General features: G+C 49.0%; 21 protein-coding genes, 3 long non-coding RNA genes and 6 other non-coding genes across 52 annotated transcripts in view; 16 read left to right on the top strand and 14 right to left on the bottom strand.

Moving 5' to 3' along the window:
* Window positions 1–2,184, top strand: part of AHNAK (AHNAK nucleoprotein) — a 70,653-nt gene extending 68,469 nt beyond the window's left edge. The window contains exon 5 of the mRNA XM_077324917.1: window positions 1–2,184. This exon is cut by the window's left edge and continues 15,130 nt beyond it. Within this exon, the coding sequence (XP_077181032.1) occupies window positions 1–923 (923 nt within the window). The 3' untranslated portion in view covers window positions 924–2,184.
* A 9,699-nt stretch (window positions 2,185–11,883) lies between these two features.
* LOC143827946 (U2 spliceosomal RNA) lies at window positions 11,884–12,074 on the top strand. The gene has a single exon (XR_013227448.1). It is a non-coding gene; the product is annotated as a U2 spliceosomal RNA (small nuclear RNA).
* Window positions 12,075–13,005: 931 nt separating this feature from the next.
* On the top strand, window positions 13,006–13,196 carry LOC143827955 (U2 spliceosomal RNA). The gene has a single exon (XR_013227451.1). It is a non-coding gene; the product is annotated as a U2 spliceosomal RNA (small nuclear RNA).
* Window positions 13,197–16,676: 3,480 nt separating this feature from the next.
* Window positions 16,677–21,738, bottom strand: LOC143831698 (uncharacterized). Its single transcript, XM_077324929.1, has 2 exons — window positions 21,208–21,738; window positions 16,677–17,969 (listed from the first exon to the last, which is right to left on the bottom strand). Exons 1-2 carry the CDS (start codon window positions 21,568–21,570, stop codon window positions 17,847–17,849), a joined length of 486 nt encoding a protein of 161 aa, XP_077181044.1. The 5' UTR covers window positions 21,571–21,738; the 3' UTR covers window positions 16,677–17,846.
* Window positions 21,739–30,657: 8,919 nt separating this feature from the next.
* Window positions 30,658–475,495, top strand: PC (pyruvate carboxylase). 11 transcript variants are annotated; one of them, XM_077324995.1, is made up of 23 exons: window positions 30,658–30,802; window positions 53,989–54,105; window positions 110,071–110,271; window positions 137,158–137,293; window positions 137,404–137,588; window positions 143,918–144,083; window positions 144,968–145,113; window positions 149,851–149,968; window positions 151,019–151,170; window positions 184,895–185,013; window positions 227,540–227,702; window positions 336,573–336,755; window positions 429,883–430,027; window positions 430,118–430,207; window positions 447,093–447,314; window positions 457,584–457,740; window positions 459,973–460,213; window positions 461,375–461,624; window positions 462,733–462,977; window positions 463,729–463,908; window positions 466,091–466,339; window positions 469,914–470,054; window positions 474,162–475,495. In XM_077324995.1, exons 4-23 carry the CDS (start codon window positions 137,158–137,160, stop codon window positions 474,408–474,410), a joined length of 3,537 nt encoding a protein of 1,178 aa, XP_077181110.1. In that variant the 5' UTR covers window positions 30,658–30,802; window positions 53,989–54,105; window positions 110,071–110,271; the 3' UTR covers window positions 474,411–475,495. The 11 variants fall into 11 exon arrangements, with proteins under 11 accessions (XP_077181110.1, XP_077181159.1, XP_077181138.1 ...); XM_077324977.1 differs by lacking the exon at window positions 30,658–30,802 and adding an exon at window positions 33,975–34,177; XM_077324966.1 differs by lacking the exon at window positions 30,658–30,802 and adding an exon at window positions 34,306–34,400.
* LRFN4 (leucine rich repeat and fibronectin type III domain containing 4) lies at window positions 389,002–414,801 on the bottom strand. Its single transcript, XM_077324942.1, is given in 4 exon segments — window positions 389,002–390,319; window positions 402,871–403,528; window positions 403,531–404,268; window positions 413,895–414,801. Coding segments are annotated over 3 exon segments (2,076 nt in total). The 5' UTR covers window positions 404,249–404,268; window positions 413,895–414,801; the 3' UTR covers window positions 389,002–389,619.
* Window positions 475,496–489,927: 14,432 nt separating the features above from the next.
* LGALS12 (galectin 12) lies at window positions 489,928–521,740 on the top strand. The gene is made up of 9 exons (XM_077325065.1): window positions 489,928–490,316; window positions 499,002–499,090; window positions 500,105–500,315; window positions 508,906–509,025; window positions 511,379–511,417; window positions 512,422–512,448; window positions 512,546–512,634; window positions 516,990–517,152; window positions 520,021–521,740. Exons 1-9 carry the CDS (start codon window positions 490,233–490,235, stop codon window positions 520,165–520,167), a joined length of 969 nt encoding a protein of 322 aa, XP_077181180.1. The 5' UTR covers window positions 489,928–490,232; the 3' UTR covers window positions 520,168–521,740.
* Window positions 521,741–522,407: 667 nt separating this feature from the next.
* LOC143831742 (cystatin-POGU1-like) lies at window positions 522,408–525,075 on the top strand. The gene is made up of 3 exons (XM_077325081.1): window positions 522,408–522,753; window positions 523,895–524,011; window positions 524,774–525,075. The coding sequence occupies exons 1-3, from the start codon at window positions 522,544–522,546 to the stop codon at window positions 524,855–524,857; spliced, it is 411 nt and encodes a 136-aa protein (XP_077181196.1). The 5' UTR covers window positions 522,408–522,543; the 3' UTR covers window positions 524,858–525,075.
* Window positions 525,076–525,442: 367 nt separating this feature from the next.
* On the top strand, window positions 525,443–535,718 carry LOC143831743 (uncharacterized). Its single transcript, XM_077325096.1, has 4 exons — window positions 525,443–527,184; window positions 529,788–530,456; window positions 531,136–531,243; window positions 532,037–535,718. The coding sequence occupies exons 2-4, from the start codon at window positions 530,184–530,186 to the stop codon at window positions 532,193–532,195; spliced, it is 540 nt and encodes a 179-aa protein (XP_077181211.1). The 5' UTR covers window positions 525,443–527,184; window positions 529,788–530,183; the 3' UTR covers window positions 532,196–535,718.
* Window positions 535,719–543,613: 7,895 nt separating this feature from the next.
* BGLAP (bone gamma-carboxyglutamate protein) lies at window positions 543,614–548,365 on the bottom strand. Its single transcript, XM_077325108.1, has 4 exons — window positions 548,211–548,365; window positions 546,749–546,787; window positions 545,025–545,085; window positions 543,614–543,991 (listed from the first exon to the last, which is right to left on the bottom strand). Exons 1-4 carry the CDS (start codon window positions 548,269–548,271, stop codon window positions 543,850–543,852), a joined length of 303 nt encoding a protein of 100 aa, XP_077181223.1. The 5' UTR covers window positions 548,272–548,365; the 3' UTR covers window positions 543,614–543,849.
* Window positions 548,366–559,284: 10,919 nt separating this feature from the next.
* Window positions 559,285–567,486, bottom strand: PMF1 (polyamine modulated factor 1). Its single transcript, XM_077325122.1, has 5 exons — window positions 567,283–567,486; window positions 565,362–565,467; window positions 563,944–564,044; window positions 560,691–560,886; window positions 559,285–560,102 (listed from the first exon to the last, which is right to left on the bottom strand). The coding sequence occupies exons 1-5, from the start codon at window positions 567,444–567,446 to the stop codon at window positions 560,049–560,051; spliced, it is 621 nt and encodes a 206-aa protein (XP_077181237.1). The 5' UTR covers window positions 567,447–567,486; the 3' UTR covers window positions 559,285–560,048.
* Window positions 567,487–569,257: 1,771 nt separating this feature from the next.
* Window positions 569,258–591,892, bottom strand: SLC25A44 (solute carrier family 25 member 44). 5 transcript variants are annotated; one of them, XM_077325186.1, is made up of 4 exons: window positions 591,740–591,890; window positions 579,676–580,309; window positions 576,150–576,277; window positions 569,258–572,451 (listed from the first exon to the last, which is right to left on the bottom strand). In XM_077325186.1, exons 1-4 carry the CDS (start codon window positions 591,770–591,772, stop codon window positions 572,260–572,262), a joined length of 987 nt encoding a protein of 328 aa, XP_077181301.1. In that variant the 5' UTR covers window positions 591,773–591,890; the 3' UTR covers window positions 569,258–572,259. The 5 variants fall into 5 exon arrangements, 4 of the variants coding, with proteins under 4 accessions (XP_077181301.1, XP_077181320.1, XP_077181331.1 ...); XM_077325205.1 differs by lacking the exon at window positions 591,740–591,890 and adding an exon at window positions 591,502–591,667; XM_077325216.1 differs by lacking the exon at window positions 591,740–591,890 and adding an exon at window positions 586,802–589,501.
* On the top strand, window positions 591,796–595,471 carry LOC143831786 (uncharacterized). The gene is made up of 2 exons (XR_013228967.1): window positions 591,796–592,166; window positions 593,790–595,471. It is a non-coding gene; the product is annotated as an uncharacterized LOC143831786 (long non-coding RNA).
* Window positions 595,472–600,197: 4,726 nt separating this feature from the next.
* On the bottom strand, window positions 600,198–688,067 carry SEMA4A (semaphorin 4A). 5 transcript variants are annotated; one of them, XM_077325146.1, is made up of 16 exons: window positions 687,897–688,067; window positions 673,832–673,997; window positions 639,480–639,648; window positions 633,903–634,063; window positions 627,253–627,315; window positions 623,737–623,835; window positions 620,831–620,942; window positions 618,506–618,622; window positions 618,111–618,247; window positions 616,411–616,580; window positions 615,145–615,295; window positions 609,920–610,109; window positions 605,934–606,049; window positions 605,427–605,587; window positions 603,152–603,270; window positions 600,198–601,047 (listed from the first exon to the last, which is right to left on the bottom strand). In XM_077325146.1, exons 3-16 carry the CDS (start codon window positions 639,574–639,576, stop codon window positions 600,350–600,352), a joined length of 2,391 nt encoding a protein of 796 aa, XP_077181261.1. In that variant the 5' UTR covers window positions 639,577–639,648; window positions 673,832–673,997; window positions 687,897–688,067; the 3' UTR covers window positions 600,198–600,349. The 5 variants fall into 5 exon arrangements, with proteins under 5 accessions (XP_077181261.1, XP_077181281.1, XP_077181292.1 ...); XM_077325166.1 differs by lacking the exon at window positions 673,832–673,997 and having other exon boundaries at window positions 687,897–688,017; XM_077325177.1 differs by lacking the exons at window positions 673,832–673,997; window positions 687,897–688,067 and adding an exon at window positions 673,596–673,617.
* A 7,975-nt stretch (window positions 688,068–696,042) lies between these two features.
* LMNA (lamin A/C) lies at window positions 696,043–823,394 on the bottom strand. 4 transcript variants are annotated; one of them, XM_077325241.1, is made up of 14 exons: window positions 822,997–823,394; window positions 818,948–819,277; window positions 752,672–753,043; window positions 713,616–713,772; window positions 709,915–710,040; window positions 709,651–709,821; window positions 707,640–707,765; window positions 706,303–706,523; window positions 705,894–706,107; window positions 705,564–705,671; window positions 704,088–704,207; window positions 703,566–703,664; window positions 702,053–702,301; window positions 696,043–699,520 (listed from the first exon to the last, which is right to left on the bottom strand). In XM_077325241.1, exons 3-14 carry the CDS (start codon window positions 753,019–753,021, stop codon window positions 699,494–699,496), a joined length of 1,968 nt encoding a protein of 655 aa, XP_077181356.1. In that variant the 5' UTR covers window positions 753,022–753,043; window positions 818,948–819,277; window positions 822,997–823,394; the 3' UTR covers window positions 696,043–699,493. The 4 variants fall into 4 exon arrangements, with proteins under 4 accessions (XP_077181356.1, XP_077181381.1, XP_077181365.1 ...); XM_077325266.1 differs by lacking the exon at window positions 752,672–753,043 and having other exon boundaries at window positions 822,997–823,373; XM_077325250.1 differs by lacking the exons at window positions 818,948–819,277; window positions 822,997–823,394 and adding an exon at window positions 761,591–761,670.
* Window positions 823,395–833,002: 9,608 nt separating this feature from the next.
* Window positions 833,003–867,227, top strand: MEX3A (mex-3 RNA binding family member A). The gene is made up of 2 exons (XM_077325278.1): window positions 833,003–833,700; window positions 861,703–867,227. The coding sequence occupies exons 1-2, from the start codon at window positions 833,103–833,105 to the stop codon at window positions 862,806–862,808; spliced, it is 1,704 nt and encodes a 567-aa protein (XP_077181393.1). The 5' UTR covers window positions 833,003–833,102; the 3' UTR covers window positions 862,809–867,227.
* Window positions 867,228–868,451: 1,224 nt separating this feature from the next.
* Window positions 868,452–878,066, top strand: LOC143831816 (uncharacterized). The gene is made up of 2 exons (XR_013228977.1): window positions 868,452–871,987; window positions 872,105–878,066. It is a non-coding gene; the product is annotated as an uncharacterized LOC143831816 (long non-coding RNA).
* An 11,754-nt stretch (window positions 878,067–889,820) lies between these two features.
* LOC143831823 (ras-related protein Rab-11A-like) lies at window positions 889,821–916,125 on the bottom strand. The gene is made up of 5 exons (XM_077325297.1): window positions 915,873–916,125; window positions 901,745–901,940; window positions 899,955–900,148; window positions 897,866–897,946; window positions 889,821–892,009 (listed from the first exon to the last, which is right to left on the bottom strand). The coding sequence occupies exons 1-5, from the start codon at window positions 915,910–915,912 to the stop codon at window positions 891,867–891,869; spliced, it is 654 nt and encodes a 217-aa protein (XP_077181412.1). The 5' UTR covers window positions 915,913–916,125; the 3' UTR covers window positions 889,821–891,866.
* A 9,625-nt stretch (window positions 916,126–925,750) lies between these two features.
* Window positions 925,751–941,951, bottom strand: RAB25 (RAB25, member RAS oncogene family). Its single transcript, XM_077325311.1, has 5 exons — window positions 941,572–941,951; window positions 933,063–933,258; window positions 930,224–930,417; window positions 928,537–928,617; window positions 925,751–927,260 (listed from the first exon to the last, which is right to left on the bottom strand). The coding sequence occupies exons 1-5, from the start codon at window positions 941,609–941,611 to the stop codon at window positions 927,124–927,126; spliced, it is 648 nt and encodes a 215-aa protein (XP_077181426.1). The 5' UTR covers window positions 941,612–941,951; the 3' UTR covers window positions 925,751–927,123.
* Window positions 941,952–957,306: 15,355 nt separating this feature from the next.
* On the bottom strand, window positions 957,307–964,466 carry LAMTOR2 (late endosomal/lysosomal adaptor, MAPK and MTOR activator 2). The gene is made up of 4 exons (XM_077325336.1): window positions 964,293–964,466; window positions 962,759–962,921; window positions 959,811–959,900; window positions 957,307–957,567 (listed from the first exon to the last, which is right to left on the bottom strand). The coding sequence occupies exons 1-4, from the start codon at window positions 964,457–964,459 to the stop codon at window positions 957,511–957,513; spliced, it is 477 nt and encodes a 158-aa protein (XP_077181451.1). The 5' UTR covers window positions 964,460–964,466; the 3' UTR covers window positions 957,307–957,510.
* A 2,502-nt stretch (window positions 964,467–966,968) lies between these two features.
* Window positions 966,969–982,393, top strand: UBQLN4 (ubiquilin 4). The gene is made up of 11 exons (XM_077325326.1): window positions 966,969–967,289; window positions 968,406–968,557; window positions 970,695–970,936; window positions 971,774–972,036; window positions 973,267–973,425; window positions 974,279–974,501; window positions 976,082–976,221; window positions 977,006–977,089; window positions 977,881–977,996; window positions 978,901–979,078; window positions 980,679–982,393. Exons 1-11 carry the CDS (start codon window positions 966,984–966,986, stop codon window positions 980,829–980,831), a joined length of 2,016 nt encoding a protein of 671 aa, XP_077181441.1. The 5' UTR covers window positions 966,969–966,983; the 3' UTR covers window positions 980,832–982,393.
* A 3,176-nt stretch (window positions 982,394–985,569) lies between these two features.
* On the top strand, window positions 985,570–992,348 carry GPATCH4 (G-patch domain containing 4). The gene is made up of 8 exons (XM_077325360.1): window positions 985,570–985,766; window positions 986,280–986,369; window positions 987,206–987,279; window positions 988,860–988,952; window positions 989,188–989,295; window positions 990,389–990,495; window positions 990,679–990,729; window positions 991,494–992,348. The coding sequence occupies exons 2-8, from the start codon at window positions 986,288–986,290 to the stop codon at window positions 991,831–991,833; spliced, it is 855 nt and encodes a 284-aa protein (XP_077181475.1). The 5' UTR covers window positions 985,570–985,766; window positions 986,280–986,287; the 3' UTR covers window positions 991,834–992,348.
* A 917-nt stretch (window positions 992,349–993,265) lies between these two features.
* Window positions 993,266–1,001,469, bottom strand: NAXE (NAD(P)HX epimerase). Its single transcript, XM_077325349.1, has 6 exons — window positions 1,001,223–1,001,469; window positions 999,865–999,973; window positions 998,587–998,697; window positions 998,221–998,334; window positions 995,224–995,371; window positions 993,266–994,007 (listed from the first exon to the last, which is right to left on the bottom strand). The coding sequence occupies exons 1-6, from the start codon at window positions 1,001,420–1,001,422 to the stop codon at window positions 993,805–993,807; spliced, it is 885 nt and encodes a 294-aa protein (XP_077181464.1). The 5' UTR covers window positions 1,001,423–1,001,469; the 3' UTR covers window positions 993,266–993,804.
* LOC143831861 (uncharacterized) lies at window positions 1,001,450–1,003,614 on the top strand. The gene is made up of 2 exons (XR_013228998.1): window positions 1,001,450–1,001,848; window positions 1,002,305–1,003,614. It is a non-coding gene; the product is annotated as an uncharacterized LOC143831861 (long non-coding RNA).
* Window positions 1,003,615–1,005,881: 2,267 nt separating this feature from the next.
* TTC24 (tetratricopeptide repeat domain 24) lies at window positions 1,005,882–1,024,276 on the bottom strand. Of its 2 annotated transcripts, XM_077325375.1 has the most exons (12): window positions 1,023,678–1,024,276; window positions 1,021,729–1,022,524; window positions 1,019,853–1,020,068; window positions 1,018,012–1,018,140; window positions 1,015,800–1,015,921; window positions 1,014,256–1,014,375; window positions 1,012,531–1,012,634; window positions 1,011,036–1,011,184; window positions 1,010,071–1,010,224; window positions 1,009,148–1,009,221; window positions 1,007,998–1,008,046; window positions 1,005,882–1,007,308 (listed from the first exon to the last, which is right to left on the bottom strand). In XM_077325375.1, the coding sequence occupies exons 2-12, from the start codon at window positions 1,022,489–1,022,491 to the stop codon at window positions 1,007,221–1,007,223; spliced, it is 1,968 nt and encodes a 655-aa protein (XP_077181490.1). In that variant the 5' UTR covers window positions 1,022,492–1,022,524; window positions 1,023,678–1,024,276; the 3' UTR covers window positions 1,005,882–1,007,220. The 2 variants fall into 2 exon arrangements, with proteins under 2 accessions (XP_077181490.1, XP_077181499.1); XM_077325384.1 differs by lacking the exons at window positions 1,005,882–1,007,308; window positions 1,007,998–1,008,046; window positions 1,009,148–1,009,221 and having other exon boundaries at window positions 1,010,080–1,010,222.
* Window positions 1,024,277–1,026,610: 2,334 nt separating this feature from the next.
* LOC143827950 (U2 spliceosomal RNA) lies at window positions 1,026,611–1,026,801 on the top strand. Its single transcript, XR_013227449.1, has one exon. It is a non-coding gene; the product is annotated as a U2 spliceosomal RNA (small nuclear RNA).
* A 4,253-nt stretch (window positions 1,026,802–1,031,054) lies between these two features.
* Window positions 1,031,055–1,031,245, top strand: LOC143827973 (U2 spliceosomal RNA). Its single transcript, XR_013227457.1, has one exon. It is a non-coding gene; the product is annotated as a U2 spliceosomal RNA (small nuclear RNA).
* A 2,636-nt stretch (window positions 1,031,246–1,033,881) lies between these two features.
* On the bottom strand, window positions 1,033,882–1,034,072 carry LOC143827966 (U2 spliceosomal RNA). Its single transcript, XR_013227454.1, has one exon. It is a non-coding gene; the product is annotated as a U2 spliceosomal RNA (small nuclear RNA).
* Window positions 1,034,073–1,035,101: 1,029 nt separating this feature from the next.
* Window positions 1,035,102–1,035,292, bottom strand: LOC143827954 (U2 spliceosomal RNA). Its single transcript, XR_013227450.1, has one exon. It is a non-coding gene; the product is annotated as a U2 spliceosomal RNA (small nuclear RNA).
* Window positions 1,035,293–1,038,160: 2,868 nt separating this feature from the next.
* On the top strand, window positions 1,038,161–1,090,288 carry IQGAP3 (IQ motif containing GTPase activating protein 3). The gene is made up of 38 exons (XM_077325395.1): window positions 1,038,161–1,038,334; window positions 1,041,062–1,041,149; window positions 1,042,680–1,042,836; window positions 1,044,160–1,044,237; window positions 1,044,359–1,044,435; window positions 1,045,545–1,045,612; window positions 1,047,307–1,047,420; window positions 1,048,484–1,048,662; window positions 1,049,992–1,050,085; window positions 1,050,592–1,050,755; window positions 1,051,922–1,052,009; window positions 1,053,491–1,053,654; window positions 1,055,677–1,055,837; window positions 1,057,250–1,057,374; window positions 1,057,969–1,058,132; window positions 1,060,143–1,060,233; window positions 1,061,834–1,062,001; window positions 1,063,215–1,063,357; window positions 1,063,733–1,063,903; window positions 1,065,908–1,065,991; window positions 1,066,103–1,066,174; window positions 1,066,809–1,066,878; window positions 1,069,071–1,069,279; window positions 1,071,279–1,071,431; window positions 1,072,193–1,072,356; window positions 1,073,148–1,073,372; window positions 1,075,157–1,075,297; window positions 1,075,753–1,075,837; window positions 1,077,829–1,078,061; window positions 1,079,801–1,079,933; window positions 1,080,069–1,080,171; window positions 1,081,252–1,081,399; window positions 1,082,560–1,082,647; window positions 1,083,736–1,083,948; window positions 1,085,249–1,085,415; window positions 1,086,737–1,086,829; window positions 1,087,923–1,088,031; window positions 1,088,837–1,090,288. The coding sequence occupies exons 1-38, from the start codon at window positions 1,038,199–1,038,201 to the stop codon at window positions 1,088,948–1,088,950; spliced, it is 5,034 nt and encodes a 1,677-aa protein (XP_077181510.1). The 5' UTR covers window positions 1,038,161–1,038,198; the 3' UTR covers window positions 1,088,951–1,090,288.
* The last annotated feature ends 50,963 nt before the right edge of the window (window positions 1,090,289–1,141,251 follow it).

The raw sequence follows: 1,141,251 nt of genomic DNA on the forward strand, positions 1-1,141,251 counted from the left end.
CTGGTGTTCCTGACGTCAGTTTGAGAGGACCTTCGCTCAACGTGTCAGCTCCCAAAGTTTCTGGACCAGACTTGGACATAAATTTGAAAGGGCCTAAAGTCAAAGGAGATCTTGATATTGGCATGAAAGGGGCGGGAGGCTTTCAGTTTTCTGGACCAAAAGTAGGTGGTGATCTGAAAGGTCCCCAGTTAGAGATCAAGGGTCCTTCTGTTGGGGTGAATGTTCCACAAGGCCGTTTGGAAAGCCCATCTGGAAAAGTGTCGTTCCCTAAGATGAAAATACCAAAATTTGTGGTTACAGGGCAGGAGCTAACAGGAAGGGAGGTTGGGGTTGACGTTGATTTTCCTCAGGCTCCAGAAGCTAGTCTCCATGCTGGGACAGTGAATGTTGAACTAGAAGAGCCTGACATTAAGCTTAAGAAATCTAAAATTAAAATGCCAAAGTTTGCTTTCTCTAAATCCAAAGTCAAAGGCAGTGTTGGGTCTCCAGAGGTCTCAGCATCTGTTTCAGGGGGTGAGGGAGAGTTAAAGGCTAGTTTGGGTTCCTTGGAGGGTGACTTGGAAGTAGGTGAAGCAACCGCCTCCCCAAAAGGGAAGTTCTCCTTTTTTAAGACCAAAAAGTCACGTCACCGGTCCTCGTCTTTCAGCGATGAGCATTCCTCACATTCAACGCCAACTGGCACACTGGAGCATGAGGGCAAACATGCCAAGCTGAAATTTGGTACCTTTGGGGGAATAGGGTCAAAATCTAAGGGTTCTTATGAGGTAACGGGAAGTGATGATGAGGGGAAGATGCAGGGTAGTGGGGCCTCGCTAGCATCCAAGAAGTCTCGTCTGTCTTCCTCTTCGAGCAACGACAGCGGGACAAAAGCCGGTTTTCGAATGCCGTCGTTAGAGTTGACTGTGGCAAAGAAGAAAGAATAAAATGATGGGGAAATCTCATGTACATAGTGTCTGTGTATATATATCTCTTTCCTTTCTGTGTGTATATAAATTTTACTCGCTTGAAATACTCAGCAATAAAATAGGTGATGCCCAGTGAAATGGTAGGCCTTAACTGAAAAACGACTACTGTTTTACTGTGATCAGGGAGGTGTCCACCCATGTTTCCATCTTTCATAGATATGGATAGATATCTAACAGAAACTGGTACAGCTGCTCTTTTGGTTAAGTCCTTAGCAGGGTTATGGCAGTTGACAGGCCAACCAAGTTCTGAGAATGCACTACTCCACTTTCCCACAATGCACTGCGGCCACAAGTGATGAAAATTGTGCCAAATCAGTCAGCAGTAAGACAAAGACTGCTTGGTGAACTAGCTGTATCCATTTAATTAATCAGTATAATTTGTGCCAAGGCTAATTCTGAATGACTTACCCATTAAAGAGAAAGGGCCAGGATCTTTTATGATATGTAAAGCTGTGCCATGAGGAAGATGGATGTACAGTTCCTCAGATGTATTTTGGAAATTTTCTCTTGTGTTCAGGATTAGGGTTTTGCGCTTCGGATGCTGAGAGCTTTACGTTTACTTTAGCAGGCTTTAAAACAAACATATATATTATATATATATAATTTTCATTTTGGTGAATATCTTCAGTGTTGGTCAGCTATGGAAATAGTTCCGTTGAATGACCTTTTTTGGCTTTTATTTGCAGGGGGCTGAAATTTCTATCATTAAAAAGGATGTATGGAAAGAAAAACACTGTAAAAGTATATAGAAGCAACTGAGATGTGTCAGATTTCCATAATCACAGGATTTGCGTTGTCTCAAAAGTTTTTTATTAGCTGGGAAAGGGCAGAAAAAAATACGTATGTAAGACACCCATGGTTTAATTTAATTTAAGTTTTGTTGGGTTGAAGAATATTTTGCTATGATAAATTAATTGCAAACTAAACTTTTGTACATTATGACATCATCTTAGTTGTCTCCGTATATTTGACCTTCGTTGTATAATAAAAACAGAACTTTCTCTTCGTCGTGGTGCAAAGATTCTATCTGCTATGCTAGACCCTTCCACCCTTGCAGGGATTTGTTATCTTTTTGTTAACAAATGTATCTTGATTTAAAACACAAACCAAACAAAATACGAAAAGGAAAACTTTCTCAGCACTTTAAGGCAAATTAATTGAGAATGTAATTGAGAAACTGATCTTGTAAAATGGAAATAAACTGTTCATTAACCTTTGACTTCCTGTGGTTTGTCTTTCCCTAGTTTCCAGAGCTATCTCTTCTTTAAAGCCATAGAACAAAGTTTGACTCCAGTGGCACCTTTAAGAACAACATTTTATTTGGGGTTTACATTGGTATGCACACGAAAGCTTATACCTAGAATAAAGCTTCATTGGTCTTAAAGGTGCCGCTGGGCCCAAATTTTAGTTCTTCAGAGCAACACAGCCACCCAGCTGAATCTATGCTTAAAGCAATAGTCATTCCTGGAAGAACCTTAATGGGACCTCAGTATTCAAAGGCAGTCTGTCTGTGTCAGATGCCAGAGATAAGCAGCCAGGGATGGCCCTCACTTTCACATCCTGCTTAACAATTGGATTCTGGACTAAAATGGAATCTTGGTCTGGTCCCAAAAAAATTCCTTTATGTTTGAGTCATCCACTTCAGGACACTATGTGAAGGGTGACCGCTCAAGGGAAATACTCAAATGGAGAACCAGCATTCCCTGTAGAGTGTAGAGAACATATCCAGTTTGCTGTAAAAACAAATCAAAAACTTATCCAAAGACACAATCTACATAGTTTGTGAAATTCACTAACAATGTTTCAAGACTTGGACAAGCATTGGCTGTACATCTAAAGGTAAAGGTATCCCCTGTGCAAGCACCGGGTCATGTCTGACCCTTGGGGTGACGCCCTCCAGCGTTTTCATGGCAGACTCAATACGGGGTGGTTTGCCAGTGCCTTCCCCAGTCATTACTGTTTACCCCCCAGCAAGCTGGGTACTCATTTTACCGACCTCGGAAGGATGGAATCTTGAGCCGGCTGCTGGGATTGAACTCCCAGCCTCATGGGCAGAGCTTTCAGACTGCATGTCTGCTGCCTTACCACTCTGCGCCACAAGTAGGCTCTACATGTAGGCTGCTCCACAAGAGGCTCTTACATCTACATGTAGGCTGTACATCTACATGGGAACAAAAGGATGACCTAGCAGAAGTCAGATTCTGTGCTGAGCATAATGACTAGTGACTTAACTCATAATGAAATCTGAGATTCTTGACCATTTGGAGATCCGACCACATGTGTAGCAGAAAATCAACCAAATCTGATTTGGAAAATTCTTGGAGATTTCAGGACAATGCTCGAGGAGGGCAGAGTCTGGAGATGGGCGGGAACTGCAGAGAAACATAATGTGTCCTGCAATGTCACATTCTGTGATGCCACACCCTGGACAAAAGTCAGCACTCATTCCTATGAGGTCATTTCCTCCCACCAAAGTTCAGAGAGCCAGCTTGGTGTAGTAGTGGTTAGGAGCGCGGATTTCTAATCTAGCGATCTGGGTTTGATTCCCCGCTCTTCCCCCACATGCAGCCAGATGGGTGACCTTGGACTCGCCACAGCACTGATAAAGCTGTTCTGACCGAGCAGTGATATCAGGGCTCTCTCAGCCTCACCCACCTCACAGGGTGTCTGTTGTGGGGAGAGGAAAGGGAAGGAGATTGGAAGCCGCTTTGAGATGCCTTTCGGTAGAGAAAAGCGGCATATAAGAACCAACTCTTCCTCCTCCAGTATTCCACTTCATTCTCACATTCGTTAATTTACTCATTTACTTCATTAATGCCCCAGCTTTCTTCCCAATGGTGACCTAAAGCAGCTTAGATCTCACCGCTGTTTTGGCCTCACAACCCTGTGAGGTAGGTTGGCTGAGTGTGACTATTCCAGGATCACCCAGCAATCTCCTCCTATCAAACCTGGATGTCCCAGATCCATTCTGACACACATCGCAACACTGATTAGCAAGATGCATTTAAGCCCCATTCAGAGATCTGACTTCCCATGCCCTGGGGAAGAAGCTAAATAGTAACAGCAACAACCACAAGACAAAATTGGAAGGGGGGTGTTATTCAAAGACATATGTGCTAAGGGGAAAAAACTACCCATAGGGACAGTGGGGGAGAGGAAGAGTATATATTATGTGCAGCATGGGTAGTCAAACTGCGGCCCTCCAGATGTCCATGGACTACAATTCCCAGGAGCCCCTGCCAGCGAATGCTGGCAGGGGCTCCTGGGAATTGTAGTCCATGGACATCTGGAGGGCCGCAGTTTGACTACCCCCGTGCTAGCGTCTTCCACAGGACATGAATCAGTGTCTTTGGAGAATAATGCCTACAGGGTGTATTTCAGTTGGATATATAACATAACTATAGCCCAGTGGGGTCAGTAGCTGCACACAGCCCCTAGAGCACTGATTCACCCCTTCTAAAATTTAAAAAAGCTTTTTTTTTAATCACAGCTTTTCCTGGAAGGCAGTTGCCAATGACAAGCTGCAGAAAGAATCTGAATAACCATAAAAGATACACAAATAATCGGAACATTCCTAAATATCAAAACCATCTGCCATGTTTGGGTTGTATCTGCCAGGTTGTTTGTTTCGTAATAAGGAGTTTCATTTGCGCCTTTTATAGTGGTGCCTTGTGGGTGCAAAAAACAGAGCGGAAATTAGGAAATTCATGAATCTGTCTTATTCTGAAACACACCCGTGGGCCATCAACTCCTGGGGCCCGTGTGCCCACATCATGTGGACTTTTGAGGGTGAATAGGTTGTTAGGGAACGCACTTGTTCCGAACAATTTTCTGTAAAATAATATGTAGGTTATTCATAAGCTAGGGAATGCACAGAAGCTGCCTGGACTTGGCAGGAAGGTTCTAGAAATTTAGTTGGTTATGAAGAAATTGCTAGTTTTCCAAGAACCTGTTTAGAAATGGGGAGAGTTCTGTAGTGACAAGGATTGCCAACCTCCAGGTAGCAGCTGGAAATCCCCCCCCCCCCCAATTACAACTGATCTCCAGGCAACAGTTTAATGTAGTAGTTAGGAGTGCGGACTTCTAATCTGGCATGCCAGGTTCGATTCTGCACTCCCCCACATGCAACCAGCTGGGCGACCTTGGGCTCACCATGGCACTGATATTCTTTTTCTGACCGAGCAGGAATATCAGGGCTCTCTCAGCCTCACCTCCCTCACAGGGTGCCTGTTCTGGAAAGAGGAAAGGGAAAGCGACTGTAAGCTGCTTTGAGCCTCCTTTGGGTAGAGAAAAGCGGCATATAAGAATCAACTCTTCTACTTCTTCATCTTGAGCCCCTTTAGAAGGTGCACTCTCCCTATTAAAAACCGAGACACAAAAGGAATAAGCTTCTATAACTCGCCGTCGTTTTTTGGCACCTTATCCAAGGTATGAGCTTTTATGTGCAGGCACAATTCTTCAGGTACAATTGTTCTGCTGCTTCAGACCGACCCGGCTACCGGCCTGAATCTATCTGCATAATCTGTAATTAAGAACACAAGTCTGCACAACTACAGATCAAAGTTTCCAGCTCCTTATTCTGCCTGGATAGTCCAGGCAAGCCCGATCCCGTCAGATATCAGAAGCTAAGCAGGGGTCATCCCTGGCCAGCACTTGGAAGGGTGACCTCTGAGGAAGACCAGGGTCTGCATGTGGGACAGGCAACCGCAAACCACCTGAATGACTCTTGCCTGGCAGTCAGACAACCTTAGGATCTCTTGGCTATATATTGCACATGCGTCATGGTAAGGTTTGACCAAGCTTTCCCTGTTCTCTGTGTTAAATAAAATAGTTTGTTTTGCTTGACATTATCAAGGAGGGATCCTGCACCTTCTCTTGATGTTTCAGGGCTGAGTTCAATTTATGTATTTATTTATTTATGTATTATATTTATATACTGCCCTCCCCTGAGGCTCAGGGCGGTTCACATGGAACTGGAATAAAAACAGTACGGATAATGTCGAATGTCAAATTATCTTTCAGTGACAGGGTAGCACAGCCAGCCTTCCTAATCTCAGGAAAGAAACCACCTCACGTGAGTGACTCCAGCTGAGAGGGAACACAAGTTTTGGAGGGAAAATTTGCCTCAGTGCGGGGGAAGGGTGAAGAGGGTTGTCACAATACTCCATGGCATCATCCCCCACTGAGGTCCCGCCCATCCCTAAGCCCCACCCTCCTCAGGCTCCGCCCCCAAACTGACAGCTATTTTGCAACTTAAAGCTGGCCACCCTAGTAGTGGCCAATGAGGTGGAAATGCGTGTGTAGTTTTGAACAGAAAACAGAGCTGGCTTAAATAAACCGTCCCCTTTAACAGCTGATTAAGCCAGGGGTAGTCAAACTGCGGCCCTCCAGATGTCCATGGACTACAATTCCCAGAAGCCCCTGCCAGCAAATGTTGGCAGGGGCTTCTGGGAATTGTAGTCCATGGACATCTGGAGGGCCGCAGTTTGACTACCCCTGGATTAAGCTGTGCAAGACATTTGAGAAAGGAGACCCACCCAGACATTGACATTCAAGGGCCAGGAGCAGAAGTGAAGATGGACAACCAGGGGTAGTCAAACTGCGGCCCTCCAGATGTCCATGGACTACAATTCCCAGGAGCCCCTGCCAGCATTCGCGAATGCTGGCAGGGTCTCCTGGGAATTGTAGTCCATGGACATCTGGAGGGCCGCAGTTTGACTACCCCTGAATAGGCTGTGCTGGAAGGAAAGACGGGCGTATTCCACCACTGGCCACAGGAGGGCTCCTCCTTCTTCTTTGTGAGTCAGAATACAAAACCATGGTAATAGGAAGTGAATAGACAGATGGTGGGTGGGCCGGCAGGAAGGGGTGTGCCAGTGTTTGTCTCTTGTGGCCCTTCCTTGCATACCCAGGGAACCGCTGATCACCACTGTGGGACGGTAGGTGAATTCCCTCGAGGCCACGCTAGAGTCTGGAGATTTTTGGTGGTGGTGATCACTTGGACATGAAATTGGGTCACTGTGTGTGAGCTAGTTAGGTAGGTAGCTGTGAGTGTCCTGTATTGTGCAGGGGGCTGGACTAGATGACCCTGGAGGTCCCTTCCAACTCTATGATTCTATGAAAGCTGTGATTCTAAGTGAATCCCCTTTGAAGCAAAAGTGGGCCACAGAGATGTCCAAGCAACTGAAGCTCTGTGGACTTCTCCTCCCCCACCTCCTCTTTATAAAATTTAAAAAGCAGGGTGTATGAACCTGACACAGAATTTCTTTACAGGTTCTCGACAGAGAGTCTGGGATTTCAATTAAGCAATTCTAGTCTTTCCAAACGTACTTTTAGCGTGCACCGCAGCACCTGCTGCAAACAGCTATCACTTTGGCCATCGGGATCTCTGACTTTTCCCTGTTCTCCTGTTTCCAATTTTTCTTCTGTGTTCCAGAACAGGTTTTGTCCCTCTAACACCTGCCGCAACCATTTTCTTCAATTTGTCCCACATGCTGTTTTTTAGGACACTTGAGTCAGTTTGTATACTTCAGAGCAATGTTAATCTTCCAATTTCTGGTCCTTTCAGAAAGGCTGCAGCCTCTTTATTTTTCGAAGCTGACCCTGGAAATATAGCAGCCCCCCACCCCACCACCCACAAGGACACCAGTGTCCAGTTGTCTGAATGCAACTGCATAGCTTGTATTCTATTAAAGATGCACGATTTGTCAAAAAAGAAAGATAGATGCAATCAATTTATTAACCTGCTTGCCTCAGTTCTTGCCAGGTAAAGGAAGCAAGGGAAGTGAGCCTTTTGCACAAAAATGTGTTTGCAAAGGTCACTCAGGTGCAAGGGATGTTACCTGTGTGAACACCCTTGTTCTGGATGAAATGTGTGACCACTTAAGTGGAGTTCAGAGACAAGCAATGGGACACAAATCCAACAATTTATTCTATTTTATTCATTAGATTTCTATTCTGGCCTGTCTCGGATGACTCAGGGCGTTTTACAACATATTTACAACAGAAGCCAGAATTTCTGAGAATGGTGGTATATAAATCAGATTATAAATAAATTAAAAAATACAAGCTAAAACCATAAACAAAATAAAATTTCAAATGTGCATAAAAATGCCCATCAAAAACCCTAGACTGGCATTAGGGAAGACATAATGCAACTTCCCCAGAGAGCTGACGGGTGGATGTGAATGCAGGTGGTGAATATAATTACACACACAGAACATTTATGATATGCACATAATAACTACATACAGTTACACCAGCACAGAAACCACACCTTAATGATTTAAAAGCAGAAAGCCCAAAAAAGACCTTGCAGAGAGAAACAAATACCCCAGCTGTGGACCTCTGGAGAGAATTGTGCTCAGACAAATAGAGAGTAGCAGAATTCTGGAAACTGGTAAGAGCGCTCCATTGTCTAGTATAGTAGAGATCAGGTCAACATGCTATACCCCCCCCCCTTTCACAAAGCTCCGCCTGCATCTAGAGCAGCGGTCCACAAGCTTTCGGCCGCTGCGGACCGCTGTGGCGGAGTGGGGGGAGAGGACGGCCCGGGGGCCCACGCACGCGCGGCAGCCCCAGTGCAAACGTGCATGCGCGGACTGCCGCGCATGCGCGTTTGCGCCCGGCAGGGGCGCAAATGCACGTGCGCGGCAGTCCGCGCATGCGTGTTTGCGCCGCTGCCATGCCGGCGGCCGCGGCTCCCCCTCCCGGCCCCTCCGGGCCGCCAGCAAATTGGCTGCTAAACCAGCCGATTAGCTTGCGGCTCGGCAAGCTTCTCTTCCCTCCCCTCCCCTCCCGAAACAAGAAGCTTGCCGGGCTGCAAGCTAATCGGCCGCTTTGGCGGCCGATTTGCTTGTGGCCTGGCGAGCTTCTCGCTTCGGGGGGGAGGGAAGAGGAGCCGCAGCCCAGCGCCAAGGCGTGCCGGGCCGCGGCCCGCGGGTTGGGGACCACTGATCTAGAGGGCAGGGGAAGAAGTTGGTTCTTATATGCCGCTTTTCTCTACCCTCTAAAGGAGGCTCAAAGCAGCTTACAATCACCTTCCCTTTCCTCTCCCCACAACAGACACCCTGTGAGGGAGGTGAGTCTCAGAGAGAGCCCTGATATCAGTGCTCGGTCAGAACAGTTTTATCAGTGCCATGGCGAGCCCAAGGTCACCCAACTGGCTGTATGTGGGGGAGCGCAGAATCGAACCTGGTGTGCCAGATCAGAAGTCCGCACTCCTAACCACAACACCAAATTGGAAGCACAACCATTGCCTTGTTTTGCTACCTTTATAGATGGAGATGGATTTATATACTGCTCTTCTTGGATGCACCATATTGGGGCAGTTTACAGAATCTAAAAATTCCATAAAACCAATGTTTGAACCACAAATTAAAACACAATTGCAGCAGCCAAGATTACTGAATCGATAATCGTGTATAGCCAGTCAAGGTGTCTGGATCCCTCCCTCCCTCGAATCCATTTACCTGAACTGAACCATGGGCCTGTTTGATTGTTACCCTGTTTAAATGGTTATCTTCTGTTGCTGTTGTCGTTACCATCGTTGTATTTCCATTTGACACGCAAAAGGAGTTTGATGTACTGCTCTTTATGTTCCATGTGAGTCGCCCTGAGCCTCAGGGCAGGGCGGTATACAAATGTAATAAATGAATGCTTTAGGAATTGCTTTAGGATGCTTTGGGCTGATCCTGCGTTGAGCAGGGGGTTGGACTAGATGGCCTGTCCAACTCTATGGGCCATTTCGCACGGCTTCAAAATAGCACAATGGTTGCTAATTGGAAACGCTACTAATTTGCCATAACCCACGACGTCGTAGACAATCTGCAACAATCCTGAAACCAATCAGCAAAAAGCGCTTCGTTGTGGCGCTTTCAGGGGAATCCAGAAAAGTGGATTCACCCTCCGGATAGCGATACACTCCTGCAACCAATCTGCAACAATAGCGATAAAGACCTGTGCGTTACCATTGTTGTGGGTTCTTCAAAGTCCCTCCCCCTGGCTCTCTCCTCCAAACTTCCGGCGAAGCGATCGCCATTTTTTTTTCCCGAGCGAGTGGAGATCAATGCACCGGCGAGCCTCGGTTTAGCCAGTGAGGCTTCCCAGGCTTCAGTCCCTCCTCAGAGCAGTTTAGTCACTAAGCACAAGAAGCCCGCAGAAGCCCGTTTGCTGATGTATTTTCCCTTTATTTTTCACACTGTTTCGGCTGAAAATCGCGCCCGTGGGGGGGGGGGAGGGGGGATTTTTTTTTTCCACTCCATGGCCACGATCAAATGACAGCTCAAACAGAGGCTTCCCCGGCTTCAGTCCCTCCCCTTCAGTCACTAAGTGACCTTCAGTTTCACACATTCCATTCAGCCGAAAATCGGGCCGTGAGAGGGGGGGGGATTTTTTTTTTTTCACTCGGAGCCAGCGTGTTAACGATCCAACAATCAAACGGAGCCAGCGTCTTAACGATCAAACAATCAAACTACAGCTCAAACACCCCAGGCAGCTGGATGGGTCTCTCCATTGCAACGAATCTACTCAGATTCGTTACAATGGGTGTGTTTTTTTTTTTAAAAAACCTTTCTTAAAGGGAAAGGGGCTGTTTGGGAGCATGCTAACGGCTGCCCATTGGCTGCTTGACGGCCAGGGGCGGGACGAGCTTGGCAATAGCGCTTCCTTTCTAGCGATTTCTGCCGAGACCGGAAGCCTGTGGGAAACGCTAAAAAACGCAACTGATTCCACTACAAAGCCAGGTATGCAAAACGACGAATTCCACTATTTTAAATGGCGATTTTTCATTCAGTGACCAATTTGCAACAAAGATCCCCGTGCGAAATGGCCCTATGATTCTGTGAATGGATGAATCAATGAATACTAGGAGGAGCCAGAAGAGAAAGGGAGCCCTGATATTTAGATATATTTGGCCTGTTGGAAGAACTCCATCTTACAGGCCCTGAAGAACTCGGGAAGTTCGTGCAGGGACCTGATTGCACTCAGGAGCTTGAGGCCAAATGTATTTCCTTAAGGCTAGGGATCATCCGCTCCATGGTGTGGCTCAATCCAAAAGTTTCAATTGGGTGATTCCCCAAAGCTCATATTGCAACCATTTTGGTTGGGACTGCTGGATTGGTGTTTCTTTCCGATCCCAGGGGACACGTGGCCCCCCTTCCTCCTGGGCTGTCTCTTCTCTTCCCTGATGGCAACTGGAAGCGTGGGAGTGCAGGGAGGGCTTAATTGGGGGCTGGATCCCTGGAGAGGCAGGTTAAGGGTTATCCCAGCCTAGGCTATTTCTCTTTAACTGGCTGGACTGCTTTTTTGGTTTAAGTTAACTTCATGTTCTTGTTCGGAGACCCCTCCCTGCTCAACTCCTCGAGGTTAACTGAGAAGCATGAGATGTGCATTGCAGAAAGAGGCAGCAGGAAGGAAAGCAAAAGCAGGGGAGGACAATTCGAGTCCGGTGGAGAGGCGGGGGGCTCCCTCCTTCCTGCCGTTTCTACCCAACGCGCCCTTAGGAGCCTCCCCTTCTTGGCGCACTCCATCCAGCCCAGGAGCTGCAACATGAGGCGCGCGGAGGCGGCCAGGGAAACGCCCGGCACCCGCCGGGAAGCGAAAGAGTTAACGGGAATGCAGGGCGTCGCGGAGGAGGCGGGCCTATGCAGATCGCTGACCAATGGCTGTCCAAGCCCTGGTGTTCCAATTCTGAAAGTGACAAAGTGGAGAGAATCCCCCAATTATGACATCAGAATGTTCTCCGGAAGGCTGGAGAGCGGGAAGGCAGCAAGAGCCGCGGTGGGGAGAGGCAGGGCGAGGCGGCGCGACCCCGGCGGAGCGGGCTGTGGGGCGGGGCGGCCCCGGCTGCGGCGTTGCCCTCCGAGGCCTGCAAGGCTGGCGGCCGGCGAGGGGGACGGGTTCCCTGGCCAGGGTCGGCATCGCTTCTCGGCCTTTTGGCTAAGATCAAGTGTAGTATCTGTTCTTATCAGTTTAATATCTGATACGTCCTCTATCTGAGGACTATATATTAAATGGATTTTTGGAACAGGGAGATGGAAGAGGGGCTTGCTCCGTCCACTCCACGCATCGACCTGGTATTGCAGTGCCTCCAGGAACGGTGCACCTCCCACCCCAGGGAGAACTTTCCCGGTTCAAAAACAGATGAGTTTCCTTACTCTCTGATTTCTTTCTTTTTCTCTCTTACTTAAAGCTGATATTGTGCAATTTTTTTCTTGTTCTTTTATTTTAATCATATTATTAATTTTCCTATAACTTGGCTAACAAAATGGATTAAGTACTTAACAAACATTTTCAATCCATTTTATTTATTCGAAAAGACTTAGCAAACAGGGAAGCTGGGCGGCATGAGAAGTTTTTCACCTTGCACTCGAAAGCTCACGCCTTGAATCAATCTTTGTGGGTCTTGAAGGGGCTACTTGATTTTATTGTCCTTCCTCCAGGGAATTCAACGATGACGCGCGTCCTCCGTTCCCTTTTAGAGTCAGGCGGGAGCCGCGTCGGTCTGAAGCGGCAGAACGACGTTTGACTCCAGAGGCCCCTTTTATTCCACGTGTGAGCTCTGGGCCTGCAGAAGCGCGCATGCGAGCAGAACCTCACCCCCGGAATAAAACTTGCTTGGTCTCAACGGGACCCTTGGGCTCCAGCGTCCTTCCGTCCCCGACGCGCTCTGTGCCGTCCATTAGACGGGGAGAGCGAGCCCTACAAAGTGCACGCGCCATCAGAGAAGCTCCAGGAAAGTCAGCCGCAGCCACGAATCGAACGGCGTCCTGGGAAAGGGGGCGGGCCTATGCAGATCGCTGGCCAATGCCTGCCCGAGGCCCGGCATTCCCAGCTGTGAAACTGGAAGAGAGGAGAGACCTGCGAAAGATTCTCCCGAAGGCCGCTTCCCCGGGAGGCGGAGAGAGCAGCCCGGTCGGAAGGCACGGAGAGATTGGCAGGGCCGGCGGAGGGGGCTGCGGGGCTGTGACTGCGGCGTTGCTCGCCGAGCCCTGCAAGTCAGTCAGGGCTGCGGAGGGAATTTCTCCGTGGTTTCTTCCGCATCGCTTCTCGGCCTTTTGGCTAAGATCAAGTGTAGTATCTGTTCTTATCAGTTTAATATCTGATACGTCCTCTATCTGAGGACTATATATTAAATGGATTTTTGGAACTGGGAGATGGAAGAGGGGCTTGCTCCGTCCACTCCACGCATCGGCCTGGTATTGCAGTGCCTCCAGGAACGGTGCACCTCCCACCCCGGGGAGAACTTTCACGGTTCAAAAAATAGATTGAAAGTTTGTATCGTTTTCTTTGTTACCTTTTTCTTCCTATAGAAAAGGCTTCTGAAGTTTTAACTTTCAGCATCAATGTATTTCAGTGATAGTAAGTCCCATGTATATGATGGGTGCAAACGCAGACAGAAAAATTCCTCATTCCCCTTGTAACTCTCATGTTCTTATTACTACTTAGACTAAAGCTAGAGATTGGTCTTACTGTGGGTGTTTCAAAACCGGCACAAGGGACACTAAAATGGTGAGACTCATACTCTGAGGACTGAAAATGTATTAACTGGGTTGGATATAGAAGCATTTATTTATTTATGTATTATATTTATATACTGCCCTCCCCGGAGGCTCAGGACGGTTTACATAAGAACAAGGAACAAGGAAATAATTTGATTTTTAACCTTATTTCTCCAGGAAAGAACTTAGGAGTTGCTTGCATGGTCTACTCCCCTTTCATTATCACAACAACACTGTGAAGTAGGTTCGACTGAGAGCTCAGCTCTACCTGAGGATGGCCGTGGGGTCCCATCAGTGGCAGCAGATGCCATTTTAGGGGACAATTTAGTGGTTTAAAATGCTTGCTTGGCTCCGAGCAGCCTCCCCCCCCCCCCCCCCCGTGTAATTGTCTCTCCCCTTGCCCCCATTGTGGGAGGGGTGGCGGCTCTTAGTGCCCTTGAAAGGGCACAGGGCGGGGGAGGACAAGATTGCCTGGGGTCACCACATCACGGCAATCAGGCCGTCTTGGAAATTTTGTATGGCTAAATTTTATTTTATAATTTATTATGAGACATCTATGCTGCTCCCTTGCAATTGGTCGCCTTGGGGTGGTGAACAACACAGACAATCAGCATAAAAACCAAGATGAATACATTTCCGTTAGAAGCATCCTTTATATAATTTTACTTTATATTTTAAAGAACGTAGTTTCAAGACCACTAGCCCCATGAGAGTGGCTGGGGGGGAAGGAAGGGTGAGATGTTTTGACAGTTCATTCCGCTGCCCTCAACCGTGAGCTTGTTGGAAGAGCTCCTTCTTGCAGTCCCTGCAAAACTCTATGAGCTCCCTCAGGACCCTGGTCTCCCCAGGGAGCTCAATCCACCAGGTGGGAGCCAGTCCTAAAAAGCCCCTGGCTGTGACAGGCCAAGCATACTTCCAGGGGTTGGGGGCCATCAACTGGTTGGCGTTTGGGAACTGAAGGGCTCTCTGAGGGACGTCTTCAGATAGACGGTCCCTTAGATACGCAGGGCCCAGCCTGCTAAAGCCTTAATGGTTAAAACCAGAACCTTGAACCAGATCTGGAATACAAGTGGAAGCCAGTGCAACTTCCGGAGGACTGGCCGTATATAAGCCATCAAGGGTGTTCAGGTGAGAACCTGCACGGCCACATTCTGGACCAGTTGCAATTTCTGGAGCAGGGACAAGGGAAGGCCCATGTAGAGCGAGTTATAGTAAGTCTGGAGGTGACCGTCGCATGGATCACTGTGTCCAAGTGCTCTGGGGTCAGATAGGGCACTAGTAGCTTCGTTTGTCGAAGATGGGGAAACACCAGCTAGAATAATAGAGTTGGAAGGGACCTCATGGGTCATCTAGTCCAACTCCCTGCACTATGCAGGACACTCACATCCCTATTGCTCATCCACTCTAACCTGCCACCCCCTTGAACCTTCACAGAATCAGCCTCTCCGTCAGATGGCTATCCAGCTTCTGTTTAAAAATTTCCAAAGATGGAGAACTCACCACCTCCTGAAGAAGCCTGTTCCACTGACAAACCACTCCGACTGTCAGGAACTTCTTCCTGAGATTTAGACGGAATTTCTTTTGAATTAATTTCATCCCATTGGTTCTGGTCCGTCCCTCGGGGACTACTCTTATAACCTGAGCCTCCATCGATAAGGAGGCATCCAAGATTACACCCAACCCCCTAGCCGTCTGTGCAGTTGAGAGCTGCCCTCCATCCTGTTTTGGTAAATGCACTTCCTGCCCTGGTCCTTTCCTACTCATCCATAGGACCTCAGTCTTTGAGAGGTTCAGCTTCAGTCGACTTGCTCTGAGCCACTCCTCTGAAATGGTGAGATCGAACCAGCCTGGTCCATCTGGATCTGGCCATAAATGAAGTTGGTTAATAAATATTTTAGTGCACTTAGTGGAGGGGTATTAGCTGGATATCGGCACCAGGCAATAACAGCGAGCAGACAATATGTTAGTAGTCTCACTATGTTGTATTAATGGGGTATTTTAGGGGATTTTATTGTATTCTATTGTTCTTGTAAACCAGTGGTCTGCGCGGCAGCCCATGCGCAAATGCGCATGCGCGGCAGGTCTGTGCATGTGTGTTTGCACCATTAGTGGCCGCAAATGCGCACGCGCAGCGGGTCTGTGCATGCGTGTTTGTGCCATGTGTGGCCGCAAACACGCATGCGTGGACCTGTCGAGCATGCGTGCATGCACAAAAGTGCCGTGCATGTGTGCAAACACGAAAGTGCCGCACATGCACGTTTGCAGCAGCACATGGCGCAAACGCGCATGCACTGGCTGCCACGCATGCGCGTTTTTCGCTGGTGGCCGTGCTTCCCTCTCCCCCCCCCCCTCTCGCAAAAAGAAGCTTGCTGGGCCGCAAGCTAATCAGCCGCTTTGGTGGCTGATTTGCTTGCGGCCTGGGAAGTTTCTCATTGTGGGGGTGGGGTGGGGAGAGGGAGCCGCGGCCCCGTGGGTGGGGCTACTGTTGTAAACCACCGCAAGACATTTGACAGCGGTGGTAAATAAATAGATAAATTGATAAATTGATAAATTGATAAATTGATAAATTGATAAATTGATAAATTGATAAATTGATAAATTGATAAATTGATAAATTGATGCATCGGAGACTTGAGTCATAGGAATGCAGCAAATATCGGAAAGAAGTGGCCAAAGAGCTTTGGGCCAGTAACTTCCTCCAGTTGCCTCCACCCTGGGGCTAATCTGGTGTAGAAAGAGCTCTGGGAAAAGGTAGATTGGAGTCCAGGTGTTTTGGCGTGTAGCTGTGCTTGTCTCCAGTAGAACAACTAGGTTCAAATCCAGACTCCCCTTCGAGACCAGCAAGGTTTTCGAGGTATAAACTTTTGAGAGTCAAAGAGAACTGATACCCCCCCTCCCCCCCAAATCGACTTGGTCTCTATGGTGCTGGTGAACTTAGATCTAACATTCTATCCTGGAAACTGCTATGGGACTGGGATGCAGCTCTTCCAGTGCCCTCCCAAGTACTGCTACTCTTCTGAAATGCTCTTCTTTGAATGCCCTACTTCTCACAGCCAGAACTGGGAGGATATCAAAATGGAAAAGTCTGCCCCACTGTGGGGAAATTAAGTTCTTCTGTTCCAAAGCTCGTTTCTGCTTTACTATGGTAAATGTAGTAAAATGCACCAGCACAAGCTGGACAGAAAATATACTTGCAAATGAAGAAATAGAGTTTGTTTTCATATTCCGCTTTTTATTACCCAAAGGAGTCTCAAAGCAGCTTGCAATCACCTTCCCTTCCTCTCCCCACAACAGACACCCTGTGAGGTAGGTGGGGCTGAGAGAGCTCTGGCAGGACTGCTCTGTGAGAACAGTACTATCAGGACTGTGACTAGCCCAAGGTCATTCAGGTGGCTGCATGTGGAGGAACAGGGAATCAAACTCGGCTTGCCAGTTTAGAAGCTGCCGCTATATCGAGGTGGCCAATGATTTTCAGGAGACCAACCTGGATTGGGGATCTGGGTTTAGTTGGTGCAGTAAAAACTTCCGGTCACAGATTCTGTTCATATCCGGATATGCGTTTTATTCCTGTCTGCGGACCCTTCATTCCCCATGAGACAAACTTTGTTGCTACCAGCCCAGTAAGGCTGCAAAAGCACTGAGCAGGTGATAGATGCGTACCTGGCAGGTGGGCCCTTGGCCTAAGGCAAGCTTCCTCAACTTTTTTCCTGTTGAGAAACCCCAGAAACATTCTTCAGGCATCGAGAAACCCCAGAAGTGGTGCGAGCATGCAAAATATGGTTGGGAAGCGTAGCATATGGTCATATCTTCCGATAAATGTTTAAGACATTATTAAAAATATGAAAAAATTAACTCCCACCCATTTGGAAAACCCTTCCATGGCTTTCAAGATCTCCCAGGGCTTCACGAAATACCGGCTGAGAAATCCTAGCCTAGGGAAGCTGAGACAAGGGAAGAAGGGAGCCAAATCTAGGCCCACCTGGTTACATCCATCTACCTGGAGGAGGGGAGAGGAGATCACTGGGGTGTCTTCTGGTGGAGGGTTGGGGGATTCCTGCCACTGAGGCCCCTGTTCTCCCCAGGCTCCATTCCCAAATCTCCAGAAATTTCCCAACTTAGGCACCCAGGTGTCTGTAGCTGAGAATTGCCCCGATTGCTTTGACGGAATCATTTCCAGACAAAGTCCTGCTTTCAACGAGAGCTCAGCGGCGACGCGAAGACACTCTGCACTGGCTCAGGAGCCAACACCAGACGTTTTTACACGGGTGGGGGAAAGACGAATGTGGACGTGACGAAGAAAGTCCAAGCGTTACAAGTCCCAGTTGGTTCTGCAGGGGGCCCAGGGAAGTGAGTCCAGGTTCACGGCCTGTTCTCGGGCCCTTCACTGTGCTCCTGGATGGGACGCTGACCGTGTCGTACGTGTGCTGCTCGGGCGGCTCAGGGTCAAGCTGTACAGGTTGCTGACGAAGGTCTCCCAGCCTTCACGGAATGCGCGATGCACCTCCTGGGAAGAAAGCAGGATGGGTTCAGTGGCGGCACGGGCAGGATATGAAGAAGAAGAAGAAGAAGAGTTGGTTCTTATATGCCGCTTTTCCCTACCCGATGGAGGCTCAAAGTGGCTTACAGTCGCCTTCCCATTCCTCTCCCCACGACAGACACCCTGTGGGGTGGGTGAGGCTGAGAGAGCCCTGAGATCATTGCCTGGTCAGAACAGCTTCATCAGTGCCATGGAGAGCCCAAGGTCACCCAGCTGGCTGCATGTGGGGGAGCACAGAATCGAACCTGGCATGCCAGATTAGAAGTCCGCACTCCTAACCACTACACCAAACGAGTTCTTTTCACCACACACAGACTTGTGGAATTCACCGCCACAGAAAATGGGCGATAGCCACTGGATTAGGTCTCTCTAATGGGGAGTGGGAAGAGGAGATGTCTATCGATAGCTAGTAATTATTATCGGATAGTAAACAGGCTGGCCTCTGCGTCACTGATGAAATCAGTAAAATCAGGAAATGCTCAGACAAGATGAGGGGTGGTGTCTCTGCTCATTTTGGGCATTCGCCAGGTATGCAGAAAAATACAGCTTTAAATATTAACCAAAAGGTGGGGGTAGGGGGATGATGAGGCCTCAATATGCTCCAAGACGGATGGAATATTGAGAACATTCAGACAGAGGGGTAAGGCTGAAATTCTGCTCAATGAACAGCAGTTGGAGGAAGACGTGCCCGAAAGAGGTAGCCATTCCCTTTGCATATGAGCTTTTCCTAGCAGCTTTTCCTAGCAGCATTCTTGCCTCTGTTATTTGCTGTGCGACAAGCATAACAAGCAAAACTTTTGTGTGTTCGTGTCCCTTCTTGTGACAGGTGTCTGACCTTGCCACCCTGCTGACAAAGGCACAGAGTTGGTGTTGGGTCTCTGTGCACCCAGAAATAACAGACATCAATGCATAGAGCTTTTCAGTAGCTGCACAGCTGCCTTGGAGTCACCTGGCTCAAGTATTTCCAGTTTCCTATTCCCAGAATGCCTGCTATCTAGCCAGGAAAGGAAGAAGTCTGTTGCTGTGCTAGTCTGTTGAAGCCCAAGGAATCTTGTGGCACTTGGAAGACAGATGAATGTATCATTGTATACGTTTTGTGGACTTACGCAGTCCACTTCATCAGATCCAGGGGAAGCCAACTCCACTTGGTAGGCATGAGGGGAAATGACTGAATATGCCCCCCAAACCTGAAAGGCAAGGAGAGAGCCCGGCTGTCTGTGATGTTCCTATGGAAAGCTCAAGCATACTACACAAATTCTCAAGCTTTGCAAATAAATCGACCTAGAGGGGAGGGGCTGTGGCTCAACAATAGAGCGTCTGCTTGGCATGCAGGTCTGGATAATCCCTGTCCTCTCCAGTTTGCCCAGATCTAGATGGGTCAGGCCTTGGAAGTTAAGCAGGGTCGGCCCTGGCGAGTTATTTATTTACTAGCTTCAAAGCCCGCTCCTAAGAACAGGCCTTGAAAGGGTCCCCTTCCCTGGCCCTTGGCCAGGCAGTTTAACATGGCTTTGGGCCGCAGCTTGCAGCCAGATCAAGTGGGGTGTGCAGGGACTGGGCAGCTCGTTAACAGGCCTGGGACAGAGCTCTTTAGCAGTGCCTTCCCCAGTCATTACCGTTTACCCCCCAGCAGGCTGGGTACTCATTTTACCGACCTCGGAAGGATGGAAGGCTGAGTCAACCATGAGCCGGCTGATGGGATCGAACTCCCAGACTCCTGGGCAAAGTTTTCAGATGGCTGCCTTACCACTCTGCACCACAAGAGGCTCTGCCGGCTTGCTTAGCTGGATATAAAGAGTTTTATTGGCTTATAATGGATTTATTGGCTAGCACTGAAGGTGGCAACCACACCAAACACCTGGAACCGGGAACAGCAAAAGATTCAACACATGAAAACAACACATCTGATGTAATCCTTGAAACCTGCAAAAACAAATGGTCCAATAGGCTTTTGTGCAGTTTGTTGCTCAGGTGACCCCTGGAGTGTGTTCTCCACCCGATGCACAGAGCCCCCACAGTGCTGTTGATGGCCACCTTCCACCCATGGCAGTGGTTTGCATCTGGCCTACTAAGCTGGGTTGTGGCACAATACAGAGGAGGTGGACACATTTGGGTTGCCTGCTCTGGGCTGGGAGATATTCTAGGGCAGCTTTTTTCAACCTTCTGACCGTGGAGGAGACCCTGAAATAAATTTTCAGACTTCAAGGAGCCCTGGAAGTGATGTCAGCTGCAGAAATCATTCTCCAGGACTGCCCATATCTCTGGTCAGCTGATCTGACTGCTGAGTGACTGTCACAAATTACTATTATGAATTAAACAAAGTCGGAGTCCAGTGGCACTTTTAAGACCGACAAAGTTTAATTCTGGGCCTGAGCTTTTGTGTGTACTCACACTTCTTCAGTCATGAAAGCTTCTACCCAGAATAAAGCCCACAAGGGTGGCGGCTTCTAATCTGGCGAGCCGGGTTTGATTCCCCACTTCTCCGTATGCAGCCAGCTGGGTGATCTTGGGCCAGTCACAACCCAACCCAAGCTGGCAACCCTATTCCACCCCTAGGCTAACTCTCTACTGCCCTCCCCTGTTTTCTGCTAACATTACGTGGCCTTGTAGAGTCCATTCCTTCCAAGGAACTATTTAAATGGGTCCAGAACTATACGTATCAACAAATTCTCTTAAAACACACACACTCAAAACCTAGATGTGTCTATATGCAGGATTGACAATTCCCCCCAAATCAGTAACCTTGCGTTTGGTCCCAGGAGCTGCAAGGAACGCTGGCTCACCATGGCTTGTGATGGGATATGGGGTAGCAGGTGTATTTGGAAAGGGGAAGGGGAGCTCCAGGGTTCTACATTTCTTCTTCTTTTTCAGTAATCTCAGGGCTCTCTCAGCCTCACCCACCTCACAGGGTGTCTGCTGTGGGGAGAGGAAGGAGAAGGCCAATGTAAGCCGCTTTGAGACTCCTTTGGGGAGAGAAAAGCGGCATAGAAGAACCAACTCTTCTTCTTCAGTAATATGAGGGCTCTCTCAGCCTCACCTCCCTCACAGGGTGTCTGTTGTGGGGAGAGGAAAGGCCACTGTGAGACTCCTTTGGGGAGAGAAAAGCGGCAAATAGGAACCAACTCTTCGTCTTCATTAGACCCGGCCACACCTTTCCCCACCTGCTCAGTCAACAGCCCCCCAATTCCGGGGCTGCCCTTGCTCTCACCTTTTTACATTTCTTCATTTTGCTCCCAGCTGACCCGTGGGCCTCCCCGAGGAGCAGCTGTCCGTCATCGTGGCCCAAGGAGTGGGCTGCTTCTCCCAGCGTCGTGCCTCCTTCGCCCCCGACCTTTCGGACTCGCAGGCTGGTGGCCCTCCGCCGGTTTCCTTTGCTCTGGGCAGAGATTTCTGGGGCACCTCCTGTGTGGAAGACCAGGCTGCTTTGGCCGACAACTGTGCCCCGGGGTCCCTTGGCGGGATCGGCTTCCTCCAGGGGGTTGTAAAAGCTTCTCGAGGCAGAGTCCAAGAGGCTGGGGGACTTGGACCCCCGCAAGGAGCACGACCTCCGGAACCTCCTGCTGTTGGTCATGGCTGGGTCAGGAAGGGCAGGCTTTCAGAGCAGCCGGCTGCAATCTGGCCCAGCTGGTGGCCGGTTAGAGCTCTTGCCTGCGTGGGTGTGTGGCTTTTCCTTCCCCTTTTGCAGGCTGATTCACCCTCGGGTGAGGAAGAGGAAGAGGAGGAGGAGGAGGAGTCGTGCTCAGGGACCCTTTGGACTCTCCGTGCAAGTCTCTTATCCGGTGGCCGGCAAAAATCAGCCCTCACTCTTGATCCTTGTGCCTGAGCAAAGGTCCCTCTGTGCCGAGACACATGTCAGGGGCAAAGAGCAAAGGAAATGTTTGCCAACGACAACAAGCTGGCGGGGGGGGGGGAGGTCACTTGGAGGCAGGCATGAGACCCCCCCCCACCCCCACTCCGCTGCCCTATCCACCGGCTCAACATGTTCTGCATTGGGCAGGGTTCTCGGGCTCTGGCGCCAAGAGCAGAAAGCCAGGCTGAAGATTAACCCCTGTGTTTGACATAGAGTTCGATGGTCCCAAAAGCTCAGACCTTGAGATGCTGGGGAAGCTGGTTCCAGAAGGAGTGGGCTCCAAGAGCAGGGGGGCGCGGGGAGAGGCGTCATGCAAGGGTTACCTGCTCTGGGATGGAAAATACCTGCAGACTTAGGGGATGGAGCCAAGAGTGGGTGGGATCCAGGGTGGAGAGGGACCTAGAATCATAGAGTTGGAAGGGGCCACACAGGCCATCTAGTCCAACCCCCTGCTCTACGCAGGATCAGCCCCAAGCATCCTAAAGCATCCAAGAAAAGTGTGTATCCAACCTTTGCTTGAAGACTGCCAGTGAGGGGGAGCTCACCACCTCCTTAGGCAGTCTATTCCACTGCTGAACTAAATTTTTTTCCTGATATCTAGCCTATATCATTGTACTTGTAGTTTAAACCCATTACTGCGTGTCCTCTCCTCTGCAGCCAACAGAGACAGCATCCTGCCCTCCTCCAAGTGGACCTCAGTGGAGTAGAATGCTGTGGAGTCCACCCTCCAAAATAGTCATTTTCCAGCGATTACCTGAAATAGACCCGTCTCCTGAATTTATGATGGGGGAATTAGCAGTTCAAGCAGGCAGGTGAGCAATGGGAGAGGGGCAACGAACAAGATCCCCTACGTCCAGCAAAGCCTTTGTCATACATAATGAGAGGGTGTGAATATGGGGGGAAGGATCAGTCCCAGAATGCTGAACAAAATGTGTGTCATTATTATCATTATGAAAATTTATATACCGCCCTCCCGGACAGCTCAGCGTGATGCACATTATAATTAGCCAACACAACACTATAATTTATACTAAAAATTAATTGCATTGAAATTTCAACACTTTACTAATTCAAATGTTTAAGCCAGTGGTTCTCAAGCTTCCTAATGCCGCGACCCTTTAATACAGTTCTTCATGTTGTGGTGACCCCCCAACCATACAATGACGCAAGGGTTCTTTCACAGAAATTAAACAGAAACTGACCAATGGCATGAAGATCCATTCTTCATGGTTATATATAAATTCTTTATTTTTCTGGGGTTTCTCTATTCAGTTCTGCCTCTTGCCACACCATGCTGATCTTGCTCTTTTCCGCTGCTCTGGAAAGACGAACGCTCCATCTCGATCTACCCTGCAAGGCTGTTGTGTGGATGCCGCCCACCCCCCCGGCCAAGCTGCTTGCCCTGCCTCAACCCCTGTGAAAGGGTCATTTGACCCCCAAAGGGTCCCAACCCCCAGGTTGAAAAGCACTGGTTTAAGCCATAATCAGCAGTTGTCCGGTCCTTAGCACCGGCTCATTCCAGATGTTCCCAGTGGGCATTTCTGTTTGGGGTTCTGGAGGGCTCAATAGAAGTTTTCTGACTATGTGCCTCTGTTCCAAAATCTCTTTCAGCTTGGGTGGAATCTGCATTACGGAAAAATTGCAAAAAGACTGCTAAAGAGAGCCAGTTTGGTGTAGTGATTAGGAGTGCGGACTTCTAATCTGGCATGCCAGGTTCGATTCTGCGCTCCCCCACATGCAACCAGCTGGGTGACCTTGGGCTCGCCATGGCACTGATAAGGCTGTTTTGACCGGGCAGTGATATCAGGGCCCTCTCAGCCTCACCCACCCCACAGGGTGTCTGTTGTGGGGAGAGGAAAGGGAAGGCGACTGTAAGCCGCTTTGAGCCTCCTTCGGGTAGGGAAAAGTGGCATATAAGAACCAACTCTTCTTCTTCTTCTAATAACAACGTCTTATTTTTCAACTCTGCATATTCGAGTATTTTTGGTGGAGGGATGGAAGGAACCTTGACTTGTGAAAGGGCATACCTTGAGAATCTGGTTGGTCTTTAAGATGCTGCTGGACTGGAGTCGAGCTCTTCTGCAGACCAACACGGCTTCCCTCTTTAAGGGTTCCTTTTGACATGGGAGTGGGAGGTACGGGAGCAGGCCCCTTATGGTGGAAAGTACAGTCAGGTTGATGTTGATTTCTGGAGGCCCCTTGCGGATTTCAAGGGAAGAGACAAACAGAGGTTGTGGGTCAGGGCTTGCTTGTCATTGGCAAGTTGGAACTATGATGGCCAAGGGGGTTGGAACCCTTGCTTTACGACAGGGGTAGTCAACCTGTGATCATCCAGATGTCCATGGACTACAATTCCCATGAGCCCCTGCCAGCGTTTGCTGGCAGGGGCTCATGGGAATTGTAATCCATGGACATCTGGAGGACCACAGGTTGACTACCCCTTTACGAGGAGAGGTTGAGAGAGTCTGTATAGCTTGGGAATGTGTAGCTTGGAGAAGAGGAAGGCCAGGGGTGATAGGTGTGTTCAACTGCATAAAAGATTGACATGTTGAAGGGGGTGGGGAGAACTTGTTTCCTGCAGCTTTAAAGGACTAGGAGCAATGCGGGCTGGTCTGGATGGCCCTTTGTGGTCTCTTCCAGCTCTGTCTGACTCTGAGATTTCACAGCAAGGAACAATGTTGTGTGTGTTTATGTATAAGCAGTCCCTGAGCATTTTTTCTTCTAAAAATACATCCGGGAGAAAGGTTTGGTGGTCCCAGCGAACTCCATGGCTGGGCTAGTTTTCTAGCTGGGGGGCGTTTTCTTCTTGATGATGGAATATTCTGGAATTAAATGACAGTGTGTTCTCCCACCTCAGGACTCCGCTGTTTCATTTTGCTGTGTCTATAGACCAGCCCAGAGGCTCTCTAAGCAGGGGGTGAAAAAAGAACGAAGGGGTACGAAAAAGAGTATGAAAAATATCCATCTCCCTGAGTCATCCTCCTGTCTCCTCAAAGTGGTTGTTTGCTTGCCTTCCAGAAAGGAAGGGGCTAGGGGAGAATGTGACAGCAGGGGAACGATGTCTCAAATCAGAAGACCCAGTCATTCTGCCCACGTGTCACCACAGGCTACACCACCAAGCTGGTCACAAGGACCTTCCACTTTTCTTTCCTTCTGCACATCGACTCCTTGTGACTTTGACTCAGGCTGTGTGGCAACCAGTTCTTTCCTTCTAGGCCCGAAGTTCTGCCGTGCAGTCCGGCTCATACGCTGATAAGTGCCTGGCGCCTTCCGAGGGGAAGAGAAACCATGTGGGGGATGAATCACTGGAAAAGCTTCATCTTGGCCTCCCCTGGGCCTGGCCTCTTCTGTCGTTTCTAGATTGCTGGCTGTTGAGGAGCCATTTTGGGAGTGGCCTCTGCCCTCACACTCACAGGGAAAGGGATTTTTGCAATATCCAAAATACCTATCATATCTAATCCTTATGCCCCTTGCAGAGCCCTCTGTTCTCCAGATTCTATTAGGCTGGCCTGTGTGAAGTTTACCTGGCCTCGACCAGAGACAGGGCCTTCTCAGTCCTGGCCCCTATTTGTTGGAATGAGTTCCCGGAAAAGCTAAAGACCCTGACATAGCTAACACAGTTCTGCAGGGCCTGAAAAACAGCTCTTCCACCAGGTGTTTGGTTGAGGCCAGGCCAAGGAAGATCTCAACCCTTTCCTCTAAGCACCAACCCTGAGAAATACGGCAGAAGAAAGGGACTATGTGGTGGGTGGGTTTTATGGTTTAGCTATGATAGAGGGTTGTATTTTAATTTATATTTTGTTGTGAACAGGTGCAAGTTGGCTGGTCCAGGAGCGGCCGTGTATAAATTCCGTTAATAAATAAATAAACGTGGCATGTTCAGTATTCAGAGTTCTTTGGACCACTCACAGTCATAAGAAGAGCCCTACAGCAGGGGTAGTCAACCTGTGGTCCTCCAGATGTCCATGGACTACAATTCCCATGAGCCCCTGCCAGCGTTTGCTGGCAGGGGCTCATGGGAATTGTAGTCCGTGGACATCTGGAGGACCACAGGTTGACTACCCCTGCCCTACAGGATCAGACCAGCAGGCCATCTAGTCCAGCATCCTGTTTTACCCAGTGGCTAACCAATTGCTCTGGATACCAAACAGACCTTAGGAAACAAGGTCTCATGTCCTGATGTTGCCTCCTACTGTTTTTGAACATGGAGGTTCATTTAGCTAGTAGCCATGGATGGACATCTCCTCCATGAATCTGTTTAGCCACCTTATAAAATCATCTCTGCCCACGGCAATTTCTGTGTGTGTGTGTGTGTTTGTGTAAAATGCTGCCAAGCGGCAGCCGACTGATTCTGTGGACTTTGGTGGATTGTGAGTGGGTGGGCAGAAGGGACTGTGTCAGTGCATGGCTCTCATGGCCCTTTCTTGCATGCCCGGGGAAATGCCAATTGCCACTTTGGGGTTTGGAGGCGAAATTTCCTCCAGGTCAGAGTGGCCAGGGATTCTGGTTGGGAGGGGGGGCATCATCTGGGCGTGGAACTGGGGTCACAGTGGGTGGGAAGGTAGCTGTGAATTTCTTGCATTCTTCAGGGGGTTGAACCAGATGACTCTGGAGGTCCCTTCCAACTCTATGATTCTATGATTCTAACTTCTGGCAGCCCCTCATGGGGTTTCATATTAATGCAAAGCTTTGCTGCTGGAGAAAAGTGCTTCTGCCAATTGCAGGATCATCCAGAATGTTGACCCATCCTTTCAGGGCATATTAAGCTATTCTGGGAAAGGATTGCCCCAGAGTTTGGAAATCAGGGCTCAGCAGTGTAATGCAGTCCAAGATTGTGGAGAAAGCTCTGTCAACATGTAGCTCTGGCTCTATCTAGTGGTGAACGCGGACTATGCTTTGAAGCTGGGTGAAATTCCCTGGTTAACCAAAGAAAAGGAACATTTTAGAGTGGGTGGTACGAGGCATGCATATTTACATCTAGGGCATTGTTGGACCATGTTGAGACCACAGTTATGAGTTGCTGGGAAAGGGGTTTTTACATTCTATTACTGCCATCTTAATTGTAATTTTGGGGGGTATTAATGATTTTTTAATGGGGTGTTTTAAATTGTTATATGATGTTTTATTAGTTAGATTTATATACCGCTGCTCCCAGCAAGCTGGCCCGTGGCAGTGTATAAATTAACAAATCCTTATCCATTGTTGTTTCTCTATATATTTATGAAACAGCCTAGGGGGTGGGACACGTCTGGCTTTCCAAGTTGGAATAGGGCCAATCAGGGTGCAGCCAGCTTTGCCCTGATTGGCCCTGCCCCTGCAGCTCCCACCCTCCGTCCCTGAACTCTAACCTCTTTGCTCTCAGATGCCTCAGTGCCTGCAGCCAGCAGCAGGTAAGGGGAGAGGCCCCGGGCAAAGGACCGTGGTGGAGGCCTTGCTAACGAGGGCCTCTTGGCCTGCTAGGCTGGGCCTGCTGACCAGCGTCTCCTGTCCCTGTCCCGGGCCTGCTAACGAGCTGCCCAGCCCTCACCCACCCCACTTGATCTGGCTGTGAGCTGCCGCCAAAAGCCACCTTAAGCTGCCTGGCCAGGGGAGGGGACCCTTTCAAGGCCCGAACCTAGTAAATAATAAATAATATATACACTGTGTCACTATGCATGCTCATTTACCTCCAAATGTTGCAAATCCAGGTACAGTTGCATTCTATGCAAAAACACAAGGACAGGACCGAGTCCACACACAAATCTGTGGGTGTAGCACAGGGCAAGAGCAGGTCAGGACATTGTCCCGATCCCCCGAGGACTTTGTCTCCTCACCTGGCCTCTTTATGGGCTCCTTTTCAGAGGTGGATAACCAGCCCAACATCCCTACAGGCCAACCTGTAGATTCAGGCCTAGGGACCTGTATGTCATGACAACAGGCAGGCCCACCACAACATTCTTGTTATATATCTCCGACTTATTTGAGTTGGTGGGTGGAGCATCGCCCTCAGGTAATGGAGGAGCAGCCCCCGGTGGCAGGAGCATATACAGAAGACTGATTGACCATGATTCTGTTCCATCCCCTGTACCATGAAACAGAAGAGGCTTTGTAGGGTACTTCTATGGATAACAGGAGATCTGACTCCAGGGTCACCCAACAAACACTGTTTTCCCTTTATGGGGAGCCCATTTTAAGAATGGACAAGGCAGTCGGTATCAAAGTGGTGACCTCGGATAACTGCGGCATTCCCCATTTCAGAAGGGCTGGGCAGCCTTTCTGTTCTGGTATGGCAGCAACCTGGCCCCATCCAGGCCACTCCATGCAAGATAGAGAATCTGTACAGGGTAAAGATGTATGAGCTTCTCTCTCCACATCCCTCACTGCCTTAACTAATAGATTCAAGTGGGTGCCCGTGTTGGTCTGAAGCAGCACAAGTCTGAGGAAGAGTCAGCCTGCACTCGAAAGCCTTGAATAAATCTTTGTTGGTCTTAAAGGTGCCACTGGACTCTGATTTTGTTTTTGTCTTAACTAATTTCAGAGGATGTGCTGATGTCCGGGTCCACTCCAAATTCATCCCTGATGGACAGGGAAAATCATAGAAACCAAGAACGTCGAGAAGAAAATTATTCTTTACCAGCATTGTATTTCTGCATGGCCAGCTACCAAACCATTATGGGAGGATACCGACTCTTGCTTTGGGAGAGCCTTTCACAATATTTAGACGAGCGGCTGGACAAGGCCAACTCCCTAATGAAGTTTATCCAGATGGAAGCCATTAAGCTTTCAAAGCAAGAGAAACATTCTTCAGACATGTCAGCAAGGTCTATGGCTTCGGACCTTTCGGCCACCCTGCTTTACAGAAGGAAAGGGTACACAGCAACTGGGGCCCCCTCAGCAGAGGCCTCGGAGGGAGCAGGGTCAACAACCCTTCAAATCCTGACTGACCATTCCAGTGGTTGTGCAAACACTCCGTTTTAGCGATAGGCCGGTGCAGTTTGCTGAGGCCTGGCACTGGTTTACATTGGACAGTTGGGTTTTATTGATTGTTGATAACGGTTCCCAGTTACAATTAGAGTCCCAGTCCTTTTGCCACTTGGCCTCTATGGCCATCCATGTAACAGGGTCTTTAATTGCAGGTTGAGCTGAATATACCAGGCCAACTATGAATGGTCTCTCCAGGAGAAATAGATCAGGGTAATTTTCAACACCTGGGGATACCCTTAGGTGGACCTACTTGTCACTGCTGAAGGCGCCAGAATTCTGCTCCCTAACAGGCAGTGAACTAGCTTCTCTTGGACCGTTTATGCACTGGAGGTTTCAATCCAGGCTGCAGGCTGGAGGTTTAGTTGCGGCAGGTTGCCCACCTCTTCCGGCACCCACACAGGGGAGAATTTGGCCCAGTACACCTCATCCACCCCCGATTTGTGCTCCTGCACGAGAGCTGGGGCAGTGAAGTTCCCAGTGCGAAACGGTCTTGGAGATGCATTCTCGAACCCTTGGACAGGTGCTTTGTCTTATGCATTCCCCCTATCTGTGAAGCAGGGCCATAGGGGAAACTGCAGCAGATCAAATGGACGGCATCCTGGGGGCTCCTTGGTGGCCCTGACAGATCCAGTTTTGAGAGCTATACAAGGTGGGCAGTGACTACATATTTCTTCCCCCAGCATCCAACCTGTTAATATAAGGGCCCCTGATACATCACAACGAAGCAAGATTACACCTGACTGCATGGAGAATTTGGTCTGGGAGTATTCTATCTCCCAGGGGTACTTCTATAGAAAGCGTGCTAATTTTGAATCTTGGGCTTCTGCTAAGGGGAATGCCTTTTAACCTGTCCACTGTCATCTATATTGGAATACACTCTGTCTTTACCACAAGAGTCTTCAATAAAGACTCACCTGGCAGTCATTGCAGCTCTCCATGAGGAAGGGCAGGGAACTACTGTATTTATACATGTGTCCTTATGTCCCCCAAAGGAAACTAAGATCTAGTGAACAAAACTTGCTCAAGATCTCCAGCCCCAAAGATATGAAACTGGCCTAGTAGAACGCTTTGCCTGGAGACATCAGGGCCCCGGTGGGACCTAAGATAGTTCTGTAGGGCCGGCAAAATGGAGCCTTAAGGCTGGTAATATTTAATTTGGCCTCCCTGCTCAAAACATGTCAAATTATCACCAAATTATCACTAGAAGCGATGAGACAGCTTTTGGATAATTTATTTTATGATAACTAAGTTATAATTTTAATGTTAGATTATGTTGTGTATTTTATTGTTTCTTTATATGTATATATGTTGTTACCTGCCCTGAGTCCTTGGGAAAGGGTGGGCTGTAAATATATATTTTTTAAATATTGCTGCTGCTGCTGCTGCTGCTGCTGCTGCTGCTGCTGCTGCTGCTGCTACTACTACTATTAAATTGGTTCAACATTTTTAAAAGAGGCTTTCTAAAGTTTTCTCCCACGTGCCCCATCTGGTTCCACAATGGTTACCTAGTCTAACAAAGTTCTCCTTTCCTGGTGGCCATCACCTCAGCCAGGAGAGTTAATGAGTTGACCCATCTTTTTCCCCACTTCTGAGTCACAGGCAGAAAAACCTTGCATACTCTCCTGTGCTATCTAGAATGAGCCAAACCTTTTCGTAAAGATAAAGCATTGTTTATTTGTTACTGGGGCCCCAAGCAGGGTAGAGCAGCATTGTCCCAGTCAATGTCCAGATGGGTGGTGGCTACCAAGTGCTCCTGCTATAGGGCAGCAGGAAAGACACAAAGTGAAAGCACATTCAACCCAAGTGCAGGGGGTGTTGGCTGCTATTCATCATTGGGTTTCCTTTGGGATATCTGCAAGGCAACAACATAGAACAGAAGATATGTTCGTTAGACACTATGCGCTGGACCTGAAAGGGAGAAACGAAGCAGAAGTGGGACAGGCAATTCTGCAGGCTCCGTTCCTGTGAGAGACTCAACCATCCTCCTCTGGTGAGTAGCTAATAGTCCCAATGTGGGGCTGCACCAGAAGATGAAAACAGAATGGCACTTATAAGAGTTGCAAAGAGAATTAAACTGGCCTCCAACCTGGTGGAATGCTCTGCCTAATGAGATCAGAGTCCTGTGGGACCTTAAACAGTTCCGCAGGGTCTGTAAGACAGGGCTGTTCCACCAGGCTTATGGCTAAGGCCAAGAAATAACATCAAAATTCTGGTCTCCCTACCTAAAATGTCCAACACAGCTAACACCTACCAACAACAACAGCTTGTCTGAAAGTGTGAAACTTATTTTAATGCTACAAGTTTTAGGATGTATGATTTTACTGATTTTATATTATTTATAAACTGTTGCGAGCCACCCTGAGTCCCCTGAGGAAAGGCAGCATACAAATGAATGGATAAATAAATTGACATCTGCGCAGACACACATTCCCTCCCTTCTACCTCACTGTGAGCTCTCACTAGGTCAGATGTTCAAAAAAGAGAAAGGGCATTAAAAGATTAGAATAGAATGTGAGGAATGTGGGAACTGAGGGAAAGACGATGCCATGAAATGCTTGGTAGGGGTTCCCATGCATGCGCTAGCTCCAAAAGAGGCCTGGTGCCCCAGTTTTGGAGTTTTGAACTAGAAACAAAATGTCCACGGCCAGCCTGCGCAATCGCAGTCTCAATGTGCGTCTGTGCAGAAGACATTGATGAACAACAGTTACAGGTAAATATGCAACTTTTCTTATCACACTGATAAACATAATTGTTCAGTTATGATTAATAATATTTAAAATAAACACAGAGAAGTGTGAAAGGGCCACAAAGAGATTTCATTCGGAAGCAAAGCAGGAGAAAACCTAACAAGATTTAAAAACAAACTCAGAATCTCATCGTTAGTAAATTGTCACAACTTGAATGGTAAGACCTGGTTGACACTTGGATGGGAGACCCCTGAGGAAGTCCAGGGTTGCTATGCAGAGGCTGGCAATGGCAAACCGCCTCTGTTTGTCTCTTGCCTTGAAATCCCTAATCCCAATTTGGCAGTGACTTGACAGCTTTGTGCACCACTAATCCATTATGTCCTGATGGCCCAGGCTAGCCCAATCTCATGATCTCATAGAAGATAAGCATGGTGGGCCCCGATTAGTTCTCGGATGGGAGTCCACCAAGGAATACTAAATTTATTATAGAAAGAGAGGCAATGACTCTTGCTTTGAAAACCCCTGGGCAGGGATGACCAAACTGCAGCTCTCCAGGGTGTAAACTGCATGGAGTTTTTATTACAATCCCAGGTCTATTCAGTCCCTGCTGTCAACACAGAATGTGATTTCCGTTTTGATTTGGGGCGATTTAAATTTTCCTTCTGCCGCAAGAAGGATTGATCCGGAGTGACCCTACCTTTATTGTGCGATATCTTAGAGTGCTTTTAATGCTTAATGTTTCAAGATTCTGATTAAGAAAGCAGGCTGTTTTGAATCTGGGCTCTCTTCCATGGTAGAGACACTCTGATTGGCCAAAATTGCTCATGTGACAAGCTTGGCTTAAAGGAGAAGCCCCTAATTTCTCTCAACTTCTGTCGGTCTTGGATTTTTTCTCCCTTCTCTGCCTTCTTCGATCCTCTTTCCCCCCCTTCTCCAAGAAATGAAAGAGGCTCCCTGCTTGGCTCCTCTCCTCCCCTTCAAGAAAAGAAAGAGGCTTGGCTCCCCCCCCCCCTTCTCAACTACCTTAACCACGTGCAGAACACTTTCCTGTTTCAATGGGGAGGGGGGGGAAGAGGAAGACCCAAGTTCAAATCAATCTGAATTCAACAGGATTGACAATGGAATAAAGTAAGTGCAGACTCTGCCCAGATGTCCACGGACTACAATTACCATGACCACCACAGACATCTGGAGACGCACAATTTGGCCACCCCTTCAATCAAAGGGGTGGATGCAGCTGTGAAATCAAACAGTGAATAACACTAAGCCAGAACGCAATGTTAGGCATGAACCGAATATGGAAGAGTAAGGATATCAGCCTTAATACAAAGCGCCAGCTAGTCAATGCCATTGTCTTCCCCATAACAACCTATGGATGCGAAAGCTGGACCCTGAAGAGGGAAGACAGGAGGAGAAGAGATGCTTTTGAATTATGGTGTTGGAGACTTTGCGAAGATTTGTAATATTTAACATAGCAACAGCAGGTTCTAAGCATAGTTATGTCACAGATTTAGATTTACTATTTCATTTGTTAGGAATAGGAGAGAAGTCTTGGATGTATATTTGTATTTATTTGTGATTGAATGTTAGATTGATGAATTTATGGATTAGTGATGGGTATGGATATTTTGTTTGATATCACAATAAAATATTTGAATTGGAGGGGAAAAAAAGAATGATAGTGTTGGAGACGAATTCTGCGAATACCATGTACAGCCAAAGTTACCAACAAGACATTTTTAGAGAGGAGCAAACCAACTATGTCATTAGAAGGGAAGATATTATGGCTAAAGCTCACTTACTTTGGACACATCATGCGATCAAACTGGCTAGAAAAATCATTAATGCTCGGCATGGTCAGCGGCAAAAGGAAACGTGGTCGCCAAAGGATCCGCTGGCTCGACACGATCAAAGCCGACACAGGGATGACCATGAACCAATTAAGAGAAGCTGTCAGAGACAGGGGCGCATGGCAGAGACTTTCCTATAGAATTGCCAAGGGTCGGACACGACTGGACGGATAACATCATCATTATCCCTAAAAGGTCTACATAAGGCACTTTCCACCGCTACCAAACCTCTTTTTAGAATCTTTATGAGGCTGAAAGATGCAAAGCAGGTGTAGAGGACACGGCTTAACTCAGTCACGACCTCCCTGCCATTTATAAACAAACGGGGACGACTTGCAAACTCAGCACTTTTCATTCGCCCTTTTGATGAATGAATCACCCGCTCGCCACGCCCCCTCCCTTTGCCCTCCTCTGTCATCCAATCAGCGTCAAAGAAGACGGGGCTGGAGTCAATCTTCGCAAGTGGCAGCCCAGTTCCCGCCTCCTTTCTCGTAGCGGCGGAGGAAGACGTCCCGCAAAGCGTCTACGATCCAATAGGGAGGAGATGAGGGAATGAGCAGCCAATCGGAAGCCACGGATCAAGAGGGTGGGGCGGAACCGCGGTATAAGAGATTAGCGTCGCGAAGAGCCAGTCGAAGCCAGGGGGAGGAGAAGGCGGCCAGTGGAGAGCGCGGGTAGGATAAATAGACGGGACTTGCAACAGCCAAGACCGGCGTGCCGACAAGCCAGTTGGAGCGAAGGGACGAGAGACACACCAGCCTATGAGAAGACGAGGCTCGCCAGAAGGGGCGGGACGCGTGGCGTGAAGGCGCCAGGCTTGAACTGCGAGTGAGTGACAGGAGGGCGGGCCGCAGAAGGGAGCGATGAGGGGGCGGGGCCGCAACGCGGTAAAAACGAAGGCGTCTCCGGGATGGACCAATGGGAATGCCCCGGGGGGCTCTGGCGGCGAATCAGAAGCGGGGTGGGCGCGGCCGTGGCCGGCAGGGCGAGGAAGCATCAGGCGCGAGCGGAGGCAGGAGGTTCCAGGCGGCGAGCAGCGGCGAGGGCGGCGGTGAGTAGCCTGCAGAGCGGCGCGGCGCGAAAACTACAGGCAGGTGACGTCGGGAGGTGCCCTCTGACGTCAGGCTGCAGTGACGTCATGGCCACCCTGTGTCGTCCTAGGGACATTCCTCGAGATTGGGGAGAAAGGGGAAGGGGCTGTTCTCCAGGCAGGCCCGAGGCAGCCGCCGGCATTCCCCCGCAGGGTCCCGCAGCCTTTCCCTTCCCCTTCCCTGCGAAGTTCCCCGCTTTCTTTTCCGCCCCGCTTGCTCAGTGTCCGCCTCGGCACTGCCGCCGCTCGGGGCTGTTGCAATCCCTTCTTTGCCGGACCTGCCCGCCCGCGCCCCGTGGCAGAGCCGCCCGCTGTGCGCCCAGGTGCCGCTTCCAGCCCAGAGGATCTTGGGAGAGGAGGGGCCGGGAACATCTGCCTGCCCTCCTGCTCCCGACCAGATAGGCAGCTCCAGATGTTCCGCTGATATGCGCAGGGCTTCTCCTCTTCCCAGAGCGCCTTGCTCTTCCCAGACCCTTTCCCAGCTGGCCTTTGAGGTGAGAAATCCCCCGGACAGTCCTCAGTGTATATGCAGCATAGCCGTTACAGTGCCAGGCTAGGATCTGGGAGTCATGAGTTCGAATCCCGACTTTGCCCTGGAAGCACCCTGGGTTTCCCTGGGCGGCTCTCAGCCCGGGGTTGATGTGAGGATGAATGGAGGAGAACCGAGTAAGCAGTTCTGGGAGAAAGGCAGGGTATAAATACAGCAAATATACCTTTGACCTAGTTTGTTAACTGTTTCCCTCCCGGTCCTGTCTTTTTCACTGTGTTGCCTGCTTCTTTTCGTATGGACCGTGTATGTGTGGCTTTACAGGGTGGAATAACTCAAGCAGCCCTCCAAAAACATACCTGTCGGATTCCTCCCCTTCCCCCTTGGAAGCTGATGGACCCAGATCATTATGCATAACTATAACAGGGTGGCATCGATCCATCAGTAGGATTGCCAACTTCAAGGTGGGGGCTGGATTTCTTCCAGAATGACAATCTTCAGACTACAAAGATTAGTTCCTCTGGAGAAAATGTGAACTCTATGACATTATGCCCTACTGAGATCCCATCTTCAAATCTTCAGGAATTTCCCTACCAGAGTTGGGAACTTTATCTGGCAGTGGCCTGAACCTCTGGTTCACAAGGGGGAAGGCCATGTTTGTAAGCCTCCTGGAAGCTGTATGTGGTTCGGTTTTGGAGATGGAATGTTGGACTAGTCCAGGGGTGGCCAAACTGGCTCTCCAGATGTCCATGGACTACAGTTCCCATGAGCCCCAGCCAGTTGTAGTTCATGGACATCTGGAGAGCCACAGTTTGGCCACCCCTGGACTAGATAGTCTGTTGGCCTGATTCAGGAGGGCTCTTGGTTCTCCTGCCATACTTTGATCCAGCCAACTCATTTCAGCCTTCTCCTGTAGGCATTGTCCTCCGGCCTATTGCCAACCTCTAGTCATGAATGCCAGGGCCTAAACCTGGGAGAGATCTTATGCCCAAAGATCACGTTCTGCCCCAGCACTGGCTTGAACGTGATGCCACTGCTGAAGCCCACTGCCGAAAATGCCCCTGAAGAATTCCATTACGCTCTGCTAATTGTGTACGTCTGCTTGTTTGCTTAATTGCTTTGCGCCTGCCTCACTGCTATTTGGTGGATTTTGTACTTTGCACCATGCGGAGCTTTTGGTGAAGAGTGAAATTCTCTGTCCTGCTGAATCACTGGCAACGATAGGTCGTTTTCTTCTCTCTTTCTCTGTGCTGTGGCAGGGCAATGGCCCATGTCCGTTTTACGTTTGTACTGCTTTCCTGTCTTGAGGCAAGCTGCTTCTTTGTTGCTGGATGTGCAAGAGACACAGGCCAAACTCCACCCACCCAATGAGGGGCTTGGCAAAATCGTGACTTCAAAAGTGGCAAACTGGGGGAAGGACAGGGTTGTGGAGCAGTTAGTGATCAGGGAGGCGTAGGCGGTGGGGTGCTCTCAGCTTAGTGAGTTGCATGTGCTGCAAGCTGCACTTTGTGAACTCTCCTCTGCAGAAGGTCTGCCCTGAGCATCTCTCTCACAGCCAAGAATAAGAATCAGGTGGTCCCTAAAGACCTCCTCAGCACACCCTGTTGGCATTTGGTCTACAAAAGGAAAGATAAAATACCAGGTGATAAGAAATAGATTTATTTTACTAAGTGCATGTGTGTTTCGCCGTGTATGCATCATCAGGGGGAATCTATAAAAACACCATTTTGTATTTAATACATGTAGTAGAATTGTTGTTTCATGTTCAATGTATAGTTTATTCATTTTACATAATATATTCAGAAAAAAACGTGTCGCGGTTAGGAGCGCCGACTTCTAATCTGGCGTGCCGGGTTTGATTCCCTGCTCCCCCACATGCAGCCAGCGGGGTGACCTTGGGCTAGTCACAGCCCTGATAGTGCTGTTCTCGCAGAGCAGTAACATCAGGGCTTTCTTCGCCGTACCTGTCTGTTGTGGGGAGTGGAAAGGAATGTGATTGTAAGCTGCTTTGAGACTACTTCCGGTAGGGAAAAGCAGCATATAAGAACCAACTCTTCTTCTTCATCCTGTTTTTTTAGTATTTTTAAAAATAATTTTATAATATTACTATGGGGTCTTTCTGCCACTGGGAGTAGCCCACTTTCCCCCTCGGCATTCGTTCTGGACAGCTCTTTGGTTTGTGCTTAGCTTTGTCCCTGAAAGCAGAAAGCTTTGGTTGTTTTAAAGGACTGTGCTTGTTTTCTAACTTGAGTCTTATCCCATTTGGCACAGCCTGAAGTACACAAACACACAGAGGGTTGTGATGAAAATATCTGGATGGGGGGTGGATGGGGAGGAAAGAAAGCCTGAAAATTCACTCCCAGATTTTAACATGCTCTCCCTTAAGAGCTGTGGCTCAGTGCTTGAGCACACACTTTGCATATGGAACATCCGTTCCTGGAATCCCCCATTTAAAAAGGCCTGTGTTCAAATGCAGGAAGGCCTCTGTCCGTGGAAGTCCCCAGAGAGCCAATCTGAGCAGGCAATTCCAAGCTCAATGGACAGTTGAGCAGACTCTGAGCAGACGATAATGAGCAAGAAGGATGGTTGGTCTGACTCGGCAGGAGACTGGTTTGTATGCCTGCTGTTTGTGCCCCCTCCCTGCCCGCGTTGGTGGCTTCACTTTTTTGCCCGGTCCATTCTGAAGCCACGTCCTTCTTCTTTGCATCCGGGCAGAGCGGAGCTAATGTTTTCCAACCAAGGGTTGGCCCAGGCAGGCTTTCCCCTCAAGTCAGGGCATGAACCCAGCAGTCACTGTTTATCGGAGATTTGATTTTGCCCTGCAGGCCAAAGCCTGTGATGAAATGCTCCCCCCACGGGATAGATTGGGAGCGTGTGTCTGTCGTCTTTGACGGCCTACGAATATCAGCGGAAGCAGGCCTCCTGGGATGAACCTAAACTTGATGCGTTGTCTGGATCTTTGCTTTGCCCCCCCCCCATTAAATATGTGTTGATTTCTAGTCCATATGGTATGCCCAGAAGCATGTGGGTGGTGTCTGAAAGAAGAGGCAATGGTAGAGATTGGCTTCAGGAGGAGACGTTCATAAAAATCAAAGAATCATAGAGTTGGAAGGGACCATACAGGCCCTCGAGTCCAATCCTCTGCTAAATGCTCAGTCCTGATTTTTTAAAATTATCTATTGCATTTCTGTGCTGCCCCTTCCGGTAGGCTCTGGGTGGCTTACAGCATTATTAAATAGCAATTAAAACATATCATTAATTAAAACATTTAAAAATGAAAGGAATTATAAAATGTGTTAAAATCTTATGAACAGCCGCCTTCTGTCCAATGCAAGGGTCAGGGAGTGCGGTGTGGTTATACCTATTTGGCATCTAATGTTGTTCTTATTTAGTTTCTGTATAGGATGGCCAGTTTTGCAGTTGAGCGATGTACAGGCCTCAACGACAGGTCGGGCGGAACAGCTCTGTCTTACAGGCCCTGCGGAACTGTTTGAGGTTCCACAGGGACCTAGTTTCTTCTGGAAGAGTGTTCCGCCAGGCCGGTGCCGGGTCAGAGGAGGCCCTGGCTGTGGTTGAGGCCAGATTCCCTTCCCTGGATTGGGGATCCTGAGCAGATTTTGTGAGCTTGAGCCAGGGGTAGTCAAACTGCGGCCCTCCAGATGTCCATGGACTACAATTCCCAGGAGCCCCCTGCCAGCGTTCGCTGGCAGGGGGCTCCTGGGAATTGTAGTCCATGGACATCTGGAGGGCCGCAGTTTGACTACCCCTGGCTTGAGCGTAAGCTACTTTGGGAGGCAATCCTGCAGGTACAATGGTTACAGATTGTTCCGGTTGCCTATAGAACTGCTGGAAAGGCCAGTGGAATGTTGAGGGGTAACCTTTTAGGATTCAGTCCTATATTTTCCTTCACGGGCCATATTCTGAATGGCAAACTGTTTATCTATTTAGATATTGATATCCTGCTTCCTCCCCACCCCCAGGTAGGGACCCAAAACTGCTTTCAACATTGTTCTCACTTTCTCCATTTGTATCCTCAACCCTGTGAGGTAGGTTAGGCCAAGAGTGACCGACTCAGCAATCTTCCATGCAGTTTGGCCAACCTCTAGGAGGTGCCTGGAGATGTCTTGGAGAGAGGCAGCTTGGGGTTGTGTTTAAGAGTGGCGGCTTCTAACGTGGCAAGCTGGGGTTGATTCCCCGCTCCTCCACATGCAGCCAGCTGGGCAACCTTGGGCTGGTTACAGTCCTGTTAGAGCTGTTCTCACAGAGCAGTTCTGTCAGAGCTCTCTCAGCATCACCTACCTCACAGGGTGCCTGTTGTGGGGAGAGGAAGGGAAGGCAATTGTAAGCTGCTTTGAGACTCCTTTGGGTAGTGAAAAGTGGGGTATAAAAAACAACTCTTCTTGCTATTACAGTTTATTTCTGGACCACCCAGATCAGTTCCACTGAAGGAAATGGCGCCTTGGAGGGTGGCCTCTATGGTAATATACCGTTTTGAGGGTCCTCCCTTCCTTATCCTCCACCCTCCCCAGGCTCCACCCCAAAATCTCCAGGTATTTCCCTACACAGAGCTGGCAATCCATGCCAGAGGTTGGATTCGAACTTGGGTGTGTGTGTCTCTAACCATTGTACAGTGCTTTTCCGTTTGCCAAGCATGCCTGCTGTATTCTCTGACTTGGAGCCCAGGCTTAAATTAACCATTACACGAAATGCAGTCTGCTGCTTCATACGCATTTTGAGGAAACTTTACCGATCTTGAAAACAGAAGGCCAGAGGAAAGGTTATCCCTTGATTTTGTGGCCATGATATTGCAAGGATGCCTGCATCTAATGGTCTGTCCATTCTCTATAAACGTTGTGCTTCTTTTGCGTGTGGATGGCGTCTTGGCTGCTGATCCCGTGGTCTGCGTGGCTGGCCACGGAGAGATGTGCAGGGCCTTTGCCAGAGAGCTGACATAAGGAGATGTCTCCCGTCTGTGTACGCCTGGTGCTGAAGGCTCCTTGCCCAGCTAGAAAGCCCCTAGCAATCAGGAGCAGGTAGATAACAGCCATGGGATGGGGCCAGGAAAGGCAGCTGAGGGGCTTTCTGGCTGGTGGGAGCTGTTTGTTTAGAGCAGCCCCTGAAATAAGTTTTCAGTCTTCAAGGATTCCCAGAAATGATGCCAGCTGGCTTACACACCCCCCAAAAATGATGTCACCGGAAGTGACATCACCACTCACATCCTTTGCCCCCTGCCTTTACTACTACTACTACTACTACTACTACTACTACTACTACTACTACTACTACTACTACTACTACTACTACTACTACTACTACGGCAGCTCTGCCTCATGTTGGCTTGAAAGGAGGACAGGAGCTAAGACGGCTTGGACCACCCATTCCACGACTCAGCTAACTCCCCCCCACACGCACACTTTGAGTTTTACACGCAAGGCCTAACCACCAAGCCCTCTGGGCAAAGGCAGCCCATTCCTTAGCTTGTGGCCAAGCCAATTAAAGCAGGATGGAAAATGTGCGGACCCCTCTGGACGTCCTGCGGACCTCCAGGAGTCTGCGGCTCTCAGGTTGGGAATCCCTGGTTTAGACAGAGCTTGTCTGAGAGGCCCCAGGTAGGAAGTCTGAGAAAGAGCCTGGCCCATCTGTGAGAGAGAGCGGCCTCCCTGTTGTTGCCTCATCGGCAGGCTCTTAAGAGCAAGCACATGACAGGGTTTTGGAAGCTGAGCTGGATGAGCCACTGCCCCTTGCCCAGCAGGGGAATTTCCACATGAGGGTTCATGGGTTGGAATTTCCTTCTGCAACCTGTTATGGTGCCGATTCCTCCTCACCTTTAACATCCCTCCTTGGTCCAGCCTTTGCCCCGAAACTTCAGGCGTTCTTCATGCCCTGGCCATTTCCTCCAGAGAACTCAATGCCTCCTTCCTCCTCTTCCCATCCATGGTGGCGACAGCTCTCTCCTGCCCCCCAGGCTGGCTCAATAAGGTTTGGGGTAGTTTTTCTAGGAAGGGGGAGGAGGTGTCTCTTGCTGGCGAGAGCCGGCTGAGACTGGGAGGCCTCCTGCTGCGACTAGACAGCTTTGGACGGGACCCGTGATGGCCATTCAACAGGGCTTGTTAGCATTCTTTTCTGCTGTAAAACTGCACAAGGGGTCGGGTCTGCAGCTTCAGAGACAGCAGGGGTGGACGGGTGGGTGGAGAGAATCGTCACAATGCACCATTGTTGCAGGCCGTGGTTCGGCTCCAATCTGCTGAGGAATGTTTGGAAAACAGGTCAGGGTCAGAAGGGGACGTGAAGATAACCTAGCTCAACCCCTCGATTAAAGCTCTGGTATGGTTTATCCGCTCTCTATCTCCCCTCTCCCGGGAAGGGGGTGAGCAACTGTACCCGGATTCTCAGTCTGAATATAGCAAGTGGGTTATTCTTTTCGTGCCTTTGCTGTTCATAGTCGCTTTGTGGTGTTCGGCCAGAGGTTCCTACGGAGCTTTCAAGCAAGGCATGAACGCAGCTGTTTTTGTCTCTTGCCGGTCTTCAGTGCCTGGTGTTCAGAGGTGTGCTGCCTCTGCACATGGAGGTTCTGTTGGAATACTAATGTTAGTGATGAATTTTGCTGTACGCTTGAGAGCTACTGACCCAGATGAGCATTGGATGCAATAGCAGCGAATCCCATAAGAACAAACAGCTTTGAAAGGAGAATAAATAGATTCATGGAAGATAGGCCCATCAGTGGCTATTAGTTGCAGTCTCTGTGAGGAACCTCCACATTCAGAGGGACTAAACCACTGAATCCCAGAGCTAGGCAGCAACATCAGGGGAAGGCCACGGCCTCCATGTCCTGTTGGCCCTCCAGCGGAACTGGTTGACCATTATGTGAGAGGATGCTGGACTAGGTGGACCCTCACTGGTCTGGTCCAGCAGGGCTCTCCTGATGTCCTTATGAGGGGAAGGCCTCAGCCTCCCTGCCCTGTTGCTGGCCCTCCAGAGGGAAAGGCTGGCCACTGTGTGATGAGGCAGGGGGCTGGACTAGATTGACCCTCACTGATCTGTCCAGCAGGGCTCTCCTGATGTTCTTTTAAATTAAGCAATGTGTGAAGAAAGACTTTCTTTTTCCTTCCCAGAACTCCCAAATTACGAGAGCGGCCACAAATATAGTCTCCAACCAGTGCATAATTTTATACATTTCTATCACGGTCCCCCCCAATCTGTTTTTTTTCACCCCTGTAAATTGCCAAGTCAACTCTCTGTGACTGGCCAGCCTGCTTGCTCAGCACCGGGAAATCGGCTGTGAGTGCATGCCAATGTTGTTCTCCTGTCTGTCACACCTCGTCCCTCCCCCAGCCGCCTCCTTTAAACTCAATAGTATCATTGTGGAGAAGATTTTTCTGGGCTGCGCATGAGGCTCCCTTGATGTCTCCTATCTCCCATGTCAGTTGGCCCCAATTATCGTACAGATCTGGAAGGACCTGCATTGGGGCATCTTTCAAGGTCACTATTTTGTGCTCCTTGTAAATAAAAGCATTTGTTATCTACATTCAGTTAGAAACCTTTCCTTTTTGTTCCTAAAATTCAAACCACTGTCACTTAAGCCATCTGCAAACTTCTGCAATACCAGGCCGTTTATCCGAGGTAGGCTCAGTAGCTCAAGATAAGCTTTACAAGAGGTCAGTGGTCATTTGACACTCAAGGACTCCCAAGCAGTGCAGGTCCTGAGTCTGATGATGCCCGAATGAGTAAATTTTTGCAGCGTTGACGTTTGATTAAATGTGCATAGCGCTGGGCTTTGCAGCAGAAGCGATGCTTTCAGAATTGATCCCAAACAAATGATAACTTCAAATGCTAAGTTTCGTATTTCTGCTTGATCTCAGAATCTGTTAAATACCTTCCTTATAAAGGTAAAGGTAAAGGTATCCCCTGTGCAAGCACCGAGTCATGTCTGACCCTTGGGGTGACGCCCTCTAGCGTTTTCATGGCAGACTCAATACGGGGTGGTTTGCCAGTGCCTTCCCCAGTCATGACCGTTTACCCCCCAGCAGCAAGCTGGGTACTCATTTTACCGACCTCGGAAGGATGGAAGGCTGAGTCAACCTTGAGCCGGCTGCTGGGATTGAACTCCCAGCCTCATGGGCAAAGCTTTCAGACGGCTGCCTTACCACTCTGCGCCACAAGAGGCCCTCTACCTTCCTTATACTACTTACTAATTTACCACTGATTTACTTTCTGCCTGTATTTTCAACATTGTTCTCACTTTCTCCATTTGTATCCTCCTAATGACCCTGAGAGGTAGGTTAGGCCAAGAGTGACTGGCCCAGCAATCTTCCGTGCAATTTTGCCAACCTCTAGGAGGTGCCTGGAGATGTCAGAGCGAGCCAGCTTGGTGTAGTGGTTAAGAGTGGCTGCTTCTTATTTGGCGAGTTGGGTTTGATTCCCCACTCCTCCACATGCAGCCAGTTGGGTGACCTTGGGCTCATCACAGTCCTGATAATTCTGTTCTCACTGTGCAGTTCTGTCTGAGTTCTCTCAGTCTCATCCACTTGCCTCACAGGGTGTCTGTTGTGGGGAGAGGAAGAGAAGGTGATTAGCCACTTTGAAACTCCTTCAGGCAGGGAAAAGTGGGATACAAAACCCAACTCTTTTTCTTCTGGTATTTCCCATTTCATTATGTCTGGGGAAGTGTGTGTACACACAGAAGCTTGCACTTTGAATAGAACTTTGTTGGTCTTAAAAGGTGCCACTGGACTAAAATCAGACCAAAATGGCTACTATTTGTTTATTGTTTAAACTAATTTAAATAATTAATTTGTAATTTAAATTGTATACTGCCCCTTGCCTTATGGCTACTGACATGGATCTTTCCAGAGGTTGCTTGCCAAAGCAAAAAGTTTTGAACAAAGTGTGAATCCAGTGGCACCTTTAAGATCAATAAGAGTTTTATTTTGGGGTTAAGCCTTCATTTGCATGGCCACTTCTTCAGATACACTGAAACAGAGTCACCTGCCATTACATATAGGCCGAAGGTGTTGCCAGGAAGGGCCAATTAGAGCCAAACTGCATAACTAACTTGGCAATGAATACAGCTACGACTGGATGAAGGCGCTTGATAAGGCCTGTGAATAGCAGCAAAACAGCAAACAGCTTAATAAAGGATTTTACAGCAGATGCAAGAACAGAATGTTAGCACGTGCCGTGAGATAAGAAAACGATATGTCTGAAGCCATGGGTTTTCCATATTTTTCTTGAGTGTCGCAATAACTTATAACTCCATAATCTTACTTTCTAGCTGGTTTCTAAAGATCTTTTGCAATAGAATGGCTGCTTTGAGAGCACCCATTGCATGTTCAGGAAGCTCGAGGCAGTCTCCTACAGTAGCGGTCCGCAACCTTTTTTAGGTTGCAGCCCGTTGCCAAGGGGTGGGGGGAGAGGGCAACCAGGGGGCACCGCGCATGCGCAGCAGCCCCCCGCAAACCAGCTTCCCCAGAAATGATAAGTGCAAGTCAGGGCAGTAGTTGTTGGACTCCTGCAAGTCCAAAGATGTTTTTTCTGAAAGAGGCACACCATTGCCTCTTTTAATCCCTTTGGGAATTCTCCTGTTGAGAGGGAGAGGTTGATTATTTCCTGGAAAGGGGGGGGAGTCTGGTGTTCATGAAAGCCTGGTGTGCACAGTGTTAGAAAACGAGCTAGGGATTAAATGAGGCTCCTCTGAAGTATATGTTTGTCCCCCTGTGTTAAAAACACTTTAGTGTTGGACTCCCCCCCCCTTACCTGCCTTAACAAGAAATGACGCAGTTTCTCATACTGTGAAACCAAATTTTTGATGCCCATTGTGGGTTTTTTAAAATGCAGGAACGGTGTTAGACAAGGCTTAGTAATTCTTCTCTGAAACGGAATGGTTTTCTGTTCTAGAATTATTTATTAATTCTAGATTTCTATACTGCCCTTCCATATGGCTCTGTGCGGTTCACATGTAATACTGCAACAAATATAACAATCATAACATAACCCGTCAGAAAGAACAATGTTTAAACAGGAACAGGAACATTGACACACCTTTGGGTGTCTGCCAATCAAGTCTGCCGCATGTTGTGTCTACTGGGAATACTCCTAGCAAGGTGCTTCACTACCAAACTGCTGTGCCCCATTCCTGTAGCTCTCCCTCTGAGCTTCCAAAGCAGGCTTTCGGGACGTACAGGCGGTTCCTCAATGTTTTCGCATCTGCCAAGCTGTTCCATCGAGGAACGAACCCCCAGATCCTTTTGGAAGTGGCATGCGTTCTGTCTGCAAAAAGCAGAAGGGCGCATGAGTCACGGCAGCATTCCAAAGCATGTGGGCGTCAAGCCAATGAGCAGTGCCTCCTTGTGCCAGGCAAGAAGAATGGCTTCCTCTGAAAGTCCGGGGCAGCCGAATTCGCACGTTTCCCTTTGACTGTGAGCCCAACGTCAGCCAGCTGGTTGTGTGTGGAGGAGTGGGGAATCAAACCCAGTTCACCAGGTTAGAAGCTGCCACTCTTGACCGCTACATCATGCTGGATGCTTGTGGGCATCCAAAAGGCTCTGGATCAGGGGTAGTCAAACTGCGGCCCTCCAGATGTCCGTGGACTACAATTCCCAGGAGCCCCTGCCAGCGAATGCTGGCAGGGGCTCCTGGGAATTGTAGTCCACGGACATTTGGAGGGCCGCAGTTTGACTACCCCTGCTCTGGATAGTCGTTGAGACAGACCTTGTCCTCTGGAGAAGGATAACCTGTTTTCGGGCTATACTACTTAGAGTGGCCAGCAGGTGGGGTTCCTCCAAACCAAATTCTTCCTGCGTTTAGGAAAGCGAACATTATGGGAGCAACTTCTGCTAAACCCCTGTTCCTGATGTGCTAGCTTTCTGTGGGCAGGGGAATTCTATGAGAAGGAAATCCCTTACACTTGGAAAGGTTGTCAAGAGGAAAAGATTCCCATCTGGCCTTTTGCTTAATATGATGGTTTTCTCTAGTGTTTATTGTCTGCCTTTGGAGATCTGAGGCGGCTTATGTGTAGTGAGTCAGTAAAATCAACAAAATGGGACAATCAGGTATTTTAGGTATTTTAGACATCTGGTACCCCCAGAAAGAAGTGGAGCATAGCAAGACAAGACATCAAGTGGTGCAGGAATTTCATAATAGGTTCCTACGTACCAATAGGGTCTATGCAGCAATGTAGACCAGGCTTTCTTATACAGCCCCGGAAGGTTTCACCGATTGGGTGGGAGTTAATTTTTAAGAAATTATGGGATGATGTGTCTGTATATGATAGGCCTGGAGGGGGTGAGGCTCGCCACACATGGTAGCGACTGGAGTCGAGAGAGTTAACTGCCCTTATTTTAACTTAATGGGGGACGGGAGAGAGCAGCATAGGCCTGCCTGGCCCAGTTTCAGCCAGCTCCCACTGCAGCTCCTGCTGGTGAAGAAGAGCAAACTGGTAGCCAGCCCAGAGTACAGGAATGGTCCTGTTCACAACTCATCTGAAAGTATTTCTCTGTGCTGTGGGAGTGGCCCGGTGATGTCACATCCACTGGGAGTGTCTGGGTGATCACTTCTGGTGACATGTGACTTCCCGAGGCGTGGCAGAGAGGTGTGGCCTGCTGACATCACTTCTGGGGCTTCTCGAAGCCTGAAGAATGTTTCAGGGGTTTCTCAACAGTAAAAAGGTTGAAAAAAGTTGGCGTAGTAGACCATAGCCTTAAGCGTTTATCCAGGTAAGTTTGTGAACTATTTTGCCCAGGGCAACTCTGTTGCTGGCATAGAAAAGCCTGCTCGAATAGAATCATACAATGCTAGAATTGGAAGGGGCCATACAGGCCATCTAGTACAACCCCCTGCTCTACGCTGGATCAGCCTAAAACTTCCAGGATAAGTATCTGTCCAGCCGCTGCTTGAAGACTACTGTGGATTTCCACCCCACCCCCATCTAGCTGATATTGTTCTGCACAAAGATTTAAAGCCATTACTGTGGGTCCTGTTCTCTGCTGCCAACAGGAACCTTTCCTGCCCTCCTCCAAGGGACAAACTTTAAGCCCCCCTCCCAACCTCCTCTTTTCCAGGCTGAACATTCCCAAGTCCCTCAGCCTTTCCACGTAGGGCTGAATAGGTCAGTTGTATAGTTTGTGGAAAGCCACAAACTATACAACTTTCCTGACCTATTTGGACAGGCCATTCCACAAGGCAGGAGCCACACCATGGAGCATTAAAAAAAACAACAGTAGAATCACCTAATTAGGTGATTCCCCCCCCCCCCACCTGTACTCTGGAATGGTTATCTGGCTTGATTGCTCAGGTGAGAACAAGGCCAAATGCAGCCAAGGTGCCAAGAGTGGAGAGGTGGTAACTAGACTCAGATGGAAAGGGAAAGCAGCTTTGGCTGCCTCTGGTCAGGGGTAGTCAATCTGTGGTCCTCCAGATCTTCATGGACTACAATTCCCATGGGCCTCTGCCAGCAAACACTGGCAGGGGCTCATGGGAATTGTAGTCCACGGACATCTGGAGGACCACAGGTTGGCTACCCCTGCCTCTGGTGAAGGAAAGGAAGTCTGGTGTGTCTTGCAGGAGATGGAGGGGGCAGGCTGAACAGGAGGAGGGGGAGAGAGAGGATTCCTCTTGGCAGAAGGAGAAAAAAAAAGAAGAAATAGGGGGGAAATTGGCCCATCAAAGGCAAGCGAGTTTAGGAATTTGTGTGCTATGATGCTTACCAGAATTGGATTTCCCCTTTCTGTCTTCTGTAGATAATTCAGCCCTGCCTGTTATCTCCATATTGCTTTGATCACAGAGAGTTTTTAGAATATTCTCCTTGCTTGGCTGATGGCATTCCTATAATGTCTTTCTATCCGATGGTTACTGGTTTCATTTGCTAGGTAAATTATGACTTGTGAGGTAATGTTCTTTTTTTTTCCTTGTTATTTTCGGTTGTTTCTTCTGTTGTGCAAATGTTTGTCTTTGTAGTTTTTTTTAAAAATTGATCTGTTGTTTTAGAAGTGTGACAAATTGCAGGGGAGACAAAGCTGTATGGCAGGGGTAGTCAAATTGTGGCCCTCCAGATGTCCATGGACTACAATTCCCATGAGCCCGTGCCAGCATTTGCTGGCAGGGGCTCATGGGAATTGTAGTCCATGGACATCTGGAAGGCCGCAGTTTGACTACCCCTGCTCTACGGCATTGAGTGGGTTAGTGGGGTGTGGGCTGGCTCCTGCACAGTGTCCAACCAAGGTATGGCCACAGCTGCCTTCTGGAAGCTGAGAGCCGTCCGTCTTTGTGTACCCAAGGGCTCAGTAAAGGACCATTTCTGTAAGGCAACCGGAGATGGTCTCGGGAGTGAACGGTTGCTGTTTCTGGCCAGTCTTGGCCAGCAGGCCTGGATTGCTGTTTGCCAGGTCCTGCTCTATTTTCGGGAACTGAGCAGGTTGTCAACTGTGCCAAGGCATTTCCCAAATCAACCTGTGCCAAAAGTACAGGAATGAAAACTAGTGTTGACTGTGTTTGTGTATATCAAGCATGTCTTGACTGGTTCAGGAACTGGAATTCTGTTTCTAGTATGGATTCAGGCAAATAATTACTATTTTGGGTAATTTGCCTTATTTCCATGTTATGGTATTGTCCCCCCAGATTAGTTGATAGTGCGAGTTGTGGGACAGGACAGAAGGTGAGCAACGCAGAGAAGCGCCAGAACCTGGATCCTTGTTCAGCAATTTATTTGTTATTATTTATTTCATTTATAGGCCACCCTTTCCGGTCAGATTGAGGGCAGCGGACAACAATTGTATTAGAGCATTCCGATAAAACAGTAAGGTCAACAGAAGAATAAAACAGATAGAAACAATATTTTAAATGCACCACTTGTGTTTCATTTCATGGCCTTACTTCTATCTATGTCTGTCCGACCATTTTAAGGTAGGAAACTGGAGTGGGGTAGTTAATTTTACTTATTTGCCCCTGGCCTCATTCGTATGCCTGGTGGAAGAGAGCTGTTTTGCAGGCCCTGCGGAATTTGGATAGCTCCGTCAGGGCTGAGTTTCTTCCGGCAACATATTCCACCATGCCAGGGCCAGTGTCGGAAAGGCGCTGTCCCTGGTCGAAGCCAGGCGCACTTCCTTAGTGCCAGGAACCACCAACATACTGGCATTCATTGATCTTCGTGTTCTTCGAGGAGAGAAGCAGTCCCTTAGAGAGAGGCAGTCCCTTAGATACAGCCCCCCTCTCAACCTCCTCTTTTCCATGCTGAACATTCCCAAGTCCCTCAGCCTTTCCACGCAGGGCTGAATAGGTCAGTTTTGTATAGTTTGCAGAAGGCTAGGTGAAGCTGCTAGGGATGCCCAGACTTTTGCTCTCCAGATGTCCACGGACTACAATTCCCATGAGCCTCTGGGCTCATGGGAATTGTAGTCCCTGGACATCTGGAGAGCCACGGTATATATACCACTGCCTTACACTGCATCTGACCCTTGGTCCGTCAAGATTGACCTGCTCTACTCTGACTTCTGCTCTTTCCCATCATCCGCTTTCTGAACTTTTTAACTGTAGATGCCGGGGATTGCATGTAGGCTGAGCATTCCCAGGAAAGCAGAGCCCTGGCTGTCTGGCCTTCCACTCCCTCAGTATGCCTGGCACGGCTTTGTCTGGCGGGACCCACACGGCTCTGCCTGCGCCTGTCAAAGCATCTCATCCGGGAGAAGAAAGGATCTCGAGGCTCCCGGAAGAGGCAGGAGGTGATGCGGAGGCTGATCCCGCTCCTCAGTCGTGTCACGGCTGCTCCCGGCTCGGAAATCTCCTCGGCTGGGAGGACGGCGGGTCTTCTCCGGCAGGGGCTGACCTCCTCTGGCTCGGTGCTGGGACGGCCGTGCCTCGTAATCCATCCTGCGCTTGCAGAGGGAGAGAACAAAGAAAGCGGCTGAGGTGGCAGAGCTCGGAAACCGGCCTGCTCGCTGTCCCGGACAGATGGCGGGGGGGGGAAAGCAACACTCCCGGAGCTGGTGTGGTGAAGATTTAAAAAAATAAGATCCTGGTGCTGAGAGATTCTGAGTTCTTCTTGGCTCAGGGATGGTGATCTGATTTCAGGCTACCTCCATGTTTTGTGGAGGACTTTGCCAGATGCCCCTCAGAGTGTATCTCCCCCCCTCATTGTAATAATGCTCCTTTCTGAGAGCCAGTGTGGTGTTGTGGTTAAGAGCAGGGGCCTGTGATCTGGAGAAACAGGTTTGATTTCCCATTCTGCCTCCATGGACAGCCAGCTGGGTGACCTTGAGCCAGTCATGTTCTCTTAGCTCTCTCAGCCTCGCCTCCCTCACAGGGTGTCTGTTGTGGGGAGGGGAAGGGAAGGCCATTGTAAGCCGCTTTGAGATTCGTTTGGGTAATGAAAAACAGGGTATAAAAAAATCCCCCAGCTCTTCTTCTTCATGCCCACAGCCTCCTAGAAGAGGGAGCAGAGTGCGTGGTGTGGTGGTTAAGAGCAGCAGCCTCTAACTTCGAGAGCTGGGTTCGATTCCCCGCTCCTCTACATGCAGCCAGCTGAGCCAGTCACAGTCCTGTTAGAGCTGTTCTCACAGAGCATTCTGCCAGAGCTCTCAGAGCCTCATCTGCATCCCAGGGTGTCTGTTGTGGGAGAGGATGAGAAGGCGATTGGAAGCCGCTTTGAGATTCCTTCCGGTAGTGAAAAAGGGGCATAAAAACGAACTCTTTTTCTTTCTACACTCCTTTAAGAACACCATAAGAGGCCTATGGATCAGGCCAGTGGTCCGTCTAGTCCAGCACAGAGGCTAAGGCCTTGGCCATATATTGCCTCCTGGCACAAGGATTCAAAGGTTGGCTACCTCTGAATGTGGAGGCTCTCTTTAGTCCCCATAGCTAGTAGCCACTTTTGAAGCTCCTGTGCCGGGAGCTGTCACTATATCCTCTTGCAGCAGATTCCACATTTTAATCACTCCCTGTGTAAAGAGGTATGTCCTGAACCTACTGCCCTTCCTGCTTCGTTGGAGCCCCTTGTTAGCGCCATCAAGGCTGAAAAAGGTGCAGGAGAGTCCCCCCTCCACTCCTGACACGAAATGGAAGTCTGTCCACAAGGCTCCCATGACTCCAGAGGGACTTCCTATTCCTGTGTCTTGTTGCTGGCTGGGCCCATGGCATATTCTGTGGGAGGCATCTGCCAGGACCCCCAACCTGCCTTGAACGCCCTTCCCTTTGCAACCTTCTGCTTACCTGGCCTGCGTAGAGGGCAGGGGAGGATATGTGCTTGCTGGAGGTTGCGGCTGGGGAAATGGCATGCCGTTGGCTGTGGGAGGGGTTGTGAAGAGGCAGGAAGGGGAAGGATGCACAGGCAGGTGGGGGGGGGTACCTGGGTGGGCAGGAAGTGCAGTGTGAGTGGATATCCTGATGATGGGCAGGGGGGAGAGGAGACACACTTTGCCTATCAGAACCTGGGTCTGGCCCTCAGCTAGGCCGTGGGCAATATTCCTTCTCATGTTTCCCCCCTACTGAGCAGACGGTTGTTATGAAAGCTGTAGCCTGTTCCTGGGCATCTTGGCCCAGAAGTACGTCTTTTTTCCCACGGGAATCTGTTGTAGGTAAGAGTGCCTGGAACTGCAGCTTGAATTCTGAGGAGAGAAGGCACAGAGCTCCTCTCTGGTCTTGTTTGGTGACCAGACCAGCAACAACCAATGGGTGGTGTACGACAGGAAGTGACAGTAATATAAATTAGTTAAAACATGAGAGCCCTTTAAAATCACACTTCGGGAGCAATCAGTATTCAATAGTAGCATTCTTGCAATCATTCCCAGTGTAATGTCCGTTTTGTGATGTTCTCTGGGTGGTGGTGGGGGGTGTTTCCATTGCGGGGGCGTTTGATGCTGCTTTGCCCCATCTTGCACAAGGGGCTGCGTTTTGCCTTTTTCACATGTCTCACAACGATTTCTTGGAGCCTGAAATACACTGTCTTAACGAGAGAGGGTAGTTTGGTTTTAGAAGATATCTATATGCTTTGCTTGGCCTTTCTTACAATCTCTGGCCTAAAAAACAAATATAATTGATTAGAGCTGTCCACACAAACACGGGAATCCATCTGCCTTCCACTGAATCAGGCCACGGCGCATGCAAACTGGTATTGTCTGTTCACACTGGCCGGGGCTGGCAGAGGCCTTTCACATCATGTCCCACCTGGTCCTTTGGACTAAAGATGTCACAGATTGATCCTGGGACCTTTTGCATGTGAAGCAGAAGCTCTAGCACCGAGTCACACCCCCTGTAAGGTGGAAGCTTTCCAATGGTTATAAAACCGGGTGTGTGGGTGGCCTGCCTCTATCCCTGCCAAAATTGCCTGGAACTGTCAGAACATCTAATGCTTCCTTCTGCCGAAACAGACCTCTGCTCCACCTATCGCTTTATTCTCCCTTTCGGCTCCTGATTTTTTTCTTCTCGCACGTCTATCTTGCCTCTCGTCCATGGAGTCTCCAAGCGGCTTACAATCGCCTTTCCCTTCCTCTCCCCACAACAGATGCCCTGGGAGGCAGGTGGGGCTGAGAGAACTGTGACTGGCCCAAGGTCACCCAACTGGCCACATGTGGAGGAAGAGAGGGGAATTGAACCTGGTCTTCCAGTTGAGAGGCCACTGCTGGGTTGGAGCTATATGTTGTTGCTGTTGTTATTTCGGTTTGTATACTGCCACATTTCCTAGGAACGCGTGGTGGTTCACAGAATAAAATGTTAAAATACAATAAAGGTAAAGGTATCCTCTGTGCAAGCACCGGGTCATGTCTGACCCTTGGGGTGATGCCCTCTAGCGTTTTCTTGGCAGACTCAATACGGGGTGGTTTGCCAGTGCCTTCCCCAGTCATTACCGTTTACCCCCCAGCAAACTGGGTACTCATTTTACCGACCTGGGAAGGATGGAAGGCTGAGTCAACCTTGAGCCGGCTGCTGGGATTGAACTCCCAGCCTCATAGGCAGACAGCTTCAGACAGCATTTCTGCTGCCTTACCACCCTGTGCCACAAGAGGCTCTTTAATAAAACCCCCATAAAACCCCAATTTACAATAGACAAGCAAGTGGTCAAAAACGTATTTCAGTGATCTATCCCCTCCTGCCTCGTTCAGACGGAGGCCGTGTCTTCTTCCACTAGGAGTGAGTGGGTGCAGATCTAATAGAGTTTGATGGACTTTGGGAAGGGGTCCTTGTTGGAAACACCGGGAGACTGCCCTGGCCTCAACCAATACTTCTCCCCATATCTTTGCCACGGCTTTCAGGTTGCACTGAGGGCAGCGCAGGGATCCGAAGGGCTGTGGCCTGTTCCATTGCCTGAGATCTTTTAATCAGGGACTGAACTTAGGGCCTTGCACATGCATAGCAAGGACCCTGCCCCTTACTTAAGTCTTTGCTCTTGTTATTGGACGAGGCCATTTTAACAACTAGGTTCCTGCTGCTCTTTGGAGACCTCTGTCTCTGGTCTTTGCCAGTTTTGCCTGACGGTTTCATTGCAAAGTCCAGGAGAAGGCTCTTACTAAATGCTTCAGGGGAGCTGCTGCATGCGGATATTCTACTCAAGTGTCTCCTATCGCCCTATGCCCCCCACAGGGCCTTACGCTCTGCAGGGGTTAACCTATTGGTCATTCCCGGTCCCAAGGAAGCTCACCTGGCCTCGACCAGGGCCAGGGCCTTTTTGGTCCTGGCTCCCATCTGGTGGAATGAGCTCCCGGAAGAGCTGCGGGCCTTGCGGGAATTGTCAACATTCTGCAGGGCCTGCAAGACGGAGCTCTTCCGCCAGGCTTTTGGTTGAGACCGGGCAGCAAGAAAATCTATCCCCCCTCCCAAATGTGACGGTTGCCCCCTCCCTTTCCCTTCATAGTGGGTGTGGAATTGGGTTAGTTATATTGAATTTTGCCGCCATTCTTGTCTTAACTTTTGTATTAATTGTATTATATTTTTTTGTGCTTTTATTGTTTTAGGGGATTGGTTTTTATGTGACCTGCCTCGAGCCTCCGGGGGGGAGGCGGGATATAAATAATAATAATAATAATAATAATAATAATAATAAATTTGCTGTGTGTAACTTGCCTCTCTTTGTCTCTGTAGGATACAGCCTTGGCTCCTTTGGGACTGTAACGTCGGCGCCAGAGTGAGGTGGGCTACAGGAATCAAACCATCAAGACCAGATGTTCTAGTGGAGGGGGACGCAGATAAGCCTTCAAGGTAGGCCTCCTGATCCGCTAAGACTAATGAATTGATGTGGGTACCGTGTTGTGCTTTGAACCTTGTTCAGCCTGCCTGGAGCTTGACTGGGGGTTCCACATCCTGATGCCCGTGTTAAGCGCCGTTAAGCAACCCTGTGAATTAACTTCCTCCCAAATGTCCTGTCGCTAACAGCCTTGCCCAGATTTTGCATACGGAGGGCCGTGGCTTCCTTTATCGAGTAAATTCTAATACCGGTTTCCTTTCGGCCATCGGAAGGCCTAGAAGCTGAAGGAAGTCACTTTCTCCGTGAAGTTCAAAGGCTGCTCAAGGACAAATAGCATTGGGGTTATTGCTTTTAAAAATACGAGCGCCGTGATGGAGCTTATGCTGACAGGGATTCAACTCTTGTGTGTGTTTGGAATTTGCAATGCGCTCTCCGCAGACTTGCCTTATGTTTGGAAATGTTACCTGGTTCAGAATGCCTGGTTAACTGGGAATTGCTCTTCTGCCCCTATCTCTCCAGTGTGTAGAAATGCAGGGCCTGCAAGACGGAGATCTTCCGCCAGGTTTTTGGTTGAGGCCGGGTCCGATATTCCAATTTTCATAATTACCTCGATGTATGGCAGTTGGAAACATGTTTAGAGACGAGCAGGGGGCTGTGTATTTTTATTTCTTGATTTATGGTTATCTAAAGGTATTTTATTGAATGTTGTGAGCCGCCACAAGCTAGTTGCCTAGGAGTGGCATCATTGTGAGTAAGGGAATGAATGAATGCATTCTCAACCAGGGTTTCCTGATGGGGTTTATGGGGTGAAATGACCAGATATGGTCATGCTGATTTGCCCCCCTCCCCCATGGCCAATGAAGGGCCTGGAGGGGCTGGGGAGGTGAAGGCTCCCAGGTGGGTGAGCCAGTTTGGTGTAGTGGTTAGGAGTGTAGATTTCTAATCTGGCCTTTCAGGTTTGATTCTGCACTCCCCCACATGCAGCCAGCTAGGTGACCTTGGGCTCACCACGGCACTGATAAAACTGTTCTGACTGAGCAGTGATATCAGGGCTCTCTCAGCCTCCCCTCCCTCACAGGGTGTCTGTTGTGGGGAGAGGAAAGGGAAGGCGATTGTAAGCAGCTTTGAGCGTCCTTCGGGTAGATAAAAGCGGCATAAAAGAACCAACTCTTCTTCTTCTGTGTACACAGCTCTGTTTCCCAACCATATTCTGCACGATTGCTCCACTTACGGGGTTTCTCGAAACTTGAAGAACATTTCAGGGGTTTCTCGACAGTAAAAAAAAGTTGCGAAAGACTGGATTAAAGTGTCCGGTTTGGACCAGGAAGTCCTGGTTTCAAATCCCCACTCACAGGCTGATTCTGTCTCGACTGCCACTGTGTCACAACGGTTGTTGTGAAAGTAGAATGATAGGAATGGGCTGCGTGTGTTTTGCCCTGGTCTCCGTGGAGGAAGGGCGCCATAAAAATGGGATGGGTGAAAACAATCCACAGGAAAGCCGCCTAGAAGAACTTGGTTATTATACCCTGCTCTTCACTATCTGAAGGAGCCTCAAAGTGGTTTATGATCGGCTTCCCTTTCCTCTCCCCACAGCAGTCATCCTGCAAGGTGCATGGGGCCAAGAAAGGTCTAAGAGAACTGAGACTAGCCCAAGGTCACCCAGCTGGCTGCCTGGGGAGGAGTGGGAGGTTCAACCCAGTTCTCCAGGTTAGAGGCTGCCGCTCTTAACCGTGCTGAGGCAGTGCCCTTGTTTGCCTCTCCTCAGTGGCTGACTACCACAGTCCTTCTCTGGGGCTTTCATCCAGTGGCAACCAGGGTTGGCCTGAAGTTGCAAATTTGTTTCAAAAATGCAATTAAAGCTGAAATCCAGGAGCTGTTTAAAAAGCCACTGTGTCCTGCTTGGAGACATTTGCAACTTTCATAGCTGGCCGGTGGGAGAAACTTACCTTTAAAGTCATCCGCAGTCAGGGCCTGGCATACCTGAGGGACCACCTCTGCCTATGTCCCCCATAGAGTGCTTCTAGCTGCTGCAGGGCTGGGGAAGGGGGAGCATCCTTTCTTCCTATCCTTGCTAACATCTGGCCTGATGAACTGGGAAGTTTGCATAGTGTTATGGGACAGTGGATAGGTCCTAATAAAAAGTACTGCATGGATGATGTTCTTGCTAAGGCGTGACCCACCCGGAAATAGGTCTAGGTCAGCTGCTGCCCACTCAATGGTTCTCTTAGGCTATGGTCCTGCATGAGGCAGGATTTATTTGTTTATTTAATTTATATACCGCCCTCCCAGCAAGCTGGCTCAGGGCATTGTACAACATCCAGTAAAACAATGGTATAATTTTAAAAAATTAACAACACATTAAAGCCGTCTGTAACTGACAGCAACACCAATTTGCTATTCTTTCTAGTGCCGTCCCAATGAATAGGCCTATCGTCAGATTAAGATATTCACATGGGGGTGTTTTTCTGAAAGGGGGGTCTGTTAGATGTCATGGGACCTCTGGCCCCTGCGGGAATGCCAAGGCTCAAATTTCCCTGGGGAGCTCATTCCGCAAATAGGGCACAGGACTGAGAATGTCCTTGCCCTGCTTGGGGCTGGACGTGATTCCTTCCTTGGGGCCAGGGACTCCCAACAGGTTGGTATTTGCAGAGCAAAGCACTCTGCAGGGGACATAGGATGAGGTGGTCCCTCAGGTATGCCAGGCCCTGATTGCGGATGACTTTGTCTGTCTGTCTACCTACCTATCTACCTGCCTGCCTGCCTACCTACCTACCTACACATTTCTATCCCGCCACTCCCACACGGGCTCGCGGCGGCTCACAATATAAAACCCCAATACATAAAATCCCAGTGCCTAAAACCCCCAGTAAAAGCTCATAAAACCAGCAGTTAATCAACACACAAAACAATCCAAGCACGGCGGTAAAAAAAGGGGAAAGGATCTCCTTCCTACCAACACGGGATGGATGGGGGCTGATGACCTCAGTCTGCCTAGTGGCCCCGCAAGATTTCGAAAAACGGTAAGGTATCAGTATATTAAAGGTATTAGTATATTAAACGTGATCCAGAATTCAACTGGAAGCCAGTGCATTTGTTTGTTTTTGATATGTTGTCACACCCTGGCACCTCTTCTTTGTTCATCGGGGCACCGAGTTGAAGCTGTTTTGTTGGGAGGCTTCTAAAACCTTGTTGCTCAAGGGGCTTGCCACAACTTGCATTTCTTAGCTGTGTGTTTAGTTCTGCTTTATGTTGAGAGATCCTGGAGGGTTTTTGTTGTTGTTGTTGTTCTGGGCCTAGAACAAAGCTTGCTGGGGGAGTAGCTGCAGATTTCCTGCATTGTGCAGCGGGTATGACTAGATGACCCATTGGGGTCCCTTCCCGATCGGTGTTTTTTGGGTTACACTACTGTGTATCAAGAGGTTCTTAAAAAAATTGCGTTGCATATATGTATTAGCGGCCTTGCCTAGACTACAGTTGTAAAGTAGGGCAGGACTGTTGTAACGCAAAGCAGACTAAGGAGGGATTGTATCCTGGAGCTTGAAAGAGCAGGTTTGAAGAGTGCAATGAATACTAGTTTGGAGAGGTACCAGATTGCCACAAGGCACTCTGACCCCGGGGCTCTAGGGTGTCAGGCAGCCGTTAGGCCAGGGGTAGTCAACCTGCGGTCCTCCAGATGTCCATGGACTACAATTCCCATGAGCCCCTGCCAGCAAACGCTGGCAGGGGCTCATGGGAATTGTAGTCCATGTACATCTGGAGGACCGCTGGTTGACTACCCCTGTGTTAGGCAACTTCCTTTGACAGTCCCACTTCGAGACAATTCAATCGCTCTGTCCAGACCCCATGTGGGCAGTGGCAGAGTGGCTCCATAAATCTAAGTGAACACAGATCCTGGAGGTCGGCTGACTCCTTGCCAATTGGGACAGGAAAGAACGTGCATGCTAAAATGAGTACATGGTACTGGCATGGTGTCTCCTTCCCAGAAATGGCGCTTCCCGTGAAGGGAGGGAAGAAGAAATTGGGGAATGAAAAGAAGGCAACCCCACGGGGAGGAAGAAGGGGGAGTAAAAAGAAGAAAATGCCTGATGTGGGAATGGAACCACGAGCGGGGTTGCCTTACAGGGCTTTCTTATCTTCCAGAGGGTGTGATCCATTTGACTGAGAATAGCCAGTAGCAAGCTCTGCTTTACAGTGGCTTTGCCCACTTTCTGAAAAGCTCTAGGGGTGGTAGGTGCCAGGGTGCCCCTGGGCATCATGTTGGGAAAAATTGGTTACAAGAAACTGTATTCTTCTCATCAAAATGCAAGACAGCCTTCAGAAAAGTGATCCTCCTTGCCCCCTTCCGAACCCCGAAGTGCTACAGTCCGTGCTGTTGTCAGGCCTCTACCACTTCCTTTTGCTGCATATGCAGAGGTGGCTGGGATGGGGGGTAGTTCCGAGCATGAAGAAAAGAGCTGCTTGCTGTAGTTCTGACGGCCAAATGTCCTTTCTGCCACTCGGTGCTCTTGCTAAGTGTTCCAGCCCTTTGGTAAACCAATTAATTTTTCAAGCACCTGGGGGAACGGGTGCCCTCCTGACGGTGTCGTTCCCCCCCCCTCCGGTAGGACGCTGTGTGGTTCATTCATGTTTTCTGTCTTTGTGCCGCTCTGTTATCGTTCCCCCTGCAGATTACAAAGCTGACTCTTGAATATTAGATGGAGGTTGCTGGTGTTCAAGTTTGTACAAGATAAGGGACTTGCTTTGATAAGCCGGTGGGTGCCCTCTTGCACAGCGTGAGACGTCTCCCCTGGCGATGCCTGTTCTGTCACCTTCATTGGTTCTGTGCGGTCTGGGTTTGATGGGGGTCAGTGGGAGCCTTATTTATTTATTTTTAAAAATTGTATCCCGCCACTCTTGACAAATGTCGCCTTGAGGTGGCCAGGGCTTACCCCTCTGGAAGCGTGCTGCTGGTGGAGAGGGCTGGAGCCTCTCGGAGGCAACTTTGGGGGAAGACCGCTGCCTCGGTCCCCTGTAGTTGGACCTCCAAAGGAAATAGTTGGCCAGTGTGTGAGACAGGATGCTGAATAGGGATGCCAGCGGCTTATCTGCTGACAATAGAGATCAGATTCCCTAGAGCAGCCCTTCTCATCCTGTTTACCCTTGAGAAACCCTGGAAGTGATGTCAGCAGGCCACACCTCCCTGCCCCAGAAGTCATTTTTATGACTAGGGCTCCTCCTCTTTCCATGCCCTCCAGGCCCATTATTGGCCATTTTGGGAGGATGGGGGCGGGTTGACATAACCATAATATGGTCATGTTACTGATTACCTGTTTAATTAATTTAAAACAATTAAAATAATTTAAAATTCAAGGGTTTCATTAAATCCTGGGGTCTCTTGACAGCCCTGGTTTTCCCAAGTGGGTGGGAGTTAATTAATTTTGGATACATTTTAAAATGTGTTGAATACTTCTCGAGTGATATGACTATATATGGACATGTTAACCCCTCCCCAAAGGCCAATGATGGGCCTGGAGGAGGTGGGAAGGGGAGGGGCCCTGGGTGGGCGTGTCCACAGCTATGTTTCCCAACCATAATCTGTACGATTGGGCCACTTCTGGGGTTTCTTGAAACCTGAAGAATATTGCAGGGGTTCTTAACAGTACAAAAGTTGAGGACAGCTGTTCTGTGGCATTGTACCCCATGGAAGTCCCTGTCCTCTCCGCGTTCCACTCCCAAATCTCCCAAGAGATTCCCAACCTGGAGCTAACAAGGAAGAGGTGTTGTGGTGAATAGAGCATAAATGGACTGGGGTGTGGCTCAGAGGGAGAACATCTGCTTGAGGTGCAGAAGGTTCCAGGTTCAATCCCAGTGTCTCCAGTTAGGTGATGGGAAAGACCAGACGACACAGACCCTGATGAACCAGAGCTCTGAGTCAGTATAAGCAAGGTTGCCAGCTCTGGGTTGGGAGATTCCTGGAGATTTGGGGGGTCGAGCCTAGGGAGGGCAGGGTTTGGGGAAGGGAGGGGCCTTAGCAGAATAAAGTGCCGTAAAACCCACTTTCTAAATTAGCCATTTTCGTCAGGGAACTGACCTCTGTGGTCTGGAGCCCAGTTGTAATTCTGGATTTCCAGCCACCACTTGAGTCCAATTCATGTGCTCTTTATTATTGTAGCTTAAATGGCTAACAAAAGGGCCACACCAGCAGTTCTTAACCTCTCCTCCACGGCCTCCGCCAAGCATATAACGTTATCGTGGAATGCCTCCCAAGCCACAAGTAAAACGTTTTAGGACATAAAAAACAGCCCTCCCAAATGAGGCAACTTTATAGAGATGCATTTTTATGCATGCAAGGCTCAAATCTCAGGCATGCATTCAGGGAGACCCTGGTGCCTGATAGCTTCAGATTAGCCCTGGAGTCTTCCGTTCCTTAATTGGTCTGTGGTGAAGGGTCCCGGGGAGAAATCTGAGACTTTATTCTGTTGGGCAGTCCAAATAAGCTCTCCTTGAGGGGTGTTCAGAAATCACAGCACGTAGGGGGAAAGAGTGGCCAGAAACCCCAGATGGCCCCCAAATTTTCCCAATCATGGATGTCCTTTCTTGGTCATCAATTTCAGGTGGTAATCGGCCCAAGCACCATAGAGAGAAATCAAAATAGGGCTGGGTCATGCAGATCTGTTCAGCATGCAGATCTTTCTTGGTGTGTGAGAATTCTTTATAGTCTTGGTCGATTTATGGTGTACAGTCAAGAGTCAGCCTGGTGCAGTGGTTAAGTGTGGCGGCCTCTAATCTGGAAAACCGGGTTTGATTGGGTTCTTCTCAGCTTGGTATAGTGGCCGAGAGCCAGCTTGGTTAAGAGTGGTGGCCTCTAATCTGGAGAACGGGGTTTGATTCCCCACTCTTCCATCCAGAGCCAGCTGGGTGACCCTGGGCCAGTCACAGTTCTCTCAGAGCCCTCTCAGCCTCCCCTACCTACAGGGTGACTTTGTGGGGAGGCAATTGTAAGTCACTTTGAAACTCCTTTTGGTCGTAAAGAGTGGGGTACAAAAAACTAGCGCAAAACAAAACCAAAACCAGCCACCCCTTAGGGCAGCCTTTTTCAACCCTCTTACCATTGGGAAACCTCAGAAGTAGTGCAATTATGCAGAATATGGTTGGGAAGCATAGCTGTGGACACGCCCACCTGGGTTCCCTCCCCTCCCCACCCCCCTCCAGACTCATCAACATTTTGGGAGGGGTCTACATGACCATATATAGTCATATCACCCGATAAATGATTAACAGATCAAAATATATATAATTAACTCCCACCCATCCAGGAAACTCTTCCAGGGCTATCAAGAAGCCCCAGAGTTTCACGAAACCCTGGTTGAGGAAGCCTGTCTTAGGAATTCCAAGGCAGGAGACGAACAGAGGTGGTTTGCCATGGCCTGCCTCTGCGTAGCAATTTTGGTATTTCTTGGAGGTCTCCCATCCAAGTACTAATCAGAGGCTTCTGAAATGTGGCCAGATCGGGCTAATGGTTAAACACTGATCAGGTGATATGACCATATATGGCCCTGTCGACCCACCCACTCCTCCCAGAATGGCCACTGATGGGCCTGGAGGGGTGAAAAGGGGAGGGGCCCTGGGTGGGTGTGTCCACAATGATGCTTCCCAACCATATTCTGCGCAGTCGTGCCCCTTCTGGGGTTTCTCGAAGCCTGAAGAATCTTTCCGGGGTTTCTCAAAATTAAAAGAGCTGAGACAGGCTGTCCTAACAAGAACAGTGGGATAAAAATATCAGAGATTTAAAAAATATATATATTTATATTTAGCGCGTTTTGCTGTTGAACAGGTCGGTGCCAGGTGCGTCCTCCCCAGCCGATAACTTAACTGATCTTCGCTCGGTTAATGTGGGAATACCTGCTTTGCAAGCGTGAAAGAATGTCGCTTGCGGGGCTTTGATTTCAATCTTCAGATCCATTCCGGAACGTTAACAGGGAAGTCTTTGTAAATTGGTGTGTGGGGGGGATTTGCTAACGAGCGAGGAGTTAAGTATCGCGGAGCAGAGAGGAGGCTGCTGGGGGGGGGACGGGGACAGGTGGATATGCCAAGTTACAGCCGAGGGAACCCTTTAATAATCCCCGAGCTTGGAGGAGGAAGGCCTTGATTTGCTGAGACACTTGGAAATCCGAACTGCCAGTTGGCGCCTGCCTCCCCACGGCTCAAAGTTTTCGGATTCCCCTCGCCTTCTGAGTGGCACGAATCCCATTTTTGTGTCTGTCTGAGTCTGCAGATTTTCTCTAGCTCGTGGATGGGCCCTACCGATCAGCGTCAGTCTAGGGCTGGCACGCTCTCCGTCTCTCCCCTCCTGATTCCAGCTCAGCTGTCTTGCTCTGCAATTTCTCCAGCGTTGCCATGCGGAACGTGTCTTCTCATGCCAAGCAGGATAAAAGTTGCAAATGGGCCTAATCGCCTTCCTTCGTGGCAGCTTTGTCCTTTCCGTCGGTCTGTTGTCCTCCGTGCCCCATGTCATATTTCCCCAAGGATTTGTTGGAGCATTGCTTTGTTTCCGGCTGTAAAATGCTGTGAAATTGACTGACGGGTAGGCCTCTGCCTTTCAGTCTGCGTGGCTATATGAAGCTGCCTTCTGGTGCATCGGAGCATGGGTCCATTTTGGTCCGTAGTGTCTGCTGTGACTGGCACTCATTCTCCGGCGGAGAGGTAGTCAAACTGCGGCCCTCCAGATGTCCATGGACTACAATTCCCATGGGCCCCTGCCAGCAAATGCATTTTGACTACCCCTGCTCCAGGGCTTGAGCAGGGAAAGGGTTGGCATAGCTTGTAACATGGAGCTGGGGGGATCGCTACTTGCCCCACTCTAGTGGTGGCGGTGCCCTCCCCAAGAGGGGCGGGGGATAAATGGAAAAATTAGTTAATTAACTAATTTAAAAGTCAGGGCAAGAAGAGCCAAGTACTGACACAACCCCTCCTGCCCACGCACTGACAGTGAGGCCTACCCAGAGCAGAGTAAAGTGGTACCATCATCTTGTGTGAACTGAACATGATACTTCTTTTGATACAGCCCAAAACCCCATTTGCCTTTTTATCCACTGAGTCACACTGCTGACTCATGTTCGGTGTATGGTCTACTAAAACCCCTAGATCCTTTTCTCACATAATACTGCGAAGATAAGATTCCCACATCCTATAATGATGCATTTGATTTTTCCTACCTAAAGGCAGAACTTTATATTTATCATTAAAGGTAAAGGTATCCCCTGTGCAAGCACCGGGTCATGTCTGACCCTTGCGGTGACGTCCACCAGCGTTTTCATGGCAGACTCAATACGGGGTGGTTTGCCAGTGCCTTCCCCAGTCATTACCGTTTACCCCCCAGCTAGCTGGGTACTCATTTTACCGACCTCGGAAGGATGGAAGGCTGAGTCAACCTTGAGCCGGCTGCTGGGATTGAACTCCCAGCCTCATGGGCAGAGCTTTCAGACTGCATGTCTGCTGCCTTACCACTCTGCACCACAAGAGGCTCATATTTATCATTATTGACATTCATTTTAGCCCAGTTTTCCAGCCTATCAAGATCATCCTGTATCCCGATTCTGTCTTCTGTGGCATTTGCTACCCCGCCCCCCAGTTCAGTATCATCAGCAAATTTAATACGCACCCCCTCTATTCCTTCATCCAGATCATTTATGAATATGTTGAACAACACAGGGCCCAGGACAGATCCCTGAGGGACTCCACTTGTCACTCTCCAAGATAAACCATTAACCAGCACCCAACCAGATCTGTCAACTACTTATTGATCCACCTAACAATAATATGATCAATACCACATCTTACCAACTTGCCAACAAGAATATCATGTGGAACCTGATCAAAAGCTTTCCTAGACTATGTCAACCGCATCCCCCTGATCCAGCAAGTTAGTAACTGTCTCAAAAAAAAGAGACAAGTTTAGTCTGACATGAGTGTAATCACAGCCATCTGCTCTCCCTACTATTTATATTGTTATTGCTATTTTGTAAAGGCCTATGACAATATTCTAATAAATGTACTCACAATGCTGTTGACCCATCCTTTGGTCCTTTCAAGCTTCTTCCTGCTGAGTCAGGCCCATTGGCCTCACTCATTGTCTGCTCTGATGGGCAGCTGCTCAAAACCCACATGCCTCTGCACACAAAAGCTACCCCAACAACAAAAGCTAGCTTTCAAGAGGCCACTAGACATGTTGATCTGAAGTAGGATTGCTAGATTGGAGTCTGGAATGAATGTTAGAAACTGACAAGGTTTTGGGTTATGATCTAGGGATGCTAGACCCAGATGGGCCCTGGGGATCCCCCCGTGTCCCAGCTCATCTCCAGGCGACAGAAATCAGTTCCCTGGAGAAAATGGCAGCTTCGGAGGGTGGACTCCACAGTGTTACATTCCATTGAGGAATTCCCTCCCCGCCCCAAATCTCGCCCCCTCTTAACTCCATCCTCAAAGTCTCTAGGGGCATTTCCCAACTCAACCTACAAATATCTGACCAAGGGAGCTTTGACTCTCACCAGCTCACACCCTGAACATTTTGTTGGTCTCTGAGGTGGTGTTGGATTCCAATCCAGCTGCACCACAGGGCCTGGCCTTTGCAATCATTGTAGGGCCTGGCCTTTGCAATCATTTAGTTCCGCTCCCTAAACAATACCAGCCCTTATCAAAACCGGTTTTCAGTCGCCTCCTGGCCTGCATGGCATTTCAGTATATATTTTAAAAATAAGATGGATGAATGTCACTCTTGTGTTGCCTGCAGTCCTATTCTGTCCTGCCAGCAAGCCACTAGCCAAGAAACTCTCCACCAGCTACTTTGAATTAGCGGGGACATGTAGCCCCATTTCCCTTCTCTTGTTCCCCTGATTGGAGTAGAGGCCTCCCGGCCTCTTTTGAATGGCTGCCTCGCTCTGTTTTGCTTCCCAGGCGCTCTTCCCTCCCCTCCCTGGCTCCTGCTTTTATTCTTCGTGGCCCTTCCTTAGCGGCTCTTGATTTGTTTAATCCGCTTCGGCATGCCAGCGGCCCTGCGGTGTTTACCATCCCCTGCTTTCTCCTTCTCTCCCCTGCCCCCCCCTCCCTCCCCTGGATCCCCCCACCCTCCCAGCATTTGGGGTTTGAATGGGCACGGCGGGGACTGTGCTTGGCAGGTCTGAATGTTCTTCTCTCAGAGCCTCGGAGATGTTTCCTTAAGGGAAAAAAAAACAGTTCTTTGTTAGCAATAATGGATCCGGCTTTGTGCTCTAGGTTTTAAGCGCTTGCCCTCTGCTGTGAGAAACGCTTTCTAGCACTGGAAGGCAAAGAAAATGCTTTTGCCTCAGTTTGGCTTCCGCACATACCTACAATTAGAACCTGGTTCGAGTGGTGCTCTTACTAAAAAGCAGCCTGTCTCTCGGTCGGTAGCGTATTCTATTCCTACACCGGGCGCTGCATGGTCTAAGGTTGCACTGCACCTGGGCAGCATTTTTACTTAGCTTCCTGGAACTATAGCCTTCCAAAAGAAACGAGAAGTTTCTAGCCCTCAGTGTATGCTTTTGAAAGCCTGTGAGGGTGTCTATTGGTATTTACTAACCATAGAACCTACGTATTCAGGGGCAGTATACCTCAGTTCCAGTTGCTGTTGGGCAAACAGCAGAGGACGACTACTTGCTGGTCTCCCGGTTGAAGTGAGCTGGTTCTTTATGGTACCAGTCTAACCCTGCAAGCCTCTTACATTTTTATGAGAAGGAGAGCTGCTTTTTTTTTTTTTTTGGTACCCTGATTTTTACTTCCCAAAGGAGTCTCAGAGTGGTTTACAATTTCTTTCTCTTCCTCTCCCCACAAGAGACACCCCTGTGTGGTTGGTGAGGCTGAGAGAACTCTGGTAGAACTGTGACTGGCCCAAAGTTACCCAAATGACAAAATGGCAGCCACAGAAACCAGCCAGTAACATAATGGCAGCCACAGAACTGAGGCAGCCACAAAAATGAGGTAGCTGCAAAATGGTAAAGACAAAAAAGGAGGGAGGCCCAAAATGGCGGCCACAGAAACGAGGCAGCCGCAAAAATGTGGTAGCTGCAAAATGGCGAACACAAAAAGGAGGGAGGCCCAAAATGGCAGACAGAGAACTGAGGTAGCCACAAAAATGAGGTAGCCGCAAAATGGTGAACACAAAAACGAAGCAGGCACGAAATGGCAGCCACGAAAAAGAGCCAACCACAAAATGGAAGCATGAAAATGATCCAACCACAAAATGGTGGCTGCCCCAGCTGCCCTTCAGTCACGCAGTGAAGATCCTTGTGCCGTGGTGGCAGCTGCCGCCATAGCAACATTATAAAAAAATGTGCACAGCCAATTAGAAGCCCTACCTGGCCCCACCCACTTTCTAAAAACGCTTGGTGGGTGCCAGGAATGGGTCAGTGGGCACCGTGCCACCCATGGACTACATGCTTGGGGTCCCCCTGCTTTATATATAGTATATGCGTGGATGTGCTGAATTCCTGGGTGTGTGAGAACTGTGCGCTGGATGAAGAGCACTTGGGTTTTGCAGATGTCTGCTCCCCCGCTCTACTCCCACCCAAGCTCCAGCCCAGCTTGCTATCCAAGAGAGATCTTCTCTCTTTTCTCCCCCCCCCCCCCGCCCCAGCCACCTGGACAATCCTCCTTTTAGCCTTCTGGAAGAACCCAGGAATCTTGGCAGCCCTCAACCGGAAGATCGGGTTTTCTGCCGTCTGCATTTTAAAAAACCAAATAGCAAAAGGTCAGTCGCTAACCCCTCTCGCAGCGGCTGAAAGGAGGAGCTCAAATGGCTGGGGAGAGGGAAGAGCCCGCCTCACTGCGTGTTTTTCTTGGGATGGGCTGTGTGTGTGATACCCTAAAACGACAAGGCGTGTAGTTTGTGAGGCGTTGTCCTATCAAGGTTTGGGGTTCACGACACCATAGCTCCCTTGCCCGGTCTAGATGCTGAGATTCCAGTGACAGGTTCAGCTAACTTTTTAATTCGCTCCTCGTAGCCACGGTGGACGTTTGTGTGTGTGAGGAAAGCTCTGCATTAGATTGCAACTGCAGTGTGAGGCAAGAGGGTGTCACGGAAACGTGGAGTCGGAAGGGGCCACACAGGCCATCTAGTCCAACCCCCTGCTCAAGACAGGATCAGCCTCAAGCATGTCCCGCCCCTTCTCTCTATGGCTTCCTGAATTTTATTCCATTGGTCCTGCGTCGGAAGCTGTTGGCCCATGGAGGAAAATACCCAGCTTTCCTTGTAATGTTCTCTCCGCTTGCCCTGGGCGAGGGATACTAGCCTCCTGGTGGGGCGTGCGGGTCTCCCAGAAATACGGATCATCTCCAAGCTCAGTTGCTCCTGAAGAAAATGGATGCCTCGGACTCCGTGGCCCCGTACGCCACTTAAGGCCCCTGAACTCCCCCCTCCCCAAATCTCCAGGAATTGGCACCCCTTCCCCGCAGTGGCCAGGCCTCCCGTGTAACCTGTCCCGAGAGAGAAGGCTTCATTTTCTGACCAGGAGCCCCCGGTTGGTTTCCTGAAAATGGATTCATGTGTGTTGGGCAGAACTGGGTCTCGAAACAGACTCGGGTTTTATGCAGAGCTGAACAGTTGACTGAACGGGCGGGGGTGGGGGGGGGGGTGGGGGGGCGAGGGGTGCACACTGCCTGGCAATTGGTGCGTCCGGCCCTGCCTCATTTTGAGCCCCACTGTGGTCTGTGGCCTGTGCTGATTTGGGTTGTTGGCGGCCCTAATGCTAATGCTTTTTGTGCAACGTAATGATACCTTGCCAAAATTGTACCAGTTCCTTTAGTAACCTAACATTTATAATAATACCTAGTGTTTCTGTGGTGCTGTTTAAAAGCGTCCCGAATCCCACTTGAGAACTGCCCTGGGAAGGTAGACCAGCGTCATCACCATCTTCACTACAGATCTCGTCCCTGAACGTTCTAGGTGGTCTTATTTCTAACTGATATCATTATTCCTATTAAGAAGGAGCCGTTTTCCCTTTCTTCTCCAGCCCCTCCTATGTGTAGAATGGAGGCTGCCCGAATCTCCTGCTGGATGGGACCGTTGAGTTCCGTCAAGCGCTCCACAAAAGCCAGGCTGTTGTCATTCAGTACTGAGACGGTCACTTAATTTTCTGAGTCAGATGTTGGGAAGTGCTGGGGGAAAGAGAGCTTTTGCAACAGGGCCTAGTTTCTTGGTTGCCAAACTGAACTCCAGATATCTCCGAGGTGACATCTTAACCAGCAATTCGCAGCCTGTGAGCAGTGTGAAAACTGCCTGGAGCAATGCATGAATTAAATATCTGAGGGCTCCTCTGAGCTCGGAGAATCCAGCTGCAGGAGACGGTCGCTCGCTCGCTGACTGTATATGTGGTTCTGCTCTCAACTCTGCTGGTGTTCGCGAATGTTGGGGGTGGGTGGGGGGTGGGACAGGAAGAAAATCGCGCCGAGTCTCTGCACTGGGAGTGATTGAATGATCTAATCATTCCTGATGCAGAGAGACAGATGCTCTACCCGTGGCTTCTCTGCATGAGTCCCTGCTCTGTTCTGGCTTCTTCTCAACGAGGAGGTGCATCCAGATCAGCAGCTGATGCAGAAACTCAACAGGGGAGGGTAGCCTGTGCCAAGCACGGGCAGGCCTTTCTTTGAGGCATATCTCCAGTTTTAATTTGGGAGCGGGGAGGGCGCCTTGGGTAGCAGGGCTTGGGGAAATGCTGGCGGGCACGGTTATTGGAAGTGTCTGGGAAGTCTCACAAATTTCCTAGCTCCTAGGTGGATTGGAACTCTCAGGCCTCTAGAGGGTGACAGAGAGCCACGCAAAATTTGCTTCCCAAAGATTCAGTGGGGAAAAATGGTTTTGCAAAAGCATTGTCTGGGCTGGAATACAAGATTGCATTTAAATATAGGTAAAGGTAAATGTTGTTGTCTTTTCATTATGACGGGGGAAGAAATGGCTAGAAAGCGGGGCAGGGTCTCGCAGACTTGGACCAGCAGGGGTTAGGGGTTCTGTTCAGAAAGCGGAGCAAGAGGGATGTTAGCACACAGCTGTAGGTATGCCAACTGCTGGCCAGACACATTGAAAAAAACAAGCTGTCTATTTATCTGCACAGAGGGAGAGAGGAAAAATCTCTGCCATCTAGCCTTTCTGCAAGCCTTTGCAGTCTTTCGTAGGTGATCCCCCCCCCCTCCACGCTTCAACATTGCCGTTTTTGAGAGCTGTGCAGATCTCTTTATCAAACAGCAGTGCTTTGCACTTTTAGAAGAATCTGAGTCCTCCTCCAGGAGCAGCCATTTTCCATAGGAGTGTGTGTGGAGGTGTGTTTCCCTTGTTTAAACTCTTATAGATGTGCCGGGGGACAGTTTCTTACATCGAGGTAGCCAGAAGAAGAAGAAGAGTTCTTATATGCTGCTTTGCTCTACCCAAAGGTGCTTCAAAGTGGCTTCCAATAGCCTTCCCTTTCCTCTCCCCACAACAGACACCCTGTGGGGTGGGTGAGGCTGAGAGAGCCCTGAGATTACTGCTCGGTCAGAACAGCTTTATCAATGCCATGGCAAGCCCAAGGTCACCCAGATGGCTGCATGTGGCTCACCAGATTAGAAGTCTGTCCTCCTAACCACCAGCTAGGATGCCCTTCTGAGAAATGTCTAATAAATACCACAGCTCTGTGAGTGGTTGGGTAGCAGCTGTAATAGCCCGGATTTTGGAAACGAAGCAGGGTCAGCTCGGCCAGTGCTCGGATGAGCGGCCACCAAAGGAGGCTGGGGGTAGCTATGCAGAGGAAGTCAGTGGCAAGCCGCCTCTGCTTCCTCTCTTCTCTTGACAAACCCCATGGTCTTTGAGGTCCCCGTGAGTTCATTGGGACTTGTCAGCACCCTGTTGCTGTTATCATGTTGAGTTGTTGGGGCAGGTAAATAGAACTGTCCTGTAATGAAATGGTCAGTAAATTGCACTGGTCAAGGAGGGTAACCTTCGCCACTTGGATTGCTCCGTGGCATGCCAGGGAAATGCTGATTGCCACCTTGGGGTCAGAAGGTGAATTTCTCCAGACCAGACTGGCCAGGGATTCTGTATTGGGGGGGGGGGGGCGGCAGATCATCTGGGCTTGGCACTCGAGTTACTGTGGGTGGGCAGTAGTTGTGAGTTTCCTGCATTATTTATATACCGCCGCTCTCGAATGTCTTGCAAGCAGTTTACAAAAGTCAACAAAACCAGAACCCCCCCCCTAAAAATACCCCTTAATACATAATCAAGATGGTGAACATTAAAATACCAATCCTCTATTTCAGGGGTAGTCAACCTGTGGTCCTCCTGATGTCCATGGACTGGCAAGTGCTGGCAGGGGCTCATGGGAATTGTAGTCCATGGACATCTGGAGGACCACAGGTTTGACTACCCCTGCTCTATTTTACCCCCGTTCAGTGTGTGGGTCAGTAGCTCTCTCATTGGGAACTAGGATCCTAAGCTAGTCTCATTAAGAAGAGATCCTCTGATGGTGACACCGAGACCCCGGCCTAGACTCAACCATACGCCTTGCGGAAGGGCTACGTCTTGCAGGCCCTGCGGAAAGCTGACAACTCCGTTAGGGCCCTTAGCTCTTCCGGGAGCTCATTCCACCAGGTTGGGGCCCTCAAGGTCTCTTCTAGCTCTCTGATTCAGATCGGGCAATTGGTGAGCCACTTAGCCCATCACCTTCCACTGTTCCTGCTTTCTTTCAGCTGTCTTTGAGACTTCTGTTTGCTTTCTGATTTCTGTAGCTCAAACCCAATTGTGTTGCACTTTGGATGTCCCGTCCAGTTGATCGCACTTTTGACGCTGATGCTGTGTGATCTGTCTTGCGCCTCACTGAGAAAGGCAGTCTGTCATCGCCAAAATGAAATAAGGTTCCCAGTGGCTCCCCTTCAAAGGGAGCTTAGGGTAACAGATGTGGGGGGAAAGACTGTTCTCTGTCCAAGACCCCGGAGAGCAAAGATACATTGCACACTTCCAGGTGTTTCAGAGGGTAGCCGTATTGATCTGCATTAGAACAGCTGCATTCAGGTCCAGCAAAACCTTAGGGACCAACACAATTTGAGGGGCACAAGCTTTTGAGTGTCAGTTTCTGCATCTGACAAAGGGAGCTTTGACTATTGAAAGCTGACACCCTCCAATTCTTGAAGATGCTCCTTCAAGCTGTTGAAGCATGAAACCTGAAACTGCCTTATGCTGAATTAAAGCATCAGTCCCTCACAGAATCACACAGAGCTGGAAGAGCTCACAGGGGGTCATCCAATCCATCCCCCCATCTTAGAGCCAGTTTGGTGTAGTGGTTAGGAGTGCGGACTTCTAATCTGGCATGCCGGGTTCGATTCTGCACTCCCCCACATGCAGCCAGCTGGGTGGCCTTGGGCTCAACACAGCACTGATAAAACTGTTCTGATCGAGCAGTGATAAGTTGAATTTTGCGAACTCAGGTTGCCGGGTAGAGCTTCAAGGTCTCCTGCCATGGTTCCTGTCTGTCTGTCTGAAATGTTTGACCCAAGAGTGCCAGCATTTCCCACTGGCCCTGAATCATCCCCGGACCTGTTCCACGGCCAAGAGGCTCTGCTGCAAGAGTGGCCAGCCCCCTCCCCAGGCCCGCTCGGCTCGTTTGGCCTGCTTGCCAGGTCAGTGTGGCTGGAGTGTTCCTCACAGGGCCTGCCCCTTGGGAAACGGGAGCAGACCAGTTGTGATCCTTCCGCTCTCTTGTGAAAGGGTGACCTCTCTCACTTTGCCACCCCTGGGAGAAAGCCTGTTGGCTGGTGCTTCTCTGCGGAGGAGGGGTGAGCTTAGTTTGCGAAATTTCAACGTAGGCAATATACTTCTGTTTTGCCATCAAGGGTTTTCACAGCAGGGGACAAACAAAGTTGGTTTGCCCTTGCTATCCTATGCCCTGAGTTCCTTGGTCATCTCTCATCCCAATACTAAGCAGGACTGATCCTGCTTAGCTTCTGGAATTTGACAAGAATCAGCTGACCTGGGATATCAGCAGACCTCAGGTAAGGTGCGCTCAGCTGTTTTGCTGCTGGTAAAATCCATAACATTCTTCTGCTCTGGTCAGTCTCTATCCCAAGGGTGCCCCTGGGCACCTTGGGCCCCCCAGACACCTTTCCTAGTACCTACTGAGTAGTTTTAGAAAGTGGCTGGGTCAAGTCGAGGCTTTTGACCCAGCAGGGCCCTTGGAGATCCGATGGGCCGCGCAGATTTTAAAAATGTTATTTAGTGGCTGATGTGAATGCAGTGTTGGTTTCTCTCTCGCACAGTGTATTTTTAAAATTCGCTTGTATTGGACATCCTCTCTGCATTTCAGCTTTGTGAAGTAGCCATTTTGTGGCTGTGCGCCCCCAACCCTGTATCAGAATCCCCCCACGTGTCTGCTGAATAAGGTGGGGGAACCCTTGCTCTCTCCCCATTTTTGATTTTGTGGAGGCCTCATTCACATTTTTGCAGAAGTGAGATGCTAGATTTGTTTTTCTTTTTCTTTTTCTACTGGTTCAGCTAATTTCCCAGGGTCTATAGAAGCTGTGCCTCTGAGCAGGGATTGGAGGCATTCTGACTTCCTCAGGCAGACGTGCAGACGTGCATTTTGATGCACCAGGCAGGGCAGTGCCTGGCGTTGCAGTCCAGAACTTGCAGAGCCTACCAGATCCCATGAAGTCTCCCTGTTGCGGCTCCCTGCTTCTCAGACTGGTCCGCCAAGAGTCCTGCGGGAAGCCCAAAAGCGGTGCCTGAAGGCAACAACCTTCTTTTCTGTTTTGCCTTGAACCCATGAATCTGCCTTACATGGAATCGGACCTGTGGCCCATCACGACAGATCAAGATGGGCAGCCGGGTCTGTAGCAGTAGAAAAAGAGCAAGAGTCTAGTCCAGGGGTAGTCAAACTGCGGCCCTCCAGATGTCCATGGACTACAATTCCCATGAGCCCCTGCCAGCATTCGCTGGCAGGGGCTCCTGGGAATTGTAGTCCATGGACATCTGGAGGGCCGCAGTTTGACTACCCCTGGTCTAGTCTTACTTTCTCTTCTTTTTATCCTTTAGCTGGCGATGGGTGGAGCACGTTGTCCTCTCAGCTGCTGTAGGTGCCTCTGGATTTTTTTGCCTTGTTTATAATCTGTTTCCACTCTTGGCGATGGCTGGCAGTAGTTTTGGCCATATGGACAGTCAATCGCTGGTTCCTAAGGCCTTCCTCGATCTGTTTAAGCCATGTTTTCTTTGGTGCCAGTCTCTGGATCTTCCACTCACTTGGTCGTTCTCGCCAGAGGAGTTTATGAGGCCGTCTGCTGGTGTTCATTCTGCAGACGTGGCCAAACCATTGCAGCCTGCGCTTTTGGATTTGTTCTTTAATTTGTGGCTGGTTGTCGCCTTTTGTCCGAATTGTCTTGTTTTGATTATGATGGCCTTGAGAGATACCCCGAATCTGCTGCAGGCATTTCACTTGGAAGGTCTCGAGTTTATGTCAGGTTTTAGTAAAGTCCACATTTCTGATTCACATAGTAGGATGGGCAGGATTAGTCTAGTAGCACCTTAAAGACTAACAAACTTGTGTCAAGGTATGTTGTGAAACCACGGGAAAGAAGGGAACCCAAAAAGCTCAACCTGAAAAAGAGGTTGAGGGACAGCAAAGTATACAAACCTGTTTAATAAACAATTAATTAAACAGCGACTGAGGTATTTAAAAATATTTTAAAGCCATAAGGCTTCTGATCTTGCACACAGAGACACACACAGTTCAATCTACTTCCACCCAGGGGTGATTCCAGCAAAGGATTTTTATATTTATACTAGATAAAAAGCCCACTGCACATGTAAATGCAGCGGATGCTAGCAGGGAGGTGTTTTTTTTTTGGGGGGGGGGGGAATGGCAGGCACGCAGGGAGTCAGGCTCCACAAGGCCCAGAGCAGCCTCCCCTCTTTGCCCCTTACTGTGGGTGCTGCCTTGTTATCGCCTTTGCCAGATCGCCACTACTAGACTGCTGCTGTCGGTGCCTGTCCGCAGTGGTGCCGCCGGCCTGGCTGCTACCGCTTCCTCACCACCGCGCCTGCTGCCTCCCCACCGCCATGGCTGTCAGTGGTGGCCAGGTAAAGAAGTGGGCTGGGCAGGGCTTGGCAGCTGGTGGGGAGTGTGTGGCTGTGAGGCTGCACGTGTGCCTCGCAGCTGGGAGTTGGGGACGGGCTCTCCATGGGCTGGCCCAATCTGGGTGTGGCCAGCTTTGCTGGCTGCGCCTGGATTGGCCCGTGGAAACAACCCCATCCTTCTTTGGTGGTCGCTCATCCGCTCCACCCATAGTGGCTCCTCCCAATTATATAGAGCCACTATGTGGAAAGGATTGTATTTGTAACTATGTGTTATTGTATTGATTTCTGGTGAAGATCTTATAGATTGAAATGCTTTAGGTCCAGGTTTTTTGTACCTATGGTATGCATGTTCGGCTGATATGTCTGTGACCTACGGGGAAATTACGTTGTGCTCAGTCTAATAAATTGTTTGTGTAATATATTTTTATACTTTCGTGAGTCAGTGCTCATTTTTTCAGATACTACTTCAGGTCCATCAAGGTCAGCATTCTTATTTACCTTATTTATTTATACTTTGATGATTTCTAGGCCATCCCCTCCCCGCAAGCAGGCTTACAACACATAATCACTTTAAAATCATATTTAAAACATAATTATTTCTACTCAGACTGGCAGTAGCTCTGTAGGAAGGTTTGCAGATGTCTTTTACATCGCCTATTGCCTGATTCTTTGAACTGGCGGTACTGGGGATTGAACCTGGGACCTTCTGCTTGCCGCTATGCCACTAAGCCTGGACCCTCCTCATGGCAGCTGGTACACTGCCTCTGACCTTGGAGGCTCCATGTATCCTTCATGGTTAACAGCTGTTGGTAAACCTGGCCTTTTAAATCCCTTTAAGCCTGTGGCTGCCTTTAAATCTTGTGACAGTGAATTCCATAAGTTAATTACTTACAGACTCCACGTACTTCAGTTTCTGAGGTTTGTTTGATGCGATCTTTCGTGGATCATCTCTATTCTTCAAGTATGTCTTTAACAAAATTGCCCTTACGGCTTTTGACCCAGTGGAGTGCAGGTCATTTGCTAAGTAAATGAGCATGTAGAGCAGAGCTTTCTGTATTGCGGGAGGGAGCAGGCCTAAGGCAGGGGGGTCTCTACTCTGAGAATCGGGGCGTTACCAACATGTTAGCTGTTTTCATTTGAGAAATGCTGGAAGGTCTGGAAACTTTAAAACAACGGGGTCTGACAGCAACCGAGAAGCCTGCGTCTGTTAAGAGGCGAATAGTGGTGCTTTTCTGCCTCTGAAGCTGCTGGAATATGCATGAGCACCGGAAGTGCATCTGCTGGGTCAGACCAGTGTCCCATTTTAGTCCATCCTTCTGTTTCAGAAGCAGCCAGCAGGTTGCCCTGTAAGGCCACAGCAAACAGGGCACTGAGGCCCTTCCGCTGATGTTGCCTCCTGGCGTTGCTGTCCAGAGTTGTGGCACCGCCACCGAATATGGCTGTTCGTTCCCATTGTGATGGGAAGTAGCCCGCGGATGCCGTCTTCTCCATTAAGCTGTCTAACCTCCTCCTGAAGCCATTCATTCTGCTCGCCGTCGCTATGTCTGCTGTCAGAGAATCCCACGATTGAATTACTCACTGAGTAAAGAATGGCTTCCTTTTCTCTGCCCGGCATCTATTGGCAGTCAACTTTGTTGCAAGCCTCTGATTTCTGGCATTGCAGATAAGGGAGGAAGCTGTCCGTCTCTGCCCTCTGGATAATGTTATAAACCTCTGTCATGCTTCCCCCACCCCTGGTCGTGTTTTCTTCCTAAACAGAAAAGCCCCCAGGTGCTTTAGTTTTCCTTCCTCAGAAAGGGGCTCCAGACCCTTCATCTTCTTGGTCATCCTCTGCTGCGTTCCTAGCTCTGCAATATCTTTCCTTGAGATGTGGCAATCAGACCTGCAGCCTGGGCTCCAAAGGAGACAGCACTGTCAATCTGGGCAGAGTGATCCTGGCCGGCTTGATTTTCCGTCCCTTTCCTAATAATCCCCCCCCCCCTTTATTTTGCGCAAGAGAAAACCCCAGAAGCCAGGGAGCTGCTGCTATTCCTGAATGAGATCCAGTGGGAAAAAAGCTGGACTTTGGAGCCCTGGATTCGAGGCCCGTCTTTTGTTCCAGATTGCAAATTGGCTGTCAAAATGTTTTTGGTTGGGACAATGCCTGCAGGAGAGCAAATGGCTCGTTTCTCTCTCCTCCACACCCCCCATTATGGAAGTTGTAATGGGCAAGGGGGAAGAATTGGACCTCCATGATGTATTTCTTGAGGGTGGGCATGGGAGCCTAACTCTTTGAATGCACCATTCACCATTGAGGGCCTGGCTGGCACCTTAATATGGGGGGGGGGAGTGCCACAGTTCAGCCCACCTTTTCCTTGAGGAGCAGGGCAGCCAGCTGCCTGCATGTGGAAAAGCTGGCCACCAGAGGGTGGAGTTTCAAGGTAGTTTTTGCTATTTCCTGACACAGCTTGTAAATGACTTGTGGAACTCTTTGCTACAGGACTTGGCATTGGCCCCTTTGATGATTTAAAGGAGAATGAGACAGGCTGGGGAGAGCTGGTCAGTTTGCTAGCAGAATCTGACTGTCTCTTCTCTGGTGGTCGGAGGCCCTGGGACTTTCAGCTGTATGCCCATGTTGTGCAACCTGAGGCCAATGAATAAGGACCCACCGAGGAAATGTTTGCCTTGTTTATTTTTGTTTACATAAATTATATATTTTAATGGATTGGTCTGGAAAGTTCTGCAAGCCACTTCTGCAAGCCACTTTGAGCATCATCTAGGCATGGGATTGGGGTCACTGTGGGTGGGAATTTCCTGCATTCTGCAGGGGGTTGGACTAGATGACTCTGGAGGTCCCTTCCAACTCTGTTTCCATTCTATGAGACGGAAAAGTATTTGTTACTTCATTGATATCCTGTCTTTATCTCTGTTGAGGACCCAAAGAGGTCTACGTCCTTCTTTCCTCCAATTTAGTCCCCACAACAGCTGATTTCCAGAAAACAGATCATTTCCCCTGAAGCAAATGGCTGCTTTTGAGGGTGGATTCTATGACATTATACCTACTGAGGTCCCTCCACCCCTCAAACCCTGCCCCCTCCAGCCCCCCTCCCCCCAAACCTCCAGCAGTTGCCTAGGCCAGAGTTGGCAGTTTTAATAATAACATGTATGACTGAGAGGAACCTTGGCATACAGAGGCAGTAATTCTCTGAATCTTACAGACAGGAGGCAATATTAGGGGAAGGCCTTAGCCTCCCTGCCATGTTGTTGGCCTTCCAGAAGAACTGGTTGGCCTCTGTGTGAGGCAGGAGGCTGGACTAGAAGGACCCTCCCTGGTCTGACCCAGCAGGGCTCTCCTGTGTCCTTATGAGGGGAAGGCCTCGGCCTCCCTGCCCTGTTGCTGGCCCTGCAGAGGGACTGGTTGGCCCCTGTGTGAGGCAGGAGGCTGGACTGGAGGGACCCTCCCTGGTCTGACCCAGCAGGGCTCTCCTTATGTTCTTATGAGGGGAAGGCCTCGGCCTCCCTGCCCTGTTGCTGGCCCTGCAGAGGGACTGGTTGGCCCCTGTGTGAGGCAGGAGGCTGGACTGGAGGGACCCTCCCTGGTCTGACCCAGCAGGGCTTTCCTGATGTTATTGTGAGGAGAAGGACTTGGCCTCCCTGCCCTGTGGCTGGCCCTGCAGAGGGACTGGCTGGCCCCCGTGTGATGGAATGATGGACTAGATGGACCATTAGTCTGGTCCAGCAGGGCTCTTCTCATGCCCTTATGAGGGGAACTGTCCTGTTGTTGGCCACTGTGTAAGAGAGGATGTTGGACCATTGGTCTGATCCAGCAGGGCTCTCATTATGTTCTCATGAGGGGAAAGCTTCAGCCTCTCTGCCCTGTTGTTGATCCTCCAGAGTAGCGATCCCCAGCCTGTGGGCCGCGGACCACATGTGGTCCTTCGACTATTTGGAGGTGGGCCCCAAAGGGCACCTTCTCCCCCCTCCTCCTCGGCCCTTTACAACACACTTTGGGTGTCATTGTCTCCCATCACTCCCAGATGGGACTATCTCGTTGCAGAGAAACAAGCTCAGGGTTCCTATTGATTTTTCAGTGTCATGAGTTAAAATTTCCATGAAAATAAAATGTTCCTTGTGTTCATTGTTGTGGCGTGTCTGTATCTTATTTTGAAGGGATGTTTAAACATTACCATAGCGACCAGAGTGAGAGAGCGTTAGGGCAGTGGTTGAGAATAGAGGAGTAAACTACCCCCCCACATACACCGGGCCTCAGTAAAATTGTCAAGCATTGAGTGGTCCCCGGTGATAAAAAGGTTGGGGACCACTGCTCCAGAGGAACTGGTTGAGGCTACTGTGTGAAAGAAGATGCTGGACTAGATGGACCATTGGTCTGGTCCAGCAGGGCTCTTCTGATATTCTTAGGTGCTAATATAACATAAGCAAAAGGGGGGGGGGATTTGAGAGCATTGGCATTGAGTGGTGTGGGAATGGGAAGGGCTATGTGCTCTATACCCACTTCCTGCTGCAGCCCCAGATGGGGGAACATTTTTACACCCCTGTGTGAAAGCTGCCAACGGCTAAGAAAATGGAGCTTCCATAGTCCGGGGCAGTGTGTGTTTGAATGGCGGATGTGGGGATATTAAGGGCAGACCTTGCCCCTTCTGCTTGGCTTCTCCGGCGGGTTCAGGATGGCGACAGAGGTGTCGAATAGCCAGAGCCTTGGTCTGTTCCAACACAGCAGTTTGAAGTGTGGTACTTTTTCCGCTGGTAAGCGAGCGCCATGGCCTGCCTCTCTCAGGCTGTTTTCCGTGAGTCGGCTCATCTGCCGGCTCCAGTTCTTAATTATCATGTGAAAAAAGGCAAGCAGTGATCCTTGGTGCTGCAGGCCAGGTGGCTATATTTCAATGACACAATGTCAGATTTGTAAATATTTGCCTCGCCATGCGCCAGCCTTGACCCTTCTCGGGGGCACTGGGCTCTCTGCTTAATTTGTAACTGGGCCCCGACTGTGCAAACAGCACAGTGGATAATTAACCGAGGCTGCCTCAAAAGGGAATCTCTGAGGAGAAAACATAAAAGTCCATTTACTGCCATTTTTAAAAAGCTCCCTTGGTTTCTGCCAGTCAAACTTGTATCTTAGGGGCCGGTAGAGAGCAGCGCTCACTTGGGGAGTAGAAGCATGCGCATGCACGCATTCATGTACTGAGCATGTGTCTGTAGATGTCTGTAGAATAATAATACTATCTTTTATAGCTTGTCCTCCCCACCTGGCCCAGGGTGGGTAACAACAGAAGAAAACATACAAAATGATAATGTCAGACATTTCCGAGAATTCGCTGTTTTGTCCAGCTTAATGAAGAAGAGTTGGGTTTTATACCTCACTTTTTCCTACCAGGTGAAGTCTCAAAGCGGTTTACAATATCCTTCCCTTCCTCTCCCCACAACAGACGCCCTGTTAGGCAGGTGGGGCTGAGAGAGCTCTGACATGAGCTGCTTTGGTGGGGCTCTACTGGAGAGAATGACGGGGTACAGCTTGGTGTGTTGGTTAAAATAGCGGCCTCTAATGTGGTGGCATAGTGGTTAAGAGAGGCAGCTTCTAATCTGGTACAGATCCAAAGCAGCTCATGTCTAATCGGGTGAGATAGGTTTGAGTCCCCGCTCCCACACATGCAGCCGGCTGGGTGACCTTGGGCTCTGCACAGTGCTGTTCTCCTAGAGCAGTTCTGCCAGGGCTCTCTCAGCCCCACCTACCTCACAGGGTGTCTGTTTTGCAGGGAGGAAAGGGGATTGTAAGCCACTTTGAGACTCCTTTGGGTAGTCAAAATTTGGGGAATGAAAACCAGTTCTTCTTCTTGTTCTATAAATGAATTAAAATAAAATAGGACGCAGCGTGGCTCTTGATATGTAGAGTATGCAGTTGCCTTCCTGCAGATCTTGCCATTTTTCCTGAAATGTGCTTTTGCTTCATTGGTCTCCTTTATTTTTACTGTGCTTTTCTCATGGAGACTCAAGGCGGGTAACGGGATAACAAACCATACACCCCCATACCAGGGAGTGTAAAGCAGCCTCCCCAACCATTTAGCGCTTGCGGGGACCTTGGGAATTCTGATGTGGCATGGATGGCGCAACCATAAAATGTCCACCGGTACGGTGGATGGTATATTGTGCTATGGGTTCATGGCAGTGAAGGCTACTCGACTTGTTGTTCTTTCTTGAATGTCTGCCTCAGAATGAAGCTGTTTATTTTTGTGCCCTGGTTTTTACTACCCAAATGAGCCCCAAAGCAGCTTACCACTGCCTTTCCTTTCCCCCCAGCAGACACCCTGTGTGGTAGGCGAGGCTGAGAGAGCCCTGAGAGACTGGCCCAAGGTCACCCAGCTGGCTGCGCGTGGAGGAAGAGTGGGGAATCCAACTTGGTTCTCTGGATGAGAAGCCCCCGGTCTTAACCTCTACCCCAGGGATCCTCAACCTGTGGCCCTCCAGATGTTCATGGACTACAATTCCCATGAGCCCCTGCCAGCATTTGCTGGCAGGGGCTCATGGGAATTGTAGTCCATGAACATCTGGAGGACCACAGGTTGAGGATCCCTACTCTACCCCACGCTGGCTGCCAAAACATATCTCCAATCAAACCATTGAAGATCCTTGTGCTGTAATGGCAGCTACTGCAGAATGACAGAATCAGTCAGCTCTCCAAGGGCCAGCCAGGAGCCCTGGCCTGTCCCGCTTTCTAAACACACTTGGCGGCCACCAGGAAAGGTGTCGGCAGGTGCCATGGCACCCACGCGCACCCCATATGGGATTCCCTGTGTGAGACAACCACGGAACAGTACAGTAGCACCAGGATTTGAGAATAACGTCACCAAACTATCCAAGGCAAGGTAAACAATCTGCAGAGTGGGAGATGCCGTATCATAGAATTCTAGAGTTGGAAGGGCTAGACAGGCCAGCTAGTCCAATGCAGGGTCAGCCTAAACTGTGTGTGTGTGTCTGTGTCAGCCAAGGGGAGAAAAGCAAACGTACTCTGATGTCAAGACTGGAGGGAATGGGGCAGAGGCCGGACTTAGCCATCAAAATCCTGATTTGTGCCTGGTGTCAAGATGGATCCAGTCATGGTGTTCCATAAAGAGGGTGCAGCTCCAGAAAAGGGCCCCTTCCTCTGTGCTTGGGCAGAGAAGGCCCGAATTCTCTACATGGGGTTTCATAGCTACCGGAGGCTGGGGGGGGGGCAATTTCCCCCACCTCGTCTTCCTCCCCGGCTCCATCTCTTCTGCCTTTTGCCTGGAATCCTCCCGGTGAGGCCTCATCTGCCCTTTTCGAAATCTATTCTCCCAGCCCCGGAATTTTAAGCTCCGTCTTTTGTCACCTCCTAATCTCCCTATTTTATCAGTTTCTTTCAGCAAAGGCGTGCTCGATATCTCTGCTAAGCCACTTCCCAGCAGCCGCTCTTCTTATCTAGCCAGGTGAAAGAAAGCAAAGAGGCACTAGAAGGGGTTGGATTGTCGGCGCCAAGCTGAGCTGGGGGTGGTGCGGGTGGTGCAGGGAGTGGCGCTGGCCAAATCGCCAGCAAGTGTCTTTTTATGGAGCATGTTTGTGGTGATGCTGGTGGGAAGTTGGCACGGACCTCATCTGCTTTGACTAAAATCTGATTCTGTCTACAGTTTGGTTATTTGCAATTCACCATTTTGCGCTCTCTCTCTCTCTCTCTCTCTCTCTCTCTCTCTCTCTCTCTCTCTCTCTCTCTCTCTCTCTCTCTCTCTCTCTCTGATTTTTTTGGATTTAAATATGCTTTCTTCTTAGCAATACATCCAAGAAGGTGCCTTTTAACGGATCGTGGGAGACCGAAGGAACAGTTCCCATTACGTGCAAATGCAGTTAAACACCGGAACTATCAAAGGATTGAAGCCCCTTCCCCATTGGCATTTGGGTTTTATTCAGTTCAGGGAGGATATAAAGGCAGCCAAGGCAAGAACATGATAGAAGTTGTTAAAATTATGTAAAGTGAGGAGAAAGTGCATAGGCAGTTTTTCTTTTTTTCCCGCTCTATCTTCCACAGTACGAGTGACACTGGCAGCAGTTTCAGGACTGACAAAAGCAAAAATTTCGTCCGATGTTTAATTAACTTGTGGAATCCACTTCCCTGAATGTGCTGGCTACCCACTTAGATGGTGTGAAAAGGAGATTTGACAGATGCACGGCCAAGGAGAGGCCCCTCTGTGCTATTGGCCATGACAGCCGAATGGAGCCTCCGTGTCAAGAGGCAGCCTATCTCTGAATATTCGATGCTGGGGACAGGGATAGACAGTTCTGTTAAATCCGTGGGTTCAGGGACCAGGACACTGGGAGTTCATTTCAGCTCTTTATTGTGACCCCAGCATGATGGTACAAGAGGCAAAACTGAACTAGAGGAACCCCACGAAATCCCCAACTCATATACAAATACAGAACGAAAGATCTTCCCACCAGTCCACGCTATTGGTCCGTTTCAGGTGACTAGATCCGGCTGACAGGATCTGACCACGCACTGGCCAATTGCGTTCCCAGAATTACAACCCAGGCTCAGAGCTCGGGCTCAGCAGGGCTACAGACACAAGTTCTTCCATGCCCTGCTTGTGGGTTTCCTGCCAATATCTGGATGCCCACTGTCTTGGCCAGGTGTTTGGGGTCCGTGGTGGATCGACTCAAGCAGGGTCGGCTGAAGTTAAATCCAGTTAAGGCGGAGGTCCTTTGGCTGGGCTGGCGTACTGAGGGTAACGCAGTGCAACTCCCAACTCTTGATGGGGCCCATTTAACACCTTCAGCCTTGATCAGGAGCCTGGGCGTGATCCTGGAACCTCCGTATCTAGGGAGGCCCAGATGAATGTTGCTCACCTGGCGTTCCACCGCTTTGGCCAGGCACGCAGCTTGCACCTTACCTATCGACACCTGACCTGGCCACTGTGATCCATGCAACAGTCACCTCCAGACTAGACTTTTGTAACTCGCTCTACGGAAGGCTGCCCTTGAGGTTGATCTGGAAACTTCAGCTGGTCCAGAATGTATCAGCTTGGGCAAATGCTGGCAGGGGCTCATGGGAATTGTAGTCCATGGGCATCTGGAGGACCACAGGTTGACTACCCCTGCTTATGAGGACCCAGTGGAGAGCGCATTACGCAACTGCACGGACACCAGAGGAGATCAGGTTCAAGGTTTTGATTCTTATTTTCAAAGGCCTAAGCAGTCTGGGACCCTTCTATTTACAGGTCTGCCTTTTGTCTTCTGTCCCCCAAGGAATGTTAAGGTTGAGTAATCAAAATCTACCCAGGGTCCCTGGTGCCAGATAAGTAAAACTAGCCTTGATCAGGGTTAGGGCTTTTTGGGCCCTGGACACGGCCTGGTGGAACGCTCTAAATCATGGGTAGTCAACCTGTGGTCCTCCAGTTGTTCGTGGACTACAATTCCCATGAGCCCCTGCCAGCATTTGCTCTAAATGATGAGATCAGGCTGTCTGGGCTCTTCAGTGGTTCCTGAGGGCCTGTAAGATGGAGCTGTTCCGCCAGGCCTATTGTTGAGGCCAGGAAATAAGATCAAATAGACGCTCGCCCTCTCTACCTGAAAATGTAGCCTTCCAAAGAAAAAAACATCCGTCACTGTCCAATTCTCAGAAATCTATTTTAATCGAAGGGAAAGTGGCTTTAAGAAGACATTTTTATAACCTAATTTAATTTAATGTGCTATATTGATTGTATTTATTGTTTTTAAAACCTGTTGTCACCTGCCCTGAACCATCCAGATTATATAATTGAATATTACCCAGCAGCCCTCTTCTGGTGTTCTACTCTTAGTAGACATAATAACTTCCCAGAACTTCCCACGGGACTCACTGAATCGTTTGGCAGAGAGGTCGTCCCTTACTTGGAAGACTAAAACAGCTGGAAAGAGCCAGGACTAGGTTTGCCTATCTGCTCCCAGAGCCTGTGCCCTGGAGACCTCGTTCCTTATCTGGCTAGTCCCAAAAATCTTGGCATCTCCACTGCTTTCTCATCACTTCTAGAAGAGAGGCAGCTTCTAATCTGGCATGCTGGGTTGGATTCCCTGCCCCTTCAGCCAACTGGGTGACCTTGGACTAGTCGCAGCCTCTATTCTCACAGAGAGCAATTTCTCTCAGAGCTCACTCAGCCCCACCTACCTCATACGGTGTCTATTGTGTGGAAAGGAAGGGAATTCAATTGTAAGCTTCTTTGAGACTCCTTCAGGTAGTGAAGAGCAAGGTATAAAAACCAACTCTTTTTCTTCTTTGCGTTGCGTTGCTCCTTGCCTACCCTGTTGGCCATCATGGGTAGGACTTGATCACAAATCGACTGAGTGTGAGGCAGTGGCAGCTACGCCACCCTGTCCCTCTGCAGCTCCCCTTTGTTTCAGTGACTTATGCTAGACAACTCCACACGTCTCCCTTCTACCCTCCTGAATCCTCCACATTAGAATCATGGAATCACAAAGTCCTGGAGTTGGAAGGGACTTCCAGGGTCATCTAGTCCACCCTGGAGGGCTGGACTAGCTTAGGGCTGATCCTGCGTTGAGCAGAGGGTTGGACTAGATGGCCTGTATGGCCCCTTCCAACTCTATGATTCTAGGATTCTACCCCCCTGCACCATGTAGAAAACTCACAACTACCTGCCCACTCCTAGCTGAAGGGCTTGTTGAATGGCTGCGTCTGCATTTTTGTGTTTGTCAAGGGCCAACAAGACTTATGGTGACCCTGTAGGGCAGGGGTAGTCAAACTGAGGCCCTCCAGATGTCCATGGACTACAATTCCCAAGAGCCCCCTGCCAGCGAATGCGGTCATGCCTGGGGAACGGTCATGCCTGGGGAAGGCACTGGCAAACCACCCCGTATTGAGTCTGCCATGAAAACGCTAGAGGGCGTCACCCCGAGGGTCAGACATGACTCGGTGCTTGCACAGGGGATACCTTTACCTTTACCTTTATATGCCATTGACTAACTTCTGCTCAGCAACCTTAGAGTTCCTTGGGGGTCTCCCATCAAAATACAAGCCAGAGCTGACGCTGATTAGCGTCCGACGTCACGAGATTGGGCTAGCCTGGGCCATCCAGGTCTGAGCACTGTGGAGTAGCAGTGGAAACTGCTGTCAGCTTGTAGCCAACTTAACAGCAACCCCGAAGGCTTTGCCATGGCCTGCCCCTACATAGCACTCCCGGACCTTCTTGGCAGTCTCCCGTCTAAGTACAAACCAGGGCCAGCCCTGCTTAGCTTCTGAGACCTGATGAGAACAGACACACGTGAAGCTACGTCATACTAAATCAGACCTTTGGTCCATCCGAGTCTATTCAGACTGGCAATGGGTCTCCAGGGTCACAGACTGATGACTTTTTCATCACCTCCTGGGGATTGAACCTGGAACCTTCTGCATGCCGAGCAGACGCCTTACCGATGGCCCACAGCCCATCCTCCTTCTTCCTTACTGGCTGGAACCAGTGGTGGGGATGTCTAGAAAACAGCCGTGATGGAGGATCTTTGGTGGGAAATGACGGAGTGTGGCAGACGCAGGGAACCGGTGACTTCCAAGCAGCTGAGGACAGCCAACGTATGTCTCCCTTCCTCGGTTGGAGATTCACAACAGCCCTGTAGGTTAGGCTGTGAGAGCGTGGCTGGCCAAGGACACCCAGAGCCCTCCGGTCGAGCTGTTCCCTTCCCTTATCTTGACAGTCCTCTTCTCGAGTTTTGAGGAAGCCGTCTCTGAACCCTTCCTTGTCAGCTGCTTTCTGCTTGGGCCCTGCAGGAGATCTCTTAATCTGTGAACGGGCCTCCTCGCTTTTCTCGCTTAATCTGTGTATCCGACACGCTGCTCTCCGCGGCGCAGAGGAATGGCGAGGTTCTGCGTGTGCGTCGGAGGGGCTGTAACTAATTCGAGGGACGCGGCGTGAACCTTTCTCTGTCTCCGGGCCTGTTTGTCTCTTCCTGGCCCCTGGAGAGCATCTGATGAGTTCATCCTGCATTCCGCCGGCCATCAATTGCAGCCAAAGCAGTCAGGCTCCAGCAATTGCTTAGAATAAAACATGTCTCCAGGCCCGGGATGAGCGATGGTGCTCCTGCGCGCGCTGCTGGTCTCTGTTGTGGAGACCTAGCTGGATCTCGGCGCTGCTACGGCATGGCGGTTATGCAACCGTGACGGCGCTCACAAGCTGCTGTCTGAGAAACATCGGTAGGAGTTGCATTGATAGTGGAGCTTTTGAACCCAGGTCTCAGAGACCCAAGTTCACCCATGACGCCACTTGGGGTGCCACCTTCAGGTTGGGAAATTCTTGGAGATTTGGGGATGGAGCCCCAGGGAGGCTGGCATTTGGAGAGGGATCTCAAAAGGGATCCAGTGCAGGAGTAGTCAAACTGCAGCCCTCCAGATGTCCATGGACTGCTATTCCCATGAGCCCCTGCCAGCATTTGCTGGCAGGGGCTCATGGGAATTGTAGTCCATGGACATCTGGAGGGCCACAGTTTGACTACCCCTGCTCCAGTGCAACCATTTTGTCCAGGGGAACTGATCTCTGTCCTCTGGAGGTCAGTTATAATCCGGGGAGATCTCCAGATCCCACCTGGAGGTTGGAAACCCTACACTGCACTCTGGCCGTGGATCAATATATAGAGCTCATAGTGCTGATCCATCTAGATTTGACGCCCCCCTCAAAGTAGCCGTTTTTGCCTCAGGAACCTGAGAAGCCGCCTTCTAGCAAAGTTATCTCGTTTCTGAATTGCCTGCTCTGACTAGCAATGGTTCTCCAGGGTCTCGGGCAGAGAGAGGCCTTCCCCAGTATCCGCTATCCGAGCGCCTGTAATTGGAGCTGACGGGGATTGAACTTGGGACCTCCTGCATGCCAAGCTGGTGCTTCTGCCATTAAGCTGCGGCCGTTCCGCTGCCGGTCGGGAGGTAAAGCTGTCCATTTATTCTCCGTCCATTTCTCTTTTTAAATGCTGTCGCTTTGAGAGATTGCGAGGGCCTCGGGCCATTTCCGCCTCTGCCACGACTCTGTCCCTCCCTTCTTCTGCCGCAGCCCAGAGGAGCAGTCCCTGAATCTTAGCGTTTTAATTAGATTCCTTTAGCAGCCGCAATACAGAGGGAACGGCGGCTGTCCCCACCCCGAGGTCTGACAATCTGGGCAGCTAATGCACAGGCGGAAAGCTGAGCTGGGAACTGGCTCGAGGGTGCTTGTGTGGAGGAGGGCATTTACTGGAGTGATGCTTCCTTGGTTGTGGGGAAATGTTTAACTCCTTCCGTGTGAGGTGACGCCATTTTGTAGTCTTCTCTCAGTGAACGGCCTTCTCAATATAGGTGTGTGTGGTGTTGGGTTAGCTTGACAAGAGAATCTGCACATCCTTTCATTTCTCCTCACACAACCCTCAGGCTTCTGAGTTGACTAGGCCTGATGCTTTTTGTACACCGTCAAGTATGCTTTAGCTGCAGAGGCCCCCAATTTTGTTGCGCCTCAGCGCGCTCCTGGAATGTTGAGGGCAAAGAAGGGGAGGCCATTTTGTGGTCTTGAGGAATGCTGGGAAGTTGCAAGCTAAGGGTTGTTGAACAGTTTGGGCGTCTTCTTCAGAAGAGATGCTGCCTGCAAGTGATGCTTCAAGGGTTCTTCTGAGGCGCCTCCTGCTCCATTGGCAAGGCTTTACAGCAGTGGTTCTCTATCTGGGGGTCGGGACCCCTTTGGGGGTCGAACAACCTTTTCACAGGGGTCGTGGCTGGGCAAGCAGCTTGGCCAGGGGTGGGGGCACCGCCACGGTTGCCGCGAGATCAGCATGGTGGGACAAGAGACAGAACTGAACTGAGAAACCCCGGGAAAAACCCAATTTATATACAATCATGAACCATGGATCTTCACACCATTGGTCAGTTTGGGTTTAATTTCTGTGAAAGAACGCTTGCATGATTCTATGGTTGGGGGTCACCACAACATGAGGGACTGTATTAAAGGGTTGCGGCATTAGGAAGGTTGAGAACCACTGGTTTACAGCCTTGAGGACCAGATGCTTAAAAACAATAACTGAGAGATAAACTCAGCAGTTAAACTTTAAGAGTCACAAATATTGTCTTGCAATAGCCATTAGCCTGGTGCTTTGCCTCCGTCAGTATCCAGAAGAAGAAGAAGAAGAGTTGGTTCTTATATGCCGCTTTTCCCTACCCGAAGGAGGTTCACAGCGGCTTACAGTCGCCTTCCCTTTCCTCTCCCCACAACAGACACCCTGTGGGGTGGGTGAGGCTGAGAGAGCCCTGATATCACTGCCCGGTCAGAACAGTTTTATCAGTGCTGTGGGGAGCCCAAGGTCACCCAGCTGGTTGCATGTGGGGGAGCGCAGAATCGAACCCGGCACGCCAGATTAGAAGTCCGCACTCCTAACCACTACACCAAACTGGCTCTCTCAAGCTAGCTGACTCTGGAGAAACTGAAGGAGGACATGAAAAGGATAGGACCACTCTTTTTCTGCTTCTTGGGGGGCTTTTGGGAGTATACGGAGATACAGGCAAATCTTGTCCACTTATGTGCTTGGTTGCTCCTGACCTGGATGGCCCAGGCTAGCCTCATCTCATCAGAGCTCAGAGGCCAAGCAGGGCTGGCCCTGGTTAGTCTTTGGGTGGGAAACCACTAAAGATGTCCAGAATGGCTCCACCGAGACAGGCCATGGCAAACCACCTCTGTTCCCCTCTTGCCTGGAAAAGCCCACGAAGAGTCACCATAAGTTGGGAGTGACTGAATGGTACTTTCCATCTCCGTCTCACCTAGCCTTTCTCAACTTTTTTCGTGTGGAGAAACCCCTGAAATATTCTTCAGGCTTCGTGAAACCCCAGAAGTGGTGCGTTTGTGCAGAATATGGTTGGGAAGGATAGCTGTGTACACACCCACCCAGGCCCCTCCCCTTCCCGCCCCTTCCAGGCTCATCCTGGGCCATTTCGGGAGGGGGTGTGTGGCTTGACATGACTATATATGGTCATATCACCCAATAAATATATCAAAAGTAAATAAGAAATTAACTCTCACCCATTTGGGAGAAGTTCGCCTGGTCTCAACCAGGGCCAGAGCCTTCTCTGTTCTGGCCCCCACCTGGTGGAATGAACTCCCGGAGGAGATCAGGGCCCCGACGGAGCTTAAACGGTTCCGCAGGGCCTGCAAGGAGGAACTTTTCTGCCAGGCATTCGGTTGAGACGAGATATATATAACCAACAGCGACCAAAGGGCCCCTGCTCCCCGCCCCCCCTCAGAACACCACCTATACACTCTGGACCTGTTTGTATGTTGCAACGTTGTATTGTTTATTGGTTATACAATTATAATGTTATATGTTTACAATTATTAGTTATTATTGCACCGTTATTCAAATGTTTTATAGACTATTCCATGTATTGTTCTTATGTTATTATGTAAACCACCCTGAGCTCCCGGTATATAAATATAATAATAATAAAAAAAAAAACCCTTCTAGGGCCATCAAGAAAACCCCAGGGTTTCACAAAACCCCGGTTGAGAAAGCCTGATCTAAGCTGTTGGCTTCTGCCACATCTTTCCCAGCCAGGTCCCTTCTGGAAGGCTCATCTGGCAGGAATGACAACAGCTGTCCTCTCCTGTTTTGGTTTTCCCTAGCATCTGGCATTCCGGTATACTGCTATGGCACATGGAGGCTTTATTTAGCTTCCACCGATAGAATTCTTCTCCATGAGTGCAGAATGCCAAAACCTACACTGGTGTGGCAGAGTTGCTGAAGGGGCTGTGTTCGGCAGAAAAGCCTCTGCTTGGGAGGTCCCAGGTTCAATCCACTGCCGGTCTGTGTAGACAGTACTGACCTTTGGTCTGATTCAGTGTGAGGCAGCTTCATGCGTGACCATGCACACTCTCCTCCCTTAAATTCAGATTGCCCTGCTTCTGTGTTTTAAGTTACTGCAGACCAAGTGAATTTCCTCTTCCTCTAGCATTGGCCCCCCATTGGCTTTTGAATTTATTTTTGCTTTGTTCCGCACTGTGCCGTCTTCAGTGTGAGCCGGGGCCGGCTCGATTATGCCACCCTGTTTTATTCCAATGCTGCAAAATAAACCACTCTCCCAATTGCCAGTGGGGCCGGGCAGGTCTCGGGTGGCATGTGGTTTTCCATAGCTAGACAATTGCACATCCCAGTCTGTCGTCTTTTTGTCAGACGAGGATGGTTCTATTTTTATTTTTTTTTAATACCGAGCAAATTTTGGAAGCGAGCGAATTATTAAAGTCCCATAAAGCTGGAGTTTAATTGCCTTGGTTACAGCCTGGCGTGCTGTCGTTGGCTGCCTCATAAAAAGGTGGTTGGGGGGGGGGGAGACTCCCTGCCTCCAAATGGACCGCAATTTGCATCGTTAATTGTCACATCTGTGTGAGCGCTAACGAATGCCTGGGCATGGCCGGGGCAGGACTGGAGCGGCAGCGTGCAGGTGGGGTGGCCAAAGCCGCGGCAGTGTGCAGGCAGCGCTGGCCGTAATGAGGGCTTTTGTTAGCGGTTTCGGACGTGCCAAGCGGACCCCCTCTGCAGCTGAGCCAGGTGTGCTAGCAAACAAAAGAGGCCGTAGCCATTTACGGACTCCTTCCGTTGCCTTTCTGGTGCCTGACGTTTTTTCTCTCCTGGTCCCCAAATCTGCTCGGCCTGTTTTCCGTTGCCACCCTCTGTGCCCAGAGCTCTTTCCCTGGGAAAGAACATTGTGCTGTTTCTCTCTTAGATCCCCCTGCAAAACCCACTTGGCCCGGGGAACCTCCGTATACCGAACCACTGGTTCACTGCACACGGACATTTAATTCCCCGTCCACATCTGTGTATTTTTCTCCTCTCCGTGGCCGTCCTCTTGCTCCCCTTCTCCCCTCTCTGTCTGTCGTCTTCCCTCACCGTGGAACCGAAGACTGCAAGCTCCTTGAGCCACAGTCATGTCCTTTTTCTGTAACAAGCTGTGCGTTCGTCGCTGTTGAAAAGGATCTCCATGGCTCTGAAGTGCGCTTCGTTAGGTGCCCAAGTGCTGCCCGGAAATGGGGGGGGGGGAATTATTACAAAAAGGCCCAGCTGCTGGAGGAAGAGTTTTGTTTCATGCTTACTTTCACACGGCATAGATAAAAACATGATGTAGTCAAAAGAGTAAATGATCTTATCGCAGAGGCTGTGATGCACACCCGGCAGTTGATGAATCGGCGCCGGAAGATGATCTGAGAGACGTGGTTTCTGTCGAATCCAGCCCTTATTGAGTCTGGGCTTGATAGCATCAAATCTACACCTCTGTTTCGGCTCTCCACTAAAATGTGCTTTTTCGCTTCCCCCTTTCGCTCAACTTCTTCTGTCTGCCACGGGATGCTGGTGGCCAGACTGCTGGTGGAAGGAGCCATCAGACAGTCAGCTTATGGAGACGACTCATGGGGTGTTCAGAGGAAGAGACAAACAGAGGTGTGTTTGCCATTGCCTGCCTCTGTGTAGCGTCTCTGGGCCTCTTTTGTGGCCTCCCATCCAAAAACTAACCAGGAACGGTCCTACTTAGTTTCTGAGATGGGGCTAGCCTAGGTCAAGCAGGTCAGGACAAGGGCTAAAACAGTGAGCCCCTACCCCCAGTCCGCAGACCGTTACCGGTCCGTAGATCTGTCGGTACTGGGCCGCAGCTCCTCCTCATCCTCCTCCCCGGCTGCTGCCTCGGGGGCTGCCCTGCCATTCTGCCGCCGGCTCACCTCTGGTGCTCTCCAGTGGCTGCCATGGCTGGGGCTCCCCCTCGGCGTGGCACTGCGCAGCTGCTGCTGGCAGCGCCCCCCAGCATGCGGCAGGAAGTCAGGGGTGCTGGTGGGAAAACAAGTGGAGGAGGGGCTCTGGCGGCAGCGACGTCCCTCGACAAAAGACTATCCCCCCCCCCCCCGGGCCTCAGTAAAATTGTCAAGCATTGACCAGTCCCTGGTGATAAAAAGGTTGGGGACCACTGGAGGACACATTACAAGTCATGCTGGTTTGGCTATGTTGCAACTGGTTGTTCCCAGGGGCTGCTCCATTTAGAAGCGCGGTAGGGATTCTGATTGGGACCCACAGGGTGGTGGTGGTGGTGGAGTGGCTCCTTTCTCCCCTCCCATGCTGCTTTCCTCAGCCAACATGGAATCTAGAGGGCATTATTTGCCCCCTTGGGGGGACTGGACATACAAGCATTCAGTTGACACGTTCCCATTTTGAACATACGGCTTTTGTCCGTTTAGTCTCTGGAGCGGAGTCCTGTTTGGCCAGTGCACATATCAGACAGCACTGCTGGTAGATGGTCCTTAAAAACTATTACACAACAGTATGTCTATTAGAAGATGGGCAGTGGAAGAAGGAGAAGAGCTGTTTTGGGGTACCCCATCTTTTACTACCCGAAGGTGTCTCAAAGAGGCTTACAATGGCTTTCCCTTCCTCTCCCCAAAGCAGACACCCTGTGAGGTAAGTGGGGCTGAGAGAGCTCTGACAGAACTGTGACTGGCCCAAGGTCACCCAGCTGGCTGCATGTGGAGGAGGAGCAGGGAATCCAACCGGGCTCTCCAGATTAGAGATTGCCACTCTTAACCACTACACCACGCTGACTCTGTGTTGACCATCTACACGAGACAGTAGGGATACCATCATATTCCTGTCTGATAGGAAACCTCAAATTATTTATTTCTATGTATTAAAAGAGGAAGACAAATTGGTTTTTATACCTCGCTTTTCACTTCCCAAATGTGTATCAAAACGGTTTACAGTTGTCTTCCTCTCCCCAAAACAGGCACCCTGTGAGGTAGGTCGGATTGAGAGATCTCTGAGAGAACTGTGACTGGGGCAAAGTCACCCAGCTGGCTACATGTGGAGGAGGAGAGGGGAATCTAACCCAGTTCTCCAGATTAGAGGGTGCTGCTTGGAGCCACTACACTAAGCTGGCTCTCAACCATTATACCAAACTGGGAATAGCCCAATGGGTGACTAAGCAGTAAACAGGTGAATGGTGTACCTATGCTTCTAAAGAGAGGCCATTCTTTTCTTCAGGGAGCTACCCACTCGTAGCCAGCTTGGTGTAGTGGTTAGGAGCGCAGACTGCTAATCTGGCAAGCCGGATATAATTCCCTGCTTTCCCATGTGCAACCAGCTGGGTGACTTTGGGCTCACCACGGCACTGAGAAAGCTGTTCTGACCGAGCAGGAATATCAGGGCTCTCTCAGCCTCACCCACCTCACAGGGTGTCTGTTGTGGGGAGAGGAAAGGGAAGGCGAATGTAAGCCGCCTTGAGACTCCTTCAGGTAGAGAAAGCGGCATATAAGAACCAACTCTTCTTCTCCTTCCTAGTTGCTACTGAGGCCAAGCTTGACAATATCAAATGTTTTCTGTCTTTCTATAGAATTATTCTATAATTCTTAGCTAGGTGTCCTTGGCTGACAAATCTGCCACGATCTCTGTGTTCGTCTTTCAGGTGTCTGCTGTTTGGGCTGCAACAGCCTTGCACAGTTGCTCTATTGGTATAAGACCGTTTCTTTTGCTTCCTAAGCTAGCCTTGGTCTGGAATCTCCACATCTGGGTCAGATGTTTCCTTGGCCAGTGGGGGAGGCAGGCCGATGGGGAAGGTTCCAATTTGGATTTTCGATCCGTGAGGCCCAAATAAATTTGACAGGATGATTGCCCAAGGTGAGGGCCAATCACTTCTGAGTGGCCAGTCCTGGCATCGTAGATAGTTTTTGGCAACAGATCAGTCCAGATCAGGGGTAGTCAAACTGCGGCCCTCCAGATGTCCATGGACTACAATTCCCAGGAGCCCCTGCCAGCGAATGCTGGCAGGGGCTCCTGGGAATTGTAGTCCATGGACATCTGGAGGGCCGCAGTTTGACTACCCCTGGTCCAGATTTTTATGAGCTTGTTATTTCGTCCTGCATCGCTATCCCCAATTCGACAGATCTCAGAATCTAAGAAGCTTCTGCCCTGGTTAGCGCTTGGAGGGGAGACCACCAAAGGATTCGAGGGCCACTCTGCAGAGGCAGGCAATGGCAAACCACATCTCAGTGAATCGCTTGCTTTTGAAATCCTGTCACTAAGACATTTTGAACTGTCCCTGCAAGACTTTGGGAATGGGAAGGCACTCCAAGGAGTCCTGAAAACACGAGGCTCAATAAACAGTGGGTGCTGCTGGCTACCCTCTCTTCCACCTGGAGCAGCTGATTTTTCCTTCCCTCCCTGCTTTCCCGGCCCCCTTTAAGCAGAGCATGGGTAGGACTTCTCTTGTGAGCATTTGGGAAGCCTTACGGATCATGTGCAGCTTGTTTTGCTGGGTTTAAAAGAGATGAGGATTAGGAGCAATTGCTTTGGGTCCCAGGAGGGGTTGGAAACAGCTGTTGGGGGACAGGAAGTCACAATATGGCTTAGGAGGGGACAGGAAGAAGGTTACTGCCCTCTGAAATTCACTGCTTTCGGTGGTTGAGCTAACCCTCCTCTAGAATCCACCCCGTCAAGAACTGCCTTCTGGGTTTTGCAGCTTCCCCTGGCAACCTTTTTGTTTGGGGACGAGTTATAAGGCTTTCAGAGGGCTGGTGGCCTCGTCTTTCGATTGACATCGCTCCAACTCTGAATCTGGATCTTGGCCTTGCTAAGGCAGCCCCCCCCATCTTTTTGAGCCTGATGGCACATCTGGAATTCTGACACAGTGTGGCAGGGCAGCCACAAAATGGTGGTCTCAAAATGGCTGCCACAGGAGGCGGAGCCAAGAATCAAATGGCTGCCACAGCTTACTGTCAAGCACACTGTGAAAATGCTTGTGATGTCGTAGCACCCGATACCAAAGCAACATTAAAAATCTGCACAGCCAATCAGAGAAACCTTTCTGGGCTAAAGCCCCATCTGGCTTCCCCAACTTTCTAAAAACACCAGGCCAGAAAAGTGACCTTTGCACTAAGGTGCGTAGAGCATTGTGTCCATGTTTACGCATGTTCCTTCGTCCTCTTCGTCGCATGTTCCCGGCTTTTCACATACGGCTTTCCGCCCTTTTGAACGGCTGCTAAATTGGCTCACCACCTCAATAAAACAACGATTAAAAATAATAGCAATTAAAGCAGGAATTAATTTAGAGCCACAATGAGCAATTATGAAGAACAAAGCGAAACCGTGGAAGCAACCATAGCATCGGTTAGAACAGCAATTAATTAAAAACTTTGGTGAGCAATTAGGATGAGGGAGCTGGAGCAGCTGAGACCGTGCAACCGCCCAAAAACAATTCTCAGGTAGCATCATCTGGGAAAGGCACAAGGAGATGAACATACTTCTCTGAGAAAGGGGAGGCTCATATATGTGCCTTCAAGGCACGGTGCTGATGTTCTGTCATGCTGTGATGCTAACCGTATGTGTCACACTGTAGCGCAGGGGTGTCCAAACTGTGGCTCTCCAGATGTCCTTGGACTACTGTTCCCATGAGCCCCTGCCAGCAGGGGCTCATGGGAACAGTAGTCCAAGGACATCTGGAGAGCCACAGTTTGGCTACCCCTGCATAGTGTGACCAGAAGAACAGGGACAACACCTGTGGAGAAAAAGCAGGGCCACTTATTTATTTATTTATTTGATTTACATATCCCGCCACTCCCCATGGGCTCATGGCTGTTTACAATTCATTAAAACCCCAGTAGAATCCCGTAACAATAAAACAATCTCACATAAAAACCAACAATCAGTAAGAGGATCCGGCGGAAAAACCTCGTCCCAATTTAGCCCACCTAGTATTATCTCTAGAGGGGAGGGAAAAGGAAAAGAGAAGGAGGGGATAGGGCAATGTTGGAATACGCTACCACCTCTTCTATGGGGGGGGCACCGATCTACCTGGCCCCCCAGCCTCACTCGTAGACCTGGCGGAAGAGCTGCGTTTTGCTGTCCCTGCGGAAAGCTAAAAGGCCGAAAGCTCACTTCAGTGGGAGAGGTCTTCATCCTTTATGTCTGGAGTCTCCTTAGTCCCTATAATGATAATGAACTTTTGTGGTCTTCCCTAAAAACAAGTGGCTGCTAACTCATTCCTGTGGGGAAGAAGCAATTGTAGGGGTAGGGGAAAGAGGCATAACCTTCCGTACTCTTTCTGACAGTGAGTGAGTCAGTGTGTGGGTGTGTAAAGGTGGTAGGCACTGCTTCAGGTGGAAGGAAACAGATTCAAGGCCTTTACTCAGCCTCACCCTGACCTGAGTAGCCTGGCTAATCTCATCAGATCTCGGAGGCTAAGCAGGGTCAGCCCTGATTAGTATTTGGATGGGACACCAACAAGGAGGTCTAGGGTTGCTACGCAGAGGCAGGCAACGTCAAACCCACCTCTGAAATGTCTCTTGCCTCGAAAATCCTACAGAGTTGCCACAAGTTGGCTATAAATTAACAGCACAACCTCCCCCCCCCCCAGAACACCCCCCCGGCTCCAAAATGGCAAGATCTGTACAAAATAGGCTTTGCAAATGGGTTGCCTTTAGATAATTTGTGCAAGCTACACTTCTTTTTATGGTGATTTCCCCCCCAAAAGCTCATTTTTGTACCATAAGGTCATTTGCTGGCTTTGCAACAGTTTTAAAAGCAGTCGATTTCGTCTTCCCTCCCCGCAGCTTAGTTGTCTCTTACACTTCTGATGCTCTGCCTTGGGAGTTACACAGTTGGTGGCTTCTGTTGAATAAGGCCCCATTGTCATGAGGTTCCAGTTGGCTGCCCACGAGACATGATCCGCTGCGTCATCAGAGTGCTCCTAGATTCTCTTCTGCCCTCTCAGTCTCCTCAATACTGTCAATCAGTCTATTCCGTGTTCCCCAACCCCCGGGCCGCGAGCCGGTACTGGACTGTGGAGCCCGCGTCTCCCTCTCCCCCCCCTCAGACCCCGGGCCTCCCTCTCCTCCCCCCTCCAGTCCCTGGCCTAAAAAAGGTTGTGGACTTCTGGTCTACATGGCTGGAGATTGATTTGCATTTCACCACCTGCACCATTTGAAGCTCATCCAAGCCCCCCTCCCCCCAGCAACTTTGGAGGCTCAGCTTCAGAATCCGGTGGGGTGTGGTGTTTTTAGACTGCCTTATTACTGATCTGGGTTCGAATTTCCCCGCTGCCACAAAGGGTGATCTTAGGTCGGTCACTTTATTGTCCGTGTAGCTTACCTGACCATATTGTTGTGAAGATAAGGAGAACCCCATTCTCTGCCCCAAGTTCATCCAAGGAAGGGGGGGGGGGTAAAGGTGCTTTAAAATAATCAGTAGGGTGTCCCATGAGGGCTGGAAATGGCCTTTCAAGAAAGGGCCTGGAATGTTGCACAACGTGTCTTCAAAGAGAGAAGAAAAGAGCTAGTTTTTGTACCCCGCTTTTTTGCTATCTGAAGGAGCCATAAAGTGACTTACAACGGCCTTCCCTTCCTCTTCCCACAACAGGCACCCTGTGAAGTAGCTGAAGGAGCTCTAACAGTACTGCTCCGTCAGAACAGCATTATCACGGCTGTGACAAGCTCAAGGTCACCCAGCTGGCTGCATGTGGAGGAGCAGGGAATCATAGAATCATAGAATCATAGAATTGGAAGGGCCCATACAGGCCATCTAGTCCAACCCCCTGCTCAATGCAGGATTAGCCCTAAGCATCCTAAAGCATCCAAGAAAAGTGTGTATCCAACCTTTGCTTGAAGACTTCCAGTGAGGGGGCGCTCACCACCTCCTTAGGCAGCCTATTCCACTGCTGAAACCCAGCTCTCTAGCTTCGAACTGGTTAACCACCAAACCACACTGACAGCCTGTTTTGAAACCTGTCTGTACAGTCATACGGCCTAGAAAATTGTGTCAGCCGAAAAGTTGGACAATTAGGGCCATTGGGAGTGGTTTGTTTCAGGAAGGTAGTCGTGTCACCCTGCACTAGAAGAGCTAGGGTTTGGTCCAGTAGCCTCTAGGAAGCCCTGAGCTGGATAGCCAGCTAATCAGGGCCAGCCCTGGTCTGTATGTGGGAGGGAGAACACCAAGGAAGTCCAGCAATGGCTAACCACCCCTGAACATCTCTTGCCTGGAAAACACTAAGGGGTTACCATAAGTCCGCTCTGAGTTGATGGCAAAATAAGAAAAAGGAAAAAGAAATCACCGTAGAGGTTTAAGGAGCAAATGCTTTTAAGAGTTAGAGCTCCCATTCTCCCACCTGCCCCCAAATGACAAACATAAGATTTATATAATGAGGAATGAAAGAGAGAGAGAGAGAGAGAGATTCAATTTCCCCCTTAAAATCTTCATTATGGCCATTGTGAGGGGCACAGAAGATTCGTCTGCCATTCACGGCTCTGCTGGTCCTCTTGTCCTTCCCCTTTGGTTCTCTCCCCCCCCCCCCGGTTTTCCCATGACTGTGACCTAGATTTTGTTTCTCTATCGGAAAGACCTGGCTTGATCAAGATGAGGCAGGAGCAAAGACGCTGGCATGCCTCTGATCAGATAGTCCCGAAGGGACTGGAACGTGTGAGGAATGCTTACCCCCGGCCTAGTTTAATTACTCCCCCATCTAGTCGTAAGTGGCACAGTAATTAAAGCGCCACCATTGAGAGCGATGTCCGGGGGCCTGTCTAGACGGAAAAATCACAACAGTTTAAAGGTGGTGGTCGGGGAACCCATCCCTCCTGGGACAAAACCCATTTTCACCTGCGTAGAAGTAAGAGGGGGGAGTCTCTCCCACCTGTCCTTTTGTCCTTTTGTGTGCTTACAGCTAAGATGGTATGATTGTCTGTCTGTCGCTCTTCCTACCTTCTATCTGCCTGCCTGCCTACCTACCCACCCACAATAAAATCCCCATAAAAGAATAATAAAACCCCCATTAAAACCCACCCTTGGAGGCAGAGAAACTCCCTCCCTCCTGATTTACGGCGACTCTATGAATTAAGGACTTCTGGAACGGCCTCCCCTGAACAGCTTTCCTCGCAGAAGGCTGTGGCTTCGGCCAAACTGTGGCTCTCCAGATGTCCATGGACTACAGTTCCCATGAGCCCCTGCCCTTGGGGCTCTTGGGAACTGTAGTCCATGGGCAGCTGGGGAGCCACAGTTTCGTCACCCCTGCTCTGTAGAGCCAGTCCATCTCTTGTTGGGTCTTCCTTTTTTCCTGCTCCTTCCAACTTTTCTTAGCTCTGTTGTCCTTTCCAGTGACGGTTGTCTTCTCATGATGCGACCAAAATATGCATCACACCAGTTTGGTGTAGTGGTTAGGAGTGGGGACTTCTAATCTGGCACGCCTGGTTCGATTCTGCACTCCCCCACATGTAGCCAGCTGGGTGACCTTGGGCTCACCACAGGACTGTCCTGTCCTGGACTGTCCTGGCTGTCCTGACCGAGCAGTGATATCAGGGCTCTCTCAGCCTCACCCACCCCACAGGGTGTCTGTTGTGGGGAGAGGAATGGGAAGGCGACTGTAATACGCTTTGAGCCTCCTTTGGGTAGAGAAAAGCAGCATATAAGAACCAACTCCTCCTCCTTCTTCTTCCTCTTCCTCTTCCTCCCTTGCTACCTGCCATCCACGAGGGATGCTATGCTGGCCAACCAAGCGCGAGTTCCTTACTGTGCCTGCTGTCACCTCTCCCAACAAGTTGAGCCAGCAAGTGCATTGCGAGGCCAATTGAATCCTGCCGACGCTAATGTGTGTTTAAACCAGCCTAACAAGGCGACCGAGCGTGGTTTTTATTGCTGCGTTTTTAATATCATCTGCGGCGTAGGTTGCAGTTGCTCTTTCAGGGGAAGCTTCCAATCCTAGGGACTCGTGTGCCGGATAAATCTGGCTGTGCAGTGCAAGGGAGTTTAAAAAAAAAAAATCTGTGTGGGCGTGTCTCTTTTGCAAGCCTCTGCTTGCGCCTTTGAGCCACTGATCCGTCTTCATCCTTGCCGCAGCCCCGCTGCCCATTAATTTTGTTCTTTGGGATTTGATACATAATTCACTCATTAGAGCTAGCTGCTCGCTGCCACAGGCCCCTGTAGAAATGCCACCTCTTAGCACCAAGAGTCGTTTTTCCGGCCTGACGGATTTAATAAATTGCTTGCAAGGGAGATTTGAATATTTTTCTTTCTCCTCTCTTTGCCCGCCCCCCCCCATCCCTAACAAGCGCATTGTTATTCCGCTTCATTTCTACATTGACGCTGTTTAATTTTGCAGGGGGGTGTACGGCGGTGTGCGTGTGTCTGTGTGTGTTTGAGGGGGTTACAAGCGATTTTCTGGTTTATTTTTCTTCCTTCGGATGCTGACAGCTGCGTTGGAGCCGTGGCAGATGGAGGGGAGCCAACGGGATTATTAGAGCTATTTATTTGTATTTCCGCGGCCCCCCGGCAGAAATCAAAGCCCCAGCCACGCTAGGAGATGTCGAGGCGAGTGACGGAGGCTGCGTGGCTGCTTTGGTCTGGATTGGTGCCACCCCAAATGCCTCTGCTGCGGTTACCTTTCCTCTTCCTGGCTCACTGCTGCTTTGGGCTGCTTGGAGTACCTTTCGGCTCCCGCAGGCCCCTTCCCTCCCCCAAGTGGGGAGACCCTGCAAAGTTGCCTGAGACAGTCTGCGCTGATTGGCTCAGGGGAGGTGGGGCCAGGTAGATTGAGTTGCCAGATCTCCCAGAATTACTGCTGATCCCTGGAATACACAGATCAGTTCCCCTGGAGAAAGTGGCTCCTTCGGAGAGTGGTCTGCATGGCATGGGTCTTCTCCCTTCCCCAGATCTGACACTTTCCAGGTGCTAGGTCCTCTAGTGCAGGGGTAGTCAACCTGTGGACCTCCAGATGTTCATGGACTACAATTCCCATGAGCAAATGCTGGCAGGGGCTCATGGGAATTGTAGTCCATGAACACCTGGAGGACCACAGGTTGACTACCCCTGCTCTAGAGGATGTGAGTGATGTGTGGGATGTGAGAGACATGTGGAATTCGTAGGGCTAGATGGCTTCCTGCTTGCAAAACCAAATCAAAGCAGATACAATATATGGCAAATTCCACAGGGTGTTGATATCGGCCAAGCAGGGACTTCCAGGATTAGTCCAGGGCCAGGTGCATCTGTACGTCCCTCTTGTTGCCTTTTCAAGGTAGGTGTTGTGGGGAGAGGAATGGGAAGGCGACTGTAAGCCGCTTTGAGCCTCCTTCGGGTAGGGAAAAGCGGCATATAAGAACCAACTCTTCTTCTTCTTCTTCTTCTTCTTCTTCTTCTTCTTCTTCTTCTTCTTCTTCTTCTTCTTCTTCTTCTTCTTCTTCTTCTTCTTCTTCTTCTTCTTCTTCTTCTTCTTCTTCAAGTCCTCCAAGGCTATTGAGTCATAGAATCATAGAGCTGGAAGGGGCCAGAGATGCCATCTAGTCCAACCCCCTGCTCAGTGCAGGATCCGCCTAAAGCAACAGGCTTGCTGAAGCAGAGACAGAATGCTCAGCTTATTATTGGTACCTCGTGGCGATGAAGGCCGCTCAGTAAAGGGCCTTTTGCCAGGGAGCCCGCAGCATCCTGGAACCTTCACTGTCAGTCAGTAACTGGCATGCTCAGGTGGCATGTTTAAAATTCAGAGAAAGCAGGTTCAGTTGCAGCCGAGGGAGGGGGCTCAGCCTCTAGTTTGGTGTAGCTTGGTGTAGTGGTTAAGAGCGGTGTCTTTCGGTTAAACATCCGGAAGAAGTTCCTGACAGAGTGGTTCCTCAGTGGAACAGGCTTCCTCGGGAGGTGGTGGGTTCTCCTTCTTTGGAAGTTTTTAAGCAGAGGCTAGAGCAGGGGTAGTCAAACTGCGGCCCTCCAGATGTCCATGGACTACAATTCCCAGGAGCCCCTGCCAGCGAATGCTGGCAGGGGCTCCTGGGAATTGTAGTCCATGGACATCTGGAGGGCCGCAGTTTTGACTACCCCTGGGCTAGAGAGTCATCTGACAGAAATGCTGATGCTTTGGCAGATTGTGGGCGGGTGGGCAGGAAGGGATGTGTCAGTGTTCGTCTCTTGTGGGCCTTCTTTGCATACCCGGGGAATTGCTGATTGCTGCTGTGGGATGGTAGGTGAATTTTCTCCAGGCCAGCCTGAATTCTGGAGATTTTTGGTGGTGGTGATCACTTGGACATGAAATTGAGGTCGCCGTGGGAAGGCAGGTAGTTATAAGTTCCTGCATTGTGCAGGGGGTTGGACTAGATGACCCTGGAGGTCCCTTCCAACTCTATGATTCTATGATTCTTACTGATTTGTCGAGCCGGGTTTGATTCCTCCTCCTCCACATGCAGCCAGCTGGGCTAGTCACCTTGGGCTAGTCACAGTCCTGTTAGCATTGTTCTCATAGAGCAGTTACACTCAGAGCTCTCAAGCCGTTTTGAGACTCTTTCAGGTAGTGAAAAGTGGGGTATAAAACCCAACTCCTCTTCTAGAGTTTTGTTTTGTTTTTGGCTATTTTTTGTAACTCTGTCTGCAAGAGAATCAGTGAGGGAAATGATTAAGAGAATTCTCTCTCTCTCGGGTGCCCGTCTTTTAGCCCCACCCTCTCATGGGTTGGGTCCCGAACCTCTTTGGCCACTGCTTGCCTTCTTGCTTGTTTCTTTTTATATAGGACCTCTCTTTTTCTCTCTCTTACTGGGAGCTGTTGCAAGTTAACCTTTTCAAAGTTAATCCATTCACAACCAGTTAAATGCCCCTACAAGAACATGTCATGTCAGATATGTTTTTAGTTTTGCAATTACAATTTCTTTCTCTTGTTACCACTGGAGTCAGAACATTTTTGTAATATGTTCGAACAGGGAGGAATTTGTTCCCTTCTTAACCGGGAAACGCGGAGGATCCGGGATGCTGTGTAAGTCTTCTGTGTGTTCAAGGCAAATATATATCCCCTAGAGCAGCGGTCCGCAACCTTTTGGCAGCTGTGGACCGCTATGCCGGGGTGGGGGAAGAGAGTGACCCGGGGCCCTGTGCACACACGGCAGCCCCAGCGCAAACTTGCACGCGCAGACTTGCCACGCGTGCGCGTTTGCGTCCGGCAGGGGCGCAAACGCGCACATGCGGCAGTGCTGAGCATGCTCAAAACTGCCGTGCGGGCGGGCGCGTTTGCGCCCCTGCCGGACGCAAACACGCATGTGCGGCAAGTCCGCTGGCATGCTGCCAGCATACCGCTGGCTGCGGCTCCCTCTCTCCGCCCCTCCAGGCAGCGAGGAAATTGGCCGCCGAAGCTTCTTTCCTTCCCCCCTCCCGAAGCAAGAAGCTTGCTGGGCCGCAAGCTAATTGCTTCAGTGGCCGATTTGCTTGCGGCCTGGCGAACTTCTCTTTGCGGGGGGGGGCTGGAAGAGGGAGCCGTGGCCCGGCGCCGAGACCTTCGCAGCCTGGCACTGGGCCACAGCCTGGGGGTTGGGGACTACTGCCCTAGAGGGATCAGCCCTGACTGCTCCTTAGAAGGCCAGATCCTGAAGATGAAGCTCAAATACTTTGGCCACCTCATGAGAATGAAGGACTCCCTGGAGAAGAGCCTAATGCTGGGAGCGATCGAGGGCAAAAGAAGAAGGGGACGACAGAGAATGAGGTGGCAGGATGGAGTCACTGAAGCAGTAGATGCAAACTTAAATGGACTCCGGGGAATGGTAGAGGACAGGAAGGCTTGGAGGATCATTGTCCATGGGGTCGCGATGGGTCGGACACGACTTCGCACCTAACAACAACAATATATTTCAAAATCGTTCACTTTTATTGCTGAATACAAAACTCTTTTCCTTGTGCTACTGAAGTTATTCCAACTAACACCTCGTTTGTTCCTAGAGGTAGATTGAATTAGGTTTGACAATAGTTAACAGTATTACTAGAACTACGGTGGCACGTTAAGGTGAGATTCCAATACAGGTCCCAATCCACTCTCCCTTGTTTCCATATTCACCATACACACAGATATGAAAAAGGTGTTAGAGGATCTTGAATGGTACCCAGTTAGAGAAAGGAACAAACCTTTGGAGATCTAAATGGATTGTCCTTGAAGACACTCTTGTTATAGTAGGGGATCGCGATGTGCATTCTGCAGACAGAACTGCTTTAAGGGACCAAGCCCTATGAAGATAGGTTGAGGGACTTGGGAATGTTCAGCCTGGAGAAAAGGAGGTTGAGAGGGGACATGATAGCCCTCTTTAAGTATTTGAAAGGTTGTCGCTTGGAGGAGGGCAGGATGCTGTTTCCGTTGGCTGCAGAGGAGAGGACACGCAGTAATGGGTTTAAACTACAAGTACAGTGATATAGGCTCGATATCAGGAAAAAATTTTTCACAGTCAGAGTAGTTCAGCAGTGGAATAGGCTGACTAAGGAGGTGGTGAGCTCCCCCACACTGGCAGTCTTCAAGCAAAGGTTGGATACACACTTTTCTTGGATGCTTTAGGATACTTAGGGCTGATCCTGCGTTGAGCAGGGGGTTGGACTAGATGGCCTGTATGGCCCCTTCCAACTCTATGATTCTATGATTCTAAGTCAGCTGCTGCTTGGGAAACTTTTACGCAGCTCACACTGGCCTCGAGGCGCAGCTGCTGCACCACGTTCTTCATGGCCACGATGCTGGAGGAGCCGGACATGGTCTTGCTGTTGGGGAGGGCTGCTGCTGACAGGCCAACAGCCGCGCCGGACTGCGAAGGCAGGCTTCCCATAAACTTTCTCTCCGCTAAGTTTCCAGCGCTTTGCAAAGTCTCGCAAATTATATATTTTAAAGAAAATTCAGCCAATATATTTCAGCGCCAGCATGCCTCCTTAGAACAAGACAAATCTTCATAGTTCCCATGACGTCAGACCAAACTTCCTTGTATTGAGTCAGTCCATCAGGGTGGGCATTCTTTACTCAGACTGGCAGGGGCTCTCCAGGGTCTCAGGTAGGAATCTTGCTCATCCCCTGTTACCTGAGCCTTAACTGGAGATGCCAGGTCTTGAACCCTGGACCTTCTGTGTGCCAAGCTGAGGGCCCATAAGATGGAGCTCTTCCCCCAGGACTTGGTTGAGGCTGGGCGGGGACGGGGAGAATAGAGACGACCCACCCCTTACCTCACCTGGGACAACCCACCCCTTACCTCACCTGGGACAACTAGCTGGACCTGGACACTGCTGGGTGGTGGTGGGGTGGTGGTGGAGAGGGATGAAGTTGGGGTATTATATTCAGGAGGTTGGGTGAGAGGGGAATTTTAAATTGATTTAATTGTGATGATTTAAAGCTAGTGGTGGTGACAGCATTCCAGTTGAACTATTCAAAATCTTAAAGGACGATGCAGTAAAACTGATACACTCAATATGCCAGCAAATTTGGAAAACTCAACAACGGCCACAGGATTGGAAAAGGTCAGTTTACATTCCAATCCCAAAGAAGGGCAATGCCAAAGAATGTTCAAACTACCGCACCATTGCACTAATTTCTCATGCTAGCAAAGTTATGCTCAAAATCCTACAAGCTAGGCTCCAGCAATATGTGGACCGAGAACTTCCAGAAGTACAGGCAGGATTTCGAAGAGGCAGAGGAACTAGAGATCAAATTACCAACATACGCTGGATCATGGAGAAAGCTAGGGAGTACCAGAAGAACGTCTACTTCTGCTTCATTGACTATGCTAAAGCCTTTGATTGTGTGGAGCACAACAAATTGTGGCAAGTTCTTAAAGAGATGGGAATACCAGAGCATCTTATTTGTCTCTTGAGAAATTTATATGCAGGTCAAGAAGCAACAGTGAGAACTGAACATGGAATCACTGACTGGTTCAAAATTGAGAAAGGAGTTCAGCAAGGCTGTATACTGTCGCCTTGCCTATTTAACTTGTATGCAGAGCACATCATGAGAAATGCGGGTTTAGAGAAGTCACAAATTGGGATCAAGATTGCAGGGAGAAATATCAACAACCTCAGATATGCAGATGATACCACTCTAATGGCAGAAAGTGAAGAGGAACTAAAGAGCCTGTTGATGCGGGTGAAGGAGGAGAGTGCAAAAGTTGGCTTGAAACTCAACATCAAGAAAACAAAGATCATGGCATCTGGCCCTCTCAATTCCTGGCAAAAAGATAGGGAAGAAATGGAGATAGTGACAGATTTTATTTTCCTGGGCTCCAAGATCACTGCAGATGGGGACTGCAGCAAAGAAATTAAAAGACGCTTGCTCCTGGGGAGGAAAGCTATGGCAAATCTAGACAGCATCCTAAAAAGCAGAGACATCACCCTGTCAACAAAAGTGCGTTTAGTCAAGGCTATGGTCTTACCAGTTGCAATGTATGGCTGTGAAAGTTGGACCATAAGGAAGGCCGAGCGTCAAAGAATTGAGGCTTTTGAACTCTGGTGCTGGAGAAGACTCTTGCGAGTCCCTTGGACTGCAAGGCGAACAAACCGGTCAGTCCTAGAGGAGATCAGCTCTGACTGCTCCTTAGAAGGCCAGATCCTGAAGATGAAACTCAAATACTTTGGCCACCTCATGAGAAGGAAGGACTCCCTGGAGAAGAGCCTAATGCTGGGAGCGATCGAGGGCAAAAGAAGAAGGGGACGACAGAGAATGAGGTGGCTGGATGAAGTCACTGAAGCAGTAGGTGCAAACTTAAATGGACTCCGGGGAATGGTAGAGGACAGGAAGGCCTGGAGGATCATTGTCCATGGGGTCGCGATGGGTCGGACACGACTTCGCACATAACAACAACAAATTGTGATGTTTATGTAGTGTTATAAGCCTCTGCAAGCCAGCAAATCTGGGAGCAGTGGTCTAATAACACCAATCGATGGATGGATGGATGGATGGATGGATGAATGAATCAGACCCGTGATCCGTCTAGGCCAGCATTCCGTTTCACAGAGTGGCCAACCAGTTCCTCTGCAGGGACAAGAACCTGGTCTAGGCAGCCTTTCTCACCTTTGTTACTGTTGAGAAACCCCTGAAACATTCCTCAAGCTTTGAGAAGTGGTGCGATCAGGCAGAATATGGTTGGGAAGCATAGCTGTGTGTATACCCCTCCCCTTCCCACCCCCTCCAGGCCTATCACTGGCCATTTGGGGAGGGGGTGGGGGAGTTGACATGACCATGACCATATATGGTCATATCATGAATCATTTTAAAATCCCCCCTCCCCCCCCAAATTTGGGGAACCCTTCCAGGGCCATCAAGAAACCCTAGGGCTTATGTAAAATGGCTAAACTGACAAATCTGGTAAACAGAAGACCTTTTGAAGAATTTCAAGATCATTTTGCCAGGCTTTTGGTTGAGGCTGGGCAGGGGGCTGTCCTGGGATTTACAAACTGGAGGTCCCGCCTAGTGAAGATCACTGTTGTTAGATCATCCTGGCTTATATCAGAGAGTGGATGCAGTTGGTGTATGTGATTTACTGACTGGAATAGGGGAAGGATGTTGTTCTGCCAGCTGCTGGATTGTTAGATTGAAATATGTTGTTGGGGATTAATTGGTTTTTTTAATTGAATTTGTATTGTTATATTTTATTGCTTTTATCTTGTTGTGAGCCGCCTCAGGCCAACTGTGTCAGGAGAGGCGGGTTATAAATTGTTATAAATAAATAGGCATTTTTATTTGGATTATATCAATAAGTAGAATTTTAGATTAGGTGATTATTTTAAATTGAAATAAGGTGACATTCATAGAATCATAGAGTTGGAAGGGGCCTCATGGGTCATCTAGTCCAACCTCCTGCACTGTGCAGGACACTCACATCCCTATTGCTCATCTACTGTAACCTGCCACCCCCTTGAACCTTCACGGAATCAGCCTCTCTGTCAGATGGCTATCCAGCCTCTGTTTAAAAATGTCCAAAGATGGAGAACCCACCACCTCCCGAGGAAGCCTGTTCCACTGAGAAACCGCTCTGTCAGGAATTTCTTTTGAATTAATTTCATCCCATTCATTCTGGTCCGTCCCTCTGGGGCAAGAGAGAACAACTCTACTCCATCGTCTACATGGCACCCTTTTAAATACTTGAAGATGATTATCAGATCCCCTCTCAGTCGCCTCCTCTCCAGGCTAAACAGACCAAGCTCCCCCAGCCTTTCTTCATACGTCTTGGTCTCCAAACCCCTCACCATCTTTGTTGCCCTCCTCTGGAAACTCTGCAGCTTGTCTACATCCCTCTTCAGCTGTGGTGCCCAAAACTGAACACAGGACTCCAGGTGAGGCTGAACCAGAGTAAAGCGGTACCATCACCTCCCATGATCTGGACACGATCTGGACATGATCCCCTGGCTGCAAAGTCTGCCTTTGAATTGCTCTCTGTATAAGTAGCTGTTTCCTCCTGTCTGTCCCATTGGCATACCCGGATCAGGGGGAGGGGGGGGGCTTTAGGGTAGGCTTTAGGTTTTAGGGTAGCATGCACTGCTGCTCCTGGGCCTGGCTTTGTGGCTGCACCCTTCTCCTTAAGTCAGGGGTAGTCAAACTGCGGCCCTCCAGATGTCCATGGACTACAATTCCCAGGAGCCCCTGCCAGCGAATGCTGGCAGGGGCTCCTGGGAATTGTAGTCCATGGACATCTGGAGGGCCGCAGTTTGACTACCCCTGCCTTAAGTCTTGAATCTGACTTTTTAAAAATATATGTAGCACACACATACCCAAAAATACATACCCTCTTTAGAGTTACTCTGCTACTTTGGCAGTGCTCACTTAAAGGAAAGCTGTCAACTGCATTACATGACAAACCGTTCCTGAGGGTGTGATTGAGTTTCAAAAGATAAATGTTGTTTTGAGCTGAACGCCCCACAGCCAATTTGGGTATTCCCAGTCCAAAGCCGCCTTGGCCCGGGTGTTTTAAGTCACGTCCATCAACATAGCAGGAGATCACTGAAATTGGGCCACACTGCCCCAGTGTTTGAGGGGTGTGCACATGCCTATGAGAGGGTCACCTTTTTGGCACCGTCCTGGAATCCAAGGGTGCTTCCCTGAACAGCCGGAGACTGGTGTATTCTACGGTTGTGTTTTTTACCCTGTGTCCCTGTGACTGTTTTTGTTTGTTTCTTTAGGCTTTATTTTAAAATCCCTTTAGATACCCTCACAACAACCCTGGGAGGTAGGCTGGGCCAAGAGGTAGGCTGGGCCAGCTGCTCAAGGCCATTTGCAGTCCAAAGTCATCTTGGAACATACATTTGAGAGCCAGTGGGGTGTAGAGGTTAAGAGCAGTGGGCTCCAATCTGGAGAACCGGGTTTGATTCTCCACTCTTCCTCCGTTCTATGGTTGACAGCTTGGCTCAGGCCTTGCAAACGGAGGGCGGAGGCTTCCTTGATGAAGCCTATCCATTTCATATTGGATCTTCCTCTTTTCCTGCTGCCTTCAACTTTCCCCAGACTTATCGTCTTTGCTCATGTCTTTTCTCAGAATGTGACCCAAGTACACTGGCTTCCAGCTTGCGTTTAGTTTGGTTTGACCTCGAACGGTCAGCTCCCCCTCACTGACAGCCTTCAAGCAGCGGCTGGACAGATCCTGATCCTGGATGCTCTAGACTGCTCCTGCATCGGGCAGGGGGTGGGACTAGATGGCCTGCGTGGCCCCTCCCAACTCCTAGGATTCTGTGACTTCCCACCTCACAAGCAGGGTGATAAACTGCAGGCCCATAACATGCCCTGAGCTTTCTCCTCTTCAAGTCTACCTTGAATTTCCCAAAGTCGGAGGATGTGGGGGGAATCAAGATAAAGAATCCGAACTTGACCACCCAGTCTAGACAGGATTAAATGGACCGCCCCCCCCTCTCCAAACCCGGATAGCTCAAGCTAGTCTGATCTTGTCAGATTTCGGAAGCTAAGCAGGGTCGGCCCTGGTCAGTATTCGGATGGGCGACCACCAAGGAAATCAAGGTTGCTACACAGAGGCAGGTAGGGGCAAGCCGTCTCTCAACACCTCTTGTTTTGAAAATCCTGTGGCTCACCGAGAGTCGACTTGACGGCAAAAAAAAAAAAAAGACGCCACCCCCGTTCATCTTGAGTTATGAATTTATTTCCCAATATTTTTTTCCCCTGGGCTAACTAGTTGTGTTCTCCCTCCCGCAGGATCGTTGTGTTTGCCTATTGGGTAACGAGTGCCAAAGTTCAGCCGTCCCTGCAACTCTTCTGGGCCCCAGGATGCTGCCTGGCATCTAGCAGTGCGGCCTGCGGGTGTGGAGAGAAAGGGAGGAGCGCACCAGGCAGAGGCAGGGGCCAAAGGCAGAATTCCCCACCTGGGCTTCTCTTCCTTCAGCAGGCCATCTCAGGGTAGGTGGAGTTCATAGTTCTTTCTCCTGAGAAAACGCACTTGCCTTTGCCGGATCAAACCATCTAATCTAGTATGCTGTTTCTAGCTGTGGCTAGACGGGACGCGTCTGGGAAGTCTCGTAAGGTTAGTGTCCCCAGCTTCTCTAGGTTGAACTGTGCTGCCTCTGCAAATGAGGGTTCTATTTAGCTATACCCGGGAATGTCTCTAAAACCACTTTATGAGGAGACTATGTGATGTAGTGGCTACGGTGACAGGGCTAGGTTCGAATTGGGACTAGATGTCAATGGGACTAGATGTCATAGTCCCATTGTATACGGCACTGGTCAGACCGCACCTGGAGTACTGTGTGCAGTTCTGGAGGCTTCACTTCAAGAAGGACGTAGATAAAATTGGAAGGGTACAGAGGAGAGCGACGAAGATGATCTGGGGCCAAGGGACCAAGCCCTATGAAGATAGGTTGAGGGACTTGGGAATGTTCAGCCTGGAGAAAAGGGAGTTGAGAGGGGACATGATAGCCCTCTTTAAGTATTTGAAAGGTTGTCATTTGGAGGAGGGCAGGATGCTGTACCCATTGGCTACAGAGGAAAGGACACAAGTACAACGATGTAGGCTAGATATCAGGAAAAAAAATTTCACAGTCAGAGTAGTTCAGCAGTGGAATAGGCTGCCTAAGGAGGTGGTGAGCTCCCCCACACTGGCAGTCTTCAAGCAAAGGTTGGATACACACTTCTCTTGGATGCTTTAGGATGCTTAGGGCTGATCCTGCGTAGAGCAGGGGGTTGGACTAGATGGCCTGTATGGCCCCTTCCAACTCTATGATTCTATAATTCTGTGATTCTGTGAATTCTGGCTCTGCCATGGAAGCCTGCTGGGTCAGCTTGGGCCAATCACAGCTCAGCCCGACTTACCTTGCAGGGTTGTTGTGCAGATAAAATGGAGGAGAGGAGGAAGTAAATAATAAGGAAAGTAAATAAAAAACCACGCTTTTGGCTCTGTAAGCAGGCCTCCGTATAGCCAGCAGCAACTTAAGATTGCAAAAAAATTAATTCAACCCCCCCTCCCCACCGAAACAAAAATACTGATGGGCAATTATTAGATATTGATTGGCGATGGAATTTTAAAGGAATGTCTATCTGGTTTTATTGTTAATGAACAATATTAATTGTTTTATAGTTTTTAACTCTGTCTGATTTATCTTATGTTGTTAACCGCCCCGAGCGGGTTTTCGGGAAGGATGGTGTATCGACAATAATAAATACAAAAAATAAGAAACACCAGGTTCTCCTTTTCTTCGTTTTCTGTCCAGACTCCCTGCAATTTTATGAATATAGAGCACTTCCGCCCCCTGAGGTGTGGCTTTTAAAAAATACCATCTGTTCCAGTGGCCATCCCTGCATCTTGTGGCAGTGAATCCCAAAAGCCGATCATGCAGAAGTGCTAAACTCTTTGTCTGTCCTGGATCTGCTGCCAGTCGTTAGGTTACCTTGAGTTTTTGTGAATGGAGAGGATCCACTCTCTTTGTTTTCATCCTAATTCATAATTTGGGATTAAAATTGGAAGCCGTCGGAGAGTGATTCGAACGGTGCCAACTTCTGTTCTGCAGGGGATGGATGGAAAAGAACTGGAGCGGTTTTCCCCCTCAGACTAGTAGAGGAGATGTCCTCAGCGGCCAGAGGTCCCGTTTCCTTCATGGTGGTTGTCTGCCAATTTAATTACTGGTGGAAGGAATAACTTTGTCTGAGGTCCTCAAGGTAGCTTGCAATTAAAATCCAGCTGAGAGATTCAGGCATCCTTCAGACCCAACGACAAACCAGGGGTTTGTTACGATGTGCAGAAACCCGAAGGGGATTCGCAAGTTCATGCGCTTCCTCTCTTTGCCCACAGCGAGATAATTAAAGATTTTGTACTTTCAAATGATAGCTTGCTCTCTTCCCTGCCAGCCAGGATTTACATTAGAATTTGGATTTCTGGTTTGTAGGAAAGACTGCTAATATCTTTCTGTCAATTGTATATCTATCCATCTACCTTCTGTCCGTCTATCCATCCGTCTATCCATCCATCTGTCTGTCTGCTTTTGTCTGTCTGCTTTTCTGTCTGTCTACCCATCCATCCATCCGTCTATCTATCATCCGTCTATCCATCCGTCTGTTCATCTGACTTTCTTTCTGTCTATCTATCTCAGGGGTGGTCGAACTGCGGCCCTCCAGATGTCCATGGACTACAATTCCTATGAGCCCCTGCCATGGACATCTGGAGGGTCGCAGTTTGACTACCCTGCCTGTCCATCCATCTGTCCATCTGTCCATCCATCCATCATCTCTATCTGTCTGCTTATCTGTCTGTTTGTCTTTCTATCTGTCTGTCCATCCATCCAGTTTGTGGTTTAGACCAGTGGTCCCCAACCCTCGGTCTGGAGACCAGGACCAGTACGCGGATCAGTCAGTACTGGTCCGTGGCTCCTCCTTGTCCTCCTCCCTATCTGCTGCCTTGGGGGCTGCCCTGCCACTCTGCCTCTGGCTCACTTTTGGTGCTCTCCAGCAGCCACCATGGCTGGGGCTCCCCCTCGGCGTGGCACTGCGCAGCCGCTCATGGCAGCGCCCCCATCGGGCGGCGGGAAGTCAGGGGCGCCGGCGGGAAAGCAAGTGAAGCAGTGGTTCAGGTGGCGGCAGCGGTGATGTCCCTCGGCAAAAAACTACCTCCCCCGGGCCTCAGTAAAATTGTCAAATGTTGACTGGTCCCCGGTGATAAAAACGTTATGGACCACTGGTTTAGACATCATGAGAAGTCAAGGCTTGCTGTGCAATTGGGAGTTCTTCATTAGCTCAGAGGTCCCCAACTCAGTGCATGTCGGCACCATGGTAAGCATTTTTAGAAAGTGGGCGGGAGCCAAGTGGAACGTTTGCTCAGCAAGGCTTCTGATTGGCCGCTGGAGATTCCGATGAGCTGTGCAGATTTTGTGGAGATGGGCTGTGCATCTGCCACCACGGCACAAGAATCTTCCCCGCATGAGTGGAGGTGAGCTGGAGCCGTTTTGTGGCCGCTTCCACCACATCTGTTGAAATTCCAAAGGTGCCTGCAGGCTCAAGAAGTTCGGGGGACCCTGCATTAGCTGGTCTTGTGCTGGAGGACAAACACAAGACCAGGAACCCTGAAGTGGGCTCATGTAATTGACCAGCCACAATTACTCACAATGTCTGGATCTGCCTCGGCTGTCGGAGGCGACCCACAACTCAGCTGCAGTCTCTTCCAGCTGTAACAGCACCATAGAATCATAGAATCATAGAAACATAGAGTTGGAAGGGGCCACACAGGCCATCTAGTCCAACCCTTGTTGGAGCCACTCAACGTTTTTTCTCGGCATGCTGTTTCTCAAAATGGCCATCCAGATCCTTCCGGGGATCCCGCGTCATGGGTCTGAGACTGAGATTCGAGACCAGTAGCAATTTAGGAGCCAACAAGATTTTCGAGGTGAAGCTCCCTTCCTCCAGTATTTGAGGAAGGAAACTTTGACTCTCTAAAATTCATTCCCTGAAAATCTTGAATTTCTCTAAGGTGCTTCTGGACTTAGTCCCCAGCTGTTTTTCTGGAGACCAGCCTGGCTGTCCTCTGAAAGCAACCCTTTCTCTTGTTTTCCCTTTGCAACTGATAAGGATGCCTTTCCAAATGCAGAAGTTCTGTTTTAGCTGTCTGGGTGCTATTTGCTGAGTGATTTGCTATCAGCCCGGCCCTTTCACTGTCTATGCTAGTGGTTAATTTCCATCTGGGGCAGCCAGAGACATTTCTGAAGATCTCAAGGAGAGCGTGAATGCTCTGGCCGTTCCCTGTCGTTGGCCCCCTGTGTCTGTGAGGTAGGCTGTATCTAAACCTGGAGGTTCCATTTGGCTAGTGGGTGGGAGAAGTATCCTCCTTGTTCAGTTCTGTAGCCTTTAGCGCAGGGGTAGTCAAACTGCGGCCCTCCAGGTGTGCATGGACTACATTTCCCATGAGCCCCTGCCAGCAAATGCTGGCAGGGGCTCATGGGAATTGTAGTCCATGGACATCTGGAGGGCCGCAGTGTAACTACCCCTGCAGCGTATGCTGTCTCTAGGGAGAAAAATGCACTCCCTGTACATTTATGACGTTACCCTCTAAATCTCCGTGCTGTTCCAGCCAGCAGCTAGTCTTTTTAAAGTTGAGAAGCGCCGAAGGTGTGTGGGTGAGAGGCTGGGGTGGAGAAGCTTGTCTGCCTGGAGAGACATTTGGATTGGGGGAAATAAAGGCAGATGCTGTTGTCAAGCCACTTCGCGTTGAACCTGGCTAATTGTTTGTTTGGAGGTTTTAAATAGCACTCTCTGGGCATTGATCAGAAAAGGTGTCGGAAGCGTCTGGAACACTCTCGGGGGGGGGGGGGGGGGCGACGGTTCCAGCTTGCTGGTTTTTTGGGGGAGGAACTTCTCTGGGGCAAACAAGGGACAGGGCCTGTGTGGGTTTAGGCTTCTTCATCTCTGAGACTGAGGCCTAGGGTCACCAACCTCCAGGTGGGGCCTGGGGAGCGCCTGCTGTTATGACTCATTCCCAGGCGAAGGAGATCTGTCCCCCTGGAGAAAGTGGCTGCCTTGGAGGGTGGACTCTGGGGCCAAAGTGTGGCTCTCCAGATGTCCACGGACTACAATTCCCATGATCCACTGCCAGCTGGAAGAAGCTCATAGGAATTGTAGTCCGTGGACATCTGGAGAGCCACACTTTGGCCACCCCTGCTCTATGGAATTGTACCCTGCTGAGGTCCCTCCCTTATCATTCATTCATTCATTCATTCATTCATTCATTCATTCATTCATTCATTCATTCATTCATTCATTCATTCATTCATTCATTCATTCATTCTCCTTTTATAATAAATAATAATAAACCCTGCCCTTCCTGAGGCTCCACCATCCAAATTTCCAGGTATTTCCCAACCCAAAGCTGGCAGCCTTTCCGAGGCCCCGCCTTCTGACCAAATGATCCACAGGGCAGCTCACAGACAGCTAAAGAAGGCAGTTCTGGTTTCTGATTTCTGGGAGCCTTTTCAAACGTAGGGGAACATCCAAGACAGAATATTCCTGGCCAGGCTGGCACAGTGTGCTCGAGAGCAGCCCTCATAATTCCACCCACTCCTTTTATGCCTCCCTTGGGTGGGCTGGAGACGTCGGTGGCCTCCACGAAAAATCAAGTTGATGCTGTTGGTTTTTGCCGTTCCTTTTGGCAGTGGCTGTTTCCCCTGGCTCCAGGGCTCTAAAGGGAGGATCGGCTAGGCCAAGGGAAGAGTTTTTATACGGCGGCTGTCCAACAAGTTTTGTTCTCTTAATTCAGCGTAAATAATTAAAGTGTTGATTGATTTGATGTTGCTATTCTGTTCTCTTTCCTAAGGCGCCTTGAGTGCTTTTCGAAGTGGAAGGCCAGAATATAAATCTTAATAGAAGAATCAACTCAGGCCCAGGCCACCTTAAACATGCAGAGTTTCTGCTAACTATTCAGCCGAGTCACTTTGAGGGCTAAGAAATGAAATGGGCTCTCTAGTTTTTTTATTTTTCAGAAGGGGAATGTGTTGCATCAAAGATGGAGAAGCCCTTTGCCTGCCGATAGTGAGCACCATGCTGTTATATTCATTCATTTTTCGTTAAGCTACTCCGCAGCCAAGCTTCAAAGAGGCTTACATTGTCCCCCTCTCCTCGATTTTTTCCTCACAACAACCCTGTGAGGTAGGTTAGGCTGTCGTTGTGAATTTCCCTCATTCTGCAGGGGGGTTGGACTAGATGACCCTGGCAATCCCTTCCATCTCTATGATTCTGTGAGAGATCATGACTGGGCCGAGATCACCCAGCAAGATCACCAAGATCCGGGTCTCCCAGAGCCTACTCTGTTGCTCTTGCCGCACTATATCTGTCACAGACTGCTGTGCTCAGGGGCCAGGCTGGATGTGTTTCAGCAGCTCGCTGATTTGGAATGCACAGTGGTGTTCAGGCAGAGAGAGGGTTTTTCCTAAATTGCAGTCCTTTTCCACTCGGCATCTAAGGGCCATGGAATGGTCATCACTCAATTCAATGTTAGAGTGGTTTCTCAGTGGAACTGGCTTCCTTGAGAGGTTGTGGGTTCTTCATCTTTGGAGATTTTTAAGCAGAGGCTGGATAGCCATCTGATGGAGAGGCTGATTCTGTGAAGGTTACAGTGGATGAGCGAGAGGGTTGTGAGTGTCCTGCATAGTGCAGGGGGTTGGACTAGATGACCCAGGAGTTCCCTTCCAGCTCTATGATTCTATGATTCAATGTCAGGGTGATGAAGGGTGGTCCTATCCGTATTAGGGCCAGGGTCAAGTAAGCTGGCAGGCAAAAATATAGACAGAAATCAAAAGCTAGCAGTGGGGTGGGAGGACGATGACTGGAACCATAAAAACCAAACGGATAACAGTCAGGACCTTCAAAGGTTGAATGTCTGTATTAATGTTAAAATTATATAACTTTCATTGTGCACAATTTTTAAAAACTTTAAAAATCAAAAACATATCTACAGCCCACAGGCTGTTACAAAATAATGTGTTATGCGCTATTTGAGCCGATAGACTTGAAGCGTTTTGGTCCGCGTAGGGCCTTCTTCAGAGGACTGGTTATAACACACACCCATTCATGACACACATGGAATAGCGATCCAGCTATCCTCCTGCTTTTAGATCTATTGGCCACATTTGATGCGATCGATCACGAGCTGTTAGGCCACTGCCTCGCTGGGACGGAAATTAGGGGGACAGCCTTACAATGGCTGCATCCTTCCTTAAGAACCGGATCCTTCCTTGCTCTTCCACCAGGGTAGTAAGATTGGGTCCCTCCCCTTTGTTCTTCTCGTACCCCTTTGTATCTTTATCCCTCCAAGCCAAACACCTGCGGTCATCTAGCAGTGCAACAGCCACTGCTACTCAGAAGGGTTGGGGGTTCGCATGGGAAAGTAGACTGTGAATTGCGATTATATTGGGGGTTTATGCTGTTTTTATGTTTTTATGTGAACAGCCACAAGCTGGCTGTGCCCGGAGTGGTGGTCTATAAATATAAATAAATAAAATAGCAGCCTATCAAAGCACCAGACGAAGAGCTGTAAAGTACCAAAGTCAATCATTCAATGAAGATGTCTATTTATCACCCATTAGCTCTCTTTCAAAGGCTGCCAAAAATTTCAGTGGTGTGTTCTCTTATTAGTATATTGCAATGAGTGAAGTTATCTCCCACCCATTCGGGAAACCCTTTGGGAGAAGAAACCCCAGGGTTTCACGAAACGACGATTGAGAAAGCCCGATCCAGGCAGAACTTTGACACGGAGGTTAACTAAGTGAAGTGCACCATTGCTTCCATCAGGAGCGTCACCCCTTGAGGCCCTTAAATACCTGAGCCTTCTTTTTAGGTCTCCTCTTGACACTCGGTCAGCAGATGGGTTGACCAGAGTTGGGTGTTGTTGGCATAATCGTGCCTTGTGGCAACCCACAAGGGAGTGAGGAGCGTGAGCAGTGATTCACAAAAGCTTGTCCCTTGCCACCTATTTTGTTAGTTTTTAAGGTGCTCCAAGAGCCTCTTGTGGTGCAGAGTGGTAAGGCAGCAGACATGTAGTCTGAAAGCTCTGCCCATGAGGCTGGGAGTTCAATCCCAGCAGCCGGCTCAAGGTTGACTCAGCCTTCCATCCTTCCGAGGTCGGTAAAATGAGGACCCAGCTTGCTGGGGGGTAAACGGTATTGACTGGGGAAGGCACTGGCAAACCACCCCGTATTGAGTCTGCCATGAAAACGCTAGAGGGCGTCACCCCAAGGGTCAGACATGACTCGGTGCTTGCACAGGGGATACCTTTACCATTACTTTTAAGATGCTCCTGGACTCTTGTTCTTTCCTACTGTTACCAACTAACACAGCTAACCCACAAAGCGACTTACAATCGCCTTCCCTTGCTCTCCCCACAACAGACACCCTGTGAGGCAGGTGGGGCTGAGAGCTCTGAGAGAACTGTGACTAGCCCAAGGTCACCCAACTGGCTACGTGTGGTGGAGGAGTGGGGAATCAAACCCAAGAGCCATCTTGGTGTAGTGGTTAAGAACGTCGGCCTCTAACAGGGAGAGCTGGGTTAGATTCCTCACTCCTCCACCGACAACTAGCTGGGTGACTGTGGGCCAGTCACAATGCTGTTCTCACAAAGCAGTTCTGTCACAGTTCTCTCAGCTCTACCTACCACACCGGGTGTCTGTTGTGGGGAGAGGAAGGGAAGGCGACTGTACGCCACTTTGAGACTCCATTAGGTAGGAAGAGGAGGAGAAGGGAATGGTGTAAGTTGTTTTGGGTCCCCATTTGGGAGAAAGGAGTAGTACAAAGGAATCAAATAACACATTTTATCCTCACAACAGTCCTGTGATGTAGACTGTGAGAGTGCAACTGACCCAGAGTGGGGTTAAAACAGAATAACTAAGACGCGGGATGAGTCCCTGTGCTACAGAGAATACTCTTTGCTTTCTCTTTACCCTTTCACTGACATTAGTTAACTTCTTAACATTGGATGTGTGACTTGGGGGTGGGGGTGGGGGTGTGATACTGGCTTCCAGAACACTGGGAAGCAAATATAGCTGAGCTTTTAGCAGCTTTTTGTTCTGCGCCGCCGATGTGTTGGTGGGGGCTCTGACCCACTTCTAGACCGCAAAGGTGCAATTCTGGCTAAATACACACACACACAAACAGACACACACACACTCATTCCCCTTTCCCTTTTCATCCTGATATCTGGGGCGAGCTGTGACCCCGTCCCAGAGGTGCCATGTTTGCCAGGGGGCCTTCCCTCTTGGCGACCCCTCGGTTACTCATCCTGGTAGCTCCTCCTTAACACAGGGAGTTGATAAGGGTTGCAAAGTGCTGGAGGGTCCTTTGTGGTGGTGGTTGTTCTGCATCCAAGTAGAGGAAAGGGCAATGTTGGGGCACGGGACTGTGCAGACACGGAAGGAAAGGGCGGCGGATTTGAAAGGACTGGATTTAACAAGTCGAAGTCTGGCGGTTGAGCAATGCTAGAGGCAGGGGTGGCCAATCTGGCTCCCCAGATGGCTGTGGACTACAATTTCCAGTTGGCAGGGGCTCATGGGAGTTGTAGTCCATGGCCAAATGGAGAGTCCCAGTTTGACCACCCCTGACAGAGGCATGGGAAGGTTGGGGGGAGAGGCAACCCTTGCTGAAATCTGCATCCCATGAATTTTCTGCCTCTGCTTCCTATTTTGTGGGTGCATCAGGTGCCGTCAAGTGGCTTCTGATTTATGCTGACCCTGGGGATGAACGTCTCCAAAACGTCCAGTCCTCAACAGCCTTGCTCAGGTCGCATTAACCAATGGTTCTTTCATTGAGTCCGTCTGCCTCACCTTGTTTCTTCTTCTTTTCCTGCTGCCCCAACTTTTCCTAGCAGTATTGTCTTTTCCGGTGAAGCTCACCGTCTCATAATGTGAGTAATGTACGACAGCCTCGGTTTAGTCGTTTCATATCCTAGGGATTGCTTTGATCTAGAACCCCATCTTTTGTCTTTTTGGGCAGTCCAAGGCATCCGTCATATATTTATTAGATTTTTTAAAGTTGCTGCTTACAGGAAGGGTCCCAAGGCAACTTATTAAAAACCAATAAGATCAAAACAACCTAAAAGCCAATAAATATAAAATATTAACATTAAAATCTTAAAATGCCACTATTAAAACAGCCCAAACATATTTATTTATTTATTATATTTATATACTGCCCTTCCCGGAGGCTCAGGTTCCCCTCCAAAGGGCACCCTTTCCTCCAGCACCATGAGCATTTTCAAAAGTGATAAATAACTCACTTTCATCTATTTTCAATGCACTTGGCAACTGGATTTTACTGTGTGAAATAGAATCACGGAGTTGGAAGGGGCCATGCAGGATCAGCGTAAAGCATCCAGGATAAGTAACTGTCCAGCTGCTGCTTGAAGACTGCCAGTGCAGGGGAGCTCACCACCTCCTTGGGCAGCCAGTTCCACTGCTGAACTACTCTGACTGTAAATCCCCCCCCCCCTGATATTAAGCTGGTACCATTCTACACATAATTTAAACCTGTTACTGTGGGTCCCAATCTCTGCTGCCAACAGGAACTGCTCCCTGCCCTCCTCCAAATGCCAACTTTTCAAAGACGTCAAGAGAGCCATCCTGTCCTCTCTCAACCTCTTTTCCAGGATGACCATTTACAGATGGGTGGATCAAATAAATCTTTGTTGGTCCTAAAGGTGCTATTGGACTCAATTTTTGTTGTGCTACTTCAGACCAGTACAGCTGCCCACTTGAATCATTCCCACGCCCCTCAGCCTTTCCTCCTAGGCTTGGTCCCCAGGCCCAGGATCATCATTGCCGCTCTCCACTCCAAAATCCACTTGCAAATGGTGACTCAAGTGGATTGAAACTGCATTATTTAGGCTGTGTATTTCAACACCACTTTTCTTCTCCAACACTACCTTTGTACTGAATCCACATTCTTCCTGTCTGCTTTCTTCGTCGTCCATCTTTCACACCCATGCTTAGTAGTGGGGGTGAATTAACTTGATCTGGGTCTCCTGGGTCTCCCTTCTGAAAAACAGAAGATCCTGGCCTTCTCTTCTGACTCAATATGGGGTCATTTGCCATTCCCTTCCCCAGTAATTACCATTTTACCCCCCAGCAGTAATCTGGGTACTCATTTTACCGACCTTGGCAGGATGGAAGGCTGAGTCAACCTTGAGCCAGCTGATGGGATTGAACTCCCAGCCTCATGGGCAGAGCTTCAAACAGCATGTCTGGTGCTTTACCACTTTGCACCACAAGAGGCTCTTGAATCCACCTTAGGTAGCAGTAATCCTTCTCTTTGGAGTTTTTGCGTAGCTAACTGGGATTGGTGCGGTAACGGGCAAGGTCTCCATGCCATTGGGGCTCCCAGTATGAAGGCGGGAGATGCTGTTGCAGTACTTCATAGTGTCCTATCTGGAACTGACTCAGATTAAAATCACAGAACCACAGAATTGGAATGGGCCCTACAGGCCATCTAGTTCAACCCCTGCTCAATGCAGGATCAGCCTAAAGCATCCAGAAGAAGGATCTGCTTGAAGACTGCCAGTGAGGGGGAGCTCACCAACTCCACTACTAAACTACTCTGACTGGTGAAACCCCCCCCCCCCCGATATCTACATGTAGTTTAAACCCATTACTTTGGGTCTTCTCCTCTGCTGCCAACAGGAACCTTTCCCTGCCCTCTCCAAATGACAATCTTTCAACTACTTAAAGATAGCCATCCCGTCCCATCTCAGCCTCCTCTTCTCCAGAGAGCCAGTTTGGTGTAATGGTTAGGAGTGCGGACTTCTAATCTGGCATGCCGGGTTCAATTCTGCACTCCCCCACATGCAACCAGCTGGGTGACCTTGGGCTCGCCACGGCACTGATAAAACTGTTCTGACCGAGCAGTGATATCAGGGCTCTCTCAGCCTCACCCACTCCACAGGGTGTGGGGAGAGGAAAGGGAAGGTGACTGTAAGCCGCTTTAAGCCTCCTTCGGGTAGGGAAAAGTGGCATATAGGAACCAACTCTTCTTCTTCTTCTTCAGACTGAATATTCCCAACTCCCTCAGCCTTTCCTCAGAGGGCTTGGTCCCCAGGCCCTGGATTATCCTCGTCACTCTCCTCTGTACCCACTCTGAGCCTTTTTGTCCACATCCTTTCGGAAGTGAGCCCTCCAGAACTGTACACAGTGTTCCAGGTGGGGTCTGACCAATGTGGTATTATGACACTGCCCTTGACAGGCAGAAAGTCAACATGTGCCAAAGGCCAGAACCATCTTACGTGCCTTGATCCCCTTGATACTTTGGAAGTACCTCCGGGCTTGGTGGCTCTTCGCTGCCCTTGCCCCAGAAGACTCTCTGCTGCTTGTTTGTTTCATGGTATCATTGTGAACTGTTTTCAGTACACCTAGTTCTTCAGTTGGAGAGGAGGCAGCATAGTATAGCCCGTTCTCAGTAGATTTCAAAATTCAAGTAGAGTCAGAGCTTGGATGGACGACCACCAAGGAAGACTCTGCAGGGGAAGGCAACGGCAAATGACATCCACTTCTCACCCTTGCTAGTAGGGTTGTGCGCAGCGGTGTCCGAATAGGCAGTTCCTGGCCGATTCGGACACCGCCACACACAACCCTACAGGGTCGCCATAGCTTGGCTGCAACTTGACAGCAGTTTGCACACACAGTTTTAAAAGTGAACAGCTGGTAATTGTGACCACGTGGGTTAACAAATGCTCCGTTCTGTCTTGTTTGACACTGGGGCGCTTGCAAATGATAGGGGGGCTAGGCCCTCTCTGGCCCCTCTGATATGAATAGCATATATAAATCGGAAGGCTGATCTTTGATTTTTCTGACTCAGATTGCATTAAACGTCAGACCGGGTTTTTTAAAAATTGTAAAGCATTCTCACCCTTCCTATTGATCCTCCGGGGCAGCTTGTAAACGATAAATCCATTTAACAACAAAATCCAAATAACTCTGAAAATACTAAAACATATAAAGGGGAAATATAAAAAAACAGAACAACATCGATAGACAACTGCAGAGAGCCATACGCACAGCTATCCATTAAATGTTCGGGAACAATCAAGCCATTCGAACTTGACAGGTGAAATACGACAGAGCTGGCAGCACATAAATATTTCTGGGGAGGTCTTGACAGAATGGCTGCTTTGAACATGATGATAGGGACCCAACCTTGGAAATAAATTTTAAAGAATTCTGCACAAAATTCTCTAGCATCTTCGACCTATGTTCATACCACGCTCTTAGGTGATCCGGGTTTCAGCTTCTCAGTAGATCAGCCCTTCACAGCTATTCTACCATTGAGAAACCCCTGGAACATCCTTCAGGCTTCGAGTAACCCCAGAAGTGGCTCGATTGTGCAGAATATGGTTGGGAAGCAGAGCTGTGTGCATGCCCACCCAGGGCCCCTCCCCTTCCCCTCCACACCCATCATTGGCCATTTGGGAGGGGTAGGTGGATCACCTTGACCACATCTAGTCATGTCAGCTAATAAATGTTTAACCCTTTTAAAAAATATATATATAAAATTAACTCCCCATCCAGGACACCTGTCCAAGGCCTTCAAGAAAACCCCAGGGTTTCACAAAACCCTGAGTGAGAAAGCCTGTTCTAGAGCATTGCTTCCCCACATTTTTTATTTCATGGCTTTATCAAAGCATTTGGGTCACATCATGACATAACATGCCCCAGGGTCGTCTCTCTTTGTCTATGAGAGTCCCAGTTGGCTAATTCCAATTGGCTACATATAACATCATCTCCCTTTGTCTATGAGATTCCCAGTTGGCTAACTCCAGTTGGCTACATGTCACGGCAAGTGGAATTAGCCAACTGGGAATCTCATCATCAAAGATGATGTGATATGTAGCCAAGTAGAGTTAGCCAACTGGGAATCTCATCATCAAAGATGACGTGATATGTAGCCAAGTGGAGTTAGCCAACTGGGAATCACATAGCCAAAGAGAGATGACATGATATGTAGCAAACTTGAGTTAGCCAGCTGGGAATCTCATAGTCAAAGGGAGATGATATGATATGTAGCCAACTGGGAATCACATAGTCAAAGGGAGATATGATATGTAGCCAACTGGAGTTAGCCAGCTGGGAATCTCATAGTCAAAGGAAGATGATGTGATATGTAGCCAGTAGCCCACATGGAGTTAGCCATGATATGTAGCCAACTGGGAATCACATAGTCAAAGGGAGATGACATGATATGTAGCCAACTGGGAAGCACATAGTCAAAGGGAGATGACATGATATGTAGCCAACTTGGAATCACATAGTCAAAGGGAGATGACTTGATATGTAGCCAACTGGAGTTAGCCAGCTGAGAATCTCATAGTCAAAGGGAGATGACGTGATATGTAACCACCAGGAGTTAGCCAAGTGGGAATCTCATAGTCAAAGGGAGATGACGTGATATGTAGCCACCAGGAGTTAGCCAGCTGGGAATCTCATAGTCAAAGGGAGATGACGTGATATGTAGCCACCAGGAGTTAGCCAGCTGGGAATCTCATAGTCAAAGGGAGATGACGTGATATGTAGCCACCAGGAGTTAGCCAGCTGGGAATCTCAAAGGGAGATGACGTGATATGTAGCCACCAGGAGTTAGCCAGCTGGGAATCTCATAAAGTGTGATGATGCAATATACAGACAACTGGAGGCAGCCAAGTGGGAATCTCTAGCTTGGTGGGTTGGTTAAGAGTGGTGTCTTCTAATCTGGCAAACTGGGTTTAATTTCCTGCTCCTCCACATGCAGTCAGCTGGGTGGCTTTGGGCTCATCACAGTCCTTGTAATGCTGTCCTGTCAGAGCTCTCTCAGCCCCACCTACTTCACAGGGGGTGTGTTGTGATGAGAGGAAGGGAAGAAGGAGAAGGAGGAGCAGAAGAAGAAGAACAGTTGGTTCTTATATGCGGCTTTTCCCTACCCGAAGGAGGCTCAAAGCGGCTTACAGTTGCCTTCCCTTTCCTCTCCTCTCCCCACAACAGACATCCTGTGAGGGAGGTGAGGCTGAGAGAGCCCTGACATCACTGCCTGGTCAGAACAGTTTTATCAGTACCGTGGCTAGCCCAAGATCACCCAGCTAGTTGCATGTGGGGGAGCGCAGAATCAAACCTGGCATGCCAGATTAGAAGTCCGCACTCCTAACCACTACACCAAAATGGCTCTCAATGATTGGAAGGTGATTGTCAGCCTCTTTGAGACTACGTCTTGTAGAGAAAAGTGGGTTATAAACACTCTTCTTCTTCTATGGTTGATGACAGGAGATGTGGCCAACTGGATTGAACCAACTGGGAACCCCTTAGTATGTAACCAAGTGGAGTGAGCTATGAAAAAGGTCACCCTGGGCAAATGAAGCAACAAAACATTCCTTTTCAGTGGATGAACATGCTCCCCTCCTTTTGACCATGGGCCCAATATAGCTGGGAGGAAAGGCAGAAAACATTTGGGGATACCTCCCTCTCCGCACACACAAATAACTGAAAACTCTTTCTCTCTTGAGTCATCCTTTTTGCTGCCTCTGCCTGATCCACTTCTGCTACTTCGGCAGCTCCCGGCCTGCATCTCACACAGCCTTGGAGGACCAGGGTGGTGGTGGTGGTGGCCGGCAGAAGAGCATTAGATCTCCACCACCAGCTGTCCATCTTGCCGGCGCTCATGAGAAGGTAGAGTCCAGGAGCAGACTTCAAGCTGTCGCCTGTGTGCTAATTCCAGTCATTAGCAACCTTCTGAAGCCCAAGATTTGTGGGCCGGAGCACCTGCTTGGCGTCGCCGCAGGCTCTTTGGCTGACACACTCCCGTGCGCTCGCAGGTTGTTTTTACGGCTTAAACGCTGCGGCTTCTCGGAGCAGCAGCTGTCATTTGCGAGCACAAAATGCTGATTTTCTGGAAGGCGGCAGGTATTCAGATATGTCAGGATGCTTAATTGCAAGGCCGTATGAGGCAGCGGAAGAGAAGGGTGGGCTGGGGGGAGTCGTCTTGCAGGGAGTCATCCTACGGACAGCGCCGGGGCAAGGGGCGACGGATGTACCCATCGACCTCCCGCTGGCCTAAGACCCTGTTGTCTCGTCCTCTTCTTCTCGGCTTCCGAGTGCCTTTCCGTCGCCGACGTGCCCCTAATAAGAGGCCTGTAATCAGATCATCCCTTTTGCGCCGGCAAGCTCCCCGAAAACGAAGGGGCGGGACGGCAGGCTGCAGCGAGGCTCCTCGCTTATAAGTGGTAAAACAAAAGCTGCATTCTGCTCAATTATGCGTGGCTAAGTTGACGGGCTTTACGGGGATGGCAGGCGGCGTGTTAGGAGCCAAGCGGAAAGCGCCGCTGTCGTTTTTGACGGCCAGGAGATGGGTCCCTTGGTCTTGGGATGGCATATTAGACGCTCAGCGTGCGGGACGGACAGTGGAAGAGGAGCGCGAGGGCGGAGGAGAGCTTGTGTTGCTTTTGCTTAAAAGCCCAGCAGCTAGGTGGCTGTAAAGCGGATTCGGATTAATAAATCAAGTTAAACAAGCTCATCTGTGCCGTTGCCTTTGACTCTGTGCACTTTGCCGCTTTTCCTCCTACCTTGGCTTAATCCTTTATGCGTAAGAAGGCCGGCTGTGCGTTGACGTGGCCGGAACTTTGCCATTAGCAGGAATCATGCTTTAAAAAAAAAAGAATTAAAATGCATTTCCCCCACATTGCGGGAGAACGGATCAGCGGCAGCAATTAAATGTATGTTGAAAGCATAAAAAAAAAAAGATCCAGCTGCGGAATCAGCCCGAGGGACAATCGGAGTGAACCAGTTTTTAAAAGGGCGCACGCACACAGGTAAGCATAAACAACCCTCAGCCGAACCCAGACTGCGTGAGTTGCCTCCCCTGGAATGTTAAGGGTTAACCAAGACCATTCAGCTGCCCTGGTGCTACCACTGAGAAGGCCTTGAGCTATGTAGCCATCTACCACACCTGATGGTGGAAGGTGAAGGGCTGAGGTTCATGCAGGTGAAGTTGGTCCCTGAAGATCCCTGGTCCCAAGCAATTAAGGTGAAAACCAGCTTCCAATGAACTGGGGGGGGGGGGGGGATTAATATGGTTCTCCTCTCCTCCATCCCAATAAGAATGCCCCTTTAAAACCAATTAAGTTTTATTCAAGGAGGAGGCTTTTGTGTGCATAGCACACTTCATCAGACAAAGAATTCTGTGAGGTAAGTGAGGCTGAGAGAGAGAATTACTGATGCAGCAGAGAATTACTGGCTATGCAGTGAACGTCAGAAGCAGTGTGGGATTTGAAGAGAAGAGGGGTTTGTTTTGTTCCCCACTTTTTACTACTCAAAGCAGCTTAACAATCGCCTACCCTTCCTCTCCCCACAATAGACCCCTTGTGAGGTAGGGTGGGGCTGAGAGCTCCGAGAGAGCTGTGACCGGCCCAAGGTCACCAAGCAGGCCTCGTGCATTTCTAAGCAGATTGCAATTGCCTTCCCTTCCTCTCCTCACAACAGACAGCCTGTGAGGTAGGTGGGGCTGAGAGAACCCTAAGAGAACTGTCACTAGCCCAAGATCACCCAACGGGCTGCATGCGGAGGAATGGCTCTTCGGATTAGAGGTCATTGCTCTTAACCTCTACCCTAAACTGGTTCTCCTGGGTTTGATCCTGGGTCTCCCACACGAGACAGGCTCTTGGAGCCTTTCTCCACTTCAAAAGCTATCCAGAGGGGCCCCTGACTGCCTCTCTTCGGCCCTCTGCTTGATTCAGCCTAAGGAACAAAGCTGTGTTGTTAAGGAGCAGACATCTGTGTGACAGGCAGGGTCAGAGTGCTCTTTTGTGAGGACCGACCTCGCTGTCTGACAGCATTCTGCCTGTTCAGAAGCCCAAACAACTCTTGCGGCTGCTTATTAAAATGGGCTGTGTGTTGCAGCGGGCCTGAGAGCCCGGAAGGAAACCAATAAGACTGCCCTGATACAATCATGCCTGTTCCTTATGCGGCCATTTTTATTTCGCCTAATTTCCTAGCGGAAAATCTTTAAAGGAATGCACTGCTTTGACTCCTTTTTAATTTTTCTCTTAGGAGACGATTTCTGCCGTTCTGGGATGGGCAGTAGAAAGTCTGGCCCTTGTGACTGGGCTGCTCAGTGCTTAGTTGCCCTAAGCCAGGGGTAGTCACGGCGGCCCTCCAGATGTTCATGGACTACAATTCCCATGAGCCCCTGCCAGCATCCGCTGGCAGGGGCTCATGGGAATTGTAGTCCATGGACATCTGGAGGGCCGCCGTTTGACTACCCCTTCCTTAAGTGAAGTGACTACTCCTTCCCTAAGTGTCAGCTCTCCCCAAAAGATATGCTTGGGTCTCAGAGCCTCGTCTGAGATTCTAGGCCAGTGGTTCTCAACTTTCCTAATGCCACGACCCTTTAATACAGTTCCTCATGTTGTGGTGACCCCCCAAACCTAAAATTATGCAAGCGTTCTTTCACAGAAATTAAACCGAAACCGTCCCATGGGGTGAAGATCCATTGTTCAGGATTGTATATCAATTGGCGGGGGGCTTCAGGAGGAGCGGCTACAGTGGCAGAGCCCCCCCTCCCGTCACGCTGCTTACCTAGCCACGACCCCTGTGAAAGGGTTGTTCGACCCCCAAAGGGGTCCCGACCCCCAGGTTGAGAAGCACTGTTCTAGAAGAAGAAGATTGTTTTTTATACCCCGCTTCTCACCACTCGAAGGAGTCTCAAAGCAGCTTACAATCCTCTTCTCATTCCTCTCCCCACAGCAGACACCCTGTGAGGGAGGTGGGCCTGAGAGAACTCTGACAGGACTGCTCAGTCAGATCAGCCCTATCAGGACTGTGACGAGCCCAAGGTCACCCAGCGGGTGGCATGTGGAGAAGTGGGGATGAGATCCCCCCCTCTTAACCCCCACACCATTCTGTCTCTAGAACTTGGGGCCACCCATTGAAATGGATGGGAGCCAGGCTTCGTTCTCTTCCATAACAACCACGTTCTCCCCCCTGCTAGTCTCGCCATGGCTGGCGCTGTGTGCGAAAGCTGCTCAGCACCTTTCCCTGCCGGAAAGAGCATGGAGGCTGGCCCAGATCTTCTCCAGACCCCAGCGTCTTGGGAGCCCCCCCAAAACAAGGACAAGTTTTCAAAAAGAACGAAAAAGAAAGGAAGGAAGGAAGAAAGGAAGAAAGGAAGGAAGGAAGAAAGAAGCCTTACTCCAATTCTCCCTCCTCTTTTCCCTTCCCTTTGAAACGAGGCCAGTGTAAGTGGTACTGAAGGCCTGCTTTTTAATCCCTGGCACTTAATTAGGAGTGAGAATAGCACCTCAGTATATTTCTGGGTGTTTTCTGCCGCGAGGAGGACGGAGCGATTTGCTAACAAATTGCTTCCATTGTGCTTCGCTCTTCCCTGCAGCACGTGACGGAGTGAGGGGGCGGTGAAGCAATGGAGAGGGGGGGCTGGGTCATTTGCTCAGAGCGTCGGAGGAGATTTGCTGGATGGGTCCAGTGAGACCATGGGTGGGGGGGGGGGTAAAAGAGATAGCCCAGTGCGATTCTTTTCTCCCAACTTCAGGTAGAGAAAGAGAGAGACAGACGGACAGACAAAGAGAGAGACAGAGACAGAGAGAGAGACAGAGACAGGGAGAGAGAGACAGAGAGAGACGGGGAGAGAGACAGACAGAGAGCGCATCTGAATGCAGAGTAATTGAGGCTAATATGGGTTGCTTTGATGCAGCGCTGCTGTGTTGGGACAGAGCAAAGGTGGTTTGCTGTTAGCCAGTGGCCCCAGGAGATGCAAGGTTTGAATGCCACCCTGATGACCAACAAGATTTCCAGGGGACAAGCTCTTGAGAGTCAAAGCTTCCTTCATCCCTCTTCCTTTTCCTTGTTTTTGGGCATGTTGCTCTGAATCTTTTGCCTTGCCTTTGAAGGAGGGTTGCCACAGTCCCCCTGCAGGAGCTTCTCTGGTGGGCAGTGGGAGAAATGAGGGTGGCAGCTGGAGGGTCCCGATGCGCCAATGTCCCTTCCAGTGCAACTGGAAGAGGTGCGCCGGAAGTGATCCCTGAGTTGTTGGTGGCATCCTTACGTTGTCGGCAGGGCCTTTCCCCCCAACGGCGAGTCCCCCAGCCGTCGCTAGGTTGTGTGTTTAAGTTTTCTTGGTCACGGAGGAGCTGGCGGCTCATTGTCCCAAAATCTTTGTGTTTGCTGTGCAAATTGTCTCAGGCCAGAGCTCGGAAAATGTGTCTGCTCCATCAATCGAGATGTGGCTGATGAAGGTGTCGGGCTTGACAAATATTGACAGATACAGTTTGTGGGCAGAATGGGCTGTCTGCTGCTTAACTGGAGTGAAAAATGGATTCTCTGGCTCACACAAAGTCACGCTTATTATCAAAATGTTAAGTTAGGATGACACTTTTTTTTTCCTGGGTAAGATGCAAGTTGAAAACTCATGATAAAAAACCAAAAATCTACACACATCTCTTGCGAGCTGGTAACTTGAGGCAGTGATCTGTGCCAGGCCTAGCTGTTGTTATGGTTATTGGCTTTTAGGAGGGTAATCCAATCCATGCGGATCTATCGTGGACAGGCCTGTCAGTGACTATTAGTCCTGGTGCCCAGAGGGACAAAATCACTGAACAGTCATCCATCCATCCATCCATCCATCCATCCACCCATCCATCCATCCACCCATCCACCCACCCACCCACCCACCCATCCACCCACCCACCCATCCATCCATCCACCCACCCACCCACCCACCCACCCACCCACCCACCCACCCACCCATCCATCCATCCATCCATCCATCCATCCATCCACCCACCCACCCACCCACCCACCCACCCACCCATCCATCCATCCATCCATCCATCCATCCATCCATCCATCCATCCATCCATCCATCCATCCATCCAAGTTGGAAGGGACCTCTAGAGTCATCTAGTCCAACCCCTGCACAATGCAAGAACTCACAACTATTTATTTATTTATTGAATGTATATACCGCCGATCCCAATAGGGCTCACGGCGGTTCACATCATAAAAAGATAAAAGCATGGTAAAACCCCATAAACGTGGTAAAACCCCATAATTAACTCTGATTACATTATTAATAATAAACAAGAGGCAAAAAACCCCACTAACAACTACCACCTCAGCCAGCTGGGCCAAATCCTTGCTGTGTTACTGATGAGAGTGGGAAATAAACCAAAGGAAGAACATGATGGATATTGCCAGCTTGGGACAGCTTCCAACATAAGATAAAACAACAGAATAAATAATGCAGTCTTGGCCTGTATCAACTGAGATATCACATCAAAAGCACAAGATGTCATCATCCTACTGTTTGCTTCATTGGTCAGACCCCACCTGGAGTCCTGGGTGCAGTTCTGGAGGCCTCAGCAAGCCAGTCTCTAATCTGGAAAATTGGGTTTAATTCCCCACTCCTCAACAAGAAGCCATCTAGGTATGGGTGCCTGGAATTACAGCTCATCTCCAGATTACAGAGATCAGCTCCCCCAGAGAAAATTGATGCTTTGGAGGGTGGAGTCTATGGCACTGTAAACCACTGAGGTCCCTGTCCTCCTCAGACTCCATCCCATAATCTCCAGGGGTTTCCCAATCTGAATCTAGCAACCGTACCTCCCCCATCCCGCTTCTTCCCCCAGCCCTACAGCTGGGTGACCTTGGGCCAGTCACAGTTTTCTCAGAGCTCTCTCAGCCTCACCTACCTCAGAGGGTGTTTGTTGTGGGCAGAGGAAGGGACTGTGATTGTAAGCTGCTTTAAGATTCCTTTGGGTACTGAAAAGTGCAGTGCAAAAACCCAGCTGTTCCTCCTCCTCCTTCATCTGCATTGTTTAGGGGGTTGGACTAGGGCCTAGTCTGCATACAATAGATAATGCACTTTCAATGTGCTTTCGCGGCTGGATTTTCCTGTGCGGAACAGGAAAATCTACTTCTAAAGTGCATTGAAAGTGCATTATCTCTTGTGTGCAGACTAGCCTAAGTGAGTCTGGTGATCCCTTCCAACTCTATGATTCTCCTCCTCCTCCTCTTTCTCCTTTAAGGCAGGGAGCATGCTCCATCTCTCCCCCCCCACACACACACCCCAGTGAGAGTCACTGTTGTCAACCTCCTGTTGTCATCCCCCTTCCAAGGACTTTGGACAGAGGACGGACAGCTGCCAGCACCTGCATGTTAAACTTAGGGTTTTCTGCGCTGGAGAAGCTATTGATTTTTTGGGGACGAGTATAAAAATAAATCTACTGTTAAACTGCTGATGTCTTTACTGCATCCTCGTTTAGCTTCTGTAGCTTGGCGGAGTAACAGACAAAAGTCCCCGAGGCAGTCTTGGGAAGCAGGAGCCTATTTGAAAGTTATTAGGCTGTTTCCATGCAGAGGAGAGAGGAAAGCGGGAGAACTTCCTTCTGAGTCCATTGCCCTTCATCTTCAAGAGAGAGCCTCTAATCTGGAGAACAGGGTTCAATTCCCCACTCCTCCTCCACATGCAGCCAGCTGGGTGACCTTGGGCCAGTCACTGTCCTATTAGAGCTGTCCTAACAGAGCAGTTCGGATAGGGTTCTCCCAACCCCACCTAACTCACAGGGTGTCTGTTATGGGGAGAGGAAGGGAAGGTGATTGTCAGCCGCTTTGAGACTCCTTCCGGTAATATAAAAAGTGAGGGTAAAAAACCCTAGCTCCTCTTGGAAAAACAGGCACCGAAATTACCTTGTGTCCTGAGCTGTCTTTGTAGAGCAGTTTTCCTAACGCCATAACCCTTTAATACAGTCCCTCATGTTGTGGTGACCCCCAACCATAACATTATGCAAGTGTTCTTTTAACAGAAATTAAACCCAAACTGACCAATGGCATGAAGATCCATTGTTCATGATTGTATATAAATGTTTCCCCCCCCCAGGGTTTCTCAGTTCAGTTCAGTTCTGCCTCTTGTCCCACCATGCTGATCTCGCACTTTTCCATTTTCCAGACAGACAAATGCTGTATCTCAATCTACCCCGCAAGGCTGTTGTGTAGATGGCGCCCCCCCAGCCAAGCTGTTTGCCCTGCCACGACCCCTGTGACCCCTGGGGGTCCTGACCCCCAGGTTGAGAACCACTGTTGTCGAGAAAACTGAGGTTCCAATGGCAGAAGGAGCTACAAACAGGGTTGCCATCCTCTGGCCTTTAAAAAATATTACACCGTTTGGCCCATTCATTTTGAACCTCTGGGCAGTGGGTGGAGATCTATTGGAGATAACCTAGAGAAAACTGCTGATTTGGAAGGATTATGCCCCATAGAAGTCCCTCCCCTTCCCGAACCTCACCCTCCTCAGGCTGTGATCCAAGAATCTCCAGGTTTTCCCAACCTGTAGTTGACAACACTAGCTGAAACTGATAGGGTGCCAGACTCCAGAAAAGTTTATCTCAACTGGGAGTGAGAAAACAGCCCCTTTTGGGCCAGCTTGGTGTAGTGGTTACTAGTGCAGACTTCTAATCTGGTGATCTGGTTTGATTCCCCGCTCCTCCACATGCAGCCAGCTTGGTGACCTTGAGCTCGCCACAGCCCTGATAATGCTGTTCTAACTGAGCAGTCCTGTCAAAGTTGTACATTTCTCCTCCCTCTGTGTTTCTGCGGTCACCTGGAAAACTGTTGCAGTATTTTAACTTTTTTTCTGGAAACTGTAATCTAGCTAACACAGAACAGCCCCGCTAGTAGGGAAGGGGAGGGCTTGCGATGGAGGGGCAGATCATGAGAGTAACATGGCTGGTATTTTACCACCTCTGCCAAGCCAAACTACTAGCGTCCTGCTTGGCCCCAACGCAGCTAGCCATGGTGATCTGTGCGACCATCACCTCTAATTACAGAGCCTAGCCTTATCCCTGACCCGGGAACTGCAACTAGTCCAGAACACAGTGACGCAGAAGAAGAAGAAGAGTTGGTTCTTATATGCCGCTTTTCCCTACCCGAAGGAGGCTCAAAGCGGCTTACAGTCACCTTCCCTTTCCTCTCCCCACAACAGACACCCTGTGGGGTGGGTGAGGCTGAGAGAGCCCTGATATCACTGCCCGGTCAGAACAGTTTTATCAGTGCCGTGGCGAGCCCAAGGTCACCCAGCTGGTTGCATGTGGGGGAGCGCAGAATCGAACCCGGCATGCCAGATTAGAAGTCCGCACTCCTAACCACTACACCAAACTGGCTCTCGTGACCAAGCAGGTCTCACCTTAGAGCAAGGGTAGTCACCCTGTGGTCCTCCAGATGTCCATGGACTACAATTCCCATGAGCCCTGCCAGTGTTTGGGAATTGTAGTCCATGAACATCTGGAGGACCACAGGTTGACTACCCCTGCCTTAGAGGGCCCATATTCACCCTGTGCTTCAGCAGCTGCATTAGCTTCCGGTTCAATTCTGGATCAGGTTTAAGGGATTGGTACTTACGTTTAAAGTAACTTGAGATCTGGGCCCAGTTTACCTAAGGGACCGCCTCTCTGTCCCCTGTAAAACACTTCACTTTGCGAACGCCCATCAGTTGGTGGTCCCTGGCCCCAAGGAAGTATGATTGGTCTCAACCAGGGCCAGAATGTTTTCATTCCTGGCCCCTACTTGGTGAAATCAGCTCCCAGAGGAGATCTGGGCCCTGACACAGCTGGCACAGTTCCTCAGGGCCCGCAAGATGGAGCTCTCCCGCCAAGCTTTTGGTTGGCTCATGTGATTCTAAAACATCTAAAGAGCCCCCCCTCCCCTACAAAACAACCCCTCCCATGGAACTAGACCCATGGAAAGAGACTGCACTAGAATAAATGCTATAACAGACGCTGCTGCTAATTTTAATTTTAACGGTTTAATGGTTACAAAAGGTTTTAAAATTGCTATTAAATTTTAATTTGTATTATTTACAAATTAAATTTACCGGAAGGGCAGCATATAAGCCAAAATCATCATAACAATAATGGGAAGTGACTCAGGTCGTCAGTCCCCCGTCCTATTTAAGAGTCTTCCTCTTTGAAATGTGCCGGTGAATAACCTAAATAAACCGGGTCAAGTGAAATGAAATGCTGCCACTTTCTTTTGTGCAGGTGAAATTAGATGCCCTAGGTGGTTCTTTTAGAGAAGCTTTGGCTAGTAAGTGATAATGCACTAACCGATTCACAAAGCTTTCTTGGATAAATTATTGGGGATGCTGGTCTGTACTGCTATTTCGAGCTTGCGGTAATATTTGCGGTAATATTTGCGTAATCCCACATGTTATGTTAAAACTCGTGCGTTAGATCGGTTGTCTTTAGACGTTCTGGTTGGTTTCATTGTTTATCGAATGCCCCATCCGATTGTTTATTGAATGCCCCACGTTGACTCTATACACAGCCTTGGGGAAAGTGGGGTATAAATAGTGTTGATTAATTAATCAATTATCTCATGCCGTGAGCACCTTCTGAGAATTTGTGTATGTGTAAAAATAAAGTGCGCATCCAGTGGTACCTCTTTTTTTATTGACAACTCACAGCTGGCTTACGGTGACATCGTAGGACAGCCTTTCTCCACTTTCTTACCGTTGAGAATCCCCTGAAACATTCTTCAGGCTTTGAAAAACCCCAGAAGTAGCACGATGGTTCAGAATATGGTTGGGAAGCAAAGTTGGGTACATGCCCACTTGGAGCCCCTCCCCTTCCCACCCCCTCCAGGGACATCATTGGCCATTCTGGGAGGGGGTGGGCGTTGACATGACCGTATATGGCAGCCTTTTCCAACTATTTAACCTTTGAGAAACCCCTGAAACATTGTTCAGGGTCCAAGAAACCCCAGAAGTGGTGTGATCATGCAGAATATAGTTGGGAATCATAGCTTGTGGACACTCCCACCCTTCTCACCCCCTCCATGCCCATCAGTGGCCATTTTGGGGGGTGCAGGTTGACATGACCATATGTTCATAGGTAAAAGGTAAAGGTATCCCCTGTGCAAGCACCGGGTCATGTCTCATCCTTGGGGTGACGCCCTGCAGCGTTTTCATGGCAGACTCAATACGGGGTGGTTTGCCATTCCCTTCCCCAGTCATTACTGTTTACCCCCCAGCAAGCTGGGTACTCATTTTACCGACCTCAGAAGGATGGAATATCACCTGATAAATGTTTAATAAGTTTTGAAAGTATATAAAATGAATTAACCTCCACTCATTTAGGATGCCCTTCCATGACCATCAAGAAACTCCAGGGTTTCATGAAACCCTGGTTGAGAAAGTAGGATTTCCAAGGGAAGAGACATTCCAAGGTGGTTCGCCGTTGTCTTCCTCTGTATGGCAACCCTGGAGTTCCTTGGTCTCCCACCCAAATATCAACCAGGACTGGACCTGCTTAGCTTCTGAGATCTGATGAGATCAGGCTAGCCTGGGCTACACAGGTTAGAGCTAGCAGAACTTTGAAAACAAGAGAATCATAGAATCATAGAGTTGGAAGGGGCCATACAGGCCATCTAGTCCAACCCCCTGCTCAACGCAGGATCAGCCCAGAAAATTCATACCGGCATAGGTTTTTTTTGTGAGATGGAGATCCCCTCTTGGATGCTCAGAAATATTCTCTGCGAAGAGGGCACTTCTGCACTCAAAAGCACGAGAGCAGGAAGTTCCCACGGAGTCACCCGTGTTGTGCTGATGCAGTGAAAAGGAAACAGGAATAACAGCGGAGGACATTTATCCTAGCGTAACCAAACAGGAAGGAAGGAGACAACTGCAAAGAGAAGCCGCTTTAAAACGCGATCCGATCAGAAGAGTAAAGAGCCGCTCTCAGATGTAGATAGAGAGGCAAAGTGGGGTTGACGTAACATCAGATCTAATCCAGGAAAATGCAGAGTACAAGATGATACACAGATCCGGTTAGGAAGTGCAGGTGAAGCATGATAAATAGATCTAATTGCAAAAGCACCGAGCCCATAGAAAGGTCTGCATGTGTGTACAATTCGTTTTTAAAAAAAAATAAACATATGGTCCATTGTGTTATTTTATGATAGGTCTTTCTAGCTTCTGAGGCAGTCTGTACATAGTTCTTTCTTTCTTTCTTTCTTTCTTTCTTTCTTTCTTTCTTTCTTTCTTTCTTTCTTTCTTTCTTTCTTTCTTTCTTTCTTTCTTTCTTTCTTTCTTTCTTTCTTTCTTTCTTTCTTTCTTTCTTTCTTTCTTTCTTTCTCTCTTTCTCTCTCCCTCCCTTCCTTCCTTCCTTCCAGCATATTTTCAAGATATGAGCTTTCAAGAGTCAAAGCTTCCGTTGTCCAGTCCCTGCCCCACATATCTGAGGAAGCGTGCTTCTCTTCTGCAGACCAAGGTGGCTACCCTCCGACCCTGACCTTTCCCTTCTGTCCACAGATGTTGCAGCTGCATTTTGCCAAGGGCCAGCTGGCCTTCCTGGTCCTGAAGCGCCTCTTGGCCTGCCCTGCTGCTTTCCAGAGCACCCAGCATGTGGAGTACAAGCCCATCAAGAAGGTGATGGTGGCGAACAGAGGTGAGATGGGGCGGAGATCTGACCCGGTGGGGCACCACTTATCCTGTCCTTATCCTGTCCCCTTATCCTGACCTTCATATCCATCTTGTCCTTTGCTTTGTGCATTGCAGGGGAGATTGCCATCCGGGTGTTCCGAGCGTGCACCGAGCTGGGCATCCGGACGGTGGCTGTCTACTCGGAGCAGGACACGGGCCAGATGCACAGGCAGAAAGCGGACGAGGCCTATCTCATCGGCCGGGGGCTCCCCCCAGTCCAGGCTTACTTGCACATCCCGGACATCATTAAAGTTGCCAAGGTAAGGAGGAAGGGCAGCCCACAGCTTGAGGTCCTGAATGCAGCTGAGCCAGTGCTTAAGAAACTTCCAAGCCTCTACCTGTCCCCAGGAAAGTCGGCAAGCAACCGTGACCCCAGAGCATTGGTGTGCTCCCTCCAAAAGTTCTAAGTACTTCAGAAGAGGCTGCTTTATGGAGAATATAAACCCGTTCACTTAATGCAGGAGGGGCCAAACACTGTCTTTCCAGATGCCCATGGACTACAATTCCCAGCACATGTGATATGATTCATCACATGATATTTATCTCCATGCCATCATAAGCTTCTTCATATTAAGCTAATAAAGGCATGATTTTTTCCCCCTCCAGAACTGTTGGCATCATCTGGACGTGGAATTGGGGTCATTGTGGGTAGACAGGTAGTTGTGAATTTCCTGCATTCTGCAGGAGGTTGAACTAGATGACCCTGGAGGTCCCTTCCAACTCTATAGTTCTGTGATTCAATATCATGTGATCCAACTCTTGGGAGAAAGCAATTATGTTAGGGTTGCTCAGTGGAAAAAGGAAGCCAGGCTGACAAAGAATGGGGTGGTTAGATATGATCGAAATGGACTCCGGTCAGAATATTACACAACCAAAAGATCGGAAATTGTGGAAATTGTGGTGGCAGAGATCGGAAATTGTGGTGGCAGTTGTGCCATAGGATCACCACGAATCGGACTCGAGTGAATGGCTAACATCATCATCATCATCATCATCATGGTTCTATAGTTCCTGTCCAGCCCAATCCCATTAGTAGCATCCTTGGCGTCTCTAGTGCATGGCGTCTGCTAATCTGTTCTTTGGCCAAACTGCGGCAGTTACGGAATGTTCGCAAACATTTCACGATGCTGAGCGGACAGAATCTGCCGCCGACTGCTGAGGACTGCTTGCAGCCATTGCGAGCGTTTACCCCCACCCATTTGAGAATTTACTCAAATTTACTCCCACCCATTCAGATCCGAAAGCCTGGGGACCGTAGTGGGACATAAGGAGTGGGCAAAGCGCTGGAGGAACGAAGAGCCCATTGGCAGGAGCTACAGGCGTGAGAGAAGCCCTGAACGACCTGCGTGCTTCCCTCGCTGCCTGTCACCGATTTTTCCATCTCTTTGATGGATGCTGCGTGGGTCCAATGCCAATAGATCGCCACCCTTATCGATAAGAACCGCCTCCCGGGCAGCGTTATGGATGCTGCCAGGGCGCCCGTCAAGCCCCGTGCAAAGAAGAGCCCTCCTTGCTGATTTTCTCAAGGCGCTCATTAAATCAATCGGAGGCTGCCAGATCGGAAGCGAAAGCCCTGAATTAAGCTGCCGGGCCAGGGCTGCTTTTGTTCTCTCGCTTTTCATGTTCCCGATAAAGCCAGCGAGAAAATGATCCGCTAACAAGGAGCTGGCTTCTCAAGCCCGGAATCCTCCGTCTGATAGCGGAGTGGGTGGAGCGCGGCCTCGTTAATTAGGAAATAGTTAGTGCAGAGATTCATTTGCTAGCCAGCAAGGGGCGGTCAGGGCCTCGCCAGCCCCCCATCCCCCCCCACCGCTTGCAGGTCACTCTTTTTTATCTCTGCCAGCATGTGGAAATGAGGGGTTTTCTGGTTTTTGGTTGGCGGAGGCTCATGTGTGTCTTGGAAATGTAAACTAGGCATTTGAGCAGCCCAAAATGTATAGTTCTGCAACCTGTATGTATCGCAAACAGATTTCTTTAGTCCGTTTTTTATCAGGCCTTTATTTCAAGGAACTCAGGAGACATGTGTGGTTCTCTCTTTTTATCCTCGCAACAACCCTGTAAAGTAGGCTGGGTGGAGAGAGGGCATGACTGGCCCCCAGGTTTCTGGTAAGCTTGACCACACTTGTGAAACTCCCGGCTTGGTGTAGTGGTGAAGAGCAGTGGCCTCTAATCGGGAGAACTGGGTTTGATTCCCTACTCCTCCACATGTAGCTAGCTGGGTGACCTTGGGCCAGTCACAGTTCTCTCAGAGCTCTCACAGCCTCACCTCCCTCACAGGGAGTCTGTTGTGGGGAGAGGAAGGGAAAGGTGTTTGTAAGCCGCTTTGAGACTCCTTTGGGTAGTGAAAAGCAGGGTTATGAAAAAAAAAAAACAGCTCTTCTTCTCCTCCTCATACCAAATCGGACCCCCAATCCATCAAAGTCGCCAGGGTCTCAGGGACAGGTCTTTCCCATCACTGAATACTTACTGGAGGGATTGAACCTGGGACTTTCTGCATGCCAAGCAGATGCTCCACCACTGGGCTACAGCCCTTCCCCTTCAGTAGGGTGGGTCTCCTGCATTCTAGCCCACTGCTCTGACCGCTAAACTACATGGGCACTCTGTTCATATTCATGGGAATTGTAGTCCATGGACATCTGGAGGGCCGCAGTTTGACTACCCCTGCCTTAAGCACTAGCAGTCCTTAGGCAGTGACTGCCAACATTCGTCAGGGATGATTTTAGCTGGTCCTGCATTGAGCCGGGGTTGGACTAGATGTCCTCTGTGGACAACTTTGATATCTCGGATTCTCCCAAATCATATCTGTCTCTTTACCACCTTGTGGCATTATCCCTTGAGCTGTTTTTCAGTGACTCATCATCAGGCTCTTCAGCCAATTGGTTAAGCTTAACATCAATCGATATAGCTGTAATTATGACCCGTCGAAGAGACTTGGAAGAGACTATTACAAGCTGTCAAATAGCCATTAAAGCTAAAGCCGGCATGCCCTGAACCCGCAGCCTTCTGTGAATCAGCCAAAGCTGTACATGACTAATAATGCCTTGGTTTTGCATGTGACATTTCCCCCCCAAGAGCTCAGGGTTTCACATGGGTGATTGCTTTGATTTCCCCAATCATAATGCAGAAGCTCAGAAGTTGGGGCTTCAAATCCCAGGTTCAAAACTTGATCGCATCACAAGGCTTGGTAGCACGGGAGGGATTTGGAAATAGAGTATGTATTTGGTTCGGGTAAACGTAAAAAAACCCTAATCAATGCTGAACTGGTCTCCCACCTCTTAAGTTTTTACCAAAACTGAGATTCTCTGTTACAATACATAGAATCATAGAATCATAGAATCATAGAGTTGGAAGGGGCCATACAGGCCATCTAGTCCAACCCCCTGCTCAACGCAGGATCAGCCTTAAGCATCCTAAAGCATCCAAGAAAAGTGTGTATCCAGCCTTTGATTGAAGACTGCCAGTGATACAATACAATACAAAACCTTTAATGGCATTCACGATATAAAACAATATACAAATCGGTTCTGTAATACAAGTCTAAAAAACTGTGAGGAAATTTACAGCAGGCAAGGGAGCAGCAAATACAAAAAGATGAAGCCAGTGACGTTTACTTCTTTACCCCGTGGGCCATTACTATAGATAAAAACTTGGCTACCCGTTCAGTGGTCTCTGAGCTCGGAGATTCTCTGTTAAGATTCAGCTCCTGAATTGCAAAAGTTCCTGTTGGCAGCAGGGGATAGAACCCACAGTAACTGGTTTAAACTACGTGTAGAACGTTATCGGCTAGATAACTGGAAAATAGTTCAGCAGTGGAATTGACTGCCTGAGAAGGTGGTGAGCTCCCCCTCACTGGTGGTCTTCAAGCATCAGCTGGACAGATCCTTCTCCTGAGTGGGAGGCTGATCCTGAACTATGCAAGGGATTGGACTAGATGGCCTGTCTGGTCCCTTCCAAATCTATGATTCTATGATTATAACCTAAGGAGCCATTGAAGTCTATGGGAAATCTAGCCTGTCTATTATGTTCTCCAGCGGAATGAGCTTTGAAGAAGACACACCATATTTGCAGCATAGCTGCTGGAGCTTCCCCTCAAAAGAAACCCCACATTTCAAAAAGATTGGACCAGGGGGGCACCCAATTTTGTGGGCACCCAGAGAGGATGTTAATCCAACAGGACCAAGTTCACATCAGAGAATCTTCCCAGTGGAGACTGAGGGGCATTTTTTCAGGGTCAGCAGAACCAGGGCAATCTGTTGCTGGGCTCTACAACTTTCTCCAGGACACCCTGCTGGGCTTGTCTTGCCTTGCAACCCCCCCCCCCAGCAAACAATGGAGAGTGGGGGCACCTTTTTTGGGGACATACAGAATAGGACTCCACAGTCCAATCTTTTTGATACTTGGGGGTTCTTTTGAGGAGAGGCTCCAGCAGCTACGTTAAAAGTTTAGTGTCTCTACCTCATCCTCCATCCCCACCAAAGCACTGGATAGACAGGAGAGATTTCCCATAGACTAATGGCTCCATAGGTTGCAATGGAACCAAATTGATTCAGGAATCCCAAATCATTCCGAACCCAAACCCGCATGCTGAGACATGGATTGGGTGATTTGAGTTTTACTGAATCTATTCTGGGTGATTCAGGCTGAACCCGGGGGGGGAATATATATATATATATATATATATATATATATTTGCACACCCCTGTTTAAAACCATCCAAAAGGTATCCCCTGTGCAAGGACTGGGTCATGTCTGACCCTTGGGGTGACACCCTCTAGCGTTTTCATGGCAGACTCAATATGGGGTGGTTTGCCAGTGCCTTCCCCAGTCATTACCGTTTACCCCCCCAGCAAGCAAGCTGGGTCCTCATTTTACCCACCTCGGAAGGATGGAAGGCTGAGTCAACCTTGAGCCGGCTGCTGGGATCGAACTCCCAGCATCATGGGCAGACAGCTTCAGACAGCATGACTGCTGCCTTACCACTCTGCGCCACAAGAGGCTCTTATCATCCTACCATCCTACCCCTTCTTTAAATCCGGAGCTTTGCTTCCTGCAGCGAGCTATGGAAGTGATGTATGCCGTGCTGACATTTGCACAGTTAATTTGTTTCCCCGGGCTCCTGAACGTATCGCTGTGTTTTGACAGTCAGAATCTGCCCTATCGAGAAGCCGGTCCTCAGCGGCAGGACTGTTTTCCTTTGGCTGCTATGTCATGAACAGAACCTTGAAGGAAATTCGGGTTTGCTCTTGTGGCAGCCTCCCCCCCCCTCCCCATTTTCACTAAGGGAGGCACACAAGCGACCTTACAGGATGAGAGCACATAGAGTTATGATGTAATGGTTAAGAGTGCTCACCAAGGGGCTGGGTTCAAATGCCCTCTCTGCTGTGGAAGCTTACTGGGTGACCTTGGGCTAGTCACACACTCCTACCACATAGGGTTGTTGGGAGGATAAAATGGAGGAAGGTGGGATAAGCCACTTTACGTCCCTGTTGGAGGGAAAAGCGGGGCGTTAATGTCTAGGTCAGTCCTGTTTACAAAGTGACCTGCCTGATAGCGAGGAGACATCAGGGCAGGGGTAGTCGAACTGCGGCCCTCCAGATGTCCATGGACTACAATTCCCACGAGCCCCTGCCAGCGAATGCATTCGCTGGCAGGGGCTCGTGGGAATTGTAGTCCATGGACATCTGGAGGGCCGCAGTTCGACTACCCCTGCATCAGGGGGAGACCTTGGCCTCTGTGCCCCGTTCCTGGTGGAATGTGCTGTCAGGTTACAGCTGACTTACAGGGACCCCGTTCGGAGGTGGTTTGCCATTATCGGCCTCTGATCCTGGGACTTCCTTGGTGGCATCCCATCTGTGTGCTAACCAAGGGTGTCCCTGCTTAGCTTTCAAGATCTGACAAGCCCAGGCTGCCCTGGTCCATCCAGAGTGAGTCTGCCCTGGTGTTGTCCCCCCATAATGACTGGTTGGCCACTGTGTATAACAGAACGTGGGAGCAGATAGAGCACAAGTCTGATCCTGCACTTTTGTTCTGTTCTTCTACCTCTGGAAAGCCCACGACCAGGGCAAGAAGGAAGACGCTCTGCATCATTTAAAACACACAGTAGCACAATCTGAAATTTAGCTAAAATCAAAATTTAACTGTCCCTCTCTAGATGGTATTCAGACTTGCACGGCCTCTGCACCTGGAGATCCTGTTTTTCCACCATTACTTACAGACCACTGGTGTGAATTTCCCTCATCCCCTTTTAAAGCCAGAGAAGGCTGAGGCCAGCGCCAAGTCCTGTGTCAGGGAGTTCTATAGACTTAAGTGAAAAGGGTCTCTTTTTTTTTAGTTTCTGTCTATGCCAACATTGCTGGATGCCCTTGAATATCAGCATTACGGAAGAAGGAAGAAGGTCTCAGTTCCCTTGCTCACCCCTCATAATTTTAGAAACCTCTGTCATGTCCCGCCTTAGAGGCGTGATCCTTGTCCACAGCTGAAAAGGATTCTGGGAAACGGAACGTATGCATCCACACTGCCAATAACCGGCCGAGCTTTGTGTCGCTCTCCCAAGTTTCCTCCCCTGAAGTACAATCTCTGCTTTCTCCAGGAGAATGAAGTGGATGCGGTCCACCCTGGCTACGGCTTCCTCTCTGAACGCTCCGATTTTGCCCAGGCCTGCATCGAGGCTGGTGTGCGATTCATTGGGCCCAGCCCTGAAGTGGTGCGCCAGATGGGCGACAAGGTTGAAGCTCGCGCCATCGCCATCAGGGCAGGTAGGGATTGCGTTGCCATGGAGCAGGGGGCGGTGCTTTATTGGTGGCAGCAATGGAATTGGCCAATAACGGAGCAGGATTCACGAGTGGGAGGGGCCTTCTCGATAGGCTGTTCAAGAGCTGAGATTGCTTCCTTTCCCTACTTGCAACATAGTGGGCTATGCAGGTAAGGAGAGGTTTTCCCAGAGGCCTTTGCAGTCATAGTCAACACCCAGTGCTGAGTTAGTTTTGAAAAGATGTGGGCAGGACATTGGGCCTGGGAAAACCCTTGATTTTTCATCCTAGACGTACAGGGATAGACTGCATTCAGTGCAAGATGGGAGCAGTTCTGAATATACCCAGAAGTGTCTTATGTTGTAATGCAGCATTATCTGCTTCTTTATAAATGACCGAAGGTGGGTGGTGAAAGAGAGGCAGTTACATGACCAAGACCACCAGTGCTTTCAAAAAGTTTAGACTTGGCATCGGGTGCTGGGGGGCATTTCATGTTGGGGTCCCTGGCTTCTTACTTTCTGAACAGGACAATTTTCAAACTAAGGGAATGGTTAGTTTCTCAACAGTGCCACCATTGCAGGTGGCCAGAGAATGTATTGCAGTTTTTAGTCCAGGCAGAATCAGGCAACCTGAGAATAGGCTCTTGTTTGTCTGTATGTAACTTCTGGTTCTGGCTTGGCTCCTCGCACTGTTAAGGACATGCGTGAACGTCTTCTGGCCTGCCTCACTCCAGGCTGCCCCCCCCCTTTGGCATGTACTTGTCAGGCATTGTATAAACTTGGAGGAGGAATGACCCAAAGCTGCCACCTGCAGTGCTAAAGCATGATGGGCGAGGGGGGAAACAGGTTCCCAGCAAGGGAGCATCACTACTTTGTTTCTTCTCTCTCCAGGAGTGCCTGTCGTTCCTGGGACGGATGCCCCGATTTCCTCTCTCAACGAGGCTCAGGAATTCTCCAACACGTACGGATTCCCCATCATCTTTAAAGCGGCCTATGGCGGAGGAGGGCGGGGGATGCGAGTCGTGCGGAGCTATGAGGTACGGCTGGGCCTCCGTTTATTTGCTTCCTTCTTTTTGTAGCCCATCCAGTCCAATACTCTCGGTCACACAGTGGCCAAAACCCAGGGGCCATCAGGAGGCCCCCCAGCAGGGCCAGGATTCCAGAAGACTTCCCACGCCCACAGAATACAAAGCAATAGGGTATGAGAGACCTTCCATCAATGGGTATGGTAGGACTAGGCTTAGAGCCCTGGAGGACAACGCAAGACAGAAGGGTCTAAGGCTGGGGTCTTCAACCTTGTGGAGCCTGCAGACACTTTGGAATTTTAACACAGGAGGACAACAAAGTGGCCGCTGTAGCTTTACTTCAGTCATGCACAGTGTCCTGTGGAGGCAGCTGCTGCCAAAGAAAGGTTTTTAAAAACCTGCATGGCTGAACAGATATCCAGTGGCTGATCAGAGGTCTTGCTGGGCAAAAGCCCTGCTGGATCAGACCAGGGGTCCATCTAGTCCAGCACCCTGTCTCTCACAGTGGCCTGCCAGTTCCTCTGGAGGGCCAATAACAGGGCAGGGAGGCCGAGGCCTTCCCCTCCTAAGAACATCAGGAGAGCCCTGCTGGATCAGACCAGGTAGGGTCCATCCAGTCCAGCCTCCTGCCTCACACAGGGGCCAGCCAGTCCCTCTGCAGGGCCAGCAACAGGGCAGGGAGGCCGAGGCCTTCCCCTCATAAGAACATCAGGAGAGCCCTGCTGGGTCAGACCAGGGAGGGTCCATCCAGTCCAGCCTCCTGCCTCACACAGTGGCCAGCCAGTCCCTCTGCAGGGCCAACAAGAGAGGATAGAGACTGAGGCCTTCCCCTTATAGAAACATCAGAAGAGCCCTGCTGGATCAGACCAGTAGCCCATCCAGTCCATCATCCTGCCTCACACAACATCCAGCCAATTCCTCCAGAGGATATAGATGCCAGAACCTTTCCTAGATGTTGCTTTCTGGGTCTGAGATTCAGAAAATTACTGTCTCTCAATGTAGAGGTTCCTCTCAGTCACCATGGCTAGTAGCCATTGACAGACTTATCCTCCATGCATTTATCTAATCCCCTCTTCAAGTTGTTTCTTCCTGTCGCCTCACTCCATCCTCTGGCAGAGAATTCCACACGTGCTCTTCCCCTTGGAGACAGTTTTAAATGCTTCAAGCCCTTTAAATCGATCCTTGTTGTTTCAAAAGGGTTGGATTCTGCTTCCCCAGATATTACAGTTCAAAAGAACTCGTATGATGTGAAAGAATCGTGTTAAGAGCTGCCAGCTTAAAAACCAAGAAATACAAAGATTGGCTGCATCTCAGCAGGGCAGATTAGAAAACATCCCTCCAGAACTGCCTCAAAGCCAGCTGAACTCAAAAGGTCATGGCCCAGCACCTTTGGGAGGAAGGAAAGAATTCCAGAGACATGACTGTCAAAAAAGACCCCCCCCCCCATTTTTTTTGCTGTCAGGTCACATTTAACTTATGGCAGGTCCCTAGAGTTTTCCAGGCAAGAGACATTCCGATGGGGTTCACCAGTGCCTGCCTAGGCGTAGCAGTCCAGGGCTTGCTTGGGGGGTCTCCCATCCAAGCACTGAGCAGGACCAACCCTGTAGACAACCTGGAGCATCTCCAGAGGAGGGCAACAAAGATGGTGAGGGGTTTGGAGACCAAGACATATGAAGAACGGTCGGGGGAGCTTGGTCTGTTTAGCCTGGAGAGGAGACGACTGAGAGGGGATCTGATGACCATCTTCAAGGCTGATTCTGTGAAGGTTGAAGGGGGTGGCAGGTTACAGTGGATGAGTGAGAGGGTTGTGAGTGTCCTGCATAGTGCAGGGGGTTGGACTAGACGACCCAGGAGGACCCTTCCAACTCTGTGATTCTATGAGTCTAACCCTACTGAGCTTCCAAGATATGACTAAATCAGGCCAGCCAGGGCTATCCAGTCAGGGCCTCCTATCCTTTTCCTGAACAAAAAAGAGAGAACCTTTCCTTCCTCTCCCGTAATTCTGGAACTCATGAGCACCCAACGAACTTGGTGGGAAACGGATGCGAAATGGAGAGTGGCTCTCAAAGGGAACGAGACAGGTTCAGGGAGGAGAGGTCCATCAACAGCTGCTCACCTTTGGTGAGCATAGGTAGCCTGACCTCCATGTGCAGAGGCAGCAAGCCTCTGAAGACTAGGCCAAGAAGAGAAGGCCTCAGCCTCCGGGGCAACAGGTTTGCTGCTTTCTGAAACCGAATGAAGAGGAGCTGGTTTCTATGCCCTGCTTCCCTCTACCTTAAAGAGCCTCAGAGTGGCTCACAATCGCCTTCCCTTCCTCTCCCCACAACAGGGACCTTCTCAGGGAGTTGGGGCTGAGAGACTTCTGAGAGAGCAGAGCCTGGCCCAAGGTCACTCAGCTGGCTTCATGGGGAGGAGGAGTAGGGAATCAAACCTGGTTCTTCATATTAGAGTCCAGTCCTCTTAACCAGTAGCCCACATTGGCTCTCCACTCCTCCTCTCCCCAACACAGGTGTATTGTGAGGTGGGTGGAGCTGAGAGAGCTCTGAGAGAAGGGTGACTGGCTCAAGGTCACCCAGCAGACTTTGTGTAGAGGAGGAGTGGTGAATGTAGGCTGACTCTACCAACTAGAGTTGCCTGCTCTTAACCACGAATCTGTGTTGACTCTAGTGCTGTAGTGGTTGATATTCACCTTCCTCTCCCCACTACAGGTGTCTTGTGAAACCGGTGGGGCTGAGAGAGTTCTGAGGGAATGGTGACTGGCCCAAGGTCACCCAGCAGGAAGGCCTCATGAGGAGGGAGTGTGGAGAACGAAGCCCGGCTCTCCATCTTAGAGTCCTCCACTCTTAACCATGACGCTGTGCTGGCTCTGTATCATGCCGGACTAGATAGGCCAATGGTTCCTGGGCTAGCCTCAGCATACCCAGAAACGGGGCAGCTCTGAGTGCCCCGGGCTCCTGGTGGGGCCCCTGGCTGCTGAGCCCCACCCCCATGCCCCTCCCTCGCCTGTCCGCATGCCCTTCCCCACCTGCTTGCTTGAAGTGCTTTGCCACCCATGCTTTCCGCTGCTGAGCATCCCTGGGGAAAGGTTCGTGGAGGACGATGCTGTTGCTGCTGCTGGAGGAGGCCAGGACAGCAGCACCCCCTGCTGCCCCCACTGACTGGTGCTATGATCTAGGCATCTGAGCTTGGGCAGTGGAAAGGCCTGGGGATGGGAGAAGATGGGAGGGGGACACACAGGTGTGGCTGTGACTAGGTATGGAGGGGCCAGAGGGTGGGCCCTCAGAACCCGGATCCAGCCCCCAGAGGGTGTGATCCAGCCAGGCCCCTCTCATGTTGTCTGTTTCCCCTCCTCTTTGGCAGGGAGGGGCCCGGAGAAGGGCCTCGGCGAGGATTTAAACAAGTGTCTGGTTTCTATGGGAGCAGACAGTCCTTCAGCTCTGCGGGGTGCAGGCCATTCCGAGCTTTACGGGATATGCCTCCTTGAATCAATTAGGAGCTGACCCAAATCTTGCAACCGCAGGGAGACAAAGTCATCTTTCGGCAGAACTATCAAAAGAGCTCTTGGGTGGGAATTTTTGGGGCCAGGGGTTACCCCAACTTCGTGTGTTCTTGAGATGCAGGGACAGGATTCATGCTGGGGGGTGTGGGTGAAAGGGGACCTTTGGAGGAAGCGGGGAAGAGTGCAGAACACAAGAGAGGAGCAGAAGGTAGCCCAGAGGTGTAGATGCTTTGTCCCTCAAGCTCGGCCTTGTTGTCTCCGACCAAGGGGAGCGTTCCAGAGTCTCCCCTTTCTCTGCTGCCTGAGATCTTTTAACTGGGGATACCAGGGCTTGAACCTTCATGCCAAGCAGGAGCTCTACCACTGCCCTTTCTCAGACTGCCAGTGGCTCTCCAGCATCTCAGGCAGAGGTCTTTCCCACCAGCTAGTACTAGATCCTTTGAACTGGAGATGCCAGGGATTAACGTGGGGGCCTTCTGCGTGTCAAGCTGACACTCTGCCCCTGAGCCACTGCTCCTCACCTGAGATAGTGCCTTGTGTTCAACCCTGAAGGGGGAGGCCGGAAAAGCAAGGGGGCAACTTGGAGATCTGCTTAGGAGGCACTGGGGAGGGTGAAGGGCCAGTTCCTTCCCTCCCTGCTGAGCAGCCAGGAGGGGCTCTTGTTGAGGAGAGCTTCGAGGATCCCACCTGGAGGCAAGAGGCCCACCATCTCCCACTCCTGCCAGTATAGCTAAGGCAATAATTGGACAGGGCTCAGTGGCAGAACACCTTCTTGGCTTGCAGGAAGTCCCAGATTCAACCCCTGGTATCCCCAGGTCAAAGGATCAAAGGATTAGCAGGTGATGCTAAAGATCTCCGCCTGGGACCCAGGAGGGCTGTGGCCAGCCTGAGCAGCCAGTACTAACCTCAATGGGCCAATGATGATCCTGCGTTGGGCTGATCCTGCGTTGAGCAGGGGGTTGGACTAGATGGCCTATATGGACCCTTCCAACTCTATGATTCTCTGATTCTCTGATTCTATCTCTCTTGATTCTACACTGAGCAGGGGGTTGGACTAGATGGCCTGTATGGCCCCTTCCAACTCTATGATTCTATGATTCTATGATTCTATGATTCTATCTCTCTTGATTCTACACTGAGCAGGGGGTTGGACTAGATGGCCTGTATGGCCCCTTCCAACTCTATGATTCTATGTGGATTCAGTCAAAGGCAGCTCACAGTGTTCACAGGCATGCGTCTTCTCCCTTTAGGAGCTGGAGGAGAACTACACCCGGGCGTACTCGGAGGCCCTTTCCGCTTTTGGGAACGGAGCTCTCTTTGTGGAGAAGTTCATTGAGAAGCCGAGACACATCGAGGTCCAGATTCTGGGTAGGTGTGGCGTGGGCGTGTGCTCGACTGTGTGGCTGTGAGAGCAAAACAAAAAAATAAGGGTAGGAGGCTGGCTGGACAAAGTCAGGACTGTGGTGGCTTCTGGGCTTAAGAAGACTTATATACCACTTTACTCTTCCCGAAGGAGTCTAAAAACAGCTTATAGGTCACCTTTCCTATTCCCAGAAGACACCCTGTAAGGTGGGTGAGGCTGAGAGACCCCTGAGATAACTGAAGAAGAAGAAGAGTTGGTTCTTCTATGCCGTTTTTCTCTACCCGAAGGAGTCTCAAAGCGGCTTACAGTCACCTTCCCTTTCCTCTCCCCACAACAGACACCCTGTGAGGTGGGTGAGGCTGAGAGAGCCCTGAGATAACTGCTCAGTCAGAGCAGCTTGATCAGTGCCGTGGTGAGCCCAAGGTCACCCAGCTGGCTGCATGTGGGGCAGTGCAGAATCGAACCCAGCTCATCAGTTTAGAAGTCCACACTCTTAACCACTACACCAAACTGGCTTAAGGCCAATTCATGGATAGCGGTGACTACATAGCTAGCTTTCCCCCTTCCTTGCTTTTGTTAACCCCACGTGGAATTCAGCTTGCTGCAAGTCTATTGCTGAGACCCTTTTGTCTGGGGGGGGATGCTGTCAATTAGACCCACCACTGCTTCTGTTCTCCACATTTATTTTGGCATGCAATCTTATTCCTGGTGTTCAAGGCAAGTACACAGTGAAACCAGTAAAATAAATGTGTGTCTGTGCATGAGAGAGAGGGAGAGAGAGAACTTATGTTTGATATCGCATAAGGAATAGAAAATAACCCCACGCAATGAATGCTGTGTAAAAACAGATAATTTGTTCTGTGCCTGGAGAAACCCCAGCAGAATAAAGCAATCCAAAGATGGAAAGCTTGAGAGTTCTTGCAGGAAGAGCTCGGTTACTCTTGCAAGGTTTTCCTGGTCTCCTCCTGGGCATGTGCCGGGTGATACGTGGGGAACACAGGCGTGTCCTGCCCCCTAGGAGGGCCTGCAAAATTTCACCTCTTGCTTCTTGGCAGGTGATGCCTATGGAAATGTCGTGCACCTGTACGAGAGAGATTGCTCCATCCAGAGGCGACACCAGAAGGTGGTGGAGATAGCGCCCGCTGCCCACCTGGACTCCCAGCTGCGCTCCAAGCTTACCAACGATGCCGTCAAGCTGGCCAAGCAGGTGAGGGATTGCGAATGGGGCAGTGTTGGGGAGCGATTTGAGTCTGGAGGAGTGGTGGGGGTAGAACATTGTGGGGCATGGTTCAGTGGTGGAAGCCTTGGACTAGCAGGACCTTCCTAGAAGCTCTATCTGGACAAGGCACTGTGCCCTTCTTCAGGCTGTCATCTGCAAGGTGTGCTCTGACCAGGGTTGGCATTAATCAGGACCATGGCTAGCTTCTAGTGAGCAGTCTTCAGGACCATGGCTAGCTCCTAGTGAGGAGTTGTCAGGGCTATGGCTAGCTTCTAGTGAGAGCCAGCACAGGGTTGGCACTAATCAGGACCATGGCTGGCTCCTAGTGAATGATGGTCCAAGGCTGGCAGTAATCAGGACCGTGGCTAGCTTCTAGTGAGGAGTTGTCAGGATCATGTCTATCTCCTAGTGACAACTGGCCCACGGTTGGCAGAAATCAGGACCATGGCTAGCTCCTACTGAGGAGATGTCAGGATCATGGCTAGTCTTGTATCACTGGCCGGCAGGAAGCCCCAGCTTTGCTATGTTGCATTCCTGCCTCTCTGGAGGGAACTCGTCAGGTTTAACAGCTCTTCCCCCTCTTCTGGAGTTGGCTAGGTTGGTGGGGTTGGAAGGTTCCTGAATTTGACTGGATGCTGGCGGAAGGAGTGAATCCTCTCCAATGAAGAAAGAGGGTGGGACTTCATCTCTTTAAAGACAAAAGGTGAAGGAACCTCAGTGTTGTAGAGGAATCCTTCTCTTGAGGTTCAGTCACCATCCTCCATGTCTTCTCCTTGTCAGGCTCATGGAATGTGACTTACTTGCATTGGGAAATGAGATATGGGGGTTTCAGTCAAGAGAGCCAGCTTGGTGTAGTGGTTAAAAGTGGTGGCCTCTAATTTGGAGAGCTGGGTTTGATTCCCCATTCCTCCACATGCAGCCAGCTGGATGGCCTTGGGCTAGTCACAGTCCTGTTAGAATCGGTCTATCGCCAAACAGTTCTCTTAGCTCTCTCAGCCTTACCTACTTCACGGGAGGTGTGTTGTGGGGAGAGGAAGGGAAGGCGACTGTAAGCTGCTTTGAGACTCCTTTGGGCAGAGAAAAGCGAGGTATAAAAACCAACTCTTCTTCTTCCCATCACTTCATCCCTAGCCATTCGGCTTCCGTGAAGTTTTCTAAAAGTAGTAACCATGGGTCTGTTTCCAAAGGGGGTGGAAGAAGAAGAGGAAGAGTTGGTTCTTATATGCCGCCTTTCTCTTCCCGAAGGAGTCTCAAAGCGGCTTTCAGTCGCCTTCCCTTCCCTCTCCCCACAACAGACACCCTGTGGGGTGGGTGAGGCTGAGAGAGCCCTGATATTCCTGCTTGGTCAGAACAGCTTTATCAGTGCTGTGGCGAGCCCAAGGTCACCCAGCTGGCTGCATGTGGAGGAGTGCAGAATCGAACCCGGCATGCCAGATCAGAAATCCGCACTCCTAACAACTACACCAATCTGGCCTCATGTTTCAAACATGAATCGAAGCCCTGGGAAGATGCTGACTTCATATTTTGGGGAGACTTCATACATAGAAGCAAGTGTTTTGGAGACCGCGAATGGGGATGGAAATAATTCTTTAGGGTTTGGACTCCTCAAATAAAATACAATAAGCGGTAGAATCAGAATGGAGGAAATCAAGCATCTTTTCACATAATACATCTCCGACTAAAGCAGAGAGGAGGCAGTCCTCATCGTCCCACCTTTAAAAGTGCATGAGACAGATTCAGGGGAAAGGAAGTGCATTAACATTTGTTAGCTAAGTGGAATGTCCAAATCCAGAGGCATTCTGCCTTTGAATACCAGCTCCTGATAACAGGGAAGGGTTGCCGGTGGATGCATCAAAAGCATCTGCTTAGCGCTGTTGGGAAATGGGATGATGGACTTCTTGGATTCATCTGATCCGGTAAGGTTATTTTTACATTCTTGCCCCCAAGGCCTGAGGTCCAATCCTCAGCCTTCCCAGCTAATAGGATCAGGGCTCCGAAAGGCTCTCTGCCTGAAGCACCATGCAATCTCTGCCACTCAGAAGAAGCACAGCTGCCTCAGATCGACTGACGCTTGGGCCAGAGCTGCAAAGGAGCTGTGTGCAACATTGGGGGGAAGTTTCCATGTCTGCAGTGGGGCACCTGCTGTGCACATGAAGAGTCCGCAGGTGACCTCCCAGGCACCTCCAGTGAAGGATTTCATGCTTCAGAGAGGGAATCACCTCTTTCTGCCTATACCTCCAAGAGCGGATGTCAGAATACACAGAACTGGATCAGTTGGGCAGCTTCACAGGCTGTTAGAAGGAGATCTGTGGTCTGCCACTTGCTCTGGGTGCAAAAGATCCCCAGTCCTAGGTGAAGACCCCTGTCTGAGTCCGCAGGGATTGGCTGCCCCCTGATCAGCTGCCCCAAAGAAGAGCACACCTGGACCAATGACCAGAATCAATACTAGGGAGCCCCATAGGGTTAGTCGACTTCCGTGGGAGGTGTGTGTGTGCTCTTGTGCTCTCCCTCTTTCCCTCTCTCCCTCGCTCTGTCCAACTGCTGCTATTGTTGGCTTTTACAAACAATGACAAAGTGGTTTCTTGGCCACCCTGGCTCTGGGCAGGGCCTCCCAGTTAAACCATCGTGTTGCTGGCCAGCTCGTCTTAGAATGGATTTTTTTTCCGGGGGGGGGGGGGGAGCCACTGGCAGAGAACCGCCGCTGTGGATTCTTTCTCCGCTGCAATCCAGAGCTGTCTGTGTCATTTGCGAGGTCTTTAGCTTGAGGCGGTGGCAGCTGCTTCCGGGAGCACGTCTGCCAGTGAGGATGAGGCGACGGGAGCTGGAGGAGGCTGGCTTCTTGATCCTTCAGGCTCTCTGGCTGTTGCTTTTTTTTTTTGCCGGGGAATTAAAAAAGGAGAGCAGGGAATGCATCTGTGTTAGGCTGTTGCCTCTGTGGCCCACTGAGAAGAAGGCAGGGCTGCCCGCTTGAACTCCTTGTCGATGGATCCAGTTGTGCAAGCCATGTTTTCTAGGACAGGGGTAGTCAACCTGTGGTCCTCCAGAGGTTCATGGACTACAATTCCCATGAGCCCCTGCCAGCACTTGCTGGCAGGGGCTCATGGGAATTGTAGTCCATGAACCTCTGGAGGACCACAGGTTGACTACCCCTGTTCTAGGAGAGTTGGGAAAAGTAACACCTTGCCCACCTGGCAGGGTGGAGATATGCAATGTGAAGGCCAAACTTCTGGTGTGCAGATACATGCTGAGATGACAAATCAGCTATTCTCAGAAGAATGGCATTTTCTTCAGAGTCACCAGAAAAGACAGCTGAGCTAGGAAAAGCTGAAGACCGCCCCAAAAGAGGAAGACTTCCATGTGAGATGGATCCATAGAATTATGAAACCTTGGTTGAGAAAGCCTGGTCTAGGCCAGGGGTAGTCAAACTGCAGCCCTCCAGATGTCCATGGACTACAGTTCCCATGAGCCCATGCCAATGAATGCTGGCAGGGGCTTATGGGGATTGTAGTCCATGTATACCTGGAGGGCCGCAGTTTGACTACCCCTGGCCTAGACGGACACAGCTCTTCATCTTGAACTAGTGTGATCTCTGTCATTAGTTACTCAGTATTTAAATCGCCATTCCTCCTCGGGGTAAGAGTAGGCCTGCTGGGTTGAGCCAATTCTCTTTTCTATTGTGATTTTATGTCTTGGGTTTTGTGTCCTTTTAATGGCGGTTTTAATGGGTTTTTATCGGACGCCTGTAACACGCCACGAGCTGGCTCTGGGAGTAGTGGGGAATAATAATAATAATGATGATGATGATGATGATGATGAGTACCCAGCTTGCTGGGGGGTAAACGGTAATGACTGGGGAAGGCACTGGCAAACCAACCCTGTATTGAGTCTGCCATGAAAACGCTAGAGGGCGTCACCCCAAGGGTCAGACATGACTCGGTGCTTGCACAGGGGATACCTTTACCTTTACCTTTAATAAAATAATAATAATAATAATAATAATAATAATAATAATAATAATAATATTAATAGTCTGCCTAGTCCATGTTAGCAGGGTAAATAAATCATACATATGTACAGGCTGTATTTTGGGATAAAGGAGAGAAAAGGATTTATTTATGGAACGACATGCTGTGATTGGGCAGTGGAGAAATACAGACAGGTGTCTGTCTACATGGCTACCTAAGAAGAGAGAGAGAGAAGCTTCTGAGAAGAAGGAGGATATTGCCCTAAGAGTAGCAATCTAGGGACAGGCAAGAAAGCACACTTAATAGGAGAGAAAGATCCTGAACTCTCTGACCTAGCTAACAGTTCTTGCTGCCCCCTTCAGGGTCTTCTTCTCTTCTTATCTTTGTACAACAGACATTGCCTATTCCAACAGTCCAACATCTGTTTTCAACAGTGGCAAGTTGGAGAAGGGCTAGGACTCCATGGCAGAACATCTGCCTGGCATGTAGGAGGCCCCAGGTTCAGTCCCTGGCATCTCCAGTTAAAAGGGCCAGCCAACCGGTGCTGTGCAAGTCCTTTTCCTGAAATCCTGGAGAGCAGCTGCCAGTCAGAGTAGTCAATGCTGACCTTGATGGACCGAGGCAGCTTCAGGTGTACGAGCAACTCTGATTCTGCTGGAAGTGGCTCCCTTCTTCCAGGAGAGGGGACCTCTGTGGGTGGGGTGGGGGTGGGGTTTACACTGATAGGTAGGGCAGCTGAGCCTTCCTCGCAACGGTGATTTGGATGGGGAGGGCTGTACATCTTATAGCTTCATTGTAATTCACACAGGGAAAAGCGGAGCAGAGAATAAAGAGGACTCCACAGATTAGAAACAAGCCCTCTGTTCCGGCTGCCTTGATCAGCCTCCTGCCTAAGGAGCCCGGTGGCTTCCAAGTGTCACCGAGTGTCGGCAAGAGAGATTTAGAAACATCTCCCGGAGTGGAGCGGAAGGATGCATGTGAGCAGCGGGAGCTGCCGAGCTCTCCATCAAAGCGACGGCCCGGCCCCCGGGGGGGCTGTTTTCCCAGCAAAGGCCTAGCGTGCCTCTTCCGTGCTGCTCCCCCACCCAGTCCGACACTGCAGCTGGCTAGGAAGCTGTCTGTGTAGAGAGGCGAGCAGCTTGCTCCGGCCTAGAAATACACCCAGCACTTGTCCCCAGCCAGCCTGGCCTGCCCCACGTCTTCTTTTGATCTGGGTGGTTCCCTTGAGAATTCATATCCGTTCACCCAGAACATTTCCTGTCCCACCTCTCTGCTCGGTCTCTGAGCACGTTTGTCAACAAATAATGGCAAAGCGAGGAAATGCCAGAAAGCAAGTTGAATCAAGAAGGTACAGGACAGCACAGCTGATCTAGGACAGCGTGGCCCCTGGGGAGCCAGCTTGGTGTCATGGTTAAGATCAGCAGCCTCTGATCTGGAGAACCAGGTTGGATTCCCCACTCTTTCTCCATGTGCAGCCAGCTGGGTGACCTTGGGCCAGTCACAGTTCTCTCAGAGCTCTTTCAGCCCCAATCTACCTCACGGGGAGAGAAAGGGAAGGTGATTGTGATCCGCTTTCAAGTGGGTAGCCATGTTGGTCTGAAGTAGCGCAACAGAATTTGAGTCCAATGTCACTAAGAAGAAGAAGAAGGAGGAGGAGGAGGGGGAGGGGGAGGAGGAGGAGGAGGAGGAGTTGGTTCTTCTATGCCACTTTTCTCTACCCGAAGGAGTCTCAAAGCAGCTGATATCACTGCCCGGTCTGAACAACTTTATCAGTGCTGTGATGAGCCCAAGGTCACCCAGCTGGTTGCATGTGGGAGAGTGCAGAATCGAACCTGGCATGCCAGATTAGAAGTCTGCACTCCTAACCACTACACCAAACTAGCAAAGAGTTATTCTATCCACATTCCTTACGATCCACTCTTCTTTTTATTTTATTTGGGACAATGAGACTGTCATGTGATGTAAGTAAGTATGCAGTGTAATTTAGAATCTGACTTTCTGGTCTCAGGACAGGATAACGGCAGCATGGTTTGGCACTTGTGGGGATGCCTCCATGCTTGGGTGGAGATGGGTGGGCTGCAACAGGTCTCTTTTAATTCTTTCCCAGTTTTTTTCACAACTGGGAAAGTGTCTGCCATTAATCACTAAGCTTAACAGTTTTATTCCCCCAATGTTTTTGTGAAGGACAATTGAACCCAAAGGACTGGTTTGCTTTTCCAGCAAGGAATGATTATCCTGCATATTTAGGATGCTGTTTACTAATGCTTTAGGATGCTTAGGGCTAATCCTGCGTTGAGCAGGGGGTTGGACTAAATGGCCTGTATGGCCCCTTCCAACTCTATGATTCTATGATTCTAATTTGCTTCTGATTTACTTTCTCCTTATATTAGTACCCTTATGATCCCTGTTCCATAGTCTGGGGAAGTGTGTATGCACACAAAAGCTCATGCCTTGAATAGATCTTTGTTGATCTTAAAGGTGCCACTGGGCTCAGATTTTGTTGTGATCCGCTTTGGTAGGCAGGGATAAGTAAGATATAAAAACCAGCAAAGTATACAAGCAGGGTACAAAAACCAGAGAGGAAGGGAAAACGTTTTGTAAGTTGCTTTGGTATTCCTTCGAGTAGTGTAAAGCGGGATACAAAAAAACAGCTCCTCCTCCTCTTCTTCTTGCAGACTCAAAATAAGCAAAAACGAAGGCATTTGGCCCAGTGCTGCCAAAAGCAGATGTTTTGTATTGGAGCCTGCAAGTGAATGATGGATACAGGCACAGGTTGGATACCAGTTTATTTTGGTGAAGAGGGGAACAGGATACATGGGTGGCTGCAAAGGCCCCCTCTTCAAGGAATGGACACCTTGGGGTCTGTCTGCCCAGGCAGTGAGGGGGACAGGGATCTCTGTAGTGTGTTTCCCACCTTTGGGAGGTGGATCTTGGTTCTCCCTTTGAACAACTGCCCTTTGAACTGTGTTGGGATGAGAGAAAGAGAGAGAGAGAGAGAGAGCGCATGTGTGGCTCTGTGGTCACACAACAAGCTTTGAGCCTGTGTAGTTTTGGAACCAGCCCTAGTCCAGCCATCGGACCATTACACTGCTCTACATTTCCCAACCTCCTTGCTATCATTTGCACGTGCCCATCTGTAGTTGTGATTTCCCCATACCTCCCTCTAGATCCCTTTTTCTTTGGCCTCTGAACCGCCTGTTTGTTCCAGTCAGGCTTCCAAGTTTGTTTCCCAATTTTCAGGGGGTTTTTTTCCCCCTAGGAGAGGCTATGGCTTAGTAGAAGAACCTCTGCTTGGCATGCAGAAGGTCCCCAGTTTGATTCCCCATCCTCTCCAGTTGGCAAGACAAGGCAGGAGGTGATGTGAGAGACTTAACACTGACTTCAGCGGACTAAAGACCTGATTCTATGTGGATCCAAGGTGTTGGTTAGAAATCCTTTTCCAGCTTGGGATGCTCACACCCCCAAAGGTCCGCCTACACACCAATTTTGGATTCTTCCACCTGTTCCTGTGAGGGGTGTCCCCCTTCCATCACAGACATCTCTACCTGACTTGAACCTGCCTGTTTGTTATGGTATACCACAAGAGGTTCATTAGGCAACGTCCTAAGGCAACGTTCCACACGCCCAGGTGGATTCTGTGGTGTTGAATGCTGAAGTTGGTCACGATGTTAGCTCTTTGGATGCTTATGGAGGAGATTTATCCTGCAAATCCTTGGTTCTCTTTTTTGAGAGCTAGCTTGGTGTAGTGGTTATGAGCAGTGGCTTCTAATTTGGAAAGCTGGGTTTGATTCCCCACTCCTCCACATGCAACAAACTGGGTTACTTTGGCCTGGTCACTGTGCTGATAGTGCTGTTCTCCCTGAGCAGTGATACCTGGGCTCTCTTAGCCTCGCCTACTTCACAGAGTGAGTACTGTGGGGAGAGGAAGGGAGGGCGATTGTAGAAGAGTGGGCTTTTCTACCCTGCTTTTCTCTACTAGAAGGAGTCTCAAAGCAGCTTACAATCCGCTCTTAACCACTACACCAAGCCGGCCCTGAGACTACTTCGGGTAGTACAAAATAGGGTGCAAAAACCCAGCTGTTTTTCTTCCCCTTTGGATTTTTTTTGAGTCATGAGTCACTTTAAACAAAGCAAAAAAGCAGGATGTACATTTAAAAAAAAATATAAATAAAACCCCAGATCCAAATGCTCCTGCAGCAGTGACATGGGATAGAGTAGGGCAGGATAGAGTGACATAGGATAGATTATGAGTCCCAACTGGGAACAGCTTGGGAGAAGGAAGACGGTACGGTAAGGCCCAATCTCCTCAGCTCTCAACAGAGCCAGCTCTCTAGATACAATGGTAATGTACCCCTTACTATTCAAATTTTGAAATATTTGTAAAGGGGGCATTGGGACGTTTTTATTGGGGGATGGGTCTGGATCCTGGTTAAGCTGGAATGCAAGATTCAGAGGCGTGGGAGGGTAGATTTTTGTCATCCCTTCTGAGCTGAGTTTGTCAACCTCCAGGTGGTAGCTGGAGATCCGGGATTACCTCTGATCTTCATACAAAAGAGACCAGTTCGCCTGGGGAAATGCCCACTTTGAAGGTGGACTCTAGGACACTGAACCCCACGGAAGTCCTTCCCCTCACCAAGCTCCACCTTCCTTGGGCTCCCCCCTCCCGGAACCCTATGTCTGCGTGTGTCTTGCCACTTTAAATAAGGCCACATGGATGTGCGAAGAATACAATAAGAGTGGTGATTCGTCCAGTCCTGCATCTGGTTTCCACAGATGCTGGGCAGGGGCCAGTGGCAAACTCACAAGGCCACTGTGAAGCAAAGACTCCCCCTCCCCTCCCCCTTCCCCTTCCCGTAATTGCTATTCAAAGGTATTCTACCTCTGCCATGGAGGTTTGGCCATCCTCTGCATGTTTCCCCCATCCTCTTTCAAAAGACACCTTGAGTAGCAGAGGACCTCGGAACGGCAGTGTGGGTATTTGTAATTGGCCTTGCTGTCAGCAGTGAAGGACGGCGAAATGGAAGCCTTGTGTCTGCAGGGCCATGACATATTCCTCACCGGCAGCAGCGAGATGCGGGTTTCACGGTTAATTCTCAAGCCTTTTTTGTGGCGTGTGTATGCTGATGGCAGGGGAGGGAAAGGAGCGATGGATACAGAGAGCTGAGCACAAGGGAACACATCATGCGGGAGAAGGAAAGAGATCACATTTCCTCTTTGTTTCTTTTATTTATATATATATATATATATATATGAGCCTCTAGGTGTGGCGCAGAGTGGTAAGGCAGCGATATGCTGTCTGGAGCTGTCTGCCCATGAGGTTGGGAGTTCAATCCCAGCAGCCGGCTCAAGGTCGACTCAGCCTTCCATAAGCGGTAATGACTGGGGAAGGCACTGGCAAACCACCCCGTATTGAGTCTGCCATGAAAACACTAGAGGGCGTCACCCCAAGGGTCAGACATGACTCGGTGCTTGCACAGGGGATACCTTTATTTATTTATATATATATATATATATATATATATATATATATATATATATATATATATATATATATATATATATATATATATATATATATATATATATATATATATATATATATATATATATATATATATATATATTTTCATAAAGATAAAAAAATAGAAAAAGAACAGATAATATAAATGTTAATACAAAGAAAAATAGATTATGCTCTTCATTTGTTACACTTAAATCCCCTCTATTAAGTGTCCCCTTTTAGTTTATCTTCTTCTTAAATAATTCAGATAAGGGCCCCATTGTTCTTGAAACACCTCTTCTGTTTTTCCATTAACTATCAGTGTCAGTTTGGCCAGATGGGAAAGTGGTGAGGCCCTTCTTCGTTGAGAGCGCTTCACCAGAATCAAAGTGTTAGGGAAGGGTCGGGGGGGGGGGGGGGAGAAATGTAGTTAAAAATCAATAAACGCATGTGCCAGATCGGTTCAGGCTGCCGAGAGAAGAGAAGCTGGCTTTTTGTACCCTGCTTTTTGCTACCCAAAGGCATCTTTAAGCAGCTTACAGTCGCCTTCCCTTCCTCTCCCCATAACAGACACCCTGTGAGGTAGGCGAGGCTGAGAGAGCTCTGAGAGACCTGTGACCAGCCCAAGGAGCTGAATCAGACTGTGGTGTCATCTATCGCTGGGTGTCTCCTGTGGAGACTGGCAGCTGTTATCAATGGCTGTGGCTATCAGGGGCAAGACCTCTGATCGGATCATCTGATGTTTTCTTCCCTTTTACAAAAGCAGCCAGGGCAAAGGAGACTCAGGACCATGGCCCCGGAGCAGGGGAAGGGAGCCTGCAGACTACAGCCATGGCTGAGGTTGGTAGCCTCCAGGTGGGGCCTGGAGATCTTCTGGGGTTACAATGGATCTCCAGGCAACAGAGATCAGTTCCCCCGGAGAAAAGGGTTGCTTTTGAAGATGGACACTGCACTGTGGCATTCTACCCCATTGAAGTCCTTCCCCTCCCCAAACCCTGCCCTCCTCAGGCCCCACTCCCCCAAATCTCCAGGCCTTTCCCAGCCCAGAGCTGGCAACCCTTGGCTGGAGGGAAAGGGAGTGTCAGGTAAACATCATCACCCCCTTCTTCTCTGCCATTTCCTTGATGGGCACCCACGCAATTAACCGCAATGAGCACGCTCTGGAAGTAACACAAAGGGTTTCCATCTCATTTTCTGCCTCTTGCTGCGGCTAACGGAAGCGCCACGTGTTTGTGGTTTCTGTCAGGGAAATGGAACGGAAAGGCAGCGTCCACTCTCTTCCTTTTCTTTCCGCCTGCCCTGAAGGCAGCCTGCAGAGGGGATTTCTGTGGCTTTCAGGAACTCCACTGGGGCCTTATGGCCCACAGGCAAAGGTCTTTCTCGGCTCCCAGCACCGGAGGCCTCAGTCTCCTTAATGGGAAGTGCTGGGGACTGGAGAAGTGAAGAAGGGCTCTGGTTCATCCCCAGATTTTCTCTACCTGAAGAAGCCACTGATGGTCACCTTTCCCTTCTTCTCTCCTCAACAGGCAGGTGGGGCTGAGAGAATTTTGAGAGAACTGTGACTAGCCCAAGGTCACCAGCAGACCTCATGGGGGGGCGGAGTGGGGGAATCAAATCCGGCTCTCCAATTAGAGGCCGCCTTATCATCTACACCAGTGGTCCCCAACCTTTTTATCACCGGGGACCGGTCAACGCTTGACATTTTTACTGAGGCCCGGGGAGGGGGGAGTAGTCTTTTGCCAAGGGATGTCACCGCCGCCGCCTGAGCCCCTGCTCCACTTGCTTTCCTGCCGGCGCCCCTAACTTCCTGCCACCCTCTGGGGGGCGCTGCCAGCAGCAGCTGTGCAGTGCCACGCCGAGGGGGAGCCCCAACCATGGCGGCCGTGGAGAGCACCAAAGGTGAGCCGGCGGCAGAGTGGCAGGGCAGCCCCCAAGGCAGCAGCCAGGGAGGAGGACAAGGAGGAGCTACGGCCCACTACTGACTGATCCACGGACCGGGGGTTGAGGACCGGTGATCTACACCACGCTGGCTCTCCCAGCCCCAAACATGTGCAAGACCCCTGCCTGACAACGGAGCCATGGCCCCTCCCTAGAACTGGTCAACATGCCTAGCTGCCTCATACCATTGGTCTGTTTGAGTCAGGCCAGTCTGCTCTGACTAGCAGATAGTTTCAGAGGGTGTATTGGCCTGTTGCAGAAGAGCTCAATTCGAATTCAGCAGCATCACAGAGAACACTATATATATATATTATATTTTTGGGTATGGTCGGGAGAGGATTTAGAGCAGGGGTAGTCAAACTGTGGCCCTCCAGATGTCCATGGACTACAATTCCCAGCGAACGCTGGCAGGGGGCTCCTGGGAATTGTAGTCCATGGACATCTGGAGGGCCGCAGTTTGACTACCCCTGATTTAGAGAGTCGAAGCTCCATCAGATACCAGCTTTGGCTCTCAGAAGCTCGTCCCGTCCCCCCCCCCCCCATCTCGTTGGACCCGGTTCCCGCTGTTCTGACTAGCAGAGTCTCTCCGGGATCTGCCCACAACTCTGACCTGAGAGCCTTCCACCGAGAGGCCTAAGATGAAGCCGGCGCCTTTTCTGCAGGCAAATCAAATGCTCCGTCTTTGCTCTGTGCCCCTCCCTGCTTATTTATTTGGCATTTTTAGAAAAAAAATAAGAAGCTTGCGTCCATCTTGCCATCAGGCTTACAACAGCCCTGTAAAGGAAGGCCAGTTTTTAGTGTCAGAAGGCCCAGCTAGGGACTCTTGGATTGCCTTTGTGAACCTCTTGGTTGCCATGGCAGCCGAGTGTCAAGACTTTAGTTTATGCATGCAGGAGGGTGTGTGTGTGTGTGTGTGTGTGTGTGTATGTATGAGAGAGAGAGACAGAGAGAGAGACAGAGAATATGTGTTAAGTGCTGTCAAATCTCTTTGACTTCTGTTGACCCTATGAACGCAAGAACGACCTCCAAATGATCCTATCGTTAGCAGCCTCCCGCAGGTGGTGGCTTCCTTCACTGAGCCACTCCGTCTCCCATTGGGCCTTCTTCTTTCTCTGCTGCTTTCCACTTTTCCCAGCACGCTTGTCTCTCCAAGGGCGTCTCGCCTTCTCAGAATGTGTCCAAATTTCGAGGGCCTCAGCTTAGTCCAGGCCAGGGGTAGTCAAACTGCGGCCCTCCAGATGTCCATGGACTACAATTCCCACGAGCCCCTGCCAGCAAATGCTGGCAGGGGCTCGTGGGAATTGTAGTCCATGGACATCTGGAGGGCCGCAGTTTGACTACCCCTGGTCCAGGCTTTCTCAATCGGGGTTCCTGGATGGCCCTGGAAGGCTTCCGGAATGGGTGGGAGTTGATTCATTTTAAAATATATTTTTTAAATGGGTTAAACATTTATCGGGTGATACGACTGTATAGGGTCAAGTCGCCCCCCCCCCCAAAGTGGACAGTGATGGGCCGGGAGGGGGTGGGGAGGGGAAGGTACCCAGCGCTGCTTCCCACCCATATTCTGCACCATCGCCCCACTTCAGGGGTTTCTCAATCGTGAAAAAGTTGGCTGTTTGGGCTACCCGGGAAGGATCAGGCCTGATTTGACCTGCAGCCCACTCCTTCCTCCACTTGGGAGAGGCAGATCCCTGATTCCTCAGTCTTTCTCAATACCCGCCAGCCGAGTGTGCCCACATCTTGCAGGTATTTCCCCCCCCCCCACACCTAGACTGCGTGGGGCGCTGGGCACTAGAGGGCAGTGGTGACTCTGGATTGAGTCTCGCCACCCTCCCTCCCTGGGCTACGAAGCTCCCTGCGCTCTCCCTCCAGCCCCCAGGTCCACCCCCATCCGCCGCCTCTCCCTATTATCCTTGGTCGGATCTTCTTAAACGGCAGGCACAAAGAGCCAGCAGCAGATCTGGAGGCCAGGCTCTCAGGCAACCCCCCCTTCACTCCCCCCCCCCAGCCTGGAGCAAAAACTCTCGACCTTGACTCTATTAATAAACTCCCAGCCGTTATTGCTGGGATAAGCTGACAGCACTGAGTGGTTCAGGGGCTTAACGGCAGGGAGTTGGTTGTCGAGAAACTCCCGGGAGGTCAAGTGGTGCATAATCCAGGGGTGGGGGGCGGGGTCCTCGGACAGGGGTGGATTTTTTCAAGGGTGGGGGGAAGACTTTGAACCACCACTGGGCCCATTGGAGAGAGGAGCCATAATTAGCACAGAAGATCGAGCTTGAGACAGTTGAGAGGAGTCTGTGTGGGGAATCCCGAGGGTTGATTAGCTAAGGAATCCCGAGGGTTAAATTAGGGCTTCGATCCTTGACCCACAGGGTTGCCAATTCCCCCCTGCCGACCGGCGGGGTGGGGCAGCCAGATGCAACTTTCTAGAGATCTGGGTTGGAGCCTGGGGAGGACAGGGACCTCAGTGGGGCATGATCCTACAGCAGGGCTAGTCAAACTGCGGCCCTCCAGATGCCCATGGACTGCAATTCCCATGAGCCCCTGCCAGCCAATGCTGGCAGGGGCTCATGGGAATTGTAGTCCATGGACATCTGGAGGGCCGCAGTTTGACTAGCCCTGTCCTACAGCATCCATCCTCCTAAGCATCCATTTTTCTCCAGGAGAAGTGCCCGCAGTTGAGCTGTAATACCAGGAGATCCCTGGAGTCCCACCTGGAGGTTGGCATCCCTATGAGCACGCTTTCAAACGAGGGAGTCCCACGGAGGCCAGGCCTGGATGGTCCAGGCTAGCCTGCTCTTGTCTGATCTCCAAAGCTAAGCAGGGTCAGCCCAGCTCAGTACTTGGGTGGGGGGCTGCCAAGGAAGTCCCGGTTGCTACGCAGAGGAAGGCAGCGTCAAACCGTCTCTGAACATTCCTTGCCTTGAAAACCGCACGGGGTCTCCGCTTGCCAGCTGTAGCTTGATGGCCCTTCCTGCCCCACCGAGTCCGTTGAGGTCACCGGGATTGACTTCTCAGTAGACCCCTTCTGGATCCCACCATTGGTGACTTTTTGACTCACTGTTGAAAATAACATTAAGGCAGTGGTTCTCAGCCTGGGGGTCAGGACCCCTTTCATAAGGTCAATGGTAGAGCAAGCAGCTTGGCTGGGGTGGGGGTTGCCATCCACACAACAGCCTTGCGGGATAGATCAAGATAGAGCGTTAGTCTGTCTGGAGCAGCGGAAAAGAGCGAGATCAGCATGGTGGGACAAGAGGCAGAGCTGAACTGAGAACTGGGGGGAGGGGAATACACACACACACACATACAATCATGAACAATGGATCCTCACCCCAATTGTCAGTTTGGGTTTAATTTCTGTGAAAAGAACCCTTACATAATTTCATGGTTGGGGTCACCACAACAGGAGGAACTGTATTAAAGGGTCACGGCATCAGAAGGTTGAGAACCACTGCATTAAGGAGAAGGAGGGAGAGATGATAGAGCTTTGTAAAGTTATCCTGTGGATCACTAGAATGTTTTCTTCCTCTCCCCTTAGTTAAGACAGTGGCAGCATCCCTGGGTTAGCAGCAAGGACTCTGTGACATCTAGTCTGCCTCCCACCGTTTTGCCGTCGGCTCACAGCCGACTCGCGATGATCCTGTGGGGTTTGGCATGGAGAGAGAAACAGAGGTGGTTTGCCATGGCCTACCTCTGCATCGCAACCTTGTACTTCCTTGGAGGCCTCCCATCCAAATACTGACCAGGGCCGACCCTGCTTAGCTTCCAAGATCCAGGTCGAAGTTGCTGGGCCTTTTTATGGCTTTACGAGGAGGAGGCACATTGATAGAGATGAGTAAAGCCATTGAAAGCTCTTAGTCATGAGGGTTAACTAGGAACCTCCCCTTGCGAAGGCAGTGTAGCTTTAAATACCTGCAAGAACAAGAGATGGGGACTCAGGACTCAGTGCCCTCCTCATAGAGTTCATATGGCCAATATGGTGTAGTGCATGGGTGGCCAAATGGTAGCACTCCAGATGTCCATGGACTAGAAGAAGAAGTTGGTTCTTATATGCTGCTTTATATGCCGTAGGAGTCTCAAAGCGGCTTCCATTTGCCTCCCCTTTCCTCTCCCCACAACAGTCACCCTGTGAGGATGTGAGAGCCCTGTTATTGCTGCTTTGGTCAGAACAGTTTTATCGGGCAAGCCCAAGGTCACCCAGCTGGCTGCATGTGGAGGAGCGGGGAATCAAACCCAGCTCAACAGATTAGAAATCTGCACTCCTAACCACTACAACAAGCTGGCTCTCCAGAAGCTCATGGGAATTGTACTCCATGGAGAACTGTACTCCATGTACTAAAAAACTAGGATAAATACATCTTTCAGGGGCATCTCTTTGACCACAGTGGCCAACTGGACTGCTGGTCCGACCCAAGACGACTCTTCCTGTTCTGGTGAGATCATGGAGGAATTTCTTCTCAGAGAAAGAGCAAGACAGTCCCATTACAAGCGGCAACTAAATAATTCAGACCTTTGTATCGCAGCTGCGAGTTAATTTTGCAGGTGACAATTAACAATGTTTGTTCTAGCTGCGTTGCCTGGAGTTGCCTCCGTCACCTCTGTTCATAATAATTTTATTTACACAGCTCTGTAGGTGTGCATACAAAGGGCTTCACGCTGAATTCAGGCTGTTGCTTGGGGACACTCAGGGCACTGCCGCCGAACTGGGAAACGAATCCCCGAATCTGACTTACACCGAACCAGACCATAGGTCTGTCTCAGCTCACGACGGTAAATGCTGGCGAATGAGCTTTCTGCATGCAAATCGTGCGCTCGACCCCATCAAACTAGAGACAGAGAAGCGCCTTGAATGGGTCAGGCATTTGGTCCATCTGGCACAGACCTGACGTCTCAGTCAGAGAGAGGTCTTCCCCGGCGCTTCCCGTCAGAGATCTTTAATTGGAGATGCCGGGATTGAACCCACGGCCTTCTGCATGCAAAACAGATGCTTTGCCACTGAGCTATGGGACTGAATGGGTTTGTGCTGTGTCAGATGACTGGTTTGTCTGTAGTCCAGCTGAATTCTGCTCTCCAGGGCCCTAGGCAGGGTCTTCCCTAGTCCTGCTCTCCTTTTTCAATTGCCCTGGTTGCAGAATTATCCCCGTGATCATTCACTGCATTGCCCTGCAACAATGACCTCGGAGGTGGTTTGGCTGCGTGAAGGTCTTGCACGGGATCTTCTGTCTGCAGAACTTATATTCTGCCATTTAGTTATGCCTACCCCAGGAAAAACAATAGAGTTGCCAACTTTCAGGTGTGAACTGGAATACTTCCAAAATTACAGCTGTTCTCCAGAATACAGAGATCTGTTCCCCTGGAGAAAATGGCAGCTTTGGAGGGCAGACTCATACAATGGATCAGGGTTTCGTGAAACCCCGGGGTTTCTTGATCGCCCTGGAAGGGTTTCCCGAATGGGTGGGAGTTAATTATTTTTGCATATATCTTAAGTTTGTTAAACATTCATCAAGTGATATGACTGTATATGGTTGTGTCGACCCACCACTCTTTCCCCAAATGGCCAATGATGGGCCTGGGGGGGTTGGGAAGGGGAGGGGCCGCTGGTGGGTGTGTCCACTTCCCAACCATATTCTGCACGATCTTACCATTTCTGGGGTTTCTCGAAGCCCGAAGAACGTTTCAGGGGTTTCTCAAGGGTAAAAAACATTGAAAAGGGCTGCCATAGATCCTTGGTAAAATATCTCCCCAGTCTTTCCCTCCGAACCTCCAGGAATTTACCGATATCCGGAGAGACCTGAGACTTTCTACACATCGACCACATGCCTGACCCCTGAACTCCAGTTCCCTCCCCAGAAATCATGATTAGTTGGGTTGCAGCTGCCTTGGGGCAGGACCAGTTGAAAGGACCCGGTGGTCAGGGGTGCTCTTAGAGCCACTGCTGGTCAGAGGATCGGATTAGGCCCTGACTCAGCGGAAGGGGTCTTCCCTTGTCTGCTAGGCCCCATCTTGTTTCTTAGGCTGGGCTTTCCCCCAGTCCTGCTGCCTGAAGTTTCTGTGGTTGAATCTGAGCCTTCCTGCTTCCAGAGTAGGAGACTTGTCTGTTTGCCTCCAGACTTCCTAGCTGTGCAGGGTTTGTTTTGTTCTGGACTCCCAAAGCAGATTACAGCCATTTTATATTACAGGAATAAATAAAACGCAATAATAGTTGCTTGGGAGAAGATAAGCGGTGCTTGGGGAAGTGGGTCTAGCTGTGATGGAAGATTTCTGTTGCCTGGTCTCCCCTGGCACGGTGTGTGTGTGTGTGTGTGTGTGTGTGTGAGGCACTTAAAGCTGTGGCATCCATGGTCTGAGTCGGAGACGCTTGGGTCTAGCTGCTACACCACCTGTCATGCTTTGTTGACTTTCCTAAGCAAGTGGGTCCCTGCCCCAAGGAGGCTGCATGTGGAGAGTGGGAGAAAAACAGCAGAGAAAAGAATACGATGTATATTTCAGTTGGTTGATGAGCACTGAAAGACAAGTAGGCGGAGGAGCCCCTGAAATGTTTGCAGGCCTTGAGGCGCCTCGGAACCAGGCTGGAAGTGATGTCAGCTGGCCACACCTCTCTGCCACGCTGAGAATCATAGAGTTGGAAGGGACCTCCAGGATCACCTCATCCAAGCCCCCTGCAGAATGGAGGAAATTCACAACTACCTGCCTACCCCCAGTGACCCATGCCCAGATGATGCCCCCCTGAGGAGGATGGGGGGGGAGAGGAGGTGACTTGGACAGGAGTAGGTGTATAGGCTCCGCCCACTTCCCCAGGTGGGAATAGTTTGTAACCAAATATATCGGGGAAAGGCCACGGAGCCCCTGGGGAGTTCTCATGGAGTCCCATTGCTCCATCAAGCCTGCTTGGGTATCCCTCGGTTAGAGGGTGAGGCTAGGATATGGGAGCCCCGAGTTCAAATTCCCACTTAGCATAAACCTCACCGGACTACTTGTACTGTCTCTGACACTGGCCCACCTCACATGGGCTTTGTGTGTTTGTTTATTTAGTTGCATCATTTAAAGTCTGACGTTCTCATTGAGACTCCAGACAGATTATACAGCTCCAGTCAACACATTAGGCAGGCTGGGACAGCCGATGAATGATGCAGGAGGGCTTGGACTGCACAAGTCTGAAAACAAGTAGAAATCTGAAATGGAGCTGAAACAAAACGGAAGCATTTGAACATGACATGTTAAACAATGCAGACATTTCCTAGTTGGGGTGTACTCAGAACAACAAACAAGACACAGCGGTATAGCCTGCAGTATGCATTTCTTTACCAAAACATCTTTCTGAAACATTTCATAAGAACATAATGAGAGCCCTGCTGGGTCAGACCAGTGAGGGTCCACTTCTTCCAGCCTCCTGCCTCACACAGAGGCCAGCCAGTTCCTCTGGAGGGCCAACAACAAGGCAGAGAGGCTGAGGCCTTCCCCTCATAAGAACACAGGAGAGCCCTGCTGGGTCAGACCAGGGAAGGTCCCTCCAGTCCAGCCTCCTGCCTCACACAGAGGCCAGCCAGTCCCTCTGGAGGGCCAGCAACAGGGCAGGGAGGCTGAGGCCTTCCCCTCATAAGGACACAGGAGAGCCCTGCTGGGTCAGACCAGGGAGGGTCCCTCCAGTCCAGCCTCCTGCCTCACACAGGGGCCAGCCAGTCCCTCTGCAGGGCCAGCAACAGGGCAGGGAGGCCGAGGCCTTCCCCTCATAAGGACACAGGAGAGCCCTGCTGGGTCAGACCAGGGAGGGTCCCTCCAGTCCAGCCTCCTGCCTCACACAGGGGCCAGCCAGTCCCCCTGCAGGGCCAGCAACAGGGCAGGGAGGCCGAGGCCTTCCCCTCATAAGGACACAGGAGAGCCCTGCTGGGTCAGACCAGGGAGGGTCCCTCCAGTCCAGCCTCCTGCCTCACACAGTGGCCAGCCAGCTCCTCTGGAGGGCCAGCAACAGGGCAGAAAGGATGAGGCCTTTCCCTCAAGTTGTCTCCTGCCGCTGAGACTGACTGCCTCTGAACATATACTCCCTTTAGTCACTGTGTGCAGCAGCTACTGAAATACCCCTTTAAAGCTGACTGTACTGGTGGCCTTCACTACATCCTCTTGTGGCGAATTCCACATTTTAATCACTTGGGTAGAGGGGTATTTCCTTTTGCCTACTGGCCGTGAGCATCATAGGGTTTCACTACAATGTTCCTCTATTTTCTAAGTGTATTATGTACATTGCTTTAAAAAACTGTTAAGACTCAGAGATCAGCAGAAATTCTTTGGGGAGGAGATAGGGTTGCCAGCTCCAAGGTGGGAAATTTCTGGAGAATTTGATGCTAGAGCCCCAGGAGGGTTTGGGGCCAGGAGGACTCTCGGCAGGATACAATTATTATTATTATTATTATTATTATTATTATTATTATTATTATTATTATTATTATTATTATTAGATTTATAGCCCGCCACTTCCTTGCGGCTCGTGGCGGGTAACAATATCGCAATTCCCCATTAAAACCCCATAAAACAATAATAACATTGCCAATATTGCCGGCATGGCAAGAATGGCAGCTCAACTCCCCCCCTCCCTCCCACTACTAGCGGGTGGAGAGGAGGTCCTGATGATGTTTTGCTTCGGGTCCAGAACCCGAGTCCCCGGGGGAGGCATAGATCTATTATCAGCCCCGGCCTCAACCATAAACCTGGCGGAAGAGCTCCGTCTTGCAGGCCCTGCGGAATGTTGAAAGATCCCGCAGGGCCCGCAGCTCTCCCGGGAGCTCATTCCACCAGGTCGGGGCCAGGACCGAAAAGGCCCTGGCCCTGGTCGAGGCCAGGCGTGCTTCCCTAGGGCCGGGAACGACCAACAGGTTTTCACCCGCAGAGCGCAAGGCCCTGCGAGGGGCATAGGGCGATAGGCGGTCCCTCAGGTATGTGGGTCCCAACTCGCGTAAAGCCTTGAAGGTTAGAACCAGAACCTTGAACCGGATCCGGGCAGCAATTGGCAACCAGTGCAGCTGCCTCAGCACTGGCTGGATGTGGGCCCTCCAAGATGTGCCAGTAAGGACCCTAGCAGCTGCGTTTTGCACTAGCTGAAGTTTCCGGATCAAGGACAAGGGAAGGCCCGCGTAGAGCGAGTTACAGAAATCTATTCTGGAGGTGACCGTTGCATGGATCACTGTGGCTAAGTGTTCAGGGGACAGATAGGGCGCTAATAGTCGGGCCTGGCGAAGGTGGAAAAACGCCTGGCCCGCTACTTTTTTGACCTGCGCCTCCAAAGTCAGGGAGGCATCAATGGCCACACCCAAGTTCCTGGCCTGGGACGTGATGGTGAGTTGCGTCCCTGCCAGGGTGGGTAAGCGCGCTTCCTGGTCCTGCCTCCTACGTCCCAGCCACAGGACCTCCGTCTTGGAGGGGTTGAGTTTCAGGCGACTCTGCTCGAACCATTCTGTCACTGCTTCCAAACATCTGGCGAATGGTTCCGGGGGGGAGTCCGGGCGGCCGTCCATGAGGAGATAGGGCTGGGTGTCATCAGCATACTGGTGGCAACCCAGTCCAAAACTCCGTACCAGCTGGGCCAGAGGGCGCATAAAGATGTTGAATAATGTGGGGGAGAGGACCGCACCCTGAGGGACCCCACAAGGGAGTCTATAGGAACGCGAGAACTCATCTCCCACTGCAACCCTCTGGGTCCGGTCCTGGAGAAAGGAGCGTATCCAGCGTAACGCTGTGCCCCGTATCCCCGTGCCGGCAAGGCGGTGGACCAACAGCTCGTGGTCCACGATGTCAAAAGCGGCCGACAGGTCCAGAAGAACCAGCACTGCCGACCCGCCCTTATCCAGCTGGCGACGGAGGTCATCCAACAGGGCGACCAGCACCGTCTCCACCCCGTGGCCAGGTCGAAAGCCAGACTGATATGGATCGATGCCATCCAGCCCACCCTCCAAAGAAGCCATTTTCTCAAGGGGAACCGATCTCTGCTGTATGGAGGACAGATATTGTTTTGGGAGATCTCTAGGCCCCACCTGGAGGTTGGCAAGCCTAGGAGGAGAGGAAATCGGGACACAGATTAAGAGCGCTGCCGGGTTGGAAGGTGCAAAGCTGTCGTCACGCGGCTAAAGTGGAGAGAGGTGCGCATGACATCCCAAGCTCCTTGGAAAAAGTAAAATAAAAGGATCTGATTTAAAGCCTGGCGGCCTCCATCTTTCTCCTTGTTCAAACATTCTCAGGCCTGACCGAAGAGCTTTCTGGTTATTGCCTCTAAAACCACCCCAGCTCGGCAGCCTCTGCTTGCTTGGTAGGAAGCAGAACGATCCTGTAGTCCGCGAGCCTCTCTTCCCCATCATCAGCTGCGAAAAGCAGTTCTTTGTTAATTGGGATTTCCCCCCTCTGATTAAAGCTGCTCTGATGAATCGCTGTTTACCCTAATTCTTCTCCTCCTCCCGCCTTCATCTGCAATCTGCTTCTGTTCCCCCTGTCTCCCCTCCTTCCTTCAGCCTCAGGTTCCTTTCCCTCTCTTGCCTTCTGTCTCCGATCTACTCCCGGTCCTTGGAGCCCTCTTGAAGCAGCTGGCAAGGTCTGCCTCAGCTCTCCAGTGCTTCATTACCCTGGAGGGGGGAATCCAGGCTACAGCTCTCGCTGGCTGAGATGCTCACTTAGGCCCATATAAGAGCAGCCCTGCTGGATTGGATCAGTGGTCCATCCGTTGTGGTCATAGGTTAGACTACTGCAAAGTGCTCTGTGGGGCTGCCCTTGAAGAGTGTCCAGAAACGATAACTACCGCAGAATGCTTTGGTCAGAATTCCGCCTGGAGTGGGTCAGAGGGACCATAGAACTCCAGTCTAGTTCCACCTATACTCACTCTCACTTTGATTCCTAGTTAAGGTGCTGGTATTGATCTTTATAGGTCTATATCAGGGGTAGTCAACCTGTGGTCCTCCAGATGTCCATGGACTACAATTCCCATGAGCCCCTGTCAGTGTTTGCTGGCAGGGGCTCATGGGAATTGTAGTCCATGGACATCTGGAGGACCACAGGTTGACTACACCTGGTCTATATGGCTTGGGATCAGTGTTGCTGATGGACCAGCTACTCCCAATCAGTATGTGCATCTTTCAAGGCCCTGCTTCAGGTGCCCCTGCCATCTGAGGCTAGATGCCTGGAAACCCTGGGAAGGGTCTTCTTGGTCGTGGCATCAAAACTATGGAATCCCCTCCCCAGTGATATTCATCTTTTTCCTTCTTTCATGGTCTTTTGCCAGTGGGTGAAGACTCCTGTTTCATTTGGCCTTCTCTCAGTGATCCTCCTTCCCCATAGATGTCTTTGTGTTTTGTTTGACGGTTTTATCTCTATTTGCATTTTAGCACAATGCTTTTATAGTTTCCCACCTTGAGGACTTTAAGTTGGGGTCAAAAGCACCTTACAATGTTTTCAAATTAATACTTTTGGATACCCCCCCCCCAATGATCGAGCATCAGTTTTTTAGGCAGGCAGCCTCCTCACAAGTTCCCGAGATCTCCAGCTGAAAGGATGTTGGGCTTTTGTCTACCTGAGACACCGGAGATCTCTTGCTGGCCAGATTGGGCTGTAGCGGGCTAGACAGATTAGAGGCTTATCTCGGCAAGGATCCGTAGATCGTGCAGTGCATGCAGAAGGCTGCAGATTCAACGCTCAGGCAACAAACCTCAGAAAGACGCATGAAGCTGCCTTCTGCTGAGCTGGACCAGACCACTGGTCGGCCAAGCTCAGCACTGATTACTCAGGTGGAGGTCTTTCCCCTCAGCTACTCTCCAAGCCTGGAACCTGCTACATACCAAGCAGGTGCTCTATCTCTGATTCACAGCCCCCACTCCAACACCTGCCTGAGGTCTCTGAGAATTATCGTGTGTGCATCATGCATGCAGATAGAAGGGACAAGGGGTGACTTGGGCAGAAGGCGTTGGAGCATGGAGGATTTCTTTGGCTGCTCTGGACAGAGGCCAGAAATAGGACAGGAAGTGAGGTCAGAGGAAGTCAAGGCTATGCCGGTCAGGGAAAGGCAAGGCCCAGAGTGAGAGCAGAATGTGAAAGCCATCAGGGAGCTTGTGAAGGGTTAGTACAGCCTTTCTCAAGTTTTTTACCATTGAGAACCCCCCGAAACATCCTTCAGGCTTTGAGAAACCGCGGAAGTGGTGTGATCATGCAGAATACGGTTTGCAAGGATAGCTGTGGACATGCCCACCCAGAACCCTCCCCTTCCTACCCCCTCCTGGCTCATCAGTGGCCATTTTGGGAGGGGGTCAAATCAGTCTATAAAGGTTTAACAAATTTTGAAAAAATGTATTAACAATTAATGAACTCCCACCCATTCAGGAAACCCTTCCAGGGTCATCAAGAAACCCCAGGGTTTCATGAAACCCTGGTTGAGAAAGCCCGTGTCAGTAAGACCGGAATAGGGCTAAGCCTTGCCCCCTTCCCAGCATAAAGGTCGGATCTGCTGCCTCATGGCACAAACATTTGCTCACAGCGCCAAAGCGCAGCAGTTTCCCGGCATCCATTCCTTCCCATCAGCCTCAGTTTACAACCAACGGGCTGAGTTCTCTTTGATTCACCTTTCTACAAACCCTGCCGCCATAATTTGATTTAGCCTTGATGATTAAAATGATATCTGATTACGACACTTCGTTTTCTTCCATTTTGGCTTAATCAGGGGTTTTCTTTTCTTTCCCCCTTCCCTCCTTAAATAGATAATTAAGAGGATTTGCCCCCCCACCACCACCTTCACATTCATTAGAGGCAATTTTTAATCCGCGGGGAAATGAATTTGGCTGCCTCAGAACTGGCGTGTCTCTCACGTATGGGCTTGGCGGCCGTCCGGGGCGTTGTGGAGGGGAGCAAGCGGCCTGTTGCGTCAGATTGTGAGGGGAGAAAAGGCATCCCTGGCCTGAGTGCTTTGTCAGCCTTGAGAAACAAGGGAAGGTGTCCTTCTCGGTCCAGTTTCTGGCTCACCGGGCTGGGCTGGTTTCTCAGGTGAGCGGTTTCTTGACACTGGAACTCGGAGTCTGATTTTCTTCCACCCCCTCCCAATAAAGCTGTGTCAGCAGTTCCAAGAGGAGCCAAGGAACATCTGTAGTCAAATGTGACGAAAGTCACCCAAGGAGCAGATTAAGGTGCTATTTTTACAGCCCTCAGGGCAGCATGTTTTTCAGTCACCCCCCCCCCCCGAGGGTGGAAATTGAGTTTTGCGGCTCAGTGGAGGGGGAATAGGCTGGTTCAGGGCCATTTTGGGGCAGCGGGTTGTGACCCCAAACAATTTCTTCCCACTCAGCCTCCCTGTGAATTAAAAAAAAAAAAAACTTCTGGCAAGGAGAACAACTTTGGTTTTGCCAGGTGTGTTCAGGTTGCAAAAAGGTTGCAACACCTTTTATAGAATCATAGAATCATAGAGTTGGAAGGGACCTCCAGGATCATCTAGTCTAACTCCCTTCACAATGTAGGAACTCACAACTACCTGCCTACCCACAGTGACCCCAATTTCATGCCTAAGTGATCTCTCCACCCAAAATCTCCAGAATCCAGCCTGGCCTGGAGGAAATTCAGCTACTATCCCACAGTTGTGACCAGCAACTCCCTGGGTATGCAAGGAAGGGCCACAGGAGACAAACACTGACACATCCCTTCCTGTCCACCTACTTACAATCTGCCTACATCCATAAAAACAGTATTTCTGTCAGTTGCTGCTTAAAAACTTCCAAAGAAGGAGAACCCACCACCTCCCGAGGAAGCCTGTTCCACTGAAGAACTGCTCTAACTGCCAGGAACGTTTTTCCGGATGTTTACCTGAAAATTCTTTTGAATTAATTTCAAGCCACTGGTTCTGATCCAACGCCTCTGGGGCAACAGAAAACAATTCTATTCCATCCTCTATGTCAAGGGTAGTCAACCTGTGGTCCTCCAGATGTTCACAGGGTTCATGGGAATTGTAGTCCATGAACATCTGGAGGACCACAGGTTGACTACCCTTGCTTCCATGTGTTTGAAGATGATTATCATATCACTTCTTAGCCGTCTTCTCTCCTGGCTAAACCTTTGGTGGGTTGAAACTGAAGTAAGCATCATGGTATTAAATTAATTCAAAATAAATTCCATCTAAACATCCGGAAGAAGTTCCTGAAAGTTGGAGCGGTTTCTCAGTGGAACAGGCTTCCTTGGGAGGTGGTGGGTTCTCCATCTTTGGAGATTTTTAAACAGAGGCTAGATAGCCATCTGACAGAGAGGCTGATTCTGTGAAGGCTCAAGAGGGTGGCAGGTTACAGTAGATGAGCGATTGGGATATGAGTGTTCTGTATAGTGCAGGGGGTTGGACTAGATGGCCCAGGAGGTCCCTTCCAACTCTATGATTCTATGATCATATCTACATTTCCCTTTGTTCATTATTTCTATGCAACAATTTGTATGCCCAGAGCTCTTGCGGTCTCGTCTGTGGGCACGGCAGGGGCATTAAAACCAATCATATTTAAAAGCAATATGTCTAATTCACATTGCTTCAGAATTTCATAAAATGTGTGAACCGATGCTCAAAAGCCACACTCAAGGAGAACTTGTGGCCTGGATGCCCTTTTTCATAGCCTTTTGAACAGTGTTAAAGGCCATGTGTTATGTAGGTACGTGACGTCAAGGTACAACCAACGTCTGGCACAAATCAGTTTGGAAACTGCAGTTGGCACAGAATGCTATGGCTTGGCTTGGCTAATGAACTGAAATTTGCTGAATGTCAAAGGTTAAAATTGGTATAAAAATGTTTTATAGATGGTACACTGCCCCAAAAGATATAGTAAAGGTCAACAAGAATTGTAATGGGAAATGTTTGAAGAGGACGTGGGGAGGGCTTGCCTGTCAAGAAATACTAGAGGTGGAGAGTGACACTCCAGTGGAAAGTATCTGGCTGAAGATAAGGGAGGGAAAAGCCAAGAATCTAGCGATTGGCGTCTGCTACAGACTGCCTGACCAGGGTGAGGACGTTGGTGCTGCCCTCCTTGACCTTGTAATTATGGATGACTTTAGTTTTCCTGATGTGTGCTGGGAAGCAAACTGCTAAGTGCCCATAGTCCTGCAACTTTCTGGCCTGCCTGGCCAACAATTTCCTTTATCAAATGGTGGAAGAATCAATGAGAAGCTCAGTCATATTCGACTTAATAGTGACCAACAGGCTGAAGTTGGTGGAAGGTGGGAGTGACCATGTCCTCCTAGAATCACTTTTGAGATAGGGAGGGCAAGGAAGTTCATAGCCAGACGTGTCTGTTAGACTTTCACAGGGGGGACTTTAATAAACTCAGTGACATGATGAGAGTAAGTCCTGTGGACAAGAATGCTGGAAGAGAAAGGAGCAAGCGACGGGTGGGCTCTCCTTCAACAAGAGCTCCTGCATGCTCAAGCCAGGACTATTCCAGCAAGACAGATATATGGTAGGGAAAGTGGAAATATTCTAGAAATGGAGGGAGGGACACATCTCTAAAGAAGAGTATCTGCAGGTTACTAGGCACTGCAGGTCAGTCATCAGCAAGGCCAAAACCGCACCTGAAAAGTAGTTGTCTTTGGTATTTCCAGGCAAATGAGAAGTGGTGATAGTTTGCCATGGCCTTCCTTGGTGGTCTCCCCCCCAAGTGCCCACCCTGCCTAGCTTCTGAGGTGTGGTGCGAAGGGGCTATACCAGACTGCTCCACACCCTGTTACGGGGCCGTGCTCAAATGGGAAATATCGACTTGCTGTGTGAGGGGGGAATCCAGTGTCTGTGCTGAGATGTCCCCGGATTCTGCAACCTGCCCGTGTTACGGAAATCACAGGAAAAAACTGCAGAAGCCTCTTCGTGCTGGACAGCGTTCTACTTTTCATGAGAGCCAAGTGGGGTGCAGAGGTCCCGGTTTTGGCTCAGCAAAACCACCAGCGAGTGCCTGGAAGTTTCCAGTCTGCCCAGCCATCTGCAAGGGCTGAGAACGTGCTTGTTTTGAGAGGTGAACCCGAGGTCCAAAGAACGTGGAATGTCGTGTATGAATTCCTGTCAGAGAATCCTCTCGGCCCAGGCTGTATTCCCCCCTCCTTTCTACTGCGCCTGGATTCCTTCTTCCGCCGCCCCCGCCTTCTTTCAGAGGCAAGGCCTCCCCCCCCCCCTTTCCCTCGCTTCTTCCCCCAGGTGCTCTCCGCGGCTGTTAAAATTCTGGAGCCGCCGATTGCTCCTTGGCTAAAACATCAGTAATGACTTCCCCGCTTCATTATCCTCTTTATGGTTGTCTGGCTAGGCGTCCTAGCTCCCCGGCTGAGATTTAAATGCACAGCTAATCCATATTCTCCCTCTCTTCTGCTTTTAATTCTGATCCAGAAATCGAACGCTCCTAGAAAAGGATTACAGAAATCTCCGAGCCCCCAGCCCCACTGCTCCCGTGCCCACCCTATCCTCGGGCCTGGCCAGGCGCCCTCCCTATTCTCTTTCCTAGACGCACCACCTGTCTCGCTGTGTCTTAATTAAGGAGCTGAAGATCAGGACATCAGAGAAATTCCCTGTGGTTTGGGAAAGGCCAGGTGGCATTCGGAGCATCAAGTGTCTTTCATCCTCTGCTTTTCCCCCTGCTCCTTGTCCGTCCTCTCCAAACCTGCCTTTTCAAGGTCATCTCGACGTTATATCTTCTGGAAGACATCCCGTGGCGAGAGTTTCTTGTTAGGGCAGATTTTCACCTCATGGGGTTTTAGTCACGCTGGATTCGGGTCCCTGGCTATTAGCGGTGTGGGTGCACAGTCTCTCTCCCTTCGTTTTCTGCCTTCCCGAGCACCTGCATGGCTTGCTTGGGAAATTCGCCGGCTAGAGCAAAGAGGCGGTTTTGCAAACAGGTAACATTTTAACAGTTCTCCAGCAGCTTCTTGGGCTTTTGCACCATGGCAGAGAAAATGTCTTTGTCTGTACAGCATGTCATTCTCTGCTCAAAAGCACAGGTCTAATGTCACATACACCTATTATGCACGGCGGCAGCCAAGCCGGGCTGCCGCCATTCCGTTGTGGTGGGGCAAAAAGCCCTGCTGTTCCCCGCATATGCACAGGGGAGGGGCTCCCCCAGCACACACTAGTAACACTAACACAACAGCCCTGTGCACACAACGTGGGGCTGGAAGTGGTGGACGTACCCTGCTGCTGCGGCAGGGGAGATCGGGGGCATGAGGCCCCTACTGCACGATGGTGGGGAACAGCATGCTGCTCTCCCAACATGGGGGGGATGGGGGGACACCTCTGCGAGCTCCGCGGAGGCGGCAGGTGCGAGAGGCATCTCTGCAGGAACCCCTTAGGCCGGGGGAAGAGCCGGGCCCAAAAATCCGGCTCCTCTGATTATGCACAGAGCTAGCCCTCCCTAGCCCTCCCGTGTGCCCGTGGCAGGTCCAGGCCTGCGGAAGAGTCCGTGTTTCTTTAACGCAGGTCTTCCGAGGGGCTGGGTTGGGCCAGGCCTCGGACGGCGGCCATGTCGAGCATAATTGGGGATTTTCCCCAAAGCCTTTTGCTGCCATCACAGGCATTCTGGCCTGTGCATAATCGGTCATCGAGCCACACTGGTGCATTTGCTTTAAATGATCTGTGCAACAGATTGTCCAGGTGGATCCCTCCCTTATTCTTATTCAAGCATATGACTTTTCCCTTGGGACAGTCGCAGACATTTCCGTTATCCCTCTGCGTTCCATGGTCAAAAGCAGGAGATGTGCACAAGGGGTTCCTGGCTCAGATTTCAGCTCAGTCCAAGACTTGGGGTGGGAAGGCCTCAGCAAGCTATTTTCAGCCCCCAAATCCCTGACATACCAGCCCGCCTTAGGAGGTTCTCCTAAGAGGGGTGGAAGGCAAATTGCTTTGTATGGCTTTTGAAAAGGGCTATGCAAATAGTAACAATGGCTTTTTAATGCTCTGCTGCAGCCAATACATGGGCAGCCCCATTGCCTGTCCTCTCCCCTGTAAAGTCCTTCTTCGACTGCAGATGCATGTATGGATTCTGCGTGCGTCTTCCGAGGCTTTCCATTAAATATTTGATTTGACGGCAGATGTCTTTGGTCTGTGAGTTTAATGGTGCGTTGCCCTGCACATCCGTGTTTACCAAGAGGACTGGAGAGGAAGGGGCACGTGGCAAAGAGAGGGGCCTTGCACACAGCTCTCCTGCTTCTCGCAAGTCATAAAAGGAACAGGGGATGTGGGTCTTGTGTCAAGGGTTGATCCTTTCCTCCCTGTCCCCGGTCATGAGACCACTTTAACGGCTATTACCCCGCCGTTCTCGCCATCCGTGCATTCAGTTACGAGCAGTCTCTGGATGAATCTTTAATTATTTCCCCCACCTAGACAGGGGAAATTGGACGGCTGTTGCTTAACAGCTGGGCCTTGATTCTACCAGGTGTGTTGGAGACAACTCCAGCGGGAAGAGCCAGGCTGAAGGATGTTCTGGGTCCGTACAGTTCTGTGCCGACGGCTCCCAGTTTTCCCAGTTCCTCTGTGTTGGTTGATCTGCCAGAGAAGCCTAGAGTGCAGCAGAGGATTCTGGGAGATATTCATGGGCCTGAACGCTCATGCAGGGCATTGGAACCTCACTTTTGAACCTCACTTTCAACCTTTGAACCTCACTTTTGACTAGGACTCACAGCCTCCAGGTGACGCTTGGGGATGATCTCCCAGAATTACAAATGATCTGTAGATGAGACAAATGGCACAAATGAGTTCCCCGCTGAGGGGTTTTCTGGCAGAATCCTTTTTCCTCTCTCAGGCATCTCTTCCCCCAAACACAAACACAATCACTGCCATTGTTCTGCCTCACAGGAGTGGAAGCTGCTTCGGAAGAACCCAGGGGGCCTCTCCTTTGTGTCTTCAGGGGGCATCTGTTCAGAAACCGCTGCCTCACTCGTAGCGCTTGGCTTCCAGCCTCAAAGCATGTTGTGATTGGCTGCCCTCAGAACCCCCATGGCCGTCATTTTGTGATTGATTTTAGCCCTCCTGGCAGCCATTTTGCGAATTGACTTCAGCCCTCTTGGCAGCCATTTTGCGAATTGACTTCAGCCCTTCTGGCAGCCATTTTGTTGTGGCGCTCACTCACTGTTCTCAAAGTACCAATCTTGCCCACAGCCCGAACAAACCTGAGAACCTCCAATCTGTTCTGATTGACAGTGGCTCTCTGCGCTCTTTCACATTACTCCTACCTGAACCTTTTAACTGGAGACACCTGGAACCTGACAACTTCTGCCTGCATAGCAGCTGCTCTATCATAGAATCATAAAATCATAGAGTTGGAAGGGGCCATACAGGCCATCTAGTCCAACCCCCTGCTCTGTCCCTCCTCCAAATGCCCCACAATAAATCTTCTGCTCCACTCTTTGTCTGATAGGCTGAGAGTTTTTTCTTTTCTTTTTTGCAGAGAGTTTCTAGCATATAGAAGACTTCAGAAGAGTTCACTCTCAATTAAACACACATTTGGGTGCATAGTTGCGCTCTGTGCTAACTCCTCAGGACTACACCCCCTCGTTCAGCTGTCACATGTAGGGCAGGCCTGGGTTGAAAGAGTTGGTTAATGATGAACAATCTGTTCTTCAGCAGAGCTGATGATCTCATTGAGAAAACCCTGATGCGTTTCTGAGGATCCCCAGCAGTCTCCGCAGTGCACGGCTGTGTTCCCTGACTAGGGCCACACTCCTGCAGTTTCACCCTGTTCTATGGCCACGGATGTTTTGAGAAAGACCCCATATACTTTTGAGCAATTGCATCTGTGCAGAGGCATGGGTTGAAACTTGGATGTCAGCTAAACTTGTCTGTATATAAAGGTTCAGAGGGAAGAGATCTGTCGGCTCGTCTCGGTCAGAGACTCTATTTATATCTGTTCTGCAAACCAGAATCTTGCTACGGCCTGTGGCTCCAACAAGACTCAGCAATCTTCTCTGTCCTGATTCTGTGCCAAGAAAATGCAAATGATGCTTGGGGAGGGGAGGGGGAAAGATGCAGGTCAATAAAAGGATGCTCTTTTAATAGCCCGCTCGATTTGCACGCATCGCATCGTCGCAATCTGTTGCCGTTCTTTAAAACTCCACGGAAGCAGCTCACGTTCGCAGAGAGGGTTAATCTGCTGAGCTCCGGAAATCCCCAAAGTTCTCTGTGTGGTCTGGGGTTGCCAAATAATTTCGGTAACCCCAGCTCTCCCCCCCCCCCCCCGTCAATTTACTTCTGAGCATTTTGCATGCTGCAGCTGTTTGGGTTGTAACAAGACGGGGTCGTCCGGGAGATTAAGGGGCAATCTTCCTGAATTGCCTGTTGTGTTTTCTAGACATCGAGTGGGTGGGTGGCTGCTGCAGCCGAGCGGAATTGCAGTCTACAGACAAGCAAAACTTCTTTCCCCAAGACAGGCCGAGGGCTCCGTGTTTGCCGCCTGACTGAATGCAACTCTGCAGGGGGGCCCTTCCTTGTCTTTTCAGCAGGCAACGACACAGACTGAGCCGCAAACCTTCCGCGCAAAAAGGACGCACAAAAAGCACATGCCCTGCCACTGAGCTGTGGGCCTCTCTGGAGTAACTTGAAGCTATGCTTCAGCGAGGCCGCACTTATGGTCACCATGCCAAGAAGTCCCCAAGTGTGGCCTTGCAGGCATACGCTTACGGCATTTGCTACCTATCGCGGTTGGCTCATGAGCCATGTCACAGCACCGGTAAGCAAATCGAGTGGGGATTCAGTGCGTTTCCCGAATCAGACTGGAAGCCAGGGGCCATACGTTATCCGTGCCGTCTCTCACTTGGAATCCAAACCCTGCCCTGAACCACAAAGTAGTTTCTCATTGGTGGCAGAAGAAGAGTTGGTGTTTATACCCCATTTCCCCCTACCCGAAAGAGTCTCAAAGCAGCTCAGATTGCTTTCCCTTCCTCTCCCCATGCCTTGTGTGGTCAGTGGGGCTGAGGGAGCTCTGAGAGAACTGGGATTAGCCCAAGGTCACTCAGCTGGTTCCATGTGTAGGAGTGGTGAATCAAACCTGGCTCTCCAGATTAGAGGTTGCCACTCTTAATCACTACACCACCCATGTTAGTAGGCATGAGGAATGAATGGCCACTCCTACAAAGGAGCTACACATGTGTGTGTGTGGGGGGGGGGAGGGAGAAAAAAGCAGTGGGAAATGTAGTACTCAGTCATATTCATGTTGTAGAGCAGGGGTAGTCAAACTGCGGCCCTCCAGATGTCCATGGACTACATTTCCCAGAAGCCCCTGCCAGCATTCGCTGGCAGGGGCTTCTGGGAACTGTAGTCCATGGACATCTGGAGGGCCGCAGTTTGACTACCCCTGTTGTAGAGTGTAAGCATCATTTTAAGTGGTCAGCTGTGTTGGCCTGCAGTAGAAGAACAAGATTCAGGTGGGGTCTGAAGCAGCAGGACCAAGTTAGAGACCAGGGACACCTTAAAGCACAGCAAATTTTTGTTCGAGGTATAAGATTTCGTGTGCATATACACGAAAGTACATGACGAAACCCCTTGCATAAAATTTTGTCGGTTTTAAAGGCCCTCAGACTCAGACTTTGTAAAAGAACAAGGTTGGAATCCAGCAGCACCCACAAGGTTTCCAGAGATTTTCTAGAATCAAAGCTCCCTTTGTCAGATCCAAGGAGGAATGGGACTTTCGTGCCTACTTGTATCTGACAAAGGGAGTTTTGATGCTCAGGGGCTGATCCCCTGGAAATCGTGTTGGGCTTTACGGGGTTGTCAGGCACAGATCTTACCCTCTCCATAAGCAGTGATTCAGTTGTTGGGGGGCTTGCGAAGGACGCCAGAATCATCAGCCAGAGAAACTCTCTAAAACGGAATGAGCTGTTCTTTCCCCCCCTGCCTATCAGTAACAGACACAGGAATATTCACGTCTCAACTGCAGCCTGTGCTCCTCTGGCCCACCCTGAGAACTGGAGCCTTTGCTGCCCTCTACCCTCTGCTGGGCGTTTGCAAACACTCATGTGGCCGCCTTTTGTTGATTCTGTAAACTTAGGCAGCTGGTGAGTGGGTGGGCAGATGGGATTGTGTCCATGTTTGGCTTTTGTGGCGCTTTCTTGCATGCCCAGGGAAATGCCAATTGCCACTTTGGGGTCGGGAGGTGAATTTCCTCCAGGCCAGACTGGCCAGGGATTCGGGTTTCCTTGGTGGTAATGGTGGTGGTGGGGAGAGCATCATTCTGGGCATGAAATTAGGGTCACTATGGGTGGGCAGGTAGTTGTGAGTTTCCTGCATTGTTTGGGGGGGGGTTGGACTAGATGACCCTGGAGGTTCCTTCCAACTCTATGATTCTATGATTCCTTCCTGCAGGTCGGGTATGAGAATGCTGGGACGGTGGAGTTTCTGGTGGACAAACATGGCAAGCATTACTTCATTGAGGTCAACTCTCGGCTCCAGGTTGAGCACACGGTGACAGAAGAAATCACAGAGTAAGTGAGGGCTGCAGCACCCTGCCTGGGCATGAAATCAGAATGTATGCATCAAAACTGGCTAAGAACCTCAGAAGAGCCCTGCTGGGTCAGGCTGGGGGGGGGGGGGGTCCGTCTAGTCAGGGATCTTGTTTTTCCCACGACGGCCGACTTGGGACCTTTAAGCAGGTACACTGCCTCTGAGTATGGAGGTTCCATTCAGACACCCGTTGCCAATAAGAAATTGCATGCTAGAGCGAACCAGAAACAAAATGAAGGGCAAGGCTATGCAGACGAAGGGGCCAGGCCATGGGGGGAGTGTGGAATGATCAGTAGGTGATGGGCAGTCAGTTTTGGTTTCACTCCAAGGATGCTACCACATTATTTTCTCCAGCATGAGAGCTAGCTTGGTACAGTGGCTAAGAGCTTGACTCCCCGCTCCTCCACATGCAGCCGGCCAGGTGACCTTAGGCTCATCACAGCCCTGTTAGAGCTGTTCTCACAGAGAAGTTACCTTAGAGCTCTCTCAGCCCCACCTTCCTCACAGGGTGTCTATTGTGGGGAGAGGAAGGGAAGCCAATTGTAAGCCGCTTCTTCAGGTGTAAAAGCCAACTGTCCTTCTTTGTCATCAACTAATATATAGATAAGAGCCTCTTGTGGCGCAGAGTGGTAAGGCAGCCGCCTGAAAGCTTTGCCCATGAGGCTGGGAGTTCAATCCCAGCAGCCGGCTCAAGGTTGACTCAGCCTTCCATCCTTCCGAGGTCGGTAAAATGAGTACTCAGCTTGCTGGGGGGGTAAACGGTAATGACTGGGGAAGGCACTGGCAAACCACCCCGTATTGAGTCTGCCATGAAAACGCTGGAGGGCGTCATCCCAAGGGTCAGACATGACTCGGTGCTTGCACAGGGGATACCTTTACCTTTACCTTTAATATATAGATATGGAAGTTGTTTTCTTGTTTGGAGGGAATTATGTGTGGTGCTTGAGGGCCCTGTGACTGGAAGAGAGACCTCCTTCCAGCCCTGCTTCTGGCTTGGCCAAATTCCTCTGACTGTTACCTGGAGTGCCGTGTGTGGGGAAGAGAGATGTGTTGCTACATAAGGAGCGAGGAGAGGAAAGAAAGGCAAGAAAGGTTTGAAATGGTCGATGAGGAGCCTGCGGGGTGGGAGGAGGAGGGGGGAAACGGTTAAGAAAAGCACGAAGGAAGAGGTGAACCTTAAGATGTCTTTTGTGAAACGGGAGATGAGTCAGTCTAGACATGCGGAGGAATGACAATGTTGTCAGTTTCACAATGAACATGCGGTGCTGCCTGATATTGTGTCAGGCTATTTCTGGGTCTTGCAGGTGTGGCGTAGCGTTAAGAGTGTCTGAGCAGTGCTTAGGAGATCCAAGTGCAAATCCTTCCTCCACCACGAAGCTCACCTTGAATCCATTTAAATGAGTCACAGGGTCGTTGTGATAATGCAGTGGGGTTTGAAGATCCTGGTTTGTTGCCCTGCCCACAGTTCCTTGGAGGAAGGGCAAGAGGAATATCTGGTTGTGGTATCTGACATGTTGTGGGGCAAACCTAGCCACTGTTTTGACCCCCTTTTGTTGCCGCCACCAGTAGTTTGGGAAAAACTAGCCCTGCCTCATAAACCACGGCTAGATGTGCCGAAAGATCAGTGGAAATAAATTAACTGAACTGGACAAAATAAAGGAAAGAGGAGTACACCAAATGAATGATCCAAAAGAGATGAAAGGTTGACAGATTTCTTCTTAGGTTTTTTTTTAAAGAAAATTGTACAGTTTTAGAAAGTGAAATGAAAGCTGCACTGAGAGATATTGGTAGAAACAAATCACGAGGACTAGATGGGATATCAGTAGAGTTATTCCAAGCCATAGAAATAGAATCCATTGGAATCATGATTGTACCAACAAGTATGGACAACAAAGCAATGGCCCACAGTCAATTTACATTCAAGTTCTGAAAAAAGGAGATGTCAAAGACAGCAGCAACTTTTGGATCATTTTATTAATTTTGCAGGCAAGCAAAGTGATAAAGTTCTACAACAAAGACCTGCTGGAAACCTACCAAATTAGATTTTGGTTAAAGGGTTCATGTGACCCTCTTCCTTCTTTCTCCCACAGGATAGAGAGAATTGGGCAATTTAATGTTCAATTTCTGATGTTAATGTTCTAGAATCTATTAATTTAATTAAATTCTTAGATTTGTGTTTTATTCACTTTATGTAATACTAGTAATCAAGCCCGCTGAAGCTGAAATACAGCGGGCGCTAGCGGGGCAGTGTGCAGTTGTATTTTACAGATTAAAGTAGAGCTTTTGAATGTGTGAATCATGACAGCTATGATTGGTTATATAGGGAATGGGAGTGCTGCAGTATTGTGAGACTGAGATGGGGAAGGGAGAACTGGGGTGCCTTCCTGAGAAGGGCGGAAAAAAATGCACTTGCTCGATAACAACATGCAAAGTAAGTGCTCACTCTCTGACCTACAGTAGCTGCCTAGCAACTTCCAAAGAGCCAGGTCATCAAGACAGGCAGACTCTAATTTGGACAGCTGGGTTAGATTCCCCACTCCTCCACATGCAGCCAGCTGGGTGACCCTGGGCTAGTCACTGTTCTCTTTGGGTTGTTCTCACAGAGCAGTTCTCTCAGAGCTCTTTCAGTCCCACCTACCTCTGTCTGTTGTGGGGAGAGGATGGGAAAGGTGTTTGTAAGCCACTTTGGGGCTCCTTTGTGTAGTGAAAAGCAGAGTATAAAAACCCAGCCCTTCTTCAAATCTGTCCCATATAGACTCCATATAGCCCATAATAATTTCCTCTGCTCCTTCCGGAGTCTTTGAGTTGGCGGTCTGTGGAACTGAATCCGGGGCCTTCTGTATCTGAAAAACATAATGTGCTTTTCCACACCTGCTCTTACACTGTACATACACAGACTCACACCCACAGACACACACAAACTTCCTTCTGTGGAATCACATCCTTGATCTGTCAAGATTAGTATTGTCTACTCAGGCTGGCAGCAGCTCTCTGAGGATTCAGGGAGAGCTCTTTCACATCACTCACTACTTGGTCCTTTTTAAAGTGAAGATGCCGGGGATTGAACCTGGGACAATCTGCATGCAAAGGAGGGGCTCTCCCATGGTTCCACAGACCCTCCTTGGGACCTAGAAAAAGACCTGGGACTCAGAAAACCCTTATTTTCTGAATCAGAGCCATTCCTGCAAGGCATCTCCTCTGGGCTGTCCGTGTGTCACTGCCTTCTGTTTTAATTTTCCAGCTATCCCATAGTGCAGTGGTCCCCAACCTGCGGCCCGCGGCCCGGCGCCGGGCTGCAAAGGCCATGGCACCGGGCCGCAGCTCCCCCCCGCCCCCCCCGCTGTAAAAAACTTCCCAGGCCGCAAGCTTGCGGCCCGGGAAGCTTCTTACTGCGGGGAGGGCGGGGAGAGGGAATCAGGGCCGGGCCGCGCCCGTGCGGCCCGCGGGTGCGGTCCAATCCACGGGCGCGGCTCGCGGGTGCGGCTCGCGGGCGCGGCCCACGGGCGCGGCCGGATGCGGCTCGCGGGCGTGGGCCGATTCTTCGGGTGCGGCCCGCGGGCGCGGCCGGGCGTGGCTCGTGGGCGTGGCCCGCGCGGTCCCTGCGGGCGCGGCCCTATGCCCTGCCGGTCCCCAGCCTAATAAAGGTTGGGGACCACTGCCATAGTGGAGGGATTCCTGGAATCTGCTGGAGAGTATGGGGAGCGGTGGGGGTTGCAATTTTATTTTTATTTTTCTTGATCAGGTTTCAGGGCCATATATCCGTGCATATATTAGCACACTTTACAGTCTTGTCGTGCTGGGCCTGGTAATAAATGTTAGGTCGTTATCGCTGTCATTATCAATTAAGCACGTTTTGGGGAAAAGCAGGGGACCCGAGTGACGGTTTGTTTCCAGCGGAGTTAACGAAGCGGCGGAGCCTCGTCAACGCCGGACGCGTGCAGCAAATGCAGAATGTGGCTCTGTTGAGCGGGACGCCGCATCTGGGGGATCTGGCTGAATGTTCCCAGAATCCTTTGTTGCTGGAGGCCAAGCAATCCTTGGACCACCCCTCAAAAAGGGGAGACTGGGAGGCCTGGGTGTCAGGGCCTCAAGGTGAGAAACCCCAACCCTTCAGTGGGTTTCATCTCCTCCCTCTGCTGCTGGCCTTGCTCTGTCGAAAGGGCTGTGTGCATGGTGATGATGTTAGCCATTCAGTCATGTCCGACTCTTGGTGATCCTTTGGTTCAGCTGTCCCCACATCCTCTGATCTTGCATCGCTTCTTTTAGTGGTATAATGCTCTGGCCCAGGGGTAGTCAAACTGCGGCCCTCCAGATGTCCATGGACTACAATTCCCAGAAGCCCCTGCCAGCAAATGCTGGGAATTTCTGAGAATTGTAGTCCATGGACATCTGGAGGGCCGCAGTTTGACTACCCCTGCTCTGGCCAGTATCCATTTTGATGGTATCTAACCTCTGCCTTTGTTGTCAGCCTGGTTTCTTTATACCACTGACCAGTCCTAGCATAATTGCTCTCTCCACCAAGTTGGATTGCATGATATGGCCAAAGTAAGTGAGCTAGAGTTTTGTGATTTTGCCTTTCAGTGATCTATGCACTGTCGGAGCTGCTTTTGGGGAATTTTGCTGGTTTTGGATTCTGCAGGAGCCTTTTCCAGCACCAGAGTTCAAACAAATCAACTCTCCCCCCTGTCTGATTTCTTCATCGTCCAGCTTTCAAAGCCATAAGTGGCTATTGGAAATACGGTAGATCGAACTAATGTACGTTTGGTAATCAGGCTTCTGTCCTTGCATTTGTGGTCCAATTCCACAGACTTCTGCCATGTTCTCTTGAGCATGCAGTCCAGCAAGCCTGAAAGTCTCAGTCACTTTCAAAGCACCAGTAAGCCCCTGGTCCTTATGTTGGCGAAGGTATACCGATTGTGGCTGGAAGAAGGAGGCTGATTAAGACCTAGGTCCTTCTCACAGTGATGTGTCCTGGGAAAATTGTGTAACTGTAGAGGTCAAGGAAAGCACCCACTCCCCTGCCTTATGCAGATTACACCAAACAGAACTTCTCCAGAGGCTTCTCTGCACAGGGAATAGGGCTGCATTGTTCAAAATGGTTTTACAAACATGCTTGGATAAATGATTGAGACTGTTGTCTATTCCACTGCATTATAGTTTATTGTTAAGTAGGCCAAGAAACCGGTTAGGACCCTAAAGGTCTATCAAAAATGCATAATAAAATTATATAAACTTTTATGGTGCACAACTTATAAAATTAAAAACAAACACCCGGCCAATAAGCTATTCTTAGAAAAAACATAACAGGCACTATGCAATCGTAAATTTTAGACCTAATGCATTTTGATGCATTTCGATGCAAATTGAAGTAGAAGAAGAGTTGGTTCTTATATGCCGCTTTTCCCTACCCGAAGGAGGCTCAAAGCGGCTTACAGTCGCCTTCCCATTCCTCTCCCCACAACAGACACCCTGTGGGGTGGGTGAGGCTGAGAGAGCCCTGACATCACTGCCCAGTCAGAACAGTTTTATCAGTGCTGTGGCGAGCCCAAGGTCACCCAGCTGGATGCAAATTGGGTCTTCTTCATATCATACTTTTTACTGTTGAGAAACCCTTGAAACCTTCTTCAGGCCTCCAAAAACCACAAAAGTGATGTCAGCAGGCCACACCTTTCACACCCCCGGAAGTCATGTCACCAGAAATCACGTTGCAGAAATATATGGTCATATCACCAGATAATTTTTTAAAAAATAATTAACTCCCACCCGATCTGCTAAACCCTTCCAGGGCTGTCACAAAACCCTGATTGAGAAAGCCTGCAGTAGAAGTTACATGAAGCAGCCAGTATAATCAACAAAGTTGTAAAACATTATTTAGGATAACCAAATCAAGGAGCCAATAGAAGTGTCCATTGGACAGAGAATGGTCTGCTGTCTCAAACTGCTTGGAAATCTCAGCCTCTCCTACCTCACAGGGTGTCTGTTGTGGGGAGAAGAAGGGAAGGCGAATGTAAGCTGCTTTGAGACTCCTTTGGGTAGAAAAAAGTGGCACAGAAGAACCAACTTCTTCCTTCTGCTTCTTCTTCCTTCTCCTCCTCCTTCTGGCTCTGCTGCAAGAGTGGCCAGTCTGCTCGGCTCCTTCTTCTTCTTCTTCTTCTTCTTCTTCTTCTTCTTCTTCTTCTTCTTCTTCTTCTTCTTCTTCTTCTTCTTCTTCTTCTTCTTCTTCTTCTTCTTCTTCTTCTTCTTCTTCTTCTTCTTCTTCTTCTTCTTCTTCTTCTTCTTCTTCTTCTTCTTCTTCTTCTTCTTCTTCTTCTTCTTCTTCTTCTTCTTCTTCTTCTTCTTCTTCTTCTTCTTCTTCTTCTTCTTCTTCTTCTTCTTCTTTTCCCATGAAGCCAGTGCACATGTGAAGGCAGGTCATGCTAATACTTGTGTTGTGCTTCAGTTCTCTCTGGTGGTTTCAGACTTCTAAAATCTTAATGCACTGGTTACTAAAAGTCCTGTTTTGTGGACGAGATTGACTCACTATGCGTCAGCTGCCTTCAGATCCTGGGAGAAAGGCGGATTATAAATAACATACATAAATTAACGTTATTTGCAGTTGATAAAATGCACCTCCTTGCAGAAGCTTCCCTGCACCGAGAAAACAAGAGTGTCAGGGTGACATGCAACTGTTTCTTGTTGTCATTTACGTTTCTGTGTGCAGGGCTTTTATTGGGAGCGGTGTATAGCTGCATCCGTTCACCTCTGCAGTCTCGAGCGGTGGAATGCAGGAACATGTTTCCAGCTTCAAGAAGATCCTGGCCAAAGCTTTTTTTTTTTGGGGGGGGGACCTCAACATTGCAGCACTTTCCCCTTCCCCAGGGCTAGCAAACGATCAAGCTGTTAACAAAAAGGGGTGGAATAAATTATGCTAATGAACCCAATTAATCTCGCCATCAGAATTAAAAATAGCCAGGGTGCAGTTTTTAATCTTCGTCTAGTGGTGGGTGCCCAGCCCTCTCTGGAAGGACAATGGTGAGATACCCCCCTCCTTGGGTCGTTCAGCAGGACCAGGCAAACAGCTCCAAGGCATTGGACTCTGCTGTGGGGTACCGTTCGGCCTGGGATCCATGGAATTGCCTTTTGCTGCCAGAGATAGCGAGCCATCCTGGCTCTGTATTGCCTTGGCTGGGGCGCCACTTTGGGCAGGACATTCTTAATAGTATCATAAAATCATGGAGTTGGAAGGGATCTCCAGGGTCTTCTAGCCCAACCCCCTACAGAATGCCGGAACTCAGAACTACCTGCCCACCCACAGTGACCCCAATTCCATGCCCAGATGATGTCCCCCTTGCCATCCTCCTCAGATGTATAGCCCGCCCCTCTCCACAAGTGGGCTCAGGGCACTTTACAAAATAGTTAAAACATTCACAATCAAAATTTATAACATCCTACAATTTAAACTTCCTGGCTGTTGGCCAGGAATATCTGTGGTCCATCGAGGGAAGCATGGTCTAGCAGGACTCTAAGTGGCTCTCCAGAGTCTTAAGCGAAGGCCTTTCACGTTGCCTACTGCCTGGTTTTTGTGGCTGGAGAGGCCAGGGATCGAACCTGGAGCCGTCTGCATGCTAAGCAGATGCTCTTCCACGGAGCCACAGTGGAACCCGCCTTCTGGGGGAGGATGGGGGAATCTTACATCCTGTGGCCTGGAAGGAATCTATCGCAGGGCCATTGCCTGAGCCATCCCCATGGTGGGTTCTTGGCTGCTCCTCAGCTAGGGCCCAGCTTTGCTGCCGGTCTTCTGCAGGCATCCAGCCCCTGGCTTTCCCATTTGCAGGCCTAGGGAGAGGGGGCGGGGCTCGCCTACCCCGCAGTGCCAGCGAGTGGCTTGGTTCAAATAGTTGCAATTAGTCGAAGAACACGCCTAAGCCTCCCAGTTCCCAGATTCAGATTTCAGCGGGGACATAATGAAAGCCCCGTTTCTCCTTCCATTGCAATTAACCAATTTGCATGCCAGTCAGACCCAACTCCATTTTGCACGGGGAGAGCAGCAAATGAGCTCCATAATCGCGCCACAACCCTGGAGGGCTGCTAGTTGGACCGGGGACGCAGCATGTGTGGATGCAGGCGCCCCAATTGCCCCCAATTCCTGTTTGCTTGGCAGAGGAGAAATAAACGGGGAGTGGGGGGGGGGGGTGGAATCGGATCCACACCTGCATTCTCCCTTCTCCACGCCACAGGCAAGTAGCAATCGGGAAGGGGGTTTATTTAAATAGGCAGACACCAAGAAAGCAAGTTAAAGGCTTCTCCAGGGCCTTGTTGTTCTCCTGAGGACCCCCCCCCCCACTCCCCATATGTAGTTGGAACGAGCAAAACGACAGAGCGGTCACAGACCTCTTAGTGTGGCATTGAGTCCGCAGGTTCTACAGTCAGAGACTGACTCCCATTTTGTGTAATGCAGCCTTTAAATATATTTTAAATGTAGTGCCTGCAGACTCCTCCTGGGCCTCTTGGCATGCTCTTGTTTTGCAGAATTCAGGTTTTGGCCGCCAGCGGGAAGGGGAGGGACCGACAGCTCCTCAGGCCCCCATCTCTCCATCTGGTGAGAGATTCCACCAGGCCTGGCTCCTGTGCTTGTGAACACATGCTTCCAACCATAGGGACTGGAAACCTGATTTTAAAAGATGAGAGGTGATTTTTAAAGGTTGCCTGATCTTAAAAGGTTGCCGGGGTTCTCCAGGCATGGCTCTAGCCCCCTGCTCCTTCACGGCGTCCGCGTTGTGAGTGTGTTTGCATCTGCATCTTCGGATCAGGTGCATATCAGATGCGCGTCCGGTGCCACTATCCTTCTAGCCCTCTGATGTGGCACTTCTTGAGGCAAAGATGGGGGGTGGGACGCACAGGGAATTATGTGTTTTCTGGTCTAGCGCTTAGAGGCAATGACTCTTTCACGTTCCAAACTTGTGTGAGGCTTGACAAAACAGGGTCTCTTAAAGGCGAGGAGACGGTTGCACCTAAAGAGGGACGATTAAGTTGCCTTCCACCTGTGAGCTGCCTGGGCTGTGCCAAACCCATGCTCCCACGTTGCTATCCTAGCCACCCTTGTTGACTGAGGGAAGCCGCCCAAGATGAGCGTCTGTGGACATCCTCCACCGCCCCCTCTTTGCCTCAAAGGAGAGAAAGGGCCAAGATTTGGGACTCGGAGGTGGTCGACTTTGGACCAGCACCTCGAAGAGATGGCCGCGGCAGAGCAGGGACGAGGAAAGCACATTCGCCACGGCTCAGTGAGCAGGGAGCTGTGCCAGCCGGTTATTTATCCACCGTGCACAGCAAAGTTTTGTTCCTTGTCACTTTCTGCCACGTCGCTTCTCCTCCGATGGAGGCGATGACAGTTGTCGTAGCAGCTATCAAAATGATTCATCTTTTCATTAGCGCTGCCACGGCTGACGTCACCTAGGTGGGAAGAGGGAGAAAGAAGCGGGGAGCCGGGAGAGCCGCCCTGTGGCTTAGCAGCAGACCACCCCCTTGGCACGCAGAAGGCCCCTGGGGTCAATCCTTGGCATCCCCAGGTGAGGCTGGAAATCCCAGAGAGCCTCCGTCAGTCCGAACAGGCAGTGCTGAGGCTCCGGTTCAGTCGAAGGCAGCGCCGTGTGCGTTTGGCAGCACAGAGCTGGGGTCCTTTGGAGACTTTGCAGCCTTTGGTGGAGGCAAATACTAATTGCATGGCGTTGTTGTTGTTGTTAGGTGCGAAGTCGTGTCCGACCCATCGCGACCCCATGGACAATGATCCTCCAGGCCTTCCTGTCCTCCACCAGTCCCCAGAGTCCATTTAAGTTTGTACTGATTGCTTCAGTTACTCCATCCAGCCACCTCATTCTCTGTCGTCCCCTTCTTCTTTTGCCCTCAGTCGCTCCCAGCATTAGGCTCTTCTCGAGGGAGTCCTTCCTTCTCATGAGGTGGCCAAAGTATTTGAGGTTCATCTTCAGGATCTGGCCTTCTAAGGAGCAGGCAGGGCTGATCTCCTCTAGGACTGACCGGTTTGTTTACCTTGCAGTCCAAAGGGACTCGCAAGAGTCTTCTCCAGCGTGGCATAATTCACATCTAAGGGGCCTCCCCCTCTCCCGCCTTCTGTTACAGCACCGGAAATTGCTCCATAACCCAACTGGGTGAACTTGTGCCTGTGGCCATTAAGATTTGGCTGTCCAGACTTCTTCATTGGATGTATTCGACCATTTTAAGATATTTATCTTGTATTTTGAGGTAATCCTCTGTTGTATTTTAATTAGGTTGTTAGCTGCTCCAAGACACGGGTGAGGGTTGGGAGACAAATCCAATAAATAATAATAACAAATAAGTAAAAGGATAATTTAATTCCTGCATAATTTCCCCCTCCGGGAAGCTAACCTTTGGTTGCCGTCCTCTGTTTTGATTGACTTTCACCTGCTCTCTGTGCTCTGAGGGCAGCGTGTTTAGTATTATTATAATCACCATCATTTTATGTATTAACTACCCAATCTCATGAGACACACAGGGTGGTTTACAGTAGGGTCCTGGCCCCTACGTGGTAGAATGAGTGCCTGGAAGACCTGCAGGCCCTTAAAGAGCTTCCACAGTTCTGAAAGGCCTGCAAAACAGAGCTCTTCCGCCAGGTGTTTGGTTGGGGCCAGTGAATGGGCACTCCTCCACCAAAGGGCCACCCTGGAACCGAGATGGGAACAGTGTTCATCTAACGGCATAGACTGACAACTGTAGCGCATAAGAATTTTTAATAATTTTAGATGCTTTAATGCTCATTGTTCTCTTGATTGTTGTAAACCGCACCGAGATGGCTATGCCGAATTAATGAATTAATGAATGAATGACTCAACTAAAATGATTATAAAATATAAATGTAAATAAATAACATTAAATTAAAACAGATATTGAACAGTTGCCCGCTCCCTTATCACGGTAGAGAAAGAGGGGCTTCTAAAGATCATCGGTCATTGTTGGCTGGTGGGTTCTGATGGGGTGGCCAATAGCTCAGATTGTTTTAGGCCTTGACCATAGGCCTGGCAGCATGGCTCTGTCTTACAAGCCCCACGGAATTGTCTGAGGTCCTGCAGGGCCCTGATCTCACTGGGCAGAGCACTCCACCAGGCTGCAAAGGCCCTGGCTCTGATGGCCTTGATCTTGGCCTTCCTCTCACCCTCATCATGAGGGTCACAGGCACTGTGTGTGCGTGGTGATGCTCAAATCAGCAACACAAGCTAAACCCCCTCCCCCCATGTATGAGGCAGGCAATCGGCTGCTTGGGCCCCTTTTTTTTAACTGTATTCACACAGTGTAGTAAGCAAGGAGTTTGACTTTGAGTGTGCAGCTTTGAGTGTCGTCAACCAAGACCCTTCCCAGCAGAAGCTGTTCAAGAAGCTGCTCCTCCACTTGCAGCCATTGGGTGATCTTGAGCCAGTCACAGTTCTGTCAGAGCTCTCTCAGCTTCACCTACCTCACAGGGTGTCTGTAGTGGGGAGAGGAAGGGTAGGCTACTGTCAGCCACTTTGAAATCTTTTCAGGTAGTGGAAAGTGGGGAATAAAGAAAAGCTCTTCTTTCTCTTCATTTTTCTTTTCCTCCTCCTCCTCTTCTCCTCTTCCTCTTCCTCCTCCTTCTCTTCTTCTTTTTCCTCCTCCTCCTCCTCCTCCTCCTTCTTCTCTCTGCAGTTTCTTTGTCCTCCCCCCCTCCCCAGCTCACCCCAGGAAACAGCATGTGAACAACCCTCTGACATTCGTTCTCCAGGTTACAATTTGAGGAGTAATGAGTAATGTAATGAGGAAGCACGTGCCTTGATTTCCTGCGGAGGAGAACTGGAGAGAAAGGGTCATGGCCCCGGGAGCTCATGCAACACAGCCGGGCGCGATGGCGGAGGCGGTCTCAGCCTGCTGCGCTGCAGATCTGGGCCCTGAGGTTGGTGAGTGGTTAGGGGGGGGGGGTTCAGACGTTTCTGCAAAGGCCTTAGAAGCTCCGAGCTGCCCGTCCTCTCCCAGGGCCCAGACTGCATATAAATAGCTTTGCCTGCTCCTTGCGAGGGAAGGCAGCCTTAACATTTGGAAGTGGAGAGGTGCCTCAAGTTCCTGGCAAGCTAAGGCGAAGCTCTGCAAGCAGGCCTTGATGGAGAGGCAGGACTGTGGTGGCACCTGAGGAAGGATTGTTTTGCTCAAGGGGACCCTCGGCAAAGGGAGCGCCAACTGTGCCTGCCAAATCCGTCCCCCCCCCTTGATTTCAGCTATCTCATAATCTTCTTAGGTGCCTCATGATGCACTGGTTACTTCTGCAAGGATCCCAGGCCCACAATGTACTTCTTCAGCCCCCTGCCCTTTGCTGGCTTGTTCCCTGGGACGGCTTCAAAGAAATGAACAGCAATCGGTGCTTTCCTCATAAACGACAAAATTCCCCAAACCTGTAGCCGAGCCCAACCATCCAAATCTGTTTTAGCCTCTGGGATATCAAAAACGTTTCAAGTTGGATAAGGGCAGTTATTTAAATACTCCGTCCGTTCCCCCCCCCCCACCCCCCAATTTGTGCTTGTTATAAATAAGTAATAGCTGGAGACCAAGATCAAGATAATTCACAGTATGGTAATTCCCCATTACTGTGTATGGGTGTAAAAGCCAGACACGGATGAAAGCTGACAGGAAGAAAGCCGGCTCCTTTGAAATGTGGTGCTGAAGGGGAGCTTGACGGATACCCAAAAGACAAATCAGTGGGTTCTAGATCAAATCAAGTCAGCTGTTCTATAAGTCTAATTATTTTTATTAATGATGATAATGATAACAACAGCAACAACAACAACAACCACCACCCTCCCTAGACGCTAAAATCACTCTATGGAGGTTATCGTACTTCGGTCACATTCTGAGAAGTCAAGAGTCACAGGCAGAGACAATAATGCAGGAAAAGCAGAAGGGAACGTAGAAGGCAGCAGGGAAAGCGGAAGGGAAAGCGGAAGGCAGCAGGGACAGCGGAAGACACAACGTGAGATCGATGGACTCAATCAGGGAAGCCACAATTCTCCATTGTCAAGACCTGAGCCAGGCTGGTAATGACAGCACGTTTTGGAGAACATCACTTTGTAGGGGTGCTGAAAGTCAGAAGCATCAGACGGGTGCACTGATGCTGCTCCCTCCCCTCCCCCCCCCCCCGTGCTGCGGTGCTGGCTGCTTCAGGCTTGAATGGCCGCAGCGCTCAAGCCTATAGAGTCCTTAATGCCTGTAACTAGGGAAATGTGTCTGAAATTAAGTACATAACGAGTTCCTAAATTTCTTACCTCCTTGCGGTACCTTACCAGGCTTGCAGAAGCAATTGCCCCCCCCCCTGATCATAAGGGGGTGGTGAGCAATCCTTTCTCTGTCCTAGGTGGTGTATTAGCTGGGCAGCACCTTAGAAACTGCCTTTCCCCCAGTCAGGGCATTGGCTCACTGACCTCTTTGCTGCTTCCTCTGACTCAAGGGAGCTCTCCATGGTCCTGATAGAGAAAAGCTAACACCTTGGAGTTTAGAGTTTATATTTATTTATATTACTATTAAGGTCAAATTCAGGAATGCAACGGGTGCTAGATTGGGGGTGGGTGGGGTGGAAGAACTCTAGCCCTCCCCCCAGTACCTGGAAAGGCTGTAGGCTGGAGGCCCCTGGGCAGGGAACTCACTGGCAGGGGCAGCTCTCACGCTGCAGGGATCTGCAGCCTCTGAGCTTCAGAAGGAAGTGGAAGGAGGAAGGGGTGGTCACAGGTGGGGGATGGAAGGTGATTGGCTGGCCGCTTAACAGGCAAGCCTGTTGGAGGAGGAGGCACTCAGGGGTGGGACAGCCACCCCGAGTGGGTGTTCTTAAGCTATGAGACCAGCTCTTCCTCCTAGGCCTTACCAGAAATGTTAAGTGGAACAGATCAGTATATTATTATGGTGACTTCTTGTTCTTCTTAAACCTTGGAGTGCACTTACTGGAGATTGAACCTGGCACCTTGTGCAAGTGAAGCAGGTTGTCTGCCATGGCACAGTGTGTGTGTGTACGCAATTGGTCTGGCCCTTTTCTTTTTGGAGGCAACTGAATAAGGGGAGGGGGCCTGCTCCCTGCTCTCTCTGCTTGACTGACCACACCCAGTGCTTGCGGATGCTAAAACCTGGTTCTTGCCAAGGTCTATGAACTTCTCCTGGCATTCTTTGGAATTCCCAGCGCTCCCATTTTCATGCCAGGGAAAGGCAGCAGACTCCCCACATTTAGAGTGTGCTGCTGATCCGGTGCCAGCCTAGGATCTGTGAGTTCTGAGTTCAGAGTCACCCCGTATTGAGTCTGCCATGAAAACGCTGGAGGGTGTCACCCCAAGGGTCAGACATGACCCGGTGCTTGCACAGGGGATAACTTTACCTTTACCTTTACCTTTAATATTTCTACTGGGAAACTAATCTCCTGTTTCACCTGCAACAAAACTGTATGTAAAGCAGCCCCAGTTAGACGTAACTATGCTCCACTTAAGCGCCAAGAAATACAAAACATATTTCCCACATAGCATATCACACCTTCCTAGGAAAAGTGGTTCACCATAAAAACACACACACACACTTAAATGGATACGCACACGATTCCACTAATTTGCAAGATACAATGATAAGCAGTGCTTTTAATTCTTGGTAACATGCTAATGCAGTCACACAGTCCTAAAACAGGAGAGAAGAAATCCAGTCATGAATGTATAGAAAAATCCATTCAACACTTTGTCCCCGTGGACTTCCTGGGAAATTCTAAGTGTGTCCTAGGAGAATAGAGGAGAGCTGGCGAAGACCAATTCCTGTGTATTCTAGTGCAGAATCCAAAGGCAAGGCAAGGCAAGTGGTTCTTCACAAAACATACATTAAATGGATATTTCAGGCACTTATGTCTAATTGGGGCTGCTTTACTTCCAGTTTCATTGCAGGTGAAAATGGAATTTGGTTTCCCAATGTTTAAATTGGGCTCTCCAGTATCTTGGGTGGGATGACACCACTGGCCCTGCGGCAGTAATTGCTTTACCGGCACGAAGAAACACGGCAGGTCTGTCTCGCCGGTTCAGACTTCTAGGTTGTGCCCTGGAAGTTTTATTCTCATACCTGAGCAGCTTCCCAATTCTGCAGCGAGGCTTTTCTAAAGACATTGTCTCCAAATGAATTATGGAAATGGGGCACATTTGCATGGATTAAACGGGCAGGGCGTGAACTCCGTCAGCTTTCATGATTCAAGTTTTCAAACAAACCTGATTTTTATTTTTTAAAGTTGAGTTGGCTGAAGCCTGCAATAGGAGAAGAGAGGAAAGGCTCTAGGGAAAACAGGGCCAGATGGATCCAGGAGTCAATTCTGGGCAAAAACCCAAAATCCTTGCTGCCCAGGCATAGATCCAGCCTATTCCCAAAGCCTATTGGTGATCCAGTGATAGGCTTGGGTGGGCAGAGTCACTTCAGAGCCAGGGATGCCAGTCTCCAGGTGAGACCTGGGGAACCCCTGAAATTACAGGTCATCTCCAGCCTAAGGAGATCAGTTCCCCGGGAGAAAATGGCTGCTTGGGATGGTGGACTCCATAGCATTGTACTCCACTGAGATTCCTCCCTAAAATCTTGACAACTTATGGCTTTACCCTCAAAGTATCCAGGTATTTTCTAACAAAGATGGCAACCCTGTTCAGAGCCCAGGACCTCTTCCCTGCCTGGGGACCAGGTAGCTGCTCAGTGCACAATGCTGTAGATCAAGGGTGGCCAAACTGTGGCTCTCCAGATGCCCATGGACTACAAATCCCATGGGCTCCTGCCAGTGTTGCCTGAGGCTCATGGGAATTGTAGCTCATGGACATCTGGAAAGCCACAGTTTGCCCACCCCTAATGTAGATTCTTGCTTCTAGCTCATCAGCTGGGATGGCCCCACACCCATCCAAACTTTTCTTTGTAGCCTTGAGGATCGGACAATTAACTGTGTGTTGAAAATGGAAGCAGAGATTTTCAGGAGGCTAAATTCGAGATCTAAAATTATGTTCTGCCCTTTTCCTGCATTGTTTGTGTTTGCCCTGACCTGGATGGCCCAGGCCAGCCTGTTCTTGGAAGCTAAGCAGGGTTGGCTGTGGTTAATATTTAGATGGGAGACCACCAAAGAACTCCAGAATCACGATGCATGGGCAGGCCATGGCAAACCCCCTCTGAATGTCTCTGGCCTTGAAAACCCTACGGGGTCACCATATGTCAGCTGAGACATGACTGCACTTTCCATCCATCCATCCATCCATCCATCCATCCATCCATCCATCCATCCATCCATCCATCCATCCATCCATCCATCCATCCATCCCTATGCTTGCAATGTACACAGCATGCACCAGGTACAGCGTGGAACTAAGATGGATCAAACAGTAATTCACCAGCAGCCAAAGAGATACTTCCAGGAGGCCCACAAGAAGGGCCTGAAAGTGGCAAGCCTCTCATGCAGACCCCTGCCCACCCCGACCCCAGTGCAACCACTACTAAGATTGATTCCTCCAAACGTGGAGATTCCATTTAGCTAGCAGTGGTCTTCTGTGAAGTTTGTAAGTCTATCTGAGCCAGCAGCAATGTATAGGGCTGTCAACCTCTAGTCAGGGCCTGGAAATATCTCGGAATCCCATCTGATTTCAAGACAGCAGAGAACAATTCCTCTGGAGAAGACAGCCGCAATGGACTCTATGGCATTGCACCTTGTTTAGCTTCCAAACCTGGCCACCTTCAGGCTCCACCCCCAAACCTCTAGGAATTTCCCACCCTACCTAGCTGGCCACCATACCTTGGGCTTATAGGATCTTGGCCACTGGAAGCCAGGAAATAGATTTCACTGACCCCCATGGCAGGGGTAGTCAACGTGTAGTCCTTCAGATGTCCATGGACTACAATTCCCATGAGCCCCTGCCAGCAAATGCTGGCAGGGACTCATGGGAATTGTAGTCCATGGACATCTGGAGGACCACAGGTTGACTACCCTTGCCCCATGGGATGAACCTGCTGCCCCCTGCTGGCCGGAACCGAGTCCTCTTCCCTGGGCCCTCCACCTTCACTTCTCCCTCTAAGTATTCACATGTCTTGTCAGATTTTCATTACGCCTCCGTTCCCCATCTTCTTCCAGCTGTGCTTTTGGAATGCATCCATCTGCTCTCTCTCTCTCTCTCTGTCTCTCTCTCACTGTCTCTTATTTTAAAAAATTTTCCAGCAGTGGCTGGCAAAGAGAAAGGAGGGCAAGAGGAAGCTGCTGCTCGCTGATCTCTCTTTCCTTAACAATGAAGGTCGCTCGAGCTTGTCCACTTCCTGCTGAGGCCCTGGGCCGGCCGAGCCTCTCTGCTGTTCATTACCTGGCCCAGCCATCCAGAGCGGCAGCCGGCCCAGGCCGCGACCGCTGTTCTGCAGTGCCTGGCGACGTCTCATTCGCCCTCGTCTTATCAGGAGTTTTTGATCCCTGTAAATCTGGACTCAATGAGACCTGCCTGGATTTGGAAATGAGGATGAGCTGGCCGGGCTGCAGCTTCCCGTGCAAAGAGAACACAAAAGGGCTTCCGACGCCAGGCCCAAAGCTTTGCTTTCCTTTGGAGGGTCTCTGCAGCCGCGCTCCATGGTCCTTTGTATGGGCTGAGCTTTCATCTGCAAATTGTGAGAGGATTCAGCTTGAGGAATCCGTTTGCGGTCCTGCGTAGAATCAGGGATAGTCAGGTTGGGAGCCGTGACTCTCAAAAGCAGCAGAAGAGATGGTTCTCATGCCCAGCTTTTCACTGCCCAAAGGAGCCGCACAGTGGCTTACAATCGGCTTCCCCTCCTCCCCCGAGAACAGGTACCCTGTGAGGGAGGTAGGGCTGAGAGAGAACAGCAATATCAGGGCTGTGACAAGCCCTTGGTCACCCAGCTGCCTACATGTGGAGGAGCAGGGAATCCAACACAGCTCTCCTGATTAGAAGCTGCCACTCTTAACCACCACACCACACTGGCTCATAACCTGGAAGTCTTGTTGCTCTGTCAGGGGTTACTGGACTGGAATCCTGCTCAAGGATGGCCAGTGAGCTTAGGGAGGGGCTGTGGCTCATTGGAAGGACTTCTTTGCATGCGGAAGGCCTCTGGTTCAATCCCCAGCGTCTCCAGCTAGGACCAGGTTGTGGGTGATGTGAAAGACCTCAGACTGAAAACCCGGAGAGCTGTTGCCAGTCTAAGTTTGCAATACTTGATGGACTAAGAGTCTGACCTCTGCACATGCGTGGTTTAGTGAGGGTTTGTGGAGGTGGGCGAGCAGGTCGTGAGGGGCTTCTGCAGGGCTTGGGGAGAAGGGGTAACGAACAGCAACGGTAAGTAGGGTGGTAGCAGCGTTGGGGTGGGGGGGTGGCTGCTCGCGGCGGGCTGGTGCACAGCGGGAGGGAGTGCCGGCAGCGTGGGCCGGCATTGGGACTGTGGCGGGTGCGGCCGGGGCGGGCAGCGGCGATGGCAAAGCGCGCGGCCGGTCAAGGAAGTGTCAAGCCGGGGGGGTGCAGAGTCTGGGTTCGCGGGCCGTTGAGGCGTCTGGTAGTGTCTCTGGGGGTGTTTGGAGGGTGGTGAGGCTTGGGGGTGTGGGAGCTCACCGTGAGCGTACTTGTGGCGCGGGGCGGCGTGCAGCGAGCGGCTGGGGTGTCAGAAGGCAAGGGAGATGCTTCAGCGCAGGCAAAGGAGCATCTGGGCGAGCAGTCCAGGGCGGGCCAAGTGGCCAATTGGCCCCCGTGTGGCACTCGGAGGGGCCCAATCAGGAACCGCTTCACGGCTCCTGATTGGTCCCCTCTGAATTTTTATCCCAGACTGGTCCCACCCTAACTCCTCCCCAGGAGCCCTTAGTCTTTTATTGTCCCTTTTATCACGCTAATAAAGATTTGTATTGTGATCAGTGAAAAAAGCCATACTTTCAGAGGTGGTGTCTTGCTCTAGAGGAGCCCTCCCTCCTGTGCTTCTAGGGTGGTCAGTGTTGAAGAAGAAGTGTTGGTTTTTATACCCCGCTTTTCACTGCCTGAAGGAGTCAAAAAGTGGCTTACAATTGCCTTTCCTTTCTTCTCCCCACAACAGACACCTTGTGAGGGAGGTGAGGCTGAGAGAACTCTGACAGGACTGCTCGGTCAGAACAGCTCTAACAGGAATGTCACCCACATGGTGACTGCATGTGGAGGAACAGGGAATCAAATCTGGCTCTCTAGATCAGAAGCCGCTGCTGTTAACTACTAACCAAGCTGGCTTGTCTCCCCTGTGGTCCCCAATATAACAGCATGACAAAATTACTTAGTCCCATTAAAGGCTGATTAGACCAGAGCAGCAAATCATGCAGAGTTGCAGCAGACAGCCTCTTTTGTGTATAGATAGTCAGGGCTTACAGGAGAGACATTTTACTCTTTTGTTGTTGTTGTTAGGTACAGTTATGTTTAAAAGACGGAGATTTGTACACGCAGGGTGTAGATATTTTTGTTCTCATGAATATCGACATGGAGTGCATCTCGATTCCCCTTTTTGCAAAAAATAAACAAGTCCGTCTGCCCAATGGTTTCTTTTGTCACACCTGCAGAGATCTTCTCATTAGGTCTTGAAAACATCCTTTGAGATGGACTGGTTTAAACAAGCACGTAGTTTTAACGGTGAGCAGAGGTTCCCATCCCTCTATAAAACTCAAGCAGAAGGTCAAATCTTATTATGCCAATAAGGCATTTTGGTCCAGTGGTCTTAGAGCTCATTGTATAAAAAAAAAAGAAAAGAAGGAAGAAGGAGGGGGGGAGCGCTGTAGTTTTTCCTAAGCATCAACCAGTTGGTACTATCTCGGGTCAGGCTGAAATTGTTAATGTGGGAAAGGCAGCAGTTGGGGACCAATCCAAGTGCTTATACAAACAGGAGAGAACGTCATGAACATGCAGGAGATACTGCATGTTGTCCAGGCTGATTCTAGGTGGTGGGGAGGGAGGGTTTGTTATTGCTTCTAGCCATGTTGGATTGTTTATGTATGAGGCTTTATTCTTGGGGAGGGGGGTGTTATTGGGGCTTTTATGGAATATATTGTTACCGGCCACTCGTGGGAATGGAGGTCTAGAAATTAATATAATAATAACAATATTCAGTTTATTCCCTTTCACTCCCAAACCAGCTCGTGGCGGGTTACAGATGTCCACTAAAACCCCCAATAAAACCCCATTAAAATAGACAATAAAAACACAATAGAAAACAGCAACAGCATGGCAAAATTACCTCCTCAACCTTCCCATTCCTACCTCAAGGGGGAAGGTAAGAGGGTCAAGATGACACTGACCGCTAATCATAATAATCTGAGACAAAGATCGGACTCTCCTTCCATCTTAACAGAAAAACCTTGGGATCATTTATTCTAACTCCCCTATAGGCTAATGGAGTCTGAACTTGCTGAAAAAAGATCTTGGGGTCTTAGTGCAGGGGTAGTCAACCTGTGGTCTTCCAGATATCCATGGACTACAATTCCCATGAGCCCCTGCCAGCATTTGCTGGCAGGGGCTCATGGGAATTGTAGTCCATGAGCATCTGGAGGACCACAGGTTGACTACCCCTGTCTTAGTGGATAGCTCGATGAAAGTGTTGTTCCCGGGTGCCACAATGGTTAAAAAAAACAAACAAAGAGGCCTTACATTAGGGATTATGAGGAAAGGGATTGAGAATGAATTGGTTGATATAGCAGTTCCCCCGTATAGATCTGTGGTGCGGCCTCCTTTGGAAATATGGTGTGTAGTTCTGGTGTCTCAAAAAGGACATTGCAGAGCTGGAAGAAGTACAGAGGAGGGCAAGAAGATGTTCAGGGGGTTGGAGAACCTTTCCTGCGAGGACTGGCTGAAGAGTCTGGGAATTTTCAGTTTAGAAAAGAGATGATCATGCGGGATGGGGAGGGGGGCACGATAGAGGTTTATCAAATTATGCATGGGGTGGAGAGAGTTGACAAGGAGAACTCCCCCCCCCCCCTCCCCAAATAATAGAACTCGAGGACATCTAATGAAGTTGATCGGAAGTAGGTTCAAGATGACAAAAGGAAATCCTGCTTTATAAAGAGGGTGTTTAAAATGTTGAATTCCAGAAGACATTGTGGTGGCCACAGGGTAATCAAGATGTGGACAGGATGCTGGATTAGATGGACCCCTGGTCTGATCCAGCAGGGCTTTTCTGATGTTCTTATGTCAAAGATGTTCTTGTGTCCAAATGGTAGAAGTCAATAAAGGATTTCAAAGCCTGGATTAATTATAATCCAGTATTCCCTGGAGACAGTGGGGAGAGGACTGCATGTCATCTGAACCATGGTTGCAGTTTAGAAGAAGAAATTGTAGACTGTTTGGGCCGGTACTAAAGTTGCTGAACTCCAGGTGGTGGCAGGAGATCTCCTGGGATTACAATTGATCTCCAGGCGACAGAGATCAGTTCTGCTGGAGAAAATGGCTGCCCTGGAAGGGGGACTTACTGGCATTGTCCTGTTGAAGTCCTTCCCTAAACCCCACCTTCCCCATGTTCCACCCCCAAAGCTGGCAAGTCACACACAGCCCATAACCCTCCTGGCTTGGGAAGTCAGGTGACATTCATCAGCCAATCCAGTGTCCCTGGTTAACAGATTCCCAGATCTGTTATATTCCATCGGAACTCATCTCAGTGAGAAGCTGGCCAGCCATTCTTCTTTGTCAGCCTTCAGCTGCTCCTTGGGCATGTTTAGAAGTTGCAAAAAGAAGTCCTGAACAACTGTTAAAAGAACAGAGCAAAGTTTGAGTCCAGTGGCACCGTTAAGACCAGGAGTAGTCAAACTGCGGGCCTCCAGATGTCTATGGACTACAATTCCCATGAGCCCATGCCAGCGAATGCTGGCAGGGGCTCATGGGAATTGTAGTCCAGGGACATCTGGAAGCTCGCAGTTTGACTACCCTTGGCTAAGACTAACAAAGTTTTATTCAGGGTGTATGTTTTCATGTGCGCATTTCCTCTGACACGACGAAATGGGAATTGCCAGTCCACACATTACAATCAGTGGATGAGCAGTACATTAGCACACGGCATCACGAAGGTGTTTAACAGCTTACACCTTGAATAAAACTTTCGCAGTCTTAAAGGTGCCAGCGGACTCAGGCTTCGTCCTGCTGCTTCAGACCAACATGTGGCTTCCTTCCCACGTGAATCTATTAAAAGAACAGTTCAAGCTGCCAAAGATGGTTGCTCCGCTCAGACATCTGCAGGCAGGCAAGAGCCAGGGCAGCTTTGGCGGGGAAGCCGGATTGCATATCAGCAATGCTGCATGCTCTGCAGGACCTTGGACAGCCCCCGCCCACCCACCCACGCCCCAGCAAGCTACAGAAACCCAACTCTCATCCTCTCCTTGTAAGGCCTGGATTCCAACCGCTCTGCTGTCCTAGCCACCCTTCTCTGAAGACGTCCCAAACAGCCGCTATCCTTCTTGAACTGCAGCACCCATAACTAGATGCAGTATTCCAAATGGAGTCTAACCGATGCAGAACAGAGTGGCATTATACCTTCCCTTCCGTCTGGTTTTCTTCCCGCCTGTGCTGTTCTCATTAGCTCTTGGGCAAAACTTGTGGGTTTGGATGGTCCCAATGGGGTGGCACTTTCGTTGCTCAGGTTGCATTCATTTGTAAAAAGTGCAAGTTTTAAAAGTTCCAATTTCCCTCTGTGGTTTTGTTCGTTTGGAGGGTGCAGCTATTCTCTCTTTTTTCTTTTTTGGCTTTAACTGATAATGTTTCTGTTCTAATTGAGGGTTGCTGGCCGCTCAGGAGATTGTTCAGAACTGAAAAGCAGAATATAAATCTTCAAATAAATTAGCAAGACCTACCAACCGAGTGGCACAAAACAGTGGGCAGGCTTTCAAGTTCTCCAGAACTCTTCTGGGGGCTGCACGCTTCAAAACTAGAGTGGGGTAGAGAGCGGTGGTCTTAAGCCATGATTATAAGACCTTGTCCTCTGTATAATGGGGAGCAAGCCAGCAGTGTGGAAATGGCTCTGCACCCCCTGCACTTCAAGAACAAGAAATGGGAGAAAAGGACAAAGATCCCTTCCAGTGGAGGAACGCAAAGCTACTCTGCAGTCCAAATGCAGAGAGACTTCGGTCTCTTAAATCTAAGAGCCAGAGTCCAGAGCCTTAATATTCAGCAGGGATCTCCGGCCCACAGAATGAGGTGCTACCGTAGGCTGAACTATTAGTCCCCAGGAAGGGGAGCTGCATTTTTAAGGCACCCCTACATTTAAGACTTCCTGCAAATTAAAGAAAAAATGGAGAAAATTCTAGCCTTGCCTTTTGCATGCTGTGCTAGTTTTCCACTCAAAGGGAATAATTGATGTCAGGGAAATCTGAAGAGTTGCTATTTTCCCTGGCTGGATGGAGGGACGCAGCTTGTCCTACGACCTCATTTCCTTCTCTTGCTGCTCTGACGTATGTTTTCCAGGCCTCATGCATGGAGAGGGACATGGGGGTCAGGCAAATGGGGGGATGACTCCTTGGCTTGGCTGGCCCATCCTTGCAGTCTGGGTTGCTAGTTCCTTCCCCTGGGACTTCCTTCTGTAGGGGAGGGTCTGTCATTTGTAGCCAGTCTGACCTCATATCCTACAAGCTATGCTATCCCGGTCCCCAGGCCTTTCCAGCTTGGTTGCGATTAGGAGCACGGACTTCTAATTAGGCAAGCTGGTTTTGATTCCCTGCTCCTCCTCCACATGCAGCCAGCTGGATGACCTTGGGCTCACCACAGCACTGATAAAGCTCTTCTGACCAAGTAGTAATATCAGGGCTCTCTTAGCCCCACCTGCCCCTCAGGGTGTCTGTTGTGGGGAGAGGAAGGGGGGGCCATTGTAAGCCACTTTGAGACTCCTTTGGGTAGAGAAAAACAGCATATAAGAACCAACGCTTCTTCTTCCTTGACGTCTGGTCTTCTAGTGGAGGCCATGCACTCAGCTGTCGAAGTGTGCTGAATATGCAAGTCCTGAACTGTGCCGATTTCATTTCTTCTGTGCACCTTTCAGAGCATGGTTTTCAGGAATGCACAAGAGTGCTGGAGCCGATTACTGTGCAGCGTACTGAAACAATTTTGGGTACCTCTTATACGAGCATAACCAAAAGTCCATCTTTTTGGCAGCCCTTGGGCTTTCTCACACATCTGCACAGCCTGGATGTTTTCTGTATCTTGTGCAATTTTCAGGTTTTGGCATCCGGTCCCAAGATGTCCTCCCGTCCTCTGTTTAGCCGGCATCGCCTCCAATCTTTGCGATGGCATCTGATGTGACAGTGGGAATGGTGCTCCTCATGCAATAGGCTTCCTCTCCGTGCTGTTTTCAGCAGAGGGAGCAATTTTCATCTTTTTTTAGTTTTGTCCCTCCAAGAAGTAGCTCTGAATTCCAGGGCAAAGTCACTACAGTCTTAGAAAAGCCATGACTTAAGCCAGGTTTCCACGAAGCAGAGGAGGGAAAAAGATTCCTTTTTTAATGTTCAATTATTGTCAGTTTGCTGCAGATAAGCACACCTGGACTTTAAGCTGTGGGATCTAATGTTGGTTTGAGAATTCCTTTCAGCCAACCGGGTTTGAAAAGGGGCTTCCTCAGCTGGCAGATATGGACCTCCATGCTGTTCCCTCCTTTGGCGGGAGCTGAGCACATGTCATCAAGTCCCCAGCTGACTTCCTACCGGGATACCAGGTGTGGACACCAGTCCCGACATCTGGAGTCAGTGCTGCTCAAGTATAACCCCTTGGGCCATCTTGTGCATTATCGCACACTTTTTCTGACAGTGGCTCTCCAGGGTCCCTGGCAGAGAAAGAACTTTGCCGGAGACTCGCTGCCTTTGAACAAAGAAGTCCCTTGCTGGGACCTTCTGCTGGCAAAGTAGGTACTCGGCCTCTGAGCCATAGCCCAACAAAGGTGAAAAGTAGGATTATTGCTCCTGAACATGTCAGGCTGCCCTCTGCCTGTCAGCATGGGCTGGTCCAATTTGCAGCGGCTCTCCAGGGCTGGGGCCCTCAACTTTTTGACAGCCAGTGTGGGTAAGTGGTTAAGAGCGGCAGCCTGTGTTCTGGAGAACCGGGTTTGATTCCCCGCATACAGTCAGCTGGGTAACTTCATGCCAATCCTAGTTTTCCTAGATCTCTCTCAGCCCCACCTGCTGAGGAAGGGAAAGGCAATTGTAAGCTGCTTTGAGACTCCTTTGGGTATTATAAAGCTTGGTACAAAATACAGCTCTTCTCTTCTTGTTTTGAAGACTATGGGCACATTTGGAATTCTGACATGACATAGTGAGCAAAGCAACAGAATGGCTGCCATAAAATGGCTGCCCAAGGAGGCAGAATCAGTCACAAACAGATGGCCACAGCTTAACTTCTTTAATGTAGTGAAGATCCTTGTGTTGTTCTGGCAGCTGCTGCCAAAGCAGCGTTTAAAAGATCAGCACAATCAAATCTCCAGTGGCCAGTCAGAAGCTTGATTGGGCAAAGGCCCTACCTGACTCCACCCATTTCCTAAAAATAATTGGTGGGTGCCAGAAAAGGTGCCAGTAGGCACCACGCTAGGGTCTTTGGCTCTAGGGCAGGGATGGCCAAACTGTAGCTCTACAGATGTCCATGGATTGAAATTCCCACAAGCCCCTGGCAGCATGTCATTTGCTGGCAGGGGCTTGTGGGAACTGTAGTCTGTGGCTACCTGGAGAGCCACAGTTTGGCCACCCCTGCTCTAGAGGTTCAGGTTGAGAGGTCGGTCTTTCCTACCTCTGCTTGGGATCCTGTAACAGGAGATGTGAGGGATGGACCCAGGGACCTTCTACATGCAAAGCAGGCGCTCTGTGGTGGAGCCATCTCAAGACAAAACTGGTCCATGGAATTTCTGAACTAGGAAGTTCCAGGCAGCAGCTGGGGAAGGGTTTTGTGGTTACCCTACTTTTCCTAGCGTCTTATGGGCCCCTGATCCTGATGGGGCTTAAAGAAAAGCTCCCTGCTCCTGCTTCTGCTCCAAGATGTCTGTTCTGGTTCTAGGCTGTGTTGAATCCTGGTGTGTTGAACCGGTCTCTTATTTCCATCTTTCTCTTTCATGTCTACTCTTGGGCATCTGACCTAGGGAGCTTTGAATCTCAAAAGCTTAGGCCCTGGAAATCTTGCTGGTTGTTAAGGTGCTCCAGGGATCAGATCTTCACATAATTACGCGGAGCTGGAGGAGACCCCAAGGTGCCATTCAGTCCAGCCCCCCTCCCATTATTTGGGGAAATTAAAAATCACACACTCCTGACATCCAATCTCCTCCTAAAAGCTTCCAACGAAGGGAACCCCACGACCCTCCGAGGCAGCATATGAACAGTCCTCACTCTCAGAAAATGCTTCCTAATGCTTCAGTGGAACTTCTTTCCCCATCATTTGAACCCACTGCTCCTAGTCCTCATCTCTAAAGTGACAGGAAACAGGTTGGCCCCCTCTTCCACATGCATGCCTTTTACCCAGTTCAACCCAGCTACCCTATCACCCCTTGCCCTCTTCTTCCCCAAGTGACGCATACCCAACTCTCTTAACCTCTCCTCGTTAAGCAAGGATTCCAACCCCTCACCCATCCTAGTCGCCCTTCTCCGAACACGTCCCAACCAGTCAATATCCTTCTTGAACGGTGGCACCCAGAACTGGGCACAGTATTCCAAATGAAGTCTAACCAGTGCGGAATGGAGTGGCATTATAACTTCCCTTCCGTCCGCTTTTCTTCCCACCCGTGCAGTTCTCATTAGCTCTTGGGCAAAACCTCCGGGTTTGGGTGGACACAGTGGGGGTAACTTTTCTTCTTCACGTTGCATACATTTGTAAAAAGTGCAAGTTTTGAAAGCCCTGAGCAGCCTAGGTCCAGTATATCTGGAGGAGAAGGCGCGCTCCCACCACTCAGAGGGGCTGTACTTGGCTTTTCAGGATGGAAGTTTTCCCGCTGAGATCCTGGAACACCAGGGGAAATGAGCCTCACTCCTTCTGCTAGCCTGTTGGCACTGGGTAGTCTCCAGAACTGGCATGGACAGCATTCCCTTTCGCCTTCTGTTGTCTCCCATTTCCTTGTTGATCTTGTCCCAATTCCCCTCTGTGGTTTTATTAGTTGGGAAGGTTCAGTTATTGTCTCAGTCTCTGTCTCTGTCTCTCTCTCTCTCTCTCTGTCTCTGTCTCTGTCTCTGTCTCTGTCTCTGTCTCTGTCTCTCTCTCTCTCTCTCTCTGTCTCTGTCTGTCTCTCTCTCTCGGCTTTAACTGATAATGTTTATGTTCTAATTGATGGTTGCTGGCCGTTCACTGAAAAGCAAGATATAAATCTTGGAATAAATAACGGATCCAAATGAAGAGCCCCAAAAGAAATCCCAGTGGTATTTCGTTCGGTTCAAAGGAAATCACGGATCGCTGGTCCTCAGCCTCCAAAGTAGACTCGGGTGCCTTCCAACTTCTCTCCTGAGCTCTCTCCCTTTTTCTCAGTTTCCATCAACTTGACGTTTTTAAGCTCCCCTCCCCCTCTCTGCCCCCCTCCCCACTTGGTTCTCCGGCCCTTCTCGAGACAAGCTTTCTCCCAATTTTGCGAAGGTAATGACTGCAAACTGCTTTTGGCGCACGGGCCCGCCGTGGATTTATGGAGTGGTATTAAGTTATTTTTTTCCGTATTATCCTCTTTTTCCCTTTCCCGAGAGCTCCTGGCCTCCTTGGCAGTTGACGCACGTTGTGCTGCTGCCGGGTATTCGTTTCCATTCCCGCTGCATTCTCTGCCCAGGGCAAGGAGAGCTCAGTGCGTGTGGAGGGGTGGGTGGGTGGGGGGGACGGGTTGATGTCGATGGGGTGGTTCCTTTTCAGGGTGCGGGGAGGGTTGTTGACACTGGCACACTGCAGGAAGGGGTGCAAGCGTGTTTATGTCATGTCAGAATCTGCCTTTCTCGTTTTTCATCGGTCTTTCAAGCTTCTGGGAACCCTTTCCCAAATTGCTTCGAAGGCCAAGGAACTGCTGTGTGGAGCCGGCCTCTGCAATTGGCAGGGCCTAGAGTAGACTACTAGAGCAGGCGTAGTCAGACTGCAGCCCTCCAGATGTTCATGGACTACAATTCCCATAAGCCCCTGCCGGCGTCCGCAGTTTGACTACCCGTGTCCTAGAGCCTAGAGCTCCTGGCCCTAGCTGCTTCTTCTGGCCCCAAAGGAGACTGCAGACAAGCCAGTCCACTGTGTGCAGGTGTTTCCTGCCCTCCTGGCCAGAAGGGTGATTGTGAATGGCCAGGAGGAGGTGGGGCCTGCTAGAAGGGGGTGCCCTGATACCAGCAACCAACATTGCCTTCTCTGTTGCCTAATCATTCTGCGTGAGTTTTTGGGTACGTTCAAGAACCCGGGCCAGGGCCATTTCGGTGGAACGAACTCCCAGAGGAGCTGAGGGCCCTGCCGAAGTTGCCAACTTTTCTCCGGGCCTGCAAGATGGAATCTTTCCTCCAGGTTGAGGCCAGGGTGGAATCCCAGTGATTCCATCAGAGGATCCTCCCTCAATGCCTTTTAGATCTGGCCCCTTGATCCCAGTGGAAGAAGGCTTGAACGGGCAGGGGGAGGGGAGAGACACTAGTAAGGATGAGTATCGATCACCATCTATTTATATATTTATTGGTGTAAGGGGTGTTTTATGGGGCTTTATTGTTTTTTTTTACTGCTTTATCTTGTGTAAACCACCCTGAGACCACTGGAAGAGCGGAGGTATAAAAATCAGTCAATCAATCAATCAATCAATCAATCAATCAATCAAGTGTCCCAGCTGTGCCTGTTGGTCCCATACATGCCAAGCAGATGCCTGACATTCTCCTGTGGCCACCCGTTGCAGAGGAAAATCGGGACTGGCGGGGCAAGCTGTCTTTCCGCAGATCTTGCCTTGCTGTTAACTGATGTTTTCTCCCCCATCAAAGGCCCTCCGCCTTCCAGTGACCTTTTGAGGAGCTGCAGGGTTCCCTGGGATGCTGCTTAAAAAGCAGAGCGCTAGTAAATGTTGACAGAGCCTTGCTTCAGAAGATGGGTCAAATCGCAGCGGTCAGAGACATGGCTTGCATGTGGAAGATCCCAGGGTCAGTGCTCAGCATGTCCCGTTTATTAAAAAAAAAAAAAAAAACCAAAACAGAACTCAGATTGGAAGGCTGGGAAAAAAACATATAAGAGCAACTTTGGGAGCTGCTGCCAGTCCTTGAAGGCCCTACGGAGCTCAGCGGGATCAATAATTCTGATGAGAATACGAGACAGTTTCATGGGCCAGTTTCAGCACCAGGGGGCCTGTTTTGCATGCAGGAGATCCTAGGTTGGGTCCCAGGCACCATGCGCTGAAGAAGGCCTCGGGAAAGAACTCAGCCTCAGAGAGCCAGTCTTGACTGGCTAAATGGACCCGCTCTCTGGAATGTTTTGCAATGCCCCTGTAGAGCAGATGAGGTTGAACAGAGATCTGAGCCCAGGTTTCCCGGGTTTAAGGTGGATGCTCTGATGGCCCCTCCTCTGTATAACAGCAAGCCCCGTATTACAGAAATCATGATGCTGCTGGAGACTTCGACATATTTCATTAGTATAAGCAACTGATGATGTTTTGTTGTTGTAAATTGATGTTTTTATGGGAATTGTTTTATCGTTTGTACTGGTTTTTAGGGTTGTGAGCCGGCTGTGCTGGAAGCAGTGGGTATATGGATGGATGGATGGATGGATGGATGGATGGATGGATGGATGGGTGGGAGTTTCCTCCATTGTGCAGGGGGTTGGACTAGATGACCCTGGATGTCCCTTCAAATTGTGATTCTATAAATTAATTAATTAAATAAATAAAGGCTGCCCTCTGCCCTTGTGGCTAATTCATTGCTTTTTGTAGGGCCGTGACAAGCAGAGGGTGTCCCTCTACAATTCCCAGACATGCAGAGAAGCACGACTTCATAACTTTAAGTCCAAAGAAGGGTGAAGAAATGAAGTGATGAGAATTGGATGGGCTTCCATGGCTTGGGGGATTGAAGGGAATTGAGCTTCGGTTGGCACTCTGTCGGGGGGGAAAGGCATGGGGTTTCAGCAAAGTAAACAAAAACATCATTTTTTAGAAAAAGAGAAAACACCGAAGGGAAATCACCCTGCTCAAACCCAAAGGATTGTGGTGGAGGAGATTTTGACTCCCACTTCTGTGTCTCCCCCACACTGCATTTCCTCATAGGCCTCCGATGTGTGTGCAGCCTGTGTTTTGCACTTGGGGGCAGTCCTCTACCTGTGCCAAATCCAGCCGCTTCCGGAGAGGTGGCCAATTGTCTTGTTCTTGTCATCGGGTCCTTTTTATTTTACCGTTGGGCATTTATACACAGCCTCGCTTTGGCCTTTTTGGTTTCCAGCAGGGAACGGCAAGCATTATCATACCGATTAGCCATGATTATTCGGCCGGGGCTGCCCCCCCCCCCCCTTCGAGGAGCACGCGCTGCTTTGTTTGTTGACTTCCATTCCCGGCCTGCTGGTGAGTGATTCATCAGGAAAGGTTGGGCACTGCTTTCTAATTGTGAAAGGTTACCGACCGGCTCTGCAAATAGATTACGCTGGAAGAGCAGAGCGCAGCAGGGTGGCAGGCGCTGAGCCACTCTCTGACAATCCATCCGAAGGGCACGCCAGTAAATAAACACACACGCGGGCGCGGACACACACGCCGTGGCACATTCCCTTTCTTCGTTTGTCCTTCCCCCTGTTCTGCGAAGGAGCCTTGAACTGAGGGCTGGCACAAGCAGCAGGCTTGATCCAAGGGGGACGGGAGACACACAAGCAAAAATCCACCCTGCTGTTTTATCACCAGCGATATCTTCACAGCTTTTACCCTGCTTTTGCAAATGGTACAACTGCTCATCAGCCTCCAATTTCCATGCATTGATTTTCTTCGCTGTGTTTCCCTGGAATTAAACCCAAACAAAGGGTGACCACAGAGACTAAGCTTGTAGTTCCAGTTTGATCCTTGAATCAAACAGTTTGATCCTTGAATCAAACATCTTTATTATGCCGGATGCTAATTTGCTGTTCACCATCTGTCTATGTGTATGGACTGGTTGGTAGTTCCCATTTCCTTGTGTCTGAAGACATTTGCATGCACAAGAGAGCTTGAATAAAATTTTGTTGGTCTTGAAGGCGCCACTGGACTGGAGCTTTGTTTTGCTGCTTCAGACCCACATGTCTTGCAGAAATGCTGCTTACTAAACTGGGGACGGGTAGCAAACACATCAGAAGACAGAATCAGGATACAGGATGATCTTGACAGGCTGGAAAAGCTGGGTTAAAATTAATTTCAATAGTGAAAAATGTAAAGTGCTGCATTTAGGTAGGAAAAATCAAATGCATCATTCTAGGATGGAGGAGTCTTGGCAGTAGTATGTGTGAAAAGGATCTGGGGATTTTAATAGACCACACACTGAAAATGTGTCAGCAGTGTGACTCAGTGGCTAAAAAGTCAATTGGGATTTTGGGCTGTATCAAAAGAAGTATAGTGTCCAGATCATGCAAGGTGATGGTATCACTTTACTCGGCTCTGGTGTGGATTTTGGAGACCATGATGTATGAGGAAAGGTTGAGGGAGCTTGGTCTGTTTATCCTGGAGAGGACGACTAAGAGGTGATAATAGCCATCTTCAGGGACTTGATGGACAGTCACATATAGGATGGAGCAGAGTTGTTTTCTGTTGCCCCAGAGCATCAGTCCAGAACCAATGGGATGAAATTAATTCAAAGAAATTCCATCTAAACCTCCGGAAGAAGTTCCTGACAGTTAGACTGGTTTCTCAGTAGAACAGGCTTCCTCAGGAGGTGGTGGGTTCTCCTGCCTTGGAAGTTTTTAATCAGAGGCTAGATAGCTGTCTGACCAAAATGCTGATTCTGTGAACTTAGGCAGATTGTAAGTGAGTGGGCAGAAGGGATTGTGTCTGAGCTCGGCTCTTGTGGCCCTCTCTTGCATACCCAGAGAAATACTTTGGGGTCAGAAGGTGAATTTCCTCCAGACCAGACTGACCAGGGATTCTGGTTTTTTTTTTTTTTTGGTTAGGGGGATCACTTGGGCATGGAATTGGGGTCACTGTGCAGGTCGTTGTGAATTTCCTGCAGTCTGCAGGGGGCTGGACTAGATGATGCTGGAGGTCCCTTCCAACGCTATGATTCTATGATTCCCTCCCCATCTGTGTTTTATCCTGCTCTTTTTTGGCTGCTGTTTATAATCTTAAGAACGAGAAATGTACAGCATCCCGTCCTGTACCATCCCTGGTCCTGTGTAAGGAGTCTCACAGTTGCAACGATATAGGCTAGAAATCAGGGGAAAAATTTTCACAGTCAGAGTAGTTCAGCAGTGGAATAGGCTGCCTAAGGAAGTGGTGAGCTCCCCCTCACTGGCAGTCTTCAAGCAAAGGTTGGATACACACTTTTCTTGGATGCTTTAGGATGCTTAGGGCTGATCCTGTGTTGAGCAGGGGGTTGGACTAGATGGCCTGAATGGCCCCTTCCAACTCTATGATTCTGTGATTCTGTTGCTGCCCAGTAGCCTTCTCTGGGGCATTCCTGTGGGAAGACGTCTGTGTTACTGATCTAGCGACTAAGTGCATGCGTAATTAAAGCCAGGTTTAATTTGGATGCTGCTGCTGAGGAGACACGCTTGCCCTTGATTTGAAGGAGGCGACTGCATAAGCAAATCTCCTTGCTTTACCCTCCAGCTGCCTGAAGTGTTTTAGCATCCTGCAAGAAATATTAAAGGTGTCTCTTCTTCACCACCAGGCTTGATATCCTGTCTGTAGCTTTCCTATCTAGACACTGAAAGTTTCATGCTTGGTTTTCCCTGCAAAGGAAAGGTTTCCTCAGAAGGTGATTTTAAATATCGGGAGCCCAGGTGTAGAGTGCTGGGAATAAGAACAATGACAGACACATAACAAGGGGAACCCTAATAGCCCAGACTAACCTGATCTCTTCAGAAGTTAGGATCTAAGTAAATAAACCACGTTCTGTTCACCTCTGCTCATCATCTCTTGCCTTGGAGACCCCAAGAGGTGGAGCTCCACGGGGTCTCCATGAGTTGGCTGTGACTTGACAGCCCACTATCATAAGAAGGCTCCTGCTGGATTAATCCTAAGGGATGCCTAGCTCAGCATCCTGATGCCAACAGAGGGCAAACAAATGTGTTTGTTTATTTTTATATCTACATCCCGCCCTTCCCCAGAGGCTCAGAGCGGCGTACAGACAATTTAAAAGACACAACCATCATTAAATTATCATTTTAAATTCTGAAATGCATAGTTAAAATTAAAATGAACTCAGCCTACAGCTACCACCTTTTTATGAAGAATTTTATGAAAAATTTAGATTAGATGGTTGCCATATGTGTTCTTAGAAGATTTGTTTAGGGGTGGACATTCAGGCAGGGAAGCCTGGTAGAGCAGCTCCATTATACAGGCCATAGAATCATAGAATCATAGAATCATAGAGTTGGAAGGGGCCATGCAGGCCATCTAGTCCAACCCCCTGCTCAGTGCAGGATCAGCCTAAAGCATCCAGGATAAGTCCCTATCCAGCCGGTGCTTGAAGACCGCCTGTGAGGGGGAGCTCACCACCTCCTTAGACAGCCAATTCCACTGCTGAAGTACTCTGTGATCCCCCCCCCCCCGATATCTAGCCGGTCCTATTATACATGTAGTTTAAACTCATTACTGCAGGCCTCAGCCTCTGCTGCCCTCCTCTAAGTGACAACCTTTCAATTACTTCAAGAGAGCCATCATGTCCCTTCTCCTCTTCTCCAGTCTGAACATTCCCTCAGTCTTTCCTCACAGGGCTTGGTCCTCTCAATGTTGTCCACGTCCTTTTTGAAGTGAGGCCTCCAGAACTGTACACAGGACTCCAGGTAGGGTCTGACCAGTGTGGTATACAGCAGGACTATGAGGTCTTGCAGTTTTGATGAGATGCCTCGAAATTGCAAGATTGTCCTGTGGTATACCGCATTGGTCAGACCCCACCTGGAGTACAGATCAGAGTGCTCCATTGGGCCAGGCCCAAGGTCGAAAAGGGCCTAGGCCTGCCCAAGGCTAGGCTTCTGTTGCCCCTGAGGGATCATCTAGGCATGAAATTGGGGTCCTTGTGGGTGGGTGGGTAGGTAGTTGTGAATTTCCTGCATTGTGCAGGGGGTTGGACTAGATGACTCTGGCGGTCCCTTCCAACTCTGTGATTCTGTGATTCTACAACTAATTCTTAGAGAGGCAAGTGGCTTCTAAACTTGCAGCTTCTTTAAATATTTCCCAGCACATTTCAGTCTTGAGGTTTGCAAGCCGCGAGAGGTTCAGAGGTGGTTGGCCATGACCATTCGCATAGGCACCATGGACTTTCTTCATGGTCTCCCATCCAAGTAGTCACCAGGGACAACCCTGCTGAGCTTTCAAGATCTGAGAAGACCAGACCATCCAGGGCCCCTCAGTTCAGATCCTGCCTCTAGTTAAAAACCCACTTTCCATCTTGGTTAGCGCAGATGCCTGTAATTGGCGGTGCTATTTATGCCTCCTGCTCTTTGTTATTGTGTGCGGTCGGGAAGACAGTGTGTACGTGACCCACATCCCTCAGTGTGAAGGGGGATCATTGATTAATTGGTTTAGCTTCACCCTGCAGAAGCCAAGTGTGAGAGAGAGGCTTCTCTTCCTCCACCACTCCCTCGCTCTCTAAAGGATCTGCAGAGTCAGCATTTTATCATCGACATATAAGACGGTGGGGTTAAATATGCCAATTTCTGGGGGACGTAGCTCCTAGGCAAGTTAGACTAAGATCGAGAATATTAGAAAGTACAGGTGGCTTATTTGAGTAGGATTCAAATTGCACTTATCTTAGGATCCTAGAGTTGGAAGGGGCCTTGCAGGCCATCTGGTCCAACCCCCTGCTCAATGCAGGATCAACCTAAAGTATCCAGGGTAAGAATCTGTCCAGCCACGGCTTGACGATCGCCTGTGAGGGGAGAGCTTGCAACCTCCTTAGGCAGCCGATTCCACTGCAGAACTACTCTGTCAGTGAATTTCCCTGATATCTCACAGGTACTGTTCTGCATGGGGTCGCGATGGGTCGGACACGACTTCGCACCTAACAACAATCATCTTAATAATAGCAACCTTGGACTTCCTTGGTGGTCTCCCATCCAAATGCTGACCAGAGCCAGCCCTGCTTAGCATCTGAGACACGATGAGATCAGGCTAGCCTGGGCCTACCAGCTCAGGGCATGCTGACGTGGGAACTCAGGAAAGGTTCAGGTGGGGAGGTGTGTCAGTTTGCAGTAGAAGAACCAGGTTAGAGTCCCCTGGCACCTGAAACAATCGACAAGAGTTCCAGGGAAGAAGCTTTACTCTGGAAATCTTGTTGGTCTTTCGGCACCACTGGACTCGAAATTCTTGCTCCCAATAGCGAAAGGAAGGGAGAGTGTGTTAGAAGCGTTCTTTATTACATAACCAGGAATGGAGTGAAGTTAACTGATACGAGCAAAGCCCGGGACTTTATTGATTAAAGGCTAACGGCACGGGATCCTCTTTGCTTAGAAAAGAACGTGGCCAGGCAACAGAGCCCAGTGCTTAAGGGCACCTTGATCTGTCAGATCCTAAGCTGGGATCCTCTAAGCTGCCCTAAGCCCTCGTTTCTGGACTCTCTCTTCAATCCCATTCTAGCCTTGTGACATACAGTTAGGCAATTACTTTTGTAGGAAGATCAAGAAGTTTACGGCCGCAGAGTCCGAATTCTAGCGGCAACCGTTAGACAGCTCGCCTCGTGCCGCTTTCCCATTCTCTTTGCTCTCGCCCACCTCTTTTCCGGGGAGTGCTGGCCCTGAGCCCGATTTTGCAAACTGCCTTCAACAGTCTTGTTGTGACAGCTAAGCTCTGGCAATTCAGGAGCAAAATGCAATTTGCTGGCTTTCTTCAGCCACAGAGCTGTTCCTCACCGGCCTTCTGGCAGCGACGATACAGCCCAAGGCTCTCCCAGGGTTCGGCCAGGGCTAATCCTCCCAGGGAAGGGATGGCAAAAGCCGGCTGGGCTTGGGCAGAATGAAATGACTATGGCGGGGCTTTCAGCAACTGAATTTGGGAGAGGAGCCCAGAGTTTTGGGGTCCCATCCATGGGGAAGAGAACGTACTCCTGAGTCATTTCCAGAGATTTTTCTCTGCACACCATAAAACCTAGAAGGTTGGGGCTTTTTTAATTTAAAAAGATCACAAGAGCTGTGATTTTTATATACTTATATAGAGCACCTTATTTTTTTAAAAAAAAATGACTTTAAGGCTCAGAATTCTGCAGTCCGTTCCAAACTCTGAATTTGTGCAGAATGTCTGTCATCTTAATTCGGGCTGCCGAAATGATCGTATTTGGGAGCGTTGAGTGAGGAAAAGCCCTCGCTGTGCTGTGTTATTAAGGTAAAGGTAAAGGTATCCCCTGTGCAAGCACTAGGTCATGTCTGACCCTCAAGGTGACGCCCTCTAGTATTTTTTTGGCAGACTCAATACGGGTTGGTTTGCCAGTGCCTTCCCCAGTCATTACCGTTTACCCCCCAGCAAGCTGGGTACTCATTTTACCGACCTCGGAAGGATGGAAGGCTGAGTCAACCTTGAGCCGGCTGCTGGGATTGAACTCCCAGCCTCATGGGCAGAGCTTTCAGACTGCATGTCTGCTGCATTACCACTCTGTGCCACAAGAGGCTCTTGATGTGTTATTATTTGTTTATTTTTAACGTATGATTTTGGAAGATGTTGTTGGAGTGCAGTTCTGCACGCCAAAGGACACAGCGCCGCCGCCTCCTCTGAGACACGACTCCTGCCTAATGCTTTTGTGTATGTGCGCACGAGAGAGCATGCCTGCCTATTCCCGTGGGCTGCGCACAGCTGTCTTTTGTATCCATCCGTCCCTGGCAGGGGCTTCGGAAGCTGCCTTTGGAAAGAGAGGGGAGGAGATGCAGAGGACGGGAAATGCGGCAGAGGAACAATGTGGAGATGGGAAGCTGAGAGGGGAAAGCGGCTGGAGGTTGCCAGGCCCACCTCCACAGCGGGAACAGCTTCGGCCGTGGCCAGCACCCCCATGTCGACTCCAGGAGGGGCTGTGCCACTCAGTGGGCTGCCGAAGGTTAGGGGTCTCTTTCCAAATTTGGAACCTGAAACTCAGGGAGCTTCAGTGGAGAAAGAAGATGAGTTGGTTCTTATACCCTGCGTTTCACTGCCCGAAGGAATCCCAAAGCAGCTTACAATCGCCTTCCCTTCCTCTCCCCCACAACAGACACCCTGTGGGGCAAAGAGAGCTCTGACTTGACTGCTCTGTGAGAACCACACTATCGGGACTGTGACCAGCCCAAGGTCACCCAGCTGGCTGCACGTGAAGGAGCGGGGAATCAAACATGGGTTCTTCAGATTAGAGGCAGCCGCTCTTAACCACTGCACCAAGCTGTATGGCAGGACTCTGCATGTCACAATGGTAGTGCAAGGCCAACAGGGACATTCAGAGAGAACAGCTTGGTGTAGTGGTTAAGATTGGCGGCCTCAAATCTGGAGAAGCCAAGTTTGATTCCCTGCTTTTTTACTGCCTGAAGGAGTCTCAAAGTGGCTTTCCTTCCTCTCCCCACAACGGACACCCTGTGAGGTGGGTGGGGCTGAGAGAGCTTCTCATATGACTGTGAGCATAACACTATCAGGACTGCGACTAGCCAAGGGCACCCAGCTGGCTGCATGTAGAGGAGTGACTTCTCAAGATTATAAGCTGCCGCTCTTAACCGCTACACCAAGCTGTATGGCAGGACTCTGCATGTCGCAGTGGCAGTGGCAGTCCAACATGGAGATTCCGAGAGAACAGCTTGGTGTAGTGGTTAAGACTGGCGGCCTCTAATCTGGAGAAGCCGGGTTTTGTTCCCTGCTCTTCCACAGGCAGCCTGCTGGGTGACCTTGGGCTAGGTACAGTCCTGTTAGAGCTGTTCCCACAGAGCAGTCCTGTCAGAGCTCTCTCAGCCCCACCTACCTTGGGCTAGTCACAGAGCAGTTCTCACAGAGCAGTCTTAACCACTACCCCCCTTCCCACTCCACCTCATGGCTGTGAACCTAGCTTCCTGTCTCCTTGCTGTCTCCCCACTCCTTGCCCGTTTCTGCATCAATATTTATGTCCTGAGGGGATCTCCACTTCTTTCTCCTCCTACCCTGCCCGGGTCTTTCATCTCCTCTGGTGCTTTTCCCACTCTGGACAGGCATCTCCATAGCCAGCTGCTTTTCATGGCGCCCCTTGCCTGTCTCGTGCCCTTGGGCTGCAGTAGTCCTATCCCTTGCGCACCCTGCTGCATGTGGTGCCCAGCGCTGCCAGAGAATGGCAGGTGGGTGGGCGAGCATCAGCGTTCTGGTGCTGTCTACCTCTGGCAGGATATTATTTATTCTTAATCAGCGGGCTGAGTTCGGTTCGCGTAAGATTGCGCGGAAAGTGGAGAACATAATAAAAAGTTTATAGAATTATTCATGGGCTGGAGACGGCGGAATCAGAACTTTCCCTCCCTCTCCCGTCATGCTGGAAGGCGGAATCAACTCATAAAGGCAGGAGGATCTCGGCATGTCGGAAGAAACGTTTCCCCCGCATGATGCGTGCTGCCACACAATGGTCGTGATTACCGACGGCAGTGACGCTTTCAGGATCCACTTGGACACAGAGGAGAGACCAGTCAATGGCACTTAGTCATCCCCACCCAATGGAACTCCATGGTCAGAGTCAGCGGGCCTCAGAAAGTGTTTTCTGGGGTTGGAGGATCAGTGTAGCCACTGTCCCTTTCAGGGTATGCTTGGCGGCTTCTCAAGAAGGACGTAGATAAAATTGAAAGGGTACAGAGGAGAGGGACGAGGATGATCTGGGGCCAAGGGACCAAGCCCTATGAAGATAGGTTGAGGGACTTGGGAATGTTCAGCCTGGAGAAAAGGAGGTTGAGAGGGGACATGATAGCCCTCTTTAAGTATCTGAAAGGTTGTCACTTGGAGGAGGGCAGGATGCTGTTCCCATTGGCTGCAGAGGAGAGGACACGCAGTAATGGGTTTAAACTACAACGATATTGGCTAGATATCAGGAAAAAGTTTTTCACAGTCAGAGTAGTTCAGCAGTGGAATAGGCTTCCTAAGGAGGTGGTGAGCTCCCCCTCACTGGCAGTCTTCAAGCAAAGGTTGGATACACACTTTTCTTGGATGCTTTAGGGTGCTTAGGGCTGATCCTGCGTTGAGCAGGAGGTTGGACTAGATGGCCTGTATGGCCCCTTCCAATTCTATGATTCTAAGCACTGGGTTGGCCTTGGTAGGAGAGTGAGATGTACCCATGAACATGCAAAGCTGCTTTCTGAGTCCGAGCCTTCGTTTCTCAAGGTCAATATTTTTGACCAGCAGCAGTTCTCTGGAGTCTCAGGTAGGCCTTTTGCATCACCTGTTTCCCGATCCTTTCCATTGGAGGTGCCAATGGAACCTTGAACCTTGACATTCCTGCCTGCCAAGCAGAGGCTCTGCCCTTGAATTATGACCCCTGTTCTCTGGTAGCCTAATCCTGCACAGGTTTCATTTCCACTCACCTTGCCTAGAATAACAAGGTGCACACCTTGAATAAATCTTTGTTGGTCTTAAAGGTGCCAGCGGACTCATATTTTGTTGTGCTACTTCAGACTAACAAGGCTACCCAGTTGAAATTGTCTAGAACAATCCTTCTCAACCAGGGTTACTAGTAACCCAAGGGATAACAGAGCCCCGGAGGAGTTACTCCAGTTCGAGGGGATTTAATATATATATTTATTTTTTAAAACTAATCCAGGGAAGAATCCGGAGGACAGTGTCTGTAAACATGAGACTCCTGGGGGTGTGGCAGGGAGGTGTGGCCAGCCAGCATTACTTCTGGGGTTATTTATTTATTTGTTTGTTTATTTATATACTGCCCTCCCTGAAGGCTCAGGGCGGTTTACAGGAAGCAGGAGAAGATACAGATAACATATGGGACAACAGGTGATAACAGCAATAACATTATAACAACAATAATTTTAACATGATAACAACAATAACATTAGAGAATGATGGAACTGCAAAAGAGCCTCAGCTCAACTCTTACTGGGACCCAGTGGGTTAGGCAGATTAGTAGCAGTCGTAGTAGGATGCCTTGGGGAACAATTGGAAATGATGGTTTGGGTCAACCTTAACCAAATGCCTGGTGGAGGAGCTCCCTTTTGCAGGCCCTGCGGAACTCCTCTAGTTTCATCAGGGCCCTGATCTCCTCTGGGAGCTTGTTCCACCAGGTGGGGGCCAAAATGGAGAAAGCTCTGGCCCTGGTTGAGGTCACACAAAACCTGAAGAATATTACAGGGGTTACGCCACCAAAAATGGTCTAGAACAGTGGTTCTCAACCTTGGGGGTCCCAACCCCAAATGGGGTCACCTGTCCCCTTCCACGGGGTCATCAGGACAGGTTGTCACCTCTGGCCTCTGCCATCTGCCATTGCTGACCACTACCTGCAGATCGTTCAGCGCCCTTGTGCCTGCGCATGTGCACGCTCTGGCACTCCTGTTGAGGTCAAGGCATTATGGCAGTTAAGAACCGCTGGTCTAGAAGATCAGGAGGAGGACGTGGAAGCAGCAGCCCTCCCCCATTGTTTGCCCCCCACCAAACATAAGAGAAGCCATGTTGGATCAAGTCAGTGGCCCATCCAATTGAACACTATATCACACAGTGGCCAAACCCAAGGTACCATCAGGTGGTCCCCAAACGGGGCTAGAGTGCTGACCAGCATGGAAGATCCACTGGCCTTTTTTTTTGTGAGCAGCTCTTTTTTCTGTGAATTTGTGTGATTTGTTCAAAAGGTTAGGTGCCCTCAGTGCATTGAGTGCTAGCTAACTCCTTAGGCAGAAGAAAATTGTGATTTGGTTTCTTGTACTCCGCTTTTGACTACTCGAAGTCTTAAAAGAGCTTACAATCACCTTCCTTTCCTACCCCACAACAGACACCCTGTGACATAGGTGGGGCTGAGAGAGCTCTGAGGGAGCTGCTCTGCTAGCTCTATCTGTGCTGTGAGGAGCCCAAGATCGCTCATCCGGCTGCATGTGGAGGAGTGGGGAATCAAACCTGGCTATCCAGATTGAAAGCCGCTGCTCCTACCCACGACACCGCACTGGTTGGTAACTAGGCCTTTGTTACCCCAACCCCTAGTGGGCAAGCCTGGGTTTCTTCACTGCCCGCAGACCCCCCCTATCCTTTGGTAGCTTGTAACACGAGGGACTGGATGATGGGGAACGGTCTGCTCAGTGTGCTTCCTGTCAACCCCAACCGCTGCTTTAATAGCCATGTTGAAATGAAGAGTGAAATTTTACAAAAATCAATCGGCGGATGAATGCTTTAATATACTTGGGGAAGGGAGGGGAGGCAAAGAGAATCACAAGCCTGTTTTTAAGAGGATTGATTTTTTTTTCTTCCCCCTCTATGATCCATGAACTCTGTAATCCAGGTCCTTTTCTTCAACAGCAGCACCCAGTGCAGAGCTGGTCTGTGAATACAAGCCTGGCCTGGCTGCTGACCCTCCTGATTGCTAGGAGACTGAGGCTTTTGTTTGGCAGGGGTGGATCAGGGCTGCTTGGAAGGAGGGGGTGAGATCAAGAGGTTGAGAAAAAGGACCAAGAAACCAGAAAGACCTGCACTGGAGGCTTTGTGCCAGGTTGTGGGCTGGAGTTTGAGTCGGGGCAGGTTGCTCCACCCCTTCCTGTTCCTGCACAGGAGAGCATTTGGCCTGGTGCACTTTGTCCACCCTGGATTTGTGCTCCCACACAGGAGCCGGGGAAGCGAAGTTCCCAGGGCAGAAATGATCTTGTATTGTGTTTTAGCTGGATGCCCCTGCAGGGAGCAGAAAAGGGGACGTTATTCGTATTGCTTTTATGTTTTGACCCAGTACTGTACACTGTTCTGTCCATTTTCTTATCCTCACAACAGACCTTGGAAGGAGATTAAGGGGCCATTAAAGGACTGGCCCAAGGTCACTCAGGGAGCTTCATGGAAGAGTTGATGATTTGAACCTGGGTCGTTCAGGTCCTAGTTCAGCATTTGATCCACTGTGCCACACTGTGACTGGCAGGAGATCTCCAGGGGCAGGGAAAACCCCGTAGCACCATTAAGACCTGTAAAGTTTAATTCTGGGTATCTTTCATGTGCATGCACAGTTCTTCAGATGCCTTGCTTCCATTAGCACCTTTAAGACCAACAAAGTTTACTTCTGGGTATAAGTATCTTCAGTATCTGAAGATGTGCACATGCACACAAGGGCTTTTACCCAGAATTAAACTTTATTGGTCCTAAAGGTGCCCGTGGAATCCAACTTTGTTCTGTTGCTTCAGACCAACGCGGCTGCCTCTCGGCTTGAAAACCCCACGAGGGGTCGCCATAAGTTGTCTACAACTTGACGTCACTTCCCATCACCTCTCCCGGATCTTAGCCCGCCGCCCTAACCGCAGCTGGTTGAGGATTTGTTTCAAGCGGTTTCCCTCCTTTCTCTCTCTGTGTCTCCAGCGTTGACCTTGTCCACGCCCAGATCCATATCTCCGAAGGGAAAAGCTTGCCAGAGTTGGGCCTGAAGCAGGACAACATACGGATCAACGGCTGCGCCATCCAATGTCGGGTCACCACCGAGGACCCTTCTCGCAGCTTCCAGCCCGACACGGGACGAATCGAGGTAAGGCAAGCCTCCCGTTTTCCTCTTCCTGTTCTTTGGCTTCCAGGACATGTTTTCCTGCCACTGTGGTTTTGTAGACCTGTGGGGATGTTCTTGACCAGGGGTAGTCAAACTGCGGCCCTCCAGATGTCCATGGACAGCATTGCTGGCAGGGGCTCCTGGGAATTGTAGTCCATGGACATCTGGAGGGCCGCAGTTTGACTACCCCTGTTCTTGACAGTCATTCCACATGGCATTCTGGCTTGGGGTTTCGTGGGGCATTGAGCCGTGCAAGTCTGTCGTGTTCTGATGTATCCGAGAGCTTATTTGTTTAATTCCGACGACTCCGTTCAGAGAAATACCTCGAGGGAGCGTATTTTCAAGTTCCTTTAAAACCACAAGGCGTATTGACCACAGGAGAAATTGCATTAAGGCGTCCGTATCAATTGCAGTAAACGTGAATCGAAAGGGTATTCGCTGGACAGACCGTGTTAGGAATCTGTACACAGCCCGTGGCGCCCGTGGCTGTATAAAGGAGTAAGGGGTAGTGGGGAGGAGTTAGGGCGGGACCGGTCCGGGATAAAAACTCGGAGGGGCCAATCAGGAGCCGCGAAGCGGCTCCTGATTGGCCCCTCCAAGTGTCCATCCCGACCGAAGCAGGCAATGGGGAGCCGCGCGAAGCGCGGCTCCCCATTCCCTGCTTCACCCGCACAGCGACAGGTAAGCGCTTCGGGGGCCGTTCGCCTGGGGGAGGGTGGGGGTGGTGGGAGCCGGCCTTCTCTGGGCGTCCGGAGCGCCCTCGCGGTAGCGAGGGCGCTCCGGAGGCCCAGAGAACGCCGTTCGCCGCTGGGGGAGGGTCGGGGTGGTGGGAGCCGGCCTTCTCTGGGCGTCCGGAGCGCCCTCGCGGTAGCGAGGGCGCTCCGGAGCCCCAGAGAACGCCGTTCGCCGCTGGGGGAGGGTCGGGGTGGAGGGAGCCGGCCTTCTCTGGGCGTCCGGAGCGCCCTCGCGGTAGCGAGGGCGCTCCGGAGGCCCAGAGAACGCCGTTCGCCGCTGGGGGAGGGTCGGGGTGGAGGGAGCCGGCCTTCTCTGGGCGTCCGGAGCGCCCTCGCGGTAGCGAGGGCGCTCCGGAGGCCCAGAGAACGCCGTTCGCCGCTGGGGGAGGGTCGGGGTGGAGGAAGCCGGCCTTCTCTGGGCGTCCGGAGCGCCCTCGCGGTAGCGAGGGCGCTCCGGAGGCCCAGAGAACGCCGTTCGCCGTTGGGGGAGGGTCGGGGTGGAGGAAGCCGGCCTTCTCTGGGCGTCCGGAGCGCCCTCGCGGTAGCGAGGGCGCTCCGGAGGCCCAGAGAACGCCGTTCGCCGCTGGGGGAGGGTCGGGGTGGAGGGAGCCGGCCTTCTCTGGGCTAGAGGAAGGCAATTTCCCCAGCACTCTCCTCCCACCGCAGCCTTTTTTGCCCCCTGAAATCATTCTCCTACGGGTCAGTGGATCCACAAGAACATTGTGGAGAGCAGACCGGGAGTCTGCAGCCAAAGGTCAGAATCACTGCAGATGGGAAAGCTGCTCCATAGGTGCCAACCAATATCCCTTGATGTGATACTGATATCATGCTCTAGCTGGTATAGAAGCTGCCGAACCAAATCTTTTGGCTTGGGCTGTGCGCTGGTCTGCTGACTGTTCTCCCTGTTTTCCTTTATTGGCTCATTTTTATTTGCTCATTTGGCTATTAGCAAAAGCTGTCGAGCCGTTTAATCATCAATATTGAGCAGATCCATAGAATTATAGAGTTGGAAGGGGCATGCAGGGTCATCTAGTTGAACTCCTTGCAAATGGAACTTACAACTACCTGCCCACCCACAGTGACCCCAATTTCATGCCCAAATGATCACGCACACACCAAAAATCTCCAGAATCCAGCCTAGCCTGGAGGGAATTCACCCACCTTCCCACAGTGGCGATCAGCAATTCCCCGGGTATGCAAGGAATGGCCACAAGAGACAAACACTGACACATCCCTTCCTGCCCACCCACCCACAATCTGCCTAAGTTCATAAAATCAGCATTTCTATCAGATGACTCTCTAGCCTCTGCTTAAAAACTTCCAAAGAAGGAGAGCACGCCACCTCCTGAGAGGTGGTTCTATGTTACAATATTCCACATTTGAATTCTGTGCCAGCGTGGAGTGAGGCTGAAATTCTTGGGGCTGCAGGGGGAGTGGACTGCCCACAGAAAATCATTGATCCAGTGTCCTCTCCTTTCTCTTCCTAACCGTGTTTGAGCCCCCTCCTTGTGTAACCTCCAGGAAATTAGTTCAGAGGGCTGCAACACCGACTGCCAAGTATTTTGTGTGGGACGGTCTTTTTGAAGGCTGTTTGGAAAGTTCAGTTCGTTTAGTATGGTTGTTAATGGTGGTTCGCGGAACATGTTTTATTTTTATTTATTTTTATTTCAATTTCTAGACTGGCACAGCCATCTCAGGGCAGTTCATGACGTTGTTAAAAATAAATTGACAAGTAAAAACATTAAATTAAAATAGATCAAGGAGGTCGGGGTTCAAGTGCCACCCCAGTTACTGAAGGATGCTGGCAACCCTTGGGCCAGTCCCGTGCTGTCAGACAGACCTACCTCATAGGGTTGTTGTGATGATTAGATGGAGGGGATGAGAATGTTGGGAGATGCTTTGGCAGGGTAGCTTGCTCCAGATTCCTGGAGAATTGGGGGGGGGGGGGAGTTGGAGAGGAGTGGGACTTCAGAGGATTAAAAAAAAAAAGAAGTCATTTCATAGATTTCCAGTGATGGTTTCCCAGATGGGATGGGAGTGGTCCTGACATGAAGCTGCCCGACCCTGAATCGGATTATTGGTCCATCAAAATCAATATTGTCTTCTCTCACCAGCAGCAGCTTTCCAGGGTCTTGGGCAAAGAAAGATCTTTCACATCAGCTACTGCCTAGTCCTTGCAACTGGAGATGCTGGGATCATCTTCTGCATGTCACGAACTACCACTCAGCCACAGCCCCTCCCCAAGGTATAGGTATACCATGTGGCATCCCTAAAGGATCTGCTTGTGCTTGTAAGGTCCTGGTGGGAAGATGGCCTGCTTTTAAATTTTCAGGGTGTTGCCCCTGTTGCAGGATTTAGTTCTCAACATATAAGAACCAACTCTTTTTTGGTGCCAAATTTTGAATGTTCTCCCTGGTGTTTACGCCAGCACCCCCCCCCCCATCGGAGTGCTTTTTGTGTAGTTACCTTCATTTTATTGAGGCTTTTGTGCCATGTATATAGTTTGTTTTTATAGCTGACAATCTCCTGTGTTGTTTCCCCCCCCCCTCTTTTTGCAAACTGCCTGGAAGACTTTCTAAGTGGAGAAGCGTGACAGATGTTATTGCCTAAATATTAAACAAAACGTGAATCGTGACCGTGTCAGCACATGGGGAGTTTCCCTGACTCCTTCTCGGTTTCGCTGCTTGCTGTTTGCAGGGGAAGGTGGTGGTGGGGGGGGGAATTTTGCAGCGCGGTGATGTCATCTCTGACATTTTGGTTCTCTAACGTATCGGCAGCCCTTTTTAGCCCACTTTTGTCCATCTAGCGGCTCCGGGCAAGCTACAGTGACAGTTAAAAATCTCTTGGTTGTAGCAGGGAAAACTCAGCAAATCAGTGACACGTTGCTGTCGGTAGGCGGGGGGGGGGGGAGGAGGGGAGACACAGGGCTGCTGTTTTCAGCGGCAGCCTCGCGTGGCTTCTCCTGTATCGATTTTCACGCTCGGCACTAGATATTCCAAGATGTGCATGTTAATATTATGACCCCCCATGTTGCACATGGGAGGAAGGCTGAGAGATAATGGTTTGATGTCAATTTTGGGTTGAGGTCGAGGGGGGTTTAGCCTAGGTCCCATTCCACACTATTTGTATCCAGGGCACCAAGGTGTCTAGATGCTACCTAAGAAAGCAGAATTTCATATCTTTAACAATAAGGCTTGCTTGTCGTCTCCCAGGGAACCTTGCGGGGAGGAGGGGAGGTTATTTGAGCCAAAAGAGAAACCATATTTCCACATTCAGCAGCAGCAACTCAACGGCTCCAAGGGTTTAACGCTACGGAAACTGTCCCAGCACCTCCCTCCTGGCAGGGATCCTGCCCAACTCATTAACAGAGGCGGCTTCAGAAGCTAAGAGTTAGATCGAAACTTCATTAATGTGTTGCCAAAAAGACGAAGAAGAGGAGGAGGAGGAGGGGGGAGAGGAAGATTGCAAACTCGCCTCCGTATCAAGACTCCCCCGCCCCCTTGAATTATTGGCACTTAGTGTGCTCAGAGATGGAAGGGAAGGGAAAAACACCCCTCTTCAAGGACTTATTGGTGGAGAGTGCCTGGAATATAAGTTTTCTTCCTACGCTTCCCTCACCTCCTGTGGCACTTGGGATGCTTGGAGCGAAGCCATTCAAACATTTTGAAATTGGAAAAACGGTAAAGAGGGGGAAGGATGCCGAGGGGAACCGAGAAGAGACTCCTGTAAAGGCACCCAGAGGAATCTGAGAGGCTCGATCTGTTTTTTAAAGAGGGGGAATGAGAGCAGAGCCTGTGAACTGGAGCATGGTTTTGTATGGATCTGTGTTTTGTATTAGCCTGTTGGATTTTTTAACAGAAAGTTGACCATGTTTTGATGCATCATTTGACTGACACAAGAGTATAAAAATCCTGATGGTTTAGACCGGCTATCTGTCTAGTACAGCCTTTTCCAACTTTTGGACTGTGGAGCAAATTCTGAAATATTTCTTGTGCTTCGATGGGCCCCAGAAGTGGTGGCCCCTTCAGAGAATCGGGTGCTGAAGTAAGATGTGGGAGCCAGCCAATCAATCGATTATTTACAGTTTCCATCGTGGAGGAGACTAGGCCTGTAGAGCAACAGGGGAAGTAGGCTCCAGTGATGTCTAGTGATGTCAGCGGCCATCTGAAAGTCCCTGGGGAGCTCTCGTGTGATCCCAACAGAGGTTGGGAACCTCTGTTATACAGAGAGGAATATGAATACCTGGCCTCTAGAACAGCCTTTCTCCACTTTTTTACCATTGAGAACCCCCCAAAACATTCATCAGTCTTCAAGAAACCGAGGAAGTGGCGCAGAATATGGTTGGGAAGCAGAGCTGTGGACACGCCCACCAGGGGCCCCTTCCCCTCCCCTCCCCTCCAGGCCCATCATTGGCCATTGTGGGGGTGGGGGTGTTTCAACTTGACCATATATGGTTATATCACCCCATAAATGTTTAACAATAAAATATATATTAAAATTAATTAACTCCCACCCATTCGGGAAACCCTTCCAGGGCCATCAAGAAACCCCAGGGTCCCATGAAAGCCTCGCTGAGAAAGCCTGCTCCAGAACAACTTCCTCCCTAGATGTGATTTCCTGGCACAGTTTCTTGAGTTTAGCTTCCAAATGAAGACACCCTTATTTTCTTGTTATCCCGTTGCTGTGACTTGCTTTTAGTATTTGTTTCCTTTCTGTGTTTCCTGCTATGGGCGTGTCGAATAACTGCTCTTTTTAAAATTACGACTGCTTTTCACACCCTGTGAGATTGTTCATTTCATTGGAAGGTTTCAGCCGCCGATTTGCATGTTTTTTATTTTACTGACGTTCAGTATTTCACCGTAAGACTGCCTTGTCAACCTCCAGTTAACAATGCAAGAGGGAAACTGAAATAAATACATGAACTCTCCAGCTCAAAACAGAGAACGCTGGCTGTTTTGTTGACGTGTGGGTGACCGGGGGCTGGATCCGTAGATCGGTGGAGCCAGTGGTGCTTTCCGTGGGTGCAGGAAGGGATGGCTCCTTGCTTCAGAAGAGAAACAGCACTGAGGGTGGAACCGATCCCTGGGATCCCTCCCTGTGTGTTTGTTGAACTGCTTATTATTATTGTTGTTGTTGTTGTTGTTATTATATTGTAGACTGCCTCTCTCCCAACTTGGGCTCAAAGCAGTTTAGAACATCATGAACAAACTGCTCTCTGGGGGTCCCTCTAAAGCAGCAGTTCTCAACCTTTCTGCCACTGCAACCACTGCCACCACCGCCATGGCAGTGGCGCTGACCCAAAGGGGGTCATAGGGTTGTGTGCTCTGGTGCGCTGGTGATCATGGAAGGCCACCTTAACCTTACATGGCTGCCAGCGCGCACGCAACCCTTTGGGTCACCGAGGCCGCTGCCACAGACGCAGGTAAACCAGCGGTTCTCAACCTTCCCCTTTGGGATGCCGAGGCTGCCGCTGGCGACTCCCCTTATAGAGTCGATCGACCCCCAGGTTGAGAACCACTGCTCTAAAGCTAAGCCCCACTTGCTCACAATCTACCTGCCAGGACTCTTTCTGTCCACAGAGCCGGATGTGGATTTAATGCAGCACTTCTTGTGTACTTCAGACTGCTCCTTGGCTCAGTTTGTTGATTCCTTATATGGGGCTATCATCGATTGTTAAGCGAGAATGTTTATGCTGTATGTTCCACTGTTCATGGAACTTCATTTTGACTCTCTGATTATTCTGATAATACATGGGACCTTTGATTATCATGCCTGAGTCTGTACTCTCAGTGCTGTTTTTGCAGTGCCAGGACTCTTTCTGTAGGCGTGTTCCATCATGTGAGCTCCTGCCTGAAGCCAAGACCCCCCTGTCACTGGTCTGACGGCATCATCTGTTGTTGTTGTTGTTGTTGTTATATGTAGATTAGATTTATTGCCCACCATTCCGAGTGGCTCATGGCGGGTTACATTAGTCTGAATAAAACCCCATTAAAACCCCAGACATAAAAACATCACCATCCAAATGTACTATGTAAAAGAGAAGAATGGCAGAAAAAATATTTAAAACCCTATCCCTTCTCCCAGTAACTCGAACGGAAGGTGGGAAGAAGAGGCAGATGAAACCAAGCCGCCATACGCACGCTTGTGAGTGCAGGTCTCTCTCAGTTCCCTTCCTTCAGTGCCGTTTGGAGAAGTTAATTGATTCTCAGTCGTTGCCGTAAGGTGACTAGGGGTGTGTGTTTGTCTCTGTGCCGGCCGCAGGCCTCTGTTTCCACCCAGGCTGTTTATCTTCCATTCCTCTGGGTCAGTCCGTGGTGAAAGGGGCAGGCCTGTGTGTATTTGCTTCTCCCATTCTCCTCGCCTGTCAGGACATTCCTCCCGAGCACCCACTGTGACCGGATGCCGCCTGCAGGATTTCGTCTTCCCTTGCCTTGACACCACAAACAGCTCTTGCCAATCAAACGTAACCGCCAGAGAGCTGGGATGTCATGCAGGTCCTGCTAAAGAAGACTGGCAGCGGGGTGGCGTTGCCCGGCTATCCAAACGGCAGGGGTGGGGGATAGGACTTTCAAGCGAGAGATTGATCTGGAGAGGGAAGATGGCACCTCCCCCGAAGAAGCCCTTTATCAAATGCTGTCGGTTGAGGGGTCTCGCCGGGTTTTGTTGGCCTGTACAGATGTGTTGAGAGCTACACGGCAGGAGCATGTTCCTCCCAGCATGAGAGCTCCCCGGTTGACCTTTCTGCTGTTGTCCTGAACAGAAATCTGCCGGTTACCTTTACTGACGCTTCCCGAAGGATCTGAAAGCCGCCCGATCTTTGCAGCTGAAGAACACACTGTGGACAGTCCTAAGCATCCTACACAGAAGGATATTTGTAGCCAGGCTGCCTGGAAGGGGAGACTCAGGGTACGAATCCCCTGCCAGTCCTGCTGGAGGACAGTAGCAGTATGGTCGTTGCGATCAATCATCTTCTTTCTGTGTGTTTGAGTTTTCTGAATGGGGGGGGGGGAGAAATTTGGTGTGATGGAGAGCCTAGAGGGAATCTTTGTCTGGAGGGGAAGAGGGCTATTAGGGGCTCCCTGCATCTTCTTGTTAAGGAGCTGAGCTGGAGAAGGTTACGAAAAGGGCAACTCAAAGGAGCAAAGTGCTCAGAACATCTTCTCAATGAGAAAAGGCCATTGCATTTGGGAGTGTTCAGTTTAGAAAAAAGACTGCCCAAAAGGCAACGGTGTGTGTGTGTGTGTGTGTGTGTGTGTGTGTGTGTGTGTGTGTGTGTGAGGGGATTATAGGAGTTTATAAAATGGGTGTAGAGACAGTCGAACAAGAGAACGTCAACCCCCCTGCCCCACTCATATCATTGGAACTTGGAGACACCCAAATGAAACGGGTGAGTAGTAGCTTTTACACTGATCAACACTAACAAAGTCTGAGCACCTGGAGAGCGGCTTCAAGTCAGGGGAGTCCATCCTGACCAGGTAGATCTTGAAGCAGGCAGCTTCATGTGTTCAAAGGCTTTTGCTGTCTCCCCATGGGCAACCGTCCACGGTGGCCAAGCAGAGTTTCCATATCTAGAGGCTGAATAAGGGTAGTGGAGTTTGGAATCACATGCAGGGGAGTACTACTGCCCTTGTGCCCTGCTCATGGGCTTCCTGGGAGCTGCTGGCTTATGTTGGAAGCAGGAGACTGGGCTAATGGGTTTTGGACCTGATCCAGGAAGGCTGTTTTTGTGTTCTTCCTGCAAACTGGTCTTTCACACTAATACAGAAAGGCATACTTGAACAAATGCAGACCCCCCCCCCCATTTATGTGCCTCTGCATCACCATGGAGGAGTTCCTACCTGTCCTCTCCCTGCAGGTAATGGAAAGGATCAGGTGCGTCTTTGCTGAACTATTGCACATTGTGCTTCAGGAGGAGGAGGAGGAAGAAGCGAAGGCAGTTCGTGATGCCATCACCTGCTGCTCACTTGAGATACCCGGAGGACCCACAAAGAGACAGCAAGAAAGAAAAGGGAGGGGTTGCTCCTAGCTGCTCCCAGGTGCTGTCAGTCCACCCCTGTGTAGAGTTGAAGAGCCATCCCTGGTCCCAAGCAATGCTGCTGCGTTTTGCTACTACCAGCCAGTCTCTTGCTTTCCCAGGGGAAATTGGAGATGGCCCCAAAGTAAATGGGAAATCCTCCGTTTTCCTGATCAGGGAGGGGATGGGGTATCACAACCCCACTTTTCTGCACTTCTTGTCGCCCTGCTAGCATCTGAACACCAGAAGAAGCCTTCTAGATCAGACCAGTGGCCCATCTATTCCAGCAGCCTGTATCATACAGTGGCCATCCAGTTTTCCAAGAGGGACAGACACAATAAAGCCAAAGCTCTTCTGAGTGTACAGCCTCTGAATGTGGAGATTCTCTAGTCATCATGACGAATAGCCACGGGTGGACCGAGCATCCACAAATCTCTCTACACCCTTCTAAAATCACCTCTTGTCATGGCTTTACAGTCACTGGCAGTGAATTCCACAATGCAATGACTTGTTGAATAAAGAAGTCTCCCCCCAACCTGGATGTATTGCCCATCAACTCTGTAAACAGTTCTTGCTATCCACTTTCTCCTAGTCCCCCATCAAAAGGGGAGGGAGGCAAAAGGATACGAAAACGTGTTTGTTGACACACCTGGGATGGAGGGTGTGGTCTACATGGATGCTTAGTGTGTGTGTGTGTGGGGGGGATGTGAGATGGCATTTGGTCAAGGCTTCCTAAAAATGCTATCGAGTCACAAGAAGAACCCTGTTAGCTCAGAACAAATGCATCAAGTCCATTCCTAATCCACTTCTGTCATAGTGCTCCAGATTTGTCGTAATTTTTAAAGACTGGAGAGGAGTTCCTATCTGGCTGCATCTGTTTTCCCAGAATAGCCCACAGAGGTATAGTTTTTAATTGGGATAATAACTATAGAGGTAGAAATTCTTGGTAGACGAGCAGGAACTAACTCCCAGCACTGGATGCAATCATGAGCCTGGTTTGTAACAAGTGAGGAATCTTAGCTGAAAGGTTGTCTCGTTTGCCGTGGAAGTCAGTCAAAATAAGCTGTTTGTTGTTCCCAGTTCAAGACAGAGGTTGACATGCCGGAGAGAGCTCCGTGGAGAGATTCAAAGTGAATAAAGGCCAAGAAGACAGAACAAAAGAGGACAGATGGAAGAAACTGTGTCTAGGCAGCCAGGAGAGAGGCTTTCATTATTTATTAGAAACATCTCATGTTGCTGTAGTTCAAGCAGCAGATAATGAATTAAAATAATGATTTGTATCCTACCGTATCAATAAGCGGAGCAGAATGCACAAAACGGGAGTTCCCCATCTTCAGGGTAGCCCACTGAAGTCCTGGAAATTCTGTTCCTAAAACACAAGAGGAGTCCTCCAGAATCAGAGTGGTGGTGCAATTAGCCTAGAATGCTCTTTCATGCAGTTACCAACCAATTGCCTTGGACATGGAGGTTCCCTTCAGTCACCATGGCTAGTAATCCACCATTCCTCCATAAATCTGTCTAATTAGCCATTTTAATGTCATTTATGACTGTGCCAATGACTACCTCCACTGACAGTGAATTCTACCATTGAGTTCCTGGATTAATCCCCCTCCCCCTTTTTGTCTGTCCATCAACTTCAGTTGGTGGACCCTGAGTTCTGCCTTTATGGCATTTCTCCAACCCATGTATATATAGAATCATAGAATCATAGAGTTGGAAGGGGCCATACAGGCCATCTAGTCCAACCCCCTGCTCAACGCAGGATCAGCCCAAAGCATCCTAAAGCATCTTTGCTTGAAGACTGCCAGTGAGGGGGAGCTCACCACCTCCTTAGGCAGCCTATTCCACTGCTGAACTACTCTGACTGTGAAAAATATTTTCCTGATATCTAGCCTATATCATTGTACTTGTTGTTTAAACCCGTTACTGTGCGTCCTTTCCTCTACAGCCAACGGGAACAGCATCCTGCCCTCTTCCAAGTGACAACCTTTCAAATACTTAAAGAGGGCTATCATGTCCCCTCTCAACCTCCCTTTCTCCAGGCTGAACATTCCCAAGTCCCTCAACCTATCTTCATAGGGCTTGGTCCCTTGGCCCCAGATCATCCTCCTCGCTCTCCCCTGTACCCTTTCAATTTTATCTACGTCCTTCTTGAAGTGAGGCCTCCAGAACTGCACCCAGTACTCCAGGTGTTTTCTGACCAGTGCCGTATACAATGGGACTATGACATCTTGTGATTTTGATGTGATGCCCCTGTTGATACAGCCTAAAATGGCTGTATCGCACTTGTGTTGTCATTTCACTGAAATATCCCTGAATCTTTAGCCTGTCCTCATAGGAATGGTGTTCCCAATCCTGAATAATTTTGAATGCCCTCTTCTGCATTTTCCCCAGTTCTGCAATATTCTTTTTCTGGTATAGAACAATATGTAGCAGGGATGGCCAAATTGTGGCTCCCCAAATGTCCATGGACTACAGTGCCCATGTGTCTGTGCCAGCATGTGCATGTGCCTCATGGGAATTGTAGTCCACGGACACCTGGAGAACCACAGTTTGGTCACCCCTGATATACAGTATTCCAAAGGAGACTGCAGCATTGATATCATCCATTTCGCTTTCAGCCTCTTTCCTAAGAAATCCCTCTCCTGGAGCTTGCCTTTTCACAGCTGCCACCTGTCCAACTTTTCTATTTCTCTGGGTCATGGCAGTAGGACTGGAGCCTCCCTGCCCCTCTGGTTCAGGATAATTGCTACCTCTTGCCCGCATTCTCTCCCGACTGCTCATTCTCTTAACAAATGGACAGTCATGTGCTGGACCAACGTCTTGGGAATCTTTTGTTGCCAGGAATCGTTAGAGGATTTATTGTGTCAGGAGAAAGTGCAGCGGACATTCGTTGGCAACTCATCCCTATTGGACCGACGAGAGAAAGATCTAAACTTGATTGCTTTGCAGGATGTATGGAAATAGCTTTGGCACGAAACACCCTTGAAACTGATCTGTGTGACATTGAAAGAAAAATTGTCTAAAAATTATGTTTCGGTGGTATTTAGCACCATATAAATTGTGAGAAAACTTGTAAATTAGATTGTGAGAGCTGTTGGAGACTGCAACGAGAGCACCCAGCAGGTTTTACGCACGTATGGCAGCAAGGCTAGGAGATTCAGATTTATTGATAGAAAGGAACAGAATTAATTAGAGAGGTTTTAGGATGTCAGTTGCCCAGGGAGCCAACGGGTTTGACTTCTGAATTACCTGAAGGGCAGATGAGAAGCCTATAATGTGGAATTTGTGGCTTGCACTGCCGGAATTTGCATAGGAGCAAAGCAAAATCACTCCCTGTAGCTCGATTCAGACATAACAAGAAACCGTGGTTTATGTGAACTGTGGTTAGTTTGGGAAATTGGGATTCGGTTCACAGAGGGTTGCTGAAATCGTGGCTGGCTTTGCTGAAACAGGTTTTTGTAGCCCTTTCCTTTGTAACCAGAGAGGCCATTGTCAAAGAAAAAGCCAGGTTTAAGCTTGCATACAAACAGATAGTTGACTAGCTCCCAAGGTTAGTAACATGCTGATTTGCAGAATAAGAGCTAGTAGCTCCTTAGAGACCAACAAGATTTTTGGCGTACAAGGTTTTGATATTCGTCTATCTAATGAAGGGAACTTTGAGTCTCAAAAGCTTATACCCTGCAAATCATATTAGCCTCCAGGGTCTCAAAGGTAGTTCTTAAAACTAGCTGTGGTTAATAAACCAGCTTTAGCTCCCAGTTAGGGAGACCCTAACCAATCACAGTTAAGAGAGTGGCCTCCATTCAAACAATTACACCAACTGTAGCTAGTTTAATCAAACTTTGGTTTTGCACCATGTTTGAACAAAGCCTATGAATAATTCTTTTAAAGTAATAGTAGCTTGCAGAAATAGACTGCCTGGAACAGGAAGAGTTGAGTTTTATGTCCTGCTTTTCTACACTCATGAAACCCTGGAGTTTCTTGGCAACCGAGGAAGAGTTTCCTGAATGGGCGGGGGTTAATTAATTTATATATTTTTAAAAATGGTTGAACATTCATTGGGTGATATGACCATTTATGATCATGTTTATCTGCACTCCCCCCAATGTCTAATGATGAGCCTTGAGGGAATGGGAAATTTGTGTGATAGCCTTGAGAGTTCACAGAATCCCAGGCAGAGGTTTTGCTTTGAGGCAATGCGGCGATTACGATCAGCTTGTTTTTCACTTGAGCGGTTATTCTTTTTCTTCAAAATAATCATTCAGTTTTCTTTTGAGTAATCGTTAAACACAATTACTTATTCGTATTCACCATTAACTAACACGGGGAACATTTTGTGGACAGCTGACAGGCTCTTCTCTTCTCACTTGGTAAAATTGCAGTAACAAATAGATTCAGTCTCATGTGTTCTTAATGAGGTGAACTTGTTCGTAACACACTTCTTTCTGCTACAGTCCCTGATTGAGGCACCGACTGCCTCAACCACAGAAGCACCTAGAAGCAGAGGCCCTCCCTGACTGACTGAGAGAGTTTCTGTTAACTGACTCCCAACTGACACTAACTGACAAAACAGCAGAATTCTCCCAACATGCACCGCTCCTCCCTCCATATGTAGAGTGCCTGTATGCAAGGGTGCAACCCCACCCCCCAATACTTTCTAGGCCTGTTTTGTCCAACTAGCCAGCCTCTACTTTCTATGTCTTTACACTGTCCCACCCCCTTTTTGTATGGCATTGAGTTAAGCCAGTCTACCAGTTTGGTGTAGTGGTTAGGAGTGCGGTGTAGTGGTTAGGAGTGCGGACTTCTAATCTGGCATGCCGGGTTCAATTCTGCGCTCCCCCACATGTAACCAGCTGGGTGACCTTGGGCTCGCCACTGCACTGATAAAGCTGTTCTGACCGGGCAGTGATATCAGCGTTCTCTCAGCCTCACCCACCTCACAGGGTGTCTGTTGTGGGGAGAGGAAAGGGAAGGCGACTGTAAGCCGCTTTGAGCCTCCTTCAGGTAGGGAAAAGTGGCATATAAGAACCAACTCTTATTCTTCTTCTACCACAGTGTGGTGGCCTAGGCCAGGCACAGACCCGTCCGAGTGGGAAGCAGGGCTGTTTTTAGATTGAGAAATGAACGACGACAGGAAGACAAATCCCCTGAAAACGGGATAATGTTTAGTCGATATTAGCGCCACAAGCATAACGAGTCAGTTCAATCTTTCTCTCCTTTCTTTTTATTTTGAAGGATGAGGGCTTACATGTTGAAAGTCACGATTTGTTTCTGTTTTTAAATAGATCAGCTAAAGAAGACTTTAGCTTCTAGACAATGCTATCTTGACTGGGAGCCAAATGGCTCGTCTGAGCTAGTCTGGAGGGGTGTCTGGTGGAATTTTAAAAAGGAAATTTGGCACGGCAGGAAATGGTCCAGCTGCGATGGGCGTGACTACCGTTTGGGTCAGGCTTTCTCAACTAGGGGTTCGTGAAACCTGAGGGTTTATTGACAGCTCCGGAAGGGTTTCCTGAATGGGTGAGAGTTAATTAATTTTTAATATTCTTTGGAAATTTTATTAAACATGTATTGGATGATATGACTATATACGGTCCTATCAACCCGCCCCGCCACAATAAAAATGACCAAGCGCTTATGCCCTGGGCATTGGCTTTTAAGTGACTCTGGACTTGAATTCTGGTCTTGGTTCTAATGGAGTCTGGCCATAGCATCTCTGCATGAGTTACTGATCTGTCCTAGTCCTCCTTTCCTCCTTTCCAGTCAGACTTAGATGAGAGTGAGAAATTCCACTGCATCTCTGCAGTAGGAGCAATTGGAGTGTACTGTTGCTGGGAATGCCAAGATGCAGCACCATTATCTGTCCAGAACAGTGACACATACAGAAACAGAAAGGGCAAGCTCCTCTCTCTGACATACAATACACTCTAAAACCAAACAGTTTGAGAGATAGGAATGAAACTTGCCTCCCTTGGCTATCAGAAGTTTGGGGACATTCATTTATTTTCTTTATATATATAGTCTGCCTTTCTGCCAGGGATGCAAGGCAGGTTACATATAGCAGGCCAGTACAGCCAGCAAAATGGGCCATTCAATAACCAGTGCCTTAGGAGAAGCATGGCAAAGTACTGACATGACACATTAAGCAGTGCAAGATTGACATAACAGGATCCTACCTATAATGAGCTATACCACTCTCCCCAATAATTTATCCAGTGATGTTTTGTGAACCATTGGGTACAGTGCAACCCAGGGGTAGTCAAACTGCGGCCCTCCAGATGTCCATGGACTACAATTCCCAGGAGCCCTTGCCAGCAAACGCTGGCAGGGGGCTCCTGGGAATTGTAGTCCATGGACATCTGGAGGGCCGCAGTTTGACTACCCCTGGTGCAACCCATGCAGGAAAGCCCTCATGAATAGTTCAGTTTTGCACCATTTGAGGAAAACCAGGGGAGTGGAAGCTCTCTTGACCTCCTCAGGCAGGCTGTTCCACAAGTTGGGAGCCATAACAAAGAAATAAGAAGGGAAAATAAGAGTTGCTTTTATATACTGCTTTTCTCTACTGTAAGGACTCTCAAAACGGCTAACAATCCTCTTCCTCTCCCCACAGCAGTTACCCTGTACAGTAGGTGAAGCTGAGAGAGCTCTGAGAGAACTGCAACTGGCCCAAGGTCACCCAGCTGGCTGCATGTGGAGGAGAAGTGGGGAATCCAACCCAGTTCTCCAGGTTAAAGTCCACCCCTCTTAACCATCACATTATACATGGAAGAGAATGATGTGACCTGGTCCCCATCCAGAAGCAGTAAACATCTGGAGGCAGTATATATCATGGGCAACAACCTTGCTGAATCACAGCAGATGCCCCATCTATTCCAGCAACCTGTGGCTAACAGCAGCTGGCCAGATGCCTCTGAGAAATCCCACAGTGAGGCCCACAGGCAACAGTCCTAAAAAGAAAATGACAACCCTGGTACTCAAAACAGGGTTGTCAACCTCCAGGTGGTATCTGGAAATCTCCTGGGGTTACAAGTCATCTCTAGGCAACAGAGAAGAGTTCACCTGGAGAAAATGGCCCTTTTGAAAGGCGGACTCTCTGGCATTATATCCCCCTGAACTCCTGCCCCTCCCTGAGCAGCCTCCTCCTCAGGCTTCACCATGAAAATCTCCAAGAACTGCCCATTCCAGAGCTGGCAATCCTAATTCAGAAATATGCCGCTTCTAAATGTGGAAATTCCCTTAAGACACCTTGTCTAATAGTAGAAAGGCCTCCAGCTTTTTGCTGGTCTTCATTCCATCGTGTTTGTAATGTGGGGGGAAAATCATGACGTGGATGGCTCAGGCAAGCCCAATCCCATCAAATCTCGGAAGCTAAGTAGGGCTGACCCTGGCCAGTATTTGGATGGGAGACCTTTACAGATGTGGGCGGTAGTTCCTCCAAAGAACAGAAGGGGTCATAACACAGAAGCAAATGGCCAACCACCTCTGAATGTCCCTTGCCTCGTGGCCTCCTCCTCTCTTCAGTTCACTTGTCCAATCCCCTTTTCTAAATAAGTGGCCATTGCTATACTTTGTGGCAGGGAGTTCCATAAATCCACTGTGCTTTCCTTTGGTCCACCCTGGATCCACTGCCCATTCATGCCCTGATTCGGGGCTTCCTAGAGTGCATTTTTAACCCGCAGCTGCTGGGAAGACAGCGCTGGATCACACAGCTTCTCAGTCGGGTCCAGCCGGTCTCTCTCCTCGAGTTCCCCTTTGGAGGAACAGCACGCCTTGCCAGATTGTGTGCGTTTGCTCTCTAATAAACCCCTAATTCACCCTTCGTCTCACCAGGCAGCCTTGTCCTAACAGATGCCAAGTTGGAAGAGATTCCCTTTGCTTTCTCCGTATTTCAAGTTCAGGAAGCAGATGCGACGGGGGAATCGCTCCGTAATAGACACTGCTGCTCCGGTGCCCTTTGGAGAGCGTGGCTATAATTGAAAAATCCCTGCCTTTTGTCTCGAATCTCGCTGCGGTGGCACGAGGCGCACGGCGAGACATCTGCTCAGCGGCTTCGGAGCCGCAGCGGATGACAGCGGCACCGAGAACGAGTGTCCGGGAGCCAGCCGGGGAGGAAAAACACACATTACAGCAGCTAAATGAAATGAGGTTGCAGCCACAGGAAGGAGCTTTAGGACAGGAGGGACTGGAGGTCATGACCGCCTCGTTGGGATTCCCAGATCTAGAAAGCAAAATCACAGAATGCAGAATCACAGAGCTGGAAGAGAGCACCAAGTCCAGCCTCCCACCTTCTTGGGGACTTCAAATCAAACCAAACTTATTTAATACAGCACTGTGGCCAGATAAAACAGATAGCAAAAAACATTTCACAGCAGAAATTACATAATCAGGGAACCAATACAAAATGTAAACTTCTTAGGGACTTAAAAATCACCCCCTCTTGACAGGTGCTCCCCTAATCTCCTCTGAAAAACTTCCAATAAAGGAGACTCCACCACCCTCCGAGGCAGCAGATTCCATCTACGAACAGCTGTCACCCTCACAAAATCTGAACCCACTGCTCCTAGTTCTTGTAAAGCTGCAGGAAGCAGACTGGCCCCCTCTTCCACATGCCTACCTTTTACATAGCTAAACACAGATATCATACCACCGCTCGCCCTCCTTTTCTCCAAGTGACACATACCCAAATGAGAATCAAGAGTGAGGGACGCTTTTCAGCCTCCCTCTCTCTGCTCTGCCACGACCACTATGCTCATGCCACCAGGGACTTCCACAGGTGACAACCTGCAAACAGTCAAAATCGACAACTGCCTGCACATGCGCTTTTCACAACAACCCTGTTGTTGAGGCTGCAAGTGTGGCTGGCTCCTATGGTTTCTTACCATCTTGACCCCACAGCATGTTTGAAGCACCTCAAGTCGAAGATGAGAAGAAGAAGAAGAAGAAGAGTTGGTTTTTATATGCCGCTTTTCCCTACCCGAAGGAGGCTCAAAGCGGCTTACAGTCGCCTTCCCATTCCTCTCCCCACAACAGATACCCTGTGAGGTGGGTGAGGCTGAGAGAGCCCTGATATCACTGCTCGGTCAGAACAGCTTTATCAGGGCTGTGGGGAGCCCAAGGTCACCCAGCTGGTTGCATGTGGGGGAGAGCGGAATCGAACCTGGCATGCCAGATTAGAAGTCCGCACTCCTAACCACTACACCAAATTGGCTCTCATTCTAAGATCTCCTTAGAATGGTAGAATCATAGAGTTGGAAGGGGCCATGCAGGCCAACTAGCCCAACCCTCTGCTTAATGGAGGATCAGCCTTCTCACAAGCAAGTCTGAGCTACTTGTCCCCTGATGAGCTAGTGAGAAGCTTGGTGTGTGCTTACGAAAATTCCCTCATCTTAGATTTTATGCCTTTTCAAATACACACAATCCAAGGATGCAGGGCACAGAGTCAGAGGGAATAAGAAGAAGAGTTGGGTTTTTATACCCTGCTTTTCTCTACCCAGTGGAGTCTCAAAGCAGCTTACAATCACCTTCCCCTTCTTCTCCTCACAACAAGCACCCTGTGAGGGAGGTGGGGCTGAGAGAGCCCTGAAGTTATTGCTCTATCAGGGTTGTGAGGAGCCCAAGGTCACCCAGCTGGCTGCATGTGGGGGAGCATAGAATCAAACCCGGATTGCCAGATTAGAAGCTGCCACTCTTAACCTCTACACCAAGCTATGAATTCACGAGCGCCCAGGAGAACTTACTTTGCCTTTCGAAACACAGAGTGATGGCGATCCCAACAAGAACCCAGCATGACAACACATGGGTGAACAGATTTTTTTAAAAAAAATGGAAATGTGATATGATTTTTAGACATGCGTGAGGTGTTAACTTGGCTGCCCTGTCCTTCTCAGTTAGCTTCCGAGCCCGACATGACGGAAGTTCACAGATCACTTTTAAAAGCATCACCCTTTTGCCTCCTCCACATGCCTTCCAAATGTTCTTGCATTCCCTAAGACAACATGAAGAAAAGTGACTTGTGGGGCTGTCAATAGGAACATGGTCAGCTTACAAAAGCCTCTGCCCTGGGGGGGGGGGGGGTTAGGAAGAGATGAGTTTTATTTATTTTTATTTAATTATGTCTATGACTGGGGAAGGCACTGGCAAGGCCACCCTGCATTGAGTCTGCCAAGAAAACGCTGGAGGGCATCACCCCAAGGGTCAGACATGACTCGGTGCTTGCACAGGGGATACCTTTACCTTTTTATAGCGCCCCGCAAGTGGGCCCAGGGTGGTTTACAATAATAAAAACATAGTTCAAAAGAGTACCTCTCTTTTTAATGGTATTATTATGTCAGTCAGTCAGGTTTAAATACCCACCACTGGGCTAACCAGACTGGAGATGATCTAAATAGTGTGTGTGTGTGTGTGTGTGGGGGGGGGGGGTGCAGCAGGGAGCCTAGGATAAGGAAGGAGGCCTGTATAATTTTTAGACAGTCCTGGCCTCAGCCATAAGCCTGGCAGAAGAGTGCTGTTTTGCAGGCCCTGTGGGACTTTGACAGCTCCACCAGGACCTAGTTGTCAACTGGCAACTCATTCCACCCATCTGGAGCCAAGGCCAAAATGGCCCTGGCTCTGATCAAGACCAGGCAGTCATCTTTAGGGCCAGGGATTACTGGGTTTTTTTCTGGGGTTTCTCAGTTCAGTTCTGCCCCTTGTCCCACCATGCCGATCTCACTTTTTCCCCTTGCTCCAGACAGACGAACACTCTGTCTCGATCTACTCTGCAAGGTTGTTGTGTGGATGCCCCCCCCCCCTCAAGCCAAGCTGCTCGCCCTGCCCTGCCCTGACCCCTGTGAAAGAGTCATTCGTCCCCCAAAGGGGTCCCGACTCCCAGGTTGAGAACAACTGTGATAAACCTTTACATGAAAGACTTAAGGATTGTTCCCGGCTTTCTGTTCTGCACAGATGACTGCTCATGAGTTAGAACTGGGGGCAGGGGAGGCAGTCCGTTGTCTCCGGCTCTTCTGTGTGCAAGAGCTCCCAAACAAGCTCTGTTTTCTCTCAGAGTTGGGGGCATTCTTTTGTTTTGTTTCCTTAATGAGTTTTGAAGCGACCGCTGACCTTCTTTTCATGAGCTCTGCCTCAGTGAGGGCCCCCTAGCACAAAAGAAGGGAGGGCTACGAATGTTCCCCTTTGGCCTCCCTTTAATTAATACAAATGTTCTCGGGTTTGGGATTATCCCTGGCCGTGGCTTCTCTCCCCCTCCAAACCCTATCAGTTTCCTTGCTCAGCTAAGCAGAAATCGCCCCTGCCAATCTCTCCGAACTAATTGATGCGTTCTGCAATTAAGGGCGCCTTTAAAAGATGGAGGCTGTTGCTTCGCTTTATCTTTTGAAGCCTGACTGTCTTAAGGGCCTTTAGTCAATTCCGTTTTGTTCTCGTCAATTTCCCTCTCCAATTTCTCCAGCCTCCAAGGAGATCGGGGGTACTGGAAGGGAAAGCCCGGGTAGGTATCTCTGGGCATCGTATGTGCTAAGAGTTTTCATTGCTTTAGGAAAATAAGCATTTTATCTGCTGGGAAATTACTTTAAAACAAATCCTCATAGTTTCAACTTAATCTCGGGCTGCAATCAAATGAGAACTTAATATTTACACTGCCCCGGATTCCGGAGCTGTGAGTTTCTGCGGTCTCTCAGGACCGCCCTTCATGCTGAGAGTGAACTAAAAGGAAGGAGCCGTCTTTTAAAAGGGATTAGAGAAATAAAATAAGAGGATGGGACTGTCAACAGCAGTTAGCCAGTTAGCCACAGCAGCTAGAACCTCCAAGGGCAGTAGCAGTGTAACTCTGAATATCAGGTTTTGGGGGGGAACGACAAAGATTTATTGGGGAGGGGGTGTTGCGTTTGTGTTGTGTGTGGGGACTTATTAGCTGTGCATTGCACTAGTTCAGTGCTGGCCAAGCTGTGGCTCTCCAGATTTCCATGGACTACAATTCCCATGAGTCCCTGTCAGCATGAGCAGGCAAAGGCTCATGGAAATTGTAGTCCATGGACGTCTGAAGAACTGCGGTCTGGCCACCCTCGCACTCGATGGACCCTTGATCTGACCAACAAAGTTCTTATGAAATAGCGCTAGAAGGTTCACAGAGGAAAAAGCTATCAAAAAACGGTTAATCATAATACATAACATCAACTCTCTGTAGTACTGCTAGGTCCCCCCCTCCCAGGCCCCCAGCAGGGAATGGGGTGCAGGGAGGCCAAAACCAGGCTGGCAAACCCCTGGAAATTCGGAGATGGAGCCTGAGGGGGGACGGCAGGACCTCAGTAGAGGTCCATAGAGCAGTGGTCCCCAACCCCCGGTCTGGGGACCGGTACCGGTCTGTGGATCAGTTGGTACCGGGCTGCCGCTCCTCCTTGTCCTCCTCCCTGGCTGCTGCCTTGGGGGCTGCCCTGCCACTCTGCCGCCGGCTCACCTTTGGTGCTTTCCAGTGACCACCATGACTGGGGCTCCCCCTCGGCGTGGCACTGTGCAGCGGGCAGTGGGAAGTCAGGGGCACCGGCGGGAAAGCAAGTGGAGCAGAGGCTCAGGTGGCGGTGGCGACGTCCCTCAGCAAAAGACTACCACCCCCCTGGGCCTCAGTAAAATTGTGTGTTGACCGGTCCCCGGTGATAAAAATGTTGGGGACCACTGCCATAGAGGCCACCCCCCAAGGTATCTTTTTTCTGCAGGGAGACTGATCTCTGTCCTCTAGAAAGGAGGTATAATTCCAGGAGCTCCCCAGGTCCCACCTAGAGGCTGGCATCCCTAACCCCCCATGTTCAGAGGCAGCCTACCCTTGAGTATCCGGTCTTGTGGACATAAAACAAGGAAAAAGCCGCTGCTGGGTGGGCTACTCATCTGCCTCTGGCTGGTTCCTCGAGGACAGCAGTTCTCACCCTTTTGTATCTTCTGTCCCTCCAGTCGCTCCGTCAAACAGCCACGATAGATACAGGGCTTTTATACATTTATGGGCATTCTGCTATTGGGTTTGTACATTTACGGTAGACTTTAAGGATATAAAAAATTGCAGTAGCATTGTTGGGAGTAAATGTTATTGCAGCGGCTTTAATGGATAATCCCTGGCAGGTAGAAGCAGCAGCCGGCAGAACAGAGGAGTAAGAGAAACACTTGCGTGTCCAGTGTTATTACTGGCTTGGAGAAAGGTCACAGGTGGATAAGAGGAAGAAGAGTTGTTTTTTATACCCTCTTTTTCATTGCCTGAAGGAGTCTCAAAGCAGCTTGCAACCGCCTTCCCTTCCTCTCCCCTCAACCTTGTGAGGTGGCTGGAGGCCAGGAGAGCTCTGAGAGAAACCGCTCTGTGAGAACAGCTCTAAGAGGACTGTGACTAGCCTGAGGTCACCCATCTGGCTGCCTGTGGAGGAGCGGGGAATCGAACCCGGCCTCTGCTCTTCACCTCCGCACTGAACTGTGTGGCAGGACTCTGCCTATTGCACTGGCAGGCCAACATGGAGATTCAGAGAAAGTTAGCTTTCTAGTCAGCAGGAGCCCGGTTTTTCGTGGGTTTGTTTTGGTGGTGACGTGCTGTTGACACCTGTGACAGTGAAGAACCCCTCCCCACCATGGGCTCCGAATTTTATGGCAGCTTCCCTTTTTGCCTTAGGCTGTGTGATGCCGCCTTACCCTCCCCTTACCGTTCCCTCAGGCTGAGGGAAAGGTCAGGCCTTGCTGAGGAAAGAGCCTTGCATTTCGGGGGCTTCAGAAGGAGGGAGCCAAGTGGGAGAAGGCGGAAAGGTGTGACCCATCCTCGCCTTTCTGAGCTCTGTGGGCCCAGGTCTGCCTGTGGGCCGAGCAGGTTTGAAGGCCAGGTGGCTTCATGCAGAAGGGATGTCGGTTTCTTTTACCTCACGGTTCCTGGTTTCTTGAAGGGAAAAGGTTAGGCTGAATGCGGCAGGACGGGGGGAGGTTGAGTACATGGACCAGGTCATGCGGAAGTGTTGATGGGGTTGCCAGCCTCCTGGTGGGGCCTGGAGATCTGGAATTACAACTCATCTCCAGACGAGAGAGATCTGTTCCCCTGGAGAAAATGGCCGCTTTGGAAGGCAAACTCTGTGGCATTATACCCTGCTGAGGCTCCCTCCCCCAGAGCCAGAACTGGGGACCCTTTCTACCAGGTGAGTGCCCCTTTGTATCTGACTTGGCTGATTGGAGGTCTATACCCACCCCGGAACTTCCCGCTGGCTTTGGGCAGGATCTTGTTTCCAGCTATTCTCCATGGGATAATCTGATGTGCCTTTTTCTCGGAGCACCAGGTCTTTCTTTATAGTGTCCGTCACCCTTCTTCTGTTTGTACTATTATGTATGTGAGTGTGTGTGTTGGTTTCCTCAGAGTGGACCAGTTGCCAGTTTTTACGGCTGCTTGGGCACATGGTGTCCATGGGCCTCTTTGTCGCAGCCAATGTGGTGTCACTGTTAAAGTGTCAGATTAGGATCTGGGAGCCCTGGGTTCGAATTCTCACGGTGCCCTGGAAGTTTATTGGGTGGCCTCGGGCCTAGTTGCCTGCTGTCAGACTAACCTACTTGATGTGTAGATTCAAATGAGTAGCCGTGTTGGTCTGAAGTAGCACAATAAAATCAGAGTTCAGTAGCACCTTTAAGACCAACAAAGATTTCTTCAAGGCGTGAGCTTTCGAGTGCAAGCACTCTTTGTCAGACTTAGAACTGACCATCATAACAGTAGGAATATATATGCAAAAGTTAATCCTGTTACATTAGTAAACTATGTCACAGCATCCACACACAGCCTGATGGGGTTAAAGAAGTGGTTCTTAGCCTTTTCTGTATGGCAACCCAAGTTCAAATTTACTTGGTACGGTGACCCATCTAAAGCTACCCAAGGTTTCCTGATACCCTAGGTCAGTGATTCCCAACCTTTTTATCACGGGGGACTGGTCCATGCTTGACAATTTTACTGAGGCCCGGGGGGGGGGTAGCCTTTTGCCAAGGGACGTCACTGCCGCCGCCTGAGTCCCTGCTCCACCTGCTTTCCTGCTGGCGCCCCTGACTTCCTGCCACCCGCTGAGGGGGAGCCCCAGACATGGCGCCCGCTGGAGAGCACCAAAGGTGAGCCGGCGGCAGAGTGGCAGGGCAGCCCCCGAGGCAACAGCTGGGGAGGAGGAGAAGAAGGAGCCACGGCCCGGTACCGACTGATCTACGGACCGGTCCCGGTCTCCGGACCGGGGGTTGGGGACCACAGCCCTAGGTCACTTTTTTACCGTTGAGAAATCCCTTAAATATTCCTCAGGCTCTGAGAAACCCCAGAAGTGGTGCGATCGTGCAGGATATAGTTGGGAAGCAGAGCTGTGGACACGCCCACCTGGGGCCCCTCCCCTTCCCACCCCCTCCAGGCTCATCAGGGGCCATTTTGAGAGGGGTCGACATGACCAAATATGGTCATATCTCCTGATAAATATTTAACCTATTTAAAAATGCATAAAAAAATAATTAACTCCCACCAGTCGTCCGGAAACCCCAGGGTTTCATGAAACCCGGGTTGAGAAAGCCTGCCCTAGGTAAACTATGATCTTGGCACCCATCTAGTTCCATTTTCTGCAATGGCTAACCAACAAAGATTGCACAAAGGGCACAGCTGCTTCTACTAGAAACCCCACACAAGTGGCATCCTGACAGGCACAACCTTTGCCTATGGAGGATGCCTTCCAGCCTTTGACTACCCACTCCTTCGCCATGACTCTCTCTAATCCCCAAGAGTTTCACTCACTCTCATTCCCAGCAGGACACGTTTCACTTGATCAACGCATGTATCAGTGGTTCTCAACCTTCCTAATGCTGCGACCCTTTAATATAGTTCCTCGTGTTTTGGTGACCCCCAACCATAAAATTAGGCAAGTGTTCTTTCACAGAAATTAAACCAAAACTGTCCAATGGCGTAAAAATCCATTGTTCATGATTGTATACAAATTGGTTATAAATTGTATAGAAATTGGTGGGCGCCTTCAGGAGGAGCAGTAACAGTGGTGGTGTCCCTCCCCCTGGCAAGCTGCTCACCCTGCCATGACCTCTATGAAAGGGTCGTTCGACCCCCAAAGGGGTCCTGACCCCCAGCTTGAGAACCACTGACATATATACAATGAAGGGGGAAAAAACCAACTAATATATGACATGGAAGATGCTGTTTCTAGGTTTGGCTCTTGGTTTCCAAGATACAAAAGAGAGGCGGTCCCCCCAACCCAGCCTCTGACACGACCCACTTTGGCATCCCAAACCACAGGATGGGAAACACTGGGTCTGACAGAAGGTCTACCTGAAAGGTTTAGAGGAGTAGGGAAGAGAGGGCAAGAATTTCCGGACCAATTTCCAAGGGCTGCCTGGGGAAGAGTGTGATTCTCTTGCTGCCTTCAGGTAGTCCTTCTGTTAGGCCCAGACTTTGGGCACCCGCAGGTATCCAAGTTTTGCAAAAAGAAAAACCCCACCACTGCGAGCTCTTTGTGATTTTGACCAACTGGACTCTGCCTCTTGACAGCTTCTGCCACAGTAAATTAGTCTTTAAGGTGGCAGGAGGAGACTGCTGCTTTGGCAGCCGCAGACTCGCATGGCTGCCCCTTTGAAATTTCATTTTCTTTGCACTTCTCCTGGATTGTTGTTGTACTTGTGCATTGCAAGGTCGCACTCTGAATCCTTGACAGACGTGAGGTGTTAGATAGAAATGGGGACAGGTCCTTTTTTCCTCCGTGCTGTTCCATTATTCAGTTCTTCAGTCTACAATTCTTTTTTTAAAAAAAATTGATTTTTCCCCATGAATATCCAATATTAAGATCTGCTGATAGCATGTCACAAAACCAATTGTTCAGCTAGGCATATTGGCTTGAAATAACCTAAATGTGTACAAGAAGTTCTAAATGCATCCAGAATATATTCATCAACTCGTCTCCTGATACTTGCAAATTATTTGTACTGTAATGTTAAGCTTTTTTATATATGCTGTCAGTTGAATAATTCCCAAACTTTTTTTCTGTGTGTCAGCCAATCTGTTTTTTTTTCCTTTGGTCTTATTTTCCCTGTTCTGTAATTTGTGAATGTTATTCTTCCTTCTATGAATGTATAAATGGAGATTCTTAACATATTTATACCAGAGATGCTGTTCATGAAATTAGGGAGTAATGGATGATGTTCCATGTATGCTGGGCTGGGATTAGTAACCATAAATGGGAACACTGATTGAGCCAGTTCTATCTGCATCACAATTCCCACAATGTTTGGGAAGCTACTGTTGTTGTGTTTCCTTCCTTCAAGGGGAGACCAATGTAGAGTGCATTGCAGTAATCTAGTCTCAATGTCCCCCTTCAAGGATCGCTGCCTTGTTGTGGCAAGGGGGCTTGCGTAGTTCAGTGAAGCTATGAGCTATACCGTGCAGGGCCACCCAAGACAGACAGATCATAGCAGAGAGCTCTGACAAAAGGTGATCCACTGGAGAAGGAAATGGCAAACCACTCCATTATCTTTGCCATGAAAACTCTATGGACAGTTCCAAAAGGCAAAATGATATGACGCCGGAAGATGAGCCCCTCAGGTCGGAAGGTGTCCAATATGCTACTGGGGATGAGCAGACGGCTAGTACGAGTAGCACCAGAATGAATGAAGCGACTGGGCCAAAGCCGAAAGGACACTCAGTTGTGGAGGTAACTGGTGGTGAAAAGACAGTCCGATGCTGTAAAGACTTTTTCCCCATAGGAACCTGGAACGTCAGATCCATGAATCAAGGCAAGCTGGACGTGGTCAAAGAAGAGATGACAAGACTGAACATCGACATTTTAGGAATCAGTGAACTGAAATGGACAGGAATGGGTGAATTTAATTCAGATGACCATCAGGTATACTACTGTGGGCACGAATCTCACAGAAGAAATGGAGTAGCCTTCATAATCAATAAAAAAGTAGGAAAAGCAGTCTTGGGATACAATCCCCAAAATGACAGAATGATCTCAGTTCGAATCCAAGGCAAACCTTTCAACATAACAGTAATCCAGGTCTATGCCCCAACCACTGCTGCTGAAGAGGATGAAGTTGATCAGTTCTATGAAGCCCTACAACACCTTCTAGAAGCAACACCAAAAAATGATGTGCTTATCATCATGGGGGATTGGAATGCTAAAGTAGGAAGCCAAAAGATAACCGGGATTACAGGCAAGTTTGGCCTTGGAGTACAAAATGAAGCAGGCCACAGGCTGGTAGAATTTTATCAAGAATACAATAGCAAACACTCTTTTCCAACAACCCAAGAGACGACTCTACACATGGATATCACCAGACGGTCAACACAGAAATCAGATTGACTATGTGCTCTGCAGCCAAAGATGTTCTATACAGTCAGTAAAAACAAGACCAGGAGCTGGTTGTGGTTCAGATCATCAGCTTCTTGTTGCAAAATTTAGGCTAAAATTGAAGAAAGTAGGGAAAAGCACTAGGCCACTCAGGTATGAACTAAATCATATCCCTGATGAATATACAGTAGAGGTGACAAATAGAGTGCCTGAAGAACTATGGGCAGAGGTTCGCAACATTGTACAAGAGGTAGCAACTAAAACCATCCCAAAGAAAAAGAAATGCAAGAAATCAAAATGGCTGTCTGAGGAAGCTTTACAAATAGCTGAGGAGAGAAGGGAAGTTAAAGGCAAGGGAGAAAGAGAAAGATACACCCAACTGAATGCTGAATTCCGGAGACTAGCTAGAAGAGATAAGAATGCCTTTTTAAATGAACAGTGCAAACAAATAGAATAAAACAATAGAATGGGGAGGACCAGAGATCTTTTCAAGAAAATTGGAGATATGAAGAGAACATTTCATGCAAAGCTGGGTATGATAAAGGACCAAAATGGCAGGGACCTCACAGAAGCAGAAGAGATTTTAAAAAGGTGGCAAAATCATACAGAGGAACTATACAAGAGCGAGCTTAACATCCCTGATAACCACGATGGACAGCATCCTAAAAAGCAGAGACATCACCCTGACAACAAAAGTGTGTCTAGTCAAGGCTATGGTATTCCCAGTTGCAATGTATGGCTGTGAAAGTTGGACCATAAGGAAGGCCAAGCGTCAAAGAATTGAGGCTTTTGAACTCTGGTGCTGAAGAAGATTCTTGCGAGTCCTTTGGACTGCAAGGCGAACAAATTGGTCAGTCCTAGAGGAGATCAGCCCTGACTACTCCTTAGAAGGCCAGATTCTGAAGATGAAACTCAAATACTTTGGCTACCTCATGAGAAGGAAGGACACTGAAGAAGAGCCTAATGCTGGGAGCGATTGAGGGCAAAAGAAGAAGGGGACGACAGAGAATGAGGTGGATGGATGGAGTCACTGAAGCAGTAGCTGCAAACTTAAATAGACTCCGGGGAATGGTAGAGGACAGGAAGGCCTGGAGGATCATTGTCCATGGGGTCGCGATGGGTCGGACACGACTTCACACCTAATAACAACAAGTCTCAATGTTACCATGGTGTAGATCCAGGTAGCCCAATCAGCTATGACAGGGTAGTGGGACATCTTCTTGGCTAAACTGAGTTTGAAGAAAGGATTTTTTGCACCTTTATTAACGTGGTTCTTTTGAATATAGCTTCCATGAATATAGCTTCAGAGGACAGCTATGCAGATCTCCAGGAGAAGAGCTGGAATCGTGTCCAGTAGCATTTGAGAGATTAATAAGATTTGGGGGCTTTTGAAAAGTCAGAGTTTCCTTTGTCAGATATACCAAGGTCTTAGGGAAGACCAGTGGCCCAATGATAGAACATGTATTTGACATGTGCAAAGGACCAAGTTTATTATTATTATCCTTATTATCACCCCCTAAAATTAGTTAGTTCAGGACCCTCGCTCTTGACTACACTGGACAGGGGAGGGGAAATGGGTAATTAACTCCAATGAATAGCCATCTTTTAATGTATTGAGGTTTTTATAAAACCAACCAACCAACCAAATCTTCTTTGAGACTTCTTGGGGCAGTGAAAAGCCTCCTCCTCCTCCTCCTCCTCCTCCTCCTCCTCCTCCTCCTCCTCCTCCTCCACTTCTTCTTCTTCTTCTTCTTCTTCTTCTTCTTCTTCTTCTTCTTCTTCTTCTTCTTCTTCTTCTTCTTCTTCTTCTTCTTCTTCTTCTTCTTCTTCTTCTTCTTCTTCTTCTTCTTCACCAATCAATGAGCTTGCCAGTTGGAGTCTTCCGTATATTTGAGTTTCGTTCTAGTTCTGCTGGATTACCGAGCTTCTGTTTGGTGAAGTGAAGACATCAAAATGGTAGTTCAGAGGTCTAGAATGGCCACCATATACTAACTGGAACCACAATTCTTTGGGATGATGCTGGGCTACCAGCCTGCCTTTCCAATCCTGTGTCTGGGCAGTCAGTTGTGCCTCCACAAACAGGGGTGGGTGGGTAGGGATGATGGGAAGAGAAATTCAGCAGGAAACGTCATGCCCAGTGATCTGACTCCCCCCCCCCCCAGTTCTAAGTGCTCCTGTTAACAGACAAGTGTCTGCTCTTGCTGCAGTGTGAAAATAATTTAGCACAAGTAGGCAGACTGCAATTTCCCCCCTCCCCTTCTTCATTCTTTGTCTAAAATAAACAGTTCCTTCGCGAGTCGCCTCCTGACAAGGAACCCTGTGCGAGGAGGGAAAATGTACAATGCAGACTTGGTTGCCTTGTTGTTGTTCTCGCCTGATGGGCTGTAAACCAGGGTTGCTAACCTCCAGGTGGTAGCTGGGATTGCTGCCGGTCTTCAGGCTACCAAGCCCAGTTTGGTATCCACAACATATGAATGATCAGATTATATCAACATTTATTGGAACTGATGGAAGATGTCCATTCCTGAGGCGGGAGTCCCTTCTCCAAAGCTGCTAAAAAGTTCTGGCCTGTGTCGGTAGCTTCTGTTCCATTTTAAGTGAACTTGTTATTTATAGAGAATGATTGTAAAAAGAAATCTCACTGGCTGCTCTCTGGTTTTGTTACCTTTATCTATCTATCTATCTATCTATCTATCTATCTATCTATCTATCTATCTATCTATCTATCTATCTATCTATCTATCTATCTATCTATCTATCTATCTATCTATCTATCTATCTATCTATCTATCTACCTACCTACCTACCTACCTACCTACCTACCTACCTACCTACCTACCTACCTACCTACCACTGTTCCCAACTGTACCCTAAGGAGTGCCTTCCCTCCACCCCACCCCTTCCACAGGCTCCACTCCCAAGATCTGAGGAATTTCCCAATCCAGAGCGGGCAACTCCTGCTGAAAGCCTGGGCCAAGCCCAAGTTGGAGCTTAAAGATTTCAACTAAGAAGTCTTTACCAAGGAGAACCTGAATTCTCTGGACACACATGAAGCCGCCTAGCTTAGTTTGTGTTAAATGTGCTGTTCGATAGGGTTGCCAACCTCCAGGTGACACCTGGATATCTCCTGTTATTTCAGTTAATCTTCAGGTAACCAAGATCAGTTCCCCTGGAGAAAATGGCTGTTTTGAGGGGTGGAATCTAACTTGCTGAGGTCCCTCTCCTCCCTTAACTCCTCCCTCCCCAGGCTTCACTTCTCCAAATCTCCAGCCAAGCCTGCTGTTTATACCTGCTTTCCTGCCCCACCAATGGGGACCCTAAAGAGGTTTACAACGTTGCTCTCCCCTCCTGCCTTTTATCCTCACATCAGCCCTGCCTAGTAGGCTTGGCTAAGAAAAAGAGAGTGGTCATTTTAACCCCCCCCCCCCTCCACAAGCTTCTGTGACAGAGATGGGATTTTAACGTGGGTCTCTGTAGTTTTCATTTGGAACTCTAACCCTGACCCAGTAAGGTCTGCCTTGACTGGTTCCAGCTGATTATGGTCTCAGGCAGAGGGAGGTCATGCTGCATACCTGCTGCTTAAGGTCCTTTATGCAGAGATAGTGAGGACTGAATCTGGGCTAGGGTTTCCAACCTCCAGGTAGGGCCTGGAAACCTCCTGGTATTAGAATGGATCTCCAGACAGCTGAGTTTATAGCCTGCCCTCCCCAGGCTCCACCCCCTAAATTTCCAAGAGTTACAAGCCCCTGGGTGGGAGTGCATGATGTCACAGTCATGCTGGCTAGGAGTTCATGGGAATTGTAGTCCATGGACACCTGGAAAGCCACAGCTTGGCCACCCCTGCTCTAAAGGAATCCTTTCCACCACACAGTGGCTCTCCCTTGCTCCCTGCAGGAGTAGTCAAACTGTGGTCCTCCAGATGTCCATGGACCACAATTCTTTCTTTCTTTCTTTCTTTCTTTCTTTCTTTCTTTCTTTCTTTCTTTCTTTCTTTCTTTCTTTCTTTCTTTCTTTCTTTCTTTCTTTCTTTCTTTCTTTCTTTCTTTCTTTCTTTCTTTCTTTCTTTCTTTCTTTCTTTCTTTCTTTCTTTCTTTCTTTCTTTCTTTCTTTCTTTCTTTCTTTCTTTGCAAAGTACAGTTCTCAGACAGTGAAATGAAGACTGTGTCGCATAAAGACATAAAATATAAATGCGACCTGCAAATAATACGCCTGGAACGTAAATAAACAGAGGATGGGGAAAGCACATCCATGGAGAAAACGAGGCACAGGCCCACAGATTACTGTAGTGTATTTCAGGCCCCAAAATGAATAAATAAGACCTGGCGCTCCGTGAGCCAATTATCTGGCTGACAGCCTTCCCAAGCAACTCTGTAATTGGTCAATTTTGTCACTTCAGCTGCATGCCAAATTGTTCCCCAACACTGTAAAGCTTTAGGTGCCGATGTTCCTTTGGAGTTTGTTTGTTTCCCAGTTAGCTGCTAAGTTTATCCTGCCTGCACATCTGAGAATAAGGTTCCAGGTCCAGCGTGTCTGCGTTTCCTTACAAATTGCTCAAAAGAATAGCTGGTAGGTCTAAAGATTCTTGGTAATTCGCAGTATTTGTAGTGTGAAAAATTATGGCTTGCCTGAACGTGTTTAGGGAAGGATCACCACCATATAGGTAATTTGTTTAAATACTGACTGGAGGGAAAACACTGCATCCCTGGCACTCTATTTTGATATGTCAAAGGCCATCAGGGCCCACTGCTGAGATTATTTTGAAAAAAAAGATTTTCCTTTCAGATTTATATCGAATAGCTTTAAAAGCTATGTTGTGTTCCTAGCGAATTAGCATGCATTTCTTTGGCTTGTGTCTATTTGTTCTAGGGTTTTTCATTTTTAAGATGATGCTCACAGGAAATAGATGCCCACCAGGTAATACCCTTCTCCTGAAACTGATCTTTAGAGGTAGACTGCTTTTGAACCCGGGGGTTCCATTTAGCCAGCATGAGCGGGGGACTTGGTGACAGGCATCTTTAGTCAACTAACGATATGATTTTTAATTTCTTAGTCCGGAATCAGAGCCCCAAATGCTAGCTTCCTTCTCAAACCTTTCAGGCCTCTGCTAGATCTCTCCTCCTCTGTGAATGTCTCTAATCCCCTTTGAATGTTGTCTGAGACAATGCCTACCATCTAATGGCAGCAAATGCCAGACATTTAAGGTTTCACGTTGTGGTTCGCACTAAATCACTGTCAAGCCTTATGCCTCTAAAGCGCCACTGTGAGTCTCTTCATGAGGCTAAAAGCGTTGTGGCCAGCTTTTCTCCTGGTTCTTAAGAGCAACATCTGGATGCGGTGTGGAAGATTCGCTCTCTCAGGAGGGCGGTGGCGCCCACGGACACTTTTCCTGGCACCAACCAAGTATTTTTAGAAAGTAGGCAGGGCCAGGGGTTTTGATCAGCCCGATTGGCTGTGCAGATTCTTTAAACGGTTAATTTTAAAAAGCACTCTGTTAAACAGAAACCCTGCTTGGAATTTTGAAAAGTTACTGTTAGTCAGCCATGACCCCAATCCCTGACATTTTCTGGTGGGCTCCACCTCATGTGGCAGCCATTTTGTGGCTGGGTCTACTTCCTGGGGCGGCCATCTTGTGGCTGGGCCCACCACCCTGTGTCAGAATTCAAGGAGACGCTGGTGGTTGCCTTTACTACATGCGGCCAGAGCAGAATTGGCCTCCCAAGGAAAGGCTGCAACCAGCCATGAAGCCGAGGGAGTGGCCTTGGGTCAGCCCCACACACGAACCTTAACCCACATCACAGGTTTGTTGAGAGGGTTAAAGAGGGAAGTGAGAAACATGAATGAAGTCTGCCCCATGCTCCTTGGGAAGAAGGGAAGTCTCCAAATAAACTCAAGAGACGTCCATTGGCCTCCAGGGCAGATATCCATGGGACTCCTTCCCAATTAGGAAGGTGAGAGCACAAATCAGAAAATGGCACCATCCTCCTAGCACCTCAGTATTCCTGATTTGAAAGCACTTTGGAGCAATGCACTTTTAAAAATCCATCTTTGCAAACAGCCCTTTCTGCCCTTCAGAGTCTGTTCTCTTCCAGGAAGGTGAAGCTTGTTGGCTTTCCTATCTAAAGGCACTTAGGGCCAGAGGGGTCCATGGCTCAGGGGTAGAGCATCTGCTGGTATGCAGAAGGCCCCCGTTCCAGTTCCTGGCATCTCCAGCTGGAAGAGCCAGGTAGCAGTAGCCAGCACACAGGACCTCCACCTGAGACCCCAGAGAGCAGCTGCCAGTCAGAGGAAAAAAGGCTGACCTTGAGCGACCTTGATCCTGGTCTGCCTCAGCAGAAGGCAGCTTTGTGTGTTCAACTGAGAGGAAAGCAGAGCCCTCGGGGGGGGGGCAGAGTGTGAGGCTGGGCAGATGCCTCCCCCTCCCCAATTTCAGCAGATGTGTTAAAAAAGCAACTCTTCTCATGAAGGGAGGGGGTGTGGGAGAAACCAAACAACCTGTCTGCTTTGGAACTTAGCGGGGGGGGGGGAACTATTTTAGTTTCATGCTAAAGGCTTTAAAAAAAATAAATCAAAGCTTGCGTCTGCTCAATTACATCCTGGGGAAGGGAAAACACACAGACACCCAGAGGCACGCATGCATATATATCTAGTTTGCTCCCGGTACAGCCACTCTGTCACCTTTTTATTCCAGAAGCTGCCTTGTCTGACAGCAGCACACCTTTAAGAGGCTCAAACAAGTTGGTTTTATTGCCTCCCTGCACAGGGCAAAGCCAAAGCGAATTAGGGGAGTGCTGTACACGCAGCTGCTGTGCCTCAGAGAGAAGGCGGCCTGGGTGCCTGTGTGCTGAATGCTGACAGGGAAAGGGACGGAAGGGAGTCGAGAGGCTGGTCAACAGCCGTCTCTTCTGCTCCAGGCAAAAACGGAAGAGATTTGGAGGGCCTAAGAAGAGGGTTGCGTAGATCGCTTTGCAGATGCAGCTTTGAAACCCATGTTTCCTCAAACAAGGTTTGGGGTTGAGTCGACTGAGATGGGAGAAAGAGCAGCCAGCTATGCCCTGGTGGGAGAGAGCTCCAGGGGGAAGTGTGCAGGGGAAAGGGAGGGGCCAGTCAATATGGCTTGAGTGCTTGTTTGTACCCCCACATTTCTCCCAGCAGAGCCCCAAAACAGCTGACGTCATTCTCCTCTCTTCCATTTGACCCTCTCACAACAACCCTGCAGGGTAGGCTAGACTGAGAGTGAGTGGCCCAGGCTTGCCAGTAGGACTGCTAACTCTGGGTTGGGAAAGACCTGGAGATTCGGGGGCGGAGCCTGAGGAGGGCAGGCCTTAGGGAATGGAGGGACCTCAGTGTGATGCCATAGAGCCCACCTTCCCAAGCGGCCATTTTCTCCAGGGGAAGTGATCTCCGTCATCTGGAGATCAGTGGTAATAGCAGGAGATCTCGATTGGAGCTGGAGATGCCAAGAAGCCAGGTCGTTTTTCTCAGCTGCCACCTGGAGATCAGCAACCGTGTTGGCAGAGTAGAGGTTTGAACCTGGGGCTCCTGCAGCCTACTTGGTTTCACAGTATCTGAAGGACCGTGCGTGCACACGGGAGCTGATACCTCGAGTAAAACTTTATTGGTCCTGAAGGTAGCCCTGGACTCAGACTTTGTGCTGCTGCTTCTGACCAATGAGGCTCTACACCTGAGTCTACACCCTCTAACGCTCTAACTCTTACACCACACTAGTTCTCAGTGAAAGCACCAGATGGTTCAATTTGATCTAAATCAGGGTTTCCCAACCTTTTTTGAGCCTGCGGGTGCATTGGGAATTCGGCAGGGCACGGTAGGCACGGCAGGAGGCAGAGCCAGCCGCAAAATGATTGCCACGACTTACCCGCAGTACACGATGGAGGCTGCTGTCAAAGAAGCATTTGAAAAAGGGAAGGCAAACGTAAGCCGCTTTGAGACTTCTTCAGGTAGAGAAAAGCGGCATATAAGAACCAATTCTTCTTCAGTAATCTCAGCCTCACCCACCTCACAGGGCGTCTGTTGTGGGGAGAGGAAAGGGAAGGTGACTGTAAGCCGCTTTGAGCCTCCTTCGGGTAGAGAAAAGCGGCATATAAGAACCAAATCTTCTTCTTCAGTAATCTCAGAGCTCTCTCAGCCTCCCCTCCCTCACAGGGTGTCTGTTGTGGGGAGAGGAAAGGGAAGGCGACTGTAAGCCGCTTTGAGCCTCCTTCGGGGAGAGAAAAGCAGCATATAAGAACCAACTCTTCTCCTCCTCCTCTTCAGCACGGTGCACTCCTGTTGTTGTGGTGGTTTCTGTATGTTTTGAAAGCATCATCCTTGAGTGGTCTCCACCTTCCTTCCCTTCAGGGGCAAGAATGAAAAGGAGGTGCAACCTGTCGCTTCTCTCTTGCTTGCTTTTTCTGCAAAAGTGGGTTGTCATGGAGATTTGACCACCTACCAGTGGAATGAGACAGCGGCCTCCTCGCCGTCCTTCGCCTCACCCACCCATCCCTTCAGTCACGTTCAGGAGCCTTTAGAGAACATTCGGTGGTGGATTTTTGGCTCCTCGCAAACCCTGAACTGGAGCAGGCCAGCTTCTGCCCAGGGGGCAGGTTGCTTTTTTATTTTAAAAAAATTGTTGTCTGCTGCTCAGCAGTCGCTCAGCATCCCTTTTCTCCTCTCCCTCAATCTTTGTTCTTCCGTCTGTCGGCAGACTGCACCCTCCGAGAAGGGAGCGTTTCCCCTCGCCCCGGTGGGCTGGCTGAGCTTTGGCTGAGCTTTGGGTGCCTCTGTGTGACAATAGCCATGGGGTTTCTGGCCTTGGAGCACTGATTGTCTGCCCCAGGGCTGGAGGGATTTGGAACAGAGAGCAGCATTGTCACCAGAAAAGAGCAGGTAGCACCTTGCAGACTAACAAAATTCGTGGCAGGCTTCATGACGTGAGTCACAAAGAAGTGAGCAGTGACTCACGAAAGCTCATAGCCTGCCACGAATTTTGTTAGCCTCTAAGGTGCTACCGGGCTCCGGCTCTTTTGCGTTGCTACAAAGAGAAGGCACACGTTAAAGAATGCACGCACCAAATAATGCACTCACGCACACAGAAACAATGTGCTTTCAATCTACTTTAGGATGTTTTGGGCTGATCCTGCGTAGAGCAGGGGGTTGGACTAGATGGCCTGTATGGCCCCTTCCAACTCTAGGATTTTATGATTCTACTTCCGATGCACTTTGTAACTAGATTTGACTGTGTGAAATGGAAAAGATTGCTGGAGTGGATTGAAATGGTATGATTTAGCGTGTGTGGAAGTGCCTAGACCAGGGGCAGCCAAACGGTGGCTCTCCAGATGTCCATGGACTACAGTTCCCATGAGCCCCAGTTGTAGTTCATGGACTACATGAATTGTAGTCCATGGACATCTGGAGAGCCACTGTTTGGCCACCCCACAAAGCTACTCATCTTGAACTTGCATGATCGTTGTTGTTATTTACCCAGCATATCATTTACCCAGTTTACATCACCAGTCCTCCCCAGGGTAAGAGTAGCTTCTGCTGGGTTGAACCAACTGTCCATCTAATCCAACATCTATTTCTAGCAGTGGCAGGTTGGAGAAGGGCCATGTCTCACTGGCAGAGCATCTGCTCGGTATGCAGAAGGTTCCAGGTTCAATCCCTGGCATCTCCAGTAAAAGGACCAGGTCATGGGTGCTTGAGAGACCTCTGCTATTACCCATCTGAGTAGACAATATTGACTTTGATGAGTTGATTCAGGCTAAATCCATGTTGTTCATCTTAGATGCCGAGAGGGAACTTCATAGTCAAAGCGAGGCAGCACTTGTCATCTGCTGGACCCCCCCCCCATTGGATAACCAGAGACCGTCTGCCCCTCAGTCCACAGATCCCATTCAGCCATTTATTTATTTATTTATTTATTTATTTTATTTATTTTATTTTATTTTATTTTATTTTATTTATTTATTTAATTATATTTATATACCGCCCTCCCTGGGGGCTCAGGGCGGTTTATATAATAACACAAGAACAGTACATGGAACAGTCTTATAAAACATTTGGGTAACGGTGCAATAATAACATAATTGTATTTAGCCCAGCATTTCTCAACTTTATCACCATTGAGAAACCCCTGAAATTTTCTTCAAGCTTCAAGAAACCCCAGAAGTGGCACAATGGTGCAGAATATAGTTGGGAAACACAGCTGTGGACACACCCACCCAGGGCCCTGCTCCTTCCCAACCCCTCCAGGCCCATGATTGGACATTTTGGGAGAGGGAAACGTAGGTCGCCATGACCATATCTCATCATATCACCTGATAAATGTTGAACCATTTTTGAAAACTTATAAATAATTAAATTTCACCCATTTGGGAAACCCTGGCTGAGATAGCCTGATTTATTTTATTTATTTATTATACTATATTATATTTCTATACCTTCCCGTGAGGCTCTGGGCAGTTTACATAAGACATGGAGGGTATACACAGAATCATGCTACAATAATAACAATAATCATGACAGTGGGTTCAAGTTAACTGTAGGTTTATAACAGTTTATAACACGGCCATAAGTTTTATAAGTTCGGACACAAGTCCATAGGGAGGTCAGTTTGGATTCAGATCACTGTGGGGGTTTCTGGGGGATCAGCGGATGTTGTTTGGTCGGTCTGGGTGGGCAGTGGATGTTGCTTGGTGTGTCTTTCTGAACCAAATGCCTGGTGGAGGAGCTCCCTTTTGCAGGCCCTTGGAATTGTGGAAGTTCGGGCAGGGCCCTGATCTCTTCAGGGAGCTCATTCCACCAGGTGGGGACCAGGATAGAAAAGGCTCTGGCTCTTGTTGAGATCTGACGTACTTGTTTGGGCCCAGGGATCACCAGCTGGTTAGTGGTGGCAGACCATAGGGCTCTAGCCAGTGATGGACATATCCTCCCTAAATCTGTTTGTTCCCCCTTTCAAGGGAACTCCTTTTTATACCTCATTCATTCATTCATTCATTCATTCATTCATTCATTCATTCATTCATTCATTCATTCATTCATTCATTCCACAGGTCAGCCCCCTGTCTATCTTGATCGTGCAGCCCATTTGCTTTCCAACCAAGTAGACTCAGGGGCGTTTCGATAACACTTATAAGGAACAACTTCCAAATTGCCAATGCTGAACATGAAAGCAGCATAAAAGAGTCTTTTTGTAATCAACTCGAGTGCCGTCACCAAAAGCATAAGAGAATAGGGAAGAAAATAATCCCCTGCCTCCTGTAGACCGTCAAACCTCCTGAGGGATGGAATGCCAGGGTATCGCTACAACTGATGATCCACCGTGTAAAATCACGGACGGCCCTGGGAGTTTTGAGTTCAGATCCCCACAGAACAGGAATTCATGGTGTGATCCTGGGTCACTGAGGCCGGTCATCCTCTTTCAGACACATTTGCAAAGTGGTGCAAATATTGGCTTCGATTCCTTGGTAAAAACATGAGGTGAAAAAAATGGAGGTAAAAATATGGTAAACAAGACCGTGTCCCTGGCAGATGCCAGTTTGTCTTCTACCAGGATGGGCACTTTGAGCAAGACCACCAACCACCAACTTCTTCAGATCTCCAGGCATTTCTGGTCCCAGATTGGAGAACCCTCTTAGTTGATGTCGGGGCATTTTTGTCCATGATTCATCTGACATTCAGAAGAAGAAGAAGAGCTGGTTTTTATGTCCTGCTTCTCACTGTCCGAAGGAGTCTCAAAAGCGGCTTACAATCGCCTTCCCTTCCTTTCCTCACAACAGACACCCTGTGAGGCCGGTGGGTCTGAGACAGCTCTGACTACTCTGTGAGAACAGCACTATCAGGGCTGGGGCGAGCCCAAGGTCACCCAGCTGGCTGCATGTGGAGGGACAGGGAATCAAACCCGGGTCTCTAGATTAGAAGCTGCTGCTCTTGACCACTGTACCACACTGGCTCCAGCAGGTCTCTGTGTAGCTGACTTTCTCTCACAGACATGTTGAGCTGTCAGTCCCCTGCTGCAGTTGACCAAAGCTCCATCTGTGGTCTAGCCCAACATCCTGAGCCTGCAGAAAGTTTGGCAGGCCCGGAAACCAAACCAAATCACAGTATTGTCCCTTACACATTTAGATACCTTGACCTGTTTTTATTCCCTTTCAACCTCAAGACCAGGTGTAGTCAAACTGCAGCCCTCCAGATGTCCATGGACTACAATTCCCATGAGCCCCTGCCAGCATTCACTCATGGGAATTGTAGTCCATGGACATCTGGAGGGCCGCAGTTTGACTACCCCTGCTCAAGACCAATAGCCGCTGAGAGATCTGCCCTCCAAGGAAGCATTCAGTCCCCTTTCGAAGCTGTTTGAACTAACAGCTGTTGCTACAATGAGTTCTGCAGGTTATTAGGACAGGCTTGAATTGTTGGATAGTTGGCTATGTAACCTGGACGTCAAATCCTCACAGTTCTGTTCCTGGGATGTGCTGTCCCCCTCTTTCTGACGTTCCATGAGAATCCCTGGTCTGTTTTTTTCTTAACTCAAGGGTAGCTGTGCTGTGTGTGTGTGTGATATTTTGTACGGAGTCACGGCACGGGGAAAGAATGGTACAAGGCTTCTCCCATACCATGCTTTCAGTCTAAATCAGGGGTAGTCAAACTGCGGCCCTCCAGATGCCCATGGACTACAATTCCCATGAGGCCATACCAGCTAACGCCGGCAGGGACTCATGGGAATTGTAGTCCATGGCCATCTGGAGGGCTGCAGTTTGACCACCCCTGATCTAAATCATGCCCCTCCTCCCAATGATGCAGGTACCTCTCTTTTTCTTTTCACCTTGCCAGGCTGAGAGCGGTTTTGAGGGTGGGAGGCTGCAGATTAAAGAGATGACGTGTGGGCAGGAAAGGATTAGACACAGACACACCTCAGTCTGTGAGCAAATTGGCCAGCCTCCCTCCCTCCCTCCCTGCAGCTGAGTTAAAGAAGGAGAAAAAAGGGGGAGACTTGATCTCGGATCTCCCGCCTGATGTCTCTTTCAGCCTCCAGACAAACCGCTGTGAGGCCCTGTCCTTTTCCACAGAGATATTGACTTTCGATTAGAAGGCCCCTCCGGTGCGGTTCGTCCAGGGACCTTCATCAATCAGTAGCCCCAGGCAGCTGTGGTGGCCAGGTGCCTGCCCGAGACACAAGACAACATTTGGGAGGCTTGACACATTGTTAATCACCATCAGATTAGCAGGGAGAGCCAGCCACAGGGTGGCCGGCTGTGCCCTCCTTATCAGCGCATAGCAGACTGCCCTCCATGGCACATGCCATGCTCTGGAGCCAGGATGGGGCATGAGGCTTCAGAGCAGCCTTTTTGTCGCCTTTTGTTTCTCTGAGATGCTCTAGTGCTCGCAGATATGTTTGTCTGATTACAACAACTGGCGTGTGTGTATGTGGGGAGAATCTACGCCAGAGTATAATTTGATATTTGTGGATCATAGAATCATAGAGTTAGAAGGGACCTCATGGGTCATCTAGTCCAACCCCCTGCACTATGCAGGGCACTCACAACCCTATCGCTCATCCACTCTAACCTGCCACCCCCTTGAACCTTCACAGAATCAGCCTCTCCCTCAGATAGCTATCCAGCCTCTGTTTAAAAATTTCCAAAGATGGAAACCCACCACCTCCCGAGGAAGCCTGTTCCACTGAGAAACCGCTCTGTCAGGAACTTCTTCCGGAGGTTTAGATGGAATTTCTTTTGCATTAATTTCATCCCATTGGTTCTGGTCCGTCCCTCTGGGGCAAGAGAGAACAACTCTGCTCCATCCTCTATATGGCAGCCTTTTAAATACTTGAAGATGGTTATCAGCTCCCCTCTCATTCATCTCCTCTCCAGGCTAAACAGAGCAAGCTCCCCCAACCTTTCCTCATACATCTTGGGTGGGTGTTCGTTAATTTTTCATATATCTTTTAAATGTGTCAAACACTTATCTGGTGATATGATCATATTTGGTCATGTTGACCGCCTAAAAGGCCAATGATGGGCCTGGAGGGGAGGGGAAGGGGAGGGTCCCCAGGTAGACATGTACGCAGCTCTGCTTCCCAACCATATTCTGCACAATCGCACCACTTCTGGGGCTTCTCAAAGCCTGAAGAATGTTTGAGGGGTTTCTCAAGGGCAAAAAATTTGAGAAAGGCTGTTCTACATCCCTGCAGATGTGCCTCTGAACCTAAGCAGAGTCGACCTTCCCTCTCCGCTGAGTCGATGTTCCTCCGCTCCGAGAACAAATGTCTTTTCCAGTTTGCTTATTCATTGCGGCCTACTGCGTGGCCTTGCCTCTTGGCAGTGGCAGGTAGCATATATTTGAAGTCGAAGAAAATCTGAAGCAGCTTTTTCTTTGTCTTTTGAAACCGGGGAAAGGCTAAAGAGCTTGTTGCTTTTCAGTCTCCAGAAAAAAGGATGACAGCAGTGGGGATAAGAGAAATGCAACTTCAGAAGAAATGTTGGCGTCAGCGTTTCCTTCCGTTTTCATCCCCCTCTTTAGTTGCTAGACCCCAGTCTTACCCTCTTGCACACTTGGGACGGGGGATGCTGAACGTTCTCGGCAGTCCCTACGGGACTGGCCACCTTCACCTTTGCTCCTTGGTGTTTCTTGCACGCTTAAGACTTGCACAGAGATGCCGTTCAGGAATGTCTTGAGAGCCTCTTTCAGCTACCATACCTTCCCCCTTCAGTGTTGCAGTGTCGCCATTACCGAACTTGGTTTTCTTGTGAGCAGAGACTACATCCTTCCCTCTTGTTCTTCAACAACAGAGACTGACAGTATAGAGCCCTGACCTGGATGGCCCAGGTTGGCCTGGTGGAATGAGCCTGGTTGAGCTGTAGTCCCTGTAGGAGCTTTCTGCGTTCCCCAGGGCCTGCAAGATGAAGCTCTTCCATCGGGTCTATGGTTGAGGCCAGGGCAGTGAGGAAGATCATTGCCCACCTCCCTGTTGGATACCCTTTGGATGCCCTTCAAGTGCTAGTGCTACTGTTTCCTAGCAATGGGGTATGGAACATCGATGGCCCCTCCTAGCCCACGTGACTAGATATGGGTAGGAGGGTTGGGTTAGGATTCTACATCTGCGGTTTTCTTATTGACAGATGTCTTGTTTTTAATGGAGTTTATCTGGGTTTTATGATGGACTGTTGTAATTCACCACGAGACGACTTTGGGAGTGGCAGGGAATAAATAACATGATGATGAAGATGATGATGATGCTGATGATGATGGTGATGATCACAAGGAGGAGGGCAGGATGCTGTTTCCGTTGGCTGCAGAGGAAAGGACATGCAGTAATGGGTTTAAACTAAAAGTACAACGATATAGGCTAGATATCAGGAAAAACTTTTTCACAGTCAGAGTAGTTCAGCAGTGGAATAGGCTGCCTAAGGAGGTGGTGAGCTCCCCCTCACTAGCAGTCTTCAAGCAAAGGCTGGATACACACTTTTCTTGGATGCTTTAGGATGCTTAGGGCTGATCCTGCGTTGAGCAGGGGGTTGGACTAGATGGCCTGTATGGCCCCTTCCAACTCTATGATTCTTTGAAAAAGTACCACTAAGTCTTACTTTTGGAGTAGGTCTTATTTTCAGGGAAATAGGGTATGTTGCTGTCTTCCTGCCCTTCATAAAGATCAAAACTATTCGCTGATCAGGGACACAGATAAATCATGGTACCTTCAGACGGAACTGCATTTTCTTTTCTTATTCTGGACAAAACATGTACTTGGTGGCCACAAGACGTACTTGGGAGTGTCACAGTCATGCCTTCTGAAATCTCAAGATTTATATGTATTCAACCATAAGGGTCCTCGGAGTGATTTACAACATTTCAAAATACAATTCTACTTCTTACTCCCTCGTCCATTCTCAACCCCCCATCCCCTCGGTGAGGAAGATTAAGGAAGGTGTTTGCCATAAGAAGCTAAAAGCCTCCGAACACATAAGATAAATTTTCTTATTTATTTACTTTGCACGTTTCTGATGTTAACAATTCATCGACCTTGAAAAATACACAGGCTCTTGGGCTTGGAAAGAGAGTTTCTGGAAATTTCTGCAGGTTATATGAATCAACGATCAGATCTCATTTCTTGGAAGCGTAAACTGGGAATACGGCCACCCAGGTCAATCAGAAAGTTGGCTATGGTCCTCCATCCTCCCCAACCATTTGCTCATTCAGCTACTGGCATTCAGAGGTAGATTCTCTTGGAACATTTAGCCCCAACAGGACTCTTGGCCTGGAGACCTGGGTTCAAACCCCCATGTAGCCACGAAGTTTACTGCCTGGCTTTTTGGCCAGTTGTTCTCTCTCAGAGCCAAATTAGATGGGATGACTGTTCATGGGCTGGGTATTTATTTATCACATATCTATACTGCCCTCCCTTGCAGTCAAACTCATTCCCTTGTAAATTTAATAAAACTTTGTAAACTTGGAACTCGTAAACACTGCAATCATCCATACGGTTAAATGTATAAGGGCACAAGACCCTCACTTAATTAGGTGGCCAGACTTGGGATCACCTTATACTGGAGAGCCAGTTTGGTGTAGTGGTTAGGAGTGCGGACTTCTAATCTGGCATGCCGGGTTCGATTCTGCGTTCCCCCACATGCAACCAGCTGGGTGACCTTGGGCTCGCCACGGCACTGATAAAACTGTTCTGACCGGGCGGTGATATCAGGGCTCTCTCAGCCTCACCCACCTCACAGGGTGTCTGTTGTGGGGAGAGGAATGGGAAGGCGACTGTAAGCCGCTTTGAGCCTCCTTTGGGTAGGGAAAAGTGGCATATAAGAACCAACTCTTCTTCTTCTTCTTCTTCTTCTTCTTCTTCTTCTTCTTCTTCTTCTTCTTCTTCTTCTTCTTCTTCTTCTTCTTCTTCTTCTTCTTCTTCTTCTTCTTCTTCTTCTTCTTCTTCTTCTTCTTCTTCTTCTTCTTCTTCTTCTTCTTCTTCTTCTTCTTCTTCTTCTTCTTCTTCTTCTACTGCATCAGGTGGGTGTGGGCCTTATTGGGGGGGCCCAGTCGATTATATTGGTTCATTGGCCTCAACCAAAAGCTTGGTGGAAGAGTTCTCTTTTGCAGGCTCTGCGGAACTGTGCTACTTCCTGCAGGGCCCTAATTTCCTCTGGAAGTTCATTCCACCAAGGAGAAAGCCCTGGCCCTGGTTGAGGCCAGATGTGCTTCCTTGGGGCCAGGGATCACAAATTTGTTGGAATCAGGTGAGCATAGTGCTCTCTCTGGGGCAGAGGCAGAAAGGCAGTCCTTCAGGTACACTGATCCCAGACCGCGCATGGCTTCCCCTTCCTGACTCTGGGACCGCCAACCACATGTCACACCACTGGAAATTCATTTCCCATATGTGTGGCACCCTGTCATTTGGATTGGGACCACAGCACAGGGAACAAAGGCCTTCAAGCCTTCCCCCAAACCCATTCTCCTGACCCATTTGGGACGGCATGTACTCATGCGATACACATGCAGCTTCCTATGGGGCACAGAGAATCCCACAGGAACATTTGGGGTCAAGAATAAAGGGCAAGGCTGAAGCTCTTCTCCCCCCACCCACCACGGTCAAGGTCTGAATGGAGGCCCTGCGTTCTGGAGAAATGAATTCCCTGGCAGCTCATACATGAATGCTGGAGTCAAATCAGGTCAAGGGAAATGAGACAACAACACAACAATGTGGTGCTTGTTTTTCTCATGCTGGAACCCACTCGAGTTTGCTGTGAGTGAGGGACAAAAATACCCTAAAAGAATAAAAATAAAAAATACTCTCACCTGACCATCTAGAATGGCCCTCAGCCTGCCCTACTTCACAGGGGTGTTCTGCTGATAAACAAAGGACAGGAGAGCTGTTTGGAGCAAGGGGGGGGGGGAATAATGCATCTTAGATAGGTAGATAAATAGCAGCACTCAGAGCCCTCAGGATGGCGAACATCCACTTAGTCAGACGTGCTATTTGCTTCTGTGCTTCTACACTTGATCTTCCGGCGCTGGAAACGAGAACCAACAAACGGCTGAGGCAAAACACTCATCTCTCATCCCACCAAGCCCTTCGGAAGCAGTGTGAAACCATCAGTTCTCCTCACCCCAATGCCTGCTTTGGAGACCGGTCCAGTTTGGACCTATGAATCAACACCCTCCAATGCAAGCCCATGTAGAAGAAGAAGAGTTGGCTCCTATACCCGGATTTTCACTGCCCCAAGGAGTCTCAAAGTGGATTACTATAGCCTTCCCTTTCCTCTCCCCACAACAGACACCCTGGGAGGTGGGTGAGGCTGAGAGAGCCCTGATATTACTGAAGAAGAAGAAGAGTTGGTTCTTATATGCTGCTTTTCTCTACCCAAAGGAGTCTCAAAGTGGCTTCCAATCTCCTTCCCTTTCCTCTCCCCACAACAGACCCCCTGTGAGGTAGATGGGGCTGAGAGAGCCCTGATATTACTGCTCAGTCAGAGCAGCTTACCACAGCCATGATGAGTCCAAGGTCACCCAGCTGGCTGCATGTGGAGGAGCAGGGAATCAAACCCAGCTCACCAGATTAGAAGCCGTTGCCCTTAACCACTACAACCAAGGCACCAAAATGCTTTTTAAAACATTTAAGAACAGCAAGGGTGGGTAGATATTAAGAATCCTGCCCTGACCAAAATCATCAAGGGGTAGAGATCCCTCTCTAAAAAGAAAAGGCAAACCGTTTCAGGCTTTTAATTTTAGGGGGAAGACATCCAAGTGGAGAGCCCTCAGAGACTTGTCAAATTGCACGGGACGTGGGGCAGAGAGAAACTTCTCCCCCTACCTCAAAACACCCTCACTAGACTTCATCATTACTCAAAGTGCAACTTCCATTGCAGGAGGAGCCCCTTGTCCCATTCAGACTGGAGACAAAATCGGGGCCAGACTATATGTTAGAGTGGACCCAGGGCCAACTTGCGTCCTCCAACACCATTACAGAGGGAGAAAAAGATGTCTAAAAACTGCCATGAGAACCTGATCTCGATTGGGCCTGCTCTGTGGCAGCACAAGGCAGTACTGTCCATCTCCATGCCCTGTTTCGCCTTCTCAAATGCTGGACCAGCTGTTTGGGAAGCAAAATCGCTTGTTGATTCCATGCCTTTGCAGCATTGTTTAGATGGCTAAATTTTCCTCTGATGCGGCGTGAATGAGCTGTTTGGCTCTTCAAGAGAGCCAGAAGAGCCCTGAAAGACAGATATTTTCACAGCTCCTGGTGTGTCAATTCCTTCCCGTAAGCGATGCAGGTTCCTGTGTTGCTTTTTCCAAAACCTTCCGTTTGACCAGAAGGAACAGTAGAACAAAAGATGCCTGCGTGTACGCCATGGAAAGCAACCCGCCCCTCCAGCCACTCAGGAGTGCCCAAACTGTGGCCCTCCAGACATCCATAGACTACAGTTCCCATGAGCCCCTGCCAACACAGTCTGGCCACCGCTGCAATCAGAGGTTGGCAGACCCAGGAGGAAAAGCCACCTCCTGATACAAAACAAAGCAATCAGGAAGGGTCGAAGGCCAGCCTCCCAGGGATTTCCCCTGCTGCATTTGAGCTGTCCTTCTCCTTCTGCCAAGATGCCTGCAAGCACTGTATTTCCCCGCCCTGATAATCCAGTCTGCCTCTCATGAGTGGCAGTAATTGCTGCTGAGTTTGGCACCGAGAAGGAGAGACCAGTGGGATGGAGCCGGGATGAAGAGATGGGGCGGCCTTCCCAGACTCCCACTGCAAGGGCAGAGGAAGGGGCTGGTTCAGGCCAAAAGCAGCCTCCGAAGGCCACTGCCGTCTACGACGCACTCCTCTCCTGTCAGGCCCCTTTGCTCAAGTGATGCTTAATCCGGCTGCTGCTTCCCTCGCGTCAGCAGGAAGACAACCACGTGCTTTGACGACAGGCACGTTCTGAGCCCCAGCCTGAGAAACACCACCCATCTGTTGCACGGGGAGGGTGTCAGAGGCGACGGCTGTTCACTCGCCAGCAGAAAGAGAGGGCAGGGCGAGAGTGTTTTCAGATGAGCGTCAATAAAGAGTGCTCAGAGCTACTGGACAAGTTGTTCCGGGTGCACACCTGCACTGTGGGTGGTGGGAAGTGCTGTCAATTGGCTGCTGACTTATGGCCACCCCATAAGGCAGGGGGGGGTCAAACTGTGACACTCCAGATGTCCATAGACTTCAGTTCCCATGTTGCTGGCTCATGCTGCTGATGCTGGCAGGGGCTCTTGGGAATTGTAGTCCATGGACATTTGGAGAGCCAGAGTTTGGCCAGCCTTGTCATAGGGTTTTCAAGGCTTGCCACGGCCTGCGCGTCCTTTCCCCTGCAGCCAACGGGAACAGGATCCTGCCCTCCTCCAAGTGACAACCTTTCAAATACTTAGGGCCATTTCGCACGGGGATCTTTGTTGCAAATTGGTCACTGAATGAAAAATCGCCATTTAAAATAGTGGAATTCGTCGTTTTGCACACCTGGCTTTGTAGTGGAATCAGTTGCGTTTTTTAGCGTTTCCCACAGGCTTCCGGTCTCGGCAGAAATCGCTAGAAAGGAAGCGCTATTGCCAAGCTCGTCCCGCCCCTGGCCGTCAAGCAGCCAATGGGCAGCCGTTAGCATGCTCCCAAACAGCCCCTCTCCCTTTAAGAAAGGTTTTTTTTAAAAAAAACAGACCCATAGCAACGAATCTGGGTAGATTCCTTGCAATGGAGAGACCCATCCAGCTGCCTAATGTGAGCTGTCGTTTTATCGTGTGATCGTTGCCACGCTGCCTCGAGTGATAAAAAAAAAATCCCCCCCCCTCTCACGGGCCCGATTTTCGGCTGAATTAATGTGTAAAAAATAAAGGGACTTTATTTCAGCAAACGGGCTTTTATGTGGTTTGTGCTTAGTGACTAAAGGTGAAGGACTGAAGCCAGGGAAGCCTCTAAACAGAAAGAGGCTCGCTGGTGCGTTTATCCCCGCTCGCTCGGAGAAAAAAAAATGGCGATCGCTTCGCCGGAAGTTTGGAGGACAGGCTCAGGAGGAGGGACTTTGAAGAAACCGCAACAATGGTAACGCACAGAACTTTCCCGCTATTGTTGCAGATTGGTTGCAGGAGTGTATCGCTTTCCGGAGGGTGAATCCACTTTTTGGGATTCCCCTGAAAGCGCTAAAACGAAGCGCTTTTTGCTGATCGGTTTCAGGAGTGTTGCAGATTGTCTACGATGTCGTGGGTAATGCCAAATTAGTAGCGTTTTCAATTAGCAACCATTGTGCTATTTTTAAGCCGTGCGAAATGGCCCTTAAAGAAGGCTATCATGTCCCCTCTCAACCTCCTTTTCTCCAGGCTGAACATTCCCAAGTCCCTCAACCTATCTTCATAGGGCTTGGTCCCTTGGCCCCAGATCATCTTCGTCACTCTCCTCTGTACCCTTTCAATTTTATCTATGTCCTTCTTGAAGTGAGGCCTCCAGAACTGCACACAGTACTCCAGGTGTGGTCTGACCAGTGCCGTATACCAGTGGTCCCCAACCTGCGGGCCGTGGCCCGAAGGCCATGGTGCCGGGCCGCGGCCCGAAGGCCATGGCGCCGGGCCGCGGCTCCCTCTCCCCGCCCCCCCCGCGCAGAAAAAATGTCCCAGGCCACAAGCTTGCAGCCCGGGAAGCTTCTTACTGCGGGAGGGCGGGGAGAGGAAATCAGGGCCGTGCCCACGCACCGCGCCCGCGCGGGCCGCGCCATGTGCGGCAGTTTTGTGCATGCGCGCATGTGCGAAAGTGCTGCGCATGCACTATTTTGGCCGCGCATGGCACATTCATGCATGCGCAAGGCACAGGTGCAGCCCGCGCATGCGTGATGCGCGGGCACGGCCCGCTGCCCTGCCGGTCCCCAGCCTCAGAAAGGTTGGGGACCACTGCCATATACAATGGGACTATGACATCTTGTGATTTTGATGTGATGCCCCTGTTGATACAGCCCAAAATGGCATTTGCCTCTTTGCCTCATGCACCATAAGTATAAGCCCCCCCCCCCAAAAAAATAAGACCTACCTCTAATTGGTCCTAAGAGCCAGGGCCGGCCATAGGGGTGTTCTTGTAGGGGTGTTCGCGGACATACAGGTCGCTGGACCAGCCGACATTCAAATCTGCAGCATATGTGTACACTGTGCTGCTGTGCCACTCGTCTCCCCACCGACAGTGATACACACTGCAGAGCCCTGCCCCTGCTCACTCAGCCTCTGTCAGCTCCGCCTACAATCCCAGAATCCCCCGGCTTGACAGAAGCTGTGCTCTGCATTTAAGGCAGGGGTCCCCAACCTTTTTTCAGCTGGGGACCAGCAGGGCAACTGCCCCGCCCGCGCAGCGCGCATGCATGGCCGGGCCGCGTATGCGCACATGCGCGCTGCGCGGCCGAAATCGAACTCCTTGGAGGAAGGGCAGGATAAACAGGTATATTCAGATGTTGGCAGAGTTCATTGGAGCGGTGTGGGCTTTACAGGAAAGGATGGGTATTTAGAGTGTCCATGCACACATGCCCAGCAGGATTTAGGGTTCCATCTGTAGGCAAATTATGACCAGGATGGACAGAGGTCAGTCTACCATGAAGCTCACTGGTTAAGCTTCCAGTTAGAGCAGTTTCTCAGTGGAAGAGGCTTCCTCGGGAAGTGGTGGGTTCTCCCTCTTTGGACATTTTTAAACAGAGGCTGGATAGCCATCTGATGGAGAGGCTGATTCTGTGAAGGCTCAAGGGGGTGCAGGTTACAGTGGATGAGCGATAGGGTGCCCTGCATAATGCAGGGGGTTGGACTAGATGACCCATAAGATCCCTTCCAACTTTGTGATTCTATGGTTCTATGATTCTAAGCTTGGGTCAGCCTAGCCCAGATTTCAGGGTTGTGTGGCTACATGGGGGAGAAGATATATATACACATACTAGCTTCAAAGCCCGTTCCTAAGAACAGCTCTGACAGCGATACACGTCTGAGAGCAAAGTGGCTAGCGTTCAGGAATGGAGGGCAGGAAAGCTGGCTGCACCCTGATTGGCCCTATTCCAACTCGGACACCCTGGACACGTTCCACCCCCCCCCCCCCGGCTGTTTCACAAATATTAAGAGGAACAATGGATAAGGATATAACATAGTGCAGGGGGTTGGACTAGATGACCCATGAGGTACCGTCCAACTCTATATTCTATGATTCTATATGGTCAGCCGGCGGAAGCCCGGCAGCACCAGTTTGCTGAACCTTGGTCTAGAAGAAGTCCACATTTAGACAATAGAGCAAAGCTGTTCCAAATGAATGTTACGGAGACCTTCTTCTTCTTCGTTGGGCCTGGGACTCACCGTAGGTCAGCACCTTGTAAGAGAAACGGGATCTTACAGAACGGTTGTGAGCCTCTCGTACGACCATCCTGCGGAGGAATTTCAATTTCCCTGAATTCTCAACCGGAAACCCATCTCTCCCCATCCAGTCTCTACCCAAAGCAATCCGCGTCTGTATCTTTCAGCGTACAGCTCTGAAACAGTTCCCTCCGGGAAACCTCGGCTCCGTGCTTTCACTCTATAAAATTAATTAATTCCTTTAAAAAATATATAAATGCGAGGGAATCACTCTTCAGAAACCATTAGCCCATTAGCCAGGCAGAGGATGCATAATTAATCAAAGGGCTAATTAGAAGCTTGAAAAGGAGTAGATTAGCAACGCCAGTTCTTAATAATAAAAAAAAGTAGAAGGGGGGGGGGATACACCCAACCTTAATTTAATTGAGTCAGCTCATCCGACTCAGCTCCTCCAGGAGACGCATCATGGAGGACTTGAAGAGCTGTGGGATTTTTATCTGGTATTTTGAGGAGCTGGGAAACTGGGCTTTCTAAGCGGACTCTGTTTCGGCAGAACATATGAGAAGAAGAAGAAGAGTTGGTTCTTATATGCTGCTTTTCTCTACCAGAAGGAGTCTCCAAGCAGTTTACATTCACCTTCCCTTTCCTCTCCCCACAACAGACACCCTGTGGGGTGGGTGAGGCTGAGACAGCCCTGATATCACTGCCCAGTCAGAACAGCTCTACCAGGAGTCTCAAAGCGGCTTCTATTCGCCTTCTCTTCCTCTCCCCACAATAAACACCCTGTGAGGTTGAGAGAGCCCTGATATTACTGCTCATTCAGAACTGCTCTACCAGGAGCTTACATTCGCCTCACAGGGTGTCTATTGTGGGAAGAGGAAAGGGAAGGTGACTGTAAGCCGCTTTGAGCCTCCTTCAGGTAGAGAAAAGCGGCATATAAGAACCAACTCTTCTTCTTCTTCTTCTTCTTCTTCTTCTTCTTCTTCTTCTTCTTCTTCTTCTTCTTCTTCTTCTTCTTCTTCTTCTTCTTCTTCTTCTTCTTCTTCTTCTTCTTCTTCTTCTTCTTCTTCTTCTTCCCACAACAGACACCCTGTGAGGTGGGTGAGGCTGAGAGAGCCCTGATATTACTGTTCAGTCAGAACAGCTTTCTCAGTGCCATGGCGAGCCCAAGGTCACCCAGCTGGCTGCACGTAGGGGAGCAGGGAATCAAGCTCCCCTACATGCAGATTAGAAGTCTGCACTCCTAACCACTACACCGAGTAGGGCAAAACTGAGCACAATCCTCATTGGGGAAGATCAGACCGAGGGTCCCTCTAGTTCTGCATCTCGTTTCCTTCATCAGCCAGTGGTGTGATTCCAGGAAGCCCAGAGGCAGGACAGGGTCTCCCCCCAGGCTTCTGTCCTCTCCGATAACTAGTCCTCAGTTGTACTTGGCCTCTCAGCGTGGAGATTGTTTCAGGCAGGTGGTAGTGCTGGTCTGCAGTAAAAGCGCAAGATTTGAGTCCAGTAGCACAATGAAGACCCACTAAGTTTTCAGGGAATATGGTTTTGAGAGCCAACGCTCCCTCTAGAACAAGGGTGGCCAAACTGTTGCTTGCCAGATGTCCATGGACTACAATTCCCATGAGCCCTTGCCAGCAGCATGCTAACAGGGGCTCATGAGAATTGCAGTCCATGGATATCTAGGGAACTACAGGTTGGCCACCCCTGTCCTTAAGAGTCTTTACTCTCCAAAACATATATTCCGGGACTCCTGTGAATTTTTAAGGTACTACTAGATTCAAAGAAGAGTTGGTTTTTGTATCCCACTTTTCTCTACCTGAAGGATTCTCAAAGTGCCTTCAGGATGCCTTCCCTTCCTCTCCCCGCAACAAACACCCTGTGAGGTAGGTGGGGCTGAGAGAACCCTCACAGGATTGCTCAGTGAGAAGAGCAGTATCAGGGCTGTGACAAGCCCAAGGTCACTCAGCTGGCTGCATGTGGAGGAGCAGGGAATCAAACTCAGCCTGCCAGATTAGAAGCCACTGCTCTTAACCATGACACCATGCTGGCTCTCGTTTTGGGGAATCATACCATCAACAGACCTCCATGAGTTAGTCTGATCCTCTTTTAAAGTCCTCTTCATCTGGCAGAGAGTTCAAGTTACTCATGAGTAGGTTAAATTCTTTCTTTCTGAATCTGCTGCCTATCTATTGAGAGCCAGCTTTGTGTAGTGGTTAGGAGTGCAGACTTCTAATCTGGCGAGCCGAGTTTGATTTCCTGCTCCTCCCTCACATGCAACCAGCTGGGCTATTCTGACCGAGCAGTAATATCAGTTCTCTCTCAGCCTCAACTACCTCACAGGATGTTTGTTGTGGGGACAGGAAAGGGAAGGCAAATGTAAGCTTCTTTGAGACTCCTTCATGTAGAGAAAAGTGGCATATAAGAACCAACTCTTCTTCTACCTCACAGGGACTGTTTATGCACTGGGAACTTCACTGCTCTAGCTCCTGTACAGGAGCACAAATCGGGGGCAGATGAGGCGCCCTGGGCCATGTGGATGCAGGAAGAGGTGGGACAACCTGCCATGATTAAAACTCCAGCTGGCAGCCTGGTATGAAACCTCCAGTGCATAAACGGTCAGGATGTCTTTTGTGGGGAGAGGAAGGGAAGGTGATTGGAAGCCGCTCTACTCCTTCGGGTAGATAAAAGTGGCATATAAGAACCAACTCTTCTTCTTCTTCTTCTTCTTCTTCTTCTTCTTCTTCTTCTTCTTCTTCTTCTTCTTCTTCTTCTTCTTCTTCTTCTTCTTCTTCTTCTTCTTCTTCTTCTTCATTAGGCATATGTACTACCCTTCCCAACAACAGTCTCAGGGAAGTTCACAAAATCGTCAAATTAAAACATACACAGTACAATGCACAGTTTACATAATCCACTGCCGATCAGTAGCAAAAATTATAAGACATCTAAAACCTTATTCTAATGTTCCATTTTTACTGGTGGAGAATCGGTGACCTCTGGCTATTTCCGCATTTCTCTCTCTTTTAAACAATGGCTACAGGAAGACCTTTCTTTGAGCCACTTAGTAGGGAAGAAATGTGCCCCAAATGGTTTACAGCAAAAGGAGTCTATTAAAAGGTGTGAGAATATATGAAAACCAATAAAACAATAAAACGTTATCAATAAAAATAAGCAAACGTGGAACGAAACAGTGGCATTAAGCCTCATTAAAACCAATCAATTCAGCCTGCGGTCACGCAATAAAATTAGGGAAGTCAAATTAGCAGTGTCACCTGGGCGGCAATTAAAGCTACGCCGCAGCAATCAATAAAATACGAAGGTGAGAAGCCAAATTCAAAAATGTAACTTGAACAACACCTCAACGAATGAAAGTTGGTTTCACCCAGCACCTGAAGGGGAACAGCTAATGGGCGTGCCTCCCTGGCGTCAGCACAAAGAAGGCCCTGACTCTAGTCACCAACCGCCTTGTTTCAGAAAGTGACAGCAGGCAGAGAGGGCCGCGAATGTCCATTTTAAGAGGTGGGCAAATTTCTCTGGGAGAAAGCCCTCCTTCCAGTACCATGGCCCCAGACCCTTTAGGCCAGGGGGCCCTAACCTTCTTGAAATTGAGTGCTCTTTGGGGACAAAATGGCAACAAAATGGCTGCCACAGGAGTCAGACCTAGGGATGCCAATCCTAAAGTGGGACCTGGGGACCCCCTGGAATTATAGTTCATCTCCAAGTGACAGAGCTCAGTTCCCCTGGAGAAAATGGCTGTTTTGGATGGCAGACTCCATAGCTTTGTACTCCAATGAGGTCCCACCCACTCCCAATCCCACCCACTCCTGGCTCCCCCTCCAAAGTCTCCCATTATTTTCCAGCCCAAAGCTGGCAACTCGAGTCCACATTAGCCACAAAATGATTGCCATTGCTTCACTTCAGTCACACCCTGCAGATCTTTGTGCTGTGGCGCCAGCAGCCGCTGCCAAAGCAACACTTGAAAAAATCTTGCCAGCCAATCAAATCTCCAGTGGCCAATCAAAACCCTTGCTTGGCAAAAGCCCTGCATGCTTACTAAAAACACTCGGTGGGGGCCAGAAAAGGAGTCGGTGGGCACCATGGGGACCCCAGCTCTAGAACCTTTCCGTCCACAGTTATAAATTTTAAAATATATCTCAACAAAGAAGGGGCTGGATGTGAAAGCAAAGGTTGGATACACACTTTTCTTGGATGCTTTAGGATGCTTTGGGCTGATCCTGCGTTGAGCAGGGGGTTGCACTAGATGGCCTGTATGGCCCCTTCCAACTCTATGATCCTGTGATTCTGTGAAATAAATTATTAAAAAATAACTGGGAAAGGCCCAGCGGCTCAGAGGAAGGGGGGTGGGCGGCTGCTGCTGGAGGACTGGGCCAAGGCAACTGCAGGGGAAACCTCCTTGTGGGAGCCTACTGGTAGCTCCACTAGCAACAGGGATGCCACACAAGCCTGTTCTTGCCTAGAAGCCACTCATGCTGTAAAAAAACAAAACAAAACTCTGTCCTTTCTGCAGGCATAGCTCCAGTGCAGGCTTTCTGAGCTGGGGTTCCATAAAACCATGGGGTTTCTGTACAGCCATGGAAGGATTTCCTCATGGGTCAAAGTTAATTCTTACAGTTTTAAAAAATGCTTTATTTATCAGGTGATATGACCATATATGGTCATGTTGACCTGCCCTCCACTCCCACAATGGCCAATGATGGGCCGTGAGGAGGTGGGGAGGGGACCTGGGTGGGCAAGTACACCCTCCCCAAGAGCCAGCTTGTTGTAGTGGTTGGGAGCACTGACTTCCACGCTAGTGAGCCAGGTTTGATTCCTTGCTCCTCCTCCACATGCAGCCAGCTGGGTGACTTTGGGCTCGCCATAGCATTGTTCTGTCTTAGCAGTGATATCAGGGCTCTCTCAGCCTCACCTCCCTCAAAGTGTGTCTATTATGGGGAGAGGAAATGGAAGGCAATTGTAAGCCGCTTTGAGACTACTACGGGTAGAGAAAATTGGCATAGAAGAAGAAGAAGAAGAAGAAAAGTTGGTTCTTATATTCCGCTTTTCCCTACCCGAAGGAGGCTCAAAGCGGCTTACAGTCACCTTCCCATTACTCTCCCCACAACAGATACCCTGTGGGCTGGGTGAGGCTGAGAGAGTCCTGATATTCCTGCTCGGTCAGAACAGTTTTATCAGTGCCGTGGAGAGCCCAAGGTCACCCAGATGGCTGCATGTGGGGGAGTGCAGAATCAAACTTAGCTTGCCAGATTAGAAGTCTGCACTCCTAACCACTGCACCAAACTCCTCCTCCTCTACAGCTGTGCTTCCCAACCATATTCTGCATGATTGTATCACTTCTGGGGTTTCTCAAAGCCTGAATAATGTTTTGAGGGTATCTCGACAGTAAAAACATTGAGAAAGGCTGATCTAATAGTACCCCAAAGCTGCAATTGCGAACTGTCACCTCTAGGAGGATTGTAACACCATTCATAACTCGGTAGCTCCTTAACCCCTGGCTGGCTGCATTACCAACAGTGTCTCAGACTTGTTGATGGAACACATCAATAGCTGCACTCTCTGTAATATTAATGATAACGGATGTGATGTTAGATGGCTCTGCCACTGCTACCTCCACCACCCATCTTGATCAGGATTGGTGGTGGAGGTGGTGGCAGCTGTTGAGGTTCTGTGCTGAGCCCCACTGCACCATCCATCTCCCATGGCTGCTCCCACACTCAGGAGTGCGGAGATGGCCTCGGAAGACGGGTAGCAGTGGCAGCATGTTGGCCAGTGCTCAGTGCCGGGCTGTGCCAGCTGCCCGCCCTCCTTATGTGGCACATGTTCCACATAAGATGCGAGAATCCTTGTCACTAGATTTGGATAGAACTTTGGTTCATATGGCTTGATTCAGCCCGTGACCGCCTCCAGGCACTCATTCAAGAAATCCACTGGCCCATCTGTCTCAGAGGAGAAGTAGGGACAGAGCAGAGGTTTTGATAATGCTGGGTTTCAAATCCCAGATGAGAGGTCTTCCTGGGGTTTCAGAATAGTCTTAGCTACCCACCAGTTTTGTCATCAGTTGTCTCCCAAACCTCCAGTAAAAAAAAGGACATAAAATCAGCAGCACTTCAGAAACGGCGACTTTGAGTAGATATATTTATGATCTATAACACGCAGATCTCAAGCAGGCAATCAACAAGAGCTTTGTGCCGTCTTGATCTTTAGCCAATTCCTTAATGTTCAGCTTAATTCCTAGTTGCTTTGTGCCGCATCTTGAAGGACCCTGGGGAGACATCTGGGATTTTATTCTCAAGGTGTGATGAGCAGCTTCAAACAACGGTCCCCTGCTGGTATTTGTAAGCCATGGTAAGTATGAAGAAGCGGTAGTTGAAGAATTCAACACACACACCATTTGCCTCACAAAATTGAACTGTGTCCCCCAGCGCTGTCTTCTGGAATGAACAAGCCAACTATGAAAGGAACCGATGATTCCAAAAGCTGCCCCCAATGACTGCCTCAGCCAACCATCCCAGAAGGATGTGGGACCATGGCTCTGTGGTAAAACATCTGTTTGGCATGCAGAAGATCCCAGGTTCAATCCCTGGCATCTCCATTTTAAAAAACCAGGTGGTGAAAGATCTCACTAGTGGAGAGCTGTCGGTCTGAGTTGAAAATACCAATCTTGATGAATCAATAGATTCGGTATAAGGCAGCCTCATGTAACATAGAAAATCCAAGAGAATCATCCGTGATTCCCTTCTCCGGACTGTCTTGCAGTGAAACTCATTTGTCAGGGCTGACCGAGGCAGTTTGATTGATGGATGGATTTGATTTGATTTATAGACCGTCCCTCTCTGGCGACAGTCCCAGCATGGTTAACAGCATATGAAAACCTCTACATACATGGTTTTAAAAACAGTTAGACTCTAATTTAGTGATGCAGACAATTCTCTTGAGAAGGAAAACTGGGAGGAACCTAAAGAAACCAGGATGGCTCCATAAACAGCTTTCAAAATAATTGAATAATAAGAGGTGCATTTAGGAAATGGATGGAGGACCTTATAACCAAGGAGGAATATAAACAAATAACCATTGCTTGTAGGGAGAGTACTAGAAAAGCTAAAGCTCAGTATGACCTTAGGCTAGCAAGAAATACTAAAAACAACAAGAAAAGGTTCTTTAGTAAGGAAAAGAATAGGGGCATGATAGGACTATTGAGGGGACCAGAAAGTGACACTATAACAGGTGATGAGGAGAGGGCTGAATTGTTCAATTCCTGCTTCTCCCCAGTCTTTTCATACAAGGGGGATCTTGGTTAACATGTCAGAATCATTTCATGTGATGAGGGATGTGGCCTAGGATCACTGTAGGGTTAGTCCATAAACACCTAGTCTCTTTAAATGAAACCAAATCTTCTGGGCCAGATAAATTGCATCCATTCAGTGTTGTCTAAACTTAGAAGCTTCTAGGACCATGCATGGTCTGGCACCTCCTAAAGTGAAGAAGAGGAAGGTGGTATGTCAATGGGGGGAGGGGAGCAAATTACCCCCTCCCTCTTTGTGGGAGTTCTTTTAAGGTTAGATGAAAGTTCAGATTCTGTAAAAGTTTAAGGAGAGGAGTAAAGGTAAGCATTATAAATTCTCATCTTAGAAAGCAGCAGTAAGGAGGAAATGAATATTGCTTTTATGTATCAGTATTTGTCAGTATCTAGCATGTGCATAGCGCTGTTAATGTCCAAAGCACTTTAGGTACTTTTTATTTATTTGCTCACTCGTTTTTGCCCTCAACTTGTTGTAGTGGTTAGGAGCACCGACGTCTAATCTTGCGAGCCGGGTTTGATGCCCCGCTCCTCCCCCACATGATTCCCCATGATAAAGTTGTTCTGACCGAGCAGTAATATCAAGGCTCTCTCAGCCTCACCTACCCCACAGGATGTAGGGAGAAGAAAAGGAAGGCAATTGTAAGCCACTTGGAGACTCCTTCTAGCAGAGAAAAGCGGCATATAAGAACCAGCTCTTCTTATTATTCAGTAATATCAAGGCTCTCTCAGCCTCACCCCCCTCACAGGGTGTCTGTTGTGGGGAGAGGAAAGAGAAGGCGACTGTAAGCTGCTTTGAGCCTCCTTCAGAGAAAGAAAAGTGGCATATAAGAACCAACTCTTCTTCTTCTTCTTCTTCTTCTTCTTCTTCTTCTTCTTCTTCTTCTTCTTCTTCTTCTTCTTCTTCTTCTTCTTCTTCTTCACGTTGCAGCAAGAGGGTTTTCAAGGCAAGTGACATTAAGGGGTTGTTTGTCCCTGTCGGCTACTGTGTAGCAATCTGAGCCTTCCTGGTGATCCAAGCACTAACCCTGCTTGGCTTCCAAGATCGGACTAGTCCTGGCTATCTTGGTCAGGGCCTTAAAATGCAGTCGAGGCCTGTTTTAGTGTACCATCTTATTAATAAACTACCCTACCTTCCGAGAAGTTGAGGTGAGATGATATCACAGACATCTGCTGCGTCACGCTCCCCTGTCTAGATTTAATTTGTATATTCCTTGGGGCAGGAGCCTCTTTGGCTCCATATGAAGAATGATGATCGTGATCATAAACGGTGATGGGAGACAATCGGCAGCTACGCGGCTGTGCCCTTTTGGGTTCCTCTGAGCAATGGGTTGTTTATGTGTCGCTTGGCATTCCTCCCCCTCCTCCCCCCTCCCGGTCTGACATTTCCATTCTCCGGCACATCAAAGAAGGAGGTAAAAATGTACGGAAATGCAGTCTGGGGCTCGGAAGGGCAGGGAGAGGAGATGGGTAAGATGGGTGGCTGGTGATATTTTCAGGGGTGCCTGATGGAGCCAGCAGGAGAAAAGGCACAGCTGTCTTGCTTAAAAGGCATTGCTTAAAATGACTCACTTAAAAGGCATTGCTTAAAATGACTCACCCCCTCTTGATGACGGAGATTGCCACTTTTCCAGGGCCATGCAATGGCTATTTCCACACGGAGTTTTTACTTTTCTCTACCCGAAGGAGTCTCAAAGCAGCTTACGGTCGCCTTCCCTTCCTCTCCCCTCAACAGGCACCTTGTCAGGTAGGGTTGGGTTGAGACCGCTCCGAAAGAACTGTGACTGGCCCAAGGTCACCCGGCTGGCTGCATGTGGAGGAGGAGCAGGGAATCCAACCTGGTTCTCCAGATTAGAGACCAGCGCTCTTGACCACTACACTGTGCTGACTCTGTGTTGACCATCTCCGCCAGATAGTAGGGTTGCCAACATCTTCCTGTCTGATAGCGAACCTCACATAATGTATTTCTGTTTATGTCTTAAAAGAGGAAGACGAGTTGGTTTTTATACCCTGCTTTTCACTGCCCAGAGGAGTATCAAAGTGGCTTCCAATCGCCTTGCCTTCCTCTTCCCACAACAGGCACCCTGTGAGGGAGGTGAGGCTGAGAGAGCCCTGACAGGACTGCTCTGTGAGAACACCTCTATCAGGACTGTGACTAGCCCAAGGTCACTCAGATGGCTGCTCTTAACCACTACATTTATGTCCCACCTTTTTTCGCTGTTCAAATCGGCTTATGATCAGTGTTTTTTTTTAAATTCCAGTTAAAACCAGAAAAGAAATACCAAAGCTTAATTCCTCTTCCTTCCCCTCCCCTTCAAAGATGCCTGCCATTCAAACCCTCTCCAAAGGCCTGGTGAACAAACAGGCCTTTCTGCGCCTTGCAAAGACCCACAGGGATGGGGGGAGCCTCCCCCCTGGTTTGGCGTAGTGGTTAAGAGTGGCCGCTTCTAATCTGGCAAGCCAGGTTTGATTCCCCGCTCCTCCACGTGCAGACAGATGGCTGACCTTGGGCTCATCACAGCCTTGATAGTGTTGTTCTCACAGACCAGTCCTGTCAGAAGCTCTCTCAGCTCCACCCACCTCACTGGGTGTCTGTTGTGGGGAGAGGAAGGGAAGCCACTGAGGCTCCTTTGGGAAATAAAAAAGCAGGGTATACAAACCAATTCTTCTTCTTTAGGGAGCCCCTTCAGCAGCACCGGAACCATGATGGAAAAAGTTGAGGCTCTGGTTGACCTCGGGTGGGCCCCGCTAAGGGTTGGGGTGGCCAAGAGATGGCTTGCCGACCTATGAAAAGAGATGGCTCTTCAGATAAAGGGAAGGAGACGCAGATGTTGGATTTTCATAGGGCAAACTTTTTTATTAAACTCAGAGACATGATGAGTGTTATACCATGGACGAGAATGCTGGAAGGGAAGGGAGCATGTGAAGGGTGGGCGCTACTCAAACGAGCTATTGCATGCTCAATCAATGACTATCCCAGAAAGAAGAAAACACTGCAGGAGCTCTAAGAAGCCAATTTGGATGAACAGAGAACTTCAAGAGGAACTAAGAAAGAAAAGGAAAATGTTCAGGAAATGGAGGGAAGGACAGAGCTCTAAAGAAGAGTACCTACAGGTTACTAGGCACTGTAGATCAATCATAAGAAAGGCCAAAGCTGAGAGTGAGCTAAGATTGGCCAGGGAAGCCCATTGTAACAAGAAAAGATTTTTCAGTTATGTGAGGAGCAAATGTAAAGTAAAGGAAGCAATAGGCCCACTGTTGGGTGCAGATGGACAAACTCTAACGGAAGATGCAGAGAAAGCAGAAAGGCTCAGTGCCTATTTTACATCTGTTTTTTCCCACAGGTCAAAGGGTTTAGGCACATCTAGAGATGGCAGTAGCCAAAGGATAGTGTCTGGGTGGCAGGTTGACATGGATAGAGAGGCTGTCGAGAGGCATTTAGCTGCACTGGATGAGTTCAAATCCCCTGGTCCGGATGAAATGCACCCGAGAGTGCTCAAAGAACTTTCCAGAGAACTTGCACAACCCTTGTCCATCATCTTCGGGACCTCTTTAAGGACTGGAGATGTCCCGGAGGACTGGAAGAGAGCAAACATTATTCCGATCTTCAAAAAAGGGAGGAAGGATGACCCGGGAAACTACAGACCAGTGAGTCTGACCTCTGTTGTGGGGAAGATAATGGAGCAGATATTAAAGGGAGCGATCTGCAAACATCTGGAGGACAATTTGGTGATCCAAGGAAGTCAGCATGGATTTGTCTCCAACAGGTCCTGCCAGACCAACCTGGTTTCCTTTTTTGACCAAGTAACAGGTTTGCTGGATCGGGGAAATTTGGTTGATGTCGTTTACTTGGATTTTAGTAAAGGTTTTGATAAGGTTCCCCATGACGTTCTGATGGATAAATTGAAGGACTGCAATCTGGATTTTCAGATAGTTAGGTGGATAGGGAATTGGTTAGAGAACCGCACTCAAAGAGTTGTTGTCAATGGTGTTTCATCAGACTGGAGGGAGGTGAGTAGTGGGGTACCTCAGGGCTCGGTGCTTGGCCCGGTACTTTTTAACATATTTATTAATGATCTAGATGAGGGGGTGGAGGGACTACTTTGCAGATTGCAGATGACACCAAATTGGGAGGACTGGCAAATACTCCGGAAGATAGAGACAGAGTTCAACGAGATCTGAACACAATGGAAAAATGGGCAAATGAGAACAAGATGCAATTTAATAAAGATAAGTGTAAAGTTCTGCATCTGGGACAGAAAAATGAAAAGCATGCCTACTGGATGGGGAACACACTGTGTATGAACGAGACCTTGGGGTACTTGTGGATTGTAAACTAAACATGAGCAGGCAGTGTGATGCAGCGGTAAAAAAGGCAAATGCCATTTTGGGCTGTATCAACAGGGGCATCACATCAAAATCACAAGATGTCATAGTCCCATTGTATATGGCACTGGGCAGATCACACCTGGAGTACTGTGTGCAGTTCTGGAGGCCTCACCTCAAGAGGGACGTAGATAAAATTGAAAGGGTACAGAGGAGAGCGACGAAGATGATCTGGGGCCAAGGGACCAAACCCTATGAAGATAGGTTGAGGGACTTGGGAATGTTCAGCCTGGAGAAAAGGAGGCTGAGAGGGGACATGATAACCCTCTTTAAGTATTTGAAAGGTTGTCACTTGGAGGAGGGCAGGATGCTGTTTCCGTTGGCTGCAGAGGAGAGGACACGCAGTAATGGGTTTAAACGTCAAGTACAACGATATAGGCCTAGATATCAGGAAAAAAAATTTCACAGTCAGAGTAGTTCAGCAGTGGAATAGGCTGCCTAAGGAGGTGGTGAGCTCCCCCTCACTGGCAGTCTTCAAGCAAAGGTTGGATACACACTTTTCTTGGATGCTTTAGGATGCTTAGGGCTGATCCTGCGTTGAGCAGGGGGTTGGACTAGATGTCCTGTATGGCCCCTTCCAACTCTATGATTCTATGAGAATATCTTTCAGATAACCAGGGCCATAACCATCTAAAGCTTTAAAATCCCCCCCCCAATAGCATTACCCTTAAAATATTTATACCTCCCACTCTCCCTTAGAAATGCCTGGGGCGGCTCACAACGTCATCGTTTAAACAGGCTTTGATCGGAATAAAACATCATCAAAACAAAAACACTCCGGATGAGCTCTCTGTGTTTGAAAACAGAGTGGGGGGAATACAATTTAAGCACAGACTGCATTAAGATCTAATAAACCCCAGAATCAAAATATAGTCAATATACTGTAAAATGGCAAACATCAGAACAGCAATTGAATCATAATGTTAATAATGTTAATACCACAGCAGCGATTTGGACAACGGAAAAGAGGAGCGTGCGTGCTCACACACTCAAATACACCGTTCAACAAAATGCCTTGCGGTTAAAAAAAAAAAAAAAGCTGCATGAGCTCGGTACCCTATAAATTTGGGAACTGAGTTGCCACAACTTGCCTTGGGTCATTGGGAAGGTGAGAAAACAGAAAGCAGACGCTCCGTAGAAGATCTTCACTGCTGGGTAACTTCACTGCAGGGAACTTTCCAGACACTGTCGAGTTGCTTTGAAAGCAGAGGATGAAAGTTCCACTTATCCCACATTCCTTTCCTCTTGCTGTAGCTCCTTGGACAGCTATGGGTTAAAATCACAGAGCTGTGAGGGCCCATGCGTGCCATCTAGTCCAGCCCCCTGCTCAATGCAGGATCAGCCTCAAACATCTGGGATAGGTATCTTATTCAGCTGCTGCTTGAAGACTACCAGTGACGGGGAGCTCTCCTCCCCCTTAGGCAGCCAATTCCAGTGCTGAACTACTCTGTAAATTCCACACACACACCCCATATCTAGTCAGTACCATGTAGTTTAAACTCATTCATGCGGGTCCTCTCCTCTGCTGCCAACAGGAACCTTTCCCTGCCCTCCTCCAAGGGACAACTTTTCAAATACTTCAAGAGAGCCATCCTGTCCCCTCTCAACCTCCTCTTCTCCAGGCTGAACACTCCCAAGCCCAGCCTTTCCTCACAGGGCTTGGTCCCCAGACCCTGGATCATCCTCATCGCTCTCCTCTGCACCCTCTCAAATTTTGTCCATGAGCTTTTTGAAGTGAGGCCTCCAGAACTGCACCCAGGACTCCAGATGGGGTCTGACCAATGCGGTACACAACAAGACTATGACATCTTGTGATTTCAGTGGGATGCCTCTGTTGACACAGCCCAAGACTGCATTCGCCTTCTTTACTGCTGTATCACACGGTCTGCTTATATTTAGATTACAGTCCGCAAGTCCCCCAAGATGATATGAGTGCTCCAGGCAATGTGTCAGACAATATCCTGAACCCACTGCAGGTTCCAGAACCCTTCGAAGGTGGCCTCCCATGGAGGGCAGCCATGTCTGAGCAGTGCCAAGGAGGCCAGTCTGCATCCTGCATCACTGGGACAACTTGGCTGTTGCTACAGCTGTGTGTGCTGAGATGGGGCATCACAACATGGAAGCCTGTGACAAGGCTTAAGCCAATACCGGCTGGCCTTGTAAAGGTTGCCGTAAGGATTCCAACAGGATGATGTGTGTGGAGCTCTTTGACAGCTGGAAGCCCCGTGCAGGGGCCAGATTTATTCACCGTAACATCTGTGCCACGGAAGCCCTGGAGAAGATTTTCGGACGGACGGGCCCTTCTTTTTCTCCTGGCTCCCCACTGCCTTCACTGCCCCACCTCTTTCGCCTCGGTCCTTCTGGGTCCGGTCAGTAGCTTCTCCCTTCCCCAGCGCTGCCTCGGAAGAGAACGATGGAAGCAGCAAGCGACGGAAAAAAGCCCCCAGCTCTTGGCTGACCCCACCATGTCGATCAGCCCGAGTTTTTGCTAATTGTATTATTTACCCGCTGGAGGGGGTTTTCCATCCGCAAGGCTGGGGAGGGAGCGAGAGCCATGCGCCTTGGCGGCATGCGCTGCCTCAGCACATCCTGGGTTAATTAGGGCCGATCTGCAATGCCTCCCCCCACCCCCACCCCCGCTCACGGAGGAGGGAGAGATGGCGAAGGGCCGGATGACGTTCCGGATCTGTGCGCAACTATGGGATTCAACATGCTGTTCTTTGCCAAGCAGTTGTCTTCCAGTGTTGGGGAGGGGCCGTGGCTCAGAGGTCGAGCTTCCGATTGACATACAGCAGATACTAGGTTCAGTCCCCACTCCAAAGGACTAGGCAGGAGATGGGGAAGATCTCCACCAGAAACCCTGGAGAGCTGCTGCCAGTCTGAGTCGACAATATTGAACTGGAGGGTCCAGTTGTCTGTTTCCGTAGGAGGCAGCTTCGTGGCTCGGTATGGTATCTGTTTTGCCTGCCGAAGGTGCCAGGTACAGTCCCTGGTATCTTTGGTTAACAAGACCAGGAATTGTGAATAACCTCTATGGAAGACCCTGGAAAGCTGCGCTAGTCTGTGTGAAGCAGCCTTTCTCAGTGTTTTTACCACTGAGAAACATTCTTCAGGCTTCGAGAAAATCCAGAAGTGGCACGATCATGCAGAATATGGTTGGGAAGCAGAGCTGTGCACATGCCCAACTGGGGCTCTTCCCCAGCCCACCCCCTCCAGGCCCATCCCTGGCCACGTGGGGAGGGTCAACATGACCATATCATATCATCTGATAAATGTTTAACAAATTTAAAACATGCATTAAAAATGATTTGTCTCCTACCCGTTTGGGAAACCCTTCCAGGACCGTCAAATAACACAAAACTCTGGTTGAGACAGCCTGGCGTAGACAAAACTGACCGTGAGACACCAGGAGTTTGGCTCAAGATAAGGCAGGTTCATGTGTTCATGTATTCCAAATTTTAATGCATCTTCCTTTCCTCCTCCTTCCTTTCCTTTTACCTCAAAGCACATCTGAATTGCAAACGTTCCGGATAATTCCTTCTTCCTAGTGAACCTCGGGGACTGTAATTCCAGAGGGGCCGCTGCACTGCAACTCTTGCAGCAAAATGAAATGGGACTCTTGTGGCGCCTTAAAGGCTAACAAAATTTTATTCCGGCATAAACTTTCATGGGCTAGAGCCCTCGTCTTCAGAGGCAACTCATGGAGCCTCACTATGCTGAAGTTTTATGGCAGTGGGGTGGAAAGAAAATAACAAACCATCAGGATCAAGGGGCCCTGAAACGCTGGGAGGGTATTACGTGGAATGTAATTACGTGAAATTCATCGGACTTGGATAGGCCAAGCAAGCCCAATCCTGTCAGAGCTCAGAAGCTAAGCGGGGTGGGCTAGCACTTGGACGGGTGACCTCCAGGGAACACCAAGGTCGTGATGTGGGGGCAGGCAATGGCAAACCACCTTGATCATCTCGTGCATGGCTGCCAGACAATCTTAAGACCTCCTGACTGCATTACAGACATGCCGGATGATAACTAGTAATAAATAAATAATGTGAAATTCAAAATAAGCTGGCTTGCACCGATCGAAAGACGAGCCACTGCATTTTGCCTCCACTGAAGCTTCTGATTAATCTACAAGGACTGTCCCATGTTGAGCACTTTAGCAGCAGTCAGGTTTCAAGGTCTAGAGCAGGATGGACTGGCATAGCCAAGATAGGAAGGGTCTTGGAGATATTTCCTATGCTACATCTAGCTGAAAGAAGAAATTCTTAGTCCCCCATGCTAATCTTCTCTGCAGTAAAGATGAGTTGAGATTCCCTCCCTGCAAGGGAAAAGAGTGGTTCCTATCCTATCTCGATGACACATCGACAGAGGTCAATCAGTATCACTCCGCCTTGTCTACTTTCTGTTTTTAGCTGGCTTCCTCTCAGCCACAAGCACAACATCTAGACAGTGGTTTAAGTCTGAAGCTTCTGGCAGCTAATTTGAAGACACAACAAGAGAGCTGGATGTCACCAGCATAAGGAGGACAACCAATGCTCAAAGTCATGGCTAGGGATGCCAAGTCCAAGTTGGGAAATTCTTGGGAATTTGAGGGAAGAACCCAAAGAGGGTGAGGTTTGGAAAGGGAAAGGGCCTCAGTAGGATGCAATCACATAGAATCCCCCTCCAAAGGAGACGTTTTCTCCAGAAGGAACTGATCTCTGTTATCTAGAGATCAGTTGTGATTCAGGCTGGCAACTTAGCTATGAGTAACCTTATTGACCTTGCTGACATAGTTGCTGGAAAGCATTGGGATCCACTTAGATCTTCGCAGTGCTCTCCAGTTTAAGTCCCAGACACCATACATGGTATCACTAACACTTTGTGGAGTTTGGTCACGTAGAAAAGATCGAAACCATTTAAGCTCGGTTCCAAGGACACTTACAATTGTTTCTAAGCAGATCGATAAGATAGAGTGGTCTGCAGTATCACAGGCCATTGACAAATCAAGAAGGACTAAAACCGGAGGATTCCCCCTGACCGTCTGTAAATAGAGACAATCTACCGGAGCAGGGATCCTCAACATGTGCAGAGGGGTGCCATAGTACACACCAGTGTGTTTCCTGTGATAGCCTGTTGGTAAAGAAAATGATTGCAACCTTCCGATTGATTATAAAATTAGAGATTGGCGATAATTCTACATCCTGTCCTGGTTCAAGTCTTTGGTTCTTATCAGGCAGAGAAAACGGCCGTTCCTCTCTGGAATGTAGTTTTTGATAAACTCTCTCACAAGACCAAAGTTTATTTTCTAGCTGAGAGAGTCCTTCTCAAGGCTAGAGAAATGGAAGAAGAGTGTGTCACTACCATTTATGCAAACAATTGGAGGCTGGGGCGGAATGTATGGGAGCAGCTCTTTGGACCTGTCAGCAGTTCCTGGAAGGCTGGCGTAAGGGCTGTAGGGTGTTCCCGGGAGGTAGAGTGGGGAAGTCGACACCCCAGGCTATTGGCTCATCCTGCAAGCCCCTTCCAAGGGAAGGGTATTTACTATTTATATATATTTATTTTTATGTTTTGATTTTAATACCGCCGCTCTTCCAGTGGTCTCGCGGCAGTTCACATGAAATATGATGTCTTGTTCTCCACACAGATTTGGGAACTCCCCTGTGTCTATATTTCTTCTGCAGTAAAAATATATAAAGGTTTTTCGCTCAGTGCGATTCATTGGGGCTGGGCAAAAGAACCATCATTTGGCCATTTGGCTATCACCTGGCACCGTCATCCTTCAGACCTGTAGCAAAGAACCAGTCCTGGGTATTTGGCAACGTGTTGGATCAAGAGGTGTTTCGGGGGTGTCCCAGAATAATCCACTTTGTGTCTATAAGGAGTGCCTCATTGCCCCATCACAGGAGCTGGGAACCTCCCAACATTTTGTGACGAGTCCCGCCTCTTATGGCAGCCATTTTGTGATAGTATGCAACCTCTAAGTGGGGGTCTGGCAACGGATCTCCAAACTACAGAGATCTGTTCCTCTGGGTGAAATGGCAGCTTTTCTCTACAGCTCCCTCTCCTCCTCAAGCTCTACCTCCAAATCTCCCAGAATTTTCCAACCCACAATTAGCCATCTTCTGCCCACTTCCTTTTTTTCAGAATTCCCAAAGTGCCCACAGGCTAAGCAAGTTTAACAGCCCCGTTTACTTGAGCAACAGTCCCATCACTGGGCCTCATTAATGTTTTGCAGGGGTGGCCAAACTGTGGCTCTCCAGATGTTCATGTACTACAATTCCCATAAACCCCTGCTGCCATGGTAATTGTAGTTCATGGGCATCTGCAGAGCTACAGTTTGGCCACCCCTGCTAGATGGTAGTCTTGTTGATAAGCTATGCTGGCAGCCCTTTAATTAATTTTTTCCTGCATGCGGGGAAAACTAGATTATCTCAAGCCCTGCCTCCTAACCGAAGAAATCTCTGCAGGGCGTGGTGTAATGACTAGTGAGGGAAAAGACTCGCTCCGCATGGCAGTAAGGCCTTCTCTGTTGCTTTGCAAGTTGAAGGCTAAGCCTGGCAGCAAAAAGGGACTCTTGGTCTTAAGTCTGGTCATCTGTGTCGTAAATGAACAGTGAGAAGAGGAGTGGATTGGGTTCTTTGTTGCTTGGAGAAATGGATGGTGACAATCCCTTATAGTCTGCTGGACTGTGGGGCTCAGACATGTGCAAACATTCACAGAGAGCTGGACTGAAGCAGTTTGTGTTTCCATTTAGCTGGCAGAAACACTCAGGGGAACTCTGGGATGCCAGTTTGTTTACAACTAGCCTACCTACAGCTGGCTCTAAATTGGGAAGTTCCTGGAGATTTCAAGGTAGAGACTGTGGGGGAAAGGGTTCGAGGAGGGCCAGGACCTCAGCGGGGTACAATGCCAGAGTGTGACCCCTCCAAGGCAGTCATTTTCTCCAGAGGAAATGGGGATTCCAGGAATCTCCAGACTCTACCTGGAGACTGGCAGCCCTACTGCCTGCCGAGGGGGCTGTTTCTGCCCCCCTAAAAATCGTGCTCAGTGTGTACATCTGTCAGTCGAGCAGTTCCAAGAAACCCCAAATCAATACAAGGGAGGAGAATATTTCTAAATATTTTTACTCTATAACGTGCTGCATTATTCGTATCCGTTCTGTCTTCTAAGCCACTCGGGGCCTATCCGGGTCCTGGTAGGTGGGGGAAGTCATTAGGAAATTAGCCTGCCTTTAATTAATTCCAGGCTTGTGTCATGCCATGCAGCCTCCTCGGAGATGCATTTAATTTTAAAACCTTTTGCGTTATTAGATTTCTTTCTTCTATGGATGCTGCCGGTTTGCCCCGGCCGCCCCCGAGTGGCAGCTGCTGGCGGGCAAGCATTAGAGCAGCATTCTCAGACGGGGGACTCTCCCGTTGTCCTTATTGTTATTTGCATTATTATAATTGATGTGCTGACTAACAAAGTTTTCTGGGGTCGATGGACTATTGAATTTTCCCTTGCTTGCTTAAATTAGGTAGCTAAAGGACATGTCTGTAGAAAGAGGGGCGGGAGAGTCTTCTAACAGGATAGCCATTGCTCATGAAAGAGCATTTGAAAGACGCTGAATCAGCAAAATGGGGCTGTGCGAACCATGGTTGGAAGTCCAAACCGTGGCTTTCGCTTTCAAATGTGCAACTGGCAAATGGTATCTGGAAGCTCTTAGCCAGGGGTAGTCAGACTGCGGCCCTCCAGATGTCCATGGACTACAATTCCCAGGAGCCCCTGCCAGCATTTGCTGGCAGGGGCTCCTGGGAATTGTAGTCCATGGACATCTGGAGGGCCGCAGTTTGACTACCCCTGCTCTTAGCCTTCTCTCATGTCCCCTCTGGTTGGCTATCTACTGTCTAGAGCAGGCTTTTTTGACAGCCCTGGAAGCGTCTCCCGAATGGGTGGGAGTAAATTAATCTTTAATATATTTTTAAAATTTGTTAAACATTTGACTGATCTAGAGCAACCTTTCTCATCTTGCGTAACCCCTGAAACATACTTCAAGCTTCAAGAAACCCCAGAAGTGGTACGATTGTGCTGAATATGATTAGGAGGCATCTCTGTGCACAAACACACCCGGGGCCCCTCCCCTTACCACCCCCTTCAGGCCCTCCATTGGCCCTTTTGGGAGGGGAGGAGGCAGGTCAATATCACCCTATCTGGTCATACCATTGGATTACTGCTTAACAAATTTAATGAATATATTAAATACCAATTAACTCCCACCCATTCAGGAAGCCCTTCCAGGGCCGTCAAGAAACCCCCAGGGTTTCACAAAACTCCTCTAGATGCATGTATTATAGATCCATTTTCAGTTGCACATCTGCCAGAGGTCAGAGCTTCATCTCCACACCAAACCAGGGCTGCCATAAATTGTGGTTTGCAAACGTACTTCAAACCACAGTTGTGTTAAGCCATAATAAGGCTTTCGTACCTGTGGCTGGATATGTCTGAAAAGAGCTACTTAGCAAGGTTCTGCGATAGGGAAAAAAAGAGCAGGTTTTCTGTGCCCTGCTTTTCACTACCTGAAGGAGTCTCAAAGTGGCTTACAGTCGCCTTCCCTTCCTCTCCCCATGACAGATACCCTGTGAGGGAGGTTAAGGCGAGAGAGCTCTTAGAGGACTGAGTGGTCCAAGGTCGCCCAGTTGGCTGCATGTGGATGAATGGGGAATCAAACCCAGATTAGAGCTTGCTGCTCTTAACCTCAACACCAAGGACTCCACATCACCAGTAACCTTGCTGCATGCAGCTTGTTTTGTGAACATTAAAGTTCTGTGTCCAGGCAATCCTGCAGAATATATGAATCCGAGCAAAAAATAGATGTTTAAAAATGAAGTTAGCACCACTGTGGTTTTGCTACTCTCAGGGCAGGGCAGGAAAGCCACGCTCCTCACCCCCGGAAATCCCGTTCTTCTTGGTTGAGGCCGTTGGAGATGACTTCCATACCGTTCCCAGCACCTTTGAGCATATTGTTGCAACACAGAGGGCTAGAAACTTCTTTCTTTAGCAAATGAGCAACTTGAGCATCTGGATTCTGTGCCTGGTGTTATACAGTGTGCTGACTTCTAATCTGGCATGCCAGGTTCGATTCTGCACTCTTCCACATGCAGCCAGCTGGGTGACCTTAGGCCCCCCACGGCACTGATAAAGCTGTTTTGACCGGGCAGTGATGTCAGGGCTCTCTCAGCCTCACCCACCCCACAGGGTGTCTGTTGTGGGGAGAGGAACGGGAAGGCGACTGAAAGCCACTTGGAGCCTTAAAAAAGCGGCATATAAGAACCAACTCTTCTTCTTCTTCTTCTTCTTCTTCTTCTTCTTCTTCTTCTTCTTCTTCTTCTTCTTCTTCTTCTTCTTCTTCTTCTTCTTCTTCTTCTTCTTCTTCTTCTTCTTCTTCTTCTTCTTCTTCTTCTTCTTCTTCTGTGCTCAGTGTCCTGCGTGCAGAGCAAACACTCGGTTCAGGCAACCGTCTCCCCCCTCCCCCCCCCCGTATTTGCAAATGCAGACGACACTTCTGCCGCCACCACCCCCTCCCTCAATGATAAGCAGCCCTTCTCCGAAAGCAGAGCCGCCTTTCTCTTACAAAGAATATTCTCTTTGGGGGACCGTCCTCTTGCAGGTTTTGTAGCACTGGGTTGTGAGAACCCAGAGCGAAGTTTACGAAAACGGTTGCTTACCAGCAAGGGAAGATTTTGCTCGAAAAGAACACCTTCATCTGCATCCATTCCTCTTAAGCAAGCGGCTAGCCGCATCGGCTTTCTGGGGTAAAGCAAATTTAACAAAAATGTCTCCGCATTGCGCTGTGGTGGAAATAAAACTGCTTACGTCTATGAACCGGAGCAATCTCGAGAGAGAAAGAGACAGGGCACTTTTTTTTTTTTATGCAGTCACGATGCTTGGAAAAGAGGAAAGAAGGAAGAGCATAAGAGCCCTGCTGGATCAGGCCGGAGCCCCATCGAACCCAATGTGCTTCTAGGAAGGAAGCAACACCCCCTCTGCCTTGACCTCTCTGCTTGTCCTTAGCCTAGAGCAGGGGCAGTCAAACTGCGGCCCTCCAGATATCCATGGACTACAAGTCCCTGCCAGCATTCACTTGGCAGGGGCTCCTGGGAATTGTAGTCCATGGCCATCTGGAGGGCCGCAGTTTGACTACCCCTGGCGTACGTAGAGTGTTTAGTGACATCCCGCCTGGGAACTTGGAGATGGTTTCAGCAGGTAGCTGGGTTGGCCTGCAGTAGAACATCTCAATTTGATTCCCCTGTAGCATATGGCTTGGAGAGTCAAAGTTACCTTCGTCAGATATGAGTTGGACTGGAGTCCTTTTATCTCAGTCGGAAGGTGGGAGGGGAGTCAGGCTGCAGAGGTTCTATGCACATTGTGGCTAGCTCCATTAGAGCAGAGGGGAACTGCTTTGGTGTAAATAAATTAGCACGTCTAGTGAGATAAGAGTCCTATGCCCCTATTCAACCCTTGTTCTCAGCTTACGAATGAAGTCGAGTTCAGTGCTCTCACGTTGTAGTCTTCCTTTGAAGCTTCCCTATTTGTGGATGGCCACTCTTAATTCAATAGCGGAATGACCTAGAAGATTAAGATGTTTTCCCATCAGTTTTGGAGTGGTATGATTTTTAATGTCTGATTTATATCCGTTTGTTCTTTCGCTTGGTGTAGAGCGGGAGTCATCAACCCCTGGTCCGTGGCCCGGTACCGGGCCGCGAAGGCCACAGTACCGAGCCCTGTCAGCCGCACCTGCTCCTCCCCCCCACACAGCTAGAAGCTTGCCAGGCCTGGCGAGCTTCTCGCTGCGAGAGGGAGGGGAAGAGGTAGGCGCGGCCGCTGGCATGGTGGTGAAAACGCGCGTGTGCGGCAACTGCGCATGCGCGCCCAGGCAATTGGCTCTCCCCCGGAGGCAGTCCCTGACCTCTGAAAGGTTGGGGACCTCTGGTGTAGAGAACCAGCTTGGTGTAGAGGTGAGGAGCTGGTGAGACGGGTTTGATTCCCTCACATGCAGCCAGCTCCCTCACATGCAGCCAGCTGGGTGACCTTGGGCTCACCACAGCCCTGATAAAGCTGTTCTGACCGAGCAGTGATATCAGGTCTCTCACAGCCTTACCTCCCTTACAGGGTGTCTGTTGTGGGGAGAGGAAAGGGAAGGCGACTGTAAGCTGCTTTGAGACTCCTTCAGGTAGAGAAAAGCAGCATATAAGAACCAACTCTTCTTCTGCTGCTGCTGCTTAGGAACTGACCAGTTTGTCTGATGTGAAGAGTGGAAGGGCAGAGCTGCCATTTGATGACCTATATGATGTTAGAAGATGACTGGTCTGATGATTGTGCTGTCCGACTAAATATGGAGGACCGGACTGGCATCTTGGTTTGTTGCAGGCCCTAGCCCTAGAGTCTGTGTCCATGCTAAGAAGGGCATTGTTTTGGGAGAGAGGCTGTCTGTTGGCAAGACAAGGTTGGCCTCCCAATGTCAGTGAAAGAGGAATGTCATTGTCCGTCATAAGTTATATGTCATTAATGACGCGTTGAACCAGTTTGAGCTGAGAGCTTTATGTGACCACCAATAGTGTTCTGGTGTTGCTTCACTTAGGCCTATCTTGTAGTAAGGTATCCCTCATCAATCTCTTTCATTACTCCATCTGGTGGGTATTGTAATTCCAAGAATGCCTGTTGTAAAACTTGCAGGTGAGAATTTCTGTGCAAGGGACCAGAACGGAAGTAGCTGTCACCGTAGAGTTCGGCTGTAGATGATGGATCCTTTGGTGTGTTTAGACAGGTGACTACAAATGTGTAGGTATGTTTGACGATCCGTAGGTTTCCGACATAAAGTGGCTTTTATCTTTCCATTGTGTATTTGTACAATAGTGACTGGGAAATGCATTTCTCCAGTGATTGGTTCCTAGTCAGGTTGATGATGGACTGGAAGTCATTGAGAAGGCCCGTTGAAATTTCTCCGATGCTTCTTCCCCACGTGTCCAAATGATAAAAACGTCTTCGATAAATCTCAGGCCCGAGAAGGGTCCTAACGGAGGAGAGCCGAGGAAGTGCTGCACCACAAAAACTGTAGATAACAAAGTAGAAATACACATGAGAGGATATGCACAAACAAAAACCTGTGTGGATCAATACATCCTGGAAGATTTCAAAGAATTCATTTCAACTGCCATAATATAGTCTTATATTTCAACTGGAGGTCAACATTAAGCTGAGCAAGAAGAAAAGTATCTTGTCTTCAATATCTTTAATGGTAATCATCAAACACAACCAAAACTCGTATCTTAGATAATAACTAGTTTTCTTGTTGGACTTCTTCAGTAGTATAATAATGGCAGTTGAACGGAAAAGAGACTTTGAGCTCTGCCTGAATATATTGGTCGCAAGGAATTATTATACAACTGAGGAAGTCCAACAGCGAAACTAGTTCTTACTTAGGCTACTAGTCTTGGTTGTGTTTGATAATTTCTGTTACCGATATTGAAGTCCAAGATACTTTTCTTCTTGTTCGGCTTAATGGTGATCTCCAGTTGGAATATAAGTCTATATTAAGGCAGTTGAAATGAATTCTTTGTAAACTTCCTGGATTTTTTGAGCCGAGGGGTGTTTTCTTGTTTCCACAAAAAATGTTGGCATACCGTTGTGCGGCGTGGCTGCCCATGGCTGTGCCATTAACCTGAAGGAATGAATCATTGCAAAAGGTAGTTGTGGGAATTTGGTGGTGATTCATCCCTTCAGATCAATGGCACAACCGTCAATGTGACCCTGAACCAGTCTTCCCAATTCCCTTTCAAAGCCATGCCAGGCAGTGGTCAAGAGAGGGCGCAATGTGGTCATTTCCCAAACACCAAAAAACCATTTCATCCCACCCTGTTGCAGAGACTCACGCCCAGAACTTCTGAAGCAAAGGTCATGAAGGCATCTCCTGCTAGGACATCTAAGATGTCTGCGTTGATATTGCCTTCCTCAAGTAGGGCAACCTTCCAGATTTTCCTGGTGCTTACCCCCTTCCCTCCCCCTGCACAGGCGTCAGTTTTTTTCCAAAGTACCTGATATACCAATGGATGCATTTGTGCATCAGCAGTAACTGAATCAGTGTAGTTAGCTGCCTGTGTGCATAACTAAAACATGATCTTTATATTCCTTGCACCCTTGCCCCTCGGGGCAGCTTTCAATATTTAACAACACAATGAATACAGGCACAATACCAATAAAAGTGAGAATTATAAAACGGTACAACCTATTAAAACACAAACCAAACAACAAGCCACTCCGAAGGATGGGGAATCATCGAATCATAGAATTGGAAGGGGCCAGACAGGCTATCTAGTCCAACACCCCCCCCCTCCGCTCAGTACATAATCAGCCTAAAGCATCCAGGATAAGTATCTCTCCAGCCACTGCTTCAAGACCTCCAGTGAGGGGAAGCTCTCCACCTCCTTAGGCAGCCTATTCCACTGCTGAACTACTTTGAAGAAGAAGAGTTTTATACTCTGCTTTTTTCTACCCGAAGGAATCTCAAAGCGACTTACAATTACCTACCCTTCCTCTTCCCACAACAGGCACCCTGTGAGGTAGGTAGGGCCGTGAGAACTCTAAGGGAACTGTGGCTGACCCAAGGTCACCCAGCCAGCTGCATGTGGAGGAGTCAGGAATCAAACCTGGTTCTCCAAATTAACCACTACATCACACTCACTCTCTTCAAACAGCTGGCCAGCTTCCCGATTCATAACACTAACCAAAGACCTCATGAAACAAAACAGCTTTACTTGCCCTGTGGAATGCTGGGAGACCCTGCAGGACACAAAGTCCCTTGGGAAGCAGGTCCAAGAGAGGGGGCAACCACGGTAAAGGCCCTTGCCCTTGATAAGCAGTCAGTTCACGGGCTGTGATTATGATATAAGGGGGGGGCATATTGGGAGACGCTAAAAGGAAGATTTCTTTTGGACACAAAGGCCTCGTTTAGCCCATGACGGATCATTCCTGGCTCTTTTATTTAACAACCAATGGTGGCCACGGCCGTCCCTTGCTGCTCTGAGCTCCAAAACCGAATAGTGCCTTCGTTGGGAGTATTTGTTTGTTTGCTTTTGTCAGTCTGAGTCTCCTTTGTTAGGGTGAGTTGCTATGGAAGGGGGGAAACCTGCCTTTTCTCCCGTCCCCGTTTTGTTCGTCTTCCACATTACCCCAACGCCACAGGAGTGCCTTCAGGTTTTGCTCAGGCCTTGTCTTTTGGTGGGGAGAAGAAGCTCCTTATCGCGAGGCCCATGTCAAGAAGGTAGGTCTCCACTTGCAGATCTGGAACAGGACCAGGATTCCATAAGGAACCAGCTGAGCAAATGTCCCTTCCAGCCTGAGGTTATAAATAACTTGTCTTGGGCTTACTGCTTTAATTACCCAGCAGGCTTTGCTTCCCCCCCACTCGTCTTGCCAATGCTTTCTTCCACACATCTAACTTAATTAGCCGCATCCCATTTCTTGGCGGATGGCTCATAAATAATGAGTCTTTGTCAGCTCCCCTTAGATTGGGGAGGGGGTTTGCTCACGGAAGAAGCCGCGAAGAAGATTTCTGGCATTGGTTACAGCGGCTACATTCCCGTTCCCATCCTGGGTGACTTTGGACCATTGGTGGAATCAGGAAAGTTCCCTATCCGATCCAAGACAGAAAGAACAAGATGTAGACCAGAGTTACCCAACATGGTGTCCCTGGGCGCCATAGTGTCTGCCAACAGCTTACTTAGCCTCCATGAAGTGTCTTTAGAAAGTGGGTTGGGACTAATGGGACTGTTGCCCAGTAAGGCTTCTGGCGTGGTGCTGAAGATCTGATTGGCTGCACAGATTAAAATAACATTGTTTCCATGACAGCTGCCCCCAAAGTGTTTGTTTTGTTTTCTCACCCTCCATCCCCGTGTATTTTAATTACCTCCATCTCCCCTGCACTTGTGATTCCTGTCTGTGTGGCTCTGCCTCCTGTGGCAGCCATTTTATGGTGGGCTTTACCTCCTGTGGCAGCCATTTTATGGTGGGCTTCACCTCCTGTGGCAGCCATTTTATGGTGGACTTCACCTCCTGTGGCAGCCATTTTATGGTGGGCTTCACCTCCTGTGGCAGCCATTTTATGGTGGGCTTCACCTCCTGTGGCAGCCATTTTATGGTGGGCTTCACCTCCTGTGGCAGCCATTTTATGGTGGGCTTCACCTCCTGTGGCAGCCATTTTATGGTGGGCTTCACCTCCTGTGGCAGCCATTTTATGGTGGGCTTCACCTCCTGTGGCAGCCATTTTATGGTGGGCTTCACCTCCTGTGGCAGCCATTTTATGGTTGGCTTCACCTCTCTGTGCCCCCAGGCTCCGAAAGGTTGGGGACGTCAGTATAAAACTCTCCCTCCCCATTATTTTAGTGCAATGTTCTAAATTTAACTGATCAAGAAGAATAATCCAACTGGATTCGATCAAAGGACTATCAAGCATTCTATTTCCACCGCTGGTCAACCACTGACACCTTCCCCACAGGAAGCTGAAGAAGAGGTGGGATGAAGACCGGGGCTCTCTTATTGCTTGTTTGGAGCACCAGAGTTTCCCAGGTGGACTGTCCCTGACTCTGGATGTTCCACCTAGGTATCATTGCCTCTCTGAATCAGATCAAAATTGCAACTGGTCATACAGGGAGATGCTTTTGGCTAAGATCAAGTATGTGTAATTCACCATTCGGTTCTCAATGGCAGTCAGCCAGATGCATTGAGGAAGCCATCAGCAGGGCATGAAGGCAACCGGCATTCAGAGAGGTAATGCCTCTGAAGGTGGGGGCTCCTTTACAGCAGTGGTCCCCAACCCGCGGGCCGAGGCCCGGTGCCGGGCCGCGAAGGCCTTGGCGCCCGGCCACGGCTCCTTCTTCCCTCCCCCCCGAAGCGAGAAGCTCACCAGGCCACGAGCAAATCAGCCACCAAAGCGGCCGATTAGCTCGCAGCCTGGCAAGCTTCTTATTTCGGGAGGGGAGGGAAGCTTGCCGAGCCGCAAGCTAATCGGCCGCTTTAGCTTTAGCAGCCGATTTGCTGACGGCCCGGAGGGGCCGGGAGGGGGAGCTGCAGCCGCCGGCATGGCGGCGGTGCAAACTCACATGCGCGGATTGCCGCGCACGCACGTTTGCGCCCATGACGGGTGCAAACGCACATGCGCGGCAGTCTGCGCATGCTCATTTGCGCTGGGGCTGCCGCGCGTGTGCAGGGCCCCAAGGCGCCCTCTCCCCCCACTCCGGAGCAGCGGTCCGCAGCGGCCGAAAGCTTGCGGACCGCTGCTTTACAGTATCAGAGGGAATAACTATTGCTATATTTGTTCTTCCCAAGAACCTAAGAGTACCTGGCATCCCAAGAGGCTGCCATCAGTGTGCTGGGATAGCTCTCTCACCTTGAGAGACAGTCTAGTTTATTTATTATTTATTTACTAGTATCAAAGCCCATTTTAAAAATGAGCTTTGAAAGGCTTCCCTTTGGGCAGCAAAGCCCTCTCACCGGCTCTGTGAGGCGGTGAGAGGGCTTTGCAGCCGAAAGGGAAGGGAATCCTCCCCCCCCCCACCCCATGGCCACTTCCCTTCGGCCCCGGGGCCAACAGGAAAGGAAAGGCCACCTTCCCCCTGCTATCTCCAACCCCCAGGGCACTTACATGTGTCCTGGAGAGCATCCAGCGGCAATCTGCTGACAATGGCAGCAGAGAGCCCCTGGCCAGCTGGGTGGGCAGGATTGGGCGTGGCCTGTGCAAGGCACAGCCCAATCAGGACACACTTTGCGCGTCCCCATTGGGCCCTGCCTCGGACCAGCCACGCCCACTCTCTGCCCATTTAGTCCTTAGCGCTTTATTTAGTAACCGCAAGCCCGCTGATACAGATTTATCATTGTATTCCTATACGATAATTATTATTACCCCAATAAAACAATTTAAGCAGATATAAATACAAGTACAAAATGGCGGTATACTAAATATCTTTAAAAATCACTCCCCATATTCCGGGCATCAATCTTAATACCGATGAAATATGTACCGGCTGGGAGATGGAAAAAGGCCCCTGATGCAGTCTAGCACTGCAGTCTAGCCCTGCAGAATACCCCAGGGCTCCCACCCACCTCAACCAAATGCCTGGCGGAAGAGCTCCCTTTTGCAGGCCCAGCGGAACTCAGAGAGTCCTGCCATGGCCCGCAGCTCATCTGGGAGCTCATTCCACCAAGTAGTTGTCTTCCATGACCTTGAACATCACTGCCCGAGAACCAACAGCTGCCCCAGATGCCTGTCCTTGACCGCTGCATGGAATCCTGAGATGGCAAGATGCATCCCGGACTTGACAGAGCCCCTGCCTCAGAGAGGGGAGAGGCTCAGTGGAAGAGTCTCTCTATGGCATGCAGAAGGTCCCCGGTTCAATTCCTGAGGTCTCCAGAAGGATCAGGTAGCAGGTGACAGGAAAGAGGCCCTGCCTGAGACCCTAAAGAGCTGCTGCCAGTCTGAGCTGGCAGTACTGACCTTGGTGGCCCGATCCACTATCATCCAGCTTCTTCGCACAGTGCCTCTTTAATTGCCTGCAGTCCCTTCTGGAGAGGCGGGGCTTGACAAATGGGCTGTCAGTCAGCTTTTAGTGGCACAGCACCCTCAGCTCCCTTCTTCCCTGCATCCGACGCAGATGATCGTGCCGCAGGCCTGCCTGTTTGTGCAGACTCTTGGAACTCCTTCCTACCCATCTATTTTTCATCTCTTTCTGCCCCCAGGGAGCCCTGCGTGGTTCTGCTTTTATCGCCACAGCAGCCTGGTGAGGCTAGTTAGGCCGAGAGCCTGTGACTGGCTCGAGGTCACCAAGCGGGCTTCATGGCCGAGGGGGTTGATTTGAGCCCAGGAACCCTAGATCCTAGTCTTATACATCACCACTAACCAGCCCTCTGCTTTATTCTGCTGGCTCATCCCACCCCACAGCCGGGAGGGGGATGCTCCTCTCTGCCATTTAGCCTGAGTTCTCAGAAGCTGCACTGATGGTAGGTACTATTCCATCATCTTAAGAGGCCTGCCCAATTGCCACTGATGCTTTTCCTGTTCCTACACATTTGGGGATACTGCCAGCAGAATCATAGAATCATAGAGTTGGAAGGTACCTTCTAGTCAACCCCCTGCAAAATGCAGGAAATTCACAACTGCCTGCCCACCCACAGTGACCCCAGTTTCATGGCCAAGTGATCCTCCGCACCAGAAATCTCCAGAAGACGAGCCCAATCTTCCCTTTCGGTACCAATACAAACATCCCTGTGTCCAACTCTTTCTTTTGATCCCTTGTTTTTTCTTCTCTTCCTTCAGTGGGTTCATCCTCCTCGCTGCTCTTTAAGCTAAGGGAACGTGGCAACCTTTTCCCTTCCCTGTGTCATCGCTGCCACGGGCACCGCGGTGTCGGTTCAGATCAATCGCCCGCTTCCCGTAACAACATCCCACAGCGATCCGGCAGAATGCAGCTCCCGCTCTGGATCGCCACACGCCTCCCCGCCTGGCTGCCTCCTGCCCCCACAGTTATGGAGAATGGTTTCGCTTCCCAGTTCGCAGTCAGGGAAAAGGTCGCGGGCACCCGTGATCGGCACCCACCCCTGCCTTGCGGGGAATGCAGCCTGCTTTCGACAGCTCCGGTCTCTTCCCTTGGCTGGGAAGGACACCGAGGCAGTCAGAGGGCAGGGGAAGACAGCACCCAGGAGTTGATGGATGGTGCTGGGGAGCAGGGAGAGGGATCCGACCGACTGCCTCACCAAGGTCATGTTCTCCGCAGGCGCGTGCAAAAAGCATCTGGATTCCCGCAGTGCTTCCCCCATTGGGGAAAGGAGATCAAGAAATCCAATAATAATAATAATAAGAAGAGGAAGATTCTAAAGTCAGGCTCTCAGAACGTGTCTCGGGGTCCCTCAGGCCTCATTGGACAGGGTCTGGTTGCTCAGAACATAAGACAAACAGCGCTGGATCAGGTGTAGTCTAGCTCCTAGCTTCCCAGGGGCCAACCTGACTTGGGGTGTTGGTGGTGGTGGAAAATACTGTCCAGTTGGAGCCGACTTGTGGCAACCCCATGGGTTTTCCAGGGCAGGAGACATGCAGGGGTGGTTTAGCTGTTGCTTGCCTCTGCGCACCAACCCTGGACATCCATGGCAGTCCCCCACCCAAGCACTAACCAAAGCTGACCCTGCTTAGCTTCTGAGAGCTGACGATCTTAGAGACGTGTGTGTGCTGATGACGTCAGCCATTCAGTCACGTCCGACGCTTGGTGATCCTGTGTGTTAAATGTCGCCACGTTTTCCGATCCTGCACCGCTTCTTTTAGTTGTATAAGGCCCTCGCCAGTGTCCATTTTGATCAAAGCTAACCACCGCATTCTTGTTGGCCTGGTTTCCTTTTACCACGGACCTGTCCTAGCAGAACTGCTCTCTCCATTGAGTTCGAGCACATGATATGGCCAAAGTGAGTAGGTCGGAGTCTCATGATTTTGCCTTCTATCAGGCTCTTTGCACCCTTGTGTTTCCTTGTTTGTGACTTTTGCTGTCCAGAGAGTCCGCAGAAGCCTTCTCCAGAGCTCAAACAAATCAACTCTCCTCCTAAGTGCCATTAAGTCACTTCTGACTCTTGATGACCGTAAGAATTAATGTCAACAATTCTGCTCAGGTCTTGCAAACAGAGGCCTGTGGCTCCCTTGATTGAGTCACTCCATCTCCTGTGGGATCTGACACTTACTATGCTGCCTTCAACTTCTAGCATTGTAATCTTTTCCAGTTGTCATAACGTGGCCAAGTACGAGAACTTCTGTTTAGTCATTTCAGCTTCTACCTTTTAGAGGTAGACTGCCTAAACCTGGAAGCTCTATTCAACCTGGGCAGAGTCTGCACTTACGTTTTTTATTCCATTGTCAATCCTGTTGAATTCAGATCGACTCGGGTCTTCCTCTCCCCCCCCATTGAAACAGGAAAGTGTTCTGCATGTGGTTAGGGTAGTTCAGAGGGGGGGGGAGCCAAGCCTCTTTCTTTTCTTGAAGGGGGGGGAGAGGAGCCAATCAGCAAGCCTTTTTCTTTTCTTGGAGGGAGGGGGAGAGGATCAAAGAAGGCAGAGGAGGGAGAAAAAATCCAAGATTGACAGAAGTTGAGAGAAATTAGGAGCTTCTCCTTTAAGGCAAACTTGTCACATGGGCACCTTTGGCAAATCAGGGCATCTCTACCACGGAGGAGAGCCCAGATTCAAAACAGCCTGCTTTCTCAATTCGATTCTTAAACTATTGAGCATTAAAAGCATTCTAAGATATTGCACAATAAAGGTAGGGTCACTCCGGATCAATCCTTCTTGTTGCAGAAGGAAAATTTAAATCACCAAAAATCAAAATGGAAATCTCATTCTGTGTAGAGGGCAGGGACTGAATCGACCTGGGATTGGAATAAAAGCTCCGTGCAGTTTACACCTTGGTCTTCCATGATTAAAAATGTAAGAAGAGCCCTGCTATATCAGACCAGCTTCTGGTTTCCTACGGTGGCAAGCCAGATCCCCCACCCAGAAACTAGTGAGCAAATCTTGAAGGCAATAGCTGCCCCCCCCCCATTGTTTATCCCTCAGCAGCTGGTAGACTGCCTCCAGACATGGATGTCCCATTGGGCTACGGGGGCTAATAGTTGTTGCCAGAACTCATCTTCACGTTGTACATGCATAGAGGCCTCTTCCTGGATCCTTGCATTTGTTCGTTTATTTTGCAGAACATTTCTATTAATTTACAATGCGCACTGCAGTTTTCTGCACCCCAGCTGTTGGGATGTCCTCCCTCATTTTCGATTGCAGCTCCTCGTGCTCCGAGGCAGAGCGCCACTATGAAAAACAGGTCCCGGGGCTTGTGCCCCAGTGAACCATGGCTCAGACTGAGCCTCAGAGAGCTGCCAGATGGCGTAACGGTGAGGGGTCCTTGCCTAGCGGTGCTCACGTGGAATGAGCGCTCTGGAGCTGCGTTTGTAACCCCAGATCCTTTCTGCTCAGGAAACCTACATTTTCTGCTCCGAGCATGCAAATCAGACAGATTTACATATATATGCTTCGTATAATTTTTGCTTCTGCAGTTTCAATGGGTTTTTTTTTCCTTCCCTTCCCGTACATGGGAATAGGCAAGAAAGGAGGGGAGGGAGAAAGGAGAAAGACAGTCACATTATGCCCTTGGGACTTGTTTTCCGCAGCTTAGAATGGAGACTGTGTCGCTTCTGTCTGCCGTTACGTTCCCATGTACAGCCAACTGGCATGATCAGCACTATAGAAGACAATTTTACCTTTGCCACCTTGCCAGCATAGTCAAAATATTATTCACTATATATTTTTTCAAAGAATCAAAAGTAAGTGCTTGTTCAGTCAGACGTGGGACCTTGGAGGCTGGGCTTGGATCCAGCCTTACCCATCAGTGGAGCAGCTCTTGTGGGTGTGAGGAGAGGGGCTCCCTTGCTTCTCCCTCCCACTGTAGCGCACTGAGCCCTCTGAATTTTGTTCAGGGTGGGGGAGGAATGAGCAAACTTTCAGGAAAAGCGCAAGTAGGAAAGTGGGACTCACAGTGGTTAAGAGTGGCGGCTTCTAATCTGGTGAGCCAGGTTTGATTCCCAGCTCCTCCATACGCAGCCAGCTGGGTGACCGTGGGCTGTTCGTACTGAGCAGGAATCTCAGGGCTCTCTCAGCCTCACCTCCCTCACAGGCTGTCTGTTGTGGGGAGAGGGAAGGGAAAGCGACTGTAAGCCGCTGTGAGACTCCTTTGGGTAGAGAAATGCCAGCTGGGTGACCTTGGGTTCGCCACAGTGTTGAGAAAGCTGTTCTGACCAAGCAGTAATGTCAGGGCTCTCTCAGCCTCACCCACCTCACAGAGTGTCTCCTTAGGGAGAGGAAAGGGAAGGCAATTGTAAGCCGCTTTGAGACTCCTGGTAGAGAAAAGGGGCATATAAAAATCAATCCTCCCCCTGCCCCTCCCCCTCCCCCCTCTTCTTCCACTGCAGTTGGAGGGGGGAGAAATCTGTGGGAATCACCACCCCAAAGTCAGAAAGATGAGTCTGAAAACAAGTCCCTAGTTCAAAATCCACCAATGCTACCGTCTTATTGCATTTCCCTGGACAAACTGTTGGGTGGAGCTACATTTATTTATTTGATTTTTATACCGCCCTCCCAACAGAGCTGGCTCTGGGCGGTGAAAAATAAAGTAAATAGATTTGAATGAATTTGTTATAATATTTATTGACAACAGTGCAGCTCAGTGAAAACAGCCCATGTTATGTGCTTCTTATGTACTTGAGCAGGAATTTCCAATCTTGCCTGTGCTTTGTACATGCCAAATAGGCATCCTCTCATTGAGCCATGCTCCCTGCCAAGCTTCGGTTTGAGGAGGCAGTTACTGCAAACCATGGCTTGGTGCGCTCCCTGATTCCAACCACCATCTTCAGCATCCCCCTCTAAAAGGAGATTGTGGTGGCCTACCTCTCTGGGTTGTTGGGAAGAAGGGGGTATATCTGTGCTGGTGCTTTCGCCGCTCATGCAATTTGCTTTGAGGTTGATGCAGATGGTATCATCTTCCAGTCCTCAGCGGAGGGTTTTGCATTGTTCTTGTTAGAGGTATTTCTAAGCACTTAGCCATGTTCACATCCTGTCATTTGGGTTGTGTCGTCCCATGGGGGGAGGTGGGGGGGGGGAAGCAGCTGGGCAGCCCCCCTCCCTAACTGCAAAACCTTTTACCAGCGTGTCACTGCGTCGGTGACGCACGTCTCCTAATGTCATTTATTTATTTAAATTGCTGGCGAAGAAGCTACTTAGCCACGTACGCCCTTGGCATAACTTCAGAAAGCATCAGCGGATGGCCCTAAGTATGAGAGCAGAACACGTTTGGAGCTATTAGGTGTTTATAATTCATGGGGAGCGAGGGTCGGTCGAGGGACAAAGCTGAAAGACGGAGCCGCGGGAATGTGACGATTCCATTTATTCCGGCCGCTCTTCAGCCCACTCCTAAATCTCGGGGCGAGTTACTCAGTAAAAAAGCACACAGTAAAAGTGTCCCATAAACCGCCCCTAAATAAAGTGTTGCATCTTCTGTTTTAAAGAAACCTTGATGGTTTCTAGGTTCGACCCCTCCCTGTGACCATTTCTCCCACTACAGTGAAGCCAAGAAACTGTATATAGAGTGGGGCAGTGCGGACTGGCACGGCTGCACAGGAGGGGCAGCTCACAGAGAGATCAGGCAGAGAATCCCAAGTTCCCTCCCTGATAGCTCCCATTAAATGGGTTTTGGATCTTGAGCTGGGAAAGAGCCACCCTCAGCATCCAAGGGGGGGGTGACGAAGTCGAATGCCGCTAAATGTGTTCAGAGGAGGTCCCAGGTTCAATCCCCGAAAAAGAGCCTCCTGCACCTGAGCCAGCTTGGTGTAGTGGTTAGGAGTGCGGACTTCTAATCTGGCGAGCCGGTTTGATTCCCCGCTCCACCACATGCAGCCAGCTGGGTGACCTTGGGCTCAACAAAGCACTGATAAAACTGTTCTGACTGAGCAGGAATATCAGGGCTCTCTCAGCCTCACCCACCTCACAGAGTGTCTGTTGTGGGGAGAGGAAAGGGAAGGCAACTGTAAGCCGCTTGGAGACTCCTTCGGGTAGAGAAAAGTGGCGTATAAGAACCAACTCTTCTTCTTCTTCTTCTTCTTCTTCTTCTTCTTCTTCTTCTTCTTCTTCTTCTTCTTCTTCTTCTTCTTCTTCTTCTTCTTCTTCTTCTTCTTCTTCTTCTTCTTCTTCTTCTTCTTCTTCTTCTTCTTCTTCTTCTTCTTCTTCTTCTTCTTCTTCTTCTGTTGGTGGAAAATGCCGTCCAGTTGCAGCCAACTTATGGTGATCCTGTAGGGTTTTCAGGCGAAGAGTTGGACAGAGATGATTTGCCACTGCCTGCTTCTGTGTAGCAACCTTGGTGATCTCCCATCGAAGTCCTGACCAGGGCATAGCCTGCTTCGCTTCCAGGCTCTGAAGAGATTGGGCTGTCGTGGCTATGTGGGTCAGGATTCCTGGGAACGACTGACTCCCTATGATGCAGGCTGTCCTGCCAGGTCAGTTCCCCAGAATGCTGCCTGAGAGACAGCTGGAAAGGAACCTGTCTACTCTTGCCCTGTGGGTGTCTGCAGATGCCTTTCTCACCCTTCATTTCTGAAGACTAGACCAAAGATCCCATCTAGTCCTGTTTTTCTTAACTTTGCTGGTGAAATAGCCCCTGGGAAACCAACAAACAGGGCCTGATGGCTACAGCTGTCCTGTTCTGCTTGTCTCCAGTGCCTGGTAGACTGCTTCTGAAGCATGAGGTTCTCTTCATGGTTAATCACCATGGAGAACTGTCCTCCAGGCCTTTCCGCCATCCCGCTACAGGGGGTGAGGCGCTGTCAGTGAGCAGAGAGGCCCCTGACCTGGCTTACACCGGCCAGCCACTTATGGCTTCCTCTCATCTGGATTATATGGGACACGGCTCTGCATACAAGCCCCGTCCATTCGTTTTCCGGGGCTATGGTTGTGTGAAATTATAGATGCCACCTGTTCCAAAAAGGAAATGCAAAAACACATGCATATTTAAAACTGCCTGTTGGCTTGCACTGAGGCTGAACCGTATGAAAACAAGGGGGAGGGGGACAAGACAAAAACAGACCCGTTCTTTTAAAGGCAGGCAGGCAGGCAGGCAGGTAGGCCGTCAGGATCCCTGCCTAAAACAAACATCTGGCCTGGGCTGGAACATCTGCTTTCCCAGGGGTCCCATGCAGCTGTGGGGCACAGAGCCACATTTGGGCGGGGGAAGGACGGCAGTGCTGTGCAGGCAGTTCAGATCCGTAAGTGGACTCAGCCTGACTGTGCAGAGATTCGGCCTCTCAAATGAATGTGCAGGGATTTGGCCTCTCAGAGTGCGAGGATTCGGCCTCTCAAATGTGTATGTGAATGCGAATGAGTGTGCGAGGATTCAGCTTCTCAAATGAGTGTGCAAGGATTCGGCTTCTCAAATGAGTGTGCAAGGATTCAGCTTCTCAAATGAGTGTGCGGGGATTTGGTCTCTCAAATAAATGTGCGAGGATTCGGTCTCTCAAATAAATGTGGAAGGATTCGGCTTCTCAAATGAGTGTGCGAGAATTCGACCTCTCGAATGAGTGTGCGAGGATTCGGCTTCTCAAATGAGTGTGCGAGGATTCGGCTTCTCAAATGAGTGTGCGAGGATTCGGCTTCTCAAATAAATGTGCGAGGATTCGGTCTCTCAAATAAATGTGGAAGGATTCGGCTTCTCAAATGAGTGTGCGAGGATTCGGCTTCTCAAATGAGTGTGCAAGGATTCGGCTTCTCAAATGAGTGTGCGAGGATTCGGCTTCTCAAATAAGTGTGCGAGGATTCGGTCTCTCAAATAAATGTGGAAGGATTCGGTTTCTCAAATGAGTGTGCAAGGATTCGGCTTCTCAAATGAGTGTGCGAGGATTCGGCTTCTCAAATAAATGTGCGAGGATTCGGTCTCTCAAATAAATGTGGAAGGATTCGGTTTCTCAAATGAGTGTGCAAGGATTCGGCTTCTCAAATGAGTGTGCGAGGATTCGGCTTCTCAAATAAATGTGCGAGGATTCGGTCTCTCAAATAAATGTGGAAGGATTCGGCTTCTCAAATTTGTATGCGAATGAGTGTGCGAGGATTCGGCCTCTCGAATGAGTGTGCGAGGATTTGGCCTCTCGAATGAGTGTTCGTGTGGCCATCTCCTGCCAAAGAACTGATAGCCTCTCAGCTCATTCCCACAGTTGACCTCCTGTTCCCCGAGGATTATAAAGCCGGGCGATCTGCTTTGGTGCTCCGTTTGAACTGCGTCTCGCCAGCATCAGCTTTCAGGATCTGATGCGGCGACTGACGTCACAGCCACAGTCGCGAATGTCACGGGTGTGCTGCCGCCGTTAAGCTTGGCCCAGTCGCCTGTCGCTGCAGCTCAGGGGTTTATGTGGTTGGCGGGTGCGCATAGGAGCTGAGGTGTGACGCTCCCCCTCTGCCGTAAGCTTACTCCATGGCCTCGATTCAGGATAATTGGGTCTCGCCTTTCCTGTGCTCTTAAGGCAGCTTACTCCAGTAGAGACAAATACAGTTAATATAAAAACCGTAAAACTGTAAATACACAGTGAAGATTGGTGATCTTTAATACAAACACAAGCAGGCGGCAAAGAAACAACATCACGCATTCAATATAATCTGATTCAGAAACCAGTGCCAGAGCCTGAAATGGCATGGGTTTGTGGCTGCTGTCAAGCGCGGTGTGTGTGTGGCCCAGTTGTGTGTCGCAAGCCGTGAATAAAATCCATCTCCCAAATCCCTTTGGAAGAAATGCATTTTTAGCTTTCCTGATTCTGGAAGGCAAAAGTGCAGGCAGAACCAGGGGCAGATTCCACAACTTGCTTTGGGAGACCATTGTCTTCAGCCATGCCTGCCATGTGTGGGATAAGGATCTGGGCTGATCTTTCAGATTGCTGTAAGGTGCGACTCCCCAGTGCCAAGAGGTATCACGGACCTGCGACCTTTAAATGTTTTGGAGACCCAGCGAGGCGCATAGGATTTGGGTCTCAAAGACCTCTGCTCTAATTCCTGCTGTCTATGGAAGTTAATTGGTCCAGTCAAGCCTGGCAGCTTAAGGCTGGGAGAATTACTCTTGATCTTTGCCCCGGGTTTGAGAGCAAGGAAGCTGCATCGAGGCCTTCTACTCTGCCTCTGCTTGGAGCCGGATCTCTCCTGTCTCTTTTTCTTATGCATCTAGCAGCTCATAAGATCTATAAATGAGCAAAGTCTGCTGGAGTGAGCTTGCCTCGGGGAAACAGCTGCCAGCGGGAAGCAGGCTCACATGCTAAGGAACGGCTCCCCTTCTGCCCCGGATGCCGGCAAATCGCTTCCCTTAAGTGACATCTCTGTTGTGGGAACAACGGCCCTTAAATGCATGGCAATTTTTCTGCATCGGTTTCTTTGGGGAGGGCAAGGCAGCTCCTTTCGGCAGACACAAAAGAGTGTGCAAAGGAAGGGGTGGGCGTCGTGAGCTTAGCCCAGAGAAGGAACCTCCTCCGCCCCGGCCCTGCTTCCGGATCCCCCGGGCAGCTTGATCATGCTTGATTTCCATGGCCGCTTTTTTGGCTCAATTGGAACTAACGCTCTCTGGCAGCCCTATTACCCAGCCTGGGATTCTGCTGTCGGATCACGCGTGGTCATTGCAGCTAGCTGGAGGGGCAAGCCTTTCCTTGTGGTTTTCAAACCATCCCTAGAGCGCCCCTTGTTCTTTCTGAAGGCCTTTGGTCATTATTGCTCATGCCCTGAACCCAGGGTTGGGCTGCTAGGTCCCTTTGTCTCTCTCCTTCCCTTCTTTCCCAGTCCCTTGGTTTCTCTTTAAAATATGCATAAGTGTGCGCTCTCTCTCTCTTTCTCCCCTCCCCCCCTTTCTGAGAGTCTCAGATGCTCCTGTGGCCATGTGAAGCGCCGACCATCTGTGGGCTTTGCTGAATAGGACTTTTCTACTTCTGCTTTCCTTCTGTAACCCACTGAACCCCCCAGATTTTGCTAGCAAGGATTAGTGGGCCCTTAGGAGCAAATTAGAGTGGGAGTGGGGAAACAGTGAATATTTCATCTCCTTCTTCTTTAAACAGGAACGCTGTTCTGTCATGGGGAGTGTGCAGTGGAGATATACCTCTGGCTGAGACCACTGGTCCGTTCAGGTCTGTGTGGTCCACTCTTAAGCTGAGGAAGAACTTTTGGCATGCAAAACCTGTGTTGTTCTTCTGAAAAAGGAGTTTGGAGGCATCTGTCCAATATTTGAAATGGTGTTCCAGTCAAGGTGGATGCTTAGTCTAGACTTAGCTGAGTCAGAGCCAGCCAGGCATGACTTTGGTCCTTATGGAGGACAGCTACATTGAGCCTCATGTTCACACAGTTTTTTCCACTCTAGCCTCAGTCCCTACCCTAAGTGATGTTGAAGTAGGATAGGTTAGTAATTCTTGAAGTTGTAGCCTTTAAAATTGTACTTCTTAAAGCTGGGACTTCTCCCCATTGTCCCACACTTTGTGCTTAAGACAGATTCCCAAGGAAGAGGTGTCTAGTCCTTTATTTATTCATTCATTCATTCATTCATTCATTCATTCATTTATTTATTTATTTATTTATTTATTTATTTATTTATTTATTTATTTATTTATTTATTTATTTATTTATGTTTCTATACCGCCCATTTTTTTGCAGCTCTGGGCGGTTTACACAGAACATTATAACTTACATGAAACATTATGTAGACTATAACATCAAAACAACTTTCAAAAAACATCAAAAGATTACAAAACCACAATTATAATATAATAACAATTAACAGTAACTTTGGGAGGGTCATGGGCAGGCGTCTGGGGGGACCAGCAGGTGTTCTGAGTCGGTCGGCCTCAAGCAAATGCCTGGTGGAGGAGCTCCCTCTTGCAGGCCTTGTGGAACTGTGGAAGTTCGGGCAGTTCGGGCAGTTCCTCAGGGAGTTCCTCAGGGAGCTCGTTCCATGGCTTGACCCTCCCTTGTCAGAAGCCGAAAGAAAAGACAGAGCTTCTTCCTCGTGTCCTCAGAATTTATCATCTCTCCTTCAGGAGTTCCCATCAGAATTATTCTGATTTTTCTGCCTCAGGAAGAAAAAAATCGTTGTCTAGTAATTTGTCTGTTCAAGTGTGGCCCTTGAGGTGTGACATTCTAGCAAGGTGTTTGATGGTGAACCCTTGTATTCTTTTCTGGCCAGAGCCATTTGCATCTGTAAGCACTAGAGTACTCCTGGATGGTGTTTGATGCCTTATCCCCTGTCCCTCTTCTTTTTATCAGCTCAACAAAACAAAATCATAGTCCAGTGGCACTTTTAAGACCAACAAAGATTTATTCAAGGTGTGAGCTTTCAAGTGCAAGCACTCTTCCTCAGACTATGAACTTCCATCATGACTGTGAGAATATAAAGCAAAAGTTAATCCTGTTAAATTAGTAAACTGTGTCACGACATCCAAATATAGCCATATGATAACTCTTTGCTAAATTAGCCAGTCAGTCCCCTCAAATTCAGTTGTAGTTCACAAAAACATAGGAGAAATAAAACTGGCCATGTTAGTGACATTCCTACAAGTAGAAGCTGAGCTGCTAACTATCTTGTCCCGAGACCAGAGAGTTAAATTCAAAATTACATTATATATTACTAACAGTCACTTTGTCCCAATTAAAATAAATTGTGAGGACTGAGGATCCACGAGTTAAACAAGGTTAACATGCATAAAGGTAAAGGTATCCCCTGTGCAAGCACCGAGTCATGTCTGACCCTTGGGGTGACGCCCTGTAGCGTTTTCATGGCAGACTCAATACGGGGTGGTTTGCCAGTGCCTTCCCCAGTCATTACTGTTTACCCCCCAGCAAGGTCATTTTACCGACCTCGGAAGGATGGAAGGCTGAGTCAACCTTGAGCCGGCTGCTGGGATTGAACTCCCAGCCTCATGAGTAAAGCTTTCAGACGGCTGCCTTACCACTCTGCTCCACAAGAGGCTTTTTAACATGCATAGCGAGATAAAAAACCTATGTCCTTGTTGAGTCCAAGGTATGTCACTTTCTAGCCTCTTCTTGAAGTTCCTTTGCAATAAAACAGCTACTTTCAGGTCCCCTATTGAATGTCCTGGAAGGTTGAAGTGTTCCCCAACAGGTTTTTCAGTTTTGTGGTTTTTGATGTCAGACCTGTGTCCATTGATCCTTTAGCAGAGTATAGTCCACAATGGCTGAATAGTTGGGTGAATTCTAAGATATAGGACATCTATTCTTACGACCATTGCTACATCCACTGGCAGCAAATTCCATAATGTAATTATTCGGTGAATACAAAAGTAATTAGTTCCTTTTGTCTGTCCTGTTCCTGTTACCCATCAATTTCATTGGGTGTCCCTGCATTCCAGTATTATGGGACTTGCCTAAAGCTGTGAATTTATAGCTTTTTATGCACCAGGCAAAGACATCTTTATTCAACCAGCATTTTCTCTGTGCCGTCTTGTTTAAAGAACGCTTCTCCCTTGGGGTTCTTTTTTAAAATATGTAGTGTTTACACTGACCCATTTTAAAGTTTTTGTTTTTTTAGAAAAAAAAATCCCTATCCACATTCTATTTTATGCTGTTTTCATCTTCCATGAATATTTGTCTCCATCTCTCCGTGCCATTTTATCAGTGAGCGATGTTGTATTGTTTTACGACTTGACTGTGAGTTGCCCATCATATGCTACTTGCAGGTATCAATATGGGAGAGCGGGGATCGAAATGATTTAAAAACGGTTTTAGAAAAGTAATAAATCTGCCCGCAGACTGGGAGAACGAGAAGAGGGTCAGAGAGGAGGGCAGACTCGATGAACTTTGGCTCCAATGTAGTCGGTCAAGGCTCCTTTTCCAGCATTTAGAGCTGGGAGGGAGGCAATGATCTAGCTTCTAGCACTAAGGAAAGGGGCCTGCATGCTGGCAATCTGTCAGATAGAGCCCAGCGCCTCCTCTGTTTGTGAGCCAGGCAGGGCTCTCCTCACGTCCTTTGTGTATAGCATAGAGATATACGATGGGCTCTGACATTTATCCCCGCCTGGCAGGCAGGCATCGTTTGTTCACCGCGCAGGAATTATCGGCTGCCTTGTAAAGGCTCTCGGACAACGCAAACTCTTTGCAGAGAGAGCCAAAGGAGTTCTCCTGCTAACCCTGTCTGTGCCGAGTTTAGCAAGGCCCTGGATTTGCAGGCTCGGCCCGACACGGAGCAATCTTTGGGCTGATCCTGCATTGAGCAGGGGGTTGGACTGGATGGCCTGTATGGCGCCTTCCAACTCTATGATGCTATGATTCTAAAAGGTCGTGGACCAATTTTAATGGGTTGCTCCAGAGCTGAAGGAGGAGCAGAAAGGAGGGCAGTTCAGATGATCCGATTGAATGGAGCATCTTTCCTACAAGGGGAGGCAAAAGACTGGTTTAAGAAAGAAGGAGGCGAAGGGGTGTGTGACAGAGACACATATAGGCATGGGGGAAGTGGAAAGAGAGGGCATTTTTTCTCTTCCCAAAATTCAAGAATTCAGGGTGACCCAGAGAAACTGAAGAGCAGTAAGTTCAGGACGGAATCCAGGAAAACCCCAACACAGAATTGAGAGCCAGTTTGGTGTAGTGGTTAGGAGTGTGGACTTCTAATCTGGCACGCCAGGTTCGATTCTGCGCTCCCCCACATGCAACCAGCTGGGTGGCCTTGGGCTCGCCACGGCTCTGATAAAACTGTTCTGACCGAGCAGTGATATCAGGGCTCTCTCAGCCTCATCCACCTTATAGGGTGTCTGTTGTGGTGAGAGGAATGGGAAGGCGACTGTAAGCCGCTTTGAGCCTCCTTTGGGTAGGGAAAAGCAGCATATAAGAACCAACCTTCTTCTTCTTCTTCTAATTCCAAAGCCAATTCGAAATCCCTCTTCATCAAATTAATGCTTTCAAAAAAGGATCCCATTAAACTTGCCAGGGTAGCTGATGCCCTTGGAAGCACGTTCCAAATAAATAAGTTATGCTTGTTAGTGCGGGAACGTCATCTTGTCTAACCCATTTGGTTTCCTTGGATTGTGATTGTGTATGCCAAGAAAGGTTTTCTGAGTCTGGGGAAACAAAACAGTTTATTGCTCCCTGGTGTAGCAATAGCCACACCCTTTAAGAGGGCTCGAGAAATCCCTGGAGGATAGAGCTACCCATAGTTATTGGTTATTATAAATAAATGGAGCCTCCATGTACCAGAGCATTGCATCTTAGAGTGCCATATGCTCAGAGCAAAAGCGAAGTCGTCTCTTATTATACAAGCCCTGCTTGTTAGATTTCTAAAGGAATCTAGCTGCCTGTAATGGCCCTTGATGGACTGTTGTTTGGAGCTCTTATGTTCTTTTGCAGATTTAAAATGCTTTTGTGGTTGAATCATCTACCTTTTAACTTATGCTCTCTCCATTCCCACTTTCCCAGCATGGGGCTGGTACTCTACTTGAAATAGGGTAAGTCAGGCGTAGCGATGGGTCCAGCTTTGGACAGCCAACACCAAACCGGGTGTCAAATATCACGCAATACAACCATAGTTATTAAGTAGTATTAGATAAAGTCCTATTTTCATTGCGAAATAACTAAAAACGTGTTTTCCAAACCGGCATTTGGTGGGGAGGGGAGGTCGGTTGGCGGTTTCCTTGGAGGCTTAGCCAGGGCAGAAGGCCAGGAGGAAAGGCGGCAATGGAACAAAAGTACTTTTGCCTTTTGTTGTTTGTAACTTGATGCTTCCAGGAAGGGAGGGGTGTGCAGAATTCAGAGTTTTCGACCCATATGTAGTCGTGAGTCACAGCTCTGCATTGCCAGGCTGCTGTAGGAGGCCCCGAGATTGCAGGGGCTTAGGGACAGAACTATTCCTTTCTAGAACTGGCAGTGGCAAGCCATGGGGCTCTGGCATGCAGACCCCCTTTCCAGGCAAGGAGGCTGGGCCCCCTCCTTCGAGCTCCGGCGTCCCTTTAAGACCTGGGAACGGAGCCACCTCCTAATGGACGACATTCCCTGAAAGCTCTTCTAGCTCTTGCATTGCCGAACGCATCGGAGTGCTGGAAGGTCTCCGCATCTCTGGAGTCATTATTAATTTAGCAGACAAGCAGGGTCCGCCGTGCTTCTGCTTGCTTTTCGCATTACAAAACGCGCTGCGTAACCTTCTGCCTGAGCGGCTTGGCTCGTTTTGGATTCCGGGGCAGCGGGGGCGGGGGAAGACAGCCAGGGCAGGGAGGGACTCTCCGAGACGGGGGGGGGGGGGCTGTGGAAGATGTCTTACCTGTCCCTGCAAGCAGGTGTGGTGAGGGAGAGCCAGGCAACATCCGAATAGATATATGAGGAGGTGGCCCATTGAGGGTGGGGGTATAGGGTAGAGAGCGAAAGGGCAGATCTCAGTTTTTAGAAGAAGAGCTGGATTTTATTCCCCACTTTTCACGACCCGAAGGAATCTCAAAGCGGCTTACAATCGCCTTCCCTTCTCCCGATCATAGACACCCTGTGAGGTAGGTGGGGCTGAGAGCTCTGAGAGAACTGGGACTGGCCCAAGGTCACCCAGCACGTGGAGGAGGAGTGGGGAATCAAGCCTGGCTCTCCAAGCTACACCACACTTAGGGGGCAACTTGAATAGCAAGGGAGTATGCAGAGGGTGAAAATGTCACACTTTCTCCGGATATGTTCATTAGAGAGATTCTTATTTGCTGATTTATGGCAACTGGCTGGCTTTTCAAGGCAAGAGGCCAACAGAGGTGGTTTCCCCTGGCCTGTCTCTGCACAGCTACCCCAGACTTCCTCACTGGTCCCCTATCCAAGTACCAAGCAGGGCCAACCCTGCTTAGCTTCCAAGATCAGCTGAGATCGATCCAGCCTGGGCTGTTTGGACCAAGGCAGACTGATCCTTACCTCTTCTGTTTCCATTCTTTAACCCAGGGGTACTCAACCTGTGGTCCTCCGGATGTTCATGGACTACAATTCCCATGAGCTCCTGCCCGCAAAGGCTGGCAGGGGCTCATGGGAATTGTAGTCCATGAGCATCCGGAGGACCACAGGTTGACAACCTTCAAGGCAACGTCACAGATGCAACAGAATTAGCAGTGCAGGTGTGCATGTGCTTCACTGCTGTGGTGGTCTCAAAGGTGCCCCTTCTACCTGGTGCTCGGTGCACGATTGGGAACAGGATTGGGGAGCCTGTTCCAGCAGGACTCTTCTGTGGTCCAGAGCTGTGCAGATTCTTCGCTGCCTTTCTCAGGTGCAACTGATGCCCAATTGCTCATTCTGAGACTATCCTTTAACTTTTAAATGCAAGTAAGTTTCTAATCCTCCAGTTTGTGCCACGGGCTGGCAGCCTGTACGGACGATGCCCGCTGAGGCCTTGGGCGTGATTGGCAGAGGTAATTAAAACTTGCCGCAGTCAGGAGGCAAAACTCCAGTTTCTTGAGCACTGATTTGTCCCACTTATGGCTAGGATAAATATTTGCATAATTCTTAATTAGCATAGTTTGTTGAGGTTGTAGCCTTTGATGTTTTCGGTAGCCAAGATGTAGTCCTTCGGCAGACAATGTGGTGTTGCAGTTAGGGTGCCAGCTAATACCGGAGAGAAACCGATTGAGAGCCACATTCAGTCCTGAAACACACCAGGTGGGTGACTTTGGGATGCTCATCACCTCTGCCTGGCTGTCCACTTTCAGCCATTCTCTCTTTACGGAGTTCCTGGGGAAATAAAACCGGGGAGGGGACAGTGTGTCCACCAGCACCCTCAGGAGGAAAGGCAGAATATGGCCCGTCTGGTTTTTATCAGCCTTTCCTCTTTTTCAAAGCCACGTATGGACATACAGGCAGGTATGTGTAGTCAGCCCTGACGTGGCTCACCTGAACTGATCAGATCTTGGAAGCTAAGCAGGCTTCCAAGAGACACCAAGGTTGGGACACGGAAGCAGGCAATGGCAAACCACCTCTGTCAGTGGCCTTGGAAACCCCACCAGAGGTCACCGTGAGTCATCTGTGGCTTGGCAGCACTTTCCACCCCCATGTGCTGCCATGTCAAGTTGTGGCAACCCCAGGAAGGAGCTCCCAAGGAGACATGGAGGTGGGTTGCCCTTGCCTGGCTCTGCAGATGCCTTCTCAGTGGTCTCCTATCCTGATCCTGCTTAGTGACTGAGATCTGATGTGGGGCTATGCCATGCCATTCCACACCCCACAGATGCATAACAGCAATCTGTTTTGAGCCTTCTTTATGAAGAAGAAGAAGAGTTGCTTTTTGTATCCTGCTTTTCTCTACCCGAAGGAGTCTCAAAGCGGCTTCCAATCTCCTCACAACAGACACCCTGTGAGGGAGGTGGGGCCGAGAGAGCCCTGATATTACTGAAGAAGCAGAGTTGGCTCTTCTATGCCACTTTTCTCTACCCAAGGGAGGCTCAAAGCGGCTTATATTCACCTTCCCTTTCCTCTCCTCATAATAGACATCCTGTGTGAGGTACGTGGGGCTGAGGGAGCTCTGACAGATCTGCTCTGTGAGAACAGCTCTAGCAGGGCTGTGATGAGCCGAAGGCCACCCAGCGGGCTGCCTGCAGAGGAGCGGGGAATCAAACCAACCTCACCAGGTTAGAAGGCACTGCTTTTCGCCACTGCACCGGGCTGGCTCTTTTCATAATGGAATGGCATCCTACTCATTGTCTCTGTCGCAGCGTGACAATGGGAGCAGGGGCGGGAAGAGGGGAGGCATGAAAAGGCCTGGAGAGAAGAAAAGAACAGAGCTGAGCTGGGCGGATCTTCCATGGCTCAGGAATCTCCCTCGGAAAAGGAGATCTGGAAAGACGTGGGCTGCTTGGAGTCGTGCTGAAATGAACCCAGGATTCTCTCCTGAACAGCAGGCAGCAAGCAAGCTGTTTCTACATGTGGGCTCTCGGCCTGATTCAGCAGGGCCCGGGCAGTGCTCAGAACCACGCCACTGAGGGCCCCAGCGGAATATGACAAGAGGGCCAATGAAAGGGAGAGCTGGATTTTAACAAGCGGGGCCTGGGTTCGTATCCTCACATCCAAACGAAGCTCACGGACCGCCTTTCAGGCAGCGGTACTTTCTCTGTCTGAAGTCTCTCTCAGAGGGGCATTGAGAGGATGAAACGGCGGGAGGGAGCTCCGAGGACCCCACCCGGCGCGCCGCGGAGGGAAGGCGAGATTAAAACCGTGATCGATGCGATAGTGGGACGTCTTGCCGCGGGAAGGCCGGATTGGAGCAAATCATTCGAACGGCGCCGTCGGCACCCTTTCGATTACCTCGCGTGATTTATTCCGCAATTTTTGCCGTTTTGCATAATTTATTCCGGCTTCATAACTCTGAGTGGATCTCTGAGCTCAGCCGGGCACTGGAGCGTGCCTTCCTGTCTCCACCCACCCCCAAGCTGGAAAACTTATTGTGCCTCCCCTCCAGGCCTCTGAGAGTTCAACAGATGTTGCCCACAATGTGTTGAGTTTATTTTTATTTTTTATTTTTTTTTGCTATTGCAACAGGCAGAAGCTTGTGCTGCTGCTGTTTTTTCTTGAAAAAATATTGAGATTCCCGGGGAGCTGAATCAACAGCGTGCTGGTCCGCCTCCCCCTCCCCCTCCCCCTCCACTGCTGATCAACGCACCAGAGGCCCTTCCACTGAGTCAGGCCGTGGATTCATGCAGCTGGCTTAACCTGTCCTGCTTCCTCCTGCAGTAGCTCTCCAAGTTCTGAAGCAGGAGCCTTTCCTAACCCAGTTCCCCGGGATTCCGTTTTAACTGGGGGATCAGATCACAATTTTTTTCTATATATTTCTGTAGTCTGCCTTGAATCTCGGCAAGAAAGGTAGGCTGTAAACCAGGGGTAGTCAAAGTGCGGCCCTCCAGATGTCCATGGAATACAATTCCCATGAGCCCCTGCCAGCTGGCAGGGGCTCATGGGAATTGTAGTCCATGGACATCTGGAGGGCCGCACTTTGACTACCCCTGCTGTAAACGAAGTGAGCGAGGCAGGATTGGAATGTGGGGGACAGGGCTGCCAGTGGCTACTAGCCCTGATGACTGTGTGGAGCCTCCATGTTCAGAGGCACTCATCCTCTGAATCCCAGGGCCAGGAGGAAACTAGGGATGTGCATTCAGTCTATCTCAGCCGGGAAAATAGTAGAAAATACCCTAGCGTCATTTTAAGGTTATTTTTTTCGATTGGATACACATTTCAGTATCCGGCATAGCTGATCCCAAATGTCTGAGATGATCTGGGAATGCTTGCTGTCTCTTTAAATGCCTTCAGAGTGGACTAGCAGAAGGCATTTAAAGGGAGATCCCAGTTTAGATTCCTACTCTGCCGTGAAAGCTTCTTTATCCAAAAGGTACTTGGAAGTACTTAATGTGGGAGTTCGTCGTCCCCCCCCCCCCCCCCCGGCCTCAACCAAAAGCCTGGCGGGAGAGCTCCGTCTTACAGGCCCTGCGGAACATTGATAGCTCCGTCAGGGCCCTCAGCTCTTCCGGGCTCTTGTTCCACCTGGCAGGGGCCAGGGCCTCATTCATTATGGCTCGTTCCATCTGATGGGAACCTGCCAGTGCATCTGTTATGCAAGTCCTTTTTTTGCAGGTGAGCAAAATGCTCACCTGCATTTTGGGGTGAGCCCCTTCTGCAGCCTTCCAGACCTCCCTCCCTCCCCCGCCCCTCCCTGTCTCTCCCTCCTTTTTATCCCGCAGCCTCCTGATCCCTGGCCAGTCTGGATTCGGCCCTTTCCCATGCCGGAATGGTAAGCAATTTGCTGCCAATTGCCTCTTCTCCCCGCCCTGGCTTTTTTTCTGATCTGCCGCTCCCTATTTTAAAGCCGAGCTGAGAGTGCCAGGGGAAAATTGACTTGGCTTTCTATTGTCACCCCAAAGATGAAAAACGGGACTGAGGCTTGACAAGCCGGCAGGCGCCGTTCATCGACCCGGCCGCGCCGCTGTGCACGGATCGCAGGGAGTCGGCCAGATTAGCATGCGGGAGAGGTTTGCTCTTTTAATTTCCACAGGAGACAACATCTGCCCTCCTCGCCCACTGTCACGTAACGTGATAGGAAGGGCTGCCCCTCCTTTCCAAATTCAAAGCACACGGCCACCCAGCAGTTGAAACGCTGCATCCCGCCCGCCCACCCCGGCTCTAAATTCTGCATCGCGAAAACTCAATTTCTGCCCTCAAATTAAATCCTGTGTAGGGTAAAGCGGATATTTGCTCATTTTCTACAAAGTTGCTCAATTGGCAGGCCATCTTCAGAGTCTGAGTTGGAGCAACATTCCAGGGAGAGGAAGGGGGTGGGCAGGGGGAAGGCCAGGGATGGAGCTCTGGCTTTATTTATGCCATGGAAGGCAGGGGGAAAGGGGCCTTTCTTTGCTGGGAAACCACGTAAGACAGGGGTGGCCAAACTGTAGCGCTCAAGATGTTCATGGACAACAGTTCCATGAGTTCCTCAATCCCAGATAGACAGTGATAGACCCATGCTGAACAGAGGGGGAGGGGGTTATATATTTATTACCCGCCATCTTGATATTTTGTATTGTGTTTTAATTATGCTTTAATGGGGTTTTATGGGGTTTGTTGTACTTATGAAATGTGTGAACCACCGCGAGACATTTGAGAGTGGCAGAATATAAATATAAATATAAATATAAATATAAATATAAATATAAATATAAATATAAATATAAATATAAATATAAATATAAATATAAATATAAATATAAATATAAATATAAATATAAATATAAATATAAATATAAATATAAATATAAATATAAATATAAATATAAATATAAATATAAATATAAATATAAATATAAATATAAATATAAATATAAATATATCCCTCATGGGAATTGTAGTGAATGGACAAACCGAGAACCACGGTTTGGCTACCCTTGGCGTAGACTAAATGTTCCTGGGAAAAAGCCATTAATGGCTGCCACCACTCATGGTGACCCCCAAGGACATCTAGACCAGGGATCCCCAAACATGGATAGTCACCCAAGGACCTCACCAGGTGGGCAGACAATGGTGGGGTGGGGAGGACAAGGTTGGAGGGCAGGCTGAGCAGGATGAGTGGAGGAGAGCAGAGCAGGGTGGAATAGCAGATGAGAGAGGAGCTGGGTTGAGGGGGTGGTTTACTAGAGCAGACCAGCAGAAGACCAGAAGGGATGCCGAGGTCAGAACCATGGATCAATCCAGCAGAGCTTTGCTGACATAAAATGGGGACCAGGTATCCATACGGAGGGGCACATTGCACCTACACCCCAGCCTCAGTCTCAGTGTCCTTTAAATACAACATCTTCACTCTGATCGATAGCTCTGCAGTACTTTCAGTTGCACCTAGACTTCATCTATGGGAGGGCCCTCAGCTGCACGCCAGCTAGTTTGGCAGTGAGCAGCCAGCCGAGCACTCCGCCGGCATGCCATCAAACGTTTCCGCCAAAACTGTCTCTGGCACTCCTCAGGACTAGACACAGATAGTGGCATGGCTCCAGTACGTCTGGCAAAGGTGCTGGAGAGGGCTCTCAGCTAGAGCCTGGCAGTTCCATCTCCAGGGGTCCGGGTAGATCCTGTTCTTTCCCCACTTCCTTGCCCTCCAATTTCATGCTTACTTCCTCTGTGCCCGGAGGCTCGGCATTTGGCCCCGCCTCCTTGTTGGAGGCACCTTGGGCCACTTGCACACTTTTACCACCCTTCTTGGTGGTGTAGTGGTTAGGAGTGCTTCGTGTAGTGGTTAGGGGACTGACTTACAGTCTGTGAGGACAGGACTGTGAGTAGCCCATGGTCACACAGCTGGCTGCAAGTGGGGAAACAGGCCATCAAACCTGGCTCTCCAGATTAGAAGCTACCACTACACCTAACCGGCTCTCAGTGAAACAGAGGTTGGGGGACTACCAGGGTTTGGTGTAGTGGTTAAGAGTGGCAAATTCTAATCTGAGAGCCAGTTTGGTGTAGGAGTGTGGACTTCTAATCTGGCATGCCAGGTTCGATTCCGCGCTCCCCCACATGCAACCAGGTGGGTGACCTTGGGCTCGCCACGGCACTGATAAAGCTGTTCTGACCGGGCAGTGATATCAGCGCTCTCTCAGCCTCACCCACCCCACAGGGTGTCTGTTGTGGGGAGAGGAAAGGGAAGGCGACTGTAAGCCGCTTTGGGACTTCTCCGGGTAGAGAAAAGCGGCATAGAAGGCGGCATATAAGAACCAACTCTTCTTCTTCTTCATCTGGTGAGCTGGGTTTGATTCCCTGCTCCTCCTCCACATGCAGCCAGCTGGGTGACCTTGGGCTCACCAAAGCCTTGATAAAGCTGTTCTGACCGAGCAATAATATCAGGGCTCTCTCAGCCCCACCTACCCCACAGGGTGTCTGTTGTGGGGAGAGGAAAGGGAAGGCGACTGTAAGCCGCTTTGGGACTTCTCCGGGTAGGGAAAAGCGGCATAGAAGAACTCATTCATTTTCTTCCTCAGTGGCCGGGGCACGAGAAAATCAGCCCTACACTTACATGAAGGAAATATGGCCCAATTACCACGAGAGTGGGAGAAAGGGGGCAAATTCATCTGATCTCCCTTCTTCCTCCAGCCCTCTGTGTCACGAATAATTTTGTTCAGGTGGATTCCTTGGACCCGTCACAGAGGCTTTTCAGGCATACAGTTAGAACAAGACCTATGCAAACTTTGCCTCCCTCGACAGGATTAGAACTCCAGCCTGCTGTTTTATATATTCTAATTTGTGTCCTGCCTGTCTTCCATCATGCAACTCAAGGAGGACATGGGTGGGGCTCCTGAGACGCCTCCCACCCAGGAGCTAATGGAACCCAGACCTGCTTAGCTTCAACAAGGATTCTGCATCGTGTGCCTTCTGACCATGTCCTTGAGCCATAGAGAGCTTCATGCTGGCTCTCAGTATTACTGAGGTCACATCTGCACTGGGCTAGAGGGTCACTTTGCCTGTTACTATGTAGGGCAAGAGGGAAGGTTGCATGGTATGGCTCACCCCTGGAAGCTAAGCAAGGTCAGTAAAGGGAGACCAAGGACAACTCTATGGAGGCCATCTCGACAGCTTACTTGCCTTGAAAGTCCCTTGCTGGGGTCTCCACAAGTCAGCTGTGACCTGATGGCACTTGCTTACACGCAGACAGCAGGAACCAGATAGGCTTCGTAGTCCCAAATTTCCCCATCCATGGAGTCCATTAGAAAGCTGCTTGTAGCAGCTACGTAGGAATGAGTTAACCTGGAGTAGCCTTACATAGAGTTGGATGGGATCCCAAGGGTCATCCAGGCCAACCCCTTGCACAGTGCAGGAAAGTCACAGCTTCCTCCCTGCCCCCCACCAGAGACCTCTGCCCTGTACTTCATTTGAAGCATTTCCATGCTCCTTCGCCACCTACCAAAATGTCAGTCATTAGAACTCTTTAAAAAAACTCCCCATCTTCTGCCATCAAAGCAGAGACGCATTTTTAATCCTCATCTGCCGCAGAACCCCATCAAAGAGCATTTGTAAGCAAAACCTTGGGTCTTGCCCCAGTTTGTGTGACTGATTTATCGGCTTCATTAGCAGGTAGGGAACGTGGAGGTTGACGGCATGATTTATTCTGGCTGCCGGTGGTGCTGCTCACCAGCTCTCAGTTTCTTCTGATAACAAATTCCTCCTTCGGTTTAAATAAGCAAAGCAGAGAGATCCACAAACGTGTTTCTGTCTCCGCATGGCCCCTGGAGAGCCATAATTCTTGCGTCGCTCCTCCTGCGAGCCCTGGTCTGAATCTCAATCAGAAAGTGGAGGTGGCACAGTATTCAGTCCCTATCGAGGACTTTGGAAAGGAAGGAGTGCTTGGAGCTGATTCCACTTCATCAGCCGGTAGTGTGAGTATAGTATTATTCGTGTTTCATATGTAAAGCCCATTAGGTACATGATTTACTCTGATTAACACTAATCGTGTGCTGTCTACTTCATAGGTGAGCCAGTCAGATGTAGGGCACTGGGTTTTTAAAAACTGGCTTACCCTCAGTGAAGGGACTGGAGTGGATGCAAAGATCTGTCAGGACTTCCTTGTCATATCTAATCCTAGCAGCCATCATTCAGTGCAGCAGAAAGCCAGGAAGCAGTTGAGGTTGGTATTACCTGCAGTACCTCAGACAGCTCCGTGGGAGAAAACATTGCTCTGATAAAGGACAAAGCCAGTTTTTTGCATCAGGGAGTGGGGGTTTCCTGGCATCACATGCACTCTTGGAGACCACCCTGCTAGAGCAAATTACAGTCCAGGGGGACGGGGTCTTTTGAAGTCAGGAAAACATCAGTGGAAAAAGACTACCCCCCCCCCCCGCTTCCCCATACCACATCCCATGGTAGATTGCCACCGGTCCCAGCAAATGTTTCTTATCAGTTAAAAACATTCACTCACAGATCTTCGGGTGTCTTGCATAGTTTGTCATCCCCCTCAGACTGAGTTTGTGTATGCAGGATCCCCTCCCCACAACAAGGAGTGTCTCTCTAAAAGGACCCTTACCACACACCTGCACACCTGCAATGCTCAGTAACCTCTTGCTAGTTTCGTCAGCATCTCTGATCAGCGGGGCTGGGTGGCTGTGATGCATAGGGTCTGCGTGTGAGCTGTGAGATTCTGGTCCATTTTCCCTTTCTTTACTGATTCACTGATATACTTGGGCTATGTTGGTCCTTTATGGCTGTCTGCTTCTTTTCTCTGGATCTGTCCAGATATGGGATCTTACTGTATTTGGAGACTAGGTCTATCTTACCAGCTGGATCCACAGTACTGCCAGGAGAACACCAGGGTGACCTGGAAGCTTATTAGAGAGAGCTCAGTGAGATAATCAGTAACGGCAGGCAAGTTTCCTTGAAAGAGGTCCAGACAGTCTTTGGAGACATGCCCTCTGCCCTAGAATTCATCTCTATAATTCGACCATTGGGACTGCAAGTTGGAACCTGGCTACAAATTCCTAGCTAGCAGAAAGGCGGGGGAGCAGGGTATGAGCCACCAAGCCCGAAGAACAGTGTGCATCCATGCTCAGGGATGCAAATGGCACTGGCCAATGTACAACCAAAAGGTTTTACCCTCTCACACCTTGCTAGAATGTCACACCTAAAGGACAAGGAACGCCAAAAGGCCAGCTTTCTGTTGAAGCAAGAAGAGTGTGTGTATGGGGGGCAGAATCCCAAGCTGAGGTTACAGGTTCTCGGGACACAAGAAGGAAGCTGTCTTTTTCCATCTCCTTGGATGGGCTCGAGCCATGAAGGACCAAGCCTTTAGCTAGACCAGCCGTTTTCATCCTTTTCATTACTGAGAAACCCCTGGAACATTCTTCAGGCTTCAAGAAACCCTGGAAGTGATGCCAGCAGGGCACACCTCCCTGCCATGCCTCTCAAAGTCACATGTCACCAGAAGTGACATCAACCAGACACTCCCACCAGATGTGACACCACATTCCATCTCCATTTCCACCCCCACCCCCAATACCAGGAATTGCTCAGGAGCATACTATATACATATACATACATACACGCACGCACGCACGCACGCACGCACGCACGCACGCACGCACGCACACACACACACACACACACACACACACACACACACACACACACACACATATATATATATATATATATATATATATATATATATATATATATATATATATATATATATAAATTAATCAACCCAACCGGAAACCCTTCTGGGGCTGTCAAGAAACCCCAGAGTTTCAAGAAACTCCAGTTGAGAAGGCCTGAGCTAAACAGTCCCAAAGAAGGAGGAGGAGGAGGAGGAGGAAGAGGAGGAGGAGGAGGAGTTGGTTCTTCTATGCCGCTTTTCTCTACCCAAAGGAGTCTCAAAGCGGCTTCCAATCACCTTCCCTTTCCTCTCCCCACAACAGACACCCTGTGAGGTGGGTGAGGCTGGGAGAGCCCTGAGATTACTGGTTGGTCAAAACAGTTTTATCAGCGCAGTGGCAAGCCCAAGGTCACCCAGCTGGCTGCATGTGGTGGAGCGGGGAATCGAACCCGGCATGCCAGATTAGAAGTCCGCACTCCTAACCACTACACCAAACTGGCTCTTTGTGACCGTGCATTGAGGAATGGTGGAGAGAGAGGCCAACTGTGAAAATTAATATTGAGACATTGACAGATGGGCCTGGAGCTTTACTTTCAGCACCATGGCCAGATCCCAGATGATATTTTGCTCATAGGGCACTCTTTTTCTGGGACCTCTTCAACTCCCCCCCCCACACACACACACATACACACACAAACACCATTTCTGTGTTTGCCCAGCTTTCTGCCTCCGGCCCCTTTCTGGACGAACGATCTGTTCTACAGGAGACCGTGCAGGGATTCTGTCCTGTAGTCACCAACCTGGAAAGATCTGTAGATTATGATTCTGAGGATATCCACGCTTTAGAGGGATTTGTTATCATTCCTGCCATGCCAAGAGTCATTATGTATGACTGTTGTTTATTCCAGTATTTGCCTCCCACTCTAACTCCAAAGAACCCAGAGCAGGGGTAGTCAAACTGCGGCCCTCCAGATGTCCATGGACTACAATTCCCAGGAGCCCCTGCCAGCAAAAGCTGGAGGGCCGCAGTTTGACTTCCCCTGACCCAGAGCATTGCCCCCATTGTGGCCGAGTGGGAACCTGAACCCCTGCCCACTCTAGGCTTATATCCACGCGGGATGTAGGTCCTGCCTCCAGGAGTCCTTCTCAGTCTTCAGACCTGCTTTTAGCACAATTTGTAAGGCGGGATCCTATTTCTAAACATGTCACCATCCCTGTCTGTTTCTCTCTTCCTGGTGACCACATGCAAAGGAGGAGAGCGCCGATCCTCTATCGATCTCAGTGGCACAAGAGAAGGAATTCTAGCCGGCATCATGTGTCGTGAGGGAGGAGAAAAGCAGAGCCTGCCCAAATTGCACAGCTGCTAAAGATTCAGGAGTCTTCCTGTTCCACTTTGGCACTTGTCACTCGCAATTGGTCCCACCTCTAGCCGCCCACTGCAGGTCTGTGGAAGTCTCCTCCCATGGAGTGATCTTTACCATGAGCCCTCCATGACCATGTAGTGCCGTGGTTCTCAACCTTCCTAATGCCGTGACCCTTTAATACAGTTCCTCATGTTGTGGTGACCTCCAACCATGAAATTATGCAAGGGTTCTTTCACAGAAATTAAACCGAAGCTGACCAATGGCGGGAAGATCCATTGTTAATCATTGTATATAAATTGGTTTTCTTTCCAGAATTTCTCAGTTCAGCTCTGCCTCTTGTCCCACCATGCCGATCTCACTCTTTTCCGCTGCTCCAAACAGACGAATGCTCTATCTTGATCTACCCCCCGCCAGGCTGTTGTGTGGATGGCACCCCCCTGGCCAAGCTGCTTGCCCTGCTGCGACTCCTGTGAAAGGGTTGTTCGACCCCCAAAGGGGTCCCAAGCCCCAGGTTGAGAACCACTGATGTAGTGTTTAAAATGGTCCTTTCCTTCAGGTCTAAAAACCTGGTTTTGAAACCTAGCAAAAAAGAGGGACTCTTCAAACGTCCAGAGCTGGTGCCTGCGTGGGTGTGGGCAGGGCCCTGGTTGGTGCTCAGGCAGCTATTTCTGCCAGGACCTGGTTTTCAGTGATTTTACACCGTCTGGCACACGGCTGGGTTACGCTGCACGCCTCCTAAGGGGTGCTGTCGCTTCAGTTTATCAAAGTGCAGCAGGACTGCTGTGACGGATACAGATCTCTCCCTCTTTAAAAACGTGTTTGTGTTTGTGTGTGTGTAAGTCTACAACCGAGTGGTGCTCCCCCCCCCCATCCCTGCCGCCGCCCCCGTCTGCTGCAGCTGGCACCGGTGCTGTCGCCTGGCCGTTGTTCCCCTCCAGGGCCCTTTCCAGAAACAAACTTGGCGGCTCTTGTTCCCAGGAGGGGGTCGGCGTTAGAGAGGACAGAAATGAAGCAGGCTCCAAATACAAATTGAAACTGACCACAGCAGTCCGGCTGCCCAGGGCTGAACACAAAGGGGAGGCCGCATGCGTGTGTGTGTGCATGAGAGAGAGAGACACTGAATGGTGACAGAGAAGGAAACAAACATGACTTCTGGTTTCTGCCTCAGTGGCTGCACATAACCCTTCAAGCTACCCTGACTCGACTGTTTCTTGTTTGGGAAAGAAAGCTTCAGGGGTTCTGCCTTCTTTGGGGGGATGCTGGGCTCTTCCTGCACTACGGGGGTCTTGGGAGTGCTGACGGGAGGATCCGTCATGGGGACGGAGGCCGCCCAGTGGTCTGTCTGGGAGGTGGAGGGGTCTGGGATAGCCCAGTGTGCTCAGATCTCAAAGCTAAGCCGAGTCAGTGCTTGGAAGGGGGACTACCGAGGAAAGCTCAGCAGAGGAAGACCATGGCACACCACCTTTCCTTCTCACGTGCCTTGGAAACCCCTTGCTGGGATTGTCATAAGTCGATGACAGTCCATGCATGCCCAGCTGTCCATCGGGATCAGGGCTGTGGCTCAGTGGCAAGGCAGCGGCTTAGCTTGCGGAAGAACCCAGGTTCAATCCCCAACATCTCCAGTTGAATGGTGAATTTCTTCTAGGCCAAGCTGGATTCTGGAGATTTTTGGTGTGTGTGGGAGGGATCATTTGGGCATGAAGTTGGGGTCACAGTGGGTGGGCAGGTAGTTGTGAGTTCTTGCATTATGCAGGGGGTTTGGACTGGATGACCCTGGAGGCCCCGTCCAATTCTATGATTTTCTGATTTTATGATTCTATGATGACCAGGGAGGAGGTGATGTGAAAGACCACTGCCCAAGACCCTGCCAGTCTTAGACAAGACTGATTTTGATGGACCGAGGGCATGAATCAGTAGAAGGCAGCTTCATAGGTTCATTTGTTCAAGGTTCTTTTCCAGCTCTGCTGCTTGAGGTGTCAAAGGCTTAAGATTAAGGGCATGAAGTTGTCTTAGTGTCTTTGGCCCACTTAGTTCAATGTGGTCCCCTCTGACTGGCAACAGCTCAGCTAGATCTCCAGTTGAGGAGGATCTTTCCAACCACTGCCTTCCTGAGATCCTTCAGCCGGAGAGACCAGTGACCAGACTTCCTGCCTTCAAAACACACATCCTATCACTGAGTCACAACCTCCCCCCTGGAATCTTTGGGCACCCTCTGAACTGTTTCCCTGTTGCATTCTGGGAGAATCTCTCACCTCCTGCTCTTCTTCTCTTCCCTCCCAGGTGTTCCGGAGCGGGGAGGGCATGGGGATTCGCCTGGACAGCGCCTCAGCCTTCCAAGGAGCCGTCATCTCCCCACACTACGACTCACTGCTGGTGAAAGTCATTGCCCATGGCAAAGACCACACAACAGCAGCTTCCAAGATGAGCCGGGCCTTGGCAGAGTTCCGGATCCGTGGCGTCAAGGTAGGAAGGAGCTCCCGTGATTTGTTGTTTCAGATTTGCAGTTTTCACCAGGAGATGACAAACTTCAGTATTCCTTTTTGCTTGAGGCAATGGGTTGGTTTGTGCTGTTTCTCTTTTGTTTATTTGTTCGTTTGTTCGTTCGTTCATTTGTTCATTCATTCATTCATTTGGATTCTTAGCCTGCCCAGCCCCCAGAGGCTCCTAGCAGGTTATAATTTATTTTAATATTTTTCATGGGATTTATACTTCACCAGCAGGGCACACAAGGGGGCAGCTTAACAGCATTATTAGCGCATTAATGAAATGGCTCACGTTAATCCCAGAAAAACGCATGTGAAAACTTCCCATGGTAAAAGTTTGCAAAACACAGAGGTAGCAGCAAAAGTCCCATGGAAGATGTCAGTGAAATGGGGAAAGGAAGTTACAGTTCTTAATGAGGGCAAGAGAAGATGATTAAGAGGTGATATGATAACCATCTTCAAATACCTGAAGGGCTGTCATGTGGAGCAGAGTTGTTTTCTGTTGCCCCAGAGAGTCGGACCAGAATCAATGGGTTAAAATTAATTCAAAAGAATTCTTGGCTGAACATCCGGAAGTAGTTTCTGACAATTAGAGCGTTTCCTCAGTGGAACAGGCTTCCTCAGGAGGTGGTGAGTTCTCCTTCTTTGGAAGTTTTTAAGCAGAGGCTAGAGAGTCATCTGACAGAAATGCTGATTTTATGAACTTAGGCAGATTGTGGGTGGGCAGGTAGTTGTGAGTTCCTGCATTGTGCAGGAGTTTTGACTAGATGACTATGGATTTCCCTTCCAACTCTATGATTCTGTGATTCTATCCTTCACTGGCTTCCCAATAACTGGTGGGCAACAGAACAGCCAAAGGATAGCTGGGTTGAAACCCCTCGCCCTGGAAACTCCCTAGGGAGCCTCGAGCCAGTCACAAACTGTCAGCTTGGCCTGGCCTGCCTCACAGGACAGTTGTTGTAAAAAGGAGAAGGAGGGGCAAATAATGTTCTAAATGGCTTTTAAGTCCCTCTTTCTATTGGGAGAGTTGCAACATGTGGGTTCTGCTGCCAGAGGGGGTTGCCTCTGGAAGAAGATGCACAGGGCCTTCCAGACAGCAGGGGAGAAAAATGGCATCTCCAGGAGGACAAAGTTCAAGTCCAGGGAGTGCCTTAGAGATAAAGATTTCAGGATATAAGCACAGCTCCCTTTCAGCCCCAAAATCTTGGTGCCTCTAATGCAGGGGTAGTGAACCTGTGGTCCTCCAGATGTTCATGGACTACAATTCCCAGGAGCCCCTGCCAGCATTTGCTGGCAGGGGGCTCATGGTAATTGCAGTCCATGAACATCTGGAGGACCACAGGTTCACTACCCCTGCTCTAATTGGTTCCTGAACTTGAATCTAGCTCTTCTGTTGCAGACCAGCACAGCTACCCTCTGCCACAACCCAGGAAGGGCAGGGGTGGCCAAACAGTGTCTCTTCAGGTCTCTGTGGACTTCAGTTCCCACCTGGAGGGACACAAAATGCTTCTGGGATTTCTCAACAGTAAAAAGATTGCAAAAGGCTGTATCAGACTCAGCACTGCCTACACTGGTGGTTTTGGGATCCCCTGAAGGGTCACGCTTTGCCTTGGAGAGGGCTTTTGTTGGCTTCTTTCTTGAAGGACCTGCTGCTAGTGCACCCCCCAGAGAGAGCAAAGAGATGAGCAGTGTCATTTAGTGGTGTAGAACAGAGGTAGTCAACCTGTGGTCCTCCAGATGTTCATGGACTACAATTCCCATGAGCCCCTGCAATTCCCATGAGCCCCTGCCAATTCCTTCAGGGATTTGACTCCCCGGCTCATTCCTCTCTGCAGTAGACCAGCTCCTGGTGCTCAGCTTGTAATTCCTGTCCCCAGCTGGATCTCCGCACTGATGAGGCTATGCGTAAGTCTGGCTTTTCCTCTTCCGGTCATGTGACCAAGGCTTCCCCACCCTGGCCTACAGTCTGGGGGATTAAAGTCTCAGCTGGGGAAAGGCTGAAGAATATTGGGCTGCTCAGGCAGGCAGTGGCTCTCCGGCGGAGGTCCTTCACATCACCTCCCGCCTGGTCCTTTCTAAATGGGATTGAAACGGGGACCTTCTGCCTGCAAAATGGATCGTCTGCTGCAGAGCCACAGGCCTCCCGCCCCCACTGCGTTTCCTGTGCTTTCTAAGCCCATCTTCTCTGAACCGCGTCCTCTCAAGACAGAGCTGTGTTACTCTGAGGTTCTTCCCTCCTCTAGGAAACGCATCGATCAGGCTCTAAACGGGGACACTATCAAATTTTGTAAGCTTGCGGGTTCCACGTGGAGATCCCGTTTCAGTTTCCGCCTGTCTCCTGCGTGAATCGAAACTGCGGATCCTTACTCCTTCAGCCCTTTCCTGTCCCCCCCACCCCCGTGTCGAATCCTTCACAAATTCATGTTATCTGGGTGCCCAAAAAAGAAATCAGCCGTGCCTATAAATAATGCAAATAGGACATATAAACTGCGTGGGAAATGCACAAAAGAGACAAAAACTCATCACTACCGTCAGTGGAGGTACGCAACCTGAAGCTTGTTCGCGATGACAGCACCAGGGAGACAAAAGCAGTGTTGAAAGGCCTGATCCTTCCCTCTCGAGGACGTGCCTGAGTGGGCTGGCAAGGCTTCCTGAAGGCAGATTCCAAATTGGAGCTGAACTTAACAGGGGCTGGACCCACAGTCCTGATCAGGGAACCAACCTCTGATATGGCTGCCGTGAGACAGGGATCAGCAGGCCCGCTTTTCCACACAGTCTGGTTCCCATGTCATTGCCGAAACCCGCCCCTCGGTGAGTCCGCTCGGTGTAGCGGTTAAGAGCGGCATCGTCTCATCTGGAGAGTCGTGTTTAATTCCCCACTCCTCCACATGCAGCCAGCTGGGTGACCTGGGGCTAGTCACAGTCCTGTTAGAGCTGTTCTCAAAGGGCAGATCTCTGAGAGCTCTCTCAGCCCCACCTCCCTCACAGGGTGTCTGCTGTGGGGAGAGGAAGGCGATTGTAAGCCACTTGGAGACTCCTTCAGATAATGAAAGGTGGGCTATAAAAAACAACAAAGCACGTAGCCTGCCATTGATCCACTGAGTCAGAATTTCACGGTCTCCAGAACCCAATTTCTTTGCTCCCTGTGTCTTTCCCTCCAGCTCCTCTTCCTCTGATCCTTAACTGTGCCCCTGTGAACATGCAGAGGGCATCCTCCTGATCGCACGTCACTGCCACACAGCTCACCGACTTGTTTCGGTCGTCCCATTCAATAATGAAGCGAAGCATCCACATACCTCTTTTGGTCCTCAGAAAGCACACCTTCTCATAGCAGTCCTTACAATGGTCCCTGCGAGGAAGGCCGGTATGGCGATGTCCACCTTGCAGATGGGAGGCCAGGAGAGGATGGCTTGACTGGCCATGGAAGTGTCATCAAGTCACAGCTGCCTTAAGGGTGACGCCCTGGCGTTTTCGGGGCAAGAGACACCCCAGTGTGGTTTGCCACAGCCTGTCTCTGCCTTGCAACTCTGGTCTTCCTCGGGAGTCTCCCATCCAAGCCCCACCCAGCCCCAACCCTGCTTCCCTTCCCAGGTCTGATGTCATCAGGATACCCTGGGCCATGCAGGCGAGTTCTTTTCCAGCACATGGTGGGGAGGGGGCCATCAAGTCCCGGCCCCTCATTGTGGCCCTCGACCAGCAAGAGACAAACTTGCCATTGCCTGCCTCTGTGCTTGCCATTGCCTGCCTCTGTGTAGCAGCCCTGGACATCTTTGCTGGTCTCCCATCCAAATACTCACCAGCACCGACCCTGCTTAGCTTCCAAGATATGAACAGCTGGGGCTAGCTTGGGCCATCCAGGTCCAGGCTGGCTTGCCTGTGGCCCCCTGATTTGAACTGCGGGGCTGCCTCCTGGATGACATTTCAGTATATTTAACTGATAAGTCATCAAGGCAGACAGGCAGAGGAACAAAAGCGACTTCTTCAGGCAGCATGCAGCATGCACCAAATCCAAGCTCCATGCGCCATTCCGCCCAGGTGAAGCACTGCTTGGCACACACCACACGATGCATCCCCTCCCGACCTCTCCGGTGCAGTGAGACCCGCTCGGTCCCTTCCATCAGGAGGCTCGCTCCTGCAAGACTTGCCCCCGTGACCTGCTTTCTTCCACGGGGCTGGGGAAGCCAGATGGCCACCTCCTCCGGGCTGGTATCGGATAGTGTCAGCGGGTCTTGTTCTCTTGCAGCACCAGATTGTGCCGTGCCAAGGGAGGAACGCCCGCTTGCCATCTGCTCCTCTGTTGCTGGGAGGAGCTGTCGGTGTCTGGCACAGGGCCGTGCTCCCGGGACATCTGCTTCCCTGGGTTGTGCCTTGTCTCCCGGGAAACCTGTGGGGTGTTTTTCCTGCGTTCTGCGGGGGAGGAGATGGTCCCGATCCTGGTTTGCTACAGGTCAACAGTTGAGGATTTTCAGGCCAGAGGTTGCCATAGCAGAGGAGACCAAGACACTTCTGAGTGGTGTTTTCCACTTGCTCCGGGACTGTGGATGGTCTCCGGGAGGGGTCCTTCAGTGGGACACCTTCTCCTGCAAGAGATGGGGGTGTGCAAACTGTGGGTTTTTTGCACGCAGCCTCTGATCTTCTTGTAAATTGAGAATGGTGGTATTTGGGGGAAGTGTGTCCTTTACTTTTCTCAGGGGGGGTGTCTGTGGGCAGAAGCCAGGGGGGCCTTTAGTTATCAGCCCATGAACAGGAGGCAGAACGCAAGAAGAGCCCTGCCCTTCTATAACCAGCTCCCCCCCGCCCCGTCCAAAAGCAAGCCAAAACCCGGGATATATAATTAAGTACATCCTTCGAGCTGACACTTTAATGGATTGCATTGCACAGTATCAAAAGCAACGTAGCAGAACTGAAAGCCAACCGAAAATCATAATCACACAAATAATAAAAGTTATAAAGCTCGACATCTGCACGTTAATGAAACCTGCCAGGGAAATATGTCCGCTGTTAACGATACAGTCTACAAATGGCTCGACGCTCCGACTGCTTCATGCGGCGTGACTCAGTGGGAGGCCGAGTCTGCTCGCTCGTTGGCTGTGCGGCTGTGCGGCCCTCTGGATCAGGGCCCCTGGCCAAATGCCTGACCCCCCTGCCCTCCCTGCTTGCTGTGTCCCTCTCCTTACAGGTTCGCTTGCCCTCGTTGCCCCTCCGGAAATGGGAAAGAGAACTGATCAGCCTGCCAGGCGGCTGCAGGCAAATTGGATTCTGGAGGCCTGATTTGCCAGGCAGAGGCTAATAAGACTTCAGAAGCTGAGGCTGAGGCTTGGAGAGTCCCGTTTTCAACAGGGGCAGGTGGGACGGGGTGCCTTCGGTACCCAGGTATTTCTTTGCACTTTCCCAGGACCACCAGAGCAGGGGGAAGCATGGATCTCAAGGAAACAAGTGAATTGTAGAGGTTAAGTTTTAGGGTTCCCAACCTCCGGGCGGCTAGGATTAAAACTGGCCTTTATCAGGAGAGAGAAATCATTTATCCCCGGTGAAAATGGCCTTTTTGGAAAGTATGGAAAGTACACTTTATGACATTGGATTCCACTGGACTCCACTGAGGTTACCCCCTCCCCGCACTGTACTCTTCCCAGGCGTCACTCTCCAAAATCTTGGAGTTGACAACCATATTTATTATTTAATTCTCAAGATTATCTCTTCCCTCATTTTTCAGCAGTGTTTGGCCTCAACCATAGGCCTGGTGGAACAGTTCTTTCTTGCAGGCCCAGCGGAGGGTCTGCATCTCTTTCAGCAGAGTGCTCCACCAGGCTGGGGGCAAAGCTGAAAAGGCCCTTGCCCTGTTTGAGGTCTGTTTCACTTCCTTTGGGCCGAGGATCCTAAGCAAGTTTTGGCCAGATGACCTTAACACTTTGGGGGTGGGGGGCATAGTGGAAGAGGCGGTCCTGCAGATACATTTATTCCCGTCTTGGATATTATAAGACTTTGGAGGCTTAAGCAGTCAGTCCCGTTCCTGCCCTACCCCATTTCCCTTCCCCCCTTCTTTTCTTCAGATGATGCCTAACTGCCCTTCGATTGCCTCTGAGAGAACTCTTACACTTGACCCCATAAGGCTATACTGGAGGGATATCCTGTCCCCCCTTTGTTTTTCGATCCGCAATATTATATCTGTAACTGGCGAGTCCCCCAGATCTGCAGAAAGTCCTGCCTTGTCTGTGGGCGGCCTCAGCTGGCTGCCTTCCCGTTGCTTTATTTATCTAATTTATGGGTTACAGTTAAAAACAATGCAATCAGAGCGGCAGCACGCGCATTATCAACAATGCAATAAAACAGGATAACAAAATCAGGGACAAGCACGCTAACAAAGTGTGTTGCAAAGTGCTGTCAAGCCGCCGCCGATTTATGGGAGCCGCGCAGGGCACTTAAGGCAAGAGATGAGCAGAGATGGCTTGCCATCGCCGACTTCGGCGTAGCCACCGCGGACTTCAAGCCATCTTCAAGTATTTAAAAGGCTGCCTTATAGAGGATGGAGCAGAGTTTTTCTCTCTTGCCCCAGAGGGACAGACCAAAACCAATGGGATGAAATTAATTCAAAAGAAATTCTGTCTCAACATCTGGAAGAAGTTCCTGACAGGTTCTCAGTGGAACAGGCTTCCTCGGGAGGTGGTGGGTTCTCCATCTTTGGAAATGGTTAAACTGAGACTAGATAGCCATCTGACGGAGAGGCTGATTCTGTGAAGGCTCAAGGGGGTGGCAGGTTGTAGTGGATGAGCGAGAGGGTTGTGAGTGTCCTGCATAGTGCAAGGGGTTGGACTACATCAGTGGTCCCCAACCCCCGGTCCGGGGACCGGTACCGGTCCGTTGATCAGTTGGTACCGGGCCGCAGTTCCTCCTCATCCTCCTCCCCGGCTGCTGCCTCGGGGGTTGCCCTGCCACTCTGCTGCCAGCTCACCTTTGGTGCTCTCCGGCAGTCGCCATGGCTGGGGCTCCCCCTCGGCATGGCTTTGCACAGCTGCTGCTGGCAGTGCCCCCCAGCGGGAAGTCAGGGGCACCGGCAGGAAAGCAAGTGGAGCAGGGGCTCAGGCAGTGCCAGCGATGTCCCTTGGAAAAAGACTACCCCCGCGGGCCACAGTAAAATTGTCAAGCATTGACCGGTCCCCAGTGATAAAAAGGTTGGGGACCACTGGACTAGATGACCCAGGAGGTCCCTTCCAACTCTAAGATTCTATGACTTCCTTGGCGATCTCCCATCCACCTCTAACCAGAACGAACCCTGCTTACCTTCCAAGATCTGAGGAAATTGGGCTAGCCTGGGCCATCCTGGTTAGGGCACACTACTATTAAACTGGGTTACAAAATGAACCATTTTGGTTATGGAGAAAAACAAGCATTGGAGTGCAGGCTGTTACACAGTGTGTGAACAACAAAGCCACGGGAATGAAGGGGAACCTCCACATTCAGAGGCACTTAACCAGCCATTCTCAGTGATGGCCCCATGGCTCCTAGTGGGCCCTGTCGCATTTGAAGGGGGCCACTAACTGGAAAATGTGAGAAGCAGAGCCCAAAGGGTTTATGAAGGGCCCTGGGAACTGAAGCGATGAAATACTCTTTGTTTCATGTATAACATCATGAATTGCTAGGAAGTTCAAACTTTACCGAGAGAAAGAAAAAGAAATAATTTCACCTGTTCCTTTGTGTGTGCTTAAATGAACCTTTCTCAACCAGGGTTTCATGAAACCCTAGGGCTTCTGGATGGCCCTGGAAGAGGATCCCAAATGGGTGGGAGTTAATTTATGTTTAAAATTTTTAAACATTTATTGGGTGATATGACCACATATGGTCATGCCGACCCCACCCCGAAATGGCCAGTGATGGGCCTGGAGGGGGAGGGGCAGGGTGGGGCCCAAGGTGGGCGTTTACATAGCTCTGCTTCCCAACCATATCCTGCACAATTTCTCCACTTCTGGGGTTTCTCAAAGCCTGAAGAATGTTTCAGGGGGTTTCTCAATGGTAGAAAGGTTGAGAAAAGCCGGCTTAAATTAATGCATTCAAGAAAAAAAAATGAATGCCCATGCTTCTCTTCTAGAAATCTATCTGACGTATATATAAGACAAGGTACGTTGAATATAGTTAAGGTACTCTTCGCTTAGGTCTTTTTTAGCCTAGCTTATTGCGTAAGGGGCCAGCCTATTGCAGGGGGCCCAGGAACCTGAGAAGTACTCCTAAAAGGGCAGTGACAAAAAAAAAATTGAGAATGGGTGCACTAAACCTCTGAAATCCAGTTCCAGGGAAGCAACATCAGGGGAAGGCCTTGGCTTCTCTGCCCTGTTGTTGGCCCTCCAGAGGAACTGGTTGAGGCTACTGTGTCAAAAAAAGATGCTGGACTAGATGGACCACTGGTCAGGTCCAGCAGGGTCCTTCTGATGCTCTTATGAAGGGAAAGCCTCGGCCTCCCTGCCCTGTTGCTGGCCCTCAAGAGGAACTGGCTGGCCCCTGTGTGAGGCAGGAGGCTGGACTGGAAGGACCCTCCCTGGTCTGACCCAGCAGGGCTCTCCTGTGTCCTTATGAGGGGAAGGCCTCGGCCTCCCTGCCCTGTGGCTGGCCCTGCAGAGGAACTAGTTGGCCACTGTGTGAGGCAGGAGGCTGGGCTGGATGAACCCCTGGTCTGACCCAGCAGGGCTCTCCTGATGTTCTTAAGAACTACCTTAAATTTCACAGAACCAGCCATGAAGCCATTCCAGGGCATCTGCTCGCTCAGAGAGACCATTCTTAGTGGATACTTCTGAGCCCCAGGCAGGAACTTTGTCCCCATGGCTACTGAAGCCGATAGCTGGATTGGGCCTGGGGTGGAATCTCCTCCCCTCAGTCCGGCCTAGCCTGCGTGATTCAGTTGAGGTTTCAGCCCTGTGGTTCTTTTCCTGAATCCTTTTATTTTTCCTTTAGCGACTGCCGTGCCGCAGAGTAACACTCTCTCGAAAGGAGCTCGGCTTGGCACCCTAATTTTAAAAATAAATAAATAAATCTGCGAGGCAACTAAATTTGCCTCAGGCTTGAAAGGCAGGAGAATGTCACCCGGTCCCTCCCCCACACCCCTGCCCTCGATCAGAAGCATCCGTCATTCCTTCCCATTGACAAGGCTTCGCTTCCCCCTCCTTTGGCCAGCTGACTTGCTGTGCTGTTGCAACCCACCGCACGGCTGCTGCCTCTCCTACGCTCGCAGACGCCCCGTCAGCTGCTCAGCTGCCAGCGGGCCAAGGGAAAAGGGGCTGATAAAGGCTTCCTGGCAGAAAGTAGCCGGGCTCCTCGGTTCCTGCCAGAGAGCATTACGGGAAGCAGGCTGGGTTGGTGCTGCTGAGCCGAGCTCTTCTTGCATCACCTGAGGGACCTCCGGGCAGGAAAAGACATTTGAGGTTCTTCCCAGTTGTTGGGCCAGGAGAGAAGGAAACCAAGGGCTGTCAGGTGGCTTCTTATCGTACAAGGACGGGCAGTCGCTCCTCGGCTCAGTTCAGAAGGAGGGTTGTTATTTATGAGCTTTCTTGGGAAAGTCAAGGGGAGAAAGTCGCTCAACTTGGAGTGTTCCCTGCGCTGTTCCATACTCAGTTGTCATCTAGTCCTTAATGCAGGATCTGCCTAACACATCCAGGATAAATGTGCATACAGCCACACAGGGGAAAAGGAGCAAGAAACCGCAACACATATCCCCAAATCCTCAGTAAACCAAATACTATTTCATAAAATGTATACATCCTTATCCATGGTTCCTCTATATATTTGCGAAACAGCCTGGGGGGTGGAACGTGTCCGGCAGTCTGAGTTGGAATAGGGCCAATGCTGGCTGCAGCCTGATTGGCCCTGCCCCTACAGCTCCCGTCCTCCCTCCCTGAATGCTAGCCGCGTTCCTCTGAGATGCGCCAAAGACAGAGAGAGAGAGACACAGAGCCCTGCCAGACCAAACACGAGCCCTCGTTCCCTCCTATTGCCCCTGCTGCGAGGGAGGCAGAGAGACACGCAGAGAGCTGCCCCAAACTGCTGACAGAGACACATAGAGAGCCGCCCCTGCTGCGACGGACGGAGAGAGAGAGCTGCCCCAAACTGCACACCAGCCCTCCTTCCCTCCTACAAATCAGCCCTGATTACCTGCTATGCCTCCTGCTGCGAGGCACAGTGAGACAGGCAGCAAGAGGGAGAGAGAGAGACAGAAATCTGCACCTCCCAGAGACAGAGATCTGCACCTAGCGCCCATTGCATTCCTGCTTGCAATGGGCTTTCTTGCTAGTAAATTTATAAAACAGAAGCAGTAGAACAGCCAGAGGAATAGGCAGGTCAGTAAGGCGTCTCAAAAGGAAGTATAATAAAATGAGTACAAAACATAGTCCGCTGGCATCCTGAAAGCTAAAAGAACACTAGAATACAGGGTCCTGAAAGCCGATAAGAAGTATAGTCAGCAGACATCCTGAAAGCTAAATCAAGAGAAACACCAACAGGCCAGCCAGCTAATTGTAGATCTCGTTTCATCAGAACTTGAGTAAATCGACTGAAAAAAAAACAATATAATTTAACCTTAATATTATTATGAACCGGTATAAGCATTTTAAGAGAGAATTCAAATGAAAAAACTTCCAATGAAAAGGACTGGCATATGAACCACCTTTGATAAAAACTATATCAAGGAAATTTATCATCGTCTGTTTGACTGCTCTCATGGAGGCCCTCATATGTGATATTCTTGTTTCATATTCTTGTTTTCTATTAATGCATCTGTGCATTCTAATCCAGACACAGCATTAGTTTGTGCAGCTGACAAGAGCAGGACATTTTGTTCCCTCCTCACCAAGGTGGTCACTTTGGTCTATGCCAGCCTCTTCCAAACTTTTGACTGTGGAGGAGCCCCTGAAATAACCTTTGAGATTTTGTGGAGCCCTGGAAGTGAGGTCAGCTGGCCACGCTTCCCTGCCATGACACTCAACACCCCCGGAAGTGACATCACCACCCACTTTGACAGGATCGAGGAAGACTTGGGGGGGGAGGCAGGACGCAGTTTAAGGTGTGCGGGCTCTGCCCCTTCCCAGGCACACAAACCATGAGATCACTCATGCTCAGGAGGCAGGAAGGAGGAGCAATGGAAGCAGCTGGTTCCTTGGCTTGTGGCTGATTTGGTTAAGGCAGGAAGAGAAAGGTCATAGACCCCCACTGGAGCTCCCACAGTCCCCCAGATTGGGAATTCCTGGTCTATACTGTCTGGGCCTGCAGACTATGGGAGGCTCCCACGGCGGCTTGGTCCTCCATATTAAAAAACAATACACTGCTGCATACGCCCAAACTCGCAAGTCAGGGAGACATCCCCTGACCTGGCCTTTTCCCTGCCATGCTGTGGGATCATCTTTCAGGGACACTTGGTCATGCAAGCCCCCAAACCCTGTCCTACCCCTGGAAGCCCAGACACCGGTAAAAACATAAGAGCCCCACCGGATCAGACCAGGGTCCCTCTAGTCCAGCATCTCGTTCCACACAGTGGCTGACTGTTTGCACCAAAGGCCCACGACACCTCTCGACCTTGCCTCCCATCCACTGGTGTCCAGAGGTTTCCTGCCTCTGCTGGGAGAGGTTCTCTTTAGGTGCCATAGCGACTAGCTATCAGTGGTCCTCCCTGCTTAATTCCAGCCATGCCAGTGGTCACCACCACATCACGGAGGAAACAGCTCAGTGGTAGAACATCTGCAGGGCATACAGAAGGTTCAGTCCGTGGCATTTCTAGTTTAAAGGTACCTGTTAGTAGGTGCTGTGAAAGGCTTCTGCAAAAGACCCCAGAGAGCCACTGCCAGTCGAAGCAGAAGACTATTAACCTTGATAGGCTAGATATCAGGAAAAAGTTTTTCACAGTCAGAGTAGTTCAGCAGTGGAATAGGCTGCCTAAGGAGGTGGTGAGCTCCCCCTCCCTGGCAGTCTTCAAGCAAAGGCTGGATACACACTTTTTTGGGATGCTTTAGGATGCTTTGGGCTGATCCTGCGTTGAGCAGGGGGTTGGACTAGATGGCCTGTATGGCCCCTTCCAACTCTATGATTCTATGATGGACCAATGGTCTGATCCAGTTTTAAGGCAGCTTCATGTGTGCCCAAGTGGCCGGGTTTTCCACAATTTAATTGTTAATTTCCACAATTTAATCGTTTCCTTTTTGCCCGACCTGAATCTATGGCTCGTCAACCTCATGGGTACCGAATTCTAGCATTATGGGGAATGTGTGTGGGGGGGGGCAGCTTGGTGTAGTGGTTTAAGAGCAGTGGCTTCTAATATGGCAAGCTGGGTTTGATTCCCCGCTCCTCCATATGCGGCCCACTGGGTGACCTTAAGCTCGTCACAGTCCTGATCGTGCCTGTTCTCACAGAGTAGACTCTCAGAGCTCACTCAGCCTCATCTACCTCACAGTTTGTCTGTTGTGGGGAGAGGAAGGTGATTGTAAGCCGCTTTGAGACTCCTTCAGGCAGTGAAAAGCGGGGTATAAAAAAACAACTCTTCTTCTAAATCTCTCTATCCTTTTATCTGCACCCCATTCATAATTCTGTCAACCTCCCTGCTAACTAGGCCTCTGTAAACAACTTGTGGAGAGGAACTCCCCTCCCTTGTCTGTCGCCTCAGGTATTGGAAGCTGCTTTCTCATTCCACTGTGGCATTTGGCCGTTTCCCTCTGGAACGGAGAGATCTCAGCTGATACGGACCTCAGCAGTTAATAAATCATCTCTGTATTTTTGTTTTCTTGGGAAAGGAGTTCTCGATATGCCCCTTCAACACCCAACGCGCTTGTGGGAAGTCCAGGGAGGGAGAAGGGGGTCAACAAGGAGCGGATGGAAAACTGATTATTTCCTGTCGTCTTTAACGGGGAAGAGAGAGAGAAATAAATGAGGGAGAATCACAGCTGCGAGGAGTCCAGATAAATAAAAATGAATGTCTCCGTCGGGAGCCCTTTCTCACCGCCCGTATTTGATGAGGCCAGTTTCATTAGAACACGAAAGACAGGTTGAATTTCAGGCTGTCCTTCCGTACTGGAGACGAGGCTGCTGTGAGCCATGAAAGGGGTAGTGGGTATTCTGGGATGGGTTGGCAAAGGATCTGATTTGTAAAATTGCTTGGTGGAACCCTTCCCCCTTACTCCCATTATTACAGGTTTGCCATTCACATTCTTTCATTGCTGCTGATTTTTCGATCATTCCAATAACCCTTCCCACCCCAGGTTTGTTTTATCGAATTGCTTTCCTGCTGTGGGGGGGGGGGGGAGATTAGAAACATCTGTTAAACAAGAGACCAGGCCACCGTCATCCCTTCAGAAAGAAAACTTCAATTTTATTTGTTAATAGATTCACACCCCGCCTTTTGGTTTTGTGAAATCCCCAAAGCAGCAAATTAAAAGGCCCCTGGGCCAATTAAAATCCTAGCAAAACCAAAGGACCGCATCAGAAAAAAACTTGAATGGCTCACAGAGAGGGACCGAAGCCAAGAACAAAAAATAAAAGGACAGCCGAAGAAGCGGGAGAAATATCTATCAGTTAAAGACTGTCCTAAAACTCTCTCTGCCTTTGCTTGGTGCTGGAATGGTTGAAGACAGAGACTTCTCCTGGGAGAGACATGCAGCATCTTGGCTTGGGTTGTCAACTTCCAGGTGGTGGCTGGAGATCTCACAAGCTCTGCTGGATCAGACTAGTAGGCCGTCTCCTGCAGCACCCTGTATTTTGAGAGAGAAATTTCTCTTTATCAGCTCTTCCCAACCGATGCACAGCTCTTTAGTACTGATTAAGAGCAGTAGCCTCTAATCTGGAAAAAAGCGAATGCTGGCAGGGGCTCCTGGGAATTGTAGTCCATGGACATCTGGAGGGCCGCAGTTTGACTACCCCTGCTCTAGACCCTATAGCATTATACCTTTTCCCTCCCCAAATCCTGTCCTTCTCAGGCTCTACCCCAAAAATTGCTTTAGGATGCTTAGGGCTGATCCTGCGTTGAGGGGGTTGGACTAGATGGCCTGTATGGCCCCTTCCAACTCTGTGATGGTGTGATGCTGTGAAAAATCTTCACATGGCTCCCTCTCCTGGGGCTGGCAACCCTCCTCTTAGCACCTCTGCTGAGAAGACCCTCTTCTGCACAGCCATCCGAAATACCAAAGGTGGGGACATCGCAGAAGGTTTTTTGAGATGCTAATGTGCCCGTGAGTTGGGAGTCCTTTTCTTTACCGTTCAGATCCCAGGTCCCAGTCAGCATGGTGTAATGGTTAAGAGGGGCAGCTCCTGACCTGGCGAGCTGGGTGTGATATCCCCCCCCCTGCTCCTCCACATGCAGTCAGCTGGGGGACCTTAGATCTGTAACAGTCCTGATAGTGCTGTTCTCACAGAGCAGTCCTGTCAGAGCCTTGCTTCACAGGCTGTTTGTTGGGGGGAATGGAAGGGAAGTCGATTGTAAGCCACTTTGAGACTCCTTCGGGCAGTGAAAAGCAGTAATAAAACCAACTCTTCTTCTATTTAGGGCTTCAGAGCTCAAAGCCCACATGGCTTGGGTCACAGGTACCTGAAGGAGCCCCAATTTATACCTGCCCATTCCCTGAAGTCATCCAGGGAGGCCCTCTTGTAAGGACCCATGATAATCGGGTTGTGCCTGGTGGGGAACTCCCAAGTGGGTCTTTGGAACTGTGTACCCCATGAGTTGCTTCTGGCCCCCACTCTGATGTCTTCCACATCCAGTTTTTTCATTCCCACCATTGTCACTTATACCTTGCTCAACAAGAGCTGCCCTGGGAAGTCCTTGAACTGGAAAGGCAGCTTGTAAATAAGAAGTTCCATTTACTACCTTCTATATGGGATCACCTGAACACACATCAAACTGGGGGCAAGCTTTGAAGCTCACCAGAATTCTTTGTTGGGCTGGGGGGTTACAAATTTGTTAAAATTACCAAGGTGGGGTGTGTGTTTAATTAGCTTGATTGTAGGTTAAGCAGGCCATTAGAAGAATATGCAGTTGAGTTGCAGCTAACCTCATGGTCACCCCATGAAATGTCATCTCTTGAGGTTTTCAAGGTCAGCGAGGAGCAGAGGATGTTTGCCATGGCCTGTGTCTGCAGAGCAACCATGGGCTTCTGTGTGGTCTCCCTGACCATGACCAACCCTGCTTAGCTTCCAAGCTCTGCTGAGGCGTTGGGACTGCTGTGGGGTCATTAGCTGAACTCAGGTGCTAGAGTCTCCTCAGCACCTGGTCTGGGGAGCTGCATTCTGTCCACATCCTCCATTCTTTTATCCTTTCTGTGCGACGCAGAAACCACCCCAAGCCCATCCCTAAACTTCCCAAATGCCAAGGTGACACCACACCAGCGATAAAGTTCAGCCAATTATCTGAAAAAGGACATTGCCGAGCTGGGAAAAGATAAAAGAAGGAGACAACCCAGATGATTAAGGGTTTGGAGCATCTTCCCTGTGAGGAAAGGCCGAAGAGCTTTCCATTTAGAAAAGACATGACTAAGGGGGGACGTCAGACAGCTTTATAAAATTATACCCGAGTAGAGGGAGAGGACAGGGAGATATTTCTCTCCCACTCCCAAAATACTAGAACTCAAGGGCATTGGATGCAATAGATGGGCAGTAGATTCAGGAGGAATAAAATGGAATACTTCTTTGACTTATCATGGATCTTACATTGAACAGGGGGTTGGACTAGATCCCATCCTATCCTCTGCTGCCGATAGGAACCCTTCCCTTCCTTCCTCCAAGTGACCACCTTTCAAATACTTCAAGAGAGCCATCATGTCCCCTCTCAACCTCCTCTTCTCCAGCCTGACCATTCCCAAGTCCCTTAGCCTTTCCTCATAGGGCTTGGTCTCCAGGCCCCGTATCATCCTCATCGCTCTCTTCTGCACCCTCTCAATTTTGTCCATGAGCTTTTTAAAGTGAGGCCTCCAGAACTGCACCCAGGACTCCAGATGGGGTCTGATCAATGCTGCATACAGTAGGACTGTGACATCGTTTGATTTTGATGTGATGCCTCTGTTGATACAGCCCAAGACTGCACTGGCCTTCTTTTTTGCCACTTCACACTGTTTGCTCCTTGGTTGGCTCCCTTCCAAATACTGACCAAGGCTCACCCAGCTTAGCTTCTGAAATCTGACAAGTTCGAGCTAGCCTAGGCTATCCAGATCAGAGAGGCCACAAGCCTAGACAGCTTTCAAAGGGCATTACTGGAGTAGCAGTTCATCAGTGACTATGAGCCACAGTGGCTGAAGGGAACCTCCACATCCTGAGGCAGTTTGAATCCCAGAGCCAGGAGGCAACATCACCAGAAGGCCTTGGCCTCTATGTTCTGTGATTGTCCCTCCAGAAGAACTGGTTGGCCACTGTGCGAGACAGGATGCTGGATTACATGGACCGCTGGCTTGATCCAGTAGGGCTTCCGTTGTATTTGGCTACTTGTAGCCCTCAGACAAAGCATTCACGTATAGCACACCACAGCCTGAAGAATCTGCTCTCGGCCCTCCTGTCTATTTAAATTTTGTAAGATCCAACCAGATGAGGCTTGCACGGCAGTTTGGTACTAACGAAAAGCATTGCATGGATTTCCCTTTCTGGTCTTTGCATTTCCCATGGCGGGGTAACTTTCTCAGCTTGAGAGCGACACAAAATAAATTTGGACCTGGAAACAAATTGGTGGCCAATGCAGATGTCCACGTTGTACAATCCATTCAGCTGGCTCCCATCGGGAAACATTCTGGCTGCCCTGTGGCTGTAGACAAGGCAGGATCTGGGCATATTTAAAAGGAAACTCGGCACGGAGCGTGCTACAGCTGTCCAGTTTGGATGTAACTAACGCTTGAAGGACTCTGGCCCATTTGTCTTCCAAAAGTGTCTGGCAAGCTGACCGAGGCTGGTGGAATACATTGGATGCTTGAGGCTGATCCTGCATTGAGCTGGGGTTGGATTAGGTGGCCTGTATGGCCCCTCCCATCTCAATGGTTCTAGGATTCTGTGATTCTGAGCTGCTGCCATGACTCAACCGTCCAGGTGAGGTGGAGGACCCAGCCAGCGTTTGCTCATGGGAATTGTAGTCCACGGACATCTGGAGGAGCACAGGTTGACTACCCCTGGCCTAGGTGACCCTGGAGGTCTCCTCCAACACTATGATTCCGAGAGGCTGTTTAGCCGGCTCTCGCCTCCCTTCCACTTAACTCCTCAACCCTTCCCACGGCTCGGCCTGAGAGCCCGGGATGCGCCGAAGCACAGAGCAGAGTGTTATTGACAGCCAGGTTTACCTTCGACCAATTTGGCTCGCTTTCTCGTTCCTCGTCACGGCTTCGGCCAGTGGCGCGTTATTGATGGCTCTCCGTGCTCGCAGGTGGCGGTGTTGGAATAGATGTCGCAGGGAGCGTGTGCGGGTGTGAGAGAGAAATATACCCCCTAATGTATCATCAGTTGATAAAAATTGATTTCCTTCCCCCCTCCCCCCTCGCTGCCGCCGCTTCTTCTCTTTAATACTTGTCTGGGGCTCATCTCCAGCTAGCTACCGAGCTCTGTCGTTGACCTGCCAATGCTCATGCTGTGGGAGGGCGGCCATTCGCTTTCTGAGCATGAAGGGGCTCTTGTGAGCTGATGTCTCCTGGTTTCAGGTAACGTGTGGCAGCAGGCCTTCCCTTCCGAACCGGTTCCAAAGACCTAACCCAGGACTGGCCAGACTGTGGCTCTCCATATGTCCGTGGACTACAGTTCCCATGAGCCCCTGCCAGGATGCGCCTTGGGGCATGCAATCAGGCTAAACCGGTCGTGCCGAATGGGACTGTCTGGGAAGGGTTGGGGCTTTACTGCTGTCGGTGTGATTTTATTTTTCACAGTCAGAGTAGTTCAGCAGTGGAATAGGCTGCCTAAGGAGGTGGTGAGCTCCCCCTCACTGGCAGTCTTCAAGCAAAGGTTGGATGCACACTTTTCTTGGATGCTTTAGGATGCTTTGGGCTTATCCTGTGTTGAGCAGGGGGTTGGACTAGATGGCCTGTATGGCCCCTTCCGTGATTCTGTGATTGTGTTTTTATCATTCAGTTGGCCCGAGAGTGGCGATCAACAAGTCTAATAAATAAATAAATGCCGGGAATCGCACCTGGGGCCTTCTCCTTGCTGAGCAGATGCTCTATCCCTGAGCCACATCCCCTCCCCTTTATACATTTATGTAAAAGCACCAGCAAGTTTACAGGACCCTCAAGAACGGCCCTGCATTCAGTCCCTAGTGACGGTGAAAGGATGCCGAACCAGGGCAGATTTAGCGAGGGAGGGCGGCTTTGCACACATTCGCTTTCACGGCTCAGAGGGCCGGTGCAGCCAAAGGTGCTCAAAGAGTGCCATCGGGTGATTTATCTAAGACAGGATCTTGAGCAGGATTGCAGGCTGGGTCACCTTCCAGCGACAGGGGCTGCAGTTAAATCAGCTCGGGATCCAACCAGGCAGGTCGCAGGGCAGCCTGCGTGAGCCTGACGCACGTTCTGGATGCCAGAAGTCAGCAGCTGGCTCTAGTGTGGCAGCCATCGCCGTGACACACCGACATGTATTTAACTGGGAGGCTTTGACAAAGGGCATGGAGAGGGGGCGGGCCCCGTGAGCGCTTTTCCCTCCCTCTTTCCCACGCAGTCATTTTCGCCCAAGGCTTGGAAGGGGGGGGGGTGCTGAAGTAGCAAGGTGGAGGCTCTCACGCTGAATATTCAGCAACCTGCCTGCAAGGTGGCTGAACTGGAAAGCGTCCGGGGCCCGATGTGAAGGGAAATCTTGGTGGCCTTGTCAAAAGCGCCCGCTTCAAAGCGATGGAATACCATTAAGTATCAAGGAGCGCTTTCTTGCTGGCGAATGACACTGAGAGCCAGACTCCTCCACTCACCCCTCCGAGGACAGGTGAGCTGCAGGGAGGATGACGCCCCGTCTCCCGTGATCAGTGTCAGAAAGCCAGGCTGGACGGAGGCAGTGGCAGTGAGGGCCAGTAACGGGAGGTCAGGCTGGCTCTGGGAATACGGGCTCCTCGGAGTGGAGGAGCCCTCTGTGCGCATGCAAAGCTGGGTCATGGAGTATTAGAGCTGGAAGGGGCCACGCAGGCCAGCTCGTCCAACTCCCTGCTCGACGCAGGCCGTGTAAACCCTGGGGAACTCTTGAGTAATCCCTGCCCTGAAGTGTAACCCCTCTTGAGTAACCATCGCCCTAGAGATCCCTGCCCGGGAGAGCTGCTGCCAGGCTGAACGGACAATACTGGTCTCCATGGACCGACTGTCTGGTTCAGCAGGAGGCAGAGTTGTCTGTGCAATTTCTAGGCTGGGCTCCTGTCCTTGTGCAGAGTGACAGGTCACCTTAGCACCTCCGCCGGGGCCTGTGGCTCTCCCCACGTGCTTGTCCTCCCCATCTCCTTTCTCTCCTCGAGTCCCCAAACCTCCGGCCTGCAGCTAGTGGAGCATCAGAGCCCCGTCTAGCCCTCCCACGCGGGCCGACTTTTCCCTCTCCCCACCACCGCCGGAGCCGCTGCAGTGCCAGAGATTTGGCCAGGGCTGGCAGCCGTCCAAACAGCATCCGGAGTCGATAATCCTGGCTGGGCTCCGAAGCCTTCCAGGCAGAAAAGGGGGAAAGCGACGCTTGAAATTTACACTCTCTCGCTCTTGCCTTACCCAGTTGATATTAAAAAAAAGTGATAAAGCCGGAGAATTATTTTTTTGGGGGGGGGGGCAAACAGACGGGTCGCCAAGGAGACGCTGGTTGCACCTCTGTGTGTGTCTGTGCGGATGTGTTGTTCGCCGGTTGGGATGGGAGGGAAGAGTTTGGAGGGCAGCTCCTGAAATATATTGCTCGGCTGCTGGCCGATTTCCCAGCGCTCAGACTCAGGGCCACACTGAACGGGGCAGCGAACTCCTGGTTGCCATGAGGCCGCCATTGCGATTTTAAAATGCCACAAGGGATCAGGTCTGTAGAAGGAGGAGGAGGAGGAGGAGGAGGAGGAGAAGAAGAAGAAGAAGAAGAAGAGGAGGAGGAGGAGGAGGAGGAGGAGGAGGAGAAGGAGAAGGAAGAGGAAGAGAAGGAGGAGGAGAGGAGGAGGAGAAGGAAGAGGAAGAGGAGGAGGAGGAGGAGGAGAAGGAAGAGGAAGAGGAAGAGGAGGAGGAGGAGAGGAGGAGGAGGAGAAGGAAGAGGAGGAGGAGGAGAGGAGGAAGAGGAGGAGAAGGGGAGAAGGAGGAGGAGGAGAAGGAGAAGGAGGAGCTGGGTTTTTTATACCCCACCATTCACTACCCAAAGGAGACTCAAAGCAGCTTGAGATCGCCTTACCTGCCTCTCCCCAGAACAGACACCCTGCGAGCTAAGTGCGGCTGAGAGAGCTCTTGAGAGGAGACGACTGGCCCAAGGTCCCCCAGCCAGCTGCTTGTGGAGGCGGAGGGGGGAATCAAACCTGGGTTTCCCCGATTGGAGGCTCCATTCGCCTTTTCAGGTGCCAAAGGAGCTGTGGGAAGAGCCTGCAGGCACACTTCCCCCCCCCCCCCCCCCATGGCTCTTTTAGTGCTTTCAAAGCCACAGGGGAGGGAGAGCTCTTAGAATCCCTTTAAAACGGCCGTGATGAGATCGCTGTCACATTTGGTTTGGCCCTCAGTCTTGGAAATGCGTGAAGCTACAATAGAGACTCTCAGCATCTTCAGCAGCCTTTCTCAACTTTTTTTTACCATTGAGAAGCCCCTGAAACTTTCTTCAGGCTTCGAAAAAACCCAGAAGTGACACAATCATGTAGAATAAGTTTGGGAAGCATCGCTGTGGACACACCCACATGGGGCCCCTCCCTTTCCCACTCTGTCCAGGCCCACCAGTGGCTATTTGGGGGGGGGCGGATAGACATGACGATATATGGTCATAACATTCGATATAACAAATTTAAAAAATATATTAAAAATGAATTAACTCCTACCCATTCAGGAAAGTCCTCCAGGGCTGTCAAGAAACCCCAGGGTTTTAGGAAACCTGGTTGAGAAAGCCTGATCTACAGTGTGGATTAGACCAGTGGTCCATCTGGCCCAGAATCCTGTTTCATAAAGTGACCAGCCAGTTCTTCTGGATGTCCAGCAAGAGGGTGTAGAGTCCAAGTCTGCCCCTTGGTGTTACCTCCTGGCCCTGGGACTCTGAGGTTTGTTTCCTTTTAACTCCAGCCTCCCTCACCTCAAACCACTTGTCAGGCCAGGGTTCAGATTCCTGTTGAGCTGGGAAGATGACTGAATGACCATGGGACCAGTCTCACACACGCTCGGGTTAGCCTACCTCACTGGGGTGTTGTGATGGTAAGAAACAGAGGAAGCGAGGACTGGGACTGTTGGTACTGAAACAGACCCTGAGTCTGTTGATGTTGAAAATTTGGAATCCAATCACTGTAAACTGTTCTGTCCTGTGGTCTTGGCCTAAAGTGGGTCTGTTGAGAGCCAGCGTGGTGTAGCGGCTAAGAACGGCAGACTCTAATCTGGAGAACCGGGTTGGATTTCCCTCCCCTCCACACGGAACCAGCTGGGTGACCTTGGGCCACTCACAGCTCTCTTAGGACTGTTCTTGCAAAGCAGTTCTTCCAGAGCTCTCTCAGCCCTTCCTACCTCACAGGGTGTCTGTTGTGGGGACAGGAAGGGAAATGTGTTTATAAGCTGCTTTGGGACTCCCTTGAGTAGTGAAAAGTGAGGTGTAAATAGAGTAGTGAGGTGTAAATAAACTAGCTCTTCCTCTTCTTCAGTTTGGGGCTACCAGAACTGACAACCTCCAGGAATAGTGCCTGGGAGAAGCAGAAAATTGGTACGGAGTAGCTGTGATGCAGAGGATTCAGGGCCACAAGCGGGCCAAGGCCCTTTGTGTGTGTGCCGGCCTTTCTCCTGCGCTGTTTCTCCTTCCCCTAGACATCCCCCCACCCATCCCCAGTGGCCATTTCCCCTTTTCCTTACGAAGGATCATGGCTATCAAGGGCTGCAAAAATGCTTTCAGGTCATGCCAGTTTCCCAGGCAAGAGGCCCTCCGAGGTGGTTTGCCATGGCCTACCCCTGCCTAGCCACCCTGGACTTCCTAGGCAGCCTCCCCTCCAAGGACCGTCCCAGGCCGGCCCTGCTTCGGGGCAGAGATTTGAGAAGACCAGACTGGCCAGGGCCTTGTCAGGGCAATACCCCCAGGAGTGGGGAGGGCTGGGTGGGGAAGGGAGACACACACAGCTGTCTTTTTGGGGGGTGGGGGTGGAAGAAACAACCCTTAGGGGGGGGGCAGCTGTGCATCCCAATCTACGCCATGAGATCCCGACCCCGGACGCCTCACTCCAACGTGGCCCTGGAAAAAAACACTTCTCCTGAATTAAAATTGCCTTCCAGTGTGCCTGAAAGAGGCCTGGATCACTGAAGAGAGAACTTTACTTAGGGGGGGGGGGTATAGCAAGGGATCACTGAGGAGAGATGGGTCCCTCTTTGGCTGCGGTGCCTTGACCCATCCTGCATCCTCATTACTACCCCGCGGGTGGAGAAATTGCTGCCAGGCCTGGAGAAAAGACCCCTGATGGGGTAGGGAACTTTGCTCGGGAAGGGAGGAGGCTGCCGGGAAGGAAGTCATATCCCTCCCAAGGGACAGGAGCAGGAAGTCTGGTTGCAAAGCACCTCTTTAACAGGAAAGGAAGGGACGGAAGATTCCTTTTGATTTCGACATGCTCCAACACAGCTGGTTGGGACTTGTCTGTTGTTCTGTCAGCAGCATCAGGCACATTCTCCCTCCCTCCCTCTTTCTCTCTCTCTCTCTCTGTCCCCCCCCCCCCAATCAGATGTTCATGCCAGTGGCTGGCGGATCTCGCTCCCCCAATCAGAAGGAAGGCCGGCTCAAGGCTGTTGCCAGAGCGTTTTGCTTCTAACGCGATTAAGGGGGGGGGGAGTTTATCACAAGGATGTCTGATCTCATCCCCCCCCCCTTTTTATTCTAAGGAGATGTAAAGGAGGGATTTTCTGAGCAGACCTGGGAGGGGAGAAGCAGGCTCTCCCCCTCCCCTGCTCCGCACCTTCCCCGCGAAACCCATCAAAGTGCAACCAACCTGGCCTTTAATTCCCCATCTTAGTTTTTTACAAAAACCCAATGCAGTGAATAAAGATTTACAAGAGAAGGAGAGGCTGGACTTGTGAGTGTCCAAGTGGCGCCTTTATGCTCATAAAGGGTCCAGGATTGTTTGCAAATCTGTGTTTCCTCCCCCCTCCCTCCCTCCCCCCAATATCTCAGACAGGTCTTTGAGTCTCTGAGCAGAACAGGAGGGTTGATCCTTGTTCCATTTGCAGACGCCCGGTATTTCTCCTGAAGCCAGTGGCTCCCGCAGCAGCTGGCTCCCCCGCCTTGCTTTGTGCCACTCCATCCAAATATCCCAGCAAATTAGCCGACGGGTTAAACAGAGGCGTCTAATGAATCCTCTGCCGGAACGTGTTGTATCCTTTCATACCTCCATCCCTTTTGAAAGCTCAAGGGCAGATTACAAAGCGGGAAGACGCCACGTGAAACATAAGCTTAAGTATGTAGCGACACAAAGGACGGGATTTCAAGCAGCGGCAATGCAAAGTGGAGCGCGCCGGAACCAGAAGGCCCCCATGGCTGCTGCTGGGGCAATTGGATGCAGCCCTGGGGGGAACGGGCCGCTCCATTGTCTCACACTGAATCTTCAGGGGCAACGCCAGATCGACCCTCGCGTCTGATCCGGCCAAGCAATTCCAGTGCGCTCTGCACAGGGTTAAAGAATTCTATGGCAATGATGAACCACAAGAACAAACAGTGGCACCTCCATGTACCGAAGCAGTATACCTCTAAACTTAGCTTAGGGCTAATCCTGCGTTGAGCAGGGGGTTGGACTAGATGGCCTGTATGGCCCCTTCCAACTCTATGATTCTATGATTCTATGATTCTATAAACACCAAGGTTCCAGAAGCAGACAAGGAAGGGGATGGCAGTCTCCATCTCCTTGTAAGTCTTCTCTGCTTGGTCACTCCTAGAAGAAGAGCTGGGTTTTTTACACCCTGCTTTTCACTCCCTAATAGAGTCCCATGGTGGCTTAAAGACACTTTTCCTCTCTCCGCAGCAGACACCCTGTGAGTTAGGTGGGACAGCTTTAAGAGCACTGCTCTGCAAGAACGGCTCTAAGAGAACTGTGACTAGCTTAAGGTCACCCAGCTGGCTGCATGTGGAGGAACGGGGAATCAAACCCGGCTAATCAGATTAGATGGCACCGTTCTTTAACCGCTATACCAAGCTGGCTTTCAGTCCTAATGTTAAGTTGTCCGATGGAGTGAGGCAATGTTTCTTTGTTCCTTTCCACGGGGTTTTGAACAGGGAAACTTTAGGGTGGGAGTGTACCCTGGGGGAAGAATCTCTCTCCTGCTCTCTGCTGCCCTTTCCTGGTATCCCAAATCCCTTCCTAGGATTTCATTACACCTTGCTTCAAGACATGTTTGTACTGTAAAACCTTTTTATCTGGGATGATATTCAGCCAATCGGGGATATTCAGCCAATTGGCTGGATTTTTAGCACTTCATGTCCCTGTTCAAGCCTACAGGTTTAGTCATCACCTTCCCTTTCCTCTCCCCACAACAGACACCCTGTGAGGGAGGTGAGGCTGAGAGAGCCCTGATATCACTGCTCGGTCAGAACAGTTTTATCAGTGCTGTGGTGAGCCCAAGGTCACCCAGCTGGTTGCATGTGGAGGAGCAGGGAATCAAACCCGGCTGGCCAGATTAGAAGTCCTCACTCCTAATCAAATTGCAGAGGCACGACGATGGGTCTAATCCTAATCACTACATCACGCTTGCTGGCCCAGGCTGGCCAGAACTCGGAAGTTAATCAGGGTCGACCCCTGGTAGTACTTGGACGGGAGCCCAGCAAGGAAGTCCAGGGTCACGGGCAGAGGCAGGACACAGCAAATCACCTCTGATGGTCTCATGCTTTGAAAACAGCATGAAGCTGCCATAAGTCAACTGCAACTGGACAGTGCTTTCCCCCACCGGTTAACAGAACGGTTAACTCTCCAGCTCAAACATCCAGGGCTGAGCTCTGAGGAGGAGAACCCCGATCGCCAACAAAATGGCTTAAATTTGACATTATTGTTGTAGTTGTTGTTGTTGCCCTCTTCGGCCCTGCTCCTGTGTCTTTCCAGAAATGCAGAATCCGATGCTTTCCTCCCTGCCATGGAGGGGACAACTGGCAGATTTCTCCATGCCAGGCTGGCGGCACAAGAGCAGAGCAGGTTAAAAAGGGTAGGAACCCGCCGCGGCCCTCCTCCTCACTTCCCTGCTCTCCTCCGACATCACCTTTCCCCGCGTGACGGATGCAGCCGGCACGTCCTGCGGTTACGTCGTCTGCTTGTCCCGCTTTATGCTAACAAGCGGCCAGCGATCATCATCGGGATGCGCTCGGCTGGGACCGTCTGGCCGATTAGTGCTACATTACCGTTTCCTGGTACTCCAATATGTTTTCATATCTGGGGCATCCCCTCCCGTGCGTCCCCCCATTCGTCATCGCCCTCCTGTCTTGACAATCCCGCTCGCTCTTCCTTCGGCTCGGGGAGGACTCGGCCTCTTCTCCCGCACCTCAGACCGTCAGGGCCGAAGCACGACGCATCAGCAAGGTGGGCCAGGGGCAGAGTCCCCTCGTTTTGTTGTTGGCGATCAGGGATCTGATCGTCCCTTACGGTGCCTGTTACATGGAACCCCCTGTGCCTTGCAAGTTTAGGGGTTGTATTTCAGGGTGCACACATACAAGATGTTGTCCAACTTATAAGTGGAGCATGTGCAGTAGCCCACTCTGCCTTGTAATGTGTGGACTTTGGGTAGCAGGCAGGGAAGCGATCATCAACCCATCTGCCATTTCAGATCTGCTTATGGATAGCTGGTAACTTGGGCATTTTTTCTTTAAAAGAGAGTTGGATTGGCTATTGATCAATGGAACCTCCATGTAGAGCGGCACTCCATCTCTGAATGCCCAGGTCTGGCGCTCAGCAAGGGCTAGAAACTTACATCAGTTTGTGCTTGAGTGTTCACCTCTGCTCCCTGGAGATATCCAGCCACATGGGGCAGTGCTCTCTGTTCATTCTATAGAAATAGAGGACTGGAAGGGACCCCTCGTCCAACCCCCTGCACCATGCAGGAAATTCACTGATACCTCTCCCCCTATACACATGATCCCCCCGTGACCCCTACTCTGTGCCAAGCAAGAAACCTTCAGGATCCCTGGACCATTCTGGCCCAGAAGAAAATGCCTTCCTGACCTCAAAGTGACAATCGGCATTACGCTGGGCGTCTAAGAAGGGGACCCAGGACAAAGGCACCAGATCATCCTTCCGTGTCCTCCCTCTCGTGAGCTGCTTAAACAGTTGACTCAGATGTCGGAATAGTTCTCTTCCCCTCTCTTGGGGTCAAGGAGAGGCCCCTCCTTGTGTTGCCTTCCCCCTCCCACAGGGGCAGCCATCAGGCCTCTCAGAGAAGGGGAACTTTGCGGGAAATGTGTCCAAGCCGATTGATTTTACAGGAATCTCTATTTTTCAAACGGCTGCCTTTGAGGAAACCCTGACCCGCCCCCGCCCCATCTCCTCCTGCTTGTTCCGGCCTGCGGGGCGTTTGCAGGAGACAGGCCAGGCTCCCGACCCCCTCTCTTGCCAGGGACCCCAGGGCGAGTCACGGCTGCTGGTGATCTCTTGCCGCAGCAGCGGGGGCTTGTCATGTGGCCGCCCATCAAGGCAGCCGTCCATTACGGTCTGCGCATGGAGACAGCAACCAAGCACGGACCCGCAAAGAAAATAATTGGCACCGATTTATGAGCAGCCAAAGGAACGTTCGGAGCTGCCTGCCGTGGAAGCTTAAGATCTGCCTACAAAATAAATTATACAAATTAAGCAAGGTTGATTCAGGCAAACGGGCCCCGCCCGCGGAGCTTCAGACGCTTTGCCACTACTCCTGAGCAAAGAATCCGAGACTGGTGGCTTGAGCAGAGGGGGATTGAGGCAGGATTTCTGGTGGTCGAAGGGGAGGACAAAGGGACTGCTTGTCATGGTCACGGAACAGCTCAGATGGAACGGGGGGTTTGGGGGGCCAGCTGCAAAAGGGGACCTTCAGCCGATAGAGACTGCAGTGGAAGGGGCCATCGAGTCAGAGGTGACCTGCAGGGACCTGTAGGGTGTTCAAGACAAGGGACATTCATAGGTGGTTTGCCATGGGGAGCAAGTGTGGTGTTGTGGCTAAGAGCAGCAGCTTCTAATCTGGTGAGCTGGGTTTGATTCCCTACTCCTCCACGTGCAGCCAGCTGGGTGACCTTGGGCTAGTCACAGTCCTGATAGTGCTGTTCTCACAGAGCAGTCCTGTCAGGGCTCTCACCTACCTCGCAGGGTGTCTGTCGCAGGGAGAGGAAGGGAAGGCCGCTTGGAGACTCCTTCAGGCAGTGAAAAGCAGGGTATAAAACCAACTCTCCTTCTTCTCCATTGCCAGCCTCTGCATAACAACCCCAGTATTCCATGGTGGCGTCTCATCTAAGTCCCAACTAGGGCTGGCCCTGCTTTGCTTCTGGATCTATACTCCATTTATGCAATAGGCGTAGTTACGTCCAAATGGGGTTGCTTCTTATCCTGTTTTTGTTATCCTTGTTCAGCTCCATGTTGTGTGTTTTATCTTCTGGATCGGACAAGATCTGGCTAGACTGGGCATCTAGCTCAAGCCACTGATGGATAGAGAACAGAAGAGTCCATAACTCAGTAGAAGGATCACCTGCTTTGCATGGAGAACATGCCAGGAGGGGAGAGCTGTGGTTCACCTGCCGCACACCCAGAATTTTGCCGGTTCAATTCCCATCACCTCCCGTTAAAAAGAACCAGCGGTAGATGATATGGAAATAAATTGTTGCATGAGATCTTGGCAAGCCCCTGCCAATCTGAGTCGACCACGCTGGCCTTGATGGAGCGCCCGTCTGATTCGGTGTGAGACCATTTTCACGTAGGCTCATGTGTGTTGAGGAGAGGAGCCCAGATCTAATCTCTGGCGTTTCCAGTTTGAAAAGAGAGGAAAACCTTGGAAGGTTACTGCCAGTCTGAGAGTGCAGGACGGGGGTTTGATAGAATAGTGGTTTGAACCAATACAATGCAATTTCGTATCAGGAAGGGGTGGCCAAACTGTGTCTCTCCAGCCTCCTGCTGGGGCTCATGGGAATTGTAGTCCATGAATATCTGGAGGGCCACAGTTGGGCCACCCCTGGTGAAAGGCATTGCGGAGGAAGTCCCATGCCTTGCCCACTGAAGGATCCATGTTTGGACTTAGGATAGACTTGCTGGTTTGGCCCTTGTGAGAGCTTTGTGTGGTCGTTACATCTGCTCTCCACAGCTGCACAAGTCCCACTGCTTTTCTATGCCTGTAGGGGTGGCCGAAATGTGGCTCTCCAGATGTCCCTAGTCTACAATCCCCAGGAGCCTCTGCCAAAAGGTTGTTACCAGGGGCTCATGGGAAAATTGCTTTAGGATGCTCTGGGCTGATCCTGCGTTGAGCAGGGGGCTGGACTAGATGGCCTGCGTGGCCCCTTCCAACTATGATTCTATGAGTCTGTGAAATGCAGGCCAGGGACATGGACTCCAGGGCCACAGTTTGAGCCCCCTTGCCCTCGACCCACTTGTGTCAACCCCCGTCCCATCCATTCCAGCACGGTAGCAATATCCTGGCAGCGTCATTAGCAGCAAGGGCCGGGTTGTCTGTTTCCTTGCCCCCTTCCTAATTCCGCATCCCGCCTCTCAAGAAGCCACTCCACACGTCCTCGTCTTTGTACAGCGTCGTCAATACTGAACCTCTTCCATTCTCGGGGCTTAATTTCCAATCATGTCCTCCCATTGTCTCTGCCTAATGTTTGCCGTAGGGAGGAGGCTGGGGGGGGGCTGATTGACAGCGGGAGGGAGGGGCGCCGAGAGCCGGGAGAAGACTCTCCTCGCCGCTAATGAAAAATCCCCGTTGCCGCCACCTGCACCCATGTTAATGCAGTCGCTCAGCACTCCCGAAGCAGATGTTCGCCGCTAAGCCAGACGTTCTTTGCGCATTGTTTATTTCTCACGCCGCTTTCCCTTTCCCCAGGCGGCTCAGGGGAGCAGGCACGGAGGAGGGTGCCTGCCTGCGTTTTATCCTCACGACAGCCCTACACGGTAGGGTGAGGGTTGACACAGTGGCTGTTTGTGGCAGGGAGGGAATGTTTTCTGGTCCCAGTCTGAGCACGGCACACCCTGGCCCAGGTCTTCCAAAGCCTGCTCTTGTTGCCTTACCAAGGCATAGAAATCCAGGAAGTGATCTTAGCAAGGGAGAAAAGGCGATTTGTGTTCTTCAGGAAGCAGGAGCATCGTGGAATTGAATCATAGAATCATGAGCTGGAAGAGACCTCCAGGGTCATCTAGTCCAACCCCCTGTAGAATCTTAAAGTGAAACACGTGACTGGTTCCCTTTGTTTTTTCTTTTTGCCGTCAAGTCACAGCTGTGAGGTTTTCAAGGGCAGAATTGTTTTGAGGTAGGTTGGCCATCGAATGGCTCCACACCCCGACCCTTGAATTCCTTGCTGATCTCCCATTTAAATCCTAGCTAGAGCCGACCCCGGCTTAGCCTCCAAGATCTGACAAGATTAGGCTGTCGAGGTCGGGACATGATTTCCATAACATTTTTTTAAAAAGCGAAGGCCCTGTCGAAGGTGATGTGTGGCAGCTCAGAGACTGAGCTTCAAGTCAGGGGGTCCTTGACTCCAAATCCTTGCTCAGCCGCGAGTTCAAGAGTTAATCTACGCTGTTTCTCAGTCTCATCTCCTCTCACGCGGGGATAGTGTTGACCAACCTTGTGTAGATATTACAGGGGTTATTGCAGGCTGGTGCCCACGAAGCAGTCGGAGCACTCTACAAACTCTGAATGTTAGATCTCGCAGTCATCCTTTCGTACACGTGAAGCTGCCTTCTGAGTCAGGCCCTTGGCCCATCGAGTGCAGTATGGTCTGCTCTGGTCGGCAGCAGCTCTCCAGGGTCTCAGGCTGAGGTCCTCCCCATTGGCTACAGCCTGTTAGTTGGAGATGCTGGATATTGAACCCGAGAGACCCTCTGCGCATGGAGCAATTGCCCTCCCACCAATCCACTACCCTCCCACCAATCCACCAATTGCCCTCCCACCAATCCACTGTCCTCATTTTTCAGAATTAGAGGGGGCAGCCGAACTGGGCTGAGGGTGAACACAAGTATTGCTCTGGATGACTCGGGATTTGCGGCTTCTGGGCAGTTCGAGCCCCCGGCTTCGCAAGGGACTGTGTTTGTTCTTGAAGGGTGCAAGCTGGTCGTGCGGCAGCCAAAACCGTGCCTTTGAAAGCTCCAGATCCAGCCATTAAATTGGCCGTCTGCATGGCGAGAGCGTCTTAATGTTTCATCCGACCAATTTCCCTCCCCTCCGTTGCTTTTGAAATCCCTAATGAAGAGCTGGACAGCATCCTTGGCTAATGCCCGTCTATGGGAGGGAGGGATTGTCTTTGGGTGATAATTGGGCGGGAGGGAGGAATGAGGCAAAGACGTGCCTCCGTTTGAGGCTGTTTTTCACTGCTGGTCCTTGGACAGGTTAGACGTGATGCCGAGTCTAATAGAAAGGCTCTTCCTCTCTCTCAGTCTGACCACGTTTGGAATTGGGGCAGAAGCTCTCTCTCTCTCTCTCTCTCTCTCTCTCTCTCTCTCACTGATTGATTGATTGATTGATTGATCGATCAATATCACTGGTTATAGCGTGCTTATATATTTGTGCACTTACTTCATTATTTTGCACTTACTTCACCCTGTCTTTCTCCCCAGCAGAGGACCCAAATTAGTGTACAGTCATTCCCCTCTTCTCCCTTCTATCCTCACAACAGCCCTGTGAGGTAGGTTAGGCAGAACACAAGTGACTGTGGATTCAAATTTGGGTTTCAGAGTGCCTAGTCCAAAACTGTAGCCCAAGGGTGTCAAGCATACAGCCTGCAGGCTAGAACTGGCCCATCCAGTGTGGTGTCGTGGTTAAGAGCTGTGGCTTCTAATCTGGTGAACCGGGTTTGATTTCCCGCTCCTCCACATGCAGCCAGCTGGGTGACCTTGGGTTTGTGGCAGTCCTGATAGTGCTGTTGTGACCGAGCAGTTGTGTCAGCCCCATCTACCTCCAAAAGTATCTGTTGTAGGGAGAGGAAAGGAAAGGTGTTTGCAAGCTGCTTTGAGACTCCTTCGGGTAGAAAGCGGGGTATAAAAAATTATTATTATTATTGGTCATCACCTTTATTGCCAGAGGACAGAGGCTGTACATTATATCCTTATATACCAGTGGTGGCCCACCGTGGCTTTCCACATGTCCAAGGGGCTCATGGGAATTGTAGTCCATGGACATCTGGAGAGCCACAGTTTGGCCACCCCTGCTGCATACTGTCTCAGTGTGAATGCATAACAGGTGGCGGAAGTGGGAGATCAGGGAGCTTCTGCAAGACTGGAAATGTTTTAAGCACGTTTGTATGTTTGAGTGCAAACTAATATTGTTGATTGTGTTTGCCTGTGTTCTTTATGAAATTTATATCTCCCAAACTTGGCATTAGTTTCTGGTGCACGTGGCCCGTCCCGTCCCAACAAAGTGACCCAGACCCAGCCCTTGTAATAGATCTGAGTTTAACACCCCTGCTCTGGACATTGCACCCATCTGCCTCTTAGTAAGGTCTCGCTGTTGTTATAGTGACACTTAGCCCATCTCTTGTTGTTAGGTGCGAAGTCGTGTCCGACCCATTGCGACCCCATGGACAATGATCCTCCAGGCCTTCCTGTCCTCTACCATTCCCCGGAGTCCATTTAAGTTTGCACCTACTGCTTCAGTGACTCCATCCAGCCACCTCATTCTCTGTCGTCCCCTTCTTCTTTTGCCCTCAGTCGCTCCCAGCATTAGGCTCTTCTCCAGGGAGTCCTTCCTTCTCATGAGGTGGCCAAAGTATTTAAGTTTCATCTTCAGGATCTGGCCTTCTAAAGAGCAGTCAGGGCAGATCTCCTCTAGGACTGACTGGTTTGTTCGCCTTGCAGTCCAAGGGACTCGCAAGAGTCTTCTCCAGCACCAGAGTTCAAAAGCCTCAATTCTTTGATGCTCGGCCTTCCTTATGGTCCAACTTTCACAGCCGTACATTGCAACTGGGAAGACCATAACCTTGACTAAATGCACTTTAGTTGGCAGGGTGATGTCTCTGCTTTTTAGGATGCTGTCTAGATTTGCCCCTGTCTGCGGATATCTAAATCTGTTGAATGGGGCCACATTGACACCGAGTAGATTTTCTTGATAACTTGTTTTGCAATTTTTTTAAAAAAAGGAAAACATACAAGACCCACCCCCCACCTTGCAGCATCCTGAGCATGCTCCTTGCCCCCAAGAGCCACCACATGTCAAAGTTAGCTGAACACCAGTTATAGGGGAGAAAGGGAAGCACAGAAAGGAGGTTGATAAATTGACCTGCTCAGTTGTGTAAGAGCTCTTTGGTAGGGGAAGCTGGTGCTGTGGAAGTAATTTCCAGTCACTCTCCCCACCCCCCCAACCCCCCCAGCACGATTCCTCCCAGGCTGGCAACTCGGCGGTTTGTTTAGCTAACGTTATTACACCTCTTAATTGAAAAGGAAATTTCCCAACCAGCTGACAACTTACTGTTAAAACAATCATTAAAACGATACAGAAATCAAAACCAAACGTGTTAAAATGTCAGCAGTCGAGTTCATTTAGCAGGCGTTCAAGCCCAGAAAAAGGGGGAGAAGGCAGCTACGCCAGTATTTTCCCTAGCAGTTGAAGTGCCGCGTATCTGAATGCCTCTCCCCTTGGGATGTGGGGGAGGTCCCTGCATGCAGAAAGCTAGTATGCCAAGGGGAACACTAGGCTGCCTCTTTCCCTGTACATGCAGCTTTCTGTGTGCAGAATGCTGAATATGCAACAAAACCCCACTGTTATACTGAGTGATCGGATTTGGGACATGATTGAACTTGGGTGCGCTGCATCTTCCCCTGGCTCAGAGACGAATCATGTTTCCAAAGCAACATCTTAGCAGCAAGCGTTCTGACCAGCTTCCATTTTCCGCATTCCTTTCGGCTTCCTGCAATTAGGGGAAGCTCCGCTGCATTGTAGTCCAGAGGGAGCAGCTCTGAAGAGGCTTTTCTGGGTGTCCCTGGGACAGGCTAACCTCTCCGTGCACCCAGCCATGGGCAGAAAGCAGAGAGTGCCTTCCTTTCCTGCTTTTTTAAAAGTTGCTCCTTTCCAAAATCCAAGGGTGGGGAAAGAGAGCAAGGGTTCTTTCACAGAAATTAAGCTGAAACTGACCAATGGCATGAAGATTCATTGTTCAAGATTGTATATAGATTGGTTTTTTTCCCCCTGGGGTTTCTCAGTTCAGTTCTGCCTCTTGGCCCACCACGCCAATCTCGCTCTTTTACACTGCTCCAGACAGACAAATGCTCTATCTCAATCTACCCTGCAAGGCTGTTGTGTGGATGGCACACCCGCCCCACCCCGGCCAAGCTGCTTGCCCTGCCACGACCCCTGTGAAAGGGTAATTCGACCCCAAAAGGGATCCCGACTCCCAGGATGAGAACCACTGCCCTAGGAGAAAATGACTACTTTTGAAGAAGAAGAAGAAGAAGAAGAAGAAGAAGAAGAAGAAGAAGAAGAAGAAGAAGAAGAAGAAGAAGAAGAAGAAGAAGAAGAAGAAGAAGAAGAAGAAGAAGAAGAAGACGAGGAGGAGGAGGAGGAGGAGGAGGAGGAGGAGGGGGGGGGAGGAGGAGGAGGAGGAGGAGGAGGAGGAGGAGGAGGAGGAGGGCGGAGAGGAGCCACAACCCCCCCCCCCGAGGTCTCTCTCCATCCAAGACCATGCCACTCCAGGCTCCAACCCAGATGTTTCCCAACCCAGGGGAGCCCACATCCCTCTCGGCAGAGCAGTTCGGCTCCCTCGAGACTTATTCAGACGCTGCATTCAGACCAGAGTTCCCGACACCCCTCTTAGCCCCACCCCACCCCCCCGTCACCATTTTACTCTTATGGCCAAATCAGAAATGCGGAGGAAGTCCAGAATCAGAGACATTCAGCCAGAGGGAGGAGGGAAAGGTTTTAGGGAATATTAAAAATGAGAAGCCCCAGGTGCCTGTTTCAAAGGCCAGAGAGGAAGGGATGGTTTATCATTTCCTTGGTTCAGGAGCTGGGATTAACGGGCGGGGGGGGGGGGGGAAGCAGTTACAGATTCTGCCGCGTTCTCCGTTTTTCCCCAGGCAAAGCGGCCTGGCCGAGCTGCGGTTGAGGATATAGAGCTGAGATGATTTTTAAAAGGGATTCAACGACAAAGGGGATAGCTAGCTGCTGCACCATGCAGACCAACACAATTTTCGACGTGCAAGCTTCCGAGACTCAAAGGTCCCTTTATCAGAACTTTGACAGGTCTTTCAGCAGAGCCTCCATGTGTGGAGGCAGTATACCTTTGGGCGCCTGTTACAGCAGCTAGGAGGCTCCGTCGGGACATCAGTGTGGCTGCGGTGGGGAAACACGGATCTGGACCGAATGGACGTTTGTTCCTCTGGCTCGGCACGGATGTTCTTGTGGGCCTGGCAGGAGAGGGCAGCCCCTTTCAGCTCTGCCTGTGTGGGGTACTTACTTACTTACTTGTTTGTTTGTTTATTATATATTTATATACCGTCCTCCATACTCCTGGGTGCCTGCCTGCTTGCCTCTAATCGTTGGAACACAAGCCCAATGAGAACAAAAGGCCATGGGCTACATGGCTGGGGAGGGGCTGTCTCCAAAGCTTGCTTGATGGAGGGGGGGGGGTCTCTGTTTCCAAAGCGAAGGAGACCTCTTGGCCTCTGCTTCCCAGCACTAGGAGGGGAAGCACCCTTTTCTTCAATGCCTCTTCCAGCAACTCCCCCCCCCCCATTCCAGCTCAGGGGGGCCCAGCCCCATGTGCCTCTGCATGTTTCCTTCCCACCCAAGCCCCGGAAGGGAGCCCTTTGTCTGTTGCTTGGGAGGCAAGGGAGTGGGTCTTTCTGCCCTTTGGGACTCGGGAGGGGCTCTGAAAAGGGATTTGAAGACAGGGAAGATGGGGGGTGGGGGGGGGACGAGCATTGCTGGAGAACATTGATTGCAAGAGCCTTCCCTGCAGATAAAAGTCGTCCTCCTTTCAAGCTCTGAAGCGGTGATCACAGCTCAAGCCCCTTGACGGCTTTCGAGCAGATCTACTCAGTGTCCTCAACCCCCCCCCCCCCCCCGACTCAGCATCGATTCTCCAGTGCATGGGCAGGGGGTGCTGGACGAGGGATGAATAAATTCAAAAGAAATTCCGTCTATTCAGGAAGACATTCCTGACAGTCAGAGCAGTTTCTCAGTGGAACAGGCTTCCTCGGAAGGTGGTGGGTTCTCCATTTTTGGAGATTTATAAACAGAGGCTAGATAGCCATATGACGGAGAGGCTGATTCTGGGAAGGCTCAAGGGGGTGGCAGGTTACAGTGGATGAGCGATAGGGCTGTGAGTGTCCTGCATACTGCAGGGGGGGTTGGACTAGATGACCCAGGAGGTTCCTTCCAACTCTATTAATCTGTGATTCTATGAGGGACGGGAGCAGCCATGGTGTGACGCGAATGTGCACACACACATACACATGTTCGTTTCCGTGTTCCACTGGAACCCTCCCTTGGTCCTTATGGCTTTTTGCATTCACCTTCCAACAGTCACTTGTTTCAGGTTTTCATTATTGTCTTCCAGGAATGCGGGGTCACCCGCGCCTCTCAAATTGTTATTTCTTCCGTCCACCGGTTTTCACGCCAACTTCATCGAAATCTAATCCAGCTTTCCCGATGATATGTTTTGCATATAGATTGGAGACAGGGAGAGTCGATCTATCCTTTTCTGACACCACCGATGGAAACTGTTCCGTTTCTCTGTATTCTGTGCTAACGGTAGCCTCTTGTCCAGAATAGAGAAGAGGAGGTTGAGAGGGGACAGGATTACTGTCTTTAAGGTTGTCACTTAGAGGAGGGCAGGGAAAGGTTCCTGTCGGCAGCAGAGGAGAGGACCCGAAGTTATGGGTTTAAACTACGCGTAGAATGATATTGGCTGGATATCGGGGGGGGGGGGATTTCACAGTCAGAGTAGTTCAGCAGTGAAATCAGCTGCCTAAGGAGGTGGGGAGCTCTCCCCTCACTGGTGGTCTTCAAGCAGCGGCTGGACAGATACTTATCCTGGATGCTTGAGGCTGATCCTGCCTTGAGCAGGAGGTTGGACTAGATGGCCTGTCTGGCCCCTTCCAACTCTATGATTCTATGAGTATAGGTAGCACATCAAAACAAATTGATATTGGGGCACACCATTTCTTCTAAAACCAACCGTAGCTTTTAATGATTCACATAGTCAAAAGCTTTGCGGTAACCCCCCCCCCCAAACCCATTTCCTTCTGAAACTCTCTCATATACTCCAGTAACCGATGTAAATTTGCGACAGGCTCTCTTGTGCCTCTTCCTGTTCTGAATCCAGCTTGAGCCTCCGGCCTTTCTCATCCCATGTATGTTCACAGCATTTGCTGCAAGGTTTGGGGCATCATTTTACTTGCTTGAGAAATTAATGTGATGGTCCGATCGTTGCTGCAGCCTTTTATGTACCTAATAATCATTATTTTTACTCGTCTCACAAAACTACTCCTCTCAGGACTCGCATTTCTTGCTTTCAGTCTGCTTTTGCGGTGGTCTTTGCTTGCGCTTTGACACTGGTTTTGCCATCGTCTTCCCATTTCCCTCTCCTTGGCAACGTGGCAGAAGGGAGGAGAAGGAAATTTCATATCTTAACAGAGATTTTGAAATTTGGGATTTGGGATATTTTATTTGGATTAATCAGGGGCAGTCAACCTGTGGTCCTCCAGATGTTCATGGACTACAATTCCCATGAGCCCCTGCCAGGGGCTCATGGGAATTGTAGTCCGTGAACATCTGGAGGACAACAGGTTGACTACCCCTGGATTAGATGACCCAGGAGGTCCTTTCCAACTCTGTTATTCTATTATTCTAGTCCGCTTCAGGCAGTGTACGAGCTGTGGCCGTTCCTGGACAGACCAGGGTGTGGCCAGAACTCTCTGTGCTCTGTCTGCATCCCAAATAGCTTACTGCAGGGCATCCTGCGTGGGGCTGCATTTGAGGGCCGTTCAGAAGGCTCAGTGGGTTCAGAATGTAACCGCAGAAGTTCTCAGCTGCTGCAGATTACAGGGAACACATCTTCTCCGAACGGAGAAAATGACGCCAGCTACCAATTAGATTCTGGGCACAATCCAAAAGTGCAAAGTCTTGTCCCGGTGCCAAGCCATTTGGGACATTTAGGATATTTGAAGGGCCGCCTGCTCTCCGATGCACCTGCTGAAAAACTGAGCTGCTCTGGATGCCAAAAGGGAGGGAGGGAGGGAGGGAGTGACGGCCAGAAACGGAGCCTTCTCAGTGGTAGCATCCCCCACTCCCACCTGATGCATTTGAAGGAGTGGGTTCAATGTGTTTATTTCCCCCAGGCCTTTGTGGACTGTAGATGGGAGCTTTCATCCTGCTTTGGTTGTTTATGCTCTGGGTGGAAAGTTGTGTGTGTGTGTGTTGTGCTGGTTTTTGTCTGTGCTGAGGGTTTTTATTTTATTGAGGAGAGCTTATTACAAAGGTAGCTATGTAAGTCTGCTGTAGCCCTAAGCCTCAGGGGAAGGCGGTATAGAAATATAATAATGGACAGACAGACAGACAGACAGACAGATAGATAGATCAAGTCGCTTACAGTTCACGGCAACCCTGTGAATTCACTTCCAAAACATCTTATGGTTAAGAACCTGGCTTAGGTCTTGCAAACAGAGGGCCGTGGCTTCCTCAGCAGGGTCCATCCATCTCATAGAATCATAGAATCATAGAGTTGGAAGGGGCCATGCAGGCCATCTAGTCCAGCCCCCTGCTCAACGCAGGATCATAGAATCATAGAATCATAGAGTTGGAAGGGGCCATGCAGGCCATCTAGTCCAACCCCCTGCTCAACGCAGGATCAGCCCTAAGCATCCTAAAGCATCCAAGAAAAGTGTGTATCCAACCTTTGCTTGAAGACTGCCAGTGAGGGGGAGCTCACCACCTCCTTAGGCAGCCTGTTCCACTGCTGAACTACTCTGACTGTGAATTTTTTTTTCCTGATATCTAGCCTATATCGTTGTACTTGAAGTTTAAACCCATTACTGCGTGTCCTCTCCTCTGCAGCCAACAGAAACAGCATCCTGCCCTCCTCCAAGTGACACCCTTTCAAATACTTAAAGAGGGCTATCATGTCCCCTCTCAACCTCCGATAATCTCATATCGGGTCTTCCTCTTTTTTTGCGGCCTTCCACTTTTTCTAGCATGATTGTTTTTTCCAAAGACTCTCATCTTCTCAGAATGTGACCGAAGTACAAAAGCCAAAGTACAAAAGCTTCTAGGGCAGGGGTGGCCAAACTGTGGCTCTCCAGATGTCCATGGACTACAAATCCTATGATCCCCTGCCAGTATGCTCAGTGGTTTTCCAGCATGCTCAGTGGCTCTGCAGAGGACCATGGCCTACAATTTCTACGATCCCCTGATGGCATGCTGCAGGCAGGGACTCATGGGAGTTGTAGTCCATGGATGTCTGGGGAACCACAGTTTGGTCATTCCTGTTTAGGGAGAGGTCAGGCTTGATTTGATCTAGCACCACTTATTTATCCTTTTGGTGGCCCACAGAATCCATAAAACCAACACCACATCTCAAAGGAGCCTGCTTTCTTCCCATCAGACCAAGACGTATGAAGAAAGGTTGGGGGAGCTTGGTCTGTATAGCCTAGAGAGGAGACAACTGAGAGGGGATCTGATAACCAGCTTCAAGTATTTAAAAGGGTGCCACGTAGAGGATGGAGCAGAGTTGTTCTCTCTTTCCCCAGAAGGACAGACCAGAACGAATGGGATGAAATTAATTCAAAAGAAATTCCATCTAAACATCCGGAAGAAGTTCCTGACAGTTAGAAAGAATTATAGAATTATAGAATCCTAGAACTGCAGAATTGGAAGGGGCCATCTAGGCCATCTAGTCCAACCCCTTGCTCACTGCAGGATGAGCCTAAAGCACCTAGGGTAAGTACCAGTTTGGTACCAGAGAGCCAGTTTGGTGTAGTGGTTAGGAGTGTGGACTTCTAATCTGGCATGCCAGGTTCGATTCTGCGCTCCCCCACATGCAACCAGCTCGGTGACCTTGGGCTCGCCACGGCACTGATAAAACTGTTCTGACCGGGCAGTGATATCAGGGCTCTCTCAGCCTCACCCACCCCACAGGGTGTCTGTTGTGGGGAGAGAAAAGGAAAGGCGACTGTAAGCCGCTTTGAGCCTCCTTTGGGTAGGGAAAAACGGCATATAAGAACCAACTCTTCTTCTTCTTCTTCTGCCTGTCCAGCTACTATTTAGAGACCTCCGGTGGCTGGAGGAGAGGGCTCACTCTGCTTCCAATGTGTCACGGTCAAGGAGAAAAAAGGAGGCTCTGTCCTTCCTGCTTTCCTCCCTCTCCCTGGAAGGCAGAGATTCCGCAAGTGCCCAGGGGCAGCCTTTGAAGGACACTTGGATTTCACCCATCAGTCCCCTGGCAGCAGCCACATGAGCGCTGCTGGAACGCATCACCATCAAGGCATGCGGCTGGAATGTGGCAGGAGGGGAGGGCCTGATTATTCCCCACTGTCACCATCACGAACGGAGAGGAGGAGTCATTTTTTGAACATCTAATTCGTTAGAGCAATTGGCATGGGGCTGGGGAGTCAGGCTGTGCCCCCGGAAAGGCTCTTGTGTGCGTGGCGGCCAAAATATTAGGGACAAAGACCGGGTGGAGGGGAGTGAGAAGGTCAGTTTCCCATGTTGCACAGCAGCAACACCCAGTCAGACAGATAGATTTTCTCAGCCTGGAGAAAAGGAGGTTGAGAGGGGACATGATAGCCCTTTTTAAGTATTTGAAAGGTTGTCATTTGGAGGAGGGCAGGATGCTGTTTCCGTTGGCTGCAGAGGAAAGGACACGCAGTAATGGGTTTAAACTACAAGTACAACGATATAGGCTAGATATCAGGAAAAAAATGTTCACAGTCAGAGTAGTTCAGCAGTGGAATAGGCTGCCTAAGGAGGTGGTGAGCTCCCCCTCACTGGCAGTCTTCAAGCAAAGGTTGGATACGCACTTTTCTTGGATGCTTTAGGATGCTTTGGGCTGATCCTGCGTTGAGCAGGGGGTTGGACTAGATGGCCTGTATGGCCCCTTCCAACTCTATGATTCTATGGTTCTATAAATGTGGAATGTTCCCCCAAGTCAGAGGTCCCTAACGTGGTGCCCTTGGCCACGATGGCACCCGGTGGAAGAGAAGAGGATCAGGCTGGCGAAGGCTGGTAATAGTAGTTTTTATCGGAGTATTAATGCCAACAAAGAGTCACGGAGCCAGAACAAGCCCCAGTACAATGCTTGCTCCCAAGGAGAATTTCTTAATCAGTGGCTCTATTTGAAAGCCACAATAATATCATTAAAGTCAAATTTGATATTTTTAAAAAGAAGCGTTGCTTTGGCAGCAGCTGCCACCACGGCACAAGGGTGTTCACTGGGGAAGCTGCAGCTGCCGTTTTATGGCTCTGCCTGCCATGCTGGGCCAGAATTTCAATCTGCCTGTATACTCAATAAAGGTTGGGGGCCTCTGACCTAAGTCTCAAGGTGCACAGTATTCATTTACTAACTTTCTCTGTTTCTGTCCTGCCTTTCTTCCGAATGGGTGCATGAAGCAGATATAGACTAAGAGTGTGTTCCTGGACCAAGTAGGGTTGTCATGTCCCCCTGGCTACCAGCAGAGGATTGGGGGGCGGGGATAGGGTTGCCAGGTCATAGAACAGAAGCCATGTTGGATAAAAAATAGTATTGTAATATATATTTTTTAATTTCAACATAAGTACAATTTGCCTCTCTGATCCTAGTCAGACACACTGGCTGCCTTTCCACATTATGCAAGAAATCTGTGGTCAGATCTTCTAAATCTTCTATTTTTCAGTGATGAAGAAGAGTTGGTTCTTATATGCTGCTTTTCACTACCCGAAGGCGTCTCAAAGTGGCTTGCAATTGCCTTCCCTTCCTCTCCCCACAACAGGCACCTTGTGAGGGAGGTGGGGCTAAGAGAACTCTGACAGAACTGCTCTGGGAGAACATCTCTAACAGGACTGTGACTAGCCCAAGGTCACCCAGCTGGCTGCATGTGAGGGAGCAGGCTTTCCAGATTAGAAGCTACCACTACACCAAACTGGCTCTCAGTGAAATGGAGATGGTGGGGACTACCAGCTTGGTGTAGTGATTAAGAGCAGCGGATTCTAATCTGGTGAGCCGGATTTGATTCCCTGCTCCTCCTCCACATGCAGCCAACTGGAACACCTTGGGCCAGTCACAGCCCTGTTAAAATCTGTTCTCTCAGAGCTCTCTCAGCCCCACCTACCTCACAGGGTGTCTCTTGTGGGGGAGAAGAAGGGAAAGCGACTGTAAGACTCCTTTGGGCCATGGTGTCCTTGATCAAATCCATCCATGTTGGGTCTCCCTCTTTTCTTGCTGCCTTCTGGTTTTCCCAGCATTATTGTCTCCGCCAGTGACTCTTGTCTCCTCAGAATGTGGCCAGAGAACAATACTCCAGTTTAGACATTTTGGCTTCTAGGGGAAAGTCCAGGCTTGGTGTCGTGGCCTAGAGCAGCGGCCTCTAATCTGGAGATCCAGCTTGGATCCCCCGCTCCCCCACATGCCACCAGCTGGGCTACTCACAGTCCTGTTAGAGCTGTTTTCACAGGGCAGTTCTGACAGAGCTCTCTCAGCCTCGCCTACCTCACAGGGCATGTGATGAGGGGAGGAGGAAGGGAAGGCGATTGTAAGCCGCTCTGAGACTCCTCCGGGTAGTGGAAAGCTGGGCCTAAAATCCCAACCCTTCTTCTTGATTAGACCTAGAAACCTCTTGTTTGTCTTTTTGGTGGCCGGGGGCATCCTTAACACTCTCCTCCAACACCAGCTTTCCAATGAATCCAGTTTCTCCTCATCAGCTTTCTTCATGGTCCAACTTTCACATAGAAAAGAGGTCTGGTTAGGGGCAGGGGGTGTCATTAAAGGGCAAACCTGCAGCGGCTGCTGGTGGGACCCCAGGATCAAGCGGGGCCAACAAGGGCAGTTGTCCAAAGGATTCTCCTCCAGCGCCTCAGGGGCTGCCGATCTTTCCCTCACCCCTGCCTCTAATTGGAAGAGCTTTCCATGGTCAAGTCAAGGGTTCCAAAGGCAGCCGTCTAATAATTCAGTTATCATTGTTTTATCTTCCCGGTAGGCAGAGCTCCGGTTCCGGAGTCGGGGGGGGGGGGGAGGGGGGAGCCGAAGCAGGGAGGGAGAAGCTAATTGGGATTTTATTGGGCTCAAGGAGAAGATCTATTGCTTTTATTAATTATTCAGGGGCAGCCTTGCCTTTTCCCCCTCGCACGGCTCAGGCTGCTTAAAATAGATTGCCGGAGGAGCGGGCCAGAGGGACGCCAGGGAGAACCCGGGGAATTGCAAGCCCGTCCAATCAGAGCCCGGCGTTTCACCCCGGCAAATCCAACCCCCCCCCTCCTTGCCAGCCAAGACTGAGAGTCCTCTCCATCTCCCCCCGCTCCCCCCCCCCACACCGTCGACTTCTTAAATTAATCAGGCGCTGTACGTGTTAGAGAAATTATGATCTGGGTCTCGCCAAGGCAGGACTCCTGGGTCCTTCCGACTCCCACGTGGAGGAGCAGAATTGCAGCCTAGGCCTGCGGGGAGAGGATGGGCTGATCAGACAGAAAGTGGGGGGGGGTTTCAAGTGCAGGAGCCACAGGTAGGTTTGGGGGGTGCCGAACTCTTCCCCCACCTGCTCCTCCCAACTGGCCTCCCCCAGTATGTTGGGTTCAGCAGCCCCCACTTCATCTCCTCCCCAGGGGTGCCAGTCTCCAGGTGGCTAAAAAAAACAGCTCCAGTAGCCAAATTTGGCCACCTTATTGAGCCGGTCAAGAGTCTTCCCTGCCGTTTTTGCGCTCCAACCTGCTTGATTTCAGTAAAAGAATTTCTGAAGAAGGCTATAGCCAAAAAAATTGTGAAAATGTGCGTATTTTCTAGCCATTGTTGGTTGTTGGGAAGAAACAATTATACTTGTATTATTTGAAGTAAGGTCGTTGGGGCGGGGGGCTCTTAATTTTTGGCATGGCTTAACTGTACTTGCTTATACAGTAATTGCTGTGCTGTTGGTATTTTTGCTATCTATCTGCTGTGGCTCTGTTTTTACCTTGTTAGGCTCCAGGTGGTGGCTGGAGGTCTCCTGCTATGACAACTGGTCTCCAGGTGATAGAGAACGACCATTTTGGAAGGCAGACTCTATGGCATTGTACCCCGCTGAAGCCCCTCCCCTTCCTGAAACCCTCTCTCCTTGGGCTTCGCCCCCAAATCCCCAGGAGTTTCTCAACCTAAATTGTATCCCATAGGGCAGATATAATTATTCTGCAACATGAAATGGTCCCTGAACTACCTAGGGTGAGAAAAATCATGTCCACCCTCCCCCCCCCCCCCCAATGCTTAGGTTACAGCCCATATTCCCTATGTTCCAGCTAGAAGCAGGTTTGCAGGAGGTGTGGCGTATCTCCCTTCTCGGTATCCAGCCACCCTTTTAAAAGTTTTGTGTTTTGTTCCCTACAGTTTAAAAACTATTAGATCCCCTTTTCCAAGGTGCAAAAGGAATGCATTTGTACCTTATGTTCTGCTCTGCTGTGGCCTTGAAGCATACAGCCTGGCTGTCTTAGAATCATAGAATCATAGAGTTGGAAGGGGCCATACAGGCCATCTAGTCCAACCCCTTGCTCAACGCAGGATCAGCCCTAAGCATCCTAAAGTCTTCCTTGAGCCGCCTGAAGGTTCTGAAATGCGGCATGTACAGCTGGTTCATATTGCATAAGCCGATGTGTTTTGTTCATGTAGGGGGAGGAAGCCTGCCCTTGAGGCTGGGGAAGGAGATTAATCCTGCGCTCTTGCGCCAGGCCCCTAGAATCCAGCCATCCAGGTTTGCACCCCTAGCTTAGGAAGGAGAGCGAGAATAAGGAAGAGGAAAGCCAAAGGTTTCTGCTTCATCATGTGGTATCAGAGTCAATTGTCTACTGTGTGCATTGAGGCTGGGCTGCCTGCAGCAGGAATCTGGTGAGGCTGTGACTCCAGCACCCTTCACTTTCCCAGGCTCCTGCTGCTCCTCTGGGTTCCCGTGGCTCAGGAATGATGTTTTCTCACTGTGTTCTTCTGCATCACAGGGTTGGGTGAAGCAGATTCTGGGCAGGCGGTCGCTGGCATCTGCAGGAGAAACGGACTAATCGAAAACCTCGTGCTTAACTCCCAACAAGAATCATTGCCCATCATCCCTCTTGTCCCTTCTCTCCCCAACTCCCTGATTTACAGTAATCAGATTGTTGAGAACCAGAATGGTGTTGTGGTTAAAAACGGCTTACTCTACTTTGGAAAGCCAGGTTTGATTCACCACACAGTCAGCTGAGTGACCTTGGGCCAGTCACAATTTTCATTTTCTTCCAGAGCTGTTCTTGCAAAGCAGTTCTGTTAGAGCTCTCTCAGAATCACAAACCTCACAGGGAGAGGAGTGGAGAGAGGAAGGGAAAGGTGTTTGTAAGCCGTTTTGGGACTCCTTTGGGTAGTAAAAAGCATGATGCCAAAAGCATGGTATCTCTCTGCAATTATAGTGACCTTGATCTAGGGTTGCCAGCCTCCAGGTGGGACTTGGGGATCTCTGAGAATTACAACTGATCTCCAGGCATCAGAGATCAATCCTCCTGGAGAAATGGGCACCCCTCCCTAAGCCCCTCCTTCCCCAGGCTTCACCCCCAAATATCCAGGTGCTTCCCACCCCACAGCTGATAACCTTATCTTGGTCTCTCTGCATCTACTTCTATTTACCAGCTCTGGGTTGGGAAATTCTTGGTGATTTTGGGGGTGGAACCTGCGGTTTGGGCAGGAGAAAGACCTCAGCAGAGTATAAAGCCATGGAGAGCACCCTCCAAAGCAGCCATTTTTTTTAAGGGACACTGACCTCTGTCACCTGGAGATCAGTTGTAATTCTGAGAAATCTCCAGAGCCCACCAGGAGTTTGGCAACCCTATTCACACAAGAGGCAGACATTCAGGAGGTTGTAGTCTACTCTGTTTAGTTTCTGCATCTCTGTTTAATTTCTGCATATCATCTCCAGATCACGGGAGACGATGACACCGCTTTACTCTGCTCTGGTTCAGCCTCACTTTAGGTACTGTGTGCGGTTTTAGGCACCCCAGTTGAAGAGGGATGTAGACAAACTGGAGTGTGTCCAGAGGAGGGCAACAAAGATGGTGAGGGGTTTGGAGACCAAGACATATGAGGAAAGGCTGGGGGAGCTTGGTCTGTTTAGCCTGGAGAGGAGACGACTGAGAGGGGATCTGATAATCATCTTCAAGTATTTAAAAGGTTGCCATGTAGAGGATGGAGCAGAATTGTTGTGTCTTGCCCCAGAGGGACGGACCAGAACCAATGGGATGAAATTAATTCAAAAGAAATTCCATCTAAACATCTGGAAGAAGTTCCTGACAGTTAGAGCGGTTTCTCAGTGGAACAGGCTTCCTTGGGAGGTGGTGGGTTCTCCATCTTTGGAGATTTTTAAACAGAGGCTGGATAGCCATCTGACAGAGAGGCTGATTCTGTGAAGGCTCAAGGGGGTGGCAGGTTACATTAGATGAGCGATAGGGTTGTGAGTGTCCTGCATAGTGCAGGGGGTTGCACTAGATGACCCAGTAGGTCCCTTCCAACTATGATTCTATGATTCTATGCATCTGCACAAGTGGAGACCCAGACCACTCAGCTCTGTAGGAGGACGGGGGGGGGGGGTGCTTAACAATTTCTTCCATCTCCCCTGCCAAACAGATAATAAATCTTAACCCCTTATACCTTATCCCCAGTAAACCCAATTTAAATGTTTCCCCAAATTTGGTTCTGTTCCCCTCCCACCCTCTGCTGTTTTACTCCCTAGTGTCCATTTTTTAAATTATTATTGTGACCAACCTGTATTTATTTTTGCTGGTACCATGGGAATAATAACCGCATTTTGAAAAGTGCAAGTTATGTGTGGCTGTGCAAATACCACTGATTATCTACCTGCAGCAAGCTGAGATGTTAGCACGTGGCAGCTTTCTGTATTCTGCCCAATCTGACGTGCTCCCACATTCTTTGCAGTAGAAGCCCTCTCCTCCATTTTCTAAGAACATACTGTAGAAAAGCTGTTGAATCTGACCAGCATCTATCCATCCATTGATCATCTATCCATCTATTGATCATCTATCCATCCATCCATCCATCCATCATCTATCCATCCATCTATTGATCATCTATCCAACCATCTATTGATCATCTATCTATCCATCCATCCATCATCTATCCATCCCTCTATTGATATCTATCCATCCATCTATCTGCCCATCCATTCATCTATTGATCATCTGTCCATCCATCCATCCATCCATCCATCCATCCATAGATCCATCCATCCATCCATCCATCCATTGATCATCTATTCATCCTTCCATCAATCATCTATCCATCTGTTCATCTATTGATCATCTATTCATCCATCCATTGATCATATATCCATCTATCCATCCCTCCATCGATCATCTATCCATCCGTTCATCTATTGATCATCTATTCATCCATCCATTGATCATCCATCCATCCATCATCTATCCATCCATCTGTCCATTGATTATCTATCCATCCATCTATTCATCTGCCTAGTCCAGCATCCTTTTATCACCAAAGACTAGCCTAGATACTTTAGGGCAGGTCACCAAACCAACAGCCATTCCATGTGGTTGCTCCCCAAAAATTTGTATACCAAAGTACACTCCCCTGATCATGAAGGCTCTATTTAGCTATCATGGCTGTAGCTATTAAGAGACTTGCACCTTTTCTGAATTTGTCTAATCCTTTTGTAAAGTGCTCTAAGTGTCCAACCAGAAATAGCATTTCTCTCATGTTTGCCTGTTGGTACTTGTGCCTGCCTAGTTAAGGATTGCTATTTCTTGCCGTCTTCTCTTCCTTGCGATTTAGAAATTCCAGTCTGTCCCACAGGCATGTGGATGGAACAGGAATAGACATCTTTAGATGCAGATTGTGGGAGTGGGGAGGGGGGAGAGTGAGAGCTGGTGCCAAAAATGCTGAAGAAACTCTCGGCTGCCCTGATGGAGTCACCAGAAAACATCGTGTATGTTCCTTATGGCAACCCCAGCAAGGGGCTTTTAAGGCAAGTGGGAAGCAGAGGTGGTTTGTCATTGCCTTCCTCTGCAGAGTCTTCTTTGGTGGTCTCCACCCCTTCCCCCCAATACTCACCCTGCTTAGCTGCCAAGATCTCCCAAGATAGGACTATACCATATCATGTATGCTTCCCTTGTCTGGTAAGACCAGGCTTCTTCAGTCTGGGGTTTCTTGATGGCCCTGAGGCTTCTTGAAGGTCCAGGAAGACTTTTCCATATGGTGGGAGTTAATTAATTTTTAATATAATTTTAAAATGTGTTAAAACATTTATCAGGTGTTATGGTCATGTCGACCCACCCACCCCCTCCCTAAATGACCAATGATGGGCACAGAGAGGGTGGGAAGGGGTGAGGCCCTGATTGGGCATGCTTCCCAACCGTATTATGCACAGTTGCACCACGGTTCTCGAAGCATGAAGAATATTTTATGGGTTTTAAAGTTGAGATGGGCTGGGTTAGGCTCTAAGTAAGTGGTCCCGGTCTGGGGCCCGGTGCCGGGCCATGAGAGCTTCGGCACTGGGCCATGGCTCCTTCTCTCCGCCCCCCTCCGCAGTGAGAAGCTCGCCAGGCCGTGAGCAAAGCGGCCGCCAAAGCGGCCGATTAGCTTGCGGCTCAGCAAGCTTCTTGCTGCGGGAGGGGGAGGGGAGGGAAGCGCAGCCACCGGCATGCCGGCATGGCAAATGTGCATGCTCGGACCTGCCATGCATGCACATTTTCGTGCAATGGGGCGCAAATGCACACGTGTGGCAGTTTCGTGCATGTGCACATGCACAGAGCTTCCGCACATGTGTATTTTCGCCCGATGGAGGCGCAAACATGCATGCATGGCAGTTTTGTGCATGTGCACATGCACAGAGCTTCCACGCATGCGCATTTGCACCCCTGCCAGGAGCACAAATGTGCATGCGTGGCAGCCCCACACAGGTGCGAAATTCCTGCGCGTGCGCGTTTGCGGTCCCGCTGGGTCAAATGTGCATGCGCAGCAGGTCCACACATGCCGTGCATGCATGGGGGCCCTGGGTCGCCCTCTCCGCCTACCCCTTGGCAGCGGTCCGCAACCTGAAAAAGGTTGTGGACCGCTGTTCTAAGTAATGGCTGCAACTTGAAGCTGTAAATTCCATATGTTCATTATGTGTGGTCTCGTGGTTAAGAGCAGCAGTCTCTAGTCTGAAGCACCGTATCAGATTCTGTAACCCTCCTCCCCATGAATCCATTTGGGTGACCTTGGGCCAGGCACAGTTCTCTCAAAACTCTCTCCGTCCTGCCTCACAAGGTGCCCTTTGTGGGGAGACGAAGGGCAGGCGATCGTAAGTTTGAGACTCCTTAAGGCAGAGAAGAAGCAGGATATAAAAAACACAGTGTCTTCTCCTTTTTGGCTTCTCCTTTTCGCGGATTCAGCCTTTCCGCACTGACAAAAGCTAACACAAAACCCATCTCCTTTCAGACATCTCTCCCCACGGGAGGCTTGTAGCGTTTCCCCCTCCCCTTCCACAACCCTTCCCTGCGTGTCATGACTAAGGGACCGTAGGCCGTTCCGGCTCCCCCGTGGCATTCGGTGGCAGACACCTCCGAAGCGTGCAGGGCTCTTCTGAGGCGGCCGACTCCCGCCTTGGAGCTTCTCCGCCTGGTTCAAAGACCCTGTTTGGCCTGCGGGGAGATGAAGGCGATGAGCTCGCCTGCCCCACTGCGGGATTCCGCATGCCTGACAAAAAACTGCTGGAGCGCAGGGGAAAGGAAGCCAAGGTCTCCGCTGCAGGAGTCTTGTGATTATGACAGGATTTCAGCCGCTTCTGTTCATTTTTATAATGACAATACATTGGCCAGCTGGCATAGATAAGCAGCTCGTGTGGGTCACATGTGTGCTGCCACCCACAGAGCGACGGAAAGGGTGGGGCAGGGCAAGAGCGTGAGCATGAAATTGAGGTGCTGAACTGAAGGCTGAGAGGCTCTTTCTCCAGCGCCGTGTCTTGTTTTGTCGACAATAGTTGCCCCCATGTTACCTGGGATTGATTCACCATATAATGGCCTATAATAAGGGCTGGAACCTGGAGCTCTCCTGGAATTATAAGTGATCTCGAGGCTACAGATGTCAATTCTCCTGCACAGGATGGCTGCTTTGGAGGACAGGTGTCTCCTGAGGTCCCTCACCCCTAAACGCCTCACCCCTAAACCTTCAAGGATTCCCCAAATTAGTTGGCAAAGAGCCTCTTGGGGCGCAGAGTGGTAAGGCAGCAGACATGCAGTCTGAAAGCTCTGCCCATGAGGCTGGGAGTTCAATCCCAGCAGCCGGCTCAAGGTCGACTCAGCCTTCCACCCTTCCGAGGTGGGTAAAATGAGTACCCAGCTTGCTGGGGGGTAAACGGTAATGACTGGGGAAGGGACTGGCAAACCACCCCGTATTGAGTCTGCCAAGAAACCGCTAGAGGGCGTCACCCCAAGGGTCAGACATGACCCGGTGGTTGCACAGGGGATACCTTTACCTTTACCTTTAATTTGCAACAGCTCTGGAATGTCTGTGATGGGACATACACGCACACCAAGGTGGGAAAGTCAGGCCTTCCTTTCAAATTTGGAACTTCCCAGTTCTGCCGTGGCTGTTCCCGTTCACGGCCTGGTTCATGGCATTTTGAAAAGTTTCCCAAACATCTTGAAAAATAAAAACAAGAGTGGGATCACCCAGGAAGTTCTCCTACGCCAGGCTCCTGGCAGTTTTTGACGAGGCTGATGGAGAACTTGCTGTGAGATGTGTGTTGTGCTCTCTCTGCCATGGATGCCTGCTGGGTGACTTTGGACCAGTCGCTCTCTTGGCTTAATCTACCTCGCAGGGTTGTTGTGGTCAGGATAAAATAGATGAGAGTGTGGGGATCAGCTGCTTTGAGACCCCATTGAGGAGAAAAGCAGGGTTGTACATGTCTAAAGCGGCAGGCAGTGTCCCCTCTAATCTATGCACCTGAGCAGACAGGGGAAGTCCCCTCAATCACAGGGGAAGCCCCCCTTGCGACAATCTGGAGCCCCTCAGGATCTTGCCCTGCCCCGTGCCTATTTTAAGATTGCCACTGTTCTGTTCTGCTCAGGGTGTGAATTGCTCCACTCAGTTTGGGAAGGGGGGGATGAGAGGGAGGATCGGTGGTGAGAATGAGCTATCCTTTCAAATTTGCCACCTTGAGTTCGCAAACGTTTTGGAGGCACCTCAGCGCACATTCTTAATTTTTTTTTTTTATCCCATTTTGTTTCCGACTCGGTAATCCTTTGGCTGCCATTTATATTCTCGGCGACATCTTTGCTGCCATGAGGGTTAGAATGGGGACTGCATCTTTTGAGACCTCACCCCGAGGCTTTGGCTGCCCTGCTTCTGATAACAGGCCTCAAGACAGGCAGAACCTAAAGATAGCTTTCCCCCATAATCCTCGTCTGGAATCCGCTGTGAAGATATATTCAGATGCACAAGGCTCAAGGTTGGACCCTGTGACTCCCTCCTGCTAAACAGGACTGTCTTGTGCTAAATAAATGAAGCCCGGTTGGCACCTTAAAAACTAACAGTCTTTATAGCGCCGTGACGTCTGCCAAGCCCTCCTTCAAGGGAGAAAGACTTCCTCCAGCAGAGAAGGATGATTTCTGAGGTACACAGGCTTCCAGCTGACGGAAAGAAGTCTTCCTTTGATGGAGGAGGCCACCAGCAGTGGAACATAAGAGCCAACCCTAAAACTATGTCTGTGTGAAGCGCTCTCAAGTCATTTCTGACTCACAGCCATTCGGGGAATTAATGACCTCTGTAAGAAGACGAGGAGTTGGTTCTTATATGGCGCTTTTCTCTAGCCAGAGGAGTCTCAAAGCGGCTTACAATCTCCTTCCCTTTCCTCTCCCCACAACAGACACTCGGTGAGGTTGAAGAAGAGTTGGTTCTTATATGCCGCTTTTCTCTAGCCAAAGGAATCTCAAAGCGGCTTACAGTCACCTTCCCTTTCCTCTCCCTACAACAGAGGTTTTAAGGTGGGTGAGGCAAAGAGAGCCCTGATATTCCTGCTCGGTCAGAACAGCTTTATCAGTGCTGTGTTGAGCCCAAGGTCACGCAGCTGGCTGCATGTGGGGGAGCAGGGAATCAAACCCGGCTCGCCAGATTAGAAGTCCTAACCACTACACCAAACTTCCCATTTTGGAATCCTAGAAACATAGAGTTGGAAGGGGCCACACAGGCCTTTCTAGTCCACCCCCTTCTCCAATGCAGGATCAGCCTATTGTGAACAACCTTGCTCATCAGGTCTTGCTAAAAGTAGCCTCCATTTATGACTCTAAATTGTGTGTGTGGTGTCTCATACCAGATCTCCTTGTACTCACAGCTATATGTAGTCTGTCATTACAGAAAGACAAATTAATATTCAGTGCAGAATTCAGAGCTCCGGGGGCGGGGGGAGTTCTATTCCCAGTTTCCTTTCCTTCCTTCCTTTTCTTTCTTTTCTTCCCCCCCTCCCATTTCTGCCTTTCTTGTTTGTTTGTGTGTGGGGTTTTTTTTGCAGCCCTTACAACTGCAAACGGCACCTTTTAAAATATCTGGGCGATAAATCTCAGAAGCCAGGAGGATGAGGGAACTGGTGAAGATTTGCATCGTGTTTCCCCCTGCTCAGCCGCCGCCGAATAAATTATGCCCGGATCAAGAAATATATGCAAATGTGTACAGTTTATGCAGACAGTGGAACCCCAGCTTCCCTTGGTACAGAATCTGGGTTGCCCCAATGTGGAATTCTGCTATTTCTCCCTCCCTCCCTCCCCCCCACCAACCACCCAGCCTGGTTTTTAGCACAGACGAAACACATCTATAGCCACTGTCCCTGCTTTCCCGTCTCATCCGCCATCACGTTGACAATTCGGGGTTATTTTATTAGTTTTCGTTTCTTTTGGCAAATGATTAAAATTTTTAAAAGACACACCCCTGGCCCTCCACAACAATCCATTTCTGCATCCACAACTTTGCCGTTGGGTCTTCTGAAGAGGCACCCCTGCCCACCGCTCCAGAGAACCGCTGGCACAGGCCAAAACGCCAAAGAAAGGGGCAGCCGCGGGCCCCGGAGGCTGAGCAGAACAAAGTACACCCCGATCTTCCCATCAGGGCAGCTCTCCTCCTGGCCCCCTTCAGTGTGTGTCCTTTCCTCGGGACAGTATCCAGCACCTGGGTTGGCCTCTGTTGGTTGGGTCGCCATCGACGTGGGTGCTTCAGTGCAGCCAACCGTACCACGCTCTATCGCTGCCCCCGCAGGCCCCACGGCTCAACCAGACACAGCTCCACTGTATATCCAACGTATCCCGTCAGGAAGTCCCCCACCTCTGCGGTATCTGCTCGAGGGACCCTTCCCCCCTTGCTCTTCCGCAGCACCCTTGCTCACCCAGGCTCTGGCTGCAGTCTGCGGACCCTTCTAGCTGGCACGGGATGGAATGCTCATTCCCCCTCCCCTCTATTCCAGGGAGCCGGGTTGCGGGCTATACCACGCTTTCCTCCAGTTCGTCCGCGTTTAAGAAGGGCCCGAGCCTTTTGGAGTCCCCCTCGGGGGCTGCCGCGCACTGCACCAGCATTCCATGCACCGACTGGCTCCGTTTGGTCCACATGAAGCTGAGGCGCTTGGCGTAGCTGTAACAGGCGTTGGCCGAAATGTCGCCCATGTCCAGGGAGCTGCTGCGCTTGGTCTTGGTGGGGACGGGCGACCTCCAGGCCGTCCCCCCCGCGCTGTCCCCCGTCCTGCGCTCCGGCCCTTCAGACCGAGCGGCCTTGACGCGCACGCGCCGGTGCTTTGGGCCCCGCTCCTTGGGGGGCGTCCGCTGGGGGATCAGGCCGTTGGGGTGCCCGCCGTTGGTCTGCGAGTAGACGTTGGTGACCTTGGGCAGGCTCCCGTGGGCGCTGCTGCAGACCTTATACTTCACCATCATGACCACCGTGAAAACCAGCAAGGTGACCACGATGATGCCTCCCACAATCACCGTCAAGGTCCCGCCCAGGAAGTGGGCGTGGAGGGAGTGGCAGTCCGGATAGGCCTCCCCCGTGGTAAACTGAGCACAGCCCAGCAGGTGCGTGGCTGCCAGGGATGTGGCCATGTCGTCAAAGATGGCCAAGACGCAAAGGTCGTAATCCACACTGGGCACCAGGTGCTTCAGGACAAAATGGCGGCTGCTGGCAGGGATAATCCTGGCGGGAGAGAAAGATGGGGTCAGTGGGCATCTCCTCACCAACCCACCGTGTATCACCACCTCATCCTCCCTTCGAAATCCGACTTACTGCCTCCTCTCTGAGAGGAGCAGCTGGAGACAAACTTCCCCCCTCCCTGCCCAATATTAAAGGTTGGGACATTTTCTCATCACTCTTCTTGGAGAAGAAGCAGAGCTTCTTGGTGCTTTTCTCTACCAGGATTCTCAGAGTAGCTTACATTCACCTTCACTTTCCTCTTCCCACAACACCCTGTGAGGGAGGTGAGGCTGAGAGAGCCCTGAGATTACTGAAGAAGAAGAGTTGGTTCTTATAGGCCACTTTTCTCTACCCAAAGGAGTCTCAAAGCGGCTTCCATTCACCTTCCCTTTCCTCTCCCCACAACAGACACCCTGTGAGGGAGGTGAGGCTGAGAGAGCCCTGAGATTTTTGCTCAGTCAGAACAGCTCTATCAGTGCTGTGGCCAGCCCAAGGTCACCCAGCTGCCTGCCTGCGGAGGAGGAGCGGGGAATCAAATCCAGCTCTCTAGATTAGAAGTCCGCCCTCCTGATCACTGCATCATGCTGGCTCTCTTATTGTACTCAATCACCTTAACCAGAGCACAGTAAATGAGCGAGAGCAGATCAAGACACACATTAAAAAAAATTGTGTTTTATTTCCTATAACTTCACAAGCACACAATTAACTTGGACTCCTAATTCCCAGATGCTACCACTAACACTTTCTCCTATAATCTAGCATCTAAAGATGGGATATCTAGGCATCAACTCTCTTCCCAAGCGGGTTTACACAACTGGGATTGTCTCTCTCGGGATTTTGTTCCCCTGCGAGGTGGCCTGGTTTGCCTCTGTAGCTGGGCTGTTCCTGGACAGGAAAACTTTGATACCGTGGAGCAGGGGAACTGCGGCCCTCCAGATGTCCATGGACTACAATTCCCAGGAGCCCTTGCCAGCATTCGCTCATGGGAATTGTAGTCCATGGACATTTGGAGGGCCGCAGTTTGACTACCCCTGCCGTGGAGAGTAATGCATTGACAAAGGACGTGGAACTGTTTGGTTCCTGTGTTGGTGTGAATTTAAGCAAGTGTACCATATAAACAAACTTAAATGGACTTCAAAGAATGATAGAGCAGGGGTAGTCAACCTGTGGTCCTCCAGATGCTCATGGACTACAATTCCCATGAGCCCCTGCCAGCGTTTGCTGGCAGGGGCTCATGGGAATTGTAGTCCATGAACATCTGGAGGGCCACAGGTTGACTACCCTTGTGGTAGAGGACAGGAAGACCTGGAGGATCATTGTCCATGGGGTCGAGATGGGTCGGACACGACTTCGCACCTAACAACAACAACAACCATATAAATGCCCCTCTCCCCTTCCAAATGTGATAAGGAAAGCTTCACAGAGAATATCCCAGCGATTTCTCATCTCTCTAGGAGATGGTAGCGATGCAAAGTCTCAAGAGCTGAGATAATGGGCACTGAAGGGTTGTAAAGAAGCCAAAGGAAAGGGGGGTGTGCAACATCCACCCCACTGATTGGCTAGCAGGATGGAATCTCTCGATTGGCCAGGCTTTTTGCTGCCTCCCACTGGTCTATAACAGTCAGTATTGCCTATTCTGTCTGGGAGCAGCATTCCAGGGTCTCAATCTGAGATCTTTCCTGTAATCCAGGGGTAGTCAACCTGCGGTCCTCCAGATGCCCATGGACTACAATTCCCATGAGCCCGTGCCAGCATTCGCTCATGGGAATTGTAGTCCATGGACATCTGGAGGGCCACAGGTTGACTACCCCTGCTGTAATCCCCTGTCATGATTTTTTCAACTGGAGATGCCAGTGACTGAACTTGGGACCTTCTGTGTGCCAAGCAGATGTTCTACCACTAAGCCAGTGGCCTCTCCCAGCTGAACAGTATCTTTTGCCCACTGCCCTGCACTTTCCAGCCATTCACAGATCAAGAGATGGACTCTGTTGTCCTGTCCAACACTGATTGCACGGATCCCTTTGCAAGCTCATAGACAAGCACAGCCTGCGCCGGGGAAAGCTCTGCTCCTCCTGCCTTGCTCTGTATTCATTGACTCTGTAGCCGTCTATCCGCCATCCTCCACTGGTTTCATAACCAAGAAAACCTTTTGGGTGGATGAGATACTAAAGAAGCACAGTTGTCCCTACACATGTTATCAGCAGTACAAAACACACCGTAGCAGCTGCAAGGTCTCTGACATGCCAGGACGTACACTGTATGGAGGAGTCTTTCTCAACCAGGGTTTCTTGACAGCCCTGGAAGGGTTTTCCGAACAGGTGGGCATTAATTAATTTTTAACATATTTTTAAAATTTGTTAACCATTTATTGGGTGATGTGACTATATATGGTCATGTTGACACCCCACAAAAAATGGCCAATGATGGGCCTGGAGGGGGTGGGAAGGGGAGGGGCCCAGGTGGGAGTGGCCACAGCTATGCTTCCCAAACATATTCTGCACGATTGTGCCACTTCTGGGGTTTCTCGAAGCCTGAAGGATGTTTCAGGGATTTCTCAAGGGTATAAAAGTTGACAAATGGAAACACGTGTCAACGAATACACATGAGTGCAGCATGTTTTGTCCGATAAAGGAATGTTTGGGGAAGAGAAACCGAAAGACGGCTCTCTATGGAGCAATGAGTAAACACATATTCGTTGCCACTTGTATTTCGGGGGGGGTATTATTATTAAAGGGAAAAGGGGTTTTTGGTGGCACTAGGATATCGATTTCATTGGCTCTTCAATTTGATTGACGGCCAGAGGCCGGCAGAAATGCCACAAATTTGTGGTGATTCAGGCAAGACCGGAAACGTGTGGGTAACGAAAACAGCACTAGTTTCCTCTAGAAACGGCTTTGTGCGTTATCAAGACCTGCTGCTATTAATAGTAGCGCTTTACGATAGTACTCACATTTGACTACATTGGCGGTTGTGCGGAATGGCCCTGGGTTTTCTTGACAGCCCTAGAAGGGTTTCCCGAATGGGTGGGAGTCAATTAATTTGTTATCTATTTTTGAAATTTGTTAAACCTTTATTTGGTGAAAAGACCATATATGGTCACTTACACCCACCCCACCCACCACAAAATGGCCAATGATTGGCTTGAGGTGATGGGGAGGGGAGGGACCCCAGGTGGGCGTGTACATAGCTATGCTTCCCAACCATATTCGGCATGATCGTGCCACTTTGTATAGTGGTTAGGAACCACTTGGTGTAGTGGTAAGGTGCATGGACTTCTAATCTGGTGAGCCGTATTTGATTCCATGCTCCCCCACATGCAGCCAGCTGGGTGACCTTGAGCTAGTGACAGCACTAATAAAGCTGTTCTGACGGAGTAGTGATATCAGGGCTCTCTCAGCCTCACCCACCCCACAGGGTGTCTGTTGTGTGGGGAGGAAAGGGAAGGTGACTGTAAGCCACTTTGAGCCTCCTTCGGGTAGAGAAAAGCGGCATATAAGAACCAACTCTTCTTTTTCTTCACTTCTGGGGTTTCTCGAAGCCTGAAAAATGCTCCAGGGGTTTCTCAGCACTAAAAAAGCTGGGAAAGGCTGCTCTATACCAAGGCTCTATACCCCAGCCTTTTTTGAGCCTGCGGGCTCATTTGGAATTCTGACACGACATGGTAGGCTCAGCAACAAAATGGTTGCTGCAGGAGGCGGGGCCAGCCACAGAACAATTGCCAAAGCTTAATACCAATGGCATTAAGTGATAGCACCTGCTGCCAAAGGAACATTTTTTAAAAAACCTGTACAGTCAATCACATCTTCTTTAGTCAAAAAAACTAACCCCACCAAGTTCCTTAAAGTAAGGTGCCAGCAAAGGTGTTGGCCCACCAGCAACAGGCTGAGACCCCTGCTGCAAACAAAGAGTGCATGCATCACCATTCCCCTCTCAGAGAGTTACGTTTTGGAGCCGCAGTTCTCAGCCTTGGTGTCCCTGTTTTCAGGTAGCATTTTTTGTGGACCCACAAGCCCTCCCCTTCTCCGGCACCTCTCTCCCCCCCTTTTAAAGAGTGTGGCCCATGGAGACCCCCCGTGTCCTCAAGACGATGCAGCAGAACCATGCCAACTATTGATTTAAAAACAAGTGTCCATGGATGGTTGCCTTGTCTCAGGGGTAGTCAAACGACTGCCTTCCAGATGTCCATGGACTACAATTCCCATGAGCCCCTGCCAGCGAACGCTGGCAGGGGCTCATGGGAATTGTAGTCCATGGACATCTGGAGGGCCGCAGTTTGACTACCCCTGCGGCTTGTCTGAACAAGGCCAGGTCTGAGCAGGTGGCCGATTCTATCCAACCACAGCTCGCAAAGGCCCTGGCCCAAATCCTAATCCATCTCCCCCTGAATTGGAAGAGACTGGAAGAAACAAGGACTAATCTCTAGACAAAGGCCAACTGAACCCCGGTAGAAATAGGGGGAGAAAAAACAGCATTAAACAACAGCAGAACGTTGGGTATTCAAGTGAACACAGCCGTCGGCTATTTTTGTCTGTGGCTGCGGAGTGGGTGTCTCTCGATTGCCATGGGGAAATCCTTGGCTTTGGAAAGGAGAATGAGAGCTGGTTTCATTTCATGCTTGAAGCGACTGCGTTGACCTTGTAAAGACCTCTTTGGGGCCACGCATCCAAGTAGAAAGCCTAGCACCCAGCTGCCGGCTCCCAGCAGCCAATCAGCACATCCTCTGGGGATTTGGGAACCAGCCGACTGCAGGGACTGGCAGCTCTGCCATTCCCTGCTTGTTGAAAGAGGGGGAAGGTCCCACCTTTTCGCCCAAAATCAAAAAACCCCACCCCATTCCTAGAAAGCTGAGCAGGCGGCGTTTCCTGGTTAGCCAGGTGGGCACAAGAGGGGTGCGTCCTTTGTCCTCGCAATGACACCTGGGCCTATTCTGCACACAATAGATAATGCACTTTCAATGCAGTTTAGAAGTAGATTTTCCTGTTCCGCACAGGAAAATCCAGCTGCCAAAGCACATTGAAAGTGCATTATCCTATGTATGCAGAATGGGCCCTGGAGTACCCTTTTGGGATCCAGGGCTCCCCGGAGCAAGAAAAGCAGTCCTTTAGGGGTGTGGCTGAGCCTGAAGACTGACCGTGCAAGCATCTCAAACTAGGAACATTTTAACAAGCCCAAACAGGGACTTTCCTTCATCAGTACCAGCAGGGCAACAACACGAGGGACCTCGATCGGAGAGCTTTAGCTGTTCAGGTGAAGCACAGGGGGAGCAGGCCACGGGTGGGCGGGAGAGCTGTAAGGGTGCTTATGGGTAGCATCTAGTGTTGTCAACCTCCAGGTGGGGCCTGTAGATCTCTTGCAATCACAACTCATCTCTAGGTGGATCTGGAAATCTCTTGGTATTACTGTTGATCCCCAGGTGACCAAGATCAGTTCCCCCAAGAAAATGGTTGCTTGGGAAGGTGGATTCTACAGCATTGGACCCTGCTGAGCCTAACCCCCCCCCCTTCCCGGGATCCATCCCAAAAATCTCCAGGGATTTCCCATCCAGACTCCAGGCTGATTCTGTGAAGGCTCAAGGGGGTGGCAGGTTACAGTGGATGAGCTATAGGGTTGTGTGTGCTGGACTAGATGACCCAAGGGGTCCCTTCCAGCTCTATTATTCTATGATTCTATGACTGCCGCGGGAAGTGCTGCCAGCCACAAAATGTCAGGGATCGTTGTTGTACACAACACTAATGTTAATTGTTCAATATTTCAAGCAGAGGCTCTGTATGCCTTCTAACATGCACAGCCAATCAGAGGGCCCGCTGGGGAAAAGTCTCACCTAGCTCCACCTTCATTCTCAAAGCTCTTGGCAGGCGCCACGCTGGACGCCCCTGTTTTAGGGAGGCCCAGTTCAAACAGATCTCCACATCTATGTCAAGAAGCCCCCTCTCATTCCGCTCCCTAGGCCTGCCGATTCTTACAGAGCAAGCCAAACAGTGGAGACGGTCCTTTTGTGGGTTGCAGCCGGGGCAGAGTAGGGGATTGGCAGGGTTGGACACCAGCTGAGGCCAATATCTCAGCAGAAGCAGGACTGGATTTAATACCCTCTATCCACATGGAGTGGACGACGTGCACATTCAGCAGGGAGCATGCTCCTGGGTGCAGAGAGAGCCACAATGAGGACAGCACATGGGCTTCCAGCAAGCCGGCACGTGAACCATCCCGGTGTCCCATGGGCTCCCTTCTCCACGGAGAAAACAACTTTGTGCTCCCTTCTGTGTCCCCACGGTCCCTCCCACAATCTCTCCGGTGCCCTCCTTCCCCCTAGACTGGATTTTGGCAGCAGCTGAGCCACTGAGCCCCGGCAGCTGGGCCCTTCCCTCTGGGAGCCTAGGTCTGACGCAGTGCACTCGGTGCGTATGTACACGTGCATGCGAGGGGGAATGAGGTCAGGGTTCACTCTCAGCACTTGTTTACATGGACCCCGTTGAGGACCAGCTGATCTACAGTTGCCAACTGTGGGCTGGGAAATTCCAGGAGACTTGAGGGTTGAGCCTGGGGAGGGCGAAGCACAATGCCATACACTCTTCCCTCTGAAGCAGCCGCTTTTCTCTAGGGGAACTGATATAGAATCATAGAGTTGGAAGGGACCTCCTGGGTCATCTAGTCCAACCCCCTGCACTACGCAGGGCACTGACAAATCTATCGCTCATCCACTGTAACCGGCCACCCCCTTGAGCCTTCACAGAATCAGCCACTCTGTCAGATGGCTATCCAGCCTCTGTTTAAAAACCTCCAAAGATGGAGAACTCACCACCTCCCGAGGAAGCCTGTTCCACTGAGAAACCGCTCTGACTGTCAGGAACTTCTTCCGGATGTTTAAACGGAATTTCTTTTGAATTTATTTCATCTCATTGGTTCTGGTCCATCCCTCTGGGGCAGCCATTTGGGGATTGGCTCTACCTCCTGCGACGGGCATTTTAAACACCCGTCCTGGCTTGTTGTACGCTCTATAGAGATGGAAATGCCTCCGAGTGTGTGCAGAGTGTCTTTGTCCCACTGCCGAATGAAGGCATCCATTCTCACACTCTACTGGGAGCAAGCTTCCCTGCTAGAGTTCGAACTTTGTTGCCTGATGACTGCTTGCTATTAAAGTGTTTCTGGCGCTGCTGGGCTTTCTGAGTGGGAGATGACTAAGCGCCTGCTCACAGGGCTGGAGAAATCCTGTTCTGCATACACTTGGCGGCCGCTCAAGTCACTTCTGTAGCACTGGGCGAAAAAAAGGATGGGAGAGATTGGGAAGAGGGGAATAGGGACACGGTGGGAAAAAGTGATGTCACAGCTGACTTATGGGGATCCTGTAGGGCAGGGGTAGTCAACCTGTGGCCCTCCGGATATTCATGGATTACAATTCCCTGAGCCCCTGCCAACATCTGGAGGACCACAGGTTGACTACCCCTGCTGTACGGCAGTGGTTCTCAACCTGGGGGTTGGAACCCCTTTGGGGGTCGAATGACCCTCTCACAGGGGTCGCCGGGGCCATCACCACTGTTACCACTTCCCCTGCAGGCGCCCACGCTTGGTGGGACAAGAGGCAGAACTGAAATGAGAAACCCTGGGAAAAAAACCCAGTTTATATACAATCATGAACCATGGATCTTCACGCCATTGGTCAGTTTGGGTTTAATTTCTGTGAAAGGACACTTGCATAGTTATATGGCTGGGGGTGGCAAGTTACAGTGGATGAGAGATAGATTTGTGAGTGTCCTGCATAGTGCAGGGGGTTGGACTAGATGACCCAGTAGGGTCCTTCCAGCTCTGTTATTCTATGATTCTACTTAGTTTCCAAGATCTGATGAGACATGGGGAAGGGACAATTTCTTATAAAATGAAAAATAGTACAGAGTGTAGATTAGAAAACAGAAAGACGTAGTTTAGAAGGTCTAAAGGGGGAATCCGGAAAATTCATTGAAAGAATTCATGAACCTCCATATTCAGGGGCAGTGTATCCCTAAACGCTGGGAACAAACAACCGAGGAGTCCTGAATTCATTCACATGGATGTATGAAGGTCACAATTCTAAACAAACCTACCACAAAATAAATTGGCTTGCGGGCATAATCCAAAGCCCTTTGGTCGTGTCTGCACATTCTGCAGAATGGGAGTCGGGCGGCTGATTTCTGGTTTTGCTTTCTCTGCACACGTGCAAGGATGAAAACCCAGGGACTGTATCCATGTCTGGCTGGTTATTGTGCTGAACTACAGCAATCATTCACAGCTGGATCCTCCTGTGAGGACGAGATGATCCAGTCGGAAGCGATTGCTACGGTGTACCAGCAGCGCAGTATCCAACGTCATATGGATGCAGACCCAGTGGCTTATTTTGAAATCCAAAGCGTCAGACTGTCACAGGCTCATCTGAAAGGGAGTCCCCTTGAACAAAGAGGCATTTATTCTGCAAGCATCGGCTGGGGTTCAGAAGTGCCCGGGAAGATCCCGTCACAATGCCAGGCTCCATGAGGGGGGCTGAGGATCTCCTGGATTTACAGCAGGGATTCCCGATCAGGGTTCCAGGGAACCCTGGGGCTATGTGAGAATTCCACAGGGGTTATGCAGCCTTTCCCAGAAGTTTGGGCAGCCACTGCCACCCCTAGATGTCACTGGAGCCCACCTCCTGTATTGCTCTACAGGCCTCGTCTCGCTCCCCACAATGGAAAGAGTAAATGATCAATGGATGGATTGGCTGGTTCCCGCATCTTACTTCCATGCCCTCTTCCCTGAAGGGGCACGGCACCACTTCCCGGGTTCATCAAAGCCTGAAAAATATTTCAAGGGCTCCTCCATGGTCAACAGGTTGGAAAAGGCAGCCCCAGAGAAAATGGATGCTTTAGAGCAGGGGTAGTCAAACTGCGGCCCTCCAGGTGTCCATGGACTACAATTCCCAGGAGCCCCTGCTGGTGAATGCTGGCAGGGGCTCATGGGAATTGTAGTCTATGGACATCTGGAGGGCCGCAGTTTGACTACCCCTGCTTTGGAGGGTGGACACTGTGGGATTGTATCGCAGGGTTGCCCCTGCCCTCTGCAGCCTCCATCCCTAAATCTCCAGGACTTTCCCAGCCTGGAGATGGCAACCCTACCCACCCACTCCCGGTGACCTGGGGGTCTTGGTAGAAGTACCCCCAAGAAGGCTAACTGGTGGCAGGTGACAGTGGATGAGCGATAGGGTTGTGAGTGTCCGGCATAGTGCAGGGGGTTGGACTAGATGACCCGGGAGTTCCTTTCCAACTCTGTTATTCTATGATTATATTATTCTGTTCTATGGTGCATCTTCAGGAGATGGGAAGTAAATGGCCCTCTTGTTTGGCTGTGACGGCCATTAATGTTCAGTAATTTGAGAAGAACACATCACGGGGCTAGGGTAATTGAAGGTCATAAAACAGGAAGGCCACATTATGCATCTGGGCTTCCTGGTCGGACTGTGGATCCGGTCCCCTCTGCCTTCTCAGTTCAGTGCTCCTTAATTCAGTGTGATGAATCGATGGCTGTGATTCAGGTTTAAGATACTGGAAGGCCAGGCGCCCAACACTTGTGTGGATTAAATTTAAATCAAGGTGTACTTTTTTGCAGGGAAGGTGATTTTTTTTTTAAGTTAATTATATTTAACTTATTTTTAAATTAACTTTTAAAAACTCACTTGTTTTCACCCTGACATGCAGGAAGATACGGTTTTTAATTAACTTTTTAAAATCCCCCTGACAAGCAGGCACAATGAACTTTATCCAGAGCCGCCTTTCTCGATTTTTTTTTACCTTTGAGAAACCCCTGAAACATTCTTCAGGCTTCAAGAAGACATAGAAGTGGCCCAATCATGCCGAACATGGTTGGGAAGCATAGCCATGGACACGCCCACCCGGAGCCCCTCCCCTTCCCACCCTCTCCAGGCCCATCAGTGGCCATTTTGGGAGAGGGCGGGTGGGTCGACATGACCACATATGGTCATACCACCCAATACATATTTTACAAATTTAAGAAATATATTAAAAATTAATTAGATCCCACTCATCCGGGAAACCCTTCCGGGGCCGTCAAGAAGCCCCAGCATTTCACAAAACCCTGATTGAGAAAGCCTGCCCCAGAGGGAAGCAGTCAATGCATGCAAGGTCCTTTCCCTCCTCTGGCCGGGAGAGGGTTCCCACTCCTTCCTCTTCCTGAATGCATACACTGTCCTCCTTGCAGCCTTAAAGGGACCGGTCATAGCAATACACACCTGTTGCGTTGCCAAATTTGGTATCTCAGGCACTTCCCGTGCATGAGCTTGCTTCCAACCAACTGTGCACGGAAAATGCGTGCCATTCCCTGGCGTTCCTCTCTGTTCCTGCCATTCCTTCTGACTCCCAGACAGAAGAACAGGTGTGCAGGTCGGCAGGGAGGCAGAAGTTTGGAGGACGAGGGTGAAATTGCCCCTCCCTTCGGCACAACATCGCCTCCTCCTCCTCCTCCTCTCCAGCTCCTCCCCCAGACCTGTGTGGCTGTTTCTCTGTGCGGGTCCCCTAACCCTGAGAATGACCTTTTTGGAGGTCTGAGGGGGGCGCAGGGGGAACTCCACCTTCTGTGCACAGGGGGTTCTGCGCAGGCCATGACCTTGTGGCCATCCTTAGGAGAACCCTGTCCAGTCAGCCAGCATTGTTATTATTTCTGCATGGCAGACCGGTGGGGGAGCTGCGCTTATTAGAGAGACGTTTGCTCTGGGCCTCCGTTATGAAAGAGAGATTCGAACGACAGGCCTCCTGCTCTGGACCCCAGCCTCTTGGCTCTAGCCTCATTGGCACAGAGTAGCACCAGTCTTCCGACGGTCAGCCTGACAGCCGGCTTCCCCCCTGTGCACACGAGCTGGACCACAGATCGCAGACGGAGCCATTTAGGAGCCAAGGATACCTTCTGTGCTGCCTGCAGCCCCCCCCCCCCCCCCGGCTCATTCCCCAATTCTCAGCTCTGCATTTCCAGTGCCTCTTGGGCAGCCTCCCCCACCCAATTCCTCTGCTTCCTTAATTACGGGAAGGTGGCTTGCAAAAAATGGGGCTTTCGGATGTGGAAAGAGATGGACTCCTAGCAGGCTGCTGGAATGCATTGCATTAGCCAGGTGGAGAGCACCAGAAATCACTTGAATGGTTGTGTTTTCGGTGGGTTTTTTTTTTTTTAATCAGCCTGGTAGACTCCTCCAGATTTATACCTGGAGACTGTAGTCAGTCGATGGAACGGGAAATGGAAAGATGTGCCTTTATATACTCTGTGCTTAGAAAAAAAGAAAGTAAGCCAGAATTCTGAACTAGGAAATGTAGATTCTGCAGCCTGTGCTGATTATGTAAATGAAGTCTGTTTGCACATGCCTGTTTTGCATGATCGTGCTTCCTGCTGAGAAGCAGAGAGTTATAGGGGAAGCGTGTGCGTACTCACGTACCTCCCCCTCCCCCAAATTCCACTTAACTAGTGCCCGCTCTCCTGGAAACATGAGATTTTTCCTACTCATTGCATTACACATTTACGATTCAACCTTAACAATCAGACCCTTGAAGATAGATTCAGGGGCTTGTTAATGGTTCAGCATCTTCTTGGAAAAGAGTGACAAGTGGAGTATCCCAAGGATCTGTCCTGGGGCCTGTGTTGCTCAACATATTCATAAATGATTTGGATGAGGGATTAGAGGGGATACTTATTAAATTTGCAGACGATACTAATCTGGGAGGGGTAGCACACACAACTGAAGACAGCAACAGAATACAGGATGATCTTGATAGGCTCGAGAAGTGGGCTAAACCGAATAAAATGAAGTTCAATAGGGACAAATGTAAAGTTCTGCATTTAGGTAGGAAAAACCAAATACACCAATATAAGATGGGGGAGACTTGTCTTGGCAGTAGAGTGTGCGAAAAGGATCCAGGAGTCTTAGTAGACCATACATTGAGCATGAGTCAGCAGTGTGACTCAGTGGCTAAAAAGGCAAATGGGATTCTGGGCTGTATCGAACAGTATTGTGTCCAGATCACGGGAGGTGATGGTACCGCTTTACTCTGCTATGGTTCGGCCTCACTTGGAGTACAGTGTTCAGTTTTGAGCACCCCAGTTGAAGAGGGATGTTGACAAACTGGAACGTGTCCAGAGGAGGGCAACAAAGATGGTGAGGGGTTTGGAGACCAAGACTTATGAAGAAAGGCTGGGGGATTTTGGTCTATTTAGGCTAGAGAGGGGACGACTGAGAGGGGATCTGATAAACATTTTCAAGTATTTAAAAAGCTGCCTTGTAGAGGTTGGAGCAGGGTTGTTCTCTCTTGCCCCAGAGGGACAGACCAGAATGAATGGGATGAAATTAATTCAAAGGAAATTCCATCTAAACATCCGGAAGAAGTTCCTGACAGTTAGAGCGGCCAGGCTCTCCTTTTACAACATCCTTGTGGCATTTGCAGGGGGTTCAACTGGGGCCCATTGTGGGGGATCATCATGGGGCTGTTTCTGCTGGGGAGGAGGGGCTTAAAGGGCCACCTCACCTCCACCCACCACCCCCAGGCACTCTTTACCTGTAGATGAGCGTCTCGTCCACGCTGCTGTTATATTGGATTTGATACATCCACGCTGCGTAGGCCGACTTGTCACCCGCCCAGCGCACCAAGGCCGACGTGGCCGTCACGTCGGATACGTCCACTCTCCTCTCGGCACCCCCCTCGGTGGCGTTGGCCGAAGTCTTGGCCGAGGTGGCGATGTCGGAGGAGCCCGGGTCCTGTTGCAGCACGGTGACGCTGCCGTTCCCCCGGTGGGGCAAGGGGATGATTTTGAGGTCCACCACGGCGGTGGACTCACCGGCCGCGTTGATAGCAATGCAGGTGTAGCCGCCGTCGTCCCGGATCGTCGTCACCAGGATGTCCAGCGTGCCGTTGCGGAACGACACGGTCCTGGAGGAGTTGGAGATGATCTTGTCGTCGGGGGAGACCCAGTGGATGACCGGTTCCGGGTCTCCGATGGCCCGGCACCTCAGAGTGGCTCTTTGGCCTTCCAAGATCCAGAGCTTGTGGGTGTGGCGGGTGATGAGGGGCGGCTCACAGGTGAACTCTTCCTCGGGCACGGACCAAAAATACCGGCCCGCCACCTGCGGAGGGGAGGCGCAGGTCTCCATGTCGTCCTCCCGGGCCAAGCGCCGCAACCACAGCAGCTCGCAATTGCAATGCAAGGGGTTCCCCCGAAGCTCAGCACGATGGTGGAGGTGTAGGGCGTCGGGCTGATCACCCCGACTTGAGAACGGGCAAAGAGCGGGTCAGGGGGCAGCGTGTAAAGGCGATTGGAGGTCATATCCAAGCGGGAGAGTTTGTACAGCTCGGCGAAAGCACCTTCCATGACAAAGTCGATGAGGTTGTGATCCAGGTTGAGCGTGTGGAGGAAGACCATGCCCTGGATCCCTTCCCAGGGGACAGTCTGCAGGTTGTTGTAGGACAGATCCAGGTCCTCGAGGGTCAGCAGGAAGTCGTCGAAGGCGGCCACCGAGATGTCCACCAGCTGGTTGTTGTTCAGGATGAGGTGCTGCAGGTTCAGCATCCCCCGCAAGGCCTCCTCGCCGATCTCGGTCAGCCGGTTGCCGTCCAGGTGGAGGGAGCGGAGGCTTTCCAGGTCCCCGAAAGCGAAGGGGCGGATGGTGTCGATAGTGTTCCGGGACAAGGTCAGGTCCACCAGGCCCGACATGTTCAGGAAGTCCGGCGGCTCCACCACCCGGATGAAGTTGTCGGCCAGGCGCAGCTCCACCGTCCGCCGGTCAATGTGGGGCGGGATGAAGAGCAGGCCCTTGTTGGCGCAGAGCGTGCTGAGCGACTCCGAGAGGTTTTGGCACACGCAGTGGAAGGGGCAGGCCTCGATCTGGGCCAGCGTGCTCCCCACCATTAGCAGCTGGACCAGCAGCAACCTTTCCATGGTAGATGGCTTTGCAGGCCCTGGAAAAGAGGGCGGGAGGGAGGGAGAGGCAACAGTCGGTCAATGCAACATTGGACATGAGGCGGGCCTGACCTGGATGGATCATAAGGATAATAATCTTTATTTTTTATAACTCACCCTTCCTACGCTCCAGGTGGAGAACGACATTTAATAAGCAATAAAACCTTAACATCAGTGTAAATACAATTAAAACATTCTGCTTGCATAGCCCCCGACTAATTTAAGTCGGACAAGAGGAGAATCGATTCGTTTGTACTATAGTGTTGGAGAGGGCTTCTGCGGGTTTTATGGACAGCAAAAGTGACAAACAAGGAAATACTATAGCTCAGGGCTAGTCAACCTGCAGTCCTCCAGATGTCCATGGACTACAATTCCCATGAGCCCCTGCCAGCATTTGCTGGCAGGGGCTCATGGGAATTGTAGTCCATGGACATCTGGAGGACCACAGGTTGACTACCCCTGCTACAGCTCATAAAGCCCGATGTATCACTGGTAGGCAAAATCACAAAACTCTGGCTCACTTACTGTGGGCATATCATGCGCTCCAACTCAATGGGGAGAACAATTATGCTAGGACTGGTCAGCGGTAAAAGGAAACCAGGCCGACAAGAATGCAGTAGTTAGACATGGTCAAAATGGACACTAAAAGAAGTGCAAGATCGGAAATCGTGGTGACAGTTGAGCTTTGATCATCAAGGGTCGGACTCAACTGGATGACTTGCATCATCATCAATTCAGATTGTGATTCTTTTTTGTTTGTTTTTTTTGGGGGGGGGCGTTTCTAGTCTTTAACCATCCAGTCTCAGTTCATGGCAGTGAGGCCAGCATTTCCTGAGATCTGTCAGGACCCCAACCATATGCCTGGTGGAAGAACTCTGTCTTGTAGGTCTGTCTTGTAGGTTAAGGTCCCACAGGGCCATGATCTCTCTTGGCAGAGTGATCCACCAGACTGGGGCCAAGGCTGAAAAGGCCCCGGCCCTGCTGGAAGTCAATTTTACCTCCTTCGGGCCAGGGATCCTTAGCAAGTTTTGGCCGGATGATCCAAGATCTCACCAGATCTTGGACGCTACGCAAGGTTGGCCCTGGTTTGCACTTGGAGGAGAAACCACTGAAGATGTTCAGGATCACTATGCAGAGGCAGGCAATGGCAAACCTCCTCTCTTTGTCTCTCACCTTGAAAATCCTACAGCAGGGGTAGTCAAACTGCGGCCCTCCAGATGTCCATGGACTACAATTCCCATGAGCCCCTGCCATCATTCGCTGGCAGGGGCTTCTGGGAATTGTAGTCCATGGACATCTGGAGGGCCGCAGTTTGACTACCTCTGCCCTACAGCGTCGACATAAGTTGGCTGAAACTTGACAGCATTTTTATGGCCCCCAGACCTGGAATCTGGGAGACTTGCAGAGAAAGGCGTATTCCCTACCCCACTTTGTCTTCCCCCCTTCTGGCTATGCCGAAAACCAGAGATCTGGTGTGAACAGAGAAACGGCCCGGGTGACCCTGACCCACTCCTTCTTTCCCAGCTTAGTCTGCATTGCGGGCTTCTTGTGAGAATTAAACGAAACGAGGGGAACAACCCGGCATGCTGCTCTTGAATTCCTTGGCGGAAGCTTGGAAGGGAATCAATCGAGGTTGGTTAGCTGCTTCAGTCTGTCTGTAGCAGTGGAAACGGGCATGGTCTCTAGGCATGGAAGTCTGAGATAACTGATCTCATCCCAGTAGAAAAGAGCAAGAGACCAGCAGCTCGGAATTTGGGGCATGGTGTGAGCTTTGGTGAGTCACTCCCCCCTTCATGAATACTCACCGACTGCTACAAACGTGGTTAGTCTTTAGGGTGCTATTTGCCTATTGCACATTTCTACTGGATGTGATCGGTTATCTCAGTGGAGATTCCATGACCATTTCTCAGTTATCTCATCACACATGAATGCAGCCAAGAAATTCAGTACAGAGGTATGTAGATGGTGGTGCAGACAGGGTAGGCAGGGGCTGAGGCATCCATTGGCGCAGACCAAAATATCCCGAAACTGAACGAATTACTTTGCAGATCTTGCTCAATAGCCTCGGGCAATCCCTGTTCGGTCGACTATCCCCTACTCCCATCAGTAAAACAGGGATAATTGCGCTGGCCTACATTACAGGGCCATTGTCACAGTTACTAAAATAACCTGTGCGAAGCCTTGGAATGGGGTCTGTGATTATTATTAAATCAGCAGTCTGAGCTGGAGGAAGTTGAAGGTGCCGAGCAAAACGCGGGTGGTTAAAACCCCCACAGAATGGCCTGTAATCTCCCAGAAGGATTAATTTGTCTCAGGGATCACCCGGCTTAGCCTCAAAGCCTGCGGTGGACACTGGAATGCATGAAGCTGCCTGAAAGCGAATGAGACCCTCGGTCCATCAAAGTCAGGACTGTCTACTCCAGGGGTAATCAAACTGCGGCCCTCCAGATGTCCATGGACTACAATTCCCAGGACTCCTGGGAATTGTAGTCCATGGACATCTGGAGGGCCGCAGTTTGATTACCCCTGGTCTACTCAGACTGGCAGGAGGTCTCCAGGGTCCAGGCTGAGGTCTTTCGAGTCACCTACTTCCTGGTCCTCTGGGCTGGAGATTGGACCTGGTACCTACCGCTTGCAAAGCAATGGCTCTTCCACTGAGCCACAGCCCTTCCCCTATCCTGTCCCTTAAGAAGAAGAATTGGTCCTTATATGCCGCTTTCTCTACCAGAAGGAGTCTCAAAGCAGCTTACAGTCACCTTCCCTTTCCTCTCCCCACAACAGACACCCCGTGAGGTAGGTGAGGTTAAGAGAGCTCTGACAGAATTGCTCTGTGAGAACAGCTCTAACCGGACTGTGACTAGCCCAAAGTCACCCAGCTGCTGCATGTGGAGGAGCGGGGAATCAAACCAGCTGGCCACATTAGAAGCCGCCACTCTTAACCACAACCCCAAGCTGACCAGACTTTCTCAACCAGGGTTTCGTGACAGCCCTGGAAGGGCTTCGTAGATTAGGCGGGAGCTAATTATTTGTTTGTTTTTTTGAATTAAAAGCTATCAGGTGATATGACCATACATTTCTGCAACATGACTTCTGGCGACATAACCTCCGGGGGTGTGGCAGGAAGGTGTGGGGTGCTGACCACTTCCAGAGGTTCTCGAAGCCTGAAGAATGTTTTAGGGGTTTCTCAATGGTAAAAAGGTTGGGAAAGGCTGCTTTAGGCTGACATGCTAGCAAGGTGCAATAACCTTTTGTTCTTACTTTGGCCAAAGCCATTTGCTTCTGTAAGCACAGAAACAGTCAGTCCTTGGGGCTTAGTCCCCCACCCACCCTTCCTTTCTGCCAGCTATAAATCTGCAGCCACATCCCCTGCTGCCTCTTCCTTTAAACTAGAGACACTGGGGGTCAAACCTGGGACCTTCTGCCTGCCAAGCAGAGGCTCTATCCCCGAGACCGGTTTCTGTGGGGGCCTCTGAGGGAGGCCTCTGAGCACACGTAGGGTGTCTTTTCCCCCCATCAGCATCTAACCTGGTTGGTGGTTTTGGATTTGGGAGAACAGATTCTAGGACAAAACATACGTGTCCCCACAGCCGACTCTCCTAAAAATTAACGACTGGCTTGTAATGAGCCTGCCCTTTCCCACTCAGAACAACTTCCTTTTATTTCCCCACTACTCAAGTCTTTGCCGGCAGGTAGAAGCTACGGATTTAATATGCAACGGTTTGGAACTGTCTAGTCTTTGGGGTCACTCTGCTTGCAGCATGGGAAATGGCAGGGTCCATTAAAGCTATCTAGCCTTGGTACGGGGAGTGTGGGGGGGGGGGAGTCTCTTGGCTTTCTTGACTTTTTTCTTGACTTTTTTACCTTTGAGAACCCCCCCAAATATTCTTCAGGCTTCAGGAAGCTCCAGAAGTGGCATGATCATGCAGAATATGGCTGGGAAGCATGGCTGTGTACATATGCACACACACACACACACACACACAAAAGCCCCGCCCCTTTCCCACCCCCACCAGGCCCATCAGTGGCCCTTTTGGAAGTGGTGGCGATTCAGCATGACCACAAATATATATGAAAAATGTTTCACACATTTTAAAATATGCAACTCCCAATCATTCGGGAAACGCTTCCAGGGCCTTCACGAAACGCCAGGGTTCCACGAAATCCTGGTTGAGAAAGCCTGGTTTATAGTATAAAATTAGGAGAGAAATATTTTGCAGCTAACTAGTCCTTAGGGGGCGGGAGGGGTGTCTCCCAAGTGTGGCATGGGACGGAATCTGGCTGGTATCACTTCACAAGCCCCACTGAAATTTGGGGGCCTCCCAGCTTAGGAACTGGCGGGTAATACTTGGCCCCGGCCCTCCCGGCGTCTGCAGCGGGGAAGCCGATGGGTCGTATTTTCATTTTAAGGAGATGGATGGAGATTCTCTTGGTGTGCCGGAGTGATTATCCTTCCGGGACTCAGGTGGCGATGGGGCTGAGCGCAGAGAAAGGCACCACTCCGGAGCAGTTTGGGAAATAATTGCAAAGGGATTAAAGGTCTGCGTTGTCTCGGAGACCAGACGGTTTAGAGGTGTCTGTGCTATTTATACAAAAAGAGAGAGGAGAAGAAAGGCTTTGCCTGGCTGAGCATGCCCCACCAGCAGCGGGCTTTCTCTCCCTCATCCGTCCCTCCTGTTTTATCTCTTGGCTGCTGATCTTTCAAGTGATCTCCATAGGTAAGTTTTAAAAAGCTGCAGGGGGATTGGAAGGAGCCTGGACACCAAGTGAGTGGCAAGCCAGTTGGAGGCAAACTGAATAGCGGTAGAACAGGTCTCTGAGCAGGTAAAGAGTTCTCACAGTCCCCTCTCCCTTGGGGTTGGCCAACTCCCCATCCTTCAGATACCGGCAGGGGATGGGGGAGGTAAGGTTGCCAGATCCAGCCTGGGGAATTCCAGGAGATCTGTGGGTGGAGCTTGGGAGGACAGGGACCTCAGTGAGGAACAATACCCCAGAGTCATAGAATCATAGAGTTGGAAGGGACCTCCAAGGTCATCTAGTCCAACCCCCTGCAGAATGCAGGAAATTCACAACTACCTCCCAAGCACGGTGACCCCCAATTCCATGCCCAGGTGATGCCCTCTCCCCCCCCAAAAAAAATTAGAATCCCTGCCCAATCTAGCATGCAGGAAATTTGCCTCCTGACCCCAAAGTGTCAATAGGCCACAAGAGCCAGCACCAACACAATCCCTTCTGCCCACCCCACTCTGCCTCTGCCTAGATTCACAGAATCATTTCGGTGAGGTGGCTCTCTAGCCTCTGCTTAAAACCTTCCACCCTGCAAAGCAGCCATTTTCTCCAGTGGAACTGACCTCTGCAGTCTGGAGATGAGCTGTAATTCCAGGGGATCCCCAGGCCCCACCTGGAGGCTGGCATCCCATCCCCACCCTATCCGGATGCAATGCCGGTGCTTTAACAAGCAGCCTGACGCAGAAGTTCCACAGGTGCAGGATAGACAGGAGGAATAAGCTGTAACCCACCCACCCATCCCGTTTCCTCCGTCTCATGAGCTTCCTCTGCTTCCAAACCTCCGCCTGGCCGTGGCCTTAACAGGCGCCATTAGCTGCCGAACCGTCCTCACATGCAGCGTGGGGATAAACACACCAGCCTGCTTTACAAGGGCTACGGCACAAATGACGGGGATAATGCATCTGACCTGCTCCGAACCTTCGAAATGGTCTATATAAATGGCCAAGGATTAGTTTTATTGTTAGGACGGGCACCTCGCCAAGTTGGGGTAGAAAGCACTCCGTAGCAGGAAGCTGGGCTGCTAGATGGGGAGGGAAGGTGCTCGCCAAGGTAGAGGGAAGGGAGGGTCGGCACGGCTTTGCTAGCCAGGCTGGCCTGTGCGGGACCCTCCCGTTCCCTGCTGAAGCAATCGCCCACGGCTGCATCCTTCCCCCTCCCATGTACTGGCCTCTGCATCGCTGCAGCTCAAGATCCAGGCTGGCCCCAGCTGTGCCAGGAGCAGAAGCCAAGGAGGGGATACCTGAGCGAGGCCCAGATTCCCCCGAGTGACGTACTGCTGGCCATTAACTTGTGAGCTCCAAAGGCAGACAGCCAGCTCCTCTCCTCGGGCTGGCAAGCCTCGAATGAACGCCAGGAAGAAATCTGTCTTGCCTGCCGTGATCGGGAGAGGATCGGCCCTGCTCAGGCAAAAGCCTCTACAGCGGCAGAAGGGCGGAGGGATCCGCTAGGAGCTCACGGCAAACTTGCGGTTGAAAGGTCCTGCCTGGGTAATCACTTATACCGCATTTTTCATAAGAGCGTTAGGCTTGGGTGAGCGAGGCCTGTGTTCGAATCATCCCTCACTGGTGAAACCCTCAGGGTGACCTTGGGCTTGCTGCTATCTCCTTCATTGTTTTAGGGCATCCACTGCCCTGAGTTTCTAAGCAGAACAGCCGAGACGATCAGACCTCTGACTCTCTCTCTCTCTTTCTCCCTTTCCCCCTGATGCTGACTCCTTTCCCCTCTGCCCCTCCTCAGATAACTTTTACCTGGGTTTGCCTCCAATGCTGTGTACAGCAGGGTATACACAGCTGGTTTTTTGAGTCAAATTTTTTAAAACAATCAAATTAATCCAATCAGTTCTTTATTATCTTTACTGCAACAGTTCTGAAGGTGTACGTCACCCACCCCCCACCCACCCCCGAATCCATATGACAGATCAGGAACTCAAGGCCACCTGGGACTCCGGGTCTCAAAGGGGGCCAAAGCCATGCCAGTTTAACCTCTGCACCAACTTCTTCCTTGGCATCGTTCTCCATGGAAGTGGTCAGCCCATCTGGGTGGGTACCACCAATATAGCATTCGCATGACGGTATATTCCTCCTCTATAAAAACACACACACACACACCATACCAAAACACACACACACCTCCTTGCACACAGACAACTAGCATGTCAAGGGGAAATGCAGTCCCTGGCATGCTTTTGTTCTGTATTTTTAAAACCAGAGGAGCTATGTGGCATGCACATGACTGAATATTCCTTGTCACCTCTTTTAAAAATCCTTGCACATTGACAGCTCATCACTCCCTTCCTGGCCTCACCTGTCTCGAAGGGCTGTTGTGAGAATAAAACGGGGGTGTGAGAATTCTGCAACAGTCCCTGATTTTTTGGGGCGTGGAAAATGTGCTGCAATCTGCCCCCCCCCCTCTGTAAGGAACCCCACTGAGGGGAGGGCATCTCCCTTCTTGGGCCTCGGTCCCCAGGCCTTCTTAGCTCCACGGCTCTTCCTGCAGCTGTCTTCTCAGCCAAGGAAAAGGCAGCCATGACTCCAAAGCTTCCATGTGCCCAATAGAAGCCATCCCCAGACCTCTTTTGATGCTTCCTTGCCAGTCCCCCCCCCACCCCCCGTGCAGATGCCTCCTTCGGTCTTTGCCAGCGTGGGAGCCGTGGGTTCAGCACCTGGCCTTCCAGCCCTCGCAGGGTGGAAAGTCAGAGATGGATCTGCCAGGCTGCCTGGCAGCTGGCAAGGAGGGGGGAAGGAATGAGAGGGGGGCAGCTTTGGTGCCCCCATGAATGTCTGCTCTTGTGAGCATTTGCATCCGAAGTGCGACCCTTGCTTGCCTAACGACAGGGAAAGATGCATTTGTTTGTCTCCTGCGTACGCTAGCAAAGGTATGCATCCAGTCGAGCTCTGTGTGTGTCTGCCTGCCCATCCTCAGCCACCCGGCTTCGCATCAGTGGGACGTGGAATTTCAAATGGGCATTTTCGTGCATGCCCCTTTATTCTCGCGAGGGCAGAGATGTCCGTACACCCTGCCTGGGGTGGCTGCCTTAAGCATCCCAGGTTCAATCCGTGATTTCTCGCATAGAAAGCATCTTGGCTGCACGTGCAGTGGCCTTACATGAGTCAAACCCTTGGCCTCTCCAGGGTCTCCGGGGGAGGTCCTGCACATCACCCACTTCTTGATGTTTTAACTGGAGCCCATTCCTGCACTGATTGGCTCGTGGTCATAAGGCAGTTATGTGTGTTACTGAGCTGGGCCCGGTCAGTGGTAGGGCCACTGCTGGCATGTGGGGAGGCCCAGCTTGAATCCCTGGCATCTCCAGCTAAAAGGATCGTAGGGAGTTTCCTGCTTGGGACCTGCGGCAGCGATAGGCTGGCCGAATCGGACCCTGTAGCAAGGCAGTTTCCTGTGTCACCGGGCAGAGGGGCCACCCGGATGTGTGCACAGGCTGAACCCCCAGTTTATAAGGCTCTGACCAGTGTCCACTGGGAAAGCTGCTGCCAGGAAGAGGGTCCTGTAGGCTGGCCCTCAATCAGGCAGGTCTCCAAGGTGTGCATGTCTGATCCTCAGCTGGGAAGATGGAGTGAATCTAAGGGGGGGAGGGCAGGAGAGGGTGAAGGTGAACAGGGAGCGCTGAGCCATTTATCAATTGTCTTGGAAGCAATTGATGGGGGGGGGGGGGGAAGAAGCCGGGAGTCGGTGGAAGGGAAAGGGTATTCTGTTTCAGAGGCGTTTCCAGGGCCCAAGGACTGGGGGGGGGAGCGGATCCCAAACAGGGAGGCAGAGAGATTGATTCGAGCAGATCTCAGCCCTGGAGGGGAGCGCTGTCTAGTGGCTAGAGGGGCCTGGCGCAGGCAGAGGTGTCCAAAAATCCGTTTTGGAAGCAAAGTCGGAAGCAAGCCAAAGGGAGGGGGAGTGTCAGCAACAACTTCTGGGTCCAGCTAGGTGGAAACCTGTCCCGAGGTCCCCGCCCCGCCCCGCCCCGCCCGCTTCCCTTTCGGGCGCTCCCTCCTGCCTGCCCATCCAAGGAGCCGGCCGCCGCGGGGCACGGGGCGCCCCCTAGTGGCGGGAGCCGTGACAGCGCCTCTCTGTGCCGCTGCCGCTGCAGGCGAAAGGTTGCAGATTCCGGGGGGGGGGGGGGGGGCTTTGGCGGGCGGTGGATTATTGGTGCCAGGCGCTAAAGCAGCTTGAAGTGGGGAGGAAGGCAAGGGGGGGGGGGGGGAGGACGGGACGGCTGGGACGTGACTGCAATCCAGGTGGGAGGAATAATTGGCGGTTGCCTGCTTTTTCCTCTCTCTCTCTCTCATCCCCCCCCCTTCCACCGTCCCCATAACAAAACATCTGCTTGCAGTCCCTAAAGGGGACCCCTGGAGGAGTCGCATCAAAGCCGGGAGAGGGAATGGCAAAGGTCGGAAGGGAAGATCTTGGGGGGGGGGGAGAAAGACCCCCCCCCCCTCCGCCGCCGCTGCATCTCCGGCACAATGCAACTTTCCCGGCTCAGCTTTGGGATGGGGGGGGGGGATAAGCTTTAATAGCGATGAGGGGGTCCGATAAGCCGGGGACGGGAATGGACCGGGGGGGGGGGCGCGCGACGGGATCCTATCCAGCAGCCCAGCCTGGCTTTCTGACCCGGACAGACACAGCGGAAAGGGGGCATTTTTCCTACTCCCCCCCCCCCAGTGAGCCTGTAGCATGGCTATTGGCCCTTTGGCATTGGCTGGCTGGTGACCCCCCCCCCCCTTCTGCGGGACATTTGTCATTCCAGGCTCCCTCCCTCCTGCCCCCCCCCCCCCGCGGCTCAGCCCAACTTCCCCCGATGTCCCTCCAGCCCCCCCCCCCCCTTCTGCCTTACCTTCCGCTCAGTCCCTCAGGGCCCCCGAGAGCTGCCGCCGCCGCCCTCCATCGCCCGGCCGCCCCGCCGGCTGCCTCCTCCTCGCCGCTGGCTCAGGCGCGCCTCGGCGGATCTCGGCCCCGGCGCCCCGCGGCTGCTGCCGGCCGGGCCGCCCTCCTCCTCCTCCTCCTCCTCCGGGCGCCATGGAAGGGGCCGGCGGGAGACAGTGGCCGGGGCCGGCGGGGGCATCGGGAGCGCCGGCGGCTGCCTTCCTGCCTGCCAGGCGAAGGGGTGGAGAGGGGGCGAGCGCTGCGGGGGCCGGAGCAAGGAGGGCCTCCGTTGCCCCCCTGTGGGCGTCAGCGCCCGCCGAGCCTCTCTCTCCGGGGCCGGCGGGGACGGGTCCTCGGGCCCTCTGCCCCTCCCGGCGGCCGCCTGCCGGACACGGCCGTCCGGTCCCCCGCCGCGAGGTCGTCCGTCCGGGCGGCTCCTGCTGCGGCGCCCGCGTCACCCTTCGGGGCTCCTCCCGGGCTCCATCCGCCGCGGCGCCCGCCCGAGGGGCGGCTCCTGCTCCCTGGTCGGCCGGCTGGGTCCCCTCTGCTGCTCGGGCGCCTGGGGGGCCGCTCTGCCGCTCCGCCCCCTCTGCGGCTCCTCGAGCTTCTTGGCCGGGGGACGGGGTCAGGTCCCCGGCTGGGCGCAGCGCCTGGGGCTCGGCGGCCGGCCGGGGGAGCGCATCCCCCCGGCGGGAGAGCTGGAGGGCGCCTGGGGGCGGGGTGGGCGAGGAGTCCCTTTGCGCGCCCGCTCCGCAGCTCCCCTCCCGGGCGCCTGGGTCCCGCCGGCGCGCTTTGTCTCCGGCCGCCTGGCTGCAGGCTGGGTGCGGCGGCGGCGGCAGGGCTGGGCTGGGCGTCCGACGCCGCCGTAGCAATCCGCTAGGGCTGCTCTTCCTCCCCCCCCCCCCTTCCAATCGCTGCTTCCCTCCCCCCCTTTGCTCCGGGCCGGGGTTGCGTGGCCGGCCGGGGCAGGCAGCTGCCGGGCTTGGCTCCTCCTCCTGCAGCCGCCGCCGCCGCCGCCTCCTCCAGCGCCTCCTTCCCCAGCTGGGGGGGGGAGCTGTCCTAGTCCTGATCCCCCTTGCCAGGGAGCCTCTTCTCCCTCCCCCCTCCTCAGGGGGGAGCGGCCTGACGCTGCGGTCTGTCTGCCCTTCTTCTCCGGGGGGGGGGGTCCAGATGCCAAGAAGCCCCCCCCCCTTCCCGGAGCCTTATTAAATCAACTGTGGGCTACTTTCCCATCGCATTCCGCTGCTCTTTCAGGGGGTCCCCTGTACATTGCATTGGACGTGGGCGGATTTCCGATACGTCGCCGGGCATCTCGTCCCCTTGGCCTTTCGGTCCTTTGTCGTTTTTCTGTGTGGTTTTTCTCCCCCCCCCCCCCCCAGGATAACTCATCAGAAACTGCACTGATGGAAGGAGAAGGGAGCAAAGAGCAGCTGGTACCCAGTTGGTCCTCATCCCGTCGTCCTGGGCGACGGTTGCTAGGAGGCAGAGATGCCAGAGTGGGGCTGTAGAGGGTGAGGTGGGTCCAGGCTGGAGAAGGGAAAGTCCTGCTTGGGGGATCCAAGGGAGGAACCCCAGGGGAAATTGAGCCTAGCGGGATAATATTGGGGGCAGAAGTGGGTGAGGGAAAGAGGTAGGCGAAAGTAGAGAGTTAAGAGCCTGGGGTGATAAATATTTATATCTTCCAGTATTTAAAAACAAAATAAATAAGGAGCACAGTGGCACAGAGGCGAATGCAATCTTCATATCTGTCACAAAATACTCGGAAAATTGTTTTAGTATTTAATTGTGCATTTCTAAATGGCACATTTGTGACCCTGCAGACTTCCTCAAGATGTAAGCTAATTGAGACATCAGGGCTGTTGACCACGTCCTTTCCAACCTGCATAAAGTGAAAGTGGCATCCAGTCCCCCCCCCCGCCGCCCGAAAGAAATAATATAAATGTTTGTTTCTGTGCGTTCACTACTAATTCAATACGTTGTCACACCAAACCACTCTGAAATAACTTAAGACAATGTTTGCTTCAATGGGAATTATGGATCCAGTTATCTCACTGGGTAGAGTTTAAGGATTTCACACACACACACTCTTCTGCTGTATGCAGAAATGTGGTGATTGCAAAATACATTGTGGATAGGGTTGCTAGCTCTGGATTGGGAGATTTGGGAAAAGGGGAGGGAAGAGACTTTGGTGGGGTATAATGTTATAGAGTTCACTTTTCACAGCATCCATTTTCTCCTGGAAAAACAAAGTAATCTGGGAGATCAGTTGTGACGCCAGTTGGTCTCCAGGCCTCACCTGGAGGTTAAGCAAAGAAAACTGTCAATTCTTCAGTGTCAAACCCAAACAAAAAAGGAAATCTGTCGGCTGGTTAACAAATGTATTTGACAGTCCAAAAAATTCTTTGTGCAGTTTATTAATCCAAAATGTTTGCAAATCTTAAAGGTAATGTGAAGTTATCAAAACAAGGTCCCGGGTAAAGTTCCCATTTTCAACAGGTATCCTTCCTCAGTGATTACTTCCTGTAAATAATAATAAATGTACAATTTTACAGTGTATACACATAAGTAAATCAAAATGATGTAATGTATATCTAACCTACCTCAGTATGGTGATAGCTTTAAATGATTGAATAAGGCATAATTATCTATCTGAAATAATATAAAAATGGTAAGTCTGTACATACAGCACACTTATGATCGCAGTTAAGGAAATTCATTTTTTAAATAATTAATACAGAACAAAAAGCTTTGGTCTGTGAAATGCATTTATTAACCAGCTGACAGATTTCCTTTTTTGCTTCAGTTTCTCACCTGGAGGTTGGCAATTTTAATTATGAAACATATCAAGGGCTACTGCAATAGGATGGATAAGGGACTGAGCTGCAAATTGCAAAGCCCTGTGTTCAAATCTTGCTTCTGCCATGAATTTCCCAAGTGGCTGTTCTGTCATCTGCAATATTGGGGGGGGGGAGGCAGAATAACAGTACTGGCCTACCTTACAGCAGGGGTAGTCAACCTGTGGTCCTCCAGATGTCCATGGACTACAATTCCCATGAGCCCCTGCCAGCATTCTCTGGCAGGGGCTCATGGGAATTGTAGTTTATGGACATCTGGAGGACCACAGGTTGACTACCCCTGCCTTACAGGACTGTTCTAAGGATCATGATGATGATATTTATGCATATATTCATTTATTGGCTTCCTTTTCTCCCTGATGTGCAATTCAACTTTTCTCCCTTCTCCATTCTGTCCTCACAATAACCCTATGAAGTGGATTATCCTGAGTTTATGTGACCGTCCCAGCTGACAAGCTTCCATGGCAGAGCGGGGATTCGAATCCGAGTCTTCCCGTCTCCGCTACACAGCATTGGCTCTCATAAGCGCGTGCAGTCCTTTTTTATACTCTGACACAGTATAAGTGTTATAGGGCTGATTATCATTTTAGATTTTCTATTAGAAGGGAATGAAGCGCCAAAGTAGTACATTATAGAAGCATAATAGTTATTGCGGTGGAAAGGGCTCAGAAATAGGTATGATAAGATAATGGCGTTAAAAGGAACACACAACCTCACCTTCTCACAAGGGATAATTTTACCTCTGGGGAACCGTTAGAATCACCCGATGCCTATAGGGGCTGGTTGGAAACTGCCCCTCCTCCAAGCCTGACAATATCTGCTTGTGAGCCAAGTAAGGCCAGGTCATCATTCAGTCCAGATTGGGGAGTGCACAGCAATTGGATCTTTTGGGAATGGCAGAGAGCCAGCATGGCATAGTGATTGAGCCCTGGCCCCTAAGGGTCTGGGGGACCTGGGTTCAAATCCTAAGGTAGGTAGGTATCCCCTGTGCAAGCACCGAGTCATGTCTGACCCTTGGGGTGACGCCCTCCAGCGTTTTCATGGCAGACTCAATATGGGGTGGTTTGCCAGTGCCTTCCCCAGTCATTACCGTTTACCCCCCAGCAAGCTGGGTACTCATTTTACCGACCTCGGAAGGATGGAAGGCTGAGTTGACCTTGAGCCGGCTGCGGGGATTGAACTCCCAGCCTTATAGGCAAAGCTTTCAGATGGCTGCCTTACCACTCTGCGCCACAAGAGGCTCAAATCCTAACACTGCCCTAAAACTTGCCTGGGTCACACACTGTCGGCCTAGCCCACCTCACAGGGTTGTTGAGAGGATAAAACAAGGGCCGTGTATTTCTTTGTTTAGAATATTCCTGTGCTGCCTCTTCAGAGTCTGGCACCCTGTTCGGAGTTCCTTGGGGGAGAAATGGGAATTTTAAAAGGCACTAAAGAAATGGAAAACATGAGCTGGAAGTAAGGAAGGTGGGTAGACTCAAACAGATGACAAATCAAGGAACGCCCCGCTGTGCCCATTGCTGGTTCCCTTTATCAGAAGAGCGTCTTGACCAGCTAAGAGAGGGGGTGAAACAGGGAGCCGGCTACAATCTTCTTCCACCCCCTCTTTGTTTCATGTTTGTATAGTAAAGCAATGTTTACATTGATGTTTTTCCATCAGTGTGAACCTCTCCCATCTGGGAGAGCGAAATGGGATGTTAGCCGGCTCCCCGTGGCCGTCTCATTACCCGTCTCGCTTAAATTGGCTTGTGTGACTATGTGTTATTTATTAACATACTAAATTGCAACCTTTGTTGAATTCTAAATAAATATGTACGGCTACTCTCTGCTTTAAATGAAAAAGACATTCTGTGCAAATGGTCATATTTTGTTTTTGTACGCAGTGAGACTGTCTTTGGTCCCTCATTTGGTTGTTTCCTTCCCTCCTGTGTACCCCCTTTTGTGTATACTTGTAGAAAGACTCAAGGGAGTCCAGGAACCGTCTCGATTTTCTGGCCCCTGTTCTGCCAAGACCTTTAAATGGCAGGGATGCCATTTAAATGCTGTGTGAATTGCTTTCGTGGGTGTTCTCCATGTTTAGCTGCATCCCTGGGGTCTCCAAAACGTCCAGTCCTTACTGAATGCGTGGTGTCATTAGCACATATCCATGTCCATGCCTGCGCATGGACAGCGCCATGCGGCATACGGCATGCCATTTCACACAGCTGCAAGAGCTGAGCATATTTTGAGCTGTTGATAACAGATTGTAAATTTAAAAAAAAATACCTTGAATAGCCTTTTGACTTTTACAGTGACGGAAGAGAGACCATTGCAAAGAACAATGGCACATAGCAAAGGTGTGAGAATTGGAGTGCTTCAGAGGTGTGCTAGTGGCAATAACAGAATGGCTAAATACACTCAAATCAGAGGCTCATTCTGGTTTCCTGCTACCAGATGGAGATGCCAGGGATTGAACCTGGGACCTTCTGCACGCAAAGCAGAGGCTTTTCCACTGATCCAAAATCCCAGAGCTCTTCCACATTGCCTGCAACCTTATCCTTTTAACTGGCGTTACCAAGGGTTGAACCTGGGGCCTTTTGCATACAAAACAGAGCTTCTTCCCCCAAGCCACGTCTTCCAGCTCAATTCCTCTTGTTAGCCAAGAGGGAGTGGAATCAATGCACCAGATGCTGGTGGTAGCTGGGAGGCACCTCGCCTCCCTTCACTTATTGCTTTAGGCAGCAATGAGTGAGCAGGCTCTAATCACGGCCCAGTCTGTCTTTTCCTGCTCTCCCCCAGCTTTAGGCACTGGGTTAGAATCACGCGGTAGGCATGTGAGGTTGCTCGTCCTTATCTCAGCAGCCGCTGAGCAGTTTTTTGCTATTATTATTAACACGGACAAAGAGGCAGGACGGAGAGGCTCAATATGGAGAGGGATTTGTTGAGCATTGGGGACAAGGAGGTGGGATTTGAGTTATAAGGAGCTTATTGTGTGTGTGATAATACAGCAGGCCCCCCTCCTCCTTTGCATGTGTGCACTCAGCCCCCTCCCCCTGGAATCATCCGGGTGGGTGGGACTGGGGGAGAGCCGGATGGCCAGACTCCTGGCTACCCAGAGGCAGAGGATCTGGGGATCATCCATCTCCCAGGTCCTCCTGGCTTCAACTTCTCCCATCGATCTGGCCGGCTCCTGAGATCCCTGGGCTGTGCTCCCATTCTGGCGCGCTGTCTAATGGTTGGGGCAGATTAACTGAAATCTAGGACTCTGTGTATGTCGGGCAGGGAGGGGGAGGGGGTTCGGTGTTCCGGATGCTCCCCGTGCCACAGGCGGAGGAGAAAGGTAGGGCTGGAAGGGGTTGCCTGGTAGGTGATACCCTCAGTTAAGCACAATTTTAGTAGGGAAGGGCAGAGAGCACATTTGCATTTGTTTGAGGCAGTTTTTTGCCCCAGCATTTTTATATAAGGAAGCAGTCCAGACAGCTGCGTGTTGTCTGTCTTCTACTTCTGCCGTATGCCTCCGGATCATGTCCGGTTGTTGCCCCACCAAAGAAAGAGCAAATCATATGAATGTATCTTTTTTTTTTTAAGTAGTGCGCTTTCTGCTGCTTTGCAGCACATGAATTTTCAGGGGGTTTTTTTGTTGCAAATCTGTTTTCTGTTTTATGGCATGGCATTGTTCGGTGTGTGTGTGTGTGGGGGGGGTTGCCCCATTGAATTGCTTGCGCTTCTGAAAGATATTTCTTGCAAATCAGTGCTAAAGATTTTTTCCCCTTAAGGGTGGGTGTTTAAGAATTAGCGTGGGCTTTCACTTTGCCTTTTGCAACTATTAATATCCGTTCCATCTTAATTGTTGTCAATGAACAGTTCTTTATAGGGCCGGCACCCAACTACAGCTGTTGATTAACCGCGTAATTTTCTAAAAGCATAATTTGTTAAACTCGGTGCCCCAGTTGCATGGTGGTCAAGAGGCTAAGCTGTGATCCAGAAAGTCACAAGTTCAAATTTTTGCCGCTGCCAACAAACTCCCCAGATAGCCTTGGGCAAGCTGTTTCAGGATATGAGGATTATTGGCTTACCAAACGGTGTTGTAAGGATTACAAGATCACGTGTGTGAACTGTTTTGAAACACTGAAAGTGCTATCCCAATGCCAATAATAAAAATTACAAAAGGCGTAGTTGGAAAGATATAAGCCTACTTTATTTTCAGAGAAATGCACAGGCGTCTTCTTAGCACAAGCATCCAAGCACATGTGTTCATTTAGAGCAGTAGTCAAACTGTGGCCCTCCAGATGTCCATGGACTACAATTCCCATGAGCCCCTGCCAGCAGTTTGACTACCCCTGGTTTAGAGGGAACTCTCCCTCCTAGGCTGCGCTTGTCCTCTGCAATTTTCTTTTTTAAAGTATCAATCGCATTAAAAAATTATTTGGAATTTTTTTTAAAAACGTCCTTTCAGATTAAGGTCCTTTTTGTGCCTAAAGTCAATCAGCAGCATTTTAAACTGACTAATCAAACCCGATTAAAGGTCGTAGTCTTAATTAGCAGTTGACAGATCTGTTAAAAGCCATCTGATGAATTGAGTGGAAATTCTTCTGTAGGCCTCTGGCCTGTAACGAAAAGTCTATTGATAGGAAGGAAGGAAGGAAGGAAGGAAGGAAGGAAGGAAGGAGGGAGGGAGGGAGGGAGGGAGGGAGGAAGGAAGGAAGGAAGGAAGGAAGGAAGGAAGGAAAAGAGGAAGGAAGGAAGGAAGGAAGGAAGGAAGGAAGGAAGGAAGGAAGGAAGGAAGGAAGGAAGGAAGGAAAAGAGGAAGGGAGGAAGGAAGGAAGGAAAAGAGGAAGGGAGGAAGGAAAAGAGCGGGAGGGAGGAAGGAAGGATCTGCTTGTTTCTAAGCCCTTGTACAGATGGAGGCATGCATATGGCAAGATGAGAAGCACTGGGAATGCTTTCCCAAGGAGCCAGAACTCACCAACCTTACAGACATGCTGGAATTGGTAACTCCCTTCCTATTGCTTTCAAGAATCCGGTCAAATAGGGAAGATATGCCTGCCCTCTTCTGGAGAAACCTGATCATGTTGCAGCAGGCATTCTCAGAGAAAACGTGAAGCCTGCATTTGAACAAGGTTTTAAATATAAATACATGGTCTTCTTGGGCATCCAGCAAAATTGCACAGGGCCTTTCCGATACCCTTAGGTCTGCAGGCATAAATCAGATGCCCTGCAAAACGCCATCCAAAGGTCTAAACCAGGGGTAGTCAAACTGCAACCCTCCAAATGTCCATGGACTACAATTCCCATGAGCTACAAATGGGACTACAAATCCCATGGGATTTGTAGTCCATGGACATCTGGAGGGCCGAATTTGACTATTCCTGGTCTCTAAACGCTGTCCTTTCCTTTTGACCATGTTGTACATTTGGATACATCTATTTGTCCTCAAGCTGTGCGTGCACAATCTCACACACACACTCACACAAACACAATTTGTTCACTCAGCCGCTGATGCCAATTTTCCCTGGCAAAAATTAAATTACAGAGAATTGAACAGATAGAAGGTGGGTTTGGGATAATTGTATGCACCAGCCAAGCTATAGCAGCCGCCGTGGAGAAACAAAACTGTCAGATTATCCTGGCATCCCTAATTATACACATTTAAATGTATGCATGTGTGTGTTTACCTCTCTGAATTAGCATAAACAGCTAAAGTTTACTGAAGGGTAGTCATTTTGCCTACACACCCGCACATACACACACACACCACACACACACATACACAAACACTCAATTCCTTGCCATCCAAGCAGAAATATCTTTGATTCCGTTTAGTTTGCTCCATCTTTAATACGACAGATCTCTGATTTTTTAACCCCAAATTATACTTTTGATTCCGTTCAGTTTGCTCCGTTTTTAACACTATGAATCTCTGGCAATAGAAAAGAGTCCAGGAGAACCTTCAAAACTAGCCGAATTTGTGGCAGGGGATGAGCTTTCATGAGTGACTCACAAAGGCTCATCCCCTGCTACGAATGTTGTCGGTCTTTAAGGTGCTTGCTAAGCTTGCCAAAACGGTCCTGCTCCCCCCCGCCCCAATCCCAAAAGTCCTGTCATTTGCTCCTTACATGGACCACCGAAAGTGACCAGAGGCAGTGCCAAAGGTTACGTCAAGTTTCACAACATGAAGAAGAAGAAGAAGAAGAAGAAGAAGAAGAAGAAGAGTTGATTCTTATATGCCACTTTTCTCTACCTGAAGGAGTCTCAAAGCAGCTTACAGTCGCCTTCCCTTTCCTCTCCCCACAATAGACACCCTGTGAGGGAGGTGAGGCTGAGAGAGCCCTAAGATTACTGAAGAAGAAGAAGAAGAAGAAGAAGAAGAAGAAGAAAGAAGAAAGAAGAAAGAAGAAGAAGAAGAAGAAGAAGAGTTGTTTCAGTGAAGGGCTGCGGACAGTGAAGAGTGAGGAGGCGACACCGCCGGGAAGAAGCGGCCAAGCGTGTGGGCGGCCCTTTAAGCAGAGGCCCTGGATCGGCACCCTGGAGCAGGCCAGGCCAGCCAGACCAGACATGTGGCCCCTGGCTCACCCATGTCCGCACCAGACCTTCCTGCGACCAGTCACCAAGTCCCCTTCCGGCCCTGGCCCTCTGCGGCTGCAGTCAGCTGCAAGGTCGCCTTTAGCCTCAGTAGAGAAAAAGTCTATCACCGAGGGCAGCAGGGGGTGCATTTTTCTTGGTGGGGGGAGCGGCATGAAGGGACAGGGTTGAGCCCCTCTCCCCTGTACTGTGGCTCCCATTGCAGACCCTGCACCTTGGCTGCCCGTGGCTGCATCTCGCTATGAGAGAAACACATTGGGAGAGAAGAGCCAATCCACCATGGCTGCCGTTTTGTTCCTGGAGGTGTTTGATAGCAAAACAGTGCCCCCAAATCAAAAGGGAGCCCTTTCCATTGCTCTTGGTGGGAGCTAAGCTTCTAGCAGCAGCATTCTGGAAGAAAACAAGAGAACCTTTGATTTTTTAAAACAGTATGTCAAGATTTGGGAATCTCTTGATCTTGGGTAACATTTCCTCTCAGCTCAAAATTATTGATAATCCTTCGGATAGAATTAATTTCACAAGGTAGTAGCCGCCTGTGTTTTATACGGGTAGAAGGAGCTCTGGTTTTCAAGGCAAGAGATACTCAGGGATGGTTTGCCATTGCCTGCCTCTGTGCCATGGCCCTGGTATTCCATGGGGGTCTCCCGCCCCAACTCTGCTTTGCTTCTGAGGGCTGATGCGGCGGGGATAGCCCCGTCAGGGCACTTTGAAAAATGCATGGAAAAATCTACCCAGAAAATCCACTAATGGCCCTTAAAATACAGCGCCATCCCGCTTATTAAGCAATCAGATCTTAAGTACCTGAAACATTTCACCAGCCACCCGAATCCTATTTGATGCTACTCCATAAAGACTCACTGATCCTAGTATTCCTCTTACAATATACCGCTGGTTTTTATTATTACGAGGAGGGTTTATTCAGGTTTCCCGTATAATGTCTGAGTGTGACTGCTGTTGTTACTGAATAGCGTGAAAAAGAAAAATACAGCCGATTGCTGGCCTCACACACCTTTGGGCCCTCAGTTGAGACGCAACGCCTCCGATAGGTAAAAGGAGGGCCCTCTTGGCTGTGTCTTCTCTGAGGGACCCCACATTCCTGCAGCCAAGAGAGTTGGGTGCCTATCGGAGGAAACTCCAGAGCAAAAGTTTCCCAAGGTGAAGTGAAGGGCACCTTCTGGGCTCCCTGAGGGGCAGAAATGCTGTCTGTGACCCATAGGGGCATGGGCCACAGCTGTGGCATAAGCGCACTGCTGGCGTTTGGGCCTATGGGGGCCTTCAGGGCCTGCTCCACGCCTTCCTGGGGGAAGCCAGGCATCCCAAGGGGCTGTTCCGCCAGCCTTCCCGTTTCCTTTCTTGCCGTCCCTTCGCTGCGCTCCGGCAGCTGGTATTTCCCTGTGGGCCTGTCTTTGGCGCCCCTCGTTCACTGCTGATGAATCTCTCCTGGTTATTCTGAGGGGCAGGGGACGGCGTAGCCATCCCTGAGCGAACAGCAAAGCATGACTTCCCCACGCAGACAGACTGCTCAGCTGAGGTGCTCGGGCTGCAGTTCTGTCGTTGTTGTAGAGCCGGCTTGATGTGGCAGTTAAGAGAAGCAGCCTCTAATCTGTTGATTCCCTGTTCCTCCACATGTAGGCAGCTAGGTGACCTGGGGCCAGTCACAGTCCTCTCAGAGCTCTCTTAGCCTCACCTACCTGACAGGGTGCCTCTCGTGGGGAGAGGAAAGGCAAGGCGGTTGTAAACTGCTTTGGGACTCCCTCGGGATACAAAAACCAAACTCTTCTTCTTCTCCTCATAGAATCCTAGAATAATCATAGAATCATAGAGTTGGAAGGGACCTCCTGGGTCATCTAGTCCAACCCCCTGCACTATGCAGGACACTCACAGCCCTATTGCTCATCTACTGTAATCTGCCACCCCTTTGCCTTCACAGAATCAGCCTCTTTGTCAGATGGCTATCCAGCCTCTGTTTAAAAATCTCCAAAGATGTAGAACCCACCACCTCCCGAGGAAGCCTGCTCTGACTGTCAGGAACTTTCTTCATTCGTCTTAGTCTCCAAACCCCTCACCATCTTTGTTGCCCTCGTCTGGACACACTCCGGTTTGTCTACATTCCTCTTCAACTGGGGTGTCCAAAACTGAACACTGTACTCCAAGTGAGGCTGAACCAGAGCAGAGCAAAGTCCACCAAAGGTCCATCAAATCCACCCCCTTCTTTCCAACGTAGGTGGCCAGATGCTTCCAGGAAGCCACTGAGCCAGCCTGGAGGGCTTCCAGCAAGGGTCTGACTCTGTACCATTTGTTCACTGGTAGACCTGCCTGATAGTGGTTAAGAGCAGACTAACCCAGCGAACTATGTTTGAATACCTACTCCTCCACACGCAGCCAGCTGGGTGACCTTGGTCTAGTCACAGTTCTCTCAGAGCTCTTTCAGTCCCACCTACCTCACAGGATGCCTGTTGTGGGGATAGGAAGGGAAGCCAATTGTAAGCTGCTTTGGGGTACAAAAAAGAAGCTCTCCTTTTCCTCCTTCTCCTCCTCCTCCTCCTTCAGCATAGCACAAACTTAGCTTTCCTCCATTTCTCCGCTCCTGGTCAGTTCCCACCCTTTAGCCAAAAAGAACAGATATCTCCCGCTGTCTGGCTGTCGGCAGAACGGCCTGCGTCTGGGGAGGAAGAAGAACAGAGGCTGCGGCTGAGCTTGACACAGCCAGCCCTCAGGTTCACAGGCGGAAGCCCTCAGATGCAGGTGGTTGCCGGGGATGTTCTTGGTTCTTCTCCTTAGGGCAGTAACATCCATCCATCTCCGGCAAAAGAAACAGAGGAGAGCTGCCTTGTCGGACTCCGGTTGCTGGAAGCAAGGAGGGGTGGATCTTGCCGCAGATGCCCCCGGGGCTTCCTCTGAACACATCTGAGGCTGCCTGATCACAGGGAAATGGAGCCTAGCAGTCCTTGCCGTGGGAGGAAGGGCCCATCTGAGGCTTCCGTGACTTATTTTGCATGGGACTTTGGCTTGTCAGGGAATGCAGTGGCCGGGGCCAGCATGCCCTGTGGTGGGGCAAGGACCATGGCTCCTAGAAGGGCCCGCTGCTGCTGCCTCCCAGCCACACTCCTCCCCTGCCTCCTGCCTGCATGCCCTTTCCCCTTGGTTGGCTTCACATGCTTCACCATCCACATCTACTGCTGCCCACAGCCCTTGGGGAAAGGCGTGTGGAGCACAGAGGTGATGCTGCTGGTAGCCATGGCAGCAGCACTCCCAGGCGCATGTGCCATCCGGGAAAGCCAACTGAGCATGGGCAGGGGGAGGGCTTAAGAATGGGAAAAGGTGGGGCACCCAGGTGGAAGGGGCGGGAAGGTGTGATGGGGCGGACAGACGGGGGTCCGCTAGCATCCTCTGCTCGAAGCCCCTTGGTACCAGGAATGGGCCTTGGTGGTGTCCATCAATCCCAGGCCAACGTCACCTGACTTATAGATGAGCAGGGGATGAGCAGGAGATGAGCAGCTTGCCCCATTCCCCCGCTACATTTGCACACTCAGTTCGAGTCCAGTCACCCCTTAGAGATCAATACGTTTTTTTAGGGTGTAAACTAGCCTTTTCCCACTTTTTTCCCATTGGGAAACCCCTGAAACATTCTTCAGGCTTTGAGAAACCCTGGCACTGATATCAGCTGGCCACACCTTCCCACCATGCCGCAGAAATCACATGTCACCAGAAGTGACATCACCCTGCCACTCCTACCGGATGTGACATCATGTTCCATTGCCCTCCTCCCCTACCCAGGTAAGTTAAAATGGGAGAACTTACCTCTCTGCCCCATGCAAGGAGCCTCAGCCAGCAAGGATTTTTATGACCAGACCCCTCCCCTCTTCTTCCCTCCAGGCCCATCATTGACTATTTTGGATGGGGGGCTAAATCAGATTTAAATTTTTTAATTAAAAATACATTTAAAAAAATTAATCCACTCCCACACCCTTCCAGGACTCTCAAGAAACCTCAGGGTTTCACAAGCCCCCACTTGCGGTAGCTGGTGTAAGCTTTCGTGAGTCAAATCTCCTTTTTGTGAGACACGTTTGTGCACATCGACTTACACCAGCGTGTAGGCTTCCCAGGAGGAAAAGGCCCCTTAGATGTTTAAGTTGCATTGACCGAAACCTTGATTATTCATTACTTTTATCTTACATATATCCTAATTGGTGGAATTTCTCAAGTTTTATTTTGTATATACTTGTTTATATAATGGTACCTGGCAATAATTAGTTTTTACTAGTCATCATTTATTTATTTTGTTTATGATTTATTTATTATATATTTATATACTTCCCTCCTCGAAGGCTCAGGGTGGTTTACATGAAACGGAAACGAAACCCGCAACTCTGTAATAATGTGGTGATAAGGATAACAACAATGTAGTGATAACAATAAACAACACTGTAGAACGGTCAAATACTAGAGAACATTAATCAGCGTGTACTGAAGGCCCAGGGGGTTGGGTGGATTTGCAGTGATTGCTATAGGAGGGAGGGGCGGGGGGGGCAATGGGAAGTGGTCGTTCAGGTCGACCTCAACCAAATGCCTGGCGGAGGAGCTCCCTGTTGCAGGCCCTGCAGAACTGTTCAAGTTCTGTCAGGGCCCTGATCTCCTCTGGGAGCTCGTTCCGCCGGTTGGGGGCCAGGACAGAGAAGGCTCTGGCCCTGGTTGAGGCCAAGTGAGCTTCTTTGGGACCAGGGATCGCCAGCTTGTTGGAATCTGTGGAGCGTAGTGCTCTCTGGGGGTCATAGGCAGAGATGCGTTCCCTCTGGTATACTGGGCCCAGACCATTTGTGGCCTTAAAGGTGATAACTAAAACCTTAAGCCTGCTCCGGAATTTGACCGGAAGCCAGCATTTTCACTATACTTTTAGTATACCCATAAAAGTGCTGTACTGTGTGTGTGTTTAAGATGTTCCACAGTATAAAAGCTGGTTTGAGATTCCTGTGGGTTAGTGGCAAACACACTTTGTGTTGAAGGCGCAGAGTTCAATCCCAGGCATCAGGGGGTCCCAAGAGGCGGGCCTGGCAAATATTTTTCTCGGCTTGATTCCCTGGAGACTGATTGCCAGCCAGAGCAGAAGGCATTGAGCTCAGTGGACCATGGAGACCCAGCAGCTTTGTTGATTGTGCGAGGTGGGTGTAGTAATCTGCATGAATGCAGGGGTAGAGAGGACAATCAGAATGCCTGGGGGGAGCGGGGTTAGAATAACTTCCTTATCAGACTAGGAAGAGTTTGGGGCCTTTTTTGTTTAGAGAAAAGATGGCTTGGGGCAGAGGCAACCGGGCAAGAGTTTATGAACCCATGCAGGGCTTGGAAGAAGTGGATAGAGAGAGTTGTTTTCTCACCCCCTTGGGGGAATTCAGTATCATCCGACTGGTGGGTTTGGAGGGGTAGTCAAACTGCGGCCCTCCAGATGTCCATGGACTACAGTTCCCATGAGCCCCTGCCAGCAAACGCTGGCAGGGGCTCATGGGAATTGTAGTCCATGGACATCTGGAAGGCCGCAGTTTGACTAACCCTGGCAGAGAAAGGACTTATTCTGACATTTTGAGGTGGGTCACCATGTTAGCTTGCCGTATAAGAAGATTCAAGTCCAGTAGCACCTTAGAGACCAAGAAGATTTCCAGTGTAGAAGCTTTTGAGAGTCCGAACTCCTTTCATCAGGTATGAAGGGAGCTTTGATTGTCAAAAGCTTATGGCCTGGAAATATCGCTGGTTTCTTGGGTGTTACTAGAAGATTGAAATGGCTTTCAAGATAGGGAGGAAGAAAATTCTACCTGCATCTATTCTCTGATAAGTAGAACCTCCAGATTCAGAGGCTGTGTGCTGGGATACCTAAAGAGGAGTTGTCACCTTCATGCCCTGCTTCGTATGCTTGCCAGAAATATCTGTGTAAAAGAGGGCTGGTCGAATGGAAGTATCCAAAATAGAAAAACTTGACCGGTTGGCTATCAAAAAAAGTAATGTATTTTTGTTTATAATTGCTCCAACTTATTGAAAAAAATGTATAACTTCAATAATTAATCTTCAATGGATATTCAATGAAATAATATTCAGTGAAAACAGGCTATTGAAAAAATGGTGTTTATCCAGAACTCATTTTGGTTTGATTTATGTTTCCATGCCTATAATATCAAAGATATGTAGACAATAATATCTATTTGAATATTAACTATTAAAGATATATATATATATATATATAATAAATTGGAACAATTATAAACAAAATACATTACTCTTTTGATAGCCAATAGGTCGAATTTTTATATTTTGCCAGAAATATCAGGCTGGACATTGCTGGAGATAGACCTTGGGTCTGATTCTGCAGGTCTCCTCCAACTTTTTTTGTATTCTGCTCTTCTAAGGGGGTCCAGCTGATGGGGGTTGGAGACAGGTGCTCAATTGGATGTACTTTGGGGCAGTTCTCGCCAAGCAGCACCCTGTGTGTGTCCCTCCAAAAACTCTGATGTGGAAGGCAACCTCCTGGCCTCACTGTGGCCTTCTTCTTCCTTGCAGACCAACATCCCCTTCCTGCAGAATGTGCTTGGCAACGACCAGTTCCTCCGGGGGACCGTGGACACCCAGTTCATCGATGAGAACCCCGACCTTTTCAATTTGCGCCCTGGCCAGAACCGAGCCCAGAAGCTCCTCCACTACCTGGGTGTGTGGCTAGAAGATGGAAGGCTGGGAGGGAGTAATTGAGGGATATGGGCCATGGGCCTGATGGTAACCGACCTTTCCCCTCCTCCAGGCCACGTCATGGTCAACGGCCCCACCACACCTATCCCAGTGAACGCCCGGCCTTCATCCATCGATCCCGTGGTCCCTTCCATTCCTTTGGGTAAGTCTGGGCATCTGGAGGGAAGAGTGGGTGTGACTTCAGCCTTTTGCAGTAAGTCGAAGTATTGAAAAGAAAAAGAGTTGGCTCTTATATGCCACTTTTCTCTACCCAAAGGAGTCTCAAAGCGGCTTACAGTCGCCTTCCATTTCTTCTCCCCACAACAGACACCCTGTGAAGGATGTGAGGCTGAGAGAGCCCTGATATTACTGCTCAGTCAGAACAGCTTTCTCAGTGCTGTGGTGAGCCCAAGGTCACCCAGCTGGCTGCATGTGGGGGAGCAGGGAATCAAACCTGGCTCGCCAGATTAGAAGTCCGCACTCCTAACCACTACACCAAAGAACCTTCTAGGAAGATGGGGGGAAAGGAAGACCCAACATGAGATGGATTGACTAAATAAAGCAGGGATTTCCAACCAGGGGGCCCTGTGAGAGCTCCCCAGCCTTTCCTCTATATCCTGTCTTAACAGACTCAGCCACAAGCTATTCCCACCCGGCATTGCCATGAAAGCAGGGGACTGGCCGCTTCCATTGACCTGGGGGTGGCATTCTCATGTGGTTACCTTGCCTGTGAAAGGGGGCAGATCCTGTCTAAAACTGCTTCCTTCCTTTCTCTCTCTCTCTCCCCCTCCCCCCTCCCCAACCCTCCTTGGGTGTAGCAGGGATGCATAGCCAGCTGACATCACTTCCGCCCCAATTCCGGGACTCCTCAAAACCTGAAAAATACTTCAGGGGCTCCTCCGCAGTCAAAAGGTAGAAAAAGCGTGCAATAAAGCAATCAGTGACCCTCAGTTTTCAAGACCAGAGCAAGGCTGTTAACAATAGGATGATTTGGAGGACGTTAATTCATACGTTGCCCTGACCATCACACGAACATTGGATAATGCGTTTTTCAATGTTCTTTTGCAGCTGGATTTTCCTGTGCGGAACAGGAAAATCAACTTCTAAAGGGCATTAAAAGTGCGCTCTCCAACATGTGCAGAATGGGCACTGGAACAGCACTATCAGGGTTGTGACGAGCCCAAGGTCACCCAGCTGGCTGTATATGGAGGAGCGGGGAATCAATCCCAGCTCGCCAGATAGAAGTCGGCGATCCTAACCACTATAACAAGCTGGCTCAGGTTTCATGTGGTTTACAGATTAGACTCAGAGAGCCAGTTTGGTGTAGTGATTAGGAGCACAGGCTTCTAATCTGGTGAGCCAGGTTTGATTCCCCCACATGCAGCCAGCTGGGTGACCCTGGGCTCGCCACAGCACAGAGAAAGGTATTCTGACCGAGCAGGAATATCAGGGCTCTCTCAGCCTCACCCACCTCACAGGGTGTCTGTTGTGGGGAGAAGAAAGGGAAGGAGATTGACAGCCGCTTTGAGACTCCTTCGGGTAGAGAAAAGCGGCATATAAGAACCAACTCTTCTTCTTCAAAGGGGGTCCCCAACCCTGTTGAGTTGTTGGAATTTTTTGAGGTTTTGGAATTTTGCAAAAGGTTAAGGGGTGGTACCACAAAATGGTTGCCATGGGAGGTAGGATCAGTCACAAAATGGTGTCAGGGCAATGAGGGAGTGCTGGAATCTTCCAATCCACCTGTGGTGGGAGCTGCTTTTTCCAGATGGGCTGTCCCTGCAGCATCAAAGGTGGTGCCTCCTGGGTTATTTTGAAGCTCCACCTGCCCCAGCAAGGAGAAAGACAGCTGGACTTTTGCTTTGGAAAAGTAGCAAAGATGTTGGCATGCACCCGTAGGTGCCATTTTTGGTGAATCACTGGGTTGGGGCTTTAACTTGAGAGAAATTAGTGTGACTCCTGTCTCACCTGCCTCACATGACTATTACAATTGACTAGAATAACTCTACCCCTGTGGTCACTCACAGGCCTTCTGAGGAACAGTGATATACAAATGCATGCTCATCCTCAATGTTACTATAAATCAGGGGTGGGCAAACTGTGGCCCTCCAGATGTCCATGGACTACAAGTCCCATGAGCCCCTGCCAGCATTTGCTGGCAGGGGCTCATGGGACTTGTAGTCCATTTACATCTGGAGGGCCACAGTTTGCCCACCTCTGCTATAAATGCTCCCCAACGGGCACCCAAAGCAGCTTATAACATTCTCCTCCCTTCCTCCATTTTCTCCTAACAACAAGCCTATGAGAGAGTGGGGTTTATAATAATTATTATGGAATTCGGAATTCTATTAAGTCACACTCATGTCATTGAAGAGTATAGCATAGAGGGGCCAAACTGTGGCTCTCCAGATGCCCATGGACTACAATTACCATGAGCCCTTGCTGGCCAGGGGTCATGGTAAATATAGTCCATAGAGCAGTGGTCCCCAACCTTTATGAGGCTGGGGACCGGCAGGGCATCGGGCCGCGCCTGCGTGGACCGCGCCCGCGTGGGCCATGCCCACGCATTGGGCCGCGCCCACAGTCCGCGCCCACGCATCGGGCCGCACCCGCGCATCAGGCTGCACCCGCGGGCCGTGGGCGCGGCCCGCACGGGCGCGGCCCAGCCCTGATTCCCTCTCCCCGCCCTCCCTCAGTAAGAAGCTTCCCGGGCCGCAAGCTTGCGGCCTGAGAAGTTTTTTACTGCAGGGGGGGCGGGGAGAGGGAGCCCCGGACCGGCGCCATGGCCTTTGCGGCCCGGCACCAGGCCGCAGCCCGCAGGTTGGGGACCACTAGAGAACTGTAGTGCTATAGTTTGGCTATGGTGCAAACATGGACCTTTGGTCTGTACTCTTGCACATTGCTATCCCAAATCCACCTGAGAGTTGTATTTTGGGGCTCATGGCACATGGATGCTTTGACCCCACTGAGCCTTACCTGCCCAGCCTGTAAGGACCACAGCAAAACAGAACTGGAGGGGGGGGAGACATTGTCAGCTGCATGCCCTTTTGTCTCCACCCCCCCCCCAAATCATGGAAATTTGCTCTTCACTGTAATAGCTGTCTGTTTGAAGCCCTCCCCTCGCCACCCCCACCCCAATTTGTACTTTCCCATTTAAATGAGGACAGTCATGTGCTCGGCAGGCTGAGTCACAGGAATTATTAGAATTTTGTTTCCGGCACTATTTCGGGGAGGGGGGGAAGCAGGGAGCAATCTAGTTAGGGTGGAAGACAGTGAATCGAGTTTGGAAAGCTCACGGCGCCACCGTCTTCCGCCCGTCCCCAAGCACGCCAAGAGAGTGCTCTGAAAAGTAGAAGGAAGTCGGAAAAAAAACAGAGCCAACAGAGCCCGGCCTGCAGTTTGCAAGACAGACCTGCGGTCAGTATATTTTGGAGGACATTAATTCAAGAGTCAGCTTGGCGTAGTGGTTAAGAGCAACGGCTTTTAATCTGGAGAGCCAGGTTTGATTTCCCACTCCTCCGCTTGCAGCCAGCTGGGTGACCTTGGGGTAGTCACAGTTCTGTTAGAGCTGTTTTCCCAGAACAGTTCTGTCAAAGCTCAGACCCACGTACATCGCAGGGTATCTGTTGTGGGGAGAGGAAGGAAAGGCATTTGTTAGCTGCTTTAAGACTCCTTCGGGTAGTGAAAAGCAGAGTATAAATACCAACTCTTCTTTATAAGGTCACCATGGCTGGTAGCTACTGATAGACCTATCCTCCACAAATCTATCTAATCCCCTTTGAAAACTGTTTATTTCTGTGACCATCACTACATCCTCTGGCAGCAAGTTCATTTTAATCACACTCTGAGACCTCAGCTTTGCAGACCTTTAGTCTAATACAGAAAGGTAATATGGACCGTTTGGAATTTTGTGAAAGGATCACCGGAACCCTCAGAAAATGGCCGCCATAGAACATGGAATCAGTCACAAAATGGCTGCCACAGAGTGGGAGCAAAGAGTGCGAGGGGAAGTTCCCAGCCAACTATCCATCCGTGTTCCTCTGAAGCTCCAGCTGCTCCAGTGAGGTCGGTTCTTTGCTTTGGAGAAGACGAAAATGGGCACCCACAAATACCTCAGCAAGCCCCCATTGGCGTGAGTTCTCTGAGTCAAAAGTGCCTCCTTACTGGCAGCAGAAAGATCTCAGCCCAAGAACCTGTCTGTCTGGAGTCCCTTCACAGCAAATGCCCTGGACTGACCCCATGACTTCCTGTGTGTCAAGCAGATACACCCTCTAAGCCAGGGGTAGTCAAACTGTGGCCCTCCAGATGTCCATGGACTACAATTCCCATGAGCCCCTATGATTCTATGATTCAGATGGCAAACCATAGCCCTCCTTAAAACAGGATGGCCATCTATGAAGGCAGCATGGAGGGAAGGGGGAACCCAGATGTTCAGGCACCAAAGGCACCTGCACCCTCTCCTCTCACCACCTCTGGGATTCCTTGTAGCCCGAGAAATATTTCAGGGGTTCATCCATCGTCAAAAGGTTGAAAAGTGCTGCTCCAGACCTCTGTGATGTCTCCCCTGACTCACTTCTTCTCCTCAGCTAAACAGCCCTAAGCATTTTAACCAGTTCCTGTTGCCAACTCTGAGTTGGAAAATCACTTTGGGGGTGGAGTGGGTGGGATTTGGGGCAGGAAGGGACTTCAGTGTAATGCAGGGAAACTGATCTCACGTCTTCTGGAGAGGAGCTGTAAAACCGGGGGATCCCCAGGTTCCACCTGGAGGCTGGCATCCCTAGAACCAATCCTCATCGGAACCCCCAGTCTAAAACCCCTGATGGTTTTTGGTAGCTCTTTTCTGCACCTTCTCATGCTGCCCAGTATCCTGTTTTTTCACGACGGGAAAGTCTGGCCACCTGCACTTTGTCCTAGCCTGAAAACAGAACGGAGGACCCACGTTTCTGATTTTAATTGGGCGAGGCTGCACTGGCTTCCCCAGAAGACTGATTCCTTGAGCCGTTTAGTTATGTATTCTCGTATCTTCCCACGTTTGGCTTTCAAAGCCGTCTGCAGTGAAAATTCATCACAGCGCTATGGTTGTAAGGAGATTACAGACCCTCGGGCCTGCGTGTGGCCCCTGGTGCTGGAAGGGGCCGATGGAGCTGGGGGCAGACGCCAGGGCTGGCTGGGGATGGAGGCCGACAGAGGCAACGGCCAGCCTCCCTCCCTTTAGCAGAGGAAAACACTTTCAGAGCCCTCCGGAGCACGAATCAGCTCTCGAGGCAGGAGACGTGCCTGTCTTTCGACGGGCAACACTGGAGATTAATTCCAGAGAGTGCCCTGGGCATAGAGTCAAGAGCAGGCCGGTGGTACAGAGCCTCTTGGCGTGGGCAGAGAAGCTTGTCTAATGGAGCGGGGAAAGGCCTGTTCTCTCGCGGCTCACTCAGGGCCATTTCACGGGAAGAGGGGCCACAGATCACGGGCGGAACACCGTCGTTGCCTGCGGAAGGCCCTGGCTCCAGTCCCAGGCCTGTCTCTGTTAGCAGGTGCTGGGAGGGACCTTTATCTTCCTGGGACCCGGGAGAGCCATTCCCAGCTCAGCAGCGCAGGATATGCATTGCACACTCTGCCAGCGAACCGCGGTCCCGGCGGAACAGCAGGAGCCAAATTGCGCTTCTGATGAATGGCCTCCCAAATACTGCTGCTCAGAATGCAGAGAGGGAATCGTTGGCGGGTTTCAGCCATCGGGCAACTCCTGTTTCCCCAGCGAGGCTGGCCCAGCTGCTTCGGGATCACTGCTCCTGTTGAAGTCCCTTGGGCAACTCAGGCAAGGGGCCTGCTGCTTATTTGGGGCCACCAGGGGGAATAGCCCATGAGCCCAGGGCCGGCCTTCTCAGCAGGGGTTTCGTGAAACCCTGGGGTTTCTTGCTATTCAAATATCTTATTGTGATATCAATATATATGTATGTGTGTGTGTGTGTGTGTGTGTCTCTCTCTCTCTCTCTCTCTCTCTCTCTCTCTCTCTCTCTCTCTCTCTCTCTCTCTCTCTCTCTATATATATATATATATATATATATATATATATATATATATATATATATATATATATATATATATATATATATATATATATTTTATTTTATTTATATTTATATACCAACCGCTCTCAAATGTCTTGCAGCGGTTTACAAAAATCCACGTGTGCAGGTTAATCTCTGTGTCTCTCTCCCTTTCCCATCTCACAGCAGGAGGCATAGCAGGTAATTATGGCTGATTCTTAGGAGGGCTGGTGGGCAGTTTGGGGCAACTCTCTCTCTTTGTCTGTCTCTCTCTCCCTCCCTCACAGCAGGGGTGGCTTTCTCTGTGTCTCTGTCAGCTGCTTGGGGCAGCTCTCTGTGTGTCTCTATCTGCATCTCTCACAGCAGGAGCGATAGGAGGGAATGAGGACTCATGTTCGGTCTGGAAGGGCTCTGTGTGTCTGTCTCTGGCGCATCTGAGAGGAATGTGGCTAGCGTCCAGGGAGGGAGGGCGGGAGCTGTAGGGGCTGGGCCAATCAGGGTGCAGCCAGCATTGCTGTCTGCACCCTGATTGGCCCTATTCCAACTTGGACTGCCGGACACGTTCCACCCCCCAGGCTGTTTCACAAATATATAGAGGAACCATATATAAGGATTTATTTATTTATTTAGATTTCTATCCCACCACTTTCTGAAGACTCATGACGGCGTACGTATAAACAGCAAAACCCCCAATAAAACCAATCAACCCCTTAAAAGTTTTGAACACAAGACAGGGTGGGGGTTCATCTGATGGTACAACATCGGCCAGAGGGTGTTGGGTTGTTTTTTTTATACCCCGCTTTTCACTGCCCGAGGGAATCTCAAAGCGGCTTACAATCGCCTTCCCTTCCTCTCCCCACAACAGACACCCTGTGAGGTGTCTGTGGGAGCTGCTCTGTAAGAACGGCGCTAACAGGACTGTGACTAGTCCAAGGTCCCCCAGCTGGCTGTGTGAGGAGGAAGAATAGGGAATCAAGCCCAGCTCGCCAGATTAGAAGCTGCCACTCTTAACCACAACACCACGCTGGCTCTCTGGCGCTTTTAGGTGGTGAAGCTAGAGACCAAACCTGGCACAACGCTCAGGCTGGCCCACCCCGGGCCCAGCACCACAGCAACAGACTTGCCTCCGCCGGCACTGTGATAAGTGCCACTCGTACAGCGCCGTAACAAGAGCAACGAGAGAGCCGTCTTCAGCCTGGGTGAATTATGCAAATGCAACTAATTTGCATGCATATGCTCGCTTTTCATAATTGTGTTAGTCACGGGTTGGGGAGCTGTTGATTCTTTTCCATCGGAGCCAGTAGGCCTGCTTTTTTCTGTTTGCAGCTGGGAAAGAGAACCACGTTAAATGCTTAGCATTTCAAAGCATTATCTCGGAGTGGAACTAGACAGGAGGTTGGAAGATCCGGCAGAGTATCTGATTCCAATCAGGCCTGCAGCGCTGGAGGTTACATCCCCCCCTCCATCATTTGCTTGATGCAAATGTTCCTCCCTCCCACTTAAGGCCGATTTGCGTGGGGGGGGCTGTTCTGGGAGGAGGGGGAAGCTATTTGCATCAGGCAAATCTCGTGGGAAGGGGAAAGAGTTTTTTTTTTAAACTGTTTCCCGTGTTGCTTCTTCTGAGTCCCCCCCCCCCCCCATCAGTTGCTTTTATCCTAACGGGGCGGAGGGGAGAATCTAATCACCAGTCTCTCAGCATCTCACCTAACAGGCCCTCAGTAATCCCGAGAACAACCCTGTTAGGTAGGCCAGCCTGGCTCAGAAAGGGCTGTTGCGTGTGCAAGGTCTTTCCCATCTCTGAGAGCCAGCATGGTCTCGCGGATAAGAACAGCAGACTCTAATCTGGAGAACCGGGTTTGATTCCCAACTCCTCCTCCATGGGCAGTCAGCTGGGTGACCTTGGGCTAGTCACAGTCCTCTTAGAGCTGTTTTCACACAGTAGTTCTCCTAGAGCTCTCTCTACCTCACCTACCTCACAGGCTGTGGGGAGAGGAAGGGGAAAGTTTGTAAGTCACTTTGGGACTCCTTTGGATAGTGAAAAGCAGGGTATAAAAAACACAGCTCTTCTTCTCTTCACTTCTGTCTTCCAGCTAGGATTGCCATTTTAGGATTGAGAAAGTCTTGGGGCTTTGGGGGGGGGAGTAGTTAGAAGTTTAGGGAAGGGAAAGACCTGCATATAGCACCATGGAGTATGATGCTGGCAGGGGCTCATGGGAATTGTAGTCCATGAACATCTGGAGAGCCACCATTTGGCCACCCCTGCCATAGAGTATACCTGCCAAATCTGCCATTTCCTCCAGAGGAGTTGATCTCTGTGGTTTGGCGATCAATTGTAATTCCAGGAGACCTCTGCCACCCCCTTGGAGTTTGGCAAGCCTATGACCATCAAGCCCTAGATATCAGTAAGGAAGTTTTCTTGGGGTCCAGTAACTCAAGCACCAGTGCCTCGGTCTTGGATGAGCAGTGGCCAGACCATCTCCTAATTGTCCAGGTTTGTGCACCACCAGAGTTTGAGCCCCAGAGCCTCCTGAGAAGGTGCAAAGGATTCTGGGATGGCGCCTCAATGCCCTTGCATATCTCTGCCTCTCTTTTACCCAGACAACGGTTTCCGTCCACCATTGGGCGGAAAGGAAATGGCCAAGAACTGTCTCTTCTCTCTGTAATCTGAAAATAGACACTGAAAAAATAAGCAAATCTTAGAGACAGCAAACATATTCCTCCCTTTCTCTTTCTCTTTCTCTCTCCCTTTCTCTCTTTGTTTCTCTCTCTCTGTCTCTCTCTTTCTGTCTCTCTGTCTCTCTCTGTGTGTCTCTCTCACTGTGAGTGCATTATTTAAATCCTATGGCTGCAGATGTCCATATTGGGTTGTGTTCCAAAGTCCAAGAATAAAAAATAAAATCAGCTTGCAGATACTAAAATCATAGAAATAGCCATGCTAGATCAGACCGAGGCTACATCAAGTCCAACATCCTGTTTCCCACTGAGCTCAGCCAGATGCCTCCAGAAAGCCAACAAGCAAGGCAACAGCCCCTTCCTCAGTGACTACTATTCAGAGGTACACTGCCTCTAAACATGGAGGCTTCATTGATATATAATGACAGAGAACTGTTGACAGACTTCTCCAGCATGAGTTTGTCTAACGCCATTACTACTTATTTATTTATTTCTTTTTGTATTTATATATCGCTGTACTCCAATCACAGCGGTTTACAATACAAACCAGTCCAATCCCCTAAAACCCCTTAAAAATATAACAATAAACATCATAGAATCATAGAATCATAGGAAGGGGCCATACAGGCCATCTAGTCCAATCCCCTGCTCAACGCAGGATTAGCCCTAAGCATCCTAAAGCATCCAAGAAAAGTGTGTATCCAACCTTTGCTTGAAGACTTCCAGTGAGGGGGAGCTCACCACCTCCTTAGGCAGCCTATTCCACTGCTGAACTACTCTGACTGTGAAAAACCTTTTCCTGATATCTAGCCTATATCGTTGTACTTGTAGTTTAAACCCATTACTGCGTGTCCTCTCCTCTGCAGCCAATGGGAACAGCATCCTGCCCTCCTCCAAGTGACAACCTTTCAAATACTTAAAGACTTGCAGCAGTGAATCCCATAAGGGAATTGAGAATTGTGCTAAGAACATATTTTTATCTGTCCTGAACGGAGTGTCTACCAGTTTTATGGGGGGGACTGAGTTCTGGTATTATGAGAGAATGGGGCAAGGGGGTTCTCCCTACTCACTGTCCCCCTGCCACTCATGGAGGTGGAAAGTACCATCTGTTCACAGCCGACGTGGTACCTCCGTTGGGTTTTTAATGTATGGCCATTACCCGCCTCCAGGATTTTCTCGGTGTTCTCCCCTCTGTGCACTAACCAGGACCCACCCCACTTAGCTCCCAAGATCCGATCAGAATCAGGTCATTAATCAGAAGCAGGGCTGGCACATTTCCCCGGGGGAGGGAGCGAGGCGCTAATTTTTCCTCCCGACCATTCAGCATCGATTTGTAAAACACAACATCTCTGCGGGATTCGTCAATATTTTTTTCGCTTCAATTGTATTCTTTGCTAAGTCGAAATGTAACTGAATAGGACTGAAGTGCTTGCTCCCAATCGGTATCCTTTATTTAGCGTACGGCGCGTGCAATGCAGCCGGGAGGTCCGAGGATTGTCTGGCAGGCAGAGGTGGTTGGCCGTGGCCTGTCTCCTCCTCATGACCCCTCGTGTTCCTCGGAGGAACTCCCAACCAAGTCTTTGCAGGTTTCCCATCCAACTACAACGGTTGATTTTTCAGACTCCATGGAAGCAGAGCAGTCCTTGACCTTGTTTGAGAACACAGGGCTGCCCAGAGAGAGGGAAAATTTACCAGGGCCTTGGTCACCTGGAAAGGGGCAGCAAGTAGAGCGGGTAATTCGCGTGACTTGTTTACTTTTGATATCTGGGTGGCTTCGGAGGAGACAGAGGAAATCTTTGAAGCCACAGGGTTTGCATTGGCTTCGTTGTTGTTTCCCCCCTTAGACTTTATTTTAATGGTCTTTTTGTTTATAGTGAAGAGGTTCAGAAAAAAAAAAACCCTTCTCCCAGAAGTCCCACTATTAAACACATTTGCATCTGTTAAAGACATCTGTATTTTTGTTTTTCATCCACATGGATCCTTGCAGAGGCTCCCAGGAAGCTTAAACCCACTGTGCATAATGAAAAGAATTGCACACGATTAAAAAAAAAAATCATGGATCAGCATATTTATTTATATATATTTATATACATACTAGCATCAAAGCCCACTTTTAAAAATGGGCTTTGAAAGGGGTCTAAGGGGTCAGGCGAAGGCCTGCCCCATGGCTCTTTTCCCACAGTAGTGTCCCGTCATCCCCCGAGAAGCTGGTTTAGTGAGCCAAAGGGACGGTGGAAACCCCCCCCCCAGCTCCCTCCCAGCGCCAGCGTCCCTTAGGGCTTTGCAGGCCACGGGGAGGCTCCTATCCACCCCCCTGCTCCCTTGAAGCGGGGGCATCCCAGCAGGCCACAAACCCCTTTGCAGGCTGCTGAGAGGATCACCCCCCTCCCCATTTCCTGGAAGCCGGAGTGTCCCGGTGTGGCACAAAGCCCTGTCACCGCCTCAATGAGGTGGCAACAGGGCTTGCAGGGAGGCTCAATCCCCCCCCCCACTCCCTCCCAGCAGGAGCGTATCTGCGGGCCGCAAAGCCCTGTTGTCGCCTCTCTCCTCGTGGGCGCAAATGGAGGCTGCAGCCACACGGCTTCTAGCAGGCAAGGAGGGAGGGTGGGAGCTGGAGGGGAGGGCCAATAGGGATTGGCTCTCTTCCATCTCAGACAGCCAGGACACTCTCCATCCCCAGGGCTGTTTCACAAATATTAAGAGGAACAATGGATAAGGATACATCCATTTAGCTCCAGAAGCCTTCCGGAATGAATCCTGTTTTGACTCAGTGTCAAAAAACGCACCGCTTCCCCCTGCTTCTGTCATGGCCTGCCCTTATAGATGAAATAGTCCCCTCCTCAAATGAAATCTTATTATATCATGACAAAATATTCAATTAACTCCTCTTCCAGGGCCATTAGCCCAATTTATTGGCATAGCTTGACTCCAAGCGCGTTACATTGAAAGCAGTTCTGGCCAGTGATAGAAAGGGCAGTCAAGTAGCAGCTGGCTTACGGTGACCCCACAGGGTTTCCCATTTCCTGCCTCTGCATAGCTGCCTTGGACTTTCCGGGTGGTCTCCCACCCAAGTACTGACCAGGGCTTACCCTGCTTAGCTCCTGAGATCAAACTAGCCTGAACTAGCCAGGTAAAGGCAACAAAATCAGAGTCCAGTAGCACTCTTAAGACCAACAAAGATGTATTCAGGGCGTGAGCTTTCGAGTGCAAGCACTCTTCCTCAGACTAATGAACTACCATCAAAACAGTGGAAATATAAAGCAAAAGCTAATGCTGTTAAATTAGTAAACGGTGACACAACATCCAAATTCAGCCACATGGTGCCATATGATAATTCTTTGCTAAAACAGCCAATAAAGGCAAGCAATTCTTAAGAGAACTGAAATAGGTCTTGGGGGGGGGGTATAATTGTTTTAAATCAGGGGTAGTCAAACTGCGGCCCTCCAGATGTCCATGGACTACAATTCCCAGGAGCCCCTGCCAGCATTCGCTGGCAGGGGCTCCTGGGAATTGTAGTCCATGGACATCTGGAGGGCCGCAGTTTGACTACCCCTGTTTTAAATGGTCAGCAGGAGGAGCTGGTGGAAAGAGCCGTAAAGTTTCAGGGGGTTTCAAGGCCAGAGGGAGATGCAGATGGTTTGCCGTTGCCCGCTTCTGCAAAGGAACTGGACTGGTCTAAGGATTTGCGCAGCCCTTAGCACCACAGCCAGTTTAAGGATTCGCAGGGCCCTAGCAGAGTACAGTTGCAGTGGGAGCTGCCAGACTGGGGGTGGAGGGGAAAGGGGTGTCACTGTCAGGATCCTTGATGGGGAGAGGAGAAAGGCTGCAGCCCTGTTCTATGGGGTGGAGGCACAGTGCAAGGCCCCTGGAAGCGTAAGGCACGTAGCACTTGCTCCGTGTATAAACCCGCCCTTTTTTTGGTGTTCTCCTATCTATTAACTAACCAGGCCCACCCTGCTTTGCTTCTGATATCTGACGGAGATCAGGCTAGCCCAGCTGTGACCCAGGTCCAGCGTGCGGGTTAATCCTCTCCTAAGTTTGCCTGGCCATTCTTCCGCCTAATCTTTCCCAAAAACGCAATCCCAACCTAGTATTAAACTCATCTAGAATTTGGTGCATGAAACAGAAGCCTTTGGCTATTTGCCCAGGGCTGAAAGCATGCCAGAATTTTCTCCTCCATCCCTGATGCTGTCCACTCCCACCTGAACCCCCACACTGCCTCCCAAACCCCCCCCCCCAATATCTGTGAGTCACCGGAGGTGACGGGGAGGGCGGGTGGCGAGAATCTGCTTGTTCCTTGTTAACGCCTGCTAAATATTTTATGACCTTAACGAGCCAGCCTGGAAATCGTGTAATAAAGTGTGTGTGTGGGGGGGGGGACAAAGCGAGGGCAGGTGGTTATAATGGGCGCCTGATTTACATGCCTCCTGCTCTTTATGATTGATACGTGAGGCTCAGTTTAATTATATCGGATTCCAGCCTTGTATCATTATTATGGCAGTTTATTTTCTTTGTCAGCGGCTAATCCCCAACCTAAGCCAAGCATTAAGAGAATGAAATAAGGATGTTTAAATCTTATTAAATTTCCTCTGAGCCAATGGATAAATCCGTTTTTTTAATTTTTTTTTAAAGGATGTGCCGGAATCAAAAAGAGCTCGCCCTCGACACTTCTATAAGCAGGGGGGGGATTAAGGAATGGCACCAGTAATGAGTGGGACCCCCCATGGAGGCCCGTTGGCTGCCAGCTAGCCAGGCATTAATTGAGACCACTTAGTAGTGTCTGTTGTCCCCAGGTTCAAGGGAGGCCCAGAACTTAGCACAGGAGCAAGAGAGCTGGAAAGGAAATTAAAGGGGGGGGGGGGGGTTCTGGCAGAAAGGATATATAATTTGGAGGGGGAAAGTGTGGGCTTACTGGGTATCAGGCCCCTGATGCTTAAGAGTAAACCTTGTGGCTGCAGACAACAGAGATCGGTTCTGCTAGAGAAATTGGCTGCTTTGGAAGGTGGACTGTATGAAGAAGGAGAAGAAGGAGAAGGAGGAGAAGGAGAAGAGGAAGAAGAAGGAGGAGGAGGAGGAGAAGAAGGAGAAGAAGAAGAGGGAGGAGGAGAAGAAGAAGAAGAGGAGGAGGAGGAGGAGAAGAAGGAGAAGGAGAAGAAGAAGAGGGAGGAGGAGAAGAAGAAGAAGAGGAGGAGGAGGAGAAGAAGGAGAAGGAGAAGGAGAAGAGGGAGGAGGAGAAGAAGAAGAGGAGGAGGAGGAGGAGGAGGAGTTGGGTTTTTTACCCTACTTTTTTCTACCTGAAGGAGTCTCTAAGTGGCTTACAATCGCTTTCCCCTCCTCTCCCCACAACAGGCACCTTGGGAGGTCCGTTGAGAAAACTCTGACAGGACCACTCTGAGAACAGATCTATCAGGATTGTGATATGGAGTAGCAGGAATCAAACCCGGCTCACCAGATTAGAAGCCCCTGCTCTTAATCACTACACTGCACTGGCCCTGCTGATTTTCCTCTCCTCTCCACATCCCTCCCTTCCTGCCCTCCAGCCCCAAATCTCCAGAAATTCCCAACCCAGAACTGGCTATCCTACTTGCAACTGTCCCCTTTAGCGAGACCTGGCTACAGATGTACCTCGACCACTTCTTGTTGTAAGATGGCTGTCTCCCGTTAGAATCACAAAAAGCAACATTACCCCTAAATCAGGGGTAGTCAACCTGTGGTCCTCCAGATGTCCATGGACTACAATTCCCATGAGCCCCTGCCAGCAAACGCTGGCAGGGGCTCCTGGGAATTGTAGTCCATGGACATCTGGAGGACCACAGGTTGACTGCCCCTGCCCTAAACAAACTGGAGGTGCCTGAATACTTAAGGGACTCCAAACTAAAGAGTCAAATGTTAGTTTGTCAGTTGACCAGAGAAGAATGGTTTCCTGAGGAACGGGCACCCCCAAGAGGCAGGGAAGGTTGAAAGTAAGCGAGAACCCAGGGAAACGTGGGGGTCGAGTGAAAAGGAATCTCTTCAAGCCTCTGTTAGAATATTTGAGGGGTGTGTTAAGATGGGCATCCAAATAATTTATTCCCCCCTTCCCTGTGAATCCTTGCAGGCTCCGGCTTCCTATTATGAATCCTGCATCTTTCCTTCTTGCCCGCTCTCCCCACCGACAGTCCTCTCTCAGCACAGCGCTGAGGTCAAGAGGGTGTTCAAATGGAGAACTGTGTTGCAAAATTACTTACCGGGTTTCGATGCAACTATCACAGTGCTCAAGGAACCCGTCTTTTTGCCACAAGTGGTTTATATCTTTCCTGACCCTGGCGGCAAGTGGGTGCAGGGGCCAAGCTGGCATTTGAAACAGGGAATTGCACCTCGGGCATGCACGAGAGTTTTCATTCCAAAGTCTTCATCCTCAAGACAGCAATTGCATTACAGTAGACTTCACATTTTTCCCCGCCAGTCCCTTGAAAATGAGTTCAGGGGGTCAGGCTGATCTTCAAGTATGCAACACAAGAATGCGTTCTAATCATGCATTCCAAATCTTGTTCTAGTTTTTCGGCACTCAAGGGAGATATTGCGGAACGAACAAGCAGAGGGAGCCAAACAAGGAGAGTTCAACCAAAGGCTTCGTTTTGTGCTTGCTGAAAGCTCTCGTTTTTCAGAAAAAGGAAGTTTGGAGAATATTTGCTAGATCTCCTTGTTTCTCTGTAGAATTCTCAATAACTCAGAATTCTAAACTCTAACCCTAACTCGGAATTCTCAGTAACTCAGAATTCTAACTAACTCTAGCTCTAATTCGGAATCCTCAGTAACTCAGAATTCTAACTCTAACCTTAACTCGGAATTCTCAGTAACTCAGAATTCTAACTAACTCTAACCCTAATTCGGAATCCTCAGTAACTCAGAATTCTAACTCTAACCTTAACTTGGAATTCTCAGTAACTCAGAATTCTAACTAAGAATTCTCGCGTAGATTTTGCCATCTTTGCATAATAAATTATTATGATTATGATTATGAACTTACCTGCCACTCCCAGACGGCTCGTGGTGTGTCTGAATAAAAACCCCATTAAACCCCATTAAAATCCCAGACATATGCCAGCCAATGCCACAGAATTTGTTCAGTCTAAACTTGAACCCCATATCCCTCTCCCGCTTTTTCCAATTAGGACTCCAGGTCAGCAGTTGAAGTACTGAAGGCATATGTACTCATCTATAAAGTAGGGCTGTGGCCAGCCTTACTCCGAGGGACATTCCAAGGTGGTTTGCAGTTGCATGCTTCCACTTCCCAGCCTGGGCCTTCCTTGGAGATCTCCCATCCAAATAATGACCAAGGCCAACCCTGCTTAGCTTCTGAGGTCTGGTGGGACTGCCCTAGTGTCAGCTATCTGGGCCAAGTGCTTTCTTTAGTGCTAGTTCTCTAACCTGTCAGAATATTCTCCATGGGGGAGGGATTCCAAGATCAGATACCCCTCCTTGTGAGTCGGAAATGATACATTCATTTTAGCACCTTAGAACCTCCACACGTCTTGTTACGACCTTGTTCTGCTCGTGCTAAACAAGTGGCTACCATCACATCTTGTGTCAGTGAGCTCCATGCATGAATAACAGTTTCTGTGAAATCGATGTAGAATCCTAGAGTTGGAAGTGGCCATGCAGGCCATCTAGTCCAGCTCCCTGCTCAATGCAGGATCAACCTAAAGCATCCAGGATAAATATCTGTCCTGCCGCTGCTTGAAGACTTTCAGTGAAGGGGAATTCACCACCTCCTTAGGCAGCTGATTTCACTGCTGAACTGCTCGGATTGTGAAAATAAATAAATCTTTGTTGGTCTTAAAGGTGCTACTGGACTCTGATTTTATTGTACCCTTCAAATACTTAAAGACAGTCATTATGTCCCCTCTCAGCCTCCTCTTCTCCAGGCTGAACATTCCCATGTCCCTCAGCCATTCCTCCTAGGGCTTGGTCCCCAAGCCCTGGCTCATCCTCATCGCTCTCTTCTGCACCCTCTCAATTTTGTCTGTGTCCTTTTTGAAGCGAGGCCTCCGGAACTGCACCCAGGACTCCAGGTGGGGGTCTCACCAATGCAACATACAGCGGGACCATGATATCTTGCCATTTTTATGTGATGTGTCTATTGATACAGCCCAAGACTGCATTTGCCTTCTTTACTGCCGCATTACACTGCCTGCTCATAATTAGCTTGCTTTTTTCTGTATACAGGGCATTGGGGGAAAAGAAGGAAGAAGGTGCCTCCATCCACTTCCTCCACACCACTTTCCACAAAATTTTACTCACCTCTGCCTTGTCTCCACCCACCCACCCTGCCCTGCCCTGTTTTCTTTCTAACAGGTGGGCCGCCGTCCGGTTTCCGGGACATCCTTCTTCGCGAGGGCCCCACGGGCTTTGCCAAAGCCATTCGCCAGCACAAGGGGCTGCTCCTCATGGACACCACCTTCCGAGACGCCCACCAGTCCCTGCTGGCCACCCGCGTCCGCACCCACGACCTGAAAAAGATCTCCCCCTTCGTGGCCCACAACTTCAACAACCTCTTCAGCATAGAAAACTGGGGAGGTAAGAAAGGGGAGTGTGTGGGGGGGATGTGGAATTGGAGCAGTTGGGACTGTCAGACGTCTCTCGCTTGGGGTTTGGGATAAGAGCAGGCTGCCTCGTGGAAAAGAGGCCTGTAGGAAGCTGACAGGTTTATATTGGGCGGGGGGGGGGGAGTATTTTTTGCCAACAAGGTCCAAAAGGTTAGCTCAGTTTTGTGTATACCTGGTGGTAGAAGGTATGCTGTCAAGCTAGGGCAAGAGATCTTTAGAGGTCATATAACATTGCTTGCTCCTGCATAGCAACTCTGGAGCCTTGGGGATCCACCATCCAAATGCCAACCGGAGTTGACCCTGCTTAGCTTCCAAGATCACATGATATCAGGATAGCCTATGCTGCTCCAGTCAGGGCTTCCTTGCTGGTTCGATTTCCAGGCTCCTCGTAATTGCTGGCGGGGAATTGGGTATGCGCATTCCGTTGGCGGGAAGGAGTACCAAGAATTAATGTGATGTACTGCGGTCACCTGGAAGTGATGTTGGCATGCCAACAACCTCAGGGGGCGACACTCTGGCTTTTGGGCAAGAATATGGTAGAATTAGCTTTTTACCATAGAGTTTTGCCCCCAAACCAGAGTGTCCGTCACTCCCAACGTCTTCGATATATGTTGCTTCTGGGTGAGTTTACTTCCAGCTTCTTCCCTCCCAGTGCCTGGTATGTTCTTCTGGTTTCTGAGAGCCCCAAAAAGGAGGGAGAGTCAGCCCGGGCTGCCATATTTACAGGTGGGATGTGAATATAATGAATTGAAATTCAGTGCTTTCCCTATAACCAACAGAAAGGCCTAGGGCAGTGGTTCTGAATCTGGGGGTCGGGACCCCTTTGAGGGTCGAATGAACCTTTCACAGGGGTCACAGCAGAGCAAGTAGCTTAGCTGGGGGGCGCCATCCACACAACAGCCTTGCAGGGTAGATCAAGATAGTGTTCATATGTCTGAAGCAGTGGAAAGGAGCAAGATTGGCGTGGTGGGACAAGAGGCAGAACTGAACTGAGAAACCCCGGAAAAAAACCAATTCATATACAATCATGAACAATGGCTCTTCAGGCCATGGGTCAGTTTGGGTTTAATTTCTGTGAAAGAACCCTTGCCTAATTTGATGGTTGGGGGTCACCACAACATAAGGAACTGTATTAAAGAGTTGCAGCATTAGGAAGGTTGAGACCCACTGGCCTAGGGCCATGTATCCCAAACCTGTGTGTCCATGTGTATTTTAGTCTCGATCTACTATTAGCATCCAAAATTTTTAATAGAGGTCTTTTAAAAAGAACCTCAGCAGTTTTTATCTACTTATAATGAACAAATCAATACTAATTTCCTTCCTGGCTGTCTTTAATCCCTCTGCCAGGTTCACAATCCTAGCAGAAAAGGCAGAGGGTTTTTTTTTCCTCCAAGGTCACGGAAACAAGATCAAGTTAAGAATGAAAAAGCCTTGCTACAGCTGATCAGCATCCAGTTTCCAGTTGTGGCCAGCCAGATGCCTTTGGCAAGCAGGAGAGTAATTCTTCCCTGTGCTGGCATCTAATCTTCAAGGTATACTTCCTCTAGACATGGAGGTTCTGTTCAGCTATCACACCTAACAGCTTTTGGTAGTCCTGTCTTCCTCCATGGCTTTGTGGACATTTATTAGGGGTCACCGGACAAGTTAGTGGTCTGTAAATCATTAAAAAGGAAGGACTTCCTCCCAGGCCACATAATGAACTTGTGAAATTCACAACAAGATGTATCGATGGACACATTCATGAGGGAAGAAATATATCAAAGGATTTTATTCCTGACAACTAAATGAAATTTTCATGTTCAGAGGTTGTGTGTCTGAGGAGGGGTGGCTGGGGGGAACCAGCTGCAAGAGGAGGGGGAACACAGGAGGGGGCTGGGGGAGAGGGGTTGTATGCTTTACAGCAGTTAGAGAGAGGATGGTACACTAAAGGGACCTGTGGTCTAATCCAGCAGGGCTCCTGTTGGGGATGAATGCCGTCTGTAATGCAGGTGTAAAGTGGGGCCTGCTGTTTGTTTGTTTATCGGCAGCTAGCAACAGATAAAAAGTAATAAACACAATACCCTCAAAATTCCCACCCTTCCTTCGCCAGTGAAACCCTCCTTCTCCCCCCCCCCACCAGTGTCGATAACGATGGTGGATTAATAATGATGACCGTAAGAGGCTCCAGGTAGATGGACTCATTTGCCAGGGATGCTGGAGGAGGGACAGTTCTCCACGATCCGCCTGGCCTCAACCAGAGGCCTGGCAGAAGAGCTCAGTTTTGATAGGTTGGTTTTTATACCCTGTTTTTCTCTGCCTTAAGGAGTCTCAAGGAGTCTCAAAGTGGTTTACAATAGTCTCTCCTTCCTGTCCCCACTTGTGAGGCAGGTGGGGCTTAGGGAGTTCGGAGAGAACAGTGGCTGGCCCAAGGTCATCCAGAAGGTTTCGTGTGGAGGAGGAGCAGGGAATCAGAACCCGATTCTCCAGATTAGAGGCTATTGCTTTTAACCATGACACCACACTGCCTCTCAGGGTTAACCCTTCCATCTGAATCATAGAGTCGGAAGGGACCTCCACGGTCATCTAGTCCAACCCCCCGCAGAATGCAGGGAATTCACAACCTCAGAGGACGATCCCCACCCCACGCCCCGCAAATAGGTCACCGGAACAATTATCCTCCGTTTTTAACTCAACTGGGGACGGGATCTTGCAGAATTAATCAGAGTGCTATATAACAAGCACAGCGGAAGCCCGAGAGGTGGAGCCGAGATGCCTGATCAACCCCAACCTGATCCATCACCTAAGCTAATCAGGAAAACTTGCTGAGGCAGCAGCAGTGGAGGTTTGCATATGCAAATGGAGGCAAACCATTAAAAAAAATCTTCGAGTCCTTGTTAAATGTTTCAGAAAACAAACGTAATTTCAAGTAGCACAAAATTCTTCTCGAGGCGAGGTGTTCCAACCAAAAAAGACGATAAAAAAGTAGACGGAGTTACCTGCTGTTCTTTTATTCCCTGGCGATTGTTCACCTGCTGCAGGCGATGGCGTAAAATGCGTGATGTCACAAACTGTTATCACATTCCGAGGCTAGAGCTGGGAATAAAACTCCGGGGCCTGTCAAAACAGAATGTCATTTACTCGTTCTAAAGAAGAACTCTTTGGGGCTGAAAAGCTTGCTTCATGAAACAAAATGGATGCTTTTCTATTTGTTTATTTATTTTAATTTATTTTATTTACTAGGGGCCAGGCCCATTGCATTCAGGAATACAGTGGGGGCTAGATTGGGGAGGGGGGGTGGAAGAACTCTGCAGATGGCCTCTCCCTCCCCCCCCAGGACCTGGAAAGGATGCAGGCTGGTGGGAAGTGGAAGGAGGAGGGAGTGGTCAGGGGTGGGGACAGAAGGTGATTGGCTGGCCACTGGCCAGATAGGCAAGCCGGTTGGAGGAGGAGGCACTCAGGGACGGGACACCCTGAGTGCGTGTTAGGCGCTGAGTGGCACTTAAGCCATGAGACATGCTCCTCCTCCAAGGCCTTACCAGAAATATATTATGTGGAACAGATTGTTAAATAAATTTCTGATCTTCCATCCTTGCAAGTGGCCCATGGTGGGGAACAAACATTTCCCAATAAAATACCCATTAAAAACTCCCCCTTTACAACAAAAGACTCAGCTCCCCTTAGAGGTAATTAAATTTCCCATCATTCCTGCCCGTGCGGCACCCCAATCCCCTACTCTTCCCCTCCCCCCCTCATAGCACCCCAAACTCCAGAGAGGAGGAGGATGACATTGTCAGCTTCTTGTTGTTATACCCTCTGTAAAAACTCCTGGCTGGGCTACCATTGTGGGCTGTACATGGTGCTGCCCTTGAAGGCAGCTCCTGAGTTTCAATTGATCCAGGATGCAGAGGGAGTACCTTCTCCCATCTGTACCTCGTTGTTCATTCCTAATACCATTTTCCACTGAGTTGTTGGCTACGGCAGAGCAAATGCTCTGAATCGACTACCTGCCCAGCTTGGTCCTTTTCAGAAAACTGCAAGACCATTAAAAAAAACAGCCTTATGTAATTAATGCGTCTTGCTCTCCGTGGAATGTTCGTTGGCTTCTGCTCAGTACGTCCTCTGGTGATCTTTCATTGTTGTCTAATGGTGGTTTTACAGGTTGTACCCGGCCTTGAGAAACGGCGTGCTGAAAAAGCCATTGTTTCTGAATGCATAAATAGAAAAGGCACCTGGCATGATGGAGCTGAATAACAAGCAAAAAGGAACAGGTGCCTGCCCCAAAGAGATGACCATCTAAAATGGAACAGCGTGGGAGAGGGGTGAGGACTAGGAAAGGGAGAAGACTAGGAAAGGGAGAGTTTGGCATCAGGGTCCCATTAGATGTCTTGCTTCTAGGGTTGCCAAGTGCCACCATGCTGTTGGTGGGGGAGGGGGGCCCTCGCCAGAAGTATCCCCTACATTTACCCAAACCCGGAAAAGTGCCCAGTCGGATGACATCACCCGGAAGTGACATTAGCACATCAAAGTGGTGAGAGGTGACATTCTGGGTTTGGGGGGAACTCTATGGTAAAAAATTGGCCTCCAACCATGGAGCTTTGCCTAAACCCTAGATCGGGGGTAGTCAAACTGCGGCCCTCCAGACGTCCATGGACTACAATTCCCATGAGCCCCTGCCAGCATTTGCCAGCAAGGGCTCATGGGAATTGTAGTCCATGGACGTCTGGAGGGCCGCAGTTTGACTATCTCTGCCCTAGATTGTCACACTCACCCCAATGACCCAGGTGTGCCAACATCCAGGTGACATTGTCTCATTGAGATGTACTTCCTTGCCCTGGGGAGTGCAGGGGGGGGGGAAGGATCACTGCAAAAGCAACTGTCTAGCGCGCGCGGGGGGAGGGGGGAGATTTCCCCTGCTTTCTGAAACCCAGTGCCAAAGCAGGGGTTTCCCTGGCTTCGGTGGGCGTCTGGCACCCCGATTTTCTTCTGCTAAAGCACTGGCATCAGTCTCTGCGTTTCCGATTCTGTGGGACCGAAGTGCATGCTGATGTTCATTTACTTTCTTGGCAGATCTTGGAAGCCTTCAGTTCATTTATTTAGTAGACTTGTTGATTACTGGCAGCCAGTGCTTGTGAGGGACTGGACTGGTGAGGGAACGGCGTTCAAATCCCTTTGTGGCCCTTGCCACAGAGTTAGGAAGACTGTGAAGTAGGAGGGCTGGGAAAGACCCGCTCCAAACTGAGCAGAAAGTCTTGGGGGAGACTTTCCCATACACTGGGAAAGGGGAATGAGAGAGAACAGAACCAACCCTAGATTATTTCAATCTACATGGCCAGTCTGATCTCCAGTGGCCAATCAGGAGCCCTATTGCGGAAATGTCACCGATTGGCCCAACAATGGGTACCAGAAAAGGTGTCTGTAGGTGCCATGGTGCTTAAGGTGACCAGATTTTAACATTGGTAAAGCGCGACACCATTGACTGGGGGGGTTCTTGATTAAAAATTTGGTCTATATGGAGCAACAAAAAGTTTCATAGAACGCATCAAACGCAAAAATAGTATTGTAATATATATATATTTTTAATTTCAACATAAGTACAGTTTGCCAGATACCCCCAGATGTCCCTCCAAAAATGGGACAGTCTGGTCACCTTACCACTGGCCCCCTGTTGGGGACCTCAGAGTAGATGATACTGGACACAATGGGCCAGCACGCTGTTTTGTTGACTGCCATCTAGCTGGTCACCTCTCCAAGCCTATTCTTATTACTCTTGTGCTGCATGTTGTTTACTACGATATCGAAGAAAGGGCAGGATCTTCAGGTTGCCCTTTCCTTTAATCCTGCATGGCGTTGATTTTGGGTTTATTAAATTGCAAGTCATCTCACATTTGGCTCGGTATCTCAACAAGGTGGCTGTGCTGAGTTTCTAAAAATATTCACGTAACCAGGGAACTGCGTCAAAGGGCAAACGGATTAATTATGTTTTTCATTGTTTGGCAACCCAGATATCTAAGAAAGTGGTGTGGATGGATGCACATTTCGAAATGCAGAATGATGTCTGGGTGTTTTTCTTTTCTTATGGTGTGCAGTGGGGAGGTGTTTGTGCCATTTGCATTGCTGGTATTTAATTAGTGGACCACGACCCCAAATGGGGCCATGAGCTAAGCCTTACAGTGGGTCACATCAAGCAAAATTATGGCCTTTTTTATTGGTGTACCTAATTTAAGAGAAGATATTTGACAGAGAAAGAGGGAGAGAAGATAGATAGATAGATGATAGATAGATAGATGGATGGATGGATGGATGGATGGATGGATGGATGGATGGATGGAAGGAAGGAAGGAAGGAAGGAAGGAAGGAAGGAAGGAAGGAAGGAAGGAAGGAAGGAAGGAAGGAAGGAAGGAAGGAAGGAAGGAAGGAAGGAAGGAAGGAAGGAAATGAGGTATAGTTTAAGTATCTCCAGTGGACTCCATTGCAGTTCAGGTTCAAGGCAAATCCAGGATTCAGAGAGGTTTGGAAGCTACCGATCAAGATAAAGCAGGAAGAACTATGAACTTCCAAATATGGGCAAATAATCTGTTAGTCTTCAATCTCATCTGTAAAAGACAAGTATGAAAGGATTATGACTAGCCATGGGGAAACTCTGCGGGGCATTTTTAAAGGATGCAGTTAGAATCCCTGACTGGTAGCAAATGAAGGTGGCCTAGCGACTGGCAAGTGGTTCAGGGGTGGGGACACGGTGGGATGTGACATCACGTGTGCCACTACCAGGAAGTGATCTAGGGTAGCTCAAGAATCACCAAAAACTCCATGGTTCCCTCTGCTAGCGATGTAACAGTGCATGCAATGTCCCCTTCTAAAAACATTTCTCCTGCTGCCACTTGGAGTGTTGGGGGGGGGGGGGGGGCTGAAGGTAGCTGTCAGTGGGAGGCCTCTTGCTATAGGGCTGACAACCCTATAGCCAATCAGGTGGAGCTTTGTACTAGGACATTCCGGGCATCCCAGTGTACGGTCCATAAGATATGCACCATTGGCCCATCTTTCTTCAAGATACCATTACCCCACCCTTCTCCATAAACATAGTGCAGTTTACACGAGAGATGATTATAGCAATATACAAGCCCAGCAGGTAAAACAACTCCTAAACCACATATACCTCTAAAATATCAATAAAGTGTGATCTCAGAATAAAAAACAAGCAAAGTCTGTTTGTAAAGCTAAACAGTTTTACGAACTCTCTTAAAAACCCAGAAGGGGGGAAATGGCTTGTTGCAGGGCAACTGCCCAAAAAGTCCTCAAATGGGCCGCCACCATCTGGACCCTCCGGTGGGAGAGGCCAGTGTGGAAAGCCTTGATGCTATATGACACACAGGCTCATACAAGGAACGGTGGCACTTCCCATATATACTTCCCACATGGAATTGGTAGGAAGCGTTTTTCGCAGCAATGCTCACTTGGCCTTCTTCCCCCCCCCCCCCAAGCTCTTCACATAATTGGCCAAAGAAAGGATTGCTTCCTTCAAGATTGCAGCCCGGCCATGTTGTTGCTTTGGGAGGGGGGGGGGGAGAGGAAGCCGCGGCCGCCAGCATGGGACGCCGGCATGTGCGGGGCCGCAAACACGCATGCTGCGGCCCGGTACTGAGGCCTTCGCGGCCCGGCACCGGACCGCGGCCCGGGGGTTGGGGACCACTGCACTGGTATAATCGTATACTAGTATACTATAGTATAATTGAGTTCACTAGTATAATCGTCTGCTGTGTTGTGTAGGCTCTGAACAGGGTGGACCAGGCTAGTTCGATCTCATCAGATCCTGAAAGCTAAATAAGGTTGGACCTGCTTTGTATTTGTAGGGGGTACAACAAAGGAGTCCCTTGTGCTATGCAGGGTCAGGCAATGGCAAACAATCCCTGATCATCGCTTGCCCTAAAAGCCCTACAAGGTCCGCACATGTCAGTTGTGACTTGGCATTTTCCATCGCCACCACCACCTACTTTATGAATAATTTTTATGCGGCTGGTGACTAATGGCTTGTGCTTTTTAACAGCTTGTCTTTTAACACTGGAGGTTTTAATTGAGCAGGACTCGGAAGAGGTGACACAGAGATATTCCAAATGAATCAATGGTCCAATCACAGCCTCCTCCAAAGGGATGGAAAGAAGCCCTTTTCTCCACTCTACTTTTCTCTACTCTACCCACTTTTCTCTACTCTAGGAAGTCTCAGAGTGGCTTACCATTGCCTTTTCCTTTCTCTCTGCACAACGGGCGGTGGGGCTGAGGGAGTTCGGAGACTGGCCTGAGGTCACCAGGCAGGCTTCATGGGGGGGAGGAGTGGGGAGTCAAATCCAGTTCACCGGATTAAAGTCGGCCACTCACTGGCTCCAGTGAATGGATCACCCAAGGTTTTCCCAGGCAGATTTTACAAGGCAGGATGGACAAGGATCTCCAATACAGATGGCGTTTTTCACGGCCCCAAACACTCTGCCAGCGTCTGTTGGAAAGATCCATCTGAATCTGTCCCATAACAGCTTGATGAGGTGACGATACCCACACCTCTGAAACCTGCTCTGTCCTCAAATTAATGTCACACTCTTATTGGGCCGGAGTGATTTTAGCCACAAAGATTCTCACAAGGAAAAGTCAGTTAACAGACAAATCACTGTTTCCAGTAGTCATCCATCAAATTTTGAACGATCCTAAATAATTTTAAGTGGAGGGGATTCAGCAGATATGGTCGGCAGCAGAAAAGACAGCCTTCTTTGCACCCTCGCTGCTCCCTCATAGGTTTTCAAATGAACTCTGTGGTGAGGGATGCCAGTCCCGCACGTCCCCCTCCATTGTGTGTCTGTCTCTGATTGGTCACTTTGGCTAGTCAAACCAAAGGTTTTGTTACTTGTTCCGATTGATGGACTATGTGGTTCTAGTAATACACAAAGCACATCACACAAGCCCACAGTCTTTCCTCCTTTTCTCTAGAGGAATGTTTCCACACTAGGAATATTGTTTGGATTTGCATTTTTAAAGGGTCAATCTTTTTCGTCCGTTTTCACACTAAAACTTGCTTCTTCAGGCGCAGACCTGAAATTGCCCCCTCCCTTGCCCCTCTGCAAAGGAATCCCCAGAAAACCAGATTTCATATTTTCAAGCAAGGTCTAACAGGGTCTAATTCGGGGCTGCCCAATGCAGAAATGCGTGCAATCAGGTTTTTTCCCCCACCCACCATTTTGAGTTGTTTGGGAACACCCCTTTCCTCTTCGTCATCTTCTGTGCCCCCTTCCTCCCTCCCCCCTTCCTCCGTTCTGAAAAATCTACCTTTTTAAGAAAAGGGGGGATGATCATGTTACAACGCTGTTTCTAAGTTTAAAATAGTTGCACAATCTTGCACAGCAACGTTATAATGTTATAACATTACAACCCAGGGTTTTTTTTTATTACATTCAGGACATTTGGGGGAAGAGGGGAGATGATCAAGGGTGCAAAATGGTGGGATTAAAGGGTGCAATGAAAAGGTGCAAGCAGAAACCATTTTGCAAAAAACACACTTTTTGGGAAAGGGAAGGGAGTGAAGGCTGATGGGAAGCCGCCTCTGTTGGATTCAGTGCGGAAAGCATTTTGCAGATTTCAGCCTGGGAAATGAAGGTAGGAAAAGCCCAAATGCGGGAAGGCTAGAGCCAACTTGCAGCATCCAAAGGAAATCCAAAGCGAGGCCAAAACAAGGTATGTCTCCTAATGTGGAAACGGTCAAGGCAGGGGTAGTCAAACTGCGGCCTTCCAGATGTCCATGGTCTACAATCCCCAGAAGCCCCGGCCAGAATTCGCTGGCCGGGTCTCCTGGGAATTGTAGTCCATGGACATCTGGAGGGCTGCAGTTTGATTACCCCTGGGTTAAGGTCTCTACCTCCCAGCCTCGGGGTGGTTTGAGCCAAAATTCACTGGACACCAAGACCTGGCAGAGTGATGGCTGGAAGGGCATAGATCTTGCTGAAGCTTGACTGCCAATTTCTTTAAAAACAGAGAAGCCAGAAATCAGATATTCCCGGTATGATTTGCCTCTGACAAGAGATCCCAGCTCATCCGTGCTAGATTTGTATTATGAAGGGTAAAGCACTCTCCTGCAATATTCCAGGCAGGGGGACCTAAGGCTTGGAATTCCGAACAGGTGTGGAGGACTCAACCCCACCTCCAATGAACCCCTCTCTCAGTAGAACTGCATTACTGATGCTCACCTTTCTCTCTGTTTCTCTCCTTTTCGTCCCCGTGCTCTCAGGGGCCACCTTTGATGTGGCTATGCGCTTCCTGTACGAATGCCCCTGGCGCCGGCTGCAGGAGCTGCGCGAGCTGATCCCAAACATCCCCTTCCAGATGTTGCTGAGAGGAGCCAATGCCGTGGGCTACACCAACTACCCGGACAACTCCGTCTTCAAGTAAGCCAACGTTGCTTTGCAAAAAGATTCTGCAGCACGGGGCGTCCATTTTGCAAACAAAGGAAAAGGTCCACGTAGATTTTGCTTATCTAACTATTTGCCGAGTGCATATGGTAGAGAATTGTGCTATGAGCCTCTCGGGGGAAAAGTCTGAATTTCCTCAGTCTCACCTCATCACATTCTTGTGAGGCTAATGAGGGAAAGAAATCCAAGGCTTGTTTGAAGAAGGGTTGGGTTAAAAAAGAAAGGCTTGATGATATTTAAAAAACAAGATAAGGAGCATGGAATACACTAACCATGGCCACTGGAAGGTTCGCTTAGGTGTCAGCTCCCTCTCAGTCACAATGAGGGATTTCATTTGGGGTTTGCTTTTGGTCTTCTCAAAAAGACTGAGATCCTCAGGAATTTGAATGTAACCAAATACTGAAAGAGCTCAAAGAGCCAGCGTGGTGAAGTGGTTAATCCACACACAGCCAGCTGGGTGACCTTGGGTTCGTCACAGCCCTGATAGTGCTGTTCTCACTGAGCAGTCCTCTCAGAGCTCTCTCAACCCCACCTCCCCCCACCTCCCTCACAGGGTGTCTGTGCAGGGAGAGGAAGGGAAGGCAATTGTAAGCCACTGAGACTAGAGAAAAGCAGGGTATAAAGACCACCTCTTCTTCTTCTTCTTCTTCTTCTTCTTCTTCTTCTTCTTCTCTGACCTGGGTCTCCATTTATAGAGAGTTCTCATTCCTTCCTTAGAATCCTCAACAATAGCGATCCCCAACCTGTGGGCTGCGGACCACACATGGTCCGCGGACCACACATGGTCCGCCGACTAATTGGAGGTGGGCCGCGAAATATGCCTTCTCCCCCACCCTCCCTGGCCCTTTACTTCATCCCCCCCCGGCCCTTTACAGCACACTTTGGGTGTCGTTGTCTCCCATCACTCCCAGATGGGACTATCTCGTTGCAGAGAAACAAGCTCAGGGTTCCCATTGATTTGTCATTGTCATGAGTTAAAATTTCCATGAAAATAAAATGTTCCTTATGTTCATTGTTGTGGCATGTCTGTATCTTATTTTGAAGGAATGTTTACACATTACCATAGCGATCAGAGAGCGTTAGGGCAGTGGTTGAGAGTAGAGGAGTAAACTACCCCCCCCCCACCGGGTCTCAGTAAAATTGTCAAGCTACAATTCCCATGACCCCCTGCCAGCGTTTGTAGTCCATGAACATCTGGAGGACCACAGGTTGACTACCCCTGCCCTAAGGCATGGTGGGTGCACCCTTTGCAGCAAACAAACCCAGAGTCGCAGCACAGAGGAACTCAGGGCAAAGCCCCCTGGACCCTGACTGAGTAACCCCCCCCCACGCCCTGCACCAAAGCTCTTTCGCAAGTATACCCTCTCCGTCTAAAACCACAGCACCAACAAAGGGTCCTGCACCTGAGTCCCCTTGTGATGAAGGGGGGCCATGTTATTGGCAGCTGGCAGTGCCTGTCAAGCTTTGGAGGGTCCCCATTTCTGTTTCCAAGGCTGGAAAACACCACCCCCTCCGCTGCTTAGCATTTTCACACCATTGTTCCTAGGTGGGTTTTGTTTTCCAGGCAGCACCCAAAAGCTGAGAGGTTTCTTCAGGGACCATGTACATTTATTTATTATCATCATCATTTATTATCACCATCATCTCCCAAACCTTGATCTGCCCAAAATTTGGCACACAGTTCATGCCCATCCCTACCCACAAGTTCTTGTCTTGGGAGACAAGGAGAAAAGTATTCCGCTGGACTGCAATGAATTCTTGGTGCCTGGTTTAGCCTGGAGATGAGCCAACTGAGAGGGGATCTGATCACCATCTTCCAGTATTTAAAAGGCTGCCATGTAGAGGATGGAACAGAGTCGCTCTCTCTTGCCCTGGCGGGGCAGACCAGAACCAATGGGATGAAATTAATGCAAAAGAAATTCCATCAAAACATCAGGAAGAAGTTCCTGACAGTCAGAGCGGTTTCTCAGTGGAACAGGCTTCCTCGGGAGGTGGTGGGTTCTCCATCTTTGGAGATTTTTAAACAGAGGCTGGATAGGAGAGGCTGATTCTGTCAAGGTTCAAGGGGGTGGCAGGCTACGGTGGATGAGCGATAGGATTGTGAGTGTCCTACATAGTCCTGGGGGATGGACTAGATGACCCAGGAGGTGTCTTCCAACTCTCTGACTCTATGATTCTATGATTACAGCCCTCCTTTTACTTCCTCAGGTTCTGCCAAGTGGCCAAGGAGAACGGCATGGACATCTTCCGGGTCTTTGACTCCCTCAACTACCTGCCCAACATGCTACTGGGCATGGAGGCAGCCGGACAGGCCGGCGGCGTGGTGGAGGCCGCCATCTCTTACACCGGGGACGTGGCCGACCCCACCCGGACCAAGTATACGCTGGATTATTACGTCAATCTGGCTGAGGAGCTGGTCAAAGCTGGAACTCATATCTTGGCCATCAAGGTAAAAGGGGAAAGAGCAGGGGTAGTCTAACTGCGGCCCTCCCAGATGTCCATGGACTGCAATTCCCATGAGCCCCCTGCCAGCAAACGCTCATGGGAATTGCAGTCCAAGGACATCTGGGAGGGCCGCAATTTGACTACCCCTGGGAAAGAGGCTCATGGCATGGGGGTGGGAGCAGGGGGAGATCAGCTGCACCGCCAGGGTTTCTGTGAGCCTCCCTGCAAATCACATTTGTGTAGATGTGCCCAGAAACAACTGTCTCCTCCCTCCCCCAGATGTGCTAACCATGGCTGACCCTGCTTAGATTCCAAGCTCTGGCAAAACTGGGCTAGCCAGGGCCAGCCAGGACTGATTTAGAGCACTACGAGATCATCAAGATAGCCAAGGCAGGTAAACTGTCAATAATACAGGCATGGGTGACAATGCGGTGAAAGCAGATGACACCGACAATATTTATTTCTTTAGGCTTCCGTAAGCCTCCCTGCAAGCGACAATTACCGCAACAGACTATTCCATTATGCAGCTGTCCCCCTGGGCTGCTCATCCTTACTACAGTTTTAAACTGTTTTTGAGAAACGCCGTCTCGAACAGTACAGTTTTGCACGTTCTGTGGAATGACGGAAGTGTGAGAACCTCGCGGACTCTTTGACCAGGTCCTAGCACAGTGTTAGCTTCACAGCCTGGCGTTAACCTTCCTCCCACAGCCCCGACATGCCACACCACCCATGGGAAAGCATTTTTACCCCTAGACACGGAAGGAGAAGGGATCTACAAAGCAAATATAAAGTCAGCGTGAAGATCTACAAAGCAAATATAAAGTCACCTGGCTCTGATGCAGAAGGACCAGGACAGCAGGAAGTCCAAGAGAAAGGAGAAGAAAGATGGATAAAAAGAGAAGCGGATGACTAGGGGGAAAAAATACACAAACATGTGTCAGGATAGGGATCCGTATGGAAAGCACATAATTGAGCATTGCCTCCTGTACCCTGAATTCCCACAACCTCCCCCTTCTTGGCTTGCCAGACTTGCTGCCCCCACCCCACCCACTAGCTCCTCCCTTCCCGAAACCTCGCTCCCCTCTACCCACATTCCCTGAACTCCCACCTCTTCGTTCCTGTATGTCCCCCGCCCTCCTCAGCCTCCCCCTGCTCTCTCTTGCAGGACATGGCCGGCGTCCTGAAGCCGCAGGCTTCCTCCATGCTGGTGGGGGCGCTACGCGAGCACTTCCCCAACGTCCCTCTGCACATCCACACCCACGATACGTCAGGGGCCGGCGTGGCTTCCATGTTGGCCTGCGCGGCGGCAGGCGCCGATGTTGTGGACGTGGCCATCGATTCGATGTCTGGGATGACCTCTCAGCCAAGCATGGGAGCGATGGTGGCTTGCACTCGAGGAACCGAGTATGACACAGGTGCGGAAACCGACTCCGTTTTGTGGCCAGATCAAGGTCCAGGGATGAGTCGATTCCTTCGTTGCATTTGTACCTCTCCATTCTCTCCGATGGATACCCAAAGCAGTTTACACCATTCTCCTGTGCCCCATCTGAGCAACCCTGTGACTGGCCCGAGGTCTCCCAGTGGGCTTCCGTAGCAGAGTGCAGATTTGAACCCGGGTCTTGCAGATGCATCCAGCACTCTAACTAGTCCACCTACAGACCCCGAGGATCCCATCCCATGTGTGGCAATGAGATCAGGTGGAGTGAGGCTGGTGCACTGAATTCAAATCTGGGGTGGAGGCGGGAACTGGTCTAATGGAGCGGCTAAACGACTGAGCTTTAAATTAGGATGCCTTGGGTTCAGATCTTGGTCCTGCCATTCACTCACTTGGGGGCTTCAGGCAGATCCATCAGCCTCAACCCCTAGAAGGATTGCCAGCTCTGGGATAGGAAATACCTGGAGTTTTTGGAGGTGGAGCCTGGGGAAGGTGGGGTTTGCTGAGGGGAGAGACTTAAATGGATTTTAATACCATAGAGCAGCAGTTCTTAACCGCCATATCGCCATGACCCCAACTGCAATGGCGGGGACAGCGCACACGTGCGCACAACAATCTGGAGGCGATGTAGAGGCGATCTGTGCCATGGCCCCACCAGCGGTGGTGGCCGCCAGCAACCACCGCCACCACCAACCTGTCCTGGCAACCCTGCAGAAGGGGCCAGGCAACTCCACTTGGGGTTGGGTCCCCAAGGTTAAGAACCACTACCATAGGGCAAGGGTGGCCGGACTGTGGCTCGCCAGATGTACATGGACTACAATTCCCATGAGCCCCTGACAGCATGTGCTGGCAGGGGCTCATGGAAATTTTAGTCCATGGACACCTGAAGAGCGACAGTCTGGCCATCTCTGCCATAGAGTCTATCTTCCAGAGCAGCCATTTTCTCCAGGCAGCCCTTCCCATCCACAGCATAGACATAATAGTATTGGGAGGGGCGGGTGTAGGGCTTCCAGTTTCCCACCTAGCACATGGGCCTAACTGGGCGTCATCCCTGTTTCTTCACTGCTATATCGCCTGCACCGAACCAGGGATCCAGATGGAGAGGGTTTTCGACTACAGTGAATACTGGGAGGTTGCTCGGGGCCTCTACGCCCCCTTTGACTGCACGGCAACCATGAAATCCGGCAACGCCGACGTCTACGAGAACGAGATCCCCGGGGGACAATATACCAACTTGCACTTCCAGGCTCACAGCATGGGCCTGGGCAACAAGTTCAAGGAGGTGAAGAAGGCCTACGTGGAAGCAAACAAAATACTCGGGGATCTCATCAAGGTAAGGCTGCCCGCCCCTGGGCCTTCGGCTCCCTGACCCCCTCTGCTTGCCTAGCCCCTCTCGCCCATGGGGAGGAGGGCGAGCGGGTGGGGATGAGGATGGAAAGCACCATCAAGTCGTAGAGGTGGTTTGTCTCAACCTTGGTCTTCCTTGGTGATCTCCCATCCAAGTACTGGCCAGCAGGTCTGTCCCTGCTCAGCTTCCCGTAGCCGTGGACACCTCCACCCAGGGCCCCCTCCCTTTCCCACTGCCTCCAGGACCATCATTGGCCATTTTGGGAGGGAGGGTGGGTTGACATGACCATATAAGATACCTATCACCCGATAAATGTTTAACAAATTTTTAAACTATATTAAGAATTAATTAACTCCCACCCATTTGGGAAACCCTGCCAGGGCTGTCAAGAAACCCCAAGTTTTCACAAAACCCTGGTGGAGAAAGATCTAGCCGCTCTCCAAACCCCACCCTACGCAGGCCCCACCCCCAAAATCTCCACGTATTTCCCAGCCCAGAGTTGGCCACCTGTGTGTCATGCTACGGCCAGTCTGACAGTGATGTGTTTGCCAACCCTTTTCGCAGTGCGTTCTTTCCAGGTGCCCAAGACTTTCCATGTGTCGGTTTCAGAAGTAGGTTAAGCTTTGGTCCCCTTAATCCATCACCCCTCCACATTCTGTTTAAGGAGTCTCAGGCCAGCTGCTCTTCTGTCAACTAAAGACCTCACAGCTCACCTCGCTCTTCCTCCCCCCTGCAGGTCACCCCCTCTTCGAAGATCGTAGGAGACCTGGCACAGTTCATGGTTCAGAACAACCTGACGCGGCAGGACGTGGAAGCCCAGGCGGACGAGCTGTCCTTCCCGGCCTCTGTGGTGGGGTTTCTGCAAGGCTACATCGGCATCCCACACGGGGGCTTCCCAGAACCCTTCCGGTCCAAGGTAATTTCTTCGTGGCTGGTGGAGTAGGAGCTGTGTGCTGCCACAGGTTCTTGCCCATTGGTGGTGAAAAGTGGCATCAAGTTGTGGCTGACTTACGGTGAACCCTATGAGTTCGCTTATGGTGAACCCTTTTGGTCCTGGCCCCTACCTGGTGGAATGAGCTCCCGGAGGAGCTACAGGCCCTGCGGGAGCTTTCAACTTTTCACAAGGCCTTCAAGACGGAGCTCTTCCACCAGGTCTGTGGCTGAGGCCAGGGCAAAGAGAAGATCTGTGGGCCCTCCCTAAGGAAGGAAGGTATTCCAGCACTTTCTAACACTGGTGGCCAGCAGTTCTCCCCTAGTCACCAGCAGGGAAAGTGGGGGGTTGGTTTGCCACTGTATTTGTTGCTGGTTTCATGTGTTGTTAATTGTTGTGTTTTTAGTGGGGGTTTTAGGGGACTTGTATTTTATTGTATGGGCCTCTTGTGGCGCAGAGTGGTAAGGCAGCAGTCATGCAGTCTGAAAGCTCTGCCCATGAGGCTGGGAGTTTGATCCCAGCAGCCAGCTCAAGGTTGACTCAGCCTTCCATCCTTCCGAGGTCGGTAAAATGAGTACCCAGCTTGCTTGCTGGGGGGTAAACAGTAATGACTGGGGAAGGCACTGGCAAACCACCCCGTATTGAGTCTGCCATGAAAACGCTAGAGGGCATCACCCCAAGGGTCAGACATGATTCGGTGCTTGCACAGGGGATACCTTTACCTTATTTTATTGTATTTTATTTTTATCTTGTAACCCACCCGAGTTGGCTTTGCCAGGAGTGGCGGGAAATATATTCTAATGATGATGATGATGATGATGATGATAGGGCAAGGGTGCCCAAACTGTGGCTCTCCAGATGTCTGTAGAATACAATTCCCATGAGCCCCTGCCTTCGGAATTGTAGTCCATGAACATCTGGAGAGCCACAGTCTGGCCACCCCAGCCGTCGGGTTTTCAGGAACCAAAACGAGGTGGTTTTCCATTGCCTGCCTCTTCATAGCAAGCCTGGACTTCCTTGGTCATCTGCTATCTGAATACTGACCAAGGCTGACCCTGCTTAGCTTCCAAGATCTGCTGAGATCGATCTAGCCTGAGCCATTCGTGTTAGGGATCTTGGCCATTAGGAAAAGGGATCCTGCCCATTTCTTCAGAAACGAGGGGTCCTAGTTTGCATGAGCATGTATAGCTAGTCTGTGCAAATTTCAGAGACCGCATTAAAAAAGCAACAACAACACCTCTTTTTTCTTGCCAGACTCCATGGGACGTAGCTTCACATAGATTACTAATCCCCATTGATTTCCATTGACTCCCTGTTTCAGGCTTTCTGCCACCTCTGCTAAATTGGTGTTGAAAAGTCTCAAAAGACTTTTTTAAAAAATGCGATGCTTGCCAATTAAGTGATTATTGGAGGAAAATGTTAGATAAATGGCCCAATGTGTTGACAATGCGCCATGAGCCAAAGAGTCCCTGCTGCCTGCAGTCTTGGGCAACGAGTCCGTCCAGGCATGCTCAGAGCAAGATTAAAATCCTGAGCTCTCTCCCCTCACCCACCAAGAAAGGAGGGAAGGAAGGAAAGAAGGCAGGGGAAGGAAGGAAGACATTGTCATATCTAATGCATTCCTTTCTCCCTGACAGTCTGGAGCAGGAGCTCTTGGGGGGTTCATTAGCCACTGAGGGAGGGGCTCTGTGGAGCTGTTTGGCAACTAGGGTGATGGGAGCTCAGCGGGGGGTTCCTTAGTAACCAGGGGTTGAACTGCATGAGCTCCATGGCAACTCAGAGGAAGAGATTTGTGATGGTCCACTGGCAAGTGAGGAAACGCCCATGTGACAGTATCACAGTGGGAGGTCATCAGTTTTGACCTCAAATGTCAGATTTTTCAGAACGGGTTCGTTCTTTGATAGGAAGTCATTTTTAACAAAACGGGTCATGGATTCATCTAGAAAAGAATGTATGTTCTGGTACAGTTGTGTTACGTTCCGGTATTTCAGTCTCGGATATGTCTAGGGCCACTTCGTATAACAATTTTAAACCAAAAACTAAAGCCCACTCCCGGTTTCCTCACTCTTCTTCTCCCTGGTTATCATCGGGAGGTTTCCTCAGACAGACCCCTTGGCCTCTCCTGCCTCCTCCGGCCCACGCTCTGGCTTCCGTTTTCCTTCCCCAGGTGCTGAAAGACCTGCCCCGCATCGAGGGTCGCCCAGGGGCTTCCCTGCCCCCTATGGACTTCCAGAAGTTGGAGCAGCAGCTGTGTGAAAAGCACGAAGAGGAGATCACCACGGAGGACGTTCTCTCCGCCGCGATGTACCCCAAGGTCTTCGATGAGTTCAAGGAATTCACAGCCAACTTCGGCCCAGTGGAATGTCTCAACACCCGCTTGTTCCTGGAGGGACCCAAGATAGCGGAGGAGTTTGAGGTGACCTTGGGGAAGTCTTTGCTCTATGGGGGAGGGAATTTAGATTCCAGATGTGGCCCCCCTAAGGCAGGTACTGCTCCTTCCTTGCTCATAAGAACGTCAGAATAGGCTGCTGGATCAGACCAGGGGTCCATCTAGTCCAGCACCCGGTCTTATGCAACGGCCAACATACTTGCTCTGGAGCAGGGGTAGTCAACCTGTGGTCCTCCAGATGTCCATGGACTACAATTCCCAAGAGCCCCTGCCAGCAAACGCTGGCAGGGGCTCATGGGAACTGTAGTCCATGGACATCTGGAGGACCACAGGTTGACTACCCCTGCTCAGGAGAGTCATAAACAGGGCTCCGAGGTCAAGGCCTTCCCCTGGTGTCACAAGCCAACTCGTATGTCATGTTTTCTTTATTCTTTATCAATCCCTCTCTCTGTCTCTTTTTTTGCCATCAAATCTCCGCTGAATGAGGGCAACCCCAATAGGCAACCCCCCAAAATGTCCGGAGGTAGTTTGCCATTGCCCGCTTCCATGTTAGGACCCTGGTATTCCTCGGAGGTCTCCCGTCCAAATGCCAGCTAGTCACCAACCCGGCTTAGCTTCCAAGATCTGAGGAGATCAAGCTAGCCTGGGCTATTAACCATGCTAGGAAAAACAGCACCGCCCTGGAATGCCAATAGATGACAGAGTCTGGGGTCTCATTCCGTCAGTGAGTGTGTTGAAGAGGAAAGCGAGGGAAGACACCTCTTCTCTGCTTTGTGAAACCTCATTTGAGAGGTTTCAGGAAATTCAGCAATTCAGGAAAGAAACCCGAGGTAGTAGGACAGGGCATATAATTCAGTGGCAGAGCTTGTGCTTTGCTTATAGAAAGCCCTCAGTTACCATCTCCAGGAAAAAGAACCTGAGGTAGCAGATGCTGGGAAAGACCCCTCCCTGCCCGAGACCCTGGAGATCCACAGCCAATCAGAGGAGACAATACTAGGTTGAGGGGGCCAATGACCTTCCCGAATAGAAGGCAGCATCCTAATTTGCAGTCTACAGTGTAGCAAGAAGATGAAGAGCTGTTTTTTGTAAGGGGTTTTGTACCCTGCTTTTCACTACCCGAAGGAGTCTCAAAGCGACTTACAAACACCTTTCCCTCCCTCTCCTCACAACAGACACCCGGTGAGGTAGGTGGGGCTGAGAGAGCTCTAAGAGAACAGTCCTAAAAGAACTATGACTGGCCCAAGGTCACCCAGCTGGCCGCACATGGAGGAGTGGGGAAAACAAACCGGCTTCCCCAGATTAGAGGCACCGCACTTCAGCACTCCACCACACTGGCTCTCTAAAGGGTGCCTCGTACGACACCTTTTTCTTCTTTGCATTGTTCTTCAGCTTTTTGTTCCCCCCGATCCCATCGTCTTGTTTATTGGGCAACTTGTGCTGTCTGATTAGTCATGGTAGGATGCAGTCAAGTCGCAAAAGACTAGCGGCAGGCCCACAGGGTTTCCGAGGCACGAAGCAAACAGAGGTTATTTGGCCGTTGCCTGCCTCGATTTCCTCGGAGATCTTCCACCCAGGTTTCCACCCGGGTGACCCTGCCTCTCCTCAAAGACATGACAAAATTGGGCTGTCACCGGCCACCCGGGTCAGAGCGTGCTGCCTGATCGCCTCGTTTTACTTTGTGCGGTTTTATTATTTGCTTGTTTATTCTCCTCAGCGTTTCTCCCTGAGACTCAAGGCAAATTATATAATATTAATAAAAATGATTAAGTCAAACAGCAGGTGGGTCACAAACTGGGATAAAAATTACTTTTTTGTGCTCGGTTCTATTGTCTTTGTGCGCCGAGGGAGATGTGCTTCAGTTTCATAACAATGCACGAATTCCACCCAAAAAATGGCTAGAAGGCGCCTACTGCGGATGGTGACAGGTCACAACAGCTTAGGAAATTCAGGTCTGGTTGGTCATTTTCCATTGAGGCCCCAACAGACAACGTTTGTTAATCGATTCAGGTGGGCCGCCAGGTGGGTGTGAAGCAGCAGGACAAAGCTCGAGTCCAGCGGCACCGTTAAGACCAACAAAGTTTTATTCTGGGTAGAAGCTTCCGTGTGCATGCACGCTTCTTCAGATACATTGAAATGGAAGCTGCCAGCCTACCTATGGACTAGCCTCTTCGATGCATCTGAAGAAATACGCAGCAGTGATTCTGTTGGCTCATTGAGATATATCAGCATTGACCCAGGAAGCAGATCCCGGTGAGAAAAGTGGGCTGTACATTTGAGATGGTGATGGTGATGATGATGATGACAGCAAGCTGCACATTTAAATAAAGCGGTACGAGAGTCCTGGGAGGAGTTGGGACTCATCGCCTAACCACTAATCAGGTAGGCTGTCCCAGCTCTCCCATCCCTGATTGGCTGGCTGCCCAACTAACGGCCAGTCGGGAAGGATGTCCCGCCCCTGGTTGCATCCCCCCTCCAACTTTTTGCATATGGAAGAAGTGCCTGCCAGCCCAGGAAGCAGGAGTTGGGAGGGAGGGCGGAAGGCCTGGGACTGCAGGCCAGTGGGGTTGGGGAGGGAGCCCCCGCCAGCGCTCGCCCCCACCCCAAGCAACCCCAGCTGCGGCCTCACCAGGTCTCAGTGGTACTGCCGGGAGGGAGAGATTGAGCCAGTCCCCACCAGTGCTCCCCCCCCACCCGAGCAGCTCTGGCTGCAGCCTTGCCAGGCCAGTGCTCCCCCCTTCCCCAAAAAAGGCCCGCTGTGGCCTGGAGAGGCTTCGGTGGCCTTGCCTGGGTGTGTGTGGGGGGAACAGAGTCCCCGCTAGTGCTCCCTCCCAGCCCCTAAAAGGCCCACCACTGCCTGGAGAGGCCTCAGCTACCCTGCCCAGAGCAGGGGGGATTGCCTAGCACTCATGGTACTTTTACATCCAATGGGCTTTTGGGCCAGTAATGATAAGAAGAATAGACAGTGACACTTGCTCCTTCTGTATCTGAGGAAGTGTTGCCTGCACGCGAAAGCTTATACTTTGAATAAAACTGGGTTGGTCTTAAATATGCCGCCGGACTCCAGCTTTGTCCTGCTGCTTCCGACCTACCTGGCCACTCACCTGAATCTATTAACAAATGCTGGCTGCCTCTGCCTCTAAGGAAAATTAAAAACCAGACCCGAATTATTTAAGCTGCTGTGAGCTGTCAGCATCTGCAGTAGGAGTTTCCTAGCCATGTTTTAAGTGGATTGCAAGCATTGTTAGGGATGATCCTACTTGGAGTAATGGGTACAATTATGACCAAGGGCTGTGGCCCTCAACCTTTCCCTACCCTCTTTCACCTCTCGGGGTCAGCATGGCCACCACAAAGTTGCAAGTGTGTGATCTTAGTCACGTGACAGGAAGGAGAAGCAGATTTATGACATCATCAGTGGCATAGTCAGGAAATTGAGTGGCAGAGGTGTACTATAGCGTAGAGCAAGCCTAGGGTTAAAGCTATAGAGAAGATCATACAGGCCGAGCATAAAATGTGAGAAGGGGATCCCTAAGGGTTCATGGAGGGGGGCTGGTAACTGGACTCAACTTGTGCTTAACTATGAGCTCACTGTCTCCCTCTGCAGGTGGAGCTGGAACGCGGCAAGACCCTCCACATCAAAGCCTTAGCCCTGGGGGACTTAAACCGAGCCGGACAGCGGGAAGTCTTCTTTGAGCTCAACGGGCAGCTGCGCTCCATTCTGGTCAAAGATACTAAAGCCCTGAAGGTGAGGAAATAGCTGTCACCATATCAATAAATAGGAGCTAAGTCATTGGGGGCTAAACCCTGCTGAAACATAAGTGCTTTTTGGAGCTGTGGAGTGCAGATCAGACCCTTATCCCTAGACACTTGGATATTATTCCCTGTAATCCCATTATTGGTACAACTCCATCAGAATCTACTGCACTTTATAGAGCAACATCCAAGAAAATGGAGCCTCTTGTGGCGCAGGGTGGTAAGGCAGCCAACATGCTGCCTGAAGCTCTGACCAGGAGGCTGGGAGTTTGATCCCAACAGCCAGCTAAAGGTTGACTCAGCCTTCTATACTTCCAAGGTTGGTAAAATGAGTACCCAGCTTGCTCTGGGGTAAACAGTAATGACTGGGGAAGGCACTGGCAAACCACCCCGTATTGAGTCTGCCATGAAAACGCTAGAGGGCGTCACCCCAAGGCTCAGACATGACTCAGTGCTTGCACAGGGGATATCTTTACCTTTACCTTACCAAGAAAATTGGTCCTTGCCCCAAGGACCTTACAAGAGAAAAGAGGCTGCCTAGGGACGTGGGGAGATGGTGGCCTTCAATCAGCGCCTGGACAGAGACCTATCACGGATGCTTTAGGCTGATCCCGCGTTGAGCAGGGTGTGGGACTAGAATCAGGGGTAGTCAACCTGTGGTCCTCCAGATGTTCATGGACTACAATTCCCATGAGCCCCTGCCAGCGGTTGCTGGCAGGGACTCATGGGAATTGTAGTCCATGAACATCTGGAGGACCACAGGTTGACTACCCCTGGACTAGATGGCCTGCCTGCCCCCTTCCAACTCTAGGATTCTGGGGCACTGGAGCGGGACGACAGGGATGGCAAACGGAGGAAGGAGATGGGTTGCATTAATCTAAATGCTTTGTCTGAGTTGGGGAGGGACACTCGAGGCTGTGCCAAAGAAAAAGTAGGCTTGAAGGAAGGAGGAAAGCGGCATGACGCCGCTACTTCAGAAGGCCGTTTCCATCTAAAGGGCAGCGAGGGAGGAGGAGGGAAGAGACGAGCTGCTTGGGAGGGAGGGTGAGACCCCCATGCGGCTGAGGGCAGCGGAGCTGGAGGAGCGGAACGTCACAGGGCAAGAGTGTATGGAGATTTATTGCGTATTTATGAATGTTTGTTTGCTTTGAATAACCTCCCGATAATTAAAAGGGCTCCCATTTCCTCCTTCCAGCCCGCCCCACGCATATTATAAATAGCTGGATTCATCAGCATTAGGGGTTATAAAGCAGATAACAATCAGCGGCTGCCGATGAAATTAGCCAAGAGCTTAAAAATACAAGTCTTACTCATAAAGGGTGATTAAGTGATTCCTGAGCACAGGCCATTTTTCTTTCCTCTGCTTAGGCCCATTCCTCGTTTTTGGGCCAGAGGCTCACCAAGTTTAGGTTGATTTCCTCCCATCGGAGGTGCCAAGACTCTCAGCCATCTAGCCCAGCCGTTTTCGGCTTTGATCTGGGATGTGCGGGGGGTGGGGGTGGGGGTGGGGGGCCCATCCTGTGGGTTCGTTCCAGGAAACTTCCCCACCCTCTGTTGCCTTGAGAGCCAGGATGGAAGAAAGGCAGACACAGAAGAATCATTCTGCACACGCTCAGAGACACTTTGGGGGTTTTTGAGCCTTTTTCTGGTTTTGACCATGGAGGAGCCCCCCCCTGAAATACTTTTCAGGCTTTGAGGAACCTTGGAAGTGGTGAGATGCCCCTCCAGAGAAGTGAAGCACAGAAGTAAGAAGCAGGAGTCTGTGAAATGAGGCAGATTGCAAGTGGGTGGGCAGAAAGGGTTGGAAGTGGCCGGGCGGCGCATGGCTCCTGTGGCCCTTTCTTGCCTGCCCAGGGAAATGTCAATTGCCACTTTCGGATCAGAAGGCGAATTTTTCCCAGGCCAGACTGGCCAGGGATTCGGGGAGCGGAGGCTGCAGGGGCTTGGATTAGATTACCCTGGAGGTCCCTTCCAACTCTATGATTCTAGGAGCCAGCCAATCAACTATTTACCATTTCCATTGTGGCAAGGCCTGTAGAGCAACAAGGGAAGTGGGCTCAGGCGGTGTCTAGTGTTGTCATCCGAACTTCTGGGAAAGGCCACGCAACCCCTGGGGAGCTCTTGCGGGATCCCTGCTCTGGGGATCTGATCTCTGTAGTCCAGTGATGAGCTGTAATTCCAGGAGATCCTGGGACCCTGGTTGGGAATTGCTTCTCCAGGAGGCATCTGGCAGGTCTCAACCAAAGCGCTGTCTAATCCAGCACCTGGAACCTCACGTATTTATTTACTCCATTTAGATCCCACCTTTCTCCCCACTGGGGACCCCAAGAGACTTGCGTCATTCTCCTCTCTTCCATGCTACCCTCACAACAACCGCCTTGTGAGGTAGGTGAGGCTGAAAGCGTGTGACTGGCCCAAGGTCAGCCGGCGAGCTTCTGTGACCGAATGAGGATTCGAACCTGAGTCTCTCAGATCCTAAGCCAGCACGACACCACTCTCGCAGCCCGTCTTAACAGCAGCCCGCCCAGAAACAAGAGTGCTGCACCAGTCCACCGGGAAAAAGAGGGGACAGGAGCCAAAAATCCCAAGTTGCTGCAGAAGATTTGTTTTTGCTTGCAGGCTGCCTCATCTTAATGCATAAACTTGTATTTGCTGCTGGAAAGAAAGAGCAACAAGCTCAAAATATATGATGAAGAAACAAGAGAGTTTTATGGCAATCATAGAATCATAGAGGTGGAAGGCACCATACAGGCCAGCAAGTCCAACACCCTGCTCTACGCAGGATCAGCCTAAAGCATAGAGTCATAGAGTTGGAAGGGGCAATACAGGCCAGAGTGTCCAACCCTCTGCTCAACAGAGGATCAGCCTAAAGCATAGAGTCATAGAGTTGGAAGGGGCCATACAGGCCAGAGTGTCCAACCCTCTGCTCAACGCAGGATCAGCCTAAAGCATAGAGTCATAGAGTTGGAAGGGGCAATACAGGCCAGAGTGTCCAACCCTCTGCTCAACAGAGGATCAGCCTAAAGCATATAGAGTTGGAAGGGGCCATACAGGCCAGAGTGTCCAACCCTCTGCTCAACGCAGGATCAGCCTAAAGCATAGAGTCATAGAGTTGGAAGGGGCCATACAGGCCAGAGTGTCCAACCCTCTGCTCAACAGAGGATCAGCCTAAAGCATAGAGTCATAGAGTTGGAAGGGGCCATACAGGCCAGAGTGTCCAACCCTCTGCTCAACGCAGGATCAGCCTAAAGCATAGAGTCATAGAGTTGGAAGGGGCAATACAGGCCAGAGTGTCCAACCCTCTGCTCAACAGAGGATCAGCCTAAAGCATAGAGTCATAGAGTTGGAAGGGGCCATACAGGCCAGAGTGTCCAACCCTCTGCTCAACGCAGGATCAGCCTAAAGCATAGAGTCATAGAGTTGGAAGGGGCAATACAGGCCAGAGTGTCCAACCCTCTGCTCAACAGAAGATCAGCCTAAAGCATAGAGTCATAGAGTTGGAAGGGGCCATACAGGCCAGAGTGTCCAACCCTCTGCTCAACGCAGGATCAGCCTAAAGCATAGAGTCACAGAGTTGGAAGGGGCCATACAGGCCAGGGAGTCCAACCCCCCGCTCGACGTGGGATCAGCCTAGCACATCCCCAAGAAGGGTCCATCCAGCCACTGCTTGATGGCTGCCAATATTAGGGGCTCACACCTCCTTAGGCAGCCCATTCTATTGCTGAAGTACTCTTGCCATAATGTTTCCCCTTAACATCCAGCTGGTATCTTTCCTCCCGTAATTTTAACGTATTACTGTGAGCCCTATCCCGGGCTGCCAGCAGGAACAGCTCCCTGCTCTCCTCTGTTCCCCAACCCCTGGGCTGTAGACCGGTACCGGCTCGTGGAGCCCTCGGTACCGGGGCTGCGGCGGGGAGGAGGGGCGCTCGCGAGCACCACGCCACCGGGGGGATGTGCTGCCGCCAGCACGCCGGCGGGCGCAAATGTGCCGGTGCGGCAGCTCTATATTAAAAATAAAAAAGAGGTTCCCTCTTCCCCGCATATAGAAAGGTAGCACATCAGGAAATAACCATAACCCTGTCCTTTATTCCCGCTGCAGGAAATGCATTTCCACCCCAAAGCCCTGAAGGATGTTAAAGGCCAGATTGGGGCCCCCATGCCTGGGAAAGTGATCGACATCAAGGTGCAGGAAGGGGCCGTCGTTGAAAAGGGGCAGCCCCTCTGCGTTCTGAGTGCCATGAAGATGGAGATGGTAGTCAACTCTCCCTTGTCGGGCACCATCAAAAAAATCTACGTCAAGCCGGATATGAGCTTGGAAGGGGACGATCTAATCCTAGAGATCGAATAACACCCCCTCCCCATAGCAGTTTCCCCCCACAAAAAAAGCCCTGCTGCTTCTCTTGCTTTCTGTACATCCTATCCAGCCTCTTCAAGAGTTGGCCGCTGCCTCTTTCAGCTCTGGGTCTTAAAGAGTTTGGCTCATCAGGAGGCATCAGGGCCTATGTCCTCCTCCTCTTCCTCCTTTCCTTCCCTGCACTCTGATGGTTCTTCAGGTCCAGCATCAGGATAAGGGGCACAGCGGGCAGAGTGTGTGTGTGGGGGGGGATCGCCAGAACCTCTTTCACAGTAGCTGCCCTACCTCCACAAGGAAGGCCGGAACCAGTCTTAGGAATCTTCCCCCACCCAAAGGAAGAACGACAAAGGATCAGAGTGGACAGAGTAACAAAAAGGCCCCCCATTTTTGCACAGTAGGCCCTCTGCCATCCTGCTGCTCCTGTTCTTCCCAGACAATGTGGACCAATTGGATTTGGCAGCAGGGGGAGGGCTTCTTTTCCTCTCACCCCCACCTCTACGGCTGTGGCTTCCTCTAAAGCAAGAAGCCCTTAGTGAGACCCTCTAGCAGTCCCCCGCGGCGAGGAATGTTGGTATGGGTGTCAGGGTGAGGTCCCGCTTCTTCACTGCGGCTGAAATTAAAGACGCCCTCCCTCTCTCCTCAGATATTTGGCCACAGAGTCCTCTCCTGGGGAAGGGGAGAAGCTGAGCACCATCTCTTTTGGGGGGTGAGGTGCAAAGAATCAAGAGCTGTAGGGGAAGGCGGAAGGGTCTGAGGCAGAGGAGGGCCTGGGCCAAATGTTTACAGGGTTGTTTCACCCGAATCAGAAGGGGGGTTGTGGAGGGGCTCACGGTCGCTCCCTCCCTGCTCCTTTCCACCTGAGGGTGAGGGAACAAATCAGAATCACAGAGCACAACGATTCCCCCAGCAAAGCTTGCTGAGGAACTGCAATGGCCTGAGAGGAATCAGCGTCCAAGGAATCATAAGACTCGCCACCCAGACTGACGGAGGTCGTGTGGGACTGGCGGAAATTTCGCCAAAAGCTGGGGAAAGAAAAATGAAATATATATATATATATGTATATGATCTCATGACACGGATTCGTGCTTCGGTGTCCTTCGGTCCATGTGCTTGATGTGGTGAGGGCAAGAGTGAGCAAACGGGTGTTCTTTCCCAGCATCCCTTGCAACTGCTTTGTCTCCGGGGTCTCAATGCGGGGGCTTCCTTCTGTGTCACAAGGTCATTTTCTGTTCGGCCTCCAAAGATTCTTTTTGCTCTGTTCCAGTTAGCATTACCAGTAGCAAATTTAAAGGACTAGGTTTCCTCGGTTGGGGCGTTCAAGAGTCAAAGCTCCCTTTGTCAAATATGAGTGGAGAATCAGCTTGCCTTTGCCAAATCCTGATTCATATCCGACAGAAAGAGCTTTTACACTTGAAAGCCCAAACCTGGAAAATTCTGTTAGTCTCCAACCATTTTGAGCTGCTGGGCAGATTTGGAATTCAGACATGGCACTGCAGGCGCAGTAACAAAATGGCTGCCGCAAGGGGTGGAGCCAGCCACAAAATGGCTACTACAGTTTACTTTCAGTCACACCGTGTAGATCAGCCTTTCTCAACTTTTTTTACCATTGAGAAACCCCCAAAACATTCTTCCGGCTTCGAGAAACCCCAGCAGTGGCACAACTGTGTAGAATGTGGTTGGGAAGCAGAGCTGCGGACACGCCCTTCCCTTCCCTTCCCACCCTCTCCGGGCCCATCATTGGCCATTTTGGGAGAGGGGCAGGTGGGTCAACATGATCGTAGGTGGTCATATCACAATAAATGTTTAACACATTTTATAGATCTAAATAAATCAAATTTAAAATATGTATTAAAAATCAAATTTAAAAATAAATGTTTAACAAATTTTTATATATATATAAAAACAATCAAATTTAAAATATATATTGAAATCAAATTTAAGATATATAAAGAATTAATTAACTCCCACGAATTTAGTAATCCCTTTCAGGGCTGTCAGGAAACCCCATGGAAATCTGAGTCCCATGGCACCTTTAAGACCACCAAGGGCTTATTGGAGGCGGGAGCTTTTGTGTGCAGGCCCCCTGCCTCAGGCAAACCCCAGGGCTGTCAGGAAACCCTGGTTGAGGAGGCCTGGTGCAGCAACTGGTGCTGTGGTGGCAGCTGTTGCCGATGCGACATTTTAAAAAACCCTTGCACAATCAATCAGGATCCCAGTGGCCAATCAGAAGCCTTGTTGGGCAAAAGGCCTACCTGGCCCCACCCACTCCCTAAAAGCACTCAGTGGGTGCCAGAAAAAGATGGCCCCACATTGCCCCCAGGCACCACGTTGAGGACCTCTGCTGCAGGTGCCCCTGAATGCAAATCCAGCCACCTTCATTTAGATCCATACCGTGAAAAGCTTCCGAGGCTGAAATCTGCAGCTCAGGCCTCTTGTTAAGAGCACAGAAGCACCTCTGGGCGGGGAGATGCCTGGAGAATTGGGGGTGGAGCTGGGAGTGGGCGGGATTTAGGGTGGGAGGGACTTCAGTGGAGTGGAATGCTGTGGAGTCCCCCCCCCCGCCTCCAAAGCAGCCATTTCCTCCAGGGGAACTGACCTCTGCCCCCTGGAGATGAGCTGCAACACCAGGGGACTGGCATCCTAGGAGAGAGCCAGGCTGGCTCCTCCCACCCTACCTCCGATGAGTTTGCAAGTTGCAACCCTGTCACTACGAGGCAGAAGGAAGCTGGGACAAAAACTCCCACAACAGACGGGCAGTTGCCAACCATAGGCACCTCGCAGTGCACAGAACTGTCCCGTCAAGCAGAGCTTGTCTCCGGACACGGATGGAAGTGGCGAAGGAAGCCTCACCTGCAACATTTCCACAAGCCAGGCTGGCCTTAAGGGCACAGGAGCCCAGGGAGGGTGAGGAAGTTGGCCACCCTCGTTTCCGGGGGTGGGGGGATCTCCCCCTCCCTCCCACCCCCGTCTCCGTCCCCTGCACAGTCTCTGCTCGGATGATTCTCCCACCTCCGCTTTCCAGCGCTTCCCTTCCTCCCCGCCCCCCAGTGCCGTCTCTCCTTCACCCAAGTGAGGAAACGTTTGAAGGCATCATCTTATTAACATGTCAATTATTCTTAAGCTATTATTGTCATCTTCAAACTGAGAGTGAATTTTCAGAGAATTAAGAGAGCCCTCGGTGGGGGCTGCAGACACGGCTCAGCCGGCTGCCTCAGCTGCAGCTCCCTTCCCACGCAGCATTCAGGGGGGGGGGGGGAATCAGCCTCCCAGCCTGGAAGGTATGAAGAAGACCAGAGAGAATTGCTGGACTGACCCACCTGTAGATCAGCTGGGGGTCGAAGCACAGGGCCAGGGGGAAAGTTGGGGTGGGTTATTCTCGAATACCAGAGAGACTCTGTGGGATTCAGGAAGGAAAAGGTTTCTTAAAACCTCGGGATGGACTGAGAGCCACAGATCCATGCTGCCCATACGCTTTCTCCAAAGGCATGCATGCACCAGTTCTTCAGCAATGATTCCTTTCTGACATTAGCCTAAAGGAGAAAAGAGGATGTGGGGTCCTGACCTTCCCTACCCAAAAAGGAGTTTTTAAATTGTTAAGGCAAGTGATCCCTTAAAGTGGGGGGTAGTCAACCTGTGGTCCTCCAGATGTTCAGGGACTACAATTTCCATGAACCCCTGCCAGCAAATGCTGGCAGGGGTTCATGGGAATTGTAGTCCATGAACATCTGGAGGACCACAGGTTGACTACCCCTGCCTTAAAGACTAAAACAAGGGGAGGGGTTGGTCTGTGACCCCGGTGTTCTCCCAAGGAAATTTCACTGCAGTCCCTCTGCCTGCGTGGGCTACAGCCATCCCTTGATGGCGAGTTCCATAAAGTCATCCAAGGCATACAGATAATCACTTACTCCATTTGGGAGCTGCAGGCATTGGATGCGCGCCCCGGGTGTACAGTAAGCGGTCTGCCTGTGCAGCCGTGTTCTCAGTGGGGTGCGCAGCCAAAAATGTATTCACATTCTTTTTAATCCACCTTTCTCACCAGGGACTCCAGGCAGATTGCATGGAGTAAGTCGCCCACACAAATCAACAGGAGGGGATGTCCCATACACAATGGCGACAGGATCTAGAATCATACAGTTGGAAGGGCCCTCTAGGGACATCTAGTCCAACCCCCCTGCAGAATGCAGGAAGCTCACAACTACCTGGAACCAAGCAGAGAGCTGGGATCGGAGGTGCAGCAAACTAGAAGCATGAATGAGACCCATGAAATGACTCACAGGTTTCCTCGTAGGGCCTACCTTGAAGAAAAGGAGAGGACAGGCAACGCCCAGTGGGATTCATCTGCACTCCCTCCCCTTTGAGCCCAAGATTCCTTCTGAGCAATTTTGTAAGCGTGCAGCTTTGTTTCCTGCCTAAGGGGATCTGTGTCCACATCGCCTTGGAACGGACAGGCAGTCGGTAACAGTCGTGTTTGGTTGTGCGCCTGCTTGATGTGGGGGGGGGGGGTCCCAATCCAGGGAGCAGCACAGAATGAAAGCCTGCTTCTGTGTTTAACAGTAGAGGGTAAGGATGTGAGCAGTGAGGCATCCGGTTCACATCGCAGCTCAACCACAAGCTCAACTGGACCCCTTTGCCAATCCCCTCCCCTCAGCCCCCCACCCCCCACCCCCCACCCCTTCCCACCTGCAACATGGAAAGAACGGGACAAAGTTGAGTCTGGTGGCACCTTTAGTACTAACAAAGCCTCTACCCAAAATCTTGTTGGTCTTAAAGGTGCCCCAGGGAAAGAGAGGCTACAGGGAGGGAAAGGCTCCTGCCCTTTGCACCCTCCTCTCACCCAGGGCGTTGTTCCGGAAGTCAACTGCAGTAGCCGTGCCCCCTTCTCTGGAGGGGGGGAATGATAAGAGCACAAGAGATGCCCTGGCCAGACCTTCAAGGGGGTGCACCAATTCCAGCAGCTACAAGGAAGAAACAAAGAATCTGCCACGCCTTTTGCATGTCCTGTCCCCCCTCCCCGATTCTCCAAGGCCGGCTAAGCAGCTGATCTTAACATTCATGCCGAAACATTCATCTCTCCAATCCAATTCCCATTTGCAAGGACAAATATTCGCAAACGAGCCATTTTGTGGGGGGGGGGGGGAGAAACAGCTAATCAAGCTGCAAATTTCGAGACTCTAATCTGCTGTTTGATTTGATCGGGTATTTGCGGTTTTTAAATATATATAATTTAAGCGTTTCAGACCAAATGGAATCCCATTTAGAGACATAATGCGGGCACCCTGCTGCGGTGGGAAGGGAGAGGAGGGCGAGAGGGGCCGCGGTTGAACTCGTGTGAAATCCGGGGAGGGCAGAAGGTCCCCAGTTCAATCCCTGACATCTCCAGTTAAAAGGATCCAGTGGCTGATGGTGTGAAAGACCCCCCGCTGGAGATGTTATTCCCAGAAAGCCACAGCTGTGCAGAGGAAACAGGACTGACCCCTGTAGCCCAATAGCCTGATTCAGAATAAGGTGGCTTCCCAGCTCCATCCAAGCAGATCCAGAAAGACCAAACGCTGGCAACAAAGTCATTTTATAAGTTACTTTGAGACTCCTTTGGGTAGTAAGAGTCAGGGTCCAAAAATCCAGCTCTTCTTCCATCTGGCATTACCAGGGACTGAACCTGGGACTGTCTGCAGGCCAGGCAAATGCTCTTCCTCACAACAACAACAACCCAGCGAGGTAGGAAAGGCAGAAATGGAATGCCTGGCCCGAGACCATGACAGCATAGGGCTGAGCACCCATGACGCCCAAGTCCTGTTCCATCAGTGTAGCCGCAATACTCTATGGGCCTGCTACACATTGGTCAAATCCCCCTTTTGAAGGCTATGTTTTCCAGCCGCTGTGCGGGAAATGACTGATCCTGAAAATGTAGCACATGTGTAGACTCAAGCATGCTGGCTCCAAACAAGATAGGGGTCAGTAGTGTGGTATACCCAGGTGATTTCCCCCAAACCAGAATGCCTAGCCACTCTGGGCTGGAAGAAATTCATTTCCTGATCCCAAAGTGGCGATCAGAATTTCCTTGGGCATGCAAGAAAGAGAGCTTTCTTCTACCTTCAGGTAGTGAAAAGCAGAGTACAAAAACCAGCTTTTCTTCTTCTTGCCTTGAAAACCCCATAGCCCTAGTCAGCTGCAAACTGAGGGCACACAATTCGTTTTCCCGTACCAACACGCAGAGGGGGCCGAGATTGAAAGGCGTTTGCCCAAGGCCCCTCCGCAAATTCAGGGCATAGGCAAGGTCTGAATGTGGTCCGTGCTTCCGTCTGTTGGCTGCTGGCCTTGAAGATAACCTCCAGGCCCGTTTCCCTGGCTCAGGCAAGCCTCATGCGCAAAGAGCATCTTCCATCCGAATGGATCGGGCAGAGGGATTCGCCGGCAAGGAGGCAATCGATGCGGGGCATTAAGAATTCATGATTCCTGCCCGGTGAATTCTGAGGCTCCGGGGCCTGAGATCTAGCAAGGTCATACATTAGCAGCTTTGGGATCCAAGGACACAGAGCGAGAGAGAGAGCCCATCCCAGTTGGGGCACAGCAGCTCCCAGCCTGTATCCCCCCCCCCCCATCTGAGAAAGGAAGCAGAAGTTAGGGCAGCCTACATGATCCAGCGGCCAGAATTTCTGTCGAATGCCAGCCTGCATGAGGAAGCCAACTCCTTGCATCATGAAAACCAGATCATCTGTGGGGGAAGTGTTCCCACGCTGGTATGCTGTTTAAAAAAATGTTGGGGGGGGGAGGTCCCTTATAGGACGGAGTGCATTCAAAACAGGCGACAGCAAAGGTGTTGAGGGATTGCCTTCTTCTGAGTTCGAGGGTTCTGTGCGCATGTGATGCAGCAGACTTCAGGAGAGCTGGGGTGGGAGACCTCCTGAGACCCCTTGATACACCACCTCAGATGACAGGATCGGGAAAAGGGCCTCTGCATTTGGTCAAGGGAAACTTCTCCCAGAATGGGAAATCTGGCCTTTCCTTCCTTAACCACTACACTGAGATGAGAGCCAGTGTGGTGTCATGGTTAAAAGCAGCGGAATCTAATCTGGGGGGGCCGGACTTGCTTTCCCCACCACTCCTTCACAGACAGGCAGCTGCGTGACCTTGGGCCAGTCTCAGTTCTCTCAGAGCTCTCTCAGCCTCACCTACCTTGCAAGGTGCCTGTTGTGAGGAGAAGAAGGCGATTGTCAACCTACTTCTTACTCTCCTCACTGTGTGGCAGTCCAAAGATCCAGCATTCCAGCCACTTACAAACTGCGGCCACCACCTTAAAGCACATGCGTTGAAAGCGGCATTTCACCCATGCTTCTGTAAATTCACCTTGAGACTTCTTTGGGCAGTAAAAAGGGGGGTACAAAAAACAGCTCTTCTCTTCTTTCCCTTTGAACTGAAGTAGGCCAGAAGGTAGCTGGTCCAAGCAGGTTCACCAACACATTTAGAAGAAGAGGAAGAAGAAGAGTTGGTTCTTATATGCCGCTTTTCAAAGCGGCTTACATTCGCCTTCCCTTTCCTCTCCCCACAACAGACACCCTGTGGGGTGGGTGAGGCTCAGAGAGCCCTGGTATTCCTGCTCGGTCAGAACAGCTTTATCAGTGCTGTGGCGAGCCCAAGGTCACCCAGCTGGTTGCATGTGGGGTAGAGGGGTTTAGTTTGATAGGAGCTGGATCAAGCTACTGCAAAGAAGAAAATGTGCTGAACCAGTTTCCTTCACAGGATGCTAGAATGATTTTTACAAGTAGAGGTATGTGAGACCCATTCCCTCCCCTTTCCTGCTGAGCCCTGGCACGGCTCCCTTCCAATCTCCCTGCCCAGGTCATGGATCCAGGCACAGTTCCAGGATTTCTCACCTGCCTCTGGGCCTGAAGCTGCGGGCCTCCAGTGGCTCTCAAAAGCCACCGTCATGGCATCTCTATGATGAGATGCTACACCTGGTGTGTGTGTGTGTGTGAGCTGACAGCAGTATTGTTTTTTTTGGGGGGGGGATTTAACCTCTTATGTTTCAGTTTATGTTTCAGTGTCAGATTTTACTGAAAACCTGTTGTGTCCCCCAAGTTTGCAAAAATCTGTTTGCTGTCAATGTGAGCCCAATCCATGGATTTATGTATCTGCAGATCAGCCCAGCAGGGCTATTCGATCTCTAGATGTCCTTCAGTGTTTCACAGAAGAGATGTGCTGCCCTTGCTCTCCAGCAGTTATTCAGGGCCAGATTTGACATGTCCACCCACGAAACTCCTGTTGTGAACAAGGTTGCCAGCGGTCCAGAGGAGGAAAACAAATGGTGTTGAAACAGAGGTTAAGGAGGACTTGACCGCCCACCCTTAAAGAGCTTCAGATGCTATTTCCATACATTCAGTCTGTATTAAAGGGACAGGACACTCTATGGCGGGGGGGGGGGCAAATTGTGGATCTCCAGATATTCATGGACTACAATTACCAGGAGCCCCTGCCAATTGGCCATGCTGGCAAGGCTCATGTGAATTGTAGTCCATGGACATCTGGAGAGCCACAATTTGACCATCCCTGCTCTGTGGCATTATACTCTACTGGGTCCCTCCCATCTCCAAACCCCGCCCCTCTCTAGGCTCCATTCTCAATATCTCCAGGTATCCCCCTAAGAGCTGGCAACCCCACTTCCCTCCATCAGCAGCCCAAATTGTGAATGAGGGCAATAGGCCACTGTGGGAGTAGCCTTGGCATATGAGCAGGGTTATTGCCCCACCCAACGAAATGTTGGTGCAGCCCAAAGAACGCCAACCCGAGATCTGCAACAATCCCACATGGCTGAAGAATTCTCTTGTTTTCCGGAGCCTGCATATTTTTACAGTAACAGCTGCAATGCGTGGAATAACAATTCGGGCAGAGCATCACGTTCCTGCACATGCAGGCACTACGGCCAAGATGCATTCACCCGCCTTCCCACCCGGAGATTCACCTGCAAAGGCTAACATTTTGCCGGACCCCCCACCAAGGGTAAATGAAGGACAGCGGTTCATTCACAAGGACCGGCAGCCAGACAAGAAGGGCTGGGCCCGGTGGACAGAGATAATTGAAGGAAACACATACAATAGTTGCCAAGGCTCCCACAGGGCTAGTCGCCTGAAGCTGGCAACCCTACCCATACATGCCCTGTTGGTGGGTGGGGGAAGGGAGCCTGGCAAACCTGGTTATCAGTAGTTGACCTCTGTGGGCCTAACCTCGTCAGAAGCTAAACAGCGTCGGACCTGATCAGTACTTCAATGGTGGACCAGCAAGCCAGTCCAGAAGGATGGTGACCCAGAGGCAAGCAATGGCCATCTTGGAGTCCCCCGTGCCGTGGTACATCTGAGGGGCTCTCGAGGTACACTGCTGTGCCCCAGCACCTTGGCTTGAAAATCCCGATCTAGGTGTTGCCAACTTTCCAAGCAGCCCTGGTAGCTGTGCCTTTATCCACAGACTGATCTGTTGCAAGAGTCAGGGGGAGCCTGCTGGGAAGGCCTCCGGGAGCCCAATAAAGGGAGAGGAGGAATGCCGGTCAGCTGGTCTCCACCTGTTCCCCCCATCCCACCCCCTAGCCAGATAGTAGCCCTGCTCTGCAGTCCCAGGCATGCCTACGAAGATGCAAATCTTGTTGCCAACCTCCGGGTGGTGGCTGGAGGTTCCCTGGGACTGCAATGGATCTCCAGGCAATAGAGATCCATTCCCTTGGAGAACATGGCTGCTTTGGAAGGTGGACTCTACAGGGTTCTACTCTGCAGAAGTCCCTCCCCTCGCCAAGCCCCACCCTTCACAGGCTCCACCCCCAATCCCCACGGATTCTTCAATCCAGGGCTGGCAACCCTATTGGTTACGGCCCACGGGGCTTCCTTCCAGGTAAATAAGCAAAGGGCTTCAGACCTTGTTGCAAGCAGGCCTGGATCCACCACAGGAAAGGTTGCCAACCGCCTCGAGAAAAAGATGCCCTGTCCCTTTAAAAAATGCTTCATGAGTAGAAATGGCACTTGAGACTTTTCATGGCATGGAGGGCAGATAACTTACCATTAAGACTCTGTTCAAGTCACAGGACATTTTCCTCCACACCTTCTGAAACCCGTGTGGGGTTTTTGGTTGGTTTTTATACCCTGCTTTTCACTACCTGAAGGAGTCTCAGTGGCTGACAGCCATCTTCCCTTCCCCTCCCCACAACAGACATCCTGTGAGGTAGGTGAGGCTGAGAGAGCTCTGACAGAACTGCTCTGAGAACAGCTCTAATAGGACTATGACTGGCCTATTTTCATCCAGCTGGCTGCATGTGGAGGAGCGGGGATTCCAAGGTGCTGGGAACCCTACAAGTTTAAACCTGGCTTGTGGTGGTGGTTGTTCTTCAATCAGTAACTTGTAATGACTTCCTACCCATCTATCCTGCCCATGCCTGCTCACCCAAGAGTTGCCCCCTGGTCTAAGGTGGATTTTTCAATGTCTCCCTCACCTTTCTCAAAGATTCAGGGGCGGGGGGGGGGGTAGCCATGTTGGTCTGGAGCAACCTGATAAGGTTTGAGTCCACCATCCCCTTGAAGACCAAGAAAGGTTTATGCTGGGTTCCTACGTACACACATTTCTTCAGACACATTGAACCAGAAGTCGCCAGCCATGACCTGCAGAAAGTGGTTGATCAGGAGGAGGCCAGGAAGGGCCAATGAGAGCCCAGATGGATGACTAACTTTGTAATAAATACAACTACGACTGGATGAAGACAATTGATAAGACCGTGAATAGCAGTAAAGTAACAAACAACCTCATAAAGGAGTTTATAGCAGATATCTGTAAAGATATCAGTTAAGCCCTGGGGTTTCCATAATTGCCCTGAGTGTCACGATAACTTGTAACTCCGCAATCTCCCTTTCTTGCCGGTTTCTAAAGTTTCGTGTGGTACAGTAGAGTCCAGAAAATATATTTCTTGCACAGATTGGTTTGTTGTCAGGTTGATGGTAGGGTTATTGAAAGTTATTGAATGTGTGGTGGGATTTGTCTAGAGCATCTTTATCATGTGTCCATACTAATAAAGATGTCATCGATGTATCGCAGGTATAGAATCATAGAATCATAGAGTTGGAAGGGGCCATACAGGCCATCTAGTCCAACCCCCGGCTCAATGCAGGATCAGCCCTAAGCATCCTAAAGCAAGAGGAGGATATAAGAGAAGGATGAGTGGGTGGAAGTTTAAGAAGTGTTGCTCCAGTCGGCCGATAAGATGTTCGCATACTATGGGGCCATGAGGGTACCCATTGATCTGAAGGAACAAGTTTTCACCAGATTTGAAGTGGTTATGGGTGAGAACAAAATGGGCCGTTTGGGGTCAAAGTCAGCTGTGGTGTTGTCAGAAACCATATTCCTTATGGCTTATCATATTCCTTATCCAACTTTGTGTGCGGTGTTGGTGTACAGAGATTGGTCTTAAAAGTGCCACTGGACTCAAACTTTGTTTGACAGATACAAACTAAGCATCCGTCTAGGTCAGGGGTAGTCAAACTGCGGCCCTCCAGATGTCCATGGACTACAATTCCCAGGAGCCCCCTGCCAGCGAATGCTGGCAGGGGGCTCCTGGGAATTGTAGTCCATGGACATCTGGAGGGCCGCAGTTTGACTACCCCTGGTCTAGGTGAACTGAATCAATTGGAGAGTGTGTTTTTCAAGTCCCTGAGAAGGGGGGTGGGGTGGGTGGGATGGCCCTTTTCCCGTTCTGGGTTTCTGATTCTGCTCAGAACGGCACTGTGTATATATATATATGCGGGCTTGGTTGGTGGCCGCATTCTAGACTTTAGTGTAAGCAGTCACAGATTTTCCATTCATTGCCTTATAACCCTGCACAGAAATGAGACAGCCCCTCTTAAAGCAAACTTATAGCCCACCTTTGGTTAATGATACAAATAAACTCTGATCGTTTATCCAATGCAAAAGGCCTCCTTGAAATCTCTGAAGTGAAATCCGGGGCAATGTTGCCCCCTGGTGGGATTATGATTTATAAGCAACCAAAAAAAATAATTTAAGGCCTCCACTTCACCCAAATGGGGAGGGCTCCGAATTGCTCCAGCTGCTTGCCTTCCCTAGAATAAAATGATGAAATATATGAGAACACAGATAAAAGTACCATCTGCACCCGGTTCATGATGCATGCCTAGGCAGATACGCAGTGTCAAATGCCAAAGGGTATGCATGCTGACTCAGAAGTTGATACCACGGTGTTCCACAGAATTTATTCCCGAGCCAAATGTACAAAGAACAAGAGCTTTTTAGCGTGGTGCCATACACGTTTACCCCAAAATAAATCCCGCTGTGTTTAGTGAAGCTGCTTCCCAAGAATTTTTGCAGAGAACTGCAGGGCTCGTGTTCTTTAAAATTGGTAATCAAGAACCTGAACATACACAAGCGATCAACAAGGAGCACCTAGACGCGGAGAAGCAAGCCAACACCTTGCCAGGGCTGGGGACAGCCGTGTCCAGAGGCCTACTCAACCACCAAGCCTACCAGGTGACCTTCGGCCAGGCCCACAAAGAGGGCCAGGAAATTTCTGGAGAGTTGGGGGACAGAGCCCAGGTTTTGGGAGGGGAAGGACCTCAGAGGGGTATAATTCTATAAAGTGTGCCTTTGAAGAGGAAGAGGAAGAGGAAGAGGAAGAGGAAGAGGAAGAGGAAGAGGAAGAGGAAGAAGAAGAAGAAGAAGAAGAAGAAGAAGAAGAAGAAGAAGAAGAAGAAGAAGAAGAAGAAGAAGAGTTGGTTCTTATATGCCGCTTTTCTCTGCCTGGAGGAGTCTCAAAGCGGCTTACAGTCGCCTTCCCTTTCCTCTCCCCACAACAGACACCTTATGAAGTAGGAGAGGCAGCCATTTTCTCTAGGGGAACTGATCCCTGTCATCTAGACTGTTTTTACCTTTTTATCACCGGGTACCACTCACCGGGGACCACTCAATGCCTTTTACTGAGGCCCGGTGGGGGGGTAGTTTACTCCTCTACTCTCAACCACTGCCCTAACGCTCTCTGATCGCCATGGTAATGTTTAAACATCCCTTCAAAATGAGATACAGACACGCCACAACAATGAAGTGTGTTGTAAAGGGCTGGGGGGGGGGTGAAGTAAAGGGCCAGGGAGGGGAGAAGGCGTCCTTCGGGGCCCACCCCCAATTAGTCGAAGGGCCACATGTGGTCTGCAGCCCACAGGTTGGGGATCGCTAATCTAGAGGTCATCTGTGATTCCTGGAGATCTCCAGCTGCCAACTGCCGATAACATTGGAGTCCAGCAACACCTTACTCATAGTCCAGCAACACCTTACTCATAGGCTAGCCTACCTCACAGGGTAGTTGGGATTAAAGCAAGGACGTAAACATTTGTAGGAATGAAGGGCTCTGCTGTGAGAGTGAACCAGAAATTTTAATCCCTCATTTGCCAGCATCACGAAACAAAAAGCCCTTTGAAAGAGTTGGGGGGGGGAATGTTGATCCTTTCCAAGTCCTCCTGGCCTTGGCCCTGATCCAAAACTAGCTGAGCCGAGCAGACTCTTTTGGCAGATGAAGTCCGCAGCATCAATCAGCGAGACAAGCAGATGAAGAAAACAATTGTTTAGCTGGAAACGGCCATTGCAAAATACTTAGAGCGTAAGCATCTCACTACAGGACAAGCCTGGGAGAGGGTGTTTCCCCCCAAAAGAAGCAGGAAGCAACTCAGAAGTGTACTTTTGGGACAAGCAACAAAATGACATTTTTACAGAGGGCAGAAAAGAAAGGCCCACATCCCCATCTCCCCAGCTTTCCTGCAGGTTTAAGGGTGCCAGCTTCCAGATGCGGAATCAAAATGGCAGGTACACATTATGAAAGAACCACGAGAGGCAATAGAAAAGTTGAATATTCTACTGACAACATCTGTGCACAGAGAAGAAGTTTGATTCTTCTGAAGCTTGTGGATGCTAGAACAACGTTAGGTTCTGAGGAAGAACCGTCTGGTGTAGTGGTTAGGAGTGCGGACTTCTAATCTGGCATGCCGGGTTCGATTCCTCCACATGCAGCCAGCTGGATGATCTTGGGCTCGCCACAGCACTGATAAAGCTGTTTTGACCGAGCTCCCTGCAAGCAGAAAACTAGCAGAGCAGAAAGAGGGCTGACTGAAGTCTTCTTTCTCTGCAAGGGTTGCCCTTCCACGGAGTAAGAAAATTTGCCTTGTCTCCTTATGTCTGAAATGCAGAAATCAGCAAGTGAAGTTTTGGGGGCCTGCAGGGAGAGAGAAAAAGCCCCCAGTAATTTGCAAACGATCTTGTTGCAGTTGAAAGAGACCAGAAAACAGTTCAGAAGCTGGCAACCTTCCCCCATCCTCTCTAGGGCTGCCAGATGTGAATTGGGCAACATCTGGAGATTCGAGGGTGGAGCTTGGGGAGGATGGGCTTTGGGGAGGGGAGGGACCTCATCAGGGGACAATGCATAGAGTCCTCCTTCCAAGGGAGCCATTTCCTCCAGGTGAACGGCTATTGTAGTATCATAGAGTTGGAAGGGGCCAGACAGGCCATCTAGTCCAACCTCCTGCTCAATGCAGCATCAGCCTCAAGCATCCAGGATCAGGATCTGTCCAGCTGCTTCTTAAAGACCGCCAGTGAGGGGGAGCTCACTATCTATTGTCTGAAGATCATCTTGTACGAGCTAATAGCTATCATTGAGGGGGGTCCTAACAGGGAGGATTTGGGGGGGGGGAGAATTTAAAAAAGTGGGATCCCAAACCAAAAACCCAAAGTGCTCTCTAGATCTTTGGAATCCCATCTCATTCTGGGTCGATTCACCAGTTGTGGAAGCAGAGAGAAGTCCTGGAGTACCTGAAGGGTTGCCAGCTCGGTGGGGAAGATTTTTTGGGGGGGAGCCTGGGGGGGTTGGGAGAGGGAGGAGACTTCAGTGGGCCGTAATGCCATGAAGTCCATCTTCCAAGGCGGCCATTTTCTCCGGATCGGCTGATCTCTCTCTCTCCTGGAGATCAGTTCTAATTCCAGGAGACCTCCAGGCACAACCTGGAGGTTGGCATCCCTAATTCCAGAATGGTTTCCCCATGTAGTTATTAACTCAATGAACTCCCTGCTGCAAGATATATTAATGTAGGATATTTTTATGCCACCACTTTGGAATCCTGCTCAAGACAGATTACAATTACGACAGCATCACGACGTAAACAAAAAGCCCTTGGACTTTTTGGCTTAAAAGCAACCCACAGGGACTTCAGTGGGGCCTAATGCCACAGAGTAAACCTTCCAAAGTGATCAAATTCCCCAGGAGAATTTCTCTCTGCTGCCTGGAGATCAGTTGAAATAGAGGGAGGTCTCCAGTTACCACCTGGAGGGTGGCAACCTGACAAAGATGGTTCTGCCAGAAACCAAGGTTTAGGACTGGAGAAACTCTCCTGCCACAGTTGGCTTCGGGAGACCGGTCTGTCCTGCCTCTTTAACAGCAGCTGCCAGATTAAACAGATGGCCTTGGCCCCATCATTCCATCTCCTGGGCCGGAAAACCTTTGGTGGTGAAATTTCTCTGCCTGACAGGCTGTAAGAATCAGTTTTGTTCTGCAACTAGGAATTTTCAGCTTCGGCATGCCTTAACTTTCTGATCTGTCCTCCCTAAACTCTTTGGGTGCTGTTTTTCGGTCCTAGGAGGAGTTGTGGTTTAGAACATTGCATTTCTGATTTTCCCACAATTGTCTGTGGGGTTTTTTTTAAAACTTGTCTCAGCTGTGTGACTCAGATCATGTGATCCCTGCAAGTTTTAAAGTTGCCGTAAGCAGAACTGGTTAAGTAACCGGCAACCGTAAACTTTTGAATGCCCTGTGGTCCCGTCTTCTATGCTATGGAGTCTTCTACAGACACGGCAGATTATATCCTTCAGGCTCCTGTTTTTTACCCGGTGAGTTTTGGCTTCTTCTTCTCTTTTTTTTAACTCCCTCCTTGCTTGCCTTGCTGGTGAAAAATCCAAGGTGAGGAAGCAACCCTCCTACTTCCTTTAACTACTGAAAGTTTTGCAATGGAACATGTAGCTTGAAAGGGAAAGGAGAAAGTAAAAAAGACACAGCCCTATTATGCAGTGTTTTCTCTCACTTTCACTGGACATGTTTGTTGGGTTTTCTTTGTTGTTCTGCATTGATTTTCCTCTCTTCAGCACTCAGTTAACTTTCTAATTGCTGTTTCCCCGGGTTTTCTGAAAGTGCTTTTGTGCCGATTTACCCTTCGTTTTGCTTCCAAGCCAAAGGTAACTCAAAAGTTTACAGATTCCCTCAGATTCCTCTTCCATCTTTTTGCCACCTCTCCATGGTCACTTCCCCACCCACATTAAGGTCATTCTGCCCACTCTCTGCCTTCTGCCATGAGTCTAGCGGCATGATTCTAGTCTCAGATTGTAGTCTTGGATCACTGAATTAAACAATTTAAATTGGGGGGATTAAATGGAGCTGCGTGAAGTCCCTGCTTACAAACAAACAAAAAAGATTTCAGTGCTACATTCAATCAAAATTGGAGGGGGGAGTGTCAGTGTGGAATGAAACTGGCATGAGAGAGAGACGGAGACTGGAATGGGAAGCCTAACGTTTAAAAACATTTTCCCCTTTCCTGCTTTAGTGAACCAAGTTGGGGCGGGGGGGACTATTTTGGCAGTCGCCAGAAGCCTATCAGTAAAATGGCAGCTGAGCCACATGGGCAGTCTGTGAACTGCCAAACTTAAGAAGGGTTTCGGATTGACCCCTTTGGAGGACAGAGTGCATTCTGCACAGGGCAGGCGGTAAGGAACTGCCAAGTTCACATGACCTGTGTGCAGTATAAAGTTAGAGACTCCCAAAGAGAAAACCGCACAAATTTGCAAGGAAGGGCAGGATGTTAGCATTACTACGTGACTGTGCTACGGCATCAGTGAAAATAACCCCATTTTTTAAAAAAGTTAGTGGCACAAGACTAAAAAAGCTATCTAGAATAGCCCTGGGCAAACTATGGTAGAGTTGTGGCTGACTTTACATAGGCACACATGTTGTTGTTAGGTGCGAAGTGGTGTCCGACCAATCGCGACCCCATGGACAATGATCCTCCAGGCCTTCCTGTCCTCTACCGTTCCCCGGAGTCCATTTAAGTTTGCACCGACTGCTTCAGTGACTCCATCCAGCCACCTCATTCTCTGTCGTCCCCTTCTTCTTTTGCCACACACACACACACATACACAAATTGCCAAGGAACACAGCTTGCAATACCAGTATCAGTGGGTTCTACTACACATTCGGTACACTCAATATGTTCCCCCATATGATGAGATCATGTGACTCTTCCCCAGTTTTCCCAGGGACTGATCGCACAGCAGAGAATTCCCTGGGCCTTGGCAATATGGGAAACAGGCTTGTCAGCTGCTTGTCAGTTTCACAAAAGTCTAGTCAGTTTCAGCAGGGGGTTTCTGTTCCCTTTAATTCCACTAACACACACAAAAAATAAATGCCCAAAACCTGAACCGCCAGGATGTAATCGGAAGGCACTTGCTGGATGCTACTGGGCAGCCATGATAGGAATAATACTTTGGAGGCCATGCAGCACACTTCCCAAATAGTACTCCACCCCCCACCCCCACCCCATTTAGAAAAGTGCATTTTTTAAAATGGTAGCTGCAGAATAAATGCACCGGAAGAAAAAGAATGGGGCATGAGGTGGGCACTGAGTCTGAAGTCAAGATTAAAGGCTTGCTGCTCTGAAAATCTGCCATGAGTCGGCCGTGCGTAATAGGGCAATGTTACCCGGGCAGTTTTTCAAGGCTGAATTGCAGTCTTACTGTGTTTGGAAGAATTTTGGCTTCAGAGAAACTTTGCAAAAATCTATAAGTTAGCAAAGATGGATTTCTTTGGGGTTTAGCTGGTTTTGCTACGGTTGTCTAAGTAGCCAGACTGTGGCTCTCCAGATGTCCATGAACTACAATTCCCATACAATTCCCATACAATTCCCATACAATTCTCATGGGAATTGTAGTCCATGGACATCTGGAGAGCCACAGTCTGGCCACCCCTGGTCTAATGCAACAAGGACTGGCCTGGTTTCTCTTCTCCTTGGAGTTGCCAGATCCCGCTCTCACCCACCCCCAGCTACCTGTGGGGGGCAGGAGTAGAATTGCCAGCTCCCAGCTGGAGATTTGGAGATGGAGCCAGGGAGGAATGGGAACTGAGTGGGGTACAGTGCCCTCCATTTTCCCCAGGGAAAGCTCATCTCTGTCATCTGGAGAGGAGCTATAATTCCAGGGGATCCCCAGGTCCCACTTGAAGGTTGGCATCCTGGTTGGCATCTAAGAGGAATGCTGTCCCCCCCCCCCCCGGCTCTGCTCCTGTATCTAACAACTGTCTTGGCTTGCTGAAATCTGGCATGTTTTTTTTGTGCCTGGATCTTCTCCTTGGGAGTGTAAAAACCTGCTAAGCTTGTTCAGATGCCAGCCTGGCACCGCTTAAAGGCACCTGGGAGTCTTGCTGGAAAAACATATCACCCCCTGAGTGAGATCTCATAATAATTGAGAAACTAGGTAGAAGGGAGGGGGGAACAGGTTCCTTCAGGTTATCTCCAGAACGGAGGAGAGAAAAGATCAGTCGTCCTATGCGGATACTTATCTATTTGGTGTGTTTCTCTCCTGCCCTTTCTTGAAGGAGCAGGGAGGTAGACGTGGTTTTCCCCATCTGTGTTTAGTCCTCACAACAACCCTGCAAGGTAGGTTGGGCTGGAAGAAAAGTGCCCAGCCCCAAGTCACCATCAAGGCTCATGGACAGAGATGAGTTGAACCTCAATCTCTGCGCTCTGCTTAATCCACTCTAATTGTCGCTTTTCATGCAATTTAAGCCCAACAATAATTTCTTTTGCAAGTAGTAAATTTAGGGTGGAAATGATTCATTTTATACAGTTTCATGAGGCCTAAAATTCAATTTTATACCTTATTTCAAAAAAGAAAATAGCCTTTAGAGCAGTGCTTCTCAACCTTCCTAATGCCGTGACCCTTTAATACAGTTCCTCCTGTTGTGGTGACCCCCAACCATAAAATTATGCAAGGGTTCTTTCACAGAAATTAAACCGAAACTGACCAATGACGTGATTCATTATTCATGATTGTATAGAAATTGTTTTTTCCCCCAAGGGTTTCTCAGTTCAGTTCTGCCTCTTGTCCCACCATGCCGATCTCGCTCTTTTCTGCTGCCCCAGACAGACGAACGCTCTATCTCAATCTACCCCACAAGGCTGTTGTGCGGATGGCACATACACATACACATATACCCCGGCAAGCTGCTTGCCCTGCCGCGGCCCCTGTGAAAGGGTCATTTGACCCCCCAAAGGAGTCCTGACCCACAGATTGAGAACTGCTGCTTTAGAGGGAAAAAAGCCCTACCCCTAACTGTGAAGCTGGAGCTCTGGATTTAACAGTGATTACGGGGTAGCGGAAGGTCAGCTGCCACAGAAAGTCAGGGGCACGTAAGAGAAAACAGCCCTGAGAGAGCAAAGCTCACGGCCAAAAGATAGGCCTTGCTTGGTTTATGATAGCTGCTAAATGGAACATAGATATTGGACTGGCAATCACTGAGGAAGAGTCAGAAAATGGGAGGGACTTACCTGGGATCCCGCTTGATTGATTAATATGTCCAATAACAGTGGAATGAGAGATGTATAACTTGGGCCTTCTGATTTCGACTTTGGACTAACTGCTACATAAAATTGTGCAACTTCAGAAAACAAGCAAAACACCAAAGGAATAATCCTCAGATTTCACCTTGGCGAACCCAGTCACCTAACTCGAAAACATTTGACAACTCTTATCATTCCCAGATACTTCTTATCATTCCCAGATACTTCTTATCATTCCCAGATCTTTGTCCTGGGTGGAAAAGTGTTCCATCAAAGCTCTGAACACATTCCATGACAGTTTCTGATGTTTGTGGATTAAAAGCTGGACTCCACTTATTGGTTTCAGTTACTTTGGCAGTTCCTTTTGGCTTGTATGGAATAGGTTTCCCAATACATATGTATCGTTTAAGGACTAGAAGAAGAAGAGTTGGTTCTTATATGCCGCTTTTCCCTACCCGAAGGAGGCTTCCCATTCCTCTCCCCACAACAGACACCCTGTGGGGTGGGTGAGGCTGAGAGAGCCCTGATATTACTGCCCGGTCAGAACAGTTTTATCAGTGCCGTGGCGAGCCCAAGGTCACCCAGCTGGTTGCATGTGGGGGAGCGCAGAATCGAACCTGGCATGCCAGATTAGAAGTCCACACTCCTAACCACTACACCAACTGGCGTAGACTATGGGAAAATGAAGGTATTTGTACAGCAACCAAAATAATTTTATTCCGCCAAGTGATCAGATCCTTCCCCAATACTTTGGATATCATGGGAATGACTGGTCATTTGGCACCCGAGCAAATCCATTACAGATCGACGTGGTGGTGAAGAGCAGCGGCTTCTAATCTGGAGATCTGTGTTTTTATTCCCCACTCCTTCTCCACATACAGTCGGTTGGACAACCCTGGGCCGGTCACAGTTCTCTCAGAGCTCTCTCAATCCCACCTACCCCACAGGGTGTCTGTTGTGGGAAGAGGAAGAGAAGACGACTGCAAGCTGCTCTGAGACTCCTTCGGGTAGTGAAAAGCGGGGTACAAAAAAAGAATCTCTTCTTTATATGAGTGTTGCTTTTTAAGTCCTTGCAGTGTACTTCCTGGACGGCTCCTGGAGTAACATCCAGCTGGCTGCCCTTCTGAAGCACATGCACCCATGTTTCTCCCAAGTCGTGCTTAACCCCAGATACATGGGGTTGCCAGCTCTGGGCCGGGAAATATCTAGAGTGGAGCCTCAGGAGGCTGAAGTTTGGGGGAAGGAGGGATTTCAATGAAGCATCATTTACATTTACATTTACATAGTGCCGCTCTCAAATGTCTCGCGGCGGTTTACAAAATCAATAAAATACAGTAAAATCCCCTAAAATAACCCCTTAAAACATACACCACCTTCTCAAGTAGCCATTTTCTCCAGGGGGACTGACCTCTGTTGCCTGGAGATAAATTGTAATCCCGGGAGATCTCCAGCTACCACCTGGAGGTTGGCAGCCCTAAAATATATCGAGTAGGCATTTAAAACCTAGAATGGAAAAGATGGTCAGCCCCGATGTGGCAGATTCACTCCTTCTGAATAAGGACGGTGGCCAAGAAATAGGAAAGGTCTGTCGGACCGGCTCCATGGGAAAAGACGGGCAGTGAAAAGCCAGCCGGCCTCTTCTCCAGGTTGCGCATGACTTTGCTACTCCATATTCTTGCAGGCAAATCCCATAGAGCCATTACCCCTGCCTGGCCTTTTCCCAGAAATCAGTGGCATGAACCTCTTCCAGGTCCATCCGTCTCTCATAAATATGGAAGGTGACAATGTTAAGATAAACCTGGAGGGGGACAAGGGCGGTGTTTGCTTTCTCTGCCTGTTGGGGTGCATACTGGGCCGATCACTCATCAATCCGACTTCTGTGTACCTGGCATCGTCACCCTCCAGGCAATGACTGGAGATCTCCTGGGATTAGGGCTGATCTCCAGGCAACAGAGATCAGTTCCCCAGGAGGAAATGGCTGCTTGGAAGGCAGTCTCCATAGTATTATCCCCTACCAGGGTCCAGCCTCTCCCAAAACCCTGACCCCCTCAGCTCCGCTTCCAAAATCTCCAGATATTTCCCAGCCTGGAGCTAGCAATCCTACGCAAAGTCCATCCGGTGCTTGGTCACCACTGCCTGTGGGTGTGGTTCGGAAGTGTTCTGTCCCCAGTGACCTTTTCACGGGGCTCCCAAGATTTCCTCATGAGCTATTTGCAATTTGGGAAAGAGCAGTTTGTTCTTTAGCAATTTAACGTCCTCTCCCTGTTATCTGAGGGCAGTACAAAGACAACCGTGCTTCACTAGGAGAGATCTCCTCCCATCTCCTTTTGCTGAAATTGGGGAGGTTTGCCTCCAGAGTCCCCAATATTGTTTCCCCTTTGGTGCCATGATGCCTGCTGATACTTTTCCTGATGCCCGCCATGGGTTTTCAGGAAGTGGGCAAGGCCAGGTGGTCCGCAGGATCTATAACACTGTCCCCCTAACACCATGTTTAAAATGAATCCTGTCACCTACAAAAACTAGATCCCTCAGGAACTAGATCCCTCAGGCCCTCCTTCACCCAAAAGGTCCCACCCAGATACTGAGATCATCTCAGGAGACACATTTCTGTGTCCGCCCCCCTCCCCTGATCTCTTCCTCTGAGTCTCTCAGCTCTCCTGTGAGGTCTTTTTAGGACTTCATCCTAGAGAGGGGCCAGAATTACAGAACTCTCTGCCAGGAGAAGTTGGTCTTGGTTCTCTATCCTCAGGTGGGGCCTGCCAGTCTGCACACGTTGGATAATGCACTTTTGTTCTCAAACGGGGTGTGCGTGTGTGTGTGTGTGTATTGGATAGTATCTTTGCTGCATAGGGTTGGGGATGGAAGTCAGCTTATCAATAGTGGGGAGTAACAGTAAAAAAAGGTGAAACATACCTACACGATCTAGAAATACTGTAGGCTGCAGATCTGGGTCGGTGTGTGTGTGGGGAGGTGATGATGCTCTTTTGGGGGGCAAAAATTCTATGGCAGAATTAGCTTCTACCCTAGAATTTGGCCTGAAAACTAGAGCATCTCCCCTCAATGTCCCCCACATCCCTACATTATTGTGGGTCACCTTGTGTTAATTTTTGGCATTCTTCCTTGTTTGGGGGGTAATCTTCTCCAGCTGCCCAGTGGCGGAGAGGTGGGCCCCAAAAGCAGGGGACCTCAACCCCCCACCGGGGGGAGGGGGGGAGTCTGGCATCCCTATGGCTGCAGCATATTCATTGGAGCTGTTTCTGCACTAGCGATTTTGTTTTGATCTGCCTGTTTAAAGCACAGCCTTGCACCACTGAACTTCAGTGAAATCAAGAGAGTTTTCAGCTAAACACTAGAAGGAAGAACCCTCTGGCGGAAGATTCCTCAGTGGAACAGGCTTCCTTGGGAGGTGGTAGGGCTGTCCTTCTTGGGAGGTTTTTAAGCAAAGGCTAGGTGGCCAATAGACAGCAGTGCTAATTCTATGAACGCAGGCAGATCATGAGAGGGAGGGCTAGGGAGGCCAGCCTCCGGGTGGGACCTGGGGATTCCTTGGAATTATTGCTCATTTCCAGACTACAGAGATCTAGGTGTAAACTGCACGGAGCTTTTATTCCAATCGCAGGTTGATTCAGTCCCTGCTGTCTGCACAGGATGCAATTTCTGTTTTGATTTTGGCCGATTTAAATTTTCCTTCTGCCGCAAGAAGGATTGATCCGGAGTGGCTCTGCCTTTATTGTGCGATATCTTAGAGTGCTTTTAAGATTCAGATTGGGAAAGCAAGCTGTTTTGAACCTCCGTGGTAGAGATGCCCTGATTGGCCAAAGATGGCCATGTGACAAGCTTGCCTTAAAGGAGAAGCCCCTAATTTCTCTCAACTTCTGTATTTAATTTTTTCTCCCTTCTCTGCCTTCTTCGATCCTCTCTCCCCTCCCTCCAAGAAAAGAAAGAGGCTCCCTGCTTGGCTCCTCTCCACCCCTCCCCTTCAAGAAAAGAAAGAGGCTTGGCTCCCCCCCCCCTTTCTGAACTACCCTAACCATGTGCAGAACACTTTCCTGTTTCAATGGGAGGGGGGAAGAGGAAGACCCGAGTTCAAATTGATCTGAATTCAACAGGATTGACAATGGAATAAACAAAGTAAGTGCAGATTCTGCCCTAGAGAAATAGCTTCTCTGGAGGGTGGAACCCACTGAGGTCCCTGCCTTCCCCAGGCATCTTCCCCAAATCACCAGGAATTTTCTAGCCTCGATCTGGCAACCTGACCCCCAGCTGGTGGCCAGTGGAGACCTGGCATGGAGAGCTGCTTCTAACCGAACTGTAACTAGCCCATGGTCACCCAGCCAGCTGCATGTGAAGGAGCCGGGAATCAAACCTGGTTTGCTAGATTAGAAGGCACTGCTCTTAACCATTACACCATGCTATTTGTTTATGATTTATAGAAGATATCAGTAAATTAAAATCAGTTAATTCAATGCATAATAGAATAAAATATGAATTTTTAGAAGGCCAAGCACTGTCTCAGTCCTCCCCTCTGTGCAGGGTTCAACCCCTGAACTACCAGCTTGGTGTGGTGGTTTATAATCTATCGAGCTGGATTTTATTCTCTGCTCCTCCCCCACATGCAGCCAGCTGGGCGACCTTGGGCTAGTCACAGCCCTGATAAAGCTGTTCTGTCCGAGCAGTGATATCAGGGCTCTCTCAGCTTCACCCACCTCACAGAGTGTCTGTTGTGGGGAGAGGAAAGGCGACTGTAAGCCACTTTGAGACTCCTTCTGGTAGAGAAAAGCGGCATATAAGAACCAACTCTTCTTCTTCAGTAATCTCAGGGCTCCTTCAGCCTCACCTCCCTCACAGGGTGTCTGTTGTGGGGAGAGGAAAGGGAAGGCGAATGTCAGCCGCTTTGAGACTCCTTCGGGCAGTGAAAAGAGGGGTATGAAACCAACTCTTCTTAATCGGAGTGGTTCCGGTTCTGTTTCAGGTCCTTCCCTATATCACCACCATTTTTGGCAGCCTGGCCCCTGGGAGAATGGTTCTGCTGCAAGGCACAGTCCTAATGGAGGCAGCAAGGTAAGTTCCTGCCGAGAGCCGGATGGGAAGGGATTCCTCCCGCAATATCCAGACACCCCTCTGGCTGTTTCAGAGCACCCGTCCACCTTCTCATCCATCAGGCTGCTGGGAGCAGGAGCCAGCTGGCTTCCTCTTGGGAGCTCTTGAGCAAAGTATTATTGCAATTACTCGTCTGCTGTGCTGCTTCTGCGCATGGGGGCTATCGTGGTTAGAGCAAATCCTTTTCCTGCCTATGGGCAATCTCTGATGGGGACTGAAATCCTTGATTCATCCAAATGTGTGTGTGGAAAGACGGGAGAACATAGCTCTTTCCCCTCTTTCCCCTTAAGAAGAGCCCTGCTGGATCCTGAAGGCCACCTAGTCCAGCACCCTTGGTCCTTGTCGTGGCCAGCCAATGTTTCTAGGAAGCCCTGAAGGTTATTTTCAGTGTTGCCAAACCTGTGACACCCCTGTGGTCCTCAGTATTTTGATGGCAACCCTGGAAAGTGAGGATGCTTGCAGAGATGAATCCATAAGCCATTGAGAATTAAGCAGGGCTGCATCCGACTCTGACTTGATCCTGAGCTTCTCAAGATGCGTCTACATGCTACAGATATGAACCACTTTGAAACTGGTTTCTTTTGGGGTTTACTGCCCTGGTTCTCCCCAAAGAATTCAGGGAAGTGTGGCTTTGCACAGAGTTGCAGTTGATGCAGTCTTTGCACCCAGGGAAGACTGTTTTGCTATGTCAGCATTGCAGGCACGGAACAGTAAATTAAGCAGCAAAAAGCAGAAATCTACACTTATACTGGTGCCTTTCAGGGGGCTAAAAAGCCCTGGATGGATGGATGGATGGATGGATGGATGGATGGATGGATGGATGGATGGATGGATGGATGGAAATCAATGCACGGCACGCTCTTGACAACCAGCACAGATAAGGCCCTGCTCCCCGTAACTGTTCACTTTGTGTCTGGAGTGGACCACTGCAGGAGTGCCGCTAAGGCCCTTCTTGTCCCCTCTGCCTTGTTCCAGGTTCCAGGTGGACTTCCAGACCGGCTGCAGCCTGAGCCCACGGGCCGATATCGCCATCCACTTCAATCCCCGCTTCCGCCCGCAGCCTCACGTCATTTGCAATGCTCTAAGCGACGGCCGCTGGATGGAAGAGACCAAGTTTCCTAACCTGCCTTTGAAAAGAGGGGACTCTTTCCAGCTTCTGTTCCTCTTCGAGCAAGAAGACATGAAGGTCAGAGTCTCGCTCTCGCTAGCTAACACTGCCAAACGGGGACGGGGTGGGGAGGGCCCAGTGGGAACCAAGAATTCTCTTGTGTTTGTCTGTTGTCCGCCTTCCTCACTGGGACTCAAGACAGATAGATTGGGGAGACATCTAATAAGCAAGGTAATAGGACTAGGGTCGCCGGACAGTTTCAACAAAATGGCTGGCCATGTTTGATGGGAAATTTGCATGTTTATTAGTTAATTAAAACATAGTACCATGGAGTTGGAAGGGGGCATCCACTTTGACCCCTTGCTCAATGAAGGATCATTCTAGAGCATCCTTCACAAGGGCTGCTGCCAATGTATATCCCACCTTTTGGTGTTGACCCCCTCTCCAGCTGGTGGTGGTGGTTAAGAGTGGCAGCTTCTAATCTGGCAATCCAGATTTGATTCCTTGCTCCTCCACATGCAGCCAGCTGGGTGACCTTGGGTTAGTCACAGTCCTGATAGAGCTGTTCTGACCGAGCAGCCCTGTCACTCAGCCTCCCCTACCTCACAGGATGTCTGTTGCGGGGAGTGGGAAAGGAAGGCAATTGGAAGTTGCTCTGAGACTTAACACAGTTAAGATAAATATCAACAACCTCAGATATGCAGATGATACCACTCAAATGGCAGAAAGCGAAGAGGAACTAAAGAGCCTGTTGATGCGGGTGAAGGAGGAGAGTGCAAAAGTTGGCTTGAAACTCAACATCAAGAAAACTAAGATCATGGCATCCGGCCCTCTCAATTCCTGGCAAATAGATGGAGAAGAAATGGAGATAGTGACAGATTTTATGTTCCTGGGCTCCAAGATCACTGCAGATGGGGACTGCAGCAAAGAAATTAAAAGACGCTTGCTCCTGGGGAGGAAAGCTATGGCAAATCTAGGCAGCATCCTAAAAAGCAGAGACATCACCCTGCCAACTAAAGTGCGTCTAGTCAAGGCTATGATCTTCCCAGTTGCAATGTATGGCTGTAAAAGTTGGACCATAAAGAAGGCCGAGCATCAAAGAATTGAGGCTTTTGAACTCTGGTGCTGGAGAAGACTCTTGCGAGTCCCTTGGACTGCAAGGCAAACAAACCGGTCAGTCCTAGAGGAGATCAGCCCTGACTGCTCTTTAGAAGGCCAGATCCTGAAGATGAAACTCAAATACTTTGGCCACCTCATGAGAAGGAAGGACTCCCTGGAGAAGAGCCTAATGCTGGCAGCGATTGAGGGCAAAAGAAGAAGGGGACGACAGAGAATGAGGTGGCTGGATGGAGTCACTGAAGCAGTCGGTGCAAACTTAAATGGACTCCGGGGAATGGTAGAGGACAGGAAGGCCTGGAGGGTCATTGTCCATGGGGTCGCGATGGGTCGGACACGACTTCACAACTAACAACAATTCCTAGGGAGCAAAAGGATGCAGATGGTAGGCTGCCCCACAAGAAGCAACGAAAATGATAACACCACAATTTCCGCAACATTGTTTGTTCTTTCTTAAAGTGGAAAAAATGTCTTGCAATTTCAAAAAACAAACAGTCATAGTAAATTCATATTATGCCCTAGGCTTCTGTGGATGTAGCCTATTTATAAAGAGGCTTGCTGTAATTCTGTGCACACTTATTTGGGAACAAGCCTCATTAAATCGGAAAGAGATGGTTAAGTAAGTATGCCTGTATACTTCAGTCTCTGTCAGGTGGGCTGTTTTAGAAATTCGGTGTGGCACATTGGTTACACACAGGAGTTCTGTGCAAAGAATTGCCCCGTTCAAATCTCAATTTTAACTGAACATTTAATGGGGTGTTGCTCAGGTGTGCCTAGACTTTTATCTAGCTCAGGTGTGCCTAGACTTTTTAAGCTTGTGGGAACCTTAGGACTTTTGAAACAGGGAAGCAGAGCCAGCCACAAAATGGCTGTTTCAGGAGATGGATGAAAATCAAGAAGAAGAAGAAGAAGAAGAAGAAGAAGAAGAAGAGTTGGTTCTTATATGCCGCTTTTCCCTACCCGAAGGAGGCTCAACGCGGCTTACAGTTGCCTTCCCATTCCTCTCCCCACAACAGACACCCTGTGAGGTAGGTGAGGCTGAGAGAGCCCTGAGATTACTGAAGAAGAAGAAGAGTTGGTTCTTATATGCCGCTTTTCCCTACCAGAAGGAGGCTCAAAGCGGCTTACAGTCGCCTTCCCTTTCCTCTCCCCACAACAGACACCCTGTGGGGTGGGTGAGGCTGAGAGAGCCCTGATATCACTGCCCAGTCAGAACAGTTTTATCAGTGCCATGGCGAGCCCAAGGTCACCCAGCTGGTTGCATGTGGGGGAGCCCAGAATCGAACCCGGCATGCCAGATTAAAAATCCTTACTCCTAACCACTACACCAAACTGGCTCTCAAAGCACAAACTTGGCATCCAGCACAGGTAAAGCCCTGTTCCCCGGAGCCAGCCATAAAATCCTGAGGGCCGAGGTTTATACATCACTTTAAGTAACTCTCCAACATTTCAGACAGAAATTCTGCTTAGCAAGATGCCTCTTAAAAGAAACCTTTTTGCACGTACAGCAACACTGTGAAAATCCCTGTGCTATAGCAGCAATTGTTGCTGAAACAACTTTTGAAACCTCTGCATGGCCAATCCGATGTCTGATGGCCCTGCTCAGCAAAAGCCACACCTGGCCCTACCTATTTTCTAGAAAGATTTGGCAGACACCAGGAAAGGGATCAGTGGTGCAGTTGTGCCCATAGGTATGGAGACCCCTGGCTTTAAGTGTTCCTCTATAATAAAAGGCAAAGGTATCCCCTGTGCAAGCACCAGGTCATGTCTGACCCTTGGGGTGACGCCCTCTAGCGTTTTCATGGCAGACTCAATACGGGGTGGTTTGCCAGTGCCTTCCCCAGTCATTACCCTTTACCCCCCAGCCAGCTGGGTACTCATTTTACCAACCTCGGAAAGATGGAAGGCTGAGTTAACCTTGAGCCGGCTGCTGGGGGTTGAACTCCCAGCCTCGTGGGCAGAGCTTTCAGACTACATGTCTGCTGCCTTACCACTCTGCGCCACACTCATATTAATCATTACCCTGTGAGGATTATGCTAACTGGTTTAAAATGTGTGCAAAATGCTGTCGGCCCTGAGGGGAGAGATATGCGCTAGGATCCAGGCACCCTTCCTCTGCCACACGCTGACCTGGGAGTTGGGGACTCTGACCTCAAGAGGGCTTTCTTAAGTAAATGCATGCTTGCTATTTATAGTTGCTTTGTGGATCACACCAAACATCTGTTCTTTCCACTCAAAGTCCTTGCTTCTGAGAAGTTCAGCAGTTGCTAAAAAAAAAAGGTATACGTGTGTGAAAAGCTGTATCTTTCCAAAATCAACACCCATATTTCACAATATCCCAGAAATAGCAGGAGAGTAGTTTCCCCACCAATCAATGTCTTTTCTGTTTACTTATAAGCACAATTTAAGGACTAATTCAGATTTCGCCAGGAGAGGTTCAAAATTAGGTTTTATAACATGGGGTTTTCCGTAACCTCTTAGCTCCCAAGGATTATTGCCTTCAGGCGACGGAAAGGAAGGGAACAGTAACCAGTATAGATGCTGATTAGGGATGCCATCTCAGGGTTGGGAAATACCTGAAGTCTTTGGGGTTGGAGTCCAGATGCTGCAGGACAGCTGGTCACCCACGCACTAATGAAGAGTCTAGCCACAATTAAAATTGGATTGAAATAGATGCTTGCAAGAATAACCTATGTTTGTAACACTGAAGGGAAAAATATTTTGTAATACTGTGTACTGTCAATGAGAAACGCTTTGTAACTTTTGTATTAATCTTATATATCTGTTACACTGCTAACCTTATAGAATAGAGGGTTCGTGGAGGCTATAATTAGTAGGTTATCAGAAGATTAGCTAATTTAGAAACAAGAGGGCCTAATTTCTTAGAGATATAGTCGATTCCAGCCATATGTCAGATGTTTCGTCCTGCAAGACAGGTCTAAAGAGATTGACTTCAAAAGCTGGAGAAATCGCTCTTAGGGGTAGGAAAGATTAGCCTTATGGGGAACAGACTCCTCATCTGTCAAGATGAAATGTAGGGGGAATAATTATATTATGTCTAAAAAGCTATACTAGGAGGAATATGAATATATCCATAGGAGATGGATGGTGAAATGTCAATAGGTCATGGGAGAGAAAATGTTGAAAGTAGAGGAGTAATTATACATCTGTTCATGGTTGTAATTAGATATAGTCTATGCTCTTTGTTCTGATTTTTGGCTAAGTGTATAAATACTTGCAACTTCCTTTATTAAGGTGCGCATTCCTTCTAAACTAGGGGTAGTCAAACTGCGGCCCTCCAGATGTCCATGGACTTCAATTCCCATGAGCCCCTGCCAGCTCATGGGAATTGTAGTCCATGGACATCTGGAGGGCCGCAGTTTGACTACCCCTAAACTGTTGAGATACAAGGGTGCGTCCTCACAATTTCTGGCCAACAAATTGTGAAGTTTCAAAGACCTTGCTTTCAAGATCCTAATTGGTAACTGAGAAAGGAAAACAGCGCACAACACTTCTTAGCAGGTATGGGGCCGTCAGGGTGCCTTTGGGGAAATCAGATGGATGATTTCTGAGAGAAATGTTCTTGGCTCTACAGCCCTACCAGATGGAAATCAGAAAATGCTGGATAATTATATGTTCAGTCATTTCCCAATTTATTTCTCAGATAGGTAAGGCAAATACCGAAGTGTTTGCTTCAAAGCCAGGCGCCTGGCAACCCCAACTAGGATTGTAAAACTTTGAAACCAGGCCTGGGCATTAAGCAGAATGCATTAAACAATGCAAGAAATGATAAAAGTTTGAAATAACAGAACAAGGGAAGTTATGAGGCCTGCCAGTGAACGCACAGATAGCTTTTTTGGTATGCTCTATTGGGATCATATACAATTTTTTATAGTGCCGAAGCATATGCTGTGCATCATTTATCCATAAAGTCTAATGCTGATCTCTGGATGCCCCGAAAACACCTCAAAAAGCAAGGACATGAAAATAAAAGGTCCAATGACAAAAAGCAGAAGTTGGATTTTCAGGATGTCCCTGACAGCAGGGAAGAGAATTTTGAGACCATTCCTAAATAATATATTTTGCTCTTATTTTAAGTTAATGCAGTCCCTTTTAAAAAGTTCCCTAATTCCCTTCCTTTCTTACCTGGGCCTATTCTGCACACAATCGGTAATGCAGTTTAGAAGTAGATTTTCCTGTTCTGCACAGGAAAATCCAGCTGCCAAAGCACATTGAAAGTGCATTATCCTACGTGTGCAGAAGGGGCCCTAGTGTATGGCTCAGAGTATTCTTTTGGACTCAGAGGGCCATTTCCCACGGCGATCTTTGTTGCAAATTGTTTGCGGAATGAAAAATCGCCATTTAAAATAGTGGAATTCGTCGTTTTGCACACCTGGCTTTGTAGTGGAATCAGTTGCGTTTTTTAGCGTTTCCCACAGGCTTCCGGTCTCGGCAGAAATCGCTAGAAAGGAAGCGCTATTGCCAAGCTTGTCCCGCCCCTGGCCGTCAAGCAGCCAATGGGCAGCCGTTAGCATGCTCCCAAACAGCCCCTTTCCCTTTAAGAAAGCTTTTAAAAAAAAAAAAACAGACCCATAGCAACGAATCTACGTAGATTCCTTGCACTGGAGAGACCCATCCAGCTGCCTAATGTGATCTATCGTTTGATTGTATGATCGTTGGCACGCTGCCTCGAGTGATAAAAAAAAATTCCCCCCCCCCCCTTCTCACGGGCTCGATTTTCGGCTGAATTTATGTGTAAAAAATAAAGGGACTTTATTTCAGCAAACGGGCTTTTAAGTGGTTTGTGCTTAGTGACTAAAGGTGAAGGACTGAAGCCAGGGAAGCCTCTAAACAGAAAGAGGCTCGCCGGTGCGTTTATCCCCGCTCGCTCCGAGAAAAAAAAATGGCGATCGCTTCGCCGGAAGTTTGGAGGAGAGATCCAGGGGGAGGGACTTTGAAGAACCAGCTACAATGGTAACGCACAGGTCTTTAGCGCTACTGTTGCAGATTGGTTGCAGGAGTGTATCGCTATCCGGAGGGTGAATCCAGTTTTCTGGATTCCCCTGAAAGCGCCACAACGAAGCGCTTATTGCTGATCGGTTTCAGGATTGTTGCAGATTGTTGACGACGTCGTGCGTTATGGCAAATTAGTAGCGTTTTCAATCGGCAACCATTGTGCTATTTTTAAGCCGTGGGAAATGCCCCAGAGTATTCTTTTGGAGTGGGCTGGGAGCCACTGCTCACTTTTGGGGCAGGGGCAGGGATGGGCTGGTCTTCCCCTGAAGATGGAATTCTTCCGGGTAATAATTGCCCGAGGGCTCATGATATTTGAGGTCAGACTGCTTCTGAATTCCGCATTGGGAGCCTTTGCCCCCCTTTCCCCTCTTTTTGCCCCTGAATTGAGCCCCCATTTATTTCCACACTGAAGTTGAGGATCAGAAACTGGAAACTTCCTGGCAGCCTTAAACAAACAAACTAACAAACAAAAAAACTGTCAGAACACTGTTTCTATGTTTCCCCTTTGGGGAAAATAATATAGGTTTAATGTTGTGCACAGGCATTAGATTTCTTCTTAGAGGTTGCCTCCAGATTCCAGCTTGTAAGATATATGGTGCAGAGGAGCGCAATGAGGATGATCCAGGGCCTGGGGACTAAGCCCTATGAGGGAAGGCTGAGGGACTTGGGAATGTTCAGCCTGGAGAAGAGGAGACTGAGAAGGGACAGGATGGCTCTCTTGAAGGATCTGAAAGGTTGTCACTTAGAGGAGAGCAGGGAAAGGTTCCTGTTGGCAGCAGAGGAGAGGACCCGCAGTAATGGCTTTAAACTATGTGTAGAATAATATCAGCTAGATAGCAGGGGAAAGGGGGATTCCACAGTCAGAGTAGTTCAGCAGTGGAATAGGCTGCCTAAGGAGGTGGGGAGCTTCCCTTCACAGGTGGTCTTCAAGAAGCAGCTGGACAGATGCTTATCCTGGATGCTTGAGGCTGAACCTGCATTGAGCAGGGGGTTGGACTAGATGGCCTGCACAGCCCCTTTCTAACTCCATGATTCTTTTCAAGTCAAGTTTATTTATACCGTCACAGATCAGGATGCAGATAAAACTTTAAAACTTTTAGACTATGATTCTATTCTATGAGTCTAGTTTAACAAAAATGGAAGAGCAGATCTGTTCCACAGGATGCAAGAAACCAAAGGGAAATTTAAAGCATTGTTAGGCATGCTGAAAGATTAACACCGAAATACATTTGCTGAACAAGTTGCAATAAAGGAAAGACGGGAACAATATTTTATCCCCCTGTCTCTTCCATCTGTATGCAGAAAACATCATAAGGAAAACTGGATGAGATTTAGACGAAGGCAGAATGAGATTCGGTAAAAGGAGCATTAACAATTTAAGATATGCAGACAACACCACATTTCTGGTCGAACACAGCGAAGACTTGAAACGACCACTGCTGAAGGTGAAAGCAGAAAGGGCCAGAGTAGATTACAGCTGAATGTCAAAAAGGCCAAAGTAACAACTCTTGAAGAAGTGGACAACTTCAAGGGGGATGATGAAAATGGAACGGTTCAAGATTTCCTTGGCTCTATCATCGAGCAAAAGGGAAACTGCAGGCAAGCAAACAGAAGGAAACTGCAACCCGTAAGGGCAGCCGTGAAGGAGCTAGACAAGACAAAGGATTGTCCACAGCTCTGTTTCCCAGCCATATTCTGCATGATCACACCACTTCTGAGGTTTCTTGAAGCCTGAAGAAAGTTCCAGGGGTTTCTCAATGGTAAAAAGGTTGAGAAAGGTCGATCCAGACGGAGCCCCACTGTGAGATGTGGCAATTTGCTGTTTAAACGAGTCAAAGAAGCACTTTCAGCCATGCATTAAAAGGAGTGTAAAAGGTTCTTTGGGAACTGATCCTTGGAATGAAATTAGGAGTGCTGAGAGAATGTCCCCTTGATTATGTGAAGTGGGGGTGGGAAGTGCCGTCAAATTGCAGCTGACTTATGGAGACACTGTAGGCTTTTCAAGGTGACATATGTGGTTTGCTATTGCCTGCTTCCATGTTGCAACCCTTGACTTCCTTGGCGGCCCCCATCCAAGCATTCACCAGGCTAGCCCTGCTTGGTGTAAAAGCCATGTTACATATGCTTTTGTCTTTCCCTTCCTGTGTCAGCGTTTGATGTATTTGACTGGTGTAGGTGCGAAACTAGCATGGGGATTTATAACTTCCTGGTCTGAAGTGGGGAGAACAGCTATCTTTTCCCATGGTCTTGAAGAGTGGAAGGTGCTTCCAAGCAGGGACTGTCCATTTCATCAATAAATTCTACTTGCGCCTTTAACAGGGAGTGGAGAGAGGGGGTGTGGGCAGAGGGTTAATAAGGGGCTTGAGCGGTATCGACAGTAGTCTTAGCAAGGGCCTCGTAATGTCCAGTTTTTTACCTCAGCAATAAAGAGATTTTCTATCAAAGAAGTCTGCTTATTAGGCATGAGAGACAGGACTCTCACACTTCCTCCTGGGCCTTTATCACATCCCAAATTACTTCTTGTCTCCTTCCTTAGGTGAGTGTGAACGGCCTCCACTTCCTCCAGTATCGCTTCAATGTGCCACTGGACCGGATAAACACGTTGGGAGTCTCCGGCGACTTCTTTGTGAAAACCATCGCTTTCCTAGCCAGCAATGTACGGTTATTTAATTTAATATCATATGTTTTATCTTTTCATTTTCTCATTGAGCAAAACATCTAAAAACCTCTGCAGCTTAAAAAAAAAAGTATAAAGAGGCTTATAAGCGTGCATGTAACAAGCGCAGGAAATTCAGAGTTCTGGTTCAGCCAGCCTGGCATCAGGTTCCTATAGGGTTGCCAGGACTGGAATGGGAAATACCTGGAGATTTTGGGGGGTGGAGCCTGAGAAGGGTGGGATTATGGCTAGGACATTAATGGGACATAATGCCATAGAGTCCCCCTTCCAAAGTGGCCAATTTCTCCAGATCAATTTATTTCTAAAGAGAGAGATCAGTTTGTTTATTTGTTTATGATTTGATTTCTAGACCGCCGCTCCCAGCGAACTGGCTCGCAGCTGTTTACAACATATATAAAAACATAATTACATAAAAATCTTATAATAATAAAATCCCCAAATAATACCCCAATAAAATGAAATACAGATGAACAATAAAAACAGCAGAACAAGAACAAGATGACGTTACAGTAAAAATTTGTAATCCCAGGAGATCTCCAGACTCCACCTGGAGGTTGGCATCCCTAGTTTCAGAAGATCCCCCCTCCCATAGTAATTAACTTATGTAACTAACTGTGAGATATATTAATTTAGGAGATTTTGATGCTGCCTCTTCAGAGTCCTGCTTGAGGCGGTTTACAATTGACAACAATGTGATACAAAAACAAGCCATTGGACTTAATAGGATAAAAGCTATCTGTAGAGCAGAAGCAGGCCATTAAGACACTGGAGAATGATACAGAACCTAATTAAAAGCCTAGGGAGAAATGTGTTTTGGCCGGGTGCCGAAATGAAAGTCGAGTAGGCACTAGGCAAGCCTGAAAGGCTAATTACGTGCAATCGGAAGCCCTGAAAATGAGCTTCTGCCAATGGCGTTCGAAATTTCATTTGCTTTCTTGCTGAGGCTCAAGGTGGAAATCAGTGCAATCGATAGGCTGAGGCATCTAATATGTAAGCTTGCCAACTCTGGATTGGGAAATTCCAGGAGATTTGGGGGGTGTAGCCCTGGGAGAGTGGGATTTGGGGAGGGCAGGAATGGTTGTTATGATGTCCCAATTCAGCTTCCCTCCCTCAGAGGCAAGATTGCCCCTCCGCTTTTCTGCCTCACTGCACAGCTCTAGTAATGCCCTTCTTTCCTGAAGAACTCTGGCTGCCTCACCCTGTCACAGTAGAATATTTTGGCGGTTTTATCAACCCAAGAACCTGTGGGAAGGGTTGGGAGGCCCTTTTAATTTTAATGGCACTTGAAACATTTTTATATTCCAAATTAACAAAATATTTTATTCTACGTTGAGGGGGAAGGTCAGGCGAAATTGGGGGTAATATTTCTGAGGTAACTCAAAATAGTTAACTCTGAGGTGAAATCAGTCCATGAACCTACTTTAGTTTTTATGTTTCAGGCTAATGGGAGTTTCCTAAGCTATTCACAGTTATTTAAAATCATTATGTAGAGAGGCTCTTGTTCTAGTGTTTTCCCAAACAATCTAGTCCACTTCCTTTGAGTATTCTCTGACTCTTTTTGTTTTCATAAGGCTGGAAACACTTTTTCTCTTGAAGGCAGGGGTTCTCGAACTTGGGGTCGCAACCCCATTTGAAGTCACTTGGTCCCTTCCGCATGGTCACTCCGCAGCTGGCCGCTGCAGTGGCAGGCAGCGCTTGGGGGGGCAGAGGCAGGTGGCGGAGGCGGTGGGCAGTGGAGCCATGGCATTGGCTGCCTCAATTGTTGTTTGCCAGCATGCCTGCGCGCGCACCCATGCACGCCGCCCACCTGCATGCACGCACACATCACTGCCGCTGCAGAAGTTGGGGTTGCGGTGCCGAAAAGGTTGAGAACCGCTGCTCTAAGGACAGTTTCTAACCGCATCAAATCAGGGATCTCTGCACTCTTCAGAGATAACTCCCTATCTGACTGGGCAGAGAATTCTCTCCTCTCTCTAGAAAATCTATCCCCTTCCTTTGGCACAAATTGGAGTCTCCGTCTAACTACCCACATGTCCTTGCCAACTTTCCCCAGTTCTCCTGCCTACCCTCCAAACCAGCCATTTTCTCCAGGGGAACTGACCCTTGTAGTCTGGAGAGCTGTAGTCTGATCTTTGTCACCTGGAGATAAGATGTAGTTCTGGACATCTCCAGGTGCTATCTAGGAGTTGGGAGCACTGAATATAAGGAGAACTTGGAAGGAGAGGGGCTGTTGTGCATTTTCCAGTCTTGACCAATGGTGAAATTAATGCAGCGAGATCTTTGTTGATTCTTGCAGGCTTTTGATTTGTAGTGTTTTCTTTCTCCTTGGCAGCCGTTTGATGCTAGCCGAACAGGATACCCTCTGGCCCCGGTGAGTATGGGAAATGATCAGGGATGCTTCCCAAACTCCTCCTCCTGAATTTCTCTCCAAATTGTGGGGAATCAAATCACCCAGTCTTTTTCTAAAGAGCACTTGACATTGTGTTTTCTGCTTTCAAACTTTGGGAGCTCAGCTTCCAACCGTTTTTGGCTTCTCAAAACATTTTACATCCTTCCTCCCTGTCTTGTGTTACCAGTGCAACCTGATGAAATCCCAAGAGAGCAATCCCAATGTGACTTCACATTTGGCTCTCTTTAAGAAGGCATTGACAAAGAACTGCAACAAATAGATGAGGGCCTCTGCACAGAAGGGAAATGGCACGCACAGAAATCTGGCTGCAATCATACTCCTGCATTAAAATCTAATTTTCCTTTATTGACCGTATGTCAGGGCCGCTCATGGGCACATTGGAAACAACAAGGGGGAAAGATGCAAGTGAACCAGCAGAGCTGCCCCCCTGCTCCAGTTCTGGATTCAACTTGAGCCAGTGTGGTTTAGTGATTAAGAGCAGTAGCTTCTAATCTAGGGAGTTGGGTTTGATTCCCTGTCCCTCCACATGCAGCCAGGTGGGTGACCTTGGGCTCATCACAGCCCTGATAGTGCTCTTCTCACCAAGCAGTAATATAAGGGCTCTCTCAGCCTCACCCACCTTGTGGGAAGAGGACTGGAAGGCTATTATAAGTTGCTTTGAGACTCCTTCCGAGCTGTGAAAAGCGAAGTATAAAAGCCAGCTCTTCTTGAGATGTTCTCCTAATGAACAGGGGGATTGAGAGGTGGTGTATGAAGCAGCTTGGAAACAAGGAAGGAACAGAATGGGGGGTGGGGGGAGATGCTCATCCCTACTACTTGGTTCAAATCCAGCCTCAGCGCTGAGCTCTCTTTCAGCCTCTCAGTCCCTCCATCTGCCATATGATCTCCTGTGCCCCCAAATAGCAGCCTTTCCCCTTTCTGAGACAGTGCTGGCGATTTTAATTCCACCCTTCGTCTTCCTGCAGCCTCTGCATCTAAACAGCCCTAATCTGGTGAGTCTGAATATGCCTTTTCCCTTTTCTGCCACCTGCCGGAGTTGGAGTTGAGGCTGCTGCTGACTCTGCCCTCCTCCTCCTGTTTTCCCTGCAGGCTGTACCTCTCACCCGCCAGCTCCCCCAAGCCCTCGAGCCCGGGGGAGTGGTCGCAGTGCGGGGGCTGGTGCGTCAGGACCCCAAAGAGTAAGTATGCTGACTTTCCAATTTTGCACTTTTTGTTCACTCCTCTTTTTTTAAAAAAGATCTTTGGGGAAAGCACATCACTAGTAGCAAACAGGCAGGCTGTGAGTGGTTGGGCAGAAGAGACTGTGTCAGTGCTGGGCTCCTGTGGCCCTTTCTTGCATGCCCAGGGAAATGCCAATCGCCACTTTGGGTTCGGGAAGTGAATTTCCTCCAGGCCAAACTGGGCAGGGATTCTGGGTCTTTTTGGGGGGGTGGGAGGGGCATCATCTGGGCATGGAATTGGGGTCCCTGTGGGTGGGGCAGGAAGTTGTGAATTTCCTGCATTGTGCAGGGGGTTGGACTAGATGACCCTGGAGGTCCCTTCCACCTCTATGATTCTACAATAAACATGGTTTGCTTTGTTATAGCATTTTTTGTGGTAGAGCTATGGATAAGAACATACGAGGAGCCCTGCTGGATAAGACCGTGGTTCGTCTAGGGCAGGGGTAGTCAAACTGCGGCCCTCTAGATGTCCATGTACTACAATTCCCATGAACCCCTGCTGAATCTTAGTCCATGGGCATCTGGGGGGGCTGCAGTTTGACTACCCCTGGTCTAGGGCAGTGGTCCCCAACCTGTGGGCGGCGGCCCAGTGCCGGGCCACAAAGGCCATGGCGCCGGGCCGCGGCTCCCTCTCCCCGCCCCCCCCCCAGTAAAAAACTTCCCAGGCCGCAAGCTTGCGGCCCGGGAAGCTTCTTACTGCGGGAGGGCGGGGAGAAGGAATCAGGGCCGGGTGCGGCCCGATGCCCTGCCGGTCCCCAGCCTCATAAAAGTTGGGGACCACTGGTCTAGGGCATTGAGGCTGAGACCTTCTCCTGATGTTTCCTCCTGGCTCTGGGATTCAGAGGATTACTGTCTCTGAATGTGGGGGTTCCCCTCAGTCACCATGGCTACTGACAGACTTATCCTCCATGAATGCCATCAGTACATCCTCTGGCAGCAAATTCCACATAGAGAGCCAGCACAGTGCAATGGTTAAGAGCAGCAAACTAATCTGGAGAATTGGGTTGGATTCTTTACTCCTCCACATGCAGCCAGCTGGGTGGCCTTGGATCAGTCACGGTTCTCTTAGAGCTGTTCTTACAGAGCAGTTCTCTCAAAGCTCTCTCAGCCTCACCACCTCACAGGGTGTCTGTTGTGGGGAGAGGACAGGAAAGCTGTTGGTAAGCCGTGTGGGGACTAATTCAGGTAGTGAAAAGTGTGATATTAAAAAAAAAACAGCCCTTCTTCTTAATCACTCACTGGGTAAAGAAATATTTCCTTTGATCCACCCTGAGTCTTTCTCCTCTTCTTTTTCCTGCACAGTGTCTTTGGAGGAGAGGGTGTGTTTGCACATCACTACCCACACGGGTGGAGTCCAATAGCGCCTTTAAGACCAACCAAGATTTATTCATGGCATGAGCTTTCGAGTGCATTCCTGAGACCCTGGAGAGCTGTGGCAAGGGACTGTGACTCAGTTGTAGAGCCTCTGCCCGGCATGCAGGTCCCAGGCTCAGTTCCCAGCGTCTCCAGTTAAAAATGGACTGGATAGTAGTTGATAGGAAGGACCTCTCCCTGAGACCCTGGAGAGCTACTGCCAGTCTGAGTAAACAGACTGACCCTGATGGACCAAAAGCCAGATCCAGGATAAGGCTGCTTCATGTATTTATATGACCAACAGCTGCAATTTTAGCACTGACACATCAACTGTTATCTAGAAAGGAATCTGAAGTCTATCTGTTTTTCTTCCCACTCCCCTGCCCCTCTTAAAAATAACGTCTTGTTTTCCTTGGACTCGCACAGATATTTGCATGTGATCTATTTTCTGCACCTCATGTGGCTACAGTGGTTTCTTGTGAAGGAAATTTCACATGAGTTCTTGTGAAACCATCCTCGTGGGGGTGGGCTGAGGCTCAGTGGTGGAGTGTTTGCCTTGTATGCATGAGACTAAGATCATCTACACCAGGTTGGGAAATTCAGAACAGAAGAGCCTTCAAGTATTTAAAAGGCTGCCATATAGAGGATGGAGCAGAGTTGTTCTCTCTTGCCCCGGAAGGATGGACCAGAAGCAATGGGATGAAATTAATGCAAAAGAAATTCCATATAAACATCCGGAAAAAGTTCCTGACAGTCAGAGAGGTTTCTCAGTGGAACAGGCTTCCTCGGGAGGTGGTGGGTTCTCCATCTTTGGAGATTTTTAAACAGAGGCTGGATAGCTATCTGAGGGAGAGGCTGATTCTGTGAAGGTTCAAGGAGGTGGCAGGTTACAGTGGATGAGTGAAAGGGTTGGGAGTGTTCTGCATAGTGCAGGGGGTTGGACTAGATGACCCAGGAGGTCCCTTCCAACTCTATGATTCTATGAGCCCTTCTGGATCAGACAGTGGTCCATCTAGGCCCACTTCCTGTGTCACAGAGAGGACAACCAGTTGCTCTGGACGACCAACAACAGAGCACAGAGGCTGAGACCTTCTCCTGATGTTACCTCTTGGTACTGGTATTCAGAGGTTGATTGCCTCTAAATGTGAAGGTTCCCTTTAGTCACCATGGCTAATAGATCTGTCCTCCATAAATTTATCTAATCTTTTAAAGCTGTCTAGCCTGTGGCCATCATTATATCATCTGAAAGCAAATCTCACATTTAATCACTCACTGGGGTGATTCCGGGAGACATGAGCAGTGGGGGGGGGGGGTGGGGGGGGCTCAGCAGGGTATAATGCTGTGGGGCAGGGGTGACCAAACTGTTTTTCTCCAGATGTCCATGCACTACAATTCCCACAAGCCCTCATAGGAATGGGGATTGTAGTTCATGGGAACTGTAGTCCATGGACATCTGGAGAGTCATGGTTTGGCCACCCCTGCCATAGGGCAGGGGTAGTCAAACTGCGGCCCTGCAGATGTCCATGGACTACAATTCCCATGAGAATTGTAGTCCATGGACATCCATGGATTGTAGTCCATGGACATCTGCAGGGCCACAGTTTGACTACCCCTGTCATACAGTATACTGTAACCCTCCCAACCCTCTTTTCTCCAGGGAGCTGATCTCTATAGTCCAGAGATCAATTGCAATTCTGTAAAAGGTAAAGGTAAAGGTATCCCCTGTGCAAGCACTGAGTCATGTCTGACCCATGGGGTGACGCCCTCCAACGTTTTCATGGCAGACTCAGTACAGGGTGGTTTGCCAGTGCCTTCCCCTCTATGATTATATGATTCTCTATGATTCTATTCTAGATGACAACCTCCAGAGTCATCTAGTCCAACCCTCTGCAGAATGCTGGAAATTCACAACTACCTACCCACCCACAGGGACCCCAATTCCATGTCCAGATCATGTCGCCCTCCCAAAAAAAAAACCTAGAATCCCTAGTCAGTCTGGTCTCGAGTAAATTCGCCTTCTGACCCCAAAGTGGCTATCAGGATTTCCCTGGGAATGCAAGAAAGGGCCACAAGAGCCAAATTCAGACACAATCTCTTCTGCCCACCCACTCACCATCTACTTAAGTTCACAGAATCGGTATTTCTGTCAGATGACTCTCTAGCCTCTGCCTAAAAACTTGCAAATAAGGAGAACCCACCACCTCCCAAGGAAGCCTGTTCCACTGGGGAACTAGAATGTCTTCCAGATGTTAAGCCGAAAATTCTTTTGAATTAATTTCATCCCATTGATTCAAGTCCGACCCACTGTGGCAACACAAAACAACTCCTCTACGTGACAGCCCTTCAAGGACTTGAAGAAGGCTATCCTGTCACCTCTTAGTCGTCTTCCCTCCAGGCTAAACAGACCAAGCTCCCTCAACATTTTCTCACCAGCTTTGTTGCCCTCCTCTGGACACTTTTTCAATTGTGGTGCCCAAAACACAGTACTCCAAGTGAGCCTGGACCAGAGCAGAGTACAGTGGTACCATCACCTCCTGCGATCTGGATACGATACTTCTTTGGATCCAGCCCAAAATCCCATTTGCCTTTTTAGCCACCGAGTCATACTGCTGACTCATGTTCAGTGTATGGTCTTTCTAAGACACCCAGATCCTTTTCGCACATACTGCTGCCAAGACAGGCCTCCCCCATCTTATAATGATGCATACGATTTTTCTTACCTAAAAGCAGAACTCTACATTTATCACTACTGAAATTCATTTTAGCCCAGTCTTCCAGCCTGTCAGGATCATCCTGTATCCTGTTTCTGTCCTATGAGTCTCTATGATTCTCTGAAATTCACTGCCCCGGCTTTGCTCCTGAGATCTGATGGGATGGGACTTGCCTGGGCCATCCAGACAATAATAATTAGATGAACCTTGACTGTGTAACTGTTTCCATTGTCCCTCTAACCCAACCAGGTTCCACCTCCACTTGAAGACGGACCCCTCTCATGCTGTCTTCAGTGTTAGTGTGTATTTCGGGGACCAGACAGTGTTATGGAAGTCCTGTGTAGACCAAAGGCAAGACTCTTGGGAGGAACTGGTGACCTGTTTCCCCTTCCACCCGCAACGATACTTCGAGGTAAGGGGCCCGGTTCTGTTACTCCAGCGATTCTCATACTGAGGGCTCTGCGTATTCATTTACTCTTCCGGTAGATCTGCCTTTCTCCCAATGGGGACCCAATGCAGCTTATGCCTTTCGTGTCATCTCCAAAGGCAATTTTCCGCACTCCTTTAACAGATAGTAAAACTTTTCTTGGTGAAATGTATTTCTGATTTTTAATTTTGGGAGGAAAAGAGTCGTCTTTCAGCTGCTAGGCAATGTTGCAGCTTCCAAACCCTTGCCTGGAATATTCGCTTGTGATGTGAAAAAAAAATCATTCAGTACCACAAAAGGGTAGCCTGGGATAATCTTTAACCCACAGCATCGTTTTGGTTAAAGAGCTGAGACCAAAACACACGTCTAAGGCAGGGGTAGTCAACCTGTCGTTCTCCAGATGTCCACGGACTACAATTACCATGAGCCTCTGTGAGCATTTGCTGGCAGGGGCTCATGGGAATTGTAGTCTGTGGACATCTGGAGGACCACAGGTTGACTACCCCTGCTTTAAGGCTCTTGTCATTCTTCTGCAACATGGCTACCTCTTTGGATCACGAATGTTTTTCCAAACCTCTTGCCACCTAGTTCAGCACAGTGTTTTGTTGTCATCGCTCTGTGTGACTCATTTTGTTTTCATGCCAATTTCTATTGACTTACACTGCATGTCGTCTCCTGCAGGCATAAGTTGCAAATGAAAAATGTGCTATGCGAGTACGTAATGCAAACCTAAACAGGCAATGCTGCAAACTGAAGCACTGAGGCTGCTACCAAAACATACAAATAGGGAATGTTTGCTCGGCCCTGTTTGGAGTTCTTAGTACACTGGGCCCTTTTCTGCACAGTCAGCTTACTCCTGATTTTCTTGAGTTGATCTACAAGCAGTGGAATCGGTTAGAGCCCTCCCTGTGCATCTTCACAGTAGTGAAATCCATTTCTTTTCTTTGACATGTGGCTCAAATAATGAGGATTTTCAAGAGAGGGTACTGCTGTCACTGACTTACTTGTCAGTGGTGCTATACCAGCATCCTCCTTGATTTTTTCAAAAGGACCTAAAATATCCATATCGTACCATAGTATTGTAATAATAGTTTAAACATGGTGTAGTGGTTAAGAGCAGCAGCTTCTAATCTGGCGAGCTGGGTTTGATTCCCCACTCCACCCCATGCTGCCAGATGGGTGACCTTGGGCCAGTCACAGTCCAGTTAGAGCTGTTCTCGCAGAGCAGTTCTGTCAGGGCTCTCTCATCCTCATTTATCTCACAAGGATTCAGTTGTGGGGGGAGGAAGGGAAGGCGATTGTCAGGTGCTTTGAGACTCCTTCCGGCAGGGTATAAAAAATAACTCTTCTTCTGAATTCCCAGATTTCTTTGAGGGAAAAAAGTCTCTATGTGAGGGTAGGTGCCAGAGAGTTTTTAAAAAATGAGAATTGGGAGAAGCTGCTCAAACTATCCTTACAATGCTACAGTGAGATATGGATATTTTAGTGCTAGTGAAAAATAAAAACTGAAATCACTTGTCTTCCCGTATAGAGAGCCAGCTTGGTATAGTGGTTAGGAGCACCAGCTTCTAATCCATCAAGCCAGGTTGGATTCCCAGCTCCTTCACATGCAGCCAGCTTGGGTGACCTTTGTCTAGTCACAGTCCTGATAGGACTGTTTTGTGAGAACAGCACTATCAGAGCTCTCTCACCCCTGCCTACCTCACGGGTGTCTGTTGTGGGGAGAGGAAAGGGAAGGCGACTGTAAGCCGCTTTGAGATTCCTTCGGGTAGAGAAAAGCGGCATAAAATAACAAAACTCTTCTTCTTCTTCCAAGCGGCAGGGGTGAGGGAGTTGTTTGACAGTGGTGACTGTCCAGTCATTGAAAGGTGATCTGGAGGTGGGTGAGGACAAAAAAATGATAGAAACGCTATGCAGAAGGAAAAATCCAATTCAGTAGCGGCTTCCAGAAAACCACCAGGGTAGATGTGATGATAAAAGAACCAGGAAAAAACACAGCAGGAAATAACTGGAAAAAAAGAAATGAAAATTAAAGACACAAAAATGCATGTGGAAATCAAGGGATAAACTGAAGCAGTATGAAGCCAGAACTGACAGCAAAACCCATGTGGGAAAGCCCTCTCTTGCCACTGGGGAAGGGCTGCCGTTTGATGCATGATGCGCTGTGTGAATGGAGCCAGTGCAGAGCATTCTTGTCTTCGGTTGTATTCTCCTGTGCTGGCACTGGCTGTATTCAGGACTGAGATCTGAAGTTGCCTGATTGCAGCCCAGATTTCTGGTCCATCTCCTTCTGCTTATTAGATGAAGAAGAGTTTTTATACCCTGCTTTTCACCACCCAAAGGAGTCAGTGGCTTATAATTGTCTTCCCTTCTTCTCCCCACCACAAACAGCCTGTGAGGTACAGTAGGTGGGGCTGAGAGAGCTCTGACAGAACTGCTGTGTGAGAACATGTCTAACAGGACTGTGACTAGCCCAAGGTCACCTAGCTGGCTGCATGTGGAAGAGCAGAGCACCAAACATGGCTCTCCACTGCCCCCTCTTCCCTCTTGGGAGTCTTAGTGGGGGTTATGGATTGTAGTTTCATTGTTTTTTCCACCATATCTTTTTTTTTAATTGTACTTATGGATTATTGTTTTCTGTCTGGGGTTTTAATGGAAGTTTTATAGGGGATTTTAATTCAGACCTTGTAACCCGCCACGAGCCATTTTGGAGTGGCGGGTAATAAATTGAAATAATAATAATAACAACAAAAACAACAAGCTGCCACTCGTAACCAGGTTGGCTCTCCTCTTGCATTTTATTTCCAGCACAAGGCAATTCTTAGCATGTTTCTCCATCTCTCTCCTCTCCAGCTACTCTTCCACTGCGAAAAGGACCATCTGAAACTGGCCCTGAATGGGGCACCACTTGGACAGAGATACCTCCCTCTGCCACCTGCTGAACCCATCACAGAGTTGGCAGTCGAAGGAGATGCCACAATTTACAGTGTCCTGTGCTGAATTTGCCCCAGTCTGTTCCGGTTCCATTCCTGTTCTTCCAAGGCTGAAGTTGAGCTATGTATCTACAGGTGGTTTTCCTGGCCTGCCTTTGAACATAGCAAATATTGGAACACGCCCAAGGTTCCCTGCACTTAGAAAGCTAGTGTGGCAGGCAAAATGATAGGCTGGAAACTTTATTCCTAACTTTCTAAGGGAAAGGGACTTTATGAGCTTTCTCAATGGAATGGTCCTCTTATTCTCTCTGTGAACAAGAACAGGGTACTTTGCCTGCGTTTTTGCTGAACTCTGATTGCCTGTCACAAAAGATCCTTGGGCCTTGAGCCTGTGGTGCTTTGTCCATCTTCCAATGAAACTGCACAGCTTGTTTGTATCTTGTGACTCTAAACTATGGCCTAAAAAATGGACAGTGGGTTTCACTTAAGTTCCCTCTGCCACCTTGGACTGGCCAGCAAAGCACACCGAAACCTGCATGACCTTTTTCCCCCACATATTCCCCACACCCGCACTGCAGCTGCAGGGGACTGCTCCGATAAGGCCTTCTGCCCCCAGCGGTTTCTCACACAAAAACCTGCTTAGGAGGAGGAGTTATTACAACAAGTTTGCATACACACAGAGGAGCAAAATCTGCAAAATCACCCCCCCCCCCATGTAGTTTTCATGCAAGAAAATGCTGGAGGAGGGGAACATCTCTGTGTACCGATCACCCACTCTCCCTCCAGATTCCCTGCCAGGCCTGCTGGAGAAGGTGGCTGCTTGGACGTTGCAGTACCCGAAGCTTTTGGTTTCTGGGGAAGGTAGTAGAGCGGGCTGTGGCGGACCAACTCCTAATATTCTTGAAAGAAACTTTGGCCCTTGACCCATACCAGTCTGACTTCCATCCTGGCAACGGGATCGACACCATGCTGGTTGCCCTGATGATATCCGGTGCCAGATGGATTAGGGTGGTTCCACCATCCTCGTGCTTTTAGATCTGTCGGCTGCATTTGATGTGGTTGACCATGAGCTATTGGTACACTGCCTTTCCAGAGCTGGAATAAGGGGGACTGCGCTTCAGTGGCTAGTCTCCTTTCTCTGGAACTGGACGCAGAGGGTTGCAGTGGGGGAGGATTTGTCGGACCCTTATGAACTCCCTTGTGGGGCCAACTTTCCTGCAGGACCACTTGGTTGCTTATGCCCCCCACAGAGCACTTTGCTCTGTGGGTATGAATCTGCTGGTTGTCCCGGGCCCATGGGATGTTCAATTGGCCTCGACCTGGGCCAGGGCCTTTTCAGTCCTGGCCCCTACCTGGTGGAATGAACTCCCGGAAGAGCTGAGGGCCCTGCTGGACCTGCCAGTTTTCCACAGGGCCTGCAAGATGAAGCTCTTCTGTCAGGTGTATGGTTGAGGGCAGTCACCCGGTAGTCCAACTGAGGATCCCCTCCAATACCAGATTAGATCTGCTCCCACTCTCACTGAAAGTCATCTCGCCCACTAGGCTGAACAGGGGGGGGGATGGGATCGGAGTTGTGACCACGGCTGCCTTTGTGGTGGAATGTTAAGCTGGGAAGATTTTATTGGGGGTTTTACTGTGTTTTGATGTTTTTATGATGTAAACCACCGCAAGTCCATTTGGGGAGCGGTGGCCTATAAATCAAATAATAAATAAATTAGAGGAACCCCTCCAACAGCCCTAACTTATACACTATACAGCAGTGGTCACCAACCCCTGGTCCAGAGACCGGGACCGGTCCGTAGATTAGTCGGTACTGGGCCGTGGCTCCTCCTCGTCCTCCTCCCTGGCTGCTGCCTCGGGGGAAAGCTAGTGGAGCCAGCGGCTCAGGCGGCAGCGCCGATGTCCCTCAGCAAAAGACTACCCCCCCATGGGCCTCAGTAAAATGGTCAAGCATTGACCAGTCCCCGGTGATAAAAAGGTTGAGGACCACTGCTATACAGCACAATAAATCTTCCTGCAAGGGCACTTTATTGGTAAATTTCAGCTTAAACTGACCGGCAGTTGGGATCTAGCCACGCATTACAATCCTGTCTCATACCTCAAGTTTGGTCCTTGGCAGGTCTACAGACACAGCAGCTGCAATAGCAAGAGACCTCCAGGCCCAAACTGGAGATTGGCAAGTCTACTTGCTGGCAAGGAAGGCAGTTTCCCAGATGGCTTCAGCTCATAAAGACCAGGGAGCGCAACTAGAAAACCGCCCCAGATCTCTGGTAAGGAGCTTCTCTCGGCTCAGCTGTGTGCTCAGGCAGGGTGTGTCTGGACAGGTGTGGCCAGGTGTTAGCACAGGTGTGGCCAGGTGTCCCAGAGGTGTCGGCCAGGCTCTGTACCTTTCCTTCTCCTTTCTGCCTTCTGAGCCACAGCAAGGCACAGTCCAGCCACCACGATGGTAGCCAACTTCGTTCTCCTTCTTCTGTCTCTGCTGCCGGAGGCCATCGTCCCTCAAGCCGAACAGCTAGATGGGGGCTTAATGGAACAACCGGTTTCCAATCCGGAAGTGCAGAACGCGGCCCGTTTTGCCATCCAAGCCTACAACAAAGCTGACAACAGCCTGTTTTACAACCGAGAAGTCAAGCTGATGCGGGCCCAGACCCAGGTTAGGAAAAGCTTTGGGGGGAATTTGGGGTGGTAGTAATCGGGAGGGCGATTGGAGGGGGGGGGGATTTTATCTAAAAGTCAACTTTGAAGTCCAGTCTCCCCCCTCCTCTGTACATAAGCCTGGTGCCTTAGCTTATAACAGGCAGATATTTGACCAATAACAGCATCACAGCATGGAGTTGGAGCAGAGGGCAATAAATTTAGCCCTGTTTCCCTTTGCAGTGTATTAGGGAACTTTCATGACTGTGGGACAAGCAGGCAGACGTCTAACTGGTATAGCATCCCCTGTCACCACCTTTTCATGTCGAGCAATCTTCTGCATGTTTTCATGTCAAGCACTGAGCAATCTTCTGCACGCTTTGAGCTCACAGGAGCCCTCCTAGGAAAGAGAAGTTGACCATCTCTGTGATAGGAAGGTGTGGTGGGGAAGGTGCATCAATGAGGCCACCCAGAGTTCTGTCCGGGCTTTAAGTAGGAATCTTAGGCAGCTTCTCAAGCTTGCCTTCCATACCAAAGTGAACATTATAACCCTGAATTGTAGATTTAAGAATAATATAATCATCAAAGTTTCATTTTTATAATTTACCCTGGACAGCTCATATCCTGATCCATCAGCTCATATCCTGATCCACCAGCTCATATCCTGATACATCAGTGTCCACGTTAACAGGCCGGCTCGAGGAGGACTGGGGGGTGGGGTGAGGACAGGAGGCACTTTGGAACTGGGGCCATCCTGGGAAGATATGGGATTTCCTGCTCAGAGAGCCAGCATGGTGTAGTGGTTAGGAGTGGGGACTTCTAATCTGGCAAGTCGGGTTTGAATCTACACTCCCCCACGTGCAGCCAGCTGGGTGACCTTGGGCTCGCCACAGCTGTACAGTACAGTACGGTAAAGCTGTACAGATCGATGGGGAGAGGAAAGGGAAAGCTATTGGAAGCCACTTTGAGACTCCTTCAGGTAGAAAAAAGTGGCATATAAGAACCAACTCTTCTTCTGCTCCTTCTGCTTCTCATACAGCAGACGTTGTTCTCATACAGCAGACGTTACCATTTTCAGTCTGGTGCCAGCAACCAGTAGGAGCCTTTTAGGGGGTTGAGGCTCAGTGTTGCATCTTTCAATGAGTTCTTTGTCCTTGCAGGTCGTGGAAGGCATCATGTATGTCTTGACCATGGAGGTGGCCACCACAGAATGCCAGAAGAGTCTGCCAAGCAATGACCTTGAACAGTGCCAGATACCACCTGGTGCAGAACATTTGGTGAGAGCAATCCTGAGATATGCTTTGCCCTCAACTTCAAGGAGATCCTGATCTCCCCACCCCCGGCCCCGGGGTGTAGCTAGGGTTGCCAACTCTGGGTCTGAAGATATGTGGGGAGGAACCTCGGCAGAGTCAAACCCCATAGAGGCCGCCCTCTGAAGCAGCCATTTTCTCCAGGGGAACTGATCGCTATTGTCAGGGGTAGTCAACCTGTGGTCCTCCAGATGTTCATGGACTACAGATGTTAAGGGAAGGCACTGGCAAACCACCCCGTATTGAGTCCGCCATGAAAACACTAGAGGGCGTCACCCCAAGGATCAGACATGACCCAGTGCTTGCACAGGGGATACCTTTACCTTTACCTTCCTTCTGCTGGTTGTCCATTGGGGGGGGGGGTTCCCAGTGAAGGAAATAATACAGCTGGTGCTGTTTTTTTTGCACAAGTGGAACTGCTGTACTCCTCAAAGACTATTCAGGTTTCCAGGATATAAGCTGTCAAGAGTCAAAGCTCCCAGAAAGGCCAATGCTTTGACTCTCAAAACCTTGACAGTGTGGAAATCCCCTAGGTTTTTAAGGTCCTGATGGGCTTGAAGCTTGCTCTTCTGTTGCAGGCCTATCTGGCTACCCACTTGAAATGGCACTGATCCCACCCAGGGTACACTGGTGCGACGCCACTGGGTGCAGACATGCTGGGAAGGTAACCAGTTTGGAGGAACGGAATGATAATGCAGGTTCTCTTTCTTCTCTTCTCTCTCAAAACAGGAGTGTGAATTCTGGGTCTGGTCCCGCCCTTGGCTAAGCACTCAAGAGTTGACGAACTTCAGTTGCAAACCAGTTGCGGCCTGAAACTGCCCCCCCCCCACACCTCTTAAGGATACAGTCTGCTAACCTGCTTGTTCCAGATATGAGAGAGAAAGTCATAACCTCTCATGGTATTGCCTGTCACCCTGCTGGGGAGAAAAGAATCAAGGTTTCACTATAAACACAAGGGTAGTCCCCCCCCCCACCCCTTTAATGTGAAAGGTTGATCTGAAAAAATAATAAAGCTTGAACCTGGATATTAATAGAGAGAGAGATTGCATTTGTTCACAAGAGCAAGAATCGAATATGTTTTGATCCCACCTTTCTTTCAACAGGGCAAGCAGCGTAGCTCTCCTGCCCCCATTTTATTCTTGTGGCTATTGCTGTGAGGTAGAAGGAGAAGTTGGTTTTGATACCCTGCTTTTCACTACTCAAAGGAGCTTAGCATTGCCTTCCCTTCCTCTCCCCACAACAGGCGCCCTGTGAGGTAGGTGGGGCTGAGAGAGCTCTGACAGAACTGCTCAGTGAGAATAGCAGGATTGTGACGAGCCCAAAGTCACCCAGCTGGCTGCATGTGGAGGGGTGGGGAATCAAAGCCCCAGATTAGAGGCCATTGCTCTTAACCACTATGCCACTCTAGTTTAGGATTGTCTCTGCCACCACCTTCTAATTCCTCAGCCACTCCTCTCCTGTGAGGTGAACTGAACACCAAGGAAGATGGGTGGCTTTAAAACCTTTTCTTCCCCAACCTCCCTTTTCTCTAGGGTTCTTATTATAGTTAGCTGCCACCATCCACAGTATTCCCCCCCCCCTTGTCCTTTAAATGCGTTTATCCTGGTGCTCGTGAACTCCAGAAGTTAGGGAGGTGATAATGAGGGAAAAAGGAAGTCTGCCTGTGATTTTGCACACAAGCCACCAGTGAGCAACCAGCAAGAAACCAGCAAGCAACCAGTGAAAAGACCCTACGGAGGGGGAAACGCACTATACTCTGGGCAGATTTGTCCCGCCCTCACACCTTCTGTCACCTCTCCTCCTTTTCCCATGCCTCCTTCCCTCCCTCCTCTCAAGTCACACCCCTGTCCCTTCTGCTCCTCTTCTCCCCCCCCCCCTCTGGTCCACCTGTCTGCTGCTCAGAAAATGGCAGAAAATTTACAACTATCTGCCCACGCACAGGACTCCAATTCCATGCCCAGACGATGCCCTCCTTAAAAAGAAACAACAACCCGGAATCCCTGGCCAGTCTGGCCTGGAGGAAATTCCATGACTGCTGGGTTTACTTTGGAGCCTTTGATGAGGGACTTTATCAAAAGCTTTCTTCTGATAAAAAACAGAGCGAGTTCTCTGAAAGGCTTATTGCAAATCGACTGAAGGAGCGTCTCATCTCTCTGAGGGAGGAGTGGGGAGGCTCAACAGAAAAAACAAGAGCTCAGTGTATGTAAGACAAGCATGACCCATTAAGAAGAAGAAGAAGAAGAAGAAGAGATGAAAGTTTGTTATTGTGCCGGCCTAGTTGCCCAGAAGAAATCTTAACCGCTCTAGATAACGTCGTGGGAACACTGTTAGAAGACAGAGTTTTGACAACAACGGCTCCTAAGAAAGAAAATTCTGCCACTTACCTGACAACTGCTGAGCTGGACAACCAAGACAATTCTGGCTTTGGGGGTTTCAGCCCAGCACAGAGCATGTGTGATGTATCCACTGAGATCTAATGGAGACCAGATTTCATTTTGTTTGCTTCTTCTCCCTCGTAAATTTTGGAAAATGCAAGATCTGTAGGGTACATGATTCAAAGGCCCATCTGAGAAGATGTGTATTTAAGGAGAACCAGCATGGCATGGAGGTTCAAAGAGGCAGACTCTAACCAGGTTTGATTTCCCACTCTTCCTCCACATGTAGCCAACTGAGTGCCCTTGGGCTAGTCGCAGACCTGTTCTTACAGAACCGTTCTCTTAGAGCTCTTTCAGCCCCAGCTACCTCACAGGGTGTCTGCTGTGAAGAGGGAAAGGGAAAGGGAAAGGTGTTTGCAAGCCACTTCAGGCCTCCTTCAAGTAGGGAAAATCAGGGTATATAAAAAAAACAGTTTGTCTTCTATTTACTATAGTTAGACAATGGTAGGCAGATGAAAGATAAAGTTGGAGAACGGCTGAGATGGAACAAATGCGGCAGGTTAAGGGCAGTGGGGATGGGGAGGAAGGAAAGAGGAAATAGTGTGAGGTGGGAATCTGAGGTGCCACCCCACAAGGTCCTTGGGAGTACTTTGTCATGCAGCTGGGCCTGGTCTATTGACTGGCCCCACACAAAGGGCTCAGAGGTTTCCAAGGCTGAGGCTGCCGGGAGGGAGGCAGGATTTTAAGACAGCAGGGCAAATGAAGGTAAGTTGGGTGGTTGCTGAGTCCAGGTTAGGAAATTCCTGGATATTTGGAGGGCAAAGGCTGGGGATTGTTGGATTTGAGGAGAGGCATAAATGCCAGAGGCATCATCCTCCAAAGTAACTAGTTCCTCCAAGGGAACTAGAGTTGCAACCCCCCCATGCCGGACTGGAGATCACCCAGAATTACAGCCCCTCTCCAGAATGCAGAGATCAGATCCCCTGGTAAACTGGATGCTTTGGAGGGTGAACTGTATGGCATTATACCTTTCTGAGCTCACTTCCCTCCCCAAACCTCATCTTTCCAAATCTCTACCCCTAAATCTCCAGGAAACTTCCAATGTTGGAGGGTGGGATGGGGTTCTTAATTACGTTTTATTGTTATACTGTATTTTATTGCTGATGTGAGCTGCTGCAAGCTAGCCAGCCTAGGAGCAGCGGCATAAAAGTTTAATTAATAAGATAAAACAAAACCCTAATGGCAAAGGGAGCTCTGTAGTTGGGAGATGTGATTCCAGAAGATCTCCAGACCCCAACTGGAGGTTGGCAAACCTAGAAGGAGAGAAGGAAGCAGGAAAAGGGGAGAGGCCATGGGGGCTTTCAGGAAAGGGATAGAAGTAATAGTGGGGGAGGGAGAAACGTGATGCCCCTCACAAGTCCTTTTCGGTTCCCATTTGTCGATTTATAACAATCCGGGGACCTAACGTCTATAACAAATATTGGCCATAGGTGTTCTGTTTTCCCCTTGCCAGTATAAATATAATGAACGGGGTTGCCAGCCGATCAAAGTTTGCTTGAGTGCTAAGATAACAAGCATAATGTCAGCTTTGGTCATTGGAAGGAGATTAGCGTACAAAGAAAACCTGCACCTGTTACCTAAGAGGGCTGTGCATATGACTCGTGCTCATGAAGATTTGCTCACTTGTTCTCACAGAAAGGCCACCATTCATGTTCCCACACCCCTCGGAAGACACAGATCTCCAAATGCCTGAAGGAGGATGTCTATCGGCCCCATGAGCTAAATGGGACCTCTGTATTCTAGTACAGGGGTAGTCAACCTGTGGTTCTCCAGATGTTCATGACTACAATTCCCATTAGGGAATTGTAGTCCATGGGGAATTGTAGTCCATGGACATCTGAAGGACCACAGGTTGACTACCCCTGTTGACCTCTGCAGTCCAGAAGCTGAGCTCCAAATCACAGGGGGCAGTGGAGGGCACTGGTCAGAATGGTTTGCGACAGTCTAGGTTCAGAATCCCTACTCTGCCCTGGAGTATCTTTCTCTCAGTCTTGCAGGGTTGTTTACAAGATTTTTAAAAAAAAGTGAGGGAGAACCCTGGTCCCTTGGTAGGGTTTCCAGCATCCAGGTGGCATCTGGAGTTGTCCCAAAGGTCAACTGGTCTCCAGATTATGGAGACCAGTTTGATACACCCCCTAAGAGACCCTTCACTGTGCAAGGAGGAATGCAGCTGCAAAACTCTTATTTTTGGTTCACTATAAGCAAGAGTGGTCAGGCTGAGAGAACCTACCCAGAAAGCTTTGCGGGTCAGAAATATGCCAAACTGTGGTGGGTTTCTAATCTGGCGAGCTGGGTTTGATTCCCCGCTCCCCCACATGCAACCAGCATGACCTTGGGCTCGCCACAGCACTGATAGAGCTGTTCTGACCGGGCAGTAATCTCAGGGCTCTCACAGCCTCATCCACCTCACAGGGTGTCTGTTGTGGGGAGAGGAAAGGGAGGGCGACTGTAAGCCACTTTGAGACTCGTTCGGGTAGAGAAAGGTGGCATAGAAGAACCAACTCTTCTTCTTCTTCTTGGTATCAAATTGGTTACAAAAAGGGACCACGGTCAAGTCATCCTTGTTCCCTGTGCAAAGAGGACATCAGCTGCAATCCTCCATTTTATTTCTGGTTCACCATAAGTAAGATACGTCAGGCCACGAGTAGCCTACCCAGAAAGCTTCGTGTGTCAGAAATAAGCCAAACCCTGGCTCTATACGACACCTTTCAAGAGGTTTCCTGGCTGCCACAAGTAGCTGTGTTCGAACAGGTAGCTAAATTCTGCTAGCAGCCAGTTCCTAAAATTGGCCAGTCTGAAATGAAAGGAAAAAACATTAGCAACCAGTTATTAAAACAGAATACAAAGGGAGTTTGAAAATCAGTATCATGAGACACACAGAGCCCTCAATGTTCTAGTGACTGGGGAATATGGGCAGCAACTTTTGATAAGTGATGTCCCTATTTTCAGCTCTGACATGTTGATGGTCTAGATCAGGGGTAGTCAAACTGCGGCCCTCCAGATGTCCATGGACTACAATTCCCAGGAGCCCCTGCCAGCATTCGCTGGCAGGGGCTCATGGGAATTGTAGTCCATGGACATCTGGAGGGCTGCAGTTTGACTACCCCTGGTCTAGATTAATACATAACTCGGAATTGCTTCTGTGAGGTCAAATCCTACACTATCTGTGCGGTGTTAAACCCTCACTAAGATTGCTCAGATATATGGAACCCTCAATGTTTTTGACATATCAAGTTTACCTGCAATAATACAAAGATCTTTTGAAAAAAACTTTATTAAATAACATAATTTTTGTTTTTGTTTTAAAGCTCGGCCAGTGGTGATTGACGTTTGCTTGCCGAATCAGTTCTGCCTAGGCAGACACTTATGGGTGAACAGTGTTCATAATAAGCTCTCTGTTTGTTGTGGACATAACTCTGAAGATAAGGAGACGTTATGAATACGTGGCACCCATCACAATATCCTTGCCACGTCCCACACAAGGACATTCCTTCTGCTTAACCGCCCACAAAATGGCAGCTCAGCCATCAAGAGGGAAGAGTCATCATAAAAGGTCACCTTTCTTGTGCCTGGACATGTCATCTCGCGAATAAGATTCCTTCCCAATTTCTAGGCGGGGCTCTCTTCCAGGCAAAATTTGGTCTCCTATATCAGGGACCTCATTTCTCCTGCCAGGCACTCTCCGGACCCCGACGTTTCCCAGCATGATGTCTTGCTCCATAGCATGCTGGCTTTTGCCCTTCACCTTGGTGCTGTTCCTGGGGCCGCCAACCCAAAGAGCGCAACCGTTTTCATCCCCACCAGGCCCGCCGAGGTTCCTGAACAAGGAAGACGCTCAGGAGCTTTGGAAAAAACACCAACTCACCATGATCAACCAGGCCGCTAAAGCGCATGCGTTGGCGCTCAGGTACTGGAACCAGAAGTTCAACACTACGTTCTTCGGGACACCAGGGGAGCTGACCCGCATTTTGATGGAGGTAAGAAGAACTCGTAGGGATGCCAGCTTCCAGGTGGGACCTGGGGATCCCCTGGAATTAAAGTCCATTTCCAGACTACAGAGATCAGTTCCCCAGGAGAAAATGGGAGCTTTGGAGGGTGGATTCTATGCTAATGTAGCCCATGGGGTCCCTGACCTCCCCAGGCTGCATCCCTTAATCTCCAAGAGTTTCCCAACCTGGATCTGTCCACCCTCTCCCCTCATCCCCCACCCATGGCCACAGGGAACCTGCAATCCCAGGAAAACGGTGTTGATCAGGCAGAGAGAGAACTGCAGAAATCCAGCTTGGTGTATATCTTTGATGCTGAATTTCGTCCAGTGTTCCCAGACTGCCAACGCCAAGCCCAGATGCTGCCCTGCAGGCCTCTTCCATGTGAAGAAAGTCTGCATGGACAGGGAGGTGAAAGTTTCTCATTCCAACCACCAGGATGGTGAGGAGCAAACAGGTAGAAAGGACCATTGCTGGGCAATAGAGACCGAATGCACCAAAGGAAATATGTCCATGGCATTCTCATCTGTCCTATAAGGCCTTCCTCTAGATCTTTGTTTATACTGATTCCACACCAGACTTCTAGCACCTGAGCAGGCAGCATAAAGTGAAACTCATTTCTCCACTTGCTTCCGAGATCTTGCTCACACTCCCCCTGATTGCATTCCAGACGGCAGTTGGACGAATCTTTCACGTGATTATGAACCTGGTCCAGGTGAAATGCCCAAAGGACCAACCTGTGAATCTCCAGAACTGTGTGATACGGCCTGAGTCCCCGGTAAGTCAAATGGGGCTAATTTCACCAAGTTCTAATGAGAAAAGGCCCAGAAAATTATGAGTGATCATGAAGACTTCTCAGTGGGAGGCTAAATCTCGGTTTTGCGATGACGGCCAATTCATTTGTACTTGGCCCTCCCCTTGGCCTGGAGATTTTTCTCTGTGGGGCAAAGACAGGCTCAGGGGAGAGGAGCATTTCCATGCACTATTGACTGGCCCTTAGGGTTGCCAGATGAGCCTCTTGTGGCGCAGAGTGGTAAGGCAGCCGTCTGACAGCTTTGCCCATGAGGCTGGGAGTTCAATCCCAGCAGCCGGCTCAAGGTTGACTCAGCCTTCCATCCTTCCGAGGTCGGTAAAATGAGTACCCAGCTTGCTGGGGGGTAAACGGTAATGACTGGGGAAGGCACTGGCAAACCACCCCGTATTGAGTCTGCCACAAAAACGCTAGAGGGCGTCACCCCAAGGGTCAGACATGACTCGGTGTTTGCACAGGGGATACCTTTACCTTTACCTTTAGGGTTGCCAGACCCTAGCCCCAGCTCTCCTTGTTGACCCCCAAATGGTCCCACCCATGGGGCAAGACACAGCACTCAATCTATGGGCTGCGTGTTAACACTGGGAAAACGTTTTAAATGCACACAGCAGTGGGTCAGTAATTGAGGCAAACCACATGCCCGAAGAAAGGGTGTTTTCTTTTTCTGACTGCAGTTTGTTGAGGGGAGAGGGTTCATATGGTCATTGCAGCCAAATCTCTGTAATGGCATCTTCCTCCTTTGTCTTTTCACGGCTTGCAGAAATTGGTGTGCAAGTTGTCGGTGATCGTCTTTTTCCAACACACCAAAGCGTACATCAGTGAGGAGGGGTGCCAAGAGGCCCAGGACCCTCCAACCCCCCCGGAGGAAGAAGAACCACCCTATCCATATGAAAAGGAAGAAGGGCCCGTGTATATGTGAGACAGAAAGCCAACTGCCCTACCTGGTCTTTCTCAGGGGGCTCTGCAGCTGGCCAGATTGAAAGATGCCAGGCGGTCGATGGGGAAATTAATCATCCCTTGTTTCTTTCCAAGTAGCAGCTGTCAGATGAGGGGTCAACGATGCTACTGAGCTGGGCAAATACTTTCCCCTCTCTAATCCTTTTCTAGACTCAAGCAAGTAGCGCTGCCCGATAGTGGTGAATTAAACTCTGGACTTCACAGGCTTAGCTTGTTTCCACTTTAAAAATGGCTGCCAACCTCCAGGTGGGGCCTGGACCTCTCCTGGAGTCACCATGGAGTTCCAGAATTGTGTTTAGCAATTGTCTGCTTTTCACCCCAAACACCAATAATAGACATCCTTTCTAAACCTAAAACTTGGTGCCCTGAAAAACACATTTTTGTTTATCTATTTTTGCCAGCGACCAAACTCATTTCAAAGATGCTGTCTTTTAAAACTTTTGCCCCAGAGTGCTGCTCTGCCATAGAAGCCCCTTCAAAACAAAACTGGGAAATGGCTTTTCTATTTTGTCCAAATAGCTCTGGCACATAAACTGCTTGTCTGGAGGGGTTTCTGATTTTCCTATGATTCTGAAGAATGGAATTGTGCAACATAACAAACTCCAAGTGAAACAACCCCTTTTAAAACTAATTTTGTGCAATAATTTTAAAAACGAACAAAACACCAAGCAGTTAGTCTTGAAGAGGGGTATTCTGTCATTTCTTTTAGTGCTCTTTCTCAGAAATGTAACTCCAGAAGAACTCGATATTCTAACATTAGGATTTCTGCCAGGGGTAGCCAGGTCTGGGTTGGGACTTGGGAAATACCTGAGAATTTTCTTGGGGGGGAGGGGGGAGCCTGGGGAAGGCAGAGCCTGAAGAGGGGAGGGAACTCAGGAGGGTATAAGACCTTAGTCTCTATCTCCAAAGCAAGCAAACATGGAATGAACCTGTGTGCAGGCTCAACAAACCATTTAATGAGGGAACCTCCTAACAAGAGCATGCCAATTTCTCACAGAATAACAAGTCCCATGAATTACCTTTGTTTCGGGAAAACTTTGTCCATCCGTGGATGTTTCTGGAAACAAAAAGAACACAGAGTGTTTGCCATTGTATCTCATTTCATCCACTGACCGAAACAAGATTAATTCACTGGGACTTGTTCATCTATAAAGAGCCTCTTGTGGCACAGAGTGGTAAGGCAGCAGACATGCTATCTGAAGCTCTGCGCATGAGGCTGGGAGTTCAATCCCAGCAGCCGGCTCAAGGTTGACTCAGCCTTCCATCCTTCCGAGGTCGGTAAAACGAGTACCCAGCTTGCTGGGGGGTAAACAGTAATGACTGGGGAAGGTACTGACAAACCACCCCGTATTGAGTCTGTCATGAAAACGCTAGAGGGCGTCACCCCAAGGGTCAGACATGACTCGGTGCTTGCACAGGGGATACCTTTACCTTTTTACTTGTTTGTTATTCTGCTGGAAATCTGGAAATCGGTGGACTCCTGTCAGGAGGTTCCCTCATTCAACTGTTTATCAAGCCTGTGCGGATTCATTTGGCATTTACTTGCTACACCCTGTGTGTTCTGCCTGTTGGCTCCCCTGCCAAGCAGCCATAGAGGCTGGCGACCCCAGCTCCGGTATATATTCCTTTTAACACAGAACCCCACATCTGGGGGAGCAGTTCAGCAGTGGATTTCACAAGCTTGCCTAATTTAAACCAGTGATTGTTCCCAACTATTAAGAAACCTCAGATCTTGTAGCTCTCTTGAAATGAGCTTTGCAACGTTCTAACATGGATTCACCCTTTCATCTATAAAACCTTTCTGAAGGTAAATACACCCTTTCATCTATAAAACCAGTCCAGAGCTCCTTCGGTTGTTCCCACCACATCCTCTCTATCTCTGATTTTGAATCCTGGCTTGAAGTAGAAAATAAAACTAGTCTGAGCTGGAATCAATGAGTTGGCTGGTTATTTTAAACAAATATTGGTTGAGCCCTCAACGATCCGCTTTCATCTGTTCCTAAGCACCACGTGACTTTTCCCTCTCCCTCGGTCTCCACCCACTGTCGGCCTAGCCTTGTGCAGACAGTTGCCAACAAGATCAGTATCCAACAGTAAAATCTAATAGGGCAGAGTCTGCACTTACTTTGTTTATTCCATTGTCAATCCTGTTGAATTCAGATCGATTTGAACTCAGGTCTTCCTCTCCCCCCCCTCCCCATTGAAACTGAAAAGGGTTCTGCACATGGTTAGGGTGGTTCAGAAGGGGGGGGGATCCAAGCACAGCCTCTTTCTTTCTTTTCTTGAAGTGAGGGGGGGAGGATTGAAGAAGGCAGAGGAGGGAGAAAAAAAATCCAAGACCAACAGAAGTTGAGAGAAATTAGGGGCTTCTCCTTTAAGGCAAGCTTGTCACATGAGCAGCTTTGGCCAATCAGGGAATCTCTACCACGGAGCAAAGCCCAAAGCATTCTAAGAGATCGCACAATAAAGGTAGGGTCATTCCGGATCAATCCTGCTTGTTGCAGAAGGAAAATTTAAATCGCCCAAAATTAAAACGGAAATGGCATTCTGTGTAGACGGCAGGGACTGAATCGACCTGGGATTGGAATAAAAGCTCCGTTCAGTTTACACCTAGGTCTGTGGGATATCCCTGGATACCACTGAATCAGAATCCAATTTACACAGAGCTGGAAGAGACCACAAAGGACCATCCAATTCAGGCCCCTGCCTTCTCAGGGACTTAAAAATCAGTGGTGCTTCTCCACTCTCCTCCGAAAAACTTCCAACCAAGGAGAATCCACCACCCTCCAAGGCAGCATATTCTGCCTATGAACAGCCCTTAACCTCAGAAAATCTGAACCCACTGCTCCTAGCTTTTGTATTTAAAGTTGCAGGAAACAACTTGGTCCCCTGTTCAACGTGTCTACCTTTTAATGTAGCTAAAAGTCAGTATAAGGCAGCTTCGTGTCCGTATCCCATGCATGGGACGGGGTGGTGGTCTCAAAACTGAAAATGGGAAACAATATCCAATCCCCTCTTGCCTCTGGGTCAGGTGACCTCCGGGACTCATGACGTATAGGAGAGTGAAATAATATTTTTTTTCTTAATTATTGTTCTGTAAAGAGAAGTTTAGTGTACCAGATTAGTTTGTAAAAGAAGAAAACTTATTCCTGTTCTTGATTGTATTTTGGAATGTTACCAAGGCTGATATGTTCTATTCTCAAGGCCAGAGACAATAGTTTATATCATGCCATTGTTTGTGTTACCAGAGGATTGAGAAAGAATGGGAAATTGCCTTTTGTAACCTTTTCCCGGTGATTTAGCATAATGGCAATAGGGTGGTCCTGTGGGATGTGCAAGGGGGTGGAGACCCCAGGTTATTGGTTTGACATGAAAAGCATCATCTTTTCTTGCCTTCAATGAAATATTATAAAATCTCACGTAATCCTTTGTTCGACACACAGGCTTTTCTGGGACAACCCCCCTGTGTCATTCTGTTCTTCTGCAGTTGAATAAAATTATAAAAGGATTTCAAGTCTAGTGGTCACTCTGTTTGGGTACTGCACAGTAGGCCAACAATTCCAAAACGCCCAAACCAGGCCCTGGGCTATCACTTATGCAGACACAACCCTTAATGGTCATATCACTGAACTGAGTCACCCCATACAGCATATTGCCCCGTTCCAAGGTCTGCCATTCACGGCTTGCTTTGAGATTCTGGGCGAAGACCATACATCTCTGGGGCAAGAAAGACTGAGAGACTCATAAACCGAATTTCCTTCCCCAGCACAAAGATGCTTTCCTTCATAATGAATTCCTCCCAAAGAACACACCGGTGGGGAAACTGCGGTTGATTAACTTCTGCCTCCGGAGTGACTTCTAAATACACCGCAAATCTGTAGTATAATAGAACATCTCAAGAGGCCACTTTTAATAAAGGAACGGGATTGTAGTCAGTTGCTATGTCTACTGCATGGGCTGGCTTCCTTTCACTGCACTGTCTTCTGCCTTTTTAACCCACTTTCTGCAATAGGGCTTAGTCATGCCTCAGGGTCAAAACAGATGTGATGTCACCTGTGTGTCTGCCTCAGGGATGGTGACACTATTTAAAAAGTAGAAGATTCTGTGATCCTCTTGGGCTGATTCTGCACTCACTTTTTTCCCCCTGCTGTGGATCCTGCTGAATTCAGGTTGATTTGAACCTGGATCTTTCTCCTTCCTCTCCCCGGACTGAAACAAAAAGCCTTCTGCACTTGACTGGGGAAGCTCAGAGGGGAAAGGGGGGAGGGGAGGGGAGCGGAGCGGAGCGGTGGTCACAGAGCTGAACTACCTTTCCTGAACTGGAGTGGTGGTAGTGACTCCAGGCGGCACTACTGCTTTATTTCTTCTGACTCCCGAGCCAGCAGCAGCCTCACCGTGAATGAGGCAAATCTCTGCTGAGAGAAGAATAGGCAAAAGATCACACCTTTAATAAATCTTTGTTGGTCTTAAAGGCTCTATTGGACTCTATTTTTGTTGTGCCACTTCAGACCAACATGGCTACCCACTTGAATCCATCCTTCTGGAGCGCAGTCACTTTAAAACAGGGAGGGGAGCCTTGCAACAGGGAACCAGGAAGTCTTTGAACTGACGCACTGGCCAATCAGGGAAGACTGCTTTGCTACAAGGCATGGAGCAGTGAGTTAATTCGCAAAAAGGAGAAATCTACACTTATACTGGTTGCATTTTTTCAAATTTGTTGTTGTTGTTAGGTGCAAAGTCGTGTCCGACCCATTGCGACCCCATGTACAATGATCCTCCAGGCCTTCCTGTTCTCTACCATTCCCCAGAGTCCATTTAAGTTCACAATGTTTTCAAATAGCGAGGCTTATATCCACTCCTGGATACTGTAGATCAATCATGCATGTTGCAGAGGGAAAATTTAAAGCACCCAAAATCATAATGGAAATCGAAGTCAGTGTAGACAGGAGGGATTTATTAGGACTGGGAGTGAATAAAAAAGCCTCGACCCTGGAGTCTCAGAAACAAAAATGCACTATTAAGAAGGGAAGAAATAAAAGACTAGGAAAACTACTGCAAAAATCTCTCTCTTTCTCTCTGACCTTGCTTGCAGGGTTGCTATTATGTAGATAAACGGAGACATATTGTAATGAACTTGAGAGAGGAAATATTCAATCAAAATATCCCAAATGCAGATTTGGTGCAGCCTGTCAGGGTCACAGGCCCATGCAATATTTTGGCCTTGATTAATGATCAGCCTTTTAACTGATACATCCATTTCTGCAAATAAGTTTGCATTGCATGTAATCAAAACCATGGAATAACCAACGGAAACAAACAAACACCATTCCTCTTTTCTTTTCCCTTCTGCGTTCAGCAGCACAGCAGAATTTAAACTGCCTGAAAAAAAATTAAGTCAGGAGCCATGGATGTGCAGCCCTATTAATTAACCTGCTCCAGCTTTGATTTCTTCCCCTATCAATTAATCCAATTAAAGTTTTGCAATCTTTGTACATCTGGTGCCAAGAGTCTGGATGAAAAAGCACAAAAGTACCTGCCGTGCTATTCAGGTTCACAGCACAGGTGTATGGAGATGGCAGGGCTTGGAGCAGATTCCTCCGCAGGTTACACAGGCAGCGTTGGAGGTGATTCATTGATGGGGCTGCAGAGTGACTCCAAAGGCAGCCTCGACCGTCTCCCCCCCCCCTCCCCACTCCCAAGCCCTGCTTAGAGAAATGGCTCCATTACCTTCTAGGCTTTTGTAGGACTTGCTAGAGTATATCATAAAATCCTGACACATCAGGGTCATTTCAGTCTGTGGGTGCAGGAGGGGAGGGGAAAGCTGAAGGTGGCTCTTTCTTGCATGCCCAGGGACGGTGGTTCTCAAGCTGGGAGTCGGGACCACTTCAGGGGTCGAACGACCCTTTGACAGAGGTCATGGCAGGGTGAGCAGCTTGGCCGGGGGGGGGGCACCACTGTTACCACTCCTCCTGCAGGCCCCTGTACTTGGCTGCCAGCCACTCCATCAGCACCCCCGGGGGGGAAAAACAATTTATATACAATCACGAACAATGGATCTTCCTGCCATTGGTCAGTTTTGGTTTAATTTCTGTGAACGAACCCTTGCATCGTTTTATGGTTGGGGATCACCACAACAGGAGGAACTGTAATAAAGGGTCGTGGCATTAGGAAGGTGGAGAACCACTGCCCAGGGAAATGCCAGTCACCACTTTAGGGTTGGGAGGTAAATTTCCTCCAGGCCAGACTGGCCAGGGATTGTTTTATGTTTTTTTTTTGGGGGGGGGGGTCATATGGAATTTGAGTCAGTGTGGCTGGGCATGTAGTTGTGAATTTCCTGCATTTTGCAGGGGGCTGGACTAGATGACCCTGAAGAACTCTTCTAACTATGAGTCTAAGGTGAGTGAATGAATGAATGAATGAATGAATGAATGAATGAATGAATGGGTGGGAGTTCATTAATTTATATATTTTTTAACATTTGTAAAACATTTATTGGGTGATATAATCAGATATGGTCATGTTGACCTGTCCCCCCTCGAAAAATGGCCAATGAGGGGACTGGAGGGGGTGGGAAGGGAGGGGCCCCCTGTGGGCATGTCCACAGTTCTGCTTCCCAACCATATTCTGCACAATCACACCACTTCTGGGGTTTCTTGAAGCCTGAAGAATGTTTATAGGGTTTCTCAGTGGTTAAAAAGTTGAGAAAGGTTGGCCTATATAATAAAGACTATTTGAGTGAGAACATTCCCCTTTGCTTATTCCCCTTCCCTCCCTCACTACCCTTGTTAAAAACAGAAGAAGAGCCCTGCTGGATCAGGCCAGTGGTCCATCTGGTCCAGCATCCTGCCTCATACAGTGGCCAACCAGTTCCTCCTGGAGGGCCAACAACCGGGCATGACACCCTGTGAGGTAGATGGGACTGAGACAGCTCTGAGAGAAACTGCTCTGTGAGAACAGCACTATCAGGGCTGTGACTAAAGGTCACCTAGCTGGCTGCATATGGAGGAATGGGGAATCAAGCCAGGCTTGCCAGATTAGAAGCTGCTGCTTTTAACCACGACACCACAGCGGAAAGTGAAGGGTAGTGAAGGGTAGTGAGGGAATATGGGATGGGGGGGATCGATGTAGAAGGGACTGGGCCTAATTCTCTCCCCTACCCTTGAAGACTGATGTATACCTGGTACCTGGTATGGACATCAACCAGGCAGTGGCAGATGTTAGTTGGGGAATTGGGGGTGGTGTGAAGGAGGGGGATTTTATGGTTGAATTTTATTGAATGTTGTAAGTCGCCGGGACCCAGCTAGACTGGAAGCAGTGGCCTATAACAGGGGTAGTCAACCTGTGGTCCTCCAGATGTTCATGGACTACAATCCCCATGAGCCCCTGTCAGCATTTGCTGGCAGGGGCTTGTGGGAATTGTAGTCCATGAACATCTGGAGGACCACAGGTTAAGTACCCCTGGTCTATAAGCCTAATCGTGACCGTTTTTTAATAATTGTAAATAAATAAATAAAGTGCCCCATAGTATCTCGATCTTCATTTTCAACTTCACTGTAATCTGTATGAGTGAACTACTTTCCCTGGATTCTCCTAAGACCAATCTTAGGTCTTTCTAAGCAGCCCAGTAAATGTGCCAATGCCTATAAAGGTATTTTTAATGTCATTAGCTAAAGGTGTGTAGTCTAATGACCAATGAATGACTAAATCCTCTGGGGTGTAATCCTAACTTCAAATAGTTGTTTCCTGGGAATCCTTCTCACCTTATTCAGAGCTTAAGTCACCACTGCAGCTGGGTAGCTCCTGAAAGGCCAAGCCATATCCAAAAATTGATTGGGATAGAATTTTGCCGAGGAAGGAAGCCAGTTATATCTTTAAACTCAACATTTTAGCACCGTGGGTGTAAATAATGAATTAGAACTGCCATGCTTTCTATAATCAACTAGGAGCCAAGCCTGTTGCATTCAGGAATACAACAGGTACTAGATTAGGGGGTGGTGTGGAAGAACTCTGCAGACGGCCTCCCCCTCCCCGCAGGACCTGGAAAGGCTGCAGGCAGCTGTTAGGGAACTCACTGGCAGGGGCAGCTCACAGGCGGCAGGGATCTGCAGCCTCTGAGCCTTGGAGAGAAGTGGAAGGATAAGGGTGTGGTCAGGAGTGGGAGATGGAAGGTGACTGGCTGGCCGCTGGACAAACAAGCAAGCCAGTTTGAGGAGGAGGCACTCAGGGACGGGGACAGCCGACCTGAGTGGATGTTAAGCGCTGAGTGGCACTTAAGCCATGAGACATGCTCCTCCTCCAAGGCCTTAACCAGAAATATTAAGTGGAACAGATTGTTTTAAGTAGCAGTGCCAATTAATCCCTCACACCTGTGTGGGACACTTTTCCCTTCAGCTGCATACACACAGCTTACTGACAGTGGAGAGAGTTAGAAGGGCGTATGTGCCTGTTAACAGCTCAGAGATGAGGGAAATATACTTTGACTAGACAAATAAAATGGGCGCTAGCAGGGGTTCCCCCCCCCCCTGCCCACCAAAGCGCAAAGGCTTCTGTGTGGGCGGGGGTGGAAGTGAGAGAGGCGTCCTACCTTATCTGTAGGGCGGCAGCTCCGGAGCGTGGGGTAGGCGCTCCGACGGAGGATGGCGGGCACCTCAGAGGCAGGCAGCCACGTGGAGCAGCGCAGCAGCTGCAGCCTGGGCGCGCTGCTTGGGGTGGCGGCCCAGGAGCGGCCCTGGAGTCCTGGGCTGTCTTCGGCCTGGCTGTCGTAGGGTGCCGTTGGTCGGCACGGAGGAGCAGCGCTGGTCCCGAAGGGCGCGGACAGCAGTCAGCGGAAAGTGGGAAGGGTCAGGCGGCAGCAGCGGTTCGGCAGCGGCAGCGGCTCTGCAGGAGCGGATTAAAGATGTTAGCTGTTATACTTTGATGTTAGCTCTTAGGCAAAAAGCACTGTGTCAGTGAGCATCTTTTTTGACTGTTTTCCTTTGTATAGTTCAATGGCGATATAATTGGACTTCTGAGGAACACGTATGATGAGAAAGAAGCGTTCCCGGAAGCTGCTTCATTCTAGATGAGCTAGTCATAAGGGAGTTCTTGAGAAGCAAGTCGAAATAAGGCAGCCTTCACTGAAGCCCTTCCTACTCCCAAATAAACTTGGAATTTTTGTTTTACATTTGCCTCAGAGCTGGCAACCCTACCTGGGAGTATGAAATTTTCTCCTACCAGCCTCAGAATATTATAATTTTTCATATCAGATGTGTGTCCATTTATTTTGTCCAGGGATTACTTCCAACGTAAATGTTCTGATCGTGCAGATCAACTCATTGCATGTGAAGAAACAGTTTCTGGCCCATGAGAGCTTCTGCCAAATTTCAGTTTTGTTGAGTCTTTGAGGAGACGCAGGAGCCCAGGATATTTTGGCTGAGAAAGGCTACAACATTGCTGCCCCTCTGGAATTGTGATCATTTGAACAGGCATCGAACTCACAGGATCAGCAATTAACCACCTCTCTTGTGCTTTCCATAGGCAACACAGATATTACAGTGCAAATCTCTTTCCCAGTCTGGGATGGCTGCCAGTGCTGCTGTTTTCCCTTTTTATCATCTGGAACCTCTCCTAGGGGGATTGGCCTACACTATCCGCAGCCCACAAATTCTGCGCCTGAAACAATTGCTATTAGCCTATTTATTCATCTGCTCCCTTTAAACTCCTAATTCCACTTCCCTTTGCTTGTCTCTATCCCCCTCCCTCATCTTCTCAGCACATGGACAACAATGCTCCTAACCTTCAGGCACTAGCAGGGGCATGAGCAAGAGTTCCCCTAACAAGACAGTTCCCGTAACCAAAAGGGAGCAGCCAAGGGTTGCACGGACATGAAGGTAAGATTCCTATGGTGTGTTTCCATAAGGCAGGTAGCATGTTCTCAAGACGGATGAACTCAAACTTGTCCAAACTAGGAAACAGCTTGTGAAATCTTCAATCGCTTAATCACAGATGATGAAGGCATGGACATCCACCTTCAGTAACCAAGTGGGGCTTAGACTAATGGAACATTGTACTCATCCATCACTTTTGAAACTACCACGAGAGTCAAGAACGCTTCCAGAGGGCTATCTTTCAACAAGGTCATTATCTGAACAATGGTTTCCAGCCTCTTAGGTACAGTGGCCCACCAGTTCAAATTAACTTATTCCGGTGACCTGTCTAGGGCTGGCCCAAGGCTTTTTGGTGCCCCAGACAAATGATGACCTTGTCACCCCATCGAGTTCACCATTCCGTTCTCTACAGATGTTTCTGAGAAACCAACCAACATGGCATGATGGGCACAGCTGCCTCCACCATGATGATGATGATGATGATGATGATGATGATGATGATGATGATGATGAAGAGTTGGTTCTTATATGTTGCTTTTCTCTACCCAAGAGAGTCTCAAAGCAGCTTACATTCGCCTTCCCTTTCCTCTCCCCACAACAGACAACCTGTGAGGGAGGGGAGGCTGAGAGAGCCCTGATCTTCCTGCTCGGTCAGAACAGCTTTATCAAGGCTGTAACAAGCCCAAGGTCACCCATGTATTTTGCATGGTGGCTTCCATTTGTGGAATGACTTGCCTAAGTAGGTCAGTAGGGTCCCCCACACTTCTGTCATTCCACAGCATGTGCAGAATGGTAACGTTCAGGAGGATTTATCGCATACTTTATTTCAGCTACAGGTCCCCAACCTGCTACAGGCTGCAGGCACTTTTAGAATTCTGGACTACAAAATGGCTGCTGTAAGAGGTGGAGCCAATCAAAGAATGGTCAGGAGGGAGCTCATGTTGCCTGCCACAAGCCACTGTGCGGGAGTGGCAGACTATAAATTGAATGAATGAATGAATGAATGGTTGAATGAATGAATGAATGAATGAATGAATGAATGAATGAATGAATGAATGAATGAATGAATGAATGAATTTTTCCTGCATTTCAGGCAGGGGCTGTGTTTGGCTGCCTTTTAGAATGAACATATTGCTTAAAACGTTCCCTTGCTTATATACAGTCTACCTTCAGTCATGCAGTGAAGATCCGTGTGCTGTGGTGAACAGGTGTTGCTGAAGCAGCTATTAAAAGCATGCACAGCCAATCACAAGCCCTGCTGGACAGATGTCTCACCTGACCCCTCCCACTTTCAGAAAATACTTGGCAAGGGCCTGGAGATCACTGCCTTAGGCAGCTTGTTGTCCTTTTCATTCTGGACCGGCATATTGTTCATGGGATATCTTAGGCTGTAGGAATACATCATTTTTATTCTAAGACCTGCCTTGAGTCGTAGCAAGAAAGACCGTTTCTAAATCAAACTAATAAATAACTTAACTGGAACCATTTGCTCAGCCCAATGGAAGGAAAATGTGTTTGGAACAGATTCTTATTTATTTCCAGCCTCTCCTTTAGAGAAACGTCTATATTAAACACATTACAGCAACAGTTAGAAAGCAAAGGCTACAGCGGTTACAAGAGGAAGCCTTTGGGGGTAAGCCACAGCATGGGAAGCACCGGACCTTAGAAATGTGGACTATACAGAACGACGCCAAGTAGAACCCCAGACGTGATCCTTCTTCCAGTTCTCCATGTGCCGGATACAGCTGATCTACACCGGCCCATAGAATCGGCGGTAAGCTTCCTCGAAGCCAATCTGGTCGGCCAGTTCATCACAATCGACGCTCAGCTCACAGATCTCTCGATGACTTTCAAGGACGGAGACCGCAGCCGGAGCTGCAACAGCATTGGCCCTGCAGGAGAACAGAAATTCAGGAAGTCGACCTCCTCTTCTGACCATTAGCAGGGCTGACACCCCGTGAGAAAAGCCATTAGCCGAGAAACTGCACAAGGCATGGACTGAATCTGAACAAATGTGTAGTTCATTGTTTTAAGTCCTCCCACCCCCAGGGATGAATGGAGACCGGAGCATGCAGGAGTGGGGCCACAGAGGACTGCATTGGGGTGGAGGCTAAATTTGTTTCCCAGTGACTGAGAATCAAGCTTGCTCCTATCGGCATATACACACCACCATAGTCCCCTCCCATATTCTGAATCGTAGTCACGCTGCAACATGAAAGACTATTGGGATTTGGCTTTTATGTGTACAGGTAGTGCTTACAATGGGGAAAAGGGCTTTTCTTTTTTCTTTTGTTACTTGCCATGCTTCTCTTAAATCTTGTGCAAAGATGTGTAAGTACTCAAATGTGTGCTAACCTTCCGTTTCATAGAATCATAGAGTTGGAAGGGGCCAGGTAGGCCATCTAGTCCAACGCCCTGCTCAATGCAGGATCAACCTAAAGCATCCAGGATAGGTATCTGTCCAGCCACTGCTTGAAGAGCCCCAGGGAGGGGAACCTCAAACCTTGCTTAGGCAGCCCATTCCATGGTTAAACGACTCCGACTGAAGCTTAAATGCATTACTACAGGTCCTCTCCTCTGCTGCCAACAGGAACTGCTCCAAGTGACAACCTTTCAAGTACTTCAAGAGAGCCATCATGACTCCTCTCAACCTCCTCTTCTCCAGGTTGAGAATTTCCAAATACCTTGTAGGGCTTTTCTTCTAGCTGATTCTTACCAGACTACACCTCCTTACTGAACAGGGCTGGGGATCTTTATTTCTCAGCGATCTTCAGAACAGCTGCTTGGTCCTTGGGATCCTTCCCATTGTTGGGATCTGGCTGGATTTCAGCTCTCGGAACTCTCTGGGGGACTCCTGGAGCCACCTTCAGACCCGCTGGAGAGCCCCCTCATCCCTCCCTTAGGACGGTGTATGTTGACATTTACCCTTGAGGATTCCGTGCCTGTCTCTTCACTATCTCTGCACTGTCGCGCCTGGAGACGAAAGCTGCCAAGGAGAAGAATCAGGTGGTCACTGCCAAGAAAGGCTTTGCAACTAACAACACCCTAAACCAGGGGTAGTCAAACTGTGGCCCTCCCGATGTCCATTGACTGCAATTCCCACGAGCTCCTGCCAGCGTTCGCTCATGGGAATGGTAGTCCATGGACATCTGGAGGGCTGCAGTTTGACTACCCCTGCCCTAAAGATCACCACTTTGGGTTGATTCCAGTTAGGGGTGGTTCCGAATTTCTCATCCCTGCCGTCTCACCCCAATTCCCATTCGGATCTCATGGTTCTGTGCTGTTAACAGTGGTGGTTCCTCTGGAGCAAGAAGCCCTCTGCTGGTAGAGAAGGCCATTGTGTGCTGGTGGAAGGCGCCACTGTTAGAAGAATTTGACCTCCACGTGGATGAGTAGAAAATTAATTTGTTTAGAAGTCACGGTCATAAGGGAGTATACTGCATTCTATACAAATCTTTATTTTTTTTTAAAGATAAAAACTCCCTTTCGAGATCGAACAGTCCCTACCCTAAGCATAGATTATTTATTTATACAATGTTAACTAAATAGCCACTGTTATATAACTATGAGAATGTGCTTTGTTTGCACATTATATTTGTATATGCTGAAGAAGCTTGTGGACAAAATGCATAGGGAATTTTTTGCAAAATAATACAATATCTTTCCTCCCCTCTTATTTCTACCTTTAGCCTTATTTTTATCTCTTCATGACTGGTGCAGCTACTATGTTAATTTCTCCTTACGAAAATAATGGGAGAACAAAAGCCCAAGCCCAGGGGGACCTTGAAGACGAACCAAGTGTTATTCAAGGCATAAGCTTTTGTGAGTGCAAGAATGCTTATTCAAGTACACTGAAATGGAAGTCATCTCTGTATATTCCAGTTTGGTCTTTGCTCTAGAGCAGCAGATTAGCATACGACATAATAAAGGTGCTGAACAGATGCAAGGACCAAACTGGAATAACAAACATAGCGTTTAATTCTGGGGGAAACATAGTGAAGGGGATAAATATTTCAAAATTGGAGATTCGTGGGCAGATGTACCCTTCTTCACTGTGAAATGCTGAGAGCCATTAACTGAAGCACCTTCTGATTTCTGCCAAGGAATAGTACAAGCCTCCTTAATTTTGCAACAGGTTTTTATACTTGAATTCTTTACCAGTGCAAAATTTGGCAACTCAGGCTGCTGAATGTGAGGTTTCAGGGGCAGAAGTTCAGCACACTCACCTACTTCAGAATGTAAACTGGGATGGGATTAAACAAGGACAGCAGAAGGATATTACCCACTGCAGCAGGAATAGCAGAACACCACTGCTCCGACAGATCAAAATATCATCTACCCAAGCATTCAGTGTCTGCAGTGGCCAAACAGGTCCATCTGAGAGGCCCGCAAGCAGAGCATGAAAGCCTGAGCCCTCCCCCATGGTTTCCTCCCCAGCCCCTGACATTCAGTCAACTGCCCCTGAAACTGGAGGTTCCACTTAGCAGCTAACGGGTAGACCTCTCTTTCACCAGGAGTTTCTCTAATTGCCTTCTAGTGACCTCTGCTGGGCCTCTGGGGAAATGCAGCAGCAGCCTCAGCGTGAGCAAATCTTTCTTGAGCATTCCTCTCACTTTCTTAGAAGAAAGACAACAGGGGGGATAACTGACCTTCGGAACTGGGTGAGTCATTGGAGCGAGCCCTGTCACCTGCAGAAAAGATAAATGAACAAGAATGTAACTGTCCCACTGCCAACTGTGATTGAAACCAGGGCAGCAGGCCCAACATGTCACTGGGCAGCGTGTAGGGTGGGGACCAGCTGATCTCCAAAGGACCAAGATCCGTTCCCCTGGAGAAAATGGCTGCTTGGGAGGGTGGGGCCTATGGCATGATGCCCTGCTGAAATCCCTCCCCAGGCCCCGCCTCCAAAATCTCCAGGTGTTTCCCAACACAGAGCTGGCAACTTTAGAGTACTAGAATTGGATCCAGTATGCTGGGAATCTCTTACAATCACAACCTCTCTAGTCCTCATGACTCTGAAGATCAGTTTGGAAGCAGGGGTTGGGGCAATGCTTGCCGAAATCAGAGCGGGTCAAGAGTGGGAAGAATAATTGGAAGAATCGGAACGAGAGACAGGCTTCGAATAGGAGAGCAAGACCAGTCCGAAATTTTGAGAGCAACCATAGAATCAGACAGTTGGAAGGACCCAAACAGGCCATCTAGTCCAGCCCCCTGCTTGATCCAGGATCACCCTCATGCAGTGGTTCCCAAGCTTTTGTGGGCTCCCTAATCACATCCCTAGTGCCCCCCTTCACATCACACACACACAAACACACAACTCTTTTCCTGGTGTGGTCTACTGCAAATTCAATACACTTCTTTTTAGGTTGTTGTGCAATGATCATATTTTAGTCTGGGGGGGGGAAGGTTCTTTTTAAAAGTCATTTGTAAAAGCCTCTTTGGGTCCTCGTGGTGTGTGTGTGTGTGTGTGTGTGTGTGTGTGTGAGAGAGAGAGAGAGAGAGAAAGCTGGGTAAATCCCATGGCCAGGAGCAAGCAGAAGGAGGCTTTTCCAGCCTCTCAAAGTTGGGGACTTTGGGGGAAGGCTTGCCAACCTTGAGTTAAGAAATCCCTGGAGATCTGGGGTGGAGCCTGGGAAGGACAGTCAGAGGAGGGGGAAGGAACTCAGCAGGGATATGACCCCATCCAGCCCACCTTCTGAGGTTGCTGTCGTCTTCATGAAGCTAAGCAGGGTTGGCCCTGGTCAGCACTGGGATGGGAGGCCACCGAGGAAGCCCAGGGTCGCTACTACCCAGAGGCAGGCAATGGCAAGCCCCTCTGGGACGTCTCTCTCTAGGAAAAAGCCCCTGAAGCAGGAAGAGTCGGGCTGCTCCCTGCCCCCAAATCCCTCATCTCCCCCTGGATCTTTCCACCTCTTTTAAACTGGAATTGCTGGGGACAAAACCCAGGGCTTTCGGCAGGCCAGGCAGGAGCCCCCCCTCCCCCACAGAACCCTTGCCTCTCTGCCCAGCCTGGAGAAGATAAGGTAGCAACGGACAGGAGAACGCTAGCAGCAGCAGATCCACAGATTATCCTAAACCCAGAAACGTGACGGTTTCTGCACTTCCTCTTACCTCCGCGGCAAAGGCACAGCGTCACTGTGGCCAACAGGGTCAGCAGAGTTAACATGCGCATGCTGGCTGTTGCTCGCTAGTGAGTCTTCTCAGCCCGTGTGAAGATGCTTGCTCGCTTGGCTGGCCGTTCCTGTTTCCCCCTCCTGGAATTCTGCTCACCATTTATATCATTCCAGAAGCCTGTGGCTTGGCAAGACACGAGCGATGGGCAAATCCCTCTCCCGTTTGCTGTAACCGCAGGAGCGGCAGGTCCCCAAGTGCCGTTGCCAGATCTATTTTGGAGCTCATCTGTCGGGGAGGAAGGGAGCCAGCTCCCGAGGGCAGCTGTGGCTTATGGCTAGGCATGTCTGCCAAAGGGGAAACGAGCCCATCAGCATGTGAAGGGGGCGGAGAAGGATAGGAACGGTCCAGGTGGGTAGCTGTGTTGGTCAGCAGCAGAAGAGCAAGATTAGAGTCCAGCTGCCCCTTAAAGACCAGCAAAACTTGAAGGCTTCTACCCTAGACTCATAGAATCAGTTTGGTGTAGTGGTTAGGAGTGCGGACTTCTAATCTGGCATGCCAGGTTTGATTCTGCACTCCCCCACATGCAGCCAACTGGGTGACCTTGGGCTCTCCATGGCACTGATAAGGCTGTTCTGACTGGGCAGTGATATCAGCGTTCTTTCAGCCTCACCCACCCCACAGGGTGTCTGTTGTGGGGAGAGGAAAGGGAAGGCGACTGTAAGCCGCTTTGAGCCTCCTTCGGGTAGGGAAAAGCGGTATATAAGAATCAATTCTTCTCCTTCTCCTTCTCCTTCTTCATAGTTGGAAGGAACCTCCACGGTCATCTAGTCCAACCCCTGCACAAGGCAGGAAACTCAGAACAACCTGTCCCCCCAATGCCATGCCCAGATTATGCCCCTCCCCGCCCTATGCCAAAAATCAGAATCCCTAACCCAGTGGTTCTCAAGCTTCCTAATGCCACAACCTTTAAATACAGTTCCTCATTTTGTGGTGACCACAACCATAAAATTATGCAAGGGTTCTTTCACAGAAATTAAACCCAAACTGACCCATGGCGTGAAGATCCATTGCTCATGATTGTATATAAATTGGCGGGTGCCTTCAGGAAGAGCGGTAACAGAGGCAGCGCCTCCGCCCCCCACCCCCCCGGCCAAGCTGCTCGCCCTGCCGCAACTCCGTTGAAATGGTCATTCAACCCCAAAAGGGGTCCTTACCCCAGGTTAAGAACCACTGCCCTAGAGAGAGAGGTTGTCGAGAGGCATTTAGCTGCACTGGATGAGTTCAAATCCCCTGGTCCGGATGAAATGCACCCGAGAGTACTCAAAGAACTTTCCAGAGAACTTGCACAGCCCTTGTCCATCATCTTCGGAACCTCTTTAAGGACTGGAGATGTCCCGGAGGACTGGAAAAGAGCAAACGTTATTCCGATCTTCAAAAAAGGGAGGAAGGATGACCCAGGAAACTACAGACTAGTGAGTCTGACCTCTGTTGTGGGGAAGATAATGGAGCAGATATTAAAGGGAGCGATCTGCAAACATCTGGAGGACAATTTGGTGATCCAAGGAAGTCAGCATGGATTTGTCTCCAACAGGTCCTGCCAGACCAACCTGGTTTCCTTTTTTGACCAAGTAACAGGTTTGCTGGATCGGGGAAATTCGGTTGATGTCATTTACTTGGATTTTAGTAAAGCTTTTGACAAGGTTCCCCATGATGTTCTGATGGATAAGTTGAAGGACTGCAATCTGGATTTTCAGATAGTTAGGTGGATAGGGAATTGGTTAGAGAACCGCACTCAAAGAGTTGTTGTCAATGGTGTTTCATCAGACTGGAGAGAGGTGAGTAGCGGGGTACTTCAGGGCTCGGTGCTCGGCCCAGTACTTTTTAACATATTTATTAATGATCTAGATGAGGGGGTGGAGGGACTACTCATCAAGTTTGCAGATGACACCAAATTGGGAGGACTGGCAAATACTCCGGAAGATAGAGACAGAGTTCAACGAGATCTGAACACAATGGAAAAATGGGCAAATGAGAACAAGATGCAATTTAATAAAGATAAGTGTAAAGTTCTGCATCTGGGTCAGAAAAATGAAAAGTATGCCTACTGGATGGGGGATACGCTTCTAGGTAGCACTGTGTGTGAACGAGACCTTGGGGTACTTGTGGATTGTAAACTAAACATGAGCAGGCAGTGTGATGCAGCGGTAAAAAAGGCAAATGCCATTTTGGGCTGTATCAACAGAGGCATCACATCAAAATCACAAGATGTCATAGTCCCATTGTATACGGCACTGGTCAGACCACACCTGGAGTACTGTGTGCAGTTCTGGAGGCCTCACTTCAAGAAGGACATCGATAAAATTGAAAGGGTACAGAGGAGAGCGATGAAGATGATCTGGGGCCAAGGGACCAAGCCCTATGAAGATAGGTTGAGGGACTTGGGAATGTTCAGCCTGGAGAAAAGGAGGTTGAGAGGGGACATGATAGCCCTCTTTAAGTATTTGAAAGGTTGTCACTTGGAGGAGGGCAGGATGCTGTTTCTGCTGGCTGCAGAGGAGAGGACACGCAGTAATGGGTTTAAACTTCAAGTACAATGAAATAGGCTAGATATCAGGAAAAAGTTTTTCACAGTCAGAGTAGTTCAGCAGTGGACTAGGCTGCCTGAGGAGGTGGTGAGCTCCCCCTCACTGGCAGTCTTCAAGCAAAGGTTGGATACACACTTTTCTTGGATGCTTTAGGATGCTTAGGGCTAATCCTGCGTTGAGCAGGGGGTTGGACTAGATGGCCTGTATGGCCCCTTCCAACTCTATGATTTTATGATTCTATGACCTCTGCACTCTATGGCTTTAACCAACTGCTTATATTGATGGCCAGATAAGCAGGAAGCTTCTCACATAGCCCACGAGGGAGTAGTTTAAAATTTGCCTCATGCAACTTATATTTCCTTTCCACATGAAGAACGTGGATTGGATCCTGTCACTCCTGTTACGGAGGCTGTGAATCTCTGTCTTTAATTCTTCCTGCAACAGAGAAAGATTTCTTCCAATGGAAAGTGAGTCCTTCAGATTGAAAAATTCTCTCTCAGCTGGGAAGATGGGAATCACGGGATCCAGCCCTGTGCCCACAAAAGGCTCAGCTAAGTCAGCATACTACTTCCTGCCAGCAGGCAGATGCTACCAGAAAGCCTACCAGCAGGGCACAACAATCAAAAGTTTCTCCCTCTTGTTGTCCCCTGCAATAATACTCGGAAGGTCGTTGCCTCTGGCCTTGAGGGCTCCATTTAGGTTTTGTCGCTAGCTGCCATTAAGGGACCTCTCCGCCCGGCATCTGCCTCGTTACAACCACCAGCCCTTGTCACAACCAGTGGCAGTAAATTGGTCGAGTGAATTGCAATCGGAGGGAATATTTCCTTGTGTCTGTCGAGGCCTTACTGCCAACAAGTTCCATTTAATGCCTGCAAGGATCACGGGAATGGGAGGCTAAAATTATCTCGATTCCCTTTCGTCATTTGAAGCTGCCCTCAAACAAAGCAGCCTCAGCTGGGCCAACAGTAACACACGACAGTGGCCAGGAGCAGAAAGATGCTTACAGCCCATAATTTTGCTCATGGGCTAGAGATTTCCTGCTGCCTGGATGTTGTCTGTGTCCAGATCTGCAGGGCCAGGGAGAAACCCAAAGGTGCAATTTTGCATGGCTCCATCCGCTCTTCTCCCCGCATGTCATCCTGCCACAGCGCTGAGCTCCGAAGTTCTGGGATGGCCTCCAAACCAGGGAAAGGAAGTGCCACAGAGCAGTGCTTTCATTTGCGCCAGATGCAAACCATTAGCTAAAGCCTGCGAGGAGAAAGATGCCAAGCGGGACCCACTCACCAGCGCCACGTTTGCTAGGCCCATTTTCCCCCAGGGCACAGAGACAAAATGTTGCAAAAAAAAGGACATAAGAGTTTGCTTTTGTCTTCGTTTTGTGAAATGAAGCTATACTCAATGGTTGCATTGAAGATTTTGAATGGGGAGTAACAGGAGCCTTGGAACCCTGGGTGAAGGAACAATCAGGTGTCTGGGAGCCCTTCCTTGGTGCCCGTGTTGTGTCCTGCTCGTTGTGTTATTCTTCTAAGATGGGAGGGAGGTCTGTCGCACAGAGGGTGATATGTGGAAATGCTTGCAGCCCTTTTATTCTCCATCCCATCCCAAGGAATGATGATGTGCAGGCCCAATAAGTCCCTTCTCTTCGACCCTGATGCTGTGTAGGGCCAGGTCAGGAAGAAATAAGATCACAGTTCTCCCAGAGAGTCACTTTGACCTGGTGTGCTTGACAGAGACCGGTGTGGGCTGAGGATGAGGTAGCTCTCCTCACCCAGGTTATGCCACCTCACCCAGCTTTATTTGTTGGTAGTTGATGGCAGCTGGTATTATGCTGTATTTAAATAAAATAAATCAGTCAGTCACCCAGCTTATGCCCCCAGGATACTTGATCTTCCATCACCATTGGAGGAGGTGCAGTAGTGACCCTCACCTGAGATTGCTTTCCCTTCCACAGGATCTTTGCACCAAAGATCACTGGCCTTCAATGTGTTGGCCTGGCTGGGGGCATCGAGCAGAGGGTAGGAGTCCTGATGGTGTCTCATTCACCCAGCTCACCCACAGACTCCCTTCCGAGGCTATTAGAGGCAGTGGACAGGAAGTGCGCAATTTTACCTGCCTCCCTCAGAGAGAGGTGGGAAACACCCCACCAGGATGTCCTTTTGACCTCTGGGAGAACATCCATGCACTTAAAATGAGACAAAATTTAAAAAATGCCGAAGTTATTAATTGAAACACAGCATTAAAAAAAAAGCAGGAAGAACATAAAAATAAAGGGAGGAGATAGTCCCAATTTTACCAGTGCTCATTCACCTACCATATACAACCTCAAGTGGTCTCTTCCACTGGGATGGCCGCCTGTTGTCCAGGGGATAAGGCAAGGAGGACAACAGCATGAGGGCAAGTGTTCAATTTACATTACATGTTAAAAGGCACAGTTACAGAACAAGAGAATCTCACAAGGTCAGATGAAAATGGTAAAGAGAATTCTAAGAAGGTCATATAACAGCAGGGAGTGGTCTTGGCCACAAGGGACATGGAATACATGCAGAAAGGACTTTTGTATTAAAGAGAGACCCTGCAGGGCTGGAGGGAGAGCATTTAAATCAAGGGTCCCCATGTGGTGCCCAATGGAACTGTGGCAACTCCCAACACTTTATCTGGCACCAAAGAAATGTTTTTTAGGAAGTGAGCAGGCCAGAGGAGGGTTTTGCTCACCAAGGCTTTTCAGAGATCTGATTGGCTGTGCAGATTTTTACAAAAATGTTCTTTTGGTGGCAGCTGCCACCACAGCACAAGGATCTTCACCGCATGGCTGAAAACAAGTTGCAGCCGTTGTCCTGTGGCTGGCTCCACCTCCTGTGACAGCCATTTTATGCTGCACTCACCACTGTCTCAGAATTTCAAATGCACCAGCAGGCTAAAAAATGCTCGGAAGCCCTGATTTAGAGGACCATAACATATATAACATAGCTTGGCTGGATTCTACAAAGCCCTCATAGAGGGTGCCTGATGATCTTCTCCATGTTGCTCCCAACCCTATTGACTCATGGAAAACCTACGTTGGGAAAGCGACCTAGCTGCCCCAACACACACACACAACATAAGGTGGGTACGGGAAGTAGAACCTGTGTCAACAGAGGGTCTTAAGCCCACAAAAATACCAGGAGAGGCAATTTGGTCCAATTCCCCCTTCTCACTGTATCCTCCGATCTCACATGGCTTTTTTGATCACACAGGTCTGTTGCACAGCATCAACTTTACATAGTTCCAAAAGGCTGCTGAGGTAGAAAAAAGGCAGGTAAAGTTCCTTTCCCTACTCATGCTTAAAAATATCCTGGTGACTACTTATATATAAATGGAGATAGATCAAGATAGGTAGCCATTTGAGTTTGTCTGTGGCAGTAGGAAAGAGCAAGAGTCCAGTAGTAAAATTTGTGGTAGGGTGTGATCCTTTGTGAGTTACTGCCCAGTTCTTCAGTTATTTGAAGTGGGTGACTTTTTACGGGGGGATGGTGAAAGGGAGATGGTCATATGGAACAGAAGAGGGAGCATCCACATGTCTTTTCATCATGTCTAGCTCCAGCTGGTCTTATCAGACCTTGGAAGCTAAGCAGGATTGGCCCTGGTTAGTGATTAGATGGGAGACAATAAAGAAAGGTCAGGGGTCCTATACAGAGGCAGGCACTGGGCAAACCACCCCTGTTCACCTCTTGCCTTGAAAAAGCTATGGGGTTGCCATGGGTCAGCTGTGATATGAAACCACCACCAGTTTCAACCACCCATTTCCCATCTACTGATTGCTGTTGCTGAGGCGGGGAGGGGGGGGTCACAGATGGACACCCTTCCATTGTTCCTGGATCAGGACCTCACTAAGGACAACCTAAATAAATAATAAATCTCTCTTTATTATATTTTCAGCTGATCTTTGTATCCCTATTTTAACAGAAGAATCTGCTCTGGGGGCCAATATATGAGGCTGAAAGTCAGGGCACCACACAGGCTGCAATCTGGCATTAACCAATTACAGACCAGCAAAATTGCAAAATATAATATTGTTGCTGCTGCTTTTAATTAGTAACATCGCTTCAATATAAAATCCTAGACAGTCTATGGATCACCAGGCAGAAAAAGGATAGATATAAAGTTCAGTGCTGGGTGACACTCTCCAAAAAGTAGTCTCTCAAGGACAACAGCAAACACAGAAGATAAGGGGAGGAAGGTAGCTTTCTCTGTCCTTCCGTCTGCTGATCTACTGTGTCCGCAAGAGATGGGCAAAAAGAAAGACAGATTTCTGATCCGTGATTATAGCACAGCAAGAGATGGTGCTACCCACCCTTTTAAGACTCATCATTCTCCATTTGCCATACGAGGTCTCTGAGTTCTTGGTAGATTTGAAGAAAAATAAAAGAGTAGCTTATTTTTATCACTCCTCACATCTTACGTGCTTGCTTTGAGCACCAACAACTTCCTAGCCCTGGGAGTACAGCCCACATTTGGAAAATGAGGCTGATTTACGGCAGCCAAGATTGTTAGCAAACAACCATTGGCCCACTGTTGGCCCACAGGGAACATGGTGCAACCCAGACAACAGGGCTTTTGGCTGTCCCACTCTGTATTTATGGTGTAATCTAGGAAGTCCTGCTTACAGAAGAGGGGAAAACAGGTCAACCTCTTAGCCAACCACAACATTAGCTCTAACTGGTAGCAGATGGTAGAAGCACAGTACAGCCACGCCTCCAGTTTTAGCTTCAGTGTAAAGATCCAGAGGAGGGGTTGTCAAACGTTCAGCTTATGAGGAACCCTTTTAGTAATGATTGTTGCCAAGAAAGAGCTCAAGCACTGCCAATCCTGCTATTTCAGAGCTTTCCTCCAGAATTACTGGGGAATACACCTGGCTGCTTCTATGTGCTGCACCACTGAGTTACAGGTGATCCTTGTGAACATACGGCAGTTCTATATCTCTGCTCCACGTAGGCCAACAATATCTCTGTCGTGGGCAGAGACAGGCACTCCCCAGCCCCAGGCACCCAAAGCCCTTACAACTAGAGAACTTCGGCATATATAATAACTATATACCCCTGACCTAATGATCCTGCCTAAGCCTTGAAAAACAAAAACAAAGGCTGAAGATTTTGGTGTATGGAATTATTATTATTATTAATTTATTTTCCCCCACTCCCCGTAGGCTTGTGGCGGGTCATAATAGTCTTATCCCCATTAAAAGACTTTAAAAACAATCCCAACATGGCAGAAGCTCTCATTATTCCTACCCCCTGCTATCAAAGCAGCGGGGAGGGTGGGGAGATCTAACTTACTAGGTCCAAGGGGGGGGGGATGGGGGATGCTGGCACTCATTCGCTGACCCCGGCCTCAACCAAAAACCTGGCGGAAGAGCTCCGTCTTGCAGGCCCTGCGGAAAGCTGGTAAATCCCGCAAGGCCCGCAGCTCTCCCGGGAGCTCATTCCACCAGGTAGGGGCCAGGACCGAAAAGGCCCTGGCCCTGGTCGAGGCCAGGCACGCTTCTCTAGGGCCAGGAACGATCAGGAGATTCTCCCCCGCCGAGCATAGAGCCCGGCGGGGGATATAGGGCAGTAAGTGGTCCCCTCAGGTATGTGGGTCCCAACCCGCGTATAGCCTAAAAGGTCAAAACCAGAACCTTGAACCTGATCCGGGCAGCAATTGGCAATCAATGCAGCTGCCTCAGCACAGGCTGGATATGGGCCCTCCAAGGTGTACCAGTGAGGACCCGAGCAGCTGCGTTTTGCACTAGCTGGAGTTTCCGGATCAGAGACAAGGGTAGAGCGAGTTACAGAAATCTATTCTGGAGGTGACTGTCGCATGGATCACTGTAGCCAAGTGGTCTCAGGGGACAGGTAGGGCGCTAGTAGTCGGGCCTGGCAAAGATAGAAAAACGCCTGACCCGCTACTCTCTTGACCTGAGCCTCCATAGTCAGGGAGGTATCGATGGTCACCCCCAGATTCCTGGCCTGGGGCGCGATGGTAAGTTGCACTCCTGCCAGGGTGGGTAGGCGCGCTGCCTGGTCCTGCCCTCTGCCTCCCAGCCACAGGACCTCCGTCTTGGAGGGTTGAGTTTCAGGCGACTCTGCTCGAACCATTCAGTCACTGCTTCCAAACATCTGGTGAATGGTTCCGGGGGGGGGGGAGTCTGGGCGGCTGTCCATGAGGAGATAGAGCTGGGTGTCATCAGCGTACTGGTGGCAACCCAGCCCAAAATTCCCTACCAGATGGGCCAGAGGGCGCATAAAGATGTTAAATAACGTGGGGGAGAGGACTGCGCCCTGCGGTACCCCACAAGGGAGTCAGTAGGGATGAGAGAACTCTTCCCCCACCGCAACCCTCTGGGTCCGGTTCTGGAGTAAGAAGCGTATCCAGCACAAAGTTGTGGTCTGTATCCCCGTCCCGGCGAGGCGGTGGATCAGAAGGTTGTGATCCACAATGTCAAAGGCCGCCGATAGGTCCAAAAGGACCAACTCAGCCGGCCCACCTCTGTCCAGCTGGCGACGGAGATCATCCAAAAGGGCGACCAACACCGTCTCAACCCCGTGGCCAGGACGGAAGCCCAACTGATATGGATCGAGTGCCGAAGTTTCCTCCAAGAATGCCGAGAGCTGGTCAGCCGCAGCCCTCTCCACCACCTTGCCCAGGAATGCCAGATGCGATATTGGGCGGTAGTTGGCAGGGTCCTGCAGGTCCAGCGTTGATTTTTTTAGGAGAGGGTGAACCACTGCCTCCTTTAGCTGCTCAGGAAACTGCCCCGAACTTAGGGAGGAGTTGATGATGTCTCTGAGCTGGACTCCTATCCCCTGGCCGCCTCCCTTGAGGAGCCAGGAAGGGCAGGGATCAAGGGGGCAAGTGGTCGCCCTGACGAAGCTCAGCAACTTGTCCACTTCGGGGAGAGAGAGCCAAGAGAATGCGATCAGGGACTTGGGTGAGTTCTTAACAAGGGTTTTAAAGGGAAACACATGTTGGCACTTCCAAGATTACAGTACTAACCAGTTTATCACACCGGAAGTAGTGAGCAGTGACTCAAAAAAGCTCATCCCCTGCCACAAATGTCGATAGCCTTTAAGGTGCTCCTGGACTCTTGCTCTTTTCTCCTGCTGCAGGCAGACTAACATGGTTGCCCATCTTGATCTATCTCATTTTATCACGGCAACTCTTGTTATACAGGATGGCTTACATGGATAGCACTTGACTGTTAACAGAGGGCCTTTGCAAGCCAGAAACTGCAAAATAATATTTTAAAACAACTGAATGTGGAATGTCAACTGGGATCCAAGAGGATAAGCTGTGCTCAAAGAGCTCTGATGACCCCTTAGGTGTACATGCTGAGATCCCACTGAGTTCTGACTCCTTTCCTAAGGCAACCTGCATATTCACAAAGGTTCTTGGAAGATTTTGTGACAACTAACACTTACCCAGTAAAATGCAAGAACCCCACCCAAACAGCATTTGGAAGGCAGGTATGACCTTGCAGAACAAATTTTTTTTTGTTATAAAAGGAGTGTATGTTCAGCAATCACCCAATGGGATTCACCCTAACACATTCATCTACGTATGTATGCGCTTCACCCTACTTGTTTTGAATGGATCCCCCAACCATTTTAAATTTCTAACACTAGCCACAATTTCCTTCTGCTCAAAATGTAACTAACATGCAACACAGGAGGGGGGGGGGTGACCCTCCAGTTACTGTCACTTTCTTCAACCTTAAACATGCCAGTCAACCCCAGATCAACCTCTCCAGTTTTACAAGAGTTTTTTTAGGGGGGGGAGGGGCATAGAGGCAACCCATTATTCTCCCAAGAGTACAAAGAGCTCTAGAGTGGGTGTTTGAGGTTGGAAAACCAGTCTAGAGAAATTGTTCTCCCCAACCTTGCTGGTCATCCTTAAAATTATTTTGCTCCCTTATATATTTGGGAAACAGCCTCCTGGGAGGAGACTGTCCGGGGCCTTGTCTGTCCAGGTCCACCCTGATTGGCCCTTCCCCTCCAACTCCCACCTTGCCTGCTAGAAGCCTTGTGGCTACGGCCTCCATTGTCACCCATGAGCTGAGAGGCAACAACAGGGCTTTGTGGCCCGCAGGTACGCTCCTGCTGGGAGGGAGCAGCCTCCCTGGAGGCCGCAAAGTCCTGTTGCCGCTGGTGGGGCTTTCTGCTTCCTTTATCCCACTTTGCGGGCCAAAGGGAGCTGTGGCCATGCTCTCACGCCCGCCTGCCTGCCGCCCCTTTCAAAGCCTATTTTTAAAATGGGCTTTGACACTAGTTTGTACATAAAAAGTGGGAAATCTTAGCGCCAGGTTAAGTCTGTGGAACTGAATTCCAATTAAATGTTTGCATGTAGTCAGCTGTTATCCTGGGGACAAAAGACAGAATTACACTTGACCTTGACATTTAGACTAACCCAGATTTCGGAAGGTGGGTAAAATACGTTGTACAGCTCCTTTGCGCTAACAGCCTAGAGCAGAGTTTCATCAAGACACGTACACTTCTTAATGTTTTGATAAAACCTACATTCTGAAGAGATTTCTTTTCTGGTTTCTACCAAGAATTTCTTACACACTGAGAAGCCTAACTGTTTGAAAATTCATACAAAGATAGAAGTCCCCCTACAATGGAAACCTCTTGTTGTCATTTAAGGATTTCATTTATCTCGTCTCTTAATGCTCCCCACCCCCCAAGCATTACAGGATGGGCCCTACTCTGAGCCAGTGTACTCTGAAGCAAGGCCCACTGCAGGTTTACTCCCATTTAAGAGAGCATGGGGCTTGAAACCCCAATGGCACAGAGGGAAAGGGCGATGATGGGGTTATGTCCAATACCAAATACCAGAAGGAATGTATCTGCAATTCTCACATTGCCAGCATTGCAGGCAGTAGCCACACCGAGATAGTGAACTTCCACTCAGTTTGAGTTCGGCAGATGCCAGCCTTTTTGTCTACTGTCCCAATTCTTCTTTTGTTAGGTGAAGGGAATCAAGAGCACGCATTCCCAGATCCCAAAGGGCCAGTTTCAATATAATGGCTCCTGGATCCAAACTCCCAGACACAAATCACAGGACTTTTGAGGAAACCAGACGCCAACCATGAGCGGCAAAGCATTCCAGCCAACACGGGGAAACGTGCACAGGGGTGCCATCCTCTGTCTGATTGGAGTTCCTTAATAAGTCCATTATCAGAAAGCAGAAATGTTGGGTGACTCAGTTCACCGGGAAACAGCTAGGGATCGCTTTCTCAGTGGTGCTCGTCAAGGGTGTTCGCCATTTCTCGGCTTCCTTGAGCGATCGCCTGGAAAGAATAAGAACAACCCAGCTAGAGATGGGAATCATTTTTTAAATTACAGCCATGATATTTAGCTAGCTGATCAGTTGAATTAATGGATTTAAAACCTTCCACAATGAATCGGGCAGATGTTATGTATTTTAATATCAGAACTTTAACAAAGTATAAGAAGTGAGCCCCATCGGAGAAGAGTCATTACCCATTTTCTCATATGGAAATGTCTCCCAAATGAAAGTACTGTTTTATTCATATATAAAGACTCACAGGTTTATTAAAGGAACCTGAAGTTTTCATTAATGGAACAGTCTTTTTAAACCATGTATTGTCCCTACTTTTAAATCTAATACTACCTGCGACCATTTTTTTTCTTTCTTCCAGGGAGGGGCCAAGCTTCAGTGGTACAGCATCTGGTTTGCAAGCAGAAGATCAATCCCAGACATTTTTGCTTGTAGGTTTCTTAAGGAATGAGTGTTAGCAAAGACTTCTTTCTGTCTAGTTGCTGCCAATCAATCAGCAGGCAAACCCCTGACTCAGAGTAAGACCTATGTGCTCCTGTCCGCTCTCTCGCCGCCTTATTTACAAAACTGCACTCACCTGCCACTCTTCCTTGCGCTTCTGGATCTCCTTCTGCAGATCTGTTATTTTCTTTCGGCCAGCCAGCACCATTTCAGCCAGTTTGGCATTTCCCTCTTCCTTCTCTTTCAAAGTCTTTTGGAGGATCTTGCGCTGTTTCAGAAGGTATGGCACCACGGCACTGCGGACATCTTGCTCTGGGATTCCGCTGGGACGCCTGAGGAAGAGAGGATAAAAATGGAAGAACAATATCCATTTTGGGTCTCTATTGGGGAGAATGGCTGGCTAATAATGAAATAAATGCATTACAAGAATGGGGAACTGACCCAGCAGGCATAGTTTGTTTAGTATAAAGATCACTGATGTAGAGGAATGCAAAGGATCCATATTCAGAGTATAGGTGCTGCTGTTTGCCAGGGGAAACTATTTACTGGGTAATATGGAGAGCTGGGTTTGATTCCACGCTCCCCCACATGCAACCAGTTGGGTGACCTTGGGCTAGCCACAGCACTGATAAAGCTGTTCTGACCTAGCAGTGATATCAGGGCTCTCTCAGCCTCATCCACCTCGCAGGGTGTCTGTTGTGGGGAGAGGAAAAGGAAGGTGATTGTAAGACGCTTTGAGACTCCTCCTGGTAGCAGCATATAAGAACCAACTCTTCTTCTTCTTCTGTTTCTCCAGGGGCCGAGTTCTTCTAGCTGCTCAGCCCTACCCTCCTGGATGATGCTCCTGTGTTCGATTATATTGCGATTTTCAGATTATTTTTGTTTTCCTAGAAGGCACTTTGAAGCTTGCTTTGTACAAGAAAAGTAAGATAAAAACTTGCAAACAGTTTTGAAACAGCCCTATCCCATCCCCATCTTAAGGAGGCACGTTGCACTGGAGAAGGGACAGAAACCAATCTGATTCCCATCTGTTGCCACAAGCCAGCTAATAGTCTTATGGTGCTTTCAAGAGGAACAGGTTTATTATGGAATAAATTTCCAGACTCAGGCCTGCATGATGCCAGCCAATAAACTGAGCCGGCAGTTCATGAAAGTTTATACCACAATAAATCTGTTTGTCTTCAGGGAGCTGCAAGAGCATTTGCAGTTTTATGACGACCAGAGAATTAGCACCTTCAGCTGTGAGGAAGAGCTAACGAAGAGCTAACTAAGTCAGGGCTTTTTAGTTGAGAAAAAGGATGACAAACAAAATGCAATAAATTATTATCAAATCAACAGCTTTAATTTTATGGTGGCTGGTTTTCTTCACACTGAACAATGCTTTTTGGTGTCTGATTTGTTTTTAATGCTGTATTTGCTTGGCTTGTGGTGAGCCCCTTTGTGGGTCCATAACAAGTCAAAGAATAAGACAGGGTAGAAGGGCTACTGTTTTGGGCATGACGTTCTGTGGTAGTAATGCAGATGGAACACTGACCTGGCAACCCAGAGACTGCTTGAGGGGATCATGTCCTGGCAGGGACCTGGTACACAGGTTGGTTAATGCCATATGAGCGTGGGCAGGTGTCAAGGATCAAGCCCACTAGACTTGTGAGTTTCCAGGCTGGAAATGTAAAGGTTTGTAAGCCACTTTCAGACTCCTTCAGATAGTGAAAAGCAGGTTATAAAAAAAAACAGCTCTTGATCCTTATCCTTTGCTCTTAACACAAGCACCTCATTTTTTTACATAAACAGGTTAGATGGGGCAGAAAATTGGCCTTGGGATCATAACAGGACCAGCCACAAGCAGACACTAATCACAGACATCTGCAGGCTGCAGAAACCTTAGATTTATTTTATTATTTATGAAGTTTATAGTCTGCCCTATCTTTGGAAACCTAGGGTAGATTACATTTTATGGTTCAATACAATCCCCGTATGAAAGTTAAAATCAGTTCAAATTAAAATAGTAACATTAAAACATTTACCTTAAAATAATAAGTTAACAGTAAATATTAACGGCAGTTCTCCCGTTAATCCACCTGAGGATCCCCTCCAATATTGAGATCTCCAGCATCGAGATCATTTGATCTACTGGATTGACTCCCACCCTCTTCTGAATATTACTTCCCACCAGGCTGAACAAGTTGGGTAACTGAGATTAGAATTGTGACCGCTGCCACTTATATATGTTATATGTTTTATGATGTAATCTGTAATTTGTGGTTTTATGGGGATTTTAATGTGTTTTTAACTGGTTTATGCTGTAAACCAGCGACCTAATTGGAGAATGGCGGTCAAAAAATTAAATAAATAATAAATAATTAATAATAAAAATTAACTGTAACATTGTCTCTGAGGTCAGGAGGGGGTCATTTGATCTAAAGTACATTTCCGTTTGGTGGGGTTGGACAGAGAGGCAGTGGAATTAGACGTTACTTCTGCCCTCAATCATACCATGCAGTAACTCTTATCAAGGGGGTGGGAAATACTTTGCCTAGCAGCAGGGCTCTGAAAAACTGAGCTGTTTCTTTGAATGTGGACTGATGGTTGTGATGAGACATGATAGGTGTGAGTGAGGGAGGAAGATGGTTGTAAGGGTGGCCCTGGGTGGTGCGCGATGCTTGCTCCCAACTACACAGCTGAAAACTAATGAGCCTTTCCCACTTCCTTGGCAACTTGGTAGTGCAATGATTATACTCCCCTTTTGCATCATTGCCCATGGCAGCACCAACCGAGGGAGGTATATTTTCAACATCCAGGGGGGTGGCACACTGCCAGGAACAGAAGAGGGCAAGAGGCAACTTTCTGCTCTCAGGTTCCTAATAGGGCGGAATGCAAGAGAAAGAGTTCTGGGGAACAACTGCCCTTTTCTGCATGGAGCGGCAGCACCACTGAGTTATAGCCATCATTAGCAGAATAGAGCTACAGGATCCAACCCATTGTATTCAATTGAAGTAGGATTACGGGCTGTTAACATTGCAAATTCAACATCCAGTGATGTTAAGAGGAAGCAAATTCTGGAAAAGTTAAAGTAATTCTTCAGAAGACTGAATTCACTTTCACAAGCTGCAGTGAATATTAGTGGTTTAAAGAGCTTTAAAAGTTACAAATTTAAAGAGAAGAGGTTGCAGCAGTTGTTTGCAATGAGCTGAATGGAACCTCGATGTTTTGAGGCACCGTATCAGCTCCTGGAATCATCTACCATGGGGAGGTGCTACTCATTCCACCTTGGTGGAGGACTTTTCTAAAAGCATGTAATTGGCTACACCCACCCACCTCAAAACTTGACTCAGATGACTTCTGGTTTAATCTGGCAAGGCAGTTCTTATGCCAAACGATTCACCCCTTACCATGCAGGTGTTTCTCTCTGCTTTGCTTCCTCCACAAGCTTATCCAGTGTTCTAAAAAGTGCCTCAAGATTCCCTTCATTTTTCAAGTCACTGATCTCCTCCTGAATCAGGACAAGAAAGAGATACACTGCTGTCACTACATCATATAAAAGTCCCTATTTCTAAGTTCACAGTGGAATGTGTGCATGACGAGCTTTCCTCTCCCCAAGTCGTCACTATTTATCTACCCACTCAGCCAAACATTCTACAACACAGATTGTTATACCCACTTTCAAAGTGAGACTGGAAAAATGCTCATGAAATGTGGTAGTTCAAAGGGGACCAAGAAGTTTACACAGTTCCTAAACTGGCTCTGTTTTTATAAGTAAAGTAGTTTTCCAAATATTATTTTATTATTTTACATTACATAGATTATTAGATTCATAGGCATTAATGGAACACAAGAAAATCATTAAAGTAAGCAGAAAACAACATCTTCCAAAATATATCCTATTCTTGCTGCAGGAGCAAAATGGTTAAAGGTTTGCAAAAGTCCACAGAAATGCAAATCAGTCCAATGAGAAGTTTGTTCTTGCTGTTGTTTCTATTGCTACCATGATCCTTTCTAGGTTTCTATGAATTATTGGACAAAGCTATTATAGATGCAATAATAAAGCTGCCATCTCCTTTAAGACACATCCAATCTGGAAGAGCTATGGCTCAGATCAGACATCAATTCAAACCATATCTAAGGCAGCATAATTATGGCTTGGCATCATTTTCTGAATTGATATCACCTGACAAAGCAGGATCAGAAACTAACGTAAATGGGTTTTTGCACACCACGGTTTGTGTCAGTTATCAACTGGCATAATGTATGAATTGCAAAACACTTAATAACAGCTGCTGATCTCCCCCCTGATCTCCCTGAGCCTTCGGGGAGGGCGGTATATAAATCTAAATAAATAAAATAAATAAATAATAAATAAGACAGGTCCATATGCCACAGAAATGGCATCCTGAGCCAGAAGAAAAATGAAAGGAGACAAAAACCTTGAAGTCATGATTTGCCTGGTGCATGTTTGGGAGCAAACCTGGGGTTCAGACTCCAACCAATGGTCAGTTCTAACCTTGGCTTAGTGTGATTCCTGAATTGAGCCTTTGTGCTGCCTGGTGTAATTTTTAAAGAGCAACATGTGATTATCTTTAGAGCTTCAAAATTAACATGTAAGAGAAATTAGATAACCAAACACCAAAGTTAACACATCACTCAAGTTCCACCAACTTTGTAGAGTTTTTCAACTGGCAAAATTACTGAGAGGACATCCAACTGCAACTGAAATAAAACTTTTTGGCTCTGCTTCTTCCAAAGTCTTGCCCATTGTCCGTTGAACTGACAAAATATTTTTTTGCATTTTTTGTTTGTTTTTCAAGCCTACCCGAAAAGAAGTCTGCAGATGGTAAATGTACTGATCATAAATACATCTTGTGAGCTCAGGCTGGACTTTGTAGAGACGGTTATAGCAGCTTGCAAACTTTTGATAGCTGTTGGCAAATAAAGAAAGTACAGGTGATTTCTAATGCAATAAATCCTAATCTGGAAAAAAAATCTACAATGCCAGCCCCATCTGCTATCCATTCCAGAAACCCCCCAAGTCCCTGTACTTTTTAATGACAGCCATCTGATGTATCGCATGAGAGGTCATAATCTCTCCTTGTCAAAGCAAAGCATGATAAACAGGATTCCCGCAGTCAGAGGTAGGGCACATTTCTAAAGAGCTGGTATACTGCACAAATATGCATATTGTGAACCACCAACAAATCATCATGAAATCCAAAAAGACAAAATGAAAAACAGCTTTATGGGCTAAAGAAAGCAATTCTGTACTACAAAGTGTACAAAATTGCTATGTGAAATTTGCTTTCATATGTTTAAAAATCAGGCTGGATACAGTCATGGAGAACACATCATCAATGACTTTCAACCATTTTAGCTTAAAGAGATTATCACATGAACATCTCTGTATAACAGGTGCTTGGGGGGGGGGGGGGAGAGCAGCAGGAGGCCCATGGCTTCCTTGTAGGCTTCTTAGAAGCATTTAGGTAGCCACAATGGGAAACAGGATGCTGATTGAGATGGGCATTCTGTCTCCCCAAGCAGGGCTCTTCTTGTTTTTCTTCATGAACACTGCAGACCAGGATGGTTCTGCAGAAGTCAGTCCTATTGTGTAAAGCAGGGTTTACTATAGAGTAAATATGGACTGCAGCCTTTAACTAGTGAACACTTGTTTGCTATTTCCAGTCCTTGTTGCACATAACTCTGAACCATGTCAGGGCCTTAAAAGTAATCAATCAATCAAATAAATAAATAAAAATAACATTAACAATGGACACAAAAGGGTGCTTGTAAAAGGTAGGCGGTTGACCCTCAAAGGCTCCATGTAGAAAGAATTCCACACTGGCAACTGTGTTAGTCTGTAAAACAAACTCAAATATACTCTTGTTATGTGAGTCACAGAACTTGTTCTGAATAGTTGCTACTCTGCAAGAAAGTGTTTCTGTTCTATGCTGCTTTCAGCTATACTGATAAGCATTTCTTGAGCCTCAGCAGAAACTCAGACCATGATTCTCTCACATATACTTAATTTGTGATCAAAAAAGATGTGAATGAGAAAGCATAAGCACATATATTTTGTATTTGTTTTTGTCACTTGGAAACTGCTTTCATGTCACTGTTCAGTCTCCACTGGGCTTTTTTATTAATAAAAGGGAAGCCAATATAAAATTGCAAAAATAGAATAAATAATAAAAAATCTACAAAGGAGCAAGGCAATTCCTCAATCACGCTACACCTGACCAAAGAAATCTGCTATTCCTGAAGGTGGGAACCTCCACAGGTGAGTGAGCAGGTGCAAAGCATCATTTCTCTTACCCTATTTCAGGGGTGGTCGACTCACTCGATGTTTATGGACTACAATTATCATGAGCCCCTGCCAGTATGGTGCTGTCTGAGGCTTATGGTAACTGTAGTCCATGGACATCTGGAGAGCCACCGTTTGGTCACCCCAGCGCTATTTATCCGACTGAATTTATGCCAGCATTCCGCACAAATCAGAAAAAACGTATTAAAATTCCTCAGAATCCTCAGTCACAAAAAAGTTTCTAGACTTTACTACCGCAATAACATACTTAGAAATTTGCCTCCTAAAAAAATTGCCGTCCTTTAGTCCCAACTAAAGACGAATTTAGCAAGTCTCGCGTGATTTCTCCCTCAATTCTCGCGATGCTTCCACCGCAGAGCTCCAACTGGGCGCCCAAATTTGCGCGAGACGCTCCCCTTTATCCTTCCCACCCTCTTACCTGCCGGCTTCCTCCATCTTTTCTAAAAAAGTATTAACAACCAGGTTGAAAAGCTGCTCTCGACCCGGCTCCTCCTGCGTTATCGACGGAGAGCGCGCGACTACGGCTCCGTCCTCCTCTTTCGTTTCCTCCGGCTTCGCGTCCTCACAACCCTCCGACGCCATTTTGGCCCGCCAAAGTATTATTCAAACGAGTCGTAGCTCCGCCCACTGCCTTCTACGAAGGAAAGCTCGCGCTCCCTTCTGATTGGTGGAATCTCTGTGGCCGTCTTCTCGCGCCCGCCCGCCCACTAATTAAGTGAACGAGCGGGGTGGGCAGAGATCAAAATTGCCGTCCGGCCAAGAACTTCGCTCCCTCTTCATTGGATGCGACGCTCCAGCTTGGCGTCCAATGAAAAGCGTCGGATCTATTCCTTGTATTCGGTCGCAGTTCGCGCGTTCCCTGCTGCGCTTCGGGCGGGAGATCAGGGTGGGCTTCGCAGTTTGCATGCACCACCTGGTGCAACTCGTTTTGGGTTCTCTAAAGCAGGGGTAGTCAACCTGTGGTCCTCCAGATGTTCATGGACTACAATTCCCATGAGCCCCTGCCAGCGTTTGTTGGCAGAGGCTCATGGGAATTGTAGTTCATGAACATCTGGAAGACCACAGGTTGACTACCCCTGCTCTAAAGCAGCACGAAACGACAATGGTAACTGAATTCAGAATTTGAATGCCATAAGGGTTGAATTAAAACTTGTAAAAAAATTACCAGCAGTCAAAACAGGAGCAAAAAGAAACCGATGATTTAACATGATTAAACATCCCTAGATTCAAGCGGAAAACTGTTTTTTAAATGTTAATGTTTTTGTGACTAATGTTACCCGCCTTGAGCATGGTGGGATGGTGGGGTAGAAAAATAAGTGTATTATTAAAGTTTTAACCGATATTCAAGGGGGCATTGGACATCATACACCAGAGCCCCCCCTGTGGATCTGTACAGGTGCACAATTCACTGTATTCTCTTCTGCCCTACCTTGAGAGCTGTGACCAGACTGTCCCACTTTTGGAGGGACATTTGGGGACCGCTTTACCAATGTTGAAATCTGATCACCTTATGTTAGGCGAAGACAAAACATTTTACATTTCCTTCTGAGATTTTATGTGGACCTGTAGAAAAGCTCATAGAAACTAAGCAGCCTGCTTTCAGTTCCACACCACAGAAAAACAATGGAATAAAAATGTTGCAACGTGGCATAGAGAGATGGGTAATTTTATTTAGCAGAGGAAAGGACGTGCAGTAATGGGTTTAAACTACAATGATATAGGCTAGATATCAGGAAAAAAATGTTCACTGTTCAGCAGTGGAATAGGCTGCCGAAGGAGGTGGTGAGCCCCCCCTCACTGGCAGTCTTCAAGCAAAGGTTGGATACACACTTTTCTTGGATGCTTTAGGATGCTTAGGGCTGATCCTGCGTTGAGCAGGGGGGGTTGGACTAGATGGCCTGTATGGCCCCTTCCAGCTCTGTGATTCAAATTGCCTAGAAGGAAAGGAGTGCAGGCAAAAGATTCTTTCTTGCAAGCTCTCTAACAGTAGAAGTTCCAGCAGGTGGTATGCAACAGGAGCCAAACTCTAGGACAGTTCTGGAGACTTATTAGAATTCACAGCTCACTTCCAGATGGCATAGGATCAGTTTTACTTATGAGAAATGCCTGGAATGCAGTCCAAAGTTGACCTGGCAGCCCAATCCAAAGGCACATCTAGGCTGAACTTGCACTGAGTACTAGATGGCCTATATGGCCCCTTCTAACTTTTATGGTCCTATGACTCTGCTTTACTTGGACGGCAGTCCCACGGTGCTCCGCAGGGCTTATTCCTAAGAAAGTCTTAAGATGGCAGCTGTAGGGTGTCACAGTTAACCCTGCAGGGCCTAGAGTTCAGGAGAAGCCCTGTCTCCCCTTCCCCCATCGTGTGAAAGAAAAATAATTCAGGAAAAAGGTCAAGTAAATAAATAATAAAAACTTTAATTACACTTCAAAGACGCCTTACAGTGCAAAATTGAACCCCCCCCCCCAAATGTACACAAATACATTCAAACTCCGTTATCGAAACAGCAGGCACCAAGTAGCACAAATGGTGTGGAATTCACTCCCTTTTATCGACAGACCCGGACGGGCAAATATTCTCATTCTGAGTGTGTCTTGAAGGATGCCTCACTCAACCCTTTCACCCTCGTGCTTGGAACACTTTTAAGGTAAATCAAGCTCACCGAGATCAATCTTAACGGAGCTCCTCGAGGGTTCTCTGTGTACCAGCGCTTGGAAGCAAAACAAAAAAATTAATTCAGAGCACGTCACTGAGCATTTGTCAAGTAGGATTAGAGGAAGAATGGAATGAAATTTCAGCCCCCGGTTTCAGTGATCATGAATTGGGGGGGGGGGGGAAGGAGGGTTGTCCACGGAGCTGAAGATGCCATAAGAGAAAACTCACTGGGTAAAGACAAAGACACCACAGGTGTGAATTACTCATCACTGCACTAGCACGAGGGGGAATCAGCTACCCAGTACAATTTTCTCATCAGAACTGATCTATCCAGCAATAACATACCTTTGTGTTGTTTCCACTACCGGTTTCCAGAGGACAGGCCTTTAAGTGGGTTGACAGTGCCCTCCTAAGCAGAGTTACACCCCTCTACTCCCACTGTTTCTAATGGACTTAGATGGGTGCGACTCAGCTTAGGACGGCACTGTTCAACGTTTATCTGTCCCATTGCTGTGAAAATAAAAAATACCAAGACAAGACACCACCTAGGTTTTCTCCAGTGAAAGCCTCCAAAATCTGGTTGGAGGGAGGGGAAAAATCCCATCCCTAAATAAAATTAAAATAAGGAATTTATGGAATTGAACAATAATGCAAGGAAAGCTGTTTAGGCCTGGAAACGTGTCCTCCTGATAGGAGCAAACTGTGTTAACGACTCTTTTTAGTGAAGGAAAATAGCAAGGCATCAATCAAATTTAAGCTGTCAGGATAGTCCAGAGATTCCAGGCACAAAGAGACTCCTCAATTGTTCAGACCCAGGACTGAGCCTGCCTAACATGTATCTGCCAAATCTGGAGATTCCCTATAACTTATGGAGTGAGGTGACAGATGTAAACTCTCCACGTCAACCGTTAAATCTAAGGGGCTGAACTGGAATAGGGGGCTAAACTTGTACCACAGTGGCCTCATTTCAAGGGCACAAATGACCTGAATAACTCCTCGATACAAAGAAGCTTCCCTCCATGTAGAGAGCTACCATGATTGGGGGAGAAAGCAAAGCCAGGCCCCCCTCCCCTGCTGTATGTTCCCTGTGTAGGGGAGAGAGAAGAGCTTTATTATTTAAACCCTCCAACCTCATGCCCAGGCCAGCCACCTCCAAAAAGAGTAGGGCCCACCATGCAGGATGCAGAGATTTTAACTGTGGCCCACTGCATACTGAAACCAAATTGGGTTTTTACACGCTGTACATTTCCGTATAGGGCCAACTTAGAGAACAATGTTCAAGAACTTGATCAGTAGGCATGGAATCCCCTTCTCTTACTTCCCAATTATGGCACTCATGTAAACCAATGTAAATGAATCTGTTAATTCTTACAGCCGCAAGAACCACAAAAATGCAGAGAGTTATCACCAACCAGGCATTGCCTTCCGAGACACCCACCCCACCCCACGCCGTATAAGAAAGTGAATAAATTTTCTTCCATCACATGACAACGAAGGTGGACAATATTCAGATGGGAGAGGAAGGGGTGGAATGAATGCTGGAAAGGACCGAGTCAAAACGCCTGATCTCACACATCTTCCCTCTCTAACCCAATGGCCGTTTGCTAGGATATGGTCACTCAACCTGACCTCTTCCAAGCCAGAGGCTGAACAAGCCAAGGGGGCTGTTGACCTCCAGGGGAGGAGGGAATATTTGCCTTCCCCCACATTTCTATATGTTAAACAAAACACTCATTCATTAATCGGCAGACATAACTTATACAAGGAACGTTAAAAAAACCCCACAATATTTTACAAATCGTTTCAGCAAAACTACACCCTGCCTTTCAGATGACGCCCACCACGAGGAGAGAATCATCAGAATTATTCGTGCTTTGGAAAAGAAAAATTTGGGGAAAAGTGTTTTATAGCATGGGGGTCCCCCCCCCATTACACTTCCATTGCAAAGGCTACAGTACAACCGGAGCACTTTCTGTTGAGAGAACCTCCTCTCGGAAGATGTATGCACACAGAACGATTTTGCATCACAGCTAGCATGGATTAAAAAGGGAACGTCCTTTAAAATCACATTTGACACATCCAAAAAAAAATGAGCAACTGCTTCGATAATGGAAGATTGGCAAGAAAGGTTTCAAGAATATACAAAAGGAGGGGAAAATTAATATATACAAATCTTGTCCAGATATCAAAGCAGCGTCTTAAAAAAATAACACTCGGTGCTTTCCCCATAATCTCAAGACTTCAAATATTAGAAGATTTGGGGACAGGAGGGAAACAGGACTTTCATCAACTCAATATCTCCTGTCTACTGTTCTGACTGGTAGACTCCCCAGCCGGGGCTCCAGAAAGAGAAGTTAACTCTGAGTTGTGGAAATTTGGCAAAAGGATAAAATTCCAATCTGAGAGGACACCGGTGCTCTGCTTCAATTGTTAGGTCTTCTAATTTCAGAACAGATCGTAGGACCAGGAGGAGTGCCGCATTTCGCTTGCACACCATTTAGCTGTCTGAGAGTTTTACAGTAGCTTCTTCCTTTGCAGAATGCTGGGACCACTCCAGAGGGACGCAGTGGAGCAACACTGGAGTAAGGGGAAGAGATGCTTGATGCCACCATTTGCGCTGAAATGCTCCACAGTCCCATGCGGACGTATGAGAGAGTTCTCCAGCCACCAGACTCTCTTATTTTTGGTGGCCAACCTTGACTGTGGTCTAAGAGATTCCGTGGGAGAGGTCCAGTTCTGCTACCAATGCCTGGAGTCCACCAGCTCTGGACGGAGGCTCAGCTTCTTCAGCATCTCGTACCCCACCACGATGACGATGGTGGAAGGGGTGGCCAAGATGATGCGGGCTGAGAGGCCTTTCATGAGGCCCCAGGGCCCTTCCTCCGCTATCAGCTGCCTGAAAGTGAGAATGATGGAGCTCTTGCCTTCCACCTTGGGAGGAAAGAAAAACACCGTCAGAGATGCTTGCTTTGAAGCAGCATGAAGGACTAGATGGATTACGGGTCGTTTCAGTAGACTGTTGGGCATTCTGCAATCATGATGCCATTGCATGTTAATTCTACAAGGTAACTGGATATTTTATTTATTTATTATATTTATATACCACGCTCCCTGAAGGCTCAGGGCGGTTCACATAAAACAGAACAATTCAGATAACTTAGATTAACAATAATGAAGTGAAACAGCAAGCAACATGGAACAGTAGAAAAATGTGGGAAACATTGGGTTTACTCATAGGCCAGAATCAGTTCTATCAAGATAAAGATATGCCTGGATCTTATCTTACCTAGTTTTAAGGCTGCATTCCTTCCTAGAACTGAACAGCAAAAAGCAATTGTATTTGGGGCTTGCTCAAGATTCTGACCTATAAAGCACTCAACCGGCTTTGGCAGCCCACAGAATTTGTAGTCTTGGCCCTGCCTCTTACAGAGGAGCAGGAGATTCTTGTGCCTGACATTACAAGGATTCGGAGCCCCTCAAAGCCCTACGTTGCAGCTCTTCCATGTTTTGCAGGACATCGGAGATGCCTGGAGTGCTTCAGGAACACAGCACAACACAAAGAAGCAACAGGCATCCAACCTGATCCGGGGCTGGGGGACCATCCTTATGGATACAGTGCTTCAGCGGCACCTTTAGCTACAGGGACAATCCTGTTCTTCCTCACCAGCTAAGGAGCAGAGCTGGTGTGTGTTGTCGCTGGCAGAAGGAGCCTGGGCCGGTTCCCTGGCTCCTGGTCTGGGCTCTGTGCACATGAGAAGCTGCCTGTGTCCCTGCACAGCATTGAGGTCTGACAAAGAGAGGACTCTTCCCATTAAGAACACAATGAGCATAATACACGGTGCTTGACAGCCACTTAAAACCAAAACCCAGCATCCATTAACCTGCCCCAAGTGTACACTAGGACAGCATGGGACAACACTGGAAAGAAAAGACGGAGAGGGGTAAATGCAAGCACACACAAGCCTCAGTAGGAGGTAGCAAACCTATATGGGGGCTGTGCTATTTGAGATGGGGGGGAACTGCACTAAAGAAAGCTAGTCCATAAAAATACCTGGCTAGAGGAAGCCAGAATGTCAGGAAAGAGGTTAGGCTAGACTCCTTCTTGATGGACTAGTCTGTATGTACTGGGAATGATTTGGAATTGGGGGGGGGGGGGCAGGGTGGGAATATATGAAAGAAAAAGTACTACAGTCCAGAAGCAGCTGATGAATTTGAGCTGGTAAGGCTGTAATCGAACTGCATCCTTATTTGGACACACAGCGTGCCAATGCTACACCCATGAGCATTCTGCCTGTTTAATTCTGCTTTAGGATGCTTTGGGCTGATCCTGCGTTGAGCAGGGGGTTGGACTAGATGGCCTGTATGGCCCCTTCCAACTCTATGATTCTATGAATTCCGGATCAGGCTTAAAGTTTTGGTTATCACCTTTAAGGCCACACATGGTCTGGGCTCAGTATACCTAAAGGATTGCCTCTCTGCCTGCACCCCTCAAAGAGCCTTGCACTCCACCAGTTCCAACTTCCTGGTGATCCCTGGCCCCAAGGAAGCCCGCTTGACCTCAACCAGGGCCAGAGCTTTCTCCATTCTGGCCCCCACCTGGTAGAACGAGCTCCCAGAGGAGATCAGGGCCCTGACGGAACTTGAACAGTTCCGCAGGGCCTGCAAAAGGGAGCTCCTCCGCCAGGCATTTGGTTGAGGTTGATCCGAACCTCCGCTTCCCACTGGCCCCCCAAGCCTCCCTCCGACAATCATTACAGCTCTGCCCAAACCACTGGGCCTCAGTACGAGTTAATCAATGTTTCCAGTATTCTACTGTCCTACAATGTTTATTACTATCATTATCTTGTTGTTACTGTTACTGTTACTGTTACTGTTGTTACCCCATCACTATAAACTGAGCTAACTGTATTGGTCCCGTTTCATGTAAACTGCCCTGAGCCTTCGGGAAGGGCGGTATATAAAACAATTAATTAATTAATAAATTAATAATTAATACCAGACCTCTCTTCTTTGTTCTGGAGAAAAATCACAGCCACTACCTCCCCCCTCCCCCCCCCCTTTTCACAGCTGCATTAAAGTTCTCTGGACCTTCTCAGGCAGAAAAATGCTTCTCTGAACAACCAATGCAGAGAGCACTCAACTCAAGAACCACAACCAGGCCTGACTGATGAGACCAGAAGGAAGTCCCACCAGGAAAACCACACGACACTTGGAGGGTGACAGAAGCATGGGAACAAAGTGCTGCAACATGTTTCTGTCCTGATCTTTCGACTACTGGTTCAAAATAGCATAGATTAAGCCATTAGAACCGCGCAAATCTGCTCTGATGGCCTTTTATGCACAGAGCTTAATGTCAGAGAATCGTCTGGTTTGAAAGGAAAGATGGAACTGCTCCGGAAGTGAATGAGAGGCAAAAGCTGCAGTGAGAAAGGTGGAGCAGAGAGAGCCACTTTTTGGAGTGGTTAGGAGCACGGACTTCTAATCTGGCATGCCAGGTTCGATTCTGTGCTCCCCCACATGCAACCAGCTGGGTGACCTCGGGCTCACCACAGTGCTGATAAAACTGTTCTGACCGGGCAGTGATATCAGGGCTCTCTCAGCCTCACCCACCCCACAGGGTGTCTGTTGTGAGGAGAGGAAAGAGAAGGTGACTGTAAGCCGCTTTGAGCCTCCTTCGGGTAGGGAAAAGCTTCATATAAGAATCAACTCTTCTTCTTCTTCCCTTGGGCTCGTCACGGCACTGATAAAGCTGTTCTGACTGAGGTCTCTCTTAGCCTCACCCACCTCCAGGGTATCTGTTGCGGGGAGAGGAAAGGTAAGCCTCCTTTGGGTAGAGAAAAGCGGCATATAAGAACCAACTCTTCTGCTTCTTTTCTTCTATTTAAGGGGACAGGAGGCTTTTTGGATTAATGGGGGTCAAACAGGAGGGAAAACTAGGCAAAGTAATAGATCAGAATGAGAGAACAGAACAACTGTATGTATCTTCTAAAGCTGCCACAGGAGTTATGCTGCTGACCCAATTAGTTCCCTAGCCAGCTTCAATAGGAGCTCCCTGGTTTGGCCCCTGCCTTGCTTCTCCTGAGTCTGAGCTAAGGGCACCAGGAAAGAAATCAAGGACTTCCTTCAGCAGGCACATGTGCTCTGCCTCTAAAATGTGGCTCCTTCCCCAATAACACATGAAACTGCTTTCAGTCTCGGTCAGGGGGGGGGGGGGCAGGGAATTATAGTCCATGGACATCTGGAGAGCCACAATTTGGTCACCCTTTGTTTAGGCCATCCCAAGTTATGCTGAGATCCTTTTAACCACAGCCAGAATCCCTGAGACTGGCCTACAAAGCAACCTCTTTATTACTGAGATTAGATACCGCCTCTACAAAAAAACCCAAAAAAACCCAAAACACGATCAGGTTATGAAGAACATGAACTGGAAAGAAAAAGGTACAGAAGGAGATGAGAAACCAGCGTGGTGATCTGAAGGGGAGCGTGTATTGATGTCACCCTAATCTCTCAAAACAGGCACAGACCAGGTGGATTCTGTGGCAAACACAAAATGAGAACGTGAGCTACAGGGCCTGTGGCCTGTGACAAAGCCTCAGCCGATGGAGCCACCCGGCTACAGCAACTCTTACCTGCACGCGAGTCCGGATGACGTCCATGGGGTTGGTGAGGGTGGAAGCCGTGGCAGCTGCCAGTGGCCCCGATACGGCTTGGATGATCAGGTGTGGGCAGTCTGTGGGCACGATGTTAGAAAGCTGTTCTGGGAACAGGAGAGAGTGTCAAGTTATGGATACCAGCATGAAGCACCAGGGAGCAGCAGATGCTGGGGATAAGGACCAGGGAAGGACTGTTGTCCTCACACCTGCTGGGGGGCGTCCCGGAAGCCTCTGACTGACAGCTTAGACCAGGGGTAGTCAAACTGTGGCCCTCCAGATGTCCATGAACTACAATTCCCAGGAGCCCCTGCCAGTGAATGCAGTTTGACTACCCCTGGCTTAGACAGACCTTGAGCAGATTCGGTAAGGGAATATTAGCATCTCAGGGAACAATTCTCAGCCGCTGTCCCACCGTACCTAGCTTCAACCAGTCACCATGATCCCCTTGCAAATCTGTTAACAGCCTCTTCCACATGCCCAGGGGCTCCACTGTGCCCAGCACAAGCTCCCAGTCCCTCCCTTCATGTTCTTTCCCTGCTTAACACACTGCTTGAAGAAAAGTTTAGGTAAACAACTTGCACACAGCCCACCAGTTGATCCTGCGTTGTTTTACTATCTTCAGGCAGGAACAGGTCTTGGAAGGCATCATGGAATAACACATCTAGCCGCCAGAGGGTGCTATTTTACCCTGTCCGTAGCATAAGCAGGTCAAATGACAATGGACTATTTTGTTAAAATGTCGTTCTTGTCTTGCCTAGACAGAGAGCTGCTAGATCATCTTGTGATCTGTGGGGTGGGGGCTCATGAAGGGTGTTGAAACTGCCCTGGCAAGAAATTGTCCTGATGCACCACAGAGCGATTTGTACTTTGCTGCAGAGAAACATCCCGTGGTCTCCCAAAAGACAGCTCACCTATTAGGCCACGGGTGGCCAGACTGGCTCTCCGGATGCTCATGGGCTAAACTTCCCACGGCAGGGGCTCATGTGAACTGTGGTCTATGAATACCCAAAGAGCCAAAGTTTGGCCACCCCTGCATTAGGCAGACCTTGGTGATTGCCAGGGGCTCCAGAAGAGGCTCAGGGCACATCCTGCACTAGCTGTAGCAAGAGGCAGCCCCAGGCTCCACCACCCCGGGGCATCGCATGATCACTGGCAGCCTCGGCATTCACGGCATGCTTGCCCAGTCTGCATTCCACCAGCAGCTCGATTCAAGGGAGGAAGGAAAAGGATACAGTTGACAGTGGTCAGGGTGGCCATGGCCATGGCTCTGCACACACTCAGGTAGTACGTGGGGAGGGGAGAAGAATTATGGGCCTCCTAGAACATCAAAGACCCCTAGGCTGGCCTGGACTATAGTGAAGTCAGCAACGGTGTGACACAGAGTGTTGGAGAGAAGAGCTGTTTTTTTTTTAAATACCCCACTGAAGGAGTCCCAACGCAGTTATACAAACACTTTTCCCTTCCACTCCCCACAACAGTCACCTTGTGAGGTAGGCAAGAGCTCTGAGAGAACTGCTCTGCAATAACAGCTGTAAGAGTACAGTGACTAGCCCAAGGTAACCCAGAGGAATGTGAACCATGACACCATGCCTCTCTTATGTTCTTGTGAATCACTAAAGTTCTCCTTGGCTGTTACATGCGCTCAAAATGCAATTGCTGAACCAAAGCTGCAGGAATCAAGCATATAACAAAAGGAACTGCATTGTCTTGACCTGCTTCTTGAACACTGGGGAGGGAGGGGAGAGGCTGATCTGCAAGAGAAGCCCCACACCAAACAGCCCTGCTCCTTGCAAAGACTAGTCTAGAGACCACATCGCGTGGAACCTGCAGCAGGGCCCCACTGGTACATAGTGAATTTCAAGGAGGAGGTGTTCCCTTAAGACTTTCCCAAACTTGGCTGTTTACAGTTCTAAGCAGGGGTGGCCATACTGTGGCTCTCTAGACGTCCATTGACTACAATTCCCATGAGTCCCTGGCAGTGGAACTCCTGGAACACCCTTAGCTACGAATAGCAACTGTTGAAACTATCTTACTCTCTGTTAGGAGAATACTTCTCTATACCGAAGCTGTTTTTCAAAATATGAAAACTGAAGTTCTGGGCTGATCCTGCGTTGAGCAAGGGGTTGGACTAGATGGCCTGTATGGTCCCTTCCAACTCTATGATTCTAAGTCCCTTGATAAAGCCAAAGAGCAAAACACATTGAGTTTTATACAAAAGAATAAAGAAGAATGGAAGTTTGAAGACTCTATAAACAGTCATTTTTGTACATTTGTTTTTGCCATATTGGTATCCCAGTGCCTCTGTACTTGCCCCGGCATGGTCTCATAGCAGCTGTAATCCACGGACTTCTGGAGAGCCACAGACTGGCCACCCTTGCTCTGAGGATAAAAGCTACATCTTGGGACTGAACTCAAATACACTGTCGTGGGCGTCAAGTCAGGAAGCAGCATCCTGTGACCAATGGATGGGCAGCCCCACAAAGAACATATTCCTGGAGCCTAACCTGGAGGTCACCAAGGCGCAGAGGACAACAAGCAGGCCACTGTCCTCCCGCAGAGGGTGAGTCTGGCTGCGCTTTCACCTTCCTCCTGGCTAGGGATGGGCATGGAGAGCTCCCGGAGTAACAACTGATATCTGGTCAACATAGATTGTCTCCCCTGGAAGAAATGTTTGCTTTGGAGGGTGGGTTCTATGGCATAATACTGCTCTGAGCTCTTCCTCTCTTCGGCAAATCTCCAGGAATTCTCCAACCCAAATTGGGTAACCCTACAGAACCCTACAAAACTGCGTCTAGTCAAGACTAGTTGCAATGTATGGCTGCGAAAGTTGGACAATAAGGAAGGCCGAGCGTCTAAGAATTGAGACTTTTGAACTCTGGTGCCGGAGAAGACTCTTGCGAGTCCCTTGGACTGCAAGGCGAACAAACCGGTCAGTCCTAGAGGAGATCAGCCCTGACTGCTCCTTAGAAGGCCAGATCCTGAAGATGAAACTCAAATACTTTGGCCACCTCATGAGAAGGAAGGACGCCCTGGAGAAGAGCCTAATGCTGGGTGCGATTGAGGGCAAAATAAGAAGGGGACGACAGAGAATGAGGTGGCTGGATGGAGTCACTGAAGCAGTCGGTGTGAACTTAAATGGACTCTGGGGAATGGTAGAGGACAAGAAGGCCTGGGGGATCATTGTCCTTGGGGTCGCGATGGCTTGGACACGACTTCGCTCCTAACAACAACACAGAAGTTAGACTTTGGCTGGGGGCAGAATCACTGCTATGAAGTTTAAGTGGTTTATTATGCCTTGCTTCTAGGGCCCCTGAAATGTGACAAACCCAAATCTAATTAATTAATTAAATGACTCAGACGCTGGCCTGAAGAGGGCTTCTTAATACCATGACCTGAAAAACAAAACTCTGCTTCTCCCCTCTTATTTTTTTCACATCCGGCCTGAGTTCTCTGGAATCCCTTATAAGGGGATGACACAGGCTGGGTTCTTGGTTTCACCTACCTGCGTAAAAGTGGTAGAAGGGCCACCAGGCAGCGCTGTTGGGAATGTAGGTGAGGAGGGAGGCCACGTAACCCCGGTAGAAGCCCTTTATCCCGTCAGCTTTGAAGATCTGAGAAATGATTTCCCGCGTCTGCCCAAAAACTGGGAAGCGCTTGCCTTCGTAGGTCTGCACCTTGAACCGGCCCATGGTCTTCCCTTTCCGCTGCATCATCAGGTGCTGGGAGATCACGTCTATGGGCACCGTGATGGTCTGGGCCACCAGAGACGCTGAGCCGCCGGCCACCACCGACTTTACCGTGTTGTTGTTGTTGTAGTTGGAAACGTATTTGCGGGTCAGCTCGTACGTCGTCATGTAGCACAGGCCCGAGACCATGGTGAAGGTGTTGACCAAGAAGCCCCGATAGAAGCCCGTTGCTCCTTCTGCCTTCCGGATCTTGAAGAAGGCATCTATGGTCCCGCTGTAAAGGCTCTTCCCCTTCTGGACTTGCAGCCGCGTCCGGATGAGCGTGAAGGGGTACATGCTGACCCGGATTAGCATGGTCAGGCAGGCGCTGAAAACGTAGAACTTCTTCTTGTCCAGGTCCTCCCACTCAATGATCTGGATGTTACGCTTGTCCTCCATGGCTGAGGCCGCCTGGAAACGAGGGAGAAGGAAGTGAATAAACGAGGGAGAAGGAAGTGAATAAGGAAAGAAACAGGAATTTGCACAAATGTTTCCGTCTTCACCGACTTCAATATCTGTGAGACCAAGAAACCTATGCTCGTTTATGTAAGCAGGGACTGCCAGGAAAACTCTCTGCTCAGGTTTTAAAGACCTGTCAGGATAGGTTCTTAGACTGAGACTTGGCATGAACCATCCGTTGTCCATCACAGAATAATTTAGTGGTTTGCTTCCAACTGAGCAGGGTAATAGCCTATATAACGGAAATGAAGACTTGTTTCTCATAGGCTTGCAGGGGCTCCTGGGAATCCTTCAGATAGCTTTAGAAGTCAGTGTCAATCCCTTGACTTGTGACCCCAAAGAAATAGGAAGCCGATGTAGAGGGACCAAGACTGGAATTATATGGGGACCATTTGGAAGAAGAGGGGGAGAAGATGACAGCCAGCATACTTGTAGAATCACAGCACTGGAAGGGGACGCAGGAGCCATCTAGCCCAACCCCCTATTTAATGGAGGACAATCCAGAGCTGGGGTGGCCAAAACCATGGCTGTCCAGATGTCCACTGACTACACTTCCCTGCATGCTGGCAGGGGCTCATGGGAATAATAGTCCATGGACATCTAGAGAGCCACAGTGTGGCCACCCCATCCTAGAGCATCCCTGATAAGTGTTCATTCAGTGAGGGGAAGCTCACCACCTAGGCAGCTGATTCCACTGCTGAACTATTACGACTGTAATTTCCACCCCTAATTCATAGAATCTCACACCACCACATCTGAATGTTGGCAAAACAAAAAACCCAAAAAACAACCCTCTACAATAAATTGAAACTCAGCCCTTGAGGGCTGCAACTTTGGGTTATATCCAGACTAAACTGGCAATTCCCATCAATTGCTCATTCCCATTGGAACCTTCCCTTAATGGAAACTCCTCAGTGACCCTTATCTGCCCCCCCCCCAAGGGCAGCACTGCATAGAAGTCAGCAGGCTGCAGTGTGTGGGGCAGAGGCTCCACTAGCAAATTCAGCCTGGATTCAACCCCTGAGCTTTGAGCGGCAGAATACTCAGAAATCTACACATGGTGACATTTCTTTCAAATAGTTATACTCCACGAGTTTCTCAGTTCACAGAACTTCCGAGGCAGCTAAAATCGAAAGTAACATTAATGCAAACATCAGCTACATGTCTAATAACTGGATTCAATTAATGCATTTAAAGAGCGACTTCATACAAGCTCTACCCCCATATACCAGAAAAGTGAACCAGAAAGCTCAGGCCAGCTTTATTTGCAATTCCAGAAGCCAACAAACAAGGCAACAAGTGAGTGAACCTATATCGTGAGAGACAGAGAGTTCTATAAGAGGAGCACAGGGTCCTCTGGTTGTAAACCACCCAAAGCAGGAGCATCCTTATCCTTAAATTATCATAAAACAATTAATAATTAAGTGCTATCATCTCACTACCGACTTTTGGGGTTTTCAGGGCAAGAAATGTTTCCGAGAAGGTTTGCCACTGCCTGTCTCTGCATGGCAACCCTACGTCTCCCTTAGTGGTCTCCCATCAGGTACTAACCATGGCCAAGTCTGCCTAGGTTCCAAGCTCTGAAGAGCCAGGCCAGTCTTGGCTATGCAGCCTGCTGCATTACCAAATGTGCCCAAAGGTTGGGGGAAAGATAGCCCCTCCCATTCAATGCCACACCCTAGAATTCCCAGGGCTATTCTAGCAAAAACGCCAGCATACACCTGTTCAGCAGCTCAGCTTTTGGAAGATGGGCAAATTCCTCAAGCCATGCTCCTTGATTTTATTTATTTACCAGAATTTAAGCCTGCTGTGGCTGCCAGACAGCGGGCGCTAGAAGAAAGGCTCCTGCGCTCGGTTGCCCCAGCAGGTGAGGGGGGGAGAGAGTGGGCGCGGCTTCCCCCAGCCCTGGGAGCAGGGACAGCGATGTGTAAAGACCACAGGTGCTAGGAAGGGTGGGGTAGCAAGTGTGGGAGCTTGTAGTGTGGCTGGCTTCTTGTCTTCCTGAATCTCCTTTCTGTCTGCGTCTCTCTGTCTCTGCTTTGATCTGTCAAAGTCTCCCAGCTCCCTGTCTTTCTGTCTGGCTTCCCCCTATCCTCCCACCCAGTCATGGCTGTATCTCCTGTGTGTCTCCCATCCATGGCAATCTGTGGTACTGTCTGTCCTTTTCCGTGTGTTTCTCCCAGCCCGGTATGTCCCTCTCTCTCCTTCCTGCCCTCGTATTTTCCTTCCTTGTTCCCTGTCCTTCTCTCTTTGGTGTCTGACTGTTTCTCTCACACTGTCTGTATCTCTCCAGTTGTGTCTGTCTCCGTCTGTGTGTCTCCGTGGCCCCTCCCCCCTCCAGGCCCCGGGCTCGTCGCGGCTTACAGTGTGGGCGGCGGAGAGGCTCTCCCCGGGCCCTTCCCCACAGCGGCCGGAGTCATCGGGGTGAGGCTCGCCCCTGGCCCCCCAGGGGATTCCTCGTCGAAAGAAATGACGCGCAGACGTGTGCGAGTGTTGCCACGGCGGCGCAAGCATGGCCGGAGATTCCAGATCTCCGTCTGTGTCTCTCCGTGGCCCCTCCCCCTCCAGAGCCCAGGCTGGTCGCGGCTTACTGTGTGGGCAGTGGGGAGGCTCTCCCCGGGCCCTTCGCCGCAGTAGCGGGGTGAGGCTCGCCCCTGCCCCCCCCAGGGGATTCCTCGTTGAAGAAATGACGCGCACACGTGTGCGCGCTTTGCCGCGGCAGCGCAAGCGTGGCTGGAGTTTCCAAAGGCAGGCAGGGCGGGTTGTCGTGGGAGGCGCAGCGGGCGCTGCAGGCGGGCACTGCGTTGGTTGGTGGCGTGGGCTGCTCCCGGGCGGCCGTGGCGTGGCCAGTTGTGGCAGAGGAGGCAGTGGCGGCAGGTCCGCTGCGGCTGGACCTGCCGCCAGTTTGGACCTGAGAGCCAGTTTGGTGTAGTGGTTAGGAGTGCGGACTTCTAATCTGGCATGCCAGGTTTGATTCTGCGCTCCCCCACATGCAACCAACTGGGTGACTTTGGGCTCGCCACGGCACTGATAAAACTGTTCTGACCGAGCAGTGATATCAGCGCTCTCTCAGCCTCACCCACCCCACAGGGTGTCTGTTGTGGGGAGAGGAATGGGAAGGCGACTGTAAGCCGCTTTGAGCCTCCTTCGGGTAGGGAAAAGCGGCATATAAAAACCAACTCTTCTTCTTCTGGGCGTAGGGCGACGGAGCGACTGGGCGTGCGTGAGGCGACTGAGGGAATGGCGGCTGCCATGCGGCTGCAGGCAAGGTGGAAGGGGGGCGGATCGGGAGGCAGTTCGCAATTGGTCCCTTGCCACCGGCCCAACAATCGGAGGGCTCTCTGATTGTCAGTCATGAGGAAGCAGCCTATCGGGACCCTTCCTCATCACGGACAGGGCCCTCCTTAGGTGCCCTTAACTGATTATTTAATCCGTTCCCCAAGAGCAGTTAAAGATTTGTTTGTTTGTTTATATCCCTCCACTATACAATGACTCTGGGCAGGTCACAAGATCTTCATTAAAAATCCCACTAAAACTCTAATTAAAAGGACATACAGTATAAAAATAACACAGCGAACAGGCGACAGATAAATAACACAAGTCCCGTGCCCAAGACTAATACCTACTATCAGGGAGGAGAGGGGGCCTAGCTGGCAATGCCCAGGTGCCAACACCAGCCCGGGGTGGGGGTGGGGACCCTGATCTTCCAGTGATCTTCCTCACTGCCCTGGCCTCAACCAAAGACCTGGTGGAATAACTCTGTTTTGCAGGGCCTGTTGAATACGGAAAGCTCCCGCAGGGCCTGCAGCAGATTCCCCCTGTATCCCACACGGCTATCATCACCATCCCAGCTCCTTGCTCCACTGCATGCGCTGTTTCTCCTCAAATGGGTGCCATTCTTCAGTCACCAACATAGGAAGCTGCTTTATACTGGCTCAGCACATTGACCCACCTGGCTCATTACTGCTTAGTCTGACTAACAGCAGTTCTCCTAGGCCATGGGTGGGCAAACTATGGCTCTCTAGATGTTCATGAACTACAATTCCCATGAGGACCTGTGAGTGCGATGCTGGCAGGTGCTCATGGGAATTGTAGACCATGGGCATGTGGGGAGCCACAGTTTTCCCATTCCTAGCCTAGGGCATGGACAGAGAAGAGTCCTTCCAGTCCTGTTACCTGAGACCAAACCTGGGACCCTCCTGAAGTTACCATGATGCTTCTTTACAGAGTCAGGTTACTAGTCCACTTCGAGGCATTTATTACCTGCTCTGCCTGACAGCTCTGATTATCTGCTCTGACTCTATGACACCACATGCAAGGGTAGGGGGTCAGGATTTATTAGACAGAGGCTAACCATCATGGAGACCCCCAATCCCGGAGGAAAGACGAAAAGTTCCAAATCAGTGGGGAGATGAAGGAATTAACAAGAGTATGAGAAACTGATTTCTTGGGAAATGGGGGAAGGAGTAAAAGAAATTTGGACATTATGGAGGTGACTGACCCCCAAGACACTCTCCCCGGTTCACTGTTGCCACTGTGATACATATGCCAACAAAGCATGCCAGTTCTGTTCTGTTCCCAGGCCTATTTGAATGATTTCGGCACAGACCCAACACCTGAGCCATGCTAGGAAGCCTTGAACTGCCTCTGGCATGATGTATGAGATGGCCTGCCTGGGGAAGTCTTTGGGCTTTCTGAAACAATGTAAACTGTACAGTTCAGACAGGCATTTTTATCAAGGAGACCGTGCTGAATTACGACAGAATGATTTCGGAAGAGGCTTCAGTAGACAGAACTACGGACTGTACTACTAAAATGCATTACCTGTTGCTGCACAGTTGTATCTTGCTTTCCCTGCATTTTATTTCTAATTATTATTATGGAACACCATTTCTTACATTGTCTAAGAGGGGTAGTCAAACTGCGGCCCTCCAGATGTCCATGGACTACAATTCCCATGAGCCCCTGCCAGCAAATGCTGGCAGGGGCTCATGGGAATTGTAGTCCATGGACATCTGGAGGGCCGCAGTGCGACTACCCCCATGTCATAGGACTGGGTTTGCAGAAATCTGGATGCAGACATGAGTGTTAAGCATGACATAGAATCCTCACTGGACCCAAGGCGGATTACGCAGAGCAAGTCAATGCAATCAACAGGACGGGATGTTCAGGAAACGGGGTTGTCAAACCAATCAGAAATCCAAAAGCAGAAGCAAAGTGTCCGTATTCAAGTGACAAAGATTACACAGCAGCCTCCTAGTCTCAGCGTGCTCAACACAGCCGTAGAGACCACAGCCCCTTATGATGTATCCCAGTAATTCTGAATTAGTGCTCAAGGCAGTGCAATCCTATTGCCTTCTTGAATAATCCAGTTCTGCATAGGCTGAGGAAGGCTAGGAGGGTGGGACCCTTCCTGACCTCCTTACGCTGGCCTTTCCATAAGGTAGGGATGGGAATTGCAGAAGCACGTGTGCAGAGAGTTGTTGATCTTGCCCATTCGCAGGACGGCACCTGCAGAAGACCTTGCTTAGACGAACCATTGTAAAAATGAATGAATATATAGAAACCTGCTCTCCCAGGCCACTGCAACAAACCCTGATTCAATTAACTAAGGCCGAGCTACCTGACCGTACACAAGAGAAACCAGGGTGCAAACCAGATGCAAATATAAATGGCAACAAAGATGCAGCAGCCCAGCCTCCCTGGAAAAACTTTAAAGCTGCCATTCCTCAGCAAAGAAGTTTCAAAAGAAGAAGAAGAAAAGAGGAGGAAGAAGAGTTGGTTCTATATGCTACTTTTCTCTACTCAAAGGAGGCTCAAAGCGGCTTACAATCCCCTTCCCTTTCTTCTCCCCACAACAGACACCCTGTGAGGTGGGTGAGGCTGAGAGCCCTGATATTACTGCTCAGTCAGAACAGTTTTATCAGTGCTGTAGTGAGCCCAAGGTCACCCAGCTGGCTGCATATGGGGGAGTGCAGAATCGAACCCGGCATGCCAGATTAGAAGTCCGCACTCCTAACCACTACACCAAACTGGCTCTCCAGGGAACTTCAGCATGAAGCCTCCAATCTGGAACGCACTTGCAAAAAGAGCCTCTTGTGGCGCAGAGTGGTAAGGCAGCAGACATGCAGTCTGAAAGCTTTGCCCATGAGGCTGGGAGATCAATCCCAGCAGCTGGCTCAAGGTTGACTCAGCCTTCCATCCTTGCGAGGTCAGTAAAATGAGTACCCAGCTTGCTGGGGGGGGGGGGTAAACGGTAATGACTGGGGAAGGGAATGGCAAACCAGCCTGTATTGAGTCTGCCATGAAAACGCTAAAGGGTGTCACCGCAAGGGTCAGACATGACTCGGTGCTTGCACAGGGGATACCTTTACCTTTTTACCTTGCAAATAACACTGGGGCTCCAGAAACTGGGAGTGGCTAGATCAACTGCAAGCGACTTACCTTGCATTTGATAGGACTGTTTACAGCACTGACTTTGCCTTGTTTGCATGTGTCCTCTGCACAGTACTGTGCCAGCTTGGTGTAGTGGTTAAGAGTGGTGGCCTCTGATCTGGAGAGCTGGGTTTGATTCTCCCACTCTTCCTCCACATGCAGGCAGCTGAGTGACTTTGGGCCAGTCACAATTCCTCTCAAAGCCCTCTCTGTCTTACCTACATCACAGGGACAGGAAGGGAAGGGGCTATAAGCCGCTTTGAGTCTCCTTCAGGTAGTAAAAAGCAGGGTACAAAATACCAGCTTCTCTTCTCCAACTCCTGGACCGCTGGACTTTTTGGCCTTCTCTTCTTCCATTCTATGTATATCTTTCTGTCAACTGAGAAAGTGCTTTGTGCTCCTGAAGTGGTAAAGTCTTTATGCTACACATTTGCCAACTTTGAGAGTAATACAAAACTGCTTTTTAATGGGCTTGCAAGTATAAGTCCCTGAAAGCGATTAGACACAGAACTAGTTCTACTGGCCTGACCGCTACCATTAAACGGATCTGGGATCATTAGTCACCTAAGACATCGAACTCATAAGCAAACCAAAAGCATTCTAAACCGCTTAGGCCAGTTATGCACTCTTCAACCTTAACTACCTTACAGGGCTGTTGTGAAGATAAAATGGAAGAGGGAAAGAAGTTATAAGCCTCTGCAGAGAAAAGTGGGGTGCAAAAGTAATATTCAAATAAATGAATTAATGTATCATTTAGTCTGCTATGAATCCACTCTTCACCAGCTTATTTGGGCATCTGAACATCTAGTATTCTAAGGAATGAAAGTTTCAGGTCGGTCTGCAGTAAAAGAGCAAGCTTCACATCCAGTAGTGATTTAAAGACGAACAAGATTTCTGGGGTCAAAGCACCAATTCCTCACCTCTGACAACGGGAGCTTTGACTCTTGAAAACGTATATCGTGAAAGTCTTGCTGTTCTTTTATTTTATATAAGCTTGCCCTTCTAAGAAGTTAAAAGATTCCCTGTATCCACTTTCTTTTACTTGTTTATACCAATCAATTTCTGTTGATTTTCAGTTTTGTTTCATGAAATTTATGCCGCTTTCTGCATTGGTTTGGGATAGTTTGTCTACTATATGGCATTCTGGGTATTAAAAAGGTCAAAGAAATGCAGAAAGATAGGTGTGTTTTCACCCCCATTTTAGCATACTTGCCGAGCTCATATTTACAAGGAGCTGCAGCTCAGGCTGGACGTGCTTCTTTGGCCAATGAAGCTCTGCCTTTTGTGCTCTGGATGAGAGAAGAAGTCCAAGAATGAGAGGTTGGGTCACATCCAAAGCAGGGCACAGCCAGGGTCTTACCACCCTCTGCCCAGCTCTTGAAAGGGATAGAAGGAGGCTAAACAAGCTGAAACAGAAGCCCAAACTTCTAATTTTAATTCTGAACTCATCTCTGGGCTCCTCACAGGGCATCAGGAGAGCCAAATATCTGAACTTCTAAAACTTTTTGCCCAACTCTCAACATAAATCCAATATTACACCATCAGTGCAGGTCATCTGCTAAGTGGGCACACAGTGTCCCGTCGTCCCCTCCCCACCCCCAGTTTGCAAGAGGGAAATCTGAGTACCATCAAATGACAAGGTCATAACCTGAAAGGTGAAAATCATAATTATCGCAAGGGGAAAATAGGAAGGAAAACAAAGCCAGTGTAATTCTACTACCAACTTAGCTGCAGGGTTGTTCAATCAAGGACCTTTGGTTGCTGTCTGCTCACCACTGAAAAACTCCACAAGAACTGTCAGTGAAGCACTTTGCATAATGTCTCCGGGACAGGAATCCACAAACAGAAGCATGCACTTGCACAACACAAAATTTAACCGGTTTCTTTCAACAAGCCACACACCGCGGAAGGAAACTGGAAGAAGCAAGAAGCTACCACATTCTGTTTAAACTTGAGAGGCAGGAACCAGATTCTGTACCTGTCGATCCTGTACAAGGAGGTTGACTTTTTGATCACCTGGACCAGCACGAGGGGGAGGGAAGGCTGAGAGGCAGCAACTTAAAGAAAGCTTCCCTGAAGGCAAAAACTGGAACCCAAGACAATCTACAGCAATGGTTCTCAATCTGGGGGTCGGGACCTCTTTGGGGGGTCAAACAACCTTTCACAGGGGTCGCGGCACAATAAGCGGAAGGATAAGCAGCTTGGCCAGGTGCCATCCACACAACAACCTTGTTGGGTAGATCAAGATAGAGCGTTCGTCTGTCTGGCACAGCGGAAAAGAGCAAGGTTAGCATGATGGGTCAGAACTGAACTGAGAAACCCCGGGGGGGGGGGGAATTTATATAAAACTAGAAATCAAGCCCGCTGTATAAGAGATACAGCGGGCGCTAGCAGGCAGTGGGTGGGTGCGGGAGTCCCACTCCCCGTTGCCAGGCCCCCTCCCAGGAAGGAGGAGAGGAAGGAAGGCAGCAGGCAGGCATAGAAGGAGAGAGAGAGGGAGAGAGAAAGAAAGTGAGAGAGAGAGAAGGGGAGAAAGGAGAGTAAGTGATGGGAGATAGAATGGGAGAAAGGCAGAAGAGAAATGGATGGAAAGGAGCAAGAAAGGAGAGAGAGAAATGAAGGAAGGAAGTAAGGAAGGAAGGAAGGAAAAGAGAGGGAGGGAGAGAGAGATACAGAGGAAGGAAGGAAGGGAGGGAGAGAGAGAGGCAGGAGGGAGAGAAAGTGAGATACAGAGGAAGGGAGGGAGGAAAGGGATCAAGCAGGAGGGAGGAGGGGGGTAAAGGGCCCACTGGGTGGGTGAAAGGGGGGGCCGCGGGGGAAGAGTTTGGGGTAGGGATGGGTGGTTGGGTGGGTCTTTGTGGGGGGAACAGTGGCAGCGTGTGGGGCAGAGAGAGAGAGAGCTAGAAGGGAGAGAGAGAGGGTAAGGAAGGAAGGTAGGAAAGCCAAAGGACAGAGGATGGGGGGGGAAGGAGGGGGGCTGGGAGGTGAAGGGCCCACTGAGCAGGTGAGGGGGGCCCGAGTTGTGAGGGGGTGCGACATGGGTGGAAGGCAAGGAAACCCCCCGAGGTTGTATTGCTGGGCGGGGGATCGCAGGGGAGGGTGATGGCCACAGGAGGGTTCCCCTGGTCCGGGAAGCACAGCCGCTGCGTCAGGGACGCTCCCCGTGTCCGTGGGAGGTCGGGCGATTGTGGGGGAGGGGGACGGCCTCAGGAGGATTCCCCCAACTCGGGAAGCACAGCTGCCATGTCAGCAATGCATCCGGCATGCTCCCCGGGTCTGTGGGAGGGTGGGGTATCGTCAGGGAGGGGGGACGGGAGGGTTGTTCTGGGGTGGGAAGCACAGCGGCCTATGACCTACCTTGTAGGCGGGCAGCCGCATAATGGCGGCAGGTGCCCAAAGGCGGCCAAAGTGGGGGGGGGGGGGCGGGAGGCGCACAGCACCTCCCGACTTGTCACCTGGGGGAAAGGGACCCCCTTGCCAATCACGGACACGGCCCACCCCTACCCCCCTTATCCTTTTATTTATACCGCTCCCATGGAGCGGTTACAGATCATGAACAATGGATTTTCATGCCATTGGTCAGTTTCAGTTTAATTTCTGTGAAGGAACACTTGCATAATTTTATGGTTGGGGGTCATGACAACATGAGGAACTGTATTAAAGGGTCGTGGCATTAGGAAGCTTGAGAGCCACTGCTTCAAAGGATCACAGCACAAGTCCCTCACCCTAGATTCAGTTGTGCAGGTCTGTCCAACTTGTGACCTCCCCACAGCTTATGCAGGCCATCCATGTTTTAAAATGGCCTTTCAAGTGAACCTTACAGGCTGTGCAATCCCAGACTATGACACCAGGATATGTAATCATGCAGTAAACCTGAGGCCAAGCACAGGGTTGCACAACGTGCAAATGAATAACAAGCTTAAACTGCAGAGTTAAAAAAGAGAGAGAGAGAACAGTTCATGGTTAACAGACAGTTAATTACTGGTGTGTAACAGCAATTGGCACTTTGCCCCAAATTGCTCCTAATGATCTTCTGACCTACCTTCACTAGAAACCTCCTCTCAAAAGTGTAATTCCAAACTACTTATTATCTTCCCCACATTTGAAACCACCACCACACCTCTGATCAGAAAAGATCGTTCATCCATCCCAGCAGGTCCTACTGAGGTTCCCTGGTACCTGCCACCCTGCCTACTCCACTCCCGTCGACAAACTCACCAGAACTCCCTTCTCTTCACGAAAAACCAATTTATGTACTGTGCACCCCAATACCACTCCTCTTCCTCCTCTCATTTTGCGAAGTCCCATTCATCCTCCTCCTCAACTCAACAGGAGCCAGTCTTTGGAGCTTCATGAACGTGGGGGTATTCCCGCAAAGCTCCCCACCTTTATCTACTATGGCTGACCACCCCTCCCTGCTTTCTTTCTTTATTAGCTGCATTTCCAGACCGCCTCGGGGCTGAGTACATCGTTTTGCTCCAGGCAGGCCCAAACACACTCCTCCTCACAAGCTCCCTATTTCAACCTCCCTCCCGCCCATTAGAAGCGGGGCTTGGCGTGGGAGTCCGCATGGTACTCCGGGGCTCCATCCCCCCTCCCTTAGAGGGCTGCCCCCTGCCCTTAACGCGGGCCCATTTCAAGCCGAAGCCCCCCCCCCCCATAACGGGCCCGTCCCTTGGGCCACCCTCCGCCCCTTCTCCCTGGCTGACCTGCAGGAGGCCGCTGGGCGCCTCCCCTTGCCTGCCTGCCCTGCGGCTCGGCTCTCCCTCTGGCCCCAGGCTGGGCCGTCTGCCCCCGGCGTCCCCCGCCAAGCCAGGCCCGGCTCTGTCCCGCTCCCGCTTCCTCCCACAAGGCCCGAGCGGAGCCCTCGCTGGAGGGGCGGAGCCTTTTGGCCCCTCGCCCGAGCCAATCGCCGCCCGCCCTTCAGCGCCTCCGTCTCCATCTTACGTGCTGGCACCGCAGGCCAAGGACGGCTTCCATGCGCTCCGCCGCGCGCGCTTCCGGACAGGAGCTAAGATGGAGGCAGTTGGGAAAGGCGGACTGGAAGCCGCGAGAAGCCCATGCGCTTTTTTTTTCTTTTCCGGTCTGACATCCGGGTTTCCCCGGTGTGGCTACCCATGCAAAGTTATAGAGCGGTTTCATCATAGAGATGGGGGAGGCATAGAGCGACCCCGCGGTGTATCCATAGACATATGCTGCCTAGGGCGCCTTTCAATTTTAAAAAGAGTTAAATTGCAGATTCTTCGCCACTGCATTCCTGTCCATTCAGGATTTTGCTCGTCGTGTGGAGGCCGACTGGAAATTTCGTCTTTCTCGCTTACCTTCAGAGCCTTCCCTCCTCAGGGCGCCAAGGGGGTCCGCTTGGGCAAAGTGTGTAAGTCGTGCAGTGGGCTGCTTTGTGTTGCTTTTGCCATCTGGGTCCCCGCCCTCTTATTTGATACTGAAGTGCATTGCACCTGGATAGGGAGGCTCCATTATGGTATCTGCCTTGACTTAAGGGGGAGGGGAAGGCACAGATAAGAACTAAAGCAGAGATCTTGAGGCCTTTTAAATCACGGAGTTCCAACAAAGGGCTTTGGAAATTTTACGTTGCTAACCCAGCCTAAAGACCTAAGATTCGTTTCCTAGAAGCAAGTGCCATAATGCTCAGCATTTAGGAGAAAACTTTAAGCCTCCACACTTTTTACTACCTTAGCACCTATATTTTGATGCTTGCCATCTGAGGGTGGAAAAATAAAAGCTGAAATTAGAAATCAAACTGTAGGAAGGAAGAAGAGTGAATAGTTTGGACTTCAGTGCTTGGCTTGGCTTGCTGCCATTAGATTGTTTATCCATTTCCAAGAAAAGAGTAACGTTCTTGGAGGCTGAAGATTTCCAGAAGATTTGGCAGGCCAACAGGTCCGGGCGATAATCCAGTTGGGTGAGGTAACAATTGAGGGAGGCCAAATACAAGGAAGCAGATTTCAGAGGGTAGCCACTTAAGGACTGCAGTAGAAGACTTCGAATCAAGGCCAGTCGGGCCTTGGAGACCACCACGATTTTAGGGTCAAAAGTCATTTGGTCAGAAGGAAAGCAAGTTGAACAAAACGAGGAAAGTCAGCTGGAAAAGAGTGTCTATAATAAGCTTCACTGCTTGCAGTTGGGTGATTATTTTTTGACACTGACAGGAGCTTTCCACCTGTCATAAGACCATCATCTGATTACCTGCCATTGCAATTTTGTAAAACCTCTGTGAAGATAAACTAACTAAGGTGTGAGAGTCATGACTGTTGGGAAGACCCAGCTTTGGCGCTGGCTGTGGCTCAATGGTAGATTATTTGCTTGGCATGCAGAAAATCCCAGATTCAATCACCGGCATTTCCAGTTTAAAAAGTTATAGATGCTGTCAAAGATCTCTGACTGGGATGCTAGATAGCCTCTGCCAAACAAAGGAGACAACACTGACCTTGAGACACCGAAGGTATGGGGGGTAATTCTGAAAAGATAACATCATTATTGTCACAGCTTGCTTTCCATTTGGCATATACAGTGTTTACGAAAAGTTGCGAACAAAAAGGCAGGAGGGGCCTGTTGAAAACACGATCCTGCGAGAAGAGGAATCGATCCACTCAGGTTGCATGAGGACCACTCTCATTTGGAAAGAGACAGGCAAATCTAGTGTAGGAAATGTGCAAATCCCATGTGCTTGTTCAGGCATGAGGTGGTTGAGGTAGTGTTGTACTTCTTAATGACGAGAAGAACACATCTGGAACATGCCATATAGGAAGCAACCCTTCAAAAGAGGCTGGAGCTCATGTGACACTTCCCAAAAGGTGGAGACTCCTGGGCACAAGGCTGAGAGGCTGGAGGCTGCACTCCAGACTTCCTCTCCCAAAGTCCAGCCATAATTAGGACAATGAGTGGACTGAAATCCAAGTCGTGTGCTGTATCCACCGCAACTTTATGTGTAATTCAGGTCCAGCAATTTTTCCGAGCTCCTCTTTTCTGTTTTTTGCAGATTCTCAAAATGAGTGGGATTTATGTTTACAGTGCCAAACAGGAAGAGGAATACCATGCTGTGGCCTGGAAGGGGAAATATTTGCATTCACTGGGGCCAGCTGTTGAAACTGGAAGAAACTTGCTATTGAGACTGTCAGAAGCATCACAGTGATTCTGCTAAGAAATTTCAACTTGGTTCTAAGATTCAGACACACAAGATCAGCAGCCTGAAACCTGCGTACTGCAACAATCGCGAGGCCAGTGGTATGATGCACGAGTGCTACAATGACATCTTACGAGCACACGGAGCAGATCGAGGAAGTATTCTTGGCTGCTGGCTGGCCGCATTTTGGAAGGGTTTCCCAGTAAGAAGGAAACTGTGTCAGCCGGTCAGAGTTTGCATCTGCCCAGAGATGTGGCTGCAAGAAGAACTGAGTCTGTCTTGTGCAGATTAGAGCATGAGTTGCAATGCGGTTGACCGGAACATGGTTTTTGCTTTGGTCTGCGGAGTCTTTTGGGTTGTTGCAGTTGGCAGTTCTCGTGAGCAGGGGTAGTCAACCTGTGGTCCTTCAGATGTCCACGGACTACAATTCCCATGAGCCCCTGCCAGCAGTTTGGCCACATATTATCACTGGATCATCTCGCTGCCTGTGCAGAAGTTGCAGTTCCATCAGACATCCTCGATCCCCACAGGATCCCAAGATGGCACCTGTGGGCACCATGGTGCCCGCGAACCCCTTTCCTGGTGCCTGCCAAGTGTTTTTAGAAAGTAGGTGGAGCTGGCTTCTGATTGGCTGAGATTTTTTAAACCATTGCTTGGGGAGCAGCTGACACCACAGCACAAAGAACTCTCACTGAGTGAATAAAGATAAGCTGTGCGTAGACACAAGGAAATGTTTGTAAACCTGTGCCTGTTTAAGCATGCCTTCTGCCTGAAATGTTGAAGAGCTACTGTTGGAGTTACACATCACCCCCACTCCCTAACAGGCTGCGGTTGGCTCTGCCGCTTGTGGCAGCAGCCCTCATGCTGTGCCAATTCCAGAACAGTTCACAAGCTCGAAAAGGTTGGGTTCCCATTGTAGATAATGAAGCCGGGTTGAACATCTCACCTGTTTGACTGTGTCTGGCTTTGTGGAAAGAGTTCACATGTCGTTTGGGACTGTCCTTGCTTCCCCACCCACAGCAGCCGTACTGCAGCAGCACTTATGCCCTGTCCCCAACCCTCCAAATTGCTTACAGGCTCAACAAGATCATGCATCTCCCCTCTAAGTCTTGAGGGAGAGAGCAAAGCTCTAATGTGACTCCAACTTGAGTCCTCAGCTCAGTTGAACGTGGCTGCCGAAAGGGAGGGAGGCAGGCAGTGGCAAGTCCAAGAATAGCAAGGTTGTCAGGGGGTATGTAAAGAACATCCAGCCTACCCTTGATAGCTGCTATATGGTTGGGGAGTCAGAAATGCATAAACTTCCTTTATGTGAAATGGAAACTAGGGTTTAAAGTACGGGTGTCCTGCAGAATACGTATTAGGTGTTGGCTCATGATTTCCTTTTAAATCTGGACGTTGAAAATGTAAACCAAGAAACTATCAGCGCAGAGGGCAGGATGGCAAGACTGCAGTTTGAAGGTTTTTAACCTCCTTTTTAGGTCCCCATAGGATCGGGGCAAAGTGTCAGAATCCGGATGAATAAAACCTTCAGGCCTCTAGGGTGTTGTTTTTTTTTTAATATTGGATATTTTCTTAGAATGTAAAATGAAACAACAGTGGTTGCGCATGCCTTCCTCCTCACAGGGATAATGCTCCCCTCTCCCATCACAGCTTCCCCTTGGATCTCCTCTTGCTCAGAGCAGGTACTTTACAAGATGACTGTTGCACAGAGGTGTCAGGTGCTCTGTGTAACACGGCCTGGTTATACCCAAACAGAATAGCAGAAATAACGGCTAGTGCTTCTGCACTCCGCTAGGAACCGTGAGCGTCCCCACAAACCTCTCCCACAGACTTCAAGGGGGCGGGCTAGCTGACAGCCCTGGAATTTCAGCACTCTCAAGAACAAAGCCTGAAGCCCAGCAACCTCATCACCATCCTTCCTGTGTTCCAGGATCTTTAAACACATTTAGCCACTCTGAACAGGAAATTATAGTATTATTATCATTAAATTATTATAATGTTCCATGTAAAAAAATTCATAATGTTCCATGTAAACCGGCCAGAGCTGTAAAGAATGGGAGGTATAGAAATCCAAAGAAAGAGAGAAGAAAAAGAGAGAAACATTAATTAATTAATTAGTGGTGATGCTGAAATGTCACCCAGGCTTGGCAAACAGGTTCTAGAACATTCCTTGGTGGTCACAGCTCTTTTGAACATACTCATACCTCTTCTCCCCCACCCATCGAGTCACAGCCTCTCTGTGGTTTTCAAGGCAAGAAGCGGTTTCCCTGTGCCTGCTTCCGTGTCACGTGGTATTTGGGGGTGGTCTCCCTTCTGAACACTGACCAGGGCTGACCCTGCTTAGCTTCCAAGTTCTGAAAAGATCAGGCTAGCCTGGGCCATCCAGGTGCGGATACACCTCGTCTGACAAATGGCTTAATCGCTGCTTCCTGTCAGTGAGGTGCTGTAGCTCTGAGCAAGGTGGGGCTATGTGAGACTTCTTAGCAGCCTCACCAAGCTGCAGGAGAAGGGAGGGCAGTAACAGTCAAGGGTATATAAAAGTGCAGTGCCAGGAATCCCTGTGTCTCCATGCACGAGTCATTGGGCAAAGAGTTAGGACTAACGGTGGCCAAAGATGGGAGCTGCAAGAAACAGGTATATGCACCTGCTTGTGGAAAAGGTGGCCTATGGGAATGGCCTCCACCTGTTTCCAACCTTTGTGGAACAGGAGGAAGAAAAAGTTGAGGCCCCCCACCCACAACCCAAGAATCATCTGCTTAAACTCGAATGCAATAATCGGATTATCGTACAGACATCAATTTTTTTTAATAAAAATAGCATGTATAAATGCAACAAAGATTTACATCTTTAAAAAAAATTATAAACAACATGGACTGAAAAGGTCAAAATACCAAACTGGTGCAAATTTAACTCTCTCCAATAAAGGGGAAATGAAGCTGGAGATTCCCTCTACCCTCCTAAGTGAGAGCTGAAGGAGGTTTCGTTGCTGTGTCTCGTCCAAGATGGGGGCAGATTTCTTTTGTGGATAAACCATAGGAAATAAAACCTCTCTTGCGTAATTTGCCACTTCCTTGTGTTCTGTTTGGGACAACCCTTTTCTTTCAAATCAGCTTGACTGCAGACAGAATTCCCATGATGCCCCACATCCCAAATTTCCTTTGCTGAGAGGGGGAGGCCTAAAAATTTTTATCCATGGAAGAAAAATGGCCGTTTGGTAAGCATGTGACATATGCTATAGTTCGAACTGGATCACACAAACACCTGTGCCCATTTCAGTTGAATGACCGTCTGGGTAAGAGGGGTGTGTGTATGTGTGTGTCCAATACCAATAGCATGGGAGAACATCTGGGTCAAAGGTAAAGTACAGAAGACTTCCCAAGGGCACAAGTTTCAGAGGATGGCTCGGTTGGTCTGCAGCAGAAGCAGCCAGATTCCAGCCCTCGGGGTGCCTTGGAGACAAACAAGATTTTCAGGATTTCTGCCCAATGGGAGCTTTGGCTCTTAAAAGCTCATCCTCCAAAAATCTTGTTGGGTCTCGAAGGTGCAACTAGACTGGAATCTCACTGTCCCCACAGGAGCAAGGTCACTCCCATCCCTCCTTCCCACCCAAAGCTACGGACCTAATTCGAATCCTGATGTCGCTGCTGCTGGGTTCCAATTAAACCATTTCCCCGGGATTTGCATTTTCCATTTATTTTTCGGGCAACGCACTGAATCCCAGTGACAAGAATCTGTCGAGACAAACGAAAACCCAACTAGGATGGCTGGTCCCCCCCCCCCCCCCACACACACACACGTTGGAAGAAACGGCAATCTTAAATCACAGTTTTAGAACATTTCTCTCGTACGAACGAACACGCATGCGCACAAAGCCACACCGGACCGCAACAGACACAGCTGGCCGCGGCTTCCTTAGACCCGGGGTTGGGGCTGTCCCCCCCCCCCTTGGTTTGCTGCCGCACAAAGTTCGGGGTGCAAAGTGGTCTTGACGAAGCTTAACATAGAAACATGACAAATTTCAGTGGGGTTACGCTAGTCCGGGACCCGGAACTGGCTGCTGCGACTCCTTCCTTGGGAAGATGCTCTCCAGCGGACACCCCCTTCCCCTGCTGTGTGGCAGCCTCTGGGCCCAAAGAAGCCAGTCCCTGAGGCTAGCCCTGTCAATCAAACCGACACCCAGACGCAAACGTGCACTGCCCCCACCCCACCCCCACTCAGTGGCTCATGGAAAGGGCTCCAGCATTGCCACTGAGCCCTGCCCGGGTTGCCGAGTCCCGAGCATTTGCGCGCTTGATGCCTCTCTGGGCTGTCAGCGTCTTGCATCCAAACCAACATGTCCTTAGAACCCGTTAAAAAAATAAGCAACTTTAAGAATAAATACTGTCTTGAGGTCACCCCTCTCAAGCGGCTTCCGGGGCCAGAGGAAGCTCCAAGAAGACAAACTTGTGGTTTCATTCCAACAGTCACGTTCCCCAAATTGGGGAAGGGGCAGGGGAAGGGCCAAGAGGAACAATCCGGAGCTCCTAAGGGAGTTTCTGAAAATTGTGGTTTGCCGTTTTGCTCGCTAGAGGTCAGCACTGCTACGTGGGCGCGGGATAATTTTCCCGCCTGGAAGAAATGCAGCCTGCCAGTGGGAGAAGCGGGGCGGGAGGGGAGAAACGATCCCCACTCTCTGCTTTCTTCCCAACTTGGAGCGAGATGAGAAGGGGCGGCCCCCTCCCAGGCAGGTTCGGTGTTTGTACAGAAAGTGCAGACAAGCCGAGAGAAGGGCATGCTGGGTAAAAAGATAAGGCTGCCGTCTCAGCTGTTATCAAGCTCTCAGGATGTCCTTCACCCTTCAGGGTTGTGCACATTCCTTCCCACGCACTTCTCTGGCCCCGTGGAAGGTGGCGGGGCGAGCAAGCGGAGCGTTGTGATCGGCAGAGATGGGTTTACTGCAGCTTCGATCCAAGCCCCATCTGAGCGCTGCCCCCATCTCTGCACGGGAAAGAGAATACTGAACGTTGCTCATAAACATGCCTCCAGAGAGAGGCAGCACTGACTCCTTTTCGAATATGATGCAGGGGGGGAAAGATGTGCAGGTTACAGCACTCCCTTCCTGACCGTCTGAACTTTTGTTCAAAATACAACTCTTTCTAGCCCTGAAGGCGGCAAAGGGACGTCAGGTCTCAGAAGCCAAAAAGGAAGGGGGCCGAACGAGCTGCCCAGTGGCCTGGGGGCACGGAGAGCTTCCCTGACCCTGCTTAGCTCCTTTTCCCGCTGAGAGTAGCAAAAGCACAATAATTTAAGCAAAAATAGTAAAAATGTCAGAACGATCTGTGCAAAAATAAAAGGGGGGAAATGCTACTGTAGAAGAATCTGCATTTTTTTTCCCTTGGTGCTGAATTTGGATTGCAGAAGTTTTGCTTTTTTTTGCATAAAATGCATACAAGTCTTGTTGTAAAACAGTCTTTAGGACAAACAGACCTTCAGGGTGTTTTTAAAGGGGGGAGCCACATCCACACAGGGGCTTGTGGATATGTCTCCATCTTCCCTCCCCCCCTTTTCCTTAACAACAGAACTAGCAAGCACAGACCCTGCTGTCTGGAGCCCTGCCCTTTCACAATACTCCAATGCCACAAAAAAACAGGGTCCAAGTGCATATCTGCCCAGCTCCAACCACCTGGGCCCAGCATCCACAGCACCCCCCTCTAAACCAGGAACCACTCTGTCATCCATGGCGTGCCCTTGAAGCAGGGCATGCCCTCCCTGGCTCAAAGGTCAGTCAGCTTTCCCACTCTGCTACCCTCAACAGTGCCCCGAATTTGCCTCAGGACACAACTGCCTCGGACACCCCCCCCCCGCACCGAAGGCTGCCCTTGTCTCTCGCTGTTTCAACCTCCTCCTTTAAACCCGTTGCTTTGGACTTCCCCCTTCCGTGTTTTTCCAGCAGCCTCCCTTGTCGCAAAACCACAGAGCTGACAAAACAGCCCGGCCCTGACCTCCGATTCCCAAACCTCTCCAAACCCGATGGAGGAGATTAAGAGGAGGAGATGAGGGTCAGTCTGTCCCTGATCTCCGTTCACGTGCCACGTGGAGATCTGTTCATTTGGCTACGAGGGACTGCGTGGAGACGTCATCATGGTGAAAAGGCTGGGAAGTGTGGCTGCGGGGAGGGGGGCAGGACTCCAAAGACCCATGAGAGTTAAGGGGTTCTGCCGGTCCCCTGGCACCAGCTTTCTGGGTCCACGTGGCATCATACAGACAAGACCAGAGAAACTGAACTCAGAGGTAAATCCTTGTTTTCTGATGGTATTTCTCGAGTGCCGCCATAGAAGCGGCTAGACCAAGAATTCTTTTCCGGGTTGCCTGTGAGCCCAAGATGTTACCTTCAAGGGTCGCTCCCAGCAACAGCCAGCAAGGAGGCCACAGCCGGATCAAGCCACGCTCCCGCCCACGGCCACGGCCCTCTTGGAGTCATCCCCGTTGACCAGGGCAGAGTTCAAGCGGTTGTTGTCGACGTCGATCGCTTGAAAAGCCCCCTCTGGCTGCACGCAGCAGGGCTTGGAGCTGCCGGTGGCCGCTTCCGGCTGAGGGCCCTGCATCTGGTATTCGTTGCTTTGCGGGGTGCTTTGGTTGCTGCTCAAGAGGCCTTTCTGCGGCCCGGAGGCTCTGCTGCCTTCGGGGCCGCTGGACCCCTGGACTTTGTTCTTGGTCTTCAGCCGGTCGTGGTACGTGAAGAAAGCAAAAGCCACCGCGATCGCTAAGGTCATGGACAGAAGCACCGTCACGGTCACAAACTGGGCCCAGTAGGAACGCCGCTTGCCTGCGGGCATGGCCTGGTGGGGCAGGCCCTCCTCGGCAATGCCGTCTTTTCCGCTGCTGCCCAGGATGTCGGGGTACTTTGGGGTAAGGACCCGGTAGCTGGCCACCACCTGCTGGTATCCGTTCTCGTTGGACAAGCATTCGTAGGTGCCCAGGGAGGCCTTCTGGACAATGACGACCAGGGCTCTGTCGTCTTCCACAACCAGCCCTTCCGCCTTCTGCTCCGTCGGATAGTTCCATGTGTAGTTGGCCAGGGCCGAAGCGTGAGGACAGGTCAGCCGTACCATGGAGTTCAATTCAGATGTCAAAACTGAAATGCAACACGGAGAGTTGTAATTTCACAGAAGGAGAAATGTGCCAATGTTTCAATCAAATCTCTCCCTGGATTATGGCATTTCTAATGAAGAAGAATTGGTTCTTATATGCCGCTTTTCTCTACCCAAAGGAGTCTCAAAACGGCTTACAATCACCTTCCCTTTCCTCTCCCCACCACAGACACCCTTCGAGGGAGGTGAGACTGAGAGAGCCCTGAGATTACTGAAGAGGAAGAGTTGGTTCTTAGAGGCCGCTTTTCTCTACCCGAAGGAGTCTCAAAGTGGCTTACAGTCGCCTTCCCTTTCCTCTCCCCACAACAGACACCCTGTGAGGTGGGTGAGGCTGAGAGAGCCCTGAGATTACTGCTCGGTCAGAATAGCCCAAGGTCACCCAGCTGGCTGCATGTTGGGAGTGTGGGATCAAAGCCGGTTTGCCAGATTAGAAGTCCGCACTCCTAATCACTACACCAAACTGGCTCTCCTTCTGTAGTGGGAGCTGGGCCTGAGAGCTGCCACAAAGAGCTCTTGTTCAGCATTTCCATCCAAACTGCTGTAGTTCTTTTGGAGGCTTCCACACAACACTGTCAGGTGTGTCCTCTGCCTTCCAGGTCGGCCCTGGTTCCACTGAAAGTCTGTTCAAATCTCCTATGCTACTACCGTTCTTGAAAAACCATCTACGTCTGGTGAGAAGGGGGAATATGTTCTGCATATACATGCAACCCTGGCAGGCAATACCATTTCTGGTCACTGCCTTTTTGGTGGCTTTTTAAAAAAACAACCAGCCGCTGATAGATCATTGCTGTGTTCCAATACCAAGAGCAAGGACCTATGAATGAAAAACAAAACAAAACAGGCAAAAGACCCACCAATGGCGGGTAGATATACAACATGGGACTACTCCCCCGTGGAAGTTCTGTTTCCTCTTAAATAATCAATTTTGTCAGAGTTTCCAAAGTCCAGCAGGAAGAAGAGTTGGTTTTTTATACTGTACTTTTCACTACCTGAAGGAGTGTCAAAGCGTCTTAAACAAACCTTCCTCTCCCCTGTGAGGCAGGGGTAACCCCGGGGTAATCAAACTGCAGCCCTCCAGATGTCCATGGACTACAACAGTGGTCCCCAACCCGCGGCCCGGTGCCAGGCCGCGAAGGTCATGGCACCGGGTCGCGGCTCCCTCTCCCCGCCCCCCCCCGCAGTAAAAAACTTCCCAGGCCACAAGCTTGCGGCCCGGGAAGCTTCTTACTGCGGGACGGGGGGGAGAGGGAATCAGGGCTGCGTCCACGCATCGCGCATGCTCACATGTGCCATGCGCGGCCAAAATCGTGCATGCGCGAAAGTGCCGTGCATGCGCAAAACTGCAGCGCATGCGCAATTTTGGCTGCGTATGGCGCATGTGCGCGGCCGTGCATATGCGATGCGCAGGCGTGGCCACGCATGCGCGGCATGCGCGGGCGGGCAGTTGGCCTGCTGGTCTCCAGCCTCAAAAAGGTTGGGTACCACTGGACTACAATTCCCATGAGAATTGTAGTCCATGGACATCTGGAGGGCCGCAGTTTGACTACCCCTGCTCTAACCAAACTGTTCTGCAAGAAAAGTTCTATGAGAATTGTGACTGGCGCAAGGTCACTCGAATCTCTGTGAGAAAGCTCGACTAGGAATATATTACATAAATAAATAAAAAAATTATATCCTGTCCTTGCTCAAAGGAGATGTTACAAGTTCTCAGGAAGCCTGAAGGAATGACCAGGAGGTTCTGAAAGGCAGTTTCACATTTAGTTTCCCCCCTTTGTTGGGTCCACCGAGTTTTGTAGGCCCTCTCGCCATTTTGCTAAATCCGCTTTCCAAGAAATCTCAAGCAATCCTGCATTGAGCAGGGGGTTGGACTAGATGGCCTGTATGGCCCCTTCCAACTCTATGATTCTATGATTCTAAGCATGGATTCACCAAGTGAACAACTTATTTTAAATTGGGAGGGGGGATGGTGAGAGGAGGAGAAAGGGGGAAAGCACTGTCGTAAGCAAAGCAGATCACCAGCCCAACCACTCTGAAATGGGAGAGGACCCTCCTTGCAACCAACGAAACCCTGAAAGGCTTGTACTGAACTTTTTACAGCTCCGTCGCTGACGTCGTTCGAAGACCTCAGCAAAGTTCTGAAGCGTTTGCTTTTGTCTTGGCATCCAAGGCTGGGATTCCCGTACTCGACGTCCTGCAGCCAGTTGCTCCTGGAAGTGGAGAGGACATAAGGATGGACTTGCGGGATCACAGCAGATGTATTGCATTCTGTTTCCAACAGCAGGCCCCTCCAGGAAAGCTCACAAAACGCGGCCTTATCCAAGGTTTCCTGGCTCAGTGGCAGAGCAGCTATTTTGTATCCACAAGGACCCCGTGTTCAATTCCCAGCAAGTTTAGTTTCATTTTGTTTCGGAAGGGTGCTATCAAAGAGGTATGCATTAAGGGTGGCCAAACTGTGGCTCTCCAGATGTCCATGTCCCCCTGAGCCCCTGCCAGCACCATGCTGGTGGGAGCTCATGGGAATTATAGTCCATGGACACCTGGAAAGCCACAGTTTGGTCACCCCTGCGGAGAGCTGCTGCCAGTCTCAACAGACACGGCTCAGCTTGATGGACGGAGTTTCTGATTCAGTATAAGGCAGCATAAGTGCAGGAAGTAGAAGACTGCCTCTGGGGAGGGCAGTATATAAATGTAATAAATAAATGAAATAAATAAACATATGGCCATCCCGACTGCCACTTCGGGATTGGGAAGGCATTCTCCTTAAGCCAGAGGATCCTGGAGGGTTTTTTACCTTCCTCCGGGCATAGAGCAGGGGTCAGAGGGCACTTCCTGCATTGTGCAGGGGGTCAGGCTAGATGATCCTGGAGGGTCCCCTCCAGCTCTGTGTTTCTATGGCTGTTCCATCCAAGCTATCAAGCCTAATGGCTTTCTTTTGCCCTAATATTAGCACGGCACAGCCAAAAAGACAGCTATTGTCGCCACATGACTAATGTTGTGAATCAGACACTATTCTAATCCCATTTATGGATGCACAATGCTGATTTATCGTGAGTCAGACCGTTTATCCGTTTTGCCCAACTGCAAGCGCTGACCTCTCTGTTAAAGAATCGTCTTTCTCAAGACCTGCGAGGCAGTGAAGCAGAGGCCTTTTCTATACAAACCACACCCTCTAACCACTGAGCAACAGCCCCTCCCTAATACTTTTGGGCTCAGCAGGCCTCCTGTTAAACCCACTGCTTAAAAACTTGTTTTCCTCTGTTTGTGTGTATCTCTGCCAACAGAGGAGAAGCGAGGGCTACAGTAAATCTGTTAGGTGCTACTTGGGGCTGGTTCTGCAGGTGACGCTACCATTGTGACTAACATCCCTTGAAAGACCCGCACTCTATGAAGTGGTCTCGTCTCCTTCTAAACATATTCCCTTTGGGGGTTCCCACAATGACCAGAGTGGAAAACTGAAACAGGGATGCTATATTTCCATGCCTGGTGTCATCTCCCTGGACGAAGCGCCCTGTCCTGGACCTTGGAAGCTAAGCAGGATCTGTGCTTGGATGGGAGGCCAACAAGGAAGCGCAGGGTCACTGCACAGAGGCCGGAAATTGTTGGAAAATGCAAGATTGGTAGTGTGCATGACTCAACAGCACATGTGAAGAATATCCTACAGGGGGCATCAGAGATATATAGCATATTTAGGTCAGAAACTTCTTGGTGTGTCTCTCATAATGTCCTCCTGTGTCCTGATTGGCTCTATTGGAGACTTCCTGCCCTTTGAGCACACTTCCTTCCTGCCTTCAGATGAAGAACAGTTAGTCAGACTGCTAAGATCTCTCTCACCTCCCTTTCTTTACAAAGTTGTTTCAATTCTCAACAAAGCCAGTTATTATTATTATTATTAATGTTAGATATGTATATTGCCCTCCTAGACGGCTCCTTATTCTTTAAGGAGCCCGTGCTCCGGCTCTTTGCATATTTAAACTCTACCAAAAGAAACAGCAAACCACCTCTGTCCAACTCTTGCCTTGAAAACTCGGCAGGGCGGCCATAGGTCAGCTGCGACTTGATGGCACTTCCACCCCCACACGAGGCAGCAGATGGACTGTACCACTGCAGTCTTCAGGGGGTTGGGGGAGAGGATATAATTCATACGCCCCATGAAACAAAATGAAAACATCTAGTACAGCAGGGAGCAGGGTTCTATCCCAGTTCCCTCCCTGATATGCTAGCTTTCTGCTTTCAGGTTTGTTTTTTTATAATGGGGGGGGGAGGGCATTGTGATTTCTGAACTGCGGTCTGAAGGGGTCCCTCCTGTTCCACCTCTGCCTCCACATTGCGCTGCAAGTGTCGACTCAGTCCTGCCAATACTCACAGGTCCTCCTTATCCTGGAATCTGGAACATTTGTGGTGACGGCGGTCCCAGGCGCAGTAGGGGTCTCGCGCCAGCACACACTCCGCGCAGCTCCTATACATGCTGCAGTTGGCCAGAGGTACTTGCAGGACACCTTTAGAATAGCCCACATACAGGATGCCCTGTGATCAGAAGGGGCAAAAAAAGGAAATTATTATTCTTTGGATCCTCTAATGCAGGGGGAGTCAACCTGTGGTCCTCCAGATGTCCATGGACTACAATTCCCATGAGCCCCTGCCAGCGTTTCCTGGCAGGGGCTCATGGGAATTGTAGTCCATGGACATCTGGAGGACCACAGGTTGACTACCCTTGCTGTTTGCAGCTGGTTCTGTCTGGGCATAAGGAAGGCCGTTCTTCACCCCATCTGGGCGGCCATTCCCCAATGGCCACCCACCTCCTTGCTGCTGAAATCCACGCATGCCCACAGGCTTCAGGGAACCGTGTCTGATAGAAAGAAACGTAACCTGCCTTCTCAGAGGAGAGCAGCATGTTCCGGACAGGTTCTGGGTCCTTGAACACCTGGATCGCTTCGATGATGTGAGCTCCCCTGGCAGCGACCACGACTTTGTGAAGGAAGCCATCATCTGTGGGAAACAAAATAGAGGGAGACGAATTACATCAAACTTTTAAACACAAGTTAAAAACATTTCAACCAGGTTTGCCACGATCCTGTACAAAACCAAGGTTTGGGTATGAATGTGCACCCATGAAGCTGTCGTGAAGAAGAGATGGTTTTATATCCTGCTTTTCACTATTCAAAGGAGTCTTTAAGCGGTTTATAATCCCTTCCTCTCCCCACAAGAGACACCCTGTGAGGTAGGTGAGGCCGAGAGCTCTAGCAGAACTGCTCTGTGAGAACGACTACAAGAGAACTGTGACTGGCCCAAGGTCACCCAGCTGGCTGCATGTGGAGAAAGAGTGGGGAATCAATCCCAGCTCACAGATTAGAGGCCGCCACTTCTGAACAACACCACCAAGCTGAATCACTCCATCAAGGGATGGAACCCTGGAACTTTTGCCTGCCAAGCAGCTGCTCTGCCACTGAGCAACAATCATTCAACAAGTAGCTCAGGAAAGGAAGGACAACTGAATCCTCCCCACTTCCCACACTTCAGACACACAGAGCCTTTCCTAACACAATGCTGGGTCCTTCTGCCTGCCACCACCACCACCTCATGCCTCCTTTTCCTCTCACCTGGTTGTGGGCCCCCACCTGACTATGCATTATTGCCCCCACATGCACCTTTCCACCACCCGTGTTCACAGGTTCCCACGTGTCCCTCCCTGATAGCGCTGCGCACCATCCCTTGTGGGAAACATGGGCAGTGGGGGGCTTGCAGGGAAAGGTGGACAGGTGGCCGGGGGAGGGGGACACATGGGGGCAGAAGCCCTGGCAGCTGCCCCACCCCAACACTTTTCTCTCCACCAGGCTCCCAGGATCAGAGCCTGGCTGGAAGGGAAAAGGAATTCTGCATGATGGTGTCTTGGGAAGCGTGGCCTGGACCTAGAAGCAGCTTCATGGCTTTCCACTCCTTTGGAAAACCACCCGCTCTCCCTGCCTGGGGGTGGGGGGTGGTGGGGGGTGGTGGAGTTCAAAGTCTGCAGCAAGCAGAGCCTGGCATACACCAGACTGACTTTCACTGGCAGGAATGTGACAGCCTGCATAGCCCACCTTTAGCCAAAGCTCGTTGGAGCTTGGAAGCTAAGGGAGATTTGGCCACAGGTAGCACTTGCCAAAGCTGAGAGTGAGCTAAGATTGGCCAGGGAAGCCCATTGTAACAAGAAAAGATTTTTCAGTTTCGTGAGGAGCAAACGTAAAGTAAAGGAGGCAATAGGCCCGCTGTTGGGTGCGGATGGACAAACTCTAACGAAAGATGCAGAGAAAGCAGAAAGGCTTAGTGCCTATTTTACATCTGTTTTTTCCCACAGGTCTAAGTGTTTAGGCACATCTAGAGATGGCTGTAGCCAAAGGATAGTGTCTGGGTGGCAGGTTAACATGGATAGAGAGGTGGTCGAGAGGCATTTAGCTGCACTGGATGAGTTCAAATCCCCTGGTCCAGATGAAATGCACCCGAGAGTACTCAAAGAACTTTCCAGAGAACTTGCACAGCCCTTGTCCATCATCTTCGGAACCTCTTTAAGGACTGGAGATGTCCCGGAGGACTGGAAAAGAGCAAACGTTATTCCGATCTTCAAAAAAGGGAGGAAGGATGACCCGGGAAACTACAGACCAGTGAGTCTGACCTCTGTTGTGGGGAAGATAATGGAGCAGATATTAAAGGGAGCGATCTGCAAACATCTGGAGGACAATTTGGTGATCCAAGGAAGTCAGCATGGATTTGTCTCCAACAGGTCCTGCCAGACCAACCTAGTTTCCTTTTTTGACCAAGTAACAGGTTTGCTGGATCGGGGAAATTTGGTTGATGTCATTTACTTGGATTTTAGTAAAGCTTTTGACAAGGTTCCCCATGATGTTCTGATGGATAAGTTGAAGGACTGCAATCTGGATTTTCAGATCGTTAGGTGGATAGGGAATTGGTTAGAGAACCGCACTCAAAAAGTTGTTGTCAATGGTGTTTCATCAGACTGGAGAGAGGTGAGTAGCGGGGTACCTCAGGGTTCGGTGCTCGGCCCGGTACTTTTTAACATATTTATTAATGATCTAGATGAGGGGGTGGAGGGACTACTCATCAAGTTTGCAGATGACACCAAATTGGGAGGACTGGCAAATACTCCGGAAGATAGAGACAGAGTTCAACGAGATCTGAACACAATGGAAAAATGGGCAAATGAGAACAAGATGCAATTTAATAAAGATAAGTGTAAAGTTCTGCATCTGGGTCAGAAAAATGAAAAGCATGCCTACTGGATGGGGGATACGCTTCTAGGTAGCACTGTGTGTGAACGAGACCTTGGGGTACTTGTGGATTGTAAACTAAACATGAGCAGGCAGTGTGATGCAGCGGTAAAAAAGGCAAATGCCATTTTGGGCTGTATCAACAGAGGCATCACATCAAAATCACAAGATGTCATAGTCCCATTGTATACGGCACTGGTCAGACCACACCTGGAGTACTGTGTGCAGTTCTGGAGGCCTCACTTCAAGAAGGACATCGATAAAATTGAAAGGGTACAGAGGAGAGCGACGAAGATGATCTGGGGCCAAGGGACCAAGCCCTATGAAGATAGGTTGAGGGACTTGGGAATGTTCAGCCTGGAGAAAAGGAGGTTGAGAGGGGACATGATAGCCCTCTTTAAGTATTTGAAAGGTTGTCACTTGGAGGAGGGCAGGATGCTGTTTCTGCTGGCTGCAGAGGAAAGGACACGCAGTAATGGGTTTAAACTTCAAGTACAACGATATAGGCTAGATATCAGGAAAAAGTTTTTCTCAGTCAGAGTCGTTCAGCAGTGGAATAGGCTGCCTAAGGAGGTGGTGAGCTCCCCCTCACTGGCAGTCTTCAAGCAAAGGTTGGATACACACTTTTCTTGGATGCTTTAGGATGCTTAGGGCTAATCCTGCGTTGAGCAGGGGGTTGGACTAGATGGCCTGTATGGACCCTTCCAACTCTATGATTCTATGATTCTATGATTCACTTGGACAGCAAGACTGGTATTACTACATGGAGGAAAGCTTGGGTTGCCAGCTCCAGGTTGGGTAAAACCTGGAGACTTTGGGGATGGGGTATGAAGAGGGTGGGGTTGGGGAGGGGAGAGACTTCAATGGGCTATAATGCCATACTGCCCACTTTTCAAGCACCCACCTTCTCCAGAGAAATTGTTGCCTGGGGATGAGCTGTAATTCCAGGAGATCCCCAGATCTCGTCAGGAGGTTGGCATTACTACGAAAGGCAATTGAAAACCACCTGTGCTCATCTCAAATGCTACAGCCCTCATTCTTGCTGTTTCAGTGTAAGATAGGAGTAACTAACTGCATTCTGCCAATGAGCGTGCCCCACACAGGCACCAGAAGCCTTCCTTGAAACGACATCTTGTGTCAGCGGAAGGCTCCTGATGTCCGTGGAAGGCACCATCTGCAGAAGGATGGATCTGGGAATGTTGTTGTAGTTGTGAAGTTGTGTCCGACCCATCGCGACCCCATGGACAATGATCCTCCAGGACGTCCTATCCTCTACCATTCCCCGGAGTCCATTTAAGTTTGCACCCACTGCTTCAGTGCCTCCATCCAGCCACCTCATTCTCTGTCGTCCTCTTCTTCTTTTGCCCTCGATCGCTCCCAGAATTAGGCTCTTCTCCAGGGAGTCCTTCCTTATCATGAGGTGGCCAAAGTATTTGAGCTTCATCCTCAGGATCTGGCCTTCTAAGGAGCAGGCAGGGCTGATCTCCTCTAGGACTGACCGGTTTGTTCGTCTTGCAGTCCAAGGGAATACCTGCCCTCTAAGACCAATATTGAAATATTAAACATGGAGTTCTATAATGCCCATAAAAAGTCATACCTGTCCCCAAGAACATCACGGTGTACCGATCCCCCACAATGCTTGGGGTCTGGTGGACAGCAATTCGAGTGTACTGGGCATTCTGCTTCACCAGGAGAGGTTGCCTTTGGTTGGGCAAGATCTTCTCGTCCATCAGGAAGTGTTCCTTGATGAACGTCAGGGCTCTGTCTGCGGATGGGCCAACCGAACACTGCAGGAAGGAGAGACATCGTGCTGTAAAAGATGCCCAGGATGCGGCCAGGATCGTAAAGACAAAGGCGTTGTGTTGTGTCTGCACGTCAAAAAGCTGTCCGACTCCTGGGTGAAGGGAACCCCAATCTTATGGCAGGGAAACCTGCAGGAATATTTTGTTGACTGTGGAATTATTGTGGTCGGCCATCCTTGCTTGGGTAGGGTTGAATCAGACTGAGCTGGGGTTTCAAAAACTTGAATGGAATGACGATGGAATTTCCTCAACAAGAACAGTACCTTCTAGAGCAGGGGTAGTCAACCTGTGGTCCTCCAGATGTCCATGGACTATAATTCCCATGAGCCCCTGCCAGCAAATGCTGGCAGGGGCTCATGGGAATTGTAGTCCATGGACATCTGGAGGACCACAAGTTGACTACCCCTGTTCTAGAGTCCTTCTCAGGCCCAAGCATCTGTATATCTTTTATCATTTATGCCACACTTTCTCAACCGAGGTTTCGTGAAATTCCGTGATTTCTTGATGACCCTGGAAGGCTTTCCCAAATGGGTGAGTTAATTAATTTTTGAATATATATTTTTTAAAAATTGTTAAATATTTATCAGGTGATATGATTATATATGGTCATGTCGACCCATCGACCCCCCCTCCCAAAATGGCCCATGATGGTCCAGCAGGGGGTGGGAAGGGGAGGCGCCCCGGGTGGGCGTGTCCACAGCTCTGCTGCCCAACCATATTTTGCACGATTGTGCAACTTCTGGGGTTTCTTGAAGCCTGAAGGATGTTTCAGGGGGTTCTCAATGTTAAAAAAAGTTGAGAAAGGCTGATTGATGAACTGTTAGTTGAAACATATGACCTGAATGAGAACAGCCATTTTTATTTATTTACAAAATGCATGTGCCACCATTAGGGCCACCAAGGAGACTGACAAAAGCCTGTCATAAAGACCAGTTGAAACCAAAACTAAAATACACACAGAAAGAACAAAGAACAGTCATTAAAACATAGGGCTTGGAGAAGACAGCAACAGTAGGGGATAGACGTACGTCCTTGGCAAGAGAATTCCATAGTGTTCGAAAAGGCCTTTCCTCAGATCGCTGCCCACCAAATATCAGAAGGCAGAAACATCTGAAGGCCTTGGAAAATGCCCTTAGCAGTGAGGTAGGTTTGTGTGGGGGTAGGTGGTCCTTCAGGTATACCTTCAGGCATCCCAACTCGTATCAAGCTTCTAATATCAGTGCCTTGACGTGAGCTCAGAAAGAAAATAGGAGCCACTATAAATGGGTGGAGACCAAATCCCTCCAGTCTCGGCCTATCTCCACTTTGAAGATTTGGAAACTTTTTACCTGCCTTAAGGAAGCTTTTTCCTCTAGTATTAACTTCCTTAAGATGCCCCTCAATCCTTTTATGCATCACAGTCACAGTAGGTAAAGAAGAAAGGTAACAGTGATCTTTAAAAAATCCATTCAGGACACTATGGGTGTTTAGAGGGCAGCCACTTAGGGGGAGGTGTTACGAGGAGGTTTGCTCGCGCCATGATTTAGGTTTGGGGTTTGTATTCATGGAGGCCCTGGGGCTTCTGTAGACCTTGGTTGAGGGTAATGGCTGTGGTTTAGCCCAGTGGTCCCCAACCTGCGGGCCGCGGCCCGGCGCCGGGCCGCGAAGGCCATGGCGCCGGGCCGCAGCTCCCTCTCCCCGCCCCCCCACCGCAGTAAAAAACTTCCCCGGCCGCAAGCTTGCGGCCCGGGAAGCTACTTACTGCGGGAAGGCGGGGAGAGGGAATCAGGGCCGGGCTGCGCCCGTGCAGGCCGCGCCCGTGCGGCCCGATCCGCGGGCGTGGCTCGCGGCGCGGCCCGATCCGCGGGCGTGGCTTCCGGGCGCGGCCCGATCTGCGGGCGTGGCTCGCGGGCGCGGCCCGATCTGCGGGTGTGGCTTCCGGGCGCGGCCCGACCAGCGGGCTCGGCTTGCGGGCGCGGCTCGATGCACGGGTGCGGCCCGCGGGCGCGGCCCGAAGCGTGGGCGTGGCCCGCGCGGGCGCGGTCCCCGCGGGTGCGGCCCGATGCCCTGCCGGTCCCCAGCCTAATAAAGGTTGGGGACCACTGGTTTAGCCCATAATGCCTTGCTGAAGACTGTATCAGCAAGAGCCATTCTGCTGACATGGCTTGTCTCCCAGCATGCCTTGCCCAGTCTGGGAAGTCTCTTTTTAGTTGTATGCTTTGTTCCTGGGCCAGTGATCTGGGCTCTATTCCGATGGCCAGTGATCTCACCTACCCGCTTTGACTGGGCATCTAGCCTGGTGATATCTCCTTCTCTTCTGTGATCTCAAGAGAGTGGTGTACGGCCTGCCATGAAAGTGCCGTGGCTATGGGAGTTGGAAGAATATGGTTGGGAAGTATAGCTGTGCACACGCCCACCAGGTGACTCTCTCCGCCATCTCCAAGCTCATCCTTGGCCATTTTAGCAGAGGACGGGTGAGTCGACATGACCATATAAAGGTAAAGGTATCCCCTGTGCAAGCACTGAGTCATGTCTGACCCTTGGGGTGACGCCCTCTAGCGTTTTCATGGCAGACTCAATACGGGGTGGTTTGCCAGTGCTTTCCCCAGTCATTACCATTTACCCCCAGCAAGCTGGGTACTCATTTTACCAACCTTGGAAGGATGGAAGGCTGAGTCAACCTTGAGCCGGCTGCTGGGATCGAACTCCCAGACCTGATAAATGTTTCACAAATTACAAACAATATACAAAAATTAACTTTGACCCATTCAGGAAGCTCTTCTGGGGCTGTCAAGAAACCCCAAGGTTTCACAAAACCCTGGCTGAGAAAGCCTGTTCTATGGCGTTTCTTCTCTAATAGGTTAAGTCATTTGTCTTTCTTTCAAAGGCTTTAAAGGCTTGGCTATTTCTCGGCGGATGTATTAGCTTAATCGTTCTTTAGTTATCGTAGTAGCAAAGTTAGTGGTCATCTTAATTGGGTCTTGGCAAATGGCGAAACTTGTGTAATCCTGGAGAAAAGCAGCTTTAGTACAAGCACCCTTGGGTCTGGAGAAATGGTTAAGGGATAGATCTCTGATGTTGCTGAGCTGACGGTTCTTTTCCATCGCGAAATCTGTTTAGGGAAATCATAGCCTATCTCAACAGCCTAGCTCCAATTTAGACAGAGCTCCTTACACTGGGACTGACCCATGTGAACAGGAGGTGTATCTAGTTTGTGGGAACCACTTTAGACATGCCTGAGCACCGCCTATATTGTGGTGTGTCCCTACCATCTTGCGCTCTGTATTGGGAGGGGCTTGGATTGTATTTAATCACCCGTTTGTTTATAAGAGACTATCTTTGTCAATTTCCAGTCCCTACTAATCCCTGTTATCCATTCTACAACTTTATCCATGGTGATCGATAATATTTGTGAAACTCCCCGGGGAGTGGAGCATGTCCGGACTCAAATCTGGCCCGATCAGGGTGCAGCCCCTCAACACACCGCCCTGCTGCCACCAAGCACCCCATGCAGGAGACTGCGGAGAGGAGGCTGAGGCGCCACTGCACAGGCTGCACCGGGGAGGCCTAACTTCTGCCAGTGACCCGGTGGTGGAGGTGCCGTCCACCCGTCCCCCAGGCAGAGGTAGATGGACAAAACGTCACTGCGCGCTTGCTGCGCCGCCCTGCCTCGCCCTGCACATGCACCGGGCTTTTCAGCAAGTTTCCAATAAAGCTCTGATTGCATTCCTGTAGTAGAAGGTTACTGGGACCCTGCTAGATGGGGGGGAGAGAGAACCTGACAGGGGGCCTTATTTATTTTTTTAATTTAATTTAATTATTTATTATTGCATTTTTATGCCGCCATTTCCAGGCCTGCTGGCTCATGGCGGTTCACAAAATCCTTATCCACTGTTGCTCCTCTATATATTTATGAAACAGCCTGGGGGGGGGGGGGGGGACGTGCCCGGCTGTCCAAGTTAGAATAGGGCCAATCAGGGTGCAGCCAGCTTTGTAACCCAGTAATGGGTTTAAACTACAAGTACAACGATATAGGCCAGATATCAGGGAAAAAATTTCACAGTCAGAGTAGTTCAGCAGTGGAATAGGCTGCCTAAGGAGGTGGTCTTCAAGCAAAGGTTGGATACACACTTTTCTTGGATGCTTTAGGGTGCTTAGGGCTGATCCTGCACTGAGCAGGGGGTTGGACTAGATGGCCTGCATGGCCCCTTCCAACTCTATGATTCTATGATTGGTTCAGGTAAGGGGAGAGGGCCCTGGGCAAAGGATCTGGTGGAGGACCTCTTAACGAGGGCCTCTTGGCTGGGCCTGCTGACAAGGACCTCCCGGCCTGCTGACTGTCTGCTAAGGATCTCTGTCCCAGCCCTCACCCGCCCCACCTGATTTGGCTGCAAGTTGCAGCCCAAAGCCACCTTAAGCTGCCTGGCCAAGGGAGGGGGGCCCTTTCAAGGCCCATTCTTACGCACGGCTTTGAAGCTAGTATAATAATAAAACACTAAAATTCCCTAAGACGGCAAACTCTAACAGCTTGCTGACAACTACAATTCAATACAAAACAAGTAAAAAATCCACATAGATGGTGGCCGTAACTCCTCTTTCTAGACCCTACTCCTCAACTTGCTGATTCCGTCGTATACCTAGGAGATGTAAATCAGGGGGGCGATGATCGGCCCCCCAAGGGGGTCAAGGATTTCACAAGGATGCGGAAGGACCCATTCTTTTAATCCTGTTTTATACAAAATGATGATGATGCGTAGTGGGGCAGATTGGTGCTCCTGATGAGGATAAGCACCCACTGCCCCCTTCTTCTACCCCAGCAACAATCCTCAAGTGTGTGGCAGAAGACGTCTTGACTTTCTGGGAAAAAGGGAAGAGTACCAGGGGCCACATAATCTTCCTGGGGACTTCACCTCTAACTCTGAAAAGAAGATTACTAGTCCTCATGACTGCACTGTTGTTTCAAATGAAACCTCAGCTGGTTAGGAATGCACCCAAACAACTCGAGCCCTTTTTCCTGGGGAAGAACTCAAACAATACTCACGCTGCCAGGGCGGGGATCGATAGCTGGCCCATTATATGTCATCCACTGTGAACAATCCTTGTTGAACTCCTTGAATTTCCCTTCAAAGGCTTGCTTGATGGCCTCGAAGTCAAACACGCAGACCGCTGAGCTCCGCTGGTTTCCCCTCCGCCTGCAAACACATGTACAGGGCACCTGCATTGCCAGATCTGAAAAGAACTCTGCATGTGCCCAGAGACTTCAAGCCAGACCATCAAAATAGATCCCGGGAGCAAAGCCTCAGGAAGCCCACATACCCGGCATGTAAGAGTGGAACTATCTTTCAAGGAAAGTGGTTGCCCCAGGAAGTGGACAAGATCCCTTTGGAGGCCAGCAATAAGCTCAGTGGTTATTCATTACGGGGAAAAGAAAAAGAAAGTGGCCCACCTCACAGGGCTGTTGGGAAGACAGGGTTGGGGACCACATGCATTGCCCTGAGCGCTCCAAAAGGAGCATGAGACAGAAATAGTTCTGTTATTATGAACTTAGGTAGATTATGAGTGGGTGGGCAGGAAGGGATGTGCCAGTGTTTGGATCTTGTGGCCTTTCCTTGCATACCCAGGGAACTGCTAATTGCCTCTGTGGGATGGTAGGTGAATTCCCTCCAGGCCAGGCTGTATTCTCAAGATTTTTGGTGTGTGTGGGGGAAACACTGGGGCATGAATTTGGGGTCACTGTAGGTAGGCAGGTCGGTTGAGTTCCTTCATTGTGCAGGGAGTTGGACTAGATGATCCTGGGGTACCTTCCATGATTCTATGATTATTTACAACATCTTTATCCCACCTCCAGTCAGGGCCGTGGAGGCAACTAACCGCTAAACAACTCATAAAACAAAAGTATAGAGATAAAACAGAGGGCAGCAAATCAAAACACAAGGAAGGAAGGAGAGATTGTAGAAGGAACTCCAGACAAAACAAAGAAGAATTCATCCTCTGGCAAAAAGGGGCAAACTGACGCCCTTGAGAAGGGTGTTCCATTATTCTGGTGCCACAGTCAAGAAGGGCCTCCCTGTGAGTTGCTGCGCATCCATCACCAGAGAGCAAGGACACACATCCAAAAATGTTTGGGGAATGGAACAAAAAAACATAAGATGTTACCAATGATCTCGTTGTGTATAATTTGCTTTTAGGGGATGTTTGGGTCAGATCTGGGAAGCGAAAGGGAATCTGCCTGGGGCCGTCTGGCAGCTGTCGGTAGCCTTGCCCGCCCAAGCCCAGCCCCGCATCCCAGCAGGTCCCCCCGACTCACCACTGAGAAGCAAAGATGCCATAGAAAACGGTACTGCCTCCCTGCTGCGGGACGGCAACAATGTGCTGGATGACGTTGTATGGGAACTCGCCCTTGTGGGAGCAGGAGAGCTGAGCTTTCAGGAAGGTGGTCCATTTCTTCTGAAGCACTTTATCTCCTCCAACGTCGTTCTGGAGAGGGCAACCAAGCAAGGATGTGTTATAAAGCACCCTGCTGCTGGAGGGAAGGCTCAGCAGCCAAACTCCTGCTGCACGTGCACAATCCCTCTATCAGCCTTGGCCCTCCCCCCGTTAAAAGGGAAGGCTAGAAAAGGTCTCGCTCCCACATCTTCATCGACTTTCCTTGCATTTGAGTCTTATTTTGTTAAGGCCATTAAATGGAACTAACACAATTCCGCAGGGCCTGCAAAAGGGAGCTCCTCTGCCAGGCATTTGGTTGAGGTCGACCAAAGCTAGACAACAGCTACTGGGCCCCCGAACCTCCCTCCCTTGACTCCAGATGCCTGAACTGACCAGCCATGGGTCTGTTAGATTGTTACTCTGTTAGAATGTTATCTTCTCTGTTTACTGCTATTATTATTACTGTTGCCATTCATTCGATACAGTCATTAAGTTTGATGTACTGTTCTTGCTCCTATATAAATAAACCGCCCTGAGCCTTAGGGAAGAGCTGTATACAAATGAAATGAATACAATTACACCATCACCCCATCTTGTGGCAGTGAGTTCCCCAAGTCACAGACACAGTTGGTTTTTTTAAAGTTCTTCCTGTGTCTTTCCTGAGTCTACCCCACTGGGTTGACCCAAGATTATAAGAAGGAAGGAAGGATTTTAAAAAATTATCAAATTCTGCTCCCTTCATAATTTTAATAGAACTTCCTCTCCCTTTCCTCCACCTTTCCCCCCTAATCTGAAAAGTTCCAAAACTGTATGGGAGGGTGGTATGAATGAATGAATGAATGAATGAATGAATGAATGAATGAATGAATGAATGGAAGGAAGGAAGGAAGGAAGGAAGGAAGGAGAGAAAGAGAGAGAGAGAGAGAGAGAGAGAGAGAGAGAGAGAGAGAGAGAGAGAGAGAGAGAGAGAGAGAAAGAAAGAAAGAAAGAAAGAAAGAAAGAAAGAAAGAAAGAAAGAAGGATGGTATAAGGCTCTGAGTCTGCTCCTTCATCCACCAGATCCTCTCCACACCCCACAAGCCGCTCCACTGTTCCTTCTTTGCCTCAGTTGAGAAAAAGAAAAAGGGTTTCATGCCACACATCTCCTCCTCCTTTCTGGAAGGAAGGAGGAGCAATCAGAGGCCAGCCTGCCTCCGCCTACCCATTATTAAAAACCTTGTATACTCGGGGCCAAACTCAAGGTGAGGATTAAAGCATCTTTATATCTGTGTGTGTTTGTGTGCGAGAGAGGGAGGGATGCAGCTACAAGGATCTGTCAAACACACCAGCATTGGTCAGGATGTGATGGGAAGCTGGGAAACGCCTGGAAATTATGGTGGATGGAAACACTGTAGATGTATCTCTGTTGCTCCCCCTTCCACTGTTCAGATGTCAGTGGCAACCAAGGGCTACATCATGGGACACCCCTGCCCAGTGATAACTAAGACCTTCCCCTCTTGGAAGGACACCCAAACCCAGAACAAAAGAGGCAGCACAAATGCCCCTTCCTTCGGGTGGTGATCCCTGCCTGGCGCATCTCACCTTGCACACGCGAGCCACTCTGGACACCTTCATTTTGTCGAAGAAGTCATACTCGCCCGTTTCCGAAAAGAAGAAGTAGACCTTGTCAGCGTCCGGGGGGCTTGGGATGTTGAAAGAGGCCACGAAAGCTGCGTCAGCTAGGAGAGAGAGAGAGAGAGACACACATGATAAACAGAAGGTGTGAAGGATGCCCTTTGCCCCAGGGGTCACGACCCACTTGCCTGTAGATCCTCAGGGGAACCGTTGGTTGCCTTGGCAACCTCTCTTATCTGGGTACCGACATACTGGTTGCCTAGGTGACCACGCCAGCCGGTGAAACGCTGCTGGATGCTAGGCTTGGGCGACTGAGGGGCTTCCCCTTTCCCATCATGCCCCAGTTCCCTTTGTGCCCTTACCATTCAGCCAGGTAAAGAAGAAATCGGACTTCAGAACGACGCGGCTGCCCAGGGTGCGAGTGATGATGGGCTCGTTGCCTTGGAAGTTGTTCATAGTAGCTGTGTAAAGTTCGCCGTCTGTGGAGTGGAGGGAAAACAGAAGGTAATTCTGCGTGTTCCCATTGTCCTTCCTTACCAAGCCACCAAGGCTGGTCTTTCCTCCGACCAATCAGGATGCCACACCCAGAGCGGGGACTCACGTCAAATCAGAGGAAAGATCTTACAAAGGTAGTTAATTCATAAACTCCAGCGGTTCCTAATTCCCAGAGATAATCCCTACCTTTGGCATCAGTCCCTCTCTGTGCCTCTCCAAAATGTTAACGTCAACATTGCTAGTGCAAGTTCTTAAAGCTGCTGTCCTTCTGGGCTTCAGCTCCACAGCTAGGCAATCTGGAAATTAATCCCAGAGCGGGAAGTGCATCTGTAGCCCCAAGTCGCAGCTCACACGCCACAAACACACGTTCCAGCATCTTCCTGCCATTCCTCGCCCCGCAGCAACAGAATCGAGCTTTTTTGTTTAATTTTATTTAGTACGGTTTCATCCAGCCTTTCCCCCAAGGTGCTCAGGACAATTAATGAAGGACCGCAAGGCAATTACGGATTTTTGTGGGTTTTTGGCTGCCGTCTCTTTGGCAAGAAGTGGCAGCACCTTCTGCGCTTTGCGGTTAGGAGAAAACAGGCTATGGGGGAATAGGTGCACACAAGAGGCAGAGTCGGACCTTCAGCAACATGCCCAGCCCTTTAGCTGGCCTGGAAATGGTTGCTGGGCCACTCTGCGAGAGGACCTTTTCCAGCCAGGAGGAAGAGGAGCTGAGTATAAGGTGACCAGATTTTAACATTGGTAAAGCGGGACACCATTGACCGGGGGGGGGGGGTGTCTTGATTAAAAATTTGGTCTATATGGAGCAACAAAAAGTTTCATAGATCGCATAGAACGCAAAAATAGTATTGTAATATATATTTTTTAATTTCAACATAAGTACAATTTGCCAGGTACCCCCTGATGTCCCTCCAAAAGTGGGACAATCTGGTCACCTTAGCTGAGTAGCACCGCAGGCTCTAGCTGGCAGAGAGCAAGCCAGTGGCAAACAGAGACAGGGCCTTTTCAGTGGTGGCCTCCCCCTGTGCATTGCCCTCCCCCTTGAAGGTTCGGTTGGTGCTCACTTTCATTAGGTGCCAAGCCAAAATATTTCTTTCTACCCAGGCTTTTAAGGAGGGTTTGATTTTTTTAAACTATTTTTTTAGGAAACTCAAAATAACTATTTTATACTTTTTAAATGTTTTGGCTGCATTTTCAACGCCGGGCTTGCTACTTTTAAAAATGATTTTTATGGTATTTTTATGTTTTCATCATTTTCTATACTTTGCATGATGCCTCTGGATCCGTTTTTACTTTCCAATCTACTCCAAATGGATATGGAGATTGATCAGTGATCCTGGAAGTAACAAACAGGGAGTTACAGGTATTTCCTGGGTATTTCATTCTGTATCACTCTAAGCCTGGCTTTCTCCACCAAAATTTCGTAAAACCCTGGTGTTTCTTGCCAGCCCTGAAAAGGTTTCCCGAATGGGTAGGAGGTAATGGGTGGAACAGCCAGCTTGGTGTAGTGGTTAGGAGCGCAGATGAGCCGGGTTTGATTCCCTGCTTCTCCCCCACATGCAGCCAACTGGGTGACCTTAAGCTAGTCACAGCCTTGATAAAGCTGTTCTGACTGAGCAGTAATATCAGGGCTCTCCCAGCCTCACCTCCCTCACAGGGTGTCTGTTGTGGGGAGAGGAAAGAGAAGGCGAATGTAAACCGCTTTGAGACTCCTTCTGGAAGAGAAAAGCAGTAACTCTTTTTCTTCTTCTTAATTTTTTTAAATATTTTAAAAATCTATTAAACATTTATCAGGTAATATGGCCATATAAGGACAGGGAGGCCTGGAGGATCATTGTCCATGGGGTCGCAATGGGTCTGACACGACTTCGCAACTAACAACAACAAATGGCCATATATGGTCGTGCCACCCATAAATGGCCAATGAGTGGCCTGGAGGGAGTGGGAAGGGGAGGAGGCCCAGGTGGGCGTGTCCACAGCTCTGCTTCCCAACCATATTCTGCACAATCGAGCCACTTCTGGGGTTACTCGAAGCCTGAAGGATGTTCCAGGGGTTTCTCGATGGTAAAAAAAGAGAAAGACTGCTACAAGCCTTTTGCATCTGTGCTGCCCTGACACACAAGGAAGACTAAAGCTGCTTTCCAAATTAATTGGGGTGAGGGAGGGACAGGGGGGACACCACTCACCAACAACAATGGCTGTATTGTCATAGTTAGGATCGTAGGGGCACAGGCCCTTCCCCTTCTGGAAGAGGGACTGATTGTTTTCATCAGTAGCCAGGCTAAAATCATCCAGTTCCTTTAGAAATAAGAAAGAAAGACACGGAAAGAAAGAAGAACATATAGAGGGACTTATCCTGCAAACCACCAGCTACTTTGAGAGTGATACTCTGCTTTTCTCCCTAACGGGAAGCTAAAACAGCTTACAACAGGGGTAGTCAAACTCTGGACCTCCAGATGTCCGTGGACTACAATTCCCATGAGCCGGGAATTGTAGTCCACGGACATCTGGAGGGCCGCAGTTTGACTACCCCTGGCTTACAACCTCGTTCTTCCTTCCTCCACTTTATCCTCTCAACCTCCAGCTGTGAAGTAGAGGGGGCAAAGAGACAGTGACTGGCCCACAGTCACTGAGCAAGTTTCCACAGCAGACTGAGGATTTGAACCTGGGACTCTCAGTTCCAAGTCCAAGATGTTAACCACACCACCAGAGTGGTTCTTAAGTGCTTCCAAACTCTGGAGTGTCCCAAGTCCTTGACACAATTCAGTACCTCTTGGCCTATTATTGACACCATTCATTTATGTGTTCCTAATTGTAGTTACATCTACACCAGGGGTAGTCAAACTGCGGCCTTCCAGATGCCCATGCACTACAGTTCCCATAAGCCCCTGCCAGCAAACGCTGGCAGGGGCTCCTGGGAATTGTAGTCCATGGACATCTGGAGGGCCGCAGTTTGACTACCCCTGATCTACACGGTAGGTTTAAATCGATATTGTGCATCACAGCAAAGATTTCTACCGAACACCCAACCTTAACACCAAACCTCAAGATTCTTTTGCGGGAAGGGACAACAGTTAAGACTTCACAGAGGCACTATGACACAGGAAAGTCCAGGATTTGAATTTCACCCCTTCTTCACCAGCAATGCAGTCCTAAACAGAGTGATGCCTTCCTAAGCCCGCTGACTTATATGGACTTTAAAAAGAGCATAACTCTGCTTAGGATGACACTGCATGTGGTCTCAGACAAGCTCCTCTTTCACCGCTTGTGAAATGTGATTACAGTCCTGATCTACTTTACGGGGTCGATGTCATACATGCAAAGCTATAGGAACATTCTTACAGTATACAAATACCAAGCCTCATTATTAATAAGTCTTTTAATTTATTGAATTTCATTTTCCATCCCATCCTTCTTACAAGGTGCTCTCCTTAGACAATGGCACCCAAACTGCAGGAGGCACTATTTCAGAAGAGGCATTCCCTTCAGGGTGGGAAGGAAGAACGCCTCTTCTTTAACAATCACACACTAATTATGGCAGACACCATCTAAGAAGAGGCATTCTCCCCTGGGTAAGAAAGGAATCATAGAATCATAAAATCATGGAAGGGGCCATACAGGCCATCTAGTCCAACCCCCCGCTCAACGCAGGATTAGCCCTAAGCATCCGAAAGCATCCAAGAAAAGTGTGTATCCAACCTTTGCTTGAAGACTGCCAGTGATGGGGAGCTCACCACCTCCTTAGGCAGCCTATTCCAATGCTGAACTACTCTGACTGTGAAAAACTTTTTCCTGATATCAAGCCTATATCGTTGTACTTGAAGTTTAAACCCATTACTGCGTGTCCTCTCCTCTGCAGCCAACGGGAACAGCATCCTGCCCTCTTCCAAGTGGCAACCTTTCAAATACTTAAAGAGGGCTATCATGTCCCAATTTTATCAATTTTATCTACGTCCTTCTTGAAGTGAGGCCTCCAGAACTGAACACAGTACTCCAGGTGTGGTCTGACCAGTGCCGTATACAATGGGACTATGGCATCTTGTCATAGTCCCATTGTACTATGAAAATTGTTTCTTATTTAGTATTTGGATTTGTGTGACCGCCGCTCTCAGCAAATTGGCTCGCAGCGGTTTACAAACACATAAAATACAAAATCCAGTCCACAACAATAAAACATTATCAATAGTATAAAACGATTTCTCCATAGAATCTCTCTAAAACCCTACAAGATTACAATAGTACAATGGCGGAATAATTAGCCACTAACCGAGTTAGTCTAGCCTAGAAGTGCCCATTGCATGGATCATAGTGGCCAGGTGCTCCGAGGACAGGTAGGGCGCTAGTAGCCATGCTTGGCGCAGATGGAAAAATGCCATCTGGCCTACCTTCGTGATCTGGCCCTCCATAGAAAGTGAGGCATCCAAAATCACTCCCAAATTCCTGGCTTGGGGCACAGATGCCAATTGTACCACGTCCAGGCAGGGGGGATGTGCTTACTGATCCTGCTCTCTTCGACCCAGCCAGAGGACCTCCGTTTTGGAGGGGTTGAGTTTCAGGCGACTCTTCCTGATCCATCCAGCCACTGCTTCCAAACAGCTGGCGAATTTTTCTGGGGGGAGATCCGGCCAGCCAGCCATCAAGAGACAGAGCTGGGTGTCATCTGCATATTGATGACACCCTAACCCATGCTTCTGGACCAACTGGGCAAGAGGGCGCATATAGATGTTGAACAAGGTAGGGGAGTGTATCGCACCCTGTGGCACCCTGCACAGCAGTGCAAAGGAGTCAGATAGTTCATCCCCCGCAGCAACCCTCTGTGACCTGTTTTCAAGAAAGGAGGTTAGCCAACTGAGGGCCATCCCTCCAATCCCAGTGTCAGCGAGGCGGTGGGGCAATAATTCGTGGTCGACCACATCAAATGCGGTATCGCATAAATTACAGCAAGCACCTTCTCAGAAGTGGCGTTCTCTCCTGTGAGACAACAAACTGGGAATGCTTTTTATTCAAATATATAACAGCTAAATGGATTAAGCACTGCATCTGTAGTCATTTGACCCATAAAAGCCTCACTCATCTCTCCCCAGGCACTTACAATGTAGGCACAGGTGGGGCTGAAAGCATAAGTCCCGCAGGTGTAGAGGTGCGTGCTGTTCAGTTGTACCAGGACACGAATAAAGTTGAAACAATCCGTCTGTGGAAGAGGATAAAACCAGACTTCAATTTCCTCCCCAATTTGGATTCCAGAAAAGGGTTCTGTGTTGTTTAACAGTATATCTACACCACATTAATGCAGAAAGTTCCCCCCTCCCCAGTTTAATCCTTCACCATGCAAGGTCTGTAAAATTTGAAAAGGATTAAACCATCTGGAATAGAGACCTTTAGGGCATCTTTACACCGTACAGTAAGTTTGTACTTTCCAGCCGACCCATCTACTGCAGGCAGTACCAATTTCCTGGTTCAGTTCCAAAGGAAACTACAGTCTCTGAGTCCCTCGGAGAAGATGAAAGGGGTTAATTGTTAGGGTTGGCATTCTTCAGTGTTCTGTTTCTTCTCTCCGGTCCCAGAAAGTTAAAATTCTGCCAGCTTAACAACAGGTTATGAGGGAGAGCTCTGATCCTCTGAGGCTTTAAAAAGCATCCTCCAGAAGAGGAAGAAAGATGTAGCCAGAGTGTAGGCGGGAGAGGAAGTTTAATCTTTCCCTCCTGCACTATTTACCAGACAGAGATTCCCCCCCTAGACCTGCCACTGGCTGCATCAGAAGAGGGGAAAATACAGCTTTCTGAACCTGGCGTCATTTTGTTCCACCAGGTTTAAAAAGAGAATCAAAGAAAAATTATTTCTATTGGGGAAACAGTATCAGGCGGAAGGGTTGATGTAGCCTAAATCCAAATCCCTTCAAGGTAACCCAGGTATGTCAAGGAGTCAAAAACTGAATCCAACAACACGAGTACCTAAGCCTTTGTAAACATTATATAAAATTGATTTAATATCTTTCAGAAAAAAATGAATCCTAAAATCATAGCGTTGGAAGGGGCCATACGAGCCATCTAGTCCAACCTCCTGCTCAGTGCAGGATCAGTCTAAAGTGACGCCTGGTCCTCCCTGGGGGCCACTGGTCTAAAGCAGTGGTCCCCAACCTTTTTATCACCGGGGACCAATCAACGCCAGGGACCACTCACCAGGGACCACTCAACGCCTTTTACTGAGGCCCGGTGGGGGGGGGGTAGTTTACTCCTCTACTCTCAACCACTGCCCTAGCGCTCTCTGATCGCTATGGTGATGTTTAAACATCCCTTCAAAATAAGATACAGGCACGCCACAACAAATGTGTTGTAAAGGGCTGGGGGGGGATGAAGTAAAGGGCTGGGGGGGGGGAGAAGGCGTCCTTCGGGGCCCACCTCCAATTAGTCGAAGGACCACATGTGGCCGGCGGCCCACAGGTTGGGGATTGCTAGTCTAAAGCATCCAGGATCAGTAGCTGTCCAACTGCTGCTTGAAGACCACCTGTGAGGGGGAGCTCCCCACCTCCTTAGGCAACTGATTTCACTGCTGAACTGCTCAGACTGTGAAAAAGTTTTTTTCCTGACATCTAGCCGATATCGTTCTACGCATTGTTTAAAGCCATTACTGCGAGTCCTCCTTTCTGCTGTCAACAGAAACCTTTCCCTGCCCTCCTCTAAGTGACAACCTTTCAAATACTTCAAGAGAGCCATCATGTCCCCTCTCAGCCTCCTCTTCTCCAGGCTGAACACTCCCAAGTCCCTCAGCCTTCCCTCATAGGGCTTGGTCCCCAGTCCCCGGATCATCCTCATTGCTCTCCTCTGCACCCTCTCAATTTTGTCCATGTCCTTTTTGAAGTGAGGCCTCCAGAACTCCAAGTGGAGTCTGACCAACACAGTAAACAGCGGGATTATGACATCTTGTGCTTATGATGTGGTACCTCTGTTGATACAGTCCAAGACTGCATTTGCCTTCTTTACCCTGCACCACAATGCCTGCTCATGTTTAGCTTACAATCCAGAAGTCCCCCAAAATCTCATACACACACACTCCTACTCAGAATCATAGAATCATAGATTTGGAAGGGGCCATACAGGCCATCTAGTCCAACCCCCTGCTCAACGCAGGATCAGCCCAAATGTATCTCCCATCCAGTATCAGAAATGTATCTCCCATGTATCAGAAATGTATCTCTCATCCAGTATGCTTGCTTCTCATTTTTGTGACCTACATGAGATTGTTTAATCGATAGGCAACAGAACACTTTAAAATCAAGCAGCAAGAAAACTAGCTTTAACTACAGTATTTGCTGGCGTATAAGACTACTTTTCCCCCCTGAAAAACATGCCTCCAAGTGGGGGGGTCGTCCTGTACACCGGGTGCACTTCAGTTGGGATAGACACAGCTGCCCATAGTGGCCCATAGTACTGTAATGTAATGTAACAAACTCTATATTTTGAGTGGAAATGTTGTGGGGTCGTCTTATATGCCCAGTCGTCTTATATGCCGGCAAATACGGTATCTAACACATTTCAAAGACTTGCATTAGATGGCACAAGCCGTAAGCTTAACTCAATAGCCATAGCTTGTGTGTTCTCTACGTTGCTGTCTATTGTAAATATAAACTTATCATAGTCCAGGTCTTTTTCCATCAGAATCTTAGCTCAATTGTATTTTTTCCCCAATCATCAGATGATGATACCCAATCAGGACACCCCCCTTTTTTTTTTTTTTTGCTGAAACCCACTAGAAAATATCTTCATCACTCCCAGTTCCCCACTGCTCTCCTGCAGGTTCTCATGGCCTTGAAGATGATAAGGGCTATGTAGGCAGAGAGTAACACCTGCAAGATAGAGGAAACCCTAGAGAGGAATCGGGATGTTTTGCCTCACACCAGGTTTCTTTGCTTGGCTAACATTCAAAAGTAGGGCTGGCAGCCTCCATGTGAAGCCTGCAAATCTCCCTCTTTTACGAAAGATCTGCAGACTACAAAGATCCATTCTCCTGGAGAAAATGGCTGCCTTGGAGGGTGGATTCTGTGGCAACGGATCATGCTGAAGTCCCTCCCCTCCCCAAACCCAGCCCCCTCAAGGCTCTACCCCCAAAATCTCCAGGCATTTCCCAACCCAGAGCCAGCAATCCTAATTGCCAAGGGCCTGGGAAGAGGGGGCAAAGGATTTTTCAAGTGAGGTTATCGACCTCCAGGCCATGAAAAACTTCCGCAGCCCATTCCACAATCTGAGCCTCTACTGAAAAGTCAGGTGGAGTTATTTTAACATGAGAACCACAGTTCTTTGGGTGTATGTGATGCTGCTTAAACCACGGGGAAGGGGGAGCCTTGACTTTGCATCCTTCTGCTTTGAGAAACACCCTCTCTGGACTGAGAAAACAGTAAGGGGAGTGATCGTGGTGAATCGCGGCCTGTGAGAAATGAGAGATAGGGAAGACAAGCATTCAACAGGTTCAAGGCCAGAAGAAAACGCCTCACAACTTCAACAATGTGAGGTACCTTTCAATTTGTTTACATTATTCATTATACATCTTGGTGGCCTGCCTACATTTTTTTTTTTTTACATGTACCCCTCCCACCCACACCCACACGACATACCTCAAGGCTTTTCTGCTTAAAAACACATTCTTCTTTTTTCTCAGGCGTGGCCTTCCACGGTATCTGTTCCAGAAAATGGAGAAGACAGGTATGTATTACCCCTGCATCCCATCCTGCCCTCCAGTCATCCCTAGGGATTCCTCACTTTAGAAGCAGCAGAGGTTTTTATACCCCCACTTTACCTTAAGGCAGGGGTAGTCAACCTGTGGTCTTCCTGATGTTCGTGGACTACAATTCCCATGAGCCCCTGCCAGCATAAGCCAAACGGCTTATAATGCTCATCTTTTCCCCTTCCCAACATGGGCACCTTGTGAGGTAAATGGGGCTGAGAGAGTTCTGACTGGCTCAAGGCCACTCAGCAGGACTCATGTGGAGGAGTAGCGGGGAATAAAATGCAGATCTGCTGCTCTTAACCACCACACAACATTGGCTTTGGACCACAATAACCCTATAAGGTAGGCCAAGTTTAGAACATGGTGTCCTAAGACCCAAAGTGGGCTATCCTGAGGGCGGGGGTGGGGGGGGAGGAAGAGGCATGAACCTGAGTCTCCCTGGTCCTACTAGGATACTCTAACCATGAGAATGTATCGCCTCTCTCTTGGGAGAAGACTTCCATTATTGATTTATTTGTAGCTCAACTATCAGAAACCAAGTGGATTTTTGAGGTAAAAGGTAAAGGTAAAGGTATCCCCTGTGCAAGCACCGAGTCATGTCTGACCCTTGGGGTGACGCCCTCCAGCGTTTTCATGGCAGACTCAATACGGGGTGGTTTGCCAGTGCCTTCCCCAGTCATTACCGTTTACCCCCCAGCAAGCTGGGTACTCATTTTACCGACCTCGGAAGGATGGAAGGCTGAGTCAACCTTGAGCCGGCTGCTGGGATTGAACTCCCAGCCTCATGGGCAAAGCTTTCAGACGGCTGCCTTACCACTCTGTGCCACAAGAGGCTTTTGAGGTAATACAATGCAATAAACAGCACTGCCATAAAAAGCCAGTGGGGTGCAGTGGTTAGAGCAGCCTTTATCAGTTTTTTTACCTCTGAGAAACTCCTGAAACATTCTTCAGCCTTTGAGAACCTCCAGAAGTGGTGCAATCAGGCAGAATATGGTTGGGAAGAAGAGATGCGGACATGACCACCTGGGGCCCCTCCCCTTTCCAGCTCCTTCAGGCCAATCACTAGCCATTTTGGGAGGCGAGGGAGGTCAATATGACCATATATGGTCACATCACCCATAAATCTTTAACAATAAAAATATATAAAAAAATAACTTCCACTCATTTGAGAAATGCTTCCAGGGCCCTGGCTGAGAAAGCCTGGGTTAGATAGTGTCAGACTAGGATCTGGGAGAGCCAGGTTCGAATCCCACTCTGCCTTAAACGTTTGGGTGGCTGGCCATGGGCCAGTCATACTCTGTCTGTCTACCTACCTCACAGGATGGTTGTGGGGATAAAATGAAGGAGATAAAATGAATGAGGCAAACTCCTTTGGGGGAAAAGGCAGGGTATAAATAGCAAATAAAAATTCAGCACAGCAATAGCATAAAGCATCTGTATTTAATATATGTTAGATACTGACAGCAGCCCGAACCCAGGATAGAAGAAGAGGAGTTGGTTCTTATATGCCACTTTTCAGTCAGTTTGGTGTAGTGGTTAGGAGTGCGGACTTCCAATCTGGTGAGCCGGGTTTGATTCTGCGCTCCTCCACATGCAGGCCACTAGGTGACCTTGGGCTTGCCACAGCAATGATAAAACTGTTCTGACAGAGCAGTGATATCAGGGCTCTCTCAGCCTCACCCACCCCACAGGGTGTCTGTTGTGGGGAGAGGAAAGGGAAGGTGATTGTAAACTGCTTTGAGACTCCTTCGGGTAGAGAAAAGCAGCATATAAGAACCCACTCTTCTTTTCTCTACCTGAAGGAGGCTCAAAGTGGCTTACATTTGCCTTTCCTTTCCTCTCCCCACAACAGACACCCTGTGAGGGGGGTGAGGCTGAGAGAGCCCTGATATCCCTGCCCGGTCAGAACAGTTTTATCGGTGCCATGGCAAGCCCAAGGTCACCCATCTGGCTGCATGTTGGGGAAACAGGGAATCAAACCCAGCTCGCCAGATTAGAAGTCCGCACTCCTAGCCACTACACCGCGCACTACACATAGCCCCATCTTGTCCGATCTCAGAAGTTAAGCAGGGTCAGCCCTGCTTAGTACCTGGATGGGAGACCACCAAGGAAGTCCAAGGCCACAATGCAGAGGCATCGAAGGACAAAACACCCTGAACATCTCCTGCCTTGAAAAACCTATGGAGTCGCCATAGGTGGGTTGAAATTTGTTGGCACATCCCACCACCAATGACACAAAGCCACAGGAACCATTTCTTTACTCAACCAGCAATTAAATTACAGAATTCAGTTGCTGTGGATGCACTGAAAGCCACTAGCAGTCAGGGAGAACAACTCCATCAAAGATGTCTAAAGAGAACCTTTGTATTAAGTGGCTGAAAACCCCTGAATATCAGTACTAGACAGCACCATCAGGGTTTTGGCCTCTGTGCCCTGTCAGCTGGCCCTTCAGGACGACCGGCTGGCCACTGTGTGAAACAGGATGCTAGACTAGACAAACCACAGGTCTGATCCAGCAGGGCACTTCTGAAAGCTAAAAAAGAGAAGAGGGCTAGCAAGGGTGAAACTGCTTGGGTCCCACCAGGCCTCCAGTTTATATTTAGGAAGGGGATGTGAGCCAAGCCTGTTCCTCTTTGCCAGACCTGTGCCCTGCTCTCTGTTCTCTGTGCCCAGTCTTGTTTGTGGCAGCTGAGTCAGGCTTCAACCAAAAGAGCTGCCGGATGAGGCTGAAATCCATCTCGTTTGTGGAGGGATGGGAAAATGCAGCAGAAATGGTCGCCTAGCTGTCTGGGAACAGCAAAATAGTAAGGATGACAAGCGGAGGCATAGAATCATAGAATCATAGAACCATAGAGTTGGAAGGGGCCATACAGGCCATCTATTCCAACGCCCTGCTCAACGCAGGATCAGCCCAAAGCATCCTAAAGCATCCAAGAAAAGTGTGTATCCAACCTTTGCTTGAAGACTGCCAATGAGGGGGAGCTCACCACCTCCTTAGGCAGCCAATTCCACTGCTGAACTACTCTGACTGTGAAAAATTGGAGTAGTCTCTGAGAGAAAATCAGAGAAAAATCAGGCAGCCTCTCATGATACAGCTACGGTGTTCCGTAACACTCTTCCTGAAACCTAGCCCCAAATTCTAAAATCTGCCTTTCCAGCAAGATCAGTTTTTGCCTACTGCTGGAGGAATGGTGGGGAGTAGCAGGGATGCTCCTCCTGCATTGGGGGGGACAGGTCTCCCAGTATAGAAACAGTCCTCTTCACAGACTGGCAGTGGGGAAAATGTGGGTCTGTCTCAGTGCAAAACGTCATAAATCAAGAAGTGGCATGATAACCATAGAGTTTTGAGCAAATCCTAGAGTGTCACCTGAAGACAATGACATCACTTCTGTTTTTACACCAGAAATGGCATTGCACACACATCCTGGTCCCCCCAATTCCACTCAGCTGTGGTCATACCTGTAAACTAGCCAGATTCTGTACTCTCTTTAAAGGCCCCACAAGGAATGCCTTTAAAGGGTTCCTGTCCACAGCCGGTGGATAAAAAAATATGTGAGACACCAATCCGCTCTTATGTTTGTAAAGTGTGGCCTGAACAGCACATTGTGTTATTGACTGGATCTTTACATGCAATAACTCTAAAAAAGCAGTTGGGGAGGGGGTGTGTGGACAGAGATCAGGGCATGGGGGTGGGGAGGTTCATGTCATTCTGTTACCCACCCATTATCTCAGTAACAACTGCCTCTCCTCCCCAGGTGCAATTAGCCCTAGTAAGAAAAAAAGACCAACCTCCTATTTTTGCCTGTTTTTTTTAGTTTTTTAATCTACCAGGACTAATTGCATGGGGGGAAGGGGGGAGGGATGGGTCAGGATAATGGTTGTGGGGCTGTGGCTGCTATGCCCATCTGCTGCCCCCCACTCACTGCTGTTGTCATTAAGGGAGCATATTTTTGCACCCTGGTGTGGAAGCCCATTGGATTAACTGTCTCAGGCCCAGCTGATGCACAGGAAGAAATGCGGTGGTCTTTCCAGACAAATACTCAATTTAAGCCCTGTAGCATGTTAGAGACTTCAACAAGATTGGGGGTGCGGGATAATATCGATTTTGAGAGTCACGGTTCCTTTCATCAGAAATTTTTTCTCTTAAGTGTAGCAATGGGAGGAAGCTGTAGAAACCAGGGGCAATAGGCTGGGGAGCTTAAGCATCCAACCCTTTATTCTGTGCTGTTTTCCCAATTTCTATCACTTTCCCTCCCCATCCTGCATCCATGCGTGTATTTTTTGACTTCATGGAGGCTGTTTTGGAGGGTGGGGTACTTCTTTATTTCTACATTCTGTCTTCATTTCAGTGCTCTTAGTAAAAGGGAATTAGATAAATTTGTGCAGGACGGGCCAATCAGTGAATGTTCGCCATGGTGGCTAACAGGAAAACCTCCACATTCAGAGGCAGTCCGCCTCTCTGTGCCAGTTGCTAGGGGACATCAAAATAGGGAAGTAGAGGTGGTTTTCTGAACCCTACTTTCCAAAGGAGTCTAAAAATGGCTTCTGAACCGTCTGAACGAGGTGGGATGGGATAGATTATTGGTGTTTTGACCACTTGCTTGTTTTATTGCAATTGGGGTTTTATTGTATTTTAATGTTTTATTCTGTGAACCGCCACGGGTTCCTAGGAAATGCGGCGGTATATAAACTGAAATAATAAATAAATTACAATCACCTTCCACTCCTCACAACAGGTACTCTGTGGGGTCGGTGAGGCTGAGAGAGCTCTTAGAGAACTGTGTAGCCAAGACCACCCAGCTGGTGGCATGTGGAAGAGGAGTGGGGTTCGGTTTTCCGGATCAGAGGCCGCTGCTGTTAACCACCACACCACTTAAGAGCCCTTTGGAGGAGAATCCAGTGACCTACTTTGCGAAACAGAAAGGGCGGCCCTCTGGTCTGGTCCAGCAGAGCTCTTCTTATGCAGTTTAGGTTCTTTCTTTAGAATTATAGGTTTTGCTTCTTAAGCCCAGTTATTCATGCCTGAGTTAATAGCCAGGCCAGGTTACTCTAGCCCAGGGGTAGTCAAACTGCGGCCCTCCAGATGTCCATGGACAACAATTCCCAGAAGCCCCTGCCAGCATTCGCTGGCAGGGGCTTCTGGGAATTGTGGTCCATGGACATCTGGAGGGCCGCAGTTTGACTACCCCTGCTCTAGCCCTCTGCTCAGAGATCTTCACAGGTTTCCGGTCTGTTTTCAAGGCACACCTCAAAGTGCTGGTGATGGGCTTGGGACCTAAGGCTGCGGCATTGGAAGAAACCTCACTCCCTCACTGCCCCCCTCCCCCCCCCCAGAAATCTGCCCATCTGGTGCGATCAGCAGTAGCAGAGGCCATTCTCCCATGGCCTGCCTTCAGAAGTCTGATGAGAAGGGAGGGGGCGTCTTTTCTGTGGCTCAGCTGGGTGACCAGGGAAGTCCCTTCCAGGGGATGTTTCCCTGGAGTTGTCTCTTTCAGATGCTGAGCTTTTGGTGGCAAAAGTTTCTCCGCATGTGTGTGTTTTCTGTTGTGCAGCTGGTTGTCCTGTGTTCCCAGCAGTGTCATTTAAATGAGATTCTTCCCCTTTGTTTGTTAAAATGTGTCAGCTCGGTGTAGTGGTTAGAAGTACAGACTTCTAATCTGTGGACTTCTAATCTGATTCCATGCTTCCCCACATGCAGCCAGCTGGGTGACCTTGGGCTCACCACTGCCCTGAAAAAACTGTTCTGATCGAGCAGTGATAACAGGGCTCTCTCAGCCTCACCCACCTCATAGGGTGTCTGTTGTGGGGAGAGGAAAGGGAAGGAGACTGTAAGCCGCTTTAAGCTTCCTTCGGGTAGAGAAAAGCAGCATAGAAGAACCAACTCTTCTTCTTCTTCAGTAATCTCAGGGCTCTCTCAGCCTCACCTCCCTCACAAGGTGTTTGTTGTGGGGAGAGGAAAGGGAAGGAGACTGTAAGCCGCTTTAAGCTTCCTTCGGGTAGAGAAAAGCAGCATATAAGAACCAACTTTTCTTCTTATTTTGCCTTTGCTTTTTCATTTATGCCCCAACCAGCAGAGGATTCCCCCTAAGCCCATGCTCAGGCTCCCCCCATAGCTCTTTGTGGAAGCTGTTTTGCATCCTCGCGGGAAATCCGATCCTCAGGGAAGCTGTCCCAGAACCATGAAGCAGCCGCTGAACAAGCCCAAATCGGGACCATGGTGGAACATGCCTTAAATAAAATAAGACCTTTGTGGGAAGAGCAGAGATGCACAAGGGAAGATGCAGGGAGGGTTGGTCCTTCAAGTAGGTCCTCTCGCGCTGGTCATAAAGGGCTTTACAACCATGTGATTTCAGGCTGTCCTCTAGTCCTGGGGTAGTCAACCTGTGGTCCTCCAGTCCATGGACTACAATTCCCACGAGCCCCTGCCAGCTCATGGGAATTGTAGTCGATGAACATCTGGAGGACCACAGTTTGACTACACCTGCAGCACACCTCTGCTGTGTTTGACTATTCCAGATTCCACTGAGTCCCACTCACCGAACCCTTCAGCCTGACGCGAGAAGCGTTTCGGATATCGAGGGCTAGGATGGTGTCTCTGGCTCCCACGTAAAGGGTATCTCCGTCTTGGCTCAAGAAGAAAGTATCGTAGCTCCGAACCTCGTCCTGGGTGAAAGAGGGGATGATCCGATTTGCGTCCCCTGAGTTGGCGGGAAAGACAAAAGCAGCATGGTATAAATAACAAAAAACGACAGACAAGCTAGTGTTGGTAGCAGGAGCGTTTGGGGAGGGATTTGCGTGACCGCTGCTGGAATGCTGGACCAATGGACTCTGGGCTCAGCCCAGGAGAGCTGATATTTGCGTTAAGCCCCCAAACCACAGCCCTCCACCCTCCTGCAGCATTACCCTAAGCCAGGGATAGTCAAACTGTGGCCCTCCAGATGTCCATGGACTACAATTCCCATGAGCCCCTGCCAGCAAACACTGGCAGGGGCTCATGGGAATTGTAGTCCATGGACATCTTAAGAACCGCAGTTTGACTACCCCTGTCCTAAGCCCACGCAAGTCAAAGGGCATAGCTGCTTAGGCTGGGTCGGGTAATGAGAAAAGGCCAGGGATGGGGGTGGGGGAGACAAAAATGGAAGTGAACCTCTTCTGAGCCTCTGAGGAAGAGACGAACGCAAGGAAGAGAAAATTAGATCATGGCCAAACGTTCTTAAATGGCTTAATCGCCCGGCCCAGGGAAGGAAACGTAGCTTGATTAAAAGGCATGCTTTCAGACCTGACAGCCATGTTTAAAGAGACTCATCCTGGATAAGATCCATCTCCTATAATTAACAAACTGTCTCCTGCGATCAAGGGAAACTTTTGAGAAGCAGCCCTAAATGTTCTTTTGCCTTTCGACCTCTGTATTTTAAAAAAACAACATTCCTTATTGGGAGTTCAGAAGCACTTCTGCATTGGTTTATTTCTTCCACTTCCCTGCATTAGGTTGTTCAGGATCCTGCCCTCCAAGGAAGTTGCCCTCTGCATCTCTGCAGGTTGCCACTCTGGGCTTGCTTCCACTCAGAACTGTTACCGTGAGCAGAAACTCCTCTATGTTTAGGGGTCTTCTGATCAAAGGCTGTAAAGTTGAAAGAGTGAAATGGAACCTCCAAGTTAAGAGGCAGTGTACCTCTGAATACCAAACCCTGGGGGGAAAACAGCAGGGGGTGGTTGTTTGAAATCATGCCCCCACCGTGGTATTTCTGAAGGCGTGAAGGCCCAGGCCTGGAGCAAAGGGTACTTCCAAAATTGTCCTTGTTGGATTTTCTTCCTGCATTTTGGAGCTTTTAAATACCTGTCCTTGAGTCCAAAGTAGGACTGAGGCCTCAGGATTCCTTGAATGCCCCAGGTATTATTTCTGAATGTTCTGCAAAGTGACATGCATGCGTGTGCTTCGTCACACCTTTCAGTTTGTATAATTAATGCCCGCAAGCACACTGATCAAACTCTGCCAAAAGGGCAGCAGCAATGTGAGTGTGCATAACAATTCATTTGGTCTGATATGCTAGCCACATTGCAGAGTGAAAACATCTCACCACAGTAAGTATTTGGGTGCAATCTACGCACAATCATATTTATTTATATTTTAATTTATACCCGCCCTTCCGGATGTAGTCGGCCCAGGGCAGCGCACATCAAGATAAAAGAATAAAATACAACAATGGCCATAAAAACCCTTCAATTAATCCCCAGAAAAATACCAAAACTCGAAATTTCAATCAGATTAAAATGGCTTTTTTAGTTTTGTGGCAAGATTATACCAATGCACACATGTGTAGCCCAAACCGAAAGGTGCCAGAGGAGAACTGATAAAAAGGGACTGAAAATTTTGGCAAACTGGGCATGACTGTGTGCAGGAATTATTTGCAGCAATTCTCAGAGGTAAAAGCTAGAGTTGAGAAGGAGCAGAACACAGTGGATTCTAGATTAAGCCAGAGAACCGGAGAGATCTACTGGGCCACTCCCCAAGCAGTTTCACTCCGTTTTTTCCACTAAAGCCCATTTTTATATCAACCAATGATTTGTCTCAGGGCACATACATGTGCTATGAGATATATAGATGAGATATGCAGATATAATTCTAGCAACCCCAAACGCTCATCTATAAAGCAGTCTGCTTGCTGTGTCTCTGTAGGATTCAGCGTTCTGATATCCTCCCATCAGCCTTTACTAGGGAGATGCATTATTTCGGCCAGATGCCTACATTAGGCTGTTCAGGATCCCAGTGCAAGTAACACTATCTGTCCTCCAAGGAAGTTACCCCCTGCATCTTTGCAAGAATTACCATTCTGGGCTTCCTTCCAAACGGTTAACTTTTGCAGAAATTCCTCCACGTTCAGGGATTTTTTGATCAAAGGTTGTAAGTGGAGAGAGCTAAATGGAACCTCCACGTTAAGAGGCAGTGTACCACTGAATACCCGGCGCTTGGTGAAAAAATAGCAAAGAAGGGTTGTTTCGATTCATGCCCGCTTTGTGGAATCTCTGAAGGCAGAACGCCGATCCAGATGGACCTTGAGGTCCAGCTGAGTGACGATTCTTGCGTCTCTAAAGCAGAAATGATTGCACAGAAAGACTTTGGGGAGAAAAGAATCAATAGACAGCTGAATTGCTTGGAGAGGTAGCAGCTGGTGTTTGTTGTCTGTGTGTCAGCAGATGCTGGAATAATTACCGCCGGAAGACACCGCTTTTACTACGCCAATTCTATTTTGGGGCGACAAAAAAATGGCAGCTTCCCCCCCCCCCCCCCCGCCACCACCACAAGCTTGACTTTGCCTGGTGTGGTTCAGTGGCTGCAGTGCTATAGTGAAGATCTCTGCAGCACGGAAATGGAAAAGAAGGTGGGTGGAGAGGAAACTGTGCATACAGGCACAGGGGTAGTCAAACTGCGGCCCTCCAGATGTCCATGGACTACAATTCCCATGAGCCCCTGCCAGCATTTGCTGGCAGGGGCTCATGTGAATTGTAGTCCATGGACATCTGGAGGGCCGCATTTTGACTACCCCTGCCTTTGATTCATGCTGGGGGTCTTCAGCCAGCCATTTCTCTGCCCTAGTCCTCCATCATCAGCAATCCAAGGACAATGGCCTCCTTTGCAGGGCTGTTGTAAACTGCCCTGCCCCATTCATGTGAGGAGCTCGACATCGAATACATCAAATGGCAATTCAGCCAGGCCCTGGTTTGAATCCTGTCTTTGGTGCTGATGGGTTTTGGCGCCTCTTCACCCAGGCCTTTGACGTCGAGTTTCCTCTGGGTGCTGTCCTGCCAGGGTGTGAGGGAGAAAGGGAGTATGGGGGAGCTATGCTTTAAATGTAATTAGATTATTTTATTCTGTATTTTTGTGACCCATCCTGGGACCTTCAGGTGAAGGGACAGGATATAAATTCCTAAATAAGAATTTTCCAGCTTCCCCTTGGTCTGCCCCCCTCAATCTAAAATAGAGGAAGAATAATGCAAATCTACTTTACAAAGATTACTGAGCTAATGCATGTGAAGTGTACTTGAAAGTTACATAAACACAAAGTATTCTCTTTGCTAACCACAGGGCTGATTTCTTGTAATCAGCGCAGGGAGGGCTTTCCAAGTTTTCATTTTTTAAAAAAAATTCTAGAGCTCTGCTCCACTCTCATCCCCTACGGAGCATCGGCAGGCAGAACCTGAGAGCTCAGGGATGGAGCTTGAAGATCCTGCCTTAGCAAAGCAGAGTTACAACAGAACCTAGCAAAATTGGGCAAGCATTATCAGTGGTTTATCCCAGCGCTACATCCAAAGGACAACGTAAAGAGTACTAAATGAGGCTCCCCGCCCTGAGGGGCTTACAATATCAACTTCAACATTAATCTGGAGGCAACAGAGGGCACACAGGTGGTTGCAGGATATGGCAAGAGGGGTCATTCAATTCAAAGCAGGCTTCATGCCAAATGGCAAGTTTTGCTCAAAAGGGAGTTTGATAAAAAAGAGGCAGTCATTGGAAGGGTCTTCAGAAGGTCTGGTGGCACAAGCCCTGCTCTGGCCTGCAGGTCCTAGTCCACCTTGCCCATTCCAAGGTTTTTCCAAACACCTGGAGCTCTCTCTCTCTCTCTCTCTCTCTCTCTCTGGCAGGCTTTCTCAACCTAGGGCACCTTAACAGGAACTTAAAAGAAAACATGCTTTTAGCACAGCACCAGACTGAGCAAGGGGTTCCAAAAGAAATGGGTAAAAACAAATCCTCTGTCCCTCTCTACAGACATGCCCTACCGGATGTTAAAACATAGGACAGGCACCTTTAGCTTAGATTTTTCCAGAGTTTCCAATACCTTGAAGTTTTCACCAGCTCCTTCAGGTGAGCACATGGTCAAATGGCTGCCTTCTCCAGAACTCAATTAAGAAGTTTTTTCCTTGCTCCCCTGAGTTTTATCGCATTTATTTACGTGATTTATTTCCCGCCACTCTCGGAGGGTTACATGATAAAACCCCCATACAATAGAACTCCCATTAAAACCCCCAATAAAATTAACAATTCTCTTTCCCCCACCCACTGATCAAATCAGGCCTGGTGAGAGATTTCCTGGACATCTACAGGAATCTCCTTCCTTCCTGGAGTCTCTATAGCATTTAAAATACTTACATTCCATGTAAGTTATAATGTTCTGTGTAAACCGCCCAGAGCTGCAATGAAATGGGCGGTATAGAAATCTAAATAAATAAATAAATAAATAAATAAAACCTCCAATTCCATCCCCTGCTTGGAGACTGGAGCCTCCTATTGTCTCTAGGTATACCTATTAGCTTTTCTTAAGAGGTGGCCCGGTAAGCCATTCACTAACTTTCTCCTCTCCTCCCAATTTGTACTCTGCTGGGGGGGGGGGGAGCCTTTTTAGAAACACAAGGTTTTGCTCATTTCATCTTCAAAGAAATGAAACCTACAACTAATATGGGCCCTCTAGAATTCCCCCAATTTGACCAATCTGTAGGGTTCAGGTCTTGTTGTTTTCATGGTCTTGTTGTTTTCTTGGTCCCTGTGAACTGCCCTGAGCTGCAAGGGAGGGTGGTATAAAAATGTAAGAAATAAAATGAAATAAAAATAAATTGAAATAAATTATGGTTATTTATAGGCTATGGATTGTTTCTTGTGTTGTTTATATGTTTTATGTAAACTGCCCTGAGCCTCCGGGGAGGGCGGTATATAAATATAATTAATTAATTAATATAGTTAAAACACAGCTATTCTACCAGTCCTTGCCCTCCTATTCGACAAGATACACACATCCAACTCTCTGAACCGCTTCATGTAAGGATTCAACATCAGCGTTCTTAGGACGCCAGCATTCTGCAGCCAGTACCAATTTCTGCCAGGCAGAAGGGCTGTCCAGCTCGTTCTGTATCTAGCCCTCGCATGCCCTTATTAGAAGAAGAAGAAGAAGAAGAAGAAGAGTTGGTTGTTATATGCCGCTTTTCCCTACCCGAAGGAGGCTCAAAGTGGCTTACAGTCGCCTTCCCATTCCTCTCCCCACAACAGAATGTTCCCCACAACAGAATATTACAGAATGTGCCTCCCGGTTTGCCACGGACTCCCCCCGTCTTTGGGTTACTTACCGCTCCAGATGGTCACCCTTGGCATCAGGTCTGCAGCCAGGGTGGCAGCGAGTCCGAGAAGGAACCCCAGAAGGCAGGAAGGCTGGCTGGGCTTCATGGTTGGTAGATGGTGGACGGCGGCCGGGAACTCGGAGGAAGACCGAGGGGCCCGTGGGTGCTAACTTGGTAGCTGTGAAAAGAAAAAGGGAGGCCGGCAAAGAAGGGGAAGTTGCCTGTTAAAGATGAAGCGTGCTTTGCAACACTGCGCTGTCTGCAACAGAAGCGGGATTTAAAGATGCAGGGGGGAGATGAGGCGGTCCTGGGGCTCCAGGATTACTTGCACTAACCACTGTGGTTTTTCTAGCAGGACGGAAGAAGAGAGAGGAAAGCAAAACTCCTCTTCTGAGGTCTGGAACTCCCCAGAGAGCTGGGTGCATGGGCACAACTGGAGGCGGCTGCTGGGGAGGGAGGGGGGAGGTGCATGGCTGGTGCAAGTGTCTCTACTTTACTTTGCCAGTTGAAGGCAGGAAGCCGGTGGCCCGGCGGTAGAGTGCCTGCCTCAGAAACAAAGAGCTGGAAGGGCCCTCGAGGTCTAGTCCAACCCCCTCCACAATTAAGATCTAGCGGGCAGAATCTGCTCAGGATCCCCAGCTCCAAAGTCAGGGCCTTTTCGGTGCAGGCCCTGGTCTGGTGGAACGATCTGCCAACTGGGATTAGAGCATGAGATTAGAGATCAGACAATTCCGCAGGGCTTGTAATATAGAGCTATTCCACCAGGCCAGGTTTTCTCAAACTGGGCTTCATGAAACCCTGGGGTTTCTTGAAAGCCCTGGAAGAGTTTCTTGAATGGGTTATTTAATTAATTGCTTATATTTTTTAAACATTTATCAGGTGACAGGACCATCGACACCCTCCCCACATGGCCAATGATGGGCCTGGAGGGGGTGGGAAAGGGAGGGTCCCGGGTGGACATGTACACAACAAGAAGAAGAGTTGGTTCTTATATGCCGCTTTTCTCTACCCAAAGGAGGCTCAAAGCGGCTTACAGTCACCTTCCCATTCCTCTCCCCACAACAGACACCCTGTGAGGTGGGTGAGGCTGAGAGAGCCCTGATATCACTGCTCAGTCAGAACAGCTTTATCAGTGCTGTGGCGAGCCCAGGGTCACCCAGCTGGTTGCATGTGGGGGAGTGCAGAATCGAACCCGGCATGCCAGATTAGAAGTCCGCACTCCTAACCACTACACCAAACTGGCTCTCATAATTCTGCTTTCCAACCATATTCTGCAAGATTGTGCCACTTCTGGGGTTTCTCAAAGAATGTTTCCGGGGGTTCTCCAGTGTAAAAAAAAGCTGAGAATGGCTAGCTTATGCTTTGAATTCCACTTTGTTGGTCTTAAGGGTGCTGCTGGACTCAAATGTCGTCCTGTCGTTTCAGAGAGTAAAAAAGACGGTTGGCAGTAAAACAGTTAGATTGCACCTCCGCTAGCCCCTTGAAGACCTACAAGATTTTCAGGGTATAAAAGCAGGGACATCTGACTCTTCTCCTGGGCCCCCCAAGGGGCTCCTGGACTCTAATCCAGTTGTTTTCCCATCTGTACCTTGCAACTATATTGGAGCCCCTTGGGGGCCCCACATGTTCCACATGCAGACCCCGGGTTCAATCCTACCCCCACTCCCAACTGGAAAGATTCTTGCTAACAGAGCTGGGAAAGGCTCCCCCCACCATGAGAAAAGACAGTTTCCCACAAAACCAGAGAAGCATCTTGCATCCATTAAACAGGGTGAAGCTATTTGGGGTGAGTGCCGTCATGCTGCGTCACGTCTAAATACCAGTTAAAGCAGGGGTAGTCAAACTGCGGCCCTCCAGATGTCCATGGACTACAATTCCCACGAGCCCCTGCCAGCTTTGCGCTACCATTCCTTAACTGTAATCCCTACAACAGTCCTGTAAGGTAGTCCAGTAGTGTCACATTTGTGTTGTGCATTGGTGGCAGGGCAGATCACGCTGAGACTGAAAGTGGAACCAGGGGGGGGGGAGATCAGCTGGTCAGCGGTTGCTGAGTTTACATCTTTCTTCATTCTCTGTAGCCCTGGGATTCCCCCACAGACTCGAGCGAGATGTGGGGCATTTGGCCAGTTGGTTGTTGTTCGCCAAAGGATCAGAGCTAAGACCTGGGGACAAGATCAGCTAGTGGGGAGAGAGAAGACCTGCTTAGAAATCAAAAGGTTTCCCTTCTTGGCTTTAAGGGATTTTCCCCTCTAGTTGCTCTGGATCCCACTTAGGGAGAAAAGCGGAATACAAATATACTAAACAAACAAGAGCAGTTTGTATGAGACCACCCGAGTCTGGGGTTTCTCAAAGGATGTGTCCTTCTTGAACCCACTGGACTACACCAGAGCAACAGATAAAGGCGTCTAATAAAGGTTCCAAAATCCCGACTGAGAATTATGTAATCTCCGGTGCATAAACAGCCTTGCTATCACAACCAAAGTCAAGCAAGTATTTTGCCAGGGATGCAAAGGAACAAGGCGCAACTTGTGTTCTACCCGTATTGACTCACAAACAGACAAAAAGGAGGAGGTTCACACGGAGAAATCGCTCAAAGAATTCCTCGCGCAAACCGGCGGCTTCCCTTGGTCGTTTTCTAGCTTCAAAGAAATAACTGAGAAAGTGCTGCTCACACGTCCCCCGTGCAGCAGCCAGTTTGATCCTTTGATTCATGTCTGGGATCGGGCAGGTATTAACCGCCAGCAATTTTCTTCGGAACACTCCCCAGACGGTCTGGCTTTGGCTAAAACACATGCCTTTGGGTAGCCACTCCTGTACCTGATTTAGCTTCCTCCCTGGAAGACCATGATTCCGGAGGGTTTGTGGGTTCTTTAGAGCAGGGGTAGTCAACCTGTGGCCCTCCAGATGTTCGTGGACTACAATTCCCATGAGCCCCTGCCAGCGTTTGCTGGCAGGGGCTCATGGGAATTGTTGTCCACGAACATCTGGAGGGCCACAGGTTGACTACCCCTGCTTTAGAGCATGTGCCGCAAAGATCCAGCGTGATCCTTTATGCGCCTCAACTCGTACCAACAGCATACTGTTCCCACCGACCTGCCTGGCTGCTATGCTTTGGCGTCTGCTGCATTCATTAAAATCACACTCCAATTAGGTTAATGACAGGCAAGTGAGATGTGCAGATAATTAAGCAGCACTGCCGCTCGTAAAATGAATTTCTCTACCCCACCCACCACCAACTGTGGTTGCTAGCCCCACGCTCCTGCCTGAAGACCCAATATTACATTACTGGGTTGTTTGGGACGTTTCCCAGTGTGTTCAAGTCACCATCAGGATGGCCTCAACTTGACTCGGTATTCGAAGAATTGGGGCTGGACAATCCATTTGTATGGGAGGCGTGGGATGTTTATCTCCCAATAAAATTTCAAAAATGCATTCATTTACTTCATTTTATATTTATACTCCTGCTTTTTCCCCCCAGTGGAGACCCGAAATGGCTAGCAACATTCTCCCCTTCTCCATTTTTTCCTCACAACAACCCTGAGAGGTTGACTTGGCTAAGAACAAGTTACTGGCCCGAGTTTAGTCGCTCAGCTTCCATGGCATAATGGAGATTCGAACCAGCAGCTCCAACAGGGGTGGCCAAACGGTGGCTCTCCAGATGTCCATGGACTACAATTCCTATGAGCCCCTGCCAGGGGCTCATGGGAATTGTAGTCCATCTGGAGAGTCACCGTTTGGCCACCTGACCTAGACCTTAATCATCACAACACACTGGCTCCTAGACAAAAGCTACTGAGGTGCCAAATTCGGAACAGGAGTAAAATGGGGGAGCGTTAACCCTTTCTCCCATCATCCCCCTCCCTTCGCCCCCACTCACAGCTGACTAGCCTCAACAAGGAAACATACCCATATTCCATTTTTTGGGGTTCTCTATCAGTTTGTGGGGAGAAGGGAAAGCAATAAGGAAAACAATACAGGTAGAAGAGGAGGAAAAAGTTAAATCTTTACCTAAAGGGCTCCAATTTAACCCCCTTCCCCACTCTGGTTACTTTTACATTTAAAAAAATGAGATATCCAGTTATTCATCTTCCATCTAATAGTTCAGCCCTTAGTGTGGACTGAAATTTAGGGCAGCCTCTTTCAACAATTTTTACCATTGAGAAACCCCTGAAACATTTTTCAGGCTTCGAGAAACCCCAGAAGAGGCACGGCCATGCACAATATGGTCGGGAAGCAGAGCTGTGGACATGCCCACATGGGGGCTCTCCCCTTCTCACCCCCTCCAGCTCCTTCATTGGCCATTTTTCTTGTGGGGGGGGCAGGTCGACATGAGCATACGTGGTCATATTGCCTGAAAAATGTTTAATAATTTAAAAAAAATAATAATTAGCTCCCACCCATTCAGGAAACCATTCCAGGGCTGTCAAGAAATCCACCAGGGTTTCAAAATCCTGTTTGAAAAAGTCTTATTTAGGGGAAAGCTCTTCAGAGGGCTTACTGTAGGAAGAAACAGGATTACAAGGAACCACACAACAAAAGTTATAACTGTTCTACGCCAGTTTAACTGTCAAGATTCCCCCCACCAAGAATCCTGGGAACTGTAGTCTGATAAAGATGTTCGTTAAGGGGATGTGTTTAGGGGCCCCCAACCATTAAGAGCACTACGGATCCCACAAACCTCTGGAGAGAAGGGATGATCAATACCCAATTAACTTGTGACATATGTTCCAACACACAAGGCATTGATGAACACATAAAGGCTCGCCGTGGCTACAACAAAGAAGGAACATCTATATGCATTAAAAAAAGAGACCCAGATTATCTCAAAAGCTGTACTGTTTACAGACTGGTTCTCTCTGGCACATTCTACGCTTGTTTTAACTCATGCTAATATCTCACCGTTCTGAATAATTTTGCAAGAAAGCGGGGGGGGGGAGGGGAAATCACAGAGTCAATGATGCAAATGCAGCCAGGGCAAACTAGGATCTGCCCTTAAGTCGGCGATACCTTTTCCGTCTGGCCCTTGACGTGCCGAACCGGCTGTCTAACCCTCCTCCGGGTACGATCAGCATCGGAAGCCGCCAGGTGATGAGAAGCTGACAGGCGGGCGACGGGGTGATAAAGACCAGCCTAGGGCGAGTCATCCCGTTTCCTGGCATTGCCGGAGTGAGCCAGCAAAAGGATCGGCTGCCGTCTGCGCGTGGAGTGCAGGCAGTCCAATGAATTGGAAGCAGGCAGTGGGGAAACCAGGAGTTGTGCAGGGAGGCGACAACAGAGAACCTGCTTTGTGGGGAGCCTCAAGAGCAGACTCGGCGGGCGGCCAAGAGGGAACACGAGAGGCAAACATCTCCAAATGTACAACGCAGCAGCAGATCTAGCCTGTTTACCTGGATATGGGTCCAAGTATCAGCTCTCTAAGGCAGTGGTCCCCAACCCCCGGTCCGGGGATCAGTACCGGTCTGTGGATCAGTCGGTACCGGGCCGTGGCTCCTCCTCGTCCTCCTTCCTGGCTGCTGCCTCGGGGGCTGCCCTGCCACTCTGCCACCAGCTCACCTTTGGTGTTCTCCGGTGGCCATGGCTGGGGCTCCCTCTCGGCATGGCACTGTGCAGCTGCTGCTGGCAGTGCCCCCCAGCGGGCGGCGGGAAGTCAGGGGTGCCGGCGGGAAAGCAAGTGGAGCAGGGGCTCAGGCGGCGGCAATGTCCCTCGGCAAAAGACTACCCCCCCCCCAGGCCTCAGTAAAATTGTCAAGCATTTACCGGTCCCCAGTAATAAAAAGGTTGGGGACCATTGCTCTAAGAGGCGGTCTTCATTCGGATGAACGCATGAAGACGCCTTCAGAGGCAGACCAGAGGGTGATTTTGGCCTTGTCTGCTGAGAGATTTGCAGGGGCCCAGCCTGAGAGAGGATTTACCTAACAGGCAAGGACCCTGGTACACGTTGCAAAGTAGGGGGGAGGGGGTGTCAGCAGCTGAGACAAGGACTTTGCAGGGCTCTCTGCATCGTTTCCTGGGGAGCATGCGTGGGAGGGTACTATGGCAGTCGTCCTGCTCATGGGCTTCTCAGAGGCAGCTGGTCGGCCGCTGTGAGAACAACAGGATGAGGGACTTGATGGTCCTTGAGTACGATCCAGCAAGGCTCTTCTTGTGGCTTGTAATTATGTCTCAGATGCACGATGGGAGTTCTGTGCAGACCGGCCCCCTTCTGCTCACAGGAGCAGCTCCTGGCCCCACTGTGAAATCGCATCACGTATGCGGGTACACATATTTTTTCTTTGCAAAAGACAACAAGCACAGAACAGTCGCTCTGCGGGGTATACCGCGAAAATGGCACAAAGGGTGAAAGCTGAAGCACCTTCTCCCATGATCTGGTCATGAGTGGTAAAGTATCAGCCACGGATGCCCACTGTGCGTCAGAACGTAAGAGACGCCTTGCTGGATCAGGCCAATGGTCCATCCAGTCCAACACTCTGTGTCACACAAGTGGCCAAAACGCGGGTGCCATTAGGAGGTCCACCAGTGGGGCCAGAACTCCAGAAGCCCTCCCCCTCTTGGCCCCCAAGCACCAAAAAGAAGAAGAAGAAGAGCTGGTTCTCAGATGCCGCTTTTCTCTACCCTTCCCTTTCCTCTCCCCACAACAGACACCCTGTGAGGGAGGTGAGGCTGGGAGAGCCCTGATATTACTGAAGAAGAAGAAGAGTTGGTTCTTAGATGCCGCTTTTCTCTACCCGAAGGAGGCTCAAAGCGGCTCACAGTCACCTTCCCTTTCCTCTCCCCACAACAGACACCCTGTGAGGTGGGTGAGGCTGAGAGAGCCCTGATATCACTGCCCAGTGCCATGGCAAGCCCAAGGTTACCCAGCTGGCTGCATGTGGGGGAGTGCAGAATCGAACCCGGCATGCCAGATTAGAAGTCCGCGCTCCTGACCACTACACCAAGCTGGCTCTACACCAGACAGAGCATCACTGCCACAGACAAGGCGTCCCATCTATTCCTTGTGGATAATAGCCACCCATGGACCTCTGCTCCATATGGTTATCCAGTTCGCCTCTTGTAGCTGCCACCATCTGATACCAAGTTCTCATGTTGTCCACTAACGAACACCAGGGCTTGTAGCGCACAGCAGGGGTCCTGAGATCTGTTAAATGGAGAGGTTGGGGACCGGCAATGTGGGTTTTCCAGGGACGTTTTCAAATTCAGATTTGAATAAAGAATCGGGATACTCAAATAATGTCAGCAAAAGAAGGCAAATTCGCCAAGGACAAGCGCTAGGGGTTTGTCTCACGGCCTCCATTCAGCCCATCCAACATGACTGATTTGCAGCGCAGCAGCCCTGGCCGTTACAGATAAACAGACTACAATAGACGGAGCGTTTCCTACAAAGAAGTTTAACTGGGAAAATTTCCCACAAAATTTTCTGTGCCACCTTTTCTGCCCCACATCACTGCCAGAGACCGAACCCAGAAAACCTTCACCGTGTGCAGGCTGACATGCGCTGGCACGACCCCTTTGAATACAGAAAGCAAGCATCAGCTTGGCCAAACCGAGCGGCCGCTTTGCCTAGGACAAACTGCAGGGGACTGAACCTGGGGACGTTCGGCATGCAAAGAATCTTCCCTGGCATGTAAGCGTGGGTCTCCGCCATCTGGGATTGGACAACGCCAGGCCTGCCATGTTCTTCCAGGTGACGGAGAGATTTGTCTGGCTAATTCTGATAACAGACAAGGCTCTGGCAGAGTAACAAGCGATGCCACACGCACACGCACCCCCAGCGGTCAGCACCCGGCTCCTCACAGGGAGAAATGGTGCTCAGCCAACTGAGACTGAGCAAGGGAAACACCTGCCAAGAGTTGTGGTTGCCAAACTGCGGAACGAGATACCGACACAGGCGTGAAGGCCGGGAAACAACCCGGGAGGCTTTCAATAAAACCAAGACAAATCGAGTTGCAGGAAACGTCTTCCAACAAGACTTGGGAAAGCCCAGAGTACACATGTGCGAGCCAGCTTGGTGTCGTGGTTAAGAGTGATGGCCTCTATTCTGGAGAACCGGGTTCGATTCCCCGCTCCTCCTCCTCCACGTGCAGCCAGCTGGGTGACCTTGGGCCAGTCACAGTTCTCTTAGAGTTCTCTCAACCTCACCCACGTCACAGGGTGTCTATTGTAGGAAGAGGGAGGGTAGGCAATTGTAAACTGGTGGGTTCTCCATCTTTGGAAATTTTTAAACAGAGGCTAGATAGCCATCTGACGGAGAGGCTGATTCTGTGAAGGCTCAAGGGGTGGCAGGTTACAGCGGATGAGCGATTGGGATGTGAGTGTCCTGCATAGTGCAGGGGGTTGGACTAGATGACCCAGGAGGTCCCTTCCAACCCTATGATTCTATGATACTCATTCAGGTAGTAAAAAGCGGGGTACAAAAGAAACTAGTTCTTCTTCTGTTCTATGTGACGTCAACTCACTTCCCACTTACAGCAACCCTATGAAGTAATAACCTCCCCAAGCATCCTAGAACTGATAGCCTTGCTCAGGTCTTGCCAACTGAAGACTTCATGAAACGGAAAAAATGGTGGAAGTAGACACAGCTGGGCCATTGTGGGAGAAGTACTAAGGCTACCAGGGAACCTACATGAGCTGGTTCTCATTTACCGGCCCTTCTGAAACCTGTGCTTCTTTGGAAATCCAAAGCAGGCACCTCTCAGATGTGCAATTCCAGTTTCCCCTCTTGAAGAATCAACTTGCATTTAGCCATCTGGACAGGATCAGCCCCCGAAGGCAGTCCCCAAACAAAGAGCACTTCATCCCCAATTGTGGATGATCCAAGAGAATCCTCCTACATCTCCCAAATCAAGGGATTGTCTTGGTCACTGAGGATTCAGTGAGGATTCACTGGCAGTCTTCAAGCAAAGGTTGGATACACACTTTTCTTGGATGCTTTAGGATGCTTAGGGCTGATCCTGCGTTGAGCAGGGGGTTGGACTAGATGGCCTGTATGGCCAACTCTATGATTTTATGATTCCTTGCAAAGGTACTCCAAAATTCTGAAGCCAACTCTTCTTCTAACACCTGCAAATTTGCTGAAATTCACGTGTGCTGATTTTCAGCAGGAAAATGGCATGAGGGAAATAAATAAACTATTCCCCCCCCCCTACTGCTCTCCCCCTTTAAAATGTGCCCTTAGTGGCTGCTATCCATCCAAAAAAGCTCCAATCCAGCAAAAGACGCTCCTTTATGTTCTTGCACAACAGTTGCATTTCTGGATCATTTAACGCAGTCCAGCTACGCCTTAACTGTTGAGAGATCCCGAGTTTTGCACATTTAGAAAATTGCTTTATAGACCCCACGCCCCGGGGAGGGGCCACGGGGCTTCTAAGAGCGGTCCACGCAAGGCCGCGGCTAGCCAGCCCTGCCACAGAACTTCCGGAGAAGCAAGCTCCACAGTTCTCTGATGCGATTAATGGAGCCATGAACTCTTTGGCCTCAGCAGGCAACTGTGGTGTTGTTGTGTCGCAGTCAGTTCTGGGAAAATAAAACTCCGCAGTCGTTTCTGCAAAGAAAATTGCCGTGTGAATTTAGTGCCCTTCTGTTCGCTTTTATCTAATCAAGCCCTCTTCTCCTCCTGCTCTGGATCAGTTCTTCCCAAGGAAACCACTGGCTTCCTGCCTACCGCCTGCCATGACCTTCTCTCTCTCCCCCCTGCGCTCCGTCTGTGGCAATTCTGCTCTTTCTCTGCGAGAGACTCTCTCCCGCTGAGGTCCTCTGCTGTCGCGATTCCTTGCAAACACAGACGCGCCCTGGAGCGCCCCAGGATTCAAAACCCAAACTGGAGCTGCGTGTTTGCCATGCATTGCATTGGCAACACAAATAGAAGACGCATGCTGGGCCAGAGCCTTGGTGAAAGTACGGGCAGCCAGGCTTAAATCCAGACTGGAGGTCAGCAGCGGGGGCTTCAGAGGGTCTCTAACTACATGATTAGCAAGCCATGGGGAGAAGCTGGGGGTAGGGGCAGGCACATGATGTCACTGCTGGCATGAAAAAAAATAGGGACAGTGGGGTGATGCTCTAAACTAGTCCCCAAACCATAGAGTTTTCATGAATCCTAGAGCCAGAAGAAATGTCACATGCAAGCAAGGGTGAGCTTGGGCTCGCCATGGCAGTGATAAAACTGTTTTGACCAAGCTGTGGGGAAAGGAAAGGGAAGACGACTGTAAGCCGCTTTGAGCCCCCTTCGGGTAGAGAAAAGTGGCTTATAAGAACCAACTCCTCCTCCTGCTCCTCACATAACTGAAAAATCTTTTCTTGTTACAATGGGCTTCCCTGGCCAATCTTAGCTCACTCTCAGCTTTGGCCTCTCTTATGATTGATCTACAGTGCCTAGTAACCTGTAGGTACTCTTCTTTAGAGCTCTGTCCTTCCCTCCATTTCCCTCCATTTCCCTTTTCTTTCTTAGTTCCTCTTGAAGTTCTCTGTTCATCCAAATAGGCTTCTTAGTGTTTTTGTCTTTCTGGGATAGTCATGGAGGAGTGGGGACTCAAACCCGGCTCTCCAGATTAGAGGCCTGATAGTCAATCACCGTAAATAAGCGAACAAATTAGAAGCCGCCGCCCATACACCAAGGCGTTTTCCTTTTTCAACACTGCTCTGCCGCACTAAACCTGAATTTTTATTGAGCGGCATGATGACACAACCCCAATACCTCTTTCCTGGTCTGTCGTTGCCAGTTCAGACTCCCTCAGCCTACATCTGATTCTTTGCCCTTTGACTAACAGCACTTTGTAATGTTCCTTACAGTGCCTTGTATGGGTTTGGTACTAAAATCAAGTGGAGGGCCTGCGGGAGGAGAAGTTCGGAAGGCCACTCACTTCCCCTGCTCCCTCTGCCAAGTTCAGGCCAAGCCTGTCTTGTGGTTCTCAAGCTTGTTCAAAGTTCATTAGCAGCAGCTATAAAACAAAACACACACAGAGACCAGCAGTCGAAAGAAGCCAGAAACAGAAAGGATTTCTGGAAAAGAAAGCTCAAAAGAAAAAGCCGCGTAGAGCAGGGGTACTCAACCTGTGGCCCTCCAGATGTCCATGGACTACAATTACCATGAGCCCCTGCCAGCAAATGCTGGCAGGGGCTCATGGGAATTGTAGTCCATGGACATCTGGAGGACCACAGGTTGACTGCCCCTGGTGTAGAGGACAGCAAAGAATTAATGACAGACACCCCTTATTCAAAGGGGAACAACAGATCAAGGCTCTTGAAAGAGGGGCCTCCGCTTTGAGAAGACAGCAGGGATCGGTGTTCTGCAATCGGCTTGTCAAACCTGGAATCTCCAGCCCCGAAGAACGATCTGGGGATGGGACCGCATCGGAGCGAAATCTGCACACTTTCTGACCGTCTGTCCAATAATAACAAAATTGCTGAACAGATGGCCAGAAAATGTGGCTGTGCCTAGAAGTGGCATGTGGTGTAGTTGGGGGGTGGAGAGGGACAGAGAAAGCGAATTTTTTTGCACCCGGCCCTTTTAAACAGCAGGGATGAAGAAGCCCGTGTAAAAAGAGGGGAAAGGAGGGAAGAGATTCCCATATGCATGATCTCACGGTTGCAGTCTACGCTAATCCGGAACAGTTCATAGAATCATAGAATCATAGAGTTGGAAGGGGCCATACAGGCTCAACGCAGAATCAGCCCAAAGCATCCTAAAGCATCCAAGAAAAGTGTGTATCCAGCCTTTGCTTGAAGACTGCCAGTGAGGGGGAGCTCACCACCTCCTTAGGTAGCCTATTCCACTGCTGAACTACTCTGACTGTGAAATTTTTTTTCCTGATATCTAGCCTATATCGTTGTACTTGAAGTTTAAACCCATTACTGCGTGTCCTCTCCTCTGCAGCCAACGGAAACAGCATCCTGCCCTCCTCCAAGTGACAACCTTTCAAATACTTAAAGAGGGTTATCATGTCCCCTCTCAGCCTCCTTTTCTCCAGACTGAACATTCCCAAGTCCCTCAGCCATTCCTTCTAGGGCTTAGAATCATAGAATCATAGAGTTGGAAGGGGCCATACAGGCCATCTAGTCCAACCCCCTGCTCAACGCAGGATCAGCCCTAACTGGATCAGTTCACAGCTTTGGGATCGTTCACACTGAGGGAAGTGGTTGTGGTATTCCTTACATGTAGCAGGAATAAGGGAAGGGGGGAAGGAAAGAGATTTAAAACAACTGACCTGAACCAGGTTTGACAGGACACGAGTTCCAGAGGTCGCTACAGAATTAACCTCCAAGAAATAAGACAGCCGACTGTACAGTCATTTCACAAGCACAAGAGAACCACAGGAAAAAATGACATGCAGCCCTGGCCCAGCAACCAGCAGGTTGATAACGGGGAAACAAGACTGTGGTTTGGTTAATGTCACCAACAAGCATCTGCGGTCTTGTCAAGTTAATGACAAAGATAGAGAGAGAGGAAAGTAAGCCTTTCCAATGGTTTTCAGCTTCTCTCTCCTCAAATGGACGGGACTGGGGGTGTGGGGGGGATTTCAGGCTCCCACGGGCCTGAAACCCCTGCACCCCTCAAAATGTCAGGCAGTGTTTCCGTATTACTTTACACAACTCCCAAAGCTGTTCTAATAAGTACCAGGAAACAATCGGCTTAGAAGGGCAAGAATTTATTTCCCTTATGCGCACACTATTTTTGTGTGGGCTTCACAGCAGATGTAGTGGAGAGTGTGGTGGAGTAGGATCCTAGGAGATCCTGGGAGACCTGAGTTCGAATCTCTACTTCAACCAAGGCTGCTCAGTCAGTCGGTCAGATCTTTATTACGGTCACAGCTGCTCACTGGGTGACCATGGGACTATCACAAACTCTCAACCCGGCATGCCTTACAGGGTTGTCGTTATAGGAAAGTAGAGAAGGGGAGAACGATGCTCTAAGACACGGGGTGGTCAACCTGTGGTCCTCCAGATGTCCATGGACTACAATTCCCATGAGCCCCTGCCAGCAAACGCTGGCAGGGGCTCATGGTAATTGTAGTCCATGAACATCTGGAGGACCACAGGTTGACTACTCCTGCTCTAAGATACTTTCAATTCCAACAGAAAGGAAAAGTGGGATATAAAGAAACTGCAAAATGCGAATGCTGGTTTGAGATCCCACTTCACACCAGGTACGCTGGGGTTTGCTGTAATAAACACGAATGGGAGAGTCACATCCCAAACATTCAAGGACACGCCAAGGAGCCAGGATGGCCTGCCGCTGCCTAGTAGTTATCCAGTGCATGTTTTCATTCATGCTCCCCACTACACACATTGACCACAGTAAGCGCACTCTCTGCCAGAAAGAGCCCATGAATGTGCCAGCTCTCCTCCAACAGACCTTTCTACACACTTACACACCGCATGAGCCCACAGTGAACAATGTCAATCTTGTCGGAACATACTTATTTACTTCATTTATACCCCACTGTTTCTACAATGGAGACCCAAACAAGCTTATACTGGGGACAAGGGCCATACACTTTCCCAACAGCAAAAAGAAAGCAAAACGGCAGACCAAGTACAGAAGTCAAATCCAGCAAATACCATTAAACAAGGAGCCTGAATGGCCAGATGCTGAAATGCCCCCCAAGGGAAGGTACAAGAGGGGCTTCCTTGAGGAAAGAAGTCTTGTTTATCCCACATGGTCGCCAATGAGATTTCTGACAGAACCATTGCAAGAATGGACTCAAAGTTACAACTTGGAATGCAGCAGGTCTGCATGTATCCTGGACCCTGATTGTTAGTTTAAGGCTTTAAAGATGAGGGTGGAATATAAATGTAATAAAATAAAATAAAACCAGCCTGAATCAAATAGAATCTGGAAACAAAATGTCAGCAAATGAAGATGACAGAATGGACATCGAAGGCTCTATGCAACTTGCCCCAATTAGGAATTTCATTCTGAATCAAATATGCTTTCCAAGTAGTCTTCAAAGGAAGGTCCATGTGGGCAATATTACAGTAGTCAAGACTGGTTGTAAGTTGTAAATGACTGCAATTAGCTCTCTTTTTTTAATGGGAAGTTGTTCCTCAGTCAACGATGTGTGGTGCAAGACAGACATGGATGCAACCATGCACATTGATTACTGCCACCTACTTTGCTTGATTCCTGGAACTTCTCACCTTGGACCGCACCTATTGGACTTTGACTCTTGGACTGCCCTTGTCTGACTTCTTTGGACCCCCAGCTTATGACCTGGCTCCCTCTGCTTCCCTCCCAACCAGCGCTGCTTGAATCGGCCAGCTACTCCTGCTGAAACCTGCCTCTAACAGACTGCAGCCTGAGCCAGCACAAGAGCACACAAGGCCATTTGACACAGGACAAATTTTGTTTGCATGACCCACATGTTACTAGCTATGGGCATTTCATAGGAACACCTAACCTCTTAAAGGTAAAGGTATCCCCTGTGCAAGCACAAAGTCATGTCTGACCCTTAGGGTGATGCCCTCCAGCGTTTTCATGGCAGACTCAACACGGGGTGGTTTGCCAGTGCCTTCCCCAGTTATTACCGTTTACCCCCCCAGCAAGCTGGGTACTCATTTTACCGGCCTCGGAAGGATGGAAGGCTGAGTCAACCTTGAGCCGGCTGCTGGGATCGAACTCCCAGCCTCATGGTCAGAGCTTCAGACAGCATGCCGGCTACCTTACCACTCTGCGCCACAAGAGGCCTAACCTCTTAGAGCCCTCAAATGACTGGATTGGGCCCTGCGATGGTACTCCTGTGCACCCCTTTTACCCTTTCCCTAACTTGCACCAATTACGTGCCAGAAATTCTCTGAATCCAAATTTTCTACTAGATTTCACAGCTCTGAATTGGTCCGTCTTATTTCCAAAGTGAAACTGATGCATTAAACACAGTGTGTTATTCCCCCCCCCCCCATTCACACTAGAGAGCTGTGCATATGCAATATACTGGAAGGGGGCTTTGGTTCCTTTGCACCGCCTTCCCTTTTGCCACACGTGCATGCTGATAAAAAAATGCAGAAAAGCAACACTAATAATAAATCCCCTCATATCAAGGTTCTCTTTGCACAGTGTTTTCCCACCATCAAGATTGCACATCTGCCTCAGAAAGCAAAACAAAAACAGAATAGAAGATCGTCACCACCATATGTACAGTCCTGCCAAGACTGGCTTTTTGGCAGTGTTTTTGTAATGCGCATGTGTGTGTGTATCAATAATGTGGTGGGCCTACAAGCGAACTGGAGGAGCTGGACACAAACAAAGCATAGGACAATACAGGAAGACATTTCATCCGCTAAACCAGAATTCAGCTTGCGCACCCTTCCCACTAATGCACCTCCTTCTCACTAACGACAGCGCCGTTCCCCCGGTGCAAACGTTCTTTCTTGGGGAAGTCTACTTTCACCGGAGGGAAGTGCCACAGTTAGTGAGAACACATTTGCAGGATGCCGCTTCTCCGGAGGAGGGAAACCACAGCCCAGAGCCAACTTCCAAACAACTAAGGATTGGAAGGGCCAAAATCTGCCCCCTTTGCTCTCCAAAAGTGCCTCTCCTCCACACGCAGAAATTCAGCCCCAGCAGTTAGCAGCCCAGACATCCCACTCGACATGCCCCAGAGATTGCATTACCTTTCCAGAGGGATGCAGAGGCCAGCCTGAATTCACAGACATTGTGATTTTTGCTGCCGATGAGTCCAGAACTATGAACTTCTTCGCTCCTGGAACATGGGGGCAAGGGAGGCGTTGAGCGGCTGGTTGAAGTCTCCCTTACATCTATGCCAGCCCAATTCCCAGCTGCCTGGGGGGTTTCGACACACAGAAAACCTCTCAGCTGTCAGGCAACTCTTCTGCTCCAAAGCTCCTGTTTCTTTCTCTGCGGACAGCTTCAGCGCCAAAAAAACTCCTGCTCTAGTTACAACTTGGATGCAAGCAGAGGGTTCTCCTTGGAGGGCGGGGGGAAGAGAACAGTCAGTGCGGGTTGTCACTCGCCGTGCATCAGGAAACCAGAAAGTCAACCCTGTTCTTACTCCCTGGCAATACGACAGAGCAGCGAGTCCAAACACATCCGAAGCCTCTTCTCCCAGCAGGGCAGGGCCTGTCTGCTGGAGGCGGTGGCTTTTGTTTTACAAGCACAGAGTCTCATCCCCCGTTTGGCGCTGCATTTGGCGCTGCATGCTTCACGGCTCCCGCAGGCTGCAGAAGGTTAAAATTTGGGGGGGAGGCAGAGGCAAACCTGTACTTCTGTACTTTGTCAGCCTTGCCCTTCCAAAGTCCACAACCTGAGCACTTTTCTGAAGGGTGTAAAAGTTTCCTGGAGGCCAGGCACGAGGCCGGATTCGAGGTTTCATTCCTAGTTATATTTGTTTGGTTGACTTGCTGATTGACTGGTGTGTATGTTTTACAGGGGAGGCGGGACGGGGCACAGTAAAATGACGCACACGGTCGATTCTCACAAAACTGAAATAGAATCTTTGGCACTCTGGTCACATCGTGGGAAGACTCAGTGGAAAAGACAATAATGCTAAGAAAAGTTGATGGCAGGAGGAAGACCTGACATAAGAGGGTCTGACCGGAAGCCACATCCTTCAGTTGGCAAGATTTTTGCAACAATAAGATTTTTGTTAACAATAGGACATTTGGGCGGCCATTAACTTACAGGCCTTGTTGTGTCATCACATACACACATATAGAGGCAAAATCCAAGTGGGGATGGTCAGGCCCCACCAGCAGGAATAATAAACCCAAACTCATCCTGGCAGGCAGCCCGTCCGCTTTGTCACCTGGCCCAGCTCCTTTTGCCACAGCCAGAGTCATTCAGAAATTCAACAGGTAAAGCCGTTTCCTAAACACACCAATAAAATAGACCAAATTTCACTCACATACTTTGGGGAGTTGTAAAAGGAAAGGAAGAGGCAATTCTATGTACAAGAACTAGAATAATAGAAATTTTAATTTCTATTACAAGAATCTGGTTATTTTTCTTAAAAAATGCAGGACCCGTCTCAAAGCCAAGAAAATCTGATTTTGCTGTGCTGAATTATTGGGTCCCAGAAGTGGGGGAGATGACATAATAGCTTACTTCCCCCCCTCCACCTGATTAGTTACCTTAAAAACTCAATTTATCTCACAGATAAATTTTGACAAGATGACCAAGGTCAGATCCAGGAAGAGGGAGGGGGCATTAAGCAGAAGTGAAAATCCAGAACAAAAGCCTTATGCTTATACAACATGCTGCATGTTGTAGCAAGGCCCAATGAGGATTCTCAAAAGCTAGCCCAGTTACCCCCAAGGTGAGGCTATCCAGTGGGGCTTGTGGGGCTCAAATGTTTCTTCAGCCGGGTGGACAATCCCACTGGAATAGAAGGTGCTTCAGAAAAAGCCAGGTTTGCAGAAAGCGACATCTCCATGGTGTGCGGGATGCCGGATGGACAACCTCTCAATGGTTTGTCATGTGTCCTCTATGGCAGCCATGTTGAGGCAGCGCAAATTTCAAAATTCCAAAAGGGACCACAAACTCAATGGAATTAGAGACTCTTTGGCTAACACACTGGTAACAGTTATGCACTACCAAATACAAAAAGCCCACTCAACCGAGGTCCCTCCTGAGATTGCAGCTGAGCCCCCCGCCCCCTTTCAGCACCACTGGTATTTCTCAACCCCAAGTTGGCAGCCCTACTAAAAAGTCATGTCTCCATACATTGATAAGCCTCTCAGATGTCACAAGACTCTTGGGAAGTACAAAGAAGTCATTTCACAAGACTCCAAGAAGAAGATGATGGAGGAGGAGGAGTTCGTTAGTTTTTATGTCCCGCTTTTCACTACTTAAAGGAGTCTCCAAGTGGCTTCTAATCAGCTTCCCTTTATCTCCCCACAACAGACACCCTGTGAGGTAGGTGGGGCTGAGAGAGCTCTGAGAGAACTGTGATTGGTCCAAAGTCACCCGCTGGCTGCATGTTGAGGAGGAGGAATCAAACCCGGCTCTCCAAATTGCAATCTGCCGCTCTTTAACCTGTACACCACACTAGCTCTGGGGACTTCTCTCCTGCTTCAAGTGTAAAAACTATTTAACTTCAGAAGCAAACTAAACGCTCATTTGAATAATAACGTTGATGGAGCCTCCTTCCCCCTCCATCCGAGGTAGGATCACAGCTTTTGGAGAGTAAAAGAACATTTCTGAAGCAGGCCTGATACTAGTAGGAATAAACACAGGCCTCCAGTGCAGGGTGAGGGGAGATGTTTCGCCTTTCTCCTCCTTGCCGTACTCACTGCCTGGGGAAGACGTTACGCCTGCTTTTACAATGCACTCCAGTGTCCGAATTATTTCACTTTCTTCTATGGAACAAGGTCTGAGTCCAGTGGCACCTTTAAGACTGACATTTTGGTATAAGCTGTCATGTGCAGGCACCCAGAATTAATCTTCACTGCTCTTAAAGGTGCCCCTGGAGTCAAACTTTGTTCTGCCATATCATGCCACAGAATGGAATTGAACATTGCATTGTGCAGGGGGTTGGATTAGATGACCCTGGAGGCCCCCTTCCAACTATGACTCTATGATCCTCCAGGGTCATCTTGTTGAACCCCCTGCACAATGCAGGAACTCACAACTACCTGCCCTCCACAATCTGCCTAAGTTCATAAAATCAGTATTTCTAACAGGCCATCGAGCCTCTGCCTAAAAACTTCCAAAGAAGGAGAAGCCACCATCTCCCAAGGAAGCCTGTTCCGCTGAGGAACTGCTCTAATTGTCTAATTCAGTGGTCCCCAACCTTTTTCCGGCTGGGGACCGGCGGGGCAACTGCCCCGCCTGCGCAGCACGATGCACAGCCGAAATCACGCATGTGTGGCACTTTCGCAAATGCACGATTTCGGCCGCGCATGCACGATGCGGCCCTAATTCCCTCTCCCCCCCTCCCGCAGTAAGAAGCTTCCCGGGCCGCAAGCTTGCGGCCCGGGGAAGTTTTTTACTGCGGGGGGGGGGGGCGGGGAGAGGGAACCGCGGCCCGGCGCCATGGCCTTCGCGGCCCGGCGCCATGGCCTTCGCGGCCTGGCACCGGGCCGCGGACCGCAGGTTGGGGACCACTGGTCTAATTAACCCTAAGAACAAAAGAAGAGCCAAGATGCTCAGACAAGTAGGTCCTCTGGTCCAACACTCACTTTCACACAGTGGCCCGCTAGTTACTCTGGAGGGAAACCCTTCCCTAATGAATAATAAAAATTATAATTTACATAGATTTACTAGCCTCTAATATACTAGCCTCTTCTTCTCTAATATACAGTTCCAATATTCAAAGCACTTCATGCATATTATTATTCTTTACTATCATAACAAGGGTATTATGAGGAAGGAAAATATTCTTTCCAGTTTATAGACTAGGGGTGGATCCAGCCATCTGTCAAGAGAAGGTACTGACAGCTGTCAATCTTTCTCACATCCTCCTGTTCCTGCTGTCCTTTCTGACCCCGGAAACGTTTATTTCCAGAGCCAAAGGTCTCCTGCAGTTATTGAGTTACAGAGGGGGCAGAAAGGGGCAAAATCACCCCTTTGGCCTATTCCGTCCTTTCAGAGGGAGGGAAGGATTATTTTACCTTCGCACTACCACCTCTCGACCCACAGCAGCTGTTAGTCCGTGTGGGTCATCAGGGAGAATGCTTTCTCAGAGTCAAGAGGGGAATGGTGGAAAGATGAAGAAGAAGAAGAGTTGGTTCTTATATGCTGCTTTTCCCTACCTGAAGGAGGCTCAAAGCGGCTTACAGTTGCCTTCCCATTCCTCTCCCCACAACAGACACCCTGTGGGGTGGGTGAGGCTGAGAGAGCCCTGATATCACTGCCCGGTCAGAACAGTTGTGCAGTCTTTGTATCTGCAGATCGCTGGATCTATCCATAGGAATGGCTACTCTAAGACTACGCAAGGATTTCAGATGGGTAACCATTTTGGTCTGACGCAGCAGAACCAACTTTTATTCTACTTATCAGCTTTCATGTGCAAAGTGTTCACGAGTCAAATTTTAGGCATTTGGTCTCATTTGCCCCAACACAACACAACACAACCCCAACAGCCATTGTGGCCTCTTCCATCTTCCACTTCTCCTTCTAGGAAACCATTTTGGGAGAAGACAGACCGAAACTTCTCCACCCGGTGACAGCGGTGAGAACCCACATCTCTGCTGCGTTTTATGGAACTTGTTTATCAGGGCTGTGAACGATTGTTCCAAGTGCGATTTCGAGGGTGAAGGCACAAAAACTCTTTTACGGGTCTTTCTCTCCTGGGCTCTTTCTAGCCTCTGCCCGCCACCTTTTCCCTACCCAGGACCTCCTGTTTTTCCTGCCTCTCCTTCCACAAAGCCAACTCAGATCCACGACACATCAAAGTTGGCATTGCCTACTCAGAAAGGCGGCAGATTTCTGGAATCGCAAGCAGAGATCTTTCTCATCACCTACTACCTGGTCCTTTTAACTGGAGATGCCAGGGATTGAACCTGGGACCTTCTGCATGCCGTGTAGGGGCCCTACGGCTGAGACGCAGACCCTCCTCCCCTTTCCCCCTTCCTTTCCCTTCCTACCCTTTCCACAGGCTCCTGTTCCTTAGTCCACCGCCTGCTCTGCCCAACTCCGCAGCAATCCCAGCCCTGGTTTCTCTGTCCCTAAGCCCTGTTGGGGGTCTGTTGCTTAGCTTGTCTGTGACATCACCAACACAGTTCAGCCAATGGCAAGGACCGCAGAGGAGAAGGAGCGAAAGAACAATCAGCACTTTCAAAATGCAATCGAATATCCAGTCCCAGGATACCAAGTGGGTTTGGGATTTTTTTTTAAACCAGGATTTGTCCTATATCAACATAAAGTGCTGAATTTGGGGTGGGGAGGGGGATGTCTCTGCCAACATCCCACCTCTGACTGCCTCCCTCCAAGAGGCAGAATGCTCCTTCCCTATGCATTTTTCTGGAGGTACGAAAGCATACAAGCAATAGGGCTTCTACCTATTGCCCATGCAGGGCGCGATCTTACACTGTTTCAATAAACCTTGGGGGCCACAAAAGGAAGTGCTGGGTGTTTTCAGACCCTTGCCTCATTTTTCTTTCTCCAGTGGTTTCAGGAAATCCAATCAACCTTCCATCATCAAAATTAGGCCACTGCAACTGACACTGCTTCCGAAACTTCTGCAGGAAGATACTTCATAAGAGAAAGACGGACCAAAATATCTCAAGAAAATGCAAATTTTAAAAGCTGTGCAGCCCTTCTCAGAGGATTAGGAAAAGCAAGCTTAATGGTGACAGTTCCAGGTTGCAAAAGAAGAGACTGCCCAAATCCACACAGTCGAACGGGCCCCCTTGGACCGAGAGCAGTGTCAGCTTTTAGGAATGCAAATGTTCCCTGCTTTATTTTATGGTTCCTATTTTGTCCATTTCTGGGTTTTTTGCATTTTTGTTCATGGTTTTATAGCTCTGCCTGTGTCACGTGTGGGTTTTATACAAAATTCATATTGTCGTATTTATATAAAAGGCCTGCAATATCCAGGTGAATGCTGTGAAATGTATTTTTGCTCATGTGGAAACAACAGTGAAAAATGTGTACACTTTACGGGAAACGCTCTGTGCTAGACAACAGAAAGTAGTCTTGGGTTCGATTTGCATAAGAGAGAAGCAAAATGAAAGAGGGGATTTTTTTTCAGGCTAACACCACAATTGAGAAATCCAAAATCATCCTTCCCTGATGCATGGTCTAGGCCTGTCAAAATGCTGCCCTAATTTCTGGGGTAGAAATCTCTGATGCGTCTACACGGAGATTTCCCTCCACCTGGCCTTTCAGACAGAAGCAGGGTGCCTTTCCCCCCCTCCTGGTGCATTTACCTTGTGTCAATCTCTATTCATCCACTTTCCAGGCATTCCCTATCCTTTCTGAAACCTGGACCATTTCCACAGTACAGATTTCTCTGAATTCTCTCCACATGGAATTCTAACATGACAATCCAAAATTGCATCTGGTGTTCTCCATCAGTAGTTTTCTTCCATTTCAATCCAGGACTGAATATGCCGCATGTGCTTTGCTTTTCCTTCGAAATAGTGGGCAGTACCGCCTCCTGTCCCCTTAAAAAATGTTTTTTATATTTTAATAATGTGCACGCATGGTAATGCAGTCGCGCAATGACATAACTCAAAATGTCAGCCACACCATGTTGTACGTTCGCAATTCCTGCAGTGTAAACCGCCTTTTTATGATCTTGTGGATTTGTTTACTTTTGTCCACGTACCCAGAGCCTTGTGGCGTCCTCCACCCTCCTCTAAATTCCTTTTCTAAAATAGGTAAAGGTAAAGGTATCCCCTGTGCAAGCATCGAGTCATGTCTGACCCTTGGGGTGACGCCCTCCAGCGTTTTCATGGCAGACTCAATACGGGGTGGTTTGCCAGTGCCTTCCCCAGTCATTACCGTTTACCCCCCAGCAAGCTGGGTACTCATTTTACCGCCCTCGGAAGGATGGAAGGCTGAGTCAACCTTGAGCCGGCTGCTGGGATCGAACTCCCAGCCTCATGGGCAAAGCTGTCAAACGGCTGCCTTACCACTCTGCGCCACAAGAGGCTCTTTTCTAAAATAGCTGGTATTTATTACGGTCTAACGTGATTAATAACCCTCCACAGCACAACACAAACGGAAGCATATTAATAAATGCAGGCTCTGTGGTGTGTGTGGTTTTGCAAGCTGCCTTGCTAATCTGTGTGTGATTTCAACAACTGCCTCCCTCCATCTATGTACACCGAAAAATGTTGTGAATGTTTCTGCCCCTTAAAAACAATGGGGAGTTCTAGTGGGAGGGAGCATGGGGAAAGAACCAAACACCTGGTGGTGCCTTAAACCTTGGAAATGCATTCAGATGGGGTTATGCTATGAGAACTGGAGGGGGAGAAAGTTGCAGGAGGGGGGACACAGCAGTCCTGATTCTCACTGCCCAGAAGAACCACCGACACCAGTTCCCTCTTGAAGACCCAGTTTTCCTGTTCAAATCAACAGAGGAGAGTGAGCAGGCAGAACACAGAAGTATGGAGGGTCCCATTCTGGAGTGTGCCCTGCAAGCAGGTGCTCCTGTGTTGCTTCTCAACAGAGTTGTAACGCGATCATTTTCAAAAGTTAAAAAGGAATGACGGGCTATAGAGACAATGGCAGGGAGGAAGATCAAGAGGGAGGAAAGGCAAGCAGTAGGCAGGGTCAATAAGTATCAAGGACAGCGCTACTAGAGGCGGGAATGGAGGAGGACAGATTTGAATTCCAAAGTTTCTCACTGGGTAACTGTGAATTGCCTTCCATGGGGGGAAAGGGGAGGATTGCAGATTCATTAAAAATGGAAAGGGGACACAGCATTCAGAGGAGGAGAAGTGTTGGTTCTTATATGCCACTTTTCTTGCCTTCAATTTCCTCTCCCCACAACAGACACCCTGTGAGTTGGGTGAGGCTGAGAGAGCCCTGATGTCACTGCTCGGCCAGAACAGCTTTCTCGGTGCTATGGCAAGCCCAAGGTCACCCAGCTGGCTGCATGTGGGGGAGTGGGGAATCAAACCTGGTTCACCATATTAGAAGTCCGCGCTCCTAACCACTACACCACCGGAGCCAGAATTTTGTGCGGAATTTTCAAAAAGTTTTTTAATCTTTAAGACTGCGAAAACAGGGTTTTACTTCACTGTAGAAAAGATCCTGGCCTGATTATAACTATGCCTGAAGGAACTCAGTCCAAGCATTCTGGATGGGAATGTGTGCATTTTAGGTCCTGCCCCACCAACCCCATTACTTTCCATCTCCCCCGTCATGGCTGTCATTTCCTCTACTGGGCCTCTGCAAGGCTTCTTTGAGGGCTTAAAATAGAAAACAATTGCACAATTTTACAAGAAAAAATGTTAGAACGATGTCTTCCCATAATCTCCTTGCTTTCTCAAAGTTCCTGGCTTTCATTTAAAAAAGGAAGTTTCACTGCAGAATATTGCAGAGTGGCAGACGCTTGACATTGCCGGGCCGTTGCACAACAGCAGAGACTGGCTGTTTTTAAGGTTCTCCAGCAGAAGGGGAAATACAGCTGATGGAGGAAAGTGAGCTCAAAAGTCCCAGGCAGGTGTTCTGCTGCTGGTGCCAGTGCTCCTAGGTTCCCAGCAGTGATGACTGGGAAACAGTGACCCTGCACTGGAGGGATGCCGCTTCTATCCGGGGGCGGATGATGTGCACTGGAGTTCTTTAAGGTTCTGCACCCTCCCCAGGTTACTGGTCAACATTTCCGAATTGCGGCAGGTCCACGGTGACTCTAGCAAGTGTGGGTGTGCAAGTGTGAGTATGGAAATGGATGTGTGTGCAAAATGTCAGGGCACAGCTTCCCTTTCACCTCCAATACTGCCAGTCCAAACACAACTTTGCCACACAGCAGGCAAAGTGGTGATCCCTGAGCTGAGAACAGGGATGATAAAAGAATCCTTGCCCATCTTGCGAAACCGGGGAAAGGGCATAACCTGACTGTCGGGGAAGCTGAATCTTCTCTCCCTACTTAAATCCATGACATGCCTCCTCTCTACCCACATTTGCCAGTTACTTTTCTTCCAGCCAAGAGACCAGGAGAACCCAGGTTGATGGTAAAGTTCTTAGGCTGCGAGGTTTCCAGCTACAAATGGAGGATTCAGGTACCCTCCTTTGTACATGTTTTTTGCTCCTCTCCCTTCCCTGTGCTCCACGGAAACACAAAGGCCTCTTCCTCACTCCCCCCCTCCCCGACCTCTACTTTCACCCTTAGAGCCAGTTTGGTGTAGTGGTTAGGAGTGCGGACTTCTAATCTGGCAAGTCAGGTTCGATTCTGCGCTCCCCCACATGCAGCCAGCTGGGTGACCTTGGGCTCGCCACGGCATTGATAAAATTGTTCTGACCAGGCAGTGATATCAGCGCTCTCTCAGCCTCACCCACCTCACAGGGTGTCTGTTGTAGGGAGAGGAAAGGGAAGGCAACTGTAAGCCGCTTTGTGCCTCCTTTGGGTAGAGAAAAGCAGCATATAAGAACCAACTCCTCCTCCTGCCCCTCCTCCTCCTCCTCCTAAGAAAATCTTGCCAGGGGAAGGCAAGATTTGGCAGCCCTGAGCTGATCTCAAGCAATTGTACCCACCAAACATAGCTTTGCATCCTCTAATGCTGAATGAATAAGTGGCATTAATCCGAACTGTCAGACACAGCAAGACGGAGGGCTCGTGCACCAGTCCGGCTGGCAAGATGAGCCTGCTGTTGGCAGGGCTGTCAGGCTGTTTCCTGCCCTTCTGGAGACTGGCCCGCAATGCCAACAAACAGTCTCTGTGGCACCCTGAGGGCTGGGCGGAGGCAGACGGGTACCTCTCACCCGGGTTGAAGGGGAACAAGTCAGATGCAAAGATGTTTAAGCAACAGCTGGATCCATCAACAAGCGGCTGGTTTTGACAGAAGCAAACAAGAAGCCGTGGGAGGGGAGATCAGACAGATATGCAAATCATTGCCTGGCTGTATCGTTGCCCGCTCTTTCTTCTTATGCTCCTGCCAACTCAGCACAATTGCACCATCCACACTGAGTCTAGGGCCCACTCTCGGATAGCACAAAACGCCCCTAATCCGCCTCCGCTGGGTGCAAGGAAGACTGAGAGGCTGGTCTTGAGACCGAGCCAAATTAGGCAAGATGCTGGAGACCTGTGATCAGAATTCTTGTTTACTACTATCTCCTCTTAAACTATAGAGCCTCTTGTGGCATAGAGAGGTAAGGCAGCAGACATGCAGTCTGAAAGCTCTGCCCATGAGGCTGGGAGTTCAATCCCAACAGCCGGCTCAAGGTTGACTCAGCCTTCCATCCTTCCGAGGTCAGTAAAATGAGTACCCAGCTTGCAGGGGGGTAAACAGTAATGACTGGGGAAGGCACTGGCAAACCACCCCGTATTGAGTCTGCCATGAAAACGCTGGAGGGCGTCACCCCAAGTGTCAGACATGACTCAGTGCTTGTACAGGGGATACCTTTACCTTTTACCTCTTAAACTAGGGGATTAAGACTGTGGGTTTCGTGTTATGATTTGTAATGTCTCTAGTACTAAATAAGTGGGTTTTAGATCAAATCAGCCCTTACCTGGATGGCCCAGGCTAGCTAAGGTGACCAGATTGTCCAACATTTTGGAGGGTCATCTGGGGGCACCTGGCAAATTGTACTTATGTTGAAAGCAAAAAATATATTACAATACTATTTCTGTGTTCTATACGTTCTATGAAACTTTTTGTTGCTCCCTATAGACCAAATTTTAATCAAGAACCCCCCCCCCCGGTCAATAGTGCCCTGCTTTACCAATGTTAAAATCTGGTCACACCCAATCTTGTCATGTCTCAGAAGGTAAGGAGGGTCAGCCCTGGTGACTATTAGGATGGGAGACCACCCCTAAACTCCAGCAATGGCAACCTACCTCTGAACATCTCTTGCTTGGAAAACTCTACAGGGTCTCCATAAGTTGGCTGTGACTTGACAGCAAAAAAAGAAAAATTGGCTCTAACATTTCCTCCATGGGAATTTCCCTCCAGCTGGCCATCGTAGGAGCCACATGCTGGAGAAGATGGACCTCTGTAAAGGTGGCGATTGAGTCACAAAGGGTGGCAGCTAAACCAGAGGTAGTAGACTTCTGAATATCAGATAGTGGGTGCTCACAAAAGATCAGTGATATTGCCTTCAGGACCTCCTAGTGAAGTGGTTCTCAATGCCACGACCCTTTAATACAGCTCCTCATGTGGTGTTCACCCCCAACCATAAAATTACACAAGTGTTCTTTCACAGAAATTAAACCAAAACTGACCAATGGCTTGAAGATCCATTGTTCATTGTTGTATATAAATTGGTTTTTCCCCCCAGATTTTCTCAGTTCAGTTCTGTCTCTTGTCCCACCATGCCAATCTTGCTCTTTTCCGCTGCTCCAGACAGACCACTCTATCTTGATCTACCCCGCAAGGCTGTTGTGTGGATGCCCCTCTTGGCCAAGCTGCTCACCCTGCCACAACCCCTGTGAAAGGTTCGTTCGACCCCCAAAGGGGTCCCAACCCCCAGGTTGAGAACCACTGTCCTAGTGGGCTTCTTGGAAGCATCTGGCTATTCACTGCTCGAGACAAGATGATGCTGAGCTCAACAGATCTTTGGCCTGATCCAGACGGACTCTTTCTTGGCATTGGGATGTGCTCCATCCATCCATCTTATTAGGCTTAGGCCCTGACATGGGATATGCGCCAGAGGCATGCCGCATCCATCCACCCACTCAGAGATTAGAGTCCTCTGAGGGTCAGTGATGAAACCTGACCGATATGAATTTGCACAAGCAGCAATTTAAGACATCCCCAGAACTTCCCCTGGGAGCAAGAATTTATCAGGCACTTTTCGAACCTGAAGTCTGCAGGGTTTTTAGCATGTGGGTACATGAATCAGATAACTGCCCCATCAAGGCCAGTATTATCTAGTAAAACTGACCGTGGCATTCCAGGGTCTCCGGTGGAGGTCTCTCACATGACCTTATGCCTGCTCCTTTTCTAAGTGGAGATACTGGGGATTGAACCTGGGACCCTCTGCATGCCAAGCAGATGCTCTGCCACTGAGCCCTGGCCCCTCCCCAGCCTTTATTTCATTTATATTTATTTATGTCTTGCTATCCTGCCTTTCCGTTCCAAAGAACATGCAAGGCAGCCAACAGGACTGAAAGATCATAATAAGCTATTAATTAACAAAACAGAACCAGCTTTCAAGTTTGTTTGCTTTACAGGGAGACAGCAAGGGGGTGGGCCTGTCTTTTCCCTCCCTTCTACCAGAACGAGTAAAATCTGCGGGAAAGAGGCCTGCATGAAGGCAGCCAGGCTATTTTCGGTATGGCTTGAGAGCTTTTCAAGTAGCATCTCCTCACGTTCTAAAGACTCCCTTCCCACTTCTCCCTACCTAGTCCCTGAACTATAGCCGCCCTTCCTCTGTCCCCCTCAGACACTGCTAAGCTCCACCCCATCCCTCCATGCTCCGCCCCGATCTATAAAGCACCACCTCTTTGCTCTCAGAGTCCACTGTCTGCCTATCAGGGGCTCTCTCCCATCTTTCCCCACTGTTTCCCAACCCATAATGTCCTCAGGGAACCCCACCAGGGAAATTTAACATGAAACCCATTGGTGCATGTCATATTTGCTCAGCGTGGCAAACGGCAGCTTGTTGGGGCCTATTTCAAGCCAGGCAAACAGCATGAGGGGAGTCCCAGTCCAAATCAGCCCCTCCATGACTGAGAGCCAGCCAGGAACTCCCAAAGCAGGGGTAGTCGACCTGCGGTCCTCCAGATGTGCGTGGACTACAATTCCCATGAGCCTCTGCCAGCAAACGCTGGCAGGGGCTCATGGGAATTGTAGTCCACGCACATCTGGAGGACCGCAGGTTGACTACCCCTGTCCCAAAGCAACGATGCACGAGAAACAGACCTGTGAATGTCATATTGCATAGCTGGGCCCCAGAAACTGTCTCAGGAGGTGTCAGCCACAGGGACCAGTGCCAGGAAGTCAAGAATGTCCCAGATAAATAAAAACCAGTTTGGAGCACAAGCTAATTCTGTTATGCAAGATTGCCTTTGTTCAGGCTTAACGGGTGGCAACTCCTCCCTGCACCAAAATCAACATCTGTATCTCAGTTTGGGGTGCAATGTAAATTTTGCGGGTTTCGGCCTAACCTGCTATTATTTTGTCACAGGCCTCTGTTGGCCACCGATGTTTTCTCAGCTTCCCGCCCTTTACAGGCTGTTGATGTTGCTTAACAATTTTTGTGGGGTGATCCATAAGTTCATGCCAGGCTGATAAATCACAGGAATACAAAGGACTGGAAAAGAAAGTAAACAAGGAGAAGCAGAAGTGGGGGGGGAGGGGGGGCAAGCCAGACTCTGTAAATCTTAACTTTATCGCAAGGCATCTTATGCAACAGCACTCCCAGTGGATCCAGGCAGAGCTGTGTATCTAGAAAACCCAGCTTCGCGTCTCTCAAGCCTAACTCTTATATAAGTAAATAAGAAAACCCTCTCCCAGAATCAAATGCTGATCTAAGACAGACTTCCTCTTTCCCACAGTAGCCATCCGGGCAACCCTATGATGACCCATGAGCAGTACAGTGAAACAGCCACTTCCTCTGTCATTGGTTCCCCACCAGTCAATCTTCTGAGGTACACTGCCCCTGGACATGGGAGATCCCAGTTACCTGCCCTCTCTCTGACAACTCAGTACACGAGTTCATAATGTCCAAATGGGCTTGCCTCTTCCCTGACCCCAGAATTGGGTCTCCAGGGGTTACACCTCTACTTTCAAACTCCCTTCAACTTTCATGATGTGTGTGTGTGTGTATGTGTGTGTGTAAACTTCCATCTGCCCTCCTCTCTATGCTCACTCAAGGCCAACACAGGGATGAGGGAGGCGAGCCATGGGTCGATTTCTCCAAGAAAGCATTATAGCGGCTGTGTGTCGGGGGGGAGGGGGGAGATGTCCTCCAATCTTGATCGAAGGATTGTCTGGATGTTTAATTCCACCCCCATTTCATGTTCCTAACCTAAGCTGCCCTGCCAGAAGGGAACTAGCCTAGGAATCTATGTAAATTCCACCCTTGTGGGGCTAACAGATTCTTAACAGGGGGGATTTAGATCAGAGAAATATTCCTGGGGGGTTCGAGGTATTAAGTCGCCCCCCCCCAACCACCAGCGGGGTGGGGGGTAAAGTTGCCACCTCCAGGCCAAGAAATTCCTGGAGACTTGGGGGACAGAGCCTGGGGACAGGGGCTGCAGTGTCCACCCTCCAAAGCAGCCATCTTCTCCAGAGGAAATGATCTGTGTTGTCTGGGGCCGAGTTGTAATTCCAGGCGATCCCCAGGTGCCACCTGGAGGTTGGCATCCCTAGGGAAAAGCTGAAATCCCCTCCCACAACATATCACAATCTGGCTCCTTTCAAAACTGCTTTCACACACAACTTTCCAAAGGGAGTTCTGGGTCCTCTCAAGCCAAAGTAGTACTGGATTTTTTTTAAAAACCCACACTGTGCTCTTGTTGGGCCGAAGGCCAAATACGCCACGTCTTGGCAGGGGCCCAAGCCCACGTTGGCTCCCTGCTCTCCTCCGAGGAGGCCTCGTCAAGGATGTGAATGGCTGAGCATATTGTCTGGAGAAGGGGAGGCAGAATAAAGCGGGGTGGGGGTGGCGAAGCACACAGAAAGCTCCTTGTAGTAACCCGGCAAAAGTAGGTTAGGCCAGGCTGGACTTCACGGGCCACCGTGTACCGCTGGCCGAGAAACGAGGCCGCACAGGGTTTTAAAGTGCCCGGCATTGTTCTGGCCTGGACTGCGTCCACGAGAACGGAAAATGAAAGGGCCGATCTTTCTCTGGGCTGACTGAGATTATTGGTTCCAAGCTTTTGTTTGGATGCATTTTAAAGTTTTCTTTCTGTCGGGGGCTGGGAGGGGGGCATTCCTACAAGACCGGATTCAAAAGGGTACAGCAGAACAGCTGGTATATGGCAGCAGTTAAAAGCCAGAACTGGGACCTCGCCAATTCAAATCTCACCTCTGCCTGGGATTTCCCGCCCCCACCCCCCAATGGCTCCACCTCACTCTGGGGGAAATTGGCTTTGTTCCAGTGCCTCTGACAGCAGTTTGACATGTGAGGGAAAGTTTCACCCACTTAATTCCCTATTGTCGGGCTGTTTAGGACCTGAAATCCTTAAAAATAGTTGTGAGAATTCCCCATGCCCTAATCCGCCTTCTGGGGCTGGGGGAATAATTGTTTCCTACCTGATAGGGCTGTTGGAAGGGTAACAGACATTGCATATAAAGCACCTGGAGCCCAATATATTTTAAGTACTGGTACTAATTAGATCAGTGGCATGTCAAGGGTGGCCAGACTGTTTTCCTTCAAGGAAAAAAACCCTGTTGGTTTCCCATCCCCCTTCTCCCACACAGGAGAAAGGGAGCACTGAGCCTGCATAGACAGAAGCTTAGTTATTCGGAGAACTGATGCCTCGTCTTTCAATATAATATTTCCAAAGCAGTTCCCAGCAATGAAACACTAATTATCAATTAGAATGCAGGAATGAAATGCCAATAAAACAGCCTATCCACCAAACAGCCGGAGCAACAGTTAGCTTCTCGTTTATTAAAAACACAAGTGACTAAAAGCAGTTTCGCTGTATTCAGGCCTACCCTTAACTTTGATCCGGAAACTGCAACTGGTCCAGAACATGGCGCCCAGGGTCCTCACAGCAACACCATGGAGGTCCCACATCCAGCCCGTTCTCCAACAACTCTGTTAGAATATTACCTTCTCTGTTTATAGTTATTATTGCCGTCACCTTTCATTCATTATAATCACTGAGTTTGATGCAGTGTTCTTGTTTATGCTCTACTAGGGAGAAAGCCCACTGCAGCCCTAAATGCAGCAGGCGCTAGCAGGACGAAGGTGGGGGGGAAGCAGCTCTGGCGAGGAGCAGCTGATCTTCCCCTTGCCCACATCCCCCTTGCAAGGCGGAGGGGCCAGCGTGCGTCACTGTTGGGGCTGGCAGACCCGGGACCGGCTGCAACCATCGCCACCGCCACCTAATGTCCGACCTGTGAGGCAGCTCAGTGACATCCATGACCTCCTCCCCGCCAGTGCCGCCGAGGAGGCGGTGCTGCCAAGGAGGTGGCTGCGCCACACACTGCCAAGAGGAGGAGGCAGCGGTGCTGAGAGTGCGGCGCACCTGCCTTCTTGGCGGCACCGCTTCCTCTTCACCGGCGGTGCTGCTGGTGGCTCCTCCTAGCCACTGCTGCCAGCTGAGTCGAGCAGCAGGCGTGCCACAAGTGCATCAGCCACAGCAGGGAGGCTCGTGTGGGGCGATGGCGGCAGAGAGGCTCGCGGGCAGCTAGGGAGGGCGGTTCTTCCAAGGGCTGTCCCAATCAGAGTGCGGCCAGCTTTGCTTGCAGAGCGTGTCCGTCTGTGCGGAAAGCAAGGACAGAGACTCTCAGGGCCTTGGACATGCTCCACCCACAAGCCCTTTTCCCAATTATTATAGAAGAAGAAAAAGAAGAGTTGGTTCTTATATGCCGCTTTTCTCTACCTGAAGGAGGCTCAAGTGGCTTACAGTCGCTTTCCCCTTCCTCTCCACACAACACCCTGTGGGGTGGGTGAGGCTGAGAGAGCCCTGATATCACTGCTCGGTGAGAACAGCTTTATCAGTGCTGTGGCGAGCCCAAGGTCACCCAGCTGGCTGCATGTGGGGGAGCGCAGAATCGAACCTGGCATGCCAGATTAGAAGTCCGCACTCCTAACCACTACACCAAACTGGCTCTCATAGGACCACAATGGTTAGGATGTGACCCGCAGTATACAAATGTAATAAACAAATAAAACTCAACAGAGAAGGGAGGAGACAGGGGAAAGCACCAGAGATACATCGCCTGGGAAGGCATTCCCTAACCAGGTGGCCACCACACAAAAGGCTCCATCATCACATGCCTCGTTGATGGAGGAACCCAGAAAAGGACTCCCAAAGACAATCCTAATGAGTGGGCAAGTGGAGTTGGAAGCAGGAAGTCTAATTCCAAAGTCAGTAGAAACTGACCAGCCTCTAGGCAAAGGCCTGAGAAACCTCCTATTCCCTTGAGCGGCCTCCGCACAACCACAAGGCTCTAAGTGATTGCAGAAGGTAGCAGATTTGACGGCGGTTTAACGCCACCTTTCCCCTCCTCCCCACACTCCAGCATTGCCTGTCCACGTCGGCTGATCCACGAGCTGTGGTCTGCTTCTTCTTAACAGAGAATGTTCTTTTTCTGTGTGACTTTACTCTCCGTGTCATCAGAAGCCCCTCACCGGTGGACTGTGAGCAGCGATGGCCGCTCCAATATAGCTGGAAGGGGTCTCCCCAGGTATCCACGGCCATCTCTTCCGAAAGTGCCACTATAGGCACCCCAAGGCTCCCGGAGACCAGTCCATTAGCTGCTGCCTTAATTATGCTGAATGCACAGAGAGCTTTGTAGGACCTTAAGATCAGAGGGCTGGATGCTTACTGGGTGGGGCAGAAAAAAGGGCTGCGATCCGACATTTTGCAAAGCATGAGCTCCTCCCAGAGGATTCCAGGAGACGGCCAGCTCCAAAGCTGCATGCCGTATCGGTTGATACTGCCCTACAGAGGACTTCTCGTCCAAGACATCCCCTTCGGAAAAAATCCAAGAGCCAAGCCCAGCTAGTACCCCTCCCTCCCAGCGAAGCCTGTTTTGGATTCGGTCCCACTTGTGCTGGCACCTCCACCTCACTCCACCCCAGATCTGCTCCTCCACGGCTGGCACAGAACAGAGAGAGAAAAGCCACCACCGAAAAATGGGTGGCTCCACTTTTAACCACTGATGCAGCTCCCAGCTCACAACAGCCCCCCCCCCATGTGGTTCATTGGGGCAGCTGGGTGAGGCATGACCGTACCTCAGGTCCACGTAGAATCCTTGGTCTTCTACATCGCTGTCCCCTCCAACACCCGCCTGCCCGCTCAGCATGACGCGACCGGCTCCTGCTGTGAGGTCTATAGAACCGGAGCCTTTCAAGGGAGTCAGGGATGCTCCAGGGGCCCCGGCACAATCCTATATTTAATTTCCCAGCGCGGAGTAGCTCAAGCAGCGCCCGGCTTTTATTAAATTATGCCTGCTGCTCTCCTCCTCCTCCTCCATCCACCCCGCCCGCTCCAGCCACCTGAGCATGAAACCCACCGCCCGTTCCCCTGACAATCCACACCAAATATCGAACGAGGGAGGCTGGCTTCAGGGGAAATCTCCCAACGCCTTGTTTCACATACAGGTTCCCAGCTCAACCTAATGTGCAAGGGAACTCCCTCCCCCCCCCCCGCCCCAGCACAAGACGCACGTGCATTTAAATTACTCATCAGATCTTTCTAAATGAACCGGCACGGAGCGGGGGTTCGTTTGCAAATATTCGGCGAGGCTGAAAACCTCCCCAATCACACCTCCCCTTTGTATTTAATTGTCTGCAGGGTTTCCCACCCAGGAAACCCTTGGTGTTGGGGGGAGGGGGGGGAGTTGCCAGATGAAATGCCTCTCTGACTTCTTTTCACGCTTTCAACAGAAAATTACTATCGAGCCAGATGTGTACTCACACCTTTATATATCTATAAAAATTACCTGGTGGCTCGGCATGACCTAGATCTCGGCAGGATCAGATCGGCGGCACCACTGCAAGACCCTCCCCAGCTCTGGTCCAGCTCACCGGAGGTCGCCAGCTGACGGGTGTTACAAAACCGACCTGCTCTTCACAACCGAAAGGGGGAAAACCCCTCTGTCAAACACGTCCCCGGTGTCACAACAGCCCTCTGGTCCTTCTCAGGGAACATCCTGGCGTTGCCATAGTGACGGCTTACCTCCAGCAGCAGTCCAGGCTCCGGCGATCGGCTCACACGGCTCCGGCGTTAGCCATGCAGAAACGGCTTGCCACTGATTCCCAATTCCAGATGCGGGGGTCGGGCAGAGAGGCGACAGCGGCAGTGAAGGGCTTCCTTCCCCCACAAAGGACTCATCCCACGGCAGCTGGAGGAGGGGGAAGAGGCACACGTTAATGCTCCACACTTGCCGTCTCCTCCAAGCAGAATCCACTGGCCGCCAGATGTTTGCCAGCCAGGCAAAGAAGAGCCTCTCATAAAAGCAGTCCCGACCTCCGGCACGCCCGGAACAATACAAATAATCAGCTTCCAGCCGTTTCCTTTGAGCACGTTCCCCAGACAGGATGATAAGTGTGGAGCGAAGCGCGTTTCTCCTCAGCCACAAACGGGAGGAGGGTAAAGCCAGCTCGGAGCGTGAAACCAAACTGAAATTCGGCACAAAGGGGAAGGCGGTGGGGAATCCCCCCTCCTTGCCGTGGAGCAAACCCCTTGGGGGGTCCTGACACAAGATAATGAGCTTAATCAGGTGCCTGCGTTGTGGATCTTACAATTTCTGCCTTCCCTCTCAGACACCGATGGCATCTTACCAACGGATAAAATACAGCAGCCCCAAAACCCGATGGAGAAAATGACAATTTGTCATACACGTGCACATATCAACACCACACGATTCATGTGGTATCTGCACAGCACACTCACAACAAACCACAGTTTGTACAAGCCAGCTAACCAACCGGCTGCAATTCCTAATTTGAAACTCCCAATGTAGTGCTGACTAACAGGACCCCGGTTTGCCAAACCATTCCAATGTCACAACTGGTGGGAGTTCGACCTCTTACAAACTGGAATTTATTATAGACAGGGCACTAAAACGGAATGGGGAATAGGGGGGGGGGGAGACAATTCAAATACTGGGGCATTACAATGCAAAGAGAGGAGGAAGCTTTACCCTCTCTCGTAAGCTTTACTATCTATAACAGCAGGCTCGTTGTTATAATAACTTGCTAAGGGCTAAGTGGGTGGAGACTGGGCATGGCCCTGCCCACTCCCGCCCACCCAGCCAGCCAGGGGCTCTCTGCCGCCAAGTGTCCTGGGGGTGGGGGACTCCATTCCCGTTAGCCCGGGCCAAAGTGAGCCAGTGGGGGCAAAGCACCTCTGTTGGTCTCTTGCCTTGAAAACCGTACAGTCACTGTAAATCAGCTGTGACTTGACAGCACTTCCCATCAATGAACACCTTTACCTCTCTGAAGGGGCAAGGGTATCAGCTGGCAGGCTTGGATCAGCAGGGACCATCCACAGATGGGGAAGCTGTATACCTGCATACATGCCCTGTCCCCTATGAACACAAGGGAAAGGACAGGCAAATGATACACCTGCCTCTTTCAACCACAACTAATCTGAAGGCCTTGTTCTCACAGGCAGCTTCCATGACGGAATGTACCTTTGCACCAAAACTACATCTCCTTACGTAGAGAAATCTAGATGTCAATGCGCAGCCTTTTCCCTGACACACTAGCTTTTTACATGCAGGGGCTATTTTTTTTAAACAGCCAATTTCCACTGTATCAGCCTCACCTCCTGTCCGGTGTGGTGTAACTCAACCTTGGCAGACCACCTCAGTGAGAAATGAGCCTGGAGGCTGAATTTCCCTTGAAAGAATGTTGGAGACCAAATGTTCCAGAGCTGTCATGAAAAGTTCCATTATTTAACTGAAAATTCAGAGAGACAAAAAAGGGGACATTGTTATCCATGTTGTGTCCATATTTGCCTTGGGGGTGGCCACACTTGGAATGGTAGTCCATGGATATTCGGAGAGCCAAAGTTTGGCCACTCCAGCTAGACAAATATACCCACTAGGACCCTCCCCCATACCACCAAGACCTTATCCACACGCCATGTGAAAGCAAATTACACAGTCTGCATGATTCTGAAAGCCCCCTGTGGCTTTCCCAACTGCCACCCGGCAAACCACACGCATATGCTCATCTCACTGTCACTTCTGATCAAACAGGTCTCACGGGTTTCACTCACTGCAATACATGCACTAAGAGAGAAACACACCACTGAAAATTTTGGGCAGCCTTTGGAAGAGACCTAATGACTGATAACTAGACATCTTCTTTCATTAAGTGACTTCATTAAGTAAGATAACTCTTACTTTGGAGCTTTTACTGGCTGCTGTACGTATTTACATGTGTTAAGAAACGGTGTGTGCTAAAACCAGACCTTTGAAGAAGGCCCTGCAGGGGCCGAAACACGTCAGTCTACTGGTTCATGTAGTGCATAGCCTGTGGGCTAAAGTTTTTAAAAATTGTGCACAATAAAAGGAATATCATTTTTAACAATAATAGAGATATTCAATCTTTGAAGGTCCTATGTTATCCAGTGGGTTTTTATGGGCCCTGATCTGAGATGGTGCCACATCCATGGGGCTTCTGCACCACCATGAAAGCCCTATTGCGGAGACAGTGGATTGTCCCTCGTATTTACCTCTTTCCAGGAAGAAAAACACTATTACGCATCTCCGGCCTTTTATTGATTCCGTAACAATCTACGTACAGATGCAGAGACAGACAAATCATGGGGTTTCTCAGCTGTGGAACTATTATCACATTCTTAATCTTGCTGTTTCTTCAAGTTCTGGTCAGCACAAGCCTAACAGGAGAACACCCCCTTCCTCAGTTGGGTTCCTAGTGACACAGTACTGTCCTAAGCAGTTCCACTCTCGCAGGACAACTAATTTCAGTGGGTTTAGAAGGGTCCAGCCCTGCTTTGGGCAGCAATGGAAAACGGCCGCTCCCCTTCCCTTCCAGAGGCACCCGGCTCACAAGCTTCTTTCTTTGTCCGGCCGATTAGCTAATCATATGACTGATGACTGGGATTATGGGGAGGTGGGAGCCTCACTCAGGACGTGCCGGGCCACAGGGTCACACAGCAACCTTCTCCTTGTGGGTTTGAAGGGCTCTAGGCAGGAGTGTGACTCTTTCGGCCTGTTCTCTGGATGTGGACTGACCGTGAACGAAGCCTTGGAGAGAAGCTGATAAGGGTTCCGCACTGGTAGGAAACAGGAAGGAAGGAAGGAAGGAAGGAAGGAAGGAAGGAAGGAAGGAAGGAAGGAAGGAAGGAAGGAAGGAAGGAAGGAAGGAAGGAAGGAAGGAAGGAAGGAAGGAAGGAAGGAAGGAGGTTTCCTGCCCTCACCCCAGCTATACTCCATGATAGTTTAACTCCAGATAACTATCACCTAAATGTATGGACCAACTCCACAGAGAAGCTCCAGCATCAGGGACAACCCACCTGTTTTGCTTCTGACGTATAATCTGCTGTAACCAGTGTGTGTAGTGCTTAGACCAGGCTTTCTCAACCAGGGTTTCATGAAGCTCTGGGGTTTCTAGACAGCTCTGAAAGGGTTTCCCGAACAGGAGACAGTTTTTATGTATTTTTTTAAAACTGTTAAACATTTATCAGGTGATGTGATAATATCTTCCACCAGCCTTTTGATTGAGGTCGACCATTAAACATCGCTTCCAATTACCTGAGCCTCCCCCCTACAACCATCACTGCAGACTCGCCCACCCAATGGACCATCAGTAAGCGTTGATTTATTGTTCTCCCCAATGTTCTCTTGTTCATATTGTTATTGTTATTACTGTATTATTATAAACTGAGTTACTTGTATTGTTCTTGTTTGATGTAAACTACCCTGAGCCTTCGGGGAGGACCATGGATGGATGGATGGATGGATGGATGGATGGATGGATGGATGGATGGATGGATGGATGGATGGATGGATGGATGGATGGATGGATAATGGTCATGTTGACCCCCTGGAGGAGGTGGGAAGGGGCGCCAGGAGGGTGTGTCCACAGCTCTGCTTCCCAACCATATTCCGCACTATCGGGCCACTTCTGGGATTTCTCAAAGCCTGAAGAATGTTTCCAGGGTTTCTCAAAGGTAAAAACATTGAGAAAAACTGGCTTAGAGTGTCAGACTAGGATCTGGGAGACCCAGGTTCAAATACTTGCTTTGCCAAGGAAGACCACTGGGTGACTTTGTGCCAGACACATTCTCAGCCTACTTTACAGAATAAAACAGAGAAAGTGTTGTAAAACCCCTTGGGGTCCCCACTGGGCAGAAAAGTATGGAATAAGAATTAAAAATAGCCGAACGGCTGACATTCTTTAACAGATATTAGCTGGGGAACCTCAGGGTAGGTGGCCTCAAAAACAGTTGTGTGTGTGAAATTCTGGAATAAATGAAATATTGAAGGGAAGGTGCCACTGAGCATGTGCAGTGTGCTTTGTCCTCATCAAAGAATACACATGGGTGAGCAATGGCCAGAAGAACCGGGAGAGTTTGGGCAAGGCTTGCCACGTCCTTTTAGGCACCCATGCCAAGGCCCAAGGACTGGGGATCAAGAACTAGAGCATGGATTATTTATCGTATGGCTCCCCAGCATTTCCCCCATATCCTGCCTTAATGGACTCAGCCACAAGCTATTCCCGGCACTGCTGTGACAGCAGGAAACTGGCTGCTTCCATTGACCTGGGGGTGGTGTTTTCGCATGGTTACTGCACCTGAGAAAGGGGGAGGAGCCTGGATGCCTATTTAAACTGCATCTTTTCTCTCCACACATCTTCCTCGGTAGTGGCAGGAAGGCATGGCCGGCTGACATCACCTCTGGCTCACTTACAAGGCTCCTCGAAGCCTGAAAAATATTTCAGGTGTTCCTCCGTGGTCAAAAGGTTGAAAAAGGCTGAGCTAGAGGGTGGTGCCTGGTTGGCCAGGAGGTGGAGCCTACAGAAACAGGGCGGGGCCTTGTAGATTCTGAACACGATAACGGGCAGATCAGCTCTGCTGGGCTTGGCACCTCGAAGGAAAAGCAGCAGCTCTTGAAATAAGCCGAGAGCTGAGTAAGAAACAGCCTGGCCTTCTAAACCCAGGCCAGCCCCTCACTCTCATTTACCCTCCGGCCCTTGAAAAGGCTGCAAACTTCCCAAAATTCCAGGTCGTTCCCTGAGATCCAACTACCCTCGTTTTGGCAAGAACCTTCTGCAGGGGGTGCCGGTCCCCCCCTACGCCATTGTTCCCTTCTCGCTTGCAGAAATCTTGGCAGGGAGTTGAAAAGGGAAGGAAGGAGGGCAGAGGTAGGCCAGGGGGACCACAGTCAAATGGAAAAGAGGGGAAGTTGCTTGGCGGCAGCCCAGAAATGTAGCACAAGGGAGACCTCACACTAGTCGTCTAAGAGAGGAAACCAGCGATGTATGGGCGGGCTGGCGGTATAGCCAAGCCGGGAAAGCATCTATGTTCGTTTTTTGGACGGCCTTTGCTACGACTGAATCTTCATGTTCTGGTGAGGCAAACCTCTAACTATCAGCATTTTGGGGACAAACTGTCGCGCTCGGCTTCCCAGGGGCATCTGGGCAGATCTGGCAGTCTTCCTCTTGTGTTCTTCTGCAGCAACTTGAGATTTCTGTCCTACCAGAAATTTCCACGCTGAACGCAAAAAATGCACCTGGAGAGGTTGTCTTAATACACCTGAAATACTGCAACAGCTCCTCAATCATTCCTCCTTTGCTAGAAAAGCAGTTCTGGATGGTCAGTGTTTATTTAATTACTCACGAAATTCATACACTGTCCCTCCAGACAGCTTGCTACCACTATGATGGGATGTCTCCTGAGATTTATTATTTATTTATATATCCAGCCTTTCTCCCCAATGGAGACCCAAAGCAGCCTATTTCACCCACCATTCCTCTACTTTATCCTTATAACCCTGTGAGGTAGGTTGAGAGTGTGTGCCTGGCCCAAGGTCATCCAGCAAGTGATAGATGGGTGCCACAATGAATTCTGCATTGAGATACCAATCAGAGAAGATGAAGGTTGAGATACCAAATCAGAGAAGATGTTTTGAACCCTGCTTTTCACCACCTGAAGGAGTTTCAAAGTGGCTCCCAGTCGCCTTCCCTTCCTCTCCATGGCCTACAAGAGACATCTTGTGAGGTAGTTGGGACTGAGAGAACTCCGAGAGAACCGTGACCGGCCCAAGGTCACCCGGCTGATTGCATGTGGAGGAGACACAGCAGTTGGAAGACGAAGAAGAAGAAGAAAAAGAAGAAAGAAGACTTGGTTCTTATATGCCACTTTTCTTTACCCAAAGGAATTCTTTACCCAAAGGGAAGGCTTACATTCGCCTTCCCTTTCCTCTACCCACGACACCCTGTGTGGCAGGTGAGGCTGAGAGCCCTGATATTACTGCTCCTCAGAACAGCCCAAGGTCACCCAGCTGGCTGCATGTAGGGGAGTGCAGAATCAAACCTGGTGCATCAGATTAGAATTCCGCACTCCTAACCACTGGCTCTCAAAAGACACTGGCCCTTCAAAAGACACACACAGAAAGAGTTGGAATTACCTGGAATTGGAATGGGGGGGTTTCCAGCATGTTTACCTAATTGAAGAGGTGGCCAAACTGTGACTCTCCAGATGTCCATGCACTACAATTCCCAGGAGCCCCTGCCAGCACACTTCTATTCTACATGAATGTTCATGAATGTTTTAATGCCAGTATTATACATGTGAAGCTTCCTCATACTAAACCAACCGATCAGCCCATCAAGGCCAGTGAGGTATACTCTGACTGGCAGCAGCCCCCCAGCCTCAAAGTGGGGCTTTCATATCACCTACTTCCTGATCCTCTTAACGAGAGATGCCGGGGATTGAACCTGGGACCTTCTGCATGCAAAGCAGAGGCTCTTCCACTGAGCCACAGCTCCTCTCTGAGATATCATACATCTCCAGCACTCTGAAAACGAAACCTGGAATCACTGCTCTGGGAATTTCTCCCCATCTAAGGACACGAAGGAATCACAATATTGGTGTCAGAAGTAAAATTCTTTCTTTTTTCCCCCTTGATAAGGCTGTGAGTTGGCTGGATAAGCATCTTGGGGGACAGGGTCTCCCAATGTGGACTCAGGGATCTACTGCCTTGTTGGGGTGCCCCTGTATCTCTACTCATTTCACATATGTAATGCTTGCTTTCGCTGTAAATATATACAAGTATCATGAAACGCTGGTGCTCCCTTGGCCACAGGAACCTAAACTCAGGAAGGCAGCCCCTAGAGCACCTTGTAACTTGAAAAACAGGGGAGATTGAACCTGTTTCCAGCATTAGAATCCTACAGGGGTAAACGGTAATGACTGGGGGAGGCACTGGCAAACCACCCCGTATTGAGTGTGCCATGAAAACGCTAGAGGGCGTCACCCCAAGGGTCAGACATGACTCGGTGCTTGCACAGGGGATACCTTTACCTTTACAGGGGGAGTGGTAATAAGGAAAACTCCCTAATCATACTGCCCAGGGAATTTCTCTTAGCCAAGCACACCCACTCTTCTTACAGACAGCGGTTGTCAGTCAAGGCAGCTAACGGACTGTGAAGAAATGACTCTACCGTGCGCACGTAAGAGCAGACTGATCCGCAGAGATCAGTGGGCAAAGCTCTTCCCAGCACGGAGATAAACATCATTGCTTCCTAGTCTGCACACCAAGCCTCTGGTTAAAGGCACAACTAGGGAAAAGATGGCGATTGTAGCTTGAATATCCTATTTTTGTGGCTAGCGCCACCTCGTACAGCAGCCATTTTATGGCAGCCATTTTGCGGGTGCACCCATCATGCTGTGCCCACATGCTCAAAAAGGTTGGGCACCTCTGAGCTATATGTGCAGGACTCACATGTACTGGATAACTTATGGAATTCACGGCTGCTACATGGTTCAATTAAGAGTGTTGGGTGGCTTTATTTATTTATTTATTTATTTATTTATCATACTTATATACCGCCCTCCCCGGAGGCTCAGGGCGGTTTACATCATAACAGAGAACAATACATAAAACAGTCTGTAACATGTATAACTGATAACTAATAATTGTAACCAAAATAACAGCACAATATAACGGTATAACAATATAGTACTACAAACAGGTCCAGGGCTTATTGATGGGATTCTGAGGGGGGTGGTTTATTTATTGAATTCTGAGGGGGGGGTGGGGGGGGAGCAGGGGCCCTTGGTCGCTGTTGATTACGTCTGGTCTCAGCCAAATGCCTGGTGGAGGAGCTCCTTTTTGCAGGCCCTGCGGAACTGTTTAAGCTCCGTCAGGGCCCTGATCTCTTCTGGGAGCTCGTTCCACCAGGTAGGGGCCAGAACAGAGAATGCTCTGGCCCTGGTCGAGACCAGACGGACTTCTTTAGGGCCAGGGATCCTTAGCTGATTGGAGGCAGTAGAGCGTAGAGCTCTTTTGGGGGCATAGGCGGGGAGGCGGTCCCTCAGGTACACTGGGCCCTGACCGCGTATGGCCTTGAAGGTAATAACCAGAACCTTTAGTCTGATCCGGAATTCAACTGGTAACCATTGCAGCTGGTGGAGAATAGGCAGAGAAGGGTTATGACAGAGAAGGGTTATGACAGAGAAGGGTTATGATTAACCCAATTCATCACGGACTTGTCATCAAAGAGTGGCCATGACAGGCAGACAGAACCTCCATCTTCAAATGCAGCATGCAGGGGGGGGGTTTAGCTTTTGTGCTCTGCTTGTGAATTTCCAATGGTGGCTGCTTCCAGAAACAGGGAGACGAGGGATTTTTGACACAATCCAGATTGGTATTATCCAGAGCTATTAAGTCACAACAGGCTAATGAAGTCTCTATGAGCCAGCATGGGGTAGCAGTTAAGAGCAGTGGCTTCTAATCTGGTGAGCCTTTGATTCCCCGCTCCTCTACATGCAGCCAGCTGGGTGACCTCAGACTCATCACAGTCCTGTTAGAAGCTATATTGATCAAGCTGTTCTGCCAGGGCTCTCTCAGCCCCACCTATCTCACAGGGTGCTTGTTGTGGGGAGAGGAAAGGGAAGGTGAATGCAAGTCACTTTTAGACTCCTTTAGGCAGTGAAAAGAAGAGTTGGTTCTTATATGCCCTAAGGAGTCTTACAGTGCCTTCCCTTTCCTGTCCCCACAACAGACACCCTATGAGGGAGGTGAGGCTAAGAGAGCCCTGATATCACTGCTCAATCAGAACAGCCCAAGGTCACCCAGCTGGCTGCTCGTGGGGGAGAGCAGAATCAAATCCAGCTCGCCAGATTAGAAGTCCGCACTCCTAACCACTACACCAAGTGGGGCATAAAAACCAACTCTTCTAATATTCAGTATCTCTAAACTTATTTATTTATGTAATTTATATATCCTGCCTTCATGCCATGCAGAGACCCAAGCTGGCTTAACCTTCTCTCCTCCATTTTATCCCAACTACCCTGTGAGGTAGGCTAGATGGGGCCCATGTCACTCAGCAAGCTTCCATGTCCCAAGTGGGGATTCGAACCTGGGTCTCCCAGATCCCAGTCCGGCACTCAAACCATTATACCACACAGGTTCTCAAGTGACTGACACTCAATGCATAGAATCATAGAATCATAGAGTTGGAAGGGGCCACACAGGCCATCCAGTCCCCTGCTCAACGCAGGATCAGCCCAAAGCATCCTAAAGCAGACAGGACAGACCTTCATATAAACCTGCCAAAGCAGATTAACCTCATCGCTCCTGGGCAGAGTTAACAGCCCAATCTGCTCCCAATAAAAAAGGGTTATAAGCTGGGTCTTCCCCACCCCCATTTCAGAAATAAATCAAAGCCCCTCCCCAACGACGCGCCTGCCTCTCTCTCCACAGGCTGCAAACTCGTTTGGGAAACAGATTCTCCTTCCAGAGCCGGAAATGAAACCCAGGATACGATCTTGTGACCAGAACGTGGAAAACACAGATCTTTAAGCTTGACAGGAAAACGCTCAGGGACGGGTGGAGAAAGCGGCAATCGGTCGGATTTCCTCCACATCCCTCTTGTTTAAATAGGGGGGGTTAAGAGACATGGCGTGGCGGCTGGTGTTGGGCAATAAGCCAGGGGACCTGGGTTTGAATCCCTGGCTATGCCACAGAAGCTTCAGCCAGTCACCCGGTCTCGGCCGAAACCAGCTCACAGGGTCGTGGGGAGGATAAAATAGAGATGTGGAGAAGAGTGTACGCAGATTTGGGTCCCCATCGGGAGAAAACCAGAATATAAATAAAGTAAATATGCCACCCAAACCTTGTGTGTGTGTATGTGTGTGTGTGACTGAGTAAGAGAGAAAGAGAGAGCTGTTCTTGCAGAGCAGTTCTCTTAGAACTCTCTCAGCCCCACCTAACTCACAGGGTATCTGCTGTGGGGAGATGAAGGGAAGGTGATTGTCAGCCGCTTTGAGACTCCTTTGAGTATTGAAAAGGGGGGGCAGCTCTTTTTCTTCACTGTTGTACTGAGTTGGACAACAAGTTTGTGGACATGGGGGGGGGTGTTTGAACCCCTCTGAAGCACCATATTCCGCAGTACTGTACACCAACCCAGGACTGTACATCTAAATGCTGTAACTGACAAACTCCAAGTTGTACCACATCATTTTGGGAGAATGTCCCTTTGTGTGCCTATTTCCACTGCTACCCTGGTCAGATGGCGTCTATCGCTCAAGGTCCTCTCCAGGGTGATGCCAAGGTCCTTGAGTGCATGGTGGCGGATAAGTCTATTGTGAGCCGTTCTCATTCTCAGGGGTTCAAACTGCTACCTCGGCAGCTGCAGGGTGTGAAGCAGCCGTCCAAGGCCCTGGGAGTTCAATGCACCGAGCTCTCAAATTGTAAAAACAAACATAGCAGACGGATAAGCCCTGTACAGTTTGGAGTGGCTGAACAGTTCCCCACATCTGAAACAAGTGCAGAAGTGCCTAAGGACCTGGACATGCTTTAGGATGCTTAGGGCTGATCCTGCGTAGAGCAGGGGGTTGGACTAGATGGCCTGTATGGCCCCTTCCAACTCTATGATTCTATGATTCTATGACATTTACCCCAAATGGAGATTCAGGTTGAAGAAAAGACAGAAGAGGAAAGCTTGACAGCCCCACGCTGCGATCCTGATCCCCAGGGGGATCCTTTGTGCCTGCTACTTAAACAAAACACAAACCCTGGCTTTGGAACTCTTTTCATCTACACAACTGGGCCTACAGTGTCCTAGCACACACACAGGAGGGCCCATTTTTTCTCCGCTCCAAGGCTCCATTCCTTGAAGCCAGGGGTAGTCAAACTGCGGCCCTCCAGATGTCCATGGACTACAATTCCCATGAGCCCCTGCCAGCAGTCACTGGCAGGGGCTCATGGGAATTGTAGTCCATGGACATCTGGAGGGCCGCAGTTTGACTAGCCCTGCTTGAAGCCCTGAGGAGGCAGCTCTAGGAACTCCCACCGCAAGAGTTCAAAAAGCATCCCTCCGGGGCTGCCTCCCCACAATTTCCTGGGGCTTAACATACCACGAGCGCCTGCCTAAGGAGCTTGGCCCTCGAGCCAGCCTGCACTACAAAAGGCCCATTTATACTTAGCACAGCCATGGTCTGTCTGTAAACCATTGGCCTCTCCACCAGCCTCATCCTGAGGCCCGGTGGGCAGCAGGCCTTTCCCTGGGTCTGCAATTATCTGAACCCCACAGAACAGTAAATAAAGTTCACCGCGATAACAAGCTGACGGGGTCCGGAGGTTCAGCTTCTGGCTACCAGGCAAGAGACATTCAGGGCTGGTTCGCCATCCTTTGCCATTGTGTCTTGACCCTGGCCTGCCTTGGAGGTCACTTGCCAGGGATGACCCTGCTTAGTTTCCGAGATCCACTAGGAACAGGCTCTCCTGGACTACCCAGGCCGGCTTCTCTGGGAAGCATCTGGCCTCAACAACTTACGTGAGGACCAAGGAAGTTGAACAAAAGCATAAATATACATTAAACTATTTTAAGAGAGCCAGCTTAGTGTAGTGGTCAGGAGCACAGACTTCTAATCTGGCAAGCCAGTGTTTGTTCCCCACTCCCTCACATACAGCCAGCTGGGTGACCCTGGGCTAGTCACAGCCCTGATAAAGCTGTTTGAGAAGTGATCTCAGGGCTCTCTCAGCCTCACCCACCTCACAGGGTGTCTGTTTGTGGGGAGAAGAAAGGGAAGGAGATTGTAAGCCGCTTTGAGACTCCTTCAGTAGAGAAAAGCGGCATATAAGAACCAACTCTTCTTCTTCTGTTTATTTAACCGAGCTCAAGGTAATTAAAAGTATTTTAAAAACCTAAAAAGGGAACACTTCTTTTCTCTATAGGTCACATATGTATCAGTCGCAAATGTACACCATAAGTACAAAATGTCAAGCGTGCTCTCAACAAGCTAAGCCCTTGATCAGAACCACTGTGCCTTCTCAGATTTCCTCCTCTAGAAATTTGCCCTTTCCCTCCAAATCTAACGGAAGGATGCTGGATTCGTCAAAGCAGATTAGACAGCTCGGTACTGTTGTCGGCATCTCTCATGCCAGGACCATTTTCATCAAGATGTTGTGCTCCAGGTTTAATGTTGTTCGGGAGCTGGCTTCCTTCCCCCACTATTCAGGCAGATTTGCACCTTTCCCAAGGTTTCCCTGGCTTTCCAATGATCCTTCCAAAACCCGCTTGGCAGAAAAAAATTGGGGAAGGAGCGAATTCTGTGGGGAAAATTGGGAAAGATCAAATTCTGGAAAGCTTCCAAGTGGCTGTGAAAGTTTGGATTTCCCTAATCCTCCCTACATGGTAATTTCCTCATATTAGCCATTTCCTCTCACACTGGAGGGGGGGGGGAGAGTAGGTTAAAGGGCAACTAAATATTTTTATGTCACTTTAACATTAGCAGAAGTTTCTCAAGAATTCCCAGTTTTGTTTTGAAGGGAGGAGACGGGGTCAAGTCTAGTGCTTTTTGCTGCAGAGAAAAATTACCCCACAATGAAAGAGGCCAGACTTTAAAAAGAAATTAAACCTGGGGGTTCAGAGTACCAATCTTACACACTTGCATTGAATTGATTGATAGATCAACATTAAATGACTGATTTTTAAAGGCTGCAAAGGACCTGGTAGTGGGGGGAGGCATGGTTGGGGAACTGAGCTAGGGAAACTTTTATATTTATAATAATATATATTATATATTTATATAATTAATATAAAATTAATCATGAGGTGGAGAGAGTTTATTTGTTTATTATACTTTTATTGAGTTGACAGAGAGAACTTTTTTCTCCCTCTTGTCAAATACTCCAGGGCATCCAATGAAGCTGATGGGCAGTAGGTTCAGGACAGACAAGAAAATACCTGCTTTACACCGAGAGTAAAATATGGAATCTGCTGCCAAAGGATCCACAGGAATAGACAGCTTTAAAAGGGGACTTGATAAATGTGAGGATATGGCTATCAACAGCTACTAGTCATAATGACCAAAGGGAACCTCCATGTTCAGAGGCAGTGAGCCTCTGAAGGGCAGAGCCAGGAGGCAGCCTCAGGGGGAGGATGCTGGACTAGATACAAGTCTTATCCAGCAGGACTCTTCCTATGGAGAAAAGGTACCCTGCAGAAGCCCCCTGGCCACGGCAGCAACATGCCCCGGCCTCATGCATTTGGGTGGATCTTCCACATCACTGGCCGGCAGTCCAGGCACCCCACAAGGGAGGTCGGCCCGCGCGCTCAGCCACCGCCGGCGCATTTCTTCCCGTCAGTTGTGCAACCCAGCTGCAAACCCACGCAGGGCCGCGCGCTCGCTGCGGAGAGCCGCGCTGGGGACGGGTTTGCGCGCTCCAGCGCCGCGGCCGGATCCGACCCCTCGAGCCTTTCCACGGACGCCAGGATCGGCGCGGGAGAGTCGAGGGGCGCGAAGTTCCCCTTGGCGCCCGGCAGGAGATGGGGCGAGCGGGGAGCGTTGCCAGCTCCAGGGCGGGAAGCGCCTGGAGACGTGGGGGTGGAGGGACCTCGGCGGGGCAGGCTGCCATCGAGCACCATCGTTTCCTCCAAGGGAACGCACCTCCGGAGCCGGGAGATGAGCTGTAGTTGCAGGCCCCGCCTGGAGGCTGGCAACGCTCGGAGAGGCGCCGCCGGGGCCATTTAAACCGCCCCCCCCCCCCCGTCCCCGCGCAAGAAGTTCCCGAGAGGCTGGCGAGGAAGCGACTCACGTGGGGGCCGGTGGGTCTTGGGTCTGCCTCGGCATGCCCCGCCGCGGCCGTCTCCGCTGGGCTGCCCGAGCGCCGTCGGAAGGGAGCGGTTCTTCGCCGCGCCTCTGCCCGGGGCGCGCGGCTCTCTCGCTCTGGCGGGGCGCTTTTGGGGGGAGGGCGCTCTCCCTCCCCCTCTCTCCCTCCCTCCGCCCGCCCCCCGCGGAGCCCCCCGGGAGAGCGCGCGAGCCTCTGCCTGGCGCTGGGGGAGGAGGGCGACGCGCTCCCCGCCCTTGCGCAACTTCCACGCCCGCCGCGCCCCCCGCCCGGACTGCCTCGCGGGGACCCGGGCCGGGGGGAGGAGTCCCGCCACCCCACGTGACCCCAAAGCCGAGCCTGCCCGCTTTCATCCCCCCCCCCAAGGGGAGTGGGCGGAGGGGCGCAGCTGAGGCGGAGGTGGAAACGGGCGGGAGGGCTCCGCGGGCGCCTGGCGGGGCATCCACACGCGACGCGGGCGAGGCAGAGGCTTGGCGCGAAGGTCCCGCGGGGAGCGCTTCCGCAGCCGGTGATGTTTGCGCCGCCAGGGCCGGGCCCGCCAACGCCCCCAGGGTGCCTTGCACAAAAGGCGCGCAGCGGCTCCGGCTGGGCGCAACTGGGGCTGCCACTGTTCACACACACGGGCAGCCGCTTGCGGGGCAGCCGGAGGAAATCTCACTTCAGCATCAACACACACGCACGTCCCGGACTTTGGAGAAAGCGGCAACGTGCCTGGTGCAAGGGGGGCGGGAGGGGGGCGTGATGTTGCACCCATTGTTGCCCGGCCCTGCCCTCCCCCGAAGGCAAGACACGTGGAGCTCCTTGCCGCCTCCTCAGATGGCGCCTGGAGAGCGCCCGGCATTGCGCCTGATCCTCAGGGGAGAGGGAAGCGCGGGAAAGTTGAATTTACACAGATCTTCACGGACTCCCAACAAATCCAGTAGCCAATCACGTGTAGAAGCCAGAATTACAGGACTAGTCCATAAAATGAATTCCGCATTGAAATGAAATAAAACACCAAACTGTAGACCATGTCTCAGAGTATAAGCTGCGCCACAAAAACCAGGAGTCCACAGTGTCGTGGGGCCACAATAACACAAAAGCATAGCGGAAATGGAGATCCTCGGGATTTTGGCACCAGATCACCCTAAACTCCATCAGACCACCTATAATATTGATAGCCACAAAATATGCCACAGAAAAACACAGATCCACACCTTTGTGGCAATGCCCCGGAGCAAAAGCATGGTTCCAAAGCACGGATCCTGATGGATTCTCAGGGTTTTTACATTAGATCACCCCACATATGTCTATGGCCACAAAAAAACATGGACCCCATATTAATTATCCACTCAGATATGTTGTCCATGGCCAGAGCTTGCAACATAAAAATCACATCAACCACATCTTCCAAATCACGGAGCATTGTGGGGAGAAGGGGGCATGTGCTGATATAGGGGTGCTTGTGTAGAGACGCTTCAGTCTTAGCAAAGAATCGGCAAAATCTTGTTTTCACTTTTTCCTAAATAAAGAATTTTTTTTCAGCGAAGTCTGCTTATTGGAAATATTGACTGGAATCTCCCACTTCCTGCGACTCTCGGAATTTCCCAGTCTGGAGCTGACAGCCCTAATTTTGCCCTCACAACCCTGTGAGGTTGCTTCAAGTGGGTCGCCAGGTTAGTCTGAGGCAAGAGATCACAAACTGGGCCCTTCCCCCAAAAGGGTGCCAATTATGGGTCAGCCAACCTATCAAGGAACCGGGGCTCACTGAATCAGCAGTTGCAACAAAAAACAGATTAGGCAGGTTGATCCCACTCCCTCGGCTCTTCTGGAACAGTGGCAATGAGAAGCGGCTTTCTGCATCTTGTTTACTCTGAAAGAACTTGCTCTTGGTCCCTCCATGAAACATATTTGGTCTCTCATATTTTATTGGGACACCCTTTGCACTGGAATCAAAGATGCCCTTTTATTCTGTCATGCATGGCGAACTCCAGTTATTTTAATACCCCTTCCGACTCTCCAATCAAAATCCTAATATCATCTTGAATGTTTTTGTTAAAAATTATTCCTTTTTGTCTTTTGAGAAATAGAGACTATAAAGGTAAAGGTAAAGGCATCCCCTGTCATGTCTGACCCTTGGGGTGACGCCCTCTAGCGTTTTCATGGCAGACTCAATACGGGGTGGTTTGCCAGTGCCTTCCCCAGTCATTACTGTTTACCCCCCAGCAAGCTGGGTACTCATTTTACCGACCTCAGAAGGATGGAAGGCTGAGTCAACCTTGAGCCGGCTGCTGGGATTGAACTCCCAGCCTCATGGGCAGAGCTTCAGACAGCATTTCTGCTGCCTTACCACTCTGCGCCACAAGAGACTATAAACACTATTTTATACAGCACTTTCCCTGAACAAAAATTACTTGAGTGGGTTATTAATTGAATAAAAAACATTTTAAAAGTATGAAGACAGTGTAAATACATTGTATTTAGTTTTCAATAATGGAATCCCATTTTTGGCCGCTAGTAATTATCTTGGGCATGCACAGTATACAAAGGCACAAAATTTAACTGCCTGCCTGAAAGTAGATTCTCTCCCCTGCCGCATGAGGAATTGAGATTTTTCCTTTTTTATGAATTAGTACCAATTTTACTAAGTAAAGGGGAGATCAGATGAGCTCTAGCTGGGATATAGAACAGACATCTGAATAAGACATGATCTAGTCTCCAACTCTCCAGAATCACAGGGGCAAATTCTTTCAACTCTAGGAAATTTCTTATATCAACCCTTTAGAATCGCAAACAACTCAGCTAACGTGAATGGCCTTCTGTGATTTTTTTATTGCCAGGTACAAACGGTATTCAGCTGGGGCTTGACTGTATCTCAAACCTGCAGGTGCCAAATACTCTGTTTGAGACTATAAATGAAATTTCGGAATGTCATACCGCTAGAGGCAATGAGTTATAGAGCTTTTTATTGGAGAAAGGGAGGGAAAAGAAAATGGTGCTGGGTTGTATTTCACCCTGGAACAGAGGGAGATGGGTTTGCTCCCTGTTAGCACTTGGAATTATTCCACGGGGAGAACCCTCTCATTACTCATCTGCCCTTCCTGTCCCGTCGGAGCATCAAGCATGTTTATGATGTCACGTTTAAAGGCCTTCCCTCCAATGCATTTTCATGGCAGGGGTGTTCCGATAGATTTTGCCCATGTGGTGCTGGCATTATGGAGACCGGTTCACACACTGCGGTGGAGTGCCCCAAGAGAGAGAGACAGAGCAGGGAATCCAGAGAAGGGTTTTGGGGCAGGAGAACAGCTTGCCAGATTCTGCTTTCCAAACCCTGCTTTCAGATGTAAACTGGGATCACACAGCAGCCCTCGTACAGCTTCTGGCGGTAGTGGCTGCTTTAAGGTGACCAGATTGTCCCACTTTTGGAGGGACATCTGGGGGCACCTGGCAAATTGTACTTATGTTGAAATTTTAAAAAACTGTAATACTATTTTTGCATTCTATGCGTTCTATGAAACTTTTTGTTGCTCTGTATAGAGCAAATTTTTAATCAAGTACCCCCCCCCCCCCCGTCAATGGTGTCCCGCTTTACCAATGTTAAAATCTGGTCACCTTAGTCTAGGTGCAAAGGGTTACAATCAAATTTAAATTCTTTAGAAGAAGCATGTCATTAGTCTATGTTTGGGATCGCTCAAGAGCTTGTGTCCCTGAACAAACTAGGGAACTGAAAGAAGCAGCTTTTGGAGTTGGGAGGCAGAGTTGTTGGAGTGTCATTCTCATTTATTTACTTTTGTACTTTACTTAGATTCACAGAACCATAGAGTTGGAAGGGACCTCCAGGGTTACCTAGTTCAATCACCTGCAGAATGCAGGAAATTCACAACTACCTGCCCAACCGCAGTCACCCCATGACTTCATCTTGACCCTGCCTTTCTCCCAAGTGTGGACCCAAACCAGATGGCCTCCTTCTTCTGTCCTCTCCTCCATTTTATCTTCACAATACTCTTGCGGGGTAGACCAGGCTGACAGTGTGATTGGCCCGAGGTGAGCATTTGGATGGCCATGGCGAGCATTTGGAAGGGAGACCGCCAAGGATGCCAGGGTCGTGATGCAGAGGCAGGCAATGGCAATCCACCACTTGCCTTGAAATCCCCCACTGGAATATGTTGGCTGTGGCTTGACAACCACCACCAGACTACCTTGCAGGGTTATTGTTGTTAGGATAAAGAGTTTTTATACCCTGTTTTGCACTACCCAACGGAGTCTCTAAGAGGCTTCCAATCGCCTTCCCTTCCTCACCTCACAGAGCAGACACCCTGTGAGGTAGGTGGGGCTGAGAGTGCCCTATCAGTTGGAAGGGACCTCCTGGGTCATCTAGTCCAACCCCCTGCACTATGCAGGACACTCACATCCCTATCACTCATCCACTGTAACCTGCCACCCCCTTGAGCCTTCACAGAATCAGCCTCTCCGTCAGATGGCTATCCAACCTCTGTTTAAAAATCTCCAAAGATGGAGAACCCACCACCTCCCGAGGAAGCCTGTTCCACTGAGAAACCGCTCTGACTGTCAGGTGTCCTGGCGGGATTGCTTTGGGAGAACAGTTCTAATAGGGCTGTGACTAGCCCAAGGTCACCAGGATGGCCGCATGTGGAGGGGCGGGGAATCCAAGCCGACTAGCCAAGCTTAGAAGCGGCTGTTCTTAACCCCACACCACGCTGAGGATATGATGTTTTTAGACTGCTTGGGGTTCCCCACTATCTAAATAAATAGGCCAGGCGTACCAGCCAGCAAGCATAAAACCTCCTCAAGGGAAATTAAGGTTGTGTCCGACGGTATTTCTCTCAGGCCGGCCTACCTCTTAGGGGGGAAGAGAAGAGCGGAGGACGCCTCGGGAGAGCCAGCTGGGGACTGCCTCGCCCGCCTGCCTTGCGAGCATGGGCGGAATGAAGCGTTGGGGAAGACTCTCGCGCCATCTAGTGACCACGAGGGGTAACACACAGGGCGGGAGATGTTCGTCCCTGCGGAGGGAGGGGACGCTGGACTTGTAGGCGGGAAGCTAAAAGCATCGCTGCGCTCGGTTTGCAGCTGCAGCCCAGCGAAAAGTATCGACTGCGGGGGGAGACCGCATGCTTCGGGCACTGATCGGACTTTTGCACAAGGCGCTTTTGTCCATTTAACGCTGGAGAATATTTCCGTGTAAGCTGGTGATGTCCCTCTGTAGAGATGAACGCGTTTCAGTGGCTCCCAAACTTTTTGGGGCTCCCAGGACACGTTCTTGCCCCCACCCCATCCCCCCAGAGACGAACGCACCCCTCTTTCCTGGGGTTAGGTCTCCCGCACATTGAAAACACACCATATTGCCTTCACTTAATTCATGCTTGTTATGCAGGGGCCATATTTTAGTCTGGGAAAAATATATACAGTAAGTTCTTTGTAGAAGTCATTTGTAAAAACCACTTGAAAGACAGACGGGGAAAGGCGTGTGTGTGTGTGTATGTGTGTGGGGGGGGGGTGTTCATCTAGCAGCCGCTGCTGGGTGGATCCTCAGGATTTAAGGTTATTGCAGGGGTCGATGGCGGCTCTGTTTTCCCCAGCCTTCTGATTTCAGCCCCAGGACGCCATTAGTATTATGAATTTTGTCCAGTATGCCTAGTGTAGTGTAGCCAGGAGATTCAAGGATTGCCTGGCAGCCAGGAAAGGAAGAGTTGGCTTGCCATTGCATGCCTCCATGTCATGACCTCTAGTATTGCTTGGACTAACTGCCACCCAGAGGAGCCTCTTGTGGCGCACAGTGGTAAGGCAGCAGACATGCAGTCTGAAAGCTCTGCCCACGAGGCTGGGAGTTTGATCCCAGCAGCCGGCTCAAGGTTGACTCAGCCTTCCATCCTTCCGTGGTCGGTAAAATGAGTACCCAACTTGCTGGGGGGGTAAACGGTAATGACTGGGGAAGGCACTGGCAAACCACCCCGTATTGAGTCTGCCATGAAAACGCTGGAGGGCATCACCCCAAGGGCCAGACATGACCCGGTGCTTGCACAGGGGGGATACCTTTACCTTTAACTGCCACCCATATCCCTGGAGGTCTTCCATCCAAATACTTGCCAGGATGGGACCTGCTTAGTTTCTGAGCTTGGCTCCCAGAAGGCTGAAAAACCATGATTCCCAACTTGTCAGAGAGCCAAAATGGAGAAAACAGACAAGAATAATTCCCTGGAAAGATGGGCCATGAGTAGACTCTTGCCCTGTTGATGGAGACCTGCTCTATATAAAACTCCTCACCTCTTCAGAAAGGTAAGGTGTGCATGTCTGCTACAAGCACTTTGAACCCTCTAAAATGACCAGCTGTTAGAAGGTTGCATGGGGGCTGCTCACAAAAGACAAGCAGGTTCCGGGAAGTCTTGGGTAAGTTGCAGGTGTAGCAGGCCCCTGTGCCAGTTCCCTGGCTTGGTTGCCAAGTTCCCAAGGTAATTCATTTCAATATTCTGGTTAGAGAGCCAGCTTGGTATAGTGGTTAGGAATGCAGACTTCTAATTTGGCGAGCCGGGTTTGATTCCCTGCTCTTCCTCCGCAGCCAGCCAGCTGGGTGACCTTGGGCTCGCCACGGCACTGATAAGGCTGTTCTGACCGAGCAGGAATATCAGGGCTCTCTCAGCCCCACCTCCCTCACAGGTTGTCATTTGTGGGGAGAGGAAAGGGAAGGCAAATGGGACTCCTTTGGGTAGAGAAAAAGTCTTCTAGACTCCAGGGGTGGTCATAACATGGCTGTCCGGATGTCCATGGACTACAATTTCCATGAGCCCCTGCCAGCAAGTGACATCTGGAAAGCCACTCTTTGGCCACCTCTGGTTTAGAGTATGCTGTTCTTCAATCCCGCATGGCTTGGGTGCTCATTTTTACTGGACCAGGCCCCTGAGTGGTCTAGAGCTGGAGTTTGACCCATTGGTTCAAAATGCATCAGCCAAATTGCATATATTAAACAATACTTGTACAGTGGCTCCTGCCATGTCTCCAGGTTCAGCTTAAAGTGATGGCTTGGAAAACTTTTAATACTATGGATGCACACAATATCACGTGGCTTAACTGTAAATGATTGTCTGAAATGCTGTACGTTAGCAATCCCCAACCTGTGGGCTGCGGACCACATGTGGTCCGACTAATTGGAGGTGGGCCCCAAAGGACGCCTTCTCCCCCCCCCCCCCCAGCCCTTTACAACACACTTCATTGTTGTGGCGTGTCTGTATCTTATTTTGAATGAATGTTGAAACATTAGCATAGCGATCAGAGAGCGTTAGGGCAGTGGTTGAGAGTAGAGGAGTAAACTACCCCCCCCACCGGGCCTCAGTAAAAGGTGTTGAGTGGTCCCCGGTGAATGGTCCCCGGCATTGAGTGGTCCCCGGTGATAAAAAGGTTGGGGACCACTGCTGTACGTGACCCCCGTGTCTTTATCCCTGCTGTATTTCTATTGTATTCTTAGTAAGGAAATTAGTTTGGATGCAAAGCACACTGCCTCCCCCACACGTTCTCATCATGCTGGGACGTTGTCCCTGGGAAGTTGTCCTTGGTGCTGTGCAGTGGGGGGAGTGCAGGAGGTCAGGTGCATTTAGTGGGAACCCTTGTGAACAAAAGCTGTCAAGGACAGCCACCGCTAGCAGATGTGACTTGATGCCCCAGTTAAAGGCCTACATCTCCATGCCTCAGAGCAGAAAAAGCCTGGCCTCAGACCCACCTACCTCATTTGTCGTTTTTAAAAAATCCTAAGCATTACTAGCAACATCTGTCCTTCTGCAAATGTGATAAACAAAAAACACACAAGAGTTCAGCTGTGTTTTGGGTTGTCATAGCAACCCAAAAATGGTATGTAAGGACACTGGCATGCAATGAGCAATATGTGTGTGGGGGTGCCATGGGGAATAGGAAAGCCCAGAGGCAAGAGTTGGGGAGGGGGCTGGAAAAGCTGGGAAAATGGGATCGACCCTCCCTCCCAGATTCCCCCCCCCCCAGCGCGTTTATGAACTGTCTGAGCATCTTTGGCCCTAGACAAGTGGCATACAAAGCTACCTGTTTGGGGGCACACCTCTCTGGAGGAGATCCAATAGCGTAAGCAGCAAATCAAAACACGCACACAAAAGAGTAGATTTCCTTAAGTGTATTGGTTTAAGAAAATACAGAAAAAACATTGCAATATTGCCACAGTCTCAGCAAAGCAGCCCTCAGCGGACCCACCTCATGGCATCCAAAGTTAGCGGCAGAACGGGGGGGGGGGGGGGGTGAGCAAAAACAGAAAAGAAACAGTGGCTTCCCCTGGAGAACTGGCTTCTGAGCGGTGGCCCCTTGCCAGGAAGGGCAGAGGGGGGTTGGGGACGGGGCAGCACTGGGATCTGAGCTCAGGCAGCTACATGCCGAGCGACAAGACAAACAAAGGCGAAGTGGCGAGAACATTTTTGCATGTCAGTGTGTGGCTTTTTGCACTAAGGAGCCGGCTTCCCCCGCCCCAGGATTAAGGCCACAGCACGGACATGGGTGACACGGGTGCAAAGCAGTGCCGGGCAAGGCTCCGTGCCAACCACACTTGGCGTCCTTTTCCTGAGCAAAATACTCGGCTATGATTGAGAGCAGCACGCAAGGAGGTGCAGGTGCACAGAGAGGCTCCCCCTGTCAGTTGTGGTGCCACACAAGAGGGGCTGCTTTTGAAAACTCTCAAGGGTTCTTTTTTTTTTTTTGCGGGGGGAGCTGCTGCTGCTGTTTGGGCAGAGGCTCCTTGCTGCACGCACACCCACGCATACGCAGCAGAGCTTTCAGTGTTGCAGCCACTGACTGGAAACGCTTGTAAGTATTGCGCTAGACTAGCACCGTCTGCTGGAAGGGGAGGGAGGCAAGGGTCAAGGCCACCTTGAACTCCCCCCCCCCCAAAAAAACCCCACACAGATTAAGGCTGCAGCCCGTGCGGCCAAGCCACTGAAGGGAGAGACTTGGCGCACGGGGGCGCACGCCTTCCGTTTGCACCACTGCTGGCTCTAGTCAGACAGGCCTCAAGAGCATGGAACCATGCTGTTTCTCTCAATATATCCAGCCTAGCAGGCTTCAGCTGTGCGCTCTGTTGGATCACTGCTGAGCTGAAGCAAGTCGGTCCAACAAAACAGGAGAACAAAGAAAGGACCAGCGAGAGGGCGTGTCAATCTTCTAGCCAAGTCGAGACAAGACTCAAGCCAAAATGGGGTCCAGAGTTTTGCAGTACCCATTTGCAGATTTTTTTTTTGCGGGGTCCTCTGTTTAATGCATGAACCTACGGCCGATGGACAAGATAAGGTAGTGCCAAAGGCTGTAAAGCATGAATAGCTTTCTTGAACGCATAGGTGTGGAATACTCAGGGGACAAGCCACTGAGGAAAAGTACTTTGGAAAGCGGGCGTGAAATCCGGACCCTGTTTTGGCTTGACCCTTGTCTCGTTTAATGACTGATACAGATAACGACTAACACAGAAGATTTGGTTCTTGAAATGCTTTGATCGTTACGCTGTCTCGCCGGGCCTTTCTTCGTTCCCCCGGATCACTGCTGAGGCCTGGGATTGGGGCCCTGCTCCCGGCTTCATCCCAACCTGCCCTAAACTTTGCTCTTCCGAACCCAAAGTGAGAAGCTGATCTGAAAATGCAGGGAACTGATAGGGGGGGGGGCTTATTTTCTGCTTCATGAGGAGGAGGAAAGGGGAGACTCTCGCAGAGCACATTCTTAACTTTTGCTGGGCCTGATTCCCAAAAGGGGGATAAAACCCCACCAATACAGCTCTGTTAACGGCAAGGAAAAGCCCCCCCCACACACACACATCCCTAACACCATTGTTTTGAGAAAGGAGCCCATGCTATATGGCAGGCAGCCCTCCCTACTAACTAAGTCCCTTGGAACAAGGAGGTGCAGAGAGGGAGAACTACAGACCTGTTTCAACCCAAATGTCTCCCATTTGTGCTAAATTCGACAGCCTTTGAAAGGTGCCTGGTCCCAAAACTGAATGAAAGAAAGGCCCGTTGTCTTAACCTCCTCGGGGGGGGGGGGGGGATAAACTAGCTAACTTAAGGCAGTTTCTGGTTTCTTGTCCTTCCTCTCTCCTCTCTAACTACCGGCCTACGGACACGACCTCTCCCCCCCCCCCCAAGGCACATCTTGGCTAACTCGGCCTGCATTCTCTCCCTCCCCTTTCCCCCCCTCAAAAGTGCCACTGAAGAATTTACAGTACATGAACAGTCAACCCGAGAGCATCAATGTCGGCTACTACAGCTAAGCGACTGGTGTGGGGTGGAGAGAAAGGACAGTGCGGCTGCAGCTCAAGCTAAGCAGGGTAAGAGAGGAGCTTTATGCTCCACCCAGTCGGTTTTAAAGAGAGGGATCTTGGCTGGGAAAAACCCCAGCCACCAACACCTTCCTGCGACAAAGCGCGAGGTTTAAATCCTGATTTCCAAAGTAAGGCATTTCTTTTCAAGGTCCAAATTCCTTGAAGGAAAATGTGGGGTGGGGGGGCATTCTGTCCCCCCTGCATAAAACTACCAGAGCCACAGAAGGCACAAATCCAGACAGCATCCAAGTCTTCCTCCGGAGTGGACGTTTAAAATCCAGATTTCAAGACATGAAAAAGGACGCAGCTAATCAAAGGAGGAGTGATTGGGGCCAAGCTAGGTGTCTTTCTTGAAAGAGAAGGGGGGCAGGGGATGAATCAGAACCAGCTACAATTGGGATTTCAATACCAGCTGTCTTTATAATCCTGCCGAATTTAAGGACCCTTTGGAGTTTAGCTTGCATAATTCTTACCACTCATTCCCCCCTGGTAGTGTTTTATACCCTGGGCTTGAAAGCAAGAGGGAATCCATCTTGGATCATCTAGGCCGCATTAAATGTTTTGTGCTGCTCGTTTAGGATTGTGAAACCCAAAGGCCCTAACGTTTATAAACGAATAGGTTTCCCCCAAGCCTGAGGCTCGAGTGTCCTCACAAGGGACGGACCAGGGTCGTGCCTCAGGGGCAACCGGGAGCTGCAGAAACTGCAGGCTAGCGTGAGACGTGGAGATTGTGGCCTCCTCAATACATCCCACAAGTTAAGTGCAAAAGGGCTTAATTTACCCCCAGGAAGCAACATTCACCTGGAGCAACATTCACCTTTCTCTGTGAACTCCCTTCGTTTTAACAAATAGCAAGCTTTGGTATTCAAGGAAAAAAGATACATATATATCTATCTATCTAAAGAGATATCAAATTAACATTTTTCTCTTCTTCTTTTTTGGCACCAGCAATACAATCTCTTTGGCTTGGTTCTTTTTTTTAAAAAAAAGAAAAAAAATTAAAGCCTTTTTTGTTATAGAAAAAAAAGATTTTTTTTCCTTAAAAAAACCCCTGAAGCATCTTTAGCATTTTATATATATAATAATAATACGTATAAAGTCTTGCCATACAAAATAATTTCTTTAAAAACGTTTTTTTTTTTTGCTCTTTCTCGTGTTTTCCCCCCCTCCCGTGTACATCACAAGGACCAAATAGCTTTGTATAATCGGGCAGTGAACATTGGGGAGGGGCGGGGGGAGAGAAGAACGATTGGAGGCTTCACATGATGCTGCAGTTCTGAGGACCCTGCAAGGAAAGGAGAAAGGGGGAAAGTCACTGTAAGGTCTTTGGGATACTATGGCTGAAAAGCAAACGATACAGATAGGCCACTTAAATCAATGACTGGAATACCTTCCTCATTAGGAAAAGCTACAGAATTTGAGGCATTGTAGTATGAAGAGATAAATGAAAAGGGGACAGGACAAGTAGGTAGGGGACTACGTGACTCACACGGGAGGGAGAAATCCCATGACCAGGTTGGCCACTGAGCTCTCAGGCAGCCACTGCTGGGTGCAGCGTGTAGGCACCCCCAGGCTTGGTGTGACCTCCATGCTCTCCCTGGGCTGTGCTGCCAAGCCCAGCACACATCCCAGGCTGGGCCGCCATAGCTGCTGGGCCCAGCACAGAGCCCCAGGCTGTGCTTATGTTGGACCCAGTGTGGTTCCCAGCCTCCTCCAAATGCCGGAGCTAGCTTTGTTCTCTGCACAAGCTGACTTAACACACACTTACCCCCAGTGAATTTATGTTTTTTTTTGGGGGGGGGGCGGAACAATTTAAATGGCAATTACGGTTTTTCTGCACACCTTGGGGGGGGGGGGAGAATTTGCAGGAAAATATCTTTAGCGCCCATGTGGCCCTAATCTGCAGATTTAAGTATCCACAGTTGGAAGCCACAGGCTGCTAATAGCCAATAGACATCTGTTGATGCCTCCTAAGAGACCCGTGTCTTCAGTGTCTGAGGCTTCTAGACCAACAACGACACTTTCGGGGGCTCCACTGGAGCAGCGTTCGGTGTCGGAACAGCCTCTCAAGAAGACCCTTAAGTCCAAACATAAGGATAAATCTCGTTCCCCTTGTTCCTCTTCGAACAACCGCCAGGATTGATTGTCCATCGATTCCGGATCCTTCTCGCAAAAGCATCTCGCAAAAACACATTTTCCCTCACCTTTACCCATTTCTTTTCATTAGAAACACACTACCAAAAATGTCCAGTGAGGTATTTGTCGATATGTCAGTTGTAAATCAGGGATGTTTTTTGTTGATAAAATTTGGGGTTCAGAGATTTTTTTAAGCGGGATGAAGTACTGGCACTAATTCCCAGAGAACAAGAAATAGAAAGCTAGGCCGTTCTAGAACAGCCAGGTGGTGGGAGTCTTCCTTAGGATTGCACATTATGGGGTAGCCAGATAGTTTTTATCCTGGAAGCAGATATTATTATTATTATTATTATTATTATTATTATTATTATTAGATTTATTTATTATTAGATTTATATCCTCAAGATATAACTTGAGGATCAGAAATGAAATGATACATCGTATCTACATTGACTAATAAAGCACATTAGCCACCAGTATGTTAATTACAGTGTTTTAACAATGGGTTGAAATTAATTCAAAAGAATTTTTGGATAAACGTCCGGAGGAATTTCCTCCAGGCCAGGCTGGATTTTGGAGATTCTTGGTGGTGGTGGTGGGTGGGGGGAATTACTTGGGCATGAAATTTGCATCACTATGGGTGGGCATTGTGCAGGGGATTGGTCTAGATGACCCTGGAGATACCTTCCAACTCTATGATTCTATGATGCTGCTGCTAGTTTGTGGAACATGGTTTTAAAATGATTTTATACTGTTTATTCATATTATAAGTGTTATTAATTTTTAATCTCCATTATCGTTACAATCGTTATTCACCGCCCTGAGCCAGCTTGCTGGGAGGGCAGTATTCAAATCAAATTAAAAATTATAATATTAATATCTCCTAATATAGTCTCTTCGCTCCTACTACCAGAAATTTGGAATCACTCGAAGAAGCTGACTGGCAATAGAGTCAAGACAGAGTAGGATTGGGGAATACCTGGAGATTTTTTTTTTTGGGGGGGGAGGTTGGCATCAGAGTGCAATGTCATGGAGACTACCCTCCGAAGCAGCCATTTTCTGCAGGGGGGAGGGAATCTTCCATTACCCTCTCATGGCCACTGCAAATATAAAACACTCTGCAGCATTTTAAAAATGACCCTCAATAATACTTTTTGAAGGAACGGTAAGCAAAGCCAAAGGTGGCAGACGAGGGGAAACAGCACTCAGAGGGGGGCGGGGCAGGACAGATGCCTTCCTGCCCATGCTTTCCCCAAGCCTGCTCCCACTACAGAAGCGATTTGGAAAAATTGCAGCGCAACCAGGGAGGGGAGGAGAACCAGTACCGATGCCGCTCAATAACATTGTCCCCCGGCACTTTTCTCCGCTGGCCACCGAGCTTTCTCTCCACTATGCTCTTGAGTCCTGTGCCACCAGCACTTCTCCGCACATGAGAACTCCTCGGGAACCATTGCTCAAGCATGCACAGAAATGTGAACAGCAGAGAAAGCAAGAGGGGAAGCCCGTCCCAAGGCCAGTGAATTTTGCTTCCGGTCAGCGCACATCAGCACACACCCTGCCAAGAACCCTGTTAAAAGGCAAACAGGCATGTGAACCTGGACTGAGGGAGTTCGCTTCTACCAGTAATTATTGCCTCTTGCCCTCCGCCGGGGCTTCTCCGGCCACTCCGGGGGATACTGACCTGCTGGCGTGGGCTGGAATTGCCCAGAATGTAAGACCTAGGCAGCAGGCTCTCCCCAAGGCTGGTCCCTCCTGTGCTGCGGTATCCACGGGTGATGGTGACGCTGGAAGAGGACGAGCCGGAGGACATGGCAGTGGTGCCGGCATTGGTGGCGCCGCCCTTGTCGGCTGGCTGCCCGCAGGTTCCACATAACACCGTGCGGGAGCGCAGGTTGTACTCGCCAGGGTCGCCGGTGCCGCTGCAGTGGCTCTGGAGGAGGAGGGTGAGACGGACATCAAGGTGCAGCCTCGACAGCCACTTTAGGAAGGGCTTTCACCCAGAGGCTCCCAGTAGACTGAGGGTTGGCTCCTCACTCACACAAGGCACTTCTGTCTGTAGAACTAGATCATCCCAATCTACCTCCTCTTACAGAAGCATGTGGATCACCTCAAAATGCTATTTGATTGTTTACTGCATTGCAGGTGTGTTACGTAGCTAGGAGGTCCTAAGAGACATTTGGAGGTGGCTTGTCATTGCCTGCCTGTGTGTCACGGCTCAGGTGTTCCTTGAAGGTCACCCTTCCGAGGGCTGGTCAGGGCCGACCCTGCTTAGTTTCTGAGTAGGGCTTGGCGCTTCGGCGCCTGAAGCAGCCAGTCTCTCCCGGCACAGCGAGCACCACACCATACCGCGAGAGGGGAGCCACAGGTGTCAGCATGCCGGCGGATGTGCCCGCCAATGTGCTGACACCCACGCCTCCCCTCCCTACCCGCGGCATGGCGCTTGCTGTGCCGGGAGAGAGCAGCTGCTTTGAGCACCGAAGCGCTCAACTGTATTTCCGAGATCTGATGGGATTGGGCTTGCCTTTGGGTCTTTCATCCTGCTCCTGCACTCAAATCTTGCTTTTCTAGTTCTGTAAAAGGTAAAGGTAAAGGTATCCCCTGTGCAAGCACCAAGTCATGTCTGACCCTTGGGGTGACACCCTCCAGCGTTTTCATGGCAGACTCAGTACAGGGTGGTTTGCCAGTGCCTTCCCCATGTAGTTCTGTAATTCCCCCTTAAGTTTTGTGTGAGAAAGGGCAGGCTATAAATTAAGTGAATAAAATCTGAAAACCAAACATATTGATTTTCTTAAGACCAATATTTTGTGAACATTTATGGGCTGAATCCCATGAATTTGTTCCGCAAAACAGTAGCTGTTGCCCCCAGTGCAGGAGGGCTTACATCACAAGCGAGAAAGCTGCTACCATCAGCAGAAGAAATCCTGTCCAGTGATTCTGTAAACACAGAGACGCCCATTCACAGCTCCACCAGTTTTTAAATCATCAGGGAATAGTCCCAGTGTCTCTGGGTCCCTCCCTGTGGCAACACACTGTCTGCAGTTTGCTTTGAAGGGAAGTGCTGGGCAGCCTCCAGGAAGAGTGCTTCGGGAGCACCAGATCTCTGCTACAGGTCTCAGCTCTACCACAAATCGCTGAAGGGGAGAGTAGGGTGCCTGTGCTTCAGAGAGCCTGCACTGAGTGCATCAAGGACTCACATGGTGGTGGTGGTGGCGGTGCATGCCGACTTCATCCTCCTCCTCTTCATCGTCATCCTCAACAACTACAGTGCGCACCAGCTTCCTCATGGCCACTTCCTGTGGAGAACAGGGAAAAGGAGGAAGTGACATCACTCTGGATGATGATTAGGTAAGAAAGGACAGGGAAGGTTTAAGGCCAGATTGAAGGCAGGATGAAGAACAAATAAGCTTCAAGCTTCAAAACCTTGGTGCTGAAAACAAGTGCCAGGCATTGTTTTTCATCAAGATTAGACATTGATTAAAAGACAACAGAGGCCTGTCTAGAAGCTCATAATCAAAGACAGACACAAACGAGAGACCATGAGGGGAGGGGAGGGGACAAAGACCAGTCGAAAGAGACCAGCCAAACAGAGCTCTGCCAGCTGCCAGGCTCCGATGCAATTCCTTTTGGACAGGCCTCTCTCTTGCTGAGGGCCAGCTGTCCTATGCTGGCTGCTGACTAACCCCCTCCTGCCCAGCGCCAGCCGCAAGGAGCCTTACCTCTCCACTGGAAGTGAGGAGAGCCGTGCGCAGGCTGTCTCCAGAGCCCCAGGAGCTCTGGTTCTTCCACACCATATCCGTGGGAGGGTTATGAGTCACCCCAGCGCCAGCAGCCCAGATCTGGAGAGAGGAAGGAGGAGTCAGACTGTTGGGCCTACTGAGGTCAATACTGTCTACTCAGATTGGGGGCAGCTGAAGGAGAGGCCTTTGGAAGTGGTCTTTCATAGCACCGGGTCCTTGCTGGAGACCCTGGGGATGGAACCTGCAACCTTCCACGTACCAAGCAGGTGCCCTGCCACTGAGCCACGCCTCCCCCCCCCCCATTAACTCATCAAAGGAGAACACCACCCTCAAGCTCCAAGCACTTGCTTCTAAAACAGCCCAGGTATTTTCAGTACTACAACCCACAGATGGCTCCGTATTACCAAAACAAGCGTGGCACAATGGTTAGAGCAGAGGACTAGGGCCAGGGAGACCCAGGTTTGAATCTCCACTTTGCCACAGAAGCTTGCTTGGACCATGTTAAGGCATGTTGGTCTGAAGCAACAGAACCAAGTTTGAGCCTGGGGGCACCTTCGAGATCCACAAAGGCTAATTCCGGGTATGAGCTTTTGTGTGGCAGCCCTCAGAGGCGCTCATACACACTGCCTCAAGCCCTTAATCCAGCCTTTTTCAACTTTTCATTTATTAATTTTTAAATTATTATTAATGTAAACATTATTTTATCAATTTAAATGTTGAGAATCCCCTGAAACGTTCTCCAGGCTTTGAGAAACCCCAGAAATGGCACACTTATGCAAAATATGGTTGGGAAGCAGCGCTGGGGCCCCTCCCCTTCCCACTCCCTCCAGGCCCATCAGTGGCCAGTTTGGGAGGGGGATATATGGTCATCTCACCCGATAAAGGCTTATGGGATGGCAGAATAAAAATCTAATAATATATATAAATATATAAATCAATTAACACCCACCCATTTGGGAAACCCTTCCAGGGCCATCAAGAAACCCCAGGCTTTCTTGAAATCCTGGCTGAGAAAGCTGGCTTTAATCCAATCTTAGCTATACTTTTCATCTTGCCTCTATGTAGCCCTTCTTGGCAATTAACCCCACCCCAGCCTCTCTCTCCTGACGTGTAAGGCTTGAAGAAGTCTGTTTCACGGTAGCCGAAGAAGTGTGCCTGCCCACAAAAGCTCATCACCAGAATTAAACTTCCTTGGTCTTAAAGGTGCCCCCGGACTCAGCTTCTTCCCTGACCCACCGGGGGCAAGAATGACGTAAGCTCCCTTGGGCCTCCGTTGGGGACAAAGGCAATTAAACAGGAAGGAGAGACAAATAGTGCCAAATGCTGCATCCGTGCCTGGGGGTTCAATGCCTCTCGATCACGGGCTGCTTCACCCATCCATCCCCGTTCCCAAACTGGGAAGTAAGGACCCCCCTCCCAATCATCTCACATGAGAGGATCCTCATAGATACTTACAGTGACTAACTGCCCAGCCTTCAAGGTGAACTTAGGAGGGAACCGGTAGCAAATGGGTGCCTCCTCTCCGTTCTGGCGCTTGATTTGCCAATTCCCCAAAGACTGGTCCTGTGGGGGGGGGGGTGCACAGAAGGCAGAAACCGCTTATGTTCCTGGCAAACAATCTGCCCCATGCTCCAATTGCCCCAAGCTGCAAAGTGGCACACTAAGATCTCGGGCTCTCCGGCCCTGCAGGGGGGTTCCAAGCTGGAGATCTCCCCAATTCATTCCTGGCAGGCACTAGAAACAAAGCCACCCACCCCCACCCCCGCCATACCAACACACCCCTACCTCATTGGACTTGTTCCTGAGACGGACAAACTTCCCGTCAAGGTCCACTTCCTCCACGGCCACGCGGCCGCTGGTCCGGGCATGGTGGGAGAAGCTGGTGCGGCTCTCTCCATCCTCCAGCTTCCTCTTCTTGGAAGAGCTCTGCATGGACGAGTGGGAGATCCGGGTCCTGGCGCCACTCTTTTGGGAAGAAGGGCTTGGGGAGAGGCGCAGCCTGGATGGAGAAATTGGGGAGGGCAGTGAGTGCAACTGGATTCCCTTAGGCAGGGATGGCCAAACAGTGACTCTCCCTAGGGCAGGGGCTCATGGGAATTGTAGTCCATGGACATCTGGAGACCCACAGTTTGGCCACTCCTGCCCTAGGGCCTGCACCCCCATCCCAACAGTCCTGGCCAAGAGGGGCACTGACCTCTCCTCCTCCCCCTCGAGGAGCTTGCGGTAGGCGTTGATCTCCATGTCCAAGGCCAGCTTGATGTCCAGCAATTCCTGGTACTCGTCCAGTTGGTGCTGCATGCGGGCCCGCATCTCAGCCATCTCGCGCTCCTTTTCGGACAGGATACGGCGGCTGGTTTCCCTTTCCCGGGCGAGGGCGTCCTCCAGGTCCCGCAGTTTCGCCTCCTTGGCAGAGAGCTGGGAGAAAGCAGAGCAGGGGGAAATGGCAAAGGCTGATGCCAGGGACTCTGAAGCCCCTCCAAAAAAAACAAGGGAGAACAGAGATTCAGCCTCTAGGGCAGCGGCAAGGGGAGACACATGCTTTTCCCACCATCAAGAAAATACTCCGGAAATACTGGATTTGTGCCATCCAGTCCTTTTTTCCCTGTGATTCACAGCCAAGCTTAGCAGCACAAATAGCCCAGAGCAACTAGAGCTTGTCAGAGCTGGGAAGCTAGGCAGGGTTGGCCATTGTTTGTATGCGGGAGGAGAGGCCAGCAAGGCAGATGTGGGTTGGTCTGCATGGAAAGCCATTTCTGCTGGTCTCTCGCCTTGAAAGCCTCCACGAGGAGTCACTGGCTGTGACTTGGCGGCAGGTGATTATTTTGTTACCATTCACCTTTATGGCAGATTAGGGGGGGGGGGGAGGCAATGCAACCAACAGGATGCTGGCATATGTCACAAACAACGTTAACAGGGCCAGGAATGCAGATTTGAAACAATCTGCTGCCTATCTAATAAGTGTGGCTTGTTAGACAATGCAAGAAACAGTATTACCCAGAGAGAAATATAATGCAGTGAGAAGTCAGCTAAGACACTGGCTTCTACAGAACATCAGAATGGCTTTGATGGACAGGCCAATCTCCGCCCAATTCACATGGCTTTCGACAGCAGTCGGCCGGATTCTACGACCCCCTTTGTTCTTTCAGAGAAGCACAGCACAAAGTCAGAACTTGCCCCGTGCCATGCTGCACATCAGCTACATAGCCAGCTGGCCAACCAGCCCACTGCGGCAGCAAGACAGTGCATCGAATTCAACTTAGCTGTGTTTTCTCAGAACATGGAGAAAGTTTAAGCCAAAGAACTGGGAAAGAGGAAGGGCTTCACCCCAAAGTGTCTTCGAGTTCACTTTGGTGAACTGTGGAGCGACATGCACGCTTGTTCCTTTCACCCCTGCGATCAATGCTAGCACAAGCCTTCCTGAACAGCCTTGAACGGAACCCGACACAGATTACAGACTGCCGTTCCTGTACTCCAAGAGGCCCGTACTCCAGGTGCACTAAGCACACCAGCCGCCTTCCCCCGCCCCCTCACCTGCTTCTGCAGCTGGCTAAGCTGAGCCGACAGGCTGTCGATGCGGATGCGGGTCTGCTGCAACTCTTCATGGGCTGCTCCCGCCATGCTGCTGTTCCTCTCGGCAGACTGCTTGGCGTTCTCCAGCTGGAAAGGGCGTCAGCGTCGTGGCAAGAGGCGGGAGGGAGGACAAAAGAGATGGAGCAATCCGTAGGTGGTTTTTTAAAATCAAGAAATGTGAAAAGTCCAGAGACATGGGCTGGGCTTGTGCAAACGCACGACAAACCTGTTTCTGGCCACAGCAAGGCACCAGCAGAACAAAGTTTGAGTCCAGTGGCACCTTTACCACCGACAAAGTTTTATTTAAGGCAGATTCTTTCCTGTGCACGTGTGCATGCACACAAAAACTTACGCCTTGTATAAAACTACGGCAGTCTTAAAAGTTCCACCGGACTTCAGCTTTGTTCTGCTGCTTCAGACCAATACAGCTGCCAATCTGAATCTCTATTAAGATACTGGCGTTCTTCTTACTCTGAATGCTCTCTCTGTGGGTCTCCCTCATTCTCTTTTTGCACCCTTGTTTCCCAGCAAGTTCCTATGCCTTCTCTCATTCCCCTTGATGCCAGCTCCCTCCCAATTCTCCTGCACGGGACGTTGCTCTTATGCTCCAGACCCTATCTTCAAAGCCAAATCTTTGCCCCACAAAGCCTTACACTAAGTCCCCAAATCAAATGGATTTCCTTATACCAAGCTGTCTACTCTGACTTAGAGGTTCTCCAAGAAAACCCTCTGCTCCTTGAGATCCAATCCCTGGAGAAGCTGAGGACTGAACTTGGGCCTTCAGCATGCCCAGCATTTAACTACTGAGTCACTGCAGGGCTCCCCCCCACCAATCAGTCCTGGCTGCTACAAAGCTTATTTGCCGCCATTAAGCAGTCAGAACAAAAAAAAAGACCTAACCTTATGGCATTAAACAACAATAAAGAATGCTTTCAAACAATGCCCTTTCTTGAGTTTTCTTTTAGTTTATTTCATTCCAAGGACGTCAAGCCAGAACGGTTCTCCAGATAGACTCCGTTTTCAACTGTCTTTTCCTCAGTGGCAGGTCCTCTCTTCTTTTAAGTACAATTAATCTCCGTATGTTTGTTTCACAACCTCAATACAAATAACAGAATAATATAATATAATAATAATACAATAATATTATAATAATATAAATTGCCAACGGCTCAAAATGGTGTGGAGATCCTGGTCTGGACCAGGATCTCCATACCATTTTGAGCTGTTGGCCAATTTATATTATTACTTGTCTTGAGGTTGTGAAACAAACATACTGATTCATTTTTTATATGTTTATTTAAATTTGTTTAACATTTCTTAACTCCCACCCATTCGGAAAACCCTTCCATGGCCATCAAGCCACGAAAGCCTGGTTGAAAAAGCCTAGTCTAACAGGCTATTTAAACGTACTGCCAATGTCCTAGACCAGATCAGGCCCACAGTGTGGTGGGATGAGGCCCTCTCATCTTCCCTCCCAGCTTTTCAAGTGCCAAAAAAGGCACCGAGGGGGAGGGCGAAGGAGACAAGGGAATCATAGAATCATAGAGTTGGAAGGGGCCATACAGGCCATCTAGTCCAACCCTCTCCTCAACGCAGGATCAGCCCAAAGCATCCTAAAGCATCCAAGAAAAGTGTGTATCCAACCTTTGCTTGAAGACTGCCAGTGAGGGGGAGCTCACCACCTCCTTAGACAGCCTATTCCACTGCTGAACTACTCTGACTGTGAAATTTTTTTTCCTGATATCTAGCCTATATTGTTGTACTTGTAGTTTAAACCCATTACAAGGGAGCCTCATCCTCCAGTGGGTCAGGCCCTCACAGTATTCTTATTAGCTCTCCCCCATTTGGCTCTAAAATGGGGGCAGCATCACAGGGCCATGCCCAGGGACACCGTGAAGTCTAGCGTGCCCCCCTCTCCTTGGAAGCTCCACCATGCAGCTTCCCTGCTTCCCAGAGTGGGAGGCCATGTTACCTTAGCACCGTAAGTCTTCTCCAGCTCTTCCTTGTAGAGCCGGACCTGGGCTTCGTGCTGGCTCCGCAGGTCCTGCAAGGCGTCGGCCAGCTTGCTCTCAAACTCCTGCTGGCGGCCACTGTCAATCTCCACCAGGCGGGTCTCATGGCGGCGTTTGGTCTCGCGGAGCTCCTGCAGGAGGAGGAGGAGGAGGAGGAAGGGATTAGAGGCCGCTGCTCTTAACCTCTAAGCCGCACTGACTCTCCATGCAAGGCATCTCCTTACCTCGCTGTAGATGTTCTTTTGGAACTCCAGCTCCTCCTTCAGGGTCTGCAGCCTGTTCTCGGCATCGACTCTTCTCAGCATCTCATCCTGGAGCTGTTTCTTGGCCTCCGCCAAAGCTGCTTCCAGCTGGAGAAGGAGAGGGAGAAAAACAATGCATCACGGAGAGATAAAGGTATCTCGTACAGAACCGGCTGTTCGATAGCTACGCTGGCGGAATCCAGCATCACAGTTATGCGTGTTCAGCTGCAGGACCACAGGATCCAGGATCATGGCTTTGTAGGGGAACACAGAACGACAGCTTCTCATGAACAGCCATACAGAGGGAAGAGTCAGGTTAGCAGCTTAGCTTGGCTGTGGCTGAACATAAAACAAGCCTCACTGAAGCAGACTGAAAGTGCATTTAGGCTGGCATCCTGATCCATACAGCAGCCAACCAGATGCCTCCAGAAACCTCACCATGATGACACAAGGTCAACAGCTCTTCTTCAATACCAAAACAGCTATTTTGAGATATGCTGCTCATGACCATGCAGGCTCCTGTCCAGGCTATCAGACTGATCCTCTCTCAATTATTGATCAAATTCCCTTTTTAAAACACCTTAGCCAACTGTCCTTCGTGTGTCGAAGAAGAAAAAGAAGGAGGAAGAGGAGGAGGAGGAGGAGGAGGAGGAGAGCCCTGATATCACTGCTCGGTCAGAGCAGCTTTATCAGTGCCGTGGCGAGCCCAAGGTCACCCAGCTGGTTGCATGTGGGGGAGTGCAGGTTCGAATCTGGCATGCCAGATTAGAAGTCCACACTCCTAACCACTACGCTAAACTGGCTCTCTATGGTAGGAGACTCCACAAGTTCTTAGTCTGCCCTCAGCCTAGCTCCACTGACCACTTTCATGGGGTCACCCCAGTTCTTGTGTGATGGAAAAGGAAACTTTCTCGCACAGACTTTCTTTATACTGTGCATAACTTTGTTGTGTGCTCCCCTAAATTAAACTTTAAAAAAAAAATTGCTCTTGTCTTGTAAAGAGGGTGCTCCAAACATCCTCCGCAACTCTTTCCTGGGAGTAGCACAACCTGAAACACCCCGCAGATCTGGCCTGCAGGGATAAGTCAATCCCACAGTAGCCATCCAGCCCCTCTAGATTTGGTCCTTGGTGTGGAATGCTTGTCTTGCCTTCTACTTTTAAATGTAGTGGGGGTGGCTCTCCTACATAAAGTGCTGGCTAAAAGGGAAAGAAAGGAGCCCTTCTGCTCTGTTTGTAGGGTTTCATTCACACACCATCCAAGGCCCTTGCCTCACTTTTTGACTCCAAACTCATTCAATCCAGTGTGCAGGAACAGCACGTGGAGTCCACACAGTGAAATTCACAATCAAACGCTGGTTCTACCATCTTCTCAACCTAGCCAAGTATCTGAGTTGCAGGGATCTTGTCCTAACACAAGGGGGCAGTAGTGAAACATGCTGCTGCCTGTACTTTCCAAAAGGCCCTGGAAAGGGTATCGCTACAAGCACACATATTTGACTGAATTAATTCCTAAACAAGGGGCAAAGCCTGTTGTACCCCAGAATACAACAGGAGCTAAGACTTCCAGGTGCTAGGACCTCCCCCTGTCCCTCCCCCCCCTTCCAGCAGCTGGATGGGAGACCTCCTGGGGGCAGGGCACGGCCCAGGCAGCCTGGACAGGCGCTCCGAGGCCATGGTGCGAAGGTGGGCCGCAGCCAGGTGGAGGTGGAAGGGCAGGCAGTGGAGCAGTGAGGCTTCAGGCCCTCCCATCCCCTCCCTTTCCACAGGCAGCAGCATGGCAGGGACTGACCGGTGTCCCAGGCTTTCCATCTTAGCTCCCATTCGCTGGCTGGCTCACCTTCTGGAGTCAGGCCAGTAGAGTGGGCTGGCACTTCCTGACGGAACAAGTTGGAGGGGGAGGGGCAGGGGCAGGGGCAGGACACCTTACCTGACTGACCGTTCATTGGATGGACAGCCAATCAGGTAGGTGATGTGTGCCAAGTCCTCCCACCACCCCAGTCCCATTATATTTATGTTACAGATAAATTATTGCGGGAACTGAGGTTCTGTCATGGACAGACTGTGGACTCTGCTTCTCCCCGCTGGCCAATCAGGAGATAGATTATCTAACAGTGCTCTCCTTTTAGAAGTGGAGTTGGTTTTTATATGTTGATTTTTTTCTACCGAGTCTCAAAGCAGCTTACATTCGTCTTCCCTTTCTTCTCCCCACAACAGATACTCTGTGAGGGAGGTGGGGCTGAGACAGCCCTGACTGGACTGCTCTGTGAGAACAGAACTATCAGGACTGTGAGGAGCCCAAGGTCAACCCAGCTAGCTGCATGTGAAGGACTGAGGAATCAAACCCAGCTCACCAGATCAGAAGCCACCATTCCTAACCAATACACCAAGTTTTCATGAAAAGTAGGGATTCCTTAAAATACTTTAGGAATTTTAAGAGAAGAAGATTTTTTTTGGGGGGGGGGGTACTCTGGAACCAGACCCCAGGTCTTCTGTTTAGACCAAAGAGCAATTAGAGCAATTATGGGCCAAGTAGTTTGGGGTCTGGATGGATGTTAACTAGTATTAACAGAGTAGACAGAAACACTTGTCTCAAAATTCAGGAAATGGGAAAGATATCCAATGTGGAATCACCCACCCAACCCTACCTTCAAACTGCATCATTAAGTCAATTCCGTTAAGATATTAATCACTCATTTAATTTGTATGACTGAAGTGGTGCTCACTTCCTAGCAAAGGTTGGGGTTTCTTTTTTTGGGGGGGGGGGAATTGAACACAAGAATGTACAGAAACTCTGCATAGGAAGACATCATTTTAGAATCCACTGCACAGACACTGGGAAATCCCCTCTTGTACACACATGAAGCCGCTTCATACTGAATCAGACCGTCGGTCTTATCAAGTCCAGGACTGCCTACCCTAACCCCTAAACCCAAACCTTAACTCACCCTGTCTGGCAGCAGATCTCCAGGGTCACAGACTGAGGTCTTACTGCCTGATCCTTTTAACTGGAGATGCCAGGGATTGAACCCGGGATCTTTGGCATCCAAGCAAGAGACTGCTCCACTGAGCCACAGGCCCTGCCTTCTAAGACCTTTGTTGCCGTGATAATTATTCATCAGGCAAACTGTGTGTCATTTGTATGAATATGCAAATTTTTAAAAGATTTACAGCAGAATCCCATGCGTGTGTTCTCAGAACAGCAGTCTCACTTTCCCAAGTGACATTTGCTTTAGCAGCCTAAATTGAGTACAGTTCATGAGATTAATGGACCAAAACCCTTTTCATTGCATGACAGCCCTAAAATACAAATAGGCATCTGCAGACATATTTAGATGCAGAGGGATGCATGCAGGTACATCAAGCATACACACACATGCATATTTATATTATATCCACAAAGGGGTGGATCTTTAGGCTATCATATTCCTTTCTCCATCTCCAGGCCTCTTCTGGCACCTCGAAGACTAAGAAGCTGATTCTGGTGTAACGTTTTGCAGGCCGGAGTCCATTATAGTGTCCTGCAAGAGCTCTGTTGCAAAAAGTCCATTGGACTCTTGGGCACTAGGAGACTATGAGTTGTTTCAGCCCCGGCAATTTTTAGCTCAGCCTGATTTCAAACATCTCAGCCCCTCAGAAAGACATACAGCCTCTGATGGAGGAGCACTAGCAGGTGTTGGCTCACCTTGGCCACCTGGGCTCTCAGGTCGCGGACTTCATTTTCCAGGTTCCGCTTCTCCCCCAGAGCAGTGGTGAGGGCAGCCTCCTTGGAGTTGAGCAGGGCCTCGACATCCTTCAGGCGGGCTTGAGCAGCCAGCAGGTCTCCTTCCTTCTTGCTGTTCCTAAAGAGTGAAAAGAGGGAAGCGTCCATGAAGCCTGCATCTCAGAGACCGGGTTCTAACTCCTGACGGGGAGCCGCCTGATTATTTCCCACTGCTCAAGTAGTAAGAGGCCATTCTGCCATTGCACAGAAATTGTGAGAAGGTTGGCCACCCAAGAGGACGCCTCCTGGATCAGAGCTGGAGTCCAGCAATGGCCACCTAGGCGATTTGGAGAATCTCCCAAGAAGCCCCTGGAAGGAGACAACCCTTCCCATTTGTCCACCTCGCAACTGGGGCTTAGAGCTAGGCTGCCTCTGAACACAGAATTGCTGTGCGGAATCCTTCCACGCTCCACAGCAACCTGCCAGAGGTTATCTGCACGCACAAGAGAAATTTGGCCACCTATTTCCACATATCTGAGGCAGTAGAGGTCTCTTGGACCAGCTCTTTGGACAAGGGGCAGCCAGCAGCATTTTTCATTGTCTGCAGAATGCAAGTTGAGTTCACGGACCCAAGAATGCCGAAATACGGGAGGCTCGCTGGATCCATCCAAAGGTGGCCCAGCCTCCTCTTCCCAATGGTGGCCAGACACGTGTCTTTAGGCGGCTCACAAGTACAGTGTGAAAGCAATAGTCCTCCCTCACTGTTGGTATTCAAAGGCACACTGCCGCTGAACATGGAGGCTCCAATTAGCCATGGATAGGGCTAACCCTCCAGGAATCTGAATGAACTCTCAGAGCCTCATCACATCTTGTGGCAACAAATTCATACCTTAACGATACACTGTGCAAAATCATCTTGTCTGACCTGAATCTGCCACCCATCAGTACCTCTGGATGACTTTCCAGGTTTAGAGTTTTACGGGGGGGGGGGGGTTAGATTCTGTTTCCTTTCCCAACACCATATAGCAGTTCACAAGCCTCCCCTGTCCCCAAAGCACAGAGCAGGCTGGAAGAAACGAGAAACCACAAGGCAATCCACCATGGTCTTCAAAACTTTGGTACATCTATACCTTGTGTATAATACAGCGGTTGGACCATCAAACTAGAATCTGGGAGACCAGAGTCCACTTCTCCCCACTGCAAGATTTCTACCCTCCAAGTGGCACCTGGAGATCTCCCGCTGTTATAATGGCCTTGCATACTAAAGAGATCAGTTCCCCTGGGGAAAATGGCTGCTCTGCAGGGTAGACCCTATGAAATGAAACACTGCAGAGGTTGCTCCCCGAACCCCTGCCTTCCCCAGTCTCCACCCCTAAAATATCCAGGTATTTCCCAGGCCAGAGGTGGCAAAGCCAACGACACTGCCGTGGAAGGTTACTGGGTAACCATAAGTCTGGTCACACTCTCTGCCTAATATTACTCTCAGGGCTGTTGTGAAGGCAAAATGTGTTTGCCACTCTTCATACCTTAGAAGAAAGGTAGGGCAGACCCACCCTCTGAGAAGTGATTTATGAGGCTATTTCCCATCCAGACACTGATCAGACCAAGCCCCAGGGAAAGAACTCATGCGGGTTACCCAACACAGCATGTTGACAATACCAAGCAACATGACAATGCAGTGCTTTCAATGCACGCAGCAGCCAGTAATGCCCAACACACTGAAAAGCAATTCAAGGACACTTGAAGATCCGGTGTGGGTAAAGCTCCCACCCTGTCTGGACAGCAGAAGTTCACACACTGATCTTTCCCATCTCTGCCAGAGCCACTGTTTCACGGCCCACTTCAGAAGACTTAGCCAGGCTTAGTCAAACCAACACAGGCGTCCTCCAAAAGGCCAACGTTTGAGAGTCTGTAACACTCGGATGCCCGTGGGACGCTTTGCAGCCAACCAGCTGCCCACGGAGCGTGCTCAAAACTCCACCGTAGAGATGGTTCGCTGACCAGCTCCAGAAGATTATGAAGTTGAGGATAAAATAAAAGGACCAGTGCTCAGGTGGCGATTTAAGGTAGCTTTCACCCACAAAGGGTATGGGGGAACTAATCCAAAGCTAGAAGATCCGTGATTCGTGGACTTTATGGCATTATACACTCTTGAGGTCCCTCCCCTTATCCTCAAGCTCATCAGGCTCCAGCCCCAAAATCACCAGGAATTTCCCAGGCCAGAGGTGGCAAAGCCAGCCACACTGCCATGGAAGCTTACTGGGTAACCATATGAATTTCCCAACTCTGCTGTCTCAGGTTTAACCCTCCCCCATCCAGCTGGAATTTGGGAATAACAGTGCTGGTCCACCTTTCAGAGCTGTTGCACATAATTACTTAACCCACTTTCAGTTCAGAAGGGGCTGTCTTGTACGAATCCCAGAAGCCACGTCTTCACCAGGGGTGCACTGCGGAAACTCCAGAAAGAAGCAAGAGTGCCTCTGAGCAATAGCAAAGTGCCCACAGCACCCATGACACCAAGAGGGAGGCGTACAGTTTCCAGGCGGGCTTGAGCCTCAGTGTGAACTAGCTATCCGCTCTGCCCATTAAAACTGGCCTGGGTAGAGCCGTGAGCTGAAGTTTTCAGTTGATTAATCTACTGAGAACAATTTTAATCTACTGGGCTTGAGGAAAGGATGCCGTTTTGGGAAGGGTTTTTTTTTTGTTAACATAACAACAACTTAAAAGGGGGGAATCAATATCTTTAATAATAAGGGAGAAGGTTATTAATAAGCTTATTCAGTTGCACATTAACTTATCCTCCATCAATATATTTTAAGATAGCAGCTGAGGCCTTGTCGCTTCTATTTGCCCCAATATCCCATTTGATACACACACATATGCCATCTGGTCTCTGGACAGATTTCTTTTTTCCAAGAAGACAAATATTTGTCCAAACCCACAATAAATTTCAGAACTCCCTCCTGCAGATGGCTCACATACGGATGAGGATCCGGAAGAGCCAAGTTCAGATCCGCACTGTTCCATGGATGGGACCACTCACAGCCTCACGCACAAATCACTTGCAGGAAACAGCCTCATCCCAAATCACACCACTGGTCCACCATGGACAGTATTCTCCACTCAAACTGGCAGCGGCTCTTCAGGGTCTCAGGGCTGAGATCTTTTAGATCACCTTCTGTCGGGTCCTTTTTAACTGGAGATGCCGGGAACTGAACCTGGAACCTTCTGCACGCCCAACAGATGCTCTGCCACCGAGCCACAGCCCCTCATTTGCCTCGTACCACTGTAGGGAGGATAAGAATGCAGGCGGAAAGAACGACAGACACTGCTTCAAGTTCCCTTGGGAAAGGAGCGGGGTGATAATGAACTAACCGAAGAAATATGCTGGACGTGGGTGGGCCGAGGCATGGGGAGACTCATCCATGTACTACTATCCATCCTGAGCTCCTGGGACTAGCCAGGCTACCCGTCTAATTAAATAAAAAGATCGGTAAATAGATCTGCAGGAAGTACACCGGGCCAATAGGACTCTAATTGCTATTAAACAGTAAAATTTACCAGTACACAGAAACAAAATGAAAATGGGAGCTCAAGAAAAGAGAGAGAGAGTGAGACTGCAGGAGGCAGCAGAGAGGAGGGCAGAAAGCTATAAATATGGCTGAGCTAAGAAAAAATTCAAAGTTTATTATCAGCTCAGATCCAAGTTTCCATTACTTAGTACAGAAGAGGGAGGGGGGAGGAGAGGGGGAGTGGAGAAAAAATAAAAGGAACAGGACCAAGAAAGACGCAGCTAGTGGGAAACCCAAACGCAGCTGCGTTTTTGGTTTTTGTTTTTAAAATGACATCCACTAACAGATGACGGAAAGTGAAAGACTAAATGCTCTGTGTTGTCGGCAGAACAGGCGTGCGGGGCCTGGAATGTGCCGAACAAGAGAGTCGCTTTGTGCAGGCGCTCTCTGTGAGAGGCGGCCGGAGTTGCGCAACCGCCTTTGAAGGAGGAGGGATATGCGAGTCTGTCGCTTGGTCCAAAGGCAGCCCCAGAGCTGGTCGAGAGCCAAATCTTGCAATTAAAAAAAGGCACTGGGCGACAAAGGGTGCTTCCCCCTCATTAAAGGCAGCATTTTTATAATGCGCATGCCAGAAGTACACAAAGATGTCTTCTTCAGAGTCAAACAGAGGCTGGATAGCCATCTGACGGAGAGGCTGATTCTGTGAAGGCTCAAGGGGGTGGCAGGTTACAGTGGATGAGTGATTGGGATGTGAGTGTCCTGCATGGTGCAGAGGGTTGGACTAGATGACCCAGGAGGTCCCTTCCTACTCTAAAATTCTATGATTCTATGACTGAGTCCACTTTGCCCAACTCACTGTCTATTCAGATCTGATTGTGTGAGGGCCTTAGGCAGAGGCCCTTCCACAGCACCCCCACCTTGCATGTGGAAACGCCAGAGACTGGGGCCTTGGGCATGCAAAGCCATGTGCTCCAACACTACGCTAGAGCAGGGGTAGTCAAACTGCGGCCCTCCAGATGTTCATGAACTACAATTCCCAGGAGCATTCGCTGGCAGGGGCTCCTGGGAATTGTAGTCCATGGACATCTGGCGGGCCGCAGTTTGACTACCCCTGCGCTAGAGGGATCTGTGGCAAAAAAACAAAAAGAGTTGTCCAGATTTTTGCTCAAGAATGTGTGGAGTCTCCTTGATGCTGGCCTCTTGGCCGCTTCTGTCCACTCAGTCTGGCTTGAGGTCTCTCAGGTTTCAGTCAGGGGCCCTTGCTAGTCCTGCCTTTGGAGCTCTTTGTAACCAGAGACCGCACCGGCTGTAAAAGCATATCTACTCCTGAGCTAAGCATATCTACTCCTGAGCTATGGGCCCGGTCCTCCCACCATCTAACAACAGATGCCAGGAGAGGCGCCTGCCTGCATAGCAGCAAAGCACAACAGGATCATGACCCAAGATGTGCTAACACTCAGCTATGGCTGTCTGAGCCTCCTTCACGGCTGCAAAAGTTCTGGATTTTCACTTATGAAACTCATCAAATACTTGAACACTTAAAAAGGGGGATGCAGAGGAAACATCTTTTTCTCCCTTTTGGGGACAACAGATGCATGATTCACTAGATAAATTGCATACACCATTTTTTTTAAGCAGTGGGCCAGCCAACAGCAGGGGCCAGAGAGGACAGGCAGCAAGTAATCAGCTCTCTCGCTAGCATGGATGTCAGAGGCACCACACAAACATGCACCAGCCATGTGCAGACTTCAGGACAGTGTTTTGTACGAGTTGACAATACGGATTTTTAAAAATATCTGCATCAGACACTGTTAGGATCAAAAGGTCAAGACAATAAAGACAACAAGACTCAGATAAAAGTCTTAAAATACACATACACAATATCGATTAAACAGTGAAGTGTCTTTTCCTCTGAGTATTTTTCCTCCTCATGAGAGCATTGTCTTCCTTGTGCCACAAGCCCAAGGTCAAAGGTTTCAGGAAGAACAACTGGGGTAAAACAAAAGAAAGAAAGTTGCCCTCCAACATTCAGGACTTAGCTTTGAAGCGGCAGAGAAGTGAAGGAAACAGGCAAGCAAGTGATCTTCAGTGGAAGATCCATTATCAGTGGAGAAAATCCAGCCGCTTACACAAAATGACATTCTTTGGCATGTTTTGGAATCTGAATTCCCAGTATCCTTTGGTGATGAAAGTATTTTGAATTTTGCTTTGAAAAGGAAGGCAGCATTTCTACTCCTAACAGCTGTTGTTCTAAGTGCCTTTTTTGAGGCCCTCTGTGAATATGGGGCCCGTTGGTCCTCCTGCCTTCCCTGTGCTAAGACCCAGAACCGGGTATCAATGGGATGTCAGCCTTCCAATGGGACCTGGTCCTACAGCTCAGTCCCAACTACACTGGTCAGTTACCCTGCAGAAAAGGGATGCTTTGGACTCTGTTGTCCTGTTTCCCATCGAGGTCCCTGTCATCCTCCCCACCCAGCCTCCTTCCCCAAATCTTCAGGAATTCCCCAACCTGGGTTTGGCATCCTCTTTCCAATGGCCAGGGGGGACCTGGCAACCACAGGAAACAGAATGTTTGCCACAAAGGGGTTTCCAGCATAGCCTCCACAGGCAGCTGCTTTCATGTGACTGCACCAGACTTGGGCTTCCCCTCTAGACTTGCTGAGGGAAGCGTCCCTCCAGCCCCCAGAGCAGATTGCAAATATTCATTTCCTAATCACCCGCCTACCCCAAAAAGGGAAGAACATTGCTACTTTGGATTCCTGAGCCTGGCTGTCCCCTAAGCCTAAACTTGCTAAAATGGCAGAAAAATCAACTGCTGAATGTTAAAACATCAGAAAATTAGGGTGTTCCCTCCATATAACTGCTAAAAGTGGCACTTTAGAAACAGATGTTTGTCAGTTTTTGAGTTGTCTTTGCAAGGCTCCTGGCAAAGAACTCAAAACAGAATCTGATGCGTGCCTTGCTGGCCAGAATCCAGTACGATGCTTCTGACTGCTCAGCAGGGTTGCCAGCCTCCAGGTGGTACCTGGAAACCTCCTGCTATTAGAATTGCTCTCCAAATGACCAAACTCCCTTCCCCTGGAAAAATGGCTGCTATAAAGTGTAGATTCTATGGCATTCTACCCTCCTTCCCTTCCCTCAGTCTTCACCTCCTCCCTCAAATCTCCAGGTATTTCCCACCCCACCCCTACTGTCCAGGGATCCATAACTACCAGTCCAGAGGCTAAATCAAGCCCTCTGAGAGGTACTAACAGCCCCTTCCTCTATCCAGAGGAGCTAGAAGGATCCATGAGTTGGCAGGCTGCAGCCCGCCTGTCTGAATATTCCTCATCCTCTCCAGCAAAACTGGTCGAATTTATTAAGGAAGCAGTTAAAAGTGTTTTATAAAGGTACACATCCCAGATCTGAATCTGAACCCTTTTATTAGCATGATGTTCTGCTTAGGCATTCAATGACCTTGGATACCTGCAGAAATTCTGCAGAAAACCCAGGGCAATCCTTCTGGGGAAAGAAATGGCAGACTTACAGTGAATGCACATTTTCTCATCCATCCAGATCTGGATGCCGTTCTCTGCTTTCAATGGGATGCCTGTTTGAATACACATCCCTATTACTGTCCCCATCTTCGAAAATAACAAGACTGCGTAGCAAATGAAGAACGACAGCACAATCTCAGAGGAGGCCATTAGCTGCCCTAACTTCCCCTTGCATGGCACACTGGGGACTTCAAGCCGTTTCCTCGCCCTTAATTCTATGACTCCTGTGCAGTGTCTTTGGCCAAATTATTATTATTATTGATTTATTTATTTGATTTATTACCCGCCACCCCTGTGGCGGGTTACATATGTCTGAATAAAAATCCCATAAAATCCCAGTTAAAAAACAAGCAGCAAGTACACCAATGTTAAGTCAGCAGAAGGTAATGGGAATCAAGACCCTATCACTAGATACCCGTTTGCTCAAGTCAGGGAAGAACTCTTTCCGGGGCAGGTGCTGTCAGAAAGAACTGTGTTGACAGGCCTGAGTACCTGGCTACCTGGCCCACGAGAAGGAAGAATTTCAGGCAAATCCAGCCAAGAGTTTCATGAGCACACAAGAAGCTGCCTAATGCTGAATCTTGCCATCAGCCCATCAAAGTGAGTACTGTTTACTCAGACTGGCAGCAGTTCTCCAGGGGGTCAGGTGAGGGTCTTTCACATCATCTACTGCCTGTTTGTTTTTTAACTGGGGACGCTGAGGATTGAACTTGGGGCCTTCTGTATGCCAAACAGAGGCTCTCCCACTGAACCACAGCCCCTCCCATGCAACAGCCTATAACTGCCCCACCATACAAGAAAAATCAAATGGTAACAGGAAAGTTAGGCTAGCGGTAAACATTCTGAGTAACTTGATGCTGTGGGAAGCCAACCTGGGACTTCTCGCGTGCAAGCTGCCAACCCTGCAGCCTGCTCCTCGACCCATCTCTCCTCAACCCATAGAACATAACAGCTGAGTAGAACAAGCTGCACAAAGATGCGCCAGAAATCTAACACGGGGGGGGGGATACTTAGCTGCAAGGCGGATACTACAGGGAAAGGGTGGGTACCACTGGACCAGAAAATGACTGGGGATTTGGGGAAAGAGCTAGAGGAAGTCAGGGACCTCAGTGAGGAATCAAGTCATGGAATCCATTCTCCAAAGCAGCTATTTTCCTCAGGGAAATGGATTTCTGGAGACCAGTTGTAATTCCAGGAGACCTCCAGGGGGGTTGGCAGGCCTGACAATAAAAATGGTTACATGAAGTAGCTCTAAAACTGAGTTGGGGAGAACTGGCAGAGTTTGCAAAATCTCCGTTGGAAACTTGTTTGCATTTTGAAAAGTGACCAGAAAAAAGCCAGGGACAGGCAAGGGAAATCCCACCGGTGTTTTCAATGGGGGGGGGAGTAGACAATCAGCCACATTCTCTGACTCATCCATTCTTCTCTGGTCTCAAGTGAGCCATTGCCAGACCGAAGGGAAGCATGCAGAACGCCACCATCCTGCCGGATCAGAGCCAACTGGGCATGATTCCACCGCCAGGGAATAAAAACAGGGGTTTTCCATCACTGTTGCAAGGAGGGACACACCCAAACACTCCAGCAACACCCTCCTCTCCTACCCACTGCCCATCTGAGGTTCTTCTCAGCCACCTTCCAGATTTCTAAATGCCTCTTGCATTGTACCTCCACTCCCCACACAAGCAAGCCCCTCCACTTCAGAAGCTGGAGGAGTTCAAAGCACCTTCCAACCTTTAACAGTAAAGCAGGCACAAAGGCAGATGTGCAAAACCAAAACCACTCCACTTGGCAGCCAAAACTCAACAACTTTGGGGCCAGGCAAGTAGATGGGAAAAGCAACTTCCAAACTTGGGGTAGGGAGGCAGCTGTGCATCTTTAGGTACCAATTCACCAACATAATGAATCAGGATATTCCAACTCCGGAACCAAGATCACAGGAAAAGACACCTGAATTTAGAACTGTGACTTGAGGAATAAAGAGGACCATCTTCCAGGGCGTGGAAGTGTTTTGAGACATCAGCCATTCTGTCACTGAACACAAGCTAAAAATTCACTGATTACCATAAGCCAGCCCTTCTTCACCTTTTTACCATTGAGAAACCTCTAAAACATTCTTTGGGCTTTGAGAAACCCCAGAAGTGGTGTGATCATGCAGAATATGGTTGGGAAGCATAGCTGTGTACATGTCCACCTGGGGCACCTCCCCTTCCCACCCCCTCTAGGGCCTTCTAGAGCCACCAAGAAACCCCAGGGTTTCACGAAACCCTGGTTGAGAAAGCCTGCCACAAGCAAGCCAGAAGCCTCACATCTGAAACTGAGATGTGGGACCGACAAGGGATACCTCAGCATGGGAGGAACCTGCCATTTGCATGACAGTTTCATGAGTCAGGCAGACATGGATGCAGCTGGCTCAATATTTGCATGCTGAAAATTTTACACCTGCAGGATCAACAAAAGCTACAATACTCCACTATTCACTACCAGAAGGAATCTCCGGTAGAGGCTTGCTTTCCCTCTCTTCCCCCTGTAAGGTAGGTGGAAAGAGCTCTGTCAGGACTGCTCTGTGAGAGCAGCACTATCAGGACTGTGACTGGCCCAAGGTCACCCAGCTGGTTGCATGTGGAGAAGCGGGGAATCAAACCTGGCTCTCCAGTTTAGAAGCCACCGCCCTTAACCACTACACCAAGCTGGGTTTCTTCAAACAGCCTGGGGAGCTGGGGCAACTTGTTTCCAAGTCTTCACTGTCCCTCATACCATTTTCCAAGCAAAGATTTTCCATCACAGTGAGGGCTAGAAACATGCTCCTTAAAAAGGAATGAGCACTGGAGTCACCAGAATGCCATCGGAGCCCGGTGTTGTTCTGCTGCCCCTGTTCAGATTACAACCAGTTTTGCCACCATTTAGAGCAGGAGTCCCCAACCTTTTTGAGCCTGCAACAAAGTTGCCAGCTCTGGACTGGGAAATCCCTGAAGATTTTCAAGGTGGAGCCTGGAGAGCAGTTCACCAGGAAAAGTGATCTCTGTCATCTGGAGGCCAGTTGTAATTCCGGGGTATCTCCAGCCACCACCCACGGCTGTTCAGTGTTGCTCAATACTTCTGTACGAGGACTGTATGTTCTCTAGGAGTGCAGAACTTAAAAAAAAAGATTGGAGTGGAAAAACTGGTGGCAGTTATAAACTATCAGAACTTGTGCATACTATAAAATTGTTGGCACTAAAGTGGCTTGCATTACATTTCCATTAATCTTATGTAGCCTTGCATTGGCCTTTGTTTGGGGGCTCCTTTGCAATTCTGATGCAAGCTGGTGGGTGCAGCCACAGTCACAAGAGACAGACTCGCACACTCAAGAAGAAATTCAAATGCAGGGAAAAAGAGAGGCAATTGTTAGAAAACATGCAGACACGGGGGAAAATGAGTGAGAGAGCATAAAACTAACTTTAGGGGGGAGCCTGAAGTTGTAAACTATTTTAATCCACAAATCCAAGCGTATCTCCAGTGACCAAACACAAGCCACACTGGGCAAGAACCCCACCCACTTAAAAACAGTAGGTGGGCACCAGGAAAGGTGTCCGTGGGCACCCCTGATTCAGAGGACAAAACAACCTCCTCGGTATTAGATCTGAAGTAAACCAAAAGCTATTCTTATACACAATGAGCTCTTTGTGTCCAAGCAGCGGTGACCATTTAATTCACGGCGTACTGAAATCAGGAAGCAAGATGTTAAATATTGCATTAAGGCAGGAAGAGAAAGCCATCAATAAGCAAGGTCTTGGCTGGAGCAGCGGGCTGTCTCCCCCCCCCCCCATTCCGGCCCGGCTGAATCATTCCAGCCGCTTTGCATTTCCACAAATGGAAGCCGCAGCATTTCCCGCTGTTTGGGCCAGTGTAGCCCTAGCAACTGCTTTGAACAGGTCTTGGGGGCAGAAAACATATTAAAACTGGGAAACGGGACTCAAGTGGGTTTTTGGCACCACCTCGGTGACATGGGGGGGACGGACAGAAATGAGTGAAACGTGCTGCACCTCCCCACCAACACGTCTGCCAGTTAGCAGAAGTTTGAAGGCTGTGAGCAATTTGAAAAATGCATCAGGAATTATTCTTTGTCCCGCATTTAAGGGGGGGGGGTTAAAAATCTGATAGGAAGATTTGCAAATATACGTATGAGACAAAAAGAGTCTGACACCCTCCCACAACTGAAGGATGAAATGAGAGGCAAGACTGAGACTCTCCTTCCTGGAAAAAAGAGACTTAATGCCAGTAAAAACAAAAATTAAACCCGCACGATGCACAACGGCTTAGAGGAAACTCCTAAACATTCCTTTCGGCTGAGAAAACCAGCCTTGGGAAGTGCCACCACAGCTGAACAGCCCACGGCTTCTCCCCTAGGACGGGGCAGTCCCCAGAGAGTGCCACAACCAATGCACATGTTAAAGCAATAGAAGCACCAAACCTGTCTCATCTGGCTGCTGCATAACTAACAGGAGCCAGAAAGGGGGGGGGGGGTACGTGCACATGAGTGTGCATGAGAGAGACCTTCCTGTCCACAAGTCTACGAAAACCCTGAGGGCTGTGGCGAATAAGAGGAGGGAAGTGGCAAGCCACTATGACCTGGGTATGCAAAGTTATTTTTACCGCATAGATGGTAACACCAGTGCTGATAACTTTTCTGCATTGGTAAAGCTGTCAGCATGGGGGCTGTTTCTTGAGGGCTCAGACTCCAGAGATGCAGGGGCAGCAAACTACTTTCTGGACCATGCTGGAGGGATCGGGTGACTTCATGGAGGCATCTGGTCACTATCAGTGGCACGGTTGGATACCCAGCACAGTCCTGGACTTCCACTGCAGCCAGAGCTCACTCAAGTTGGCCCAGAGTCTGAGGTTTGCCAGATTCACATCGACAGCTCATGCTTAGGGTTGCCAGCACTGGGCTGGGAAATTCTTGGGAGAGTTTGGGGGTGGAGCCTGGGAAGCGGAAGGACTTCAGTGGGATATGATGCCATTGAGTCCACCTTTCAAAGCAGCCATTTTCTCCTGGGAAACTGATCTCTGTTACCTGGAGATCAGTTGTACTTCTGGGAGATCTCCAACCACCACCTGGAAGCTGGCAACCCTGCCTATACCTCCAACTTTTGCACAGAAAGCAGAGAGAGAGGCACACACACAGATAACTAGCAATCTGCATGCCCCGTATCTTCCAGGAGGAAGGAAGGGGCGCTCCTAAAATGGAAGAGGAGGGAATAATGTTGTAAGCTTCTTTGGATTCCCACTGGAGAGAAGAATCTTAACCATTAGTAGCCCTATAATAATTCGGAAAAGCCGCAGTAGGTGGAGCATGTCCGGGGTCTGGAGAATTTCTGGCTGCCCGGACACACTCTGTGGACCAATCAGGGCCCGCCCCCACACAGCCATGGTAGGTGCTCCATTGATGCCGGAAACGGAGACCAACCACCTTCTGAAGGCCAATCAGCTTTGCTGGCCGCACCAATTGGAGGACCCACCCTCCATAGCCGGCTGCACGGCTCTCTGCGCCCCTCACCGCAGACAAGCCTGGCTGCTTGGGGCAATGCATCCGGAGCACCTTGTCACTCCATCTGGACGGCGGCAATGCAGAGGAGGCGGTAGCAGCAAGAGCGGAGAGGAGGCTTTGCCAAGGACTGCCAGCCCCGCTGCCTTGGGAGGGGGAAGTGGCTGAAGGGCAGGCAACCTGCTCCTCACCAGAGCTGCCTCTCCACACGCCTGTTGCCTTCCCCACACACCCTTTGCCCACTAAGCGCCCACTGCATTTAAGGCTGCAGTGGGCTTTGTTGCTAGTATCTAAATAAAATAGACTTCCCAAAATTTGAAACACTATGCGCAGTGGCCACCCTACAAATAGTTTCTGAGAAAGGCACAATTTGTCAACAAAAAACAGCCTTTCTGACAAAAGTCAGAAAGACTTTCGGGAGAGAAAAGTCTCTGGCTCGCTCTGTTCTCTCTACATAGTATGGCTTTCAAGGCAGACAAATGAAGATCAGCAGACCTCGATTGGTTGTGGTTTGGAGGCCAGAGCTCTGGCTGGGCCCTTGCACACATCCTCCTCTGGCCAGTTACCTATTTCCTTAAGATACTTCCATGCCGCCTTTCCAGAAAACCTGCTGGAGGCAGCTTACAAAGTAAAGCATAATAAACAAACCAATATACTCTTAAAACCCTGGACACAGCGTAAAACAAATCTGATAAAACAGTTCTCAGACTAGATGGTGATCATAAGTATGATGTTAAAAGATCATTAAAAATAAGCTGCGATCATCCTTAAAATTCAGCCATATTATTTGATGCAATGCTCTTTGACTGCCATGCTGACACGGATGTTATGCCAGCTATTATGGCCAGGGGGGAATTGGCAACTCTGAACCTGCCATAGCTCACAAATAAATGCATCAGTTAAATGACACAAATGAATTTCTACTGGAAAGTTAAAATGTGCACACTTTTTGCAGACTAAATTTATACAAAAGGAAAGAGCCCTGGATTGAGGAGAACAGTTCCTGGACAGCAACCCTATAATGAAAAGTCCTAGAGGGGTTTTTTTAAGATACATTTTGGCCCGGTGCCTAGATAAAGAGTAGGGCGTCAGGGGGAAGGGTGTTCCACAGACAAGGTGCCATCACTGAAAAAGCCCTGTCTCTGGCCACACCCTCCTCCCTTCTGACCGTGGAAGCACAGAGAGCAGGGCTTGTGAGAAAGATCTTAACTGCCCAGCAAGGAAATTCTTGTCTTTCAAACCCTTCTTCCTCCAAACGTCAAGGCGAGACATCTACGCTGTCCTGTGTACCAACTGGACAACAATTCACATGACTCACAGCCTGAACAAATAGGCGTTGGCGCCTGGCAGGCTCTGCCAACCCAGGTTCGTACCAAAGGTGTCCCTTTCAGCCAATTCTGGAACAGACCCAATAGTTGGGATGGGATCCAGGAGGATATCCTGGACTGAATTTCCTCTTCTTCAAACAGCCTTGAGCTATACACAGCTCCAAAGTGTCCCACAGTCACCCAGGGGTGGGGAGGGTATTTCAAGAGCTTACAAAACAGCACAGGCTCTTTGGAAGAGGGCACTGCTGCCTAGGTGGCTGCTGGGTGAATGCAACAGTTTCAGCTTTGTGCTCAAAAAGGCCTTGCCCTTTACCATGGCAGACAGGGGGGCTGTGGTTCTGTGGAAGAGCACCCACCTTAACAGGAACACCCCAGGTTCAGTCCCCAGGCTAAAGGACCATGAGTAGATGACATGAAAGTCCTCTGCAAGGAACCCTTAAGAGGCACTTGGAGAACACGCACTACTGACCCTGCTAGACCAAGAGCCTGACGCAATAAAGGCAGGTTCAATGCGTTCACAAGTCTGCAAAGAGACACTTGCCAGGGTGTGAGTTGCCAACTCCGGGTTGGGAAATTCTGGAGATAAGGGTGGGGAAAGCAAGTGGGACTTAATGCCATACAGTCCACCCTCCAAACCATTTTCTCTGGTGGAAGTGGTTCATGTTGTCTGGAGAGAAGAGGTAATTCTGGGAGATCTCCAGGCCCCACTTGGAGTTTGACAGTGCTAGGAAACGTCAACTACGGCAGAGCATTTTAAGAGGTTAGATCTTTTAATACAAAAAAAGCAGTATCTTAAAAATCAACAGCACTTAGTTCAATATGAGCTTTTCACAAAAGCTTATCCTAACCATTGGTGGCTCTAATATTTGGGAAATGCCACGCTGGGCAGAGGGCTGTCCGGGACACTTCTGGGTGTCCAGCCTGCACGGGCCAATCCGGGCATGCCCAGCAAAGCCTGGAGCGCTAGAAACCGGCCCCTGGAGCGCCGGAAGCCGGCCGTGAGCTGCTCAGCCATGGTGGGCCAACCGGCAGCGCGGCCGTCGTCTCACCCGCCATCGGGCCTCCTGCCTCAGCAGCCGCACAGCAGCCCAACCAGCAGCAGTGCTGTTGTCCCAGCCGGAGGTGCAACATCCCGCTCGACTGCTGCGCACCCTCCACCCGCCCGCCAACCCTACCAGAACTGCTCAGGTAGGTCGGGCGCTGGTGGGCCTCTCTGGGGACGCACACCGCTTGTGGCCGTTGCATTCCAATGGCACCTTAAAGACTAACATAGTTACTTCTTTGCCAACAATGTTGTTTAAGGTACAGACAACAAACATAGGCACATCAATGCCATTAAAAAAAAATTGAGCACTCAGTAGTTCTGGTCAACTAATTTGCAAAAACATGTGTGAGCTCCAGAACTGGATTCTGGCATAGAATCCACCATCTTGACTACATGCCCTGGTTACCTACTCCTAAGCCAGTCTGTTTTATCAGGATGCCATGCATGAAAACGAAGAATTACCCTCCTAGATCATCTATTCCAGCATCCTGTTTCCCACGGTGACCACCCAGATGTATCCAGGAAGCTCCCAAATAGATCACAAAATCAAACACTGTCCATACAGTGGTGTCCAGAGGTGTACTGCTCCTGAGTCTGGAGGTTCCACACGGCCCCCCACCCAAAAAAAAGATCCACTAGCTGCATCAACGTGAGGAGAATACAAAGCGGCCTTCATGTTAAAACTCCTTCCAAGCCTTCCGTATCCAGAGAAAGGGAACCGTCTGCTCCTCTGTCACCATCAGGCCTGCCTTTCTAATCTTGGCAGCTGAGACCCATCTGGCTTCAAGACAGAACAGGAGGGACTGTCGGGCCTCAAGTTTGAACACAGCAGCCACAACTGGCCCAGGCACAGCACAAAGGGGGGCTTATTATTATTTTGGCTGGCAGATTTAAAAACCCAGAAGAATTATTTACGTTTCAAGCAAACAGCGGGGGGAGAGGCGGCTGGTTGTGTCTCAAGGGCGCAGGGGAAGCTGGGAGAGGCTTTTTTGCAAGCAGAGACAGAATACGAAAGAAGTCCGACAGACGCCCAGGCAGCAGCTGCTGCACAAAGAGCCTCGTGGCTGAGTCACCACCTGTTTGGGGTTTTTTTTTTGAGAGAGAGAGACCCACTGGCCACCTTGGCATTCAGAAACGTGGCACTTTAAGTAGAAAGACCAATGCTTTGAGACAGATGGCCAGCCAGAAATATTTTTGCTGGTCTCTCTGGAATTCCCTCCTCTGTGGCGATTAGCAGGAAAACTGCTTAATTTTTTTTAAGTATGAACAGAAAAATCTATGGCCATTAGCTATAATAGCTGAGTAGAACCTCCACCTGCAGAAGCAGCATGCCTTTGAACAGGAGATGCCAAGGACAAGCATGAGAAGACTTTAAGCTTTGTGTTCAGGTTGGGGCTTCCCAGAAGGGGATGGGAATCCCTGAAATCTTCCAGCTGAAAGCAGCAGGTAGGAGGGGAGATGCAAGATCTTTATTGGAGACCCTACAAAACAGCTGCCAGTCAGAACCGGTAACACTGACCTAGCAGACCAACTGGTTTCAGCTTCTGGCTCCCCTCCGTGAGAAAGAGGATGCTGGACTAGACAACTAGACAGTCCTTGTACTGACCTTTCAGAGCTCTGAGTTATTGAATACAGAAAACATTGCATAGCTAGCAGCTGTATTCTTCCTTTACTTTAAGTTGCAGGGTTTTTTATTAAAAAAAAAAGAAAGCAACTTTTGGGTGAACTCTGCATATGCTTAAAGATGTTAAGATTAAAAATAACTGGAGACTCCTGTAGCCAGGTCGCACAAGACGCTAGCTCTTGAAAAAAAGCACACACCCCTCACCAACATTAGACACATCAAAAATACAGACAACAGAAACTCATTCCTTCTTTGCTCTAGTAAATCGCTTCCCTCCATGGGAAAGGTCATCTCGTCCCTCCCTGCCTTGCCTCCACACTGTATGAGAGGTCTGGAATCGTGCAATTCCTTTCTCCCCAAAAGGGTACTGCCCTCCACGACTGGCACAGCACCCAGCGTGGGCTCATCTCGCTTTTGGAATGGGCGACGACAATATTCAGAGTGTGGTAGACTCTCTGTTCAACATTCACAGGAACCGAAGGCCAATCTTCTGCCGGAGACGGGAAACAAAGCGGGGCTTTCTTGCTGCCTGGCACGGAGCGTGGACATGTGCTCTGCAAAGACAGGCCGGTGGGGATGGTTTTCCCATGCCGGGCTAGAAACGGTACGCTCGGGTCTGGCTGTTGATGAGTCATTTATTTACTAGCTCTATTAATACCCACAATGGCAGAAAGGGCACCGCTGATTCTCTCTTGGGCCTGCTTTCTTCCTTCCTCTACGTGCACAAAACTCATATAGCTGTTGATAAATTAGGATGCCACCCGACAAAAGGCCATTTCTAGCTGATTAATCCCCACCAGCCCCTTTGCCAAGGAATCGGCTCCCATGCAGTTGTTTGCTGCCCACACGCCAATGAAAACAGCAGACAATGTCCGGATGGAAAGCGACCGTCTTTGTTAAAAAGAACACTGCAGGAGAGTCCTCGGGTGCAGCACCTTGTTGCCTACATAGAGGGCATAAAAGAAACAGCTCTCCCCTACTGCTTGCCCCATCAGCCCTTTGTAAGCAGAGCTACGAAAGGCAGGGGTGTCAGACAGTCAAGACTCGCCTGGACGACAGCTTTTTATGCTCCTGGTTCAGCACATCTGTGGTCAAACGGTAGCAAGAGAGCTGCAGCAGCCAATAACTTACAAGTGCAAGAAGCTGGCATCCCCTGACTATTTATTTACTGCATTTATATGTCATCTCTCATCCCAACAAGGGAGGACATCATCTGGGCATGGAATCAGGGTCACTGTGGGTGGCAGGCAGTTGTGAGTTTCCTACATTGTGCAGGGGGTTGGACTAGATGACCGTGGAAGTTCTTTGCAGCTTCATGATTCTAAAGACCCAAGGCTGTTTCCATCGTTCTTTTGTCCTCCATTTTATCCTCACAGCAACCCTGTGAGGTAGATTAGGCTGAGAAAGGATGCCTGGCCCGAGGTCAACCCGGCAAGCTTCCATGGCACAAGTGGGGATCCGAACCCAGATAACCATCGGACACTCTTAACCACCACAAGACGTCCGCTGCACTGCTGCCATTTTTTCCAGCTCTGGGGTGCCTAACTGAATAAAATGCCGGAAGGAGCAGAGAATGAAACGAGTAAACATCAGCGGCTTCCAGCAAATTCAGACTTCTAGCCAACTGGGCATACAGCCTCTCCCAAGTCAAAGCAGGAGATGGTTTCTTTTTAAAAGAAGACTTTCATACCCCCCCCCCCCAAAATTGGGATTTTAGGAGGGCCTCGATCCAAAGAGTGCAGCAGCCAGCTCAAGCCAAGTCCCAAACAGAACCAGACCAGCTTGGCAGCTTGCTGAGACCAGCAGAAGCATTTCTTGGCTAGGCAGCTGAGGCCCAGGCCTAGAGCAGGGAGCCACTCCCCAAAGTGGCATGCGCACCAGGGATCAAGTTTCCACCCCCGGAGCCTTCTTTGCTCATGCTACCCTGAAGAAGGGAAGCTGCAATGTAAGCCTTGCCCTGCCAGGTACGGTAGGCAAAGGGGCCCTGTTAATCACTACCTTCTGGGTCAAGACACACTTGCAAAACCATGACAGGTAGTCCGCTTGCCAGGGAGGGACAGGGAGGAGAGACAGATTGTCTTGTCTTGCAGTGTCACAGATCATGAGCGGAAGAAACACCGACCTCTTGGCACGCTCAGGAATTATTTGAAAACTGTTCAGCTGGTTCGAATAGCGGGAAAAGAGACAGTGGGGGGGGGGGGCTGCTGGCTGCAGTTTCCTATAAGGAATGGTCGCTTTACCAGTCCTAGAGATAAGCCACCTGGACTGACAATTCCCTTCTGCGTTCAGTCCAAAATGCCAAAGGCATTTAAAGCCTTAAAATTTTCTGGGAACAGGTACTAAAAAGATAGGAGCTCTTCCCTGAACCTGATCATCACTAAAGATTTCTAGCAAGGTACCAATCCGTGTGCCCCCCCCCCCTTTAAAGGAAAGGTGAGTCGCACCTAGAGACTGTTGGCGGAGGGGCAAAGCACCAGGCTGCTTAAAAAATAAAATAATTTTATTGTGAATACAGCTTTGTATAGAAAGAAAGAGGAGATAAAGTCCTCCAATCTGTCTGTTCTGCAATTCAACTATGTTCTGGAGGCAAGCTGGGAGGAAGCGTGCTCAAAGGAGCAGGAAGTCTCCAAATTAGCCAGTCAGCACACTGGAGGAGACTATTTGAAAAATATCAAGAAGTTCCTGTTCTAACTATGCTAAATACACCTCTGATGCCATCTGTAGGATTTTTTTTCATATTCTGTTCAATCATGCACATTGCAGATCTTGCATATTCCAACAGACTTTTCTTTTTACCCAAGTTTTGGGTTGATTTCAACAAGCTGCTTTAATTTTCTCTTTTTCCCCACCTTCGCTTTGACTAATACAGTTGGCGATAGCCCAAAGTGCCATCAAGCACCAACTTGATGGCAACCCCGTAGGGCAGGGGTAGTCAAACTGCGGCCCTCCAGATGTTCATGGACTACAATTCCCAGGAGCCCCCTGCCAGCATTCGCTGGCAGGGGGCTCCTGGGAATTGTAGTCCATGGACATCTGGTGGGCCGCAGTTTGACTACCCCTGCCGTAGGGTTTTCAAGGTGAGAGACATGCAAGGTGTTTCGCCACTGCCTGCCAACCCTGGTATCCCTTGCTGGTCTCCCATCCAAGCTCTAACCAGACCCGACTCTGCTTAGCTTTAGAGATCTGATGAGATTCAGGTCAGGGCACTGATAAAAATTGCATGCTCCCAATTCGTTTGTCTGTGTCTCTTCTGTGGACTTCACATATTGCTGGTTGCTGAACCTTTCTCATTAGTGTGAGTCTAATTTTGCTAAATTGTTTCTGCTGTTCAGGTCGTAAATGGCTTTGGGAGCAGTCGGCTCAAAGTTGGAAGCCTATAAATCCTGCCAATAAATAAAATATTTTTTATCGCTGTGCCTTGAAACAAATTAACTTTATCTTCGTGCCACAATACCCCCACTCCATTAAACAAGCTGCTATTTATTTTGCTAAGCAGAAGTGCCAGACTTCCAGAAGGAAACACACCCCAAATCCACACGTTTCCAGCCTTTCAACCAACAGGTCCCAAAAATTATGACCGGATTTATGCGAACGTATAAAGCTGCCTCATCCTGAATCAGATCATTAGTCTATCACAGCCAGGATTTGCTACTGTAGCTCTCCCGGGTCTCAAATCTTCCCCATCACCTCCTGCCTGATCTTTTTAATTGGAGGCACTGGGAAATAAACCTGGGACCTTCAGCATGCAAAGCAGATCTGCTGCTACTTCCGCTTAGGCCTAGTTTCTCTACGGGTGAAGAAGCCTTTCCCAGGCCTCCCACCCACTATTCTTATAGCTGAAGAAGCCGGAATGTCACTGAGGGCCCCCCAGCCACTGAGCTATGGGCTCCATAAAGACAGCATTAAAACCAACGTATCATGGCTGTCACAGCAAACCCAACTGCAATATAATACTGCCTGTGTAAAACCCTACACGGGGAAGAATTTTGCCCTGGACTATTTTTCAATCTGCTGCTTATGAACCGGGAGAAATAAGATGGAAACAGGCACTCCATTTGGATTTTCCCCTCCCAAAGTCTCTTAGTGCAAAAGGATTAGGGTGGTTTTTTGTTTTTCTTTTGGCTGAGACCCCTCGGGATTCTGAAGGAAAGAGATAGTGAGTTACCATTGGCTGCCTCTATGGTGAGATCCTGGCATTTCCTTGGGGGTCTCCCTTTCGAGTACAGACCCTGATTAGCTCCCAAGAGTTAACAGGATCAGGCTAGCCTGGGCAATCCAGGTCAGGGCCCTTGAACACATATATCCCAACAATTTTCCCCCTTTCTTCCCCCGAGGCATGTTTTTGGCGTTTAGGATTTTAAAAAAAACACACAATCTACCCCATAGAGACTACAGTGGTCAACTTATCATCGTTATCATTGTTATCAATAACAACAACAACAAACAGGATTTGTATCCCACCCCTTACCAGCATCTCAGGGGCAGCTAACAAGTTGAAAAGAGCAAAATGAAAGTGTGAGGAACCAGGGCATCCGATGAGCCTAATGGAGGGTAGATACAAGACAGACCAAAGGAAATACCTCTTTCTACGGAGTGTGATTCAAATGTGGGATTGGCTGCTAGAGGACATAGTGAGGGCCACAGGAATAAACAGCTTTAAAAGCATGTTCTTGGAGGAGAGCTCTCTCAGTGGCTACTAACTGTGGTGACTCAAGAGAACTTCCATGTTCAGTTGCAGTCAGCCTCTGAATCCCAGAGCCAGGAGGCAACACAGGAGAAGGCCTCAGTCTCTAGGGCCTGTTGTTGGCTGTTCAGAGGAACTGGCTGGCCACTGTGTGGGGCAGGATGTAAGACTACTAGATCCTGCAAGGCTCTTCTTTTGCTCTAAGAACAGGCTTGCTCAACTTTTTTACCGTTGAGAAACCCCTGAAACATTCTTCAGGTCTCGAGAAACCCCAGAAGCAGTGCAATTGTAACACCTATTCAGTTTAAACAAGGGTTGGGAAGCATAATTGTGGACATGCCCACTCCGGGCCCCACTCCTTCCTATCCCCGTCTGGGCCCATAACTAGTCGTTGGGGAGGTCAACATGACCATATGTGGTCATATCACACAATTAACATTTAACAGAATTTAAAAATGTATCAAAAACTCCCACCTCTTCAGGAAAGCTTCTCCAGGCCTGTCAAGAAACCCCAGGGTTTCACAAAACCCTGGTTGAGAAAGCCTAAATTAGAATCAAGGGGTACAGGATGTGTTAGTTTTGCTGGGTTGGAAATCTTTCAGCTATTGACTCTAGGACAGCTGATGTCTGTGTCCTAAACCAGGTGCCATCCGGTCACTCTCCTCCATCACACACACAGAGTCTTTTGCTCCCAGGCTTCCTTTGCAGAATCTGAGACCCATGGCATGCGGCAAACCTAGCAGGGGGGGGGGGATTGTGCATACCAAACTAGTGAAGCTATAGCATTTGATTTCAGAATTCTTAGAAGAAAAAAAATCTCTGCAAGTTGTCGGCTGGGCCAGTTGTTCGCAAACAGACACTGTGTCCATTGAAGACGCGGAACATGTGGCAGCAATTACAAAGACAGGTGGGCAGCCCAATAGGTGCTAAGCACCTGAACCCCTCCCACAGGGCTCCCGTCTCCTCTCAAGAAAAGGCCCACAGCAGAACAATATTAACCATTTGGAAGCACAACAATGGCCTGAGCTGTCTAACAACCACCTGGCGGTCTCCAAGAAATGGATGGCCAAACACACGTCAGGGATGCTTTAGGCTGATCCTGCACTGAGCAAGGAGGTTGGACTAGATGGCCTCCAGTCCCACTCGAAGTTTCTATGGACAACACCGTTGAGGATGTCGCCTCCAGCTGTGTGGATTTTGGCAGACTGAGGAGAAAAGTGGCTTTAGAATATTTTCTTCTTTGGACATTTTATAACAGTACAGCTAATGGAATGGTCGAAAGCTATGCATTTTGTCACGGGGGTTTGTTTTAAATACAGCCTGTTATTATCTATTGGGGTAGGAAAAATACCCCACAAGGTTTTTCATAAAACGCTGCTCTAGGAATGCCTTTTATGGTGCTCTGGAGAGATACAACTGCTCATGACAAATGGATGATGCTTTGTAATAAATATTTACCACAAGGCAAGATTGTACTTGAGGAAAAAAATATACCCCAAGGTGCACAAATATTAGACTTGTTAATTTTCGGTATCTCAGATTTGTGTTTAGGTGTTCTCCTTTAAATTTCATGAAGGTTTGTGTCACTTTTTAAATACCCTTTTTAATACTTGTGAGCTGGGCTGAAGGTATAAATCTACCTCCAAAGCAATTGTGTGTTAAGTTCTTCAGAGGGTGGTTTGAAGAAGTGTGAAAGGCAAAAAGAATCAAACCATTTCCAATGTCAGGCCTCAAAATTCTCACCTGCGATTTACAAAGGTCCTCACAGAGGCACTCCTCCCTCACATCAGAGAACAGACTGAAATCATCCCCATCTGCTTCCATCTGTGCAGTGCAAATTCCAGCCTCCCCCCAAAAATGACAGGGGGTTTCATGAGAAAGTTCCAAACTGCTTTGCTTGGTCTGACAAAAAGTCCCTCTAACCCAGCTCCTTGCTTCCAACAGCAGTCAGCCAGATGGCTCTAGGAAGCCCTAAGCAGGGCATGACAGCAATAGCCTTCATCTTACAGGTATATTGCACCTGAACATGGAGGGTCCATTTGTCTGTAATGATTTAAAAAGAGCATCCTTATACCCCAAAATTAAAAAGAAGAGCAACCCCTTACAATTGCAGCTGGATCCTCCCAAGTGCATCATTAGAAGTATGATAAATAAATTATAGACGGCATACAGACCTCCCTAAGAGGTGCCCACCATTCCTCTCGCCACATTCCCACAGCAAGCAGCTTCAGTAGGCACACCAGCCACTCCTTCAGACCCCCCAGGCGATAATCTGCTCCTCTGACTCACATCCTGTCAAGTGCTCTTTGAAAAGACATTCTCATTATGAAATATGACCCCCCCCTTACTCTCCTGCCTAGAAGGTATAAAGTTAAAAATTAAAATCACACACACACACAGAAGCTCTTCTCCCCTCGCCTTGCCACTCCCTTGTGTCCCTGAGTGACCTTCAATCATTAGAAACGTGCCTGTGTGTGATCAAAAGCTGCATTCCCATTGAGGTGGGTCAAACAATGCTTGGGCCACACCGCTTCTGGCTCACTTTCAGTTTTAAACTCCCTGAATATAGAAAACTAGCCTATCAGGGTATGAGATGCTTATTTCTAAACTGCAGGCATTTTTAGTTTTCACAGAGGAACAATCCATCATTGGTGCCTCTGCACCCTGACATGGTACAACCCAGCCACAACTTAGCAAAGACTATGTCTCAGAGGTGAGAACTGCAAGGTGCCAGACTCTGCTCCCAAGGACTGTCTAAGGGATTTCTCCAACACCAGTTTCAATTGGACAATTGGCAAACCCTATTCTGTACACGAGAGGAGGCAAAAAAGATCCCTTTCAGATGTTCTCTTCCCCTGCTCACCTCTACTGCTACCTGCCTCCCAGGGCTGATAGGTTTTCAAAACCTGCCGAACGTGTTTGACCAGGGGGATAAAAGAAGGGTACAATGCCTTTTGCAAGAAAAAAGGATAGAGAACCTACATTTGGCCTCAGCTGCAGGGAAGGTGAACAGTCCTGTCTGACCACTTCCCTCCTCTGTCCCAGGAAAGCTGGAGGCCAACTTCCTCTTCAGTCTCCCTCATCTTCTGCTTTCACGGGAGCTCTGCCAGTCATAGGAACCGGCCACTTCCCAACTGCAGGGCTGCTTCTCCCTCCCCTCGGCACACAAAGGCCTTCCACCTGCTACTTTTTGATTTTTAATCTCACCCTTTCTCCCAGAGCTCATTTGTCCCCCCCCCCAACTTCTCATTTTATCCTCATAACAACCCTGCAAAGTAGGCAGGGCTGAACAAAAGTGACTGGCTGAAGATCACTCAGTAGGCCTGCAGGGCTGAGTGAAGATTTGACTTTGGCCTCCCAAGTCTTCATCTGGCACCCTAACCGCTACGCAACACTGACTCTTTTTTGCGGCAGCTGCCAGTCGCAGCAAGGTGGGAGCACCGTCTGAACCTCCTGCACTTGGCATCTCCCACCTAGCTCTCAGTTCCTCCAGTGTCCGGGCCCTAACTTTGGCCAGTGGCCCTTTTTACAACAAAATGTGAGATTCGACTTGATTCAAGGAAAGAGCTGCTGAGCAGGAGACAAAAGAGGCGAGAACACAGGCAGCTCGGCACGGGCCTTCCGGATTTAGTGTGTACAAACACAGAGTGGGCGTTCAAGGATCCGGTCACGGAGTCTGTTTGTGTGGTTCAACCCCATCAAGGGATCAAAGTCCATTTCTGTGGGACGGGAGCATGCTTGCTCCGTGCAAACAAATGCCCATAAACCTCCGCCACTGATAGGACAGAGGTATGCCTGACTTGGGGCACAGACAGTACCAGCCTCGCTGACAGACAATTTTCCAACTTTCAACACCAGTCGTGTGAAGCTGATGGGCGGCAGGTTCAGGACGGACAAGAGGAAATGCTTCTTTACACAGCAGGGGATTCAAATGTAGCATTCACTGCCAGAAAATGTAGCAACAGGGATTAGACAGATTCATGGAGGACGGGCTGCTAGCCGTGGTGACTGAAGGGCATCTCCACATTCAGAAGACGTCAACCTTCGAATCCCAGTGCCGGGAGGCAGCATCAGGCAAAGGCCTCAGCCTCTATACTCTGTCGCCACCCATTCAGAGTACTTGGTTCGGCACTGGATGAGATGCTGGACCTGACCCAGCAGAGCTCTTCTTAGGTTCTTCTGCATAAACTGAGAGCGAACACAGCCTAACTCTTTTGCTCTCCCCAGCACATTGATAATGCCCGGAACATCCTACTGTTCTACCTATTCTACCATAACAGCTAAGTGGAACATCCATGGACTGAAGCAGTATCTCTGCAAAAGCCAGATTCTTGACACAGGCATACTGCCACTTTCGTACTTGTGGGACTCCAAGGACCACCAAATCCTGCACAAGACAGGAAATTTCCAACTACGCCTTGCCATTCCCCCAGCAACCCGGGCTCTATGCCCAGACTTCCTTGACAGACTGTTGTTGGAAGCAAGGTGACTGACCAGGAAGACCTTGAGTCCAACAATTCTTGTTTTAGGGATGTAAGAATCAAATGGACTCTCCGAGGCCAGTTAAAGCTACAAGGGACAAGCTGGAGCCAGTTCCTCATTTCCTTGCAAGTCCCCGGAGGCAACTTGGGAACAGAATGCTGGGTTAGGTGACCCTTCAGCTAGGCTTTTTTAAAGGTATGCCTAAAATTCTTTCCCATTCTGCAAAACAGTAAAAAAGAAGAAGTCCAAAACTAAAAGGATATTTCAAGGAAAAGAAAGCTCATTGGTTCTGCTTTATGAAACACAGAATATCAAAATGGGAAAGGGGCTCACCGAAGGCACGGAACCACACAGGGCCTTCACTGTGAGGAGCAGCAATTCAGGAAACAATAGCAAACAATCTCATGACAACCAAAGACTAGTTCCTCATGCAGAATCCAAAAGGGAAGTTGAAAACACAGCTTGCCTCCCTCCCGGTGACATCAAAGATTACTCCTATGGAGACGATTTTCCCTTCTCAAGGAGAAGCAGGCGCCAATATTACCCGCTCCTTAGGGTAAAGGGGTTGCTACACAGAGTGATACCCTAAAAGGACAATGCTCTTCTCTACCCCCTTTGACTTCCATCTCCCCATCACAAATACCCCAGCTGCTGAGCCACACAGATTCTGCGTCCAAATATACAACAGAATGAGCAGAAGTTCCTAATCCTTTGCCATATTTTCTGCCTTTGGTAAAGCGTTGATGGTCCAGTTTCGATCAGGGAGGATAAATGAAAACTAGAATCTTCATAAGGAATTATTTTTAAACAACCTTCAGAAATAATTAGTTTGCACCAGGTGCCAATTTGCATAAAACCTCTAATGTGTCATAAATGGTGCTTGATTTTACATTTTCTTGGTCAGAAATATAATAGTAGGAGATATAAGAACTGGCAGAATTTAGGCCCAAATCACAAATGAAGGGGGGGGGAGATTCAACTGCCTTTAAAGAATGCTTCCTGCCATTCAAATATTTTAACCATATCCAAGTTCGATAGTAAATTTATGAAATAAGAGAAAGAAATAAGTACAATGGCATACTTCCACAAGGAGGACTAGAACCTTAGGTTTAACAGGAGAACGAACAGGCCTGCTGAGTCCCACAGACATACAAAGGAGGTTTGTCTGAACAGAGTATCAGGGGAGAAAGTCAATGACGCTGCGCAGAATAAGGAGACAAAATAAGGAAGCTGATAGCTGCTTTCAAGATCACTGAGAGCTTTGGAATAAACTTTTAAATAAGAACTGCATTATTACAAACCCAAATCTTGTAAAAAAGACTGGGGTGGATTCAGCCCACAGAATGCCAAAATGATTGTTGTGCTTTTTTTTAAATTCCTAATTGGCAGGCTTCTAGAAAAGAGCCCGGACCAGCCTTGGAAGCTAAACTGGATTGGCCCTGGTCAGTATTAGGACTGGTGACTACCAAGGAAACTATGTAGAGGCAGGCAATGGCAAACCACCCCTGAAAGTCTCTTGCCTTGAAAAGCCTATTTGTTGTTGTTGTTAGGTGCGAAGTCATGTCCGACCCATCGGGACCCCATGGACAATGACCCTCTGGCCATAAGTCCTCTGTAATTTGAGGAGGGAAGGGGGAAGGAGAGAAGACAGAGAGAGAGACCACCTAGAGCTATACAAGGGGGCACAAAAATGTAGTAAAGTGCTTGCACACACACACACACACACACACTCTCTCTCTTCCCATCACACGGCGACTTCCTGCCAAACTGCAACGTGCAACTCGGAAACCCTGGCATGACTGGCTGTTCCCGGCTTTGAATCCAGGGGGAGGCTGGCAGAAGGATCCAATTATAGTTAGGACAAAGCCACACCCAAAGCAACAACCAGCAGAACATTTTTGGTACACACTACTGAAGGAGGAGGGGGGTGACCACCGCACATGCTCTAGTTGTTCCTGGTTATCCGGGACACCCCTGTTTTGCCTTGGGAGGAATTTTGGAAGTTAAATTTTGCACACTAAACTTGTAAAAACTGGGGCATCTGCTTGGGGGGGGGAATGGCATGTGATACACAAGCATCATCAAGAAGCCTTGATTTCTTTTTAAACATTGTTAAATGAAGAGTGGTTTCAGAAATTAGCTGCTTTGACCCAAAACAAGCTTAACCCCATTTCTCCCACCATTCTCTTGCTCCAAGTGCCAGGCACAGGGTTCCCCAATGCATAGATGAGGGGTTTGGAACTGCAGCATGGGATTCGGATTTTAAGAGGCCAACCGCAGGGAAAGGGACAGTGCACCCTTGTGGACTCCACTGCTCCATTCAAATTTGAGGCATCTACAGGCAACTTGTTAAAAAGTCGGGGCATTGTCCCCTAAGATTGCATTCAGGTGAAAGTGCAGCCCAGAACCACTGCGGAATTAAATCTTTTATTCCTATTTTAGACGGATTCCTGTTTTAGATGGAAGTACGCTCAGCACGATAACCCACTCGCAGTGCCTGTGTAGGATTGCCTTGCCAATCTTCCGTTGGAGCTTGAAGTTCTCCTAAAACTACAACTGATGTCCCTCCCCAGACTTCCCCTGCATCAGGCACTACCCCCAAATCCCCTGGAATTCCCTGGCTGCAGTTGGCAAGTTGCAGCAGGAGTAAGCCTGCAGAATAAACCATACAGAGTCCTCTGAAGCTCTTGAGCCACGCCCACAATGGTCCTTTCCCCCCAATACCATCCTGGCGGGCTCCAGGAAGCATCTCTGCACCCACCTTGAAGGGAGGATCCTAAGCAGGCAGTAGCAGCAGCAGCACAAGAGAGGTGCCCATCTCTTCCCACACTGCCAGGGGAAGGGCCCAAGGTAGCTCCTGCAAGGTGATCATCCTAGGGACTGCAAATTCCCTGTTGCAGGCTTCATTCTAAAGCACCATAACTTCCAGATTCGGATGGAGCCACCGTGCAGGGGGAGGGGCTTCAGGTTCTCCCTCTCTGTCATTCTCCCCAGAGGTGATATTTGCCCCACTTTGGGAAGGGCCTCACTTGTCTTGAAGCCTGCGCTTCTAGCCCTGGGGCCATTTCAGGTTGGATAAATGGCCCAGGGAGGAGAGCTGTGCCCACTCCTCCTCCTCTTGAGCCACCATCCCAACCAGAATCCAGTCTCAGTGGGGCTTCAGAACGAAGCAGCGAGGCTGCCTGTTCCTGTGGCAGCCACGTGGCAGATGTCACATCGAGCTGAGACCTTAGACACACACCCACACCCAGTGGCACTCACACTGGGGCTGCCTGTCGCCTCCTTCCGTGTCTGCGCTGCCTTGCCAGTTTGGTGCCCCAGCAACTGCTCAGGTCACTCGGGTAGTAAATCAGCCCTGACAACAAACAGCATGCAAGGGAGACTCTGCAGTAACACATCATGACATGCAAATGCAAGGATGCGCATTTGAGCATGCCAGGGAAACCTTTACACTTTACTGCATGATACTGACAGGCCTGAATGAAAGACAATCTTCCTTTTGAAAAAGCTACACATGGAACATTTTAGTACACAGCTACCATCGGTATGCCTCTCTCTTGATGGCATATGTACAGTGAAAACTCTCTTCTTCATCCAGGTAAACAGTATTCGTGCAGATTGTCCAAAGCACAGCTTTGTTTGTACCCTTGCTCCCATGTCAACGGAGGCCATGCTGAAGGAGAGGGCAGGATAAGGCCCAGCTCAAACTGGCTAAGCCTTAAACAGGTTCTTGCCCACTTTTCCAAGGTACGGACTCGTGATTCATGGGTTTACATTGCATTTGTGGCAAGTCTATAGTGAGACGATTAAGGCCCTGGCTGTATCACGGGTGATTTTGACAAGCACTTCAAGGAGTATCACGGTGAATGTCAAACTCTCAGGGCAACTGAGACTAAATAAGGAATATCCCAAAGCAGGAAGGATGGAAAATGGCTATTCTGTCCGGATTCCAGCTACTTAAACGGAAACAAAACGACTGCACAATCCTAAAAGGATACACAAATGGTCATACTTAATTGCGACTGCCAAATTTATGGGCTCCGTTTCCCACATGGAAGAATTAAATTGTACAGTCCCAGAATGCCTAACCCCTAACACCAAGGCAGCCAAGTTTGCCCAGAATGCACTGGAACAAACACACTGCCAACTCCAATGGGTAAGCCAATATGGAGGGTGCCTAATATGGAGCAATAGCAATGCGGCATTTTGCACATTCGTAGCTAACAAACTCCAAAGCAAAGCCACGAGAATGGTCTCAGGAAACACCCCTTTCCAGCCTCTGCTTGAAGGTTCTCAATGCTTTTTTCGGGGGGGGGGGGGAGAAAGGGGTTAGATACTGCCATGAGCTGGCCACCACCGTGAATCTCAAGCCCTGCAAGAGGCATCTGTTACAGCAGCCAAGGGCGTTGGCTACCAGCTGCAGGAGTGAGTCAGACACGGGCTTCCCCGCCCTGATGACGAACAGCCTCTCAGCCCTTCAAAAGGGAAGAACCATCCCATTTCCCCTCTGGGCAGCCAATCCGGAGTTCCAAGCACACCATCGCCAATGGCCATTGGGTCATTAGAAAGACGCCAAGAGCAGGGACTGGTGGGAAGTCTCCCTCGTCTGTTACCCGTGCACAGTCAGCTTTCGCCAACGGAAAACTTGGCTGTCGTTTCTAGTATCACAAGCCAGTTTGGGTCTTGAAAAGGCATTCCGTTTAACCAACCATCGAAGAAGAAGAGTTGGTTCTTACATGCCGCTTTTCTCTACCCAAAGGAGTATCAAAGTGGCTTGCATTCGCCTTCCCTTCCTCTCCCCACAACAGACACCCTGTGAGGGAGGTGAGGCTGAGAGAGCCCTGAGATTACTGTCTGGTCAGAACAGCTTCTAACAGGACTGCGACTGGCCCAAGGTCACCCAGCTGGCTGCATGCGGGGGAGAGGGGAACCAAACCTGGCTTGCCAGATTAGAAGTCTGCATTCCTAACCACTACACCAAGGGTAATCAAACTGCGGCCCGCCAGATGTCCATGGACTACAATTCCCATGAGCCCCTGCCAGCATTTGCTGACAGGGGCTCATGAGAATTGTAGTCCATGGACATCTGGCGGGCCGCAGTTTGACTACCCCTGTACTACACCAAGCTGTCTCTCGAGTCTTTAATATCCAGTATTATATGACCATGAAGCACACCAGAGGTCTGTGCAGGATGCTGCAGTGACCCAACTTCCAACCTCAGTGCCACTGTAACATTGGATTGACTATCTCAGTATGCACTTAACCTACTGAATGGGGCTGTCAAAGGGCCAAACGTTTTATGGACCGAACACAAGGTAAGAACATGATCAGAGCTGTGTTTGCCCTTTGCAGTTTTCTAGGAAAAAAGCCATGTAGGGACATGCTGTACATATTGTGCATACTGCAGTATACGCAGAACGGCGAGCTACCAGGCACCAAGATTTCCCAGCGCTTTTAATGCAGGTAACTGCGGTTCATATACACTCGCAGAAGTAGACGTGAACAAGAACACCGGCACGGGGATTTTAAATGTTTCCACATAACCTAAACCTAGATGAAGTCTACTTTCTGGATGCCACCAGACCACTACACAACGCACATTTAAACGCAGTTTACTCTGCAATGCTTATGATCGCTACGCTTACCTGTGGGTCTCTATGGCGGAAAGGGCCAAGTCCTAGCTGACTTATGAAGAGAGGTGTACATATAGGTTTTGACACACAAGCCAATCTCTTTTCAAGGCCAGTGACAAAGAGAGGTGGTCTGCCATTGCCTGCCTCTGTGTTCCAACCCAGGACCTGAGGATCCAAGTAACCGGGGCCAACCCTGCTTCACTTCCAAGGACAGGTGAGACTGGGCTAGTCTGGGCCATCCGAGTGCATCTAGAAATCCCCCTGGCACTTTCAAAAGGCAGCAACACTATTTTTCACACCCACTTTTCTCTACCCTGAGAAGTCTCCAAGCATCTTACGAAAGCCGCCTTTCCTTCCTCTCCCTACAACTTGGAAGGCAGGTGGGGCTGAGAGGGTTCTGAGGGAACTGGGACTGGCCCAAGGTCATCCGGCAGGCTTCACGGGGAGGAGCCCATGAAGCATATCGGCAGCAAGACCACACCAGCTTGGTGTAGTGGTTAAGATCGGCAGCTTCTAATCCAGTGAGCCGTGCTTGAATCCCCGCTCCTCCACATGTAACCAGCTGGGTGACCTTGGGCTAGACACAGTCCTGTTAGAACTGTTCTCACAGAGCAGTGCTGTCTCAGCCCTATCTACCTCACAGGGTCTGTTGTGGGGAGGGGAAGGCAACTGTAAACTGCTTTGAGATTCCTTTGGGCAGTGAACATTAATCTTCTTCACTGAAAAGCAGCGTTTACAACTCGCGGACTGTGTTTGGCCAGCAGTTTGGGTGGCAGCCTCGAAGGCTGGCTGCCAGCAGTTTGGCAAAATAAACTTTGAGACACCTGTCAGGGAGGTCTCTTTGGCTTCCCCACCAGCCACTGGCATCTCAGAATGTTCACAAACCTTCCAGTGGCTGAAGGCAAAGGGTCAATCATGAAATGTTGATTTTTATTTTTATTAAGCCAGTGCAACGGCTATGAAGGAAGTGAAACATCGGTCTGGCTAAGGGAAAATGCCTTCTCTCTCGGCTAGCAGGAATAAAGGAAGCATGAAAGAAGACAGGGTGAAAACATACAAAACGCATACGGACAGGCAGTGGTCCCCAACCTTTTTATCACCGGGGACCGGTCAACGCTTGACAATTTTACTGAGGCCCGGCGGGGGGTAGTCTTTTGCCAAGGGCCACCTGAGCCCCTACTCCACTTGCTTTCCCGTTGGCACCCCTGACTTCCTGCTGCCCACTAGGAGGCGCTGCCAGCAACAGCTGCACAGTGCCATGCCGAGGGGGAGTCCCAGCCATGGCAGCCGCCGGAGAGCACCAAAGGTGAGCTGGTGGCAGAGTGGCAGGGCAGCCCCCGAGGCAGCAGTCGGGGAAGAGGATGAGGAGGAGCCGCGGCCCGGTACGGACTGATCCACAGACCGGTACCAGTCCCTGGACCAGGGGCTGGGGTCAGCTGCTCTATATGACAGGATGGGGCGCAAAGGCTGAATCTCATATACAGATCTTTGTCTGTACATCCCTCTTTACTGCAGTTGCGAGATTGTGTATTCAGCTTCAGGCAAGGGTGGGCACTTTAGAATGCTCACCACAAAGGAGATATGGATGAAAGAGCCACACCAGCTGGAGAGGCAACATGTACTTTCCTCAGCTGCTCCTGTGTATTTACAGACCTACATACCTTGCGGAAGAAAGAAGCCAGGTGCATACCACAGAAAAGAGACCATTAGGAAAAGGTAGACAGACTAGAGTCCAAGAACATCTTAGAGACCGGCAGGATTTTTCGGGGTCTGAACTTTCAAGAGCCAAAGCTCCCTTCTTCCATTAGGAATAGCTAGCCTGGCATTTAGGGGACACTCACACCTTAGGCAGGACACGTCGCCCACTTCCTTTCAGCCTCAACCATTCGCTCCCCGCTACGCAGGCCTCAATGAGCGTACCAAGACCTGGTGCAGCCCAAAAGCTGCGCGACACAGATAAATGGCTTGCCAGACCACTAGCTGAGCCTGATCGGCCAAGATATCAAGTGTCTGTTTCCTCCCAGCCGCAAGATGAATGGCCGCCTGCGTATCTGTGTGTGCCACTTGCAGTCTCCCTTTCACTCCACGAAGCCTTTCCATGCGGCTTTCCAAGCCATTTCTGCCAAGCTGGCCTGCCTCTGTCGCTTACAGAAGTGCCACCCATAAGGACAGAGTTCCCCAGCACAGCTATAGCAGCAGCCAGAGAACGGTCCTGAAAACATTAAACTATTCAGCCTCTTTTCCATAATACAGCTGACAACATATGAAATGCAATTAAAAGTTACAAGAATAAGGAGATAGGAAGCCTCCCTTAAAATAACCAGACCTAAATTTAGACAGGCCTCCCAAGTTACCAGACCTCAATGAGGAAACTTTTCCTTTTTTTTCCCCTTGGTTCAGACAGGGAACAAGAGACACTCAGTCTCTCAGATAAGAACTTCCAAATCCTTCTCTCAGCACCTGACCTGCTATTCATTCAAGGCACAACCTGGACTTCTGGGACTGAGCAAGACCAATTCCCAAGCCCTAAAAAAGAGAAAAGAGGACCCTCTGCCGTGAAATGCCCTTTGACACTTATTAATTAAGACATTTTAAATTTCTCCTTTCCTTTTGGCTCAACGCAGCATACAACAACAGCTGTACGATTCTTCTAACTCTGACTCCAAATTTAACGCAGAGAAAGTGTCGCGTGACTGCCACCAGGGAGATTTTGCCACTGTTGGGAGCCACCACTCAAAAGACCTGGCCCCTGCCTTTTCTTGGCCAGTGCCTTCCCCAGTCATTACCGTTTACCCCCCCAGCAGCAAGCTGGGTACTCATTTTACCGACCTCGGAAGGATGGAAGGCTGAGTCAACCTTGAGCCGGCTGCTGGGATTGAACTCCCAGCCTCATGGACCGAGCTTTCAGACTGCGTGTCTGCTACCTTACCACTCTGCGCCACAAGAGACTCTGATCTCTGAAGGTGGAGCACCAAAACAAAGGCTCCAGATGATGACCTCAATAAACTATATAAGTGAAGGAAAGCCCTTCAGACATCATGGTCAGAATTTACTTAAAGCAGTTTATAAATCAATAACAAGGCCAGGGACGGCCATTCAGTTGCAACGTGGCTCAAATTGCCCTCAGCACCGAACATCAGGCGGGAGGGCAGAAAACTACCAGAGAGGAAGACCAAGAGCTAATGAATGAAATATTATGCAATCTCTCACGCCAGCTGTGCATTCTGAGGGGGAGAGGACGTGATTGAACAGGAGACACTTCCGCACCCCAATTGCTTTGATCTTCACAAAGCGACCGCTAAAATAGACATTCCACCACCTCAGTGAAACTGGCAAGGTGAATAATTCGATTTCCCCGCCAGCCGCAGCCCTTCAAGCCTCGCCTGCACGCCCTTTCCAGCTCTCCCAGGAACTTCGGTCCACAGGCACAGTCGAAATCAATGAATTACTACACTGGCTTCCCACTCCTCAATCACAAGTCACTTTGTTTGCCATCTCACAACAAGTCTTATCCTGGCAACCGGTATCGCTGCACTGTTTGCCAAGCCAGGCGGGTAATTTCGAGGGAGGCTTTTTATCTGGCTCAGCAAATGGGAAACGACCAGGCGGCTTCCCCAAAGGGGTGGGGAAGGATTTGCATCTGGGGCTGTTTGCAGCGCAAACACACAGTTGCCAAGGGAGCAATCTCACACGCGTTAGCAAGAGCGCCCATTACTCCAAGGCGCGGCACAGCGGCCAGTGACTCAGCCACCCAAGAACAGGGCGGGCAGCTTCAGGCATACGGGACCGGTGTGGGTTAATGGCTGAACAAGTTACAAATCCAGACATTCCTGATCACAATCTCACTTCTGTCACTTGCTCACTTAAGCGCATCTCAGAGTATTTCTCTCAGCCCCAAACCGGAAAACAGGAACGATACTGGCCTACCCTACAAGATTGTTGGAAGGATCACATCACAAGATGAACACAAAGCATTTTAAATGTACATCCTTTATCACAGCTCATACTGCCAAGATGAGCACTGCTTGATCCATGGGGCAGGGAATTCTTGTGTTGCTTGGGTTCCATTCCCATATGTATCTAAAAAGAGCCCCAAATTGAAAAGATTCCTGCTGACAATTATGCACACGAAATCCATAGGGGATGTGTAATTACCAAATATTCTGCACCAATTTGTTTCTTCATCTTTGTTCTACTTCACTGCCTTTGGAACAAGCCATTCCAAGCCCTACTCTGTGTTTAGGAGAACAGCTACAGAAAACACAACAGAAAGAAATCGGGGTGCTCAATGCTTTCATGACAATCTCTTCCCCCTTGGCCATAAGACTTACTGGTTGACCTTGAGCCAGTTACCGCTTTTCTCTGCCTAACCCAGGGTCCCCAACATGGCGCCCACAGGCACCATGGTGCATACCAACACTTTTCTGGCACCCATCAAGTGTTTTTAGAAAGTGGGTGGGGCCAGGTAACACTTTTGTCCAGAATCCCAGAATTTTTTTAATGTTGCTTTGGCAGCAGCTGCTATCACAGCACAAGAATCTACACCATCTTACTGAAATTCAGCTGTGGCAATTATATTGTGTCTGGCTCCACCTCCTGCAACTGCCATTTTGGAGCATCCATTTTGTTGTTGCACCCACCAAGCTGTGCCAGAATTCCAAATGTGCCTGCTGGCTCAAAAAGGTTGGGGATGCCTGATCTCACCCACCTCGCAAGGTTGTTGCCAATGCTGAGAAAACACTGAAAACCTACAACCACCTGGCATACCAGCAGCAGAGAAACGAGTTGAACAAGAAACTTCAACCGCCCCATTTCACAGCATGACCTTGAGAAGCAGATCCGGATGCTGAAAAGGTAACTGGACGTCAGGCCAGACTGCAAGCGGCCTTTGGAAATTTGATCTGAATGGTTATGTATTCCGTACAACTATAAAATTGATACCTGAGCTTGTTTTAGGTAATTGCGCTTTAAAGAGAACTGGTGTGAAGGGCGGGCTTCACTCCTGCAACCTCCCCCTCCTGAAGGGATTGCAGATTAAGCAGTGCTAAGCAACAGGAACGACCATCCGAGCACCCGGCAAGGCCATCTTTAAAAAGCTCAGCCCCACAGCACACAGCGCCTGGATCTAAATGCAGAAGCTTGCATTGTCAGTCGAGATGAGCACAAAGTTTTCTAAAGAGGGAACCTACGGCGGGGCATGCTGGTTAAATATAAAACAGTGAGCTGCTTTCAGAGGCATCTGTAACAGGCAGCGTGGGCTTTGAATGAGACTACTCAGGATTACGGGGAGCGCTGGCTAAAAGTTTAAGGGTCCTGATTCACTACTGCCAGGGATGCAGAAGTATCGTGCCCTTCCAGGTCTGTTCAGTTTCTATCTGGGATAGAAGAAATGGCTTGACAAAATCAAAGTTCAGTGAGTCCTGGGCGTGACTCGCTGGATACCTCTGAGAGGCTCACAAGAAAATTAGGAAGGCAAACAGTCTTTCACTGTTTTTTGTTCCCTGCCATCTGGTATACTGTTCCCAAATATGGAGGTTTCACTTAGCCAGAACAGCTAATGGTCACTGGCAGACCCATCCCAACTTCTATCAGATCCAATTATTTTCATGCTAGGAGGAACAGAGGAAGCTTCCCTTTGATGCTTCTCAAATGAATGGCCTGGAAGACCAATTCTGAAACCACAGAATAATGTAAGAATGCTAACTTTCTATGTTATCTGAGTCTCATGGTCTCTGCCAGAACTCAGTTGCACTGCAGAAGCTGAGGCCAGAGTAGACAGAGGCCACAGTCATGCTATCAAACAGCATAGAACATGGTCACTAACCATCACATGCACACACACGTCTGTGAAAATCTGAGCTTCCATTCAAAACAGGATACATGTTATTAGTCCTCAGGGTTGAAGAAGAGGCAGGGGAAAGCCTAAGATCACCGAGGCTGAATGTTTGGAAACAGAAATCCTTGGGGAGGGCGATAGTTACTCTGCCAACTTCCCACTCCTTTGCCACGGCTGCCAGCTCTTGTGTCTTTGTACGCCCATGGCTTCTGGGTGTTCAAGTACCAACCTTCCAGCTCATGATCAAAAAAGCTTGGGATCACCACACCCTACCATCTCTACCACAAAAATGCAACCAGCCTACAGTGCACTGTGTCCTGTAATCTGCTTTAACTGCATAAATTATACCAGTTGCAGAAATCTGGAGGGTGGGGGCAGGTTAAAATTCCACCCCCCCCAAAAAAAAAAGAAGAACGGCTTAAGACAAAAGGAAAACAGAATGCAGACAAAATCTAAATTGGACACAGATTATTTGGAAGGCGACTGTGATGCTAGGGAAGGAAACTCAGAGAATGTTAAATCTCTGTGAGATTTTGGTTTCAGCCCTTTCTCCTAAGCATACGAGTGAAGTGCAGAAACAAAAATTCCACACCTCAGGCCAGAACTATGGGTCTTCTTAAAATTCCCTTCCATACAGCTCTGCCCAACCACAGTGAGCAACTGTCAAGGAAGCATTTCCATTCAGACTTAGGCTTCACCTATAACTCACAAAAATGCAAAGGATTAGAAAGAAATCCAAGCAACCCTGCAGGGCACATGCAAAATTAAAGCCCTAGCTAGGCTGTCTCTGCTGAAACCAAGGCTGGGACTGAATTATCAAATGGACAGAACTGGAAGGAGCTGCTCTCTTTCTGACTTAGAGCAGCCGGGGTTGCCCTGAAATCTGCCACGAGTTCAGTGCGCCATTTTGCCAGGCACCCCCAAAGAGAGCCATAGCCACCAAGATGGAGGTCAGAGAAAACCATTCAGGCAATTCCATCACCAAAGGTGAAAAAGAAGGTGATCTACTGGGAGACCCTTGGCGTGACCTGCCTAGCAAAGGGGGTTCAGAACCCGATTTAGTTCTGTTGGCAAACACAAAAAGGGGGATGGATTTCGGCCGTCTTTGACTTGAGCATGCTGAAAGACACCCCCACACTGGATTTTTAGGGGAGGGAACTTGGTCGAAGCAGCTGCTCTTGGGAACCACAAGGCCAGCCTCCCCCCACCCCCCACTGACTGCCTCCTGGGGCCCAGCCCTCATTTCCAAGGGCTTTCCAGGACACCGAGAGAAGCCACAATCGGACAGCTGTTGGGCAATGCCGGAGACAAGGGCTGTTTCTAAAGGGGGGGAGCCTTTCCCAAGGGCCCAAGGAGGATCCCTGTGAACCCACCTGTGCTTCCAAACCCTGGCATCCTTCCCACGGACAGAACATTGCCAGCGCGGTCATTCCAGGCTCGTGCCAAGGACATGACGGGGCCAGCCACACAAGCAACACCTGAAGCCCTGGAAAGGCTCGGCTTGTTTAAACGGGGGAGATATTTCCCCTGGGCAGCTCCCCTCTATGCAGGGAAAGAGTCAAGGAAGGCGCTCTCCAGCCGGAGAATGACATTCTTCTCCCCGCCTGCGCCCTCGGCCGCCGACTGCCATGTCCCTGTGCGGTGCGCAAAGACAAAATCCCATGACGCCACCTTCGCCGGCCTCCCAGCCCTCACGGTCCGCCGAGGCTCCAAGCACGCAGTTCAGGGGGAGACGGGCCCTGCTTCCCGCACAGCCCGGGAGCCCCTGGCCGAGGCCGGCGACCCCCTAGCCCCCAGCCCACCCCAGGGCGCCGATCCCGGCCGGGGCACCCACCTGGCCTTGAGCTCCTTAAACTCCTCGCGGACTTTGCTCAGCTCCAGCTGCAGGCGCGCCCTCTCCTTGGCCACCGAGTCGAGGGTCTTGCGGGCGTCCGCCAGCTCGGTCTCGTAGGCCGACTTGATGCCGGTGACTTCGCGGCTGACCTCCTCCTCCGACTCGGAAATGCGCAGGCGGAGGCCGGCGTTCTCCGACTCCAGCGAGCGCACCTTGTCGATGTAGACGGCCAGGCGGTCGTTGAGCTCTTGCAAATCTTCCTTCTCCTGCAAGCGGGTGATGCGGGCCGGGGACAGCGGGGTCCCGCCGGCCCCGCTCCGGGTGGCCCGCTTTTGCCCGGGGGTCTCCATGAGGGCGGCGGAGGTTCAGGGCCTGGCAACGACAAGGGACGGCGGCAGAGTGAGGGCAGGGCTCTCCGGGCACCTTGCTCCGCGCGGCTCGCCGACTGACAGTCTGCCTGAGTCACTGCCTTGGAAAGAGCAGATAGATATATATATATATTTGGGAGCGGGGGAAGGGGCGGGCGGGCTCAGGCGGCTCTAGCTCCGCCCCTGGTGCTGATTGCCAGGCGACGCTGCCGGTCGGCTGGCCTCCTCCGCCTCGCCTCGGCTCAAGGGCGTTTGACGCCGGGGCAAAATGGGAACGGCTGATCCCGGCTGGCGAGAAGAGGAAGGGAAGTGGAATCTCGCTCGTCAGACTTCGCACCCAAGCAACGTGTGGTTGTCTTTAAAGGGGGCCACGGTTTTTTTTTAAAGGCCGTGGGCGGGCTGTAGGGTGAGGAAGGAATAGCAGTTTGCACATGCTCAGAGGTATAGCATCTTGAGCCACGGGTCTCGTTTTGGAGTTGAAGCCAGGTTCCGATGGTATTTTAGTTAGGTATGAAATAATTCGTTTGTGCCTGCCTTTCTTCCCAGTGGGGACACAAAGCAGCTCGCCTAGTCCTCTTTTCCTCCAGTTTGTTGATTGGATTTTTAGGCCGCCCTGTCCAGCGAGTCTAGAGGTGGCTAACAACATTAAAAAAAACCCATACATTCATAAGAAGTATAAAAACCAGTTCCAGTTTAAGACAGCCTCCAACACTACCTCAAAAGCCAGGGATCCAGTAGGCCTAGAATTTAGATTTACACATCCAGGCTTAGATGAAAGGGGAGTAAGGAATTTTTTTTGGGGGGGGGGAATCCAGATGTCAGTAGGCGCATGCCTTGGCCTCAACCTTATGCCTGGGGGAAGAGTACTCTTTTGCAGGCCCTACAGCATGCTGGCTGCTCCCATAGGGTCTGGAATAGTCAAGGGGTAGCCATAGGCCAGGGGTAGTCAAACTGCAGCCCTCCAAATGTCCAAGGTCTACAATTCCCACTGGTGGCACAGTTCTGCTTCCCAACCATATTCTGCACAATCATGCCATTTCTCAGGTTTCTCAAAGCCTAAGAATGTATCAGGGGTTTCTCAATGGTACAAAAGTTGAGAAAGGCTGTACTAGTCGGCCCGGTGGTTGGGGACCACTAGACTAGATGACCCAGGAGGTCCCTTCCAACTCTATGATTTTATATGCCCACCACACACACACACAGTTTGTCTGCCAACAAACACCCACTTCCCCACGTTGGTAATTCAGCTAGCAGTCTGAAATTGTGGCTAAAAAAAATTCAATTTGTTTGGGAGCCACATTCTTATGACACATCAAAACAAATATGCAACTCTCAATGTACAAAGGCTGATTGTCTCAGCAATAGGAAAATTAATGCAAAAGCCATTTTGGAGGACAAAACTGAACAGCAAACCAGAGTTACCACTCTGGCATTTTTGAAAACTAAACTGGACCTGTATTTCATTCTGAGGTACAGTCAGAAAAAGTAATTGTTAAGCAGTGGGGAGGGAGTTTGCATAGACATTATTTGGCTATATATAAATGCTCTTTTAAAAAAGGGATACCTTCAGGCAGGGAAAACACTCTGTATATATTCAAAATCAAATGTAGTTTGTATAGAAGTGCTTTGTTCAAGTTGCTTTCTGTGAAAAAGATATGGCATAATCTAGTGGCAAAGACACACTGACCTTAAGGGTATTATATTGGGGGGGGGGCAGTGCATACACACATGCATGCACATCCAGTTCCAGAGGAAAGACATGCTTAGAAATGCCAGGATGTTAAAAATGAGTTGACAACCCTGATGCAAAAAGAGGGTTGAAGAAAGGGACCCTGAGGCTTCTGGTACCCAGAAAAGCGCTTCTGGCTCAGGAAGCGGTTCACTTTTGACCCACATATTCCTTAGTTTTCAAATGCTGCAGAAATTTTGCTGATATGATACCATAGGAACCAGGAGAAAGATTTGAGGTGTGCTGTTTTCTTTTTGCCTTGACCTGGATGGCCCAGGCTAGCCGTATCTAGTCAGATCAGGGAAATTAAGTAGGGTCACTCCGGGTCGCTATGCAGAGAAAAGCACTAGCAACCCATCTCTGTGACCTGTTAGTCTTTTGTCTTGAAAACCCTAAGGCAGGGGTAATCAAACTGCGGCCCTCCAGATGTCCATGGACTACAATTCCCATGAGCCCAGTGGGCTCATGGGAATTGTAGTCCATGGACATCTGGAGGGCCGCAGTTTGACTACCCCTGGGGGCCGCCCTAAGTCAGCAGACACTTGATGATTCTTTACATGAACATATTTTGGTTTTAACTGAAATGTTTCAATCTATTATTGTAAACTGCCCTAAACCATGAGGAAAGGTGGGACATATTATTATTTATTTACCTGCCACTCCCATGTAGGCTCGTGGCGGGTTACAGATGTCCAGTTAAAACCCCCATTAAAACCCTATTAAAATGAACAAAAATTCAAATGCAACAACCCAACAATATGTTTTGATAACTAAACATCTGAATTGAACCTTGCCTTTTGTCATAAGCGCAGCAAGCAACATTAGCTGAGCTGCTTCTCCACTAGAAAAGGGGAATAATATTACTGGCCTTCCCTGCAGGGCTACTGAATGGGCTGAGAAAATGTATCTGAAACACTCAGCTCACAAATTGCTAACGTCAAGGGGGTCAGATCCTTGTGGAATTGTGAACCTGGGTTTGCTTGGGCCAGCCCACCTTGCAGGGTTGTTGTGGGGGTTGTTGTGAAGGTAAAATGATAAGAAGGCAGAGAAGATAACTATGCTCTCCAACCAGGAGCTTCTGGAAGCAGCATAAAAAAAATTCCTCCTTCCTGATATCATAAAAATGCAGTCCTAAGTCTTTCTAATTGGGAAGTAGGTCACCAAAGCTGCTGTGGAAATAAAGGGAAAGTCTCTGATCGTAGCTTGGAGGAGCTACTGGACTCGAAGCCAGTTTTAGACCAGCAAGCCACTCTGGTGGTGTCAATGAATACTTGGGGAGGGAAGAAGAGAGAGGAAAAGAACACCAGGCCCTGTAAAGGACCGAACCCTCTGTAGAGCCTTCCCACCTGCACCGCCCAACATCCAGGAGTGCTGTTGCTGGTGAAGATTTTACATTCCCACCCCCACCACAGACTTTGGGGAACTACTCTCTGGTGGGACCTCTGTCCCCTCCACACCATTCCTTAAAAAGAACTGACCCACAAACAAAAAGAGTGGTCCCAAATCAACCCCTTCTATGGATGTCTCAGCAGTTTCACCTATGTTAGCTTACTTACCCTTCCCCTGATCAACAAGGAAAGATCACGCCGAAGCCACTTTTCTAATTTAGGAGGCAAATTCCTCTGTGTCTTGACCTGCACCAGCACTTGAATGCTGAGTAGAATCCAGATTCCACATCTGCAGCAACTTAACTATTTATTACCTTTTTTTAGTTCACACACTTGTGTTGCCCTCCAGCCAATGAAAGGCCATTCTGGGCCTCTTTCTAAGACACTTCCTCTTTTCTTATTGGCTGCCCAGGTAAACTGAGACTGCTCTTGATTGGCTCCCATGACTAAATAGTTTTGATTGAAACTTTCTGGTTGTGATCTTGTGCATAATTTTAAGTGTGTTATAAACTATAAACCTGTATCCCAATCCTATGGTTTCCTTTCCTTGGGGACTTTTCATTCAGTGAAGAAAAGGCTCAGCTACAATTAAAAGACCTTGAAGTAAGCATTCCATTGACCTTACTCAAAGATAAGCATGCAAAAGTGTGCAACTTAATGTACTTTAAATGCAGAGTACAAACATGTCTTTACTTTAAACACATCACTTTTGCACATAGTGATTTTAGAGTAGACTGCATAACAGCCGTTCTTAACACATTCCTTAAGAATGGTTCCTCAATGGTTCCTCCGGAGAAAAGGTTAGCCTGTAAGTTTCTAGTCCTCGGGTTTCTCTCTCTACTAACCCTAGACTACTTTGACGGTTGCCAGTTAAGGTTGCCAGCTCCAGGTTGGGAGATACCTGGAGATTTAGAATCATTAAACTGGATGATGGGTCATCTAGTCCAACCCCCTGCATGACACTCACAACTCTATCGCTCATCCACTGTAACCTGCCACCCCCTTAAGCCTTCACAGAATCAGCCTCTCTGTCAGATGGCTATCCAGCCTCTGTTTAAAAATTTCCAAAGATGGAGAACCCACCACCTCCCGAGGAAGCCTGTTCCACTGAGAAGTCACTCTGTCAGGAACCTCTTCCTGATATTTAGATGGAATTTCTTTTGCATTAATTTCATCCCATTGGTTATGGTCCATCCCTCCAGGGCAAAAGAGAACAACTCTGCTCCATCCTCTATGGCACCCTTTTAAATACTTGAAGATGGTTATCAGATCCCCTCTCATTCATCTCCTCTTCAGGCTAAACAGACAAAGCTCCCCCAACCTTTCCTCCTACGTCTTGGTCTCCAAACCCCTCACCATCTTTGTTGCTGTCCTCTGGACACGCTCCAGTTTGTCTACATCCCTCCTCAACTGGGGTTTGTAGGTGGAACCTTAGGAAGCAACGTTTGAGGAAGGAGGGACTTCAGTAAGGTATAATGCCAGAGAAAGCAGCCATTTTCTCCAGGTAAACTGATCTTTGTCATCTGGACATAGCTGTAATCCCTGGAGATCTCCAGCCATGCCTTGGAGGCTGGCAAACCTATCTCCAGTCCAAGTACTAACCAGGGCCAGTCTAAAGCACAACTGCATGCTGTGGCAAGTCAGACTCCTTAGGTCATGCTTTACTGGAAGTGATTCCCTAGGTGGAACAACTAACCATACAAGACCTTATCTGATGAAGAACACGAAACAGAGCCTCAATCCGGAAACTCCGTCCCCTGCCTTTTTACAAGGTCTAACCAGAATAAAAGAAGATACTTTCCCACTAGTTTTCTTGCATGAAATTTATTTCATGTTTGAAGCATAGAGCCAACACAGGTTCTGATAGCCAAATGGAACCCGGTATTTAGAGATAGTGTACCTCTGATTTCTAGATGTTCAAGACAACCACTGGATAGAGGATTTAGCCTTCATGCCTTTCTTGTGAACATCCCAGAATCCAGAGAGAAACCCTGAGGTTTCTTAATGGCCCTGGAAGGGTTTCCTGAATGGGTGGAAGTTAATTAATATTAATTTATTTAGTGGGTGATATGTCCATATGTTGACCCATCACACCCTTCCCAAAATGGCCAGTGATGGGCCTGGAGGGGATGGGAAGGAAAGGGGCCCTGGGTGGGTGTGCACACAGCTATGCTTCCCAACCGTATTCTGCGCCACTATTGGGGCTTCTTGAAAGGCTGACATAGAAGCTCAGTGTTACCCAGCAAAGCGATAGTTAGGTTCTTGTGGAGGCTTGCTATTCCTATTAATTATGATAACTAAATGGAACCTCTGGGCAGATCAAGATTGCCAAATGCCGGATGGCAAATAACAAGGGAAATGGCCAGCCAGGTATAGTGGTTAAAGAGTTGGAATGTCAGGTGCCCTTTCGAATCCCTCTCTGGGCCTCCTGCTCATCCCCCTTTTTTCCTGTTCTCCCCTTCTCCAGCGGGCTCCGCCTAGAGGTGTTAAAAAACATAGTTACTCTTATCACTGCCTTCCTTCCCCCGCCCTCCCTTTTCTTTCTTCTCTCCGGGCAGTGAGATCTGGTGGTCCACTTTGAAATGTTGAAAGCAGGAGCAGACCGTCCAGCCTGCTGGCTCCAGCAGTTTCACACCTGGCTGGCTTCAAACACTTCCACTCCGGAAAGGGTCTTTCCTGGCTCTCCTGTTGGGGGGAGGGAAAGGGTCTACTCATGTGCCTATAAAACCTGGGTCCGATCTAAGAGCAGTCAAATATCCTGTATTACTTGTTGCCTTAGCTGAGTGATTGTCCTTGTGTCCTGTCGTCAATAAACCAACTTTCTGGTGAAATGCTGGGTGTCGGTAGTCGCTAGGCTTGGATATCGAGGAGGGTTCCGCAGCTGCACTATTTCCTGGGGTTCGCGACATGGAATATGATCTGAATCCCTGCACTGCTATGAAGCCTGCAGGGGGTCCTTAGGCCAGGCACACACTCTCAGCCTAACATACCTCACAGGGCTGTTGTGAAGGGATGCAATGGAAGAGAGGGAATCAATGTAAGCAGCTTTGGGTCTCCATTGAAGAGAGAGGTGGGACATAAATAAAGTAAATAAATAAATAAAATCCTTGTTTTTGTGAGGCATCTGGCAAGAGTAGGTAGATCTCTGACCTACGCTAATTCTGCACTTACTTTGTTTTTTTCCATTGTCAATCCTGGTGAATTTAGATTGATTTGAACCTCTTTACTTTCCCCTGAATTTCTGCACTTGATTGGGGAAGCTCAGAGGGGGCAGGGTAGGTGAAGTCCAGCTGGCATTAAAGGAGTGTGCTTTATTTCTTTTGACTGTCTATGGAGAAGCAGAAGCTGCTCCTCTCTTTCTTTCTTTCCTTTCTTTCTTTCCTTTCCTTAATGAGCAGAGGCGGGGGAGCTGAGCCAGCAGCAGCCTCACAGAAAACTCTCTGCTGGGAGAAGTGTGGGATTCTGGAGCGCAGTCACTTTAACACAGATTCCAAAAGGAGGGCAAAAATAAATCTTGGGATGGGGAACTAGGAACGGGGAACTTGCAACAGGGAACCAGGAAGTATTTGAATTAATGCAATGGCCAATCAGGGAAGACTGCTTTGCTACGAGGCATGGGGAAAGAAATTAATTCACTAAAAGGAGAAATCTACACACTTATTGATGGTGATTTTCCAAATATTGAGGCTTATATCCACTCCTGGATAACGCGGGGGAAAGGTAGGGTCGCTGCAGATCAATCATGCATGTTGCAGAGGAAAAACTTAAAGGACCCCAAATCAAAATGGAAATCGAATTCAGTGTAGATGGGAGGGATTTATTCAAGCTTGGAGTGAATAAAAAGCCCTGTGCAGACTACACCCTGGTTGGATTCAGCATGTTCTTAATGGTGAGGCCCTGCATCTGCCTTAGACCAAGTCAGGCCATTGGTCCATTTAATCCACCAGTGTCTTACCAGACTGGTGATGGCTCTCCAGGGTCTTGGGTATGGTTTGGTCTTTTCTCTGCATTTGATGCTTGAGGTCTTTTAGCTTGAGCTGCCAGAGGGTATCTGCATGCAGGCAAAAAAATGGTTTTCTAGCGAAGTTTTTGGGAAACACTGGGGCTGTTTAGAAACTCTGGAATTTCTTGTAGAGAGGATTCAATATAGGCAAGATTTCTGTCCATTGGCTTGTCTAGTACCGCTAGGAGAAAACACTGCACAAAGCCCATGGTTCCTTCTGGTCAAAATGAACTGGCCACTGAACAGACCACTCCGCCATCAACTGCAAATAAACTGAAAATATACCTGAGACCAGCCTCCAGAATACATGAAAGGCCTGCCACAAACAAATACATCTGGAAAGAGATCTTTGCAAGTGCAACCACCAAAAGGCACCATTTAGTCTTACTGAAAGTAGGGCTGCCAACTCCAGGTTGGGAAATTCCAGGAGACTTAACAGCAAAACTTGGGGGGCAGGGAATTCAGCACACCCTCCGGTGCTATGGCACAGATCTCCATAGTGTGGAGATCAGTCCTAATTCCTAGAGAACTCCAGGCCACACAAACTGAAAGGGATCCAATGCATAATGTGGTTTGTAGGATGGAGTTGAAAAAACGTAAAAAACTCTACACTATTGCCATAAAAGGCTATAAGATGTACACACATCTCAAAATACTTGCAAATTAAGCCCCAGCCTTCAAACACAGCCTCAGCAACTGGAAACCCCTCTCTCTCTCTCTCTCTCTCTCTCTCTCTCTCTCTCTCTCTCTTTATCAGAAGCATTTATATCCGGCACAAACTCTATGCATGTAGTTCCCAAGGCAGCTTAAAATATAAAGAGTGATTAACATCATAGTTAAAAGCATTAATCATAATTAAAATCACATTATAACATTAATTATTAACCACTTACAATTGTTAGTGATTTGTCAATAATAACTCTACCCCCCCGCAAAACACACACATAAAAGACCCAACAAAAACAGTCACTAGGCCAAAAGCCTGAGCAAACAGGAGTTTTCATCTGGCATCAAAAAAGAACACGTGGACAGCTGTGAGGACAGAGTTTCACTGCAGAGAGGGCTTTCTCTCACACATATAACCACCCATCATGCCTTTGAGGGTGCAGGCAGAGCTGTGTACACAGAGAAAGGCCTCTGCAAAATCTCACATGGGGTGAACCGTCGATTCTTCTAATCGTAATGACCAAAACATGGAATTCCTGAGGCTATATATCCATAAATTGTCAAATAAATCAATTCCAAAATTCAAGTGTTTGTTTATTTCTATAATCATAAATGTCTTTGGCAACCAAAACGGGGACACCTGTTTCCCTGAACCTTCTTCAATGATTGCTTCTTTGTTCTGTAATATAAATGCCATGTAAAATCATACAGGAAACCTTACAGATAACAATTGAAGCCTATGAAATAAACATGTTTATAACATACCTCAGTTTGGAGATTAATAATTTTTCAAAATGCAAGTAGGCTTACGCTCTGTTGTAATGGGGTTGCTCTACTGACATGCCCCCAAAGGGAATCAATTAACTGAACTTTTAAAGGTTAACATGCATAGAAGAGTATTCTCTAACAGGTGTCACGCATTTAGTCAATGTAAAGATAGGAACATGAGGAGTATTCTATCATAAAGAACAGCCTAAGTTCCAATTAGTATTTAAACCTTTAGGAAATAAGGTATTAAAAATTAAAAATGAAATAACATTCACGTTGTTGTAAGTACAGTTGGTTCTTTTTATCATTAAATTGACCCAGTTTAATTTTTTCTATACCAAAGAACTGAAGATGAAACTCAAATACTTTGGCCACATCATGAGAAGAAAGGACTCCCTGGAGAAGAGCCTAATGCTGGGAGCGATCGAGGGCAAAAGAAGAAGGGGACGACAGAGAATGAGGTGGCTGGATGGAGCCACTGAAGCAGTCGGTGCAAACTTAAATGGACTCCGGGGAATGGTAGAGGACAGGAAGGCCTGGAGGATCATGGTCCATGGGGTCGCGCTGGGTCGGACACGACTTTGCACCTAACAACAACAACAACAAATACCAAAGAAAACAAAATTGTCTCATGTTTTTTTCTCAATCCAATGCTAGACAATGGGGGGCATCTATGATATGGTTTCGGAGACGACATCTATGCTCTATGATCTGTGTTTTTAATGCTCTTGTAGACATTTCCACATATCCTAAACCACATTTGCATTGAATCATCTATGACATTTTTTTTAATCACATGTAATGAAATCCTTAAAATTAAAAGAAAAATTATTTGAATTAGTATAATGATCCATTTCTCACATGTATTTACACACTGGGAGCTGGTGGCTCTAGGCGGCTTTGTTGTTTTTAAAGGCTCCAGCCTATAAAAATCATTCCTGGCAAGTAGAACCCTCACAGAACAAACCAGCCTGCCACCTTTCTCTCTTGCAGGGAGTCTTTTAATTGGAGAGGGCATTCAAAACTGGCATCCCTAAGGTTTCCAGCTCTGGTTTGGGAAACACCTGGAAACTTCAGGGGTGGAACCTGGGGAACCTGTGGGGAGGGATCTCAGTGGGGTATGATGCCATCAAGTCCACCCTCCAAAGCCGCCATTTTCTCCAGGGAATTGATCTCTTACAACTGGAGATGAGTTCTAATTCTAGGAAACCCCCAGGCCACAACTGGAGATTGGAAACCCCTACTCCCACCTGCTCTCTGAAACAGCTGGGCTTGCTTTATTTATCACCACAGGACTGCACCAGTTCATTTATGCTGGATGTATACATATAAGCCTACAACACAGTTGCTACGGGGAGGCCAAACATCCTTCTGAAGAGTAATGAAAAATGAAGGAAAAACCGACAGCCTATTTCCCAGCAGCACGGGAGTGACTCATCCTGTCGCCAGGGCAACGTATGCGCACGTGCATGCACACACACACACACACATGGCCTTTTATGAACAAGTAATCTAATATCTCCCAGTCGTGGCATGGCAGGAATGAGTCACTAAATCCCAGTGAGCAGGGAAGTCTCTCTTCCCACACCCCGGCCCCTTTTTTATGTATTTGCATGCAACTCCCCTCTGCCCCATTGAAGACCAAGTTGTCTGCAACTTTCAAAAACCTGTTGCTCCAAAGAAACCACATGAGAAACCCCTGTGCAGGCACAGGCTGACTTCACAGAATCATAGAATCATAGAGTTGGAAGGGGCCTCACAGGCCATTTAGTCCAACCCTTAACGCAAGATCAACTTCAGGCTCATATGGGCAGATTTTGTAGATTCCCCGGGGTCCAGCAATCTGATACAAAGCCGAAAAGCACACTTAGCGATTGAGATGTAACCGATTTGTGCCAAGCGATCCTTTTGCTGATGGATATCAGAACCCGGTGACAATATTCTGTCTTCTGTGCACCACATACAGTAGTTGTCTCCATCCTCTCCTTGCCTCAGAGCCAAGCTAGATGTTATGGCTTCTGAAAATATTCTGGGGTGAGGAATGTTCACAGAACCCAGAATGGCTAGTTTGGTTCTCCCACAGGGTTGCCAACTACCTCATGGGGCCTGGAGATCCCTGGAAAGACAACTGATCTCCAGCTGATAGAGGTCTTTTGCCCTGAAGAAATCGGTTGCTCTGGAGTGTGGATTCTGTGGCATTATAGCTCACTGAGATCGCTCCCCTCTTCAAACCTTGCCCCCACCCAGCTCCATCCTCAAATCTCCAGGTTTATCCCAACCTGGAGTGGGCAATCCTACTTCTCAGTTTCTTGTAGCTGCCATCCTCCCCACATCACTGGAAGGCTTTGTCACTCTCGTGATATGTAGGGTTCCTCCAAGCATCAGTTCATCTCAAGAAAATGGCTGCTTTGAAAGGTGGATTCTTTAGCACTCTAGTCCCTCTCCTTCCCAATCCCCACCCTCCTCAGGGTCCACCCACAAGGTCCAGGTATTTCCCAATCTAAAGCTGGCAACCCTAGTGATATGCCAGTTTCCTGTTAAATCTAATACTGATTTAATTCATTTATGTGTGTGTGTGTGTGTGTGTGTGTGCAATTATTATTATATTTATATACCGCCCTCCTGGAAGGCTCAATGCAGTTCGTATTTAAAAAATCATTTATATCCCACCTTTCTCCAATGAGGACCCAAATCAACTTGCATCATTCCCTTCTTCTCCATTTAATCCTCACTGCAACCCTGTGAGGTAGGTTAGACGGGGGCGTCATCAACCCCTGGGCCGCAGCCCGCTGCCAGGCCACAAAAGCCTCGGGAGTGGGCCATGCCTCCCTCTCCCCGCCCCCCCCCAGCAAGAAGATCACCAGGCAGTGAGCAAATCGGCCGCCAAAGAGGCTGATTAGCTCACAGCCCGATGAGCTTCTTGCTGAGGGAGGGGGGGGGAAAGAGGGAGGCGCAGCCACCGGCATGCCAGCAGTGCAAATGTGCAGAGCTGCCGCGCATGTGTGTTTGCACCCGCTGGGGGCACAAACTCATGTGCGCGGCAGTTTCACCCATGCATGCATGCACAGAACTGCCACGCATGCACATTTGCGCCCCTGCCAGGAGCGCAAACGTGCTTGCATGGCAGCCCTGCGTATGCGCACATGTGAAACTGTTGCACATGTGCGTTCACGCCCTACTGGGGCGTGAACGCACACACCTGACAGTTTCATGCATGCCTGTTTGCGCGGGGCTGCCGCACATGCACAGCGCCCTGGGCCACCCTCTCCCCCCACCTACCGGTCCGCAACCAGGAAAAGGTTGCGGGCCGCTGGGTTAGACTAAGAGAGTGTGTTTAGCCAAACCTTCCAAAAGTGCCCCTGATAGCCCAGTGTGGAGAAATAGTGGCCGTGGCACCAACATGGCAGAAGCCACAAACATTTGTGCCTTCCCAAGCACAGAAGTGCTAAGACATTTTGAGTACAGTCTCTTCCAAAAGATCATACTGAACGAGATTTTGGGAGATAGATTCAGGTGAGTAGTTGTGCTTACACCTTGAATTAAACATGGATGTTCTTAGAGGTGCCACTGGATTCTAACTTTGTTCAGATTCTAAAGGGACTGCTAAGCAGGTTGCACTTACCTGTAACTGCTGTTCATCGAGGGGCCTTCTGTGCAGGTATACATGAGACCGCATTTTCACAAGCCTGCCACGGAGAAGAACTAGCAATTTTCTAAAGCTCCTGAGAGTGCTCACCACACCCCTCACAGAGGAGGCTGACTTTCCTGCCTAAAGTCATGTGATGTGGGAGAGGTTAGCGCTCTCCCCTCATTTCCCCTTCCAGCTGCCAGGACAGGTAAGTTAAAAACAATCAGCAGCAGCCCACAGAGGGAAAGGAGGAAGGGATGTGTGGCTACACAGAAGGCCACTCGATGAACAGCAGTTACAGATAAATGCAACCCTGTTTTCATTTCCGTGGCTTCTGTGCAGTCCCACATGGGAGAATACCAAGATCACTCACTGTGGGAGAGGGTGTGGGTTAATTAGTGGAAGATTGGTTCTAGGACCACTTTCCCCACAGATGCCTCTCTACTGGTCAATGCCCATCAAGTAATGGTGACCAAACAGAGGTCACCACACTGCAGACATCATCCAATGGCAGCGCTGAAGCGAAAGCAGCCAAGGAGGCTTGGGCTCTCATAGAATGTGCCACCACTTTCCATGGACAGTCTACATTAACCATAGTGTATGCCTTCCTGATTGCAGACATAATCAATCTTGAAATAGTCTGTGCAGAAGTAGCTTTCCCTTTCCTTGGGCCACTGAAGCAGACAAAAAGTCTTCTGTCTTGTCTAAAGTCCTTTATCCTTTGTAAATAGAGTAATGCCCTCCTAGCATCTAATGTGTGCATTAAGCTGTCTCTGTCATTAGATGGGGTTTCGGGGGAAAGTTGGAACTGTGTCCTTCTGGCCCAAATGAAATCCTGAAAACAGCTTCAGAAGGAACCCAATACTGGAGCATAAAACTACCCTGTCCAGGGGAAAAGGAAAGGTGGGTAACACGAGAGCACTGCTTTCTCCTCCAGCCTCCAGGCATCCCCAAGTAAATTTTGTTCCCTTCCTGCTCTGGAACAAAATAGGCCAAAATAGCGAAAGGTTTAAGTGTGGAGTGCCCCATAAATCAAAAATGGATGTCCTGAATGGACCGTTCTTGTGTCCCATATGCACCCCTCTTAGTGCATCCACCAATATGCTCAGATGACTGGCAATGTGAATGGCTGTTAGTATGTTGATGTTTCCTAACACCCAACACCAGATGTCTGTGGCCTTTCAACATCGTCACAGAGATCTCATTCTGCCTATTTGTCTAGGTCACTGTAGTATTGTCTACATCATAATACAACATCACTGTAGTATTGTCTGTGGTGATGAGTACCCTCATATCCTTTAGTAGATCTACAAATAAATTAAGTGCATATTTAATGGCAGTAAACTCAAGGATGTTGATATGGAGCTTAATTTCATTCACAGATGAGGTCCCCTTACTAGTATAACGAAGACAGTGTGTATCCCATCCTAGTAGAGATGCATCCATAAGCAACCAAAGATCATGGTAGGTAGGTCTCCATGATAAATGTGTGGGGTGATGATAGAGTCCTCTACCTCTACAGCATAAGCTCAGCACTAACTTTGCAGCCACAGTCAAACCATTCAGTATCAAGAGGTCTTTTAGTAGGTCCTCCAAAGGCTTGCTGAAAATCGATGCTGATAAAAGGCAAAAAGGTGGATCCTGGTCTTTCCCCCAACCCCTCTACTCTAAGGAGGCCATCTTGGGAACCCACGCCGGAGCTCTGGCATTCGATGAGCCTTCTAAGTCCCATCATTATCACCTTGACCTCAGTCAAGGATTGGGTTGGTGGTGAAGCCACAGGACGTGGGACCTCCTGAGCTTGGATTTTTTCTACTTTTCAGGGTTGCTCACACCACTGAAGGAATCTCCTCTTCCCCCAGTGGGCCAAGGAGAGGTATAGGGGACACTGGTCTTCCCTTTGGATGGCAAGACTTGTGGCCTTCAAGGCCTTCTTCCATAAGGTGGCTTTCAGCCATTTTGCTCTCTCGTCCCGTGTTTTTGGGGTTAGGCGTTTATTTACAAGCAGCACAAGATATGATATTGTTCCCCTTGCCCAGACATAAAAGACAGGATTTATGTTAATTGGCACCACAATCAGCACATTTCTTCAACGGGCCCATTCCTCAACAATTGCCTCTGAAGGAATCACAGAAGATTTCACAAAATATCCTTATCCATGGTGCTCTATAATAATTGTGAAACTCCCTGGGGGGCGGAGCATGTCCATCCCCCTGGAGAGTGTCCAGACTCAAATCCAGCCCAATCAGGGTGCATCCATCTCCTCAATGCACTGCCCTCTTCCAACTGGCAGCGGCGCACCATAGCAGCCACTGGCAGCGGCAAGAAGGGGGAGTGGCACCAATGACAAGCCCGATAATGACAAGCACCATGCACAGGAGACCACAGAGAGGAGGCTACACCACCACCACACAGGATGCGCAAGGGACGCCCAGCTGCTGCCAGCGGCAGCGCTGCCCACCCAGCCCCAAGGCAGAGGAACAATGGCCAGAATGTTGCCACACACTCGCTGCACCACCCTGCCTCGCCTGCTGTTCCCTCACGCTGGCTGCAGCAGTGGTGGTGGCAGGCCTGCGACACCCACATGGGAGCACCAGCAGCAATGGACTGCAAAACAATATTTTAAAATTCTGCTCAAAACAGGTTGCCAACCTTCAGATGGTAAAAAGTCTCAAGCTGGCGTTGGTGAAATGGTTTATTCCAATGAAAACAATGTTCAAAACAATTTCAAAACGGAATCCTAGGTATGGTCCATTTTCGATATCCATCAGTTATATTCTCAATATATTAATAACTCAGTCTTCTCTAATTGCATTCTTTTGGGTGATGAAATTTTAGAAAATAACTTAGTCTCTGGTAATATTTTGCTTTGTGTAGTTCAATCCCAAAATGGGATCCAAAAATAATATCCACATTTGTAGGGGGTCTACTAATATTAATATTGCAATGTGTAATTACTCTTCAGCAGTGTCCCCAGTGGTGAGGAAGTGGCAGCCCTGGAAGGTAGATTATATGGACTCATATCCCCAGGGGTTCCTTCCCTTCCCAAATTCCGCCTTTCCCAGGATCTGCCACCAAATTTCCAGGAATTTCACAAGCCAGAGCTGGTAACCCTAAATTAAGGTGACCAGATTGTCCCACTTTTGGAGGGACATCTAGGGGAACCTGGCAAATTGTACTTAAGTTGAAATTTAAAACCGAAACAAACAAAAACGTATGCCTGCTGCTGTCCCCGTGAACTATAATCTTTCCCAAAATTGAGATCTCCTCCCTCCTCCCTGATTTCCTCTTAGCTAACCATGTTTATGCTTTCCCTGTGTTTACATGTGTGTTTTGCCCTTTTATTTGTATTTTAATTTTAAAAAATCCTTTCCAGTTAACTTAGCCTGGTTGATTCCAAAAGTTCTCCAGAGGGAAAAATCCCCATAAACATTGTAGAGACATAGTTACCCCTTCTTGCATTGTCTCTTTTAAAACTAATTTCCCCCATCTAATTAGGAGACTGCCTCAGGGAAAATAGCTGTTGGGCAGATGGGAAAATTTGAACTTTCTTGCTCACACAGCAGCTGTCTAGGCTTTTCTGCATAAATTCTGCAGCAAAGCAGGTTAGAGTAAGATGGTAAAAAAATCAGAGAAGCCCCAGGTGGTGCATGATGCATTCATACATCACGAAGGTGTGTGCATACAGTGGAGAAGGGAGGAACACTTCCCAACAGCATTGGCTATGGGGCAAATGATCCCTGGGGAAATGGCCATAGTTAATCCTGAACTGTGTCCATTAAAACAGTCAGACCAACTAGAGTAGTAATTTACTTTGACTGGCAGCAGCTTTCAGACAGAGAAGAGCCTTTCCACACTTCTGTTATTTCAGATCCTTTAGTGCAGGAGTCTCCAATCCTTTTGAAACTTCAGGCACCTTTGGAATTCTGACATGGCATGGTGAGTGCAGTCACAAAATGGCTGCTGCATGATGTGAAGCCAGCCACAAAATGGTTGCCACAACTCACACGGTGGTGATCTTTGTGCTGTAAGGGCAGCAGCTGCCAAAGTAAATATTTTAAATATCTGCATAGGCAATCAAATTGCCAGTGGCCAATCAAAAGCCTGGCTTGGCAAAAGCCCCACTTGATCATACATACCCACTTTCTAATAACATTTGGTGGCCAGCAGGATAGTTGCCAACCATCTTGCTGCATAATCTGTCTCTCTCTTTTTCTCTCTCCCTCTTCCTTTCCTTTTCTTCCTATTGAGCATCCAGCCTGGAGAAACGTTCCGTCAAAATCCTGCTTCCTGTTTGGTGATTATTCTAACAACTATGTTACCTCACTGATGCTTTTTTTTAACCAATGGATGAACGGGAGAGAAGGAAGCTCTTGGAAACTCAGCAGTGTTGGTATTTGGAAAGGAGACCACCAAGGAAGGCACTAAAGATGAAGTCCATAGCAAACTAGCTCTGCTGCTCGCTTGCCTTGGAAGCCCTTTGCTGGAGCTGCCATACGTCCGCTGTGACTAGACATCACTTTACACACACACACACACACACATACACATAGAGGATTAAAATGGCTACTTTACTTGATGTTTTGTGTCTGTTCAAACATGTTTTGCAGGAAACAATACAAAACCTGAAGGACCTGTTTGCCCACAGAAAACAATGGGTAGGCATCGCATCGTGAACAGCAGCCCTTCTTTCAAACTGCCTTCAGTATTACGGTGGGCTGGAGTGATGACAGCATTATTTGCATCCAGCCGAAGTGAAATGATAGAATCATAGAATCATAGAATCAAAGAGTTGGAAGGGGCCATACAGGCCATCTAGTCCAACCCCCTGCTCAACGCAGGATCAGCCCTAAGCATCCTAAAGCATCCAAGAAAAGTGTGTATCCAACCTTTGCTTGAAGACTTCCAGTGAGGGGGAGCTCACCACCTCCTTAGGCAGCCTATTCCACTGCTGAACTACTCTGACTGTGAAAAATCTTTTCCTGATATCTAGCCTATATCGTTGTACTTGTAGTTTAAACCCATTACTGCGTGTCCTCTCCTCTGCAGCCAACAGAAACAGCATCCTGCCCTCCTCCAAGTGACAACTTTTCAAATACTTAGAGGGCTATCATGTCCCCTCTCAACCTCCTTTTCTCCAGCCTGAACATTCCCTCAACCTATCTTCATAGGGCTTGGTCCCTTGGCCCCAGATCATCTTCGTCACTCTCCTCTGTACCCTTTCAATTTTATCGACGTCCTTCTTGAAGTGAGGCCTCCAGAACTGCACACAGTACTCCAGGTGTGGTATGACCAGTGCCGTATACAATGGGACTATGACATCTTGTGATTTTGATGTGATGCCTCTGTTGATACAGCCCAAAATGGCATTTGCCTTTTTTACCACTGCATCACACTGCCTGCTCATGTTTAGTTTATGGTAAAGATGCAGACAGGCGACAAAAGGGATTTGCCTGGTCCTGATTTGCATCCAATTAGCAAATAGATTTATGGACCTATCATAGGCCTTCATTAAGGACCAGTCCCATGTCTTGATGGGAGTCTCATGTATGTATACATGTTCCCCAGTTCTGACTGTCTTTCAGCATTTCTGATTCCATTAATGTTTTTGGGTGCTTGGAACTGAGTGTTCGTGTCTTACTGAACCTACGGATTTCACACTGCCGACAAGGATGGGATTGCTAGACGAGGTAGGCAGCCCTGGCTAGCAACTGAAATCACTTCTGCTCCCTGCCTTCTGAGGAGGAACTGCTGAAATCGCTTCGGTGTCGTATCTTCTGAGGAGGGACTATCTGATACCACTGACATGCCCTACTTGTGTGAAGGGACTCAGTGAGTGTCCATGTCTTAATTGGGGGGGGGGGGAGGTGAAAGCATCTCACTTGAATAGCCTGACATTGTATCAGAGAATCACAGAATCATAGAGTTGGAAGGGGCCATACAGGCCATCTAGTCCAACCCCCTGCTCAACGCAGGATCAGCCCTAAGCATCCTAAAGCAAAGTATCAGCTGCAATGTATACTCCCTCCCAATTCCTGGAAGCACCTGCCATTTTTCTAACACTAACGTGTACTCACCGCTAGCAGTAATACAATAATGACAGCCTTCAATAGGTGCAGTTCCACCTTGTGAATAAAAACTACTCCAGTTAGGATCCTGACTACACTCGAAGCGTATGAAGAAAAAAACACACTGAGGTCACAGAATCTGCAGGAGGGCTGGCTGATTATTTTACCAGCTGCACCCTCAGCCCGGTCCTGTTAAGTTCATGCCTGGCACTCAGATGGTATGTGGGAATCCAGCTCAATGTGTGGCCAACTGCATTTCTTAATTATTTGTAAATTATTTGCATCTGCTTTGCTGTACAAAATGCCACACCCAACACTTCCCCCTGCAGCATCTAGTTTCTTCTATTTAGGGTTGCCAACCTCCATCCTTCCCAAATTACTGCTGCTCTCCAGACAACAGAGGTACATGCTCCTGGAGGAACTGGCAGCTGGCGGACATTCCCACTGAGTTCCCTCCCCTTCCTAATTCTGCTTTCCCCAGGCTCTGCCCCCAAATTTCCAGGAATTTCCCTGGCTGGATTCTGGCAACCTATCAGTCCAGAAACTGGCAAGGAGGATCCCACGGGAGAAAGATACAATCCCTAAGAACATCATTCTAATAGTCTAACGCAGGGGCCCTCCAGATGTCCATGGACTACAATTCCCATGAGCCCCTGGCAGCAAACATCTGGAGGGCCGCAGTTTGACTAACCCTGACTGAATGGGAGTTAAAGATAAAAAATATGTTTCCCATTGAAGCCAATGCGGGGGCCCAAATGGAATAATTAAAACTAGCAGTTAGAATAATGACTTCAATGAAACCCAATTTAGGGTTTTCTCTTTACCACAAACAAGTAAACAACCCAGCAAACTGAACATCTCTAGCATTGGCTCCATTAACCCCATAACTGCCATGCAGACTAGTACCGTTATTCCCATAGTGCAGACCCTGTCAGGCTCCCAAAGCTTGGCTACTACTAAACCGTTCTGCTAGAGTTGCTTTGTAGTGCGGACTCTAGGGCATTATACCCAGTTGAAAGCTCTCCCCTCCCCAAACCTGCTCTCCCAAGAATCCCTGCCAAATCTCCAGGAATTTCCCAAATTGGAGTTTGGCACCCTAGTCTGGATTTCAGAGTGTAAGTCTGAAGAGAGCCAGCTTAGTGTAGTAGTTAGGAGTACGGACTTCTGGCAAGCCGGGTTCGATTCTGCACTCCCCCACATGCAGCCAGCTGGGGGACCTTGGGCTTGCCAGAGCACTGGTAAAGCTGTTCTGTCTGACCAAGCAGTAATCTCAGGGCTCTCTCAGCCTCACCTCCCTCACAGGGTGTCTGTTGTGGGGAGAGGAAAGGGAAGGCGACTGTAAGCCGCTTTGAGATTCCTTTGGGTAGAGAAAAGTGGCATATAAGAACCAACTCTTCTTCTTCTTCCTCCTCCTCCTCCTCATAATAGGTCAAGGGTCTGACTGGCTGCTTCATGTGAGTGGCCTTCACACCTGTCCTGCCCTCCTTTTGTACAGAGCCACCATTAGAAAGCAGCTCTCACTGCTGAACTGTTCTCACTAGAGAGAAAAAGACAGGCATCTTTTAATCTTCCGGGCTTAATAATAGCACAGCATGGTCAATTCTTATCAAGGCAGTGGTAAGGCAGGCTTCATTTGTGATCTATATAATAACATATTTATTTTTAATTCATCAAATTTCTTGAAATCCAATCTAGTACAGCATTAAGAAGTAGCCCCTGGTCTACAGAGTGACTCCACAGCTGGCTTATTTATGTTTTGTTTTGATTTCTTTCTGAGTGGAGATTCAAAGAGCCTTTTTGCATACCCCCATCCTGTAAGATCTTGGAATCTAAGCAGGGTCAGCTCTTGGAAGCTAGCACTTGGGCGACCTCCAAGGAATACCAGTGTCATCATGCAGAGGCAGGCAATGGAAAACCACCTCTGCATGTCTCTTGTCTGGCAGCCAGACAATATTGGGACTCTCCTGGCTATATTACACATATGCCATATGATAAAATACATATTTTTAAAAATAACTTAATCTTCATAACAACTGCCTTGTGAGAAACCTATTCTCTCAAGACACTGAGGGCCATTCCGCACAAGGACCAATGTTGCTAAATGTTTGCAGTATGCAGAAACACTATATTTAATAGTGGAATTTCATCATTCCGCATATCTTCAATTCTAGTGGAATATTGAAGTAGCGGTCTATTCATTCCCCACAGGTTTCCGGTCTCGCCGGAATCGCAACAAAGGATTTTCCGCGCTTCTTCCCACCCCTGGCCATCAATCAAACAGAACAGCCAATGAACTGTTGTGTTCGTGCTCCCGAAAAGCCCTTTTCCTCTTAAAAACTGTTTTTTAACAACCCAAAAACACCAGTAGCAACAAATATTTGTTCATTCACTGTCTCAGAAAGACCTTTTTCGCTGGCGTAGGAGCTGGCATTTAATCGTCTGCACGATCTTCAAGCAAAAAATACCCCCCCCCCCCTGGGCACGATTTGTGGCCGAAATTACGGGCAGTGTCGAACAGGGGGCTGTATTGTGCTCGGAAACTTTAAAGACAAATGCAGAAAGGAGCTTTGTTTTACTGTTAAGCACTTCTGTGGAGGGACTTCAGCCAAAGAAGCCTCATTTATTCGTTGCTTTCGCCGGTTTAAGGGGGGGGAATGGCGATTGCGTCTCCGGAAGCTATTTTGAGAGCGCACATGTCTTTTGCTGATGTGGAGCAGCTGAGGGCCCATGTGAGTCTTTGCCAGCTCCCACAACAAGGAAAGCCCATGGGATGGAACACTTGGCCAGGGAAACGGTTGGTTGTTAGCACATGTTTCTGCCTTTCAGGTACCAACACATCCTTCTAAGCATTTTCCCCTGGATCGCACACCACCTGGAATAAATCCTCTGTTGCACACCTACCAGATGCCAACAGACGAGGCTTCCAAGGACGGCTGGCTCTCAGCGTTTGGAGGCTCTTGAGCAAGGTGACCTTTTGCAAGGTCCCAGAAGCCTCTGAATCAATCTGTTTTTTTCCTGAGTTGAATGCCCCATTGGTAGGGTGGACAACTTCAAGGTGGGGTCTGGAGTTGTTCTAGAATTACAACTGTTCTCCAGAGCACAAAGATCGGTTCCCTGGACGACACAGCTCTCTCGCATAATAGCCCTCCCACACTCACATCCTCAGGCACCACCCACAAATCTTCAGGAAATTCCCAAACCAGACCTGGCAACCCTGCATTCCTGAGTGTGGAAGTGTCAAGCTTGGCGAGATCTCCCACTTCTAGCTGGGAGGTTTCATGGGTTAGCACTGGGGCAGCCCCCCTAGGTGTCCTCTGCCCAGGACCAACTTCAGTGGGTTTTCCCTGGATAAATATAAAATATCCAGCCTTGCCTTTGGGTAGAGCATCACATTATTTGTGATTCCCAGGTTATTTTGAGTTTCTTTCTCTACATTCGTAGTTCTCAGCTTGGGGGCTAGAGACACCAGGAGGCCACTGAGTTATTGTAAGCAGGCTGCAAATCCATATATGCACTAAGCACGGTCATTTTCCTTCACTTTTTGGCATATGCGGTCTCAGAAGCTAAGCAGGGTGGGCTCTGATTAGTTGGATGGGAGAGCAATAAGGAAGTCCAGGATTGCTACCCAGAGCCAGGCCATGGCAAACCAACCCTGGTCATCTCTTGCCTTGAAAACCCTAGAGGGTCACCATAAATCAGCTGATGGCACTTTTCACTACAGCTACTATCATGTGGAGGGGTCTGCATTTTTTAAAAAAAGGTTAAAAACTGGTCCTCATACTCCAAAAGGTTAGGAGCTACGGCTCTACCCAGTTGAGGATACTGTCTTTTGCTGTGTGAGGTAACCCACTGAAAAAGGAAATGGAGGGGGGGGGGGGGAGAGAAAGAGCATGCAAAAATCAACAAAAATACCCCCTCACCCCAACCCCCCCCCCCCCCAAACCCTGGGACCCTAGGGGCTCGAGGTTAGGAAACACTCATGTCAATGTTGGGAGCGGAAGCAAAGAACACGATCCCAATTGCCCAACCCCTGCATTCTCTGGAAAGGCAAATCTGTGCATAAACTGCCCAACAAGGTATTGTGTTGGAAGAAAACTGAGCATATTGTATATCTGAGAAGGTCCATTCATACAAGCAAGGAAGTTACAGCATTCAGGTCATGAAGCTCTGTCTGAAGTATCACCATGTAAAAGTTCCTCCCCACACACACTTTTTGCAAACACTCTACTATGGATGACAAGACAGTGAGCTGGAACAGAAGGGAGGGATTCGGGGGCCTTCTTGCAGGAAAAGGGTCTGAGATGTGGAAGACATGGGCACTGGAATACATGTGGATCCTTGGGACATGCTGTCTGTACAGTACTCTTGTAAAAAGACTAGAAAGAAAGAAAAAAGAACAGCATTTCAGCAACGCTGCCAAAGCCACAGAAATACAAACCATTCCAGGCTGCTTAACGGAAAACAGGCTTCAGCCTTGGACTTCTCCCCTCTCTGGGATGGAGAGGCCTTTTGGTTCTTAAAAGAAGAGAAGGCATTTTGTTAATGGCTTTCCACTTCAGGTCACCTCAACCAAAATGCGAATGTTGATGGCAATTCTTCCAATTGTGTCTTTATCCATCCCGGCAAAAGTCCCCCCGCAAAGTCCCCTCTCCTTTCCCCCATCAGCTGCCCCCCAGCCCTCCCTCTTTCAAGGATTTGCAAAGAAAGGCAGCTCTGGTGCCAATTCACAAAGCCAGGGGATGTGACTCATTCTTACCAAAAAATGCCAAGCCAAGGCGGGGAAAAGGGTGGGGGAGCCTAGAATTAAGCACAGGGCTCTTTTTCCACTCTCCTAACCGTTTGCCACTGAAAACTCTGAACTTGCAACTAAAAATGAATCCATAAAATAAGTGCTGTTAGACGTTTGAAAGGGCTTCAGCACACATGAGGTTTTATCACATATAGTTTCTGGGAGGAGAAGAAGAGTTGGTTTTATACCCTGCTTTTCACTGCCCAAAGGAGCTTTTCACTGCCCCAAGCGGCCTACAATTGCCTTCCCTCCCTCTCCCCACAACAGACACCCTGTGAGGGAGGTAGGGTGGAGAGAGTTCTGTGAGAACTGGGACTTGCTCAGGGTCACCCAGTAGGCTACATGAGGAAGAGGAGAAACGGGAAATCAAACCGAGTTCTCCAGATTCAAGTCTGCTATTCTTAACCACATTGACTGGGAGAAAGCCCAGTCAGTCACAAAGCAGCCAGTCCTCCCTCCTCCAGTGCTAGGATGGCCAGCTCTGGGTTGGAAAATTCTTGGAGGTTCGTGGAGGGGAGAGTCTTCAACTGAATATAACGCCATACAATCCACTCTCCAAATCAGTCAGTTTCTCCAGGAGAAATGATCTCTGTAACCCAGAGATCAGTTTTAATACCAGGCAATTTTCAGGTTCCAACTGGAGGTGGCACCTGGAGAAATCCTTACAATTTCTTTCTTTCATTTCATTTCTACACCACCCTCCCTTGTGGTTCAGAGTGGTTTACAAAGAACACTGATCTCCAGATGACAGAGATTGATTCCCCTCGAGAAAATGGTTGCCTTGCAGAGTTGGTCACTATGACGTTATACCTTGCAGAGGATCCTCCCCTCTTCAAGCCCCTCCCCAAACCCCAACATCCCCAAGGGTCCAACCCCCAAATCTCCAGGTATTTCCCAACCCAGAGCTTGCAACCTTAATCTTATCTAACACTAGCACTATTGCGGTTCTTCCAAAAGGGTCTGGTTCATCATTCTCCTGCATTTTCACAAACTGTATCCTTCCCAGGCTGCACCCACCAAAAAACTGTAGGTTTTTCCCAGCCCAGAGCTGGACCTTCCTCAGCATGTTGGAATCTGAGGTCCTATGCTCTATAATCCACCAGGCCAGGGGACAAGCTAGGAAATTTTACACTTTTCTTCTACTATGCTCAGAACAGCATGTGTCCAAAGCAGGATCCAAGCAGATCAAGGCCCTCAATCTTGCTTATTGGTGATGCTGATGTTGTTGCTCTCCTATATCTGGGCCTATGGGTATCAATGCTGACAGGCATCCCAATGGAGAACAATCACCTCTACCCCTAGGGACCCTACATTCCTGTATTTTCTGACAGCCCCTATTTGGTGTAGTGGTTAGGAGTGTGGACTTCTAATCTGGCGAGCTGAGTTTGATTCTGCGCTCCCCCACATGCAGCCAGCTGGGTGACCTTGGGCTCGCCACGCACTGATAAAACTGTTCTGACCGAGCAGTGATATCAGGGCTCTCTCAGCCTCCCCTCCCTCACAACGTGTCTGTTGTGGGGAGAGGAAAGGGAAGACGACTGTAAGCCTCTTTGAGACTCCTTCGGGTAGGAAAAAGCGGCATATAAGAACCAATTCTTCTTCTTCTTCTTCTTCTTCTTCTATCAGTCCCTGATAAATTACAGATCACTATTTGTTCCTTATGCTTGCTTTTGGAAGATGGCAGCTTCTCATTTTTTAAACGTGTGTTATAATCCTTCTGAGTTTCAACTCCCTCCCCAAGTGAAATCTCCGAGTGTGGAATGGATGCATCTTGAGTCTAATACGTCTGTAGGGAAACGTCTCCCACTCTACACCCTGCAGTTAGCTAAGGTATACTTTGAGCTGTTAATAACACATTGTAAAACAATTTTCTTTCCTAGTGTATCTTTAACGAAAAGAACATGTGTTGCCTTGATTGTAAAAATAACGGGCTACTGCAGCCTAAAGGAACAGGATCCACAACATTCAGCATCACTCAATAAGCAAGAGAACCTGTGTTGAGGGGCAGGATCTCTTCAAATCACTTATGAGAGCCTGCTTGCATAATGGGATACCCCCTCCATATAGAAAGGAGGGAGCCCCCAGACTAAAAATAGACGAGTCGGTTTTTATGCCTTGTTTTTCTCTGCCTTAAGGAGTCACAAAGTGGCTTACCATCACTCTCCCTCCCTCTCCCCAACTCAGCTTGTGAGGCAGGTAAGACTGAGAGAGTCTTGGGAGAACACTGACAGGCCCAAGGACTTTGGAATGGGATTCTGACTTCCTATGTCTGCCTGCTGTGTATCTGAAATCAGGGCACATTACATGGCAGACTGGCAGGGAAAGTGAAAATGAGAGATGGGGGAAGGTTTTCTGGGCTGTAGGGGATCCTAGAGAAATTGCTGTCCCAATTAGCCCTTATGTATGGATGTGATGGGCCTGTTCTCATGTTGCTTCCAGTTTCATGCGTCTAGAAGCAGCCAGAAAGAGGAAATGCTGAAGAGCTGGAAACAAGGGGTTTCACATCTGAGCTGAAACTGGATCAAATACCAAAAATCTAGTGCTCCCCCCCGCCTCCCCCCAAAATAAGTGCTTGCTGAATTCTACATGGGTGTCTTTATGTATACTTAACTAGCATTAAATAATGTACTTTCAATGTGCTTGTGCAGCTGAAACAGGAAAATCTACTCCTAAAGTTAATTTAAAGTGTGTTATCCAATGAGCATGGAAGGGGCAGTCTCTTTAGTTTGCCACCACGCTAGCCATTTTGTCTGTAATGGCTGTGATTCCATCACTCTGTTTCTACAGACCATCCAGATGACGTGGTGACAAGCCATGGCACTGCCAGGCTCTCCCGCACTGACAATGGTAGCATGGACCTATGGACTCTCTACGTCTTCAGCCTTTCTCTTTCTTTCCAGCATGACGAGTGGCAGGCTGCCTGGCTGTCTCTGCACTTGTGATGAATTAATTGTAAATGATCAGCTCTCTTGTCGAGAGGCATAAATAATTGTTTTACACTTTGTGCTTCGCCCAAACCACTAATCTGCTAAAATAAAACATGACGACTTCACAACTGTGCTATCATCAACATAATAAACAATACTGTTAAAATTGATCAGTGACTTTGGCTGGCTGCAAAGGTTTTTAAAAGATAATTAGCCATCATTATTTATTTATTTATCATCGGGCATGTGTGTATTGCAGCCAGGTGATCCTATGATTAGCAGGATTGTCTGGAAGCCAGGTAAGAGCCACTGGGAGATGGCTTACCATCATCTCCCTATCAAGACCCTAGTTTTCTTTGAAGTTCTGCCCTCCAAATGCTAACTGAGGCCAACCTTGCTTAGTTTCTAAGGTCTGAAGATCTAGCATGGCTGGGCTATCCAGGGTATAGTCTGCACTTACATTTTTATCCACTGTAAATCTTGCCAAATTCTGGTCGATTTGAACACATATCTACAGCCTTCCTTTTCTCCAATTTTAAACACGTCACCCTTCTGCATTTGTCCCTATTTTTGTGTCCTTCCTGCTTGATTACAGGGGGGGGTTACAGGGTTGGGTGAAACTCCAGGCAGCATTGAAGGAGCACACGGCTGGAGAATGCTTTATTTCCTGCAACCAGAGAAAGCTGGGGGGGGGGGTGCAAGTGTAGCACAAGGCTGTTTGTTTATCTTTCTTTTCCTGCAGGAGCGGGGTGGGGGAGGGAGGGGAGGCAGAAGCCTCCCAGAAAATGAGGAGGGGAAAGTAAATCCAAGAGGCAAATCTCTGCTCACAGAAGTGTGGGCTTTTGGAGTGCAGTCACTTTAAAACAGATCCCAAAATGAGGGCAAAAATAAATCTTGCGAGGGAATGGCAACCGGGAACCAGGCAGTCTTTGAACTGACACCCTGACCAATCAGTGACAGAGTGCTTCGTTACGTTAGTGTTGGAGGTACAGGACAGGAAGTTAATCCAGAAAAAAGCAGAAAATCTACACTTAATACTGGGGCTCTTGGAGAGGATTCCTTAAATATAATGACTTCTATCTGCTCCTGAATGTCACAGGGGAAAGATCATGCAGAGGGGGAAAAGCGCTAAATATCAAAATTGAAATCGAATAATGTGTAGATTACTTTCTTTAATTCGGGATCACCGGGGATAAAAAGCCCAGTGCAGATTCTACCCAGGTCAAGGCAAATTCACCATCAGTTCAAGAGTGCAGAAGGGAAATTGCAGGGAGAAGCAGGTCCTTGCTGAGAAGATTTACTTCCAAATAGACATAGAGTAGGAACTCAATTATAGGAATGTTCCAATGTAGACTATGGAAAGAGTTTTGGAATCCGGTGAAGTCCTGGCCTAAGCTAGAGTTGCCACTTCTGTTTTGGGAAATACCTGGAGATTTTAGGGGTGGGGCCAGATGACATCAGAATTTGAGGAGGGGAGGGACCTCACCCTGGTATAATCCCATGGAGTCCACCTTCCAAAGTGGCCCCTTTCTTCAGGGAATGGCTCTCTGTTGCTGGAGATCAGTTGTAATCCCAAGAGATCCCCAGCTACCACTAACCCTACCGACTGGCCTCTGATACTAGAAGTATTGCTCCACCCTTCACAGTGGGACTAGTGTTTCTTGCCTCTGTATTTTCAAGCCCATTTTAGGGCCACACTACACATCACACTGCTACAAATGCTACAAGGGGTCAGTCCTGATTGGTCCTGCAGTGCGGCAGCCTGAGGCACTTGCCCCCCTCCTCAATATGACTCTTCAAGTACCAAAATAGTCACCCAGTCACATGTTCTCAGCCTACAGGGTTATTGTGGCCTTAAAATAAAAGAGAAAAGAATGAAGTAAACCACTTTGGGTCCCCAGTGGGGAGAAAGATAGGGTACGCATAAAGTAAATCTCATAAATAAGGTCTTAAGGGCAACATAGGAGCTGCCTGGGGCTTCCAACTATGCAGCTCTCTTTTGCACATTTCAAATGCTACTCCAGCTCATAAGTTTGCAGTATGTTTATATCCCAGGATTACATGAAAGATGCCCTCTGGCCATCAAACTCCCATTCCTTTTCAGCCCAGTCTTCTTCTCCCACCCCCGCCAATCATGTGCTTCCTTTAATCTTTGAGAAAGGCAAAGACGTTTGAGATGTAATCTGGCAGGCACCAAAAAGTTTTAATTTGGCACCATTAACTGCCTAAAAGTTGGAAAACGCAGCTTTCTTCCCTTCACTGCTGAACTTTTGGAAGAGAGTGGGGCGCGCCTAAACACAGATTGGAACCTTCCTGGAAAAGGCCTCCACCCTTTCTGAGCTCCTTCGGTGTTGCTTGTTCTGTGGGTGAAGGACTTGTGCAATGCCCTCATTAAAAACATCGGAAAAATCACAGGAAATAAAATGATGCGGAAGAGCTCCCTATTGACAGGTACTTCCCACTGTCTCAGGGAGTCCAAGAGCAGCGCTACGTGGAAGTTCCCATTTTCTGGAATCAATCTCTGGAAAATCATTGCTCTTGTTCTGGTCTTTTGAACAAAGCTTGCTAAAGTTTTGTTAGATGCAAGTATGTAGTTGTGTTGATGTGAAGCAGCAGAGCAACATTTGAGTCCTGTGGCACCTTTACTCTGACTTCGTTCTAAAGTTTTGTTACTGAGGATTGTGAGCATTGACGTTCTTGAGGATTCAACTCTGTTCCCTAGAATCTCAAGATGTTAGGACTCTGACTGCGCAGTCCTACACAGAGTTACCTCATTCTCAGTGCACTGAAAACACTGGGCTTACGAGTGTACAAGTAGGATTTTGTTTGGGGGTGGAGCCTGAGGAGGAGGAGGAGGAAGAGAAGAAGAAGAAGAGATGGTTCTTATATGCCGCTTTTCTCTACCCGAAGGAGTCTCAAAGTGGCTTCCAGTCGCCTTCCCATTCCTCTCCCCACAACAGACACCCTGTGAGGAGGATGAGGCTGAGAGAGCCCTGATATCACTGCCCGGTCAGAACAGCTTTATCAGGGCTGTGGGGAGCCCAAGGTCACCCAGCTGGCTGCATGTGGGGGAGCACAGAATCAAAGCCGGCTTGCCATATTAGAAGTCCGCACTCCTAACCACTACACCAAGCTGGCAGGACTTAGGGAGAGAAGGGACTTCGATGGGTTATAATACCATAGGATCTACCTCCCAAAGCAGCCATTTTCTCCAGGTGAAACAATCACTGTTGCCTGAAGATCAGTTGTCATTTCAGGAGATCTCCAGCCACCACCTGGATGTTGGCAACCCTAGCTATCACTCTGCTTAGGACTGCACTGTGGTGGTGCAATAAAATACAGGGTTACTACTGTCTAAGCTAATTGATTTGAATGGGCCTAGAAATGTGGTGGTGGTGAAGGAGAGTCTGGCAGATACTGTGGATGGCCAAAAAAGACCAGCCTAGCCTACACCCTCCCAAGAAGCTAAAATGACTAAACTGAGGCAATCATACTTTCTTCACACTATGAGAAGACAAGAATCACTGGCAAAGACAATAAACCTAGAAAAAGTAGGCCGCTCATTGGTTGTTGACACCATGTGACTTTGATTGACAAGCCACATTGTAAGGGAAACCGGCGGGACAAACAGCGTGAAGACATGACTTCCGGAACATGTGCTGACTCCTGCGGAAGCAAAAATCTGGGCCCGAACACTCTTATGTGTACCAGAGACTCCTGTGCGAAAAATGAAAATTCTGAGCTACTAGATCCAAACCGAAAACCAGCCAGCAACGCTCCTCTGAGCCCTCCGTGCGGTAAAGGTCTTGGAGACAGCAGGAAAAGCAGAAGGGAAAGTGGAATGCAGCAGGAAAAGCAGAAGACCCAACATGAGATGGATGGACTCACTCCAGTAAGCCCTCCGTTCACAAGACCTTCGCAAGGCTGTAAACAGTAGAACCTTTGGGAAGGGTCACGAAAGCCAGAAGCACCCTAATGGCATTTAGCACACACATATTCAGACACACACAGTGGTGGTGCTCACTGGTCCTGAGCATTGGCACCTTTTGCAGAATCTCTCCGAAGTCCGGAGGGGAAACTGGTGGAAATCAGTGCAATATGAATACTGGCAATTGGATATGATTGTGACACAGAGCGTGGGCTAACTGACAGACCTTTGAGGGCCATTCAGAGATGGCCCTAGTTTAAATGGCAGGGTCCTGCAGAAATGTTGTGTGTGCCTGGCTCATTGTTTGTGAATTTATTTATTTATTTATTTATTTATTTATTTATTTATTTATTTATTTATTTATTTATTTATCAATCAATCATACTTATATACCGCCCTCCCCGGAGGCTCAGGGCGGTTTACATCATAACAGAGAACAATACATAAAATAGTCTGTAACATGTATAACTGATAACTAATAATTGTAACCAAAATAACAGCACAATATAACGGTATAACAATATAGTACTACAAACAGGTCCAGGGCTTATTGATGGGATTCTGAGGGGGGTGGTTTATTTATTGAATTCTGAGGGGGGGTGGGGGGGAGCAGGGGCCCTTGGTCGCTGTTGATTACGTCTGGTCTCAGCCAAATGCCTGGTGGAGGAGCTCCTTTTTGCAGGCCCTGCAGAACTGTTTAAGCTCCGTCAGGGCCCTGATCTCTTCTGGGAGCTCGTTCCACCAGGCGGGGGCCAGAACAGAGAATGCTCTGGCCCTGGTCGAGACCAGACGGAATTGGCCAATGCCTTTCCTGCTGGAGCCCAGACACTTCTTTCAACAGCTCAAAAAGACATAAACGCTGAGGCTTTGCCTTACCCGCTACCGTTGTGACATTTAAACAGATTTTGCTATGTTGAAAAGGTGGGTGATTAATCAACTGGAAATTCATCAGACGTTCAGCAGTTTAATGCCTGAACCGTGTTGGCGGGCATGCTCACACAAATCCATGCGCCGTTTTAACTGAACTGAGATGCCTCCTTTTCTCAGCTATGTTTGAAAAATGCCAAGCCCTGCCACAGCCAGAGGAATTCCTCACTGAGTCACCAGAGCTTCATTTCCGAATAGGCAGTGAGGGAGTGGGAGGACTTGGATGGGGTGGGGGAAGGGGGGGAGGAGTTTCTGCATAACGGGTTTGCAACAGATCTAGCAGAGAGCCAGTCCAGCATAACACCAAAGCTAGGAATCAGGTAGTCCTGAGTTCAAAGACTGCTGCTGGCATGAACTTGCTAGTTGGCCATAGGCATCTTAACACTCGGAGCTGGCATATGCAACATTATGTCATTGGTCTTCCTCACTCAGGGCCATTCCGCATGAGTTCAAAGTAGCAGAAGGCTTACAAATGGTAAATGCTACTAATTTGCCGTTCCACATGACGTTGCACACAATCTGCAACAGTCCTGCAACACTAGCGCTAAAATCGCTTCGTTGTAGCGATTTCTGGTGAATCCAGAAAAGTGGATTCACCCTCAGAAAATCGCTACACTCCTGCCAGCAACCTGCAACACTTGCGAAGAAGACCTGTGCGTTCTCAATGTAGCGGCTGCAACAAAGTCCCTCCCCCTGGCTCTCTCCTCCGAACTTCCGGAGAAGCGATCGCCATTTTTTTCCCCTCAGAGTGAGCGGGAAAAGCAATGAACCAGCAAGGCTTCATTCACCCAGCGAGGCTTCTCCGGCTACAGTCCCTCCACAGAAGTGCTTTAAAGCTCCCCTAAGTCCCCAAGCACAACACAGCCCCCTGTTTGCAAGTTCCCTTTATTTTTGGCTGAAAATCGCGCCCGTGCAGGGGGGGGGGATTTTTTTCCCACTCGGGGGAGCGTGGTAACGCTGACTCGCCAGCTCAAACGCCTGCTAGATGGGGTCTCTAGGTTAGGAAGAATCAAGGCATATTCGTTGAAACGCATGTGTTTTTTTTTAAACCTGTGCTTAAAGGGAAAGGGGCTATTCCGGAGCATGATAACAACCGCCCATTGGCTGTTCGTTTGATTGACGGCCAGGGGCGGGAACAAGCACAGAAAAAATCGCTTCCTTTCTAGCGATTTTTGCGAGACCGGAAACGTGTGGGGAACGAATGAAACGCTACTGGATTCCACTACAAATGCAGAACGGCGAGATTTCACTATTTAAAATAGCGTTTCCGCTTTGTGAAACCAATTGGCAACATTGGTCCTTGTGCGGAAAGGCCCTCATTATTGTCTGACCAGCAATGGCTCAGCGGAGTCCCAGAGAGGGTTTTTTTCCCAGCAGTCATTTTCTGAGGTTGTTTATTCAGTATGAAGTAGTGCTTAAAATGTCAGACTAGGTTCTGGGAGACCCACCATTTCAGATGGGGAAAACAGAAGGGGGAGAGGGTGACTGGCCAGGTGAATGGATCGCTGCACCCCGCTTTTACTACCCCAAGGAGTCTCAAAATGGTTTAGAATCAACTTTCTTTCCTCCCCCACCCTCACAACAGACAACCTGTGAGACAGGTGGGACTGAGAGAGTTCTGAGAGAACTGGGATGAGCCTAAGGTCACCCAGCTGGCGGCATGTGAAGGAAGAGCAAGGACTCAAACCTGGTTCTCCAGATTAGAGGCCGCCACTCTTAGCCACCACACCACTCAATTCCAAAGCACACAGGGACCCAATTGGGATGGAGGCTGTGGCATGCAGGAAGAAAGGGCTTTGGCCTCCTTCCTACATTTTTTTTCCCTGACTTCAGCCAGCCCCAGGGTGCTATTGGCCCTGCAGGGGAAGGCTTGCCAACCTCCATCAGTTCTCTTGGAATTACAACTGGTCTCCAGACATCAGTTTCTCTAAAGAAGCGGCAATTCTGAAGTGTGGGCCCTTCTCCAAATCTGGCCGTCCCAGCCTCTGCTTCCCAATATGCAGACTTTCCCAATCTGGAGTTGGCTACCTTCATTTACCTGAGAACCAAACTAAATCAGATGGTGTCCTCATGGCCACCATGAAAAGTCATTTAGAAATGCCACTAGGGCACACCTGCAGGGCAGGTGGCAGAGGCACTATTGCTTTCTCCACAAGCATGCCTTTTAATGTGAAAAAAATGAACATTCATGGCATGGTTGTTTTAATGTGGTGGGAAACAAGAGTTATTTAGCCCCCCACACTTCTGGGAGCTTGCAGTGTTTTGAAATCACTTTTAAAAGACAGCGGCTCCCCTGTGAGAGCCACAAGGAAGCTGTCACATCTAGTTTGGACCTGAGAGTTCTGGGGACTGACCTTGATATGACGCATGGAAAACATCAAGTACGAGTGGGCATAGAATGGCAGTGGCTCAGACAGACCACAGGAGAAGATCATTCCTATCACTGGCTGCCTGAGATCCTTTAACTGAACCTGAGAACTGCTACATGCAAGACTTCTGCTTTGCCAGAACAAATTTAGAGTCTAGTGGCCCCTCAATGTATCTGAGGAAGTGTGTGTGCACATAAAAGCTCATACCGTGAATGAAACTAAATTTGTTCTGCTGCTTCAGATCATTGTGGCTGCCCGCTCTTTCGGCCTCAGTCTCTCATCCACAACTCAGGAATAAGAACCCACCTTAAGGGATTGTTGTAAAGTACAAAACAAATAAAACCTTAGTGCCGCAGTCCATCTGTCCTCCCCTCCCCGGGAGAGAAATCGCATGGGGAAATCCAGCCTTGAAAGGTGAAAATACTTTATCCTTATTGACAAATCGCTTCCTTTCTAGAAAAGATGGAATAGGAGATGGGTGGTGGTGGTTATGTTTTGCTAGTTTCCTTTATTGTTTGTTTATTTGTTTGTTTGTTTGTTAAATTTCTTACCTGCAGCTCCTGCAAGGCTTACGGCAGGTTACAGTGTGTGCTAAAATCCCATAAACCCAACCCCTAAAAGCACAATCCAATAACAATCGGCAATAAAAATAAAACAAGAACAGCAGCGACTAAACCCAATTCCCGCTCACAAGGGAAGCAAAAGAGGAGGGTCAATAGTACCCGGCTGTCAACTAGATGTTCCAGGAGGGGAGGTTATTTTGTGGTTCTGGTTTGTAATGTTTTAAAATTAGTTTTATTCACAAGGTGTTTTGATCCCAAAGTGGGACAGAAATATTTTAGAATCAGAGTTGGAAGGGTCATCTAGTCCATCTTGCTGCTCAATGCATGATCAGCCTAAAGCATCCAGGATAAATATCTGGCCAGCCACTGCTTGAAGACCGTCTGTAAGGGGGAGCTTACCACCTACCTAGGCAGTCAATTCCACTACTGAATTACTCTATGAATTTCTTTGGCCTGATATCTAAAAGAATGCCGCTTTTCTCTACCAGGAGTCTCAAAGTGGCTTACAATCACCTTCCCTTTCCTCTCCCCACAACAGACACCCAGTGAGGTGGGTGAGGCTGAGAGAGCCCTGATATCACTGCTTGGTCAGAACAGTTTTATCAGTGCTGTGGCGAGCCCAAGGTCACCCAGCTGGCTGCATGTGGGGGAGCAGGGAATCGAACCCAGCTCTTCAGATTAGAAGTCTGTGCTCCTAACCACTACACCAAGCTGATATTGTTCTACACATAGTTTAAAGCCATTAAACAGAACAGAATACTCCTGAACAGAATAGCTGAAGTAGGTAGCTGCAGGAGAACAAGATTCAAGTTCAGTAGCTCTTTAAAGACCAGAAAGATTTCCAGCGTAGAAACTTTTGAAAGTCAAACCTTCCTCCCTCGTCATGTCTCTAGCTAAGGGAAGTTTGACTCTCAAAAGCATTTAACCTGGAAATCTTCTCAGTCTTTAAGATGCTACTGGGCTGGAATAGAATAGGGACTGTGATTTGGTTCTATTGCATTTTCCCAGTGCGATGCCATGTTCTTTATTTCAAGCACTGAGATGCTGCTTTTACATGCTAACCAAGTCAACAAAGCAATTTTCTAACAAAACATCCAATTCAACATGAAATCCTCAATGAAATAACAAAATGGAATGAAATTGAAAATCGATGAAACACATCAAAACTACCACCTGTGAAAACGGACAGGAGCAGCAGACACAAACGATCCAGCAGAACGTGGCAAAGGAACTGTGCAGAAGGCAGAGCTCGAAGAAGAACAAAAGTAAGACGTCTTCAGCTGCCATTGCAATGACAGGGAAGATAAGGCCACCTGCATTTCTGGGGGGAGGGCATTCCAGGGCTTCTTCCTCCACATAGCTCTTGCTGCTGCTGTCCTTTCCCCCACACTGTCCTTGCCTCACACCGGTGGCCACTGTTTCCCACCTCCCAGAGCTTTTTAATTACTGGCGATAGCTCTTTCACTATAAGGATCTACGGTTGCGATCTGCAAATTCCTCTCAATTCCCAACTTTTGCATGAATATGGAAAACTCTCAGGCGAGGAAAATGGCATAGTTGCAAGAGCAGGGTTGCCAACTCTGGGTTGGGAAACTTCTGGAGATTTGGGGTCTGGGGAGGATGGACACATGAGGGACCTCAGCAGGCTATAAGGCCACAGAATCCATCCTCCAAAACAGCTGCAGGCCCTGCAGGAGCTTCCGGCTTTCTGCAGGGCCTGCAAAATGGAGCTCTTCCACCAGGGTGGTTGAGGCCAGGGCGGAGAGAAGATCTATGCCCCCCCCCCCAGAAAGAAGGAATATTGCACCATGTGTCATCTGTGGTGGTCAGCTGCTCCCCTGGCTCCCAATGGGGGTGGGTAGTGGGTTGGTTGCCGCTGTTTTCTGGTAGGTGTATTTTAATTATTGGTTTTAGGGGAGTTATAGGGATTTTAGGGGATTGTATTGTTTTATTTTGTAACCTGCCATGAGCTGGCTTGCCGAGAGTGGCGGGTAATAAATCTAAATAACAACAACAACAATAATAATAATATTTTCTCTGGAATAACTAATCTTGGTTGTCTGGGGATCAATTGTAATTGCACGAGATCTCCAGAGGGACCTTACCAAATGTAGTTTCCTACCCACATGGCATCCAGCAGACCTTTGCAAGATTTTCAAGCAGATCTTATCAAACTAGGCTTACAAAATACTACATCAAAGCATAGGAGAACCCAGAAAGGGAGGCAACATATAAATCCTCCAAAAAACCCACTCTGTTTAGATCAGTGGTCCCCAAACCCCGGTCCGGGGACTGGTCCCTGTCCGTAGATCAGTCGGCACCGGGCTGTGGCTCCTCCTCGTCCTCCTCCCCGGCTGCTGCCTCGGGGGCTGCCCTGCCACTCTGCTGCTGGCTCACCTTTGGTGCTCTCCAGCGGCCGCCATGGCTGGGGCTCCCCCTTGGTGTGGCACTGCGCAGCTGCTGCTGGCAGCACCCCCCAGCAGGCGGTGAGAAGTCAGGGGCGCTGGTGGGAAAGCAAGTGGAGCAGAGGCTCAGGCAGCAGTGGCGACATCCCTTGGCAAAAGACTACCCCCCCCCCGGGCCTCAGTAAAATTGTCAAGCGTTGACCAGTCCCCAGTGATAAAAAGGTTGGGGACCACTGGTTTAGATGACAAACCCGAGCAAAGCATCCATTTGGAGACACCCCAGAGCTCTGGACCTGCAAAACAAAATACCCGCTTCCCCTGGAGGCAAGTGGAGCCCCTGCAGAACAGGAAGACTAGCAGTTTCCAGGTGATAAATGTCAGTGTTGGAGAGGAGGAGAACAAGGAGCTGTTGTTCTACACTCGTAGCTGGCTTATGCAACATTATGTCATTGGTCCTCCTCACTCATTATTGTTTGACCAGCAATGGCTTACCAGAGTCCCAGAGAGGGGTTAGAACCACTACTTCTAAAAGAAGTGCTGTGAGAACAGCTCTAAAAGAACTGTGACTGGCCCACGTGGAGGAATGAGGAATCAAACGCAGTTCTCCAGATTAGAGGCCACCTCTCTTCAGCCACTACACCACACTGCTTTCTCACTACACCATGCTGGCAAAAACTGCTGGGGAAGGGGGTAAAGTTTCGGGGAAGGAGGCTGAACCATTTACTTGGTGCTGGTTTACTACTCATATTTGCCCTATTGCTATTTTTCTCTCCCTGGGGAAATCACACTTCGAGAGGGATGGATAATTTGCACAAAACGGTAGGCCTCATCTGAATTGGGACCCAGCATTTGCTTTAAAAAATATCCAGTGGAGCGCAATAACATGGATCCTCTGGGTCCCATGTGGTTGGGTTCCCAGTGCTGAAAGTGAGAGGGTGTGGTGAGCTTGCAGGGGTACCACCAGAATTCATACTCTTCCAACATTTAAAAACAAATATTTATGCATTGTGCTCTTGGAACACTGTAAAGGGGAAGTGTTTCTGAAAAGAAAGCCTGTGTACAGATATAACATTGTGACTGGCATGGTGATTCAGGAAATGCATTTGACATGTCATATTCCCAAGTAAAAGGCTGAACTCAGGGGAAACTGGCTCTGCAAGACTGGCAGAAGCCAGCAGGGCACAGCATCAACTGGTTGGCTGGTTCCTGTGCCATCTTAAACCCCCGTCGTGAGTTGAACTTTTTCTTCACAGGGGAAAAAGGCTGGGCCAGCACTCTGATGGCAGCAAGGTGAATCCCTGCTTCCACACAATGTCGGCACTGTCCCAGCCCCATGCTATCCCTGGCTCGCTTTAGGCCCTCCATTGCCCCACAACAAGGGAACGTGGATATTTCTGCATTCCCTTTTTTGCCATAGGCCCTATCCCAGGGCAGGCCCACGTGGAAAAGGAAGAGTCCAGTGGAAAAAAGGAGGCCACAATGCCAAAGGGCAGCCATTTTTTCCAGGAGAACTGATCTCTGTCAGCTGGAGACTAGTTTGTAGTTCCAGGAGATCTCCAGCTATGACCGTAGAGGTTGGCAACCCTAAAGTTGGGAAGCTACCGCAGTCTGCCCGCAAATGGAAAACACCTGTGAGAAAAAAGTCTACTGGGGCACTTGAGTTTCAGAGAGACAGATGGACGATAAATAGAGTAAGTAAATACGTAACAAGTGAAGAAGTGAAACTTAGATATTATATGTGTACCCAGTCAAAAAAACTACAGGGCCTCCACCCCAATGGGAACTTTGTTATCCTGCAGCATGTGTGGGGAGGCTGTGTTTTTTCATAGGGGGAAGAGATATTTCTGTTTAATCATATAGCAGCTGGAGTTTCTCCAAAGCAGGGCCATAGCCAAAGTAATGTTAAAGAGGCGCAGTCAGAGGAGGAAGGGCAGAGTTATACTGAGGCATGAGAAAACAGGATCCATATTTTAGCAGCACAGATACCATTCAGGGGTGAATCTGCACTGGGCTTTTTTATCCCTAGTGACCCCAAATTAAAGAAAGTCATCTACACATTATTTTATTTCCATTTTGATATTTAGCACTTTAAATTTTCCCTCTGCAACGTCTATGATTGATCCGCAGTGACACCACCTTTCCCTTGCGATATCCAGGAGCGGAAATAAGTCGCTACATTTGAGGAATCTACTCAGAGAACCCCAGTATTAATTGTAGATGTTCTGCGTTATGCCAGACTAGGAAAAGAGCCCATTGTAAACGAAATACAATGGGCGCTAGAATGTGGGGGAGAGGGAGGGACAGGGCAGCGCACGGAAAGGAAGGGCACCTTAGTGAGGAGGCGTCGTCGAGGGCGGGTGGCGGCGGGGGCGGGGTGTCCTCGGCTCCTCGGCGTGTCCGCGGCGGCCATGTTGAGTTGCGGGCGGGTCTTTTAGAGCTCCGACTGGCGGGGGCTCGCTCGGGCGGCGGGCTGACGCGGCGAGAGGTGCTTTGCGCCTTTCGCCGCGTCAGCCCGCCGGCCAGAGAGCTCCCGGCAGCTGCACTCCGCGCGGCTGCCTGGGGCTCCCTTGCGGCCGGCCTGACGCGTCGGAGGCGCAAAGCGCCTCCGACACACCAGGCCAGCGGCAAAGGGAGCCACTGCGAGCCGCGCTGTGCGCGGCTCACAGTTGCTGGGGCTGGGAATCACAGTTGCTGGCGCCTGCCGATTGGTCCCTCCGATTGTCCATCCGGAGGAAGGGTCCAATCTGGACCCTTCCTCATCACAGACACGCCTTAGAACCCCTTAGCCATTTATTTAGTCCGTGGCGCCCGTGGCACCATGGGCAGTTTAAAGATTAACTTCCTCCCGCTGCCTCCAACCCAGACGTAGTGAAGCAGTCTGTCACTGATTGGTCAGGGCATCAGTTCAAAGACTGCCTAGTTCCTGGTTGCCATTCCCTCGCAAGACTTATTTTTCCGTCATTTGGGGATCTGTTTTAAAGTGACTGCTCCAAAAGCTCACATTTCTATGAGCAGAGTTTTGCCTCTTGGATTTACCTTCCCCTCATCATTCCTGCTACTGCAGGAAAAAAAATATAAACAAGCAGCCTCATGCTCCACTTGCCCCTCCCCTGGCTTGCTCTGGCTGTATCGTTGGGAGTAAAAAGATAGGAAATAAAGCACCCTACAGCCTTGTGCTCCTTCAATGTTGTCTGGAGCTTCACCCGACCCCTCCCCCCAAATCAAGCAGGAAGGAGACTGAAAATTGGGACAATATAAATGCAAAAGGGCAACGTGTTTAAAATCAGGAAAAAGGAATGCTGTAGATACAGGTTCAAGTTAACCAGAATTCGGCAAGATTTATAGTAGGAGAAAAAAGTAAGTTCAAAACCAGCCCAGGAGCATCTAGGGAGGAACCTCTCTGGCCAATGAGGGCAGGCAAGTCAGATATTTGGTTATCCCGAACTGCTTTGCAATGCCACCTGAAAGGACAATACAGTTAAATTAAACCTTGGGGTTTAGGTATCCCAAAACCACTCAATGCTCTGTGGACTTCCTAACTGTTTTGTTTGTTTTGGCAGATCAGCAGTAGCGAGTTTAAAAATAAATCGGGTCCAACTTTTGTGTGGAGAAAGCCCAGCCCCCACTTCTTCACCACACGCCAAAGTGACTCAAAGGATCTCTTCTCTGTCTGTGTTGCTCCTAAAGGTGGTTTCCTTAGTGACAAGAGGGAAACCCCAAAGCATCCACATCACATGCCCCTTATGGCAGAGTCATGTGTTTGGGGAACGAGCTGGGGGAGGGGGGCAGACATATTACACTTCCACCCACCCTTCTGAACAAAATGCAAAACCTCCTTCATTCAGAAGCCGCAGCGCTGCAGAGCTGTCCGACCAGCTCACATCTGACTCCAAGGCTGGGGAGGGGCTGTGACTCAGGGACAGAGAACACAAAAGGTTCCAGGTTCAACCCCCTCCAGCATCTCCAGCTGAAAGGACTGGGTTGGAGGTGACGGTACAGACCTCAGTCTGGAGAGATTCTGGAGAGATTCTGCCAGTCTGAGCAGGCAAGGCTCAGCTTGACAAAGCGATTCTGATTCAGTATAAGGCAGCTTCATGCATGTTCAAAGGAGGGGACTCCAAATAGCACTGGCAGGCATGTACACACAAACACTGGCTACATCTATTAGAGTTGCCAACCTCTAGGTCTGAAAATCTCCCTGATTTATAACTAATCACCCAACATCAGAAATCAGTTCTTCCAGGGGGGAAATCTGGCTGCTTTGGAGGGTGGCATTATATCCCAGGGAGCTCCCTCTCCTTCACAAATTGTGCCCTCCCCAGTCGCCACTCATAGTTGGCAACAGTAGCATTCACCCATAACTAGATACTGTCCAATAGTTATACTATAGCAATCATTCCAGCTGGATTCTCTTGTTCACACAGGGAAATTCTATTGTGCATTATTGCAGTAGCACTATTGCAATTTCCAGTCTGGTGTGCATTGTTCAACTGAAGCACCATTCATCTAGAACAACAATTCTCAACCACCCTAATGCGGCAACCCTCACAGCAGGGGTGGCAGCGGTGCACATGCACATGTGTGTGTGCGCCACCGCATGGGCCCACACCGCCAACACTCCTGGTCATTGCGCTGGCCTCCTCCGGTGATCTCTGAGGCGGCGCAGAGGAGGCCAGTGCCATGCTGCCTCTGCGGCTGCCACCACCGAGCCGTCTCGGCAAACCCTGGGAAAGGGCCAAACAAGGGGCTGCAACCCCCATGTTGAAAACCACTGATCTAGAAGTTCCCTTGTGCAAACCTGAACGGGAGCAGAGCAAATGAGGTATTTAGATGGCAATTTGCAGGCTGGCTGCTCACACCCAGAACCACCACAGCATGTGGATGTTTTGATTGCTAAAGAGACAAGGATCCTTTGTTCTAGGGCACACCCAGCCCGATAGAAACTGAATGGCAGTAGACAGTAAAGAAGTCCTCCTTAAGACATAATTGACGTGGAATTCATCGCCCAAAGACCGTAATCTTCACCATTAGTTTATGACTTTCAAAGATTAATAGAGGTCATGGAAGAAGAAGTTGAGATTAAGCTGGATACATAAATGGGTAAAGGTTGCCATCATGGGCTTTCGGAAGGAATCTGATATCCACTATGGGAAACAGGATGCTGGGACAGACAGACAGACCCCTCCAGCAGAATGTTTTATATTCTTGTAAAAAAAAAAATATATATATATATATATATTTGGCTTTAGCTATGCTGGCAATGAAACCTCCATCTTTGAAGGCTGTGGACTCCAAAATATCAGTGGCCAGAAAACCACCTCCCAGCTTGCATGGGCCAGGCTAGCCTGATCTTGTCAGATCTCAGAAGCTAAGCAGGGTCAGCCCTAGTGCATACTTAGATGTGTGGTCACCAAGAAATTCCAGGGCCATGACACAGAGGCGGGCAACGGCAAACCTGGGACTCAGCAAGCCTTGAGCTTAACAAGTTTGTTCACTCAAAAGCAGCCAACAGCAGGAACTCCAGCCGCTCCCCCAAACCAGAGTGGCTGAAGAGGTCCAAACAACAGCAACAAAAAAAAACCCGACATTACCCACAACAGAGGATTAATTGGGGAAGATGTTGCAGAGCTGGATAAACTTACTTCTTTGATGATAGACAATCTCGACATTTATTACTAACTGGAAACCTCTTATGGACTTTTTGCAGAAAAAAGAAAAAAAATGAACTGATGTTTTGTGGGTTTGAGGACTTAAGAAAAGGAGGACTTACAGAACAACATCAAAAAAGGCAGGGCTTGGTTACCATAAAGTAAGACTTGAATTTGTAACTATACTTATATTTGTCATTGATAAGATAGGAAGTCTTTTAGTTAATTGTACTTTCTTTTTTCCTTTCTTTTTCTCTTACTGTTGCCGTTTTTAATCGGTCTTCTTTCACAACCATCTCAATAAAATTATTTAAAAAAACAAACAGCTCTACCTAAAAAGGCAAAATTCCCTCCTGACATCCACGGCAATATCACCTCCCATCCTTGAGCCCCCTGTGGGGGCACCATAAGTCAGCTGCAACTTGAGGGGTACTTTCCACCTCCACGTACGTGTGGCAGGGACTTGGTGCCTTCATGCCCAGCTCGTGGCATCTGGTTGGCCACTGTCGGAAACTGGCCGAGATAGACCTTTGATCTATGGAAGGGCGATATAAAATTTTTAAATAAATAAAATATTCTTTGCTACTGCTTACGAATGCCTCCACTGTTGAACAGCGTTGCAGGGAAGTTGGAGGTGATGGCTCAGCCTGGGAAGGGGAGGAAGCGGGGATCGAATCGGGAGCAGATGTTCTCCAGCAGCCCACCTCTGTCTCCCAGCCCCCCTCAGTCCGGTGCCTTTCCTGGAAACTCATCATCGCTCTTTGCCGTCACCTAACAACGGCGCGCAGACAACTCCGTTGCTGCCCAAACAGTCCAGGAGGCAAGCCCAGGCTTGCGTGAGTCAGCGGCGGAGCGGTTCGTTTATTTCCCTTCCTGCCGAATTTTACAACCGATTGCTATTATTATCATCGCGCATTTTGGGGGGAAAGCTGCAATCTGGTGCCTTGTGCTGCGCTGACTCAAAGCAGCGGCTTCCCCTCTGCGGTGTTAAAGCAAATCCCGACCCAAGAAGCCCCTCCCCCCCCTCAGCAGATTCAAAGGAAGGCAGCATGGCACTTTTTACCAGTCATCTACATCATATATTTATTTCTTTAGCCCTTGCAGTGGCTAACCCAAGTGGGTTCACAAATTCCCTCTTAGTTGTCGTGCTAAGCTGAACTCATTTGGCATGTTTAAAAAGGGAGGGAAGATTGAGGGGGTGGGGGAGGAAACTGGCCTGCTTAGGCTTCAAAGAGCTTACAGTACCCTGCAAGGTCTCAGGTATGCATCCCCAACCCCAATTCCTACCCCGATCACAAACTCTCTCCATGGATATGTTGTTTATTGTCAGTGTTTTGGAAAAACGAAAGTGCCCTAGGAGTCTCTGCTAGTGCTATCAGCTCTCAGTTGGGAAATACCCAGGGCCATTCCACACAGGGGGAATAAAGCCTTACGCCAGCCTAATGGTGTAACGCTAAAAAAACCACGCCTACCGGAATTCCTCACCTGCTGGCTCCTCTGCTGCCGTCTCGCGCTTCCTGGCATTTCGCATGCCTACTTGAAATGGCGGAAGAGGAGAATGCGCTAGACACTCTCCTCTCTTCCGCCTGTCAATCAAGATAGGTGGTCAATCACCTTTCTTGCTCTTTTAAGGGGACTGCGATGCCCGTTTTTTTTTAAATGAGACATATGTGTTTAAACGCATATGCGTTTATTTGTTGATGCATATGGCTCCTTTCACTGTGATCCCTCTTGCAATCCGGAGCCTAGAAGCTTAAAAAAAAAATTGGGGGGATTTGTTTTTGTTGTTCTTGTTTTTTGGTGGGGAAGAGACATGGTTTATGGGCAAACTGGTGGGGAAAAGTTTATTTTGTGCTCTGCCTGGGCAATTGTGCGTCTATTTGCTGCTTCAGGCAGTTTTATTTTTTTTAAAAGAAAGCCCCGTTCCGGGTTAAGAGAGAGGGAGGCGGGCTCAAGGGCGGCCACTGGAGGTGCAAATCTCGCTACTTTAGCTACTTTGGCAATGCATGTGTCTTGTTCGAGTGTCTTGCTGGCTGCTCTCATCCTGCTAGCGCTACATGGCGGGGGTATTCCAGTTTTGTTTCTGCAGACCCTGAGCTCTCCCCCAATGCTCTTGGAGGGTGGCCAGCCAAGTGTTGGCTGCTCTAGAAAGATCACAGTAAAACTTTGATGGCTGCCAACTGCATCGGAAAGTTCAGATTTTGCCAGTCCTGTCCATGTGCCAACCATTTCCCCTGCCTTTCTCCCCACACAGGCCATTTCCTCCCCCCTGCCAAAAGCTGGGAATAAGGTGGGTGGGTCTCCTTTGATTTAGAATTATCAGTGGAATATAATCCGGTCTTTCAAGCATTATTTATTTATTTTATTTATCTATTTATTTGATTTATATCCTGCCCTGCCCAGCGAACCAGCTCAGGGTGGTGTACATGACTATGCATCAGATTCTGTGAATCCCTAGTGTTTTCCCCCCTTTTAAAGGAATTCTCCATTGCTCCTGCCACCTTTTTTTTGCACAGATATATTAGGAACCATATTTCTGGAAGCTGACATACAGATTGTCATATTGCTAGAATGATATTCATTTGCCAATTTAAAAAAACTTGAACAAAAAACCCTGGTTTCCCAGTGAGAAGAAGAGTTGATCTTTATACCCTGCCTTTCACTGCCTGAAGGAGCCTCAAAGCGGCTTCCAGTCACCTTCTCTTCCTCTCCCTGCAACAGACACCCTGGGTGGTAGGTGAGGCTGAGAAAGCCCTGATATTACTGCTCAGTCAGAACAGCATTATCTGGACTGTGACTAGCCCAAGGTCACGAAGTTGGCTGCATGTGGGGGAGGGAATCAAACTCAACTTACCAAATTAGAAGCCACCACTTTTAACCACTAAACCACATTGGCTCATGCTGCTGCCGGGGGATCTGAGAACAGAACCAATGGGAAAACCTGCCCCGTTGTAGTCCCATTTCTACTGCACTGAATCGGCCACCACCACAGTAACAGAGAAAGTGCGCCAGTCTACCTTGTGGAGAAATACCACCAGCCCTCCCAAGAAACACATGGGCTCATCTGCTGCTAGCATGGTATTCAGTGGGCAGGCCCAGTAGCCAATGCTTGGGGAACATTACCATTCACACAGACACAAGAATCCCAGCAGGTTGTGTTTCCTCTGCAGACAGAATATGCAACACCTCAAATCAGTCCTGGCTGGACTACAGAGAACCTTGGCAAGGTTCTTCTTACCTTCTTGTCCTCCCTATTGAAGGAGAAGGGAAAAGGGAGAGAAAGAGAGAGAGGTTTGCCCATGGCTGTCTAGTAAGTGCACTGCCAACGTGAGATTCACCAGGAAAGACCCGATCCATAGCTCAGTTGGCTGGTGAATTTGCTATACACCAGGGGTGGTCAAACCGTGGCTCCCCAGATGTCCATGGACTACAAATACCATGAGCCCCTGCCATGGTAATTGTAGACCATGGACATCTGGAGAGCCAATTTGGCCACCCCTGCTATACGCCAGCTCACCAAAGGGGCGCTCTTCCTTGCCGTCTGTGATGGTGGGAAACGTTCTCCCCAGGAAGCTGAAAACAAAAGAGAACAACAGTGCCACCTAGTGGTGCTCTGAGCAAGAAAGAAGCAAAATGCTACAGGAACGCTGGTTCCGAAATAATCTCTTGATTTGGAACGCAGCGTGTGAATTTCAAGTTACCCACAATTCTTTGTTGGGCTGAATGGTAAGAAAAAGCTGTTCAGAGAAGAGAGAAGAGCCTTTTTTTAATACTCCATTTTTCACTACTCGGAGGAGTCCCAAAGAAGCATATAAACATCTTTCCCTTCCTCTCACCACTACTGATTCCCTGTACGGTAGGTGGGGCTGAGAGAGATCTAAGAGAACTGCTCTGTAAGAAGAGTTCAGAACGAACTGTGACTGGCACAAGGATACCCAGCTGGTGGCATGTGGGGGAATGGGGAATCGAACCTGGTTCTCCTAGTTAGAGTCCATTGCTGTCAACCACTACACCAAGCTGGCAAGGCCTGAGAAAGCGGGCAACCTTGACCAATATTAGAAGGCAAGCCACGTCTGTACATTTTTAATGTATTTATTTCTACACTAGTCTTCTTTTAGTGTTTTACTCTTGGTTTCTGGACAGTTTCCTAAGTAGGAATTTTTGTCTGGAGAAAAGTGATTGCTTTGTTGAAATCACATCACTGTCACCTCTGGCCAAACAGGTTGTGCAGTTTCCAAAACCTGCTGAATGTGTTTGACCCAAGATCATAGGTGCGTTCGGCAGGAAGCAGAACCTTTCTTGAAAAAAGGAGTAACATTGCTCCAGACAACCCACTGCTGTCTTCCTTACCATTTTAAGAGTCCTCTGCCACTACAGATCCACTGACTTTTGGGAAACCCTTGCTAGCAATAACCTCCCTTTTAACGAGCACTGTAAAAAAAAATCTCCTCATTAAGAGAAGCCAAATGGTCGTCTGGGCAGAATGACGTCTTGCAGGCTGTTAGATGTGGAGCAGCAGGGGGGCTCCAAAAGAGGAGGGAGGCATCCTTGGGCTGAACCCCAGAACTTTCCTATAAAACCTCATTTCTTTTCAAAGATCCCCATTAAGCCTCAACATGCACCTTCGAGGCACAGGAGTCTAGGCATTGAAGGAAGCCAGCTGTTGTGTCCCGCCTTCCAGGGCCAGACAGAGCTCCTCTGTGACTTCTGCAGAAGAAACGGGGAGGGGGGCGCATTGGGAGGGGGTGGACTTGGAAAAATTGTTCAGCCAGATTCTACACTTGTTTTGTTATGGTCAGTTTGAAGGGACAGATACGGATTTGGGTGTGTAAGAAAAAACAAGTGAAGAAAAACAAAGAACACCAGAGGTGAAGTGGTTTGACATGGATGTGCATAAACGGGCAAGAGAGACTGAGTCTGAGGATCATCCTTTCCCTGTTCCTAAACATTCAAAGATGGGAGACTATTTTGTAGCAAATGGCACCTTGCTCTCACAAATCCCCACCTCCAATCAATTTGCAGCTCTGGCTGCAGAGTTTTTAGATGATTCCTCTGAAAAATGGTGAGTTCCTTTCCCCAATGAGATCCTCCCCATACACACACACACTGGAACAGTGGTTCCCAACCCCCGGTCCGGGGACTGGTACCGGCCCGTAGATCAGTCGTTACCGGGCCGCAGCTCCTCCTCGTCCTCCTGCCTGGCTGCTGCCTCGGGGGCTGCCGTGCCACTCTGCCACTGGCTCACCTTTGGTGCTCTCCAGCGGCTGCCATGGCTGGGGATCCCCCTCGGCATGGCACTGCGCAGCTGCTGCTGGCAGTGCTCCCCAGTGGGCAGCGGGAAGTCAGGGGCGCCGGCAGGAAACAAGCGGAACAGGAGCTCAGGCAACGATGTCCCTCGGCAAAACATCCCCCCCCCCCGGGCCTCAGTAAAATTGTCAAGCGTTGACCGGACCCTGGTGATAAAAAGGTTGGGGACCACTGCACTAGAACATTCAGAATAACATACACCATCAGCTCACTGCAGGCTAAAAGTATATATTTGCTTCTTGTATCTTGCTGTAGACTCTATAGGTTAGGATCCTATTCCCCACCCAGAGATTAGGATCATATTCCCCTTCTATAGATTAGGATCTGTTCCCCCTGCTCCCCAAGCCAAACTGGCATTCTCTTGCAGGTAGATCATGTTACCCTTATCAGCACTACAAATGCGGGACAGCTTGATACCAGCTTGACTCAGATGGCTCCCTCCCAAGAGATTATAGTGGGGTGAGGTGCTGAGAATTCCTGGCTTCCATAAATATAATTCCACCCTCCTCTGGCTCCACTACTAAAAACTCTAGTTATTTCCCAGACAGGAGCTGGCAACCGTATCTTGGGGGAGTCTTCAGCCTCAAGATAGGGCCTGAAAGAGGGGCCATGGCCAGAGATCATAGAATCATATAATCATATAATCATAGAATCATAGAGTTGGAAGGGATCTCATGGGTCATCTAGTCCAACCCCCTGCACTATGCAGGACACTCACATCCCAATCGCTCATCTACTGTAACCTGCCACCCCTTTGCCTTCACAGAATCAGCCTCTCCGTCAGGTGGCTATCTAGCCACTGTTTAAAAATTTCCAAAAATGGAGAACCCACCACCTCCCGAGGAAGCCTGCTCCACTGAGAAACTGCTTTGTGAGGAACTTCTTCCGGATGTTGAGACGGAATTTCTTTTGAATTAATTTCATCCCATTGGTTCTGGTCTGTCCCTCTGGGGCAAGAGAGAACAATTCTGCTCCATCCTCCATATGGTACCGAAGATGGTTATCAGATCCCCTCTCAGTCATCTCCTCTCCAGACTAAAGAGAACAAGCTCCCCCAACCTTTCTTCATACGACTTGATCTCCAAACCCCTCACCATCTTTGTTGCTCTCCTCTGGACATGTTCCAGTTTGTCAACATCCCTCTTCAAGTGGGGTGCCCAAAACTGAACAGAGTACTGCAAGTGAGGCCGAACCAGAGCAGAGATGCCAGCCTCCAGGTGGGACCTGGGATCCCCTGGAATTACAGCTCGTCTCAGACTATAGAGATCAGTTCCCCTGGAAGAAATGACTGCTTTGGAGAGTGGATTCTGGGGCACTGTCCCCATGGAGGTTCCTGTCCTCCCCAGGCTCCATCCTCAAATCTCCAGGAGCTTCTCAACATGGATCTGGCCACCCTACTCCCCAACTCTCTCCTGTGGCCAGGGGAGATCTGGCCACCCTAGCCACGGCTCAGTGGTAGAGCCATCTGCTTGGCATCCAAGAAGGCCCTAGGTTCTGTCCCTGAAATCTCCAGCGAAGTGTTGGATAGCAGGTGATGCGAAAGGTTTCCATCTGAAAACCTGTCAAGGATCACCAGTCAGAGTAGACCATTTGCTGCTAATGGTAGGGGCCAAGGAACTGCAAAGCGCTATCCTCATGGATTTGGAAGCATCATGCTGGCAGAGGCTCATAGAAATGGTAGTCCATCGACACCTAGAGAGCCACAATTAGGCCACCCCTGGAGCAGACCATACTGATCTTGATTTGATTCATATAAGGCCACTTAATGTGGAGGCCTCCCAGAATTACAGATGATCTCTAGACCAGTGGTCCGCAACCTTCCGGTTGCCGCGGACCGCTGCTCCGGAGTGGTGGGAGAGGGCGGCCCGGGGCCCCGCGCACGCGCGGCACCCCCAGCGCAAACACGCATGCGCGGACTGCCGCACACGCGTGTTTGCGCCACCGCCTTGCCGGCAGCCGCGGCTCCCTCTCCCGGCCCCTCCAGGCCGCCAGCAAATCGGCTGCCAAAGCGGCCGATTAGCTTGTGGCTCGGCAAGCTTCTCTTCCCCCCCCTCCCAAAACAAGAAGCTTGCCGGACCGCGAGCTAATCGGCTGCTTCGGCGGCCGGTTTGCTCGCGGCCTGGCGAGCTTCTCGCTTCGGGGGGGCGGGAAGAGGGAGCTGCAGCCCAGCACCAAGGCCTTCACGGCCCGCGGGTTGGGGACCACTGCTCTAGACTACACAGATTAGTTTCCCTGGAAGTAACGGAAGCTTTGGTGAGGGTGGGGGAATGGACTTCATGACCTCAAATCTCTGCTGAGTTCCCTCCCCGCCTCCAATGCCTCCCTCTCCAGGGTCCAGCCCCAAACCTGATGCATTTCCCAACCCAGAATTGGCAACCCCAGGGAATGACTACAGCGACATACTTTCTCTCATTTCATAGATACAACTAGAGGCCTGGTCTTATTTTATTTATTTATTTTATTATTGGACTTATTGCCCTCACTCCCGGGTTATAAAACAGGTTCCAATACAACAGCCCCCAATAAAACCCAATTAAAACACCATAATACAATATAGCAACTTAAGCAACATGGTGGTAAAAATAACCCCATCCTATGGCAGTGCCCCCGCCTGGGGAGGACGGTTATGCAATAACTGGCTGCCACCAAAGATGTCACGAATTGGTAGCAGATGTCTTCCTTGGGGAGGGGGGAACCAGATCTATGCCCTGAAACTGGCCTCATCTGTTAAGCTGGCGGAAGAGCTCTGTCTTGCAAGCCCTGCGGAATACCGAAGGCTCCCGCTGGGACCGTAGCTCTTCCGGGAGCTCATTCCACCAGGTTTCCTATTCCCATACTAAGGATCACTGGACAAGCCACACGATTGCCAACCTCCAGCTGGGACATGGAGACTTCCCAGAATAACTGATCTCCAGACTACAGAAACCAGTTCCTCTGGAGAAAATGACAGTATTGGAGGGTGTATTCTAGGATATTGCACCTTTCTGAGGTCCCTCACCTCCAAAAGCCACACCCTCCCCAAACTCCACACCCCCAAAAAAATCTCCAGGAATTTCCCAATCTGGAATTGGCAACCCTAGCCCATACCTTCTTCACTACTTGTTTCACATGCTAGGAGGCTCTTCTTTACTTGATAATGGTCAAAGATCTGCAAAGGGCTGTCCTCATGGATTCATTCATTCATTCATTCATTCATTCATTCATTCATTCATTCATTCATTCATTCATTCATTCATTCATTCATTCATTCATTGCATTTCTATGTGGTCCTCCCAGGAGGCTCAGGGCTGTTTGCATAAAACGTAGGAATGATACGGTGTAATTCATAACACAGCAACCATAACAATGGGAATCATAACTGAAGACAAGTGTTATACCATATGACATTTTACATGATGACAATAATACTCTAACCAAGACCCCATAGGAGATCGGATTGGGCTCAGACTGGGGAGGATGTCTGGGAGTCCAGCGGAATGATGTTAACTCATTTAGAAGCAAAGAAGAAGAGGCTTTGATGGTTATTCTCAAAGGATACTGCTGCCCTCGGACTGTGGCACTGTAGTGTGCATGCACTGCTAATACGGATGCATGCCAGGGATCTTTTCCTAGGACTTTCAGAGCCCCCAAGAGAGGCAGCCAGACCCAAAAGGCTGGCCACTCTATCTTATGGAAGCAAATACAGTGGGGGAGAGGGTTGGGCATTTACCAGGGCTCATGTTCTCCATCTTTGGAAATGTTTAAACAAAGGCTGGATGGCCATCTGACAGAGAGGCTGATTCTGTGAAGGCTCAAGGGGGTGGCAGGTTACAGTGGATGAGCGAGAGGGTTGGGAGTGTCCTGCATAGTGCAGGGGGTTGGACTAGATGACCCAGGAGGTCCCTTCCAACTCTATGATTCTATGATTCTAGGAATTCCCAGAGAGGTGCCCATGGACACCATGGGGCCCATCAACACCTTTCCTGGCGCCTGCCAATTGTTTCCCAAAAGTGGGCAGGGCCATGTCCGGCTTTTGCCAGCAAGGCTTCTGATTGGCCGCTGGAGATTCCAATGGGCTGTGCTGATTTTTTGAACTGTTCCTTTGGCAGTGGCGGCCCCTACAGCCCAAGGCTCTTTGCTGTGTGACTTAAGGGAAACTGCGGCAGCCGTTTTGTGGCTGCGCCCGCCCCGCTATACCACAAGTCCAGAATTTTCCTCAAACTCAAAAAGACTGGGTACCTCTGCTCTAGGAAACAGAGGATGGCAGAACGCCTGTTTCTTACTCCAAACACCTTTGCCCCTGGCTTTGGCAACGGAGGGGGCTTCCCCCCTTGCAGAAGGGAGGGAGACCTACCAGTTGATGGTCCCTCCTTTCAAGAAAGGCTGCGTTCCATGCTCCCCACCCCCTCCAATCTGGTGGCTGTCCCTGGAGGAGCACAGGGGGCAGGGGAGCTGGTGGGCCTCTCCGGTTTCAACCTGATGAATGAAACGGGAGGGGGGGAGGGGGGAGGGAGGCCAGTCAGCCGGGCCACCAACTGGCAGGTGGCGTCAATGGCCACAATAGGCCCAGGTTGCAGCCAAATAGGCTCCAGTAACTGCAGCCAAGGGAGAGGGAGAGTGGGTGCCCAGGGGTCTGGTTTTGAATGTCACTCATGTGACGTCCTCCTGGCAGTGCCACGAGTGGGGCTGAGTCACCCTCAAGCTGTTGGAGCTGAGAAACATTTCATTGTATGCCCTCCCCTGGGCCAGCTGAGCTCACCCTGGGTGCCAGATGGCTTTTTATTCTGGAGAGGGAAAAGACCCGTTCAGTTCACGGCAACATCGCCAGGCGGGTCCCGAGGGCTGGCAAATTCGCCACATGGGATCATGATATCGAAGGCTGACTTCGGCAGATGTCTTTTTAACCCCCCCCCCCCAAAAAAAAATGAAAGCAAGTTTCAAGTCCATATGGCCACTGGCTGAACTGTATCCTCCCACCCAAGGCAGTAAGTGACGACAGGTTTTAAGGAAGGAAGGTTTTTCATTTTCCAAACAAACCTACACGAGGAAGGTGTTTTGCACTCTTTGTGATCTATGTTATTATACACATTTTATTTTTACGACACACACGCACATATAATTATACCCTTACATAAAGGCAGGCCATTTATATGGAATTGCAGCTCATCTCCAAACTAGAGAGATCATTTCCCCCAAAGAAAACAGCTTCTTTGGTGGATGAACTGTCTGGCATTGTCCCCCCCCTCCCCCATCAAGCCTAAATTGTGCAGGCACATGTTGGGAGGGTTTCATAACTGACTTGTAGCTGATTTTTTTTTCATGCCTGAACTGCATATGCCCTGACCTCGATGGCCCAGGCGAGCAAAAACTCATCAGACCCCAGAAGCTAAGCAGGGTCAAGCCCTGGCTAGTATTTGGATGGGAGAACTCCAAGGAATACCAAGGTCGTGACGGAGAGACAGACAACGGCTAACCACCTCTGGAAGTCTCTTGCCTTGAAAACCTCACGCGGTCGCCATAAGTCAGCTGGGACTTGTTGGCCCTTTCCACCACTGAGTTGCACGTGGTAACCAGTTTGCAGAGAAAGCTTCCGCAAAGAGCTCTGGTTTGACCTAGTACACCCTTTCTCAACTCTTTTACCACTGAAAACCCCCTGAAACAAACCTGAGAAGTGGCACGATCATGCAGGATATGGTTGGGAGGCAGAGCTGTGGACACACACATCTGGGGCCTCTTCCTTTCCCACCCCCTCCAGACCCATCTTTGGCTATTTTGGGAGGAGGGGTCAGGTTGACATGGTCATATCACCCGATGAATGTTTAACAAATTACAAAAATATTTTTAAAATGAATTAACTCTCACTCATTCAGGAAACCCTTCCAGGGCCACCAAGAAACCCCATGGTTTCACAAAACTCTGGTACAGAAAGCCTGGACTCGTAGCTCAAGTGAGCCAGTGTGGTATAATGGCTAGGAGTGTCAGACTAGGATCTGGGAGACCCAGGTTCAAATCCCCACTCTGCCATGCAAACTCATTGGGTGACCTTGGGCCAGCCATGCCCTCTCCACCCAGCCTACCTCCCAGGGTTGTTGTGAGAGTGCAATGGAGGAGAAGAGATGTCAGCTGCTCCGGGTCCCTGTTGGAAAGAAACATGTGGTGTAAAGGGAGCCAAATCAAGGTGGGAATCCCATATGTCCCAAAAAGCCAAATGCCTCTGACAGTTTGCCAGCCAGCTGTTTACAGCTGTGAGAGTAGAAACTAAATGAAAGACGCTCCTACCGTTGCCCCCTTCCCAAGCAAAGATACAGCCCTTGAGGATTCCCATTGCTTGGCTGTTTAAAGGGCTGGAGGGCTCAGCAACCCAAGTGCGGCTTCTGTGAAAGCCACCGGCCCAGCCGGAGCTGCTACCTCCTGGCAACCCTTATGCAAGGTGGGGAGGGGAAGTGCAAGATGACAGAGCAATTTTTACCCACCATTTAGAAATCAATAAGGCCAAGTGGGTGTGATTTACAGTGAGTGTTTAGGGTCTGCAGAGACTGTGCTCTCTCTCTCCGCTCTCTCCCAAGAGCTGGGCTAAGCCAGTCAAGCTCTGGTGGTTTATTGGGCATGATCCGTGGATTCTATGCAATACTGCACCCTTCCTGCCCACGTCATGTTGTCGCTGAGCTCACGCAAGCAGCAGCTTTGCCTCCCTTAAAACAAACACATCATTTCACAGGAAAGGTGTCAGAGACGGAGGGGTCTCTGTCCAGGAGTCCAGTGTTAAATGGTTCAGGAACACACAGATGCTGGAAATCGTTGCAGCTCTTAATTGGTGAAGACGCATGATACAAGCAACACCAAGACTTCACTGGAATATCCCACATCAACCCCCCCACCCCCACACATACACGCTATATATACACAAGTTGAACAATACATTGGTTTAAATGGAGTGGATCCCTGGAGGATCCTCATGCTAGCCGGCCAGTCAGGCCATAGCTAGGCTGTTTGAATCCACTGACTCCTGTGGGGCAGCCAGCCACCTCTGAGCCATTCAGAGGCTGAGAATCTCGATCCTGCCTCATACCTCAAACTCAGTCCTTGGCAGAACTGCATATACAACATCCAGAACACATGGGGACCGGCTTCAGTTGTAGAAATGGCCTTTGCATGTGCCTAGAGGCACTTTAGTGTTACTTCACATATTCTCAAGTGACACTCAGACATTGGAAATTAGCTCACACGTCAAGATTGAGCTTCTAGGTTCCAAAGCTTCTAGTCCAACCCCCTGCACTATGCAGGACACTCACATCCCAATAGCTCATCCACTCTAAGCTGCCACCCCCTTGAACTTTCACAGAATCAGCCTCTCCGTCAGATGGCTATCCAGCCTCATAGAATCATAGAATTGGAAGGAACCTCCTGGGTCATCTAGTCCAACCCCCTGCACTGTGTAGGACACTCACAACCCTATCGCTCATCCACCGTCACCTGCCACCCCCTTGAGCTTTCCTAGAATCAGCCTCTCCGTCAGATGGCTATCCAGCCTCCGTTGTAAAATCTCCAAAGATGGAGAACCCACCACCTCCCGAGGAAGCCTGTTCCACTGAGAAACCGCTCTTACTGTCAGGAACTTCTTCCGGAGGTTTAGATGGAATTTCTTTTGAATTAACTGCAGACAAATAAAGATCTGGGTGAACCCCAGATTTCCTGTCCGGCTTGACCCGGCACCTGCAGTTTAGACCTGCACCTGCCAAGCAGTCTCTCCCTAGCACCCACCACCCCAACATTCCCCGAATGACCCACCTGCTCTTTGATTTCCTCTTTTTCCCTCTTTAAAATGCTCTGATTTTACACTCAATCAGCCATCAGGAACAGTCTGTTTTACTGTTAAACTGCCAAAGCACCTAGCAATTTTAGGCCTTTTATTAAAAACAAATATGTTTTAAAACAACATCAGTAATAATGAGGCTACAAGGAACAAGGCCCAGGCAGGTCTGATTATACACCGTGATGTATCCGTCAAGCCTTGCTGTAAAAGAGGCAGAGCAGTCTAGTGGCTAGATTGCAAAGATCCAGGTTCAAATCTGTAACGCCTACTGGATGGCCCTGGTGGGTCACTATCTCTCTGCTTAGTCCTCCTCACAAGGTTGTTGGGGTAACAAAATAGGAGGGAAAGAGGGTTGCCAATCTCCAGGTGGGGCCTGGAGTTCTCCCAGATGTACAACTGATCTCCGAACTATAAAGAAGAAACAGGGGCCTTCTATCCTCCTGAGGTTCCTCCCCTCCCCAAGGCCTGTCTTCCTCAGGCTCTGACCCCATATCTCCAGAAACTTCCCAACCCTGGAGCTAGCAGCCCTCGAGACAAGCCATGTTGTTTGCCCAAAGTTCCTTGAAGCAAAGATGATGTCAAGAACGTAATAGCAATAATAAATAGTCCGCAGGGCTCAGTGGTAGGGTGAGGACCTTATATTAGACAGCTCTTTAAAAGGATGAGGCCAACAACAGATAAAGAGAGGCTTATTATTCATTATGTGGTTGCCTATTTGAATAAAGGCACCTGCAAGCCTGCCGATGGAGACAGGAGGCCAGGCGAGATGGCCCCTTGGTCTGAAGCAGCAGGGCAGTCCTTGCACTCCGCACAAGAAGAAACTCGGCTGCACCGAAGGGACCTGGAATCCTTCCAGCGCTCTTGTGGGCTTTTCTGGGAGGGCCAGCCTGCCTGACACCCAGCAAAGCTCATGCCTCAAAGCAGCTCCGGACTCTGAAGATCAGCCTAACGCTTGCAAGGTCAGTGGGCTGCTTCCGCCATGGGGAAGAGCTCACCGGAGTCCGTTTCATAGCCACAATGGGGCACGGTGCCATCTTTCCTCCAATCGCCTAAGGACCTCAGTCTACAAAATGGACCTCTTTGCTCTCCAAGTGCTATTTCTTTTTAATGGCACAGCCCCACCTCTATGATTCACCCAAATCGAATCCAGCTGGGCGAGTGTTTGTGACTCTCTGATTTCTCTCCTAACACACCCTTCCAACAGAGTCAGGGATTAGCTGCCGGACAAGCCTGGGGTGGGAAGAAAAGGGAGGGTCCTCCCTCTTCCTCTCTCTTTCCCGTTCCCTCCCTCCCAGCACTCCATACCAAGCCCCCCCCCCCCCACCATCTCGTCCTTTGTGCTCCTTGCATCTTGGCATGCAAGAGAGACTGGAGGGCTCCCTTTGTTGCAAAGAGGCAGGCGGGTGTCCCCCACGGGAACATTACACATTACACCACCCGGGTTCCCCCGTGAGCCACGTCTAGACAATAATTGCACGCACCTTTCCTGCTTGGAGATTGGGAGGGAGGGGGGCAAGTGAGCCAGGGAGGGGGCCAGCCAAGCCCTCTCTGTGCTTTTCCATCCAGGGTGTGGGTGTGCACATGGACGCCTTTGTTGCACAAGGCCTTCCAAACACCTGTCTGTCACACATCGACCCTCGTAGCAGCTGGGCCTGGAAGGCCGGGAGTAGGGGGAATCAGACTTATGCTAAGATGGGAGGGGGTTAATCGTTCCTCCTCAACTCAGTCAGGAGGGAACAATTGCCCATGTCAACCTCTTTGCCAGTCCTTGCAAAGCCCCCAAGCCGTAATCGTGCGCAATATATATTTATTACATGCAACCCGCGTTTGCAAACATAATGACTCAAGACACGGATGGGGCTGAGATGAGTCTGTCCTTCTACTCAGCGAGTAGCCATTTGTCCCTGATCCCCATCCATCCAACAGCCTTGCAGGGAGAGCCCTTCCAACCTCTCTTCCAGAAAGGACAGTTCTTTTGTGTAGAAAGATACAGCATCAAACCAATTTCAAACAACTTTGATGTTGGCATTGGGTGTGTGTATGCACAAATGCTCTGCCAGGAAGCAGAAAGGGGTGAAGAAGAAGAGTTGGTTTTTATCCTCTGCTTTTCTCTAACCGAAGGAGTCTCAAAGCAGCTTACATTGGCCTTCCCAATCCTCTCCCCACAATAGGCACCCTGTGAGGTAGGTGAGGCTGAGAGAGCCCTGATATTACTGCTTCATAAGAACAGCACTATCAGGGCTGGGACAAGCCCAAGGTCACCCAGCTGGCTGCATGTGGGGAAGCAGGGAATCAAACCCACCAGATTAGAAGCCGCTGCTCTTAACCACTACACAACACTGGCTCTTGTGGGTGCAACAGAAGTATAAAACTCTCTAGCAACTGACCTCATTTTAGGCCCAATCCAGATCATTCTCGGTAGGGTTGTGCACCTTGTCGTCCAAATCAGCTGTTCCAGGTCGATGCAGCCAATGCCGCGCCACGGGGGGGGGGAGGTGTGGGCGTCGGTGCATAACTTGCCGCACAAACACAGTAGGGAACAGTAGGGAGCAACATGTAATTCCCTGTATGTTTTCCCTTCTGTTTCATTTAGAGGTATAAGGGGAAATGTTATGGGAGTCTTTGTCATACAAATGGGGGGGGGTGCTAAGTTTCCAGATGAATGAAATATATTATTTGTATGTCAGTATTGTGCTGTAGCATTGTAATGATGTATTGCCATGTATTTAAAATTTTAATAGAACCATTATAGAGCTGTAGCACATATGTGAAGAACAGAATGACGACAGAAAAGGAACAGGAAATTGCCACAGCAGCTATGACAGCCATGCCCTCAACACTCAGTATGGAATCACTGCAGAGCACCTGTGCAAGGGGGAAGTTGGGGGGAACGATGGGAGACATGTGTGCAGGAAACTCCCACATATGGGAGCTCAGCTGCCACCAATGTGCCTCTGTATTCACAATGCCGATAAACCTTTGAACAACCTGGTCATGCAGAGGCTGCCTAGATACAATATGAGGACTCAAGTGACAGACAAGTGTATTTATACGTGTGTCCTCGTTTTTCTTCCATTCTGGCCCACTAACAACTGGGCTTTCAAAGAAATGCTTACAGCAGGCTTTCTTAAGAGGGGGTTCGTGAAAACCTGAGATTTCTCGATGGCCCCGGAAGGGTTTTGCCAATTGGGTGGGAGTTAATTAATTTTTAACATATTTTAATTTTTAAAAATTTATCAGGTGATATGATCATATTATATGAGCCTCTTGTGGCGCACAGTGGTAAGGCAGCAGGCATGCAGTCTGAAAGCTCTGCCCATGAGGCTGGGAGTTCGATCCCAGCAGCCGGCTCAAGGTTGACTCAGCCTTCCATCCTTCCGAGGGATGGAAACCACCCCCTATTGAGTCTGCCATGAAAACGCTAGAGGGCGTCACCCCAAGGGTCAGACATGACTCGGTGTTTGCACAGGGGATACCTTTACCTTTACCTTTATGATCATATTTGGCAAAGTGATGGGCCTGGAAGGAATGGAAAGAGGAGGGACCCTGACCATAAAAATCCTTTCTGGCTGGGGCTCACTGCACATGGTAGTTACGAGTCTAGAGAGGTAAGTACTCTCATTTTAACCTGTGTTGGGGGGGGTGTCAGAGTGGGTGACGGAGCAGCGGATGCCTGCTCCAGTCCTCTTCCCAGTTCAGTGATGGAGTATAATGTCACATCTGGTGGGAGTGTCCGGGTGATGTGATTTTGGGGCCTGAAGAATATTTTAGGTGTTTCTCAAAGGTAAAAAGGTTGAGAAAGGTTAGCTCCTTAAAGTGATGGAGAAGGGTTTCACATAGGACAAACTGGCTCACAAACTACAGTTTGTAATAAATTTTGGTGAGTTTGAGGTTTGCAAAGTCAACTTTGAGGGTCAACTGGCACAAACTTTCAAGCGGTTCGTGGAGGTTTGTCCCAGTTCGTGAATGGATACATTTACAGATGGACTGTCTCTGCTCAATCTAAATGATTATCAAACTTCAAAGCAATGGGGAGGGGAAACTTGGAAGGCCATGTAGAGGAGCATCTCGGGGAAGTCCCCTGCGACTTTGATGTCTCTAGCTTGCACAGTACCTGTTAACAGTACCTCCTGTACCTATGCCTCTTCACGAGAAAGTGCTTTCCTGGGGGCACCTTCGGGGGGGGGGCTATAACTTGGATCTCATAAATCTAATCCTTACCAAAGTTGGGGGGCAGCTGAAATCAGCCAGAGATTTCTGCTGTGCATCCATTTTGATGGAGTTGAGATGGGGGAGACCCATGGGACACAGACAGCCGCACAAGCTCTGAAAGTCTTATCTCCAAGGAGCCTGTTAATTTTGTTCCCTTAAGCAAGAAGCCTCCTTCCTACAGTCTCTTATCACTCTGGTGGGTACGTGACTGTCAGGAGGAAGACATAACTCCAAAGTATTAATGATACAAATTAATGGGTTAGTTTGTGAAGATTTTTTTAAACATTTCAGAAGGTGCTGAGGAGTGGGAAAAGCTGGATGCTTTAGTTTTATTATGGAAGTTTTATTGTCATATTTTATCCTACAATAATATGTCTTATTCATATTATAATTGTTGCACTGAGTGCTGTAAGGCAGGAAGGCGGCTTATAAAAATGGCTGCTTTGGAGAGTACACTATGGCATTATACCTTGCTGAGGCCTGTCCACAAACCCTGCCCTCCCTAGGCTCAACCATGAAACTTCCAGAGGTTTGCCAACCCATAGTTAGCAACCCTAGGTGGAGACAAGCCCCTGCCAGATCACCTGCCATGGCTAGTGGGCCACAGTCATATTGGTGGGTCACAAGTTGTCACATGGGCCAGGCCAGGAAGACAGTAGTTGGGAATTCTAGGCTGCCCCCCTCCCAATTTCTCTATGTAAATCTATATAAATCTTATTTGACACTTCCTAACAGCCACAAATCATGCCTTTGGGGAATGGATGTTCATATGCACAACATCTTTAGAAGGTCCATTTTTTCCCCATAAGAATCTAGAATTTGCTGTGAATTTCTTTTTCCTTGTGAGCAGGAGGGAAAATCAGTGCACAGCAGAAAGAGAACAGGTAGACAGATAGGAAAATGGAGACTGTAGTCCATAGGGAACTGATCGCTTGCAGGCTTGTTCATGCAACTCTTCTTTTCCATGGTCAGTAGCCCCAGTCCTGTAAAGCTGGTCACGACTAAGCCCCATTCAAACCCATGGAACATGTGAGTCATAACTAATTCAAATCCAACCATACCTAACTCAAACTGGGCTGGAATCCAAGATTTAGTAGAACCTGAACTACATAAATGCTCTAGGATAGCGATCTCCAACCTGTGGGCCACGGACCACATGTGGTCCTTCGACTAATTGGAGGTGGGCCCCGAGGGATGCCTTCTCTCCCCCCCCGGCCCTTTACTTCACCCCCCCCAGCCCTTTACAACACACTTCAATGTTGTGGCGTGTCTTTATCTTATTTTGAAGGGATGTTTAAACATTACCATAGCGATCAGAGAGCGCTAGGGCAGTGGTTGAGAGTAGAGGAGTAAACTACCCCCCCCACACCGGGCCTCAGTAAAAGGCGTTGAGTGGTCCCCGGTGAGTGGTCCCCGGCGTTGGGTGGTCCCCAGTGATATAAAGGTTGGGGACCACTCTCCATACTGTGCATGCCCACTCATAACCGTGCCACTCAGTTTTCAAAATGTTGAGTTTATCAAACAGCAGTGACATATCCACCGCACAGGCCCCCTTTGCAATACCACTGAGAAGTAAACAGGCTATATGTTATTATAAGTAAGAACCAAGCCCCTCTGCTTCCAGAAACTTGGTGCCTGCCATTTGTTTTCTCTGTTCTGATACCATCCTGGCACCATCCAACCCCCTAGGGCTCCTCTGGTGTCGTTCTCTTAATAAGCTGTCTCTAATCCAGACTCCCAGAAGGGCAAGCTCTGTCTGTGAGTGCACCAAGATGCTCCCGAGAAGCTCTGGCCTTCTGAGGCCGATTGGGAGATGGCATGAAGTGCTCAGCATTCGATACAGACTTCTGGACTTCTGTAACTCGCTCTACGCTGGCCTGCCCTTATCCTTGATCCGGAAACTGCAACTGGTCTAGAACGCGGCTGCCAGGGTCCTCTCAGCAACATCTCGGAGGTCCCACATCCGGCCCATCCTCCAACAGCTGTGCTGGTTCCCAGTTGAATTCCGGATCAGGCTTAAGATGTTGGTAATCACCTTTAAGGCCATACGCGGTCTGGGCCCAATATACCTGAGGGACCGCCTCTCCACCTACACTCCTCAAAGAGCTTTGCGCTCTATTACTTCCAACCTCCTGGTGGTCCCTGGCCCCAAGGAAGCCCGCTTGACCTCAACCAGGGCCAGAGCTTTCTCCAGTCTGGCCCCCGCCTGGTGGAACGAGCTCCCAGAGGAGATCAGGGCCCTGACAGAACCTAAACAGTTGCAGAGGGCCTGCAAAAGGGAGCTCCTCCGCCAGGCATTTGGTTGAGGTCGACCCAAACCATCGCTTCCAATTGGCCCCCAAGACCCCCCCCCCCACTAAGACTGACACTAATCGGCCTTACCCACTGGGTCCCAGTAAGAGTTGAGCTGAGGCTCTTGCAATTTCTATTTTCTAATGTTATTGTTATGATCATGTTATTATTGTTATAATGTTATTACTGTTATCACCTGTCACTATATGTTATCTGTATCTTTTACCGTTTCCTGTAAACTGCCCTGAGCCCTCGGGGAGGACGGTATATAAATGATAAATAAAATAATAAAAAAATTTTCCACATCAATTTCTATGAAGAAGACGAATATTAAAAGTATCTAAAGTTTCCATAGTCAAGGAACAATTTATTCCAAGGCTCCATCTAACTCATAAATGAGCACCAGTTGGGCAACAGCAGCAAGTGGGGAGGGAAAGGATAGTGGCAGTGTGGTGCATGTTCATTCTCACTTCACCCATTGCTACTGTCGCTACTCCCCTCCATTCCTCAGCTCCACAGAACCACCCACTCCCGGAACCCCTCCCCTGTTTCCCTTCCCTTTCCCTTTCTCAGCCTAGCCCAGCCTTTCTCAACTCTTTTTTCCATTGAGAAACCCCAGAAGTGGCATGAATGTGCAGAATATGGTTGGGAAGCATAGCTGTATACATGCCCAACTTGGGCTCCTCCCCTTCCCGCCCCCTCCAGGCCCATCATTGGCCATTTTGGGAGAGGGGGCGGGTTGACTATATATGGTCATAAAGGTAAAGGTAAAGGTATCCCCTGTGCAAGCACCGAGATGTCTGACCATTGGGGTGACGCCCTCTAGCATTTTCTTGGCAGACTCAATACGGGGTGGTTTGCCATTCCCTTCCCCAGTTTTACCCCCCAGCAGCAATCTGGGTACTCATTTTACCAACCTCGGAAGGATGGAAAGCTGAGTCAACCTTGAGCCGGCTGTTGGGATCGAACTCCCAGCCTCACGGTCATATATATGGTAATATCACCCAATAAATGTTTAACACATTTTAAAAAAAATTAAAAATGATTAATTCCCACCCATTTAAGAAATCCTTCCATGTCACGAAACCCTGGCTGAGAAAGCCTGGCCTAGCCACACCATAAAGATATGGCTTAGCCAGCTGGGAAAGCAACTTTGAAAGGCTGGGAAAAGGGGAATAGTAGCCCAGGCCATTTTGGAAAGTGGAACAAGTCCATCTTCCCCTAGTGGCAACAAGTGACAGATGCTCCAAATGCACAGATGCTCCACAGTTCCTCCTTTGAACCAGATCACTGGAGGTTTCACTTTGATTGGGTTTGAAAGGGGAGTGCAGAGGAGGCCACCATTCATGTTTATGGAGTTGTGTGGATGTTTCTTTTAAAAATGGAGGCTTCTTGCTCTCCTACCAGCCTTTCATGCTTAGGCTTGCTAACCTCCAGATGGTGGCTGGAGATCTCCTGGGATTTCAACTGATCTCCAGGCAGCAGAGATCAGTTCACCTGGAGAAATTGGCTGCTTTGGAAGGTGGGCTCTGTGGCACTGTACTTAGCTGAGGCCCTCCTCAAGCTCTCCAAGGATACCCCAACACAGAGCTGGCAACCATATCCATACCTCTTTTGCCTGATTTTATTCTTCATGTGTAGCCTCTGGCTCCCTTTCCTCTTGACCTGTTAGTGGCTGTTATGCTCGGACACAGGAAACTTTGGGTTTGAGTTTGGTGTCCTTATTTGACAAGTTACCCCGTCAAAGGCTTTCGGGACTCGAACCAGAAACCCTCAACTTTGCTTTCTGAACGCTGTGCCACACTGAGTTGTTTAGGCTGCAAGGCTCCCAAGTTTCTGTGCCCCACTAAAACTCTGCTCACAAAGCATCTTTTAGGATCAGATGTTATACAGGTATTATTTTCATCCACTGCAATCACATCCCTAGGTATGTGCACTGAAAGCAAAACCACTAAGGTTGCATATTGCCATTTCTGAAGCAGCAGCCTCAGTTTAGTCCCTAACTGCCATGCAAAAATAAGGAATGTTCTAGCAAAGTGCAACTCTTCTCTCTCTCTCTCTCTCTCTCTCTCTCTCTCTCTCTCTCTCTCTCTCTCTCTCTCTCTCTCCTTTCCTCCTCCCTTTTGCTGACTGTCAGGCAAACATCATCATAGGTAGATGGTAAGTTGGGGGGGAGGGGTTTCAGCCAAAAAGGTTGCCTTCCGCTGGCTGAGTACGCCAAAGGCTACTAGGACAAAAATGCAATATGACCATTGATGGGAGGGGAGACATGTTCTCTCCATCCACTAGATAACACTATCCAGTTTGGCTTTAATCTGACCCTTTATCTAGTGTAAGGTCCCACATTTGGAGGGACATCTGGGGTACCTGGCAAATTGTACTTATGTTGAAATTAAAAATATATATATTACAATAATATTTTTGTGTTCTATGCGTTCTATGAAACTTTTTGTTGCTCCATATAGACCAAATTTTTAATCAAGACCCCCCCCCCGGTCAGTGGTGTCCCGCTTTACCAATGTTAAAATCTGGTCACCTTAGTGCACCACCTCAAATTAATCTCCATATAGTATAAAGACTGGCATGTTTTTATTTCTTTCTGCCTTACAAAAGAGCTGTGGGTACCAATTAATAGTAGAGACAGATCTGAACAACTGCTGACGTTTAGAGCGGCATAAGGAGAGCTGCTGCTTTTGCATCTTCGTCTCAGTATCCTTTGGTGCAACTTTATCTTTATATCTATCTGTCCGTTTATTTATTCTAATAATTAAGAGAGCAATCCTAAACCGGTCGACTCAGGATCTTGCTCAAATCTATTCAATGGGGCTCACTCCCAAGAAAGTGTTTTTAGGATTGCAAGTCTGCATCACACCACCTCTAATCCCTTTCTCTTCTTGTTTTGTTTAACCTTCATCTTGAAGAAGAGTTCTAGCTTTCTTGCTACATTTGATGCCTGAGTGGGTATTGAGAAAACAGAATAATATTTATGATTATAGCTAATGTGATAATATGCTAAGGTAATAAGCTTTTTAATGGAATAAGCTGTAATGATGAGAATGATTAACATAGCGGTAAACTATTGTTTATATTTAAGATTTTTAAGATTTAGATAAGGGGGAGACAAGGAAAATTCCGTTGTTGCTTATATTTTAAAACTACATACATGATGTATAGCAATCTTCGATTTGAGATATATAATCTTTTTTTCTTTTTCTTTCTAAATTTGTTCTTTCTTTCTAAAATTTCTAAAATGTATTGGTTTGTTTGATTTATAGACTGCCCCTTTCAAATCACAATCTTGGGGTGGCTGGCAACATATAAAAACCTGTACATACACAATTGGAACATAATCCATTTAAAAATAATTTAATTTAACATTTATCTTAAATATTAAGATAAAATTTTCTGATAACATCCCCAATAGAGGTTTAAATAGGACATCTTTCCATTTAATGTCCCTAGTTTTTGTTTTGTTCTTTCATTTATTGACTGCCACTCCCAGCCAGCTGGCTCAAGGCGGTTCACAACAATCGAATAAAAATACAATTTATAACCCCAAACCTCAGCAACTCCCCCCCTGGTCCTTGATGGACTGCATGCAGCTCCCACCCCACTATGGAGGGGGATGCAGAGGAAGGACCTGATTGATGTTTTGCCACCTGGTTCTGATGGTGGGGAGGTGGAGAGGAGAAGAGGGAGGCCAGTTCGGATGTTATTGCATGCCTGGCAGAAGAGCATTGTTTTGCAGGCCCTTTGAAACTTTGGTAGCTCTGATAGGGCCCGGACTACTCCTGGCAGCTCATTCCACCAGGCTGGAGCCAGGGCCAAAAAGACCCAATAAAGTTGAGACCAACTGCACTTCTTTGGGGCCAGGGACCACCAATGAGTTGGAGTTAGTGAAGCACAGCACTGTTTGGGGGACATCTTTGGAGAAGCAGTCCCTCAGATACACAAGGCCTGGACTGCGTAAGGCCTTGATGGTGAGAACCAACACCTTAAACCTGATCCAGAACTTGACCGGCAGCCAGTGCAGTTGCTGGAAAGCAGGTCAAACATGGGCTCTTCGTGGGGTCCTAGTATGGACCTGGGCTGTCACATTCTGTACCAGCTGTAAATTATCTAATAAAAAAAGAATAAAACATATTTCTCCTATGAAGATATAAGGTAGAAGCAGTAGAACAAAGTTGGAGTCCAGTGGCACCTTCAAGACCAACAAGCTTTTATTGAAGGCATCTGAAGAAGTCTGCTTATATCTCGAATAACACTTTTTGGTCTTAAAGGTGCCACTAGATTCAAACTTTGTTCTTATGTTTCCCCTCTTTTGCTTTTGGATTTCTTCAACAGCCCTATGAAATTGTGGTCTCCTTTGAAGAACACACGCAAGATACCTGGACTCTCCTGCTTTTCACAGGTGTGACTTTGCCAACAGCTGCTCTTGCCTTCTATTGAAGATCCCCCCCCCGAAACTTTTTTTTTTTAACCTTGAAACATGAGCTCACCTGCAAGACAAAGAGGATGGCATCCCCTGGGATCACCAAGTTGGCAAAGCCTTGCCTGCCGACTTTGTTGTTTCGACACAGGCTCTTCTCTCTTGTGGTCGGAGCAGCTGCAGGGTGTCTGGCTAGCCCGTGGAGTGCCATTTCAACAAAGGCAAAAGGGGCATGAACATCAGGGGGCTACGAGGAAGTTACAGCAGGCTTGCCCAGCTTGATGGCTGTTTGGGAACTTTCTTTCTCCTTCTCTCCTTTCCTCTGCTCTGGTCAGGTTCATATTCAGCACTGCAAATCACAGGTCTGACAAACTCAGAAGATGGATCGTGCATCTGGATCCTGCAAGGCCGGACAAAGAAAAAAGTTTTTTTAAAGGTGTATATTTCTCACCTGCATATTAGAAAGTTTTAGAGGAGGAGTTTTTTTTCCTCCTTAAGTTTGCAAGGATTAAAACAAAAGCCAGCAGCTAGAATATTGGCCTTAAGCATGGTCTAGGCAGAACACTAGGTGAAGGAATCTCATTTTTGGATGCTCCTCTGTGACAAAATACTCCCTGGATCTCCCTGACAAAATACTCTATAATGGTCTGGAAGATTTTCTTACACAAGGAACTGGTGTACTTCCCCCTGCCAGAAGTGATGTCCCCTACAACTTCAGGATCCCGGGAGATCCAGATTCGATTTCCCGTTCAGCCACAAAGCTTATTGGATGAGTTCGGGCCACTTACAGATGTATTGCAAGATTAACTTTGTGAGCTCCTTGCATGAAAGGATGGGGAACCTGATTTAGAAAAAGAGATGGTCTTTATACCCCGCTTTTCACAATTCACAGGAGTCTCAAAGTGGCTTACGATAGCCTTCCCTTCCTGTCCCCACAACAGATACCCCGTGAAGTAGGTGGGACAAAGAGAGTTCTAAGAGAACTGTTCTCCAAGAACAGCTCTAATAGAACTGCGTTGATCCTGCGTTGAGCAGGAGGTTGGACTAGATGGCCTGTATGCCCCTTTCCAACTCTATGATTCTATGATTCTAACTGTGACTAGCCCAAGCTCACCCAGCTGTTTGCATGGGGACTAGGGGAATCAAGCCTAGTTTTCCAGATTAGAGTTCACCGTTCTTAACCACTGCACCAATCTGGCTACACCAAACTGGCCTGTGAAGCTGCCTAATACTGCATCACACCATTAGTTGAGTCCACTCTGACTGGCAGCAGTTCTTTAGAGTCTCATGGCAAGTTCTTTCACATCACCTCCTACTTGATCCTTTTTAAAAGAGAGATGGATTGAACTTGGGACCGTCCTGGCAGCATGAAACAAGAACATACTGTGGTAAAAATGAATTTGGGAATGGGCTTGTGATTTAAACCAATATCCTTTTGAACATGAGAAGAAATCCACCGATGGCCTTTAGATATCCCAGAATCCCAGGCAAAATAAACAGGGAAGTTTAGTTTAGAGGCAGCAATGTTGCTGCATCGGTTAAGATCAGCTGGTTTAAATTTAGGCAGTCTGTCTTTACTTGAAATAATCATTCTGTTTTCTTTGAGAAACTCTTAAACAAGTTTATGTACTTAGATTCATAGTAACAATTAGAAGAAGAATGCTTGTAGAGTAGAGCTAGCCAGACTCTTTTCTTTTGGTTTCAAGGGGCTAAGTTGTAATAACAAAACCAATACAGAATCAAGCTCACGGGTACTGACTGAGGTAAATTTTGATGAGGATCCACTTATTTTGTTACCGTAACTCACTAAGACCCTCACTCTGTCTCAGGCATACAAATGCAGAGAAGGAGGGACTCTCACAGACGGACCAAGAGATCCTGTTAACTGACAAAACGGACAGAAACGGAATCGGAACCGTTCAAAATTCTCCCATCATGCACCACTCCTCCCTCCAATATGAAAAGTGCTTGTATGCAAAGGTTGCAAAACCCAACACGTACAACAATGGCAAACAGTATAAAATGCAACAAGACAAATCCGTACTAATACGGCAGCCCTCAAAACCTCTGTGAAAAAGCCATTAAAAAGCAAGAGAAAAGACTTGTTACACAAGAGGGAGGAAAGGGGATCGCATGGTTAAATACATCCCACCTTTCCTCCAAGGACCTTAGGCCAGCATGCATGATTCCCCCTTCTTCTAGTTGATTTTCACAACTACCCTGCAAGGTAGCCTAGGTCCTGACAGGCAGTGGAGCCCAAGTTTGATAGAATTGTAGGGGACTGAAACCCAGATCTCTCTGTTCCTAGTCCATCACTCTATCCCTCATACCAGACTGGCTCTTTAATTTTAAATAAAATTTAATACAACAAGAGATCTGACCACAGATTTCCTACACCTCACTCAACTGTGCCCTTGGTGGTGGTAAGTGCTGTGGAATCTCTGATAACTTATGGCAACCCTGTGGTCTCCCATCCAAGTATTAAACAGGACCATCCCTGCCTACCTTCTGAAATCTGAACAATTCAGGCTAAACGGTACTGTTCAGATTAGGGTAAAGGCAAGCCAAGGTGGTTTGCCATTGCTTCTGTCTACAGAACAACCTTGATCTTCTTCATTGGTGGTCTACTATCCAAGTACTAACCAGGGCCAACCCTGTTTAGCTTCCAAATCTGATAAGATCTGGCTCGCCTGGGCCATCCAGGTCCGGTTGGCTGTGCCCTTACTCAGCCTCATAGTGACTAGGGTGGGGCTCAATGATAATGTATGCAAAAGGTCCTAGGTTCATTTCTTGAAATCTCCTGTTACAAGGTTCAGGTGATGTGAATGACCTTAGCATGAGACCCTGGAGAACCACTGCCAGACAGAGTAGACAGAATTTTGACAGACCAGTCATCTGACAATGAAGCTTCATGTGTTCCTTAGGTTCATATGATTGTAACCAGAGATACACATGGCCAATTCTGGCTCCCTGGTGCATATGCTCTAATGATGCATACTTCCAGAAATATGCATTTGGTATGTCCGTATGTTACAGTTTTGCAGGCACATGAACCATATTCTATGCTCCCCTCCTGCCATCGTCTCCCGGACTGTCAACATTCACAAGGTAAAATGCCTTAAGGGTTAGAAGAAGAGTTGGTTTTTATACCCCACTTTTTACTACCTAAAAGCATCTCAAAGCGGCTGACAATCACCTTCCGTTCCTCTCTTCACAACCGATACTCTGTAAGGCTGAGAGAGCTCTGAGAGAAGCTGCTCTCTGAGAACAACTCTAACAGGACTGCGAGTAGCCCAAGGTCACCCAGCTGGCTGCATGTGGAAGAGTGGGGAATCAAACCTGGGTCACCAGATTAGAAGCTGCCGCTCTTAACCACTGCACCAAGGCTTAAGATTTTCTGCTTCTGTTCCTCTGTAAAATGTAACAGCTTTTGATGACACTGTCCCAGCTGTAGTCACATTCATAATGATGCTTATAAAAACTTCAGCATCTGAAGTATGAATTAGATGCATTTGTAAATGAGAGTGCCATTAATTTCCAATACAAGTCACATAATTATTGGCATTTTTCAAGGCATTCTGCCCTGAAGATGTGTCATGCCAAGCCATCTCAGAGATTTGGAAGCATCCCATCTTTGGGGACCCAAGCTTCTTTTTCTAGAAACATCGCTGTTTGGTGCAAAACGAACAAAGAGTCCTGTGGCATTTTCTGTTAATCCGTTTCTCCGAGTGAGTAGCCGTGTTGGTCTGAAGCAGTAGAACAAACTTTTGAGTCCAGTGGCAATTTAGGCCCATGAAATTTTATTCAAGGCGTAGGCTTTTGTGTGCACAGGAGGCAGTATGTCTGAGGAAGTGTGCTGAGCGCACGAAAAATTACACCTTTAATAAAATGTTGGGCTTAAAGGTGCCACTAGACCTGAATTTTGTTTAGCTCTCCATAAGTCTTTGAAGTGCTACCAAACTCTACAGCAACTTGCTGGCTTTTTTACAAAAATCCTGGCAGGCCAGCTGGGAAGCCTGTCCCCTAAACCACTCAGGCAAAAAGTCAAAAAGGCTTCACAGACTGCAAGAGAGAGAGAGAGAGAGAGAGAGAGAGAGAGAGAGATATGCCTTGCCTTACCTTGCTAAACAGAAAGAAAGCCCACTTCTCAAGCACTGCCAAGCAAAAGTCTTTGGATGCCGGATCAACACTGAGAAGGAAAGAGACGATCTGTTGAAGGACAAGAGAAGGGAAAGTGAGAAGCTCACATTGCTGGACTTCTACATTCTTCATATTCAATGAGAACTCTTTTCCCCTTCCCCATCCAGAGAGAGAAGCAGGCCAGAGTTACTCCAACCAGACCGGCAAGGAACTAAGTCTCAATGGGAGTCTTTACTTCCTCTCTCTCTCTCTGTCGGCATTGTCGCTCATTCTGTCTCTCTCTCTCCCCTCCATGAGCTCATACAATCTCATTTCATGGGAGAGACATCTGTTTCGGCTCAAAAAGGAGGGGGTGCAGCCTTCCAGCAGCAACAACACACACACAAAAAAAGCCCTTCCCACCCTGAGTCACCCCCCTCATTTCAATATGAAAAAAAAGGCACAATGGCTTTCTTCCCTCTGCCCCTTTCTGATTTCGGAACAAGGGCAGCAGCGCTGAGCCTCCTCCACTGCCCTCCCCCCTCACAGTCCTTCTTGCTCCTATTAAAAAAGCCCTTCCGGAGAGAGGGGGGGAAGCCAAGTCTGTATGGGGAGTGGGTTTGCATTGTTGTACCTCATGTGTTAGACATGTGTTGTCGTACCCCACCCCTTCAATTTTCAGGCATTGTCCCGCTCTACAATTTCCCCTCAAGAAAAGGACAGCAGGTTTTTTTGGGGGGAGGGCCCCACATAGCTTTGCTTGCGAGACCCAGGCTTGGTCCTACGGCATCATGGAGCGTGTTGCAGGCCAGATGAAGCGGGGCCGTTGGCGGACATACTTGGTGGCTAAGAGGGACAGCAATCGGAACACGCTGCTCTTCTGCTGCTCATCGATTCGAAAGTTTCCTACCCCACAATTCCATCCAATCGTCAAAGCGGCTTTTACATGGAGCCATTTACATAGAGTCAGATATAGAAGGAGTAGGTTCTTCTATGCAGCTTTTCTCTAACAGAAGGAGTCTCAAAGCGGCTTACATTCACCTTCCCTTTCTTCTCCCCACAACAGACAACCTGTGAGGTAGGGGAGGCCGAGAGAGCCCTGATATCACTGCTCGGTCAGAAGAGCCCAAGGTCGCCCAGCTGGCTGCATGTGGGGGACCACGGAATCAAACCCAGCTTGCCAGATTAGAAGTCCGCACTCCTAACCACTACACCAAGCTGGCTCGATAAAATCAGAGTCCAGTAGCATCCTTTAAGACCAACAAAGATTTATTCAAGGTGTGAGCTTTCGAGTGCAAGCACTCTTCCTCAGACTAAGAACTCTGTACGTGACAGTGGGAATATATAGCAAAAATTAATTTGAATTAAATGCATTTGCAAAAATTAATTGCAAGTTCTTAGTCTGAGGAAGAGTGCTTGCACTCGAAAGCTCACACCTTGAATAAATCTTTGTTGGTCTTAAAGGTGCTCCTGGACTCCTATTTCATTGTGCTTCAAACCAACATGGCTACCCATTTGAATCTAACCAAGCTGGCTCATTGACTTTTACAGTGACCAATCCTTTCATCAAACCTAGACCTTGCATATGTAAAACAGCTTTATCTCCTTGCCCCTAAAAGTGAGTGCTCCATAATTAAGGCACCACAACAAACAAAGTTCTGTCTTCCACAGCCTTGTCTCAGGAGGGAGCGTCCAGAGTACGGTTGTCAACATCCAGGGTGATTCGATATCTCGACAGTGTATTTACAGTATGGTAACAGGGGCTCATGCTCTGGATACCATATTGATGGGGGACCGTGAGGCCCCATCAAGTCCCTGTGGACAGCGGCAACTGGGCACCCCAAATGGCCCGCACCCAGTGATAACCATCCTGGCAGAATGGCTCAGCAGTGCATATACTGGCCATGAGCAGCCAGCCACCCCCCCACACACACACACAATGCCACGGACCCATGGCTGGGCATGTTGGCGGTTCACAACAGGCGGAGCAATGCCCAACAGCCAACAGAGGGAAGGCCATGAGGCACAAACCCCCATGGCCTTCCCTCTGGCACAAATGTCAGTGTCCCCCCCCCCCAAATCACCAGTCTCTTATTCCACCTTCCTGACAGTGGGGATGAGCAGAGGGATTCGCAGACTGAGGCAGCTGGCCCCTCTGTCGCCACCCCTTGGTGTGGTGTTGGGATGTTGGGCAACAGGGAGGGGGGCAGTTTACAGGCAGGCATTTCTCTGTGGAGGCCCCAGCCCCCACATCACAAGCTCTGCCCACACACTTACCCCAGGAGCAAAATGAGAGATCCCCCAGAATTTCTGCCTGATCTCCAAGCTACAGAACACAAGAAGAGCCCTGCTGGATCAGACCAATAGTCCAGCATCCTGTCTCAAACAATAGCTAACCAGCTCCTCTGGACGGCCAACAATAGAGGCTCAGGCCTCTTGGCTCTCAGATTCAGAGATTAATGCCTCTGCATGTGGAGGTTCCCCTCAGTCACCATGGCTAGTAGCCATTGACAGACTTATCCTCCATGAGTTTATCTAATCCCCTTTTAAAGCTGTTTATTCCTGTGGCCTTCACTCCATCCTCTGGCAGCAAATTCCACTTTTTAATCACTCTCTGTGTAAAGTAGTGTTTCCTTTTGTCTGTCCTGAACCTATTACTCATCAGCTTCACTGGATGCCCTCGAGTTCTAGTATTTGGGTTGAGGGAGAAAATTTATCATTTTCAACTCTCTCTACCCCATACCTCGTTTTAAAAACCTTTATCATATCACCCCCCCCCCCCCCCCGTCATCTCTTTTTCAAACTGAAAAGTCCCAGGCTCTTCATCCTTTTCTCATAGGAAAGGGGATCCAGTCCCTTAATCATCTTGGTCGCCCGCCTCTGTACTTTTTCCAGGTCTGCCATGTCCTTTTGGAGCTATGGTGAGCAGAACGGTACACAGCGTTCCGAATGAGGCCACGCCATAGATTTATAAAGGGGAACAGGACTCAATGGCATTAGACAAGGTTTTCTCAACCAGACTTTCTGCTTCCCCACCCAAAAAAAATGCCGATTATGTGCCTGGAGGGGTAGGGAAGGGGAGAGCCCTGGGTGGGCATGTACGCAGCTCTGCTTCCCAACCATATTCTGCACAATTGTGTCACTTCTGGGGTTTCTCGAAACCTGAAGGTTTCAGCGGTTTCTCAATGTTAAAAAAAAGTTGAGAAAGGCTGCATTATACCCTGCAGAGGTCCCCTCTTGAAATTTCACCATCCCCAGGTTTCAAACCACCCCCACCCTCTCACCCCCCAATCTCCAGGCTTTTCTCAGCCTCGAGCTGGCAACCCTAACTCAGAGCCAGGCCTGTGCTGAAAAAATCTCAGCAAACAGGCAGGTTCTTACAGGGAAAAGACAAGCGGGAAAGGGTCCCCTTCTTGAATGGCACTTGCTCCAGAGGTGTTCCCTGAAAGCGGAACAATCCAAATTTTTATCCATGCCCATCACTGCTTTCCAACTAAAGTTGCTGGCCTAATCTATAGTTCCTTCTGCTCCTCCTCCTTTTTATCTTGTTCCTTTTGTCTTCTTCATTATAACTTGGGCTGTGTTTGGGATCGATTTCCAGTAGGCAGGCCAAAGGAGGCAAGAGAAGACACTGGCAGTCTTCAAGCAAAGGTTGGATACACACTTTTCTTGGATGCTTTAGGATGCTTAGGGCTGATCCTGCGTTGAGCAGGGGGTTGGACTAGATGGCCTGTATGGCCCCTTCTAACTCTATGATTCTATGATAAGAGAAGGCAGGACTAAGTGAAAGAGGAGTTGGAATAGGTCTTCAGAGGTTCAAAAGATCTTAGTGCCCCGGGGCAGAAAAATCCCCTACCTGCTAATCTCCTACCCTGGGCACAATACCATGTGTTCCAATAGTCCCTATGTGGAAAGGACCGTTGCAGTTCGCTGATATCCATCCCTTGGAAATCACTTTCTCTGTTTTTACTTTCTTTAAAACAATTGGATGAAATGTCAATAGCATGATTTACTAGCATTGTCCTTCCTCTGTGTGCTCCCAAGCCTGTGGTCAGAAGAAATTAAATCATCGATGGGTAGAGGGTGCATCTTGTCTCCCATGTTCACACATGAACAGGCAGGTGCTACACAGGGCCCATGAGGTGCCCTGTGAACTGCTGATAAAAGATTGTAGGACAATTATGTTTTCTCCTACCTGGCTTTTGAAACAGTGCAGGATGAGAAATGGCAGAGTAAATTCAGACTGAAGAGAACCTTCAGCATTTTCAATGGCAGGTGGTGGCGACCATCCTTGTTACGTGACTAGGAGTATTTTGTAAGACAGCTAGTGTGGTGTGGTGGCTAAAGTTTCTGACCAAGAATCTAGGAGACCTCAGTTTGAATTCCTACTCTGTCATGGAAGCTGACTGGGTGGCCTTGGGCCAGTCATGCACTCTCAGCCTAATCTACCTCACATGTTTATTGGGAGAGTAAAATAGAGGAGAGTGATGTAAGCTGCTTTGGGTCCCCATTGAGGTGAAAGGTGAGGTAGAAAATGAATGAATGAATGGATGGATGAATAGATGGATGGATGGGACATTTTTTAATCTGTGAAATTCCCATTCATTGTTTTCAACTATCTCCAAAACAGCTTTCATAGAATCATAGGGCCTTTACGCACGGGGATCTTTGTTGCAAATTGGTCACTGAATGAAAAATCGCCATTTAAAATAGTGGAATTCGTCGTTATGCATACCTGCCTTTGTAGTGGAATCAGTTGCGTTTTTTAGCGTTTCCCACAGGCTTCCGGTCTCGACAGAAATCGCTAGAAAGGAAGCGCTATTGCCAAGCTCGTCCTGCCCCTGGCCGTCAAGCAGCCAATGGGCAGCCGTTAGCATGCTCCCAAACAGCCCCTTTCCCTTTAAGAAAGCTTTTTAAAAAAAAAAACAGACCCATTGCAATGAATCTGGGTAGATTCGTTGCAACGGAGAGACCCATACAGCTGCCTGGTGTGTTTGAGCTGTTGTTTGATCGTATGATCGTTGCCACGCTGCCTCGAGTGAAAAAAAAAAATCCCCCCCCTCTCACGGGCCCGATTTTCGGCTGAATTAATGTGTAAAAATTAATGGGAAAATACATCAGCAAACGGGCTTTTCTGTGGTTTGTGCTTAGTGACTAAAGGTGAAGGACTGAAGCCAGGGAAGCCTCTAAACAGAAAGAGGTTCGCTGGTGTGTTTATCCCCGCTCGCTCGGAGAAAAAAAATGGCGATCGCTTCGCCGGAAGTTTGGAGGACAGGCTCAGGAGGAGGGACTTTGAAGAAACCACAACAATGTTAACGCACAGGTCTTTTTCGCTAGTGTTGCAGATTGGTTGCAGGACTGTATCGCTTTCCGGAGGGTGAATCCACTTTTTGGGATTCCCCTGAAAGCGCTACAACGAAGCGCTTTTTGCAGATTGGTTTCAGGTGTGTGGCAGATTGTCTACGACGTCGTGCGTTAAGCCAAATCAATAGCGTTTCCAATTGGCAACCATTGTGCGATTTTGAAGCCGTGCAAAAAGGCCCATAGAGATGGAAGGGACCTTCAGGGTCATCTAGTTCAACCCCCTTCACAATGCAGGAACTCACAACTACCTGCCCACCCACAGTGACCCAATTTCACGCCCAAGTGATCCCCACACCAAAAATCTCTGAATCCACCCTGATCTGGAGGAAATTCACCTATCATCTCACAATGGCGATCAGCAATTCCCTGGGTATGCAAAGAAGGGCCACAAGAGACAAACTCTGGCACATCCCTTCTGGCATGTATCTTTCTCCCATTCTGCTGCCCATCATGGGACGCACATTCATGGTGTCACTGTGCCTTGTGGTCAGGCTGTCTCTCAGTAGAGAGGAAAGGATAAAAGGAAGATGACAGACCTCTAATACATTGTTCCATCCTGCTCAGAAATGAAGATGTCTTCCACTGAGCTGGGCTGCGGACCCTCTAGCCCCCCTACTGTCTCCTTGGTTTTGCTTTTGGAAGACTCAGTGGCCTTCCCCAACTCTTGGAAGGAGATCTCCATACAACGGAGATGCCACAGTTTGAACCCAGGACTTTCCGCAAGTAGAGCATGTGCAAGACCATTGAGCGAGCCTCACCCCAAGCTCAGGCTGTCTAAACAGAGGATCTCCAGGCCCTCTACCAAAGGTCATTGCCCTGCTGTTGGAGATGCCAGGAATGGAATTTTTAATATTATTATTATTAGTTGCTTAATAAATATGCATTCCACCACTGAGCTATGACCTCTTCCCACTGTAATAACTTGGTTATGGGAAAGGTTTGAGCTAGGGTTTGTTTTTTTATTTATTTTGCAATGGTTTAAGTGGTGCAGCAGATACATTTTATTCTAATCCTGTCAACAGTTAGCCTGGGGCCGTTGGCAACAAAACACAAAGAGAAGTGAGCTTCCAGATCTTCCAAGCATGACTTCTTTGGGCTGAAGTGATCTTCCAGTCCTGGCAGGACCCACAATTCTTAGGTGAAGGGTATGCTGGGGCAGATTCACAGGTGGGCCAGTCCAGAAGCAAATACAATTGTTGGCCAGGGTCTGGACAAGGTCTCTTTCTGGAGTGAGCACTGGAATGAATTCCAGGCACTCATACCTGAGGACAATACAGTTTGGAAGCAAACTGGCAACAAATGCAGCTGCCTCAGCAACTGCTGGACATGGGCCCTCCAAGGTGACCTAGTAAGGACCCATGCAGCCACATTCTGTACCAGTTGCAATTTCCAGGTCTGGGACAAGGGTAGGCCCGTATAGAGCAAGTAACAGAAGTCTAACCTGGAAGTAACTGTTGCATGGATCACAGTGGCCAGGTGTTTCAAGGACAAGCAGGTTGCTTGTAGCTGTGCCTGGCACAGGTGAAAAAACGCCTCCACGGATAGTGAGGCATCAAAGATCACCCCCAAGTTCCTGGCCAGAGGTGCAGATATCAGTTGTACCCCATCTTACAATGAAGGTGTCGAGGAGACTAAGCAGAGACATTGGGTGAACTTTAAAGAGCCATAAATTTAGAGTGTATATTGGAATTGTTTGGGAAGGCGTTTTTACAGACGAATAGAGTTGGGATTAATATGTGTGAAAACAGATCCAGGTGTGTAGCCATGCTGGTCTGACAAAGAAAACAAAATTGGAGACCTGGGGCACCTTGAAGACCGACAAAGTTTTATTCAAGATGTACGCTTTCGTGTGCAGGCACACTTCTCCAGGTACATTGAGACGGAAGTTACCAGCCATACATGCAGGCAAATTAGTCTGCAGCATGATAAAGATGTTTAACAAATGTTAGTTTTTATTGCTTGGCTGATTGTACATATAGGATTTTGCAATCCAGCTTTGTTGTACATATTATAGAGGTTTTGGGTTTTTTTAGTAATTTTCTGCCTAACAGTTCAATCCTAAACCGAGTTACACACTTCTGAACTCACAAACTTCAAGGAATCTAGAAGGGTATCACTCGGTTATGGGAAACTGCAGGAAAGGAAGTTCCACAAATATTAGTAAGCATTTTCTGATGGCAAGGGCTGTTTGAGATGGAATGTGCAGCCGCAGAAGGTGGGACATAGGGCACTAGACGGTCCCCCAGGTATGTGGGACCCTTGCAGGGCCCTAGGGATGCTCACTTGGCCTTGAAGAGGGCCTTTTTGGGCCTGGTCCTTACCTATTGGAATGAGCTCCTAGAGGAGCTGTGGGCCCTCGGAGAGCTTTCTGCCTTCTGGAGGGCCTGCAAAACAGAGCTCTTCTGCCAGTGCTAGAGTAGATGGGTTGGGTCCTCTTTTCCTCTCGGTGCCTGAACATCTTGGCACCAGACATCTTGGTCGTCGTCGTCCCCGTCCCCCCCGCCTTCATAAGGGGTTGTCTTAAATGAAACTATGGTTGCCATCTGTGGTAGTTGTATTACTGTATTGTATTTTAGAAATTGGGGGTTTAATGAGATTTTTATGATTTTATTGTATGTTATTATATGGATTGTTTATGTAACCTGCTGCAAACCAGTGTCCAAGAACGGCGGGCTATAGATCCAACGAATTAATAAATAAACCAGTGGCAATCACAATACCTTTTTAAAAAACGGTGGTTATACATTGGTCATGATGCTCTGATTTTCAGCTGTCCACGTGACTCAATAGGTGGACACCAATCTCTTTGATTCCATAACCCTAAAGTCCGTTTTTAAAAGTATGGGGCCCCTCATTCTCACATGTTCACAGTACTTGCTGCAATAAACTCCTCTCTCCCACCCCACCCTGCCATTGCTGTGTGAGTTAGGCTACACCACTGCACGAACATAAACCTGATACTATTTGTGGTGCTTTTCTCTACATCTGAACACAAGCGTGATGTGTAAGCGTGGTATTTTGTTGACACGGGGGAGAGAAACTCCTGTGCTTTGCTTTTTAAAAATGTTTTTCGAAGCTAATGACACCTCACCACTTCTTAAGAGGTGGATGGAATTGGGTTGCTCAGAAATGGCCTCCGTGCTTTGCTCAGCTGGTAGCAGTGAAAGACAGCTTCTTTCAAAAACATGTCTAGTTTTCTCCATGACAGCCCCTGGGCATTCACTCCTGCCTCTCTTTGCCTCATCCTCCCTTCTTTGCCTGTGGCCACATCTTTCACAGGGCAGTCTCTCCAAGGAACAGTTCCCAGACAGAGCTCCCTCACAAGCTACAACAGGATTAAGCTCCATTCTGTGTGGGTGCCAAGGGATGGATTACCCCCCTGACTTTGACCTGCTCCTCTTTCCACACTAGATCCTCATGCAGGGCTTCTCTAATTTTTGCGTGTGTCCTGGATCACCGTATTTTCTACCTTGTGTCTCTTTTGTTTGTTCTCCCTTGCTTCTCTCCCATTCATTTCTTCCTTTCCCTCCAGCCACGGATACTTCGTGTCTCTTCTTTTGACAGAGTGTAAAGAAAGAGCCTTTCTTTCTTCGCTTTCTTTCGGCACCTGCCAGGCACCTTCCTCGTTCTTACCTATTTCTTATCTCCTCTGCATCAGGCACCTGTGTTTGCCTTCTCTTTCCACAGCGCCTTGGCTCTTGCTTTTCGCCTGCCTCAGTTTCCCTCCAAACGCCCCCCTGCCGCTTCCGCTTCCTACTTTCCTTCCCTTCCCTCGTGTCTCCTGCCGGTGTTCTTCTTCTCCCGTCCTTTGTTCCGTCCCTTCTGTCTTCGCCTGTCTGTCTTGCTTGTTTTCCCGGGGTTTTCTTCCTTCTCCCCGGCTGGAGCGCAATCAGCCAAGAGAGCCGAAGCCAAAAGGGGGTGTGTGAGCTTCCCGGCGAAACTACATCCCCCATCAGCCTCCGGGCCTCTTCCTGAGTGTCAGTTTCACGCTGCAGCCAGGGAATTTAAAACAAAAGAGACTTTTCCCCCTCCTGCTGCTGGGGCTGCCGCGATCTTCTTTCTTCCTTCCTTCCTTTCTCCTCTTGGCTGTGGCTCCGGTCTTCCTCGCTGGAGCTCGGCTGGTTCGGCTTTCGCACGCGCGGCGGTGACTTGGTTGTCTTTTCATTCTTCCTCTCCCCCCCCCCCTTCTGCTGCTGCTTTTTTTTTTTTTTTGTCTGTCTCTCTTTCTTTCTCTTCATCTCCACACCCCCTTCAGCAGCCAGGCGGGGTCTGCGAGAGCAGCAAGAGCATTACAAAAAGAGGGGGGGAAAGAGCGAGCGAGCGAGCGAGCGAGCGAGGGGGATCTTTGTGCGCCTAGATCCACATTGGACAGCAGGATCAGGTTACAGAAAAGGAACCGAGAGAGAAAGAGACAGATCGACCAGAAGACAGAAAGAGAGAGAAAGAGCGAGGAGGGGGAAAGGGGGGCTTGGCCAGAGGGGGAAAGGGGGGAGGTGGGCGGGGGTCTCCCTCTCTTTCTCTTGCCTCGATCCCCCCCCCCACCGCCACCTCTTTGTGCCTCGCCCCCTCCTCTTTGCCAGGCTCTTTGTTTCTCCCCCCTTCCCCCTCCCCTCCCCTCCTCTCCCCCCAGCCGCCCCCAGCCCCCTCCCCATCCAAGCAGCGGCGGCAGCAGCAGCACCCTCACCATCCCACCGCCGCCGCCGCGCCCCCCCACCCCCCTCTCTCCCCAGCCTTTGTTAGCCATGCCTAGCTTGGTAGTGTCAGGGATAATGGAAAGGAACGGGGGCTTCGGGGATCTGGGCTGTTTCCCGGGCAGCAGCAAGGACCGGGCGCTGCTGGAGGACGACCGGGCGCTGCAGCTGGCCTTGGACCAGCTCTGCCTGCTGGGCTTGGGGGAGCCTTCGGCCGCCGCCGCCTCGGCCGCCCCCTCCTCCGCCTCGGCTTTGGGGGTCGGGGGGGCGGCGGAGGACAGCAACAACAACAACAACAACAACCAGCCGGCGCAGCCCCCGACGCCGCAGCAGCAGCAGCAGCAGCAGCAGCCCCAGCAGCAAGCGCCGCCGCCCCCGCCGCCGCCGCCGCCCCCGCCGCCCGCCTCAGCCCAGCAGCAGCAGCAGCAGCCGCCCCCGGCCCAGGCAGCCCCCAAAGGCTCCGCGGCGGCCGTGGCGGCGGCGGCCATCCCTCCGCCCGCGCCCCCGCCGCCCCCGCCGGGCGCCGAGGCCGGCAAGCTGTGCGTCCTCTACAAAGAAGCCGAGCTGCGCCTCAAGAGCAGCTCCAACACCACCGAGTGCGTCCCGGTGCCCAGCTCCGAGCACGTGGCCGAGATCGTCGGCCGGCAAGGTGAGCCGCCCCGGGGCGGGACGGGACAGGACACGACGGCGGGACGGGGCTGGGGCCGGCCGGCCGGCTGACCGAGCGCGGCGCCCGCTTGCCCATTGTCTGCGCCCGCCGCGGCGCGCAGCCAGCCAGGAAGCCCACGGAGCGCACGGCTCTGCGCAGCCCCCTTTCTTTCTTTCTTTCTTTCTTTCTTTCTTTCTTTCTTTCTTTCTTTCTTTCTTTCTTTCTTTCTTTCTTTCTTTCTTTCTTTCTTTCTTTCTTTCTTTCACTTTTCATTCATTCTTTCTCTCTCCCTTTCCTTTGTCCCGAGTTCCACCTTCTCCCCTCCGCTGTTTGTCTCCTTTCCCTCCCTCCTTTCTTTGTGCCTCGCAGAAGTCCTTCGCCGCCGCCACCTCCTCCTCCTCCACTTGTTTGTCTACCCCCTACCCCTCCCATCTCCTTTCCTTCCTTCCACCCGGGCTTCTCTTAGCTTGACCCCCCCTCCCCCAACTCCTTCCTTTCCAACCCCCCCCCCACCACCACCATTTCACTCCTATCCCTTCCCCTGCCCCTAGCCCATCCTAATTTTCCTGTTTAATCCCTTCTTTCTTGAGACAGCTCCCAGCATTTCAGCTTGCTTTCATGCTGGACCACCACCACTCCTCCTCTTCCCCATCTTCCCTAGCTTTCATACTTCTCTTACATCACCCCTTTCCTGTACAAAGCCTCCCTCCCACCCCCCATTCCTTGCCTGGGACTCTGCATCCATCCCCCATTAAACCTGTTGTCTTCGCTAGAAAGCCACAACTCTTTTTCCTCCCCAAACTCTCCACACATGCACACAATGTCTGCAGTGGGGATGGGAGAAGGAAGGCCCCACCAATGCCAGGGGCTGCCCAAGTTAAGCACGATCCACCCCGCCTACTTTGTAGCTCCTTCTGCTTTGTACAAATCATTACCAGGGCCACTTGCTTAAATTCCCTGTCCCACAGTTAAAATGAATAATGGCCACTGCAGGGGGTGGGCATGGGGGTGGGGTCCTTCTCCACCAAGCATCATTTCCTAGCACCAGTCCATCGAAAACATTTTAAGAAGAGGTCAGAAATCCAGGCGGTCTTACTGGCCACAAAATGTAGGGCAGGAATACAAAACAAAACAAAAAATACCCAAAGCAAGTTAGGATCCACGTTCTCTTAACTGGATTTTTTTAAGTACCTTGTTGTTCAGGAGAGGGCAAAATGGTAGAAAGTTGTAGTGTTTGTGTGTGGGTGTTTTTTTCTTCCCCAAAATGGAAACAAACCTGAGAGCCCAGGGCTGTTTGGAAATGGGCCTGTTACTTTTAATTGCGTCCAGACCTTCACTGCATACCTACAGTGGTGCAAAGATGACATTTTTTTAAGGACTGGGGGGGGTTGTGGGGTTCGTTTGTACCCTGAGCTGCTGCTGTTGTGGAAGAGGCAGACACAATCCCCCCCCCCATTTGTTGGGCTTTTTTCTGGGAGAGAAAGGGGGTGTGGTTCTATTCTGGACTGTAATAATGGCTGGTGGGGGGGGGGCAGCGGCAAACGCTTGGAGCTTATAAAGGGTTCAACCACAGATTAATGAAAGTTGAACTCAGTCATGTGACTTGGGGGGCTGAGGGGGGGAGAAATGATCCCTGGGAGAGGTTGGATTATTAAATACCTGCTTTTGTCTCTATTTACGCATGCTTTTTCTTCCTGGGGCTTTTTCGAGTGTAATGCTTTTGCGTCCTTGCTGCAGGATAGACAATGGTTGAGGGTCTTAATTTTTTTTTAATTCCTCTTCTGTACGTGTTGACCCCAAGATTAAACATGTTGTGAAAGAGGGAGGCTGGAGGGGCTGAAGGAAGGCCCCCCCCTCCCCGTATCCACCCGAGGATGCTAGAAACAGCAAAAGTTCCCTTGTTTAAAAAGGACGGTGTTGCTAGGTAGAGTTGTCGCTGTTGTTGTTATCATCGTGAAGACTATTCCCCATGTTAAGTGTCTCGCACCCTCTTGGAGATGAGGTTGGAATCTCATTTCATGTGGGCCATGTCAGATGGGATTTTAGGATGCCTCTTTGGAGGAGGAGGTGAGGAAGGGTTCAAGACCTAGGGCCCCATAATGCTGTTGAATTGTAGACTGGGGTGGGGGTGGGGGGGTGGGGGCGTGGGAGCATCGGAGGAGAGGAGAGAAAATTAGAATGATTCACCCGTTCAATCCACCAGCATGTTATAAGAACAATGGAACAAGCAGGGTTTCCTCCTGAAGCAAATGGTTGTAGGCTTCCCGGGCCCACCAGCTGTGTTACTGCTGCATAGATATGATTCGCCCCCCCCACACACACACACACCCCACCACCACCAAAGGGGAACAACACCTTTGGGAGAGTGTGTATCTTGACCAGGGAGTATGTCCCCTCCTCTTCCAAGACCCCTTTCCTCAGGTCCCAAAGTCACTTAGAGTTCATTCACAGCTTCCGCGAAGAAACGGCGCATGGAAGGGGGTGTGTGCGTCGCCACCACAGAAGGCGCACACCTCCCTTCCACCTTGTTCTCCATTGTCCACATCGACACGCAAAACGCAAGTCCTGTTTTGCCCAGGCACTCCGCACTACAGCAGGCAAAGAATTTCAAGGTGCATTGCAGGGAACCATGGGGCCTCTCTTTGTTTAATTATGCTGAATTCTTGAGGGGGAGGGGGGCTTTTCCCCCCTCTTCTTCTTTTTTTTTTAAGCGTTATTTTGAAGCCAGTTCCAAAATGGAAGTGTTGCATGCTTGTAAAACAAGATGCTGCTGTGGTGTTCTCTAGGGCCACCCTGCTGACCCACACTGGATAGGCGAAAGGGGGTGTGTTGGGTCTGTATGACTATGGCCGTGCACTTAGAAAGCACAGCCGGAGGGGGGGGGGCGGGTTGCTTTTCTTCAAGATGGGAGGGAAATGTCCTACTAAACCCTGTTCAATACACCAAGGCTGCAGCCTTTGAAATCGGCACTGCTCCCTCTCTCTCTCTCTCTCTCTCTCTCTTTTAATTTCTCATGGAGGAGAACCACCTTTGTGCCCCCCAAAGACCTGGAACCCCCAAGGGTGATCAATTTTCAAGGCTTAGGATGGAAGCGGCAGTGTCTGCAGCAGTTGGGAAAGGTTAGGTTCCTGAGGGCTGGCTCTGAACAGACGCCACCATATCCCGTAGCCCTTTGCCTCAACAAAGAAAGGGTTCTGAGCCCCATTGTTCTCCATGGGGCCTGCTGTTGGGTCTCCTTGGAAAATCCAGCCAAATGGATGGCTGGTTTGTCCACAATACAGAGGATTTCCATAGCATCCACTGGCTTGGAGGGTTTGAGGAAGAATATATAATATATATATATTTATATATATATATATTAAAAGAAAAAAAGTTCTTAAAAAAAAGCAAGTAGGGTCAGAGGAGACATGATAGCTCTGACGGAGAGAATGGAGGCCATAAAAAAACACTTAGGGAGAATAAAAATGTAAACATGCGTCTTATTCTAAATGAATGTTTGCCCTTTATTTTGTCAACCCCCAGGTTTTAAATATAGTGGTGTTTCCCCTCTGATTTCAATATTTAGCAATAGCTAAACGTTGTTAAAGATATGGTAGCGAAATGGCTTGCAATACTAAAGGAGGAGATTCAGTGATGGCAAGAGTCTTTGTAGGCTGTGGGGGAACTGCACCGGTTGAATGCCCACCAATTCACCTCCTCCTAAGTTCTCCCCCCACCCCCATTGCCACAACCCTTTGAAATATGTTCTCAGTGGAGCTACCCCTGCCCCCCCCCCCTCTTCCTGGCAGGAATAAAGTCACAGAGCTTTTCCTGACTATAAAAATTAAACCCAGCTTCAAATCAGAGTTGTAGTGTGGCATGCAAGAAACATTTTGTTTAATACATTGTTGTTTTTTTGTGCGAGGGGGAGGTATGTAAGATTAGATCCATTTAGCATTAAAACAAAGCAATATAACTAAAAGTTGCACTTTTGAGTGTATGCACACTCTGCGGGAACATTAAAAAGAGATGCTCAGATTTACCATTGCGGAGCAAAACAAACCTAGCTCTCCATGTTATGGTGTTTTTTAAACAGGGAAGGTTAAGTTCACTTCATGTGAACTTGCAGGTGACAGAATCTGACCAGGCTTCTTCTTTATTTAATTATTATCCAGTTGTACATCTCCATCTTCAGACAGCTCTCTCAGCCACTCAGGGGCAGGCAGCAACCCATAACAAAAAAGTGCGTCACACAAAAATCAATGAGAGAGAAACATAGACAATAGTGTGCAGGTGTGGAAAAAAAAATTCAACTGACCCAATACTTGCTTACAACAAGGTAATCTTGAAGGAGATTTAACAGCAATTTTGGGAAATCTCCCAGGTCAGTTCTTTTTGGACCTGCAGATCCAGTTACAGGGCTGCCCTTCACACGTCTTGGAATTTCTGATGGTGCACAGGCAGTGGATACTCCAGGGCTATCTTAAAATTCAAGGTAGAACGGAATGGAGACGGTTGTGCCTAGGGCTGAGCTCCATGTTTGAGATAGTGACGTGATACAGCCCTGCTGAGGCTGTAGCATCTCTGAATACAGATGGGAGCACGGCCTGCTGGCCTGCTACCTCACACAAACATTCACTGTCTCTTGAAAGCTAGCATGTAATACAGAAAAGTTCTTGTCTTGCCTTCTCCTTGACATGCTAGTTTTCTTCATGCAGGGAGCCCGTATGCAAGCATTCAGGTCGCGAGATTCACCCATCACCCTCCAGCATTGTGAAGTGGAACAGATCTCAGAGGGTTGTGCCATATGATTTTTTTCGAACAAGTAGATCATCTTTCAGATCCTGTGAGATCAGATGCCTCCGTCTCCCGAAAGGGACCACAGTATCCTTTGGCGCCATCATGAGCTGGGACTTGGGTGCAAGGAGAAAGAGAGAAGTAGAGCCAAGATCACACCATAGTGAAGTCGCCTAGGCCTCCATTTAGAGTAGGTAAATTACAGGTAAGTGGGACTTTGCAGAAAGTAGGAGGAGTTACAAGTCATAGCCTCATCTATCAATACCACAAAACCCCATATACTCTGAGGTCTGAGAACCCAAGCAGACATAATGGGCCATCAATCATGTGCCTGCCTTAATCACTTAGGAAGCTGGGATGGAGGTCAGTCAAAGGGTGTGCTGGAGAGGGGTAAGTGCCTTAACCGTGCCTTGGTGGTTATCCAACCATCCTTGGACTTTGTAGGCTGGAACATTCCCTTTCCTGCTGAACCCCTCTTCCAGATTCAGACTTTATAGCTTTCTGATGGCCAGCAGACATTCAGATACACCATGACGGGCAAAGGAGGTTATGCAGTGGGCAGGGAGAATAATCAGGAATTGCAAACCCATTTTTACAAATAGAAATGCCATTCCTTGAAGGAATTGCACGTTTAAATCCAGGTCAGCCTTATTTCCCCACAGCCGGTTGCTCCAAGCACTTTTCTCCTGGTTAATACATTCCTTGAGATTTTGGGGGTGGAGTCTGGGGAGGACAGGGACCTCGGCGGGGCACAGTGCCATAAAGTCCTCCCTCCAAAACAGCCATTTTCTCCTGGGGAGCTGATCTCTGTCAGCTGGAGACCAAAGACACTTCTGGGAGATCTCCAGCCACCACCTGGAGGTTGGTAGCCCTACATTCAGGCTGCGGTGCTTTCTGCCAAGTTTTGGCTCTTCTTCCAATAAAAGAATCACAAGATGCAGGAGGTCTTCTTAGGGTAAAGGACCTTCTTCCAGCCTAAGGCAGGATACCTGCCAAGGTGTGGGAGTGAGAAAGGTTAGCATCCCTCTCTTACGTGACCCTCCTATCGCTGCTTTTTACATGAAAAGAGCAGACATGTGTCACCTTCGTATCTTGCATGCATTGTGAACAGAGCAGCAGACAATCACAAATTCCTGTATGTGTGATTGATGGACTACCTAGAGCCAGCTTGATGTAGTGGTTAGGAATGTGGACTTCTAATCTGGGGAGACGGTTTTGATTCCCCGCTCCTCCCCCACATGCAGCCAGCTGGGTGACCTTGGGCTCGCCGCAGCACTGATAAAGCTGTTCTAACCAAACAGGAATATCAGGGCTCTCTCAGCCTCACCTTCCTCACAGGGTGTCTGTTGTGGGGGAGAGGAAAGGGAAGTTGATCATAAGCTGCTTTAAGACTTCTTCTGGTTGAGAAATGGCATATAAGAACCAACTCTTCTTCTGCTTCCTAAGTGGGACAGGGTCACATTTCGAGATCTATAAATCCCCTTGTCTGTGGTTGTACCACAAATCACTAAATATGGCTCTTTCTAGCATAAATTCTGCTGCAAAGATGGGCATGAATATGTAGAACTTCGCTTCTGATGGAAAATGTACCAAAAGCAGGATTCCCCCCCCCCCCCCCCTTAGGCCAAGCCTCTAGGTCTCGTAGTTATGGTGAGTTTTTGACTGTGGGGACTGCTGTCCCTCTCATAAAATTTAGCATCTATTTTGAGGTGTTCCAAAGTGCTCACATGTTATCTTGGAAATCCTTACCACTGTCCTGTAGACCAGGTGTAGTCAACTTGTGATCCTCCAGATGTTCATGGACTACAATTCCCATGAGCCCCTGCCAGCTGGCAGGGACTCATGGGAATTGCAGTCCATGAGCATCTGGAGGACCACAGGTTGACTACCCCTGCTGTAGACCAGTGTTTTTACCCCCATCTTGCAGATAAGGGGCTGAGACAGAGTAACTAAGGAAACCCTTTCAGATTCTGGAGAAGGGGAGAGAAAAAGTTCTAGAAAAACTTCCAGCTCAGGAGGAAATCGTACAGAAAATCTGTAGGTTTTCCTTGCTTGCAAATTGGGCTTAATTTTACATTCAGGTTTACATTCAGATGCTGTGGCATCTGTTTACACTGCTGAGCCCCAACCCTGGAACATATGTAGTCAGAGGAGAGGAAAGTGTTGTTGCTGAACTGGTGAATTTCAACCACGGTGTAACTGCGGAAAGTACCTGTACATCAGGGATCAGAGAGGGATGGCTTTCCCAAACCAGATGGCAATGATTCCAGGAAGATTTGAGCTCCAGCATCCTTTTTTCAGGAAATTAAACCCTCCTTGTGAGAAAAAGGTTGGGTAGAGGAGAGGAGCAGATGGCCAGCTGAAAATCCTACAAACTGCGGTCTGTTTCACACATTAATTTGTTCTAAGTGTACACCTCAGGGTCAAATTACACGATATGTTACTCCTCAAATTGTACAAATTCACCCAACCTGATTTTCAGTCCTATCAGTCACACATCAGCTGTGGGTTCCACGATGGAACTTAATTTCCAGGCGTTAGGGGACCTGATTTAAATTGGAACCCTGGAATGTGTGGAAAATGGCTTCAGCCTTTCCACAAGTCATTTTCAACACCTAAAATGGCTGGGGTTTGTTGTGTCTTATTTGCCCCATTGGGGGTTGCATGTGTCCTAATGGGCTACATATGCAGCCCCCTGAGAAGATAGGGCTATTTGGGGTCACGAAAACAGAAACCTCTTCTCAGTGCATGTTGCAGTCCCACTCTGAATTGGGGCCCCATGTGCTTAGGAACTGAATTCCCAGCTGTGATGGGACTGACACTCACTGAATGACAGTGTGGGAGGAAGACAGATACAACCTACAGACAACAGCAGTGGTAGCGTGACCCTTACGTTTTCCTAAGGGTATACTAGAAAGGTAAAGTCCTTTAAATATACCCCCTAGGAAGAAAGGTAACGTGAATCTCATCTGAGAGCAAATTCTGAGGAAAGACTGGATGTTATGACTGTCAGCTCTGAGTTGGGAAATACCTGGAGATTTGGGAGGGCAGGGCCTGGGCTGGGTGGTGTACAGAGAGGGAAATGACTTTAATGGGGTACACTGCCATAGAATCTGGAGCACCCATTTTCTCCAGGTAAACTGAGTTCTATTGCCTGGAAATCAGTTGTAATCCCAAATCTCCAGGCACCACCTGGAGAGTGGCTACCCCAGCTGTTATCCCCTGCATTCCCTAAGACTTTAAATCCCTTCTTTTGGAATCTGTTTTATATATACCATCTCCAGTTCTTTGCACACATTTCCTTGGTTTACCCCATTGCCCCCATTAAATAAATGGTCTTCTTTTTATAAACAAGAGTCCTGAGAACCTACACAGATTTACCTCCAAAATGCCAGGAGGGTATCAGGTGGAGAGGCCACCATGCCGGAAGCCAGCTCACAGCTTCTGTCAGGAACATTGTGGGCAATTCCTTCCGGAAGATTCCAAAAGGTCAAACTTGCCTTTCCCTCAGAACATGCAGGGGTAGTCAAACTGCGGCCCTCCAGATGTCCATGGACTACAATTCCCAGGATCCCCCTGCCAGCGAATGCTGGCAGGGGGCTCCTGGGAATTGTAGTTCATGGACATCTGGAGGACCGCAGTTTGACTACCCCTGCAGAGATTGTGTTTGGTTCGCAAGCACATCTGTATTGGGAGAGTTCGACACAAACCAGCTTTCCTGGGCTTGTCATCCCCAAAAGCACCTATGTCACTTTACATGTCTACGTGTGAACTTAAGAAAAGCTGGCTGCTCGCCTAACAAGCACAGATTCTTTTTAAAAATAGTATACACCTGAAAACGTTTTTTAAAATTGTGTGCAGCAAAAAGGCCTCACAAAAAGGCTTATTGGGTTATTTTGAGGGGATCCCCAAATGCTGCATGTCGCACCTCTTGTAGGAATGATTAAAGTAGCGCTGGGGTTAATTTCCTTAGTAACCACTGACTTGTCCATGCCCTTGAGAAATTCTTGAGAGAATTTGGGGAGGGCAGAGTTTGGGCAAAGGAAGGAGCTCAGCAGTGATGTGTGGGGCAATTGTGTCTACTCTTCAAGCTTCCACCTCCTTGGGAATCCTTACAATTTAGAAATAAATTGTAATTCTAGGGGAACTCCTGGCCCTAGCTGGAGGTTGGCAACTCTAAATTTCCTGGACAATAGGAGCTATCAGCCTTGTATGTGATAAGGACAGGAGAAAGGACTGGTCCCAGATTTCAAGTGGGGTGGGGACGAAAGATAACAGCTGGGGTTTGCTTGGGACAATGTATTTCTTTACACTCTGCTTTTGTCCCAGATGTAGACCCAAGCAATTCCTCCATTTCATCCTCACAGCAACAGTTCTGTGAGGTCTAGTGAGGCTGAGAGAGTGTAGGACTGCCCAAGAAAACCCAAGTGAACCTTCTTGGCACAGTGAGGATATGAATCTAGGTGTGTGTCTGTGTTTGTTTTCCCCGGTCTTAATGTGACACTCTCTGACCCTTACACTTCCGTGGCTGTCATCTGCTGTCTTGCCCAAAGTAAGTGGAAGAAGAAGGGCAGTGCCAACTGTTTGCTCATCTGTCCTGAGTCTTCCAGGATTGGGCCAAACTAGACATTGTGATGGCCATGGGTGCCATCCATAGACGCTGATGCTGTTTTGGGGGAAAATTTGATCATATAAGAAATGCTTGAAGACCCCTGGTGTGGGGGACCATACTATCTTGATCCTTCGTGCCTTTTCAAGTACTTGGTGGAGTGGTTAAGAGCGGCGGCTTCTAATCTGGCGAGCCGGGTTTGATTCCCCACTCCTCCTCCACATGCAGCCAGCTGGGTGACCCTGGGCCAGTCACAGTCCTGTTAGAAGCTGTTTTCACAGAGCAGTTTGTCTCGGAGCTCTCTCAGCCCCACCTACCTCACAGGGTTGTGGGGAGAGGAAAGGGAAGGTGATTGTAAGCCACTTAGACTCCTTCAGGCAGTGAAATTCAGGGTATAAAACCAACTTCAAAACAATTGTGGGGTGGCTGTAGAAAAAGCACAGGGTCTGGACAAGTTTGCCCTTCCCTGCACCATACCTCTTGTTCTTCTGCCCATTTGCCCAATAACAAACCGACCACCCTCCCCTAATAAACTGGCAACCATTAATATAGGTTAACTTGTGCTGATAGAAGTTATGTTTTAGGTGAAAGTAACAGGTATGGCTGAAGGATGAGGAGTTTTGCCTCTCACTCACCTGAGATGGATGCCTATAGGTTATAGATCAAGATGGACAGCCATGTTAGTCCGTCTGTAGCAGCAGAAAAGTCCAGGAACGTTTTAAAGTCTAACAAAACTTGCGGCAGATTCAAGTGGTTGGCATGTTGGTCTGAAGTAACACAACGAAAATAGAGTCCAATAGCATCTTTAAGACCAACCAAGTTTTATTCAAGGCGTGAGCTTTCGAGTGTGGCAGGGGAGGAGCTTTTCACTGCTTCAGACTCATCCCCTGCCACAAATGTTGTTAGTTTTCAAGGCAGCCTGTATAGCAGGAGTAGTCAACCTGTGGTCCTCCAGATGTCCATGGACTACAATTCCCAGGAGCCCCTGCCAGCAAATGCTGGCAGGGGCTCATGGGAATTGTAGTCCATGGACATCTGGAGGACCACAGGTTGACTACCCCTGCTGTATAGCACACTGAAGCCCTACCCTCTGACTCCTGAAAATGTTCCTTTTGCTCCCCACAGTGTAAGCTAGAAAGGTAAAGGTAGCACAGAATCTTGGGAAGACTCTTCACCCATCCCTCCCCAAAAAAATTGTTCCTTCTCCACAGCCCATTGGCAATCCTAGCCACCCCTTCTTGACCATCAGGCCTTGGGTGGAACTTTACAAGGTGCTTCACAAGAGCCTGAGGAAAGCTCCTTACCCACCGAGGCAGCACAAGCTGTCAGTCTTCTGAGACGTCAAGTTGGATCTCGAGAGCTAGCTCCGGACTGCCGACTGGGGTCGTGTTTAGCTATAGGACCCAAGCCGTGTTGCCAAGTGAAAACGGAGAAAGCCCGACGGAGGAGAGAGCCAGGGAGAGAAAACGGGGCATTTCTAGGAAATCCCCCAGCTCTGCGCTGTCCGTGTCCGAATGAACCTTGCCGTTACAGCTCAGCAGGCTGGAAATCTAGGGCAGTAGGAAATTGTGTCACGGGGCCCTACATAACTCCCTTCCCTTCTCTTTTGCCATCAACTCTTGTTGTGCTAAACCCTTTGCACCTGCCCAAGCCCCCTTCCCTGTTTGCGTCCTTCCGCCCCCTTCCCGAGAGCGGTGAGAACACGTGTCCGACAGGCATGCGCCGTACAGGACAAACCGTGACACACCCACCCTGCACTGTTACTGTGGTCTGGTGCCGTTCAAGATCCGCGCCTCGTTGCTGCCGTAACTACTGGCTGCGCCGTTTTCGCTCTAACAACAGTGTGCGTTGACAATGCGACGATCCGCAGATAACAAATGGGGAGTGGGGGGGGGGGCTGGCTCTTGATCGTATGTGCTTTCCAAAAAAAAAAAAAAAAGTCTTTAAAAATAAAACCTGAGAATAGCACAGAAATATATGATCTCATACCCCACACAGCCAGTAGCTAGCGTGGTGTGGCTTCATGCAATTTTCTTTCTTCTTTTTTTTCAGGGTCTGTGACGGCATTAAAAGGTTTTTTCTTTTCTTTTTCGCACAGGTATACCCGATCGCCAGTTTTAGAGACATGCCGTATGGCGGTGGTTATTCAGTCTTTGTTGCAGACTAGCGTGTTTTATTTATTTATTTATTTGGGGGGGGGGGGAACCCGCAGGGTTTTCAAGGCAAGAGACGTTCAGAGGTGATGTACCATCGTCTGCCTCTGCGTCACAATTGTGGCATTTCTTGGAGGTCTCCCGTCCGAATACTAGCCAGGGCTGACCCTGCTTAGCTTCTGAGATCTGATGAGATTAGGCTAGCTTGGAGTATCCAGGTCAGGGGACAGACTAGCATTAGGGCCTCGCATAATGCTGTTTAAAGCAGATCTGATCTTTTGAATAATGTAAATATGACAAAGGGGTGCTTGAAGACCCATGGATCGTGCAGCTGCATTCCTCAGAGACAGGCTGCAGTTCTGTATTAGGTATGCATACGCAGCAGCTGTCGAGTAACAGCAGAATTATGGTAACATCTGCAAGGGGCTTTCAAGGCAGAGAAGCAGAGGTGGTTTACCGTTCTTCTGATTTCTTTCTTGATGGTCCCCAATATCTGACTCCACTTAACTTCTGAGATCTGACAAGATTGGACTATACCAGAGGTAGTCAAACTGCAGCCCTCCAAATGTCCATGGACTACAATTCCCATGAGCCCCTGACAGTGAATGCTGGCAGGGACTTGTAGTTCATGGACTTCAGGAGGGCCGCAGTTTGACTACCCCTGGAGTATACCCTACTGCCATACTGTTTAGGATATACATGGTGTTAAATCTTTGTTAAGGAGCTATCCTATGCAGAGTTGCTCCCTTCTAAGTTACACCTTTACAAGGGTGTAGCTCTGCTTAGGATGGCATTGTTAATGTATGAAATAGTCAGCAATATAATTTTTAAAATGCAAAAGAAAAACCAAAACAAAAAAAACACCTTTATGGAGGACATTGTGGCAAATGAATATTGCAGGTAATTTAAAGCAATTAACCTTGACAGATGTGAAAATATTTCTCAGTCTTAAGATACCTGAAAGAAAAGTCTTCAGATTTTATTTTTACTAAAATATCCTTTCTCAACTTTATTTACCACTGAGAAACTCCTGAAACATTCCTCAGGCTTTGAGAAACCCCAGAAGTAGCACAATCATCATGTATAATATGGTTGGGAAGCATAGATGTATATATGCCTCCATGGTCAAAAGCCTAGTAAAGGCTGGCTTATACTCCATAGGACCAATGGTCCTCCTAACTCAATACTCTGAGGTGAAAGAACTCTCCAAGGCCTCAAGGTCTGAAAGGCCCTTTTCAGTACCTGTTACCTGAATTCCTTTTAACTGGAGAGACCAAGAACCAAACCTGGACCTTCTGAATGCATTGAGCCACACCTCCTCTCCTTGCTTCACTGCAAAATGTTTAAAGCCTTCCTCCAACTTTACATTAGAGCAGTGGTTCTCAACCTTGGGGTCGGGACCCCATTTGGGGTCCCCTTCCCTGGGGCCGCCAGGTTGACCGCAGCGGCAAGCGGCAGCATGTGGAGGTGTGTGGTGGTGGTGGCAGCGGGCGGCGGTGTGTGGAGGCAGATGGTGGTGGCAGAGGTGGGCAGAAGTGGGCAGAGGCAGCGACCGGCAGCAGGCAGAGGTGGGTGGAGGCGGCAGAGCCATGGCAATGGCTGCCTCCACGCCGCCTTGATTGTTGTGCGCGTCCATGCACACATGCGTTTCCAGTGCCCCACTGGCTACTTTTGCAGCTGCCCTGCCTGCCTGGAGGGTTGCGCCGGTGCCTACTGAGGAATGTGCCAAAATGCTTCGCTCAGCTCTTTCAGGGGTAACAAGAAAGCAACCCCCTCCCCACACAGGTCCAAAGTCGCCCCATCCCACCTGACTCTGTCCGGCAAGCCCCGCGAGCCAAGGGAGCAAGACGTGTGTCCAAGCCTGGCCCAGAGCGGGACAGTGAGCAATGTGGATGCCGTGGCGGCAGCAGCAGCAGCCCCCTCCCCTGGGCAGGGCCCTCACCCCCCCCTCCAGTCACCTCCTGCGGGGGATCGCCCATGGCCACGGCTGGGGGAGCCGGTGGAAGCGTCTCTGCAGCGCTAGCTGGCAGCTCCTCCAGCTGGGTCCCTGCTAGGTTTCAGCGCCGAAGTTGGGGGTCACAGCAAAGAAAAAGTTGAGAACCACTGCATTAGAGGAAGGTTCCTTAGGCTGGACAATGTTCGGAAGATGGTTGGATCCACCCAATGCCTTCCCTGATCGGCAGTGGTTTCTCTCGGTTTCAAGCAGGAAGTCTTTTCCAACCCTGCTGCCTACGATTCTTTAAAATGAGATGTCCTGGAGTGAATCTGAGTGCTTCTGCAAGGAATGTGTATGTTCAACCACTAATAACAACAACAACAACTTTATTTTTATAACACACCTTCCCATATGGCACACGGTGGGTGGCACCAGAAAACAAAAATATACAACATCATACATTTCTCCTATTTAAAATACTTAATATATAATTTAGGTTAAAATGACTTTCTTAAAAACTGCCTCCTAAAAATGTTCGGGGTGGGGAACTAATTTATATTAGGTGGGTTGTTTTGTGGGTGAAATTCTTAAGCAAGGAGGCTGCCAGCATATCCTTAATGTTATTTGGTGTCCTGACCTCAGCCATAGGCCTGGTAGAACAGCTCTGTCTTGCAAGCTTTAGGATGCTTTGGGCTGATCCTGCGTTGAGCAGGGGGTTGGGCTAGATGGCCTGTATGGCCCCTTCCAACTCTATGGTTCTATGATTCTAAGCTCTCCAGAACCGTAGAAGGTTGCAGAGGGCCCTGATATCATCAGGGAGAACATTCCACCAGGCTGGGGCCAGGGTCGAAAAAGCCCTGGCCCTGTCTATGGTTGAGACCAGTTTTGCCTCTTTCAGGCCAGGAATCCAGAGCAAGTGCTGATCACTTGATCCCGATGCTCTTTGGGCATTGATTGCGTATGCCATTTTGAGGAATGAAAAGCAACTACTTAGTTTATAAAGCTGGGCTCTCCTCCTTGAGTCAGGTTGAGCCACTTGTGGCTGTGAATTGAGAAATATCGATCTGTGAAGCACCAGTATGCATGCAGTGTTGATTTTGGGGCTTGGAGCTAGAAGAATCACTGAGGTTCAAGCACTTTTGTTCTACAGTTTAAAGTGAAAAAAGACTCCCCACCCCCAGAAACATACCTAGGTCTTCAGCAAGGAAGAACAGGGAGGGACCATGGTAGAGCACCTGCTTGTCAAGCAGAAGGCCCTGTGTTTAATCCCCAGCTTCTTCAAGTAAAGCGTCTGGAAGCGGGTGGTATGAAAGAGACAATATTGACATTGATGGACCTGAGATCTGGTTCAGCAGAAGGCACCTTCCTATGTTCATGAATCCCAACCCAGTGTATTTCCCATTAAAGAAAGTGAACAGGGTTGAGGTAGAGAATTGCATGACTCATCTGGCAGTTGGGGAGGGAGGAGTTGCTTGCATACATTTGTGGTCATCAAGACACTGCCCCTCCCCCTTGAAGAAGGGACAGTTTCTTGCGGCCAACATCATATTGAGCTTCCAGGGCACCAAACTCTTACTCCTGCCTTCAATCCGTCATGTTGTATTGCATCTCTGAGGCACAAGACACAGTGAAAGAAGAGCATGTGGCCATGGGACGCAAGTAATGAGGTGACCTGAGGCTGTTGTCTCAGGTGGTATATTTTAAGGGGTGGCAACCTCCCATTCCCAGCTGCCAGTCTCTTGCTGCCTGCCTGTCAGCCAGCCAGAAGCCTGCCTACGACTGTCTCGGCCCCAGCAGTCTTTGCTCTCCAGAGCCTCTTTGAAAACTGCATGTCAGGTCACGGATCAACTTCCAGACTCTTACGAGAGTTCCCTTCTTCTTGTGAGAGTGTGGTAACCAAAATGGTTACCAAATACTACTTGTCATCATAGTTTATAATCAAAATGGAGGCCAAATTCTTGTGATAGGAAGCAATTGCATGAAAGTTCAGATCGCGCTATATTTATTCACTAGCTTCAAAGCCTGTTCCTAAGAACAGGCCTTGAAAGGGTCCCCTCCCCTGGCTCCCAGCCAGGCAGCTTAAGGTGGCTTTGGGCCACAGCTTGCAGCCGGATCAAGTGGGACGAGCGGGGGCTAGCCAGCTCGTTAGCAGTCCCGGGAGAGAGCTCCTTAGCAGGCAGTCAGCAGGCCGGGAGGCCGTTGTTAGCAGGCCCAGCCTACCAGGCCAAGATGCCCTCGTTAGCAGGCCCTGCTTAGCAGGCCCAGAGGCCCTCGTTAGCAGGCCCTCCACCACGACCCTTTGCCCAGGGCCCTCTCCCCTTACCTGCTGCTGGCTCCAGGCACTCAGGCACGTCTGAGAGCAAAGAGGCTAGAGTTCAGGGACAGAGGGCGGGAACTGCAGGGGCAGGTCCAAAAGCTGGCTGCACCCTGATTGGCCCTATTCCAACTTGGACAGTCGGACACGTTTCACCCCCCAGGTTGTTTCACAAATATATAGAGGAACCATGGATAAGTATTTATGTTTATATTTATATTCTTCCACACACGACTTGTCTCGAGGCCATTCACAAACAAATGTTAAAATCCCCATACAACCATATATACAACGACAACGGATGGTGGAAAATTAAAATCTAAACCCAACAATAGCCAACCCTACTGTTCCAGCCAAGGACCCAGCTGAAAACCTCAAAAAAGATGACACGGGGGCCTTGTTCATTAAAAATTAGAATATTAATTAGAATAGAAAAAAAATCCCCGGCCTTAACCAAATGCCTGGCAGAAGAGCTTTGTCTTTCAGGCCTGTAGAACTCAGAGAGCTCCATCAGGGCCCTCAGCTCTTCCGGGAGCTCATTTCACCAGGCTGGGGCCATACAGGCCATCCAGTCCAACCCCCTACTCAACGCAGGATCCGCCCTAAGCATCCTAAAGCATCCAAGAAAAGTGTGTATCCAACCTTTTCTTGAAGACTGCCAGTGAGGGGGAGCTCACCACCTCCTTAAGCAGCCTATTCCACTACTGAACTACTCTGACTGAAAATTTTTTGCCTGATATCTAGCCTATATCGTTGTACTTGTAGTTTAAACCCATTACTGCGTGTCCTCTCCTCTGCAGCCAACAGAAACAGCATCCTGCCCTCCTCCAAGTGACAACCTTTCAAATACTTAAAGAGTATATGTTGATCTACTCTCCCCTCCCAAAATGGCCAGTGATGAGCCTGGAGGAGGTGGCATGGGAGGGAGGGGGGGGTCAGAGCTATCTTCTCAGATCCTGCTCTTCTTTCCCGCCTACATCAGACAGAGCTATGGGGGCGGCACACGCGCAGACGCACATACAAGCTCACCACTATCTGGAGGCGGTGTGGAGGCCAGTACCATGGCGCCACTGCTGCTACTGCGGCACTGCCACCAACCTGTCCTGGCGACCCTGTGGAAGGGGACAGGCAACCCCACTTGGGGTCGGGACCCCAAGGTTGAGAACCACTGTTCTAAATGCTGGGTGAGGGAGCAAAAGGAGGACTAAGGGTGTGGGTTATTCCTGAGGGTGTGGCCAACTGACCTCACTTCCGGGGCTCCTCAGAGTCAGAAAAATTATTTCAGGGGCTCCTCCATGGCCAAAAGGTTGATCTAAACACTGAGCTGCCTCAATCATATAGCAAAAAACAAACAAACAAAAGGTTCACAAGTGAAGGAAGATGAACTCTTACCTCCCTCCTGCTGCATAAATTCCTGCAGACCTTCTTCCCAGTTCTTTCAGGCACATTCATGTTCTGGAATGTTCTGGAACATTCAGGGAGCTCCAGCAAAGGAAAATGTACCCTAGAGAAGAGCATCTACTGAGCAGACAAGCTGCAGGAGAGGAGAGGGTTCAGTACCCCTCCTCCACTTACCCCTTTTGCTTAAAACAAAAGACTTCACACACACTATGTGATGGGAGCAGTTTCAAGTTTCAGCACCAAGAACTGTTGCCGTCATGTCTAGAATGGCCCTGAGAAACAAGTCTCGGTATTCTTGCTCCTTCTTGCCCCCGAACTCTGGGATTCTTTCCTGACACCCTTCAAATCGGTGTCCTCCTTTCATGCGCAGTTTTACTTAATTGTGGCTGGAGCAGAGACCACATTTCAGTGACTGGATTCTCTGCTTTGAAAAGGGGAAATTATTACTGTGTGAACTTCAAGGTCTTCTGGCAGCAGCCCCCAGCTGCCTTTGCTTCAGGCCTCAGTGTGTGTGGGGGAAATAATGCAAAAATTGCTGTCACGTCAACATCGTTTTCAGGGCAAACCCACAAATGATGTCACACCAGCAGGAACACCATGGTGAGAGTTTCACCACAGAATTTCTGCAGCAGCCTAGAGTGGCATTACGTCACTTCAAGGTCCACTCTGGAAATGTCATCAGCATGTGACACCACCCCATGTCTCTGCCCCCTCCAGTCTCCTGAGGGCCTGTCTACACAGCAAACGTAATTGGTCTTGTGCCAAATATAGTCACACACACCCCCCCCACACACACACACAAAAGAATCCTGATAAATGTAATTTCATGAGGGAATAATCTGCTGGAGATCATGAGGAAACAGACACGCGTTCTCAAAGGCTGGCCCAGGTTGTAAGTCCATTTCAATGATACTTTCAATTTATCGCATTTCAGAAATAAAATTCTTTTCTAACTTTCAATTTGTAAAATTGTTCCTATGGGGTGTGATTGCGTGTATGGCTGGGATGACTCCTCAGCACTACAGTTTCCTAGGGGGGGGAGATGCCTGTTGACAGCGTTTTGACTGAGATGGGAGAAAGCAGATCTAGAAATATATTTTAAATAAATGGAATACGTTTTTTTTCCCCAACCGCTTTAAGTGCGTGTTTTAGATATGCATTTGCTGGCAGGGGGCTCCTTGGAATTGTAGTCCATGGACATCTGGAGGACCGCAGTTTGACTACCCCTGCTCTAGAGATAGGAGAAGGTCAGCAATGTGCCTCTTTTACTCATCCCAAGAAATACACGGTGAAGCCAGAAGTCCAAAGCATTAGTAAAATCCAGTTATGTTGTAAGGGAAGCTTGTGATTCTTTGGCTCTATTGGAAATTAGGGGTCTATGGTCAGATCTCTTAACGTGTCACTCCAAAAACTGGCACCAGAGGTTGGGGGGTGGTGGAGAGATATCGATGAAGACTGTGCAAAGGAAGTTAACTCTCCCCTCCCCTGTGCCATTTCTCCAATTCAAAATGAGCCTCTCGACTGCTTTATGTCTTATGGGGGGGGGAGCATGTTCCACCCCCATTCCAAGGCTTAAACCAGCCCTGTGCTGCCACTTCCTCAGCGCTGCAGCCCTGATCTGTATCAGCTCCTCCTTGCCTGCTTTTTGCAGCGTTATGATGATCTTGTTCTGGTGAGCGCACCACCCCTGCAGCTCTACCCTTAAATCCAGCCCAATCGGAAGAGTTTCCCTGGACATGGCAAGTCATGATTCTGACACTTCCGGCATGTATTTTGCAAGACCGACCAACCAATCCAAAATGCAAAAGTTAAGTCTGTCCCAATGCGTTCCTGCCGTGCGCAAAGCGGGTGATAGGAATCCACGTTCGGTTCGCTGCAGCGAAAGATGCGCTTGTCAGAACGGTGAACTTGGGTTGGACTCCGCACAGATGCACCCCTCCTGTTCCCTGCCTACGGCTGTGTAATTTTTCTCCTCCGCTCAGTTTCAGAAATCTGTCGGTCTGTGTGGCACTTTGTCCTGTTGATGGACCACACTCAAAAAAGGAGGAAAGGGAGAGGGAAGACTTTAGTGGGCCAGGTGTAGCCTGCATGTCAAGGGTCTCTTTTGCCTTTTTGTCTGTATCTTTGCCGCCTCCTTTTTTATCTTCCATCCTTCCCTCCTCCATCCCTGATCATTCTCCCCACCCCCAGACAGTCTTGTACAACCACATCAGCCCCCAGTTCCATCTCTTGACTTGCTGGCTTTCCTTCCCTCTGCACTCGGCATGGATTTCCCCTTCCTTTGTCTCTCTGTCTACATAACCTCTTTGTTTCACCTTTCCTATTACGTTAGGCTCCGTTTCTCTCCTTCCACTCCAACCTCCCCCCCCCCCCGCCACCACATCCCAAGCCCTGTCTGGTGTATACATTAAAACAGGGAGAACCTTCATGTCCTTCTTAGCTAGACGCATGATCTGGGAAGAGGAGTCAGATGGTCGTGGGGGGTGGGGAAGAAGCAGAGTTGTTTTGTCTCATAAATGGGCCCTGGACAACGGGAGAATTTCACCCGTGCAGATTCCTGGCCCCAGTGCAATTGATCCCTCCTCTGCAGGGTTTCCTGAGAGAGAGGGAGAGAGAGTGCAGTCCATTAGGGGCAGTATTATTTTTTTTAAAGCTATACTGCGGTTGTAGCAAGCCAGCAGTGAGCCTGGCCTGCTGGCTCTCTGCCCATTCTTGCCAAGTAGACTGGAATTTCCAAGAATCGCCTGCAGCCTCTCTTGGGGTGAATCATTTCTCCTATCTCCATAAATTCAGCAGGGGGTGGAGGGAGCAAACCATGGGCTTTGTTTCCAAGACATCCCTTCTCTTACACACACACACACACACCAACAGGATTTATTTCTTTAAGAAAATATTTATTAGATTTAGGGTTGCCAGCTCTGGGTTGGGAAATATATGAAGACTTTGGGGGTGGAGCTGGGAGTGTGTTGAATTTGAGGCAAGAAGGGACCCTCCAAAGCAGCCATTTCCTCCAGGGGGACTTGACTGTCTGTCTATCCGTCTAGCCAGTTTGGTGTAGTAGTTAGGAGTGCGGACTTCTAATCTGGCGAGCCGGGTTTGATTCTGCACTGCCCCACATGCAAGCAGCTGGGTGACCTTGGGCTCGCCACGGCACTGATAAAACTGTTCTGACCAAGCAGGAATATCAGGGCTCTCTCAGCCTCACCCACCTCACAGGGTGTCTGTTGTGGGGAGAGGAAAGGGAAGGCAAATGTAAGCCGCTTTGAGACTCCTTCGGGTAGAGAAAAGCTATCTATCTAATTTAGTCTGGAGAAGAACTATAATTCCAGGAGATCTCCAAGTCCCGCCTGGGAAGTGGCATATTTAGATTTTAGTTGCTACACTTCCTTGGGGTGTGTGTGTGTCTCAAGATGACTTAGAAGAGTTAAATCAGTATGGTACTTTCTCCTTTAAACATTTGTACCTGTTCCACTGATGTTCATCAAATTTTTCATGTATAAGTTAAGCCTGTAAATAGCCCCTTGCCTGAATGAAGAATCCTCTGGAGCTGACTAGCTAAGGAGACTTTTTAAACAGCTGGCTTGTTCAGGCTACAAATGACTAACCCAAGTATGCAGGTTGGGAAAACAAGAAACGGAATCCGAGGAAGAAAGAGGCTAGTAACTTTCATGGACTTGCTTCCAAATCCATTGTCCTTTGTGCTTGATGTTACACATGATGACATCACTGTGGATATGGGTGTGAGTTAGAGGGGCCAGCTCCTGGTTGGGAAATTCCTGGAGATTTTGGGGATGGAGCCTGAGGAAGGCAGAGTTTGGGGAGGGGCAGAACTTCAATGGGGTATGACGCCCTAGAGTCCATTTTCCAAAGCAGCCATTTTCTCTAGATGAACTTATCTCTGCCACCTAGAGATCAGTTGTAATAGCAGGAGCACTCCAGCTATCACCTAGAGCAGTGGTCCCCAACCTTTTTCAGGCTGGGGACCGGCGGCAGCAGGGAGGGCGATTGCCCGGCCGCGCATGCAAAAGTGCCGTGCATGCGCGTTTTCAGCCGCACATGGCGCATGCGCGGCCCTGCTTCCCTCTCCCCCCCCCCCCCACAGTAAGAAGCTTGCCGTGCCGCAAGCTTACGGCCTGGTAAGTTTCTTACTGCGGGGGGGGGGGGCGGGGAGAGGGAGCCGCAGCCCAGTTCCAGGGCCTTCTTGGCCCGACCCCGGGCTGCAGCCCAGTGGTTGGGGACCACCAACCTATAAGTTGGCAACCCTAGAGCAGAGGTAGTCAACCTGTGGTCCTCCAAATGTCTATGGACTACAATTCCCATGAGCCCCTGCCAGCATTTGCTGGCAGGGGCTCATGGGAATTGTAGTCCATGGACATCTGGAGGACCACAGGTTGACTACCCCTGGCCTAGAGTACATGAGCTGTGCTCCACCCTATATGCCAGGGCTGGCCACACTGCTCTCCAGATATCCATGGACTTCTGAAGAGCTACAGTGATTAATGTTGTTATTGTTATTATTAATATTATTATTGTTTTGGTTATGTATATGTTATGAAGTTTCGTGTATTGTTCTATGTTTTATGTAAACCGCCCTGAGCCTCAAAAGAGGGTGGCAAATAAATAAATAAATTAATAAATAATAAATAAATAAATCCGTGACTGCTTCGGGTAGTAAAAAGTTCCATTGTAAATAAATAAATAAATAATGGGAAAGGAAGCCGGTACCTTGAGTCAGGTTTGCCAACCTCCAGGGGGAGACCAGGGATCTCCTGGAATTACAGCTGTTCTTTGGACTTTACGTAAGAGTTCTCCAGGGTAAACGGGCTGCTTGGGAAGGTGGCTGGCAAACCAGATTTCAACCTGTATAATGCTCTGTGTGTTTTATGGAAATTATTTTTAAAATATCATTGTCTGCCTTTAACAGGAGGCAAAGATAAATAGATCCTTTTGTGGGGAGGGGACACAAAGCAAGCCAGGAACCTTTTGACCACATCCAGAGGGAAGAGGGTTTCATTCAAGTCAGCTCCATTTCTTCCTGGCTACCTTTCCGGCCATGGAGAGCCTCAGAGCTCCTTCATCCTTAGCCATTTACGGATGTCTCCCCTCCTCAGAGCCTCTTGTGGCGCAGAGTGGTAAGGCAGCCGTCTGAAAGCTTTGCCCATGAGGCTGGGAGTTCGATCCCAGCAGCCGGCTCAAGGTTGACTCAGCCTTCCATCCTTCCGAGGTCTGTAAAATGAGTACCCAGCTTGCTGGGGGGTAAACGGTAATGACTGGGGAAGGCACTGGCAAACCACCCTGTATTGAGTCTGCCATGAAAACGCTGGAGGGCGTCACCCCAAGGGTCAGACATGACTCGGTGCTTGCACAGGGGATACCTTTACCTTTTACCCCTCCTCACACTGGCAGGAGGTCTGGTGGGGGAACTCTGTAGGATCCTGTGAGCCATTGTGTTGCTTCAATGAAAAACCAGGAGGTAACAAGGGGTAGCTCTAGAAATCACCCAAAAATCTATGGTTTTACCACAGGCCTTCTAAAGATTCCATGTTGATCCTATGTAACTTTCAGGTTTTCACATAATCATAGAGTTGGAAGGGACCTTCAAGGTCATCTAGTCCAACCTGCTGCACAATGCAGGAACTCACAACTACTTGCTCACCCACAGAATCCAGCCTGGCATGGAGGAAATTCACCTACCATCCCACAGTGGTGATCAGCAATTCCCTGGGTATGCAAGGAAGGGCCACAGGAGACAAACACTGGCACATCCCTTCCTGCCCACCAACTCACAATCTGCCTAAGTTCATAAAATCAGCATTTGTGTCAGATGACTCTCTAGCCTCTGCTTAAAAATTTCCAAAGAAGGAGAACCCACCACCTCCCGAGGAAGCCTGTTCCACTGAGGGACCGCTCTAACTGTCAGGAACTTCTTCCCCTGACATAGGGTTGTGGCACATAAGACACTGGTCAAATTTTCTGTCACAGATTCACGCAGTAGCAGGCAAGCAGCCCTGTCAATCCTTACTGATCCAGTGGGCCTCCATTCCAGTGGAGAAAATAGCACCTTTGGCAGGCCAACTATGATAGATCATAGTCTCAGGTGAAATCTTTCCCCAGACTCTCTCCTCCACAGGTCCCACCTCCACATCAGTAATTTCCCAGGCCAGAGCTGGCAACCTTATCTGCAGTAGGATTGTTGCTTCTCCCATCTCCATATCCTTATTCATTTCATTAGTTAGTTAAACATTTTTTTTATCCCACAGCTTCCCCCCCTCCCCCCGAAAAGGCTCCTATGGCAGCTTCCAGTATATAAAAAGACATTGTTAAAACACCATAAAACTATCAATAAGCTAATAATAGAACTTCCATAAACCTAGTTGATAATAAAAAATCAGCTTAAAGTCAGCAGTCAGAAAGAGAATAAAACAGTCGCAGTTATAATAGTATAATAACAATACTTTAGCATTTGCGTACCATTTCTGTTGCTTTACGTACGTTATCTCATAATCCTTACAACAGCCCTGTATGATAGGCCACTTTACAGAAAGAAATTCAGAAGGGAGTTGCTCAATTAAGGTCAATATAATTTACCAGCAGCATGTTGTAGTTAGTAAGTTGGCTAGTAAGTTGGTACTAAGGTTTTGGACACCCAGGCTCAAATCTACACTGCTATGGAAGCTTACTGGCTGACCTAGGGCCAATCACATATTCTCAGGCTAACCGACCTAACAGGGTTGGTATGAAGATAAAGGGCAGCGGCAGGCGGAGATGTTAAGCCACTTTGGGTCCCCTCCTAGGAGAAAAGTGCAGTATAGATGAAGTTAATACAGAAATAATTTCTCGGCATTTTATTATTTATTTATTTCATTTAACGCATTTTTTTACCTTGCTTTTCTGTCCTCGCAGGGCCTCCAAGGCAGCTAACAAAATACAAATAATACAATCTCAACTCATTAAAACCGACGAACACATCATTAAAAGTATTACAAACAGCCAAAATAAATGTAAAACATAAAAGCAGTAGTTAAAAAACTGTGGGAGGGAAGGAAGATCAGTGAGGGAACCCCAAATGAAACAAGTCGCCAGCTGATGGCAATGGAAGGGGACAGGCAAATCTCCTTGGAGAGAGAGTTCCAGACTTCTGGTGCCACAACTGAAAAGGCCCTTTCTCCAGTTGTCACCTGCCTAATACCAGAATCATACCTCAGTTTTCTCTTTTTATTTTTACAAAATTTGTATCCCCCACCTTTCTGCTTTCACAAGGGCCACCAAGGCAGCTAAAAAATTAAAATATACACGAGGCTACAACTGTTGCACAACTGGCCCACGGTAGATGATCTGGTTCTGGGGAAGGTAAAATAGCTAAAGAATCCAGGGAATGTATTTAATTAATTAAAAAAAAAAACATGTGCGCACTTTACCCAATTAGGGACCTCAAAGCTATAACCAATCAAAAAAGCTATGACCAATTAAAAAACAGCAAATGACCACCACAATAGTATACAGGAGAGGTAGGAAAAGGATACAAATTATAATCCAGGCAGGAAATAGCAGACTTGTGAAAAGGGTAGGTGGGGGATTAGAGGGACAATGTTCAAGGATTCCTGGTCACTCTGAAGTTCATATGGGACAAAGTGGTGGCTTCTAATCCAGTGAGAACTCAGAAGTGGAGCTGTACAATAAAATACTGTAAAACTTGTTGATTATTTATTATATATACCTATCTTTTATATAGAGTGTATCATCACAGTTCTGACCACTGAGGAAGACCCAGTAGGGTCGAAACACATTTGGTCTTATGTGCTGTTAGTTCTGTATAGTTTTTATTCTGTTTTTAATTGTGCATTATAATAAATAATCAACAAGTTTTACATTATTTTATTGTACAGCTCAGCTTCTGAGTTCCTACCTGTTAAGGTTGGGTTGTGTTCTGTTTTAGGTTTTGGTTTTGCATTCTAAACTGGTGAGCCAGGTTTGATTCCCTGCTCCAAAGCAGCCATTGTCACTAGGGGAACCAAGCTCTGTCAGTCAGATGTTGTTGTTGTTGTTGTTGTTGTTAGGTGCGAAGTCGTGTCCAACCCATCGCGACCCCATGGACAATGATCCTCCAGGCCTTCCTGTCCTCTACCATTCCTCAAAGTCCATTTAAGTTTGCACCTACTGCTTCAGTGACTCCATCCAGCCACCTCATTCTCTGTCGTCCCCTTCTTCTTTTGCCCTCAATCGCTCCCAGCATTAGGCTCTTCTCCAGGGATTCCTTCCTTCTCAAGAGGTGGCCAAAGTATTTCAGTTTCATCTTCAGGATCTGGCCTTCTAAGGAGCAGTCAGGGCTGATCTCCTCTAGGACTCACTCAGATACCAGTGGTAAATCTGGGAAATCTCCAGCCACCATTTGGGTCCTTGACTCGCTCCAGAGCCATTTTAACATCTGCCCTTAGGGCCCATGGAATTGGGCAAGACCTGTGATCTGCTTTCCAGTGTTGTTTGGCTTGAGTCTGGTGTCTTTCCAGAAAGGACCTTTGGCTCATGGGAGAACATAGTCACATAGCTAAGGGCCTTATACTGAATCAGACCATTGGTTCATCGAGGTTAACATTGTCTATTCAAACTGGCAGCAGCTCTCCAGGGTCTTTCACATCACCTCCTATGTGAGTCTTTAAACAGGAAGATGCTGGGAATTGAATCTGGGGCCATCTGCATGCTACTTAGAGACTCTAGCATTAAGCCACAGCCCCTACCTGCGGGGTCCGTTTTTCTTGGTAGCCCTCAGTTTTGATCATTCCAGGTTCCTTAGAGGCGAACACACCCCTCTAAAAATATGGGCTTGCTTCAGACATTTAAGGGAAAAGGGGCTGAGAGATATGTGCAGAGGAAGGAGGGTTAATTCCCTTCTCTACCGTGTAATGCCCTAATCCAGATTGGCTCCTGATATAGCTGCTATTGACCTTCTAAAAAGTCTAGGAAGATCTGATCACGGGATCTGTCCTTTAGTGTCTCATCTAGCGAGCCTCTCAAACCAAGGATAGCTTAACGAGCCACACCCCCTTCACTATTACAAATTGCTGAGGGCTGCCGCACTTACTGTATTAATTCAGTCCACGGTGTCCTGTCCTCCAATGATTTAAAAGCCAAGGGAGGGATTGTTATTTGGGTTTAAGTTTATAGAAATCCCGAGGGGCAGCCTAGTCGCTCCCCTTAGCAACCAAAGTGCTGACACTCAGGGAGTGGGGCAGCTGATCTTGGATCTTGGCAGAAGACTGGCTCCCTGGGATCTTTCTGGATCTTCATGATCCCAAGGATGAACACGCTCTGATCCAGGGTATATTTTTCCTGCACAGTAATGTCTGCAGTAGAGCCTCTTGTGGCGCAGAGTGGTAAGGCAGCCGTCTGAAAGCTTTGCCCATGAGGCTGGGAGTTCGATCCCAGCAGCCGGCTCAAGGTTGACTCAACCTTCCATCCTTCCGAGGTCTGTAAAATGAGTACCCAGCTTGCTGGGGGGTAAACGGTAATGACTGGGGAAGGCCATGAAAACGCTAGAGGGCGTCACCCCAAGGGTCAGACATGACTCGGTGCTTGCACAGGGGATACCTTTACCTTTAATGTCTGCAGCTCAGACAAACACACCCTGGTGGTGCATGAAATGGGCAGCTGATAGGCCATCTCCTGTGGCTCAGTAGAAGAGCATGCACAATGTCCCAGATTCAATCCCTGATATCTCCAGGACTCAGGGAACTAGGAGAAGCCCTTCTCTATTTGTCCCTCGAGAGAACTGTTGTCCACTTAATCAGACATTGTGGAGCTAGATCAGCCAATGGTCTGACATAGAACAAGGCAACTTTCTGTGGTCGAAGCCTCAGTGAATGAGGAAGAGCCCTTGTTAGGATCGGGAGGGTGGTTGCATACACACATACGTATGAAACTGCCTTACACTGAATCCATGAGGTCAGTTCTGTCTACTCAAGACAGATGGTAGGTCTCCAGAGTTGCAGGCAGAGGTCTTTCACATCATCTACTGCTTGGACCTTTTAACTTGGGAGGCTAGGAATTGAACCTGAAACTTTCTGCATTCCAGGCAGATGCTCTACCATGAAGCTGCAGTCCTCATGTCTTTGTTGGGGAGGAAGATAATTCATTTTGCAATGAATGAGAAACTAAAAGGAAAAGACTCCTTCTGTCCCCACCATCTGTAAACTGCTGGATGCGGTATAAATAAATGGTTAAGGCCGAAGTGGGAGGAGAAAGGGGTGGGACCTGTCCAGGATAGCAGAAGGCGCTGATTGACCCCTTGCTCGGACTGACAAGAATGCCAGCCAGTTGGGTGAGGGGTCAATCGGAAGGCACGAAACCAGCAGGACGGACGCCGCTGAGCTCGCTCCTGCCCGCGGTTCCCACACACCTCCCGGATTCAGCATACACAGTAAGGGCCCGCACATCCAACATCTCGACCCAGACAACATTGCACACACACACACACACTGCCACCTCCACCCAAAACTCTTCACGGGTGGCCTCCCCCCCATCAGCCCAACCTGCACCTCCTTCACCTCGCCGCCAACCCTTCTCCCCACCGTGCCCATTCCCCTTTCAAAGCCCATTTATTTTAAATGGGCTTTGAAGCTAGTATATACAATATAATCCTAACTACCTCCAGCATCCTTAAAAGTATTTCAGACCTGGGCGTTAGGCAAGTGCGGGAAATCTGATTATTCCTGAGGCAGGCAGGGAATGTGATTCTGGGAGGGGGGAGCAGGGAAACCAAAAGAAGCCAAGAAAGGCACTTAATCCATCTTCTCTTTTTCCTTTACTGTCTTTAAAGGTTGCAAAATCAAAGCTCTGAGGGCAAAGACCAATACCTACATCAAAACTCCAGTACGTGGTGAAGAACCTGTGTTCATGGTGACTGGGCGGCGGGAGGACGTCGCCATGGCAAGGAGAGAGATCATTTCTGCAGCCGAGCACTTCTCCATGATCCGGGCCTCTCGTAACAAGGCTGGCACGACTTTCGGTAGCGCCCCAACCTTGCCGGGACAAGTCACCATCCGGGTCCGGGTCCCATACCGTGTGGTGGGCTTGGTGGTAGGACCCAAAGGAGCCACCATCAAGCGGATCCAGCAGCAGACCAACACCTACATCATCACTCCCAGCCGAGACCGGGACCCTGTCTTTGAGATCACAGGAGCGCCGGGAAACGTGGAACGAGCCCGAGAGGAGATCGAAACCCACATTGCAGTCCGGACGGGCAAGATTCTCGAATACAACAATGAAAATGACTTCCTGTCCAGCAGTCCTGATTCAGGCATGGAGAATCGTTACTCAGAGGCCTGGCGGGTCCACACTCCGGCTCCCGGCTGCAAGCCTCTCTCCACCTTCCGTCAAAACAGCCTCGGGTGCATTGGAGACTGCTCTGTGGACCCAGCTTACGAGACTCCCCGGCTGAATGACCAAAACGATTTCAATTACAGTTACCTCTTTCCCAACTATGGTGTCAACAAACAAGATCTCTACTATGGGGTTCCAGAGTCTGGCGCTCCCTTGTGGGCTGGGCAGGAAAATACCAACCCGGTCTCTGTCCTCTTCTCTAAGCAGCAACGATCTAGCAATACTGGCACCATCCACCCAAACTCGCATCGTTCCCCATCCTCCTCTATACAAGAGCCTTCCCTCTCCGGGCTTCCTAGAAGGTCTCAGGGGGAGCCCTTACAAGGGTTTTCCAAACTGGGTGCTTCCTCTGCCACCCGGACATCCATCTCCAGCAGCCGGGAGTGCATGGTGTGCTTTGAAAGCGAGGTCACAGCAGCCCTAGTTCCGTGCGGCCATAATCTCTTCTGCATGGAGTGTGCCGTGCGGATCTGTGAGAGAACTGACCCGGAATGCCCGGTGTGCCACGCAACAGCCACTCAGGCCATTAGAATATTTTCTTAAAAAGAGACATTGTTAGGGGAACCGGAGTGCGTGAAGGGAAGGGAAGGGAAGGGAGGGAGGGAAAAGCAGAGAGCAAGAGCGAGTGAGCGAGAGAAGAATCCAGACATCAGAAGAATGAACAAACGAATCAGAGAAAGAAAGTTAATTTAAAGAAGAAGAAGAAGAAGAAGAAATTATTTTAGGAGCAATGTATGTTATTTTTAAAGAAAAAATAATAAGAAGAAATAATAAAAATAGTAATAAAGGTGATGATGATACAATTAAGATGGAGGAGGCAGAAATATTGGGAATGGCAATTGCTACATAACAGCCTGCGGTGTCATTTTGAAATGGAGAACTCTCAACACACATGAGCGATTTGCAAGCAACACAGGAAGTGATGCGGTGGAGGTAGGGCAGGGCCAGTGGCCTGCTAGCACCATAACTGGAGGTGGGAAGGAGGGCATTTTCTCATCTAGCAAACCCAGCCCTGATCTTGGTCTGATGATGCTGGGCTTTCAGCTTGCCTGGTGGGTCAAAAACTCGGAAAGTAACCTAAAGCTATTAGGAAGGGAAACAGGAAAGAAAAAAAACGATGAAACCATCAACCTCTGGGAACTTGATCAAACGAGGGCACAACTGTATTACCTCAAACATTTAAAAGAAAAAGAAGCAGCTAAAGAGCTTTATATTCTTTTTCCTCTATTTTTTTCCTAAGAAGAAGAAAAAAAAGAAAAATTAAAATGAATAAATAACATTAAGCCAGTGAAATGGGAGAAGAATCAAAAAGGGTTTGGAAGAACCCCCGCCAAGAATCCTCCTGGCCACTTTTCGATTTTACTTTTGAGTCTTCTGAGCCACTGCAAAAGTTTTCTGAACTTTGAGTTTGCTTTTCCTATTTGAGCAGGGATTTGTTCATCAAATATGAAATCAGGAGTCACTAACAGGGTATTTCCAAAAACAGAACAAAACCAAGCTACCAATGCTTCCGATTCCCCCGTTCAGGGGATGGAGGGGCTTGACCGCCATGTCTCTACATCTCACCCTTCACGCTTGCCAAGTGATGCAGCCACTAACAGAGACACACAAAAAGTGGAAATGAATTTTTTTCCCCCCTTCCTTTCTTTCTCTCTTTTGATTTTTAAGAACAACGACAATTTCCCACCAAAACCTAAGAAAGATATTCATGCAATACCGGCAACCGTGCCCACTTACAACCAACATGCATCCCGACAGAAAGCAAAAAAAATAAATCAAGTAAAAATCAAATAAAATGAATAATAAATTAAAAATGAAATAACATGTTTATATATAATTTTCTCGTCTTTTTAAACTGGACCAAAACTTTTGTTACTCAAAACCAAGTAAAGAGAAAAAAAAAAAAGAATATTTACGTATGGACCAAAACCTCTTTCGCTGTCCACGTCTGGATCTTCCGGAGGTTGCTAACTTTTATATATTATATTTTTTTCAGAATGAAGCAAACAGACACATGCGCAAAAAACAGAAAAAATAGAAAAAAATAATTTTGAATTGCCTTGTTGAACATCCTTAATCATTTCAAGACAAAGTCATTTGACTCCTGGTTTTGTTACATTAGATACTTTTTTGAAAGTGTTGGGAATAGGAGAGATGGGCCATTCAAACTTGTCTCCCCGCCAATTTGCAGCCCAGCAACCTAACGTAGTCAGCTTTCTTGAACTTGCTACCTGGATGCCAAATTGCCAAGATGGTCGTATATTTAAAAGGGTGGATCAGAACAACCCAGCACCACTATAAATGCATATATAGGAATGTTTTCATTTTCTCCCCCATCCCATCCTTACTTTTGGCTTACAATTCTTGGACTCTTATTTAGGAAGGAACTCTAGAACCAAGAACCTTTGCAATTTGTTAGAGATGGTTCTACAAAAAAGAAAAAAGAAAGAAAAGAAAAAAGGATTAGAGAGCCCAAGAGTTTCTGGGGATTCATAGGGTTTGTTTTTTAAAAATCCTTGTATGCTATACAAGAGACTTTTCATTTCTTCATTGCATGCTTCTTGGGAATATGTTCTCTTTCTCTGCCCTTTTGCCCCACCTAAATATCACCCATTGACCTCTGCTGATTTGTTCTAGATGGTCTTTCATCGCCTACTGACAGGGTTGTGTGTACTTTTGTGCTTTATAAAAAAAATATCCTCAATTCTACACCAAGAAAAGCCAAATGGTACAAATTATGGAAATTAGATGTATTTATTTTGCATGGTTTAACCCACCTCCTTCAGGTATCGGAGCCTATAAATCTTTACGTCTCCCTTTGTACCAGGAGCGTCTGCTGTGACAGTATATGCTCACATGTGGCTTCTGAGATTTCAGCAGGGAATGGCCACCATTTTGAGATCCATCTTTGTGGTCAGATGGACTTACTTTTTAAAAAAAAGTTACAAAAGTGGGGATTTTCAGGATGTGGGATACCATATCCAGTCCAGAGATCTGCACTCTCATAGCATTATTGAAGAAGCATGAGTACATACAGCCCTGTCCAAGAAATTTATTGGGGAGGGGAAGGGGGAGGAGATAGAAATGACTGGTGTTCTGCCAAACTTGGCAATTGATTGTGATCTAAGGGAGGAAGTGGGGAACACCAGTGTTTGTGTGTGTTTCCCCCCAAGCAAAGACAAAATAGGTATTATCCAGGAACTGAAAGAATTTCGGGGGAGGGGGAGTGAGATGAAGGATGATCATGTCCTAAATTCTGCACTATAACACTGAAAAGACTGTACTCTACTAAAGGGGACACTGTCAGCCTATCACGGGGCTTGCCTTCCCAACCTGAGCTCCGGAAGCTAAAGCGGCTTAATCCTGCAACCCGTTTTGGGTATGAAAAAAAAAAATCAGCTCGCCAAAGCGAACAGGGATATCTTTCTTTCTTTAAAACATAACAATCAGATGAGCCTTGCAATGAACACCAAGAGACGTTTGTTTCAAAATCCCAATATGTCACCATGTTTTAATGATTACAGCCTCCTCTCCCAGACCGGATTAAGCCAGCCGCTACGGGAAACATGAAACCGACTCCGGAGGGTGAGACAAACCCAAACAAAGTTCCTCAGCACTACCCAGCCTGCTCAGAGCCAATGTTGAAAGATGCAAGGCGGACCTCTGCAGGGCTGAACTGGGTGATGGCATTTCCCCCTGCCCCCCATTTTCTGTTCTGTTCTTTCAGATAAAGCAAAGGGGCTTTGCTACCAAAATTTATCAGCACTTGCCTTCAATGCAGCTCTCTGTGCACCCCGCACAAGAAGGGGTGTTCATTGCACCCTCTCTGTTCTTGGTTACTACACTGGCATGCCAGCAAAACAAATTTCTATGCATTCCTTTTTTAAAAAAGAAAGCCTGCAAAGACTTTAAAAATCTTGGTAACTGGCCTCATCGGCTTTTTATTTTTGTTTTTGAAAAGCAAACCCTTGTGGGAAACATTTAATTCTGACAGTCTCCCCCCCCCTTTTTTTTGGTGAAAAATAAGTTATAATACTTGTTATATTAAACAGAATTGTATTAATCCCAGTAGGAGAAGTGGAGAGAAGGAAAGAAGGCAGAGGAGGAGGAGGAGGAGGAGGAGGCAAGGGGAAAAGAATAACATTTTCTGTTTTGGAGAAAGCAGACAAGAGGAAACTAATTGATACCATTCTGATTCCATTTGTTCCTGGTGGCGGTGATGGTGGAAGCAAGGTACTGGTGGGAAGTGACCTGAATTTTTCCCACCAATGTAGATAAAAATGGGGTGGGTGGAGGAGGAGCCAGAGGGTAGACTGAAATTTTCGGGAAAGGTGGGACACGAGTGGCGATGTTCCCTCTGGCAACATGACGCCCTACGTGGGGCTGGATATATTCTTTGGATTTAGTCGTTCTTGGCGGAGTGAAGTCTGTTTTGTAGTTACTGTGAGAGAGTTTTTGGTCAGTGTTTTATTGTTTTATGCCAGGCGATGGACAGAGGAGAAAAGTGGAGGGCAGAGCCTCCCTTTGTAGGGAAATGTGCATGGGGGAAAAAGATTTTAGTGCTGGCCCTATAGGGTCGAATAGGAAAAGTGTGGAAGGACGGGGAAGGGGGGGGGAATCCATTCCTTTCCTCTGGTTCCTCCCACCCCCGTTATCCTCCTTGTTAAGGTAAGAAATTGAAACAGCCCCTTCCCTTACATGCAAGCATGATGAAAATATTAGAATTTCCCCCTTTTTAAAACAAAAAAACAAAAAAAATATAACCATATAAAACCCAAAACCAATATCCAAACTTGCTAATCAGAAACGGAAGGGGGGCTTGGTTCCTGTGCTCAGAACAGATCAAGTTTGCGAACCAGGCTTTGCCCTGTTCCGAGTTAATTTTTTTGAATAAAGAAATCTTTTTTTAGTTCCAATAGCCTTTTATCTATCTATCTATCTAATCTAATCTATATATACATATACATATATATTAAAAGAAAGCCTGATGTAGCAATTCTAGTTTAATAGCAGTATTTTAACTCCCATCTTTTAAAAATATATATAAATATAAATATATATATATATATATATATTTCCACCCTCCCTCCCTGTTATTTTTTAATGTAGCAAGTAAAAGAGAAAAAAAAAATCAACCCAAGTCTGCAGAACCTCAGTTGAAAAACCAAGAGCTACCTCTGGTCTAAGAGGGGGGCCTGCATACTTCTGTTGGGGGGGGGGAGAAGGGAGGATCCTGTAGGGGGCGCCCACAGATTGGAATTCCCAGGGATCCCCCACAGGAAGGGGATGGGAATAAATTTTGCGTAATTACCTTGTTTTTAATATATGTATATATATAAATCTTAAAAGAAAAAAAAAGAAAAAATGCCCACGACCTTAATTTTTTGCTCTGACTTGCATCTTCCTTGATAGGTATGTAGAAATGGCTTGTTGGTCTGATTCACCAGCAATAAAGAGGACAAACATTATTATTATTATTATTATTGATGATGATGATGATGGTGATAATAATCAAGGCCACCCCTCTAGCATGATCAGATGGGCTCTTGACGATCTGGGAGTTTTGAAATTCCAATCCGTGCCAATCCCTGAATCTTCACTGAGGTCATGTTGGACTCCCTCCCCATACACACCTTCCCAGGGAAACAGCGCCCACTTCGGAAGGGACTGTGGTGTATGCAGCCGTGATTATTTTTTTTCCCTAGGCCTTACCAACCTTGCCATTGCTGTCGCCTATGGCACAGGGAAGAACCCTTGTCTTAAAACCTCGATCCTTTACAAGCCGGGCTGCTCAGTGGATGGGGTCCCCAGCCTTCCATTCTGCTTGTACCAAATGGGGAAAAAGGAGCAGTGTTGGCTCAGCTCTGGTCTCTTTGGTCCCTTGTCAGGTGGAGAAGAACTGGGCACAGGGCATCTGGGGATAAAGATGCTCATCCCTGCAATATCTTACACACGGGATCAAGCTTTGTCCAAGAACAGCCCCATCCCCAAGCCATAGTTCCCAGGACTGATGGGAGGGAAGCCATGACTGTTAAATGGGTACGAAGCAACTATATGTTTCCCTGACACTATGGAGTTGGGTCGAAGTAGAGTATAGATCAGGGGTAGTCAAACTGCGGCCCTCCAGATGTCCATGGACTACAATTCCCAGGAGCCCCTGCCAGCATTTGCTGGCAGGGGCTCCTGGGAATTGTAGTCCATGGACATCTGGAGGGCCGCAGTTTGACTACCCCTGGTATAGATACTGCTCGCTTGTGGCGTCGGGTCAAGTGATGCCAGCTCCCCAACTCTGCTTTCGCACAACCAAAGTTTATCGTGGCCCAGCCCATCCAAACCCAATTCTACATTTTGGCCAACCAATGGCATGCTGTTCACACCCAAGAACCACTGCCTCAGAGTGTCGGTTGAGTTCATAATGTCGGTCTGTTTTGCGCCTTTTGGGCAAAAGAGCCTCCTGCTGTTTGCTGTGTTGTGTTTGTGACATGCAGAGTATGAGCAAACGGTGTAGAAGCGCTGCTGGATGCCGAGTTTGCAAAAGCAGTGGAGGAAACTTTGTTTTAAGCAAGATAATTTGGTACAGGATTGCCCTTTGCTACTAAATCTGATTCCATGAGGGCGAGATCACCGGTACCAGATAACCGGTCAGCTGCATCGCTGGAGTAGGAAATAAATTGTTGAACTAAAGCCTAAGATCTCTAGGCCTCATGAAAAGGCTCTCCCAAATGTTGGCAAGTGTCAAGTAGGTTAAGAATGGGGACCCTAACTGGATGGCTTGATGTCTTCAGAGCTTGGAAGAGAAATGGGAGAGGAAGGTAGAGTTGAAAGAAATGGGATGCATTCAATTGGCAAATTTCTGACCTGAATCCAAATCTTTTCTCCAGTTTAAAAGTTAAAATCCAGCAATTCAGAAGTGTGACTTTGCAAAGTGTATTTCAGAACTGGGATTCTGGAATTAAGATTTCTAATTGGGTTTTTTTTTGGGGGGGGGATATTAACAAACTTTCAGATCTGTTGGCAACTCAAGGTCAAGTTTTCAAGACAACTCGATATCTGCTCCAAATTTGTTACTCATCAAGGACCTTTCTATAGAATTTGAGACATGAAGTTGATATCATCAGAATCTATCAACTGATCATGACACTGATGATATTTGCCTTATTGGAATATAATCTTTGCCATTTTTCTGAAATTTCAAATTAGAATGCCAAGAGTTGGCAAAAGATTCCTTTCAGCTCTACCCAACCGGTATGAATCCCCCACATTGGCTGGGAAGAGAGGCAAAAGCCAGTCACATGTGATATCAGAAGCCATTGTTTAGAGGTATTGGCGCGTTTATAGAAAGGGGTGGGAACAAATATATCCAGGGAGGGACTTCCCAATTATCATACTGTGATAACAGCCTCATTGACATAAATTATATAGAGAATAGTATTATTATAATGCATTAAAACTAAGAAATGAATTTGGATTTATATTTAAATGAGGAGACATTATCAATATCCTAGCCAAATTGTAGTTTGCAGAAGTATTTTTAGCTGCTGGGATATCTATCTTTTTTTCCTCTTTTCTCTCTCTCTCTCTCTCACACACATATTTTAAAAAATCTCCAGCAATGCAAAGGCTGCGACTGTTAATCTAAAACCCCTCTGGAATCAAATCAACAGCAGCAAACATTTCAATCTTTAATTTTTGCCCCGATGAGGCGCATTTACAAGCTTGGTTGTTTTGGTTTTTGTTAAATGGAGAGGGGGGAAAGATTAAAAAAAAATTAGAACATTTCGTTATAATTTAATATTCTATTTTAATAAATGCATTTATTACATGTAAATGTAGTAAGGAACTGGGCTAAATAAAAATACTTTTTATTAGGTAATTTATTATAAGGAAAAAAGGATATTTTATTTTATGATAAAGTGATCCTTAAAAAGATTAGAATGTTTAGAATATATGTAGGTTAAAAATACATTTGTATCCAGAGTATTGCTTAAAAAAGTGTTTTTAATATATGTTTTTCTTTTTTTCCTTCCTCTTGTGTGTGCGTGCGTGTATGTATAAGTGGGTAGTTATGGTACGAATAGCCCTTCCCAAAAACAAAATCAAAAAATTATCACGCATTTGTAATGAAAAAAAGGATTTAAAAAACCCCCAAAACAAATAGTATGAATTGGACAGAAGAAATGTCACTTAAAAATCCATAATGGTTTAAAATTTCTGACTGGACTAACGCCTTTCTAGAAAGTATCCAGACTGTTTAAGTTTGTTTTTAAAAACTAGATACATGCTTTAAGAACTGGACTGGCAGGAACTCACAGTGCTGTCTTAAACATAGTTTCACCCTTCTAAATCCTTTGAAATCAATGGGCTTGGGAAAGTATGACTGTTTAAGATTACTGTAGATTCATAAATGAAGATCTGAGTGGATTAGGGTTGGCTTCATTGAATGAATCTTGTTAAATAGTGTTTTCTTTTCCTGTGGCTATAGGGAGAGGCCTGAGGATTTTTCCAGCCAGGTCTGAGTTCCCTGCCTCACAACTCTCTTCAGATCCAGGATGGGAATTCCCCTAAATATGAATACAAAGGACTTTATTTTGGTCCTTCTCTAGCTAACAGAGCATTATCCTTTGTTACTGTTGAAGACCCCAGCTTATCTGCTCCAAGCTTCCATAGCCTTAGTGTAGTGGTTAAGAGTGGCGGCCTCTAGTCTGGCAAACCAGGTTTGTTTCCTCACTCCTCCACATGCAACCAACTGGGTGACCATGGGCTAGTCACAGCCCAGTTAGAGCTGTTTCCACAGAACAGTTCTTTCAGAGCTCTCTCAGCCTCACCCACCTCACAGGGTGTCTGTTGTGGGGAGAGGAAAGGGAAGACGATTGTAAGCTGCTTTGAGACTCCTTCGGGTAGTGAAAAGAGGGGTATAAAAAACCAACCCTTCTTCCTTCTTGAGTTTCTTTCTTCCTATGATCAGGAAAACTGCTGGTGGTCTTCTTTGGGTCATGGATCCTCACTCGTTGCCCTCCCACCACTTGCTCAGAAATACCAGCTGTAGGGTGAAAAAAACAACAACATACAATCCGGGAAACAGTGAGCGGAATACAATCAAAACTCTTGGTAATCCAGGCAAATGGCAGCTAATCATGGTCTGCTCGTAACTCCTTGTTGAGGTAAATTTACTGTGCTTTACTGTGCACTCACTCATAAAAGTAGAATAATGATAAAAAGCCATGGCCATGAATCACCACTGAGTGTATGGCCAATGAATATATGGCTTCTCGCCCATATTTTGAAATAAGGATTTTTGAACATTTTGGACACCCTATGGTGACCCCATGTTTTCAAGGTGTTAACTACAACTCTTGTAGAAAGATTTGAGGCAATCACCTGAAGGCTATAGCCCTAAAATAAAAATAGTCAATTAATAAAAAAATTAAAGTTCCTACAAACTAGGGGCTAAGGATCCAGCTGAAAGCTTAAATCATGAAGAATGCTGGACACAGCCTCAGCCAACTACGTACTTCCTTTGGGTACTTTTATCAAATGGATTGCCTTCAGAAGAATAGTCCTCTTCGGGCAAACTATACATTATGTGGAAACTGGGTCCAGTCATCTGACCTAGAAATCTTTAGCAGAGAGCAAACCTCACCAAACTATACTTCCCATCAATTTGGAGGGAAGCTTGTGGCAATTAGTATAAACCTAACAGCAGTATGTCCTCTAGAACAGGGGTATTCAACCTGTGGTCCTCCAGATGTTCATGGACTACAATTCCCATGAGCCCCTGCCATAGTTTGCTGGCAGGGGCTCATGGGAATTGTAGTCCATGAACATCTGGAGGACCACAGGTTGACTACCCCTGCTCTAGAACTATCCAGTTGGGAGGTATGTAGGCTCAGGCCCAATTATTTGTTCATAGGATAACTAAATATAATCCCCTCTTTTTAAAAGACAATGATAATTCTAGACTCGTTATGGTTATCAAACTCCAGGACCGTTTCCACATTAGGAGACCTACCTGGTTCTAGCCTTGCTTTGGATTTCCTTTGGATACTTTCCATACTGAGTCCAACGGAGCAGCCTCCCACCATGCTTTGCTCCCTTCCTCTTTTCCAATTTTTTTTTAAAACATAGAAACAACGTTGTCACACAATCACCCCTTTTCTTTTTAAAAAGGGCAGATTTTTTTCAGAACAGAGGGGGAAGAGGACGGCGACAAGGAAAGGGGCATTCCCAAGCAACTCAAAATAGTGGGAGCAGGGAAAAACCTGATTGTACCCATTTCTGCATTTGGGAGCCCCAAATTAGACCCCGTTAGTCTCCGCTTTTAAAAAACAAAACCTGGTTTTCTGGGGATACCTTTGCTGTGGGGCAAGCGAGGGGGCAATTTGGGTCTGCATCCAAAGAGGTGAATTTCAGTGCGGAAACGGACAAAACCCTTTAAAACTATAAAGCTGAACAATATCCCTAGGGCAGAAACAGTCCAGGTGGGGTCTAGACTGGAGTCTAGACTGGAGATCTAGAATTGCAGCTGATCTCCAGATTACACTGATCAGTTCCTCTGGAGAAAATGGCTGCTTTGGAAAGTAACCTGTTGAACTCCCAGCCCCAACCCGTGCCCTCCCTAGACTCTTCCCCACCCCAACTGTCCAGGAATTTCCTAGACTAGCATATGACAACCTGATTCTCTTCTAATATTTCTGTAAAGCTGGGTCTTCTACATTTTAACAAAAACAACCTTCGAAAGGATAGCATCCCTGCTCTGTCTGCTTTTGTTCAAAGAAGCATTTTTGTAGTTTTTAACCAAAAATTAAAGCAAAGCAAAAAAGAAAAATAAGAGTCCATTAGTATATTAAAAAAACTTTTTAAAAGTATAAAACTTTCTAATGTATTTCCTATAATCCTATAGAAAAGAATAAAAATTAATAGTAGATGCTATCCATATTGTTGAATAAAATATAAGAAAATTGATTGATCCCAGACAGAATGTAAAATAAATTCATAACCAAGGTCAGGGTTTTTTATTATTATAATTAATTTCCCTTCTAATCCTATGCAGTTTTGTGTTTCCTTAAGGTCATTATTACATCGCTTAACTGAAATCTGAACCACAGTCTTGTGGACTTCCTGTCAATCAAAGCTGCAATGTTATTTTTTTATAGAAGGGGGAAATTATGGGATCTAACGTGTATTTTTTAAAAAAAGAATAGGTTTGGATTTTTATGTTGATCTTTTAAAGAATATTCATCAAACACAATGAGAGAGAGAAAATTACACTTGGTATGTTTAATTCCAGTTTCTTGCCCTAGGCAAGGAAGTGGTTGAGTTTTGAACAAAAAGTGGACAATTTAAGAAAATGAGGTTTATTTGTTGAAAAGTAAGGCTACTGTTTTCCTTTAGATAAAAAAAAGAAAGAAAAACTTCTCAAGAAAGATTTTTAAAAGGTTCTTACCAACAGATTGATAGCTACAATTACATTCCACTTATATTTTGGACATAGGTGATCAATACAGATGAAGCATTTTGCTGATAATCCTTCTCTGTTGATTCCTATATTCCATTACTGGTGAATAATGCATTAAAAAAACTCCTGGAATTTAAAAGAAGGATCTGGAATAAAGTTATAAAATTATTTCATAGATGAATTCTGTATGACTTAAGAAGTTGGAATGGTAAGAAAACAGTTTTTGACCAATAAGCAAATAGGGGTGGTACTTTATTGCCCCATCCAATCATTTAGCAGACAAGCCTCCCATAATTTTGTTTCCCTTCCCTGAAATTGCCTGATGCTCTAACAAGGGTACCCAAGGTTGAATGAATGATCTAACCATGGTCTTCACATTTCCTCCCCCCCAACCTAGTATTAACCTGGAGACACTAACACTTCATATGTTCATGGAGGTCCAAATGTTCTCAACTAACTCAAAAATGCTCTTTCCCCCTAACTCTTGAGCCCAAATCTTAAAATATTCCACTGTTTTGGCAACTCAAAATTACTTGGAGGTAGACAAAGTATACCTAGTAAGCAAACCAAATATACATAATTTGAGGACAGGCGAGTATGGAATTTGGATTTTTGTGTGTGCATGTGTAGAGGGGGGTATCCATAAAATACACAAATTAGACTAGGCAGTATTCAGTTTCCATGCAGTCTTAAAGGATGTGTAACGTCTTGAAGAGTTATGAAGATTACAATTCTCAAGTGGCTGAAGAACCTCTGGTTCAGCACTGAATGCCTCTGCATAGTGGTAGCCATTCCAGGCATTATTTCCTGATGAACATCTCGCTCTGGGTTTCATATCCCGGGCTCAGCAGCTTTTGCTGCACCAAAATCTTTCGATATTATAGGACATTATTATAAAATCAAATGATAGCTTAAAGTTTATAGCAGGGGTAGTCAAACTGCGGCCCTCCAGATGTCCATGGACTACAATTCCCAGGAGCCCCTGCCAGCGAATGCTGGCAGGGGCTTCTGGGAATTGTAGTCCATGGACATCTGGAGGGCCACAGTTTGACTACCCCTGGTTTATAGGATACTATTAGAGTAATTTTGAAGTAAGCCTCTAAGAAGTATAGAGTTGACTCCCTTCTTCCCTTCCCTGGCCCTGTTGCATTACTTTCTTATTTCATAATGAATCTGTAAAACGATTCAAGGAGTCTTGAAAATGGCGGTCACATCAAGTCAATACAGAAGACGCCCCTGTGTTTCTACATGTGGAAATGTGGCTACTTCTGAGGGAGCATGATTTTTTAGAGTGCACAAGTGTGCCCAGCTCAGATTCTGTGAATATTTTATGCACATCTAGAAAGTCTCTAACTTTTGCGCCATTCTCAGTGGTTTAACATGTTGAAAATCAGAGCTTACACCTTTTTCATCCTGATTTGAATCTTCATGTACACTGATACAAACACGGATCTAAGACCACCCAAATCCTTGTGATGATGTCAAACATACAGACATCTTGAATACCTCCAGGTCTCTTTTAAATGCCTCTCTGTGGGTACAAATTTTACAAGCTCCATAGGATCCTTTGGGAGCTCTAATCTTTGTAGACAAGATTAGAATCTACTTCCTGGGATCTGAATCCAATGTCAAACTGAATTGAAAAATGGAACCTTTTGATTTGTTCAGATGATTGGTGGTTTTGGTCTAGAAAATAGTAAAAGAGATCAGGCAGTTTGTTATTTCATTGCTTTATTTTCATTTGCTCGTTTTCTTTACCTCATTTTTTTAATTGTTTGATACTTGAAACAACAATGCCCTGGACTGAAACTCAGATGCACTTTATAGTTTACATCTACACTACAAATTTAAACTGTACCGAAGCTAAATTCTTCATAGAACTCTGGGGACTTTTGCGATGGTGCTGAGAATTCTGTTAGAATTAAGGCCTTCTCACACAACTACAGTTCCCAGGATTCCTTGTGTGTGTGTGGGTAATGTATTAAATCTAGACTGATTTAAGTTTGTAGAGCAGATGTTTTCTCATACTTGTACCAGTTGGCAGATTCTAGCCTTGCTTTGGTCAGAGACAATGGCATAGATACTTGCTCCTTAATTATGACAGATGAGAGAAGCTGATTTTGTGAATGCTTAGCTTTTCAAGGAATATTTCTCACTTCTCCGGAAGGATGGCATTAAGCACCATGGGTGTCGTTAGTATTTGTGTGAAAATTAAAGGAACCTTTCTGAACCCGGTGACATTAACTTCTGGTATGTAAAATAGCTCTTGAAGCAAAGAGGAATTTATGTATTATGTTTTGCATCGGCATTTCAGATTTGGTTCCCATGGGAAAATGCAGATCTGTCGTGTGTTAATGGAATTAATCTAGGATGAAGGTAGAACATGACATTAGGGTTGCCAGCTCCAGGTTTGGAAAAAATAGGAGACTTTGGGGGTGGAGCCTGCAGAGGGCCGGGTTTGTGGAGGGACTTCAATTGGATATAATGCCATACAGTCCTCCTTCTAAGTGGCCATTTTCTCCAGGGGATCTGATCTCTGCTGCCTGGAGATGAGCTGTAATTCTGAGGGGGTTCCCAGGTCCCACCTGGAGTCTGGCACCCCTACATGAAATCTACTGAAGTCAGAGGGAAATTGCTTACTGAAAGGAAAGAATCCGACAACCGGTATTTTGCACCTGGTATTAAAGGATTCTTGTAGTAGAATCGGGAGAGATTCCACTTTGTATAAACTGAATGATTTGGGGACAAACTGCTGATGTCTTTTACAGTGGTGTGACATCCTTATACTGACAATTTCACCAAGGAAAACATCTGATTCAAACGCCTAAAGCAAACCCTCTCCCCTCAAACAAACTAAAGTCACACCTTAGCAGTAAATGCTCCGTATCTAGATCCACTCCACTAGTGGGAACAGGTAACCGAATGGCATTCCTTAGTCCATTTGTTATATTAAGAACCATTCTAGAATTGTGATACAAATGGAAACAGGTTTATCTTCATAAGTGAAAGAATGTATTTTACCTGTCTTTAGTTCTTCCATGATCCTTTTGAAACGGGGGGGGGGGGAGGGGGGGGAGAAAAGGAATTTGCCATGTCTGCAGATATCCAACTTGAATAGGAAATTGTGGCAACCACATTGTTACTTAATTTTCTATTAAAACAGATCTGTGCTTTTTAATGAAAAGAAGCAAAATTATCTCCATGCTTTGGTGCTATAGTGACCTTTCCCATGTGCTCATAAATAATACCTAGAGTGCTCTTTCAGCCATTTTGACTCCAGAAGCCAACTATTCCAGTGAATGTACCGTCTTGTATGCATACATTTCCAGTTTTCTTACAAGGAGGGGAACGCTGGGGATGTGTCGATACTACAAACACAAAGCCAGTTTTTAATTTTAGTACACTAGTCAAGTTTTCCTGTTGATTGTGTCATCCCCTTTCACCAGGGCGACCTGGGAAATGTAGTTCCAAATGAGGGGTTGGGGATCTCGAATCAAGAATTCTCAGTTCCCTAGCCTAACTACAATTCCCAAGGTTCTGTCATGGAGAAGCCATGACAGTTGACATCAGTTTGTAGTGTGGGCATAGCCTCAGCAATGGGAAGGTCATGCATGCATATAGTTTTCTTCAAAGAAGGACGTCCAACCGTAGCTTTGAATTCTGACTGTGGCTTGAATAGGCATTCCCAAAGAAAGGTTTTGGGGATCACTTTCCTTCAGCTGGGTTCAGCGGTTTGTTCCATCACATTTTAGGGCCATGTGTCTGAAGGTTATCATGGACTTGTCATTTTTATAAAGATGGTGCTGATTTTTTTTGTTCTGGTTTAATAATTTAAAAAAGAAATAGACGCACATTACATAAGCCAATTGCCTGTTGAATTCTCCAGCGGTTTCTCTCTTGCTCTTAACGCCATGGGCATTTCCAGCCCATTCTTCATTTTTGTGAAATTTCTTTGTTGTCATAGGAAACTTGTATTCAGTCCTTGGAAGTTGATCCTGTGTTCCAACCAGGGTTTGGAGGGATGGGGTGTTTGGTTTTGCTTACATTCCCCCCCCCTCTCTTTTTCTCTGTCTACAGAAGTCCATATGAGAGAGAGAGACAGATAGACAGGAGCGGAGAAATATTAACCCATACGTATAACAATAAAAGGAGAAAAAGATTACTAGTTAGACTCAGTGTCTGAATTTCGGAGGCATATAGAAAAGAGAAGATTTTTTAAAAGTTTAAAAAAATAATGATGTTGCACAACTTGTAGGAAAACCAAGAAGGGAAAGGGTTATTGTATTAAATGTGCTAAATTACATTAAGAACTTAATTTTATTAAAGTATTATTACTTAAGAAACAATGATGTCTTGTGTTGATTGGTTCTTGGGGAAATCAGCCCACATTCAACACCTGGAGGACAACACCTGGAGTCCTGCGGGCAGTTCTGGAGGCCTCACTTCAAAAAGGACATGGTTAAAATTGAGAGGGTGCAGAGGAGAGCAAGGAGGATGATCCGGGGCCTGGGAACCAAGCCCTGACGAAAGGCTGAGGGGAATGTTCAGCCCGGAGAAGAGGAGGTTGAAAGGGGACATGATGGTTCTCTTGAAGTATTTGAAAGGTTGTCACTTAGAGGAGGGCAGGGAAAGGTTCCTGTTGACCACACAGGACCCATAGTAATGGCTTAAAACTATGTGTAGGACGGTATCAGCTAGATATCAGGGGAGGAAATTTCACAGTCAGAGGAGTTCAGCAGTAAAATAGGCTGCCTAAGGAGGTGGTGAAATCCTCCTCACTGACAGTAAGCAGCAGCTGGACAGATATTTGTCAGGGATGCTTTAGGCTGACTAGATGGCCTGTATGACCCCTTTCCCATTCTAGGTGTCATGAAAGGGTCAGCAGGAAAGGAAAGGAAGTAGTGTTATCAAACTCCACTTTCAAAATAAGTGGCCCGTCAATCCTCGTGACTCTTGTTTTCTTATAATGATCAAGTACTGCCAGTCATTTCAGCACCCTCAGAAGGTCAATCGTTCTAAGCATACAAGCCGCCTCCACCAAACTAGCATGGGAATAACTTGCAGGCCTATAAGGGCACCACTGCTGGAATTCCAGGTTTTTCTCTGCTACTTTCCAGAAGCTCTTGCCTCTTGGGCTGCTCCTGACCAGAGACACGTGATTCTGACCTCCCCCACCGTTGATATAAGGATACTTAATAGGGCTGCCAGCTCTGAGTTGGGAAATACCTGGAGCTTTCAGGCGTTGGGGGAGGCGAATTAATGTTTGGCTCATGTTGTTGTAGAATTGGGAAGGTTTCTTTCCCTTCTTCATAATTCGTTAAGGGCTAAGTGGGTGGGACCAGTCCGGGTGAGGGGCCAATCAGAAGACATGAAGCGCCTTCCGATTGGCTCCTCACCAGGACAGACAGCAGTTCTAGCCAATCGGGTGAGGGCACAATCTAGGCCCTCACCAGGACAGGACAGAAAGCGATGGGAAAGTGGCAGGACACTGTGAGTAAAGACAGAGGCCTGAGGGGAAGGCCGTGCCACCGCCGGGGGGAGGGGGAGGAGTAGGTGTTTCCCCACTGGGCCCAGAAACGCCACACCCGGGGGCAATGCCACTTCATGAATGGGCTTTGAATTTAGTTTAGACATAATGCTATAAAGTCTGCCTTCCAAAACGGCCATTTTCCCACCTGGAGATCAGTTGTAATAGCAGGAGATCTCCAGCCAGTACCTGGAGGTTGGCAGCTCTTGCTGAGTGCATTTTATGCCAGTTTGCAGATACAGCCAATCAGAATCTGCAAATGGTGTTTCTCTTCCTGGCCAGCTGCCCCCACTAAGCCTCTGAACATGCCAACATTTTGTTTTTCACCACCATCTTTGCAGGAGGGGGAATACTTATTGAAAGATTCACAACTTTCCAAAGTACTGCATCTGGACAACCATCTCTCGCCCCGGCCCCATATCTGGATCTATGGCCTGCAGGTCCCCAGTTATCGTTGACCCCTTAGCATTTAGGAAACCTTCCCAATTCTACGACAACATGATCCAAACAGTAATCTCAGGGTGGGGGGAGAGTCCCTGCCCTGCTGCTTCTGCTCTGCCGTTCTGGAATGAGTCACTACAGGCTCCAAAGATTAAAATATTAGTTCATCTTCTCATTCCCTCCCCTCCCTTTTCAATGCCTGCTGCTAAGCAGTTGCTGGGTAAAATGACATCACCGTTTGGCAGAAAGGCAGGCAGAGGGCAGACGGTGGGCAGGCAGAATGCACACGATTTACACTTTCCTGCTGCACTGTGCCAGCTGGCGCAAGCCCCGGCCATTGCACAGCTCCTTAGCAGAGGTCCCGGAGTCAGCCTCAAGTTGCCCCTCAACCTTCCTGGCTCTCCTCACATTCACTGGGATCTCTGAAGTCATCTCAGCCGACCATGTTCCTGAAGCTGAGAATCAAAATCACATCAAAATCACAAGATGTCACAAGATGTCATAGTCCCATTGTATACGGCACTGGTCAGACCACACCTGGAGTACTGTGTGCAGTTCTGGAGGCCTCACTTCAAGAAGGACGTAGATAAAATTGAAAGGGTACAGAGGAGAGCGACGAAGATGATCTGGGGCCAAGGGACCAAGCCCTATGAAGATAGGTTGAGGGACTTGGGAAAGTTCAGCCTGGAGAAAAGGAGGTTGAGAGGGGACATGATAGCCCTCTTTAAGTATTTGAAAGGTTGTCACTTGGAGGAGGGCAGGATGCTGTTTCTGCTGGCTGCAGAGGAGAGGACACGCAGTAATGGGTTTAAACTACAAGTACAATGATATAGGCTAGATCTCAGGAAAAAAATTTTTCACAGTCAGAGTAGTTCCGCAGTGGAATAGGCTGCCTAAGGAGGTGGTGAGCTCCCCCTCACTGGAAGTCTTCAAGCAAAGGTTGGATACACATTTTTCTTGGATGCTTTAGGATGCTTAGGGCTGATCCTGTGTTGAGCAGGGGGTTGGACTAGATGGCCTGTATGGCCCCTTCCAACTCTATGATTCTATGATTCTATGAATCCAGACGCTGAGATACAAGGGGACGAAACTGTGCCCTCTGGCAGACCAAGGGGCAGGTCAAGGTCCTGGGGAGAGAGGCCTGGTGGAGAATGGGGCTTGGGGAGGGACAGACCCCAGGAAGGTATAAAGCCAAGCAGTCCATTGGCCCAAGGGAACTGATCTGGGAGCTCTCCACCCACTGCCTGGAGGTTGACAACACCACTGCCGCCCAAGGGGTATCCTTCCAAGCAGTGGCCACAGCTCACCTTCAGTTGCATAGCGAGAGCTTTGCAATGTGGCGGCAGCTGCTGTTGAGATAACTGTTTTCCCAAAGCTACATACGCAGCCATATTTCCAATGGCCAGTTGGGAGCCTTAAGGTGTGATAAGGGGAGATCTGATGAGGGGATCTGATAACCAACCAAGTATTTAAAGGTATTTAAAAGGGTGCCATATAGAGGATGGATCAGAGTTGTTATAGGCTAGATATCAGGAAACAAATTTTCACAGAGCAGTTTAGCAGTGGAATAAGCTGCCTAAGGAGGTGGTGAGCTCCCCCTCACTGGCAGTCTTCAAGCAAAGGTTGGATTTTTTTTTTTCTTGGATGCTTTAGGATGCTTTGGGCTGATCCTGCGTTGAGCAGAGGGTTGGACTAGATGGCCTGTATGGCCCCTTCCAACTCTATGATTCTATGATTCTCTCTTGCCCCAGAGGGACAGACTAGAATGAATGGGATGTAATTAATTCAAAAGAAATTCTGTCAAAACATCAGAAGGAAGTTCCTGACAGTAAGAGCGGTTTCTCAGTGGAACAGGCTTCCTCGGGAGGTGGTGTGTTCTCCATCTTTGGAAAGTTTTAAACAGAGGCTGGATAGCCATCTGATGGAGAGGCTGATTCTGTGAGGGCTTAAGGGGGTGGCAGGTTACAGTGGATGAGGAATACGGTTGTATCTTGCATTGTGAGGGGGGTTGGGCTAGATGACCAAGGAGATCCCTTCCAACTCTATGATTCTATGATTCTATAATCCTAAACTAGCCTAACTCCCTCTCCAAGAACTTGGGGGATGCCAGAAAAGTGCCTACAGGCACTGTCATTGTACTCACAGGGACCATATTGAAGACCCCTGAACTAGCTTAATGTTTTTCAGTTTCCTTCACCATTATTCTTTCCCTTGGAGACCTTGAGAAGGAAGTTAAAAGTCATGGAATTTTCACCTCCAAATTCCAATGCACAAGGATTGCTGCTGACCACTTTTTCAAGTGGCACAACAGGCTCTCCATCTTCTCGCTAGTGAAGAAGAAGAAGAAGAAGAAGAAGAAGAAGAAGAAGAAGAAGAAGAGTTGGTTCTTATATGCCACTTTTCTCTACCCGAAGGAGTCTCAAAGCGGCTTACAATCTCCTTCCCTTTCCTCTCCCCACAACGCTCTGTGAGGTAGAGCCCTGATTTATTTATTTATTTATTTTATTTATAATTGGATTTATATCCCGCCATTCGCCAAAAGGTCTCACGGTGGTTCACAATAAAATATAAAATCAAAGTAAAATTACATAAAATCCCATTATTACAATAAAAGATGGCATTCTTTTCTTTCCCCACTTGTTCAGAGAGAGGTCGGGCGTTAATCCTGTAAGAGAGAGAGGAGAGAAAGACTGGCTGATGGATTAGGGATCTTACTGCTCGGTGAGAACAGCACTGCCAGAGCTGTGACCAGCTGAAGGCCACCCAGCTGGCTGCATGAGTGGTGAATCAAACCCGGCTAGCCAGATAAGAAGCCATGACTCGTAACCTCTACACCACTCTGGCTCCCTGTGTTTCATAGCATAGTTTTTGGAGACCAAGATGTATGAAGAACGGTTGGGGGAGCATGGTCTGTTTAGTCTGGAGAGGAGATGACTGAGAGGGGATCTGATAACCATCTTCAAGTATTTAAAAGGCTGCCATATAGAGGATGGAGCAGAGTTGTTCTCTCTTGCCCCAGAGGGATGGACTAGAACCAATGGGATGAAATTAATTCAAAAGAAATTCTGTCTAAACATCTGGAAGAAGTTCCTGAGAGAGTGGTTTCTCAGTGGAACAGGCTTCCTTGGGAGGTGGTGGGTTCTCCATCTTTGGAAATTTTTAAACAGAGGCTGGATAGCCATTTGACGGAGAGGCTGATTCTGTGAAGGCTCAAAGGGGTGGCAGGTTACAGTGGATGAGCGATAGGGTTGTGAGTGTCCTGCAGGGGGTTGGACTAGCTGACCCAGGAGGTCCCTTCCAACTCTATGGTTCTATGATTCTAGGATCAGGGAAAGAGATTTCTGCCGCTCTCCACCCTATTCTCCACCAGCACTACCAGATTTTTGGTCAGGTTTTTAAAATTATTGGCAGCAGGAGATATGTTACCATAGTGCAGGGATTCCCAGTCAGGGCTCCAGGAATCCAGGAGTTGTGAGAGTTCCCCAGGGGTTACACAGACTTTCCCAGAAGTTTGGATGGCCACTGACATCACTGGACGTCACTGGAGCCCACTTCCCCTGTTGCTCTACAGGCCAAGTCAATTGGTTGATTGATTGGTGGTTTCCTCATCTTACTTCCTGAAGGGGCATGCCACCACTTCCTCCTCCCTTGAGCACACTGCCTTACTGCATGCTCTTCACAACAGTTAGTCGGTTAGACAGGAGTCGTTCTCTCTTCTTTACATAGTTGTTCTTCTCCGCTAGTCCAGGGTGTTTTCAGGCTGATGTTAACATGTAGACCCCCTTAGGGTCTGAGCCAGTATTAGATTGTCCTGACTCAACAAGTCCCTAGTGACAACATCCCAAACTCCATCGGCCATCTTTGGTCCACCCACTGGGCTTGTGTGGGATATAAATTTAATTGTACTTTGCCATTGCTTGGGGTTGAGGTTTAGCATGTTTTTAACGGGTTTAATGGGGGTTTTATTTTATTATATATGGATTGTATGCTAAAAATTGTAAACCGCCGCGAGCCAGCTTTGGGAGCAGCGGTCATACAAATCCAATTATGAATGAACGAACGAACGAACGAACGAACGAACGAACGAACGAACGAACGAACGAATGAATGAATGGCAAAAAAATCCCCCCCCCCGCTACTCATTAGAAAAAAACAACAAAAAGCCTGTCAGATGCAGCGCATATGACGTGTGTGGAGGAAAAAATGGGGAACTGCCCCATAGGGGGGCTCTGTTGCAGTTACAAATGCCTTTCCATCTGCAGCAAGGACAGGACCAAAACGGGGCACCAGCCCCTCCCCCACCCTACAGAAGCAGCCTCCCTGCATTAGTCTTCCCTAGAAATGCAATGACTACAGCTTGTGGAATGACGAGCCTCATTTCCCCCCTCCCTCCCTCGCTCCCTCGCTCCCTCCCTCCTGATCTTTTTGGGACTGATCTCACCTTGTAAATATAGATGGGTGATGACGGTAACAGAGCCCAGAAGAGCTGACAAATACTGACTGAAAAAGAGGGCAATTCCAGGAATGAAAGAGGCAGGAGAGCAGCATTCAAAGTCACCACCGAAGCCGGACGAGTTGGCTTACCTGGAAACGCACCTCGTTCATAGAATGAAATGGCCACCCAGGAGACCCCCTGCCCACAAAGCCTCACAAGAGAAAGAGTGATCCCTTTTCATTGACTCTTTACAGGCGTCAGAAGTGTTTCTTTTGCAGAACCCCAAAAACATTTGGGGCTTGAGATTGCCTGGAAGCCCTGCCTCTGGACATTTCCTTTTTCTGAATCTCCCTAACTGTTGGGTGCAAAGAGAAAAACCACGCGCTGCATGTGCGTAAAGCAGCCCTTTTCACCCTTTTGACCACGAAGGAGCCCCTGAAACCATGCTTCAGTCTTCAAGGAGCCCCGGAAGTGATGTCAGCAGGCCACACACACACCCTGCCACGCCCCCAGAAGTGACATCACTACCCACACCTTTAGCACTGCTTTTACTCCCTCCCCACATCTTTACTACGCAGGGCCTGCAAAAGGGAGCTCCTCCGCCAGGCATTGGGTTGAGGTCGATCCGAACCTCCGCTTCCCACTGGCCCCCCAAGCCTCCCTCCGACAATCATTACAGCTCTGGGCCTCCGTACGAGTTAATCAATGTTTCCAGTATTCTACTGTCCTACAATGTTTATTACTATCATTATCTAATTGTTACTGTTACTCTTGTTACCACATCTTTATAAACTGAGTTAATTGTATTGTTCCCGTTTCATGTAAACCTCCCTGAGGGTGGTATATCAAATAAACAAATAGACAGACAGACAAATAAATAAATAAGCCTGCTCTGCATCATGTAGGCCGGAAAGAAGTGTAGGAGCTGAGAAGACAGCCTGGACCCCCCCCCCCCGATACCATGCCACTTCAGAGCTACAGCAGACCCCCTTCAGGGGATCCATAGACTCCTGGTTGGGAATCCTTGGGCTAGAGAGAGGGAGGGGAACATGTGGCTCAGCGGTAAAGCATCTGCTTGGCATGGACAGGTCTCAGGTTTAAATCCTGGAATCGTCAACGAAAAGGATCAGGTAGCACATGATACAGAACACCTTTGCCTGAGACCCCGGAGAGCCACTGAGAGTCTAAGTACTGACCTTGATGGACCACTGATTCAGTGATTAAGGCAGGTTCTTGTGTTTATGGCAATGCCTGGTCTTGGCAGATCTTGGAAGCCAGCAGGAGTCAGCACATAGAAAGGAGGCCACCGAGGAAGACTCTGCAGAGGAAGGCCACAGCAGCCTAATTCTGTTTCTCATTTGCCCTGGAAGCCCCTTGCTGGGGGTCACTATGAGTCCACAGTGACTTGATGGCACGTTATATACAGCCCCATAAGCACAGAGAGACTGACGCATTTGGCAAAGGTTCACAATGGGCTGCAGGAAAAGGCAGGCTGTTTATTATACCCAGTTATTGTCATCTTATAAGCAAAGTTTCTAGTCCACCGTGTGCTGAAGCCTGCGATCATGAAGTTCCAGCCAGTTTTCCACCAATAAAACCTTGGCTCCAAGCTAGAATGCCAGTAAGGTGTGCTCCCTGTAAAACTTTCCATTACTGTCCATCTATGAACAAGACTGTGCTTTTATAACACGTTGTTTTATTGAGAAGAACACTAACAGACAAACAAACCTAGCCAAGGCTACATTGTAAAACCAGTGTTAAAAGAATTATTTTATACAGTAAGGCCAACCAAAACGGTTTCTAGATATTTTGCTGCTTTCAAGTTCCTTTCCTCAGTGGTTGTGTCCTCCTATTACAGTAGTATTAACAAGCAACACTTGTTAATGTGGAAAATAATTCCTACACTACTACCTTATATTACTTTTAATAATATTCATAGGCCACCGGTTCACAAGTTTCAGGGAACATCAAAAGACAAGGTGGTCGCTGGAGTTTTTCGAGAATTGCCACTGATCTCCAAGTTATAGAGGCCAGTCCCCCTAGCTAAAACGCTATGGCGTGTGAGATCTATGACATTATACCCTGCTGTGGTCCCTTCCCCCCTTTCCCAAACCCCATCCTCCTCCAGGCTCCTGCCCCCAAATCTCCAGGAATTTCGAATCCAGAGCTACCAACCTTATCCACAAACCTGGCAGTTGGCTGTGAGCAATTTACAAGTCTTCCCAGCACAGATACACGAATTAAGCATTTCTCCCACCCACTTAATAAAACCATGTGTAGAGTGCTTGGGAATTCAGGTGCAGCCTATATCACACTCATTATTGTTGAATCTCTATAACAACCCTGTAAGGTCGGCTGGCATCAGTCCCATAGTGAGGGAAGGGGGAAGAGGTCAGTGGCTTCCTAAGGAGCTCACGCGGCAGAGGAGAGACTTGAGCGAGGCACTCTCTGATCCACAGTTCAGCTCCAGCGTTCAAATACAAACACTGTTAATTTGATGTAAATATTTAACCCGGTTGAGGAAGCGAGGGGTAGGTGGGTCAGAATGCTGGAATATCAGAGGGAAAACGGAGATGTTAGTTCCTCCTTTGACAGTTTGGTTGCTCCTTTAAGATTGCTTTGTTCCTCCGCCACAAAAATTGCAAAATGGCTCCATCTCGTGGCTTGATTCTTGTACAGCCATCTGGTTTTCAGGATATGGTGACAGGACAGGGGCTCACCCCGCCTTCTCAAGCATTTTGACCCAGTTGTGGGGCTACTCAATAGGCTAGATAGAAAAAGAGTTGTTTTTTTTCTATTCAGCATACAATCGCCTTCCCTTCTTCTCCCCACCACAGACACCCAGTGAGGTAAGTGGAGCTGAGAGAGCTCTGATGTTACTGCTCTATGAGAACAACTCTAGGAGGGCTGTGACTAGCCTGTGACTAACCCAAGGTCCCCCCTGCTGGCTGCCTGTGGAGGAGTGGGGATTCAAACCTGGCTTGCCAGATTAGAAGCTGCCGCTCTTCACCACCACACCAAGCTGGCAGGTGATGAGCAATGACCAAAAACAAGATGAAAGAGGATGTTTCTAAAACGTACAAGAAGAGCGGTTAAGTTGCAGCTGACTTATGGTGACCCTGTGCGGGTTTCAAGGTGAGAAACTAACAAGGTGATATCCCATTCAACCAGGACCAACCCTGCTTAGGTTCCAAGGTTTGACAGCCAGGGCCAACAGGTTACTTTACATACAACAACAACAAAACCCTGGAAAGGCACAATAGAAAGACAGTCTGATAATTCTGTGATGAATATAGAAGAATTCCACCAAGTGACTTCTTGGCATGATCTCACAGGACACGCAGGAAGAAAAATTGAGGATGGCAGGCACTTGAGCCCATTCCGCACCAGGACCAATGTTGCCAATTGGTTCCTGCAAGCGGAAACGCTATTTTTTAAAATGCGATTCGGTGTTATGCATACCTGCCTTTGTAGTGGAATCCAGTAGCGTTTCAATTGTTTCCCACAGGTTTCCGGTCTCGCCAAAAATTGCTATAGAGGAAGCGATTTTTTTCTGTGCTTTGTCCCGCCTCTGGCCGTCAATCAAACAAGCAGCCAATGGGCGGCTGTTATTGTGCTCCCGAAAAGCCCCTTTCCCTTTAAGCACAGTTAAAGAAAAAAAAACACACATTGCAACGAATATGCCTTGATTCCTTGATTCCTCCTAACATAGAGACCCATCTAGCTGGCAGCTGGCGTGTGAGCTGCCGATTCATCGTTACCATGCTCCCCCTTAGGTAGTGCTAAATAGAGCTTCAAAATGGAGGATGTAGCCAGCCGTTTGCTGTACAGATGCTGCGTGTTGCCGACATCATATGGAGGGGCCAGAATATAACGACTACGTGAGGTAAGCATTTCACTACATTTAAAGGGTGCAGAAAGGCCACCAAACTCACACTTCAAAATGGAGGATGTGGTGAGCTGCTGGCTGGACAGACACTGGATGTGGCCGACGTCAGGCGGAGCGGCCTACATTAGGTAAGCATTTCACTATATCTATCACATGCAGAAAAGCCCTTCTTTTTCTAAGTAAATAATACAACCAGAAAAATCTTAACTGCCTTGCTAGCATGATATATTTTCCCATGTCCCTGCTAAAACAATGTTCCTAGGGATGGGGGTAGGTATACCAGCTTCCAGGTGGGACCTGAAACCCCCAGGAATTCAAGCTCATCTCCAGACTTCAGAAAGGGGGGACTCTATAGCATTGCACCCCCCCCCCCAAAGTCCCTGTCCTCCCCAGGCTCCATCCCCTAATCTTCAGGAGTTTACCTACATGGATCTGAAAACCCAACCCCTCAATTCCCTGCCAGTGGCCAGAGGAGATCTGGCAGCCCTAGATGTGGGGGCTGCGTGAGACAGAGCATGCATTGCTGGAAATAATTCAAGCCAGTTGCTAGTCTTGTTATCCTACAGGCTTTGGCTCCATCCCTGCGAGTGGGTGGACAGATGTCTCTTGGGACACGTGCAGATAAATGCATGCACTGGAAAGGTAAATAAGCGTTCAGTGCACATAGCTCGCCACGGCACATTTTTGTATCAGACTGGTGGGAAATTACTTTAAAAAAAAATAAAGCCTAGCTGTAATGGAAAGAATATGCACTTTCCTGGTTCTTAAAACAGAGGCTGTATCGGTAAGGTGGAAAACACTGGAAGAAGTGGCAAAGAGGGGAAAGAAGCACAACTTAATTGCCTCCACCCATTCATTCCCTTTTCACTTTAAAAGGATCCCCCCCCCAATAAAAACCGGCTGATCTGTGAATCCACATCCCATCCTGCCCCATCATGCCTAATGCGACCATCTACTCCACTCTGGGTCCCTGATACTTCTGTGGGTTCCCCCAGCATGCTGGCACAGGCCTGACTAGCAGGTGTTTGGCCACAGCTCTGGACAGGACCTGATGAGCAGACAGCCAATGCTTTGCTCCAAGCTGTCAATAGTATGAATGCTAAACAAAGACTTATGGGAAATACATTGGAAAAACCACCATGGCTTTGAGAGATATGATAACATAAGTGGACTGTGCAAACTAAAAGGAAAGCAAAACAAGAGATGTAATCTTGGGTAATACAGATGCCTGGTAAACTATGGAGCTTTTAAGAGCAGGACCAAGCCCATTGGCAGCGGCTAGTGACCAGGTAGGGTAGATGAAACAGAGCGCATTTCCACACGTCAAAAAAGTAGTGTTATGCCAACTGAATGGCGTAGTGCTCGATATTGCTGCACCTCCATCCAGCCATTCCTCACCTTCTTGCCATCTCGCTGTAGTCTGCTGCCTTTTTGAACTTCTTACACTCCACAAGCACTGCTGGAAATGGTGGAAGAAAGCAGCACGGTTTATACGCAACTCTCTTCTACCTGTCAATCAATCCAGGCAGCCAGTCCCCTTTCTCCTTTTTTTAAAGGTCCCACGATGCCTGCCATTTTTTAAAAATTAATAGTTCTCCACTGAAACGCCTTTGCATCTAATCATAGGAGATTGTAAGCCCCTTTGGGACTCCTTCGGGTAGAGAAAAGTGGCATATAAGAACTTCTCCTCCTCCTCCACCTCCTCTTCATCTGTCCTTCTCTTGGGAGGCCCAGTGTTGTAACACCCAGAAAGGTTTATGCTTGGAAGCCTAGGTTTCTGTCCTACACTGAAACCAGAACTTTCCGAATGTCAATATATATATATCGCTTTTTATTTCAACACTTCAATGCCAATAAACACACAACACACACAATTCCATTCTAGCAATGAGGGAAGGCAATTCCAGACATTAAAATTATTATTTACACGAAGGCTGGAGTTGGAACCAAAGTGTGACAACAAAACCATTAGACGTGACACTTTGTTCTTTGTCTCTCAAGAACTGTCCATCTTTACCAGTTGGTGACTCTTGTTAGGCCGCAAAACCCACAGGGAATGCTAAAGCCTTCTTTAACCCTCCCAGGATTCTCTGAGGATGTGGGTGAAGCTAAGACATAAATAAAACAGCAGAGAAGTTAAGGTACGTTAAAAGGCTGTCTGATGGCGGCTTTTGTCCTCTCCTTTTGCCCCCAAAGGCCTTGCACACATTTATTGTGTGAGAAGTTGTATATGAAATAGCCAGAATTGCCAAGTTGATCAACAAAGGAGAAGAGGGAACCAAATCCCTTTGCCAGAACTAACTTTTAAAAACCCCACCTGAATGGGCAAGACAAAGTTACCAATGGGATGATATGGGATGAGGAAGAATGATATTACTTTAGCTTGGCTGAATGGTGAAAGTGGAGAGCTGGCTACAAAGCTGCCTGTCAGCCACTTAAATGTGCGTCCCTGGCCAGACCTGATTGGCAAGTTGCGCTTTTAGCAAGCAGGCACACCCAGAACATTAAATTCTTTGAAGCAATTGCAAAAGGCAATGTCAAATCTTGAGGGAAGGGGCCACCAAGATTCATAGCCCCATAGGGAGACCCACCTTGGGCATGCCTCACATTGGCCTCTTAACCGAGGCCACAACTCACTCAGTGGAGCCCTAGATGCTATCCCAGGGGTAGTCAACCTGTGGTCCTCCAGATGTCCATGGACTACAATTCCCATGAGCCCCTGCCAGCGTTTGCTGGCAGGGGCTCGTGGGAATTGTAGTCCATGGACATCTGGAGGACCACAGGTTGACTACCCCTGCGCTATCCTATTGTGTAGGAGTAGACCCTAGCTATAGGTCAGTATTGCGTTATGAAGAGGAGTGTTTGTTTTTTTAAATACAGGTCTAATTTGTCCTGGCTTCCCTCAAAGGTACTTTGAGAGTTGCAGCTCCCCTGAAGAGGCTGACATTAACCATCTCTCACAGAACTATCCTTCCCAAGGTTCCTCTGGGAAAGTCATGAGGGAATGTGAATTTCATTTCAGACTGGTTTGAGTTCAGAGACCTACATAGAAGGCAGAAGAGCACCAATTAGCTCAATTTTTCTGTATTTTGAGTGGGTGGAAGGAACACCAAACCCTTTTAATCTCTGCCTGGTTTTTGGAAGGTGGGAGGAAAATCGCAACTACTTGTGTGGGTTTTTTTTGGGGGGGGGATTGTTTTTGGGAGGGGAGGGGGGCTGTTTGCACATAACATAGCCAGAGGAGGCCCTAAATAAAGGAGGAAGTATACAGTAGTCGGGGATGCAGCATGATAAAGATTTTACCATTGTGGGGTGTAGGCTATCTGCCTCAGAAACCACCTGTGAACTCTTTACAGACTCCAGATCGCAGCAGGTAATACAAGGAGCCATATTTATAGTTGCATAACAACCACCATCTTCTTCCAGTGCATCCGTCTTCCAGGAACAGGATTAGGCCAGGAGGCTGGTCCTGAGGCCACATCAGGACAGCATCAGCGTCATCAGTAATGAAGGATATGGATGGGGGAGCTCTCTGCAGGGCCAGCTGGCATCCTTCCTTGGGTAGGCTTGAGCTAAGGGCCTCTAATTGCCTCTCTCTGGACCTTTACTGGCATTCTAAACAGTAGCTTCAAACAACCCTTATCTTGCAAGGCAAATCAGGATGTCCTACATCTAAAGCGAAGTGGTTAAAACATGAGGGGAAGGACATGATCCGGCATGCGCTTCTGTAGGACATGCATGAAGCAGAACAACACATCGGAGATCGGATGCCAGAAGAAGGAGGAGGAGAAGGAAGGCCTTCCCAGTTACTCAGTGCTGTCCCAACTTGCTCTTCCCCTTGCTGTCCTGGCTGATTATATATTCTGGCAGCAAGGCGCTTGTTTCCCTTCCTGGTGAGTTGGCAGGACTTTGATGGGCTCGATGGTGCTGCTGGGGCTGAATTCCGTCTCTGGCTGCCCGCTGGCAATCTGCCTTTGGGATACAATCCGGTAGATTTCTGGAAAAGCATGAAATACGAGAAATGAAGAGGAAGCTGGATTGATGGGTGAAGTCAATACGGTAGTCGTGTATACACAGTGCAACAGACATAAGCAATAGGAAAAGAAGGGCCATCCCCACACATTCAGCCTAAATCTGGCATAGAGAGCCTACCAGAGCTGGATTTATGCACGAGATAAATACAGTACACTTTGGGGGCGCAGACTATGAGGAATCTTTAGATAAAGCCAACTTGGTGTAGTGGTTAAGAGAGTGGTATCTAATCTAGAGAATAGGGTTTGATCCCCCACTCCTCCTCCACAAGCAGGCAAGCTGGGTGACCTTGGGCCAGTCGTCCTTTCCTTCAGCCTCACCTATCTCACAGGCACCTTTTATGCACCAGGGATTTTCCCCAATTCACCGCTCATCTGGTGGCAGGGCAAATTCTCGGTTCTGCATGACATCAGCGCTGTCCCAGGGTCGTCCCAGTCATGGCCTGACTCAGGCCCTGTGGCGTTCCCTTTTTTACCCTGGACGCTGACAGGGCCTATGTTGGGCAAGGGCTGTCGGGAAGGGAAGAGTCGAGATGTCTTGGCCCGGCTCCTCCCCACCCTCATCTGGGTACAGTGTCCCGGAAGGGACAAAAAATGCCCCAGGCAGCTCCGCTGTGCTGCACATCAGAGCCACCTGGGGCACTTTTGTTGTTGTTTAAGAACACAGTATTGCAGTGGTATGCAATACCATTCTTAAACAAACAAACAGGCTTCTGTCGCCCCTCAGCGTGGTGGAACCTCGCCATCCCATTTGCTGTGTGGGAGCACAAATCCGGGGCGGACGAGGTGCAACCGCCAAAATGCTCTCCTGTGCAGGAGCAGGAAGAGCTGGGGGAACCTGTCCTGGCTCAAACAGCAGGCTGCAGCCCAGTGTGGAGCCTCTCATGCAGTAAGTGTGAGGGAGTCTGTTGTGGGGAGAAGAAGGGCAGGCAACTGTAAGCGGAGGTGTCTCTAGGGGGTAGCATGTGCCCTCAGCGCAACATGAAAAGGTGTCATGGGAGGGAGCCGTGGAGGCTGAGACTTGTGCCCTGCCCACTGGCAACGGGAGTCTGCTGTGTGTATGGGCCATCCCCAGGCACCCGCTTCCTGCCTCTGCAGATGGAGCACGGTGCTGGCCCATTCAGATGCTGCAGATCTGAGGCAAGGCACAGCTCTCCTGTGTGATGGCGTGCCACCTGACAGTCACCCAACCAACACAAGCACCCACAGGTGGATTCACCAGGCGGGGGAGGACTCACAGCTCAAGGTGGGTGGCCCTCTGCCCCCGCCCATGGGGAAGGCATTAGGCAGGGGGGCAGGCCCAGGGCACAAGCAGGTGTTTCTCTTGGGCAACTATGGGGCTCAGGCCCCTCGTGTCCACAGCACCAAGCCCTGTCCAGCTGCCAAGGGTACAAAATTGGCTAGATACGCCACTAACTGTAAACCACTCTGGGATGCCTTTAGGTAATGAAAAGTGGAGAACAAAAATCCCATCTCTTTTAAGAACAAAATGTTACTAAATTTCCACATTTGAATACTATACTTGGGAGGGGGGGGGGACGATGCTATGCAATCTTTAAACTTGACAGTTTAGAAAAAAGAGCATGGCATACAATGGGGAAAATTGCTTTGCAAACTACAATAAAGGAAAGCTAAGTGTGTCCAGTTTTATAGGGACGCAAGCTCTGTCTTTGATAACATACATGGGAGGGGCAAGTGCTAGAAGGAATGATCCTACTCTTCTTCTCTTTATGTCATACTAGTATCAAAGCCCATTTTAAAAATGAGCTTTGAAGGGGGAGGCAGGCAGGAGGGCATTAGCGGGTGGCCGTCGTTCCCTTTGGCCCGCAAAGTGGGCTAAAGGGAATGGGAAGTCCCCCCCCCCACTCGCGGTGACATTACTGCTCTGTGAGAACAGCATCATTGGGGCTGTGACAAGCCCAAGGACATCCAGCTGGCTGCATGTGGAGGAGCAGGGAGTCAAACCCAGCTCGCCTGATAGAAGCCACCACTCTTAACCACTGCACCACGCTTCAGTGGGGTACAGTACCATAGAGACCACCTTTCAAAGCATCCATTTTCTCCAGATGAATATCTGTCACCTAGAGATCAATTGTAATTCCAGGAGATCTCCACCTGGAGATTGGCAGTCCTACAGTCTTCCTTCTGCTGCAGCCCAATACACTATCCTAAAATCTGAGCTTACCCTCCCCCAAATAGCATTTGGGGGTTTATTTTGGAAGTAAGAAGGGGGAAGTAAGTTGAATCCCATAGGCAGAAATTGTTCCATGCACAGAAGTAATTTGGTGGACCCAAGCCCAGATGTGGTTGAAATTTGGATAGCCACATGCAGCAAAAGCCAGTAGGCCAAACCACACTGACCATCATGCAATTCCTCTGGAAGTTCTTTGTAGGTTTGCCAGGTTCCTCCTAACAACTGCGGGGGTGGGGGGGCTTACCAGGAGCAGCAAGAAGGCCCACGTTTTCTACTGTGATGTGGCATTTGCCTGTGATCAACCAAACCCAACAACATCCATAGATCCCCCTCAGACATCCATGCCCTGAACCAGTCTGACCTCTCTGGGGGCCTATTTAAGTTATTGTTCCCATTATATTGTTGTTGATTAAGATATGTATACTGCCCTGAGATGGGGGCAGAGAGGATGTTGGGGAGCTACCTCATCAATGGCGGCCATATTCTGTTCTGCCAGTTGCTGATCAGACTATTTAGAGAAGTGTCAGGAGGCATTGGGTCCCACAGAGCATTCAGGAATCCATTTGGATCCATAAGTCTCCGTGGGTGAGCTAAAATCCACTTGGCACCCAACTGACGAGGGAATGGTAGCTGAGCATCCAGGGTGTAGTGGTCTGACCATGGCATGGCATTTGCTGTGACCAGGTCCACGTTCAAACCCACGCCAAAAATGAGGTCCAGGGTGTGGCCTGCCTGATGAGTAGGGCCAACAACAAATTGCAAGAGTCCTAGTGTCACCGCGGCTGACACCAGGCCCAGCCCATTTCTAGAGGACAATAGCTCAGCATGGACTATAATGTTCAGGCTGCTACTGCCTCCAGCAGGGCTGGCAGGGCATCTGGAGGTGAATTGGCATACGGTACACCAGCCAGAAGGCCATGCTCTCAATTGATCCCCACCCAAGGCATTGACCTGGCATTGCACAGCATTAGTGTCAGAGGCAGGTTATTCACATTTGTCTCTAGTGTCCCAAGGAATGGGATGGAGGTTAGAAGGGGCCCAGATATGATTGTATTTCGGGTCCTCATGTCCCACCTCCTCCCTCCACTGTCTCTGCCTCTTCCCCTTATTATTGGGATCCCTGACCCCCTTGGGTCCCCTGTTATTGTTCTTCCCTCGGTTCCTCTTGGTGTAAGTGAGTCATCCATGTTTGGTAGTTGGTTTTGTTTTAACAGTTCTATTTCCCTATGGGTTCCTGTTAGCTCTATTCAAGTTTCCTCCATTTTGCTAGGGCTGTTTGGTGGGGTTATGTGTCTCTGGAGGGGTAGCCCCGATCACTACTTATGGCATTTCTGAGCTGCCCATTCCAGTTGTTAGTTACATGTAGGGGGTGATCTGTTTGTGGTGTTTGGTTCTAGTGGGTGTTTGGTTCTGGTGGGAGGCCCTGATCCCCAGCTGTGACATCTCAGGGTTGCCCAGTCCAGGTGTGTGTTGTGTGTTGAGTCTGTTTGGATTAAGTATTAGATCATATGGTGCATTGGGAGATGAATCTCAGTTGGATTGATTAGATGTAGTTGATTGCATTGATGTATACACAAGTTGTCTTGGTCACTGAGTGATTTTTGGTTAGCGAATTGAATTAATTGAGGGAATTGATGGGGGTGTGAGTTGATTAAGGGGTTGGGTTAAAGGGGGCAATCGAATTTGAATTAATTCTGTGTGATCAGTTTGGGTTGGATAAATCAGTAGGGAGAGCAATCATCTTGGATAAGGATTAGAGGGAGGGTAGACAGGTTGAATAAATTGGGGGTGATCAGTTTGAGTTGTATCAATCAATAGAGTTGGGTCAATCAATAAAGACAGCAGTCAATTTGGATTAGATTAGAGGGAGTGGTAGATAGGATCAATGAATTGGGGTGATCAATTAGAGGTTGTAGACAGGTGCCCCAGCTTCAGGGGCACAGTGCTCTATGACTCACCCAAACTCTGTGTTTTAATCCCATATTTTTATCCTACCAGCTTTAGAAAACAAAAATAAGAGGGTTTTTTATGCTCCTCTTTTCCCTACACGAAGGAGTCTCCAAGCGGCTTACAATCACCTTCCCTTCCTCCTCCCCACAACAGACACCCTATGAGGCAGGTGGGGCTGAGACAGTTCTGGAAGATCTGGTCTGTGAGAACAATTCTAAGAGAACTGTGAGTCACCAGGGTCACCCAGCTGCCTGCATGGGAAGAATGAGTTCTCCAGATTAGTCAGTGCTGCACTTAACCGGTACACCATGCTGGCCAACACGGAACTGGGGTAGAAAGCAGGAAGTCTCACCAGCCTGCTTCTGCCTCTAGGCTAGGGGTAGTCAAACTGCGGCCCTCCAGATGTCCATGGACTACAATTCCCATGAGCCCCTGGCAGCGAACGCTGGCAGGGGCTCATGGGAATTGTAGTCCATGGACATTTGGAGGGCCGCAGTTTGACTACCCCTGCTCTAGGCATTCACCTAGGTTCTGCTTTAGTGGACAGGCCAGCTCAGGTGAGAGTGGTTACCTAGCAACCATCTCGGCCTTTCCCACCATGAAGCAAGAGAGTGGTTCCCTATTAACAACTCCCAGTTCCTCTCACCCTTTCAATTAAGTCTTCTAAATCTTTCCAGCACACACCGAACCATCAAGTTATCATGTGTGTGTGTGTGTGTGTGTGTTTGAACTGGATACAAGTGATATATCATTTCTCTGCTGAAGCCTAGCAAGTTGGCAGGAAAGCTGGAGACAGGCTGGACTAGGCCAGAAGGCTGCCAGCTGCTGACTCTTCTTCAAATTCCCACATTCTGCGTCACTAAACTTGATTCAGGGGTGCTGAGACACCTTCCGGTGTCTGTAAAGCTTAGGTCGACCTATCTGGTATTAAGGCTTATTTATTGGAAAGATTTTCTATGGTCCCACAGTAGGAAGCAAAGTGAGTTATCGAACCCACCTGCCAGATCTAAATGGCTAGGATTTAATATACAGTTGTGTCCTAATCTGAATGAGGAGCAAGCAGGGATGGAGTGCAGGGGATTATAAAGGGTTATTGCCCAACGGAGAACTGAAGGAACAAAATTCGGCATGGGGTGGGGGATCAGGGCATGCGATTTTCATGGAATGAAAAAATTATAATGCAGGTCTGCCTTTAATACACATTTATGACCGTAATATGACCATATACAGTCATGTTGACCCTCCCTCCCTCCCAAAATGACCAATGATGGGCTTAAAAAGGGGGTGGACAGGGATGAGGCCCTGAGTGGGCGTGTCCACAGCTCTGCTTCCCAACCATAATCTACATGGTCATGCCATTTCTCGGGTTTCTCAATGATTAAAAAAAGCATAGAGGCATGCTAACAGCCAGCCAAATGCTTTGCTTAGTTACGCGGTTGTCTTTGGCTCTGCGTCATATGGGAGAGGGGGATACACCCAGATGGGAATCTTGGTCTGGGGGCCCATGGTGGCTCTTGACCACCCTGCCCATAACTAGCATTACATAACATCTGTTTCAGAACTCCAGAAACCAGTAGTCAGCCCATCCCAGGTAGCATAGCCTCCCTATACGTGTTAGGGCATAGCTAGAGCTTACCCCATGACGTGGAAGAAGGCGCATGCATGAGAGACAACTTACCTGTAAGGATGTTGTGAAAGGCAGTCTCCACGTTGGTGGAATCCAGAGCCGACGTTTCTATGAAGGACAAGCCATTCTTTTCTGCCGGAGGCACAGAGAGAATCTCTGTTAGACCTTATCTGCACATCTCCACTTTGGCACGAAATTTCCTGAGACTTCAGCACTTAATTTCAAGAAGCAATTGCTTCCAAGTTCTACTAAAGCTATGTCATCTGGAAAGTCTACTCTGCTTTATCAGCAGACCTACAAGGAGCTGCTAGGGTTCACTCAGAGGTAAGTACAAAGCTTCTCTGAACATGGTCAGAAACAAACACGTGGTCAGAGCCGGTTTATCCATGTAGCACGTGCTACAGGCCTTGTGCAACATGTGTAACATGTGCTACAGAGCTTGCATTTCCAGGAGCCCCACATGGTGCCTTCCCCCCATGGATCAGGGCTGTAGCCTCTCTCCTCCTTCCCATCTCTAAGGACATTTGGAGTGATACCACTTTCCACTGTGTGCGTGTGTGTGTGTGTGTGGGGGGGTTATGCCCTTGGTATGGCAGCTCCCACCACAACTGTACTCTGCTAGGGCCCTGCAAATCCTTAAACTGGCTCTGGTGCTATGGGGCCTGCAAATCCTTAACCCACTCCTGCAAGCGGTGCCTTCTCCTGAGTCAGACTGTTGCTCTCTCAAGATTGGTGATGTCTATTTTGGCAGTGGCTTAAATCCCCTTTTAACTGGAGATGCCAGGGATTGTACATGAGACCTTCCACACTGAGCCACTGCAGAATCTCTGAATCTCCGAATAAGTCAGAACATTTGACAATGGAAGCTTTGACTCTCGAAAGCTCACACCCTGAAAATCTTGTCAGTCTCTAAGACAGGGATTCCCAACCAAGGGCCCATGGGAGCTCTGGAGGGGGTCTGCAGCCTTTGCCCTTTTACCTTAATAGACTGTCACAAGCTAGGGAACTGTCCGTTTCCTTTGCTCCCTTTCCTCCCCTCCCAAGCATGAGTTGAATTCTCTTGTGGTTTCTGTGCCTGAGAGGGAGCAGAGCCTGCACACCTACTCTCACCTTAACCCACCTCCTGTCTTTCCTTAGTCTTCCTCGAGCCTGCCTGTTAATGTGGGTCCTGATGTCACTTCTGGTGCCATGGCACTTTCCAGGGGCATGGCTGGAAGGCGTGGCCAGCTGACATCCCTTCTGGGGCTCCTCAAAGCTTGAAAAATTATTTCAGGGGCTCCTCTGTGGTCAAAAGATTGCTACTGGACTTGTATCTAGCTGTGCAGAATATTGGCTTTGCTCAATTCTGAGGATTTTTATTACATTTACACCCTGTGGACTGCCCTCCCCCCACCCTTAGTGGCAGATGTAAAAACATGCAAACGATTGATTGGCATGAACCTGTAACAGACCTGCAATGGAGAGGAAGTATGTACATTGTACTTGTACTTAAAATAGTTCCATCCCCAACATATTCAAGGGTGTGGCAGGTTACACTGTCAGCAATAGGGTGTCCTGCATGGTGCAGGGGACTAGATTACCCCAGAGGTCCCTTCCAACTCTATTATTCTATATCCTTTTATTCTGAGAAATCTGTATAGGCATCTATATGGTCGGTGGCAGCTAAAATGCTGGAATCTGATCGGGGAAACCTGAGCTCACATCCTCAGCTCAGCCATGAGTTTCTTGAGGCTGGTCATTATATCTCAGCCTACAGGGTTATTGAAAGGATATTATGGGTCATGGGTCCCTTACTGGACGCTGCTGTGAGCTCTTTAAAACAGGCCTTCTTGATGGCCCCGGAGGGGTTTCCCAAATGGGCGGGAGTTAATTATCTATGTATATATATTTTAAATTTGTTAAACATTTAATAGGTGATATGACTATATATGGTCATGACCACCACCACCCCTCCCGAAATGGCCACTGATGGGCCTGGAGAGGGTGGGGAGGGGAGGGACCTCGAGTGGGCGTGTCCACAGCTCTGCTTCCCAACCATATTCCACCCCATTGTGCCACTTCTGGGGTTTCACAAAGCCTGAAGAACATCTCATGGGTTTGTCAAAGTTGAGAAAGAGGGAGGCCCGGCAGAGTTTTGTACCTGCAAAGCTTTTGGCCTCGTCAGTGGGCACGGCCCGTAGATGTCGCAGATCACTCTTATTCCCCACCAACATAATGACGATGTTGGTGTCCGCATGATCTTGCAGCTCCTTCAGCCAGCGCTCTGCATTCTCGTAGGTTAGGTACTTAGCAATGTCATAGACAAGAAGTGCCCCGACTGCTCCTCGGTAGTAACTGTGGGAAGGGGAGAGAAAGAAGATCACTTGCAGCTGGACTTGCTCTACAGCAAGAAGATCACTTGCAGCTGGACTTGCTCTACAGCATAGCTCCCCCTCAAAAAAACAATGAACATAATAAGCAAACTTTTATAAGCATTTTTAAAAATGCTTAATTGGCAGTTCGTTTTATTACAAATGGCCATATGTTCCACATATTTGTTATTTTATTTAAAGCACTTTTCAGTTGCTATCGAGACCTTGTTCCCATGTTCAATGATTTCATGATCTTGTCGTGCAATGTTTCTTTTCACATGTTCACTGTTCTCATAATCTTGCCATGTAATTTTTTAAAAACCTGTCTTCATGGTTGCCAGGTGATGTTCCCTTGACCTGCTTTTCATCTTGCTTTCATTGTGCAGTGGTTCTTTTTAGATTAGGAGGTCTCTTTCTCATTATATCTGCTGAGAGTGTTCTATTATCTTGGCCTTACTTGGCTGCTATATTCTTTTAGGAACATTTGTTCTGCAGGGCCTGTTTCCCATTGGCCCCCAAGCAGAGAGCCAGTTTGGTGTAGTGGTTAGGAGTGTGGACTTCTAATCTGGCATGCCGGGTTCGATTCTGCGCTCCCCCACATGCAACCAGCTGGGTGACCTTGGGCTCGCCATGGCACTGATAAAACTGTTCTGACCGGGCAGTGATAATTGGGCTCTCTCAGCCTCACCCACCCCACAGGGTGTCTGTTGTGGGGAGAGGAATGGGAAGGCGACTGTAAACCGCTTTGAGCCTCCTTCGGGTAGGGAAAAGTGGCATATAAGAACCAACTCTTCTTCTTCTTCTTCTTCTTCTTCCTCCTCCGACGACAATCACTACAGTTCCGCCCAACCCATTGGGCCTTCAGTACAAGTTGATTCAATTTCCTCTCCAGTATTCCACCATTCTACAAGGCTGTTTATTGTTATTACTACATTGTTATTATTGTTATAATCACATTATTATTACGAACTGAGTAACCTGTATTGTTCCTGTTTCATGTAAACTGCCCTGAGACTTCGGGGTGGGTGGTATATAAATAAATATAAATAAATAATAAATCAATAGGTCAGGCTTTCTCAACCAGGGTTTCATGTTACCCTGCGGTTTCTTGAAGTCCTCAAAGGAACTGCTGGTGGGAAGTGGCATGAAGTCACAGACAATTTAGGTGACCCTTTAGGGCAGGGGTAGCCAAACTGTGGCTCTCCAAGATGTCCACAGACTACAGTTACCATGAGCCCTTGCCTTGCATAGGATTTTCAAAGCAAGAAAATAGGCAGAGGCCTGCCTCTACACAGCCACCCTAGACTTCCTTAGTGGTCTCCCATCCATGTACTAACTAGGGCAGACCCTGCTTAGCTTCTGAGATATGACAAAATCATGCCAGCTAGGCTATCCCGGTCAGGGCTTTCCATATTGGCTTGTTTTCAAGCTGCGGCACAGCAAGAATATTACCAACATAACATGGGATGGGTACTAGTCAGCGAGACAAGAATGTGAAGCACCTGCCCTTTTCAACCCATGGGCATCAACAGGTATCAAAAGGTCTAAAAGAACCAAGAGGGATTTCTGCTGTACTTACGCAGAAGTAATGGCACGGTAGCGCTCTTGTCCAGCTGTGTCCCAGATCTGGGCTTTCACAGTCTTGTTGTCTACCTGGATGCTGCGTGTGGCAAACTCAACCCCAATGGTGCTTTTACTCTCGAGGTTGAACTCGTTCCGGGTGAATCGCGAGAGCAGGTTGCTCTTCCCTACTCCAGAGTCGCCGATGAGGACAACTGAGAAGCCACAAGAAGGGGAAAAAATCAAGAATGGTTACCCTTCAGATGGGTATGGGGGTGAGATCACGCAATTGTTTTTGCTACCCATCCTGAACAGTTCACGTAGCCCATTTTGTTTGAGGAAAAGAGGAAGACCCTACACGAGATGGGTTGACTCCACCCACAGCCCTCATTTTATAAGATCTGAGCAAGGCAGTTAACAATAGAACATTTTGGAGACCATTTTGGAGTAGTGGTTAGGAGTGCTGATTTCTAATCTGGCAAGCTGGGTTTGATTCCCCGTTCTTCCCCCACATGCAGCCACCTGGGTGGCCTTGGGATCACCACAGCACTTGTAAAGCTGTTTTGACCAAGCAGTAATATCAGGGCTCTCTCAGCCTCATCCACCTCACAGGGTGGCTGTTGTGGGGAGAGGAAAGGGAAGATGATTGTAAGCTGCTTTGAGACTCCTTCTTGTTGTGAAAAGTGGCATATAAGAACCAACTCTTCTTGTCAATTTTGTAGTATCACCGTATGCAGGAAGCGATTTAATGACACTTCACACACATAACTGCATGCATAACCATCCTTTAGATGCAAGGGTGGCCAGATGTCCATGGACTACAATTCCCATGAGCCCCTGCCAGTTGGCTTTGCTGGCAGGAACTCATGGGAATAGTAGTCCATGGAATCTGGGGAACCACAGTTTGGCCACCCCTGCTAGGGATTGCTATTGCAGCTGATCTCCAGCCGACAAAGATCAGTTGCCCTGGAGAAAATAGCTGAATTGGAGGGTAGACTCAGGCATTTTAATGTGTGGAGATCCCTCACCTCTCCAAACCCTGCCTTCCACAGGCTGCACCCCACCCCACCCTCCCCAAATCTATAGGTATTTTCCAACCCAGAGCTGGCAATCCTAGAATATATACATTTTGTCTCTAGTGCAGAAACCTGTAAATTCCGGTCCATGAACCCTAAGACACCAGCTTTCTCAACCAGGTTTCTTGGTTTCTTGATGGCCCTAGAAGGATTTTCCAGATGGGGGTTAATGGGAACCCTGGGGCTTTCGATGCCCCCCCAGACCCTATTGAACTATAGTGCTAGACTGTTGAGGGTCCTAATCGCATCCTCTAGCTGGGTTTATTCTATTTTATGTTACGCTTTCAGTTACTATTTCATTTACACTGACTAATGCCAAGAATAGGGGGGGGGGCATGTTAGGTCGCCACCATTTGCTATGTTTGCTATATCTTGTGAACTGTTTTAATTGTTTTATGGGGATTTTAAATTGTCGGGATGTTCTGTTTTGTTAACCGCCATGAGCCAGTTACGGGAGCAGCGGTATAAAAATCAAATAAATAAATAATAATATATATATGTTTTAATGCGTTAAACCAGGGGTAGTCAAACTGCGGCCCTCCAGATGTCCATGGACTACAATTCCCATGAGCCCCTGCCAGTTGGCATTGCTGGCAGGAACTCATGGGAATAGTAGTCCATGGAATCTGGGGAACCACAGTTTGGCCACCCCTGCTAGGGATTGCTATTGCAGCTGATCTCCAGCCGACAAAGATCAGTTGCCCTGGAGAAAATAGCTGAATTGGAGGGTAGACTCAGGCAATTTAATGTGTGGAGGTCCCTCACCTCTCCAAACCCTGCCTTCCACAGGCTGCACCCCACCCCACCCTCCCCAAATCTATAGGTATTTTCCAACCCAGAGCTGGCAATCCTAGAATATATACATTTTGTCTCTAGTGCAGAAACCTGTAAATTCCTGTCCATGAACCCTAAGACACCAGCTTTCTCAACCAGGTTTCTTGGTTTCTTGATGGCCCTAGAAGGATTTTCCAGATGGGGGTTAATGGGAATTCCGGGGTTTGCGATGCCCCCCCAGACCCTATTGAACTATAGTGCTTGACTGTTGAGGGTCCTAATCGCATCCTCTAGCTGGGTTTATTCTATTTTATGTTACGCTTTCAGTTACTATTTCATTTACACTGACTAATGCCAAGAATAGGGGGGGGGCATGTTAGGTCGCCACCATTTGCTATGTTTGCTATATCTTGTGAACTGTTTTAATTGTTTTATGGGGATTTTAAATTGTCGGGATGTTCTGTTTTGTTAACTGCCATGAGCCAGTTACGGGAGCAGCGGTATAAAAATCAAATAAATAAATAATAATATATATATGTTTTAATGCGTTAAACCAGGGGTAGTCAAACTGCGGCCCTCCAGATGTCCATGGACTACAATTCCCAGGAGCCCCTTCCAGCGAATGCTGGCAGGGGCTTCTGGGAATTGTAGTCCATGGACATCTGGAGGGCCGCAGTTTGACTACCCCTGCGTTAAACATTCATCCGGTGATATGAACATATATGGTTATGTTGACCTGCCCCCCCACACCGGAGAGGGTGAGAAGGGACAAGCCCTCAGGTGGACATGGACACAGTGATGCTTCCCAACCATATTCTTCATGATTGCATCATTTCGGGGGTTTCTCGAAGACTGAAGAATGTTTCAGGGGTTTCTCAAAACCTGCTAAGGCATCATGCATTTGTCCACAGTTGGCCGTATCTATTTTGTTAGGCGACTATATATTTCTGCCAGGGGGCCCCCAACCTTCTTGAACCCATAAGCACTTTTGGAATTTTGAGAACATTGAGCAGAGACCACAATAAAATGTTTGCCAGGGGAGTTGGAGCCAATAAAAAATATTCCTGAAGTTCCAAGCTAAACATCCTCCTATGATGTTCCAAACAGGCATTTCCTGCAGGCATAAAGGTGATGCTTCTTGGCCTTTTCCTGAAGTGTGTCCTGCCCCAACAATGGGGAGGGAAACCAGGGCTGGCACTTTGCTCTGGGAATGGAGGAAGCAGGGGCTAGCAAACACACTGGCAGCCACAAGCACCACCTTAGGAAACACAGTTCTGTTCTTGTGGTGTACTGATTGTATACAATTATGTACCAGATTTGTTGTACTGACACAAACAGTTCAGGACAGTCTGATCTCGTCAGATCTCTGAAGATAAGCAGGGTCAGCTTTGGTCTGTATTTGGATGGAACATGGACCACCATGGATCACCAAGGAACATGAAAACTGTCAAGCAGAGCTGGTCAAATGACAAGCCACCTCTGTGCATCCCCTTGTTGTGAAAACACCACCGGGGTCACCAGAAGTCAGCTGTGATCTTATGGCAAAACCCACTTAAATCAATGGAACAGTTTGTTCCCTCTATTGGGGTGTGTGTGTATTGGATGAGTCTCATGGGATGGAGCCTAGTCCTTGCTCCTTAGTTCTGTTTAGTCAGAACTGTACCCTGAATAAGGAGTAGTCTGCACGGGGCTTTTTACCCACTCCCAGCTCGAATAAATCCCTCTTGTCTTCACTGAATTCAATTTCCATTTTGATTTTGGGCGCTTTAAATTTTTCCTCTGCAATATGCATGATTGATCCGGAGTGACCCTACCTTTGCCCGTGATATCCAGAAGTGGACAAAACCCTCGATATTTGAAAAACCGGCATCAGTAACTGTGCAGATTTCTGCTTTTTGCGAATTAACTCCCTTCTCTGTGCCTCATAGCAAAGCAGTCTATCCTGATTGGCCAGGGAGTCAGACTTCCTGGTCCCTGGTTACAAGGCTTGTCTTAAAGTAACTGTGCTCCAGGAGCCCTAACTTCCCTCAGCAGAGACTTGCCTCTTGGATTTATTCCCCTTCCTCTGCTGTCTCCAATCCTTTCCCTCCCCCCCCCCACCTTCGTTCAAGAAAAGAAAGAAAGAGACTCCCTGCTGCGCTTGGTTCTTCTCCCCACTCTGAGCTTCCCCAATCAAGTGCAGAACACTTTGTTTAAATTGGGGGGGGGAGGAAGACGCAAGTTCAAATCGATCTGAATTCAGCAGGATCCACAATGGAAATAACAAAGTGAGTGCAGAATCAGCCTAAGATCCTGGGTCCACAAACCAGTTGTTCCTATCCTGCTCAGGGCAACCTTAATCTAGAACTGGTCTGTCTGACACCCACCTTGTAAAAACCTCACTTTTCCCATCAAGTATTCTGCTGAATCCCTTAATACTCTTCCCCACTGAAACAAAGCTTTTCCTCTTGGTCATCCTTTGTTAATTGTTGTGTTTCTCCCTACTACCCACTTAGAGGAAGGAATCAGCCATGTTGGTTTATGCTGATCTAGAGCACCGTATTCCGTATTGAGGGTTTGTTTTGAAAAGCAAGAAAAAAAGGACCTACTTCCTGACTGACTACTTCAAACAAATAATCTCTACGACAAATCTCATTTCAAATGCCCTTCTAACTCTCCCATTGCCATTAATATTCCTAACTTTTCAACCCAAAAAGAAGTCATTTTCATCAGATTTTTTTTAAACGAGTCCAAAAGTGGACAGACACCAAAAAAAAGAGGACTTGTCCTCTAAAAAGAGGACATCTGGTAATCATACCTTATTAGTACATCCATCATACCACCCATTATGAACTAATTAGCCCCTTCTATCTCTATTATCCTCTAGTAATTGAAGATTCTCTAGGAATTACCTCTGGCCACAGAGCTGTCCATTTGCAAACAGGAAATGAATCATCCACCACCCCAACCAACCGCAGCTCTTCCCCCTAATCCCTGGTGCTCACCAGCATAACAAGTTGGTTGAGCCAAACGGACATGAGGCATCGGGGCAGCTTTGGACGGGCAGTGTTAAAAGGCATAAGTTTGAAAAACCTTGGCTTGCTTTTGATACCTACAGGTGTTAACCATGGATCAACCCCCACTTATAGTAGCAGTTCACTTTATAGCTTGGCTGCCCAAGGTCAACCGATGGCAGGTCCCATGGCAGAGGAGAATTTGAATCTGAGTCTCCTGGATTCTAACCTGATACCCTGGAACAAAATGCTGGGAGTAATTGCGGAGGGGGAGCGACATTAGTCTGTTGCACCAAAAGTAGAAGACTTGTGGCACCGAAAAAAATGAACAGATTTTTATTCTACCACAAGGGTTTGTGGACTAGAATAGGCTAGTTCCCAGAACCATATACCAGAATAAAACCTTGTTCAGAACCAGACTTAGGATTCCATCTTACTCTCAGTAAAGTGGTTAATCTACATCAGGGGTACTCAAACTGTGGCCCTCCAGATGACCATGGACTACAATTCCCACGAGCCCCTGCCAGCATTCTTACTTTGACTTCCCCTGATCTACATTATGGTTGTCAGGTTTTCTCGGGGAGTGGGGGCCATAGAGATGGCAGATCCAAGATAAGAAACTTCTGGTGATTTGGGGATGGAGCTTGGAGAAAGATAGGGACCTCACTGGGGTACAAAGCCGTAGAGTCCTCCTTCCAAAGCAAAGAAATATTACAGTATTTGCTGGCGTATAAGACTACTTTTCCCCCCTGAGAAACATGCCACCAAGTGGAGGGGTCATCCTATACGCCAGGTGCACTTCAGTTGGGATAGACATAGCTGCCCATAGTGACCCATAGTACTGTAATGTAATGTAACAAACTCTATATTTCGGTGGAAATGTTGGGGGGGTCGTCTTATACGCCCAGTCGTCTTATACGCCGGCAAATACAGTATATCTACACCCCCCACCCCTAGGGAGGTCTGCTCGAGGGAGGGATTTTTAGGCCACCTATCTTTGCTGAGAGCCCTGTGAATAATGGGTTTTATGTGTGGATTGTATTGGGGGGGGGGGGGAGTATGTTGTAAGCCGCCACAAGTCTTCGGAAAGCGGCAGGATAGAAGTCTAATTAATAATAATAAAATAATAACTATTTAGGGGACCTGATCTCTATAGTCAGGAATTCTGGGGGGTTCCCAGTTCCCACCTGGAGGCTGGCATCCCTACACACAAAGCATAAAAACAACTAAAAGAAGGGGGATTCCTCGAAGGGATGTCAAAGAAAACAAAACAGTCTTCACCCACTGGGCAACGGAACAGTTCAGACAAATCTCCCCACAGAGAAAGTTCAGAAAATAACCAAGACGTTTTCTCACAGGTTGTCACTTGCCTAGTTTCGGGAGATGGGACACTTCAAACGTGACTGGGGGTCAGTTCGCTCCAGAAGGGAGTTGGCAGTCCTTCAGGAGGTCTGATCCCAAGCCATACAAAGTTTGAAGATTAAAATCAGCACCTGGAATCGTGCCCAGAAACAAGTGTAGATAGACCAAGTCTGGAGTGATAAGGTCCCTATGACCCACTCCAAGTCAACATTTGAAGCACAACATTCCGTACCCACGGAAGTTTCCTTCTCTAGGGCAACCCCACATGGCAGTAATCAAATCTAGAGGTCACCAGGGCGTGCCCCACAGTGGCCAGATCTTTCCTGTCCAGTTGATTAACCGGTTGAAACTAGTCAAATGGACGTCTACAGCTTTGCCTAGTCCAGTGGTTCTCAACCTTCCTAATGCCGCAACCCTTTAATTCAGTTCCTCATGTTGTGGTGACCCCCAACCATGAAATTATGCAAGTGTTCTTTCACAGAAATTAAACCAAAACTGACCAATGGTCAGTTTTCCTGGGGTTTCTCAGTTCAGTTCTGCCTCTTTTCCCACCATGCCGATCTCGCTTTTTTCCGCTGCTCCAGACAGTCTAACTCTCTATCTCGATCTGCAAGGCTGCTGTGTGGATGGTGCTCCCCCATCAAGCTGCTTGCCCTGCCGCGACCCCTGTGAAAGGGTCATTCGACCCCCAAAGGGGTCCTGACCCACAGGCTGAGAACCACTGGCCTAGTCCCTAACATGGAGTCCTATTCACAAGTTACACTGAACACATCTTCATTCCACCTGCCATGGTTGTATCCAGGCTAGTCCTTTATGTGCATTGTGTGATTTGCATATTACAGCCAACACATGTGCAGTTGTTCTGGTCCCTAGTTTCAATTCTAAAGCCAATGCATGCTAGCACTTTCTTACAATCAGATGCACGCATCTTCAGGAAGGATGTGTTGTCATTCACTGTAACTGTGAACAGGGCTATGCTCTAGTATTAAGACCACAGTTTTAAAAAATTGGTGTATTTCCTAGATTCACATGTCAAATGCACAAATCCTTACTACAAAAGGAGGGGGGGAAAGGCTTAGATCAACAACATCGCAATATATAGGGGAGGGGTCATGGCCCATCTGTACTAAGCATGCAGAGGGTCCCAGGTTCACTTCCCAACATCTCCAATTAAAAGGACCAGACAGTGGATGATGAGAAAGACCTCTGCCTATTGGTCTTTCAGGTCCCTGTTTGACTATGTTCTTCAACAATGGAAATAGCCTATTTACAGTGACTCCATAGGGCAGGGTTCCCCAACATTTTTGAGCTTGTGGACACATTTGGAATTTCGACCCCAGGTTAGTTAGATCAGGCGTAGTCAACCGGTGGTCCTCCAGATGTCCAGATATCCATGGACTACAATTCCCATGAGCCCCTGCCAGCAAATTCATGGGAATTGTAGCCCATGAACATCTGGAGGACCACCAGTGACTACCCCTGAGTTAGATGATGGGACGTCTTGAAATCGAGTCTTCATTCCACCATAGAATTCATTGGGTGAAACTCAAGCCTACTTCCTAGGGTTATGGCAATTGTTATTGGGTGCATGTATGTGTGTGTAGTGCCATCAAGTTGCCTCTGACTTATGGTGACTCTATGAATTAATAGACATCCTACCATTAACAACCTTGCAAACTGATGGCCGTCAAGTCCATCCACATCATGTGGGGTCTTCTTCCTTCCCTGTTGCCTTAAACATTTCCCAGCATTATTGACTTTTCCCAGTGACCCTTGTCCTCTCATAATTTGACCTACGTACAATAGCCTCAGTTCAGCCATTTTAACTTCTAGGCTTGATTTGATCTAGATACCACTTATTTGTTTTCCTGGTAGTATCCGGAAAACTCTCCTCTAATTTCACACTTTCTTCCTGTCACCTTTCTTCATTGTCCAACTTTCACACCCATACGTAGTGATGGGGAATATTATGGCATGAATTAATTTGATCTTGCTCACAAGTGACACATCCCTAGACGTAAGAATCTTTTCTAGCTACTTCACAGCTGCCCTCCTCAGTCTCCACAGAGAGCCAGCTCGGTGTAGCGGTTAGGAGCTTGGACTTCTAATCTGGTGAGTCGGGTTTGATTCCCTGCTCCCCCACATGCAGACAGCTGGGCGACCTTGGGCTCACCACAGCACTGATAAAGCGGTTCTGACTGAGCAGTAATACTAGGGCTCTCTCAGCCTCACCAACCTCACAAGGTGTCTGTTGTGGGGAGAGGAAAGGGAAGACTACTGTAAGCTGCTTTGAGACTCCTTCAGGTAGAAAAAGTGGCATAGAAGAACCAACTCTTCTTCTTCAGTAATATCAGGGCTCTCTCAGCCTCACCCACCTCACAGAGTGTCTGTTGTGGGAAGAGGAAAGGGAAGACAACTGTAAGCTGCTTTGAGACTCCTTTGGGTAGAGAAAAGTGGCCTATAATAACCAACTCTTCTTCTTTGATCTCCTTCTGATGCCTTGGATCAGGGGTAGTCAAACTGTGGCCCTCCAGATGTCCATGGACTACAATTCCCACAAGCCCCTGCCAGCATTCACTGGCAGGGGCTCATGGGAATTGTAGTTCATGGACATCTGGAGGGCCGCAGTTTGACTACCCCCGCCTTGGATATTGTCTCCCTTTCGGTTGTTATGATGGAGCCAACGAATTTGGGGATTGATGTAATCTTGGTACATTGGGGGCAACTGTGGGAGGGCTTCTGTTGTTCTGGCCCCATTGATGGACCCCCTGACGGCACCTGGGTTTTGGCTGCTGTGTGACACAGAGTATTGGCCTGGTTGGGCCACTGGCTTGACCCAACATGGCTTCTCTCCTGTTCTTCATAGAAAACTGCCAGCCTTAAAGTTGTGTAATTCTCCAATTAGCCTCACTTTTGTCTTCTTCATGTTCAGCTGTAATCCTGCTTTGGCATGTTCTGCTTCACCTCTCGTTGACAATCATTTCAAGGGTTGTTAGGAGGATAAAATGGAGAAGAGGAGGCCCTAGTCTGCCTTTCTGAGCTCCTCAGAGGAAAGGCAGAATAAAAAGCTGATAGACATGGCAGACCAGCCCTGGCAAAGCAGGATGTACTCTTGCTTACACGCAAAATGCTCACCTCCTTCACCTTGCACCTACCAACCTGCAACTTCATCCCAGGACAAAAAGCTACTGAGCTTGAACAGCTGGTTATCCCCCTCCCAAACAGAACCAATCTAAAAGGAACTCACAAACTCAATATCCTCTTTCACACAAGTGAATTGGGAAATCCCTCTCGTCACGCTTCCCCATTTGGCTGCTGTCTGTGCCTCCTGAAACAAAGAAGACCGGCCTGCACACCAAGATCTGGGTGTGAGCGATGAGCCTGGACAGAGCCACCTTCTCCAAGGTGCAGCTGCCGAAGTTGCCAGTCCAGTCTCCACAAAGAAAGCAGAGGCGAGTCATCAGAAACGAAAGCCGATGATTTCATTCCAGGCAGGACCATTACTGACTCTCTGCTCATCATGAAGAAACCCAAGACATCTCCAGGCCAACCTATGGGTTTTAAGCCAACAATGACTCAGCCATTTTGCCTGCTGTGGATCTTGGGAACAGAGGAGACCAAAGACCCAGATTTCACTCTCAAGAATCCAGACCTAGGAACACGTGGACTGCCTCTGCAAAGGAATGTGTTGCATGTGAACATCAAGCAGGATGTTCCATCTAGGGAGGGCATTTTTTGTACGCCAGGGGCCTATGAAGCCATGAAACCACACACAGGACATGACCATTTTACGGTTGAGAGGTCCTCCCCTGCCACCCTTAGGGGATGGGGGTTAGCTGGCTCTAGGTTAGGAAATGCCTGCAGATTTGGGTAGAGCTGCCAGGTCCCCCAGCCCCTATTGGCCACTTGGCCAGTGACCACTGGCAGGGGCTCATGGGAATTGTATTCCATGGACATCTGGAGGACCGCAGCCCTGCTCTATAGCCTGAAGATGAGTTGTAAATCCCGGGGATCCCCAGGTCCATTCTGGCAGCTGGCACCCCTATCTTGGATGGATTCTAAAAGACTTCTCCTTTCCTTCTACAGTCTACACCACCCCTTTTTAATTAAAAAAAACCCCACCAAGTTATGTAAATACTTTCCAAAATGATCATTTTCATCTTTTCACACAAGACAATTTACAAGCAAGAAACCAAGCCCATCTGGTCAAGTCAAAGAGAGGCAAAGTCCAACGGCGATGAACCTCCAAAGCGTCAGTTTGCAATGCAAAAAAGTTTCCATACAACACCTGAGGGTTATTAAGGGCTTGTCAGTAATCCCCCACCTGTCCATAAAGCTTTACAGAGTCCCATGAGTCTTAAAAAAAGACAAAAACATTTAGCGCTTGGCCTGGGAGGAAAATTGCATTAAAAAGTAGCTTCTAAGAATGCAAACATCACATTTTTATTCCACCTCCCTCCTCTGCAAGCTGCATCCTCCTTTCCTTCTCTGTTTCATCTTTGCAACACAGTCTTACAAAATAGGTTAGTGCAGCATCGATAATCTCCAGGTATGACCTGGAGATCTCCCGCTATCACAGTTGGTCTCCAGACAACAAAGATCGGCTGCCTAAGGAGGTGGTGATATCTCCCTCGCTGGCAGTCTTCAAGCAGTGGCTAACAGCTCATGGATGCTTAGCCCGATCCTGCATTGAGCAGGTGGTTGGGCTGGATGGCCAGTCTGGCCCCTTCCAACTCTATGATTCTATCCTCTGGGAAATAATGGCTACTCTGGAGAGTGGAGTCCCCAATTGGGTTCCTGTGGGTGCCATGGTGCCAGTCGACACTTTTCCTGGTGCCCTCCAACTATTTTTAGGGAGTAAATGGGGCCAGGTAGGGCTTCTGCTCAGCGAGGTTTCCGATTGAGATTGGAAGAAGAGATGTACAGGGAAAGTTGGTTTTTATGCCCCACTTTACTCTACCTTAGAGCCTCTTGTGGCGCAGAGTGGTAAGGCAGCTGACATGCTGCCTGAAGCTCTGACCATGAGGCTGGGAGTTCAATCCCAGCAGCCGGCTCAAGGTTGACTTAGCCTTCCATCCTTCCGAGGTCGGTAAAATGAGTACCCAGCTTGCTGGGGGGTAAACGGTAATGACTGGGGAAGGGAATGGCAAACCACCCTGTATTGAGTCTGCCATGAAAACGCTAGAGGGCGTCACCCCAAGGGTTAGACGTGGCTCAGTGCCTGCACAGGGGATACCTTTACCTACCTTACTCTACCCTAAGGAGTCTCAAAGCAGCTTACAATCGGCTTCTCTTCCTTCCCTCACAACAGGTACCTTGTGAGGCAGGTGAGGCTGAGAGAGCTCTGAGTTAACTGTGACTGGCCCAAGGTCACCCAGCAGGCTTCACGGGGAAGAGGAGTGAGGAATCCAACCCGGTTCCCCAGATCAGAGGTTGCCGCTCTAAACTACTACACTAAGCTGCCTCTCAAGATCTGATTGGACAATCACCACTATACAGTGTAGGTTCTCAGACTAAAACAAAGACAGAGCCATAAAAGCAAGGGAACAGGAGCAGGAAAATAAGTTACCCATCTGTGGCAGCATCAGGCAGAACACAGAGGGGACCCCTATCATCGAGTTCAATGCAGCCATTTTCTTTGAGGGAACTGATTTCTGTTGTCTGGAGATCCCTAGTAATTGTGAGAGATATCCAGGCAGGCCTAGGGCTGCCAGCTCTAGGTTGGGGGAAATTCCTGGGGATTTGGGGGGTGGAGCTGAGGAGGGCAGGCTTGGGGAGGGATTCGGTAGGGTTCCAGGTTCCCTCAGCTGCCAGCGGAGATTGGGGGGGGTGTAAGGTTGTCAGCTTCAGGTTGCAGGACTTCTAGACATTTGAGAGTGGCACCTGGAGAGAACAAGGACCTCAGTGTGGTACAATGCCACAGAAGCTGCCCTCCAAAACGTCCTTTTTCTCCAGGGGAATTGATCTCTGTAGTCTGAAGATGAGCTGTAATTTCAGGGGATCCCCCAGTGCCACCTGGAAGCTGGTGGCCTTCATTTTGATGCCATATAATGCCACAGTGTCCACTTTAAAAAAGCAGCTGTTTTCTTTGGATGAACTGATCTCTATCACCCCTGGTGTGGAAAGGGGGATGCATATGGTACAGAAATGTTTTCCTTTATGAAATGTTAGCACATATGCTGCGGTCCTCTCAACAGGACTTTAAGAAAAAGGGGAAAAAATCATGTTCTGAAATAGTTTTCAAAGCTCTTGCAAAATTGCTACTCAGTGAATTTATTTATTAAATTTCTATCCCGCACAGCTGACTCGCAGCAGCTCACAACCATAAAAACCAGTACAATCAATAAAAATTAATTATATTATTACATTTATATCCCGACCCTCCTGACAAGTCAGCTCGGGGCGGTTTATAGAATTAAAATGAGCTTGGTTGTCCCAATACAATAAAACAATAAAAACAACATGCTTCCCCTTAATCTTAACAATAAAACAATATAACAGCAACAAGATGGTGGGCAACAATTAAGATACCTCCCCATAACCCCCCCTGCTCCCCATATCCTGCCAACAAAGTGGCATACGATGTTGTATACTATACAGACTATCAGATGTACTTGCCATGCATCTGTGTTCGGCAGTGGACATAGGGCGAGACCCACAGATCGAATCCCGGTATCTCCCCCTGGCCTCAACCAAATTTACAATAACGAAACAACCTCGGTTGCTTAACTAATAAAGTATGTTAGCCTCCAACATGATTTTTATAAGAGGTTTTTTTTTACTGTTATATAGAGGAGAGCCCACTGCTGACTTTGAAAATGACAAAGACCAGATCAAAATATGCTTTATTTATATAGTTATCAGACCTCTCCTTGGCAATCACATTCAAGATTTCTCTTTCTTCCCAATGGACACACACAATCTTTGCAAAATGCAAACTTTCATGGCAGCCTGCCATTTTTCTTACCACCCCCCAAACCCACATGCCAACATTTAAATGAATGAGTAAAGAGAGAAAAGCTGGGGCTAGGATTGCCAAGTTCGAGGTGGGGCATGGAGATCAGTTCCCCTGGAGGGTAGGGCAGCCTCAGGGGTAGGATGGGGGGGGGGATCTAGCATTATTCTGCCCTGTGCTCTCCCCTCCTCCACCCTCCCCAGGTTTCAACCTCGGAATCTCCAGGAATTTCCCTATCTGGATTTAGCATACCTGCGTGGCAGCAGACGATTGTCAATCAGCCCCCTTCCCAGTATCAAGAGGCAGCCAAAGCAAAAACCATAAGAGGAACAGGCATTTAAGCAGCAGATGGTGCTTTTCATACAAGACATATCCAGCATGGGGACTTTCCACTCTGATGGCCTGCTACAACCCCAAAGAGACAACTAACCGACCTCAAAAGAGCCAGAAGCCTCAAATCCAGAGCCCACACAACATTTTGGACAGCTAGGCTTCTGGCACCATGAAAGAACAGCTTTGAAAACCGGGTAGCCGAGCGAAGAACTAGGAATGGGTGTAGGGGAAAGAAATGGGCACCAGTTGTGGGGAATGTAGGAGACAATGTGGCAGAGAAGAATCTATGGGATAGAGCAGGATAGATAGAGCATGTTGAGGAAAGGAGCTCTGGGGGTGGGCGGAAAAGACAGACTCTGAGGCTGTATGTTTGGAGGTTTCTCCCCATGGAGGTGAACAAAAAGGGGCAGTTTCAAGGGCTGTATGGAGCTTGGGGGGGGGAGGATAATTGCTGCTATGGAAGTTACAGTGCTGAGCAGTAACCCCTGGCTTTGAGAGATGGGGGGGGGGAGGTGTAGTTTTAAAGTTATAAGAACTCAGTGGCGAGAAGGAGGTTGTAAGAAGTGAAAAGCCGTCTGCTAAGATCAGGAAGGAAGCAGAAGTTCACGGGTCTCAGAACAAGCAGGAATAGGGAGCTTTCAAAACAAAACTTACTTTTGAACAGGTAATCGTATTCATCATCCTTGCCGCGCATGGTGAAGTAAGCTGATCCCCCAAGAACTGCTCCCCTATAAAATGTTTGAGAGCACACCTGTGCCTCTGTCCCAGGGCCAAGAAAAAGATTAAAAGAGGGTGACCTCACTACTCTGGGATTTCCTGGGTTTAGACCAGCCTCAGGTGGAACCGGCAGGGGAAGGCCTTAGAAAGTCTTACTCTGGTGGCCGATAGGTTAGGTTGCTACCCTCTGCCTTGGTTCTGATTGGCCTCTTGTTTTAGGCCTGGAATTTTATAGGCCAACAGGCAAAGCGTTCACCTGGCTCAGGTAAGGAGGTGGGACGAGGCTTTTCGTTCCTTTTCTTAAAGGGCCAGAGTTTCATTCCTGGGAGAGGGAAGGTACGAAGCAGGGTGGGGTGGAAATGGTTCATTTCTGCACATTCATATATAGGTGGAGCATGGTTGATGTTGCTTGAATCAGATATGTGGTGGTTGTTTTCAATACACGAGAGGTTTCTGATCCCTTTGATGGTATACCACTGTTGTTGCAGAAAGTTTTTCTTTCAAAAAAAATCTCCATTAAGCGGTCACAAAAGCCACACTATTGAATCTGGAACACCCAAAGTATTAAAAACATTGCATTTCTATTTCTATTTCTATTTTTATGTATGGATATATTTTATAAGTGTGGGAGCCTCTTCGTTCATGTGAGCAATCATCACCCTAAGTAGTCATACACAGATCTGTATATATATAGTTAATTGATTTTATTGCATTACAATGCTCTTCCTAATATATTTTATCTATTTCACATTATCACCTTATAGTCCCCATTATTACACCACATGAGTGTATTTAAATAATGGTCTAATATTTAAAGGGAAGGGATTGAAGAAGGGATTGAAATGCATTTGGTTTTTCTGATTTTTTTCTCATTTATCCATGTGTCAAAATGCTTTGGAGTTGTGCAATAGTGCATGATATGCTGATGTTTTAAAGTTTTATATGTGTGCATGTATTGAAATAAATATTTGCATTTTAATATTTACTATATTCTGTTGCTGCTCAACCTTTCAGGTTCCTGGCTTATGTATACAGTTTGGATTACTTTGTTCCCTCTTTTGTTGTTTCATTGTTGTTTTGAATACACAAGAAATTTCTGATCCTTTTGAAAGTATTTTACTGGCACTTTAAAAAGTTTTCTTTTTTAAAATCTGTTAAGCAGTCACAAAAGCCACGTCACTGAAGCTGGAACGCCCAAAATAGTAAAAATGTTGCAATTCTATTTAGAATCCTAGAATCATAACATGGGAAGGGGGCCATACAGACCATCTAGTTTGAGTCAAACTGTGACCCTCCAGATGTCCATGGACTACAATTCATGGGAATTGTAGTCCATGGACATCTGGAGAGCCGCAGTTTGATTACCCCTGACCCTGTTCAATGCAGGATCAGCCTAACACCTCCAGGATAAGAACCTGTCCAGCCACTGCTTGAAGATCACCATTGAGGGGGAGATCACCATCTCCTGTTAGCTGGTGGCAGAGCAGAGGACACTTTCAGAGTGCTAAAGGCTCCCCCCAATTATTGAAGTCTGCTCTATCCGCTTCATAGACATCCATATTACTTTATGGTTGCCAACCTCCAGGTGGCAGAACACAGTTTGAGTCCAGTGGCACCTTTATAGGTAAAATGCAAGCAGGAGATCACCTCAGTTCAAAGAGGAGGGTGCTGCAGAGATGCCACCATGCTTGCGAGGTGATAGGTGGAAAATACGGGCAGGGCTTCATGTTAATTTCGGCCCACACTTTAACTATAAGTTGTTGTTGTTGTTGTTGTTAGGTACGAAGTCGTGTCCGACCCATCTCAACCCCATGGATAATGATCCTCCAGGCCTTCCTGTCCTCTACCATTCCCTGGAGTCCATTTAAGTTTGCACCTACTGCTTCTGTGACTCCATCCAGCCACCTCATTCTCTGTCATCCTTTTCTTCTTTTGCCCTCGATCGCTCCCAGCATTAGGCTCTTCTCCAGGGAGTCCTTCCTTCTCATGAGGTGGCCAAAGTATTTGAGTTTCATCTTCAGGATCTGGCCTTCTAAGGAGAGTCCGGGCTGATCTCCTCTAGGACTGACTGGTTTGTTCGCCTTGCAGTCCAAGGGACTCGCAAGAGTCTTCTCCAGCACCAGAGTTCAAAAGCCTCAATTCTTTGATGATCGGCCTTCCTTATGGTCCAACTTTCACAGCCATACATTGGAACTGGGAAGATCATAGCCTTGACTAAACGCACTTTTGTTGGCAGGGTGATGTCTCTGCTTTTTAGGATGCTGTCTAGATTTGCCATAGCTTTCCTCCCCAGAAGCAAGCGTCTTTTAATTTCTGCAGTGATGTTGGAGCCCAGGAAAATAAAATCTGTCACTACCTCCATTTCTTCCCCATCCATTTGCCAGGGATTGAGAGGGCCGGATGCCATGATCTTCGTTTTCTTGATGTTGAGTTTCAAGCCAACTTTTGCACTCTCCTCCTTCACCCGCATCAAGAGGCTATAAGTACAGACTGGTATAACTCCCATTTTATTGTGTCTGCAGAAGTGTGTGTGCACACGAAGGCTTACACCTTATATAAAACATTGTTGATTAAAGGTGCCACTGGACTCAGACTCTGTTCGGCCACTGCCCATCAGTTTCATTGGGTGCCCTGGAGTTTTAGTATTTTGTCTACTCTCTCCACTCCATTCATAGTTATCAACCTCTATCGTGCCCCCTCCCTTTCTTGATAGGGAAGATGCTCCAACCCCCCCCCCCCAATCATCCTGGTTGCCCTCCTCTGTACTTTTTCCAGATCTACAAAGTCCTTTTTGAGATACGGAGTCCAGAACCGTACATAGTATTCCAAATGACGATGATGCTGGTTATTCAGTCGAGTCCAACTCGAGTCCAACTCGGTGATCCTATAGCTCAATTGTCTCTATGATTTTCCAACTTGCACCACTTGTTGTACAATGTTGTGGCCGGAGTGCATTTTGATCATATCTAACCACCGCGTTCTTTACTGGCCTGGTTTCCTTTTCCCACGGACGAATCCTATAATAATTGCTATCTCCACTGAGTTGCATCACATGATATGGCCAAAGTAAGTGTTTTGCGATTTTGCCTACCAGTGATAGATCAGGCCTTATGTGCTGTAGTATTTCCTTGATTGTGACTTTTGCTCAAACATCTTGAACGGCGCCTAACTGATGATGATTAATTTATTCATTAATGATTTAGCGCAAAAACTGGAACCTATTAATGGTCATCCCCCAAAACTTGGTTCCCAGCATATTCCTTTGTTGTTGTATGCTGACAATACTACAATACTCTCACATACAAGGGTTGGCTTACAACGATACTTATCCACCTTTTACCAATATTGCCAAGATAATAAGTTAGTAATTACCTATGGTAAAACAAAAGTTTTGGTTTTCTCTAAGAGCTGGCAAGCAATGACTTGGTCTGTTGGAGGCACCTCAATAGAACAAGTCAAAACATTTAAGTATCTAGGTGTTACCTTCCAATATAACCAGAACTGGCGCTCCCACTGCCAACGAGCTATCAATCTGGCCAAATCCTCATCTTCCTTGATAAAACAGTTCTTTTTCTCTGCAAAAGGTAACCAATTTATTCCTGCAGCAATTAAAAATTTTAATGCCAAAGTAATGTCCCAGCTCCTATTTGGATGCCCCTTATGGGTTCCTGCCTTTAATAAATCTATTGAGGGTGTTCAATCTGCTTTCTATAGGCAAATTGCAGGGGTTCCCAATTGTGTCTCCTACCATGCCATTTGCACAGAATTTGGCCAAATTAGGGTAGAGACAAGGGCCTGGATAGCTACTTTAAAATTTTGGGTCAGACTATTTTTTAGAATAGAAACTGGCAGCCTTTTAACTTGTCTAAAAAGTGACCCTCTTAAATTTCGATGGTTCCAGGCTTTTGAACAAAAATTAGTCTCCATTGGCATCGATCTGAACTCCCTACTACCTCTGGAAGAAAAATGTATCTTCTGGATTATTAAACAGAAAATATTAGACCATGAGCAGCAGGAACTCATACCTACCCAGCCTCGAGTCTGCTCACCAGCATTCTTTGGCATAACTATGCAGAGAAATATTATGCCTATACATTTGCATCTTCTTGATGTCCCACCCCTGAGAAGAGCTTTTCTCCTGGCACGAATGAATGCTTTCCCCTCAAAGGTCTTAGAGGGAAGATTCCACCGTATCCCATACCATGCGAGACTCTGTCCGTGTGGTTCTGGCTGCCCTGACTCTGTCTCACACATTTTGTTAGACTGCCCCTTATATGAGCAGTGTCGGGATGACAGCTTTGTTGCTTTGCTGGGAAACAAGCCTTCTGTAAGTAAATCTATGACCTTGCAATTTCTGCTCTCTGACAAAGACCCAGAGGTAACCATTTTAGTTGCCAGGGTTTTAACTAAGATGCTTTTATAATATGCTGCCTACCGTGTATTTTATCTGTTATAGTTTATTTAATCATTTTAAGATCTATTTGGTTATGGAACCCCATGGCCTATTTTATTATTTTGTTGAAATTTTAAACCCTATTTTTATATGTCTTATACATATTTTATGCCAATAAAAGGTGACTGATTGACTTTTGCTGCCCATGGAATCTGCAGAAGCCTTCTCCAGGACCAGAGTGGCCATTGGAAACATGTTAGATCGAACTAATTTGTATCTGGCAATCAGGCTGATGTCCTTGCTTTTCCATGTTTGGTTCAGCTCCAAATGGGGCTGTACCATAAATCCATACAGGGGCATTACGATTTTCGCCATTTTATTCTTCGTCTGCCAGATGTTCCTCAGAAGCTCACACACTAGCCTTAGCAGCAGGAGTCAATTTCTGCTGTTTAACCCCAGCATCTATTTGCAAAGCGACAACCAGTCTCCCGGCTAGAGATTCCCCACTCTTCCTCGAAATGCAGCCAGCTGGGTGACCTTGGGCCAGTTACAGTTCTCTCAGAGCTCTCTGTCCTACCTATCTCACTGGGTGTCTGTTGTGGGGAGAGGAAGGAAAGGCGATTGTAAGCTGCTTTGAGACTCCTTCGGGTAGTGAAGAGCAGGGTATAAAAACCAAGCTCTTCTTGTGCTCTTCTTGCTAATCGTTACAGCAAGCCCAGTCCTGGATGAATCTGCTTGATGAAGAAACTGAATAAACTCATAAACGTCTTCGCCCGACTTAAACATGATGTCTGCTGACCTGAAGAACTTACTTGCTCAGTATTTGTTGCACATGACTTCATTGAAGTTCACCTGGGCCTTCAGTCACTACACATTAGCTAGCCAGAACAGGGCCTGTTCAGCCAGGCCACAATTGGGAGTAAGGCCAGCGGGTGGGGCAAACCAGTGCCACTCCCTTGGGGCATTGGCTTGCCCCACCTAAGATTTTTCCTTGGCTAGGGGTAGGAAGCATTTTTGATATGTGACAGAACAAGACTTGTATTCAGAACATTTTCTCCAGGGAAACTCATCTGCATAACCTGGAGACCAGCGTTGATTCCGAACAATCTCCAGCCACCACCTGTGGTCTGATTAAGTGGAAATGTATATCTGAGTTCTGTGATCAATGTTGCACATGTGAAGAAGAAGAAGAGTTGGTTTTTATATGCTGCTTTTTCTCTACCAGGAGTCTCAAAGTGGCTTATATTCGCCTTCCCTTTCTTCTCCCCACAACAGATGCCCTGTGAGGGAGGTGAGGCTGAGGCCCATTATGCACGGCCGCCGAAACGGCGATTTCGGGTCACATGGAAAACGCAGAGGGGGAAGACGCGAAGCACACCGGTTATGCACGGGACGGGGTGCGACAGCGGCAAAACCCAGAGTAACCGATTACGCACTCGGCGATCCTGGCGGTGCTTCTGGTTGCGCCCCGGTCACCCGGAAGCAGCACTTTCTTCCGCGTTTCGCTAATGCGGCTTTTTCGGTGGTATGCACCGAAGCTGTGGCCGGTTGCAGCCGGCACTGTGCGTTATCAGTGATTTTAGTCGCCGCCATTTCACCCCGAATGTGTGTTATTTCCCCCGTGCATAATAGGTCTGAGAGAGCCCTGATTCTACTGAAGTTGGTTCTTATATGCCACTTTTCTCTACCTGAAGGAGTCTCAAAGCGGTTTACAATCACCTTCCTTTTTCTCTCCCCACACAGACACCCTGTGAGGTAGAAGACGAAGAGTTGGTTCTTATATGCCGCTTTTCTCTACCCCGAGGCGTCTCAAAGAGGCTTTCATTCGCCTTCCCTTTCCTCTCCCCACAACAGACACCCTGTGAGGTGGGTGAGGCCGAGAGAGCCCTGATATTACTGCTTGGTCAGAACAGCTCTATCAGGCCCATGATGAGCCCAAGGTCACTCAGCTCTTAACCACTACACTCGTCCCTGATTTAAAATATTTTTGATAGAGCTGGGTATTATCAAAACTAGCCTAATAGTCTAGGCAAGGAAGACGAGGGATTGGGTATATCCATGGGGACTTCCGCATGATGGAAAACTTGGTGAAACCTCGCTAACAACATCATTGTTTTTTGTCGCTCTGTGCTGGATAGTGAATTTACTCCATCAAACAGATGTCTCACAACAACTCTCCCATGATTGTTAAGACATTTTGAAAGGATCACAAAATTGGTGTGTTTTTGAAGACCTTATCCTGGCCCACGCTGAGCCTCTCATTATAGTCTATCAACATAACAACAACATCCTGACCTTAGAGCTTCCTTCTATCCACTAACTGGACTAATTCGAAGTTGCCGGGCCGGTTTCCTTCCAAAGGCACATGCCGAGATTGCTGGTTTTTCTGGATTTGGGGTAGTTTCCCAATTACCCTGGAGGTTGTTTGGCGTGCATGCTTCATGTACACACCACAGACCTCTGTATAGTTGGATTGACTCCTCTCACATGGCCCATGATAAGGCCCCTCTCTAAATAGCCCTATCTATTCCGCTCCGTTCATTTATTAGATTTTTATTCCACTCTTTCTCCAAGGAATTCACGGTGGGATAACCGACCCTGGCCCTGACTTGGATGGCCCAGCCTAACTCAGTCTTGTCCGATCTTGGGATGTAAGCAAGGTCAGCCCTGGTTCGTACATGGATGGGAGTCCACCATGGAAGTGCAGGGTTGCTACACAGAAGTGAGCAAAGGCAAACCCCCTCTGTTTGCGTCTTGCCTTGAAAACCCAACAGGTTCACCATAAGTTGGCTGCAATTTTACAATACTTTCCCTTGCCTGGTCAATCCCACTTGGCCAGCAAAGTTGCAACAATTAGTATTCTTGCCTCCTTGCTCCCATCTCCTGGATTATTCAATTCATGCCATGTGGAAACTCAGCAAAAGCCAAGCTTGAGCATGTCGACTTGTGCATGAGCAATTCCACATCTTGTCAGCCTTGCTCTGTGCAGAAAAAAGGAGAGGGGAGAGATTCCCAACCAACCAACTGTTCTGTTGTCTGCATTCGTTCTGCTGTTGTGCTGGTCAGGAGGCAAGCAGGAAGGAAGTATACTCAAAGGAGCAGGAAGTTTACTATTGAGCCAATCCAGGCACTGAAGGAGATAATTTGAACAAATACCAGGAAGTTCCTAATCTAACTATGCTAAACGCACATCTCCTACAATGCCCCCAGCAGGACACTCTTTATATTCTGCTCAATTAGGGGTAGTCAATCCGTGGCCCTCCAGATGCCCGTGGACTACAATTCCCATGAGGCCCTGCCAGAAAACGCTGGCAGGGGCTCATGGGAATTGTAGTCCATGGACATCTGGAGGGCCGCAAACTACCTCTGCGTCTAGATCTTGCATATTCTAGCAATTCAGAACTCCGAAACGTAGGTCAAATTCAGTAACCTTTCTGCAGCAAGAATCTCAACTGCTCAATATGATTCATACCAAGAAGAAGGTAGAGCAATGCCCCCCTTGTCCTTCCACATTATCCCTGCCCATTTTAAATCAAAACATGATTTAAAAGTGCAAATTAAAACAAAGTTATAGGAGAGCCAAACACACCTCTATGATGCCCCCTGCTGGGAGAATCTCACATCTTATCAACCTTGCTTGCAGATTTGCAGCTGATTTGCAGGGCAACTGTGTTAAAATATCAGGCTGCCACCTGCTTAGCCTTTGGCATCCTTTCTTCCAAACGTTAAGGAGTGTCCATAATTGAGGATGGTTGGGGTAGGGGTGGGGAAGTAAAATAAAAACAAAGGTGACAGTTTGCAAAACCAATTTAAGTGTGCAGAAATTGCATGAAAGCCTCTTATGCATTTCAAGTTTTGATGATGATGTTATCCGTTCAGTCATGTCCGGAAGAAGTTCCTGACAGTGACAGCAGTTTCTCAGTGGAACAGGCTTCCTCGGGAGGTGGTGGGTTCTCTGTCTTTGGAGATTTTTAAACAGAGGCTGGGTAGCCATCTGACGGAGAGGCTGATTCTGGGAAGGCTCAAGGGGGTGGCAGGTGACAGTGGATGAGCGATTGGGATGTGAGTGTCCTGCATTGCGCAAGGGGTTGGACTAGATGACCCAGGAGGTCCCTTCCAACTCTATGATTCTATGACCCTTGACAATTCTATAAGAAAGTTTTCGCCATACACCTCTGTCAATGATTGCTTCTTTAAGTTGGTTCATGGTCATCCCTGTGTGGGCTTTGATCGTGTCGAGCCAGTGGATCCTTTGGCGACCACGTTTCCTTTTGCCGCTGACCATGCTGAGCATTAATGATTTTTCTAACGAGTCTGATCGCATGAAATGTCCAAAGTAAGTGAGCTTTAGCCATAATATCTTCCCTTCTAATGACATAGTTGGTTTACTCCTCTCTACAACTGTCTTGTTGGTAACTTTGGCTGTCCATGGTATCCGCAACATTCATCTCCAACACCATAATTTGAAAGCATCTATTTGCCTCCTGTGAGTGCTGAAATCCGTTAAGAGGAGTGCCATTTAATTTTTAATCCGGGCGTGGAGGTGTCTACATTCATGCTAACCTCAAAAATGTCAATTTTCTTGTTTCCAGTGACTCAATGAAGAAGCCTCTGTGAAAGGAGCTGCCCCTCAGTGGCAGAGTACCTGCTTTGTACCCAAAGGCCTTACGTTCAGTTCTCAGCCTCTCCAGTTAAAAGATTTCACACAGCCCAAAATCCTACAGCCAATTGGAGGAGACGATATGGAGCCAGATGTACGAATGGAATGACTTGGTATAAGATAGGTTTAGATTCAAATGAGTAGCCGTGTTGGTCTGAAGTAGCACAGTAAAATCAGAGTCCAGTAGCACCTTTAAGACCAACAAAGATTTATTCCCTGTCATGTAAGAAGATCACAGTCTGACGAAGAGTGCTTGCACTCAAAAGCTCACGCCTTGAATAAATCTTTGTTGGTCTTAAAGGTGCTACTGGACTCTGATTTTATTGTGATAGGTTCAGATGTTATTGAGGAGAGTTCACGGTTCAGTGGCAGAGCATGAGGTTTGCATGCAGGTGGTTCCTGGTTCACTCCATGTCCTCATCATTTGAAAGGGTGGGGGAAGACACTCTGTCTGGCAGGGTGGAGAATCATTACTTCCCCTGCTTTGTCATTTCCCCTAGTCTCTGGCAGTAGCCCTGAAGAAAGCTGCTCTTTTCTCATTCTGAAACCCCCTCCGGCTAATACTTGCAGCCTGTCTTAATGGGGCCTTGTGCTTCCTGAAATCATGTATGTGCAGTGCTTTAAACTCTCAAAATGTGTGATGAAAACCTCACATATCCTCACATTTTGGGTAGATTTCTCTGACCAATCAATCCTCCCTCCCTGGCGTTGTCATTTCCCGTGAGATAGATAGTAATAATTTTTAAAAATAATTTAAAAGAATAGATTTCAGCACAATTTATTTACAAAACAAGTTCTCCATATATTTATATATATATAAATGTACACATACTGGCGGATTTCCATTCCCACACAGGTGTGTTCACGCTTTCGGGATGGCTTGTATTCAGAGGAATTGTTTTTTTTTATTATACAAAGTTTCAATTACACATATATGGCAAATCCAGCTAGAATTTAGTTAGAACTGATTGACACATGGAGGAGGCAAAAACCGCTGACAGGGAGAGATGAAGCACAGCCCTTACAACTGCAGCTCTGAATGATCAGTTACATATAAACCCCTGCCTCTGTGCAAACACAAAATAAAGAAAGGCCTCTTCCCATCCCAAAGCCGACTGTGTTTTAAAATAATGCATGCATTTTGTTTCCATTTGTTTATTTCCCACTGTTCTCTGTAGTTGGGACTTAGTGGCTTAGAACATCGTTCTCCCCCCTCTGTAGTCTAACAACAGTCCTGTGAGGCAGGCCAGGCTCAGTCTGCGATGGAGCCAAGGTCTCCCTTCAAGCTTCCATGGTAGAAGTGGTGATTCAAACTCAGAAGAAGAGTTGGTTCTTATATGCCGCTTTTCTCTACCAGGAGTCTCAAAACAGCTTACAGTCGCCTTCCCATTCCTCTCCCCACAACAGACACCCTGTGACGGAGGTGAGGCTGAGAGAGCCCTGATATTACTGCTCAAAAAGAATAGCTTTATCAGTTTTGTGGGCAGCCCAAGGTCACCCAGCTGGCTGCTTGTGGAGGAGCGGGAAATCAAACCCGGCTTGCCGGATTAGAAGTCAGTGCTAACCACTACACCCAGCTGGCTCTATGGTCTCCCAGGATTCTAGTATGATACTATTCTATGCACCATGTTGGTAAATGGCCGCCAGGGTTATGTTTTATATGTTTAAATGATTGCCAGAAAAGATCCACTTAACTTAGTGTGTTGTACTTCCAGATCAATCTGATCAGCCTAAAGGAGTAAACCTCCCCTTGCTGGGACTTGTTCCGGTCATAGCTAAATCCCATCCTGATGCAAACTAATTTTTGTTGGATCATGCCAGCTGTTACCTGTAGAGAACTACAGCTTGATAAGATCTGGAAGACCAGCTGGAGAGGTGGGGAGATAAAAATATTTAGCACTACAGAGACAGGGTGAATTTTTCGTGGTCCTTGGTGACACCAATGGCTTAGTTCTCCAAGACACCATTTGGTCTCTCCATTTTGATAGGGATGGCCAGATCCAAGTTTCATAAGCTACCAACCACTTGCAGAGACTGGAGTCAGACGGCGGCTCTCGACCGCAAACTTTCCCGCATTTGAGTGGGAATGTGCATGTACACTTCCCAGCTGATGTTCCCCCTACCCCCTGTCCCATTCAGAGGTTCAGGCAGCATGCGCGCTTCCCTTCCGTGGATGGAGAAGCTGACATGGCATTGGAGTTTTCTGCAGAGAGTGCAACTGTGTTGTCCAGCGGGCTTTTCTGCTTCTGCTTCTGCACTTTGTTGAAAATGTCTAGGAAGCATGGGAAAAGGCATTACTACTTTCCAGTTCATAGTCCTCACCTTGACCCAAAAGATTAGGATAAGCAGCATTACTATAAACCCTACTTCTGCAGACCACCAGTTTTGTAATTCGTTTCTCTTTTGAGTGGCTATATGGTCCTACTTTCTTGTCCCAATTCTGGAGACGTTATCCAGTTCCTTTCTAAGACATTAGCTAGGCTGGCTTCTAGAGTTGCCCAGTCCCTCCTGGAAACTGGTGGGGGAATGGGGGGCTTTCTAGCAAAGGAAGGGAGGCCCTGACTACATGGCAATGTCATTTCCAGCATGCACTTCCTGTGATGTCATAATGCTGGGATGTCCTGGCAACGCTCTGGCATTTGGGCAAGAACTCTGGTAAAAAGAACTTCTACCATAGAGTTTTTGCCCAAATACCAGAGCACCATCGGATAGCATGGAGGTGGTGACATCATTTCTGGCACACACAGGAAGTAACATAATTACAGTGCTGCCGACATAAACTAGGCCTCCTTCTTGCTCCTAGGAAGTCCACACACAGGCCAGCTGACTTGACAGTGAGGGGTGGGTCTAGAGACAACTGCCCCAGTAAGGGCTAGCAACCCTAGTTGCCAAAAACTGGGGGGGGGGGGGAGGAGAGGGTTGAATCCACCTAATTTTATTCAGGACACTTTGAGGTGGAGGGGGCAGGCGATAAACAAAAAAGGCAGATTTTTTGGAATGGAGGGGGGCGGAGGATGGTGACGAGGAAAGGGGCATTCCCAAACAACTCAAAATGGTAGGCATGGGGAAAAACCCGATAGCACACATTTTTGCATTTGGCAGCCTCAATCAGACCCCATTAGTTCCCTCTTTAAAAATGAAAAATGGTTTTCTGGGGATACGTTTGCTGTGGGGCAAGTGAGGGTGCAAAGAGAAAAATTGAATTGCAGAAACAGACAAAAAACCTCAACCCTTTACAGAATGCAAATCTGAACGATATCCCGAGTGCAGACAAAGTCTCTGTGTCATGCAATGGCCAAAAACCCAACTGCCATCAGGAGCTCCAAAGGCAGGGGTGAGGCCTCAGTGGCTATAATGCCATGGAGTCCACCCTGCACAGTAGACAGTTTCTCCAGGAAAACTCATCTCTGCAGTCTGAAGGTCAGTTGTAATTCCAGGAGATCTCCAGGCCTCACCTGGAGCTTGGCATCTCTAGTACTGTTTGTTCTCCTCTGAATGGGAACATGAACCCAACCAGCCCAGTTTGGCAGCGCCCCCAGCCCACTTACCTTTCAAAACAGTTTCAAATGCCATTTCCACATTTGTAGAATCCAGCGCTGATGTTTCCACAAAGAGCAGCCCATTGTTTTCTGTAACGGGAATGAACAGAGAAATACTTCCTGATCTCTGCAGACAGCCCCAAAGTCTCCAGTATGTCTGATGCAGGCCGGGCCATGGGCGTATGACCTGACTCGCAGTCTGACTATGTCAGGGGAACGTGATGGACAACATTTATATCCCACCTTTCTGCCCATACAAAGGCATGATAAAAAGTGTATTATAAAACCTATTAAAACCAGCCCTTTGCTCAAACATATGCAATTAAATAAATCTTTAAAGGAGTTTTTAAAAAATCACCATGATTAGGAAACAGTTAAAATGCATTTTGTTTAGAACACTTGGTGCTGTGTGAGGGGGAGATGGTTTCTCCTTTTTTCCTCCCACTCTTGCTTTTGCCAGTGGAAATGGAAGCTAGGAAATCTTTTTTGCCCCATTTCTCAGGCTTGGCATATTGTTCCTGGAGCACATGGAGCGAAAGAAAAGGGGCAGACAGCCCCCTACTCTGCTGTTTCTACGGGTGAAAGCGGGGTGGGAGGGAAAACAGGAGCGCTTTCTCTTCCCTCACAACACTGGGGGAATGAGAGCTGTTTAAAGTGAGTTTCCCCAATGTACATTTGACTGGGAGTCCAGTTACATGTAGTGTGACAAAACATGTGTCAAGCATCTATGGTGTTTCGCTCCTGAGATTTTCAAAAGGACTTTAAGGGAAGGAAGCAGCCATAAAGACTTGTTAGGGACACACAACAGTTGAAGGAGCTTTCCTGAGAAGACCTGCCCCAGACATTAAAACCCATCAGGTTCATGTTATGGGCTTTTGACCTTGGCTTCAGTCCCTCTACGGCAGTTCCCCCCGTCACCACCAGAGGGCTCTACAAGTGGCCATTGACATATTGTTATAGTGTTAAAGCAGTCTCTCCTAGTTGACTGAACAACATAGCTGCCCTCTGAATTTATCTTCCTAATTCTTGGTCATCTCTGTGAGGCACCCTGCCTCCTACAAACACATGGAAATGTGGAACTGCTCGTCCTGTTCTTTACCCCTCCTACTGGTTTGCTCACCAATCTCCCCCAGGTTTGCCACACCCAATATTCTAACCATGGCTGGTTCATTTTGCAGATCTGTCTGTCTTCGCATAAAGAAGAGCCTTTTACAGGGTGGCCAAACTGTGCATCTCCAGATGTCCATGGACTATAATTCCCATGAGCCCCTGCCAGCAGGGGCTCATGGGAGCTGTAGTCCATGGACATCTGGAGAGCCACAGTCCGGCCACCCCTATGCAGGATCCAGAAGGCTCATGAGGGAGTGAATTGCTCCACCCCTGTAAGTGCCTACTCCCCCCATACACACACACACAGCTCTGCTTCAATCAGCTCTTCCTGCGGCTAACCTCTGCAACCACGGCATTTGGGTTGCTATGGTTACCTAGCTTGTTTCCTGAATTCCATGTAGTTGTTGTTTCTGTATGTGGTTGATGTCTACGTGTGCATAGGAAGAAAAGATGGAAATCTTGACAACTTCCTTGTGAAAACTGCTAAAGATACATACCCAAACCTACACATGGAAAGACCCGAGGGAACAACCCTTAAGAGAGTCACTCTCTGAAACACAGAATTTCCTGAAGGCCTGGCTCTTACCTGCATACATTTTGGCCTCCTCCGTTGGAACCTCTCGAGCTTCAGCCAGGTCTGTCTTGTTGCCGACCAACATCACAACTATGGTGGCTTCAGCGTGGTCGTAGAGCTCCTTCAGCCAGCGGTCCACCACATCGTACGACTGATGCTTGGTGATGTCAAAAACCAAGAGGGCCCCCACAGCTCCCCTGTAGTAACTGAGAAGACAGACATGGAGGATTAAGGATTAAGAGGACAGGATTAAGAGAACGGAGAACTACAGCCGATCTCCAGAATACAGAGATCAGTCCCCATGAGAACCTGGCTGCTTTCTATGCTGAACCCTATGGCATTATGCACTGCTGACTTCCTCCTGCCACGGATTTCACCCCTGGGATCCAGCCCCAAACATCTAGAAATTTCCCAACCCATTGTTGGCAACCTGGCTTCCCAGATGAGGCGGCAGACTGCATCAGTGGACTGCCTGCCTGCTTCGACACCGAGGCTGCCTGTTCAGCATGAATTGCAATGACTGTCTGCAACCCCGTGGAAGAAGCCCGTCTCCAAAGTAACCAGCAGAACAAGTCGATCAGTTAGAGATTCCGGCAGTGTGTTCACAAAAATCTCCTGTCCCTTTAATAGGGGTTGACCATATGGAAATAAGCTATTCAAGCTTTTCATGGCAGGGAGGTGAATAACATCCTTTAAAAAGGCAGGACATTTTTTTTTCCTCTCCAGGCTGTTGGCCATCCTGTAGTCAGAAGGTCAAAGAGAGGATGAGAGAATCTCTGTGTTTGGGGGTATGGTATGGATTCAGTGATTCTCCTTTGGAACAGAATCTTGCAGCAGCTGCTCAGATTATCCAGAAGAGCTTTTTCATATCACCTCCTGCCTGGTCCTTTCAGCTGGAGGTGCCAAGGATTGAACTCGGGACCTTTTGTATGCCAAGCAGAGGTTTTCGCACTGAGCCACAGTCTCTCCCTATGACAGACTGCCACGATTTCAACACACATAGAAAAATGTCCTACCACAGGGTCAACACCATTCATCCCATACTGCAAGCAGAAAGGCCAATGACTTGCCAAAGGTCACCTAGTAAGTTTGTGGCAATGGCACATTTTATTTGTTGGTTGGTTGCGTGTAGTCTACCTTTCTCCCTGGGACCCAAGGCAGATTACACGGAGTGAGTCAATACTCCCAACAAGATGGGACACTTAATAGCCAGTGAAATAGGATTTGGGTAGTAGAACCAATCAGAAATCTAAAAGCAGAAGTGAAGCCGAGTGTTAACAGGATACGTTAAATGATGCAATATTACACAACCCACTGCAAACTATACGCAGTAGTACAGACCAAAGTCCAAAATAATTTATCCAAGTTACTTTATTATGCCTTTTGCAAAGCTCTACCCTGTCCCTTGTGTAGAAAAGTTCAGAACCTAAAGGTTGAGCTAAAAAAAAAGTTAAAAATCCAAATATTTATTATTATTATTATTATTATTATTACATGCACATAATAAAAATCAAAAACACTGATAAAATCTTCGTTATATGTACTGTGCGGTGTGTACTGTATACAGAACACACAGAACATGTAAGGAACAAAACCCAGGTGCCTTTCAAGCCCTAAGGCAGACTTTCTCAACTTTTTTACCATTGAGTATCTCCTGAAACATCGCAATGGTGAAGAATATGGCTGGGAAGCATAGCTAAGTACATACCCACCTGGGGCCCATGCCCTTCCCACCCGCCCTAGGCCCGTCATTTGCTACTTTGGGAGAGGGGCAGGTGGGTCAACATGACCATATGTGATCATATCACCACATGTTTAACAAATCAAAGAATCTATACAAAATTAACTAATTCCCACCCATTTGGGAAACCCTTCCAGGGCCATCAAGAAACCTCAGGGTTTCATGAAACCCTGGTTGAGAAAGCCTGCCCTAAGAGGTCTTCCTCAGCAGTCAAAGAAGAAGAGATCTTCTGCTTAACGCATGCAGAGTCAGGTAGCACTGGGAGTGGTGGCTTTTGATCAATATTTACAATGTGGGCTCCATATTGGACATTCTTATAATCAATACATATCAATTGGAGCTTTATTTTCTAGATTGTTTTACCACCTAGCAAGATTATGTATCTTTATACTGTACATGTGCATTTAAACTTATTTGACCACTAAGGACAACGCCTCAGGGGGCTAATCACGTCTGGATTTTGTTCCTTATCTGTTCTGTGTGTTACTGTTGATGCTGTACTTGATGGGCACAGTATATACACAACTCACATTTTATATGCACGTAATTAAAATAATTAAAATAATAAATAAAAAATTTAAAAAAAAATAAAAAAATAAAAAATAAAGTAATTAAAGTAATTAAAATAATAAAGAGCCTCTTGTGGCGCAGAGTGGTAAGGCAGCCGCCTGAAAGCTTTGCCCATGAGGTTGGGAGTTCGATCCCAGCAGCCGGCTCAAGGTTGACTCAGCCTTCCATCCTTCCGAGGTCGGTAAAATGAGTACCCAGCTTGCTGCTGGGGGGTAAAACGGTAATGACTGGGGAAGGCACTGGCAAACCACCCCGTATTGAGTCTGCCATGAAAACGCTAGAGGGCGTCACCCCAAGGGTCAGACATGACTCGGTGCTTGCACAGGGGATACCTTTACCTTTACCTTTAATTAAAATAAACTATAATAAACTAAAAAAAATTGCAATTCAACTTTTGGTTCTGAACTTGTCCAGTTGGGTTTTTATTTCAACCCTCTGAAATAAATTCAGTTTGCAGTTTGTGGAAAGCCAGACAATTCGTGGTTTACGGCTGAATTTCTCCCTGCAGCTCCCAGAACACTGCATTATGTTTAGGCTTACGCAGAGGTGATGGCGCGGTAACGCTCCAGCCCGGCCGTGTCCCAGATTTGTGCTCTCACCAGGGCGTCTCCCACCATTATGGTGCGAGTGGAAAACTCAACTCCAATGGTGGTCCGACTGTCGTGACTGAATTCGTTGCGAGTGAAACGGGAAAGGAGATTGGTCTTCCCGACACCGGACTCTCCGATTAAGACCACTGAAAAAAAGATGCATAATGAGGCTCGTTTTTAAGACTTTCACACATATTAATTTTGAAGGCGGCAAATAATCATAAAACATTTTAAACTATCCAAAACAGTGAACAGTATCAAAATATCCTATATTAATAAAACAATCACAAACTGAATGGACATATGTACCATAATAAAGCTGGACATGGATGGTAGGAGGAGTTAGGACTCATCGCATACCTGATTGGGCCCCAGGGGAGATTCTTGCCCCGGAGCACTGATCAGGCAGGGGATGGCCCACCCCTAACTGCCTCCACCTCTCTTGTTGGCCCTCGGGGAGGGCACTTGCCCTCTCCAGAGGACCAATCAGGTAGTGGTCACGCCTCCCTGACTGCCTCCCCCTCTGCCTTCCAGCCAAATGAAGAGGTGGCAGTTAGGTTAAATTCAAATGAAATACATTTATATCATATAAAGCTGTAGCTTTCTCAACCTTCCTATACCCTCCCAATCCTCTGCATAGCTGTCTTGGGGCTGATTCCAACATTCCAATATAAAACAGAGCAATTAATTCCTAAAATACATTATCACTGGAGTTCATGGGCCCAAATCAAATGCCCAGCAGAAGAGCTCCATTTTGCAGGCCCTGCGGAATGGAGTCAGGGCCCTCAGCTGTCCCTGGAGCTCATTCCAGGAGGTAGGGACCAGGAACAAAAAGGCCCTGGGCCTGGTTGAAGCCAAATGTACCTCTCTGCGGCACACCTATGACCTCTCAGACTGCTGACTGTTCTACTCTCACTTTCTAATCCTCACCTCACAGGGCTGCCAACCTCCAGGCGGGACACAATACAGAGGAAATGCTCAGGAGAGAGGACAGCAACACGAAACCATACTGAGAGTACAAATTCAGGCGTGGTCGTCAATGGTGCATGATATGGTGCAAGAGAGCCAGTTTGGTGTAGTGGTTAGGAGTGCGGACTTCTAATCTGGCATGCCAGGTTCGATTCTGCGCTCCCCCACATGCAGCCAGCTGCATGGCCTTGGGCTCAACACAGCACTGATAAAACCGTTCTGACCGGGCAGTGATATCAGGGCTCTCTCAGCCTCACCCACCCCACAGGGTGTCTGTTGTGGGGAGAGGAATGGGAAGGCGACTGTAAGCCGCTTTGAGCCTCCTTCGGGTAGGGAAAAGCGGCATATAAGAACCAACTCTTCTTCTTCTTCTCCTTCATATTGCCAGAAACATGAACTCCACAATAATAATCATAATAACACAAAAATGAAATCCCATGAAAAGTGAAATATAAATCCCCATTCGTCTCTATGGCTCTGCGTTTAAACTGTAGCACTGAAACCCCGCATCAAATCCATGTTTGGCTCTGTGGCTTGACAGAAACCTTGGGTAATTCAGCCTATTTTGAAACTCTTATTCACTTAGTCACAGGAGAGCCGAATAGACCTTGTGTTGATTCTGATGGATTTGAGCCTTACACAAGAATACCACTGCATCATGCTCACAAGTCAGACTACAGAGATCCGTTTCCCCAAATACAAGGGCTGCTGGGAGGCCTTATACCCTGCTGAGGTTCCTGCTCTCCACTCCCAACCCCAACAGCCTCCAGATCTTCAGGGATTTCCCCACTTTAAGCGAAGCCTAGCAGTGCCATCCTAAGCAAATCCTCCTAAGTCTGTTGATGCTAGTGCAAGGGAGGTAGAGACAGCAATACAGATGGTTTTAAAAGGGATTAAACAGACTCATGGAGGAGACGTAGCTGCTAGCCACGATGGCTTAAAGGAACCTCCACAGGCAGAGGCAGTAAACCTCAAAGCTAGGAAGCAACCTCAGGGGATGAACTGGACCTTTGTTGGCCCTCCAGGGTAATTAGCTGACCTGCTGTGTGCAAAAGTATCATGGTCTGATCCAGCACGGCTCTTCTCATGGGTGTGACTGTGGGATCGCCCTGTGAGCTTTGTGTGAAGACATGCATGTCCCTATTTCTATTTCTGGAAAGCTGCCCGGTTTCTAGAGGCAGTTTGGTGTAGTGGTTAAGAGTGCGGACTTCTAATCTGGCATGACGCGTTCGATTCTGCACTCCCCCACATGCAGCCAGCTGGGTGACCTTGGGCTCGCCATGGCACTGATAAAGCCGTTCTGACCGAGCAGTGATATCAGGGCTCTCTCAGCCCCACCTACCTCACAGGGTGTCTGTTGTGGGGAGAGGAAAGGGAAGGTGACTGGAAGCCGCTTTGAGACTCCTTCAGGGATAGAAAAGTGGCATATGAGAGCCAGCTCTTCTTCTGAGACTAAAAGAAATAGTCTTTGCACCTTCTGTGATTTGCATGCAACCAAGAACTCTCCCTGCCCCCTGAGGGTTCCTTAGCAGAAGAATCAATTTGGAACCTCCATGTTAAAAAGCAGTCAACCTCCGAATCCCAGTGACAAGAGGAAACATCAGGGGAGGGCCTCCACATCTGTGCCTTGTTGCTGGCCCTCCAGAGGAACTGGCTGGCCACTGTGTGATATGGTGGACTCGGTAGTCCGTTGTTTATTTATTTTATTTGTTTGCTTATTTTATTGTTGGACTTGTATACCGCCGCTCTCAAAGAGACTCAGCAGTTTGTAGTAAAACAGTAAAAACAGAACAACCCCTAAAAATCCCCATAACACATTAAAAGATAACAATACAGCAGAGTTCTAACTCCCTACCCCGTATCCAGATTGCAGTCAAAGAGCTCTTTCTTGAAGATCAAGGGTCCTGATCTAAGCAACACTAGAGGATCCCCTGATAGTAACTCCAGCAGGGCTGATCCAGCAGGGCTCTTCTGATGTTCTTAGGGAAAGGGAGTCCCTGCAGCTAGAAAGCCAGGGAACAAATGCTTTGGAGGAGAGCAACCTACCTATCTGGTTATTCTAAGGTTCCTCACTGTCTCTCCTTTGAAGGCTTCAAGAATCAAGGAGTCTGTCTCATCCTACTCTTTTTTTAAAATAATGATAATATCTTAGAGCCAGTTTGGTGTAGTGGTTAGGAGTGCCGACTTCTAATCTGGCATGCTGGGTTCGATTCTGCGCTCCCCCACATGCAACCAGCTGGGTGACCTTGGGCTCGCCACGGCACTGATAAAACTGCTCTGACTGGGCAGTGATATCAGCGCTCTCTTAGCCTCACCCACCTCACAGGGTGTCTGTTGTGGGGAGAGGAAAGGGAAGGCGACTGTAAGCCGCTTTGAGCCTCCTTCGGGTAGGGAAAAGCGGCATATAAGAACCAACTCTTCTTCTTCTTCTTCTTCTTTATTGGCATACAGCCAGGATAAAACACAGACAACTGAACTGGATGCTATTCTACCTAGACCAGACTGGGATGTCCTTAGCGGCCAAGGGCTTTCCAGAGAAGTGGCTCAGAGGAAACTTTCCTGGTAAGTTAAAGGGCCAGGTTGCCTCTGTGACCCTCCCTTTCCTCCCTTTTAACTGTCACTGACCTCATTTCCTGTCTCTTCTCTGGCCTTGCATTTCCCCCATGCCTACAGCCAGGACCACAAGAGTGACAGCTCTTCCTTCCCCATTGCCAAGTTCTCCTAATCCATTCTTTTATAGCAGTGATTTCACGCCCCAAAGTCTTCACAGCCTTCACATGGGCACATTTCCCCCCACAATTCCTGTGAAAAGGAAGAAACACAGCAGTCTATAGTTCACCAAAAAGGAACTGATGTCCTCTGGCAAACAGCTCAAAAAGGCAAATCTTGGCTGCATGTGTTGGGCTGCCCTTGAAGGTTGTCAGGAAGCAGCCTTCTAGCAACAACACAAAAAAATACGTATTTTTTGAGGTCCATCTATATTTGATCCCCAAAATAATGGTATTTCTCAATTTCCTGGAATCCCAATATCAGCATAGTATTGGGATTCATAAAATATTTGGGAAAGCTGAATAGTTTTGGCACCCTGTGCCTTTAAAGGGACCGGTGTCCCTTTAAATGCCCGCCAAACAGCTGATTCTGCAGAGCAGTGGTTCTCAACTATGCTAAAGCCACGACCCTTCAATACAGTTCCTTGTGTTGCAGTAACCCCCAACCCTGAAATTATGCAAGTGTTCTTTCACAGAAATTAAACCGAAACTGACCAATGGCATGAAGATCCATGATTGTATATAAATTGGTTTTTTTCTGGGGTTTCTCAGTTCAGTTCTGCTTCTTGTTCCACCATGCCCATCTCTCTCTGTCCCGCTACTCCAGACAGACGAACGCTCTATTTCGATCTACCCCGCAAGGCAGTTGTGTGGATGGCACCTCCCTGACCAAGCTGCTTGCCTTGCCATGACCCCTGTGAAAGGGTCGTTCGACCCCCCCAAAGGGTTCCCGACCCCCAGGTTGAGATCCACTGCTGCAGAGGGAAGCTTTTCTGCTATCGTCTGAGTTGTGCAGGGAGCCCCGTTCAAACTGCCCCCACCCCCGGCCAGACAAACACTGACTCCGCAAAGAGAAGCCGCTCCCCTAAGCCGCTCCCCAAACCCTCCTTCCTGCAGAGCCCACGCTTGGTAGCATCTTTCACTTCCCTCCCTTTGGAAGGGGGGGGGGGAGGGAAAAGGACCATGTAAATTGAAGAGCCCATCAGCACACTGTTAAGTTTAAATGGCCAGCAGCCATTTCAGAGTATAGCTGCCGAATGTGCCTGAATAAAAGCTGGGCAAAAAACAGCTTTTATTTGGGCCAGCTATATCAGTAGTTGAAGCAACTTAGAGAATTTACATCTGGCTTAAAAATACTGAACCTATACCAATAAGGTCCCCCCCCCCCCCCCCGGTTCAAGTTAACCAAATGCACACACCTAGCTCCAACTTCGTCATTGAATTACTAGGCCTGAGCAACATTTATATAGGAACGGAGAGCATAGTGCTACAGGCAGGGGTGCTACAAACCCAGATAGGGCCTGGAGATATTCTGTTGTTACCACTGATCTCCAAATGAAAGAGATCAATTCACCTGGATAAAATGGCTGCTTTGGAGGATGGACTCTTTGTTTGTTTGTTTGTTTGTTTATGTCAGGGGTAGTCAAACTGCGGCTCTCCAGATGTCCATGGACTACAATTCCCAGAAGCCCCTGCCAGCATTCACTGGCAGGGGCTTCTGGGAATTGTAGTCCATGGACATCTGGAGGGCCGCAGTTTGACTACCCATGGTTTATGTTAACCTCCCTGAGCCTTCTGGGAGGGTGGTATATATATTCATTAAACAAACAAACAAACAAACAAACTATCCAGAATCAAAATACAGGATGATCCTGACAGGCTAGAAAACTGGGCTAAAATGAATTTCAATAGTGATAAATGTAAAATTCTTCATTTAAGTAGGAAAAATCAAATGCATCATTGTAGGATGGGTGAGGCTTGTCTTGGCAGTAGCATCTGGGGGTCTTAGTACACTAGACCCTGAACATGAGTCAGCAGTGTGACTCGGTGGCTAAAAAGGCAAACAGGATTTGGGGCTGTATTAAAAGAAGTATAGTGTCCAGATCACGTGAGGTGATGTTACCACTTTACACCGTTCTGGTCAGTTCTCTCTTGGAGTACTGTGTTCAGTTATGGGCACTACAGAGTTTTGGTCCTCCAGAGAAGGGTTATGAAGATGGTGAGGGGTTTAGAGACCAAGTTGTATAAGGAAAGGTTGAGGGAGCTTGGTCCATTTAGCCTGGAGAGAAGACAACAAAGAGGTGATATGATAACCATCTTTAAATACTTGAAGGGCTGTCATATAGAGTTGTTTTCTGTTGCCTTAGAGGGTCAGACCAGAACCAATAGGTTGAAATTAATTCAAAAGAACTTTTGGTTAAACATCCGGAAGAAGTTCCTGACAGAGTGGTTCCTCGGTGGAACAGGCTTCTTCGGGAAGTGGTGGGTTCTTCTTTTTTGGAAGTTTTTAAGCAGAGGCTAGAGAGTCATCTGACAGAAATGTTTATTATATTATATGAACTTAGGCAGATTGTGAGTGGGTGGGCAGGAAGGGATGTGCTAGCATTTGTCTCCTGTGGTCCTTCCTTGCATACCCAGGGAATTACTAATCACCACTGTGGGAAGGTAGGTGAATTTCCACCAGGCCAGGCTGGATTCTGGAGATTTTTGGTGCGGGGAACACATGGGCATGAAATTAGGGTCACTGTGGGTGGGCAGGTAGTTGTGAGTTCCTGCATTGGGCAGGAAGTGGACTAGATGACCCTGAAGACTCCTTCCAACTTTTATGATTCTACTACACTACACTACAGAAGATCACCCTCAAAAATCAACATTGCCAAGTCATTCTGGTCTCACTTAGCAGAAGGGCTGTGGGAAGGCATCCCAGGGGTGGTGATTGGGGAAGGACATCAGCAAGATATAACCATAGACTCCACCCTCCAAAAGCCACTGTTTTCCCCAGGGGAACGGATCTTGGCTGTTTGAAGGTCAGATGTAATAGTGGGATATCTCCAGGAGCCACCTAGAGGTTGGCGACCCTGCTTTGCACACTGCTAGCAACTAGATAGGGAGAAAGCTGGCTTAACCAGTTGAGAAACGGCTTGTTTACTTATCTCTCTTCCTCCCTCCCAGCCAAATGAACACTTTGCCATTTCCTTGTCTGTTGTTTCCATCTTTTTGTACAGCCTGACCTCCAGTCCCAACTTGCCAGCCAGGAACCACACGGAGCTCTTCCTCCTCTTTTCTGCATGCGCTACTCAGGGACGTGCTGCGTAACCACGAACATTCCCAGGGGCAGGTAGATGCCCTTTTCACCTGAACCTCTGCTACCCATGGTAGCTGTTTTGCTCCCAGATATGTTCTTTCTCCAGCACTCGCAATATTTCGGGAGGGGCCCAGCTTGGCACTTTGACACACTGGAATTTCCAAGTGGAATGTCAAACCCTGCTTGGATGACTGCTAATCCTTATCAGGAAGATCAGCACTGGGAGAGTGCGGCATGTGAAAGGCTGGCTGAATGAAACTGTCAAGTTTCTAGCTCTCTGCCAACTCTCACTTCAACGGCACGCTAGGCTAAAGAACAGGCATGGTACTGGGAAAGTGGCTTGCTTCGAATCCAGAACAAATGCTGCTGGGAAATGTTGTCATGTCACTGCTGGTATATGGCAGCCCTGCAGGATTGTCAAGGCAAGAGACAAAGAGGGGCTTTGCCATCGCCTGCCTGGACTTTCCTGGCAGTCTCACATCCAAATACTAACCGGGACTAGCTTTGGTGAGCTGCTGAGCTCAGATGCGATTGGTCTAGCCTGGGCCATCTGGGCCCAGAAAAAAACAACTCTGGCCTTAATTGGGGATTGGCTAACGAGTACAGCTTGATCAGCACGACTCTTGAAAGACCTGCGTTCAGATCTCTCCAGAATGGCTTCAATGGCAGTTTGCAGTCAAATCTCTCTCTCTCAGGCTACATAATGGGAAGAAAGAGTCACACAAGAGTGCCGATAAGAACATGCTGATTTTCCCAAGAGATGACAAATTTCAGATCATTATAGAAATATGTCCCCATGAGCAGCTTTTACAATTATGACAAAGCAGGATTGAGAAATGGAGGAATGCCTGGTCTTGGGTCATGCCCTCAGCTATCAGATGGCAGAGGGAATGACTCTTCTTAGATAACACCAGTGCCTTACAGCAGAAGAAGTGTTCTATCCCAGGAAAGAGAGAAAAGGGAATACATCCTTTAAGACAGTACCTGTCACTCTAATTTTTTTTTACATTTTCCTATTCAAAATAGGGAGGGATGATCTCCCCAGTAAATCATAAGCATTTTTAAGTTGACCAAAAGCGTTATATTTATTAATCTAGCTGATCATTCTCAGAAAGAAGAAGAGTTGGTTTTTACACCCCACTTTTCACTACCCGAAGAAGTCTCAAAGCAGCTTCCGATCGCCTTCCCTTCCTTGTTAACCTTGTTCTGACATCGGTTAGTTAATTATTATGATCCATCAATTAAAACCCTTTTAAACAACTCAAACTTGCCATCAGTCGAACAGCAGAATTTTTCAAGCATGAACACTGTTTTAATATAAGAAAGTAAGAAAGCCACGGGTGTCTGGCAATATCTTAGAAGAGGCATTTTCCTCCAATGGGACGAATGCCTCTTCTGAGGTGATCGCCTTAGTGAAACATACACATCTCCTCTAGAAGATAGGAAGCCTTTTCTCTTCAGCAGAACCAGACAATTCTTATGTAAGTTTATGCTCAATTGACAGCTTCTTAAAACTCACAATGCCAAGAATCTTTTGAGATCCTCAGGAACACATATAATGCTAGTACTATTGGGTCTGAGAGGCACACCTTTCAAAGATCACCGAGGATGCCTCCGGACCCAAAACTGACACTCACCCTTAAAAACAAAGTTATAATCCTCCTCCGAAGTGCCCATGGTCCCCTGCCTCGTTGGGCCGGCTGCCCCTGAGGAATCCTTCCTCGGTTCCTTTCCTTAGCTGCCAAGCGTCAGTCCGACAAACCAGGAAGGAAGAAGGAGTGGGGGGGGGGGGGGAGGAGGAAACAGCAGTCAGAATTTCTTTTCCCCTTGCAGAGCTGCAAAAAACCACTAAAGCCAGTAGGCAGGAAGCTCAAGAACCTGGGACTGAGAGGAAAAGGAGCAAAGTTTATCTGCTCAAAGGCAAAGCGGTTGTTTGGAATGAGGGTGGATGGACTGGGCGGGGGAGGCGATGCCAACAAAGTGGCAGGAAAGACAGAGAGAGAAAAACGACGCACTGGTAGGGCAGGTTAAAGGTGCAGCGCTCCCTGACTCAGTGAGGTGTATCTTTCTGCTGCCGCACTGGTTGGACGAGTAAGGGCTGGACCCAGCCCCTCCTCGCAGCTCACCTGGGAGCGTCACCTGAACCGGCTCCGATCCTCGCCCACTCCACCTGGGGCTGGCGGGGAGGAGGACAGAGGCAGGTGGACTGCCAAGCCACCAGGTGCTGGGGGCTGCTCAGGGTTCAGTGCAGACACTTTGTCTCTGTTTAATGCCATTTCCTGGTCCTTGTCAAAACAGTGTGACTTGTTTGTTCTCTTTGCCTCAGGAGAGCCGGCATGGTTTGGTGGTTAAGAGCAGAGGCTTCTAATCTGGAGAGCCAAGTTTGGTTCCCGGCTCCTCCACATGCAGCCAGACCTTGGGCTCGTCACAGTCCTGATAGAGCTGTTCTCACAGAGGAGATCTGTCAGAGTTCTCTCCGCCCTACCTACCTCACAGGGTGTCCGTTGTGGGGAGAGGAAGGGAAGGTGATTGTAAGCCTCTTTGAGACTCCTTTGGGTAGTGAAAAGCAGGGTATAAAAACCAACTCATCCTCATTCATTTATTTTTATATAAGCTGCTATTTCCCTAATCAGCTCAGGGTGGGCAATGTTTCAATACAGAATTACATATATAAAAACTTTTATCCGTTTAAAATTTTGAAATCCTAATCTCGTAAGAGACAACACGCTGTGCGTGACCGGTGTCCATCTGTCCATGCACACATCCTATTTCACACTCAGGTCACCACAATCGCTACAAATCGCCCCTGCTAACATGTACAGTCACACAAAGAACACCCCTCCACCCCACTAGCGCCCATTGTATTCCTAGATGCAATGGGCTTTGCCCCTAGCCTGCTCCACTTAATATATCTGGTAAGGTCTTGGAGGAGGAGCATGTCTCATGGCTTAACTGCCACTCAGTGCTTAAGACCCACTCAGGCCGGCTGTCCCGCCCCTGAGTGCCTCGTCCTCCAATCGGATTGCCTGTCTGTCCAGTGTCCTGCCAATCGCCTTCTGTCCCCCACCCCTGACCACCCCCTCCTCCTTCCACTTCCCTCTGAGGCTTGGAGGCTGCAGATCCCTGCCCAGGCAGCAGCCTTTTCAGGTCCCAGGAGGAGGGAGAAGCCATCCGCAGAGTTTTTCCACCCCACCCCACCCCACCCCTAATCTAGCGCCTGTTGTATTCCTGAATGCAACGGGCTTGGCCTGTAGTTAAAAATAATTTCTGAGGGGATCAGACAGGGTTGGATGGATTTTGTTGGGCGGATGGGTTCCCCAACAGGGAGGCCAGCATCTGTTTGGTCTCATGTTTTAAATTACTTTGTTTTTTAATGTTAGCTGCCCAGAGACTGTACCAAAGAGGAGTGGCCAATAAATCAAATCAATCAATCAATCTCCTGGTCTCAACCATATTTTATGTTTTAGCAAGTGTTGGCATCTCCCCCAGTTTTCCTCCCTCTGCAAGATCTACAGAGGGGGGGGGATTGGGCAAAGGCACTCTGCAGATCACTGCAATTGCTGGGGGAAATATTTTAAAGGCTGTGGTGTTGCCAATCTCCAGGTGGGGATCGGTTTCCCTGAAGAAAATGGCCTCTCTAGGAGGTGGCCTTTTTGCCATTTTATTATTATTATTATTATTATTATTATTATTATTATTATTATTTAATTTATATCCTGCCTCCCCCCGGAGGCTCGATGCAGGTCACATAAAATCCCACATAATATCTCACTTAAGGGCCTTCTCTCCCCAAACTCTGCCATCCCCAGGCCTCCACCCCTCAAATCTCAAGGGGGGGCATCATCTGGCCATGGAATTGGAGTCCCTGTGGGTGGGCAGGTCCTTGTGAATCCCCTACATTCAGCAGAGTGTGGACTAGATCAGTGGTCCCCCAACCCCCAATCCGGGGACCGGGACCAGTCCGTGGATCAATTGGTACCAGGCCGCAGCTCCTCCTCGTCCTCCTCCCTGCCTTGGAGGCCGCCCTGCCTCTCTGCCGCCAGCTCACCTTTGGTGCTCTCCAGCGGCTGCCATGGCTGGGGCTCCCCCTTGGCGTGGCACTGCACAGCTGCTGCTGGCAGCACCTCCCAGCGGGCAGTGGGAAGTCAGGAGCACCAGCGGGAAAGCAAGCGGAGCAGGGGCTCAGGCGGCAGCAGCAACGTCCCCTGGCAAAAGACTACCCCCCCAGGACTCAGTAAAATTGTCAAGTGTTGACCGGTCCCCGGTGATAAAAAGGTTGGGGACCACTGGACTAGATGACCCTGGAAATTCCAACTCTGGCTGTAATAATGTGAGATCTCCAGGCCTCACCTGGAGGTTGGCAACTCTTGTTCAAGAATTTTCACATGTTCCTAGCTGTCTTGGTACACCACACATAGAATAATAGAGTTGGAAGGGACCTCTTGGGTCATCTAGTCCAGCCCCCTGCACTATGCAGGACACTAACAATGCTATCACTCATCCACTATAACCTACGACCCCCTTGAACCTTCACAACCTCTCCGTCAGATGGCTATCCAGCCTCTGTTTAAAAATCTCCAAAGATGGAGAACCCACCACCTCCCGAGGAAGCCTGTTCCGAGAAACCGCTCTGATTATCAGGAACTTCTTCCGGATATTTAGACAGAGTTTCTTTTGAATTAATTTCATCCCATCGGTTCTGGTCCATCCCTCCGGAGCAAGAGAGAACAATTCTGCTCCATTCTCAATATGGCAGCCTTTTAAATACTTGAAGAGGGTTATCAGATCCCCTCTCTCCAGGCTAAACACGCCTCCTCTCCAGGCTAAACAGACCAAGCTCCCCCAACCTTTCTTCATACTTCTTGGCCTCCAAACCCCTCACCATCTTTGTTGCCCTCCTCTGGACACGTTCCAGTTTGTCAACATCCCTCTTCAACTGTGAAGCCATGTCAAAGCCCCCAGACTCAATTTTTAATGTCTATAGTTCATTCCAGAGAGGCAGCTTTTTCAGTTTGCAGCAGGGATGTAATAACTGTCATTAAAGAGCTACTGGACTTCTAGCAGAATTTGTTCCAGCACACACTTCCATGAATTAGAGCTCTTGACATCAGATGCACAAAGTGTCCATCCATTAGGCAGATTTATATGAAAAGCCGCAGACAGTGGTGGTGGCGGGAACAGGTTAGCGTGCAAAATCCATGTGGTGTGAATGAGGACCACACCTAACTGTTAAGAGACAGACAATGTAGGATTAACACTCTAAGAGCAGAGTGAAGCATAATTGGCAGATCCAAGTTGAAAATTACAGAGGCTCAGTTGAACTAATTAACATATGTAATGGGTGGAATATGCTAAGAAATTAGGACGTAAGTAAGAAATACCAGTTCATTATTAATACCTGGAGGAGTGACAGTGTTGAACTTCTTGATGAGCGCTAATAAAGCAATTTCCTGTTGGGCTCTCCCTTTGATGTTTTTTCTTAGGAGAATAATGTATTTCAGAAAAGCAATATCGTACCCTAGAATGCAATGGATATTACAAGTTTTAATGCTGTATTTGTGTCAATTTTTTTTTCTAGTTCAAAGATCCCAAAGAGCAATTATTGGAGAAGGCCCTGGAAAACTACTCTGCCAGCCAGAGACAAGAATCCTGAGCTATTCCAGAAGGGAAGCTGGTTGCAACTGGAGCTCTGTCGTGGCACCTGATTTCTTGTAGAATAATAAATGGCTATTTATTAACCATCTAGTCAATCAGTCTAGACTAGACTTCTATTTAGAGCGCTTCTATCATGTTCAGCCTGCAATTGTAGGCAGGAAACATCCATGGGCCCAGAATCTCAGCGCTTGAGGACATTATGCCCTTCATACCCTCCGGAACAACTCTGACAGAGGAGGTGGTTGAGGTGGTCCTGGATAAATGGAATAACAAAACGGAAGCCGGGGGCAAACTGTCTGACATCACCTTCTACAGACCAGTCTTCAGGCCCCACTGAGAACATAACATCTACAGCTTGGGGTAACGGTTAAGAGCTGTAGCCCCTAATCTGGAGAACCATGTTTGATTCCCTGCCCCTCCACCACCACCAAGACTGGGTGACCTTAGGCCAGTCACAGTTCTCTCTCAGAGCTCTCACAGGGTGTCTGTTGTGGGGAGTGGAATGGCAGGCGATTGTGAGCTGCTTTGAGGCACTTTCAGGTAGTGAAAAAGATAAAGGTATCCCCTGTGCAAGCACCGAGTCATGTCTGACCCTTGGGGTGACGCCCTCTAGCATTTTCATGGCAGACTCAATACGGGGTGGTTTGCCAGTGCCTTCCCCAGTCATGACTGTTCTACCCCCAGCAAGTTGGGTACTTATTTTACCGACCTCTAAAGCAGTGGTCCCCAACCTGCGGCCCGCGGCCCGGCACCGGTCTTGGCGCCTGGCCGCGGCTTCTTCTTCCCTCCTCCGCCCGAAGCAAGAAGCTCGCCAGGCGAGAAGCTCGCCGTCGAAGTGGCCGATTAGCTTGTGGCCCGGCAAGCTTCTTGTTTTGGGAGGGGGGGGAAGAGAAGCTTGGCGGCCGCTTTGGCGGCCGATTTGCTGGCAGCCCGGAGGGGCCGGGAGGCAAAGCCGTGGCCGTCGGCATGGCGGCGGCGCAAACGCGCATGCGCAGCAGTTCGCGCACGCGCATTTGCGCTGGGGCTGCCGCGAGTGCGCGGGCCCCCGGGCCGCCCTCTCCCCCCACTCCGGAGCAGGGGTCCGTGTCAGCCGAAAGGTTGCGGACCGCTGCTCTAAAGGATGGAAGGCTGAGTCAACCTTGAGCCGGCTGCTGGGATCGAACTCCCAGCCTCATGGTCAGAGCTTCAGACAGCATGTCAGCTGCTTTACCACCCTGCACCACAGGAGGCTCATTCAGGTAGTGAAAAGTGAGGTTCAAAAGTCTAAAAAAAACCAAAATATCATCCCACTGAAGAAACTTCCAGGAGAGTCACAGGAACAAGTCTTCACAGGCACATCCAGGACCAGTTAATCCATGTATCACAAGTAGCACGTGCTTTGGGCCCTGCACCTCCAGGGCCCCCACACTATGCCTCCCCTCCCCCATGCAACAGGACTGCATCCTCTCTCCTCCCCCACTTTTCCCACTTTATGGACCCTTGGGGTGACAACCCCTTCCACTGGGGGGTATCCCTCCACCCCCAGTCTGGTTTCTCCCACCAAAATTGTACTCTACTAGGGCCCAATGAATCTTTAAATTGCCTCTGGTGCTACAGGCCCTGCATATCCTTAAATCGTTCCTGGACGCATTCCAGGAACCTCAACTAGAAATCTTTTGTTTGCTGCTCAAGATGCACAAAATGGAGAATACTGCATGTTTCCCCACAGTTTTGGGAACTGTTACTACCATGAAATAAGTATCTGACTGCATGCAGTACACCCGAATGGCAGCATTTGCAACACAAGTTAAGATCCCACAGGTTTCCTGAGGAAACTACAGTCACCTGAACATTTCCTGCATTCTGCAGGGGGTTGGACTAGATCAGGGGTAGTCAACCTGCGGTCCTCCAGATGTCCATGGACTACAGTTCCCATGAGCCCCTGCCAGCAAACGCTGGCAGGGGCTCATGGGAATTGTAGTCCATGGACATCTGGAGGACCGCAGGTTGACTACCCCTGGACTAGATAACCCTGGAAGTCCCTCCCAACTCTATGATTCTATTATTCTAAAATATACAAATGAAGCTGCATTCTGCTGAATCAAGATCAGTATGGTCTACTCAGACTGACAGCTGCTCTCCAGAGTCTCAGGATGAGGACACTCACATCACTTGCTACCTGGTCCTTTGAAGCGGGAAAGCCAGGGATTAATAACAACAACATTATTTTCATAACCCACCTTCCTTGGTCGGCTCAGGGCAGGTAACATCATGTGTTAAAAACAAACAGTACAGAAGTACATAAATATAGGTTTTAAATTTAGGTTTAAGTTTGAAAATTGTCTTAAAAATCACGGCCTCTTCTGTTAAAAATTTAACCCGGGAACTTCTGCCTGCCAAACAGATGCTCTACCACTGATCCATCGCCCACTCCTCAATTGTCCTGTTAGTAACCCTCCTGAAATTACTGTGTTAGATGCCACGGATGTGGACTGCTCCTACACTAATATTCCTCACAAAAATGGGGAGGGGGGCGGTTATGTCATTTTGTGACTTTGCCCCTTACCCAATTTTGGACTCAGATCCATCCTCAGACATTCTAGACTAGCCTGATCTTGTCAAATCTTAGAAGTTAAGCCGGATCAGCCTCGGTCAGTACTTGCATGATAGACCACCAATGAAGTCTATAGTTGTCACACAGAGGCAAGCAATGGCAAACCACTCGTCTCGTGCCTTGGAACCCATGCGGGGCCACCAAACGTCAGCTGTGACTTTCCACCACCACCAAGACAATGTATTGATGGTAGATTTAGAACAGCACTTCCTCAGGTGGCTCCCCTGTATTTGAGAGACTAGGATGGCATATTGGTGGAGAAAGGACTCTTACCGCTTCCACACAAGACAAGAACTTGTGAGCATTCCGTGGAATTAATGAGCAGAAGGCTCAGAACAGATAAAAGGAAGTCCTGCTTCACCCAAAGCGTAGATAACTGGTCTTATTCATTGCCATGGGAAATGGTGGCGACTATAAGCATAGCCTTAAGAGGGGATTGGGTAACCATATGAAGCCAAGGTCCATGAGTGGCTGTTAGCCACACAGTATAGGGCAGGGGTAGTCAAACTGCGGCCCTCCAGATGTCCATGGACTACAATTCCCATGAGCCCCTGCCAGCGAATGCTGGCAGGGGCTCATGGGAATTGTAGTCCATGGACATCTGGAGGGCCGCAGTTTGACTACCCCTGGTATAGACAGAAGGCTCTGACCAGGGCAGTGATGCTCTGTATTTTTGGTGTGTGCGTGGGGGCAACAGTGGAATTTTGGCCCCACTAGTAGATCTCCTGATAGCACCGGGGACTTGGCCACTGTGTGACACAGAGGGCTGGACTAGGTGGGCCACTGGCCTGACCCAACATGGTTTCCCTGATGTTCTTATCATTTGGACCCATCGGATAAGAAAACCCCTAAAGAATTTCCCCTAGGACCTTAACAACGTCCACCTTAGCTGGGCTGGACCGTTCCATGCTGCTGATCCAGGTTCTGGTCACTGCTGTATGATTGTAATAAAGATGTGCAAACACTGCTCTGTAACATAAAGCTATTGACACACAGCCAACTCATGGCGAACCTGTAGGGCAGGAATGGCCAAACTGTGGCTCTCCAGACGTCCATGAACTACAATTCCCATGAGCCTCTATCAGCACATGGGAATCATAGTCCATGGACATCTGGAGAGCCACAGTTTGGCCGCCTCTACTGTAGGGTTTTCAAGACAAAAGGTGAACAGAGGTGGTTTGCCTTGGCCTGACTCTCTGTTGGAACCCCTGGACTTCCTTGGTGCTCTCCCATCCAAGTAGAGACCAGGACCAGCCCTGCTTAACCTCCAGGATCAGAGTTTATCAGGCTAGCCTGGGCCATGTAAACCACTCAGGTTGTTTGCCCAATTCAGCAGCCGGTTGGGAGTGGTTTGCGCCCACTCTGATTGCTCTGTTTACTCTTTTGACTGGATCTTGTGTTTGAGTAAAAGAGGATATCACGTGTCCAAAGTCCTGGGGCAGAGAGCCTTCCAGCCTCCTCACTGCTGATTGGATGTAACGTTTCTTGCATATGGCAAAGTGTGGCTCCTAAAATTCTCTAGTGCACAACAGGTTTTGTGAATAATACCGAGGCGGAGAGGCTGATGTTGGAATAAGGCAGCATTTTGCATTCATAGTTAACCCTTGGCTTATGCATATATAAGCATGGTTCACATGGCAGAGATTAATTTATGAAACAGGGTAACGAAAGCCCCAGATATATCAGACAGGTAGGTTGGCCAATTCTGGGGATAGAGCCTAGGAAGGCCAGGGCTTGGAATTCAGCAAGGCATAAAGTAAAGTTGGGAGACAGAGATGCCAAGTTGGAAGATAGAGAGGTAGAATCATAGAGTTGGAAGGAGACATGTGGGCCATCTAGTCCAACCCCCTGCTCAGTGCAGAATCAGCCTAAAGCATCCAGAATATCAGTCCAACTGCTGCTTGAAGACCACCAGTGAGGGGAAGCTCACCACCTCCATTTCACTGTTGAACAACTCGGGGGGTGGGGGGGAATTCTGATATTTAGCCAGTAAGGTAAAGGTAACGGTATCCCCTGTGCATGTCTGACCCTTGCGTGACGCCCTCTAGCGTTTTCATGGCAGACTCAATACGGGGTGGTTTGCCAGTGCCTTCCCCAGTCATTACCGTTTTACTCCCCAGCAAGCTGGGTACTCACTTTACCGACCTCGGAAGGATGGAAGGCTGAGTCAACCTTGAGCCGGCTGCTGGGATCGAACTCCCAGCCTCATGGGCAGAGCTTTCAGACTGCATGTCTGCTGCCTTACCGCCCTGCGCCACAAGAGGCTCTATTTAGCCAGTACTGTTCTGTATATAGTTTAAAGCCATTACTGTGGGTCCTGTCTTCTGCTGCCAACAGTTCTTTTTGTGCTATGGGGTTAAAAACCATATTAGCTGTATTTTAATGGGGTTGGTTACTGTGTAACCTTTGATATGCTTACTGTTTTACAGTTTTATCATAAGCCGCCTCAAACCGTTACCTCTGGGAGAGGCAGGGTATGAATGAATGAATGAATGAATGAATGAATGAATGAATGAATGAATGAATGAATGAATGAATGAATGAATGAATGCTTGTAGCCACTTTATTCTTTGCCTCCTTAACCAGAAGCCTGAATGACGAATCCAGTTAGACCGGAAAGGTGGAATGTGGAAGACAAACCCTGCAGACGGACCAGTTGTTAGAAATGATACCCGAGGGGGCCGGCGGTAAATAAAAGGGTCAAACACTTAACATCACTTGTATAAACATTTTGAGGGGGTTTGGGAGGGAGAGCTGTCCGGACTTCAAGGCTTCAGATGTCATTTGCAATTCAAAGCAAACTGCATTCAAAACAGAAGTAAAATGATCCTAATAGGAGTGGCTGGTGCGTTTCCATAGGAGCCGGAAAGTTGTTGAACTAGGGATGCCAACCTCTAGGGGAAACCTGGAGTTCTCCTGGAATTACAATTGCTCCCTAGACAAGAGATGATTTTCCCTGAAGGAAAAGGCTGCTTTGGAGGATCAATTTATGGCATAATAACTTTATGGCATTATCTCTCTTCTCAAACCCCGCCACATTCAGGCTTAGGGTTGCCAACCTCCAGGAGGTAGCTGGAGATCTCCTGGGATTACAATTGATCCGCAGGTGGTAGAGATCACCTGGAGAAAATTTACCCTTTGACACAGGCAAAAATGGCCAAGTTTGATTTCCCAATCCTCCTCCACATGCAGCCAGCTGAGTGACCTTGGGCCAGGCACAGTTCTCTCAAAGCTCTCTCCGCCCCACCTACCTCACTGGATGGCAGTTGTGGGGAGAGGGAGGGAAGATGACTGTAAGTTGCTTCGAGACTCCTCTGAGTAGTAAAAAGCAGAATACAAAAAAAACCCCAAGCAGCTCCTCTTCATGCCCACAGCCTCCTAGTGGAGGGAGCAGGGTGCACGGCATAAGAGTTAAGAGCAGTGGCCTATAACCTGGCAAGCCAGGTTTGATTCCCCGCTCCTCCACGTGCAGCCAGCTGGGTGACCTTGGGCTAGTCATAATCCTGTTAGACCTGTTCTCACAGAGCAGATCTTGCAGGGCTCTCTCAGCCCCACCTACCTCACAGGCAGTATTTTTTAAGGGGAGAGGAAGGGAAAGGTGTTTGTAAGCCACTTTTGGCATCCTCCAGGGAGTGAAATGCAGGATATAAAAAAAACAGCTCTTCTCTTCTTCTCTTCGCCTTTGGACAAGCACCCCTGGCCTTTCTGAAGTCAATTTTACACCAACACAGGTCGTTTGTCCAGCTGGCCTAATAGCATCATCTTTGACTGGCAGCGACTCTTTCTGGCAAGGGCTGCCAGCCCCAGGCTGAAAATATATCTGGAGATTGGGGGGGGTGGAGCCTGTAGAGCAGTGGTATTCAACCTGTGGTCCTCCAGATGTTCGTGGGCTACAATTCCCATGAGCATTTGCTGGCAGGGGCTCATGGGAATTGTAGTCCATGGACATCTGGAGGACCACAGGTTGAATACCCCTGCTGTAGAGGGCAGAGTGTGGGTAGGGGAGAGACCTCAGTGGAGTCTGATGCCGTAGCATTCGCCTTCCAAGCCACCACTGGGCAGTGGACAGCCTGTTCACCGCACAGCCTCGGGAAAGTCTTTTCTCTGCCTCACTATTTGCTCCCAAGAGCTTTTAACTCAAAGCGGCAGGGACTGAAGTTGTCCTGAAACATACAACTGGAAGATACCTCAAAAGTCATCTAGTCCAGTGGTCCCCAACCCCGGTCCAGGGACTGGGACCAGTCCGTGGATCAGTCAATACCAGGCCATGGCTCCTCCTCGTCCCCCTTCCTGGCTGCTGCCTCAGGGGCTGCCCTGCCACTCTGCCACTGGCTCACCTTTGGTGCTCTTCGGCGGCTATCATGGCTGGGGGTCCCCCTCGGCGTGGCACTGCGCAGCTGCTGCTGGCAGCACTGCCCAGCGGGACGTCAGGGGCACCGGAGGTAAAGCAAGACGACCAGAGTCTCAGGCAGCTGTGGCGACGTCCCTTGGCAAAAGAGTACCCCCCCCCGGGCCTCAGTAAAACTGTCAAGCGTTGACCAGTCCCCGGTGATAAAGACTGGGACCACTGATCTAGTCCAACCCCCTTCACAATGCAGGGAATTCACAACTACTTCCCCCTGTTCCTCCCTATGCCTGGAGGAAGGTTTAAAAAAAATTCTCCAGGTTCCCCGGGAGCCAGTCTCACCTGGAGGGAAATTCCTTCCTAACTCCTGAGCATAGTGTTGTTGTTACTATGCTGCCCTTCCCTGAAGGCTACGGGCAGCTTACAGGATGATATCACAAAAACACACCATCGTGTAAAAATGGTTAAGAGCATTAAAATCATTAAATACAAACACAACCATTTGCTGCGTTCTTCATCCCTGTTCCAGGGGCGGAAGTGGGAGCATATATAACAGTTCAGAGATGTCCTAGTCGGGTAGATTCTTGGTTAGGGAAGGCAGCAATTTGATGGACCCTGCCTGCCTCAACCACAGGCCTGGAGGAACAGCTCTCTCTTGTAAGCCCTGCGGAACAACTTAGGGTCCCGCAGAGCTCTGATCTCATTCGGCAGAGTGTTCCACTAATCCAGGGCCGGAGTCGAGAGTACCTGGCCCTGGTTCAGGTGAGTTTGTTTGCTTGCTGTCTGTCAAGGTCACAAGGACTGAGCTCTTGGAAGCTTTTGCATGCCAAGCCGGTTCTCTGGCCCAGGGCCCCCAGCCCCCAGGTGGGTCTTGGAGATCTCCCAGAAATACATCTGATGCGCTGACTGTTGTCTGAGGCAGGATCATAAACCTGGACTGTAATTAACCAACGTGTGGCTAGATCTCGTATGCAGGATCCAGTCAGTTTAAAGTCAGTCACCCATAGATTTAACTACTACAGAGGTCAGCTGCCCTGAAGAAAACGGCTGCTTTGAAGGGTGGACTGTACAGCATTATAACCCGCTGAAGTCCCTTCCTTCCTCTGCAAGCTCACCCCCAAATCTCCAGGAATCTTCAGACCATAAGCTTCTGTGAGTCAGGGGTCACTTGCTCAGTGGCGTCTAATACCACAAGGTCCACCTTAGAAACAGCTGCGTTCTTTGGGGGAACTGATCCTCAGCTCCCTTGCCAACAGATGCTTCTCAGGACTGCTTTTGGGGAGCAGCAACAGTCAAACTGGACTCAAACCAGTTCAAAGTGGCTTAAAACGGCCTCCCACCTTTGCAGACGTCTACAGCGCTGCCAAAACATCACTTCTGTGCTTAATGATCTAGTCTAGAAACAAAACAAGACAGCGCAATTCCTTTTTATTAGGGCCAACCAAAGCATCATAAAACCGGTGAGCAAGTTTCTGCTTCCCAGAATTCTTTATCAAGATGCCAGTTCAGTAACTAAAACAGAGGGGGAGATGTTTGGGAGCACGATAAATATATAAAGAAAGATTTGAAGGCTGCAGTTTGTAGCCCTCCCGAAATTAGGAGGTGTGTTGCTGGCTTGAATGGATTAGCATGCAAAACAGATTTCAAGATGCAGCCAGTTTTGCTGGGATGGAAAGCTCTAACAAACAGCCACTGAGATTATACATGTTGGCCTTTAATGAGATCCTGCCTCAGCCCAATTGGATCACCCTGCCGGCTCCCTTGGAGCAGGGGTAGTCAACCTGTGGTCCTCCAGATGTCCATGGCCTACAATTTCCATGAGCCCCTACCAGCTTGCTGGCAGGGGCTCATGGGAATTGTAGGCCATGGACATCTGGAGGACCACAGGTTGACTACCTCTGCCTTGGAGGAGAGGAGAAAAATGCACTCATGCTTACATCAAGAAGCTGTAAGATCCGGATAAGTTACTCGTGAAAGCTCCTCCCCCTGACACAAGTTTTGCTAGTCTTGAAGGTGCTACTGAATTCTACGGTGAGAACACCTAAAATCAAAACCGAATGGGGTGGCCAATGGTTGACAGACATGCAACCTTCCTATTGATTATTTTTTAACCAAAGGAAATGAGCACAACACCCAGGCAAAAGCCAAAAAGTCAAAGGAATCCCTGTGTCCTTCCAGATTTGGGGCCAGGCTCCTCTGGGGTGCCTCCACTGATTTGTAACCAAACCAAAAACAAGCAGCAAAATACTGCCAACATTTGTACAAGCCAAATTTTTGACTCCCTTAATTGGAAGACAGCAGGAAGATCATCCAGGAAGATAATTCTTAGCTAACAAAAAAGCTTAATCAAAACAGAGAGTAATGCCAGAACTCCACATAAAATCTCTTAAAGATGTCTGTGAAAGATTGTGAATGGGGTCGTCGTGAATTGGTTGTGACTGGGCATATTCTTCGTCTTGAGAGAGGCCACCTGGTAGAGCTGGCTGGAAGCCTCCTTCAGGAAGAGAACCTCCCTACAATACTTTACAAAGCAAACCGGAACGTGCATGTAATACATGATTCTCACACTAGGAGTCACTGTCTGCAAGACGGCGCTCTTCCACCAAGTCAAATTGTCATCTTTATTTAAGAGGGTCGTCAGACCCATCTCTCACTCTGAGGGGAAATTTGTCTACCAACGCCTTTCATTCAGCATCCCTGTGCCCCACTATGGCTTGGTTATCATCTCTCTGGATTGGACATGTACCAAAGTGTGTCAAGCCCAAGAGAGTGCAGGCAGCCTCTGCAGGCAAGCCATCATGGGAAAAGGTGCACTCCAGCCACACTTCCTTCTGTCCAGCAGGTATTCTTGCAGCCAACCTGGGAAGGAGCCCCAGATGGCTCATTCCTTCCTTTCCCAACACAGCAGCAATGCATTATTTGCAAGACTAGGGCCTGCTCCAGATCTTTTCCTTCCTGCTACACCCAAAGCAAACACCCCCTGCCCGAACTCCCATCCGCACCTACCCCAGGAATGTCAAGCACCCTTTCGCAGCTAAGCACTTGCTCCTCAGGGCTTCCCCAGCCATGAAGGACACTTGTCACAAATTGGGAAGCCTCCAGTGACTTCATGCCAACACCTGGACAGACCACCCAGCTGTTTTACTTTCTTTAGTAATCCCATCAAGTTATTGTTTAGGCTTCATAGAATCATAGTGTTGGAAGGGGGCCCATACAGCCCATCTAGTCCAACCCCCTGCTCATTGCAGGATCAGCCTAAAGCATCCACCCTTCCCCAGAACAACTGCGAGGTTGCCAGCAGGGTGGCGGCAGGTGCCTCCTAACCGCCAGCACATGAACAAGAAAATGGTGTGCATTATACAGTATTCCCTGTCCACTGAAACTCCATCATCCACCAAGAAGAAGACTGCAACTGAGAAATCAGAAGGAAGCGGAGTCTGGGAAAGGCAGCCAGGAAGGAGCTAGAAAAGAATCTTAAGTCTAGGGATGTGTCACTTGTGACCAAGATCAAGTTAATTCATGCCACAGTATTACTGTGCGTGGGTGTGAAAGTTGTAAAGAAAGCCGACAGGAAGAGAAAAGTAAGGAGAGAAAGCCTTCCACCCCCTCCACAACCATCCACAAAGGGCTCAATTGATGATATAGCAAAGCCATGGGGGGGGGGGGTGCAATGCTCTTAAACAACCCACTCTCAGCCAAAGACCTGGTGGAAGAGCTCCGTTTTACAGGCCCTGTGAAACTCTGACAGCTCCATCAGGGCCCTCAGCTCTCCCGGGAGCTTATTCCACCAGGTCGGGACCAAGATCAAAAAGGCCCCGGCCTGGATCGAGGGCCAGGGACCACTAACAGATTAGTGTCCACAGAGCACAAGGCCCTGCAGGGGGCATTAGCAGATAAGCGATCCCTAAGATAGGCAGGTCAAAACGAGGAACTTGATCCAGGCCATAACTGGTAACCGGCTGCCTCAGCACAGGCAGGATATGGGGCAGGTATGAGGGAGGGTGTTTCAGGGCTGGGTGTGGGTTGTTAGGTGTTTGCGGTAGCCCGGTCTCAACCAAACGCCTGCTGGAAGAGCTCCATTTTGCAAGCCTGGGTTACAATGCAGAGGCAGCAAATGACACACCGCCTCTGCTCATCTTGTCTTTAAACCTCCAGCATCCTGGGGTCGCCGTGAGTTGGTTGCAATTTGAAAGGCCACAGTTATTAAGGGCTCTAAACGCTCAAAAGGCAAAACAGGCAAGCCTTCCCCACACTTGCTATATCTCATTCACAAGTCCCTCTCCAGCCATTTTTCCACATTGGGACCCAGAGTGCAAAAATGAAGCCTGGGTTTACAAGGATAGGGAGGTATAAAAAATACCTGCTGGGGAAAACGAGCAACAGCCAGCGACAGCTCATCATGTTGACTCAGCCGCCCCAAATTTGGGAACCCATGCTTGTTACAGTAATGCCTAATTGAAGTCTGAAGCCCGATTAATACGGCAGGTGGTGGGTGAGAGTTACAGGAAGGGCCCCTCTCTCCCCAGCCAAAAGATGCAGCCTGTATTCGTGCTTTTGCTGCCCCCTACTGGTCACCTTCCAGTGCGATTCTCACCGACTCCGAGAAAACTGCACGGATCCCTTGGGAGGTTTCTTAGTTGGCAGCTTTGCAATCAAATTCAACCTGGAATCATTAGACGTCTTCTGTGAGTGTTTTGGGCAAGCTCTGCTCTTCTGTTCCCAGCTCTGCATAAGATAGCTCTTCCAGGCCCCTACATTAAGCAAGACCAGGACTCAAGCTGACCAACACAGCTCTTTATTCTTTCCCCACCTTCATTTTATACGGGAGCGGCATTGCTAGGAGGCGGAGTCTGCAAACCCCCCCCCCCAAAAGCACCCCTCTCCGAGTGCCCAGTGCCTCCAGTGTAAAAGTTCCTTTCCGAAATAGCTCCTTCTGAGCAAAGTCACAAAAGCCTTTCCCCCCGGATCTCTTGGCTCCACGGCTCACGATGCTGCAACCTGGGTGAGCGGGTCTTCGAGGTACTGGACCAAAGCTTGGGCCTAGGAAGAGAGAGCAAGAGAGCAGCTGACTTGGGAGCCCTGCAAACTGGAGGCGCCAGCTCCATTCAAAAGGAACAAGGCAAAGGAAGCTGAAGTCTGGGAGAGGTGGGACGCCCACCTGGTGGGGTGGTGTAGAGCAGGGGTAGTGAACCTGTTTGCTGGCGGGGGCTCATGGGAATTGTAGTCCATGGACATCTGGAGGACCGCAGGTTGACTACCCCTGGTGTAGAGCATTGGACTAGGGTCTGGGTGACCCAGGTTCAAATTCCCATGGAGACCTGCTGGGCAGCTGATCACACTCACAGCCTAACCTACCTCGCAGGGTTGCTGTTGCGGGGATAAAGTGGAGGAGGGGAGAACAGCATTAGAAGCTGCTTTGGGGTCCTGTTGGGGAGAAAGTCAGGGTGTACATATCCAAATCCAAATGAATCAATACGGCCGGCTGGAAAGCCAGAATCAGATAGCTGGGTATGAAGGAAGGATCCCTCATACAACAGTTTGGTGTAATGTCTGAATGACCCCCCCCCCCCAAAAAAAAAAAAAAAACTATTGCACTCTCTCTGCCTCAGAGATGGTAGCAGCATATGTACCAAGTGAACAGCTGGCAGGAGGGGGAGATTACAGTGGACCGCAAGCTGTAGTTTGCTGGGTGTATCTAGGGAAGTGCAAACCGTGACTTGGGCTTCCAATCTGTGCATATGGGGGAAAGTGGTGCAACATAGAATCTTGTTCTATCCAAACTCATTAGTCTCACGTGCCAAACTAAATAAAACAAAAGTTTTGCTTGATTCCATTTGACATTTGGCCAACTCACAATCTCTCCCTCGCCATTCATTCATGGAAGGGATCCTACAGCAGGGGGTGTGAAGCACTCAAGCTTGTCCCAGGGGCCCATATGCTTCATCTCTCCCTAACTAGCGCTGAGCTCCCTATCTCTTGATCAGATTGGCCTCTACACCTGAGCATCTCCTTCCCCCCCCCGGGGCTCTCCTTCAGAGCGGGCTGAAGCTAACTCTGGCCATGAGGTAGAAATCGCCATTTCTAGGTCAGCCTCTGGCTCACGGGCATGGCCAGGGGGAAGTCATCAGCAAGTGGAACTGGTTATAGCCAAGGCAGAGAGAGCTGACCACCCTTCCACCACACAGGGGTCTATGTGACCATTAGGCCCCACCACAATTTAGGCAGCAACACACTTCTGTATTCCAAATAGCTGCTTTCAAAGTGATCTTTTCCGTTATCATCTTTCAAAAGGCTTCCGTGACCAAGTTGAATGAGTGACATTATTACTAATATATATTACTATTATCATTATCTTCTAATAAAGCAGGCAATGTCCATAGAGCTGAGTACTGTCTGCGCAGCCTGACTCCCTGGAAAGCGAGTGCCCATCTTTCACACCACTTGCTGCCTGGCCCTTTTCACTGGAGATGCCAGGGATTGAACCTGGAGCCTTCTGAAGGCCCTCTCACAGTGAGCTATGACCCTTCTCCTAGGGCAGCGGTTCTCAACCCAGGGTTGCAACCCCCCAAGGGGTCATTTGGCCTTTCCCAGGGAGCTTCTTCTGTGCCACCTTGGAGCTCACTGAGGCAGTGTGGAGGTGGTCAGCGCTATGCCGCCGCTGCTCCAGCCACTGCCACCGCCTCTCCTGTGACGTTGGCCTCCTGGGCACCGCCTCAGTAAGCTCCAAGGCAGTGTGGAGGAGGCCAGCACCATGCCACCACCGCTCTGTGACCCCTGCAGTGGGAGCGACGATGGCGTGTGCACATGCACGCCACCATGTGAGTGCACACGCGCATGCACATGTGAGTGCGCACACCACTGCCCTCCTGCTGTAGGGGTCGCAGAGCGGCAGGGGCTGAGAACTGCTGTCCTAGGAGTTGAGAAGCACATCTCCTTCTCTGCTTACTGAAGGAGTCCTGCAGCATCCTAAGCTTGGCCACAGTTAACCGGGCCGGCTTCTATAGTCTAGACCAGGGGTAGTCAACCTGTGGTTCTCCAGATGTCCATGGACTACAGTTCCCATGAGCCCCTGCCAGCGTTTGCTGGCAGGGGCTCATGGGATCTGTAGTCCACGGACATCTGGAGGACCACAGGTTGACTACTCCTGGTCCAGAAAGTTCCTAGCTGACTTGGCTGCAGCACTCAAGATGGCAGCAGCTCCCCGCACCAACTAATCCTGACCTTTCCATCTGAGTCATGCCGCCAGGACACAGGGCCTCTGACTCATCGACGGGTGAGCTTACCTTTGCTTTCAGCATCCCGAAGCCCACTGTCTCCTTGGCGTACATGCACAGCAGTAAGTTGGCGACTCTGGTGATTGCAACACGGCCCTCCTTGGGGTTTTTGTTTGCGGGGGCAGGGGGAGAGAATGGAAGAACATAAGGACGCGTGGGTCAAAGCGGAGTGAATTAAAAGTGTGCCATTCACAAACTGCAGAGCAGGTAGAAGTCCCGCTCTTTTCCAGCTGGGACAGACATCAAGCTAAGGAACACACGGGAAAAGACGGTCGCTGGGAGACGAGGTGCTGCATCACTAGAGCCAGCATGGTGTAGTGGTTAAGAGGGCGGCTTCTAATCTGGCGAGCTGGGTTTGAGCCCCCGTTCGTCCACATGCAGCCAGCTGGGTGACCTTGTGCCAGTCACAGCCCTGATAATGCTGTTCTCACAGAGCAGTCCTGTCAGAGCTCTTTCAGCCCCACCTCCCTCACAGGGTGTTTGTTGTGGGGAGAGGAAGGGAAGGCAATTGGAAGCTGCTTTGAGACTCCTTTGGGCAGTGAAAAGACTCCTTTGGGCTGCTGCTTCTTCTAGAACTTCTGCCTTCCTCAGTCCCTACAGGAAGTTCTGCTTCAGGGCTCCGGTGTGCACACTGGGGGACAGTCCAACTTCTAGCAGTCCAACTTCTAACAGCCAGGCAACATGGAGGCAGATGCTTTTGTCTCTCTCACGGTAGCTGTAGCCATCATTGGCTGTCGCTAGGCTACTCAGAGGCAGACAGATTTCATCCTTCCTTGATGAAGGATGTTAATTAATCCGTGTTAATTTAGGGTGGTTGGTTTTTGTTTTTTTACAAAATTTATATCCTGCCTTTCTGCTCTTAGAAAGGCCACTAAGGCCACTAAGCAATTAAAACATACACTACAAAATCACAGTTTTAAATCTATCCACAAATCATTAAAACAAATTAAAAACAGAGTTTTAAAAAATACAAAGCTGTAAACATGGAGAATATAAAACACTGGTCCGGAAGGAGGGATCAGCAGCGGAATGCCAAGGAAGTCATCACCCACTAGCAGAAGGTGGCAACGGAAGGGGACAGGCAATTCCCCCAGACGATGGCGCTCTGGAGCTTTGGTGCCACGACTGAGAAGGCCTTCTCCCAGACTACCACCTGCCTCACCTCAGAAGGTGGGAGACACCCAAGCAGGGCCTTTGAAGATAACTGGAGAGGTCGGGCAGGTTCATAAAGGAGTAGGTGGTCCCTCAGGTAGAAGAAGAAGAGTTGGTTTTTTATACCCTGCTTTTCAACGCCTGAAGGAGCCTCAAAGCTGATTACAATTGCCTTCCCTTCCTCCCCCACAGACGGCAAATTGTAAGGTAGGTGGGGCTAAGAGAGCTCTGACAGGACTGCTCAGTCAGAACTATGAGGACTGTGACAAGCCCAAGGCCACCCAGCTGGTTGCATGTGGAGGAGCAAGGAATCATCAGATTAGAAGCCACTGCTCTTAACCATTACACCAACCACATAGGGTTCTGAAAGTGAAGACCAGCACCTTGAGTTGTGCCTGGAATTGTTAGAGCCCTGCAACACACTATGCTTACTACAGGACAGCAGCCCTGCCATATGACAGCTCAGGGAAGATCTCCCCAAACTCCTCCCCCTTCCAAACAGGGAATGAATGAATGAATGAATGAATGAATGAATGAATGAATGAAGGAAGGAAGGAAGGAAGGAAGGAAGGAAGGAAGGAAGGAAGGAAGGAAGGAAGGAAGGAAGGAAGGAAGGAAGGAAGGAAGGAAGGAAGGAAGGAAGGAAGGAAGGAATGAATGAATGAATGAATGAATGAATGACAACCATTGCCCGAGAAGAAGCAACATTTAAGGGGCCCTAGAGCCAGTTAATTTAGGAAATCCAAAAGCCTTCCTTCAGGAGAATTCCTCTCACTCTTCCCAATCAGAGTCCAGAATCTGATTCTACAACACGGCTACCCATTTGAATCTTCCCAATCAGTAAGGAAAAGGCTGCTGCCAAAGAGAAAAGGAAGATCTATAATGGGCTGAGGGAAGCAGCTAGCCACTGAGTGCCCCTTTCTTTTATAAATAATGTTTATTCCCCACAGCAACTGTCTGCTGTGGGGCTGGAATAACTGCAAAAACCCCTCTTGGTTCCTCCAGTTTTCAAACCCGGGACATTAAAGTTCTACAGAATGGGTTCAGAGGGGTCAAAGGACACACGCCCAAATTCTTGCACTCCATGCAACTCAATTTAATTTATTTAAAAAATCATACCCCACCTTTCCTCTTGAGTCAAGGCGGCTTACAAATGGTAATTAAAATGTTATAGAGGGAAGCCAAATACCCCCTTGCCAGGATACCTGCCTCCCCCCTTAGAAGATGTCTGCCTTCATACCCCCCTACAGGAGCCCTAGCAGACCAGCTAGGCTTGCAGCATCAGACTGAAGGCCTCTGCAAGCATGGAGCAGCCTCTGCTAAAAGTGAGCACATCTGGATGTACTTCTGGATCCAACAAGGAAAGAGACAGATCTACAGGACCGCCTGTTCCATTAACTCCCCTAAAGAACATTAGATTCTAGTGAACAAAAACTGCTTAGGATTCCCAGCTCCAAGGAAGTTAAAATGGTCTTAACTAGGACAGAAAAATGAGCAGGGCCCAGCAGAACCTTCAACAGTTCCGCATAACCTGCAAGGCAGCGTTGTTCAACCAGGTCTATAGCAAAGGCCTAGAAACAACTTAATAGTTTGTTGGCCTCCCTAGTTTTAACTATTTAATACTGCTTATTAAAAATTAAAAACTTACTATTTAATTTTCATCCTGCCGTATTCTTTTGTAAGCCACCCTGAGCCTCTGGGGAAGGGCAGGGTATAAGTGCAAAAATGAGTCAATGCCAAGCAGCCCAAAGCTTCCCAGGGAGCCAGTGGCAGAACAGCCCTTAGAAACAGCCAGTGGTACGTACCATGCAGTCCATGAGGATGAACTTCAAGTTGTCTTCGTTGAATGCCTGGTGGCCGTTCTTATCGTAGGCCACCCAGATGTTGCTGGCGATGGCTGCCGTGACTCTGGCATCTGTGTCTCCATAGCCGGAATATGCAAGGAGAGAGCCCTCGTTGTTCAGGAGTCTGGAGGAGAAAGCCAACACAGGGCAGAGAGGACAGGAGCCAAGAAGGATCCAGAGGTGGAGGAAGAAGATTTCGGAGGGAAAGCGCCAGCTGCATGGCAACAGAACTGCCTCATATACCAAATTATTAGTTGGGGCCTGCAGGGTTGGGTTGCTTCAGCCCTGAATCCAGCCACATCCTACTGGGAAGTTTGCAAGTGAAAAATATAGGTCAGGGCTCTACCTTGTGCCGCTAATCTGGAGAACTGGGTTTAATTCCCTGCTCTTCCACCTGCAGCCAGCTGGGAGATCTTGGGCTAGTCACAGTTCTCTCAGCCCCACCTGCCTCACCAGGCGCCTTTTGTGGGGAGAGGAAGGGAAGGCGATTGTCAGCTGCTTGGAGACTCCTTCGGGTAGTGAAAAGCGGAGTACAAAAACCAACTCTTCTTCACATTTCCAGGTTCTTGCCCAGAGCTTGCACATCATTCGCTGGAGAGACTAAGAACTGACCGAGGCTTAAGTTACTGGATGCCCTCACGCATGTTGTGGCAATGTGCAAGTTATCTAACCTGCCTAAAAACAAATTATCAGAAGGACTCTTTTCTGTAGGCCACAGCACTGACATTGACAAGAACCTGGCAGGCAGTGGTCAAAAGAAATCTTACGCCATATCCATCCCACCCTCCCTCGCAAGGAATTCAGGGCAGGACTCACCCTTCTTCTTCTTCCCCTCCACCCATTTTGAACCTCAACAACAGCCCTGTGAAGTAGGCTAAGCTGAAGCATCTGGCCCAATGTATTTATTTATTAATGGATTTTTAGACCGCCCTACTCCCATAAGAGGAACCTCTTGTGGCGCAGAGTGGTAAGACAGCCATCTGAAAGCTTTGCCCATAAGGCTGGGAGTTCAATCCCAGCAGCCGGCTCAAGGTTGACTCAGCCTTCCATCCTTCCGAGGTCGGTAAAATGAGTACCCAGCTTGCTGGGGGGTAAACGGTAATGACTGGGGAAGGCACTGGCAAACCACCCCATATTGAGTCTGCCATGAAAACGCTAGAGGGCGTCACCCCAAGGGTCAGACATGACTCGGTGCTTGCACAGGGGATACCTTTACCTTTACCTTTACTCCCATAAGAGCTCGGAGCGGTTTACAACATGGCTTAAAACAAACACAAAAATGCATTAAAAAAAGTTATTTTACAGATTAAACACGAGCTTCCTGCCCGAGTCTAGCTCCTGCATCACACTGCAATCTATGAGGCAGGAAGTGTTGGGCTTTCAAAACCCTAAAACTCCCCGCTACATAACTGCAGTTGTGAGTTTCCTGTATCTTGCAGGGGGTTAGACTAGATTGCCCTGGAGGTCCCTTTCAAATGTATCTTTCTCTACTCACAAGGTGCTCTGGACGCCTCCCGTGTTGGCCTGGCTCAGCACTTGGGTCAAAGCCTTGGGGCGCAGCATTACGAGACTCCGGAGCAAACGCCGACTGATCTCTGGAGGAAGCGCCGCAGCTGGGGAGTCCCCTCGCGTCAGCTGATTAACTTTGCGCCCTCTGAGCATCCTGGGAGTTGTAGTTTTTACGCCACGCGCACTTCCTGCTCTACCCTCTGCCTTTCTTTCCGCTTTTCCGAACCGGCTGCAGCTTCCTCGCCGAGTCTGATGGGGTCGCTGTGACGCAATAGGAGAAAATAGGCACGACAGCCTGTAGCTTCTGTTCCCCCCCCCGAGTCGCGTCCCCTTTAAAAAAAAAGCAAAGCTATTCTATAGCCATGGCGGGGAGGCTCCCTGGAGATGGAGACTGAGAGAGACTTACCACGACATCCCTGTAGTTGAGTCGGCTTTAAAACTAAGCATTCCCCGTCACGCTAGCCCTCAATACAAGTCGAACAAAAATTGAGACCCATGGCACCGTTAAGACGAACAAAGTTTTATTAATTTATTGTTTACATGAAGACTCAGGCCTTGAATAAATCTTGGTCTCAAAAATTGCTATTGAGTGCTACTTCAGACCAACACAGCTACCCACTTGAATCTATATTCAAGGTGTCAGCTTTTGGGTGCTTTCTTAGACAATGGAACAGGGATCATAAGAGTATCAATATAAGGGTAATAAATTAGTAAACAGCATCACAAAGGCATCCAGAAATACGCAACATGAGATTGGATAATTCCTTGCTGGAATAACAAAATCAGTCCTTGAGGTTCAATTGCAGTTCACAACAGCATATAAGGGGAATAAAAATGTTAAGCCTAGCAATTAATGGCAGATGCTTTCCCGCTTATGGAAAGAATTAAAAGAGACCTGTTGCTAGCTCCGTATATGTCCACCCAAGCATGGAAGCATCCTACAAGTGACTATCCCTGTTTTTTCTCCTGTCTGAAGACCAGAGATTTAGATTCTAAATTACATTACATACATACTTAAATCACATTGCAGTCCTATTGTCCCAAATGAAATGGGGATTGTAAGGAATATAGACATAAGATTTGAATAAGGTTAGCTATAAGTGAAATAAGAAATATCCCTGTTAAGTCCTGGGCGTCAGAATCCTGTAGTTTTCTGCCATTATTTACTGATGTTTATTTAGCTGGATCTTTTAGAGCAGTGATCCCCAACCTTTTTATCACTGGAGACCGGTCAATGCTTGACAATTTTACTGAGGCCCCGGGGGGTAATCTTTTGCTGAGGGACGTCACTGCCGCCGCCTGAATCCCTGCTCCACTTGCTTTCCTGTCGGCCCCCCTGACTTCCCATGACCACTGGCAGGGCAGCCCCTGAGGCAGCAGCCGGGGAGGAGGACGAGGAGGATCTGTGGCCCAGTACCGACTGATCCATAGACCGGTACCGGTCTCCGGACCAGGGATATTGACTTTCTCTTTATTGACGTTCTCTTTATTGCCCTTTATTGCCCTGATGCCCTTCCCTGCATTCTTCCCCTCGCCTCCCTGTATTGTATTCCCCTCGCCTCCCTGTATCTCTCATCTCTGCATTCTTCCCTCCCCTCTGGAATGCAGCCTTGGGATCCCTGTGTCTTATTTTCTCCTACTTTCTCTGGATTTCCGGGGGGGGGGGGAGGAGCAAGGTTGGGACTATAAACGGTTACCCAGAATCTTTGCCTCAGTTTCCACAATGCCTTGTTGAGTGTTCTTTCTTACTCAATAAAATAAATCTTTTGCTTCAAATCAAAATTTGCTTTTCAGGGTAACTGACAATCCTCTCACTGGGGATTCCATTGTTTTACGTGTTGTAATGACTTCCATCTCCACAATCTCCCTTTCCAGTCTGTTCTTGAACATTCTTTGCAGCAAAACAGCTACTTTGAGTTCCGTTATTGAATGTCCTGGAAAGTTGAAGTATTCCCCTACAAGTTTTTCAGTCCTGTGATTTTTTTGCGTCAGACTTCTGTTCATTTATTCTTTGGTGGAGGGTTTGCTGTGTGTAGGGAACAGAGGGGCATTGTTGGCATTTAATGACATACAATAGTCTTTTACCACAGAGGTGCCAACCCAAGTAGCGATGCTTCTGTGTATGCGCATGCCCAGTGGCTATCTTTTGTATATCAACAATGGCCACTGAAGGCACTTTAGATCTATTAATCAAACTTTTTTTTTTTTGCTTCTATAAATTTCATTCGAGGCCTATTGGGTTACTACCATAGAGTAGCCGAGGACTAGAACGATACAGCTGAATACTCCATGAGCAAAGGGTCGTCGGCCAATGTTAACACAGCTATTGAACGTGACTCATCCATAAATACTGTACTTTTGACTCCTGGAGTAACCCACAGAAACAGTATGGAAGTGTTAGAGCGTCAAGCACACATCCGTCGCCCTTATGACTACTTCCGTCTTAAAAATTCTACCGCTTCTTCACAACTTCCTATACAAAGCCGGCTTCTTGGGGGGATAGAGACTAACGCCTAGAGCGTCTCCCCTGCCCACTGGCTTCGGCTTCTGTAAAAGGGCGGGAGGAGCGGTGGCTTACCGCTTTAAAACCGGAACTTCACTCAGGAGCCGGAAGTGTCGCTATGGCTCCCTGGACGCGCATTGGCCAGGAGGCCGAGGAGGCGGGGACCTTATCTCTATGGTGGTGGCTGGCGGCGGGGTCCTCTCTGTCTCCCCGTCGTCTGTGGCCGGCCGGCGGCTGGGGTGGGAAGCGGGCGGCGAGGGGGCGGTCAGCCGGCCAGCCAAGATGGCGGAGCTGAGCGGCGGCGGGCCCGGCTCGGCTTCGAGCTCGGCCGGCAGCGGCGGCGGAGGAGGAGGAGGCGGCGGCGGTGCAGCCGTGGGGGGCGGCGAAGGCGGCCCGGGGGGGCTCCTCATCCGAGTGATGGTGAAGACCCCCAAAGACAAGGAGGAGATCCTCACCGGCGAGCGCGTCTCCGTCAAGGAGGTGAGGAGGAGGGAGAGGCGAGGGCCGGAGCCCCTTTCCCCCCTCCTGCTTGGGCTGCCCGCCCGGGGGTGGCTTGGAGGGGAGGCCTTGGCGAGCCCCTCCCCCTCCGTGGCGCTGGAGAAAGGATTTTTTTGCCTTGCCTGGGGAGGAAGCGAGAAGGGGGCGCCAAAGGGCCGTGGGTGGAAGGGAAATCTTGCGGCCGCGAAGGGGGTGGCGATGGAGTCGGGACGGTAAAAGGCCCTGGGCGTGGGGAGCCTTGGGAAAGAGCGGGAGAAGAGGGTGCAGTTGGGTGCTGGTGGCGGGGAAGGGACAAGCCGCTGGGAAAGGCCATGTGGTGATGAGCATTTGAGACATCAGGGTAAGGAGAGAGGCTCTACTGGGGGGGGTGGAGGAGAGAAAGTCCCCAGGGCTTAGAGGGGCTCATAGAATAATAGAGTTTGAAGAGACCTCCTTGGTCATCTATTCCAACCCCATCTCGGCGGCTGGTGAGAAGAGAGGAAAGAATAAATGCAAATAGGAATGAAGAGGCCAAAGAGAGGGGAAGGGGGAATGGATAGTTAGCGGAGGTGTGTGTATGTGTCCGAAAGAGAGCTGTGTGGGCTGGTGGCTTTGTTGTTGGAGAGTGAGGGAAAGGAAGAAACCTGTTGAGAAAAGTGATGGTCGAGCACTGAGGAGTTGAAGGAGCACTGCTGGAGCTGCAAAAGGTGGAGCAAATGTACTTGATGATTTTCTGGAGGCTCCGCAGCATGTTATCTTTGTTATCTCAACAACATTCCCTGTAAGGCACTGAGGTTTATTAATTCGTTTAAATGGATAGGTTGCCTAGTCAGCTTGCAGTTAAAGCAAAGGCTTATATTTAAGCATAGATGCAAGTATTGATGGGGTGAGGGTGAGAGAGGCTTTGGGTGAACGGGGAGTGCCTAACACCTGATGAGTTGGGGTTTAGCAGGAAATGCCACTGAATAGTGTAACTATAGCTTGGGGTTAGGGACAGTCGCTGCACTGCTGGAGGGGAGGTGTGACTCCCAACACCCTTGATTCCCAGGAGGGCTATTCTAGACTGCCGCTTTCTGCTTAGGAGGAAAGAAAGTGATCTTATGAGTCTTCTCATTACAGTTTAAAGAGGAGATCTCCAGACGGTTCAAAGCCAAACAGGATCAGCTGGTTCTGATCTTTGCCGGGAAGATTCTGAAGGACAGTGATACCTTGAATCAGCACGGGATCAAAGACGGACTAACAGTGCACCTGGTGATCAAAACACCGCAAAAGTAAGAAGGAAGTTCATCCTGAAAACACAGGATAGTTAAATGAGCTAAAGTTGAAAACATGCATAGATTTGCTTTCCCAAATCGGCCTAATAACAGTTTATACTGGCTTTGAATCTTCATGGATCAAAGTGATGTGCGGGTTGGGAAATCAGGTGGCACCTTGATGCGAGTGGTGTACAAACCTTCATTTTCAGGTGATGTGTGTGTTAGTAATGGCCTCCTGGAAGTTCCCTGACAGCTGCTTGGGCCATGCAGTTAACAAGTTGCTTTGGTGGCCCATTTCAGTTTCTGTCCCTGTACTTACTCCACTGGACTTAGCAGTTGTTGCTTGTCAGGTCCTCTTTCCTCATCACTGCTAAGACAAGGTTGCTTAAATCCTGACCCATCACCTTGTCACATAATCACATTTGAGGTCATTTAAAGGTAAAGGTATCCCCTGTGCAAGCAACGATTCATGTCTGACCCTTGGGGTGACGCCTTCTAGTGTTTTCTTGGCAGATTCAATACAGGGTTGTTTTGTAACAGCATCAAATGAAGCACCAACGTCCCCTGACGTTAACTCAAGCAGTTGCAGATTAACATGAAAATGGTTGCACAGAAACAGACTCGGTGGACCAACTCTTCAGTTATTGGCCAAAAATTTTTCAGAGGAATAATACAGAAATTAATTCTGATAGTAATTTTAACATTTTATTTGGGTTTTTTCCTATTTAGTTTGTGTATGAAATGATGGAATATACTTTAATAAATATTATAGCGAAATTTAATTTTTAGCAATGGTTGCTATCAGCGCAAATGACGCCTTCACCTGTTTAGTCTGCATTTCCCTTTCTCATTTAAATGACATTAGATCAAACTCCCTCCCCACCCCAATAAAAAGCTGCTGTTAAAATCTGTTTGGAATTGCTTGCAGTTCTCATGGGTGGCCAGGAGGAGGTGTTTTGTATTGCTCAGCTTTGCCTCTGGCTGATAACAGGGCTAGGGAGGTGGAACAGGTTGGGGAACAACACCCATTCTGGCCTTCCTAACCTATGACACCTCCATGCATGTAAAGAAGCAGTCTCCTGGACACACACCACACACACACAATAACATTCTGGGATTTGTGGAATACTTGACAGGTTGTGAGAAGTTAGGAATCCAATAACCTTTTAAAATCATCTTATGATCTTCAGCATTGAGATACAGGTGATTTTGATTGTGGGACAACATGATTGCAAGGACAGGAGATGAATTTTGCAAAGAAAAGAAGAACCCGGAACTAGTCTTTGCTGCTCTTGATCTAGTGGATGCGAACGTTGGCAACTTTCGAGTGAACGTGCTTGTGCATGAGCAGCTGTTCAGCTCCAAGGCATCATTGCTGATACCTGGGGAAAGCATGATGTCCTGTGTGCATGCTGTTCATTTTGTTTGTTACCGTAGACCAGGGGTAGTCAAACTGGGGCCCTCCAGATGTCCATGGACTACAATTCCCATGAGCCCCTGCCAGCAAATGCTGGCAGGGGCTCATAGGAATTGTAGTCCATGGACATCTGGAGGGGCGCAGTTTGACTACCCCTACCCTAGACATATGCAGCGTCCCAACTGTTGCAACCAGTAAGGATTTGTATTTTTAAAACACGTTGTAAATTCCACTCCTCCAGCAGTAGGCCTAGCCAAGTGGGGCAGTATTTCCCATACTGCAAAAATACGGGACACCAGAACACAAAATTGATTGATTTATTGTATTTATATACCGCCCTCCCCAAAGGCTCAGGGCGGTTTGCATGGAACAAGAAAAATGATACAGATAACATCATTTCTGGAACAGCAAGGTGAATAACAACAACAATAACATTAACATAATAACAACATTAAAGAATGGTGGAACTACAAGAAGCCTCAGCTCAAATCTTACTGAGACCCAGTATGTTGTATAGATTTGTAGCAGTAGGAATACAAGGGGGGAGGGCTAGGGGGGTCAGTTGGAAGCGATGGTTTAGGTCGACCTCAACCAAATGGTTTCCCAGTGTTGCTCAATATATACATTCTAAAACATTGTACAGGGAATATTTTTATTGCTATTGTCTCTTTATTCAATCCAAGTTGCTTGAGCCTGAGTCCATACCCTTTCGCCTCCTCTTGGGGTTCTCCGTAGGGCTCAAGATCCTTCAGCAGTGGCAGCGGCTTCATCTCCTCCTCCTGCTCCTCCCGCTGCCACTGCAGCTGCCGCTGCTACTCCCTCTGCAGCCCCTGCTTCTCCGGCTACCCCATCGCAGCCTTCCACGTCCAGCAACACGCTCTCAGATGCAGGGAATAGTAACCAGCGAAGCAGCGGCTTAGGGGCTGCTCCAGGCCCCACGGCAGAAGGGACAGCTGGTGGCGCCACTTCCATCTTATGTGAGTCTTTGTCAGTTTGGTGCCTGGTTTCTCTTTCTGCACTGCTAGGGAATTGGGAGAATTTTGGCTGTGCTGGAAAGCCAGGTCTTGAGTTTAGGTTTCTTGCTTTCTCAGACACTGAAGGGCAGTGTCTTGCCCAGTGGAAAGATCTCCCTTTGGGTGATGATGTACCTGCCTCAGTCTCTGTCCCCATCAAGACCTGGAAAGTAGAGATGACCAGGAGGATTTTGCGGGCAGGGTCAGGTGCTCTTAAGCATCTTGTCGCTTCTGGCAAAAACCCGAAAATGTCGACATGTCATCGAGACAGATGCTGTAGGACACCCTCAAGAACTTCATGACTGAGCCATAAAGTTTTAGCAGATCCTAGAGTGTCCCCCTCATTGTCATGATCTCACTTCTGGTTTTTGACTAGAGGTGATGTTGCATGCTGATGTGCCAGTGGGGGTCAGGAAAGTGCCTTTTAATGCCACTCAAGGTCCCTGGTTCCTCACATACTGCATACATATAATGGAAAGTCAAGATTGGAGCGGGTGGGGTGGGGGTCAGAAGGACCATCTTTTTTGAGGGAGGTGCCACTTTATCCAGTTGCTGTGGAAATTTTCTGCTTGCGGAAGCTGAAGACTTTGTGGTTCACAGATGTCCTGCAGACTTCATCCAAGTGTCTGGGTGTCTCTGCTCCACAGAACAGGCTTTTGCTGTGGGCTTTTCCATTAGGCCAGCCTCGAAACCAGGGCATGCGGCTGGGGATCAGCGGGCAGGGGTTTTCTGTGTTTCAGGGCTTGGAGTTCATCTCTACTTTGTCGTCTCTTGTCCTCACTTCTCTCTCTCCTCTCTCAGCCGGCTTCGGGGGCATCGCTGGGCTCGGCCAGCTAGGGATGGGCTCAGCCAACTTCATGGAGCTCCAGCAGCAGATGCAGCGACAGCTGATGTCCAACCCGGAGATGCTGTCCCAGATCATGGAGAACCCCCTGGTGCACAGCATGATTTCCAACAGGGACTTGATGAGGCAGATGATCATGGCCAACCCCCAGATGCAGCAGCTGATGGAGCGCAACCCTGAGATCAGCCACATGCTGAACAACCCAGAGCTCATGCGCCAGGTGGCCGGCTGTTCCTCTTCCCTGTTGGCTAGGAAAATCACCTTGGCTCTGTAGAATGCAGTCCAGATAACCATGCCAAACTGTGGGTTGTGCTAACCCTAACATTTGCAATTTAGAGCTGCTTGTTCGCTGCTGTATTCTTAGGAGAGGCCAGATCCTGCAGATTAATTGTGTTCATCATGCTGTTTTTCTCTGGCGCAGCTGTGGTAATGTGGGATCCAGGCCATTATTTTTTTATTTTGAACATCCATTATTTTGCTGCCTTACACTGAATTCTCGGTCTTTCAGGGTCAGTATTGTCTACTCTGATGGGCAGCAGTTCTCTAGGGTCTCAAGCAGAGAGCCAGCTTGGTGTAGTGGCTAAATGTGCGGACTTCTATTCTGCCGAGCCCAGTTTGAATCTGCGCTCCCCCACATGCAATCGTCTGGGTGACCTTGGGCTCGCCACAGCACTGATAAAGCTGTTCTGACTGAGCAGAAATATCAGGGCTCTTTCAGCTTCACCCGCCTCATAGGGTGTCTTTTGTGGGGAGAGGAATGGGAAGGCGACTGTAAGCCGCTTTGAGCCTCCTTCGGGTAGAGAAAAGCGGCATATAAGAACCAACTCTTCTTCTTCAGTAACCCCAGGACTTTCTCAGCCTCACCTCGCTCACAGGGTGCCTGTTGTGGGGAGAGGAAAGGGAAGGCGACTGTAAGCCGCTTTGAGACTCCCTTGGTTAGAGAAAAGCGGCATATAAGAACCAACTCTTCTTCTTTCCCATCTCACTTGCTCCTGATCCTTTGAACTGGCCATGCTAGAAGGGTTGAACCTGGTACCATCTGAGTCACAGCCCCTCCCTAGCAATGTTTCAACTGTTGCAAAGCTGGAGAGTTCTGCATTTGAGTCTGGTCCCTTGGCACCCGTTCTCCTCGCCTCCTGGGCCTGTGCTCGATGCCCACCTCACTGCAGAAGGATGCATGTTGTAGGGAGGCTGGTATTCATGCCAGGCTGTTTTTTCAGTGACCCGTGTAATCTGCTTTTGTAGGCTTCTAGCCAAGTGAGCAAAGAGTTTTCTCCTCCCTCACAGGAATTGTCGCTTGCATGCTTGTTTTAAAATAACACACCAGATCTGTGGTGTTCTGACTGCAGGCTGGGGGGTGGTCTGATAGTGGGTCTCGGTTTCGCCTAGGGAAGAAGCCTAGGGGTGGTCGGGCATGCTCTGAGTCCTCTGCTCCTCATTCTCTTTCAAGACCATGGAGTTGGCACGCAACCCGGCCATGATGCAGGAGATGATGCGGAACCAGGACCGAGCTCTGAGCAACTTGGAGAGTATCCCTGGAGGGTACAATGCTTTGCGCCGGATGTACACAGATATTCAAGAGCCCATGTTCAGTGCTGCCAGGGAGCAGGTATGCTGGGCTGGACTTTGCGGGGTGATTATGCACCGCTAAGTGGCAAATAGGATGAGCATTTTTGCCCTTCAGTGGCTTTGTCTGCATTCCCGCACGTTTCCAGAATCAATATGAGGTGCTGATTCCCTCCCCCTGGATGGACTGTGCCTAGCATTTAGGTCTCTGAGTGCTGCTTTTCAATTTTGTGACCTTATTGGTGGGCAGTAGTTTTTTATTGGTGGAGACTAAGATGCTCAGAGAAATTTTGATTGATGCTGTTGCTTGTTTTTTGGTGGGGGGTTGAAATATTTTATTTTGTAGGCTGATTTTTATTAACTATAGTAGGCGTTTTCCAAATAGAAACGTAATGAGAAAATGTTGACAATAAGGCAACAGGTTGGATGCAGCCCCTCCCCTCTGGGATGTGGGAGCACCATTTAAGGTGCTGGTTTTATCGTCAAAGCCCTGTGGCCATGATCCTCAAAGGACTGCTGCCTTCACTTCAGGCACCTGTGTAAGTACTGCACAGAGCACCCATCTCCAGATGTCTCTTCAGTTAGGCAGGTGGTGACCAGAGGCCTTTTCATTCCTGGCCCCTCATTTATGGAATACTGTATCCAGTCGGATCTATAAGTTGCTTGTTTGCCTTAAAGTTAGGATCTTACTTTTCTGAGCCTTTTAAGGGCTGAAATATGCGTCATGGTGTGTGTGAGTTTGGTATTGCCTCTCCTTAATTGAGGTTTGGGCATCTTAAGTGGATCTTGTTTTGGGGATGCCTGCAGCAGTAGAAAGTTGCATGCGGAATTCTTAGGTGGAGCTTTCGATAGCTTTTTCTCTTGGGCTGATTCCACAATTTCTTCTCTCCGTCTAGTTTGGCAACAACCCATTTTCTGCCTTGGCTGGAAGCTCTGACAGCTCAACCCCCCAACCTCTGCGGACAGAGAACAGGGAGCCTTTACCCAACCCTTGGAGTCCCACAGCCTCTTCTCAAAGCCAGGCACCCAACAGTGAAGGGAGTACTAGCTCTGTCGCTCCCCAGAGCACGCCAGCTCTGTCCAACCCCTTGGGGATCAACGCAGCCAGCCTAGGATCTGGTAGGAACTCCCCAACACGGGTGATATGAGCTCTGGGTGGGTGGGTTCAACAGCAGTGGTTATCTAGACAAGCTTCGCTGATCTGGCAGTCGCACGAATCGCTTGCTTCAGTTAATTCCTGTGATGCTTTTTGGTCCCTTGTGGGTCTCAAGACATGGATTGTAGTAATCATAAAACTTTTTTAAAGGTAATTCTTATACCAATGTAAAACCGTCTCGTAAAAGGCATGGAACTGTCACGTCATACTCAAAAACCTTCCATAACAAGGAGGTTCTCAGTATTGTCTAGAACAGGGGTAGTCAACCTGTGGTCTTCCAGATGTTCATGGACTACAATTCCCATGTATGGGAATGCTGGCAGGGGCTCATGGAAATTGTAGTCCATGAACATCTGGAGGACCACAGGTTGACTACCCCTGGTCTAGAAAGGCCTTGTAAAGATAGCATCAACTCGTTTTTGGGGAGGGAATTTAACATCCTGGGGAAATTTGGGGGCCATCACTGAAAGGTCCCCGTTGCAAGTCTCTGCCAGCCTTACTGTAGACATGGCATGTTTCTGCAGCAAAGCCTTCACTCATCGTTGTCATGATGACTCAGGCAGGTTAATAACCAGGGATGATAATCCTTCCGGTGCTCTGAATTTAAATCATTTATATTAGATCATGAAAGCTCACCCTTTTCATTCATTGGAATTTATTAAATTGGCTTCTTTTTGGAGGGATTTTTTTTAATCTACCTTCCGTTGAAGCAGCTGGCATAAATCTTGATCCCTAGGCAAGGCTGCAGCTCTAACTTGAGCCTACAGAATCAGCCATTTCTTTCTTTGTATCCGTAGGGTGGATCCTCCTTCATGCTGCAGGAAGGCAAACTTTCCTGCTTCCTTCTTCTAGGTGTCTTTTCCTTTTTCCTGAAAAACCCTGGCTGTCCCACCCTGTTACAGTATGACATTGTGGCTGTTGGTTCAGCCCAGGAATGTGAGGGAAGGTTTGAGAGCCCCTTTTAACTTAAATGACATTGTCGTGACTTCCATGCCTCCCGATGTCCCCACATTCCTAAGCCAGAAAACAGTCTCATGCCTAAAATAAGCCTGTGCCTGCCCACATGAATTAAGCTGTAGCACTGCATCCTTGGGATCTGTTTTCCCTGATCTGTTTTGGGTGGCAACGAGGAGGAGGGGGATCGTGAAGTACAGCTTCTCCTTGTTTGTATTTGATTTATTAGGTTTATAAACCTCCCCAAGACAATACACTGAGAGGAGCGGTATATAAATCCCCAAATAAATATAAATAAATATAAAGAATCCACCCGCCTTGGCACAGCCATCTTGGGGCAGTGTATAACAAGATAAAAAGCAGTAGTACAATAATAAAAGTATAATAACTAAGTTAAAATTGCTACAGCCAGCTGTTAGCATCCTCTTAATTTCCTGACCTGGTTCCATTTATCAGGGTATGTGTGTGGGGGGGGGGGGGCTTCTAGATGCTCCATTTTGTGTTCTGGCACTCTTTACCTAACTGTTGTAGCAGAATTGTGTGTTCTTCTCTCCCTATTAATTTCCTTCTTTCTTTAAATTACTTTTAGGGATGTTTAATAGCCCCGAGATGCAAGGCCTCCTGCAGCAGATCTCAGACAACCCCCAGCTGATGCAGAACGTGATCTCCGCCCCTTACATGCGTGCCATGCTACAGACGCTTGCCCAGAACCCTGACCTTGCAGCGCAGGTAAGTAGAGCCCCAGTACAGGTGTGCCTTGAGAAGAGACCGTGCAGTGCTTGTAGACCAGGTGTGGGCAAAGCTACAGCCTGATTCCTTTGCACTCCCTATGTCCAGGTTTTATCTTTTTTTTAAGTGTTGCTGTGCTGGCAGCTTACCTCAGAACTTACCAGAGTTTGGAAATGCCCTTGCTTTTCAGGTGAGAAACTGTTTGGACCAAAATGCAAACAGTACCAGTTTGATTTCCACAGCATCAGAATGTCTGTCTAGTCCATGGTTGGCCAAACTGTTCCTCTTCAGATGTCCATGGACTACAACTACCATGAGCCCCTGCCCCATGTTGGCAGTCCATGGAGATCTAGAGAGCCAGTTTGGCCACCACTGGCCCTAGTCCAATTTTTATCCTGCCGTTTATTCAGCGGAGCTCAAGCTGGATTGCTTGGTTCTTTCCCCCTGCCTCGTTTTATCCTTACAACAACAGTCCTGTAAAGTAGGTGAGGTTTACATGGCAGGCTAGAAAAGGGTCAGAATCTGGGATCACCTGAAAGACTTAACAAAGTTTGAGGCAGGGGGAGCCACTGCTCCCTTCTTCAGATATATCTAGACACGTTGTAGCTGCCCCAAATTCTGTGACTCTTTTAAGGTGCGCCGGGACTCCTAATTTTTACTACTACAATCAGTCTAGCGTGGCTGCCCATCTTGATCTGTGGTAGACTAGGGATCCAAGTCTTCCCTAGTCTAACTGCAACGCCCTCAGCACTTGGCTATGTAAAGAGCTCCTGTTTCCTTGCAGATGATGGTGAATGTTCCCCTCTTTGCTGGCAACCCTCCGCTTCAGGACCAGCTGCGGCTCCAGCTCCCCGCCTTTCTGCAGCAGGTAAGGATGCAGCATGGCAGTCCCTGAATTGCAAGGGGGTGGGGGAAGACCTGTAACTGGCGCTTCAAATAGGCAAGCACTCTTGTACAGCTTGGGTGTCGTTTTCTGTAGCTCCACTACCGTGCATTGGGCATAGCACATGGTGCTTTGCAGTCCCAGCAAGGAGGGTGGGCCTCTGCCCTCTGTGGCACTTACCTTTTTGTGGCAAGGCTGAGTGGAGAGTTTTCGGTACAGTGAAGCACCCTTACACCAAATCAGATCATTGGTCAGTCTCTTCTACTCAGCCCAGCATCGGATCTCCAGAGTCTCAGGCAGAGGCTCACTACCTCACCTGCTTTGTCCTTTAACTGGAGATGCCAAGGATTGAACCCAGGTGCTTCTGCATGCTGAGTTTCTAGCACTGAGCCCTGGCCCCTCCCAATTATATGTTTCTGCATTCTGTTTCTCTTTTATTTTTTGCGCAGAGGTGATCTGCTGCCATTGCCTTTCTCTGTTTAACTACAGTCTCCCATCGAAGTACAGACCTGCAGGGGGGTGCCAAGATCTTACAAGATCAGACTTGTCTAGGCTTCTAGGGCTGCTGTCTTATGGTTCTCAGATCCAAGACAATGGGCCATAGAGGAATTGTCATTCAGTCTTTGAGTAGCAAACAGATCCTTGGAAACTGGCTACAAACAGCCGTTTCATAACAAAGAACAAAAAGGCTCAGGGGGACATGTTGGGGTCTATTAGAAGTGGCTGTCTGCAAACCACGGGTCCTGGAGGCCCTCTTCTGACTCTCGTTGCTTCAGATGCAGAACCCGGATTCTCTGTCGGTCATGACCAACCCTCGCGCCATGCAGGCCCTGCTCCAGATCCAGCAAGGGCTCCAGACGCTGCAGACAGAGGCCCCGGGACTGGTGCCCAGGTAATAGGGAATTCTCTCGGGTCTAGGGGATGGGTCAGCATCCCGGGGGGGGGGGGGGGGGAGCCATAAGCAGGTTTGGGATGGGCATCCTGTGGATGAAAAGATGCTTTTTGCTGTGAGACTCTAGGAAAGGCTAATCCAGCTCTTGCTCTGTCTTGTGATAAGAACAAAAAAGAACCCCATAAAGATAGTATGAAGCATGCAACTGACAGATGCTAAAACTGGACCACAGAATCAGAGACCAGTGCGATGCACAGCCCAATACATACTGACAAAGGAATACGAGTTGGGAAATTGGCATGATAAAAGCAGTCTGTTGTATATACCGGATACTGAGCAGCCTTTTCCAGCCGAGAGCAATAATACCCTAGCCCTACCCTAGCCCAGCCCAGAGTAAAGCAGTGAAAGCTACCTCAATGAAAGGTGTTTGTTTTAGTTGTTCTCTTTATCTATATCCTGCCTCTTCTGGGGGCAGATAGAAGAGTTGTTCTTTCTGAAAGCCTGGATTTATGGAGACTAGGCATGTGTGGGTTTTGTCCCCTGTTCCTTTTTTTACGCGGGAGCCAAGCCAAATTCTGTAGAGCGGCTAAATCAGGCTTTCTCAGCCATGGGGTGGGCGTATCCACAGCTATGCCATCGTGCCATTTCTGGGGTTCCCTGAAGGCTGAAGAATGTTTCAGGGGCTTCTCAATGGTAAAAAAAGTTGGGAAATGCTGAGTTAGCTGCAACTTGCACTTCCTGGCATTTCTGTAAGGGCAAAAAACACCTGGAGTGCTGAGCGCTTTTGGCATTTGCAGCAACAGAGCAGAAGCAGCCCTTTTCAGGTTCCTAAATTTATAGACGGAGTCTCCCTCCCTGCACACCTGTGCCGTCTCACCCTCGGCCCTTCTCTCCCTTTCCGCAGCCTTGGGTCTTTTGGGACGGCTCGAGTCCCCCCGCCTTCTGCAGGAGGCAGCACAATCCCCGAGACCCCCATGTCCTCCGCTTCGACACCTGCCAGTGCCTCTCCAGCCGGAGACAGCAATCCACACCAGCAGCTCATGCAGCACATGATCCACCTCCTGGCCGGCACAAACTCCCAGGTCTGTCGTGCGCTCTCTCTCCTGCCCTTTGTTCAGTGCAGCGTCTCCCTACTGGTCACAATACTGATCCACCGAGGCCTTGATTGAGCAAATGTCAGCTTTCTTGGCCAGTGGTTCTCCAAGCTTACAGGCATGTAGTGAGATTGGGGGGGGGGGGGCAGGCAAAACACCTTGCCAGTTGCAGTGAGCAGATGGTGTGGTGGCTGTGAGGAAGTTGTCCTTTGCCGGATACTGAGCAGCCTTTCCCAGCCGAGAGCAATAATATCCTAGCCCCCGGGCTTCTTGATGGCCCTGGGAGGTTTTCCAGAACGGTTGGGAGTTAATTAATTTTTAAGTATGTTTTTAACATTTGTTAAGTATTTATGGGGTAATATGACTATCTGTTCAGGTTGACCCACCCTCCCCTCCCCAAATGGCCAAAGATGGGCCTGGAGGGGGTGGGAAGGGGAGGGGCTCTGGGTGGGCGTGTCCACAGCTGTGCTTCCCAACCATACTCTGCACGATCAGTTGAGAAAGGCTGCCCCTAACCATTTGATGTATGAACACCTCTTGATTGGTGGGCTGGAGCCCCAAGGCTTAGTGCCCAGGTTGGCTGAGACCCTGGGAGCATTGGGGGGGGGGGTGTCCAAGAAGAGGAACTGTTCTTCATTGGGGGAGGGAGCATGCTCATTTGGAAACTTTTTGGTGCATGTTTTAGCTGGGAGGATGACAGAGGAGAAGGGTGCAGAAAGGGGCACCCTGCAGGTGCCAATGATGAGAGGTAACTGGATTTGGAAGTACTTGGTTAGCAACTTTCTTCCCATTTTATTTATTGGCATACCTGGATTCTGTCCTTTGCAATCCCCTTAGTTTGTTCCTTGTCAAAATATAGTTTGACTTAGTAACACATATTATGTAGACCGGACAAACAGGTTCTGCATGGATTACAACATATGAAAATTTGGTTTAAAATACAATTAAATGGATAAACGTCTGATGCTCGGTTTTCCCGCTTCTTCTCCAGCGAGGGAATGTTCTGAAGAGGAAGGAGGGAGGCCCTGATTATTTTATTTCCTTGTTCCAGCCTCAACCATAAGCCTGGTGGAAGTGCCATTTTACAGGTCTTGAGGAACTTAAGAAGTTCCGTCAGGGCCCGGATCTCAGCTAGCAAAACTTGAGAGAGTCTGCTCAAGTCCTTACCCACCAGACTGCTTGAGCGACACCCCTGTGAAGTTGTCTTGGGGCAACTCACAGGACAGATTGTGGTGGGGACTGCTGCATTTTACCCAAAGTTGTGGCGGTGACAGCAAAGGGGAGCAAAACAGGGATAGATCCTGCCCCACCATGTGACAGAGACCACGACAAGGCATGCATTTCCTGGTCCTGTTACCCAGAGTGCTTTTTTCTCACTAAAGGGCCTGAAGTCGGAGGGGATTCAGCCCAAGATCTTGGGGCACAAGCTGTGATTCACGTGAGGTGACTTTGCGGCAGCTGTCCAAGCAGTGGGTGCCCAGGACAGGCGATGTCCTTCAGGGTGACCTCAGGGGTGGTCTGTGTCACCCGCTTCCTGCTAACAAAGCTCTGGTTGGCTGACAGCAAGCGTCCGTCTCTCTCTCGGCAGGCGCAGAGCCCGGAGGTGAGGTTCCAGCAGCAGCTCGAGCAGCTCAACGCCATGGGCTTCATCAACCGCGAGGCCAACCTGCAGGCGCTCATAGCCACGGGCGGGGACATCAACGCTGCCATCGAGAGACTCCTGGGCTCGCAGCCTTCCTAACGCCGTGTGGCCCTGCCAGTCTGCCCAAGATCTTGCCTCCAATGTGGGGACCTCTCCAGGAGGCTGCCACAGTGGCACCCTCCCCAAGCCTTGTGACAGCTGTCCGCAGAGTGAAAGAAAAACAGAGAGGCCAAGCTTCAGCCTGGCGCGGCTGAGAGACCCCTTTCCGAACCGCATCGCGCATGGATTCTGATTCTCATCACGTGGCCATTTTCAGACGTGTATTCACTTCCACCCACCCACCCCTCCTCCTGTCTCCCCACCAATTAGGCTGTTTAGTTAGTAGAAGTGTTTACTTCTAGTTAACCCAAATGATTGTGTTGGAATAGCTTGCTTTTAAAATAAAAGCTGTCTTTCTCTTCCTGCCCCCTCTTCCTCCCTGGAGATCAAGGAGCTGTCAATCCAGTTTTGGTGACCCGAAGGCTATCTTTTCTTTATACAGAACAAGAAACAAGAAGCGAGACTCTTAAACACAACTGGCGGAAATAGAGCCTGTCTTGCGATACCCTTGATCCTGGACACTCCCTTTCGGACCTTGGTTGTGGATTCTAACATCGTTTTGATGCTGGGTTTGGGGACTGGAGGATGATGGAGCAGCCTCTCCTGTGTTGGGGGGGGCTGTCTTGAAAGGCAGAGGGGGAAATGTCCTGAGTTAAGGGCACGACACTGAAAATTAGACTGGAATTACGTTTATTATCTACCTTAAATGTCTCCTCCTGAATGTCATTTACTTCTTGATGCATCTGGGGGGGGGGGAATTAGCCTGTAACTTTAAACAAAGTTCCGATTGGTTGTTCTTGGGTTGGAGCCCACTTATTTCCTTTTGTGCCAGAAGCCAGTGATGCAAGAAGCCAGAAGGGATTTTTTTTTTGGAGGCGGGGAGGTGCTTTCTTCCCACTTCCTGTTGTGTGCAGCTTTTTCTCCAGACATGGTCTCCCCCGCCCGCCCCCCCCAGGTGGGAAATAATGGCCGCTGAGGACCTGGCAGGAAATCATGGCCCTCTGAAAGAAGAAAAGGACTACACAAAATCTAACCAAGAAAAGAAGAGGGGGGGGGGAAACATTGGTGCTAGTAGGAAAAGAATCTTCAATATTTGTGAAACCCCAATCCCTTCCGATTCTCAATAGAATGTTGTTTTACCTTCTGAGAATCCAAATTGATATCCCCCTGAAGAAGCTGGCCAGGAAACTTTATAGGTTTTCACAAATATTAAAGATCCTTTCCCTACAAGTACCAATTGTGGTTTTTTTCCCCTTCTAGTTTCTTTGCCAGTACTTGCCATGGACACTGCTGCTTCCGGCCAGATGGCACAATGCTATATGACCTGCAGGGAGTGGGAGTTTTGAAGGGTACAGGCGGAGCATGGGAGTGTGGAAACTCCATTGCTGCAGGAAGCTACTGATGGTTCTCCCGCCCCTTTCTTTAACCTTTTCTCTTTTAGTGCGGAATGTAAAAACAATCTGACAGCCACTGACTTAAGAACCCCCTACGGCAGTGTAATTTTCCTCTGAAATGTACGTGCTGTTTTTATCGAGGAATAAAATGCAGCCATCTGTCTCCCATTTCTGGAGGTTGTTTCGCTCCCCGCTTCCCCCCCCCCCAATGTTTAGGCTTGCTGGGAATTGCTGGCCTGCTCCCCTGGGGCTTATATGGTAGGATTTCTTCGGGTTTTGGGGACACGAGGAATTCTTGATTGAGAAATAATTGCTTTTTTGCCTGCAAAGATGCCTTCATTTACTGATTCGGACCACTGGTGATTGTCGGCTGTTCTTCAGGGACTCTGGTTGAGGTCTTCAATATCATTAGAAAAGAACAAGAGTCCAGTATCACCTTCAAACGTAACAAAATTGGTGGTGGGACAGGAGCTTTCTTGACTCACTGCTCACTTCTTCAGAAGAAAAGATCAAGAGTCCAGGGACAACTTACAGACAAAATTTGACGGGTTGAGCTTTGAATCACTGCTCAGATAAGAAAGCTCATCTTCTGCCACAAATTTTGTTTCTTTTAAGGTGCTACTGGTGATACTCTTGCTCTTTTCTGATCCTGCAGACAGATGTACGTGGCTACCCATCTTGACCTATCTCCGCATGATCATTTCAACTAGAGATGCCAGGGATTAAGCCTGAGACTTTGTGTGTGCCAAGTAGATGCTCTACCCACTAAGCCACTGCCTCTTCCTATTTCCTTTCAAAGGAAGCATACTTTTTCTTTACCCTGCCCTTTCTGTCTTCAATGACCAGCCCATCCAATGGGAGAGGTCAGTGGCTGCCCACACCAAAGCCTCCTTTGTGCAGGCCCTGCCTGGTGGAATCAGTAGCCTGTCTGACAAAGGGCAGGAAGGCCCTTCACCATGAACGGCGTAGCTAGACTTGGCATTTTTCTTTACCCCAGAGCGCCCAGAAACCTTCACCATCTCAAGATGCCATAGTGGCTAAAAATAATAAAATTTAGAGGCTGTAAAATTTTCTTTGCAAGTGGGATCATAGGGGCACTCATGAGGAACTTTACTCCAAAAATGCTTCAGCTATTTCATGGTTGCTTGGTCTCCAGAATACACTTAGACTCTAAGAGAAATCTACCCCCTATAAGTAGGAGAGCAGGGGATCTACTTCCAAGCCCGGAGCCTTGTGGGGAGGGGGGAGATTTTAAGAAGTGTTTGCATTTTGTCAGAGGTTCTGTCTCCCTTTAGGCTTACCTTTAACCAAGCCTAAAGGACAGGTGCCGTGACCCGGATGGTCGGCCTTGGTTGGTATTTGGGTGGGAGACCCCTGAAGAAGTCCAGGGTTGGTTCACAGGGCCAGGCAATGGCAAGCCACTGTGGGGGCTCCATCAGTCAGCTGTGATTTGAGAGCACGTTCGACCACCAAATGGTAGGTCAGTTCATAGTAACTGGTCTGCAAATTAACAGCAGTATGTTTCTTTTTGATTTTGATTATGTTTGGCTTAACGACTTAGTTATTTGGGGGGGGGGGATGCAAAGAAAGAAGGGGTTTCTATCCCACTTTTCACTACCCAAAGCAGGTGCAAACCAGCTTACAATCGCCTTCCCTTCCTCTCCCCACAACAGACTCCCTGGGAGGTAGGTGGGGCTGAGAGAGCTCTAAAATAACAGCTAACATGACTGTTGACTAGCCCAGGGTTGGGCTAGTCTGCCGGCTGCATGTGGAGGAGCGGGGCTCGCCAGATTAGAGGCTGCCACACTTAAATACTACAGCAAGCTGGCTCTCGATTATGGTTTTGTATGTAAAATCCTCTGCTGTAACAAAACAAATATGTAGCTCCTTGGATGGATTGTTGTGTTGTAATGGTCTGCCAGTTGGGTAAGCCCAGAGCCTAGAAGACTGGGTGTCAGGAGCAAGGAAAACAGCCCCAGAATGTGCTCCTTCTGCAGCTAAGAAGAAGAGTTGATTCTTATATGCAGCTTTTCTCTACCAGCAGTCTCAAAGCAGCTTACAGTCGCCTTCCCTTTCCTCTCCCCACAACAGACACCCTGTGAGAACAGCCCAAGTCACCCAGCCAGCTGGCTGCATGCAGGAGCTGGGAATCAAGCCTGGCTTGCCCGATTTAGAAGTCAGCACTCCAATCGCTATGCCAAGGTGGCTCTCTAACTGGTGATGCCCATAGTTTGAACCCAGGTCTGGGGTTATATAAGATGCCCCAACAAGTATAATTTGGTAGCCAGATAGTCTAGGCTGGGAATAACTATATGAACAAATCAAGGCAAAGCAGCAAAGTATAGAAACAGAGGAGTAGAAGCCAGATTCCACGCAAGCCCTTGGGCTGAAAACTGCCTCTTATTTTCTTGGAGCGGGGGGAGGAAAAAGCATTTCTGATAAGCAGAAAGGCAGACTTTGGGCCTCTGGAGGGGGAAAAATTTTTTGGAGAAGAGAGTTGGGGAGCAGGGATAGCTTTCAATGGGCACCTGTTTAAATCGAACCTGGTGGGAAGTGCAAGAGGCATGAACAAAGGTAGCATGTCAAATGCCGTTTGTCTGGGATCCAGAACACATTTCAAGTCCAGTGGCACCTTTATGAACAACGAAGATTTATTCAAGGCATGAGCTTTTGAGTGCAAGCACTCTTCCTCAGACTCCGATTTTGTTTTGTTGTGCTGCTTCAGACCAACATGGCTGTCCACTTGAATTTATAATTCCTTTATTCTGCTTATGATGGAGGCAGTTGAGCACTTTGGACTACCCCTGAGGCTAGTGGTGTTTTCTCTCTTGGGGGTCATCAAAACAAAGTTTCCTCATCTGGCTTGTAATTTACATTAAAAAAACACCCACCCACCCAGCATGTGCCTCGCCCCTCCACACGTTGCCCTCTGCTAAAGATCGGGAGGAAACGCCACTTTCCCCTGGAAATGCGCTTTTGTCCCTGAAACAGAAACAGAGCAAAAAAACCCAATGAACTTTGCGCCTCCTGAAGTCCTAAAGTTGCGGAAGGCAGCTTTGAACTTTGATCTAAAATAATTTTTAACAACAAAAACGGGGACGGGGCGTTCTGTTCAGCTCAGATACAGTCCAGGCTGGATCATATTTGGAGGCAAGTCCTACAAGAGTCCATAGACAGCGGTAGTCAAACTGCGGCCCTCCAGATGTCCATGGACTACAATTCCCAGGAGCCCCCTGCCAGCGTTCGCTGGCAGGGGGCTCCTGGGAATTGTAGTCCATGGACATCTGGAGGGCCTCAGTTTGACTACCCCTGCAGGATTTACTCCCGACTGAGCACGCAAGCCAATGCAGCCCGACACCGTCGCTCCTTTGCAGGGAAGGCTCCGGGCCACTCCCCTCCGCCTCCTTCCGGCAATGCTGCAGCCCGGCGAAAGGTGGAAAGTTGTCCTTCCTGCCAAGATGGCGGCGCCCGTCGTCTTCATGCGCTTATGAGGCGGCCGAGCTTCTCTAGGGTGCAGACGGGGGTGCCTTTGAAAGGACTGGTGAGTGAAATGCTTTGCTGGGCTCAGGAAGGGTGATCCCTGCAAACGAGCACGGCTACCCCCCCTGCAACTATTTATTGTAGCATTAGCATACTTGCCGGCTTCCTTCTGGCCGTTCCACTAAAAGCAGCAGAGAGCAGGAATAAAGAATCCCTTAAAAATGAGAGTGGAGATTCTTGGGAGGCTGTACTTTGCAATGGCCGCACTCTATTTCCTCTCTCTATATGCGATTTCTACAGGGCAACTCTGCCTTGATTCTGGGTGAGCTGCCGAATATAAACCCTTCTGGATCGGTTACCGTGTTTAGAAAGACAATGGAAAAGTCCTGCAGATAGTTTGGGAGGGCAAAGGTTGCCATCTGCTTTAATATGAAATCACTCATGTTTGAATGTATTAACGGTGTGTATGTTAAAACCACAATTGAACTAATGCACCTTTTCACTTCTGCTGGGCAGGTGATCCTGGGAAGTGAAATCCTAAAATTAATGTTTTCCACTTTCTCGTATTATATAGCTTCCATCATGAGCAGCTTTCCTCCGCAACAGAAGAGCAAAGGCTTAACATTTGCAGAGAAGCAGCTGAAGAGGCACGGCTGGAAAAAAGGTTGGGGAGCCATTGCCTATTCTTGGCTAGTCTGTATTTCTTGTACTTTCTGATCTCTGGACCTGGTCAATCCCTGCTCCTGTTTTTTCTCTGGCGACATCATTTAAACACAACTTTGAAAAAGAGTTATTTTTTATACCCTGCTTTTGATTACCTGAAGGAGAAAGTGAATTATAATTGCCTTGCCTTCCTCTCCCCACAACAGATACCCTGTGAGGTAGGTGGGGCTGAAAGATCCCTGATAGAATTGCTCTGTGAGAACAGGAGAACTGTGACTAGTCCAAAATCACCCAGCTCTCCAGATTAGAGGCTGCTCTTAACCACTACACCAACCTGGCTCCAGAAGGACTAGAACCTTGAAGAGTTTGATTGTTTTGGAATGAAGTGTTATGTTATCTGGATCACATCCTGAATGCTGTGTTTCTAGGGGCATCCACCACCACCCCTCTAACTTTGTGGTATTATATCTTATGCCTTGCCCTGGTTCTGAGTAGATCTCTAGCAGACTTTTTGGTCATGCCTTTTAGTCTAATATGGAACCATATTTGAAGCAGAATGGATCCCACTTGCAAAACCCCTTCTCCCCATGCGTTATACACAGCTGTATAAATTGGCATAAGGCAAATGCATGAACATTTAGTTCTACGGGATCTTGTGGGATCTTGTGAAATATCTCCATGGTAGCTGATGTCTTACTCTTCCACTAATGTGTACCAATCCTATTTCCACAAATCAGTTGGCTTTCTGGAGGCCAGAGCAAGTTTAAGTGACCATCTGTGTCCTGTTAGTTTCTCTGCTTCCCCCTCTTTCCCTTTTGAAAAAAAAATGTTTTTCAGGTCAAGGACTGGGCAAACAAGAGAATGGGATCTCCGAGGCTATCAAAGTCAAAGTAAAGTGTGACACTGCTGGGGTGAGTCAAGGGACAGACTTGGGAGGGGGAATAGGATGTCGTTGATATAGGGATGGATTGAGATGTGTTTGAGAAGTAAAAATTCTCTTTACCAGCATAGAATAAGGGCTTGTGAAATTCAGTGTGGTATAGAGATTAGGGGAGCTTTTCTTACCATTTTCTCATTGAGAAACCTCTGAAACATTCTTCGGGCTTCAAGAAACCCCGAAAGTAGTGCGATCGTGCAGAATATGGTTGAGAAGCAGAGCTGTGGATATTCCCACCCCCTCCAGGGCCATAATTGGCCATTTTGGAAAAGAGGGGTGGGTCAACATGACCATTTATGATCATTTCACCCAATAAAGGTTACACAAATGTAAAAAATATATATTTATTATAAATATTATAAATATTTATTTATAACAAGGATACAGATTTTTAAAAAGAGATTATGCATAACAATTTGGGAACTATTCCGCATTGGATAATGCACTTTGAATTCCTCTGTGCCATGATGTCTCTAAGCGATGCTGGGCCAGTCACCATCCAGAAACTTAACCTACCTCGCAGGAGTGTTGTGAGAAGAACATGGAAGAGGACCATGGTGTGTGCTGCCCTGAGCTCCTTGAAGGAAGGGTGGGATAGGAATATACTTTTAAAAATGCAGGGCTTTTAAACTTTTCTTTTGTAAATAACCTTAATGAAGCAAGATGATTTTTTGGAGTCTGGTGCAATCATGGCAAAGATTTCAGTCTCCCCAGCATCTGCAGAGGAATTTCGAACGCTGGTGTGGGATTCCTGGCTGAACAAAAATACGGATTACTGCAGAATTTGAAACTGAAGGAGGTGCGGGGGGGGGGCAGGAAGCTCCTCATCATTTTGATGTTGGGGGGTTTGTTTTAGTAGTGAGGGTTATTGATGACTTCTTGACAGCTGCTGATCCCGTGTGATAGAGTAGATAGACTGTGGAGACCTGAGTTCAGGTCTCTGCTCTGCCGCCGTAACCAGTATGTCTGCTAGAATAGGCACACACACACACACACACACACACACCTGCCATGGAGTTTACTGGATGAATCAGGATCAGCCACTCTTCGGATTTAATTTAATATCAGGAGAGCCCTGCTTGATCAGACCAGTGATCCATCTAGTCCAGCCTCCTGTCTCACACAGTGGCCAGCCAGTTCCTCCAGAAAACCACAACAGGGCAGAGAGGCCAAGGTTTTCCCCTGATGTTGCCTCCTGGCTCAGAGGTTTAGCTCCCCTCAGTCACTCTGGCTAGTAGCCATGCAGACTTATCCCCTATGAATCTATTAAATCCCTTTTTTATTCCTGTGGCTGTCACTACATTCTGTGGCACCAAATTCCACATGTTGATCACTCTGTGTAAAGTTGTGTTTCCTTTTGTCCATCCTGAACCTACTGCCCGTCAGCTTCAAGTTCTAGTCCTTTGGGCGGACTTATTGTGCAGAGTAGTCCAGAGGCTTAACTGTAGGGAGGCTTGAATAGGCCACCCTGGAGGAATGGCAGAGCAAAAGGGGGCTAGAGAGGGAAACTGGGAGGCTTGAAGACTTGTGACAGATGCTTCTTCCCCCTCACAGGTGGGTCACAATTCAGCTGAGCAGTTCACCTTCCATTGGTGGGATCACCTCTTCAATTCGTCTGCTGCTAACATCGCTGTCGAAGCTGGACAGGTAGGAGGCCTCTGATTGGTCCCAGCCCCCCTCCCCCTGACGCACAAGGGTCCAATGGGACGGCTAGGCCAGAGTCAAAAGAAACTGCTGGGGGGAAAGATGACATAGAGGGACATCTCCCCTGGCTAACACCTTCCATAGACATTTGACTGGAAATCCGAAGTGTTGTTATCAGTTACATGGACTTGGAAGTCCCCATCTACATTCCCATTTTCTCTTCCTTCCCCCATCTTAGGATGGCGTCCACGTGAAACGGGTTTCCGAGCAGGCTGGATTGGTCACAAACAAAAAGCCTCGCCTGGCGACCGGGGCCAAGGACATGCTGTATGGCCGCTTTGTGAAGGTAACGGGGACAGGAGGATATTTCTGTCTTATGTGCACTGGTTAAAGTCCACCTTTCTCCAGGAGACTTAAGGCGGATCACACCATGTGAGTCAACAGGATGGAGACAGTGGAAGGGCCGCACCGGGCACTAGGAGAGCAAAAAGAAGGCCACCAGGGCCAATGGTAGGAAACAAGGTCAAAAATATATAAGCAATCTGTTTTTGAAGAATTACTGCAAGACTTAACACATTCCCCCCGACTAAGCCTGTTACCAAAATGTGTAGGGAATTTGGGGGATTTTAACTGAGAGATAAAATTAATTTAAAATTAAATTAATTAATTTAAACTGCCGGGCATTGAACTCTGGACCTTCTGCAGGCAAAGCCGATGCTCTGCCCCTGAGCCATGCCCGTCTTTGGTTGAGAGGATGTGAAGGTTGGGTCCTGTTCTGTCTTAGATTTTATGGTTTTACATCTGTTGGAGGGAATTCTGGTCCCTTCTACCTCTCTCAGCCTGTACTTATCTCTATTGGCTAACCAGGCACAAGCTCTCCTGTGCTTCAGGTGAAGTTTTGCGTCCCTAGGAGGGACAAAAGTGGAATATAAAATTAAAAATACATTTTTCTCTTGGCTGCACCTTTCCTTCCTTGAGCGCCAGCGTGATGTAGTGGTTAAGAACAGCAGCTTCTCATCTGGCGAGCTGGGTTTGATTCCCTGCTCCTCCACCTGCAGCCAGCTGGGTGACCTTCGGACAGTCACTGTTCTCACAGAGCAGTTCTCATTGAGCTCTCTCAGCCCCACCTATGTCACAGGGAGTCTGTTGTGGGGAGAAGAAGGGAAAGGCCGCTTTGGGAATCCTTTGAGTAGTGAAAAACTGGGTGCAAAAACCCAGCTCTTTTCTGCTCTTCCTTTCTCTCTCCAGCCGGCTTCTTTCTTGACCACACCCCCCCTTTTCCTTTCCCTCCTCCTTCCTGTCTGTCTCTGTGTGTTCCAAAAGTGAAGTCACAGGAAAACCATCCAGGAATCTTAGCTTGCAGGCCGCTCCTCGGTTCTGCTGGGCAAAAGGCACCGGCAGCTAGATCTGATTTGGGGTTCCTTTGCGCTTTCTTCCAGGCAGCCACGTTGACCTCTGGAGGAGAGGAGCCCCTGCAGCTGCCTTCCTCTTCCGATAGCAGTGAAGAAGACCAGGAGGAGAAGCTGGACTTGTCCACAGCTAGGAGGTAAAGCCCAAGGCCAGGGAAGAGTCACTCAAGCAGCCGTTTGCTTGGCTAGGGTGAGGGTTCAGTTGGGCCCAACTGGGATAGAAACATACACGTTGTCCTTAGAGTGTAGCGTTATTGTGGGTGTGGCCGCTGACCTGGGCATGGGTTCCTCCCTGAGCCCATCTCTACCCTTTTTCACAGGCTCACGGATGAAGAACTGGTTGAAGCCTGCGGGGGACGCACAGCACACAAGTGAGTGTGGAGTTCAGGGTAAGCTGGTGCATCCCCAAATTAGGGATTTCCTCCACTTACTGGTCCAGCATTGGCAGTCACAGCTGGATTCAAGAAGAAGAGTTATATGCCGCTTTTCTCGACTTGAAGTAGACTCAAAGCAGCTTCCTCTCCCCACAACAGACACCCTGTGAGGGAGGTGAGGCTGAGAGAGCCCTGATATTACTGCTCGGTCAGAACAGTGCTGTGTTGAGCCCAAGGTCATCCAGCTGGCTGCATGTGGGGGAGGAGCTCAGAATCAAACCCGGCTCGTCAGACTAGAAGTTGATGCACCAAACCACTACTCCAACCTGGCTCTTGGTTAGCAGGGAGCAGCCAAGCTCTCTCCCCATCTGCTAGTTTAGAATCCCTGTCTGCTGCTGTTTCCCACCTCTGGTGGGGTTGGGGAGCAGAAGCACACCTGCGAGCGAACCAGTGCTGGTCAGCAGGCGGGGTCTGGCTGCTAAGTTTGACCGATGGCGGGGAGACAGATGTTTGCAGTCGTTGAGAATTCCTTGAAATACCCATCTCAGCACTATTATCAGTAAGTTCCATATTCAGTTATCCTTATACAACTGCCCTATTAGATAGCCCAAATGTCATTCTCTGATTGCAGATGAAAAGTCTGACCTTTAGAAGGGCGTTCCTTAGTTTGGTCCAGACTTGAACCTCACAGGCCCTGCTCGATGGGAGCCCCAGCTTCAGCAGGCATAAACTTGCCCATGTTTCCCCCGTTCTTTTCCCAGAGGGGCTCGTCATGGTGTGACCATGAGCGCGAAGCTAGCTCGCCTGGAGGAGCAAGAGAAGGCTTTCTTGGCCAGCTACAGCAGGCAGGATGGAGCAGCCAGGGCCGCCCTGAGCAATGGCAGCAACAGCCTGGCCGAGTCACAGAATCCGACCAAGAGGAAGAAGCGGAAGAAAGCCAAAGAGAGAGACATGGAGGAGGCAGCTGGTGAGGATGGGGAGCCGGTGGGAGAAGAGGAGCCTTTGGAAGGCCAAGAGGCGAGGAAGAAAGCCAAGAGGAAGAAGAAGAAAGAGGAAAGAAGGAGGAGGCGGAGGCAGAAGGGAGACGGGGATGGAGAATGAGACGCCGACTTCAGAAACCCCCAGGCCCAAAAGACAGGACGGAAATTGCTGCCAGGGACACGGAAGCAGGAGTGGTGGATCTCATGTCCTATGTCTGTTCGAGGAACACAATTTGTGCACAAAAACACCACCACATCCTGTGTGTAGCTGGTGCCTCACTCACTCCATCACAAGAAGACCCCTTCCACACACACACACACCAATTTACTTTTAAATTTGGAAGGTGGGAGGAAGAATATCAGGAAGTTTCTGTAAGCACAGGAAAACTTAAGCTGGGTAATTGACAGCGAAATAAATGGATGCGAGAGGGGATGAGCTGCGAGATCTCATTGTTTGCTTGAAGGCTGTCTGATAGAACCCCCACCCCCACTCCTGTCCAGAGATCCATGGCTTCAACTTGCTAGAGCAGGGTTTTGTAAAGCCCCGGAGGCTCTTGACAGCCCTGGAAAGGTTTTCTGAATGGGTTGTTAATTAATATTGAAATAGATATATATTTTCAACTGGTTAAACATTTATCAGATGTGACCATATATAGACATGTAAACCCGCCTCTCCAAGATGGCCAAAGATGGCCCATCGAGGGAATGAGAATGGGAGGGGCACCAGGTGGGCATGTCCACAGCTCTATTTCCCAACCGTATTCTGCGTGATTTTTGCCACTTCTGGGGTTTCTCGAAGCCTGAAGAATGTTCCAGGGGTTTCTCAACAGTAGAAAAGTTGAGAAAGGCTCACTAGAGGATTCCCACCAGCCAAGCATTACGACTTCTTTCCCTCCTTTTTGCTGCAGCCCAAAAAACTTCCTGAAAGGGGACAGAAAAATCACCTCCCCTTGCCTCAAATAGCATAATGGGTGGAATTGCTGAAAATCTGCCCCCATCCAGGGCAGATCCAGGCCCAAGGCTTCAGTTATTTGCCACAGAGCTTTTCATACAGGGGCTGGATTGAATCCAGAGCACCCTTGGCCATTTTATGCTGGGAGATGGTGCCACGGGGCCCTAATCATAACTTTGTGGCATTAAGATCATAGAATCGTTGGAAGGGGCTATCTAGTCCAACCCCGTGCTCAACGCAAGATCAGCCCAAAGCACCCAAGAAAAGTGTGTATCCAACCTTTGTTTGAAGACTGCCAGTGAGGGGGAGCTCACCACCTCCTTAGGCAGCCTATTCCACTGCTGAACCACTGCTGAAGATAGATTTGGGTGGGTAGCTGTGCTGGTCTGAAGCCACAGTCTTAAGCTTTGGGCTCCCATAGTCACTAGGGATGACCCAACTTAGCAAGTTCTGATGAGGCTGGGCTATCAGGCTGCTCCCCCCCCACCCCCAGCTCATAACCTTATATGTATATAGGGCTGTATCCTGTAGTCTTTGTAACAAAGCACATTGCTGCCAGTAGCCCATGCTGGTTTTTGAGTAACAAGACAAAAACAATCCCTTAAATAATTACCAGTACAGTTTTTATTGAATGGGGGAACAAAAACAGGCCCTGAATCAAGGATGTTTCAAAACCCAAGAGCAAGGCCTCGTTTCAGCCTGGGATCCTGACCCCAAAGTAAAGGAAGGCGAGTGATGCCGATTGTCTTCAAGGAACTTTTTGCCTCTACAGCAGCGGTGGCCAAACTGTGGCTCTCTGGATGTCCATGGACTACAATAACCATGAACCCTGCCAGCATGGTGCTAGCAGGTGCTCATGGTAATTGTGGTCCACGAACACCTGGAGAGCCACAACTTGGCCACTCCTGGTCTACGGCGAATTCTTGTCAATGGTGAACATTCTTGTATTCTTGCAACAGCTGTGTCCCCACCTAGTATTCAAGGGCCCTTGAACCCTGCTCGATCCTTCCATCTAACAAGCCAAGTGCCCTTCCCTCGGCTTCTGTTTCCCAAGCCCAACACCCCAAGGTAGCTTCATTCCTCCGCACCAAGACTTCTTCCCACCGGGAACTCTAATCCCAACAGCCACCTCTGGGTCCACTAAGGCAGCTGCAGCACACAATCGGCCTCCGGGTAGGGAGGGAGGTTCAGAGAATGCTTCTTCTGCAGGGCGGGGGGCACAAACCTGCCGCCAAGAAAATGGTAGCGGCCGGTGAAGTGCTTTGCTGCCACCTTTGGCGCGGTGAGAGAGATCAGCATGTCGGGCTGGATCCCGTCAGGCTTGCCTTTCTCCACATCCCACCCTGAAAATAAAGAGGCACATGATTGGAACAAAGAAGCTGGCAAATGACCCGTCGCTGTTTGAAAACGCTGCACAGGCATTTTAAGCTCGTGTTTTAGAATGGAAGGGTCCTCCAATAGGCCTTCTAACTCAGGGGTAGTCAAACTGCGGCCCTCCAGATGTCCATGGACTACAATTCCCACAAGCCCCTGCCAGCATTCGCTGGCAGGGACTCGTGGGAATTGTAGTCCATGGACATCTGGAGGGCCGCAGTTTGACTACCCCTGTTCTAACTCATCCTGTCTCACGGTAGCTGACCAGTCCCTCTGGAGGGCCAATAACAGGACATCCAGGCTGAGGCCTTCCCCAATGTTCCCTCCTGATTCTGGGATTCAGTGCCTCTGAACATGGGGGTTCCCTGCTGTTAGGATGGCTAGAAGCCACTGATAGACTTATCCTCCATGGATCTATCAAATCCCCCTTTAAAGTTTTTTATTCCTGTGGCCATCACTACATCCTTTAGCAACCAGTTCCACATTTTAATCACTATCCGTGTAAAGTAGTATGTGGGCTATCACAGTCCTGACAGTGCTGTTCTCACAGAGCACTCCTGTAAGGGCTCTCTCGGCCTCACCTACCTCTCAGAGCTTTCTGTTATGGGGAGAGGAAGGGACGGTGATCGTAAGCCATTTTGAGACTCCTGGTAATGAAAAGTGGGGTATAAAAGCTGACTCTTCTTCATCCCAGAATAACTTTTGGGCGCTGAATCCTGGAAGAGGACCCAGGTGCCTAGGCCGAGGATATCTGGCACACGAGGAACGCTCAGGATCCAAGACAGAAACATTTTCAATTTTTCACAATATAATCTTTTCAAAAAATCTAATGACTTTTCCACAGCTTTCCCCAGCAGAAGCAGCTCCTTTTGGGAGTGGAAAGCCTCATCAACACAACCTGATGTATTCCTCACATACAGTTGTTAAATCAAAGTTTCAGTAAGTGTGAAACAAAATTTGAGGCCAAGGGTATCTTTAAGACCAACAAAGTTTGCTTGTTTATTGAATAAATCTTTGTTGGTCTTAAAGGTGCTACTGGCTTCAAATGTCATTGTGTTCCCTCAGACCAACACGGCTACCCAGTTGAATCTAAATAAGTGTGAAAGATACTGTAAAACCACTCTGACCACCATGGGAAGTCAGCCACCACTTACACCACACACCCCACACACACTCACCACTTACCAGAAGGGATATCGATGCTCACAATGGGCACAGTGACCGTCTCCAAAGTACCCAAGATGGTAGCGAAGGGCTCCCGCACATTCCCTTGGAAGCTGAACCCAAAAATGGCATCCACCACCAGGCCGTACACCTCATCAATCAGTGCGGCCTGAAATTGAAAGCCACAGGTCAGTGCGGGGGGGGGGGGAGTAGGGTTGCTTTAAGCCAGGTATTGCTTCCTTTTGGCTGCAGGGGAGAAGAACGATAATTTAAGCCAGGGGCAACTAAACCTTGGCTTTCCAGATGTCTATGGACTACAATTCCCATGGGCCACTGCCAGCACTTGCAGGGGTTCATGGGAATTGTAGTCCATAGACATCTAGAGCAGTGGTCCCCAACCCCTGGACGGGGGACCGGTCCCAGTCTGTGGAGCAGTCAGTACCAGGCCGCAGCTCCTCCTTGTCCTCCTCCTCAGCTGCTGCCTTGGGGGCTGCCCTGCCACTCTGCTGCCGGATCACCTTTGGTGCTCTCCAGGAGCTGCCGTGGCTGGGGCTCCCCCTTGGTGTGGCACTGTGCAGCTGCTGCTGGCAGCGCCCCCCAGCGGGCAGCAGGAAATTTGGGGCGCTGGCGGGAAAGCAAGCGGAGCAGGGGCTCAGGCGGCAGCAACGTCCCTTGGCAAAAGACTACCCCCCCCCCACCCGGGCCTCATGAAAATTGAGCAAGGGTAGTCAACCTGTGGTCCTCCAGATGTCCGTGGACTACAATTCCCATGAGCCCCTGCCAGCATTTGCTGGCAGGGCTCATGAGAATTGTAGTCCACGGACATCTGGAGGACCACAGGTTGACTACTCCTGATCTAGAGAGCCACAGTTTGGCCACTCCTGCCTTAGGCAGGCTAGTTAGCTGATTAGACAGCAAATGTGGCACAAAACGAGCATGCCCAAAGATAACACACAGAAACCCTGAGTGAAAGAACCACCAAATGAAAAAGGCAGGAAATCATTTTTTCTAACTGCAGTCGTACATTGCCAGTTTGAGAGCAACAGTCCCTCCAAGGTGTGCTCTGAGAATAATTATTCCCATTTATAATGGAAGTGGACCCTTAGCAACAGCTGGTGTGGTGTGGTGGTTAGAGTGTTGGATGAGGATCTGGGAGAACCAGGTTCGAATCCCCATTTCTGCCATGGAAGCTCACTGGGTGACACCGGGCAGGCCACACACTCTCAGCTTAATCTGCCTCACAGGGTTGTTGTAAGGATAAAAAGGAGAAGGGAATTATGTAAGCCACCCTGGGTCACCACTGGGGGGAAAGGTGGGGTAAGTAGAAGAAGAAGAAGAAGAAGAAGAATTGGTTCTTATATGCCGCTTTTCCCTATCCGAAGGAGGCTCAAAGCGGCTTACAGTCGCCTTCCCATTCCCCTCCCCACAACAGACACCCTGTGAGGGAGGTGAGGCTGAGAGAGCCCTGATATCACTTCTCGGTCAGAACAGCTTTATCAGTGCTGTGGCAAGCCGAAGGTCACCCAGCTGGCTGCATGTGGGGGAGCGCAGAATCGAACCTGGCATGCCAGATTAGAAGTCCGCACTCCTAACTACTACACCAAACTGGCTCTCACTACAATATGCAGTTCACTACAATTCCTCATTCCTGTTCTGTGCTTGACTTGCCAAGTTCTGGCTACAGGAATAACGTTTGTGAAGAAGTGTTTTTTATACTCTGCTTTTCACCACCTGAAGGAATCTCAAAGCAGCTTCCAATTGCCTTCTCTTCCTCTTCCCACAACAGGCACCCTGTGAGGTAGGAGGGGCTGAGAGAGCTCTGAGACCTGCTCTGTGAGAACAACTCTTAACAGGACTACAATTAGCCCAAGGTCACCCGGCTGGCTGAGTGTGGAGGAGGAGTGGGGACTCAAACTTAGTTCTCCAGATTAGAGGCTGCTGCTTTTAACCACGACGCCAGAGCCAGCCTAAAATGGTGGAAACTGCTGCCAAGTCATAGCTGACGTAAGAGCAACTCCGTGGGGTTTTCAAGGCAAGACAGCTCAGAGATGGTTTGCCAGTGCCTGTCTCCATGTCTCAACCTTGGTATTCCTTGGAGGTCTCCCATCCAAATACCAGCCAGGGTCAACCCTGCTTAGCTTCTGAGATCTGACGAGATAGGGCTAGCCTGGGCAACATAACATGCAAGCAGAAAATATTCCCAGTCAGGGCAACGTAACATGCAAGCAGAAAATATTCCCAGTCAGGGCAACGTAACATGCAAGCAGAAAATATTCCCAGTCAGGGCAACGTAACATGCAAGCAGAAAATATTCCCAGTCAGGGCAACGTAACATGCAAGCAGAAAATATTCCCAGTCAGGGCAACGTAACATGCAAGCAGAAAATATTCCCAGTCAGGGCAATGTAACATGCAAGCAGAAAATATTTTCACTTGTTGAATGAGACCCAAAGAGTTGTGAGCTGGAACTGAATTTCATAATAATAGTATTTATTCTGATTCTTCAGGGTCACAACAGAAAGGCCCGAGGGCCTTTAAACTAGAGACACTAGAGATTGATCTGCAATCACTGCAAGTGGTCCACAACTCACAACCCCCACCCACCCCAGGTTTGCTTATGTTGGATGGACCACTGATGTGTTCACTCCTGTTTGGTACTGCTGCCCTCTTAGCCGAAGATGGAACTTGGAGCCTTCTGTGCAAAAAGCACATGTTCGGCTCTTGCCGTAGATGTGGCCTTGGTGCTCCGTGTGAAATAACAATGATAACCTATCACTTTCCAGCAGGCAAAGAGTTCCATTGCAGTGATCTTCACAACAACCCTGTCAGGCTGGGTGAATATCACCACCACCTTACTAAGAGGCAGAAAGGCTTCCAACTAGGTGAGCGCAGTGCAGAGGTGAGATTTAGATTGGCAATTCTGGCTTTGTGGCTCAACCCTTAGCCATGACTGGGGGCAGGGGGCGGGGCGGGGAGAGACTGATACAGATTTTCTAGTTTTAGGGAAGTTCTTACTCACTTCAGATGGGAACTCTGAGAGAAAAGGGATGTCCATCTTCTTGCACTGGGTGGTTAAGTTGTCAAAGATCGCTTTGTTGGGGCGTTTGGGATAATGCACCGTTGGTTCATAGCCCTATAGAAAGAGAACAGGTCAGGAATATTTAACCCTCCTCCCCCCCCCCTCAGGCTCCACCCCCAAATCACCAGGTTTTTTCCAATCTGGAGCTGGCAACCCTGTCTGCACATCACATCAGCAATTGGCACCAGTGTGTGTGTGTGTGTGTGTATGTGGGGGAACCCTACATGACAATATAAAAAAATGCACACCGACAACAACCGTGCCCTGAACATGCATCAAAAGGAACAAATGGATGAGAACACTCACAAACATTTTTAGGTGCCGGGCACAAACCAGCCCATCTCCGCCGTTATTTCCAGGGCCGCACACAATCAACACAGCCGGCTGGCTGACCGTAAAGGAGCTGGCTGGGTAGGCCTGGGGTTGGGAAAGAGCAGAGACACACTGCGTTGGGTGAAAAGGCAGAACTACCATAGCTGATGAAATGGCACGGGTAACCCACCACTGCAAATAAAATACAAAACCAAACCAAAACAAAAAATGACACACACAGCACTTTCTATCTCTTATAACTTTTTAAAAAGTTTTAGTCTCTGGGGAAGTCCCAGTGAAACTGCAAAAGGCACAGGTGGCTAAATGTGCTATGCGCTGGTATGTGTGTGTGCAGGGGGGGGCTGGGATTTGATCTTCCAGTTTCTTAACTTCAGGTGGGTAGGTAGAAGCAACAGAACAAAGTTTTGAGTCCACTGATACCTTTAAGACTAGAAAAGCTTAATTCTGAGTATACCCAGAATTAAACTTCACTGGTCTTACAGGCACTAGAGGACTCAAAACATTTCTTAACTGTTAACCATGGAGGTCCCACATTCGGCCAGCCTTTAAACAACTCCACTGGCTCCCAGTCGAATTCCAGGCTTAAGGTTTTGGTAATCACCTTTAAGGCCATATGAGGTCTGCGTCCAGTGTACCCAAGAGACCGCCTCTCTGCCTATACCCCCCAAAGAGCTCTACGCTCCACCACCACCAAGTGACTGGTGATCTCTGGCCCCAAGGAAGCACGCTGGACCTCAACCAGGGCCAGAGCCTTCTTGGTCCTGGACCCCACCTGGTGGAACAAGCTCCCTGAAGAGATCAGGGCCCATCCTGAACATCCACAATTCCAAAGGGCCTGTAAAAGGGAGCTCCTCCACCAGGCATTTGGTTGAGGCTGACCGACCGAACAATATCTGCTGGTCCCCGGAGACATCCCCCCTCCATGACCTGAACCAAACTTGACCTCCCTAGGAGTTCATGTGAAAAGTTGTTACAATGTGAAGCTGTTATAATATTCTGTTTAATTTTGGAACCACTGGGATCCTGATGTATACCAGTGATGTTTTATGTAAACTGCCCTAAGCCTTATAAGCAGGCGGTATAGAAATAAGATAAAATAAATACAATAAAATAAATTATGCTACAATTGCTTTGTGGGAGGCAGGGCCTTGGCAGCTTCAAAGAACAGGGAGTTCCCCGGTTCAGTCTCAGGCATGGCTGCAACCTTAAAGGCTGCGACCTCCTTTTGGTGGCAGATGCTGCCCCTCTTACCTTGGCAATGGCCGTGGCACAACTCAACCCAGCGAGTTCCATCAGCTGGTCGACGCTGAACTTATACTGCTCAAATAGTTCCTGATCAATGTCTTGGGCTTCCTTTTGGCTGCAGGGGAGAAGAAACGATCTCTTAAGCCAGGGGCAGCCTAACCTTGGCTTTCCGGATGTCCATGGACTACAATTCCCATGAGCCCCTGCCAGCTAATAAACCCCAAGCCTTGTTATACAGCAGGACAGGGGCAGAAAAGCCTTCTCTTCTTCTAAAAACAAAGTGGCTTTTGCTTCAAAGCAGCCATTTTTATTCATAAGCAAGCTTTTGCTCAGGGGTAGTCAAACTGCGGCCCTCCAGATGTCCGTGGACTACAATTCCCAGGAGCCTCTGCCAGCGAATGCTGGCAGGGGCTCCTGGGAATTGTAGTCCACGGACCTCTGGAGGGCCGCAGTTTGACTACCCCTGCTTTTGCTCATTTAATGGGTTATTCAATGAGAATTCATATAATGAATCAATTTAATCAGGCGACTGCCCAAATTAATATTTTTCTCACTTAATTAACCGAATCCAATAAACTAAGGTATTCCTGCTACTACAAGTATCCTTCCAATTCGAGTACAATTAATCACACTAATTAAATCACCATTTAGTGATGGTGATTAAGTACCAGGTGATTAAGAACCCCTCTCAGTCCTGCAATGTGCACCGCGAAAATGAGTGCTTCTGAGCATGTGCAAAAAGCTTTCCACCCTGGGCTAATACCCCACAGTGGGGTCTGGCAGGACTTACACACAGGTAGGTGCGGGATCTAGTACTGAGTGGTACAACAGTGCATTTCCCCGTTTTCTCATGCTCCACGAGATGTCACCAGAGACATTTAGGGGGGGGGCTCAGGCACGCCTTTCTCACCCGGGGGAGATCCTGAAGTTTGTTCCCTCTTTGCAATCGTCCAAAAATGCCGCTTCCCGACTTCTGTGCCCCGGCCCCGCGCCCTCTTCCCAACCATCGCGTCGCCCTCCTTTTGCCAGAGAGTGAAAAGAAACAGACTGCGACCTCAGATAGTTCGCTGCACACCCATTATGCCAATCTCTGGGGCAGCCCTTTTAAAAAACCATCTATTTGCATGATTTATAGCAGGGCTAGTCAAACCGCGGCCCTCCAGATGTCCATGGACTACAATTCCCATGAGCCCCTGCCAGCAGGGGCTCATGGGAATTGTAGTCCATGGACATCTGGAGGGCCGCGGTTTGACTTCCCCTGGTCTGGACGCCGGAGACCTGACCGAGGCGTGAGCCCCGGCACCTCTCCACCCCCCAAGAGCCGAGCCTCTTCTCCCGCCGCCCGCCAGGCCCCGCTGCCCTACCCCAGATACTTGAGCCCCTGCGCGGCCGCCGCCGTCTGCATGGCGGGGGCGCCCGGTTGCCGATGGCCTGCGCCCGAAAGAAGAGGCGGCCAGCGCCCGGCCGGGCAGGAACCCGCCTGAGCCGCCCTTGCAAGCCTCCAGCCCACGGGCGACGACACCAGCAGGCCGAGTCCCAGCAGCGCGCGCCGCAGCCCGGACATTCGCGCGGCCGACAGGGCGCCGCGGAGCAGGCGGGGCTCGCCGGGCGTGGGGCGGGCCCGAGCCCCGGGAGGAGGGGCGTCACTTGCCTGAAGCGCGCTTGCAAGGGCGCAATTCGGGTTAGGATTGCGCTGCGTGATCAACCTCTCTGTTTGCAGGGGCGTTACCTCCCCAGGTGCTCCCTGGCCTGCCCTAACCTGTCCTTCGGAGCTTAAGCCCCAGCACCTATTCTCGTTCCGTTCAACTCCGTCTTGGAAACTCTTCGGAATTGTAATGATAGCTTTTAAAAGGGAGAAATTCCTTGGAAGGAAATAGGTCCGCCAGCCTGAAGGATGGAGTGGAACTTCCATGTCCAGAAGCAGTGGAAACCGTCTGGAAACCGCACGACTTCTTGGAGATTTCCCAGCTGACTGAAGGTTGGGCCTGAGGTAAGGCTTTTCTTACATTCTTATGAATGGCGATAGCTAAATGGATGCCCCGTATTTAAGGGCAGTGGGCCTCTGAATGGCAGGTGCGGGGTGTGTTACGGGGAGCTGCAGCCTTCAGGCCCTGCTTGTGGAACTTCACAACAGGGTTGCCAGCTCTGGGTTGGGAAATTTTTGGAGGCTTTGGGGGAGGGACCTCAGCAGGGTGCAGTCCCATAGCGTCCACATTACAAGCCGTCTTTTTCTTCAGGAGAGCATTTCTGTAACCTGGAGATCTCCACTCACCACCTGGAGATTGGCAACCCTAAGCATTTGGCTGACCGACAGCCCCTTTTGGAAACTGGAGACTGGACTAGAAGTACCTTCATGGTCTGGTCCTGAAGGGTTTTTCTTACCAGCTGTATTTACTGGCCTTTCTTCCTTCCTGCCCCTTCTTTTCCTTTCCTTGATATTTTCCAGATTGCTATCAGTTCATCGGCACCGTGGACCACAAAAATGAAAGGTCAGCTCAAAGGGAAGAAAATGAACCGGGGGTCCAGACCGGTTCTGCCTCTGCTGCCTGCAGCCAGGCAGCCCTCCGGCTACAGCAGTGCCTCGTTCTACGACCTCAGCAGCCTCCTGTCTCTCGCAGGATCTGCCACCGACCCAGATTTTGAATACAGTAGTCCTGAATCCAGCAGTTCTTCAGAAGATGCCACCTCAGCCCTCTCTAAACCCACCAGGTCATCTGTTTCCTCAGCGCCAGTCAGTTCATTGGCACAGACCAAGCCTTCTGAGGGTAGCAGCTCCCACTCTGAATGTCCGTCAAGTGCTGAAAGCGGGCCTACTCTTGAACAGGCCCACCGGGCAGCTTCTGGAGATGCCTCTCCCTTTGGGCACACCTCAGGCTTCGAAGAACGGGTTGTCGATTCTGACTCGCAGAATCTTATTTCAGACGGAGACCCCGCTGCTGTGTGGCCCACTGGTCCTTCTTCTTCTGGAGCTGCGAGCCCCCCAAGTGGCCGCAGCCCCATCGTGGCCAGCCCTGCAAGCTCTCTGGTCTCTGGGCCATCAGGGCTGCCTCAGGGAGACGGCCCCTCAGGAAACCCCAGCCAGGTGTCCTCGGAGGACGAAAGTGACCTTGAAGGCCCGGTCAGATTTGTGGTTTATTCTCCACACATAACGCAGAAGGACCTGAGAGGTGACTGCAGTTGCTGGCTAGAAAAGCCGAATCTACAGTATATAGACTTATAAGCTGATTCTTAAAGGAAATCTCCTGAAATTCACAGAGCTAGTTTGAAGGTTAGAGATTTGAGGCAGAGGGATAATGGTCCTCCTAGAATATACTTGAGAGGGAATGCAGTTAGGAAGAAATGGGTTTGGAAAGTATATTGTGCCCCACGTCACAAAATTTAGGGAATTGCTTGTAAAACTGAGGGTTTCTTTGTCTTGCTTTTGAGACACGTGAGGAATTTTCCAGAAACAACCACAGCAGCCAGTTTTTGGGATATGAGATGTAATTGTCCGTGGTGTTTGTTTGACAGAGTGCACACAATAATAAATGCACTATATGATGTCCTACATAATCATATTTATAATTCTTAACCTGAAAAATCACACACTACACACTAAAAAGGAAACCTGTGAGTTTGACAGAAGATCGTGGCTCAGCCTGCTTCTGCTACACTCGGGTATAGTTTTAAATTGGGTGACTTTAAAGACTATGAAACAATCCAATCCAATGTTGTACTTTTAAAAAACATTTCATTAAAAAACATAGATTTGATCCACCCAACTGTGTTATTGCTTCATTTCCCTAAACTAGTCAGTTTTAAAAACTGCATCACAATGAATATTTGGGACCAGGCAAGTTTGCTTCAAGGAAAACATCCAGTCTGTTGATGATGATGATGATGTTATCTGTTCAGTCGTGTCCGACCCTCAGCGATTCTATAGGAAAGTTTTCTCCATTCGTCTCTGGCAATGACCGCTTCTTTCAGTTGGTTCACAGTCATCCCTGTATCGATTTTGATCGTATCGAGCCCGTGGATCCTTTGGCGACCATGTTTCCTTTTGCCGCTGATTATGCTGAGCATTAATATCTCTTACCTAATTATATACACTCAATTTTTCCAGCTTGTAGCATTCTTAGATGATAGGCATTTCAGATTATCTTTAAAGTTGTTCTCATAAATTTTTCTCTTCTTAAACTGTGGCCGGAACTTTGTTCCACATATAGTCCAAGAACTGCAGTAGTAGATTCCAAAATCTTCTGATCATATCAACTGGATGGTGGTCCCTGGCCCCCGAGAAGTACGCTTGGCTTCAACCAGGGCCTTTTCGGCCTGGTGAAATGAGCTCCCAGAAGATCTGCAGGCACTTCAGAAGCTTCCATAGTTCCGAAGGGCCTGCAAAATGGAGCTCTTCCGCCAGATATTTGATTGGAATCTACAGTACCACATCTGATTGGCCTCTTCCCATAAAACCCCAGAAGAGCTCTCCCCTGGAACTAATAAGATCTGAGGGATTTAACAGCTGCAAACAGGCTGTGCTGATAATCAGAATTCTAACCCTCTCATAATTTTAACTCTTATTGTTTTATATGATGAGTGTATTAAATCAGGGGTAGTCAGCCTATGGTCCTCCAGATGTTAATGGACTACAATCCCCATGAGCCCCTGCCAGCGAACGCTGACAGGGGCTCATGGGGATTGTAGTCCATGGACATCTGGAGGACCACAGGTAGACTACCCCTGTATTAAATCATTTATTATGTTGTAAAACCACCCCAAGCCAGTACCTGAGAGGGGCAACTATATCAATCCAAATATAATTCTATGAAATATAAATAAATAAAATTGGGGGGTGTTCCTAGAAAGCTTCCTGGTTCTATGACATTTGGCTGCTTATCCGATCCAAAATCTTTAGAGTTTCCCTTGGTGATTTTGTTGGGATATTCAGAAAAGAAAACCTCTCGCCAAGGAAGACGAAATCAGAGATGGCAGCAGCTGCTCCATATGTTTGTAATTAAACTGTTTCCGGTCATGTAGAAAAAATGAGCACCCTTCAATTTTGAAAGGAAAATACATGGATGCAGATGAGGTGAGCTGTGAGTGTAGTGAAGATCACAAGCGTAGATGATTTTAAAAGGGTTAGTCAAATTCGTGGAGGAGAGGTCCATCAATGTATTGTTTATAAGTTTAATGTAAACCACCCTGAGCCTCCGGGGAGGGCGGTATAGAAATATAATAATTAAATAAATAAATAAATAAATGCATCCTAGCTATGCCGAGTAAAGGGAATCTCCATATTCAAAGGCAGTAAACCTCTGAAACCCAGTGCTAGGAGGGGCAAGATCAAGGGAAGGTCTTTTTGCCTCTATGTTCCCTTTGTTTGGCCCTCAAACTGGTTGGCAGCTGCCTGAAAAAGGATGCTGGAATAGATAGACCATTATTGAATTACAGCAGGGCCGAGGAAGTGTGCATACACACAAAAGCTCACACCTTGAATAAATCATTGTTGGTCATAAAGGTGCTATTGGATTCAAATTTAGCAGGGCTCTTTGTATGTTCTAATTTGTTGTTGTCAGCCATTCAGTCGTATCCGACTCTTGGCGATCCCATGGCACAGCTGTTGCCACGATCCCCAATCCTGCACCGCCTCCCTTAGCAGTGCAATGTTCTGGCTGGTGTCCATTTTGATGGTGTCTAATCCTTGCGCCCTTTGTCAGCCTGGTTTCCTTTTTCCACTGACCAATGCTAGCAGAATTGCTTTCTCCATTGAGATGGATTGGATGATACAGCCAAAGAGTGAGCTGGAGTTTTGTGATTTTGCCTACCTGTGATAGATCAGACTTCATGCCCTGTAGTATTTCCTTGTTTGTGACTTTTGCTGTCTAATTAGGTAAGCAAAACGTTTCCTTTAAGTTCTTTATAGTCCTGTCCCTCTTGTAACCACTGTCCACTGGCCGCAGTCCTCCTTAAAGAATCGGACACTTTAATACCATACGGTTTATTACACTGTGAATTTCAATATAATTTATATACTGCGTTTGAACTGCAGAGTCCAGCCAGCAGAACTAACATTAGTTTCTGGGGAAGTAGAAGGTTCTTGCATGGCGCCAGGCTGGGTTCTCATGCAGCAAATCAATCAGAAGACCCCGTGTGTATGTGTGAGTGTGAGGAGCCACAAGGTTTGGAAACCAGCTGGCAGAAGAGGGTTGGGACCCCCTTCCCTTCAAGAAAAAACCAAACCCATCCTGACAGCATCTCTGAAAAGCAGGACATAAAATAAATAAGAAAAATAAAGCATTTGAGGCTCTGCAGTTGAAGAGGGGCGGAAGCAATTAAGGAAATGACCGAGCATTATAAAATTATGCATTATGTGGAGGAGGTGGAGAGAGATTTCTGACCATCTCTTGAGACAGGGCTACCGCTTCAGGTCACCTAGTAAAATTGACTGCAGTAGAGAGCCAGCATGGTTAAGAGCAGTGGCTTCTAATCTGGCGAGCTGGGTTTGATTTCCCACTCCTCCACATGCAGCCAGCTGGATTACCTTGGGCTTGTCACAGTCCTGATAGTGTTGCTCTGACTGGGCAGTCCTGTCAGAGCTCTCTCATCCCCACCAACCTCCCAGGGTGTCTGTTGTGGGGAGACGAAAGGAAGGCGATCGTCAGCTGCTTTGGGACTCCTTCGGGCAGTGAAAAGTGGGGTATAAAAACCAGGTCTTTTTCTAGATTCAGGTTGGATGATCGGTAACATTTCCCCTGGTGATGAATACATGCACTCACGGAATTCACTGCCATTTAGCTTCGGTGACTTTCAACGGGGATTAAACTAAGTTACGGAGCAGCCCTAGGAGACCAGAGAAGTCCAAACTCATCAGAACTCAGAAGAACTTAGAGTTGGCCATGATCAGTACTTGGATGGGAGAGCACCAAGGAAGTCCGGACTTGCTGTGCAGAGGTAGGGAATGGCAAACCACCTCTGTTCCTCTCTTGCCTTGAAAGCCCCATGGAAGTTCATGGGGTCGTCATGAGTCTGCTGTTACTTAATGACACACTTTACCTTCCGTCCAAGACATGGAAGACGGGCCCGTCTTATGGCTATTGGCCGTTATGGCTAAATTGAACCGCCAAGATTCAGGGGCAGCGGGCTTCTTAAGGCCACTTGCTGCCGGGATGGACATGTCCTACTTGTGGGCTTCCCACAGAAGCATTTGACTGGCCACAGTTGCAACCAAGATGATGGAAGAGGTGGACCTTTCAGTCTCGATCCACAAGGCAGTGCTTGAGTGTCAGTGTAGTAGAGTCTGTGGATGGAGATGAAGAGATGGACCTTCATACGGCAATCAGGACGATGACTTAAGCCGTCGACTTGTCCAGGGCTGAGATACTGTCACATCAGGGCACACAGCATAGACTTGAACCGGATCCCCCTGTTCCTGTGTTGGCAGGGCTCCATGCTTTGGCTGGGGAAGTCTGTCCTGCAAAGGGAAGAAGGAAAGCTGTTCTGAAGACTTGTTCAGTGAGAAGGACCCTGATGGACAGTGCCATCAAGGGCACAGCATTGAAAGTCAATGGCCTTGCTTCCAAACTATGTCCTCAGAACCCCCCATCAGGGGAACTACTGCACTCCTGAGGTTCAAGGGGAACATCCCTGTGAATTGGACCGAATCAGGTCAGTCTGATTTCATGATCCGCAAAATCTGCTGCTTGGAACGCCTACCTCATATTTCGTTATTGTGGGTATAGGACTATACATGCTCTTATTTTGTAGACCCAAGTGTTACTGTTGTAACCTGTTTATTACCTCTTCCTTCTTTAACCCCAGTGAAGACTGCCTCTCCTCCAATCTGTTATGTAAAGAGTCAAATCATTAAGTTCCAACAGAATTAATCCCACAATAGTTACTGCTGATAGGGCTACCAACCTCAAGGTGAAGTTTGGAGTTCTCCATAAATTACAACTGAATTCCAGGCTACAGACCTTGTTTCCTTTGGAGGAAACAGTTGCCTTAGACAGGATCAGACTCCATGGTATACCATAGAGTCCAGGAGAAAGAGAAGTCCTAGAATGATACAACATCCCACTGAGGTCTCTTATACTCTGTCTCCAAATCTCTGTGAATTTTCCATGTTGGAGCAGGTAATTGGTAGGTTGAAGAGCGACCTACCTCTCCAAGTTCCTCATTCTCAGCTGGCCAGTTTTATATTCCTGGTGGCCTGTTGGGTGTGACAGAAAAGGAGAAGGGTTAACATGAGATGGGAGTAAAGAGAAAACGATACTATCTAATTTGGGAGAAGTTATTGCTTATGAGTTGTACAATTGTGATGCACATCCCTACTCTTTGACACTTGTGTTGCTGGAAAAAGGAGGAGATGATATCATGAACCTAGTTGACATAGCTTCTGGTCACCACTTTCAAAAGGCTCTGTTTCCCCAATTTTTGTGGTTCTTATCATAGAGATTTAGGGGATTCCTAGAGTGTCGCTGACACAGTGATGTCATTTTTAGGTGAACACTGGATATAACATCACCGTATCAATGGCACTCCCTCTCCTCATGCTCTTCCCTACAAAAGCTCCCAGAGCTTGCTGGCAGAGGGCAGGCAATCCTATTTCAGCAGCTGTCTTCAGCAGCTATGAATCCTGGTGACCTCCTAAAACAAAGTTTACCTTCTATCTCTGCAACTTAAAGGTAAAGGTAAAGGTATCCCCTGTGCAAGCACTGGGTCATGTCTGACCCTTGGGGTGATGCCCTCTAGCGTTTTCATGGCAGACTCAATACGGGGTGGTTTGCCAGTGCCTTCCCCAGTCATTATCGTTTACCCCCCCAGCAGCAAGCTGGGTACTCATTTTACCGACCTCAGAAGGATGAGTCAACCTGGAACCGGCTGCTGGGATCGAACTCCCAGCCTCATGGTCAGAGTTTCAGACAGCATGTCAGCTGCCTTACCACAATAGGCTCTTTTCTGTAACTTACAACCTGTTATTTCAGTGGTATGAACAGCACTGCCTTTCTGCGCAGGGAAGATAGGGTTGGATCCCCGCTAATGTACGATGGGTGCAAGAATTTCTCTCCACAGAGTGTGATTTTTCTGCCATCCGCCCCCCTGCACACACATTCCAGCCAGAAACCCCTCCATGAAATCATTACCCCCAAAACAGTATTTCAGGAGGCATTTTGATCTATCTCAGCTCCATGAGTGCTCCATGAATTGATCCAGCCATAGCTTCTTAGCCTGAGTGCATCCTGCCTCCTCTCTGTATTAAAAAATGTACTACCTTCACAACAGTAACTCCTAAAGTCGATAGAGAACTTACTTCTTTGTGAGTGATGGAATTTCCCATCCTGGAGGCACGTGTGGCAGCAGGGATCTGGATACAGGTGAGTATTACTGGAAAAGAATAGGGCAGGTATCACTGACTCCAGGGAGCCCGGTATTGCCACAGACACACCATAAACGTGGTTTACATGCCCCCCCCCTTTTGTAGATGTTGAGGAGAAGACAGGTGACTGTTGAATATGTTTGTGGGAAATTGGTCTTTTCAACATCCTTAATGCCTTAGAAGTGTCTGCATCTCAATCAAGGCCTTGTGAGCATTCTGATTAGTAATTTTCAAAAAATCATGGCTCCATTACAGAGGTTTTGTAGAACCAAGTTTGAGGCCAGTGAAACCTTTAAGACCATTCTGGGTATAAGCTTATAAATCAGCTGTAACTTTCATTTGTCGTTCTGAATATCTCACCAAGCCAGGATTAACATTGGCTGTGAAGGCCAATTTCAATGTATGGCTTCTGAGTTTGGTTTACTGAGCCATCACGACCCATGCTCTGTCGAGCAAGGTGGCTCATAAAACATAAACTAGGGCTGGAAAAACCTGTTGTGATTTGTGAACTGAGCATTAGATGCAGCTGTAATCATAATTATCACTTTTATTTCCATTCAGCCCTTCCCTGGTCAATTCAGGGCAGATAACAACCGGCCAGGTGGAACACCTCAGTTTTACAGGCCTTGTGGAACGGTCTAAGGCCCCGATCTTCTGAGGCACAGCATCCCACCAGGCAGGGGCCCAAACAGTATAGGGGTAGCATGTTAGGCTATTTGTCAAGGTTTATAAATTACTAAAGACGCAATTTTAAAGTAATAATTTTTTAAAATCCAGGCAGGTTTCTTCTTAGAAGTCACAGGCAACTGAAGCTTCTCAGCACCTTTCGGGGAGTACCTGTTGCTCTCTAAGCTCACCTGTTAGCCGGAGTCTGGTGACAGCAGTCAGAAGCCATCTTGGGCTGCTCGCCCCCTTCAGGGCTATTGCTGGCCAGTACTGCGTAGCCGTTCGGAATCCGGAGAGCGGGAGCCCTGTCTCTGTGGGCAGCCTGCTTAGCTGCAGCGACCATCTCTAGAAGCAAGGGAACAGGTTAAGAAACTGTGCAGAGTCTCCGAGGCCCAGAGTTTGCGAGCACTGTGTCTGTTCGTGCACCATGGGCCAGTTTGACCTTGAACCAGGTAGGGTTGACCTTGAACCAGGGAACTGTCTGGGGACACCCGATTCAGACATTATGCAATATTCATGGTGATACACATTCCTCTTGTCTATCAAACTGCTTTATAACAATTCCGTTCTGACAGCCAATCACGAGCCTGGGATTTGTCCACTCTTGCTAAGACACAGGTGAGCTTTCCTAACCTTGGTCTAGGACTTTTTTTCATCCTGTAGACACCTTTAGAATCCTGGCACAGGCTGATGGGGGCAACCACAAAATGGCTGCCTTAGAAGGCGGAGCCAACAACAACATAATGCATAATTGTCATATTAGCTGGCAGTCTTCAAGCAAAGGTTGGATACACACTTTTCTTGGATGCTTTAGGATGCTTTGGGCTGATCCTGCGTAGAGCAGGGGGTTGGACTAGATGGCCTGTATGGCCCCTTCCAACTCTATGATTCTATGATTCTCTTCAACATGTCCTGCAGAAACATCGTCTGGATGAACAAATTGTTAAAACATATTTTCTTCGACTCAAATAGTTTATCTTATGCCATACAGTGAACATCCTCGGTCTGTGGTGGCTGCTGCCGCTAAAGCACGGCTTTTTGAATCTGCACAGCTCATCGGATCTCCAGTGGTCAATTAGAAACGTAGAGCAAAAGCCTGCCCCTGAAGCAGCCTGTGGAAGCAAGGCCCAGGAAGTCAGCCGTCACCTTTATTTACCAGGTATTCCGTAAACTGCTTGCTGTGCTTTCATCTGACTGTTTTGAGGGATCGTGGCTTCTCCCTGCGGAGGGGGTCTCTGGTTCAGCAGGGCAGGCACAGGTTTCTCCTCCATGGGCTGTGCCCGATGGCTTTGTGGTGCAAAGGATCTACAAAGAGTGACAAAAAAAGAGCACCAGGATTTTGAGATGCTGCATTCAGATAACACGGGACTGATTCTCCTAGTATGTGAGGGTGCAGTGTACTAGGGCTGCCAGTCCCCCTGGTGGAGATGGGAGATCCCCTGCCCCTCGGCCCCAAACCTTGCCACCAATCAGCTGGCCAACAGGGGGACTTACCAAGAAAGGGAGGGAGACCCAGGCAACATCACCAGGAACCTGGAACCTGGTGATGTCGCTTCTGGCCTGTACCAGAAGTGAGGTCATCACGTCAGCCATGTCCAGGCAACACTCTAGTGCTTGGGAAAAAACATAATGCAGAAGGCATTTTTACCATAGAGTATTTGCCCAAATACCAGAGCATCACCACAATGTGATGACATCAGTTCCAGTGCACATCGGAAGTGATATTGCTGTGTTGCCAGTGACATAGCCTGGGCCTCCCTTCTACTCCTGCTCCCTTCCCCCCATCCCCCACTGGTTGCCCCACTGGTGGGACCTGGAAACCCTACAATGTGCACCCCTGACGTACCTTCAGCAGCCACGTTACTTGCCTGGCAAAAGCAATCATGAAATATTGGTGATCTCCATGTGAAGTTTGCCTGGGCTTGACCAGGGCCGGGGCCTTCTTGGTATTGGCCCCTGTGTGGTGGAATGAGGTCCCAGAAGGGCTAAAGTTCTAACACAGTTCTACAGGGCCTGCAAGATGGAGCTCTTCCACCAGGCCTCTGTTTGAGGCCAGGCCCAGGAAGATCCCAAGCCCCTCCTCTAAGCACCAACTCTGGGAAATATAGCAGAAGAAGGGGACTACAGGGTGGGTGGGGGGTGGGCGGGCTTCATGTTTTAGCTGTGATAGATTGTTATATCCATGGGTTCATGGAAGAAACGCCAGGGTGACTGGGCAAATGAACACCTCTTTATTGTGATCTCAGCATGACTTCAAGTTGAAGTAGGCGACAAGACCGAGAACCCCCCCCCGAAAACCCCAGCATATATCCATGAAGCAGACAATAGAACTTCCTGGCAGTGCGCACAATTGGCTAGATCGAATTAGATTGATTCAAACCGATCAGACCCAGCAGGCCGGTTCCCTGCTACCCATTGGCCAGTTATGCGTCTGCTTGGATTCTGCCAAGTAAATATATAAATATACTGCTGAATCATTAAATATACTCATACAGTCATCTCACTCTACGACAGTTCTTTGTTTTTCATTTCAATCATTTATATTCTCCCCCATCTTTTGAGACAAACTCTGGATTAATAAACAAAAAGGGGGAAGGCTATCTCAGGGTTTGTATGTTCCGGCACCAGAAACAGCACCTCCCCCTACTTACGACTCGCTCAGGTGGGCCACCGCTGGAGGAAAATTGTTGCTTTTGTGGTGGGGCAGCACAGCAAAGCGGACCTGGCTGTGGGGCTGGGACACAGGAATGTGCTTCTGGGGAGAGAAGACAAAAGAAGCATACATGGAAGGAGCCCAGGGGACGATCCAAGGCCAATTTTGCACGGAGGAAGAGTTGGTGACACCTCGCTCAATACACCGTTGTTTTTCACACCTCTGCATTGGGTACCAAATATACAGCGCGGACTGGTTTTTATTTATTTTATTTTATTTATTTAGATTTATATACCGCCCTCCCCGAAGGCTCAGGGCGGTTTACATTAAAACTAGTCAACGATACATGAAACAGTCTTCGTTAAAACATACAGTAATTAATAACAGTGGTTGTAACCATATAACAGAATAATGTAACAGTATAACAACATAATAAAATAATATAACGATGGAACGGTGCAATACCACAACATCTTATTTTATTCTCCGCATGCACAAACCCGTTTTCAGTCTTTTCCGCGTCTCTTCATCGTGGTTTCTGAAAGTTGTGTTACTGCGACTTTATTTCTGCCGCCAGCTTCTGATGCTGTATTTTGCATGCAGAGCTTCTCCGTGCTTTCCTACTCCTCCCCCTGAATGATGTGCACCAACGGTTTTGCGGACAACCCCTATCCCGTTTTCTGGCCAATGGAAAAAATGGACTGCTATTTTTGTGGACCCTCAATGCATCACACTGTGCTGTCCACCAGAGTCAATTGCCTGACAGACTCCATTGCCAACCTCCGGATGGTCAAACCAAGAGACAGAACACTGAGTTGAGGCTTCCAAGTCAACTGAGATAGGAGTCACTGTTTAACCTCCAAATGATGTCTGGAGAACCTCCTGGGATTACAAATGATCTCCAGGCAACAGAGACCCGTTTGTCTGGGAAAAATGGTCACTTTGGAACAGGGTTAGTCAAACTGCGGCCCTCCAGATGTCCATGGACTACAATTCCCAGAAGCCCCTGCCAGCGAATGCTGGCAGGGGCTTCTGGGAATTGTAGTTCATGGACATCTGGAGGGCCGCAGTTTGACTACCCCTGCTTTGGAAGGTGAGCTCTAAGGCAGTGGTCCCCAACCTTTTTATCACCAGGGACCACTCAACGCCGGGGACCCCTCACCGAGGACCACTCAACGCCTGTTACTGAGGCCCGATGGGGGGGTAGTTTACTCCTCTACTCTCAACCACTGCCCTAACGCTCTCTGATCGCTATGGTAATGTTTAAACATCCCTTCAAAATAAGATACAGACACGCCACAACAATGAAGTGTGTTGTAAAGGGCTGGGGGGGATGAAGTAAAGTGCCGAGGGGGAGGGAGAGAAGGCATCCTTTGAGGCCCACCTCCAATTAGTCGAAGAACCACATGTGGTCCGCGGCCCACAGGTTGGGGCTCGCTACTCTAAGGCACGATACCCCACAGAAATTCCTCCCTTGCCCGAATCCCACCCTCCATATGGGCTTCTGGGTGAACTCTCCCCCCCCTCCAGTTACTTTGCCTCAAACAAACTGCTCTGTTTGCCAGTCTTCTTTTAGTGATCACTTCTTCCCAGATATTAAGACTGTTTATGAACATTCCATGACATCACAGCAACTCAACCAACGATCGAAAGGCATTCACAAGCTTGAATTCACTAATTAAAAAAAAAGATTGCATGATCATAGAATGAACTAACAACTCACCATGGGAGCAGCTGGGGAGATCCCCCCACTATGGGGAAAACGGCTGTTCATAGAAAGCTTGGACTGGAGGGCATCGGTCAGTTTGTTCACAATTCTCTCCTGAGCTGTTTCCGAGACATCCTGTTGATTAAAAAAAAAAATGTCCCTGGCAGAGTTTACTTGTAGGAACTGGGTTGCCTGCTATCAAATCTTTCCATTCCTAATATGCTGCCAGGTGCAGAGAGACAAGCAACATTTCTTATGAAGGTTTGTCCTTTGGGACATCAATCCAAAATCCAGTTGGCACAAACCATGCTTAGCGAACCCATTTAAAGCCATGGCTATTGATTTTGTCTTGGCTCCTAGGATGGCTGGTCCATTCAGACCCCCTGGCAGTAGCAGAAAATAGCATCACGTTCCAGCCAGTTTCCGGCGACCTCATGGGTTTTCAAGGCAAGGGACTTCCGGAGGTGGCTTGCCATTGCCTGCCCCTGTGTCCTGTTGGAGATCTCCCCATCCAAATACGAGCCAAGTCCGACCCTGTTTCGCTTTCAGTGGGCTAACTTGAGCCATCTAATCGGAGGCTCAGACCAGGGGTAGTCAAACTGCGGCCCTCCAGATGTCCATGGACTACAGTTCCCAGGAACCCCTGCCAGCATTCGCTGGCAGGGGCTTCTGGGAATTGTGGTCCATGGACATCTGGAGGGCCGCAGTTTGACTAAGCCTGGCTCAGACAGCATGCTAAATTTCCTTAACTCTGAAATGGTATCTTGTCCGTTGTGAGTCCAAAATATCAGCTGTTCCAAGTTAAACTGGGTGGTGGTTATGCAGCAGATCCAGAGAACTGAAGAGGAGGCATCTATTAGCCATTCCTTGCAGACATGTCTCTCCCATGATATAACATGTCAACTTTGCCAAGTAACACAACCTTTCTGCTTCAGAGGTAATACAATATGTCACACCATTGTTTGATCCACAGGTAATAAATACCTGTTCTCTCAGGGCAATCTTGCAACAATTCACGCAGACCCAATGATTCCAAACACCTAGATTCTGGATTCTCCAGTTCCTTTCAAGCATCTGGATTTCACTCCAGCTAAACTTATGGTCAGGTCAGCGACAGGACAGTTCATATTGGCAAATTACTTGGCATAGAATCCTACACAGGGAGAGAACTGGTATGGAGAGAACTGGCACACTTTTCTTGGATGCTTTAGGATGCTTAGGGCTGATCCTGCGTTGAGCAGTGGGTTGGACTTGATGGCCGGTATGGCCCCTTCCAACTCTATGATTCTATGATTCTATGATGGTAGTTAAGAGCAGCAGCCTCTAATCTGGAGAACCAGGTTTGATTCCCCACTCTTCCACGTGTGGCCAGCTGGGTGACCTTGAGCTAGTCACAGTTCTCTCAGAGCTCTCCCAGCCTGAACTACCTCACAGGCTGTCTGTTGTGGGGAGAGGAAGAGAAGGCAGTTGCAAGCCGCTTTGGAATTCCTTTGGGTAGTCAAAAGCAGCGTATAAAAACCAACTCATCTTCCGTTGTTTTTCTACATGACGAGTCTTACCTGGCATTTAGACAGCAAAGTCAGAGACTCTTTGTAATGCAAAATGGACTTTTCGGGATCTCCCAGGTGGAAGCGCGATGCCCCAAGTCCTTCGCAAGCTTGCCACTGCCCTTGGAGGTCATCTGCAGACAGACCAGAAGAGACTTGTTGGAGAAAAGGACAGGACGTATCAGGACTTGGGAAGAGACCTGCTGAATCAGACCAAGGAGCCATCAACTCCACCATCCTGTTTCTAACACAAATTAGCCAGATAAGTCTTTGGTGGGCTGGAAGAAATAGTGGCACATGACGTATAGTTTTTAAATCTGAATGGCAGTAAAGGAATGTGTTTCTGTCTAAAAACCTAACAGGTTGGCGGGGAAGCAAAATTAAACGTAATGTTGCCACGGATACATGCCGCAATCAGCACAGGTGCTTTCTTAAGGGACTTCCAGATATAAGATTGCCCAGCAAAGATTCCCCATTAGCTAACAACCACTACAAATCCGCCCAACCCACTATGAGTTGAGCTGATGCTCCCACCTTTCTTTAATGTTATTGCTGTTGATATGTTAATGTTATTGTTATTATCACCTTGTTATTACTACAAAGGGAATTACCTGTATCGTTTCTTGTTTCATGTAAACCGCCCTGAGCCTTCGCGGAGGGCGATAGATAGACAGACAGACAGACAGACAGACAGACAGACAGACAGACAGACAGACAGACAGACAGACAGACAGACAGACAGACAGACAGACAGACAGACAGATAGATAGATAGATAGATAGATAGATAGATAGATAGGCAGACAGGCAGGCAGGCAGGCAGGCAGGCAGGCAGGCAGGCAGGCAAGCAAGCAAGCAAGCAAGCAAGCAAGCAACTAACTAAACATTAGTAAACAGTTACATCCAGAAGTACAGGCAGGATTTCGAAGAGGCAGAGGAACTAGAGATCAAATTGCCAACATACGCTGGATCATGGAGAAAGCTAGGGAGTACCAGAAGAACGTCTACTTCTGCTTCATTGACTATGCTAAAGCCTTTGATTGTGTGGAGCACAACAAATTGTGGCAAGTTCTTAAAGAGATGGGAATACCAGAGCATCTTATTTGTCTCTTGAGAAATTTATATGCAGGTCAAGAAGCAACAGTGAGAACTCAACATGGAATCACTGACTGGTTCAAAATTGAGAAAGGAGTTCGGCAAGGCTGTATACTGTCGCCTTGCCTATTTAACTTATATGCAGAGCACATCATGAGAAATGCGGGATTAGAGGAGTCACAAATTGGGATCAAGATTGCAGGGAGAAATATCAACAACCTCAGATATGCAGATGATACCACTCTAATGGCAGAAAGTGAAGAGGAACTAAAGAGCCTGTTGATGCGGGTGAAGGAGGAGAGTGCAAAAGTTGGCTTGAAACTCAACATCAAGAAAACAAAGATCATGGCATCCGGCCCTCTCAATTCCTGGCAAATAGATGGGGAAGAAATGGAGATAGTGACAGATTTTATTTTCCTGGGCTCCAAGATCACTGCAGATGGGGACTGCAGCAAAGAAATTAAAAGACGCTTGCTCCTGGGGAGGAAAGCTATGGCAAATCTAGACAGCATCCTAAAAAGCAGAGACATCACCCTGCCAACAAAAGTGCGTTTAGTCAAGGCTATGGTATTCCCAGTTGCAATGTATGGCTGCGAAAGTTGGACCATAAGGAAGGCCGAGCGTCAAAGAATTGAGGCTTTTGAACTCTGGTGCTGGAGAAGACTCTTGCGAGTCCCTTGGACTGCAAGGCGAACAAACCGGTCAGTCCTAGAGGAGATCAACCCTGACTGCTCCTTAGAAGGCCAGATCCTGAAGATGAAACTCAAATACTTTGGCCACCTCATGAGAAGGAAGGACTCCCTGGAGAAGAGCCTAATGCTGGGTGCGATTGAGGGCAAAAGAAGAAGGGGACGACAGAGAATGAGGTGGCTGGATGGAGTCACTGAAGCAGTAGGTGCAAACTTAAATGGACTCCGGGGAATGGTAGAGGACAGGAAGGCCTGGAGGATCATTGTCCATGGGGTCGCGATGGGTCGGACACGACTTCGCACATAACAACAACAAAACAGTTACAAAATGTGTGTGTGTGTGTGGGGGGGGGTTGCGCAATGGTTATGGTTCCCACAGGAGGTGATTTTCCTTAGGACATCTCTTTTCCTGGGAACCAATTTCTGTACCTCTTTACTCACCTGAGTCCTTGAAGGCCTGGAGGGCATGAAGGTAGTTTTCTCCAGCCGTTTCATGATCACCCAGCTGGCTAAACGCGTAGGCCAAATTACCAAAGCACTGTCCTTGGGCTCTCCGGTTCCCCAGGGCACCTGTACAACAACACACACGTCTTGACTGGTAGATCCCTCGTGATAGGCCTGGGAGAAGTTGCTTCAGAAAAGTTGGCCTTGTAGAAATTGTGGGATTATTTCCTATCGGATCCATAGTTTATAAGAATACTAATTGTCATTGTTTTGTATATTTGTTAAGCTGAATTATAATGAGCATGTATTTTGGCCCAGGCTGACCAAAGTGACCAAAGGTCACTCATAAGGTCAGGAGGTGCCATTGCGGGCAAGCAGGACAGCATGTACACCACATGCCTCATGGAATCCAAATACAAAGAAGCGCATTAGGTGCCAGAGAGATTAATCACTGTTTGTTCATATTGTAATTGTTGGGGAGCCAATTTGGTGTAGTGGTTAGGAGTGTGGACTTCTAATTGGGCATGCCGGGTTCGATTCTGCACTCCCCCACATGCAGCCAGCTGGGTGACCTTGGGCTCGCCATGGCACTGATAAAACTATTCTGACCGAGCAGTGATATCAGGGCTCTCTCAGCCTCACCCACCCCACAGGGTGTCTGTTGTGGGGAGAGGAAAGGGAAGGCGACTGTAAGCCGCTTTGAGCCTCCTTCGGGTAGAGAAAAGCGGCATATAAGAACCAACTCTTCTTCTTCTTCTTCTTACAAATTAATAGTAAAAGATGTGCCCATCCCATGTAAATGGCAATTCCCATGTAAATGATTTTGGAAGTGATGTTCTGATGCCCACCCCTGATACCAGTCTATGGATCTGGTCTTTGACCAACCCAAGACCTTCCTAAATATTTAGCATCTGTGTGTGTACCAATCAATGATGGATACTGTAATAGTATGGGAATGTGAAGTATTAAAACTTTTTATCTGGTCCTGGAAGGTCGGAGATCACAGTTTCAGCCATCTTTGCTGGCCTGCTTTGATCGCCCTTAAGGTAAAGGTATCCCCTGTGCAAGCATCGAGTCATATCTGACCCTTGGGGTGACGCCCTCCAGCGTTTTCATGGCAGACTCAACACGGGGTAGTTTGCCAGTGCCTTCCCCAGTCATTACCGTTTACCCCCCAGCAAACTGGGTACTGGAATCATAGAATCATAGAATCATAGAATCATAGAGTTGGAAGGGGCCATACAGGCCATCTAGTCCAACCTCCTGCTCAACGCAGGATCAGGCCAAAGCATCCAAGAAAAGTGTGTATCCAACCTTTGCTTGAAGACTGCCAGTGAGGGGGAGCTCACCACCTCCTTAGGCAGCCTATTCCACTGCTGAACTACTCTGACTGTGAAATTTTTTTTCCTGATATCTAGCCTATATCGTTGTATTTGTAGTTTAAACCCATTACTGTTTAAACCCAACAGAAACAGCATCCTGCCCTACTCATTTTACCGACCTCGGAAGGATGGAAGGCTGAGTCAACCTTGAGCCGGCTGCTGGGATTGAACTCCCAGCCTTATGGGCAGAGCTTCAGACTGCATGCCTGCTGCCTTACCACTCTGCGCCACAAGAGGCTCTTGATTGCCCTATTTTGCCAAAATAAACTTTTCCTTTGCTTCATCCAGTTTTCTTGCCTGACTTTTGGATTACTGGAACTTTTGTTATTTTGGCTTTTGTGCACTTGCATGAAGATTTTAGGCCTAACACTCAGAACGATTCTAATACCAGGTATAAAAGAGGAGAAATTTGAACAAGCACCCTTGGACTGGTTGGTGTTCTTTGCAACAACTTACTGTGTAGCGAAGCAGCTCTCCGGTGGAACCCTAAAGCGGTGGTGAAATTCTCCAGGGTGTTGTGCACGGCCCCAAGGTTCTGAAGGACGATCGCCTCTTTATACCGGTGGTTGGTGTCGCTTTGGCAGAGCGGAAGAGCTTTCTCAAAGCTCTCGGCCGCTAAGGAGAAGATTTTAAGCTGAGAATAGCTGAGCCCAATGTCGTTGTAGAGTTTTCCTGAAAAGAAATTTAAAAATGGGAATGGGGAGATAGATAGAGAGAGTAAATATTTACTGATGGATTTGTGGACTTGTTTATACTTAAGTGGCAGTCATGAATTTGCATTAATCAAGTGTGAAGGGTTGAAGACTTAAGGTTAGAGCCACAAGATCGGTGGTGTTGGGGGGGGGGTTCCAACCTTTTTGAGCTTGTGGGGACATTTGGAATTCTGATGTTGCACGTGGGCAGAACAACAAAATGGCTGCCAGAAAATGGCTGCCGTAAGAGACAGAGCCAACTGTGAAATTATTGTTGCAGCTTAACTTGAGTAACACAGTGCAGATCCTTGTGCTGTAGTGGCAACTTCTGCTAAAGCCATATTTGGAAAAAGCTAAAAATACTTGACACTTGACAGAAAATATTTCAAGTAGCAGCCTGGTGGCCAGGAGCACCACGTTGGGGACCCCTGCACTGGAATGTTTTCATAGGCACAAGGATTCCCACCTACACCAGCCCTGACTTTCTTGCCTCTCCCTTTGCAGAAGCCCAAAAGTCCCCTGAAATGCAGGATAGGCGATTTTGGTAGAGATTTGGTAGGGGATTTTGGGCTGAAGCAGAAAGGGACAGGTGAGAAAGTCATGGCTTCACATGTGGAAATACCTCTGTCAAATTCCATTTATAATCTCCGTTTTTGTTTTGTTTTTTACTTTTCCGAAATGAACCAGTCTAGAACTAGGCTGTAAGGTTAAAATGCAATCAGCCATTTGATGGATTATTTTAAAAAATCATTTTGAGATTTGAGATACGCAAAAAAGGTGCCCCTGATTAACCAAAGACCAGATTTTAAATTTAAAAAAAAAGTTTATTACCAAGACTACAGAGGGTGAACACAGTCTTACATGTCCCACTGCTGTTGGGTGAACTCCACATTGTTGAATATCCTGTCACAATTGCAACAAACTTCATGTTTCTGTTCATCCCTAACTAGGGGTGCTAGCCTCCAGTTGGGACCTAAAGATCTCCCAGAATTGCAGCTCATCTCACCCTAGAAAAAATGGATGCTTTGGAGGAGGGACCCTACAGAAGTCCCTACTGATGTTCTTGTTCTCCATGGATTTCACCCCAATTTTCAGATGTTTCCCAAACTGGTGTTACCGGAAATAGACTTGTATCTAAAATGCTCTGCATTTTAGCTGGGAGTTGTGGAAGACCCTCTCTTAATGGGATTTCTATGTGTCAGTAATTAGACAGGAGGAAGATGCTAGAAGGATTATTTCGACCAGAAGAGACATTAGAGTGAAACAATACAAGATAGTCAATTATATCAGCCACTGGCCTTGTTCCTTTGTTCCAGATGTGGGGTGGAGAAGAAGATCTTGCCCAGCCCTGTTTGTACAGATAACTGCATCATTCCTGTGACAAACAGGAGACCTCTTGCTGGAGGCCTGACTTCACCCAGAGCCTGTCGGTTGGCCTGTTTCTTTCACGCAAAGAGTTATGGGTAGCCATGTGTTAGCCTGACCTGTCTTGCTGATAGTGAACCAGAAATTAAAAAAACAGAGGATTGCAGCCGCTTTCCTCTTTGCACAGTGAAGGGCATACCTGGGACCCATTGCTGGAGTTGGCAACCATGCCCCCGGTGGCCAAAGGGAACCTGGCAACCATACCTAACACGTACCCAGCAGGGCTTTGTTTGGGATTTGGTCACATAACAAGCGGCACTCATTCAACACCTTGACGATCTCGCTGGCGCCATGCTGTCGGCTCCGCAGCATGTATTTGCTGGCTTCGTTGAGGGCCGTGGCGGCCGCTTCCAAACTGTTGACTTCCGCGTAGGCCCGCCCAGCTTCTAGGAAACATTGAGCCGCTCGGGAAGGGTCTTCCATGCCCAGGTAGCACATGCCCATTTTCATGTATGTGCCAGCCTCACTCCCAGCTTGGACGGAATGGTAGTGACCCTGGGCTTTGCGGAAGTACTCCAGAGCCTTGGGGAAATCCTGCAGCCCTTCGTGGGCGGCACCTATGTTGAAGAATAGATCCGCCTGATGCGCCGCAGCTTCACCTTCCTTGGGCTGGGATTTGAGGAGGAACTCCAAGCCCTTCTCTGGCTGGCCGCACTCAACATAAGCCGCCCCCAGATTGAAAGCACAAACCTTCTGGGCCTGCCGGCTCGAGGTTTCTAAGGAAAGGGTAAAGGCCTTGTTGAAATTCTGTAAGGCCTCTTCCTCTTTGCCCAGAAGCAGGGCCTGGTGTCCACCTTGGGTGAGGTCTTCAATCTCAGTGTCCTTTTTTGAGGGCTCTGCACGGTCTTTCTCTAGCTCTCCAGACACCTCTGCTTTTCCTTTCAATTTCTTCTTTTTCTTCCCCAATGCCTGAAGTTCCAAGCTTTGTTGTTGCTGAGTGACCTCAGCTTCCAGCGTGGAGGAATTTTCTGAAGCCATCAGTGATGGAGGGGAGGGGGGTCCATTGACCTCCTGGGAAAAGAGGAACATGGGATTTTATTCTGTGAAGTGGGAGTCACAACTTCACTGGATCTTTCTAAAAACACAATAAAGTGTGGTGGTTGTTGTTTTTTAAAAACCCACGGGTACATGATCTAAAGCTGTGGTTCTCAACCTTCCTAATGCTGCGACCCTTTAATACAGTTCCTCCTGTTGTGGTGACCCCCCAACCATAACATTATGCAAGAGTTCATTCACAGAAATTAAAATGAAACTGAGCAATGACGTAAAGATCCATTGTTCATGATTGTATATAAAGTGATTCCCCCCCCCCCCACCTCTGGGGTTTCTCAGTTCAGTTCTGCCTCTTGTCCCACCATAGCAATCTCGCTCTTTTGCACTGCTCCAGACAGACGAATGCTCTATCTCTATCTACCCCGCAAGGCTGTTGTGTGGAAGGCAGCCCTCTCCCGGCCAAGCTGCTTGCCCTGCCGCGACCCCTGTGAAAGGGTCATTCAACCTCCAAAATGGTCCCAACCCCAAGGTTGAGAGCCAGGAGATACCGGAACAAAGTATAAGTGGAAAACACATGCAATGGAGGGCTGTTGTTTTTTTTAATGAGAAAGAGTGAGTGTGAAAAGATGGAATTTTTAGGAGGAAAGAAAGAAGAAGAAAAAGAACTGGATCTTATATGCCACTTTTCTCTACCCGAAGGAGTCTCAGAGTGGCTTCCAATCACCTTCCCTTTCCTCTCCCCACAACAGACATCCTGTGAGGTGGGTGAGGCTGAGAGAGCCCTGAGATTGCTGCTCAGTCAGAACAGCTTCATCAGTGCCATGGGGAGCCCAAGGTCACCCTTCTGGCTGCCTGTGGAGGAGCAGGGAATCAAACCCAGCTCACCACTAACCACTAACCAAGCTGTCAAGTCAAGTAAACAGTAAGAAGTTGAATTTTTGCTCATTTTACAGCTTTTGAAGGTCTATATTTCAAAGGGCAGTAATTCATATAAAAGCATGTCCACAGTAAGAGCAACCACTAACTACCACTCACCAAAAAGACATTCAACAATATTAAGATCCCTGAAGATCTTGGAGAGGAGCTGAAGAATTATCAAAGATTTTCACAGAGCGTTTCGATTTTTCAATATAACTTAGAAAAAGGCCTGTGGAATCCAGTTTAAACTTACCTCAGCTTCTTTAAAAACACTCTCTTGACACTGGGTTTCATCAAAGGCCCCAACAAAACCGATCTGCAGCTTCTTATAAAATTCTTTCCATAAACACGTGCTGTTATTTCAGGCCTGCAGTCCCATACTATTCAACGGAGCTCTGTCATAAAAGCAACCAAGAGATAGCCACATCTAGCCGTCCCTACAAGAGCAAACGCCTGTCTTCCTTTCTGTGATGGCTTGCAGGGATTCAGTTACTTTTCGGAGACAGGCAGACACGCTGGATATCTCCCTGGCAACCGGCTGTAACAGCGGAAGGCCCACCTCTACCTGGTGACGTCGCAGGCTACGATCCAGGACAGGACTTGTGCCCAGAATCTGTTCTTGCCTGCTTTTAAAGATGTGGTCCCCCCAGGTTTGCAAACAGGCACGTGGATGGTCTGATATCACTTATGCCTGCATGGGGCTAGATCAGCAGCTATAGAGCTTGAAAGATTAATTAAACCAGTTTCTTTAGCTCAGAAAACTCTGTATAAAACAACACAAGAGAGTTTTATATGGCTAAAAACACACAGTGTACAGAAACACGTGGCTGACAACCTGGCCATTTCCACAACCTCATGTATTTGTGACTCTGGAGTTTTCCCTGATCCTTCTCGACCTTGGGTTGCCCCCAAATTTTGAGAAAGGTAGCATAAAGGCTGACTTGCAGCTGTGCGGGTGGGAAAATTTGGATCCTGCCATCTCTGTGCCCACCATTTTCTTTAATCCTGTGTCTAGGAAGCTAATTTATTCTCTCTGTCTCGGTGGGGGGGCTTTCAATTTTTCATTTAAATCTGTGCTTGTTGTATTCTTATAATATTATAAACAATATGTGTCCGGTGTTCTTTGATTTCCAGCTATCTTCAGAATCAAATCAAAAATCTAAGTATTTAGACCCTTTCAGTGCAGAAATACCAGGGGGGAGGAATATCTCTGCAATGGAAGGGCGAGTGACTCAATACTACTCAATACTGATGCTCCTTTGGAAGACTTCAGGCCACAGGCCGGCGATGTTCTTTTCCCAACCACTTTCCTTCACACAGCTTACAGACTGTGTTGGTAGCAATTTTAACTGATTGGTCTGCTTTAAAAAAAAATCTGTGTGAATCCTTCTTGGGAAATGCCTGGCTGCTCTACACATGAAGATTCGCAGAGAAGCGTAAGAATTGTGGGGAGGGAGGGAAGGACAGAGAGAGAGATCCGGCTGCAACCATGGCCAACAATTTCATTTTAATTCTTTGGTCTGCTTTAAAAAAAAACGACAATAACCAAGACAATTGGGTGGGAAAGCGTCACTCTGCATTGACAGATGGTTGGCTGGATGCCATATAAGAACCAACTCTTCTTCTATTTGTTCCTTAGGCAGCTGATGCCGTGCACCTCCTCTGCATATTTAAGCTCTTCCAGCAGAGACATCAACAAGCATGTTCATTTATACGCCCATGTACCACCGTTCTCTACCATTCCTGACTAACTTCATGTGTTTCTTCTGCAACAATGTTACTTGCTCGATGGTTCACAGAGAGCCAAGTGTCTGTATTAAGGGCTGTCCAGTGGCTTAGGATGACTCCCAAACAGCCTATTGTGCAGAGTCTTGGTCAAGTCTCACAAATAGAGGGCCCGGCTCCCTGGAATGAGTCCATCCATCTCATGAGCTTTCTTTCCCAGGTGCCTTCAACTTTTACGCGCATTACGGTCTTTTCCAATGACTCGTGTCCTCTCATAATTGTGACCAAAGTATGATCACCTCGATTTAGTCATCTTTGCTTCTACCAAGTAGCATCCACCGGAAGAGCCACACAGACTGCCATCCCTGAAATGAGGCTTGTACATAAGGAAAGCTGGTAGGTTGCTCGTTCCTTTGGTGCCCACTGCAACCCTCACCAGGCAGGGGGCCTCCCCTTCTTTTCTGAAATACAGGACAAGAGACATATTGGGGGCAAGGACTTAGAAGAGCCACAGCCACTGTGGGTCACTGTTCTACGGTTTGGGGAGGAATAATCCAAGGCTGTGGGGACGGATAAGGCTCGGAATTCACTGCAGCTGTCAGAGAGAGCCATAAATCGAGTCACGACAATTGGGTTGGAAAAGCGTCACTCTGCATTGACAGATGGTTGGCTGGATGCAGCTGATCTCTGGCTCCCTCAGAAAGCTGATGCGCTGGCGGCCTCAGACCACTGTGCAGAATTTTAATTGAAAACTCATTTGCTCAAACATTTAGTCCCTTAGCAAAAGGAGGGAGAAGGAAGGAAGGAAGATCCGGATGCAACGATGGCCAACAATTTCATTTTAATTCATTGGTCTGCAAAAAAAAAGGAAAAGCCAGCGCGTGCCGCCTCCTTGGGAGGTCTGTGGCTGCTCCAGGCATGAGGCTTAGCAGAGAAGAACGAGGTCGAGATCTGGACCGCGGAAGGCGACGGCCGGCCAGGGAAGAAAGAAAGAAGAGGCAGCAAACACGCGCCCAGAGGAGGCGGGACGTGTGTTCGCAGAAGCTGTCATTCATCGCCAACACTCCGGCTCGTTCCCTCGCGAGATTTCTCCCTGCCCGCTTCTTGGCGCCCGCCATCCAGCCCAGGCGCGAGATCGGGTTCACAGGACTGCAGGGCGTCGCGGGGAAGGAGGCGGGCCTATGCAGATCGCTGGCCAATGCCTGTCCGACTCCGAGCCCGGCGTTCCAATTCTGAAAGTGAAAAAGTGGAGAGAATCCCCCAATTATGACATCAGAATGTCCTCCGGGAGGCTGGAGAGCGGGAAGGCAGCAAGAGCCGCGGTGGGGAGACGCAGGGCGAGGCGGCGCGACCCCGGCGGAGCGGGCTGTGGGGCGGGGCGGCCCCGGCTGCGGCGTTGCCCTCCGAGGCCTGCAAGGCTGGCGGCCGGCGAGGGGGACGGGTTCCCTGGGCACAGTCGGCATCGCTTCTCGGCCTTTTGGCTAAGATCAAGTGTAGTATCTGTTCTTATCAGTTTAATATCTGATACGTCCTCTATCTGAGGACTATATATTAAATGGATTTTTGGAACAGGGAGATGGAAGAGGGGCTTGCTCCGTCCACTCCACGCATCGACCTGGTATTGCAGTGCCTCCAGGAACGGTGCACCTCCCACCCCGGGAGAATTTTCACGGTTAGAAAGACAGATGAGTTTCTTTCCTCTCTGATTTCTTTCTTTTTATCTTTTATTTAAACATGATGATGATAATGGTAACGTCCAATTTCTTTGTTGTTGTTATGTGCGAAGTCGTGTCCGACCCATCGCGACCCCATGGACAATGATCCTCCAGGCCTTCCTGTCCTCTACCATTCCCTGGAGTCCATTTAAGTTTGCACCTACTGCTTCAGTGACTCCATCCATCCACCTCATTCTCTGTCGTCCCCTTCTTCTTTTGCCCTCGATCTCTCCCAGCATTAGGCTCTTCTCCAGGGAGTCCTTCCTTCTCATGAGGTGGCCGAAATATTTGAGTTTCAACTTCAGGATCTGGCCTTCTAAAGAGCAGTCAGGGCTGATCTCCTCTAGGACTGACTGGTTTGTTCGCCTTGCAGTCCAAGGGACTCGCAAGAGTCTTCTCCAGCACCAGAGTTCAAAAGCCTCAATTCTTTGACGCTCGGCCTTCCTTATGGTCCAACTTTCGCAGCCATACATTGCAACTGGGAAGACCATAGCCTTCACTAAACGCACTTTTGTTGGCAGGGTGATGTCTCTGCTTTTTAGGATGCTGTCTAGATTTGCCATAGCTTTCCTCCCCAGGAGCAAGCGTCTTTTAATTTCTTTGCTGCAGTCCCCATCTGCAGTGATCTTGGAGCCCAGGAAAATAAAATCTGTCACTATCTCCATTTCTTCCCCTTCTATTTGCCAGGAATTGAGAGGGCCGGATGCCATGATCTTTGTTTTCTTGATGTTGAGTTTCAAGCCAACTTTTGCACTCTCCTCCTTCACCCGCATCAACAGGCTCTTTAGTTCCTCTTCACTTTCTGCCATTAGAGTGGTATCATCTGCATATCTGAGGTTGTTGATATTTCTCCCTGCAATCTTGATCCCAATTTGTGACTCCTCTAATCCCGCATTTCTCATGATGTGCTCTGCATACAAGTTAAATAGGCAAGGCGACAGTATACAGCCTTGCCGAACTCCTTTCTCAATTTTGAACCAGTCAGTCATTCCATGTTCAGTTCTCACTGTTGCTTCTTGACCTGCATATAAATTTCTCAAGAGACAAATAAGATGCTCTGGTATTCCCATCTCTTTAAGAACTTGCCACAATTTGTTGTGCTCCACACAATCAAAGGCTTTAGCATAGTCAATGAAGCAGAAGTAGACGTTCTTCTGGTACTCCCTAGCTTTCTCCATGATCCAGCGTATGTTGGCAATTTGATCTCTAGTTCCTCTGCCTCTTCGAAATCCTGCCTGTACTTCTGGAAGTTCTCGGTCCACATATTGCTGGAACCTAGCTTGTAGGATTTTGAGCATAACTTTGCTAGCATGAGAAATTAGTGCGATGGTGCGGTAGTTTGAACATTCTTTGGCATTGCCCTTCTTTGGGATTGGAATGTAAACTGACCTTTTCCAATCCTGTGGCCATTGTTGAGTTTTCCAAATTTGCTGGCATATTGAGTGTAGCACTTTTACTGCATCGTCCTTTAAGATTTTGAATAGTTCAACTGGAATGCTGTCACTACCACTAGCTTTATTGTTGCTCAGACTTCCTAAGGCCCATTTGACTTCACATTCCAGGATGTCTGGCTCCAGGTCAGTAACTACCCCATTGTGGTCATCAGGGATGTTAAGCTCGCTCTTGTATAGTTCTTCTGTATAATTTTGCCACCTTTGTTTGATCTCTTCTGCTTCTGTGAGGTCCCTACCATTTTGGTCCCTTATCATACCCATCTTTGCATGAAACGTTCTCTTCATATCTCCAATTTTCTTGAAAAGATCTCTGGTCCTCCCCATTCTATTGTTTTCTTCTATTTGTTTGCACTGTTCGTTTAAGAAGGCATTCTTATCTCTTCTAGCTTTTCTCTGGAATTCTGCATTCAATTGGGTGTATCTTTCTCTTTCTCCCTTGCCTTTCACTTCCCTTCTCTCCTTAGCTATTTGTAAAGCTTCCTCAGACAGCCATTTTGATTTCTTGCATTTCTTTTTCTTTGGGATGGTTTTAGTTGCTACCTCTTGTACAATGTTGCAAACCTCCGTCCATAGTTCTTCAGGCACTCTGTCTATCAGATCTAATTCCTTAAATCTATTTGTCACCTCCACTGTGTATTCGTCGGGGATATGATTTAGTTCATACCTGAGTGGCCTAGTGCTTTTCCCTACTTTCTTCAATTTAAGCCTAAATTTTGCAACAAGAAGCTCATGATCTGAACCACAATCAGCTCCTGGTCTTGTTTTTATTGACTGGATAGAACTTTTCCATCTTTGGCTGCAGAGCACATAGTCAATCTGATTTCTGTGTTGACCGTCTGGTGATGTCCATGTGTAGAGTCGTCTCTTGGGCTGCTGGAAAAGAGTGTTTGCTATGACCATTGTATTCTCTTGACAAAATTCTACCAGCCTGTGCCCTGCTTCATTTTGTACTCCAAGGCCAAACTTGCCTGTTATCCCGGTTATCTTTTGGCTTCCTACTTTAGCATTCCAATCCCCCATGATGATAAGCACATCATTTTTGGGCGTTGCTTCTAGAAGGTGTTGTAGGGCTTCATAGAACTGATCAACTTCATCCTCTTCAGCAGCAGTGGTTGGGGCGTAGACCTGGATCACTGTGATGTTGAATGGTTTGCCTTGGATTCGAACTGAGATCATTCTGTCATTTTGGGGATTGTATCCCAAGACTGCTTTTCCTACTCTCTTATTGATTATGAAGGCTACTCCATTTCTTCTGCGAGATTCTTGTCCACAATAGTATACCTGATGGTCATCTGAATTAAATTCACCCATTCCTGTCCATTTTAGTTCACTGATTCCTAAAATGTCGATGTTCAGTCTTCTCATTTCTTGTTTAACCACGTCCAGCTTGCCTTGATTCATGGATCTGACGTTCCAGGTTCCTATGGAATAAAAATCTTTACAGCATCGGACTGTCTTTTCGCCACCAGTTACTTCCACAACTGAGCGTCCTTTCGGCTTTGGCCCAGCCGCTTCATTCATTCTGGCGCTACTCGTACTAGCCGTCTGCTCATCCCCAGTAGCATATTGGACACCTTCCGACCTGAGGGGCTCATCTTCCAGCGTCATATCGTTATGCCTATTGGAACTGTCCATAGAGTTTTCATGGCAAAGATACTGGAGTGGTTTGCCATTGCCTTCTCCAGTGGATCACCTTTTGTCAGAGCTCTCAGCTATGACCTGTCCGTCTTGGGTGGCCCTGCACGGCATAGCTCATAGCTTCACTGAACTACGCAAGCCCCCTTGCCACAACAAGGCAGCGATCCTTGAAGGGGGTCCAATTTCTTACTGTTCTTTTAATCATATTCTAATTTTCCTGTAGTTTCGCTAACAAACTGATTTAACATACTGCATGAATTGTCAGCCCATCTTATTTGCTCGTAAAGACTTCACAACCAAGCAAAGAAGGGCCGAGCCCGCCTTTCAAGGCAGGCGTAAGAAGACTAAACGGTTAGAGCGATGGCCGAGGGGTTCTTGAGACAGGAATTGGGCTGGGCGGCGTGACAAGGTTTTTCACCTTGCACTCGAAAGCTCACGCCTTGAATCAATCTTTGTGGATCTTGAAGGGGCTACTGGACTCTGATTTTATTGTCCTTCCTCCAGGGAATTCAACGATGACGCGCGTCCTCCGTTCCCTTTGAGAATCAGGCGGGAGCCGCGTCGGTCTGAAGCGGCAGAACGACGTTTGACTCCAGAGGCACCTTTCAGTCCACGTGTGAGCTCTGGGCCTGCAGAAGCGCGCATGCGAGCAGAACCTCACCCCCGGAATAAAACTTGCTTGGTCTCAACGGGGCCCTTGGGCTCCAGCGTCCTTCCGTCCCGCTCTGTGCCGCCCATTAGACGGGGAGAGCGAGCCCTACAAAGTGCACGCGCCATCAGAGAAGCTCCAGGAAAGTCAGCCGCAGCCACGAATCGAACGGCGTCCTGGGAAAGGGGGCGGGCCTATGCAGATCGCTGGCCAATGCCTGCCCGAGGCCCGGCATTCCCAGCTGTGAAACTGGAAGAGAGGAGAGAACCTGCGAAAGATTCTCCGGAAGGCCGCTTCTCCGGGAGGCGGAGAGAGCAGCCCGGTTGGAAGGCACAGAGAGATCGGCAGGGCCGGCGGAGGGGGCTGCGGGGCTGTGACTGCGTCGTTGCTCGCCGAGGCCTGCAAGTCAGTCAGGTCTGCGGAGGGAATTTCTCCGTGGTTTCTTCCGCATCGCTTCTCGGCCTTTTGGCTAAGATCAAGTGTAGTATCTGTTCTTATCAGTTTAATATCTGATACGTCCTCTATCTGGGGACTATATATTAAATGGATTTTTGGAGCAGGGAGATGGAAGAGGGGCTTGCTCCGTCCACTCCACGCATCGGCCTGGTATTGCAGTGCCTCCAGGAACGGTGCACCTCCCACCCCAGGGAGAATATTTGTGGTTCAAAAGCAGATGAGAATTTGGGCTTTGCTTCTCTTTATTAAGCAAAGTTTTGAAATCGGAGTCTTTGTGTGTGGTGCGCACTTCCTCGGACAATGGAACAGGCATCATAAGAATCAGAGTCCAGTAGCACCTTTAAGACCAACAAAGATTTATTCAAGGTGTGAGCTTCTGAGTGCAAGCACTCTTCCTCAGACTAAGAACTCCCTACATGATCGGGGGAATATATAGCAAAAATCAATTCTGTTACATTAGTACACCGTGTCACACATCCAAATACAGCCAGTGTTAATTCTTTGCCAAAACAGTCATTCAATCAGGCATCATAAGAGTTCAAGTATTAGGAAGTAAATTAGTAAACCTATCAAACTTGTCAAAATGTCAAGGTTAGTAATTAATGACAGACACTTTCCCAGTGTTGAAAATTAGTGATTAAAAGATTAGAGTTTGACCAGATTAGAAACCACCAATCCTAACCACTACATCAAGCTGTCAGAGAAAGGGTTACATGTTTGACGGTTCACATGGGCCCATCTCTCCTTTCTGGTCAAATACAAACAAGTGTGCTATACTGGAGTCTTTTACGTGACTCCCTAGAGAAGCAACTAGCCTCTTTTAATCACTAATTTTCAAAACTGGGAAAGTGTCTGTCATTAATTACTAACCTTGACATTTTTATTTCCCCAATGTTTCTGTGAACTACAATTGAACCCTAAGGACTGATAAGCTTTTCTAGCAAACAATTTTACCGGATGTTGTGAAAGTTTACTAATTTACTTCCTAATACAGGCAGGATTTCAAAGAGGCAGAGGAACTAGAGATCAAATTGCCAACATATGCTGGATCATGGAGAAAGCTAGGGAGTTCCAGAAGAACATCTACTTCTGCTTCATTGTGTGGAGCACAACAAATTGTGGCAAGTTCTTAAAGAGATGGGAATACCAGAGCATCTTATTTGTCTCTTGAGAAACTTATATGCAGGTCAAGAAGCAACAGTGAGAACTGAACATGGAATCACAGATTGGTTCAAAATTGAGAAAGGAGTTCGGCAAAGCTGTATACTGTCGCCTTGTCTATTTAACTTGTATGCGGAGCACATCATGAGAAAGGTGGGATTAGAGGAGTCACAAATTGGGATCAAGATTGCAGGGAGAAATATCAACAACCTCAGATATGCAGATGATACCACTCTAATGGCAAAAAGTGAAGAGGAACTAAAGAGCCTGTTAATGCGGATGAAGGAGGAGAGTGCAAAAGTTGGCTTGAAACTCAACATCAAGAAAACAAAGATCATGGCATCCGGCCCTCTCAATTCCTGGCAAATAGATGGGGAAGAAATGGAGATAGTGACAGATTTTATTTTCCTGGGCTCCAAGATCACTGCAGATGGGGACTGCAGCAAAGAAATTAAAAGACGCTTGCTCCTGGGGAGGAAAGCTATGGCAAATCTAGACAGCATCCTAAAAAGCAGAGACATCACCCTGCCAACAAAAGTGCGTTTAGTCAAGGCTATGGTCTTCCCAGTTGCAATGTATGGCTGTGAAAGTTGGACCATAAGGAAGGTAAAGGTAAAGGTATCCCTTGTGCAAGCACCGAGTCATGTCTGACCCTTGGGGTGACGCCCTCCAGCGTTTTCATGGCAGACTCAATACGGGGTGGTTTGCCAGTGCCTTCCCCAGTCATTACCATTTACCCCCCAGCAATCTGGGTACTCATTTTACCGACCTCGGAAGGATGGAAGGCTGAGTCCACCTTGAGCCGGCTGCTGGGATTGAACTCCCAGCCTCATGGGCAAAGCTTTCAGACAGCTGCCTTACCACTCTGCGCCACAAGAGGCTCTTACAAGGAAGGCCGAGCGTCAAAGAATTGAGGCTTTTGAACTCTGGTGCTGGAGAACTCTTGCGAGTCCCTTGGACTGCAAGGCGAAGAAACCGGTCAGTCCTAGAGGAGATCAGCCCTGACTGCTCTTTAGAAGGCCAGATCCTGAAGATGAAACTCAAATACTTTGCAGAACTCAAATACTTTGGCCACCTCATGAGAAGGAAGGACTCCCTGGAGAAGAGCCTAATGCTGGGAGCGATTGAGGGCAAAAGAAGAAGGGGACGACAGAGAATGAGGTGGCTGGATGGAGTCACTGAAGCAGTCGGTGCAAACCTAAATGGACTCCAGGGAATGGTAGAGGACAGGAAGGCCTGGAGGATCATTGTCCATGGGCTCGCGATGGGTCCGACATGACTTTGCACCTAACAACAACAACCTGAACTCTTATGATGCCTGATTGATTGACTGTTTTGGCAAAGAATTATCACTGGCTGTATTTGGATGTGTGACACGGTGTACTAATGTAACAGAATTGATTTTTGCTATATATTCCCCCGATCATGTAGGGAGTTCTTAGTCTGAGGAAGAGTGCTTGCACTCAGAAGCTCACACCTTGAATAAATCTTTGTTGGTCTTAAAGGTGCTACTGGACTCTGATTCTTATGATGCCTGTTCCATTGTCCGAGGAAGTGCGCACCACACACAAAGACTCCGATTTCAAAACTTTGCTTAATAAAGAGAAGCAAAGCCCAAATTCTCATCTGCTTTTGAACCACAAATATTCTCCCTGGGGTGGGAGGTGCACCGTTCCTGGAGGCACTGCAATACCAGGCCGATGCGTGGAGTGGACGGAGCAAGCCCCTCTTCCATCTCCCTGCTCCAAAAATCCATTTAATATATAGTCCTCAGATAGAGGACGTATCAGATATTAAACTGATAAGAACAGATACTACACTTGATCTTAGCCAAAAGGCCGAGAAGCGATGCGGAAGAAGCCACGGAGAAATTCCCTCCGCAGACCTGACTGACTTGCAGGCCTCGGCGAGCAACGACGCAGTCACAGCCCCGCAGCCCCCTCCGCCGGCCCTGCCGATCTCTCTGTGCCTTCCAACCGGGCTGCTCTCTCCGCCTCCCGGAGAAGCGGCCTTCCGGAGAATCTTTCGCAGGTTCTCTCCTCTCTTCCAGTTTCACAGCTGGGAATGCCGGGCCTCGGGCAGGCATTGGCCAGCGATCTGCATAGGCCCGCCCCCTTTCCCAGGACGCCGTTCGATTCGTGGCTGCGGCTGACTTTCCTGGAGCTTCTCTGATGGCGCGTGCACTTTGCAGGGCTCGCTCTCCCCGTCTAATGGGCGGCACAGAGCGGGACGGAAGGACGCTGGAGCCCAAGGGCCCCGTTGAGACCAAGCAAGTTTTATTCCGGGGGTGAGGTTCTGCTCGCATGCGCGCTTCTGCAGGCCCAGAGCTCACACGTGGACTGAAAGGTGCCTCTGGAGTCAAACGTCGTTCTGCCGCTTCAGACCGACGCGGCTCCCGCCTGATTCTCAAAGGGAACGGAGGACGCGCGTCATCGTTGAATTCCCTGGAGGAAGGACAATAAAATCAGAGTCCAGTAGCCCCTTCAAGATCCACAAAGATTGATTCAAGGCGTGAGCTTTCGAGTGCAAGGTGAAAAACCTTGTCACGCCGCCCAGCCCAATTCCTGTCTCAAGAACCCCTCGGCCATCGCTCTAACCGTTTAGTCTTCTTACGCCTGCCTTGAAAGGCGGGCTCGGCCCTTCTTTGCTTGGTTGTGAAGTCTTTACGAGCAAATAAGATGGGCTGACAATTCATGCAGTATGTTAAATCAGTTTGTTAGCGAAACTACAGGAAAATTAGAATATGATTAAAAGAAAAGAACAGTAAGAAATTGGACGTTACCATTATCATCATCATCTTTAAATAAAAGATAAAAAGAAAGAAATCAGAGAGGAAAGAAACTCATCTGTCTTTCTAACCGTGAAAATTCTCCCGGGGTGGGAGGTGCACCGTTCCTGGAGGCACTGCAATACCAGGTCGATGCGTGGAGTGGACGGAGCAAGCCCCTCTTCCATCTCCCTGTTCCAAAAATCCATTTAATATATAGTCCTCAGATAGAGGACGTATCAGATATTAAACTGATAAGAACAGATACTACACTTGATCTTAGCCAAAAGGCCGAGAAGCGATGCCGACTGTGCCCAGGGAACCCGTCCCCCTCGCCGGCCGCCAGCCTTGCAGGCCTCGGAGGGCAACGCCGCAGCCGGGGCCGCCCCGCCCCACAGCCCGCTCCGCCGGGGTCGCGCCACCTCGCCCTGCGTCTCCCCACCGCGGCTCTTGCTGCCTTCCCGCTCTCCAGCCCCCCGGAGGACATTCTGATGTCATAATTGGGGGATTCTCTCCACTTTTTCACTTTCAGAATTGGAACGCCGGGCTCGGAGTCGGACAGGCATTGGCCAGCGATCTGCATAGGCCCGCCTCCTTCCCCGCGACGCCCTGCAGTCCTGTGAACCCGATCTCGCGCCTGGGCTGGATGGCGGGCGCCAAGAAGCGGGCAGGGAGAAATCTCGCGAGGGAACGAGCCGGAGTGTTGGCGATGAATGACAGCTTCTGCGAACACACGTCCCGCCTCCTCTGGGCGCGTGTTTGCTGCCTCTTCTTTCTTTCTTCCCTGGCCGGCCGTCGCCTTCCGCGGTCCAGATCTCGACCTCGTTCTTCTCTGCTAAGCCTCATGCCTGGAGCAGCCACAGACCTCCCAAGGAGGCGGCACGCGCTGGCTTTTCCTTTTTTTTTGCAGACCAATGAATTAAAATGAAATTGTTGGCCATCGTTGCATCCGGATCTTCCTTCCTTCCTTCTCCCTCCTTTTGCTAAGGGACTAAATGTTTGAGTAATGAGTTTTCAATTAAAATTCTGCACAGTGGTCTGAGGCCGCCAGCGCATCAGCTTTCTGAGGGAGCCAGAGGTCAGCTGCATCCAGCCAACCATCTGTCAATGCAGAGTGACGCTTTTCCAACCCAATTGTCGTGACTCGATTTATGGCTCTCTCTGACAGCTGCAGTGAATTCCGAGCCTTATCCGTCCCCACAGCCTTGGATTATTCCTCCCCAAACCGTAGAACAGTGACCCACAGTGGCTGTGGCTCTTCTAAGTCCTTGCCCCCAATATGTCTCTTGTCCTGTATTTCAGAAAAGAAGGGGAGGCCCCCTGCCTGGTGAGGGTTGCAGTGGGCACCAAAGGAACGAGCAACCTACCGGCTTTCCTTATGTACAAGCCTCATTTCAGGGATGGCAGTCTGTGTGGCTCTTCCGGTGGATGCTACTTGGTAGAAGCAAAGATGACTAAATCGAGGTGATCATACTTTGGTCACAATTATGAGAGGACACGAGTCATTGGAAAAGACCGTAATGGGCGTAAAAGTTGAAGGCACCTGGGAAAGAAAGCTCATGAGACGGATGGACTCATTCCAGGGAGCCGGGCCCTCTATTTGTGAGACTTGACCAAGACTCTGCACAATAGGCTGTTTGGGAGTCATCCTAAGCCACTGGACAGCCCTTAATACAGACACTTGGCTCTCTGTGAACCATCGAGCAAGTAACATTGTTGCAGAAGAAACACATGAAGTTAGTCAGGAATGGTAGAGAACGGTGGTACATGGGCGTATAAATGAACATGCTTGTTGATGTCTCTGCTGGAAGAGCTTAAATATGCAGAGGAGGTGCACGGCATCAGCTGCCTAAGGAACAAATAGAAGAAGAGTTGGTTCTTATATGCCGCTTTTATATATCTGAAGGACTCTCAAAGCGGCTTACAATCGCCTTCCCTTTCTTCTCCCCACAACAGACACCCTGTGAGGGAGGTGAGAGAGTCCTGATATTACTGCTCGGTCAGAACAGCTTTATCAGTGCTGCGGCAAGCCCAAGGTCATGCTGGTTGTGATTATAAGGATTGGGAAGGCAATTGTAAGGATTGGGCACCACAATTGAAGAAGGATGCAGACAAACTGGAGCACCTCCAGTGGAGGGCTATGAAAATGGTGAGGGGTTTGGAGACCAAGACATATGAGGAAAAGTTGGGGGAGCTTGGTCTGTTTAGACTGGAGAGGAGACGACTGAGAGGGGATCTGATAACCATCACCAAGAGTTGTTTTCTATTGCCCCCGGGGGGCAGACCTGAACCAATGGGATGAAATTAATTCAAAATGATTTTTGGCACAGAATAAATTCTTGAAAATTAAAACGGTTCCTCAGAGGAACAGGCTTCCTCGGGAGATGGTGATTTCTTCTTCCCTGACATTGGGGACAACAATGCATACAATTTTGCAGTCTTCCCATTATGCTAATTTCTAATATAATTTCCTGCTACTTTTCAAATTCTGGTCAATGAACAAACCTGTGAAAACTGAAAAGCATGCGTACCCCAGCACCAGCCAGCAGCCACGGCATATGGATTCAAAATTGGCAGAGACAGGGCATGGCTGAAAACAAGTGACTCATTTTCCAGCTTGGTATAATGGTTAAGAGCAGTGGCTTCTAAGCTGGTGAGCCTGGTTTGATTTCCTGCTCCTCCACATGGCAGCCTGCTGGGTGACCTTGGGCTACTCACAGTCCTGATAGAGCTGTTATCATACAGCAGTTCTGTCTGAACTTTCCCAGCCCCACTCACCTCACAGGGTGTCTGTTATGGGGAGAAGAAGGGAAGGAGATGTAAACAGATTTGAGACTCCTTTGGGCAGGTATAGCGAGGTATAAAAACCGACTCCCCTTCTTCTTTCCTTTAGCCATATTTCCTATTGTTGGCGGCTCCCGTTTGGAAAAGCCTTGGAAATATGGGGGAAGGCAGAATTTTGCGGCGGGAGCTCAACAAGGCTACGATGCCCTGCAAGCTGCCCTCCAAAGCTGCCGCTTCCTCCAGGGGAACAGATCCATTCTGCCTGGAAATCGGTTGTAATTCCCGGAGAACTGCAGCGACCGCCGGGAGGCTGGCAACCACAGTGCCCACCCTGGGCGGAAGCTCTTCGGCGTGTCGAGCGCGGCCTGAGTTGTCCCCGCGGGGCGAAGAAACTACAATTCCCAGGTTTCCCAGCAGCCACGGGCATGTCAGCTGGAAGGAGGAAAGAGGCGGCGGGAGATTCAAAAATCAAATCCGAAGCGGAGTTGGAGGAAGCGGATCAGCTGGCGATGGAGCAGCAACCCACGCGAGGCTCCGGCCATGGGCCGCCTCGGTCCGGCTGTGAGTCGCGGGGATGGGGGGGACGGGTGAAAGAGGGAGGGCGGTTTTGGAAACCGACGCGCATGCAAAAGTGGCCGAGAGGGTGGGTGGTGGGACGCGCCCCGGGCCCCGGGCCTCTTGCTTCTGCAAGGGATTTATTTCTAAGTGCAGATCTTCCGGATCAAATCCAGCGTTGCTTTGCCGTGTCAATAACTACGCAGAAGCCGCTCTGTTGTTCTAGATCGGAAAAACCGGAGAGGGGAGGTGGTTTGAATAGCTTGTCTGAAGAACAGCTGTAAGCTACTCCTGGTGAGATTAGGCACCGAACCACTGCATCTGATGCCAGACAGCTCTCTCGGGAGACGTTTGGGTTTATTTGTTTCCTGCCTCTCACTCCCATGGGGATCCAAAGTGATTTTCGTTTTATCCCCACAACAACCCTGTGAGGTGGGTTAAGCAGAGACTGTGGCCGACTGGCCCAAGCTGATCTTGCAACCTTGCAGGGCACATGGGGATCTGAACCAGAATCTCCCTGGTCGGCACTCTAACCACTGCACCACACCCTGAGATTGCTTGTCATGAAAGTCTAATGTAGACTTGGCTTCTGTTTCTGTTTTTTTCAAAGAATCATCAAGACCATAAAGTGCTTTTCCCCAACAAGCAAGAACTTCCCATAATGTATACCATGTAACGCTTTTATAATTTTGTATCTAAAAGGGTGGGGGGAGAAGTATTGCTCTACCTGCCCCTCTTCCAAAGAGCTCAGGGTGATTGTACTTTCACAACAGCCCTGGGAGGTAGGTTATTAACCAAGGATCATACAAGAGTATAAGAAGGACGGTCTAATAATTAAACCAGACAGAGAGAAACAGACCCATCCAATGGTAATACAATAAATATATTAATAAAAGACAGAAAAGTGTCCTTTTTTGTAGTTTTCCTTATCTGTTTATTCTGTAGGATTTCTGTCAAAACGGAACCCAGGTAATATGCGATAAACCTTGGGTTTTTAACTGTAATAAATATCAGTACTAAATTTTTAATGTGTGCTCTGCTTTACGGGGGCTTACATCCATTTCCTTTGTTTTGACATTTTTAGGTTCTTGATTAAATATGCTAACTACACATTGCCTCCCACACCCCTCCTAGGATATTCCTCATATTCCATTGACTCATGCGCTCTTCAGGTCTTGCATATTCCAACAGTTAGGTCATGACTCTGGCTCCTGTTCTTCCCCACTTGTGGCTGATGTACAGGTCACTATCGACATTCATGGTGGAGACATCTAAGGCAGGGGTAGTCAACCTGTGGTCCTCCAGATGTCTATGGACTACAATTCCCATCAGCCCCTGCCAGCATTCACTGGCAGGGGCTGATGGGAATTGTAGTCCATGGACATCTGGAGGACCACAGGTTGACTACCCCTGATCTAAGGGATGTTAGGGGTGGCTAGCAGCAGTTAGATGTTCAGTGCTCCAGTCACTGCACACTTGGAAGAAATACGCCTCACTTGTAGGCCTCTCCAGGGCCAGTCTTGGAAACAGGATGCTGGACTGGTTGACCTCTTTGTCAGATCCACCAAGACCCTGCTGATCTGCGTACTAAACATGAAAGTAAGTAGAGCCTCCAGATCCAGAGGCAGTCTACCTCTTGATGTCTCTGGCTGGGGGCAAGGGGCTGTTCACTTCACGCTTTCTCTGTGGGCTTCCTGGAGGCATCTCCGTTGGGATCGGGGTTGATTAAATTTGTGTTGGTTTTGCAGGGCTGATTTTATCCGTTCTCTCCTGACTGAAAGCCTCAGGCTGTATAAAAAGGCTTTTTTTTTTTTGCTGACTCCCCTTTTTCTTCATGACAACTGTGCAAAGGAAGAAAGGGTTACAAATAAAGCACAGGCTCCTGAGCAGAGAGCCCACTTGCCAGTTCAGCTGGCGGTAACAAGGTGCTTATGAGTCATACCCCTGAGTGCTCTGCAGAGCCTGGCTTGTTCTCCCTTGTTGGGGTTGAGCTCACCATCCCTCTGGCCATGTGTGTTTTCGCCATACATAACCAAGAGGCAGCTTTAGATTTTGTGGGAAGTTCAAACTCTCTGTGTGTATCTTTAAACAATGCAAAGAGGATACACGGTATCAATAGAACTAAATACAGGATACAAGGCAGTGTATAGAACAGGCTGTACAATGAAGTATCCTAAAGAATAATCTCAAAATGAAATGCATTTTCAATTAATCTCTCATACTATTTCTCGTCAAGATTATGACAAATATACTGATTATGAACTTAGTTTGTTCCACCTCTTCAGATACATATATTCTTCTAGATTCTTCGTAGAAGTCTTATACATGGTTACTGCTTGGAGGGCTTTTGTAGTCAGATCCTTAGAGATAATACTGAAGTTGTTAAATACTGAAGTTGAATACCATATAAGACTTAGGTCATAAGTCAAGCTCATAATAAGTTCATAACCGCTGTCCTTGTCATGCCACATACACTGAGAAATTAAATTCTTAATTTACAAACTTACTCTTAATTTACTCTTCTCTTAATTTATTCTTAATTTACTCTTCTCATGTGAAGTATTTGAAGATGTAATTCGATCCATTGTGAGATTATTCTTTAGCATCCTTTATTGTACCACTTGTTCCATACACAGTTTTGTACCCTGTACTGAGTTCTGTGTGTAGCTTTAGTCTGCTTGTGTCTTCCCTCTTTCTAAACAGATTGGTTTTGTTTGTTTTTGGTTTCCCCAGATGAACGCTTGACTGCAGATGAAATGGATGAGCAAAGGCGTCAGAATGAGGCTTACCAATATCTCTGTCGCTTAGAGGAAGCAAAACGGTGAGCCAAGAGTTGGAATAGTTGGAGTGGAATAGGCAGTTGGAGTGGAATAGGCTGCCTAAGGAGGTGGTGAGCTCCCCCTCACTGGCAGTCTTCAAGCAAAGGTTGGATACACACTTTTCTTGGATGCTTTAGGATGCTTTGGGCTGATCCTGTGTTGAGCAGGGGGTTGGACTAGATGGCCTTTATGGCCCCTTCCAACTCTATGAGTTGGCTGCCACTTCTCTCCTCTGTCCTCCATCTTCAGAGTTTGGTTACCTGTCCAAGATATTTAGTCTGGGACTAAGGCAGAAGTAATCTTGTCTGCCAAATTTTGCTTGCTGATTGCTGTAATGCCTCTATACGTCTGTCTGTAAATCTTTGGGGAGGACTGTGGTTCAGTGGCAGGGCATGCAGAAGGTCCCAAGTTCAATCCCCAAGATCTCCAGTTCAAAGGATCATGTGAAGCGAATGACCTCTGCCTGAGACCCTGGAGAGCTGCTTGTCTGAATAGGCAGTACTGACTTTAATGGATTGATTCAGTAGAAGGCAGTAGAAGGATATTGGTTGGCTGACTTGTGATAAAGTCTTAATACCCTGAAAGTTAGCAGAGTGTCTGGTTGGGCTGGTAAACGCGGCGTGCAGCTGAGTGTGTGTGGTCAGAAAACAACTAACACAGAAAAGCATATTCTCCAAGGTTGTATTTAACTAATATAGAAACTATTTATTAGAAAACTTAATTCTACACCTGAAAAGGTAAAGAGAATTCTAATCTGAGTAGCTGGATGGTAAGAGATGCTGGAGGCATCTCTGCACCCACCATGTTGCAGGCTTGAAGGTTGGAGATGAGGGGGGGGGGAGGAAGTAGGAAACAGGAACATGGCCCTCTAGGACAGGTCAACGAGACTAGAAATGTGAATGGTTCCCTCCCCTAAACTCAGAATGCTCATTTTGGTTTCAAATTATGCCAATAGCTTTGCAGCTGGATGTTACTTCCAAATACTGCTGCCTCACATCTTTGAATCTGTGGAGCTTTACTTTCAGAGGACCTGTCATGCTATATGTTTTGTCCTCTCTACATAGAGCCAAGAAGCAAACTTCCCTCAGCACTTGTAGTGAGCTTAAATTCTTCCTCAAGACTCTGAGAAGCTGCTCTTTCTTCTCTCAGAGGTTGAGCCATCTGTGTCTTACAGCATGTCAGTCTTTGCTTTAACAGCCAAGGAAACATAGGCCAGAGCTGCATCTAATGAGGGCAATGCTTGTATTTGATTAGTACTTTCTGGTTAGATTGTTATAATGTTTTAGATTATTTTAATGTTGAAGTTTGTAGTTATGTTACGCTGTATGAGTAAGAGTGTAATGGCTTTTGTCCACAGACAATAAACTTTATTGTAGTTTGTGAGCTTGGGCCAGCTGCTCTTTCTCAGCCTAACCTCCCTACTTCTTGGGGTTATCAGGTGGTGGTGGGGAGGGGAACCTATGGAAAAACCTTTGGAGGCCCTCTGGGAAAAGGGAAACCTTCCTTCCTGTTTGTCTCTCTGCACATGCAAGCTGGATGGAGGCCTGCTTGAAGGAGGATCTGGCATCGCCTACCGAACTGGAAGAAAGTTTGCGGAACGGCGTCATCCTGGCCAAACTGGCCCACACCTTTGCTCCAGATGTGGTTCCCTTGAAGAAGATTTATGATCTGGATCAGGCACGTTTCAAGGTTAGTAGTTTATTGCTACAACTGCTTGATGTAAGGAGACTGTGTCTTTTGAGTGCTAAGCATGCCAGGCTAAGTCTCCAGTGCGAAAGAGGTCTGAGGAAGCAGTGCTAGGAAAGGCTTTTTCCAGCATAGCTGAGTGGCTGAAGCTTGCTTTGCACACTGAAGATCCTGGGTTCAGATCTTGGTGTCTCCAGGTGGGTTGCCAACCTCTGAGTGGGCAAGAAGAAATTTAAGCTGACGATGGCTGAGTCCAAATGCTTCTTTATTATTGCACAGCCCAAATCATATAAAGCCAAAACGAGTCCCGGAGGGACAAAACTTGTTTTCAACTTAATTCTTCATCAGTGGCTCTAATTGTAGGATCATACCACAGGACCCCCAACTCTGTTTAAAATTTCAAGAACCAGTATTGGTCCATTGGATATTTAGAGGTCTTTTCTTCATATCATACTACACAAAACAATCTTTTATTGTGACATGAACAATAAATGAGAGCCACTGATGAAGAATTAAGTAGAAAAAGAGTTTTGTTCCTACGGGGCTCATTTTGGCTTTATATGATTTGGGCTGTGCAATAATAAAGAAGCATTTGCATTCAGCCATTGCCAGCTTGAATTGCTTCTGGACTTCCTTGGCTGATGGGTCTTTTGCTTTCTGTAACCTCTGGCTGGAGCCTGGAGATCTGGAATCATGACTGCTCTCAGTGCTACAGAAATCACTTCCCCCAAAGGAAACGGCACCGTCAGAGGGTGCCGAGCTCCCTCCTTTCCTTAAATTCCACCCCCAAATCATCAGGAATTTCCCAGCTCAGAGCTGGCAAGCGTAGGTGTAGAAAAATATAGATACCCTGGGAAACCAATATGGCAATAAAATATCAAAACTGGACATATCGAGTCTTCTGTCTTCAATAATTCTTTATTCTTATAATTTCACACAAGTCCCGACTCGTTTTGCCTTACTGCTTTTTCAAGGGACAATGGTTTTTAGATTTAAGAACCAACTTCAACTTTACAAAGGAATCTCTTGACATACTAACAATAGCTAAACTCAGCTTGTGGCGCTCCAGACGCTCAGAGCTGGCAAGCTTAGGTGTAGAGCAGGGGTGGTGGCGCTCCAGATGTCCATGGACTACAATTACCATGAGCCCCTGCCAGATGGCAGGGGCTCATGGTAATTGAAGTCCATGGACATCTGGAGAGCCACAGTTTGGCCACCCCTGGTGTAGTTCCCTTTCTCTGCTGAATTTCCAATTTTTTAATTATTCAATCTATAGCATGCCTATCTCATCAGGAAAGCATTTCTCCTTTCTTTTTCCATCTCAAGGCGTGTGGGCTTCACTACCGTCACACAGACAACATCAACTACTGGCGGGGTGCTATGAGTCACACTGGATTACCCACGGTAACGGAGACTACATCCCACCCTGGCGTGCCTGTTAATTTAAAAGGATGGGCTATTATTGTTACTATTTCAATTCTGAATCAGGGTGTTTTCAGATTTCCCATTCTCCTGTTGTCGGCAGATCTTCCACCCTGAGACGACAGACATCTACGACAAGAAAAACATGCCTCGGGTCATCTATTGTATTCACGCTTTGAGGTGAGATGATATCTGGAGACACCCTTTCAGAAATCTCTTTGTTCGGTTGTTGAGGTCCTGATCTATCTACGTGGAGGCGCTGAGTAGGCAGAAAACGAAACCAGTCTCGCAGGTCTGAACCATGGTTCGCCCATGGGAAATGCTAACCATGGTTAAGGTTCTAAACAAGAGAGCTTGCTGTTCATGGTTCGGCAGGCTCCCTGCATTAAGTACGTTAAGCAGAGGGAACAAGAAATCGTGGTTTGGTGCTTTGTGAATGAAGTCTCTGCCTTGGGTATGCCACCCCTCTCAATCCAAGGAAAGCACACTAGTTATTTGTGCCTTTCCAAGCAAACCGTGGTTTTCTTAGAGCAAAGTGGAAGCTGCAGTTTGCCTGCCTAGACATTACAGCTACCAATTATTATTATTATTATTATTATTATTATTATTATTATTATTATTATTATTATTATTAGATTTATAGCCCGCCACTCCCTTGCGGCTCATTGTTTCTTGACCCTGACCTGGCTGGCCCAGCCTGGCCTGATCTTGTCGGAAGCTAAGCAGGGTCGGCCCTGGTTAGGGTTGGGATGAGAGACCATCAAGGGATGGCAGGGTTCCTTTGCAGAGGCAGGCAATGGCAAGCGACTGCTCTGTGCCTTGCCCTGAAAACCCTGCAGAGTTGCTCTAAGTCGGCTGCAACACGACAGGTGCACATTCGGAGAGCTGGGGAATCTTTACTTTGTCTTGCTTCATGTGAGAAGAGAACAGAGGAGCAACGAGACATGTGCAAGGACACTGAGACACACGGCAGCAAACTGTGTTCCTGTTCCTGTTGAACAAGGAAAAATATCGTCGCCCTAGTGCAGTGTAAGTCGAGAAAAATGGCTGGGACGCAAAACAAAAAATGATTCCCTTGCTGCTCATGAATAGCAATCATTGGCAAATGGCACTGCACTGGTTTAGGCGGGATAAAAATCCCAGTCCTCGTGTAATATGTAGAAACTTCCTACTCGTTCGCCTGGAAGCTTACCCTTGCTCGCCATAGATGAGTTTACAATCACTTTATTAGTATGTGAAACTGGAGTTGCGTATAAGCAAACCCATGTTCTTTTCTGCTCCTCCTCCAGTTTATACCTGTTTAAATTGGGGCTGGCTCCCCAGATCCAGGATTTGTACGGGAAAGTGAACTTTACAGGTAAGTTGTGCAAAAAAGGAGAGGGGGAGGGACTGAGGCAGGCAGGAGGTCCCAGGCTCAAGCACCAGCATCTTGAGTTAAAATGGTCAAGTGGCGAGTGAGGTAGAAGACCCCGGAGAACCATTCCCTGTGTAGACCATACAGACCTTAGCAGTGGAAAAGAGTGAGAGTCCAGGAGCACCTTAAAGATTAATAACATTTGTGGCAGGGGAAGAGCTTTCATGAGTCACTGCTCATTTCTTCAGATACCTCTCACAATGTTGATGGATTTCCATTCTGTACGTCTAAATGTGGTGCCTTCCGTGGAGTAGCCATATTAGTCTGTAGCAGCCTCTTGTGGCGCAGAGTGGTAAGGCAGCAGATATGCAGTCTGAAAGCTCTGCCCATGAGGCTGGAAGTTCAATCCCAGCAGCCGGCTCAAGGTTGACTCAGCCTTCCAGCCTTCTGAGGTCGGTAAAATGAGTACCCAGCTTGCTGGGGGGTAAACGGTAATGACTGGGGAAGGCACTGGCAAACCACCCTGTATTGAGTCTGCCAAGAAAATACTAGAGGGCGTCACCCCAAGGGTCAGACATGACTCGGTGCTTGTACAGGGGAAACCTTTACCTTTAGCAGCAGAAAAGAGCAAGTGTCCCAGAGCATCTTAGGGACTACCAAAGTCTGGGGCAGGGGGTGAGTTTTCATGACTCACTTCTTTGTAGGCAAAGACTCACAAAAGCTCATCCCAGCCACAAATGGTGTTTGTTTTGAAGGAGCTCTGGGACTTTTGCTCTTTTCTGCTGTGACAGTCAGGCTAACATGGCTGCCTGCCTTGATCTAATACTTGAACAATTTCATGGTGTCACTACTGTGGAAAGCAACGCCTGGCTGGGCATTTAAATGGGAGACTAATTTTCCAGTTTTGTTTTCTCTTGCACCTACCTGATTTCCAGCAGGATTTTGAGGCAGGACACATGTCACTGCCTCATCGTGAGTTCAGACCATCGGTCTGTCCACGTAAGCATTATCTTAACCTCTTATCCAGCCAGCGTGGTGTGGTTAAGAGCGGCGACTTCTAATCTGGTGAGCCGGGTTTGATTCCCCGCTCTTCCACGTGCAGCCAGTTGGGTGACATTGGGCTCGTCACAGTCCTGTTAGTGTTGTTCTCACTCCTGTCAGAGCTTTCTCAGCCTCACCTACCTACCTGTGGGGAAAGGGAAGGCAATTGTAAGAGGCTTTGAGACTCCTTCAGGCAGTGAAAAGAGGGGTATAAAAACCAACTCTTCTGTTGCGACCAGCAATGGCTCCTTAGGGCCTCAACAGGAAGCCTTTAACATTATCAGCTACCTGATTTATTTAACTTGAGATGAGATACTGGGGATAGAACATGGGACCTTGTGCATGCAAAGGAGATGCTCTACCACTGTGCCACAGCCCTTCCTTGCTGGGAAAGGCCTGACTCTGCCAGCTGTTCTAGAACGTCACTCCCAATTGTAATAAACAGTGTTGGGCCAGATGCAGTATAAAATGCCCTGCTATCAGTTTGAGCGGGGCTGTGGCTCAGTGGTAGAGCAAGTGCTTTGTGGGCAGAAGGTGCCGGGTTCAATCCCTGGCATCTCCAGTTTGAAAAGGATCTTTGGGAAAGAATTGCTCTTTGCCTGCAGAGGTTATGCCAATCAGAGGAGACCGGAATGTGACTGCTTGTTCTGTTCTAGATAAGGAAATAAACCATATGAAGTGCGAGCTAGAGAAATACGGCTTGCAGCTGCCATCGTTCAGCAAGATAGGGGGAATTCTTGCGAACGAGCTCTCTGTGGATGAAGCGGCAGGTACGTACGTGGAGGAGAAGACCTCTTCACTCTCAATGGAACCATGGCAGAATGGCAGCACATCTACTAGGTCTTAGGTTCTATCCTTGCCAAACTCTCTCAGCCCCACCTACCTCACAAGGTGTTTGTTCTGAGGAGAGGAAGGTAAAGGCAATTGTAAGCTGCTTTGAGACATCTTAGGGTAGAGAAAAGGGGAATATAAACACCTGCTTTTCTTAAATTTGTATTTAAAAGTAAGCCAGAAAACAGAGGCTGAGACAGTTTCTTCTGTCCCTAAGAGTGCGCTGAGATCTAGTGAGCTTCACAGTTGAGTGAAGATTGAACCCAGATCTTACTGGTCTAACTCATACACCACTTTGGGTTTCCTAGATAGAGATTAAAAAATCACATTTGGCACACCTGTTGGGGCTTTGGAATTGACTGGGTTCTGAGTCCCTCCAGAGAAATAAGAGCTGCAGAGTAACTGCATTTTGGAAGTATGCAGTTATTAGTTACCTTTGTGGATGAGGCACAGATCCAGACTCAAAGTGCTTTGTAGTTTAAAAGAGAGTAATCTTTACTGAGAAAGAGTATTTACAGTGTACAAAAGCTTAAAAGATAGTTGTAAAAAAACCATATTGCAAGCCCCTATGGCTGGCTCAAGCAGACTACATGCCCACATAATTAGTGGATGGAGAGAGCAGAGCTTAATGGAATCTGCTTCAGAGCACACACTGATCTCTTCCCAAATAAACAGAAAGTGGGTTGAAGCCCACCTTAAAGGAATCCCTGTGGTTCAGAATTCCTAATGACTACCTGATGCCACTAGAGACTCTACAGGTAGAGCTCAACTGCTTAAACAGCTTAACAGCAGCCCTTCAAGGCTGTCTTCACCCAATTACTTGCCGATTGCAATTCTAACAATACCTCCCGAACCCTGATCTCCATTTTTCTTTAATGAAGACACCCAGTGCTCATAGACTTATCTGTCCCCATCATGGAAACCCTGCACTATCGCAGCAGGGTATTGGCATTAATTCTTTTCTGAGGTTTCCTTTGCACATTTATGCTTCTCACCATCTAGTGCACGCTGCAGTCCTTGCTATCAATGAAGCGGTGGAGGCTGGAATTGTGGCGCAAACTATGCTGGCCCTACACAACCCCAGTGCCATGATGCGCAACCTTCGGGAGAACTTCGCGGCAGTCTACCAGGAAGTGCTTTATCGGGCCAAGGTGGAGAAAGCCAGCAATGCGGAGAACCGGGTAAGCAGAGACGTAGGTTAGCTTTAAATGCCAGTGTTATGTTTTTACACAGCCTTTCTCAGCTTTTTACTGTTTAGACCAGTGGTCCCCAACCTGTGGTCCGCAGCCCAGTGCCGGGCCGCGAAGGCCAGGGCGCCGGGCCGCGGTTCCCTCTCCCCGCCCCCCCCCCCGCAGTAAAAAACTTCCCAGGCCGCAATCTTGCGGCCCGGGAAGCTTCTTACTGCGGAAGGGGGGGAGAGGGAATCGGGGCTGCACCACGCATTGCGCATGCGCGGCCCGGCCGCACATGCGCACATGCGCGCTGCGCGGCCAAAATCACGCATGCGTGGCACTTTCGCGCATGCACAAAAGTACCACACATGTGCGATTTCGGCTGCGCAGTGCGCATGTGCGGCCCGGCCGCGCATGTGCAATGCGTGGGGGCGTGGCCACGCATGCGTGCTGCGCGGCCGTGGCCATCGCCCTACCGGTCCCCAGCCAAAAAAACGTTGGGGACCACTGGTTTAGACCCCTGAAACAGACTTCAGGCTTTGAGAAACCCCAGAAGTGGTGTGATTATTCAGAATATGTTGGGAAGCAGAGCTGTGGACATGCCCACCTGGGGTCCCTCCCTTTCCTACACCCTTCAGGCCCATCATTGGCCATTTTGGGAGGGAGGGACAGTTGCGATGACCATATCTGGTCATAGCACCCGATAAATGTTTAACACATTTTAAGAAATACATTAAAAGTTAATTAACTCCCACCCGTTCGGGAAACCCTTCCAGGGCCATCAAGAAACCCCAGGGCTGCACGAAAGCCTGTTTTAACAGCTCAGTTCTCTTGTGGGAATGAATATGACTGGTGTTAGTGACAGGACTGCAAAAGACCTCTTGGACTAAAGGAAACCTCTTACAGACTTTCTATTATGAGCTACCTAAGGTGGTTTTCATATCTTCATGAAAGTGCATTGTGGGGTGGTGACAGTGGAGTTCTTCGACAGGGATGTGCTCAGAAAGGTGACCCTGCAAGACATCAGAGAAATCTTAGAATCATAGAATCATAGAGTTGGGACCTCCTGGGTCATCTAGTCCAACCCCCTGCATTATGCAGGACACTCACATCCCAATCGCTCATCCACTGTAACCTGCCATTCCCTTTAAGCCTTCACTTGGCCATTTATTAAAGGTCTCCAGCAAGCTCTTCTGTTAGCAGCCATCGAAACACTCCCTTGGCTCACTGGGCACTGTAAATAATCCTTATGATTTCACAAGATCAGGGAGCTGAGCAGTGACAATGCGGAGCTTACGGCTTCTCTCCTTTCTGTCCCTTTCCCCCCACCCCAATCAGAACCTGAAGGAGATTCTCGAAGGTGAAGGTGAAGACATTTACAACCGGTGCCTGACGCAGGCCGAGATACAAGGCAACATCAACAGAGTTAACGGTAAGCAGAGAGGCGGCCCTCTGAGAGACAGTCATCATGAGGAAAACGCAATTAGAAGTCAGGCCTGGTTCAGGTGTGGTACCAAAGTGCAGCTGGCATTGATTAAAAAAAAATCATTTGCAATATAATTTAGATTCCAAGAATGTCCTTTCAGCTTTTGGACATCCAGGAGGCAAACCATGGTTGAGAAGCCCCGATCTGCTTTGTTTTGGTGTCCGTGGGTCATAATTCCGGGTTCTCATCTTCCTATTGGATGGTGTTGATGTCACAGGCTTATGACGTCATGGGCTTGGAGCTCTGGGAGTCCTTGATGTGTAAAGGTTTAGGACTACCTGTGTACTGGATGGCTGGTGCTTTTTGAACAACTCTTCAGGTTCTGCTGTCTGAGATTCTTTTACCGAGGGCCCTTCTGATTCAACACACCTGCTCCATTGCTAAGCTTAATAAAAGGATATTACTTGTAGTCCGATACACAAACGCCCATTATAACTTTTGTTTTTAAACAGTGAAAGGTGCTCTAGAGTTGGTGGATGACACCCTAGAGGGACAGGATCCCCAGGCCTTGTTCTGTGCTTTGCAGGATCCTACCCTAGCCTTGAGAAACCTGCAGCGAGAGAATGCAGACTGGTACCTGGATCAGCTGAGTGCTGACCGGGAACAGAAGGCACTGGTAAGTCTGGGGAGGGGAATGAATGGGGGGCTGTGAATCAGTGTGGCCCTTCCTTGGTCATCTCATCTCCAGACTGCTTCTCTTTTCAGGATTAATGGGACTAGAGCAGGGGTAGTCAACCTGTGGTCCTCCAGATGTCCATGGACTACAATTCCCATGAGGCCCTGCCAGCAAATGCTGGCAGGGGCTCATGGGAATTGTAGTCCATGGACATCTGGAGGACCACAGGTTGACTACCCCTGGACTAGAGGTTCCCAGAGAGGACATAAATTATTCCCAACAGATACTATTTTTGTATTAAACTTCATGCATAATCTTACTGAATGTGATCAGGAGATAAACCAAGAATTTAACAAAGCCCCCTCCCCTCCCAACTGCTGCTCTTCGGGCTTCTAAGATACTGGAAGGAATAATATTTCTGCAATCTTGAAATTTGCAGGACTTCCCAAGATGATCTTCCCAATTGGTAAGGGAGAATGAGCCCTGGACTTGAGCTATTGATGGGCTTTGTAGATCAGCACTGTAGATCAGCACTGTGATTTGTATCCAGAAAAATCAAGCGGGGATAAGTTTGTAATAGCCTTAAGGTAGGCTGAACACATGATTGCCAGCCCTCTGTTGGCAACCGACAGGAGATAGGGGTACAAAACCAGCATCACTAAACATGGTGCTATCACTTTTGAGTGGAGTCTCAGAAGTGATGCAACCACCTTCCTCAGCACTCTAGGAAGTTCCTTGTTGTCCATGGAAAAGACCATTGAGATTGGAGGGAATTCCTAGAGCATCACATGATGCAGTGCTGTCAAATCCTAGGCCCCCACTCGGACACGACACTGTTGCATTGAGCCCCAATAGTGGCATCCCTAGATGTTACGAGGTCATGTCATGTGGTTGGCAACTAAATGGGTCTTGAGGCAAGTCTGGAGTCCCGCATGTATCAGCTCTCCTTACCAAAGGTTTTGAAGAGCGGTGTTATTTTCCCGAAGTGACAGGGAAGGAGATTCGGCCAGTTTCCTGCAGCATATTAGCTTGACCAGTGATCTTGTTTAGCCTTCATCTGCTTTTCATGCACTCGCCTCCTGATCTTGTTGTAGTAAGTTCCGCCTGCTAATTGTCATCCTATTGGGCAACCTCCTTTCTCATTAATTCTCATTGTCATCTTTCAGGAGCTGGGCTACATTGATTTGCTTGAGCAAGAGGAAATACAAGCAGCGATCTATGCAGCCAATGAGAAAGCAGATCAGGACTACATCGGTGAGTGGAGATGTATATACGGAGGTGCAGATTGTACAGAGAGGCCTGGGACACTGGCCTTAACTGTGTGCAGTTTTATCACAAGGGAATATTTGATCATGGTGGCTCCTCTCCTTCAGTCAGAGATTCCATCTCAAGCAGAGATGGAATATTTTATCTGTAGTTTGTGGAGTCTGGTCTTGACTGCATGTCAGGAGTTAGTGGAGGTGGTACAGTTTTAGGGGGAGTTCCAGTTCTGATTTCATGCAGGGGGAGGTACACTTTAAAATGCTTTCCACTGCAAGAACATTCTCTGCCAGTAGAAAACTAGCATCCTTCCCTGACAGGCCAGTCTTCTATTTGCGAGGACTTTAAAATAATGATCTATATAAAAATGACATTCCTCCCCTGCAGTATGAAATGGTACAGCTCATTCTACCATCCCTACAGCTCGCTCTACCAGAATCACGTTGGTATATGTCATGAACCAGGCAGAGTTCAGCTAGTAAAGTCCTCTCAAAGCAAGCATCCGAGATTTCCAGGTGGAATCCAAAGAAAAGCTTTATTGAATAGGCAATACAAAAACTGAAGGCAGCCAAGAAGCATAGAGCAAACTTCTTGGCAGACAATTTACACAGGCACATTGTTTGCATATATAGGAGCCACACTCTAGGGGAGGGGGGACATTCGAATTATGACGGGAGAGCAGGATCGAGGAAGGGTGCAAAGGTTCTCAGGCTGAGCCAGATGGCCCACCTTTGATCTAAATTGTAACAACTCTGTTTCGTCTCCACATTCTATGTTTGGGGCGGAAGAGATAAGAATGCCCTGCTGAGAACATCAGGGGGATGCAAAAGGGAGGCACCAGATAGGAGACAGGAGAAGCATGAAGGTTTTATGGTGACAGGTTCAGAGTGCATGTAAAACATGTTACAGCCTGGGTTCAAAAGGACATCAGGATGCCAGGCAATCGGGGGCATGAATCGAAGTTCATGACAGTATAGAGCAGCAGACTCTACTATGGAGGATTGGGCTTGATTCCCCACTCCTCCTCCACATACAGTCAGCTGGGTGACCTTGGGCCAGTCACTGTTCTCTCCAAACTCTCAGCCTCGCATGCTTCACAAGGTGCTTGCTGTGAGGAGAGAAAGGGAAGAAGGGCACCTTCTGGAAAGTTCTGGGAAAGGAAGATGATTGTAAACTGTATTGAGACTCCCCTCAAGGTGGAGAAAAGCAGGGTATAAAATGTTCTACTTTCTTCCTTTTCTCTTACTCATCTGGAAAGGAGATTCATATACCCTACCCTGGGAGAAGAGGAGGGTGAAAATTATGGAGCGATCTCAGGTTCTACTTCTTCATTCCACTGTATGCACAGACCAGAATTGATGTCCTCAAAGAAAACACAGGGCCAAAATTTCTGGGTCCCTTTTTATCCCTACTATTTGCTCACCCATCCTTTATTTTGTTCTCCACGCCACCCCCTCTCCACCCCCAATACGCAGTGGCACAGGCTGTGAGGCAGATCAATGCCTCCATCCGGAGAGGAGTAGCGGAAGAGACCGTGCGGGCCCTGATGAACCCGGATGCTCAGCTGCCAGAGATCTTCCCCTTTGCCGCACGCCTGTACCAGCAGGAATTGTCTGTCTTGCAACATCAGCAGCCACAGGTGAGAGAAAATGGGAGCCCAGGTTGACTTGGGTTGGCATACCTGTCAGCTAAACAAATGTTCTCCGTAGCCCAGAGAGTCATGGTGTAAGTGGTCAGACTGCCCCTTTGGCTGTTAATGCTCTTGACTGGCTGCTGGCTATGGTTGCCAGATTTAGGTCGGGAGATTCCTGGAGATTTGAGGGTTCTAACTTGGAGGACTGTGTCATTTGGGAAAAGGAGGGACTGCAGCAGGCTATATCACCGCAGAGTCCAGTCCAAAGCTGCTGCTCGCTCCAGCGGAACTGATCTCTGTTGTCCGGAGATGAGTTGGAATTCTGGGAAATCTTCAGGTTCCACCTGGAAGTTCAAAAAACAATCAGGCAGCTTGTTCAGTATAAATACAGAAATCACGTAGAATCCTGAACAGGGGCTGAATAAAGTATAATAAATGTAACTAGTAAACCAATGAACAAGAAGATGATTCTTGATTGTTTTTCTTTTTTCTAATTTATTTGTAGTCTTCACCAAAGCGCCGGCCAGTAACAACGGCTTTCAAAGCGTTTTCCTCAGTTGCAAATATTTTGTCAATAAATATGACAAGAGTAAATGCAAAGTTAAGGACTCTTATAATATATAGCAACAACGGTAATGAAAATTTGTGGCATGGGATGAGCTTTTGTGAGTCACTGCTCACTTCTATATCCGAAGAAGTGACCAGTGACTTTGGAAAGCACATCTCCTGTCACAAATTTTGTTAAAGTGCTACTGGATTCTTGCTCTTTTCTACTGCTGCAGACAGACTAACACGCCACCCATTCTGAGGTAAAGGGGTAAATCAAAGTGTATAAGGAACTGTTCTGCTGTCTTAAAAATATCTAATTTATTTGCGGCTGCTGTTACTCTACTTTGTTTCTGCTTTGATTTTGCCCTTGAAAACTGTTGTGATGGCATGCCAGTCCTTCAGCTTCAGGGTAAAAACCAGGAGAGCAGAGTTGTTTGATGCGTCACCCCTGTCGAGAGAAGCTGCACAAAGTTCTAATCATTTCCTTAATTTTGGTAAAGTGAGTTTGTTTCTCAATAGTAGTTGGCAAATCGGGGTTTAGACTCAGCATTTATAGTTAGCAGTAAGTATAGCATCTGCTGACAGTTCAAGGATTTTATTTATTTATTTGTTTGTTTGTTTGTTTATTTATTTATTCATATTTTCTTTATATACCACCGCTCACAACTGGTCATCTTGTGGCGGTTTACAACAACATTTAAAATTGCAATATAAAATCCCATGTAACAATATATAGAACAACAACAGACGGCAGATAAATTAAAATCTAAACCTTTTCAAAGGTTTTAAATACTTCATTTTTAATCAAGAAGGTTAGGGATTCCTATTTGACCACTCAGATGTCTCTCTTTCTAAATGTCCCTTTTGTATCAATAGGATGGAGGTGATGGTGGCTAGTGATCTATATTGAAGGGAAAAATCAAACTGATAAATCTACTGAATAAGATCAAGTTTCTATTCCGTTTTGCTGAAGCCATGCTGAATGGTGGGTTCAGTGCTTCATGCTTGTCCCAATTAGCAACAAATATGAGAACAAAAAGAGCCTTTTGTGGCGCAGAGTGGTAAGGCAGCAGAAATGCTGTCTGAGCTGGCTGCCCATGAGGCTGGGAGTTCGATCCCAGCAGCCGACTCAAGGTTGACTCAGCCTTCCATCCTTCCGAGGTTGGTAAAATGAGTACCCAGCTTGCTGGGGGGTAAACGGTAATGACTGGGGAAGGCAAACCACCCCGTATTGAGTCTGCCATGAAAACGCTAGAGGGCGTCACCCCAAGGGTCAGACATGACCCGGTGCTTGCACAGGGGATACCTTTACCTTTATGAGAACAAATTATTCAAAGTGTAAACTATTTTCATGTTCGGTTGCCGAGATACAAGCTTTTGAGCAAATGGAGCCAAGTCATCTTGGTAAATTAGAAACAAAAAAGAAGGCTCATAAGCTCAGGCTTTTAGGAATATCCTGTTTGTGTACGTGTTCTGCAGGGTGAGTTGGTCCAAGAGGAGCTGTTTGTTGCTGTGGAAATGCTGTCTGCAGTGGCCCTCATCAACCAAGCGCTGGAACGCAGAGATGCTGGCACCGTCTGGAAAGTTCTGGTCAGCCCCAGTTTAGGTCTCTCAGAGGTAGAAGAAGGCAACGCCCAGCGGTAAGCAGATGTTCGGCGTTGCTGTCTGCTCAATAGGAAACAGAAGGGTGGAGAAAGACCTTCCCAACCCCTGCTGTATCTGAACTAATAACACAGGGGTCCCCAATTTGATTGTGCCTGTAGGAATTCCTGGAATTTTGAGAACAAGGAGGGGGTTGGACTAGATGACCCAGGAGGTCCCTTCCAACTCTATGATTCTATGATTCTAGGAGTGCTTAAGAGCCTCTTGTGGCGCAGAGTGGTAAGGCAGCCGTCTGAAAGCTTTGCTCATGAGGCTGGGAGTTCAATCCCAGCAGCCGGCTCAAGGTTGACTCAGCCTTCCATCCTTCCGAGGTCGGTAAAATGAGGACCCAGCTTGCTGGGGGGTAAACGGTCATGACTGGGGAAGACACTGGCAAACCACCCCGTATTGAGTCTGCCATGAAAACGCTAGAGGGCGTCACCCCAAGGGTCAGACATGACTCGGTGCTTGCACAGGGGATACCTTTACCTTTACCTTTAGGAGTGCTTACCATTACAAAATGGCTTCCAAGTGGAAGCAACCAGGAAATGGATCTCGTGGGACCCCTGGCCCCGGCCCCGGTTGAAACCAAGCATACGTCTCTCTGGCTGGGGATTGCCCCCTGTTCACGCTGGCAGAGCGAAGTGCTCTTCGGGGGACATAGTCCGTTAGGTGGTCCCTCAGATGCACTGGGCCCAGACAGTGAATGGCTCCCCAGCAGTTTAGGAAAGGCAGAACAAACCTTCAAAAATACCCTTGCCTTGCCAGCAGCTCTCTCCTGAGCTCCTTCTTCCAGCTCAGCTGGTTCAGTTCTGTGACGGAATGGTAGGAAACTCTGTCTCCCAGGAGTAGTCAAACTGCGGCCCTCCAGATGTCCATGGACTACAATTCCCACGAGCCCCTGCCAGCATTTGCTGGCAGGGGCTTGTGGGAATTGTAGTCCATGGACATCTGGAGGGCCGCAGTTTGACTACCCCTGCTGTAGGATGATGGAGTACCTTTGTAGTTTCCTGATTCCACCCCCCCCAGTGTGTTGCTATTTTTTTGGGGGGGGGGGGAATGCACATAAGCCATCTTAGCTCCTGGGGTCTCCCAGGGAGGATTGAGCCCGGAGGATGCGGCTGGTGCTGGAGAGGTAACCTGGGTCAGCAGGGCATGTGGGGAAGGGAGGGATGGGATGGGATGGGATCCAGCCAGGAGCCTGGGATCTGGCCGCCAGCTGCTGGGGAGGGGGCAGAGAAGCCGGCGTGGGGGGAGCGAGGAATGGTTTGGCATATTTATTTTAAACAGGCACATGTTAAACCAGGAAAACTTAATTTCAACTGTGCAGTTGGGGCATACATACCCAATAGGGGTTTCCAAACCTAGGTGAAGGCTACTGGAAAGAGACAGATGTTTTTCCATTCCACAGTTATTTTGATGACTTATTGAAATGGAAGCGCCGCTCTCGAGATGGGAGAAATGAGTTCCTGAGCTGGAATGACATTCAGGCTTCTGTGAACGATGTGAATGCCTCGGTCCAAGAGGAAGACAACAGTAAGTCAACAAAACCTTTGAGGCTGGGCTCCCTGACCCACTTCTTTGGGGCTGGGCTTCCTGACAGTGCAGTCCGCATTGGGGGTGCTGCTGCGGACCTTGGCGATATGTAACCACGATGAAAATATATTAATATTTTCCAAACGTGTGTGCTAAGCCACCTTAAGGCCACGTATTTACATTACTTAAGGTGGTGGGTAACAAATCCAATTTAATAATAATAACAATCACAACATGGAAATTAGCAGGTTTCCTATTTACCCAGCCTGTAAACTGGTAAACCCTTATTGCTGTCCAGCTTCGCTGTGGCTGGTATAGATGCTCTCAGGTTTGGTTTGTGGCCTTTGCAGTCACATGACCAAATGACCACCCCATGATTCTCTAAACTGCACCCTGGAAGCAAAGTGCAGCTCGTTCCCCTGTACGGTGGCCCATTGGGGACTTCCTAAACTTCTTGCTGGGCTGTCAGAAAGGCTGTCAGAATGCACTGGATGTGAGTAAACCCTTGCAGTTCATGAGGATTGGGTTTTGGCTGCCCTCTTCGCTTGGCTGGACGGAAGTACTTCTTTCTTCCTGCCCTCTCTCTCTTGTCAGGAGTCCTCGCTGTCCGACTGATCAACGAGGCACTGGACCAGGGTAGCCCGGAAAAAACGCTTACTGCTCTGTTGCTGCCATCTGCTGGCTTGAGTGACGTGACGCTCCCAAATGCTCGGCGGTACCATGACGTTCTGACCTGTGCTCAGAAGCAAAAAGCACAGGTAGGAAGAACAGGAGGAGGGAACTCCTCAGCCCTACCTGCCTCACAGGGTGTCTGCTGTGGGGAGAGGAAGGGGAGGCGATCGACAGCTGCTCGAAGACTTCTTTGGGCAGTAAAAAGCAGGGGATGAAAACCAACTTCGTCTTCTACTAAGCAGGGTTGACCATGCTTAGCTTGGGAGATCTGATGCGATGGTCCTCCAAGCATCTAAGGTAGCATCTCCATCACAACCTCTCTCCACGTCCTGTGGGAACAAAGTGAACTCTTGTTAATTCGGGCAGGCCAGAACCGGGTGGCGAGACAGAGAACTTGGAGCAGGGAGAACTTCTGGTTCCCAAACTAGCATTTTGTGAACCTGCCTCTATGTGGGGTTGGATCTTTGGGCCAACTGCCTTACTACTGTCAACTCTTGGCTTGCAGCAGCCCTCTAGAGCAGGGGTGGCCAAACTGTGGTTCTCCAGATGTCCATGGACTACAATTCCCATGAGCCCCTGCCACCCCTGCCCTAGATCCTTTTATACAGAAAGGATTTTTACCAAGAGGGGCCAGGGATTTAGTGGCTAGGCTGGGATCCGAGACAACCCGGTTCAAATCCCCGTTCTGCCCCAAAAGCTTTCTGGATGATCTAAGGCAAGTTACCGACCCTCAGCCTACTCTACCTCACAGGGTTGTTGTGAGGACAAAATGGAGTTAAGGAGAACCATGTAAGATGGAGAAGAAAAGAGCTGGTTTCTCATATCCTGCTTTTCATTACCTGAAAGAGTCCCACTTTCCCTTCCTCTCCCCACAACTGACACCCAGTGAGGTAGGTGGGGCTAGGAGAGCTCTAAGAGAACTGCTGTGTGAGAACAGCTCTGACAGGACTGTGACTAGCCCAAGGTTACCCAATTAGAGTCTGCTGCTCTTTAACCGCTACACCCACTGCTTTGGGCCCCCATTGGGGAGAAAGGCAGGGTATAAATGAATAAATACTCTCTTGCACAGAAAGGTTTCCCCAGACTCTTTTCTCTTTTTCACTGGTGGGGCCATGGACTCATCCTGGATCCTTCTGAGCGTAAAGCAGTGTCACATGCCAGAGCTGATGGTCTCCTGTCAGATTACTGGTTGGTCAGGCCACGTGATGCATATGGCAGCAAATGGCCATTGCTCTTGGGCAGAGAATGATCTTTCCCAGCAGCTGTGGCTCATTCCCCAAAGCCTCAGGTGGACGGATGTCAAGGTTTCCCTTCTGTGCTCCTTCACCTGGCAAAGAATCATGCCGTTTTGTGTCTTGCATGCCCAACGTTTTGGAGATGACCTGCACCCTCTTATGCCCAGAAGTGGGTCAGAATAGCCCTGCTGGATCAGGCTGAAGGGCCGTCTGGTCCCGCATGCCGTTTCCAGTGGTGGGTGGACAAATGTTTCTGCAAAACTCACACTCATTTATTATTTATTTATTTATTATATACCGCCCGCCCCGAAGGTTCAGGACGGTTCACATAAAACAGAACAGAAACAATACGGATAACTTGGATTAACAATAATGAATGAAGTGAAACAACAAGCAGTGCGGAACAGTACAAAAATGTGGGAAACATTACATTAACTCATACTGATAGCCCAAGTGGGTTGGGTGGAATTATGGTGGGTGCCACAGGGTACGTTGGGCTACCGAACGGCCTTGTCTTGGTGCAGGGGTTAGGAGCGCAGACTTCTAATCTTGCAAACCAGGTTTGATTCCCTGCTCCTCCTCCACAAGCAACCAGCTGGGTGACCTTGGGCTCACTACAGCACTGATAAAGCTGTTCTGACTGAGCAGGAATCTCAGGGCTATCCAAGCCTCACCCATCTCACAGGGTGTCTGTTGTGGGGAGAGGAAAGGGAAGGTGATTGTAAGCCACTATGAGACTCCTTCGAGTAGAGAAAAGTGGCATATAAGAACCAACTCTTCTTCTTCTTCTGCAAGGGGAGCTGCTGACTGGCCTTTGTCTGTGATGGGATTCTGCAGTCCTTTTAATCTCTTTTGTTCTAGGCAAGTGGGGATGCTGGAGCCGCGCTGTGGTGGGAAGAGATTCAGGAGGGGGTCTCCAGAGCCAACCTGGATTCAGAAGCGGCAAAGAGAAGTACGAGCGCTGTCTTGGCATTTCTGGATTAATTCTGAGCTGCAGGCTTGAACAGTTCTGCTGATAGCCTGGTCTGGGCCTTTTGGGATAATTTGCCTAGCGTGCAGCACCCAAACAGAGTGACCACTAAACTGGAAAACCTTTTAATAATTTTATTCAACTGCAGCAGAACAAAATGACACAGGGGGGTTGTCCCAAAAAAGCCTGTTTGTCGAACAAAGGATTACATGAGATTTTATAATATTCAATTGAAGGCAGGGAAAGATGATGTTTTTCAGGTCAAGCCAATAACCTGGGGTTATTGGTTTACAGAAAAGGGGGTCTGCAGAAACGTACGTAAGTCCTGCAATCCTCTCCACTGTCTAAAGGTCAGACTTATGGATAGAATCACAAAGAAATGCGTAGTTTTAGGGGCTGCAGCTCCTAAAATGGATCTGAGACAAGGGGGGGGGGTCTCATTTACACACATGCAGTCACTCTCTGGGCCATCTCCTGCCCATCAACAGCGCCGTCCTCGTAGTCCTCCCTTTAACAGAGCAAAACACACCTACACCATGTGCTGCCTTGTACCCCTCAGGAAGTCTTATCGTGCCAGATTAAAACCTGCCTTTTCTGCTCTGGTCCTTTCAGGAAGTCTGACTTTCTGGTAGGGAGCAGATTTGCAAGAAGGTTGGGTTTCTTATGACTCTGAAGTGAGGTGCTGATACCGCTTTACTCTGTTCTGGTTCAATCCCACGTAGTACTGTGTTCAGTTTTGGGCACCACAATTGAAGAGGGATGTAGACAAACTGAAGCAGAGGAGGCAACAAAAATGGTTAGGAGTCTGGAGACTCAGATGTATGAAGGAAGGCTGAGGGAGCTTCGTCTGTTTAGCCTGGAGAGAAGATGACTGAGAGGGGATAGGATGGTTATCTTCAAGTACTTGAAGGGCTGTCACATAGAGGAAGGAGCAGAGTTGTTTTCTGTTGTCCCAGAGCATCGGACCAGACCCAATGGGATTAAATTAATTCAAATTAACCAATGGGATGAAATGTATTCAAAAGAATCTTTGGCTAAACATCTGGAGTTCCTGACAGAGCGGTTCCTCAGTGGAACAGGCTTCCTTGGGAGGTGGTGGATTCTCCTTTGGAAGTTTTTAAGCAGAGGCTAGAGAGTCATCTGACAGAAATGCTGATTCTGTGAATTTAGGCAGATTGTGGGCAGAAGGGATTGTGTCCATGCTTGAATCTCGTGGCTCTTTCTTGCATGCTCAAGGAAATGCCAATTGCTGCTTTGGGATTGGGAAGCAAATTTCTTCCAGGCTAGGCTTGCAAGAGATTCTGTTTTTTGGGGGGAAGGCATCATCTGGGCATGGAATTGGGGTCACTGTGGATGGGCAGGAAGTTGCGAACTACCTGCATTCTGAAGGGGGTTGGACTAGATGACCCTGGAGGTCCCTTCCAACTCTTATGTGGGGGTGGGTGGAAGAAGAGGCTTCGGTAGGTGCAAAAGAGGTTTTGATGTGTACTCCTGGCCAGAAAACAAGATCCCTGTTCCCTCCTTTCAATGTGTCCTTTGTTTTGCCTTCTCTAGCTCATCTCCCCCTCTTTCTCTTCTGCAGTGGCTCTGGGCATTGCTGCTATCAATCAGGCCATCAAAGAAGGCAATGCGGCACAAACCGTCAGGGTCCTGCGCAATCCAGATGTGTCTCTGTGCGGCGTGGTGATGGAGTGTGCTGGTGCTTATCAGACACAGCTTAGTGCCATCATGGCTGCTAAAAAACCACCAGGTAAAAACAGACGGAGGTGGAGGAGTGTCCTCGTGGGATGGTCCTAGAGAGGCCCTAGGGAGCCAGTGTGGTGTGGTAGACAGAGGTTTGGACGAGGACCTTGAGCAATCTGGGTTTGAGTGCTCACCTCTATCATGGAAGCCGGCTGGGTGACTTGGGACCGTCACACACTCTCTGCCTGGCCTGCCTCGCAGGGCTGTTGTGAGAAAATGTAGCAGGGGAGAACCGAGTTCTAAGTTGCTTTGAGTCTGAAGTGGAGAGAAAAATAGGATATAAATAAATGGAAGAAACAAAATGTTAGTCACCAGATTGTGTCAAGCAGAAGGAGTTGGCAGAACAGATGTTTCCCTATTTTCTCTTTCTTCGAGCAGCCTGCTGTTTGTCTCAACACTCCTCTCTGGGGAGTGGGAGAATTTCGAGAGCAAAAATGCATCTTGTGGGTTGTGCGAAGGATAGCAACAGCAACGGAGAATTGAGTAAAATTATCTTTCTTCCTCGCTTGCTGGTGGCTTGTGCCAGAAGGAGAAAGAGGTGATTTCACTTGACTAGTGATAATCCCTGAAAGGTGAGAGAGCGATTTTGAGCTGCCCTGGCCAGGCATCTCTGTGGTCTGAGGGAATATGTGAGCACACAACATGCAGAACCTCAGTTAACTAGTTTATGATCCCTCTGGAAACCATGGTTTCAGACCCTGGTTTCGCATACCCTTGGCTAACCGTGGTTAGTGGCACAGCACATATTTGGTTTGTTGCACTAACAACAGTTTGTTTTATCGCTCTGTCTTTGCATGATGTCCAGTTTGGATAAAAATGCTCCTGTTTGCCCCCTGCGGAAGCTGGGCAATGCAGCATGGAATCTGTGGCATTGATCACCTAGTCGAAGCTCCCCATGGGCCTTGAGACATATAAGGTTTTTTCTCTCACTTAAGAACGGAATGTTTCTTAGCTTGTTAGATAGTTTTTTTGAAAACTCTAAGTATGTACCTCCAAAAGTCCCCGGGGAATGTTGGAAAAAGGAGGGTCCCCCCCTTTTTAAATACCCCCCAGGCTCTCTCATCTCTACCAACAATTCGGGAAGCAATCTCTCCCCAGAGCAATGCGCAGTGGACGAGATCCTCCCCTGAAAGAACGCATTCAAACCCAGCCGGTGCGTTGGCTGTCATCTGCGTAAGCTGACGGCATCACTGTGGCTTTTAATTTCATTTGACATGCAGGGAACGTGAAAGCCCCTTGGGTCCAACACAAACTGAAGGATGGAGCAGAGTACTATTTCAGCCTGCAGACGTTTGAAGGCGTGTGGGATCAGCCGCGTCCTTGCGTCCTTAATCCCACACATCTCAGCCGGGAGGAAATCCAGGTGTGGCCCCCTTCGTCTGACTTCCCCCTGTACACCAATTTTTGTGAAAATAGTTTCATATTTAAAGTTGCATGCAATGGGGCTGCATTGCAGGATATGGTTTTACAAACCTGCTTGGGTCAGTGCCGAATTGGAGACCCCTGATTTAATGCATAGGTTCCTGAATCTCCAATTGTGTTGATTATGCTGATTCACTCTGTTATCCTTCTCAGGACCCTGCAGACTAAATCATGCAAATGAATGATTTTTTAAAGGGCTGCCCCAGAGATTGGCATAATGGATGTGCAGCGAACTATCTGAAATCGCAGTCTGTTTCTTTTCACCCTCCGGCTCCGACTGGCCCTCATCTTGACCTGGCCTGTCTCTTCCTTGCAGTTGGCCATCGCCAGAGTGACGGCCGCCCATGATCAGGAACGCCTCTGGAAATCGAACATCCAGTTCGTCATCCAACTGCAGGCCCGCTTGAGGGGCTTCCTTGTCCGGCAGGACTTCACAGCACGCTGGCGCCTTTTGTCGAAGCAAATCCCAGCTGCTATTAAAATTCAGGTAGGAGGCAGTTCTCCCCCAGCCACCCACTCACCCACCCACCAGTGGCCTGCTTATCCTGAGCTGAGGATTTCCTTAGGCAGGGTGAGGCAAGCCCCTTTCTGTAAGCTTCCCACATGTGACATCGGGGTGTTAATACAGAGCCAACTTGGTGTCGTGGTTAAGAGCGGCAGCTTCTCATCTGGCAGGCCGGGTTTGATTCCCTGCTCCTCCACATGCGGCCAGCTGAGTGACCTTGGGCTAGTCACAGCTCTGATAGGGCTGTTCTGATCGAGCAGTCCTTTCAGAGCTCTCTCAGCCTCACCTCCCTCACAGGGTGTCTGTTGTGGGGAGAGGAAAGCGAAGGCGATTGTAAGCCACTTTGAGACTCCTTCAGGTAAAGGAAAGCGGGGTATAAAAACCAACTCTTCTTCTTCCTACCTTGTGTGTGTGTTTATGAAATGCTGCCGAGTTACTTCTGGATAACAGCAAGCTTCCAAATTATGGACCTCTGGAACGTCCTCTTGTTAACTGCTTCGCTCAGGTCTTGTAAATGGAAGGCCATGATTTCTCTAAGTGAGCCAATCTGGCTGATGTTGGGCCTTCCTCTTTTCCTGCTGCTTTCCCCAGCATGGTTGTCTTTTCCAGTGAGTCTCATCTTCTCATGATGTGACTGTAGTTTGATATCCTAGGTTTAATCATTTCAGCTTTTAGAGAGATTTGAGGCTTGGTTTGATCTAAAGCAGGGGTAGTTAACCTGAGGTCTTCCAGATGTCCATGGACTACAATTCCCATGAGCCCCTGCCAGCAGGGGCTCATGGGAATTGTAGTCCATGAAAATCTGGAGGACCACAGGTTGACTACCCCTGATCTAAAGAACCGAATTGTCTTTTTGGAGGCCCACAGTATCCATATCTTTCCTCCAGCAGCGAGCTTGTGAGGATATTTTAAGGCTCTTCAACAGCCTTTCTTGATTTTTTTACCATTGAGAAACCCCCAAAACATTCTCCAGGCTTCAAGAAACCCCAGAAGGGGCACGATCATGCAGAATAGGGTTGGGAAGCATAGCTGTGTGCATTCCCACCCAGGCCCATCACTGGCCATTTTGGCAGGGGGGGTGACATGACCATATATGGTAATATCACCTGATAAATGTTTAACAAATTTCAAAAAATATATTAAAGCTGAATTAATGCCCACCCGTTTGAGAAACCCTCCCCGGACTATCAAGAAACCCCAGGGTTTCATGAAACCCTGGTTGAGAAAGCCAGCTCTACAAGATAATGCACATCTTATTTTATTTTTATTTATTTATATTTGGATTAATATCCTGCCTCACGACTTTTGTCGCCTCGAGGCAGCTAACCATTAAAACCATAAACATACCCCATAAAACCCCCATTAAAACAGTAAACGATACATATGAAGTTCTTTGAATGTGCTAAAGCAGGGGTAGTCAAACTGCGGCCCTCCAGATGTCCATGGACTACAATTCCCAGGAGCCCCCTGCCAGCGTTCGCTGGCAGGGGCTCCTAGGAATTGTAGTCCATGGACATCTGGAGGGCCGCAGTTTGACTACCCCTGTGCTAAAGCAACAGTGCTTTTACGGCAGTGGGTCATAGTTTAGTGGCAGTGTTCATACTTTGTATGGAGATGGTGCCAAGTCTAGACCTTCAGATAACAGACCTAGAAAAACACTTGTTTGACCCGACAGCTTGTGTGGCGGTTGAACTAGGACTGGGGAGTCCTGGGTTCAAATCTCCATTCAGCCCCAAAGTTCATGGGGTGACCTTGGGCCAGTCGCTCTCTCCGCCTCCCTTCCCTCACAGGAGCTGTCATAAAATAGAGGAAACAAGCCACACGCAAGCCACGCTGAGCTCCTTGGAAGAAGGGAGGGATAAAAATATGAGAATTGCTGCTACCTGAAGGAGGCCATAAAGGCCTGAGTTGAGATAAAGCAGAGGCCAGATTCAAACCTGAGTTTCCCCAACTGCCTGCTCAAGTTCCTCTGCTCTGTCCTTGCAGGCCTGTTGGCGTGGACACCGACAGCGAAGGAGCTACCTGGAGAGACTGCGGTATCTGAGGGAGAACGTGGGTGCTGTCATAAAGGTAGACCCTTGGGGGGTTTCTTGTGTGCTTGCCTTGAGGAGGGGGTCTTTTGATCTCTCAGGATCTGGTAGCAGAAGCACCTCTCGCCTCACCCATTCTTCCCCCCTTCAGCTTCAAGCTTGGTTCCGGATGTGGCACACCCGCAAACGGTATCGAGAACGGCTGCGGTACTTCAGGAAGAACGTGAGTATCTTTCACGCGTGGCCCTTTCAGATGGCTTCTCTGAATCGGATCAAAGGTCTGTCTGGCCCGGTATCGAAGGCAGATGCCTCTGAGAAGGCCAGAAGGAGAGCATGAAGAGAGACAGCTTGGCGTAGTGGTTAGGAGTGTGAACGTCTAATCTGGCAAGGCAGGTTTGATTCCCTGCTCCCCCACAAGAAGCCGGCTGGGTGACCTTGGGCTGTTCTGACTGAGCCGTAATCTCAGGGCTCTCTCAGCCTCACCCACCTCACAGGGTGTCTCTTGTGGGGAGAGGAAAGGGAAGGTGAATGTAAGCCGCTTTGAGACTCCTGGTAGAGAAAGCAGCATATAAGAACCAACTCTTCTTCTTCTAATAACCTTCCCCTGTATCCACAATCTCTGTAGATTGTGTTTTTGTTCAGTGTGTGTGTGTGTGTGTGTGTGAGAGAGAGAGAGAGAGAGAGATGCTGTCAAGTTGCCTCCGACTTATGATGACCCCATGAACTAGTGACTTCCAAAACATCATCTTCGTTAACAGCCTGACTCAAATCTTGCCAACGGAGGGTTATGGCGAGCCATGTTCAAATCCCTTCAGCCGACCCCATCATTCTCCCCCTTTTTCTATCTATTTTGGCAGGTTAAAGCCATAATAAAAATCCAGGCGTTTGTGCGAGCGAATAAGGCTCGAGGGGACTACAGGATGCTGGGTAAGGACCCTCGGTTTTGTTTGACCAGTTGTTAGATCAGGCTTTTTCAACCAGGGTTTTGTGAAATCCTGCAGTTTTGTACTCTTCTTCTTTCTTTCTTTCTTTCTTTCTTTCTTTCTTTCTTTCTTTCTTTCTTTCTTTCTTTCTTTCTTTCTTTCTTTCTTTCTTTCTTTCTTTCTTTCTTTCTTTCTTCTTTCTCTCTCTCTCTCTCTCTCTCTCTCTCTCTCTCTCTCTCTCTCTCTCTCTCTCTCTCTCTCTCTCTCTCTCTCTCTCTCTTTCTTTCTCTCTCTCTCTCTCTCTCTCTCTCTCTCCCTCCCTCCCTCCCTTCCTTCCTTCCTTCCTTCCTTCCTTCCTTCCCTCCCTCCCTCCCTCCCTCCTTCCCTCCTCCCTTCCTTCCTTCCTCCCTCCCTCCCTCCTTCCTTCCTTCCTTAGATTTTTATACCACCTTCCGATACGGCCCAGGGCGGTCTACATGGGAACATTGTGGGATACATAGAATGTTATACAGTAACAACAATATATCAACATTTCCAACAGTAAATTTAAGTTTAACAGGTTGCCATGATTAACTCTTTGAACAATTTCAATAGAACTTTAACAAAGCCGCTAGGGAGGTCAGAAACGATCAGATTATGGAGGATATGGTTTGAAGGGGGACCGCCGGATGTTTCTTGGTCAGATTAAGCTCAGTCATCCTGGTGGAGAAGCTCCCTTTTGCAGGCCCTGTGGAATTCTGGGAGTTCGGGCATATATGGACCCACCCTCTCCTCCCAAAATGGCCAGTGATGGGCCTGGAGAAGGGTGGGAAGGGGAGGGGGCCCCAGGTGGGCGTGTACACAGCTATTCTCAACCACATTTTGCATGATGGTTTATATACCTATTTATTTATTGACTAGTAAATAAGCCCGCTGCCCCCGAAATGCAGCGGGCGCTAGGCGGGCAGGGGAGTTCTGCGGCGCAGCTCGTTGGGGCCAGGGGCCGGACCGAAGAGTGGGCATGGGGCGACCCGTGAGGCGGCGAGCATGGTGGCCTGGGGCCGGGACGCTGCGGCCTACCTGGGTCTCTGGAGCTGGGGCGGTGGAGTGGCAGCTGCCAGTGGAGGCGGGCGGTGTGGAGAGCAGGAGGCAGGTGCCGACGGGTGGCTGGAGTGTGCGGCGGGCGGCGGCTGCGATGGGACCGGCGGCTGGGTCCTGCTTTCCCCGCGGGCAGGCAGCGACCTGCGCAGTTGATTGGAAGCGCGGTAATGGCGGCGGGCTGCAGGGTCGAAGCAAAGGTGGAGGTGGGCGGATCGGGAGGCGCTTTGCGCCTCCCAATTGATCAGTTCGGGGGCAAGGGGCTTGCAAGGGGCAGGGCTACCTGGGTCTCTGGAGTTGGTGCGGTGGAGTGGCAGCTGCCAGTGGAAGCGGGCGGTGTGGAGAGCAGGATGCAGGTGCCGACGGGTGGCTGGAGTGCACGGCGGGGGCCGGGGGCGCGGCGGGCGGCGGCTGCGATGGCTGCATGGGACGGGCGGCACAGTCACGGCGGCTGGGTCCTCCTTTCCCCGCGGGCAGGAGGCGACCTGCGCTGTTGATTGGAAGCGCGGTAATGGCGGCGGGCTGCAGGGTCCAAGCGCCTCCCAATTGATCAGGTCGGGGGCAAGGGGCTCGCAAGGGTCAGGGAGTCCCTGGCAGCCGCGCTCCGCGCGACTGCCGGGGACTCCCTCGGGCAGCAGGCTGACGCGGCGAGAGGCGCTTCGCGCCTCTCGCCGCATCAGGCTGGGAGCAACTGCGAGCCGCGCTGCGCGCGGCTCACAGTTGCTGAGGCTGGGAATCAGAGGGACCAATCGGCAGGCGCTTCGCGCCTGCCAATTGGTCCCTCTGATTGTCTGTCTTGAGGAAGGGTCCAATTCGGACCCTTCCTCATCACGGACACATCCCGCCTCAGAACGGCTTAACCATTTATTTAGTCCGTGGCGCCCGTGGCGCCACGGGCGGTTTAAAGATGGATTCCTCTCCCGCCCCTCTCCATGGACTCGTGGCGCCTTACAATAATAAAAATTCCATAATTGATAAAACCCCCAACACTTCTGGGGTTTCTGAAAGCCTGAGGAATGTTTCAGGGGTTTCTCAGTGCTAAAAAAGTTGTCAGACTGGGTTGAATGAAGACTTTTTCCCGCGATTGCTCCATCTCCTTGCTGGCTGCTCCTTTCCCAGTGCACAGCCAAAACCCTCCGCTCAGCATTGTCCGGCGCTTCGCCCACCTGCTGGAACGGAGCCGGAGGGACTACGGGGAGGAGGAGGAGCTGCTGGACCTCCAGGAGAGCGTGGTGAGGGGGATCCGTTCCAACCAGCAGCTGGAGAGCGACCTCAATCTCATGGACATCAAGATCGGATTGTTGGTTAAGAACAGGATCACCCTCCAGGTTAGGCGGGTCTGTGGGGACACGGGTGGATCTTGACCCAGTGAGTCAAAGGATCGCTTTTATTGAGGCGATATCTGCACAAGTCTGAAAACAGAGTGAAACTGTCAGGGTCCCGTATGCTTCTTGGTTTATATGCCTGAGCACCGGGGAGGGGGAGATTGGTGGAAATTCCTGTGGCAATAGACCGATTGGTGCCAAGAGGTGCAATTTCCCTGAACAGCTACCCCCAAATGATCCACAGTCTGGAGACAGCAAAATAAGACGAGAGTCCAGCAGCCCCTTAAAGACTAACCACATTTCTTCCGGCATAAGCTTTGACATAAGAACATAAGAGAAGCCATGTTGGATCAGGGCAGTGGCCCATCCAGTCCAACCTTGTGTCATAAAGAAGCCAAAACCCAGGTGCCAGAAGAAGGTCAACCTGCAGGGTCAGAACTCCAGAAGCCCTCCCACGGTTGTTCCCCCCCCCCCAGCAGCAAAAATACAGGTTTTCACTGCCCCAGACAGAGTGTTCCATGTGGCTAAGAGCCCCTGATGGACTCTGCTCCGGATGTTTATCCAATTCCCCTCTTCAAGCTGTCTGTGGTTGCAGCCACCACCACATCCTGCAGCAGTGAATTCCACGTGTTAGTTACTCTTCAAGTGAAAGTACTTCTGCCCTAAACTTGCTTCTCATTAACTTTTTGGAGTGCCCTCGAGTTCTGGTGAGGAAGGGAGAAAAGTACTTCTTTCTCTGCCTTCTCTATCCCCTGCATAATTTTGTAAACCTCCATCACGTCATTCCTCCAAGCTAAAGAGCCCTGACCTCTTTCACCTGTCTGCACAGGGCAAAATCATTTTAGTTGCCCTTTCCTGCACTTTTACCAGTGCTAGAATATCTTTCTTGTGATGCAGTGACCACAACTGCACGCCATATCATAAATGGGACCATGCAGAGAATTATACAAGAGCATTATTATGATTCTGGCTGATTTGTTTTCCATCCCCTTCCTAATAATCCCCATCGCAGAATTTGCCTTTTTTACTGCCGTCGATCACTGAGTTGGCATCTTCAGGGAGTTCTCTACCACCCCTACGAGCCACCACCAGTGGAGACCCCATTCGCGTATATTTATAGTACGGATTTATGGCTCCGATGTGCATTATTTTGCACTTTCCCAGGTGGGACCTTGTTTGCCGCACTGACACCCACTCCCCCAGCCTTGACGTACCCCTCAGGAGCCTCCCTCCCTGGTTCTCACCACCCTGAACAACTGAGTGTCCTCCCCAAACATAGTGACTCTGCTCCTTACTCCCAAATCATTAATGAACAAGTTAAGAAGCACCTGAGCCCTGCGGTACCCCTCCGCTTACCACCTTCCATTGTGAAAACTGCTCATTTACGCTCACTTTGTCAGAGACATGGTGTGTTCCTCTACTGGGCAGCTGTATTTGGGTCTGGGGACACCAAAAATCAATTTAAACACAACCCATTCCTCAGCTGTTTTTGTCTACTCAAGAGGGCGTGACCATATCTTAGGGCGGACTTGATGCTGCTCAGATTTCACTCTATGGCCTTTGTGAGGGCTTGAAATTTGCACCCCAAGGCTCCCGCAGGAGGCTGCCTTATCCTGAATCAGTCCCTGGGTCCATCAAGGCCACTGTTGCTTACTCAGACTGGCAACAGCTCTCCAGAGGTCTTCCCCATCACCTCCTCCTGGATCCTTTTAACCGGAGGTAAGCAGGGATTGAAACAGGGACCTTCTGTGTGCCCAGGAGATGCTCTACCCCTGAGCTCCAACTCTCTCCCCAGTTCCCCGTCTGACAGTCATATCCCCTTGGCTTACAACTCTGCACTTGTTTTGTGACTTTTGGCCTGAATAAAAGGCTTTATGTGGATGTTACGGTTGGATTTCTCATTGGGCCTGTGTGGCTCCCTGCAAGCTCTTGGAAATGCAGCAGAGCCTTGATAGAAAAGTGTGGGTGATGGGTTTGTAGTATTCTTTTTCTTCCCTGACAGGAAGTGGTCTCTCATTGCAAGAAGCTCACCCGGAAAAACAAAGAGCAGCTCTCAGATTTGATGGACCTGGACAAGCAGAAAGGACTGAAGGCGCTCAGCAAGGAGAAGAGGGAGACCCTGGAGGCCTACCAGCACCTCTTCTACCAGCTTCAGGTCAGTGGGCAAGAGTCCAGGAGCACCCTGAGGGACCTGCATCAAAAGTTTTAGTATTCTTTTTTGGGACTCACTTGCTAAGGAACTCCTCAGACACTGATGCACCCCTCACCCCAACCACACCAGAATTCCATCCATTAGCACTGAGCAAGTTTTTGTTCTGCTTTCCATTCATAGTTCTATTTATTTATTTATTTATTTATTACAGTAGCTTCAAAGCCTGTTCATAAGAAAGGGTCCTCTGCGTCAGCATCCTGGCTGCTTTTCAGGTCGCCAGGAAGCCCTGAGAGCGAGGGGGGGTTTTGGGTGGGTGGGGGAGAGAGATCGCTTCCTGGGGGCCTGCCAAGCTCACCCGGGAGTGCTTTCCAGGCCTTCGGGAAGCACTCCCTCCCCCCCCCCCCCCGAGGCTTGTCAGAGCTCTCTTAGCCCCACCTCTCGCACAGGGTATCTGTTGTGAGGAGAAGGGAAGATGATTGTAAGCTGCTTTGAGACTTCTTCTGGTAGAGAAAGGCAGCATATAAGAACTAACTTTTTCTGCTACCTCACAGGGTGTCTGTTGCGGGGAGAGGAAGGGAAGGCGATTGTAAACCGGTCTGAGACACCTTCATGTAGAGAAAAGTGGCATATAATAACCAACTCTTTTTCTTCTACCCACTGTAGTACTTGGGCAGGTAGAACTCCTTGCATTTTGGGAGCTATTGGAATGCTAAACGGGCTTTGGGTGTTTGAACAAGTTCCTGTCTGTCTCCCTCCCCTTTCAGACCCAGCCCTTGTATTTGGCCAGACTGATCATGCAGATGCCCCAGAACAAGTCTACCAGATTCATGGAGTCAGTGGTCTTCTCGCTCTTCAATTATGCCTCCAACGCCAGAGAGGCCTACCTCCTGCTCCGGCTCTTCCGAAGCGCCTTGGAAGAGGAGATCAAGTAAGTCTCCGTTTCCCAGGTGATGGTCTGCTCAGACCTTTCCCTTGTCCTGCCAGGGCTGGTGCTTGGCTCACTTGGGGCTGTTTCCTTTGGGTAGAAATTCCGAGGGTCAGCAATGGTGAAGAGGCCAAAATTCTCACCCTTTGTTTTGCTGCAGCACTTCCCATATTCTCTGCCTCAAGATGGACACATGCTAGTGCACTATGATAGGTCATTCTGAAGAATAGTTAATTTAAGAAGTGCAAGCTTAGGATATCTGCCCAGAGGAGGAGGCCCATGGCACCTCTGCATGATTCTTTGCTGTAGCCTCGACTCTTTCCATTGCTCCGCTTGCTGGGGGCAAGGAATTCTGCCGTGTGTTGAGAACAATTGGTATATTCTGTAACTTCCACTGCAGAGATGCTGCTGAGTGATCTACATAAAAGAGGCTGCTTGTTGTGGCTTTGAACAAATCAGTCCTCTAATCCTTGCCTTCTGCGAGGAGTTCCTGCAGAATGGTAATGTTTGCTTCAGTGGTGTGGCGTGCAATCCCAGAGAGGGGCTCTGTTGATTCAGAAAACATCTCCAACATAATTCTTCAGAAAGTTGGCTGCAAAGTCAAAGAATTCTCCAACACCACCATCAGCTTGTCAGCCCTCTTGAGGGCCCTTGGGAAGGCAGAAAAGCGGGCTATAAATTCTGTGAAAGAAATAGTTTGGGTTCACCCAAAGCCTTGCCACTCTGGCCGCTCTCGTTCTCCTTGCGGCTCTTCTGCACCTCTTATGTCTTGTTCTCTGGGGCCTGCTTTCCAGGTTGAAAGTCGATCGAATCCATGACATCTTAACGGGGAATCCGACGGTGATCCGCTTGGTGGTGAGCTTTTATCGGAACGCCCGTGGGCAGAACGCCCTGCGCCAGATCCTGGGGGGACCCGTGCAGGAGGTCCTGCAGAACAAGACTCTCAGCATCCGCACCAGCCCCGTGGAGATCTACAAAGGCTGGGTCAACCAAACGGAGTCCCAGACTGGGCAGAAAAGGTCAGCGTGGATCTTCTGTTTATTTATATGTTGATTTATATGCTGCCCCTCTCCGAATGGTCTCAGTGCGGCTTACTTCAGTTAATAAAAACCCGTACTAAATTAAGATTAAAACTCCATAAAACCTGACTCCAACGCCCCTACCAATAAGATGTCCTGTTAACAGCCAGGCATAGAGTGGAGGATGATGGGGGGTTTGGCTGTTTTCTTTTGCTGTTGAGCTTTTATTTCAATTTATACAAAACCCAAAATGATTAGACCACTCTTTGTTGACAAATTAAGACGCTGTTTCCCAGCGGGAATCTTTTCAAGTATATTCTAGTTACAGAAATAATATTTGTGTGAGGGAGGAGTCAAGGGGGTGGCTTTTGGTGAAGTGTTGGGCTTGGAACAGGGAGGCAAGTCCTAAGCCCCCTCCCTGCTCCCCCCCCCATTCAATAGATGACCTTGAACCTCCTTACTCATTTTTAGCTTTTTTTTTTATTTGTATACCACTTTTAGCTTAACATATATCACTGGTTTTTATGAGGGGGCCAATAGGACAACACCCCACCGCAGTCCTCCATACTGAATTCCTTGAAGGAAGTGTGGGATAAAAATGTGAGGAATGAAAGAACGAAGAGGAAGCAGATGGAAGGCGGTAACACTGCTGCGGAGGCAGTAAGGAAGATGAGAAGACAAGAGAACAATTTAGTTATTTATTTTTAAATGTATTGTTAATTCAAGGCAGCTTACAGTAAAACAACATTCATAGTACATTTCAATCGTTAAAACAATGTCCAACCCACAATTGAAACAACATGCACATCTAAATTTCATCAAAAGCATCATCAAGATGGAGGTACAACACAAAAGACCTCCCTCTCATAACAATGAGACCAGCGCTGCGGCTGTAAACGTCCCCTCAGCCGATAGCCACCCTGAGATTTGGAGGCCTTCATGAACAGGGAAAGGTGTGTGTGAAGGGAACAGGGAATGAGGCTAGCTTGAGGCCGATGAAGGGAGAGAGTCCCTGAGGAGTAGCCGCTGTTGCTCTGAAGTCTTTTTGGCAGCCAGGAAGCTGAACCCAAAGTAAGGTTGCTCGCTGGACAAGAAAAAAGGCGCCCTGTCCCTTTAACAGTGGTTGACTGGGCTGAAATGGTGCCAGGGCTTTTCATGACGTGAAATGCCATCGCCAGATAATTGCTTGCCCGTCGAGCAGATATTCAAGCGGCAGCTGGAGGAACAAGTTTAAAAGCTGGCAGCCCCCTAGAGCTCTGCACACTTCTAATAAACCACATCTCTTGTGGACCTTTAAAGTGTAGATTTGTTGTGTGCTATTTTTTTTTCAAGGCCTTTCTAATCTGTTTTCTTAACCCCCGAGCTCATAAGCTAGTCTTTTATCAGGCCAGGGCTCTAGATATGTCCCCTAAAGAGGAATGTCTTCCATTGCTTTTCAAGGGGCCACCCTTGAAAACGCTTCGCTATGGCTCATTATGCACACATTGGATAATGCACTTTCAATGCACTTTAGAAGTAGATTATTCTGTTCTGCACAGGACAATCCAGCTGCAAAACCGCATTGAAAGTGCATTATCCAACATGTGCATAATGGACCTATGCCAGGCTGCTTTATTAGAGCCTGGGTCAGGACAGGGGTCGGTCTGGGTGGTAAACCCAGGCAGCTGCCATCCCCATGGGGAAGCCGTTGAGGCAGGGAGGAGAGTCTTGGGACAGGGAGGCTGTTGCAACTCCACTCTGGTTTGGGTGGCACCTGGAACGTGCTTCTGTTTGTCTCCCCACAGCAACCTCCCATACGATGTTAGCCCTGAGCAAGCCCTTAGCCACCCCGAGGTCCAGAGGAGGTTGGACATCTCCGTCCGCAATCTACTGGCAGTGACTGACAAGTTCCTTTCGGCCATCATGACTTCTGTGGATAAAATTCCGTACGTTATCAGCAGCATGGCTGATTTTGATACTTATTGATATTGGACCGATGATGATGATGATGATGAAGGGGAGGATCCTATCACTCCACTGAGCAAAGTTGGGAGTCTTCTTCCAACTGGAGCAGTTGTCTCTTGGAGGATCCCGTTCTATCTGTGTTTTTCAGGCCCAAGACCTTGCAGTGGCCATAGAATCATAGAGTTGGGACCTCCAGGGTCATCTAGTTCAACCCCCTGCAGAATGCAGGAACTCTCAACTACCTGCCCACGCAGAGTGACCTCAGTTCCATGCTCAGATGCTGCCCCCTCCCTCAAAGAAAACCCAGAATCCTTGTCCAGTCTGGCCTGGAGGAAATTCACCTCCTAACCCCATTGTTTTCTTCCTCGCTCTGCTCATACATTGGATACATGCTAGTCTCGATTGTGCAACTTGGTAATTTCTCTCTCCTGCTTAGTTATGGGATGCGCTACATGGCCAAAGTCTTGAAAGGGTCTTTAACTGAGAAGTTTCCAGATGCTCCCAAAGAAGATATCTACAAGGTGAGTGTATTACCTGGAGATGTGGGTACCATCTCTGGGGCAAGAAGTAAGAGAAACTGAAATATAATGGCCAAGATAACTAGATTTTGTCTTCTGCACTTCCAGTATGTTACAGAACAGCAGAGAGTAGCTTAAAATGCTTTCCCCCGCGTGGCCCTTTTGTTTTCTGTTAGACCCAGCTTTTTCAGAGGCAAGGCAGAGGCCAGGCTTCCGGCTAGTCATTCAGCAGACCTCCCTGCCTCAATCCATCAAGTTAACCCTTATTCTTGGGGAATCCATGTTGCCTTGCATTGCCCCCTCTTCCTTCTTAGAATGGATATGATAGAGATCAAACAGCTTGCAGTTTTGTATTTTATGTTTTAGGAAATTACGCTTAAATTAAATTTAAGATTTAAGCTTGGTGTTGTGGTTAAAAGCGGTGGCTTCTAATCTGGCAAACTGGGTTTGATTCCCTGCTCTTTCACGTGACCTTGGGCTTGTCACAGCACTGATAGTGCTGTTCTCATAGAGAACTCCACTCTGCCAGAGCTCTCTCAGCCTCACCTACCTCACAGGATATCTGTTGTGGGGAGAGGAAGGGAAGGCAATAATAAGCTGCTCTGAAACTCCTTTGGGCAGTGAAAAGCGGGATATAAAACCCAACTCTTCTTCTGTATTTGGGTAAGGTCAAACTGTATGTGTTTTTTACCTGTTGTAACCCGCCCTGAGCCCTTGGGGAAGGGTAGGCTAAACATAAATAAATAAAACTGATGCTGATGATGATAAATTGAGGAAGACAGAGAGATACAGTGAAGACTGAGGCCCAGTGCTAAAGGGCAGGTGGAAGCCATGATGGTAAAGGGGCAGGCTTGGCCTCCCCTCATAAAAAAATAGAGATACCAGCTGGCCTGGAGGGAGATGTCCTGGCTCTTTAGCAGAGGCTGGGTGGGTGGAATCTTTTCCTGTTGTGGAGGTAAATATCACCTGGTAAATAACATCTCCTTTGACTGGTATTAAAGGGACAGGACACTTTCCCCCTGGCCTGTTGACAGCCCTAATTATAATGTTTAATGAAAGAACTGGCGATTTCACCCTACAATTACCCTTGAAATCTGTTGCCTCAGGTAGTGGTCTTGGCCTCCTTGATCTGCCTCTGAGCGGAACGGTCTGAAGTTCAAGCGAGGGCAACCCTAGCCGATGTGGCAAATGTTTTGAGAGGAGTCACTGCTTTTTCTTTTTAAGTTCTGCCCCCCCACGCACAGCAGAGGTACAGTATTCTCTGGAGTGTACCACGGCCAGCCATGACTGTGTAAAATGGCACTTTTGAATACTCCTGCATTTTTGGCAGGGAAGAATCCTCCCTCCAGAAAGCTCACACATTGGGGAGAAGCTGAACTAGAACATCTTGTCTTTTATGCACACGGCGTGTTATACGCAGGGGTGGGGGGGTGGGGATTTAGGGTTGTGATTCTTTTTTCCCTCCCTGCCAACAGCTTGAAACGGTCGAAACGGCGAACAATTTGCTCAAAGGCTTTGCAGTTCTTGTGTTCTCCGGTTCTGACTTTTCCCTGCCAACCCTTCCAGTTCAATACTTGGGGCAAGAGGGCTATCCGTGGAGCACTGACCAATTTCTAGTGAACTGTTCGGTTCGCACAGGCTGGTAGCATCCTTACCAAGGATGCTAGCCTTGATGGACTTTGGTTTGCTCTACAGCAGGGGTAGTCAACCTGTACTCCTCCAGATGTTCATGGACTACAATTCCCATGAGCCCCTGCCAGCATTTGCTGGCAGGGGCTCATGGAAATTGTAGTCCATGAACATCTGGAGGACCACAGGTTGACTACCCCTGCTCTACAGCACAAGGTCTCCTCCAGTGCATTTAAAACAGATGAGTTACGCTTTAATGGTTAAGGATATCTCCAGCGTGAACTCATACTTTCCGAAGGATTATAGCCAAACGCAACCAATACGGCGGGCTATATAAAACTGAAGTGAGTCTATCTCTGTCCTAGATTGTGGGGAACCTGCTGTACTACCGCTTCATGAACCCAGCGGTAGTTGCTCCGGATGGCTTTGATGTTGTCGACATTTCGGCCGGGGTAGCCCTGCATCCTGACCACAGGCGCAACTTGGCGTCCATCGCCAAGATCTTGCAACATGCCGCTGCCAACCAGATGTTTGAGGGCGAGAACAGCCATCTCAGGGTGGTAAACCAGTACCTGGAGGAAACACACCTTAAGTTCAGGTGGGTCTCAAGATCTGCAAAGTGGGATCATGAGAAGCTGCCTCATACAGCGTCAGACCATTGTTCTCTCAAGGTCAGCCTTGCCAGGGTCTTGGACGGAGGTCCCTCATGTCATCCCTTCCCTGCTCTTTTTTGGCTGGAAACGTCAAGGATTGAACCTGGGACTTCCTGCTTGCAGAAAATCAAAATCACAACATGTCATTGTCCCATTGTATATGGCACTGGTCAGACCACACCTGGAGTACTGTGCACAGTTCTGGAGGCCTCACTTCAAGAAGGACGTAGATAAAATTGAAAGGGTACAGAGGAGAGCGACGAAGATGATCTGGGGCCAAGGGACCAAGCCCTATGAAGATAGGTTGAGGGACTTGGGAATGTTCAGCCTGGAGAAAAGGAGGTTGAGAGGGGACATGATAGCCCTCTTTAAGTATTTAAAAGTTTGTCACTTGGAGGAGGGCAGGATGCTGATTCTGTTGGCTGCGGAGGAAAGGGCACGCAGTAATGGGTTTAAACTACAAGTACAATGATATAGGCTAGATATCAAGAAAAAAAATTTCACAGTCAGAGTAGTTCAGCAGTGGAATGGAGGTGGTGAGGGCAGTCTTCAAGCAAAGGTTGGATACACACTTTTCTTGGATGCTTTAGGATGCTTAGGGCTGATCCTGCGTTGAGCAGGGGGTTGGACTAGATGGCCTGTATGGCCCCTTCCAACTCTATGATTCGAATAAAAAGCCCTGCTACTGAGCCACGGCTGCTCCCCAATACGAAGCCTGTTTCATTCAGCCCCTTAGTCGTGTGAGACAAGACTGCCTTATACCAGGAACTGTTTCTTCTGGGAAAGCCCCGTGGCCCAGTGCTAGAGCACCCGCTTTGTTTGCAGAAGGTCACAGGTTCAATTCCCAAAGCACCAGGCAGTAGGTGATATGAAAGATCACAGCCTGAGACCCAGGAGAGCTGCTGCCATGCTGAGCAGGCAAACCGGCCTTGATGGACCAGTGGTCTGATTCGGTCGAAGGCAGCTTCATGGCTTGTGTCCTTTTCCCAATCCAGACCATGAGAGGTAGGACTGGAAACCCTGTAGAAAAAAATCATGGAAGGGGACTTGGGTGATGAATTCAGCTTCCCAAGAGGGCCAATGCTTAAATGCTTACATTTATGAAGTTGAAACACACATACTGACCCAATTTCAGTTCTCATGGCTGCTACAATGGGTTTGAGAATGTGCCTCACAGAAGCAAGTTGAGAGAAAAGCCTTTTGAGAGCCAGTGTGCTGTAGGGCGGGGGTTAAGAATGGAGGCCTCTAATCTGGAGAACTGGGTTTGATTCCCCACTCCTCCACATGCAGCCAGCTGAATGACCTTGGGCCAGGCACAGTTCTCTCAGAGCTCATTCAGCCCCATCTACCTCACAGGGGGAAGGAAGGGAAGGAAATTGTAAGCTGCTTCGAGACTCCTTCGGGTAGGAAAAAGTGGGATACAAAAAAACATCTCTTCTTGCGTCCATTTAGAATCTCCTCTAGGCAATCAGGAAAGAATGTTCTCCTTCCATGAAGCCAAAACCCCCTATTAGGATACTCATGGAAAAGGGTGTTTGGGGAAATTTATTTGCATGGTTTTGCTAAATGGATGGCACCATCGACTGTGTCCGTCAGGATCCCCCAGGGCTCAACACAGACATTGGGTGGGCTTCAGGCTTTGGAAGGGGTGGCCTATGAACTATGCCTCCTCCATCACTTACAGAAAATTCATCACTGCTGCTTGTTTGGTGCCTGAACCAGAGGACAGGTTTCATGTAGACAAGTACTCTGACATGGTGATGATCACCAAACCTGTGGTCTACATCACGGTTGGGGAGCTAATTAATACACACAAGGTGAGAGCATGCAACATGATCTTTATTTATTTTTATTTATTATTTGATTTATATACCGCCACGTTCGGCCAGGCAGGCTCGTGGCGGTTTAGTTGCCTATTACTTCCTAGTTTTCTGTCTTTGGCCACGTTCTAGTTGTTACTGGAGCACCAGCAGTTCGTGGCGCCTGATCCTAAGGACCCTTTGCGCGAGCTTTTAGAAGACCTGGGGGAGTTGCCTACCGTCCAGTCCTTAATAGGTAAGTACAACATAGAGTCTGACACTGGCATTGTAATCCAGACTCCACACTGTTGTGTTGCATAGTGTATCGGCATTTCCTTGGTAGGGACCCACAGCCAGCCATCCTGTGATAGAACATGGACTTACCAGTAGAGCTGCCACAAGTCATTCATTCATTCATTCATTCATTCATTCATTCATTCATTCATTCATTCATTCATTCATTCATTCATTCCGCCCCCGCCCCCCGAAGGCTCAGGGCGGTTTACATGAAACAGGAAACGATACAGGTAACTCCATTTATAGTAATAACAAAGTGATAACAGTAATAACATTAACATAATAACAACAACACTGAAGAACGGTGGATGGTCTTTCTTTTGTTTCTTTGGTTTGCTTTTAAGGGAATTATGTAAAGTTCACAGACAGATGTGAAGCCGAGCCACGGTTGACGCCCTCTGAGGAAGCAAGCTCCATTTTGCTCTTAGTTTCTTAGTTTCTTGCCCTGCCCGTATTGCCAGAAATGCATAAGAATTTGCCTTGTGCCTGTGACCTCACGGCCCATCCCTGCCATGGACAGCCAGTGATGGAAGGAGAATGTGATGATATTATGATGCTTAGGAATGTGATGGGTGCAGGGAGGAAAAATAGGGACACCTGTAAGGACTTGCGAGGGATATCATATTTTCCCCTCCTCACTATTTCCTCTTTCCCTTCCCTGCAATCCCCCATAGCCTCTCTCCTTTTCTAGCTTCTTTCTCACGCACTAGCTGACCTAACTTTACCCCACCTTCAGTTATCCATCCATCCTTCCCCTTACAGGCCAGCTTGGTGTAGTGGTTTATTGACAGAAATCAAGGCTTGAAGGCTGGTAGTACTAGTATGGTTGCTTAGCAACAGCCACTGAGAGTGTTTGTTGCTTATAGTTACAGGTGCTCCTCTCATTTGAAAGGATTAAAAAAACTCTCCCCAAGTTTTCGTCTGTCCATGGCCCCAGTCTCCATAATCAAGTCTCCACAGACTGGGCCACATTGAAAATTAGATATATTGATTTAGTTGCTTACTTTCTTTCCCTATCTTAATTTCAACCCTTTGACAGGTGAAAGCGTGGGAAACGGAGCTGATGGACACTCAGAACAAGCCCTGTCTCAGCTCGCCAAGACAGAGGTCTCACTTACCCTCACCAATAAATTTGACGGGGCAGAGACCAGCACTGAGAGAAAAGATACCAAGAGCTTGTTGCTGAGGTGGGTGGCTATTAATATTCAAGTGTGTCATGGCATCCCAGAAAAGGCACGCACCGTTTGCAGAGAGATGTCCTAGTTTACCTCTTACCAACGTGTATGCAAGAAGTACGTATGATAATCCGCAAGGGGAGGCATCTTTCACTGACTTGGCTGGAACTAGCAGAGAAGTACTGCAAACTTGTCCAAGTGGAAAACAGTGTCCATGTATATGCTGGGGCAGGTAGAAAATGCATTGAGTTTTACATTTGGCAGTGACCAGACGGATGAATCTGGGAAGCTGACAAAGCAGGAGGGTTGTTCCCAGGTCTGAAAGTCAGTGCTAGACTGCTGTTATATATGGAGGGTCCATTTGGTTATCATCATCAATGCAAGATTTGAATGCATGAAGCTGCCTTTTGCTGAATCAAATGCTTGTTCTATCAAGGGTGGTGAGCTGCCCTTTTCTGGCTGTCTTCAAGCAGAGGCTGGACAGAGATTTATCCTGGATGCTTGAAGCTGATCCTGCATTGGGCAGGAGGTTGGACTAGATGGCCTGTCTGGCCCCTTCCAACTCTATGGTTCTGTGATTCTATCAAAATCAGACTGGCAACGGTGCTCTGTGGTCTCAGACAGAAGACTTTCACATCACCTTGCTACCATATTTTTAAAACTAGAAATGCCAGCGATTGAACCTGGGACTTTCTGCATGCCAGTCAGGTGCTCTACCACTGAGCTAATCCTCTGTCATCTGAGTCTCTTCTTTACTTTTAAGGCTTACTGTGGATCCTCTCATCTGTAAAGTGTGTGCCCAGGGACCCAGGTTCAAGAAGCAGCATCTCCAGTAAAAGGATCTCACGGAAAGATAGGGCCAGGGAGAGTTCATAGCTCAGTGGCTGAGCACTTGCTTTTGGCCTACAGAAAGTCCCAGGGTCATCTGGTCCAACCCCCTGCACAAGGCAGGAAGTCACAACTACCTGCCCACCCAGGTGACCCCGGTTTCCTTCAGAGGTGGTTTGCCATTGCCGGCCTCTGCATAGTGACCTTCTGCTTCCTTGCTGGTCTCCCCCTGAGTAGTAACCAGGGCCAACCCTGCTTGACTTCTGAGATCCGATAAGTCTGGGTTAGCCAGGGTCTTCCGGGTGCGGGTGAAACTGATCTGCCATCTGCCTTTATTCTCAAAGCACCAAACAGATGCTGGTGGATGTGATCCAATCTCAGCCGGGAGATTCCCTTGTGGAGATATTGCAGACCGAGGCGTCAGAGGATCAGGTGAGAAAATCCAGCAGCAGTCGAGGTGTAGGCCATTGCCAAACAGGTGAAATTATGATTTCTTCCAGGAATGATCATTTGTAGACCCCTTTTGGGTCTCAGAGCATTCTGCAGACGTTATTTAATCTTTGAGACTAACTTTTAGTGTAGGCCAATATTATTATCCCATGGGGGCTTGAAGCCAAATTCTATCCAGTAAATTCATGGCGAAAGCAAGATTTGAACCAGAGACCTTCACGATCCCACACTGCTCATGTCATGCTCAGAGCCACTGCACCTGCTTGCGAGTAATTTCTTCTGGATTTGATTCCAAAGTCCAAGCACAAAACAGGATTCTGCATAACATCCTGACCCAGATTCTGGTTGTTATCTGGAATTAGAAAATGTTACCTCCCCCCACCACCACCCTTTACTCTTTTCCCCGACTACATGCCCAGTCTTCTGATATTTCCAGTGCCCAAACTGTCTGAATTCCCAATATAGATGGTATCCTTCATACCAAGCCATCTGAATTCTGGTGATCCTTTTTCGGCCTCTGGATACTGTTTTCACTCGTCACGTGTGTAGTGGTTAAGAGCGGTGGCTTTTAATCTGGTGAGCCGGGTTTGGTTCCCCGCTCCTCCACATACAGCCAGCTGGGTGACCTTGGGCTAGTCACAGTCCTTTTAAAGCTCTCACAGAGCAGTCCAATCAGGGCTTTCTCAGCCCCACCTACCTCACAGGGTGTCTGTTCTGGGGAGAGGAAGGGAAAGCAATTATAAGCCACTTTGGGACTCCTTTGGGCTGTGAAAAGCGGGGTGTAAAAACCAACCCTTCTTCTAAGTGAAATGTCACGTGCAAGAAGGGCTGTCCACTTCATCGCTAACAAAATCTATCATGTGGTGTAATCGCAAAAACAGCATGTTTTAGGGGGTTTTTTTTTAAAAGCAATACAAGTGTAATTAGATTTTAGAGAGTTTAAAATAGCTTGCCTGATTAGCTCTCTGCTCCAGCTGTGTTCAGTTTTGCCACCTGTTTGCATATCGCCAGACCCTGGATTTTCTTGAAATGCCGCTTGTGAGATAATCTGGGCTTTCCTCCCTCTCCAGGAAGCCCTCCACCACCATCTCATGAAGAGGAGGGCCTTATGTGACGCTCAGGCCCCAAACCAGCTGAGGCGCCACCGCTCCCTGGCTGGCAGCAGTTTCCTCTCGATCGAGGAGAAGAAGAGGAAAGTCATCAAGAATCTGCGGCGTCTCGAATGCCTGGGGATGGTCGATTCCGCCAGGCAGTATCAAGCGATCGTCAACGAGATGGCCGAGGTATGCCGGGTGGAGCGGAAGAGGTCTCACTGGCAGAAGGAGGGACGTGTCGGCAGCGGGACTTGGCCGATGGCTTTTTGGCCTTCACTGAGTAGGTTTTGCCATTCCATGTGGACATAGAGAAACTCCCGTATTTTACCAGACCACTAGAGAGTTGGTGTGGTGTGGAGGTTAGAGTTGTTGGGATGGAACCTGGGGAACTTGGGTTCAAATCCTCACAGCCTTAAAGTGGAATTAGGGCAGCTCTCAACCAGGCTTCTTGCTCTGGTTTGTTGGGAAGGCAAAAATGGGAAAGCAACCTCCCCACCCCCCTTGCCTGTCTCAGGGCTTCCCTGCCTCTGACCTGCAATCAGGGCATGCAATGTGCTCTCGTCACATCCTGTAGGTTTACAAAGCCAGAGATTTCAGAGGAGGTTTGCAATTCCCTAGCTCTACATGGCAACCTAAGGACTTCCTCAATTCCCTAGTTCTACATGGCAACCCAGGACTTGCAAGGAGTAACCTGCTTAGCTTCTGAGATTTGACGACGTTGGAACAGCCTGAGACATCTATACCCTGACCTGGATGGGCCAGGCTAGGCCAATCTGGTCCCAGCTCAGAAGCCAAGCAGGTCAGCTCTGCTTAGCATTTGGAGCATTTGGATGGGGGACCACTGAGGAAGTCCAGGTTGGTTTGGTGGAGGCAGGCAATGGCAAACCCCCTCTGAACACCTCTTGCCTTGAAAAGCTCATAAGAGGTCCCCATAGGGAGAATGCAACTGTGGCACTTCCCAGCAGGTATCCAGCTCCGGGCAGCAGTACCAAAGTAGCCGTCATCCTCCTTATAGAGCTGTTGCGATGATTACCAAAGCAGGGGTGTGAGGAGCTTTGAACATTCAGCCTCACTCCATAAAGGTTTATCGCGATTAGCAAGGCTACCAGTGTTGTTGGCGGCCAGGAGCTGGACCTCGGCCACTGTGACTCATAGAATCATAGAATCATAGAGTTGGAAGGGGCCATACAGGCCATCTAGTCCAACCCCCTGCTCAACGCAGGATCAGCCCTAAGCATCCTAAAGCAGCATTCCAGCATTCGGAGAGCACAGAGGGCCGAAGCTATCTCAGGTGTGTCCCTTTCCAAATTCCGATTAGCCTTAGGAATTCAGGTCTTGAGGTTGAGGAGGGTCAGTTTGGACCAGGGTTGACGTACAGGTGTCCTGGTGTTGCACCAATACTTACCCAGGTGGGCAGTGCTTTTAGAAGCCCCCAAACCAAGCAAACTGAGCGCAGCGGTCTTTGATTGTGCCTGCCGTCGTCCCTTAGGATATCCGCAACCAGCGGCAATACCGGCGGCACCGTAAGGCAGAGCTGGCGAAGCTGCAGCAGACCCTCCATGGCCTCCACTCCAAGAGGATGTTCTATGAGGAGCAGGTGGATTACTACCATCAGTATATCCGGACCTGCCTGGACAACCTGGCGACCAGAAACAAGTACGTTAGCAAAGTGCTGCTTTGGGTTTCGGAGGGAGTTTGCACCTGCTCACCTATGGTGCACAGAAATTTGCCTCCAGGCGATCAGGCAAGTCACCTCCCTGAGATATTGATAGAACTGCCCACGCAAGTGCAGCCCCAGTGGTTCACTCTCTTGCGCATGGCACACTCCTTCTAGATGCCTGGCAGTGGTGTGTGGTCTGGCTGGAACATATCAGAACTTAGTTTCAAACAACAGCAATCCTGGCTGAAAAGGGTCAACTTGTTACTCTGCCGGATTATCTGAAGAAATTCCCACATGCATGAAAGCTTATAGTCAAAATCAGGGGTAGTCAAACTGCGGCCTTCCAGATGTCCATGGACTACAATTCCCAGAAGCCCCTGCCAGCATTCGCTGGCAGGAGCTTCTGGGAATTGTAGTCCATGGACATCTGGAGGGCCGCAGTTTGACTACCCCTGGTCAAAATGCAACCTTGTTGATCTTAAAGGTACCCCTGGACTCAAACTTTGTTACACTTCTCTCTATAAGAGGAAGTATCTTCTTGTGAGCGGAGAATGGGGCAGCCCTGCCGGATCAGAGCGGTGGTCCATCAAATCCAGCCTCCTGTCTCACATAGTGGCCAACTGTTCCTCCAGAGGGCCAAGTACAGAGCATAGAGGCCGAGGCCTTCCCCTGATTTTGCCTCCTGGCTTCAGGATTCAGAGGTTTTATACTTCTGAAGGTGGAGGTTCCCCTCAGTCACTCCCATGGCTAGTAGCCGCTGATCGGCCTATCCTCCATGAATCCCCTTTTAAAGCTTTTTAATCCTGTGGCCATTACCACGTCTTCTGGCAGCGGACTCTACATTTTAAGCACTGTCTGTGCAAAGTTGTATTTTGAACCTAATGCCCATCAGCTTCATTGAGTTCCCTCAAGTTCTAGTATTTTGGGAGAGGAAGAAACATTTCTCGTTGTCCACTCTCTCTACCCTATGCTCAATTTTATAAATGTCTTACCACGTCCCCTCTTAGTCGTCTTTTGTCTAAACTGAAAAACCAGTTTCCTCAGCCTGTCCTCATTGGGAAGGTGCTGCAGCCCCTAATCATCTTGGCTGCCCTCCTCTGCGGTAGCTTTGTTGAGATGTGACCAGAACTGCACACGACGGGACTCCAAAAGAGGCTGCATTCTCCAGATGACCTGCAAGGGATACAAGGGGAAGTGCTGGTTAAAGAGAGAGCCTGTGAGGAGTCAGCAAGCTTACCTGGGCACCAAAGGAGACCCACATTCTGGCTTTCCTGTGGTATTCTGAGACTGAGGCCTGCCTTCTCTCCCCCTCCCCAGGCCGAGCAAGAAGCAACAAACACTCCATTACACTGCAGCCCGTCTCTTTGAGAAGGGTGTTTTGCTGGAGATTGAAGACCTCCCGGTCAGCCAGTAAGTTCTCTCTTCTCCTTTCCAGATCTGTTGGGCTGAGGGTTGAGGGTAGGATCTTTGCACCTTGAGTTCCTCAAGACCAGTGTTTCCCAGCCTGCAGGGTTGGACCCAACAATGGGTCATGAAGCCCCCTGCAAGTGAGTTGTAGGCCAGCCTTCCCTCCTGGCTTTCCACGCCCCTTCCATTGCTGTCTTTTTTTAACCTTTTAAACAAAGATCTAGAAGACGAAGCACTGTTTTTTATACCGTGCATTTCACTACCCAAAGTACTGCTCTATGAGAACAGCTCTGAGAGAACTGTGACTGACCCAAGCTTACCCAGCATGCGGAGGAGGAGCCGTGAATCAAATCCAGCTCACCAGATTAGAGGCTGCCACTCTTAATCACTACACCAAGCTTGGTAGCGAAAGAAACAAAAGAGCTGGGCTGGAAACATGTTTTTTTCCTTCACTGGATATGTGTGCCAATCAAGTGAAATGTGTCCTGATAGTTACTAAAGTGAGTTTCCTAGAATGTTAGGGGGGGGGGGTTAGAGGGTGTCATGGGGGAAGGAAAGGGGGGAGGTCAAAGGCTGAGATGTCCCCTCCATATGCAAAAGCTGCATGTGTCAGAATGCCATTTGCTTGGGGTTCTTGCTGGGGACATCAGGGCCTTTTTGCGTGATACTTGTTGATTCCCCAAAAACATCAGCGTAGCCATTGTCATAACAGAATGCTGAATTGAATGGGTCATATTTGGCCCAGGGAACCCCAAAACCTTGGGCTAGCTTTGGATGGAGGTCACGATACCAAGTAAATTTGGACTTGTGGGCCACCATACCGACAAGGTTGGGAACCAATGCTGTAAGCCACGTATTCACTGGCAGTCTGTGGCCTGGGCTAACAGTTCGTTTGAACATACCCCACTGGACCTTTTGGAAGGACTGATGAGGGGGAGACAGAATAAGCAGTCTAGGTGCCCATGTAGGAAGCTGCGTTGGGGGAAAGCATGACATTGGTCTACCTGGCCCAGGACAGACCATTCAGAAGGACAGCTGCAGGAAGGAGGAGGGTTTCTGGCCCCCTGTGACCGGCCTTTGTGCTCCTTTTTTCCAGGCTCAGGAATGTCATTTTTGACATCATTCCCTGCGGAGAAGCCGGTCAGTTTCAGGTGAAGGCGAAGTTTATGGGGATCGACATGGAGAAGTTTCACCTTCAGTACCAGGTAAGGGGCTTGCAGTGACTCTCGTGGCTCTTCCCCCCCGTGCCCTCTTCCGTGTCTAGAACGTTAAAAAGAGGGTTCAGACCAGGAATCCATTCAGTCCAGCATCCTGTGACCAACTAAAGCAGATGTCCATGGACTACAATTCCCATGAGCCCCTGCCAGCGGCAGAGGCTCATGGAAATTGTAGTCCAATGACATCTGGAGGGCCGCAGTTTGACTACCCCTGAACTAAAGGCATGGAAGCAACAGCCCCCTCTCAAATTGTCAGAAGAGCATCTGCTATTTGGAAATATCATACAGGGCGCCCCAACATGGTGCCCACCAAGCTTTTTCACAGGTGGGTGGGGCCTTTGGAAGGGAAGGCTTGTTATTGGCTGCCCTCATTCAAATGAAACAGGTTTCCGTAGATGCAGTAGCAGCAGCTGCCTCCGTAGAATCAGGAGGACTAGTAAGTCACAGGCATGTGGCTCCATTGCCCCTTTAGAGTTTCTTTTTATTCTTCCTTCTTCCTCTCTCCCCTGGGATTTCTATGTTTCTTTTTACTCCTCTTCTGCATTACCTTGGGCTCGCCACAGCATTGACAAACCTGTTCTGACCGAGCAGGAATATCAGGGCTCTCTCAGCCCCACCTACCCCACAGGGTGTCTGTTGTGGGGAGAGGAAAGGGAAGGTGACTGTAAGCCGCTTTGAGCCTCCTTCGGGTAGAGAAAAGCGGCATATAAGAACCAACTCTTCTTCGTCTTCCTAGTAGCCATTAAGACATTCCTCCCCCACTTCCCTTCTTTGTTTTGGTTTCTCTTCCTAGGACCTCCTACAGCTCCAGTATGAAGGCGTTGCTGTCATGAAAATGTTTGACAAGGCCAAAATTAATGTCAACCTTTTGATCTTCCTCCTCAACAAGAAGTTCTTCAAGAAATAGCTGGAGGCATTGGGGGAGAGGCAAGCAAATGAATACAGAGAATTATGTTGTGGAGAAGGGGGACGGGGACATGATGCCAAAGAAAGAAACAGTGATACTCCAAAGCCATGATGGTACTCTGTTGATTTCTGCACGGCTATCAACTTGAAGCAGCTGGCCTGCCACTCACGGACAGCCGACATCTGGGCTCTTCTGCTTCAAACTGGCGTGGCGGGGGCTCCAGTAATTTAATCTTCCTCCATATATGATAATATCCCTGCATCAGTTTGGCTTTAGATACCTTGATCATGCTAGCTTTCTATACGCAGGGAATGCTCCTCCATGAACTTGAAATCCCTGCATGTGGAAAACTAGCATATCCAAAACAAGGGTGCTTGTCCTACCATCACCCGAAATTGCTAGTTTTCCACATGCGGGGATTTCGTGTGTAAGTCTAAAGGAATATTGCCTTCTCCAATGGAAACCGCAAAGCCTGAACTAAGGTTGACCAGTTCTGGCTTGTGGTGGTTTTTCTTTATCTTTGCACTCCTGTTCCTCTAGAGTTCCAGAGCTTGTTTTCAAGTGCAATATATCCGCATGGGCCGTGGATTGCTCTCATGCAGGCTGAAGCATGTGTAGTTGATTAGAACAAGTCACAGCAACATTTAAACAAGACCCTGGGTCCGTGCAGAGTCACCTATAAAACAGGCCTTGGGCTGTACTCTGATGGCATCATCATGGAGACGGCCTGGGGAAACCAGGCGAATGGCTTGCTCACACTAACACCCCCCCAAAAATCTTCCTTTTGCTGCTAGTGCCGCTTTACAGCTTCCTGCCCTGGACAATTACCTTGATTACTATTCTATCTATGTATTTGTCATGTTTTTAAAAGTTATTCATGGAACAAAGATTCCGTATATTAGCCTGTAATTTTCTGGGGAAAGTATGCTTTGGCTTCTACCTCTTCCCAAAGTTCTGGCATGCACTTCCGTGATAACGCCACAAGCAAACAAGGATTTAAGGAGCCGGTTTCCTCGGAGATATGCGAGACCTGGAATGGTGCTTGGAGATAGTCGCCTGATCGCTGGGGGATGCTCGTGTCTTGGTGTTTGCACTGAAAGCAGTTATCTACGAGTCTTTCCTCATGATGGAACGGCACATTTGCGTTGCCAGTGAAATTTCCAGGCGGCTTGGTTTGAAGATATTCGTGCAAACTATATACTTTTTTCTCTCTTTGTTTGGTTCTGGGAATTGTTCAGCTTGTGCGTGTCATCAGCTGCCTGGCTGACGATGGAGGAATTTGCGCATTTTTGTACAGGAGAGATTTTTAAAGAAATAAAATTATTGCATCTCGTTATAGGTCCCTTGTCAATCCTATGATGGGGAAGGCCCATTGCTCAGCAGTGAAGTACGCGCTTTGCATGCAGAAGATTCCAAGTTTAGGCCCAAGAATCTTCTTGAGCAACAAGAGAGGAAAAGATCCTTCGGCTGGGAAAGGGGGTGGAACCTGGATGCCGACTGCTACCTTAAACCACCTCCTTTCTCCCCCCCCCCTCAAATGTGGCAGGGAGGTGTGGCTAGCTGGTTCTGGGGCTCCTCAAAGCCTGAAAAATCTTTCAAGGACTTCTCCACAGGCAAAAGGTTGAAAAAGGCGTCCTGCAGGGGGAGTCAACCTGTGGTTCTCCAGATGTCTATGCTGGCAGGGGCTCAAGGGAATTGTAGTCCATGGACATCTAGAGGACCACAGGTTGACTACCCCTGCCCTAAAGGCTGAGAGCAGCCTTTCTCAACTTTTTACTGTTGAGAAACCCCTGAAACATTGTTCAGACTGAGAAACCCCAGAAGTAATGTGATTGTGCAGAATCTGGTTGGGAAGCATAGCTGTGGACATGTCCATCCAGGGCTCCTCCCCTTCCTGCTCTCTTAAAGACCATCGACCATTTTGGGAAGAGAGGGTCAACATGACCATGTATGATCATATTGCCTGATAAATGTTTAACTATTTTTAAAATATATATAAAAATGAATTCCCACTCGTCTGAAAAACCCTTCTAGGGCTGTCAAGAAACCCTGGTTGAGAAAGCCTGACTTAGAGAATCAGAGAAATTTGGAGGGGTGGGGTAAGATTTCCAAATTGTTCCATCATTGCATTTCCCCTCAGACCTCAGCTTAGTACCCCTGAATGCACAGTTTTTAGGGATCAAAAGAAGAAATAACCAGCTTGTGAAACAAAGTTTGAGTCCAATGGCACCTTGAAGACCAACAAAGATTTATTCGGGACGTAAGCTTCCTCAGAAGTGTGCATGCACATGAAAGCTCATGCCTTGAATAAATCTTAAAGGTGCTATTGGACTCATGTTTTGTTGTGCTCCTTCAAACCCACATGGCTACCCACTTGGATCCATCTTTTGTGAATGTAGTGGTATTTGGCATGCTGCTGTTGGACATCGGATGTTGTTGTAGAGATGTACTTAAGTCAGTAGTACTTATGGGTCACCAGTATCCAGGCGGGGCATGGAGATCTGGAACCACAAATCATCCCCTGGCGACCGGGATTCAGTTCTGGAGAAACTGGAGGCTTTGGAAGGTATGGTACTCCACTGAGATTCCCTCCCCAGGCTCCACTCCCAAATCTCTGAGAATTTCCCAATTCAGAGGTAGTAACTCCCACAGGATGTTAACATCCTGATTACATCCATGCTGGGAGCATGAAAGACCTCAGATGCTTTCACTGTGTAGATGGACCCTATGCACACATTTTAAAAATGCATACTTTTCCCAGCATAAAATTAGAGCCAATCTCAAATATGTCACCGTTGCACAAATGTATATATTTTAAATTACAATTTAGATGTTTGGTTCTTACCTGAGTTTATAAAAATGCAGCCTCGAGCACAGGACTTTTTTGTTGTTTTTTTTGTTTTAAGCTGCAAAGAAGCAGCGGCTTATCCACTAGGTGGCACCACTCCCTGGGTAATGGGAGGAGAGACAGCAATTACTGGTAAGAATTTTCCTTCTAGATGACTGCTGATGCTAGAGGTCAAAAGGGCAATATGCTGCAATTAGTTTTTTGAGCGGACGTATTTGTTTTTCAAGCCTTATGAGTGAAGTCTGGATTCAGGGAGCTCTGCTGAAGAGCTCTTTCATTTTGCACTCAGAAGGAACCAGGTTCATTCCCAGTTAAATGATCTCAGGCTGTGGGTTCCATGGAGAATAGCTGCCAGTCATCATGGGGTCAGCTAGGTGGACCAATAGCCTGCCTCTGTGCCTTACCAACTCCACAAGTTTCCCACTATGGATGGACACAATGGACTATGGATGGACATGAACCAGCTCATGAACTGAAGTTCCTGATGAGTTTTGGCTGGCTTGTAGTTCACAAGTGAAGTTTGTGGCAGGACAACCAGCATAAACCTACCAAAAACATTCAAGCTCTTTGTGGAGGTTTGTGCCAGTGCGTGAACTGATACATTTCCAGACAGACTGTCTTCACTCAATCTAAATGTTTATAGAACCTTAAAGCAACAGCAATGGGTAGAACTTGGAGGGCATCTATTTATTTATAATTTGATTTGTATATCACTGCTCCCATCACTGGCTCGCGACTATTCACAACCCACACAAAACAAATCCTCATAAAACCACACGCGTAAAAACACCAGTGCATAATAATCCACGATAACATCCTAAAACCCACAAAATTCCCATTTCTCTAGAAGATTCTCTGGATGTCCCTTGAAACTTTGGTGTTTCTAGCTTGCACTAGATCCTGAATCTGTGCCTGTCAAAGTCACCAGTCATTTTGACAGGTGCAGGTTGAGTGTATGGAACAGATCCTGTGCTAGCTGGAGACACCAAAGTTCAAGGAACGTCCAGCTGCCTCTCTTCTACTTGCCCTCTGTCACTGCCCGCGGAATGCAGCCTGGCAGCTGGCACTCAGAACCAATGGAGCAGAGTCCCAGACAGAAGGACCATAGCAGAAGTTAAACCTTTATTGAAAGGCCCTCCACAGGAACAAGCATCAACAGCAGGAACACAGAGAAGCAGGGAATTGGCAAAGCATGGAATTGGGGAGGGGGGGAGTGGCGTTGATATCAACTCAGACTCCTGCCCCCCAACAATGTGCAGGAAAGCAGTTCCCAGGGCTGAAACCGCTTGATCAACAAATGTACAAAACTTGGAGACGAGCAGTCTGCTCTCGCCTAAATTGCTCTAGCTGCTTTGAGCAGCTAGCCCAGGAGTTTATGTCTCAAAACAGGGCCATTGAGATAGCGATTTGCATTTCACAGGACCTAGCCGGAACAGCGCAACTGAATGGGAAAATACAGAAAACAAGAGTGGAAGGGTGGAGTGGAGGAACCCAACTCCAGCCTAGGAAGTTGACACCCTCCAAGTCTGGATAGGATTGGATTTATGGCACCCCAAAGAAGGTTCCCCACAACAAGTGCTTCTGGGGAAATGTCAGGTGGTCTTTTCCCCAGAAAGCATCTTACTGGAGGTACCTTATTGGGGGCTGTAACTCAGGTCCCGTAAATCTAGTCCTCACCAAACTTGGAGGGCAGGTAGAAGAGAATCAGCAAAAGATCCTCTGCGTGTTTAGTGTCTCTAACACACTGGCAGAGCCATTCTACCAGGTTCATCTGTCCCCTAAAAGTTTGTGATGGTTCATGATTCACAAACTGGGCACACCACGAACCAAGCCGCATTTTCCCAGCTTGTGCCTGCCTATCGCTATTCTGGACTTCCCCAGTTAAAAGGTCCTCTTGGAAAGAGTGCTGCTCGAGTAGATCAGGGGTCCAGAGCTCAGCAGCAGAGCTTCTGTTTTTCATACAGCGAGTTCTGGGTTCAGTCCCCACATCTCCCCCCAAATGGATCCCTCGTTGTGGGGTGAGGAAAACAGTTGGTCCCGAGAGTTTAGAGCAGCCTTTTCCAACCTTTAGTCTGTGGAGAAGCCCTTGAAATAATTTTTCAGACTTCAAGGAGCCCCAGAACTGATTCAGCTGGCCACGCCCCCTGTCACGCCCCCAGAAGTGACATCAATACCTGCACTCTTAGCCTTCCTTTTGCTCCCTCCCTCTGCTTTTACTACTAGTATGGTGGCTCTGCCTCATGTAGGCCAGAAAGAATAATAGGAGCAGAGCTCCTGCGGACCCCCTTCAGAACTCTTGTGGATCCCCAGGGGTCCATGGATCCCTGGTTAGGAACCCCTGGTTTAGAGAGCCACTGTCAATCTGACAAGGCCCATACCAAATATCACCTGTCTCTGCATGGATACATATGAAGCTGCTAGAGTCAGACCAGTAGGCTATCGAAAGCAGTCTTATTGACTTGATCTCTGAGTGGCAGCAGGTCTGCTGGGGTTTGGGAGATGTTTCCCACCAGTTACTAGCCGATCCTTCTAATCCGAGATGCGTGGGATTTAACTTGGGCCCTTCTGCATGCAGATGCTCTGCTACTGAGCCATGGCCTCATCCTGCAAACTCATTTACTCCCACTCCTCCTGGAAAAAAAATCCTAAATTCTGTCCCTGGGGAATTCTGCAATTATCAGGAAATTTTTGAATATGATAGCATTCTCTCTCTTTCAGTATTATTTCATATGCCCTGCTCAGCTCAATCCTCGGCAGAATTAGAAGATTGCTAACAGGGTCGGGCATATCCAGTTGCATCAGTCTGGCTGCAACCTTGCCTGTGCAGAAGGGAGGGGTGCTCACGATGCCATCCCCCAGTGCATCTCTACAGAAAAGCACCAATATCTTGTAGCAGCAAGATTATCCCAAACTCATCTGGAGTTCAGATGTCAAGCGCAGAGTAAAGAACCTTAGAGAAGGTGGGTTTGATCCGGCCAATGGCCACCACAGTCCAACATTCTGTGTCACATAATGGCCAAAACCTGGGCCAACTCTAAAAGCCCTCCCACTGTGCCCCTCCCAAGCATCAAGAATACAAAGCATCACTGCCCAAGACATAATGTTCCATCTCTACCAGGGGTGGCCAAACTGTGCCTCTCCAGATGTCCATGGACTACAATTATCATGAACCCCTTGCCAGTACGGCCAATTGGCAAGGATTCCTGGTAACTGTCATCCATGGACATTAGGAGGGCCAAAGTATGGTGACCCCTGACCTGCACCTTCTAGCTAATAGCCACTGATGGACCTCTGCTCCATATGTTTATTTAGTCCCCTCTTGAAGTTGTCTATGCTTGTAGCCACCACCATTTCCTGCAGCAGTGAATTCCACATCCGTTGGGAGAAGACTTCCTTACTGGGGTGGGAGACCACCAAGGAAGACTTGGGTTGCTGTGCAGAGGAAAAGACCATAGCAAATCACTTCTGCTCAACTCTTCTCAGGAAGTCCCCATGAGATGGAAATTCATGGAGTTGCAATGAGTCACACGTTAGATCCGTGGCTTCTAAACCCATCCAACGGTAGGCTTGCAGGTCTATGCCTGTTTCTCCATCTTATGAATCATATGGAATAGGCTGCCTAAGGAGGTGGCGAACTCCCCCTCACTGGCAGTCTTCAAGCAAAGGCTGGATACACACTTTTCTTGAATGCTTTAGGATGGTTAGGGCTGTTCCTGCGTTGAGCAGGGGGTTGGACTAGATGGCCTGTATGACCCCTTCCAACTCTATGATTCTATGATTCTATATGGACACAAGAAGCTACCTCATACTGCATCAGGCCATTGGTCCCTCACCGTCACTATTGTCTGATCAGACTAGCAGTGGCTCTCCAGGGTCTCATACAGAGGTTTTTCCCATCACTTATTGCTTCATCCTTTCACCTGTAGATGCGAGTGTTTGAACTTGGGGCCTTCTTCATGCCAAGGAGATGCTCCCCATCCTAAAAGGGTACAGAACAAAGGGGCTTTCTGTAGATTTGTGTGGCAAAAAGGAATGAGAAAGAGTTGGGAATCACACTTCTTCTATTCCAGACCACTTAGCCTCTGTGGTAGGGAGGGACCAAACATCGTGGTTTCTTTCTCCTTACCCCTGCTGCTGGTGTCCTCCACCCCCACTTCCCCCCTGGTTTCCTCCCTCGTTTCTGCCTCCCAAGCGCTCCACTGTTCACGTTGTTTTAAGGACATCCCCAAATTAGATCCTCCCACACCACTTCCCGCCTATCTGAGGTGGTCGTAGGATCTTGGCACCTTTCGCCACCCTCCCAAAGGGTATCATCGCGCATGAGAAGCTTAAAACGCTGGTGCCAAGCGAAAGAGAGATCTGTCCCCAGTTGCCACGCAACCCCTTAGCAACACGGCTCCTCTTTTCCCCCAGTTTCCCAGCCTGCTTTCTTTTTGCCTCATTATTTATCATAATTGTCTGTGTGAGCATAAAGTACTTTAAATGAACTGACAGATTGGGGATGGAACGAAACCAGAAATATAGGATACTTTTTTTTCAAAGAAAGGGGGGAAAAGGGAGTGAAAGCTAGCGAGGCCTTGCGAATGGAAGCAGGTAGCTCAAAACCGGAACTGGTCTGAGGCTTTGTAGTTCATATTTTGGCTCGATTCGGAAAGTGTGCTCTGTGGGAGACGGAATGTTCTGATGCTCATGGGTATGCTTTGGCCACAGACGATAACACTAAACCTGTGCTTGCATTGAGCCGTGTAGAAATTAATGAGTGCAAGGGTGGGGAACAGGAAGTGATGTCACACCTGCCGACCCTAACTTCAAGTCCTCAAGATCTCCATACTGTATTTCGAAACATGCAGGGTGACAGATGTATGTTTGACTTATAACTGACTTATAGAGACCCCAGCAAAGGGATTTCAAGTCAAGGGAGAAGCAGATGTGGTTGGCCATGGTCTTCCTTGGTGGCTTCCACTCTGAGGAGTGCTTCACTTCCAAGATCTGACAAGATGGGGCTATCCTGTGTCGCCTTCCCTCCTGACATGGTACATAATCCTGAATCAATGGGAAACCATTGTTACAAGTCCCCAGTATCTGCATTGGCCTGAGGGGGTTTTCTTTTGGAGGAGAATCTGTCAAGACCCAGCTTGGTGTAGTGGTTAAGAGTGGCGGCTTCTAATCTGGCGAGTCGGATTTTATTCCTGGCTCATCCACCTACAGCCAGCTGAGTGACCTTTAGGCTTGTCACAGTCCTGTTAGAGCTGTTCAGAACTCTCTCAGCCCCACCTCCCTCATAGGGTGTCTGTTGTGGGGAGAGGAAGGGAAGGTGATTGCAAGCTGCTTTGAGACTCATTCGGGTAGAGAAAAGAACAATGAAAGCATCTACATCAAAGGCATAGTCAGGACTGAGGTACAAAGCATAGAATAAGCAATATAGGGGTTTGTTTCCCCCTCCCTTGGGTACTCAAACTAGGCACAGATAACCATTCGGCCATTGGGAATACCAAGTCTGGGAACTACAGGTCACTAAAAGAAGGGAGGGGAAAGGAATGTGAAAGGAGGGTGAGGAGGCATAAACTATAGTGGCAGGAAATTGACCTTGTGGTGTCAAACCACAACATCCGTAGTAAAGGTAAAGGTATCCCCTGTGCAAGCACCGAGTCATGTCTGACCCTTGGGGTGATGCCCTCCAGCGTTTTCATGGCAGACTCAATACGGGGTGGTTTGCCAGTGCCTTCCCCAGTCATTACCTTTTACCCCCCATCAAGCTGGGTACTCATTTTACTGACCTCGGAAGGATGGAAGGCTGAGTCAACCTTGAGCCGGCTGCTGGGATTGAACTCCCAGCCTCATGAGCAAAGCTTTCAGACTGCATGTCTGCTGCCTTATCACTCTGCACCACAAGAGGGTGTCTGTTATGGGGAGAGGAAAGGGAAGGCAAATGTAAGCCACTTCCGGTAGAGAAAAGTGGCATATAAGAACCAATTCTTCTTCAGTAATATCAGAGCTCTCTCATTCTCACCGACCTCACAGGGTGTCTGTTGTGGGGAGAGGAAAGGGAAGGTGATCTGTATTACATCAGGGCAAAACAGGCCACTCTAACAAGCAATAGACTCAAACAGAATACAATCATGGCAGAGGACCTGGGGATTGTGACATGAACCAGTCTTGCTGTTTTCCTGCAGATCAACACAGCTGAGTGAACTGGGGCCAGGCCACCTACACTCTCAGCGTAACCTACCCCACAGGGCTGTTCTGAGGCAGAAATGGAGGCAAGGAGAATGCCATAAGCTGTTTCGGGTCTCCATTGGGGAGAATGACAGGGTACAAATGAACCAAATCCATTCCACTGAGGCGTATTCATGCAAAGCCCCAACCACGCCGTTTGATGAATGAATTGTCAAAGGCTTTCACGGCTTTGTCAACTGGTTCCTGTGGGTTTTCCAGGCTGTGTGGGCGTGGCCTGGTAGTTTTAGTCCCTGACGTTTCCCCCAGTAACCGTGGCTGGCAAAACCCACAGCGGCAGGTTTTTTGAAGAATGCTTTTCAGTTTCCAGTCTTGGGTACAAACTTCTTGGAGCTAAAACCATTGAACAAAATGGGCCTTCTCAGCTAACATGCGCAGGAGCTGTGCAACTAAGAATGTCCGAAGAGCCATGCTGGAACAAACTAAAGAATAGTATCAATCTCGGGGGGGCGGGGACTGGAGATCTCCCTCTATTAGAGCCAGTTTGGTGTAGTGGTTACCAAGGTGGACTTCTAATCTGGAGAGCAGGGTTTGATTCTGCACTCCCCCCACATGCAGCCAGCTGGGTGACCTTGGGCTCGCCACAGTACTTTTAAAGCTGTTCTGACCAGGAGTAATATCAGGGCTCTCTCAGCGACCTCACAGGTTGTCTGTTGTGGGGAGAGGAAAGGGAAGGTGACTGTAAGCCACTTCTGGTAGAGAAAAATGGCATATAAGAACCAACTCTTCTTCTTCAGTAATATCAGGGCTCTCTCAGCCTCGCCCACCTCACAGGGTGTCTGTTGTGGGGAGAGGAAAGGGAAGATGATTGGAAGCCACTTTCAGACTCCTTCTGGTAAAGAATGGCATATAAGAACCAATTCCTTCTCCTTCTCCTTCTCCTTCTCCTTCTTCTTCATTTGTTCTCCAGACTACAAAGAAATTGGCAGCTTTGGAGGGCGGCCTCTAGAATCATAGAATCATAGAGTTGGAAGGGTCCTCAGGGGTCATCTAGTCCAACCCCCTGCACTATGCAGGACACTCACATCTCAATCGCTCATCTACTGTAACCTGCCACCCCTTTGCCTCTATGGCATGATACATTGTTGAGCTCCACCTCATCTCCAACGAGGCATTTTCCATCTCAAAGCTAGCAAAGGTCCATCTCAGGCGGTGTCCTGAGACCACCCAAATGCTTCCATGAAGCCCAGCAACAAGCAGAGCATGAAGGCATCGAATTCTCCCCTGCTGTTTGACCCCCAACTGGCACGTGGAGTTTGGCTGCCCTGGAAATGGATCGTGGGAGGGATCCCTCCCTGTTGAGGGATCATGGCCTCTTGTGTAAATTTTCATCAGTCCACTTTAGATGACGAAGAAGAGTTGGGTTTTATACCCAAAGGAATTGAACCCAGCTCTCCAGATTAGAAGCTGCCGTTCTTAGGCACTACACCAACCAGCCTCTGCGAATCAGCCGCCATCACCCCATCAGGTTGAATTCCGTAAATTCATCATGCATCATCTGAAAGAGGTTTGTGTATTGGTCTGGACTTGGTCTTGTGGCGCAGAGTGGTAAGGCAGCTGTCTGAAAGCTCTGCCCATGAGGCTGGGAGTTCAATCCCAGCAGCCGGCTCAAGGTTGACTCAGCCTTCCATCCTTCCGAGGTCAGTAAAATGAGTACCCAGCTTGCTGGGGGGTAAACGGTCGTGACTGGGGAAGGGAATGGCAAACCACCCCGTATTGAGTCTGCCATGAAAACGCTAGAGGGCGTCACCCCAAGGGTCAGACATGACTCGGTGCTTGCACAGGGGATACCTTTACCTTTACCTTACTGGACCCTGAGAGACCCGGGTTCAAATTCCCACACGTCCATGGAAGCTTGAGCCAATCGGATCCTCTCTCTCAGCCCCACCTTCCTTGCAGGGTTGTAAGGATAAAAGGAAGGTGTGGAAGGGGTTGCAAGCCGCTTTGGGTCCCCCTTGGGGAGAAAAGTGTGGTACAACGAGGAAAGTCAATAATTTGGGGGCAGTTCAGAAATCCAGCTTAGGTTTCTTCCCTTCTCGCCAAGTGGTTCAGGGTCAAAGGACAGGCAGAAGCGAGGTCAAGTCGCAACCGATCAAGGGCCTTTCGAGGCAGGTGGTTTGCCACAGCTTCCCTCTGCAGGGTCTTCCTGGGTTGTCTCCCACCCAACACCCACCCTGCTTAGCTTTGGAGAGCTGATGCAGTCGGGCTAGGCCAGGCCGTGCTCTTCCCTCCCGAGACTGACGGCAAAACGCTCTAAACTTCTACAAAGGAGTTGGAAAAGGCTCTGCCCGGCCGCCTGTTGTGTCCCCCTGGCAGCGGAGATGCTTTTGCACAGAAGTAAAGTGGGGATGTCCAGTACTTTGGAGCGTGTTGTGTGTTCCTGTGATGCTGTTCCTGCTCGGGCCGAGATGGCAGCAGCCTCCTCGTGGGAGATGGGGAAAGCACACCCGAAACAAGGGAAGCAAATGTTTTGCCAACTGTCTGCCGTGTGTTGTTGCTCGGCTGTTGTCTGTTTCTCCCGTTGCTACGGCAATGGTAGGGAAGACAGGCCAGGAGATTGGTGTGTGATGGGGGGGGGGGAGAGCCGATGAGTCAAATCTCCCTGTTTTTAATTCTAATTCTTCTATTTCTTTCCTTACGTTTGGTTTCTTGTTCGTAAGCCAGAAACGGCCTTCCTCCAGCAGAAAGTTTTGGATTTTTAGAAGATTGTTCTTTTCAAAACCCTTATAGCCCACGGCCTATATGTGGAATCCACTGCCACAAGATCAGGGGTGATCTCTGGCTCAGAGAGCTTTAAATGGGGGCCAGACGAAAATAGAAGGGGGACTGGATCACTTTTAGCTATGGACCAGTATTAGCTTCAAGACTAAGATGGAGCTTCCATGTCCAGAGGAGTTTACCGGGGGTTATCAGATACTGGAAATGAAAGGCAGGGAAGGGCAGTTACCTTCAGACCTTGCCTGTGAAATTCCTCAAAGCTGGCTGTTGTGAGATGCAGAATTTGGGGTCCAGCTATTAAGCCAGTTTTTATGTTCTTGATAGTCATGATCGTTAGATGGAACCTCCATTTCCAAAGGCAGTATACCAGTGAATTTCAGGTGCTAGGGGCCAACCACAGAGGAGGAATATTGACTTTGCATCTTGTCCAGGAGCTGCTCGGAAGCCTCTGACTGGTGACTGTTAGAAGCAAGAAGTTGGATTAGAGGGCCTGATCCAGCAAGGCTGTTCATAACCTTTACCGTCGCATTTGTATGGCGCTGTGAAAGCATTCACTTTACATGACAATCACTTGTAACTTTTAGTCATCAGTCACTTATGTATCACTTCTCTGCCGGTGCAACTCCAAGTGGTTTACAACTTTAAAGAAAGCAAACCAGCAGTGATCACTGAGTATAGGACACCCGAAGAACAGATCCAAAAGCAGAGTACACAACTGATTGGCCATCTGAGCAATAATTATCCCGTCTAAGATATATCATGAACAACATCAATAGGATTAGGAATACAAAATTCAAATGACAACTATGCCCAGGTTTGTGTAGTGTGAGCAATGCAGGAGGTGTGAATGAATTTATAGAAGAAGAAGAGTTGGTTCTTATATGCCGCTTTTCTTACTCGGAGGCTTAGAGTCGCCTTCCCTTTCCTCTCCCCACAACAGACACCCTGAGGGAGGGAGGTAAGGATGAGAAAGCCCTGAGATTACTCCTAGTCAGAACAGCTTTATCAGGGCTGTGGCTGCATGTAAAGGAGGAGCAGGGAATCAAACCCAGCATGCCAGATTAGAAGTCCGCACTCCTAACCACTACAAACTGGCTCTCCAGTTTGGTATTTATATATAGTATTTATATATAGACAGCTTTATTGAGCAACAGGATATATTTCAGGCCCATTTTGCATATTATGCAGAGGCAAAGCCAAATTTTCCACTGAGCCTTCCCGAGTCACTGTATTCTGCTTCCTCCCTCCGGGCCTCATGACCACCTGCAAGAGAGCCGTGACCTGCATTTGGGTTCCAAACCAGTCTGAGAACCAATTCTGTACACCAGTCAGAGTTCTCCCACTTGAGGGGCGGTGGCCCCGTGGCAGAGCAATCTGCTTGGCAAGCAGAAGGTCCTGGGTTCAATTCCCCAGCATCTTCGATTAAAGCACCTGGCAGCAGGTGGGATGAAAGATCTCTGCCTGAGACCCTGGACAGCCGCTGCCAGTCTTAGACAAGACTGACATTGATGGGCCTGAGTGATTCAGCAGAAGGCAGCTTCCTATGTTCAGGAATCCCAAGCCAGCACATTCCCCATTAAATAAAGTAAGCAGGGATGAGGTAGAGAATTGCAAATCTCACCTTGCTGTTGGGGGGTTGTTTACATACATTCATGGTTATCAAGACACTGCCCCTCATCCCTGCTTGAAGAAGGGACAGGGTTTTGTGGCCACTCTCACACTGAGCTTCCAGGGCACCAAAACAGCTACTCTTGACTTCAATCCATCATGTTGCATTGGATCTCTGAGGCACAAGATGCAATGAAAAAAGAGCGCCTGGCCACAGGACGCAGGGCCTGCGGAGTGACCTGAGGCTGTTGTCTCAGGTGGTATATTTGGGGGCTGGCCTGGAAGGCCCTTTGTGATCTCTTCCAGCTGTGTGTGATTCTGACTTTCCCAACCCCTGCGAGAGGTGGATTTGTCCTCTCTGGGCTTGAGACATTCTCCAATAACTTTTGAACTTTAAGAACTTTATGGACCAATTAGGAGACTCTGTTAAGGGCCAATCAGGGCTCCTGGCAGGCTTTCTGAAGTACCTCTATGTTGGCAGTTTTGCCTTTGTTCTTTGTTCAGCAGGGCTGGATCTGTGAGCTCACAGTCCCATGAAAATATAGGAATTATCCAGGCTATTCAAAATCCAATAAAGAATTCTTTAATTTCTTCTTCTTGTTGTTAGGTGCAAAGTTGTGTCCGACCCATCGCGACTCCATGGACAATGATCCTCCAGGCCTTCCTGTCCTCTACCATTCCCCGGAGTCCATTTCAGCTCGCACCGACTGCTTCAGTGACTCCATCCAGCCACCACATTCTCTGTCGTCCCCTTCTTCTTTTGCCCTCAATAACTCTTCTTAGAGTTATCCAAATAATAGTAAATATTCTTAATCATCCAAAATAATTACACACAATCAAAATGGGTTATCACGTAAACTTTCCCCTGTTTTCCTTATCTTCATCAGTGATTGTGGCCCTTAATTATATTTCAATTATAATTTCACCCTCCCCTATTGGTTATCACTTCGGCTCTATGCTCATCATATGTTGAGATCCTCATTTGACATCTGTGAGCTGATAAAGAGGGCTTCTTTTGGAATCACTACTGCATCTGTATTCACCGAACCTGCAGACTTAATACCCAACCACTGGGATTGGTGGACATATCCTCTCTGAATGGAACCTTTGACAGGTTCGTGTCTTAATCTGTGCTCTGTCAGTCCTGGGAAAGGGGGCCTTTTCGCTTCTCTTTGCAATAATTATCCCCACTGCTGCTGTTTGTAGCTTTGGGGATATATATATATATATACTGCCAACAGTATGTAACCTGCATCTGATGAAAGAGGATCTGGCTTCTTGTTACGTATCTAGACAGAATGGTACTAATGTGAACCACCATGCAGAAGAAGGCTTGTAAAAGGATCAATCACAGACTCTGAATTCTGGGCTCTATGGACCAATCTTGGGGCAACGTTAAGGACCAATCAGAGCTCTTAGCGGGCCACTGAATTACATCTAAGTGCGTGTTTCCCCCTTCTTGTTGTTTGCTATTCTGCTTGGTGTTTGGACTCAGTGAAGAGCTGGGTTTTCAAAGAACGTAGTCTGTGTCTACCGAACTCACAAACTTACTACTTGTGCAGCTGCCAAACTCTCTGCTGTTACCAAGATCAATTAACAAAAATTCCGCCATTCACCATATCTGTTGGTTGTGATCTTGAGTGTTGCGCTGCCTACCCCTCCCCACATAAGGACATCCTCATGACATCCCGTTGCCTGAACACATACAAGGACATACATGCTCCCTCCCTTTCCCTCCCTTAGCATCACAATTAGCTGCCATGGAAAGCTCCTATGGGCGCCGTATTTATTTACTCCAATGTTTCCTGTTAGCCACCTCTTTCAAAGCCAAGAAAGTGACGGTGGTGCTTCTGGATCCAGAGATATGGGTGGGGGAGGGAGGGATTGTCTTTCTTACAGTCCAGAGCAGAGCCCAGAAGCTACAAGATACGAAATGACCAGCTGTGCACTGCATGGTGCCACGTTTGAGCATTGGTGCGTCTGTGCAATGTAGACACGACGAATCTATTCATCACTCAGAGACTTTAGACCCCGGGGAGGGCGTTGAATCCTGAAAGAGGGCAAAAGGAGACCCTGACAACATTTTAACAAGGCATCCCTCAAAGACATCAATTTTCGGGCTATTTCCCCAAAAATGTAGATGGGCTTAGGGCCAGAAGGAGGGCATGCTAATGGTTGTTTTTACTACATCTGCACATTGTAAGAAGAAGAAGAAACGTTTTTTTTAATACCCTGATTTTCACTACCCGAAGGAGCCTCCAAGTGGCTTATAATCCGCCTTCACTTCCTCTCCCTACAACAGACATCCTGTGAGGTAAGTGAGGCTGAGAGAGCTCTGAGAGAACTGAGACTGGCCCAAGGTCACCTAGGTGGCTGCATGTAGAGGAAGAGTGGGGAATCCAACCCAGTTCTCCAGAACAACTGTCTCAAAGCGGCTTACAATCACCTTCCCTTTCCTCTCCCCACAGCAGACACCCTGTGAGGTGGGTGAGGCTGAGAGAGCCCTGATATTACTGCTCGGTCAGAACAGCTTTATCAGTGCTGTGTTGAGCCCAAGGTCACCCAGCTGGCTGCATGTGGGGAAGTGGGGAATCAAACCCAGCTCGCCAGATTAGAAGTCCACACTCCAAACTACTACACCAAGCTGGCTCTCTGCTGAGATCACCAATAAAGAGTTGATCACTGGCCCAGTAGCCCTACGAACCCACATATTTTACAAAGACCAACAAGATTTCCAAGGTATATGCTTTTCAGAGTTGAAGCTTCTTTCAAGTATGCCATGTATATATTTTATAAAGCCTTTATTAGCATGATAAAAGGGACAATAGAATTAGTAAAACCATTACAGGCATGTAGAAGTCAAAGGACGACAATAAAATTAATAGAACCATTATACTAACATATAAATTACGGGTGTAAACAATTCTCAACTTTGAAGTTTAACTACATGCATCCTAATGGCAGCTTTGCGGCTCCTGATTCGCTCCTCCGAGTTTTTATCCCGGACAGCGCCCGCCCACTTTCCTCCCACTTAGCCCTTAGCCTTTTATTTAATACCATGGTTTACAGATTCTATGATTTATCAGATACATATCTGACAACAGCTACTTTGACTCACAAAAGCTTCTACATGGAAACCTTGTTGGCAGGGCCGGATTTACATGAAAAGAGGCCCTAGGCTATTCCACTTATGTGGCCCTTTCTCCTCCCATTTTTATGTTTGTAAATTACATGAGAGATAATAAAAGACATCATTACTGTGATATATATCAATATGTTAAATGAAACATGTTGTGATTGGTACTAACCTTTATTAAAAATGTGGAATATAGGCCCCTCTTGATCTTGAGGGCCTAGGCTGAAGCCTAGTTAGTCTATACGAAAATCCGGCCCTGATTGTTGGTCCTTAAGGTATTTTACTAGACGCAAATCTTGCTCTTTTACTGCACACCAACATAGCAACCCACCTGAAACCATATCTTGTGGGGTGAGAGTGCACTTCTGGAAGAGATGCACAGGTGCCTCTTAGCAAAGTGTTGGCTGAATCACCTCCCTGTTCCAGGAAATGAAATTGAGAGCCCCACTGAATCTCCATTGACCGGCCAGGGCTCAGCCACAGTTGTGAAAGAGAGGAAGTAAAAATTTGACAGATACCTAAAAATGAAAATGAGAAACCAGCATCCTGGACAAGTCAAAATAGTTTAGCATACAGCAGTTCCGCAGGTGTGGCTCAGCGGAAAAGCACCTGCTTTACATGCAGGATGGCCCCGGTTCAATCCCGGGCATCGCCAGGAAAGGACACCAGGTGTGTGCGAAGACCTTTTCTCTGCCCAAAACCCTTGGAGATCTGTAGCCAGTTAGAGGAGATGACAAGCTGGTTAATTTTTTTAACCCCAGAAGTGCAGTGGAAAAATAAACCCTGCAATTTGAAATGCACATGAAGCTGCTTTATACTGAATCAGGCTCTTGGTCCATCAAAACCAGTACTGATTACTCAGACTGACAGTCCCTCTCCAGGGGCTCAAACAGAGAAACTGAATTCCTCATGTACTCATGTACTAATTCAGATTGGAAAACACAGGCTGATGGAACTTAAACTTCACCATGACTCTGCCGCATATTGTAATACCCCTGGTCCATCAAGGTCAGTATTATCTCTCAGACTGGAAGCAGCTCCCCGGGTTTCAGTCAAGGTTTTTCCCATCACCTACTGCCTGGTCCTTTCAAAAAGAGATGCTGGGGATAGAACCTGGGACCTACGTGTAAAGTTGAAGCTCTTGCAGTGAGTCACAGCCACTCCCCAATTCTATCTTCATGGCACAAGTTGGAGCCCCTGTCTCCTTGGAAAGCACAAAATGTTCAGAACAAGCTAGAGCATCGCAAGGACCACGGAACATAGTGGGCATTGCTTCTTCCTGTGTGTTCTATGTTCCTGAAGCGATAATATCGGGATTCTCCCACCCCAGCCCCAGGAACTGCCTATGAGGTTAAGTTACTGCAGCCTTATGGCCAGAGGAGATTTTGGATTCTTTCCCGGCAGAGCCAAGGTTGCTACGCAGGCCACCTCCCTCTTGCTCTCCCCCCACCCCTTGCATGTTCTTTCTGCCTTGGCATCCTTCATTTCTCCTTCAGGGATTTGAAAGTCCTCTGCGATGCATCCTTTGATCATTTAGAGCTTCTGCGGTGGATTCTCAACCTCTCTCTCCCACTCTCCCCCTCCCTCCATGTTCTATAGCAGTCCAATGCAGAGCTTGGCCTAGTTTCTCTTTTCCTTTTAGCCTCTTGCTTCGGTTGTTACAAGTGGGGCATAAGCTGATGGGAAGAGGATTGACAGAGCTCTCAAGCTAAACTCACGCTAGACAGGGCTGACTCGAGAGCCACTCACGTATTGTAAAAACTGGCTGGTGGTAGTTGCCACATCCTGTGGGGATTCTGGGTTCTTGGAGCTGGAATTATTGCCAGTTTTTTGTGTGTGTTGGGAGAGCCAGGCAAAAATTACCTGTCAGGGTATGTGGACACGTGTACTCCTGAATTTACACATGCCCAACACTTTCCCTTCCTCCTGGATGAGGGCACAGGTCAGTCAACTGGCATCTCCTTTGCACTCTTCTGGGGGAAGGGTAGTGAGTAGTGACTCTACTCGGCATGCTAAAGGTCTCAGGTTCAATCCGCAGCATCTCCAGGGATCCAGTTATGCAAAAGACTCCTAACAGTGACCCTGGACAACTACTGCCCGTCCAAGTGGACAATCCTGACTTTGATGATCCAAAGATCTGAATCAGTATAAGGCAGATTCAAGGGTTCAAATTAGGTTTGTGTGCTTTGGCTTAGGTTGGCTGCCTTGGCGATCACCGAACCCTGAGGTGGCCAGTGCCGCAGTGCAGAGAGGAGGGGTGGCGGCAGCCAGCTGGTGCTCTGCCACCACCCCTCCTCTCTGTGCCATGGTGCTGGCCTCCTACGCGCCGCTTTGAGCTTCAGTGATCGCCAAGGTGGCCGAACCGAGTCGAAGCACACAACCCTAGTTCAAATCCTGTGGACCCTCACAGGTTTCTTGAGTGCAGGCGAAAAAGTGATCTGTTCTTAGCTCCTTGACCAAGGTTGACAGCCTGCAGGTGGGGCCTGGAGATCTATTATATATATAGCTGGTGTTAGAGGGATGGAGGTGTTGGAACAACATAGGCCTGCCCCAGCCCTATTGCTAGCATTTAGAGGATGGAGGTGACAGGGGGTATTTTTTTTGTGATTTGCATACTAGTTGTTATTTTTGGACTGCTCCAATGCTGACGGTTGTTCCATATAGAGGTCTTCCTTTATTTCTTCATGGAAGAAAGTGGTCTTTTTATGTCCATCTTTCTTGCTGCTGCTATCCTTACTGAAGTATGTCTTAGTAGAAGTGCAAAGGTCTCATCGTGGTCTTCCCTGTATTTTTAAGTAAGCTCTTTTGCAATTAGTAAGGCTTTATACCTCTGTACCTCTCCTTCAGCACCATATTAGTTTAAAAAACCCATTTGCATCCTTTTGCCTGGAAATAGGTCTGATTTGTTTTTAATCAGAGCTTCCTCTTCTGCAATCTTCTTCCATTTTTCTGCTTGGCTATTCAACATCTTCCTGTGTCTTCCCATGTGGAAGGTTTTGCCATAGCCTCTTCTTGGTGGTACTCCCTTATTTGCTCTAGCTGATGTTCTGACTTCAGCTTCTGCATCCCCTCCTGGTTCTTGGAGTTCTGCTGATGCTTCATCTGCAAAGTTCAAGGAGCTCAGTTGCACAGCTTCCAGCTGACGTATTGTTTTCCTCCATTGATGTGGAGTCTTTCAGGTTTATATTTTCTGTATTTGAAGCTTTTTCCGTCACATCAATGTAGACTATGCTACCAATCTTTCTAATTTCAGTTCTCAGATTAAGGATCCTGTATCCTTTACATCCTAAGGCAAATCCTATTAAAATGCCTTGTTCAGTTCTCATGTCCATCTTGCTTTGTTTCTCCTTGGGAACATAGGTGTAAACTTTTGAACCGAACACCTTCAGATGGTTCATGCTTGGTTAGTGTTCATACCATAATTCACATAGAATCTTTCTGGTACCTTTGGTGAGTAACCTGTTCTGTAGATAGGTAGCAGTGTTGAATGCTTCTCCCAAGTATTTTCTAGGAGCATGCATCTGCATACCTCAGCTCTGGAGTGTATGGAATAATGACCTGATGCTCTATTCTTTCTTTAGTCAAGTTGTCCTTCATGTGACATCTCACATTCTCCTCCATTATCTGTGTGAATGGCAATGTATGCCTGCTTCTCCAGTACTTGGATTTTCTCTTTGATTAAGTAGATCACTGTAAACTTTGAGAAATCATCAATAAAGTTTTGAATATATTTGTTCCCACTAGGGGTCTCTCTATTGAGTTACATACATGACATGACTCTCTATTGAGTTACATACATGACTAGAAGGTACTGTGTCTGATTTGTCTCATGGCTTTTACTAAAGCTAGGTCGTGTTCTTTTAGCCCAAATACAATGAGAACAGACTATTTCAGTATTTATTTTATATATTAATTATATTTATTTTTATATTTGGATATTTATTGACCTCCCTTCTTAATATGGCCAACTTGGGGCAGTCTCCAACAATTTTCAATAAAACCATACAGCAATTCATAAAAACAAGTATCAATTTTCATTCATTTAACCAATAGATAACTATGAAAACCAATTAATAATTTTAAACAATTTGACTAGTTGCTGGCAGTAATCATAGTGCAGATAGTAGCTCATATAGTACACATTCAAATTTTAGGTTTCAGGGAGATCCATCCAGAGGGATGCCTGAGTGATATTTTTTGCCAGAGTTCATTGGCCTTAATAAAATACCTGGAAGAACAGCTCCAGTTTCCAGGCCCTGCAGAACTCAGTCAGTTGCAACAGGGTCCTTAGCTCTCCGGAAGCTCATTTCACCAGGTAGGGACCAGGACTGAAAAGGCCCCTGCCCTGGTTGAGGCCAAACTGACTTATTTTGGGCCAGGGATTACCAGCCTGTTAGAATTGGCAGAGCATAGCACTCTTCAGGGGGTATAGAAAGGTGAGCCCACAGATATTGCAATTGGTTTCACCTTGGGTCAATGCAAAGTATTTCTTTAAAGGTGACTGTTTAAAATTCTCCCTTTTTGTCTGTTTAGGAAAGGCTCTCCACTGCTTAGAAGCATTTCAGTTCAATTTAAAGTGACCCTGTTTTCCACATGAATGACAAATCACCTTGCTTTTGTTTCTTATATTTAAAGCTACTTCAGTATTTCCTTCCACTCTATTATTGCGGTCCTCAAATTGCCTCTTCAAGTTGGTTTATTACTTCAGTTAGAGACAGTTTGCCTTTTGCTTCAATTTGGGGTATAGCATTTTCATAGCTTTTTGGCAAACTAATCAAAAGCAGCACAACAAAATCCTGCTCTGCTATCTCTTTGCCAGCATTTCAAAGTTGTTCAGTATTAGACTGTCTAACTGCCCTGTTTTGTTCATTCAGAAGGCAAACAGGGAGGAAGTGTGTTCAAAGGTCTCCAATTGACCCAATCAGAACTCAGGAGGAGATTATTGAAAAATACCAGGAAGTTCCTGACCTCAATATGCTAAGTACACATCTCCTCTGATGCCCCCTGCAGGACCTTCCCCATATTCTGTTAAATCTATAGTTCTTGCATATACCACTGGCCTGGGAAAAATTGGCAAAAAAACCCTCACTCAGAAAATCTGGAGACACGGTGACCTGCAAGCAAACTGAGCACTGAAGGGAAAAAGATTAATGCAGAATTGGCCAAAAAACCCCACAAACCACCAATGGATATGCATGGTAAAAATGAGGGAAAATGGCCATGCATAATAGGCCATTGATTCATAGGTCACCATGAGTCAGAAGTGGCTTCACAGCACTTCACGTACATTTGCCCAGAATCCATTCCTTTTGTTATTTAGCACATTTGTGTGCTGCCTCTCCTGATACTCAATTAAGGCAGTTCATGAAAGAAAGACATAAACTAAAAGAGTAAATCAACGTGTGTGTGTGTGTGGGGGGGGGGGCTTAATCAAAATCCACAGCAGTAAAAAAAATGACATATTTGAACCCATAAGCCCAGGGAGGCAGGACTGTGTGCTCCTCCCATTCTCCTTCACTGCCGAGCAGCTGATAGATGGGATTTTAATCTGTTACAAAAGGGCTCTGTGTTGACAACCAGTTTGCTTCTTATTTGAACAAGGTGTTATGATTTTATGCTAATACACTGCAGAAGGGAAACCTCCCTCTTGAGGGTGACTTTCTCCCTTTCCCCCTGTAGTACACAGTATCAGTCCCCTTGAGCGTAAACCTTCACCAAGTATTCATTATGGACCTCCCAACCCCTGGAGATGCTAGAAAAAGATGACACATAGGAAATTAAGAATATAAAAACAGCTCTGGTGGATTAGACCAGTGGTCCATCTAGTCCAGCATGCAGTCATACTCCTAGCCACCCTGGCTGATAGTGAGGATTGTTAAAATGGACTATTATCATTTCTGCCAATTAGTTTTGTACTTTTGTAATTTTACGGGGTTTTAATGGGGTTTTTAGTTGGGGATGGTATTTTATTGAATTCTGTACCCTGCCACAAGCCAATGTGCTGAAAGTGGTGGGTAAAAAATCAAATGATGGTGATGATGATGATGATGATGATGTGGTCATATTCATCTGGGTCTTAACAGTGACCAGGGATTTCTCACCCACTGTACATGTTGAACTGACACAACGAACACGAACACATAAAGCGGACTGATTTTGAATCAGAACCCTTCGTCCATCAAAGCCAGTGCTGCCTACTCTGTCTGGCAGCAGATTTCCAAGATTTCACGCAGACTGCCTGGTCCTTTGAACTGGAGATGCTGGGGATTGAACCTCGGACCTTCTAAATGCCAAACAGAGACCGTTTCCACATTAGGAGACATACCTTGTTTTAACTTCACTTTGGATTTCCTTTGGATGCTGTGAGTTGACTCTAGCCTTTCTAATTTTGGGCTTTCCTCCCTTCATTTCCCAGGTTGAAATTCGCAATATACTTTTCACAGTGAGTCCGACGGAGGCAGGCTTCTATCATGCTTTTCTCCCATCCCCTTTCCAAAAAACATGTGTTTTGCAAAATGGTGCCTGATTGCACCTTTGTTTTTGATCCGCCCCATAACCCCACCGTTCTGTACCCTTGATCACTTCCCCTCCTTCCCCCCAAAGTGTCCTGAATCCATTAAAAAAAACACCTGAGTTAAAATGTTATAACGCTGCTGTGCTTTTTAAAAAACTTAGAAACAGCATTGTAATGCAATCACACCTTTTAAAAAGGCAGATTTCTTTGAATGAAGGGAGGAAGGGGAAAATAGGGGGGATGGAGGTCGGCAATGAGGAAAAGGGCATGCCCAAACAACTAAAAGAGCCTCTTGTGGCGCAGAGTGGTAAGGTAGCAGAAATGTTGTCTGAAAGCTCTGCCCATGAGGCTGGGAGTTTGATCCCAGCAGCCGGCTCAAGGTTGACTCAGCCTTCCATCCTTCCGAGGTCGGTAAAATGAGTACCCAGCTTGCTGGGGGGTAAACGGTAATGACTGGGGAAGGCACTGGCAAACCACCCCGTATTGAGTCTGCCATGAAAACGCTGGAGGGCGTCACCTCAAGGGTCAGACATGACTCGGTGCTTGCACAGGGGATACCTTTACCTTTACTTTGAACAACTAAAAATGGCAGGAAAAGGGAAAAACCCAATTGCACGAATTTCCACATTGGGCAGCCCCTAATTAGACTCTGACTTGATTGATGAAATTTTTTTAACCAAGAATTCACAAAACGTGCAGTAAGTCAGACCTCAATTCTGGATTGTGCCTGAACAGGTCAATTTTAATGCGGATATGGACAGAAAAGTCAATCCTTTCAAAATGCAAATCTAACAATATTGCTAGTGTGGAAACAGTCAGTCTCTCCCACTAAGCCACAGCCCCTTGCTTGGTTGCGATCGGTTACTGTATGGCTCTTGCATACATCTTGCAGAGAAATATTTTGGAAGAAGAAGAAGAGTTGGTTCTTATATGCTGCTTTTCTCTACCAGAAGGAATCATAGAATCATAGAGTTGGAAGGGACCTCATGGGTCATCTAGTCCAACCCCCTGCACTGTGCAGGACATCACTCATCCACTGTAACCTGCCACCCCCTTTAAGACTTCACAGAATCAGCCTCTCCGTCAGATGCTATCCAGCCACTGTTTAAAAATTACCAAAGATGGAGAACCCACCACCTCCTGAGGAAGCCTGTTTCACTGAGGAACCGCTCTAACTTCCGGATGTTTAGACAGAATTTCTTTTGAATTAATTTCATCCCATTGGTTCTGGTCCGTCCCTCCGGGGCAAGAGAGAACAACTCAGCTCCATCCTCCATAGGGCAGCCTTTTAAATACTTGAAGAGTCTCAAAAGCGGCTTACATTCGCCTTCCCTTTCCTCTCCCCACAACAGACACCCTGTGAGGTGGGTGAGGCTGAGAGAGCCCTGGTATCACTGCTCAGTCAGAACAGCCTAAGGTCACCCAGCTGGCTGCATGTCGGGGAGCGGGGAATCAAACCCAGAACGCTCCTAACCACTACACCAAGCTGGCTCTCTTGGACCTCTTGCTCTTTACCCCTGATATTTGCTGGCCATTGGGTCCCGCTGGATGCCGTCCTTTCTTCTTCCGAGACCAAGCGAAGATGACATTTCAGGCATCTGACAAAGAGGACTCCTGTCTGCGAAAACTTCCGACATAATAAATCTGTCGGTTTTCCAGGAGCCGCCAGACACTTGTCAGCAGGATTAATTCTACTCACTTAGGACTCCGTCTAGACTGTTGTGAGTTTCTCTTTCCCGCTATGTGTGAAATGGGGTTGGCTATATTAGGGAGACTGTGCTGTTGCCACCATCGGCTGCTGCTCCTGCTGTTGCAGCAGGTCGCTGTGCTTAACTGATGATGGGTGTTTTAGCTCTTGAAATGCCCTGAAAAGCTTGTTCATCTCTGAGGTGCTGCTGAGCTCAAATCTAGCCTTCTTCTGCAGACCAGGATGCCTCCCCCTGGGACTGTGATCTTTAGGGCTGCAGACTGTTCGGAATTCCCTGGAGATTCTAGGGAAACAAGAATTCACAAATTGTGCAGTAAGTCAGACCTCAGTTCAGGATTGTGCCTTGACAGGTGAATTTTAATACGGATATGGACAGAAAAGTCTTATCCTCCCCTGACTGGGGAGGGGAGGGTTCAGGGAGGGGAGATAACTCAGCAGGCCACAGAGCAGGGGTGACCAAACTGTGGATCCCCAGATATCCATGGACCACAATTCTCATGAGCCCCTGCCAGGCGTAATGGGGATTATGGGGATTTTAGGTAAAGGTAAAGGTATCCCCTGTGCAAGCACTGGGTCATGTGTGACCCTTGGGGTGACGCCCTCCAGCGTTTTCATGGCAGACTCAACACGGGGTGGTTTGCCAATGCCTTCCCCAGTCATTACCGTTTACCCCCCAGCAAGCTGGGTACTCATTTTATCAACCTCGGGAGGATGGAAGGCTGAGTTAACCTTGAGCCGGCTGCTGGGATCGAACTCCCAGCCTCATGGGCAGAGCTTTCAGACTGCGTGTCTGCTGCCTTTACCACTCTGCGCCACAAGAGGCTCTAATAGTCCATTGATTTCTGGAGAGCCACAGCTTGGCCACCCCTGCCCTAGAGGTGCATTCCCTTCAAAGCAGCCATTTTGTTCCAGGGGTAGTCTGTTCTTGGTAGTCTGGAGATCCATTCTAACAGCAAGAGACCCCCAGGTGCCACCTGGAGGTTGGCAGCCAGAGCTCATCTTGTATACATTTGCACCAAACCATCACAAACAGGCTGTGCCTGGTTTGCAACGATTTTCTCTCTGGCTGTCCGATGGAGGATAAAGCTTTGTGCGTCTTTGGAGATGGATCCATGAAACCAAATGTCACAATCAAACCTCCAGACCGCAAGATGCCGCAAGACTCTTGGTGGCCTTGATAAGCTGGGATGGGCCTTGGTTTAAAGGTTCACACCCAGACAACCCTTCTTTTGCGTTTTTAACCCTTGCCTAAGGCAGCTAAGCCGGGCCAGACTGCTGGTCCATCCAGTTCACTGTGGTCTGCGCTGGTTGGCAGTGGATTCTGGGACTTCAAGTGGCACCAGTGGGGTGTGGTTGCTTCCCAGCACCTGCTCCTGGGATCCTTTGAATAGCAGTGTCAGGAATTCAGAGGCAGGCTTTCTGCAAGCCCGGCAGCTGTGCTCTGAACATTGCCCCTTTGAATTGCCCCATCCAGACACGGTTGGGCTAGAGCGGGGGTAGTCAACCTGTGGTCCTCCAGATGTCCTTGGACTACAAACCCCATGAGCCCCTGGCAGCAAATGCTGGCAAATGCTGGTGGGGGCTCATGGGAATTGTAGTCCATGGACATCTGGAGGACCACAGGTTGACTACCCCTGGGCTAGAGCATCTGCTTTAAATAAATTCCCCGTGGGAGGCAATTCTGCTTTGGAGTTTGTTTGTTTATATCCCATTGTTCTCCCCAACGGGGAACCAAAGTGACTTATGTCATTATCCTTTCCTTCATGCTATCCTCATAACAACCCTGTGAGGTAGGTTAGGCTGAAAAAGTGTGCCTAGACCAAGGTCACCCAGTGAGCTTCTATGGCATATCTAGGGATTCAGACTTGGGTTTCCCAGGTCCTAACCCAGCACTCTAACTAGGTCTCAATTGGAATTGGGGTCACTGTGAGGAGGCAGATAGCGAATTTCCTGCATTCTGCAGGGGGTTAGACTAGATGACCCTGGAGGTCCCTTCCAACTCTATGATTCTGTGATTCACACTGGAGTGGAAGTGATCTCAACAAAGGACAGGACGCCAAACACGGAGGTAATTTTCAAATCTAAAAAAATAAAATCTGTGTTGACGTTTTCTTTTCAGTAGATACCTGCAAGGTCCAAGAGCAGGGTAGTTCAGAAAGCACTTGATAAAGGGGTGAAGTGCAGACTTACTGAATTGCCAATGCTGTGGCAGAGGGCTAAGGAGCACCCCACATCCATTGTAAAGGAAGAAGCTGTTTTTTATACCCCGCTTTTCACTGTTCAAAGGTATCTCTAAGCAGCTTACAATCGCCTTCTCTTCCTCTCCCCACAACAGACACCCTGTGAGGGAGGTACGAGCCCTGATATTACTGAAGAAGAAGAGTTGGTTCTTATATGCTGCTTTTCTCTACCTAAAGGAGTCTCAAAGCAGCTTACAATCTCCTTCTCTTCCTCTCCCCACAACAGACACCCTGTGAGGTAGGTAAGGCTGAGAGAGCTCTGATAGGCCTGCTCAGTGAGAACAGCATTATTATGGCTGCATGTGGAGGAGCGGGGAATCAAACCCAGCTAACCAGGTTAGAAGCCACTGCTCTTAGCCATTACACCACGCTGGCTGCCATTATGGTCTTCCCTTCACAACAATCCTGTGAGGTAGGTTAGATGGAGATGTAAGCACTGCCCCCAGGTCACCCTCTGAGGTCCATGGCTGAACAGGGCTTTGAAACCAGCTCTTTCCTGACCCAGGCTAACCACTACACGACACTGTTTCTCAGCATCTGCTGCTGATAAGAAGGATGGCCCCTGAATGGGTTAAATCCCTGGGCCTGGTAACCTTGTCCTCCAGATCTGGCAAACTGGCTGATCCAGTCCCTTCCCGTCCTCCCACGCCTTGGGTTTATGCTCACTGGAGATCAGCCAGCTGAGAAGCGGATGGGACCAAACAGGGGTGACAATCAAGATGTCACAGAGTTGTCAGGCGTGGCCATTTTGAACACCCAGGGAGGGGAGACCATGCAAGTGAGTCACAGATGAGATCCTGAGGGCAGCTCTGACATCTTCTCCGACCCCCCCAGCGGAGTAAAAGGAAGATCAGAGTGCCTCAGTGGAAAGACCGGTCTGTTTGGGACAGGTGGGGTCCCGCCGGCCCTCAGATCTGCGGAACGAGTTTAGCTCCATTGCCGAGGGCTGTCGTTCCCTCCAGCAGCGGGGAAGTGCTGGGTGTCAGCCCTCGGCAAAGGAAACTAAAATGTATTTCTCAGAAAGGGCTGACTTTTTTTTAAGTGGGAAAAAAGGTTATTTTTCTAGCCGAACAAAATCCAGAGGCACCTTTAAGACCAACAAAGTTTTATTCATGGATAAGATTTTGTGTGCACGTGGCTACCCACCTGCATTTTCTAGCCAAAACTGGTCAATTCTCAGATTGATTTGAATTCGGGTCTTCCTCTCCCCCCCCCCACTGAAACAGAAAGGTGTTCTGCGCGTGCTTAGGGAGGCTCAAAAGGGGAGGGGGGAGCCAAGCACAGTCAGAGCCTCTTTCTTTGTTTTCTTGAAGGGGAGGAGAGAGGATTGGAGACAGCAGAGGAGGGAGAAAAAAACCCAAAACGCAAATCTCTACCGACAGAAGTTAGGGCTTCTGCTGAGAGAAATTAGGGGCTTCCTCTTTAAAGCAAGCTTGTCATCTGGGCAGACTTGGCCAATAAGGGCTTCTCTACCACGGAGCTTAAGCAAATTCAAAGCAGCCAGAGATCTGCTTGCTTTCTCATGCTTTCTCAATCTGATTCTTAAAATATTGAGGGTTAAAAGCACTTTATTGCAGAATAAAGGTAGGGTCACTCTGAATCAATCATGTTTGTTGCAGAGGGAAAATTTAAATCGGACAAAATCAAAATGGAAATCGCATTTAGTGGAGATGGCAGGGACTGAATTGACCTGGGATTGGAATAAAAGCTCTGTTCAGATTACACCCTGCGCTACCCAGCTCAGGGCTTCATGGACCTAGAATATAACTCTGCTTGTGCTCTCAGCCTGCCTTTCTTTCATCATGCAACTCACGGTGATTTAAATGTGAGTCCCAGAGGGGCAGCTCCAGTCCTCTGCAGTACCAAAATTAAACAAGAATCTTATGGCAACTCAATGCTGAACATCATCATTTTTTCATGGAGTATAGCTCAGTCCTCCAAGAACACTATTTATACACTAGCCAAGTCAACTACAGTTCAGGACCTCAGAGCATAGTGAGCGGAAGGATGCAGGAAGTGCTGCTGAATTTCCATGGATTTATGGTGACCTTGAAGGAGCCAGTTTGGTGCAGTGGTTAGGATTGGTTAGGAGTGCGGACTTCTAATCTGGCAAGACGGGCTTGATTCCACCCTGTTCCTCCACATGCGGCCAGCTGGGTGATGTTGGGTTCATCACAGCACTGATAAAGCTGTTCTGGCCGAGCAGTGATACCAGGGCTCTCTCAGCCTCCCCTCCCTCACAGGGTGTCTGTTGTGGGGAGAGGAAGGGAAGGCGACTGTAAGCCGCTTTGAGACTCCTTCGGGTAGAGAAAAGTGGCATATAAGAACCAACTCTTCTTCTTCTTCTGCAATAATATCAGGGCTCTCTCAGCCTCACCCACCTCACAGGGTGTCTGTTGTGGGGAGAGGAAAGGGAAGGTGATTTTAAGCCACTATGAGACTCTTCGGGTAGAGAAAAGCGGCATATAAGAACCAACTCTTCTTCTTCTTTTGGGCAAGAAATATTCAGAGGTGGTTTGCCATTTTCTGCCTATGCAGAACAACCCGGAGCTTCCTGAGTGGTCTCCCATCCAAGTACAAATGAGGGCTTAGGTTGAGAAATACCTGGAGACTTGGAGGGTGGAGCCAGGAGTGGGCAGGATTTGGGGCAGGGAGGGACCTCAGTGTAGTATAATGCTATGGAGTCCACCCTTCGAAACAGCCATTTTCTCTAGGGGAACTGACCTCTGTCTCCTGGGGATTAACTGTTAACCAGGAGACCCCCAGGTCGCACCTGGGGATTAGCTTCTCTAGCAAGAGCTGATGACATTTGGCTAATCTCAGCCATCCATTATGAGAAACTTCTAAAGACAAAAAGTTTAGTAAAATGGCTACATTACCTTTTTGGAGGGCAATGCTGCAGAGCCTTTTACATCTGACATGGCTTAGGGCAGGGGTAGTCAACCTGTGGTCCTCCAGATGTTCATGGACTACAATTCCCATGAGACCCTGCCAGCGTTTGCTGGCAGGGGCTCATGGGAATTGTAGTCCATGAACATCTGGAGGACCACAGGTTGACTACCTCTGGCTTGGGGCATTAACTTGCCAGATACCTGCTGTGGGTGAGGACTTGGCAGATTTACATGCAACCCCATTTGTGGTTAGAAGGGGCCGTGGTGGTAAAAGTAGGGTCAAAGTGTCAGTGGACGTAGGAAGTCCAGGGGGGGATTTAATGAGGTAAAATTTAAATGTAATCACATACAATACAGAGGCCACAACAGTAGCAGCAGCTGAAGGTAATCCACTCCTCTCTCGTTACGCCTGAGGAATTTCAAGTCCTAGTTACGTCTTTGTGTGATGATGTTAAACCCTCCAGGGTTGTCAAACTTTAGGTGAGGCCTCAAGATCTCTTGGAATTACAACGGATCTCCATTCTACACCGAGCAGTGCCCTGGGGTTGCCAGCTCTGGCTGGGACATGTATGGACGTGCCTCCAAGTTGTAGCCAATTTATGGCGACCCTAGAGGAGTTAGAAGGGAAGAGACGTTCAGAGGAGGTTTTGCCACTGCCTTCCTCTGAGTCACGACCCTGGACTTCCTTGGAAGTCTCCCATCCAAACAACGACCAGGGCCGACCTTGCTTAACTTTTGAGATGTGACGAGATCAGGCTAGCCTGAGCCATCCAGTTTAGAGCAGCCTGGGAAAAATCTCAAGTTTTGGGGAGTGGAGCCTGATAAGATTGGTGGAGTTAGGGGAGGGGAGTTACTTCAAGAGGGTATAACGACAGACTCCCCTTCCAAATTGGCCATTTTTTTTCACAGGAAATTGATCTGTTGCCTGGAGATTGGCTGTAATTCAGAACAGTGCCTGAAGAGGCGAATGTCAGTGTGGAAATGGACAAAAAACACAAGCCTTAAAAATAAAAATCCGAACAATATCCCTAGTGTGGAAACAGTCTTGGAGGCTTTTTTTGGGGGTGAAATCAGTGGCATTATGTTCCATTAAGACAGCTTGCTCATCAAATCCCACCCTCCCCAGGTTTTACCCCCAAATCTCCAAGGATTTCCCAGCTTGGAGCTGGCCACTGTATATGGGAATTCATTCCCATCCATCCATCCATCCATCCATCCATCCATCCATCCATCCATCCATCCATCCATCCATCCATCCATCCATTAAATTTGTATACCACCCTCTCATGAGGCTCAGGGTGGTTCACATGGAACTTAAAGGAACTGTAACTGTAACCCCATAGATTGGTCAGTAGCCCCCTCGATGTCTTTAAGGGGCATATCTGTCTGGGAGGAGGGGTTCTGGAGGCCCAGTAGATGATGGTGGTTCGATTGTCCTCAACCAAATGCATTTGCATTTTTGCATAATTTCCATAATTTTCCAAAGTTTGGTTGGAGGTCCATGACAGAGCTTTCTCAGTGTCTGTCCCTGAGTTTCTCTCCCACTTAAAAACAAACGGGTTCTGAAAGACCTTTGAAGAAATCTTATTTAGGCTAGAGGTGTAAAAAGTTTGCATTAAAAAAATATAAATGTATTGTTTTTTAGGGTTACCATATCGTGCGTTTTACACTTTGGGCTGTTTTCATGAACCGGGGCTCAGAACTCTAAATAATCTTTGGCTCCGAATTGTGGCAGTTAAACTGACAGGCAGCTGAGTTTGATCTTGAGTGAAAGGGGCTCATGTGGAGGCCCAAACCAGCCAGAGGTGGCTGGCCTCCGTTCTGATTATGTAGATATTGGGACAGCCTTTGCGGAGCACAAGTTTTTGATATTAAGAAAAAAGGAACTGCAAAGGGGAGAAGAAAGCTACGGGCGGCTCATCACAGGGCCTCAAAGCGGAGCCATCTCTTGCCCTTTTTAATCAAAATTGCTATTGGGGGTCCGACACCTCCCGAGCTGCCCTCCCTTTCGGCACCCGGACATCGGCTCCTAACTATTCCATTTGTTAGATGGTGAACCTTCTTAAAATTAATGAACATAAGGTTGTCACGGTTGCCACAGCGACAACGCATCGCCTTGGCAACGGCAGCGATGCAGAGCCGGCTGAGTTTAATAAAGGGTCACGTTAGCAAACACGGGGAGAAGCGAGGAGGAGAGAAAGCGAGCGAGAGGGAGAGGGGGAAGAGGTGGGGGAGAGGGGGAAGGAGTCAGCGCACTCCCACGGAAAAGGGGGTGCCGGCTCAAGGCCTGGAAATTGCCAGCCACCGCCCACACCCATACGCCCTTCTGCGCCGTCGCGCCATGAACAGAGAGGAGGATGTGGGGTTGGATGGGCCCCCTCCCCAGGCCCTATACATTTCCCTCTGGGGTCAGCTAATGGGTTTTGCCATCTACAGAGATGAGGTAGAGGTGTGCGTGAATGTGCGGGACTGGATCTTCCTTCCTTCCTTCCTTCCTTCCTTCCTTCCTTCCTGTCTTTCTCTCTCATCCTACCTCCTCTCTTAACCTTCCTTCTTTCCTTACTTCCTCCCTCCCTCCCCCACTCCCTCCCTCCCTTCCTTCCTCACCCACTCCCTCCCCCCTTCCTTCCTTCCTTCCTTCCTTCCTTCCTTCCTTCCTTCCTTCCTTCCTTCCTTCCTTCCTCCCTCCCTCCCTCCCTCCCTTCTTTCCTCACCCACTCCCTCCCCACTTCCTTCCTTCCTCCCTCCCTCCCCCACTCCCTCCCTCCCTCCCTTCCTCACCCACTCCCTCCCCCCCTTCCTTCCTTCCTTCCTCCCTCCCTCCCTTCCTTCCTTCCTCCCTCCCTCCCTTCCTTCCTTCCTCACTTCTGTTCCAGGAACTTGTTCACTGATTCCCATTCAAAAGCATTGATGTTTCCTGAAAAAAGGCTGGGCTACTAGTCCTGCAGACTAAGAACGAACTTCCCTATGCAGACTTTGAATATCAGTGGTAGGAGGCACCTTCGAAGCAGACCTTAGCTTAGGGATGCCAGCCTCCCTGCAAGACCTAGAGATCCCCTGGAATCACAGCTCATCTCCAAATTACAGAGACCAGCTCCCCTGGAGAAAGCGGCTGCTTTGGAGGGTGGACTCTATGGCATTGTACCCCACCGAGGGCTCCACCCCCAAATCCCCAAGTCTTCCAACCTGGATCTGGTAGCCCTACTACCCCATCCTCCACCAGTGGTTAGAAGGGATCTGGCAACCCTGTTTGTTGGCCAGTTTGTGCCTTGATTGTTACCTCTCTGGGTCACTGGTTGGCCACTGAGCCAGGATGCCGGACTAGATGGACAGCAGGTTGGATCCAGCAGCTTCAGTCCTGTAGAGAATGGACAGCAGCTTTGGTCCTGTAGAGCAGTGGTCCCCAACCTTTTTATTACTGGGGACCAGTCAATGCTTGACAATTTTACTGAGGCCTGGGGGGGCTAGTCTTTTGCAGAGGACTGCTGCTGCCTGAGCCCCTGCTCTGCTTGCTTTCCCGCCGGCGCCCCTGACTTCCTGCCGCCCGCTGGGGGGCGCTGCCAGCAGCAGCTGCACAATGCCACGCCGAGAGGGAGCTCCAGCCATGGCAGCCACCAGAGAGCACCAAAGCTGAGCTGGCGACAGAGTGGCAGGGAATCCCCTGGGGCAGCAGCCAGGGAGGAGGATGAGGAGCTGCGGCCGCGGCCCGGTACTGCCTGATCTACGGTCCGGTCCCGGTCCCCGGACCGGTGGTTGGAGACCACTGCTGTAGAGAATGAACACGGATCTCTGGGCCCTTCTGATATCACTGGAAGTTGAGTCTGACCATTTGTACTTCTCAGTTTGTGCTGTCCCTTTTGACAGGTGAAACAGAAGAGCCATCTAATCCAACCTCCTGCACAATGCGGGACATTCACATTTACTTCCCCCCACATTCCCTCAGTGACCCCAGTCCTATGCTCACAGGAAGGCAAAAAATCCTCCACAATCACTGGGCCAATCTGGCTGGGAGGAAAATTCCCTCCTGACCCCAAAGTGGTGATCAGCATTACCCTGGTCCTATAAGAAAGACCCACAAGAGTCAAGCACCGGCTCATCCCTTCCTGTGCTCCTGCTCACGATCTGCTTGAATTCACAGTGAGTCATAGAATCAGCATTTCCGTCAGACAGCCGTCTCGCCTCTGCTTAAATACCTCCAAAGAAGGTGGCAGCTATAGTCCCTCCCCAAATGGCATCGGGATCTCCAGGAATGGATCTGAGGCAGAGAAAGGTCACTCTGTACACCTGCCACAGATCCTTTCAGAGCCAGTTTGGTGTGGTGGTGAAGAGCGGCAGTCTCTAATCTGGTGAGCTGGGTTCGATGAAGAAGAGTTGGTTTTTATACCCGCCACGAGCTAGCTAGTTTGGGAGTGGCGGGCAATAAATCCAACAACAACAATAATAATAACCCTCTTTTCATATCCCAAAGGAGTCTCAAGCAGCATACAACTGCCTTCTGTTCCTCTCCCCACAACAGATACCCTGTGAGGAAGATGGGGCTGAGAGAGCTCTGAGAGAACTGCTATCAGGACTATCAGGACTGCGATGACCCCAAACTCACCCAGCTAGCTGCATGTGGAGGAGCGGGGAATCAAACCCAGCTCTCTGGATTCGGAGCTGCCAATCTTAACCCCTGCACTAAGCTGGCTCCTCCACATGCAGCCAGGTGGGTGACCTTGGGCTACTCACAGTCCTGTCAGGGCTGTTCTTACAGAGCAGTCTGGTCAGAGCTCTCTCAGCCCCACCTACCGCACAGGGTGCCTGTTGTGGGGAGAGGAAGGGAAGCTGCTTTGGGACTCCTTCAAGTAGTAAAGGGATATTAAAAAACCCTCTTCTTCTTAACCGGAGATGCTAGGGAATGAACCTCCAACCTTCTGCTTGAAAAGCAGGTGGTCTCTCATTGCATTAGGAGACCTCCCACCAGGTCAGGATTAGTACAAAGCAGGGCCAAGACAGCCTATAAAACAATTCAGCCCAGAATGATGAGCTTGGACAGGTGCTCAGCCACACATCTTCCTAACTATGCTGTGCTTGTAACTAGAGATGCTGGGGGAGGAACGCTTCAGCTACAGGCCATTTTCGAGGTCCGCGAACCTGTTCCTCATTAACCTGTCTGCCACCAAACCACAGCAGTGCTGCAGAGGCTGCTGGTGCAGGTTCTGGAGTGAGCAATTGCTTCATTACCAAAGACACATCTTATGGGAATTATAGATGACCCGGGAAGTCCTCCGCATTCTTCTGCAATGGCACTGTGAGCGGGGAAATAACAGTGAAGCAATTTTCGGGGAAACTTGTCTGATTTTCCTGACCTGCTTTTGCAGGTTTTTAATTGTTGCCTGGCCAGCTCTGCACTGACCTTTTCTTTACCAAGCCTGTCTTGTGTGTTTTACTTGTAGGGCAGCTGAGGTCTCGCCAGGAGCTGCTGGTCGTGTCCATGGAGCAGCTCAGATGCGGGGACTGATTTTTAAAATGGATTATCCAGCATGATCCCAAGGCTGCTGACAGCAAGGAGTAATGAAACAGCCCTCAATGAAAACCTCTAGTTCAGTGGTTCTCAACCTAGGGTGTCAAGACCCCACAGGGGTTGTGGCAGGGCAAGCAGGTTGGTGGGGGGCACCATCCACACAACAGCCTCGCGGGGTAGATCGAGATAGAGCGTTCGTCTGTCTGGAGCAGCGGAAAAGAGCGAGATCAGCATGGTGGGATAAGAGGCAGAACTGAACCGAGAAACCCTGGGGAAAAAAAAACAATTTATATACAGTCATGAACAATGGATCTTCACGCCATTGGTCAGTTTTGGTTTAATTTCTGTGAAAGAACCCTTGCCTAATTTTATGGTTGGGGGTCACCACAACAGGAAGAACTGTATTAAAGGGTCCCAGCATTAGGAAGGTTGAGAACCCCTGCTCTAGTTAAACATAACAGTAATCGGTAACAATAACATCGGTAACATAACAATAATCGGTAACTTCCCCCACCCTTCCTGGAAAAACTACCGCAACTAGTAGCCAAGAAACCAAGGAGCGCAGCACCAGGTCAGCGAGCAATAAAAACAAGACGGCAGTCAGGGAAAGAGGTTTTTAAAGAAATCTTCCCACTGGCAACTTAACCAATCAAAATCCAGAGTGAACTAAAACATTGTCACCTGGTGCCACCATGAAGGAGACAAGCTAAATGCCTGGTGAAAAGCAGCGGGAGGGGAAGGTACAGAATATGTGATTAAAGTCTGTGGATAGCGTCTTGTAGGGTTGGGAAATACCTGGAGACTTTGGGAGTGGAACCTGGAGCAGGTGGGAGTTGGGGCGGGGAGTGGGATATATTGTTGTGAAGTCCATCCTCCAGAGCAGTCATTTCCTCCTGGGGAACTGATCTCTGTCACCTGGAGAAGAGCTATAATTACAGAGGATCCCCAGGTTCCACCTGGGGACTGGCATCCCTTGCTTCTTGGTCAAAGGAGAAAAACTGTGTGGGCAAAAGGAATTTTGTGCAGTCTGCCTGGCAATGTTCCCAAGAAGCATGGAGGAAGAAGAACTGATTCTGCACAACTTCATTTGTCCATATAAATACTGATGAAGAAACAGCACATTCTTATATGTTTTTCTCCTTTGACTGCATATCTTTAAATTAAAGCAGTAAGGGCAGGTGGGGAGGAGTTAGGGCGGGCTCTGTCCGGGATAAAAACTCGGAGGAGCGAATCAGGAGCTGCTCCTCCAAGTGTCAATCCTGGACTTGCCTGCCATTGCCTCCACCTCGATGCGGGGAAAGGAGCAAGGCCGCCGCGTCTTCGACGCGGCAGCCCTGCTCCTTTCCACCCGTACACCCGCCCAACTCTGCCTTCTCCCGCCCGCTGCCGCCAACGCAACTGGCCCGCAGCCACCACCGCCGCGCCTGCACCGCCAGCAACATGCCTGGCCTCCTCCCGCCACCGCCGCGCCCCTGCACATGGTCACCCGCCTCATGGCCGGTCGCGACCCACCGCCCACGGAGCTCCCGCCCGCTCAGGAGGCACGGTACACCACCGCAGGTAGGCCGACGTCTTCGCTTCCAAGGCCCGCTCCGCGAAAGCCTTGCTGACCCGACGCCGGCCCTCGCCTCCCTGGTGCCCTTCAGATTCGGGGGGGGGGGGACCCCTCTAGCGCCCATTTTATTGCGTTATAAAATGGGCTTTAAATCTAGTTACCAGAATAAAATCAGAGTCCAGTGGCACCTTTAAGACCAACAAAGATTTATTCAAGGCGTGAGCTTTCAAGTGCCAGCACTCTTCCTCAGACTAAGAACTGACCATCATAACAGTAGGAATATAAAAGCAAAAATTAATCTTGTTACATTAGTAAACTGTGTCAAAACATCCACACACAGCCACATGAGAACTCTCTACTGCAGTAGTCCCCAACCTTTTTATCACCGGGGACCACTCAACATTTGACAATTTTACTGAGGCCCGGTGGGGGGGGGTAGTTTACTCCTCTACTCTCAACCACTGCCCTAACGCTCTCTGATTGCTATGGTAATGTTTAAACAACCCTTCAAAATAAGATACAGACACGCCACAACAATGAACATAAGGAACATTTTATTTTCATGGAAATTTTAACTCATGACAATGACAAATCAATGGGAACCCTGAGCTTGTTTCTCTGCAACGAGATAGTCCCATCTGGGAGTGATGGGAGACAATTACACCCAAAGTGTGTTGTAAAGGGCTGGGGGGGGGGGATGAAGTAAAGGGCCGGGGGGGGGGGGAGAAGGCATCCTTTGCGGCCCACCTCCAATTAGTCGACGGACCACATGTGGTCAGCAGCCCACAGGTTGGGGATTGCTACTCTACTGGACTCTGATTTTATTGTGCTACTTCAGACCAACACGGCTACTCATTTGAATCTATGCATATTACCAGGTACTCCGTTTTGTTTTGTTTTTGCTATTCCAGCTTCTTGCAGTAGAATAGCTAGATGGGAGTCCAGTTGCACTCCGTCAAGAGCCCCACAAGAATTCCCGGGCAGTACCTACTGAATGGTAGATTCAATAAGGCGTGGAGTTAATCAGCCCTCTAACTGGGTAATTACCACAACCAATTGCTGGTTGGATCCTACAAGCTAGCCAGTGGGAATTATGCATCTCCGATGCTAGCGCTAGGATCTACGCTCCTGATCTCTGCTGTGCCATCTGGACAACAGTAGTTTTTGAGAGTCAAATCTCCTTTCATGAGATAAGGTCTTATCAGATCTGATCTTTTGTCTGAGGAAGGGAGCTTTGCCTTCCACCCTCCAAATTTTGTTGGTCTCTAAGGAGCTATTTGATTTGTATCTAGCTGTCGGTTTTAGTAGCTGCCATGCAGGGAGAAGCCTGTGCAGTTTCGCCATTGCTGCTGCAGCTTTTCAAACTGGGCAGGGGCAACAAACCGGGGGGCATGGCAGGGAGGTGTGGCCTGATAACCTCACTTCCAGGATTTCTCGAAGCCTGAAGAGCGTTTCAGGGGTTTCTCAACGGTATGAAGATCGAGAAAGACTGCTATAGAGGGTGCAAATTGTTGAGCGTTGCACAGCCAGCAATATGATGTTACGTCTAGGTATTTACTCCTGTCCCGTTTCTCCAGCCTTTAACCCCTCCCCTGTTGCCTCAGCACCGGCTGGATGTGGGTCCTCCAAGATGTTCCTGGGAGGACCCTAGCAGCTGCATTTTGCACCAGCTGCAATTTCCGGATCAGGCGCAAGGGTAGGCCCGCATAAAGCAAGTTACCGTCACATGGATCACTGTGACCAGGTGGCCAGGACAATGCCAGTCTGGCTACAATGAGGAGAGGGTCAGGCGGGCATGTCAGAGTATGGGCTGGGTGCAGCAGAGGATGGCCTGTGCCCATCCTTTGCTGACCTGGGCAGAATGTGCCCCTGGGTTACAGCGCCAGGGATTTGCATCCCCCCTCTTTGGGCTGGGGTGGCCCTGTGAGGTGTTGGCCCCCTACCTAGAATAACCCCCCTGAGTGAACATCCTCCCAGCCCATTGGCCCACGGGGACTTTCCCCAGCGACCTTAAAGGCTAATGTGCTCATTTCTAATTTCATATTCTAGCATTATTACATTCTTTATTGTATGTAGCATAAGGCTCACTGCAATCTTGTTGTCCTAGAATCATAGAATCATATAATAGAGTTGGAAGGGAACTCATGGGTCATCTAGTCCAACCCTCTGCACTATGCAGGACACTCACAACCTTATCATTCATCCACTGTCACCTGCCACCCTCTTGAGCCTTCACAGAATCAGCCTCTCGGTCAGATGGCTACCAAGCTTCTGCTTAAAAATTTCCAAAGATGGAGAACTCACCACTTCCTGAGGAAGCCTGTTCTACTGAGAAACCGCTCTGTCAGGAACTTCTTCCGGATGTTTAGATGGAATTTCTTTTGAATTAATTTCATCCCATTGGTTCTGGTCCGTCCTGCTGGGGCAAGAGAGAACAACTCTGCTCCATCCTCAACATGGCAGCCTTTTAAATACTTGAAGATGATCCTGCTTTACTGCCCATATTATGCTGTGTTTTAAGGCACCACACTCTAATTTGGTTGATTCTATGTATTGCACTCTTCTTGTATTATATTGTCCTTGCTACATTATTGTTTACTTGTGATCTGCCTTCAGCCAGGCCAATCAGGTTTCCCACTATAGCAGGTGATGTCCTGCTAGTAGCTGCTGGCCCCCATAACTTTTCAGGGGGGGGGAGATGTAGGATCGCTGCTGGTCCAATGTAAGGATCCCAGCCTCCAGGTGAGACCTGGGTATCCCCCAGAATTACACCTCATTTCCAGATGACAGAAATCAGTTCTCCTGGGAAAAAGAAGAAGAAGAAGAAGAAGAGTTGGTTCTTATATGCCGCTTTTCTCTACCCGAAGGAGGCTCAAAGCGGCTTACAGTCGCCTTCCCATTCCTCTCCCCACAACAGACACCCTGTGGGGTGGGTGAGGCTGAGAGAGCCCTGACATCACTGCTCGGTCAGAACAGTTTTATCAGCGCCGTGGCGAGCCCAAGGTCACCCAGCTGGCTGCATGTGGGGGAGCGCAGAATCGAACCCGGCATGCCAGATTAGAAGTCCGCACTCCTAACCACTACACCAAAATGGGTGATATAGAGGGTGGACACTAATATCATTACATGTCAGGATTCTATGCTCCGCAGGACCCATCCCCAAATCTCCAGTAGTTTCCCAGCCTGGATCTAATAGCTTGCTCCCCCTCCATCCCCAGCCAACGTCCAATGGCATGATATCTTTGAAAGTGATGTCATTCCTACAGATTGACTCTCTAGGATTTCACTGGAATTCTGTGGTAAAATCTGTAGTAGAACCCTAGAACTTCTCCCCAACACTGTGATTTTACTTCTGCGTCATTCCGGAAATGACACAGCACCATTGTAGCGATGATGATTTGTATTCCTGTCCCCCAACCTTCCTGTAAGTTGCCAGTGTTCAGCTGCCAATCTTAGCTTTAATGAGAAAGGCCAACTCTAAATTAGGTGCTAGGTTGCAAAACCAGCATCGTGTGACGCTTTAGGAGATTCCCAAGTCTCAATGAATGAAGGAAGCTGCTAGAAACACCAGGAAGAAACATTAAGGTGAAACAATACAGGGTGCTGTCCCACCCCTTTGTTCTGGTTGTGAATTCCTAGAGTGTCGCACGGCCCTGTTTTCCTAGCTTCCTTCAATACTGCTAAAATGAAGTAAATGAATGAATGAGGTGCCACAGCAGAAAAGACCCTGCATCTTGTGACAGCACTATTTAGGGTACACAGAGCAGGGCTTCTGCAGAGGATCTTAGCTGGAAGGCAAGTTTGCCGGAAGCAACTGATCATGTAGGGTAGTGCCAATAATAATTGTGCAGACAAACCAAGGGTGCTGATGGAGCCTTTTGCCGTCATATAGTAAGTCTGTGTCTAACAGAACTGAACTCAATAGCCAGAAACTGGGGTTTAGAGATAAATCAGTTGAATTTCTGTGACATCATGTCATAGCTTTCCCACCAAAGACTGCTGGCAGGTCATTTAAAAAAAATATCTCTGGTACAACTCTTGAAGTCTGCCTAGGCACACGGGAGATGGCTGCAGACATCCTGATGGCCCGCTTTCAGGCGCAGATGGATCTTTCACTGTAATTAAGCCAGCAGGGGACCAAAAATAGCACAGAGATCTACTGAATGTGGGCAGGATGTTTAAGAACGGCTCTTGGGGTGCCCTGGCGTCTTCCTCCTTTTTCCTTTCCTTCCTTGTAATGAACCAAAACAGAATCTCATTTGAGAGGAAGTAGTGGGGGGGGGGGGAGGTTATAGACAGCAATGAATGGCGGCTTTTGGTGTGGTGTTGTTTTTAAAAATATGCAATTAGTTATCATCACACGCATAATTCACCATCCCATGAACCAAACTGTTATGGCTGAATATGGCTGTATGAGGCAGATTCGCAGGTTAATAGCCTAGGATGGTCAGTGGATTTGTATGAGAGAGAGAGACAGAGAGCAACTGCAGTTAACAATCTGGGAGCAGATACAGGAAAACTTTCCAAATCCTGTTTGGGAAATTCTGGTGATTTGGGGGATGGGGTGCCCGGGGTAGCAGGGGTAGTCAAACTGCGGCCCTCCAGATGTCCATGGACTACAATTCCCAGGAGCCCCCTGCCAGCATTCGCGAATGCTGGCAGGGGGCTCCTGGGAATTGTAGTCCATGGACATCTGGAGGGCCGCAGTTTGACTACCCCTGGTATAGAGCGTCAGTGTGGTGTGCTAGTTAAGAGCAGTGGCTCCTAATCTGGAGAGCAGGGTTTCATAGAATCATGGGGGAATAAATAATGTCCCAGAATTACAGCTGGTTTCCAGCTGGTTTCCAGACAACAGAGGTCAGTTCCCTTGGAGGAAATGGATGCTTTGAAAGGTGGTCTCTCCACTGGAGAAGATATAAGTGAAGTTTGCAAAGTTTCTTCAAATCTTTTGTCCGTTCCTGTTCCAGAACCTGCACAGGATATAATCTCTTGGTTGCGAAATCTCTTTCTGTACTATTACATCATTGAGAAAACTACCTTTCATTGCCAAAATGTTGGTTCAAGTGGGCAGCTGTGTTGGTCTGAAGCAGCAGAACAAATTTTAGAGTCCAGCAAAGTTTTATTCAGATATTGTATCTGAGTTGGTTCTTCTATGTCACTTTTCTCTACCCAAAGGAGTCTCAAAGCGGCTTACAATCCTCCTCCCTTTCCTCTCCCCACAACAGACACCCTGTGAGGAAGGTGAGGCTGAGAGAGCCCTGATATTACTGCTCGGTCAGTACAGCTTTATCAATACTGTGGTGAGCCCAAGGTCACCCAGCTGGCTGCATGTGGAGGAGAGCAGAACCAAACTCTGCTCACCAGATTAGAAGTCCGAAGTCCGTGCTCCTAAACACTACACCATGCTACAACAGCTGTAATCTGAAAATGGATAATGGGCAGCTCCAGATCGCTGCTGAGTGAGGCTTCCTGTGTGAACAAGCAGATGCTTAGAGGCAACCCTGGTCTCAGCCTATGGTCTTTCATGTCACCTCATACTTGACCCTTTGAACAGGAGGTGACCAGGACTGAACCTGGGACGTCCTGAGCCACAGCCCCACCCCATCTCAAATCACAAACATATATGGCGACCAACATGGCTGGCTGCACTGAGAACTGGGTTTCGAGAGACTGGGAGTGAAGCAGAGACCAGCAGGGTGTCATGGACAGCTGGCTGGAGGAAAGCCCCTCAGTCGCCCAGAGCTGAACCTAAATCCCTTGTCCCTGTCTCCCCTCCTGACCCAGCTTCCTCCTCACCAGCCAAAGAGCTTAGCCGCCATATTACATAACCAAGGAGCTGTTAATCGCTTTGAGAATGGCCACCGGCCAGGGGTTGGCATTAAATGGGCGCTAAGGATGCTGGGAGAGATGCCTGTGCTGCTGATAGGATAGGGGAATCTCATAGTGGCAAATGAGAAGCAGAGCAGGCTGAACTCATGGGATGGGATACATATAATTAAACGCGAAGGGGCTTTTTGCAAGATGGCTTTGGCAGACCTACGCTGACTTTTCTGGTCTCAACCCTGGGCCCAGATACTTTGCACCGGGCTGATTTCTGCCCCAATTTCTTGCTTTTTTGGGCTATGTAATTGCAAAGACACAATTGCCAAATGGGTAATCTTAGCGGGGTTGCCACTGGAGATCTGGTGATCTCCCAGAATTACAGCTGCTCTCCAAGGGAGGGATGTCAGCTCCCCTGAAGAACATAGCTGCTTTGGAAAGTGGATTCTGTAGCATTATATCCTACTCCAGGGGTAGTCAAACTGCAGCCCTCCAGATGTCCATGGACTACAATTCCCAGGAGCCCCTGCCAGCGAATGCTGGCAGGGGCTCCTGGGAGCTGTAGTCCATGGACATCTGGAGGGCCGCAGTTTGACTACCCCTGTCCTACTGAGTTCTCTCCCCAGGCCAGAACCTACTCTTACTGGGTTCCACCATTCCAACCTCAAATCACCAGGAATTTCCCAAAACAGAACTGGCAACCCTAAATATTAGGGGCTACTAGATATAAAAAGGGCAACGTAGGGATTGTGTAGCTGTAATATTTGTGTAGCAGAAAGAACTCTGGGTAGGCCTGCAGGGGGCAGAGAAACGATGCACCCTCTGAAATTCCTCAGCTGGCCGTGCTGTTAAATCCCCAGCAGCTCTGTTTGGTTATTTCAAGATTTTTGGTTATTTCAAGATGTTCTATCCCCCCCTTTCATACAGTTTGCACGACAACGAATTGAAATAGCTTTTTGGCGCAGTGAAGAACAATAATAAAATACACGTCTCTGGGCAAATTTATCTGGAAAATATTTATCAAATATTTATCACCCATCATAAGCCAGTTACTGGGAGTGGTGGGATATAAATTTAATAAATAATAATTTTAAAAAACCCACAACCCTCAATAATGCAATTTTAAATAATTTCCAGCATGCCATATTGCAGCTTTTGAGAAAGGGCTTCACTTCCAGAGTCAAATGCCTCCTGCTAGCCAAACATGTTTTCATGATTGGCACAGTCGGCAAATCGCTTCGTTCCTCAAAAATGACGGTCTCTCCTGCTTAGTCATATACTTATTCTGTTTCAGGGCTGACAGGGAATATAAACTTGAACTTGACTCTCTTTGCACATGTGGCAGCCTAGCCTGCCTTGCAAGAACCCTGGGAGAGGTGAGACCCCCTCAGACTGAGTGGGGAAAGCACCTTCCAGAAAGCGAGGGGCCACCCTCCTGAACAAGAACGCACCACCTGCCACAAGGGGGGGCTTGACCAAACAAAGTGTGGGGGATGGTACATACAGGTACCTTATCCCAAGAGGGATATGGCTCTGGTCCCACAGCAGATTTCCATGTCACAATTCTAGCCATCAGTTGCTCAGCGAGAACAGGATAAGTTTGTGTGAGGAACGTATGCTGCAAAAGCACCAGCCTCTTCAAATCATGAGTGGTGCAGCGGTTCTGCATTACAATGCAATTTTGGTTTTTTATACCCCGCTTTTCACTACCCAAAGGAGTCCCAAAGCAGCTTACAAACACCAGGGGATAAAAAACAATTCTTCTTCTTCTTCTTCTTCATTGTGAGGATGAAATGGAGAAAAGGAGAAAGATACAGACTACTTTGGGTCCCCATTTGGAAGAAAAGAAGGGTGCAAATGAAATTAATAAAATAAATCAGTGGATTTTTATGTTCTCCAGCCCACATCCCTGCTCCTTTACAGAATAACAAGATGGCAGGTCCCTGCTCTGAGGAGCTTACAATCAATAAATTGATACAGGGAAAGACAACAAAGAGCGGGAATGACAATGGAGGTGAAGACAGACAGAAGAATGCTGTCATGCCTTGCACTTTCCAGCGGAATGCTTTATGGTAGCTTTACAGCCATTTTGCAACACTGTGGGTTAGCTTTCCGCATTCTGTCTTCAGGCAACGGCCAGTCTGCTGATGTCATCAGAAGGCTGCAGGAAGGATTAGGGCAGAGTTTGCACTTACTTTCTTTATTCCATTGTCAATCCTGTTGAATTCAGATCCTTTGAACTCGGATCTTCCTCTTCCCCCCCCCCTCTCCCCATTGAAACAGGAAAGTGTTCTGCATGTGGTTAGGGTAGTTCAGAAGGGGGGGGGGAGCCAAGCCTCTTTCTTTCTTTTCTTGAAAGGGGGGGGGGAAAGATCAAAAAAGGCAGAGGAGGGAGTAAAAATCCAGGACCGACAGAAGTTGAGAGAAATTAGGGGCTTCTCCTTTAAGGCAAGCTTGTCACATGACCAGGTGCGACCTATCAGAGGTTCTCTACCACGGAGCTTTCTTTCCCAATCTGGATTTTAAAATATATTGTGGATTAAAAGAACTCTAAGATATCGCACAATAAAGGTAGGGTCACTTTCCTTCTTGCTGCAGAAGGAAAATTTAAATCGCCCCAAATCCAAACGGAAATCGCATTCTGTGTAGAGGGCAGGGACTGAATCGACCTGGGATTGGAATAAAAGCTCCGTGCAGTTTACACCCAGGCCTGAAAAGGACAACCTGGAGAATTTTGTCATTTGTTTGCACAGTCTTAAGGTTCCCCGCCCCCCTACTTCTTCCAGATGGTTTTGTAAATAAATAGTTCCTGGTTCAGCACCAGAGCGAGTCTTCGTTTTCTCGCACGATGCAACAAAACAATAAACAGTTAAGTGGATGTGTGCTTCACTGGAGTGTGTGTGAGGACAAAGGGAACTTTGCCAAGAGCTTTGCGGAGAAGGCTCCCAGAGAGTGACACGGATGACTAACAGGCAAGGCAAACATTGTCCCAATGAAGCACTCTGTGGGACTCACAAGTCTGCAGACTGTATGACCCTCACCCCCAACAGAACCTGGCCTAGTCAACAGGATTAGGAAATACCTGGAGATTTGGTGGAGGGTAAAGTTTGGGGCAGGAAAGGATCTCAGCAGGGTTTAATCCCACAAATTTGCCTGCTCTGGGTTGGGAAATACCTGGAGATTTTGGGGGCAGAGCCTGGGAAGGGTGCAATTTGGAAGGAGTGGAATCTCAACGGGGTACAATGCCATAGAGTTCCCCCTCCAAAGCAGCCATTTTTTCAAGGGAAAGCAAAATTTGGGTTTTATACCCTGCTTTTCACTGCCCAAAGGAGTCTCAAAGTGGCTTACAATCGCCTTCCTTTCCTCTCCTCACAGCGGACACCATGGTCGTTTCTGCCTAAAACCTAAAATTTCGCGTCAGCACTCTTTTAGCTTTGCAGAATTTTCTCAATTTCACACAAATACCGCGCTACTCAGGTACAGATTCGGAGTTCCAAAAAAACATGAATTCCCTCCTCTCCCTTCCCCTCCTGTGAATTCCCTTCCCCCTTAGGAACCCCTCTAATCCCCTCAACCATAGAATTAGATGTAGGGTATCTGAGATATGATTTCTTGTGTTCTTTTTCTCTTTCTTTCTGATTTCTTTCTTATGTCCCCCTCCCTGAGGTTTTCCCTGAAAATATTTGTGGCACTGCATTTGTTGTTTTTGATTCAGCCTGCCTTTTTCCTGCCCTTTTTGCGGGAGAAGCCAGGAATTGTGTTGTTTTCCCATCTCCTCCTTTTCGCCTTCTTCCTGAACAGGTTCTCCTCCTCCCCACCCCCAATCATTTCAGCTTTAAAGTACACATTTAGAGTCCAGTGGCACCTTAAAGACCAACAAAGCTTTAATCAAGGCATGAGTTTTCATGTGCATGCACATTTCTTCAGATACAAAGAAATCACACAAATGCATTAAGTCGAACATGCATTAGTGCACATGTGCAAAAAAAAGAGGAAAAAAGGAAGGGAACGGGGCTACCTGACCCACATCTCTGAAATAAAAATGGGAGAACGTTCCTCCGAAGTTAATGCGAATGGCATGAAAAGAAGACAAATCCTCGGTATTGCCATTTGGAAACTGCATGTGCAGATAAGGTAAACACCAGGTCATGTCTGACCCTTGGGGTGACACCCTCTAGCACTTTCATGGCAGACTCAATACGGGGTGGTTTGCCAGTGCCTTCCCCAGTCATTTACCCCCCAGCAAGCTAGGTACTCATTTTGCCGACCTTGGAAGGATGGAAGGCTGAGTCAACCTTCAGCCGGCTGCTGGGATCGAACTCCCAGCCTCATGGGCAGAGCTTTCAGACTGCATGTCAGCTGCCTTACCATGCTGCGCCACAAGAGGCTCTTTGCAAGTGCAGATAGCCAGGCATAAATGTGAAAACCTCCAGAGACCAATACTTAGGAGACCTGGAAAAAACGGGCAGCTGGAGAAACGGCCCTTATGAGGTGGGTGGGGCTGAGAGAGCTCTGGCAGTCCTGCTCTGCGAGAACAGCTCTATCAGGACTGTGACTAGCCCCGGGTCACCCAGTTGGCTGCATGCAGAGGAGTGGGGAATCAAACCTTGTTCACCAGATTAGAATCTGCCGCTCTTAACCACTACACCAAGAGAGCTTTCCAGGGGAATTGGGTCACATGGAGACCAATTGTCATAAAGGGAGATCTCCAGGTACCACCTGGAGGTTGACAACCACACGCACAGCCCCCCCTCCAACACTGCCATTGTCTCCAGGGGAACTGATCTTGGTCACCTGCAGATCAATCATGGGAGCTCCCCAGCTGCTACCTGGCACTTGGGAACTCTACTGGTCAACTGTTATCCCCTTAATTGTTAAGATCTTTTTTCTCTTTAAAGAGAATACCATTATGTCCCCAAATGGGGCAGTGGTGGCTTCAATTTGCTGGAAGCTCCCCCCCCCCCCCCGCAGTCCGAGAAAAAGCAGGCGAGGCAGAGGGTGGGAGAGAAGTCCTTGCTCACCAAAAAAGGCAAACTTGGAGAGGCCCGACTGCAGGATGTAGCCAGCGGGCGGGCGGGAGGGAGAGCCGGTTCATTGGAGATTTAAGAGGCTGTGCATTTTTATTCCGTGAGAGAGACTTCGTTCGCAGCCTCGCTCGCTGATAAGCGGCACCAGCGCTGGGCCGAAGTCCTCGAGAGTGGAACAAAACTTTCCAGGCCAATAAATACACCAGGGATAGGAGGGGTGGGAAAACAAATGGCAAAGGCCTCTACAGTGGGAAAGGACACTGGCCATGGGAGAGACCGCTGATATCGGTTCAGTATAATGTGGGGCAGTTTTGCGGGGTGGAGGGATGTGAATTTCAGGTCAGAGGTCTAGCCTTGAGCCCCAGATCCTGGGGGCTGTAATTTGACCCTCTCCGTCAACTGACCCCAATGGGTAAGGTCTGGCACCCCCCACGCTTACACGGGCTCCCTCCAAAGCTAGTTGTTCAGGACTGGAATCCAGAGCTGAGAAGGAGAGCTGCTCACCCCTTGAGCAAAGCTGGGAAGATTTCAAGCCAGAGTTGACCCTGAACTTCTTTTAAAGCGAGATTTTAGGGTGGGACTGGAGGTCTTGGTGTGGGAAAAACACCTGGGGGAATTCCATTTTTCAAGAAGACATTGTTTTGTTGATCCATTTTCATGTTTCTTGTCCTCTCCGTCTGCTAGGTAACAGTGCCCAACTGGGGCCCTATTCACTGTAGACACAGTGCACCACCTAAAACTTCCCCAGCATTATGTCTCATAAGAACATAAGCAGGGCTCTCCTGGATCAGACCAGGGGTCTATCTAGTCCAGCATCCTGTCTCACACAGTGGCCAACCACTTCCTCTGGACAGCTAACAGTGCACAGAAGATGAAGAAGAAGGGTGGTGGCTTCCAATCTCATGAGCTGGGTTTGATTCCCTGCTCTTCTACATGTGGTTATCTGGGTGACCTTGGGCTAGTCACAGTCCTGTTAGAGCTATTTTCTCAGAGCAGTTCTCCCAGAGCTCTCTGTCCCACCTACCTCGCAGGGTGTGGAAGAGGAAGGGAAGGTAATTATAAGTTGCAATGAGACTCCTTTGGGCAGTGAAAAGTGGGTTATAAAAACCAAGTCTTATTCTTTTCCCAAACCTCATTCTCCCTAGGCTCCAGGAATCTCCAGGAATTTCCCAGCCCAGAACTGGCAACCCCACCTCTAGTTCTTGATGCAGGCTGGGCTGTCCCTTCATGTTCTGAAACGCTCACTTTCCCTGCCCATCTCTTCTTCTTTTTAGATTTAAACGTCATGCGGGAAAACAGACTTCTATGAAATATGAATGCTTGCCCACTACTCCGGGATGTTACAGCTGGTTTTAAATAAAAGGCTCACACTAGAGCTATTTTCGGAAGGTACTTTAAAAATGGCTTTAATGAGATTTTTTTTTTTAAACTTGGGCAGCATTCCAGGATATAAATAAATATAATACATAAAGAAGTTGGCGAGGGGAGTGTGGCGGCGTCTTTAGAATGTCAGCGGAGGGCAGGGAAGAAATGCAGGGTTCAAATTTCCACTAATCAGAGCCTAACTACACGTTTCAGAAACTGTGTGGGTGGAACTCCAGGTGGATAATCTGATACCAAAAAACTGCTGGCTCCCCCTATGGATTGGGGAAAGGCAGAATGCATTCACCACTCCTTTGCCACTCTCTTGAGTAAAAATGCTCTCTTAGGCTGTGTAAACCATGAGTAGGTGAGGTATACAAACAGGCCTGGTAGAGGTTGCTCCCTCCTACCCCACCCTGAGTCTTTACATACAGCATGGGGGGGGGAGGTATTTTTTATGGGGAGGGGCTGTGGCTTTGTGGAAGAACCAGCACCCATCTGATCAAGGACACCTCGCCACAGTGATCCAGAGAGGATTTCTGCAACTCGCTCTACGTGGGCCTACTCTTGTGCTTGACCTGGAAACTTCAGCTGGTGCAAAATGCAGTTGCTAGGGTTTATTTATTATAAATTTATATACCGCCCTCCCCTGAGGTTTTTGCCGGAACGCCATGGAGAGCCCATATCCAGCCATCCCGGTGAAGTGGTTGTAGTGCCATACTCAGTCCTGGGTTCAGATCCCCACCCTGCCAGGGACTCACGCGGGGACTTTGTGCCAGCCACTGTCTGTCAGCCTACCCTACCTCACCGGGTTGTTGTTTGGGGGGGGGTGTCTAAAAAAGAGTGGCTAGAAGAACTTAGCTGCATGCAGGCCATTTGGAGTCCCTCCCCACAGGCCAGGAAAGCAGGCTACAAATGCGTACACCTTGTGTGCGTGAAGCGCGGCTTGGGACGACCACCCTATGAACTGAGCCCCCCACCCTCCCCTGACCGGTTTGGCGAACGGAGAGCCGCGGCTCCCTTGGCGGGAGCAACCCACGCTGTCCAGCATGCCAGTCCCCTCTCCCCCCACCGCTCCCCGCGCTTCCCATTTGCAGCTGTTGCTGGAAGGCAAAACAGCTGCCTGCCTCTTTAAATCTCTCTCTCCCACGTGCTGTCTGGTTGTGCTGGAGACGGTGACGCACTTGCAACGTCAATGGGCGCTATGGGAGAACTGAGACTTGGAAAGCGGAGGGGGGGGAAGAGAGGGACGCTCATTTGCATGAAAGGGCTGCCTTTGGGAAGCCTGGAGATGGCCTTAATGGGGGAAGGTAGAGCACCCCACTTACCCTTTAAAGGGGGGGGGAAACAGGGTTCCAATTTACAAGACACCCCAAGTTGAGATCCTTCCTCCTAACTCTGGTCAAACTCCATCTCCCTTCCCCGTCGCCGTCTCTTCACCCGGCCCGACCTGCAGTAAACACTGTGTCCCTCCGCCCGGCAGGCTGAAATAATCCCGGGCTGTCACTCAGTCACATGCTCCGGTTGGGCAGCGGAAGAGGGCCAAGAGGGGAAGAGTCACGTCAGCTGCGTGCCCTGAGGCTTGCCAAGCAGCCGAGCCCTGGCTGCCCCGCCATCCCTTTGCCAAGGGGGGGGGCAATGGTCCCCCACCCGCCCACCTTGCTCCTCTTCTGTGGCGCAGCCTTAGAGCATCCCCCTGGCATGCCGAAGGTCCCAGGTTCAATCCCTGGCGGGTTCAAGGATCGGATGGGAGGTGATGGGGAAGACCTCTGCCTGAGAGCTGCTGCCAGCCTGAGTTGACAATGGAAGGATAGTCTGATTCAGCATCAAGTGTCTTCATGTATCCATAGGCTGTCCTCTGAGCCCCACATCTCCATGCACGGCCCTGAATGATGGGAGAAGTTCCTACCGCTGCTACTTGACTCCACTGCTCTTTAAAAAAATGGTTTTGGGTGCTACCTAAATCTTCATCATCATGCTTGGATTTTGCAGTCCCAAACGATGAGCTCTTGTTTCAGACGGAACTAGCATGTTACGAGTCTTCCATTGTTTCTCACCCCCAGTTATGTGCATGCAGTTTCCTGCATTCTCCACTTCTTTACATTCGCTCGTGTCCCTCCCCACCCCCGCCACTCAAACTCTGCATGAGCAGGTGTGCATTAATCAAAACACTGGAAAAGTACTGTGGGTGAACTTAGGATTGTATGTCATGCTCGTTTTGTGTGGTGTTTTACCAATGTACAGCTGTACCAGTGTCCACTGGGGTGGAAAGCATCAACTCACAGGTGACTTTCAGCTACGACGTGAGGTTTTCAAGGCTAGAGAAATTCAGAGGTGGTTTGACATTGCCTGCTTTCATGTGTTCCCTAGAGCAGGGGTAGTCAACCTGTGGTCCTCCAGATGTTCGTGGACTACAATTCCCATGAGCCCCTGCCAGCATTTGCTGGCAGGGGCTCATGGGAATTGTAGTCCACGAACATCTGGAGGACCACAGGTTGACTACCCCTGCCCTAGAGGTCTTCCATCCGAGAGTTGGCCAAGGCTGTCCCTGCTTAGGTTCCAAGATCTGATGAAATCAGGCTATCCAGGACCGGTTCTCCATCAGTATGACACCACATAAGAAGAATCCTGATGGAGCTGTTTGTCTCATTGTGAACAAGATTCTGGGGTTTTGCTAATGTTTCGTTTTGAGCGTGCATGTCAGTAACAACGAGGGGGAAGCAGCAGCAAATGAATGAAAGGAGCTGAAATCTGGCCAACCGTGCATGATCCAGTTCTGGAATTTGTTTAGAAATTCTCATAGTTAAAGCACAGAGAAATTCCATGGAATGGAAAGGGGGGAGGGGTTCAATTAACCACTGATGTCAGTTGCTTCACATCGCTAAAATCAGCATAAAGTTTGAGTCCAGTGGCACCTTTAAGACCTACATGGTCATATTCCAGGAATAAGCTTTACGTGTGCAGGCGTGTGTGGCAGGAAGTCCATATTCCTACGTTTTCTTTACACGTGACACTTGCTTGGTGATTTTATGTACTTATAGCCTGCTTTATTCCACTCTGGGGACCCAAAGCAGCTTAACATTGTTCTTCCCTCCTTCATTTTACCCTAACTCTTTAGCCTACCTTACAGGGTTGTT

The sequence above is a fragment of the Paroedura picta genome, chromosome 1, assembly GCF_049243985.1.
Source record: "Paroedura picta isolate Pp20150507F chromosome 1, Ppicta_v3.0, whole genome shotgun sequence".
NCBI classification, from domain to species: domain Eukaryota; kingdom Metazoa; phylum Chordata; class Lepidosauria; order Squamata; family Gekkonidae; genus Paroedura; species Paroedura picta.

Coding starts and splice junctions, on each gene's coding strand:
- LOC143831698 (XM_077324929.1), bottom strand. CDS start 21,570: ATGACCAACAGCAGGAGGTTCCGGAGGTCGTGCTCCTTGCGGGGGTCC. Junction 17,970..21,207: donor AAATGAAGAAATGTAAAAAG/GTGAGAGCAAGG, acceptor CTTTCTTCCCAG/GAGGTGCATCGCGCATTCCG.
- PC (XM_077324956.1), top strand. CDS start 110,345: ATGCTGTTTCTAGCTGTGGCTAGACGGGACGCGTCTGGGAAGTCTCGT. Junction 227,703..336,572: donor CCGACACGGGACGAATCGAG/GTAAGGCAAGCC, acceptor CTTCCCTCCCAG/GTGTTCCGGAGCGGGGAGGG. Junction 430,208..447,092: donor GGTCCCTTCCATTCCTTTGG/GTAAGTCTGGGC, acceptor TCTTTCTAACAG/GTGGGCCGCCGTCCGGTTTC.
- LGALS12 (XM_077325065.1), top strand. CDS start 490,233: ATGCCCTGTGGTCCCGTCTTCTATGCTATGGAGTCTTCTACAGACACG. Junction 509,026..511,378: donor TCGCTTTCCTAGCCAGCAAT/GTACGGTTATTT, acceptor TCTCCTTGGCAG/CCGTTTGATGCTAGCCGAAC. Junction 512,449..512,545: donor ATCTAAACAGCCCTAATCTG/GTGAGTCTGAAT, acceptor TTTTCCCTGCAG/GCTGTACCTCTCACCCGCCA.
- LOC143831742 (XM_077325081.1), top strand. CDS start 522,544: ATGGTAGCCAACTTCGTTCTCCTTCTTCTGTCTCTGCTGCCGGAGGCC. Junction 522,754..523,894: donor TGATGCGGGCCCAGACCCAG/GTTAGGAAAAGC, acceptor TTGTCCTTGCAG/GTCGTGGAAGGCATCATGTA. Junction 524,012..524,773: donor CACCTGGTGCAGAACATTTG/GTGAGAGCAATC, acceptor CTCTCAAAACAG/GAGTGTGAATTCTGGGTCTG.
- LOC143831743 (XM_077325096.1), top strand. CDS start 530,184: ATGATGTCTTGCTCCATAGCATGCTGGCTTTTGCCCTTCACCTTGGTG. Junction 530,457..531,135: donor TGACCCGCATTTTGATGGAG/GTAAGAAGAACT, acceptor ATTGCATTCCAG/ACGGCAGTTGGACGAATCTT. Junction 531,244..532,036: donor TGATACGGCCTGAGTCCCCG/GTAAGTCAAATG, acceptor CACGGCTTGCAG/AAATTGGTGTGCAAGTTGTC.
- BGLAP (XM_077325108.1), bottom strand. CDS start 548,271: ATGCGCATGTTAACTCTGCTGACCCTGTTGGCCACAGTGACGCTGTGC. Junction 545,086..546,748: donor TGACTCACCCAGTTCCGAAG/GTCAGTTATCCC, acceptor TCTCCTTGGCAG/CTTTCGTCTCCAGGCGCGAC. Junction 543,992..545,024: donor CAGGCACGGAATCCTCAAGG/GTAAATGTCAAC, acceptor GTTCTCCTGCAG/GGCCAATGCTGTTGCAGCTC.
- PMF1 (XM_077325122.1), bottom strand. CDS start 567,446: ATGGCGTCGGAGGGTTGTGAGGACGCGAAGCCGGAGGAAACGAAAGAG. Junction 565,468..567,282: donor AAGATGGAGGAAGCCGGCAG/GTAAGAGGGTGG, acceptor ATTTGCCAACAG/CTATCAAAAGTTTGCAAGCT. Junction 560,103..560,690: donor AGCGCAAGGAAGAGTGGCAG/GTGAGTGCAGTT, acceptor TATTCTTTCCAG/GCGATCGCTCAAGGAAGCCG.
- SLC25A44 (XM_077325195.1), bottom strand. CDS start 582,871: ATGCTTGCGCCGCCGTGGCAACACTCGCACACGTCTGCGCGTCATTTC. Junction 580,310..582,721: donor GCCTCTCCGCCGCCCACACT/GTAAGCCGCGAC, acceptor CCTCGTTTCCAG/GCGGCCTCAGCCATGGAGGA. Junction 572,452..576,149: donor TCATCCGGACTCGCGTGCAG/GTAAGAGTTGCT, acceptor TTTCCTCCCAAG/GTGGAAGGCAAGAGCTCCAT.
- SEMA4A (XM_077325146.1), bottom strand. CDS start 639,576: ATGAAGCCCAGCCAGCCTTCCTGCCTTCTGGGGTTCCTTCTCGGACTC. Junction 623,836..627,252: donor TTAAGCAGAAAAGCCTTGAG/GTATGTCGTGTG, acceptor CCTCTTCCACAG/ACGGATTGTTTCAACTTTAT. Junction 618,248..618,505: donor CTTCTTTACCTGGCTGAATG/GTAAGGGCACAA, acceptor TCTCTCTCCTAG/CTGACGCAGCTTTCGTGGCC.
- LMNA (XM_077325241.1), bottom strand. CDS start 753,021: ATGGAGACCCCCGGGCAAAAGCGGGCCACCCGGAGCGGGGCCGGCGGG. Junction 713,773..752,671: donor TTTAAGGAGCTCAAGGCCAG/GTGGGTGCCCCG, acceptor TTCACTCTTTAG/GAACAGCAAGAAGGAAGGAG. Junction 710,041..713,615: donor TGAGAGCCCAGGTGGCCAAG/GTGAGCCAACAC, acceptor CTCCTTCTCCAG/CTGGAAGCAGCTTTGGCGGA.
- MEX3A (XM_077325278.1), top strand. CDS start 833,103: ATGCCTAGCTTGGTAGTGTCAGGGATAATGGAAAGGAACGGGGGCTTC. Junction 833,701..861,702: donor CGAGATCGTCGGCCGGCAAG/GTGAGCCGCCCC, acceptor CTGTCTTTAAAG/GTTGCAAAATCAAAGCTCTG.
- LOC143831823 (XM_077325297.1), bottom strand. CDS start 915,912: ATGCGCGGCAAGGATGATGAATACGATTACCTGTTCAAAA. Junction 901,941..915,872: donor ATACGATTACCTGTTCAAAA/GTAAGTTTTGTT, acceptor GTGGCTTCTCAG/TTGTCCTCATCGGCGACTCT. Junction 892,010..897,865: donor CTTTCACAACATCCTTACAG/GTAAGTTGTCTC, acceptor ATGCTTTTCCAG/AAATCTACCGGATTGTATCC.
- RAB25 (XM_077325311.1), bottom strand. CDS start 941,611: ATGGGCACTTCGGAGGAGGATTATAACTTTGTTTTTAAGG. Junction 928,618..930,223: donor GGAGGCCAAAATGTATGCAG/GTAAGAGCCAGG, acceptor TTCCCGTTACAG/AAAACAATGGGCTGCTCTTT. Junction 927,261..928,536: donor ATTTGAAACTGTTTTGAAAG/GTAAGTGGGCTG, acceptor CATGCTTCCTAG/ACATTTTCAACAAAGTGCAG.
- LAMTOR2 (XM_077325336.1), bottom strand. CDS start 964,459: ATGCTCAGAGGGCGCAAAGTTAATCAGCTGACGCGAGGGGACTCCCCA. Junction 959,901..962,758: donor TCATCCTCATGGACTGCATG/GTACGTACCACT, acceptor AAAAACCCCAAG/GAGGGCCGTGTTGCAATCAC. Junction 957,568..959,810: donor TCGGGATGCTGAAAGCAAAG/GTAAGCTCACCC, acceptor CTCTCTTCCTAG/GCCCAAGCTTTGGTCCAGTA.
- UBQLN4 (XM_077325326.1), top strand. CDS start 966,984: ATGGTGGTGGCTGGCGGCGGGGTCCTCTCTGTCTCCCCGTCGTCTGTG. Junction 974,502..976,081: donor CGCAGCCAGCCTAGGATCTG/GTAGGAACTCCC, acceptor AATTACTTTTAG/GGATGTTTAATAGCCCCGAG. Junction 977,997..978,900: donor GCCCCGGGACTGGTGCCCAG/GTAATAGGGAAT, acceptor CCCTTTCCGCAG/CCTTGGGTCTTTTGGGACGG.
- GPATCH4 (XM_077325360.1), top strand. CDS start 986,288: ATGAGCAGCTTTCCTCCGCAACAGAAGAGCAAAGGCTTAACATTTGCA. Junction 988,953..989,187: donor TCGCTGTCGAAGCTGGACAG/GTAGGAGGCCTC, acceptor CCCCCATCTTAG/GATGGCGTCCACGTGAAACG. Junction 989,296..990,388: donor TGTATGGCCGCTTTGTGAAG/GTAACGGGGACA, acceptor GCTTTCTTCCAG/GCAGCCACGTTGACCTCTGG.
- NAXE (XM_077325349.1), bottom strand. CDS start 1,001,422: ATGTCCGGGCTGCGGCGCGCGCTGCTGGGACTCGGCCTGCTGGTGTCG. Junction 999,974..1,001,222: donor CAGGGGCTCAAGTATCTGGG/GTAGGGCAGCGG, acceptor TCTCCCCTGCAG/CCAAAAGGAAGCCCAAGACA. Junction 998,698..999,864: donor GTGCCACGGCCATTGCCAAG/GTAAGAGGGGCA, acceptor TCCCAACCCCAG/GCCTACCCAGCCAGCTCCTT.
- TTC24 (XM_077325375.1), bottom strand. CDS start 1,022,491: ATGGCTTCAGAAAATTCCTCCACGCTGGAAGCTGAGGTCACTCAGCAA. Junction 1,011,185..1,012,530: donor GTGGCCCACCTGAGCGAGTC/GTAAGTAGGGGG, acceptor CACTCTTTGTAG/ATCCTTTGCACCACAAAGCC. Junction 1,010,225..1,011,035: donor AGCAGTTTACGGAATACCTG/GTAAATAAAGGT, acceptor CCTTGCTTCTAG/AGATGGTCGCTGCAGCTAAG.
- IQGAP3 (XM_077325395.1), top strand. CDS start 1,038,199: ATGTCAGCTGGAAGGAGGAAAGAGGCGGCGGGAGATTCAAAAATCAAA. Junction 1,048,663..1,049,991: donor CCAGCAATGCGGAGAACCGG/GTAAGCAGAGAC, acceptor CACCCCAATCAG/AACCTGAAGGAGATTCTCGA. Junction 1,083,949..1,085,248: donor TCGTCAACGAGATGGCCGAG/GTATGCCGGGTG, acceptor GTCGTCCCTTAG/GATATCCGCAACCAGCGGCA.